At 38.6% G+C, this 1,135,498-nt stretch overlaps 6 protein-coding genes and 2 long non-coding RNA genes across 33 annotated transcripts; 5 read left to right on the top strand and 3 right to left on the bottom strand.

Annotated features, from left to right (window-relative positions):
• The first annotated feature begins 20,996 nt into the window (after positions 1-20,996).
• ATP2B2 (ATPase plasma membrane Ca2+ transporting 2) lies at positions 20,997-454,197 on the top strand. Of its 10 annotated transcripts, XM_075762781.1 has the most exons (25): positions 21,113-21,243; positions 138,277-138,328; positions 175,642-175,745; positions 270,747-271,230; positions 326,681-326,878; positions 352,692-352,949; positions 353,938-354,063; positions 361,362-361,487; positions 364,936-365,028; positions 370,965-371,006; positions 372,736-372,900; positions 375,163-375,377; positions 376,845-377,087; positions 400,159-400,400; positions 400,975-401,209; positions 407,788-407,967; positions 409,022-409,109; positions 416,872-416,978; positions 417,729-417,920; positions 426,241-426,454; positions 430,298-430,509; positions 430,989-431,096; positions 436,205-436,387; positions 442,986-443,072; positions 453,836-454,197. In XM_075762781.1, exons 4-25 carry the CDS (start codon positions 271,032-271,034, stop codon positions 454,145-454,147), a joined length of 3,825 nt encoding a protein of 1,274 aa, XP_075618896.1. In that variant the 5' UTR covers positions 21,113-21,243; positions 138,277-138,328; positions 175,642-175,745; positions 270,747-271,031; the 3' UTR covers positions 454,148-454,197. The 10 variants fall into 10 exon arrangements, with proteins under 10 accessions (XP_075618900.1, XP_075618902.1, XP_075618896.1 ...); XM_075762780.1 differs by lacking the exons at positions 21,113-21,243; positions 138,277-138,328; positions 175,642-175,745 and adding exons at positions 208,602-208,673; positions 363,320-363,352; XM_075762790.1 differs by lacking the exons at positions 21,113-21,243; positions 138,277-138,328; positions 175,642-175,745; positions 364,936-365,028 and adding exons at positions 208,587-208,673; positions 449,374-449,429 and having other exon boundaries at positions 442,986-443,157.
• A 66,967-nt stretch (positions 454,198-521,164) lies between these two features.
• Positions 521,165-626,776, top strand: SLC6A11 (solute carrier family 6 member 11). Of its 3 annotated transcripts, none has more exons than XM_075762768.1 (15): positions 521,165-521,252; positions 522,277-522,507; positions 526,423-526,557; positions 526,722-526,862; positions 528,303-528,393; positions 549,271-549,403; positions 572,046-572,180; positions 606,027-606,130; positions 611,082-611,206; positions 613,348-613,460; positions 614,516-614,653; positions 619,524-619,626; positions 619,956-620,056; positions 621,378-621,548; positions 623,394-624,580. In XM_075762768.1, the coding sequence occupies exons 2-15, from the start codon at positions 522,288-522,290 to the stop codon at positions 623,544-623,546; spliced, it is 1,863 nt and encodes a 620-aa protein (XP_075618883.1). In that variant the 5' UTR covers positions 521,165-521,252; positions 522,277-522,287; the 3' UTR covers positions 623,547-624,580. The 3 variants fall into 3 exon arrangements, with proteins under 3 accessions (XP_075618883.1, XP_075618882.1, XP_075618884.1); XM_075762767.1 differs by lacking the exon at positions 521,165-521,252 and adding an exon at positions 521,446-521,797 and having other exon boundaries at positions 623,394-626,776; XM_075762769.1 differs by lacking the exons at positions 521,165-521,252; positions 549,271-549,403; positions 572,046-572,180; ... (6 more) ...; positions 621,378-621,548; positions 623,394-624,580 and adding an exon at positions 521,483-521,797 and having other exon boundaries at positions 528,303-528,397.
• On the bottom strand, positions 621,675-624,324 carry LOC142603246 (uncharacterized). The gene is made up of 3 exons (XR_012837143.1): positions 624,221-624,324; positions 623,122-623,273; positions 621,675-622,004 (listed from the first exon to the last, which is right to left on the bottom strand). It is a non-coding gene; the product is annotated as an uncharacterized LOC142603246 (long non-coding RNA).
• A 2,277-nt stretch (positions 626,777-629,053) lies between the features above and the next one.
• SLC6A1 (solute carrier family 6 member 1) lies at positions 629,054-785,778 on the top strand. 3 transcript variants are annotated; one of them, XM_075762771.1, is made up of 18 exons: positions 629,054-629,194; positions 678,715-678,935; positions 705,666-705,869; positions 707,124-709,700; positions 765,760-766,197; positions 766,932-767,063; positions 768,498-768,598; positions 770,196-770,305; positions 770,425-770,557; positions 771,919-772,053; positions 772,171-772,274; positions 772,582-772,706; positions 774,999-775,111; positions 777,174-777,305; positions 777,858-777,960; positions 779,251-779,351; positions 781,474-781,641; positions 783,325-785,778. In XM_075762771.1, the coding sequence occupies exons 5-18, from the start codon at positions 765,963-765,965 to the stop codon at positions 783,427-783,429; spliced, it is 1,797 nt and encodes a 598-aa protein (XP_075618886.1). In that variant the 5' UTR covers positions 629,054-629,194; positions 678,715-678,935; positions 705,666-705,869; positions 707,124-709,700; positions 765,760-765,962; the 3' UTR covers positions 783,430-785,778. The 3 variants fall into 3 exon arrangements, with proteins under 3 accessions (XP_075618886.1, XP_075618885.1, XP_075618887.1); XM_075762770.1 differs by lacking the exons at positions 629,054-629,194; positions 678,715-678,935; positions 705,666-705,869; positions 707,124-709,700 and adding an exon at positions 723,919-724,102; XM_075762772.1 differs by lacking the exons at positions 629,054-629,194; positions 678,715-678,935; positions 705,666-705,869; positions 707,124-709,700 and adding an exon at positions 725,819-725,977.
• On the bottom strand, positions 777,300-896,027 carry LOC142603245 (uncharacterized). Of its 3 annotated transcripts, none has more exons than XR_012837142.1 (6): positions 895,908-896,027; positions 792,940-793,060; positions 787,317-787,522; positions 786,563-786,666; positions 783,144-783,255; positions 777,300-777,598 (listed from the first exon to the last, which is right to left on the bottom strand). It is a non-coding gene; the product is annotated as an uncharacterized LOC142603245 (long non-coding RNA). The 3 variants fall into 3 exon arrangements; XR_012837141.1 differs by lacking the exon at positions 786,563-786,666 and adding an exon at positions 804,182-804,318 and having other exon boundaries at positions 895,908-896,009; XR_012837139.1 differs by lacking the exon at positions 786,563-786,666.
• On the top strand, positions 895,933-917,196 carry HRH1 (histamine receptor H1). Of its 2 annotated transcripts, none has more exons than XM_075762773.1 (3): positions 895,933-896,567; positions 908,392-908,521; positions 910,659-917,196. In XM_075762773.1, exon 3 carries the CDS (start codon positions 910,779-910,781, stop codon positions 912,204-912,206), a length of 1,428 nt encoding a protein of 475 aa, XP_075618888.1. In that variant the 5' UTR covers positions 895,933-896,567; positions 908,392-908,521; positions 910,659-910,778; the 3' UTR covers positions 912,207-917,196. The 2 variants fall into 2 exon arrangements, 1 of the variants encoding a protein (XP_075618888.1); XR_012837138.1 differs by lacking the exon at positions 910,659-917,196 and adding an exon at positions 910,406-910,649 and having other exon boundaries at positions 896,278-896,567.
• A 2,629-nt stretch (positions 917,197-919,825) lies between these two features.
• Positions 919,826-1,034,561, top strand: ATG7 (autophagy related 7). 7 transcript variants are annotated; one of them, XM_075762764.1, is made up of 20 exons: positions 920,226-920,388; positions 921,490-921,549; positions 923,805-924,015; positions 924,244-924,298; positions 926,004-926,121; positions 927,580-927,657; positions 928,237-928,353; positions 929,446-929,595; positions 931,798-931,886; positions 932,393-932,514; positions 933,541-933,631; positions 935,099-935,243; positions 935,890-936,048; positions 941,283-941,477; positions 945,890-946,093; positions 946,345-946,460; positions 947,202-947,277; positions 950,365-950,445; positions 954,885-955,011; positions 967,564-967,686. In XM_075762764.1, the coding sequence occupies exons 3-19, from the start codon at positions 923,838-923,840 to the stop codon at positions 955,005-955,007; spliced, it is 2,097 nt and encodes a 698-aa protein (XP_075618879.1). In that variant the 5' UTR covers positions 920,226-920,388; positions 921,490-921,549; positions 923,805-923,837; the 3' UTR covers positions 955,008-955,011; positions 967,564-967,686. The 7 variants fall into 7 exon arrangements, with proteins under 7 accessions (XP_075618878.1, XP_075618879.1, XP_075618875.1 ...); XM_075762760.1 differs by lacking the exon at positions 954,885-955,011 and adding an exon at positions 1,024,481-1,034,561 and having other exon boundaries at positions 920,227-920,381; XM_075762759.1 differs by lacking the exon at positions 954,885-955,011 and adding an exon at positions 1,024,481-1,034,561 and having other exon boundaries at positions 920,229-920,388.
• A 9,872-nt stretch (positions 1,034,562-1,044,433) lies between these two features.
• Positions 1,044,434-1,134,965, bottom strand: VGLL4 (vestigial like family member 4). 4 transcript variants are annotated; one of them, XM_075762756.1, is made up of 6 exons: positions 1,134,572-1,134,965; positions 1,126,981-1,127,057; positions 1,070,461-1,070,650; positions 1,052,572-1,052,794; positions 1,049,189-1,049,309; positions 1,044,434-1,047,282 (listed from the first exon to the last, which is right to left on the bottom strand). In XM_075762756.1, exons 2-6 carry the CDS (start codon positions 1,127,042-1,127,044, stop codon positions 1,047,014-1,047,016), a joined length of 867 nt encoding a protein of 288 aa, XP_075618871.1. In that variant the 5' UTR covers positions 1,127,045-1,127,057; positions 1,134,572-1,134,965; the 3' UTR covers positions 1,044,434-1,047,013. The 4 variants fall into 4 exon arrangements, with proteins under 4 accessions (XP_075618871.1, XP_075618872.1, XP_075618870.1 ...); XM_075762757.1 differs by lacking the exon at positions 1,134,572-1,134,965 and adding an exon at positions 1,134,140-1,134,227; XM_075762755.1 differs by lacking the exons at positions 1,126,981-1,127,057; positions 1,134,572-1,134,965 and adding an exon at positions 1,092,005-1,092,531.
• Between the last annotated feature and the right edge of the window lie 533 nt (positions 1,134,966-1,135,498).

The raw sequence follows: 1,135,498 nt of genomic DNA, 5'->3' as shown, positions 1-1,135,498 counted from the left end.
TGCTGCTCTGCCTTTATTAGCTTCCTAAGAAGGAGATGACGTACACTGCGAACAAGAGTATTAACAGAGAGTAACGCTTTGAAAGAATACTAAATACCATGCTTACCGTGTTTTTCCATTGCTCTGTGTTTTTCATCTTTACAGTAAGAATATAAACCAAAGCACTTTTTGTGATAACACTGTGTTAGTGGGAATAACTACAAATAAACGTTCTGTGTAACTACTGTGCTCTAGTGGGCCATACCAAAATTGTAAGTACTCATTTGAAGTAAATCAAGTCTCTGGCATTCAGCTTACATAAAACTATTTTTATCAGTATTAAAAATGTCGCTGCTTGAACCTACTGAATCACTGGCCCGTTCAGTTTAATGAATATTGGACCTTGCCCTCTACCTTTCCCTGTAAGTCAGGCTGCTTATCTTTTTATTGACGTAGAGACACGGAAATCAAATTGATATTGATTTTTTTTGTCACATTAAAAATGTCCAGATTATGTCTTCTGCGAAGGTAAGGTTGCTGTTCCTAAGGTGAATAACTCTGCTTTATTATTTATGGAGAATAAATGACGATGGCAAATGATTGCAATCTAACCTCATTCTTAATGAGACAATCTAAGGGGGCAACAGTACTTGCATTTTTAAAGAGTTATTTGGGATTTAGCATTTTGTTATGTGTAATTTTTTCTTTCTAAGGATGTTGCCTGGCTAAGTTCTGTGTAAGGCCTGGATTAGATTATATATATATGCTTTCCAGTGAATAAAAAACCCAGCCAAGATTTATTAATTCACTCTGTGTGGGTTACAAACAGAAACAGATAATCTTTAACAGAACCTTTTTTCTTAAATATACTTATAGCTGCTTAATGTAAAAAATAATCTGCCCTTAGAAGAAATGTGTCTTGTGACCTTAGTCTGATAATCTCATACTTCATATGAGGTATAGTTGAATCCTGGATTTTCTTTAAGTAAATGACTGCTTTGTGCTGAAAACTGGCCTTTCCCTTGACTTTATACATCAGCTTTTTCTGTGAAGATCTTCTGTGCAATAGTACTGCCTGTGATGCACTGTTAAAGTAGGTGAAGGCATGCTGAGAAAACTGTCAGAGGTAAAGGATTTAAACTATTTACTCACAGGAAAGGGGTGAAAGAAAAATACTGCTGAGAATTCCATATGTGTCCTTTAGTTCTTCAAGACCTATGCAAAGGCAATAGGTTTGAAGACAAAGTTAGCAAAGATCATACTTTATTTTTGTAGACCTGAGATTAAGTCTAGTTAGTTTGTGCATGAGGCTGCATGAAGGTTGCTGTGGTAGCCTAACTGTCCACTACCTGCTTCTCAGAGTCCTTAAGGAATAATAGAGTTTATACCGTCCTCTGAAGAGCAATGCAAGCCATTATATCGGGAGGAGGACATGATGACAGACTACAAAGTAGACATGAAGCATAGTGGGTTTTTTCCACCACGCTTCATGTGCAGACGGGAGGCTGGAATAATGTTCTCCAGTGCGTTTCTAGTCTTACTACAAAAAATGAGACAAAACACTGCCAAAAAGATAGTGGAATGTTGAACTGCTTTTACAGAGTCTCCCCAGTGTAGGTGCAGAGTGCCCCTGTAACACTGGTATTCATATAGTGCCTTAGCAGAGGGATGCTTCATGTTTCAATAGATGTGGACGCCTCCTAGATTTCTCTCCATGTTATCTAGCTGCATTTCTTTTGTTTTAGTAAAATACAGGTATGTGTTCGTATCGCTTGAGCTGGAAGTAAATGGTAGCACATGTTGAACACTGTAAGAAAGTGCTTCACTTGCTCTCAGTATGCAAACAGGGAATGGCAAAAGACTTGCTCCAAGTGGCACAAAGGATTATCTTTCAGAGATGCAAACCTCTCTTCCTTGTCAAGGAGTGTGTTCAGATAGCCCAAAGTCTGTCTTCACAGTAGTTTACCCAAGAAATCCTTCAGTAAGGTCTGTTTTTCTTTTCCAAATGAGGCTGAAGCATAGAAATGAGAGAAGGAAAACCTTGAAAGTAGATGTACTCTGTAGGGCATGCACTGTAAACTACCTTAAAGCTGTTGTCTCTCCATCTAGCTTGACTGTGCTTCCCTCCCCCCAAGATCTTGATTCTTTAAAGTAAAGTGGGTGTTGTATGGGCGAAGTTACACTACCTGTTTCTTGCCAGGGTTACAGGCTTAATTTCCAGGGTCAGAAATAGTGTGTGGTGCTCGTTGGTGCTTCCCTTGCCCTGCTGCACCTCAGTCTCCTTTCTTCACTGCACATGTTTTTCATTCTTTCTTTGTGCTTCTGCCTTTTCCTTTCTCTGTTTTTTTTTTGGGGGGGGGGTTTGTGCTCTTTCTTTTTACCTTGTTGCTTTTAGTTTCTCAGCTGTGGCTTTCTGTCCACATCCACATATTCCTTGTAGGTTGTGATGGCTGGAACAGAAACCGAGGTGTGCCTTTGCACACTCCAGTCTGATTGTATCACAAGGATGGAAATGCCCATAAATAAATGCTATTTCTGTCTCTGGCAGGATTGGTAAAAGCTGGCAGAGGGGAAAAGTCAATACGCTTAGGACAGGTAATGGAAGAATGAGACCAGAGTTTATCAGATAACGCTGCTGAAAATGCTTCTGGGCCAATTAACTTTACATCAATCTTTTACATAAGTAGCAAGTAATTAAAAAAAATAATTTTGTGCAGAATTACAGTTTAATTTTTACTTTCCGCTGCTGCTCTGTTAGTTGGCTATGATTTCCTATCTCTAAAACATACTGACAGTGAATGTTAGGAAAAAGTTGTGACCCATTTGGGTGAACTTGCGCTTCTTCTACCTTCCTTCTCCACATCCATTTTTAGTATTCTTTTTTTATTATTCTGGATAATACCTAATTGCTTGAGAGAATTTCTCATGGGATCTTGAAGTGGGGAATGTTTCCTACTAATTTTTTTATTGAGGATTTTTTTAATGCACTTCTATAATCTCATCTAGGTTGGGCTAATAATAGTATCTTGGCTTGATGTGATACTCTTCAGGATTTATACACTTCAATTAGCTTCCCTCTGAAATAGCTTGTTATGCAAATTAGGTCCCAGACCACATTGCCTCTCTCCACACGGAGAAAAGCACTGCCTAGGCACTCGCAGAACTGCGTTACGCCATTTACTGTACTCTGTAGGAGTTTGTATCCATGAATGCTGATGCAGCCTGCAGACTGACAGCAATACAGCACTCTGTTTTGAACTCACTTGAGATGTGTGCAGCATCCAGTGATCTGCAAGAGTTGGGCTCTGCTGAACCAGCTTTTCACTGTCGGGGAGCTGTTGGCTCTGACACAAAATAGATCTGTTATAGCTGCATCCAGAAGTCGTGGTGCTATGGTTTATAAAAGAAAAAGAGACATCCTTCACTCCCTCCCCACCTGTGGCTGTTCCCCACCCCCATTTCCCCTCCTTGTCTCAAAACCCACCCCCTCCAATCTGCAGGGGCTTGGACTGAAAGCCTGATATGCTATCTGTCCCCTTTCTACCAGGTAGGGATTCACTAGCTGATCCTAACCAGCATATTTAGCAAAAGGGCCCGGCATTGACCGAGACTGGTGGCTGGGTAATGTCCTTATCAGGCTGAGCCGAGACAGACCAGCAAAGCTGTGTGGGCAGAGTAGCAATGGGACTGTCTGTTCCCTGCCTGTCCTGCTTCCATCCTTCCTCAGAATAAATACTGTAGTGGTGGGTCAGGCTTGCTATATACCATAGCAATTTTACTTCCTTTTTCAGTTGAAGGTACAACAACCACTTGCATTTCTGTTTGGCTTTCACGCAGTAAAAAAGGAGTGACTCTTGGTATCCTTCTGCAAGTAACTTCCTTCCAGAGAGAAGAATGGTTTTAAGGAGAGAAAAAATAAATTAGTTTCTCCTCATCCTTTGTAAGTTGAATAGCAGCTGATTAGCTCTATGGCCCTTTTGCAACTCAATCTCTGTTTTTCTGTCAGCAAAGGTGGAGTCTAGGTATTCCTGTCATTACTGGTTAAGCACAAAGCAATTACTAAGTATGTCATTTTTTTGCTCTTTATCTGATACCTTAAGGGATAGACTCGACACTCATTAAACAGATTGAAAAAATAATGTAGGCAACTGCATAACAAAGGTGAAGTTCAAAATAGTCTCAAATGGTTTCCTTCAGCATCTTTCTTTCAAAGATGGAACGAAAGAGTGAGCAGCACAGTATCATCCCCGCATGGAAGCAGCTTTACAGGATGAATGCTATTGCGGAGTTAGTTTTTCTCTTGCTGTGCTGTGAGTGGTGGTTACCTGGGGCTGGGGGGAGGGTGTGTCTTCAATTATCTAATGTTTTCCCCAGATAAAGTGTTTATGTAAGAATATAATTATAGCTTTTATGTAATTGGGGGGGAAAAATGTTCTTATTTCAGTATGTCTGGGTATTTCAGTTAATTTCCAGTCTCTGTCTGTACAAAGTTCTAATTAGGGGTCACAAAGCTTCTCAGAAGACTTCTAAAATTCCTTGTAGATGCAATTAGAATAAAATTGCCCCTAAATATATTTTAAATTTTTTTTATTAAGACTTTCTTGGGTCAGAGATAAGGGAGTTCTGTATACATTATCCTAATTTTGCAGTTTGTTCCAGTTCTCTTTAGTGTTCAAAACAGTGAAATCTCCCAAAAAAGCCAAGTGCAGCCTGGCACTTAATATTTGCTCTATTTGATCAAGTATGACAGCTGGACAGCTGTGCATAGGTACTTCCATGGAACATCATTTGTAGTATACCTGAAGGACAAATTTTCTTTACTTTTGAAGTCAGCAATTTTGCAAAAGTGAAGACTATAAAAATTTAGAGGTAGAGCAAAAAAAAAATAAAATTGCTTCCTGTGTCAATGGAACGAGCCAAAAAATAGGCTTATGCTCTTAGAAACCAAGAGCTTTACAGTAAAGGGAGTCACAATGGATTAGTAATTAAACAAGAACTAATAATTTCATACTCTTGCCAAAGACCGTAAGTACCAAAGCAAGCACTGGGCTGTATAAACAAGACTATCTGTAAGATGATGAAGTAATCTTTCCGTTGAGTACTGATAAGGCTCCTGCTGGAGCACTGTGTTCAGTTTCAGGAACCATACTATGACCATTTGGAGGGAAGCCAGTGAGAAGAAGCAGGAGTAAAGTCTGGAAAGCATGACCTGTGGGGCAAGATTGGAAGAGTTGGCCTGTTTAGTCTACAGGAGAGAACACTGAGGCTGAGATGTGTAAGTCTTTGTTGTGGTTTAGCAGCTAAAACAACCACATGGCTGTTCACTTACTGCCCCCCCCCCCCCCCCCCCCCCCCCCCCCCCCGTGGGATCTGGGAGAATCAGAAATGGGAGGGGGAAAAAAAAACCCCACAACAACTTGTGGGTTAAGGTAAAGACAGTTTAATAGGACAGAAAAGGAAGATAATGAATATACTAAACAAGTGGTGAACAGCACAATTTCTCACCACCCAAAGTTGATGCTCAGCAAGACCCTGAGCTGCCCTGCTTCCTGGCTAACCCTCAGTTACATATGGAGCATGATGTCGTATGGGATGGACGATCCCTTTGGCCACTTTGGGCAGCTGTCCTGGCTGTGTCCCTCCCCAGCTTCTTGGGCGCAGGCCAGTATGAGAAGCTGAAAAGTCCTTGACTGCTTGGCAACAACTAAATCCATCAGTGTGTTATCAACGTTATTCTCATCTAAATCCAAACCACAGCACTACACAAGCTACTAGGAAGAAAATTAACTCTATCCCAGCCAAAACCAGGACAGTCTTCCAATGAATAAATAGTAATTGCAAAGAGAACAGTAATGACCTAGTTTTCAAGAGGCTTGCAGTTAAATGGATGGGAAATTAGGCCACACATGAGGAAAAGTCTTCTAATGAGAAGAATAATCTGCCCCTGAAATGGGTGGCCTAGGAAGGTGATAGGATTCTTTCTCATCAAGGATGGGCTATGAGAGAGGGTCCCCAGGGAATAGCCTGCATATAGATTGTTCTTCCTGGAGCTGGGGGTAGACTGGAAAACATCTCAAAACCTTTTCTGACTCACTTTTAAAATTTATTGTCACCTAAGGAAAAGATGAGTTTCCAAAAAATTCTTGACAAATTTAGCCTGTCACTAGCTAATCTATGAAAAGCACCATAGAAGGAAGAAAATAAAAAATAATCTGTTTACTAGTTCTAAGGTATGTTTTCTATTCAGATGCCTATAATAATGTGTCCGTCACTCTGATGTCTGAACACCTCTATGGCACCTTGAATGCTTTTACTGAACTCTGATTTTACATTTAACTATAATGTTATCTGAAAGAATAGCATGTCAGCACAAAAGCTGCTTAGGTGAGTCTGACCTGCATTTGACTACACCTAGTAGGCTATTCTGGATGTGGTTTATCAGCTAGTAAAGGTACAGGCCAGATGCACTAGCAGATTTTGCTGGCTGTATTTGGGTACCTTCAAGAATCTGTCATTCACCTGATGTTAAACAACTAGTATCCAACTTAGATCAGCTCTTTCAAAGGAATGAAAGTGACTGTATTAAAGGCACAGAAAGGGGATTCAAAAACAAACAAACCAACCAACCAACACAGGTTATATTTATCTATGTATGTGATGGGTACTTGCCCCAAAGAGCAATGGAGAGGACCAAGAACTAGAACTAGGACCAAACTAGAACATTTAGCTTATACTGCAAATCATTGGATGATACTATTAGTCTTGTGGACTTGGGAGGAGCTTACTCCTGGTCCTAGTTCTCCAAACGAATTAGCTCAGAAAACTGTCTTGGGTTCGCTTATCCTTTCTTTTTTATGGCCTTTTTTCCAAATGTCTTTCTCAGTTGCTTTGCGCTCCTCTCAGTGGCATAAACTTACAGTTCAAAACTACCAAAGCAGATTAACTGGTGAACAGCCACAGGACTTTCCATTTTCCCCATTCTAAAAATAAATTAAAGAAAAATCGAGTATCTCTGAAGAAAAATGTCAAAAAGGAGCTATGTAATGTCTCTTACACAGTAATTATATGAGGATGTAATCGCTGATGATGGTGTGGTATCAGAACATCTGTATTTGTGATGTTTCAAGTGTATTGATGGTGATGGTCAGCAGCGTAGGATCAGTATTCTTTTCTAACTGATGTCCAGTGCTCGACTTTCTGCATTTGATAATACAGAGTTCTGATTCTCAATTTTACAGAAGGCTTTGAATTTCTCCCACTCCATGGCTGAGTACAGCCACTGCCCTGTGAATCTCTGCTTTCATTTTTATCACTTCTGTACATTAGCCAAAAAACTCCACTGGCTATTTCAGCCTATACATAATCCAAATAGATGTCTTCCTTCCCCCAAGGAAAATAAGAAAGAACCAGTAACATTCATCATTAAAAGATGGGAAAATCTACAAAAAGGTATTACAAATGTAGAGTTAGTGATCTGTGTCCAAACGACATTTTTCTGATGGTGTCATCAAATACAAAATACAAACACAAAAGGCATATCATGGAGAATGACAACAATCTTACCAAAACAGAGTTTGACAAAATTGTCAAATCTTTAGCACTGACCTCTGTTCTTGTGTGAAATACTGTTTTCAGCTGGTCTCTTTGTGGATGTGCAAGCCTATAATTAGGGTAGATTTCTTTGGAGATGTACTAATGTGAAGTTGCACAGCAGAACACTAAGGATCCCAAAGCATTGCTTCCCTTTCCCTTATTTCTCTGCAATGGTACGGTGCGCATGGCAACATTGTTCTTTGACTGTGAGCATGTTTTGGCAACTGGCTGCACAGTGTTTTGTCACTCCTGCCCTCCTATTCCAACTCCTCCTGTGCGGACTTGAGGGATGACTGGACTCAAAGCTATGTTTCTTAAGCAGGACTTGTCTCTGTGCTGAACCTGAAAGGCATGAACATGGTGACTGTTGCTGGGGATCCAATCTTAACATCTTTTCCCCCACCCACCCCATCACTGACACACTTTGAACTTCTTAAAAATGGTAGTCATGTTACTTTGCTGTTTTCCAAAAAGGTGTTTTGCAGCTGACAGTTCAGTAATGTGTGTATATATTTTTAAAGGTTAAGGGTCTCTTTGAAGACTTGGCTCTCCGTGTGTCCTGAGTTAATGCCTACTTGCAGATTACTTTTGTGATGTGCGTGAGTTGCTAAATGAAACTGTGACTTTATTCATTAATTACATCATGCATATATGACATGAACAGTGAAGTCATTGAGGGGAAAAAAAATCCAAACCTGTGATTTCTTTTAAGGTGAAGAAATATGCTGATTATTTTGTAGGTTTGTCTTTTTAGAAGTGAATACATTAACTTGAAGCCTGTAAGTCTTGTCCTGCTTTCTACTTAGCTCAGTAGCAAAGTATCGGCTCTGTCTGCTATATTCCTCCCAAAGCTGCCATTCAGAGCCTGAATCCAAATTAATCTTTGTTATATGATGTCAAAACAAAAATAGAGAAACTGACCCAGGAGTCACTAACAGCATGTGAATTTTTCAATAGTTTCCATTATAATGGGGGGGGGGGGGGGGGGGGGGAAGAGAACAGGAATGAAGCAGGAACAAAGCGAAAGATTTACATGTAATTGTATAATGAAGAGAAAGTGCAGATAAGGCACAGAAACACAGAGCAGGTGTAGTTTTTATTGCAAGAGTGTCTCCTGAAGCAGATGGTTTTAGGGTGCTAAGAAAGCAAAAGAATCCCTTTTCGGGTCTAAACAAAGTATAGAGTTGTAAGGTAAGCAAAATTTTCTACCTGCTCAGGTCTCTTATTACAAAACTCCAGAACTGGTTCAGAAATTTTTCGAGCCTTGTTGAATATATCCCCAAACCTGGAAAGACTTTCTCAGAGTACCGCCTTGTTTCTGTCGACATAAACATGTTCATTTCATTTATAAAATGCATCCGTGGAGCATGTATGTCAGCAATGAAAGGTTACCTATGACACTGGTTGTGTCGGAAAGGTGATATCAGTGTCAGTAATAGTTGAAGTAGTCATCTGAGCACAGCTTTATTGCATAAAGTGTAGTCGTTCTTATTTGATTTTGATTTCAGCATCATAAAACTGGCAACCAAGACTTCCCTGCTGACCATTAAAGGTAATGATGAAACTAGAGGGAGACAAAGCCTACCATTACAGAATGTACGAGACCATTTCAAACTAGAACTCAACCATTTTTTGCTTCAAAAATAAAGATCCTAGTTCCTGTCTTTCAAAAATAAAGCTGTACCAATGTTCTCTGAAGACCAGCTCGTTTGAGCAACTGTTGCATTTAAGGAAGTCAAGAGATTCTTGCAGGATGCACTGCTGGAGCACTGGTGAGTGATCACAACTCCTCAGTATTATGCTGAAGAAGAAGAGGTGGTTTCTGAAGCAGACAAATCTTCATCTGTTAGTGGTTTTCCAAAGAAAATTGAAAGTTGCACTTTGATTTTTCTGAGTGTAGTAGAAAGCTCCTGTACATCTGGAAGAATGTCTGCTTTCAGTAAGATGCTCCACTTGATCAGCAGACTGATGAATTGTGTGTTAAATTCAGCGTTCAGATGAATAAATGGCTAATACTAAAACCATAAAAAAGCTGCAATGCATTATATTAATTCGGAGGTGGCAAAAACAGAGAACATGATACAAAGGGATGCATTTGGGAGAATAAATTTTTATGGTTGTTGGTCAGACATATGTAGCTTGACCAGGAGTTTATAATTCCAAAAGCGGGAGTTTCATAATAATGCAGTACAATGTGAGTACAAACCAAAAGGCTGTACAGGTGGAGATGCAGATTTTTATCAAGGAAAGTGAATATTTACACCAAAATAAAAATATTTTAAAGTTTAATAAGTGAAGCTCTTAGGGATTTAAGGTCAATAGCAAAGTAGGGAGAATTTGAGATGAGGACTGTGGTTATGTTTACACTTGTCTGAGTGTCACTTATGGTTTTCTGTTGAATAGTCTATTTTTCTTAATATAACAATGATATTAAAAATCACTTCCCATGCTCATCTATCTATACCATTTTGAGCCACAACAGTGTAACATCCTTCATCCTCCCATTCTTTGGATAAAGCTCATTAGTAAAGAAGACCTAATATGCCTTTAACAGCTGGGGCTGAAACTTAGTCCAGGAGTTCTCAGCAAAGCAGAGCTGTGTTAATGAAACAACTCTTTTACATCTCAAGTGCAATATCTAAATTGCTGACTTTGAAACTTCTTAGAAATATCAAACTAAATATGGGGTTTTTCTCAACTCCTTAAACTATTGCCTATATTTCACAAAGCACAGAATGGCCTGGGTTGGAAGGGACCTCAAAGTCCACCTACTTCGAACCCCCTGCCGTGATGGGTAGGGACTCCCTCCATTAGCCCAGGTTGCCCAAAGCCCCATCCAGCCTGGCCTTGAACACTGCCAGGGAACCAGGGGCAGCCACAGCTGCTCTGGGCAACCTGTGCCAGGGCCTCACCAGTTCCCTCACAGGGAAGGATTTCTGCCTCAGATCTAATCTCAATCTTCCTTCCTTCAGCTTAAGGCCATTCCTTCTTGTCCTGTAGTTGTGCTTGAGATTGCCCCAGCCTATGTGCAGAACCTTGCACTTGCCTTTGTTGAACTTCATGAAGTTCGCATGGTCCCACCTCTCCAGCCTGTCCAGGTCCCTCTGGATGGCATCCCTTCCCTCCAGCGTGTTGACTGCACCACACAGCTTGGTGTTGTCAGCAAACTTGCTGAGGGTGCACTCGATGCTGCTGTCTGTGTCACTGACAAAGATGTTAAACAGTGCCAGTCCCAATACCAACCTCTGAGGAATGCCACTTGTCACTGGTCTCCACAAATGGATAAACAGAAGCAACTCTTACCATTGTCTTCCTTGTAAGGATGGTGAATTGGTACAGCATGGTACATAAGATCTTGAGCTGCCATGTTCTCCATTGCTATGCAAGAACAGGAAATAAAGTATAGAATAAAACATATTCTATTTCTGTGTTGCTTATGTATTGCTGGAAGTAGGGGAATTTGTTCTACCCTTAGTATCTCTATTCATTTTCATGTAATTTGCTTTCCCCTGTGGCTAATAAGCGGATCAAGGCCTAACATTAAAATGCGATGTAACAAATGGAAAAGCAGAAGTGAGCTGGAGGATCAAAGTGTCATCATGGGCTTTCTGGGGCTTTCAAGCTTGCATGCAAATCCTGCAACAGAAAGGGGTGGAAGGGCTGGGTTTTTCTTTCCCTTTCTTCACCTCTTTCTGTCCCCTCCCTCCCATTTGCTCAACTGTAAAATGCTGCAATGTTTCACACTCACTTTGACAAGAATTGGTACATGGAAACATTTGCATAGTCTTTGTTCATTCCTATGCAAAACATGATTTACTGAAGGTTGTAGCTTGATGAGGTAGCATCTGAATATAGGAGCGCCACAAGAAAGAAGGGTTTACTTGTCTTTACCCTATTAAAAGTTGAGTCATTTCCTATAAATACACTGAACATAATGAGGATTTAGGCATGAAACAGTCTGTACTAGCATTTTAAGAACCAATTTTGTATTTTTTGTACACTTGAAATACATGCCAGGCTAATCTTAGAATGCCTTTTAAAGCTTAGCAAGGTCAAATAAGTGCTTTGTGCAATCACACACATAAGTTGTATTTAACTTTTCATTACCTTTTCAGTGTGCTAAAAAAAATATGAATAATTTATTTCCCTGCTGTTTTTATGTAACCATATGATAAACGAATAGGAGAGGGGGGAAAAAGATGAGATATTGGTGAAGCTTTGTCATGTATGCCTACCACTGAGAAACCACTACAACTGCCAACTCAAAGAGCATGCCACTGTATAGCTTCATTTTTATTCAGATCCCAGTAAGTTATATAATTAAAAGAACATTAATCTGTGCTAAGTACATCTACTCGAACACCCCCTTATAATTGTAGAGCTTTGCAATAATTACTGCTTTAGTATAGAGTTTCTGATTAATATATGCCACTGCAGTTCAGTAAAAGTAAGTAACGTGCATCTGTGAGAAGTTCTAAGGAATGGATGAAGATTTGCTGGTAGAAAGCAGAGACAGTAGAAAACTTAGAGAGGAAGCAGCAATAACATAATTTATGAGACCCAGCCCTGCCTGCCTCCTTCTGCTGTTACCAGAACACTCCATCTGTGCAAATACCTCATTCCTTTCTTCATCAACAGAGAAAGTAAGGAAAGAGTCTGGAGTAACCAGAGGTAGTGGGGAGAAATTCTTGATGCTCATCCCAACCTGTTCATTCCTGGAGAGAACAGCTCATCGAATTGCAAACAGGAGGATTTCTGAAAGACTCAGGGACCTTTTAGCCTTACTAGCTGTCCCAGAACTGCTTTAGCAAGCCACCACAGAAGGACTGGCAGACCACTCACCACGATCTTTCCAAATATTATTGTAGCTTTTGTTTTCTGACATATTCCTGCTGCTGGGATCCAAGCTTTCTAGGCATAATTAGGACAGCTAGCTGTGCGTAGTAACCTTTTTAGTTGCCACGCTCAGGCACATTAGATTTTTTTTTTCTTCTGCTATTCAGTCAGAAAATCTTGTTTATTTTGGTGAGATATATAAATTGTAATGTAATATATAAAATAATATTTGCCTCATTAGGTAGTGTTTGTAAATGAGAATAGAATATGCATCAGCCCAGAAGCAATAGCAGAGTAGTAGCTAAATATCATTTGCATAGGCATTGCAGAGAAACCTAAAACATGCAAATTCCATCTTAAGAGAATAATACTTCTCCTAATGACTTGTTTGTGGTAGGATATCACATACATATAAGAAAAAGTTTAAGCCATCTCTAAGAGGTAATTATATCTGAAATCTTTGGGGGGGTGGTGGCTAGGCGGGATATTTTTGTGCAACGTATTGGTATTCTGTGTCAAATGCTGTCTCCAAGGTAGTTTTGATCCATTCATCACCAGACAATGCTAGAGATAAGATAGTATTTCCAGCATCAGTAAGTCTGGAAAAACTCAGGTCACTCCAGAAAAGCATTTTAAAATAAAATTCATCCTTCTGTGGATCCATGATTAATTAAAAGTCATGTAGAAACTTAGATCAAGAGATACTGTGGTGTGGATGCTCTTTGTCAGTAAATTGTTGTTGCTAGTAAAGATCAGGTTTAAAACTTCAAACGACAATTTTCAGTGATATGAATAAGAAAGAAGTTTCAATAAATCTGTTCAATAAGGGTGGTGGAGGAGACGTTCTTTTAGTTCATCTGTATGGGATACAGAAGAGTTGAGGCTGGAAGGCACCTCCAGCATCCCTGCTCAAAGGATGTTCAACTACAGCAGGTTACCCAGAACTGTGTCCAGTCGGGTTTTGAATATCTCTAAGGATGGAGAGTCCACAACCTCTCTGGGTAATCTCTGCCACTGTTTGACCACCCTCACAGTTAAAAAAATAGGTGGGGGTGGGTTTTTTTGTTTGGCGCTTTTTTATGTTCAGATGGAATTTCCTGGAATTCAGTTTGTGCCTGTTGCCTCGTGCCCTGTCACTGGGCACGACTGAGAAGAGCCTGGCTCTGCCGTCTTTATTCCCTGCCATTGGGAATTTAGCCACATGACTAAAATCCTCCCCCCTCCCCCCCCAAGCCTTCTCATCTCTTGAGTGCTCTCAGCCTCTCCATATAACAAATGCTCCAGTCCCCTAAACCTCTCCCTGGCCCTTTACTGAATGTGCTTGCCCTGGTTTCAGCTGAGAGGGTTGATTTTCTTCATAGTAGCTAGTGTGGGGATATGTTTTGGATTTGTGCTGGAGACAGCGTTGATAATATAGAGATGTTTTTGTTCTATGGACCTGTTGTTGAGCAGTGTTTACACGGGGCGAAGGTCTTTTCTGCTTCTTGCACTGCCCTGCCAGCGGGATGGCTGGGGGCGCACAAGAAGTTGGGAGGAGACACAGACAGGACAGGTGACCCAAACTGGCCAAAGGGATATTCCATACTATATGATGTCATGCTCAGTCTATAAGGAGCTTGGGAGAAGGGGGCGGGGGGCAGCGGCGTTCAGAGTGATGGCGTTTCTCTTCCCAAGTAACCATTACGCGTGACAGAGCCCTGCTTTCCTGGAGATGGCTGAACACCTGCCTGCCCATGGGAAGTGGGGAATGAATTCCTTGCTTTGCTTTGCTTGTGCACGCGGCTTTTGCTTTACCTATTAAACTGTCTTTATCTCAACCCACAAGTTTTCTCACTTTAACTTTTCCAATTCTCTCCCCCATCCCGATGCGGGGGAGTGAGTGAGCAGCTGCGTGGTGCTCAGCTGCCGGCTGGGGTAAAACCACAACAGTGCTCCAGTAAGTCCATGCCTCTCTTGTACTGGGAGCCCACCAGGGGTAATCAGTCGACCCTATAAATCTATGCTGATGCAAATAAAATCAGAATTTACTGTCTGAGGAAAAACTAAAAGTAGTTTTAAACTAGGAGTAATTTTTTACCTAGAAGTTCCAGACCAATATGAATCAGTATGTTGCTGAAATGCTACAAGAAAACAAAAAGCAGAAAAAAAAAAAAAGGCTTGTACTTTTTCCACCCATAATGTATTCCATGTCCACATTTTTTCCTTCCTGCTATTTGTGCTCATCACTAGAATACATGTCCAAGATCATTAGACAGATATATGGATTTAATTATAAAACAATGTAAGAGATTAATCTTATTAAAGTGCCTACTTGAGATGTGTAGTCACCTTAAATACCTCCCCAGGTAATGGAAAGATACAAATGGTGATACTGAAGAGGTCTTAGGAGACCTGGAATGCCACCTGGATATACTCACTTCTCTTTTCATTGTTTTATATACGCGCGCATGTGTGTCTATGTCTGTGTGTACACACACACACATTCTGGAGTCTAGGAAGAATGCTCCAAACTTCAGCACTATAGTTCAGTATAATGAAGATAAGCCTATATAATCATGGTGATATATTAAATGCACAGGTAAGATCCTGGTAAGCATCCACGCTTTTAAGAATTAAAGCCTGGAGGTGAGATCATACACAAATGTTAGGGTCGTACATGCTAAGAGTATGAACTGTCTCGCTGCCATTCCCATATGCAGTTAACCACATAAACTACTGAGACAGCACATCGTATCAGGCATGCTGGTAATTGTGGGCTTAATTTGCAAGTAGGCTTGGAAGTACCTGAGTGTGTCCATGTCTGCCAGGAATGCTTATGTTCATCTCACCTCAGAGCTCATTTGTAGTAATTGCTAAGGAATTCAAAGTGACTATTTACGGAGTGCTTTGGAGAAATTGGTACTATATTCATTAGCAGAAGTTTTGGCCAGAAGCTGAAAAAGCGAAAAAAGCAGACTTCAATGTTGATAAATTGCAGAGCAGTCTAACAGCATTGTTAACTTCCTTTTGCAGTGACATGGGTCTCCTGAGTGGATCCAAGGGCTTCCTGATTGTTTTTCCTGGCATCTATGACTTAAAGCAATCACTTGCTTAAAATGTAAGTTGGCAGATTTGCCTTGCCCTTGTGCTGTTTTTTATTAAGGGTTTTAGTATGAAAGGTAAGTGGGCTTCCCAAAAAAATAGCATGAATGTAATTTACAGCCTTCAATGCAAAGAAGGTATTTTAAAATGTTATTATTCTCAAAGCAAATGAATTATTCTTACCCAAACAGCAGCAACCTAAATCTGGTATTTATAAAATGGCCACTGGGATCATGTCTAGATTCTGTTTGCCTTGCTAAATCCACTCTTATTTGCAACATGAATTCTGTGTTATCGATAAATATTTTCCTTCAGGAATTTTGTGTAGTATTCTTTCTGGAAATCTCTACTGAAACCATTGATGACTACTATTTAAATCAATTATTCTGTTTCCCCTTGGGAAACTGCTGTAGAAAGCAAGGACTGACTTTTAAAATTATAGGAATGTTGAGACAAGTTTGCCAATACTCAGTTTGTTTTCCAGTACTGACCTTTAGATGCTGCTTTGTTTTCACTGCTTTTTTGGATTTTACTCTTACTTCTGAAATGACCCACATCCCAAGTCCAAGGATTTAATTCTCTTCCACATTCAAAATCTTTGCTACTAGCACTAAGGATTATGTAAACCGTTGCCTATGCCACTCCATCAATATTTTTTCTCAGAAAACAAAGTCAAACAAATAGTTGAAAAATCAAAAGAAAAGAACCATGTTTGAGGGCATTATTTGTGATTATGACTACGGTCCTCAAAATACAGCTAAAAGTTGTCTTTTTTTTCTGAACTGTAAGAGAACTGTGCTGTGATTTAACATTCAGTAGTTCACTGACTTTTGTTTCTCAGATCTACAGTGTTTTCAGGGTTTTTAATTCAATACTGCAGCCACTTGAGCATCTTCCTTCACATACTTTCTTGTGAATAAATAAATTCAACAAAATATGTAAGTCATTCTTAAAATGATGCCATTCTTACTAAAACTTCTAATTTTGCTGATTTCTCACAGTAATCTGTGAAATGGGTGTTATATAGGATTTCTGGATTCTTTTAAAACAGACTTGCTGCATAACTTAAGAGGATTGTCTCAATGTGTTGCAAAAAGGTCTGAATATTGCAAAAAGCTCTTTCTCACAATTTACTCTATGCATATAAAAGAGTTTTGTAACTGCTAATGAGTTCAGGGGTAAAAAAAGTTATTCTGCCCCCATTTATATACATTATTTCAGTAGATTTTGACAAACCAAGTCAGATTATGCACCTGGCAAACTAACTCGTGGTCCTTACAGAAAATATACAATCATAGTATTACGTTGCCATATTCTTCTGACTCTTTTTTGTTGTGGTGGGTTTTGTATGCTTTTTGCAGGCTTCTTGTTGTTGGGCAGGGGAGTTTGTTTATTTTTTAGAATAAAGGTGTTGTGGACACTCCCATCAAGTTCTAAATTTCACAGAAAACGGCCTTTTATGTCATTTCTGACTAAGTGCTTTTGGGTGCAAGATCATCAACTTTATGTCAAGTTTAACAAATTACTTATCATTTGAGAATTCTTTTTGCCAGGAAAGCACCAGATTTATTTTATAGAGAAATCCATTGGTAACTTTTAGTCAATCTTACCTCTAGCCAGGATGACTAGGGTCAGCAAAGGAACTTTGTCCAGGCCCTGTGCCTGGCCTATACAATTGCTCCTAACACCAGATGGATGTTGAAGTCCCTCTACTTTTTGCAGAGCTGAAGCTAGGCCATATCAAGGTCATTTCATGTAAGCGCAAATATAACGTGCACTTTCCATTCGACTATTTTTGCTTTGATATTGAATTAGAACTGTGAAATGATGGCTGCAGAATATGCCAATATAACTAATAATCCTCTGGTCAACTTTTTTTTTTTTTAAACAAACAAAGTAGAGGGCAGATTTCTGTTATCTTCTAGTCTTCTCCTGTAGTACATGTGACATTCAAACGTTACATGCAAAAAGCAACTTCCTCAGGCCAACTGCTATAAAATTTCCCGGTAATGGCACAAAATGTGTTACTATCACAGCCTTTGTCTGACATTATTTTGCTCTTAAAAACAATACAGATTTAGGAACGGTTGGCTTTTCACTGGGAAACTGTGATGTGAGGGTGTGAAATTACTGCAGGAGATCACATTGACGATTCACAGGGATATGCTTTCTACTGTATCAGATGCTGGACTTATGCCATAGCTTGGTGGCATATGATACCATGGGAGTTTTTCTTAATAACAACAGAGGCTGGGTCTGAACATTCTGGTAATTAAATGTCCAAATTCGTTATAAAAGAGTAGGACTTCATGGCTGCAAGTCAAATATGTTTGCTCCAAATATTCTTCCGGGTCCTCATATTTCACAAAGCTCTGTACTGTTGTATAACAACTCCTTGTACAACATTTCTGCCTGCTTCATAAAGAATGATGACAGGTTTTACAATTGCACTTTGCTCTGTTAATCTACGTACTTCTACATTTTTGGCAGATCAAGTATTCCTCACTTTCATTCTTAGTGTTGCCATTTGGCACCAACAACGCTTCAAAGGTAAACTCTGTAAGTGCATAAGGATTCCTTGAGATGGAAGATGTTATGTATATATGATATGAAAACATCAGAGTTATGTGCTTTAATACACATATCTATTTTTAGAAGTTTCATAAAGGATGCTGAAATATGAATAGCTATTTCATTCTAACATAATACAGCCAAACTATGAGTTGTTGAATTGGCATCCATTATCCCCTCCTTTTTAAAGTTTCCCTGAAATTCCTCCTCTGTTTTGTTACTGTGGAAGTTAAACTCTAGGTTGTGAAAATTATGTGAAGCTGAAACCCGAGATCTGACAAGTATAATCCACTATTAGGTTATTCAAACTTGAGACAAGCATAGTGCCAAAGTGTTTGGTGACTACATCATCTCTGCTCCTTTACATTCTTTTGAGAAAGTAGATTACCTCCACTATGCATATATTCCCCCATTAACCAGGAAAATGAGGAAGAATTTAAAGAAATATCTAAATCTCACCTTTGGTGAGAGAATGTGTAATGAATTTTAGGGAAAAACATCATACGAATGGTGCTAGTCTCCAAAACATATTGAGGAGTGTTAAATTATAGTAGATTAGTTGATGCTGTTACTGATAACATCATGCTTTACCTTGTAGTATTATTAAAACCTGTATGTAAGAGGTTGAGTTCCTGCAAATATTGTAGTAGAAAGAAAGAGATCTCCAAAGGAAAAAAGAGATGCTTTCAATAAAAATATGAGGATAGCTTCCAAAGCTGTCAGAAACTTAAGAAATTCTGTATGACTGTTTACATGAAAAAAGATTTTTATAGGCAGAAGATATTAAAATGAAGAAAGCTGCCCTGTCATTCATTGTTTATCACAAGTGATAAACAGCCATGCATGCCTGCTATTTCACCATGATTTAAAAAATATCAGTCACAGGGACTAAACAGCTTAAGATGGAGAGGAGGCAAGGAAAGTAATCATTTGTTTGTACTGCTCTGCCTTTATTAGTCCCAGCTACAGTAGCTGACCCACTGAGGATGTTATGATGCGACGAATCATATGCTTGGAAATTGTTCTTCCGTGTAATATTTAAATCCTGAGCTCTGCACTGTGATCCTTAAAGTTTAACAGGTGTGGTTTTGTGTAGAATTCAGTATTTTTGTGAAAACAGTCTGTAGGATGTAATGATTTTATGCAGCACAGAATTATCAGCCAAATGTGTTTGCATGCAGCTAGTAAGAATGTGCATCTAATGCTTTTCAAATGGTACTCCAATCATCTGCTTTAAATGATTAATAAGCACAAGCTGAAAATAGCACCACATTTACCTAATGTTTGCATGATTATTTTTGTAAACATTTCATTCAGGCTTTCTCTGCCATCTTTCTAAGCATTGTCAAAACAAAAATGTTGCTATTCTTGATTAGTTTTTCTCAGTTTGTTTGATCTTCATCATGACCCAGAGAGATGCAGCAGGGGAAAGCACCAGAAATGTTGATTCTTAGTTGACAGTGAGCATGTGGTTTAAGATCAAATAAGAAAACTAATCTAGATATTTGCAGAATAGTTACAGGTCTCTAATTTTTTTTTCCAAAACTAGTAACTGAACTTGGTGAGAACTACAAGTGTGTATTTTGCTAATGAGTTTGTCTGAAAGCACTACAAAAATACGGTCACAGCTTCTCCTGGTTTTAAATAAGTTAAAAATAGTTTTAAAAGATGTGGAGGGATTTGTACTTTTGTTAAGTTGGCTGTCCTACTTTTTCGTTAAGTTCTTGCTGAGATAAGGTTAAGACTGGAATTTAAATGGTGTTAAGGAAGAAACCAAGATAGTAATCAGAATATAATTAACAGTGTATCAGCTCTCAAACAAGCAGGCCTGGCCAGCACTGTTACTCATCAATAACTGGTGGAAGATTTCCAGTTTTCCAAGTAAAATGCTACAGTGTGGTTTGCTGTAGCGGTGTACAGGTGTTGTGTTATGTGTAGGAATCCTTTACACTAAACAAAAAATCCATCCCATCTACCAATTTTTTTTTTTCTGCTCTTCAAAACTGGCTCTATTTCAGTACAGCTTTGGAGACATTTGGTAACTGGTTTTAACTGTCATGGTAAAAAGACTGTATGGCACAACAGAACTGTGATGAAATCTATTTTAAGCCTATGTGTAAAACCAGGAAGGTTTGGTTCAATATCCAACATTAACTACTCTGGCAATGTTTCAAAGTTACCATCCTCTTTTTTGGCAACATTGTGAGGAGAAGTACTATCTTCCAATCTCTGTTGCGGTGGGTTTTTGGACTAATTGTCTAATACTGGAGTGTAAGTTCCTCAGTCTATGTAACGTATGTCATCTGTACACTGTACTTCCTTCATAAAGTGAAAATATACATACATTTTTCCCACATGTACTGTGTCCCAGGGCGGGACTCTCCATCTCTCAGAATCAGGGTCAGGCCTTCCCCTTGCGACTTCGGAGAATTCTAAATTAAAACTGTGACTATTAACAAAAAAGAAAAAGAAAAGACAGTGATGTTGATAAACCTTTCCTAGTGCCAGCCGCGACGAAATTCCCTCTCCCTGAGGCGGGGTCAGAGCCGCCCTCACCTGCACGGTGTCTCCGCGCGGTTCCCGCCAGTGCCCCGACATCTTGCGAGCACCCGCGGTGCGAGAGGCAAATTTTAACGTAGTAACTTAACAGTATAAAACTGAGGGAGGAGAAGGGGGACGCGTCCCCAGGGATCCCCACATCTCCTCAGAACGTCCCTTCTCCGGCCCTCTAATCCCTGCGGCCGCCCCAGCGCTCCTCCGCGGGGCTCCCAGCCCTGAGGGGTGCCCTGGGCGGGAAGCCAGGGCCGAGGCGCGGGGGTGGGGGGGCCGCTGCGCGCCCCCTGGAGCCCCGGCGGAGCTGGGCGCGACGCCGGCCTTCTCCCCACTGAGGGGAGCCGCAGCCCTGCCGGGGGAGGCGAGGCTCCGCCGGGGCCGGCACCTCTGCGGGGAGGGGAGAGGCGCTGCCCGCCTTCTCCCCCCGCCCCCCCCCGCTCCTCCCCAGGGCTTCCCCGTTCGCCGCGGCCCCGCTAAGTCTGACGGAGCGCCGCCGCCCACCGCAGCGCAGCGGCCCGGCGCAGGAGGGAGGCGCCGTGCGCGGCCCGACTCCCCGGGCGCCGCCGCTGAGGGGACAGCGGCCGCCTCCGCGCTCCTGTCGGCTCCGCTCGGCTCCGCTCGCTGGCTCAGGTAGGGGCGGGAGCCCGGCGCGGCCCGGCTCCGCCGGCGTGTGGGGACTGTGGGGAGCGGCGACCCCCGGGGGCTGCCCCGCGCTGAGGTGACCTTGAGGTGCGGGAGGCGGCGGGGGAGCGCTGCCTGGGGCGGCGGTGGCGGGAGCCCGCCGAGGGTGAGCCCGCTCCCGAGGGGTGCTGGGGGCAGCAGCTGAAGATGTTTTCGGGCGGTGAATGGAGACGGCTCTGCCGAGGGCTCGCTCTGCGGGACGGGAGGGCTGTGTGGCAGCCGGCTGCGCTGCCGCGGGGTAACACCACCTCACACAACCCTTCGGTCCCCGTCCGTTTCAAGCCCGGCGGTTTCTTTAGTGACAGGAATAGGAGCGCGCAGGCGGCGGCGGGCAGGGGTGACCTGCTCGGGAAGCCCGCAGGCTGGGAGCGGGGTGGCGGCAGTCAGCGAAGCCCAGCGCTGGCCCGTCCGAGATAGAACGGTCCTCGCAGCACCGCGCCCGGCGGAAGCCTGAGCATCCCCGGGAACGGGCTCTAGGTGCCAAGTTTCCGAAGGTGACGCTCTTCATAGAAATATTGATTTGAGAGAGTTAGAAGGAGGTTTATGCCCCTCAGTCCTGCGCCCTCGGCTGGGTTGTGTGAGGTGATGAGCTGACGGAAGGAGAAGTCCCCGGGAGCGCCGCCGTCGCCGCCGTGTCCACGGGCGGGGAACTCGCCCAGCTCTTGCGCCTTCATCGGAGCTCTGGTACGGCAGGGTCGGGGCTTCTTTCTTTCTTTCTCTCTCTCTTTTTTTTTTTTTTTTTTTACCCCCCACTGGGGGATTTAAATATGTTTTCAAAGCCTCACAGTACTCCAGTGAAGCGTTAAGAGTACCTCAGAGCCTGAGAGAAACTGCGGCGGGAGATAACTTTCCCTGGGTCACCCAGTAAACCACCCGCCGAGGTGCCCCTGGATCCCGGCTGAGGTGTCTGCTGGAGTCCCCATCGCCACCACCTTTGCACGAATGTCCTCAAGATGTGCTTTCATATCGTCACTGAACATAATGGATTATTTTTCTAAAATTTTTATTTGGGGACTGCGCTAGAAATGTGAGAGAAGGAACGTATGTATCTTTGAAAGGCCTGTTGTATTGTAGGTGGAGGAAACCTCTCTTTTCCTTAATTAAACCGTCAAAAAGTTCACTTCTTTCTGTGTATGTCTTGCTGATCATTTTTGCTTGTATTTTTTTCCTTCTTATTGTTGTGCTCTTTTATCACATTACACCAACATAACTTAATCCTGTGCTAATACTTTCTTTACTTTCTTTTTATTTAAAGCGTATTTTGTAGTAAGGTGATATTTGAGAAGTGTGGATACCAAGATAAGGTGCTGGGAAGATAGGCAAGCTGAAAGCAATGATGTAGAATAGGACTTCACTGCTGCTGAAATAAACTAAAATGTAAGTTTATAAACAGTGTGAAAGTTGACACTGCTGTAACTCAATTCTCAGACAATAAAAAGAAATCTTTTAAAGAATACCGATACATTCCTGGTAGATACTGCAAGCCCTTAGTTACCTAAGCAGTTCTTTGAAACTGAGTGGGACTGCGTGCATACCATCATATTCACAAGTTCATTTCTGATCCTGTCAACTCAGTTACACATGACAAATTTTCATGTGGTGCCCCAAATAGAATTCAGCATTTTCATTACTTTTATGAGAAGAAGCAGTTGCTTGTGTATGTATGTGTATTTTGCTAATAAACTAGTTCAGTATTCTTTTTGATGACTTTATGATCTAATGTTGAGCTCCATTTTCAAAGTGAGCATTGCAGTAAGTTCTTCCTAAAGCAAAATAATATGTATTAAATGTTTAGTTTAGTGACAATACTAACATTTTCACTTTAACATTTAATGGAATGAATGCAGGGTATTATGTTACCTTTAATTCATTTTCTTATATCATTACTAGTATTGTCTTTTGCTCACATGTACAAATCCAGGACCACAACCTCATGATTATCTAGGCTATTGAATGTTATATCGATCCAAATTTCTGGCATGTCTCTCTATGCAAACCATATCTTTTAACCATTCAATTGCCTGTTTCCTGATTATGCTAAGTAAATTTTTATTGCTTTTGACAAGTTCCATGGGGAGATAATGCGGGTACTTATATGGTGTCTTGTAATGCTGTCACCTCGGTAGGATTCGTTTTGGAGGAGTGCAATGGGGAGAGCAAATGGACCATTATAATAGCCAGCGGATTTGGTTTAGTTTTCCTCAAATAGGTGTTTGGTGTCATTTGAGATGCCTCATGGTACCCCTCCTGGCCTTTTGCATGGCTTCAGAGAGCTGTGAGTCTTCGCTCTGTGCCATGTCACATATGGGACACAACAGGGCACCTCAGATAGCTTTAGCTACCTCTTTGTAGGTAGCTGAGTCAAACCTGGTGCGTTTGGTTCCTTATCCTCTGTTAGCTAAGAATAAAGCGCTGCAGATCACTTGCCACAGTAACTTTAGTGATGCGGCTAGAAAGTAGGACTATTTGTTTGAATATAGATAATCCTGTAGGTGCTATCTTAAGAATTTATCTACATCAACAAAACCTGCATATTCTGGTTATCTGTCCAAAACGTACAACAGGCAGTTTAAAATACAGCAAGTGAGGTTAAAAAGAAAATTCTGATACTCAAAATACCCTAAAACTTGCATTGTAACTTCAAAATAGGTGCAGGATGATGAATGCAGTTGGGGGGAAATAATCTTATTGACCATGAGGAAAAAGCAGAGTAATTGTGCAAGAGTTAAGTGATTGTTTTAGTGACAGTCTGATGGGAGATGATAGTGGAGGAGATAATTGGGAACAGGACGCATGTTTACATTTAAACAAAACTGCGTGGTTCCTGAAATCTTTCTTTTAAAATAAACATTTGAACGAAGTTCAGACTTCTGATGAAGCTTACCATTGGAATGCAGGTGTCAGATATACTTAAAAATTCTGATTAAAAAGAAAGCTTTACATATAATGTATACTGCCCAGTAAATGTTTGCAATTTGCAAAGTTCAAAGTGGAACTTAAGTTGTCCTTTGAAAGAAAAAAAAAAATGTAAAATCTAACTAAGATAAGTGTAAATGCAGATTATTTTAAGACTAGAAATGGCAAATGCAAAAGGATAAAATAGTTTTAATTATCTGAAAAGAGAAAATCTAAAATCTTTGAGAAAGGAAAAGTGAGCATGGACAATTAATGTTTAGGTGTAATAGGATAATGTGACAGTAACGTGTGTCATAGTGGCTGAGATACGTCTTGGTCTCAGTATAGTCATGCTACAAAATTGTCGGTTAAATCAGAAAGGCTTATTTTTTGCCAAAGCCTACTCTGGAAGAAGTTTCATCTTCCATAAATGGAATTATTTAGTAGTGAAATATTTCAATATTTCAGACTTCCATTTTATAGGTGTGACAACTCTTTGACATTTATTTGATGTAATGTAACATATCCTAAGTGATTTGTTCACTGGCATTTTCCTGGGTCACCCTATATGCGTCAGCATGGACTTGTACCTAACGGTCATTATGTAAAACCTTACATTCAGAATTCTTAAATATTTTGTAACATATAAATAAAGTAGCTGGTGTGCTGCAGGGATGCCTTCCACACACTGGAATGTAAACCAAGAAGGCTTTAAATGTTTCTTGGAGGCAGAAGTTGCTACGTATTTAACACGTACAATAGTAAGTGTATTTTGGAGGGTTCATTGCATACTTTTAAGCGTGCAGAAAAAGACATAATTTCTGAAGCGCCTGAGGTTCTTCAGTCCGAATGCTGAGGTCAGTGCCCTCACAGCCTCAATAGCAATTCTCTTGTGGAAGCTTATTTATCTGCTTTCAGTTATTTCTCTCCTCTGATCTAAAGGCCTCAGATTTGCTGGTAGATTTTAAAGTCTTCCCATCAGTCCTCTTTCAAGGCCATATGTCCCAAGAACTGCTCAGCTTCCAGAAGTTGCCATTTTTGGAATGCCAAATACTTGTGAAGGCAATGTTGTGGTGCAATTTCTGAACATCTGCGAAAGAGCAGCAATAGTGATGCTGTGTACTAGGTACTACAATTGTCATAATACAAGAATTTTTGTTTGCACGATGAATTTATTCATTGTATAGTGGAACACCTTTAAAAAGTAATAGCACTGGGTTTTTCAGAACCAAAACTGCTTCCTTTCATTGGTGCTTCTTGTGAAGGAGGCACTTTGTCCTGCCTGTAGCAGTTGGATTATGTATGCATTGTGTGTATATATGGAAACCATCACATGGGTTTGCAAATTTGTCAAGGAAGGATTGATTATAACTGTTGGAGGGACGGGATTTGGAGCTGCAAGACTGAATCACGTTTCTCCCTTACACCCACCAAGCTTTGCAGCAGTTTGACCTTGGATGTACATTTCAAGTTTTGAAAAACTGCAGTGTGAAGCCTAGAACACAGAAGCTGTCTCTATCCAACATTTATATTTCTAAGATTAATAAGTCATTAATTCCATAGTGTTTGGAGAATTACCTTTAGCCTAATTTATTTATTAACAAGCTTAAAATAACTTATATTGAACTTCATGAAAAGTTGCCTAATATAAAATCATCCAGCAGGGATGAAGATTGCTTAAAAATACTGCAGCTTCTGATGTCCACTCCATATTACATGTATCTTTTCTTAAAATGCTTTAGCATTCAGGAGTTTTCTTATGAATAGGACCTTTTTTTGGTGGTTAACAGTGAGGCTAACACCTAGCATATTCCTTTTTGATACCTCATTATAAGCAGGAGATACTTTTCAAGCTTCTGGATAGCTTTACTGTGCAAAAGTCACAGTGTCACCTTGAATGTATTTGCTGATCATATGTATTCTATCCTGCTTATTGCATAGTGGTTCTTCATCAGTGGAAGTTATTCCCACTAATGGAAAATCTTCCATCATGGAAGATGTGATTGCACTCAGCAGAACATGCAAAATAGGCCCATATATTAGACTATCCAGCATTTCAGTTTTTGTGATCCAGGTATTTTCTTGGTATTTTAAACCTTTTTGTAATATTGTTATTATTTAAACAGGCTAATAATGTTTAAGAGGATTGTAAGAATAGGAGTTTTGTTTTTAGGGAATGTTTTCTGTAACCCAAACTGGAAATTCCCATTAGGTTGATGGGTTCCTAGAAAGTATTCTAATAGGCACCTCAAAATGTTTTAAAGCAGCAGTATTAAATGAGGAGTTTTGTCATAATTAAGAGCAGAAAAATGTTCTTTGTTATCATCAGATTTTTTAGCAATTCTGGTGGTAGCAATTGCTGAAGCTTAAGGTAAATTCAGTTTACTCAAAAAAATTTAAGATTTTTATTCTTTGTCATCTGAGGAAATTGGATCTGTGCATTTGTAGGTGCTGGCCTACAGTTACAGTAAAAGCAAAATGGTAGTTCTGAAAATAAACTTACACAAGAAAAACTAATTGGTGGCAATACTAGGTGTATATACAACTGCTTTGCTGCATTGAACTTGTAGTCTTAAGTTGTAATGCATTGTTTTATTCCACAAAATCTACATGTTCACCAGCATTTTTCTAATGTGTGAAGTATTTTACTAGCTTTAAATCAGTTTTTGTGGACTAAAAATAGAAGACTGGCATGAGTTTTGGCCTATAAAAGAGAAAGTAATTACATGAAGACAAAATGTTAAAATCTTATCTGGAAAAGAGCTATTCCCTGTTACTGGGTTTTTCTTAATTACAGTAAGTACCAAGTGTCCAAAAGCCCTGACAAAAACCAGGCCCATTTTTGGTTAAATATGCAAATGACACAAGAATAATTCTGGAAGAGGTAGAATGATTCTTCTTGAAAGGTTAAATATTCTGAAAAATTAATGTGTTACACACTGTAGTCCTGCTGATTCTGTGTCGAGTGCTAAAGAATCTGAGAGCAACAGGAACAAGAAAATGCCATTATGGTCTGTGAGGGTTCGTGTTAATAGGTTTGTTTCCTCCAGAAGATACAGTATTATGTTGCTTTTTGTGTGACCCAACAGTGTTCCTGTCATATTTTTTTCTTGGGACTGCTAACATTTATTGCTCCCTAGCTAAATAATATGACAAGACAGAGTTGCATTTACTGTAAATTTTCTTGTGATTTTTTTTTTTTCCCCTTCTTTTGTCTGACTCAGGTTTTGCAAGTTTCTGGACAGTAGAGAAAAAAGGAAAGGTTGCTTTATGTGCAGCGCTCCTGTTATACATCCCGGCATGACATGTTTTAGAAATACCATTATACTATTTGTTACTTATAGTCTACAATGGCTTCCAGATCCCTTCCAGCCAAACTCAGCTTATCTCCATTTTGAATTTTTGCTTGATTTCTAGATTTGCACTTGATCTGCTTACTGTTTACTTTTCAACAAGTTCTTCAATATATTGAAGTTTTATAAGTTTTATTTTGAATTTTGATCTTGCCCGCTTGTGGACTGAAGGCAATATGAACCCTACCTGCTTACTTCACAAACATTTTTCTCTACTGAAATTTGTTAGTACATACAGCCAGCTGTGAGATGTATTCTTGCACTGTGCCATGTGAAATTGCATTCCATTGATAGTGAATTGGAGTAATCACTTCTAATGTGTGTGGTGGTTTCTTTGTTTTTTAAGAAACTGGGCACCCACTAAGCTGCAATTTCATATCAGTCTCCTGCTAAGCTGTGATTTCATATCAGTCCTTACAGCCTCATGAAAATATGTTGGACAGTTACTGAAAGCCTTAACGTAGCCAGTATAAATTGCCTATTACTGGGTTTTCCTTATTTAGTAGGCCAGTTACAATATCAAAAAGGAAATTTTATTGGTTTGACATTTTGATTATTTTCAGGCACTTAATGCTTCATGTACTTACGTGATGATTTAACTTGTTTCAGCCTCTTCCTCAGTATAAAAGGGAGGTGGATTGGTTTGCAGTTTCTTGAGTCAGATGTGCTTCTTTTGAAGTTCCATACTGTGTTTGCCTCTCCACCGTCCTTTGGGAACTTTACCCTTTCTTCGTGCATTATTGAATATAATAGCTAATGTTTGGGGATGGCTTTAGGTAATTCCTGAAGAACTCTGCAGTGAACTTCATCATTCTCTATCAAATTGAGTATATCTGGCTTCTTTTGATATTTTTTAGCCTATTCTTTTTTTCTTCAGGCCTGTAGTCCTGTCATCTTGGTAAAAATCACTTTAGAAATTTTTTTGCTTTTCATTATACTTTAGACGGAGACATTAAAAGAATATGAAGGAGGTACTGAATACTTCTGTTATTCTTTCCTTTCCCATTAAATCCTGGAACCTCTGCTTATCTTTGCCTCCTGCTTACTTCTGCTGTATTTATAGATCCTTTTCCTATGGCCTTTTTATGTCCCTTATTAGTTGTTGATCCTTTGTGTGTTGGCTGATCTGGATCTTACCAGAGACCTTTTTGCCATTCTTTTCTACTTGTTCTTTGTTAAATGCTCTTGTTTCACCTTTTGTACAATATCTTCTGATAGTCAAAGCCTTTAAAGACTCTGGATGTAACAGTAATAGTCTCTTACAATGCTTCCTATATTCCCTCTGCACTGAGATAATCTGTTGCACTATTTTATACAGGCTTTCTTGATCCCTATCAGTTTTCCCAAGCTCCTTGATCATCTCTTCAAGCAGTGTTACAAATAATTTGGCTGAGTTTGCTGAAGTTGCTGCCCTGAATTCCACTTCTTTTTTTGTGCTTCTTTCACATCTACCTTTCAATATGCTAGTGAATTCTCTTGACTTGTGATAATGCTTGCTTGAAATGTATTGCAGCCCTTAAAATCTCAGCCAATGCTTTCCTGTTAATCAGAATAAAATACAACTGCAGCATTGGTGACGTCTTCCATGTCCACACCTTTATCTTGTTAGCACAGCTCCACCTTGATAATATAACATGTTTCCTCCTCAAGGGAGGAGATTAAAAGATTAAAAAATATGCATGTATGTGATGGCTACGGCATGGGATGGAGGAACTAAGACTCTGTGTTTTTTACTTGCTTTGTTAGGGGACATTTTCTGCCTTCATACAAGTTGCTTGCCTTTGCTGGGCTGTTGTATCAGATTAATAATTAAACTGCTACAGTATGCACCTAACCTGCCTGTTTCAAGGGTTAATTCATCACTACTTGTAAAGCTACTGAGAATTTGGATAGAAAATACTGTTGTAAGTGCAAAGCACTGTTTGTATTGGCAAGATATTTCTATTGTTATTCAAAAAGAGTATTAAAGCTACTTACTTAAATAGGAGTGAAGTGTGGCAGGTTCTCTGGATACACAAACCACCAAGTCTTCTCCATGTGAAAACAACAGGGTTTTTTGTGGTGTTCTTGCAGGCACCATTCTGTGAACCAGTACATTTCAAGTAGAACCACCTGCCTAGAACAGAATATGCTTTCAGTTAAAATTTCATCCTGCTCTAGGGAGGGCATATCACATTTGTAAAATTAGCACTGTGTTGCGTTCTTGTCAAGAGACCATTTCCAAGTAACATTTATGGCTTGATTATCAAATAAGTTATAGGTAACGCAGTAGAAATATTTAATGTATTAAGGGCAGGATTTTTAAAAAGGCAGGAATGAAAGCCAAATGGAATTTTAATTCCTGTTGGCTTGTCACTGGGATTTGACCATATATAAATTGGATGTTTTTGAAAATTGCACTCTAAATTGGTGACTAATAGAGATCTTCCCATGATAATGGTATAAAAGGCTTACGAGTTACCATTAATAATTCAACTGAAGATTATTGAAGTCTGATTCAGTACCTCCTGAAAATGATGAAGTTTCTCTCATTGATTTGAGTGGCTTTGGGTTATGTTGTTTGGGCACCCTGAGAAAATAATGTGCTTTTGGGGGGTATTTTTTCCCCTTCCAATGTGTCTAGGTAGCCAGAGTTGAAAGTCTTAAGTTACATGAGAAAGAGATGATGGAGTCTTCTTTGATGCTGTTTATGTACAAGTATTTACAATTATGTATAAGATCCTGTTTCCCTGAGCGGAGGAAGAATCGGGCAAAGTGAGTTACTCTCTGCCAGCTTTCCATAGCAAAAGCTCAGTGGTGGATTTCCTTGGGAAGGGAAGTGGGAGGTGAGCTACGCAGTAGCTGTTACTGCTGTGCAGCATGGGCTCTGCATCAACCGAAACAGCAGCAGTACCCTGCCTTCCCTCCCAGCCTCCCTCCATCAGTGCACAGGCACGTCCGATGCCGCAGCCTTTGCTGTTACGCATCACTGAGGAGCTGGCTGTTTTCATCATTCCTTCTCTTTCTTTGTCTTTTACTGTCTGCGTGTCCTCTTTCATTTTACCTTGCTCTTTCCATTCTCAGAAAATATTGAGATTAATCCTTTCCCCTTAAACCATTTGACTTCCCAAAGAGTCTTACGTTTGATATTGTGTTGGATGGAAATGTGCCTTTTACAGCTGTTTTAAATGAGGGATGTCAACTAAACCTACCAGGTTTATCCAACCAGGTTTTCAAGCATCCCAGAAGCACAGCACTGTCTTTGGAAAATCTGTGTATAAATGTAAAAAATAGAAGCCCCATGAATATATTTGTTCTATAAAAGAACAATAGTGGATCACTGATGTTGTTAATAAAGCAAGACATAATATTTAGAGATTTTAGGGAGATGTGGAATTTTTGTTACCAATCTGTGAAAAGACATTGGTTAATCAAAACAGGGATTTGTGAAAATATGTTCATTAACACTGAAAGATTAGCTGATAGGTCCAGATCCCTTTGCAATGGAGGGAGATACTTTTCTAAATGAAAATACAGAGGTACTGGTGTTGAACTGGAAGTCATTTGGAAGTATTTTTTTCTTCTCACAACACCACTGAGTGCCTGTTAGCAGTCTGCCTCTCTGCAGCAGCAATGGGTGTACAGCACTGATGTCTTTTCAAATAGAATAAAATTCTGCTTCAGACATGACCCTGCCTGAATTTCTCTGTGGAATGGAGTATTGCACACTGAAGGACACTTGGAGAAGTTGAAATGAACACTTAAGGGTGCATACAGTAGTGTTTAGTTCCTATGTGAGTGCTTTCTGCAGTGCGGAGGGGAAAGGCTTTTTCAACCTGTTGTTATATGTGACTTATGGCTTCAAAACTTTCCTATGATTCAGCTTAATTTTTTTTTTTTTGCGTATTTCTGTGTAAATATGGTGAAAGAAATATGAGATTGGTGGAGCCTATGATACCCATTCTGATTTTAAACCTATAACTTCTGGAAGAAAACTGTAGCCCTAAATGCTTTGCTGTGTGAGGGGAAGGTATACAGAAGGAAAAGCCATAGGATGACTATAAGTGTTGAACAATAAAACTGGAACAAAAAGCTTTCTATAAATAGTAGCATGGTCCCAGTTCAGTGAAGTACTTAAGCATATGTCTAAATCCCTCCTTGTTCAACAAAGCACTTACATGTGCATTTGAATTCTGCTGAAATAAAGCATTAAACATCAGGCTTAAGTGCTTTGTTGAATTAGGGGCTGTATCTACACAGACAGACCTGGAGAGAAGGATGGTTTTCTTCATGGGAAAATGGTACGCTGTAAGCCTTTGTGGCATAATATTTTCTATGAAATTTGTGATATTAGGCACTGACCAATTAACTTGCAGAACTATTGGACATTGAAATATTAGAGAGTAATTGTGTTACTCCAAAATTACAATTGTAATACTCCAAAAATTGTGTTCTTTTGTAATTTGCAAATGGGTCAGACTTAATGATAGCTGCTGCCTTTGTAACGGTAGGACCTGTATCATCTACCAAAGTGAATTTCCATTTTCTTAGTAAAACTAATACAATGAGGATTTTCCTCATGACATCAGTGAAGCAGTGTGTACTCAGGAATTCAAAGCATGGCCTTCTCGATCCAGGTACCTCAGTTAGCACTCTGTAAAGGAGTATTCAAATGCGTGTAAAGACCATTTTGGTTCTCAATTTTTGAGTTACCTACATAAGACCTCTTACAAAGGCTTATTTTTTCCAAAAATATTTAGCACTTATTTTCTTAAAATGAAATCTAGTTAACCATTTCGATTTTTCAAAGTATTACTTACCTTTGAAACTATTCTACAGGGATCCTAACTGTTGAAATCTGGTTTTAGTCATCTTGTCTCAAAAGGCTCCACATAATGTTACCAGTGGTTGTGATGGCTGGCTGGATTGATCGGAATGTGATACTTAAAAAGTGTGTCTCAATCAGGCTAAAAGAATGAAAATATAACACATCCTGCTTTCTTATAACATGGACATACACAGCTAACCAAACAATTTTTTCATTTGTAGGAGTAAGGAGGTTATAAAACTTAAATTTCCATTGGGGTGGAAACTTCAGTGTGTCACTCCCTTGTCAGAGATTCAGAGGTACAGACTTCTGAGAAACCTTCTCGGAGTCCCTGCTCTGATTGACAGCATAGCTTTTGCATCTCAGATCACTCAAAATTAATCAGACCCAGGATTCCCCAGATGCATTTCAGCATATTAGTTATGAGAGTCACCTTCACAGCTAGGACACTTTTTTAAATTTTTCTTTCCAATGCAAATCTGGGTGAACTAGGTAGGTACTGAGTAGTTGGACTTTTGATAAAGCGAAGTTTTGACCAAAAAATGTTCTGATGTTTTAATGAAACAGGATTATTGTGGTGATTTGGAGGACATGTATGTGGCAAGTGGATCTAGAAGACCATTTTCAAAACTAGTCTTTGAAGTACTGGGACTGTTTAAAAAGAAGTCTGTACAGCCCAAGTCATACCTGGTGCTAATTGGTATATCAGTCACTGCCTTTGCACACTTTGCACGCTACCTTTGCTTCATTTACTTCACTGTTTTTCTGTTGAGCAAATCCACATACCTATTTTGTGTGTGTACATTAAGTCCCCATTGGGAGAAGCATACTTTAAGAATGGTTAATTCAAATGTTACACGTTTGAGCTGATTAAAGAAATTCTAATCTGGATCTTTACGTAGGAAGTTATAAAGTAGTTTCATAATTTAAACCAGATCAAGTCTATAAAGTCATAATAAACTCATGTAAATCTCCCTAGTGTAATAAAGTTGAAATATTTCAATTGTATAATTAAAAACACCCCTCTGTAAACATTTGAGTGAAAGTCCCTTGTTGCTTTACATTATATTTGATTAGAGCAGATACAGCTTTTGAAGAAGTGCCATTCTGATCTGATTCAAAGGTCAACTGTTACGAATCATGGTTAATGTCATAGTGTTCTCTTACTTCGTGTGCTGCATTTGGCACTTTAAGTTACACAAAATGAGCTTTATGTGTTTTGAACTTCATACTGTGTGAATGGCAGTTTCTGTAGCAAGGATCAAAATATCTATTAGAAACAGGATCAAAATACAAACATCAGTCTATAGAATGACATATAACTTCTGTTAAAATTAATGAAGTTATACTATGTGATGTAATTAAGCAGGTTGGTGGATAAGAAACTAATGAGCTGGTCTTTGTGAAATATGCAGACTGAATAGCTTCTGATAGGATATTGCTGTGGAAGTGACAGATTAGATTGGAAGTGTTTGATGATCTAATGCTGAAATGTGCATGTAATGAAGCAAACCAGTTTTGCAAAATATAAGTCTCTATCAAGCTTCCTCTTCAAAACACTGAAAGTAAGTAAGTTCAGCATTTTTAATGAAATGTTTACGATCTGTTTTGTTAAGGTAGCATGGCAAATAAATTCTTTAATTATTTCATCCATTGATGGTGCCAGGGGCATTTAAATATTGCCTCCAGGAGAAGGGAAAGTATTTTTAGCTATATATAAAGTACCATTACTAATTTTAATTAGCAAAATGTTATAATTTGTGATTAAGAACAGAAAAAATTGAAGACACTGAATCACCTATTCCTATTAGGAAAAAAATCCATTTTTCTGAGATAGCATTCTGGTATGTGTTAGAGGGTATTGTGAGTAAAGTTGAACAAAATGATCATGGTTATTAAATATTGTTGTTAACTAAATAAAGGAAACAGTAGTGGGGAAAAATGAACAGTCATTATTTCCTTTGCAATCCCTTCTGTCCATTTCTCTGCAGAGAGCTTTCAACAAATTTTAACCTAAGCAGGGCTTCATCAGCTGGATATGTTCTCCTCTCTCCCTTCCTCCACCTCCTTGGGAAATTGAAATCAAATTGCATTGTGCAGCAGATTAGTAGTGAGTTGAGTAATCAACTTGCAGAGGCAGTGATGACCTGGAAGCTTGGTTGTAAGTTCCCCCCCTTCCCCCACACCAGTACTGTGATTTTTCCTACATGCTTCCGTTCTGTTCAAGATGACCGACAAGTGAATATGGAAGCGCATGTAGAAGCGTATGCATAGGAGTATGAGAGTAAGGTTGTAATAAGGGAGGAAAAAATGTATCTGTCAACTCAGGGCAATTTATATTCTCATACCAAATTCTTCCTGAAGGTGGAAGGCAGGTTTCCTTCAGCTGTGTTCATCTGTCAGCTACTGTGTGTCTGTGATGGTCTCATGCTTTAACAGGCCATATGGGATTGATGGCATCTTTTCGTATTCACTTTTCTCATTCTTATGCAGCAGGAGTGTAGACGTTCAAAGGTACGGTAACAGTGGTCAAAATATCTTTGTTCTGAGCAACTCAGTATTTTAAAGTTGTGTGGTTTTTCTTGTTTTCTTCCAGTCTGTTATGCAAGATGCTTTTTAGCACCATGAGGGTTGGTAGGAATTGAAGTTCTTCGCAAATTAGTCCAGCTGTGGTAATCTTTGCTGTATTCATAGAAATAACAAAATATTATTTGTTGTTTATATGAATAGCAATTTGAGATCAGTATCAGGTAAAGGCTTATATTTAAATACAACATACATTAAAAATATGCTTCAAAGGATACTTGTTAATATACATAATAACATCTCAGCTTTCTGAGGGACAAATAACTTTTCATGTATGTAGAACTAGGAATTACAAGGAACTTCTGTGATGTGCTTCCTGTCTATAAATATTTGTGAAACTCTCCCCAACTATAAATAGTAGGAAGGCTGCAGGCTGAAGATTTGATCTTAGAAGACACCAGTTTCAGTGAAGATGGTGCTAGAACTCTGTAGCAAGTGGGGCACCAAAGGGAGATGCTTTTTATAGATGAGTATTTGGCTGTGATGATAGAGCCAGATTATTAAATTAATTAATTAGTTTTTCTGTGGATAATTTCAATAATATTTGATCGTTTCCTTACAAGTTATGGCTCCTGGAGTCAGATAATATTGCAAAACCAACCTTTTGTTTCTCTTTTGACTCTTTTTTTTTTTTTTTTTAAAAGTCTTCATAATTGTGCAGAAAAAAAAATAAAATGCCCCAAATATTACTTTAAAAAGAAACACCCCCTCCCAGTTTTCTTTTGCCTACTTTGTCACTTTTAGAAGGAGTGACCTGATTATGATTTTTTTAATTTTCTTGGTAATGTCTACAAGATAATTCTGCGGCTGCTTTGGAAGCCCGTTCTCTGCTACAGTAGTCAACATTAATACAGATGCATGAAAGTCCTTGTGTGTAACATTGCCCTTTTAATGTTCAATTGAGAGTGTAAAATAGCATTTAAACTCACTGGGGCAGGAAGTGCATATAAAGTGGCGTATCCAGTTGCCAGCAGGTTTACAGACACAGAATCATGTAATGAACTTGAGAGAAGTGGCTGAAAATGAAGAAAGTACATACAAAATTTAAGCCTTGATATGCTCTATGGTGCCATTTTACTAGAACAGATTACAGAAATCAAGTAGTAGCATTCAGTATTTTTCTGTACTTTTTTTTTTTTAAAGAGCTCTTTTCTCTAGGATTTAAATCCAGGTTCTGTTAGATAAGCTCAAACTTAATATCAAAGCACCATGAATTAGGCATTTTTGTCACCTGTGTTATGTTGAATTCCATTGTAGTGGTGAGTAGAAACTGGGGTTTGAATAAATCCTCCAAACAATAATTCTAACTGTGGACTTAAGAAGGTTCACCTTTGCTGGTAGGCTAATTTTCAGAAATATTTGACATACACAAAAGATTTTGAAGGAACAGTAAGGTTATAAAATTAGGTAGTCCCAGATTAGGATATTCTATAATCTTTATTCTCTGGGCAGCCTCAAGAGTGAACTAATTACTCAGCACAGCGTGGCTTGCTTTTGTGTACTCTTGTGCTACAAATATGACATGTATCTCCATAGACAGCAGAGTTCAATGTATTGTGTGCGTTTTCACTGTGAAAAGTTTCAAGTCTAATGACTGTGTGAAGTGGATGAAAGCATGAGAAGTGAATTATATTCCCAGGACTCTTGCAAAGGAGTATGGAGGGAAATCCTTGACTGGGTATAAAGTTAGACTCTCAGGTGTGAAAGAGTGTGTTTACTGAGTGCATTTCTCAGAATCCAGCTTTACTTCCCCTGTCTTGCAATACTGGAAGCAGGAAGAAAATTAGCATTTAGACAGGTAGGATTGAACAGGCCACAGGAGCTGACAGTATTGTTACTGAAGGCAACCGGGCCAGGGCAAGCAAAGGAAATACCTTGAGCAAGAGAAAGTTTGTGGTGTAAGATGGGTGAAAATTTATTTTTTTTTAATCTCAACTCAGACAGAAGTTAGCCCAGTTACTTCAGATATTGGATAAAACAAAAAATAAGGCCATGGATGAACTTCTGAAAATGTTTTTATTGAATCGTTAACGTGAGTAAGTTCTGAGGAGGATAAGAGGAAGAGGCAGCTGATGAGGCAGAACCTTCACCAGCCAGAAAAACCCACAGAGAAGCAGAGGGTGGTAGTCATTTATCTACAGGTTGTGTGTGGTGGTTTTTTTCCTGTAGCACTCAAGATGGGTAACTGCGTAAGGGTCCTCTGTTGCAAACAGATCTGAAATCTGCGTATTGCACACACTATGCTGTCTCTGTGTCTAGACTTACTTCAGGCATAGTTTTCCATTTCTATAGTGTTCTGTACACTGTAGGCAAAACGTAGATAAAGGCAAATTTGTAACTTTGAACTTGATGGGCATGCTCACTCTTGGGATGTTTCCTCACTGTTTATCTGCTTTTGCGTTTCTGATAATTCAGTGATTTATTTCAGTAGAAATGTTTTGTTAATGTGAACCTTCTCCCATTGCTATCAGTGGCCCAACAGAAGGTGAATATGCAGCCTAAGTTAAAAATCTCCTGCCGTGTAATTACATTAGAGAAATTAAAAGTAATATGAATAAATGATGCCATCTAGGGATAATTAGTGCATCAGATATACAATAGGCAAAATACTCATCTGAAAATGAGCACTGTTACCAAGGGCAATAATACTGCTAAGCAGAGACATTAGTAGTGTATGTCAAAAGCACATTTTAATTTCAAATGTCTTTTAGGAAATATCAATATGTTGTTCTTCTTTTGCCCACTCTACTGATGACATGACCTTTTGTAGTTCCCATACAGAAGCAGAGAAGAAAACAGTTATTCAAGAACGGTAGGGCAGAAACGCAGCAATTAAGGCTGAATGCAATTCTAAGCTATTGGATATATATAAAAAAAATTGTCCGTACATCTTAGTTCTAATGGAAATCTAATCTCTGAGTCCATTGAGATAGACAGCCTGCTGCTCCTTCCTTAACAGATCTTACAAAAAATAAACATTCCTTTCAATTTCAGCTTTTTACCGTGCATTAAGTACCTTTAATTTTCAGTTAAATTCCTCTTTATTTAGCTGTTTTGAAAGATGAGCTATAAACATTTCTAAAATGTGATTATAGACACATTTCATTGCTGTATAAATAAATGCTTTTGGACATAGACACAAGAATTCTCCATGGAGCCACTTGATAGTGTGTGTTAACTATAAAATTCATCTTCTGCTGAGTAAGTGTAAGTGGCTTGAAAGTGCAACCAGTACAAACATAGTACATAGCTTTAGAGATTGTTATACATTTGTCAATGACTTTTAGTAAAGATTGTAACCTTAGTTTTGTTTAGCACTGCTCTAGTCACATTGTTAACCCCACCTCAATGATTCAAAATGTTTCACAGTGTCATGGTAAAATTTAGAAATGCCAAGTTTTAAAGTAAATTGTGTGAATGAGAGGAATAATTACTTGCAAACAAGTCAAAAGCCTTATGAATTGCAGTTGTCAGGACAGGGCTGTGCTTTTTGAAGAGTTACCACGTATTAATTACTAACATTTCATACATGAAAGATTTAGGAAAGCCTAGAACCTGATGCATTCTGTCTCTCTCTCAGCTGATTTTTCTGTACTGTTTGATCTGTTTTTCTGTGCTCTGTGATTTGGCAAAGATAAGTGCGTGTGCGTACAAACACAACATCATTTAATTACAACTCAGAGTAAATGGTGAATGTGTGCATGTACATAAACACACACATGCTGTCCTCAGTATCATTTAATTACCACCCAAAGCAAACAGTCTTTCTGTTTTCTGTATCCTGGGGCACAAAAGGAATGTTTTCTTCTTTTTGTTTGTTTTAGGGGCAGTAGGCTAAGTATTTATCTGAAAGATGTCATTTCATATCTGACTACTGAATAGAACACAGAAACATAGTAGAAGTGACTGTGAAAATTAGAAATATATTACACTTTCTTGACATTCAAATATTTTGTATCGTATGAGATTGTTTTCTGTGTCTCCATTGCATCTTGCTAATATGCTTGACATTTACATATTCAGCACGATAATGAAAAATTTTATCTGGCCTAGATGCTGTAGAAATATATTGTGTATTTATTCTTTGCATGTGGACACATACGTTCATTTATGTGTACCTAGATTTCTGTTTTACTTATTTGTTTTGGGTTTTCGTATTTTTCTTACAAAGGTATTAACAGTAAGAAGAAATATCATCTAGCTCTTATGAACTGAAATTAGCAGAGTGCCTTGGCTGCATACAATAATGTTTAAACTTATTTTTCCCTAATGGCTTTCTTTTGTTTTCAGTATGCTTATACTGACTGCCCTTAAGAATTAATACAAATTAAGTTGGTGTAAAACGGTACAAAGGCTGAATTTCACACTAGTTCATAAAAGAAGTTTATAGCAGGCCTGTTTCCCAAGGTGACCCCTAAGGTGTCACTTTTATAAATGGGTTATTTATCTTAATTAATATTTATCTTAAGCTTAATTGGACAATATATCTTTACAACTGGTTGTAGGAAATAAGGCTTGAGCATATTTGATAAAATAGCCTATTGGAAAAGTTATTAATCACCTCAAAACTGACTGTTTTTCTGTCTTTGATATCAGCTCCCCAGGAAGGAAAGAAAAACAAGCTGGCAGCTCAACAGCTTACTACCAAGGTATCATTATTTTATTTGTATCTACCCATTTATCTGTTCACAATCAGGCTGCTGATTCAGCTTCAGCTGAATGTTGTTTGGACCATTCAAGTGGGTAGAGAGACCTCAGTCAGTTTACCAGTAAATAGATGTTTAAAGTAGAGAACTAAAAATAAGATTAGAAAGTGATCACTAATTGGCATCCTGTTGGTTGGCTCAGCAAGAGACTACTGAGACAGAAATAATATTTATGCAGTGCCTGGGTACCACTGTAATAAAAATGAATAATGACTGAGCTGCTTTCTCATCCTTGGAAGTGGTCCTTCCACTTCTGGGTTGGAGGCATGTTTGTGTAACAACTGCCCTCTGGGGTATACCTCTTCTGTAAGTAAGTAATAGACTTCAAGCTGCATAACCTTTTATCCTTCCTGAAATATTAATTATTTTCAACATTCCAAACTATGCACAAAGGAGTCAAAGTACAAATGCTAATTGTTGAGGAAGGGAGGAGACTGTAAGAGAAGACCTCAGAAGTCGCTATACAAAGCAAACACTGCAATGTTGGTTGGTTTTCTGTCTGACTATCTCCTTGGCCTGTGCTTTTTCTGTATGCCTACGTAAGAGCTTAGAGGCAGTTTCTTGTTGATGGTATCAAAGGCAGGGAACCAATTACCCAGATTTTCCCAGAGGAAGCTGCGAAGCCTTACTATTTTGCCCTTTCAGTACCACCCGCATTTAGGAACAGCAGTACTTAGGTATGAAAGTCCTTTGCCGTATCTATCCCTGCTGAAGTTTTGGTTTTGGCTTAGAGAAGGTGAACACACCTGAGCCCTGAAAGATACCTCTTAGCTGTGCCTGCTAGCGTAGGTACCAATGAATGGCGCTGTTCTTACGTTGATCATATGGGCACATATATCATAAGAATCTTAACTGATGATTTTATGCAGCTATGAGGAGCACGCTTGCGTTCCACACTGGACTAAAATCACTGTGAATTATTGCTAAGCTAAATTTTGTTTGCTTTCATATTCTTAGTGGCCGAACCAAATATTTTGCAAGAAACAAAGCCAGAATTGAACTGAAACAGCAATTATAGAATTGTTGGCAAAACAATCTATAAGACTTTGCTTTTCAGCCTAAAATATTTGCCAGCTCAATTAAAACTAAATGTTTTCCAGATTTTCTTAAAATTAGGTGATTTTTGAAATGAAAACTTAACATTATAAAACTATTTTAACATGAAACATTAAATTGTCCAGAAAGAAATATTTTGCTTTGATTTCAAAATGAGATGGTTTATATTCTGAAACTTTTGCTCTCACATTTTTTCCAGCTTAGCCTCTTGGTCAAATATGACTTCAAATAATAATTAGTTTTAGTCATGACCTCTTTCTCCTACTCCTGCACTCCCCAGCCATCCCCAAGGCACCCTTAATTTTTCCTGCAGCTTGCTGGCTGTATTATTACCGATCCCATTGACTTCTGCAAAATGTTCCTCTGCTAACTGAATGTCGTTTGGAGGAATTACATGCTCTTTACTGAGGTTTTCAATCGACTGCAGTTTGACTGATTTCTCAAGAAAACTCAGTCCATTTACTTCCAGAACGAATGCATGATAAGTGATATGGACAATGCCCTCCCTAAGTACTGAAAGTAGGAAAATATAAGATACCTATATTCGTTTGTTCATATTCTAATTGTCAAAATGGATTAAAAATCTAAAGCATGTATTATTTTTAGGCTCATCAAGAAATGCACACATACATAATTCAGAATAGAGTAGAACCATGCTCTATGCCAGCGGCTTTCAGCTAAAATAAATGTAGCTATTTCTTCATCCAGGACATTTCCTACCATCTGATTATTACAGTAGCTGTATGTGCTGTTATGTGATGTATGTAGTAAAAACAACATAATGTACTTTTATCTGATAAGTAGTCTAAAAGCTTCTTTGGTTTGTTTTGCTGTAATTGTTAGAAATTCTGCTGTCTCAGACTTGGATTTAAATTGTTTAACTTTGGAAGAAATACTTAATGAAGAGTTGCTGAAATTAAATTTCAGGCAGGGAGATATCAGTGTAGATGATGAGAAAAGGTGCAATATAGAGCTGTTAGTCATACTTCACGTACAGCGGTGACTGTGTTGCTCAGTGACATTTCCTGTCATTTGCTCTGAAGACTTCTGTGTATCTGTTAATCATCATTCCTAGTTTTAAATGCAGAGTCTCTCTGCTTTGATCTCCTAGCTCTCCTGCAGCCCTGGCTAACGTAGCTGTTAGGCAGGCTTTTCACAGCCTAAATATTATTTGTCAAAAAAGCCAGAGAAGATGTCTGCCCACAAATTTCTTGTTTGCATATTCATCTGGGCATATTCCTGGCTGAGGCTTGGCTTTTCCTTCTTTTCCTTCCATTAAATTTTCTGCTGAGCAGTGAGCTCATCGCAGCAGTTTTCCTCTCCATTTCTTCTGGAGAAGAATCGCCTGTGTAAATCACTGAAATGGCATCACTGATTGCCACAGTCTTGTAATGTAGCTGGAACTCTAACAATGATTCATCTTTGGATTGGCTCAAGGTCTCCAAATATGAAAGAAAGGAGAAATAGTTTGAATTATGTAGACAAAGTTTTGCTGCTGTGAATCCTCAACACTACTTGAAGTCCACTGACTAGCTGTTGTAGATGATCAATATTGTTGTCTGTTGTGGTTTTTTATCCAGCTACCCCATTAACTTTGTCTCCCAGTGATGCATGGGAAAAATAAGACTGGAGTTTTGCTGGTACATTCAGACCCTGCAGGTATGTTTTACCAATATTGAAAAGAAAAAGGAATTTTTTTGCAAATTTGAACTCTCACAAGAAGACCAGCAAGGGATAAGTGACTTGTCTAGAAGATTGAGTTAGAATTTTCTCCAGTAAGTGTTTTTGAAACACCTCTAAGCCTAACAGAGAGGAGGAACGAATACCAGCTCGCTCTATGAGATAATCCACAAAATGTTATGGTAAAATGCCCATATGATTAGCTGTATGTTGGAAGGTAATGACAAACTAGGAGAGTGGAGCTACTGAGTTGCCATAAGGGCAGTGTAGCAAGGATTGTGTAATTTTCACAAACCTCAAACAGTGAAAATGGTAGCTGTCAGAAAAAAATCACTGACACAAGTGTGTGGTGGGTAGTGTCTACTGAAATGACAGTTAGCTCTAGTAAATGCTAATACACTTCAAGTTTTATAAGCGTTTGAAATAACCTTCTAATGTGCCACGTGTTTGGAAGTAAGTCATCTCCAAAGCAGAACACCTACGAGACAGATTTAAAGACCTTAAATTCTCCTAAGAGCTATAACTAATGTCCTTTACTTATTCTCCAAAAGTTTTTTAAAAAATGTAAATGTATTCCCCCATATTCCTCTGCCTGCTAACTGAAAAGAAGCCAAACTTCCACTGCCAATAAAGGAGAGAGGGGGGAACTGGATCTGAGGCAAACAAAAATGTTTTGGTGAAATAGGATTAGTTCTTAAATCTCAAAAAAGCTTGTGGAGTCATGCAAAACAGAAAAGAGAGGTTTAGCCTGCATAGAAACAGAATCACATGAGTGCAATATCATTCAGACTTTCACTCGTGACGTTTGGTTGTTGTTGGAGACAAATCTTTGAGAAAAGAAGTACAGTAGTTTTCATAGATAAGGAGCTCAATTTCCTTAGCTTTTTGCAGTACATGAAATGCAATTATTGCAAGGGGGATGAAGTGGGAATATAGAAAATACTCTTCTAATTTGGCTGCATGTGTGTTTTCTTTAAACAGTGAGGTAGTTTGGGGTTTTTTATTTATTTAGGGGACTGTGTTTTGATTTGTGGGCTGTAATACCAGGTGCAGCATATGTTGCTGCTGGAGTTTCACAAGTAGTTATAAGAGAATGATAAGGCATGGGGAAAATTGTTAAGACTTGCCATAGCAAAGATGCAGTTAAAAAAGTCAGATGCTGGGGATAGCAGCTAGAGTGAATGAGATTTGTTTGTTTGTATATAGGAACTGCACAGTCCCTTCCTTCATTTTCTTGCAGACCTCTTTGAATAATTGTCCACATCCACAGTGCGTATTGAAGGTTGGAGTCTTCATGGCCATCAGCACCTGCAGTGTGCTCGGTGTTTATTATGCTCTGCACAGGAAAGCACGAAGGATAGAATGCTTGCTTCCTGGGGCTCATCTCATCTCAATTGCTTCGTTCTCTGAATGAGCGCTGCTTGCTTTTGGAAGCAGGAATGTTTTACGTTAGCAGGTTGCTTGTTAAGTTTCCTTAATGTTTTTAAAAACCTGGGGCTTGCCTGGAATATAGTTTACTGCTTCAGCTCATTCAAAAGAGGCATAAAAATTTAACATTCTGTTTCCTGAGGTAGCGCTCCATCTCCAGATTCCTCAACACAAGACAGAGATTATCAGTCATTTTGGAACTGGACTAGAAAATGCATTCAAATATGGTAGAAGTCTGAGGGAGTTCAAGTGGCAAATCCCTCCTGAAAAGGCTCCTTTAGAGAGAAAATTCTTCTTGTGCTGCCTACGCTGCCTCTTTACTGAGGCTTGTGGCAGTTCTTGAAGGAACTCACATAATGTACAGGGTCAGAGATCAGATAAAATACGGGGTCAGTGTTACAGGGGTCGGAACAAGCATTTTGTTCCCTTAGCACTTCTTTGCCCTTGAACTTTTTCCAGCATAACCTGGCCATCTACACTGCATGTGTAGGGTTTGTGTGCTGTGACTCATCCACCTCTTCAGCACCCTTCTGAAAAGATCATCTAACGTGAATTGATCACAGTACTTTGAGATCTTTCAGATGTGGTACTTCTAAGTGTGTTCTGCAGTGCACACTCATCTCTGTAATTTGGAGAGAGCTGTAAATTAGAGAGAGCTGAGCTATGGTAGGTATATTTTGCTCTTTTTTGATCCCAATTCGAAGTGTGAGCGACTAAAGAGCGTTCTGGTCAAAACATGTCTCACATCGGTTTCATAAGACACAGGAAAAATGTGCAACTAAAGAAAAAATGAAGTAAGGAACATTTGAAACTCATTTTAAATTCCCACGTCAACATCACCAGTGAGAAAAGGATGTTTATAAGTTGCTGTGTGTGTTTTTTTGTAACACAAATTTGGTTTCTTGGTAGATAGGAAGCCATCCTTCTCGGCGACCCTTCTTCAATTCAGGAAAAAAGTAAACCTCCCTAAATCTCACTGTCCCATAAGCCAATTTATGTATCATCCTCAAGATGAAAAGTGGTAGTACTTACCAGCGTCGAATGCTTCCTAGGTTCTCTTCCATAAAGAGTCTGTCATCCTCCTGTGAGTGGGGAAATGAGTCATAACGATTCCTTTCCTTTGCCTAATGAGTTGTACTTGGCTTTTCAGTTCGCTTCCAATTTGACAAAAGTCCACGTTACAAAAAATACTCCCTGTTCAAAATACTCCTGCACCCAGATACAATTTTCATGTGCACTACCAAGGATTTACCATGGATACTTTTTTACTGATTAACATGAGGGAAATAATATTCTCATGGGAATGTGATTTATTTTTTTTTTCCTAGTGGATTGTACCATGTTCTCCTAAACTATGTGAAGCTCCTACACACAGCTTCTTGTAGTTTTCTAGTTGTTCTTAATAATCTCTGTTGCTTTGCCTTTGTCTTTGCTGCTAAGGTAACATGTGGCCCACAGTGGATAGAAGGTAATGTCATCTGAAACACTCTGAGCAGGTTTTCTACCAGAGGCAATGAAGCTGATGGTCTTCTCTTCTGAAACCCAAGCTTGTTTCTGGGTGATTTTGAATGCAGTCCAGGGAATGGACTTATCGTTACCTGATAGCTTGTGTTTCACCGATGTAATTTTTGTCAAATCTACTTTTTAAGAGGGATATTTTTGTTTCTGTTTTTCAATAGAAACAAAATACAAATAGAAAATAGATTGAATACAAAGTGGATTCGGGCACTATGGTTGAAGGGGAAAAAATGTTTTTTGTGGTTAATAATTCTAAGATTACTTACTTTTCTGTAAAAAGAAATCAGTGTTGCATTGTTAAATTAATGTTTTATTTAAATTAAGTAATGCCACCAGCTATAAATCAGTTGGTGACTCTGCCTTGAACATTTTTCTCTTGGGATAGACATGGCTGACTTCTAAGGCAGGAAAGGTTTATTTGCATTGATCCTATAGTACTGATGTCAGGCTAAGTGTCATCAGCTTTGAGTTTAATAACATTTATTTAGATGGATTTCACATGATTGATGTGAAACTTTTTCATTCCTTACAAATATTGAATACTCTTCCTACGAAGAACAAATGGGACTGTAGTCTTTTTTATAAGAGTGACAGCCAGAAGTTCCAGTCAAAATACTTTTTTTTTTTTTTTTTTTTTTGTAGTGAAGAAGTAGCCTCTTATTTCAAAGCACGAGTTACCCAGTCTTGCCAGCTTTGGAGACCAGCTCTGTCTCAGGACTCCTCCCTCCAACACAGCCTGCGGGGTGGTGTACAGGGCAGTGGCACCAATATTTTCAGCTTAGCTTGGGCTGTGCACATACATGGAAGGAGAAGGCACTCCAGGACAAGTCTGTCCCCTTCCCTGGTCTTTTCCCTTCCCTCTCTGCCTCCCCTGCCAGTACCAGTGGCTGCAAGTGGATGCTGAACTTCACAGGGACACAGGTGGAGGTGTTTGGCTGTGCAACAGAGCTCAAACCTGAACAGTCACTTCCTCACTGCCCCGGAGAGAAGGCATGAGTCAAAATACCTTTAATCTGGCCCTCAGACCGACAGCAGGACCATGCTGTGCACTCAGCTGACCCTATTATTTGAAAACAGAGAATGCTAAAACAAAAAAAAGGAACAGTAATTAAGACTAGCTTCTGAGGCAAGGAAATGTCATGATAAATCAAACCAGTCCAAAACTATTCAAATCAAAATGGTAAAAGAAGATTTTATTTCACTGAATGATCTAGAACAGGAAATGAGGTTTCTTGTTTTTTGCTCATCAGTGATTTAAATCAATCACAGCTGATTTGAATTGGGTCAGAACATCACCCAGGCTACTTTTCCCTCTCCCATTTGTTCCCAGTGGTTCTCAGCAAGTGCTGGAATTAAAAAGGTACTGATACCCAGCCAGGGCCTAACCTTATCTGTTGTAAACCTCAGCGTCTGTGGCCGCAGGAGCCTGCGTGCTGAGCTTACCAGAGTATCATTTACAATGAAAAGCAACTAGAATTTGTAGGCAGTAGTAGGCATTTTAAAAGAACTTGCAAAACTTTGAGTAATTTGAATATTCTGACTCAAGCTGTGAAGAGGATGAAAGAAGGTTGTGCAGAAGATGCTGTTTATGTCCCAAGGGAGCAGGAAAACCCAGCAGTGAAGAGGTAGGCCCAGTGAAATTGTTATAAATCTTGAGACTTACCTTTTTTTAGTGGTGTTTGGTCTAGTCTCTGCTGTTCATGTCTAGCTTTCCCTTCTTCTCTGCGTACAGTATGTTTTATAGGACTTTAATTGTCTTTCTTGGGCAGTTTGTGTTGTAACTTCAAACTGCTCACCCAGTATATTCAATATGGTTTTCAGTCAGTGGATTTCAGCTAAGGAGACTAGTTGCTCTTATAGAATGCTAGTGGACAACATTAATACTTGAGAATTATTGTGTAAAATAAGGTTTAGGCTCCCTAGGTTGAGGAGGGTAAGCTGGAAATTAATCTCTTTTTTTTTTTTTTTTCCCCTCAAGTTCTTAACTTTGTCTTTTGCTCCAGATTGATGATTTTGGTTGGTTTGAGGCAAAGGTATTTCTGGTGAGCATGCATAATGCAGAAGCTTCAGCTTATTTTAAAAAAAAAAAAAAGTAAATATTTTTTATTTTGGATGATTATGGATTTCTCAAAAACCTCTAATCTTAGGACCCTTGTAGGTATTCTCTGGCACTATTTATGTAAAAATTATGATTTAAATTGATACTGTAAAGTGATTCGTTGTTTTACAATGTCTGTTAGTGCATTGTTGTAAACCAGTTTAACCAAATATTTGCTTGAAAACCCTAAAATAGGACATTATATTTCACTTTTGGTGTAAACGGGTGTAGTTTCATTCGAGTTAATAGCATGTCATTCATCTTAAAATTAGCCCTCATTTTGTGATGATAACTCAAAATTGCCTGTTGGTGTCATTTCTGGAAAGCAGAATTAATACTTCAGGAGTCTTGCTTGCAATGAGCAAGAAATAGAAATACAAATAAAAGCCTTTTTCCCTCTTGCCTCCTTCCCCCCTCCTCTTACATACTTTTTTCCCCACTTACCTGACTGTGGCATGTAGGACATGGATTTTAGTGTATGCTTGCGCTGTGTGTGTGCTGCCTGATAGTCCTTTGAGAAAAGTTGGTCTCGCTGTGGGGGAATATGGCTGTATTAGAAAAGGCTGGTTTTTAATTGCTTTTATACTGAAAAGTGATCTTAATGAACATATTATTTTAATGCTTCAGCTTACTGTACAAAACCCTTAAAAACTTTGTCAAAAGCACACTTAATTTTCTGACCAAACATCTGTGTGCTAGTTACAACAGCCTTTTCTGGGACATACTGGTATTTCTAGCCACAAAAGCTGATGGTTCCTACGTCTTAGTCTTGAAATTTATTTCATGAAACTGTGACTAGACACGTGCATGGGCAAAGTTTGCCTTTGGAGGGGTTACATCACCTCCTGCTTTGCATTTTGCTGATTCTGTGCTTTAAATGAACTTTACTATTCACTGTGGTGGACTTAAATATGTGTGTGAAACCTGAGAGTAATAGCTTTATGGTAACTACAGTGGCTGGAAGTTAGAGAAGCAAGATTTGTTGGGAGAGGGAATAAAATTTATCAAAGCAGTTGATATCACTGTAACTTGTAAATTTCAAAGTGTTGTGTGTGAGTGGGAAGGCAGAACTAAATAGAGCATACGGTTGGCCTTAAAAAAAAAAAAGCAGAGCAAAATTTAACTGTGAGGAGCATAGTCTATGAAACGCTTCCTGCTTAGAATATTTTTTCTTATAGGAATGGGGTAGAGTAAGATTATTTGCGTAGCTTTGAAATATCTTTAAATGTTTCTTGTTTTTTTTTTTTAAACTTTCAGCTGTAATCGATCTTTTTAAGTTTCTATTTTGGACAAAAAAATTCTAGTTATGTTGCAGTTTTGCTTCTCTTAGAATTCAAGACAAAAAATTAGAAAGCAGCAGCTAAATGTTAAAGTGGCAGTTAAAAAGGTTCAAAGTATCTTTTGTATGAGCTTCGAGTTCTTTGGTACCAGACTTAGACACGTGACTAGTCAGAATTTTTGTTGAAGTTTGTGGATTTTGCCGGCTAGTGATGAAGTACCGATTTTGCAGACTTCGTGTGTAATCAGAGATTTTTTTTCCCCAGTGTTCTTGCCAACATGGGGCATTCTAATGCTGCCATGGGTGAAGACACTGAACTTGCAACTTTTTCAGTATATTTTTATGGGGCCTATAGAAGGTGTAGGGTGAGCAGGAGAGAGTGAGGAAGCATGTTCACGCTAAACACTCCCTAGGATATAAATGGTATTTAGCTCTTTCTGTGAACAGTTAATGTGATATTATTGTTACCTTTGCACCTTAGTACTTTTATCAGCTGTGGCTGCCTGTCTCTCAGTGGACATAAACCAAAATGTATTTGAAGAGTTAAAACATTTGTCTTGACCTCTAACCCTTCAGCACCACAGGTTGTTTATATAGTAACCAAACCAGCTGTAAATTGAGTTCATTGCCAATGTGGGAGGCTGATTTCCATGCAGTTGTTAGTACAAAATATTCATTGGTGGTAGTTATGCCCGTAGAGTGAGATAACAGTAGAACAAGTTGATGATATGACACATATCAAAGAATTTTTTTACGCTCACATGCACAGAGCTATGTCACCAAACTTGTTTTCATATTTGAGATTGACAGATACCCTGGACATTCGTCTTCTAACTAGAGACGCTGTGTGTTCAGCTGTCATTCTTCCTCATGCCTAGGAATTGGCATTGTTGCTTGTAACGCTGCCTCTTGCTCTCTGGTGGGAGTACTGGGCTAGCTCTGCTCTTTTGCTGTTTGCCTCTCGCACCTGAGCAGGGACCCAAAAATCTGTCAATGCATGTCTAGGCAAATGTAAGCTGATTCTGCTCATGCTGAAGCAGGATGGAAAGCAGTGTGGCACCAAGAGCGAGCTGAGGTTATTAGATCTGTACTAAGCTATGCAGCTGTGCAGGTTTAATTTGTGCTATAGCACAGGCAGTATAAACACTCATTTGATTGTGAATTGTTATTTAGAGATGCTCAAAGTTGTTTGAAAAATTCTTTCTTTACAACAAAAAAAACCTAAGTGAGAGACTGGTGCCACCCAACCAAGTGTTTGCATTGGCTCGGTCCCTTAACAGTGCCTGTTTTGTTTCCATCTTTTCTGTTTGTTTGCTCAGAGACTGAAGACATCCTCTTTCTGCAATGCGAAACTAATAAATTTTTTTTTTTTTTTTTTTTTTTTTTTAGAGTTTCAAGGAATTGGATGTCTTATCCAAACAGTGGTTCAAAATCCCTGTTAATGATATTCCAGTCTTGGCATTTTTCTGCTAAGCATCACTTGTCAGTGGCAAAATGAGTATGTGTGCTATCATACTCTTGACTATGTATGGTTGTGGAGCCCATGTTTGTCATCCCTTTAACCTATGAATAGAAAATATGGGTTGTTAAGCTCTTTTCTTCAGCTAGGTATCCTCTTTATATATATAATTGTGTGTGTGTGCTGAGGTATCTCTCTCACTCCCCTCTTCTCCACTTACTGGCATTTTCTCCAGTGCACGCTATAGAAAGCCCTTAGGTTGTGATAGAGCACTCACAAGGGGAGAAGGCAAACACTTCCCTCATCCCTCGCCTTATTTTCAGTTCTGAATTATCTTCTATTGAAGATTATATTCAAACTTCAAATATTGAGTTGACTTCTATTTAAGATAGAAAGAATATGTTTTTTGAGCTATTGTTGTTAAAAAGGTTTTTAAAGGTCCAGGACAAAAGACTGGATGTTAAACCTCCCTCTCTACAGAGAATTCATTCAGTAGCTGATAATGCGATCTGCTCGGGATAAATGAAGATAAGATGTCCAGACTCTGTCAGCAGCCTCTGATACTGCTGGCTGTGGAGGTGTTTTTTGAATGCTGTCTGGGTTCGCAGCGCTTATCGGATGCCGCTCCTCTCAGGTTTGCAGCAGACACTGCCTTACTGCTGCGTCCGGATGGCTGTGTTTCACTCGACAGCGTTTGGCTTATTGAATGTGGACCAAATGCCCAGTATGTTGGTCCTGAAATGGCACTGGGTTTGGTGTAGTCTGAGGGGGATCAGAGTGTGCTCAACCCCAGCAGCTGCTCATGGTTAGATGGGGGTGCTCCAGATGGCAGCGGTTGGTCTCGGTGAGGGGATCTCCCTGTTTCCTCTGGTGGGAGCAGCAGGACCCCTGGGAGGGTTCCTGGCCAGAGCCCTGGCCCCGTTTGAAGGCAGCAGGGCTGCTCCTTGTGGGTGACCCAGGCTGAGACTGGGCACAACTCGTGTCCAGGATGTCGTCAGCGCTGTGCGGGCTGTGGCCGGCCGCCGCGTTGTTACTACAACTATTGCTATGACCGTAACGGTCGCAGGTCGCTCCCGGGGCGCGGGCTGTGTCCGGGGAGGATGCCTCTTCCCGGCGCGGCCGCCAGGGGGCGCCAGCGACACGGGCGGGCGGAGGCGGCGCCTGAGCGGCCCCAGCGGCGGGCGGGAGCGGCCTGTCGCCGCCGGCCTGCGTACCTAGTGCGTTTGTTACATACACATAGATGTGTCATAGGCGCTATATTGAAGGGGTTTTCCGCAGCAGTATGCCTGCGGGTTCTTTCCGACATTGCAACTGCGTGTTGGCTGTGATGGTTAGGTTTAAAACCCTTTGCAGGTGGGGGTGCCTCCGTGGCACAAGCCTGATGCTGAGCGAGGCGGCAGGGAGGGGTTTGCTGCTCGTGTAAGGGAGAAAAACAGCACTAACCTCATTAAAAAAAAACAAACAAAAAGGAGAAAGGAAAGCTTTTGAAGGGAGCAACAGTCAAGTAGAAATGTCAAGGTCCCTCCTGCCCTGTTTGTAAATCTTTTTGGCACCATCTTAATAGTGTTTTGTGTTGGTGATCTCCAAGTTCCCAGATACCCTGTTTTCGTGGCGTGTGGTAAAGCACTTAGTGCTGCTCGAAGAGCTGCTTATTCTGTTTTTAGAATGCAAAACCCAGAATGCTGTACCCATTTTAAAACAAAATTTGCACTGCTCTATGTTGCCTTTTACTTAACACCATGTGGAAGGAAGAAGTTTGACCTTTCTGATTGTTAGGTGGTCTCCTTGAAGCAGTTCAAATAACTGAGTAAACACTTAAGGCTTTGAATCAAAGAAATTCACTCAATAGCCAATGTGACTATTAAGCAGGTATCCTTTATTGCAGCGCTGGGAGTCGCACCGGGATATTTCCACGAACGTGCGTCTCGACGAGAAACAAATTGTTCGTGATTTATATTACAAAAGAGTTTACATATTCATTAGGTTTCTGATACATTTAATACATATTCATTATTATTCCGGGAACTCCTGAATATATGCTAATGTCCTGATACGCCTGCGCAGTTTCTTTCTCAGGTGGTCGTCAGGGGTCGTCCTCCTCAAATCTTCCTCTTTCTCCTCTTCTTCAGTGTACAGAGTTGGGTGACCTCTTCTTCATTATCCCCGTTTTGCAAGCTCAGCAACCTTGTTATCCATCCTGCCCAGATGGTCCCAGGCTTGTTGGCATGTTGGGCCTCCCTTTATCAGGTTGCCTCAAACTTTGTGTCTTTTCTAGTTCATACCCAAGGACTATTCCCTAATTTACGGCTTCTCTTATCCTGCTTCTGCATTCCAACTATTTTATTAATTGTTTTCTTTTGTACTGGAGCATGAGACAGGCGAAGCCTGAGTTTGTGGGGCCTGACTCAAGTATTGCCAAGTTATTTTTTTTTTTAAATTGTTATACGCTAATTAGATTCCCCTATTCATTCCCCCCTTTTCATTAAAGTTGCGAATTCTTTCGCAAGAAGGCCTACAATACATTCTCTTTTTGCAATGTTCTCTTAAAGTATTTCCCTGACTCTACTGCGTGTCTTATCTTATTTTGTTTCCAGTTCTCATATTCTCCTGAAGTTCGCCTACTACACCAAAATGCACATTGTATTAATATACAAGTCAGGATTATCATCAGTCCTATAAGCAGGACAAAACCAAATAGCTGCCGGAGCCAGGTCGAATTAGGTAGCCAGGAAGTTAACTTGTGCCAAATTTCTTCAAAACCCCATGAGGTATCTTCTTTAGTTATTTTATGCAATATTTCGCTTTGTCTACGGATTTCGTCTAAATCTGTGGAGATTCTACCGCTTTGGTCTATGTACATACAACAGCTTATATTTATGGTTGCACAAACACCACCTTGTGAAGCTAATAATAAATCAAGGGCCATTCGGTTTTGAATCACTTCTTTTGACAGACTAGTTATTTCAATTTGCAAGGCCTGTATTGCATCAATGGTTTTGTTCTCAATGTTTTCTATTACTGCTGAAATGTTCACTATAGTTTTTTCTAGTTCACTTACCCCTAGCCATGGGAGAAACCACCTTGCAAAACTATGGAACTTAGTAAACCTATAATGTTAGGAACTAAAGCTCCAAGAGTACAAGCTCCTTTCCATCCTAGGGGCAATATCTTCATAGCCAATGTACCACATAGCCAATACCACCCCGTTCCTAATGGGACCGGGAGTCCAGTATAGTTCAACCTTTGAAAAACAGGATCAATCAATGTCATATTTAAAAATGGACTTGTTATATTTGAATATTCTCCTACAAAGGTGCCCTTTCCTGAACTTACTAAACAACTATTACTTGAGGTATAATTCGCTATCATCACATCTACCTTCCATTCCTGGTTCCATTTGGACTGGGAATCTTTTCTAAGGGTGGTGTTTGCCCAATAAACCGGATTTGTCCAGGAGACATTAGATGGAAGCGGAACTCCTATTAAGGATATTCCATGGCTGGAATATTTAGGCATCTGAGTGATGTTTTGGACTAGAGAGAAGTGTAGATTTTGATTCCATCCTTCTACCTGACTGACATGGCTCAGGCACTTGAAATGGTCCATTCCACTTCTCTTCCAATGGTTTACCTGTGAAATTCTTAACATAAACCCAGTCTCCGGGTTTAAAAGGATGTATGGGTTGATCTAATCCTCTAACTCGTGTTGCTAGAACAGTCTGTTCGATTATATTTAACTGTCTGTGACTATTACTTTTTCCTATTACACCCATCTGAATCTTGTTTGAGGTATTCGGGTTATTCTTTAAACAAATTTCGCACCTTTGGGTTACTTGTTTCACACTAGTGTACAAATTTCAACTTACTAGCTTCTGGTTTAATTGTTTATATAAAGCATCTGTACCCCAATGTGTTTTCTTATGTTCATCTAAAACTAATTTCCATAACAAATTAGAGGGTACTATTATTCGTCCATCTGGAACATAAAACCATCCATCTTTTCCTTTGTTACCTTCTAAATCATTGATTAATTTTTTTATCTTCTTTGGAATACTTATCTGGCTCCAAATCAAAATTTGGAATTTGAAGTTTACCATCTGGAATTAAGGCTGCCATCACTTTACCCTTTTCTGCTGCCTTTCTAGCCCCTGAGTCTGCCAATTTATTGCCAATCTCTTGGTCGGTGTTACCTTTTTGGTGCCCTTTAGAATGCATAATAGCTACTTTTTCTGGAAGATTTACGGCTTCTAGTAACTTTAGAATTTCTTTTGCATGTTTAATATATTTTCCTTGAGCAGTGAGAAGTCCTCTTTCCTTCCAGATAGCACCATGGGCATGTACAACTCCAAAGGCATACTTTGAGTCTGTCCAGATATTAATCTTCTTCCCTCTTGCCAGCTCTAACGCTCGGGTTAGGGCAATGATCTCAGCCTTTTGTGCTGATGTCCCTGCAGGTAATGGTTTTGCTTCTATTACCTTTTGGGTAGTGGTCACAGCATATCCCGCTTGGCGTTCTCCGTGTTTCACAAAGCTGCTTCTGTCTGTATACCAGGAGTCCTCGGCATCGTGGAGCGGCTCCTCTTTTAGATCGGGGCGACTGGAATATACCGCTTCCATCGTTTTTAAACAGTCATGGACCACCGGCTCCGAGATTTCCCCACTAAGAAAAGAAGCTGGGTTCACAATGTTAGTGGTGACTATAGTTATATCATCTTGTTCCACTAGTATTGCTTGGTATTTCAGAAATCTAGAGGGGGAAAGCCAGGTCCTCCTTTTTGTTCTAACATGGCTGAAACCGTATGAGACACCATTACTGTAATTTTCTGGCCCATTGTAAATTTGCATGCTTCCTGTACATTCAGGATAACTGCAGCTACTGCTCGTAGACATCCAGGCCATCCTCTGCTTACTTCATCCAATTGCTTAGAAAAGTAAGCTACTGCTCTTTTATAAGGGCCTAGTTGCTGAGCCAGCACCCCTAAGGCTATTCCTTGCCTCTCATGAGAAAATAACCAGAAGGGTTTAGACACGTCAGGAAGACCTAAAGCCGGTGCTCTCATCAGTTCTGTTTTCAGTTGTTCAAAGGCTCTTTTTGCTTCTCCTGTCCAGGTCAACTTTAACTGATTATCTTTTAGTAATTGATTCAATGGTTTTATTAAGAGTCCATAATTATATATATGCATAATTTGCACCATCCTGTCATACCTAAAAAGGTCCTAAATTCTTTTGCTGTTCCCGGCAATGGCGTGCAGCAAATAGCTTCTTTTTGACCTTCTCTTTGTCCTCCTGAGATCTCAAATCCGAGGTGACTTGTTGCTGAATCACTTGGGCCTTTTGCTGGGAAACTTTGTATCCACTCAATCCTAGAAAATTTAACAAGCTCACTGTCCATTGGGCGCAGTCCTCCTTAGTAGTTGTAGCCACTAGTAAATCATCCACATATTATAATAAAGTCCCTGTCTGAGATGGAGGAGTCCATGTTTCGAGTTCTCGGACCAACTGGTTCCCAAAAATAGTAGGGCTATTCTTAAGTCCTAGAGGTAACACCGTCCAAGTTAATTGTGTTTTCCTGCCTGTTTCAGGATTTTCCCATTCAAAAGCAAACAGCTTCTGACTCTCTGCTGCCAAGGGCAGACAGAAAAATGCATCCTTCAGGTCCAGTACGGTAAACCAAATTTGGTCCTGTACTAGCTGATAATTCTTCCCATCCGGTTTCTTCACCGGTAAAATTGGGGTATTATACTCTGATTTACATTATATGAGCAACCCGTATTCTATAAAGTTGAATATTAACCTTTTAAATTCCTTTTTGGCCTCTATTTTTAATGGGTATTATTTTGTCTTACCAGATTTGTTCCAGGTTTAAGGATAATTCTTATGGGTTTCGGTCTTCTGGATCTACCCGGGACCTCATTAGCCCATGTCAAAAATGTCACTGTATTCTTCACCTCCTCGGGAATTCCTTTGTTAGTCTTAGGTTGCTCCTGCAACATAAAAACTCTTGCCTCAATGGCTTTAGATTCAGGGATTAATAATTGAACTTTCCCGTCTTTAAAGGTGATCTGCATTTCCAATTTACTCAATAGGTGCCGTCCCAAGAGTGGTATAGGACATTCAGGCATATATAAAAATTGGTGAGTTATCCATTGTTTTCCGAGCTTAAAATTTAAAGGATGGAAAAGGCACACTGTTTCGCTTTCCCTGTGGCACTCACAATGTTTACTGTATCATCGCTCAATTTTCTTTGATAAGTATTTAACAGAATAAGTTGCCCCGGTATTTGCAAGAAAATCTATTTTCCTTTTTCCCAGCTCTACTGTAGCCAGGGGTTCTGCTGGGGAGGTTTCCCCCGGTCCCCTTCAGGGCCTAGTTCAGGGGAACTGAGGTTGAAAGGGAGCTGCTTATCGTGCCTCCTCCAGAACCTCTGGACTGATAGGAACAGGACCCCTAAAACGGTCCTTAAATTTCTGATAATCCCATTTTCAATGTCCCAGTTCTTTACAATATGCACACTGATGATCTCCTAAGGTATTACTGGTATTTTGTGCTGGAGGGGTCTCGCCTCTCCCCCTTGGTATTGCCGTCCTCCCTTGAAGTTAGTTTGCTGACGCTTCCTGCAGTGCAGCTCTCACATTACCCTCTCTTTCCCTGTCTCTCCCTGCCTGTCTCCGCTCTTTCATCTTCTTGTTGTTCTTTTCTAACTTCCTTCTACAAAACAACATCAATTGTAACACTGTATTATATTCCAAATTCTTATTCTTGGGCTGTTTTTTTTTAAAACTTTCTCCACTCTGATTACTTCCCATTTTACTATCTCGCCAACCACAAACAATCTTTACTATTTCGGTAGCACACTCCTTTTTCTCAAGGGGTTCACACTTTACACTTAGCACACTCTATGTCTGTCCCAGATTGAATTCACAATTTCTGTTTATACCATAAACATTCAAAAATGATTATTGATTCACAATATTTTTGGGGTGTCAAAAGCAATATTCTGATTCCCACATTTATCAACAATTCTAGTTCAGGGGCTGCATCATTCGGATTTTTAGTTAATCTTTTAACACAGCAATAAAGGACATCCAAACTTACATGTCAATGCTACTATTAATCTAAATAATTACCCACAAGGGTATCATTAATCATTCGCTTCGTCCTTCTCCGGCTGTTTCCCTCGCGGGATAACAGAACCGCGGATCCGGACTCCACACTCGCTTCGTACGTGATTGTACGTCTCACACACTCACACAAATTCAAACACCTCAAGTTATACTTGAGAAAGAAAAGAAAGAAAAAAAAAGAAAATTCTTGAAACTGTAACTGTTAAGCTCCTAAACAACCAATACCTCCAGACAGTTAGTTTTCAAGTGCGTGTGTGTGTGTAACAGTAACTGTTAAACTCCTAGACAACCAATACCTCCAGACAGTTACAAGTGCGTGTGTGTGTGACAGTAACTGTTAAACTCCTAAACAACCAATACCTCCAGACAGTTACAAGTGCGTGTGTGTGTGTAACAGTAACTGTTAAACTCCTAAACAACCAATACCTCCAGTCAGTTACTGTCCCAATGTATGCGAATAAGACGCTAGCAGTCCCGCATACGCTCAACCCTGCGTTATAACGTAACGACCTACGGGGAGCCACCAAACAACCGGTTCCAAAAACAGAGTAGTAACTGTTAAACTCCTAAACAACCAATACCTCCAGACAGTTACTTAAACAAATAAAATAAAAACAAAATATTTTAAAGAATACCTTTCAATAGATGGTCCTTGTCTGCCCCCGCAGTGATCCGATTGAGGAGAGGAGTCTCTCCGGAGAAATCCCCGGGGGTACCCAAGAGAGTCCTAATCTCAATGGGTCCTGCAGCCGGGCAGAGAGGGTCCCATCTGGGGTGCCAATCTGAATCAAAGAAATTCACTCAATAGCCAATGTGACTATTAAGCAGGTATCCTTTATTGCAGCGCTGGGAGTCGCACCGGGATATTTCCACGAACGTGCGTCTCGACGAGAAACAAATTGTTCGTGATTTATATTACAAAAGAGTTTACATATTCATTAGGTTTCTGATACATTTAATACATATTCATTATTATTCCGGGAACTCCTGAATATATGCTAATGTCCTGATACGCCTGCGCAGTTTCTTTCTCAGGTGGTCGTCAGGGGTCGTCCTCCTCAAATCTTCCTCTTTCTCCTCTTCTTCAGTGTACAGAGTTGGGTGACCTCTTCTTCATTATCCCCGTTTTGCAAGCTCAGCAACCTTGTTATCCATCCTGCCCAGATGGTCCCAGGCTTGTTGGCATGTTGGGCCTCCCTTTATCAGGTTGCCTCAAACTTTGTGTCTTTTCTAGTTCATACCCAAGGACTATTCCCTAATTTACGGCTTCTCTTATCCTGCTTCTGCATTCCAACTATTTTATTAATTGTTTTCTTTTGTACTGGAGCATGAGACAGGCGAAGCCTGAGTTTGTGGGGCCTGACTCAAGTATTGCCAAGTTATTTTTTTTTTTAAATTGTTATACGCTAATTAGATTCCCCTATTCAGCTTCTTTTCTGTAATCTCTGTTTTCTAGCATAAAACTGCAAGTGAAAGCAGCTGATTATATTAAATCCAATTACAACTTAATAACTTTATAGAATCTTCTTTGCATTTCTTAAAATATTAAACATTCAGGACACATACTGTGAGGAGATGATGGTAGTGTAACACCTGTACCCTCTGTATTATTATTCCTGTAATCAAAATTATTTTAAATATATTTTTGTTTCTGAATGTTATTGATAAGGGTACATCACTATATTATTAATTTCTAACTAAAATGGGGAGAAAATAACCATAACTAATGTTTTAATTTTTAAAATCTAAAATAACTGTTATTCTTCAGAAAACTGTAGTGCTGAAACTGAACATCCGACTGAGATAAAATAGTGAAAGTGTTTCTTAGAGTGAGGGAGAATAGAATACATTAGCACGCAGCTTGGCCTGTTTCTGTAACCACTGCTGCTGCCCTGTCTGGAAACGTGTGGATCTCTGAGACACATAATTTTTGCCATCCACTGCTGGTGACCTGATTGTATATTGATGAGCATAAACATTTTTTATCATCTAGGCTCCTCCCTGTTATATCTAGCATTATAATTCCTGTAACGAGTCTATTCTCCGTAAACAAACGGGTAGGTGGTCAGAGAAAGGTAGAAATTTATTTTTTTTTTAAGTTGTAGACAGAAGTAAAGAAACGGCTTTTAGCTTTTGGACAGATATTGCAGTCCAAAATTTGCAAAGTTCATCTGAGGTTTTTTTGAGTTCTGTTCAGAGTAATTCTCAGAGGAGGCTATTCCCAGTCTCTCTGGCTCTGGGGAGCATCTGAAACTGGGCATCCAAAGCACATGCATGTATCCTGGCCTGTTTCAGAATTAGAGTATGACTGTTCTTTCCAGTTTAGCTGTGATGCATCTGCTTGGCACATTTAAATTGTTCCCTCATTATGTGACAATTAATAGTTTTGTTGATGTTTATATACATATGTTAATATTTTCCTCGATATTCTCAACCCCATATGCATATCGATTGAAATGGAATTTCATACCATTTAGCATTTTTAATGTGGCATAAATATGGCTGTTTGTTTAAGTTTAGGCACACTCTTCTTTTGCTTGCATCGGTACGGCTTCTGGTTTCACTGAGGGCTCTGTCAGTAAAAATGAGATGGGAAGCTGTCCCCAAAAATGTGAGTTACATAACAGGTAGAAATCCTCTTTGGCTATAAAATATTTATTCGGCATTATGTAAGGAAATGGAAAAGCTTGGAGGTGGAGAAAGAAAAAGAAGAAAAAATCTAATATAAGATTTGAGTGGGAAACTGAAGCAGATAAAAATCTGGGAAAGTAAGTCTGGTGATGGTGGAAACAGTCTATTTAAGGTTTCTTTCATGACTTCATCATTAATTCCCAAAGTTTTCAGGCTGAGGAGAGAAAACAAGCGTACAGGTCCTGAGCTTTCCAGGGGACAGCTCTTGCATATTCTCAGACTTCAGGCACAGTAAGAAATGTCTTTTATTTCTACCATAAAGTTTTTGTCATATCACGTGAAGATCTAGTGACGTTTCTTTCCAGGGAAGCGAGACTGAAAGCTCCCTGCCCTCCATGTCACCATCCACCTGCCTGGCCGTGACACTGTCGGAGCCACGTGGTGATGTTTGAATACCTGAAGAGGAGCGCCTTCTCCTGTGCCAATTAGCACTTCCAAAAACGTGCACTGTGTGCTGTGAAGTAGTCAGCTTTAAAGTTGGGGTTACAAAGTGAAAGTTTTTCAGTCTGTGATGGAAGACACAGTGCTGTCTGCTTTATGTGACTGGACCAAGGCTTTCCTGATGGATGTAATGTTTTCAGATGTATCAGAGAGGAAGTAACTCCTAAGTTTGCTTTCTCTCAAGATAGTGGACTTTGTACATAGGTGTCTTTTTCAGGCAATGTACCGAGGTTTCTCTGTGTTGTGTAGACAGCTGAAGAATATTGGCTTCAGTATCTGCAAAGCAGGCATTGCAAGTAGTTCTGGTTTTTTGCTTGTTTTGTTTTTTTTTAATGAGGTTAGTGCTATTTTTCTCCAATTTTAAAGCCTTGGTGGGTTTATGAACTCTTTAATTTAAAACTGTAGTGTGTGTGGGAAGCCTGTAGTGGTTTTACTGTTATTATTTTTCCTTGACAGTTGCATTTACTCCTGCAAGAATTATAGTGGAAAGCATGGGTGACATATCTACTACCTGTTAGCTTTGTAAATGATTGCTTTCAAATATTTGGCCAGGAAAGTAGGGATGAACTCAGTTGGATGGTATTCCTTTGTTTGAATTAATATACTAGAAAAGAATTCTCACCAGGGAAAAACTTATGATTCTCTTATCTTGCTGTCAAAGCACATGATGATGAAAATGAAAAGAGCTTGTTACAAGCAAAGTTTGGTGAGAACTCATCTGCGTGCAGAATAATTCCTGTAAGCGTGACATCTTCATTTAAAGATGTTTCTGACACCGCACAGAGAATTTGTCATGCAAATGAGATCCTCATTAGGAAGTAGTATTTTTAGAATACTTTAAGCAAAGGGAAGCATGTTCTTCTAAAGGCTTTCTATACACGCATGGAACAACTTTATAAAAAGGAAGATCAAACTGGACATGGTTGTATTAATGTGAGACAAATGTTTTCCCAGATCATCTCATTAGGAAATCTAAATTTGGAGTTTCCTACATGACTTACCTTTCACAAAATGTTATGCTTTAAAGGCTTAGGTTTTAACATCTAAAAATTAACCTACTTGTGCAAGATAACAAGGGGATGTTGCTTTGCTGTAATGCACCACTGGATATCCTTCCTAATCGTTTTGTCAAAGAAGAAATGTGGCTGTTTTACCTGCTTTTGAGTAGGGTGACATACAGGAACTTGGTTACAGTATGATGTTTATATAGGTGAGACAACGGCAGTATTTCTTGGAGGAGGAAGCAACAATAATGTCACTCTGTAATATGTAAGCCTCCGGTCTTAAAAGCATGTGATGAAATTCTGCATCTGTGTAGCTGAAATGGGTATGTGTGTCTCGGTAGGTAAGGCTGGGAAGTGTGCTGCTGAACAAGCCAGGATGGAAAAAACGCCTGCTTCTGGGTTGTGGAGAATGAGGGCAGGTCTTTCAGCCTTAATTTTTGCAGTCTCCCAGGGCAAAGTAATGGCTCTGTACGAGGCAACACCACCCTCCTGCTCCGTGCTGTATTCATGTGGGAGGGTGTGGAGCTCCAGAGCTCTAACTCTCTAGCTTCTCTGAAAGTGTTGGGCTGGTAGGAGCCGGCCACAATCTCTTCACTGGGTTTGTGTTTGCCCAAAAGGTTGGCTAGGTTAAGTGGAGCTTTGTGTTCATCTTAGTTGTGTTTCTGTTTGTCTTGGTTTGTAATATAGATACTTTTGTAGGTTAGTTCTAGTCAATTCCAGAAGTTGAAGTTTTCCATGTATCAGCAGGAGGAGCTTGACTTTGCTGGTGATAGAAAATACAGGGTCTCTATGCAGTCCCCTGTGGTGCCAGAGGCAGAAGAGCAGGAAGTGATCAGAGGATGCTCAGTGAACTATCCTACTCCAAGTCAAGAACTAGACAAGTCCTTTGCTTTGTATAGTGTTCAGGCAGTGTAAGGACAGAAATGATTAAGGAAAGGTGGTGACAGAAATTAGGAATTCAGCTCACTGCGTGGTAGGAGTGACGAAAAGCGAATTCATTAGTACTTGCATCACAACATTTGCTACTCTGGCTCCCTTGCTGATAAGACCAAATACGTGGTGTTGAGGAGAAGGAGTTTATGTGGCCTTCTAAAGCTGTGAAGAGGAGCAACTGTTTAACATTAATGTTTAGGGTTGGTATCAGTCTCCTGTGAAACTGATACAGTTTAAGGAACTGAGATGATCTCTGGTATCTGTCAGAAGTGGGTGAGCCCTTCTGCTCTGTGGGTTAGAAAATGTATAATTGATTAATGTGGACACTTCTTCTGAAGTAATCAGAATGTTTGTCACCTTAGGTGGATTTAGGTTCTATTAGGTTCAGATACTCGGGGGAGTTACCTGGAAGGCTTTTGAGGCAAAACTTGGAAAGTAGTGTTCCTAGCCAGAATGCCAGGTGAACGTGCATTGTACCAGTTCACTATTCATCCATGTCTCTGTTGAGATGCAGTACATTGATTTTCTTTTATGAATCTTCACTAATTTCAGAATCTATATTAAGCCATTGGTTTTCATTGTATTCATTTCAAGAAAGCCAACTGTGAAACTTCTAGCTTAAATAATGTAATACTTAATATTTTTATGTTCAGTTTTGTAAGGTTCTAGATTTGCTATAAAACATATTAAAAAAGATGAATTTTTGTTTTGAGTGTGTGCTTTTACTAAGCAAAGCAATACTTCTTACAGCTACTTAGATGGCAAGGAAACAAATGCAGTTACTGTTCAAGAGCATGATGTTCACTTTGAAATATGCTGTGGAATCTGTGGTCCTTTTATAAATTGCCCTCCCTCTGTTTATCTGAGGAGGACTGCTCGTGTTAAAGGCTGGATATTGCAGTTCGGACCTCTGCATGCAGGAAGGGAAGCATTGAGCAGACTGGAGAATCCAGTCACCCAGAGGAACAGGCAATAGAAATGGGCAGAGAATTGCATGAGAAATTCTGTGTGCAGCACAAAGTCTAGTTCTCAACTGGTGTGTGTTTTTGTTTTGTTCAGGGAAATGAACTTCCCTCCATGCTTTAAATAACCCATTTTTTTCAAGAAAATACCAAATTCCATCATTAAATCCCAACCCTCAACTAAAAAAAAGCTGACACAATCAACCAACCCATTGCCTTTTCCTCCAGAAAAAAACCCAAAACCCAAAAAAACCACACCACAAACCCACTCCAATGCCACGTCCCCCAAATCTGGCTAACTCCAGGCAAAAGGAAGTAATAGTGATTGTAGTTGGCAGCAAATAGAAATGGAAATTTTGTCAACATGCTAACCCTTTTCCAGTGGAGGAAAGCACCGGAGAGCACTTCTTATAGGTCCAATTTAGCACTGTTGAATTGAGTATTATGTATATTTTTATTTGAGAATCTACAGGTAAATAGTATATACATGAAAGGAGTAGCAATGCTCGTTCAGTCAAGTGAAGGCATTAACACAAAGCTGTGTTCTTGATGAAAGTAGGAAAATGGGAGATGGGAACAGAAATGGGATATAAAGGGTAGCTAGCAATGTTAATAATGAAGGAGATAAGGTATGCAGGCAGGTATCTGTGTATGTCTGTGAGAAAGTCTTACAGCACCACATTGAGATGTATTCTATGTGCTACCTGGATGCTGCTGTAGGTTCTCCTGATGGTTAAGGAATGTACTTTGCTAAAAAAGTTGATGACTTTCGCAGTGGCCAACCCTGTGTCTTTGAGAATGTGATGGAAGAGATACAGAACAGTTGGGACCTAGGTGCTGCATTCCAGGCTGCATTCCAGCTGGCAGGCACCTGACACCAACATTTTACCTACCTGCAGTGTTGACAAAGATAATCGCAGCATTTCTGAAGAGAAAAAAACCAGTCCTATGGCAGTCAGCACAAAGGGGATTCCTTCCTCAGGCACCCCGGTGCAGGTGGGCACCTGTTTTCTGTAACACAGAGCGTGTCTTGTGTAGCTTGTTGTTGTCACCTAGAGTCTATTCAGTTCCTGCAGGGAGCAGCAAGAACAGAGCAGATTATTGCACGTGCTGCAGAGAATGTAATGATTCTGCTTTACAGAATTGCAAAGGTATCTTTATTCCTCTTGCTTGTGGTCTACGACATGAGGGCCTGATAGAACGTGTGCTGATGTCACCACTGTTATTTTAAATTAATATCTGAAGTTCAGGGCTGTGGTCAGAGCCTGCTAGATTTTGCAAGGGCTAGCAGAAAGCTGCCTCCAGAAATGGGCAGCCTGTAGCTTGGATGCCTTGGACAATGTGCCACTATGTGGATTTACAGTTAAGATTCAGCTTCTGTGATGGATTTTCCTGAAAGGATAAAACCAAAAGCATACCTTTATCAAAGGAAAACTAAGAATGAATATGATTTTTCAGTAAGGTAGTATTTCTGTGAGGGTAGTCAATTGCTCCGAGACATCGATGACTCAAGTCTGGTAGCATTTCTTTAAAGATTATCTGAAGCCGGGAACTATGGCTGTCCAGATGGAACTGTATTAATAACAAAGATCTTATCCTTCCAGTTATGATACCACAGGGGACAGAACTGCTTCACTTACACAAGCGTAGCAGCAGGGCAAATGACTGGGCATGTAAGAATATAAACTGATTTGAGACAGAATCATTTCTTCAAGGTCAATGACTGTCTTGGGGTTCAGGTGTAGTTCCATACTGCTTTGTTTGTGATGATGTACTTTGTCGATGCAGTACTTGGAATGAACAGCTTTTTAAGCTGTGAAGCAGAAGTGACAGAAGATGAATTTTGTTATGCAAGCACCTAACAGAGCACTAAGTACACAAGAAAGGCATCCTCTGGCCATCAGCAATTTTTTTAGGGTTAAGAAGTGCTGCTGGATTCAACTAATTCAATAGCATGTGCAGCAGGATTCTATACATGGGATATTTAATAAAATGTTAGTGATGGCTTTTATTCATTTAATAATTTATTGATTTTTTGCTAAATTATTCAAATAATATCTTAATCATGCCATAATTAACCATGATCACAAACTTTAGTCTGTAAACACTACAGATGCATGTAGTCTTAATAAACATCAGGTTACCACAAAAATTTGTCCTGGGTACACTAGCACTTACAATTGCTTTCGTACTTGTTGCTTAATGAGTGACAGAAAGTACAAACCATTTTAAACAAGGACACTCAGGTGTATTTGATGAGAATTTAAACTTTCCCATAGCTGCTCATTCTTTGAATTCTGTTACCAAAACTAATCTGGGAAGCTGTGTTTTTTGATCTATCAGGACAGATTTCCCATGACCTTGACTATAAATAAAACAAGATTATTATTTCTGCAGGCTGATTCTTTTAATACTCTGAGTAGTTTTCATGGATGCTTTCTTAAAATTAAAACAAACGAAAAAATAAATAAATAAATTCAGCCAGTTTTTTCCTTCTGTTTTTGCCCCTTCATTGTCTTTCTGTTAATTAAATCTTGGCCATCCAGCTGAGGCTGTGCTGACACAGCATAACACTTTGGTTTTGGTTGTTTGCTCGTCAGAAAAATTGATGGTAAATAAGAGGAAGGTTAAGAACTTGCAAAGTCATAAACGAAGATGTACGCAACTACTTTGCATTTTGTGTTAAAAATACAAGGTTGTCTACATGCTGTATGTAAGTTCTCAATTCCTATTTCTCAGAAAGCAAAAAAGCTGAACCGTGGCCCATGTATTCATGGCTGGACACTCTGCTAAGTTGGCCACAGTTAAATTTGGACAAGGTTAAATGCAGGTAAAATACAGTATTAGGGAGATATGCCTTATGTCATTTATCTTTGATGTATTTTCAGGGAAAAGGTTAGGTTCTTATTTCCAGCAAGTTACTGGAAAATGAAAGAACTTCCTGGACTTGCTCAGAAATGATTTATAGTTACGATCTGTTAATCTGTAGATACAAACCTACAAGATAGATCTGTATGAAATGTCTTTCTGTCCTCCTGGCTTTCAGGAAAATGAAAAAAGACTTGTGCTCTGAATGTGCTGATTCCTTAACAGAAAAAAGTAACAGTGTGATTAGAATATTGCACACACTTGTAAATAATTCAAATTCTTTAGAGAAAAAGTAAAAATGTAGAATACTAACAGCAGCAATATTATTTATGGATGCTGTGATCCCCTTGAGCAAAGGACCTGGCTATATTTTTTGTTGGTCTTTAAAGGTAAATAAGGTGGCCAAGTGAGGGAATTTGATGAAAATTTGCAAAATCCAGTGACCTCGCCTAAAAGCTTTGAAGGGAAGATATTAAAGGCAAAAGTTTTAGATCCTCTAAGTAAGATTCATTGTTATGGATCAAGACAAACAAGATCTGAAGCATGTTAGAAGAGAAAGTAGGTGGCATATGCATCTGGAAAAAGAGTTCCAAAACAGTACAAAATTATCTGAAGTAGTTTGAGAACAGGGTTCCTGCTATCTAAACAGTTGTTATTTCTGCGAGCAAAGAAAAACATAGCTGTAATGTGAGGTAAATAAATGTGCGTGTTCCATTTGTGCACGCTACAGCCAGTGGTGAGTCCAGGAGTGTTGTTCTCCCTCAGCAGCTTGTTCCCTGGGGCTGGCACTGGACCTTCGCTGCTCTGTCAGCAGAAGCTGAGAATTGTGCGTTGGTATGAATTGGGATGCAGGACTGGAAGAAACTGCTTTTGCATGTGAGGCCAACCCCTTGGTTGCATGTAACTGTGTAACAGATTTCTGGCTGTAGAAATGTCTGTTCTGTACCTCACAGAGTACGAACACTTTTTGACACCTGGTCTGAAACTTGAGGTCTATAGCAGATAACAAAAAGCTATAGCTGCAGTGGTTCCCTGGAAGAAAGGGGAAAGGACTGAGGGCTTTGTTCATGTCTTTGGTGCCTTCCAAGCTAGGACATGTAATTATAATTCCACTCCATTAATGCCAGAGATTGTGTGCTGCTATGGAATAGGGCGGAGGAAGCGACTGTCTAGTCCTTGACCATCTGCCCTGGTGTGGTGGGTTGCCCCCTGTTAGGATCAAAGCATTTCATGGCTTCTTGCTTGCTCCTTCCCCACAGTGGGACGGGGAGAAAATGGGAAGAGTAGGAGTGGGAAATCTCATGGATCAAAATAGAGAGGGAAATCACTCACCGATTACTGTTGTGGGCAAAGCAGACCAAACGCAGGGAATCTTACTTAATTTTAAACATTTAATTACTGATTGGAAACAAAGATTAAAAGCATTGAAACAGTTAAGGAAAACGTGTTTTCTCTGCTTTGCCAGGCTCAACTTCACTACAGACACCTCTCCCCTCCCCTTGTTGCTGCCAGTCTGACTCCCCCCCTCTGCTGAGGGGGAGGGATGGCACAGAAAGCTGGGGTCAGGGCGTCCTTCTGCTGCTCCTTCTTCCTCACTTGTCCACTTCTCCTCCCTCCTTAATCGTTTCCTCAGCTCTGGTGACCGGCCACGGGCTGTGGTCCCTTCAGGCCTGTCACCAGGTCCGCCATGGTGTCCTTACTCCTTTCTCTGGCGTTTACCGCCATTTCTTAAGTCTGATCTCACAGAGATGCCACAAGCTCCTCTGATTGGTTCAGGGGCACCACAGACTCCCCTGATTGGCTCAGCTTTGGCTCACAGAGGGTCTGTGCCGGAACCTGCCGTGACTGGCACAGCCTCCCCCCACAGAGGCCCCCTGCAGTTTCCTTGCTACCAAAACCTGGCAATTTACATCCAATATGCCTGGAAAAATGAAACTTTCTGACTCCAGACTTGTTGCTGGGTTGTCCCTAAGCCTGTGAGGCAGGGCTGCTGAGCGTAGATGATGTGCGAAGCCAAGGCACTTCGTTCTTGAGGCGCTGCTGGACTGTCCTTTGGCAAGTAGGCAAATGGCTGCTTTGATTGATTGTAGCTTCTGGTGATACCTTTTGCTTGGCACTGATGATATCATGCCTTCAGCCTGAAGGCCAAGCATTATATTCTAGCAAGGTCAGTAAGTCACAGCTATTACTTGAGGAAGGCATTGTATTGTTCTGCTGGAGAAATTAATTTTGAAACTGCTGGCAATTCCCTTTGCAAATACTTCTTTGCGAAGGTTGTGCACGTGGAATGAATGGAATTAATGCAACTAGATCCTTGGTTCCTTTTTGGTAACATTTGTAACGAGATGTTGCAGGAGGATGAGGAAGCAACTGTATGGTTGGGATCTACTTATAACAGTAAACCGTGGTGATGGGAAGCCGGCCAGTCTAGAGCAAATAAGAACAGTGCCAGTGCTTGTTTAGCCTGCATTAACACAAGAACCAGCAAAGCAGCTTTTTTCCCCCCTGCTATCATGTTGATGCCCAAGTAACTATGAAGGGGAAGAGCTAAAGGAGTCCTTCCTCTCCCTCAGCTTCCTGCAGTGTGGCAAGTGGGAGCAGCAGCAGATAGCTGCTGGCTATCTTCCTTGTGATGCGCTGAGATGCCAGCAGGGCAAGAAGAGCTGCTGGACACACTGTGGCTTACCTTAGCCTGCTCCTGGGGCTGCAAAATGTGCCAGAAGTAACCAAGAGGCAGGTGGTGCACAGTCTGCAGAGCAATGTTTGCATTTTGAAATTTGGTAAGAAAAGTTTCAGTATGAGAACCACACAAATTGTCTACAGATGACAGTGTGAACATCTTTGTCACACACTAATGAGCTGTTTGGAGTTTGTTGTGTTTGCTAGCAAAGCATTTTTGTTGTTGGTTTCCTGGTATGTAATCTGCTTAGTCTGTGTTTGATGGCACTAATTGCTTTCAACTTGTATAATTTGTCAATCATTCTGTGGCAGGTGCATAGGCAGATCTAGGAGGTAAGAATGTGGGAAAGTTACACTCCTGCGTTTGGCTTTGCCATTTCTTTTTAGCTCTTCTTGTTAAAATAAGAGAGAGGAAATTATTTTAAAATTTATTTCTCTTCATAGGTTTTGTGTTGTTAGGTGGTCACCAGAAATATTTTCAACTCCACATTTGAAGGAATAATTGTAACTATTTGCTTTATTAAACTGATTTCCCCCCCCCCCCTTCTGGAATGAGTCTAGTAGTATTTCAAAGCCTTTTTTTTTTGTTTTGTTTCTTATTTAAGGTACTATAAATATTCCTAAGCTTTCTGCTTATGTTTTTGTGCTTGGACGTAAAGCTAGAACTGCTCTTCTAATGAAAATTGTGGTACAAATACCTCACTGTTTTGGATGCATTTGCTTATAAAAACCATGGCAATTACACTATATCTCCACTGCCTTAAGGCATAGAAAATGCTATTTCCTTCATGAAACTAAAATTTTGAGGCTTGGAAGGGAAGCCCAGTGTGAAGGGACAGGTGTCAGTGGCATAAAACCGCTTTCTTTTCTCCTGCTTTTTTGAGAACTGTGAAGCTTGTGCAGAAGAACTTCGCCGGGGGAAGGGGGATCCTCTGTTGTGCCACAGGTGTTAAAAGACATGGTTTCCCTCAGATCCAGTGGGTGTGACAACGTGATGAATCCAGCTTTGCACTTCTGCCTCATATCAGAGCTCTACCTACTGAAGACGGCAGGTTCGTTAGTGATGGCTGGCAGTGTCTCTGTCACTGGGAATCTGAACACAATAATGCGGTAAGAGTCGTAAGAGAGATTAAAGTTTTTCTGTTTAAGCAGAAAGTAAGGGCTATAAAAAGAGAAGCAAGAAAAAAAAAGAGTAAACTTAGAGTACTCAGGGGATTTAAAACAGGGCAAAATGGAAAAATTTGATTTGTTACCTTGGTACAGAGATGGTATGATTACTGTATGTAGATAAAATGTGAAAGGAAAGACTTTAGAAAGTTCTATTGATTTTAAATTTCTATAATTTGACTAGCCATCTTCTGGTGCCCACTCAAATAAGATTTTCTATATTTGAATGCAGATTTCTGTATTTCAAGGTCAGGAAGTTTGAGGTGCTACAACCTTACAGGTTCTAAAGAAAAATAACTGGCAGCAAAACTGTATGTGACCTCAGATGTAAAAACACAATAAAATAATCCCCAGGATCTAGAGACTTAATTTAGATGCATAAGATTTCCAAAGGAGCATTTTCCTGTTTTTTCTAAAAAGATAGAGCATACTGTTTGTGTCTTTTAATTTTTGAGAAGACTTACAGATTACTTTTTGTAACAATTTTTCTGCTTTGTTATTCTGAGATTTGGTTGAGTTCCAGTTTTACGGCTGTCAGTGTTGGTTTTTAATTTGCTAATGGGTCACAGGTACATGACATCTCACTAGCTTTTGTTTTTGATTCACCTGGTTATTTTTTTAAATAGTATTTTCCATGATACTCATTTGCAACGAAGATAATAACAAATAACTAGTTAGTGGAAATAAAATATTTTCTGTTTCAGTCACGTCACCTCTTTTCTATTATATTGATGGGTTTGTTTTCTTATGTTCATTAAGTTAGCTTTTCTCCAAAATAAAATAATTAAATGTAATTATAAAACACATTTTTCTCATGAAAATACACACCTTCTTAAATATTAGTATATAGGATCTTGTGCAAATTTGTAAGTGGTGTTGTGTAGCAATATTTGATGGGTTTTTTTTTCCCCTGAGTCATTTGCTTAGGCTGTTCTGTTGAAAGAGGTTGTGAAGCAATGAAAGTGCATTTCGAGCAAGAGGAAAATAAAAAAAAAAGTGCTTCTTCCTTGTAAAGCTCTGTAATGTATAGTATCTATAACGTGGTATTAAAAACTGGGAATTTGAAATGAGTTGCTTGCTTTAATGGAAGAAACCACTATGCTTTGGTGAAGGGAATGAAGAGACTCATGGTCTCTTGCAATTATTCAATAATGTTGGCACGTGGCCACATCATCAGGGGATAATCAAATGTCTTTCTTTGAAAGGCAGAGACTTTTATAGGTGAAGCCTGTCCTCCTGGACAAGTAGTACTTCTGACGTTTCTGCAATAGGAACCAACACCACAACTCTGTGCATGCAATAGCAATAGTTCTTTTGCTATGTTACAGTAGATGTGATGTTATTCTAAGTCACAAATTTAGATTTACATCAGTTTGCTGATTCTCTTGTAATGGTCACTTTTCATTGAGGCTCTTGATTTTCTCCACCATTTTCTGAATGGTCCTTTTTCGTTATGCTTTTTTCTTTTTCCATTTAATCTCAATGTTTAAAAATAGAGACTTTTCAGACATCATTAAAGCCTCTGACTCCATAAAATTTTAACAGATGTGATACTTGAGAGGCTCTGTAGTGGGCAGCGATCATTTATCAGGCAATACTTGAATTATTATTCAGTAATTAAAAATTCACAGGAGTGAAAAGATACCTTTGTAAATATTTTATTCTCTCTCTCTCTCTCATTTGTTTGTTTTGGGTTTTTTTTCCCCTACAAGAATTTTTCAGTAGGTAATACCTCTTATGTAAGACTGCTAGCAACTATGGGATAACTTTCTGTGGACAATACTTGTGACGAGGTAGGCAGCCGGAGACAAGTATTTAGGGAAATGGCTTAGCATGTTGGATTGTTTCAGAGTGCGCACATGGTCATATTTTTTTTCAGAATAAGGAAAGAAAGGAATGCTTGGAGTAATGTGCATAGTTTGCTTGTAGTGTTTTGTTGAGATGCTGGGAAAGCTTTAACATTGAGTGGACTTAAGAACTGCTGGAAGAAAATGCCTAATGTTAACAAAGTGTAATTGATCAACATACTGCTGAGTCTTTTTTGAGATGTAAATGGCCAAAATCCTGTGCATATTTTGCCTAATTTCCACTTCTTTATTACTTCTGTTTCTACCACAGAGTATGAGTAGGCTTGGTTTTGGACACTTGAATAAAAATCTTCATCTTTTTCCTATGTTCCACTGCTAAGTTTTTCATATTTTGTGTGTATGTATTGTTAAAAAGCTGTTTTAACATAGATTCTTTTGGGACGGTAAAGCTAGTGTATGTACTTTTGTGTTAGTAAGTATTTAGCCATAGTGTTGTCAGTGGAAAGAAAATGTCAGTCAGCTGTGGTTTGAACACCTAGAATTCTATAAACATTCTATGATTCTATGAATTCCAAATCACAAGCCAGTAAATTTCCAGGTGGTTCACACTTCGTGTGTTGTGTCACTAGAGAAGTTGGATCATCTTTCTTGTTTAGAGTCTTGCTAGTTCTAGCTTTAGCATCATCATTGTACTCCTTGTTGCTTCGTTGATTTTGATACTGGGTTAAGTCTGTTAAGGACAGTGCCAAATTCTGAACTGAATTATCCTCTACTTGTGCTTGTGAGATTAAAAAGTTATACTTGTGGAAAAAAATAAATAAATTCTTCATATCAGTGGGAAATACTACTAAATAAAAACCTCTTACTCATGCAACTGAATATAATACCGTATGCAACTAAATGTAACACCATATGCAAATGTAAGACTTGCTTTAAATTGGCAGAGAACATCTATCTGCAGCACTCCAAGAGATGTTTTTCCTTGCTTCGAAAAGATTATGTCAATTCTTTGTTTCATCCATGAGAGTTGACTGTATATTGATAACTAGTTTTAGGGTAAAATTAAAGCTAGCTGGAGCAAATATTGGGGGTCTGAAAAAAATTTTTGGCTTTTTTTTCCTTTTACTTTTCACTGTTTGACATGCTCTTTCCTTCTGCTTACAGCCTTCTAGTCCAATTTTGCCTTCTGCTGTTGTCTTTTTACTATTCAAGAGTCTTCAGATTTCTTCCCAGGTGATGATTTCAAAGTTACAGCTGTGTTAGTTTTGACTGACTCACAGTAATCACTATTGTAGTGCATAACTCCAAATTTTTTACTATCTGACCTCATGTTTTAGATTTTGACTGAGACAAATGCTTTTACTATTTCATGTAGAAAAAAACATTTCAAAATCTCCTGTAGAAAGCAACGTGTATAGAAACTTTCTAAATGTATACATGAAGTATACCAAGTATGACAAGACAATGGTGTAAAAGCTTTCTTCATAAGGCTCTTTTGTAAAAAGACTGAGAATAGAGAAGACTTCTTATGAATGGAAAAGACTGAAGAGGAGTGGACGTGTGTTAGATCAATAGATACGCCATCTCATCCCTTGTCAAAATGTACTTCTTATAAAGCATAGTGGAAGTTAAAAATGAATGTGGGTGAATAATGCTCTATCAGGTATGAATAACAAATGGTATTTTCAACAGTGTATTAGACTCAGGAGTAGTGAGATGGGGCAGAGATTATATTCACAGAACTAAATACAAAAATCCTAGTAACGTTTTAAGGATTATTTTTTAGGTTATTTCTCCCCTGTTAGTGTAAAAAAAAAAAAAAATCTTCTGGAGCAGCATAGGAAAGAATTGATTAGCATCTTCTCAGAGAAGAGTGCCTATTGTATGGGCAGTATATATATTTCAGATTTATTTAAGCAGTTTTCTTCCTGGAAACATCAAGTTTTAGTAGTAGTCTGTTTGGGGGATAGTAACTGAAACTTAAGATAATTGTGCTACATGGGTGTGTATTTCTTTGTTCCTAAACGTGCATGGGTAAATACTTAAAGGAGACAAAGACAGACATCTTTAAAGTACGCTTTAGCTAAGTTACTGTGTCTTAGTGAATGTTGCATTTGTAGTTCTTTCTCTGGCCTGTATGAACTGTAAAAATTGTAGATGAACCTGGGGAAAACTGTTGTGTTAGGGATCTTGATTTTATTTTGGAAAGCAGCATTCTAGTTTGCAGAGCAGCTGTGAGAGAAGCACTGTAAATGACAGGTTAGTGAAACTTTGTCTTCTGTGTGGTCCACTTACGCTCTGGCTTCATTATTTCACCATATACTTAGTGATTAAAGTGGCATATACGCGTTAGCCGTCCATTTCTGAAAATGAGTGTTAACACAGTAAATGTTTTTTAAAAAAATCTACTTGCTTCATTTGCCTAAAGATTCCAGGTGGCAAGATTGTCATAATATCACAAACATACGGGTTTTTCAAGATAAATTTTCTTTGTGTTCACAACAGCTTTCCTTTTCCTTGGATCAGAATGATGAAAACCCAAGTGTTTGTTTTTCCCTTACAGTTTAGGTCTCTGGAGATTGGGTCTTTGATATTCTGGATTTTCTCCTGAGATGGAATAGCAAGGCACTATTTCATGGGTGCTGAGGGGAATGTGTGATACTTATAATGCTATTACTGAGTAAGGAGGAAAATTATATGAGAAAGCTGATCAGGCAAACTGGTAGAAATTAAGTTAGCACACACAATATAGAGAAAAGCTGGTCAATCAAGAAAGAAAATGGAGAAAGTACCTTTAAAAAAAATGAAGAAAATAAATTTGTTTGTTTAGATGTAATACCCACGTTGTCAAATACTAAATGTTTTTTTTCCAGGAGATCTTCCATACCTCAGTAAATGAGTGGCAGAAGAATGTAAAATAAGATCAAAGTGTTTATAATTTTCTAGTGAATTTTGACCTGGTATTTCTTTCCCTGTTAATCCCCCAAAGACTTCTAATAAACAAATTTAATGGTACCAGTAGTGTAGGCTATTTTAAATTGAGAGGATTTTTTTTACTGCTGCTGTTGGATCTATTTCAGCCAGAAAAGCTGATGCTAGCTCTTTTATGGGATTGTTTTTGAAACTCTATATGCTGACAGAATAAATATTCAGGAGGCAATGTAATTTTGTTTTTATATATATATTGGCAGATTATTCAGATGTATAAACTCAAATAATGAAGATTTTTTACTTGATTTTCTTCTTAGTAAAATAATTCTAGTTACTGCTGTGGGATGTGGATATGCTCTATAGTAAAGACTTCCTATTAGACCTTTGTATTGGTGAATGTAGAAAGCAGTGTTTGCTCTGACAATGGATTTGTGTCTCTATGAAAGATGTGCTGAATTGTCCTCATTGTGCTTCTGTTCCTCTGAACCTATTCATGTTTCAAATAATAAAAAAGGCATTGTGAGAGCCAAACACTTTCATGCCAACATAACAATATTTGAAGAAGATAATCAAAGCTGTTTGTTCTGCTTTACTGCTTTCACTTTGTCTGCAATTCAGGTCTTCATTATGAAGCAAGATGGTGTCTGAAACATTGTCTGTAAAAGAGGTTAAAAAAAAAAGCCAGAATAGGTCTGGGACTAAAGCATCAATGGAATTGATTTCGGTTAGCTGGAATATTATTGGATGTGCAGTGTATTCTCTGTGTGTTCATGGACTGTTGTGTGCCATTGCTAGTCTCCTACAGACTATGACTGTCATCTTTAGAAAAGAAACATACTGAAACCTTGACATGTAAATATGTCTTTTTTATATATATAAATGTTGTTTACTTGGGCTTATACTTTATAGAAAAATGGAGATTTTAATCTTTCCTATTGTAATACTTTGATGTAAAATAATGATACCTTTGCTTTGTCTGTAGACCTAGAATTGTTACTTACAGTGCTATAACAATGATTGGTGAAACCTTCTGCAGAGCAGAACCAAAAAAATTGTTTGTATGGCAAAAAGAGTAGAAGTGACAGTGAAGTATTAAGAGACAGCCTTTGCTAACAATATAACTTTCTGGCATGTTCTTGGGGTTTTGGGGTTTTTTGGTATGTTTTGTTGTTGGTCCTTCAGCCTTTCATTTAACCCTCAAAATAGGTTATGTGATAATCAAAGTTAGTAAAAAAACTTACTTCCATGAACAAGAAAGCAAATGAAGCTTGCTTATAGGACACCCATCTCTATCCTAACTTGAAAGTTGTCTTTAATTCTGATGGGCTATGAGAAGATATATGTATATAGAGAGAGGGGTGAGTTGGTTTTGTGGTGGGGTTTGTTTTGGTTTTTTTCAGACTTAAGATGCTAATTTTTCCTTGAAATTTAATGCAATATGAGAGCTTTCATAATAAGAAGTATTTGTGGCCACTGACACTTGGAATAAAATTGTCTTGAAATTGATTTGGCTTTTTATACTTGAGAGGGGGCCTCTTACCAGCTGTGCATAAGTAGTGATTATTTCGTGAAGCGGGAAAAAATCCCAAAACAACAAAAAACCCCAAATCAAGCAACCTAATACCCAACTGTAACCTGCCTTTGGAGCACATAGCTTTGCAGTTCCTGAAGTTGTGTTTGGAAGGAATAATGATGATGATAGTGTCAAATTTTTTTAAAGTCAACTGCTTAATTATTCTTGGAAATAAATACTTTTTTTAGTGCTGACATTTTATGAAAGTGCCCTGCATGATTCAATATGTTAACTGTAGCTTGAAAAGGCAGCTAAAGACATGCTTTGCATTAGCTTGTCTTGTATAATTAAATGCTTTGTTGGCTTATAGCCAAACTTTTAGCTGACATTTTGCATGGCACAAATATATGAGTATTTTGTACTCATTTGCATTTTGTGTATTCTTATGCTAACAGTCTTCTAATGCTTGTGTCTTTTGGGGATTTTGTGGAAGATTATAGTGGATCTCTGGGAAGCTAGACAAATAATTTATGATGTCTTGGTAAACGCCAGTTAATATTTGTGCTGTTAACACCTGTTATTAATTTTAATTTCTAATCACCAACTATCTTCAAAAAGAAAGGTATCAATAATTGTAGCTGGAATTTGATTCTTAAACCTCACATTGGATGAGGTTGATGTTCACATGTAAATTGCTAAAGGCCACAAAATAGTCTGGCTTTATAGAATAAAAGTATTGGACAATGATTCAAGAAAAAGTAACCAAACCAGTGTGTTACAGGGAAATTTTAAAACTTATAGTAATTACTTTGGTCCAAACTATAATGTGCTTTAGTGAAGTAAAACTGGAGACTAGGGATGGAGTGGATTTCTTTATTTGCTGCAAATGCTCCCTAAAATAGTCAAACTTCTTTTAATATCAAGCTGAGACATTAGGGAGTGTAAAAGTATTGGAGATTCAAGGAGGGATTTTGATGGTACTGGGATCCGCTGGACGTTAACCAAAGGCCATATACAGTTATTACCAAATGTGGTAATAAATTCCAATGTAGTAGTTTCTTTTCAATATTGAAGAATTGTTTCATATTTCACAAAATGAAATGGCATTTTAAATATATTGGTTTAAGGTATGCCACATAATGCCTACTGAAAAGCCAGGGATGGCAGCTGAAAAGGGGAAAATACATAAAAATTAAAGGGGCTAGTATTGGTTTTATTACTGTAAAAATGTGCATTTTGCCACTAATTTTCCTGAATTCAGCACTTCGGTTCTTTAACTACAATATAAAATATTTCATTTTTTGGTGTTTTCGGTACGATTGTATCAAAAAAAAAAATTAGTTTGATGTAGAATTTTCACCTGGGGAGAGTTCCATGTCAATTATTTAGTCTGTTGAGAGAGTTTAGTTTTTTCATAGCCTGAATATTAAAAACTTACCAAGAGGGCATGCTGTGATGTTTTGTAGCCTGCTACACTTAGCCTGCACGGGGGAGTGCTTCCCACAGCAGCTGAACTCCGATGATATTCGTGTCCTCTTGTGTTCTTGTTTTGTGTGTGTGTATTTCCTGGGACATTATGATGGATATGGGAAAGTAGAATGGAATCTAAAAAGTGTAACTTCTATTTAGTTGGCATTTTATTTCTTGGTGAGTACAGTAACTGGGGTTTTAATATGGTTGTTTCAACGCAATATTTACTCAGCTTATTAGGAGATGAATGATTATTTGAACCGAACTTTGTCCCTATGCTTCAAAGTTTCATAAAGCACTTAATGATTACTGATACAGCCATTAAATCAAGATGATTTAAGTAGTTGAAAGGGTATGTTTTCCAATTACTTTATTTAGACTGCTTTCATCTGAGAAGGTATAATGTTGATGAATGTATAACTCATAGTATATCCCTTTTTCACATTTTAAGATTACAGTTAATACATCTTAATTTTCATTCTGTGATCAGTACTTGATTAGTGTTCTTGAAATAGCAGGTCCACTAACTAGTAGATCAGTTGCACTGATAGGCATTTGATAATTCCTTTGGGTTTAGAGTGCAGATGTGATGACCTTTGAGCCTTTTGCAGTATGTAGCAATGCAGATGCCTAGTGTGTTTAATACGTATAAGAGTCCAGCTGACTTTTTTTTTTTTAACCTTGACTCTGTGTGAAATTGAAGTGCACTGCAGCTGTGCCATGGCAATTGTGTTGCAGCGGTATAAATCATGCCCTGAAGCCTGGCTTGTGAGCAAACTGTATGTAGGAAAAAGGGAAGGACCAGACAGCTGAGGTAAAACCGCGTGTGTTTCTGCATCATGAGGATGGAGTGGGGAGTAAAAACTGTATGCAATATTGCATACTGCTAGATCTAATCACACTGCAAACAGGAGGAACTTATGTGGATGGTTTAAAATTCCATTCCAGAACTCATGCTTATATAGGTCAGAAATAAATTTTCTCTGACCTCAAATTAACCACTATATTAGCGTCAAGATTTAGACTTAAAATCATAATTTTCTTAGACTTTTCCCCCCCTCTATTCTGATTACTTCTAAAAAGAAAGAAAAAGTAGGTGTATCTTGGAGTTTAATTTGCTATAACGTTCACTGGAAGAACAGTAAGATTTGAAGATGTAGTTATGATGTATTACAAGAGTAAACAGTAGTCTAAACTTTGATTTTTAGCTGTGTGATGCTGAAGTATTTATCTGCTACTGAAAGATATTAGAAACAAAAGGTTTAATGAAACTATCAACTACATCTTAAGAAACTGAAGAAGTTCTCTCACATGCTTCTGAAAGAAGGCTGAGAAACCAAATGTATAGGCCAAAAATTTAGTATATGATAGAGAGTCAGAGATGATTAGGTAAATTGAAAGGATTACTTTTGTGTGTTTGGAATGAGCAATAATATACTGCTGATCACTTCTTTTTTGTTTGCTTTCTTCTGGTTTTGTTTGTCGTCTTCCAGAATGTAACCTGTAACATGGAGTAAGTACCAAAGACATCCACTCCCCTCATTATGTTTTCTCTCAAAAGTTTTATGATACTTTCAGCCATTGCTGGTTCTCAAAATTGTATAAACTGAGGACTTGACCTTTCCTAAGTAAACACTTGTTTACATCATTTAGATCCTGTGTCTATTTTCTTTTTCCATGTTAGTATTTAAGTCACCATATTTTGACAAACCAGTAGGACTAGATTTTTCTTAAGAGCTCTTTGTTGTTTGTGCTAATTCAAAAGAATGAGTTTATCAACACCATGTGATTGACAACAGTAATACAGTGATTTTTTTTTTTGGTGATAGGTGAAATTCTGTTGCACTCTCCTCTTCCCCCTGTTCCCTTTTAAAGGAAAACTATGTGGTGATGTGGAAAAAAGAGATCAACCCTGTTTAGCTTCCTGTGAAAAACTAGGCTACTTACATTAGTGTTTATTAAGCTAATTGCTGCTCTTCTGGTTGGGTTCCAGGCCACTTGTACAGTGACTTTAATAAGCTGAATTACATCCATCTCAAGGAGGTCTCTAGTCTGCTAGAGAAATGGATTCCTTTAAAGATGGGTTAATTTTTCTTAAAATGACTTTGGGAAACCTGTGAGTTCCTGTGTGCGTAAATGTTCTTAGCTTGCATGTTAATCCCATTCCATCACTCAAAATACGGGTTTTTTTTATACAACATTATTAGATAATACCTTCTTCTATCTTTTCTGTCAGATAATCAGACACACAAAGTGTGAGTTTTGAGCTTGTTTTGGTCTGATAGAATTGTTCAATTTTTTTTAATCTGAAGTCATGAAGCATTGGGAAAAAAATTATAATTACTCATTGTTAGTTTGTTCCACAAAACATAAACATTAATAATTTTATGTGCAGACTATTTATTTGTAGAACTACTGAGAATTAGGTTTCTTAAATGACCACTCATAGAGGTGTTTGTATAGACTTGGGGGCTATAGAAGATGTGGAAAGGTTAGAGGTTCTAATAGCACTACTATCTGTCTGCAGTAATGACTGAAGTTGTATCTCTCATACACTGAAAACAAGGTTTGTGTTTCCAGAACTATTCAACTGTGGAGTAGATAATGAACTAAGCAACTGTAAAATACATAACTAAAAAAACCTCTTTAATTCTGATAAATCTGCGGTTCACACGTTGTCAGGCCAATGATTGCGCATTTATCGTAACTATATAATGGGTGAACAACAAAAAGTCCTCGGTTTAAAGAGCTACACTTGCCAGACAGGAATAAATAATCTGTTTATTGCTTCTGGATGGATTCTGAGGTTTTGTTTATTGTAAAAACAATAGGGTACACTCCCCCACACCTTCATTCTGGTTTGTAAAAGAAAAAATACTATCATTGCCAACCTTACCAGCATTTCAAATACCTAGAGTTTAGTTTGAGCAGTAGGAGCTGATAAGCAGCTCTGGAGGTATGCCAGCAAAAGATTCCCTGCGTTTTTCTTTCTTTTTTTTTTTTTCTTCCCCTATCTCCTGTACCAGTGCTATCTCTGTGCTAGATATAGGCCTTCCCCCACAGATCAATTATCTTCATCCCTGGAGACCAGCAGCCAAATCTGTTAATTATTCCCATTTCCTTGCCGGGGAAAGCAAGTGCAGTAGTCAGAAAAGCAATCTATTTTAAAATTTATTTTTAATAAAGAGGTTGGTCAGAAATAAATGGAACATTAAGTAAATAACCTCTTAAAATAATATGATGGATGAATTTAATGTTAACTTCTTTTAAAACATTCATCAAAATATACCTAGTGCTATTAAGTTGATTTCATTCTTTCCTTACCATGCACTTAGAACCATTTTTATGCTCATAGACCTGTGTTTGACATCATTGAACATTGCCATGATCTCGCTACCACATTGGTAGGGGTATACTGGGAGAATTTGGCATTAGTAGGTGAGTCTTTTTAGAGGAAAGTCAGGCAATCTTCTTCTTTTAAATTTATTTTCTGAAACAGGAATTATTCATCAAGGTGAAGTGTTACAGAGAGAGAAATGTAGTTGGTTGCTTTGTTTTGTTGTTTTAAATATGGAAGAAATAAACTAAACCCCATTTTCTTTAAGGCTTTATAGATGTCTTACAATATTTTCCTTAGAAAAACCTCTTCGTTTACTACTACATTTTGATACAGTTCTCCTGATGTGCCTTTGCACTTGGTGGATGAAAATATAAAATGCACTACCCTTTTCAGCTAAACGGCTGAAATGTTAACCAGTGAAGCAAGGTTTATGTTTATTTCTGCTGAGAGGAAAAAATGTGCCTATAGTTGTTGTAATATGGTAATGTTGACCTTTTACTGACTGCTGTATCAAACTTCTTCTCATGATCAAAATCAAAGCAAGCTTTGCAGCAATAGAATCTGCTACTTATGCTGAGAACCTTTAGCCTGCTGCCAACACTGCAGTCTAGGTGGAGGAGGTTGCAGAGCTATGCAGTTTATTTATCTACAACATATATTTATATACATATGCATATCATTCTTTTAGTGGGAAAAAATAACTTTTTCTGCAGTATTTTTTTCCTCTAACAGATATGTTTGATTTATTCTGTCATAATTAAGCTTATCTCTTGGTGGACAATGTTAAGCCAAAAGATTGTTTGCGCTCTGAGACTTGACAGGTGGCTGTGTGCAGACAATGGCTGTATACTGTAATAAGAAAGTAAGGGTAGAAGAAATAATCCCTTGTATTTAATCTTGTTTTATTAATTTAATTAAATAGTGCTTTTAATGCTTAGGTCTAAATAAGACTGAAACAAAAACCATTAGGCCAACAAAAATTGCCTAGTGAGATTCTCTGCTTCTTGCTAAATTTTATGAGTTTGTGAACTCATCCTCAAGACACGCTATGCATTGCTATCCCTTCTACAAAAAGTACTTTAAAGATCTGTGAAAGAAACAGCTGGTAGCCCTCCACAAAATACAGTGAGAGCTGAATGTTAAATCCAGACTGGCAGTATGGAGCTTCCAGAAACGAGGTTAGTGACGAGTAATAGAGTTGTCACATCTCATCTCTGAGGGCGTGCTCTGACCCATCCTGAGGGCTTGCAGTGAAGCTACTGAGAAGTTATGGCTTTAGCAAAAGTAGATCTAGAACATTACCTTGGCTCTAGATGGTGTCCTGCAGCACTTTTGATTGACTTCTCATCATTGACTTTTAGGGAGATGGACTGGACTATGTGCTGTACTGCAGCAGCTGCCAAGGTGTGGTAGTGTTTTTTTCTCCTAACTAGAGGTTGCATAGATTTTATAATTCAGATTAATTCTGCATCCTTCTTTTTAAAAGTTGCCATTATAGAGCAGTGCTCGCACTTTGCCATGCAAACTATAGTCAGAAATTATTGAAGGCCTCGCTTACTCTTGTTGCAGAGAAAGCTGTACTGGAATTAAGATCTTCAACCTCAGAATGCTGGAACTTTGCTGAGGTGGTATTATGTGGTGTTTATAGCTTCATATTTTTCTGGTAACTTTTTGTAAAAGTAGATGCCAAGAGAGGCACGTGTGTAATGTATATGTTTCTTTTCCTGATATTTAGTAAGGAGTGGTTTACAATATCGTGTAGAGGTTATGTAGTCTAACTGAACTGAGCGGGAGCTTGAACAGAGTGCTGTGTGGTATTTAGTGAGTATTTTCTGAAGGTTGAATACAACTAAAGATTGTTTTTCTTGCTACTGTCTTTCTTGAGGGAATATTTTGAATGTTTTTCTGCTTCTTTTGTTTAAATGGATGGTACATACTGTACTGCCTTCTGTGTTCAGCAAAACAGGTGATGAGGAACGGCTCAGCTCATCCTGCCTACACAGCCATTCATTTTAATTAAAATTCAGCCGACTCTCTCTCTGCTTTCTGTATGATTTGTATAAATGACTGACTTTAATTTGACCTCCTGGAGTGTGAAGGGATTTCAGATTTCAGTTAAATGTTGTAAGTTGCTGTCTTTCCTGGAGCGTGTGGGGAGTGGGAACCGATGAACCATTTCTATTGGAGAAACACCTGTTTGAGCTCAAACATAGAGCTGGGTGTGACAGGTCTCAGCTTCTTCTCTGTTAAGCGTAAAATGAAAATAACGGTAGATTTATAATAGTTATAAGGAGCTATCTGGCATGAAGACAGCCATTTATTATGCCTATAATAATTATAAGCCTGAACTTTGTTAGACTTTTAGCAAAATAGTCTCCTACTTAGATCCTCTGGAGACTTCAAGCATGTCATTTTCTCAATACTTTTCCAGCTACCGCTTCCAATGTGCAACCCTTTACTGATGGATTGTAGTGACCTTGAGGATAGGAGAAAAGGGCTGAAGTGCAGTACCACATCTGCAAAGGCCGAGGGAGGGACTTCAGTTTAACTGAGACATTTGCGTAGACTGAGTGACAGGAGAGGAATGCCTTAAGCAATTGTCAAAGTTAGGATAAGTGGGATAATTTTGTTTATTAAGGGTTTTCCAGAAGTAATTCGTGATCCAGGACTGAATAGCGGACAGGCGTTCGGCACCAAGGCAGCTGAACATTTTCAAGTGAAGGGGCAGAGGTCAGAAGGAGTTCTAGCTCCAGGCTGTGAAGCCTGTGAGTTACAAATGGGTAACCTCAGGAAGTGGAGAAAAGACCAGATGTCACTGAGAGTTGTAGAAAGGACACTAAGATAAAAACATCATTCCCTCCTTCTGGTAAAATACTGAGTAACTCATAAAATGAGAGTTAAAGGACACATCTCTACTGTGAAAAGACAACGTCTTCTGTTTGTTAATGATTTCTTTTGCATGTTGAGGTGGTCCTGCCTTTGTCAGGAGGAAGACTAAAATTACAAGCTGATTTCCATTTTAAAGGGAGAGATAGAGCAAAGAAACAAAGTGAAACTCTTGGGAGCTTACTGAAGACAAAGAATTGAAAAGCTGATTCTATTAAGAGTAAGAAATTGTGACCTTAGTAGTCACCTAGGAACCAACCTGATAGAAAAATCTGAAAGGATTTCCCCCCCCCCCCCCCCCCCCCCCAGAAGAAGTACTTTTAAAAAATAAAGTGCCTTTTAGTTTTCTACTAGCTATAAAGACTAAAGAAATTTTTTTGGGAAAAAAATAAATTATTTATTTCCTATCCAAGTTTGAGCAGGTGGGGAAAAAAGGGAGACGTTTTCCAGGTGTCTGTCTTTAGAAATAGGCAAGTAGACTTGACTGTCTCTAATCAGAGAACAATAGGACTCATTGGTTGTTGTCAACATATGCAGTACGTATTATAATAAAGGTGAAAAGTACAGGCATGTGCTGCAGTTCAGATTACCTATATAGAGTCGGCTGAACAGAGTTAAATTTGGCAGTGAAACACACTGAAGTTTATCTAGGCAAAGTTTTGAGAAATCTTTCTCATACTGGAAGGAAATGCATAAAATTATTGAGTAGCAATGTAAAGATGTGTGAATACCATTGTGTTGGTTTTGCATAGCAAGGTTTTGGTAGCGGGGGGGCTACAGAGGTGGCTTCTGTGAGAAGCTGCTAAAAGCTTCCCCTGTGTCTGACAGAGCCAATGCCAGCCGGCTCCAAGACGGACCCGCCGCTGGCCAAGGCCAAGCCAATCAGCGCCTCTGTGATAACATATTTAAAAGAAAGAGAAAAACAGCTAGAGAGAGCTTTTGCAGCCAGAGAGAGGAGTGAGAAGATGTAAGAAACTCTGCAGACACCAAGGTCAGTGCAGAAGGAGGGGCAGGAGGTGCTCCAGGAGCCAGAGCAGAGATCCCCCTGCAGCCCCTGGTGAAGACCATGGTGAAGCAGGCTGTCCCCCTGCAGCCCATGGAGGGAGGATGAGGGGGTGTAGAGGTTCCACCTGCAGCCCGTGGAGGACCCCACACCAGAGCAGGTGGAGACACCTGAAGGAGGCTGTGACCCTGTGGGAAGCCCACGCTGGAGCAAGTTCCTGGCAGGACCTGTGGCCCCGTGGAGAGAGGAGCCCACGCCAGAGCAGGTTTGCTGACAGGACTTGTGACCCCGTGGGGGACCCACGCTGGAGCAGTTTGCTCCTGAAGGTCTGCACCCCGTGGGAGAGACCCAGGCTGGAGCAGTTTGTGAAGGACTGTAGCCTGTGGGAGAGGCTCCATGCTGGAGCAGGGGAACAATGAGAGGAGTCGTCCCCCTGAGGATGAAGAAGCAGCAGAAACACCGCGTGATGAACTGACCGTAACCCCCACTCCCCGTCCCCCTGTGCTGCTGAGGGGGGCGGAGGTTGAAGCCGGGAGTGAAGTTGAGCCCAGGAAGATGGGAGGGATGGGGAGAGGTGTTTTAAGAGTTGATTTTCTTTCTCATTCCTCTACTCTGTTTTGCTTGGTAATAAATTAGATGAATTCCCTCTCTAAGTTCAGTCTGTTCTGCTTGTGGTGATAATTAATGAGTGATCTCTCCCTGTCCTTATCTCGACCCATAAGCTTTTTCATTGTACTTTTTCTCCCCTGTCTAATGAAAGAGGGGAGTGATAGAGCAGCTCTGGTGGGCACCTGGCCCTCAGCCAGGGTCAACCCACCACAACCATAGAAACAAAAAAGTTCTAGAACACCATGTAGATATTTGGGCACTTCAATATTAAGAAAACCGAACTGCAGGAAAAGAACATAGGTTCAAATAAACACAACTGTGTAATGCAACCATCCATAAATGCCTGATGTGGTCATAGGTGAAAGTAGGGTAGGCCTTGTTAAGATGACAGCGGTGAACCACAGGCCGAATGGATGGAATGGCAGCTAGGAGAGAACACAGTGTGTAATGTTTCCTAACATAAATTGTTATTTAGACAGATGTTAAGTTAATTGGCAGACATATCCTTGAATTAGTTCTTTAAAATAAGAAAGATCGAAACACACAAGATTTGAAAATTTTCTCCCCCCACACCTTTTCTGATTCTTGATTACAAGATGTTTGCTGTGAGACATGCTAAATCTGACCTAATGTGAGAAAACAGATTATGTAGGTAAAATGTGTGGTGCTAGAGATCAGAGAACTTCTGGGACTGCCTCAGCAAAATGATGAGTTGTGATTAGTGAAATTCATCAGATAACCTCAGTCTTCTGCCATCTTTGGATTCTATCTAACTTTACCAATAAATCCTGTAAACATCTATGAGCATGAATTGTGACAGAGTGACAAGGGTCATCTTGAGATAGCTCTGTAACTTGTTGACCAGAAGAAACTAAGCTCACTGTGTTTGATCTGAATTCTAGATCCTCATGGTCTGTGGTGACTTAGGTACAGTTGCTTTGGAGAGAACTGCAATGATGAAAGGAGGTTCCAGCTTTCTTAGTATGTGAAACAGTGGCTGCTTATTGTCATCAAGCAAACGGGGAAAGCTTTTGAGAGCAACTGGCTCAAACAGATTGCATTTGTCTGCCCATGTGTACTACTGCCATATGCTGGAAAGAAGTTTAATTGTGTAGTAATCTCTGCTTCTTGAGTTAGATATGTTTGGTTCATACTTTTGTGTTCAAATAATTTGCTTAAAGCTTACCAGACACTTAACAACTATTTATCACATAGTTTTTCTTATTGTTCCCTGGACTGTACAGATGTGTGGGAACATGTGCCCCTGTTAAGCTTTAGATACAGCTCCAGTGCCATGACCACTAATTTCTAAATGGCCAAAAGACAGAGTACGTTGACAAGCATGAAGTCATATAAGGTTTTTAGTTTGTTTAAATGTTACAGAATGTTCTCACCTGACTTCTTATTAAATCGTGAATGATGATAAATTGAAAAGGAACCTATGGTTGTTGTACAACAGTGCCTGTGGTAGAGTTGACAGTATTTATTTTTGGCATATACTACTATACATGTAGTAGATGTACATGGAGAATATTTTGGTGAACTATTATAAAGAGGTATTTGGAATCTGAAAGCATTTTTCAAATATCGTTTGAGTCTTTAATTTCACTGATGCTGATGTGAAGGCTTTTGACACTGTTCCACGTGGACAGTCTGGAAAGGACTCGTACCAGGGCAGAGATTAAGAGTGAGTTACTAACATAATTTCTGGGGCCAGACAGACGTGGAGCTCTTGGAGCGAGTCCAGAGGAGGCCACCAAGATATTCAGAGGGCTGGAGCACCTCTGCTATGGAGACAGGCTGGGAGAGTTGGAGTTGTTCAGCCTGGAGAAGACTCTGGGGAGACCTTATTGTGGCCTTTCAATACTTAAAAGGGGCTTATAAGAAAGTTTGAGATACGTTTTTTTACCCAAGGTTTGTAGTGACATAAAAAGGGTTTTAAACTGAAAGAGGGTAGATCTAGATTGGATATCAAGATGAAATCCTTTACATTGAGGGTTTTGGGAGGTTTTTTCCTGGACTTAGTTAAACAATAGAGTATCTTTTGTAACTTCAGTGCTTGGCACTATATTTTGGTAAGATTTCTTTAGTACAGTCCTCTCTTTTTGTCCGCTAACAAATTATCTTAGCAAAATGGGAAGGAAGTGGTTGCAATCTTCCTTAATCTTTCCAAATATATATTCTGTTACTTATACTATTTGGGATTTTATAACCTAAACTCAACCACTGGTATCATAGTCTGTGAATGTTACAGGTGGTATTACCCGAACAAGAAAGTGATAATGGGAAGCTTTTGTACTTTGAGATTCACTTGGTTCAATATTTATTTTCAAGTAATTTATTTATGTAAAGTCACTGTGTGCGCCTTTGAAGAAGAAAATGCAAAATCCTTAACTTGGATAGAATTATCCAAAACCTGTCTACTGAAAAGATAATGAACTTGGAGGCTAATTAGAACTATGACTCTCTTTTAAAAATGGAAATATATTTCAACTGTCAAGCATTGTAATAAAACCGTAACAGTGAGGATAAGGGAATAACAGGTTCATTTGAATATATGCTCGGTTGCTGTACTGACCAGCTATAGTGATTTAATCTGTTGGGTTAAATCAGAAGCTGCTAGATGCAATTACAAATTTACCAAAACTGGTGGAAAACTAGGTTAAAGTGCAATAATTTCCATAGGTTTTGTCCCACAAGTTATATTTATGTGCATGATATCATGGCATGGGCCTATCTATACTCTTCTCACTTTTATTCCAAGATCATCATCTTCGTGGACAAAGACTGTAGAGGCCAGTAAAAGATGCTCACCAGGAAAAAGAAACTGTAAGAATATTTGTGTTATTGCTACAGCTATTAAAAGTTTAATTTCCAGAGTTAGCATAAAATTAAAGAAGTTATGATTAAATAGGCTACTATGCATTTTTATCATCTGTTATTGCTTGGTATGGTTTCAACAAAGTTGAAAGTCGTACAAAGTCATTTATATGACAAGTCTTATCAAAAAGCAGAAAGGCTTGTCTAGATAGTCTTGTTTCTCTCTTTTGTTTTATAAAGCTGATAAATTATGCATTTAAAACTAGGTTATTCTTGGAAGTTAGAGCTTTGCTTGTCTTTCATATGTTTTAGGAAACCAGTGCTTGATACACTAAGCATTTTCCTAAGTGAAGGCTTATCCCTTCACGGAGTCTAAACCTGCTGGCTCTTAAACCTGTGTGAAGGAATGTGTGTGTATGCTTTTTTCTCCTGGATGTAGAAGCAGGAGAATTTGGGGTTTTTTTCTTGATACTGTCTTTCCCATCTTGATGCTGTCACTTCCCTTCACAAGCTCAACTCGCATCTAGTGCATGCTGAGACATACAGACTGGTTTTTGATGAACTTGCTTGGAATTAGGTGGTGTTTGAACTGAAACATTTCAGGGTGAAAAGCCAGCAATATTTTATCAGGAAAATCATGAACGTAGAGTTTTTTCCAGCCTTCTGACAAGGATTAGAATTACAGGATTTAAATTGTGACAACTTTTTTTGCCTACATTAATTTTAATTGTACTTTTTCTTCCTTCATTTTCAATGAAATTAGAGGGGCTTTGCTGCATTTAGTTTAGATACTTATTTCTGTTTCACAGCTTGTCATTTCAAAGTGTCAAATATTTACTTGTGTCATGTTTGACTGTAGAGCCAGGCTTTGTGTGTAATTTGTATTTGTGTATAATTTGTACCCGATTCTTTGACACTATCAGAATGTATATAATCTGATCTGTGGCTTCCCGCCCGCCCTGCTCTTGCTTTACCCTTTAGACGGCAGATCATTTGCTGTCATTCACTTTGCTTCACTGGGACGTGAAGAAACGTGCAGAATGAATACTGAAGATTATGGGGTATTTGTGCTCTAGGTATGCAGCACCTTAAACAACAGAACTGAAATCTAGCCTGAGCTTGGCCCGTTCATGAGAAGAAAATGTTTACTTAGTAAGAAAAGAATTTTTAGCTTTACATTCATCAGGTTTTTATGATTGTACCTGTTACCTGTTGTCAGTTTTTTATTTCTGAGTTTTGTAATGTTGTGGTGAAGTGAGAGGTGGTCTCTGAGACCAGTTTTCACCTTGCATTGACTACAGGAGAGTAAGTTTAAACATCTGAGCAACACAGACTACATAACTTGGTTTCTTCTAGACACCTATGTCTGGATTTTTGGGAGGAGGATTTGGGAAAGTTTTGAGTGCTTATATATGTCAAAACTAGATTTCGAGCCTTTCGTTTTTCTCTATCCTGTAGGTTCAACTCTCACTGATACTCAGCTTTCATTTACTTATTAAATGAGAAAAGGTGTAAATACCTGGATGCCTATCCTTGGACATCAAATCATGTATTTAAGCACTGAAGGCGTAGCCTGTTTTTCTGAAGTTTTCTGCATCAGATTTGATCTGTTTGTTTGGATATAATGCTGAAAATTGGGGCTTGCAATGACTGTGTATTTGTAAGTATTTGAGCAACAATAAAATATAGATGGAGGTTTTAAAGAAATGACTTGAGTCCTAAACAAACTTAATGATTCAGTAGTCTGCATGATACTGGTTTTCTTTGGAGATAGCTCTATATCTGCAAGCTTATTCTTGTTGTGAATTTTGAATGACTTTCAATCATCATCATGAGGTTTATTAATTTTTTTGGGGGTGGGGATGCCTTCTGAGTCTGTTTTCTGTCTCTGTGCTTATTTCAATACAACTCTTAAATTTTGAAAGTTTTCTAAGTATGTTAGGGCTATACTCAAATTAAATGTGCTAGAATGTGTTTCCAGGTCCTGGCATGGTTGTATGCAAACCCCTTATAGGAAACAGTCCAGGATCTCTCTCTGGATCTCCCCACGTCTCTCTTATGTGCAACTACTTTTTTAATGTCTGGATTAGACTTGGTAAGAACAGTGCCTTCTGTGCTTTTCTTTTAATGTCTTGCAATGAATGGAATCAGTAGAATCATAGTCCTAGAGATATTCACCACAGATGCCTGTGAAGCTTCTCTGTCAGATTTGATGTCAGCTTAATTTATTTTGTCCCCTGCTTCCTTTCGTTGAAACACTTCTCTCTCATGTGTTTCCTTATTTCTAGTGGACAACTGTTAAAAATGAATATCGGTTTGTTGAGGCTCCCATTGTAACAGTAAGACCTATTGTCTGTTTGCTATATATTTTTTGCCCAGTTTGGACAGTCTATCTCATGATTCAGGACAAGAATTTTAACATTTTATGTATAAACTGTATACAAAACCATGCTTGTGCATGATAACCATGATAACCATACAAATTAGAACCATTGTGGTCAGTGTGGGAGTGTCACACTGCCTTATCTTTCAAGGTCAGAAGAAAGTATTTCTATCACCACCAAGGCTTAGCTACTGAGTAATGTAAGTGAAGCAATTCATCCATTCCCGGGCCTTGGAGGAGTCATGGAAGGATGGCATATTCTTGAGTTATATTTCCAACCCTTCTGACTGTATTGACTGTGAAGTTCCAACAACTGTGATGTTGAAAAGGAGACGATATTATCACGGTTCCTGCTGTGAAGCTGTGGGGAAAGATCATAAAGTATTATAGTTCGTAGTCAATCCCGTATTAGATGATTTTTATCCTGAAAATCTGTGTAGAGGCATTTCTCTCTTTTCCTCTGTTTCTGACAGTCTCGAAGAGAAAATCCTAAAATATTTTATATACTTTGGGGAATTTCATGCAGCTGGAAATAATGATTGATGGAAAGGAGCAAAGCTGAGAGACACAATGTAATTGTTCATGATGTTGAGTTATCTCCTTACCCAATACAGGCTTGCTCTGTGGTCTTTAGGCTTACTAGACTAATCCCCCTTCCTAGATTTGTGTGTGGTGACTGTTGCTTGGCTTTCCATTTTCAGGATTTTTAGAGTCACAAAGCAGAACTGTGGCTTTCCACTGAATTTTCGCTTACGACTCCAGCCAGAATCTGTTACTAATGCAGAATATCACTCTCACCTGCTGTGCAGAATGGACCACAGGTGTTTAGAGCACCTGTGCTCAGCACCAGCTGCCAGAACATCTGTATATAATTTACGGCTATGTACATGTATAAATCTTTTCATGAGTTAGAAACCAAGAGCTCTTGATTTGCTCAATACCAGCATCTTTACCAGTATCTGCACTTTAAACTCCATATTCCAGAATGTGAAGCTTGAGCAAACTGATTTTTCTCGGTAACAGACTCCTGCCGGGTATAGGCTTAAAACCAGCTCCTGTATCCACCCAGAAGGAACCAGAAAAGGTGTATCTTTCCAGATATTATTTAGTAGCTGCTGCGATGGTATAAACCATAAATTAATCCATGGATTTCTAAAAAAATATATTCTAGAGAAACACTCCATCCTTTTAGACCTTTTTACATCAGGAGGAAATTTAATTTAGTTCTATTTATAATGTAAACTCCTTGTTGATAATAAATAATGACTTTCCTTCTCCACAGAAATTCAACTGCACAGACTAAAATGCTCTGACAGCTTTATAATGCTTCTGAAAAGAGGTTTTCTTGTCTTACTAAATGCTGAATGATACTCTGATTCCAAATTTGCAGTTCTCTTAAAAATTCTGCTGGAGTTGGCCATCACTTTTTATTGTGAAAGGAATGCATTATCAATACACAGACCTTTGAATGCATTCTAGTAGATTTAACTTTTAAGTAAAACAGTGGCAAGGTATGATTCAATGAATTCATTTTTTTGTAATTGCACATTGTAAGAAGCCCTGCATTTGTGATGATGTGTTATATTCACTGTACGTAAACTGGAAATAGTTAATGCATAGCTAATTTTCATTCCTTATCAAAGAAGCCAGCAAAAAAAATAGCTTAGTGGATATTCAACACCTCTAAAGACAATTAGGGTCCAAAACATGACATAAATCATAAATGCTCTTTCTTTTAATAAATTTTGAAAAATTGAGGGGACTCTGGGTTTTTAACTGTTACACACAGCGAAGCATGGAAGATCCCCTTAAACACTGGAACTGAGTTCCAGTCCTTTGGTACCAAATTAATTTCGAAGTGGAGATTGTTTTCTGAGATAGGCAGTGGTTTGTATGTAATATGAATTGTGTAACTGACATTGCACTGCCATTGCTAGAAATGTTTGCCTTGAGGTCAACTGATAATTTAAAAATAATGGTTTGAATGATATGCTTTTTGTGAATACAGATGGAGTTCCAGCTTCCTTCAGAGTGATGGTTTAGGCTGTCTTTTTTTTCCTGAGAATGAGAGACTACAGTCTTTCTTACACTGGGGAGGATCTGAGAGTTAAGAAATTTATCATAATTTTAAAATATTCCATTCTATTTAGTAAATGACCCATAAATAATGTACAAGTGATAGAGGGCTCTAGGCTGTAAATTCAGAAGTCAGATGCATGTGTGCAAAATGTGGGGAGGAAATGGACATCTCTGATTTTTGTCTCTGATAAAAATTATTTGAAGTGCCAAACACTGCTTAAATAGCTACAGCTATATCCCACTGCTGGGAAAGCCTATCTTCTCCAACATCTTGACAGATCCACTTACAGATGCTTTTATAAATGAATTAACTGTGTTGCAATGGTGCTCTTTCCTGAAATTTCTGTGTATTGGGCAGTTTATCTGAGCAAAGAATAAGGTCTGTGGTGTTAAAAGGTCTGGAAATACCATCTGCGCTATTATAAGTTTGGGAGTTTTTTAGTGGAGAATAGTGATATCAGCAGGCAAAGAGAGACTATGAATTGTTCTGACCCATCACTCTAAAGAATTACAAACCTTCCTGAATTTTGACCGTACTAACTTTATGAATTTGAATACCTAGGTCCTTGTGTTTTCAGCTTTTAAGTAGCTCAGGAAAAATAAATTCTCTGTTGCTGTTGGCCATCAATAGCTCATGTTAATAATGAAATTTTTGTCTTGGTTTTATAAGTTCAAGATACTTTTAGAAAAATGTAAATAAGATTGTGTTTTTCACATAGATTACTGGGAACCTTTTCCTGTAGAGCCTAATGGGGAATTACTGCAGGATATTATCTTCAACAAAAGAAATCGTGTGCATGCATGTCAACCTGCCAAAAGAAGAAACTGAAATTTCATATAGCAAACATAGTGTAAATAGCTGTAGGTTTCTTAATGTTTACCAAAAGGCAAAGTTAACATATTAGAGACACTTAACTGACAGTGCGTTGTTCTGAGTTAAATAATTATTTTGCTTCAAAATGAGGTTCAACAGTTTTGATTCTCTACAAGCTTTTAATTGACTTCAGAAAACTGTTCTCCAATTAAAAAGGATGGAGATAGTAATTGGGACTTTTCTCCATGACTGCTGTCTGGTCAGACCAGAATGATTGCTATCTTTAGGCTTATGAAGAAGGAGGTGTCTCTTTCTCCTAGTGAGTGAGAGAAAATAACAGATGATTTGGAGAAAGCTGAAGCATGTAAATTTGTTTTTCTTCCCGTAGCCTATCCAGAAGAGATTATCGGTGATCAGATGCTTTCTGTAATTTCAAAATAGTAATGCATGCCTCAAGATAAGAACACACTAGAAAATATTTAGATAATTCAGATGAATTCAACTTGGTTAGGCCAAATGAAAATACTTTCTTTGCTATTTAAGGAATTCTTTAAAGTAATGTCTGATTTACTGCCATTTGACATAGAGAATTTATTAGAAGGAAAAAATTCCCAGAGAATTGGATGGTGCGTGTGGGTGGGAAGCAATATTGCTTTTCTTTGTAGGAGGGTAAAGAGGGCCTAGCTGGATATTTTGAAAGATGTCAGAACAAGATTTTTAAAAAATGAGTTTGACAGTACATAGAGGACAGGTTTCATTAAATAGCTGACAGGTTTTACTGAGAACCCACTTACTTTGCAGCTCTGATAGGCTAGCTGGAGTACCAGAAGAGGGGAAACACACAAATCTGGCTTTGGTAGAGCACGTGATGTGGTCTAATGTGATTTTTTTTTTTTTTTTTTTTTTTTTTCAGAAGAAAAATCTGATCTAGGTGAAATGACTGCAAAACAATTAAGCTTTTTCAAGGGAACAGCCAGTTTAGAATATTCAGTTATCAATTATTCACTATCTTATTGGAATGGATTGCTCAAGAATATGTGCTGGGCCTGATTCTTTTGTGTAATTTTTTTTTTATTAATAGGCTGATGCTAGAATAGAAAAACACATAGAACTTGTAGTGCTTCCAAGATAGATGGGGATGCAGGCATTTTGCAAGACAGTACTGGGATTAAAATTGATGACTACAAATAGGTGACGTTAATCAAAACCATTGAAGAACAAATCAAAAAGGAAACATATGAACTACTAATAAAAATCAAAATAAAAATACAACCCTAAAATAAGATATCATTTGGTTGGTAGGTTAGTAGGTAAAGAGGGAATTAGGGTGAGTGTAGGGTGTAGGATTATACAGCATGGTGTCTTATAAAATTTTTGATCTGGGAGTTACCTTTTGTAATATGCACTAGTTCTGAGCTCGCCCTCAGAGCTTGTGAGGGCCCACTCGGCTAGCTTCTAATTTTGGGTGCTGCCCTTTAAAAAAGTGGAAAAGATGGGAAAGCAAAGGACAAATTGTGGAGAGTTCAGTGGATAAAGGAAGACTAAGATGTTTGGGGAAGGTGATCTAGGGGGGGAAAGAACCCTGAAGGCATTAGAATAGTAAACTATCAGCTGGCAACATGATTCTTTAAATACAAGGTTTCTGAAAAGAGGATGGTGATCAGTTATTCCCCATGATCCAAGAAGCATAGCACAAAGTCATCATCAGATGAGTTTGCAACAAAGATTTAAATGGGGTAGTGGTGGGGGAAGAGTTGAACCACCCTTGAAGAGCTGAAGCACTGGAGTGGGCGGTCTGCGGGGGCAGTGTGAAGGATTGTAAATGGGACTGGAGGCACATCGTCAGGCACACATTTTAAGTCTGCTATATTCTGCCTGAGCTATGGGAAAGGGCTCTGAGGTTCTTGTTGTCTTTTTCAGGTAAGCACTTCCTGTGTGGCCTCTTCAGCTCACATGGTCTTAGTGGAGGGATTTAAATGAAATGGAAGATAATATTCCTCGATTAAGAGTATCCATCTCTTTCCCCAGTGTGAAAAGACTGGTCTCAACAAATACGGTCATCATGTTCCTTCTTGTAATGTCTTTGCATGGGCATAATGGGAAAATCTCGGGCATACTTTGAATTTTACCCATTGGTATCTGGAATGTTCCTTGCATGTTTGTGAAGTGCTATTGCATCCAATAATTACTTTTATTGTTTTATTTTTGAAACTCAAAAATGAGCTAATATAATGAGACAGCATATCCACATGAAGTTTTTTTTGAGTAAGTTCACGATGTGGAGTCTCTACTGCTGTAGTCCCTTTGTTCTGTGCATGGAAAGGTCAGAGAATTGAGTGCTGGTATAATCTGAGATTTAAATGGATTGTTTCCAGTTATTAGAATGACCAAAGGTGGCTCTGCCACTTTCCTCAGAGTTTGGGATTTAAGCACTAAATAACACTCAGACCCCTTCTGTCATCTAAAAGCTTAATAACTTCACATAACTTTTAAACTATGTGCCTCAACTGCATATTTTTGAAGTCTAATTGTTTGAAGCTGTCAAAAGATGAAGAATTTATGATATCTGTTGGGGGAAGGGGAGGAGTATAATTATGTACCATTTAACAGAACCAAGAAACATTACATAGCATCAAAGCAAACTGCAGTGCATTTTGGTTATGAAAATTATTCTGAGTAGTGAAAAACTTATATACCTTTTCAAAGAAAAGCAGGTTGAGGATTTTTTTAATGTAAGTCTGCTCTTTTCAAATGAGGTCTGTTAACAGCTTACAACTTCAAAATCTTCGTTGGACTTGTCACATTTCATTTGGTGCTCTCCCTCATGTGAACTAGCAAAGCAAGTTTTTTCTTCTGCTTATTTCAGAAAGCTGCACAGTTCTACTTGTGATCTGAGCATTTTTTATTTAATTTATTCAGGAATGTTTAATCTAAATAAATATGCCATTCTTTCCATTAGCCTATGCTCATATATTTTATGATCTGTGTTTAAGCAGCTGCTTAAATCACTGCTTGCTACAATATACTAATAATGTAAAACAAAAATTAATTAGCCTAACAACCCAAAGTAAACTATTTATTTCAAGTTTCCCTTATGTTTACTACTTTCACATTTAAAATCTCTTATGTGACTGACTTGTACTTTTGCCTTTGTGTGTTATGCTTGAGGACAAAGTGAAAAATCTGTTTTCCAGAGATCTTGTTAAATTAAGCGCACGATCAGGATTATGCTTAATCTAAACCAAAGGAATTTATGAAGAAAAAGTAGCGAAGGAAGAATGAGATGGTGAACATGTCACTGATATTTTGAGTTATTCTTAAGAATTTCAGTTTGGAGTGGTTGACAAAGGCAACGATTGGCAAAATGTTAACAAATAGCAAATTCTTATTTTGTGCTCAGCAAATTATATTAGACATATTTACAGATCTGAAGAAAATATAGTAATTCTTTGGAAATATACCCTTAATGTTACCAGCATTGACAGCTATTTCATCTGGGATTTGTTATAATTCTGTTGATATTTTTGCATTCCTGACAACTTCTAAGACTGAACAACAACATGAGAACTGCCCACTGGCCTTTTCCTCCTGACACTTTTGTAATAAATGAAATAGTTCACAAAAGAATCTTGTAGCAAATCCTGGCAGACAGTGGTTTCTCAGGTTGTTTGCTTGACCTTAACCCATGGAGAAATTCAAATTCAAGAGTGAGGAGAACTCAGTTTCAGCTATATTTAAGTTTTTTAGATGGTTCAATGCTAAGAGTTAAGAGTTCAACCTATATAAATGAAACATGCTACTTTTCCTTTTAAATAGTTTAAAATATATATAAAAAATTACATTTCTGTTTGTGGATTCCTCTTGTCCATTGGAATTCTCTGAAGCAGCAATCCGGAAACATTTTAAATGTGTAGGGCTTTTTTGTCCATTTGGAATTGTCAGTGCTTTCTGAAGAAGGGAGCTGAGAGAGACCTCATCAGTGTTTGAGTAGGGTGGAAGGTAACAGTTTAAACAAAATCCCAAACAATGAAACAAAACAAAAATTAGAAGTCCATGTTCTAGGTTTGTGGTGGACACAAATGGGAATTGCAAATGGTCTCAGAGCTATTTAAATGTATATAATGATAACCTGTATCGGATTCATAACAGAAGAGATGAAGACAGCAATTACTAACTCTGGAAGCAGTACTGTAGAATGCAGTTGGGTGCTCTCACTGTCTCCAGCCTCTCCTTTCTGGTAGACTTCTTCAGCGAAGCCTGTGTTGCAGCTTCATGGGACTGTGCGGTAAACAAAATACTATGAAGTGCTGTAAAATCATACATAGATTATAATGTATTTTTAATAGACTTTGTTTTATGTGTTTGGGTACTTTTCAGTCTTAGTAGTGGTAATTTAAAATGTATGGCAAGTTCAAGGAATAAAGACTTTCAATATATTTTAGGTACATCACTCCTGTTAGGCAAAAATATTTTCATGTGTCCATATAACTGTGGAATCTGACAGAATGTATCTTCCTTAGTAATAATAAAGGTTGCATATGGGATCTTTCAGGCTAAATTAAGTATTGTGATACGTTCACCGTATAGGTTAACGCCTGTTCCTGTTAGTGTCATGTTCTGTTAGAAATAAATTGCCAAGAACCTTGAGGGAGGAGGGAAATAAATAGTTAATAAACAGTCCTAGGTCGCATATCTAGTAAGTGAATTTACAGCTGTTTTTAAGTTACTATCTATAATGATAATTTTATATAAATAAAAAATATTGGTCTTTGTCATCTACATTCTTCTGAGGGAAGAAGGAAGCTTTTGTAAGGTACTTTCGATGCAAGTCAGACCTGGGCATTGTGTCTTTGCTTTACATAAGGATCATTCCTTTTTGTGAAAAAGATTAATATTATGAAGCCCAACTAAGGGGGATTTGAATTTTAGGGTTCCTTTAGTTTTTGCCTCACTGGAAGGTTACTTCAAAAATGGTAAAAATATCTATTCTTTCAAAATCTTTCTTAAATGTGTGTGGGTTGTATTTATTCCTAGTTAACAATGTTACTATTTCTTAACTATAATATTTATTAGAAATGGTATGTATTGAAAAAATATACATAGGGCTGGATGTCTGTGGTCAGCATTATTAAAAATTAATGTTCTTTAGTGTTCACTGTCCTGTAACACTTGCCATTTTAACTGGTCCTAATTGGCCTACAACTCACATAATCTTAAAAACTCCCTGTTGCAATGAAAACAAACTACTCTTGGTATTCCTCCTCAAATTTTTCTGATCTTTTTTGGAATAAGGAAAAACAACTGCTTTTTTCCCCTACTAGTTATCTGAAAGCAATTGCAATTGTTATTAGTGCTGTATTGAGTTTTCTTTTATTCAGCAGAGGGCTAAACTTATGTGTGACTTCCCCAGCTAGAATAGGAAGCTAAGAAAAGGTTTTTTTTAAATGGTTTCATAAAATATGAAGATGAATGGCTATCGCAAGAAATATCTTTCCAAAGTGGGGAATCTCAAAACATTATTTCCTTTATTAATAATTTCTAGTAGAAGGTTGAAGGAAGCCTGATTTGGTTATTGAGGCTTTTAGTGCTGGAGAACTTTACAGGTGAGGAATGCCTTTGTGAACTTGTTCTTCAACAAGGGGGAGGCCATACCCAAATACAGTTCTGGTACTGAAAAGCTGACGATTCCTTCTTCCTTGGACAGAAGAACAGACTGTGTGCCCATGTGCCCAGTAGTCTTTAGCCCTCGCCGGGGAGATTTTTGGATAGGCAATTCTGTCCAGTATGGAAATAGTTACTGGGAAGTGAATTTTCCATTGAGAGAAAGATGCTGTCATCTCTTTTATGTGATGTTTTGTAAGTCTGTGGAGTTGCGATACTAGGTGTAGGAGTGCAATGAAATGCTGAAGCTTTCATTTTCTCTTCTGAAGTTTTGGTTAGTGGTATATATGTTTATGAGTGCATGTGTACAGATGGTCTAAACATTTTGTAGGTGTATATATATGTGCACAGGCACATGTATTTTTTTCTTTTATTCAAAGCAAAATGTTTATGGCTGTACTTAAACTCTGTTTGTAGTGACTCCTCTCTTCCACAGCACAATTCTTAAAATCGCTTTTGCAAAGAAGCCAATATTAGCTGCAGAAAAATTGCTCATACTTCCACTATTCCAGTGACTGAGATGTATAAATATTTTTGAACCACAAAAAAAAAAAGTTAAAATCAAAGCGGCTTTTATCTGTGGATAAAATTCTACCTACAAATAAAATGAAAAGTTGAAAGTAAATTTACTAATAGGACTATTCTAATTATTGTTGTTTGGTGGCTTTGCAATCTAGATATCGGTAATGTTCAGTAAAAATTCGTCTCAACTTTCAGATTCTACGTATTATGTTTAAGAGAAAGTGAATCCCATGTTACATTCAAAATAAAGATTTTGCAGTTACTCGAATTTAAGCAAATGGGTTAGTCTGAAGTATAGTTGATATTTCCTCAAGATTTGCATAATTATTTTTTATTGATTCATTGTAATTTCCTACTCGGACATTTTTTGTTTTCCTTACTAGAACAGAAAAGACAAAAATCTGGTGATCTAATTTGTCAGATTACAGGTGTCGCTGTGAAAATGTATTTTTATTTTACAACTATGTTTTGAGGATCCTGTTGGCTTAGATCTACAATTTTTAATTATCATTACTGGTAGGAATAGGGCCCCCTGTTTAATGAGCCTGCTGATCACTTGTAGGTAACTAATGTGGGCTTACATCTCTAAGAAACTTAGAGACAGCATTTTATTTTTGTGGTTTTCCGTAAATTGTACATTTTGAGAATAAGACTGAACACTGAACTTGCAGAGTTCAAGTAGAAGTTGGTATTAAGACATTGTTAGATTTTTTTTCTCTTTAAATTATCGTATGGGCAACAGATGAAATAGCCTCATTGCTGCTTCTGCATTATCTGTTTTCCCCACTCTTCATGTACGTTCTGCACGTTAACACAGTTCCTCATCTCAGTGCTTCAGAGCTAAGTGTGATTTGAACCAGGCTGGAGAGAGAAGTAAACATAGTCTGGCCCAACTAAAATAATTCTGTGATTCTACAGAGCGTTTATGGAAATAAGAAAAAAAAACCCTGGTCTGACTGTAGAATTTCAATGTACTCTGTTCAGAAGTCATTACTGTAATACTTTAATGTCTAGTGAATGTGTGAAAGAGAATGGGAGAGGGGAAGGGTTTATGGATAAAATGTGAGATTGTATTGGCTTTGCTTGGCAGGCTGAAAGATTAGGTCGAGTCCGGAAACTAGAATGTGCCCTGATGCTTCTTTTTACTTTTTCTCTAGAGCTCTTCCTGTGAGTTGAGGCAAAGGAAGGCAGAAAGGCTGACCTAAAGGGATATGCAGAGATTTATGCTAACTTTGATATGATCAGCTATAACATGTAGCATTGTACCTGTGTATGTGACATAGCAGAATTATTTTACTATTTGCACTGAGTTTAAAAACAAACCAAACACGCTCTTCTGGCTTGGACAGTAGTAGGAAAGAAATTTCACCTCTGCTATATAGCATTAAATATTTTCCTATAATATTGTACTAATAGTGATGGGGTTTTTTCTGACCATAGATTTATAGGTATAGGATAGAAGTCTTGGGTCGTGGAGTGTTCTTTTCCTGTTTTAGCTGCTGCCCTGCTAGTAGGATGGGAAATGTGGAAGGATGTTCATTGCTGTATATGTTTTCATTATTTACTACTTGCATGTTTTTATTCTCTTTAGAGCAGAAATATCTTCATTATTCGCAACACTTTGAAACACCAGTAAGGATTATGTTCTCATCTTCTCAAATGCTATTTTCATGCATGATGCCATTAGGAATAATATGTTGAGTATTGCTTAAAATTATTCTTGATTAAATATACTTTCTATTCTGCTTTTACTGTAGAATTCCTCAAATCTAGCCAGCAGGACTCGACGATGCAGGGCATAGTTGCTGCTACTTTTGATTTGTTTCTTTTTTCATTATTATCATGCAAAACCATGATTGTGTAAAGATAATAAAACTATTTGTTCAGTGATGGTGGTAGGAATATTAATCTGAAATTATTGCTTATATTTTGAGTAGTTCTTAAAGTCACTTTTCTTTTAAATTGATTTGTTACTCGCTATTATGACTTTTTATTTTAGCCATGTTCAATTCCCACTGATTATTGAAGAGGTTTTTTTGGAGGAATTGTACTTGTCTGCATTTAGTAGTGTCAGCATTTCCATTGGAAGGTTAATACTTGCTGTGCTGAAATAGTGAGACAGATGTAGCTGTATTGAGAAACATTAACTGGAGGGTTTTTAGAAGGTGAAACTCTTGCTTTATTTCATTAACACAGGGGATGAGTATAGGAAATCACACTTCTTTCAAAAAGGTAAGGCTGTATAGAAGTCAGAGAGGAGGAGTTAGTATTCATTTTATTCTAGTAATAACTAATGTTAATGTAGTTTAAATATTTTGCAGATAGAATTCAGGTTTCATAATTTAAAAAAGATGATTAACAACATCCTGGTAAAGAGTGCGTAGAGTGCAAAGGAATAATTATGAAGGAATGTACTAGGTATCCCAGGAAGGAAGAAACTAAATATTAATAGTAAATACTAAATTTCTCTATTCTGTCAGAGTGAGAGAGCTTCTTATCCCAAATAAGAAGTAGAATTGCAGCAGAAATCATTTTCCAAACACGGGGGTGGGGGGGTGGGGTGGGGTGTGCGGTTGTGCTTTTTCTCAGCCATAGCTAAGATAACAGGCATGTTTTGTCTGATTTTCTACATAGTGGGAAACGTGGGGTGGAGGAAGTGAGTAGAAAGTTTACTTTCTTGTTTTGAGAATGTTGTTTCAAGACTTTGAGTCACAAATGGATTATTTCTCTGTATGGTACAATGTTCCTCAGAAATTGTACAGATAATATAGATTAATGAGTGCAAGATAGCTTAGTGAAGTGTGTGCCCTCAGCAAGAAGAGGGGAAGTTGTACTTGCATATGTTGTGAAAACCATATGCAACTAAATTTAGCTCATACTAGCAGATTCTACTTATTTTGAAGATTGTTTGTGGGATACTTCCAACCTTGTATGAAAAAGGGCATGGGAAGATTTTTTTTTATTTCTATTTGGGCCCTTGCATCTCCTTTTCTCCTTTCTTCCTCCCCCCCCCCAAGGCAAAAAGCCTCTCAACAGAAGAGAAATTATTTCTCTGCCTATACTTGTATCTTAGTAGTCTGCTTTTAGCACCATGTTGTCATGCTGCAAGATTAATTGGCATATGCTGGTTTTTGTTTTTAGCCTTGTCTAGTTCTATACAGTAGTGAATATTTCTCCCATAAATCTTAGATTTAACTGCAAGCTTAGCCTATTATCCAAAACAATATCTTTCCTGTTCTTTTGAAATGCAGCAACATTAGAAACTGCTGTTTATTGTGCGCAGAAAGAACTGGATGGCTTAATATTTATCTGCTAGCGCTTTAGAGTCTTTATGGTCTTTTTGGTGGATGTGCTGAGCTGCAAGTGCTCTGATAGTAGTTCACAGAAACACAGCATTGAATTGACAGCTTCAGCTATTATTTTCAGAAATTATTCCCCGCCCCCTCTTCTCAGGGAAGTTGAATGCTAATGTAGGGAATCTTGCTTTGATTTAGTTGGAAAAGTATTGCTTGCTTTCCCTTTCAAGGAAGGAAAAAACCCAACCACTGATACTGTATTCGCATGTCACATCTGTAGCTAAAAAGAAAAAAATACTTGTACCCTGATGCTTTTCTGTATTTCAAAGTATATAGTTTCTTTTCATAAAAGATACTTTCTCTCTCTGCAGATTGTACTTTGCATGTGGTGTACTGCTGCCTTTCTGTCTCAAGCTAGACAAATAGTAGTTGGTTGAAATGGATTTTAAGGATTCTAATTGTTTATAATCTTCTTATGGAGTCAGTGACCAAATATATTCAAATTCAGGGATTGTACCTTGGATTTCCAAGCAGTAAAAGAAGGTTGTTTACTCACTGTTGTGAAGCTTTTCAAGATATTCAGAGAATTACCTTTTAACACTGCACTTCATAAAGCTGTTGGTATTTCTTCTTTGGCAGCATGTACCCTTAGGTTTTGAAGGAAAAGATTTTTGGCACGTAGATGGCAAAAGGATTTATAAGACACTTTTTTTAAAGAAGGTCACTAATGAACGCTGAGTTGCCATTTTTAGAGGTGACTCTCCCAGCTGCTTTTAAAGCTTGTCCTTTTGTCTTTCAGTACCTTATTTTACAACAGAACCACTGAAGGTTGAGTCAAGTTTGTTCAGAGCTGTATCCCCTGGAAACATATTGGCAAGCATGATTTAGTACTGCTTGTCTTAATCCTGTACATTCCTGACTGCAGCAAGGCTACAAGTTCAGTAAGCTTTATTCCACGCTGTATTTTCAACATTTGAAGTTTATAAAGCCAAAAAGGCATTAAAAAGACAATATGAGAAATGAGCTTTTTTCTTTTTCTCTTTTGTAGATATAAACTTTTAAAAGTCTCAAAAAGAGACTATTACATAATATGAAACTGTAGTTTCTGAAGTATCTTAAGAATCAATGTGAAATGTGAAAAATGTATGAAGTGACACAGCTATTTTCATCACCATTGGATTCTAGAAGTATTTGTGGCAGTTTGTGCCAAAAGTACACATACATAAAATTGATGTGCAGATAAGCTTGTTTTGACTTGTTCCAATGACTGCTTCATTTAGGCAAAGGACCTCTTTATGACCAACGTTTCCTCCTAAGGGCAAGCTTCTAAGAGAAATCAAAAAGCTTCCAAAATAATGCTAAGTTATTCAGTAGATCTGTAGAGATGAAGAGGATGCTCATGTTTAAAAATCCGTACAAAACATAACTGCTTCAGGCAGCCCTGCTGATGGGAGACACTCAAATGATTGTAATGACTTATGTTAATGTAAAATGGGTAGAATACATTTTATGAGAGTCTAATTATTGCTTTTAAAATGAGAGTAATGTGACTGGACTCTCACTTACTAGAATACCTAGATTTCATTGAAGTTAGGCTGTCCTGCACTGGGATGTGATTATATCTCCAGCTAAAACCTTGGGTTTTTTTGTTTTTCAGGAAGGTGGACTAGATGCTTCAGTAATTTAGGTATTACTTCCTGCAGTAGGGCTCTGAAAAAGGCTGAAACTAATTCCAGTCCTTAGGGAATTCTCCAACACAGAGCAGGATGCTTTTGGGAGATACTAGAGTGTAACTGAGTGTTATCACTTTGTTGTATTTTATGGTACTTAAACTAGTATTTATGATGGTAGTACCATAATATTATGACATGTTGTCTCAATAGCTTTGAGAAGTAGGGGAATCACTCCTGTCTACAAAGAGAAAATGAGTCATGCAGTAACTTGAGAGATTGCCTGTGATCTATGGTAGATCTTGTGGAGCAGGATAGTCAGTCATTACATAGTGTCTGATGGCTGTTGGCCAGGATTGCTGCAGCACTGAGCATATATACAACAATATAAGCAACACATTATATGACTATGAATGCAGCTGTCCTATTTCTCATGTAATGTCTTAACTAATAAGCTAGTTTTATTTTCCATCAAATAAAAAAAAATTGGTTCAGTAAAATGATTATTTTATTGCTTAAAATTTTGAGTTGGTGAAAGGAAATACTCAAAACAGTATTCTTTTCCTGAGACAGAATCTGTACTTTTACAATTGGGATGAAGTGAGCAGAGGAAGAATGTCTGTTCATAACTCATCTAAAAAGTTATTTAAGGTGCTTGGGTTTTACAATTTTTTTTAATTTAATTATCAAAGTTTTATTTAATGGCTAAAAGTAGAAATGGTTCTATTGTTACTCCTTTCGTGGAAAAACTTATAATTGTTTGAGTACCACCACTCTTCATTTCTTCCTTATGACAATACTGGGTGCTGCTAGGCTTTGAGAAAGCAGGGGCCAGGAAGGAAGAAAGCAAGGGACCTAATTTGCTGGGAATAAGGACTTACAAGAGAATCTGTGTAAAAAGCCAGTTCATAACATTAGTGAGAGTTCTCCCCTCAATCTTGCAGTCTCAAATTAGGCCATCACATCTTCACTGTTTGCAGCTGTTGCTCAAATGCCAAAACATTCTCTAATGGATGTTTTGTTGCAGGAAATGAGGGTTTCTGCCTGTGAACAATTGACTTCTCGGAGCTTCAGAAAATACACTTTTTTGAGAGAAATCTCTATTTTTATAACTGTTTTCCTTGGTATTTCAGGCCACCTTAGTTTGAGACAAGGAAAAGTTGAGAGGTCTTTTAAGGACAGGGACCACTTTGTTACAAAACTGCTGTGATGGTGTATAAGGGAGGAGCTTCTGGTTTGTGAACAGAATCTGGAACAGGTTTTGCAGCACGTTATTGAACTCCTTCACACAATCTGTGACCACTTGCTATGGTCTTCAAGTCTTGGCCATTTCAAAAGAACTGCATTTATATTAAAATGCACTAAGTTGTTTGAAGGGATAGATCAAATATTATTTTTAGTATTTCCAGTCAGATTTGAAACCTAGACATTCTAGACATTGCATTAATGCATTTCAGATTATGACTGTTACCATAGAATTATAGAATGGTTTGGGTTGGAAGGGACCTCAAATCCCATCTAATTCTCACCCCCTGCCATGGGCAGGGACACCCTCCACTAGCCCAGGTTGCCCAAAGCCCCATCCAGCCTGGCCTTGAACGTTTCCAGGGATGGGACATCCACAGCTGCTCTGGGCAACTGGTGCCAGGGACTCACCATGCTCATAGAGAAGAATTTCTCCCTAATATCTAATCCAAATCTCCCCTCTTCAGTTTAAAGCCATTCCCCCTTGTCCTGTCACTACATGCCCTCGTAAACGGCCCCTATAAGACAAAGATGTTAAACAGTGCTGGTCCAAATACCAATCCCTGAGGAACACCGCTCGCCACCGATCTCCACTTGGACATCGAGCCGTTTGGTTGCACTCAGAGTTGTGGTCTCCAGCCAATTCCTTATCCACCGAGTGCTCTATCCATCAAATCCATGCCTCTCCAGTTTAGAGACAAGGATGTCATGTGGGACAGTGTCAAATGCTTGGCACAAGTCCAGGTAGATGACATGAGTTGCTCTTCCCTTTTCTACCAATGCTGTAACACTGTCATAGAAGGCCACCAAATTTGTCGGGCACAATTTGCCCTTGGTGAAGCCATGTTGGCTGTCATCGATCACATCCTTATTTTCCATGTGCCTTAGTGTAGTTTCCAGGAGGATCTGCTCCATGATCTTGCCAGGCATGAAGGTGAGACTGACTGCCCTGTAGTTTCCCAGATCTTCCTTTTTCCTTTATTAAAAATGAGACTTCTGTTTCCCCTTTTCCAGTCAGTGGGAACTTCACTGGACTGCCATGATTTCTCAAATATGATCGATAGTGGTGTAGCAACTTCATCCACCAGTTCCGTCAGGACTCGTGGATGCATCTCATCAGGTCCCATGGACTTAGGGACCTTTGGGTTCCTTAGATATTCTCGAAGCTGATCTTCTCCTGCAGTGGACGGTTCATCATTCTCCCAGTCCCTGCCTTTGCCTTCTGTGACCTAGGCAGTGTGGCTGGAGCACTTGCTGGTGAAGACTGAGGCAAAAAAGTCATTGAGCACCTCAGCCTTCTCCATATCCCAGGTAATCAGGTCTCATGTTTCCTACTTGGGAGGGCTCATATTTTCCCTAGTCTTCCTTTTATCACTGACATATACCTATAGAAGCTTTTCTTGTTGCCCTTGATGTTCCAGGCCAGATTTAATTCTATCAGGGCTTTGGCTTTCCTAGTGTGATCCCTGGCTGCTTGGACAATTTCTGTGTTCCTCCCAGGTCATCTGCCCTTGCTTCCACCCTCGGCAGGCTTCCTTTTTGCATTTGAGTTTGTCCAGGAGCCCCTTGTTCATCCATGCAGGTCTCAAGATGTTTTTGCCTGACTTCTTTGTTGGGATGCATTGCTTCTGAGCTTGGAGTAGGTGATCTTTGCATACCAGCCAGCTTGCTTGGGCCCCTCTTCCCTCCAGGGCTTTGTTTCATGGGCCAAAGTCTGTTCTCCTGAAGGCCAGGGTAGTGAGCTTGCTGTGCACCCTTCTCGCTGCCCTGAGGATCTTCAACTCCACCATTTCATGGTCACTGCAGCCAAGGCTGCCCTGTTACATGTCAGTTTGTTCTCTATTGTTCCAACATCATAACTCTATGTAAATTAGAGGGAAATTAGACCGAGTATCTGGAAATCTCTGTAAAATCCAGTTTTCTATATGGGCAGATTTTCCTGAAAGGAAACAGTACTAGAATCTTTAATGTAATACGCTAACAGATTTCCTTATGGAGTTTCAGAGATAGCATATGTCAGTTTTCTTCTTTGAGTACAAATAACTAAATGCAATTGTATTTCTGTTTTTTTGTTGTCACTTAGAGTTGTCTTATTGGAATGCCGATATTATGTGTGAGATGAAAGTATAAAGGCTAGTCTAACTCATGCTCTAATAAATTGTATTTGTGTGAAGTGGGAGATCCATTTAATCCTTACAGAGAGGGTAAGCATCTCTGTGTTGAAATGCTTTATAGTTTTGTGTATCAACAGTAGCTTCTAGTTAAGGTTAGCAATTACACTGATGTTAACTTCATGCTAGCCAGAATCAAGCCTTATCTTTCAAAATCCTTGTTCCACCAAACTGTTATGTGTAATAATGGTTTATCTTCTGCTTGACATCCCCTCCCTAATGGAAAAACTGTTAGAGATTAAAGTAAATAGTTTGGGATAGGGTGGATTATGTTTTTAATCGAATAATTATTCATTCTCTTTGTTTCCCAGTACTCCTGTTTGGGTGATAAGTTAGAAGAGGACAAGGAGGAGCAGTGAGAACATGTTTATTCTCTGTTTGGGGGTCATTCCTTGAAGCTTGATTTATATGAAATGCACAATATGGAAACACCCTGCTACCCTGGCATTAGAAAATAATTGGTCTTTGGAGAGTGGATCAGTAGCTGAGCTATTTCCATGGCCGCAAGTCTGTTAAGGGATCCATCACCAATGACAGATTGACAGCAATACCTACATTGATGGCTCCTGTAAAAATGGTAATCAATAGTATTAATAACAGTAATTATTTTGTTTCTGAAATTACTTAATTTCTTGCAACAGCAAGGGATTATTAGAAGTAATTTCTTTGCAGTAACACTTTCTCTAGCAAGATCTGGGGTGGGGAAATCTGAGCTTGTAATTTTTGTTTTAGAAATAACATATTTTGATGTGGCGCTGTTGTGTGGGTGTTGTGCAACATCAAAGCAAAAGAATTGGAGTGCTTCTGTGCTGAGATGTCAGTAGGTCAGTGATAGTACATTTCTCTTAATCTTTTAATCATGAGGTAGCTAAAAAGGAGAATCTAATGTTTTTATGACTCAGAATACTGAATAGTGTCACCTTGTCAAGAGCATTAACTTGCAGTACTGTCAGTCCTTTAAAAAGTTTTAATGTACTAATGGTACTTTTTCTGTTCCGGACTCTAGCACCCATTAACTTTCCGATGTGTCTGTGAGTGTTTGGCCTATCTGGCAGTTTCAGGTTGGATTCAGAAAATGCACAGCACATGACCAGTGAGCACGGGTGAAAAATTTTGTTGGCTCTGGGTTGAATAAGAATTCTGCAATAGCTGCAGAGAAAGAATCCAGCTGGCCAGAATTGCATAACAAATTCATTCTTTTTATGGTTTTTAACTTGGTGGCAGGAATGGTGGAGACTTGTGACAAAACCATTTTTGGCTGAAAAATTTAAATTCATTGTAGGCCAAAGTGTTTGTGTAAATGTATCCTTTTGAAATTCTAATGAAACAGACCATTGGAAACAGCTTGTTTCCTGCTAGCTCAGCTTTGGCTTGGCAGTTTTAGACAGAGCTTCTGTGACGATTGCTGTGATTCGCAGACCCAGGAGGCCTGTGGTCCTTCCTTTTGAGATTTTTAGAACAGGGCCAGAGCTCCCTGTTTCACAATAGGACCTCACAAAGGCTGGGCTCTTGGGCCTCTGTTTTCACCGACATGCTCGGTGCTTGCAGAAAGCCAGGTGTGTCCAGAAGCCCCATGAACCACTGCTGACTCTCAGAAATCAAGCCTTGATTGTTATATTTTTCAAAAGTTATTTTGATTTCTTCTCCTGTGGGAAGTTTTGCTATATCTTCTATTTTTTGCAGAATTTCTTGCTAAATAAAATTCTCTGTTCCTACTTTTACAAATCCTGTCATAAATGAGGAGGGACCCCACAGGTGGTACACAACACTCTGGCTCTAAGAGCTGACTTAGCTGAGTTTTAAGTAGAGCAAAAAGTTAAAATAACCTATTGTTCACTCACGTGTGCAGCTTTGTTTTGGGTGGCAGAATCAGTGGAGCCGGAGGCTCCTGTGCAGGGCACTCTGGTGAGTGACATGAAGTGCATGTGTGTTAAACAGGTCAGTGTCAGCAGGCAGATGACAACTCTGTTCTTGGCAGTGAGTCACAATGACGTTACCTTAGTATTTACAGGCTGCATGACAAATGGTTTAACTTCATGAATAGGTTCTAAAGCCATAGTTTAGTATAATCTTACGGACTAGACTTTTTATCTGCCTAGCAAACAAGCTTTTACCAGATATAAATCTGATTCAGAGAAAGTAAAACCGTTTGTATTTGTGCAGAGACAGTCTTTTATCCTAGAGTGACCTGTTTCTGTAATTTTTTGTATGTGTAAGCTATCCAAACACTCACCTGCTTAGGGTGTCCAGCACCTTCTGCTATTTTAACTTTATTTTGCATCAGGCTCAATGTAGCAGAGTAAGCTTCACTGCTCTGAATATTTTATGTTGTCACTGTAAAAGTCCCAGCTGGAAAATGCTTATTTAATGATTTTCATCTGGACTTTTTTTAGTAGAGAGACAGACAAGGGTGACAGCGACCTGCTTTGAGTAATGCAAGCAGCTGACAAATGATAGGTTTTATAAAAAATTGTATGGTTACATGAACATTTTAAAGTTTCTAGACATTTTAGTACTTTAGACATTAAGAGTTTGGAGGTTTTTTCAGCATGTGAAGTAAAATTTTTACATAGTGTGTAGCTTAATTTACGTGAAAATATTGTATAGTCCTGTTTCATTCAGGTTTTTACGTATGGGAACAGGCACGTAAACACACAGAACAGCACAGGAACCAAATACACGTGCTTGATTGTAGAATTCAGGTAGTGAAACTTTATCTCAAGTGCAATAATTGTTGGTTTGAATAGAAATTGCGAAGAATCCTGAGGTATGTAGACGTGAAGAGAGTTTAAAAGACTATGGATATATTTTGCCCATCAAGCAATTCCACATCAGTTTTCATTTCCACCTGTAAAACTGAAAGTGTTACACATCTGTACTACAGATGTAACACAGAGGTTTTAACCCAGGGGAAAAAAAAAATCGAAGATTATGAATGTATGAAGAGTGCTCATAAAGCAGGTAGTTCCTTTAGGAACTTTTGGTATATAGTCTTAGAACTGCTTTTACATCTATAGTATAGAGCGTCTCTATACTTAGCAGGTAGGTCTGCAATTTCACAGATAGGTGTAGCTTCCAAATGTCTTATTAAAAAAAGCAATAATTATATAATAAGAGGAAACATTAAGTGCTTTTCCCTTTAAATTTTATTATAGTGCCTATATGATCTGATACCCTACATCAGTGGGACAGTTATGCTTATTTAGAAAAATGGCTTTTTGTTGAGCTAGCTCTTTGGAGTTTAATAATACTTCAAGGTATATCTGATCTGTAAAGTCAACTTCAGTCCTTATGCCCTAGTATTTGAAGTACATCACGAGGAACATTGAGATGAAGAGAAAAAAAGTGTTGAATGCTATTGGCTTTTGTTTAATAGTATAATAAAGCCTTGTTTTTTCTTTAGAATTACTTAACTTTTCTGTTTTTCTATTTGCATGGTATATTGCCTTAAAAACAAAACAAAACCCCAACAAAGCAAACCCACTGTTTTTTAAGGCAAAATGACCTTCAGCAGAAGTCCAAACAGGAATTTGTTGTTATTGCTGAGGATGGTGGATGCAGGTCTCTTCTTCTGAAGGCTTCTCTCAGACCCTTAAGGATGAAAGCAAAAAACCCAATTTTATTTCCACAGTACTCTTGTACTGTCCTATACCACTGTTTCTGTGGCATTACCGAACATTTACAGCTCCGTGGCTCCCTCTGCATAAAATGAAAACAAGCTGTGGGTTTGCCCTGCTGAGTAGTTTTTCAGGTTGTGCAGTAGCTTACAGGTCTCATGCTTCAGCACTGCCTCTGCCTGCTGGAGCACCAGCTCGGCTCTTGCTTCTGCAGGTCATTCACCCATAGGAACTCATTTGGAAGAACGGAGGCTGTGTGTGTGTGAAAAGCACAGCGTAACTTTTTAACTTGCCTCATTGAAACTAAGTTGTTAGTGATGTCAGAAGGGCCTGTCTCATATTTGTTCTTCCATACATTAGTCACCATGGCAAAATTCAAACTGAAATCTTTTCAGACAGCCTAATTGCTTGGTGTGTGTGAACAGCTGAGATAGTTATCACTGTATGTTGACAGCAGTTTAGCAGCTGAGATTTTGACTACTGAGAGATTTGGCTTACATTACTATGCTGTTTCATTCTACTTTTGAAGTCAAGTATTTAAATTGTCACACAGCTATAGAGGGACCAGGGACCACTTGAAGTCAGCTCTGCAGGAAACAAGCCATTTAGCTCAGGTATGCCTTAACCTCCCCAGCTTGGAGAAAATAGGGAACACCGGTTTTATTTTGAACTGAGGATGCAATGATCTAGTAATCCATATCTGAGAGGAAGGCAACCACTTTTCTCAGGCACTGGGAAAACGTGAGAACTGAAAGACTGCAAGTTCACTTTTCCTCTACTCCTTTGCTTTTACGGTCCTGCTCTGAACATTTATTGCCTGGCATTCTTTCTCCCAGACATTGTCATGATAGTCCCTGTGAATGGCAAAGGTCACCTATTTTATGAACCCATTTAGGTCCAGTCATTATAGAGGTAGGAACAGACATCATAATATTTCTGATATAGAAACACTGGATCTTTTGCTCTTTGACAGTTTCTGTCTCTCTAAAAGACCAGGGATGTGTTTTTGTGGATGCATGACTTTGTGTTTTCAGTCTCTATATTCTTTTGCTTGTCAGTGGCTACAGGCACTTATCTGTAACTTGGACTTGAGCTTCTTGACTCAGTCTGGTCATTTTTTAGATGTTTAATTTTTGCAGTAGTATTTATTACAAATGCGCATAGGTTGCCGAACTCATCAGAATCAGAAATACTCTGAAGGATCTAGCAGTATTTTCCACTGTCATTTAACTGCAGAGGCTTATAGCCCTTGTAAATTGCTCCTTGTAAAGATGCCCCAGAAAAAGACGTAATTTCCATTATGCAGGACCAAGTAATTTCAAATTGCATGTTAGATTTTTTTTAAGGTAAAGATCTGTAGAGCTCACTAGGATTATCCAGCTTGTTAATTAATGAAATAATTTATTTTTTCTAAGTTAGTTTATTGAAAGGGGATAACTTTTTACTACTTACTGTCTTCCTCTGTTTTGCAGAAAGAAATCTGTTTTCATATATTAAAAGCTTCAAAAAAAGGTCATAGTGCTATGTTTTCCTTGGTGCCAGATTACTGTGCAGTTATATTGCTATGATTACATTGGTATCGTTTTGCGTTGCTTCCTTGTACGTTTGAATGATACAAGCAAGGAAAGGAGAATTCAGTTATGCACAATGCTGAAGCTTTTATATGTTAATAAATGTTTTATATGGTTTGTAAGTAAAAGTCCTTAATTTTAGATTTGCTGTCTGTACAGTGTAAGCTATATTAGGTATGTTGCTTTTCTGGGGGTAGGATCTTTTAAGTAAATTCATCTTTCTGTATAAGAGGAATTCCTGGAAGGTGAAGTCCTCCACTTTGTCACAAAATTACATAATTGCTTTTCTCTCTTCTCTATCCAATGTAGTATGGGGCAGGTTTCCATTAAAGAGAGCACGTGTTCAGTTTGCATGGTCCATGTGACATACGCATATTTCGTTATTTACTGCTAAGTGTGAATGAGAAACAGTCTGCAGGTTACTTTTCCCTGGGAAATGCGTTCAGATTATTAGATTTGCTTCATGTAATCTGTCAAATATCCTGGTGAGCAATCATAGAATTTATTTAGGGTGTGTTTTAACTAGCTACCTAGATATAAAAATCTTTATATGCCATCATCCTCTTGAGCCATGTGGCTTTTTTTTGAAGGATTACCTTTAGTAAACCTACCCAGATGAAGTCTAGTCAGGTAAATTGATATGTACTGTCAGCTAGATCTAAACAACAGAAATGATTGTAATCACACTAACAGAATAAAATATTGTTAGCAATGCCTGTTCCCTTTTATTTCTGGGTCAAATCAATTCTATGCTATCAGCAAATGAAAGACTGATTTAAAAAATAATTTCGTTATTTCAGCAGTGCTAGAGGTGTGCTTGGCTTTCTGTGCATTAGTGAAGTCAGCTTGCTTTCTAGCAGATAGGCATGAGAGCAGTTTTAGTTAGTGATGCCTGTGTGCTCTGTAGAGATATAGAAAACAGGTAATGGAAAAAGGAAAAAATAAGAATACTTAATTTTAGTAAGTCTGCACTACTACTATTAGAATAGAATGAAGGTAATTTGAATGCCAGTTGTTCCCTTATAAACTAGTTATCTGCCTCAGATTGGAATCTGACAGGAGGAAAGCCTAATTGGTATATAAGCAAATCTGAAGCAAAGAGTGAAATCCACAAAAATACTGTTCTCTCAAACACTGTCTATTCACTCCTGCTGTTATATCAATACACTCAAACACTGCAATTTTAATTTAGCCTGGAACTATGTTTAATATTTTCCCGCAAATAGTAGGGGGTTGGCTGTTCTGCGCTAGTAAACCCATTGCATTTCCATTTCATTTTCCTAGCAGTTGTGTAGCATGGCAGCCAAGGTATTCTTGTGACATTTATCATCAACGAGAATTCAGATATGCTTTTAGGGCACTGTGGTGTTTTTCATTGTTCCCCCCCCCCGAGTAAAGTGAGTTATTTTTTTCTTCACTGTATTTTTCTGTGATTTTTGGAAGAGAAGAAACATTAATGTTTGAGAAACAGCACTGTACTTGGATTCTCAGTGGGAGGAACTGTTTGAGAAAAATGGAACAGGTTACAGCAGTGACAGTTATCTACTTATTCATGGATGAGAAGCCGTTCTTCCACAGAGATCACTCCTGTTTATGTGGAAAGTCATGTAAAGCCTTTGTAATGTTCAGCACAGCATATCTTCATCCAACAAGTGAGGTATTTCTTCCTGCTGTCAAATTATTTTGGCTTGAGTGTAGCTGATCAAACTTCACCGGGACTACAGCTGCGTGACAGTTGCTGTAGTTAAATGCCTGTTGCTCACAGAAATGAAACTTCTGTCAAACTTGGAAGAGGAAAGATTCTGGCAGTAATAGTACCGTACAGTTCAGGAATGATGGTGCTGGAGTAACAGAAGGGTAATTTTAAAAAATTTCCTTTTGGCCTTTATCACCAGGAAGAGTGTGAAGGAAAAAACTTTCTTTCCACCCACCAAGTGTTGCATCACAGTAGCACAGAGTTTGTCAGCACAACAACAAAACGTTCATGTAATCCTACTGGAACTGTTGTTGTCATGTCAAGAAATGCCAATAACATGACACTTGCTACATAACCTTATAAAGCCATTACAGGATGGTAGTAATTAAGTCATCCAAAGCAGATGTTTGTGTATATATGCTTGCATTTTTTAATTAACCCATTCATTAGAGATACAGATGAGATGACTGCTTTTCAGTTAAACTTTAAACTGTTTTTGGCGTTCCTATTGTAATTTTTGGTTGGCAGTATAGTAGGAATTTGTGTGTTCTAGAAGGCAGGCTTTCTAATTAGAGTCACTAAAAGTTGTGGGGTTTTGTGTTGGGTTTTTTTGTTTGGGTTTGTTTTTGGTTAGTGGGTTTGTGGGTTTTTTTTTGGTTTGTTTTTTTTTTTTTTTAATTTTCTTTAGCTGATATTAATTCTTTTGGGGCCATTAATGGCTTTATGGCAAAACCCCAGATTATTTCCTCAACCACATATTTCTTGAGATCAATCATTGCATCTCTGTTCCCTCATCATAGATTTTGTTCTGCCCAGGTCTGGTTAGAGACTGGATAATACCAGTCATTGGATAATAAAGCCACTCCCACTGCCTTTAGCTAAACTCTCAACAATAGGTGTTTATGATTTGAATCTCCTATTTGTCCTCCTTCTGAGCGTGCAACTTTTTACAGAATCGCAGAACGGTAGGGTTTGGAAAGGACCTCTGGAGATCACCTAGTCCAACCCCTCTGCTAAAGCAGGATCACCTAGAGCAGGTCACACAGGATCGCATCCAGGCAGGTTTTGAGTATTTCCAGAGGAGACTCTACAACCTCTCTGGGCAGCCTGTTCCAGTGCTCTGTCACCTGCAAAGTAAAGAAGGTTTTTTTTGATTTTGTTTTTTTTTCTTTCCCCATGAGTTAAATATATTTAAAAGCATATATTTATTTAATTTGCATATTTAGTACTCGTATTAAGTTCTCCTTTTTAGAGTTCAAGTCTGTTGAATGTTTATGGAGTTGCATTTACAGTGTGGTAAGTGAGAATAGAACTGGGTCTTGCATGTCTGCTTTGACAAAATTCTCTAGCAAAAGCTTTGACTTCCATGTGTGGTGTTGAAACCTTGCAGGAAAAATGGACTTTGTATATGCTAGCGAAAGCTTTATCTCTAGAGCTGGTACTCCGGGTATGTTTATGAAGTCAGACAAAAGGAGTTAGGTCCTATGGATCATTAAACCTTCTGGAAGAAAGTTTAAGTGATACTGTATCAAAATCTTAGCTACTAAAGGCCTTCAAGAAATGACAGTGGTCTAAAACATTTCCTGAATTATCTAAAGGCTTTGACAAGCACTTAAATTTCTCTTGTCTGTTGTAAGACCTAAGGTGGGAAACTGGCTATTAGCTTTTAAATAGTCATTGTGTAGTATACTCCTAATGAATCATAGAATCATTTAGGTTGGAAAAGACCCTGCCAAATCCACAACTAAACCACATCCCCAAGTGCCACATCTACACATCTTTTAAATACTTCCAGGGATGGTGACTCAACCACTTCCCCCGGCAGCCTGTTCCAGTCCTTGATAACCCTTTGGGTGAAGAAATTTTTCCTAATATCCAACCTAAACCTCCCCTGGCACAACTTGAGGCTGTTGCCTTTTGTCCTGTTGCTTCTTACTTGGGTGAAGAGACCAATACCCCCCTTGCTAGGCATGGAAGTGTTTTATATTTTTGTAAGATGATGTCTGATGATTTTAAGAAAATAAAATGTTTTAAATAGCAATATGTGTTTTTTCTTCATTAGATCTTAAAAAGCATCTCCCACTAAGGATGTTTTTGGCGTAATCTCTTCAGTAATTCATGTGTCCTTCTGTTAGTGCATAAGTAACATGGCCAACCAATTACAATGCCAGCAGAATTTTTAAATGTTAAATGGCTATCTTACCGTTACACCGAATTATTTACCCTTCTTTCCTCTGGAATATTTTAAAAAAATAAATAATAAACAATGTAAGTACTTGATGTATGTCACTGGTGGGCAAAGCAGTAAGTTTTATTCTTCCTACAAAATGTTGCTTTGTGATCTACTAGTATCCTTCAGAGATCTCTTTGGTAAAAAAGTTACTTAGTGAGACATGAAAGAATGTAAAATGGAGAAAAATAGAAGGAAGAGTTATGCTTTCTGAATGTAAAATATGGGTATAGTGGAATATTGCCTTCATCAAGTGGATGGTATGTAAACATCATTGCAACAGTTCTCTGCGTTGTCTTTTATGTTATTGGCCTTGCTTCAATAAGAAGAATATAATTTATCTTCCAGAGTGGCACTGTGCAAAGCTGTGGTGGCTACAATAGTAGGGGGCAGAGGCAATAATGATGCTGTGCTCCTTTTATGTGCTAAGTTTAATTCAGGAGCATTCCCTCAGATGCAGAAGGTTTTACAAATCCGTAGTAAAAAGAAGTACCTACTAATGGGAAGTTCACAAGATCTGAGAAGGAACTCCAGATACATGCTTATCTGTTTGCTTGATGGATCCTGTGTCTAGATGTTTCCTGATTCATGCCCATAGGGAGCCTACGCCCCTAAAACAGCAGTTTGGCTATTGTTGTGGGGGCCAGAGACCTGTAAATGAAATAAGACATTCCTCAAGCTGTACGCTTAGCACGGTGGAGCTTTAATTCCTTTTCGGATCCAGGCTCCAGCTCTTCCTTTTCATTACTTTAGTGGCTTTTCCCTTGGATGGATAAAGACTTTGAGGGTTAGAAGGAGAAGGGTTAACTTTCTGAGGAAATATTACAGACACATGCCCTAATTGTAGGTGCTATTATGAGAGTAAGGCTGAACTGTGATAAATTACGTAATTCCTCCTCACACGAGAAGAGGAATGAATTCTTAATAGCTGAGAACTGGAAGGCGACCTTATTTAACAGGCAGAGGGAAAACGTTCTCTTGAAAAGGCCCCATCAGAGTCCCCCAGCTTGTCAAACTGTGTTTTCTGAAGATGGGAAGCAGGTTTGAGTCTGAGAAGCTTTTTATGAACTTAACTGTATCTGAGAACGTTGAACCATGGCAGGTCAGCTTACTTGTGACTCCAGTTCTCTGATCTTTACTTACTTTTAAAGACAAATCATTACTGATCCATCAGAATGCTTCATAGAAATTATTTTATGTACTTTTAATAAGAAGCTTTTCACAAGTAGATATTTTATTGCAGAGAACATGAACCTGCACACTTCTACTCAATTAGCAACGGAGAAGACTGTTGGTGTACTTGCAGATGCTGGATGTAGGGAGAGATACTTACTGTTGTGTTTCTCCCCAGTAAAGTGGTCTGCAAAGAAAAGTTTACCACATTTGTATGTATTTTGATGTATGTTGTTATGGGAATAGACTATCACGTTTACCCTGGGAGGTAATACAGATGTGGTAGAAAAGCTGGAGGGGAAAGGACAAAAAAGGCGCTTAAAACCTGATTGTGAGCCTTGGTTTTGTATTACTTGGAGGGAGTGACAAGCAAGGCTTTTCTTTGTCGTCATTTTTTAGGGAGAAATTAGTCTGGGGAGAATGACAAGTAAGGGTAAGATTCAGGAGAAATCTTTTGCCTCGGTTGGCTTTTGCAGTTCTCTTTTTGCCTTATGACTGTCTGTCCTAGCCCTTCAAAAATTCATGTTTATTTTTATCCCTATCTGGGACTCGCTATGCAAAGTAAAGCTGGTGTCTTGCTCTTGTATTCCGTCTTCTGAAAACTCTATAACCTCTGTAGGAAATGCATCTTCTTTCTCGTGCATGGTTTGTACATTTTTAGGTGCTGACACATTATAATTAAAATTGAAGAAAGTAGGGAAGGCATTTAGAAACAGTAATTACTGGTACGTCAGTAACCAAATTAGTGGGAAGTGAGTATGAAAAGAGAAATTGTCCTTCTGTGAACAGCTTTAATAGATCTGTCCCTGCCCATGGGCTTAAAATGTTGTATTTGAGTTGCAGGACTACAGATGTACCTGTGGCTGCCACTAATGATAAAAATTCTCTTAATCTCAGTGAGGGAATTAGCAGTCCTTTCCTTTTGAATATTAAATACTCATTAATTAATTGATCACACATTGATGTGCTGTTGCTTACTGTACAAGTCCACAGTGTGGGTGGTTGCATCGCAGGAGGTGTGGGGCATGAAAGCATCTGTGGAAGGTCTGCTTCTAGGCTAGCAGAGAAATAACCCTTGAGCTCTGGTGGATGTATATGAGCCTCACTTGCTTTTTAGACTTAAGCCTGCAGGGCTGTTTGAACACTTTGGCAGAACCTGGGTTTCCAGGATCAAAGAAATATGAGCCAAAGCTTAGCTCTGCTCTAGATGCTGATCCTGCAGGGTTGCAAAGGAAACCAAATAATACTCAGTTTGCTTTCAGGGTCTATAAACCTGTTTGTAGTAGACTAATTTCAAAACCAATTTATAGTTAAGTAGTATAGGAGAATAAGTGAAGGGAGGGTTGGTTTTGGTGGGGTTTTTTTTTTGTTTGTTTGGTCTGGTTTTTTAATGGAAGGTGTGTATTGTCTACTTGGTTTTCCTTTTTTTTTTTATATTGAGCTGACCTGATCTCTGCTAAGTGTGTTAAGATAGACATCTGAAGCTAGTTACTGTGCTCAATCATTTACCAAAGGTAGTACATAGTAGATACCTTGAAACAAGTATTTGCTTTTAATAGAGATAGGTGTGAGTTGCAGAAGGATCTCATAATGCAGACTGCATATGGAGCACATATTTTGGTTTGATCTAGACCACAGACTAGAGTCTGCTGTCAGCTTTGGGTCCTGGTCCAGACTTTGATCCCACTCTTCTAAGCTTAAGGTAATTTGGATACTTTTTCCTGACCCTGATCCCTTGCCCTGATTGTTCAGTTTTTAATGGTATTCCTTTAGAAAATCAAATCTTCATAACTTAAAAAGTATTTTTCTGCTTTCAAAGCAACTTTGAGACTACAGTCCCATCACTGAAGGTTGTTATGAGCGGTCCCACAGAAGTGCAGTTCAGACGTTTAAAGAGGTGTCAATTGTTGAGTCATTTGCTGCGGCTTGAAGACTTTGAGAAAGACACAGAGTGGCTGCATTGCTGCTTTACAAGCTATCATCCCTGCCTGAGACCAGGTTCTTTTTTTCTATTGTACAATAGAATAATATAAGATCACTCTTGAACTACCTATTCAAATTTTGTCTTGCAGCTATTAACCTTCTTTCTTGTTCCTTTATACATTTATTTATTGCCTAGTAAGGTTTTGGCTAGGGATGTACTTTTTCTTTTCAGTATTTGGTGGTGGTATGATTTTGAAGGCATGCAAATTTGGAAAATTTTATCTTGTGACTATGGCAAACCTCAGTGGATAGTAGCAATGGTCATACCCATAATCAGTGTTTTTTTTTTCTGACAGAAGTAATAAAAAATGGTTTTACTGCTTTCACACTGCTACCTCCAGTGAAAGGGACAATGATACTGGACGTTGTCTGATGTGTGGGTTGTTTCTTTGGTGCAGGTAGACTGATGTCTTTTGAAGGAACACAGCTTTCCAACTAGCATTAGGGGCTAATGTTTAAATGTATGCTTAGGTTTAAAAAAGCTTTATAAAGACAGAAGATAAAATGCTCTCCAAAAACTATATGCTTTGATTTTTGAAGTCTACACAGGCCCTGACTGCCACAGACCTCACACTGTGGAGGGAGTCAAATGCGTGTGTCTTGAGAGCAGCTCACAAAATAGGTTAGCAGTACTCTGAAAAATAAGTGTTGCTATGGACAAATAAATTCCAATTCAAGTTCTGATTGTGCAAAATCAGTTGAAAGTGAACACTGAAAAGGTTTCAAAACCTGAGAAAAATAGCTGATTGGCATAATAAAATCTTTGGAGTTGGGGGCTGCAGTTCATCTTGCTGTTGGAGCCTGAGCTGACATGAACTTTGTTTGCAGTAAAAGATCCAAAGGAAAATAATTGGGTTCTGACCCTGCACTGAGTTTTGCATGGGATCATTACCACGTAGACAGATGGGCTATATTAGAGTTGCCTTTTCTTGTTTCATTGTGGTAATAAATGGCAGCTTTTTTAATAGTTCATGTTCATGAAACACTGTAATTTTTACTAAGCTTCAGTGAGATTTGCAAGCTGCCATCGAAATGAACAAAAACACATAAACGATTGTAAAGCTGGAAGAAGATTCAGTTTGGATTATTTAAGATACTGTTCAAGTCTCCACTTCCCTTTCACTGTTCAGCTACTGTTCCTATAAGCTTGCACTGCTACTTTTTCTTTTGGGTGTGTGCAAACCACATAGGCTTTGCATGTGTGTGTGAGGGCAGGGAGTATCAAACCATTAGGGGAGCACCCTATTGCTAGGAAGCACCTAGACGCTAAACTACCTAATAAGTTTCTTGTAGACAGTTCTTGCATTTAGTGGCAAAATTTGTAAATGTGCTGATTATCTGGCAACTCCTGTTATTGGCAATGAGACTTGAAAATTTGATTGTTTCATTGTGGTGCTGAGCACTTGTGAGTATCTGGCTCACAGGGATTGCAAGGCACGTAGGAGTACTTGCATCTGATCTGGACCTCCCCACTGGCACATCATCTCTTCTTTGTTCTGTGGTTTTGATTTAAATCTCTTCTCTGTGAAGTAAAGGTGCAGCAGGAACAATAGCTTGAGTGAAACAGTTCATAAAGCTGAAGGGTATTGATCTGCATCCTGTAGAATAATAAATTATTGACTTTGAGAACAGTTTGCTGCTCTGAGTCTTCATGTACAGCATTAAATATTTGATGCCTTAACATGATAAATGCTGGTATTTCTGTTAGTTTCTTATCCCAAACTTGTATGTCTAGGAAAGTCAGACTATTCATTTCTGTACTCTCTGTTTGAGGAACAGTTCCTGTTGTAAGTACCAGATGTTGAGGAAAATGCTTCACGCAGATGTGACGTACTACTATTCGACTGAAAGACTTTCACAGTCTGTTTGCCTGTCATATGTTAAGCTGGGGGTAAAAACCTGTTTTGTTTGGGTTTGCTCTTATGTTTGTATTGATTTTAAAAATGCAACATACATTAATGAAAGATAAAATGCACCTTCAGATGCTACAGAAAAGCTCTCTGAGAAGGAAAACTATTATTATGTTGCACAAATGAGATACATAGAGTGTAATGGCACAATTTTAATTTCTAAAAAAAAAAAAGGAAGGAATTTTTTTTTTTGCTCATGAGGGGAAAATGTCTGTTTCATACAGAGTATTCCTTTGCAACAGGATTCTGATTATAGGATATTACAATAAAATATATATTTTCTATTTGGCATCAATGGGTATGGGTCACTTCAAAAATCCCTGAAAGCTTTTTATTTTGTTAGTTTATGGAGAATAAAGGCAAGTAAATGACAAGATGAAGACTATGGCTACTGTAAAGCTGTTCACTGATTTGAGATGGTCAATCTGAGACAGTTGAAAATGGACTTACTTAAAAAAACAAACAACCCTCTTCTCCCCTGCTTCTACAAAAATCAGCCTTTTTGTGCTGACTGAAGTGGACAGCTGGAATCTCAAGTAGTGAGAGTAATAAGTGAGAATAGAGAGTGTAATAAGAGAAAATGTCCACTATTTGGCTAAATATACAAGTAAATAAAATGGGAGTAGAGAAACTTTAAGTAAAATTAATGCATCTGTGCTTTGAAATGTGGAATACTTCGTTACGTATTACTCTGATGGGAAATTTTGTATGCTCTTTTGGCCTGTGGAAGTAAGACTGTTGAAGAAGTATGCCTTTTTACCTGGGTCCTTCTTAACCATTCGACTCTATAAACTCATGCTGGAAATCTGTCCTGATGCAAGAGCCCTCTGTCTGAAGGAAAGTAATTGAACTATCGTAAATTAATGTTTTGAGTATGATGGTTGAATGGACCGTGATTAGCTTGGTCCCCTATGGATAGAAAGCTTTATGACTTTTTATTTGCTGGAAACAAATCCAGCCTTTTTCATAAGTATATATTTAGTGTACCACTAGTAGCACTATAAATGTGTCAAATAGTAAATATAATGTGCTGTTCATATAAGAAATGTTCAAGGGAATGTATTTCTTTGAGTCTTTGGCACTTAACACAATCTAGGGTGTACTGTTGAGAGAAAATGTAATTATAAAAGTTTGCAAAGATTGAAAATATTACAAATTCTGTTGCTTTTTGCCATGACAATTTGTACTTAGGGTTTTCTTTTAAACAACTTGAGCAGTTTTGTGCTTTTCTGTTTAAAAAAAATAAAAAATACATATCTCAAAACCAAACACAGACAAATCAAAGCTGTTCATTTTGACTTATTTCCTTTTTATTTGAAAATGCTTTTTACTTTTTAAGATAAACTTTTGCCTAAGCTCAACTGTTGAAGTCAAAGTCTATTCTCTTCCTAATAAGAAAAATGGACAGCAATGGGAAAGAAGTGGAAAAAATTAAAAACAAAACAGGCAAAAGCTGTTTCTGTGTTGCTTGCAGCTCAGCTGCTGAAGGGCTGTGGGCAAAGAACCTGGCCCATGGCCTAACTGCTGAACCTTGATGTCCTCCTCCATGACCCCTCTTTTGGCTGAGGACAAATCATGGTTCTTGAGCGGTGTCTTTGGCCTGTCTGTGGAAGCAAAATGCACCAGCAGCATCCTGCTCTTGAGCAGGTTTTATTCTGCGAAACTGGTCATTGCTAAGTGTTGTGAACAGAGATGTTTCCCAGTTACCAGATGTAAATTATAATGGAGTCACAGAAAAATAGAAGGAATGATAGAATAGCAGAAGCTTTAGGAAAGAGAAAAAGCAGTGGGCTTAATCTTTAAACTATGTAAGAGGAACTTTTCTTGAGGGGAGACCTTATCGCTCTCTACAGCTACCTGAAAGGAGGTTGTAGTGAGATGGGTGTTCCTCTCTTCTCCCAAGTAACAAGTGATAGGATGAGAGGCAACAGCCTCAAGTTGTGCCAGGGGAGGTTTAGATTGGATATTAGGAAAAACTTCTTCACTGAAAGGGTTATCAAGCACTGGAACAGGCTGCCCAGGGAAGTGGTTGAGTCACCATCCCTGGAGGTATTTAAAGGATGCGTAGATACAGCACTCAGGGACATGGCTTTGTGGTAGACTTGGCAGTGCTGGGTGGGACTTGTAAGGATCTTTTCCAACCTAAATGATTCTATGATTCTATCTTTATTAGGTAAAGTTCCGTAGATGTGGCTAGTCAGTGTGATATGAACTGGGTTAATCATACTGGCTGTTTCAATGTAATTCAATTTCTTTTAGTTCATTTTAAATCCAATTCACCTGAAGCATTTGCAAGTACAAAGGGAACTTATTACCCCATGAAGTATACGATATTGTTTCTCATTCTTTGATAGCCTGTGAAGAATTGCGTTTCTGTGCGTGCGCTGTGGATCAAATATTTCCCAAATATTTGCAAAGTAAGAAGCATTAACTTTTGGTGGAAGTAAAGAAAGGGTTTGCATTGCTTTTCAGTTGTAGTTTCTAGTGGTGTTAGAGCTATTTGCTGCTTGAAAAAGCAGGTATTCAGATTTTTTTTTCTAACCCTGTTAGAAGCTGGAGAAACAGCTTTTGTGGTACTGTTGCACACGTCTGAGTCGTCTTCAGTTCAAGCAGTAAATAAAGCCGGATTGCAAAATAAGTTGCTTATGTTGCACGTTATATGTACTAGAAGTACCTGTGAATAGAGCTGTTTTCAATGGCTTATTAACTGAAGACATGGTGATAGCCATGGGTAAAGGCTTTGACTTGTTATCTGGAGGAATCCATATGGGGAAAACTGGAATAACAATGATGCCAGTACCTATTAGTAATAGGTAGTACCTAGTAATTCCAACCCACGTGGTGTTTGTATTGGTTCTAGTATGTTTTATGGACAACTGTTAGTTATAGCTCTTCTGCTTTCTGAAAGCCTGATACATTTCTACCTTTGCAAACAATTACTAAAAAGTAGTGCTAATGTTTTTGCTAACTTTTATTTGTTGTCTCACTTCTGCTTGTTGAAAGGAGTAGTAATCATGACTTATATTGCTTTCCAGCTTCATTAGTTGGCATGTGGGTGCCTGTTGTGTAAAGTTAAGTATTTAGCATCAATTGGAATTTAAATAATCTTGATGCATTTTCATTATATAATGATCACTGATGTGGTAAATGTTTCTGAGCGTTCTGTGCAAGACTTTGTAAGGTTCTCATGTACTTGGCTTGGCCATATTTGTGCATACTGAAGCCACTGAGGACCTAGATGCTGATCATCTTAAATGAGGGTAAAAAACTTCACAAAAAATAAATGCATCACAATTAATTATATCACATCTCACACAATTCAATACATCTGCATTTATTTTGTGAATGACACATTTAAAAAAAAAAAAATAAGACTTCCAAAACACTTTATGAAGAGTATTTTTGCCTGTACTTGTGTTTAATATGTCCAGTCTCTGGCACAACTGAAATCATGTTACATTTCCTTTAGTCGATGGCAGTGGTTTTATTCCCTTGGATCCCCCTTCCATTTTTCTCTTGTCAAAAGGCACACGTTAGCAGAAAAAGCAGGTAAATACAGTATAGTGTTATGACTTTTAAACCAATCTTATTTTATGTCTGTATTTCCTCAAGTATTTGTTCACATAGTTAGAAGTGCTCTTGAACGATCAATTTATTCTAACTATGTACTGTAAACTAGCATTGTTTCCCGTGCACAGAAACACAGTAAGTTTAAAAAAAAAAAAAAAAAAACAAACCCAAAAAACTCTCATCCATAATAGGGGAACTTTTAGTAAACCTAGAAAATTTACAGATGTTAGCAAAACCCCTTGTCACAGAAAATGTCAGCTGGAATGCATTCTAATAATTGTGAAAATACTGGTGACTAATGAGTATCTTCGGGTAAGTAATTATCAGGAGACTAATCTAGCGTGATCATCCTTTACGCTACTACCCAGGGGAATAAACTTGACTTTGCCTGTGTTTGACTATCCTTTTGCAATATGGTAACTTTACCAGACTGCATTTTCTGTTTGCACGTGCTCCTTGATCCTGCCCATTAAACTTCTGCTGAAGGGAAGCAGTACAGTCGGCCTAGTTTTGGCCTCTCAGAACATGTGAGGAACACGCCTCCTGAGCCCATAATGTGTTTTGAGGGCAGAGTAGGCAGGAGATAGAATGGGAGACTTCATAAAAGGCACTGTAGCCTCCTCTGCTCCTGGATGCTATAGATAAGTGGGCTGGCAGCAACACTGTCGTTTGCAAAGTGCTTTCTGTGGCAGATGATGGGTCCCTAGAGGGAGATCCTGCCAGCGCCGCGTTGCTGTGAGAAGAGCTGTGACGTCATGTCAAGGCCTGGCCAGGAGAAGCTGGTTTATCAAGGCAGAATTTTTCTGGATCTGTGTGTGGGTGGCTTCCTGCTGGAGCCTGAAGAGCTGTCAGCGTTGCCTTTTTGTGACAATAGTGTGGGGGAAAACTATGCAGGAGAAGTCTTGAAGAGCTAAGAAATGTTTTAAAATACTTAGTACTTTTCCTTTGTGCTTTGCTGAAAGACCACTGCTTTGCCTTTAATAGAAGAGAGATTATAATCACTTGGTTTTTAAAAAGAGTATTTGGTGGTGTGCTCCAGTGAATTCTTTTATGAAGAGCTTGCAGGGAATAGTCCTAGGCATGTTAAAACAGGTGTAGCAAAGTATTCCTCCAAACAGCTCTTGTAAGCATTCTTTCAAAAGTCCAGCCACAGAAGGTAAAAGGAGTAGTTTAGGAGTAGAGTCAACTGTCAAGCACGAGAAAAATTTTCACGGGCATCTGTTACATTTTAATTGATAAAATGGACTGTTGTCTGCTTTGTAATCAAAAGAATTCATATTGAACCACTTCTATATGTGCCATGAAAATAATTTCTGTATTTTAGTTAATCAAAGAAAATTTAATTGATTGCTGCTTTTGAGTCATAAGCATTAATAAACAGGCAAAGCATAACATAGCTTGCGCAGAAAGCCAACAGATTAATTTACAGAGACATCTGTGTCAGATGCTTCTTGCCGTACATAATATCTTAGTATGAGGATGTACAAAATTTTTGCAAATTGTCATTACGGTCCCATCATTGTTCACATACTCCAAAACTACCTTGGTAGTGGTTGTCGTTGCTATTGAGAACTGCTGCCGTGAAGAAACTGTAAAAGTTGCAAGATCAGAGGAAGTATTTAGAAATATCTAATCTGCAAGTTTTTTGTATCTGTCTACAATGGGAAATACCAATTTACCAGGATTATAATCCTGTTCCTTGCAAGAATTGTTGCTTTAAATTAGGCCAGAATTTATTTGAGAATAATTCTGCCTATGTTACTTTGGAACTTCATTTTGCAGTTTTCAGTCTACTCTGACCAAAAATTTTTGTTGGTGACATCAAGGCAGAAAAAAGAAGGGAAGGAAAGTAAAAGGAAGGATGATGACATCTAAGTATTATGCTTCTAGTTGGGGATAGAGATCATTCATCAGGCTTATTTTCTTATATCTGCACTGGGTGGTGGGTTTTTTGGTTTTGGTGTGGTGTTGGTTGTTTTTTTTTTTTGACCTGTATCAAGAAAACTCTGGAACTCTTTCTTTAGAAATAGAGGAAAAAAACCCCAACAATAACCAACGAATGTTAAGGGAGGTGGTTAAATTCTAAGAACTGCAGGAACTCTGAGATTGTTGTTAAAGACAGACAGTTTGACAGCCTTTTTTCTTCCTCATAGGCTTCACCTGTAATATTTGTTTACTTTTGTGATGAGCGTATATCTGCTTGTAAACTCCATGCCAGAATTGTTGTTAATAATCAGCTGACTGAATATGTTGCAGAAGCAATGCTTGTTCCCTTCGAAGAGGGGAAATTCTTTTTTTTCCTTGAACTAGAGGGGTCAAAATCAGCCACTACACAATGGAATTGTGTGTATTGGAGCTACATTTGTGTATGACAGTTACTATATTTCGAACATGGAACAGAATGATAATACTCCTTTGGCTGGCAGAACGCATTATCTACAGATCACTGTGATGAAATTGGGATATATCTGTGTGTTTCACTTCTCCATCATTTAATTTCTGAAGGAGTTCTAATATATCAGCGGTCTTTAATTTTCAGTGTTTTGTGATGCCTCTAGACAGCAATTTAGTTGGTGCAAATCCTCTGGTAGCCTGTATTTCTTCTTACTTTTTTTGTTTTTACTTCTGTAGGAGTGGTATGTGGTATGGGACTACAGTGGCAAGATATCTTGAAATAGTTCGAGTTGTAGCATGTGTGATTAATAACAATTTGTAATGAGTAATTATGTGTATGGTTACTACAAACCAGCTACAGCAACTACATTGAACTTAGTTTAAAAAAATGCTGGAAGATATCTTTGCATAAATAATCTTTCTTGGAAAAGTTGTCATCATGCTTTTCTGGTGCTTTGGAAGACCTTCATAGAGAAAATAAATTAATTTTCAGGTAAAACTTTGTCAGAAAAGCAGTTTAACCACAGTTGTGTGAACAAGGAGGTGTAAATCTTTTCTCAAATCCAGAATGTATGGAGGCACCTAAGGGATGCTTAGGTTACTTCCTGGGGACTCTTTTAATCACCCCTTCAGTGATCCTAAACTTTTGGGCCAGGCAGGCATCTTAATTTGATGAATAAACCTACTGTGAAAATTCCCCCATTATGTCTGCAATGCAAGTGGGATGCTAAGTACAGGTAGCTGAGGTACCTCCAAACCAGCAATAATACAGTTTTTTCTTACGGAGTATAAATTACTGTGAAACAGCACTGCAGAAGCGGGTCTGTGCTTTTACTGGGACTCGAGTGCAGATCTGTGCTGGCTGTGCCCAGCAGACAGGCACTTGTACCCTACCCCTCAAACAATGTGTCTGAATAAAGTAAAAAAAGGGTGTATTAAAGCATTCTGTGAGATGATGGGGGTGCTTCTAGTTTTTGGTTTTTTTTAATTCACAGTAAGATGCTCACAATTATTATCTGCCTGCCTGGCAAACTGCTGTAATTTCAGTGTTTCATAGCTCTCTCTAGCTAAGCTGCAGGTTATCCCTTGGCAGGCCCTGACTGTGGGTATGACCTTTATACAGCAGGGTGTGTGCTCCGCTAGCCAGCAAAACTAAACGAGAGCAGAATTATAGCCCTTTTTTCTTTTGAGGGTTGACTTAAAGTGTATGCACAGTTTTCTCTAGTGGTTGAGAGAGATTCTCTCAAATGGAATGAAGTTATTTTCCCATGCACATCAGCTGAGAATCTTGCCAGTGATATTCAGGGAAAAAAGAAGCAGAAGGAAGCACAAAAAAGAGAATTCTTGTTATCCTTTAATATTTTAAGTAGTAGTAGCATGATAAAAATTCACTAATAGCACAGTCCATCGTATGATGCAGTCGGAATCACAGATGTCCTTGCCAGCATCTGGTATAACAGCGAGCAGAGCAGTAGGTTAAACCTATTTCCTTTGTATTACTAAAAAGGTTAACAGTCTTGCTAGATAGTTTGGTGGGTTTAATATTAAATTTGATTCATCTTTCTTACATGAAGGCTTGCAGTACTATGAGCTTTGGAGACACGTCCAAGTTCAGTGTTTAAGCACACATTGAACTGCTGTGTTAAACTTGAGTCCTTTATACTCAAAGAAGGTGACAGAAATTAGTCTTTTCTGTATACGTGGAACAGTCTGGCAGCATTCATTGTTGCAGTGTCGTAAATGTATTTACAATAAGTGTAGCTAGCGTAAGTTCTAAATGCGTAATTTTTTTTTTTTTCCTTGGGAGGGGACAAGAGTGGTGATGTTGCTAAGCAAATCTTTTTGAAGCTTGTGAAGAAATGTACTTTTTTCAGCATCATTTGGGGAGGGTAACTTCTTTTCCTTTTGTATGAATTCTCTTAAATGTGGATTTTAATGAAAAACCTTGAAAAATGCTTTTGACTAGATTATTATGAAAATACTTCATAATTTTCTCCTTTTTTTTCTCTTCAGTCAGTCATTTATATTCTGCACAGACTAGAATAGCACTGTGGGGGGAGCACTTAAATAGGAAAAAGATATTTGTCATCTGTCACACTCTGAAATTAAACTTCTGATATCGAGTTATTGCCTTAGAAATAACTTCAAAAAATTTACATGCAGAGAAAAGTACATGGTGGGGGAAGCTGTTGAACTAGTTATGTAATAACACTGTGTTAAATCCTCTCTAACTGAACAGAGTCTTTAAAAATATTTCTTCATGAATAAATTAAAAAAATACATCATACAATAAAAATTTCAATGAGTCCTCAACCACTTACCTGAATTTTTTTGCTTTTAACAAAATCCGAGGGGAGACTGAGGTTGCCAGAGCTGCAGCAGAGATTTCTAATGAGAAACTGATACCAAGTTTTGTTAGATGGCTTTGAAAATTCTTGTTCTACATTTATACATTTATATATATTAAGAAAGTAGAAAGAGAGAAAGGGGCCATGACTAAAGAGCACTGTTCATTATGTAGTTAAGGAAGTAAAGCTCAAAAGAACTGATGGCAAGCTGTACAAAAAGTAAGTAGGTAGGAATATATACTATTCAGTAATGGCTACAGTGGAATGAGTATTTGGGCTTTGGCATGATACTTCTGTTTTGTGGAAAGATGTTTAAAAATTATAAATGAGGTGAAACAAAGGAGTGGCTTATCAACAGAGCTGGGATAACAGAACTGTTCCTAGCTGATGAGCTTAGGACCGCAGAAGGAGAATGGTGGACTCCTCTTCCCCACGACTGGTTTGGTTTCAAAATGTTCGCTAAAAGAAAATATCTGTAGAGCGGCAGTGTTCATTTGTTCATTAAACCTGTCATTTGTTGAGATAAGTGAGCAACTTCCTCCCCCCCCCCCCCCTCAAAATCAGGTTGCTTGCTTTGTGGTTTTGCTCATCCCCCATTGACAGCTTCTGCTGTCGTACGGAAGGCTTGGAGGCATTGCTGTTACACAACACAGTGCAGAACAAATGTATTTTCTTGTGCTCTGCATGCTCTGCATGGTGTTTTGGGGTTTTTATGTCTGCTGCAAGTACGTTTGTCTTATTTGTAGCCATTGTAGCCTGTGGTCATGTCATTTCTTCCCCCCAAAATGTTTACAAATTATTATTATTTTTTTCCCTTCTCCTTTTGGCACATAGTTGATAGCAGGTTTGATTTAGCATAATGAGACATGTGGTGTGAATGTGTCCATGCTGTCCCAGTGTAAGGACGCCTTACAGCAGAGGTAGATGGCAGTAGCTAGCAACATGCGGATCCTCCATCTGATTCCCTTTTTATGTGCAGTTAGCCACGCGGGAGCTGGCTACTGTGCTGTTTGCTGGCCAAACGCCAGCTTGACACACGGACAGCGCTGTTAGTAGCCAAGAAGCCTTACGTGCCGAAGAAATGTGTGATTTCTAGCTGGGAATGCCTGAAAAGCAGCATTTTGTTAGTCCACGACTTGTGCTTTCAGAAATAAGAAAATATGTTTTTTTCTAATTAAAAAAAATCTTTTTTAAACACAAATTACATGTTTTGAAACTTTGAAAAAGGAATGAGATTCACCTCTTATAACTAGTTTTTATAGGGTGTTTATCGTACAGCCTTAAACTGTCTAGAAATGTTATTGGATCATTGAACCGATCTCTAGGAGAAAACGTTCTAGTATCTATGTCACATACAGCTGTTAAGCTGTATAATATCACATAATTGTTATTATTTGACGATTCTTCTAACCCAGATAATCCTCTAGAATCAGAGAGCCAAAGTATTAAAGAAATTGCTAATAACTGCAATTTATGAAGTGCTGGTAAATAGAAACGGTGAAGGAGTTTGCAGATAAGTTGGGTCATAATTGTTTTATTTTCTTTGGAATTGTTCGAGTTCTGCTACAAATCCAACTCCATTTGTTAGAAATAAAATGGAATATTTAGAAAATATATGTCTAATATGTCTGTGGTAGAGATGGTACTATGCCTTTTGAGCTACTACATGTTCTTATAACCAAAACCATTTCAAGACAACATAGCCTCTTGGGACATGAATAGTGTTGAGGCAAATGAAGGTCGGACATCACCTTGAGTCTTTTGAAATATATGACTTTGATCCCAGCACTTAAAATCTTAAATACCTGTTTCATTATTTAGTTTAAAACTGAATGCCACGGGGGAACAAAGAAGCATACCACTTAAAAGACCCTGACATGATTATTTTTTCCCCTATTTTAAATCTACACTAGATGGCCTTTGAATAAAATAGAAAATACAGATTAACGTCTTAAACCACTAACCGTAGCAAATACAATATAGGTCAACAGCTAAATGCCCAACTGTACCTAATGAAATTTTAACATCAAATTCATCTGGATCTATTGTGTGATTCAGGTAAAGTTGTTCATTCATATTTGTTACCTTAATTTAACATATAGAATAGTCATTGTATGAAATATTTGCATATATAAATATATTCTGGATTGAAGTCAGTATTTGTTTTTTAGGTGTTGGATGCCTTTTTTTGTCATTTTAATTCTGTGTCTTTAAAGACGAGGTAAAGAAATAAAAAAAGAAAAGAAAAAACCCCCAAACAACCAAAACCCCAAACTTTTTTTCCCTTCCTCCCACCAGAGTATCATTTCTGTTGACAAAACATCCCCAGAGAAGTGTGTGGTATATTCTGAAGTCTCAATCAAGACTCTTCTGTGACATTAAGGCATAGTCACTTCCAGATGTGGTTTTGACTTCGTACAGTGCCATTTTTATCATCAGCTCTGCTGTCTTCTCATTCCAAACAGCTTAGGTCACCAGTAAAATAAAGCAACTGTGAGGGCATCAGTGATCTCGGATCTCCAAGCAAAATGAATGGGATTATTTTAACTAATGCATCTATAATTTTCATGACCTAGTAGAGGAGCGGTGATGTTTGCCTACCACTCTCTTCTAGCTTCAAGAGCAACTCAAGGTGCCTGGAATTTCACCTTGATTTGAATGTCAGTCTCTTTGATAAAGGAAGCACCAGGTTTACGTGTTTGCAAATACATAATACTGCTATGGAGCAATGTTTCCAGCTCACATTTCTAGGTAGGTCTTGTCTGACAGAACAACTTCTTCAGAACAACGCCCTTGACTTGTTTAATAGAACAAGGAAACCCGTCACTTGCTGCTTTTTCAGTTCGTCATCTGATGAGAGATGACAGTAGATGTACCACAGCCACTGAGAGGCTTTACTGCCTGTCTTTTTGACATATTGAGCTAACACATCGGCTGTCAGTTTTGTTTTATAATGCTATAATTACTTATCCTGAAATCCCGGGGAATTATAAGAAGGATGAGATGCATTTCACATTGTAAGCTAAACTTGAAATAATACTACATTTATGGAAGGTGGAAACAATTGAAGGTGTAGTAGAGGTCTCTACCGCTATTGCAGGGGGGTGGTAGTGGTAGACAAAATGCCTCGCAATAACCATTTAATTAAAAAAAATGAAGTGAATTCTCCTCTTTCCATGGTAATGTATTTTCCAAGTATCAGTGTAGTTTGTCTTTCCCGTGGGTCTTCCCTGACTTGCAAATGCTGTGATTTCATTTCTCTACCAGCTTGATTGCAGATGCGCGGTTCATTATGGAATTTTTGCTAATGCCACAACCCTCATATTGTATATATTATATGCTAAAGTGACCATTTTAGAATAATGGCATGTTGCTTTACCTGGCCTAGAGTTTCATACTTCATTGTTCAAACATTAGTAAACTTTGACCTGGGATGCCAGAGGCAGATGGAGTGGGGTTTTGAGGTCTCTTCCTGGGCACTGATGAAAGCCGCGGCCAGCAGGATGCCTTTCCTCCTGGAGGCAGTCCTAATATAGCTGAGTGTTTTATTTATACCTGCTTCACCTAAAGCTCTGCTGCCTTTCGTATTAACAAAAGCATTATGCTTGATTGAAAATCTACATTTGTGATAACTTTAATTTGCTAAACTTATTTTGTTTACCTTTAGAGATGTTGCTGTATTGCAGCAGCATTCTAGGACATGTAGAGATAAAGCAGAAAGAAATTCAGTGATGCTGTAATGAATGTAGCTGACTAGAATTTGTTGTAAATTGAAAAATACAAAGCAACTTTGATCTAAGCTACAGTATAAATTTTGGTTTTGTTCAGTATCATGCCAAATACTGATGTCACCTCTCTAATTTTGTTAAAGTTTTTGTCTTTGTAGAGATCATTATGTTTATATAAATACGTAATGGTGGACAACATATTCTTCAGCCTGATCGTCATGAATTTGTGCATCAAAATAAGAAACTCTCATAATAGCCTTTGCAAATTACATTTAAGCTATCTTTTGTGAACTACGTGTACGTGCTTTGTCCATTGGCTGTAAAGGAGTGAATCAAATAAAAGAAGTAATGGAAAATCTTAACTATCAGACGGCAAGGGTGCACATATGGAGTAGTGGAAAATACTGCAAGTGGAAAAGCTCTTTTTAGGTGTTGGGATAACTGTATGTTGCTTGAAGCACACGACTAGAACAGTTTAAACAGTTATTAAAGAATGTTGCCAGATCTTATCACTGCAGTCATGCGTACAGATCAGTGATCCCTGTGCAGCATTACAAAATGTATGAATGAGGTACACTTACTAAAAATAAACATATTGAGTGCTATTCCTAAATTGCCATAGAATACTGGATAAATGGTACAATTTTTATCTATACAAAATAATCTCCAAGATTGAGTTAAAAAACATGTTTAACTGCAACATTACAAGTGAGTTTGAGACAAAGAATAGTTGCAGGCCGCCTTTGTTTGCCTGAGCATTCGTCAATGTTTAAAAAACAAACCTACGAACCAAACAAGACCCCACCAAACAAAAAAGCTGTAAGAGCAGTAGAGTAGGATGAAAATAGTGACTTGAGACAACATTAGGGCTGGTGTGGTGTGGTGGATGAACCAGCATGCATAGCATATGTGCTGAGTCTTATAAGGAGGCACCATGCAATGTTTTACAGGTGTCACTTGGCAGCAGTAAGTCTGCAACTGATATATCTCTGGGTATCTACAACCAGTTTTTAATCATCCTCAGATTAGTTCATTAAACTTGAAGCCATTGTATTTCTGCTGTTGCAGCATTTGCAAGAAGTGTTGTTTTCATGCTGGTTCTGTGGAAACACCTGGGCGGGGTGCAGTTCTTGGAGTAGGCTGGAGTGGGTTGTAACTGCTGTGACTTAGGTTGTAAAGCCACCTAGGCAGCCTAGAATATACAGAGAAGTAACTATGGTTTGCTGGTTTATTATAATTTAAAAAACCCCCAAACCCACAAACAATCCAAAAAACCGTAGTTAGTTCTCAAGACATTTGGCAACAGGCAAGCATCTCAGAGCTGATTGAAAGAGGGGCAAAAGAACCTTTTCTCCCCCTGCCTTTAGAAGACTCAGATTTCTCTTGCACCCTTGTACCCCAAACAGAAATTGGTTTGTTGATGAAGAGTCTGCCACTGCCACCTCTGTGACTCTTCCCAATTTTGAGGATATTGAATAAATGGGAAGTCACATAAATTTATTTATAGTTCAGTCTTCAGTTTGACTTGGGAAGATGAAACCTTTCCTTCATCAAAAGCATTCTTAGAAATCAATAAGCTACTTTTTCTCTCTAGCAAATTCTTTGATTATCAATTTCTGTATGGTTATTCATATTTTCAGCCAGTTGTAGCAAATGAATGATTGCAAGCATACTGAATTTTTGCTCCAGCAAGGGTTTAAGCTGTTTAGGGAAACAAATGAAGCACAAAGGTTTTTATTTAACAATAAATTTTCTATGAATCTAATTTTTTTCCATGAGTGACTGGCTTTCTCAGATCAAACTCCTTTACAGGGAGTTTTACTGCAATACACAGTACCTGTAACAACTATAATTTTCCAAATCTCTGGGAACAGCAGATAAAAGCATAAAGAAATACTGATCTGATGGAGCCTTAAGGAGACCCTGATGATAGCAACAAAGCATTTTGAAACTAGCATTGATTACTCTGGGACTTACAGTTTTATAATCCTAGACTATGGTTTTGTAATCTTTCCCAGTCTGAAAATGCTGAGTCTTTATAGAGTCAGGGAAATAATATTGAGAGCACTGTCCAACATTTATTTGAATTTTTCACCCTCGTATTTGAGCACTTCAGTGTTATCTTTTGAATTTATACTCAAAACCATTCTTGTAGACGTGGAAGTACTTTACTGATGAGGCAGGAGGATTAATGACATACCTGTTAGGCAGAAAGACACCTTTTGCAACCTAAGCCCCAAATAGTAAGGTTTGGGAACTGTAGTGCATACAAAACAGAGCTAAGTGTTCCCATCGCTGTGACTGCATCTGTGCTGCTTCGAGTCTTGAGCTGGGAATCCCCTTCTTATTTAATTTACTTTGCATCTTTATCATCTCGGCTGTTAAAGTTGTTTTGCCTGGTTGTATTTTAAAGCTGTTGTGTTGATGTCTTCCCCTAATATGACTCTCTTCTTGCAGTTAGTTTGATTCTTGGGGCTACCTGCAAATTGCCTGGAATGGTATCCGAAGCGTGGACTGCATTGCCGGTTTACGGAGATGATGGACAGCTTTTGTTTTGGTCCAGTATTTTGTGTCCGATTCAGAATGATAAAGTTCTAGTTTTCAGCCATTTTTGTGTGTTTTCAGCCATTTTTGTGTATTTACGGCATGGGAGATCTCCAGAATAAATGTGGAAAAGCAATGTTAGTAGCCTGGGTAGTGAAGCAAGGTGTTTGACTTGGAACTACGGCATGTACTTCTGTTGGCATAGGATGAAAGAAAGATACTTTGTTCACTTGTAATAGTTAGATTCCATGGCACTTCTATCAAGCGGGTTAGCCTTCTTCTTGCCCAGATTTCATTTATGTTGTAACATCTACCTAACTTAGCCTAGACTCTCCAATAAATTGTATCGTCCTTTAATTTCTGAGCTGAACAGCTGTGCAGTGTTCACAGTGAAACTCAGAGATTCAAAGAATTGCTTTTTGGCTGTTGATAGCATAACGGATGTTTAGTATCATTTTGTTGTGTGCCAGTAGTGCTTTGAAGAGTTGAAAGAGAATAGATACTGAATGTATCTATTCTGAAACTTAGAAGGCTGTCATGGCTATATAACTGTGTAAATCTCAGGGCTTAGTGCAACACAGTTATCTGACTGGGGTAAAATGGCATGTTTAACAAGACTCAATGCTTATCAGGTTGTGTCTTGAGAAATATGATACACACAGAGTATTATGTCTCTGCTTACTTAAAGTAATCTCCAGAAGATCTTTAAGTAGATGTTTTGTTGAAAATTTAGTAATCCTGTGAACCAAAGAGATATCTAGATGTTTATCTTGATGTTTGTTTTCATCTCCTCCGAAAGTAACTGAGCAAAACTTTCATATACCCTGGTTCATCCATATATTTATTTACTAGACCTTTTTCCCTTCAAAATATTTGATTCTAAGAAAAATCGAGGTTATCAGGTCTATTTAAGACTTATACACCTCAATACTACTACAGAATAATTATAAATGGCAACATGTATAATAGCTTTTGTGTATGTTATTATTTTGATTTTTTGTAATTAGACTGTTTTTAACAGAAGTTATATTGGAAGGTGTATTAGATTTTTTTTTTTAAGACTCACTTTTATGTTTGCAATTAGGGAGTAAGACAGAAGAGATGAGGTTAATTTTATTAATTGTGCAATAAAACCATTTGGTTCTAAATGAAACCAGATGCTTTAAATGGTTGGACTGCTTTTTTTCTTTGATTTTATGTTCATTGTATCTAGTTGTCACTTATATTTCCAAAATTGAAACTATTTATTCTTTATTTTTATTAGGGCTTTCATGCTGTGGCACAAAGGTTGCATCACACTGTGCACTATGTTCATGGTAAGGCTTATTTCATCTTGTTAAGTTAAACACACTATCATTCCAGGGGATATTACATTATTTTGTCAGTCTATCATTTGAAATGATGATAAACACACTGACATGACTTTAGTCTTTATCTTTTGTACTGAATTAGTGACAAATTTCCAGTTTTGTACAACATCTAGTGCAAAATTAGTTCTAAAAATCTGTGAAGAATCTCTGATAATGGCCTCAAAGTTTCAGTGGTTATGTTAAAAATTGCAGACAGTGGACAGGGACATTTTTGTAGTTTAAGTAATGCAGTGGCATCCTAATTCATGACAGGTCCCCAAATGACAAGAAGATGCAAACGGTAACATGAAAGGCCCAGCTTGGGGTCCAGCAAATCCCACTTTGTCCAGGCTCTATGTCTTCAGGCTCTTTATCTATGCTAAATAATTCTCCATGGCTGCCAACTCTTTGACACTTATTTTAAAATAACTCAGTTAAAATATTTCATAAACTATTTTATATAGGCAAAATAAGCCCTTGTGCTCCTTGAAAGCAGCACACGTTTCTTCTGTTCCCCCTCTCCTCCAAATATTAGCAAATTACCACTTTTGTTATGGATATGACATGAAAATAAACTAGCTTTTTGAATTAAGCCTCACATTTATCAAATGATTTCCAACTGGCTCTGTTCTTTTTTTGAGCTGTTAAGTAGAGAACACCTTCTGTATTTCTGGGTTTACTGATACGTATTTTTAGTTATTTTTCCTCTTGCTTTTTGCTGGAACTAGTTTGAATCCTCCTGTGGTTCCACTCTCCTCTCTTTTTTTTTTTCTTCTTTCTTTCTCTTTCCCCCTCCCCACTTCATAAGTTCTCCCTTACCTGCCAAAGGATGTCTATGCTACTTGGTGACCTCTGCCTCTGAGATGAGAAGTTAATAAACAGCTTTCCCTAGCTGATGGGATTAGAGATGTCAGAGGAATGACCAAGGCTTTAAGGGACACAGTCTTTTAATCTTCTTCCCTAGTTCACTTAAGTTTAGTCAGCCATTGAAAATCGGCCTTATTAAACTGTCAAGGTAATCAATAGACACGTTCAGTTAAGCTGCTTCTTGGTATTTCTGAGAGTCCAGTCACATTCATAAATGTACTGCTGCTTCCTGAATAAAAATGTTTAATCCTAGCATATTCATTGGCTTCTTAATAAGCACACTTACCCGTGGGAGTAGTTTGGCTTACAGGGTCTTGAACAGCCAACGGTAAAGGTTTATGTGCATCTTTGCAGATCGTGACCAAGGACAAGCTCTTGCTCAATTGCGTGTGACATTTAATTATTCATCACTCTGGAATAAGAGCTAACACAAGAACAAAAGCTTAACATCTGTCAGGTCTCTTAATGCCAAAGTTTCTATATTTCCATTTTTTTTGATTGTTTTACACACTTTTCTCTCATTCTAGAAACTTTTCCATATAATGCATGAATTTTTTCCATAGTCTTCTGTGCAAGATAGTGATATTTGGAGCAGTTCTAGTATTTTGCTGGTGCTTGCTGGAGGTTTGGAAAGTCTGTGAGGATCTTAGCGCTGACTCTGCCAGTTTAATTAATCTCAGAGAGATAGTTAGTGACCCCATTAATAATTGTACTTTCTTATATTCTCAATTTAAAATATTGGGCCAATATTTTGTGCTCTGGGCTATGATAAAAGTGTCTTTCATTTTAGAGTCCATCTAGCAGTAATCAACTGCAAGCTTTGTAGATGTTCTCTAAAGCAGGGGTTCGTAATTTTTCTTTACACAACTAGTGCATAAGGCCCCAAGCTTGGCATAGTTTAGCCAAAATATTTTTACAACAAATACAAGAAACTATTGTAATCTCAAGGGCTTATAGTTAAATTTTACTGAGGCAAATTGTTTTTATGAGTTAGGCAAGTGTGACAGTAGTATTGTTAGTCTAATTTTTTTAAACACACTTTATCAAGGGTAGCGCAAGAACTCAGATAAACTGAACTATAACTTTTCTGATTTTGATGGAAAAATTCATTTTATGCTGTCCAATCTTTCTTTAATGGTTTTGAGAGGGAGAAAATATGATTAAAACAGAGTACTGAAAATTCTGCACACAAAATGCTTTGTGAAAAGGAATTACAAATCTTGTGTCAAAAAAATCTGCATGGTCAGATAAAATTGTTTGGTGCTTCCTTTTGTTTCTAATGTATATTCACAAGAAAAGAATAGGATGAAATAGCAATCAGAGAGATCAATTAAGGCTATCAGCCCATCTAGTTTTAGGAACAAAAACCAGTTTACAGTTCATACTTTCAAAATTACTGCAGCGCAACTTCTATATTTGTACTATGTTTGCAAAGAATTCTGTCCTGTATGAAGAACCAGTGCAAATATAAATGGATTGCTTATCAGTTGTGAATCAAGGGTAAGTCATATGTCTAGATTCATAAATACATGGTTAATCTTTTACTGTCTAAACTGTCCACTATAGATGATGTTGAACTTTTTTTTCCTTCAAAATAGTTTTATCATTGTATGTGCTTCCAATATGGTATAAAAATACTTAGCTTTCTTTGTAATAGTCCCCAGTTTATTTTCAGATACCCATGGTACTCTGAATTGAACCTGGCATCATTATTCACCTTCTGATATATGGCTTATCTGATTAACGTGGTTTGGGGATTGCAATTACTTTGAATCATTTGTCATCTTTTATCTGCTGTAATGTAATTTTTATTAGAATTTCCTTGAAGAATGCTGTTTGTATTACTGAACAGAGCAGGAATGAAATATTGGAGAGGGCCAGGAGTATTTACTGAATACATCCCTTATTGTATTCCTGCCTTGTATCCCTGAAATGCTTCTTGTGGCAAGATGGCTTGTTTTTTTTAATTGACCTTTATAAAAAGACTATGTATAAATAAGTTGTATAACTTCTGCAGAGATGGTGCTTTTGATTGCAGGTGTTCATAATTAGATTAATTTACAAAGTAGATCAAACCAATGAAGGAGGCATGGAAAACTGACTGAGAGCTTACCAAATTAGCTAAGTAGAGCAATTAATCAGACAAACCTTAACTGTTTGGTTTCTTTTTTTAATCATCATCTTGAACAGCATGCAGTGTTTTTCAGCTTCCATTAAACAAGGCAATTAATGCGAAACTGCATTTGGTGAGACAGTTTCTTCCTTGTCTCCTTGTGACATGCATGTCTTGAAGAGTGTCAGCAATGGCAATGAGTAGTACCACGAATGCTGTACTGCTGTGGGAAATCCACTGACGTTCCCAATGCACAGAGCAGTGTCCTGCTCTATGGTGACCTGTAAATTAAAAAAAAAAAAAAAAGTACAACATTCTCTGTGAAAATATCTGATATCTGCCCAAAATTTCTGTATCCAGCTAATGCACTCCTGCCTAGTGCTGTGTTTGCTCACTTCTGTTAGCACCTGGATAGTTAAACCAGTAGTTCTAAATAGCATAAATTCTCATCAAGGATAGTACTATACACTCAGTAATAAATACAGTATTGGTAAAAGCCAGGAAAAAAAAAGCAAAATTTTTGTTTTTCATTATTCAGAAGTTTTTCCACACTGAATGGTAACAATTGACTGATTTAACTCCCATATATTTTTTAATTATTATTATTATAGACTGAGAATAGTATCTTTTCAGTGTACTGTCCTGTCCAGTACAAACACTGTGCAGGGTGGACATGGTATTTTATCTAAACAATAACTTGTCAGTAAAAGTGTTCAATAGGCAGCTCTTCAGAAACTTCTGGTTGCAATGTGATAACGATTAGCCATTAGGGTGTCCTTAAAATTATGCTTTTAACAAGTTCGTTTTATTTCTAAGTAAGTTCATTTCATTTTGGGAATGTTACGCATATTCATACAAATGTCCTTCTTTCTTAACCCATTTGCAAATGATCTTGTATTTTTAGATGGACCTTTTCTGCCTTTCATGGCCAAAAAAAGAATTGTACAAAGGTTGTACAAAAGATTGTACAAAGCATACATCTCCTTGTGTCATTTCGCAATGAACTACAGTGATAGTGGTCGGGTTTGGCCCTGACAAATTGGACTGAAGCCCCGTAACATTGACATTGAATACAGAGAAGTGATCTCTCTTTGGGCACGACCTTTGCAGTTACCTTTTCCTTCTCTTAAAGAGGTCAAACCATTTCCTTTCCCACATTCACAATGAATCCTAAAGCATGTCAGAAAAGGAGGAAGGATGAGAGTTAATGCTTCTTACTCCAAAGCTGGAAAAAAGATTACTTTGCAAAATTTGGCAACGTGTATCGTCATCTTTCAAAACTTGGAGAGGTGCTACGATACACTGATCTTTAAAGTGATCTTCATTCTTCTCTTCGTGCTGTATAGCAGCTTTCTCCCCATGAAATAAAAGCTAATTACAATTTTTTTTCTATGAATCTCCTGCCCTTGTGCACTCACCCAGGTGCACTCAGTGAAGTACTCTGCTTTGAGTGTACCCTCTGTTACTTGCACTAGGTGAAGTATTTCCTTGGCTGTTAATACCCAAAACAGAAGAATGAACAGGTTAATACAGAAGCACAGCTGACAGATTCAAATGCAAGAGAGACAATTATCAATGCTTCTTTCAGCATCAGCACTGATGAGAAAAAGACCTTCCTTAGGATATTTTGAAATACTGAACTACCTCTTGTTTGGTGCTTAAATAGAGATTTCATGGAAACTTTGAACTGATGGTCATTCCTTGCCATCAGCTCAACTGTAATAATACAATGAATTTGTACATTGTGGGCCTTCCTTGAAAAAAAAATATGCCATGAACACCCTGACACATTAACTTGGGGCATTTATATTTGAGAATTTTATTACAACTTAAAATACCATCCTTTTGCCTGCTGTAAAACTGGTTCTCAGCCATTTTATCTTAAATGTCCAGACACAAAAATCTTAACCAAGTTTATCAGCTTGCATCAAGCTTTTGAAATCCCTTTTTAAAATTTGGAGTGATATTTTCATGCCATTAATACTGAATACCTAGAAAACCCCAAATGTCCTGTGTTTCAGGGTTCTTTTGAAAACACATAGTATCCTTGAGCAGCTGAGGATAAAGAGGAGGTATTTGGATAACTATTTCAGGCTTTTTGTAGATTGATGATTGCATTTGCCTTCAGAAGATAAAGAATAGCTCTAAAAGATGATGCCTGAGATGTGTAAGCTGCATTTTCTTTTATATCTCTGGAAAGCTAGTTTCTCATTTATCTGAGGAATTTCTGTCATTTGCCTTGATTTTTGAATCACTGAAAATAAGATACAACTTAAATTTTAACCGATATGGAAAACTGCTAAAAGAAGCCTGTAACTAGGAGTAATTAATGCCCTCCCCTTTCTCTTTTGTGCTTGTTTAAATGCAGAATTGTTACATCTGAAAGCACTGTGAAAATATTTTAGACAACATGTATGTGCTTTCAAGATGCTTGAATCTGTTTTTGACCTAAATTACTTTGGTAGTAACATGAATCCAAAAACTTTTTCATGTTTTCATTTGGTGTCTCTGACCAAGTGTAAGATACCTGGATGTGACTGATAAATGAATCAGTACAGGGGAAGGAATGATGGATGACTTGTAAAGCTAAACGTTGGCTCTGAATAGCTTGTACTTGTACAGAAACCTCAAGTACAGAATTCAAGGAAGGTATTTTGCTTTGTACAGGCTTGAATTAGTTGATTCTTTTATTACTCTGTGAAACATAAGCTGAATGTGTGTACTATATTTTACTGGTAAAATGCAGTGTTGGTAACAAAATGTGTATTTCTTGTGGAGTTGGTGTTAAGGCCTAAAACCATTAATAGGACGTGATCTTAGGTCATAAACCATAAATAGTACTGTTGAATTACTGGAATCACTGGCTGTGGATTCACAGTCTTGGGGGGGTTTCAGTTTATTGCCACACCTTCTGAAAAATCTGCATTTCTAAGGTGTGAGGATACAGCAGCTTCCACATCTCTGTAAAACTATACGCATCAGGAATCCAGACAGCACAGTTTAAGTATCTGGGAGAAGACGTCACTGAGAAATTAAGATAAAAGATCAGATGTATCTGTCTAATAGTGTGTTTGTGATCATTTTACTGCTGGTAACATCAATGTGTACTAAAAGCTAGTCCAAGGCAATACCAAAACTGAGTTGTGCTGCACCAGGAGCAGATCAGAGTCAGAATTAGTTTCCAGCCAGGTTTTGGTAGGGGAGATGAGCGCACTATGCTGGATAAGGCTGAGTCGTGTTGATGCAGGCTCAGCTGCACTGGCTGGTACAGCTTGGAGGTGGGAGCGTGGCTCTGCCAGCTCTTCTTGGTGTGAGTGCCTCGGCTGTGACTCCTCCTGCCTCCAATGAAAATACCAATGCGGTGTAGGTGTCGTAGGCTGTCTCTTAGCTGCGAGCTGGCCTGTGTGCACAAGACTTACTTGGAGAACAGGTAGCTCTTCACATGGTTAAGTGCTCTGATGAAACTATTAGATTTCTCAGTCTTTCCCCATGGATGTCTAAAGTAGCTCACTGACTGCTATTCCTTAGGGCACTGTAGCTTTCTCTTTGATGCAGAATGAGCCTGGTCATGAATTTGAAACTAGTTGCCTCTTTAATTTTTTTCCTGATGATGTAATAAAATATTAAAAATACCACCTTGAAAACAAGACTTGAGAGCCGTAGCAATAGAGAGAGAAATCATATTATACTATCATAATTATATTTATGCCATTCTCTTAATTTCATTGACTCTCCGTCTATATTCCACAGATGGCAATGTTTTTCTACCATTATGAGAGGTAAAGCTGGAAAAGGGATGATACATAAATGGTAGTCAGGAGTTATAATCCTGCTCAGTCTCATTTCCTATACGGAATATGCCATTATTTGCAATTTTGTTTAATACTTACAATACTAAGTTTGAGATAACTATTATCCCATGCTTTAAGTATTCCTAAGCTTGCTTTCACAGTAGTGTATATGTCACATAAAAGATGTATTTTGTCCAGGATACTTAATCAAGGTCATTGTTATTTTTGGTTTGGTATAGGGGTTTTTTCCTCTCCGTGAAGTATATAATTTTTCTTTGAGAACCTTGATGTCTTGGATGAAAAGCTGTATTCAGTAAAAAGAAAGCAGAATAAAATCCCTTTTTTAATGGTCTGAGGTTTATGGCATGAATACCTTTTTTTTTTTTTTTTTTCAACTTACTGTTTTCTATCAAGTAAGAATATTTTTACATTTGCTTAAACACTGCATCAATATTTCCAGAAAAATACTTCTTTTCTTCAAATTTCCTTTTTAATAAAATACAGCTTCTTTGAACTCCACAGACCTCACCATCTGTTACTCAATTTTCACTCCATAAAATTTTGCTGACATCTGTTTAATCAAAAATGTTTTTATAGTCATGGAGAAATTTAGTTCAAACTTGGTATTATACTGTTCCTATATGCCAAATAGAAAATATGAAAATAATGAACAGGAACTTATGGGAGAGGAGAGGAAAATATTAAAATCAGTCTGTTACCGCTTAGGGCACTGCTTGAATCTGGAAGCAATAGCCCTGTCTTGCAGGCTGCAGAGCTCTGTGTTTCCCCGGCTTGCTGCCGTGCAGAGGCTTCCTGGGACAACACGGGGCAACTGTCCCCAGTATCGCCAAAGGTGGCTGCTCCCTCGTGGCTGGAGCTTTGGAGCAGCTGCTAGGCTTGGGTTTGAAAAGCCAGACCTAAGTTGATCAGGTTTTAAAAGCCCGTCTTCATTCCTTGCCCTGCTGTCCCCAGCTTTGTACTCTCTTCCTTTATTAGCTTTATCCAGGCGGGGTAACTCACTCCCACGAGCTTCTTCATGCTGTTGAAACTCTCTGGTCCAGCACAGTCAGAACTGTGTAAGATGTTAATGAAGTAGTAAAAGTAGAGGAGACAGGTGCTCTTCCTTGATTCACCTCCCTTTGGTTTTCCCGTGCCCTGTAGGGTGATACGCTCTCTGGTTTCATTGTTTTTCTGTCGAATGCGTGGCATGTTGAAGTTTGTGGATGCTATAATAGTCACTATAATAGATGTAGTGATAATTATTAGTAAGACCTTTTTTAGTCTGTCTTTTTTAAAGGAAATGAGGCATATGCAATTTCTGTCTATCTGTCAATCTGTTTATTTGGTTATCTGTCAAGCTTGATTAGGAAATTTTCATCGGTATTGTGGTCTGACAGACCCTTCCCATCTCCCATATGGAATAAAACATTAACATAACTTTTAAGCAATGATTTGCAACATTTGATAACCAAATAACTATATTTTTTCATTGTGCCTCTTGGTTATCTTAAATTTTTATCAGTTAAATTGGTTTGTGAAGGCATGATATGTTGTACCACATATTCTTGATTTTGGAGAAGTGTCCAAGTTTTGCTCCTTTTCTGTTTATTTCTGTCTGTTGCTTTTGGGGTTGGTCTGTAGGTGAAATTTCTCTTCCAGAATGATTTAGCTGTTTACTGCAGATTTATATTGTTTTGCATGGAAACGGAATTGATATCTACAACTAAGTAATAAATTTAGAATATTGCTTTTTAATTGAATCTTTAGCAGAATATGTTGATTATCTTGAATTTAATGATGAAAAGCAATGCTTTTTAAATTTTTCATACAAATCCCATTATCTGCACATTTAGTGTTTACATATGTATTATTTAACTGAAATTGGTATATCGTAATTTATAATAATATATTGTTCTCTTTCCTGAAGAAGAAAGTCAAGCTTTTTTTTTAATGATTAGGTAGACAAAATTAATTGAAATGAAACATGACTGTAATTTTGTAATGCTTAGAGCTTTTCCCTAATTCTTTATCCTCAAAGACAATATTGACCTACCTTTGTTTTCTTTATTCTGAGAGATTTATTAAGGTATACTTGAAATAAAAATGTCTGGAAGCATTCTTTGGTTTGTTTAAAAACTTCAGTTTATTTGGAAGGAATACTTTTCAGCTGGTCTTTGAAAATCCTTGAGAGGAATGTAAAAGAAAAGCTGAAATGACTGCATTTATTTCTTTGGGGTTTTCTAATGGCAGATTAAAGGGGGAAGTTTGTTTTCTGGACATTTTGCAGATTGTTTATGGTATTGATCATGCTGTATAAGTTTAAACTCAAATTATAACCAGAAAAGTTTTTGGCTAGATATTGAAAACTGAATATGCTGTTTGTTTTGTGGCAGACAAAATTAGATTGCCATCGTATTTCCTTATAATGAGATCAGTAAACTAAAGAAAAGCAGCATGTCTTTTAGCGTGAACGATGTGTACTGCAATTTTTTCAGTTCATATTTTTTGAAAGAGCAATTGATTTTTTTTTTTTCTTTTACTTGCATTGATGTGAAGGTTTGGTACAATTGAAAATGCTAACGCTACAATGAAACAACGCTTTTTAACCTCCGTGGGTCAGAAGGAATATCTGAGTGTTATATCGCCTGTCAGTCCCATCCAGGCAGTGCTGTAAGTCATAGAGAAAAATTCTAGTAATTTTTTCTTGCTTGACTCTATCTTTTGCTGACATTTAGAACAAAACAAATTAAACTGAAACATGACAGGAAAATCTACTGGGCATAAGGCATAAACTCAGGCTTCCATTTGTCGAAGAACCAAAAGAATAATATCTCACAATGTCTTAGTCTTTTCCCCAGCATAAGCAATTGGGAGGATCCTGAAATGTTTCTCCACTGACAGCATGGCTTGGTGCAAGGAGTAAGATTCCCCAAGGTGTAGCTGAGCACTGCTTGGCAGATTGCTGCTGCTGCCAGAATCGCAGAGGGGGAGCTAGGAGTGTGCTGCATTGCAGGTCGAGGTGCACCGATGAGGAATTCTGTTCTGCTCCACCTCCGATTTCACCCTAATTCTTCCCTTTGTTCTACTCCAGTTCTTGTTCTACCCTAATTCTAGTTCTTGTTCTTACCTCAGTTCTTGACCTTCTGTTTAAGATCACAAGAGATCTTGGAGATAGATGGCTAGTAACCTTACACCTGGTGCAGCAGAAAATGCAGTAAGAATCATAATGAAAAGCAGTAAGTTTATGTGTGTGGAGTTTTTTTTGTGGTTTGGGTTGGTGTTTTTTTGATTGTTTCTGGTTTTGGGTTTATTTTGTTTTGTTTTTTAGTTTGACAATAGAAGCAGCTGTCCTGTAGAAACCTTTAGAGTGTCAAGTACTGCAGCAATCCATAGGTAGGAGAAGTGAGCCAAAGCCAATGAGCCCTGGTTAACCATACCTTGTCTCTTTTAGTGATATGAGGAGTTTATTCAGCGTTGTTTCATGTTGAAACTCTTAAAGACTGTTTTAAGACAAGGTTCCTGGTATAGGGGTATTTCGATGTGGCTTGAGATAGTAATTCATGGAATGCTACCAACTCTTGCCTTAGAGATGAAACATTTCCAAAATCAAGTCATTGCCAGCAGAGAAAAATAAGCAGATGTGGGCAAACCAGAGTGTTTCAATAATAAACACTTTGATTTACTTTAGATTGAGGGAGATGGTAAACAAGCAGAAAGAACACCATAATCCAGCAATCTTGACTGTAAAAACTTTTAGTTTAGGAAGATAAATTGCTATTTCCTTAAGAATACAGGGTATCAGAATGAAAGATTAAGTTATATCATGACTTAAAACCTAATTAGAAATCAACTGCGGGAATTAAATGGCCTATTATTAATGTTGCAGAAGTGCTTCTAAGATGCCCCAGGGGTCAAGACTTTAGTGATGGTTTGTTAGTGAATTGCTGAAGTTAAGAAAAAACTTTAAGTTTCATTGGGAGTATCTTCCTGACACTACAGAATTTTCCCTGAAACAGTACATTTTCAAGGTTTTATTTTTCAGATACTCAAAAAAGACACTTTAATAATTGTTTTCCTAATTTAACTCATTATTCCTGCTTTGTATCTTGGCCAATTTTTAAGTATCCCATCTGCATTTTGTATTCATGTAACCGCATGTTTAATAAAGTGTATTTTCCCTTACCTTTTCTTAATTAACAGCCTCTTTTTAGACTTAGTGAGATTTGGGTAAAAAAACTGTGTAATGGTCTGCTTCACGTGATGATCCATTCAGTGAAGGAGTATATTCAGTGCCTTACAGTGATGCAAAGAAGTAAATAGCTGTGAGAAAAGTAGTTTACAGTGTGCTACTGTCACTACAATATGATTTTTTTCTTTGCCATTGCATAGATTATCTCATTCTGGTCTTTGGTAGTAATTTGGTTTGAATTTCATTAGGCAGAGGTAAATGCTGTTTCACTGACAGAGATTCCACGTTGCTGAAATAGTGAAACTTTTGACTGTGCACTGCACAGGTGTTTCTTCAATACGTCTATGCCCAAGGGTGGCAGTTTGTGCCTGCCTTCAGTAGGCTCTCTGAAGAAAGCAATGGTAATACACTGTCAGCACTGTTAACTAACAGCAATGTCCTTCCCCCACCCAAAGTTTAAAAACAAAAAAAGCATCTTAGTTTCCACGCTCCATAGCTTTGTCAAGTCCTAGAAGGAAGTGTTTTTTAAATAGGAAAAGGAGCCCTGTGTGTGGCTGTTTCCTGCTTGGTCTCCTGATTTCCAGAAGGAGCTCCTTGATCACAGCTTTTGAAAAAGCTTCCAGGCTTTTAGCCTGTAGCTGTATGTCACATTTTGTGTGTTGCTTGTTTTTAAGGCCATTTTTCAAATCAAACTCACTTTTACAACCCAATTCTTTTTATGACAATTGTTTTCCTCCACTGCTCCAGGGCACTGCTATAGTCTTTTTTTTCATAAGCAGGTGAAGAAAAAAACCCACATTAAAACCAAAAGTAACCTCTTTACTCTTGTGACCACACCTACACAGTTCAGCCGTGAACACTGGTGGCTGAGGGATGCACGGTTAAGTTTACACCCACCTGCAGTTGATGTTTCTGCATTTTTCCCCCTGATTCTCTGTTTGTTTATTGTTGGAGGTATATGCTCAAGTGTTAGTGGGGTGAACTACATAGGGCGGCTGAACCATATGTTAATGCAATCTCCTTGTGAAATAAAGCAAGCGTAACTCTCTTGTGATAGACTGCAACTTTTGAGTATTAAAGAATTTGGAGAATAAAATGGCTGATTTGCATGAATAAAATGTCTTTGCAATTAGAATTTAGTAATGACTTGAACTTTCAGTTAGCAAATTTCACCTACTGAATATGTTGCATTTGCTTTGTTGGTCTGTTGGTGTTTGAAGAACCACATGAGAAATTAGGTAGTAAAAAAGTGGAGAGAGAATAAAGAAGATAAATGAAGAGAAGAAATTGAAGAAATTACCTTTTTTTTGGCCTTACGTTGGTCTATTTATAAAATACAGATGTTTGCAGAATGTTCTCAATTTTTTGTTTAATTTTCCACCCCAACTTTGGCCACATCTTTTTGTCAGATTTCACACAAATCAATGAATAGTTTTAAATGCAAAAATTACTTTCAGATGAGTTAACTTTTATTGAAAAATATTTCCAATTTTTATGTTTCATGGCTGATTTTAAAACTTTGTGTTAAAAGTGAAGTTAAAAAGATATGCAAAAATATTAAGTCTCCTTTTTCTTTATAAAATTAATAGAAGGTAAAATTAATGGAAGGTATTCACTTTACACTTAGGCATGGAAGAGAATGGGAACAGTTTTATTTTTTTCTATAAGTAGTAACTTCATGGGATTATAATGTCATATTTCTTGATAATACATAAGTGCTTTTACTCCTACATGTACTTTCACAAAATGTAAATTTAGTGAGTCACATTCAAAGTACAAAGGCACTGGGAGTTTGAAAGATTATTTTGCTTTATGCAGCAGAAACCATTATTTAGTATCAAGTCCCAAAACTTTTAAATCATCAAAGTTACAAAAGTATTGCAATAATTATAGTAAATACTATGAATAAGCTACTCAGTTGATATCTAAATTTAGTTTATGTGAAGAATTAATAGACGCTTCTGTTTTACATTTGTGGAATAATTTTAATTAGAAGCAATTAAATAAAATTACATTACTCCAAAGTAAATTGCTGCTTTCTGAATTTTTTAAATCTACATATATCCCATTTGTATGCAAAAGCTTACTGCAATTAATGTTTGACTTGTTTATATTCTATGGGAAGAGCTAGAAATCAGTTCAAGGAATCCTCCCATGTAGACAGGTTTTACCAGATTGCATTTATCAGACTTCCCTTATTTGTGGCATTTTTTTCTCCGAAGCATTTGGTACTGCCACTGTTCAAGCCGGGAGCAAAATTAAATGGACCATGGATTAAGCTCTATTTCTAAATCTGTAAAAATGTTTATGATGTTGGTATTGTCTTGATGTTTTATTTATCTGGTATTTTAGTTCAAGGCAATATCTGGCCAAAAAATGCTCCTATAAATGTATGCACGGGAAAGGTTTCTAATGAAATTTTTAAAGCATAGTTACAACAGTGACTATGTTAATGTCCCACATTAAATTTCTTCCTTTTCCACTAACATGATAGCAGCATTATTTTGGTGTAAGTAGTTAATGGAAATTGGTCTAAGGACAAAGTAGTTCTTCTAAAGCTTCTTTCTTTAAGTTCCTTGTGACTCAGCCATAGATACTTAAGAAAAAGTCAGTATTTTGTTCTGGAACAACATCCATGCGTATGACTGATGAACATAAAATAGTATGTGGAATACTTGGAATTCAGTTTTATAATCTGAATTTTTTGAAAAAAATTAATTGGTTATCCAAAAGGCAGTGGGTAGAAGGAGTTAGCTTTCTGCTGCCAGTAGTAATATGGACAGAAAAGGTCCTTGCCAGTCAAAAAGGGAAGTGAGCTGGCCCAAATGTGTTGGCCACCACGCTTAGCGTAAGAAAATGTTGTGTTTTGCCACTTCCATCTTGCATTGCGTTTCTGCCTCCCTGAATGGGGATTGGCAAATGAGCTTGTGTATAGCAGGCTTTGGTGTGAGCAACAGTATTTGTATATGGCTGTTTCTACTTGTGTTCTTCAGTACTCAGGTTATTTAGAGAACCAGAATATGTTTCACATGAAGAAGTTTGGGTTTTGTAATGGAATTGACACTGCTATCTCATCTTCTGACTCCTTAGGCAACAGAAAAAAATCAAGTGTATGTTCTGTTGAACTTATTGCTTGCAGATGCCTGCTTGTACCGGTGGTATTATTAAGATCCAAATGCTGGTAGCTCTAATGCAGAAAATGCATATTGTAAGTGTGATTGCAAATATCATTGAATTGGCTTTAAAATGGCATTTTAAAAATAATGAGTATGGTTGTCTTCTTTCTGTTTCATTTTTTTCTTTTTTTCCCCCCCCTTCTTTGTAATTCTTGAATATCCAAAGCCAAAATAGAAGAGAAGAAACAAATTTGCAGCTTTTTTTATTCTGTAGAGTAAGGAACTTTTAATTTTCTTAAAATGAAGCTGACATTTTTCGTCTGTTCTCCTTTGCATTCTCATAGCAGGTTACAGTACCTTTTGTCTTCTTGGATCCTATCCATATGATGTTTCTAAAATTAGGATCAGTAAATTCTCAACTGTCAAGTACTGTTTAGTTTGTAACAGCTTTGAAAGTGTGGACCTGAGTCCACTTTATTTTTAAGATAGGATAACCTGCTTCACCCAGGAGTGTATATAATGATGGTAGATTAACACATACCTGGGTCTTGACTCAAAGTTTTCTTTTGCTTGTATGCCTTCCTGAATTTGCCTTAGCTACTTTACGCTGGATGTAACTCATAGGTATATTCACACTCATCTCCACCTGCTTTGCAATGTAATTTACTGTTAAGGACAGATGACTTGAATTTAAAATATTTGAGTGGGGGAAAAAATATGTAGAAGTGATGCTTAGTGATGCGTTCACTAAAATATTACGGTTTTTGTGCCTCAAGTCTAGTATGCTGATTTTGCATCTTCTATTAAATGGTGTGGGAGTTTTCATGCTTTGACTAGACCATTGCAAAAGTACAAATGCAAAATAGGGATGAAGGAAATGATGGTTTGGAATCAAATTTTTATTCACTTTATATTGTGTTACAGAATACCTTTGCTCCTAAGAATATGTAACCAATAGAGTATGTACAACCATAAACGTCTAACATTCACTATAAGCACATTAGTCTAACAAGATATTGCTCAGTGTAAAACCTGCTCTCCATTTTAAAGAAATTATGATGGCTTCTACTCAAGCTATCTAGACCCTGGAAATGATCTCTTCCATTTATGTGCTGCAACCAATATAAAGGAATTTTTGAACTGTGAAAGCAGCTGATGTTTTCTGGTACAATCATCATGTCGCTATAAATAAGAGAATTTACTGACTAACTGAAAGCATGACATTAAATTAGTTATTGTTATATTTAGGCTACCACAGATTAAACAGCTATTGTATTATAGTTTGGTTTTGATGTTGGTAATTAAAATAAGTAAAATCCAGGTATGTTAGTTGGCAGTAAATCTATTAAAGTAACTTTAAGACAGTAGAGAGACATATATTTGAGTGCTATGAAAAATGCAGATATTCATCCAACGTAGTGATGGCTAGGAATGGGCAAAAACTGGCTGTTTCCATCATGTCCTAATTAACATCACTTTTTGCATGACAAGCCATTACTTGAGAAGATAAAAGTGTGGGTGATATCGTTATAGAAATACCAGTGCAGAACGTTGCTGTGATTTTTTTAGTATGTCATTGCCAGATGAAATACTTATCCACCTTCCTGTCAGAAAAGCAAATTTCAAAGTCTAGGAAAAGCAGCCAAATCTGATGGATATTTTTATGGTTTGTACTATAATCATCGTAACTGGATATAAAAGATCAAGAATGGAAAAAGTGTTGTTGTTATACCACATTGATTATTCTCATTTATTTAAGAAAATAAAGTTGTTATGAATTTGTATCTGCCTCCTGCTCTGATGATGAAGGATCACTACATTAAAGACAAAAAGACTTCTTACAAAAACTATGAACATCACTTCCTAATATCCTCTTTTACTCTATTTTTCCCACTCTCCAGAATGGCTTGTGCCAAGCTGCATAAGAGAAAAGTAGTTCCATATATCTAACTTTTGTATAAAGTACATGAAGAAGAAATTTTATTACTATGAATATAAATTGAAACATCTTTCTAATGTGATTGTGGATGTCCTTTGTGTTGTCATGTATTTCATGTACCTGGGTGCATTTTGATATTGTAGTGAAATTTACTATATTTCAGACTATTACAAAATGTAATTCCTCTTTTTAGTCATTTGAAAACAATATTTGTTTCATCTACTAGTAGCTGAAAAGTATTGCACAGGCTTATTTTTTTTGTGGGTTTTTTTGTTAATAGAACATTTTCCGTGGAAACTTAGACTTACTTTCATATATTCAAGGATTAGGACCAAAGAATACAATTTCAAATTGATGACTTCTTATTACTTCTTATCAACTTAAATTTGTTATGTATGAAATATCAAGTAAATTAAAAATTTCTAGATATGTTTTATTCGATATTACTTTCTGTTGCATTTGGTACATGTTACATAATAGGAAATTAAGCAGACTTCCTATATTCACTTTCAAAGTGTGAAGATTAGCTGGTGAGAAAATGATGGTTAAACATCTAGGCAAATGAAATTTTCAGCAGCTTTTATGTGCTATAATTTCATGCCAACCTAATTTACCTCCATCTTGATAACATTTAAAGTAAGCACTGTAACATAGGAGACAGCACACTAGTTAGTAAGATTTTTTTGTTTGTTTGTTTTCATTACTTACATTTTCCTTTCACATCTCTTGATAAAATGTCCTCAAACTTTATGTGAAGTCATCTTATGTTGGTGTATGCTGTGCTGGTAACTTTAACCCTCCCTTGAGTTCTTGATGGTATTCGGTTTTCATTTAAGCATAAATGAAACAAAATCTGCATATCAAGCATCCTTTTTGGATCAAATTAAAATACTTAAGGCTTTTCTCATTTCTTGATATGAAATAATTATGTAAATTTAATCATGTTGCTGCTTGATCACCGGTAGCTATCACAGTCCTGCAACCCGAACAGCTCAAAGTTATCATGAATTGAAGGTATTTCTGAAAGAGGAAAAATGAATATACATGACCATTCCTCTGTTTAACAATTGAGCATGGAATACCTAAAAGGACTTGTTTTTAATGGCCAATGAGTGAATTTACTTTAAAATTCCTATTAAGTAAAAAGGGATGTCGTAAGTCTTTGCTGTGAAGTTGCTTAGTTTTCATAGTGTTGCATCTTCCTTCCAGCTCCAAAGAGCAGAGAGTTTGACTGTGCTGTTTACTGACACCTACCCTACCACTGTGCTGGGCTGACCTGGGCACCAAAGGTTAGAGAAACAGAGAGGTCAAGTAGCTTTTGTGATTGCAGAAGTTTCTTCTGGTAATTCAGCTAAGGACTCCACTCACTTCTCCATTAATAATCTCTTTCATAATCAGCTCATTGTGTGCCAAGTGAACTTGACTGTATTTGGAAACATTCCTGGGAAAATTCCAGCCGCTCACAAAATCATTGTAATCAACTTGTGTGATGGTTGCAATTAGAAATCAGAGACTTTTGAAGGAACTATAGGAAATTTCTGATGAGAGGACAGTCGTCACAATGAGGAATGCTCATTCTGAATCTCATCTTTTATCATTTTGTTTAAGACCAGTCCAGAAACTTTTTACTGTTTCCATCGCTCTGACACGTGTAGTGGTTTCTGAAGGAGGATCCTCTGAACGAAAGGCTCCCCTAATCTATTTCATAGTCAAGATTAACCTTCGAAGTTCTGTTTGTATTACTCTCTCTTAGACTTCAGCCAGAAAATGAGCATTCAAGGAAAATTCATTTCAGAACAATGGAGGACAAATCTCTAAATAACCACATACTTTATACATCAAGACATATATGAGGCTGTTCAAAAAAATTGAGGGGAATGAGATAAACTGGTTTAAATTTTCTTTATGATGATGCTGCAGAACAGTTCATAAGGATGGTACCAAATTTAACTCTCAACAAAACAGATGGTCACAAAAACATATTATAGACTAGTCTTTGTTTAATTTTATGCCTGTAATTATTGGTGATTTAATCTGTTGCACCGTTTGTAGATAAATATCTCTTTTTGATTTGTTCAGTCAGTGCTTGTCTCAATTGATGGTCTAATGCAATGATTCCAGGAGAAAATGATACTTGATGCCCATGGCAGAGATCTTTCTGTAGTGCAGTTTCTTTTATATTCACATTGTGAGGCAAAAAAAGAAATCAAATATTGTCCTACGATTGCTTGATGCTTAAGAAGGCAGCTCATGTTCTATTTCCTGTATTTCATCCAGATCCATGGAGATTTCTCAAGTCTTACAGGGGTTGAGGTTAGCTTCCTGAATGGAAGAAGATGCACTTAATTATTTGGCAATAATCTGACTTCTACAATATACAAACAATTATGGTGTACTTCTGGTTTTTGTTTTGCATAACTCTGGGTATGTATGAGTGTGTATGTTTGTATTCTGTTTTTCTGTTGAGCACTTAGTGTTTATCCAGAAATAATATATAGAAGCATTAATACTTTCATTAAACCTTTTTCTTTGATTTTCAGGGGTTTTTATATACGTGTGTGTATATATGCACTGAGAACTTATAGCCTAAAGAGCTTGATTATCTTCACACTTCTCTTTAAGAATCAGTCTTGCAATTCTATGCCTGTCCTGTGAAAGGCAAACCTCCTTAGAAACATTCTCACCCTGATTCCCATCCTACTCTGCTGCTGCTGACCTCTTTTCTTTTAGAGGGGAGAAATGGAGGCTTTTTACTGAAGGAATATACGTACAATTATTTTTTTAATCCCTGCATTCTCTCAGCTGGTTCTTGAAATTTGAACTAAAGGGAAATATGTGATTCCATCCTCTTCCATCTCTTGCAATACAACTTCAGTGTCATTTCATTTGCATGAGTTAGAAGTCTGGATATCCATAACATTATCATCAGATCTCAAACATCATTAATGCCAGATTCTTGAGGAAGAGGCAGAGTTTGATATTTATACTAAAACATGCCTATGACAATTTCTCTTCACTTCAGTCTTTCCAGTTGTCTTGTAACTAGGAAGGTGATAACCACATGATGATACCAAGAATATGCATCTACTAACGCTAAGGACCTCGAGGCATTCTTTACTAAACAAACAAAAGGTGAATGATTTCGTTTGTAAATGCCACGTATCTGTTATAGGATCAGTGGAACTGCTTGGTCTAGAGAATCTAAAATCAGTATTGTGCAAATACTATTCCTTCTTACCTGAGGTGCTAACAGTTTATGCAGGGCTTGCGATGTTAACCTCTGTATGCACCTTAGCACTCAGGGAGCAAACCAGCCCATTCCTGCTTACTTAAGTTATTCAATACATCTCTGACAGTAAAACTAAAGAATCACTCCCAAATTTCTTGGTTTCCATTTCAATCTGAACTTAAATTTGGGTGCAGATAAGATGGTGTGAATGCTTTCAATGTTTTAGTGACAATATTTCCAAAATCTTTATACATTTATACGTAACCAAATAAAAAAGGGCACACGTGCATACACAAACGCATGCAAATATAAATGTAGTGTTCTTTGTCAGCTAGAAAATGATGACAAACGATGCTAAAAAAATTTTAGCCTATTGTCCTTTCTGGCACTAGGTAAGCTTGTTGAATTTTTTTTTTTCTTCCCCCACCTGCCCGGAATATTACAAGTATCACAGTTTAAAGCTGTTTAGTTCAAATTGACTTGTTGGGGGTTTTGTGTGTATGGGTTTGTTTTGGGTTTTTTTTCTTTTTAGTACCACTGCTGATAAGTATTCTGATGTGTCAGTAGCACTCATGATTTGTTTTGTGGTGAAAAGAAAAAAAAAAAAAAGTTACATGACTTAAAGCTCGTGATACTTTTACTGTATCATCACAACTTCAAGAAAAGTTGTATGGCTCTCAATGGCAAAATATAAACTGTTATCTGCATCAGAGAGCCTACTTTAGTGCGCATCACAGGGCTATGTTTGCTTTACTGCTGCAGAAGCATATACTATTTTGCCATCAGTGCCTCTCCGAGTTAGTGAAATCCTGACCACTCGAAGAAACTAATCCAGATAGGAATTTAGGATTAGTCTAAATGTTTTGGATCTTACAGAAGAAACATATTAACATATTTTTCAATTCTTGGAGTACGAGGAAGCTTTTTTTGATGATAGAACTCTTTATGGTAGACTTCCAGAGAAACTTATTTCTTACTACTACTTTTATGTTAGAGCTGATAGGCAATTAGAAAAATGAGCAGGTGGAAGCAAGTGTAGCAGAAGAGCTGGTAGAGCTCAGCTCAGGCATTGAGATCATCGGCAGCATCCGGGAAAGTCTCTGAGCAGTTGTCTTTAACACTTCCTCGTGCCCCCCTCTCCCTTTCTGAGGACGACAATTGCTGATTTTTTAAAAATTTATTTATTTTTAAAGAATCCTGCAGAGATTTGTGGGATCTCACTGCTGAGATTTTTTTTTTCCCCCCTCCCCTTCGTGCTAGGCGTAAACTATCCTTCTTTCTATCTTCAGCTTCCCATCTGTTTCTGCAGAAAGTGATGAGTCTGAAGAAAACCGCTTTGGAAAGTAGGGTAGCTTCCCTCATGATGAGGTGCCATGAAGGCTTGACAAGTTCATTGTGACCATTTGACTTCTTTGTCCTCATTGTTAATAACCAGAAAACGGTTTGGTTTTAACTTGTGCAAAATACTTGTCTAGCTAGAAAGAATAAATTATTTTAATTCCCTTTTCTGGGCTTATAATAAATTTAGTTTGTTGAGATTTCTGTTGCATATGTATGATTTCTTGCCGAGTTTCCAAAGAGAAAAGAATCTCATAAAGAGAAATGTTGAGAGGTGATTCATTCCTGAAACCTAGTTTCCTTTCCCGACTTAGTCTGTGCTTATGAGCGAGGGTAGGAGAAGAGAAAATGCAAAGGGAGAAGATGAAATGACTGAGAAGGTGCTGCAAGGATTTGGCAGTTGTTACCCTCAGAAACACTCAGATCAAATCTGTTGGTGTGTCTTTGCATTCATCCTCCCTTTCCCCACACTTCAATAATTCTTGAATTCTTGGGCCAGTTTTAGTCTATTTGGCAGGCAGGTAGAGACAGACAGACATTGAGTTCCTGCCAGCAGTGAAAACAGATGACCGGGTTGAGGGGGAAAAAAAGCCCTAAGAAAAAGGCCGATGATCTCTCTTGAATACCAAAAAGCTTCTTGGGAATAAGATCTTATGAAATGTCACTAACTTGGGAAGAAAGCTCCGTTTTAATCTTGCGTGTTATTAGACAGCAGAGAAGCAAGCAAGGCTTCATTAGCTGAGCTAGCCACAGAGGTTTTTTCTTTATTTCTTCCTGGTCTTAGTTGTATAACCATTTTACAGTCATGATTTATGTTTCCTTAGGGATAGTTTCTTCTCAATTGCTTGTCATCACTGGTATTCTTCTCTGGCTGAACCATTAACTTATTTCTACTTAATTTATTTGAACTGTTACTGCTGTTGCAGTAGTATGGAGTACTTTGTGTCCTAAGGAGCAAGAGCCATGGAAGGTCTACAGCTTCCCTAACTATTATATGATAATCTTGACAATACTGGAAATCAGAATTGTGCTTAATTTTGCATTGAAAACTTGGATCTTGTCTTGTAATCTCATATATCTTTTCTTATTCCAGTTTTCCTGTTATCTTGTACGTGGTTTCTAGAGTACACACTGGCCTTTAATTGCAAAAGCTTGTTTTCTGTACAAATTTTTATTTCCTTAATAATCCTAGTATTACTTTTGCCTATCAGGGAGCAACTTTTCCTGCTTTTGTAGTGTCCACTTATGCTTTTCAGTAATAATAAAAAAATGTGAAGCCTTGTTATTTTTCATTACTTTAACACAGATATTTAATAATTCTTTTAACAAACCTGACTTGATTTCTTTTGTATTTAAGCCATTACATGGCTTAAGGAAAAAAAAAAAAAAAAAAAAGGTTTAGAATTTTATTTATGGATTGATTGTTTTTTATTTACTTGAAGAAACAGAAAGCTTTGGGTTTGTATTCATATTTCTGATGCACTGGCAATAGCTATGTATTGTCCATGGTTCAAATCATTCTTATACAGTTGGTGTGTGCTTTTCTTTTTCTTGGTTTACACCATTATTTTACTAGTGACAGAATGGTATTGCCTGCATTTCTTTTATATCCATTAAACAACCCCCCCCAATTTTCTACCTGTTGGTATCTTTTGACATCCCATACATTTTCCGAATTGCACAATGTAATGGATTTTGTAAGTTAGCTATTGTATTCAAATGCGTGATAAGTCTCTTGCTTGACAAGCTGATGTTTGTCTTTCATGTTTTCCATCTTCATTTTCTTAAACTGTCCTGAATTTTTGTTTTCCATACATGCTTAATGAACACATAGAGGATCACCTGAAATATATCTGAACTTTCTGTTCAGCCTTTTAGTGAATATACTTATTTTTGGAATCTGATCTTGCTTGAATTTTAAGTCTATTTAGCCGTTCACTTGTAACAAATGGTAAGATATTGTGGTAATTTCAGAGAAGCTTTAGACTTTGTGTAAGTACCCCTCATGATTAACTTTCATGTACACTTAAGCATTTGTAAAATATATCAGGGTTTAGGGGTTTTGTGCAGTGGAGATCCTGCAATGTAACAAGGACAGTAATGTAGTTCAGTTGAGATGTTAAACCCCTTTGCTGATACCTGGTAGTTAGAATAAGAACTCTGGGAATTCTCTGGAATTGTACTTGGTTCCTAAGTCCTACTGAAAGCCAGTGGTGGTTAAATTCCCAAGTGAAAAGTTGACTGTGCTTCACTTGGATGCTTTTAACAGTACACCCTTCGCTTCTGATTCTATTTCACCTCTACAGTGATCCTTTCCTTGTTACCTGTTGAGATAATTGAAAACTCTGAAGTACTTGGTCTTTCAGTTCTATAAATTTTTATACCACCATCACTCTACTAAGCAGAAGACCTTCTTAGCAGTACATCAGCCTTTTTGACAGGAGCTACTCAAGGCTTTCCCCTTTCTTTAATGGATGTCGCTGCCACTGTGTGTTTGGGTTACAGAAAGCAAGGTACAAGGAGTGTGCCGTTCGCAAGACCCCTGGAATCATTTCCATTTGGGCCTGTAAAGACAGTCCTTGGAAAAACCCTTGAGTCATGCTAAAATTAAATCAAGTACTCTGGAAATGCATGCCTGTTTCTGATTGTCAGCTTAGCCATGAGTTTATTTTTGTAATTGCGTATTGTCCACACACTTCAGGTGCTGACTCTATATACAAAACCTACCTTAGATCAGTTCTGCGCTCGTCTTACATTTTCTTTGTTTTATTTTTCGTATTAAGCCCAGTGCAATAGAATACAAATTATTTGTCTTATGTCATCAGGACATAAGAATCCAATTTCAGGTCTTTAAGATAGATTTTGATATGCTATTTGAACCAGTCCTCTTCTGAAAGTGGTACAGGCTTGGGGCCATGTGAGGTTCTTATTGTCCGTTATTCTGTTTTTCATAATTTAGTTGCAACTTTGTCGCCTATGTCCCAAGACCAACTCACAGCGACCCTGTGGTTCACTTACATAAAGGTTATTTTTATATTTAATGAAACTAGACTTCCTGCCCAGAGATAAATCTTTGATGCACTCTGACCTGCCTGCATTTCTATTATTTGTGTCTGTATAATCATTGTCTAATAGTAGTAAATAAAAAAGAAAATAATTGTTGAGAATATTTGCTCAGTGAGCAGAGAAATCACTTTTGACAGCTAGAATATGCATTGAACCTTAAGGCAAACCAACAAAAAAAATATTATGAATATATACAGAAGGACTTTTCCTTTCTTCCCATACCGTAAGAGAGGTTGATGGGGGGAAGTACAGAAGAAGAATACAATTAGATGGCAAGATGCTTTATGTTGCCTAAAGCATGAGTAAGATTTGCTCATTAAAAAATAGTCAATTTAGTTATGTTGATAGAAAGCCAGGCATGGGAGAGATAATTAATCCATACAGCGGCCAAAAGGAATTTCTGTGTCCATACTCTTGAGTGGTCATTGGTTTCCTTTTCCTTAAATGATCATACTGAGTTACTGTTTGATTTTGTAACTTTCTCTTACTGACAAGGCTCTGAATTGGGAGGCCTGCAGGGTAAAAATCCCATTTTTGGTGATTGTTTTTTTCCTTTGTTCCGTTCCTTCTTCCTGCCCCCCTTCTGCTTACCTCACTGCAGCTCCCGACCTAGCCAGGTAGTCTGGCCAAAATAGCTCCTGCCATCTGGATAAGTCACTATGAACCTCTCGGTGACTTCCTGTCATTTGAAATGTCAGCTTGAATCTTTTCTCCCTTGCTTACTGCTCCTTAATTTTCTTTTCATTTTGTTATTTATTATTCAACAAGGTGACTGTGTTGTTTGATTGTGTTGATGTACAGTGTGCATGAAAAATGCTATGCAGAAGAGAGCTCTATGTTCTTCCTCCTCTGTCTTCCCCATTATCCTAATCCACATCAGGGTCTGGTTGCTACTGATATGTCATCTCTCCTATGAGAATTATCTAGCATGATGTATTGCAATTATATTTAGATTCAATATGAGTGTAGAGCTGTCTTAAGTTCTCTTTTAAAAGATGCAAAAAAATACAATTCAGACAAGCCATTATTTTTCAATTAAGATCAGGTTTTTCATATAATTCCCAACACATTTTTGCATTTTCAGGTGTTTGGTGAAGTGCTGAATTTTCTGATAAGCAAAATAAGCATTGGGGTTTCTTTCCGTAAAGGTTATTCCTGTCATTGAATGGGAATTAGATGGGAATATCAATTTTGTCCTGTATTTGAATAAGCTACACTTACTTTTGTAGGGTTGTTTTTGAAACCATGCTCTAGGACCTTGATGATGAAAAAATTAGGAGCATATTTTTAAAAATAATTCTTGCATTAAATTAGTTTACTAATGGTTTTAAGACACTCTTCTAATTAATACTATGAATGTTTTAAGATGTTAGTCTAGTGAGTATTAGGGTTGGGACAGAGACTGACTCATGGGTATAGATGGTCAGAATTGACAACACAAGGCTGTTAGCAATGCATTTGGCTAAGCAGAATATAAGCAGTGAAGTCTGTAAGCTTTTCCACGCAGCTCTGGCAGCAAAGCTTGTCCTTGGTTGCTTGTGGACAGCAGTGACATAGAGTTCTAGAATGTTTAATTGCTTTAATTGACTGAAGAGCAAAGTGGTTTTACTAGGCCTGTTTCTTGAAGCATTTGGGTAATCTTAGTTAAAAATTAATAATACATAATATGTACTTCAGAAATTCTCGTTTTGTTGAATCTTCCTTTTAGATATTGGTCCTGTCTCTTTGAGTTATCTACACTTTGGTGTTCACGCAATGCCTTGGACCATAGCTATATCTGTCTATCACTTACAAAGAAGCATTTTTAGAGTGTAATGCGTATCTATCATTTACAAAGAGCTATTTCTGTTGCTAGCTTTCACTCTTATGTGAAATCAATCTTTTCTGAGTCCCAGCTTTGATATCAGTATGGAATCGGGCAGTAAAAGATGATGGGAAGAGGTTGCTAGTGAACAGAACATGTTGGTTTTCAATGTTGAGATGTTCTTGTTCAGAAAGAGACTTTCCCAGAGATGGCTTCATTTCAGTTTTGTCTGGTATCCAAACGGCTGCTTTGTGTCTGTGTACCTTCACCAGAGAAGACTTTATTCATGACCTTCCCATATTTTCTTCCCAGATTTGTGTCCTCTCCAGGGAAATGTAGATGTGGCAATCACAGTCAAAACTTACTCTGTAAAGAGGCAGGTTGCCTAAAGAATTAGGACAGAGACCTTGAATTGCTTTTGGAATTACCTGTGAGAGACTTGATATATACACCCGCTGTGTCACAGCGATGTAAACCTTACACAAAGCAGGAAATCACAGTTTGTACCATCTTGAGCTGGTGTATCATCTTCGGCGTGTACTTCACTTATAGTGAAATGATAAAACACCCTAATCGCAATGCCCAGAAAGCTGGCCAAGGAGCTGCAATTTCCCAGGAGGCTGGAAGTGAAAGGGGGAGGGGGAACCTGCAAACTGTTTGAGACTGCTCTTGCTATAGCAGGTGAATGTTTCATGTGCCAGAAATTAACTTCATCCGATAGTTAGGTTTGGGTATCTTCATGTCTGGTCCCTGCAAGTACAGATACCGCTGTGCATAGCGCTTGTCTGTGCGTTGCATTTGGGAATTGAGAAACCTCATATTGGTGCTTTTAATGCCTTAGTGTGTGGGGACCAGTAGCTGGGTGGAGCTGGTTTATGGTTTTTCAGGCTCTGCAAAGTGCTTGCCGACACGACAATCTTTCACACTATCGTTGCAAAAATAGTAAGGGCCCTGAGATATGCTTTGCCTAATGCTGCACCGAGTGGGTGCATTTGGGGTATTGGAGCTATGAGCTACAGGGGTCACCAAACAAAACTTTTTGTTTTATGGGCAGTGTTTGGATGTTTCTTTTTTAAATATTTTCCTCCTGGAACAAGGTCAAGAGGGTTATTTTTTCATTTGCTTCAGTATTAGATTTCTTTGCCCCATTTATAGCAAAACCTTGAGGAGTTAAGCAGATAAGGAAATCCTGCAGAATATGGAAGCTGCTTTTTTAATTTTAGGTGCTAATATTAAAGGAAGAGACATTTGTGCAAGTATTATTATTTGTATAGAGACTCTTCCAAGTACTAGAAATCTGGAACAGTCTTTGTGTTTCAGAGGCAAATAAAATTTGCCTTTTTTTTTCCCTCCTGTGAGCCAGGTTGAATTAATTGGAAAGAAATGAAGCTGTTATTTCTGACTGATTCATTTTGGTTTAGGAAGGCTATTTTGAAGATTGATAATTCTGAGTGGGGAATAGGATGGCATTTTGCATGAAATATCTAAATTATTATTGGTGATTACAATATCCAAGTCAAGCTGATGAGCTTTGTGTAAGGCCATCGTTTAGCAATCTGCAGCAGCTTCCTGAGTAGTTTTTGGTTTATTGGTGTCTTTGGGTAGTAGTCCAAGGGGGAAAAAAAAGATTGCAAAGATGCCTCTTGCAGAACAGATGGTAATGGCTGTAAAGAAGCAGGAGACTAAGCAAGCCGTCTTGGTCAGAATGAAGCTTTGCACAGTACCTTTTAAAATACTTATGTGTCTTATTTATTCACAGACTACTTCCGCTGTGGTGACCAAAATGTGCTGCTTGAAATGCTCACGGTAACAAAAGGGCTGTAGGAGGCACCACAACTGTGATGGCTCTGTTGACTAACTTTGTGAAAATGAGCGAGCGGCTGACTTGGCTTTTTTGGGAGCGTGCTCCTCAGGGCTGCTGCAATGGTGCCAAAGTGCTGTGCTTTTCCAGGGAAGCAGTATCGAACGCTTCCTGCAAGCCACAGAATAAATCAAGTGGGACTCCCTCCTGCAAGTGTCCTTTTCAATTGACTTGACCAAAATTGGAGGAAGACTAGCAGTTTTGAACTCCGTGCCTGTTCGTCCTTACATACATGTATATATATAGAGAGAGAGCGCGCACCATTTTTCTTTAGCTGCTCTGGTGCTATTAATTGGGGGGGTAGATAAGAAGCAGAAAGTATTGTATTTGTTATTTTCAAATAAAAAACCAAGCAGTGAATATTTAATGTTATAAATAAGCATTAATACTAAAAAGAGGTGGGTTTTTTCTTACTATTATAGGACTGCAATTAGCAACATACCCTTATCTTGGAAGGCTGCAGTAGTGATGGTGCTGCAGAACAGTGCTGCCCCTCCCCAACATAGTGCTACGTATTTTGATGGGTCGTGGTATTTTTTGAAATTATTGTATATGTACAGCTTCTGACTAACTTTCCCCATTTGTTTCCCGGCATAACAAGTTGTTACGTTAGTTTCATATTTTTGCTTTTGATCTCTGAAAATGACGAAAAGTATTCTTGCCATCATATTTAGCTGTGGTAGAAGACAATGCTGAAAGTATTTGTCTTTTTTCACTATCGAATGCTAAGATGTGAAAAGCATCTACTTTTCTTCCTCAAGTGTTTTCTCTCTCTTACTTTTCTTTAAATATGCAGGATCCTCACTTGACAAAAGACTAGTGTCACTCTAACCTGAAGAGCGTAGGTGTGCCATTGTGCTTTCTCTGATTCCCAGCTGCAAGAACATACTTGTCTATTGAGCCATTGTCTTATTTTCCCACCTGCTCTTTCCTTGATTGCCATAAATTCCAGAATTACAATGGTACAAGGTAGGGTTAGCAACCCAGGGCAGGTCATTAAACAGCAGCATATGCACGTAGCTTCGATGTTTACCTGACCATACAAGGAAGTGCCTTTTAAGTCCTGTGAGCTTCTAAGGTGCGTTCCCCAAGGCGACCATACCTTTGAAGTGCCACACTTCAGGGCAGCTGAGGATTCAGAAGGAGTCATAAGCTGCTGCCACTCTCAGGAGCAAGATCTGACTGGTCTTGTATGGTATTCACAGTTTTGTTCCTCCTTGGGAAGCAGCTCCCAGCTCTTGCTAGATCAGGAGCTTAGAGACTCGTTACAGGCCTCTCTTTGAGAACGAGGAGTGTGATTTGATACCCTCTCCCTGTCCTTGGGGTGCAGTGAGTAACATTAACCTCATAGTTTGGGTCATTTCTTTGTGTGTGTATTTCCTATTAATGTTCTTGCATAGAAATTCCTGCAGTATTTATGGCATTATCACATATCAGTTCCACTTCAGTCACACCAAACATGAAGGCTAATCCAGATTCCAAAAGCAAGTAAATGCCAAGAAAAAAACTGGCCGTTTACAACAGAATTCTCTAGTCAAATTGTGTATTTCATCCAAGCGTGAAGCTGGATTAAAAATTGCTTAAAAATACTGTTGCTGCTGGCTACTCAAATAATGCTTTGGTAACATTGACAACTGTATAGCTGATCAAACAATGCCTTTGGACACGTGGCCCCTGCTGTGTGATGGGCTTCTTTAAATTACTTAAAATTGCAAGTTTGCTTAAAGAATTCAAGATAAGTGTGAACTGGATGTAACTTATTTTGCTGTCATAATGCAGATACTTCTGAGAAGAAGGTACTGACGAATAGGAATCCCACCCAGGGACCAACACCACTAAGTGATTAACAACTTATGCACCTGTAAGCTGGTGAAGTTCTGATTCTTACCACTAAGAGTAGTTGGAATTTTTGGTGTGTTTTTCTCTTTTTGTTTTTTTAATCCTGTGGTTTTTGTAATGCAAGTGCAGGCGGTTACGTTTGTACGTGATGGACTAGGAAAAAGGCCAAGGCACTCCCTTATAAATGCAGGTGGTACTTTAAGTGAAGGCCAACAGGTCACCCTCCCATTTATCACAGATTTAGTAACTTAGCGCAAATTATGAATCTGTCTTACATGTCTTTGTAGAGGTGGAGGCTGGGATCCAGCCTCCTTGCTCTTTCCTTGGGCTTTTGGTGTTCGTTAGGAGCTCAGGAAAAAAGCTCTGGTTTTTTTATCTTTTTTTTTTTTTTTCTCTCTCTCAAATATATTAAGGGAGTTTTCCTGCAGGGTTTTACCTCCGTTATTGCCATATCTATTTGAATTTTGTTCCTTCTAGCTTAAATTTTTACGGTACCTAAATCAAAATGGCCCCATTATAAACTTATAGTCAGTTTGGTAATATAACAACCTAATAGTGTTATATAAACATGTTTCTTGCAAGAAAATTTGAGTGAAACCATATGCACATGTTAATGGTAAATATTTGTCACACTTCTGCTTTTCTACCATTTTTTGTATTTGTTTCAATACTTATTAATAGCATCCTTGTGAAAGTTCCCTGATGAGAGAATATACACCAGATTTTTTTTTAATGCAGTAACTGAAATACAATTTTAAATGTCTTGGATGTGATTCTAAACAGAGCAGAACGAATGTGAAAAAATATGTAGTCCCTGATTGAGTATATAGCTGTAATTACACTTAGGGACTTTGCTGATGTTATATAAACCGCTTGACCAAAACTCCATCAATAGATACATTATCATTCTCTATTTTCTATAAATCAGTCCATAGGTACTCTTGTCTCTGGAGCTTCTTCTGAGGAACTTGATATATACTAATCTTTGAGTTCACGTCCTGTTCCTTGGAGAGGTTGCAATACTCGTTTGGACTGCTTCCCATCTTTCTCCTACAGTAAAACAGTTGTGTTAGAAAAGTAGTACTTTTTCTGGGATTAAAATGGTGAATTCTGACAGGTTTGAAGTAGTCTCCATTACCTTCCGACATGAAACTGTATTTTATCCTGTAAATCATCTCTCCATAGATGATCTGCTTGGCGAGCAATGCTTGCTGGTGCTTGGTGTCTCACCTCAGTCTTCTTGGAGATGTAGTGTGGATGATTGTTTAGCTGTCAGCATTGGCTGTCCACTTGATTTAAAAATTATTGCTTCACCATCAAGAGATTTCCATCTGACTAACAGGCAACGGTGATCGCAGTGTAAGGGTTACACATATGACTATTTTTTGTTGTGTGTGGTTGTGTCCTACGATTTTGCATGTGAAAATGTAAAGGATGTTGTCGGAGGTAAGGTCAACTATCCACAGTCATCCCGAAAGCTCACTTCTGCGTGGAAATGATTAGCTCAGAGATCATCCATTTGAAAAATAATGTTAGGACTGTCTTTCATGTGTGCATTGTGTCATGGGTACCTGTGTTGAAATTCATAGAATCACAGACTGGTTTGGGTTGGAAGGGACCTCAAAGATCATCTAGTTCCAAACCCCCTGCCATGGGCAGGGACCCCTCCACTAGACCACGTTGCCCAAAACCTCATCCGACCTGGTCTTTAAACACTGCCAGGGATGGGGCCTCCACAACCTCTCTGGACAACCTGTGCCAGTGCCTCACCACTCTAACAGTAAAGAATTTCTTTCTAACAGCTAATCTAAATCAACCCTCCTTCAGCTTAACCCCATTACCCCTTGTCCTGTCACTACACTCCCTGATAAACAGTCCCTCACCATCTTTCCTGTAGGCCCCTTCAGGTACTGGTAAACCACAATTAGATCTCCCCGGAGCCGCCTTTTCTCCAGGCTGAACAATCCCAACTCTCTCAGCCTGTCCTCAGAGGAGAGGTGCTCCAGCCCTCTGATCAGCTTCGTGGCCTCCTCTGGACTCGCTCCAACAGTGTCATCTGACACTTTAGTGTGTAGTTAGTCTTGAAAGGTCTCTTCACATTTCTTCATGGTTAGCCCTCATCATTTTAGCATGAATAACTTTGCATCTTCACTTGGCTTTGCCACGTTGCTGCCCGCTCCCTTTCCCAGTTCATGGGTGAATATGCAGGACCTCTGGGTCGTGGCACAGCTCCCTGCTCCACCTCCTGCAGGTGGGAGACTGAGCACTTCCTCCCACTCAGGTTCCTGCCTTTTAACCAGACTTTTCTTAAAAGCAAAGCCCTTCTGTATTATCTTATAGTGGTTTAGTTTTCACATGACTCTTCATGGAAGGAGTTTTCAAAAGCCTACAAGTATCTATTGGATTTTAATATTTCCAAATATATAGATCCAGCTGATTCTCTCACGCACATGGACACAGCAGATTTCTAAAGCGTGACTTCCCTTAACAGAAAAGAACTGACATTCCTCCCAAATAAAAGGTGTTTATGTCTTTATTTCTAGCTTTTAATAATTTTGACTCATTTTCCTGATAAAGGTGCCAGGATTACTAGTGTTTATCACTGAGATACCCACTATAATCTGAAAGAAATGAAAATGAACCACCTCGCCACTCCCCCCCTTCTCTGCTGCTCCAGTCTCTCTGCACTGGAAGATCTTTCCTTTTGCCTGTTAATTGGTGGTTGCTGCTTGTGTGCAGCAGCTTGTTTTAGACCAGGCTTGCTAGTTGCATGTTACATGCAAACCTCTTTTTATAAAATCATTACTGAAGCCCAAAACCCAGCTGCAAGCTTTAAAATATCTTTAATTTTGCTGGGGTTTAATATTTTGGATTTTATGCTCTTGATTCATAATGGATTTATTTATTAAAATTTTTTTCTTCCAAATCCTCCTCCTATATTTTTTTTCCTCCTGCTTTTACATGCAACATTCCTTTTTATTTTATTTTTTAAGCAAGTTTTTGCCCAGATGGACACTTTTATATGTTCCTAACTCTCAGGTTTTATTGTAGAGGATTTCTAACAGCAAGGTCAGTCCATGGGAAGTTCTGTTATTCATAATGAAGGATAGGTGGCACTCTTGTTTTTGTTTGGTTTCCTGAAATAAATCAGGTGTATGTACTCTCTCAGTAAGATTTCTTTTTATAGAGTAAGTGCTTTAGAGAGTGTTCGTGAACATTGAAGACTATTTTATTTTTTTAAATATGAACACATACTTAAATTGTCTGAGTCTGGGACTAGTTCACAGCATTCTCTAGGAAGAGAAAATATGTTATTTTTATGAAGACCTCAAGAATAACTGCTCAGCTGTGTGGTATTGGCTGATTTTACATATATAGTTTTTGGTTTTATATATTTTCTTACTCTTTCATTAGTCAAAGAAGAAAGCCAACAAATCCTTTAATGTTGTCATAACTCTAGTTATTAATAGCTTTATAGCTGGTAGGTTCTTGTTAGTTTTGTATTTGAAGTATAAATTTAAGTTCGCATGGTAATCATAGCACTATTGAATGAAAGGTAATGGCATGGTAGCAAGTGCTAAATAGTCACTACAGCCTTTATTTCTTAGTTTGGGGTAGTAAATATTTGTTGTTCTAATTCTATAAATTGATTGTAGAATTGTATAGGTTTGTGAGTTTGAGAATTTTCTCCTATAATCTAAAAATCCTGAAACGTGGAAAAGTACATGCTGGTGGAGGTATGGCATGTTAAATGTTTTTTTGTAACTTTAAAGGAAAACACATTTCAACTCTACTGAATGTTTTTTCCTTCTCTTACTGAGTGTGCTGCTAGGACACTGTTACAGACGTGGAGGTATTGTAACCTTGATGCTTGATTACTTCAAATGAAATTCATTATTACTCCTGGCTGACAGTTTCATATTGCTGAGGCAAAGTGATTTGGTGACCTCAGTCCAATTTCTCTTGATCTGTTTGTCAATCAATTGATTGTGATATTGCTCTTCCCAGAAGAGCGCCCCATGGTTGAAAGGAAAGGGGATGAGCAGAGATTGGAAAAGTTTCAATTCTGCCTTTGTCCAAGAGTCTGAATCTCTTCCATACAAATATCTAAATATCTCAATATTTCTGTGATACATTCTTGCCATGTTAAACCTCTCTCTGATGGGGTCATGGCTTGTCCAATGCCACAGGCTCTTTTCAGGGAGTTTCTCAGTTGAAACCCTTTCAGTAGAGACGTTCCTGAGTACTGAGTGTCCCACAAAGCTACGTTTGCCATGCAGTTCAAATAGAAAATTAAATAGCTAATGCGGAAGGAAATGTGAATAATAAAGGAGAAGCTCATATGAACAAAAAAATACATTTGTGTGATTTTCATTGAACAACTAGTAATATGTGTTGCTACAGAATCATAGCATAATGTGCATTGTGTTCTTTTATATATTTCTTCAATGCTCTAATTTTAGTTAAGTCCAGTAGCCTAAACTGTCATTGAGACTATGTTTTGCTAGTATGGTATGAACTTAGTTGAAAGAAAATCCCTTCTTGAAAGAGTTTCCAGTGTAATTTAGATTTTAGGTATCTTCACTTGAAAATATTTAGTTAGTATATATTCACTGTGGAAAGAGTACTTGATTTTAATTTTGATGGTGATTTGAATTCTGGAATTAAAAATGGATTGAAGAAGCTATTTTGTTTTAACGGGTGAAGAAACATTTTAGAACTTGGCAGTTTATTTTACAGTTTATATTTTTGGTGCCCTCCTGTGTAATGCAGGCTCAGGTATTACTCATCCTTTTTCTCCTGCAAAATGGTTCTCTTGCCTTTTTTTTTTTTTTTTTTTTTTTTTATAACAATACCCTGAAGTGTTTGAATTGAAGAGTCCAAAATAAAATTCTGTTTTGGGGTTTTGGGGCAGGAAGTTTTCTTGATGACTTAGATAACATTTAATTTTACTTTCTAATGCCAAATCAGCTTTCAAGCTATTAGATGCTGTTAAGGCAAAGAATGTTATGTGTTTTGTATAATAACACAAGTCCCAAATGGTGGTAGTTATTGAAGTTAACACTTTTTGCCCAACTGTGGGAGTACTAGCATCTTTGAGAGATTCCAATTTTGGTTCTTATTTATGCTTGACATTTAATGTGCTTGACATTCTGATTATTTTACACCTACCTAATTTCTTCTAGCTCAAGGGATAATGACAATATTTTAAACAGTTGTGAAGTGTAGCTGTATGTTATTAAGCAGGTGCCACACTACAAATGGAAGGAGAAAGTCCCTAAACTATTTCTAGAATCATCGTTTTTGTGTTGTGTACCTTAGGGTCAACTTGAGTTGTTCGTCAGCTTGTTCAGCTGTGCAACTTGGTTATCTGTTTTGTTGCCAGGAAGATAAAGCCTTACTAATATTTTATGTCCTTTTATTTACCTGTATATGTGCCTGTGTGTATATAAATGTATATAAAATACATAATGCTGGACTGTGTGCTTACGTTGTGCCCTTTGTGATCTAGGGGTGAAGCATTATAGTGATAGATTTCTGAGTAGTTACGGAGGGCTTATGTTTTTCCTAAAGTTTGAATTAAAATGACAATGTAAAAGAATGTATTCTAGATAAAATTCAGTCCATTAAACTGAGCTCATATGTTTATAGCACACATTTGCTGCTGGTATGGTAAATCTTAGAAGCAGCTGTCCTGTGTCTTGATTTGTACATAATTGGGGTATAACATGAGAAATTAAAATATCATGGGGAAAAAAATTGCTTAATTTATTCTAAGTATAGGTTGTGTGAAGTCTTTCTCTTCCTTTGCAAAATAATTTTATTAGCCATCTTTGTTGAGTTGTATTCCCAAGTAAATATGTTGTTCCCTGCAGTCATGTAAGATTTTAGGCTCTTTCAAAAAGGATAAAACAGTTATCAGAGAAAGTGAAAGCAGAAAAAAAATGGTGGAAAGACCACGCTCCTTAGAGGAGTACAGCTGGCGGTCACAAATTCTGTTTCATCTACTGGAAATTTTGTGTTACCTTTAACTATTGTAATTCAGAGTAAATCGACTTCATGAAGACAGAGGAAGAAATGTTAAAATACTTTATTTTACAGACCTGTGTGGGGACATTTTAAGTACTTACCAAGTCCTCACAAAAAATTTGTCATGTCCCAGGAAGGACAACACTGTTGAAACAACACTGACTGAATGCATTATAGGAATGATTTTTTAAAATATATATCTCTATTTTGCAATCTTGCCACCTGGTGGTATACTTTGGCAATAAGGGTTTGGTTAGAAACCTTTTCTAAGAGTCATATTTACTTTGGTAGGCTAGATCTTAAGGGTAGAATTTAAGACTGGTTTATAAGTAGGTTCCTGGGTTTTTAGCATGCAAGTTCAATGTGTTCTTCCTTTGTTGCGTCAGCATCCCATGTTAGGTACAATATAAGGTTGTGCATGTCTTTGCATTAAATATATCAATTTTCCTCCCCACTCTGATTCCTACGGACATGGGGGAAGAGAAAGTCTAGAAATATTGGATGGTCCTGGAACACTGAGTCATGGCACGTTAATCTTAAAAATAAATTTGAGCTGGGATTTAAAAAGGAATGGTGTCCATGTCCTGAAATTCCCAAACAAAATTATGCAAATTGAATTTACCTCAGTGAGAGTAAGAATATTTAAGGGCTATTGTTATCCCTAAAACAAATACAACAAATCCAAGCAATATGGAACTTAAATGTATTTGGATAGTTTAAACTTTCATTTGAGCATGAGGTGAAGACTGAAGAAAGTCAATGACATGCAAGACCTGACATCTTTAAAAAAAAAAAAAAAAGAAAATTAGTGGCAGGAGCATCAGGGAAGCTCGCTCCTTCATGTTAATCCAAGACGAAGCAGATGTGGTCTTACTGGTGGTTGTGTGGGGAAACCCTCATTTATAATAAAAGATGTTTTTATGAAGTGTTCAAAGGGCATTAAACAATCCAGTTTTTGCAGCTGAATCCAAACATGATTTACTGAGGAGTATGATGAACTGATCGTTAACTGGAACTTTTAATTCAGAAGTGGATGTTTTCTCTATGAAGAATGTCGCCTCTGGCTGTGCCATATGTTGTTGTTTGACACGAGTAACTGAGTAAAATTCTGTGACTTGGGTCAAAAATGGCATCATACTGGAGCACAATGGTTCTCTTTTAATACAAAAATATGAAAATTTTATTTCTTTTTATCTGTCTTTATGGTATAGTGTTGTGTGTTTGCACATGGAACACTTGGATCCAGCAGGACCTCTCTTCCTTGCAGAACTGCTGACTGTGATTTCAGTATATCTTCTTGAGTATCTATTATGAAACAGTTCAGCATGTCATTTGGTCATTACATAATGATGACATCAGAACAGAACCCCCTGTCAGGTGTACATTGGGACCCCCAGCTCTAGTAGCCTGCAGACAGCCTGTCATCCTCTGCAGTCACTCTCCTGTATGATCCTAAGCAGCACAAAGAGAAGTGTTCTGCATTTTCTGCTCTCCTGCCTTCTGAATCGAGGCAGAGCAGCAGCTACAAAAGCCAACACAATGAGCACCGTCTATGTTCTTTGCTGTCTGCCTTCTCATTCTTATTTGTTTATTGGCCTCAGACTTCGTTCTCCTCCTCTTGGGTAACATTCTGTATTTGTCCTGTTAGTACTGAATATTAATAATGCTGAGTAGCTGTTCTGGAGCAGCTTCACAGCTTGAAGTGCTGAAGGTTTAGACTTACCTTCTCCAAGGTGCTAGCTATTTTTAAAGGTTATGGGAATTACAACCAGTTGTAAGTCTCCAAAGGACTGTGTGCATTCAAAACACCATTTATTTACACATATGAGAGGCCAGAGGGCTACAGCACTGATAAATGGACAAGAGAGCAATTGTTGGGACAGAGTCTCATAGTTCTGAGCTATTAATATAGATCTTTGGTCACAGAGTTAGACCTTTTTAATCACATTATTTTACTGCAAAATGTCTGTAACTATTTATGACACTGGATGTTTGCTCTTGGATCTGTTTCTCCTGTGGGGTATCCTTTAGATCAATCCTCGTTTGTTCTATTAATTTGGGGTTTGTCAAATCTAATAATATCTTTTCTTTCTTCTAGTTTTGAAATCAAGATTGATTAGCCAACACGAAAAAACCCAGCTGGTTATGTGACTTGGAACCTGTTTATGAAGCACTCATTTGTTTTTACAAGACAACAGCACTGTAAGTTGCTTTTTCTTTTTCTCCCCAAAATTAAAAATCAGCTGTTGTAAGTAATTAGAAATCCTAGAAAATAAAAAATTCCTGAGGAATTCAACTCTGATAAATAAGATCTTGATTTTTGGCTTAGTGATACCAGCCAAGGAAACAGAAGTGCTCTTCGCTTTACTGTTCTACTAATCAGAGATTTCTTCCACATAACAATGCTACTTACGATGTCATGTCACTTAAGGAGAACTTCCCTTATTTTGAAAGATCAATCTGCTTTCTCTTTACATTGTGTTGTATAAAGTGTCGGATTGGTGACGGTGACAAATGTGGGTTGCAGACTGCATTGATAATGGATTTTGTAATGGCCAACGCTGAAACCCAGGGCAGAGACTGTAAAGTAAATGCAGGAGGAGGTAGTAGGGCTGCTTAATGACACCTGCACAACTAGGTAGCTCTGGCAGAACTCGAGATTCTCCCTCACCCCCCAGGACCCCAAGATTTTGCACTAAATAATGCTTCCTCTATTCTTGATTTAGACTATTCTTCCACAATTATAAATTGGTTATTTATAAGATATACCTGCCATTTTAATTACAAAATAAAATTGCACTGATAAAGTATCAGCCTTTATAGTCTGTAACCCAAGCATGGGAGTGCATAAATGAAAGTTCCAGCAGTAATTTGGCTTAACTTTTTTAAAATACCATGAGCTATGTTGTATAGGGTAAAGCATAATAACATTAAACTATTAGATACAGGTGAAGTGCTGATAATTATGTTATCATGCTATATGTGCCATGAATCTTAGCTTTTCCATTTCTGTGAAGATGTTCTGCCTTACCAGTGACAAGACTTTTTAATTTTTGTAACTAGGTGGTGTGGTTTTTTGTTTGTTTTTTTTTTTTTTAATTGTTAAATTTTGGAAGCAATAAATTTACATGATGTTCCACTTAGACTAACTAGCAGGAATCCAGGTACGAGGCAGCACCAGATTATTTCAAACATTTCTTTAGTTATACCTGCACTAGAAATCAGGCAGCTTGGATTAACTGCATGTTAAAATGAAGTTGCCCAACTTAATCTGAATGTATGAAAATTCCTTTATATTTTAAATGAAAGGAAAAAGCTGGTATTTACTCTGGATTTTCTCTTGACTAGTAAGTGGTTCTAGTGATTTGTAAGTTGTGATACAATAAAAGTCCAATCTGTATTTTCATTTATTCTCTTGTTACTGAAGGTTCATTAACCAAGAAGGGAAAATGAGGTGTAATATTCAAACTATTATAGAAAAAGGGGAAATAGCACTTACTACCTACTAAAGTAAGTCTGGGCTTATGAAGTAGTAGAACCATTTAAGAAAAAATAATAAGTATTTACTCTTAGTTTTGTACGGTGAAGTATAAGATGACTTTTGATTTTTATGATTACAAGGAGATGGCTAAGCAGATTGGCTTTATGATAGCAATAAATATATTCCCAGTATGGTAATGAGATTTGTTAGCGTGTTATTAGGAAAGAAAAAGAATCACACTTGCTCTTTTTTTAACCAGTAAGCATAGGAAGCAGAAACATAACAAGAGTACCCTGTCAGTTTGGGCGTCTTTTCCTGTTCGTAGAACATTTCCTCTGCTATGCCATGTGCAGAAGTAAGCAGACTTAAAACTCGATATGAAAACCACAAAGAAATGAATAACAACTGCACAGATAAGATGACTTTGCAAGTTTTCTATGAATAATTAAAGAAGCTTTCCATAACGTATAGCTTTAGGTTCTGTCCACCTGCTATGAAGACTATACTAACTGGTTTTAGATTATTTATTTGCTTTTATACTGTATGTTAAAAGCTGAAAGTACTGTTCTGTTTTGAAGTTTATAAAAAGTGTTGTTTTATACAAAATGGCACTTGTGCAACTTTGATGCATTCAAAATATTCTCTAATGTTTGTGTGGATAGAAATTATTCAAGGATGCGCTCTCTTCTGTCACTCATAATTTCCAGGGGAATTTCCACTAGGGTGAGAAGTGTACCTATAGTTCTCACCTACATGTAAATGCTTGATAGGCTCTTTTAACTAAAAGTAAGCTAACTTAGATCAAAACATTCTACTTCCTATATTTTTTCAACATAGAAAAGAATGAAAACATGGTCATAATAACTGTACTGGCAACTGTACCATCAAGTTTGCGCAGTATGTTAAGCGTTACTTCTTACTGACATCAGTCTTTGACTGCAGTAGTTTGGCGCTGTTGCTTTAATGAAGGTTTTAATGGGTGCTACAAGCTGTGCAGACTGAATATTCTGCTTATCTTTCAAAATGTTAGAGATTCAAGCTTCTTTTTTTTTTTTTCCAAAACTCTTAAAACAAGTAGTCTATATTTGTCATACACTTAAATGTCTGTATGAGACTGAAAAGCTAAGACAGACTTACTGGAGAGGGAACTTTCTCAGTCATTCAGCTATTAAAAAAAAAAAAGCCTCTCCAAGGTTTTTGTACTTTTTTTGCAAAGGAATAGGAAGAGTTTGAAATACCATAATTTTCTCTATTTCTTAATATAATACCCAAGAGTTTTGATTTTTGTTGTGGCAGGGAAGCTGCCAGGCACAATCACTCAACTTAGTACACTTGTAAAATTAAAAAATTGTAAAAACCCCCAAACAAATCTTCCTAAAGAACACTCTCTCTTTAGCCTCTCAAATACTGTTCTATAAAGATACAATGTGCTATACCTGGATTTCATTGTCATTTAACTTCCCTCCAAACCAGGACTGAGATTGTGTTTACGTAAGATGTTGCTTGTTTCCACTGATGAACGCAAAACATCCGTTCTGCTTAGGTCTTAGCACAAGCTTTAGGTAACAGTGACCAGGAGGTAAGGCTCCTTTGTGGGATATCGTCGGGTGAGGCCATGACTGCATAAGGATTATTTCTTCAGAGGTAACTGCAACTATTGGCCTCTCCTAAAGATATTCCTATATGAAATCCTTCACAGTTTTCTTTTGTCATTCTTGTGATTTATCAAAGTTATTAAGAAAGATACTTTGGGCTGCTATGTTATTTCTGTACTTCTTAAAACTTAAACGTTAGTTGTAACTGAGAACAAAGAAGCTGAAGAAATGGCTTCATCTTCAGCACCAGGTGCAGCTACGCCTGCATTTCATTGTCTGGCCTGAACCTTTCGGCTTTGCAAATAGTTGTGATGACCTTTGGCAAACTGCGCTTTTGTAATGTCTTCCATCTACATTGGAGGAAGATAGCTGTAACAGCAAAGTGTGGGATTACTAGTCTCACCTTGTTACAAATCTTCCGCGTGCCTATGGTTGGGCACGAATTATACTCGGCTCACCCCACGTGACTCTGTGTGCGTCAACAAAATGTGTTGTATAGGTTTGATGTCAGAGACAACAGGCCCATCCATCTATTTCTGTGTTACTTTTCCTGGGGTTGTCTCCTGTGTTTTGAAGGGGAAGAGGAATATGTTCCATTTCCTTTCACTTGTTAGATGTGAATATGATGTTACTCATTCAGAAAAGTTGTGCAAAAGTAGAGTGCATCTGTCTCTACAATTAACCTGAACAGTAATGTCTTTTTGCATAACTAAATTAAAAATATAAATATCTGTGAATATATGTGAACTCTTCCCTCTTTGAAAGTCAGACTTCCTTTAATTAAATAATCTTTTCCTACTATCTGAAGTTAGTGATATTTTATAACCATACAATTACTGCTAAATTTCAATTTTGTTATTTTTGGAGGTCAGTAATGTTCCAACATAACTATATTCAGTGAGAGGGTAACAGCAAACAATATCTAGCTCTTGCATGGGCCTTCTCATCAGTAAATCTTGAAGTGCATTCGAAAAAGTACAGATTGTTATCATTTTGTTATGGTGGCAGCTGTGGCCCTGAGACATTATCCAGCATCTCCGTGCAAACTTGCTTGCATATATTCTGTTGACTAAACATCACAGTATAATGACTCTCCTGAGCAATATATTAAAACACATTATGGAAACAAAAAAGCCAAAAAACATCAATGGTATTTTAATGGAATTAAATGAAGGATTTTTTTTTTTTTTGAAACAGAAAAAATTGAATTAATTCCTGCTGAATTATGTGTCGTGTGTGCTGTTCAAATTATTCATTGGATTTGAAGGTGTTAAACATGAAGTTAATATATAAAGTCAGTTTATTTTTTATGATTGTTACCTTGGAGTTGAAATATTTCTCATCGATCTTGGTGTGAACTAGCCATTGAAAAACCAGAGAAACCATCAGTGCAAGTAGCTGGTTTTCCTTTCTATGCCGTATGGGTGCCATTTTTGTCTGGTAGAGAGTACAGTGGGTGTTTGTGCTCCAGAGAGCTTTAAGAAATTGAGTAAGGTTAGGAAGAGTGAATAATCAGGTGAGACTTCAGTAAATGCTCAAGTACCTGGAAAAAATGGGGCTGATCACTCAGTAGCTGTCATTACTGCCTCTGAATATAAACCACAGCCTGGCCCTAATCTAATGATTTGACTTCTGTGCAGCTGTGTGAGCTAGGCAGTGTAGTTCTTGGCATGTCAGGGAAATTAAGTTTCCATGGAATTTTTTTATAGATTAGGACACAAATGAAAGATTTTATTTTTTAAAAATCACATTTTAATACTGTCTTACTGTTGTAATTATTTTGTTCTTCCTTATTACTTTTGATACACACTTTTCTGATTTAAAAATATTTTTGAAATATTGACTTATTAAAAAGATTAAAACTTTATAGCAATTGTTGTAATTATTTTTGTAATGTTTATTTTAGAGTTGTTTTGTAACTAATATATTTAATTTTTGCATGTTGGGGGTGATCTTAATTTTGTCTTTTCTCTTTATATTTGGATTTGCTTTACTGTCACCAAAATAGCTGCTTTGAGGGTTGGCATTCTACCAAAATTAAATGGTTAATTGTATGTTCTGAGGGGCCTTTGTATAGTGCATTGCTCAGTGATCTCACTGACAAAAAGCATTTGTTCAGTACTTCTGCACTGGCTGCCTCTCTGTGGTGTAACAGGAGCATCTCACAGGTGCTGCTCAGCACATCGTCCTTCTCCGAGTAAGGATAACGTGCTCCAGAGAGTAGTGGCAAATGAAAAATTTCTGTTCGCTTTGAAATAATCCTTGATAACACCAATAAATTGCTTGGAATCCATTAACAGGCACCCTCCATGAATGTGAAATTCATGTCTGCTATTTGGTTTAGTGTTGGTTTTTTTGGGTTTTGGTTGTGGTTTTTGTTTGGTTTTTTTTTTCTGGGCAGGCTCTTTATGGTACAGATTTGTAGTTATGTTACTGGATTTTTACTGGCTTCTGTCTCTTCCTAGAGTTCTTGGAGCCCAGATTAATGCTTTTCTGCTGGTTTCTCCTAATACAAAGCATACAAATGTGTATTTTCTTAATGTGACACCACAGACTGCTGAGTACAATTCAAATGCTAATATGTAGAAACTAAATCTCACAAAGGAGATGTGTTAACATTTGTCTTTATTCACTACGTTTCAAAGGCTATGTGCCAAATCTTGCTTGACACATATAGCATACTACATTGTACAATTTTACCCCTCAAAGGCAGAGAGAAGCGTTTCCTCTTTGCATAGTTTAAGTCTCTTGATTCCATGAAAAAAAGTGAGGTTTCCTTTCCTGACCTCACCTGAGCCTGCTTTGCTGATCCCTCCACATTCTCCCTAATTCCTGTGTTAAATTTCCCTTTTTCAGGGAGAAACTGTGAACTGAATATATCCAGCAGAGACTGGGTTGTGTTTTTTTCCAGCTGATTTTGTTTTACCACTTTCCTGGGTCCTGGAAAATCTCCTCAGTTACTTCGATGCTCTTCTCCCCTCTCAGTTTGCCCTGCAAGTGTAGCTCCTTGCTGAGATCAGGCCTAGCTCTTTTTAGACAAAATACTGGTTCCTTTTTTTCCTTGTTAGAATGTATATTTTGCTCGTGGATCTTGTTTAGCTGCTTTAAATTTTAAGTCTGTGTTTTGCCTGCTGTTATCCATGGCTGTTGGAGTGCCATTGACTTCACTGAATTGTTACTCTTGTATCAACAGAGTAGATAAATTCTCCATTTGCTTTCAGCTTGATGATCCAGTCATCTTCTATTGCAATCGTATCCATTTTTCCCCTGGAGAGTTCATCTAGGCAGGTAATATTAATACCTTTCTTGAATGGGTATTTGGTACTTTGCAGCTTGGGCAGAGTTATATACTGCATCTCTTTCCCCGAGCCAGAGAATCTTTCAGAAAAGCAGATGAAACTGGGGAAGAGTTTGTGACTGACGCAAGACGATGAGACCTCTCTCGCCACCCTCCCCAGTCATTCTGACCTCGCTGGCGATGGTGGCCTGCACAGCGCCTTGGGCTTGGCCCTGGCTTCAGGCTCCTCACGTCTTTCCTCCTTACTTTTCTCTGTAGTATTGTGGAATACAGGTTTTGAGGGTTTTAGATTTTCAATCATTGGCACTGTCTGTTTGGATGGACTGAGTGACTTATTCTTAGGGCTTGTTTTAGATTTCTCAGTAATCTCTCTCTGCAGATGTCAGTGCTTCAGCACCGAGTGAAGTGATGCTTTGCTTTTTATGTATGCAAGCAACACATGGTCTGCAGCCAGCTACTTAAACTCACAAAATATTTAAGAATATGTTTAAATGCAAGGTCTTACAGAAAATGCAAATTTATTACTTATTACTTTTCATTTGATTCTCATGATAGATTTCTGGAAGGTGCTCTGAGGCTTTTTTTTTTTTTGGTGCTATCACTACTTTGCCTTCATGCTTATGCTAATTTTCTTTCTTTGCCTGAGCCCCATAACACTTGTTATCAGTAGCTACAATTTCCTGCCACCTGTGGTGGAATATATTTCTTCATTATGAGCTTTTTGCTGCTTCCTCAAGTTTTATTTTTGATTAGCTGCTATGGAATTTTTACATATCATTCACTTGTCCTGCAAAACTTAATCATCTGGTAGATATGAAAATTACTGCTTCTAGTTTATATTGGCCCAAATCACTTAGTGCCAGTTCCTGGTACCAGTACTGAACTGGTACTAAGTTTAATGTAAGAGAACGTGGTGGGGAAGACTGAGGTTTGTAGAGTTTGGTTTGGTTTGGGTTTGTGGTAGTTTGGTTGGGTTTTTTTCCCTTCACTTAAAGTGAAAGAGCATTGAAAATGCCACAGCTCGGTTCAGAGCGACTTATCTGAACTGGGTTGGAATACAGAAGAGATCACAACTTCTTATTCTGAATTTGGTGAACATTTTCTTAATGTCATTTGCAACAACTTTACATCTCTCTTTTAGATGCTGTTATTTTTTTAAGGACCTCTTTAAAAATGAGAATGTAAGCAGAGGTTTACCACTCCCTATTAAATCTTCATGAAAGTGATGTACTGTGTATCCTTCTGCCCTGACCAGAACAGAAGAGAATTATTAATTACTCCTACTGCTGGCTTTATAAACGTAACTATGTATCTTGCTCTTGTCCATTAAATGGACTTTTCCATACTCAATTTAAAAAAGCCCACAACTTGTTATCACAGGAACAGCTATCCAACACCTCATCTGTAGTAGGTAGTTTCTCCTCTCCAACATCATCTGCAACAAGGATAAAAAAACATAGAAATTTTAGAGTGTGATAAAAAGAAGCATGTGTGTATATGAAGGCAAATGTAAATTGCACTGGATTGCGAGCATCAAAAAGGGACTTGGCAACTGCAGATATATAGCTTAAAAACTGTAGGAGGAAAGAGAAGAAATGGTTTTGTTTCTCTGTGCTGAATTCTGTTGGAGCAGCTGGTGTGAGCTGTGTACCAGGGATGAAGTGGTATCATAGGTAAAACTGCTGCTGTCTGGCACGCAGTAATTAATCTGATATTTGCTAGTGAGGCTACTGGAAATATCACTGCTGAGGACTAATGCCTAATTTAAAAAAAAAAAAAAATTTCTGTATTCTTTATTGATACTTTTAGCTTTACTCTTTCTAACCAAACCTAGCCCCTGGGATCTAAATTGCAACTTGAAAGGAGATGAGTCCGTATTAGTCTTTATAAACTGCTTGTATTAGGCAGGAGAAACCTCTTCATGAAATGGTCCATGCCATTACTGAAAAAGTGGTAAGAATGACCTTGATGGGGGCCCCCCCACTCCCACTTCTCCCACTTACTTTTGTCACCTTCTGGGATGCCAGCCCTACTCGTGTGAACTGGGGCTGATTTACTTTTGTGTTTGTGTGTGTGGTTGTTTGGGTTTTTTGTTTTGGTTGGTTTGGGGTTGGTTTTTTTTGGTTGTGGTTTTTTTCCCCAACCTCACTGCTGAGGAATTCATCCTCTTTCCATCATCCCACTGGCCCCCAGAGAAATGGCACATAGTCTTGCTGGAGTCGCATGATTCACCACTGTAAATGTCTCTGTCAGTCTTGCCTGAGAAACTGCACTGAAATGGAAATGAAATCTGTGCCCAATGGGCATAAACATAACTTTCAATAACTAAACTCTTTTCTTTTTCCTCCCTTTTCTTTCAAGAGTGCATGCATTTCTACTTGTCAGTGTGCTTTATGGACGAGATGAAATGAAAATGAAGCACATACCTTGCAAGGTGATGAGGTTAAGGGTGGTGCTCAATCTTACTTTTCTCATAAGCTTTCTTTCAAATCCCATGAAGCAGCATTCCTGAAAATTAGGAAAGGCAAATAGTTAGTTACAGTTTCTGAGAAGGGTTGGTAGCCGATTCTTTCTTTATGGAAAGAGTGGCAGTGACAAGGTAACTTCTTGTTTCTGTAACCAGTTCACCACGGACCGTCTGGGTCAGAAGTTGCATTATTTGTTGTCATTGGAGAACCACTGACTTTTGAAGAGAGATTTGATAGAGGATGGTTGGTGGGTTTTGCACACTACTGGGACTGCCTTTTGTGAACAGCTCCTGGTTGGTGAAAAATCTGGTAAACGAGCGCTCAAGGAGGTGGTTGCAGAACAAAGGCATGTGTGGGTCCGGAGGAACAGCTCGTTCAAGACCCTAACAGCGAAGTGTCCTTTGATGTGATTGTGAAAGAAAGAAAGGAGGAGGAGGAGGAAAAAACCCCACCTGATGCCATCAAAGTGCAGAGCTAGCACAATTGTTTTAGTATTTTAGAATAGAATTAAAGGATAGCAAATTGGGATTTGCAAAGGCTAAAGTGGAGTAGATTGCAATAGTTAAGGCACAGTTAAGAGTCAGAGAATTTTCTGTCTTGCCTTCATGGAATTTGAATTAATTTTGATACAATATGCACTGGTAAAAAGGAAAAATAAAGAAAAGGAGAAAGGAGGAGAAAAGGACACCATGCAAACCTGAAAAAATAATTTTATTGCAATCTGTATTTGAAAGAAAAATGGCAGAAACAGAAAATCCCTTGAAATCATCATAAGCATTTTGAGTATTGAGAACAGAAAATCAACTTTAAAACACAGGAGATTTTTGCACATGCATGCATATAAATACACATGGATGTTTGTGTGCTTGTTATACACTATTATAGTTCATCACCAGCCAAGGTATAGTAAGATTTAAAACTTAAGAAAAGCTTCAGTTGTTTTCCATCTGGAGTCTCATTTTAGTCCTTTCATTTTGCTGTAGAAGTTTTGGCCCTTGTGATGGTGTTTCTTTTTTTTTTTTTTTTCATAAATTTTGCTTTTGTTAATTCTGTAGTCAAATTTGAGTAAAATGTAGGTAACTCTCATACTATAAATTGAAAAAGCATCATTTAGATATTTTTTTCTTACTTTGTGTTCCCACATTGCTTACAAGATGCTCTCTCTCATAAGACATTTTCAAAGTTTTTGCAATGGTGGTTCAATCCTTATGTGTTACAAGAAGTTGGAAACTGGTATGAATGATTCATTTTGAACAGCTATTTTGGTGGTGCATGCATCAGCTTAGATACGACTTTACATAAAATGGATGGAAAAATGCTAGTTTATATACCTCCTCCACCTATCTATTTAAATGAAAATCCATAAATTTGAACAGGAGACTGTAATTTGGATTTATTTGGAAGGAACATGCTTTAAAAATACAGTAGGGAAAACCAAGGAAGGACCTCAGGAGTGGTGAATGGTGATCAGCTAACTGTGAAAGGGAGGAAATTCTGTGGGCACTATCAAAACTCACCCTTGGCTTTCAGCCACAGGTGTTTGTGGTGCCTTAAGATAAAATGATCCAAACCAGCTAAAATAAACTTAGAACTGCAGCAAGGCAAAAGCTGAGATCTGCATATGTGCTTCTGCATTGAAGCAGAAGCAATTGTTGGGATTGGTTGTTTGGGTGGTTTTTTTTTTACTAGTTTGGAAGGATAGAGAAGAAAGGGAGAGGACATGTCTTTCATTAGTGTTCTTGAGGACGGCTGGATGGGGTGAGGTTTCTGGGAAAAAGATAATCAGAGAAGTTAACCTTCCAATCAGAGATGTTAGACTACTTATAAAATGTGAATTTTGAAAAAACAGATATCTCTTGCATTGGTTAACAGTCTCGTTATTTTTATTGCTGTGGGTACTGGCTTGAAGTTGCTGCCAGTCTGTTCTGTGGCGTGTAAAATTCAACATTACGAGGAAAAGAAAATACTATGATAATAATATCACAGCTATTTTATACAGAAACAAATCCTAAAACTACAATGAATTTTTGCTCATATATAACGAAAATAAAGTAGTATATTGAAAAAAAGTTTACCACAACTTTGAACAAACAGTGACTAAATTTAATGAAACTTCTCGTACACTGGATTTGACTCCTCATTGATTACTGAGAAATAATCAAAATTTCTCAATGCAGGAAGAAGTCAGGTATAAAAATACAATTTTAATAATCAGTTTGTCTTTTTCATTCAAACTGTGAATAATATAGTTTTAAGAGTTTAGTTTAATTTCTCTACATGCTATTTTTCTTGTTTGTTTATAGGCAGCAGATATAACTAGTCCAGGCAAAAATCCTTGTGAAGTAAATGAGATGGTACACTTGCACAGGTTGACCAGTCAGTTATGAATATTCACTTTTTTGTGAGCAGATGGTAATTCCAAGTCTGTGCAGAAATATTGTCATAAGTATTTCCTTTAGTACTTCTTATGTTCTAGTTCTTTTCACAGCTCTCCTTCCATTTGAGATTTGTTTGTTGCAGGAAATATGTGTTCTGACAAAATATTTAAAGGTGAACAAAGAGAGAGGGTGCTCAGAGAAAGGGATAACTTTGTCGTCTTCATGCTGTGAAAATGATTGATCTACTTGGTGTGCTCCCGTGTTTTGAATGGTGATATATAACATGCAGCATAAATGGGTGAAAGTTGGGATTTAGAGAAAATAAGTTCCCATCTCTTTCCTGCACTCTTTCTTCTTATAATATTGGTATATTTGATTTCTTAATTTAAATTACCACTTAAAAAAATGCCTGTTAGATTATCTTTAAAAATAAAATCAAAAAAATCCTCTGTTACCAATGGAGCAGTATGGAAAAGGAAGCTACGAAGATGTTTTAACCAACTTTCAAGTCACGTATCTTGACAGTGCCGGTAGAATTTCTGACACTCTGGTGAATGGCAAGAGGGGAGTACCGTGATTTGCTAAGGTTGGTCTTTCACTTGGCCTTTAGGGTGGATACGTATTTGGGGTTGCTACATGGAAAGCAGGAAGTAGTCTAAAGGAGGAACAACTTTGTTCTTGTGCATTGTAGTCCAGCTGCGGCTCGTGGTTATCACCCAGAATAACATGAGTTGCCCATACATAAGTAATATATTGCTGTAAGAGAGATTTTTTTTCTTTCATAACGCTTTCATGAATTGAAGGAAGTTTTACCAGTACTTTTAAAATGTCAGTCTCATGAAGTTCTAAGTGTTGCGATTCACAATATTTATAGAATTTCATTTAATATCACATCTGTTAATTCCCCATCAAATTGAGGATAGCTAACCAAAGGAACTTAATTTGAAGAAAAAGGACTCTGCCATGAGATCTCAGAGATTCTTTCCATGTCTTAAGTATATTGACTGGGATTATTCTGCTATTTTTCTACCTCTAATTGCTTGTTAAATGAACTTAAAGAGTTCTGTTGTAAATTAGACTATAGATTGTTTGCTGCAGGAGTTGTGTTGTCCTATGAATTTTGATAGAGAAGACATTATTGACCACAATGCCATTTGTAGATTTTGAGTAATCCTGCAATCCAGGATTTAACAGCTTTTTCTAATAGATCTTTAAAATTTTATTTTTGTGTTTTTTATCCTTTTCTAAAGTAGTCCTTTAACTCATATTCAGAAATAAAAGCCAATTCTCCTAGAAGAAATTCTTAATACTTTATGCAAACTGTCTTACAGGGAGAACTCCTGTTGCAAAATGACCTATATGTTTACTGCAACTGATTTGAAAGAGCAAAAGGTTAAAAATCTCCTAATGTGTTTTTGAAATCTGTGTGTCAGCACAGCACATTTCAGAAGGGCTGTTGGGACTTTAGAAATTGCATTTATCTTTTGATTTTAAAGATAAATTTTTTCTGCAGAGAGCAGAAAAAATATGGATGAGATTTTAAAGCTTCTCCTGCATTTGTACCTGGAAAGGATTAGGGGGTATTCATTTCAGCTGATGGCCAAAGGGTAAAATAGAAAATATTTTTAGAATGTAAGATGCATATCAGAAAAGATACGCACTCAGAGGGATGTGGTACAAGGAAGTATTTATATAGTTTCATTATTTTATGTGAGTGATGTAGAAAAATATTTTAGCAAATTTATTTCTATCTACTATGCTAAATCTCTCTCTTATTTGCTACTACTTGGTTAGTGCAATATTATTCATGACCTTGTTCCTACTGAAAAGATATCTTATGTAGCAGAGTATCATCTAAACAAAAATATAATTTCCTAGAAAGCAATATTTAGCCATTGATTTATTTACTCATTCTGTCTGCCCATCACCTATTATTTTTCCAGAGTTGTTGTCTGTTGATCGTGACCTTCCAAGATGACAGATTCATTTCAGTGGTTAGGAATTTGTGCAGGCTGCTACTCAGTCTCATATTTTACAATATGTCTATACAACACATAGTATTCTTTAATTCAAAGTAAAGCCGTTTAACTTTGAACAACCCAAACTAAAATGCAGGAGAAGCTTTAAAATCTCATCCATATCTTTTCTGCTCTCTGCTTAGAGTAGCTCTTATGTTCCTCCTGTCATCTGAGAATACTTTGCCTCTAATCTCTTCAGTGGCAGAGCAAAGCAGAATTCACAGAAAGATTATGATGCCTGGCTGTGAGAGACACCCCAAATAAAAATAAAAAAACCTTAGTAGTCACAACATTGGACTACCATGTATGCATGTCAACTTCTTCCTTTAACCTGAGGAGGAGCTGCCCAACGCAAGGAGCCTCCTAACAGGCCAGTGAAATTTGGCTCTCTGCAGGTACCACTGTGCTAGAGACTGTTGCAAAGAGATAATTTACTCTGAGAAAAGCAGCCACATCATCTCCAGTCCTCCTGCCTTCTCCTCCCAAAAACGTAATTGCTTATCTGCTACTTAACTGCTTAGATTCTTAAACACCAGTGTGACATTTCTTTGGCTTTTGGGAAACTTTTTGCTATCACTGATGTTAGCGTAGCAATTTTAAAATAGAATTTAGGGAACCTTTTTAACAGTTTTGCAGTCCTGTTGAAAACCATTGTGGATTTTGCCATCTGACCTGTTTTGAGTGGGGTTTTTGTTGTTGTTGTGTGGGGTTTTTTTGTTATTTAAAAAAACCAAACCTAATCCAAACAGTGCTTATGAATACATGGTACAAAAGGTGCTGAGAGGAACATGTTAACAGCTGAGAGCACATAACTTCATTAATAGTTGAGACTTTCCTAATACATGTTTTATTTGCTAAAAATATTAGTAAAAAGCTGTGAGAGCCAGCTAGAAAAAGAGGCTATAACTTCTGAGAGATATGGAAAATTCACTTTTTGGCACCTGTGCAAACCATGTAGTTTCCTGAGCAAAAATGATTTATGTTTGATTTTGCACAGCAAATATACACTCTGCATATAGATGTTCTCCACGGGGACATTACAACTGAGTTTAATAGCTTGAAATTAGAGAAACTCTGTGGTCAGTGAGGAATCATTATTGATGGAATAATTACATTCTTGTGGAAGGTAATTATTTACCTTGAGCAATGTCATGTTTGTAAGCTTTGGTGGGGTTGACACGGGCTGCTGTTCCATCGCAGCTTCAGCTGATAGGAAAACTGGGTATTGGCCTTTCTCGTTTCAACTTCTCTTGCAGTCGTGGTCCCAGTCCTGCCTTGCTCTGGCTCTTGTGCTCATCTTTGAGCTGATCGGAGTCCAACGTAGGCTGTGAGGAAGCCACAGCTCCAGGGTAGAAGCAGCCTATGAACCGCATAAAGCTGACACTGAGGTTGAAGGAAAAGCACTGAGGTAACAGGGGGTGCTTGAAGTTTCATTCCTCAATAGCTGCCTACCCGAACTTTAAAAAATAGGATCAGTAGCTGATTTTGTTAAAAGAACTACTTATGTAGTAGATGTGCTCCGTTCTTTGCAGGGACAGCAAATATACTGTAAGTTTGCATGTAATTTTAGCATTTGGTTTAATACTCTATCAACTAGATTTGCATTAAAAGGAAATGCTTCAGTTCTTCAAAATTCTTCTCATCTGTTGTTGTCATTTGGTTTTTTTTCCCAAGAGAAGTCAATATTACAGAAAGCAAAATCAAAACTTCTGTGTCTTTGTGACCTTAAATTTGCATTTGAGATATTGCATCAGTTAGCTTCCATTCAAGATTTTCTTATTTCCTGTAGCTGATTGGCTATCAGCATGCTGTCACTTGGGCAGTGATAATGTCCTGTAGCTGAAATTAAGATCCATGAAGGAATATTTATTGACAAAAGTAGAAAAAGAATCCCATTTCTTTTTCTCTATCACGTCTTCCTGACATTTAACCCTGCAGTGAACTGGCTAGGAAAGGAAAAAAGAGTGGAAATATTTTTTTAATGGTGCTTAGGGAAGACAGAAATAACTTTTCCATGGATATTGCTCTCTGAAATGTCTCTTTCTGAGGTCAAATCAAGCCCCGGTGGTCACACACTGGAAGCAGGGAGAGCCTGCATCTGCGGAGGAGGATGTGGTATTGTAAGGAACCTGTAGAACCTGTATCCAAGCAGAAAAACTTAAATGAAACAAAAATTCACAGTTTTTCAATCATGAGATTGTTCTTGCATAACGGAGCGGTGTGGCTGTCAAAAAGACATTCATGTGGACGGTGAGGTTTATTTGTCATTTATGAATGAGAAATCTGACTGTCCAGAAACTTCTGAGCATGAGCAAATATACAGTTCTACATGCAATTGTTGTGCAGAGGTTAACTTTGTGATTCCTACCATGCCTCATCTAATATAATTACTTTTGGCACCTTTGTGTCTAGGCCTAATTCATCTTGCAAAGATAAGGTAATAATTTACCACTTAACCGCATTCTTCATGTGCCAAATAGCACAATAGTACAATAAAAACTTAGACATGCAAGTTGGGAGTAAAGAATGAAGACTAATATCTGGGACAAAAGCAATATTTGAGCAGTAAAATAGCCAGGATCAGAGGGAAATTCTACCTAAAAACAAGTTGTGCTTTAGTAAAGAGTCTTGCATTAGTATTTTCCCATGGTATACTGAGATGTGCTGTGGTGAAACGCGTACCAGTCTCCAGCAAACATTTGTAGATTTCTAAAGAGGACATGGTTCAGGCAGTATTGCTGTACCATTAGTGGCATTTTATGGTAGGCCCTATAAAGTTGCATGTTCCTAGTTAATTTTTAGTTTTGTACTATTGCTCAGACACGCTTTGTGCAAATATGCCTTGGTCCAGGCTAAAAAAAAAACCCCAAACCCAAAATCTGTGACAGCTTTTAGTGTATCTGAAATAGGAGTGGCAGAAGTTAGTCCAGATAAAGAGGGAAGTATTAAAGAATTCCCAAAGTGAAAGAGACTGTAATTGCTACTTGGCATCTGAAGAGGAGATCTAAAGTGCAATCGATAGCTGAGTTGATGCTTTCTCCATTAACTCCTATGTGTGTGTGTTATGTTTACAGTTGAATAATTGTTTATATGTAAATAAAGCCATTGCAGCTTTCTTTCCCTCTGTTAGGACAGTTTTAGCTTAATTACGTAGAAGAGAGATGTGTGGGGAGCTGCAGAATGTTCATCTTGTGATTCATTTGAAATTTGCTTCCTGTGTGTTTGCTACTTGCCACACTTAATTGAGTGTTTGGTTTTTTTCTTTCTGCATGGAAGAATGTGCATTCTTTCTTTCTGTTGTTAATTTAATAGCTGCCATTTTCGGTCTTTATGGAGAATTGAAGAAAGGTGAACTGTACCTTCTTTTCTGCTCTCTGGTCACCCCAGTGGGATGATATACTACTGTTATATTTCACTGTGGATGTTTGGACAAGTGTAGAATCACTTTAGAGTTAATCGTATTGTGGCTCTCTTACAGTGTGATAGAATAAAAATCATGAATTAATCGCTTCGGCAGACCTTCGCTCCTCTTGCAGCAAAGTTTCACTATACTGTAAATGCTTGGTATTATGTCAGCTCCCTAGAAGTAGTCATTATCACCTACACACTTGGTGTCAAGTGCTGCTTTCTAAAGAGATTAGTACCTTTTCCTCCTCCTCCTCCTCCCCCACACTTGCTCAGCTAAGTAGAAGAAAATCCAAATTACCGCAATCATACAGGATGGAAGACGGAAAATAATGCCCCCGATTTGGTTGCTGTTTCAAGGAGAGAAATGAGATACAGGGTTTTATCCCCCATCCCTAGCACTTTTATGCTGACCTAATTTTACCTGACGTCAGTAGATGCACCATGGTAGGTCAGAGCAGAGAGGGGCCCGAAGCCTTTCAGACCCTCTCTGCACACTGTGGAGTGGGTAATGAAGGAAATGGGTGTTGCAAACTACACTCTGTAGAAGAAAACACAGGTATTTGCTTTCTCTGTAATAGGGAAAGGAAGCAAAACTGCAATCAAAGTAACAATAAAACCAAATCCAAATCAAAGGAGACCTTGAACCAGAAAACACTTAGCTCTTTTTTTTTTTTTTTTTTTTTTCTTTGTAACTTCCGTAATATACCTATGCCTGTGAGAAGATTTGGCTAATTGGACTCTTTATCAGTTATTTGCCAGTCACTTGGCAACAACCACTCATACCTCTCTTATAAGAGCGTGAATTTGTTGTCTTTTACCAGGAGGGACTGACAAAAAAGAACAGTGGAGAGATCAACTAGGTGGGGGGAAAAAAAAGGAAGAAAAGCGCTATTCACTTTTTTCCACAGTTTATATCCCATTCACTTGGACACTCCCTGTGCACCCAAGGAGGACACCCAGAACAAGAAAGAAGAATGGTATCACAAAGGAAAAAGTTAATATAAACGTCCCAAGCAACACACCCTTGTATATCAGTAATGCTTGCTTTTGTAGAACAGAAAGAATAGCAGCATTCTCTGATTTAAATTGTGTTTACAAAGGTGAAGGGGAGACACTAGAACAAGCTGTTAGGAAATGCTGCTGCATTGGAAAGACAGAGGGCAAGGCCTTGTCCTCCTCATCTCTTAATTTTTTTTTTTTCATTTCCAATTCACACTAACTAAGCGCATGATCTCGATGTTACTGCTGAAATCTGCACTGAAACACTAAAAGCTTTTACATTTTCTTTTGCTTCCTGTTTAGCATTCCTTTGAAACAAGTGACTGAGATTAAAATTCCTTGCTTCTATCTTTTTCTGCCTTTAAGCAGACTCGTGCAGCCAGAAGCATAAGATTTCGTATTTGGATACTCATCTTAATAAATAAAAGGCTATGTAGCTTAGACTGCAAGATTTAAATTCTGTAGAGAAATACAATGACACCAGCAGTCTGGGCAATGGCATTTCAGTGTATTTTATGGAATTTTCATTTCAAAATGTTTGATAGGTCTGTTCCGCTCGTCTTTTCTGGAGGAGTTTTATGTTTTTGGAGCAGAGGTTTCTAAACTGTGGTACTAACGTCACTAGTGGTACACTTCAAAGTGGTGTGCAGAAATGGCAGTTCCCAATTCTGTCTGCACAAATTAAATGCCTTTATGCAGGCTGTTCCTCTGCTCGGTGGATTGGCCTGATTTGCTGCTGTTACATGGGAGCTGCTTTCTCTGCGACCTGATCGCCACGTTCCACACTATCACCCCGCGCAGGACCTTGTTGGGAAGAAGGCCGACAGTGTTGTTGGTCGTGGGCAGCTCCTCCGCGCAGGTGAGCGAGCCTGTGCACTAAGACAGTGGGCAGAGCTAAGGGCATCGCACTGAGATTTGGGTTTTGTGGAGCATGTTGGGAAACAGTCGTTGAGGTGCAGAGGGTGAGGTCCTACTGCCAGTGTTAGTGCAGAAGGAACATAAGTTTGGAATTCCTTTCGTACGGAAAGCATGGCTGTTAGTGTTGCTAATGTTTTTCATATTTGAATAGTGGACATGTAGATAAAACGAACTCTTCAGATCAGTGCTTGTCACTAGGAGCTCGAAGACAAACAGAATTCTAAAATGGTGGTAGTAGGAAAAAAACCCTAATACTGGAGGGTTTTGTGGAGTTCTGGAAGCACTGTGCATGTGTGGGGATTTGAGGAGATGCTCTAGGTGTTGCTCAGTGCATGCAGAAGCTTTACATTCACCTTACACAAAAATTGTATGTATTCTGAAGAGTTGTTTTTTTTTTTTTTAAGGGATCCTAGTTGAAATCTAAGTAAGTGGTTACAATTCAGCTTTATATCTGAAGAGATCTGGAAATTGAATTAAATTAATAGGAGTCATTTTTTGATACAAGGAGCAAAGAATATGGGATGTGGAAGGTAAGCAAGAAAAGCAGGAGTTGGTTCACAAGGTCAAACAGAAGAGCTGAGCTAGCTGGGGCTGGAGTTCCTTCAGACCTCAGTCTCATATTGACTTTCATGCTTGGTAAGTTTATGTTCTGAGAATTGACCAGAATGTATGTAGGTTAAAAATTGGGATAAAGGCCCCATGAACAGTTTTGAGGTTTTTCTCATCCATGAAAATAAGAGAAAATGTTCGATGTTCTTAAGAACTTGCTGAAAAAAGTCTGCAGTCTTCCCGAGCTCTGTGTGGTTATGTTCAGTAAAGCACGGAAGATGAGATTACACCTCTGAATTTTTCCTGCAATGCAATAGAGTGCAATAAAATTCCTCAGTGGTTTGGCTACTTATTATTTATTTTATATTTATGCAGTAGATTGTATCTGTCAATGAAAGACCTTCAGTACTGAAAGATTATCTGAGTATTTTATTATTTGTCCTCACCGTACATTTGGGAGATGATCTAGTGTGTGTGTGTATATATATAGGAAACAGACATGGGGAAACTAAATCACTTGGTCGAGGTTACAGGGAGAATTTGTGATGGATGTTGAAATTAAATCTAGATCTTCCTAGCCCTGAGCTAATACTGTTACAGCAGAGTCATCCTCCTATCTAGAAATCTCTTCTTTCATCATAGGCTTGTTTGTGGCTTTGCCTAAGTTTACTGCGGACACAAACTGTCTGTGATAACCCAGCTAGGGAAAGTTTCATGGAAAAGCTATTAAAAAGCAGCCCCTCTCCCTGACCCCAAACTGTTGAGCAGTATGAACCCCTACTTTTATGTGCTGTGAAGAATTTAGAGTTGTTATGGAAGTGTGAGTTTGGAGCTCAAAGGAGCGTCAATTAATGTTTTAGCTGGATAGAGAAGCAGCATTTTGTTTGAGGCAGTATTTCAAAAAAGTGTTTTGGAGGTAGGTTCAGTGTGAGTAGAACTGGGCTCAGAATTGAAGGTGTTGTCCTGGCCATAGACCTCGGTGGCAATTGCTACTGAAGGTGCAAACAGAGGGGCTGTGGGATGGATGAGGACATGCCTGCATTGCTTTGAGGTGGAACTATCAAACCTAGTTTTAAGTATCTGGTTTGAATGATGATAAATATAATTGGGGCAGCATGGAGTTCAGCACAAACGAATGGCTCAGTACTTCACTCAAGTATTTTTCAGGATGATATAACTGAACATAAGCTGTGCTAACTTTCATTCTTTTACAGCTAAATATACATCTCTGTAGACTTGTTGAGCTTGAGCTGATTGTGTGGTGATGGAGAGAGAGGCAGCATTTTATGTAAGGCATGTGTAGGAGATCTGAGAGAGATCTCCACAGGGATCATATTAGAGCTTATAAATGTGGAAATGGTTATTTACAGATGAAGTGCGGAGTGAGAGAAGAAGGGAGTAAAGACTGAATCTCACTGTTACGTTATCTCCAGAGAAGTACTGAATACCATACTATTTGCTCAGTATAAACCAAAATTGATGCCTGATTTCATTAGCTGCCAAATTTATAAAAGTCTGGGTATTGGTTTGAAAATCAAGAGTGACATTGGTCAGAAGTCTTTATCTTCTTAACAGCTTGAGGTTTGAAGCCTTTTTAAAAAAAAAAAATAAAAATTTCCGAACAGGCTCATTAACGTTATCACTAAATCTTTGTAAAACTATTACTTAAACTTGACTCGATGCTGGTTTTTGTATGTCCAATGGCAAATTTTTTAGTTCCTTTTGCTGAATGCTGAGTGGACAAGTATTGCACAAGGCCCTAGTTGTGTTTTAAGAGAATTCCTTGGATAGGTTCTGTAAGGGAGAAATACTTCAGTGCTAGGCCTTCAGTTCCTTGTACTAGTTATGCATTTCTTTCATTAAGATTGAAATTGCTAAAAATCACTAACTTAGTCTTCTCGTGCTGATTCTGCAAACACATGTAGCATATTTTACTGATGTAACTGCATTGCAATCACTTTCTCTATTCATATTGGTCAAATAAATCATATGTTTAAGTTTTTTCATGAAACAGGAGAAAAGAAACCAGATTTTCTTCCAAGTGAGGTAATTTTACTCTTTACAGACTCTGATTTCACAATGTCTGTCCTTTGTTTGTGGTGATTATTATTTTTATCTTCAAGAAAACACAAGATCAAAAAATTGTATAAATTAAATATCCTGGTGTAGATTCTTATTTTATTTCTGTTTTAGCTCTGATTTGTATTATTTGTGTTTTTCCACCGAATTCCTTAAATACCATATTGAAGGATTCAATACTGTCCTCCATAAACTGTGGTCATTTTTTTATGACTCTCTACAAGGGCTCACTAGCCACACAGCTTCAACTTGGAAGCAGGCAGAGCAGAATCATCAGTAATTTGTGTGTAAACACAAAAGGCAGTAATGATTTTTGTGCCTTGCTCTCTGGGAATGAAAGTTACATTTTGATATTATTGATGGAATGGAGGTGACTGTTTACAGTAGCTCGGTGGGTTTGGGGGTTTGGGATTGGTGTTGGTTGGTGGTGTGGGTTTTGTTTTTTAGTTGGGTTTTCATTTTTCTTGTTTGTTTTGGTTTGGTTTTGTTTAAGCACCATGATTTATTTTAAACTGTTAGACTGTATTGTTATAAAATTTGGCAAAGTTCCTTATCCACACAATTTAATGCTGGTCTCTAGTTTTATTACTCAGTTCCGTAACAGTAACTCTAAGTGATGTTTGATGAAAGGAATTCCGAAAACGTGAAACTTAAATGTAAGCAGATACTCTTCCTTCCAGTGCCTTGAGTTTCTTTCATCAGTTGGTTTACAAAGACCTTCTTTCACACTCATTGAAATAATATACTCTAAAAGAAATTAACTTATTCTGATTCTTAATAATGTGATAGACTTTGAGTTTATTTCTGTGTAACTATATTTAATTTATTTTTAGTTTAGACTGTGAGAAAGTAAGTGAAATTGTGTTTTCAGACGTGTCAGAATTTCTTTTAGAGGATAGACACAGGAAAAAGTTCATTTTGATTTTCTTAATAATAAATGATCATTCTTGTATCTGTACATTTTCTCTGAAAACTATTCTGGACTATCTGGAGTGCTTTGTTCTCTGCTAGCACCAGTGCCAAGGCTTCAGATGACATTATTGAGAGTATGGCTACAAATCTGATGTGGGATGGGTGTTTCGGCCTTTCCCGTATACATAGGACACTTATTTAGCTATAGTCTTTCTGACAACTAAGGGATACCAGTTTCTCTTAGGACAAATTTCTTTAGACAGCTACAGACTTATTAGATGTAGCATTCAGTATGTTTATTAGTTTGAGCAATAGGTTGAACTGTGGAACACTATCATCTGAAGTTCCTACGATTTTTTTCCCAGTTAAGCCTGTGAATGCAGTTTGTTTTCTTCATAGCAAATTAAATTGCTTTTGGGAACTGAAGGTGTTGTTACTTGCTTTGCTGAGTACAGTGAATGGAAGATGGATCGGGTTGCTGGAGAGCGACCTCTTGGGCAGCTCTAAAACAATTTAGAGCTCTTGAAGGCAGGTTCAGTGGAGTCAGCTGAAACACGACAACCAAATGCCTTAGCAAATGAATGCAAACACTTCAGGTGGCACCGCGGACTGCTGCCAGCATTGAGCCCGCAAAGTGTTGTGTGTGATCATTAATTAAGGAGGACCCCAGGATTTTCATAAAACAGGAAAGATCAAAGGCTAACAGCTTATGTAAAATGTTTCTTTGAGAAATCATTGCCTTTTTTAAAGCATATTTGAGCCTAGCATTTAGGTGTTTCTTTAGAGAATGAATTACTTGAAAGTCAGTGCTGGTATATATAATCTCAGTGGTTTTCGGAAGCTTGTATTTGAGTCTTCTCTCCCCATGCGCAGAAGTTATATTTAAAAGAATTCCATTATTTTAAAAGTGGAAAACATAGAAATCTGAATTATGTTTCATTATAAATTTTATTATTTTATCTCTTACACATATTATGATCTTCCATTGTTGTTTCTGAGATAGAATTAATGAAATGGCAAGAGGAAAAAAAACTCAGTGGGATTTAATTTTACAAATAATATATTGAGGGCTCTCATCACTACTTTATCTAAATATAACGTTGTAAGCATCTCTGTTGCTTGTGAATAAGATGATGCTTGGAAGCCACAGCAGCTCTCAGAAAGCTTAATTTTCTTCTCCACAAATTGAAGTTAGGAGTATTAAATATAATTAATATGGAATATCTGTGTTTAACTGTTTTATGGTATGTAAGCACAGAACGTTTAGATGTCTTTAGTGAACTAAGTTGAGGACACGATGCAGGACTGCAAAATTTATGTTTATCTTCAAGGTCAACGAACATCTTTGAATGCTGACATTAGTCAGTGTTCAAGAAATATAGGTCTTAATCCTAACCTTGAATGTAATTGTGTAGCTTCACTGTACAATTTTATATATATATATGTAAGTATATTCATTACTTATTATCTTCTTTTCCTTGAGCTTTTGAAAGTAACTCTATAAGCTGTATATTTTTAGACTGGAATGTCTGACTCAGACAACAAAACAAGATGTATAACAATGGTATGCAGTTCATCTTTGTAGGACAATCCTGTATAAAAAAAAAAAGTGACTATTTGTATGCAGAAATTATTAAGGAATCCTTCCAAATATATGAATTTCTAAGAAATAATGCTATTTCAAGTAGAATTTGAGTAGCAGCTGCTTATCTGATGATGCTGGACACTTTCAAAATTATTAAACTGAAATGGCAGATAAATTCTTAATGGTCTTAAATTATCAGACCCTTAACAGCCCGTGCATAAACCACCTTGTAACAGTTTAAAGAGGAGAAAAGAATGCTGCTTTTCTGACTTAGGTTTACAGATTTCCCCACCCCCCCACCCCCTTCCCTTTTTTGGAGTGATTTAAATAAACTTTGCCCATTTCTTTTTTTTTAACCTTCCAGTGAGGCTTTTGTATTTACGTAATAGTAATTTACTTTTTTTAAATTTAATTTTTAAATTTTTGCTCATTCTTTATATGTTTATGGAGATTTGGATGTTAGCATGGTTTTCACATATTCATCAGGTAAGGGCATATACTAGCGATCAAATAGCATGGTAGTTTATGCCAACCTCAGATAGGCAGAGGCTGTGGGATTTTATTACTGTGATCTGCAGTTTTATTATTGGACGTTAAGACATCCAACAGATTTACTGGGATCAAAAACCTTGCTAAGAGATCATGTCTATGAATTAGCCATGGAAAAAGGTGATGGTGATGTTAGTCATTCAGATGGATAAGTTCTGGATGAGGCCTGGAGTTCTGGGCTCCTGAATTCTCTTGCTGATCCTGGAACACTTCCCTGTGGTCTCTGTGGCTCTGTGAAGGAGAATTCGCCCGTGTTTGTGACGTGAGCTGACAAATGACCCACGGTGGAATATAATTATTTTTTACTCCCCTGCAAAATAATGTGTTCTGCTCTTTGTGCTTAAAAATAGTTGTCACTTTCTTCCTCCATTGCAAACAAATTCCTAGTTTGTGAGCATGGGGGTTTTTTGAGTGAAGAGCAACAATTCTGCCTCTGAGAAAAGGTAGTTTAAAATCTAGTCAACAAATCAGTCAAACTTCATAGTCTGTGCTCACTGGTAGGTTAAACCTGAGTGTGATCTACCATGACGTACTGTAAGTAATGAAAGTGGTTTGAGTTCTTTCTTCTTGGTCTTTTGGTTTTTGTTTTGCATGGTTACTTTACAGCATCCTTGGGGGGCAGAGGAGATACTGCCATGCATTGTTTGCCCAGAAATCCTTTTTTGACCCATTTCTGACCAAACACAAGGATAACTTTTTTTTTTTTAACTCTTTCTGAAGGAATAGAACTTCCCTGTTAGTGAGGAATGCGGTTATCTGCAGCACATGAATGTTTCTGGTGAAAGATTATAATAATAATAACAATAATAATAATGCATAGTTTGAAGGATTATTTCACTTAGGGAAATGCTAGGAAATATTTCCATTTAATCACATTGCTGGTTTGACAGACACCATTTCAATCCTCACTCAAGTCCCTATTCAGTTCTGCTTCCAGTTGCTACCTTATGAATAACTTCTTTCAGAAAATGTTGAAGACGACAACGTTTATACAGTGCCATGTAGGTATTTGTCAGGTCGGTAAGATCAGAAAGTGATGTATCTAGGGCTTGTCCATACATGTGGACATTCAGGAGTAAATTAATGTAAGGATGTGTTTATTCTGGAGTGATCCATGTCTTTGAAAGTGAATTGAAGAAAAACAAAAAGAGGCACATGCGGAAGAATTGTGTTTGGATGAGGAGTTATTCTAGACTAGATATTATGGGGTTTTTTCTACAATAAGGTTTTTGTTCACATGTAGAATTCTGCACTAGTCTCCTTTATTCTAGAAAAACATTTATGTTTTGGCAAACCCCTAAGCTTGGTTGCTTCAAAAAGTTCTGAAATTCTGGCAAAATTGTCACAACTATGGTTTCATAGTCTTGAATCTGGGATTAAGAAACAGCTAATGGATCTTTGTGACTTGCTTTAGTCTGGAAGCCAAGCATGATGGCCGACTAACCTTCATTTACAGTGTATATTTGTTACAATAAGTTTTGGGTCTGATACTTAGCTTAGTATTTAATAATGACAATAAATATTTTTGTATAAATTATATGCTATATTTATAAGTAAATATTAATGATTTCACTGTCTATACTGATAATTCTTTAAGGCTTTCGTGCTGTAAAGCTCAGAAAAGAAATCCCTTTGCTAAAGAATTTGAACACTTATTTCAAATCTATGTGTAATTGTGAATTCAAATTCTGAATTCTCATAGTAATGTATTTATATATAAAAGCCATAAACAGCCATCAAGATAATTTCAGATCAGGTTTGATTCTATGGTTGTTTGAACTCCTGGAATGGCTTTTGTGAGAGGTATTCCCAGATGTTCTAGTGGAAGTGAAAGGACTGATTTGTTGAATTTAACACCTTTTTTATTTGTTTGTTTTGGCTGAGGTGCAGCCATTCTGTCAAGTCCTGTCATGAAAGGGAAGGACAGGACTGGTATAAAACATTTTGGAGTTTACCAAGACATTCCAGCCAATACCAGTGAAACCCTTCAAAGCACCAGAGCCGGGCTGCGAGTTGAAGGCAAGGTGGTGGCTGCCAGCCGCAGTCGGGACTGCCCGGGCTGGTCGGGGAGCCCTGGTGACGTCAGCCAACACAAGCTGATCGGTTTTCCCAAGGTAGGAGGTTGTGGTATGGGGAAGGACATCTGAGGTTAATAGCGATTTATGTGACAGGCAGGCTCCAGTTTCTTCTTTCCACGCAGGGGAACATCAAGAGCTGCATGTCTTTTGATTGGGCTTTGTGGCCCTGCCGCAATGGGGACAGCTGCCCGAGGAGGCTGGGGGGGCTGTGTGGTCCCCTGGGATGGGGCTCCCGGTCGCCCTGGGGGCTGCCCCGGCGTGCACGTCACCCTGCAGGATGATTACTGGCACTCTCAGAACAGGTTGCAGATGCCCGCGGCTTAACAAAGCTTAACAGGTCAGATTGCTTTACCCAATAAGCTATACATAGACTTTTATCTTATTATATTGGAAAAAAACCCCTCAACACAACAGAAGTAATTCCCTCAAGGTGATTAATTTCTAGGAAATATGTATCCTAGTTGTATTATTTGCTGAGCTATGAAAAGTCCTTATTTAATAGTTTGCTAAAATTTTGTTATCCCTTTTTAATTCTTGAGAGTGATTGAACCTTGTCCCACTGTTATTTCCATTTATGTTAATCATTTGCTTTTACTACGGTAATATATTAAATAATGCTGATACAGACTTCAATTCTTAGCCATTTGATATAGACTTAAAAGACTACAATGGTAGCTACTGTGTCAGTCTAATAAGATTTACAGTAAGGATATCAAGGTATGTATGAAAAATCCATATATTGAAGAACGAAGGCTTAAATAATGTCTTAAAAGGAGGATGCATTTTCTTATTATTAACAGGCCATATTTATACTTTCATTCTCTGCTATTATTTATTACTGTCTAATCTGTCTGAAATATGACTGTAACAGTTGAGCAATTTAAATAGCATAATGTTGGGTTTCTTTTTTTAAGGAGCAATCCAAGTTCATAGCATGACCTAGCTAAGTGAAGGTGGGTGGTACTTACCTTGAGATTCATATCCATATTGTAGTCATACACAGTTTCACAGTAAAGGATGCTCCTTCAAATGCATCCTGGCTTTGAATATACTTTTCAAATTGAAAATAAGTGGTTTCCCGTAGGGAGCATTAGCCAGTAAGAAGGAAAAACAATCTCTATAAAATCGTGGTAGTATTTTGCATTGGTGATACCAGGAGAAGGTACTGAACCAAAATTCTTATTCTAAACTTCCCTGTTTTTTCTGGGAGAATAGTTTTGCTGAGGTAGAGAGATGGTTGCATGTAACCCATCTCTGTATACAAAGTTTCAACCCTGTTTCCTAACATGCATGAAAGTTAGATTGTTTGACATCAGTAGTCTGATGCAAACTAATGTAATCCTTTTTAATTGTAGAATCCTATCATTTGAATTTAAATGTCAGTATTCTACCAGTGCCTCTGAGGACCTATAGTTTCCATTAAGACCAAAAAGGCAGTGATCTGAAAGCGAAGAGGAAGGGTAAATCCCTTCCAGAACACAGAGAAGGGAACTCACATGGTGGAAAGCCACAAGTTACTTATGAGTCCCCCTGCTAGTACCAATGTATTATGTTAAGTAAACAGATTCGTGCTGGGAGACAGTTGGCACAAGCCCTGTTTCAAAGACTGGCAATTTATGGGGATTAAATGCAGACTAAATGGAAGGGTGATTCCTTTGCATATTGACTCTCTCATTCTTCAGTTTCTAGAAGCTGTACCCTCTGAAGATCTTGTTAGGCCAGTTTATTGGTTAATATTTGGTTTGAGTGTCAAAAAATAGTTTTTCTCATCTGCATGTGATATGGAAAATCCTGTCTTTAAACTAAAAAGAAGGTGGAATGCCTGTATAGTACTGTTTTCATATTCTTAGGAACATCTTAGACTGAGATCATGAAGAAGCTGATTTCAGCTGTGGATTTAGGTTTACCTGTAGCAGATGTTGTAGATGCTTACTCTGCCAAATATGGATCACTTGGAGGAGACCGTTATGATGCTTCTGTGTCATTGCTGTGGTTAGGCAGTGGCAGTGAGCCAGGTTTATTTAAACTTTATTGGGAAGCTCAGGCTTATTAATGCTTCTTCCAGTTGGCTCTATTTTCCTTAGGTTCTGTTCTTCTTGAAAGGGCCTAACGACCTTTCTTTGTGCTTGGGTGGTCCTGAGAGTTTGGTTTTGTTTTCTGAGCACTAACGCTGTGGCAGGGAGGGAGACAGCAATGCCAGCCCAGCTTTGTAGACATCTGCTCTTTTGGGGCATGTCTGTTAGGGAATGGAAGAAGAAAAATTTGTGTATTCGTAGATATCAGATGGTAGAGACTGAAGGACGGGAGGTAACTGCAGTGTTTGGCTGTCTGATAGGTTTCCTTTCAGATATTGAGAAACCTGGGATTCTGATCTAGGAAGAGAGCTGATCCGGGACCATAATAATTTATCAGTCAGAACAAGTAGTAATTTGTACAGTAAAATAAATACGGTAAATATAATAGAACAGTTCAAGGCAACTATGAGTTTACATGTTTTAGATGCGTGCTTCTTATCTCCTAACCTTCAGTACTTCACTGAGTAGACTCAGGTATGTCAAATACCCTTCCCTCAAAGGCAGGAAAGAGTTAACCAATCAAGCAACTTACAACCTCTGTCGTTTAAACTAGTGAATATACGTATTTTATAGTTAGGGAAGTTAAAGCACAGTGGGATCAAGTGACCTACTAACATCTTGTAGTCAAGAAACAGCAGGGCAAGTCCTTGAATTTGAGTGTTCTGAGGTCCCTCTCCTCTACCACTTTTATTAGGTCACGTTGCTTCCTAGGATAACAACATGTTTGTGCAGTTTGGAAATGCAAGCTGTTTCTTTGCAGAAATATTACTGCAGAATGTTACAAAACTGGAGAAACACCGAGTCTGAAAACAGATTTAATTCTTGTTTTTAAAATGTAGCAAATGAGGTTTAAAAATATGAAAGGCTGCCAGTCTGCTGTTCTAGTTTAAATATCTGGGTTGTGACTAGAAAAATATTAGAAATCTGCTGCGAGTTTCCAGTGCTATTCCTCTGATTGGACAGCCTCACTGAAAAGGAGGTCTTGGTCCCCAAGATCCTGAAAGAGGAATTAAAATTATGTTCCTGCGTTTCCTGTCATTAATTGTCTCATAAAGACCTTGAAATGAGCTTATGATGTTTGTCACGAGCACATATGGAATTAAATTTTTCTCCAAAGAAATTAGGTAGACTCTTTCTTTTGCCTCTAAATATTTTCTGAATTGTCAGTTGAAGTTTTAGGGGAGAAGCGATTTTTCAAGTCATGTTTCAAGCTCAACAGCTAAACTCTCATTTCTTTCGCATCCCGTAAGTGTTGTTGTGTTTTTTAAACTTAGTCCCAAGAAGCATCTTTCTATTTTCCTTTCCATTTTTCTGCTCCTTGTCTGCTCCATTTCCACTCCTTGCCCCCAAGTTAAGGTGTTAAATTGCTCTTCTGTCAGACCTAAATAATATGCCACTGGATGCTTTAATAGGCATGAAGATGCACTGACAAATCTTCATTTCAGGAGAGGCACTGTTCAGATGTTATGTTGTTTTGCAATGCTTTGCTATTAAATTTTATGATGAAATACCTAGAAAAAGCACCTGCTAACATTGTAGACATTTTGAGTTGCACATGCTGAAAGCCAAGCGAATTGGAAAAATTTTACTTTTTTCACAGTTGTATTTAAAGAAGTAAAAAAACCCCAACCTGAGGTCAGAATATTACTATTGGTACTATTTACTAGCTGGCCTATTTCTAGGGGTAGAATTGTTATTTTTAGCTTTGATTGTCATATACCAGTATGCCTAGGTATAGCAGGTATTCTCTCTGTTAAGTGGTTTTGTAACTTTGAGAGTAGCGAGCGCATGCCAAGTCCTGCAGCTGGAACCTCAGTCTTGTTGCAGGAACCAGATGACTTCCTGGCGTTGACTTGCAGTGGTGCTGGTGTTTAGCAGCAGCAGAAAGGATTTGTACCATCTCTGAAGAGTTTGCGCTTCGTAGCTTGAAGAAATGACAAATGGAATGTGACTCTTCATTTATAGCTTCTTGATTCGAAAACAGGGCAAGCTCCAAGTGTTGTGCATGTGCTATAACATAGTAGTTCAATTCTTACTCCAAAAATTGCGTCTTCTGGGATTGAGCTCAGCATTAGTGGTTGGCCTCCTGTTGCCCAGGTGGCAGCAGGATGACTAACAGCAGGATGGTGAAGGTAGCACCAACACTAGCAGTAAAATACAAACAGCACTGTGAACAGGCTCCAAACTGATGAGCCTAGCAAAAAGGTTAATGGCTTGTTCATCTCCTTATGTGGTCTGGTACTTTTGAGGCCCTACATTAAATGAGCACTGGGAATGTTCAGGTGACAAATTGTTCTGTTGGATTGGGTCTATAATAATATGTTCAAACTAGGATTTTTTTTCTCTTGAACTTTTTTTTGTTTTCCTCCTCTTACTCCCTTGCCTATTCTGTTAAAAATAAGAATTAGAGTATTTTCTGATGAAATATAATGTAGGTATTATAGCTCTCTACCTGGGCTGAAGTTTCTGTAGTATGACACAAAATCTTTGAGAGCAGCAGTCTTCAAACTGGCAATAGCCAAATGTATGGAACGAGTTTTCATAACGTGTTTAATTTCTTTAAACTATTCCTCTCTCCTTCCAGGAAAGACGGTGGAAAAAATAATCTTCTTTAATGTATTTTAGTACTGTGTCAATCAACCTTTTATTGCTTTTCAGATTAGCTTTAAAATTTGTACCAAAAAAAAAAAAAAGAATTTTAGCAGCCAAATAATTGCAGATTATCTTAGTATCTTCCTGCCTTTCTGACAGAGCAGTAGAGGTCATCAACGTTTATGGGTCTTAGACTAAGCACAACACATCTTTAATATAACACTTTTTTCTTCATTACAGTTTTATTCAATGCTTGATTTCAGTTTTGAGTCTGCAATCCACGCTCCTTAAAGCTGCAGTTTGTACCAAAGACTTGCTAAGAAAAAGGGGACATGTGTCTGCTTAATATAACACAAAGTCACTGCATATAGCGTCCTGGCATGCGTGTAATTGCCTGTAGCTTTCTAATGATAAAAGCAGTTTCATGTGAGAAAAGTCTGCATTGATCCTAGTCCTGATTTACATTTGACGTCACTAAAAGAAAAAATTGATCAGCATAGATAAAACTCCCTGATCAATGATCCTAGCTTTTTTTTTTTTTTTTTTTTTTTAAATAGCTTCCATTTTGGTGCAGTGCAGTGCAGACTTTTGGTTTAACTGGCTGAATTGATATTCTGAGCAGCGAGTAAGGCAGGATGACAGAGCATCAGCACAGCTACTCCTATTAGTGCTTAGGGAGGTACGCTTACTTGCACTTGCCCACCCTGTCCAAGACAGTGTGAAGTCATGAACCACTGCTGTCCTAGGATACTATGGAAAAGATTCCAACTTTTATGTAGACTGTATAGTACATACTTCAAGAAAATAGCGATTTTTTTTTTTTCTGTTTAGTCACTATCAGGATTGAATGGGTTGAGGTACAGAATTTGAAGTTGCAGTTTGAACACGGTACACGTACTGATCACAATTTATTTTGAAAAAAATAAACTATTACACAGAAAATGTTATGCTTTCTAAAAAACAGATGTCTCTGTATTATCTTTAGTACTTGGATTATTTTTGCACAGCCATAACACAGTATTCTATTGAAATAGCCTTTTACATTTCAGAATCCTGCATGTGCTAATAGTTCTAAATAAGAGGTAGGGTTTTTTTTTTTATGAAATAACACAAAATAGATGGTAAGAAGCTCTAAATAAAATGCACTGATTCCTGAAAGTGTAAGGCTGTTTTATCATGCGGCAGAGTGCTTTATTTTATATGTTGTTGTTTGGTTGGTTTTTTTTTCTAAAAAAAGGCAGAAAGCTACACTGGCATGCACGTATGGTTTTACAGTGTATGCTAATGTGACCAGATCAGATTAAACAGGAGGGGTTTTTTGCGTGCTTCTCCTGCATGGGCTTTAGATTTCTGGAAGGCATGACAGAAACACAAATACAACAAAAACATCACAGCCCTGCAGTGATTTTTTGATCTTTTCATTATAAGCAACATTGTTCTTTATATAAACTGAAAGAGACCGAGAGGGAGAGCAAGCTGAATCTTTGCAAGAGGTGGTTCTGAAGTAATTTGTAGGAGAGACATGTTTGTTGCATTTGCTGTCAAATGTATAATGAGTTACCGAAGCCAGCGAAACATTTGGTGCTGTGAGGTTCAAGCCCCAGCCGACGCAGCCTGCGCTCTGCTGTAGGGGTGCAGTGGATTTGTTGCTTCCCTCGGTCCCCTTGCCCCCTTTCGTACGCAACCTTTCGTGTCCCCCCGCTTCCTTCTCAAATGATAGTGATAGGACTTGACAGTCCTTGTCCTTGAAGGTTTCTCCCGTTTCTGAGTAAGTGGCGTATTCCTGGTAGTTTGCCATCTTCCGTTTTTGTCATTATCCCAAGGGAAGTATTAAAATCACAAACAACAACATGGTGGTTCAGTCCATTTTTCTTTCAGAGAAACCTTTTCTTTTCTTACTACGTCTGCTGTTAGCTTTCCTGCTTTAGCAGTCTTACACTGCAGGCAATAAACATCCCCTTGCGCTCTGCCAGCGAGATGCTCTGGCAGAAACCTCTGCTCCCTCCCCACCTGCCTGCCGGGATGGTACAGTCTGCAGAGGGACTCCTGTAATGTAGCGCAGCTTATCAATCCCTTACAGATGCCGAACGGTGATTACTCCGCTGTGTAATTGAAATCATTTTGGATTTGTGATGATATCTTAGCCAAGTAAGTAGCAACATCCACAGCATGAGAATAATAATAATAAAACAAGAAATCTTTCCCCTTTCCGTTCTGAGCTTGTTTATTTGGCAATTTGCTTCTCGTGAAGGCGCAAGCTGATGAGAAAATGGTGTGGAGACTGGGTCTGAGTGATGCATTAGATTTTGGTTCATGCCCTGTGAATCTCTGGAAAGGTAATGCTGCAACTTCTGTAGATTATTCTGTAAGGTCAAACAGAAACTGCTTAGCTAAAAGGCACTCTTGCATCAGAAATCATTCACTGAGATTTTGTAGGTTGAAAATTCAGTATGATCTTGTTTTTTAAACCTATGGGCTTGATTTTGATTAAATCTGTTATTTAGTGATGAGGAGAACACGTGGATGAGATTTTGCTTTTATCATTGCTGCTAAGAATTGGATGTGCCTTTTTTTCTTTCAGAAGTGAAGTGCAGAAAAAACACTAAAATGTGAGCAGTACAGTTTGACTATTTTTTTTTTCCCTAACTTTAATGTTCTCTTACGATAGGCAAAGACGTTTCTTGTGAGGAAAATATGTAATCCTCAACCAGGTTTATTTATAGAGCTGCTTATAGTTTTTTAATGTGTATGTTTGAAAGTAAAGGGCACACAGATTAAAAAAAAAACCCAAACGTTGCCTTTCTACTGAAATGGGTTAGAAAATACTGCTAAAGAAACAGGGAGTTTTATGTAATTTCTTTTAAGCATGCATGATGTTTCCTATGGTAAGGTGGGGAAAGGCTTTCTGTGGTGTATGGTACAATAACTAAAAATTCTGACAGATAGATTTATTTTTTTTTAAATTTTTTTAAAGAAGAATCAGCTCCAAATCCCTGAATGCTGCATGGAAAGGCTTTTGGCTGTTCATGAAACATACATCGTTTTAACAGAAAACATAAGATTACGGGAGTCATTTCCTATTATGTAAAGGGAGATTCTGTGCATTTGATCCCTGCCTGCGGCGCTGGCAGCTCATCTGCCCAGTGGTCCCAGGCAGCAGAGGAAGGAGCTCTTCCCCAGCCTCTGATTTACTGACTTTAACTTGTCCTATACAAGCTGGGGCAGTTGCTTGTGCATTGCACGTCGTGTCCGAGGACTGATGAGACGATGGCTGTAGGCAGTCCTGGAGCACTTAAGCAGCCAGGAGCAGATGCTTAGCCTGGTACTTCCCATACCTTCTGGAAGGGTAAGTATTGAAGTTGCTAAAAGGGAATGTGTATTCTTTCATGGTAAATCTGTGCATTTTACCATTCACGTGCATCCAAAGAGCTGCATGCTTATTAGGACTTCTGGGCATTTGACCTCCTCGTTACATTCTGCTAGGGACTCTGTTAAAGGATTGCAGAGGTGTTACACAAATTAGGATGTTTGAAAGATAGCTGGCACGCTTCATGTGGAAAAATTGCACGTTTATTGCTGGGATTTGTGGTAAATATTAGCTATGTGCAGTATGAAATTGATAATGGGGGGGGGGGTGTTAGTCTTTGCCTAGTAAAAGGAGATTACAGATTTACTTCATAGTCCACATGTTTTTTGGGTTTTTTTTTTATGTTGAGATGCATTCCCTGTTAGCATTTAATTTGTGAGAGGTCATCCATATGCATGACTAGCTCTTGTACCTTGCTCTGAAATAACTGTTTGACTCAGGTATCCAGCAGGTCTTTGATCACATACAGCTTTTACTTTGTTCATGTTCCTCTCATTTAATCGAAATTGCTACCTGTGAAGAAGTGTTTCATATTTTCCCTGTAGTGCTGGTAAAATGAATAAGTTTGTGAATGAGGCAGTAAAATAAGGCTCGTAGATAAGTTGTGTATAGTAATGCAGCATGAATCTTTTTCCTCTTTTTTTTCTTTTTTTTTTCTTTTTTTTTTTCTTTCTGGTGTGTGTGTGCCCCCTTTTTCTCATCCTTTTCGTATATCTATCTTCATTTCTGTGGACAATTGATTTTGGCCCAGTACGTCAATGGCAAATATACTTGCATTTTCACAGAAAAGGTAATTTTTTTTTTCCTTCTGTTGCAAATCGAAACTGGGTGATATTTCTCATGCTTTCTGCATATATAAAGAGGTTTCATGCATGTATATTGAAACAGCTTGGAAGAGTTTCATGCTTCTCAGTAGGATTACAGATTACAGAAGACATGGTAACGGTGAACTAGGTATCTTACTGTTCTTTTAAGAGCTTCCATGAAGTGACTTTTGTGAGTGCTTTTTACTTTTAAATTTCATATCATGTATCTAGGAAACAGTTTTGAAGGATTATTTTTTCCCTTTTCATCCTTCTACCAGCATTTAAAATATACAGCTTATTTTTTCCAGTGCTGTTGAATTTGGGATACAAACATTTTTTTTAATCATACTAAAAAAAAAATATATTCCTGTCTGAATACTGAAAATGCGAGCATACATCCTGCTAATATATAAGAATGTTACAAGCATTTTCACTTTTTTTATTTTCACCCTGCAGTTTGTTTTTTCAAATGTCAGTTGTGTATGTAGTAATTCCTTGTTACATTTTGAAATAAATGTAGAAGTCGTGACCTTGTAACTCTCTCTCACACTCACTGAAACCCGGTTATACTGCAGTAGGACTCCAGCAGCTGATAGTTCTGTACATTGAACACACCTCCTTTTGATGAATGTAAATACTTTCACAGGTCAGACTTAAAATAATGTTCGGAAGGGGAAGAAAGCAGTTTGTGGAACCTTGCGAATAAGCTTGCCTTTTGCCAGATTTTTCATTATGTTTTTCATTATGTTTTCAAGGAGAGACAAAGAAGGATATTATAATTCACTGGAATTGGGCAAGTATTGCTATGTCTTTTTGGCCGATTGTTGAAAGTGAACAAAAATTAACTACTCTCATATTATACACTATCTGATCAGCTGAAAAAAACCCCACAATTAAAATTACACATTTCTGAATAATTTTAATAAGTCAATTGAAAAAAGAGGTTAAAAAAAGAAAGCTAAGGGCGATTATGATTAAATCACCTGCTCCTAGAGAGGTGTTTTTGCTTAATTCATGTATTGAAATGTGCTGCTAAAGCTTAAGACGATCTCTGTCATGCTTTCATTAAGATTCTTTTCTTGTTGAGCCAAGAAGGTAGCAGCGAATCCACTCTGTATGGAGGCTCCCTGTCAGTATGGCTCACTTGCAAATCGAGCAACAGAAATCTGTGTGACCGGGATAGTTCTGCTGCCTCTGCAGCACCTGCAGTCCAGGCGTTGTGCTTGCGATTAGGAAACCTCAGCTTAGGTTTGACTTGCCAAGGCTTTATTATGCATAGCAGGGATGCTCCACACTATATGACTGTATAGAATTTATCCTGCTGTATCACCTATGTATACATTGTGTTCAAAGATAATGTCTCCTTAGTGGAACAGTTGCATAATAGAACAATATTTCTTCCTAGACAAGTTATGTTTGGTATGCTAGGTTTTTTTATATGCAAGTATGTATAAGTAAAGGATATATAGGCTTATATAGGTTATATAAATATATAGGCTTTAATTTCATACATAAAGCAATGAAGATGATCAATAGCATTTTATTGTAATTTTTAATTTAAAGTTTGGTGCCCTTTTGTACAAAGCATAAACATATGGTGCAATTTTAAGAGCTGTGGGGCTTTCGTTTGAAGTTTTACAGGTTTTATTCATGTCTAGGGGAAAAAACATGCTTTTTATGTTATTTTTCTTGATATATGATCTTGTTTTGTGTGTTAAAACCAGAGATTTGCAGTTGGAAAAAAAGAATCACTTTATAATAAAAGGACTGTGAATGAAGCATACTTTAAAATAGCCCAATAATAGGAAAATAGTTCTAAGAAGCTAGCATCACTGTAAAATGCAGGACATGTTTCTTCATAACACTGCAGATCAGTGAAATACGAAGACTCAGAAGTGACGTGGGATGCCTGCTTAAATATTAGACTTTGCATAGTTGAGAAATGGTAACCAAGTTTAGGAAATACTTCCCTTCTATCACATCCTATATGAACAAGTTCATCCTGTTGAGAATATGTTTTTTCTTGTTTTTAAAGTAGCCGTTGCACGGTTAAAGTATGTAAGGATTGTGCACCAGGCTCTCAGAGGGATCCTAGAAGCAGTTCACGTGAAAACCTAGAAGAGAACCAGCAGTTGTAATTGTGATTTATTTGAAAGAGTTTGTCCTTTTTTTACCTATTGCCTCCTTTCCACACCTGGCAAAGGTGAAGCGGGTGGAGAAGCTAGCTGATTTCACAGTCACAGAATCACATAATAGTTGAGGTTGGGAGGCACCTCTGGAGATTGTCCAGTCCAACCTCCCTGCCCAAAGTGGAGTCACCACTGCAGGTTGCTCAGGGCCACGTCCGGTCAGGTTTTGAGTATCTCCAAGGGTGGAGACTCTGCAACCTCTCTGGGCAACCTGTGCCAGTGTTAGACCACCCTCATGGTTTTCTCATCTTTAAATGGAATTTTCTATGTTTGTTTGCTTTCATTGCCTTTTTTGCCTTTCACTGGGCACCACTGAGAAGAGTCTGGCTCCATCTTCTTTACTCCATCCCATCAGGTATTTATACACATTGATAAGATCCCCCCGAGCCTTCTCTTCTTCAGACTGAACAGTTGCAGTTTTCTCAACTTCCAATTTGCGTGTCAGGTGCTCTAGTCCTTTTATCATTTTTGTGTCCCTTCGTTGGACTCGCTCCGGGAAGTCCATGTCTCATACTGGGAGCCCAGCGCCGGACACTCGCCTCCCTCAGCCTGCTGGTAGTGCTCATTCTAATGCAGCCCAGGAGGCTGTTTGCTGCCTTTGCTGTGAGGACATGTTACTGGCTCATGGTGAACTTTGAGTCTACCAGGAACCCCAGGACCTTTTTTCCAGGCAGTTGGCCCCTAGCCTGTCCTGCCTGGGGTTATTCCTCCTGAGTGGCAGAAGTTTGCACTTCCCTTTGTTGGATGTCCTGAGGTTCCTGTCGGCCCATTGCTCCAGCCCACCAAGGTCCCTCGGAATGGCAGCTCAGCCATTTGGTGTTACCAACCACACCTCCCCATTTTGTATTATCTGCAGACTTGCACAGGGTGCGCTCGGTTGTGTCATCCAGGTCGTTAATAAAGACACTTGGCTGTTGCATTGCAAGAAGTCACTTGGAAGGAGAAGATTAGCCCTGGAACTGCAGTTTGGAGATGTAGCTGAGAACTGAAGCATTGTGTACTAAAAAATGTCAAAATATGGTCAATATCCTGGGTATGTTTACAACTAAGAGTGTGGAAGTTGCAATACTGAAGTCCAATACACTGCATCAGCATCCTAGGTGCACTTTGGTATGTATATAAACTTTTTTGAGGACAAAAAAGGAAAATCAGTGATTTAGGTTTACTGAAAGCTTATTTTATATATTAAAGAATGAAGACTCACAGCTGATGAAGTAATTTCAATTGATAATTTCATTCACTGCATTTCAATTAAAGTGAGTTAAAACCATGTGAAGTCAATTAAAGATAAAATGAGTTTTAGTCCAGTATGATTTGAATCTTGCTGAAAAATCTAATGCATAAAATGAGGAAATAGGATAGGGAAGATGCTTATCTGTTAGACGTTGGGCAAAGAGGTATTTCAGTACAGTCATCTCCTGTCCAGCTCACTGGCCTTCCTAGCTCTTGGCCTCGGGAAATTAGTTAAGCATTTGAAGTAAATGACACTCCTCATACATACGCTTCATCTGAGAAGATTTTTACTTAGACAAGAGCTGTCTTCAGTATGATAAGTTATCTTCTATGCTCTTATTTGAATTGTGCTCCATAGTCCAATTCAATGCAAACTTTGTACCTCAATTCAGGATGAGATACAGCATTTTAAATGTCTTCAAGGATTCTTCCCTCTGTGTACCCCAGCCAAAGCCTGATAAGACGGTTCCCACCTTGCTAGAGACAACAGTCAGCTTACTGCAGTTTCAAAGTAGTGGTTAAACTGCCCTTTGGGTTGGTTTAACAATTACTTTAGGTGAGAGCCAAGTTCCTCTGCTTACTACCACAGCGCTGTCAATTTATAATAGAATGGGAATTTTATCCTGGCCTTTAAACATAAGGTCAGATAGAGTCAGTCTTAAGGGTTCTGGGAAAAGTGTTGAGTAGAAATACCTCAAACTTTTTCCATGAGGCAAGGGGCTAACTGAAGCTGATCCAGCATACGAAGAGCCACAAGTGTAGGCTCATGCTGACCAGGAGTAAGAGCTTGCTGTCAGGGCAAATAACCTATGTCCAGGAGAGCTGTCAGCCGGCTGTCACAGGTGAGGCAGGAAATGACAACCCATACTGGATTTGGATATTGGCGTTTATCCAAGATCCAACAACTTTAGAGCTTTTACCCTACTTGATGTCACACACAGGCCGTCCTAGGCATCTCCTGGCATTTGTCTCCATGCATCTCTCAGAACTCCAGGATCTTCCCTTACTTCCAGGGTCTTTCATCTAGTCTTCATTTTTTTCATCCCAGGCGCCCTTCTTTTCTCTGAGAGCACTTCTGTGGGGAGCACTTTTGTTCAGCCTCATCTTCCTTCTGGAACTTGAGAGCCTCAGTTTTCCAAATCTCAGTAGCCTTTGTGCAGAAGCACAACATGTGATCACTATCTTTGGTGGTGCTGTCTCATGTCTCTTTGTTAGCTGGATGTCTCACTGTTACTTAGTCCAGGTGTTATCAAAATTTGCAACCAGCCCATTTAAGCTGCAGCCAGCAAGAATCAGGCTCATGTATGAGCATTTTGGACATATTTACACCCTCCCACACATGCAAATACCTGCTGTGTTCCGCATGTAAGCCATTTTTCACCTCCAACTGTAGCACGCTTCTCCACAAATAGGAAAGGTGAGGACCTCTTGCTGTTGCTTTTCTTGCCTTTCGAAAGCAGCCATTGCCACCCACATTCTTTGTCGTGGTAGGTTCCAGTGCATTAGTGAACCTTGAGAGGAGAGTTACACTCTACAGAAGTACGGTGACTGTTTATTTTGGCATGTGCGATATATAGCGTATGTCTTACAGGATGGATGGATGTATTGTAATGGTCATGCTCAGCATCTAACTAACCTTGACACAAACACTGATGCTGATGAAGCACAATAAAAATACGCTGCTACCACTGTGACTTATCTTTCAGAATGGTACGCTTTGGGTCACATAGGTAACTAGAAGAGAACAGTGTTCCCAGTAAACTGTTCCAGCCTCCTTGGGAAATGTGTGATTCCCCGATGTCAGGAGACAGCATCGTTTTGTGTCCTTTCTAAGTCAGTTTAGGAAGAAACTGTTGTCCTGGCTGAGGACAATCATTTAATTTTACACTGCATGCTTACTACGTTCCTTTCCTCTGCTTCCATTATAATGAAGATTTTGCATGTTGTTCTACAAATATATCAACTGATGTTTGATATTAAGGGACTAGTGAAATGCAATTGCAATGAAATAATGATTTTATGTTGCTTTTCACAATGAAATGAGATTGTCATCCTCCCTCCCCCCAGTACTTAAAGGAATACCTATTTACAAGTAGCTTAGCTAACCTGGGAAATTTGAAGAAGAATTTCGTGCAGCTTCTTAGATGCAATGCAAATTGTCGCGCTACCCAAGGAGGGCATTTGCATTATGGTAGGGCTAGTTGCCTCTGTAATGCTGTAGTGGTAAATTGTTATGCAGAGAACTGCAGGATAAAATGGTAGTGCTGAATGAGATGGCTGAAAATGCCATGAAAACAAACTATTGCAGGATCACGGAAGTAATGATGGGCCTAATTTCCATGCAGTATACCTTCCAGCTTTCCATATATGCTTGGGGGCAAACTCTGAGTTTTGCAGGTTATTTTCGTTGGGTCGTACTAAATGGTGCCTCTCTCATCCCCACGCGGCATTATTTTGCATGGGGCAGGTCAGAGCTCCTTGTCACTAAGGGGCAAGGCAGAGGAGGCTGCCTTAATCTGTCTTGGGCTGACCCAAAAGAACATGAAAGGGTTGCCCTGATATTTCTCTTGCAGCAACAAGAGTTCCCCTTCAGAGCATAGGGAGTTTGAGCTGATATTTTATTACTAAAGCATATGTGGGGAGCTGATAGTCCCCAGGGAACTTGGTTTATGTGCATGAATGGCTACTTGCAGAATCTACTGTTCATTTGGTTTTAAATCTTGTTCTGGTTCATCAATAATAATATTGGGTATTTCCGTCTGTTCTGCATAGTGCTTAAATATTAGAGATGGGTATAGAAAGTGGAAGCGTGGAATTTATTTACATGTTTGGGCTGAAATGGGAAGAAAAAAAAGAGGGGAGTATATCTTTTTCAGGAATATGTGAGCCAGCAGTAGGTGACATGCAGAGAGAGACCACTGGAGTCTGTCTCAAATGAAGTTCATTCACTAGGCAGGTGGGGCCTGGCTCGTACCCAAGCTGGGGGAAGCTTGGGTGGGCCAGCTGCTGCCTGTGGCTGGTGACAGACGTGACCTTGGTGAAGGGATGGTGTCTTAATAGAGACAAATTGTGCTTAGACTGTTTAAAAAGGCACTCTATGCTGCAAAGATTGAATTGCTGCCTACTTCTTTGGTTATCTTCTTATGAATCTTGATCTAACTGTTCATTTTAAGAAACTATAATTACTATGCTATTCCCTACCTTGGTATGGATCCTCTGCCCCCCAGCGATGTTTACAAAATAATAAAAAAACCCCAACAACCTGAGGAAGGGACATATAAAATCTGCAATGCAGAGATAGGATTATATATTTATCTGACTTCTCATGTAGACAGATGATTAATATAGTACCAACTACAGGGTTTATAGCTTGGTATATCATTAAGATTCCCTGTAACTCTAATGTGAAAAGATAATAAATGAAGTGTCCTCTTCCCTGCCCTTGCCCTCCTTTCTCTAGTTTAGAAGTACACTTAGAAGTTTTAATCTGAAAACATGATTCTGATACCAGAAGTGAGGAGGGAAAGAAATGAAAGAGAAAATGGAAGACATTTGAAGTGTTTTTTCTTGAACCTTTTGAAGCATTAAAATTGAGTGCATGAGGTCTTAACATACAAGCCTCATTTACATACCTTCTTTTGGATTAAGAGAGTATCTTTAAAATATTGCTAGGAAAGTATTTGGGGGGATTTTTTTTTTTTCGCATGTTAGAGAAAACTAGAATATACTTTCTTAATTGGGTCCAGTTTCTTTCTAAGGAAATCTTGTTCCCCTTCTTTATCTTATCTGGAGCAGATGAAAGCTGCAGATACAGGACGTGTTATTTTTAAAGGTTTTATTATCAGTAAGGTAAGTAGCAGTACTTTTGGAGCTTTAATTGCCAAACTCTGAGAGAAGAATAATTATAATGTTTAAAATAAAACTGGATGAGAATGCTATGAAAGAACAAATGATAAAGGAACCAGAAATACGCATACATATTATTCCTTTAAAACAAGGCACATTTTATATTGGGAGACAGTAGTACTGATCTCACTCCTGAGATCCCCTTGCTTGTGATCAACAGGAATCAAAGAAGATTAGGGTCTGTGATTCTGTATAAAGCCTCTGTGCCGGATTATTACATGAAGTGAAATATAATGCCTAACCGTACTCTCTTTAGGCAGAGGCATGACCTGGGGGTTGCGGCATGGGTGTAAAAATTGAAGTGGTATGCTCAGTGCTGAAACTGGTAACACAAAAACTGGAAACTGTGCAAAAGGTTTTCTGCTAATTAGGACAGTTTTCATTTTGAAGCTTGCTCAAGAAGAGTTCTGACCATTGCTGCATTAGGAAAGGGATAAGTCCTTTAACATAGAAAAGAAAATGTGTATATACATATATAAATACATCAAAGCACCCCAAATAGAGAGCAGTTGCTATAAAATCCTTTTTGTTGTTTAGTTTACTGTGTAGTTTAATCCCATTCAAAGTTATTTTTTCAGTGGTTCACTTGAAAACAATAACAATTTTGTACTGCCTCCCACACACAAGATCCACTCCCTTCCTCAGTAATTCTTGTTTGACCTTACAACTAGTTCTCTAGACACTTTCGTACCAGCTGCCAGATATTTCTGTTTAGGAGTTACCCTCAGGAGTTCTAGCAACACATTACTGTGTTGGTCTGCTTTTTGCATTTGTTCTGTAGTGAACACAGAGCCTCAAAGCTTGAGGTCTTAGTTAATTCAAAATTTTATATGGATTTGACTTTCTCTCCCATGGCTCTGCCTTTTTATAGCAACCAAGTCCCACTACAGTAATAAAAAGACAAATAAGGGAACACTTATGATTGCTGGAGATAAAAATTTCTCAGGAGCTACGGAATTCATTCCTGCAAAAGACTGGACAGACCATGGAATGAACATTTTACTCCCTTAAGTCACACAATGCAAAAACATCTATGGTGATGCCCATAAGGGCTTGATGAAACTTTTTTTTTATATAGTTTAGGAAGGAAAAGAGAGTATATATGACTTTTTTTTAGATCTGTGAGGTGAACAAACCCAATGGAAGTCTAGAAATAGGGGCTCTCCCCCCAACCTGTTATGTGACTTAAAGATGGTTCAGCTTCCATGGGAAAGGCAGAAGGTGTGATATTCTGCGCTTGCCCATGAGAAGTATTCTTGTAAGGGAAAAATACATGGACCAGCGATAGGGATTTGGAGATTTTTTGAGCCACTTAGAGGATGGAAAAATTCTTGATGTAATTAAGGTATTTCTAAGGGTCTCTGTTATTGGTGGCAAATCCTTCTGTCTGTCTTGCTGCAAACTAAAGTCTTGACCCTAGGAAGCCTCACAGATATTTTCGGTAAGAGTTTATGGCTGCAGCTATATGACTCTGTGATACTGGCATTGGAAGGCGGCTCTTACGGCACAGCTCTCTGGTCCGAGCAGACAGGCGTGACAGCAGTAGTGACGATCTTTCCAAGGAGTGCAGTAAATACATCAACAACTAGTGACGGGGAAATAAACCAATTAAAAAGCCTGTGTGTCTGATTTTAAAATCTCTTACATGCGTTCTCACAACGTGTACAGAGTGGTACGGCTGCTATCAATCTGTCCTTCATATATCCATACAATCTGCATGGCCCAAAAGCCTTCAGCAATGACTTGCCTCCCCTGAGCCTCGTCATCAAAGCCCAGCAAGGCTGATTTTAGCTCTTCATCTCTCTTAAATATATACCCATAGGAGAAATGTAATTTGCTGTGTGTCTTTGCGAGATTTTTTGAGATGAGTTATTGAGAATTGAGGTCATGCTAGTTCAGCCTGGCAGCTGAGTCCCCATGCTTGGTTTTCTCCAGAACCAATGTCTCCCTAGAAATCTTGGACTCTGATTTCTTGCTCGAATGTGTGGCGCAGCCTTTCCCCTTTTTTCAGACCAATGGTTATATTGGTTGTTGTTGCTTGTTGATCTTTTACAGCATCATCTGCTTTCATTAGCATTTCTGAACAAAGGAATGAATCAGAATAAATCACAACTAATAGAAATATAGGAACAGATTATCATTTTGTAAAGCTGAACTCTCTCAAAGGAGATTACATATTTAAATCAAACAAATACAACTTCATAAATAAACTAAATTAAACATCATCTAATTTTACTTTTGAAGCCAAGTAATTTTAGTCCATACTCAGCTTCTCATATAAATATTTCCCAACTCAGTTTTATTCTTTGAAGCATTCTTACTCATATTTAAAACCTAAAAATGTGCCAAATTGAACCGCAGTTGTGTATGCTGCATAAATGTAAAAGCTTGGGTATATTACATAATAATCCGAGAGCTGGCAAGAGGAAGTGATTGCTTTTGTGATTGTCCAAGTAGTGGTGTAAAAACGTTTTTGAGAACCTAATATTTCTCTCTAAAGCTATCTGACCAATGGCATGTCTGGAAAATCCTTTTCGTAAGTCCCTTATGAATAGTTCAAAAGGAAGCAACAGATGATTAGAAATCTATATATTTCCCCAGGGAATGTTCATGCAGAAGCTCTGCTGGTGCCAGCATTACACAGATGGGCTGCATTTTGAACAAATGCTTCTTCATAGGTGGAAGAGATGCTTCTACTGTGTAACTAAATCTTGGAATCGAGGGCATTTAAACACCCCAAATATGTTACTTTGTGATTGGAAATGCACTTTAACAATCCTTTTCTTAGACAAGAAAGAACCTTTTTTAAAAACACATGGTTATAAGGTTCAAGAATTCTTGTTAAATGTTTCAAATAGCGTTCACAAAGCCGAAATACAACTTTAGTCCACCCTCTGTTCAGGCTAAAAACCATGATGAAAAGCCCTTCTCCAGAAACAGATTTAAATGCAGTTCATTTCCCATGTTGGTGAAATTGTTATGTACAGGTTGCAGAACTGACCTGTCAGATTTTTATGGTACTAGCTGAATAGAACTTTTCCCAATATTTGAATAGAGTATTTGCTGTATGTAGTAACAATAGAGCAGAGCTTGCTATTTCTCTTCAGTGATGCAGAAGCATTGTAGATTAATGAGTATTGTGAGAAAAAATGCACAGTTAAGAAATAACTTGACGCATCCTGAAGTTTTTAGTTTCATTAATGAAGATAGCTTTGTTCTGACCGTTTAGGGCTAAACTCTGCAGCAGCCCTGATGGCAGCGACCCCCTGTTAGAATGCAGCCCTCAGAGTCCTAGGACTTTTTTCTGTATATTTAAACTGCTGTGCCAAATGATGTGAGCAAGAGCAGCACAAGGACGCTCTGACTCATGCAGGCTGCATCTACAGCGAAGGTCTTGCTGGCAATAAAGCTGTTTGCAATCTGTTTTTTGCAAGTACTGCTGAAGGGGAGGCCCCAGTAGAAGAAGAGATGCCATAGGCAGGTCAGTGATAGCCCAGCAGTACAGAACTGGAATTACTGAATTTCTTCTTCAACTGAAATGCAAAGCAGCCATCAACAGCGAGAGGAAGCGAAGGTTTGTTTTGTTTGTTCGGTCTTGTTCACAAATGGGAGTTCTGGACAGGCCTCCTGGCTAGGAGGCAAATAAAAAAATATGATCCTGTTGGTTTCTAAATGCATACTGTTTCATCTGAAACCAGAGAGAATTGCTAGTTCTCAAATTAAATGGGCAGCCAGTGTATTTGTTTGGTATGAAGGAAGATTTGTGATGGTGGTGTGAGCGTTGCTGCATTAGTACTTCTACGTTTTCAGGATGTCCTTGAGTATGTTTGCAGTGATGATGAGATAATAGGAGGGATAACTTCATTAGTAGAATGCAGCAAGAGAGTGGTTCAAGAGCTAGATGAAGACATTTTGCAAGTGAAATATTTTCAGTCCTGCATCTTAGAAATATCATTGATGTACAAGTACTGGTCCCTAAATGATACATTGTTGATAGAATCGTAGAATCGTTTTGGTTGGAAAAGAACTTTAAGATCATCAAGTCCAACCATTAGGCTTAGAGGCATATGCCCTTCATGGTGGGAAGAACAGGAGATGTCAGGTATATATTTAAAAAACAGTAAATGAAAACTATTAGTGCAAATAGTAGTTACTAGATTTTGACAGTTCTTGCAAATGCTGATGCAAAAAAGTTGGCATAAGAGTTTTGGTAGTTCTGGTAGTACGTCCACCTGCAGAGAAAAAAAAAACAACATAAAAGCATAATTTAATGCAATTTTTCAAAACAGTATTTTGGCTGTTCTATTGATTGTAATAGTTCTCTTGTCACTGAACTCTGGATGTATTCCAGTCTTTATACCTGTTATGTTGGACATGATTAGATTCTATCTTTCATCTCAACTATCAGTTAATTGCAACAACTGATTTTTACATATTCAGATCTTCTCAACATATGGCTTACAATTAAAAAAAGACTGATAAATCCCCTCATATTTTTAATAGATAAAATACAATGTAATTGTTAGTGGTTTAGCCACCGTTACATGTAACAAGTGTATTAGTCTGTTAAAAACCTGATACTTCTCAAATGGCTTTTTTTTTTGATAGATTGATAAGGATTTGAGATTTGAATAATCAAGGCATGGAAAGCGTGGTACTGCCTAGCATTCAGACTGAAATCTTATTTGGTCTAAACCATTAAATATTCTCTTATGCACAAGATACTACATTTTAAATTAAAATCTGTATGCGTGAATCGTGCACGGTAACACAAGGTATGTACTTGGTCGCAACTCAAACAAAATAACCTCATTCCAGCAAATGTTCTAATCGAGGACAAGTATGATGCTGGAGAATTGTTTGCTAGTGTTGGGCAAAGAGTATTTTTACCTGTGTGCTGTTGGAAGTTAGTGGGGTTACTGTAGTAAATCTAACAAAACGGAGCGTGACAAAATTCAAGCACAGCAGTTCACGCTGAATGCCCTTCTCTGCAAAGAAACTGGTGAGCATGGTGTTGAGATTGTTGGTGCCCTTTACTGGGATGCACATACATAAAAACCAGCAGAACTGAATTTTAGGATTAATGTCAGATATTGGTTGTGCTAGTAGAAATGCTTGTAACTTCTGATTTTATGACTAAAAAATTGTCATCAGTAGATATCTCTAGAGAGAAATATTTGATAGCAGTCCTCACGAGGCTTTGTAATTTGCCCTGCTTGCTGTCTAGAGAGAATGTTTCCAAAGCTGTGTCAAAGTGGAAATCCTAAATATAAGCTGAGTCAGTATCTTTTTCTTAAAAGATCCCATTAATCCCGTGGCCTCCCCAAAAAAATCCTCCGGTTCTGAGATACATTATTTTAGATTTTTGAAAAGTACTATATGCTACATATGGACAGATATCATTGACATCACTTGGTGGTGTCCTGCATAGTGATTAGGATCATGACCAGTAAAATATTCAGAGGTTAAAGGGAAAAAAAAAAGTACCTGAATTAATTAGAATTGCTTATTTTAATATGAATTTTTTATTAGGTCTATTTAAAGTATTTCAGCCTTTATTTTTATGTATATACAACCATGTTATTTACTGTTTGTGGCATGCTTTTTCAATCACATCTCCTTTACAGAGTTTTTACCTAAATTATTTCTTTCTAGTGGACCTACATTAGATGAGGCAGCCCACATTTATGTCTCAGGTGCATTGTGGCTAAAATGGCCAAAATAATTCTGAGTGAAAAATGTGCAGGTTATCCACAAAAAAAAAATCCATATTAAGGAAACTGGATGAAGAGAGAGGGAAATAACCTGGTCTATATTTTAGGCATATCTCTAGACTAAAGAGAAATACGTTTTTTTGGTTGACGCAGCTAGATTTCATTTCACATGCTTCCTAGAAAACTCTGTTGTAATGTCTGTCTTGGTTAATAGGTGCAATAGACTTTTGTTGCAGAGTTCTCATAATAATTTTTCCATTAAAGTTTGTAAAGTGACTGGTTTTTGAATGGGTGGTGCTTACACATTTGAATGTTGTTACAAGCCCCACTGTACTGTTTTTGAGAAACGTGATTTGAATGTGATACGTGCAATCTATATATTAAATAAATATTGCATGTAAATATGCAAGAAGTACGAAGAGGCAGGCTCATGTGGGACCAAGAACACAGCAAAGACCCTGGCAGTGCAGGGCGTGAAGATAGGATAAAACCCAGAACCACCAGACTTCAGAGTGTTGAGAGGGAACGGCAGATGAAGGGGTTGCTACCTATAGCCGTGAATAGAGCTTACACCTTGAGATGCATTTGGAATTGTTAAAGTTTCTGTTTTATTGTACGCTTTGTTTCAGGTACTGAAGGACTCCTTAGTCTCGCTTTTCCTTTTAAAGCAGTTGATTGAAACTTTTTTGTATAATGGAACCATGATAAATAATTTAGACTTGTGCTTATAGGTATCACTTCTTTGCATCTGAAGATATCCCAAAGCTCTACATACCACTTGAAATCAGTCCAGACCTTTTCATGTGTCTGCTCTTGGCTCTTTCCTTTTTTCTGAATATTTTGAGATATGTAGAATTTTCCTCGGAAATAGAAAAATCTCCAATTATTTTTTAAATATACATAAGTTGGCTATCAGATATATCTTTTACAGTTATTTCTTTTTAATAACATTTTCTGGAGAAAACAGTGTAATTAGCACATGCGTTTCTGCAATGGGAAAAAACCAAAACCATGGAAAGCAAAACAACCAGACTGTAATGGACTATTAGTCAGATCATTCTCCAGATGAGACATTTAATTTCATGCAAATGTAGGACTGTAGTCTATATAAAGTATGTGGTCATAATACATCTATTGTGGTGTTTGACAACATTAATATAATCTAAAAGCTTTATGTGGGTTTTTTTAATACTTTGAAATGGCGTTACTTTTCTTTCTTTTCGTTTGAACGTTGAGCAGCGATGCCTGTCTGGACAGGTAAATGCATTCAGAAGACCATTCTCATTTGTCTTTATCACTCGGTCCACGAAACATCGAAGCTATTTGCAATTTATGATTATCTCTTTTTGTCCCTCTTGGTTTCATGCTAAGAATATAGTCTGGTACAGAGGTAGCAGATGAATCTTTTTTCTGTAATTTTATTTCTGTTCTGTGGAAAAACCCTGGACTGCTTCAGTTAAATCAGACAAATCTTATCGTGACTTCAAGCAATGCAGTAATATATGTTCTTCCAATGTTTCATTTCATCTCATGTTTTATTTTCCTTTTTTTTTTTTTTTAAATAAATTTCCTCTCCTTCTCGTGTTTGTGATGATTTAACTAGAAATTTCATTTTAAAATCTGGAATAATTGTCAGAATCAAAGTTGAAGTTACTTGTTTTCTATGGCCAGTAGATGACAGAGAAAAGGGAAAACCTAGAGTATGTGTTGGAGACAAAAATTGGGTATTCTATAAAGCTAATTTTTAAATTATTTTTTAAGTATGTATTTATGTAAGCAGACTAATTTGAAAATGAGCTGAAGAAAGCATGTACAAATACAGGCAATAGCTTATGATGGTTTGAGCACAAGGCATCAGATCATTTATAAGGTAGTGTCAAATAACTCTGCTTTGGTAACACCTTATATATCTTAGTATGTGTTGCTGAAGCCATACTTCTTTTTTGGAAGATCACAGAATCACGATTCTTCTTTGACTTCAATCATTCCAGTATAATAGGTTTTGACTCAGCTGTCGGACATGATGAGGATTAAAGCTTAGTCTTTGAAAATAAACATCTTGGGCCAGCTAACCTTAAAATTGTTGAGCTTTCTGTCCTCCAGGAGATGTGCTGTTCTAAAACCTGCTAGTCCATGGGTGAGTGCATTGGATTAGGCTCTGCCAAAGATGCAATAGATTTCGTCCTTAATTTTACTGGCATTTTTTTCTTCCCTGAGCACTCAGTGTTGCACTCTCAACATTCCCAGAACATTTTTTTGCCTGTGTCTGTATATATACCATATGTGTGTGTATATATATTTATATATATGTATAAAAAAATTTTTTTGGAAGGAATGCTCACTGAATTATCTGACCAGGTTTGAAGCGTGAATGGTTTAGTGAAGGTTAATTTAAACATTGATTAGATAAAACATAGTGAAGGGTTAAGTAAAAACTGTTAGCAACAATGGCAAAGTGGCGTAAGTCTATCAAGTACCATTGTTGTGCCATTTTATGTGAGAGAAAGGAATGAGGTTATGAACAGGAGCATTTCTCCTATACTGGCTTCAGTGCTGTCATCTGAATGTATTTTAAGGGCTATGAAGGAGCACTTCAGGCAGAGATACTGTGTTCTAAATCTGCAGTTGTTTTAAGATGTAGATTTGTATGCAAGTCTGTATTTGTGCAGGAGTGCTTTTCAAGGTAGCCATAGGACTACTGTGTCTGCAAAGGCTGAAGTCTTCTAAATTGAAACCAAATCTAAAGGAGCTGTTCAGCTTAAATTAACTTTCTGAAGCTCCATCCAGATTTTACCTATTGACAATCATGTCGTCACCTTCAACTCATGGAAGAATCATTAATAGTAGTTCTATTTCTTCTATCCATGGTTTATTCCCAGTGTGTTAGATTGTAGCTGGCATGACAGAACTGTTCTTTCGTATAAACATGTGGCTAAATAAGTTGTTCTACAAGCAAAGCAATTTCTGAAATTGGACTACGTACAAATCTTGTGCTGCATCCCTAAATTCTTACTCCACAATGTCCCTGTTCCGTTGCAGATGTACAGCAGAAGCACACAACTCTTTCACATTTGATCTCTGTCTCTAAGCCAGCCTCGTGATATCCGTATCTTGCTGTGGTACGTGCACAACTTCCTTTCCCTTCTCTCCCAGTGCAACACCACCACCTGTCCCTTCGCCCTTTCCGGGGCTGCTGCCGGGAGCAGAGGTTGCCTCTGCTATTGAAGGCGAAGGCATGTAAGGACTGACCATTTGGTAAGCTGAGAAGAACTGCTAAGTTACAGCTTACCCCTCAGTATCTGTGCTGATGAGGCTTCCTCCTTCTAATGAGACCCAGAGAGATATACAACTATTCAGGAAAGTTGTGGGACTTAAATACTTGAGAGTTACCTCTCCTCCATCAACTTGGTTGTAACTGGCAAGTAAATTCAAAATTTATCAGGGGAGATGGAGATAGGCAACACTACAAAAGCCTCTTTTCCTGGGGAGAGCATGCTAACCTGTAAGGGAGAGTGTTTTGATAAAGTTATGGAGAAGAAAACTTGTTTTGTGAGTATAACCTCTAATTTTGCCAGTGTCTTAATAATGAAAACTGCAAGAAAACTAAGCATGTTCTACAATAAAATGTCAGTACTGTATTTCAGAAGTTCTATTAATACAAACATTCTATACTTTACTGTAGTGTGTTAAATGCAGAGGTGTATCATGCTTTTAGATACATATGCATAACATGTATGTTATAATTCACTTGTTAAAAATGGGAAATATCCCAAATTATGCTAGTTATACTAGGCCAAAAATAATTTAATTTAATTGCACAGTTACTTCTGTTGTTACAGTATCAGTGAATAATAAAATTATTTATGAAACATTTTTGCAGCAGATGACCAAAATGTTTTATAGCTCAATACCAATCATTGGATTAGGAAAATGGATTACATCTGTGAGTAATGAGTTCTTAAAGCCCCTGAATGATATGACTTCTGTAAATGTCTGCTTGATGTTATTAACCTTAAGCATTCTGAGAAATAACTGACTCTATAACATAGATTTGCCTTTACCTCATATTTTGTAATGAATTTACCCTGTGTATTTATTAATACACATGTGAGATCTAACTGGAAGTCACTTAAATGAGTATGCTTCGTTTTGAAAAAGATGTAGGAACTCAAAAATTGCTATACTTGAGCAGATTACAAATCTGCTTAGACCTGTGTTTACATGGTCCTATTCATCAAGTGAAGAGTGATCTTGTAAAATAATAGCATGAAAAATGAAAAGGTTGTGTGTTTAAATGAGGGCATCACTTCATATTTAATAAAATTCATATCTTATGTTCTCTTGCCAACAATACCACTGTTCAAGGTTTTGGCTGTAGTGATCTCTCACTTGGTGGAAGTTTAGCTCTGAAATCAGGGTGCAGGTGCTGTTACGAAGCCTTTGAATTAAGTCTCTGTGCTAGTCAGTGGAGTGCTGTATTCTTTTGCAGTGAACCTATGGAGAGTTCACTGTAGAACTAGTAGAAGAAAATGTACTTATTTCAGTTTTATCTAAAATAGCAAATATGCCAGCAATAAACTGTGAGTGAGATGTAGTATTTTTTTTACACACACACATACACACACACACCCCATCTAGAAGGCTGGAAATTTTTTTTCTCAGATCTGAAATGATAAATAACTTCAGTATTGGTCCAACTGCAAAACCAATTGTGTAGGTATAAGTTCTCTGGCTGGTTGTCTGGTTTTAGGCACAGGGTGAAAATTCTGCCATCTGGCAATGGGAAAGAAAAGCCTTAAGAATAGGCTTGGTGTTATGCTTGTTAAGAATGACAGTTTTGGAGAGTTGTTTTAAGGCACAATGAAGTGTGGTATATAATTATAATTCTCTTTACACATCTTTCTACTTTGGGGTGTTTTCCTTTCAAATGACTTTTGCTGAATAGATGAGCCATGTAGCACCGAAGAATAAGGCTTTCGGGGCCAGCTTGTACCTGCACGTTGGCTTTGTGGGCCAACTCACAAAACTGGTCATGGGAAAGCTTGCCATGTATATCCTGCTTTTAGGCCAGCCAGGTACTGGTGCGTTGATTCGTGGGTAGTTTTGGTTCCAGTGTCTCACAGAGTGAGGTCAGACATGAACAGCTTGGCTTGGAATGGAGACTTGTATTTTCTGTGCGCTTAACATCTCCCTTGACTCTGTAAATGGAAGGCTGCAACTTTGACTGCCAGATAGCCGAAAAAGGGAACATCAGTGTGCTAGCATCTTCCTCTTCTTTGAAACCCGCTGTCGGTATCAACTACATTACACCCACAGATACAACAATTGTGTAGAGAAAATAAATGGTATGAGTCACACTGTGAGGAAGACAAAGCTCTCTGTCATCTAGGCTACTGCAGCCTTTTCAGAAAATGTATGTTGGACTTCTGTGAGGCAGGTCATCAGGTAGTTCAAAGCAAAAATGGACATTTGACAGCAGCATAAGAAGCACAGAAGATGCACAGGCTTGAAAGACCTCTACCCTCCTAGACATATGGAGTAAAGGGGTTCCTGTTGAGATTAGTGCTGCAGAGACAGATGCCCCATCTACCTGGTTGTCTCCTCCCTTGGTTCCTGTCACTTACTGCAGCTGTGTAGCAGACATCAAAATTATCATACTTTTGCTTTGGAGCTTACCAAACATTTATTTTGAGAGATCTTGTTCTAAGGAAAAAAACCTCATCCCTGTTTGCAGGTTTCTATTTCTGACTCCTGAACTTTGCTTTTGGCCTGAATTAATTTCTAGTCTTTGTTGTACCATTAGTCAGATATTCTTTGTGAGGCTGAGTGGGAAAGAATGGGAAGGAGTCTTTGAATAACTTCCCAGGTTTGAGAAACCTAAATGAAGGGAAATACGCTCTTTCTGATGCGTTGTTTTGTGCAACAGCAGTACTAAAATCAACATAGGGTGAGAAATGGATGTCTTCTGGTTATTGATTTCCTCGGTAATGTTGTTCTATTTGTGCCCTTTTTCCATGGTTCCGTTTTGCGGTGTGTGTTTGAAAGGTTTAAACTCCTGACAAGACGGTGTATTATTATACTGTCTTGCTGGCTAGCTTCCCTTCCCAACTTCTTTTCTGGGTTTTATCCTTAAGTCAGATACTGCTGCTTCCAAATTTCAGCCTAGATTACCTGATGGTAATTGAATTAATAATAACAGAATTTTAAAAATTTTTAGGCTCTTTTGTCTGATGATTTATTAAAGAGACTAAAAATATACAGTGAACTCCATGCAGATTTTATGTAAAGAAAGGGACTGAACTGAACAGATAAGATTTTATTGGGATGCCATCAGGCTGGGTTTAAATTCTGTACTTTACTGATTGACAAACAGAAGTCAACGTAGCAAGAAGAGAGATAGTGAATAGAGGTAAAATGGTCACCTGTCGTCTCATCAAAAACTATTGAATTTCTGCGGTTTACAGTACAATATTTTTAAAGTACTCAGAAACAGCTCTTTGCCAGATCTGTATAATTAGATTTGGAATTACTGACCTTTCCCTAATAAAGACATTTTGTTGTCTTATTGGTGGAGTATTTTTGCAAAGACTTGCATAATGTATGAGGGTTTATAGAGGTTTCAGTCCTTAGAACTGTTTTCTCCAGAGTGATTTCTGTTCTCTTAATGATCTTTAAATGATTTCTAAAGTTTTCTCAATTGAGGGATTCCTGACAGAGAAGTAGCAGCTACTCTAAGTCTTTACTGTAGTTACTTTTCTATGTACTATCCTATGAATGTATAACGACGCATTTAATTAGGTGGCTTAACATTTGTGTTTTGTTTCTTTGGGGTTCTAAATGTAATAGTCTTCTTTAGCCATGACTTCACACTTCAATTTTTCCAAAATTAATTTATAGATTTTTTTGTTCGTTTGGCTTTTTTTGGTTTTTGAGCAGTATGAAAATCTCATCACAGAGTTCATATAGGAGATAGAATCCCAGACTGGTTTGGGTTGGAAGGGACCTCACAGCCCATCTAGTTCCAACCCCCCTGCCATGGGCAGGGACACCCTCCACTAGCCCAGGGTGCCCAAAGCCCCATCCAGCCTGGTCTCGAACGTTTCCAGGGATGGGACATCCATAGCTTCTCTGGGCAACCTGTGCCAGTGCCTCACCACCCTCACAGGGAAGAATTTCTTCCTTATATTTAACCTAAACCTACCCTCTTTCAATTTAAAACCACCGCCTCTTGTCCTGTCACTACAGGTGTTGGTAAAATGTCTCTGTCTTTCTTCCAAGCCCCCTTTATATTGAAAGACCACAATAAGGTCTTCCTGAAGCCAGAGTGTGCTACTTATTGGAAGTGTGTTCCTTGTTTTCACAGGAAAACAACTCACTTTTAATTTAAAAAGTGCACACAGTCTACATTACAGTGCAGAGGAGTAGAGGCATCATGGTGGTTTTTCATACTGAACTGGTCAGTATGCCCCATATGGACACTGTAAATTACCAAAATATTGTGTGAAAAAGAAGTGTATTAAATCTATTTGCTTATTCTTTCAGTAAATCTACCTCTTTGAGTACTGGCAACAATTCCGTGAAGTTATGGTGTCTGTGGTTACGATTTCCTTGGAACAATAAACAACGCTGACTGAATGGCTTTTCCAGCCAGAAACAAAATATATTATTGTGCATTCATCTTCTTATTAGTAAGGCCATTTCAAAGAAAGATTGAAACTCAATACTATGTAAAGTTGCAAAAATAGAAATAAAAGGTGTGTTTCGTGTTTCTACTTCTGAGAACTATGCTCTCAATAGCAAACATATGGAATATGTGTCCTCTACTTACAGGAATTGAAGTATCAGTTTCTTAATTGAAAATATAAATGATGCTCGAACGGGATGTGGGTTGTGAAATTGTGGAAGACCAGTTTTAGGCTTGTGTGCACTCAGGCATGGTAAGTCTTGCTGTCCCAGCACCTTTACATAAAGCATGTCTAAGCTGTTATAGATGCTTAGTACAACATACACTGGATGAACAGCATGTAGTAAACAGGTTACAGCAATGTTTATTGGTAATTCATTCTGATGTGGGAAGTAAAGGAACCATTAAGTGGTGTATAAACAAGGTAAAATGAAGAGGTGCTGTGCAGCATTGAACAATTTGCAAGTTAACTGAGCAATAACTCCAGAGATTTCTCTTAAGAAGAAAAAAACAAACACTCAGCTTTGCTTAAGTAAGATTGAGCTAAATATGCTTTCAGTTTGGAAGGTATGTTTTCAGCACAAAGGATTAAGTGGACTTGGCAGTTCCTTTGAGCTTGACATTGATATTGTAATGAGCTTTAAATAGCTGATTCCCAACACCTCCTGCTCCCAGTGCCCATGAGGTCAGCCCCAGGGTCAAACTGAATACCAGGGAGGCTGGCTTCCTCAGCCCCTGAGGGACGTGTCCCCAGGTGACACTCAGTCTCTTGAAAATCTGTCAGTTCATCATGACTCACTTCAAGTGCTACTAGCTGAAGAGAAAGCAGAGATTACACCATTACCATGTTAGAAGCCTCCTGCTCTGTCATGGCTGAGGCTTTGGTGTGTGAAGATGTGGATCAGGTTAGCAGGCAAGATGACAAAGCAGAAAAGGATGGTGAGAAGATCTGCTTCTGCTGAGTATGAAAAGCAGGTGACCAGACCACACAGTCCTTGTGCCATTTCAGTGACCTCCCATTTCACTGCTTTTGTGTAACAGTATTATTTCTTAACAGCAAGCCCAATTTTCTCTTTATTATATTTGCACAATTTCCTTCCAGAGCACCCAAAATAATTTTAATTTCTGCAGTAAGAATGTGATGGGTTGCTTTCTTTTTGTTTGAGAAAAGCCAACTGACCACTTGAAAATATAGCAGCAGAACTGGAGTAGTACCTACAGTGTTTAAAAAGAGATTTAAAAAAAAAAAATCATCGTGCTTGTCATACGTACCAGACCTTGACATTTCTGCAATGAGATGATTGTGTCTGACGTGTTTGCAGATTTTCATGAAGAAGGTGGGCAGAATCAACTGGAAGAGAGAAATCTAATGAGAATATTTACAACCAAATAAAGTAAATGCAATATCATTCAAGTTAGCATAGAGAACAAAGCTAAATGAAAATAACTATTCTTCAATAACTTTGAGCTAAGCACGAACCAGGCATTTTTATTCTGAAACAAATCCAAAGCACTGCTATTATTCAGGAACTGTAATTCTGGAAGTTCAGATCATCTCCAATGTGGTGGGAAGAGGCAGCTCTGAAGGCCTGTGCTCCCAAGTTGAGGATCAGCAGTAACAGGTAGATGTAACGTACAGGGAAACACTAGAGTACTACCAGAAAATACCACTTCCTGGGATGCATTTTTGTCAAATAAGTCATTGTGACCTTATTTCTCATCGGTTGTCGGGGAATAGATTGGGTTTAAAATCTGAATTAATATGTTATGTTGTATAGCTAAGTAACCGTATGGTTAGAATTCTGTAGCCCATTCATGATGAGAGATGGGATTATAAAGTCCATAGGAACATTTTCACTACTGTCAGTAGCTTTGGAGTATCTGTCTTTCAAAATTACAACATTTTAAGTGTTGTCAAGATTTTACATAGTTTACACAGAGGAGAATGTAGTTTATAACGCTGACTGTAAAGACAGTGTTCCTTATGTTTCTTAATATAGTATAATAAAAACCAACAAAAAATAACAAATGGTAGTAAATAGTTATTTGAAACCTACAACCAAAATTTCTGTGCTTCATGTGTGTATGATAAGAGAGATACAAATGGTATGACTTTGATATTTAATCTTTCTGTTGATAGTTTGACACACTATATTTTTCAAAGATTACATTTAGTTTCCTGAAAAATGAGGTATGACAGAACGTGATATCCAAAGAGTAGCCAACATTTCTTTTTTTTTTCTTCAGTGAGAACTTCCAGATGGTAAAACCTCTGATTTTTCATATGAAGGTGGGAATGGACAGTTTCACCTTTGGTGTCTCCTTTCTTCCTGGTAGTATAGAATAAGAAGGGCCAAATATATCAAATCTTTGGGTCCGCTGTTAAACAGTGTAGGCACGAGTTCAGTGGTGGAAAAAAATCTACTGTTAAATTGGCATGTGTCAGTGATGAGCGATCTAGATGCAGTTCTGCATTTCAGTTTTAACATGTAAGCTTATTGTGTGAACGTGTTCTGAGTTTCCTGCGGGTGCGAGAGAGAACACTTTGGTTTTGTTTTGGTTTTCTTCTAAATTGCAGGCAAATTTCTGGACCAGAGCCCAAGCAAGAAATTCTGAACCTTATGACCAGAACCAAAATTTTGTCCTTTGATCAATGTAACTAATTTTCAAATCTTATATTAGCATATTTTTTCCTGTTGTTTTAATAAAGATTATTTTTACTCAAACTCAATAGCTTGCAAAGTAATAGTTTTCTGTCGTGCAGTAAAAATAGCAGATCTTTGCAGCACATTTTTTATCTTTTTCTCTGTGCTAAAATGTTCTTTCAATGAAGGCAAATCTACCCAAGGCATGTTAGAATTGTGAAGAGAGATCCTTCAGGCCATGGTAGGAGAATTTATGCCAGTTTGCCTCTGTGGAAGTGATCCAGGCCTGTATGAATTGTCTTGAACTGCTTCTCATGTTGAGCTTGTGATTCAAAGATGAGAATTTCTTTAGAAATAATTTTTCTGTTCAGCACTGTCTTTTCTTTTTTTTGTCCTTTTTGTGCATGAGATTAAATATAAAACCCATTAATACAGTTCTTTGCTTGCAAAAGTTTTCTGTATCAGTCATGCATTCATAATTTATAAATAAACTTAAAGATATTTACAAAAATTTTATGCTTAAGTGTTCTTGGTAATGGTAAAGCTTCTATGTTTCAGTTTTACTTGCCATTGTATGTGTTATAAATGTATCACTTCAGTTTTATGATGTCTTAAGCTGTTCTACAAATCATTTTCAGAAATGTACAAAAATGAAGTGATTTTTTTGAGAATTGTTAGCTTACATTTTTATAATGTTTGTAAGTATTAAAATGTTTGTCTTTCTACTGGTGACCGATTTTTTTTTTTTTTTTGAGATTTTCAAAATTATTTTTAAATAACATTGGTTAGGATTTTCTGTTCTATTTCTCAATTTTACTAAGATGCTCATGCAACTAATACAAATATGTATTACATTTAATCTGGGGGGATAAGTAGGAACAAAATAAACTCTTTATATTATCATTATTAACATACTGAATTTTTAGGCATTAATATGGAATGGCTGGATTCATAGTAATCTCAAATCTCAGCGAGACGTGATTGTCTTGAGCATTTCTGAATTCCACCTGGTGAAGTGAAAATTAACTCAGTTGTTCAGAGTGCACTTACTGAAACCTTATTACACGCACTGCTTGTTCTTAAACTCAAACTGGGTAGCAACCCGTAGCAGAAGAGATGGAAGGATTTTTACAGATGCACAATGGTTTCTTATCTTCATACGTGTACATTTTCCTAGAGTCAGTCTGAAATTTGAAGAATGACTTTTCTTCAATGGTTTCTTATCTTCATACGTGTACATTTTCCTAGAGTCAGTCTGAAATTTGAAGAATGACTTTTCTTTGGACAGTTTCATACTTAGAAGAGGTAATGTTTTAATTCTGTGTTAAATAGATGTAGTTTAGGTTCTGCTGGACCAATGATATTCAAATTTTCAGGCTGCTGAGTGGCTTCGCCTTCCACTGAAGCAAATGATTTCATGCAAGATAAGACACTGGTGAGGAACGAAGGATAAATGTCTCCTAGTAATTTGCATCAGTGTGACACTGAGGGAGAATATTTTCCCCCAATCCATTATCTATTTCTCAGGTCACTTCTTGTAAACAAGAAATGGTTTGACAAGTGGCTCTGGAGAAACCACTCTGGGATTTTGGCATTTGTGGCATAGTGCTACCATGATAAAGTAGTGCTTGAATGACTCTGTGTATGAAGCATTCATAAATTTATGAAGTAAATATATTGGTATGTACCTTCTAACCTGAGAGATTTTGTCATTTGGATCAGGGCAAGTAGTCTGTTTCTTTATTTCCCTGCTTCATCTTCTGAAAATCTTTGGGTATGTGTGTGGTTTTGTAGTCTGAAAGGAGAGTTGTGAAGCTTACGTTTATCTTTAGCAAATGCTTTGCACAGCTAGTAGTTATGCAAGCTCTTCTTATCCTTCCAGCATGGCTTCTACATGAATTCAGATGAACAGTCTGTGAAAATAACATAGTCTTTGTGATCTCTCTGGCCCTTGGCGCTCTGAGACAAAATGAGAAAAATTTCTATTTTGATGACCTCTACTTAATGATTTTAGTGATGTGCTGAATTTCAAGGAAACACAACTGGCCCTTCATACCAAAACCAAAGCAGATGTCAAAAAATGCAGACTTACTTTTCTGAGTTCATTTAGCTGAACAGACCGCGTAATTGCTCAGTGAGTACCTGCTGCTTGGGTTTCTTAGGAGATATTTGTTTGCAAGTCAGCATTATAGGGCTTATCGGCTTTGTAAGCTGCATGTCTTCTACAGCCGCTAAAAGCTTTGAGAGGAATCTGAAAGCTTTCAGCAGCTTGCCCAGCTCCAGCTATTCTTGTAAACCTAGGCCGGATAAGCTGTGCATTACATGCCGGTCTTCTGACTTCTCAAGTGCTAGTACAGGAGGACTTCTGTCAGGTCTCGGATTGTTGTGTGTTCAACACGGATGAGCCCTGCTCGTGTTTGGATTATGAAAATAGAATCTCACTTTGGATTTTCTGGTATATGAGTATATTACGTGTGTATGTACATGTGGCCCTGATTTTGTAGTTGGGATTGGAGTATAACAGTTTTAATACGTGAATTACGGGAACTTCCTACCTAACAAACTTTCTCCAGAATGAGTTATCAGGGATTAGTAGTCCTTCTTAAATGAGGAGCACATTTTTAAAGCTGTGCTTGTGTTTTGGTCAAACATTTGGGACATTCTTATTATAGTTTGTATATTTTCATTGTCATAATTATGGAAAAACCATGGTGGGGAATGAATTCAGACTGTGACAACAGTCTGAGCACAAAAGTACCCAAATGCAATATTTAAATCCTGTTCTCTTGGTTTAGGAGATCTAGCATAGCATGTAATTAAATGGTAATTTTACTGAGGTTGAAAGGGGTTTTGCAACTTAGGCTTCTGCTGTTCTACCTACTTAAAAAGCAGATGAAATACTTAAAAAGACTGTGTGGTTCTTCTGAAAAAAAAAAAATCTTTTACAGAGCCTTAAAAAGTAAAAAAACATTTAGTTTTGAAACTTTCTCCTCCAGCAGAAAATCTTTTCTTATATTACGGAACGGTTTGTTGTGACAGATGCATTTGGTTGAATTTAGATTAAAAAAGTTGCTTGAGAGAATGATTTGATACTACCCAAACCATATTATGGACATTGGACAATCTCACCGATAAAAGAAATGTGTGTAAATTATAGACACTATGAAATAGATTCAATTTGTTCCAATTTTATTCCTTTATCTTATTGTGGCTTGAAAATTGCTAACAGCAAGTCATTAATAAAACATAACGAAGATGTTGTTGGGTCAAATTTTGGGGCCTGTCCCTTAATGGGTTCAAATTGATACATCTCTAGAGATCAGTGGAGCAAGACTGTTTTGTCTTGCTTATGTACCTAAGTTTATTGCAAAAACCCGATTCTCCCCATGCCCTGTTTTCCTGTAACATATATTGGCTCCATTCCTAATTGGCACAGGGAGCAGGGGAGGTTACGGCTACCTGGCTTTCTGCGTGTTTTCAAACTACAGCAAAGAAGTTGCTGTTGCTGAAGTTGCCGTTTAATGAATACCTCCTCATACCCCTGACTTTGGGGGCATCGCTCATGATGGGAGATATATTTGACCCGCATAAAGATGTAGGGGTTTTAACATTTGTGTTTGTGCGTTAGTTTGTGTTATAGAGATAGGCAACGCTGTATTATAGGTTTTTGCAATTGTCTTTAAAGTCTGGAGACGTACTGGCTGTCTTGCACTTATCATTTACCTTGGGAGGCAGTAACTTGACACCTTCATAAAATATTACTGCTCAGTTGCTATCTATACGTCTAAAAAATGTGCTGCAGTGGTACGTCTTAGATACTGCTGCAATAGCACAAAAAAAAAACAACTGTGGAGTTGAGTTTGTTTTTACCTTTGTGTAGATGAGGTCGAATTTCCTTTACATGTGCAGGTTTTGTAGCACGTTGTTTAGGAGAGATGTCTGTGAAATACTGAGGTACGATGGCCACTCGTTTGTTAAATGCACAGCCAGGAGGTGATTTTTCGTAAGGTCACTAGCTTATGTAGTGCCAACCTAGTATCTTTTTTCATAAATCATAGTTCTTACACCTTTTCAACTCTGCTTGCAGAGAATCGGTGTAAGCAAAATTGTTCGGAAGATGAGAAATGGAAGATCTGATATAAAGGTCACCTCTGAAACTGTAACAGATACAATCATATTGATTTAATCAAGACCTCTTTTTTATTTCAGGCTTTTGGCAGACAGTTTTTGCTTTAAAAATCTTGGTTTCTTCTAAATGTTCTTTTAAATGTGAGCTGGTTTATTCTTAAATTTGAAACCACATTGCTAAATTTATAGAAATTACAGGTAAAGGTGGCCTCCATTTTCTATTACCCTTTGCCCAAATTCATTCCTTCCCAGTTTTGTGATTCTTATTTCTCCTGCATAATTTTTTGAATGAGATTGTAGATTTTAAAATGTTGCTGAAAATGGCCTTCTGACTTTCTATAGAGAAAAATTCAATTCAAAAGTTGGAAATATCTTATGGCTAGGGAAACTAGCAGTGTTTGTGCCATTCCTCCAAGGAACAGGATCTCCCCCACCGGCCTTCTGTCATCTCTATTCTTCTTTATTCACCCCTTGACACGATGCTCTCCTTTAACCTTGTAGATATGCCTTGATACAATGATTTGTCATAACGTACAGGCTTATTGTATCTTACCTTACAGAGACCTCTTAAAAAAAAAAATAAATTAAAAAATCTGCTGCTATTGTTATAGATTTCGTTCAAACTATTTGGACAAGAAACAATACTCTGTCTGTTTACCAAAGTTATCTAGGCCAGTAACTTAAATTTATGTACAGGAAAATGTGTATATATCTGGCTAACAAAGAAGATTTTTAGAATGTGATGTGAAGGTAACATTCACTTTCTCTGAGCTTCATGCAAAGTTTAGAGCAGTGGCAAAAGTGACTTTCCTGAAGTGCGATCTTGGAGTGGTCTTGAATGTCCATTTCCTACCCTGTCAACCAAACTTCTGTCATTTTGTTTCTATAATTTTTAAGCAGCCCCCAGAGTAGATTTGTTGGCTTTTTTAATTGATCACAGTAGTAATAAATAAATAAATACTCCCAACCCCAACTGACTTTTTTTTTTTTCCCTCTATAAATGTAGATAAAATGATTTCAGAGTTATTCAGGATGGAAAGTATCGTAAAGATATGGCAAGTTACTTTAGTTCTTCAATTTAGCCTCCTCTGCTCAGGTTCAGAATAGCTACTAGTACACATTTATGTTCTTGAAAATGGGAATTACATTAAAAAGTGTTTGTTTGTATAAACGTTTGAGTGCCAACAGTGTTTGCTTTGAAGTGATATTTACCTTTTACCTGTGTGGGAGCAACTACTGATATGCTCTTCTCTCCCGCTTTACTCTAAGCACTCATTGTTCGTACGTATGGACACAGTTGCGTTTTTGGCTGGCTGTGCTTAGTGCTCTGTGTACTTTTGCAGGTCACGGTGCCATTTGGGCTTTGAATAATTGCGTAATGTATTTATTGGTTACTTTTTGTCTGCTCTAAATAAGCTCCATAGTATGCTGTACAACATCTGCTAAAGCTTGATGAATCAAAGAGTTAGTTTTCACCAAACCAGTTAGAAATGAACTTTAAGTTTGGCTCTGTACCGCTGGAGTGAATGGAGCTTCTTACGGATGCATGGAAATGCGTTGCTGAGCAAACTGCTTTGATTAACAGAATATGCTGTAATTTTAGAAATTGGGTTGAAGTGTGAGTAGCTATGAGAGAGAATTGTAAGTATGTTTCAGGATACACCTGTATTTGTAATGCTCAGTCAAATCAGTGTAGAATACAAAGGACAGCAGTAAAAGATGTGCTTGAAGTGTGTATTTTACTTCTGCCATTCAAAAGGCAGGCTTGCTGTAACATTCTGGATTTATAAGAATATGAAACCCAGCAATTTATTACAGTTTCAATGCTTTCTTGCTGAAGTTCTTGTTTGGACATGAAATGTGAATAAAAGTCCATGATTTTTAAACAGGTACTTAGACTTAGTCCTAACAAATAAATCTGTATCATATTTATCACTTTGACTTAAGAAATGAGTCATCTTACTAACAGCAATTTCTTCTCAGTACTTAAGAAAAATATTTTATGGACATTGCACATACTGCTTTCTTGTTAAGGTATAATTTTGTTTTCTTTTGGATTGTTGGCATGCATCAAATGTACAGTTTTTTTACAGGTTGTATCGTGCCCTATTTTGTTTCTGTAATATTTTAAAGTGTTTTCATTACCTAGATTTTAACAATTTATTTTAACAGTTGGGTGAAGCTATCTCTAGTATTTTTTTTTACACTCACATAACCAAGAACCTGGGACTGTTTGTTCTTCACCTCAGCTGTGCTGTTATGGAGGGTCTGTACATGGGAAATACTACCTTAAATTCTGATCGCTCAAGAACCCATTAACTCATAGGATTTGGTCTTGTAAGGTAAAAGTCCAACAATGCTTATTTTTAAATACAACAGTATAATTCTTCTAGACTGTATCACAAATATTTATTAGGCCTATAGGAGAAAATGTTATGCTTTGCAGCAAAGATCTGAACTGTAAAGGAATTGGCTGTTAATTTCATCACTTTTTCATCCATTCATTAAAATATAGTAACTTTTACTGAGATAATTTGAGGATAATTAAAAGAACCTGCACTAAAAGCTTTCTCTCTTTTGGATATTTTATAATTTATTTTTTTTCCTAATCGCAATTCTGTCTTTTATTGATGGGACAGAATGTTTATCTGTGTGAAATTAATGGCTTTTGACAGCTTAGTGTTTAGTGTTGAAACAGTACGATGGGATCGTTGTGCAGATCCGAACCTCTCCTGGGCTCACGCAGAGGCGCTCATCGATGTGGTGTTCAGGCCATTCTGATGCGGCGAGAAACACGGAGGAAACGATGGATGCTCAGACCAGACCTATGACCAATAGGAACTTTATGTGTGTGTGCATGTATATATATCTAGCTATAGATTCTCTCTCCCATAAAAATATTGTGGTTTTTTTAATGTGGATTACTACTGCTTGGCTCACTTATTTTTGTGAGGATGTAGTTTAAAATTGAAGCTATTAGGAACTTTCTTTTCCTTTATCCTCTCCAAGGTTTAAGTTGAGAATAGTAGTTCAATACGTTTGGGTTCATCACGGAAAAACGCCACAACTGTTACATTTCAATTTATGCAGGTTTTACACAAGTAGAGATCTAGGCTTACACATGGTATCAGAACCCCTGAAGAGAAGCTGAGAAATGGGAACAATGGCTTAGTTGCATCCCCTCTTTTATAACATTTTAGTGGCTGAGGGATTCAGAGTCAGGGAGGTTGGGGTTTTAGTTTCATCTTCTGCTTGATCATGTTTAATCCACTACCTCTTATGTTCCCGAATGTTGCCATAACAGATAACTTGCATGGCATTCTGGGTTTGGAGTGAAGACTTTTTTTGGTACTAGTCTTGCATTTCATATAAAATACTTAGAAATAAATATATAAGTAAAAACCGGAGGCAGTGGTTGGAACTCTAATAGCTTCCTGTCTTTTCAGTAGCATTTCCTAATAGTGTTTTTTAAAAGTCATTATTTCTGGTTTAAGTGCTTCTGACTTCAGTGGATCTTGTTTTGCTTAATTTTCCACATGCTTACATTTCTTTTGTGAGTAAAGAACTGTCTTCTCTCTGGCTCAATAGCCTGAGGTGTGCACCAAGCCCAGGCTTTATTTTGAGTAGGCACGGTGCATTAAAAAATTAGGAACACAGGAACTGACAGGGCAAATGAATCCTGCGGTCCACTGTCTTTGCTGTCTTCTGTTGCAAACTAGTAAATTCTGCAAGAGAGAGCTTAAACTCTCTAGTTTATCTAGAATGGAAAACCACGGAAATGTCATTTTATTTTTCAGGATTTGTTAATAAAAGACAGCAATTACCTACCCTGGTTCCCTCCTCCCCGTCTTATGCTGCGCTACGCTGTGCGCTTTGCATTCACGGGTGCAGTGCTGCTCTTGCCCTTCTTCTTCAAGACAGCGTGCAGCCGGCTGGGAAGGGGGAGAGGGAGAGAGACCTGTCGGGGGTGGAGAGAAAGTGCTCCTCTGACAGGAAAGGTGTGTCTCTTCGAACACATGTTCAGACCACTCCGGAGTTAGTCTTGGGTGAGTACGTCGTGGTATGGTCCTTTGTGCCTTCTTGCTGTAATGGGTAGCTGCGTCTCACTTGCATAATTTATCTCTTGGTTCAGTAATACAATCCCAGTGGTTGGAGAATTTCAGGTACGGGAGACTAATGCTTTTAACGGTAACTTTCTTGCTATACTTTGCTATCCATCAGGATAATTTTGTGCTGGCTAAACAATATTTTGTGTTCTGAGGGAGGGTACACAAGCGGTGTGTGTAATGAGTAGCAACTTGAGTTACTTTTAAGTCCTAAGGCAGATGTGGGGGTTTGTAGGAGAGAGAATGTCCGTTATTAGTTTGCACAGCCAGAAGGCAGATGATAATTGCTTTGAAAACGTCCCCTATGTTTTAATTTTAGAAAGTATGATAATAGAAATGATTCATTATAATAGAACTGTGTATGTAAAAGAAAAACTAAACTATTGCTATTTTTGCAGGATTTATTACCTAGTGGTGATGTTGTACCTGAAATAATAATCGACTGCTTATATTCTCATTAACAGCTGTCACATAGCATACTTCTTAGCTCATTACAAATGCAGTGTTTTGGGATGAATTTCATAGATAACAGTAAATGTTCAATATTGCATGAAATTGAAAGAGACTATTTGGAAAGAAAAAAGCAGCTTACTGATGTGCTTTATCAAATAACGATTGTACTTTGCATAGATTTCTATATTGAAAATTTACATCCTTTCTGGTGAAACATAATCTTTTAAAAATGCATTCAGGACCAGATTTTGCCTTGTCAAAATTTCACATGCGCTGTTGTTTCATTCTTTTCTTATTTTCAGACCCATATAATAGCTGTGAATTCTATTCTTTAACTTGAGCTTAGACACCAATAAGCACAATATTCAAATATTTATTTTGGAGGTTGTAATATTTGTTTCTTAACTAACTAAACCTGTTAAATGAGTAAAATGAGACTAAATATTTTAGTAGGACATGGAATGCATCGCTATTCCTGCTCCTTATTGGAAGCAGAGACAGAGGAAAACAGATTACAGAATTATTTTTGATAAAATACAGCAACATTTTGCTAGTTGTCATGTTTTATGTAGTCAAATTTTGCTTATACTTGATTTTCAAATAGATTCACAGTGCAGTTTTAGCTGGAATTCAAATGACACCAAATGGCTGGATAGGGCGATATATTTGGATTTGCAAATGCTTATATGAAATGTGTAACTTCTCTGAAAGGAACTAGCTGAAAAGGGATTTTTTTTTTTTTTTTTTTAAAGGATTCAAGTTACATCTGAACTATTGGCAGACAATCTGCCATTCATCAATTTAGCTAGAAATGTATCTTAGACCAAAGCTTTTCTCATCCCCTCTGAGAGAGACAATCCATAATTTTAAAAATGTTCATACGTGGGCAAGTCTGTGAAACTGAATTTTGCCGGAAAATACCCCAAGTTGGTAAAGCACGGTTATGTAACTGGTATTGCATAATAATGCATTTAACGGTATTCTAACCGGAGTTTACTTTTATCACTGTTTCTTTAGGAGAAAAGGTTGCAGGGCTGTGGCTAATTATCTTCCTTCTTTAAGGTTATCAGGTGTCCTAATTTTCAAGGAGTGTCCTTGCTAACAGGGACAACCCTGGAATCTTGGAGGCTTTATTGAAAATGGGGCGATGTTCTAATTTCAGAAAAATCCCATGTCAACTCCAGAGCCTCACGTGGACTCTGAGGGCACCGCATCTGTCTGGGGTGGCACCAGCGCTGAGTCCCTCTCATCTTACCAGCAAAAGATGTGAAATACAGAGCTGCTCCAGCAGCCAGCTATCCCATTTCTGGGGACGAGCACTCTTACACACACAAAAATCTTCCTAGTCTTAGATGTAAAGGAAATAAATTGAGTTTTCTGTTTAGAAGTGTGTTCAGTTTTTCCTTTCTGTAACTTCCCTGTAGCTATGAAGCTAATAAGGAGTCATGGGCATGGGTCAGCCAAATCGGGTTCATTGTCCCTTTCCACTTGAATGGAAAGACCAGGCAGCAAATGTTGGAGCGTTGGAAGGAATTTCCACAGAGTTTGAAGCTAAATTTAAAGGAGGAACAGCTCACTGCACTCTCTGTTCTCAGATGGTTGTCAAAAGGGAAAAGTGGGTTTAAGAAGCATTCAGATTTGTTTGACTACTTTGTACTCAAACTCAGAATACTTTATATGTATTTTAAAATAAGGAAGTCCTGGGATTATAGAAGAGGTTACCCAAGTACAACATAGAGAAATCTGTGCCTTCTGCGGGAAAGACTGAAACCTGAATTTACTCTGTGTTTTAAGTGTGTGCTAAGGCTTCCCTGACTGCACATCTATCCAAAGGTTCCTTCTGTGGAAGAGATTGCTGTGATACCTCAGTTCTGCCTACCTAGAACAGGTATGCACGTAAGGTCTGTATTGAATTTTGCTGAACTTTCCTGTACTTGAGAAAATCCTGTGTAATTATGTATTTTGTTTAAACAAAAACTTTCTAGTTTCCCAGCACAGAGACCTGAATAAATTTGAGGACTTAGGAAACTGTTAAAATGTTAAACTCCTTCGCTCTCCTGAAAATTTTGGGGAGCGATTGCTCCACAGTCTTTATAGCATCTAGGACTTCTGCATATTGGGTTCCATAGTTGCGTAGGAAGGCAACTCTTTTGTAAATGTCAGTGGCTTAGTAGGGTATTTCAATACGCAGTCGTCACACTCGGCCTTGTAATCTAATGTGTAAACTAAATAGGAAACTTCATGCATTTTTCATGTATGATGGTATGTCAGGACACACAGGAAAACTTTCCTTTATTAGCTTTGGGGTTTTAAAATGTATCACAAGTGCATACAAGCTGTTTGTATTATAGTGACAACTGTTTTTCTAAAATAAACAATTAGAGTTACTGTAGATTTATTTTGTAACAGTATAAATACTTGGTGTCAGTTTATCAACACCTGAATGAGTTTAAAAGAATGTAGTTTTTTGTTTACAACAGCTGACTCCTACCTGGGTAAGTGACAGTTCTAGGATTTCATTACTTCCCCTCCTGTCATTTTGCAGTATGAAATTCCATGCATCTGCCATCTCGGTTTCTTTGCTTTGTTGGAAAGATGTCGTGTACTCCCACTTCTTGTAATTAGAATAACGGTGCAAAATTTTCTCAAGGTTAAGAAAACTGCTGGAACCACAAAATAGAACATGAGCAAGCTGTAATTGCCTAGTTTCTTAAGTGAAGATATGAAACTCCCAAAGAATTACGATAGTCTTTTGTGGGGAAGGTATATGGCTAGTATCAAGGGAAATGTCAGTTCTTAACAGTTGCTGATAATTAAGGGCCAAGATTTTGGCTGAGGTGAAGGAATGATTTTGCTTAAGCGTTGGAGCTGATGTGTACCAGTAAAAGCATCTGTGGAACAATTTGTAAGCTATTCAATGTTGTAAAAATAACTGAAAAGAGTGTTTGCGTTTTCTTTATTAATTAAACAGGGAACATTTCAATGATAATGCATCATGTGGATTAAGTCCTACAGTTCTCATTGCTGCTAATGGGATTTGTAAGTGTTGCGAAATCCATACGCATCATAACAGAAAATTTGTTTCAGAGTGCATTAGAAAGCTATTCAGTCATTATAGCTGAAACTTCGGGTGACTTTAAGTTTCCGAAGCCCAATCTTAATTGGATTTGTAGTTAAAAGACTACTGCTCTGAACTTCACTACCCAATCGTTTCATCTGAATATACACACATTTTTATGTAAAATGCAGGCTGTAAATTTAAAAAATGCTGTAAGTCTTCCTGAGTCACCATATACACAGACAGCTGCATTCTCTGGAACAAATGCCTTTTTCATGTTTGCTGGTTCTGTTTTTTAAAACTGTCTAGGTAAGCTGTAAATTATGTTCATACATGGACAACACAGCCAAACTACTCTGTGCCTGGCAAGTCCTGGCAATATTTAGGTATCCGAGAAGTGGAAGTGAGGATGTTTGTTTGTGACATAAGATGGCATGGGAAAGCCACGCTACGAAGCAGTATCGAGAGATTTTCTTTCGTCTGAATTCCACGGTGAAGGCCTGTATCAATACTAGTCTTTCCCTATCTTCTCTACTGGATCACAGTTATTTGGAAAAAGATTGAAGGGCTGCTTCTGCTCTCTTTAGACACTTTCATGACTCCTTCAATCTCCAGTGTTTCTGTTTGTCTGTCCTCCTCAACACATGGTATGACAGCGGTGCCCTGGCTGGTGCCACCGACAGAGTCCCCATCTTCCCTTTTCCACAAACTACATCTCAGGGATGCTACACAGTTGCATCGCTCCTGCTGCCCACCTGCTGAGTATGAGATAGTGCTGTAAGACATTAAGAACGGAATTAACATCCTTTCCCATGCTAAGAGATACCACCACTTGTTACCTGTGCTGCCAAATGCCTCCGTGTTGCTTTTTCTAGATGTGCACTTACTTTGGTTAAACATCAGAGAGACTCTGACTTCATGCATGAGTTCCCTCTTTGTTAACATTGTGGCTCCACTGAAGTACTAATTGAGTTGGTGCTTTGTTTTTCCACCACTTTACATGATTCCTACGCACCTCTCAGTGCATATTCAGACCTTTCCTCCAGCAGTGCCCTTCTGGATACATTTCAGGCTTTGGAAACTTAGTTGAGTTAATAATCTCTGAATGCTGCTCTGATTTGCTTTTGTTTGTCTGTATTTGCCTTTACTAAAGCCTCATTTTCCAAATTGTTTTTATGAAACAAAGGTATAGGTGATTAAAACTAATTATCAGATAGTGTCTTATTTTGACCCTAAAGGTTTGTGTTCAGTTTTAGATATTACATTCTCTTATACTATAAAACTTCCAATATAGCAGAAATCAGTGTTGCTCTGAGAATTTTTGGAAGTATGCAACCTGCTAAAGCTAGTAAATAGATTTTTTTTTTTTTTTTCTTTTCCTGACAATCAAAATTAATTCCTTTCAGCAAGGCTGGCTTGATAGCATTGTGAATGGAGATTTGTAAATGTATCAAACCCCTTCATTGATGGGCGTTAAGTCCCTTAATTCCAATATTTTGTGGACTGAAGGAACATGATTCTTGAAAGAATCTCTCTTATGTGGCTAATCCTATAGGTAAGAAATGTAGTTAATCTTTATTTGAACCTTGAGGTTCAAATGTGTTTCTGAAAATACTCTCTAGGTTTAGTTTTTTGATCAAATGTATGTGTTTCATTATTTGTAATTTTCTTTTCCCCAATGCCAATTATGAAAATATATCCTTGATTCTGAAAATGAAGTTCTATTCCAAATTACTTTGGTAAATTATATATAAACTCTTCTTTTACTCTCGGCAGTATTGTATAAATGATGGCATTGTATAAGGACTGAAAGCAATTTGGTATGGCAGGTAGAACTTAAATACGATGTCTATGATGCTCGAGCCAAAATCTGATCATTAAACTTTTTAATAACTGTCAACTCTACTCTTTTTAACTTCCTCCCTCTGTTTAAAACTTGGAAACTTGTATCTGGAGTGGTGTGACCGGTCTCAGTCTCCCCAGTACAGATACTGACAACTGGAGGAAATCCAGTGAAGGGCCACCCAGGTAGGGAGCACATGGCATACAAGGCTCAGTGAGCTGGGATTGTTTGGTCTGGAGAAGAAATGTCTTAGGTGGATTTAGTTTTACTGCTTTCTTCACTTACCCAGCAGAGGGTTATAAAAGAAGAAAGTGCCAGATTCATCTCTGAGGTACACAGCAAAAGGATATCAGGTAATAGGTATAAGTTGCATTAAGGGAAATTCAGGTTAAATATAAAGAACTTTCTCACCAGGAGTATGTTCCAGCATGGGAACAGTGGCCCAGACAGGGGTGGGAATCTCCATCCTTGGGGATCTTCAGAGCTCAACTGAGCATGACCCTGAGCAAGCTATTACACATTTGAAGTTGGCAGTGAGTTGGACCAGATGACCTTCAAAGATCCTTTCCAACATAAATTACCCTATGGTTTTGTTAAGAAGCTAAAAGAAAAAAAGAGGGAGGTGTTTGATTTGAAGTTAATTTTCGAAGTAGAAATGCATAGAAGTCTGAGCCTGTGGTTTTTGTGAGTCATGTACGAGTCTTAATCTGATGGCACGCCGAGTGTTGTGCTGTGGAGTCAGTGGGTCCTCTGGCAGTCTTGGAACACTGATTTGATATGGCAGTTCATGCATAACAGTTGTTATGGGAGGTTATACTTTCAGTGTGGCCAACTTGCCATCCTTTTTGATGTTTTTATATTTTTACATGATAGATCTGGGATTTTCTGTTGTTGTTTTTAATTGATTCCAGCAAGTGGAATTCATACAGGTAAGAGTGGAAGGTGCAGAAACAGGAGAGGAGGAGTGAAAGCACTACAATTGTGTTCTGTGTAGGGAATTCAAAAAATGTTACAGGTGAAGTCTCCAAATTCTTCTATTTTAGAAATTATTATGGAGTTGCTTGCAACAGTGATAAGTGATCTGCCCCAAATTTCTAGATGAGTTTTCCATTTACTGTGTGAAATGATGTAAAAGTTAAGATAATAAGGAAAAAAATCTTGACTTAATCTTGACTACTTGAGTTCATGTACTTCTTGCTATGCAAGAAGTTTGACACTTGTTTCTGCAGTGTTATTACAGTGCTTTTAATTAATGTTTCTGTTGTTAAAGCACCCTTCCTGGAAGTGTCACCTTCCATTAGGTGAATTATACTGCAGTGGGATTAATGAGGGATGCACCATAAAAGAGTAAACAATACATCTGATAATCATCTTGATAATGGCCTATATCTGAGGGGAAACTGTGGAAAAAGAAGAAAATGAGCTATGAGAAAACTTATACTCAATTAACATATGAAGGCAGCACTTCTAAAATGCAGGGTGGGCTGATTAAGGTTACAGGGATAAAAAGTAGTAGGTAGGGACTGCTCCCTCCCTTGTTAAAAGGAAAACGGCTAGGGGAAGGCTCACTATAATGCTGTGGTCTGGCAGACGTCTCACTTCATCCTTCAGCCAGCCTAGGGCAGAGTGGGAGCAGGGTGCAGGTCGGTTCTGAAGCTAGGGATCTGACAGTCAAGGGGGGGGGGGGGGAAGAGTGGAGGGAGGAATGAAAATAAATCACTGTTTACAGAGGCAGCTTGCTGGCAGAGTGAGATACTCCTTCAGACAGGAGGTTTTCAAGACTTTTAGGAAATAATTGTTAAAGGGAGTTTTAGCTGGATAAAGCCTGAATATTTGAACTGCATTAACAGCACTTGCTGACTTCTCTTCCTGTTAAGTATCTGTGATGCTGTGTTGGGGTTACTCTTTCTCTGACAAGATTTTTTTTTTTAAATGAGTCTTTCCAGTACAACTCCTTTCAGTACCATTGTAGTGTTTGCAAATGCACCTTACGTAATGGTCCTTCCTTCTGTAAAACTTGAAAAGCCCAAAATACTGCTCTTCCTGCTAGCTAAGTCATTTGATTTTGAAATATTGACCCTTATTTGAAGGGCTATCTTTGTCATGTTCCTTTTCAATATTTTATTCTGATAGTGGATTTGCAAGTACATAAGTTTGACTATAGTTATTATGCCTAATGCATAAGCTAAGATGTTACAGAACACTTGTTTACAAATGGAAGTTTTCTTGATGCAAAGGTGCTGGTTAATGCACTGCCAACCAAATGATCTCTTGTCTAAGTGTCCTGGAAGGTTAATTCTGGGGGAGAATTTTAAACAATAGAGTCAATTCCCTGCAAGAGGGAGATGTAACTCTGAGGCTATAGTCCAAAAAGGAAATCTATGTGATTTAAATAAGAATTTGGGGATAAGACACAGAAGGTCGTGAACATCAGTTATGCTAAGTGAATTATTTAGGACAGCATAGGAAATAAAAAGATTATAGAGCTAAGAAGTAGAACTGGAGTTTGAAGTGTGTCTGCATCAGCAAGTCATTTGGTGCCTTAGAAGCAGATCAATAGCTTGAAGCACTGAGTGTTGACCCCCCTATATCTATGCAAGTTTTATGTTGGACTAGATTTAGTCTGAGCCTTTGGACTGGAAGTACTCATTCCGTGTGACTGGAAGCTTTCCAAAGACCTGTGATTGTTTTAGGTCTCTGTGTGTTGAATGCTTTTGGTGTGAACCTGCAGTGGGGCTTCCGCTTTGTTTCCTCCAAAAGAAATTTAGTTCGCAAGCACCGAAGCTGTTCTGCAAACTGAACTAACACCCAGTAAAAAGGGATGCTTGTAGGAGTCGCTTCAAAACTGCAGTGTTGCTCAAAACCAAAATGTGAATGTAGGGCATAGCAATGTCATCTGGCTGTGGAGCCTGTTGTAAAAATACATCATCTTCTCCTCTGATGGAGAAGCAGAGGTCCTTCTCTCTTAAAGTAGAATTTATCGAAATTGAACTGTATTGGGTTAAATCCATTTTCTTTGAAGTTGATGGTAAACCTTCAGCTGATGTAAATGGGAGTAGAATTAGGCCAACACTGATCACTTAAGGGAGATCAAAATCTAGGCTAGAGAAAAGGCAAAGATCAACTCTGCACAGATACAGAAATAGTTTCCGTGTGTTATTCCACTGGTGACTCCTGTGCGCTTTAGTGTGAGTCGGAGGGCTCGTTTCTAGGGCAAATGTCACTTAAAGCATCGTACCGAGTTTTAGCACCAAGTTAGTGGGTACCAGCTGGTAGGATGCAGCAGTCGTGCGGTTCCAGCCGCAGCACAGCCTTTCTGACTATCGACACTCTGCTTGCAGACGTTGTTAGGCCGGCAAAACGCTGCCCGTAATGGTCTATCTTGATAAGCCCCTTTCGACCACTAAAACTTTACTCTCTGTGTTACTTTTCTTCAGATTTTTGTGACAGCTTGTGAGTTGGAAGGAAATACCTTCCCATTTGTAGTGCTGAGATACTAAATAGCTTAAGTGAAAGTGGACTGAAAGACTTCAGAAAATGGATACGTCAGCAATATTACTCTACTTTTTACTGTGCCATCTGTGATAACAATGTTCAGATCTCCACAGGAGGATGCCCCCTGTAATCTTACATATCTGTACTGTGAATAGCGATGCCAGCACAAAGAAATCTGTGTGTTGCTGGTCAGTCCTATGGTGCTGAGGACTTTACCTCCTTTTCGGTCACTGATTTGCTCCTTATTTGCTTTCCTTATGTTGTGTTTGGACAGAGTCTTTCTAATCTGTTCCGGAATAGCAGAGAGGCATATATCACTGGAGTAAAAGCAAATAGGCTGTTTAAGAGGTTTGCTATATCTGTGTGCTGGGATTTCATTCTGGTGCACGAAATGTCTTATGCAATAGAAGTATAGCTCTGGTTATAATGTGACTCTGGGAAAAAAAAAATCTGTCAAAAGGAATGACAAATCCACCAGTGTTTCTTGTGCAATTAAAATGGCAGCTTATCTTTGCGTGATTCATGTTTCTTCCTTTCAAACTGGTGAGCTATTCTGGAAAGCAAAAGCTCGCATCTTTAGATCCTCTGGCTTCTGTGCATCTCTGATTTGGGTGCTTCTTTATACTGATATAACCCTGGGGATGTTTTAATCGTAAGAGAATAAGAGCTTTGCGATTCCGGCATGACTTCCTGTCTACTCTGAACTGCATCCTCAATTATGTTAATCTGACTGTTGCCTATTTAAGCAGCGTACTACATCTTGAATGGCAGCGGGGTAAACAGATTCAGCAAATAAGCTGTCGTTCCTGTGTGCTCGCAAGTGGCAGATGAGGTCAACCAGAGACACGGATAAACAGGAGCATACACGCAGATTTTCTTGTGTCATTGCCTTTTGACTGTGATGTAAATGAAGAGCATGAGTACCCGGAGTGCTACAAGAATGTTTTTCAGTCTGTTAAAATGAGGTGTACGTGCTTTTGGCAGTCATCGGAAGACTCTGGGGAACTGCAGCTTTGAGAAATGGCTAAATAAGTTTAGATGATAGATGTACATTTTTACTATTTGTGTAATTTCTTGAAGGTCACTTGAGTTGCCGTTACAGAAATGGAAACGGGTCTGTTCTACTCATTGTGTTTTACCAGGTGCAGACTCCCAAGTGCTGAAAATAATTTTTGACAATGGGAACATAGCTATTATTTGAAATGGCTATGCTAGAACTTGGTAAGTTTTGTTCTTGCAAAAAGTTGCAAAAAGCAAGATAAACATTAGGTTAATAAGGAACACATCTGAGGAAGTATTTTCTGTTCGTTTTCAAAGGCAGCAAAACAATAGACATACGAACATACGTGAATAAAACTACGTTTATTTAAAATGCTCACCTATAAAAACTTTACATTGATTTATGTAGAGGGCACCAGGTGTAAATAGGCTGTAGCAAGACGTAGTGTCTTGCTAATTCACAACCTGGCTGAGTTGCTCACTGAAATTAAGAGTGGACTGGATGTGTGTGCATTTTGTGATAGCATGTGGGTTAGGTGCATGCGCATCAGAGATGTGGGTTATGTTTTGATTAGGTTTACCTAATTTTCTGAGATAAGCTTATAGTTTTAATTTAGGGGTTGTATTCAAACATGCAAAGATTGTTGTTGGTGAATTGACAACAATTTCCTTTCGTTATTCTGGAGATTGCGCTGGGGAGTACTACCCCTGTAAGATTTCTGATTTTAAAAAAAAGATTCAGAAATTGCTTAAAATTATTAGAAGTATAGTAATCTTAAGTCTTTGATGTGTTATTTCAGATAGGTCCACAAAATGCAACTAAGAAAAACAAATCTGTTGTCAGGAGGTGTGAATTTGCTTCCCTTGGAAATATATAGGGGTTGATTAGTATGAAAACCTTGGAAACAACTGGAAGACATTTTTCACTTACTTGCAGGTTTCAGGTACTAAGTCAATGCAGGGGTTTTGAGTCAAACAATTCTCTAAGATTAATCATGGAAATCCCAGTGTTTAAGACTTGATTGCGTTAAATTGTTACACCTTGCACACAGCACGCTACAGATATGATTAATAATATTACTGATTTTAGCTACGTTACAGGCATGTTCAGCACTAGCACGGATCTCTGCAGAACTTGTGGCAAAATAAGAGTAGTGCCTTGTTACCGCTTCTACCTGTAGAGGGAGAGATGTAATTTTATTGGTTCATTTGTAGATGTATCCACATCTATAATGATGTAGTACATTTCTTTTTGGGTCCTTGTCAAATATTTGTGGACCTGGCGTCAGATGAAGCGACGTGGCTTTCTACTGAATCTGTGACGATCATTCGTGATGGGTGAATTTCAAGAGTTTAGTTGTGACATGAAGAATTCAGAGGCTTATCAAAACCATTTTGGTTTAGAAGTGGGAATAAAAAATATTGTAGCAGCCGACTGATTCTTCTGTAGCAGTGTTTATCCCTAGAAGAATTAAGAGCCCAACAAATCAATAAAGCAATGTACTGTGGTATTAGATGTAGTTTAAAAATTGGCAGTAATCAATCTATCTTGGCATTTTGGGGGGTGTTTCTTCCAAATGTCTCAAGATACTTCTTCCAAAAATTCCCTTTTAGGCATTTATTGATACTCCGCTAGGAAATGAATGCCAGACTTGATTTCATTTTAAAATAATCACTTCATAGTCAAAAGCCAGAACATTCTGTGTTGGCTCACTTTTTGAGAAGTATGATCAACAGAGTACCATTTTTTTCAGTAACTTTATTTAGATGAAGAAAGGTGAAGTAAAAACATGCTAAATTTCTTAAGATCCCAGTATCCCCAGAGTAGTTCTACTTACAAGAACAGTTATTGGTTTTACTCTTTTAATTTTTTTGCTTGGAATCTTGAAGTTAAAGGTGTCATTTCTGGTGAATGCATAATTAACAGCACTTAAGCTAATTTAAACAGAATGTTTCAATTTAAAATTGTTAATGGTGCATCTTGTCCGAGTTATTTTGGTGGAAGTCATTACACACACACACATCCCCGCCCTGCCCCCAAAACCAGTTTTGGTCTCTTCAAAAGTTGTTGAGAAGTTTGCCAAAGATTTTAGAATTTGGAGTGTTTCACAAAGTGTTAGTGCTGTGGGAACATCGGAAGTTTGGGCTCAGTCCCCTATTTGTTTTATTTAATTTGAGGATTGAGCCGATGTCTCTCGCTGTCTAGAGAACATTCAAATTATTAGTCTATAGAATTATTCTCACACTTTCTTTTGCTGACCATTAAATATATGGTGATTTTGGTTCTTTTTCCTACAAAGCCAGAACAGTTTCAGCTTGAGAGACTAAAATCATAGCGTTACGGTCTGTGTGATCAGGTGTAGACCTTGGCTGGCAAATAAAAGTGCAGTTTGATATTTTCACCCCACTGCTGGCCGCTTATTAGCATTGCTGGCAGAAAGGAGCAGCAGGTAGGTGCTTTGGTAGCATTATAGATTCATGCTAAGCTAAAATTGCTGGGTAATTGCAGACAAATGGTGCAGTTTGAGCAATGTAAAACTAAGATGCTTGTCTAAGAGCTCGGTAAGGCTGAAAAAGGCAGTGTTCTGTGGAGCTGTGGGAAGGGGCTTTTGATGCTCTATTTGTGCTCTGCTGCTGCATTTATGACCGTGCTGTACTGTTATATGGGGAAGTTAAACTATCGAAAAAGAGTAGTTTTGTTACTTTACCTCCCCAAACAGACTAGTGGTTTATCTTGCAGAATATATACAGGGTCAAGAAATTATCTTTTTAAATTTAATAACAATATAGTTCTCCAGTACACATTTACAATTGAAAAATATACATAAAGAAATGCAAATTGACCTAATGCCCACACGATAAAAAAGTGACAAATTAATTACCATTTTTTTCCCCAAATGTGTGTAAAGGAAAAAAAAAGAGGGGAAAAAAAGATGGAAGAAAAGAAAAGAAAATTCCAGATCTTAACACAACATCCAAAAAGTCAGCATCAGTTGTGTAGTTTGTGAATAAATGGTGGTCATATTCCAAAATGGGAGATTTCACTGAGAATGCTCGCTGTGGGCCTCTTACAAAAATACCTTTTCAACTCAATTGTCTCTGCTTATCCCCATCACCGTGGTGAAGAGATGAGGAGGGAGTTGTTCCCAAAACAGACAAGTAATTTGCTGGAAATAGATTTTAGATCAACACATTTGATTACAAGGAGAAATCAAGCTGAGCTACTGCACTTTGTGCAACACAGGTCTATGTTCTCTGCAAGAGACATGGTTAAAATCAGCAAACAATCATGCTCTGTAGCAGCTGAGACATCCAGATGGTCTCAGTTTATCCCTCATTAAAACACATTTCAGTGTTCCAATCTTTAGATAAAGATAGGCTTGAATAGCTGTGGCAAGGCCCATATCCTAAAAGAAAGGTCACAGGCGTTTAGACAGTTACAGAAAATACATCTCAAAGCGAGCCGATGCCTTGGTTGTGTAGCAGTTCGCATACCAAAACTAGGCAGATTGCAAATCGGGAAGCGAGGCAGGTCGGAGAGGTGGGTGGCAAGGCCCAAGTGCAGGTCCTTCCAGCGCTGTTTGTGTACAGTAGTCCCCTGCCTGTCTTGCACCAGCATAAGCAGACATCAGACTCAAGTTATTGACTTTTTGCTTTTCTGCAGATATTAGGGGTCTCTAATTTCTATGATAGCCTAGGACCTGATATTACTGATTTAATTCCTTGCAAGCGAAAGCAGCACTGCAGTATGGTGATGAAAGTGAGTGCTGCAGCACGTGTACTTTGAATTCACAGTATTATATCAGACCCTAGAGAGTGCTTGTGAACAATTTTGTCTGTACCTTCTCCTCCTGCCATTACTTGAAGGAGGCAGCTAGAACAATCTGATCCATGTGTCAGATGGCCACAGAGTGCCGTGATGCTCGTCTCTAACTTTCCATCTTCCCTCATTTGCCAGGGAATTAACGAGGACCCCAGTTGTGCTGAAATTTGAGTATCTGCTGAAGGGCTTTGCTGGATAGGAGTCTATGTATCCTGCAGCTAATTATGTCATTAATTAATCTATTATCTATTGATGACCAGCAAGAGAGTTGCAGAGAATGGTTCAGAGCCTACATGGCAATTCTTAAAGTATTTATTTCCTTTATTTTGAGAACTCCTTATTACTGTTCTGTACCCATGATAAATCCTTGTATAGTTAAGTTGAGGTATGCTTAGAGTAAATTCCTATTTTTCACTTGTTCTCTTGATTTTTCTTTTTCCCCCAAGATATGCAGCTAGCTAATATAGTTTGAGGTGCGGAGTGGGAAGATTAATCTGCCTTCCCCTTTGCAGCTCCTGAAGAAGCTACAGCTTTGTAGTTTCAAAAGAGAACATTTTATTTTTAAGTTGCTATTAATAGAACAGAAAATTAAAAGCTCATCATGGTTAGGATGAGATCCCGATTGAACTTGACAAGGAAGAAGATATTTAATAAAAGTACCAGGCATGATGATGGCTTTAAAATAAATCTGTGTGTTAATAGCTAAATTATGAGGTGATAAGCTGATGGTCTATTTAAAAACACATTTGTAGGAGGACTTTTATGATGACCCCGTGGATAATGTATGGTTGCTAGTATGTCCTGTCCTACTGCTTATATTTTTTGGCTAATTGTATGATTTTAAGGTTGGGCAGCATCATTCTACATAGCTGTGATCACTTTTTTTTTTTTTCCATCAATTGATGTCTGCTGCTGTTTTATCAGCTTATTTTTCTGAGCCACCAGCTAGGATAATGTGCTTGAGGGAAAATTATACCCTACATCAGTGGTTTTGTTACAGCATGTTGTACATTATTGGTAATTTGAATGCACCCAGATAAAAATAGAAAGGTTAAGTAGTTTTCCAAATGTTGCTGCTGTGAAGCAGAAAAGGAGTAGTGTCTGTACCATATACATTTTTGAAGGAAGAGTGATTTCCCGCCCTCCCCCCCTTTTCAAAACCACTTGCTAAAATTAATGTTTTTACTTAAAGCTGAATGTAAAGAACAGTTTGCTTTTGAAATTTCTCTCTTGAAACTTTTTAAACTTCTTTCTAATTAATTTTTAGGATTAATGAGCCCAGTGTGCATTAGCTTTTGTATACATATGCATGTACAGAAAGTGCCTTCGCGTAGGACAGGTGGTGTGAGGTTTTTTTGCCAATTAGGAAGAGTTGCGGTCAATGGGGATGATTGTCCTCTGCAACCGTCGCCTCTCTCCCTCAGCTCGAACGCAGTGGGTTTAGTTCTCTCCCTTCATTTTCTTCCAGTGGTGTGAAATGTTGCTGATCTTTCTCAGATGTTTTCAGTAGAAAGGAGCAATGCTGGTTTTGTGGCTGAGACATTTATACAGCGTGTACCTATGATTCCTGTAAAACTGTAGTTTCTAATTTCTTTTCCAAAACAACTTCTTGATTCTCTGTATATGAGAATAGTCTGTGCACGGAGCATCTAGCAAAAATTTTGTATTTTGATAGAGTTGACTGATATATGTATACTTTTAATCCTTTGTGAATGTCCTATTTAAAATCACCGCAGAACATCACTGTATGTCTTTCAGCTAATGCCCACTGAGATTTAAAACCTCCTTTTTGGCTGCTCTCTTTCTTAAGAGTGACCTTGGCTGGCAGTTTCTATTGTACAACTGAGTCCTGCGGGGATTTTTTTTTTTCCCCCCTCTCTCATCCTTTCACATGGATTTACGTGGTGCTGACTTATCTCTCCAGTAGCTCTGCTTCTATTTCATTGCAGTTAAGATGTTCGTAGTTATAAATCACTGTGGAGAGCATATGTTTATATTTGATTTTCTTATAGATTAAAAATTTGATGGTAGATGTTAGATTCTATCTTATTTGAATGCTTCCCTTTCTTCTCCCCTGATTAAAGAGAAGAATAATCACCTGTGTTTTTCAGGTGATACAAATAAGTGGTGCAAGCTAGGAGAGTCGTCGGGGGTTTTGGTGGGGGATGGACTAAGTGACTGCTCATTCTCTTCCAGCTCTGTTCTCTTGATAAACCTGGAAAGAGACTCTAACCAAATCATCGTTTCAATTGCAATGCATTGTTCTAACTTTATATTACCTGCAAAATCTGCGCGTGCTCACAGCCGAGGACGTTTGCATTTGGAGCTGGAATTCAAAGCTGTCAAGGTTTGGATCTATATTTAGTAGCAAAGATAGGTAATTTCACCTTTTTAGAGAGAAATTTTATAAAGCTAGGCATTTTGGTGGGACTATAAAATTTATGTGGATTTTTTTGAGCACGATACACATATATGTTTTTGAAGATAGATAGCTTTTGTCTTCTACCATATAACTTGTTTTGCATGAGATGTAGCAAAGCTAAAAGATTATTTTTCTTTAACTTTGGTGTTTGCATGATTATGCACTGAGAGTTCAGTGCCAGAAAGGCGATTTAAACAGATGCAAAATTTCGTAGAAACTTAATTCTAATATGTGTACTGGTGGTGTTAAAATACCAGTAGCTTCATTTTTCAGTAATTTATAACCTCTTAAAGTTTGATTTTAAATTTGCTATACTTTCACATGCTGCTTTTGAATTCCAAGACACATATGAGTATGTTTAGGCGTGCTATGTAATGTACAGGCATGCAGCAGGATAGGCTTGCTTTTCATACATTTAGTTAACTGATCTCAAGAGGTAGGTAAGGCAGAATTATTTTGATATAATTCCTTATGAAATTTAGAGGTATGAACAAAACGGAGGAAATAATGCAATGGTATTGTCAGCAGTGTAATAGAAATTGTCTTGTATTTTCTTACCAATTACTTTTACTTACCAATTACTGTAAAATTAGAGGGGATCTGCATGTCTGTCGGAAACGATCAGGTAAGTCAAAGGGAGATGAAAAACTCTCATTAGAAATCAAGAAGATAAAGAACAGGCTATGGCCAGTGTGGAACAGTCATTTTCCCTTCTGTAGAGGAGCACTGCTTCAGTTTGGGGTACTCGACTCCTAGAACTGAACGGCAATGGAACAGCATTCAAAAAGGCATCTTGCGTGATGGGGATAGTGCAGAGAGTGGTCCGGGTGCGTAGGGCAGCCGTATGGTGAGACATACAGATGCTGCTATTTGCAAGTGTGCGTGAGGCACAGCCACAAAGAAGGATTGTGTCGTTGTAGGTGACTGATGTCACTAGGTAAGAAGCAGGATGAATTTTAGAACAATCTGAGCTTAAGAGAAGGCTTTTATAACTTGCGCAGTTTGTGCAGCTCTGTGTTGTACTGGTGGGAAGCGGTGGTGCCATGTTTCAGTGAGACATAGTTGGAGTAGACCGACCGCTTGGTCCATCTGTGACTGGCACCTACTGGATTCGTGTGTCCTGTTCAATGAGATGTCTTGTCTGAGGATAGATATTTGCTTAAAAATCTGCCTAACAACATTAAAATGTTCCGGATGGCTGATATCCTTATGCTGTCTATAACCATGTTGTGGTTCTCTGTGGGCAAGGTGGAAATAATCTCTTGCCTTAAAATACACAGGCAACAACAACAAAATCTGTCTTTGGTCCTTATAGCACTGAACACAGCTGTTAATTATGATTTCGTCTCTTTGCGCACATTTTGGAGAACTGCATCCCATCTCAAGAGCAAAATAGCCTGATCTTATGTAAAAATTCTCTTTTGGCTTTTTTTTTTTTTAAAGGAAAAGATACAAAAGTTCTTTTTACTGTTAACAAAAAGAAAAATATGTATTTTTTCAGAAAAATAGATTATAGCATGCAGTTTTCCTTTATAGCTGTTATGGCAGTAGTGCATGTGAAAAATGTGCATGTTCCGTTTCCAGTCGTATATATTTCTATTTGCTCATTAACTAACAATATGGTTTTTTCAACAACCAGATGATTTTCTTTCACATTTTGTGTTCTTCCTGTTTCATTATTCTACTTATAGTTCTTTTGCATGGAAGCTGGATTTTCTGAATCTCATTAACAACCAATGGTGCTGCACTAAAAGCTTCAGTAGTAGTTTCATGGCTTTATATCTTTACTTAATAGAGTAATAAGGTGCCTCTGATAGTGAAACCAAGGTGGCAGAAGATAGGACTGCAAGTGCAGACTGCGATGTAAGTTTGTTTGGGGTGGGTTTTTGTGTTTGGGGGTTTTTGCTTTGTTTTTTTGTTGGTGTCCGTCCCCCCCCTTCCCCCCCAGGCTGGCTGTTTCTCATGGAGATCTGTATCATGCTCTAGCATTTCATCTGCTGAACAATCATACGCCAACTGCTGACTGACAATAACGATGTCTGACTTCAGCTGGCACTGTGTTTTCTTGTACTCCACACTGGCTGGCCCTGCTGCTAGCAAAGGACTTTTTTTTTCCTTCCTTTCTTTTTTTCTTGAGTAACCCCTGAAAAATATAAGGGGGTACCTCTCCCTGCAAAAATGGGTTTCTCTGCTATCACTTGTGAAGCCACTCTTAGGTAAAAGACATTATTGTATGTATAAGGCTGAAATAGAGTATTTTGGGCTAAATACAGCAATCTGATTCCATTTTTGTATTGCTGTGCTGTGGCTCTCCTGTCTTTTGGCTAAAGGTCTGCTAATAGGCTCTGATTTTCTTGACTACTTTTAGAGGGACGTGGCCATCAGTAGTTAACCAGTCCTTCTTACTGCTAATGTTTGGTTGATTTATATGATAGATGCTGACAGAAGAACAGAAAAACAGCATAGCAAGTCCATTTTTTGGGGAGGTTTCTTTTCCCTTGGATTGCTAAGTAGAATTTTGAACTTCTTTTTTTGGAATGTGAGTGTCAACACTGAGCATGCTATAGTAGTTTGGAATTAGATGTTAAAAGAGGAAAGGTCTTTTCTGTGAAAAATGTTGGGATTTAATCTTGTCCGGAAATTGTATGTGTTGCTTCCAGTGGGTTCTAGAAGAAACTGTGATACATCCTAAGTAATCATCCATACCAGGAATATTGCTATTTAAACAGATGTTTTTAGTAAAATAGTCAGCCACTGGGACTTTCACATGCTGGATGTAATTTCTATCTTCTTTTCCTTTTAAGAAGTACTATCTCTTCATCAGGTACAAAACCCATTGATCTGTATACCACGTTTGCTGACGTAGGTTCAGGTTTTACTCTGATCTAATTGTTGCAATTTGAGCTGAAGTAAAGAAATGCCCGTTGACCACGCAAGATTTGGTTTGGACCCTTTAACCTCTGAAGTTCAGAGCTGGACACAACAAAATGCATTTTGCTGCAGCTGAGCAGTTGTGGATTCCCTCAGCTTTTATTCTCTCTGTTGTCCTATAGATCCATACTTATGAAAAATATGATACCTGTCAACTTTTTAGTAAAAAGTAATCCATCAATATTATATTTCACATTAATGAGCGCTCTTCCACCGTGCTTCCTCAGAGGTATAGATGTGCTGCTCTTGCTTCCATCTAAAGCAGGAAAAAGGCCTCCATTTAAAAAACCCAAAATCCTGGCCTCCTTTAAGTATTTGAGACTACTGTTATGTCAAAAATTCCAACCAATACTGTAAATGTTTCTGCTACCATTTAAGAACTCTCAAAACAGTTAGTGGGTCGATGCAGCCCCCAAGGTAGGTGTCAGGAGGGGGCAGATGTTGGTTTTCTGAAATGTACAGGCCAAAGAAGGATTGTAGGTAAAAATTGTAGTTTCTTGATTAAAAGGCTAATAGATGGTTCAGACATAGATAAGATTTTTGTCAGTATTTTCAGTTTTTAAGATAAAAAGTCTCTAAATCTCAGAAAGGAAGGTAAAATGAGGTTAAGATATATACGTGTTTATCAGGAGAAATGGCAGTTTCTACCATAGTATTAAAACATTGAGTTAGTCTTAATGAAGATTAGATAGAGAGGCTAGTTAATATTTTTATAATGAAATGATTAGTAATGGACTTAAGGAGAAAAAAAAAAGAAGAAAGAAAATTTAGGAACCAAATTCAGTGTCCCTTCTGAACAGAGACTGAACAAAAGTCCAAAAGTTTTTGGTAGTGTGGGGTAGAGTAGGCCTGGCTGCTGTATTTAATCAGTCTCTACCAAGCTGAAGTTCCTATCTGTGGTAAGGAGCTAGATAACCTATTTCTTTTAAGATGTTCTGGAGAATTTGCTGATTAAAATGAGATATAATGAGATAGCAGGCACACAGACTGTAAAAGCACAGACTTCTCAAAATGCCGTGAAACTGCATGCTTCAAGCTGCTATTTTCTCAATGCTAAAGGTCACGTGGAAATTCAAATTCTAGATTTAAGAAATCTGGTGATATGTAAAATGCACAAACGAAGGACAAATGTAGAACGCCCCGACTTCTTAGTGTTTATGTTTCAATAATTTGCTTTTAATGAAGCAAAGTGAAATATCTGAATTGGAGTCTAGTGAGTTTGTAGGGGTTTTTGGATAGGGTTTTTCATCCTTATCCCCTGGGGTGATACTGTAGTGGACATAACATAGCATAACATCGATTTTTTTTTTTTTTTTTTTTTTTTTTTTTGGGGAGTGGGGTGGGGTGGAGGGAAAGGTGACACTTCAGCCTGACTGAAGAAATTTTGAAAATTGGAGACAATGCTGATGAGGTCGTACCTGAACAGTAGATCTTTCTGCTACATCACTGGATAATGCATCTTTTGTGTGTTTTTTGCTGAAGAAAGGTGCCTTTTTTCCCTCCCCCAGGCTCCATAGCTGGTACAGTAATCTGTGCTGGATCCTGGGTTTATGCTTAGGATATGTCCCTTAGGTAATCAGCTATTGCTTTTAGTGCATTTAACTTTTTTTCCCCACATCTACTTTATTTAATGATACCTGAATACCTGAAATCTGAATATCCTTAGCTTGTTTCCAGCTGTGTTTTCGATTAAATTGATAACATAGTTTGGAAGTTGGCCCTCCTTGGAACAACTGTGTTGTGTTAGGCTCTGTGTAAAATCAATGCAGCTATACGTGAAAACATGCATTTTCTAAAGCTTATATAGGTGTAGAATGAGTCTTTGTTCAGTGCCAAAAGTACAACCCCGAAGAGCAGGAATATGTGTTGTGTAGGAAGGTAGTGAATAAAAGAAATCCAATGACTGCTTTGCAATGTGGAATTAGAGTCTTGTGAGAATAAATAGCCAATGAAAAATAACCTTTCATTTTATCACTGAAAGCAAAACAAAATAACTTGATGTTAGCACTAGCGAGAAACGCGAGAGGTTTCTTCGAACTTGTGCCTAGTACAGACTTTACTAGAAAAATCTCTTTGCACAGCAGACCGCTTTTCAGTAAGCGTCTCTAATGTCGCGCGGGGCTCTGTACTGGGCGGCGCAGGTACTGCTGGTTAGCCCTCTGCTCACCTGCCGCAGCCTCTGAAGTCACCAGGTGTTGGTGGCGGTGCATCGCAAAGCCGAGAATATCACAGAATGGTTGAGGCTGGCAGGGACCTCCGGAGGTCATCTGGGCCACCCTCCCTGCTCACACAGGGCCACCTAGAGCTGGTTGCCCAGGACTATGTCCAGTGGCTTCCGAGTATCTCCAAGGATGGAGACTCTGCGGCCTCCCTGGGCACCCTGTGCCAGCGCTCGGTCACCCTCAGAGTATAAAAGTGTTTCCTCATGTTCAGAGGGACCCTCCCATGTTTCAGCGTGTGCCTGCTGCCTCTGGTCCTGGCACTGGGCACCACTGGGAAGAGTCTGGCTCTTTGCACCCGCCCTTCAGGTATTTATATACATTAATATGTATATAAATATTGTGAATATTGTGTAACTCGGACAAGCCCTCAGCCATAAGCAGTAATAAATGTGATTTGGTTTCTTATTGCAGTCTGTCTACTAACAGTATCCATAAAGAGCGAAATTCTGGCGTCGGAGAAGGAAGGATTTAATCGGCAGGACCCGATCCAATCCCCAGAAGTCATTGATAGAGTCGTTTCATTGACTTTAATGGGACTGAATTGATTCCTTTCGTAGTATTTTTGTTCCTGTCAGTAGTTCATTTGGCTTTGCTGTAACCATTTACATGAGTAATGGGTGGAAGGCAGACTTTGTAGCAAATTGTAGACTGAATAACCCTACGCTGTAACAGGGCACTGGAGGTAGTTTTAGTTCATAATTGTTATTTTAAGTTTCCCTCAGTATACTGGTACAGCATGGAAAAAAATCAGCAAATTTGTGAGTTTGATTCTGTTTGGTAGAGATCCTAAGTAAATAAGCTTATTGTATAACTGACGTTAATGATATTTTGTGCCCCTTTGATAAAGATTTATATTGTGGCAGTTTTTTTTTCCTTCAAATAATCAACAATATCGTATACAGGAGGCATGGCATAGTTTTTATTTCTCTTACGTGATAGCAGAACTGGTACAAGAAGTCCAAGCTGACTGGAGGCATGGATTCACACTGAAAGCACTGACAAAATTGTTACTTTAGGGATTATAATAGATAGTTACATGTGCTTTTTTTTTTTTAAAAAAAAACCTTTTTCATTTTGGAATCTTTTTGAAATAATACCTTAACTTCATTGTCTTTATGTCATCATATTATCAGGGGAAATATATTTCTGTCTTAGAACAACAACTGAATGAAGCATCCTAGAAGAAATTCTAATTATTTGTAGGCGGTATGTACAAATGTCTTATTCCTGTGTGCTCATCATGAATGGATTATGTCCGAGTTAACTTAATGCAACTTGAAATTCATTAAGAAATGTAGTGATGAAGTCAGGAATATTTTGAGACAACACTTAGCTACAAAGTTCAGTTTCCCTGTCTTTATCTACTCTCAGCTTCCTGGTATTAAACAAAAATTTTGCGGTTGCGAAGGTGCCAACCTGCTTTTATTCAAATGGTGTTTTGTTTTAGTTCCTTCTCCATCTTGTGCATTCCTGATAATTAAACTTCAAAGTCAGTATTCGTTTTAAGAGAGTGTGAGTTTGAGCATCGTTGGGTATGTTTGATTAGCTTTGGCTGCTTGGATAGACAATCCATTTCTCATTCGGGTCCACAAAGGTTATATTCACAAATGGATGGACGTTTTGTCTTTGACATGGAAAGAACAAGAAATTGTAAAAGGTGGTACAGCTTGGCCACACTTGATTTGTTTCACACATCTGGAGACTTCTGCAGAGCTGGTTATGGTTTTGTTTCTCACCTGTTTTCACCTTGCAAAGGTCTGCCATGAGTTTTTCATCCTCTGCAATATGTTGTCAACCTGTTGCTGCCCACACCTTGCATCAAAATTTGAGGAACCGTACTCTCAAAAAGCCCCCTCTCAGACGATTTTGCTCAGACTCAAGGGAAATCTGCTTTCAATCCTGTTTTATCGAGGAGTGGTATCTCTAATGCAAAGAATATAGATAAATCTGTTTAAATACCTACTACTCACTAAAATGTGACACTTCCAGTGCTTTTTTCCACCCCTTACCGTGGGAGTTCTCTATAGGTCTCAAGGGAGCAGCTAGCTTTATATCTACAGCTGAATAATAACCCAAGTGGGACAGTAATGCTACATGCAGAAGGGTGGGAACTGCTAATTCCCTTAGCTTAATTCCGGGGGAACCGGATCTGTACGCTGCCTTCCCAGTTGCATGATGAGTGAATAGTCCCTGGGCTTTGCTGATCTCTCTGCCCTGGCTGTTTCTCTGCCGACCCGTTAGGAAGTCATTACCTTTTCATCCTTCCTCCTGTAGTGCGGGCAATTCCTTCGTCATCGGATTTTGAGACCAGAGTTGGCATAATCTTAGATGACAATTTAGAGAAAAGAGTCAAATTATGAATGTATCCTGGACTTTTGGAGTCGTCATGAATCCATTATTTGTCCAGACCTTTAAGGACAGTGAAATGCAAGTCTTGTGATTCTGATCTGGTGAAATCTGGTTTGTTACCTTGCTACTGACTTTTCTGCCAGTAGAAGTCCAAACGAAATCAGATGTCAGAATGCATGGTGATGATATCTACTTAGAAATCATTCTAACACACTGTGGAAAATATTTACAAGCTTCCAAGATGAGACTTTTCCTGATTAGGGAAATCAAAGAATAGTTTTCCCAGCAGGCCTGCAGTTACCTCATCCAAATTACTTCTGTTTTAATTGGCATGCATTTCCTTTAAGCAGCTAGAAGATGAAAAATATTTGACTTGGGCTCTACAGGAATGGAAGCCTCTTCCCCAAGGCACAGCCACTCTGGAAAAAAACCCCAATGCCTAACCAACAAATAATTCGAGTTTGTATGACAAAAATCCATGAAATCTTTGACAAACAAAATCCCAGACCAGGGTGATGACTCATATTGTGACTTCTTAATGCGAAAAATAAGGGTAATATTTTACTCAGGTTTTCTAGTATGTGAGTTCTTTTGCTACCTGAAGTGAATCTGGGTGGGCCGCTATGTTCTCTTTTTATTCACAGCATACTGTTGTTTTCAAACTGCGCTTTAGGAAATTTTTTACCCAAATTTCTTGTTTCTAAAGCTTGTTTCAGAAGCATTGGTAAAAATAAATAAAAATAAATAATCTTTATTAAAAGCTACTGTTCTTGTCAGGAAGAGTAGTGTAATGATGTGTGTGAAATTAGTTTTCCAGATACTGGAGATTTTTATTTCTCTTTTGCTGAACGTGTCTGTGGAGGACTGCTTTCTCTATAAATTGTTATGGGGAATGGTGAGAGCAAATACACATAACTGAGGAGGAAATGATTGTGTGCTAGAGCAGTGTCAAAAGCTGTGCGCTCAGGATTTGAGGATGATGGCTCTTTGTGGCCTGGGAAGCATTTGGTTATAGATTAAAACCATTGAAGCACATTGTAAATGATGGTCTTTGGATTGAAAGAGATTGAGTGACCTTGAGTTAAAGAGGTTGAGAAATTTTGGCCTGCAGGCCCTGAGGGGACTCAGGCTTCTCTGAAAAGAAAGGGAGAAGTCCTTCAGCTCCCTGGTTATTTCCCACCCCCAGTGCAATGCACCTTCTGCTGCTGAAGCTTGTGGGTTGCTCAGCCTTGTTCCCTTTGACTGCTGGAGATGTTGTTCCTCAGATAGCTTAGCCCATAGCAGTGGGATTAGTTTCAAGTGCCATTGGATATCTTTTTGTCACGTAGTTACGCAGATTTGCCCTATAACCAGTGGAAGCAGGCACCCCTAGCCTGAAATTCAGTTCACCTAATTTAGATGTCCATATGAGAAAGAGATCAGTCTCAGTTTAGAAGTGCCTGTTTCTCTTTGGAGAGCGTCTGGATCTGCAACTCCTGTGAGGCAAAAGAACAGCTATGTGGTAGATCAAGGTAGATCCGAATCAAATCGGTGAGGGCTTTTCAGTGATGTTGTTCCTGAATAATATCAGTCATTCATTTTGATTGAAAATGTACAGGTGATTCTGCTTTTCTAAAATCAGAATTGTTTGGTAATTCACCTATACTACATTCACATATAGAAAATATCACTGTTTTGAATGTGGTTTTTTTTGAACGAATCCCTTCCCTGACTTCCTCCACCCCAAAACCAGCAAACAAAAACCCCCACCCAAACCTAGTGCAATACTTGGATTTCTAGGAGACTCTAAATTTCACCCACTTGTAGTAATTTGATCTGGTTTGGAGCTATAAAGCCTGTAGCCCCAGTGATGGGGGAGTACTGTCATATGCCAGTCTCAAGTTTTCTATCCCTCAGCTCTCGTTAAAGGACTATTAGCCACTCTTCCTGAGCGAGGTGTTGATGTGTCAGTCATGCTAACCTGGTATGCGCTCTGGCGAAGTTCCTGGACTTTTCATAAAAGAGATTCGAGGATCGAATGAAGCCTGCGTATCTTGTTCCATGGCGTTAGGGAGATGCATTGTCAGTGAATAATGTTAGTCATGCTTTGTGCTTTCTGTATTTTACCATCTACCTTTCAAAATGTGAGATGGTGTTTCCCCGGTGTCGTAACATTAGGTGAATCGTGGAGAGCACAAACTCTGAGTGATTTGTTTTTTAAAGCTCCGAAGGAAGCATAGACTTCATATTTGTTGTTTATTGATTAATATTTAATTGAAGGTGAAATAAAAAATTAAGCAGGCAAATGACTCAAACATGCCAAAAAGCCACAACACAGTCTTGCTGTGGCTGACAAATGACAGTGAATTTCTAAGAATAGAAGCAAATATATTAACATATAGTGATGGCACAGTAAGTCAAAAGAGATGCTTTGCTTGAGAGTGGTGGACACATCCCACCGAAAAATCATGCAGAAAACATCATTGATACTGAGTTTAGTACCCTTTGCATCACTAATGAAATTAGTATTTGCAGAGGAAAGCCATCTACCAATAATTATCCTTTCATTGTGGTGTTATGGAACAGTTTAAGAACTGTTTTATTTTATTAGAGGACTGTTTAAAAAGCCCACGGGACAAGCAAAGCCCTATAAATTCTCTGTTAGGTGAATGGTGTGGGTTGGTTGTTTGGGGTTTTGTTTTGGTTTTGTTTTTAACATCGTGGCTGTTTTAGACACCCAGCGTTCTAGATCTTGAAGTGTCCTCATCTTAGGAATAGATTCTTTTTTTGCCCACTGGAAATAAATAGTAGTCTGTCATTTCAGCTATTCATTATTATTAATGATGCCTCGTTTTCACAACATTTTTCTGAGTATTCTTTTTCATAATCAAATCTGAGTCTGCTTTTTGATCTAGCTGGCAGCAGCAACTGATCATAGATGAAACCAGGAAGAGTCTGAAATGCTGATTTTTAGGAAAGGGGAAGCATATGATCAGTGGAGGTTGAGGTGATTCAGTGCCTCTCGGGATGAAGTCTGTTTTACTGGACATCTGTGACATTTTTATCCTGCAATTTTTTCAAAATACTGCTACAGGCTGATGTTTTTTCTATTCGGAATACTGATCATGCATCCTGTTTGAAAACAGATAAAGCAATAGTAAGGTCTTTTCTGCATGCTATACATAGGGAATTATCTAGAAGCGAATTGACACTGTGAACACTGTCCAGCATGCAAGCGTGGAAAGTTGCGTGTTGTTGACAGAGCAGAATATCTCCTCCTTGGCTATTGCTTGGCAAATAAAGGCCACTTTTAATTACTATTTCCACTTTATTGCTCACTGTAAGCCACAATTTGTGCTGAAATTCTTCTGTTCTCGTGAACTTGAAAAGCAATATGTGAAATCAAGGTTGGCAGAAGTTCTTAGCGCTAGAATACATGTCAATAAAGAAGCATGTAGCAGTTGATTGCTATTTTAATTGCATTCTGTAATATTGTAGTGATGTCACTGTGGGCAAAGAGGAGTTGGTGCGTACAGCGGGTGCATGCAGAGCAACGGCAATGCAGTTAGATCAGTGGAGATAGCAAGCCTGTGTCTTCTGTTAACTGTGTGTGGGCAGGAGATTACAATTGTTGCACAAATACAAAATTGGGACTTGAAACACTCTGGGATCCTCTTTGTCCTTTACGTGTGTACGCCTTTCAGCGGTGTATTGCTGTACCTAGACAGTTCCAAATACGCACTTTGACTACGACAGGCTTGTCAGTCATTAGGCTGATGGTGTGCTTTTTTAAAGATCTTTTTTATTATGAAAAAACTATTGAGACCTATAGATTAGACAGTGCGCACGCACTAACCCACTTGAGGCAAAAAAGAAACCTTTAATCTCTGTTAAAACTCTCTGTGCCAAATATAATAGCTGGTTTCAGCAGTATTTAAACCAACTTCATTAGCATATGGGAAGGGGAAACAGGTTTTAAAGGCTGGTTTTAGCAAGTAATCAACTGTCTCCCAGATGGTCCAAATGTGACTTGTTCAACACTGCACACGGGGGGCGGGAAAGAAAAAAAAAGAAAAAAGAAGGAAAGCACCCCAACCAGTGCCACCCTGCGTGCAGATGTATTTGGGTGTGTTGTGTGTTGGCCCCACGCTCACAGGTTTTCAGCTGTCAGGGCCGTTGGCAAGCGGGCTCGCGGGCCGTGCTGGAGGAAAGCAGCCCAGGTGCTGCCTGCCTTACCTGAGCCGTAGCTCTGGCTGTTCAAAGCGAGACCATCAAGTGTGTTAGCTCTTTTCTGGGGTACGCTTCCTTTCACAGAGGCAAGGCTGCAAGATGTAATGTATGTAAATGTATTCTGCATTTGTGATGGTGGCTCTAGTTTTTCCCCCAGTTTTACTGTCCTTGCACTGAAAAACAGTTTTGCTTTAACCCATTATGAAAACTAGAAGCGTTTAACTAATTTTTGTTACCTTGTAGCCTTTATGAGAGAGTCTTTGTTCTTGCCAGATGAAAGATTGATGTGGCTGCACATACTGGAGGTGCATCAAGCATGCTGGACTAATCGCTCACTTATTAATATTCATGAGTCATCTCATTTAGCGGGTGCTCTGGGGACTTGATTAAAGTAAGCAACGCTGCCATTGGTGCTTTAGCCGTAGAGAGCTTTATCTAAGACAGAGCTAGTGTTATCCTTGTTGTCGATGCTAGCTCTGGCTACCTGCAGCATTTTACAGGACATCTGTACAGTGCTTCTGCACGGCTTCTCTTAAATGACGAGTCAAACTGCAATGAGAGAGCAAATAAATTTGAAATCACCTTTGTAACGCGTTATTGCTCACTCTTGTAATGAGTCATTTCTGTTTGTTCCCAAAGGTCCAGAGGAGAAATGACCATGTAGATTCTACAGCTTGGGTGCAGCATAATGGGAAATGGTGAATGGAGTGGAGCTGGTCTGCAGCCTTGAAAGCAGCCGTTCTGCGGACCACTAGTCAGTCAGGGACACCTTGCACGCCAGAGGTATTCTCCACATCGCTTGCTGGACACACACTGGATTCTTTTTAATTTCTTAGGTTGGAATTCAAGATTCCTTTCCTTCAATTTTTAAACAGTTTTAAGATTGTATCAACTTTAACAAGTGGAGCAATATAATCAGCAACAATGGGTGACATGACAAATAGCGATTTTTATTCCAAGAACCAAAGAAATGAGGCCAACCATGCAGGAGAGTTTGGGTGCACACTGCAAGAACTGCGCTCCCTCATGGAACTTCGAGGAACAGAAGCAGTAGTAAAAATTAAAGAGACATATGGGGAAACAGAGGGGCTCTGCAGACATCTGAAGACATCACCAACAGAAGGTAAGCGTATTTCCCTTCAGTTGAATCCGGGGACTTACTGTGTAAGTGCTCTCCAGATAGTGAAAGAAAGAGGTTTTGTTTCAAACCTGAACACAGTTCTCATGGTGCTGCCGTTATTCCCAACAATAATAAAACAAAAGAAAATAAAACCAGTCTAGCTATAGCTGAAGCTAGCATGAGAAGAAAAGATTTAGCTCAAAGAGCTAAATGCATTAATTCTTTCTTATAAGGCAGACAAAAAAAATCAGCACCTGTTTTATAGTATTAAAAGAGGCTTTAACATATATGCTCTTGGGGGTATGAAGGCGCAGGCTAGTTGCTTCAGAAGAATTTCAAGGTGTTTGGACATCTTGAGAATATGAAAAGACCTTTTGAGATACACGTTACGTTATTTTGTAGATCAAGATGTAATATATATGTTTTGTGGTTACTGATCTTGCCTTACTGTATTACCATAGATAGTTTTGCTTAAGTTATCAATATGTAACTGATTGATATTATTATATTGGACATCTTGTGTATTTATAACCAAACGCCTTTTTTATGTTTAATAATACCAATCATAACTTCTCAATATCTATTCTTCTAAGTGTTTTTGGAGTTCTCTACCTGATCGTCAGTCATTAGACTAGTTTTTGACACTCATCCCAAATATCTCCCTATAAACCATAGGCAATGGTGGGATGTTTGCCTCTACTCATGCAATTATTCTGTTCACCAATTCTTTCTCTTTTACTGCAAGTAAAATTCTACTTAATTCTAAGAATTGTGTTCTCATCACTGTATTGTCATCTCCAAGGAATATTAACACTTTTGGAAATTATACAGTCTTTGCGTCTATAATATTTATCTTGGCTTGTAAAGTAGCCAAGATGTTCATTTTAAGTTATCTGCTTTTTCAAGAAGATAGAAGTGTTGGCTTTATTCCAATTTCTCCTTTTTAAAATGAATCATTTAGTTACCTCCTCTGTTTAAATGCTTGAAAGTCTTGAATTATTGGTGTAATCATAAACATGTCAATTGTAGCGTCACATAGTGTGATATTGCAAATGACACTAGTTGAAGAGTCCCAAAGGAGCAGCTATCAATGCCTAGTCTTCAGGTAGATTCTCCATGGTCCTACACTTGATTGTATGCAGTCTCAGTATTGTTTAAACATTCTAAACCCTAAAGCCACGAACAGTACCTTTTCAGCAAAGGATTATTAAGCTAATTCTGTATTAAAATGAGCCGTAAACTCCAATAGTGCTTCAGCATTCACGTGCAATCTTGTATTCTAGAATAACTAGTGGCAAATGGAACATTTTGGAACAGATCTCTCCCATTTTCTAGTTTTGCCCAAATATCTGATCCTTCAAACAGGACCTCTTTTCCTACCTGGAGATTGCTCCCAGTAGGAGTGCTGAGGTAGGAAAATGAGACTCTGCCACTTGTCTGGGATTTCCAGATGTCTGTCAGTGTTTCAGAGAGTGGCCTAATAGCTGTTGCTACAAGAGAATCAACACTTCAGAGAATGTGCAGCAGTTCTGACATATCCCTGATGCATCTGGGGAATTCCAGACAGAAGTGCAGGATCTCTATGTTTACATAATAGAATAAACACTGATTTATAAATATCCCACTAGGGATTCAGCATGTTAAATATCCCTCAGTGGTTTACAGAAAGTCAAAGATGAAGTCTCAGTCTGGATGAACCAAGATTACTTCAGTGACTCCAGTAAAGTTTTGCCAACTCATTCTAGCGGTTACCTGGTCAATGTGAACTTCAAAGGAAATGTTAATTACGTTATCTATTCAATTTGTGACATCAGGGAAACTTAATTCCTCATATCGGAACAGAGTGTATGGATCTAACTAGCGTGGCATGCTGACTCCAGCAGTAATCTATATCTGATACTTCAGATAAGGTAACTTTCCTCTAAGCGTTACGTGCACTTCATCACTTGTGCATTAGGGAAAAACATTTCCAGCTTCAAATGGCAATCAGCATAGCCTTGGAATCATGAAGACTCTGCTGGCGTTTAGTTTTAAATGAGATCACACAATAGGAATTCCCAGTCACACTAATTTTAAGAGGGGATCTCTCTGAAATATGTCATGCCAAACTCAGAAATTTTCATTTGAGAGAAAGTATCCGTAAGAATTCAATAGTAAAACTTTTAAGACTTATGTCAAATATAAGCATAGGTTTAGACCTAAGTCCCTGGCCATTGCTTTTCTTGTATCCAAGCACAGCGAAGAAGGGTAAAATACAGTGCAGAGAATATTCTTGGATATGACTGTTCTGAGAGGAAAGAAACATAATAGTTTCTTATACGGAAATGGAGTTTTAACATTCAGTAGAAATTATTTACAAATAAAGTATTGAGATATGTAGTGGAGGCTCCCATAGAGTTTTCTCTTTTGTTATGTGCAGCAAACCATGGATTCCACATGGAATATCTTTATGAAATCCCTTAATTTGCCACTGTACCTGCAAATCACCTTTTCAACCGGCCTCTTTTTTGGTGAAGCACAGTTAACTATTTTTTATAGTTTGGAGTGCTGCACGTTTTACACAGTTTTGTGAGGAATAACAGAATAAGCATTACTGCAGGGCACCACATCTTCTTTCAGTAAACCCAATAAACTCTTGCTGAGCAAGAGTCCTGGGTGAATATGAATGAAATAGCAAGGAGGACTTGACTGTAGAATTTGGTTCTTCCCAGGCGTGTAAACTCTTTCAGAATTTATTTTCATAAAGTCTTTTTCATTTTGTGGGATGTGGCTTAAGTACTTACTGGAACAGAGGTAAAAAATGTATCCTGGAAGCAGGCACATCGGTAAAATGGGGTTTAATCTGAATTTACTGGGTTACTCACTGTTTAGAAAATAAGTAGCAGCAATTAGGTCAGAGTTTACTCAGCAATTCATTTCCCATGTTAATGTTTGATGTACCACCTATGGACTGGTAGAATCAATCACTTACACTAAAAGTGCCTTTCTGAAGCTCTGTTTTCAAGGCCTTGAACTCCACAAGGTAGGACGTTTTATGCACAACTCGGATGTTATTTATACTGTTGTGAAGATACACTTACCAGTGTTTTCTGAACTCATGTATTAATCAGTGTGGAGCCTTAAAAGTCTGCTGAATGTTGAGTAGAAAAATATTTGCATGCTGAATGAATTCATAACATTATTATGGATTACAAGGCTTCAGTCTCTTCTTTAAATTTTCTTTGATTGCTTTTTTAACTATAGATGCAGTGTGGATCCCAGCTTTCAGTTATGCCTGAGGGATTTCCTGCATTAAAGTGATTATATTATAATGAAAAGCTACCATTTAAGCGCTCATAAAAAGAACCTTCCCAAATCTATGGAACTACATTATACGAAAAAATACAAATACGCGTCTCCTTGAATTTTCTTTAAAAATATTTTTATTCGGATTAGTTTCACTTTCATTATTCTAGTAGCACAGAAAATAAGCAGGAGCTAGCTGTCATTTTGCAAAACAACGCTGAACCCCCCACTGGGCAGAGCTGTGATGGCAGTTGTATAACTTTCCGTGCAATCTGAGTCTCCGAGGCCCACTCGAGCATTAGCGATACCTTATAAAGGATAGCTGGTAAAATGTGATGACTTAGCTGGATGAATACCTAATGAGACTGGAATCCACTCTTCCCAATGCTTAACTATATTTTACCCACAATTTTATGCAGTATGCACCAATTTACAGTCAGTTTTTCATCTACATTCCCTTTGTATTACAAAAATGTTTATTCCTTATAAGATTGTATTAATAAATTAACTTTCATGGTTTCTTGCGTAAAGTACTTGGGTGCAGCAATTTCCAATGTACGTGAAAAGTGAAGCAGTGTGTCATGACGCTTCTTTCATTTTTATATAAAGAAAAATCTTTTTCCCGTGGTGCTATCTGTGTGATCAGGCCTGAAACACCACCTCCAAAAGCTGTTACACGTTGGTGATAATGTTACAGCACTATAGGAGAAGTTTTTCTGATGGGGTTTAGCAGATACCGGATAGGTTAAGTTTCTAGGAATGGTCTGGTGGAGTGTGGGAACATTTCAGATGTGATGTTATTACACGTGCTGGTGGAACCTACTTTTAGTATGAAAAATGCAAGTTTTGGGGGTTTTTAGCTGTAGTTCTCTTAGGCTACTGTAAAAAAGGCTTCATGGCAAGAGCAAGTATCAATTAGCAGTTAAATTATAGTATTTCTAGGGTAGAAGTTGAGTTTTTAATCATCATAACCACCCTTAGTTAAGATAGGTACAAGATAAGTTGCTCTCTCTTTTCAAATGCATGTTTGTTATACAGGAGAGAGAGACTGAGTATCAATTAAGCGAATTGTGTAGGTGTATTTATTTTTCATTATTAGAATCTAAAAAGCTTTTTATGGTTTTAACTAAAAGATGAAGAAAGACTGAATACAGCAAAATTAACTGGTTGCTTAGTACTCATTAGTTTAGGTTCCTCAAGCTTACTTCTATAAAAATACACTGTTAATAACCCAATATTCATTTTCGAAGCTCATCTCGCAAGTACATACCGGACTTCAGTTAGGTACACCACTATGTTATTACATGTTAAATTAGCTACAGATACGTAAAGAATTTAGAAGCAAATTGAGAAAGGAACGAAAGATACTTGATTCAGACAAATATAAGTTTAAAATAGAAGTAGAAATTAATAGATTGCCAGAGATTGAAATCCATAAAAAAACCCACACTGTCAAAAATAGATCGTGAAAGTAAAGAAATTGGTAATAGCATCATTTGAGCTGTTGTTAAAAGAATACATTTAATCATGCATAAAACATCAAATATTATGTATAAGTTCAAGATTTTCTTAAATTATTTCAAATTCAAGGTTTGGATGTATATTATTCTACTCATGAAATGATTTGGTTGGTTGTTTTTTGTGTGTTTTTTTTTTTTTTTAAAGTTATGTTGCCAACTCGCCTAAAGTAGATTGTAAGAATTTGGTTGTGAGGCTGAGCTGAAGTACCTTGGAAACCTTCAAAAGCACTGTAGGAGAAGAACCCGCTCATCCTCTCTCCGGATCGCCATGCTGTCTAATTCCTCGTCTGAATTGGTGGTTCAGGCCAATTTGCCAACACACCCAGGCCAGAAGCCAAACTCCAAGTACACATCTAGTCCTTATTTGTACATGTTCTCTCCACATGGAAGGATTGGTTTAAACAATGAAACCAGCCTTCCCCATGAAAAAAGCCTTCAGTATTGTCACGACGAAGGCCTCCAGGGGTTGCATTTTGCAACACTTTTTTCCTACCTTGCATGGGAAACGAACCACCAACGAACTTTAAACTTTTATTTCACCTAGTTATGTCTGCAGCATGAAGTGTGGCTGAGCTGGTAAGAGCTTGTGATAAATTGACGTTTTTCTGTAGACACTTCACTCAACGCTTGTTGCCGCTGCTGTCCTGTTCGGGTCCCCACAACCCCCTCGAATGCCCCTGCCCGCTCCCGGGAGCTGTGCTTAGCAAAGCTACGGCCTGTTTCAGTGCTTTGCTAAGAGGGAAGGCGAGTTTTGGGTGCTCCTTCAGTTTGAAGGTCCTGTTGCAGATGCTGAAGCCCTGACAGTTTCCACAGACAGATTTGTACTGCCTTTACCCTTGGGGACATGGCTGGGAAAGCCCAAATGGTGCCTGCCTCCCTGGGAGGAGCGGGAAGCACAGGAAGGGGCACACGGCGGGCCCTGGGGCCTCCCCTTCTGCGCCTCCCCGGTCTGCACCGGGGGCTCCTCCTGCCCCCGCGCTCTCACTGCAGGGAAAAGCGCTGAAGCAATTATTATTTATCTGGCTCTTTGCAGCTCTGTTCTGTGGGGAAATGCTGGGTCTGACCCAAGTTCACATTAAACGCCATTGTCATAGTATGTCTTTCAAGATTGTGAACAGATGGAAAAAATCTAGGCGGGATGGTTGTGTGTTAATAACTCATGTGAGGCAAGGAGTTTTGCTTTGGCATACAGTATTGTCTCAGAGTCCTATATAACGTGCCTGTTAAAGTTGTAATGGTTGGCTCTTAGATTTCTGTGTTTCAGCGGGTGCGTAGCACGGTGCCACGCAGATGTACTGGTTCAGGGATTTCTGCACCACGCTCCTGGGACCCACGCAGGCTCGGGGTTAGGTGAAATGTTTCTGTACATTTGACGTTCCGGCTGTACGCAGTACGTTATATACCCATAAAATAATATCTACATGTTTAATAATTTGAGAGGAGTGCATGGAGCATTCTTGGCAACTGCAGTTATTTTCCTTATCTAATATTTCCATTGTTTGTGTAATGGAACAGCAAACATTCTTCCAAGGTTACCCGAACATAAGCATCTCAAATGAATGGCTTAGATTTTTCTAAGTGATAAGTACAATTTCATTGCTCGTTTTGTTTCTGGGTTTTGGCATGTCATGCCACTTGCTGATTTACTTTGATTTTGTTCATTTACTTGTAGAAAACTAGAGAAATATTGCATGATGCATTTTCCCTATGAAGCTTTTAAAATAAATGTAAGCTAGATCACCAGCTCCTTTGAGAATCCTAAATGGTTTGCCAAAAGCTTCTCTCTGTGTAACCAGAATTGCTTTAAAGTAAGGCTAGGAAAGGAAGAAAGGAGGTGAACGTCTTCTGCCTGTTGTATTAGGTAGCATCAGAGATTTTCTGAGGGCAGTGCTGATTTATTTATGTGATTACCAGGAGCTCATCTTCCTTTCAATGATTATCTTACCTTAGCAGGTGCAACACTTTTAGAAAGGAGGCTATTTTCATGCAAACTGAAGCCCCCTGCCCTTTAAGACAGTACATTAAATACATGCAGGCAATGTTTACTGACTACAGACATACATTCTGCTGTTGCAGCTCAGATTTAGATGAACAGAATAATAAATGGGTGTGAGATTTTGCACCTATTTTGCAGAGGTTTGTTCATTGTAATTAGCTCAATTACAACCACAATGTGTTGTAAGTCAAAAGAAAGTCTGGCCCAGCAACTTTAAGTAATTATTTCCCCCTTTCTAAGGAGGTTATTGTAGGTTAGTATTCGCTGTAATGTATTGTGCCACAAATTTTTCCTTGATCTAAATACAATCATGCACTACAGTATGTCATTCCCTTTTTGCAAAACAGTAAGTGATGGAAAGTGTTGCCATTATGTGATAAATGTGTAATCCCATTCTTCAAAATAGTAGTTTGAGTTTGTTGGCATAACTGCCCATTTATTGTGTGAAAAAAAGATGAGGCTAGATCTTTAACATAATAGCAACAGTATACATGATGATGGGAAAAGTGATTTTTTAGATTTCATACACTCTGGCAGTTACGTAAGTTGTCGAAATTGCAGAGTAGGGTTACGTTAGTGGTGCTCCCTCAGAAAAAGGCAATTAGTCCTTTGCTTGGAGGATCAAAAAGGTATTCTGTTGTGTGCACTTTCATGCAGACGTATCAAAGTGGCTTCTGTGCTGGGAGAGGAAAAACTGTACGTTTTATCAGTAATGGGAAAGAAAGAAGTGAAGGGAGGAGAGAAGCTGGAGCTGCTGAGCTGTGCTGCAGCCTTTCCTTTGCAAAGCATGCCTGTTTTCTGTGGAGCCTATGTAAAAGTAACAGTACTGCAGAGAAAAAAAAAAAATTGTGTAATGAATACCTTGCCTCTATTGTATCGCAGGGCTTAGAAATCCATAAATATATATAGTGTGTCAGCCTTGAGTGAGAGCTGATTTATCTTCATTTTGTTCTTGTTTTGAGAAAGCTGCAGGAAGAAAGCAAAGTCCATTATACCAAATGAATAATCCAATCGATGTAGCCAGTTTGCCCTTGATGAAATTAAGCTTTGTCTTTGCAGTATATCAGAGAGACTGAAGGGGTTTTTTGCCTTGTTTTGTCAGTGTCCTATGAAAGCAAACAGTTGGCACACAGTGGCTTTATCCTTTTGGGGTTGGCCCTGCTAGAGGAAACATAAGAGCACGGCTTTTAATCGCTTGTCTCAGTTGACACTTACAGGGGTGCAAAAGGTGCTCCCATTACTTTACCTTTACATTTTAAGGTGGCGTTGTAATTACCTACATCTCTATTGGGCGTTCCCAAACTTTTTGCCGAGCGTCACTGCTAGCAGCAATGCTGCTTCCAGCTGAGCCATGGGAATTGGAAAACTTTGCTACTAAAGTCTTCATAAGGATCATCTGTGGATTGGATGGATGATGACAATGCCATTCCTCGCAATAATTGAAATTTTTTTATTCAGCATTGCATTTTTCTTTTTTCATGAAAGAGGATCGTGGTGTTTGTTAAAAGAGAAAAAGGGTTTTGGATAAAATGGGCTAGTGGCTTTCGATATGCAAGTCTAAGTTCAGGAGCCTTGCAAGTGGAATTAGCGTGACTGAATGATTGGTCATTTTTCTTTTGACAATAACTAAAATGAACAGACTTGGGATAAGAACAGTGTCAGATGCAGTAATGATTTCCTGCCTCTTGTCCCCTTTTGCAGTTGCTACTTACTCCTCAGATCTAGACTGGTCAAGTTTACTGTTTCCATCTGTTTTCCAAGAAGTCAAAGGTCAATGATGTTTGGCATGCCTGTTATTTATAAAGGTGAGGTGAGTGGAAAATAGAGCCAAAGATGTATTTTTGGCAGTCAGCTCAATGTGCTTCCAAGACAAACATAACTGCATTTCCTCAATACTGATTTCCTTTAATGTCGTGCATTCGTAGTGTCTGACTTGCCTTCTAAGTATCTCTAGAAATTATTTCTACCCTATCTCCAGTAATTGTTTGCCACATCTACCTCGGTGTTCTAGGCAATACACTTGCAGTTGCAGATCCTGAAAGGTGTAAGGACAAAGAAGGCCTCCTCACACATCTTTAAAAATTGATGATTGCCTCTGACATAAAGAACCTGTTTTCACTGATAATAGATGACGTAGTCTGGCATAGCTTGCAGCATGGTATAGTAACTTTCTTTTTAACTTTTAAAGAAAAAATAGTCCTTTCTGAATGCTCATTAGGAATCCCATGCCTTGTCCTGCCTTGGGGCTGGTAAAACAATGCGTTTTAATGTCCCATCCTTATTGCCAGTCCAGAACTTGGCAGTGCAACCATGGATTACATTAAATACAGACTATTTCTGTTGTATAATAGAAATAGCTGGGTGTATGTAGCTGCTATTTTTGTAACAATAGCATTTACTAACCCTTGTTTCCTCTTTGCTTTCAAATGAAATTCTTTAGGGACTGGAGATACTCTTTTCCTGTGTGGATTGTGAGCTGAGTCAGTTCTGTTAATAGACTCGAAAACCTGAGCTTCTGCGGGCTGTGCTACTCCTTTGATTATTCCTTTTGCGTTTGGTGTCAATCTCTCCTCCCCACCACTTCCCACAGAGGAGCCGTCTTTTTCAGTATGAGGGCAGTTTAGGTATAGTCCTCTAAGGTACAACAAGACTGAGAAAATGAGTAGTAGGAAGGAAAATCGACGCAATTTATAGAGTAGTTCAAAAGCTGTCATGATTCTTTTTTCTGATTAGCATTGGAGATGAGGGAAAATAAGGAGTAGTCCATTTCTTTACAGGTGTGCTTGAAAAGGAGAGCTTGCCCTTGAAGTAGTTACAAAAGAATGAGAGGAGAATTTTCTTAATGCATTCAGTAAGTATCCTATTAGCTGCAGCAGCATTTCACTTTGACTTCATAAATGAGGGCATAGCTCCTCAGATGCTATAGGCTACATACTGTTTGTTCAGGATCATGTCAGCATTAATGCAGAAAGACAAATGTCTGGTAATGCTCTGAAATTGCGGTGCAACTGTTAAGTTATAATCTTAGCACTTAGCATGAGCATTATTCTAGGTGTCTCAGTGAATTTGTTGCTTAAACGATACAACAAATCTAATTGTACTTTTTTCACAATTTTTCTAGCAGTTTCAAGTTGTTACCTTAGTTGGGAAATTGGGGTGGCAAATTGGAGCACCATGAATTTCCTTCCTCGCTTTAGTCATGTGTTGGCCCCCACCCTTTCCCTGGCACAGAGTCTGAATTTTAAAGGAATGGTAATTCCATTCTGAGCCACTGGTGAGGTTTTGTTTGTTTTAATTACACCCTGAAGTGTTATTGCATTCATTAAAAAAACCTAAAGTAGTAGAGAATTGTTGCATTACATCATCATTCTACTTTGCCAATAGGGTCACGACTGTTGCATGGTTTTGCAGGGATAGCAGAGGTCATCCAGCTTTTGACATTCGTAGCCTTGCGGTACTGCAGGCAAAATATATGCCTTTTCTTGAACTGTAGTCCCACAGTTGACATTTAACCCGTGGAAGCCTTGGAGTACAGGAAGATGACTGTCTTGGTGAAAGTCACTCCTCTTAGTGAATGATAATTGATTAAAAGGGTAAAACAGCAGTGACAAGGCTGGCCAAATCAGAACCTATTATTGTCACTATGCAAATTGTCTAGTTTTTGCTTTAAAAAAACCTTTAAAGCCATCCTATTTCCTCCAAAAGTATGGTGTAAATTTGGAAAACTATTCAAGTGTTAAGGCGTGCTCACCTGCTGACTTTGTACACATCTCACGTGATGCTGGTGAGGTCCTTGGGCTTTGGGTTTTTCCTTTGTTCTATTGTTTTCTCAAGCCAGTGAGTTTGTGCAGTTGCGTTCAGCAGGTGCAAGGGCAGTCTGACAGTGCTGACCCTGGCTCTTGGTTCATTAACGTGCATTGAGTAGATGTGAAATGAACTGCAGAACAGGGTGCTTGGTTAAGAGTTCAGAACAATCGCTTTTCAGACGTAAGAAAAACTATGCTGAAGGCAACCATAAAAGTAAATTATTGATGATTATCAGTATTACGGGTGCATCAAACAGGAGCAATACAGTGCTACGTGAGGCTCTTCCATGAGCACTGTAGCTGGCTCTAGGAAGTTAAATTTGCTTATCTTGTCCATCACTGATATTCGAAAGCTATAGATGCTGAAGGATTCTACAAATAAATTTTTGAAGTTGACATATAGCTAAGGAAAAAGGTATAAATATGTTGTTGGTTTTGTTCCCAAGGAAGTCTTCTGTGATTGTAGTACATCTTCTGCTATTTCATCTGCTTATAAACATGAAAGCTAATCTGCCCCAACCCACAAAGTAAGAACCATAACCTGAAACTACAGGAGTGAACTGTCATGCACACTGGATCATAAGGTGGACATGAGTAGTATGGTGTGTTACCAGAGAAATGAAAACAGTTTTAGCTGAGTAAGTATATTGGCTGTGCAAAGATCAGTTCTGTTTTCTTCACTGAGTTGTTCCCGATTGTTCTTGTTTAATGCTATAGCGTAGCTGAAGTCATTTGCTTAAATATGAAATATCAGATGGCAGAAGTCAATAAGCTCAAATCGTCTTACTGGCTGTTTTAAAGTGAACTCTTAGTAGAGGACAAAGAATACACCCAGTTTGTTAACATGTGTGTACGTGACTGCTCCAAAATACTGTACACAAGCTGAGAATAAGCCTGTATTAATGTTTGTGTTGAATGTTAAAGAAATGTCTTGGAAGAAACAGCGATTTTTGTCTTTGATCCTAAAGAGTGTGCATGGTAAAAGATTTGGAGAGTTTGAAATGATTTAAAAATACCTCTTATAAGGATAACTGTTTCTGCATTACCCACATACAAAGACTCTTAAGGTGAAATCAGTATTGTGGTGGTGTTTCCCCCCCCCCCCCCAGACCTAAATGTTATTTTTAATTCCTGATGCTAATCCTGTTGAACAAGGGTATGTGTGGCATATTTTTGCCATGAGATGCTGGCAGTGCTTTCTGGTGCCCCACTTTTCCAAAGGTATTGATGCAGACGTTAACGTTGCTGCAGCTAGCAGCTTAAAATTACAGAGAAAAATATATTGGTTCTTGCTATGCAGTGGCAATCAATACTATTTCCTGGATGTAAAAATCTTTGTGTCTCTCCTTTTCTGCTCTTCTCTCCTATAAATCTTCCCGTGCTCAGCAGCTGCTACAAGGGACATCTCACCTTGCTCTATGGACGTGAAACGTCCCTTCAGGGATGATGCCAGCCGTGCTCTTACGAGTCACTTGCAGCCGCTGTTTGCTGTGCAAGGGTGACTGCTGGCATCCTTCCCTGGAGAATCAACCGAGCGCTTTTGCAGGCCTGTCATCTTTTCTATCTAGTCGTGTTCACATAGTGACAGCAAATGGAATTTTAAATGAGGTATTTAAAACTAATGCCCTGAATCTGGGATCCAGTTTGGAATCCCCTAGATTTCTTGTTCGATTGGGTCACTATTTCATCACGATTTAGTGCGACCTTCCTCCTTTCTTATTTTGAGCTGTTTAATGTATGTTTTTGCTTAAAAGTCCTGAATTTTATTTGGGGGACTTCTTCAGTCTTTCTAGATGACTTAAAGGATTCAGTTGCATAAGGTTGCCGTGATATCTTTATGAAGAAATTTTTGCCGGCTTCATTTGAATTTGGGAGGCGGAAGGAGGGGAATAGCCTTGAGCCTGTTTTCATTTAGAAACATTTTGAAAAAAGTCATTCTATTGTTAAAAATTGATAGCTCATCTTACCTGCCTGGGACTGTCCATGAAAGTTGTGGTAGCATTGTTGGATGAACAAGTGGCTGGTGGTGGCTGACTGGAATAAAATTACGCTTCTTGCTGGTGTTGGAATGTGAGCGAAATCCATTGCACAGGTGTAGTTACACAGGCAAAGTGACTGCTGCCCGGCGCATCTTCTCTGCCGGGGGAACAGGTTAAGCTCCATTTGCTGAAGTTGCTGTCTCTCATACCAGAAAAAGGGGGGATGCCCAGTGAGGCAGTATAACATTATTTAATTCATTAGGGGTGGTTTTTTCCTCCTCCATTTATTAGGTATATATTTTAAAATTATCTCTTTCATTACTTTTACCATAGTAGAAATCAGGAAGAAAAAAAATAATCTCCAAAACTAATTCTTATCTGTGTAGGAGCTTTGTGAAAAGTTACTCAGTTTTACTCCAGAAAGAGGATCAGATCTTCCTGAGAAAGGGCCTGCAAGCCTTCTGGGGACAGAAGAGGGCACAGAGAGCAGAGAAGCCAGTCACAGATCCTCACTTCTGAGCGCTCAACTGTTAGGAAGATACAATGCATGGTAGGGAGATGGGTGTTCACTTTAGCACACCTGCCATGAGAAAACAGCATTCTAGCAGATTACAAGTAGCAAGCATATAAAATTGCTTATATATATATAATCTGAAGAAGGTATTTATTCATATTACAAATTATCCATATTTTCTTGTGTTATTGAATAGTTGCCTATGTTGGTGTGAGTGGTCAATGATGATAGAAATGTTGCCCTGATAAATTTAAGTAATCTAGTTATCCAAGCGTGATTGCTTCAAGATAAAGCAAAACATTAAACTGCACGTGCAAAACCTAAAACTGATTGGAAATGGATTCTCTGAAATTCCCCACCACTACCACTGTGTTCAAGCTTGCAGGCAAGGTAGTGTATCCATTCATTTGCTATGTATAAGTAGCAGCATTTATTCTGGGAAATCTCTAGTGAGATATGTAGAACTGGAAGGAGCTATAAACCATTTCTGCATTCTTTAGTATGTATGACCCTGTATGACCTTGCAAATATATGCCCTGCTATGAATATCTGTATTTTCCACATTTAAAATTCAGTATAATGTTCCTGCTTGTGCACTTTTCCATATCTGAATTTATGCTTATAGACAATCTGAAACAATTAATGCCAAAGTTGTATTCTGTCATGATTTCATACTTTGAAAAAACATTCTTTGTTCCTATTTCTTCACTTTATTCCATCATCTTGTGACTACATCAGTTTTTTCCTGATACATATTTCCTTTATTGCTCATTTGCTTCTTCTATATATTGTATTTATTTTTTTTTCTATTCTACTGCTTACTTGGGGTCTTTCTCAAAGACCTCTACTTCTGAATCAGTTGTGAAATCATCCTTGCGGCCTCAGGCAGTTCCTCCATTATTAACAGAGATACCTCTTCAACCCAAAGTCTTTTGACAAGACTGTGTACTTTGTGGTATTGATTAGGTCATCTGTTGGGCAAAATTCGTCCTGTTTGAACTTGGGCCTTTTGGCAGAACTGTATCTTCTTTATCTGCTTGGTCCTATTTGTCCTGTTTGAACTTGGGCCTTTTGGCAAAACTGTATCTTCTTTATCTGCTTAGGTTGCTCTACAGAATGGTGGAGATCAATTTAATATCGCTTGTACAACTGGTTGATTATGACTGCATTAAGTATTAAATCTTGGCAGCAGATTTAATGTTGACTGTTAAAGGCAAATGCTTCAGCATGACTCCGAATAAGTATACTCGAGATATTAAATACAGTTGATGCAACTGAGCTAGGTGTATCAAATGAGTAACTAGATGGTCTTCTGTAAATGTATGTACCAGTTTCCTGTTGAAACTATTTTAAGATCAGCATTTATCTTCCAGCTTGGCTTGTGGCTGTTTAAAAAAACCAACCCCAAATTATACAGTGATTTTCATATCATTTAAAATGATATCAGGTTTTATTTCTTAATCTTTGTAAAAATAATTTAAAGTTGTTCTTTGCTGGAAGGGCTTTCAATATTTTTGCAAAAAATTAATTTTGAAAACTTCTGCCACTTTTCACTGTGTGAGGTAATTCAATGTAAAACTTACAGGCTGAAGGTCAGTATTTTAAATGGCAGGAAAGCTTGGCTACTTGTGTTCCTGTTTTCAGACATACAAGAACTGTTTTTTGTTAAGTTCTGTCTCCTGACTTAACCCTTATTTTATTCAAGTCAGTGATGAAATTTCTATTTCCTCCTTAAGCAAGATAATTTAAATTTTGAGTTTTGGGCATATCACAAGAATTTTAAATACTTTATAGCAAATATTAATTTAACATTCAGTATTTATGACAAAGTCTTTTTAACTGATAAAGCTTTATAATATTGTTAAAATTAATGAAATCTTGTGCTTGACTCCTTAATCTACTCTAAGAATCTGTCTACTCTAAGAAATCAAGATGTAATTATTAAAAAAAATTAGTTGTCAGAAGAACTTAATATCATGGTAATTTTTGGTAGGAAAAGGTTGAAGGTGATAATGTATAGTGAAATGAACAGATATTCTCCTACTTTAAAATATCGTTGTTTAAAGTCAACTGTTTCCTACTTCAGGCTTCATTATACTTACTCAAAAGTGCTCAAGATAATTTTGTTTTTGAGCACTAGGAAAAACTCTGGAATAGCAATTTATAGAACCTTAATTAATTGCATCAACTCCAATGTGTAAAGCAAAGTAAGCCAGATAGCATTTCTACTAGTCAGCAGAGACAGTAGAGTTCTTTACAAATTAAAGTTACTGTGAGAACTTTGTTTCTGCCTGAACAACAATGCTCTTACTTTCCCATTCCATGTCCAACATCATAAGAGACTAATTGTACATAGTCCTCAGACATTTATAAGCATAAAATTAAAGGAAAAAAATAGAGCTTTGAAGTAGCCAAATACGTTTAAAAATACCACAGTCTATAGTACACTGGAAGTGTTGTAAAGACCGGGAAACTAGAGACGAAAGTGTTAGGAAGTGAAAGTACAGTAGTACCCTCTAGGATGTCGATAATCTAAGGTTTCAAACATATTTCTATTCAGGATGAACTGCATGAGCATTTATAGCACGTGTTGGCAAGAGTAAAGACTAGATAATAGTCTAGCAGTGACACGTTAGGCTCGGAACAAAGTAACCGTACTGAAAAGCCAAACACTGGTTTATTCAATAATCCAACAACTCATTAAAGGGAGTTGGCAAGCAAAGCTGATTAATAAGCGTGTCCATGTCTTTCCAGAGGTGAGCACCTGACATTCTATTTAATATTGAGTCAGTATGGGTAAGGAAGGTGAGCTGGCAGGCAAAATTAATTAATTCATTCAGTTTATCAAAGGCTACAGTCTTATTGTATAGCTCATGCTGAGCTGGGAGATGTTTAACAGGAAAGGTAATGGCAAATTTTACATTGCACCAGTTTTTGTTTCTATTTGGCTGTTATTTTACAGTGGGTAAAAGGAGCCCAGTTCATGCTACAAGAGTCCACCATTAGCATGATCTTCTCTGCAGTAGGTGTAAATAATATAGAAAAAACTGCTGAGGTTTGGGGTTGGTTTTGTTGTTGTTGTTTTGGCTTAATGCTGAAGACAAAATTGCATTCCCAGATATTAAACATGTGGAGCTAATGGTGGATTTGTAACTACTATCAACATTGTGATAGCAGGGTCCTTAATAGTCTGGAGACTTCCTAGAACAAAACACGATCCAGTAATAAATGCTCTTCTTAATAGGCAACCGTATTGCCCAATATTTATTCAGAGTAAGTCTTCTGTACAACAGGGCTAGGTCCAAGGTGCCAGCAGCTCACTAGAGAGGAGAGGAGGAGTCTGCTTTTCCAGAAGGGTTTATCTGTCAAATGAGAGGATGAAAGAGGCCTAGACCTTTACATGCGACTGTGTTTATCATCAAAAGATATGATATTGCTTGAGGTTATTATGCAAGAGTTGATTCACTTGGAGCTACTTTTCAGCTGGGAATCTGTTGCAATTTACTGCTTGGCTCTGCTGTTCATACTCATCCTTCTGGGCAGTGTACTCGGAGTTTCACTCTGATCCTTTTGGCAGGAGGGAAAATATAGAAGTTTCAGTCTATAGAAACACTCAACAGTTTGACCTTTCAATTAATCTGAACCAGCAACTAATAAATGCCACCTTGACATCACCTGAAGAGCTGACAACTTTATTTCAGTTATTCTAATAAAAGAATCCGAAATGACTGTCATCTAAATAAAGCACTGAGTGTGCTAGGCTAGCAGACTTAGAGGAAAATGTTTAGCTATGGGTTAATTGTATCAAAAAGTATGTCTGACAAGGGTAAAATGGATCTTCCTCAGTGTCACATTAACTTAGTTTTGTGTGCTCTACTTGGTGCAATTTAATATGGTATCAGCTGTTCTCAGAAATTGTTTCTTGCTTGCAGTTTGACTTCTGATGTCCCAGGATAAATATCTCGTTTTTCTTCAAATGTGTCTGTTTAGATGTCCATGTTTAGACAGAGTGAAAATTTAATCTTTCATTCAAAATATCTTCTGTAAACACTGATAATACTAACAATTTTGTGTAAATGATGTTGTTATAGTATCTGGCTCTGAAAAGTAACACTGTGAAGTGAGTATGATCATAGTTATTCCTTTCTTTCTCTCCATCTTTTGTCAAAAACCCCCAGAATCTTCATAGGCAGCAATAATACTCTTGGAAAATAAAGTTAGTGAAATGCTTAAGAATCTTAGGAGCTTCTGGGTACCAAAACTGAAAAGAAATTTTATTAAAGCGTATGTTTAAAAAAAAAAAGGTAACCAATAGAAAACAGACCACGTTTCCATTTCCAACTACAGACTTGGAAGTTATTTTATTTCAATGGTTGCACAAGGAGGGGGAAGACAGAACCTATGAAGGAAAGACTGGATTCCCAAACTGTTTTCTTCAATACAAAACATGAACCACAGCTCTTCTAAAGGACATGAGCTATTTAGAAGCCCGTGTTAACAAAATTAGCCACATTTGAGGAATACCATGTTTGAAGGAATTGTCTACAAAAATATAAGTACGCAAAGAAAGACAGAAGTGGATTTAATTTTAAATCTTATTGTGTTCAGTACCAGCAATGGATTTGGTTTTGAACACTGCAGTGATATATCTGCCCAAATGGAGACAGCTATGTACGTTTCAAATAGTGGAAATATTTGCCGGATTTTAGAAGGTAGCACTTGCTCCTAGGTTCAGTACTTGTTCTTCATAAACTCTAGCCTCTTTACACAGAGAGCAAAATATTTTACTGTGGCTGTTGTATTTTTACTCTGACACAACGTAGGCTCCTTGAACAAGGTTCTGAATGAGCTTTTCTCACATGCAGATGTTCCTGCACTTCAAAAAAGGCTGAAGGGAATTAGAACAAGAGTTGGAGATTTTATAACAGACAACAAAACAAAACCTGAAACAGCTGTAAACTGTTAGAGAGTTAAACCAACATCTGGAAACCTCCTAGGAAGAACTGTGAGATGACTTGCAGGCAAAGATAATATTCAGTTAACTACAGAGTGTTTGGACAAAAAAGTGGAGCTATGGTGAATTGAGTCAGTGAAGTTATCGCTAACCTTTAAAAACCAAGCCTTAGAAGAGAAGATTAAAATTAAATGGGCAGCGTGCGTTGAAGCACAATATAGACATCCCTGGTCTAGCTCTGAGTGTGGTGCTAGTGTGTGTTAAAACCAGAGGTGGTTCTAGTTCAGGTCATAAATAATTGTAGTGTCGTGTTACGGCTGAGTGAGTAGACCCTTATCTCTAGCGTGGCATGCACCAGAAAACGGGAAAAGTCTTCTTGGGCAGCAGGTCAGAGACTAGCGTGAGGGTTATGGTTTATGGAATATACTAGCAAGGCCCGGGGCAGGTGTTCAAGAGCGTGTCACCAGTGGTCGGTCTGTTGCCTGAGCATATCTATTTCGTATATAACCATGTTAGAGCAGTGGGTAACATTTGCATAGTGATGTGAAATATGGCTTGTTTCAAGTAGAAATAATCCAGTGTTTATAAGTTTTCTACTGCTATAGGATCTCAGGTTTTAATATACATAAACCCGCATCAGCCACTAGATCAAAACATCAGTCTCCATGGTGTTGTGGTTTAACCTGGCAGGCAGCTAAAACAACCACACAGCTGGTTGCTCAATAACCCCCCCAGTGGGATGGAGGAGAGAATCAAGAAGAAAAAAAGGTAAAACTTGTGGGTTGAGATAAAGACGGTTTAATAGGACAGAAAGGGAAGACATAATAATGATAAAAGAATATACAAAACAAGTGATGCACAACACAATTGCTCATTGAAACTATGCTCAACTAGTTCTTGAGCTGACCCACCTCCTGGCCCAATCCCAGTTAGATACAGAGCATGATGTCGTATGGGATGGACGATCCCTTTGGCCACTTTGGGCAGCTGTCCTGGCTGTGTCCCTCCCCAGCTTCTTGGGCGCAGGCCAGTATGAGAAGCTGAAAAGTCCTTGACTGCTTGGCAACAACTAAATCCATCAGTGTGTTATCAACGTTATTCTCATCTAAATCCAAACCACAGCACTACACCAGCAACTAGGAAGAAAATTATCTCAGCTGAAACCAGGACACATGGTAAGAAAGAGTTCTGAATGTGACCCATGAATTAGATCAATTAGTGGGCATTAAAACTTTTGAACCATGGTTTTCCATACCTAAATTTCAAAGCTCTGGCTAGCATAGAGTATAGTGGCATCAATTCTGGAATATAATGGTTTGAGAAAGATGAAGTCAAGGTATTGTTTGAATGCTTGATGAATGGAAGTTGTCCTGTATTACTGAATAACCTAATGATGGCTGTCTGAGACTGATTTATTTCCATGTGCACTTTTATTGACCTGTAAAATAGAAGTTAGGCTCATTTACAAAATTCATAGCAGTCCACATGCAACTAATCTGCTTTAAATTTCAGAGCAACATGTATCTTTGAAATAATCCAAGTTCTCAAACTCGTACAAATAACAGCTTGGGATAGCATTTGACCTAGCTGGGTAGGAACAAGCATAGATCTAGGTATGGATATTTCTTCTTGTCATAGACAGAAAAGGGGACTGTCTGCTATTTAGAGATCAGACTTTCATCCCATGGGATCAGTAGAGATGGGGCAGTTGTATTGGTAAGATCTGCAAAAATCCACTTTGAGTATAGGGTTCCTTTTTAAAGTCACACCAGCTGACTAATACTAGTCTAATGCATTGTATCTGAAAAGACTTCAAAGGAAAAATCGTCAAATTATATATCTGCATGACCGTATGGCATTGGATTCCAAGATGATGTCATTTTTACTTTGTGGTTTTGTAGGGAATAAGAAAAGTGCTGGAAAACGTTGAAGTTTTCCGGCTTTCATAGGCGCTAATTGTTACAATGGACAAACTCAGCAATGTAGTGATTAGGAATTACTCCCAAGAGAGTCTCCTGGAAGAAGAATCTTGATTTTTGACTGTTTTGTTCAGAATTGAAAATGATGTTTTTCATCTGCTGTTTTGAAACTAAAAGCAGTTTTACTTCCTCCTTTATTCCAAGCTGTGGATTTATGAAGGGAACTCTACTGTAGAGTTTTGGGAACTGTATATTTAAATGTACTGCACTTCTAGCCATCAGCTGCCTCCGATCGGCCAAATTTGCACATGGTGTGGTGCCCTCCACTTCCGTCCATTGTCCTGCTTGTACGAAAATGGTGGTAAGTCATTGTGGTTTTCACTGCAAATGTTCAGTCAGCTGAAATTCTGAATGGTGAATTATAGATAAGAGCACCTGAAAGGGCTGAGGTGACTGTTTCCAGAATTTTATGATGAAAAAGAAGCCTGAAGAAAATTGTGCCTTTAATAATTAAAAAGTCTGGGTTTGGCATGAGGTGTCCTTGACATACATACCATCAATATTATTGCTTTATGTCACAGTACGTCTATGACAATTTCAACTTGAATACACCTGAGGAAGCTGCAGTACTCTTCTGGAAGAAGACAAAAATTGCTTTTGTGTGGTCTTTTCAGAATATCTACCTATTGCAGCTTACTGCTTCTTGAAACTGGAGAGAGATTATATCTGGTGTGTGATAGAACAGGGATTGCTCTTGAATCAGGTATTTCAGTGTTGAACAGTAAAACATTTTTAGTGCCACTCGAGATTGTCCTTAACTATTCTGTTTGAGCATTTTGCTATTTTGTTAGGTAAGAGGTGACTAGTTATATTGGTCTATTAATATTTGATTTGGGGAGATCAGCATTTGAAGTCATTGTTCATGGCTTAAACTCGGATGTTGGGTTGTACTGAAGGGACTACTGTTTATCTGTTAGGTATATGAAACATGCTGCTTCCTTTCACACCAACATTTAAGTTGTTCAGTAATAAGAGAAGAATCATAGGTTTACATTTTACTACAAAATGTAGAAGTATTTTTAAGAAACTCTCTTAGCAGCGTTGGAAGCAAGTAGGGAATATAACCCTTGTGTATTATTACAAGCTGTAGTACCTGCAGGAAAGGTGAAATTTTTTTACATCCTGTATTCAGCATCATCATCGGAGTTACCAGCAACTTAATACAGTGTATTACTGCCAGAGTCAGATGGAAGAACTCTTCCTTGTCTTGCCACAGATTTTGCTCCAGAAATTTTAATTTTGCACACATGTAAGACATAATTGTTAATTCTGATGAATCCCATAATAATATTCTGCTTTGTTTTGTAATGTATTCCCCAAATCCTAATTATTTATAGGCAAGAGGCAAAGCAGTATGCCAGCGATGTGGTACAAAGGTGAATATGGTGAAAGATTCCAGTGCACTACGTGGCTGGTTGTGTTTTCTGTGCTTCATAATCAAAAAGATTATTTCCCTAATTTGTTTCCAAGAGCAACTTACACTTACCGTTATTCTAGTAAAAATGCCCTCTACCCTTACCTTCACGTTGTGTGCAAAATTCCCGCTGAAAGCTTTTTATGTGGAAAAACAATTGATCTTTGTGTATTAGAAGTCTTATTACATTTCAGTGATAACAATGTTCTCTTTATTAATTTCCGTGTTGTACCTTTTGATTTATAGCCCTTCATAAATCTCATTTTAAAGCAACCTATGATCTGGTACTTTAAGTGTTCCAATGCTGATCCTAAAATGTGGGCTAAAGTAATAGAAAATATCAGTTGTAATCCTGAATCATAGGAAGTGGAAATTTTGAGAGATCAGTACTGAATATGCAGCACAACATTTACTGAGGGGATTCTTTTTCAGGATTTTAATATTCTAGGACAGTATAATTTTTGTTTCCTTTCAGCATTTTTGTTCAAGTGTTTACATTGAAGGACAATCTTCAGAACAAGTAGGGAGAGTTTAAGGCTGAGATGCGTACCGTTTAGATCCTGCTCTTCAGGGTGTAGGATATTTAGGGCAGTATGAGGCATTTGTACTTATCTAGTGTGAGACCTATGACTCCATCGCAGGCTACAAAACTCATCAAAGAAGCAGAAGGAGGTGGACATTTAACCTTTGAGTCGATTGCCATGCCCCGCTGCTATAAATACCTGAACTAGTTAAAGGAAGGCAGCTCAGGTGCACTGTGCTGGAGCACTCCTGGGACTGCAGTAAATATTGATGCGCTCTTAAAGCATCCCACAAGTGGAAGGCTGGCACCAAGCGAGTATCTTCACGAAGGGAGCTGGAAATTGTCAGGTGCTGCTGTAGTCTTCGTCCAAAAGAGCTTTTTGTTGCTTAAGTGTAACAAAGGAATTTTTAGTTTTGGGTGCTAAATGAACAAAACCAATACAGAGTCCCACATAGGAAATGGAAGCCCAGGTGAGCGTGGAAAAGTGCTGCCCCAGACTGGCAACAGTTGTGGAGAGAGGCTCTTGCACGTGTGGAGGAAGAGGCCTGAGTGTCTCATGGGGAAGCATTCCTTCGTAGTGCTGCTTCATGGATACTCATGCAGGGAAAAATGTGGTAGAATTGGGCCTCAAAGAAGAGCTGTTTGCTTAGGGGTATTAAACATTACAAAATGGTGAGAGAGATTTTTTTTTTCCTTGTCGTGCTCTCTTGACAGTTCCATAGGGAAGAACAGCTATCTGTGAAGCTGGCCAGTATTTTGAACCTTGACTGCTTCAGCTGACTACTCACAGCATTCAAGGCATTTTCTCCAACAGCTATCTGGGAATGGAAGAAAACAATTTTATTTCACTGTCCCCAAACCTTACCAACAGAGGAGGAAAAGTTAGAAATTTCTTAAAGCAGAGACTGAGATTCTTATAAACCTAATAAAGCAGGGGGAGGGGGAAAGTGATGTTTATATTTATCTCCTTTTAGCAACAGCTGTTATTGTATGGCAACACTATGGTACTGTGTCAATACATTTGATTCAACATATGCAAAGCTCTTCTGGATGTTTCTGCATACGGCTCTGCTAAGGAGGATTCCTCAACTCCTCCCTCTCCCTCCTCCTCTCTGCTCTATTTGGATTTTTAGGGCAGAGTACACAATCTATTTTGCAGGTCTTGTGTGCCACCATTTAGCTCCACAGAGGCAACCTCCCAAACATTGATACAGTGGTAATCGAAATACCCCGACACCAGACATAGTGAATAGACTGACAAGAACAGAACAAAAGCCCAGGTAGTGAGAAATAAGCTCTGGCTACCTGCAGAATGGAAGCTGTTGACTGCATCACTTGGCCGGAGTGCATTTTACCGCTCCCCCTAAAGTAACTAACCAACTACCTAGAGAGTAGCTGAACGTCATCTGGACTATTTACCAATTTTCCTCTAACCTGGAATAAAAGGACAAGGGAAAAACCTGTGCCTCAGGTCAAAACTTGCCTGTTGTGATAAGTTAACAGTTAACTGGTGAAAGAACATTGGAATACTTAGAAATCATGCTATATTTAGAATTTATTCTGTGCAGTGGCAAGGTCAGTGCCTCATTCCCTGTTCTGTGTGCAGAATGCAGAAGTACCAGGGTGTTTTACCGTAGGTCAGAGCTGGACGTATTCAGGAGGCTTGGTGGCACAGTTCCCTGACTGCCACGTAAGGAAGATCAGCCTTGTAAATGGAGCTGGTTTTTTGAATAGGAAAGAGATGCTGTGTGTAGAAGTTCATGGTTATTTGCAGGGTCTCTAGGGAAAACGTTTGCATAGTAATTCTAACAGCACCTTCAGAGATCCTGCTTTAAAAAAAAAAACACACACAAAAACCAAACAAACAAACCAACCAAAAACCCAGCCATGACAAACCAAAAATGCTACTACTAAATGGATTAAGGATGATGCGTGTGCCTGGAAATGCTGGGGCTGATCACAGGCATGCTCTGCTCCTGTTGCCAGCTCCTCGGGATGCACGTGCATTTTACCTTAGAATTTGGTTATTCCAGCGCACAAAGCCAGGCAATGGCTTAGGGGATTATCGGACTAACCGGACAATCTATCGGTAGAAATGGTAGTGTTAGAAAACACACTGAAGTTTTGTAGGTGTGTATATCTATTACGGATCGACTTTTCCGAAAAGCATACCGTGTAACCAAATGGCAATTGCTCTTAAGAGTATGGGGTGTTGCCTACAACTTTGTTTCAAGCGTGGTACTTTTATTCTGCTTCACAATTTGAAGTGCAATTAAAAATTCATGATTGAGTGAAATGTGTTCACTCAAATTTGCATTTGGACATTCTTTAGTATTTATCCTATCTATGTTAATGAATAATCAATGTGAAACAAAATGCTCTCTTAGCTGATTCAAAATCTTCTGTCACAGAATAAAATACTGATCGTCTACACTACAGAGCAGTTATGGAGCAGGTTTTATGGTACAACCAATAGGTATTTGAAAAGATTGCTGTGCAGGTAAGCTTTGTGAATCCTTTTCATAGTTCCAAAGATTTATATGGAATTTCTATGTATTTCATAATGAGAAAAAAGAGTGAATAACCCTCCTACCTTGTCTTTTAACACCTTGCTGTATTTCTTTAACATCTGTATCCTCATACATACTGCAACATACTTCTTAATTCACTTGTTAATTTGGCAATCTCAAATAAAGCCAAAGGATTTTGAAATTAATAATCTTAATTATCATTCCTAAGAGTCAGAATGTTAAAAGTGAAGTAGTGAATAAATTAATCTCTCAAATAAAATTCCATCTTCATAACAGGATAATGAACACAGACATAACACTATGAGTTAGGAACTCTTGTTGACTCAGTATTTCCTAAAATGTAATACTGCTAATACAAATATTCTACATATATCAGACATAATATTTTTTTTTTTTAAAAAAAAGGAAACAACCTACTTATTAGATATCATCCTAACAGTTGCTTTAATGGAATAATGATTTTGGTAGTTGTGAGGAGCCATGCCAGTCCTGGGGAATGGCACTGTCTTGCAAAACCAAGAACCTTGAGGTGAAAAGCCAGATCCCTTTTCCCAAGACTGGGCTTTTAATGGAAGGAAAGAAAAGTCATCTGCTGTGGGCAGAGACAGGCTGAGACTGTCTTCTCCTGGGACCCGTACACACAGGTATTGTTGGGATATTGAAAAAGCATCTGATTCTATAGTCATCAAGTTTACTGACAAAGAATTTTGGCATAATTCTTAGCGTGCTTTGGCTTCTGATTTGGTAAATATACTAAAGGTCTTGCAACAGTGTTGAGTCAGTAGCCCAAGTACCTGTGTAGTTTTGAAAATATCAGTTTTCTCAGATATTTGCAATGCTGAATTTATAAAATTGGGCTTCATCTCCTGTTGCCCCAACAGGACAAAGCTTTACACTTTTCTCCTGAGTTTTCATAAATTTTATATTCTGAAGGTTACACAGTTATTGGTGAAAGTGAATTCAAAAAGTCCTTTATAAGCAGTTGACTTATAAATAAAACATAGCCAGAGAGCACTGTTCTGGCATGTACATTACATAAACTAAAAGGCAGAAGGACTTTTTTTTTTTTTTTTTTTTTTGGCGAGGACTTGTTGCAGAATAACAGTTACTATAAATATCTGGTAGGAAAAGCAAAACTTGATTTAAATTGTTTTACTTGATATGGATGCACATTCTTGCAGATTGCTGCTCGTGAATCTCTTTGAACAGCACAATGTAGAAATACAATTGTCTCTTCAGCGCAATTTATGTTTACAGCTTTAGATCCCGGAGCTGGATAGATAGAACCGTCTCTGTTGTAGGGGAGAGCTGGTAGAGCTCGAAGCAAAGCCCCGAGGGCCCGAGGGGTTCTGGTGCGTCCTTCACCTCGCTGCACCCATGTCAACGTTTCTTTCCTGCTCCAAGGCTCTGTAGTCAGTTCAAATCCCAACAAGTGGCTTTGTGCCAAAGGCACCATGGCATTCATAGTAGAGAACCAGGAAATTTTTTCAAAACTGTGAGGTGGTTATTACGAATATTTCTCAAGTGTCTCAAATTGTATTAGGCACAACACAACACTCTACAGTGTTTAGGAAGTTCAGCATGTGCGAGGTCACAGCTTGTATGAGGTTCACATTAGGCATTCCTTGTGAGACCTTCAGAAAGTTTTTGAGCATTTGCTTAATTTAAAGCACATACACTAAGTATGCTTAAATCTAAGCATATGCTCAAATAATCAAGTTTGGAATTGGATTATCCATGTATAGAGCTAAACTGGACGTTAAGAAAGAAGGCGGCTGCGAGTTAACTGGCTTTGTTCTGGAAAAGAATTAATTAGAGCCTGAGAAATGTTTCATCTGTTGTTTTGTTAAAGCCTTGCATGCTCTATGATACTAGCAGGGACACAAAATCAAGACTCTATTCATCCTCTTTTGTTACATGGTGATGTCGCTTAGCGTACAGGGAGTTTTACAATTGTGCTGTGACTACAATAAATGAAGACTCCAAAGCCCTTCTGTCAAGCTGTTTGAAGTGTATATACCTTTAAAGCTAGAAATTGGACTATTTAAGAAAACAAAAAAATCTACGTTTGTTGTTTGAGATCTGAAACAATGAGAATGATGCTGCATATGCAATTTTTTAAAAGGTGGTGGAAGGGGATTCAGAATTTTGTGAGGTCCCGGTAGACTTTCGTGACCATTCTGTTTTGGATGTGATCCATTAGGATTATTCTCCTTGCATCTTCTGCAAAGCTATACCAAAAAGCAATGCTCAAAAACATCATTAAGAAAAAATATTTTTTTAATAATTTAGTAAATAGTTTATTCTTTGATAATATGCAGTTTGTGAGAAATTGAACATTGCATTGAAAGTTACTGATTTAATTTTGTCAGCTTGACTTAATTTTCTGTTCTATATTTGCAATTGGTGTTAAAGGTTACATCTTAGAAGACACTCTGGATTCCTGAAATCACATTAGTGATGAGTTATTTAATCAACAGCACTATTTAAAGGTGTTTGAAAATAATGTTGTACCACTACGATTGTGAGAGAGTTGCTATGAGGTGTAAAAGATACAGTGCAATAGAATAGGTATTAAAGAATGCTGTAAGTCTAAAAAGGGCAGTGGGATGCTAAAAATGTAGGATGATGGAAATCAAAGAAAGTCACTATATGGTTGCTGCCTTTTTTTGAGGTAGCTACATCTACTAACAAGCTTAATTGTGGCTGTAAAAATATTGTGTCTCTGCCACAGACCTTCTGATCTCCCAGCTCAGATTTCTTCATCCATCCCCGTTCTAGATGTGTAGTTAGCTGCTGCTTTGCTTACTGCTGGGCATGGCCACTCGGTCTGTACTTTGACATTTTAAACCTACCCAGGAAGAAATACACTGTTGAAGGATTTCTCTGAAAAAACAGATATGACTATGAAAAACCTTCAGTGTGATCTTGGGGTTTTTTTATCTGCTCTTTTGATCATGTGGAACTTCTTACACTGTACAAATTGCCCTGACTGTTGTATGCATAGAAACAGGACATCCTACTCAGCAAAGGAAAAATTGAGAAGTTTCTTCTTGGTAGCTCAGATATTAATTATCCTTCCTAGTAGTCCACACCCATGTGAGAATAGAAACATATTTATTTTTCACTAGCACCATTTTGTGCATGAAGAGCAGAGGAATAGGTAGGAAATTCTGATAGTATTTATAAAGCTGCCCAGCCAATTGATACCCACTGAGAGGTGGTTGTGAAGAACTGTTACTAGCTTCTTTGCAAGGTTAAGTAAATAATCAAGAACCACAGAATGGCCTGGGTTGGAAGGGACCTCAAAGCCCGTCTAGTTCCAACCCCTTGCCATGGGCAGGGACAGCCTCCACTAGCCCAGGTTGCCCAAAGCCCCATCCAGCCTGGCCTTGAACACTGCCAGGGAGCCAGGGGCAGCCACAGCTGCTCTGGGCAACCTGTGCCAGGGCCTCACCAGTTCCCTCACAGGGAAGAATTTCTGCCTCAGATCTCATCTCCATCTCCCCTCCTGCAGCTTCAGGCCATCACCCCTTGTCCTGTCGCTCCCTGCCCTTGTAAACTAGTCCCTCTCCATCTTCCCTGTAGCCCCTTTAGGTAGTAGAAGGCTGCTCTAAGGTCTCACTGGAGCCTTCTCTTCTCCAGGCTGAACAACCCCAACTCTCTCAGCCTGTCTCCATAGCAGAGGTGCTCCAGCCCTCTGAGCATCTTGGTGGCCTCCTCTGCACTTGCTCCAACAGCTCTATGTCTGTCTTGTCCTGGGGACCACAGAGGTGGATACAGAACTACAGGGGGTGTCTCAGGAGAGCGGAGTAGAGGGGCAGAATCCCCTCCCTCAACCTGTTGGTCACGCTGCTGGTGATGCAGCCCAGGACACGGTTGGCTTTCTGGACTGCAGGTGCACATTGCTGGCTCATGTTGAGCTTCTTGTCCTTCCCAAGGACATTCCCAAGTCCCTCTCATCAGGGCTGCTCTCAATCCATTCTCCACCCAGCCTCTAGTTGTGCTTGAGATTGCCCTGAGCTATGTGCAGAACCTTGCCTGTGGCCTTGTTGAACTTCATGATGTTTGCACAAAGAGACAGCCTTCTAACCCGCATTCTTAGAGGTATGTTCACAACTTTCAGAAGCAATCAAAACACTGGCCTGGATGCTTTAAAGAGCATTTGATAACTTATTATGTATTCAACTTCCATGTGGTGCTTCATATATTTGTTGTTTGTCTGTCTCATGACCTTATTTGTGGGATAAAGGTGGCAGCGAACATGGAAATTATCGTAAATGCTGTGTATGTTTGAATGGGAAGAGCAAATGAATGGCACTAGATAGCAATGTTTATTGTGTCAAGTCTTTGGGATGTCATTTATATGTAACTACTTCTAATTAGTGCCATTCAAACCAACTAAAATGACTCCAAAGCAGATGCCAGTTGTTGCAAGGCATGTGCCTGGATACTTGTCATTTTGTACAGTCAACTGGCACTTACAGCACTGACAACACTTTAATATTAGAGATGGAGGAAAGGTTTCGGAACTGGTGCTCCCAGTAGGTTTTCATAGGGAACATTTCTCATAATAAACTGCAATTAGGAAACCTCTGCTGCTCAGATGAGAGTTACCATTCCCTTGGGTCTTGGTTACTCCTGATGAACAGTTCCTCCTTCCATGTCATGTCTAGAAAACGGGCACCATGCTTCATCCTTGTTGTGAGCAGTGTTAGAGAATGAGATATCAGATACCAGTCTAAGAAGGAAGGACTCTTATACTTGAAATTCGGGGGTTTGCTTTTTCTTTGAGAATACATGCTAAAAAATAACATAAATCGTGACTACCTCAGCCTAAATTCTGGTGATATCTAAGTTAAATAGAATCATTCAACAATAGTTTTGCTTTTGATTTGAATGCAATTTATAAACATAATCAAAGAGCAATATGGCTTTATGTAATTGGCATCCAAATAGCAAGGCTTTACTTTGTAATGATACTCCCCCCACCCTCTAAAATTGCCTTTTATTTAATTAAGACTCTCCAGGAGGCTGACGCTTTTCTATGGCTGAAACAGCAGCTGTACTGCAGTGATGAACCTCAGGAAACACTAAACATCTCTGTGACTGCTGCGAATCTTGGCAGAACAATGGAAAAGATCCTCTTGGTATTGCTAAGAAAACAGCCTTCTAGCTTTTATAGCAATTTTGTCAGTGATCACCATAACACTCTGCAGTGGGGGTTTTGATTTTAAAACTAGTAATTTTGGATGGTTCCCTAACGTAATTTAACTTGTTCTTTTTCACAGAGGTATTTAAAGCCATACTCAGGCTATATTTGCCAAGATAGTGGTGAGAATAAGTCTAAATGAGCTTTAAACTTGATGTACGTGCTGCTGCTAAGTGGACAATAGCTTGTACAGGGACAGACTAAGTGTAGATGCCAGGCTGGGATCCCAAAGACCAGCGAGATTAACCTCCCTGCCTCATCTCTCTCTTACATAGGTTGCAGTGGTGGTAATTTCCATGTATTCTGATGTTCCAAAGTCAGGCTGATTTCTGATTAATTTTTCTATGCTTCTGTCTTGTTATACTCACGTTGAAGGAAGGACTCTTGAAAAACAAGTTGATGTGATCACATAAATAGTACTGAGAAGTACAGATTTATTAAGAATGACTTCCGTGAGAAGAAGGGGTGGAGTAACTGAGATATTAACACTTCAGAAAATATTACAAATAATATGAGGCCTTTGCCTTGTGTCAAGGGAGCTTCCTTGGTTTCAAGGAGCTATGCTAGTTCTCACAAATAATTTCCGAATAGTTGCAACCTGATTCAAAGCCTGTTTCAGTTTGCCCTCAGGCACTTTTCTGGTCTCTTTTGGCCATGGTGAAAGTAGATTTTTGTTTAAGGTGCTTATGTGAACCAAAGTTTGGTGGAAAGTAGCAGACAATAAATTAAAAAAGAAGAAAGTTTTACCTTTGTTACGCTGTGTTGAGTAGCTATGTGACATATTCCTGAATTCTAGATAGATGGCTTAGAAAAGCTCAACACCCCACCCCCCCGATTCAGTGGCAAACTGGTCTTGAAGAGAGGTAAACCCTAATGAGCACTAAGTCTGCTGTTACAGAGTTCCCCACGATGCTGAAAATGCTATCCTGACGTGCGTAATAGGAGTGTTGCCCTGTTAGCACGGTGGAAGACTCTGTGGTTACTTCAGGTGAATGTCTGGAGACATTGTCTCCTGAACTGGTGGGACTTTTAATGCTCACGTAGAGACACTTAGCTCTGTGCTAATTTGGGTTCTTAGTATGTCCATTTCTTAGTAAGTGGTAGCAATAACTGCTTTGAGTTTGTTCCTCTGTACAAAATAATTGATGATATTCTATAGCACTGTGTATAACACACAGAAGTTGGATGAGTATTTTTGAAATAGGAAAAATTGCGGAACCCATGCAGTAGATGAAAATTTCTGAGATGCTCTTTCAAAAATAACTGTTGGGTTAAATGTAGACAAAGAAGACATCTTGTGGTCATTGTGTTAGGTTTAGACATGAGGATTGTATCTCCTGCTTGCACGTGGACTTTGAACACCGTAGGGAAGCTTCAGGTAGCTTCAGGAATGAGTTATTTACGTAGCTTAGCAGTACTCCTTCCATCCTCTATGCTGAAGTTGGTGCTCACTTCAAAGGGGTCACATGTAACAATCCAACTATTAGGTGGTTAAGCAAAAAATTCGGTGCATTTTGAAGTACATAAGTGTGCAAGAGTAGTCATTTATAAAACTAGAGGGCAACGTGACTTTCCCAAGAGACAATAAATCCTCGCACTTGAGATGATAGACCTATTTCTACTTAATGAGGAAAAATTCACTCCTGGCTTAACTCCACTGAAGTTAATTTCTCTGACAATAAATTTGGCCCAATATGTCAATACAAACTTAACTCACTTGTGTTCATAGAGATTAACTCAACAGCATCTTATGTATGCCCAGAATAATTAGTTTACTGTCTCTTGAGGTTGGTTTAATTAATTTAGAATGCTTTCCATTTAGAAGATACTTACTGCAGAAACAGGTCTGTTGCAGATAAGAGAAACTATAACTACTCCCTCAATCTTGTGCTTGACTTGTTGGACAGAAAGCGCTTGGAGCAGGGAAAGTCATGTCATTTTGTTAAAGCTGCTCTCTCTGAGCCCTTTTGTAGAATCCCGGCAACCTAGAATGGTTTGGTGCTTTAAAATAATATTCAAATACATATTTTTTACATTTTGATAGTACTGTGCTTCCTCTGGTCAGCTAAGAACCATTGCAATACTTCTTGAAATGTGTTACAGCTTCAGAGAAGATAACTTATTTATAGGAAAGACTTTTCAGATCTGCAGTCAGACGCTGAATTTTTAAAGGGAGGGTATGTGTCAGAAGCTAAATTATTAAGATCCATGCCTTCTCAGCATTTTATTTCAAATATTGAATATTACATAAGAGATTTTTCCCTGTGGAAATCAAGCCTTTAAAGTGGTGCAGACTCAGCCAGAAAATCACTGTGTTGTACAGTTAAACTGATACATCTTGAATCCTACCAGTAGTTCAAAAAAGTTCTTAAAATATTTCAGCATGCTACATACCGGTTCAAATTGTCTTTGTTTAGAAATGTTGTGAGTCTTACATAAACTCACCCTTTCTGAAACCCCGAATGGTGATCGTTCTAAAAGTCAATTTTAAGCAAACGTTGGCGTTTGGACGAACACAGGTAGAGCCCAGGCTGGGGATTACCATAGTTAGCTCACATAAACCCGGGGGAACGTGTATCTGTGCACTGCCAACAGGAGGAAATGGAGAACTTGCCAGATGAAAGGCAGCCATTCAATTTCTTCTGTTGTAAACCACTGTCCTCCACTGGAAGGAATTAAAACTGCACAAATTCTTCTCAAGACCTGTACTGCAAACAACTGTGAGTCCTGTGCTTGGAGAGCTTGCTGGCAGGGTAGTGTGCTCTATCCTTAGGTCTTGCATAAATTTCTTAATGTGGTCATCATGTTTAAAGACCACCTGAAGCTTTGAGTACTTACAAGTAGTTTCCTAAAATTTTGCTGGAATTTAAATAGATGCCTTAAACCTGTGTCACGTGGTACCTCAGGAAACAGCTGTGCCAAAGTTTTCTTCTCTAGCAAAACCTGTACAGTTAAAGGAACCAGCACAAAGTTCCACAGAGCTCAGGTTCCAGTCCTGTCTTTGTTTACCAGATCTGCAGCTCGGCTGTAACGCTATATGACAGCAGAGGCATCACAAGCTTATGAATATACTGGAAGCGAACACTGCCATTATCTTATGCTTCCCATCATCGGAACTGCAGAGTTTGTTACCTGCTTACCACTTTCTCTTCAGTAAATGACTTGGTAATCTCTGGTTTCCGTGAGAAACCATGAGATAAGTCTTTGGTAGGTTGGTATAGAGGCTGGAGCTGGTAAGGTTCTCCTCTGACAGTGACCTGCTTTAACTTCCGTAGGCTGTGTGTAGGCTCAGGCTGCTATCTCAGTAGGGTGGAAAACCAAGGCATCGGATTCAGCTGATGAATTACTTTCACTTAAAATTGTCCCTATCCTTTTGCATCCTTTCCAAAGGGATGTGGTGGAGTTTGAAAGCTGGAGCCACTTTCCTGCTTCCACCTCCCAGCTCAAGCTGTGGTTCTTCCCTCTTACGCAGGTATTAAACTCCCCAGTGGTCCTCTTAGACTTCCACACATTTTGGCATTGTTCACATTTCCTATCAGCTAGCCCTCTAACCTGGAAATTCAGTACCACGTTCACTATCTGTGCAGCTATTTTAAGTTGAGCAAATGCTGACCTGTCAGTGCTGTATGTGATATACATACTCCTGATGGCTTTGGCTTTTCTCCCCAATTTATATTTGTAGGAATATAAATGGATGTGTATAATTTGAAAACTTCCTTCTGGTATTGGGAGGGTTTTGGTTTTGAAAGTCTGTATATATGTTCATATGTAAGTGTTGTGTGATTATTTGCCAGGATTTACTTCACATGGCAGGTTTAGGAGCAATGAAGTGTTGTTGACAAGCTCTTTCTCGTTAGTTGCAAGTTATTTATCATTAATTATAACCAATGCAGATGAAAAGATTCGTTGACAGCGTATCAACATTAATGCCAAGCAAATCCCAGAGAGCTTACTGCAATTGTCTAGAGTATGGGCACACTGTTATTCTTGACTTTGGCCAATCCTATACCATCACAAGTCTTTTCAAACTGTCCATCGTTCCCTTCTCTTGGGGATCAATTTTATATCCAGAGAAACTGCCTGGCGTATGAGACGGATCTCTGTAGTAGGAGGAATCTGTTTTTCACTGAGTTTTCAGCACACTTAGGATTATGAAACATCAAAGGAACTTGCATGAACCAAGACAATATTTTAATAACAGTCTCTGCCTGTTCTGCAGGAACAGCTTTGGAGAGTATTTTTGTCACCCCGGGAAGGCAGGTGTGTTTGGATGGTGTAACTTACCTGCTTGTATAGTCAAGGATTGTTTTCCATCCTTCCATCAGCGTTTTGGGGTTGAATGAAGGGGATAAATATACAGGAATATCCTTAATAATGATAAAAGCCTTTAAAGTGCAAGTACTGCAGGGTGTTCTGGAACTGAGGAGTCAGACACCTCAGGGGATGCTGGTTCAACACCAGCTCCGTAGGGCCCCTGCGTTATTGTCACTGACCTCCTGGCTGCTCCCCTCGCTGGAAAGCTGGTCAGCACAGAAAGCATGACCCAGCCCACGGGTGGCCCTGCGGACCAGGAAACCTGCCTGTAATCTGCAACAGATCCCTCGCTGGCTCTACAGGGTTTCACTCTGGTTTGTCAGGTGCTGCACAAACGTAGCCGTGCAGCGGTCGTGCCTCTGCTGAAACGTAACTCCCTGGCATCCTCGGAGGGAGCACTTTCTGTCTTTGCATCTGCTGAACGTTGCTACCTCTACACACCCGTTTCCTCCTGTGATCATAGTGTTCATCCTTAGGTTTGCAAATCAAAGTGTGTAAGTACCTTTCTTACATCTCGTATTTTTAAGGGAAATGTTGAACTCAAAGTGGATGATAAAACACCATTTATAAATAACATCTGTGTGGGCACTTGTGAACTCAAGCCTGTTATAGGATATTTCTTTTCCCTATAAATGATATCTTTTATTTCTTCATTTCTATTTCCTTTATTTTTCCTTGTATCCTTTGCCACACCTATCTAAGGAACACAGCTGATTATGTGCGAGGATACTTGCTTTTTGCACTTTTGCTATATCTTATATTTCTAGAAGAAATTTTGTGGCAGTAACACCTGGTGTACCATACTCCCACAAATCCGAGCCCAAATTTCAAGACTTCTCTGAGGTTTATTAGTGTTCAGGTGCTGCAGAATTTGCCCTTTCTTCCTCCAAGGTTTGATACCCACAGTTCATGCCGTGAAGCCAAATAAACACCAGTATCAATCTGAGCTCTCTCAAAAAGTATTTCAAAACCTTTTCACTGGCTAGAATGGTAAATGAGCCAAGGAGAAGCATTTGGTGGTTCTCATTGTCATTTTCAATTTGTTGTGTGCTTAAGGCAACTTGTCCACTGATTTAATTGAAAGGAGTAAGATGAGCTGGGTCAGAATTGTTTTATCTACTCAAAGATTGCAGTGGTTGTGTGGTGGTTGTCCATAGGCTACAGAGTTACGGCTGCAGAACTCTGCATCCTCATTCTTAGCATCTACAAGATTTTACTGTTATGATCAGCTTGTAAAATCTTAGGAAATGAGACTTTTTTTCCTGAGCCTACAACTTTTAAAACCCTATGCAAGAGAAGCTGCAACGTCTTACAAAAATCTTCCCAAACACTGGAGCCAAAACTGAATAGTGAGAAATATTTGAAGTGATCGGTACACTACAGATCTTAAAAGTTAAGGGTTTCTTAAGGTTTTTGTTTTAAACTATTTGTTTAATTTAATTTTTGAGCCAATTTTTTTTAAGCAGCACATTTAGACAGAATAGGTGGATAATTTCCTTGTCAGTTGCAGCATTTTGCCTTGCATATATATATATTTATACAAAACTGTGTCATTACCTTTATTGAAAAAGGAAATAATGTTCATGGTTTAGAAATCAGCTTAGTCATGCAGGAAAGTTTGGTAACTTGTAAGTGCATCTTGTGTTTTCCAAAGTTGCCTTTAATGGGATCCGTAAGGGTATAATTGAAATAGCATTGAAAAATCCTTGAAGCGTTGTACCACAAGGCAGATCTGTTGCACTCTGTCTTGTTCCTACTCCCTGTGATACCTGGACTCTCAGAATAATTATTGAGGCTTATTCTGTAATTGTAACTGTGTAGATGATTTAATTTATTTTAATTTTTATTTATTTAGTCAGTCAGACTGACTTTTTTTGGCAAAAATATTTCATTAAATCTAAATATACTAATCCCTGTGGTGTCTTCTGGCCTTTTTTTGACATTGCAAAATGCCAAGAATGTTTGGGATTCATACATTTTGTTAGTTTGCTGATGATTAAAAAAAATTGGAAGGTTGGGTCACTTGTAGCGTTTGAAGGAAAACAGCAATCAAGAAATACTGCCACTTGCTTTTGAAACATTTTGCTTCCTGGATTAGAATTTTTATCTGTTGCAGATCAAACAGATATCTGTTGCAGATCTGAGTGCAGACTGCGAGCAAGAGCAATCAATGTGCTAAATAGCAGAATCATTAGAAATCTGCATTAGAACTGAAATAAGAATTACCCTGATAATACAAAAAAAAAAAGTATTGATTAATGCAAAAAACCCCTACAACATTTAAAATACTTCCTTAACTAGTTAAATCCCTGTCTACATGTATGTTACTTACTCATCTTCAGTTCCAAAAGTCAGTGGTTATTTATTCTCTGACGGTATTTAAAGATAATACTTTTGTACTTATTATTCCTAGAGGTCTCATATTTTTTCCAGATCAGAAGATTTATGGCATGAAGAGAACCAAAATAAAAGACCTTTGATGTGATCGTTCAACTGCATGCAATTTTAGAAATAACTGGAAGGTAGATCACATTAATTTTCTAAAAGTTTCAAAAGCAGTTACCTCCTTTCTGTCCAACAAACCCTCAGCAACAGAAGTGCCAAACTGGATCCAACACGTCCAAAAATAGTATCTTTAGTCATTCTTAATTTTGCGTGTTAGAAACAAAAGCTTTACTAATCACGTGGCCATGTCCTTCTCATACTTGTCCGTTAATTTTAAGTGGACTCCGTGAGATTCCTGCGTTAAATCAGTTTGCTGACAGTGAGCCATAGAAGTTGTGTTCTTGGAAAAAACTGGATTTCTACCGGTGTAAGCCATATAGGGCAGTTCCATTCTCTGGGCATGTGTTTCCACCAGAGACTGTTCCTTTTCTGTAAAGATAGAGTATCTTTTTTGTGCAAGTATAATTTAGAAAATAAATAAATAAGTTAAATGTACTTTGGTGGGCTTTCCACATACAGACACAACTTTTGAGTCTAAACTGGAGCTTCTATCTCAGCTTTGTGTTTCATGTTTCCATTCAGTGTTCACATTTATAGTTTGCACCTTCCCTTGCATCATCCCTGGGGTATCCCTGACATGTTTTCTACATTTGTGTATATTCTTTCTGTCTCTGTATACATAAAGGGATGATTATGTGCAAGATATATGTGAGTTAAGTAAGAATAAACACTTTTGATCTATGTTATGACGTTATTGTAAAAGCCTTATGTAATCACCTAGATTAGTTTCTTGGTTTTTTACAGAAATAAAACTTCCTGAGATTTGTGAAAATTCAAACATTTGGAATGTATAGGCACGCAAGGGTCAAGAAGTATTCTGCTGTGAATAGTTTGGGCATTATGTTACGCAAACATTAGAACTGTAAAAGCAAAAAGTGTGTGGCTCCTTTTGCTGTGAGGCTGAACAATCCTTGCTACGAGGGTAAACAGAACCTTTTGACCATGGCTGGGTTTTGTACGGACCGTAACATGTGAACCTATGGCTGCCACCGTAGTGCTACAAATTAACGCTTTTAATTTCAGTGGGTTTTGTAGCACTGAGACTATGAGAGAGAGGTGTAAACAGACCCCATTTGAAGACTTTGATGTTGATGCTAAAAGTATTGTTTAGCAGTTTAGATGCCGTCAGCTGTGGCTATTGCCACCCTCTCTAGTTCCCAGCTCTTTGTTGCCGCTGGTTTTCAGCATCAGCACAGCTCTTCCTGTCGCTGTGCTGGGAACCAGGTCTGGAGGAACGCCTGCCTGGCTCAGGAGCTGACCTTAGGGTGGCCAGGGGAAAAGAGGTGGTTTACACTTGGCTTGCGTGCCACTATGACGTGAATTTTAGGGAAAATTAATGGACTCGGGTATCCATAATGACTTGTATATAGCATGGGATATGCCAAACTGAGATGTAAATTGCTTTATTTTTCAATATGTTTGTTTTGCTGGTCTTCAATCAGAATTCAAATCCCCACTGTGCCAGACAGTAGACTAATGTCTGATCATCATTTATAAACACTGAGTGGACATAGGAGAGGGAAAGAATATGAGAAGCTTAGATGATATCACACAGATCACAGATTATTAATGTTTATTGGGAAACAAACAGCCTAATGACCATGCATGGTTTTCAGGTAAACAAATAGGTTCCAGAAAGCATCCTGTGTTATCGTTCCTGGAATTACAGCTTTCAGTCATCTTGTTTAATCTATCTGAAAGCAAATTCCGGCCAAATTTTACTGTTGGATCAAATCCTCGTGGTCTACCATAGCACAAGAACATTTGGTTCTCTATTTTCTACCGCTGGGAAAATTATACCCCAAAGTTTCCATAAATACAATACCATATTAAAGGAGTTTCTGAAGAGCAAACATCCAGTCAGTTACATACCGGTGATGTGGTGTGTGAAGAGCAAAGCAGCCTGCAAACAGCTTAATTACCTGCCTGTTTGTGATTTGCTGTTTTCTCCTAAAACGCGTATGATTCAAATGCTCCCTGCTGTGCACTTTTCCCCCTTTAAGTGGTTGCTCGTAAGGCAAAAGCTTGACTGTACTATTTTTCCTACACATAAATGAAATTGTGAATTGAGAAAGTGCTTTTGAAGCCAGGAAAATCCAATTGTAGGTACCGCTTTTCTTTGTTTTTAAACAGCAAGAACACTGATCTGATTGCTTGCTGTTCCTTCCTCGTGCCCCAGGAATCTCCCTGTTGTCCCTGTCACACGGAGACATCCCTCCACGATTAACTCTCTGTCACTCAGCTCCGTTTTCTGACAGCAAAAGGAGCGCTGTAGCGGAGCGAGTCATGGCTGCAGAAAGCCGTTTCAAGGGCAAGCCAAGGGTGTTGAAGGCAGCAGCTTGATAAAGGCAGGATTCCGGACCGCTTCAACTGTTTTCAGCCTCAAGGAATTTGACTTTAAGAAGCTGAGGCCTCAGTGGTGAAGCCAGGCTCTCAAAGTCAACAAAAGCAAAATCTTTAAATGCACTTTCCTGTTGAAATTTTGTAGCTAGGTCCTATGATGTTGCACAAAGCAGCGTTACATAAAGCACAGCAGATGCAGTCTGGATTCGGGCAGGGGAAAGCATGTAACAAAAACAAACGTGGAGTGCCCTAGCAGAGGAAAACATCTTAAAGATATAAGGAAAAAGAATTTCCAAGTGGGGACCTGACATGGAGCCTTAATAACTGCCTCAGCCTGACATTGACAATTTTTTTTAATGTGTAAAAAGATTTAAAATAATGAGATTTACAACTTGGCAGTTGCATCTGGTTTCTGTGACGTATCAGTCCTAGGAAGAGCAGAGCGCTGCTGTCGGGGAGGAAGGGTGTCTCTGCCCACGCGAGTGCAGGGACGGGGGCACCTTAGCAGCAAGAGACGTGGCAGGACCCAGTGCTGGGCAAATTAAGTGGTTATAAAGTAAAGTAGTCCTGGAGAAATCTGCATCTTCGCTGCAGTTGGAAATATGTGATGACAGCATGTATTCTTTGATGATTAACCTCTGAGCCGGGACACCGCAGGTGTCAGCACCGGTTACCTGCCGGCGTGGGGATGTACAGAACCCTGCCAGGGCTGATAGGGCTCTTGCTGAAGCCTGGGGTCCCGTGGCTTTCCCATCATTTCTTACACGATTAGGGTTAGAAGAGTTTGGTGCTGCTGCTGGGAGCTGTGTGTATGGTGTCGGAGGCATTAAGTGCCTAACGCTGCAGCTAGGTAGAGCTAAGTCCTCTCTAGTGAGGGAACTAGTGAATCCAACAAGAAGTATACTTTCAAAGCGTCGTTTTTTGAGAAAGTTGGTCTGTGTTGGTTCTGGTTAGCTATTGATCGCGTTAGTTGCTATGTTTGGTTACTTATAGAACATTGTTATTAAGGAATTTTGTAGTTATAAGATAAAAGGACGTTAGGTGGACTGGATTGATGATTTTGCATCAGTTAATGATATCGCTGTCATCTTCCCCCATTGACAGAGGAAACATTTCACATTTTACACATCTAGTGTTTTGACATGGGTGAGCACGAGAGCATGTGTAAGCTCTGTGAAGCATTCCACGCTTATGTTTCCATCAGTGCAGATGATGGTCTTCATGCGTATCATCCTGACTGCATGTAACCAAGAGTGTGGTAAGTCCTTACCTATGGATGGAAAAGCCTGTGTTTTTATAGAATTCAAACTATGACAACTGAACTGGGTGAAATTAAGATCATTTTCAAGATCCAGAACCTTTCCACTCAGGTCACAATGATCAAATTCAGCGTGACTCAGGATTACTGTTTCATGGCAAATCAGTCCAGTCCAGAAGTAGGGGGAAAGGTGAGGGGATCAAACATAATTGGTACCTTTGTTGAATGAATTGCTCAGATATCAAGATCTGAATGAAATTGTGATACCTTCTCGCTTTTACCAGATGGGTCTAATAGGTCAGAGTTTGGTAGGTCAGTGTAAAAGGAGCTTGAATTACCCATCCTGGGCTGTATGAGTCCTCTGAGGGTTGTCAGGCAGTGAACTTCATATGCACTAAGCTTAATTGCAAATAAAGGCTGTGACACAAACAAAGCTCAGGAAGTTAAAAGATTAATGCTGTTAGAGTCTTTTTATGTTGTGCAAGCCTGTTCCTATAATAACAGGAATTGTTCATTTTTCCAATAAGTTCTAAAATCTTGAGGGCACATAAACAGAAAGCGGTATTGGTACTTGGTATTAATAGCCTCACGTAATTCCTTTTGAAGTTTTTTGTTGGCTGCTCTTTTTCATAATCATTAAACAAATAGAGTATTTTTCTTAAGATTTTCAAAGTCATGCAACGTAAGTAATATTTTGTTTTCTTAAACGAGCTTTTCTTCAATGTCATTCATAAGCCTGCCAAGTACCTAGTATTCTGTGGCCACCTTTGAAGACATCAGTTCTGACAGTATATGGATATTGCTACATGCTGATCTCCCAAAATTTTACTTTGTGCTCATGCTTCTCTTAAAAAAACCAAGCAAATAACCAACACCCCCCCCCCCCCAACAGGTGTATAAATGTTAAATACCAGTTGTGGCCTCAGAGGAGAGACATTTTAGTGATTAAGAAGTTTCAAGGAGAGAGTGAGGACTATGCTGAGCAGGAGAAACTCAGAGGGAAGAAGGAAGAGCTAACTGATTATTTTTCAGCAGCATTGGTTTCTTTGAGATAAAATGAAGAGGAAAATAAGGAATGTGGAAAAGGATATGGAGGGAGGAGGGAAGGTCTGTTAAGGTGATCTCCAGGAAAAGCAGTAGATGTAGGAGGCCCATAGGGAGACAGGGAAAAATATAAATACGTTTAACAGAAGGGATAGCAGAATTAGGGCAACACACTCATGCGACTGCCTTTTAGCATCCTGAATATTTCAGCATGACCATTGAGTTCATCTCTGCTTGTCATTTACATAACCTGTAGACAACAAATGCATTCTCAAGATGTCTGCCTGAAAACAATGACTTCATCCTTAGCCCTGTTATTTCAAGGTGTTTGCACTTTCTATATTAATCAAAAATATTTCATAATATAATATGTTATCAAAGCTATTTAAACTGATAACGTTCTCTAAATATTGCTAAAGCAGCGTACATTGAAAACGTGTCTAATTTTCTTGCCTTTGTCTCTTGTTTAGTGTTAATGTGCGTCATGCTTAAGGGATGTATTAATGACCCTTTTTTTTTATCCTGCAATGACAATCCTCTAGGCCCAGTCTCTTCATTAATGAATAATGATGGAACAGAGTAGGCAGTTGGGTCATTTTATCCTTTAAGTGTGGTGAACAGTCCTGAAGACAATGCTGCATTGCAGCTATAAGCAAAATGGTTGACAAAATACTTTTGAATCGTAGTCTGCATTTCTGGAACATTCTGGCTTTTAGCAAAATTGCCAGTTTTCCGAAGCACTTCTTTTTAGGAAAGGAATCTTTCTTTGCTATTTAAGACAGATTTATTCCAATACCTTCTATTCTATGAACTAGGAAACCTGAGCTTCAATAAAAATGTAAAGTAATTTATCATGCTGTGCTCAACAGCCATTGAAAAGGACTCAGGAAGACTTCTGTTTCATAATATTTGTGTAGCAGTTGGCTAGCAGTAATTTGCATAAAATTTTGGACACCAACCTTACCATGAATTTGGACCGATTTTCCCCAAAACATTTTGTGTGAGGCAGGAATCGTACAAGAAAAATAAGCTGACCATTTAAGGAACTATGCAAAGAAAAGTCTGCTCTCCTACCGAAAGAGAAGCATATGAAAATCAAAATAAGATTCCCGATTAAAGTTACTAATGGGACAAACCAACACCTCAAGGTTAAGTCAGGTAAATGTTTTAAATGGTCCTTTTCTCGGGCTGAGCATAACTGGGATAACTTCATTTTTCCATCTCTTTCAGTGTAAATAATGTAATTAAGTCCCTAAATAGTGGTTATCTAAATCTATGCCTTTGTGTTACATGATAAAAGTCTGAGTGTTTAGAATTCTACTCTGTTTTCATGTAAGAACAACGTTGGGTTTAGTTACTTTTCTTCAATGTCTTTCTGCTTCTTTTCTGCTTCTTGATCTTTTTGTTTCTAATTTGACAAAGTAAACGATTGTGTTCTCTTGTGGCACGATGTGTGGCTTTAACTCCAAATACCCATATTGCCTTAGCTGTGGGATGAGGAGGTACGTGTGTCTACCAGCGGCTTTGAGAAGCTGGGGTGAAAGTGGTCTAAATCAAACTCAGACTAAAGGATTTACCTGTTCTCAGCCTGTGGGTTTATTCTGGAACATTTATTCCTGATTAACCATTATGGATTAACTCTTTGTATGGATATTCTTATTTTGCATTAAGAGTGCCTCTTCCCAGTTGAGCTGGATTAAGCAAAGCAATGAATTAATGGGCTGGAAGTAAAATGAAATGGCTAGCACAGTATCAACGTAGGTAACTGCTGTGCAAAGAAAACGGTTAAAGCCATAAATTGATTAATGACTTCTAATTTGAGATCTCATTTTAAATAAAAACTTAAACTTCCATATGTATAATGAAGGTTAATTAACAACTGTAGGGGTTATTTGGAAGAAATAAGAAAATGTGATTTTTGTTTACTTGCTGAAGCTGCCCAAGGACAGTTGTTAATATGAATTTGGTCCTTCTATTAGGATACATTATAATATTTTGATTTCTGCTAATGTGTCTAACACAAATTTGTAAGTATTTGTAACATGAGCCCACTTCTGCCAGAGCTTTGATGCAGAACTGCCTTATGATGTTCTCTTGAATGTGCACCTCCCAAAGACACGTAAAGTTTTCAACCTCTCAAACCATAGAACACAAAATTAAAAAGATGGAAGAAGTAATTTTTAACATAAAGCACACATAGATACTATGATGAAATAAGTGAAGAGATTTGACTACAAGTCCTTTCCCACTTTTGTCACCTTGAATAGAGCTTCTTTACGGTAGAGCAATTTTCAGTGGCTTTTTGGATTGCCGGAATTCCATCTTTTGTATCCCAAAAATGTTTCCTACTTTTGTCATCAGTGAGAACTGGGTTTGGGATCTGAATTCATCTCCTTTCAGGAGTCTCCCAGGGTGTGCTCTTGCTACATGCTTCCTGTTTGTCCCATGTTTGCCTCTGCTACCTGACATTCCCACAGGTCTGAGCTGACCAAGATCAGTAGCTCTAGTTATTTGGATGCCCCTACCCAAGTGAAAGGGTTTCGATGTCACCCCAGCGATAAAATGCAAGATGAGATGCAGGTCAGAGTCTCAGTTTTCTACAGAACATACAATGGAAGTTGTGTGCTCAATAAAGAGTGAAAACCAGACTGGTGAGATACACTATTCATTTGTGGAGAAAACTTGTGAGCAAACCTTGGTTAAGTCTTACATGTTCTAGAATATTTCTGTTAAGATTGGATTTTTAAGTGGGACCAGTTTGGTGTGCGTAAAAATATATGGTGTCCTGGACTGCTTCTGACTTACACTCTTGCTACAGCTGGTGACTAGGAGCAGCTTCCTTGAGGTACTTACTTTATAATTTAATTTAGTATTTGATTTGCACTGGAGAAGAATCCGGAGAACTTTAGTAGTGATTATTGCATTCAGATTAGGTTAGTTATGTTGAGGGCTAATCAAGGTGATTGACAATATATGCTTCGTATAAGCGAGAGTCTATTCTTTTGGGTTTTTTAGCGTGCTAAATTAGGAGGCGTCTGTGGGTGTTGTGTTCCTAATGGAGTTCTGCTGCATGTGGGTTTAAGAATAAAATAATGCTGTATCCCACAGTACATCATGGGATTGCTTTGCTCACAGTTTATATTTTCTAATAATTCAAAAAGAAACAGGAGTCAAGAAAACATTGTCATTTTTCACAATATAAAAAAAAGGCATCTCTTGGCATTATCCTACTTTTATTATCTTTATATAAGGCTGAGAACTCTTTGGAGGAATAACTTCACATCTTCCAATAGTTCCAGTAGTGCCATGATCCCAACTAAAACACCGCTACTGATGGCGAGTCCCCTGCTCTACTCTGCTGCTCTTTTACACCCAGGCACCTTTTGTGGCCTGAATTAACTAATTACCAGAAGATTGGAAAGTCTTGAGACTGTCTTTGCCGTCTTTTCTCCACTTATCTAGAAAATGAGGCAATAGGCAGCTTGTTTGACTTGCTAAATGATTAGTGCCCAGTGACTTTAAACTTTGACTATGTGTCTGTGGTCACTTGAGAGATATTGCATGCATGGAGTCATAGGACAAGGGGAATGGCCTGAAGCTGCAGGAGGGGAGATGGAGATGAGATCTGAGGCAGAAATCCTTCCCTGTGAGGGTGCTGAGGCCCTGGCACAGGTTGCCCAGAGCAGCTGTGGCTGCCCCTGGCTCCCTGGCAGTGTTCAAGGCCAGGTTGGATGGGGCTTTGGGCAACCTGGGCTAGTGGAGGGTGTCCCTGCCCATCATGGCTGGGGGTTGGAACTAGATGGACTTTGAGGTCCCTTCCAACCCAAACCATTCTGTGATTCTATATTCACTGTAAAGTATTCATGTTGGCACCTTTGGGTGAAATTTTACAGCTTCTGTCACTTGTATTGTTCCTCCAAGTCTGTGTGGTACTTAAGCCTACAGGAAAGGCAGATGACGATCTAAAGGATGGGTCCCGCTTGGTCATGAAGAGGATGGAGCAAATGGGTAACGATGAGAGCAAGTGTTACAAGGGTAACAGCAGCACAGCAGTGAGATGTAATCCGTTGGATGCTCAAAAAGCATCTTATCTTACTTGTCTCCTCACAAGCTGAGCATTGTGGATTTAAGTGACGTCATTGTCACTTGCAGGAGTGACAGTGGCATTTAATGTTGCTTGCAGATGGCACAATGATGACAGCACTTTGTTTTCCTCAGCGTTCTCACTTTTTTTAAAAAACCTTGAATACTCTCCTGAATACGCAGCAGCACAAGATGTGCAACAGCAAGTGCTCTGCCTCTTGCAAAGGCATAGCTCGAAGTGAGTACAGTTGTGGTGTAGCTGACAAGCTGACGTTACTCACAGGAAAAGCAGATGACACTGACAAAGATAGCAATGAAAGCATGAAGAGTTGCCAAGTAGCAGCACTTGGAGGTAACACCTCAGAAACATGCAGCTCATTGCTGTCTGGTTTATTTGTTGTTTTTTTCTTGAGCGTGGGTGGGAAAGAATCACGATATGGTAGCAGACTCTGCAAAGTGGTTTTTAGTATTTTCAGTTTGACTGAATGGACATCACAAAAATGTGTGTTTCTTCACAAGATAAGATTTCTTATTCTGTTATTTAGTTTAATGTAAAAGATTAAAACATCTGTATGAGGAATTAGCTGCCTTAACCTACAAATTCCTGGCCTCGTCTAGGAAACAATCCTCTTTTCCCCGCTGTTGTTGTTATGAGGGCATATGTTGTTATGCTATGTTACTTTTAACCTTTCCAATAGGCTTCATCAAATAAATACGAGCTATAGACCCTTGGAACTCTGACGTGAAAGAACCTATGGTGATTGCAGTGACAAATAATAATACTAGTAAAGATTCCTCATATAAAGAGAGAGATGCATGGCGCTTTCAGGATACCGTGTGAGAGTGTCATACTGTACTGACTTAGAAGTCTGTTTAATGCGTCTTCAGCCGCATAATGTCTTCCTCTCTCAGGCCATGCTTTCCCACTTGCTTTATTCCCCTGGCATTTGCTTTCTCAGATTACCTTGACTGTCATCCTGACTTGACATGCTCTGTGGAACCAAACAGAAAATCATGAGAAGTCTTTAGTGAGTCTAGGCCACCTCAGCCCGAAAGTACATTATAGCGTGGAGAAGCCAGCTGAGGCTCTCCTTAGGACATGTTGAGCTGGATTGAATTTCAGTCAGATGGCCGCAGTTTCTGGGACATTTCGTTGACATGTATGTCCTTTGAACATAATGTTTTACTTGCAAAAACTTCAAGTGACATGAAGTTGTACTGTGATAAGAAATGGGAAAAAATCGAAGCTGAAGGCTTTTTATCATTACGATCAGTAGGCAGTCTAGCAGCTATTTTTGTAATTGTGGATTTCTTTGTTGTGGTGTTAGTCAGCAGCAGGAGTCCCCAGGCTCAGTGCCACCACCCACCCTCCCTTGTATTGACAGTAAGCGTAGGCCTGTGCACGTGTACAGGTGGAGATGTGGCTCCATCCTTGTTTTCTCTGTCTCCTGCTAGGAGAGGATCCCACGCAGAGACCCCATGTTAGTCCCTGCTCTACTGCTTGCCCATGGCTAACTGGTCCTGCTGGTGGGCCAGTGGTGGTTATCTGTTTGCCTGCACTTACTCCAGGGCTTAGAGGAGCACCTGCACACGCGCAGCTCCCAACCAGCAGGAGATGCCTTCATGCAGGCACTTACTTGAGCCATATCATCAGAGCCACCCTACGGACCGTGACGGATGGTAGCGTCTCCGTCGGGGACTTGTGTTTCCCCAGGCTGTGCTGTATCCACGCAGACAGGCAGAAGGTGCCTCTGTAGCAACCAGAGTGGTTTGCTTGTCAGCAGCGCCACTCAGACTGGGGTTTGGGAACAGAGAATCACAGATTGATTGCAGGGTCTTTTGTCCCTCCCCGTGCCCCGTGGTTGCCATTAGCAATACATACGAAGTGGTGAATGTCTTTGTAGGGTCCGGTGAGAGCGATGGTAAGTGCTTATGAAGGTGTGTTAGTTAAGGAAGGCTTTCCACTTTGACTTTATGATGTGCTCATTTATTCCTTGTTCTTTTTCTTGACTAAGACCTTGGATCTCCTCTGTTAAACTGCCATAGTTGCTTTTCTCTGCCGTTACCCGATTCCTGGGTTAGCGCTTTTCAAGCCTGCTCCTACAGGATCGCCAGCGAGCGCGTCTTAAGCTGTAATCAGGGAAGCTTGATTTGATTTAAATATTAAGGGCAAGAAAAAGCTTTCAAATTATCTGGAACAATCATATTATAACTCAGCATTGTAACAGCGTGTTTTTGATACTATTTCCCTCACACTTTCTGTCTACTTCATTGAAATGGTCCCATCTTACATGTCTGTGTTTCAGCAGGAAATCAGAGCTTTGTGGGTAACACGTAGGCCAGTGCAGAGGGCATTTGTACAGCCCGCTCTAAAGCACAGCGTCACCTTCTGTGGGAGTGAGATCCCAGCTTTGTTTAAATAACCAAAAAAAGATGTTTGACGGAACTCTCTCAAGGCTTTAACTACCTGGGGGGGGGGGGGGGGGGGGTGCGGGAAAGAAACCATTATGTTCCCCCGTTCCCTCTCTGTCTCTTCCAAAAAGCCCCAGTACCAGTAAACTGCTGGGGCTGCGTGATGCTGGCTTGGGCTTGGCTGGCGTAGCTGCAGTGAAGACCGTCCATAACCTGTAGGTTAACGGTCGCTCAGTGCTAGGCGAAGGCCCGCGCTGTTACCACACTGTTGTTTATCTGTCATGCGACAAGGGGTTTTTAATGACTTCTTTACTCCCTGGTTGGTAATGGGTGGGAGCTGGGTGGTGGATATACATACTAGATTATTAGTATTTGTGAGTATTTCTGCTCTGAAGCTGTAATGACTGTGTTGTACTTGATTCTACTTTAATACAGAACGAAGGAAAAACATCTCCAGAAACTTGTGGCACACAAGATATATGTAAAGGGTGTAAAGATTAGTGAGAGGAGTAAGAGCTGAAGAAGTGATTTCTAGTGGGATGATTATCTTCCCTCTCAACAGCTGTACTCCCACTGACAGCAGTACTTTTGTAAAAAGCAAATCCTAAATCCTCTTTCTTCATACTGGACCTTCAGCTCTCGTTGAATGCTTTGTTACCAGCCTTTGCAGAAAGTTTTTCGTTGTCTGTTTAGGCAAGAAAAATATGTCATCTGTTATGATGCATATCTTGCTTTTAATATTTGATGTTTCGTCTGGTGCCTTGATATTGGCTCATGGTTATGCACTGCACGAAGTCCAGTCGTTAGGTTATTAGAAATTGCAGCATGTCTTTGAGCTGAGTGGCTTTTTTTGGGGCTACGTTGCAGTCACTATCGGGAACCATTTCTGGTTTTGCTGTTATTAGTCAGCTTATGTAAATTATTTGTTTCCTTGCTAATAGCTTCTTTTCAGAGCAATTTTGCTTTAAAAAGAAATTAGAAGAAGATAGAAGAATTAAAACCAAAATGGCAAGATGGGGAAATGAATGAAACATGTTGTGAAGCATTCAGTGCTTCTTGGCAGTAATAAATCCGGCACGGTGTCTTGGAGCTGAGTGTAGATCAGGAATCCCAGGAGATGTGAATTTACTTTCCTGAACTGCCACCAAACTGTCTGGGGCAGGAACTTCAGCCTTTTGCTGCCTCATAAAACTGAGATAAAGTTGCTGATGCATTTCTATAGCTAGAAGGAGGATGAGAGATAGAAACTCGTTGTGGAAATGCAGGTTGGTATGTGTCTGTTCCTAACACTCACATTAGACGCATCTCTCTATAAGAAAGAATGTTAAGCTCTTCGATTACTTTATTTTTAAAAAAGTCATGGATTTAGAGTTGTATTTCTGTACTTTGTGTGACTTAAGAGTGATTGTTTTGATTGCAGCCTAGACCAGGGAAGGTTTTCGTAAGGGTTTTTGCAGTCAGCTTGCTGCTTTTCCGATGCTGAGGGGGTCCCTGTGCTGCGGGGTGCCAGAACTCAGGCGGGCAGGACACGGTGACTTGGGCAGCTGATGCTGTCGGACGTGAAGAGGGAGGATGACAAATGAGGAAATGGAGAGGGAGTTAATTTGTTTCCTGGTTCTGCCACTTCTGTGCCCCTCTTCGGTATTTAGATCGAACTCTTTTGAGCATTTGACTCAAGGAGGTTCTAAATCCTGTCATAAGGGTCTGTTGGCAGCACTGCCGAACGGACTCATAGAAATAGTAGCACCAGCAGCGTAAAGCTTACAGAACACCTGCTCGATGATTTGTGATTCCAAAGGCTTTTAATTTGTGGACAAATTTCCTAAAATTTATGTCAACAAATGTCAGCAAGTGATATTAATGAAAACAGGTAATGAGATTCATTACACTTTACAGATAACTTTGTTGTTCCAAGATTAGAAGGAAATTATTATTCGTTGAGGTTCATTCACTAGTGAAATTCAAATTCAGCTTGCTGAAACTAGTAAATGCTCTCATTACACATTCTCCTGCTAACAGACTGCATTCTCTTAACTGATGTTACTTGAATATGGCCCAAACAGAATTTCAACGTACCGCATCCAAAAATTTTTCAAGTAACGTACGTGATAAAACTGGGAGGTCACGGAGGCATCCATTCTTGGTGTGAATGTTTTCACTTTGTGTTTCATGTTCGATGTCTGGTTTAATTTAAAAAAATAAAAAATAATAAAAAAAATCATCTTGTGTCAGTAAAACAGGTACTTTAATGCAATGTATATTTATGTGGCATACCTGGTGCCGAAGCAGGTGTTTGTTTTACTTAGATACCCTTTAAACAAGTGTCGTGAAGACTTCATGACCTAACGAAGACTCGTGTTGGATTACATCATAGTGTGCTTGATGACATCATTATACGTAAGGAACAAAATAGACCTTCCTTAGCATTTGATCAAAACCATATCAGTAATCACAATTTACTGTGAATGTCCCCTTGCCTTCCCCAATTTCTCAGGTAGGGATAGTTTCCTCAGAAACTAAATCTGTTTGTTGCTAGCTATTAATTTGAATGGAAAATTTGACTTTTTCATCTCTCTGTCGCTAGATGTATAATGCTTCTCAGATTGAAGTGGAAGGAAAAAAGGCCTGCTGTCACTTCTAGCTTTTTCAAGAAAGAAAAGCAAAATAGCGCACAGAAATTTGCTTCCAAAGCTGGAGAGTAAAATCCCACTAAAAATGTTGAATGAGATCATGGGTTTGAATTTTCTATGTTGCAACAGCAGTAACTGCACTAATATTTCTAATTCATGTTGTGAAGTTCTGAGAATCTGTGGGAGATCTATAGAAGTTGGTGGGCCTGGGCAAGTTCTACCAAAGCGTTATGTAGCAGTTGTAATGGCAGGGATTGTCTCATAGTTACGTGTGAAATAAATGGACCTGGTGAAACAAGGCAAAGAAAGTGAAATCATAGTTGAGGTGATACTATGTGGTGTTTTACTTTTTAGTTGCTGTGAAGACCTAGGTAACGTGATGCTAGGAATGCTCATCACTTGAGAAGAGAGTTTGAGACCAGGGTGATAGGGGCTCGGGAGATAAAATACAGCTCTGTGTTCTGTGTCACCTCTGATTGCCGTTGGAGTTCACTAACCAAAGTAGTTGGTTTATCTCTATTCATTGAGTTCAACAGCAGTTCAGCATCACTCTGAAGCCTTAATTTCCTTGCTGAACTTTTTTTTTCTTTTTTTTTGCATTTGAAGTTACATATGCAGTGATTTTTAAATTACATTGTTTACAGGCTTTGCTATTTGAAATGTTTATCTACTTTTCTGGATGCATCAGAAAATGTACAGAAGAAAGTTATAAGTAATGAATGGTTTATTTGCACAATTAGTGCAAATGGAAATTCTCCATTTTTCATCTCATAATTTAACCAGATGTGAAATATTCTCTTAAAAGTTTTATGGGGTTTTTAAATTGTTGCTTGAGTAGTGATGTGCTTTTGCTATTTTTGCAGCATCAAAATCATTCGCTGTTTGTCATGCTCCATTTGGTTGCAGTGGAGATGACTGTCAGAGAAACACAATTTTCCAGGAAGCATTAATTGAAATGACGGTTTTATATTCAGTGTGCAGTAGCTGACAGATGTAGATAAGGAACAGAGAAAATTCATTATGTGGCGTTTCTCCAGTTTTTTAATCTTTTTCTTCCTCAAAAAAAGCAACAATCTCTGTATAAAGGCGTGCCAGATGAAATCAGAAATACATTTAATATACTGCACAACATCGCAGAAAATGTTTTCTATGTAATTGTTTTCATTCTCCCACAAATTTCAAACAAATTTTGGGGAGAATGTTTGGAAACTGAAACCTTAAGTGCTGGAAGCATCAGTAGTAAGTTTTCACAATATTTCCTAAACCTGTGTATACTTTCTGTATATATAAATTTAACCCAAATCTGCATAATCATTCTAAAACACTTGGGTCAAGCAAAGAAGTCTTGCACAGCTTCTACATAGAAAAGCACTTCATTTTTTTAAGTATTAGTGCTTGTGTGGGCAAGTGAACGTAAAACCAGCCAGCCTGTGGCTTATTGTCATACAGAATATAAAATGGAAGGCTGCTTCTTTTGCCAGTAACATATAAAATGTGAAGTCATACTGAACTGGTATTTCCATTCACTTTTTTTAACCCCCACCGGTTTTTTTTCACTTCCTTAGGTGTTTTATATCTTCATATAGAAATGATATTTCAAATTACTTTCATTTGCAGTGCTCTTTCATTATTGTCACAGGACTCTACTTAAGGGACAAGTGAGTAGTAAAAAAAAAAAAAAAAAAAAGTAATATTTAGGAACAGTAATGAAGTCAGTATGTGTAATCTGAAAAAACCCCATAAAAAATCTAGCAGCAGGAAAGGCATCTCCTGGTTAAAAGCACTGGTGAGGGCAGATGTCCACTTCCAGCTCTCGCTGTGCTAATTGACGTTGTTACCATCTGCACCGCCTGTCAGCGCGCACTAGCTGGGCAGCAGCATCCCGCGGATCTGCCAGCGCGACAGAAAGCGTGAGTGACCTCTAATCCTCTTCGAGCAACTAAGGCTGGCTCAAAACACCTTTAGCACTATTTGAAATAAAGTTTCTGAATAAAGCAGATTATTTGAAAAAGGAGCGCCCCCCTTATCGCTGCTGCTGGCAATAGTATGGAGAATTTATGGAAGCGTTTGTAACAAACACCTTACATTGCCTCAGATTCTCAATCACGTTTGCCTTAGCTGTACCTTTGTATAACTTGGGCTTCTCTATGTATTTTATTGTCCCTTTCTGACCTTATCTCTAGAGTAAGGCTTAGGACTTACGATGTGATTTCAGATTTCATCAATTGGTCTGTAGAGTTCTTCACGCTTTCCTTTCCTTTCTCTCAGTATAGGAGTGTAAGTTCTGGCAATCAGTGGGAGAAAAAAAACCCACAAAATTTTGCTGAATAGTTTTTTTTTGAGTGATGGCCAGATCTCAGGAGAAGGGAAGCTTTATGGCTTGAACTGAATGTTGAATTTCATTTTCCAGTATTTCTGTTATTTACAAGAAGATAAATTTCATAATTAAAGATGAATATACTTTTTTTTATGTATGAGACTGATGAGTAATTTGACTGAGACAGACTTATAGAAAAGAATAAAATCACAGACATTATTTACCCTTGCCTATTTATGGGTCTTAAGGAAGATAATAGTTATTATGAAAAGTGAGAGAGTACAATGAAATAAAATTTATGTCTAAATTCCAATGTAGGTTACTTAGACTATAGTCTGGAAGATAATGGTGACCGTAAATGCTTTAAACTCAGGCTAGTCCTCAACCTTATGGTGTCTAAATTTCCGTGGTGTCTCAATGAACAATTTTTGTCTCAGAGAAAAAGCAGCTCTCCGAGTTCCAATATCCCTCTCTTGTTTGGAGGCTTCTCGGTCTGTACGGGTATTTATTTATATGTGCATTACGATCAGTAACACAGGACGGGATACGTATACTTTTTATTGCCGCCTGACAGTAAAGTATATAGTGTAATTTTGAAGTCATTAAGTCATCATGTCTAGGTAAATATAATTAGGATTGTTGAAAAATATTGCAGCTCTTCCCTGTACTGTCTCAGCCGTCCCTTTCCCACTGTGCAGTACCCATCATCTGCCTACCCGCTGGAGCGGGCCCACCGCTGTGCACATATGGTCTGTGTTGGAAAAGAGGCATTTTGCAGACATCTCTTCCTTCCACTTTCCAACGGGCTTTTGAGTTTTTTCTGCCTTGTATTGCTCTGCAAGTACTTTCCCCTTTATGTATGAAGTCACCGCTGGAGTAGGCTGTGTTCTGGGGGCCTAGTGCAAATTGTGGGTGTCATTTGTAGTGACGTTCCTTCCTTGCTTTGAAGGGCTCTGCAGCCCTCTGAAAGCTCATCAGACTGTGTGTGTTTGGTCTCTGCTGAAGGCTTGTCCCTCTGTCAGATCCCATCAGTGGTGAGCTGATCTCTCACGTGCGTTGTCCTAACTTCTGTGATCTGCGTGGCTTCACAAAAGGGCAACTACCCAAATGGCTCACAGCCTGCGCCTCGTGTTTCGTGGGGGAAAGGGTTTACCCTGCGTTGCAAGCTGCCTGGGAGCTCCCGGAGGAGCAGAGAGGTTTGGTGTGTTATTGTTTGGGTCGTGGGGAATAACGCAGACACACTTCTTCATGGCTGGAACCTGTTACGGTGTCACTAAGCGCTAGGTACTGAAAATTAAATGAAGTGAGGTAATAATAACTACAGCATGCCTTTATCTGGGAGAGGAAGATAGTGTTTCTTAGAAGCTGAAGGTGAAATGAAAGTTTGATGAGTTAACCAAGAGCCAGAAGCTACACAACAGCTGTAATTATAAACCTTACGTGAAAGGTGAGTCAACATCTCTGCCTGCACTGTGGCACGATTGGTATGTTCAGGAGAGCATCGCTTTCGTCTCGGGGAAATTGCGCTTGGGCCTGGTGCTTTCATCCGAGAAGTGACGTACTGGCCCATGCACGCTGCTGGGACCAGTTGCACCAGTCCCGAATGAACGCGACGTAAAGCTGAGTCCCGTCAGCACACGAGGATCCTGACTTGTTTTGCCTGACGTCTTGAAGGGCTTTCCGTTCCTGAAGTACCCTGTAGGTGTTGATACCCTTTGGGCAGGCAAGGGCTCACCCTCGACTGCCTGAGGAGAGGGATCCTTCCAGCGTGGGGTCCATCGTTTCCTCTTGCAGGCACCTTTGTATCCCTTCGAGGCCAACTCTGAATTTAAGTATTTTTGTTGTGTCACATTAGAGTGAAAAAGCATGAATAACTTTACGTTGCTGATCACATTCAAAACCTACAGTTTTGTAAAAGTTCCAACTGATATCAAATATTATTTGGCAGATATATGTAATGATTTACTTTACTGCAGTTCTTTATGCTGCTGAGAGCGATACTTAGCCACCGTTATTCTACGCTAGCACTTGCAAGTCTTTCTTTTTTTTCTTTTTTCCTGAAAAGGTGCTAGACATGCATTCATTAATATAATTCAAAAATAGGAAAAAAAGCACCGAAGTGGGTTGTTCAGCGCAACCACACATTCTTACACTGTATCCTTAAATTGAAATGTTCTTAAGTTGAACTATCATGCAAAACGCATGCATTTTTATATCGATTTAAGGAACTGTATCATTTTCTTTCTACTTTCTTTGCATATGTAACCTGTGACTTCCGCTGTCTTTTCTTCACTTAACAAAAATTTGATGCAATTCATTCCAGCGATTGTGTGGCAGTACGTAGGCACCAAGAGAGGCTGCTTTGAAGTGGAACAAGAGATGCTTTATTGGTTTATACTTTGAGGTCAGAACAAAGATATGTACGCTGCTTCTACGGACATTACCAAAAGCCGCCAATAGCTATTCCAACTTCATCCCAAATACAATTTATTTCTGCTTTATGATCTATTTTCAGAAGTCATTGCTTACATGTATGTGTCTGTCTATATACGTAGGTCTTATTAACGTAAACCGAATAATTCAAAGACTTTTTTATGATTAAAACTGGCAGGAATTAGTACTAAATAGAGGCTATAGGGATTCTGTTCAGAACGTAAGGACAAATCATCTTGCAGAAGCAAAATTAAAGTGGAATATCTACCTATTTGTTAATATGCCACAGATAGTACAGTCTATAGTTGTTCTTGGAGAAATAGTTTATAGGAATGAAGATATAAATGGGTATTTTTTATTTCACTGCAATTTTAATTTAATTTATTTTATTTTATTTACAGGATTAGCTGGCACTGCTGCAGACCTAGAAAAAAGAAAGCTTATTTTTGGAAAAAATTTTATACCTCCAAAGAAGCCAAAAACATTCTTACAGCTAGTCTGGGAAGCGTTGCAGGATGTGACTCTTATTATCTTGGAAATTGCAGCCATCATATCTTTGGGACTTTCGTTTTATCAGCCACCTGGAGAAGGGAATGAAGGTAAAATCTTTTTATAGAAGTCGTTTGTGTAAACTTAAGTAAAATCAGTCCTATATGTCAGAATAATTCCATCCCCACCCTCCAGAAGGTCACTAACAGGAAATTTCCATGCGGTTTGTTCCTCTTACCGTTACATCTGGTACTGACATATTTTTTTGTATGCTTGACATTTCTTTATGCAAATAACTGAACCTCGTGACATGTGCTACACGAGCTACAGAAAAATCATAATATTCTTATAAAACTGGAGTATTTTGGTTTCTGTTTTCACCTTTGAGCTTGTGTTTGGTGTTTGTTTATTCATCTTAGATTGTTCTTTACCACATTATAGAGGAGAAATATCTAATTGCTTATATAAATACCTTATATACATGAAGATGGACAGGTCTTAAGCTACTTTATGTATATATACCAGCTGAAGACTGTCTCGTTGTAGTATTTTTAGTGGGTACGGCTAAGGCTAGGGAGCCTGGGCTCAAAAGCGACTATTAGATGCTAGGTCATGTACTTATAGACTATATGCTGCAGAATCCTTCTGTGCTATCAGTAGAAAGTTTTAACACTCTGTCCCCTCCTTTCTTCCCCCCCCCCCCCCCCCCTTGGAAAGTACTCTTGAATTCACATGCTTAAAATATTTGTTCCTCTACATAAATGCAAGATTTCTATTTTTGGCAACTGATCCAGATTTTCCCCCCCTGCTCTCTCATAGACTTATAAAGCTGGATAAAACATGCTGTGTGAAGTGACGTGAATGGCTTGGCAAATCTATGAAGAATGTCTTCCTCTAAATATAGCCTCAAAATGCTTTTTACATTTGCTTCAGTTTCCTTTGGCTACTTTCCTTGCAGACCCTTCCTTCCTTTTCCATTCACAAGCAGAATAAGCACGTAGCTACGCATAGCTCTTGTAGCATATTTATGATTCTTTAATCCTCTGTATAAAATCAGGAATATTTTATTGCTTTCTCACTGAATATATGACTTGATTCAGCAGGTGTCTGATTTAGGCATGAAAAGATAAAGGAGTTATTTTTTAACTGAAGAAAATGTTATTTTTATTACTTCATCGAACTGGATATTACTATGAATACCTTGGGGACATTGTAAACCATGAACCAAGCTTTACAAAATTAGCATTTAGTTCTGCAAACTTTTTTCTTAGGCATAAAACTGCAGGCTACCCTCTTATTTTTTTAGTTTATTTGGTGGGAAATTAATTTTGAAAATAGAATTATTACAGGTTTTAGGAAGAGGGGAGTTGTGTCATTAGACGATGGGTTTTTTTAAATTTTCTTCTTATTATTTTGATACTGCGTTTAAAATATTTCTTTTCCCATGGGAAGGTATGACACATTTGAGGTTCTGAGATAGTCTGAAAAGCCCAGCAGCACAGCCTGGGAAAAAGTTTTTGTGTTTTCCCACAGCACAGTATTTTACAGTGGTCACTGTTTTCCCTGTGTTTTAGAATTGTTTTCCTGGAAGGTTCTGCCATGTTTCACACAGGGAGAATAAATCAAGTTAGTGAATATCTTTTAATCCAACTTTTTGAACACATTTTCAAGGTTCTTTACATTTTTTGGAAGTCTTTGAGCAGCTGTTTAAATGTGAGAGATTCTCTTTCATTTTAAAATTAGTATATTCTAAACTGCTGCCAAGGATACCTAGAGTTTTTTACAGAGTCATAACCACTGAAAAATTGACATATAAAGCTCGATTTTTGCTGTCGGTGAAGCGGCGTGTAGTCATACTTGAAGTTGATTTGGTGGTTTTGCATAACCTTCAGTAACCAATTATAAAATAAAATTATATGTTAATGTTGAGTAGAATTCAAATGAACTTTTAATGAAGAAACGAAATACGCTGTTTGGCCTACACTTAAGCCAATTTATCGAACAACTTGGACTATTTCTTGAATTGAACATGAACCTGGATTCCGACCAAGCATGGGCCTGAGGAGACTGTCGTTGTTTGAAAGAGCAGGAACGGGTGTGCTTTCTGTCGGGTGAAATCTCTGCTTACTTGTCTAACCCTCACATTCATTATACACCGCTATAGTCCATCTGTGCATTGCTGTTGTAACAGAGCATATGGAAAAAAATACCGTGTAGTGTGTAACATCCTGCCAGCAGCCTGCGTTATGCCCGACCTCACTTTCCGGAGGTGAGAGGTGGCCTTGCCTGCGGGAGGCAACAGGGAATTACTCTTCCCTACCTGCCCGTGACTGGGATAAGGGACAAATGCTCCTTTGGGAAGCAGGAAAACCCATATTTTCCTTTTCTGACTCTTCCCAGAATGAAAATTACTCATTGAAATGTACATTTATTTACAAGTTTTATGGTTTTTCTTGAAAAGAATATATTCTGAAAATACCACCCAGTGTTAGGAAGGGGAGCTGGCATTTCTTCCTGTCTGCTCTTGCACTTGTCCAACTCCTCCACAGCCTATTTCAAAAGTTTCTCAGACAGTTTCTGGATGAACTTAGGAGCTGTGCTGTCCAGCGCCCCGGCTGATGCCTTTGTGGGGAACAGGGAGAGGCAGCGCCGCTCCCCGCTGCTCAGGTCTCCCCCAGATCTCTGCGTGGAAGCGGTGGGGGGGGCTGTGGAGCTTGCTCACGGCCGCTGAAGCTTGGTCTGTGGGCTGACTGGCTACTGGGCAGCTTCGCCGAAAGCTTTAGAAAGAATTTCTCTTTCTAGACGATGCATTCCTACCAGTGTGCGTGTGTGTGTATCTGTCCCTAAAAGTTGTTGGCATTTGCTTTTCCTGACTGATGGCAATGTGAACTGGACAGCTTGTGACATTCAAGTTTGTCTACAGCTCAACAAAAAGTCCCCTTTGAGCAGCAGGACACTACTTTTTGATGCACAGTTGGTTTATAGCATATAAGACAGCCTCCTCTTTTAAATTCTATTTTTTTCTTTTGTTTTTCAAAATGAAATGCATTTTAATTTTGAAAATGCATCAAGACGACTGTTCTCCTTCCCGCACTGATTTGCCCAGTCATCACTGCTAATTATCTGAACTCATCAACTCATTGTCATTCACAAGGACCTTCCAGAGTCTCAAAACAATTGGAAACATACATTCAGTACTGTTGCAATGGAAAAGACTTAAAAAAAAGAATTAAAGAGGGCAAAACATGTATGAGCAGAGAGGTGAGTGGGATGGCAAGGGGAGGTGGTCAAGAGCAGCCCGTTTCCACGCAGGTCCGTGGCGGACGTAGTGACACCGTGCGTTTCTTACCGCAGTGAAGTTTGCACTGCGGATTGGCCTTGCGTAGCACAAGTAATCGTGCTAAAAGTGCCTGTGATCATCTTCTGCCTTTTTGATGGCTTTGAGATCTGTGACTAGGACAGGACAGTGAACAGAGCACAAGCCTTTGTGTCGGAGACAGAACGACGTGAAAATGGATCTGTCCGCAGAAATAACTTTGTCAATGGCAGAAGCGTTAGCATTCGCCAAACGCTTTTTTTTTCCCTTTGCTCAAAAAGACCTTGGTCTGTCTTCTGGAGCAACTTGAATGAGAAGTCAGGCCAGGGAGTTGTAGCGGAAGCCATAAAAGATGGTAAGTCTTGGGAAATAGCAGAGAGGGGTTTGGACAGGCTGGACTCTACAATGAGAGCTGGGTATCTTTTATTTTCTGTTATTGTCAAATACACAAAGAGACCTGACTAAGAGATGACAGTGGTACAGTGCAAAGTCATTAGCAGCCACCAAAGGGGGTGGAAAAGCATCTGAAAAAGCCAGTGGAAAGCCAGGCTGTGATTTGATTTAGCCTCTTCAGTCTTTATTGGGAGTGGAGCCGTGTGGACATTACCCAGTCGTAAGGACTGGTCGTGCTGCGCTGACTCACAGCGCGCAGTAAGCCCAGACGTTCGACATGGCCGGGCTGTGCCAGGCTTCCTGGCGAAGCCTCTTCCCTGAGCCGCGTACTTTCCAGCAATGGGGAGGGAAAAATTGGATTTCTTGCATGCTGGACATCTTGATATTCAGCATTTAAAAAAAACAAAACAAACTTTACATGAAAGCTCAAATAAGAAAGGGATAATAGAAGTAAAATTTTACAGAATGTTTAAAACTGGCCAATTGTTTTCTTTCAGCATTTTTAACTGACACAATACTGTCTTGCAATATTTCATTTGCTTGTTGCTTAGGACTAACTTGAAAAGTTCTGATCATCTACAAGTGACAGTATTTTTTTGTAGGAATAAGGGAGAATAACATCAAAATAAGAGACTTCAAAACAAAATGTCAGGGAAACAGCACATTGCATATTTTTTTAATCGAGCGTATATATACGCTGCCTTTATATCTAAAATATTTCTATCTGCCTTTCACATATCCCAAACTTTTAGCTACCAATGACCTTATTAATATAAGAAGTTGAAGTTATCTTTAATTTTTAGAATCGATATAACTCTTTCTTTTTGGACAGTTGAAAGCTACTTTAATTTTTGAAGCCATAACAGAATTAGCATTTAACTGTTTTCTGCAGTTTAAGCGCAAAATATTTTTCTCCTGAGGCTTTTGAAGGAGGACTAAATGATAAAATCCACACATCCAAAAAATATTGGAGTGCATGAATTGCTTCAGGAACCTTGTACAAGGGTACAGTCTAATGTTTGTATGGTAGTGTGTTTTAGGCAGTATTAGGCAGTTCTAGGCTCAAAAGTTCATTTTCTATGTGTATTTCTAGATTGGCTGTTATTTCCCATTTTAAGATATAAATGTTGATACATTGCCAAATTTAAGTCCTTTGACCGTAGCATAATTGCATTTCCAAACGTCTGTGAGGCAGTTTGGTATTATCTTGAGAAGTACTACTGGAAACAGGTGACATTTCTGCAGTTTTGAAGTATCAGTAGTGACATTTCTCAACCAATCTTAACTGGAAGAAGCAGTAATCTAATGGTGACAGTACATGAAGTTTTTGTTCTACTACAGTTCTTCTTTTAAGATATGGGTCAATCTTGGAAAACATGATTTCATTTTCTGCTGCAATCACAAAATCTGATGTACAGGAATCACTAGATAATGGTGTAGTTTTCTTTTTTTGCTTCTCCAGAAGCCACTTCAGTTCCTGTGTTTTCATCTTTCTTAGCAAGAGTGAAAGTTTCAAGAATTTTGTTCTCAGAAGCTATGCTAGAGTTGTTTTTATGATCTGCTTTGCATTTCCTTTTACCATCTGACAGGCCATTAGGAGCAATTGAGAACTTCTGCATAAATTATTGTCAGCCCTGTGGCAATTACTGCTCTCATTACTGATCCACACAGAATCCTTTTTCCACTCTTTCAAAAAAGTGCAAAACTGCTGCTGCGTTTTAGCAAATGTATTTTGAGAGGAAATTCCTGGTGGAGATGTAGTCTCTACTACAGTGATGAGCACATTGGGGATGCGACTTAGGCAAAAAATACTTTGCTCTTGCATTGGGTTTGCGTGGCGAGGTTTTGGTAGCGGGGGATTTACGGGGTGGTTTCAGTGGGAAGCTGCCGGAAGCTTCCCCCATGTCCGATAGAGCCAATGCCAGCTGTTTCCAAGATGGACCCGTCACTGGCTGAGGTTGAGCCCGTCAGCAATGGTGGTAGTGTCTCTGGGATAACATATTTAACAAGGGGGGAAAAAACACAAGAAAACTGCAGCTGAAGGGAGGAGTGAAAACATGTGAGAGGAGCAACTCTGCACGCACCAAGGTCAGTAAGGGAAGGGGAGGAGGTGCTCCAGGCACTGGAGCAGAGATTCCCCTGCAGCCCATGGAGAAGACCATGGTGAGGCAGGCTGTCCCCTTGCAGCCCATGGAGGATGATGGTGGAGCAGATATCATTCGTGAAGAACTGCAGCCTGTGGGAAGGACCCACGTTGGAGAAGCTGGTGGAGGACTGTCTCCCGTGGGGGGGACCCCACGCTGGAGCAGGGGCAGAGTGTGAGGAGTCCTGCCCCTGAGGATGAAGAAGTGGCAGAGACACCGTGTGATGAACTGACCACAACCCCCCTTCCCTGTGCCGCTGGGGGAGGTGGAAGGAGAGAATGTGGGAGTGAAGTTAAGGCCGGAAAGAAGGGAGAGGTGGGGAAAAGGTGTTTTAAGATTTGGGTTTGTTTCTTGTTACTCTGTTTTGTTTGGTAACAAATTAAGTTAATTTCCCCCCAAGCCAAGTCTGTTTTGCCCATGATGGTAACTGGTGAGTGATCGCTCCCTGCCCTTACCTCGACCCACGAGCCTCTCATTACGTTTTCTCCCCCCGTCCAGCTGAGGAGGGGAGTGAGAGCGTGGCTGTGGGGGCACCTGGCCCCCAGCCTGGGTCAACCCACCACAGCTCCTCAGAGCAAAATCCTGCTGGGTCCCGGGTTAATAGATTACAGGCTCTTGAGCCTATGATATGTAAAGAGGATTTAATGAATATATGGGATCCCAGCCTCATTTTTTTTGTTATGTAAATTAGAGTTAGTCCAGGACTAAATTTGAAATACTTGTCTTTGTATATCAGTGTATGGTGAAATCATTTTTGTATACAGTTTGTTAAGAAATACCAACTATCCTGTTTTTAAAGACAGTATATGAATAGAAAGAGCTGCTTCCTGAGATCAGGTACCTGGGCTGTGGTCTCAAACCATTATGTTGTTTGAGGAAATGAAACCTCCTCTGGGAAGGAGAGCTCAGACTCGGCCAGAAACCCACCAAGGGGGTGAGCAATGGCAGTGCTTCTCTGAGTCGCCCCCAGATCTCTGTCTCATTTTGGGTGCAGATCTGCAGGAATCTCCCGCCTGTGGGGTTTTGGTTTTTTGGTTGGGTTTTGTTTGTTTGTTTTACTCTTTCTCTGCTGAAACAGTCAGTTCTTCTTGCAGGAACGACTTCATTGCAATTTGCATTTCTTCCGTCCCTTTCTGAAGCCGTCTTCATAGCGTCTGCCTTGGAATTCAGAGCAAATCGGCAGCATTGCCCAGGTTTGGTGCGTTCCCCGTCTATATCCTTGTTGAACTGGTTAAAAATTTTCAGTCTTCTGGTAACACCTTCACTAGCAATTTCTGAGCCTTCCTGAATGCTCTGCCTTGTTACTGTCTTCAGGCCTTGTACCACACGTGGCTTTTGTTGCCCCGTTGCAAAACCCACTAATGTCAACACCTGACAACCATCTACTGTTTACATGAATGTAACAAACCTTTTAACTTTTCTTCCTTGAATTCTGTTGCCTTATGTGCATTACAAAGGGGGAAGAAAGTAGCCTGAGGTGAGATGTTTTAACATCCCAGTGTTAAATGTGAGGCCGCAGGCATGATGTCTGTTTTCAAATGTACGCTTCTTGGCAGCTAAGGGGGAAAAAAAGGAAAAGTCTTTTTGGTTGAGGTACCCTCTGTTAAAATTCCCAAGGCAAAACTCTGTGTTGAAATCTAAGTTAAATGGTCGGTTACATTGCTTAATACTGCTCAGCGGAGGGTTGGCTGGGTTAGCCTTCCCCTTACTCATGCAACAAGTTAATGAACGGGAAAAAATACAGAAACAAGGCACAGTGCCCTGAAATTTGGGCCTCCCAGCCGCTCGCATGAAGCTGTTGGTGGTGTTGATACGCTGCTGCTGCTCGGGGCTGTGGCGGGGGTGCCTGCTCACCTCTCATGACTTAGGTTCCTTACAAGAGACTGTATTTCCTGGTGTCCACCACTCAGTTGTTTTCTTCTCGTGCCTATAATGTGCCGCATTGCTCGGTCAATGGGGCTTAAGTTGGAGGTTTAAATCAGAAAGGGTATCTGTATAGTTGGAGAGAAGATACAGCTGATCCACAGCTCCCCTGAGGATGGTTGCTTATCTTGTTTCTGTGCTGAGTCCCCCTGTTGAGGTGGTACTCTCTTGTACTCATGGTACAACTGTTTGTTCTGTGCATGTCTAGCCAATCCTATCCTCCGTACGGGTAAACCTGAACAAGTACACGTGTACGGATTGAATGGGCAGCAGGTCACGGTCAGACATGGCCGTGCAAGAGCCAAGGTGCTCACCAGTGCTGGATTCGCCAGATAGCTGTAAAGGTCTTTGCTACAGAAGCAAAGGCAGACATGTGATGTTTAGATAAAAACCTCTGTAGGAATCAGTCTGGGGGGGAGGGAGGGGAAAACAACCCCAAACTTACCCCTGCCTTGTCCCGATCTATTGCCTGGGGTCTGAAATGCTGTGCTGTTCTCATCTTCCCTCTGGTTACTGCCTATGAAGATGGGACTCAAAATACGTCTCTTGACGTCTCGTCACGTTGAGCAAGTCTGTAGCAATAAGTCATGGTGGGAAAGATTTGCCCAGCCATTAGTGCAGGTATCTGTGGAAGGAAGTGACAAAAAGTAAAAATGTCATTCTTGTATATAAAAAAGAGTATATATGTGTATATATATAAAAGAATATAAAGCAACTGGCAACAAACTTACCTTTTTTAGTTAGGACCGAAAATGCTGAATTTAATACCAACTAGTATGAGTTTCTGTCCAGTTTGTAGTCTGTACTGGTGTAAATTTTTTAAAAAATATTTACATCTATTTGGGTCAGTCCACTTCTCCTCCTCTACCTTTGATGCAGATTCTGCTGGAGCAGGACGGCTGCAATAGGCGGGCTGCTGGGTTTCGGCTAGACTCGAGTACGGCGCCGGGTTATAAAGATACGTTGTCTGTCCCAGTTCCTCAGCACTTATAGGTGGAATCTCTTGGATTAAAAAATATTGTAATAACATGTAATTAAAACATTGTTCCTTCAAAACATTTCAAAATTTTGTTGTTATGGGCAGTATCTTTTTGTGGTTTTAGTTCTCAGCTTTCCTTAGATCACCTTCTGGGTTTATTGCTTTTCACGTGACATCTAGGGATCCCCTACTGAAGGGGATTTCATCCTAATAACATACAGCAGACATTCAAGCATTCCCCTGCATCCAGGGGAAAATAAGAAATACCACCTTTCTAATATAGCTCTAAGGTCATGCTAAAAATTTCATTAATTGTTCTATATTTGCATGTCTAAACAGCTGAAGTTTCTCATCCAGCTTTTAACCTTTTCCATAAATTGTGGGTTTTTTTCTTTTACCCAAGAGCATTTCCTACCCACCGTTGGCTGTATTTCCAATCAGCCAAATTCCTATGCCAGTTTATTATTATTCATGTGCGGAGTTTGTCTTCTGCTCTTGTATGAATTTCTCTGCATGTAGAGAACTAGAAATCTCAGCCTGCCATGCTGAACCAGCAGATACCAGTCACTGTCGCAGTCTAGCAAGAGGCGTGTTAAGAATAAGGGACAATGGAGAAGCGGGGGGAAAACAAACCAACCAAAACCAACCTTGGCAGAAGGTTCACCAGAAATAATGGCTCACGGCTGTATTGCCCTGTGGACAACTCTTTGAGGTTGATATCTTCAATGTATTGGTGTGCAAGAGAGGTGTGTTCCCTTTCTGTTTGGAAGGAAAGCAGCGCAGCGCTTTCCAGCTTCCCTTTGAGGACGGATGCTGGGGCTTACAGGGAGAGCGGGGCAGCCTCTGGAATTCAGGCAAGATGGCACAGGAAGGAGAAGGACCCTTTCTGTGTTGCCATGCATGGCGGGACCGCTTGACCTTAGATTCGGTAAAACTCTTCTCTCTTTCCCGGTTTTTAATCTATGATTCTCTTCCCTTCCGTTTCTTTACCAATAGTTGTGTCACAACTACATTCATTGTAGTATTTTCAGGTAGCTGATGTCTGGAGTCTCTCACTGGTTCAGTATTCAGTTCTTTGCAATTTTCTTCCTACTCTCACAGAAACATTTTTCTTTTTGAGAATTATTGCCCAGATCATAAACTTCTTATATTCTCTTTCAAGAAGTAATGTCTTTGTAGATTGATCTGTTTTTCTCTGGGGATTCTAGAAATCTTACCTTCTTCTGATGAAACCAGCTTATTCTTAAATTGTATAAATATACAAAATGCCTGCTGGGGAAACCTTGAAATAGATTCTTGTGTACGCAAACACATACTGGCGCAGGAGAAACACACAGGTGTCACTTGGGCAGGAAGCGAACGTGGGATATAAATGAATAGCAGGATTAGCGCTGCAGGAGCGCTGCCTTCTCATCTGCTCTTGGAAATGGTACTCGGCTGAGTACAAGCCGTTCCTGCCAAAGGGAAACATATTGGGTTTAGCTGTATGAATATCGATCATTTGTATTACCTTAACGCTAGAAGTGAGCGCGAGCAAAGCTACGCATGGCTCCCGATTTCATTTAAACAAGAAATACTCGTGTTCCCCCTTTGTTTAAATGACCCTAGGAGATAAGCAGTTACTTCAAAAAAGTTAAAGTAAAAGCACTGATTACTGAGGAACTTTAACCAAATTTAATTAATGTTAATTAAAAGTAACCTCAGATAAATCACATGAAAATCTTGAGCCATCCTCTGAGGAATTCAGTTCGTTTAGTTCCCAGTGAGACGCAATGAGTATAATTGAATATAAACTAACTGTTTGAATGCAGCATTTATCAATTTTTTTTTACCTTCCTTTACCCATACAGTCCACATCCGGGATTTCACCGTACGATTTCCTTAGCATTTGAATTCAGCAGGGCTACTCACATGGCTAATGAAGCACAGTAATTTTTTAAGTCCTTTGCCAGCCTTTTAGATAGTGAGAGTCTTGCAGAGCCAATTCAAGATCCTAGGACACAAAGATTTCCCCAGGAAAGTGTTGCACACGTCTCCCTTTCTCTAAAAATCTGTCTCCCTGGGTTTCATTAATATGCACTTAATATATTTGATTAATGAGTGAAAGAATCAGAAATGTCAGAAATGAGTCAGCTTGAACCAAGTTAATTCTCTGTTCTGTGTGGCAGTTTTAGATCTTAATCTTTTTTTAAAAAGCATTTTACATGTGATAACATAGATTGCATTAAAAATTCATAAATACAGGCAGCATAAAAATCTAGTTTATAAGGCCAACATTAACGTTATTTTACAATCTTCTAAAATCAGAGCAGTACACAGCAATAAGCAACTGTAAGTCTTTTGCCAGCCCTCCCAGTTATGAAGCCAACATTAAGGTAAAAAACTGATTCCACAACCTAAGTATGTGCGCTTTATATTTAAAAAAAAGTCATGAAGTTTTATTTTTGGTACATTGAAAATCCATTATACCTTTAAGTCCTTTCCATAATGCAAAATGTATTGTAGAAAATGTGAAGCCTTTTAAAATAAAATGAGCTAAATTTCCTTCATTTGAATACTTTGCAATGATTTGAATCTTCACTTGCATCCTGCCTCATGAACTGTGTCAGTAAAAAGGCAAACCAACCCAGCATCCCTGAACGAGTACTCAAAATACTTTGAGTTTTGTTGCAGATGCTGAAAACAACAATAATTAGCAAGCATCTTCAAATCTCCTGCATGTCTCAAAAGGTCAAGGGCACAGCTGAACTGTCTTGTAATCCTCCCTGCCAGTGTCAACTCGTCACCCTTGGCACGGCAGGGAAAGCTAGCTGCCGTTTCCGAGGTCTTTGTACTATTTCCAGGCTGTGAGCACTGCTTTTAATTTTGCAGGACTGTCAACCATTTGCCAGTGCAACAGAATCTTACACCAAACCAGGTACTGCTGCAGTGGGGTTTAATTCTCACTGAATTTCATTCTAGCCCTTAATGAGAACAGATTTGGCATTCCACACACGCCCATTTTTCCCAGAGTGCTTTCAAATGACTTTGTTTTGACACTAAGACCCTAAAGTGCCTATGTTATTCTGCAGGTCTGTATAGAGCGTGTTACCTAACGTTCCTCAGGCACTGAGGAATACTAAATTAATGGAAAACCAGGTCGTATATAAGAGGGTATAAGGGCAACGCAGCATTAAAAGCTGATATGCCCTAATAGGAATCCCTTATCGTCTTTGCTGCTAAATAAATAACGCCGATCCAGCTGTCACTGCCCTAGGGGTTTTCACTGGGCTGTCCAAGGAGGCAAATTCACAACAGAACCTGAGACAATAGAAGTGCAGCTATTAGAAAATAATATTTCCATATAAAATAGATTAATCTCAAAGTATAGATTAATTTCAGAGTTATCAAAACACAACTTTTGAGCAGTGTTGTTGCAGACACTCAAACACTCCTATCGTTCTTCATAAAAATTAAACCATGAGATTCTCAAAGGATTTTTTTAAACGGGTCTAAACCGTCTGTCAGGGGATGAAGCAGTTGGCATCCTGGAGAACAGGAGAAACAAAGTATTTGCCCTCTTAAAAACAACTTGTTCTGCCAGAACCCCACCATTTAACCTCCTTCCTCCCAAAGCCAGGACGAGGTGAAGCAGCATATGGCTTCTGGTGACATTTGCCCAATTTGGTTTGATAAATAAATTGGTTCCTTTAAGAATTTGCTTAAGAAAGTATCTTACTTTTTAATTCCTGCTCTAAATTGTATTTCAGTGCAAGGTCTAAATATCCAGGAGCAGAGAACAGAACAGGTTGGAGTGTCCAGCTATTACATGAGTGTCCAAAGTCACGCATGCAGATTATCTCACTGTCTGCCAATACTCCTATAAGGCTCTTTTCCTGAGGAGAAAATTGTGCACATTTGGGTTGCCATTACCTGGATACACTAATTAATTTCTGAAATATTTTTGCTCTCACGTTGTTTTCTAGATTCGAAAGATGGGACAAATTTAGGTTTAGGGCTCCAAACTAGATGAATCGGCGAGAGTCCTGGGTGGGATGGGGCCATGGAGAGCGTGATGCAGGGATGGGTTGGTGGCTTGTTTCTAGAGCCAGATGGAGCCTGGCTCCTGGTGTTCACCTGCAGCTGACAAAACCATCAGCACGTAAACGGAACCTGCGGAGGCTCTCTGGGGCTTCATACCCCGGTGCTCAAGATGTCCCTGCTGGGGAGAGCGCAAAAGCTCAGTCCCGTGCCTCTCCGCCGGGTTGTGCTAGGAGAGTACTGACCCTGGCTGCGCTGGCGTGTTTATGCAGACTCGTGCTGGCTGGTTCTGTCGATCTGGGAGACTGCATCGGAGATGGCGTTAGTTTGGCTGGCTCTGTGGTTCTGTACGGAGGTGCCTGCAGACGGGGACCCCTGGGGAGGGGGTGCAGGGAGTCACCCGAGCGTCGTCTCCTGCACCCAGCGCGAGTGAGGCGGGCTGTGACTGCAGCAGAGAGGACAAGCCCTGCCGGCCTTGCTTTCACCCTGTGCAGAGCACCAGAGGTGCATTCACTTTCAGCTCCCCCGTGCTCCCCGCATCAGGAGTGCAGCGCTGAGTGCTGGGTATAGAAATCAGCGCTCCGGTCTCTGCTCCTCCCTGGCCTGGTTAATCCGCAGCCTGACGACAGCAGCCAAAGGCAAGCAAGAAGAGGTGGGATATGAGAAAATCGACCCGACGACGTTTAGTCTGTCCCCAAACTCAAAAGCACTATCAACAATACTTAAGCCGCTCTTGACAGAAATGTATCATACTTATTCTTAAAGGGTGCCAGTGATGGAAATTCTGTGTCTTTCCTAGATAATTTGTCTAACTGGCCATGCCGTGAGACAGTTATTCCTAGTGTATAACCTAAATGTCTCTCGTAAGAATTTAAACACTGTGCTGCCTTGTTATATTTATACATGGATGTGAAGACCAATTTGTCATACTATGTTTCCAGCCCTAATTTTTCTACTTGAAGACAACTTGATTATAAATACCAAGGTATAGCTATTTATGGGAACTTGCCCAGCTTTTTTCAATAGGAATTTGAAATTTGAACGTGTCAATAATACAGAGGAATACAAGTATTGCACTGAATTTGACAAAGGGAGCCAAAATATTCTCTAAAATTCTTAGCCTGCTGTTTAAAAATAATCAAAATTCCCCCAAACCAATGAAAACCCAGAAGCTCTGAAAACATCTTTACTGTTAAAAGTTAACATTAATAGCTTATAAAACAATATGTAATACAGGAATACTGAGTGGTTTCTTATTTGATTGTGAATTTAAAAAATCACTTTTAATACCTTTAAAATCTCAAATATTTTTCAAATTTGCAAAATCACCTGTTTACTGTGTGGCATTTTTTAATTCAAAGTATTTTTGGATCAGGTTATAGGATTGTTTTGCAGTTTCAAAGGAGGGTGCTGTTTGCCAGCTCGTCTGCATGAGTTCAAACGAACGATGTGAGCGCCCAAAGTCTGCATGTGCTTCTGGTTCATGGCTGCTGGTGGCTTTGAGTGAGAATGGAAAATTACTATATGGAAAAAAATAAATGTTTAAGCACCGATGACTGAAACAAAACAGGTATTTTGTTCAAAACCTTTTTGAACACCAAAACTGTGATGACAAGGCAGATGTATAGCACTTTGCTGCCTTTTTTTTTTTTTTTCCCCTGGGGAAACCAGTAGCAAGAACAGACACCTTTGAGACAAAAAATCTAAAACTCAGCACGAAGTGTATGCACACCATGGGTAACCAGGCATTGAATTGGGACCTTGGGAGAAGAATCTGAAAATCTCTCAACTTCAGATCTTCATAGATGCACTCGAGGGTTTTTTCCAGAGCTTAATCAGAGAATAGAACAAGCCCCCACCGTGCCGAACAGCCCCTCAGGAATAAAGCACAGACAAGCGAGGGCTTGGTACTACAGCCCGCATCCGATGCAGCAGAGTTAGTACTAGGTGTAATGGCACTGACTTATACTACTTTTAAAGTATGTGTGTCTGTGTGTGCATATACATATGTGTGTTTTACATTAAAATATGTATATATATCTAAAGCGTCTATATACATATATATCTTCTATCAGAAAAGTAACAATTTAAACGATTCCAATTTATTTCTGTTACCGCATAAGGAGTTCTGCCTTTTCTCTCTAGGATGTGCTGCTCGTCTTGTTTCAGTTCAGTATGCATAAACTTTTAGAATCATAAAAACTAGATGAGGTGAAACCAAAATTAATATGCAGAATATATAGAATGCACGTTCTAAATGGAGGTTATCCTAACTACATGCAGCTTTAGCTTGCTTTGGGTGTATCTGCGTTCAGATTTTAGTTTGGATCCAGAGTATACTTCAGAAATGACGTCTCCTGTTTGTCCCCAGTTAATAGGCTTTGGTTCACGTTGCAGGGTGCTTTCGGGGAGTGCACAAACTGGATACGCATTCAGATGGGATTTCATCCTGTCCTTTGGGATGGAACGAAACTGAAAAATAAGGCCCAGAAAGATGTTTCCTTAGCACATAGATTTGTGCTGTAAAACTGCTTTTATAGGGCCACGCTGTTTGCTGGCGTTGATGGAACTTTTTAATGCCTTCTGGTGCAAGACATTATGATGCAATGTTTAATCTTTTACTGACGTGATTTTTCACCTCTTAAAGCTTTATAGCACAAAGTAATGAAGATGAGAAATTTAATGAAAGTAATAAACACTGCAGTTTATGAGCTGATTTTGTGGCTGAGGTCTGTAAATCTCCCTTATCTTTTTCAACCTGGTTCTGTTGTTCTCATGAATATGACTGATGAGTGAGGGACTAACGGCATCAAAAGACGATGAGGCGTTTCAAGGCTGGCTCTAGAGCACATCACCGTAGCCTGAGCTCAAAAGAGCACTGGTTTAATTTTCTGGTTTTGCAGTATCCTAGTTGTGTTGGGTTGCTTAAGCTACTCAGTTGCAAATTTCCTTAATCAGTGGCTTTCAAGCTGTGGTCTGTGGACCTCTGAGAATCCAAGAATTACTTTAAAGGGCCCTATTAAAATCAGTAACCTATTCTTAGTAAGCTCTCACTGCAGGGCTTGTGGGTTGGAAGAAGTTGACAATTACTCTTCAAATGGTGTAGATGTATGCAGTTATCAGTCAGCAATCGTAACTTCATGCTGTGCTCCAGTTGGATTTTTTTAGAAGCTCCAGTGAAACGTCTGTCAAGGTCTCCAGGCAAAGTCAACTTTTGCAAAATCGTCTTGCAAATTTTTGGTAGTATTTTGGTTAAATACAGCCTTTCTCTAAAATCATCTTGGTCAGAACATCTTGTTTTAAAGCTCAAAAAAAGAAAAAAAAATAAGGGAATATTTTTGGAAACAAGCACATTTTGGTTATATTAGAACACAATCAAAGAGTGATGGAATAGTACAAGCATCCATTACTCAGGCAGATGCTACCCTGAAAACCTTCTTCAATGATTTGCTCTTCTGATCGTCCTGCTTCAGACAGGAGAATGGGCTTTGTTTGTAAGGGTGTAGGTGATGAAGCATAAGACAGACAGCTCTCAATCTGATTATGTATTTAGGAAATATTTGTTGCGCTCTGTTAATGTGAAATGTTTTACTTAGGTCTATTTAAAGTCAAGTGCCTTGATGATAGCCAGTTTGCTCTTAAGCACTTATTAATTTTCATGGGCTTCTGTGTTTCCTGGTGCTTTCAGTGATGTGCACCGGGAGTGGTGGCTGAGGAAGCGTTCAAATCCTCCTCTCCATCCAGCTGTGTTTAGGAAGTACTGGAAATCGTCAGGGATTGCTGCATGAGAAATGGGAGCATTCTTCCTGTTTTTAGAAACTAGCTGCAGCTTTAGCTTTCGACGTGTTTGTACAGAGTGGCTCGATAGCTGGAGCTCCAAATGTACCGTATTTTCTTGAGATTATTTTTTTTTTTCTTCAACTGTGTGTTCAGGACCTAAATGGGCCATTCGTGTTTAATCAGGGTCTCCTAAGACAGCTTCACCCCAGTAGCTGCAGCGTTCCCTATGCAGGTTTGAAATAGCAAGGATAGAATTCTAAATCAAACTTAAACTTATCCACGTGAATAAATGTCAACATATAGACAACCACTTCACTGCTAATAGCAAGCTAACAGAAATTCTAATTTCTTCCAATCAGTTTTATTTGTAATGTTTTGTTTGCATCGGCATAATGGCCTGTTCCAAGTGTGGAACCGGAATTTCATGATCATGAAAAAAGGCATTCCCTTCCCTCCTTATTTTACTCTGAACCAGCCGGTGCCATTTATATTAGTGCTTACAGAAGGCCTACTTCTGGGTTATTCAAGGTTGCATTTTATTTAGTAGATAGCGTCTTTTCTGAAGCTTCCCTGTAACAAACTTCTTGATTCTTAACTTCCTACTTCTCTGGCTGGGTGTGCAGCCTGGCTGGCTGGCTGGCTGTCTTTCTGGGTCTCTCTCTTTCCCCTGTTTCCTTTGAACCCAGCACCTTTTGAATGAGATAGAACAAGTGAGGTTCCGCTCATCCAGTTGTGGTTTGGGGGTTTTGTGTCAATTGGTATTTTTATTGCAATGCAGAAATCTGGCAATACCATACATTTGGTGTCTCTGTAAGAAGCAACGAGAAAGAAAACGTAGGTTTATACACCGATTCTCAGAGTCAGCAAGGAAAGCCCAGTTTAGGTTTCACTCTCTGCCCAAGAACAGATAACTCAAAAGGAAGTACGGAAATGATACTATATGCATCATGGACTCAGAAAAAAACAGATTTATCACTTCTAAAATACAGATGGGATGAAGTGGCATATCAGTTTTCGGGAGCCAAGCCTTTATCAAAAGAATGGTGTCACTCTGGTTTTGCTCGACTGTACAAATCTCTCCGTTCTGTGCTGTTCACCAGCACCAAGTGTGCTTGGGGAGCCCCTTCATTACGGGACGTCAGCGACACTGGTGAGTGACCTAAGTTTAAGACTTGAGCTGGCTTCAGTAACAGCACATTAAGAACTTGTAAAGTGCAAAATGTGCACGTTGTGTCGTGTGGGACCTGCAAATTAAATAATTGTTTCATAATGTAAAGTGACCTACATCTGGTTTCTACAAATCTGTGTTGGACTGCAAAAAATTAAGTCCCATAGATACCTTCCCTTCATTAGAGATTCATTCATCAACAAAACTGGATTGCTTTTAGATATCGCTCGTTAGATAGATTTCCAGGTTGCCAAGCACGACTTAGCTCTCAACTGGGGACGTGAGGTAATGAGATTGAGAACTTTGGGATGAAATAGAAAATCTTCTCACATATTTGCCAGGAAGAGATCCTCCAGAAGTATCAGTTCTGTAAGTAAAACTCTGCTAAGACACGATCTTGCAGCACTGTTGAGTAACTGCACTTGAACTCTTTCTTAATAAACACAGAGGACAACTTTCAAGCTCTGATTCTTCCACTTGAAAACTGTATTTTACCTTTTGGATAGGTGGCTATATGTACCAGACATTTTTAGCTCTGAGCAACGTACAGTAAAACTATAGCAGTCTGGTGTCAAGGTTTTCCCTTGCAATCCCTACGAACAGGACTTGTGATTCAAATTCCCATTTTGGCCTTTCTCTACTTTCTCTGAGTGGCAACATAAGGAAACAAAACTGAATATAAACATTCTGGAAGGTTCCCTTGCGTTGCCTTTGGTGGAGTTCGGACCCCATCCTTCTGAGTGATCTCTACCAAATGCATTTCTCTGGAGGTGCCAGGCGGAAGAATCTTGCTCGACATATTGCGTCTCTTGAAGTTGAGTGAGTATTTTAATTAACATTTCTCTGCTCACAAATGTTTGTGATCAGGCCGAGGAATGTGTGAATATATATGCTTTCAGGGCTTACTGATTTGTTTCCTTGCATGAATATGTCAAAACGATGTAAATATTTAATATTGAACTCTAAAGTTGACAGTTATATAACAAACCTACAGGGACAGTATATTTTTTCTTTTTTTTTTCTCCTCCCTCCCATCCCCTAATCCTTATATAACTAACTGACATATCACTGAGCAAGGAATTCTAATATTGTCTTCAAGTAAGTATCCACCAATCACTTTTAGTGAATATACAAGCACCCTAAACCTGAAATGTGTGTAGTACAAATACCTCATGCTAGGAAATCCCTTCTGCGTAGCTGCTCACAGAAACGCGTGTGTTTCTGGAGAACGCGCTTTGACTTCATACAAGTAACGAGAAAATGGTTTTTGTGGTTGAAGAAGTCCCTGGGGAGTACGAGAAGAAGACAGAAAACTGCATTTTTGAAGTTGCGGTAGTTTCTGTTGGCTCTGGCTCTGCAGTGGCCCTCGGAGCCTGGCCAGCCTGTGGCCTCGCTGCCTCGCGCGGGAAGGGATTCCGCATCTGGTGACGCGTCATCGCGCACAGCCTTTGGGGAAGGGACGCTGGTGCTTCAGTAACTGGCAAGCGCTCTTTGGATTGCTTTTGTAGCAAATTATATGACACAAGGAAGAATTTGTAAAAATAAATACTGCGGTATCTGGTACAGCTTAAAAAATCCTGTTAAGGAGGAGAGTTTATGGGATTTATTACATGATTTTTGGTTGTTGTTCCTTTTCCTACCCAACTGAATACGTTTGATAAAATAAGAAACGTCACTTGTGATGTTAGTAACGAGAGCCCAGCTTTACTAATGAAAAAGCTCTAAGTTAGAGCTGCTCAATTTGCTTTAATAACAGCAGGGCTGGAGTTGCAGGTAAGGAAAAATGGCTTTACAGCAAGCGATTAAATAAAAAGTTTTTATCATGGGAACTGTTGTCTTTCTGATGACAAAACCAGTTTGACTGACTAAAAAAATTACCTCTGGGGGCGTTATGAGATTTTCCTAGGGAATTTAAATGCCAGAAGGTATTCTCAGCTTAAAAATAGAAATGTGTAGGTTGAACTGAGTAGCTGAGAGGTACGTGCTGTAGGTTGGGGACTTAGGAATACAGATGTTCGCAGATTTTTAAAAATGTACTTTTTTCTGATTTAAAAATTACCATGCTGCAGCTTAAGACTGTATGGTTTGTAATTATAATCGTTATGCTATTCAAAGCAGCTTTAAGAATCTCCTCATACTTATTTGAAATCTTACACAGATACTCGTTAGCTGCACAGTGCTTATACGCGTCTCTCTGTGTTTGCCCAGACTTGGTTGATAGTATGGGAAACGTATATTGAAATGGTGTCTATGACCTTAAAAGCCTTCCAGTTTCCAGCAGGACCTGAGCCTGGTGAAGTGTCAGATGATGCTCTCTGGCTATTTGTGGCCTTTTCGTTTTTTTTTTTTTTTTCCTTTCCCCCTTTCTGGCTTTCACCAAATTAAAGTGATTAATAACATCAATCAAATTATTTTCTCCTGCCAGTTACCGTGTTGTTTCCTGCTCGCTGTCTTCCTGAAGTGCCTTAACCTGCTCTTAAATCTTCCGCTCCTTTCTCACCTTCCCCTTTTGGCACAAGTGTCTTTGAGTCTTTTCTATGCTACGGTTCCCTTCCCTTTTAATAGCCTACGCCTCGCTTTCTTATTTTTTTCTTTCTAAAACCTTACATATAATTAAAATACTGCTAATGCAGAGTAGGCTTCTCAGATTAATTTTGAAATTCCTGGCAATTAATTGAGCGCATAAACGGTGCAGCAGAGGCTGCGTGCCTGGCTGTTGCTCAGCTTTCCAGGTTCTTGGGCAGGTTTTGCAGCCCCTAGCTCTTGCGCCCAGGTTGCTCGCAATCTCTGATGAGGCAGAAACCCGGGTTGGTGCGACTTCAGATGGACTGACTACGCGTGGTGGTTTGAATTACCTTCCCATTCTTTTTTTCCTGAATCCTCTTTACTTTTGGATTCTATCTTCCTCTCATTTCTATAGAAAACTTTTCCAACAGTCTTTGCTGACCTGTTTCTGGCCAAATGTTAAGCTTTTAAAATTCTGTTCTCCTTCCACAAGTTTTTGGTAATGTACTTTTGAGATATTTTATGGAGGACACAATCATATTGGTCCCCTTTTGTACATCTGAATGCTCTTTGAGGCCACCCCGTCAGGTCTTCCCACTCCTCTGAGGGGCACTCAGCTCACCTGTCTGTCCCTGCGCACTTTTTTGGAATAAGCTAATCCATTTTATGACTTCCTCTGCTTTTTTAATGCCGGATGAGTTACAGCCCTTTACATTCATGACTTGCAGTCACACCTTTAGAATCTCGGTTTCAAACTGAGTACGCGTTTTCTGTCTCATGAGGATGAGGCTTTGGGGAATGACACACACATGGCATATGTTCGTAGTTACAGTAGAAAATAGCTTCGTATTAAAAATGTGTTTACTTCTTGGAAATTGGATTTTCTGAACAGATAGGACCTATGTTAAATAGAATTTTAAATGAGTACTTCACAATTCAATGTCAAGGAATAAAAGGCTACTACAAATTGCATATGCCTATTAAAAATTCTTTTGTGATGTTTTCAGTCTGTGCCTTTCAATAAAATCTCAGGCATATTTTTTGATGACACTGGGAACCAAGTACTATCTTGTGATAACATAACAGCAATCTGAGACCTTAACACAATTTTTTAAAGTTTATATGGAATAAACATTAGATGCTTTGAACTATATTTTGCTACTTAGGCATATTATGATGATGATGATGATGATGATGCCTTTTGTGTGTCTTATTTATATTCCTTCTTTTCCCCTTAAGTGTAGAGTCAACACTGTGTGACTCTGTGTACTACGATAAGGAAGACAGTCTAAGTGTATAGTTAAGAAGTACGTGGGGGTTTTCTCCTATGAATATGTGTGGTTTCTTCCTGGAAATACATATAAGTCTTTCCAGAATGTCTAGAAAATCCTATGGGACATAATGGCAGAAGAAAAATAAAAAGTTTTTCCTTAAGTATATAAGAAGGAATTGTACAAACTTATACCAATGGAGATGCATGTTTCCTTTTTTTTAAAATTCCCCCCCCCCTATTAAAAGGGAATACATCTAAAATAGTTTTCAAGCAAGGACACAACATAGTTCAAGAAAATGTTTCCTGACAGATAGGTCAGCTCTTGGAGGGCAGGTGACATTTTTAAATCCTGCTTGTCTGTTAAAAAAATCTGTTCTGAAATCTTACTATTGTAAGAACTAGATAGTTATCTACTCCCTTGAAGGTGATAGAGTTTATTCCTATAATGAGCATGATTTGCACATTTTGCATTAATGTATTTAGCACTTTTATTCCATTTCATTTCTGTGGGACTGTAAAAAGCAAAGACAAAATTCTGGGAAAGTCTGATGATCAGCTTGGTTAATCATTTAAAGATCCCGGTTTTAGTTATCTTAGGTTAGATCCACAAAAAGAGCAATTTCATTTCTGAACTGGTGTTACAAGCGTCTACCTCAAAATCTTCGATATTCAAAAGCCTTGCTCGGCTCCTGCTTCAACTTGGAGACTACCTCGTCCTTTAGGTTCAAACTCCTTACAGAGCTGAAATTCTGCTTCTTCCTAACCTGAAACATACTGATAATGAAGTATTGGGGGGTTTTTTCTGGTCACTTAGGACCACCATTCATCTGACATGTGGGATTAAATGAGGGAATCAGCTGGAGCAGACAGGAGCGCGTGTCCCCGTGGTGCTTAGCAGAGGGCATGGTTGGCCAGCCTGCAGGCTGGGGATCTGCAGGGCAGCGAGGAAGATTCCCGTTTGTGTCCTGTCAACCTTTCTGTGGTCTTGAAAATTGTGGTCCTGAGTTCTGATCCTTTGAGAGAGAGGAAAAATAAAAAAAGACTTTGTCTCCCATATGTTGTTGACTGTTTTAATTTTGAGTCATATTGAATGAAACCAGTGGGAGCTGTCTGCTTCATGCTACCTGTCCACCTCTGTGGGAGAATTTACCTCTTGGTGTGTCAGATAGCCAGGGAAGCCACACTTGTAGCTTTACAGAAGCCAGATTGACTCTCGACCAATAAGAATTCTAAAATCCATAAAGCAACTCACCGTTTCTTCCATCCATCTAAAAGACTAACTTCTGGTTTTGACCATGTTAATCAACTAATTAATTTTTGACCGTGTCTAGCAATTCATTTCTCTACTCCTGGCTCTCACTCCAAGAATTCCTTCCTCCCTTACAAGTACCTTTCCTCCTTCTGAATTTAGCATTGCCTGACTGAATGAACAGAAAATAACTTAAATGCATTTGAACTTTTGTTGTTTCCATTGGGTTATGGAGAATTTTCGCAGGATTTTAGAAGTTAAAATCATGAATTGTTGTTCAGTACAGAAGCTTGTCAAATTTAGGGACACTTTCCCAGAGCTTGATCTAAGTTCAGTCTGTTTTCTCCAGATTTTCTTTCATTCTTACAAACAATTTTTTCAGCTGTAATACGAAGAGTGAATTATATTCTTTGCTTGTGCATAATCTATGAGACAGGTAAACACAATTCCTTTCATCTTAATGATAACATCTTGTTTTATTTACATGCTACGTTAGACTATTTTTTCTGGTTATATGAACAAACTAGGAATGGTATTGCGATATTAACACGGAGATCTGTTCTGACAACACATACATTAATTCCATTACTCGTGTCAATGAATGTTTTTATTTTTAACTTGTTTTTACTGAATCAAGAAGTTTGGGGGGTTTTTCCTGAAGGGACGCAGCAATGTTACTCTCCGGGCCATTCCAGGTACAGTGTGTTAGCGCTGGGTTCAAGTGCACCGACTAGCTGTCATTTGGTTTCTCCGTCTCATCTCGGAGGCAGTGACCAGGCCGATTGGTTCGTTGGCATAAAGCAATGACTTTTCTCCAAAGTGGTAGCTTTCTGCTGTAGAGAGAGGATATTCTACTCAGCTGCTACTACTATGAAGTTTACATATGTCCAGAGCCATAATGATAATGAAGGACAAAGCACAGCTTGTGTCTTTCAAATGGCTGATTTTTTTAGGGCATGCTGATATAGCTCAAACTAAAAACTTGTATTTAACTATTACATAATATTAATTCTTGATTTTGTAGAAAATATCACGATATAAATGATTGGTAATCCATATGCAGAAAACAAAGATTTTCAGTGAGACGGCAGAATAAAGTAAATAAAGGTCACCCCAGTGGAACTGGCCAACGCTGGTGAAGAGCTGAGCTGCCCACCCCATCGGTCACTCTGCACCTTACTGTTGTCAGTTAACATGGACCAAGGGATCACCGTAGCTTTTGTACGAGCTAGACTACGCTTCAACCATCTAAAAAGGAAATAAAATCAGTCTTGGACTGCAGCTAGACCAGGCCATGTTTCTTTGGTGAGAAATAGGAGAGGAAGCGTGCTGTTGAAAAGAATAGGTTACTCACGATATTTAATTCTAAATCGTATCTAATGAAAATGAACAGTGACTTTTTGTCTTATATTTGCCAAAACAAAATTACTTGTACTAGGAAAGCACTTAATCCAAACAAGGCAAAAGTGAATCTACTGATTTGGAAAAGTAATTTAAAATCTAACACAGACCAATTAAGATTATTAAGGTTCAACAGATTAAAGTTCATTAGTCCTTCCCAAAAGTAATGTTCTGCCGAAGGAAGAAATTGGAGGTGTGGTTTGTAAGTTGTATTCAGGACTGGTTTTAAGTAGCTTAAGGTACTGAACTTACAAAAGATTACTTTATTTCTTTCTTGGGTGCTATAAAAATTATTTCTTTAGCGAGGTTCTTGTACTGCAGAGAAAGGTTCACATGAGTTATCAGTGTAAGGACATCCCTGCGAGGAAAGCCCCTTCTCCCAGGAGCGTGCTTTGCCTTTCGTTTAGGTTAAGTCTAAATTTAAACTACAGAGAACATGGGTAAAAACTCCATTTATTTTAATTTTCTTCACTTAGTGGATGTTCAGTCTCATCTTTCTTCTTTTGACTGTTGGTAATTTTGTTACTGTTCATATGCAAGAGTAATTACTCAGCTGGTTAATGAATTATGATGCTCATGTTACAGGGAAATCTTTGTAACTCAAAAATAGAAATCAAATTGCTTGATAATTCCCTCTAGTGACAGGTGACGAATATACCAAAATTAAACTTTAGTCATAGATGGAAGCAACACGGTTGCTAAGTTGCTAAACCCTCGTAGCTGGGTAAGAAGGAAAAGCAATGTCAATGCCTGCCTAGTTCAGTTCTTCATGAAAAATTAAAAGATTTCTTCTCTCCCTCAGTCACTCGTACTGAGTTCTTTTTCTCTCCTGTCAGTTGGGATCTCTCGGAATTGTATGATTCTAATATGTGTCCTTTGCTGTCCACTGTTATAAACTATCTTTTTTTAGGCCTTATTTTATTAAGGAGGATATGTTGAGAATACTGTCTAGGAAATCTATTTAAATTTTAATTGCATCTTACTTTGAAATAAATAATTAACAGATGTGTGTAAAGCAATTCAGAATTAACATTTCAGAATTAATACATAGAATGTATTTTTTAGTACTCTTTTACTTGTGACAAAAATAGTATACTTACAGTTCTATAAGCATGCCACTATATTTCCCTGTAAGGAGAAAGATGAATTACTATTAGGCTATTATTTTTACTCAGTGTTCCCTAATACACTTTCATTATCACATTTAAACACTGATATATTTAGTTCATCTCTGTTTTTCAAACAAGTGTTCCTTATAAGTGCATTTAGTTGAGAACATTTAGAAATTGTATTGAAAATTATTTCTTAAATCTGTTTCAACTTAATCTGTTTTCTTTAATCTCAATTTAATGCCATTGCGTTGCATTGATTGATATTACTCATTGTTTTAGTCCTTCTTGCCGCTCTTAGTAAGTCTTTCTTATTTCTGGAAGTGCTTGATAGCTCAGGTGAAGTATCAACGCTTGTATTAGATAACAGACGTGGTGCCGTCTTTTTCCATTTGCGCAGTTTGGGTTTGCCAAGGATAGCTTGTTAGTAGAAAAGTTTAAAGATCCAAAATTTCTTTTGATTTGGTTTCTTTCTCTTTTCCTCAGACATCTTTACTTCTCCTTTTTCTCTATTCTGCCATGTTTCATGTCGCAGGCAGTACTTTGAAAAGCAGTTCTATTCCTTAACCTCGTTGCCATTTCACAGCAAGTTTTTCTTCTTGTGACGAAGATGATAAACCTGGTCTTTGCTTGACTGAATGATTCTTAATGTTGGCTTTGCAGGATGTGGTACTGCAACAGGAGGAGCTGAAGATGAAGGTGAGGCTGAAGCTGGCTGGATTGAAGGTGCTGCCATCCTACTCTCTGTTATCTGTGTTGTTCTTGTCACTGCCTTCAATGACTGGAGCAAGGAGAAGCAGTTTCGTGGGCTTCAAAGTCGTATTGAGCAGGAACAGAAATTCACTGTTGTCCGAGGTGGCCAGGTTATCCAAATCCCAGTGGCAGAGATAGTAGTTGGTGACATTGCACAGGTGAAATACGGTAAGTTCCATCAACTAGGTGTCTACTTTTCTGAACTTTATTTATTCTCCTTTGCCTTTCTAGCAGAATAGACTCACTTCACTGGAAGTGATTTAAAAGACAGAGAATTATGTGGTGTCATTATTGTTGACAGTTAAGATAACAATTTGGTCGTTAGGGCAAAAGGAAAACCTAAGATACTTGCTATAAAACTGCAGTAATTAATTTTGGTTTTGTAATCTTCACTTCTTTTCACTGACAAAGACAAGAACTGTTCGTACAAAGGTAATTCTCTTTCATGGAGGATTACGCTATTTGGAATTTTTGGGTTCTGACCAGTTAGGAATAAGAGGAAGTATTTTTAACTGCTCCGTGAAAGGGAATTGTGTCTCTGTGCTCACCCCACTTAGTAGGCTGCTCCAGAGCTATGGATCCCGTAAGTGCCCCCCGATCAGATGCTTCTAGTAGGTGGATGCCTTGTAATTATAGGCCCTAGGGAAAGCCCTGTGCGCCAGTGAACAGAAGACTTTTGCAGGAACTCTGCGTACTCTGTGTTTGACTGAGCTGGCAAATTCCAGCAAAATGCCTGTTCTGTCAACCACCGAGTTTCTCCTGGACTTCGCTAAGGGCTTCCAGAGAGGGGAAGGGGAAAGGGCAGCCCAACTCTTTATTAGCCACTGTTAATTCCTGTGAAGTCTGATAGAGAAACCTTCACGTCGTGTTAAGAAGAGTACTTCCCTGCCGAATCTCAGTGATTGTTATGTTCATCGTAAGTTAAATGTGACGCATTCTGACTCTGGGATAGCATTAAGCAAAAAATACTTGCAACACAAAGGCCCTTCCCTATAGGATTGCAATAATATGGCTAATACGGACCGTATTCTTTCACTCTTTTACATTTTAATGCAATTGTTGCTAATTGTTATTTTATAACAAAAATCATTATGTAATTATAAAAGCAATCTTACTAAACTACTGTGGTTTTCCATTACCATGTTCTTACTGAAAGGTGATCTTCTACCTGCCGATGGGATATTTATTCAAGGAAATGATCTTAAAATTGATGAAAGCTCTTTAACGGGAGAGTCAGACCAAGTCCGCAAATCTGTTGACAAAGACCCAATGCTACTGTCAGGTAAATCTGCCCGAATTCTTGCTGAGTTGTCTTTTATGCACTGCTTGCTTCAGGTTTGGTTTTCCACACCATCAGGTTTTGGTAACCGAGATACAGCTGATCTTATGAACAGACACTGGCCTTGTCTGTCATTCAAAAGGCATGCCATTGGGTTTTGATTGTGTGCAATTATTTCTAATCATCATACTTATTTTATAAAGCGAGAAAGTAATGAAACATTTTCAGAGGAGAAGGAAATTATCACTTAGGGAAATAACAATTGTTTCAATTCATTGCACGCTGGTTTTAATTTAACCATTAAATTTCAAAGGCTTTTAAAGTCTCTTTAAACACTTTCTTTGTGTGTATACTAGATACAATAGAAAAAGAAACAATGTGCTTAGAAGGAAATGGATATACTAAAATATTGTGGGCTTGACTTCTGTGGTAAATTCAAGTTATTTGTAATATATGTAATTTGTAATATAATTCTATACAGTAAATCAGTCACATGGAATGTGATTTTTTAATTCTAATAAGGATAGTTCCCAAATAGGTTGGTTGTCAATGGATTCCAGCTGGGATGTGATCACAAAATAACAGCCTGCTGATCTCCTAATGATCATCAGTGTGTTATAACCTCAAACAGTCATTTTCAAATACATTTGAACTTTTTATTCATGGAAAGGATTCTCTTTGCTCTCTGGTTGTACCAGCAGCCAAGAGTCACCCCAAACAGAATCTTTATGTTGCAATGCAGCAGGTAAGTACACATGCCCCGACCCTGCCTCACTGAGCTGGTGTTTGCCAAGAGCAACTGATGGGAGATGGTTTTGTCCAGGAGAGACAAGTAAGGATGTGACAATTTTGATTAACAGTGCAAATCCTTTCCAAATTTAAAATTGGATAATTAGTACACTGACTGTGAGATTATGAGTGTTTATTATGTAACTTATGGAATTGTGGTCTGGTAAAAAACCATCAGATTTCAGTCAAAAGGTGGCTGTGTTAACTTCAGATGAAGAAATTGCTAATGTCGTTTGTGGACTTGCCATTGCCACAGATTTCATGTTACAAAAGACCATGTTAATTAATTTTAACTTTAGGAAGTTTCAAGCATCTTTCTGCCTGAAACCGTGTATTAATTTTTTTTTTTTTTCCAAATGACACACAAAATTCCTATTGCTTTTGAGAATAAAACAGCAAAACAAATTTCCTTTGCTCTTTAAGGAAAAAAAATCCTTTGATGTCTTTAAAAGTATTGTAGTATTTATTTATTAAACGTGTTTGCTGCAGTGTCCCTGCCAAGTGTATGCCTTTTGCTGTTCATGCTGTAAAACCCCAAGTTGTATATGTCTGAAAAATACGTTTGCATGCGTTCAGTAGAGGCTAATAAAGATTAGTGGAGTAGCTGCAAACTCCGAAGGCTGCGTTTGTGCAGAGTAAATACAACGAAGAGCTCAGCATGTGCAGGCAACACACGTACAGACATGCCGAGCAGTGGGGACAGCGTGGGTTTTGAATTCTTGGTGTCCCTCTGGCTCTTTGATGCACTGTACGGCAACGCAAGGAAGTGTTCTGAATTTCATGAGTAGTGTATGAAACCACTGACTGTTATTTTGCAGAATTTACAATAATTTGATTTGTCTTAGTAGTGCAGATATTTAGGCTTAACTTGATTGTAGATCAAGAATTCTCTTGGAGATGCTTTCCAGTGTGTACACAGGGAGGCCTGCAGTGATATTTTGAGGAAGGGTAGTTCACTGTTGCTGTTCCTAACAAAATTTGTAACGCAATGTTGTCCATGAAGTATTTGTGCATTTTTTTTCCATTTCTTTTTTCTTAGCTGATAGTTGTACTGTTTTGTAACTGACATAAAATTTTAATTTTAAAGACATAGTTTTAATAACGATATTTTCTTACAGAAACTTCTATCGTGAAATATCATAGACTTCTATCAATTAAATACCGTGTTGTTGAATTCTCGAGGTTTTCTGATTATGCAGTTTCCATTGATTAATCTCACATATTCCTAAATTGAATTAGAACTTTTTGAATACCCACAGATTTCAGTGGTGGCTGTGAAAAGACCATGAAGGTATTGCCGAGAAAGGGAAAGCAGTCAAGTTAGGAGAAAAGATGGTTTTCTCTTGCTTCAAAAAAACCCTCAATTTTCTTTGCTGTAAGGAGAGAAATTTGTCTTTATGTTTTTATTGCAGAGTAAAAGAAAGTTTATACTCTTTATTTTTCTATATTACTAATACTATATTACATATTACTCTGTGATCTCTATTACGATTACAAAGAAGGTAAAGAATTAATGTGCTATTTCAACAAGTACTGCACACACCTTTGTTCAATACTTACACTAATGAATTTTTACTCATGCTGTGTTAGAAAATCCCCAAACTCTACAGGCTCAGGAATAGAGTTGATGATTTGAGATTCTATCATGCAAAAACCTACCTTTTTCCATAGATACAATGCAAGGTTTAATCCCAATGGTGTGGGAGCTGATGTGCCCACTGGAAATTGTTAGTAGTCCAAAACCCCAAAACTTGGAAACCACCATGTCTTTTGGGGGCGGGGGAGAGGGGGAGGATGCGACCTGGTTTAAGAGCTGAGTTCCTGTTGGATGTTAGCTTAGACTTCTATTTTTATGAAACTTGTTTAAAGGAAAAAAAGAAAACCTCAAACCAACCCTCCCCAAAACCATCAAACACACCTTACATTTTCCTCTTACGTTTGCACCTGAAGACATCAGTAAGTTATCTCCGGGTAGGCTTTTGGAATTTAGACAAATACTGTCAGGTTGTTGCTTGTCACTGTTCTCCCTTAATCATAGAATCCCAGACTGGCTTGGGTTGGAAGGGACCTCACAGATCATCTAGTTCCAGTGCCCCTGCTGCGGGCAGGGACACCCTCCACTAGAACTAGAATCATCTGCTGGAAATGAAAACAGCTCAAGTTTGAGAGGAGTAACTCAAAAAGGCAACATTTGAATTGCAGCCACAGTTTGTTTAGTGAGGCTAAATTTGGTGAAAGGTAAACACCCTGAATCAGGAAGTATTATTTTCACCATTGGCACCTGAAACAACATCTCTAATATTCAATCAGTTTCAATGACATAATTAAACTAAATGAGTTTCTGTGTTTAATGTCCTGTTTAATCATCCAGATAGTCATTTACTGTAGTTGAGAAGCAACTCCAAGAGTACAAGTGGTGACTAAACCAGATGGTTCATTTCCATCTGTATACAGCACATCTGGTACCACCTAGGAGGGCAGAAATGGAAATACAGACGCTGATATACCTGAAACCGAAAGAAGCAGCTTCTCTTCCATAGTTCCACTCTGCTTCTGTCTAAAACATTTTCCTTCTTTTAGTTCATTAACAGAGATTTGCTTGCATAGTGTGGCATAAGCCATTGCAGCAAAAGCCACCAGCTTAAACGAGACTGTGGTAACGGTCCGTTTCTCTGCGATGAGCGTGGGCCTGTATCGACCACCAGCAGACGACAGCTTGAGTAACCACACTCACTGCTACTCAGCGGTCTTGATTGAAGCTGATGCGCCCTTTCAGTTTTGTATAGTTCAAAGTTCACAGAAATCCCTGATTCCTAAATACAGAAGTTTTGAATATGAGTCTGGCCTCAGTATTGCACACAGTGAGTATTTTGGGGTACCACATATTGTAATAGTTACCACTGTAAAACCCACCTTATGAGGCTTCCTGTTTAAAGCTTTTCCCCCAGGTATTGAGATTAATTTGATTAAGGTATGAAAGAGTTACAGAGGAGCTTACCTGGTGTAGTTCTCGCTGAACTGAGACTGACAGTACATGACTTTATCCTAACCTAACTTTTACAAATGTGTATTTCTATCAATGCACAACAAGGATTTGAAACAAAGAAAAGGGAGCATATTCAAGAACAAAAGAAATCTCGTGGTCATGGTGCTTTGTTAGGTTTTGGAAATAAAAAGGAAGCTTGATTAAGGAATCGGGTCAGTTATTGCCTGGAGAAAAATAGTTCTGATTCTGTCTTAATTCCCTGCCAGAAAATATTCCAGGCTTGGCTTATAGGACAGCAGAAAATTTCAGAATCAAGCAGCAAATTATTTGGATATGTTGAAATTACTTGTAGGTGAGTTTTTTCTGGAAAACACTTTTTTTTTTTTTTTCCTCATAGAGAATATTCTGATGGCCAGTTCACTTAATAAAGTGAACTTCATTTCCTTAATCATTCCTTATTATTAACTTCATATTAAATGATTAATATTAAATATTCCTTATTATTAACTTCAGTTACCTCTTAATAATTGCCGTGACTAAACTAGTTGTTTAGATATGCAGATAGAGGATTTTTGTTCACCACAAGTTTGCTGGAAGTAGCAAAACAGTATAAATCCCCCAAACTGGCATGCTCTGCTTTTCTTTTCTTGTTTTTCAGCCCTATTTCCAATCTATTTCACCAGTACTATTATTAGATTTGAGGGATTCTGAGCAGTCTCATATTTAGTTGCATTTTTGTCTGGAAAGGATCTAATCTGTTTATCTCTTTTCTTACTAAGCTAGACTGCTTCCTTGTCTATCTTGGAATATTAACCATTGATCAACTTCAAATTAAATAGCATGTGAAAAAATGTGTTTTACTAATACTGAAAAATTAGTCTTGAGAGAAAGAAGTCAGTAGAATTGTTCAACATGAAGCTGAAATACATGCTTAGTGTACAGATAAGTGAAAAACATGCATTCATTCCAGAATTCCATTTCTATAACAATAGCTGATGAAAGTCATAGAGCCCATTTCTTTCTTCAAGCTAATATAATTATAATACTGTTTAAATGGTGAAATTGCCAGCGTTAGGTGGAAGGAGGTTCCGCTTAGATGCTGAAGAATTTTCCCAGTGGTACTAGAGGAACGTAATCTGATGATAAATTAGTACCTGCTCTAAAACGTGCTTTTGTATGCACCTTAACAGTTTGGAATTATGTTTTACAAGACTACTGTTAAGAAAATGTTCAGAAAGGCATTTCAAGCTAAGACATTTTTTGCCCTTTCCAGGTGCACAGAGGTGAGGGTGAAATCTGCTGGGTGCATGTTTTCCTAATAAAGCTGGCTTTGAAACATAGGTATACATGCCATTTTTTGGGAGGATATTTCAACCCACCTTTGTAGTCCAATGCAGAAGAAGATTCCTGAAAAACAGAACACAGGAATACTAAAAGCAAGTTCTTAATTAAAATATATTTTAAATTGTGTTACATCTTAAAGGAAGTTCCTCAAAAATTCTGAGTTAAGTTTCAGACATTTTCTGTTTTGTCTGAACCAGTACAATAGCCAAGGCTATTCTGGTTTTTAAAGATCTTTTCTGTTCCTTGAGGCTTGAATGTAACTTGGTGTTTGTTGTTAGGCTGGCAGTCCTAATTTGTACGTTTGTGGTGTTTTGCTCTGTCATGTGAAAGCAAGCCACTGACTTTTTACGGAATCACGTTTTGTCTCAGAAAGCCATAGGAACAGTTCTCAGTGCACCCAGGAGGTTTGCTGCTTTTTTTTTTTTTTTTTTTAATTAAAAATATATCTGACCATTAGTGCATTTTTGGTTTTATTTGGCTTATTTCTGCTGAAATTTTCTTAGTGTTCTGATGAGATATTTATGCTCTCAAATTAGGCTCAGTGTTGACAGATGTTCTCTCTGTTCTCTGTTTCTGTTTTCCTTTCAAGAACATGAGAGATTTTGATTATTTAGAGACAGATATTTTGATTATAAATAGATGTATTGCTTACTATGTTCTAGGACAGCAACTGGATGAGCAGTAATAAGAAAATGGGATTTCTTAAAAAATGAGTTGTAAGTGTGTGTGTATATATATATAAATATTTATCTATTTAAGGAAACAGGTCCATATGTCTTTTCTTTTTTCAGCTTTTGAGATAACTCAATGCAATGAATATATGTAGATGAGGATGAACCCAATAAAACGCTTTTTAAAAAAGGGAGGGGAGAAGTTTAGTAGGTTTAGTAGATCTGAATGCCCAATAAGATTTTCCATGAGAAATTAATTACATCCCCCATTCGCTCAATGCGACAGGCTCGTAATTCAGTTGGTTAAAAGCCATTTTGCAGGAGGCTGCAGAAAGCTTGCTTGAAGATTTCCTTTATTTTTTACTATGGCTTCAGGCACACCCTGCTGTGGTACTACAGGCATCAGTGGCCGACTTCACTTTGATACTAAATTTTGAGTGGTAATTAATGATGGGAGTGGGTAAGCGGTAGGGGCAAGATAGTTGAGAATAAGCATATCAGAATTTTTACCTCATTAGCCACAGAACTGTTTCGGACAAGTCAGTTAATGACTCTACCCAATTCGTGCTGTTACGTAGAATCATAGAATTCTCTGATATAAATTTTTTCCAAAATGTAAATCAGAACACTTTTGATCATTTCTAGGAATTTCTATTTGTTTGTGTTTCCACAACTCATAGCAAAAGGTTTCTAAGAGGCTATGATCTTAGATGCACCTAACATTTGTTTCTATATAGGAGTAAGAGCTGTACATAAACAATTTCTATACAATAAAGCATGAAATATTTTTCAAGAGGAATTTACTAATAGAGTGATGTAATTACCTAGTTAAATGATCCTTCTCGGAAAAACTTAATGTACATTTTTGACTTGGTTTCCACACTGAATTTGTTTTCGAGCGTGCGTCAGATTCTTCTTGCTATTTGGGAATGTCCTGATTTAATTAAACATTGCCTTCAAGATTTTTCTCTGTATTGATTTTTCAATCCTGAAGAAAATATTTTTAATTCCTTCAAAAATATTTTTTTCTGTGCCTGTAAATCAACCGTAACTGAGAAAGATGAGAGAAATTGCACACATATTTTCACTTTATTTATGTAACAGTATTCCAGGTACAGTCAGAGTAATCTTGACTAGAATCACAGAGGAATGTTTGCAGAACGCTGAAAAAATATTTTCAAAGTTACAAGAATTAGCTGTGTGAAGCTAATCTGTTATCTTCCAAGATTATGTAAACTTGGTTAGTGCCAATGTTTCTTTTAAAAAGGGAGCCTGATGTGTGTGGTAATGGATGTGCAGCCTAAGGTTTGCAATTAAGCATCCATTCTTGGTTGAGAATAATATACAGCAAGAGGGGTTATTTTCGGTATGTAATTTTATTGGCCTCAATATAGATTTTTAAATTGTAACAAATCTCTCTCAGTACTACAGTAAAAGTCTTGCATAAAATATTCGATGGTTGTTTTTTGGGGTTTTTTTAGCTGAATGTAACTTATATTGCATATTTTCAGGTACTCACGTCATGGAAGGCTCTGGACGAATGCTGGTAACCGCTGTGGGTGTGAATTCTCAGACAGGCATCATCTTTACTCTGCTAGGCGCTGGGGGAGAAGAGGAGGAAAAGAAAGATAAGAAAGGTAAATTTCACAACACATGAGGATGCTCCGAAGAAAGCTCTTGGGCTTTGTGTAGCCAGAGCTCTCCTCCATTCTTGACAAATAAATACGATTTTAAAAACTTCTCTTTTTGTATACACTTTTGTCATTACATGTCACACAGAAAAACAGCACGAGCTGTTAACCAATAAATACATTGGATAACAAGATGTTTTTCCAGTGTGAAACTGCAGACTCTCAGTACATAATTGAGCACAAGGGGACCCATGGGCATGCTCCCATTGCCATGTCTTCTGTACATAAATCCATAGTCACCTAAAATTTGCTCAGGTTTTGCTCTTGTGCATTTACATCTAGGTAATATTTTTTTCAGAAAAAACCCACAACCTGGCTGTGAAATAGTGTCTGTCTTTGAGCTTCAGAAATGAAGATAAGCTGTGACTTCTTGCTAGGCTAGTTGTTTAATGTCAGTGACTGACTTTAGAGGCATTTTAATTTTTTAAGGTGTAAAGGTCAAACTAACAACAGTGAAAGTCAAGAAAGTAGCAGTAAATGTTAACAGAGGGTTTAACTTTGATGTCCTGTATCAGTTAATGAAATCAAGAAGTCTCTTTAGACTTTTCACCTTATTATAGTGTGATGTCATAAGTAATTGCTAATTTATGGGTTGCACACTAAGCAGAAACATGATTTAATGTATATGAACAAAAACTGGAAAGGACACAGTCTTGTAAATTGTTCAAGTTTCTAAGAATATTTATCATTCAGACATAATTAAGGGCCAATTAATGTTGGGGTTTTGTTAGACATTTCCACTCTTTTTAGTGGTTTTCACTATTAATGAGAGGAATAATTATAGCTTTACTGAACATTAGTTCAGTAACCTGTCTCAGTTTACTTAGTAAACTTTACTAAGCTTTACTTAGTACCTGTCAGGCAGCGTGAATCTACCTTTTTTCCATTTCCATCCTTATATTTTGAAGCTGCAGTTAGGAAGCCCAAATGTAAATGGTTTTCATGATGTACAATTTCCGTTTCTGAATACGTTCAACAAGCGATTGCACTTGACTCCGTGTTTCTCTGAGGAAATCCCTTTTTACTTGATGAAAGACTTTATGAAATGTTTGCCATTCCATTTCTACATGGGAAGGCACAGTACCTGGTAGGCATGGTAAGTTCTAGGAACATTAAAAGGAGAACGACCGAAACCTCCCGAAGTAAAACACTTTCAGGTCAGACTAGTTTTAACAGTATCAGAGTCTAATCTTGCTGCCATTAAGAGGAAGACTCCTCAGACCTTTCACGATCTGGCAGCATCTGTTTTGGCAGTGTCTAAGGATATCGGAGGTGTGAAGGAGCGACTTCAGTACCTCTTTTTTAAGAGAGCTGGCTGCCCTGAGGTTTTTTTGTTTAGCTGGGTCGGCCTTCTCTGTGTGTTATTTTGCTCAGGACAGGGGTGATTGTCCCGTGTTTCGTTGTGGATAGCCTCGAAAGGCAGGGCGAGAGAAATCTGATGTGGCAGCCTAACGCGCTGCGCTGTGGTCGTGACTTACTACCCAGTGACAGAGATTCCTACAGAGGTGCCGAAGAACTTTTTATGCAGACGCTAAAGCTAAGTGGGTATAGCTAAAATACCGAGACTACTCCTTCACGTTTTCTAAAGCTGCAAGCAAGCGTAGAGGAGTGCCTGGGCAGAGCTGGTAGCAGATTGAGGCCCAAACTCAAATAATGTACTCTCGTATATAAACCTGCAATGCTCTGAAATCCTGCCAGCCATAAATGTTTTTTCTTTCAGTCTTATGTGGGTGTATGCTTTTACCGTTCATTAACATTTTGTAAAAATCGTCATACAGGTGTGAAACAGGAGGATGGACATCAGCTTCCAGGTAGAGTAAGCATTGTACCACGTCAAACGAAAGGACGAGGCTTTTAGCCAGCGAGCTTTGGTGCAAATCAGGGTTGAACTAATGATTAAAATAATTGTCTTTGAATCAGTCCAGTTAAATTAAAGAATAATTTCAAATCAACAGGATTGTTTGTGGCAAACATTTAGGTGTGCACGCATTGTTGGTGTTGCAAATCGTAATGTTAAGCTTCAATAATCAGTTATTCTCCAGAAGTAAATTACGGCATATTAAATGTTGGAATGCATGATGTGCTGTTAGCAGTTCATGCTGTGCTGGTTAGTATGAGTATCCAAATGGAATAAAAAATAAGCATGAGTAACCAAAACAGTTTAAGTTATTACCATCACAGTAATCAAATTTGCAATTGAAATTCTCATGAATGTAGTTACACAGAGTGTGTTTTTAAATCCTGTATGCTGTTTATTTTCTTCTCCCAATTTACCATTTGTAAATAAACCAAGACCATTTTTCTTGAATAATAAACCAGTACAGTGTGAAACAGTCACTGTGGGTCGAGTCCTGAGGGAGTTCAAGAGTCTCGATCAGGATTCATTATAGGATTTCTGTGTTCTATTGTGAACAATTAACCAACAGTAACAAAACAAAAAAATAATTTATTATTTGTTGAGACTAATTTTCTGAACAATACTATAAAAAAGCCATAATAAAATAGTAAAAGCTTCTTCAAATTTTTCACCTTCCTTTTAGGAAAGATTGCCTGACCAGTTTCTCTAATATGTAGATCATTGCTGAAAACAAAAAGAGGATTTTCTTTTCTCGTATTTTTTTAATTTCACCACAAAACAGGCGATTACGTAAAGTCTATTATTTGGATTGAAAATAACTCATTACTCTCCTCAAGACTATATTTGCCAAGATTCTCTATTTCTTCTACATTTCCACATACAATATTGAGAAGCCTAATGTTTCTACTCAGATCAACATGTGTATGAACTAGGTTATGGCAGGACATAGGTTGAGCCCATGTTAGACTGGGATGTGTAAGCAATAATGCGTCCGAATATGCAATGTTACATAAAATACAAAGTATGTATATACTATGTAGTATGTTGTATATACTGAGGAGAATAATGAGTTATTTTTGTATGTTGTATAAACAAAGTTGTATATACTGTGCAGTATGCTGCAGATTTTAAAACTACCCATGCATTGCATAAATTCATTAACTCAAAGGAAATATTTCAACCACTTTAATATTTGCATAACACTTAAAATAAAAAAGAACTACACATAAAAGGACCAAAGCAATATACATAGTACTGCGTATGGTCAGTTCTCACCAACTCTCTTAACTTTGTTAAATGTCTTTCATATTTATTTATTTTATTGTTATTATTATTCCATGTATGAGTTTTTGCTTTACTTTGTAAAACCTTTGTAATGACATTTTGCTTTTTAAAGTTATGTTAGTTAATTTAAAACAGATTGATTTTGGAGAAAACAAAGCCACACTATTCCATCAATGTTTTTTTGTTTTGTCATGTGCATTTGTTCATGTTGTTGTTACTATTTAATTTTTTTTATCCATTATTACTCGGTAGATTCTTCCCATCCCTCCTCCCACCCTCCTTCAGCTACAGATGGTGCGGCAGGTGCAAATGCCACTGATAATGCAAATGCCAGCTTAGTCAATGGTACGTCGAGAACACCTAGCTTGTTTTATTTGATGGATTTCTCTCCTGACTGTGTAAGATTCCCTCTTCCTTTTATGAACTGCACAGATGCTGTATGTGCATGTGATTACCTTCTGAGAGATACTACTCCATAAACTCTAATGTAGCTTATAAGAGATGCCACAAAGATGCTGTGACTTATGTACTTTATTCACAGAGAATTAAGCATGGGAGAGGAAGAAGTACAACTTATGATCTATTTGCCGTTAATTAAAACTGCAATTTTTTGCAGGAAAACTGTTCAGTAAGGCTAGTTTCAAAACTTTGGAGTTGCCTTTACATGAAGTTTCATTGTAAAGCTTTTAGACGTTTGTCAGGATAGATCTGAAGAACGCCGTGATAAATGGGTCATACCTTCTTTTCTTCTGATGTGGCACTCTCATAAGTATTCATATAGTCGTCACGTAGTTCTGAGAAGTAGTGCTGGGGTCAGGAATCTGGCTCAATTTCAACTAACAGTACATTAGGAATAACTTTTGCAGCCTTAAGCATCTTTTTTTTGGCAGAGACTGACTGAAAAGTTATGTTTGTGGATGCCCTTAGATAGTGATCATCTAATGAGCCTGCCTGTATTTACTAAAAAGAAAGAAAAGTAAATATTACCATAGTCAGTTTTGACTGTCTCTTAGTACAGATTCTTGACCCCACTTCTTAGCATGCAGATATTTCAGTATCTCTTCTAACAGTCTAATTCCAGTAATAAATGGAATGGGTCAATATTAGTCTCGGCATCAGCTGTATTTTTCTGATAATCGGATACATCAGTCTTTATTTGCCATAGAAACCTTTCCCTCTTGTACAGCACCAGTAATACTGGCAAAAGAAATTCTACTTTTCACCATGTTGATGATAGAAAATTTTTTCACACAGGTCAGTAGGTGCATTATGCGTGTGAAAATAGAGTTTCTGACATAGTACGAAACAAGTACTAGGATTTCCTAGTGTAATGTATTATTTAAAGAAATGACATAACAAATCTTTGAGCCTGTTTTGAAATAATATTACTATAATTTAAAAGAAACATATAACCAGATTTAAAACTTTACTCCTGCACATTCTAAGTTTGCTGGAAAACTAGAATTCCCAATCCCTACATCTCATTGCATGACAGGAACTTGTATCACCATGGTTCTAACACCCCAATTTCAGATTCCTTAGAGACCGAGAACCAGGAAATTAATGATGAATATTTAATTCTCCATTCTTTATGCTCTGTAATTCTACTCCGTTGTGCATAAAACATACACATACAGCAAAGTCTTATGAGGTACCCTTCAGTCCCACTGGAGACTGCCGTGTAACATTTAGCTCAGTCCTGCAGGTTGCTGAGCACTAAGTTAAGCATCTGCTAAAATGCTTTGCTGGATGAGAACCACTGCTCAGCGAGCTGCAGAAAGGAGTCCAAAGTTGTTCTAACCTTTAGCAGGTTTTAGTTGCCTGGTAAATCTCTGTTGTGTTTGGTCTTAATGCCTGAACTTAATAGGGAAATTGAATTCCAAGGGATATTAAATCAGTGTCTTAATAAGTATGAGGTTTTCCATCATCATCTCTCGCATCAGAAACAATAGTTACTGTCCCTGTTTACCTTGGAGTTGAGAGAGACATACTCCATTCTTTTCAGGGCACAAAGCGTAGATGACATTTTTTTTGTGCAGCTGAATATGTTTTTGCTTTGACTCTTCCGAGGTGAGGCGGTTGAGTTAATTCTGCAGATCTTTGATCAGCATGGACAGGAGATGCTTTCCACAAGTCACCTTCTCTGACATTGTGTTCAGAGGAGAACCGAGACTTGCCAAAGTCTCATTTCTGTTTAAACTATACATTTTTCTAGTCAGCAGTGACAATGAGTTAGAGAATACTTAAAATGTAGATATGTTTGGGAGGGGGGTTAGAGGGGAGAAAGGAAGGAAAAAAATAAGTTCTAAAGCAAGGAGACCCAAGTTCATGTAGATATTTTTTCAATCTGGATGAAATGAATTTTTTTTTCAATAATGTCTAAGAATTCTCCCTGAGATGTGACTGGAAACAAGCATTTTTACCTAAAGTCTAATACCTCTGTATAGAAAATATCTTTAAGAAGAAAAAAAACCACCAAACCTACAAAAAAACTTCAAGTATTTAGCTCAGGAAACATTATTGCTTGTTATTTGAAAATCAGCACATTACCATTTCAAATAAAACGTTGTTATTGTCTTAGCTGTCAATGTACAGTTGACAGAAAAGTATTTTGTTTGCAGTCAGTGAGCTTATAGTGATAAATTCCTATAGGGTTGTGACACAGCCTGTTTGCTGTCTGCTGTAGCGAAGGAACTGTTAGAAATACTGTTGGGTACTAGTAGTTGAGATTAAAATACATGAGTGTTTGATGGTCTCTCTGTTAAAACTATGGACAATATATTCAGTTTTGAAAAGGTTACAAGTTAAAGTCAGACAGTTGGACTAGATTACCATTGCAGGTCCTTTCCAACTGAAATAGTCTATTCTCAAGTTAGGAGCAGATCAGAAAATTTTACAGAAAGGTAGTAATTAATTAAAATTAATCTAATTTTAAAGTAGGCTTTTTAGAAAAGGTATTTTTTTTAAAGGAAATATGGGAAGCAGCAATTGCTGGTTACAGCTGGATTACCCCAAATTTGATTTCCTTAGAGACAGGAGTGCTTATTATTGTGCAGTAGAGCACTACCCGATTCCTAAATCAGGATTTTCATGTTGGGTTGTTGGGGTTTTTTTTAATTTGGTACTGAGAAAATGTGTTACTTAGAATTATATTCTGATATAGAAATACCATACCAGACTCAGAGAAATGTCTCAGCTGAAATACTTTACATCTGCTGTTACTTCTGTCAGTTCTGGCGTATGCACACATACGTTCAATTCCTGTAAAGCAATTTGTAGTTCTAATATATTTTAAAGTATTTTCTGAATTGCAAGTGCAAATTATTTAGTGAGTGCCTAGAAGAATTGTCTAAACTTCCTATTTGAAACAGCGGAATCAGATTTATTCTTTTGTAGTTAACCGGTGTGTTGCTAGCGCATTAGCCCTGATACTACACAGTATGCAAGGATTCCTGCGATTCAGTTCAGATATGTTTGACGTCACTTTTGCCCCTATATATAGATTTGCGACACGTGTCTGTTCTTACTAGCTGCAGAATGTAACTGACTTTGCTTGAAGACTGCTATAACTCATTTCTGTTGCAAGATGAGACAGTTTGGAAAAATCAGTAGTGTATTTTATATTTTTTTGCTCCATCATAGCACATGAGAACGTAACTTGATTAGCTGCTTCGGTTGACTCCAAGCAGTTCCTCCAACGAACAAATAATTTCTAATGCCAGCGATAGGTCTTTGTTATTCTGTCTCATGGACTCTTCGTGAAGGGCTGGAGGAAGGTAAAGGGGAGTCTTGTCTTGGAAAGTTTATTTGAAGAAGTAACTGATTTTTAGGGTAAGAACTTTGACAGTAACGGTGCCATGAGTGTGTTCCAAAAGACAGAAGTTTTAGTAAGGCAAAGGCAACATGCAAAACACTTTATATTCAAATTCAAAACCTTCAAACAATTGCAGAATACAAGTCATATTAGGAAGCTCTATATTCTTTGCTTAAACCTTCTGATTTTTCATCCTTGCTTAGAAAAGTGGTAGTGAACTCAGATTAATTCCTCCAGATTCAGGGTCCAAAAGACAGTCTGAAGACTGTTCCTTTTACTTACTGGTTTCCAAAAAGAAAAGAATAAAAAATTTGTAAAATATAACTAGCTGTGATGACTCCCCCCTCCCATAACCTAAGTGCAGTGGCTGCTGAGATTAAGAATATATTTCTTAAATACCTATGTTTACACTGTTGTTAACAATTGTCCATTTTGGGTACTGGTATTTTTAGGTAGCCAGGATAGATAAATTGTTAGTGTAATTCATTACAACAATTACGATCCCCCTATTAAATAGCAAATATATATCATAAAGTGAAATACTTTGATTTACATAGAAAAACAATGTATTTTTTGTTTGCCAGTTATGAAGCTCTTGGATTTCGGTTTGTTTCGTTGTCTTTTAAGTTGAATCTTCAATTATACTGCTTTAAAGTTTTGAATTGTATTCTGAAAAAGGAACTGTAGAGCAGGACATAGACCAGACTGTCTGCCCTAAATTAATGTTTTCCAGTTCTTAAGGAAGACTTTATCCTCTAGCCAGAAATCAGAATCTCTAGAGATGTTTTATGTCTTCCACTAACTTTATTAAAAACCATTTAAAGAAAAATAGCCATTAGGCACATATCAAGATCAACTATGCATTGTATGCAAAAAACTTTTAAGGAAATTTCAAAATGAAAATGAACTTGGCTTTGTTCAGGTTTATAGATTCATGTCTCAGGCAAAACATAAGTCTTTGGAAGAGAGATACTGCCTTTCTCAACGTCGTATTGTAGGCGAGGTGGGAACAGAGTTAGAACTGCAGACAAGCAGTTGATGCGAAATGGTTTACTTCAGTGTACTTCAGTAATCCGTCCGAGTACTGAGATGATTCTGTGTAGTGAGACCGTATTTCTGTGCTGTTGAATTTCTCAGTGCCCGTAGCCTGTAAGTGTGAGGTGCAATGTTAGAGTGATAAATTTATGACTGATCTGGCCATTTTTGCTCTTCTCGAGAGGGAAGGTTTTGGTGATCTCCCAAGTGCTGAAAATACAAACGTGCAGGAAATGCATCTCAGCCTTTTGATTTTAGTACTATTTATTCACAGCATAGAGTGAAAAAATTAATACGTATGTCGAAGCATAATTGCTGCTGCTTTATTGTGCATGTCAGTACCAGCTGTATTACTGCAGGAAGTCAGAAGAGCAGGACTTAACAGCTGTCATTTTAATTTATTTTTTTATAAACTCTAACGATACATTTCTTATTAGAATGTGTCAAAAACACCTGTAAAAATTAACTATTAATTTTCCTTAGCATTATTTCTTTTACTGTGCATTATACATAACTACAAAAAGAGAATGTCATCCAATCTGAATGTAATATTTATAAAACTCAGGAAGTCTTTTCCATAGGATAAATTCACGTATCACTGTGAAAGTTTCATAAGGGGTCTCACCGAAAAATTCTGAATACATTTGAAATTATTTACTGGTTGTTCTGAATACCAAAGTTTTGCACGCTCTAATTTGTATTTTGACATTTTTATTTCATACACACTTTGAAATGATATATTTTCAGTTTAAAGAAACAAATCAGGACTTTGGTATGGTAAGACTATTAAACTGGAAATCACAGATGCACTTGCCAAATCTTTCTTTAGGATAAATCTGAATATAGGATGATCACTTGGCACTTGTATTTACAGGAGTAACTTGCTAAATAATACAGCCAAGTGAGGAAGATCTAATTTTATAGTCTTATCTGATTTACAGTTTTGTTTATATTTATTAACACTATTATTTATATTTTGTCTTAGTTTACTAAAATAATGAATTTAATGTAGAATACATTAAGAAATTCATGCTCTATCCTGGTGTGTGCCACAATTATACCTGTGGGGTTTTTAAGTCCCAGCTGTCTGAAATTTCAGTTCAGGAACATTATTCAGTTTCTACTTTCCCCTGGATTCTTTTTGTTAGTTTCACCCTCTTAATTTATGCAATATGCTCAAAAATATGTGCTGATATTTAGTATTTTACATATTACAACATTGAACTTGACTGCAGTTCCTTGAATGTGTGCAGCTAAATTCTCCGTGCTTCTGAGGAAACGTATGATAACAGTGGCTACTGATCATAAATAAGTATTTGTAACATGCTCATTACTTTTGTCTGCCCTTTTTATTTAAATTCCCATTTTCATGTTCTGTCTTTGGAAAAGATTGTTTACTGTCTGTTGTCTGTTGAAATTTTTCATCATATAGGCAAAATGCAGGATGGGAATATGGAGAACAGCCAGAACAAAGGTAATCTTCTTTCATATTAAGGAGGTTGTGGATTTTATTTTTAGCATGTAGTTAAGTTCTGTTAAAAAATAAAACTAAAATTTGTAATTTGTGCCTGTGTGGAAAAGTGGCCCTACTGTTCAAACAGAATGTTAGAAAAACCCCAAACAGCCCAACTCGATGTGTAAAAACCTACCAAAGAGATTGTAACTTACAGAATTTCAGTATCAGAGATTTGGGATAGGAGAAGATAGCATGTCCAATAAGCCATATATAGATGATACTTCCATGTCACAAAGCTCATTTGAATTCATTTTTGTTGTGCAAGTTATGTATGCTATGTATTGTTAGTGGATTTCCAACCCTATTTTTGATATGTCTTGTCATCTTTGGTGTTTAATGGCATTGTACAGACATACTTTCTTTTGCAGGGAGAAGGTAAAGCAATAACAAAAGGAAACTTTAAAGCCAAGAGGTTATTTAGCAATGTAAAAGCATATTATAGAAGGATAAATAACAGGAAGATTAAGAATCTTAGGAATTTCTCATTTAATGTACAATCTCAGGAAGAAAGTGAAATAAATGTTTTGCTTTCTCTGAAGCAAAGTCATGGTTCTCTTTTTATTATATGAGACACAGCTATCATGATTTCTGTGGGTTATGCCAAATAAAGAAATCAATTGTAACTTAGATAATTCTAAAGATTGCAGAGGTGATGGGTAACCTCAGTTGTTGCTGCTACAAAACTATTAAATAAAATGATATTAAATTAATAAGTTTTAAGGTTAGATAGATGAGTAGATTTCCAGGCCAAATAAGCAAGGTTTTGTACAATCCGTTCATGAATGTCAAAGCAAAGCTGTTTCATCTCATTCTATTTAATTTACTTATGTCCGTGTTCAATACAAAACAGACACATACACATATATAAACTGGAATGTCATTGCTTTCAAAAAACATGACTTTAATACTAAAATAAAGTTTCCTTATATTAGCATTAGCATTCTTTCAAGAAAGGATGGTTTAGCCTTTAAATTATGTGTGCTTTTTATGGGAGAAGGATGATGGTATCACCATCTGACCTGATGGTTAAGTTACTTGAACACTGAATGCTAAGGAAACTTTTCCAGTCTGGTATTATCTAGAATAGTGGTTCGCAAAGCGTGGTCCACTGGTCACTGAGGTGCCCATGCAGTCAAGAGAAGTGGCGCATGGATCATCTGTGGAACCACGTTGCCTTTAACGTGTTCTCATTAAAAGTATGATTATAAGGGTGCATTGTAATCCATGAGACACACCAAAATGGAGAGAAATATAGACCGTCTATTTGCCGAAGCGTTTGAGATCTGCTATTCTAGGAAATCCTGCGGTACTCATGTACTGTGACTTGCCAAGTAATTTGCAAGACATTAAGTGATATATATGTGTATAACACAGAATGTCACTGGTGGTTTAAAACATAAATAAACAAAAATCGATGGTTTTCATGGTACTTGACAAATGGCGCAGGACATATCCCCATAGGTATGGGGTGCACATGGGTGTGCTGGTGCGTTTGTGCCCTGCAGAACCCCCGCGGGTCCCATCCGTCTGCCCTGGGAGTGAGTGCAACTCTGTGTGCAGTTACAGGCATCTGTGTGGCAACCAGCCCCTGCCACGGGTGTTGCTGGTTGAACTCAGTAAGTGTCAACACTAAGATAAAAAGAAGGAAGAATGGTTTTGGAGTAACGGTTTTGTTCTGCGTTATTAGCCAAGCAGCAGGATGGGGCTGCTGCCATGGAGATGCAGCCGCTGAAGAGTGCAGAAGGGGGAGAGGGAGATGACAAAGACAAGAAGAAATCCAACATGCACAAGAAAGAAAAATCTGTTCTTCAGGGAAAGCTGACCAAGCTGGCCGTCCAGATAGGCAAAGCAGGTACGACTGGGTAACCGACTGAATGGTACGGTGTTATACTAGCAACAAAGGGGTTGAGAGTAACTTATTCTTAAAAGGGGTAGGCCTTTTTTACTGCAATATTTAGAAACAGGTCATCATAATACTGTTCTAAGGGTAGTATGGGGTGCTGAAGATCTTTTATTCTTCTAAAACTTAGCTTTGACTGTCAAGAAACTGGAAGCTTTGGGCAACTTGGATTGTAATGAATATTTGAATCAAAATGAAATGTAGCTTTTCTCATAGTCAATATTCCCTAGTGCAGTAATTACATATTTAATTTCCTCTCCCCTTAGAACTTCTGAGTACACAGTTTCAGAATCTCTAATACCATCTCAAAATACCACTTGCACAGCATTTCCCTCTTACGGATTCTGAAATCATTCTGTTCTCTCCTAATATCCCCGTTCCTGCCTCTACCCAAACATGACACGTGTCGACTCTTGTACCCAGTACCATCTGGTCCCTACTATCAGAAATAGCACTTCTTCACCAACATGTAGGTAGGAAGTGAAAATCTTTCATAATGACATGATGTTCATTAGGTTAATTTTTCTAGTGGTATTAAAGAGATCTTGATCTCTATCCAGATCCTTGGCTGAGGCCTTACAACAGCTTCCTAACTTTACCTCTGTTCAATCTCCTTTCTCCTCCTTTACCAATCTGATTTGTACCCCTGCTATTTCTTCTCATTCCCTTTCAAGTTCATTACACTTCATTGGTCGCATAAACCCCTGATGCCACTTCTGTCTCTTTGCCTGAACAGTGCATGACTCGGAATCTATGCTTATCATCTCTTTAACAACTAATGTTCATGCTTTCCCCAGTTTCATACTCCTCAAGCTTCTCCGCTTTGTTGCTAGTCGTACAACGGTATGCATTGATATAAAAAAGCTTCATGCCTCACAAGCGTGAGTTTTGCAGATTAAGTACCTTTCTACATTGCCTTCTGATTATTGCGCGCTCTGGTACTTCGACAGACATGTGACTATCACTTTTAAAGTAACTGTATAGGGATTTCTAACCACCATGTGGCACATAATATGAATGAAATTATTTAATCATTGCCTCATTTGTTTTTTCTTTGTCATTGGGCAGTCTATAGGGATGTCTTGCATTGTCATGAGTATTTGCCCGTACAATAGTTTAACGGATTTTCCTTTATCCTCTGGCATTTGGCGATCTCCCTGACTCATCCGTTTTCTGTCAAACTTAGGATCCTTCAGCTTAGCTTTTTTAACTTCAGTCAAGACATGAAATTCACAGCATTCTCCTTCTACTGTATGATCTCATTAGGGAGAAATTAATTTATTCTGAAATGCAGGCTTAACTGCTTCATAGAAACCTGCCAAAGAGCAGTAATCATAGCAAGGCAAACTAGATGTTCTGTTGGAGTTTTTATTTGTATACTCAAATCCAGGAACAAAACTGTGGAGGAGGAGTGCTATCTTAGCAAAGTCTGCGGCATTGGGAGAGCGTACTAAGTCCCTGGGATCTTTTGTGAATTCGGCGAAATATTTATTAGTGTCTCTCGTGCTATACTGTCAGTGTTGTACCTCTTTTGAGCCTCTCCTCATAAAAATAGGCTCTGTTTGTGCAGGTCCCTTTGAAAAGGGAAACCTTTGAAACACTAGTATTTATCCCATTTTCAAGAAAAAACTGTTCTGTGGACGATTTTACAGTATTGTCTCATTGTATTCAGCCAGACACATCCGTAGGGCTTTTCTGCAATATTTTATACAGCAACATAAACTACAGGAGACTCCTTTTCTCAAGCCTCTTAAGATAAGCTTATTTAAAAGAAAAATGAGTGTTTGAATATGGGTAGACTAGTAATTTGTAAAAAGTGGAGGTTAAAAGGACAGATAAATATTGTACCAGGCAAAGTAATGTACTAAACTGAAAAAAATTAGCTTAAGCAACAGCAGAACTCCTGTTGAACGAGACTGACTGAGAGGTTTTAAATGTGGCAGTAAGATGGTACTTAAAAATTAATGCAGTATGATTCAGCTCTTCTGTAGAATTCAGTGTTTCCTCATTCACTGGAATGTATGGCTGTTGTAAATGTATTATAGTAATTTTTTTCTACATTGTAAAGTTTATCATTGTCATCATTATTCATATTGGTGACAAATGTCATGTAGAATAGAAAATAATTTCATATCAAATTCAAATGCAGATTTCTAATTGCACATGGTTTTAATTGTGTTCTGGTTTATAGTAATTGACTATTTCTGTTTTCAGGTTTGGTGATGTCTGCCATCACCGTAATAATTTTGGTACTGTATTTTGCCATTGACACGTTTGTGGTCAACAAGAAACAGTGGTTGCCTGAGTGCACTCCTGTCTACGTTCAGTATTTTGTTAAATTCTTCATTATTGGTGTTACTGTACTTGTGGTTGCTGTTCCTGAGGGACTTCCACTGGCTGTCACTATTTCTCTGGCTTACTCTGTCAAGGTAAGAAACACTAAAAATAATTATGGGAGAAAAATGCTGTTCAGTGGAGTTTACTAGTGAGTTAGTCTTCGGGTTTTATCCGCTGTGGGGAAAACTGGCCTGTAACTTAACGTGCTGAAAATATTAATGAGTGAAATTTCTTTAAAGCGAGCCTTTGTTTGATATTGAAAGTATTTCTGACAAAAATGCAAATCCATATGTATTCTAATACATATCTTTAAAACTACACAGTGCAGGAATATCAAACATTACAAATACCTACTTAGTTTGCAAGGTTACCAGGAATTTATTGAGCAGAATTTACTATGAGAATAGTCCAGTCTTTTGATGGAGAATAACTTTGTGTTCTAATTTTCTTGTGCAATAGTCCAAAGTTTTGACAAGGATTTGAAGTCTTCAGGAACACTTTCCAAAGAAATTAGTTTCACTGGAGCTTCCATGTACTTTTCTTAAATGCAGCTGCAGTTCTTTGTAGCCAATGTAAATGATTCTATTAGGAAATTAAAGAGGATTAAAATCCAGGACTTGTGGATTACTCCATTATCTACCTAGGAGTTTTCTGAGGTTGTTTTAGCAATTTAGTCAGATGGGCCTTATTTAAACATTCTGGGAATCTTAGATGAAGATTTTGTAAAGTTTATTGCCATTTAGTATGTAAACAAATTAACATATGAACATTAGGAAGGAATAGCTTGATTTATATGTAGCCAAACATCATCATCATTTGAGAAAAAAGAGGTCATCTCAAGCATGGGATTTTGTTAATAAAGACTGTAGCTGCTTTCCAAATATCTTCCCCTTCTCCTCCTGTCCTCCACCCGACACATGCAGCACATACGTGTGTATCAAACTGCAATCCAGTGTTGTGCGCAACGGTGATGCGCACCCTGACAGTGAGGGTCAGGTGATTGGGCACAGATTTTTTTTAATATGGAAAACATATAAGCAAGAATAACATGTATTTCCAGGATGACTGTGCATCTTGTGGAAAATATGCACTGTGGAATGGAGTACTCCACAGCGGTGGTTTTTTTGTGGATGTGGCGGGGGGCGGGGGGGTGATGTGGGATGGATAGTCCCTCTGTGTGCTGCAAGTTAACATCCTGGCATTGGAAGTAGTACTAAAAATAAGTCTGATATTTGCTGTAATGATACTGTTTAAAAAATCCTGTTATCTTCAGTTTCTTAGCTAATCTTTGCTGTTCTAGCTATTCCTTAAAATGTATATATATACTGCAAAAAATGATGGAACTATGTTGGTTTATCAAAGGCGAAATTATTTCAGGGATAGTCACTGCTTGGCTGTCTGTAACTTGGGCTTGGGTTATTGGCCCCGATCAAAGTTCTTGTTTAGTGAGCATTATGTTCTCATGAGCAAGCCTAAATGCGTGCTTTTTGCTTTTTATAGCTGATGTTCAAAATCTATCAAAGCAAATCTTGAAGGTTTTTTATTTTGCTTTTTCTCAGAAAATGATGAAGGACAACAATCTGGTCCGCCACTTAGATGCTTGTGAAACTATGGGTAATGCTACAGCCATCTGCTCCGACAAAACAGGGACGCTAACCACCAACCGGATGACAGTCGTCCAAGCCTACGTTGGTGATGTCCACTACAAAGAGATCCCGGACCCAGATTCTGTACCCGCCAAAACTCTTGATTTGCTGGTTAATGCAATTGCTATCAACAGTGCTTATACTACAAAAATTCTGGTAAGTAGGCTTTTTCTGTCAATAAAATGCAACATAGTGGGAGGAGTTGTAATTTTTTTTTTAAGCATCGTTAATTCCTTAACGTCCTGTTGTTAATTATGAAGCATTAAGTACTGCTGAGGTCCTCAAAATGAGAACAGGCGCTGTAAAACCCATATCTGCTGCTGTTAGCTTGGGATGGCCCAGTTTCGGTGCAGGTAAAATTGCTAATGCACACGTGAAGTCGCAGTGAAAACTGGCTGTAAAATTAGTTTGGTGTGTCTAAGGATTTTCAATTAATTCTCAAATAGGACAAATTGGATTGGTTAAATCAGTGAGGTTAATGATCTTCATTTGTTCTAGTTTCAAGTGAATTACATCCAGAAGTATTTTATTCAGTCTGTAAAGAAGGGCAAAATGGAAATATCATGTTTGCTTGTCGCATTAGATTCTTCTGTACAGAGCTAATTAAGAGGCCAAAAACTTTTGCAGTTCCAATAGATTTGTTCTTTGAAAGGTCAAGCTTAATCTTAATATTGCAGAACAAATACATTTTTTTAGTTTATGAATTTATGTATTGTCCTTTTTATAGCTCTGTGCTGAGCTGTATAATAATCTTGCACGCACTTCATGTTTGTTTTATTAGTCTTTTAAAATACAATCACAGAAAACAATTGGTTTGTCAACTACTGCTGAGTGCTGGAGTACACATTTCCTTTAATTCTTGCTATGTAAGTATCTGGATATTAGTAATAATCAACACTTGGAAGAAGAGCGGTTAGAGAAACCTGATGCAGATATGCAAAGTGTGTTTGTGGTGAAGGTGGTTTTGAAACCAATGCTCCTGAGGATCCAGGGTTAGTGTCTGACGCCAAGCCACAGCTTATGCACCCTTCAGACAGTCATCTGTGCTGTGATGCACTCACTCTGCTGTTCTCGCTGAAAGCTCTCTGGAAAGGGAAGCGTGGGGAGAACCAGCCCCTGAGGCAGCCTGAGCCGCTTCCTACGTCAAGAGTGGCCAGGGGGTCAGGCAAAGCCTCCCTCCGTCAGCTCAGAAAGACACTGTTAGTTGCCACCTTCCAGCTGAAAGCAGCCAGCACGGTACAGACACGTGGCTCTAGCTGGCTGAGGCTGGAGCTAGCCCTTCTGCCTTTGGAGTCAGATACTCGGGCAAAGCAGAGCTCACTCTGCGACGCACCAGTTTCAGCTGTGAACATCCAAGTTCCCAACTGAATGCTGGATCTTATTCTATGATTTTCCTATGGTCTGTTCAGGTCAAAATCAACCAGGTTAGGTGAAATGAAGGATGCGCCTTCCATTCTCAGGTGGTTCAGTGTAAATGCTGTGTAATAGCTCAGTGTGGGTATTTTATGGCAGTGGCTTTTTGGAATCTAATTTGCGTATTTGTAAATTCACAAGAATACTATTGCTGAGTAAATCGTGCTTTCGCAAATCAGTATGACGTTTGATTGTTGGGGAGAGGAACATACATCTTAGTTATCTGAATATTGTTACAGCCTAAGAAAGGTTACGTACTTCTATAGAAAAAGAAATAGAATCAAACTCATCCTCAACACACAGCCCGGGATTAAGACAAGGCAATACAGACAGATTGAGGTGAAGGATAATAGGTAGCTATTTCAATTTGCGTTTGTATAACTGCTACAGTGGTAATGCATCAGTCCTAGCCGATGGCTTTGGGAGAATGTTACCAATGTTGGCAGAATTTTCCTCATTCCTAAGAAACAACAAGGCAGAGGGCAGGCAGATTGGCTGGTAATTAAGTCCGGTGTAACTGGCAGAGCAAGACTCAATGTCAGCTCTGCTTCATTTGGTTTATATTTTGCTGTTCATTTTGAATGCTTGAGATCAAGCACCATAACAAAGTGTTTCTGTTCACCTTCCATACCAGTTCATCCTCTCTGAATCTCAGAATAGTTTTAGGTTGCTAAGACATGGGAAGGCATCTGTAATATTAAGTTTAATGTTTATCTTTCTCTTGTTGTAATAGTTTCATTTGATTGAAAAATTTCAGGTCAGTAATAGTTTTAAAATTTCACTTTGGTCTCAATATAATTCTGATTTTTTTTTTTTTTTAACTCTGGCTTGACTTCATTGGTTCTTATTGAAATTAGTTATGTGTGCCTATTAAAAAGAATAAATATATCACCATTTCAGTTCTTTTTTAGCTTTGCACAGAGACTGAGTCTCTGTAAAATTGATAAATGGGTGAAATCCTCTGGAAATCACCTTTGTTCTGGATGCATATCAGACAACTAATTTAACTTATCTGTGTAAAATTAATAGTGATTTTTTAGCTATTATAACGGCATCATAAGATCAAGTCTTGCAGTATAGACCCCACGAGAATAACTCCAATGTCAGAGGAGTTAATTTCATTCATTGTTTATAACAAGCTTAAGCTAAAGTTGAAGATACAAGGCATTGTCCCATAGCCCTCATTCATTCAAAGTCATAAACAAATACCCTAAAAAATACATTAAGGCAGTTGTTTCCAGGATGAGGTGTATAGAATTATTTTTCTAGCTGCTAATAATGAATGCATACTTCTGCACTCATGCTTAAAGCCTATTTAATCAAATTGTGAATATCAGCTCAAACCCAAAGGGCACATAAGTGTTATGTTGCTAAGATTGAATTTTACGTATTCTATTTTTAGTTATCTAGTTATGCATATGCTGCAAATTGCGCTTTGGATGAACTTCTGTTCAGCGTGATCACATATGGGACCATAAAATTAGTCAAGATGCTCTGCTGAATGAGAAATATTCCCTCTTGCATTGTCTTTTGATTAAGGGGCAATTGAACTGTTGATAAAAATAAAAAAAGAAAATAATATCACTGCTTGGGATAAAAGATTTGAATTTCCCTGAGAAATTAAACACAAATTATTCCAGCTGAACAATAGTATCATTAAATATAGTTCTTTTTAATGCTTCCCAAGGATTAAGTAACTGGGTGAGCTGATTTTGCATTCCATTAGCTTCAGAGCAACTTTAATGCTGCTTTTATGCTGTTAATGTGAAGCTGTTCTTCAGAAAACCTTTCGTTTCCAGTATTCATGTTTTAGATAGCTTTCCCACATGGAAGTAAAAATTAGACTTCATACATTTTTTCATGTGAGCCGTGATGAGGACTGTAAAGCATCTCTTACTCCGAAACCAAAATTTGCATTTTGGGAATACTTGGATTGCACCCGGAGCAGAAGTACATTGATCTTGAATATCACGGAGCAATAATGAAAAGGAGACTCCAAATACAAAACTAGTGATTTGAACTCTTCTATTGGGCTCTTGCTTGCATAAATTCAGTTTTAATTAGAAAAGTATTTCTTCTTCTTCTAATTGCCTGAAAACTGTCAGAGGGCATAGATGACATGCTTTCTGGATGGGTATAATGTGCTCTTGTTAAGAAGGGATCACAATTAGTATTTAGTTGAGTGATTTTCAGCACCAGTGGAAAAGACCCAGCTGAACCCATTATTGTTAGGATCTAACACAGGCTTTTCATTTGGTACTTGATAGGTGCCTAGGGAGCAAAAAAGCTACTTATGCCGATGTTAGGTGAATATCTGGATCTGCATCGGGGGACTGCTTTCAGTTCTGATGATCTGGAGTATCATTTACTGCATTTGCACAGTATGTGGCACAGTGTAGCGGCATCCTTTAACTGAGTATCTCAACAGAAAAAAAGACAGAGATGTCACAGAAAAGTGCAAAACATTCACTCCCCTCTACAGCTTCTGCCAACTTAGGAAATGAAGTAAAGATATGTTAGTCTATATGTTAGTTAATATTAGTCAAGTAACGGATGTGACCACCTCTACCAGATAAAACCAAAAGGAGCAAATGAAGCAAAAAAAAAAAGGAAAAAAAAAAAGAATGTAGACAACTTTATTTCAGCCAGAACAGAGACAGCAATGTTTCCTGTTTATCATATGGCAGAAGCACAGCTGCATATGACACTATAACATCTGTCTATGAAAATAGTGAAGTTGCCAAGGTTGGTGCCAGCACCCAAATTCCAACCGCAGCCCTAGATGAGGGTCTGCGCTGTGTGTGCAGACAGACCTGCAGGGATGGCTGAGGCCCCACATAACCCCAGCAGGGAGGAACAGGGATTCCCCACCAGCTTCCCTGACCGGAGATTTTTCTGGGAGAATGATGCTGAAGACGCGGGCTGGCTGCAGGGGTACATGCCACACAGTGGTAGGACGGAGCTGCAACATAGACTCAGCTGTTAAGATTTACTAGGACAGAAAGGAAGGTGTTAATTCACCTTCTTGCTTTGTGTAATTACTTTTTCCTGAAGGTATAATGGAAGATCTTACTAAAATAAGTGGAACAAAATTTCTAACTTTATACTGAAAGCAGTTCAAGAGATTTTGGCACAGAATTCTATTGTTATGAATAAATAGTTCTTTTGACTGATTGTCTGATCCAGAATACTGGAATGAATGCTCTTCATACTTTCTTGGAGGAAAGGGATGGAGAGGCTGGCAGAGCACGTAGGTAACCTATAATATATGAGAACCATAAGAAGAAATTACATTCTCAAAAGTGAAATGGTAGAAGTAAATGGAAAATAAGATTTTTAGCACAATAGCTGCTTTGCAAGTATAGATTGAAATCTACAGTGGGTATTGAGAACATGGATGTAGTAGCCAGGTGAAGGGTTCTTTTTATTTGCAAGGAATATATTTGTATCCAAAAGAAGTACAGCTATCTGGGTTGTTGGGAGACGCAATGTTCCTGTCAGAAATGTTCTTTACAAAGGTGTGCAAAGTACAAAATATACTTCTTTCTTCCAGATTTTTTTTAAAAAATCAAATCCGAAGACTGGATTTCATTTATCAAATACTTGAATTCATCTTGTCTCTTTTTTAATTGAATGAAAAAGTTGTCTCAGTAATAATACACACATACACACACACATATTCTTTAGCCAACAGAAATTTACTGTCATTTGATTTTACCTTTCATAATTTCACAACTTTCAATATAGTAAGGCCTTCTTGAAAACAGCTTTATAGTTGTTTTGGGGAATATGGATATTTGGAAGTTTCCTACTGAATCATTTAAAAACTTGAGAAGTAGTAGGTTGATTTATGGATTTTTTTCCATACATTTCCCCACATTAATGTAGAAAGTTATCAGTGGTGGAAAAGAGGATTGAAATGTCCTGTCTTTTTAACAGTAGTTGCTTGCAGCTCGCTCACTCTTGTCTGACAGAGCACAGACCTTTTATTTTATCTGTCTATATACATATATGTGTCTGTATTTATATGAAGTCTTGTTTTCAAAATGGAATGGAAGGAGGAGACACTAACTGTTGAGGAAAGATTGTTTATTTCATTTCTTACACAAAGCTCAAAACCCAGTAGATCAGATTATGCCATACCTGTCAACAGAAGAGCATCAGAATTTATATTTCCTGAGGCAACAGCAAAAGGGCCTGTACTTTATCGTAGCTGTCTGCCAAGGGCAGTCATGCTAAAGGAAATTGCTATTGGACGTCGCTAGAATGCTCCTCTCTGTTCAAAGGAGAACCATGAGAAAATAGCTTTTATCTTCCAAACTACATTTTTAGCTATTTTGGTATTTGAAATTGGAAAGATATTTTTACTCACAGGTATGGTTTTCTTAAAACCTATTCTCAAGCTCTTTGTTTCTTGTGTTCAAATACAGCTGAAATTACCATTTGTTTTTACTGTACGTGAAGGTTCAGGTCATCTTTTCTTTTATCCAGATAAGTTCACCCATTGCTGCTAACAATGTTCCAAGTTAAAATAGATACTTTAAAAAAAAAAAAACAACCAAAACCAAAAAACCCCAACAGAAACACATACACAAAAAATGAGGACAGGAATGGGGACACAAGTAGGGGGAAAAAACATTAATAAGGATAGATTGAGGAAAGCTTTCATTTATGATAACATTAAATGACAACCTGAGAAAATGGCCTGGCCTAAATTCTGTTTTATTCCTTCTGTAGTTCCTCCCATTAATGTCAAGCTGCAAATATAACTGGCAGCTCCAGTCGTGGACTTGAAGTCTATGAAAAAGATCAATCATTTATCAGACAGTCGGTTGTCGGTCAAGGCTGACTTGCCTATAAGAAAGCTGCTCAGCTTTGGGGAAAAAGAGGCAGTGGAAGAAGGAATGAGAACTCCAGAAAGCAGAATGTCACTTCTCAGGGGCACCTTGAGGGGAAGAAGGTAGAACTGGAATGCAAGGAAGAAAGATGCAGAGCTTGCACATGTTCTTCACGCTCTGCTCGCCCTTTACGACTGTGGAGCTTTCCCTGTTTCACTGCATGACGCATGACGCTTTCTCCACATACAGTTGCAGGCGTTGTCCACAGGGAGGTTTGCACTGCTAATTTTGGAATGGAAGGGTTTGAGTGAATTTTGGTGACTATCTCAGCAGAAACCATCCTTTGTAATGGTTTCCTTACCTCTGCTTGCTTTCCTCCAGGCAATACTCAAAAATAAATTCCACCCTTAGATAATGTGCTAAGATTTCAGTAACTTCTGTTTTAAGGTTGAGAAGGATGGGGAGGAGGAGGAGTGCTATCTGACAGCTATTTTATGTAAGGATAGATCTGTGGAAGGTTTTGTCCTCACATAATAATCCTGGAAATCAGTAAACAGTGAGAAAAGTGAATTTTTGCAACTTAGCCCATGTAATGATGCTGGACTGGCTTTTTATCAGTGTGATCTGGCTTTGGATAAGGGTGGCAAAAGGAAGGAGCGACAGGCTTGAATCGTCTTCCTGCACTGCCACTGTGGAATGGCAAAATCCTCTACTTCCAGTGGACTTAAACCCGTCCAGAAAATGTCACAGAGAAAGGTACTGAGGGGAGAATCCTCAGCTGGCAGTGATGCACTGGTGTAGAAATTAAAGATACTAATTTTTTCACTGTCTAAAAAAGAACAAGTAGATTTGTATGAACTCAGGAAGCTCTGCTCCAGGTGTTAGAGTTTGGGTTCTGCAGTCTTAGGGGTACGCTAAGTTACTAAATATGCGACAGGAGGAGAAACATGGAGGAAAATCTGCTATGCAGAAAATCAATGCATGAGTTTCAAGGTGGCATCTTCCAGCTCAGGAGGGTTGGATTTAGGTCAGTAAGGCTGTCCTATGAGTCAACTAACTGCAGGATAGTCCTGTAAGTCTTTATTGGCTGCTTTCAGCCAGTTTGTTAGTGGAACTTTGTGAAAATTGTATACGCTCTTGTTTTTGAAGTGCTCAGGTGATGGCATTAAAATATTGTCTGGAGCATTGCCGAGTCTCCAGCTAAATGGTGCATTTGATCCATTCAAAAATAAAAATTTTATTTGATTGAAATTCGATTGAACTGATTTCTAAAAATCTGTCTATTTTGTAAGAGCTTTTACTTCATAGGCAAAATTATTACCATTATAGGTAAATTTCTATCTTTGTCTCAATTTCCGTATTTTGTTCCCAGAGTGCAATACGACTGTATAATGTAAATATACATTGTAGATGGGACCAGACAACACAGGCCGAAGTATCTTTCTATATAAAAGCAAGACAATCATCACCAAAAAAAAAAAAAATCCCCAGCAATATTTTCTTTAAACCTTTTTCATAAAGTCCTTGGTAAGCATTTTCTCAGAACAAGCTAGGCAGGAAAAAACCAACCTATAGTGTGCATATTATTTACTGTGTAAATAATAATTATTAGAGACAATGGATCATGTAGTTAATTATCTCTGCTTCTAGGAATGGTAATTAGCAGAGAGTAATGATCTTCACACATCATTTGCCATTGAAGTTTTATATAATAAGAGATACAAATATAGCTTTTCTCACTAAATTAGCTACTGAGTTAATAATTTAAATAGCTGTGTTTAGGAAAGACTACTTGAATGTGTAAAGCATAGGACATGTTGTTATCCCAGTCATGCGCTTTCTGCCGTAGGGGTACACGGGCTTTGTCTTGCTAGCAAAAAGCTTTTTTTTTTTTTTTTTTTTTTTAAATCTCCTTTTTTGAGAGTTTTACGTGAGGGGTAGAATGGGATCAGCTGCCCAGAAAGCTTGTTGGCAGTTGTCTGTGGGATGGATTTACCTAAGCAAAGAGGGATTAGGGAGCAGAGATCAGAGCAGAGCCATCCTGTAAATCTGCCTTTGACACTGTTAGACTTTCCAGAAGGTTGCACGTTTTCATCAGTGGCCAGGTTGTCAGAGGCAAGGCAGGTTTCCCCACAATACGGCAGAAATGCTATAGGTAAAGAAGGTAAGAGCAATGTGCTCAGATAGAGCTAGTTCTTTCACTGAACTTCTCGTTATGCAGTAAACAGTCATGGTACATGACCTTGGAACAGGAGGACTGTAGCTCCTGACAACTCCTTTCCTTAGTTCCTAGTCTCCCTTTCTGTCAAAGGAAGGGGTGACGGTCCTGCCTCAGCAACAAATGAACATAGGAAGAGAAGATGGATAAATAAAATAATCCTGCACTGTAAAATGTGGGATGACAAATTATTCCCATACTAGCTAAAAGTTTATGATCAAGTTAAATTGTATTTCTTTATTTTCTTTTTTCATGTGACCAAGGTAGTAATAACCTCCTTCATACTGGCCTTCTTTGCCTTCACAGTTTGGTAACTGCAGATTCCATTTATTCCTGTTGGAATAAATAATCACTGCAAGATTATAAACTGGACTGACAGTCACTTGGAAGCCTTTTCTTACCATAATATCATTTACCACATTAGTTGGTTCCCCCCCCCCCACTTGCTTGTATGAAAATGAGTAAATTAGATATTTTTTTTTAACTTGCTATGCTGCAACAACTGTTTTTCCTATTACCTTGCATAGGATTTTCTTTTATATTATTTATCGTACTTTCATGTTCTTATTTTCCACTCAGCTTGTGCTGGCATAAGATGATTCACTCGTAGGGATAACTGCCAGTTATTTCCAAATATGCATGTTGATGAACGCAGGCTTTAAAAGTCTTGTTTCCTGCAAGGTATTCCAGAGTGTTTTCATCTAGATATATAAATATTGCTTATTGTTGTCTGATAATTTTTAGGATTTTTTTTTTTTTTTAATAAAGTGTGTTGGCACAGTGAATGATTTTAATATGTACTTCTTTTCATGCCTATGATACCCAACTGAGATAAAGTCATCGCACTTTGGAGCTGATTGATATGCTGGTTCAAATTTAGTGTTAACGCTTTGTAGGGGATATTATCAAGGAGCATGTTTTCCTGATGGGAGTTTTTGTTTTTACATGAGTGGGTATAAACCACTTACTTTCAGGCACATCTTTTCTTTGTGTTCTCTCTCATCAGGAACAGGAAGATAATAATTTCAAATGCAATAATTTAATACCAATTTTACAGAAAATGGTAGTGGTTTTATAATCAGTGATACACAGACTTACTAGAAAACAATACAGTGAGTGAATCACCTCATAATGAAATATGACATTAATTTTCTTTCAGATATATGTTACATAAATATATCATATATATATTATATATTACATAGTTTTTAGTACGTTTTCTTTTTACTCCAAGAACTCCAATGTGGTTTATTCTTCTGGGGGGGGAAAGCCCAAACCAACCCAAAAAGTCCTCAACCGGTACAATGCCCAAAATACAACAGAGCGACAATAAAATATATGACAGAAAACGTCTTGCGAATTTGAGAGCAATAAATGTGCCGGACTTTGCAGACTTGAAAAAGACTTTAAATTGACTTGGCATTGCTATTCTTTGTGAATGAAATCACACTTAGATTTATTTTATTTCTGTTAATGTAAGCAAAATATTATTTTTTCTTTTGAGTCACAGCTAGTCCTTGAAAGTTGGTTTTATATATACAGTAAGTAAAAAAATCTATCCTTCAAATTCTAGTTCCTGCTTTCTTCTGCAGGTAGCCTCCACTACTAATTTTTCTTACAGACTTCCCATTTTCTCTTCCTGTGTGTGAAGCTCTTGGCTCCTCTGCATTCCAATCAATCATATTTCTGTGTTATTTACAAGTGAGCATGGGAAGGTGTCCAAAGATGATGGCCTTTCTGCTTTTAGAGATGGTGCCAGATAAGCCAGAAAAATCCCTAGAATGGATGGGATTCTGAAGAATTGTAACCACAGATTCTGAGCAAACTGCAAGGGGCACTGACTTCTCAAAGGCATATGACTTCGATGGATCAGATTTTTCAGGGGCATATGACTTTGATGAGCAGAAGGCATCCGTTACATAAAATTCTTTTCCCAGCTGGAGTCTGGCAGAGGAAATGGAATGTTTTCAAAGGAAAGATTGCTAGAGTATTTTAATGTAGTCAAAACGATACTGGTTTAGCATCATTTAGCATGTTTAGCATCATTGAAGAAATGACAGACACCTTGCATGGAAAAATTAAACTTCTAGAAGACAGTTTTACAAAGTTTGGACAACTTTAATCTATAAACCTGTCTCACGTGCGTCAGTGCAAACACACACAGCAAACGAGCATGGCTGGCTACTGGCAAGGCTTCGTGGAGACACTGGCACATCTCCTCCATCTGAAATGATGAATGAGTATTGGGCAGTAGATGTAGCTCACTGTTCGTAATACTGAACGGAAGTATTGAGCATGTTAAAAAGTTCCACTGCATATTGCTTATGCCATTGTTACTTTTCTGTGGTTTCCACTTATTCAAGTGAGCAGAGAATTAAGTTACCTTACGCTTCACTCCAGAGAAGAAGGGTTGACAGTGCTCAGTGCTGGTTTGCTAGGGACTATAGATTTGGAAGAGGTGAGAGACAAGTTTTACTAGGAGAATTTTCCTGTAAAGAAGGACAGGATGTTCAACCTCTCCATCATTCCTGTCTGTTTCCATCTGAATGAATAATCAGATAAAAATTGGCTGCAGTCTCACAGTCTGCTATTCTGCCCAGCAAAGGCATCATTCTTAGTATCCTGACAAGGAGAGGGACTGGCCGGAGGACTGAATTTATAATGCATCTCAAACATTACCCCACCAATCACGCAAAAAAATCCCTCTGAGAAAATATTAGATAAGCATTGCTCTAACATATTATGTACACTTGAGCTCACGCATTTGCCTCCCAAAAAAACAACGCCTAACTAAAAACCCACCAAACAACCCCAAAAGCAATTTAAAAATAACTTCAGCTGATACATGCTAGTATAGATTTAAAGAGGAGTACATTTTGTACGATAAGTGAACTAGCCGCTGTTAGTGTTTTTATATTCATTTAGAAATGGATGCTTGAAGAACCCTTTTCCTTACTCTGGAAATGAGTACTATTAACAGAGAAGATCTATAATTATGATGGGCTATAATCAGTAGCTTGAGTCAAGTGAAAAAAAAACCTTCATTTTACATTTCATGTGGCTAGCTTTGCTTTGCACTTGCTAAATTTAGCTTCTTAAACTATACAAATTGTTTGTAATCATGCTACAACCAGAAAGGCAGTGTATATTAAGACTGATTTTTGCTGTGGTTTTTCTAGAAATTTAATTTTCCTCTCTGAGATGCATTTAGTAGAAAAGTAGAAAATCCAAAGTATTGGGAAGTTTTATGCAAATGAAGACTGTATGCACAGGTCAACTACCTGTAAACACTGTTGCTTTTGTTGAAATTCAGGATTTGGATGTGCATATGTAAAGGCCGTGCATTTTCTGCTAGTTAATGTGATGATAAATTTCTCGTACAATGTGATCATTATCAGTACACATTTTTCAGATAGTGGCACTAGTTTTTTGGGGGTTTGTGGGTTTTAGCCTAAAACGATGATTTAGTGTCTACACTGCACTACAAGATTTCCAGTTCTAATCAGTAAAAAAAGCATAGAGAAAGTTATGCAAATTAAATGAGAGTTGGTATAGGTAGGTAACGTGGAAGAGATGGTGTGCACTCCACAACTTTGTGGCTAAAATTCATGTACAATGGCTAGTAGAAAGCATGCAAGAGAACACTTCAGGCTACTAGAGGAAGTGTTTTTAAAAAACATGCTTAATTTTGATGGAGAGTTAACTAGTTAATGAAAATTGAGGAAGATTATGTAACTAGAATTTCGATGATGACATGTTCAGAAACATTGAATAAGGTTTTTCTTAGGCAACCTTGATGAGAAAAAGTCTTGAGACGTTAGGGAGAAAACTCTTGACAGATTACTGTAGGCTGTATTAGAGTGACTCAAAGGGCATTTTCCAAATGTACAATTGCTCATTTAAATAAGTGCTATAACTAAAGAAAATGTATCTGCTTCCTCAAATTGAAAAGATGAGGTTTCAGCCCTAAAACAGATGCATTAATGCATTTAATGTCGGCAAAACCATGTAAATCCCTAGCATTCGTTCTATTTTGGAAATATACTTTTTAAACTGCCGACGTTGCCTTGAAATTGTATTTTCACTACCTGTTTTCAAACATTATGCAGTTTGTCTCCTGTCTCTGTTTTCTGTGTCTGCAACACTAATGAAGACAGTCTAATATCAGCATGCAGTAAAACCTCAGTTTAATAGCTCTAAAACAAGGTAGCAGATGTTTGGGTGGTCATTATGGAGGCACCAATTACAATTCTGCAATGAAGTACAATTTCTATTTGCAATTAAAGAGAAATGTTCAGCTCATTCGTCGTTCATGAAAATATAGCAAGCTTTTGCCAAATATGTGGAACAAATTATCAGAAAATTATAAAATCTGTTAATCTGTTCTTAATTTTAATCAATTTGGTTTAGAAATGACACATTCGTCACTCTGGTCTGTGTTCTAACCATATTGGTAATGGGGGAGAAACATGCTCTTTTTCTTTCTTTATAGTTAGCTTTAACTGCAACCTTGTACTTAGACTATATTTAAAGTAAATTGGTTGTTAATTAAAGTAAGTTAATAACAATTGCTGTGTCTAATTATTTTGATTATATAGGTTACCTGTCAACAATTCTTGTTGCACTTAAACAAAGCTGGAATGGCACTAGTATGAATCTAACAATTGCCAGTTCCCAGGGAACGGGCCTGTGCAAAAGGATGAGAGTGGAGATTTTTAGTGTCCAAATTTGGAAATTAAATACATCGTTTTAAAAATTTGAGAGCCAAATTGTCATTAAATGATATAATGGAATATATGAATGATTTTGATCAAGAACAGTAGGAAAGCCTCTACATATGAATGAATAACATCTTCTAGTATACTAAGTGTACCAAGACTCTTGTGGGGAAAATGTGGAGAAAAATCTGTGTCTGTAAAATTCGGTTTAATCTAATCTGGAAACACTAAGGCTGGAGTATCCTAATCAGAAGCATGATTAATCAGTAGTGTCATAACAAGGCAGAGTTCATTCTTTGCACAGTAATGTGGTATATTAATGCACCTCTGTTTAAATTCAGCCATGAATCGTTGTCATTTGGAATTGAGAGATTTTTACAAATTATTTTTATTTTTTAAATTAAAATACATCCAATCTTCTATTTTCATTATTGTAATCTTGAAATGTATACTCTTTATTACAAAGTTCAAATTAGAGAACGAAAATGGATTGGGAGATGAAAAGGAATAACTCATGTGGCACATCTTTTGATTACGGAGATGCCAATGAGCTGTAATGTATAAATATAACATACATGTCAAAGTTTGGTTCCTTGGAATAAGTATTGTTCGGTTACGTGTGCAGGACTTTATGAAAAGGTATTATTAATTTTAAAAAGTTATCAGTTAATATTTTCTATAATTTGAAATCAGAAATCCTTGCTCTGGGCTCAATTAAGTTAATCACATAGATAAATGTAGTTAGATTTAGCTTTGTTAACTACCTCAAATATTGCTGCTTCTATAGTTACCCCACTTTTTCTCTGGTTGGGAAGCTAAAGGAAAGATTAGTTCTAACATGTTCTTTATATCTAGGAGTAATATTCTCATCTGAATAGTTTAAATTGCTCATATGTGTCAATGTTTTGCATGTCTGAAAATTTGTGCGCAGGCAATATAAATACTTTGTCTGTATTTTTAACCTGATTTAACTTTAGTTGAAAAGCGGATTAAGTATGGCCTAGAAAAGTGGATGGCGAGGTAGATTGAAACCTGGCTGAACTGCTGCTCTCACGAGGTGGTGACATCAAAGTCCCGCTGGAAGGTGATCACTAATGGTGTATCCCAGTGATCAGTAATGGAGGGCAATACTGGTTTTACACCATTAATGATCTGGATGATGAGGCTGAGTGCCTGACATGCAAGTTGGAGTTTGAGAAAACTGGGACTGTTCAGCCTGGAGAAGAGAAGGACCTTATCAATGTGTCTAAATATCTGATGGGAGGGAGTATAGAAGATAGAGCCAGACTCTTCCCAGTGGTGCCCAGTGAAAGGCAAAAAGGCGATGACAGCAAATTGAAACACAGGAAATTCCATTTAAACATAAGAAAACACGTTTTATTGGGAGGGTGGCCACACATTGGCACAGGCTACCCAGAGAGATTGTGGAATCTCTCTCCCTGGAGGTATTCAAAACCCTGAGTGACCTGCTCTAGTGGGACCTGCTTCGGCAGGGGCACTGAGCTTAGATGGGCTTCCAAAAGAGACCAACTACTCTGTAAGTCTGTGAAAAATGTATGCAGGACTGACGTATCTGCCTTTTTACCTTTAACTAGTGAGAAGAAGAAACAATTTTCATGTTTCTGGTAGTATTTTTTGGCCGTATCCCTTTTTTATTCAAATGAATCAAAGGTAAATTTGTCCTTCAAACTGAAAGGGTAATTTAATTATTTGCTATTAAAATTAAGGGCAAAGTATTAGCTCTCTTTGAATGTAAAAATAGGTAACAGCCAATGAGAGCGGGAGTAGAGACTGTCACACCAGCCTTTCAGTCTGTTCTTCATGCATGATTTAATCTTCTTTCATAATCACTCTTGGGGGAATTTATGGATAGTATCATTTTTTCCTTGTTCCTGTTATGTGAGCTGAAACAAGCATGAGTCCATATTCACTGAGCCACATCACTGCTGCTCTCTTAACTTTGCAATGTTGATAGGAAATGTTGCACTGATAACATTACATAATTACAGCTGGCCCCTTTTTATATGATTATTGCCTTGCTATTATTTGAGGCAACAAGAGATGTTGAAATACACTGGGTTTATATAATATCTGAATAAACTTGTATCCATGTCAAGTGCTAGCAATGAGAATTACATGGTACCACAGCATTGCATTAATTAGATTGTTGCATCATTTTCAGGTCTGTCTTCAGATAATTAAAAAAATTAATTAAATAACTATCCTCCTAAAAATTAAATAATTACCCTGCATCAGAGCTAATCTGGTGCAGGAAGCCTGGATTTGAATAGCCTTCAACTGTTGTGGTAGATCTAATTATGCCAGTTGTACCTAAATAATTCCATCCCTCTGGCTACTGTACAAATATATTGTTTCTTACACCCTATACAGTAATGAGTCAAGAACTCCCGTTACCAATTTCCTAGGAAGTTTGAGCAGATCTGACAGTTAAATGGTTGTTAAATAACAAGATCGGGGCCTGTGCTGGGGAGCAGCGCCGATGAGAGTGCCGTCACTCACCTGAGGAGCCTCCTCCGTGTCAGCTGAAGGGTGCAGCGCACATCTCATCAGTGACATCAATGACATCACACTGCTGCTCCATTGCTACTCATTTCTTGCCGAGCCAGCGTAACTGAGCTCAGCAGGATGTCCTGGTCAATCTCTAACCATGAGAGATACGAAGGTTATCTGATGGCTTTAACAGTTTCACCTGCCAGCAAGCTGGGGTCCTGACTCAGGCCTGACATACAATGTAAATGTATTTGTGACTGTAATTTTACTGTAGCATAGAGGTCTAAGCGATGTGAGACTGCCGCCTGCATTCAACGTGTGGCGACGAAGGGGCTGTACAGTACCTGGTTCACTGGGAAGGCAGCCTTGCTACTGCTAGTATTAAGTAACAACTTAGAAATGTTTACTATTAAACAACATTGTTGTTTACATTTCTGATTTTAGTCTTCAGATTTTCTCTCTCTTGTGAGTGCTGAAACGTTTCAAGTGCTTTCGGTTTAGGTTGTCTAGATCTGGGATGCGTATCGGGCTGGCTAACAAATCAGTGCCTGTCAGTCAGGATTTGGAATAAGTCGCCTTTATTTTTACAAGGGCAAGTAGTGATGGGACGAGGGGTAATGGCTTTAAACTGAAAGAGGGGAGATTCAGATTAGACCTGAGGCAGAAATTCTTCCCTGTGAGGGAACTGGTGAGGCCCTGGCACAGGTTGCCCAGAGCAGCTGTGGCTGCCCCTGGCTCCCTGGCAGTGTTCAAGGCCAGGCTGGATGGGGCTTTGGGCAACCTGGGCTGGTGGAGGGTGTCCCTGCCCATGGCAGGGGGTGGGAACTGGATGGGCTGTGAGGTCCCTTCCAACCCAAACCAGTCTAGGATTCTATGATAGGCTTATGATGGTGGCTGCTGGTGCCTAAATAGTGAGAACTTGAGGTGACTTATTTGGTACACCTTTTTCCAAGAAATGGAGCTGCTGTGGGTATTAGAATTTTGTGGATAATGGAAAGCAAAAGGATTTACCTGTTGTATCCCCTTTTCCAGTCTTTCCAGAATAGAAATATGGGATACACATCAATTCAGGGCAGGAATGGTGACATTTCAGATATATATTTATTTAATTATGTGATCCATTTATTATTTCCCTCTCTACATTCTCCATTGTTTTAGTCCTATTTTATGCTAGGGAATACTGCTGGCATACTTGATTACCAATACACATCTGTGTAAAACCAATTTTTTCTCTTAAATCTCGTTCCTTCCACTGATTTTGGATTCAAACACTCGATGTCCTGTCTGTTGGAGATATTTAACTGTCTATATCATCTAGGAAGTGCTTAAAGAAAAAGGCAGAGATGTGGTAATAAAGGGAGAATTTACTAAAACCACATTTCCCTTCTCCTATTACCTTCTGTTTGATTCTTCCTCTCTGGTGGTTCTTCCTACAAAACATGCTGTTGATAATCTCCGAGCCCAAAATACATGCCACCATTAGAGGTGAATGTTGTCTTTTTTCCCACAAGTCTGCTCTCTGTCAGAAACCTTTCACAATCAAATTGTTTAAACCTATAACTTTTTTTATTGTAGACGAGGTGTATTAGCATTCCTCAAGACACATTGCATGCCACACTACAGTAGTTTTCTGGCTTTCTGTACAGCACTGTGTAGCACTATTATATACCTTGTGAAACACAAATCCTAATATATTTAGAAAATATGGCCAGTCTTTGTTACCAAAGCATCTATTAAAGGTTTCCCAAACATTTTTTGTTGCCTGGTATAGAGCCATATTCCAAATGTATGTACCATAGGGCTTTGAAATGATGAATGTGTAATAATGGGACCCAAAAAATGGTGCATTATGGAGCAAACTGATCAAAGTCAGGAATTTAGAAGCTCACCATCCTTAAAGGATGTGGACATCAAGTTCTTTGGAATTTAAATGCTTTGCTTGAGCTTAAAATTAAGTAAAGGAAGAGATCTGTATTAGTTTAGTGTATAAAAAAATTTAATCCTCTGAAGGTAAAAAGAAGATAAATTTTACTTTCTGATGAACAGGCATAATATAAGTGAATGGGAACACCTGTATTAGTCTACTCAGCGGTGTGCATAAGAATAAAAAAACCCATCAAACCTTTAACTTGTAAATGTTGGGCTTTAAATCCAGTGAATGAGACCAGAACTGTATGTAAGGTTAACGCAGTCTGTTCCTTCTGATGCCAAAATGATTACGCAACCAGCTCTAAGTTGTTAACTGTTCTTTTTACAATCCCTTACGCTGACCCCAATTCAAACTGACTTTTGACTTTTAATTTAAGAGAATTTCAACGGCATTGTACCTTGCAGTGATGATTCTGAGTTGTAAAATCGCATGTATATTATCAGAAAGCATATTGCTTTCTGTGCTCTGTATAAAACAGAGGTAACTTGTTAATCATTAACATGAAAACCTACTTAAAATTCTTAACAGTCTGAGGACAAATTGTGCTCTTCCTCATCAGACAAGTCAATAATTTTATTCTAGATGTATCCTCAAGGGTAGCAAAGATCAGAATCTGCACAAGATAAAAAGAATATTTTTTCTTCCTAAATAAAGACCTTAGGAAAGTAAATTCATAACATTTTAACAGTATAGAGCTGATGCCAGGTATTTGTGGTGAATTTTATCCTTAGGATGCTCTTTTGTTTTTCTTTGTTGTAATCTACAAAAAGATGTTTTAAGAATTCTCATAAAATGTTTGGACTTTGGTTAATTAGTATTACCCTAGTCATATGCCAGTTGTGGTCTGCCTGGAAAGCCAGCAGCATGCTACGTACTGAGATAACATTGAAAGTACAATGTGGGCAGAAGTTCAATAAAACCAAAGGACAGTTCCACAGTATTGTTTGGGAGGAGAAAAGTCAGATAGGATTATTGAGTAAGCTTTCTGAACAAGAAGAGGAAAAAAACCAACCTCTGTAAGAGAATCTTTGCATACCAAAACCAGCCTATTTCCAGCCAAGCTTTATCAAAGTTTCTATTGCATTCTAATGCAGGGATGTGCATTCTGATGTAGTTATGCAGAGGTGATACAGCTAGAAAACAAGAAGTACTCTTACAACAAATAGTGAAGAACAAAAGAGAAGATAAAGGGAATTAGTTTCTGGTGTTTGGCAACCAGAATTGGGATTCCAGCTGGGGTGAAGGATCTGTGGAAGTGGTCATGCTATGAAAGACAGAAAAAACTGTGCTGCTATTGAACTGCTGTAGTCAGCAGGATCCCAGAGAAATCACAAATGAAAACTAGAACAGGTGATGCCTGCTTTCTTATTTTCAACTCATCTTTTGGAACTGTTTCCTGTTTTATAATTGAAAACTTTATTCAGTCAAGCAAAGTTTTAGATTCTTGATCCTTGGCTAAAAAGAACTTGCTATTTGCATTTTTGAGTTTTTGTCTGAGATAAACAGTCATTTCTAAATCTATCTTGGTTTAGCTTGAAATCAGTTGAATAAACCTGTATCTTCAAAAAGCTGATACATTTGATTATATAGTTAGTATGTTTTAATCTTGCTTTAGATGTCTTCCATTAAACCATTGACTCAAATTATGTAACAAGGGAATATCTCTGAATTTGATAGTCCTACAATTTTTTAGTAGTTCTCCTTTTTAAGATATTAGGAATGAAAAATAAAAATATCACATGGTTTGAACAGCATTCATCCTTCTTGGTTATTTTAAATTTTACATATATAATGTGTAAATACATAGAGAAAATTCCTGCATAACCTGGTCCATTTTCTCTTTTTTGAGTCAATAAAGTATAGAGTGAAAAATTTTCACAATTTAATTTTAAAAATTTATTTTCCTCAGTCTATTGTGAATGGAGTTGAAATGGAACATTCGATATGGATATAATATTCTAGTAAAGTTCATTTTTTATCTGAATAAAATTGGTTTATTTACAATCATCATTAATCTAAAGGAGTAGTTCAATCTGTAGAACATGGGAGAATAACATAAAACAAATGAAGACTTCAGATAATATATGAAATCCTAACATTTTAATTTGGAAAGACTACTTGGATCTTCTTGCCAGGTCCTCTCTTTTTACATCAAAAGGGGCAATGAGAAAAATGAAGCTTAGTAAGTGTTATGGTAAAAATGGAAGCATTATAATTTCCTAATCTAATTTTAAAAGTTGAAACACCTCTTTAAGTTATGCCCACAGTTTTACATTTCTTCCTTCTTAACCTGTTTTATTATTCAATTATTTTCCAGTGAAGTAATTCTGAAAATTCCTTTTGTAATCCAAATTCAGTGTTAGGTCAATACTAGCTTTTGGGTTGGTATTTTTAAGCCTTAATACTACAGCTGTACTTTGACCTAGAAACCTATTTTAATTTGATAGTTGTAACAACTATTTTTTTAACATCTGTCTGCAGTTTGTTTTACATGCAAGTATTTACTTACAATTGAAATATTATTATTACATAAATAATATAAAGCCTCGGAAGAAACATTTGAAAACACTTTACGAGGATCAGTGGAAAGTAGTTATTGGAGGAAGATACTGGATCAGTAGATTATGCAGTATGTAGCTGTCTAGTGACTAGCAAACGATCTTTCACTGTGCTCTTGAGAGAGTGCATTCAAAAAGACTAAGTTCCTGTTTGCAAATCACAGTCCAAAGCCTTTCTCTCATGTGTTGTCAAAGGGTTTTCTTTCTCCGAGGAGCCAATGAAGTTTTTCCTAGATAATTATTCAAAAGTAACCCCTTTGGGCTGTCCTTTTAATTGTTTTCCAGGTGCCACAAACTGCAGATTTCAGCAAGAAGTATATTTAGATACAGCACAGCAGGAAGTTTTAAAAGCCAGCAGCTTCTGCAAAGGATTGTCAAGAACAATCTGCAAGGAGACTAGTTCTGGCATATAGATTTTAAGCTGAAACAGTACAGGAAAGGAAGTGCTACTTGCCAGCTCTCACCACCATATGCTTTATTATAATGTAATGTAAGAAGAATATGGAGACAGCAGCTGCTCGAGAGGGAGGTGGCCACTTGTTAGATTTTTGAAACCTTTCTGAAATGTCTGTTCATTTTCTTTTCACTGGTATTTTTCCCCTTGCTTACGTATTTGCATTCAAAAGATACTGAAAAAAATAAATCTATTTTTAGACCACAAGAAGAAGAGAGTGTGATCTGCTTTCTGTTGACATAAAAATAATTTTAGAAGGATTCTAACATTTAGTTTTATATATAGTGAAATGTGGGTAGATTTTTGTTTTCTCAATATCTATTCACATCAGGTCATGCTGAAATGATATGCATAGATTACCTGTTGTCTAGGATTGTATGTCTTCAATGGAAGAAAAAACCTGTCTTTCATTAGTTTCCAGTGTGTGTTTCCTAGTGTCATGGTCTCATTCACAGTAAGTCAGTGTCAAGATTCGCTGACTTCAGTGGCAGAGAGAACCAAAGCGTAAGTGAGGATTTAGATCTAAAATGGACAGAGTTTGATATGATGTGCACAGAGAGATGAACCTTTCCTAGTATCACTACCCAGGCAGTGAAGTTGAATGCTTTGGCTTTGAGAAACCTGAAGTTCTCAGCATGTTTCAGGAACTGTGTGTCTGCAATGTCATGAAAATGAGCCTGATTTATTTAAACAACACTGTATTTTAAAGGATTTTTTTTTTTTTTGGCTCCTAACTGAGATTTTCATATCCACTGAATGTAACAATCCTTCCAGATACACATAACTACAAGCTCTTGGGTTTTAAATTAGGGATTCTTAAGTGAATTTGAGGATCCAGAGGGAAGTTACATCACAGTATAATGGGATTATAGCAGGGCAAGTTGTTATAGCATATAATAAAATTAATATATCATATTAGCATTTTTGCTGAGTGTCAGTGTTTTACCTTAACCCTGGAGTAATGCTAAAATGTCATAGCCACGCAAATAAGACCCATATAACTCGGTAAAAATGATGGTTCGTATAGAAGAAAGATGTTACAATTCTTTTTGGAACGATAAATCTCTTTGAGACAGAGATTTTGAGATTATTATGTATAGCTCACCATAGATGCATCTCTCTGAAAAAGAAATGACATTAATCTGTCTGTCACTAGGTATGTATTTTGCTGGTGATAGAAGGATTATTATTATGGAAAAATCTGTGTTTATTTGCTTACTTCTGTTCTACCCCAGTCTATTATTATCTATTTGACCTTCATTTTTTAAACCAGCTGCAACTGGTGGTTATCTGGAATCCTTAATTACTTGCTAATGCATACGTAAAAGTCCCCTTTTCCGTTTTGTGGCCATACTTGTTGCAAGAATTCAAATCTAAGTAGGATTACTGATTTGCAACTTTAATCACTCCCTACATTACCCCTCATCTCGCTGAAGGGCAACGTAAGGAATTCCATCTACCTGGGAATCCCATTTCCGAAGCAGACTGGATTTTAAAGTCTGCAGTGAAATTAAACATGGATTCTGAATATCGTCCTGCAGTCCTCATTCTGCAAAATATGAGGCAAAAGTTTAAGTCATGTTGAAAATGTTGACTTAGTCGTGTCTTGAGTCAAATCAGAACCTGTTTTCAATGCAAATTAAAGTTGTGAAAGGACTTTCCCTTCTTTTGGTTCCCATAAGTATAGTTTAGCCCTAGCTTAAGCAACACTTTTCTAATTCTACTGAGTACAAGAAAATTTGTTATCAACAGTCTATAGTTCACACATGAGTCACTTTAAGTGAGTCTGGAGTCTTGACAATGCAGGAACTTGGGTTTGGGGTGTATCACGCCTCCAAGAAAGTTTGTCAATGAAATGTGTGTTTGTTTCTTTATATTTTAAATGGGAAGGTAAAGCCTTCCTCATCCCTAGAAGGACTGAAAATTGTCAGGAGTTGCAAAATGTTTAGCCTACTCCATTTTTTCTAACACATAAAGCATTTATTGTCTGAAGCAGCAGACTAAAGTATGGTAATTGTAGAAACGGGTACTTTTAGATGTAGAACTATTATTTGATAGATTGTTGAAAATATCTTTTTCACTGAGATTTACTATTATAATTTATTTTTACATTAAAAGTATCTGGTAGATAAAAAAGAGCAGATCTTTCTTTAACTCACCATTATAACCATGAAAGTTGGCAAAACAATATAATTCTAAGCAAGTGAGAAAAGGAAATACTCTGTTTGTGACAAATGAGAATGAATTATTTTTGAGCTTAAAGAAAGCTGCTTAATTTTTAATGATGTGTTGCCTAACCATCACAAGCTCTTCAACTGCCAATGGGTAATTTAAAAGAAAAGAAATGCCATAGACCAAATGTAGCTATTTGTCTAGAGAAATTTTCCTCATTATGAGAATAGCTGCTTCGCGCCTGTTATATGTGGATTTTTTTGCTAGCGTTTAAAAATGGGAAGACACATGACTGCACAGTTAAGAGTTTCAGATCTTAAACTGTACACAGTAACTTCGTTATTAATTGTTCAGAAGGCATTATGTACTGCTTATCATTAGAGAAATTCATACATAATTTTTTTCTTCTCTTCAGCCACCAGAAAAAGAGGGTGGCCTGCCTCGCCAGGTAGGCAATAAGACGGAGTGCGGCCTCTTGGGATTTGTCCTGGATTTGAAGCAGGATTATGAGCCTGTTCGGAACCTCATTCCTGAGGAGAAACTCTATAAAGTTTACACGTTCAACTCTGTCAGAAAGTCAATGAGTACTGTCATTAAAATGCCAGATGGTAGTTTCCGAATGTACAGCAAAGGAGCTTCTGAAATTGTTCTGAAGAAGTAAGTTCAATGGATTAGTTGCTGTGTTTTTCCAAAACGCAAAACATTCTGACACCAATAAGATCTATGTGAGAATTTTGGTATTTGGAATTTGCCTCTCACAGTAGAAATATGATGCACTTTAGTAGTATAAGCTGTTATTGTTCTTTTCTGATTTTTTTTTTATGTGCTCACTCTTGCAAAACTGTTTCGCTTATTTTTCTTATCATTCGCTAGCCAAAGCATTGTGTTTACGTTTGGTAGTTTATAAATGGGTTCTTCACATTCAACCCATTTGGAAAATAAGGATTTTTTTCAATTTCATTGTAACTTGTCAGCTCATTAACTTCATGAGTATTGAGGAAATAATGGATGAAGGGCTCTTGGTGTCTCTGTAATAAGTTACAAACAAATTCTCTGATATTTCAGTAGTGAATCTTCTTGTTTAATCTGAATGTTTACACTAGAAATATAAAACTTGCCATCAAAAAAAGGAAAGTGTTGAATGAAATGAGCTGATAGAAGGAAATACTTTTCAGCAGTCACGCAAATACACAATCAACCTTTTTTTTTTTTTTTTAAATAAATAAAAAAGATGTTCCAGGATCCTTAACGCAGCTGGTGAACCTCGTATCTTCAGACCACGTGACCGAGATGAAATGGTGAAGAAAGTGATTGAACCTATGGCCTGTGATGGACTCAGAACTATCTGTGTCGCTTTCCGAGACTTTAACAGCAGCCCAGAACCTGACTGGGACAATGAAAACGACATATTATCTGACCTGACTTGCATTTGTGTTGTTGGCATTGAAGACCCAGTAAGGCCAGAGGTATGTCAAACTCTTATGATATAAAGCATGTCTTGAAGAACTGAACATAAATTGAACTACGGATTTCATGCTGGTTTTATCTTTTTTTTAATTAGCTCTGTCAAAGAAGATGGAAGTGAGCTTTAGAAATAGACTTTACTTGATAAAACCTCAAATAATTAACTTGATAAAAATCAACTATTAATCAACCAATATTTAAACAAAGCAAAACAGGGCTTTTTTGAACTAGCGGATTGAGATGACTTAACCTTCTCTCAAGGAGTAGCATACAGGAGGACTGATCAGCAGAAGTTTTATTACGCTCCCACATATTAAATAATTTTCCTTTAAATAATGAGATGGTGTGCAACTCTGAAGGTAGAGAAAAGACGTGCAGTGATTGTCATTGCCATGATTATAATTACTGCAATGTGCTCGCTTTCCTCAGAAATTGCATGCAGTCCTGGACTTTGTGTTTTACTGTAACAGTTGCCACTTTACTGTCTTAAGATTGTAACTGGTCGCTACTCAAGAAAATGGTTTTAGTGTTGTATTTGGACAAGGAAAAGCTTTGCCGTGGAACAGCTGCGGATTTCATGGATACTATACTTAAATGGCTTGTAAAAATATGATTAAAATTTCAACTCAACTAAAGTCAGAAAATCAGTACTGGGTGTGCACAATGGAAGCACGTGCCTGCTACTACACTTGTAAATTATATTACTACAGTAATACAAAGGGCAGATTAAGAGGTAGAAACTTTGTTTCTGACCTATGTATATGGTGCTTGATAATTAATCTTGACAGTGCAGAATTAATTCCATTTTACAGTTTAGAGACAGTGACAGAAGGCAAGTCCCAAAGTTGAAAGTGCTGAGCATAAAATGTAGGCATTTTCGGTATCTTTGGTGCTTTTCTCGCTGAGTCAACCGTGAGTGCGCAGCCAGGGCTGCTGTGTAGGCACAGCTGCAGACGCGTGGTGTGGCGTGATGCAAGAACACCTGCCCCAGCACCTTCTGCAGCTGGGGGGAGCGATTAATGCTCTCCTCTTCTGCTCCAAGAAATCCGCTCTTTGGTTCTGCTGTTATTTCAGTAGATGATTAATGACTCTGGTTTGCTTTGGAGTAAGGTCATTGAAAGAAAACTCAAATTTCTCTTATACAAAAAGAGTGGGTTCTGAGGCTGCGAAAATTAAGTAGTTTGCTACCAATCTTTGTCTTTTTTATTCTTCTGTCTCATTTTACATTTTTGCTGGATCTTTTTTTTAATCGCATCTACATCTTTGTATTTGATCCTCTGAGAATTGGTGGCAACGCTGAACATGTTAGGAAATTATTTTTTTGCTAAAACATCAAAAGCATAAATTAATCTGATGTATTTCCCCGAGTCCTCTATGAAGTAGGGTATTACATGCTTTTGACTGCTATAACTTTGGAAACTAGCATGGCATAATTACAACTACAGGTACCAACTACATAACTGTGCTTTGCATGACAATGGATTTTCCTGGTTTTTTTTTTCCGTATCAAGAAGGTTATAATATAAAGTAAATCTTACTTAGGTGAAAACTGTATGATAAACTCCTTATCTCCACAATCATCACATAAAGAGCATTCACTTTATCTGCCATCAGATGGTCTCTTGCTGCTAATCCATCTGTCCCTACACCTGACCTTGCAAGTCTTTAAAAATATTTAAAAACATTCTTAAAATGTTCCATCTGAAATGATTCCTTAATACTCTAGCTCATATCTATATAGCTCAGAAAGTTTGTAACTGTCAGTGACCACTGGAACTGCGAATCAGTCGTCTTTCCCTCCAAAACTGATTCACGATGCACGTTGTTAGAAAATAGCTTTAAGTCAAGTTATGTGTGGTATGACTGACTCGGGGCATGGGTAGCAGTGGGATTTGCACTTACTCCTGAAAATAGCTGCAAACTATCCATTCATGTGATTATTATGAGTGTGTTTTATAAGAGAACTCCTCTCATCTCCTAGGGAATAATTTCTTAGGAGCTTGAGGTAAAAATGAATAGAGTTGCTAAAAATAGAGAGGTCAAGTCTGACTTCTATGTAAAGGATCAAAGAAGATGAAGGCAGAAAACCATTTTATTTCTAGATAATTATTTGAATAATGTATTGAATTTCTTGTAGATTAACACCAGAATATGCAATAACACTTCTTACTTCATTGCAAGACACAGAATAAAATGTTTATTGTTTCAGAATTTTACCAAATGTCGGACTTATCTACAGTTGTTTTTTTGGGACTTCATTTTTGGGGTTGTGGGGTTTTTTCCTTCTTTGTCACTTTTGACTGTTTTAAAGTTGTTATAACATCATGAGAAAATTTAAAACAATATTTATTACTAAGCCACACATTGATAGAAAGCGGTAGCAGTACCTTAGGTGAAAGATAAAATGAACCAAAAAATCTGAAGCCAGAACAAAACCATAAATTTCAGAAAAACTGTCTAGGTATGAAATGTCTGACTTAGTGGGAATGTCATCATACACATACATTACAATGATGAAATCACCATTGCAGATGCAAATAGTAAGATGTTGCGCTGTTCTAAGGGACCTTACTATTTTGCCAGAATTAAGCCCACTTATTAAATAGAGTCACCGCTGGAGTTTATGAATTTACAAAGTGTTTTCTGTAGGGGAAAAAAGAACATAAAAAATTAGAAATATTACTGCAACTGCTCTTTTATTAATATCCTCAGTATTTATGGATATCAGAATTTATTCTGACAGAAATGATAGATTAGGTAATTCCAATGAAACAATCCAATGTCACCATCCTGGCAGCCTTTAGTTTCCCTTAAATTACATTCTCATTTTTTGGGAGAAGGCTCAGTTTTTTCCTTCTCCTTAGGATCATGGTTGGAGTTAACACATGCAAAATGTAGCTTCCACCTTTCCACAGAGCTCCTGTGGCACATTGCTCACATGCATCCTTGGAGTGTACAAATACGTGCGTACTTGCAGTGTCAATGGTGTCACGCTAGCATGGTTTCAGAGATAAGCGTGCCCTGTCTGTTCTGATGATACTGCTGGGCCCTTCCTTGCACTTGCATTTCCTTCCATACATTAAAAGAAACTATTTGGATGAATTATTCAACAATGACATCCAGCAACTGACCAGCTTTGAGTGTAACCACTGGACACCCATGACTTTTGCATAATTCCTAGGTTAATTCAGACTCTAGCTTATTCATGTTTTTATCAAGCACTGAACTACCTGCTTGATATTTATCTTTTGTGTGTGGTGTGTTTTGGTTTTTTTTTTTTCTTTGATAAATATACAAGAAGAGAACAAATAGAATGATGTCTTGTTCCTGCAGAGATTTCTCTGTTGATTTTGACAGTCTTTCTGGATTGATTTTAATGAGTCTGTACTGGCTTATGCTGATTTGCCAATGTACGCCTACAATCTGTTATTTCTGGGAGATGAACATAAATCACTTCCAAATGTCACCTATTTATTTGTCACCTGATTCTGATAGATAGTCCTACACTGGATAACGTATGCATGCGTGTGTGCGTTAGATGGTTTCCTTTGCAGAGAGAAAATGAACCAGAAAATTTAAAAATGTGTACTTAAGTTCTGCAAAACTGATGGAAAATATCTGCTTCCACTGCCCACTCAGTCTGCCAACACTCTTTCTTCCTTACAGCAATAAAAAAATATGAACAATATTTTAACTGTAATTACTGTACACAGTATTAAATCAGATACCACCCACCAGCTGTCCAAAAAATGGGAGAAGAGGAAAATAGAATTATTTCTCTAGTTATATGTGAGTTTGAGATGTATTTGAAACTAGGTTGTCCTCCCATGACCTTCTTTAGTAGGACTGGCACTTCATGTGAATAGGCCTTTTTTTCTGTTTGCACTGTAATTTATTTTTCTTCTTCATGGTTCACACACTGGGCTGGTTTTTACAGAGAGTGATCCAAATCTGTCATATACTATGTATGAGGGTCACCACAGTTAAAGTGGATACTAAGGGCATTCCAAATTGGCAAATGGAATATAGTCAGGATTATTAATGTGGAAACTGGGTAAATCAGGAGTAATTTGCTTAAGTAATAGATTTAATCTGGTTGTATGTCCCCCATAGAAGTCTATTTCATATTGTTAAAAGGCTTCAGGTCCAAATGATGCTTCCAGGATACAACTTGTGGGAAGAATATTCTCAGTTAGTAGAAATGAGGAAATGGGAAGATAAACCTCTGTCCCTTATTTTTTTCCCTTGGTTCTGTAATCTGTATTGACAGAGAGTCATTCTGCAAACAGCACATTCTGCGGATGCAGTCTGGGGGTAGAGTGATTTTCTTTGTGGTCGTGGGAAAGTACTAGTCTGATCCTCAATTAGGTGTTAGTTTAGTGAGGCATTCTGGAAAATAGAAGCTTCACAACTGCCTTTAATAAAGATGCAGAAACGTGGTGTGAAATTGCATTCACTGGTTAGAATAATCATTATCTACACTATGGTTTAAGGGTGTATAATTTCAGTCTGACGTGCAGTCTGAGATATATAGCCTTTCCAGCCCCATGAAATCATTAGAAGCCCAGCGTTTGCCACGCTGGATCAGAGCAGTGGTTGTCATGCAGAAGGCAATGGCCTGCCCTCAGCAGTGACACATACTTGCGGCTATAGAGTAAATTAAAATACTTAGAAATGCACAAAATTAACAGTGTAATGTTGTTGATAGTGGCTCCTTTTCTTAATATTTTCTATACTAATGGATGAGAGTAATCCACTCTGATTGGCATTGAGTTCTACAATACACTTAGATCTATGATAGAGGTTACGATCAGCAAGCTGCACTGAACTGGCAGCAGAATATAGCAAGGCTTTGCTATTGTAGCCAGAAATATCCATTTTGATACCCTTTCTTTAATACTGTTTTTTGTTGATTTTTAAATATTTTTGCTAATTATTTTAAAATTAAAATTCTTTCCATAATCATCATCATTGCTTATTAGTTTCTGTAGGAAATCAACAGCTCTATATATGATCGCTGACGTAATTCATCACAGTCAGACAATCCCATTACTTTACATAAGTATGTCATCTGAAGAAGCTCAGCTGATAATATAGCAGCAATTTGCAGTCAGTAGTTAAGTATATGTATTTGGGGAATTTATTCAAATGTGCATTACATAGATTGAGAGTGTTAGGTAACATCGCAGAGCAAGCAGCTAGGGCCAGGTCTTTGGAGCTATTTTAACTTCTGGGATAACCTTCAGATTGCCTGGAGGTTTGCTTGGGATCACTGCCTTATATTCAGATGCTTATCTAACTCATGCCATCTCTTGGGAATCTTTTTCCTCTCAGACTATCACTTGTCTACTTCAAGTACCTCTCCGCTTCCCCACACGTAAGAACCAGTGCAACCTATAATTGCTTTATATCTGCCCTTTGCTGTCTTCTGCAGTAAGGCAGTTCAGTTTCTTGTAGGTTTGGGAAGAGTTTCAGTCTTCATGGGGAGTCCGGGGATGCCCTTAGCCTCTTCTAGGTAAAAATGAAATTTAGAGAAGTGGTGGTGTGCTGAAGGCATCTGTCTAGGCAGTTCTTGAAGTGTTAAACACACTTCTTCCATGTCAAATAATATTATTTTTTTCTTGAAGAAATAATGCTTTCATAAAAAGTGTGATGGGACTGCATTCATTGGCTAGAGTGATATTTATTAAAAATTAATAAATTATCATTAATTATGATATAGTTTAAGGGAATAGTATTTTTTCCTGATCTGAAATTCAACTATAGATCTGTAGCCTTTCTATGGGCAATGACTTTATATACCCAAGTAGCTGTATTAAAAGAGCTTTCTTTAATTGTTAGGAATCAATTTTCTAACTCTTGCACATTTTAATTACAAAAAACTTTTTTTTTTTTTAAATAAGCTGTATATGATACCGAGCCAGTATATAGCTTCTACATTAATCTCACGGACCCTGTTTCACACTGAATTCTCTCTCACTGGCATGTATACTGTGCAGCAGGAAAAGTTAGTCTCATGCAGAAGGCAGTGTAACTAAAATCATACTTCATTTTTACAGTTTTGAAATATGTAAATTATTCATGAAATTTTAAACACGTGTATTCAGGAATTCCACCTGTTGATATGCATGAATTAGTTTTATAGTGCTAAATTACAATAACTTTTTGGATAATCTTATTGAAAGGAAAGTTTGGATCAGAATTTAGATAATTTTCTGTACAAAATACATGTATTCTCAGTTCATATTTACATATACATTGAGGACATTAGGTTCAGCGTGCTGTACCTTGATGCTACAGGTCAAAAAAGCTGCAGAGCACTCCTTTTTATTAAAGTCAGGAGAAGCTTTAGGCAACTGAACTAACAAACAGTTTGTGTGCTTCTTGATACAAGATTTGTCTTGCCTGTGGTGTAACCTCAATTCCGTAATAGCCAGGTAGCAGTAATTTATGCCATAAAATGTATGATTCCTCTTTTTGCTTCATGATTTTCTAAGCCTCAAAACATTCTTATTGGAAACACCTGACAGATTTTATCTCTTATCTAGGAATTTTCTTTCCTGTTATATTGATTTTGTAGGTCCCAGAAGCCATAAGAAAGTGCCAGCGAGCTGGAATTACAGTCCGCATGGTCACTGGAGACAACATCAACACAGCACGTGCCATTGCCATAAAATGTGGAATCATTCATCCAGGAGAAGACTTTCTCTGCCTTGAAGGGAAAGAATTTAACAGAAGGATCCGAAACGAGAAGGGAGAGGTAATTCATATACTAAATCCATACATATTATGAATATGTTATTAAAAAATAGTGAGAACACTGAAATGTTTCTCCTGCACTGATGTGTACCTCATTTCAGTAAAAACTACTTGGAGAGATTGCTACTTCTTTCTACCACTAGCCTTTTGCAATTCAAAATAGCATTGAAAATGCAGTCTTTCCTTTTCATGGTGCAGAGCCACAGTCAGTTTAGCGCTAGCCTAATTCAGCACTTTTTAGAGCCATAGCACTAGTCTACAAGAAATCAAAACTGAGCACATTAAAAGCAGGTTTGTTAGCAAAGAGAAGGAACTCAACTGCAGTTTGCAGGTCTGTCACATAAAAATGCAATCTGTACTGAAAACCAGCTCCTCTCATTTATTTTATACCACTTGATCTAATGTACTGCTATATCCGCTCTGATATGCGTAACAATCTATTCTTCAGACGATTTCTAACTCCTTATAAAAGATGGAGCTAACACACGGGCTATTGAAGTCAGCTTTAAAAACATAAACTCTATGCTGTATCTTTGAACCCATCATCAATGACTGGACAGAGTCATACGCTCCTTGCACTGAGTGATGGAATCCTTTGTCCTTGTTGCTATTGGTATACAGAGAAAATTCTGCCATCATTGGTGCCAAAATGAAGTGAAGAACTTGGATTCAAATGTAGAACAACACACTTTTACTTGTAAGCATGCTTGATCAGCTTTGAGAAAAACTACTATCCTGTATCTGAAGTCATGATTCTGAGTGGAATTATCCATAACGATGCTAAGAAAGGCTGATTGGATACAGTCGCAAAATTTACCTACGTTAGCCAACAGCTGAGCTTTGGTAGTAAAAAAACTGCTTTTCTTGACCTGGCCTTCATTTGCAGCATTGATGGCTGTTGTAATTTTTCTGTGCTTTTGGAGAAAAGTTCCGGATCCTGAGTAGTGAAGTGAATCATCTGACACACGGACTCAAATATATTTTGCATTTTGCTAATCACAGGCTAACAATTTTACTGTTTTGGTGTCTTTTTTTTTTGTGTTTCCCCACTCCAGATTGAGCAAGAGCGGATTGACAAAATCTGGCCAAAGCTTCGAGTGCTTGCTCGCTCATCTCCCACGGACAAACACACTTTGGTAAAAGGTGTGTGCAGACTGCCTTCGTGTGTGTGTGTGTAATTAATGCCAAAGTTAGTGAATTATGTTCAGCACAACATCTGCGTTGTAAAGATTTTACTGTTACAAATATATCTGAGTTGTTACCTTTAATTGCACTAGCCAAGTCTTTTGTGTTTGCGTTCTACCTGAGCCTTGAAATGGAAAATAGAGGAAGCTGGTTGGCAGGAATAACAGAAATACCAATAAGATGCCTGACAAGTAGATGTAGACCATCTCATATTTGCCTTGAGGCTTTTTATTGGACTAGAATGAGGCTGTAGCTGGGAAGGGAAGATGTGTATTTGCTGGTCAGAAAGAAAATATTGTTGAAAAATAGTTTGTTCATATGAACAAGCAGAGGCATAGATTTTGTAGTCTTTGCCTATGCCTCTTTATGAAGAAAACCAAGAGCAAGCTCATTTAGAGTAAATCAAGTCACTCAAGTGCATCTGTTCTCCCCCAATTATTTTTAAAGAGTATTCCAAGATAAAAAACTTTCCATGTTACAGTAGCAGTTATTGGAGATCATGTAACTAAGAGCTGCCCTCTTTAGCATTACATGAATGGAGATATGTATTTTAAGCCAATTCTGTTTTCCTGTAGGCTCACTAACTATATTATTTCCATTGCCTTCCTTTAGATTTCTGCTTGTATTTTTGAAGTCTGGTTTTGTCCTATAAAAACTGCACCACACAAGTGATATTCTCTCACCATACTGTCTGCAGATGGAATGCTCTATAAAAGAGGGATTTGTTTGCAGTTTTCTCTATAAAACCTTTTTCATATCTGTAACTCGCACTTCTTCATGAGTTGAAATCTTAGTCTGTTGACTTTGAAACTCACGCTTAAAAGACAGTGGATGAAATCAGAAAATTTCTGATCAGGAATAACATCATTTCTGGCCATGACAAGATGGGGGGCCGGCAAAGGCAGAAGCCTTGTTGGCGAATGGCTGTGTTTGCTGGCTTCCTGATGAAGAACGAACTGCATTATTTTGCTAAGGCCCTAGAAAGTCTAGAGAGAGACTCTTCTTAGCGATTCTCGGAGGAGCTCAGTTCAGGATAACATCCAGCTGATCAGTTGCATGTTTTCAGGTGGTCAACTACTTAAATAATAGTTCACATTTAGGTAGGAAATCATTTTATCTATGGCAAAATGACTCCATATATGACTAATTCAAAGGCTTTTGAGAGGTAGGTAATTTTTAAAAATGCCTAAATGACTTTAGAGCAAAATTTCCATTGTGAATTTGAAGATTGGATCAGGTGGGTCCTTTGGGACTGGGACCAGTGCATGTGAAGAGCTCTGGAAGCATGGATCATTCAGGAGAACTAAGATATCCTGTAAGCCCTGGCATGGTGCACAGGATGGGGCAGCTGGAGACATACTGCTGTTACCCCTCCAGCCGCTGTTTAGACCAGGGGGCTCTGAAGTGGGGTGCACACGCATCAGGGACAGTCCACTAGGATGCAGGAAGAAAGTATTTTTTACCTTTATTAAATAGAAGAATATTTTTTAAATAGTGTTAATTTCATCTCTATCTCATCCTTTTCTAATGTATGTTTTATAATGTACATAATATAGTAGTATGTATGTCTAATTTATAAATAATGTATGTATTTGGGGGAGTTGTGCTCAAAAAGATTTTACCAATAGGTGCTCATGATTGAACAGGTTTGGAGACCGTTAGTTTGGACAGCATAGTTATTAGCTCCATAGGTCAGTATTAAAACAGCACCAAGTTAGCTGAAGTCTCCTCACTTCCCTAGTGCACATAAAATACTGTCTTACAGCTCTTAGAAGACATGACTTCTACAGGCTAATAGTTTATTTGTTTCAGAAATACACAACAATTTGTGTTTCATTAAGTAGATGAAATAAGTCCTTTGGGAGTACTCATTTGAATCATTCAGGATCTTCCTTTAAGAGAAAAACGAAACCTTGGCCAGAGAAAATGAAATCAATAAAGAGCTGAAGAAAAATAAGCAACAGATTATTGATGTTTTATAGCATATGCACTTTGACAGTTGTGCTGGTTTTGACTGGGATTGAGTTAATTTTATTCGTAGTAGCCATAGTACGGGGCTGTGTTGTGGATTTGTGCTGAAAACAGCATTGATAGTTCAGGGATGTTTTAGTTCCAGCTGAGCCAAGGCCTCTTCTGCTCCTCACACCTCCCCACCAGCGAGTGGGCTGGGGGTGCACAAGGAGTTGGGAGGGGACACAGCCGGGACAGCTGACCCCAATGACCAAAGGGATATCCCAGACCATATGACATCATGCTCAGCATATAAAGCTGGGGAAGAAGGAGGAAGGGGGGATGTTCAGAGTGATGGCGTTTCTCTTCCCAAGTGACCGTTATGCACGACGGAGCCCTGCTTTCCTGGGGATGGCTGAACACCTGCCTGCCCATGGCAAGTGGGGGTGAATTCCTTGGTTTGCTTTGCCTGCGTGCACAGCTTTTGCTTTACCTATTAAACTGTCTTTACGAGTTTTCTCACTTTTACTCTTCTGATTCTCTCTCCCATCCCACTGGGAGCGAGCGGCTGCGTGGGGCTGAGCTGCTGGCTGGGGTTAAACCACGACAACATTCCAAAAGATACTTACTACTGAATGCCTTATGCAACTAATACAATTAATGTTTTAAAGATGTGGCAAGGTCAAATGATAGAGCAATTAAGTATCTAACGAAGTTCAAGAACAAGTCTGTGGAAAATCATGATGGAATTTTTTGGCTGATAATACTCCAAGGGCCATTAAAAGTTACAAGAAACTATTTAAATGTTCACTAGTTTTGGGCCTCTTGTTAAAATGTTATGTTTTTCTCAGACACTTGAGGGATCAAGAGGATTTTCTCTTCTTTGATGTATTCTATCTGCTCTAGGGTAAAAACACACATCACAAAATAAACTTTTTTATATTTAATTTTTAATGACATACAGCTGCTGGAGGGAGTATTTTTTTCTCCTTAACATAGCACAATCCCACCCAGCAAAAGGATCATTTTTATTTTGCATTTTTGTTTTTACTACTGCTAAGGGACTAGAGAAAGACACGGTTCAGCATTTCAGGCTGGGCGGACAGCTTCTCTCAAATATTTATGGCTTTGAAGTAGAGGTAGAGTGAAAAAAAAAAAAGTTAAAATGGTTTATCATCACAAAGTGTTTCACTGAAACAAAAATGTTAGATATGTCAATCCAACTGAAATACAGTTTCTTAGGGATTTTATGCCATCCATTGGTATTATTTCATAATTTTTACCCTACTTCAAAATATAACAAGTAAAAATGCATATAATTTATACTGAAGTGTCCTTATAATGCTATTACTGAAATACTTCAATATTGTCCTTTTTTTTTTTTTTTTTTTAAATACTATGGGAAGCAACTGTTTAGTACTGATGGGAAATATCATCTTCTTATCAGAAGGTATAGAGGAGATCAAATAAATACTCAGCTTACCAGTTAAGCTGTGCTTTCTACTATGTTTAAAGTAGGCTGGAATTATTTTTCTGTGATATTAAAAACAGCTATTCTATTCTCATGTGAGGCTGATTTATGAACAAGCAGAAAGGGAACTTTAAAGAAGAAAAGATTTTTAATAGTTACCCTTAATTACTAAAATATTTCAAATATTATTGCATGGGATGCTATTATATTCATGACCTCATTAATGTGGTCATGCCATCAGACCAGGTAGAATAATAAAAATATAGAAAAGTGTATTAATTGAAAGTCTGAAATTAAATACCAGCATGTTGCAAATTGCAAGTGGTTTTGATTTCCATTTGAGAGAAAATTTTAATATTTATTTTTATTCAAATTCATAAGAAGAAATATTCAGAAAATCGACCTGTTCCACAGTGTAAAAATTCAGCTTCAACCAACTTGTCCCTGAAGCGAAGAACATAAAAATAGTTTAAAGAATGCAGGAGGTATACTGCATTTGAATCTAGTTTTATACTCTGTAAATATCATCTAGGTCTCTGCAGTCTGTGTGAAGTGTAACTTTGTGGGAGGCACTGATGCCTTCAAGGTTCCCGTTTAGTGTTTCAGTCTTATAAAGGACATTGGTGGTGCATGCTTAGTACAGAAATCCGTGTGTTTGAGCCACGTTCTTCTCTGCCATTCTAATATCATGAACTTTGTGGCGCACTTTTCACTTAACAATTACCAATGCTGTCTATGATGTTATATATAACACTTTTACATTAACCTTTAAAGTTCTATTCCTGCACATACTTAAGCATGTAACTAAAGTGAATTTGAATTTTCTCTTTCAGACAGACTTCTGAGTTAATTCTTGTTAAATTAACAGGGAGCTTCAAAAAGTTTGGAAGTATTAAAACCTAATCAGAACAGAACATGCCTATGAAAATATGTTACGGCATCTGTCTATGTTTAGCTTGTCAAAGAAATATAAATATGTGTAAGCATATGGGATTATCACCTTTACTGCATCAGTAACACCTGTAGCTAAGTTTTTCTGTCTGCCTGGTTTGAGTTAATCAGCTGAGACAGAAAGAAATATCTAAACCAGGAATTTTTTCTCCCAGAACCAATAGTTTCTTATTGATGCGACTCTAAGGGTGACAATGCAAATAAGAATTGTTAAAATAAAGCGGCATTTGTTCTGCAGTAAAGGGAGAACCTGAGGTTCTGCTTGATGTTTTTGATCTGAGCCATGGTTACAGATAGGTCCTTGTAAAAGAAATGGAAGACACGTTGTCGGTTAATATTCTTTATGTTATTATCCTGAGTGGATTTGATTTAATGCTTGCTTAACGTTAGATGGGAGGAAGGTGGGAGGTAGAGGATATATTTCACTTGCAGCTGTGCGTGCAGTGCTGGTACCTTTTATAGCAAGCTTGTGCACATAGTGCCCCTCTTGATAGCTATACATAGTTGTTTTAAATATGATCTTTTCCCCCATAGGAAACAAGCTGCTTGTTCTGAAAAACCAATGCGTTATGCAAGCTATATGACTCCTCCCCAAATTCCTGCAGCATCAGCGGAATCTGTGGGTGGAACACACTGTAATGTTACACTCTAGGTGTATTCCTGTGGCTGTTGAATAAAATTCTTTCTGACAGAGGAAAGTTGTGGTCAAACAGCTTAAGATGAGGGAACAGACCGATGCAACAGCGAAGACTGTTTTGGGAAGAAGCTTTGCTGAGTTCTAGGAATTCCTCTGCTATACCTTGCAGACCTGTTTTTCTTAAAATACTGTATGTAAGCATTCAAGTGGAGTAAAGCAGCTTATTTTGAAGAAATTTCCTGGCTGTTAGACATGACCAATTAATACTGAAGCTTCTTTTTAGCCATTTTGATTGAGTGAAAAGGCCAGTGAATGTGAAAGAAATGGGCATTCTCTTTATTGGCAACCTGTCAGGTTGTGCCCTTATTTACTTTTTTCACTGATCACTGAAGCAGTTCTCCACAGCTCAGGACTGCAGAGGGAGAACCATTCCTAGGCATCCCTCTTCTGTTTAGTCTCCTTACACTGTAAAATCTATACAGACATATTATTTGACACTGAAGACAATTATTGAGGTGAAACTTTATCACAACGACTAACAGAATGGTATCAAAGGAAAAAAAAAAGTAAAACCTAAATGTGGTTAGGAAGGAGGCAAGTGCTGGAAAGAAGACAAGTGTTCAGAAATGTGAGGAAGGGGGGAGGAGGAACAGATTAAAAAGAGCATGCAGAAGTCAGGGAGCATAAGTATAACTATGATAAATCCTCTGAATCCCAAATAATCACTACTACTCCATTTTAGAAATTTGTTTGACATGCAAATGAAAGTTCCGCATAGATCGTCTCTCTTCCTATGAATAGCACTGAAGCCCATCCACATGCTGATGTGCCACGCACTGACATATTTCCGATGACAGTAGCAGTGGTCACTGCGATGAAAGTGTGTGGCTGAGATGCTCGTGCTAACCGAGACCATTTTATCTCTATTTTCCCATGACTGCTGATTATGAAGTTCTGTGCTCTGGAGCGTGTTGGGCTTATCCTGGCTGCATGGTTTGCTTTTAGGGATAAAAATGACTACTAAACCTTGTGAACAACTACTAAACTTTGTAAATTACTTAGCTGCATCCAGCAACTGGCTGATGCAGGGCAGTTGGTAGTATAGTTGTTGGCATCAGAGCACTATTCATATCTATTAGGAGGTCATTTGTTAGAGCCTCTGCAACTTGATTTGTCTTGTGCTCCCATTTGGAATCCGTTTGTGAGAGGATGCTCTCTCCCTGTCTGGAGCAGTTAATACCATGATGTCTCAGAGATTTTAAAGAATTTTTTCAGAAGCTTAAACTATTAATTTAACATCAAAGGATGTGTTAATAACAAGAACGGAAGACCAAGATAAATGCTTTTAACGGTAATGGCAGCTGATGTTCCTGTTTATTTAGTAATACCAAAGGCAAATCGCCCCAACAAATTGAAAGCTCTAATTATAAGATCTTATCGTAATAATGTGCCATTTATCTGAGTTCTTACTGCCAATGGAAAGTGAATAGGTTTTTTTCTGATTTTCATAAGACTGAAAAATACAGGACACTAACTGCTTCCATGCTGCATTGCAATCTTCTGGGTGCGTGATAAGCCTGAACCTTGCCAAGAGGCAGCTATTGCTCTGTAATCTGCAATTTCCTATTTCTGGTTAGTTATCTGATATGTGAGTTATTTTTTTCCAGAGTAGAGTGAAAGCTTTTCACATTGGCTAGGTTTTGATAATTGTTTTTAGAGGTTTTGACTTTGTGCAGAATGTGTTAGCAAAAGGAATTTTGTCATTTTCCCCTCCTAAGTTATTACTATGGAGAGGTGTTCTTGTATCCTACACAACAATCCTGTATTCTGGACTCATTCAAATGGACTCTGACATGGAAATTAAAACATGAGTGTTAAATGATCCCCATCCTATTAAAAAACAGGGCTGTTTCTGTAACCTTAGAAAAATTGTCTATTCTTTTCCTTACTTTCCCCAGCTGCATAAGTGGAAAATACTCTTCTGCAGGCTAGTTGCGTGAAACTTGGTTCACCGAGTGAAATGTGCTTTCTTTTCTCAAATGATCTCAAAATGAAAGTAGAAATTATTTTATTATGTCTATTTATTAAAATGTTTGGCTCCAGAATTTAAAGAATTATTTTATATCTTCTTAATCATTGTTTGGCAGAACTGAACGTGTCTGTTAAAATGCTAATTTGGCTCCAGCTAAATAAAATTCATCAATGCCATTTGTTATCTTTAGGTTAAACCGATTGCCAGAAGGCATCCCAGTAAAGCAGATATTACAGTTCAGTCCCAGTTTAGGAGAGCTTTAAGCATGAACTTCAGTCTTTGGCAAATCCTTTCCATTGATGTTGAATCAGAGAGCTGTGCTGAAATGGGTTTACTGTGACACAGAATTTTAAATAGTAGAAATCTTCCAAAAGAACATAATGAACTGATCTCACTCCCTCTGAAGTCTGTGCGAGTTTTGTTGATGTTTTGATGATGCAGGGTCTGAACTTCCCATGTAAACACTAGTGGTGATCTCCAGTAGTGTATAGTAGTGATGATACTGCCTTCATCATTATTTTCCTTAAAAATCAACTCTATTATAATCTCTGTGAGACTTTTGTGGTGTTATGGACTCTATATTATAAAGATCCTGCTATTTTTTAGAGGGAAGTTTTATCTTGTTAATTATTTTATATATGTATATGTATGTCTACACACATATATACATTTTTTGCAGGTATTATTGACAGCACACAGGTGGAACAGAGGCAGGTTGTAGCTGTGACTGGTGATGGAACCAACGATGGACCAGCACTTAAAAAAGCTGATGTTGGCTTTGCAATGGTACAATCTTGAGCATATTCATTGATGTTTGTGTCATCACAAATTTGCTGTAAGAGGTTTTTCATTCATTAAGTGTTGAGAAAGTTGCTTAGTTAATACTTGTCAGTGAAGCAATATATTGGAGGTGGTGAGTTATGTTGCTTCACAATCCTTTAATTTATTATGTTAGATTCCCTGGTATTGCTTGTTCTGATCCTTTTTCAGTATTTTTTTCTAAAGTAATTATCGGCTATATGCAGAATCTTATGCCAATACAGAAAAATTAACTCTATGTTCTTCACAACAGTGGAGTACTGTTTGGCTTTGGTAAAATCATCACTAAATGTAAAGATGGCTTCCCAATGTTTTCTGACTCCAAAGATATTAATGTACTAGACTATATATTAAGATACATCATTCTAATTTTTGTTAGCTATTCTGTTCATGTATATTAATAAAATATCATCATTGATAAAAATAACTCAGATGAGTAGTCATTAAGCTGATAATTTAAAACACTCAAAACTATCATGACATGAATTCCACTGCTCTCTACCAAGTCCCTTTTCCACATCCTTACTCACTTTCAAAAATGGGCCAAATTAGCTAACTTCCTAGCAAATATAAAATGCAGCATATACTCAGCAGTCACCGTTACTGTGCTGGGGAGTCTCAGTGTAACTGTGGACTTATGAATGAGTACTACGATTTGAATTTTAACTGTCTCTGTACTTTCCAGTAGGTAATTTTATTCACAATTAATTTTTCCAGGGTATTGCTGGAACAGATGTTGCAAAGGAAGCCTCAGATATCATCCTAACAGATGACAATTTCAGTAGCATTGTGAAGGCTGTAATGTGGGGACGTAACGTCTATGATAGTATCTCCAAGTTCCTGCAGTTCCAGCTCACTGTTAACATTGTGGCTGTGATTGTGGCTTTCACTGGAGCATGCATTACCCAGGTAAGGCTAACTTCAGTGTCGCTTTAAGTACGGGGCCAAATCCCACCAAGCTACATTTTCTTTTCAGTAATGGTGGCTTACATTTAATTCTGCCTTTGTACCACAGAAACTATGCTTTCTGAAATTCTTCTGAACGTTAGGAGTGTATTTAGGATCAAGCTGCTAAAGGTTAAATGGCTGTTGATGTAAGGAAGTGTACTAATCCATCTTCTTCTGGAAGTAAATTTTGTTTAGGAGCTGCTTATTTTTGTGCTGCCTCCATACAGCTCCCAGTTTTTGATTACATATTATTGTCATGACTGTGCCTGTGGTGATAGGGCAGGAAATATCAGGGACTGGGAGAAGGAAGAGGTTATGTGACTTTGCCTTTTCCTCTCAGAATGTTTCACTATTAACTATATATTTCTTGATGGATTATGGAATGAGATTATTATTTTCAAGAGAGCAGTACTGACACACAGAAGTAATCCCAGCTGGTGAGCATTTTGACTCATAAAATTATCGTGTTGCTTTCAGGCAATTCCTTTTAATTTCAGATGTAAACAAGAAGGCAATTAAATGACACATACAGTTGCACTTTGATCTCTTTTCTCCCTCTACATTAATCCCTTATTCATAGAATCTTTAAGGTTGGAAAAGACCTCTAAGATCATCAAGTCCAACCATCAACTCAACGTCACCATATCTATTAAACCATGTCCCGAAGTGCCACGTCTACATGTTTTTTGAACACCTCCAGGGATGGTGACTCCACCACCTCTCTGGGCAGCCTGTTCCAATGCCTGACCGCACTTTCAGTGAAGAAATTCTTCCTAATATCCAATCTAAACCTCCCCTGATGGAACTTGAGACTATGTCCTCTTGTCCTTCCACTAGTTACTTGGGAGAAGGGACCACAACCCACCTCACTACAACCTCCTTTGAGGTAGCTGTAGAGAGCAATCCTGATGTACATGCAACATGTCTAGCTCTTTTACAAAAAACTTATGTGAAAGCAAACCTAATTTTCTTCCTTCAAATTACTACTTTTTGATTAATAAAATTCTTTTCTTTTCCCTGGAAAGAAAGCAGGATGTATTTAGTATGGTATGACATTTTTATTCATCAGAAAACAGCAAAACATGCAGTTTTCAGTGCTATCACTCCCTAAAATAATATATATTTCAGATGCTGCAGACAGGTGCTGTTACAAAATGCCTCCTTTGATTGACACACGCTGTGGGGAAGCTGATGCTTCCCTCTGTGGTGCATCATACAGCTGCACATACCTGTTTCAGCAGGTAAATTTCACCTCAGGCACACTTGAGCAAAACCATGAATAAGTCATTAGCTCTGCTCCAGGGTAAACTTACATTGTAATCATGGAATTGATACTTGAAACCAGAAACCCAGGTACCTTTACAAAACCATGAGGTCAAACTTCTCCTAAGCCTTGACTGACATCGAGAGGCCTTTTTTGTGCTGCACATGAGGAGTCCATAAGCTCCCGGCTTCTGCTAGCACCGTGCAACTAGCTGTTATCATTTAGCTCCTCTGAGCTAAGCGAGCATAGAGCTAGTGCTAGGGCTGGGATTCTCAGAGAAATCAGAAGTGGCTGGGTTTGAAACACACAGAAGTTATCTTAACAAATGAAATAACTATTTTAGTCTGTATAAAGGAAGCACTGAAACCTCAATTCAGTTGTTACCCGAGAAGTTAAAATTGCGAGCTGCTGAGGGCTAGATCCTTCCCACACTGCCCCCAGGTCTTGATGATGCCTTGTTGTCACAATTGAGGACAAAATTAGTGATGTTGCAGCAGAAGTTGGGTAACTTTTCCTTTGGGAAATATTTCCAAGCATATTGAGAAAATTTTCAGCTGGTAAGAGAAGGTATGTGAATAAGGACTAAAACTCTGGAAGGTCAGTCCTCCTGGATTTTTATCAGTGGTACAAAACCATATAGAAAAAAGTGCTGACAGCAACGTGGTCACAATACCATTATTTAAGGTGAATTTTTTTTTTGTTAATGCATGAAGGGAAATATATTCTATTTGTTAACTATGGAATTGTTATTTTATTCTTGAAGAGGTTAAGCATTACTGAATCAGTGCAAAGACTATTTTAAGTCAAGTCTAAGTGCATGTATAGTGCATAGTCAGTGCAAGCATATTCCCCTTTTTAATTCCAGAGCTTTCTTCATCCTTTGAATCATTCCGTTGGCTTCTAGAAGGATTTGGATCAGGCCCAGTACATTTATATGGCCCCAATGGTCTGTAAGACCATCACTGAGTCTGTCAAGTCTGTTGTCCCTGTTTACAGGTTTTAATTCTATCCAAACAGATTCTTATGCAATTCCTTAGTTTGGCAGCAAAAATGCAAATCCAAAGGAGAGGTCTGAAAGGAGCTAAAATGGAAATTGTAGCAAAAAGGCAGCGGTTATTTCCACTGTAGTTGTGTTTACACTCAATGGCCTGACTGCTGATAATCTCAAGTAGCTCTCAGTTCTAGCTCATTCAGGAAGTATCTTGCCTTACAAATAAACATTATTATGCTAGGCTTTGACTGAAAGACTCTCGCCAGTGAAAGGGCATTATGTTTGTTTGGCTCATGAGCTTTACTAAAAATTACTCTTGAGAACATACTGTACTCTCTGGTTGTTATGAAAATAGCTCTAGCACAAAACGCATGAATATACCAAAAAGTCTTGCGTACAACAGGCTAAATGCACACACATAAATCTAAGCCTGCAAAACTGTACACAGGTCTTAAATTACTATTTTGACTGAAACATTTAAGTTCTTAACAAACAAATGAAGCTAAAATCTATAGTTTCCAAAAGGCAACACCGCTTTCTGTGACCTTCAAAATGAATATAAAGAAGGTCCACATTAGACTGAATTTTACTTTTAGGTAGTCAGTTTGGCTTTCTTTGACACACACAATATAATTTTAGTCCATAATTAATATTCAGGTTAATGAATATTACACAGGCTATTCTTTTGGTGATATTTCATCAAATCTAGAATGAGAAAAATTCTATGTGAGTAGTAATATTTCTTTCAAATCTGTTCTGCAATTCAGAACCAGTGTAGTTGGGATGCTTTGAGTATGAAGCTTCTTTTACGCTCATCTACTCTTTTTGGTTTTTCTACTGTTTGTGCTTAAAGAAAGTGCAAAGATATTAAAATCTTTGTTTTGACTATTTTTTTTAAACTTTGCTTGTGCTTTGCAACTAAATAGACTTAATTTTATTCAAACTTGATCCTGCAATTGCATTGGTGTATGTGTAAATATGTGTATGTGGTCGTATCACTGCAGGACTCCTAGTGAAACCACAGCAACTCTATTAATGAAAGGTCCCACTGTGCGAGTACTATTAAGAGTGAAACTAGACCTCCAGGCAGCACCCAGAGAATACATTGCCAAGTAGGAGCTGATTTGTTTGATCCAGAGCACCTTAGGAGTACCATGGAGAGGCTTAAGAAAAATATTAGGTAGAACCTGTGACCATTAGTGGTCATTTTAAGAATCTGCTGCTTTTTTTCTCAAATACATAAATAAAATCAATGTCCTTGCCAATTCCATTTCTGGAAACTATTGTTTAGCTTAATATTTGCTTAACATTAACAGAATTCTTTTATTATTTATCTACGCAACACCTGCTTCAGCAAGGTGCTGCTGTTAGAGAGCGTATCTACCATATCTACTATTTCCATTTTGTCCTCGTTTGCTGCTTCAATAGATGTTTAACCACGTGTACAAAGTGTATGTGACCCTATGTGCTCCTCCAATGTTATGTAAGTACTATAAAGGAGTAGCAATGGGCTAGTAAAGAAGTAATTATGCAGACTAAAGGGGACCAATGCAAATGGTCATTTGCTATTCTCTGTCATGGGTCCCAGCATGAAGTCATGTTAAGGCGACAGAAGTCATCTTCTAAGCAGCACAGGAATTACAGATACAGTGTCACCTGATGGCAAGCTTAGCTCGGCTGCTGCCAAAACTAAACTGCCCCTCACAGGGATCCAGCTTACATTGGGCCCTGTTTCACTTTACAGCAGTTCAATAGTAAGCCAAGAGTTCTGAATTTTCAACTAATAATGAACTTCCGTGTTGTGATTCTGTAATTATGTAAAGCACTGTAAGATCCAGGTCATACAAGAAAACCAAGCTTAAAGAAATCTCTGATTAAAAGCTGAATCAGGATCATTCAATCTGTGGTTGCATAGGTGCTCTTAATTTTGTGTCCAGTGTGTACCTTGCAGCCATCAATGAGATCACAACTATTAGTTCTGCTAGTCCCATATCAGTGCAGTTAGTGTGACACAATGCAGCTCAGCTGTATTCATTCAATTATTCTTCAGTTAATCTAATTAATTTACCTCTTGCTCCCCTCTCTCTGTGTTGCCCAGTGCATACTTTTAAAATGATCAGGGTGTGGTTATGTGGACCAGTTTGCATATAATTGTCCTTTCTGTTTAGCAACCATTACCTCAGGTTAAACCAATAATTTCTTTTTCCAGTGGATTTATGAGATATAAACTCTTATATTCTGACTTCATTCTCTGAATAACATTTTTGCAGAGCCCTTGATTGGCTCAGTGAGGGTTCTTCTTTGGAGCTCTGCCTACAATTATAGTGAATTTTTCACTTCTAATGAATCATTGCTCCACATCTCTAGGTATCAGAGTTCTATACATGCCTTACAAAGCCAGAAGGTTCATCTTGTTTCCTGTCCTCAACATATACACACAGTACCAAGAAAGTATTAGGTCATTGTGTTTGGAACTGTTTAAAATAATCTGGGTATGTACAAAATAAGATTTTAAAATTGAGTTCAGTCAAATGTAAACAGTTTTTTACTGGAACTATAAAGCTAGCAGCTTTATTTCTGTGCCAAATTTTGTCTCTGTCTCCAACTCTTGAGGCAATGTAACTATTCAAAAAGGTTGCATTAAAGAAAGAGAAGATAAAGACTGTGTTTTAACATTTTACATTCAAATTATTATTCTCGTACTTTGAGAAAGACAATGTTTTAGCAGACATTTTAGGAACTGAAAACAGTGACTCTATAGGACATTATGTTTGGAAAATTAAATGTTAATTAAAAAGCACTGTAGCAATGAACTACTGCATGAATCACTTATTGTTTTTACAGATCTTGTTCAAAAAATGAGGATGATCTATACTTACATGTATAAGGCAGTAATTTACATGGTTATAATGTTTTACTGCAGAACTGTATTTGGCAAATCCTAAAATAACAGCATAGGCAAATTTGAAAAAGCTATAATATAAATTCAAAGTATGTATGGTTTAGCTTTGTTTCGGTAAGGCTTAGAGGCATGGAAGTAGAATTGAAGATGCCACTTCCACACAATTAGTAGACAGTGTGATCTAGCAGCAGAAGCGAGGGCTGACTTTTTTTTTTTGCATTACTGCATAAAAAGTTAACCTACCAGAAATGCTCATTTTTATGAGTCCATGCATGTGTTCTGTGACAAGTGGGAGTAAAGAGGTAAGGGTGAAAATACCTTTTTATTCCCTTACAGCTTGTCATCTAAATCAAAAGTAACAAGCTCTAAAATTTGTGAGGCTCTGCATGTCACAAAAGATTTGTAGTTTATTTCCAGCCTTTGGTGATTTGTACTTCTAAGTGTTTCCAAGATGAAGTGTAACATCACTTGATTTAAGGGGCATTTTCCTTTTACCTCTAGGCCAATGCTAACCTATTCCAAGGTCAAGTGGAAAGGAATTTGACAAGCGGTGATTTTGGGTGGTTGGCAGTTTGAACAGCTTTCGTCCCCAAAGTTTTCAGAAAGTGAATTAAGAACTATTAGCTAGTCAGTTGGTGGCTAAAATGCAGTGAAAAGAACATTGAATTTGCATCCTACTTGCATAAGTGACTAAAATCTTCAGTGGAAGACTAGGCTCCTTAGCTGATATGTATTTTCCTCAGTTTCCACCAACTAATCAGAAGTCAGATAGAGTTGCAGTGGAAATTTCATTCCATTGCCTGCCCAGACTAATGTGTAGTTAATGTTTTGGCTTCAGCTTAGAATGAGCTTTCACACTTGACTGAACAGTGTAGCACTGCCAATAATAGATAATTATTAGAGGCACCATAGCCACCCAAGGTGATTGGCAGTGTGAAATGGTGAGAACATGTTGTTGCCAAAACTGATGACTGCCAATTACAGTTCTGTGATTTAGAGACTGAAATAATCTGACTTTTCGTTATGCTAGGAATATGTCAGGCTCTGATAGACACCTGAATATTTGACTCTATTTATTAAGTGTAACAGACAAATTCAGTTTTATTGACATAGCAGTTAGCGTGCTAAGCGGAAATTCAGCTATTGTAACATCTCAAAGTAGAGAATGTTTTTCAAGAAAACTTATTAGCTAGACAGGTAAAAATACAATGAGGAAAATTCGTCAGTAGAAAACATGTTTTCCTTTTTCTCTATATACTGTGTCCAAGTCTGGGGCCTCTGAGCCCTAGCAACAAACTGCTTTAGTGCAGCACTCTCCTTGTTTGAACCATTAGTATTAATAAAAATAAATAAAGTCTCAATTTGGAATGAAGTTTGTCCTGATTGCTTTTAGGTTTTAGCCACCTTTAAAGACAAAGACTTTTCCTGTTTCTGCAGCTGCATATTGCATGAGTGAGCTGAACTCTCCAGATAAGCCCAGTTAATGCAACCCATAACTAAAAGGTCAAGAATCTATTAATGCTAATCTTCCTCCCTTGGCTGATATAGCCAACCTGTAAGACTTAGAAACAGTAGGTTGGTTTTCTCTATCCCTTAGAGTAAGCCAAAAAAGAGTGCTTTTTTATAAAATAAAATTTATCAAAATTTCTGTAAATGTAGGGATGTTAAAAACATGTTTTCAAGAGGAAATAATATTTTATCTCAAGGGAGAGCTGGGATATAAACCAGATCCACAAGAGACCAAACCGCTAACCCTTTTTCTCCATATGTCCTTGGGATACTGAATAGATATTGAATATTTAACCCTTTGAAGAAAAGGACAGAGTTCATAAGGTGTTTTTATTGGCTTTGATTTGGCTTGTATGCTGTTCTATAAATTTCTTTGCTTCACTACTGCAGCACCATGGTAATGTAATGCATAAAAATAGTGCTCTTATCTTCCAAGTTTCACACTGTAGATTAACTTGCTTCCATTATAAAATTTGTCATACTGATACCTTATTACTTTTGCGATTCTATTTTCATAACAAAACCCTTCTGTTTGAAAGAGGAAGCTGACCTTGCTAATGCTGCCCATTTTGTATTCAGTCTAAAGGCATAGGAGGTTGTTACATATAAAAAAAGAACCTACTTCATTTTTTCCTGATATGGCTCCTTGAAGCAATTGCATCTATCTATCATTCAAGCTGCCCCAATGAATCACAAATCAAAACTTTATAATAATCATCAAGAGTTCTCCTGAGAACTGTGTTAGTTTGCTTTATTTATTTACTTTTGGGTTTTTTAAAACATGATTTAAAGTCCTCTGTAATATGACCATAGACTCTTTCTTGAATTAAGTGAGGAAAGAGCTCCTTCTAGCGGTTGGCGATCTGCTTCAGAAAATAAATACTTCATTCTGACAAGTGGTAATGTTTTTTGGTTTTTTCCTTCCAGTTCCATAGTTTCAAATATGCTATCCTGTTGCCCAGTAAAATAATAAAAATTTTCTTACTTTTGCATATTTGATATAGTTTAATAAATTTCAAAATATTTTTTTTTTAATTCAAATATCGGGCATTTTTTTTCATCACTACTGTTTTTAAAAGGTCTTATTTAAGTAAGATGTATTAAAATGTCTCAGTAATTGTTTCATAAATTTTTAATAATTTCAAGCTGTTTCTGAAAAAACAGATAGGTAAGTTATAGTAAAAGGAAACATTACTTTATAAAATTGCTTCAGTATAATTTTTCTTCCAGGAAAGAAACTCCCACTTGTATTATCTAGTTAGTAAATTCAGCTGACAACTTAAGCATGATGCGTGAAATAACAGAGGGTATTGTAAAATGTGTTATAAAGTGTTAATGTTATGTTTTATAAGAATTGTTCAGTTGTAAATGTTCCTGATTTAAATGACTGGAGAGAAATAATTTATCTTTGCTCAGATCACTGTGCTCCCTGTGATTCTGGTCGTGCACAAGCAGTATAAGAAAGGTCATAGAGGTAAGACCAAAGATCCATGTATTTCAGTATCCTGTCTTCAGCACTGCTTGGAGTCACACAGGAAGAAAGGAAATCACAGTAAATGATCTGACAACAATTATTTTTCTAGGAAACATGTAACTTTCTACTTTGTCTCCACAGGACTCTCCTCTAAAAGCTGTACAGATGTTGTGGGTCAATCTAATTATGGACACCTTTGCCTCACTTGCTTTGGCCACCGAACCTCCAACAGAGGCTCTGTTGCTCAGAAAGCCATATGGCAGGAACAAACCTCTTATATCCCGTACCATGATGAAGAACATTCTGGGCCATGCTGTTTATCAGCTTACTCTCATATTTACACTTCTTTTTGTCGGTAAGAAAGTTTGTTAGGCTTGTTGCTTAGTTTAGAAGCATCTAGGCCTGACATATGAAAATGCTTTAAATGTAACCACTTAATGCACATATATGAAGTCTGTCATAGTTAAAGAGCTAGCAGGGCCAAGCTGTTCAATGGGATCAAAAACAGTGGGGGAAACAGAACAGATGCAATAGGGGGATTTAGTCACCTCTCATATGTTGTTTACATTGGGAAGGGCCTCACTGAACTTTTTTGCCTCCTAACAAAACATAGGTTTACTTTGGCAAAAGTTTATGTTAAACCATAGCACAGAAGGTTAAGTTTTAATCGGAGTATCTAGCTTGCTGCTTCTAGACTCAAATTCATTTTGAGACTCATCATCTTCAGTAGACATGTAACAACAAATTAAGAAAAAAAAACACAACAAAAGTCAAGATCCATTTAACCAATATCTGGAGAAGCTCTAATTGGGAGCAAAATGTTTGCCATAGAAAAGAAATAACGCTGATCTTAAGTAGTATAGCAAGTAATCAGTATTAAGTGATACAAATACTCTGTTTTGACATTTAATATCTAGAATGGTTATTAAAAGGGGTGGGGGAAAATCTAATTTATTGGATTACTGGACTCTTCTTCAGGCCTTGCTAGCAACGGATGCTTTTTATAGGTTGTATTTTGGAGAGAGGACAGCAGGAGGAGGAATGTTTCTTGCTGCAGGGAATAGTAGGGGCTAATAATAGTTTCTGTTGCTCCACAATAATGAGTGAACTTGCTCAAAGGACTGATAATTCTATCAACTTGTGTTCTTGTCACTATGTCATCGCTGTTAAATTGCATGTGTTGTCTTTCAGATATTTTTTTTTTATGTACAGATTTCCATATAAGCTGTAAATGGTAAATTTGTGATTCTTAAGAGTTTTTGAGCTCTATTGTAAAAGTCTTGCTCACCTTACCAACAACTGGCAGCTTATTTGGAATGCTCAAAGGAGAAGATGGTCCATTTACAGTGGAGCTATTTAAACCAGAATAATTGCCAGGTTTTGAAGAAAGATGGCCTGTAACATTGTTAGGCTTACTGTGCATTTTGAGAATGTCTAGCAAGTCTGAGGAAATTGTAATTTCAGATTCCCTAAAACAGGTGTAGGTGGTCTTGGTAATTCATGTGATATGAATCTTGGAATGAGAACTTCTGTGAACTTTATGGGGAGTTTTAATGGGGTTTTGATGAGTTTTATGGTTTAAAGTACTTTATACTGAGCCCTGATGAAAAGAAAACCAGGCTTTTTCACCGTGTTCTAATTACTTCTGTGTCTCTCTGGAAAACCCATGCATGCTTTGAAGGATGCAGCCCAACCAATTTTCTGATAAGCCTAGGAAATACAGTGCTTTCCTTTTTAAACTCCACAAGGCTCAGCTTTGCAGTGAGATGATGTTCTAAACTCAGTGTTTCCATAAATAAATTTCAAATTAATGAGAATTATGTATATTTTGATCAACTAGTACTTCTTTTTTTGTAGTAGGTTTGTGTAGAGACTCGTACATCAAGTTTTTCAGTTTTTTCTATGATGTGCAATAAATACATTGTGTTTGAACATACAGTAATGGCTTTGAGATATCAGGCACATCAGAAATCCGAATGTCACTGTCTAGTTCTGTCAAACTGTAGTATAAAAAAAAAATCTTAATCTCAGCAACTAGGTGTAATAAACTTAATGATGATGTACTGTAACATCATCTGGAACACGTTCAGAAATAAAAACTAATTATTGGTTTAACCACTGCCATTCCACAATAGCAGCATGTTCTGCTTTGCTAATTAAGTGATGCAATGCAATAAGGACAGGTATTCTCACTGAGGAAAGTATTATGCATATATTTGTGTGTGTGTGTGTTGAATAAAAGCAAATAGATATAATGGGTGTGTGTATATATGTGTGTGTGTGCATATCTATAAAAGATAAAATGATGATTTCTGTTTGCTTTCATTAACTTTTTCCCTTATTGTTTATATGTAGTAACTCAGTATTGGAAAACATTCTCCTTATCTCTCTGGAAATATGTCATCTTAAAAATCTCTGCTCTCTCACAGCCTGAGTTTTGTGGCCTCATATTGTATTACTGATATATCTGTGATATCGAAATCTACTTTCTGTCAAAAGACTATAAGCCAAATTCTTTCTTTGGAAATATGCTCATTATTGCCAATGACTTGAATGTGAACTGCTCAAATATCCTGAGGCAAAAAAACCACTCACTGTTAACTTAGGTGATGGAATTAATGACCTCAGGAGAAAACCTGAGGAAACCTTTCTTCTTTCTTCAGAAATTCAGAATATAATGCTAGTGGGATAGCAGAAAAATGTTCAAGTTTTGATTTGCTTTTATTAGCAAAACACTGGTTATGAAAATGAGTCGTATTGTGATAATCTTCTTTGCTCCTATTTCATTCATTATTTACACTTTGAGTGGCTGCCCCGTCCTTACATTAAGAAAATGCCTCTTTCAATAACTGTATGTTATCTGTAAATTTTGCGTATAAGAAAGTGGATGAAAAAATTGGACATGAGCTGGCAATATGCACTTGCAGCCCAGAAAGCCAATTGTATCCTGGGCTGCATAAAAAGAAGTGTGGCCAGTAAGTCGAGGGAGGAGATTCTCCCCCTCTATTCTGCTCTGGTGAGTCCCCCCTGCAGTACTGCGTTCAGCTCTGGGGTCCCCAGGACAAGACAGACATGGAGCTGTTGGAGCGAGCCCGGAGGAGGCCACAAAGATGCTCAGAGAGCTGGAGCACCTCTGCTATGGAGACAGGCTGGGAGAGTTGGGGTTGTTCAGCCTGGAGAGGAGCACGCTCCGGGGAGACCTTTTTGTGGCCTTTCAATATATAAAGAGGGCTTAGAAGAAAGACAGAGATGTTTTACCAAGGTCTGTAGTGACAGGACAAGGGGCAGTGGTTTTAAACTGAAAGAGGGTAGGTGTGATTGGACAAAAGGAAGAAATTTTTTTTAAATGAGTAGTGAGTCACAGGACAGGTTGCCCAGAGAAACTGGATACTCCATCATTGGAAGTGTTCAAGGTCAGGCTGGATGGGGCTTTGAGCAACCTGGTCTAGTGGAAGGTGTCCTTGCCAAGGTAGGGGAATTGGACTAGATGATCTTTAAAGGTCCCTTCCAAACCAAACCATTCTATGATTCTATAAGAAGAGAGGTCCCTCAGGTGCAGGTATCTTTTCAAAACTTACCTCATTTTTACAGTTACTCATCAGGGGTTGTATCTTGCTTTTTTTTATTGGTCAGATCTAAAAATGATAGTCAAATTATCAAAATAAAGAGTAATGCTTGATAGTATGCTTTCAAACAGACTAGCAGAACAATCAAACCCAAATCTATTTAAACTCAGGAATATCTGTGTGTTTTATCATTAATACGCTTGAATGCTCTTAAAGAGTTACGCTATACTGGCTTAGCAAATGGGTAAAAACTGCTGAAAAGTGGTTGCTTCTAATTATTGTAGAATATCACAAATATTCTGTCAGTGGTCTGAAGCGTTCAGTACGTCAGAAAGAATTGATTTCTTAGACTAATTACTACTTGGTTAGAGGAAAAGTACTACTGAAAACTATTTGCATAGGTATAATGAGTTATTAGATAAAAGTCATCATTTGGGAAGCTTCTTGCTCTGGAAGTTTAGATGTGTCTTGCTCACTGGTGTTATAAATTCTGCCTGTATTACAGTAAGTGCAGAAAGCAAGCTGGTCAAGCAGAGCACAGGAGGCAACTAGCTAAAGCAAACAAGGGAAATATAAATTTAAGCTTGATTAATTTATTCTAGTGGAAACCTTTATTTTTGTCTTATACCTAGGTGAGAAAATGTTTAAGATTGACAGCGGGAGGAATGCACCACTTCACTCTCCTCCTTCAGAGCATTACACCATTATCTTCAACACCTTTGTCATGATGCAGCTTTTCAACGAAATCAACGCACGGAAAATCCATGGCGAAAGAAATGTCTTTGATGGCATCTTCAGAAATCCTATTTTTTGCACTATTGTACTGGGTACATTTGCTATTCAGGTAATGACTTGGGCAAGAATTAGTAACAATTCATCAGAAATTTAAGGGTTTTTTCCTGTGGTTTTTTTTGTTGTTGTATTGGGGTTTTTTTTGTTGTTGGTTTTTGGTTTTGTTTTGTGGTGGGTTTGGTTTTTTTTTTAATCTAAATGCTGTAGGAGGCACACCTAATAGTAAACTACTTGGTTTCACATATTTTCTCAATACCAGTGTCAATGATGAAAGATGTTATGTAGTTGAGGCCAGGCTGGATGAGGCTTTGGGCAACCTGGTCTGGCGGAGGGTGTCCCTGTCCATGGCAGAGGGGTTGGAACTACATGATCTTTGAGGTCCCTTCCAACCCAAACCATTCTATGATTCTATGATAATACAGAATAAATTTTGATCATTATAACTAGGTCAAATCTTAAATTTATCTGAAGATGTACAAAAATAACTGCCATCGTGATTTGTTGCCCTTTCTTCTCTGCTTTTCTTTGTAGATAGTAATTGTCCAGTTTGGAGGAAAACCATTTAGCTGTTCTCCCCTGCAGCTTGATCAGTGGATGTGGTGTGTATTTATTGGATTAGGAGAACTTGTATGGGGTCAGGTAAGCATTCAGGAATATGCAGATTTCTTTTTTTTTTTTTTTGTCTTTATAAACCAATGAAAGACCTGATACTGTTTATAATCCTACTAGAGTGTTTCCTTGATCTCTCACAATGTCCTATTTAGCTTACATTGAAATAGAGGGTATTCTCTAAGTACTTCAAGAATAGATATAATCGTTTGGATAATTTATCCCATTTTTCCTTCTGATTTTTGTTAATTTTTATGTTTCTTTCCCTAAGCAGGGTGTGTTATCACCAAGGTTGTCTTTAGTTAGATTATTTTGTGAAAGACATTTGATTCATTACCTAGTCCTCTAGTCACACAAGAAGTATAGTAAGGGCAAATGCACTGTAACCTTGCCTGCAATAGAGTACCCAATATAGCACGTGTGTGTTCAGCCATGGCAAATTTTTGAAAGTGAAAATAAGTTCCAGTTCTGTGGCAACCTACTCATTCCCTTGCTGAAACTGTCATTCTATCAATCCACGGAAGCTTTGTTACTGGTGTAGGACTAAGTCCAATGCATTTAACGTACACCCGCAGTCATCCTCCATCTACCGCGAAGGATGGAAGAGGGGATGAAAGAAAAAGGATTTTTATTTTTCCTATAATAGTTGCAGAAAAGTGCAGTTTAATTCATGTGTCATTTTAAAATTCTGCTACAACCTGCATCATCATTAGCTAATATAAAATTATATATAGATGTAAAAACAAGTATCAGTGAGGTAATTAAATAAGTTATGTGATTATCTGTCTGGAAGTAGTAATACAGATACAATCAGTATTGTTAAAATAGTACATTATTCTTTTATGTACAAATACATATTGCAAAGTTAATAATAATGTTAATTCTTTTGACCTTTGAATGCATTATTAATGTATTTAAGTTGATGTCACCTGACACAGTAAAAAAAATGTGAAAATTGTGAAGTTACATTTTGCCTCTCAGATGTAAAGATACATACAGATCAACTAGTTTGCCACTATGAAGAAACAGGCAAGAAATTGCTGACTGCAATTGAATACTGAAATGGTTCTGATGGAATTGTAATGAATAGATGCTAGCTTTCAAAACTGATTATTTGTTCTCTTGTGGAAAAATTTAAATTTTTGGACAGTTGGGCCTCAGATTTTTTTGCAGAAATAAGCTGAGTCATGACAGTTTTAATGCATATGTTGCTGAAAACCATTGCTATTAGATTGTTCTACTGTAATTATTACTTGAAGATGGGATTTGATTTATGAGCTTTCAGGAGGAAGACCTAAAATCAGTTTGATAATTCCTGCAAAGGAAAGATTTGTTTTCAACTGATTGGAAAATACCAATTTTGAGGGGGGGGGAAGAAAAGCAGGGAAAGGGGGGGAAAAAACCTAGCTGTTTTATTAGATCATTCAGCTGTGAAGAATTTCCCTCAGCCTTTGATCAATGTATTATTTGGCTTCTAAATTTTGTTATATGTGGTTATTACATAATCATTGAAAACTAACAATTACATCAGCATCTGTTTTCAATTTAAAGATGGGCGTAGTTGCCCAAGCCTTACTGAGAGAGCCTAGCTATTAAATTAAAACCAGTACTGGAATACTCACAGTTTTATCACTGAAAAGACTACAATTTTACATAAAGCAAATACAGAGGGGGGGAAAAAAAATGTTTCTCTTGTGATCAGTACTAGTACCAGAAAAGAAATACACAAGCTAAAAAAAAAAAAAAAAAAAGGTATTATTTAAATATTTACATGATTTACAGTCTGTGGCAAGTACTCTCTTCATGGAGCTCTACAGTGAGAGAGATTTATTTTCCTTTAGAAGAGGTGCTTCTCTTCCTTAGACTTTTCTCTCCCACTCTGACCAATTCTAGTTCAGCACAGAACAAATTCGTTATCTCTGTTTTGTCAGTCTCCTGAACTTGCTGTTTTTGTGAACCACTATAACCAATCAAGATTTTCAAGTTCCGAAGTTAAAGTTGGCACTTTTTAAAGTGATATAAGGTGTAATTTCTAGAAAGCCAATCTGAGATGCTTTGAGGGACAGTTTTCTTAAAGGTGGCCCTCATAATTTCTGAAAACCAAGTCTTTCTAAAATATTTCATGTTACATTCCCAGAATTATTGATCCCTTTCTAAAACTGCAATAATTTTCCTGGGAATATTTCGTTCCTTAATCTACATCCAGTCTATTGAGTCTGCTGTTACCTGAACTGGGCAGGTGTCTGCAGATATGAAAAACAAATGAATAAACAAAAAAGACGTGTAAACACCCTAAGAAAAGAATTAGAGCAGAATCTATCAGCCTGGCTGAGAGAAGTGGTGAAGGAGAGGTATGTTCTATCGCACATAATCACTACCAAATACAGTTGTTTTTATGTGTGCTGTCTTGCAAGTACTTCATCACCATCAGTTTCATCAGATACCACACAGTCTCAAGTAGCTTCTTTCTGTAGAGTGCTGGCATTATAGTATTTTGAAAGCTGGGAAGCTGAAGCAGTTTCAGTAAGTATTTAAATAACTAGCACTTACCTTTTCCTTTTTTTTTCCTGTTCTGTTATTGCTTGTATCACACCAATTCATTAATTTCCCAAGTTTACGTCTTGTTTTTCAAACCCCAGAAGAATGCATTTTTAAAAAGGTACTGTAGTAGTGTAGAAACTGTTTTGTTTGTTTGTTTTTTGACAATTCATTATCTGTCTTTAAAAATAACATAATAAAAGTGGCGTTGTGGATCATGAAGTTCAAGGAGACCCTCCACCAACTCAACAGTTTGTTTTCATCCTGAAAATACTTGGTACCTTTTCATGTGTCTTCACTATATCCATTCCAGTTTTCCAAAACTTTAAGATATATCCTCACCAACTTTCCTGCAACTGTCTGATTCTATCTCCAGCTTTCACACATTTGGGCTTCAGAGATGCGATTGCTCACTGCTGAAACAAAGACAAAAAAGAAAATTGTAGCGCTTTTTTGCTAAATGGGTCTAATAGTTAAATTGTAGATTATTTTTAAGTGTTCAATATGTTCCAGGTAATGTCTTGTTTGAATAGCCATATGCTGATATTTTTATTCAAGCTGACAAAAGAAATTGGAACAAAGAGAAAATGACAGCTCAAGAGCATAACACTGAAATGTACTTAAAATAATTGGGTTATAACATTGTCTAACTATGGTATTTGCAAATTTTAAAGATTATTAGCCATCTCCTATATTAATTACTTCCAAGGACCACTTTGGTGGACAAAGAGAATAAGAAGAGGGGCTGAGTTAATCAGAATTTGTTAGTAATAAGGACACAGAGTAAGAGATAGCCCTATGAGGTCCAACACGGAGACAGTCAAACACACACCTTTCAAAAATCTCATTTTTGATAAATGCTGAGAAAAGCATTTCAAGTTGCTGAAACCAAGGGAAGCTGAATACATGAACTAATGTAGTGTGAGAAGATTTATAAGCATGAGATGCAACTATTTTTCAGCTCTGTGGTGGGTTGACCCTGGCTGGGGGCCAGGTGCCCACCAGAGCTGCTCTATCACTCCCCTCCTTAACTAGACAAGGGAGGAAAGGTATAACGAACTGCTTGTGGGTCGAGATAAGGACAGGGAGAGATCACTCACCAATTATCATCATGGGCAAAACAGACTGACCTTAGAGAGAAAATTCATCTAATTTATTACCAAGCAAAACAGAGTAGAGCAATGAGAAATAAAACCAAATCTTAAAACACCTCTCCCCATCCCTCCCTTCTTCCTGGGCTTAACTGCACTCCCGGTTTCTACCTCCTCCCCCCTCAGCGGCACAGGGGGACGGGGAATGAGGGTTACGGTCAGTTCATCACACGGTGTTTCTGCCGCTTCTTCCTCCTCAGGGGGAGGACTCCTCACACTCTGCCCCTGCTCCAGCGTGGGGTCCCTCTCATGGGAGACAGTCCTCCACCAGCTTCTCCAACGTGAGTCCTTCCCACAGGCTACAGTCCTTCACGAACTGCTCCAGCGTGGGTCTCTCCCACGGGGTGCAGACCTTCAGGAGCAAACTGCTCCAGCGTGGGTCTCTCCCACGGGGTGCAGACCTTCAGGAGCAAACTGCTCCAGCGTGGGTCTCTCCCACGGGGTGCAGACCTTCAGGAGCAAACTGCTCCCACATGGGGTCACAAGTCCTGTCAGCAAACCTGCTCTGGCATGGGCTCCTCTCTCCACAGGTCCTGCCAGGAGCTTGCTCCAGCACAGGCTTCCCACGGGCCACAGCCTCCTTCAGGTGCCTCCACCTGCTCCGGCGTGGGGTCCTCCACGGGCTGCAGGTGGAACCTCTACACCCCCTCATCCTCCCTCCATGGGCTGCAGGGGGACAGCCTGCCTCACCATGGTCTTCACCAGGGGCTGCAGGGGGATCTCTGCTCCGGCGCCTGGAGCACCTCCTGCCCCTCCTTCTGCACTGACCTTGGTGTCTGCAGAGTTTCTTACATCTTCTCACTCCTCTCTGGCTGCAAAAGCTCCCCCCAAGTTGTTTCTTTCCCTCCTTAACTATGTTATCCCAGAGGCGCTGATTGGCTTGGCCTTGGCCAGCGGCGGGTCCGTCTTGGAGCCGGCTGGCATTGGCTCTGTCAGACACAGGGGAAGCTTCTGGCAGCTTCTCACAGAAGCTGCCACCCCTGTAGCCCCCCCCGCCCCCGCTGCCAAAATCTTGCCACGCAAACCCACTACAGCTCAGATTAACATACATTAGATTACTATCAGTCATTAGAAATACCCAAACTCTAATTGCAAAAGTATCAGTCTTTCTAAGTTCTCTTTCAATAATTACATTCAAATACTTAGATCTTCTTTTAGTTTTTGAGAAAGGACAATATTTTCTCCGGCCTTAAACTTGCTCCATAGCTGTGTATTGCCACTATGGTTTAATGATGCAAGTAATGCTAATTGTTTCAACAGTAAACTAAATGTTTTTGTACTAACATGGAGTTGTGTGAGTGTAAAGTGCTATTATGAATATGCTTATCTTAGCTTTCCTGAAAGATTATAGATCTCATTAAAATACCAGTGTTCTTTTGTAATTAGCAGATTATTATACTGTTGTTATTGAATGAGGCTTATGTTTTCAGTACTTTTTTATAATTTTAGGTCATTGCAACCATCCCAACAAGTAGGCTAAAGTTTTTAAAGGAGGCAGGGAGGCTCACTGAGAAGGAGGAAGTCCCTGAAGAAGAACTCAATGAAGATGTTGAAGAAATTGATCATGCAGAGAGAGAACTTCGACGTGGACAAATTCTCTGGTTCAGAGGGCTCAACAGAATCCAAACCCAGGTATGCCGAAAGTAAATGCCCACACGGTCTAGCGAAAAAATGCTTAATCTTTGATCAAGGCAAGATAATGTTATAGGGGAAGCCACACAGTGTGTGTGTGAACGATGGTACTTGTTAATTATTTCACTGTTTTCAAAGGAGGAGCACATGAAAAAGTAAAATAGGTGAACTGAACAAAGGGGGGGGGGTGTGTATAGGAGAAGAGATAAAGTTAAAAGATTATAAAATGGTAATATGCAAAAATAGGAATACTTTTTTTCAGTACTGTGAGTGGACATCCTTTTTCTACTTCAGTGATGACAGCTCATAAAATAGTGCTACTTGGAAAATGCTAACAAAATGTTATGAAGGCTTTCTAAAATGTACTGGTTTGTTTTGTCAAAAATATATTGTTGCTGCCACTTTTGCAATAGCAGAATAATTTAAATTGTTGAGTCTAAAGTATAAAGTATCATTTGATTTTTAAAAAAAAAAAAATCTATTCTGGCATGACCATATTTATGTCACGATTAAAAGGAATTTATTTTCTTTCCCATTAGGTAAGAAAAATGTGGTTCTGGATTTATTTTTAGTAGTAATGGCCTAACCATCCATTAAATACTGACATGTATGTGTTGGTTACAATGGATCATTTCTTAGAAATCTCTTTTTATTTTAAAAAAACCGCCAACTTTTGCTAAATACAAAAAATCCATGGTATTTTATAATACATTAAATATTTTCACTGAGTCATGGTGCTAAATACAGTACAGATTAAGATATCTAGTAAAATTTGTCCTACAGTGCTAAAAAATTATTTGAACTATTTGCCTTTTTCATTGCAGTGAAGTAGTATGTTTTATAGCACTCCAGTGCTCTCTACTTGATCTTTCTAAGATCAAGTATTTGTGCCAGCTTGTAGAAGAGTGCAACTCTAAAAGACAGATATGTACTTGACTTATCAGATGTGAATGTTTTACATGATGCTTGCAAGGAAAAAAAGTGAATAATTAGGAAAAATATTTTTTTTCTTTGAAAAATCTTTTAAAGAACATTTTTATCTCAGAAGATTTTGTTTTTTGTCTTCATTCAAGATAAACAGTCCTTCCTGGCCTTAAATGGCTTTAAACTGAAGAAAGATAGATCTAGATTAGATCTGAGGAAGAAAGTCTTCCCTGTGAGGGAACTGGTGAGGCCCTGGCACAGGTTGCCCAGAGCAGCTGTGGCTGCCCCTGGCTCCCTGGCAGTGTCCAAGGCCAGGCTGGATGGGGCTTTGGGCAACCTGGGCTGGTGGAGGGTGTCCCTGCCCATCATGGCAGGGGGTAGGAACTAGATGGTCCCTTCCAACCCAGGCCATTCCAGGATTCTTCCTTTTTCCATCTACACATTGATATATTTTTTCTGGAGAAAAAGATGCAGCCATGCATTGTAGACAAAAACAGGGGAAAGCAGTTAACTAAAACTAGAACAGTTCAGTCTCTTTAGTGCATCCACAGAACAAAAAAGAAAGAGGGTGGAAACTGGGTTTGGGTAAATTCCTAAGGTTCTGTGGTAAGTAATTAAATACGGATCTTCAGCTTTGGGGTTGTGTGTCTTGACTCTATTGAGTCAGGAGCACTCATCATTAGAGAAAATTCAAATTGTCACGGTATAAAGGTGACAGACAGGTGCCCAGGTAATAGTGATCTTTATGAAAAGATGACCTCTAAATGTGCATTCTTTTCTTCCTGATGGCTACAGGAGGAGTGTTGTCTGTTGGCATTTCTGTCAGGATGTCTTTCTGGTTGTGGTGAGTGTAAACAGCTACAAGCACAAAAAAGCAAATTACATCCTTTCAGTTCTTTTTCTAGTCTGAGAGGTAGCTTTTAGTTCTTCTGCATATCTTTGTCCACTTAATTCACAAATAAATTATTATTCTTTTATACTATTTAAAACAAAATGAACATTAATTATATTTCTTTGCTAACATCCATCATCTTAATTTCCTTTCTGCTCCTAGTTGTAGAAATATCTTCGGTAGGAAGAATTGTTTCTCTCCTGCCAAGAGATTTTTTTTTTTTCTCATTTTGTTTATTCAGTGACTTTGATTTTTACATCCATTTCACATCTTTGGAATGATAATGAAAAAAGGAAGTGGGCCAACAGATTCAAAAGGACTTCCAAGGTGTCCACTGGAGAGTGATGAACTCATATGCAGGCCAAATTAGATCCATTGTTGGATGGACCTTGAGTTGAGTGCACTGTGATGCACTGTGTCTTGTGGCCCATCCAAATGAATTCATACACTTGTACTACATTTCTCAGGAAGCCAACTAAAGAAGAGTTGATGGAAGAAGATGAGGATGTCTGTAGCATCCTTGGGGAGCTGGAGGATTTGCAAGAATCCTCTGATGTCTAATGCACTTCTGGAGATGCGGAAGAAGAAGGTAGAGCATCCCGTCACTTTGTATATATAAGAGGATGACAGTAAGATTAGGAATAAACTCTAGACTCTCTCACAACTAGATTGATCATTCAAATCCTAATGAGACGAGTTTCCGCCATCATACACTTGTGCTGTATATTAGTTTATTTTGGCTTATTTTCTATTCAGTCATTATTGGACAGATAGCCACAGCACTCAACAAAAGCCTTCACTCCTAAAAAAGTTACGAAGAATCTATGATAGGTTTGGAGTTTTTTCCAGATAATTGACAGATCTCCCTTGTAATGCTCCAATAAAAACTCATCCAAACTGACAAAAACTTTTTTTTTTCTTTTTTCATGCCCTCTCTCAAAACGGAGGGTTCAAACGAAACCACCACAGAAAGGATTTCCACTGTTGATTCTTCATACCGAAATGTCAGACATAGTACTATGAAGACATGCATGAATTTACTTTAAAGAAAGGTGTATGAAAAATGCACATAATTTAGTCAAAGATACTGGCTATCTACTTCTGATTTTCTTTTTTTGTCCACTTTTGTTCATGTAGATATTTGTTGTCTTATAAATGTACTGTAGGGCTTCTCTGGATGGATGCATGTTCTTCTCTGAATGGAAGAATGTTTCCTGACTGGATAGCTCTCTCAGAGGACCATTGATATATGAAGTTTTACAAATAACTCATCCTAGTTATGCAAGTTTCAGAAAGATATAAAGGTGATCTCAAATTGCGTAAAAGACAGGACTTTTCAAACTCTGCTAGTTTTCAGCAATTTTTTCCAAGTCTTTATTGCAGTTCTCACAAATTCTTCATTCTGAAGGAATAAAAGAGTTGAGAGAAGACTGATCTTACCATCTTCACAGATCTAATAGCCTTTGGAAACTTCAGCAAGTTCACCTTCAGGCAAAACTGTATAATCTGAGTAACAACAGAAAATCATTGCATCTTTTTTAATTGTATAGTGAAAAGTTTCTGTAGTAAGCTCACATTTTAGTATAGAAAAATTGTTAAATGTGGAGGTTTGAAAACTTTTCAAGCTGCATGTCAGATTTTTAGAACACTGGGCCCGATTCTTTCCTTCTCTGCTTCGTTCATCCAGTAATTCAGTTTGCTTTACCTGCTTAAGGTGGGAAATAACTGTCTAGAAATGTTTTAATAAAAACAAAACCAGAAAAATATACAGGTACCATATTAACTGCTATTGAAAAAAAGATTCCTTTTTAGATACTAAAAAAACCATAGAGGTGGTGTACTGCATTTTTTTTCCCTTCCTTTTTGCATTGAAACTTTTCTTTTGAACCAATGCAAACTCTCTAGCAATGGAAGTCACTCCTGGCAAGTGGTTTTGAGAAACTAGCACCTCATTGTATGGCTTTCCATATAGCTTTTAATATAGAAAAATTGCAGTAGCCCAGTGTAACTGGAATGGAAGCTGGTTTCTTTCATGCAGAAAAGTTGTTTGTTTGCTGGGGTTTTTTTAAAATAATATCCTGGTCATCAGGTGAATGATACCTGAGTCCTGTTAACATTCATGACAACAGAAATGCTTGCTGAAAACCTGTTCTGTCAAGACTATTCAGCTAGTATAAGATCCTTTTTTTAAAATTTTTTTTTAACTGCTAATCACTGATATTTTTATTAGCGGTTCATACCTCACAAATATGGATCTTCTAGAGTGTAGAACATACAGAAAAATGAGAGGTGAAAAATTCCAACCTTTCAAATAGGCTTCAAATGTAGAACAGTATTTTTTTTCTCTACCTAAAGGCCTATAATCAAAACAAGATTGCATCCTGTATTTTTTGGAAATTTTTCAAACTTTTCATGATGTATGACTTATTACTTACTTTCTCCTTTTTAGTAACTTGAATTGTTCTAAATAAATGCATTCTTTTGTACTTAAAAATGACATCTTATTTTAATATGCACTATTTATTTACTTATATGAATTCTTTCTCCTTTGTTGTTTTCCGGTTTTTGAAGACAGACTTTTGAGCCAAGTTCTTCTCTTCCTTCTTGGCTTCAGGCAGAATACAGCCCTGTATTTTCAGCTTTTAAGATTCTGAAAAGGTTGTCATCCTCCCCCTACAAATTATATCCATGAAGATCTGTAGTTACTTTCTTCAGGAGAACAAGTAAATTACATACCTGTAATTCTTGTTCTCTGGAGAAACTATTAAATACGGATCTTCCCTTATCTTTTCACTCTTATACTAAGGTCTTTCCTTTTAGTTTATTAGGAAGACATTTGTACATCTAGAAATGCCATTTGGCTTAGGATTTATCATCTGTGTCTTCCACAGTGATACGCACTTCATGCTCTCAGTAAGAGTCTTTAAAATCTTTTTTGAATGGTCTCTTTTGAAGAGTGCTCTGTCACCTGTGTTAGATCATGAAAACCCAAGATCTGTATTTAATTCTACTTTTGTACAGTGAACATTTCAGGTGAGTATTTAATATGCCTTCATATATAATCAATGGTTTCAGCCATATGTTTTTTTTCTAGATGCCAACGTGAACCTTAGCTAATGATTCACTTGTACCCCTATTCTATATACTAACTTGCCTCATATTGTGGTTTTTTACTGTGATATTTGTATTGGACATGTAATTGAAAATAAGCCTGCTGCAGAAAACACTTGAGAGCAAAGCTGTAAAATGTTGTGATGACTGCTTAATACTGTACATCTATCGGCGTGCACATTTAAATGGATGTTGTAAACAGGACTCTCAAACAGTGGGTCAGTGAACAAATCAGCTGTTTCATGTTTGAATAGTAAAAGTTCAGTGTGACAATTTTACAGCAGTAACCTTTGATCCCTTTTACAGCTGGCTGTGATATGATTATTCCCATAAAAACCTGCAGGAAAATAAACGATGTCCAAAGATAAGATTATGGGAGGGGATACATCCATACTATTAAAGATGAAGCCATAGGAATTTGTTTATCCCTAAGACCAACTACAGCAGAAAATTTATTACAGCGCTTTCAATTTGGAAAGTTTAGGAGGGCTTGCCCCAAGATTTGTGCTGTTTTAATTGATAAATATACCACTTTACCTTCTCCCAGCTACTTTCTAGGCTGTGTATCTTCAGAAATCTGGGTTGCAAGATACAAATCTGGGAGCAGTGGGTTATTTAAACAAGCAGTTGTTTGAATTCTTCTAATTGATACTACTACTGCTGCTTTGTCATGTTGCGGTTGTACTAATGTAACAAAGAGGACATTTTGGTGTGTAGGGATTTGTAGCGTATATTTACTCCTTGATATTATCTATTGCCAATCCCTGGCTTTATGTTTGTACACAGAGCCTGCTTTTTATTGGGTTATACTGGTGACAAAGAATGCCTTGAAATACTCAGCTTTTTTTTTAACTCATCTTCTGTGGTGATGAATAAAGCACTCAGGAAGGTATTCAGGATGGATATATCAAACAGTGCATACAATAGACATATGAAAACAACAAGCAGAAAATTGTAATGTTACTTGCTGCAATAGTCATTCCAGTTCCACATCATTTTCTGCGTGATTTTAAGTGCTCTGTATAAAGGTAAATTATTAACATTTTAAAATCGGTAGTTATAAAAGAACAGTATCCATTATCATCATGCTTAATGCATACAAAATTTCATTACAGAACAAGTCAGATAAAATATTGGAATACTTTCTTTTTTATCAAGCTAGTATACTGACAACCCTGGTTTTATAGACAAAATGGAGTAGTATTCTGAATATTTTAAAGGCTTTTTTGTTTGGTTGGGTGCCATCCCTTCCTCTCCCACCCCCCCCAAATTCCAATTAAGTGACTGAATTTTCCTCCCTCTGTAAGAACACATAGAGAGCAATAACAGTAATTATATTCTCAGTAGGAAAAAAGCAGAGATTAGCTACATCAAGTATTCCAAGTATTTACATATAAATAAAATGGTTAAAAATTAAAGATTGTTATTTCAAATCTTCTAGTTGTTCAAACTGATGCAGCTCCACTGCCTCCTGTGGAGCTGTTTCATTTTATCCAGGCAGAAAATTTGGATCATATCTAAAAACATTAAAAGGAACTCTTAAAAGTATTTATTTCAATTGAAGTAAAACTGTGTGCACGGTTGATTTATTGTTTTGCATTATTATTCCTGTCAGTTATGCAACTGTATCCATACTTTAAGCAACTTGTCTCATTCTTTCCTCCATTACAGATCGAAGTAGTCAATACTTTCAAGAGTGGCACTTCCTTTCAGGGGGCTCTAAGGAGACAGTCCTCCGTCACAAGCCAGACCCAGGATGTAACCAATATTTCTAGCCCTAGTCACGTATCGTTATCCAATGCTCTTTCCTCTCCTACCAGCACATCTGCTGCTGCGGCTGGGCGTGAGTGTGTATTCTTAATGCATCAGACCTACAGAGATGCCAACTTACATAGCAGTCACTTGAGACTGAGCTACTTTGCCCTTTCCCATTTTGTCCTGTTAATGTGTATTAGTTCACACATAGTCAGAAACACGTAACAATGATTACTTCGTGTACAGTAGATGCTTTCCATAATTCATTGCAAGTTTTGTTAACTTACTGGTAGGACAGGAATTTTTTATCCAGTGTATGGAGATTCTGATTTTATTTGAGGATTCTGTGTCATGTTTTCTCAATCTGATTGGATATATTTTCTACTGCTTATAAAATATATACTTTAAATTATTCTACAATTATATTAAGCAATACAGCTTGTCAGATAACACATCGTTCCATCTGCAAGACTGTGTATACTATAGGACACTTGTGTCCAAGAAGGATGTACTCTAATTAGCACAGGTACAGGAATGAACAAGGAAATAGAGAATCTAGTTTGTGATGCAAGGCTAAGGCCATAAGGTTTACATGTATGATGAAAGAGTAGAATTGTTATCTCTAAATTCATTGGGAGGTAAGCATTAAGGAAGGAGGGAGCTAGAAAAGTTAAAGGACAGTGTTGAAACAACAAAATAAATGTGGCAACAAATTTCCTTGTTAAAAGAAGCAGGTTTCTAAACACTGAAATCCTGACACAGCTTTCTTTTAGATGCAAAGCATCTAGTGAAGAGGTAGTGAATAAAAATTTTCAAGCTGCTGCTAAGAAAGGGCTGCCTCGCTAACAGTAAAATTCCAGTTACTCAGGAAGACTCTTACAGCTCTAACTTTGTTGATTTTTTTTTAATTTAGTTTATTTATTCAGGACTATAAGTAGCTATCTTGTCTTATAGCATAGCCAGCATTAAAAGAGTATTTAAATTTATAGAACTCAGTTTACAACCTTGTCACTCACTTTACAAAACAATGCGGTATATTCCTTATGCAAGTTTTAGTGAAAAGTTGGCCAAAGAGACAAGAAGCCAGTCTTTTCTGTCTGGCCAACAGAGAGAGGGAAGGCAGACAGAAACAAGGCACACAGGAGAAGGAAATAAAATTCCAGAACTCCTGGAGAAAAAAAGGAAGCTTGACCGTTCCATTCAGTTTGAGTGCAAACCCCCTCAGGATTTGAACATGAGGCGGAAACAAGTTTTAGACATGCATTAGAAGTTTTGTTGGAATTAAAAGTCAAAGGAGAAACTTTGCTTTTGCTAAGAACCTGAAGAGCCATTAAGGTTCCAACTTTGGCAGTTGATCCCTGGAGAAAATTTGTACCCCTTTCTGTCTTTTCTTGGTGGAAGTTTGGCCTGATAATTTTTACTCCCGCAGCACCAACCATTTCAGGGCAGCGGCACAATCAAGAGAAGCAAAGACACTGAGCTGCGTGCCACTGCTGTGCCACAGGCACCATAACCTGCTTCTGAGAACTCAGAGCCCACGTTCTCTTATTTCAACACTTAGCAGGACACAAAACACCACACACAAACCAGCCTTTCATCCAGGGAGTGATTTCCCATAATAACATTTCTACATTGGAGCAGAAAACAGTGCAACACATTCTGCTCTGGTAAATGCTTCAGTAACAGCCTGTAGCCAGCAATCTGAAAGGATAATTCTAATAAAATTAAAATAGACAGTTTATCTTAGCTCTCTTCTCCCCACTGCAGCAAAGCAACTGAGAATTGAATAGTCTTGTGTCTTGACAGAGGTCTCACCAGGTTATGGGCTGAAGTTAATTAATAGGAGGAAGCATCATCTGCTACAGTCTTTGGTGTCTCTCTTTATTTGGAAGAATAAAACAGGTCTATGGAGGTCATCAGTTGTAACCACATTTATTCAGTAAAATAAAAAATGTATGATTGATTTGTTAAGCTACTCTGAGATATGTATCTCCATAGCAGAGGACAATTAGGGATTGGGCCTTTTAAGGTGGTTATTCTGGACTGTTAGTATTTTATTACCACAGTATAATGTCTGTTCAATATCAAAACAGTCTGTGCTTCAAATTATAACCCTTAGGGAAAGTTTTGATTTATTAATACAATGACACAATAAACATAAAGAATGATAGTGAAAAAGAAAAAAAAAGTTTTTTATTTTTAAATTGTGTATTTACAGCTGGTTGTTCATCTTCCAGAACCTGGAAAGCCTTTCCTAGTTAAAATTTCATAGAAATGGGGTATGTTTTTGTGATTTGGCATTTTCTGAGAAAATTTTAGTTGCAAAATGCACATCTAGGTCTACTTTTGAGCTCCTTGCTTAAAATGTATGTGGTGGGAGAAGACTGACTTCTTTCCTCTTAGATGCTCAGAATGAAATAAACCCTAAATTATTACCGTCTTCCTATGGGGTGGGAGGGAATAATGGCATAATTGTACCTCTGATTTTGAAGCCTTTCCCTCTCTTCAGGGATCTTAAAAATATTGCATATGGCAATATATTATGGGGAGTATCAAGGGAAAATCTTAAGCATATAGCAAAGACAAAAGGGTCTAATACTTAAAAGGGCCCAATATAAGATACTGTCAGGAATGTGCATTCTCAGAAAAATGGTGCTCAGCACATTGCAACAATCGGGATATTTCAGGTGTCATTGTGGGTGCTGAAAATGCAGAGGTTCTGATAGCAAAACTTCATAAAAAATATGTGTCACATGGTGCTCTATCAATAAGAATATGTAAGTCTGTTCTAAAAGAGCATTTATGCAGTTCTTTACTAACTGTGTAGCTTTTTAATATATAGTTCCTTGTGACACCTTATCAATCTGTGAGATATCTTCTGCAGATTTATAGTAACATTTTGGAATTTTTTTAAAAAAATGTACTTTTTCTAGTATTTTTGGGCAGATGAATGTTTGATTCAAAGGTTAGTGCATTCTTCAAAAGAAACCTGCCTGTCAAATGCAGCCACATCTACAGTAGTTTGTGAAACAAATTAGCAAGTTATTACCTGAAATTTTCAGCTATTCGTAAATATGGCACATTCAGATCTTTCCCAGTGTTGTGGAATACCTTAATTAAAATCAATTAATACAAAGGAATATTTACTACAGTACTAAAGTTTCCCTAGTTATGCTGGTATTTTTTTAGCTGTTGTGGTGGTTTTGCCAATAACAAATTAGACATTTCTGGGTGTAAGCATTAATTGATAACAATAAGGTCCATATTATGAGTGTCTCATGTCTTTTGAAAAGCATTGCAGCTTTAAATATAGTGAAAATTTCTGCAGATTGAAACCAGGCGTTTTGGATACTCTGATAAAAGTAGAAAAAAATATTTAAATGCAAACTTAATGTGCACACATTTAAGCTACAGAAAATGAAAACATGGGAAAAATAAGACTGTATGCAATAAGGTCTCAGCCAAGTTCTCAGGTTTTGTTGTATCATATGCCTGAACACACAGACGCACATATACACACACGATCTTCTGTCATTGGAAAGCTACTACACTACAGAGTTAAAAGTGGTTTTAGATAGCAGGCTATCCCTTACCAGCTTTGGTAGATATATATTTTACATGCATTTCTCTCTACGTTTTATTTTGGGAAAACAAAAACAGATCCAGTGGGGCAACGGAGCATCTTTTTTACTTTTGAAGCTCAGAATTAGTAACACAAAATGTTAGCTTGTGCTTAAAATTAAGTATATGCTTAAAGCCTTTGTCATATGTTGGTTAATTAGGTAGAGGATGAGATCTAACTGTACACAAAAGAAATGAGATATTCTTTATCCTAATCTCTTTATATCTAGTTCTCAGATATTGTTTATATTGTCAGTAGGTAACCCCTTCAAAAGAACATGGTTTCACATTTTCCAAGACAGATGCACATTTAATATTCCTTTGTACTTGCTCTTCCTCCTTCTTCCTGTTCTCATATATAGTTCCTAAGTGGAAGGAGCCAGCAACTGCAGGTCCCTTACCAAAAAAAAAAAAAATTCCTTTCTTTCATAAAAGGCTACAATTAAAATATCATTAAGTGTAAGAAACATTAGAGGAACAACAAACAAACAAAACCAAACTCCACCAAAAGGCAACTTCCCAGATCATGAATCTGCTCTAGTTTCTGTATTTGCAGGTTCCTTTTTCTTTGTTCTGTTGAGGTCTGTTATTTTTGTCTGAGATTTTTAGAAGTGGATATTTTATAGAATCACTTACAACTTTTTATTGTATTAACTCTTGCAGCAGTGGCCTCAAACGAGCCACTTGTAAGGATGATGAAGGAAAAAATACAGTGATTACTCCAATTTTCACAGCAGCCAGTTAAAATCTTACCAAACAATCACAAAATATTCTCAGAAGTACTTTTCCATCAGACAGATCTCTGAAGGGGTTTTTGGGGGGTTCGTTCTTTGTTCATTTGGTTTTTAAAAAATGTTTTCAAGCAAAAGAAGAGCATAGCACCCTTAAGGCTGTATTTTTGCTCTGGTTCACTTCTTGGAGGGGGCTACAATCTTCAAACATGGGGCTAATTTGCATGGGAAGACTTTTTTTTTATTCTCCCTTTAATTAAAAAACAGTTGAAATTTATCAGACTTGCCAAGAAACTGTCATTTTTAGGTAGAAGCCTTACACATGCAACATTTGCCTTGAAGTGGCACAAGGGCATAAGCATCTGCAAATTGTGTCAAACTAATCTAAGACATTCAGCAAACTTAATTCTAGTGCATATTTCAGTCCCTTTACCAAGAGATAATTTTAAGGAGAGAGTTTAGTTTAGCTATTTGTAATCTGTTGGGTATGAAAATCAGATTCTTTTATATATATAAAAAATTATTAACTGTTTCAGCAGCTTTTGGTTTTTTATATTTCTTACATATTTAGTTTCCAATAAATGTAATAATCATTCAGCTGGACAGACTTTACAACTAAAACTTACAGTAAAATCTTAAGTTTGGATCAAATTTTCTCATGAAGAAAAATGGGAAAAAATTTCTTAAAAAAAAAAAAATTAAATCCTCTATTTTAATAATTGTTAAGGCAAAGATTACTGTCCGATATTGATCTATATGCAGATCATAGACCAGTTCAAGTGGGCACACCAGACTTAGTGAAAATGTCAGTTGCTTTCTGTGGCAACATGGTATAACTATCACATGAGGAAATGGAACAAGCAGAACATGACTTTAAACAAAGTCCACATCTAAAATGACATTTGTAAAAGTTGCACCATTTGGGATCATTGTTAAACTATCACCTGATAGAGACAGAGATACCATACTAAAGCTTACAAGTTCCCCCTGGCTATAACCAAGATTTCACAATCCTGGTGGGATATGCAAGATCAAAATCAACTTCTGTATATCCTCCCTGTAGGAAAACTAACTAGGTTTAAAGTCTAAATATAAACCCAAGACCTCAGCTGGAGATATGGCATGGCAGGAAGGTTCAGACTCAGAAATATGTTCTTTAAAAGGGTTGTATAATATATTTAAACCTTGCCAAATCTGATACAAAAATGTCAGACTCCATAATTTTGCAACAATCCTATAACAAAGGAGATACGCTATGGAAAGTGGAAGCCCTGCACATGGTTCTGATCTTATGCTCTAAAATTCAGTGGAATAATAACCATGGAAACCTTTTGTAAAATGAGAATCAGGCCTGAGGATTTCACAGGATACGTAGGTGTTCTATTTTCCTCTTGCTACATGTGGTTTGACTTTTAAGCAGCATTTAGTGGATTACTGCATATTTATGTAGAAAGAGAGTAGCAGAGATAATGTTATGCATCTGTTTCGCTCATTAAAGCAGAAACCTAGAAATTTTCTAAAATTTATTGCTTCTTTAATTTTATCTTTGAATTTGTTCAACTTCTGCATCATACAATCCAGAACATACTAGCCACAACATTTACAGGTGACTCCTCCTGTGGATACCTAATCTAATTTTACTCACCTAAAACTGGGATATTCAAAAATAAATACAAACAAATATACTGAAGATATGTCTTCTATTTCAAAGCTTTACATATGGAATAGTACTTTACATACGGAATAGTACTTGACCAAACTCATTTACCTTTGTATAGTCTTGATATAGAATAGTACCAGTTACACATAAGAGTTGGCATCTCTTTGCAAAATTGACCTCTTGTTTACAATTTTATAATAATCACCTTACTGATCTTTCAGTATTGAATTTATTTGCTCTTGCAGTGCCCTACTCTCTACTGTCTGAATATTAAATGTGTTTGTTTTCCCAGAGGGCTAGAGAACATTGGACAAAAGGGTTCAGCAGGAGAGAGTGAAATAAAAAGAGGTTGTGAGTCTTTAACCTTGAGCCTGAAATGAATGTGAACCAAACTCAAGATACTTGGCTTATATGAAGCCAGGTAAACATTCGAGTATAAGCCCACACACTACCAACCATAATACATCTGTTGATGCTTAACAGGCCTTGTGTAGTTTACCTAGATTGTTGTACTTAGGAGTGAGATTCTGAACTTCATCTTTTTCTTCTGATGGGAAAAAATTGTAGTATCTAAAATTCTATTTCTTTTATTTTTCTTGCCTGATGCAGTATAATAAATCTAACTTTCAAGGTGGGATGCAACTGAAGAGTTTTTTCTATTACAGCTACAGAGAAGAAAGAAGTGGAAACTTATAGCAATGTCAAAAATGTCCTGAAGTGTTGTCCCCACAGTCTTTTGTTTAAAAGCAGTTCATTTTTTTTCTGTTGTCTCCATTACTGTGAGAAAAGGGAGCTGTATCACACTGTTTGTCTTCCCTTGGCATTGTCAGTATCATAAAAAAATATCATTACATGGACTCGACATAGTTCATAATAAACCAACACTTTCTAGGTTCTATCCATCGTGGGTATGTCCCTGCTTTTACATGCTGTACAGCCATAACAACATTATACAAAGTTCATCCACTTTATTTTATCTTCAAAAAAGTAATGTGGGCTTTGTTTCAGCAGAGCCCCTAAACATTTTTACACCAGATGTTACTTCAAATCTTGAACTTAAGCATGTATTAAAAGAATTTGTTGCTGTTGGGCCATCTAAATCTGCGTAAATAACATTTTTTCAGTTCTTAGCTTAAATACAGTAGTAGTAGTATTATATATAAATTAAAATGCCACCTTTGTATCCAACAAACCCTCTATCTTTGTTTCCACTAACATAATGAAAGAAGCAAGTTTTGTTCCTGTAAGCAATAATTTGATGCATTGGGGGACAGACTATGAACAAGATTTTTAATTATATTGTAATGCAGAAATTCTGTCACTGAATGAGGTGTGACACTAAAAAAATAGTATTTTTTTTTCTGGATGCCAAGCTAAATATGCAAAATTTAAAATTGGGGAGAGAGCTTCTCCTTAAGTGAAAAATTAATGGAAAAGATATATACAACTCTGAAACTGTAGATAAATTTTAATAAAAGATGGTAGTTTTCTACAGCTACTTAGTGAAGAAAACTTATTGGAAAGCTAACGTTACATATTCTCAGCTTCAGGGATTTGCCACAGTTTGGCCCTTACATTGCCATTGCATTCCGAAGTTTAACTGTTTTAGGTCTCAGCAGCTCCGAACTAGTTCTAAGCTAATATTTCCAATAAAACTCACTATGAAGAAATAGAAGCTATTCTAGTAACATCTAAAAAAGCTCCTGTAAAACTCAAACAGTCCATGCCAAAACTTTGCCACAGATCTTCACACAAAGTGATACGACTGCTGGCTGATCGTACATTCTGCAAGTATATCTTCAGATTGTTGTGCAAATACATCTAAACAAGAGATATTAGCGTAGGGTTTTCTTTCCATGGATCAAATACAGCACCAAAGTCAGGTCATGGCAGGCAAGTTTTCATAACTGGCTTTCAAATACAACCTAAAGTGTGAGATGTTAGTCAGCTAGCTAGATTGACTAAAAACTTGATATTAAATGCAAATTAGATGCCAACTTTTGTTATTAAATGCAATATAGATGTTTTCCCCACTACGGAACTTGGAGCCTCATAAATTGAAATCCGTTCCTCCCTTGCTAACCTGCAGAAGCTTAAATACAATTTGTGTGACTTGAAAAGTTTTACTTTCATTGGATTCTGCTGGATCTGTTCAAGCATAGTATCAAATTGCAACCCTTTTTATTTACCTTTATTAAAAAAAATCCAGCTGGCAAATAGAACCTAAATGTATGCAATAAGAAGTGGCTGTATTCAAAAGAATGAAATTATTTTGTTAGTTGATAAGATGCAGCAAACAGCTGCAACTGAATGAGGTGACTGTTATTTTTATTTAGACAGCAGAAATAATAGGTAGCTTTGCAGAAAATGTCACCATATCCACCCATACTATAAAGTAAGCATGTTACAAAAAGTTTCCTGATGTAAAATAGGACAATATAGTAACATGTTTTTAAGATTGCCTTGACAAAACATACTGTTTTTTCATTGTTCAGACTAATTTCTTTGCACTTTAAAATATAAAATATAAATACAAAATATCAAGGCATAGATAATGAGGGAATTAATTGTCACCTCTTCTCCATGAGTTCAAATCCTATCTTTAGTAATGCAAATGAATCTCTTATCTCAGTCTGTTTGTTCACTATACAGAACCATCACATAGCACAGCACTATTCAAGATATTCAGCTCCCATTAAACCCTGGTTTATAATGACATGTGCTCTGTCATAGAGGTGTTAGGTACCCTATGTGATTGTAGTGTGTAAAATTTATTCTTCCTTTCTTATTCTTGTCTTGCACCTCTGCCAACTTCCTAAAACCTTCTAAAATCTGGACAAGCTGTTCTCTACCACCCCAGTCCTCTTATTTTGAACATAAGCAGTCACATGAACCACTTTTTGTACTGTGCCCTGCTGTTATCAAATATAAAAGAGAGAGTATTTGGACTTCTTGAAGGCCATGTATCTGAAGATGGCATGACTTAATTCTGCTACTAGGATTTTTGAAATCCTAGTAGCAGAAATATTTTGAAATATTTGATGAATATCCAAATGTGGAGAACATAAACAAGACAGAGGTCAAAGATCAAAATACTAGTCAGCCTCTTTCTCTAAATGTGCTGAAATTCTGTACAACTTGGATAACGCCAAGCACAGGATCAGCTAGATCCCACAGCTGTAATGCTGTTACCCCCATGCCACTACTAAAATGTAGTCTGGAAATTAAAAGAGGAATTAAAGCTTGACAAATTAGTGGTGTATTAGGCCAACCAATAATGTGCAGCATATTTACATGTAAAAAGATACACATACCAACCACCAAACCATTTCAAATGTGTGTGCAGGAGCTTTCACAATCCCTGCTTGCACCTTTTCTGCCTCTGCCTGTGTTTTGGTCTCCTCTCTAAGAATTGCTCAAAATTTGCTCATGGGACTACATGGAAGTAGAAGGATAGAACTCATACTTAGTCATAAAACATTTGCCAACAGATCACATTTTGCCATTCTGTTTTTTCCTCTCTGCCCCTCCCACCCCCCCTTCCAAAAAGTTATGTTTTTTTCAGCAGTAAACCAGCACAAACCTTCACTTGCCCACCCACAGAGGACTTAGTGTCCCCACTCTGCAATGCTCCTCACTCTGTTCCTCTCATTTCCTACTAGGAAAGCAATTTGCACTGTCCCTGACAGGCTTCTGGCTCATTTTCACCTGTGTTCTTACTGTCAGGTAGTTAATGACATTAGATTGATCCTGGCATAAAGGGTTAATAACATTAGATAAGCCCTGGCATAAGTCAGCTGACCTAGTTTAAAGACTGCATATATGGCATAAATTGTGTCGCTTTCAGCATTTAACTTTACAGTTTTACAACTGAGACACAGAAAATGAAAGAGCTTGCTGTTTAAAAATGTAATTCAATTCAACCCAACAATCAATACATTATTTTATTACATGTTTTATATATATTAAAAAGTTAAATGGCTAGAACAGTGGGTCTATACTCGAGTGTTTACCTCACATATGCATGAAGGAAAAATAAAAGTTGGTTCAACAATACTATGTTCACATTATCCAGGCTTCCAAGTGTAGTTGTTGTGTGCAAGTTCTCTCTGTTTGTGTGGAAACTGTGATTTTTTTTCTTTTTTCCCCCCTCTGGTAGCATGATTATGCTTAGTACTTTGTCTGCTTGGCTTTTTTGTGCTCTTGGCTGCATTCATTTAGATTTTGCTTTAAAACATTGATATTACTTATAGTTTTTACACTTGGCTCCTGTGTGTCTCATACGTACCCATCCAACTGTGTCTGTGTTCTGTGCTTTTCTGTTTGTGAAGTGTGATATGTTATGTGTAATGGTTTTTTAACAATACAAAAGAGACTTTTTTAATTAAAAAAGCCTTCCTACTTACTCACTGCAAAACTATCAATATGCATGGTTTTACATTTGCATTACAATTAACATGGCTTGTCTTTTACTAGGGATGTACCACACGAGTGGACGTTCGCTTTCTTTAACCAGTACTTCCCATCAGTTCTTTGATGGCTTTAAACTTGATTTATTTTAATATTGCAGTTGATACAGATATTCAAAATGCACATAACTGAGCCACTCGTTTATGCATATAACATCCAGAGACTATGGACTTCAGCTGCCTGCACTGCCCTAACCATATGCTACATTTTTCACAAAGTATTCTCTAACAGTGTTGCCCTTTGAAGGTGCCAGCTCTGACACCTCTTTCCTTTTCTCCCCCCAGATCCGCGTCGTGAAGGCATTCCGTAGCTCTCTCTATGAAGGTTTAGAAAAACCAGAATCTAGAACCTCTATTCACAACTTTATGACTCATCCTGAATTTAGGATAGAAGACTCCCAGCCCCACATCCCACTCATTGATGACACAGACCTAGAAGAAGACCCTGCTCTCAAGAAAAACTCGAGTCCACCGTCTTCACTGAACAAGAACAACAGTGCTATCGACAGTGGAATAAATCTTACAACTGATACAAGTAAATCAGCTACCTCTTCTAGTCCAGGAAGCCCAATACATAGCCTGGAGACATCACTTTAGCTGAAAAGGTCACTGCAAAAAAAAAATTAAAATAAAGTAAAATAAAAAAACCCACAGCAACCGAAATATATAAATATATATATTAAAAACACTGCTGGCTGAAAAGCTGTTTGAACTCTTATTCACTCTGAGACAAGTGAATGAATTGTTGATCACAATGGTTTTGGGGAAAGAATGAATGGCTGATTTACATACCCCCCCTTGTTCCCTTTCAGAAAAACAAAAACAAAAAAAAAAATTCCTCCTGCATGAATGTACTGTACACTTCTGGCCCTTCTTTCTCTCTTTTTGTTTCTTTTTATTTCTTTTTTTTTTTTTTTTTTCCTCCTTAAGCAGGAACTGCAGAGGACTTCTTTCTGAGGCTATTTATCCAATTCACTGGTCTGTGAGTTTTTTGAAATGCTTGTGTGGCATGGACTCAATTGTATAGATTAATTTAAATAACTTTTTTGAAGTTGCAAAGCTTAACTTGCACAGTAGATTTGCACCAGTTGGACAGAGGAACTTAAACATTTATGAGACTATATATAGAGATATATACATATAAGTATATACATAATTAATTATATATATGTATATATCTATCTATATATATATAGTTATATATATATAAAGTTTCTTTGTTGGCATGTTGCCTTGTTTCTGCTCAAATTGCTCTGACTATTTTAACTTATTTATGTCCTAAAAAAAGAATGTAATTTGTTTACAAACCTGTAGATAATATCCTTAACTATTTGTAGGGTTAAGAAAGCACTTCCTGCCGAAGTAGTATAAAAATGGCTCAGCTCAGCTCATTGAAAACGTCTGTAATATCGCACCCTGGATATTTTATTACAACTGTGTTCTGATTTCTGCCTGATTTTTTTTTTTTTTTCTGTGAAATAATGTAGATACTGCTAGTAAATAACAAAAGAAGCCAAACTATAACACATTGGATGTAGCATTGTGATCCTATATACAGGGAGGTAAAACAGGCTTCCTTTGTTTCAAATAAAAATCAAAATGATCAGGTTCTCTCTTTTTTTTTTTCCCCCCCCTCTGATAATCTGCTTGAACTTGTTTTTGTGCAACATACAATAACGGAGGCTATTTCATTCTTTAAATATATGGCAATGGCTTCCGAAAATATTTTGAGAGAGATATTATATGAAACTGAGTTGAGTTTATAATTTAAAATAAGTTATATTTGGTTTGTCTGTATGGAGATAAAACTAATGTTAAAATATTGTGATATATTGTGTTAATCTTTTTCAGTTAGTAATTTAGGCACTTATTTCCTTATTACTTGCAAAGATATGGGCTGTTGGCATTTTGGATGAAAATCACTGTAGGTTGTTGCTTAGATTTTTTTTAAAAGAAAATGATAATTTCTGCACTATTAGGTCTGAATGAAACTTTATTAATTGTATATTGAGATGTGCTTTGTGTGTTTTTTTTTTTTAAACCAAGCTTGTCTTCCTGTAGTCACAAGGTATACTGTAACACAGTAATACATTATTTTTCCTTGAGCTTTCTATGAAGAAAGCTATTTTGAAAACCTGCAGTATCGAGGGTGAAAAATATTTTTCAAGATGGTAACAGCCCTGATAACTTAAAATTTATGAGCTTATATAATTGCTATGTCAACCACTTGAATGCTAAGCACTTTGTGGATCACAGATTTTTCATAAATAATTTTTGTATTTAATATAAAGTTTGCTTGAAGACTTTTCAGCATATTATCTTTTCCATAATTGTACAGTGCAAAAGACATTTTGAATTACACAATTGATTATGCCAGGTGTGTTGAAAAACACTCTCAAACTAGCTTGATAGATTGATTTGTTGAGGTATTACTGGTTGTCTTAAAGTTGGCTCTTAAAGTGGTGTATCTCTGCAGTCACAAGAACTAAACCAAGCCAGAACTCTCCAAAACAAGATTAGACTCATGGCCAAACTGCAGACTGAACTGACTAAAATGTTTTCAGGGTGCATCAAGACTATTCAGCCAGGTAAAGCTCTAATCAGCTTGAATTGCCAGCTTCCGGACTTTTGTGTAGAAGCTTGAATGTTTTTGGCTCAAACTCTTAGTTCGCTATCTGATCCAAACCTCTCACTGAACAACAGAACAGGTCTTTGAAGGCATACACAACTCTCTTTTCAACAGATAGTGTGACCTGTTTCTTAACAGTAAAAAGCTAGCATGAAAAAACATAATTATTTTAGCTAACTCCTAGCAACAAAGTGATTGAAACTCAGTCAGGATTGTTCTTCGCTTTGTAAATATGGTGATTAACATTTGTATAACATGTATTGGGTTTCTATGGCCTATTTGGGATATCATATTCAGAAGAAAAAAAAAAAGTATTATCTATTTACAGGGAAGCCTCTAGCTTTGGACTTGAACATCTACAGAAGCTATTAATACTGGAACAATTTATTTTCAGCATCTTAACACTGACTGTTTGCCTTTTTATTTTCAAACACTCTTCATATTTTTTCTTGGTTTCATTTTTTAAAATTTTCCTGTAGGAGTACCCCTCCCTAAGGTACCATTTGCAGACTTGAAAACTGTTAAGAAAATGAACACTGCATTCTGTGTATATATAGTAAAACATATATAAACTGAGATGCATAGAAAACTTGGGCTTTTGTGAGCAGAGACTGTGCTTTATGTATATGATGATAGACTTTTTTTTTTTTTTTAAAGCAGAATAGCTATGACCTTTCAACTACAAGTCGTGCATCACAATTCCTTTCTTTTATTGCTTGACCTCTCTGTGATGGGAACAATGGATCAAAAACCAAAATGATCAGTTTGTTAAATTCCCTGCAATATATAAATGCTCGCTCTCTACGTACTGTACTTAGCAGCATGAGATTTGTGGACAACAATACAGTGGTACATTGGCAATCCATCCCACTAGGGGTTATTAATATATGTTCATTCATCTGTTTTTATGAATTTTTTTATCTAGACAATAATTGTAAATAAAGAACTTACTCTGTCTGTTCATTTAATACTATGCAAAAGGTTATGCTTTCTATTGTTATTCTTATTCCTACAGTGTGATGCTGGAATGTTTGTGGTTTCAAAAAAAAAAAAAAAAAAGACAAAAGTAAGTAAAATATGTGATGTAAATTATTTTATAGTTTGAAACAAAATGATAAAGTTTTACTCTTGCTGCTTTCTGTCTAATAGATCTCTCTTGGCAGGAGCACAAGTGGAAAATTTAAAGAAATAAATTCACAAAGCAGCATGAACAATAATGGTCTGAACGTAACAGCTTTCTTTATTTTCACGTGAGATCATTAGATGTAGCTCTGGATTCCCACTGGGATATTGTAATGTAACGGTGTATGTAAATCTTGTAGCTTGGCAGTAAGAAGCCTGCTTACCAGTCAGTGGTTACACTTCTGTTACACCCAGGCGATGACTCAGCCCAGAGTGCTTTTAATTCCCGTCTGACTATGGGTAGGTGTAATGCCTACAACGATCAGGTGGTCCATGCTGTGGTGGTGCATGGTGCTGGGAATGGCTGATGTGAATGCTGCAGTGAAGTCAGCTGAAATTACTAAGTACAGAATAAGTGAAATGGATGAAGGCCCTGTGAATTTGCATGTGAAACAATTAGTTTAATTTTGGTCCTAAGACTAACAGACATTGAAGTCCATTTTCATGTCACTTTGGCCCATATATGACATATCCCTCTATGTATGTATATATATTTTTCTCTCTTTCCCCTTCTGTCACAATAAGAAAAATTACCTTTGAAACTTTCTAGAACTGGGGAGTTCAGTCCAGGACTCATGCCCTGCAACTTAAGACCTTAAAAACTGTGCATATGCAGTGCCAGGGATGATTGAGGGAATTCCCATTCTGGTGCTCAGACTCTCAGCCCAGAATGTCCTTTTTTTTTTTTTTTTTTTCTTTAACTTAGACTAGTGCAGTTGTCCCATAACTGAAGTAGACAATGCAATAGCAAGGTTTAGATGTTAGCCAAACATACGGGGTTGAACTTCTCACACAAGGTGTGAGGTGAGTAACTGTCATATAATCTCATTTTTAAAGGTAAAATGCTTCAAATTACAGATTTACCTGTCTTCTCACCTAGATTTCAAGCTTTTACCCACAAATTCTGCATGGCAAGAAATACTTGATAGCAGCCAAAACTACAGTGATATAGTACTACACAGGGAGAAAAGTTACCAATAAATAAAAATGTATTCAATACAGTAAATGCAACAAAAACCCTACAGAAGACAGTTGTTAGCAGATTTCTGGGATTAATCAAGCTTTACAACTACTTTGGAATTAAACTGTTTTCTGCTTTGATTTAGTGAACTCAGGCTAGGTAAAAATCTGAAAATATTTTTCTTTTAATTCTCTGTCACTCATTTACCTCCTTCCTACACACATAACTTTATTTACAGCCTTAGTCCAAGTGCTTTTGACAAGACTCTTCATCTCTGCAAAAAAAGTATGTGAGTGTTGAGGTGTTAGTAAGAAAGAGGACTGGGATTGTTCAGTGCATTTTAAGCACTGTGTATATGTTAAGCTTCTGTCAGCTTCAGAGATCGATTTAGAGTTGCATCTTTTCAAGAGTGTTTGTGAAATACTTCTTTAGCACTGCATGGATGAGAGTTGTACATGTAAATGTAGAAGAATAACAGGGATGAAATTCCCTACTACACTAACCTCCTATTCTTTGCATCAAATTGGAGATTCAGAAAGGCACATAGTGTTTGAAGTTGTTAGTCCATCACAGCAAACTGAGACTGATACCTTGATTCAAAATTCAAAGTTCCAGGTTTTATTCTTGCTATTCTTCTTTTACCCATACTAAATATACTGCTAAGAAGACAATGAGAGTAGTCATACATGCCTAGATAGCAAATGAGGTGCTGATCATGCATACTGATGCTATGCTAAAAGCCACTATATGTATTTGTCATGAGATGCTGTACTCATATAGAACGAGGGAAATGGTTCATAAATAGTACATGAAAGAGAGTCAAAAAGAGAAAAGTAGGGAAAAGGAGAAAGAAAATGCAGGTGCATGTATAGTTCACGATAGACTGAAATGAAATAAAACCCCAATTGCTTATTATTGGCTTGATCTACACATTGAGTTCTAATACAAGAGAAACTCAAATAGTATTTTCTACCAGCCTTTTCCAACTAAAGTCCAAATTCATGAGTAGGCTGAGGTTCCCGAAGTGAGGTCTAGACCTCTAGCTGGAAAACACTGTTTTACAAAACTCTTGCTCAGCTATTCCCCCAAACCTGATGTCTGTCTGACCAGAAGGTTGATCGGAAGTAGATCTCGAGCATCCCCCTCCAACTTAATTTTTTTCTATTATTCTATGATATGAAAACAAATGACACAATTTGTGGTATAGGTTTACTTCAGTGTAGTACCACACTACTCACACAGGCTGGGAGAGGACCAGGGTTCAACACTTCAAATTTCCTGTTGATATTGCAGTATAATTATAGTTGCTTTTGAGGAACCACTAAAAGGTAAGCACTAGACATTTCCTGTTTATGTTTGTACTCCTGTAGCAGTGTGAGACATTGACAGAATAAAACATCATACTAAAAAGTACATAATAAAATTTATTCATGGCCCAAATCAGGACTAGGGTCCACACATAAATTGCTCTGGATTATAACCTACAAATCCATATTTCTAATTTTATCAGTACATAATATCATTTTAGGTAATGCTCAGTTTTATTCACCGACACAGTGATGTAAGACGTACTGAGTAACACAGGGAAGTGTCTGATTTTGTTTTTCTTTTTACAAACAGGTATTAACAGGCATATTATGATCTAACCTGATGGAAATTGAAGAGAAGTATGATTAAATAAGTTAGTTATTAAACAGTGCAGACTGTTGAAAAACACAAATCAAAGGAAACGTTTACAACTTTTTCCCCCTCATGTTCAAAAAAGCTTTGATTATCTGTGTATCTGGGAGAGCATGTTTGCCTGGTACCAAGTGAAGTGTTAAATTCCAAGTAAGGGAATGTACTTCTCCACTTATTCTGTCTGTGATGGAAAATTAGAAAACCAAGTTACCTAGCTTTCTTGAAAAAACTTTATAGAACATTTATGGCATCTGTTTAAGATGACTGTACATGTATTTGTAAAGCCTCCTAGTGTTTTCATCAGTGGGTTATTTCAAATTATTTCAGATTCAAGTTTTGTGAGAGGCATTTGAATGATTTTTCTAAAAAGATCAAAGAAAATAAGACAAATATTATTTGCTGAGAAATCACATGAATAAGTTACCAATGCCTTCTCATCAAAGCATATCAACTAGGAAAGCTTTCTTACTTTGCATAGGTATCATTAATTATAATTGTTAATTTGACCCATGTTTGGAATTATTTTATAAAAAAGGCAAAGATTACCAGAGTTATAGAACACCTGTCATTCTGTACATAAATAGTGCTTTACATTTGGGAAGTAACTGAATCAAACAGAATGCTTTCTGCCACAAATGAACATGTCAAATGTCTAACACTATTACATATAATAAACTTGCTATTCCACCAAAAAGCATCGTACACTCTCTTATGTGCCAGCACTAGTGTGTATGTAGTTACATGGTCTGGAACAGACTGCTTATCTATTTTTTTAAAATTGTTGCTGGATAATTGCAGTTGCTTTGTAGCCAGTTCCATGACTGATCTCACCATATCATTTGGTGGGGGCTAGTGCTGGGGCAGAGAAGCAACAAGTGATCAGAGAATCAAGCCACAATTATTTCAGATTAAAATGACTGTTCTACCAAGCCTACAACAAAGGGAATTGAACAGATGCCTCTAGAGCTCCTCATCCCTCACAGCTCTCATTCAGTGCTTTTGACCATCTTTCTGTCTTACCACTAAGGTACCAAGCCTATCACAGAGAATTACGGTTTCAGAAGCAAAAATGCAGAGTAACTAGCATATCCAACATACTGGATATTTTCAGTATTTTTCTATTACATTTTTCTGTGCTATTTCCTATAAGCCTGAGGTGATAAAAATGGTCTTGGTGAAATATGCCTTTTTACCTATTTCCTTGTATTAATGTCAGTAGCCTCCTATGTCCCATTACTCCTGGGTATAAATTGTATTTTCACTGTATGAGAAAACACAGAGAGAACCCACATTGGTTGAGTATGCTGCAGGGATGATTCAATTGCCTTTCTTTTAATTTTCATGTTTAAGGGCAGAAGCACTACCTAACAATGACAAAGCATTTTGTCTCCTCAGTGTTCCTGCCCATCTGATGCTGCCAGTACATTGTGTTCTTTAAAATGTGCAGGCTGATCTATGATATGTGACTGCCAGAGCATCCTTATGCTAACAGTGAGCTAGTACAGCAGAGTGGAAATCTGCCATCCCTCCAAACACCAGGCACTAAAAATAATAGCTGATACAACTTTGAATTACCTCACATCAGAGGAATACTTCGCTACCTACTTAGAGTCAGTAAAACGTTGCTTGAGATTTACATTATTTATTAATGGAGAACCCCAGCAGTCTTGCCTTACTTAACTGTTCATTTGTATTCTTGAATCCTGAAATGGGATGAAACTGTAGTTACAATTTGGCATTCCTTTGTTCAGTAGTTCATGTAATGCACATGCTACATTGTACAAACCATGTCTTTATAAAAAAAAAGTCAAAAAAACTTTCTCCAGGTTCCCCAGCAATCTGAGATTTGGTGAGGAACTCAGACAGATACTTAAACCTCATACTGAATGATCTCTCCTCATAAATTAGCTCCATAAAACATCATTCAAATATGTTATCAAAGTAGAAAAAAGATTGAGCCTGGTTTTAGAAAATAGCAACTAGCCGTTGAATTACCCTGGGCTCAGAAAACACCTACTTTTGATGTTACAGCTTTGCAGGCATTATTGCAAAGGAGAAGAGAGGAAATCCTGCTTTTACCATGGTAGAAACTTCAACAAAATATTGTTTGTTGGTGAGGCTGTAACTAAATGCTGTCAGAACGGCAGAACAGTCAGTATAGCTCTCTCTGTTTGTTCTCATTTCTATTGCCCTATGAAAATGAGCTTTGAAAATGTCACATGAAGAATGCTTTGAGAAAATTTCTATTAAGATAATTTAGTAAATAGTTACAAAATTCCTAATATGCAAATTTGCTTTAAAAAAACCAAACCTCTTTATGCTTTATTTGAAAATTAATTTTGTTTATAAGATAGGTCTCTTTCCCTTTTTTCATTTCTGAGAAATCTTTTTTAAATAACATCTTCATAAAGTTTATAATTTCAAAGACTACTTGCAAGCAGTCATACCAAACTAGGAATGAACCTACTGCACTTGTCCTCCGTTATAACACATACAGTTTTACTATGATTAGTAAGCTTGCAAAATTGAAAAGCAAAGTGTTCCTCTGGTTTAAACAACAGTCTTCTCAAAAAGTCGTGTGTTATTTCAAAGCCACTAATGTTCAAACACTGATCAAGATAATTTGAACACAGAAAAAAGTTTGGGGGTTTTTTTGTTTGGTTTTTTGTTTTTTTTTTTGCTTTTAAAGAAAAAGTAGCCAATACCTATCAGAAACTCTTTCAAGACTGAAGTGGCAAAAGCTCAATTACAGGCTAAGCCAAAAGGTACAAGTGTTTGAAATCTTGTGATGAGAGGGCCTGTTGGCATTTGCAAACCAACCAAGCCAGCAGGTGCAGAAAGGAAATGTTTTGAAGTCCTATTCTGCAGAAGTACTAGGTGTCCAGAAAGTATGATGTTGTTAACAGTCATATAAATCCAAGCAATTACTAAAATCAAACCTCTGAGCTGTATTATTTCTACTACTATCATAGATTTATCTAATTTGTAGATATAATGAGCATCAAACCACCTAAAAATTGAAGGTCAGCTTGCATAGATGTAGTAGTTGCAGGTGTGTGAGCTACTCCAGATGAAGCACTGATGTAATAGCAAGCAAGCACGCACATTGGCAGAGGAGACTATTTCATGGGGGAAGGAGGCAGAAAGATTCTGCTGTGTGATGGTGTTATGGGACAAACTGCAGCTTGAACAGCTATGCACTGGTTTACTGACAAGGTAAAGTTAATGAGTTGAAAATGTGGTAAAGGAGTGGAGTAATTTACTTCTGTTCAATTAATGTCCTTCGAGATTATTTTGACCTGCAGTGTGTTACTAAGCAAGTTTGGAAGAGATTAATGTAGTGTTCCTGGTGAAGTTAGTAAGTGCTGTCTACTGCATCAATAGATGCTCCTCGCACCCCTGCTTTGATTTGAAAAATCTAATGCATAGGTTTATCATGTTCTAGTCTATTTTTGTTTGTCTTTTACTCTGCTGCTTGTCATTAGAGACTTGCAGAAACTTCCTGGTAAGATTTGGGCTTTTACAGGTCAGAGTAGTGCAGCAAAGCTCCACTGAGGAAATACTACTTTTAGTTTCTCATTGCAAAATCATGATTACATTTGATGGCAATAAGGGGCATTTACAAGCTATTAGTCTGGATCCAAGAAAATTATTTCAATTATTTGGAATATGATTTCATTTGTTGTCATTGCTTCTCACTTCTGTTCTAATCTGTTATGGTTTTAAAATGCACTTGGAGACCTATAATTGCAGTAATTTCTATAAATAATGGAAAATTAGTGTTCCACATTTTCATACATTGTTCTCTAGCTTTCAGTATATCACAGTTACTGCTACTCTTTATTTCACATTTGAACTGATAGACTACCGATATCTTTTACTTATTTCAGTAGCCTTCTCTTCCCTGCTGCGAGTTCACCCAAGCATAAGCTTTCTCGTTAGTGTTATCAGTGGCTATTAGTGCTTTGTATGTTGCTTGATAGATAGAAGGCAAATTAAGGGTGCCAGAGAACTATGGACTTGTACTTCAATTTTGTAGTTGTTTGCTTTTTAGGGTAGCTTCACTGATGTGGAAGCACAGAGTATCTCAGCGCGATAAGTCGTGTTCTGTGATTAAAAACAAGCCTTGATTATAAGCAAGGTACAAATTAATGTTGTGATGTATTGCTGTCTAAATAGGGAGGCAGAATTAGGATAGGAATTACCTACACTGGAAACCAGTCAGATTTTAAAGATCCTTCTGATACATCTTAAAATTCATTGAAAAAATAAACTCCATCAGACCCTCCTACTGCTCATTTTTGTGCTTAATCTTAATCTGCCTATCTCAGTAAATGACATTGCAAGCAGTAGTGTGTTTACTATTCATGTTAAATATTTTAAACTCTGCTCATGCAGAAAAGGGACACTAATGTATTGTTTTAGCTTTAAGGGAGATTTTTTTGTTTGGGTTAGGTTTGGTTTTTTTCAGAACCTCCTCTTACATAGTGGATGTGCATTTCCCTTTGCAGTGATAATTTTCAATTTTGGTTAATCAAGTCATATTCTATTTCTTGAAGTAACTTCTGTATTGGGTTTTTCAACTTATCCTTGAGATTATACTACTGAAATTAAGAAAGTACGCAACTCATTTTTATGTGCTTGTTGTAGCATTACAGGCTGAGGTAACACTATAGCAATGCAAGGAATTGTTGCCACAAGATCAATATGTTTTGGTTTGAGACATAAGGAAATGCCAGGAACAGGTTTTTGAATAAAAAATAATTAATTTCCAGTCAGACTACACAAATGGGCTTTTTTGATATGGAAAGCTGAAAAAAATAAATAGCAGTGTTATATTTCCAAAAAATATGGTGATCTGTTCTTGTCCCTACAATCTCTGACAAACCCTCAGAGGTTTGTGATTGAAATAGCTGATACTGTACATGTACAGTGTCACACAAAGGCTTGTAAACGTGTCAGATATGTACAGTATCCATTAACCTTCATAACACATCTATACAGAAAAACAGTTGCCACAGAGGGATGACAGAGGGGACACTGGACAGAATGTGAATTAGAACAGGATCTGTTAGAAACTTGTTCTCTCAAGATTTGGATTGCATTAGTTTCTAATGTTGTAAAAGGCTGTGCTTTGTATTTGAGAGTCACAGGAGAAAAACATTATGCTGCATGGGAAGAACAATGCCTGAGTGATGTAATTTTAAAAATCATAAACTGCTTTTAAGTATTGTACAGTATAACAGAGCTCAAATGGTGCAGGGTCTAAGGACTATGGTAATGCATGTGATAACAACTGTAATGATTCCCCATACTCAGTTTTCATGATGCAGATGCAATCCTCTGAGAGTGGAACCAATGCGGGGAGAGGGCATTCTCAACAATGTTAATGGTCCATGCTATAAGAAATACTCTCTTTCAAATTGAGTTGAAAATACAGCTGATACAGCCCAGATTTGAAGAATGTGTTGTGAATAACAATAGAGGGCAAGAGCGTAAAATCAGCAGGGCTCAAATTCTCCGCAGGTCCTACAGCCCACACTGCACAACACTACTGCATAGTGTCACCAAAGTGCAAATATTTCTGTCTTTTCCTCTGCGGGTTTAATGAATACCCTAAACATTCATTAGAGACTTCCATCACATCAGCACTTTTGTATGGAGAATGACTCATTTACAAGTTATCTAAACTTCATCTTCAAAATGATTTTTTTATTTCTATAGAATAGAAATTGTGTTCATTCACCCATTCTGGATGCCCTCAGCCTAGATTAAAATACAGCTATAAAAGACATACGACATTAGAACCGAATCTCATTAACGTCACTTTGTGCAGTCCACCACCACCACGAAAATAGCAGATTATCACTTGAAACACTCTCTCTTCAAGCTTCAGTAATTCCCAGAAAACTGCTGAGCTTTGAAGCAGTCCCTTATATGTTACGTTATTCTGATCAAAAGGAAGAACTGTTTCTAAGAATTGCTTTTGCTTTCTGATAATTTTTTTTTTCTTTTACCTGTTTTTTGCTGCTGGCTTTTTGGTTTGGGGTGGTTTTTTTTAAACTCCTGTGGGTCGTAACTTGGTTTTGGCAGCTGGATTATCAAAATAAAACAATCAAAAATGAAACCATTAGATTATGCACCTATTCAGAAGTTTTTGAGGGGCTGGCTGGTTGGTTGCTTTGTTATTAAAAAAAATCCCAAACAAACCATGCTCAATAGTAATGTAGATGGTTATATAAATTTCTTTGATTTTTTTTTTTCTTTTTTGGGATTCATATTTTCCATTTGGCTTAAATATAGCTGCAGAAAAGGTTGATAATAGTCTAATGATTGAGTAATATATTTTTATATCTTTAGGAATAATACTTGAAAGTTTTCTACACAAAAATTAATTAAATAATCCATCTTTAGGATAAGAAAGGTGAACAAAGAAACAAGCTCATTAAACCATTCTTATTTTTACATTGAGCTGAAAGACTAGTCTTTTTCATATCCAGCAATTCCTGTATGTGAATCTCAGTCTTTTGGAGGAGTACTTGATCTGCTGGTAGCATAGATAAACATAATGCACATCACAAACACTACTCCAGAGGAGGGAATTCTGTTACTCCCCCCAGTGAATGTGTAGCACGACTGACAGAAGAACATTCACAGGCATGACAAGGAGGAAGAACTAAGAAGTTTGGGAAGCTGCAAGTTGTTGAGGCAAAGGATCTTTGTTAAGGTGAAGAATTCTTTATTGGCTTGCAGAGTGTACAGGACTTGAGCCTGCAAATTGGGTTCCTACAGCCAGAACTTTGTGCCTTAGGTACAAGAATGCAATGTTTCTACATATCATATAAATGTAGCTATAGGCTCAGAGTAGGAACTCTTCTGATTCCTTTCAAAGTAGGGGAATAGCATACCCTCCAGCAGGTCTAAATTAATTTCTAATCATTTAAACATACTAGTTCTCTTCTGATTATCTTTTCATTGTATTTTCTTGTACTTCTAAATGTAGACCTTCAAATCTACCCACTAGTTATGTGGATAGTCAAAGCTTCATTTAACAGCTACACTTCTAATTTCACATCTTTGAAAAAGCAATTGGCTTGCTCTGTGGAATAGTTTGTTCGATTCATTTTGACAAGGAAATGAATTAGCTACATTTAGTTCTAGGACCTGAAATGTTGCTGAGAAGCCTACCATCAGTCTAGGTGGTGAGTACATGGATTGGCTGTAGATGGTTGAGATGAAAACTTGTAGAAGAGGGTGTCAACCGGATAATAATAAGGGCTTGAAAGACAAATTGACAACTGATCAAGTTACTTGGCCTGTGACTTACAAATCATGATCGGCAAAGAGCTTCAAGGTCAATAATGTTCCAAGAGTTTGTCCTTACAATAGCAAAAATTTCTGTTTGTGGGGAAGACGGAAACTGAATGCTATAAGCTCTGTGCAGTACATTTCCCTGACCACAATAATGGATTAAATGATAATTCTAGCTGGCTGACTGACTAGTAAGCAGGATCACCTTAATTTCTAGAATAATAATGGGGAACATAATGGAGTGCTGCTACCAAAGGGAACTGGACAGAAAGAATCCTTCCTATTGTAAGATAGCACTTGGATTCTCTTTGACTGCGTGAGTGAAAGTCCATCTGCCAGAGATTTAGGAGGCTAAGCTTTAGGGGATAACCTTTGGAGGTCTAGCTTTTCCTTACGTCTTGGATCAATGAAATACATAGAAAGGTTTTGGCCCAGCTAAGAAAATATGAGACTAGACCTACTTCAAAAAAGTTAGGCATTACTTCTACCTGGCTCCTTTCCCCAGCTCCCATTAGAAATAACTAGGTTGTCTTAAATGTAATCGTAATATGATGATGACTTACAACTTTTAAGATCTAATCTTTGGGGGTCAGTGTTAAGATTCAAGTGAGAGTTATAGACGACCAAAACAGGTTGGTGTAATAAATGCAAGGAAAGCTGTCTAGCAAACTAACTGTAGAACTTCCCTGTGGATGAAAAAAATTGTTTGGAAAGGAACTGTTCTGCTGTAAATATATTATCTAGGGATAGAAAGTCTAATAGCAGCAGTGATAGCTAAGGAAGTGACTGAAATCTGGTTTGGGAGTCAACATCCCAGGTGATCCTTAACCAGCAAAAATTTCATGGCTGCAAAGGAGGGATAGACTTATGGCTGCTGAGTGTCTCTGACAAGCTGAAAATAATGACAAAGGGAACTGTGATCACAAACTGCATCAGTGGATGTGGTAAATGTTGGTATACAAAAAAAGCTATGAAGGGACAACAAGGAAGGTCCATTCTCAGAAGTTTTATTAGATTTATTCCTGCTGTGGGTTTAAATATGGCACAAGTACAGCAGCTGAGGAGACAATGTGGTTTAGGACAGTTTCTGAATCCAAAACAGACTTAATGTTGGTTCCGAGGGAAATACTACAGCAAATTGGGAAGAGGGTTGGGCAAGCCTTTGGAGAAATTGCATCAAAGAAGTATAAACACTATTAAAATTGCCCCTCTCATAGTTTCAGTAAGTCAAAAGAAGGGGGGGTGTGAAGGAAGAGCAGGATCAAATTATGTAGAGATTATACAAAAGTGCTTGAACTATTTATGAAAGTCCTTACTGCTGCAATAGATGATACCTGGACATTGTAGCAGGCTCAAACTGCTTTCTACCCGAAATTTAAAAAGTGGGTACCTGCAAATAGAGTTATAGCTGAAGGACAACACAAGAGAATTGCTTTCATAGCAAGATAAGGCCTGAAGCAATTTGAAGTGATGGTTATCTGTCAGGTTGAGAAACTCACTTGGAAGGTGCTGCACAATATGTTACACACACTTTTTTCTCAGATGATATGCTGATGCATGCTGAAAAGCTTTAAACAGGAACTGATATATTTAGGGTATTAAAAGCTTATGGCTGCCACTGCATTCAGCATTGACTCTCATAAAGGGAGTTTTCCTTGGATGTGGGATAAAGTCACTAGCTGATGACTTTGAATTCTTAAGGAGTAGACCTTAAGAATCTGTGAAATCTGTGGAATTATGAGCTACATTTCATTCAAGATATATAAGCTGAAACGTGCTGCCATCCAAGTATGTCTGAGGGCAGCCATGAGCTGCAGGGATAAATTTTGACATGTATCCATGCAAATATAGAGGTCTGGTATTACTTGCAGAATTACATAGCAAATGTACACATCCATGTGAATGGATGAGACAAAAGCAGTCATTCCAGGGAGGGAGAGCGGGCAGAGGGAGTAGGGACAAGGAAAACAAAATGAACTTCAAGCTAACAGGAAAGAGATCAAGACGTTGGATTAGGAATATTGCCTGCTATTTCTTTCCTAATAGCCTTAGGAAAACACAGCTGATGATAAAGAACAGTATAAAAGAAATTCTATAAATATTTTTTTCTCTTTCTAAAAGTGTTTGACTACAGGCTAAGTCTTCTACCCTTTTTAAAGCAGAGTATATATACTTTCAGTGTGATAATGTCTTTCGTGGTTGCATATAATTATGTTAAGTGATTCTCCGTGAAGGTTACAATTAAGAACAAAACATTCAGACATACTCACCACTTCATAAACATATTCATAAAACCTGCTATGTTCTAACCTTGTCTGTTTAGCATTAGAATTAAGAGGTTAGATCAGTTTCATTCTGAGTTATTCCAAGAGATAACTTGCAATTGATATTTCAGTGCTCAGATTAGCCACATAGTGTCACCCTAGACCATCAAAAAGTCTAATAAAAGGCATTCTGCCTATTCACTAGCTTTGAGAAGTTGTACTGGAAATAGTCTGGAGAAATCTTTCTACTTCTAAATAAATTAACAAGTTTCTCAGGAGAATCTGTTTCATCCTGTATGAAATCTTGGACAAGAGTCATCTGCAACACTTTATGCTAATTGTCATCAGGAAAGTGCATTTGGGTAGCTCCTTTCTGCTTGAGATCTTGGCCTCTATACGTTTTGTATTTAAAGAGAAAGTCTAACTCTAGTGCTTCGGATTTCTAGTGATTACATGTCAGAAGCATATTTCTTCCAAACTTTTGAAATATAATTTAGATTCTGAAGGCATACATATGTTTCAGAAAAAGTGTAAGTATTTAGGTTTACTCTGCTAAGTTACTCTGGTGGTGCTTCAAAAGAGATCCCAAAGCAAAACCTTATATTTGACTTCCTTATCCTTGCTTTGTGAAAGTCTTTGGAATAGAAATTGATTTATATTCCTGGGCTTCCATTTGCTGCATATGGCTTTCATTTAAAATGAATTTTGTAATGTCCCGATTTAGACCTAAAGACAATAATTTTTAAAATATAACTTTTTTTAAAACATAAAGCAACATTACGAAGCATGTTTGAGATCCTAGAATGGTTTGGGTTGGAAGGGACCTTAAAGATCACCCAGTTCCAACTCCCAAGAAAAGATTTAAATCCAAAAATACCAGAAAAACTTCTTCCAAACCTACAGTTGTGTTAAAATCCAGCTGCAGACAGGAGGTTGTGGACATCAGGATGTAGAATGAATTGAGATTCAAAGCCCATCCTCACTCTCTGCAGCAGATTAATTATTAAAAATACTAACAAGAGATACTACTTATTAGAAAGTAGTAGGCATTCATAGTTAAGGTAACTGGTACAAAATAGAAAACACACAAGGCACTCTTGATAGCCATAGCTGATAACAATCACCAGTTATATTTAAGATGGTGTTTTTGACCGTATTTCATTTGTGACCTGTTGCATCTGCTAAATTAATGAGATTAAAATTATCACCATAGTCTGGCCAGGAGACAGACAGGAGCAAGTTTCAATGCTTAAGGACTTCAGCCAACCACAGTATGAAAATCAGAATGTTGTTAGTAATGGAGGAATTCTAGAACTGAGATTCATCTGGATCCTGTTTCCCCACTTTGTATGATCACACAGACCAAAGTATTTTAAGTCTTATACAATGATTGTACTGGATAACAGAAGCTTCAATTAGTAACTTCTTCCAGAGTGACATGAAGAACAATTCTTGATATTAAACTCCTGGTATTTTACACTGTAGGGCCCCATTCAAAGCTGTTATTTACTACCAGCATATAAAGTGAAGTGACAATTTAGAAGTAAATAATATTTGGAAAAAGAGTTCACCAACCTTCAGCTTATATTTTGGACAAGTTCTAGCTTTCAATAAACAGTACTATATTAAAATAAATTAGTTAAGATTAAATCAGACTCAGAGGTTCCAAACTATGGGTAATGATGAATGTGCAGCTTGCTTTCTCAAAATATTTCCTACTAGTTTTTAAAATTCTGGATTTTGCTAGATATTCCTTAATTATTTGCTATATGCTCAAGGAAATAAAACAGTGAGATCTGTTCAATCAGTTTGGGTGAAGTTGGAGAAAGCTATGAAGTCACCTTTATCTAGGTATTTTGGGCTGCTTTCCCTTTGAAAAACAATCATAGTGCTGATAGAATTTAAACAGAACTTTTTTCTTCTGCTCTCAGCAATAAAACTACTCTCTTCATTAATAAACAAACATGTGAACACGTTTACATTCCTAGTTCTGTTGTAGTTGCTCCTAACAAAGTGCAAGAGATGACAAAGCCAAGAAGTAGCAAAATAGTCAGCTACTAGACTGCTGAACTGTGCTCCAAACAAAAATGAAACGATAATTTTTAGCATGTCTCTGAGGTTCCAAAATTAATTGATCAAAATCCTGCTGCAAAATTCAGATTTACTTTGTGCTATATCTTTTTCCTTGGGGACTAGCCTGCGGAAGCGGACAAGAGAGGAATGCAAGGATTTTGCAGGCTGGGGTTTTTTTATTATTAGTTTGGTTTTGGTTTAGTGGGTTGGGATTTCTTGGTTTGGATTTTTTCTTCCCTCAGATAGGATATTTTTGGTGAATGTAAGTTGTATGTATATTGAGTTTGTAAGGGCAAGGGCAAAAGACCAGTAAGTGTTGGTTAACTGTACTACTGATGCGTACACCCCAACAAGATATTCTTGAAGTCTGTTGATGTGGAGTTCAACTCTGAAAAACATACTTGGAAAACTAGAAATGCTGCAAATGACCATGAAAAACTGCTTATCTTCCTCTACTTGCTGTCAATCCCACCAACTTCTTGTTGACTTCTCCTTATCTCTGAAGTGCCTGCTCCATTTCCATTCTTCCCTTTTGTCTGAGCAGCCTCTTTTTTTCACCACGGCTCACTTCAGAACCCACAGCTCCTCCTTGCCTCCATCCCTCTCTCTTCAGCTCTTGGTTGCTGCCTCAACTTCACACCAGACCCTTTTTTTTCAGGGACTGGGCTGGGCTGCTGTTGAAAACGACTGTGTAAAGAGTCCTGTGGTAACTCATAACCACACTGACATTGGGAACAGGGTGTGCAAAGTCTGGAAAGCAGGCTGAGAGGTGAAGGGATCTCTGCAGGGAATGGCTTGTCCCTAGAAATTGTGCCCTTGCTACTTTTGCCTCCTGAATGCAGAACCTTCCTTCGTGGTATATCCTTACAGTCTTTCAATCTATTGATTCTAAATAAATAAATTTTTAAAACTGCAGTTACATAAGACTTAAATCATTATGGGTTGGCCAGTGTCTTAAAGTTTATGGCCTAGCTACAGCAACGAATGGGCTATTGAGTTCACCTGAAAACTAATTAATACTTGTAAATCCTGAAGTATGGAGACGAACTAGAGCACGTAGATTTCTAATCTAATGACTTGGATGTAGGACTAGAAGGTGTTGTGAGCAAGTTTGCAGATGACACCAAACTGGGAGGAGCTGTCGATTCCATTGAGGGTGGAGAGGCCTTGCAGAGAGATCTGGACAGATTGGAGAACTGGGCAATCACCAACTGCACGAGGTTTGACAAGGGCAAGTGCCAGATTCTGCTCCTGGGAAGGGGCAACCCTGGCTATACATACAGACTGGGCAATGAGACGCTGGAGACCAGCCATGCTGAAAGAGACTTGGGGGTCTTGGTCGACAGCAAGTTGAACATGAGTCAACAGTGTGCCCAGGCTGCCAGGAAGGTCAACCGTATCCTGGGGTGCATCAAGCACGGCACTGCCAGCCAGTCTAGGGAAGTGATTGTCCAGCTCTACACTGTGCTGGTGCGGCCTTACCTCGAGTACTGCGTGCAGTTTTGGGTGCCACGGTACAAAAAGGGCATAAAACTATTGGAGAGTGTCCAAAGGAGGGCAACAAAGATGGTGAAGGGTCTAGAGGGGAAGACGTGTGAGGAGAGGCTGAAGTCCCTTGGTTTGCTCAGCCTAGAGAAGAGGAGACTGAGGGGAGACCTCATCACGGCCTACAGCTTCCTCACGAGGGGGAGCGAAGGGGCAGGTGCTGATCTCCTCCCTCTGGTGACCAGTGATAGAACCCGAAGGAATGGCATGAAGCTGCGACAGGGGAGGTTTAGGTTGGATATCAGGAAAAGGCTCTTCACTGAGAGGGTGGTTGGGCACTGGAACAGGCTCCCCAGGGAAGTGGTCACAGCACCGAGCTTGACTGAGTTCAGGAAGCGCCTGCACAACGCTGTCAGTCGTATGCTCTGATTCGGCTGGTCCTGTGTGAAGCCAGGAGTTGGCCTCGATGATCCTTATGGGTCCCTTCCAACTCGGGATATTCTATGATTCTAATACCTAGAGGCATGCATGTTCTCAAGGCCATTCAGCAGCTCAGAAATCCCACACGAGCTTAAGATTTAAGATGTCTTAGAAGTGTCATATGCGAGGAGTGGGTATAGTTCATCACCAGTATTTGAGTTTCAAATAACATGAAATCAGTATCTTGTATAAATTAGACCTATACTCACTACATTTGGTAGGAGTGCTGTTGCTTACAGAGAAAGATTTCAGGACGTGCTTTAGCTAAATAAATGAACTAGCTTGAGTAATAGTTGTCTCTAAGCTTTTGTCACTATTCATTTTGACAAATTTAATTATACACAATAAGTGTTTATTTTTATTTTCTTATATTCCTGTCTCCAAACAAGAAGCATGGAGGTTGTTAGCTTTTGTATTGACTCCCTCTTATTTATCTGTTGGCCTTTCCTAAATTGCTGGAGCGCTCAACCTACTGTCTTCAGATAGATTTGGTTTGGTTCTTTTGCAGCCTGTCCAGGCAAGCAGACTGAGCAGCCCTGATCTGTAATTAATATACACACCAAGAAGGGTCATTTAGTAAAAACAAATAAGAAAACCTCACTATTGGGAGAAAGTTCTGAAGAGACAAGTCTCAGAATTACTCTTCCTAAATAGCTGGAACTGCTAAAATGAAATCTTTTTGTATGAACAGTAAAACATTATACTTCTTCTCTATTTATATTTAAAAATGAAGCCTCTTTCTAAGAAGTATTAGAACAACAGCTGCAAATAATGGAAGGAAAGCCTGAAAATTAACTACTAAGATTATGTTCTTTTAAGGTATGTTTTATACACACATAGGAAAACAGAATAGCTACAATATGAAGAATAAAAGATTCCCTATGTGTTTCTTTCAGTATTTAATAAAAACAAGGCAATCTGAGCATTTCTATTCTTATTGAGAATACCATACAGCAGGACTAGTGCTTACAGGAGAACTAAGCAGTTCCTGTCTTGCAGTATGTTTGATTTGAGTGGGATTGGGAAGTAATCAAATCCCCCACTTGCACTCTCCCGGTGCTTTCTGGTATTTCATCAACAGTTTGGGGGATCCTCATCACAGACAATGCACAAGAGGAAATAAAGCAGAAAATCTGGAATATTTGGAGTTTGGCTTATTCAGCTTGAGAGGTACAAGTAGAACAGAAAATACATTTTTTAAAAAAATCTGGAATATTTCCAAATGAGAAAATGCTGTAAGAAAGACCAAAGATAAGCGATGAATTTTTTTTTAATATATTGATTTATGTTTAAGAAAAAAGCATTAAATACACACACACACAAGGGACTAGCAGCTTTCTAGATCAATGTCCAAAAGTTGTAGACTTTTAAAGGGAAGATTGCTTTGGAGCACTGTTTTCCTGCTGGTTTGTCCATGTTCTCCTGTTTTAAAATCGATCCAGGTTCAGTATGTTTTTCAAAACTGGGTAGTCTAGAGATCTAGGTCCTGTTCGAGATAACACTCAATAGAATAATCTTTTTAACAGAGGGTTTTTGTAAAACTAAAATGAGACTAGTCTGCTGGTGGTGATATTGTAAACTTGGACTAAAATTCTGTTGTCTTCAGTACTGAAAAAGGAACTATTCAGTATTTAATAAAACTGATCAGAGCTCCTAAGTGCAGATATTATGTTTTAGAATGCTTATTCTTGCAGCAGTTCATTGCTTGTTGCTTAATAAGGCTCATCTTTGATTACAGATACTCAGGATAGCGTTTTGTTCTTGCCGACCTTAAATTACGTAGAGTTAGTTGGGTATCAGAAGGAAGGGAAGTTTAGATTTATCCAGTTCAGTCTTTATTATGTTACATCTATCTTTATTGATCAGCCTGCAAATGTCTATTTTTGAGTTTTTAAGTAGAATAAAAGCTGTAAAAGAGTTTCAAACTTCAAGAGTTTTCTGATTTCCATGCCACTGCATAAAACCATTTTCCTCTTTCAATTGAATTTTGTAATGTGTAATATAAATTTAATTAGCAATGTTGATCCCTTTTTATGCTATTTTAAATTGCAAGAAATAGGAAAGAATTCATAGCAAAAGCTCATCAACCTTACCCTTTCTAATGGATTAACTAATGAAGAGAGTATGCAACTCAACACAAAGGGATGGACTCTGGCCTTAGCTTTGGTCTTAAAATGTCCTTAATTCCTGGAAAACCAACAGAAATTCCACCTGATTACTTCCTTTCTAATATGTGGTCTGATGAAACAATCTGTTGACAGTTTCAACCTGAAAAATTACTTTAAGTTTTGTTTTCCCTTCGTGTGACTTTTTCAAGCATTTTGCCACTAAATTGAATTTTGGAGTGTCTCTATGGCTAAGGTTCATTCCCAGTTTCAACCTCCAGTAAAACCAGATGAACAAGGCTAGACCAATGGTTTTGTGTGTAAACCTCCACAGAGATATTATCATTGTGTGTGTGTTTCTCTGTTTATGAATAGAGCATAATAAACAATTAATTTCTCTGTAGAAGACCTTTATAATCTTCATCACACTGGCTTTAAAATAGACAATGAACTTGTTGAACTTACACATCCTTTCCTCAAGCACAGACATAATTCTTTTGTTCCCTGACTGCTAGTTAATAGGGGCCAGTTAATATCAACCACTATATCAGCCTTCAAATTGGAGATAAGCCAGGAAGCATTCACAGTCAAATGTGATACACAATAACAAAGCCGCTTATAAAAATAGAAATTCACTCTAAGGCTTGACAGATATTAACTTATTTAATAGCTTCTTGTGCAGTATTCATCTTCCTTAGAGTAATAAAAAAACCAAGAATTTAAGGCTAAAGGCTACAAGTATTGAAAACTACAAACTAAATATGCCTACAAGCTGCACAGTATCTTGCTTGATTTTTAACATGCCGGAAGAAATTATGTTCCTTTTCATAATTAGCCTAGCCCGTTAAAATCCCTGCTACTATAAAACATAGAATAGGAAGTATTCTCCTAAAAACAGAAGGAAAGGAGGAAAAGAAAAGTTAATTTAGAGTCACTAAAAAAACCTTCTGATGAAACTAGGAAAACACACATCTCCTAGGAATCTAAAGAGGTATTTTTTTGGTATAGATGTTAAGCACAGAGCTAAACTGTCTTGAAGTAGATATGGTACTATGTTCACAGCAGTAAATGCATGTCACCAGCCTGGTTCATGAGTTCCAATCAATTTTTGTCAGTATATTCTAATGGGTTATTAGAAATGTTCCAGTGATGGTAATTTTATGTTTGTGAAACTCCTTTAAGAGACATTCCTGATTTTACAGCTAAAATAGAAGTGAGTATTCTTTTATTACATAAAAATGTTACATAAGTTATACAAAGGCTCAACCCATCTTCCCATCTTTTCATTGTGGTCACCTCCTGTATTCTGTCCAAGTATTGCAGAGTTCGGTGAAACCCAGATGGTTTCAATGAAGCTCAGACTGAGCAGAAATGAAACGGTTGGATTTTATCTGTCCCTTCACATGGAGATGCTAGACTGTTTTTGCAAATGGAGTGATTGCCCACTTTACTGTTCATTCTGTTGCCAGTTTGAGATGAGTCCAAGACCTGAAGATTTCCAGTCTGTACCAATAATTTCTTTTTGCATTTAATTGAGTGCTAACCATCCAATCAGATGTGGCTTCTGGTCACTCACTCACTAACACTTCTCTCACGGCTCAGTTCTTATGGCTGAATTATAGTACACTCTTCCTTCAGGGTTAACCTTATAGGACAGTCAAGAGTACATCTAGATCTGAGTATGTTTGTTTAACTTCAATTCCTCTTGTAAGTTATGGAAGCTATTACACCTAATAATGGTACTTGCTGACCACACCTCCTGGTAACATCAAAGTACTGCTTCCTATCTTTAGTTCACTGACCAGATTTTCTGTCAGATGATGCTGACTATTAGGAGTATCTTTACCTCTAGGGCCATGCAAATAGCTGCCAGAACTGCAGGCTATGCTTGCTGAACAAAAAACATTGTTCAGGCAGATATGGCAAAAGGCATTCTAGTTTCTGTCCACCTCTGCACAGAAAAATTCCTAGTTGTTAGGTTACTTTCTACTTCTGTTTTGGTGCTTTGGTGATCCCCAGAATATTTGTTTCCAGGATGTAAACACATCCTCTTTTAAAAAGAGTAAGTGCCTGGATATCTCAGAGCCCTCCTACAAATGCTCCTAACAATAGAAATTATAAATTATCTGTATGTCTCTTCTCAGATTTATAGGCTTATTAAGGTTTATTTTCACTTTCTATTTATTTCTGTTTCAGTGGATATCTTCACCTTAATTACAATTTAATTTGATACTCTGTGAGAAATTTAATAATGTCATTTATTGTACTAGTGGTGCTCACACAAAGGAGGAAAAAAAAAGCAAGCATGCTGGAAAGAAGTAAATGAAAACTCACAGTCCCATAGCTTAGAATAACTCAATAGGCAACTTACCTAACTTAATCACTGCAACTCTGCAATCATGTTTAAACAAATTTTAACACCATAAAAATTACCCTTTGGGTTAGACACCAGGCCTGAAGACTTTTCAGCTGCTTAGTTAGTGGTTAGCTTACTAGCAAATACGGGAAGAGTATCCTTCAAGAATACCCTTATCATTGTACCGAAACGTTTTCTGTAGCTACTGTAAATCTGTAAATCCTTTCTTCTTTATTTTAGCAATCCACACTAAATGATAGATTAAAAAAAAAAGCACTATTTTCTTCAGGTGTACCATCCTTTCTATCAAGTTTGTTCCCATCTTTTCAACATTACCACATTGCTACCCTAGGTGCAATATCTAGGTGATTAGACATGTTTGCTTGAAGCAGCTGCTGATGAAAGCAGAAGAATTTGGATACTCACTCTCTGATTTTTTTTAAAATGATAAATCAGTCTTAATGCAAATTATCCCTTCAAAGAATGCAAAGAATCAAAGTAAAAGCACCATCTAGGGACAGCAATTGTATAACATCTTTGTTCTCTTGTAAACTGGGGCAATTCCATCCCAAATATAATTAAATTGACTGTGCTATATATTTATTGTAGTTAATTTCAGGGTAATTTATAATGCCTTCTACTCATCATATGTTAAGAATTATATATTTGTAAATATAAGTCAATGCCAATCAAATTATTTCAGATTTATGTCTTAAAAAAATTCTCCGAGGACAAAAAAATATCCTGCAGCTCATGATAGGGGAGTATGTGCTCAGCATCATAGTTGTTTCCTTAGAAACAAGGAATCACATGATGCACAGTGCTAGGGGAGCATGCTCAATGCATAAATAAATCAGGCTAATTTTTCTTCTTTTGTTCTGAAATCTACTCCAGATTTCCTGCTGTCAACTGCAGCACTGAGAGCTACTTAATTTGCCTCATATGTAATAACACAGTACAGGTGATAGGCAGTGTTGTGTACTGCTAGTGCTAAAATCTTGATTAACATGGAACAAAAAACCATGCACTTTTTCCTGTGGGAATGTTCAGCCTCCCTGCATATAGACTTTCAAAAGAAATCTCAGCAAAATTAATTTCACTCAGAAGGGAAAAATTAGCCAAATGTGAGATCATAGTAGCAAGCTATTCTCTGTCAAAACAGATAAACTAGATTTTTTCCTCCATAATTTCAATTCTTTTTGCAAACTGTTTCTTTTTCTGTGTTTATAGCCTTGGTATTCTGACAGTACTTTAACTGAAAGAAGAAAAAACCCCAACCATTAGATGAGGAAAAATTCACAAAATAAAGTACTCTGTCTTTGCAGAATTATTTTAGTATGTTTTTAGAAAGGAAATCACTGCTTTAAGATGAAAAAAAGAATCTGATCTCTGTACAGCAGCTCCGTTGGTTGGCATTTGTACCTTACAGTGTGTCTTGAATACATGATGAGCCATTCACAGACTCCCACAGGCTGATGGAGTTTAAATCTGAATTTATTCAAGTCCATACCCAATCTGATTTCCCTAAAGAATAAGACCTCTGTTGGAGCTCACTTGAATCACATTTGTTTTTCACTGCTAAACTGAGGTAGATGTTTCTGATGATCTTTAGAAATAGCCACAACTGGGGCACCATATATATATATATAAAATAAATGTTTTGTGTGTATACATATGTGGTTTTATACACACCCACATTAAAAAAATGTATTTTTTAAAAAAACCTATAGAACTGTGGTTAAAATTCTGTTGTCCCTGCTTCAAGACTGGACTACAGTCTTTCATAACTTTTAACAATATTGCCATACCATATGCTTGGATCATAATAAAGAAGGTTAGAAGGAATTTCTGAAAAGGTTTTGTTTTACTTGAAAAATAATTACCCCTTTTATTTAAACTTTTTGTTGTTTAGCTCTTCCTTAGAGCTTAGAAGTATATGCTTTCCAACTGCATGCAAAGTGTATAGTTTTATAGATAAACTAGACATCAGAAGTAAAGTAATCGGGGGGGGGGGGGGGGGGGGGGGAACTGTGCCTTTCTTCCCATCCCCTGTAACTTAACCAGGAGGGCTTTCATATTCAAAGGCAATTGAACATGCTGAGAAAGAGGGAAAAACTGGGAAGTTTAGCATTGCATAATACCCACAAAGGAGGGAGTTACAAGAAGGTTACAAGGCTCTGTGTAGTGACAATTCATCAGATGTCTATGTACTTGCTTCATGGGGGTCCCCGTTTTGTAGTACAAACGATAACCATTGCTATTCTTTACAGCACAGCAAGTTTATAGTGTAAACTGGGGAGCACTGTGAACTGCTGATAGAACTAGCATTTCCTCTTTTTGTCTGACATTGTATTACCATCTTTATGAGCCATATTGCTCCAACAATCTTGCTCATTGCTGGGCCAAGGGGACATCCAAATGAAATGAATGGGAGAAAATAGTTTTAGATTTGTCACACCTGCCAACCCACAAAAAGTTCATCACAAATGTTGTCTTTTACTATCCTACGTAGTTCTTGCTAGTCTATAAGCAGACGTGACACATTTTGGATAGAAGGAGCTGTGTCTCAATAATCTATGTCTCAATCCAAAGCAATGCTGCCATTTTTTGATTGAAAGTATAGGAAACTGAAGACAGCTGCTATACTGCAGAGCCTGGCAACAGCTAAAGGCATACTAGAAAGGTCAAGAACCATCATAACTCTTTGCATATCCTATACCGACCAGCATAACCCAAAACATGGCCAAAAATATCTCAAAAGTAAACATGGAGCTAGAAGAAGCATTTTGGGGACAATGGTAATGTTTGTAAAAAAGAAAAAAAAAAATTAAAAAAAAATTAAAAATTCTTTCCGCCGGAGCGGTCTCACATTGTGTAAAATACTTAAGACTATCTTGGTCACAAGCAAATGGAGAAAGCCCTTCCTTTCTGGTAGGACTTTCAGGTAGGACGTGAAATCTGCCTGTTTTCTGGCCCCAAATACAGTGTATGTGTGTTTGTACAAAGTACAGTAATGTCACTGAATGACTTAGCACTGTTTGTTTCTTTGGGTTTTTTTTTTTTTGCTCCCTGTCCCTTCAGAATGCACTCTAGCCTGCAGATTAGGGTGTATGTACATGTAATATGTAAGTATAATTCCTCTCAGGTAGAGGGATTTGCAACTATCCTTGGCAAATTCTGTACACTGTGGAGATCATAATTCCCTTAATTCCCATTCTTACAAAATATTTCATTGACATGGACTATGTATGGTCAAACCCAGGTATTTTTAAATTTTTCTTTTGCCAATGAGGAGTCAACTTTTTTATTTGGTTTGTTTTCTGTCCATTTCTGTAAGTAAAAAAACAACAAACAAAAAAAACCCTGCTCTAGTTACACAATCCCATAACTTTAAATAGAAATTGTAATTGCTTTCAAAAAATTTTCACCCATGATGGCTTGAGACCCTACCGTATTTATGGATTTGCTACATGCAATTTGCAGTGGCCTCCTTCTGTGAATTTATGCAGTGGTCCTATAAACCTGATTGTCCGAAGAGCCCAACTGAATGGGATTATAGGCCTGGATCAATTAATAAAAAAGAAAAGGTACAGTCTTACTGCCACTCCAAGTTTCTCAAACTCGCAAAGCTCCATTGCTATACTCAAGGGTCACAAAATACATAAGGACTGATAACAACAATGTTAATAATGAATTAATGATTTGTGATGGTAGCAGCTCAGCTCTAAATTTGAAGCCATTCGTGAGTCTGTAAAGCTCAAAAGGCAGGTCTGCTTTTGCAGCTGATTTTCATTTCATTTCTTTTCTAGCTTTAATGATTTGCTCTGTAGATAATTACATTGTTCTGTTCTATCTGTACTGACACCCATAACTTTACAAAACTATTTTCAATTTAAACTTGTCATCAGCAACGAAAACTTAAATTGCACATCTTGGAGGTTTGTGATCTTCAATACAGCTAAATGAAAGCAAAGGAAAATTAAACAGATTGTCTAAAATAAACCACACAACAGTTTGGTTAATGGAACGGTCATAGCCTTCTGTCAATGAGTTTTAGCATAATTTGCAGTTAATTTAAGTCTTGTCTCAGCACAAGATAATTTATCCAATTGAAGAATCAAACATTTTCCATTTTCAAATAATAGCTTAATCTTTGGGCTTTTAAATCAAATGTTCAAGAAGAATGTTCAACTGTTAAAGCTAAGTGGCTTTTTTATTTGGTCTTATCCAAAGTACCTAGTTTTGCACTGCATAACAATGGAATTAGTACCTGCATTAATAAAGGCAATATAATGTATTTTAAAATACCGTATGCTTTGTGCAAGTCAATTTCCATTTTTGCAGCATTTTTTTTTTCTTTTGTTAAATTGCCCCAACCTACTGATGCTATGAAGACAACCTTTATATCTCTGATGTGGTTTTCTACCTTGGACAGTATCCTTAATAGGACGTAGGCAGTAATTGTTGCTCATGTAGTTTTTAGGGGATTTCAGGGGTGAGGGTTTACTAGAATATCTTTTTGAGGAAGTTATCCATATACCTGAGCACAATACATATCTAAGCTTTACTGCCTTTTCAAAGTGAATGAGAGAAGTACTTTTCTTTGTAAACCATCTTGAAATATAGTGAGAAAAAGCATTCTGTAGAGGCAACAGTGGTATAACTAAATGCAGGCAAATCAGACTGCTTTTCCTTGGCCATACGTTTCTCTGTAGTCAGCTTTGCCAGTGCCAGCCAGATCTGCCACTGGTTAGTACTGGACTGTAGTTGACATTACCTAAGTTTTAGTCCTGGAAAGTTATTTTGACTTATCCCAGGTTCAGACTCACCATTGTAGGAACAATGCTGGCAAACATCCAAAATGTTTCTGTTACTTATTACTGACAAACCAGTAAAGAACCAAAAAGGGTGGGAATCATAAATAGCTTAATGTGGCCTGGCTAATTTCATTAACTACAGACATAATTCAAAAATTTGTAAATTTGAATGATTCAGAGAGGAATTTTATTGGAGCAGGAGCATCTCTGTTAGTGGCAAATATCAAGCCCTTCTGTATGAGTGGAAAATCGGACATGAGACAGAATCAATGTCACTCTGATGAAGATCAAATTTGTAGCTGGCAGATATAGAGATCTATCTCCCAAATATTTGTATTATCAAGCTCAAAACCTGATGTGCAGAAGGAGATAGTACACATTCCTTTCATGTTTAAGTTATCTTTTCTGAAAGTATTATGCCCAAACAAAAACCACAGGTTCTTATACGGTATAGTAACTCTTGGGACCCTCTCTGTAAGACCTCTGCTTCTCCACTCCACAGAAAACAGATTGGACAATTGCTTTTTCAATTATTGTGCTGCTCATTCACCTCTAAATCCTGCAGAGCATCACTGCATGAAACACAGGGATCAAGCTTACGATCACTTCTAGAAATGGTATAGATCTGCCTCTTCTGTCTGCCTCAGTTTATGAATATATTCTCTGCTTCACTTGAGCTATTCTTCTCTTTTGCTCATCTCTTCTTCAAATTTAAGCTTCTATGTATCTTACCAAAAATGCCTGATGAATGGGAAAGTATTTCTATATTTTACTGAATGCTCAGATTAAAGGTAAGTTTTGGGGATCAGAACTAGTGAAAAATAACCTTGACTGGTCAGGGCATCAAAAACTCGTCAGATCATCCAAAACTTGAAATTTGTGTATGTACTTGGAAAAAGATTACTGCAGCACAAAACATGGGGGGGGGGGGGGGGGTGTTAAATATTTTTAAATTATCTCCCATCTACTTCACATAGAGACTTAATCTTTCCCTACTCCTTGCTCTTTGTAGAGCGATCAGTCTTTCTCTGTGTTCAGAAATATTTTATTGGAACCTACTACTGCATAAAAAAATATATTAATGAAAATCTAAATTTGGGGTTGCAAAAAATCACAGTCAAGTAAAGGAACAACTTACCAGTGACATATCACCCAATCTGCGACAAATTTGTGAAGTTCTATTTCTCTTACACTTGCCTGTTTTAATTGGAATAGAATTTTTTTCCTAAAGCTGGTCTATAACTCAACCATCAGTTATTCACTTTGGTGCAGTAATTACCAGGAAAAATATATAGCTGCGCTACCCACTTAGTTTGTCAGAATAGATTATCATACTCTGAGTGAAAAATCTATTATTTTAACACTTCACAATATAAATACTGCATTCAAATAAGAAACTTGGGGGAGGAATGTTTTCATTCTTGGAAAACTTCCAGATATATTTTTTGGAAAGAATTATAATTTTATCTTGGTGCATGCCTGGGCTGCTCCTAATATGATTGACTGAGGTACCGTGCAGATGGTGAAGGCTACAGTCATTCATCAGAGTAATGTATTTTTGTTGCCATGACCTTATTGTGCTCCAAGTTAATATGCAGTTACATTTTCAATCATTATAAAATAATTTGTAAACCTGAGTTATTATCAGCACCGTACAAATTGATAATAATTGCATTTCTAGTGGTATTTTCATCACTAGTTACTGTTCTTATTCCAATACAAACTGAAATAATTAAGATTCAAGCACATGACATAAATTGTCACTGGCATTTGGCAGGTTTGTGCTACTAAGCAGGTGCTGCTGCATAATCAACAACTCTCTGAAAAGCCAGCCCTGGTAACCCCTGTTTTACTTGTGCAGTACACCAATGGAAGCTGCTGCCTTAGTTATACCTGTAAAATATTAGACATTTTTAAAATGAATGCTCATTTATAAGCATAACATTTTTATCAGATTATCACATCTTAAAGTGCAAGTGTGAACTATGTTCTTATATTCCTCAATTTAAAAATTCATTTTAACAGAATGGGAACTTGGAAGACAATCCCAAACAGAGCAACCACTAACTGCCACCACTATTTATCTTGCAATATTTCTGATAGTGCTATTCCCCCATTTATTGATACATACAACTAATACAGGTTGTTTCAGAGCAAACGTCTCTAAAGACTGGAAAATATGAATAATTTGCTTTTCTTTGTTTGAATTAGTGTCCAGTTCAGGGGAAATAGAGACTGAGTAATGACATAACTGGAAATTTAGGGATTTCAAGTGCAAAAACCCTGAGCCCAATTCTCAACTCCGGGTAGACTTTATCTGGCAGCTCTCAAAACTTTTACTGAATGGCACTAGAGATGCCATAATCGTTCTGTTCTGATACAACACTCTTGCTGTTCTTACTATTACCTCTACTTCCACCTGCTTCTGTTTCAGTTGAATGCTGTGTGGAGTAAGTGCACACTGGAGCAGGAAAACTCAGTCTCCTTGATATTACCATAACTGCAAACTCTCAGTGCCTAAGAAGTTTCACAATAGAGGTATTTCTCACCTCATCTCTGCTTCTGCTGTAACTATTGTCTATTACTTTTTCATACAAATGGGATTAAGTAATGATAAAATGTAAAATTTCAACTGCAGGGTCTTCTTTATAGCTCTAAATACTGAAGCACAAAAAGTAAAATCACAATAGTCCTGAGAGTTCTCAAAGCAAATTGCAGCCCTTTATGCATGATGTACTTTCGATTTTGATTTGGCAGGCTCCATGCCTTCTGGGTGGTCTAAACATCTCCAAGTCCTCTGGCAACTGAATGGGCTTCTTTTCCAAAGCAACTGGCCATATCCTCTTTTTTTGAAGTTATTATTCAGCCACTTAGTCCTTTCAGTTTCACGCAGAACCTATTCTAGGGAGACTTTTGGTGGTTCTTAATTCAGATAGGCAGAAAGTTTCTAGTTGCACTGCATTATGCAAAACCTTCAACAAATACAGAGGGGAGGAACAAGTTAAATATGTTGTTAAAGGAAGAAGCATATTTTTAAAAGTCTCTGGAATAAGCTCAATGGAAATTTCAATTCTTACACACTCTGCCTCTTAATGTACCTCTGAAAAATTTATTTTAGATTTTGCTTGTGTAGTTCCATCTCTTAGGAGAGATGTTAAGGTATTAATCTTTTTATTCTGGTGCTGTTGTGTGCTTACAGTGAGATAAGAAACATCATGTAAGCATGATATTTTAGCAAGGAGTACTTTAGCACAGAAACATGTCCTGTGATGAACCTCACAGGATGAATTCAGGAGAGGGATTAGGAGCACAGGGGAACCAAGTCTTGGCAGGTGTTGGCTGTTACAAGCATACCAACAAAATGGTTGAACAGACTTCTCAATGTGCAGATTTCATTTTTCTTCAAAGCAGACAGGCTATGCAATACAGATAGAGCAGCAAGTGAGGTGATAGCTTGAATGCATTTGCATACAACAGTCAACTGGTTTCAGGGAAAAAAAAAAAAGGGGGGGGGGGGGGGGGGAGGAATTCCTATTTGGCCATACAAGAAAAAAATCCAGAAGTTTTAATTCCCTTAAGAAGAAACCCCTGAGAACACTTCAGTGTTACAGGCCTTTTTCAGACCTTCTTTGTAAAGTTCTAATGCCAATTCCTAAATAAGGTTAAAATTAAACTAATTCCTGCTGGAAACATGAAACACTGTGAGGCCAGATTAATATTATTTTCTTCCCTGTTTCTACAGATGTTATGTGTTTAGTAGCTTAGCTGTGTTCTGAGGAATGGGAAGGTATCATCTTAGGAGGAATACCATAGTTGCCTTTTTCAGAGAATTTCTATGAGATTTTTTTAAAATTATGATACTAATTCTAAAATCACAGCAAGCGGTCCCTCTTTTCACTGTGACTCTAGACTGTCTCAGCACATTACTGGATCTAGAGAAAATGTTTTATTAGCATTTCTTAAAAAATTTCTGCCAATAATCACTGAAACCTTCAACAATATCACCAAAACAGTTCCTTTGCATCCCGTTCTGATTACAGCAGAAAAGCACTTGATATTCTGCAGTGATACCACCACTGTACACTGTTTTTAAATTATTTAATGCATAGTTTCTGCATAAGCTGTTTTCTTGCTACAAAAGTATCCACTCCTCCACAAAACCCAGGTATTACTTTGTTATACTTAAGTGTGAACCACCAGAATTTCAACAACCTGAAAACTGTTATGACTTTCTTGTAGGATATACTCATACTATTAACACGTCAAAGCTTTCTCATGAGGCTGTACTTAAAGTTCTTAGACTATGGTTTGCAAGTTAAGTGAGTCTTAGTATCTGCATTGCACACCATTTTTAGGTAATAGAAAGCAATGACCTTCTAACAAACTATTTAGGTGTAAATTAACTTCATTCTTCATTTTCTATTAAACCTAAATCTGTGTTAAGTCAATGGTTAAACGTGGAAATCAAGAATACCACAGCAAATAATCAATGGGAATGATTATACCTCTGACTATACATATTCAGCCTGACTGCAATCTACGTCCCTTATAGTTTAATACATTCACTAATAACACTGCTTGGAGAAGATTTATAGTGTGATTAAAAATTGAATAAGTTTCAACAGAAAAAATCCAGGTTCCCAGGTTATGTTTCTTAGTAGGTTTACTGTTTTCTCATTTATACTGAAATCCATTATCTGGCCGCAAACTGCGAGATCCTCCCAAATCTTATTTCACATTTGTGTACAGAACAACATAGCTATGTTGTATTTCATTGTAATGACCGTGTATCATAAAACTGTAGCATCAGGAAGCTAGTTCTGGGCAATAGGTTCACACTATAAATGCATCACTCCCATCTCACACACACACCCCCCAAGACACATCTGATTTTGAAATTATTTCTACCAAACACAAATTATTACTAAAAGTTTATCTATGGCCATGCCTACTATATTTCCAAGTTTTCTCTTTTCCCCAGAAGAGGACACACATGTGTAGATAGGGCTAAATTAATTCAAGTTCATTTGCTCTCTTTCAACCTCTTTGAATGAACAAGACAGACACCGATTATTTGGATCTTATGATTCTAAGACAGAAATAGATATTATGAAGAACTACTCCAGTTACCTAACAAATAATTTGAAATTCATAGAGGCTTAATCAAGTACTATGATGACTTGAATTATTAATATTACAAAAAAAATGTAAAAAATGCCTGGCATATCAAAAGTCTACTTGCCCTGTAAAGAATATGTATTCTATTTAATTCCTTCTAAAATGCATGCTAAATGAAATGAGGATCACTACAGGAAAAAAATCAAGCAGTCAAAATATTTCAAGAACCAGCATCTTGCACAGATTACCATATATACCCTCTAAGACAAAGGCATTTCATGGCTTTTAGAATGGAAAATTTAATGACATTTCACTTTATACATAGTAGTTTCTACATAGCCTTAATATTTCTCCTAGGACTGTTGAATTCCTGAGGTACAGTGTATTATTTGTTAAATACCTTAAGCTTTTAACTTTTTTTTTTTAAATAAAGTTGTATGCACTAACCACTAGTTCAAACAGACTAAAGAATACAGTGATTTCAGTAATTCTGGAAAGCTTTTGCTAGTTCTGAAATTTACGTTTAGATGGTGGCAGAATTTGAATATCTGATTCAGTTCTGATGAAAACGTCATTCATCTGGGAGTGTAAACCCATACAGATTTGATTTATTTTAACCTCTGTTACCTCCAATTCCACATGATTGAGAGTCACATCCACAACATCTGCTATATTGAAATTGTACTGTCAGCCAAGTTTTAGTCCCAGTATTTCACTAGCATTTGGATGGTCAAGGCTGTGGTATGCCTAGCTTCAAATATGTTTATTTTTTCTTCAGCACTCATGGTTACTTCTGAGATAAATATGAGTTTAATAACATTGGTCTTCAGTTTGAGTGCTGAAGTATGCCTTAACTGCCCTAACCAGCCTCACCTGAGGCCTCTGTTCACATGTGCTGTTCATGAGCACAAGAACTCCATTTAAGTTCAGGCCTGGCTTTTAGTATCACCTTGAGCTATGCTGTAGGAGTGCTTGTCTCCAGCTCTTTTGTAGTTGTCCTTAGCCATAGACACTGCAGATCTAAACCCTGACCTGCAAGCTGACTTCTCAGCTTGACCTAGGACCTGCCTAATTTGCTATGGGTGTACCTGGTAATTACTGCTTATGTCTGCCCCTGCTTACCATCATTAGATCTGATTCTGACCCTGGCTTGGGAACTTGTGTTCCCAGCCTGACCCCAAACACACTTAATGACCATGGACTTGTCTGAAGATCTGGGCTTCTGGCTGACCCTGACCACCATCTCTGGGTCTGTCTGCTTGTGTTGCTTGGGTACTGTGGGACAGGGCCCTGGCTGGTGAGGCTCTTTCCATATGGGACATATTTTTGCTTCCCATCCCTTAGGGACTAGCGAGCCCCTGTAGTGCCCTGACACCAGTTTTCCAGAGTTATTATAAAATTAACTACCTGTTAGACCACAGTACTTCTTCATTCATACAACCTACTTTCCTTTCTAGTATTATAGCCTCTGCGTCTTTAATTCAGCAGGTACTGCAGAAAGCCAACATTATTACTTTCTTTTTTTTTTAAAACACAGATTTACATTCCCTGATTTGGCATGTTTGTAATTAACCAAATGTGTTTCCATTCCAATTTGCTGTCTTTATGCAGCTGCATTTGGATTCTTACCAATATGCCCTTTCAGATTGCGAATATCCCAGCTTCATTTATGCAGGCAATTATTACGCCTTTTTTTAATAATTAAAAAAAACCCCAAACCCCAAAAAACCCAACAAAACACAAACCCCCAAACCTGCAAGCTTATTCTTGTAATGTGCATAAGGGTAAACAGAAAAGGCAGAAAAAAAATAATGTATGGCTGAAAAAGAGTCAAAGAAAATAGTTACATCAGGGAAGACTCCTGATATACATCTATCTTATGTGAAATATTACGTATTGACTCAGCTGGAGAAAGGAAACAGTCAAGCCAGAGCAATATAATAATCTCCAATTCCTTCTGTAAGTAAGGAATTCCTAATCTTTCATCTGTGACTTATACAGCATCAGAAGGGATACAGAACAAATTCTTACTGGCATCAGACATCAGAATGGAAGAGTCAAGGGAATTGATTATGAAACTGGCAGTATTCTTCTTCCCTTAAAGTTTTCAAAGTCATCCCTAGCTAGTCAGGAAAAGTGAATTCTGACAATTTTTTGACAAGGTGAAGAAACAGAGGTGCATTTTATTATATAGTATCTGCAGTGTAGACAGCTGGCTTCCATTCATATCTCTCTAATCCTGCACTGAGGCCAGCAATTCCTCCCATCTGTGACTTAACAGCAAGGAGCTCTTCCTGCTACATTTTCATGAAGAATCTTGACTTGCTGAAGCTTAACACTACTCCATCTTTTGTTTCCTCTAGCTGACCATTAACATCTTTGGAGTAAATATTGTGTAGTCATCTCTCTGGACCTAAACACAACAAGTGCCCAAACTGTCTTGTGTTCCAGAAGATCTCCCACAGACACAGTAAAGGCAAGGGCTATGCTTTGGGCATTATTGAGGGTAAAAAGGAAGGAAGAAAGGGCCACTAATATAGCTGTGCTTGCTAGTCTACAAAGCATGATTGCACGCAAAGTTTGTAGGGGCCAGATGGCAGTAGATCACTATACAGAGTAATGATGGCTTCATTCTTTGCAGTAATCTGATCAAAACCTGCATGCCTCAGTGAATAGGGATCCCTAAAAATGATGTGCTTTAATAATTCTAATAGCTTTCTATGAGTACTTGCTCTACCTCCGAGTTAATGTGTAGTAGTGACAGTTACAGAGAGCTTTCTGTTGCAATGGATTTGAATATGTAAAAAGATATTTTCTTGAAATAAGCAGTAATTTTACTACACTAAAGATGCAGAAAAATATTCAAGGACTGATTTCCTGTCAGAGTTTGAATTAAGACAATATATTTTAATGAAGGAAAAGCATCTAGATCTTCGGCTTTATTTTTTTGTTGCATTTTTGCTGCCAAAGCTACAAATGGAAAAAAGCTCAGTAGAAGTAAGATAATGTAAAATGCAAATTAAACTGCACTGTCATAAAGTAAGTTTTTCATTGAAACCTTAGATTCTACCTGGTTTCAGGGACTCAGCTTTGTTCAGCTGGGAGCTGTGTTTTATGGAAGACCTAAAACTCCAAAGCTCCACATCCAAAAATGGATAGGAAAAAAAAAAGACTTGGAAATAATGATCAAATCTTCTGAAAACAGCAAGAGAAACTTACCATACAGTTTGGCATATCTTAAACTTGACTCACTAGGGCAATGCTTTAAGATCTTGTATGCCTGTGAAATTGGGGTTCTATTAATATTTTGCATTTCTTTGTGTCAGAGACAAACGACAAAATTTTGGCAGTTGTTGAAACTGGATGTTTAACTCAAAAGGTTACAGATTTTTAATCCTTTTGTTTTATTTCTAGTGCAGCTAATTTGCCTTTTTGCAAGTATCCAAGCAACCATTCCCCCTTACCCCCCCCCCCCTTCTCCAGTACCATAAAGGTTAGGTAAGGATTCTAGAGAGATTGGCCTAAAATATAAAACAAACTGACAGAAGAACATTTCTTAAAGGCATAACTTGCTTTAATAATATTCTGACAATTCCAACACATTTTAAGGGAGAGGGGACAAGAAGCAGAGAAACGATCCTGAAATAACTTTTAACAGTTTGTAATGCTATGAAGTATTAGACTGAATAAGCTTCACAAAAGGATACCTCAGAACTTGGAAACATTCCCTACAAAGACTCAGGGACAAGTCCTTTAATATAGTATTTGGCAAGATGAAAACTTGAAGCAAAAAAAAAAGTTGAAATGTATACAAAACCAGAGTTTGTTCTGCTGTAGCAAAATATTTGCAGTCAAAATTGGGTACTATCATTGCTTTTGCAGTTCTGATAAAATTTATATCAATAACACAACATATAGATGATGATAAGAAATACCATTTCCTCATCAAGCCTCACTTCTGTTGGCGTAGGCATCGGGAGCTGTCAGACTAAGTTAGACTTCCCCAGAGTTAATTGCAGTCTGAAGTAAGATGTACCAGATATACTCAAGTTACCTATTTCAACTAAATGCTTGCTTCTGACCTGCTAGAAGGTTCTAATACAAATAACATTTCCTAAGTAGGAGGCTATATTTAGCCATTTATGAAATTTTAACTACTTAAGTCAAAATCTGGTAGGTCTTGGGTATGTCCACACGGGATTAAGGCTGACTAGCCTAGCACAACAGCTGGAAGCTGTGTACTCATGTTAGTTATACAATCATCTGGGCTTTTGCTTTGGTTTTGGGGTTTTTTGTGGGTTTTTGTTTGGTTGTTGTTGAACTTAGAGATCTTGTTGAGCTACAAGACATGTACTCAACATGGATGCATGTCCAAGATCAACTTTTCCAAGTATTTATGCTTTGTCTTTGTAATAAAAATCATTTAATCTTATATTCTAAGCCCCATTTTATTCCTATATCTTCATAAGTAAAGAGCTACTTTGAAGTAATTACAAGGATGGTAATTTTCCAAATACAGCATGGATGGAATTAAAATTCAGCATTTTTTAACATTATGAAATAAAATTTACATTATTTCATAGTTAATATACTTATTTTTAAAGGCTTTGATTTGAAACCTGAACATTTCTGTATGCTTTCACAGTTTGCATAGCAACAACATAAAGCCTGTACAACCCCTGAGACTTTAAATTTACTCATAGTAAATTATTGCACTTATAATTAAATTATAGCACTTATTGATCAGTGCTTTTCAGAAAACGTATAGCTTCCTAAACTTACATGCTTTCATATGTTCTGCCTCCTCAGGCTAACTCCTGTCAGTTGGACTACACTGAATGATTTTTTCGGGGGGAAAACACCCTGTCAATTATGGAAATTAGCCACCAGAGGGAGCTTGCATTGCTGAGGTGGTACAGAAGTGTTTTTCTCAGCACCAAAAAATAATTTAAAAAAATCCGCTTTGCTATTAGACTGATTTGTGTTAAATATGCCTTCCATGCTAACTGTACAGCTATGCTACAAACTGACAATTCAGCAGCAGCCAAACTTTTTTTTGTTTGTAAAAAGTTTAATAGCTATTACTTTTCTATTCCTAATTTAGACTTTTCCCTTTCTTGGCTGGTAAACCAAATACAAACACCAGGAATCAGCCATACTCCACCGTTCCTCCACAGATGACCAGCCCTCCACCCACGCAGTAAGCCCAATGGTTTTCACTGGACTTGCTGGTTGTCTGCAACGGGGCTGCTCACACTCTTCCCTAACCAACAGCTCGGAAGTGCCACGGAAAATCAGCGGGGAACAAGTACCACTACCAGAAAGGATTTGGGAAGCCTTCTCCCCCCTCACATGCTTTTTCAATGCGCTGCAGGAGTGCCTTGATATGGCCAGGGCACAGGCTATATTTAATAAAGACTACAGTGAAAGAGGTTGCACTCAGAATCCTTTTTAAAGGGCATATTTCATCCGTGATCTAATGTTTGTCTATCATACAGCAAGGCTGCTCAAAACTGCTACGCTGCAAACTCGGTAAACCTCAAGACTATAGAAGAAAACCTCAACTGTTAAAGACTAGCAGAGTTAAAACCAAACCCATCAACCCTTCATCCTCTTTCCCCTCATTCCTTAGGTTAATTGGCATAATTGCAATCAAAGTCCTGATAATGGGGGACTAGAGGGGACTATCAAATGGGAGCACATTGCCAACTCATTATCCTTAACACACAACACATGTCCTTAAAAGCCAAAGCAATGAGAAGATAAAACCCGAAGTTGTTGCCTGCCATCCGTCCTTTCCCAGCCTTCAGACTGCCATGGGAAGAAGACTCCACCCAGCCATGCCCGGAGGGGAGTGAGTTTGCAGGAAGCCAGTCACCAAGAAAAAGAGGACTGAAGGAGCCAACAGAAAATTTTACCACAAAGAAATTCTTATAACTGCATATCAGGTATAAGGAAATGTTCTGTTTCCTAAGCCTACTATCAAGGAATTACCTTTAGATTTAGTACTGGAGAAACTTTGCAATCAAGTGACAGGAGTCTTGCCTCGCGTGCCCAGAGGCCTGAGGTGAGTGTTTTTCTCAGTATGCTTTCAGTATAACCCAATTTTTTCCCTCTGTTATTTTACACAATACATACCTGAACAATGTTTACCTGAGAATTTGCCAATTTTCCCTCTCTCCCCCTCTCTCTGTCACACAGCTTTCCAGCAGCGCTGTGTGCTGTCCCGCTGAGGCAACTCCTGTGGCGCCCCCCGCTCTCCTTCTGGAGCCTCCAGGCTGCTCTCCGGAGAGCGGCGGCGGCTGCCTGACGCAGGCAGCTGTGTCCCACCTTGGCCGTGTGAGGAGCTGCACCTTTTCCATCTCAGAAAATAGTAACTGTGAGCTCTGTTGATGATGTAGTTAGCTTACCACAGCTGAGCTGAGCGGTTTGCAGTGGCCACCTAGCGAGCTCTCCTTAAGGCAGCCTGTGAGGGTATTTTACCTCAGAGTAGTTCACCTGAGGGGCATGGTGGGGGGAAGGGCCTGCTACTGCATGAAAGAAAATGGTGGAAGCAAGACTTCCAGCATTCTGCTCGGTTTTACATTTGGCAAGCAGTTCCTCAGGCACATTCATCTTGACCAGCAAACGTAACTTTTATGACTTTTGTAAGTAAACCTCTTCCCTAATTCAACTGAAGGAAAAAAAAAACCAAACCAAGTTAATGCCTCATGTATGTTTGGATTTAGCATGCATTCCTGTGTGAATGTATATGCTTCTTTGCCTTCCACTTGCAGTATAGTTTTGGTTGCACTGTTGAGGTTATATTGGTAGAACTGTATGAAGAGATGAGACAAATTAGGTCAACTTGGTCGAATGAGAGGACTGGATCCTGTGGTGGTTACTTTGGGAATTTCAATTGATATTCTGTGTGCAGCTTTGCCAGTTCTAGAGAAGAATGGGTGATACTTAATTACCAGCACTTTACTGCTACACAAAAGCTTTTGCCTGTGTTTTCTTGTCTATGAAACATCCTCAACTTTTGATTATAGCTATTATGTAATTCATCAAAACCAAACAAAGATCCTACTCTGAGCAGATAAACAATGGGTCATCACTCTGGAGCACTGGAACTGAAAATGCTGAATTGCCTAGGCTGATACCCCACTGCAAATGTCAAAGAAAGGATGGAGGGGCAATTCTGGACATTTTATGCTGCTGAAGTTCGGGTAAAAGCAGTCTCTTGTAGGAAGACCTGCTGAGATTTCACTGTGTGCATAAGTGAGGCTAATAAATCCTTCCATTTTTATAATAGTTTTAAATAATACTTGAACTCCTTGCTAAATTCAGTGCACAGTTTTTTGAGCGTGGTTACTGCAATTCTGCTGCTGCCATAAACGATGGCACGGACTGCCAAGGACTGCCTATCTTTTTGTGGGTGAGAGATCTTTTGTTCTTCATACCAATTTGAGAGATTCTGATCATAATAATGCACGGTACCTCTGACAAGTGGTTTGGCCTTCATTGCTTAGGTATAAAATGGGAGATGATCCTGTCCAGCAAGGTTGCATAATAAATAGGTCATTGATTGAAAGCTAAACATCACAGACACTTAACAAAACCCACTGGTATTTGGAAGTGTAGTGGTACGAGTGTTCATTTTAAGGTTTTTTAATACACTGGCAACTGTGCTGTGCATAAGCAACTAACCTAGAGCCAGAGGTGAGCAGAGGAAGTATTTCTGTCAGCAAAGTGAGCTACCCTAATTTGGAGGGCAGTCAGAAAAATTTTTTTTTCTGATCTTTGCTCCTCTTGTCTATTATTCTTTGGTATGCTGTCTGAATGGGATAGCACTGTCCTTATCTATAGGTTGGCTTCAATGAATGGGTCTGCAATTTACATTCTTACTTTTACTACCTCATAAACTTCTTGTTAGTTATTCTCCTTTGCTTCTAACACTGCAAATATTTCATTTATTTCAAGAGGGCTCCAATACTAAAAATCAGGGGAACAGAGGGCCACTGTGCAGTCCAATAATTCTCACAATCTGTGATTATGCAGACTGGAGATATGTTCCTTTCTAGTCCTCCAGCTAATCCACTGTCTGTGCTTGTGCGACACTAACACGGAGGCAGCTTTTCCCCGTATGAGCTTTGTTTCCTTTTGCTCTGTTTCCTTTGGGGACCCTGCAGTGACTCCCAGAATGAATTCCTTTAAAGTTTCTGGTTTCCTAAGAGCAGTCCATAGCATGCAAACAGCTTACTACAGATAGTTGCAATGAAAGAAGAGCAGCGACTTGGCAACTGCTGCTGACAGGCATTATGATTTTGATAGTTTTTCAGTCTGGTTTCCCAAGGAGAGCAGGTGTGTACCATCACATTAGTTATGAGTCTGCCTGTCAGTCATTTTCTCAATAGTTTTAATCCTATTTACTAAATTCAAACAAATTTAACTTTGAGGTAAAAAGCTAAAATACTATGCTTTTATAAATTTTTTGAAAACAAATAGAAGAGGAAAGGCTAGAATGTAATATACAGAGCTACACCCCTCTGTGTGTGTAGCTTTAAATGGCTCAAAGATGAGGGTGAATCACGGAGGTGAGGGGACGGGAGATCCTATCTGCTTGTATTGAAACAATAAACCTGTTAGCCTATAAACTGTAGATATTAATTACATTTAAAACAGTCTCAGAGACAGAAATTAATAGATCCCATTAATTAATCATATGCTATAAACTAGCAGGAAAGAAATGGAAATACAACATTTGGAAAGGCTTGTATAACCCAGACGAAGACATGATAAAAAGTGAAATTAGAACACTGAGGATATTTGTATCACTGGAGACCTGGCAGACTCAGCAGGAGAAAGTGATAATATTGGTGATTACAGTGGTCAGATCAACCTAAGAAAATCCAATCTGTATATGTTAAATTAGAAATGCTGAAATATTAGTGTAGCAATGGCAGGAGCCAAGGAACCAAATTGAGGACTAGAAACACTGATGCAGGCTTTGAGCATGGATTTTATGATAAACCAGAAGTGTGGTTGGGGGCAGACATACAGTGATCTGAAGGGTCTGCTTTAGTCAGGGATGATGTGGATGTTGTTTCACATTAAGGAAGTAAAGTAATAGGACTTAAAAATTTGAACATGGTGGGGGGGGGACTAAGAAGAATAAATGGAGATTCTTAAATATGACTTTGTATTAAGTCTGCAGAGTTTTGCCTTACTAATACACTGCATTAAAGGTATTGACACTGCTGCTCAAACTCCTAAGAACATCAGAGATAACGTTTGTTTTGCAGTCTCTGTTTTCCATAAACACAATTTTATTGTTTTTGCATTCTGTAGTTCTTTTACATTGGGTTCTGGTAGGAACTATTTGGTTATTCGGACTAGTAATGATTGCTGGCTACCATTTCTACATTTGGGTTCCATTTATTCTTCAAAAAATATTAGCATAGCTCTTTTTTTTCCCCAGTCATCCAGACTTTCTTATCTTTTGGAGTTATTGAAAGTCTGTATTAAAAGATTAGCTTTTGGTAGCTCTTTTAAGACTCCTGGGTTAAGGTTACTGGACATGCTGACTTTAAAATTCTTGATCTAGCAACTATGATGGCATCCTGAGTTTCAGTTACTACAGAATGTATTTCTTGCTCTCCCTGTGTGTGTGTTTTTTTTCCCAATGGCAGTTTTTTTGCAACTTAGATTCCAGAAATGCACTTAATTCCTACCATTGCTCACATTTTTCTAGTTAGCTTTTCATTTTGTGGTGGTTTGATTCCACTTACTTCACTTACTGGCTGTTTAAAAGAATTAAGTAAATAATGTGTAGGGTTTTTATCTCTTTGTCAAATCATACCAAGTCGTAGTCATTTGTACTCTCTGATAACATTACTTCTTTTTGAGATCAATTCCTCTTTATCAGTCCATAATCATACTAATACTGTGTGATATATTGACATTTTGTTATATTTATCAGTACAGTTCCACTTCAACTCATGTTACAGTTGACACTTTTTGAGTACACACAACTGTGTACCTTTATAGCTGGAATGCTGGGGCTGTGAAGCAAACCCTTTCAGCATGGGAGGTTCTAACAGAAGGGAAAGGGTTTGCTCATAACAGGACTGAGATCTAAAGCAAGAATCTTGGAGATGAGGGAAGAAGGTAACTTTCCAAAGGTCCCAGGGGACAATTATGGGTGCACTTACATTAGCAAGTCAGTGTGTTGGAGGGGGTTTTGAGGTGCAAATATTTAGCCTGATGCTGTAATTGGTTTCTTGGTGGTAGCACTCAAATGAATTAGTTTTCCACTTGAAGCAGTTCTACTCCATGTGGAATCAAGACAGAAATTGCACATTGGGCATCATTTTGAGTGCCTGACTTGTAATGTGAATGCAAGGTCCTCCAGTAGTTAGTTAATTTTCTTTTAATGCCTTTGCAATGCTGCTACCTGTCTATCCTCTAGATGATTGCTTCTTTTCCTGCTAAGAGGACAAACTGTTTTTAAGCTTCTGTTCCTATAATTAGCCACATTAAGCTTCTCTGCTTTTATCCCAGCGATCTAGCTACTACTAGTGTATTCCCTTTCTGCCTTTCTTGATAAGAAGTACAGGAATGAATACAAAGAAAACCATTTCAACATTCTTTTTTCCAGTATGTTTTTGGCTGCCTCAAGTAATTTTCTAGTTTGCGCTATAGGCCTCCTTCTCAGTTTCAGTGCTGATATGCACCGTCACTAGTGGATCCCTGCCTGCGGGCTTCAGAAACGCATCCAATCTGAGTGTGACATACCGTCTTGGCTCTGGGAATGCAGAACAGACTTCTCTGATTGTATGTTCAGCTTCTAAAAATAACTACACATCAGGTAGCTAGCAATTTTTTTTTTCCCAAGATCTAACTCTAAAACATAGTAATATGATGTACTGGCTCACTATAAAGCTACTGCATTTCTTCTTTTTAGAAAAGAGAGAGATGTGGGGAAAAAGAATTTGTCAAGAAGTTAGAGATATATTAATCTTTATAAAGAATAACTTTGTTTAACTTCAGACTGTTTCCTTCAAGATATTTAACTTTGTAACAGGCATTAATGAACTCTGTGACTCAGTATTTAATTAAATGACTGCAAGTAATATAGATTACTTCCTGTATCTCATCTCTATAAAACAAACTGTTGACCAGTCTGGGAACAAAAGTCTAGAAGTTATGAACAATGTTAATAAACTTAATTTGGTGCATTGAATGGATGCCTGTAATTGTGTCTAATAATTCCTTTTTTTGTTTGTTTGTTCCAGACAGTGTCTTTGGATATGTATATTAACTGTGATAATACAAGTTTCCACATACACATTCTCTAATTATGGAGAAGTAGCAAGGCTTAATGCTGCTTTTAAAACACTAGGATTGAATGTTTCTATAGTCTTACCATGCATACCAAGGCTATAATTCCCTTGTCTTAGTGAATGTACTCTCTCACAAACTTTTGTCTTTTCCTGTATGGTGATTCCTGAGTTCTAAGATTTAAATTTTTTTTAAAGGCTATGACTTTTGATTTCCATGTCTTCCACATTCAAAGGTCAGATTATTCCACAAAGAATATTGCAAGATATTTCTTTTGTGCTAGATATGTGTATTTTCCCCATAAGGCTACCAGGTGTGTTTATTTCCATAATGTGGGTAACTTCTTTTATTAGTTGTGAATCTTCTCCTGCCCATGGGTATACTTAAATTGTTTTTCAAATGACTGCATAGTGCTTTGCTCTTCCAGAGAAGAATTCTACGAAATGCAGCATTTCTTTTCCTGGCCTATATTTAAGCGCAGTCTTGATTTCTAGTACCACAATGTTCTTTACCCCTTGTTTTTACTTCTGGAGAATCTCTATGTTGTGTGGGGTACTGGTGCTCAGAATCAAAGATATGACTGAACCACATTGAAATATGCATACATCTATATATTGGCAGGTCAACTTTTCCACTATGTATGTGGAAGAAAATTGGAAAAGAAATGTTAATGTTTACATGTCTGTGAAAGTCTACATACCTACTATTACCCTAGGGTAGTTCCTGCGAGCAAATCCTGCTCTTCCTTGGGCACAAGGAGAACTCTTCATGAAAAAGACTACAGGCTTGCAAAATGCTTACATTGAGACAAAAATTCGGTTAATGAAATTTGCAAAACATTGCATATAAATAAATTGTTGGTCTGTGTAAGTCTGGATATTACTCAGGAGATGGTGTGTTCTTTTCTCAGTTCACAGTGTACAAAATAAGCCTGCACCACCCAATCTGAAAACTTAGTAATGTTATTATAACAGAGGATGCTTAAAAGGAGCACGAACAGTTTCAGAAAAACAACACAGAGAAGGAAGAGGCTCTTTTTAGTCAGGAAAGATTTTTTTTTTTTTTTTTTTAGAGGCAATCAAAATATGGAACAAGAAAGCTGCTTGCTGAAGCCCAGGTTGAGGGCAGATTACTTGGGATTCATAGCAGAGGCTGCAGGTGAAATCATAATGTGCTGAATATTTTAGGGCAACATATATATGTTCAAAAGAGACAGTATGAAATGAGGCTGCCAGTTCCTCCATTGTGCAAACATTTAACCAGGCTTCGGTTTATATCTTGTCATTCGCCTCTGTATTTTTGTGGTGGCTATTCCTTCTTATTACAGTTTATTGCATATCTACCCACAGATTTTCTGATGTCACTACAATGGAGTATTATGGATTTCCAGAGGAACCAGTGGTGGTCTAATTTCTGTTGCTAAAACTTAGCAGTATCGCAAGATTGAGTGAAGGTATTGTTTGACTGAAGTTGAACATGATCTCATATACCTTCTCCTTTCTTCCCAAAATGTTTATCTGTGATAGGATATTGTCCTTACCGAGTTATACTTTCCTAACTTGCTCTAATCATTGTTTAAATAGTGATTTTAAAAAATCTGAACAGGTCATTCTGTTTTCCAATGACCCACTACTTATTTTAGCCACTATTTATTGGCTGCAAGGAAAATTATAACTTGTAAAGAACATTATGATGCTGGTTATAATATTTTTCTTTATTGCTAGCAACAGGATTTAGAAATATTTCTGTAGTGATGTGAAAATACAGATGAATTATTAAAAATCTCTCCTGCAGGTTAACAGATGTGTTGCAGATCTAGACCGTATTCTATTATAGATAGCCAAGGGTCACTACCTGTCATGAAATATTCATCATCCAAGCTATTCAAGTCAACTGGCTTAATATACCTCACCTATATTTTTCTAAGCAGTTTCTTTTGATACAACTTCTCCACCAGGTACATGGAAAATCTGTGTCCTAGTAGCCACAATACCTAGTGAATCTTCACTGAATAATTGTTACATTCAATCATGTTTAGGGAAAAAAAAGCAAATTCAATTTCTTCTTTAAGCATATTCTATCCACATAGTGCTATGTTTTCAGCTTCTTTAATATATGTGAAAATATCTGTTACATATATATTAAAAAAAAAAATCTGGGTGTATTCTTAAGGATTGATGTGTATCTCAAGTTATCATGCTGTGTAAAAATAAGTTTTGCTAACTCAGAAGACTATTACCAAAATAAGGAAATAAATCACAACAGAACTCAGTGTAATCACAAATAATCTTAACTGTGATGTAAGTAGATAAATGTAGCCATGGGCTGAAATTACAAATAGATCAAATGATTTTTATTGTACAAAAATAGTCCCTTATTGTCCTATGGAGAATTGAGCTTGATACAGTTTGAGCTAGGGGATAATTGTAAACTTATCAAGCTACTCAAATATACAATAGGATAAGAGTATCACAGCAAATGTGTGGATTTAGAAAGAAAACATCCCTCAAGTCCTCCTCAGCATTAGCAGGATTAGCATTGTACGTGTTCCAGAACGTTACAGGAAACAAAACTCTTTCCTTCTTTGTGTTTTGGCAGGAAGAAGCTAAGAGTTTCTGAAGCATCAAGCTAAATGACTCGGTTGTATACTAATTTTCAACAATGATGTATTCTGTAATTGATAGTTACTGCCAGTCTTGCCTCTTTGCTGTATATGCAAACCCACTATGGCCAGAGCAGGAATGTCCCTTTTCAAACTGTGTTTCAGAACTCCTCATGAGTCTCCAGAAGTGCTGCTTCAGTCTGTTGTGTGTAGCTGCCCCTGAGGTTTTGGTGAGCCTTACTTTGTTTTCATCAGCCTTAGCACAGAATCTCTAGCTCATCATGTTGGAAACCATTCCTGTTGGTAGGTAGAATAGGACATGAGGCTTCTACCTGGTAGTTGACATCCTTGTTTTGCTGCAGACTCTTTAACACTGGTCCCACTGGTTTGTTTAGGCCTTTAGAAAACTCTCCTGGCATTAATGTCTCATGCTGATAGACAAGATTTCACCTTGTCTGTGCCATAGATCCTGACAGTATAATTGCTCCACTTAGTAATAATTTTAGCCAGCTTTTCATTCCTGGCATTTACGCTTGCATGCCTTTTGGTCTATGCTGTTTTCTTGCCTATATAGCCTGTCTGCTTTTTGCCATCTCGCTTCCCATGTGTCTTTTTCATAATATGTTGGGTAGCCTGTCTGTCAGAAAGAGGTTGGAGAGGTCGATGTGGGGGTTCACAGAAGTAGCAATAAAAGTAGTCACTTGACCTCGTCAGTATTACAGGAGTTAACATATTTCTTGTGTAACAATTTTGAGCTTTCTGTCTTTGCCAAACCAAATTTAAAATAAGATGCTTCAACTGAAAGTAAAACAGGGAAGATTAGTAGAGGGTATAAATCCTCATCCTCCCATCAGAAGATATTTATGAGCAATGCTTGAAATACATAAAATTTTTTCAGTGTTGGTTTTGTTTGACATTTTTGATCTAGCAATTTTCAGGTTGAGAACTAAGTTCTGGCTATTTCCTCTTCTGTTTGAAAGAATATATTTTGCCCTGCTAGAAGTAAAATAGCTATATTTTGTTTATCCATAAACCAGAATATCATGAAGTCAGTTTAAATGTGTTTATAAAAATGTAATTTTTGAGAGTAGTGGAAACACTTGAGAAGAAACTCATTATTTCTTTGGCATGCAAAAGAAGTTTATTAAGGTTATATAGCAATATAATACTTGGTTTTTAGGATCAAACAGTTATTCGTAGGTAAATATGTCATGGCTGAAGAAATATTTCTCTAGAGAACTATGATGTATGAATTAATCTCTGAAAACGTTTTTCTTTTCTACAGGATGGTGAGTTTGTTAGGTACTTACATTCCTTTTGGTAGCTCTAGTGGGAAGCTCCTTCTGTTCTTAGCTTTGTAAATTGTGTATAGATATAAAGCATTCTTCTGTTCATTTCTTCTTGTCAAAACGTTATACATTTTGTAAGCATCAACCCTGAGAATAAAGTATTGCTTATTTTACAGAGTCTGGTTGTGATGGAGTTAATTTTCTTCACAGCAGCTTGTAAGGTGCTCTGTTTTACATTTGTGACCAAAGCAGCATTGGTAATGTACCAGCGCTTTCGCTGTAGCAGCCATTGCTTGTAGACTGGCTGGGCATCAGGCTGGTTGTGCTGAGTGGTTGCTTTTGCATCACTTCTTTCTTTGGTTTTGGTTGGGATTTTTTTTCCCCCCGTGGTGGTGGTTTATGTTTTCCTTTGGGTATTAAACTGTCTTTATCTTTACCTATGAGGGTGTTTTTCTTGCTTTTGCCTGTCCAGTTTCCTCCCCCAGCAGAATGGAGGAGGAATGAGCAATAACTGGGTGGGGGCTTATCTGCCAGCTGGGGTAACTCACTGCACCTGATGTAAATCTCTAAACTGTTAGTCCAGTACAACTGCTTTGATTATCTCCTCTGACCACGTTCCTTGTAATGCAACCTATAGTACCAGGGATGCCACCAAGAACTGCAGCTTTGAAACTTCTACCAAATGACTGCCTATTCTTCTTTTCAAGGTAGTTTAAAATTGTGGTTTGCATTTTTATATACACAATCCAGGAGGAGAGTTAGGATCTCTCTAACTTTTTCTTACATATAGGCATGTTCTCGTTATTTTGTTCCCTGTTATTTTATTGATATTGTAATAGTTACCCGGCAGTTGATGTTACATGCTGCAGAACTCCCCTTGCGTTGGAGATGAAAGCACTTTAGGAGATTACAGCTTTATTTGGTTGATCTCTTCTCAAAGTTGTTTTGCAATGTGAAGTCCAGATCTGACTTCCTAACTTCTGGTCTAAGTTTATCTCTGTGTAATTGCACTTGAAATCAATAGTAATATGGATTTTTAAAAAATGTTTCCTTTTTTCTCAAGAGTATTTGCACTACACAAACTTACCATAGGTAAATCAAAGTCTTTAGGTTACAATAGTCTGAAAAGTCAGTGTGCATTACAGCTTTAATATTTGTATGCAAACTAACTTTAACTCAAGGATCCTTTTGATTGTCATTTGAACTGACACGTATTCAAAAACTTGGTTTGTTTTTGGTTACGCCAGAAGTAGTTATTTTTAAGTCCTTCTGGTGTTGTGTAAATGTTTAATGATTCATATCTGGTACAGGATGAAGCAAATAATCTATTCCTCAACTTGAACTGAGAACAGAATGCCACAGATTGGCTACTGGTAAAAACTATTTTTCTATTTGTTCTAGCACAGTGATTCCAGAGACTATAGTAGGAATAGTTGTTTGTGGGTATTCAGAATAGGTCATGTCTGTGGGTAATAATTATGTAACAATAGACTTTTGGGTTTTAGTTGTTAATAGATGTTGTCATTTGGATTTTTTAAATGTTTGAAGTTAGGCCTGTGTTCTAGTCTTGGAGGGCTGAGGCTGCAGTTAGTGGTATCTTGGGGAACAACGATAGTGAACATGCAAAGGAAAGATGGGACTTACACAAAACAAGGCCACAGAGTAATTTGGTTTCTGGAGTACTTGACAAATTCATGGTCTTCATGAAAAGCCCTTGGAAATTAATTCAAGAAAGCAGTCAGGGTGAAAATAATTTCTTCTTATACATTTTTTTCTTCATATATTAGTTGTGTAATTGGATCTAAAAATGTGTTGAAGTATGTTGTTATGAACATAAAGCACTGGGAAGGCTGACATTATTGCATTCTAGTTAATGGAATCCACAGATATGTAGTTGCTCAGTTTAGACTGTTACTAAGATTAACAGCAGCAACAAGATGTATGATATTGGACCACAAGCAGAATTATTACTGTTTTCCAGTAATTTTGTTACTTGTAAGAGAGATAAACAGAAGCAACTTGTCAGCTTGGGAATTCAGCAGGAGGTGGGGATGTTTGGGCAAAGGGACTGTCTGTACCGTAACTCAGCAGACAAAGTGTATTTCCGTAGCAGTGTACCTACCAGAAAAGTCTTTGAGAATGTTAATGACTTTTAGTTGGTTGCATTGCATGCAATGTACTTTCTGGTCAGTGTGCAAGAGGAGGCTGGTTTCTACTTTTACACACCTTTCTGTTTATAAACGGATGTAGCAGCATCCTAGGTGGTCCAGTGTTGTGTTTGGTTTGTATTGATACTTTTATCTTACTAGGAAGTAGAAAAGGTCAAACAGTTAATGAACTTTTTAAGGAATATCAAGTCCTGTTCCAGCCAGATATTCAGCTCTGACAACATTGGGTTGCTGAGCCAAGGGCCCATTTTGTTGTCATACACCTCCTGCTGAGAAACCCATTTTCTAGATAATAGAGTGACCACTCAAGTGTAGAAGGGGAACAGAGGAAGGCTACTGTTCAGAAAGGTCTATCGCTGGAGCAGTGTTAAATAGCAGCATGTAGCAAGTTAACTTCTGCTACATTACCAGCATTTTATGATATCTGTTAGTATTGCAGCAAGCTGTTTTCAAGGAAACAGGAGTGAGATGACCTGTTTTTATAGCTGCTATGAACTAACTGCTGCAAACTACACACTTAAAAACAAGTGTACCTTTCCAATCTGTCAACACACGACAATTTGATAATAGGAGGCTTTTCTTTTTAAAAATAAATTACATAACAAAGATTTAGCTATAAATTGTAGATCTGAGCCCTTTGAGAGAACAGTTACAGAATAAATTTTCTAAGCTGTTTCTAGAGTCAGTGGGAGATTTAACTAGGCTCTTTGGAAAAGGTAACAGGGAAGTAATGTTGAGGCACTTCTGGTTCACCTAGGTAAACAGTGCTTGTGAGTGGGAAGCTTTCTCTCCTGAGCATCCTTGCTGCTGCCTCTCTCACTAATCTACTGTTGCATATTGTTTATCCTTGATGAAGCAAGAATTCTGTTTCTACGCTTGTTTTCTGTCTAGGTGAGGTTTTAAAATTAGTTCAGTTTTGATATCTGATAGCATCCAAACAGTGATGTCAAACCTCAGCTTCAGCCACTGAGCTGTGCCTGTTTTGACACAGAATTTACTGTCTGCACAGATTCCCTTGAAAGGTTTATTAGATCACAGCACATCTGGTCAGAGTTCATAGCTGGTAGTGAAAATTGGCAAGTTTGGCTTGGTTTTTTTTTTTACCTGCCAAGATTTTGTTCAGTGCTCTGAATCACTCCTTACAGCAATTAGGCATAGTGCTCCCAAGGTGACAACATAAATAAACAAAGCAAGATTTTGTTGATGAAGAATGGACTTCCTATATATAGCATGTTTACATTCTTTTGAAAGCACCTGTAGAAATAGTGTGGAATAGTGTAGAAAACTGTAGAAATACTCCATATAAAAAGTTACATATTACATTTAGAAAGTGGTGCAAATACACAGCCTGATCTGAAATACGTTGTAGTAAGCCAATATTAATAAAAAAAGACCATGTAAGAGGGAGATGCAATCTAACCCATGAGCTACAGAATTAATCATGTCTAGATGTAGACCTTGTATATTGGCATTCTTTCCCATGACCATAAAATGTAGAGTTTTTTTTGTATTTGTGAATATATTTTGAGGTAATCACAAGTGAAGGAACTAAATGCAAAACTTAAATCCAAGCTTTCGTTTAATTTCTCCAGGATTTGTCTTTGTCCTATTTACAGTAGGAACTTGATTATCCATCTGACAAAGTACTGCTCTTCTAAGGAAAAGTACAAGATTTTGAGCACATTTCAGATATTTCCTAATCTTTATAGTCTAACATATACAAACTACTTTAACATGTACAAACCAACGCTATTTCTTTCATGCCAATATGCAAAGTAATATATAAAACAACAGGGTTTGTCCTTAATCTTGAAATTAACTTGAACAATTAATTATCACTATCAAGCATAAACTGAAATGAAGGTAAAATGCTGACAGGGCAATGCAGCCTAAGAAAGCTGACCTAGTGATCATTACTTATCATTGCTGCTGATTGTTGTGGCAGTTTTTATGACTGTGCCTTTTTAAAACACAAAGAAAACAACAAACAACTCTCAAACCCAAAGAAACCCCAAACATGAACAAACCCAACCCAGAACATTTACCCAAAACATTTTAGTATTATAGTATGTAATATTATACTATGCTAGCCACTTTTAAAATAATATTTTTAACTGTTAATTTAGTCTAATCACATTCTAATACCTTTTCTGTGAAATTCATCAAAAGTTTGTGGGGGTTTGTTTTTGGGTTTGGCTTGGTTTTTTTTTCTTTTAATTTGGGAAAATTAGTGTGTGGGTGTTGGTGTTTTTATTTTGGTTTGGTTTTTTTAGAGGTGGAATGAACAAATGCCCTCTGCATTGGCTATCATATTTGGGTTGATAGCTGACTGGCCAAATGATTAGGTCAACACATGAGCAGTGGTTTTATGTACTCATACTTCTTGAAAGGACCTGTGTTCCAGAGGTCACTATATGCAGCTTTTGAAATTTGGTCTTTTTAAAAGTTTTCTGAAGATCTAAATATACTGATATTTAAAATCTTTGTCTTTTGATTAAAATGAGCTTTTAAAATATTAATATATCTGTGAATAATTTCATAATATTCAAATTATTTTGTTCAATGAACTGAAAAATCTTAGAAGATATTATTTGAAAAAACCCTCAAACTAGTGAAAAATGAACAAAATATTCAAAGTGGAAGAAAGGTGGGCCTTAATTTGTCATGTGAGTTTCAGTTGTGCACATTTTTTGATATGTTGCTGTAGAAAATCTTGGGAAATATATCGCTTGATGACTTATGTCACTAGGGACTGCAGTACACTATAGTTTTGGGATTATTTTAAAATGGCCATTATGTCCTACTATTGCTATTTAGCTTTCAGTGTCGTGTTTAGAACTGGGATGGAGTTTGCAGGCACTAGTTTTTCCATACTTTAGGGATGCATCAATGAGAGAGGAAGGACTATTATTGAAAGGGAATTTTATCAGGAGCTGCTTTTTAAACACCCCACTCCCTCAAATCCTTAAATAAACCAATTAGCATTATATTATCCCTCTACTATAATTGCATGGAAATCCTTTCCATTTGAGCAAGGCTCTGCTATATAAGGTTTGGAGGGGTGCATATGATAGGGTGAGGAACAATTGATGAGGAATCATTTGGGGAAAGGCATTTTAAGAATATCTTAGAGACTGAAAATGTAAGGGGGGATGTAAAGAAACTAAACGTAAGCAGAATACACTATAATGCGACCTTTTTAATTATTATTATAATAATAAGCAGATTGTAAGATGTATGTACTATTCTAAAAGATCTAAATTAGAACTTGGAACACAGGAGGTTTAAATACCTTTTATTTTTTGCAAAATTCGAGAATGGAGGCTTAATGCCGTTGCTGTTAATTATTTTAATTCCTTCATAGTTGTAAAAGCAGAATGAGAATTAACTTTCAGTCAAGAATTAGAATAGGAAAATGTTTGTATAGTGGAAATTGTAGATTTGAACAGATTTTCAGATATTTTTAGACTACCTGACAAGAGCTGATAATAACATTTATGTTAGAATAATGTCTTGTAAAACAATAGTCCTCATGAAGAGTAAGCTGTCTATGGAAAAATAATATGAACCACAGAACTAAGTGTGTGTTAAGCTTATTGCATTTAGCCACTACCATTTCTTCAAATAAATTTTCTTGAATGTCTAATTTGTGTTAATATAAAACTGTAATTTATACCTGCTTCAGCTAGTAATAGAGTGGTAAATTTTAAGGTGGTAAAAGGAGTTCCTGAAAGCTTTTGCTCTGCCATTATACAGTTTAGGTGCCATTCACTATGGTATTTTGACCTTTAACATCAGATTTTGAATGCAGCTCAGGAACTTTCTTTGGCCTCTTCATTTTAATGCAACCCAAATGCTTCCTGAGCAAGTCATTAGTCAGCAGCCAAATTTTGTTTTAATCAAATGGACTCATAGATGGGTTGTTTTCTGTGTCTGGCCAGGATTCTGATTTGCAAACATAAAAGGGGACTTAGAACTTCAGGATGCTGTTAGAAAAGTAGTGCTGAAACAATTCAAGAAATCATGTAGAGCCACTGTGTTTAAAAAAAAAAATAAAATTGTGTACATGAGAGTGTTCATACTGTATACTCTCATGTAGCAATCAACACAAATTGATGTCTTGCTGGAGTATGTCACTCCACTTCCACTGGTTGATATGCTGTGACACAATCATAGTCCTGCAATAAAGGTCAGTGCAAAAAAATCTGTGTGCTTTTCAGTATACAATAACATTGGTATACAGTGATTTGTGTTACAGTTCATAAAATCTGTGTTTAATAGGTGTAGACTGTGTCGCAGATTTATTGGCCATACAGCAAATGAACATCCATTATTTTTCCTTTGAGTGGAATATGCAAGCAGCACAGCAGAAAGCAGCTGCATTGGGAACTCTGTCTCGGCCTCTATAAAAACATGTATTGCACCTCAAAGTTCTCTCTTCATTGAAAGCTGGTGGAAGCATCACTCTGTGTCTCAAAGGGCGGACTAGCTCAGCTGTAGGAGAGGGACGCTATGCTCTGTTCCTTGTTCAAGGCTCTTGTCAAACCCAGGTCTGAGCTGGTAAACTCTTAATAAGCTTAAAGAGACTTAAAGTAGAAATAAACTGGCAATTGAAAAGCCATTTAACACAAGCATCTGAAATGTAATACTTATTACTAACAACAACCTGAAATTAGTTACATTAATAGCTAACTGCTCCAAACCTGTACTGCTTCTTTTAAAAACGAACCTCAAAAGAAACCCTGTCCTGATTTAAAACCTTTATTTCTATTATGTATGTATATTATGGGGGGGTGCGTGTGTGTGTGTTTATTATGTATGTAATGTTAGTAAAGAATTGAGGAAACCATCACACTTTCTGGAAAGATAAATGCACGTACAGATACAGACCCATAGCTCCTTAGCCTCGGCTACTTTAATCATCCCAGCAGTCAATGTTTAAGATGCATAAATTCCTTTCGAACTGCAAACAACTAATTAAGTGCCATATTCTGGCCCTATTCAGCAGCAAAGCCCATCTTGGAAATTTATCTCCTGAAAACTTTATCTTTAGGCCCCAAATCTGCAAAGCCTTTATTAAGAAATTAGTTTCAGGCAATAGATGTTGCATGTACTAAAAGGTTTGTAAATGATGCACTGGTCGAAAATTTCATAGTATTTAGCTGCAGCATATTCTGTAACCAGTGAAAAGTTGAAAGGTTTTGATTGTAGATACCTCTGCAGATCAAATGGTTTTCTTCCTCAGTATGCAATTTTCTGCTCTTAAATTATATTTAATCTGAGTAACAGGTGGAGAAGCTGACCGCAAAACACAATGATACTCTCAAAAATTGTACACTCGTGAATACCAGAGCTTATGAAGACCTGTGATTTGTGTATATGTCACTCTGTCACTCATGCTCTTAAACTTTAGAACATATTAGTCTGTTTGCCTTGACACCATCAGCAAAAACTTCCTTTTGCAGTGCGACAAGTAGAGAATGTTACATCTAGTAAGGAAACCTTAAGATGCTGGTGACAGTTTTAATTGGTATTCTTCCTGGTTTAGTTAACTAGACACTTGTAGTAATCAGGAAATGATGACTAGAACAATATTCAGAAAAAGTTCAACTTTTAAAAAATGGGTTTTTAAATTAATGCCTAGCATTCCTCAGCATAAGGAATTTTTCCTACAGAAAAAGAAAAATCAGTTTTTATTCTTACAGATATTGGGACAAATTAATTCAGACCATAGTTTTACTGAAACTAACAGAATTACATTATAGTCCAGGATGAATTACAAACTAGCAAGACATCAGTCCTTTCTGTGTCAGATGAAATTCCATACTTTTAACCTTCTATATATTAAGTATTTAAAAGGTCCATTCATTTCCTGATTTTCTTATTCTCAAAGGTTTCCTGGATTTAATAAATCAGAATAATACTTTATTTCATTCTAACATTTACATTGCTCCTTCACTCCAGAAATCAATGAGCCATTATTCTCCATTTCAACAGCACAAAACATTTTCTGCAATGATCTGTTCAACATAGTTTTGAGTGTGTTCATCACAGTATCACCTACTAGACAATGTTGTGCTAACAACTGTTTCTCAAAAGATGTTGGGTGAAGCTTCCATATAGCTTCAGTGAGGATTCAACCCCTTTTATTAGATCAGGATTATATTTGTAGTTCGGCAGTTTGCTAATAATGATAGGTACTGTCATGCTTTTCTGAGCTTTCAGAATATAAGAACTGCCATGGAAGATAATGAATAAAGGTCCACTTGGCTCCATATTTTCAGTGACAATCAGTTTAGAGAAGAAGTTTAAGTAGTAGGATACTATTTTGGGGATTAGATTCCCCACATGTTGTGACTAAACTAAAGCATAATAGTGGGAGCACAGAATACCAACTGATTATTTCCTTCTGCTGATCAGTTCTACTACCACCTTTCTTATTACAGACTGCAAAGAGAAATGAGCCAAAATTCTCATTCTTCCTCCTGTTCTGAAGCCAGAACAACTACATGCCTCAGAATATGAAATGTGTCCTCTCTGCGTGATATGTTGCCTATACCTTGTCTTATAAACACTAGGATCTTGAAGTCAAACACAAGCCTTTGGCAAAAGCTATGCATAAAATGACCTGCAAAATTTCTTCTCACGCATTTGGTTTTCTATAGATTAGGCTCAACATTTCTGGTAGTATGATTATACCCTGTGCCAGACATTTGGAAAAGAATTTGAAACAAGTGTATTTTAAACTTCTCTTTTCAATGTAGTCAAACACTGTAGGATCAGGTTCAGCTTTCCTGTAGATAGGATAGGAATAGAGGATGAGATGGAGTAAGAACTATTAGAAATATTCAGACTCATCTAAATAATACTCTTCACACCTCTGCTTTAGGCATCATGTTAAAAATAACACACTCATGACTTTCTTAAAAGTTTCTGGAAAGCTTTTTCCCACTCCTAAGTATCTGCCCATTTTGCCTTCTGTGCCTGAATCGTAACACCCAAATAGAGGCCATCCATTTCTGAAAGAGCACAGCAGCAATTCCTATATGTGTTCCCTTGTCCTCCCACCATACCCATTACCAGGCTTCTGAAATCTGTACCAGCAAGGTAGGAATCTACCTACTATTCCTCTAGACACAGAGCTTTGTGCACATAAATGTGATATATGCCTTCTTGCTGTAAGGTTCTTCCGTCGCTGATTTTCTTTGCTCATTTTTAACAAGTCATTGGGGAAAAGAATTGTCCAGCAGATATGAAATTATGTATAATCTGATACTCTTGTGTCTTCTCCATTTGCCTTTCAAGTGGATTAGATTAGAGTCTACATTAACAGCTACTCCCTCTTATAGCTGTGAAAGACAAAGAAGTCCATGCACCAGGACTGGGACATAGCTGCGCTTTTTAGTAAGTGAATATCATAAAAGTTGAAAGTATTCTATATTTTGTCTCTTAAAACACCGAGATGTTGCTATTGCTGGGCATAGTGGGGTGGGATTATACAACATTGGTTTTTTCTGGTCTACCAGCTAAGTTCCATTTTGACCCTACCACAGAATATAAATCTACAGGTGTTGGCTTGATGATGATTAACAGCTAATTTTTCACAGCTGTAAAGAAAGTATTTTAGTAAGAGCAGTTTCCACAGTACTCAAGTACTGCAATATCCTTAGGCGGGGGGGGGGGGGAGCTTAACAAAAGGAATATATTTCTGATTAAAAATACAATGACAAAAGCAAAGCAGTAAAAAATCTTTACGTACTTTTCAGCAGTGCACAGAAATGCAACTTGGCTGAAACACTGCAGTATCACATCATCTGTTCTGCTGGAATCTTGTTGAAGGCAATTAATTGTTAATTAGCAATGTGCCAGCAGACAGCTCAAGAAAGGATTGTTTGCTGAGTTAGTCCAAGTTGTCATATGTAATTTATGTGATAGAGCAGTTGCAGTAGCATAGTCTCTGTATGAATATACTAGCTCTGCTTTAGAGAGCTTAACACATACTACTTTCTCTAAAACTCTAGACATTCTTGTGCTTAAATGCTTACAGTATTAAAATGTAAACAAATACTGAATATGATAGGGTGTGTTTGGTAAGACCTGATCAAATTTTTTCAGGCAATTACTTTGGTTTATTAACATGCAGCTCCAGCTGAAAAGAATTCAATAAAGGAAAAGTTCTGAAAATGACACCCCTTTTTTTAATTTTTCAAGCAATATATTGATGTTGCACTCCATTTTCAAAGATATAAAATACCAAAAATAGAACATGTGTTGAGTTGAATAGAATTTTGGGGATACCTGTCATCTGTATTTCTTATTATTTTGGATCAGGGAGAAAAGGAAATGGTCTTCCTTATGGGTTGACCTGTCTTTTGGAGCTTTTCTCCTATTTCAGATCTGAAACTGAACCAAACCACTCCCTCATTCTCATCTTATGACTGCATTTCTTGTGGTAACTTGCAGCTGTTCATCCTGATATAGTTTAAAACTACATTTGGCAGACTGCGCAGTGTTGCTGCCACCCTTCATTCAACATGAGTATTGCACAGGTTACCATGTTTGTAAGGGACAATTAGACACTTCACTGCGTGTTCAAGATTAAGCACTGGTCTTTTGATTCTGAGTAGGTGTTGTGTTTTAACCCCGGCAGGCAGCTAAGCACCCCCCTCTCCCCCGCAAGAGAATTGGAAGGGTAAAAGTTAGAAAACTCCTGGGTTGAGATAAAGACAATTTCATAGGTGAAGCAAAGCTGCATGTGCAAGCAAAGCAAAATGAGGAATTAATTCACTATTTCCCATCAGTAGGTAGATGTTTAGCCATTTCCAGGAAAGCAAGGCTTCATTGTGCGTGACTGTTACTTGGGAAGACATACCATAACTCAAATCATCGCCCTCCCTTCCTCCCTCTTCCCCTCAGCTTTTATTGCTGGGCATGTCATCATATAGTCTAGCATATCCCTTTGGTTCGTTGGGGTCAGCTGGCCTGGCTGTGTCCCATCCCAACTTCCGGTGCATCCCCAGCCTACACACTGGTGGGGCAATGTGAGAAATAGAAAAGGCCTTGATGCTGTGTAAGCACTGTTCAGTAATAGCTAAAATATCAGTGTCTTATCAACACTGTTTTGGTCAGAAATCCAAAACAAAGCTCCATACCAGCTACGCCTGAGTGGCGTTCCTCAGGGGTCAGTACTGGGACCAGCTCTGTTCAACATCTTTGTTGGCAACAGGGACAGTGGGATCGAGTGCACCCTCAGCAAGTTTGTTGACAGCACCAAGCTGTGTGGTGGGGTCGACGTGCTGGAGGGAAGGGATGCCATCCAGAGGGACCTTGACAGGATGGAGAGGTGGGCCCATGCAATCCGCATGAAGTTCAACAAGGCCAAGTGCAAGGTCCTGCACGTGGGTCGGCGCAATCCCAAGCATGACTATAGCCTGGGTGGAGGATGGATTGAAAGCAGCCCTGAGAAGAAGGACTTGGGGGTATTGATTGATGAGAAGCTCAACATGAGCCGGCAGTGTGCACTTGCAGCCCAGAAAGCCAACTGTGTCCTGGGCTGCATCAAAAGAAGTGTGGCCAGCAGGTCGAGGGAGGTGACCCTGCCCCTCTACTCCACTCTGGTGAGACCCCACCTGGAGTACTGCGTCCAGCTCTGGGGGCCCCAGTACAGGAGAAATGTGGAGCTGTTGGAGTGAGTCCAGAGGAGGCCACGAAGCTGATCAGAGGGCTGGAGCACCTCTCCTATGGAGGACAGGCTGAGAGAGTTGGGATTGTTCAGCCTGGAGACAAGGCGGCTCCAGGGAGATCTAATTGTGGCTTACTAGTACCTGAAGGGGCCTACAGGAAGGATGGTGAGGGACTGTTTATCAGGGAGTGTAGTGACAGGACAAGGGGTAATGGGTTTAAGCTGAAGGAGGGTCAATTTAGATTAGATGTTAGAAAGAAATTCTTTACTGTTAGAGTGGTGAGGCACTGGCACAGGTTGTCCAGAGAGGTTGTGGAGGCCCCATCCCTGGAATTGTTTAAGGCCAGGCTGGATGGGCTTTGGGCAACGTGGTCTAGTGGAGGGTGTCCCTGCCCACAGCAGAGGGGTTGGAACTAGATGATCTTTGAGGTCCCTTCCAACCCAAACCATTCTATGATACTATGAAGAAAAGGAACTCTATCTCAGCCCAAACCAGCACAGTAGGGAAGTTATATGGATGAGTATACTAAGCTGTTGAATCAGAACAGGAGAAATTAATTTTCATCAAGTAATGTTTCTGTTCCTTGACTTTTTTTTTAATTTACATGAACACATATAATTGCAAGATATTTACATTTCCATGTTTATTTACTTTAACTATTGGTGATTAGCTTCACTTATAAGCTGGAAAATGTTTCTTGAACTACTGTTCTATAGACTCAGTCTCAAGCCTGAAAGCCAAGTTAAGTTGTGTAAAATGCACGGATTAACACAAAGCCTGGCTAGACGGGCTGTTCGTGTAAAGGAAGTGCAACGGGACCATGACCTAGGGGCTTGGGGAAGAAGCTTCTTCCTATCAGGTTTGCTCTTTCCTACCTGAGGTGTAGAGTTGTTAAATTCTTTGAACTTTGTAAATCCTAACAGTCTTCCTACATTAACCTGGAGTGTACAGTGCACAAAGCAACTCCTTACCCTACTTTATTCTACAGTAAGAAAGAATGTCTGGGATAAGCTAAAGGACTTTAGATGCCAGCAGAGAGCATTTATAATCTGAATTCAATTCTGCCTTTATTTTAACATTCGCTGACTACTTTTAATAATACAAATTCTGAAATCTTCATATAGTTGAAAATATGTCCAGAGGATCTGAGCAGTAACTTTCCTGAGAGTTCATTCCTTTTCCAGGTTGTAGCACCTCTCAGTAAGTATGAGTTTGGCATACTGATGATATGCATAGCTGCATGAAGACTGCAAGTTCAGCTTCTGATCTGGAAGAATGATTGACTAATAACTGCTAGTGGTAAGGCAGTTTGTGGTATTATGTCTCTGATTATTCTGAGGTCTGTATTTAGTATTTCTTTTATTTGGTCTCACTTCTAAGTCACATTGAAACATCATTCCATAGGTATCTTTTCTGTTAGTGCTGTCACTCATGTGGATAGGTATTTTCCTCTCTTCACAAAAAACTAGTGCATTTTACTCTTTATCTCTGTTTTGTTGGACAACTTTGGCTGCAAACACTTGCTAAACTACTGGAGGGTGATTATTTTTTGTCAATGTGTAGAAATATACTTCACGTTGTTTTATTCAGAAGTACAGTGCCTCAAGGTTTATAGCCAGAGGCATGAGGATGCTTTTTTTCATAAAAATAACTACTTCTTGTTTGTTTTCTTGCTGCTTTAAGTGCTAGCAAAAGTAAAAGTGTGCTTTTGTTAGCTGAGTCAGGAGATAAGACTTTGACAAGCCATAGGAAGGGTCTTTGTTCAATTTGGATAGATGATCGCTAACTCTTGGAAGCTGTGTATAAGCCTCACTATTGGAGGTTCCCTCCAAGTACCGTCTACCTGTAAAACTCATGTTTAGGGAGCTCAAGATGCTATTAGCCACATTAGCAGAGGAGTGTCTCCATAAAATGGAATGGCACTTATTTGTATGTGGCAATGTGAGGAACACGTGATGTGTACCACCTTTTTCATGAGACATTAGATCACCTTTGTCATACATTAAAATACAAGCAGTCACCAAATAACTGTCAAAAAGTCTGTTTGACAAAAGGAACTGAGGAACCCTGTAGGGGAACTGAAGTTAACTGTTTCATAGCAAGATGCCTCAGAGGTGATCTAAAGATGAAGATATGTTAGCACAAGTCTGAAGCAGAAAACCTGTATTATGGAATATATCACCCACTCCTGTTTAGAAGATAAGATAGTCTGGAAGATAAAATGCATGTAACAAAGAAAATATGGATCTCAGGCTGATAGCAAGGGACAAGAGAAGGCCCCCAAAGGGCAACATCAATAGATGAAAAACTGGTTTTCACAGCTCTCTTGAACTCTAAATTCAGCTTCTCAACCATTGTGAGGCATGGGCAATAAATTTGAGACAGGCAGATCTACAATGATAGCTGTTAAGCCTTTCTAAATAGAAGGCAACAATCAGTTGTTGCTTAACTTAAAGTTATCTGCAACAAATAAATCTATCTTTTTTTTTCCCATGGCAGAAAACTGATTAGGCACAAATCAGACAGCCTGCTGCTTTTTGACTTAAGTCCAGTCTGTAGTAGCATAGCTGAAGGAGTCTTTTTCACAAATTCGTTCATGATCTTAGGCTTTTGATCCAAAATATTGTGTCAGATCACTATTGCTAATGAAATTCTTATTGCATTTCTTTGCTTTTGTGTTGCTCTTTACCCACGAAGAGTCTAACTTTGAAATCTTTACATAAGGCTTGTGCAGATTTTGCTTATATCAAATCTAAACTAAAGCTTTTAAATCTGGATTGTTGTTCCCTCCTCCCTTCAGTTATATTGACACAGGGTTCTATATTGTTGAAACAACACAGGAATCAACAGAGTTTCAATGGAGAAGAAATGGAGCCAAGCCTAAGCCTTTTCACTTCCAAAGCTCTATAACATGACTTTTGCTCACATTAAACACTCACATGAGGGTTGCATTAATCTCTGCATTAGGAAATTAGCTCCGTTCATGGCAGTTTTAATGTTAATAAGAATTACTTTTTTAGACAGCTATTTATTGCCTCTTTTTTGTTTGTTTTGTTCAGGAAAAATGCAAACATCTAGAGGCACACACGTGGGCCAAAAGATTACACAGTGTAGCAGAGACTTCACTCTTGTGCAACTGAGGCATCCTAACAAGGATCCAAAGTGCAGGGTAAGCAAAGCATCCCGATTTCCAAGAGAAGTCATGCATTCAAATCATGAGAAGCAAAACGTGCAACTGTATCATGTAGTTTTATTTACGTGCCTTCTGAATTGGGTAGGGGTTGGGCACTAAGGAGAGAAAAAGGCAAAAGAATTAATTCTCCACATGTGTTGGTATGTCTTAACACTCTGTGTATTTGTCTTCAAAATATGGACGAGGTAGAAGTCCCAGAACAGACTAAGTGGGAAAATAGGCTGAATATGAGTTCTGGCAGGAACTAAAGAAGCTTGGGTGCACTGCATATTCCTCGGTGCATCTGGGCCATGTATTTCAGCATCCTGGCAGAATCCTGTAGAAACATGCCTTTTTCTTGGAGGTTCTTTTCTCAAGTTACTCTATATATCAATTCCTCATCTTTATTAATTTTAGTTTATAAAACTAAAGAAATGTATTCTTAGAACATTTGGTACTTCACAGCACCTTTCTTTGGCTAGCAGAAACATCTGGTTTCTACTCCCACCGTCTACTTTCTACACAGTTTTAATGGTTTCCTTGGGAGTGTGGAGAGAAATCTGAATACAGCAGAATTTGAATTGCTTTGTTAGGTCACATCATTTTAATGTGAGAGGAATGGCCTCATCATTTTTGAGAGGAATGGCCAGGAAGCTTACTTCTGGCAAGTGGGTTGGAGGCAACAATTCTAAATGCTTCTGCAGAACTGGTGCTACGTTATCAGGAATGGAGTAGACAATGCAGAAGAAATCTACTTGGACATAACTAGATTACTCGGTATGTGATGCTGTGCTAGCCCTTCTACAGAATATGTACTAATGTTTTAGGTAGTTAACGATTTAGTAGTAGATATTGGTTTTACTAGTAACAGCCTTCTGATATTGGTAACTGCCCGTTTCTTGTCCTACAGTACAGCCATGTTGCAAGGTTTGCTCTCATCCCAGTCACTGAGTTGAGCTCTGATTGCATGTCACATGCGGATCTCCCAACAGACTGACAGAAGCAGGCGTGAATTCATGATGAGGAGCATGAGATACACTAGGTTAGTGCGTGAAATGAGATGTAGTTTGTAATCCAAAGAATTCTTTTCATTGCAATAGAGGAGGCTCCATCAGATTAAAAAAACCAGGCTTATCAACCTGTAAAATTTGGGAAGTTTTATGTTGCAAACACTGTGCCACATTTTAGTAAAGTATTCACAAAGATTAGCAGCTAGCAATTACTTCCATAAACCCTTCCATTGGTAGGAGATTGAATGGGAATCAGTGCAAGAATACAGCAACGGATAAAATACTTGTCACCAGGAATGAATAGTTTCATATACTGAACAAATCAGCAGTGATTAAACACCTTTTGCATCTTTGGAGCAGGCTCCTTCAATTTGGTATCTTTAGTCTATTTGAAGAAGACTGGTCTCCCCCATGTATTGAATCATCAGTCAAATATTTACTGTCCCTTAGTTTCCCTTCATTTTTAGAATTACTCTCAGGAATGAAATGAGAATTTACTTTCAGCTTTGATGTTTAAGTGTATCCTGTTGAGCCTGCTCAGCCTGGCTGGAATACAGAAAAACAATGCCTGTTTTGATCCCTGCTGAAAACTAGAGGAAGAAGGGGGGAGAATAAAACCAACAAAAAATCCTCAAAGTTGAGTTTGGTTTGTACAAAGCCAGGTTAGGAAAAATTGATCTATTCCATCCTCAGTTAATGGATACCAGCTGCATTAAAAATTAAAAATGTAAAACACAAAAAGACCACCCAAAACCAAACCCAGCTCTGGTAATGATATCTGTGGGGGATGACTTAAAAAAAAAAAAAAAATCAAATCAGAATTCTGCAGTTCTATCACAGTTCTATCACTGGCAGTTTTTCATTTCACAATATAGGTTTGACTAGTGCTATATATGTTGGAATCAATAAGAAAAGGGCCTCATCCTGTACCTGTTAAGTGCCGAGTGCTTATGTGATATATAGTTGACAGAGAATGTAGGGTAAGGCCCCAACACTCACTCTTGTGGCATGCATAATTGAAAAGCAAAATTTAAAAAACTTTAACCACAGTAGGAGCTTCAATATGTAAACACACTGAGGCTATGGTATAAGCAGGGTATGATCAGGCTCTAGCTTCCAAAGTCAGCTAAAGTTAATATAAAAATCTATCCATAGGCATCTTTCCACTGTCTTCAGTAAGCACTGGATAACAGTTTTCCTGGCAGTGTGAAAAGTTCACAGAGCTGGATGGTAAGAGGGAGAGAATTCACATGGAAGGGCACGTTGTCTCTGGGACAGCATCCTCCAGCACACTTCAATGTAATCTAGGATTTAAGAGACCTGTAGTTGCAGAGCAAAACATGGGTGCATAGCTGCAACTGAGAGTTTGGATCTGAGGGAAGATTTGAAGCTAAAACCTGAGTTGGGTTTTGCTGTTTGTGAAGGAGAAGCTGCAGAGATGAATAATGGAAGAGGTATTTAGTTCAGGTTGAGAAACATGGGGCAGAAATAACTGACCTACAAAAAAAAAAAAAAGGGGGGGGGAGGGGGAAAGAAATTAAATAGAGACTTTTTTTTCCATTTCAAATATTTCATTCAACCTGAAGTAAACCAGTTTGTGTTATTTTTTCCTATTCTTGTTTCTATGTTACACTTACTTCGCTTGAATTTTAAGCAAAACCCCGGTTAGAGATGCCCACGTGGGCTGTCTCTGCATTTTTCCAGTGTAACTAGAGAGCGCCCACATCGTTTCCACACTTTCCAAATGTTCCCCCCCACATTTTTTTATCCCATTCTCCCCCTCGCCCTTTCCAGCTGAAGTTAATGTCATTTGTTTTCGGCGGGTTCTTTTTTTTAACTTCCCAGGCCTGAACTTGAACCAAACCCCCCAAAGAACCAACCCCCGGCCGCCCCGGGAGCAGCAGGCGCGGAGGAGCCGGCGGCCGGGGCGGTGGCGGGGCCGGGGCCGGGCTCTCGCCGCCGCCGCGGCGGGCACTGCAGCAAGGCGGCCGGCAGGTGCGCAGCGAACCGCCGCGGGCCGCATGCAGGTCGCCTCCCCCTCGCATGGCGGGGAGCCGAGGGGATGCAAGGAGCGGGGCTGCGTACCGCCCGGTGCTTGGCCCTAGTCGCTTTGCGCGGGGCGGGGGAGCGAGGGGCTGGGGATGCTCCGGTGGTGATGCTGGGAGGAGGAGGGGGGAGCTGGCGGGACAGCCTGAGGTGGGCGGACGGGGGAGGCGGGTGTTATACCATCGCTCCGGGGAAGGCTAAGCATTTGCAAATTCCGGCTCCAGAGCGCGGGGAGCATCCTATTCCCCCTGGCCGGCCGGGCAGCAGCTGCAGAACAGGACGAGGCTTCCCGGCTCTTCGCTATCCTAACGCTGCCCGCGTTATCCCCGCCTCCCCCTGCCCGCCTCTGCCGCTGGGCGCCGGCGGCTGCCCTACCCCGTGCCTCCAGTGCAACAGAGCGAAGAGCGGCAGCCTGCAGAGGTCTGCTCGGAGCCGAGCACTGGGCTAGAGACCCTGTTCCTCTCCTAGCCGCGCAGGCATAGGCAGAGCCCTGGGTGAGTAGTCTGGGAGCTCCCTTACTCCTCCGGGCAGGCCAGAACCATTCAGGCCCCCTTCTCCATCATCCTTTTCTTCTTCTATTCTCAATTGTGTGCCTGGAAGGTGCAGGAGATCTCTGTTCTCTGGTAGGTTAGTCAAGCTGGGATCCTTGCTTGGGGAGGGATTTTTGAAAGGCTTCACTGTCTGTGCCTTAAAATGATGTCGTGCTACTAAGTTGTCTGTCTCAACTTGGAAATCTTCTCCTTCCCTTGTACATAAGCTTCTGTCTTTTTTTTCTTATTTTTTTCCTTTCTTTTCCTTTTTTCCTTCTTTATAACTTTTCCAGCCTTACGGAGTTACCTCCTTCACTTTCACCTGTAAATTTATGTAGGTAGTAAGAAGCCAATGATATGCTGAGGAACTTCTTTAGTCATTGAAGGTTATTACTAACAAGTGACTTAAAACATCTGTATGTTTTTCTTTTGTTCTCCCATAGGCTGAACAGTCATGACAGCTGAAAAGACTATTCCTATAATTAACGGCAAGCCAGAAGATGCGTTGGACCCAGAAGCTTCAAGTACCAACCTCGTCCACAGCAATGATAAGAAAGTTCATGAAAGAGGTCACTGGAACAATAAGGTTGAATTTGTGCTTTCTGTGGCAGGGGAGATTATTGGGTTGGGAAATGTATGGAGATTCCCATATCTTTGCTACAAGAATGGAGGAGGTAAGATGGCATCATATGTTGATTTACAGCTCACCATAAGCATGTGGGAAATAAACAGTTAAGAATGCTTTACAGCGTTTTCTTGCACTAGTAAGAGATAGGTATTCAGGATTTCAGTGTACATGCGGATAGGGAAGTATTAAGCATCTGGCAACTAAAAGTCATTGTGTTTCACTTATCTTCTCCTCCACAAGTATTGTGTGGCTTACTTTCACAATTTTCATTTGTTTTAGTAAATTGACATCTGTAAGGTTTTTAACGTGGAAGAATCCAGTGTTCTGTTATAGCACTGTGTGTTTTCTTCTGCATGTGCAGACAGACGCAAGCATACTTAAATAAGTTTGTCTGATGTAGAAAGGAACGTAGCAGTTTATTTTTTACAACAGTGTACTGTGGAGAGGGTGATTATTGGTTTTGATAATGCTACAAAGATTATGGTTTTTTTCTTTGTCATATGAAAATTTTTTCCCAAATCACTACAGTAGGGTAGGGGAAGATGTAAAAGCTGCCTGTTACTCAAAGAAGAGAGTAAACCCTATAAAATTTAGAATAAGGATATTATTTGGGAGAGAACAGACTTCTACCAAAGTATAATATGTGGCATGTATTGGTTATAGTTCAGTAAAAACTATGTAAGATATGTGACAGTAAGCACGTCAGCTGTGACTTGCAAAGCAATGAGGAAAGAAAAGTAAATTAAAAATTTAGTTTAGAATTCTGTGGACTGGATTCAACCTTCTCCCCACGTAAGGCCTGAATCAGTATTAGTGTAAGCGTATAGGCTGGGGGAAAAATAATATGTTCAGTGGCTGATATGCAAAGATCTGTTCTTCAGTGGGTTTGTTTGCTAACAACGCTGTGCCAAATTTCTTTCCCTTACCCCTCCAAAACTAGGCACAGTTGTCTGAACTCAGGGATGGTTTTGGCCCATTTTGTCTGCTCTTTTTATAAGGCTAATGCTACTGTGGAAGATGTGTTTATGGTTTGCAGCTCCTTTCTTTATCTGTACTTTGGAAAAACTAAGATAACAAGAATTCACCTGCTTTCAGAATGATGCTACCAAGTACTGCTCTTAGTACATAAATAGTAATATGCTGGATACGATATGCAGAACAGTTTCTTGTTGGTTGTCAAAGTTTTCCCAGAGAAATTTTGGCAGAGGAAAAGGTAGAAATATTTTTTCAGTAGATAATGAAGATTTCCTTGTTAATACAGTAACCTTTACATGCCCATATGCTAGCTTGTCAAAATGTGATGTTATAATTTTTAAGGCTATAATATTAGGTAGAAAAATTCTAACCATGTTTTTGGGTGATTTCATGAAAAAGTACTTACTTAAATATCATACTTAATCACCACTATTTAAGAATTAATGTATGTGGTTTAATTGGTCGTGTCCTGGCACCACGGGAAATTTGCCATTGACTTCAATTTTATTCAATGAGGACTTGGTCTATGACCTGTGTTTTTGTAACTCTCTGGAATGCCCTGCTGGAATTAGACCAGAGTTGGACTTGTTTCATGCATCAGATGTAAATACTGAAAACTACTTTGTGTGTGGTAAGTGAAGACAATGGTAAGATATATGAGCTAGTTATGAAATAACTTGCTGGATACTGAACGAATCTAGAAGCAGTTGTATGGAACTTCTGAGGTCTAAGCTCTCTCTGGTACTTACCTGAGTCGTAACAGGTAGTGTAGGCATAAGCTGCTACGATTTTAATTTGTTCTTATGGATATTTAGTAGGGGGTTTAGGTAAATTAATTTCTTTGCATGTTTAGAATTAGATATTTCTTGAAATATGGGAAACCCGATGTCCTCTAATTTTCATGATGTGTACCTGTTGCAGAACAGTGCTGGAAAAATAGAGTCAAAGCTAATACTTTCAACAAGTTTCCAGGTTAACTTTGTTATGATTTGCGCATATGAGTGGGCCGAGTTGAATTTGTTACTGGCCAGCAGTTTGCCCAGCCTATAAGGATTTTGTTCAAACCGTTTGTACAGTACATCATACAGAGAAACCATGATTTATATGTAAGGATTTAGGATTTCATTCTTTGTGAAATCCTCATGTATTGCTTGAGATGCAGCCGAGATTCAACTCTAGGCAGATTGCCTGGTTGAGGGAAGAGACTACTCATGGAGAGATCTCTCTTGATGTGCTGGGCTAAAGAAAGAAACTGTGGGTCAAAGCAGCTGTATTTATTTGCCTCAACTTTCTGATCAAAGTGACTAAAGTGTAACAGTTGTTGCAGGTTGTGGGTGTGTTGTGGTGTTTGGGTTTTGGTGTGGTTTGGTTTTTTAAGATCATGAACAGGATACCTATTTGCCTTGTAGTTGTAGAAATTTTCCTGAAGTATATTGAGAAACATTTTGTTCATAGTTAATATTCTGACAAAGATTTAGTCTTAGAGAGGTAGCTATTAAGGTGCTGTTCATTAATACTCAAACTGATTTTCAGGACTCCCATTGAAGGAAGGAAATGCTGCTATTGCTAGTGTTCTAAAGAACTGATCAATGTCTGCAATGATGGACAGCACTGCAAAACACATCTTGCTAGGAAAAACTGCATCCAGGAAACTTTTGTGTGTTTAGCATATCTTGTGTTGACTTGAAATGGAATGAACGGTGGGATGCTTACATCATTTAATGGGACATTTAAATGAAGTTAATTAGTGTTGTGGGATTATTTGTATGGGAGCGAGTAGGTCGAGGCCTGGATATAACACATCATGTGTGTTGTACTAATCTCTATTTTCATAACTTAGTTAAAGCTTTGTAATTTTCCTACAACTTCAGATAAATTATTCTGTGCAGTACTTTGCTGTGCTAGTCTGGTTAAACCAGTAAAACTTTCTTGGCATAAATAAAAATGGCAGAATTGGTTATTTTCTGCTTTCTTCTCCGTATTTATTTCCTTCTTTCCTTGTTTTAGTCTAAACCAATATAGTTGCTTCTTTCCACCTCATCCTTTGACTCATCAGAAAGTCTGAATACTTGAGGAATAAGGAAAAAAAATTCTTTATGCCTTATATGTTAACTGATTCTCCATGTAGACAAAAGGCTGTATTTTATTCTGTATTATTTAGGTTCCGTTCTAAATGGAATACCCCAAATCCAGGTTATTAGCAAGTGACATTATGCCTAACATAAGTATCTTCTCTCATTTCTTTGCTTTAACATACTTCACAGCCATGTTCTTTAGGTGCCATACCTGACAGCATCATCAATCATTAAATAATACAATACTTCTGCTATGTGTTAATCGCTGAGATTTTGTTGTTGTTGTATACAATGCTTCAGCACTGAATTGTACTATTCATTATCTCTGCTGGAGTTTACTGTCAGCATCTAACAAAAATACTGATGCTTTGTTATTTTCCTGCATTTTTACATTAATATTTCCAGCTGATAAGGCCAAGCCGTGCTTTCCTGTTCTTGTAAGTTGTTCTAAAGTTTATTTCATCATTCCCTTTTCATGATCCTTATTATCAGGCTTATCCAAATAACACATAAAGGACTTCTTGGTTTTAATTTCCATAATGCTTCTTCATCCTTGCTTTCCTGAGAAAAGCAAGGAAGAGAAGATAGTGTAGACTGACTTGGTGATGATCAGAGCAGAACCGTTGGGCTGAGCAAGACCATGGTCCTTTTTGTGTTGGAGGGACACATGAGCAGAATTTCATTGGTACTGAGGAACTTTGGTCTGGTCTTTTTTAGTCCATGACAGTGGCTTACATGTTAACTTTTGATATTTGAGGCCAGGAGTAAACGCTTTCTGCACTTTCAGCACAATGCCTGAGAGGTGGCTAATAGGTGATCCTTCCTTTATTAGGAAAATAAGGAATTTTAAGGAAAATAAGGAAAATAAAATGTGTTTGTTATAACTAATACCCTCTCAATGTTTCCTGTAGGTGCTTTCCTCATCCCATATGTGGTTTTTTTTATTTGCTGTGGAATACCAGTATTTTTCTTGGAGACGGCCTTGGGACAGTTTACTAGTGAAGGAGGCATTACATGCTGGAGGAAAGTTTGCCCTCTATTTGAAGGTAACAAACAGTTCTGTGTTGTACTGCGAAAGAATGCATTAAAATTGAAGTAAAATAAATTAAATTGTATCAAAATTGAAGTTAAAATATACTTAAAGTAATAAGCATTTGTTTTTACCTAAAAAATAAACATTTTCTATTGTGTCTCACATTTTTTTTTCTAGGCATTGGATATGCTACCCAAGTTATAGAGGCACATCTAAATGTATATTACATCATCATTTTAGCATGGGCTATCTTCTATTTGTTTAACTGCTTTACTACAGAGCTTCCTTGGGCTACCTGTGGGCATGAATGGAATACAGGTATGACCTCAGTAGAGGTTATTGCTATACAAATGCTTTTGAGTAATTGATTAATACATTAAAATGTCAGGAACAAAATTATTCTGGTAGAAAAGTCTGTGGAAACCGGCCAATCACCTCACACTACACCATGATAAAGGAATGCTGGAGTGAAGACTTATTCATACCTTTTTGGTTTAGGTTGTTGTGTAAGCATGTTTTTTTCTGCAGAATACGATGTCGGATAGCAGAAGATGACTTTGGATTTTGTTAATTCTTAAGATATTCTGGCTAAATCCCAAGACTCTCATTTGCAGTCATATCTATTCTCCCTGAATACAGTAAGTGAATTCTGCTGAAGAGCTGATGACCTGGTGACAAGTTACAATCTTGTTCTTTCACTCTAATGAAATCAGGACTTTAAATGGAAAGGAAAATACTAAATGTGGATCTTTGGATTCGCTCTTTTTAATGCCAGATGTTGAGGAATAACATTCATCAAACTACTTCTGAAAACTTAGTCACATAAATAATCCTTACTGCATGCAAAGTAGCCTCTTACATGAAAGATGAGGTGTGTATTCGTAAGGGTTTGCACCATAGGGCTCTGCATCTGTCCTCTCATTGTTATTTTTATTTGTAATGCTCTACTTACTGTATTTGAAGATCACAAATATCTATGGGGAGGAATACATACCGATGCCCTTATTTCCATGTTCCTGATGTCTTTGCATTTATTCCTTCTATTACTGTCCGATTTCAAATCGTGTACCAATTGTACTGTCTTTCATGGTTTTTATTAATTGGTCATTATTTTGTTCTTTGAGGACACCTAAAGCTATCTGAAATCTTGCCTTGTAGGTTATGTGAGGGAACTAGTCGTGGGCCCAATAGATGTGGAAGGCTTCAGGATCAATTTTGGCAACCGTGCAAAGGAGCTTTAGCTGATGTTGATTGCTGTTCAAATACTGTCAACTCAACAATGCTGAGCTGCTTTGGTCTCCTTTCTCTGTATTAGAGATAATAATAATAATAATAAGCCAGAGTGACTTTTCACTTGCTGTATTAAGACAAAGTGGAAACTTGTTGCTGGCAGTGTTTCATATGCCAATTGTTACCGTTGGCCATTGAACCAGCAGTTGGAGTACGAGTATGTTGTAATTCCCACTCAACTGTCTCAGTTTCTCAAAGTGTCTTTCTTCCATCTCAGGTGTTTTATTGGCCCTTGCCATTGCACCTGTGCCTTTGGAAAGTGTGTTATAGGAGAACGTAGTATACAGCATGGATATTTTTCTGGGATAGGCCTGTGATCTGGTGATCAAAATGTGGTGTTGCAGAAGTAGCAGCTGTGACATTAATCTTTTAACCAGATAGAGAAAGCGTATTATAGAATGGTGGCTTTACAAGATGCATTAACTTGAAGATGGACAAGAAGAAATATACTCTTTTTTTCTTTTCTAGAAAACTGTGTGGAATTTCAAAAACTTAATATGAGCAACTGCAGTCAAGTCTCTTTACAAAATGCCACTTCTCCAGTGATGGAATTCTGGGAGTAAGTACAATAAATTTTATGTTCGATCAGACTATTTGTTAACTTCCAATATTTTGACCATTTATACATGTAACCCTATAGCACTTACTGATGTGAGTTCAGCTGGAAATTTTCTCATACAGCCAAAGAGAGTCAGGAGGAGAGTTTTAACTCTTTTTTTAGAGGATACAAGGAAAGGAGAATTCCATATCCTGAAAGAACATAGAACAAAGTGTGCCACTTGCTCGGGAGCTTGGCTCTTGCTGCTAGAGGAAAGAGCCTCCAACACATACTAATGAGGAGGCAGAGGTGAAAGAAAGAGGATGATTTTAAATATTTCTTGGGTTTTTTTTCCAGGATGTTTCTTCTCTTAAGAGTTTGAGAGTTGCATCTTCATCCTTTTGAGATGTTTGAGCTAATACTTTGGCTTCTGTATCTCATTATTTTTGAAAGGACTATCTAAGTGTTAGTTATTCAGCTATAATAACAGGGGAGTTTAACTCTCTTGTGTCGCCTTGATTCTGATTTCTAGTTAGAGTAATAGAAGAGAATTATATCTTTACAAAATATGGTTTGCTTTTGTGATGGCACATATTTTTCTCTTAATATAAATATTTAATCAGTGCATGTGTAGTTGCACATTTGTTCCTTGCAGGGTGCAGTGTGTGTTAAGACAGTCCTAGAAATGGAACGCTACTTTGAATTGTGAGATGACTTAGTATTAAAAGTGTGTAACAAAAATTCCAGGCTACTAAAATTTCTTGAGGGCCCATTCTAATCTCATTAATTTTATTATTAAGATAAAGCCTTATTCTGAGGCTGTATGTTCAGAGCCCTGTTTTATGTTCAGGACAGCAATAGCTACACTTTGAAAGGACCATAAATTAAGACTGTCCTTCAAGGGAGAAGAGAAGGTAAACGAAACAATTTTATTTATTTGAAACTTCTTTTTTGTTGTGTTGAAGACAAACTTTTTGTAATACTATGGTTCACTGGCCAAAATAGCTTAAGATATTAAACTTGCCTACTTTCTCTGTCCAAGCAAAACTGAAGTTGCATAGCTTTTCACTCTTGGAAAATGAATGTATGCTCTTCCTGCTGAGGGCGGTATTTGTATTGTTAAAATTTAAGTAGGTGTGACGTTGCATGGCTTCAAAATTTAAAATAGACATGACAAACTAGTTTAGAAGTGGAATAATGAACTTTATTAAATATCAGGACTGATTTTGCATTAAAATAACTAATTGGAGTGAACAGAAGATTATAATTAAGTTCTGTCTGATATATTTAAGACATAAATGAACAATAGAGGTCTTTGTGTATAGATGTGCAGTGCAGATCACAGAGTAGTTAATATGAAGTAAATATATTACTAGAGTAGTTAATTTGTCCAGCAGTCATCTTACAGTCTGTAGATAAGTGTTACCAGAAACATTATTTCACTTAGCCAGAGGTCTTGTTCACATGATACTGTTTTGCTCCTTTATAAATTCTGGTGTCAGGAACCATAAATTTACTGAAAGACTTTTTGAAACAAATAGGAAAAGGAAAGTTGATGGGGTAGTCTACACAGAGCAGATGCTCCTTGCTATTTTCAGAACTCATGTGGATAGTGTGTGAGAATCTTCATTGCTGCAATAACCAATCACAGGACTGAATTCATTTGCATGACGACCAGGTTCCTTACAATTAATTAAGCTGATGCCTGTGAAGGGAAGGGGGATGCTCTAGGTTTCTTCTGAACAACCACACCATTCAAAACCTTTATGCTTGCTCTCTGCAATGTTAAGTCTGCAATTGAAATTCCTCTAAGTCGTGGCCACATAAAGCCAATTTATTGTGTAAAGGTTGGGCTGGGGGGGGAAGTTTGGGGTTTGTGGTTTTTGAGGGGGAGGGAGGTTTTGTGTTGGTTTTTTTGGTCTGTTACTACCTACTCTTGAGGCAATCTGTGAATTAGAGTGGTAATTATTGTGAACAGTGATCCTATTTGTTTACTGTATGTGATCTCATTTACATGTAGAACTGAATACTGCCTTTGTAAACTGTCAGGCTGTTACATCTTTCCTTTTGATAATCATATCACATTACCACAGTCTTCTAGAGTATTCACAATCTCTTCAGATTTTTTAATTAAACAAATATCACCAAAACCGAACAAAAATGCTTGGGGAAGACTCAGTATTTACACAAATGTGTGTTTCTGCAGTTTCTTTTAAGCCCAGTGCTCTCAGTCTAAGAGTTAATAATACCGAGGGATATACAGGTTGCTATGTATCACACAGCAGACTAGACTGGCATTCTGTAAATGCCAGGAGAGGTTAGTAGCAGGGGCACAAGTTGGATTTAGTGTTGTGTGTATGCGTGTGTAAATGAATATGCCAGGCCCAAAAGGATGTCTTTACTTCTGGCTTTGAAAAGGAGTCTCTTTATCTCTTTCTCTGTCTCTTCCCCCATTTAACTAGTACTACTAGGTCTTTTCTATCATCTAGGCTAGAAGGCTGAGCCCTTATTTATTTGTGACTGGAAGCAAATCCAACTCCTCAGTTGGTTTGAGGATTGCAAATAAAGACTTCAGCCTCTATGCTGAACTATTTCTAGCTTTTGTTGCTTCTGTGGCCTTGGCTACTCCTAAAGCTATTGCTGAAGTCAAACAGCGACTCACCCAAGTGCAGTGATGACTGAGAGGATACTTTGCAGTAGTATGAAGCTTTCCTGACATGCAGACTAGTAGTTACCCTTTCTCAGATCTGTACAGAGGATACCGTTTCCTCACTACCCTAGTAGGTATAGACTCACTTCCTCTGATAATTCAACGTTCTCTAGCAGCTTTGATGCCTGGGTCCAGTCCTATTTATTGTCTTGGAAGGGTTGGCATTTGTTGTGGTTTTTCGTTTTGGGTTTTTTTCCTTTCGTTTTAAAAAGAAGCAAAGACTTTAGAAAGAAGTACTGCAGTAGGTCCTAGATGCTATTTTCCTTTTGGTACACTCAGAAGAATCTCATTGTACATGCAAGGACCTCAAAAGTTAAAATATTTTTGTGACCCTGTAATTGATAACTACTTATCTGTAGCTATAAGCGAAAATAGTCTGATCCTGTTGGAGGAGCAGTAAGCAAAGTCTGGGAGTTTGGACTCCCTTCACTTGTTTTCCTGCTTAGAAATGTCTATCCCTGTTAATGTTTTAAGACTTCGTTTGAGTTAGTAGACTTGTCACTGGCTACAGGTATCAGTGTAGACAACTCTGGGAAAAATTAGGAGATTAAAGGATTTCTTACCTTACTTAAAACAACCTTGCAAGCCATAGCCTTGAGAAGGTTCACATTCCATCACTGTATACAGTTTGCTAAGATAAGCAGCTGAATCAATCAAAAGTCACTTTTTATTCTTCAAACTCTGATGCTATGTTCCAAAGAAGGACAGGTAAGACTCTGAAACTTCACTTTTCATTTCATAATGGTGCCCAGCATTCAGAGACTGTCTAGTTAGCTGCTACTTATGGTGTTTCTCTCATCCTAATCATATAGCTTGATTAAGGGTTTTCTAAAAAAAATAACCATAATTTCAAGGTATGGCACATGGAATTTTTAGTGTCAAAGCTTTAGACAGTTAATAGTGGTAGCTACAGTAATAATAGAGGTGTTGATAATTTTGGATATGTTAAAGCAGTGCCATGAAAGAGAGCTGTGGCCATGGATGAGTCTATATGTATGGCCTGGGAAATAGAGAGGAGAAGATACCCTACTCCATTGTTCTGTATGCTTTCCTGGGAGAGGAAATTGTCTGGCAGGTATAGGGGGCAGCAACCATGTTTGTGTGCTTTTTTGGCTGCTACTCCAGTCTGTCACCATGGTCAGGAATTTGAGGTTTCTAGTGCCTGGGAAGGGAGCTGGACAGACAGAGGACCCATGGTTTTGTGGTTGATTCCACCTCAATAGTTTTTTTATTGGCTGTATAACAACAACTTGGTCCTCTGTTAAAGAAGGTCTAGTTGTTGGCCTGTCATTCTCTGGAGGGGGTGACACATCCTTAGCATTTCCAAGTAAAGCCTAGTGAGAAAAAAACATTTTTTTTGTCTAGAGAAAAGAAAAGGGGCTGTTCTCAGCAAAAAGGAAAAGGCACAAACCCTTTCCTTGCAAAGTCAAAAAGAGTTTTTCCTGTTTCATTCAGGCTGCAAATGACTGCAGGAGTCGCATTGTGGTTAATCCCCACTACCCTATGAAAAGTCATTAGCAAGTTGAGCCTGATCCTGCAGTGCTCAGTACCCAGAGACCTTCAGCACCTCTCAGAACTAGTCCCTTTGTGCATGTCTTGTAGAACATTGAGTTGTGCCAGGCTTGCCTGTTTCTGTTCAGTTCATAAGAGGCCGTGTGAAAATTGCTTTTTGTTAGGAGTCATGTGAGCTCTTCATCTGGTTTTGCCTCAAAACCACTGACTTTGCCTGGTTTCAGCTGAAAGGAGTAAATGGGATAGGTGTCTTATAGGGATAACTTATAGGGATAAGTTGAGGGGTAAAAGTCACCCTAAACAGGCAGATGAACTTCCATGGTTTTTGATTTTTATCTTGAACATTGTACATAATGTTTTTACTATGGAGAAAAAATTACCTTAAAAGTTGCAAAGTGAAGTATTTGGGTATTAGGAAACACTAGAAATAAGGTTGTGCAATTTTAAGTTCACATGTTTTATGAGTATGATCGTCTTTAGTTGAAGAACTGCCTAATAATTTTTTTAATCGATCTGTTTTGATCTTGCCAGAGGATGGATAGGGAGAAAACACTGTGCAGGTATTCAATATTTTGTCATTCTTGTACTCATTTTGTTATGTTTTATAGTCTCATTATTATTAGGTTCCTGCTCTGCTGACAAGGTTATTAATTTAATCAAGGCTTCCTAGGGTGCTCATGGTGTAAATGGCTTTGCAATCATAGTTTTCTTGATTATTTTCATGTTCACTTATCTTCACTAAATCTCGATAAGGTCAAATTATTCCCATTTTACAGAAGGGGATCTGAGCTACAGAGAGAGTAAAAGTTCTAAGTATGAGGCCCAAGACCTTTTGTCATACTATTTAGCATTAAGGTTGCACAAATTTTATTTCAATTAAGAAACAAAAGTATGTAAGTCAGCTTTGCCCAAAGGTTAAAGAAAAGTTACCTAATTGAAGACACTGTAACATTTGTTTGAAATTGCTATTTCATTCCAAACAAAATATCTTATTTTGTGCATTTGCATGAAAATTTAAGGGAATTATTAAAAAAAAACCAAACCCAACATAACTTTTAGTCATCTTTGCTCTAATGACTCAGTATTTAGAAGGCTCTCTTCATTGTATTTTGCTTGCAAGAAATTGGATACATTTGTTCCACTTTCTTGAATGTGTTTGTATGGGGTGGGAATTTTATCATCTTCTCTCAAACTTGCTCTCCTTTGCGTAAAAGTTAAATAATCATGGAGTATAGACTGGGATGCTGACATCTTCCTTCTCAGGTGGTTGCCTTGGCCAAAAATTTATGGGATCATTCTTCCACTGTCTCAGTACTTGTTTAGCTTGAAGGGGATACTTGAGGGCAAGAAGGATTGAGGGAGACTATTCTGATACTTTATAGGTTAATAGTTAGACCATCCAGTTCCAGTCTTTATGCCAATAAATATTTAATTGTTTATACACAGTAATAACAGGACAGTAAAATCTGTTTGGAATCTACCTACTGCAGAATAGCATGCAGCTTGGTAGCTGGGGAGTTCTCTTGGTAGAAAACTTTATCGGCTTTAGGGCAAAGGAGAGCTATGAATATGAGTTTCCAGCATGATGGGTGAGCTTTTAGATTGTTCATTCCCTATCCTAGCCTCTTCTCTCTGTTTATGCAAATCAGCTCTTCATTCTTCATGTTTCTAATCTTAGTTCTGGACACTTTGAAAGGTCTATTCAGAGGCAACCTAAATGTTAGCATGCTTTGTATTGTAATTCATCCTAGTCTCTTGGGCAGTTGAAATTGTCCTCTGACTTGTCAGGTATAGTGCTGCTTCCCACTTACAGCCACATAGTCCCAGTCATTTTATCCAGCTAGTTGTCCACTCCCCAAACTTGCATCTAGCCTGAAGGTGGCTGTTCACTGGTCTCCAGTTTTAACTCCCAAAACATTTTTCATCTGCTTCCGAAATTCATTGGCCAGCTAATCACAGTCTGTTCTTTCTGCTCATTGCTTCTCTTCCTCTCCCCATGCCTATCTGCTAGCATGAGAAAGACTGACCTCCTTGTCCAGACAGCCTCAGTCCAATTTATCAAGTCTCCCTTACTCCCAGTCCTCCAGGTGTTTTTTCCTTCCTGATATTCTGCAAATCGTGCAAAGTTAGTAAGTATGCAGCAGCATTAGAGCATTTTGACGGAAGACTTTAGCTGTATCCTGATGAAGTCTGTTGACAATGCATGTTTGTGTTTTTTTTCTTGAATGATAAGGCTGTCAGGTTATTGCAATAAGTATTTTTCCCTATGCCTGCATTTTGGGTGCAGCCAAAAATTACCATTAACATTTTTGAAGCTAATTATCATAAAACACTTTGTTCAAACAGTAGGAGTCTGAATAAATATATCTGTACCTGAAAACAGGATTTTATAATGAAAAGTTTTAAATAATAAAAATTTGATGTTAGGAGATGCACCTTTATGTTTTGGAAAAGTAACTTTAAAATGTTACAAAATCCTCTTTAGTAGTTGTAGGTACTTAAGGTAATAATAAACTTTTCTTTGTGAAGGTACCATGAACAAATTTTGTCTTTTTATTTTCCTAGTTATTTGGAATGATACTGTTATTTCAGATATAGATCATAAAACATTTATTTCACTATCTACTACTTAGAATTTCTTTTGGGAATTTGTAGCATTCGGTTGGTTCCTACGATAAAATACGGGAAAGTTTTGGCCTGCGGTGTTGGCAAAAAAAGAAATTACGTTTTTGCAGCAAACACCGTACATGAGCTATTTAAAATATCCCGTGCTTACGCAATTGTAAAAGTTCTAGCAATAATATTATTATCTACTCATATTTGGAACACATGCACAGGGAGCTGAGTGACGTGCTTAAAAACCTGTGACCTTTAGAAGCTGCTGGCTCAGATATCCAGTTTTGCTGAAGAATGCTGAATGCTAAACGTTTTTTTAAAGAATCGGTAACATTAGGGGCATTTTCATTATTGTTAACGTAGGAGCATGTGTTTCAAGACACGTATATATGCACTTTTTGATATTGTAGGGAAAGAAATATTTGAGAGAAGCACAGCTTGCCTGCAGGAAAACTTAAATATGTGAAAGGTCGAAAATAGCAAAACCTAAGTTGTGCCATGACAAGCTTGGCCAAATCAGTCAATTGCAGAACGTGCCAAAATAACCAGGCATGTTTCTTCTGGCTTTTTTAGGGTTTTAATTGGTTTCTTATAGATTTTTTTCTTTTTTTTTTTTCCCCTGTTACTTATGTGAGAGAAGACCTCTACTGAAAGGCCTCCTTTCAGTCATGTCTGGTTTTGTGCAAATACAAAAGTGAGCTGATCTCCTTATTTAAGAGTTGTTATGTATAGCCTCCTACACTTGGATCTAAGGAAACTTTTAAATCTTCCAGAAAACTAAAAGCAAGATATTGCTGGTTGGTGGCAGTTGCTGCCTGAAACCACTTAGTCCACTTCAGTAGCTCCCCTGAAGAAGAGAGGTGTCTTGTACGGGACAGGCTGAAAAGTTACATTCATGTTTTACAAGGCTGCCCTTTCCAATAAGTATTTTCTCCACCACTGTACTATGGGAATTGGATTTGCAAGACTAGATGTGCAAATAGCATGGAACTCTTCCAAGACATATTTTTCAATACCTCTGGAATCCTTTAAATATGCATGTGACTGTAAATAATACTGTCATTTTCAACTGTCCAAGTATGTGTCCATTACATTTGCTCAATTCTTGACATTGAGAATCTTAAGGACCTTGGTGCAAGGGATTTTAGAGATGCTCACGTAACTCTGAAAACAATGTTCGCCAGCAGTCACATTCATCTACTTCTTGGCTATCTCAGCATGGGTACTGTGTAAAGCAAATAGTTCCATGCAATTAAACAAGCCTACCCCTATTTTTGGCTCTTGAAAAAGTTTCATCACAAGAAAAAGAAAAAAAAAAGTTTTGACACGTTTAAAGAATATTTCCAAGTATTGCTTTGTAGATTCAGGGCATTAACAGAAAGGGTGGTTGCTTGGTTGTTTTAGTGAAATTAAATTATAGACATGTTCTTGCTGTGCAAAAAAGTATAGTAAACACAGACTGGAAAAAAACCCCCACAAAAATCAACCCAACCATTTTTTTTGCTAAATGTTCCACTGTTTTCCAGAATATTCTTTTATGGCAGCAAAGAAATTGATTTGCAGTGTCAGGAGGACTTCCTGAGGAAGACTCAGTAAATATTGCTATGGAATTTCTATAAAGGTTACAGAATATCAGTCATGCAGGCCTGGAAACAATGATATAGGCATAGTTGTCCTCTGTGTAAAAAGGAGAGTGACTGATATCTTCCCAAAGTCCCTTCAACAGCTATTTTGTAATTATTTCAATTCTGCTGACTATTGGTTTTAGTTTACAAATTAAAAATTGAGCTAGTGCGTTTTATTTGAATTTATTTAACTAAGTATCATACTCTAAGTTGCAAGTGCTACAGGAGAGTGGTATTTTATGGAGACCCAGTAGCTGTAAATGTGGACAAAGGACTTGAGACCTCCCCAAATAGCTCCTGTATATTTGCAGTTTTCTCTTTTCTCTTTTGACCTATCAGCTATTCTTTACAGCCTTGTGCCTCTGTTCCTTTGCAGTTTCGTTTTTTTTTTTTTGTAACTACAATTTAGTACAGAGCCAGTGAGTATGAGAAATATCTTGACAGAGTAATTAATTTTGTTTTTTTTTTTTTTTTAACTAGTCAGGTAGTGGTTTTATATTGGCCTGTTCTGTGTGGAAGAGATAAGAGCTTACCGTCACTCATTTGTTACACAAGTTTGTAGCCAAGAACTCACTATGAAGGACTATTTTACAAAATCATAGAACAGTTCTCAATTTTTTGTAGTCTGTAGTTGTCATTTTATGAACATTTAATTGAGTGAACAACAGAGTACAAGTCTACAGACTAAAAGGCTCAACACAAATTTTGAGAGCCATCAGGTTGACTTCCGTTTCTTCTAGGTGCTTTCAGTTCACAGCTGCTGCTGTGTGCTGAATTTATGTCACTCTGAAGGAGAATAAAAAGGAGATATTTGTCACTGCATCATTCCTTCAGAGAGGAGTAGGGGGAAAACTGAAAGAAGACTGAAGGAGTCATTGGATATATTGAGAGAGTACCAAGAAACTATAGAGCAGAGGTGAGTGGAACAGTACAAAAATGTTATTTGACAGGATTAAACTCTCAGACTTGGTAAGAGAAGAAGTTGCCATGACTTCAGTGAAAGAGGTTGAAGGAAAATAGGTCAGGAATGGCTAAAGTGGGGAGTTCTGTGTTTATCCATCACTGTCTCTGTCTCTTGCTGTAGATATACACACACGCCTATACATATACAAATAAAAACAGTATATGGATATACACAGTAGCTGCTAAGTAGTGTCACATTACATTCAGATAACTTAAGAAGTACATGTCATTATTTGCAAGCATTACTAGAAATTTTAGAGAAAAGTCTGCTGAGGACTTAATTTGATAAGTGTAAAAAGATAATGAATGGAGCAACACTCAACCCTGTCAGGACTTTAAGAAAAAAGAACTAGGCTGAAAAGCAGCAAATGTGGCTCAACTAGGAATAGTTCATTCTCATATGTGGAGGTCACAGAAAATACACTGTAAGAGGCAAGTATTTCAGAGCTGTGCATAATGCTCTAGGGAGAATCCCTCAGCTAATGTGACCACTGGGAGTTGTCTGTCTGCTGCTTTTGAAAAAAAAGCCAAATATGGAATTACGTGGATTTCCAGAGAAGAGTTCTTCCAGTTTGAGAGAATTTTATTACAGATTCTTTAACCTGTAATCTGTAGATTATCTTCTAGAACTTGAAATACATCTAATTGTTGAGCACTGATGGTTGGAGACCACAAGTGGGTATCCAGCAATATCTGTCAAGGATTATTTGCAGCACTTTTAAAAACCTGTGGATATGTTCTCTTTCCTATTTTAGGAAAGGTTTACATGAAACCTTAAAAAAGAGAGGTTTGTACAGTACACAGATTTTGTATCCTTTGTCAGTTCTGGACATATAACTTTCAGAAAAGTAAAAGTGTCAGCTCACATTGACTTCCAGTGAGAGTTCAGCACCTGTACTCTCCCAGTTCATTTCAAAGAACATATACTTTTAGTCACTAAATCTGCTACAAATTCACTGGAAGATTACCTTTGCTCAACTTTATAGTTGTATCCATGCTTGTTCTGGAGGTGTTTCAGTGATTAAGACCCTGCTGCACTGGAAAAAACTTGACACAACCAACCAATTTTTAATTTCCTAAATTTTAGAATCTAGAGGGGAAAAAAGATAGTCTGAAAAGAATCCCTTCTTTTTAAGGGATTCTCTTTCTCTAAGATGTATGCCTACTATATGGTATTAACATCATCAACATGTCATTCTTTCCCATGTCGTCGTCATGTAACCAGAGCTCCGCAGGTTGGCTAGCGCATGAACCCTCCTTTGGCTTGCTAATCATGCAGTGCATCTTCTGAATGCTTGTCTCCTTCACTCTTAAGGTTCAAGATTGTCCAATATGGATACAAGTAAGATCAGAACCAATTTAATATGCACCCTGAGTCATATGTGTTGCTAATTTTTGACATTTGTTTAGGCAATGCAGTGTATCTTATACGTAGTATAGGAGTAGTATGCAGTATATATTATACACTGGGGCTTACAATTTTAGGGTTATGCCTGTTAAAATATATGTTCCCTTCCTCTAAAAGGAAGAGGTCTCCCACACATTTTTGTCAAAATCCTGCGTCAAGTAGGTTCTCTTCTAATGAGAATTTTTCTTCATTCTGTTGATTGTTGGTCACTCGGTGAAGCTCAGAAAGTCTCCTTTACTTTATTTGGCAGCTACGTTTTAATATATAGTCCTGTGAAGTACAGAACAGGATGTTTATGTTTTAAAACTGAAAAGTGTTTCACAGCTTTGATATTGCTAGTACAGAGAATGTTGCTATAATTGCTGCCTAAAACAGTGTGGTACTATTTTGTACGTTTTCTTGTGTCAAGAGATAATGAACCACGCCAGAGAAGAGAAACCTTGGAAAACAGTATGAGTAATAAATACAGTAATAAATTGACTAGGGCAGTAACAAGAAGACTCTTTTAAGGCTCATTTTGTTGAAGGATAATTTTTCTTTTTGCCTTGTCCTATATAAAATATATATATATTTTTTTAGAAAAAGTCCTGAGAAGTTTACAAAGTAAACTGCTAGCCTTTTGGTTTCATAGGTTTATACCCTTTAGCATTCAACATAGATTTTTGGAAGCTTATCGTATGAGTATGTAAGGCAGTGGAGAATACTATCTGAAATCTTTAGCATCTTGTATACTCTGTTTTTCTTTTACTCTCTGTGAGAGAAAACCACTCAAAGAAAGGTGGGAAGCATGTCATTTTGGTGTACTCACCTTCTCTTAGCTATTATGCCTTACTTTATAAGAGTTTTAGTGTGTCTGGTCAGTAAACTGGAGACTACTGACTCAAGCAACAGAGCCTTCTCTGAAATACCACTGCTTATCTGTTTCTGTATTATTAAAATAGGCATTCTTTCAAAAGTTTTTGTTCCTCCTAAGCTGGTCTTTTTCCACCTTTGAGTTATGCAGTCCATGGATCAGCCTCTCTTCCAAATTAGACAACAATTAGCGCAGATTAGACAGCCACAGGGAAATGTCACAACTCCCGGAAAGATATTTCAGTACAGGAAAGCTTATGTGCTGTTCAGCAGAGCTTAGTGTTTTAATAGAACGAAACGAGCAATTTCAGTACCTGAGAGATCCTCTGGAGCTGCTTGTAATCACAAGACTTGAGGAAACACTGACTTGAGCAAGAACTCACAGCACTGCTGCCTAGGAAGGGTGCAGGATGAAGCGAGCCTCAGCTTTCAATTTTTAAGATTCTCTATCAGATAGTGGGAAAGATCCAGTGATTCAGACAAGAGAGAACAAATGCTGCTGGTGGTGAAACAACTCAGAATAGCTGTTTCTAACCCATTCTTATAGTTGTATGGTTGGCCACGCTTATCAATAAGTAATGTGTCACAAACACATTAGATAAGCAGCTGCTTCTGAGCTGTGACAAAAAGAATGTCACTTTGTACTTCTCTGTGTGTCCCTGGCAAACATCTCAGCCTTCCAATGTGTCTGGAAGTACTGCAATCATTATGGTCATACAAAGGAGGCTGATTTTTATGACTGCTAACTAGTTGAATAAGCATCTGATAGCGCAACAATCCACAGTGTGACTGTCTTCATGCAGATGTTTACCAGAACCTTGGTCGCTGGTAGCTCTCTGGCCTAGCAGTTCAGGCATCCACAGAGGATTCTGGTACATGGACTCTGAATCCCACCATTTTCAGAATTCGGTTAATATCTGCTCACGTTTCTGCATGTCAGAAACTGCCTACTTGCATGATACTTGAGTACATTTGGGTATGAAAGACTCAAACCAATAAATTTTCACAAAAATTGAAGAATATTACCTGCATAAAGTGCAATTAGAGAAAGAAAGATGAAAGTTTAGAAAACATATCTTTGGATAGAAACCTAAAGTAACTTTAACACAGGCAGAGAGGATGTCTGAAAGATATTGGTAGTTTTCTGCTAAACTAATCGGAAATCAGTACGGCACTGGCACTCATATGTTACGCTTTTTGTAGAAGGAGCTCAGTAACAAGGTTCACAAGGTCAATATGGATGGGGCCTGAAAAAACTGCAGTGATAAAAGCATAGCAAAACATATAAGAAAGGCCACTGTACAGTAGCACTACTGCTGCTTAGTGGCTTCATTTTGTTTTCCTTTCATTCCCCACAGAATGCTCTGAGGATAGAGTCTGGCCCAGAGTAAAAAGGAACATTGCCACCTATGTTCCTGGCTGGATAGATACAGATGGAGAAATGACCTGAAGAGGCTGCTGCCTCTGTTCTGGTGTTTTTTGTTGTATTTTAATTATTTTATTTTTTTAAAAGAAAAATGACTTGGAAACTGCTCCAAGTCCGAGAGGGAACATGAAGGTACCTTCCTCAAGTAGATTGAATCTGTTCTTCAGCTTTCCAAATAATGAAATAATGCAATAAGTACCCCAGTACATTCCGTTCAACAATGTGTTGGCAGCAGTTAATCCTCTTTCTATTCAAGAGCCTGGTACAACTTTGCACATTGGAATACTTTATTAAAGACACTCTTTCCCAGGAAAATGCAGTGTTCTTCCAGCCAATAACGTAGCGTCATATGCTTTCACAATGTTAGTTTTCAAATTTGGATAGAAAGGTTACTTTTCAGCTATGAGTAGTCAGAAGTAGCAGTTATAATATGCGCCATTACAGCAATTCCAACAACAGAGAGGCCCTTCTTCCTGTCAGATGTACTGCACTACTAAATTGAAAGGTGTTGTAGTGCATTCTCAAACAAATTGAAAACAGTTTCAGTAAGTATATACTTTTTGAAATAATTTCCTCATAGGATTTTATCTTTCTAAATTTTGCTAGGGCATATACGTACAATGATGTTAATGGAAAGAACAGGGATAACCATTTGCAACAGTATGTTCCTGATATGTAGGTAGCAAAAGGTTCTTGTATGCTGTCTGGTTTCTTGCTAAGTGTATTATTTTATGTGTACCTAAAGTATGATGAAATTTTTCTATGGCTCTGTTATCTCTTCCTGACTCTGTCCATGTTTGTTTGTTTTTATCCACACACTTTTTGAGTCAAGTTAAACTGTAAGCATAAAATAGGCTTACAATATTTGGTACTATAAGCTATAACCAGAATAAATCAACAGTGTAGTAATAATATCATGATTTTGTTCAGTCTAGTTGTAAATACCCTTGTGACCAAACATCAGCGTTTCTGACAACTAACGGGAAACATAGTGCCACCATTCAGGTATATGTCCTTTTATGCCACTTAAATTTATCTTTTATTCATTAGATTCTTGTAACTTTTATCACTTTTTTTTTTGTGTTATATATAGGAAGAAGAGTAAAATCTTCAATAACATTTAGTCAAGCTATATATATGTGACTAGAGGCAGTGAAACCTTCAAATGTAGTGTGTCTTGGGTGTGAGACACATTACAAATCCACTCTGGCTTAAATTCAATTTTCTATTTACAAGCAAAATATCCTATGTAGAATTAATAGTTTGCTACTACTGCATTACAAACCTTACTCTGGTTTGAGTTAACCTTTGCATTCCAAATTAGCCCTAATACCAATGGAGCTTATTTTCCTCAATATTCTGGTCAAGATGCTCAAATGCCACCAGTCCCCTGGCTTCTTTCCCAGGCTATTGGTTGGGTCAAGAAACTGAAGTGCTGCGTATTTTTAAACAACAGAACAACACACACTCCCAACCAACCATGACAACAACAAAAAAAAACCCAAACTCAATGCCTACAATAAATATTTTCAAACTCTCATCAATTTCCATTATCAGTGAGATCCAAAAATAGTTAATAATTTGTATCTTCAGGTCTCTGTGCAAGACAGATCTTTTTTACAGCGAAGTTTCACGTGATCTTAAGCTGTTGCCAGCAAACTCAGTGTACTCAAAGTGACTCTGCTCAAAATGGCTTGTACTAACCAGTGATCTTACATTCTGTAGTAATTCAAATGGTTACCTATGGCTACCTTTGGTTCATTGTACTGGCAGCTACAGTGGTCCCCTAGGTTCTTGGGCTTTTTTCTATCACAATTGTTGATTTTTTTTTAATTTCTTTAAATGTGTGATGATTTATGGAAATTTTCATTTATCAGGAGAGTATTAAGATAACCTTCCTGAACCCAGTATCTTTTCCCCTAAATGCCCTGCAAGGTAGATGAATTTGCAATACTTTTTTGAAGGTAAGTACACTCAGGTCTTAGGTCAGTGGCAGCAGTGAATTTTAGTGGTAAAGTTTCAAGACATTCCAAGGAAATGTCTCTTAGATATTTCTTCTCATTTAATTTTGGGGGATTTTACTTAAAGTTCCTCAGCTTTAATAAATCTTGCTATATATATATATATAAGGAAAAGTTGTTTGTTTTTTTTTTTTTTTTCATGCAAGTATGAACCAAACTAGCTGAAGAGAAAATGAACTCTCCAGATTCTGTCTGGTTTTTTTAATAGTGCTGTAAAGGACAGACATGTGTGATTTCTTTGGGAGAGCATATAGAATTCAAGTAGCAAAATCTAGGAGGCAATTACTGGACATGTCTGCTGTTTTATAGTATGTCTGGCATGTAGTGTCACCTTTGCTAAGTCATATGGCCACTGGCATTCTAATCCCTCCTGGGATATTCAGATTTGACAATTGAAAAGTTTTATCACAAAGAAATGTCTTGAACTCATCCCTTAACTTAGGTTTCTGATTCTTGATAATTCAGTTACATGAATTAGCTTTGTCATTTATCTCCAGTGACTCCCCTGAGACTGTCAGGCTTATGTAGTTATCTAACTAGAGTGCCTCAGAAAATCACTATTTTTCATTTTTACTTTTAATATCATCTGATATTTGGAATATAAAACAACCATGAGTTTCGTAGTTTGTTTCAGAATCCCATTGTCTTATTTTACAAGATCATGCAGTTTATACCAGGGGATGCTTAGGGTGAGACTGAGACCCTCTGTTCAAGAATAATTTCACTTACAATGACCATGAGGCACTTACAACCTCTTCCCATTGCAATCTGCCTAAATTATGCAATATGGATAAATTACTTCCTTCTGCTCTGCTTTAATATGTGCAGTCACAAGTGATGAAATATTGTTGCAAACAACCTTCACAGCTTTGGCTATTCCTGAGCATCTCTCCATAGGACTTCTCTTTTTCAAACGCTTGTTATTTCAAAACAGAGAGTATCACTTTCAATGCTGATTTTACTGCTCTTGTTCTTTCTCATCTTTCCCTGCATTAAGAGATGAGGAGAACAAGGTAGTGTAGGGGGCTTGCAGTGGTCAGAGAAGAAGAGGAAAACATAGTGAAAGATAAACTATCAATTGTGTGATTTATGCAAGGTCATGGCAGCTTTTAGATAGAAGCTGAACTGCTAAGGACCAAGAAGCTGTGATCAACTCTGTTATCTTCTGACCTCTGAATACATTAACCTTGCTTCCTGGATGCAAGGGAGAATAGTGTATTTTTAAAATGCCCCCCCCCCCCCCTTTTTTTTGTTTTATTTAAGTTGAATAATGAAAAAATAAGAGTGGATATGAGGGTATCTGCAGTCAGACTGAACTGAGGCTTTGTGAGAAGAATTTCATGTTCTGGATGCCTCCTCCTTTCAAAACCTGCATCTGCTGCTGCTGTTTCAGATAGTTTCAGCAGGAATGCTCGGGCCCTGGCATTAGGGAGAGCATTGTGCCTGCTGAGGAAATCACTGCTTGCATCTGAGCCAGACTTTCTCTTCCCTGGATCTATTCTTTGTATGCATTGTATGTTATAGTTTAATTATGTGTTCTGGACTTGTTGCTGCTTACTTTCTAAGGGAAACACTAAACCTTTGTTCTGTTTGAACAAAGAAAATACAAAACAATTCATGGCACTTCATATATTTAAATACTCATTATGGTGCTAACAGTTCAAGTTGATTGGCACCATGTGTCTCTCTCAAATGGGAGCAGCAGGGATAATTGTGTTGAGGCCATTAATTTGCCATTTACTTTCTATGAGACTCTTTACAAAAGAATCAGGCCAAGATTTTTGGATGGGTAAGGTAGGTGTCTCTGCTATTTGAGACTTCTCATGGAGCGTTTAGAAAAGACTGTGTTGACATTCTGCAGATGGCTTCCAGAAAATGGTTGCTTTTAAAAATCCTCATCTTGAATCTTCACTGAGACTTGTGTTCTCAAGGCAAAGTTGCCTTTTGGTATGTGACACATTCCGACCATGAGAGAGAGAGAGTAATAACGTTTATTAAGAAGTTGTTATGCAGTTAGGGAAGAACAGTGTAGTAATTCAAGTGACTGGCTGCTGAAATGCATTACTTTGACAGCTGGATGTGGATTATGGTGCGAGTCTAAGTAATTCTGCAAGCTCTGTTTGAACCCCAAGTATGCCAATGTATCAGTCATATACTTCCATCATGCTCACTATTCTGCAATGTGGTGGTAGCACTGTGGAATTATTATTGAAAGTTTTCCATGTCTTTTTGTCACAGCATGCAGTTCTGCAACCACACTACAAGACAGCTGAATAAAAATTGATATCTCAGTTGACACATTCATGGATCTGGAAGCTGAGGAATGATTGTCGCTATGTGTAGCTGTTGGCAGGACATGAGTAGAGAGAGGTACCATGAGACTGGGCAGGTGGCATTCATGGGAATTAGTGAGCGGTGTGATGCAATTCATCATCCATATAGATATGCACAAATCTTCAAGTGAGGAATTTGCCGGCCTCTCTTAAATAAATTTACCAATCCTCCAGGAGCCATTCCTGTTGCTGGGGGTTTGTCTGTGTGCCGAAGTACCAAAGCACCGCAGCTATATCCATGGCATGTGCGTTACAGGCAAGTAGCTACTTGTAATACTTAGCCCAGGCTGAGTGCTGTCTTAGCATGGCTCTGCGGCATCCAGTAGCTGAATAAGCTTACAAATTTCTCCATAGCATTGATTTGTGTTACTGCAGTCATCTTACAGGTGTTGACACCTCCCCATTTTGGAAAAGAAATGCTACTTATGTTTAGATGCACAGGTACATCATTATTGTCCAAATAGCAAGAAAAATAAAAGTTGGTTTGAAACTTAAGGAAATTTGTTCATTATTATTTTTTCAGTGAAAATAAAGCTGAATGAAAAAGGTTTCTATTTCACAATTATTGTGGCCCAAACACATTTTGGGTTTTTTTATTGTATACTCTCTTGTTTTAGTTTTCTAAAAAATGCTATTAATTTTAAAATGTAGTATGCCACTTGAAAATAAAAATTAGAACATTTCTAAGCAAAACAACAATCAAAATTCTTGAATTTTAAGAATCTATTTCATCACTTTTTGTATAGTTATGGCTCAGTGATGTTATTTTCAATTCTAGACTGTAGATATAAAATATGTGCTTCCCCTTCTTGATTAAAATATATCCTTCATTAAAAGCTATCTCCATTTTCAAGTGAATTTTAATGATGGTTCTTAAGGTTGTTTGCAGGTTTTAGCTAGCTGAGGCTATTCCATGCTAGATCACTTCTCTCCCTAACTAGATAATGGCAGAAGCTTTGCACAATAAAGCTATTTACTGGATGAGGGGGGAACGTGGATGAGGTGGCTGTAATTTTACATTTAAGCACATAACACTTTCTATTGCAAAAAGTTGGTGTAATCTCCCCTCCCTTTACTCCCCTCCCCTCCCCTCCCCTCCTTTTTTTTTTTTTTTTTTTTTTTTTAAATGGAAAGATCTTCTACCTCTATATTCATTGGAAAATAAGATGACAAACCACAGGCTTTAGGGTTTTGGGTTGTTTGGGGTTTTTTGGTGATTTTTATTTAACCTGTTCAATTTTGTCCTGCCTTAGCTAAGCAGTAGACTTTTAACAGATACATTTTAAATGGCTGCACCCCAGGGCTGGAGCAGGAACAGCAGCTGCAGCTCTTGAAATGTGTGAAAGACTGAATAGGTTCTGCAGCATCTGTATGGCCATCTGAGAGACTTGGTGAAAATTAGATCTTTTCATTTGCCCACCATATCACCAGCTGTTGATGTCTCCATCCTCCTACTCCATCATTAGAGGCAGGTGAAGGAACTTCCCTTCATCTTCAACCTACTGCTGGTGAAAGCAGAATGAGTCAGATCAGATTCCTTCTCAGGTAGCCCGAACATTTATTTATTTTTGACATGGCCTTGAATTCAGTGATCATACTTTATATTCTCTGAATTGATTGCCCAAGCTAATGACTGAATCAAATGCAAAAGGAAGAATTGTTTCATATGGGTAACTGTAGGTTGGACTTTTTTGAACTTAATACTCAATTCTTAACCTAAATATATTTTATTGTAATTAATTACATTATCTGTATAACTTTATGCACATTAATTATATATTTAATACAGTGATTATTATTACAGGGCTTTTAACTATATCAGACTACCTGTGAAATTCAGTTCATTTATTTTCATTCACAATGTCTTGGGGAGGGAGGGTAGTGTAAATCTAGGGTCTCCGAGGTGTTATAGATAGCATGTAATAGAGATTTCAGAGAAAACTTTGCTCAGGATAATTTATGTAAGGTTGAATGTTGGAAATTTTTCTGTGAATGTGTATATGTGTGTATACAGGTATGCAAATATATCTATGGAAACACACATGGAATGAGCCATGACCTGTCCCTATAGAGATTTGATTAAGATGATAAAAGGTGTGAATGACTGAAATTAATTATTCTGTGTGTATAATTAGTAAATGACTAATTGCTTGCTTTAAATTGTTTAAAAATGATGAGGTGTTTCCAAATCTCTGAATGTATGGAATTTAAATTCATATCAACTTCTGATATCACATACCAGTTAAATCATACTTTTATTGTTCTGGAAAATTGAGATTCCTGAAAAAAAAAAGGTCTTTTAATCATCTATAGGGTTTTTTTCAGGCTTAATAGCAGCTGAAAAGTCTAAAGAGAATTCATGAAATCGCCGAGCGTTATAGGAATAAATTTTTGCTCTTCTTTTTAACCTCTTCATCCATACAGCCAGGAGTAGCCATGTTTTATTTATGGGCTGATAAATAATTTACATTTTGTTTAATCTGAGTGTTTACTTAAAGTAAAAATAAAAGGGCATAAGAGGACCATGCATCTCCCAGATAACAACATCATTCTTGTATTAAAAAAAAAATCATTGTCATGAATAAAAGGCTAACCCAGTTTTCTGGAAACTGGTCCTGCAGGTTTCCTATGTGAGTACTAGCAAGTAACTTGATTTTTCTGTTCCCAAATTCTTGGTTTAAAAAAAAAAAAAACCCACAAAAAACACACAACTAAAAACCTCACTTCACCCTCTTTATCTTCTTTACTAAGTTAGTAAATACTTTGGCCGTGGGCTGAGCGGGGTGTTCCTAAAATATATGAGGACTTATGTTTTCAGAACTGAGTGGCTAGTATTTCAAATACACTATTTTCAAATAGTAAATGCAATACATATTTTTGCTGACCACTTTTCACAAAAAGTTTGTTTTTAAAAATTCATGTTTTAATGTTAGCATTTTCTAAATAAAATCCATCTGGAAAATTTTTGGTGTTTGACAGTTTTGAAAATAAAGGTTTTATAGTTTCAATTACAAAAACAAATTTATGAAAATAAATGTTATAAGGTAAAAATAGAGGATAGAATTATTTCTTGAAAAAACAGTAAAATTAAAAAACATTTATTATTGAAGTGTTTTCTTTTGGGCTTATATTTGTCATATATTAATTCAAAGAAATTTGGGGGTTTTTTTCTTTGACTTTTACTTTATACAAAAGCTATTTAAAAATATTTTGTCACTGATCTGGAAAAATTAAACATTTGTTCATTTTTAACCAGATGTAAAATCCACTGAGAATATTCTATTTTTTCCTTCTGTCTCTTCTATCTTAGCATGGTGCATTTTCAGTAGTCGGTAACTAGGAGTCTCCTTAGTTGAAGCTGATTTGGTTTTAGTCCAGTATTTTATATGTAGTGCAGTTTTGCTTCAATATTTTTTTTTTCCTCCTTTGAAGACGAAGAGTGCTAGCTATATCTGGTGGAATTGAACATATTGGGAATCTTCGCTGGGAACTTGCACTGTGCCTCCTTGCTGCTTGGACTATCTGCTATTTTTGCATTTGGAAAGGAACAAAGTCTACTGGAAAGGTGAGGTTAAAATTCTGTGCATTGGCTGTATTATGACCCTCTTGTGCTCCAAACCTGTATCGTCATTTGTATCTATTTAAATCAGGATGGTAGAATTTCACATGCATCTGGCACTGCCAAAATTTTGTTTGCTATAAGTAACTATACTATAAATTGTAATACTAGGTAATTAAGAATCAGTCATACTTTGCATTGCTTTGTTCCTCTTTGTTTTCATGATTTGTTTTTTCCCTAGTTCTGTTAGATGAGGCTGGTTGGTTTTATTTTGGTTTGGTCTTGTTAATTTAGCAGACTACACTACTGGCCACTCCTTGAACCCTGAAATCGCTACTGAGTTGTGTTGGTTTCTGTGCGTGGGGTATCCAAAATTTGAATTTTGTCCCAAACTGACAGGAGTTGAAACTCTCAGTGACACAAGTAAATTATACGCATAAACAGACTGAATTTAGAAATACAACCTACAACAAATGCAAATGGAATACCAAAAGCACAAATAATGAAAAACCTCAGAGAGATAAAGGTAGGCACATTAGGGGAAAAAAAAGAAAAATATCTTGTAGCTTTTTGAGGGAATGCCATTCCATACTGGACACCCAACAGAGAGACACTACTTCACAGCCTGAGTCATGGGATGATGGAGAGGTTGCCCCTGGAGTAGTAGCAGGTGTAGTTCTGAGTAGTATATATGATCAATGAGCAGAGAGGGGAAAAGAGCCAGAGTTCTGGAGGGGGGAGTGGTGTCTAAAAAAACCCCATTGCTTTCACGCGTTGGAACCAAAGAATACAAGGAAAAAAATTGGTGGATTTGAAACATTTTGTGCATTTAATTTTCAATGGTTTATTATTTAGTTTGGAAGTGTGGTTGGATTTTGTTTGTTTGTTTCTGGTTTAGTAGCCTACACTTATAAATGAAATGCTTGAAATGTGGAGTGTTGTTTTTTTTTTTTTTCTTTTAATTTAGAAAATGTTAGAGTGAAATTTTTCAGCTTTCTCAACCACACACATCCTTCTTCCTATCAAAATTTTGGCTGAAACTATTTGCTGAATTCTGCCTGTATTTGCCAACTGTGTCAGTCAATCTGGTACTGCATTTTTCATCTAAGTAGTTGCACACACAGATTTATGCAGCCCTACTTTTATCAAGTCACTGCAGGAAAAATGCTGAGAAAGACTGTCTAGGGATACATGTAAGCATGAATAGTTTAGAGGAAAGAGAGGAAAAAAACCTGAAGAGAAAAGTACAGAGTGGCAAAGGTGATATAAGGGAATGACAAGATAAGTGTCCATATGTCTTTGAAGCACGCACTCCAGGGAGGTATAAAAGTAGTTTAGAGTTGTCTGAGGAGCTACAGCTGGCAGTGAAGAAATGAAACTGAGCAAAACTAATTTTCTTTTTTTCCATCAGAAAGAATGTCTGAAGATGGAGATCTGTTCTACCGTAGCATAATCTGACCCAAGGGTGGGGGGAAAAAACACGTACTGTGAATGCACATGTGTGCATGCGTGCAAGGTTGTGCAGAACTGCATTGTACTTAAGAAAAATAGCATTGGTTGAAATAATTTCCTGACAGGGAGAAGATCTCGTGATTTTGGAAAGGATACATTTTACATTTCTGAATTTCTGTGGTTTACATTCAGATTTTTATTGTTCTTCATATACGTATCACACAAGAATCCTTCAGCTTATACCATTTCCCCAGAAACAGATCTTGCATTTTGGAAGTAACTATAAGGAAGTTGATCTGTTTGACATTTTTTGTTTGTGAGGTTTTGTTTGTTTTTTTCCTGATAGCTTAGCTAAAACCTCAACTTACTGGTAGGTAGAATAAATTTTATTTGAATTTATTTCAGTATGATTTTGATAACTACCTTTCTGATGAGGTTAGGTGAAACAGCCTGAGAAAGAGACATGTCTTGCCCACTTGAAATGAGATGATAAGTTTTTCAACTCAGCAGAAATAACTAGCAGTCTTGCAATAGCAGTGCAAAGAAAATGGAATTAATACTCAGTGTTCAGCTTTATAGGTCTCAAGCTTAAAAAATTAGATCAGGGTCCTGTAAGAAGTAGACTCATCGTACATTTACTCTATTTAGATTGGTTTGCCACAAACAGCAGTTCTGTTTCCAAAATCATGAGGAAGCAAACTGGTAGATCCCCACGTTCCTCAGGAGACACTGTGGTATTCAGCAGTCTGCCTATGCAGAAGATACATTGCTTCTCAAGAAACATGCAGTAAGGACCTTTCATAGCCAATATTGATAATTTCTTTTTCCACTTCTGTTCCTGTAATTAGTAAGGAAAGCTTTTTACTAGATGAATGTGTGACATTGCATTTGGTTTCCAGTGATATGTTTTTTCCTGGACATAAGTTCACTTTTTAGATGTATTTAAGAATTTTAATATTCTTACACTTGACACTTATTACAGCCAAAGTCACTGGAAATCAGGTGTTGTGGATGCTACAAAGGAATGAAATGCTCTGAAATACAGTTGACAGAGCAGTCCTCTGGGATGCAGTTTCCATTTCTGATATATTGGCATTTTGAAAGTTCATGTTTAAGCTCATCCAATCGTAGTCCTTCACACTAGATTGAATTGATTATATACTCATTTCCAGTAAACATTTAAAATTGACTTGTAGATTTTTATCATAATATTAAAAGGGTTTTTTTAGGCTAGCCTCTTAAATTTGCTATATACTTTAATTGAATTGAATAATTTCAATGAAAAAGCATATTTATTCAAAGCAGAAAACATCTTTAAAGTTTTATCGCCTTTGGAAACATTTTCAAAGGAAGGTGTCTGTGGGACAGAATAGCTAGAGAGAAAGAGGACAGGGGAAACACTGACAAAATGGAGAAAGGGAGAGAGAGACTTACCATCTTCATACAGCTGTGTTCTGTGAAATATTCAAGAGGTTGGCTTACTCGTTTCCTCTTTTTACTCTGCATCCTAATGTGTGGTGGAAAAAAAAAATCCAAGCCTTAAAAGCTGTCATAAAATAAAATCATCATTCTCCAACTAGCACTACTACAGAACTCCTCTACTCAGATTATGAATATTTAATATGTTAAGATATTAAATATATTAGATCTAACATAAATTTTAACTCCCAATGAAGTACTTGTGACACTGTTAAATAGATGTTTCAAACTTTTCCATTACTCTTCTTGAAAGTCATCACTTTCTTCAAAACATTTTAATTTTCCATTCCAAAAGATGTATAATATCAAAATAATTTCAGGTGGTTCTGGTGGCTTTCAGGAGAAAGATATCTGTGCCTTTTCTGAGGTTCTTGCCATTAGTTATTCAGTCTTAGATCTCAAGTTATTTGTATGATAGCTTTAATATTCTAAATGGTATGATAGCTTTAATATCGTAAATTATTATACTTTTTTTTTTGCTTACCTTGTTATATCTCTGTCATCCACTCCTGATTAAAACACATTTTTGTATAATCTGTGTTACTATGTAGCACGGGTTTGGGTGCCTGCAATTATTCATGCACACAAAATGACTTGAAAATACTTCTATATTACTAAGCTAAGTTAATAGGTGAATTTTTTTTTTCTTGAGTCTTTCTTTCCTAGTCAGCATCACTGACATATTAATGAATGGGATTGGCAGTTAATTAGCATATAGTATGTCACGCAGCCATGGGACAACTGATCAAACTTGCTCATGTCTTTATAATATCATTGTATTATGTTCTTCTGTTCTGTGTGCTGTATAAAAGAGTACTAATTCTCCCCACTCTGTACATGAGGAAGGGTTGAATCAAAAGTGTTAAAAATCAACTCCGCAATCTTAGAACATTTTACCACACCCTCAGCTTTGCATTTTTTAAGTGTGATATCTTATGTTTGAAAGCAAGTCACAAAGAGAAAAGCAAAACTCCTTGTAAAAGGGATACTAACATAATAATGACTAAATAGATTTGGATCCAAAGGCTGGTTTAGGCTATGAGTAATTTGATATCTAATAAATACCATAAACTGCCCTTGTCCATATGCAATATCTTTTACAATTCTCAGAAAATCAAGCTAAGACCCTTTCAGTCCTTTTGCAAAGAGTTGGACCTAATGAACAAAGAATGCAGAGTCTGCTGAAGACTTCAACAGGTCTGCCAAAGGATATTATAGATAAACGTTGCTGAAAAGACAGCTTCCATCTTACAGAATGTTCCTAACATATAACATTGCCATATGCATTTGTACCCCAAACGATTTTCTTTGTTTTGCTGTGTATTCTATGGCAATAGGATACATTATTAAACAATGGTTTGGTTATAAAAATCAGACAACAAAAAAAGGTTATGTTCCTTATAAAATAGTAAACTGTGTTCAGATTTACAGTGTGTTCCAATTTGTTCTCTGAAACCTTTCCATAAAGGAAGCTGGGTAATGCCAATAAGCATAATTATTTCTGATACAATTTGTCTGGGTAACACCAATTTGAAAAAAATCTGGATGGCTGGAGGAAAATTACTTTTGGTCTGGGGAACATTTAGTAAACAAAAAACCCCCAATGTCTTAAAACTGTAGATCAGGTTTTGTCATTTTATGACTCAACACAAAGTCAGCATTTTCTGATATATGAAGCATTAAAAGAGTATTGTTGTGAACCTTCAAGATTTTCTTGTTACTTAGTATTAGAATATCACACTGCTTGTATGACGACTAAGACCAAGACTCATATATTTTTTGGGTCTTTTTGAATGAGTTCTCACTAGTATTGTAAAGACTATACTTCTGTTCTTTTGCCAGAGCCAAGCCCAAATAGTTCTTCCGCACTGTTTTGCACTTCTCCATTGGCCACTGGCCAGTATGTGATGAAAAATCCTTCTCACATTGTTTCAGGATCATCTGAAAGAGGGACAAATCTCCTGAAAGTCTGTTCTTCACATTTTCCTGGAACTACGTTATGTATCACAGAGATAGGCTTCAGTAATCAGTGAACATTATTCTATCTGATTCTGACATCTGAATCTTTTGATCCTTTCCTACACTTTGTGTTGAGTTCCCTGAAGTTCAACATCATTCTCATCTTCGAGTGTGTTAACCTTATGCTGTCTCTCCACTTGTCATATTTTAAAGCTACAACAGAAGGAGAGGCTAATAAAAATAGATGGGAATGCTGAAAGGGAAGGTCAGGAGTGTTGTCCTGACTTGACACGAGAACATGCAGAAAGCATCAATGCTTTCACAGGTATCCAGTGTCTACAAAACAATATAAAGGAGTAGACACAGAGCTAAGAGGCTATGTCCCCTGTAAAAAGCTGTAGATGTTGCTCTAAAATAAAGTTGATATTATTTGAAAAACTAAGCAAATTTGAAAATGTCTTGTGCACTGTCTTATCAAGCTTTGTCTTGAAAACATGCTAGAAAATAATATGGTTCCGTTTGTCACCTGCTACCCCTTTTTACTTTCTAGGTGCACTCTTAGCCGTAGCACGGAATGCATTGCTGAAAGGTATTGCTCACATCTGTTGAAGTGCTACATAAGAAAAAGAACTGATATAGCTACTCTCTCTACATAAACATGAGTTGTCTGAGATGCTTGATTAGATAGTCCTGCAAGTCAAAAGCTAAAATAATGGATTAATGATTACGCAGTATCTCTTCATGAAACATTTATGACTTTCCTCCTCATTTATCATTGGATAGCCTCATATTATCCATTGCATCTCTAAAAAGGATTCTGTTTGGTTAAGAAAATAATTTGCAGTTCATCATTATAAACTATTAGAAATGACCTTGCAAGCTTTCTTGGTGATGCAGTTATCGCATATAAATGTAAAAGTATGAGACACTCCGATTTTTTTTTTTTTTTCCTTGTCACTTTAATTATTCATTCAAGAATTTCACTTTCTACCATGGCATCATTGGAAAAGTTATAAACACCTTAGAAAAGCAGAGAACTTACTTTTCTTAAAGGAGCAGCAGTATTGTTTTACCCAGCACATGCAAGCAGGATATTGGGTTGAATATGTGTAAATAATGCCATAATTTGTTATTTTACTCTTATGCTATTTAATTTTTTTCTTTTTTTCTGTGTATGTGCATAGTGTCTTAACCTTTAATGTTCTCCATTCTTCTTTTCTGCTTCATGGTTCTGATGGGAGCCTTTCTTATTCTAAATGACAAACTTATAGAATCCTATACTGGTTTGGGTTGGAAGGGACCTCACAGATTATCTAGTTCCAACCCCCCTGCTGTGGGCAGGGACACCCTCCACTAGACCACCTTGCCCAAAGCCCATCCAGCCTGGTCTTAAACAATTCCAGGGATGGGGCAGCCACAACCTCTCTGGACAACCTGTGCCAGTGCCTCACCACTCTAACAGTAAAGAATTTCTTTCTAACATCTAATCTAAATTGACCCTCCTTCAGCTTAAACCCATTACCCCTTGTCCTGTCACTACACTCCCTGATAAACAGTCCCTCACCATCCTTCCTGTAGGCCCCTTCAGGTACTGGTAAGCCACAATTAGATCTCCTCGGAGCCGCCTTGTCTCCAGGCTGAACAATCCCAACTCTCTCAGCCTGTCCTCCATAGGAGAGGTGCTCCAGCCCTCTGATCAGCTTCGTGGCCTCCTCTGGACTCGCTCCAACAGCTCCACATTTCTCCTGTACTGGGGCCCCACAGCTGGATGCAGTACTCCAGGTGGGGTCTCACCAGAGTGGAGTAGAGGGGCAGGGTCACCTCCCTCGACCTGCTGGCCACACTTCTTTTGATGCAGCCCAGGACACGGTTGGCTTTCTGGGCTGCAAGTGCACACTGCCGGCTCATGTTGAGCTTCTCATCAATCAATACCCCCAAGTCCTTCTCCTCAGGGCTGCTTTCAATCCAGTCCTCGCCCAGCCTATAGTTGTGCTTGGGATTGCGCCGACCCACGTGCAGGACCTTGCACTTGGCCTTGTTGAACTTCATGCGGTTCGCATGAGCCCACCTCTCCATCCTGTCAAGGTCCCTCTGGATGGCATCCCTTCCCTCCAGCACGTCGACCCCACCACACAGCTTGGTGCTGTCAACAAACTTGCTGAGGGTGCACTCGATCCCACTGCCCGTGTCGCTGACAAAGATGTTAAACAGAGCTGGTCCCAGTAACAAGCCCAGAGGAACGCCACTTGTCACTGTTCTCCGCGTGGACATTGAGCTGTTGATCACAACTCTTTGAGCATGACCATCCAGCCTATTCCTTATCCACCGAGTGGTCCATCCATCGAATCCATGTCTCTCCAATTTAGAGACAAGGATGTCGTGTGGGACAGTGTCAAATGCCTTACACAAGTCCAGGTAGATGACGTCAGTTGCCCTTCCCTTATCCACCAATGCTGTAAGCCCATCATAAAAGGCCACCAAGTTTGTCAGGCACGATTTGCCCCTAGTGAAGCCGTGTTGGCTGTCACCAATCACCTCCTTATTTTCCATGTGCCTGAGCATAGTCTCCAGGAGAGTCTGCTCCATAATCCTGCCAGGCACGGAGGTGAGACTGATGGGCCTGTAGTTCCCTGGGTCTTCCTTTTTACCCTTCTTAAAAATGGGGGTTCTGTTTCCCCTTTTCCAGTTGGAAACTAATCTAACTTGGTTAGGTTCCATACGGATTGCCAGATTTTTACTGGTTTAAATGTTTTATTTAAGCTTTACATGTAAAACTTAGACTAGTGTCTTGTAAAGGCTGCTAAGTGCATTTTCTAGCTGTGGTCAATATGAGGATCTTAAGCTGGACATTGTGAAATTAATTTTGTAACTGCATGGCTGTTGTCCTTCCCAACGCTGCACTGTTCCTTACTTCTCAATTAGTTCCAGAGATCAGTTTGATTTGCTGAGCTGAATGTAGTGAAGGGCCATTTAAGTGTAAATCGACAAGAAATTTTATGGAAGTCTGCATTAATTCTATGTGTTAAAAGACCAGAGATAAAACAGTAAGGTATGGCCTGCCTGACTGGGGCATCTTGACATAGTCCTATTAACAATAATAGGAAAATGGTTTGGTAAGTAGTTTTGACATTATGGTTAATCTGTGAATGTGATGGGCAGGAAACAGTCACTGAAAACTGTAAGACCATTTTTAATGAATAAATAATATGTCAAATGAAATGTACTAAAATATACTTAATTAGCATCCCTGTTTTAGCAAGGTTTAACTAAAGGTGTAGAGCCCTGGTTTTTTTTCACTCTGTATTGCTTCTGAAGACCTTTGGTCCCAGGTTGCAGTTCTGATAGGCCTGAACAGTTCAATACAAAATAGACATCTGAGTTATTGGGAGTTTATTCCAACAAATCAAACTCCTCTCTATTATTACTAGGGGAAAAAAAAAAGGCTGCAACTGTACTTAAGTATTGGTTACATTTTATTTTTCATTTTTCTTTTGAGGAAAACCCATAATTTGTGTGAACAGTTTAAAATGCAAAATGTAAGCTGTTAGGCTCTGGCTGGGTGAGTGTAGTGTCATCTCTCGCTATTGGACTCTACACATTTGCCCCTTATCTCTCTTTTTATAGTCATGATCCGTCCTCCACCTGCATTTGCAGTGCTGGGGCGTGCAGGATGATTTATGGGTGTTTCACTGTCCACCCCCCCAGATAACTTCATTATGCAGGCTGGAGACAATAGCGGGCACACTGATAGTAAGTTGTGTCTCACCTTTTTTTTTCCCCCCAACTCATTGCTTTATATTTTGTGAATGATTTCTGTGGTTCTCAGATAATTGAGATGGTTTCAGTTTTATGTAGCAGCTACTTAGAACTTCAAGATTTTAAGGCTTTTCCCCTTCATTCCAAGCCTTAGATTTTGCAAATCATCTACCAAGGCTGTCACTGTTAGAACGTATCCCCATAGCGAAAGACTGACCCTGCAGAGCTGCTCACCCCAAGAAAGGCGGGCAGGGCCAGCAGCTTCTATGCCAGCCTGCATACACCTGCAAAGCTGGCCTGTTTGTGTGCAGACCCCTTTTCTTATGCTAGATAGGGCCATGGGTTGATTTTCTTTCTCTGTCCTGACAGGTCTCTGCTTGGCCCCTCTGTAGGTCCCTTGCTTCACTTGCATTGTGCACCTGTATAAAACCTCGTTTATCACCCCAGCGTGATAGGTTCTTCAGCCTGCATGCAGGTCTGTTCTGGTGCTGGAGTAAACTGCAATGCACTCATTTTAAATCTGGCTTTTAGTGGCTTTGAAATAGTTTATCACACTATTGGCAGACCTGAATAGTGCTTATATTTCTGACTGGATAATTTTGTATTAATTGAGAGAGGACCCAATTTTACATCTCTTTCATAGCAGCACATCTCTGTTGATGTCAGAGTGCCTTCTAATTTACAACTGTGAAAAAAGAACTGGCATATGGACCTAAACTAAGGAAAATAATTGAAAAGAGTATATTAATTTGGTTGAAAATATGAGCAGAAAGATAACTCAGTGTATCAAGGCTAAGGCATTAAAGAAGTGGAAAAACTGCTAGGATTAGGATGTTCCTTTTCCTTGAGCTGATTACCAGCAAGACACTGCAAGGTATCTGGTGTGCTCGAAGACCCCAAATTCAGAGATGGACTTTTCTTACCTCTTACCCATCATTTTCTCTGCCCTCCCATCAGGAGTTAAGCCTTGCTTGCCAGCAGTTAAGACTCAGTCACTAGACCCAAAGAAAATTTATTTCTCAATAGCAGGCTATGTAAAGGCCTTAATGGATTCAATGAGGCAGAAAGAAAGAGTAAAAGGACAGAAATAAAAAATAAGAGAAAGATGTGTGGAAGGAGGAAAAAAAGAAAGAAAAAAAAAAGAACTGGGGCCCATTGTAGGAGCCCAGGAAAAGGAACTAGGCAGCAATGATTGTATCTCCTGAAGTGTCTTTTGTTTTAGCCTAAAGTAATAGCAAAGAATAGCCCTTCATGGTGAGGCTTTAACACTCTGTCCAAGACTGATCTCTGTATTCAAAGGGGGAAAGTAGAACATTCATGAGATGCATGCAGAGTTCCTGCTATCCGCCTCCTCTGTGTGAGGTTTTAAAACAGCTACTGCGATATTTTTTTCACTCTCCTATGCACTGAGCATTTAAGGACACCTCAGATTTGTTAAAAAAAGGAGATTTTTGTGCTCCTCTCGGTGATTTTCCCAAACTTGTGGTTGGCAGCTGGGGGAAATATCAAACAGTAAAATTATATCAGAATTGTATCTTCACGATTTCATTCCTTCCCAGCTGCACCTTAACAGCAGAGATCCACTTTTATATGAATACTTAGACTGGATCTAAGCCCAAGCAAGTTAAAAGTGTGTTTCAGTGCACTGAAAGGCAGCTCAGGGCACATGCAGATGTGAGAGTTTTTGAGCAGAGAAATCACCTGATCTGTCAACCTAATGTATGAAAAGGGGGGCAGAGGGTGGAAGGCCGGTTACGATATTTGCAGCAGTAATACAGTGAAATTTGCTGAAAAATTAAAGGTTAAGCCAAAAGGGACAAATCAACATTGAGGCATCTCTGTAGGAGAAATGCATTGAATGGCTAAAAGTAACACATACCGGGTTTATTTTTTCCATTGAGGTTACCAGGCACTTTTAGCCCATTATTAAAAATAAATACATTAACCCAATAAAAGACTTTAGAAATAATAGTAGTTAATAAGTAATAAGTAGTTAATAAGTAATTAATAATAGTTTCAGTCATTTGTTCCTATACAACCTCTTCATATTTTATTTCTCCTTTCACAGAACCTGCCTTCCCTTACCAATTGTCTTACCCTCACCCCCCCGCCCCCAAAAAATAAAATAAAATCTGTGAACAATGCCATACAGAAGAACATTAAACAGGAACCAAAATACAAGTTGTTCTGTTTACTGTGATCATTGTTGATGCATGTGTCAGGGCTTAAACATTATTCCTTCAGGTGCATGACCCACTGCTTGTATCTGTGATCTATAACTGCTGAGGTTTTATGAAGCTATGTTTTACAACAATGTTTGTGTGGTTGCCTGTGTCCTAGTTTCTTTATGTGTGTACAGAAATCACTGTAGATATTGCTTTTGTTCGATCTTAGTTTATGTATTTGGAATATTACTTGCAATATTACTTTTCTTCAGCAAGAGCATACACAGTATCTCCTTGCTCCCTCAACTCAAATACAGAAATGTGAAAGTTGGTATCTGTTTATAGCATTGACTCTCTTAGTGATGCTTCAGTGTCATATTTCTTCAGCTGAAGTAGAATAGCTAGAATCCCCTATTCTCACACAGGTGGTTTGCCCTCAGCTAGTGCTAACCTATATAGCTTCAAGGTTGGCTCATTCTTCACAATTTACAAAGCAGTTTATAGGTATCCTTTCCCATGGCGCTCTAGGCAAAGGTTAGTATTATATCAAATTCCTGCCAGTGGGAAGGCAGCCTCTTCAGTTTTTGCAGTCAGTATAGGCCAGATTTTTGGCTTTATCTACAATGGAAAGATGTCTTTGTAGTAGCAGTTTTACTTACAAGGCTGTTCTTGTGAGATTTACAAACTTTAATTCTGTATACTGCCCCAGTGTCGACTAACATGGATTGTATCCAAACCCAGTCTTAAGAATGGGAAAGCTTAATGAAAAAATTGCTACATTTAAGCAGCAAAGGCAGCTTCAGGCAGCTGCTGGTGCTGTGTTCGTAACTAAAACACATCCCTGAGAAGTGAGTTGGCTGCCATGCACCTGCTATTTACTTCTGCTGCTGGGCAATTGAACAATTTTTGTTCAAAAAATAGTTCAAATAGTTCAGAAAATAGTTCAAAACATCCTGTATGAGCTTGATTGTGTCATGTAAAAAGCTAAGGCACTGCTATACAGTCTGACACAAGGAGTTAAGTGTAATAAAACCTACTTTGAGTTATTTCCTGTGACTATAAAATGTGTTCATTGCTGTCTGAGATAACTAATGGTAGTTCAGGTCAGTAAGTAGTTTTGTGGTTTAGTTTGTGTGCCACTTGTTCCTGGAGTGCCTTACTGAGGTTAGAATCTCAGTGTACCAAATCTTGGATGAACACAGTGAGATACCTCTCTTCCCCGAAGAGCTTGCCTTTACATCCACATCACAGACAGCCAGAGATCTGTGCTGAACTGAAGGGATGAAGGGAGAGCAGAGAGATCAAAGCATTTGCCTAAGATAGAAAAATAAATCCGTGGCAGCAACGTATTTTTAAGTCATGCTGTCTTCCAGCCCAATGTCTTTATTGTGTGATTCCTCTCATTTTTCCTATGCGTCGCGTCGCATCACATCATCTTCTCAGACTGAAACTCGGCTCAAAACCAGAATTAAATTGCAGCACGCTGTCAGATCAGTGTCCTACAAGTCAGCCTTGGGGTGATGTAGGGGCTAGATTTAGAGGCTGTTCAGTAGGGAAATTACAGTGCAATAAACCTTTAAGTATAAAATGAAGATGTGACTAACAGCATTATAATAGATGTAGTAGCCATAGGGAATGAAAATGGGTAGAATTAGGGTCTGGATGATAAGGATACTTGTTAGTTTAGATGGCAAGGCTATTTATTATATGTCTGTTATAATGATTATACTAAATAGACAAGTAGTAGTGTAAATGCTTTATGGTGAATACATCTCTCAGCTGTCACCACGGTGATAAGGGCCTATATTTCTCAGTGAACGATAGAAATTTGTCTGTCATCCTATGGGTAGACAAACACACACCTTTTCCAATAATGAACAATAACCTCTTTATTATCCTATGAAGTTCCTGAACTTCCCAATAGAATCATAGAATGGTTTTACTTGGAAGGTACCTCTAAAGGTCATGTAATCCAATTCACGAGACAGTTTCATGATCACAAAAATATCAAAAGAAAGAAGAGGTATGAGTATGCTATAGGAGTGCCTTTTTTGCCTACTTGTTTACAAATCACTTTTTTCCCCAGCATTTACTGTACAAGGTTAAATAATGCCGTGGTGCTCTCAGAAAACTTCAGAATTGACTGATAAATCTTTCAGAGATGGCCGCTAACATATCTGCTTGAGTGCCTGGAAGATTGATAGACTGCATATCAAAAAAAGGCTCATGTGTGACTAGTTTTGGTGCAAAGTTCTAGCGAAATTCCTAATTCCTATTGTATTGATGTTTCATGGTTTTAATATTTGCAATTATTTAAAATTTCTAATGTAGTCATGCATTTATTTGATGACTTTTCATATGCTGGCTACAGTGCCCGATTCTCTTCTTACCTCCTTCCCAGTCAAGGCCTTTATGCAGAGAGTACACCCTGATTGCTCTATTGATCTTTGCTGACTGGCATCTTTTACCTTTTGTGGCTACCTGAAGAAGGAGGAGCTCTAGCCAGGAGACCTCACCTACTAATCCTTTTGGTAGATAGTATTGTATCCACTTTCCAGACTGCATGCAGGTTGTTTTTTTTTCTTTAGTGTGTGTTTGTTTGTGGGGGGGGGGTTGTGGTGTTGTGGGGGTTTTTTTGTTTGTTTTGTTTGAGGTTTGGGGGGTTTTTAAAGACAAGTGGGGGGAAAATCAAGCAGGACAAGCAAGCAATCTAAGCTGGAGTTGATAAGGAATGTTCTGGTAAAGCTCTGTTTCACTGGAAAATGTTGATTCACTGAAACTAGTCATTCTTCAGAGCAGCTAGTAGTTACATGAGGACAACACTCATCTGGAAAACCCAGCTTCGTGTTCTCCAGCAAGCAGTCAGAGGGCAAACAAACCTTTACTGTCCTTTGGAGTGGAGGAATGAGTTGGACAAAAATTTTGAGTTCATTCCAGTGCAGATTTAAGATCGTACAAATTTTTGTGTGACAGAAAAATAATCTCCTGTCCTGTTCTGACCCTTGCATCTTTATCTGCTTTACAGGTTAAACATTTCTAGAATATGTCAGAACCTGACAGGTGCCTTCAGTGAGAGCTGGAAGGCATGTCTGGAGTAGCTAAGAAATCAAATTCATCTAGTGCATTATCAGTTCCCCATTTCTGCCAGTGTAAATTCAGTAACAAAACTGGAAATTCAGGTGCTAGTATGGGATAATTCTGACCCGCTGTAAATTATTTTCATACAAATTGGATTGTCCTATATCAGGAATAGTCATCCCATATTAAATATTTTTTAAGCAAAATTGAGTTATCTGTGCATGTTTTTCAACTAATACCAGTATCTGGCTTGTTGTGTATAAAGGCAAACTAGATGGCATTCAGAAGTCTGAACATCCTGAAAGGATCTAAAAAGGAACAGCTTTGATTTATAAAAGCTTGAACTTTTTAAAGACCTTTTCAAAATGAAAAAAAAAAACAACCAAAAAACAACCTTCAGTTGATTAATTAGTCCTAATTTATATTTAAAATTCTTCCTGATTGATTTTTAAAGTTGACTTTTACTTGATTAAATAGCAGTCTTTGATTTTGAGATATTTGTGGCTCTGCAAATTCCCTACTTGATGGGAGCTCTACATAAACACTTTTGCTTGCAGTGATGAGCTTAGCTAAGATGCTGAAGTTTGCTTCCTCCCAATCAGTTGTCTTCTCCCTGCCCACAACCACAGGGCAGGTCTTCCTCTTTGTGCACTTGAATGTTAACCAACACAATAAATTAACCTTACTCTTTTAGATTTTCATAGTTATAGGATACCATTGTTTCATTTGCCATTCTAGTTCGAGGCTAGCCGATTTATGGTGCAGATAAAATAATGAATTTAAATCAATAGCCTCTTCAGGGTAAAAAAACCCACCTAAAACAAAACAACCACCCCAAACAAAACAAAAAAACCCTACAACAGCCTGTAGGTACTAGGGACAACAATACCCTGATTTTACCATCGGATTGCTTCTCTTGTATTTACACTGCTAGAACTGTATCTGCTTGCCAGATTGTAGTGCTCATTTTGGTTTTCTGCAACTTTCTGAATTTTAAAATTACACTACAGACCTCCCCTTGTTTCACAGAATTATTTTGGATGTAATGTTTTTACAGCTGTTGGAATTTTTGCATTGGTAGTGTATTAACAATATATTAACAATATGACAAGCACATTTTCTAACAAATGGATAGCACACTCTTAGGCATGTTGGCGTTTAGAATTGTTGCATCCTTTACTTTTTTTATCAACATAACTCCTCAGAGGACACTCAGGCAACCTACTCAGTTGGTAAGTGTAGGATGAATATTGAGTTTGGACACAAATTTTGGAGACTGAGGAACAACAGCACTGGGAGGATGCATGTCATTGCACTCAGTTCCTGAGATTTCTCTGGGTTGTACTTACTATAGGTATTTTAAGTCTGCCTGCTCTCCTCCTTTGGCACGTAATGACAGAAAAAAATGTTGCAGCATTGATGAAACAGTATGACTAACAGTCTCACCATTTCTTACTTCAGGCAGTGTCCCTGTTCAGGCCACCAAGGTTAGCATTGCGTGGATTCCCTAGTGAATCTTTCTGTACACTTCAGAGCAGGGTCCCCAAAAACTGCTATAGACTTATGCATTGATTTGTAGACTGTCTAAATTAGGGTAACCATGCAAATAGTTTCCTATGAGCCTTAACCTAGATAATGTGAGTCTCTTCTCCTGATGCCCTGAATCAAATTTTACTATGAATTTGACCAAGGCCTATTCAGACTTGAATAGATTCTTGAAACATATGGAACTGTGATTTAAAGACATTCTTTCAGGATTCAGCCTATTTACTATGATCAGTCCCACTTTTTTAGAAGCTGTTGGCACATTCTTTGGAAGCGATTAGGTCATTATTAAGATGTGCATGCCTATGATCAGTTCAAGAAAGAATCTAGTTATCTGCATTTACCATTATTTAGTGCTTAAATGCAGGTGCTCACGTAATTGATTTAAATAATGTAATAAAATTAACTGATTCTACATGTTATACAGTCACTTTTGTGTGGTCCAGTCCCCATGATTGGGCTTTACTGATTATGTCTGCACAGAGGGCAAACTCTGTTCCAACAAGCACTTCTTGGTCTGTGTTTTCCAGTTGTATGCATTGGGCAGTCTCTGCAGAATCACTGAATTTCCCTTCTACTCACGTAGCAAGGTTTCTTTCTGAAGGAGATGTGGGGAGTTTTGCCCCCTTTCATTGTATTCAAACACTGAGTTAAGAAGTAGGGATAACCAATGAACTGGGATGTTGCTGGGAGTGCGGTGTGAAGTGCACCAGTTCTGCAGTGTAGATACAGTTATGTTCCAAGATAATTGTCTTGAAATCTCTCCAGCTATATTTGTGACCATTTCTGTTTGTTTTCTATTGGTAGTTTAACAAATGAATGTTTTGGGGCAGCAGTATCTGTTAAATTAGGGATTTTTTACCCAAATACATGGAAATCTAGCTTTGTGTTTGATCTAGGCAGTATTTTTTTTTTAATTATTATTAAATATGAGGCCTGTGGATACCATCAAAATAACTGACTATCTTCAAGAGCAGTTTTAGCAGAAATAAGACAGATCTTTATTTCAGTGGTCCTGGGCAATCTGGAAACAAAGCCAGCTGTGGTAATTACATGGGAAATAATTTGAAGTAACACACATTTAGAAAACTGGATGCTGCTTAAGGAATATTTATGGGGAGAAACAGCTCATCATCTAAGTGAATTGTTCACTCACTTCAGCCAGGAACGTGAGCTGCTGCAGTGCACTGATATTGTCTGCCTTTGGTACTTTTTCATTGCTTTCCAATTTGAGCTGTATTCCTGGGTTGGCATGGTAGGCTATTGGAGCACTAGAGTCCTCAGCACTGAGTCAAAGCTTCTTCCATAGTTTTCCTCCCCTTCTTTTGGAACTTTTGGCTACAGGTAGGCAGTTTTTTGAACACGGATGATGTTGTTGAAATGGAATTTGAGAAGTGCTGACAGGTCCATAAAGTCAGACCCAATGTGACGAATAATTCTTGTGAAAAAAATAGGAAACAAACATTTTAAAACCATTTTTTAATTTTGAAATGAAGCTTATAAATAATGCCTTTGGGTTGTTAAAGCATTTTTCAGTCAAGAGAGATCTCCCTTCCACCCATTCAGTAAAAAGAATGCCAAACCAAAATTGAACGAAATGCAATATTTTTGTATTGACTCAAAATGAATTTTGGAGTTGAGCTTTCATTTCTTTGTAAAGGAAACTGTTTCAGCTTGACTCAGACTTTTGTTTACTTATTTATTGCCTTTACCACCACATGGATAAAAATAAGGACTTACAGCTCTCTGAGAGATAGAGATTTTTCTGTGTCCCAGTCAATGAACTCAGCGTGATGTGGTATTAGAATTGTTTATTCCTTTCTGCTATTATGTCATGTAGAATCTTCTGCTTCCTATCATCACTGTGCATTTAATCTTACATACTTTCCTCTTCTGGAAAAGTGTCCTCTCCTGGCTCCTATTTTCTAGCTCATCTTGCATTCCCAGTGGATTTTTCCTCTTTGATACTTATTTCTGAGCTCTCAAATCTTATTAAATTTTCTTACCTGTTGGTTTTTTAACTTCTTTCTACTCCAAGTGAAACTTTTTGGACTCACATATGATTCATTAGTAGCTTAGAAGAAATTCTGCAGTTTGTAAGCAACCTGGTTAAGGACCGTTCATGAGATTATTCTGGAGCAAGTTTCCCTCTGTGGATAAACAAACAAGACAAACAGAAGATGATGCTAATAAGTCTGTAAAACACAGAGAAAATAGCAAAATGAGCCATTTTGCTGATTCTCTCTCCCCGCCCACCACCATCCCAATCATACTTCATACAAATCCATCATCTGGTATTCTGTTGGGTTTTTGGTTTAGTTTCTTTTTCTGCATATGAAATTTTAGCTTTAAAATATAGGTAGATCTATAATTTTGTTTCCCCCTTTTGACACACATTTTTAAAAAGTTGTGAATTAGCAGTCATTCCTTTATACTGTCTTATACCATTTTTCTTGTAAATCCAATTAATGTTGAAAATATCTCTTCTCAGTTGTCATTTCTATGTCCGTAGATGCTATAGTGTCATATCAGCAAAAGACTTTTTCAAACAATGCTGCATGGAATATTTCACAGTATACCATGGTGGTTGAAAAAGAAAATCTTTTGTAGCATTATCTGCTGTTAACATCTAGGAAGTTAGAATTTGTGAAACTGGAAAAATATTAGTGGAACCAAGATGCCTGGGTTAACCACGGCATGTAGAACTCTTTTTAAATTTTCATGGAAATCATGCCCAAATTGGTAATATCAATTATGTATGTGTATCTACAAAGATACAGAGCTGCCAGACAGTGGTAAGATAATTATATTTCTATAGTTGTACTAATATGCTCTTCTGCATCAACACTGTAAAGAAGGATAAAAATTACTCTTTTCCCTGCCACATCACTCAGGTAGTGAAATTTTGGTTCCCAAGCTGTTTCTTCACACGGGAGTGTACTGCAGTCTGGGCATAATTTTCTTTCATTTGTCCTGGGCAGACAAACCTTGTATGTCACCAAGATCTGAAGACTGCTCATCAGTCTCCTCTTAACAAAGGAAGTTGGTCAGTGTCAACTAAATGAATAGGCTAAATGGCTAGTCAATAGGCTGAAAACACTAAATGAAAGATAAGGATGAGCAGGGCATGGAGTCAAGTCTTATTTTCCATATAACTCTTCTAATATTGAGTTTTGGCAAATTTCTGCCAATTCTTGCATTGATACTCCTTGTTTTTATAGCCTAATGGAGCAAGAGGGGACTTTATGGGAAGGGGATTAGCAAGCCAGTAATTTTCTGAAGCATCAGGTGAAACAAAACACTTTTATTCCATTTATAAAATGCAATTGGGTCATTATAGTGCAAACAAACTCGAACATCGCAGCTTGCAGGAAAGAATTCCCTCAACTTCCTAGCCTCAGAATGTTATGTTTTGTTCACTGAATTCTAGTTCAGTTATGTTCTCAGCAAGAGCCAAGCAAAGGATTAAAGTTCACTACTTCCTATTCATGACTCACCCTGCTAAGAAGCTGCTGTGAGGAAGAGTGTGAACATCAGGCTGGTGTGTTCTGTAGTAGCCATAGCCAGAGAAATCTGTTTTTAGGCTTCTAGATTTCTGTGGGTGCATGGCTCAATTCATTGCATGCAGGGCTTCTTCCTTATTCTCCACAGATTTATCATGTATTTCTACATTTTCTCACAAGCCAAGTCACCTTCACTTGAACCTCTGTGGCATCGTCTGGCCGGAATGTTCAGAAAAGCGTCTTTTCATTTAGGATAAGAAGTTCAACAGTCCCAGTAGCCAAATTTGAAGCTATGTACCCGTATTTGCACTTTAAAGATACTTAGGTAGGAAAAGATGCAAACTGGCAGCTAGTTCAGTTCTCAAGATCTTTATGGTGCCTTACTCATGAAATCATTGCATAGATATCTAGATATCTTTATAACTAGCCTTGAGTGACACAGACATCTAAGTCTCTTAAGGTTTTGGTATGTAAAGTTCCAGTGCTTGGTACTTAAAGTTCATTGCAGTCTATTCTCAGGATCTTTGGTCCTAATGTACTTTCAGTTAAGCACCTAAGTATGCTTAAGAGCTGTTAGGCATCCCAGTAGGTGCCTTTCCACAAAGTTGTATGTCTAAATATCTTTGTAAATTTGTCTTTCAATTCTATTGTAGTAGGAGAACTTGGTGCAAAAACTAGCATGCCAGAAATTTTTATTTTGTTTCCAACTGCTTAAACACTGGCATTGGTCTGACTAGGATTTAAAAAAAGCATTTTGAGCATTGGAATGCAAATTAACATACCAAGCAATTAAAGTCAATTAAAACAGGATGCAGTGCAATTAGAAACAGTTGTGTTCACATTTACATTCAGAGAGGTTTGATGTGTTGAAAGAAAAGAAAACAATTCAGGAAACTTTTAATGCCTACAGATGTGATGACGAAACTAATAATGGCATTTGATTTCTAAAATGCCCCATCCTCCCTCACCTCACGAGCTCTAGCAAAGCATGATAAAGCGAGCAACTGCTGTACTGGATGCCATGGAATTAGGTGGCTCAACATACTGGGAGACTTGAACACCACCTACGAGCAGTGGCCTTCTCTCCCCTCTCTGAACACAATGCACGTCCCTGTTGTGATACAAGAGAAGCTTGCAGTTTTAGCAGCCTCATTAGCTGTATGAGCACTAACACCGAAATTGTCAACAAATGTCAGTTGGCTCAGGAAGGGTGTATCTTTCCCACACATGCTTCCTTGGCATCTCTTTCATTGTCGTTCTGGAGATCTGCATTAGTATTTATTGCCAGAAGTACTGAGCCAATTGCGCTCTATTTATATCCTCTTTCTGCATGGTAACCAGAAAGGAAGAAGAGTCCTCATTGCTCTAAAGCTGAGGCACAACTACCCTGGTGATAAAAAAATATGCTAGCGGTTGTGGTTCTAGTACTTGCAACAGTGGTAATACGCATGGATGGGCTGTGGAAAGCATTGGAAAAGTGAGCAGAAAACCATGAAGTTTAACTCTACAAGCCTGGATTGCAGACTGCTGTTACAAGGGTACTTTTACCTGACCTCTCTTGGGCATAGGGATGAGTGGTTTCAGCTCTTCCTTGATGGAGCCCAGTGAGGAAATACACCCAAAGGAACCTGGGAAGAAGTCTGCTTGTACAAAATTGTTCACTGGTGTAAAATGTTTCAAGGCCGTGGCAGGCTGAGTGAGATAGCAGGCTGCAGACCAGTGTAGTTAATGAATCATGATGCAGTGAAACGTTATGCTTTAATGTTATAACAGATATTCAGGTGCAATACCTTCCATGTCATCAAATCTTTATGTCTACTGACTATCCCCTATTAAAACCAACTATTGATTTAAAAGAAGTAGAGAAAAATAGCTGGCAAAGGATTAAATACAAAAACATAAAAAACAGCTGCTGGCTATTTTGTCCTTTTCACCCAGTATAAGAGTCAGAGCAGGACCATGTCCATTCCATGTGTTTCTTTTTTTACTTCTCATTAACTGAAGATCCATTTTTATACGAAGCCTAAATGTGGAGAGAAGTCTCTTTGAGACAAGGTCCATTTGAACTCAGTCATATCACTTTGCATTTCCACTAATAGTCTATTATGATAAAGGTAAGCACTGGGATTCCATTTTGCATTTTATGGACCTATGAATTCATCAGTTCAGGCTTCTGAGACCTGTAGGAATACAATGTTTGTCTCCATTTCCTGGGAAAATCATGGCTTGTATTTTCAAAAGGGATAAGACACCTGAAAGGTACATAGATGCTTATCTCCTGTTAAGGTCAGTGAGAGTGAAGTGTCTAAATATGTCTTGGGCAGCTGGACATGCTCGAGGATCTGCCATGTGATTTCTGAGTGTAGCAGCTGAGGCACACGTGAGATGATTGCATGTCTGGGGTTAAATATTCAAGATGATCTGAAAATCAAGATGCAGTTAATTGGTCATGAAAATGTGTTTGAGAAACCTTTCATGGGTACATTCTCTCATGTATCTCTTTCATTTACATAGCCATGAGACAGGTAATGAACTATTGAATTTAAAATGCATATTTTTGAGGGCTATACTATATTTTTCACCAATGATTTTCCCCATTCTTGCAGCTTAAGTAATTTTGAACTGCGCAAGGTAGATGTCCGCTCCCTGGAAGTGTTCAAGGCCAGGTTGGATGGGGCTTTGGGCAACCTCGTCTAGTGGAGGGTGTCCCTGCCCATGGCAGGGGGTTGGAACTAGATGGGCTCTCTAAGGTCCCTTCCAACCCAAACCATTCTATGATTTTATGTATAAGAGTAATATTGCATATTAGGATATTTTATACCTACTTTGCACAGGTGAGAATGGCTATAGAGAATTATGGACAGTTAAGTTTAAGGTATGTCATTATTTAAAGGAAATCTTTATAGTGACTTGGAATTTATCATTTCATCCATCTCCAAGTTTGAATAGCTATATACTGATCTCAGGATTATAAAATGGCATCAGTTCTGCTCAATTTTTCCTTTGAAAAACGTGACTTCTTGCAGGTTTCCAGAAAAGCTTAGTAGATCCCCATGCACAGCACAAACTGATTTCTGAAAAAAATATGGCCATATATGTGAAAACAGAAATTGCTGGGCTTGAGTGCTTCAGAAATCTTGCCTGAAGGTACTTTGCACTATAAGGGTACTATTGCAATTTGCAAGGAGATACACATAGCATTTAACCTTTAGGCTTGATGAAATGTTTATTCCTCAGAGATATGCAGGCAAAGCAGTCTTATGAGATGACAGTTTAGTAATTACTAGGTTTCTGAGAATTCATTGCGTATGGTTTTATGTAATACATAACATATAATGCAATTAACTACTTGCTTTTATGAGTCAATTTCCTTGTATCTGTGTTTGGAATAGTATGTGGAATAGTACACAGGTACGCTGTAGTATGGTGGTGTCTGGTCCACTCTCACAAAGAGAGAGTAAATAATATACTTAAAGAGTGCTTCCCAATCTCTTTATAAAAAAGTGTTGAGCTTTCCTGCAAGTCATATGTAGTTGAGAAGGGAATATGTTTAGAGGACAAAATTCACCTGCATGAACAAGGGCATCACAAGCACTTTTCCTCCAGAAAATGATTTGGTTTTTATCTAACAGCAAAATGGATGTTGGAAATGAGACAGTTTTCTTGCAGTTGGAAGAAAATATTTTTCTGATGTTTTCTTCTTCTTGCTAGGTTGTATATGTAACAGCCACGTTCCCCTATATCATGTTGATGATTCTTCTGATTCGTGGAGTAACGTTACCAGGTGCTTCCGAGGGGATAAAATTCTACTTGTACCCTGACCTTTCTCGACTGTCGGACCCACAGGTAGGACCATGGTCCATGTATTTATTTTCCTCTCTGACTGGGAAAAACTGCAAGAGTTTCTTGATTTTCAAGTTTGAATACAGGTGATTGCTGGATAGTTGTTCTTTGTTAGAGGTTTGGAATTATGGAATTGTGGCTTTAAAGCCATCACGGCTTACATGTGTTGGAATATATTGTTCTTTTAGCAGAAAAATACCTTGGTTGATAAATCAGAATTTTCAGAAGTATTCAGTTGCCATGGAGGGGCAAGAGCATTGCCACTGGTTTGAATGGGAACAACTTTAACTAAGACTTGTCCATTTTACGGTTCTTTGCTCGTTCCAAAGCTAAATCTCAGTCAAGATTAATAGAGATACTAATCATTCAGATGATTGTTGTCTTTGAAGCAAAAGTCTCTATATGCAATCAAGGAGGAATGCAGTACTCAAACCAGGAACTGTGTGGTTTTTTGTTGCTTCCAGATTAGAGTTGAACATGGAAATACTGGATTAAGTCGATTTTTTTTCAGTGACAGATGAGTACAATAAAACAGTTATTATTTATCATTTATCTGATATCAAAGAGGGAAAATGACACAAGCTCTACAAAACCCAACAGGTTGCAGACAGCATTTTACTTATCTGGTTTGGCAATGTAAAAGACATTATACGGTGCTACTCCTAAGGCTATTACACTATTTAAGTGAATGCTAAGATGGAGATAGAAAGGAAGTTTGGGAATATTTGTCAAAATTAATTTTTAAAATCTGCTTACTGAAGATATGTCAGCATAATTTTTTTTTAACTTCTGCTTACTGAAAAAGAATTTTTTTTTTTTTTTCAAGAGACAATGGGGGGACCCTTCAGGTACTTCCTTGAAGTGTCTGAAATGACTGACTCATGTAAAGTTCACTTTAAACAAGTATTTTTTTCTGCAGAAAAAAACAGCTAGGAAGAAGGATTCATTTAAAATATTGAAAATTTTAGATGAAAGTTTAATCATGTTGCCACTTTTGGACTTAACAATGTTTCCATCGTTCTATGTTGGATTAGATGGGAAGTGAAAAAAGCGTTGTGGAAGTGGTGTTAGAACGTCAGTGATGTGCTGTGTCTTTCCAACAGCGAGCTCACTTAGAGGTGGCCTCGGTTCACCTGAGAAATTAGCACAGTAGTAGAGAAAAACAACAGGATTCCCTGACACCCTCCCGGTTATTTGTTTGCAACTTATAATAGAATCAGACTGTAGTAAATATAGCTAGCCAGTCCAATTTGAAGTGGACCCCGTGTGTCTTAACTCATTTTCACAGAGACAAGAAATTTGACTGTTATATGCTTATCTGAGAACATGGATGGCATCTGTTCATTTTTGTCCAATTTAAGTAGTGTTTCACCCCGCTGTGGGGTTCTGCCTTAACAGAAAGTGTTTGCTGAGTACTTTCTCCTTGTACTCCACCGTGATGATTCCTCCACCTGTGAAGCCTACCGGCCTGGTGTGAATAGGAGGTAGTCCTGCTCCTTCCATGTTGATTCCTTCACTTGTCCAGCAGCGTGAGCCGCCTGTTAACAGGATTTTGCCCCGCGTGTGGATTTTTCACGTGCCACTGACACCCTTGCTTCTGTTTGTTATTGAAGGAGGGCATGCAAGCTTAAGCAACATTATTGTCAGGCTACAAGGGGGTTTTATATGCCTATTTACTGTACTGTTTCCATTTGTAAGGAAATACATTGTTGCCATGACAATTTCCAAAGCACATAGTATTAGTCTAAGCAGTCTGTGAAGTACAAAGCACTTCAGACACGTGTGCATGTATCTGTTGTCCCATACATATCGCTCAGCTGATACTGGAACGTCTTTTGGGAAGGCTTAACGGATTCCTTCAACAAGCCAACTTTCTTCTCCGTTTCAATGAGACTTGCGCTTGCCTTAGTATTTTAAGCACCTTTTTGTAGGAAATAAGCTGAAGTAGAGCAGACCATAACAGAGATTGTGAGGTAATTTAACTCTGGTATGCGTGATGAAATGGTTTGAGAGAGTTATTTTTGTGCTGAAAACCTGCTGTTTCATTGAAATTGAAATATTTTGTTGAGCCTAATCAATTCAATATTTGAAGAAAGATTTCTGAGTTATGGGTGGGATCCCTGTTCAATTTTCAAGAAATAAAGGAAGTTTGGCTTCTCAATCCTAAAATGGAATTTGGCACGACTCATTATATTGGGGGGGGGGGGGGGGGGGGAAAGATGGGATTATTTCAGCTTTGTTGCAAGTTTTAATGGTAACAAGATAGATACATAAAATTTTACATTTCATGGAAATGCAGAACTTAATAATGTTCAAACCCCCTAATTTTCACATCAAAAAACCCCATTCCATAAGCCTCTTCTCAATTTGTTCTAGAGGTTTTTGCCAAGAAGCAAATATAAGATAACTGAAGTAACCTTGACATTTGTGCTTCTAGTTTTCATCTTTACTCTTGTTTGTTTGGATTTACTCTACAATATTGAAGCATAATGCATGTGTACTAGCAGAAGTTGTTTTCCTCTTCAGTTGGAGGTTTAAATAATGTTCCAGGGAGACTACTGTGTCTGTATTAGGAGAGCGGTATTTGAACCACAGTGCCAACTATGTTTACTGTGGATTAAATAAATTAAGTTTCTCTTCAAGGCTCACTTTAGTTTGAAGTTCTTGAATCTTTTGTCTTTGTGCAATTTGCATTCCATGGTTCGTTATAGCTTTCTAAGCAGCTATTCATCTGTCTTTTCAGTTCCTCTTAGCTTTCAAGTGCTGTGTTCTCTATTTCATTTTTATATTCTATCTTTTCAGCAGACCGAATCCTCTTGGTCTGAAAATGCTGTCTTTTGTCCTGTGTATCTGTAGAGCTCATACCAATCGCTTTTCATTATAATAGTGGAGTACTATATTTAAGCTTCAGAAATGCTTCATTTCATCAACAATAAGGTCTGTATAGCCTTCATGCTCAAATTGGCTTGAAATAGGTCCCTCTGCCCCAATCTGGAAGATGCAGGTGCTGTTTATAGCTTAAATATGGAGTCTTTCCTGAGTTATAACTCACATAAAAGAATTATTTTTACCAAGTTAATAGGATTGTTATGGGTTTTGTGTGCAAATTTGACTCAGAGTATGGTTCTGGTTGTCCCTCAACAAATTTAAGTAATTTAATATGTAATTGTGCTTGCCTGTGGCACTCACTGCTCCTTTTTGGGGTAAACATTTTATTCTTCGTAATGGGATTTTCTAAACATTTGTGCATGGAAGAGGTTAAATTGGTTAGGGACTAGCAGACGTACTAGTTTGATGGATCAAGGCGTATCAAGGATTAATATTATGGTTAATGATATGGAAAACACACGCATGTAAATTTAAACCCTGCTGTAGCAGTGGATTCTTAAAATGAGAAGGAAAATAAAAATAAAGCCGCCTTGTTTATTGTATGCTTGTATGCCAATAACTGGCTGAGGTACTTTTTTTTTAAATTAAAAAAATATATATTGTTTTAATGAAGGTATTCATTATAGCATCTGTAGGGCTGAACATGTCAACATAATCAGAATTGCACTCTCCTCTGAACATTTGGTGCTTACCAAAATCTAAAACAAATTTAATCTGGGTTTTGTGACTGAATTGCACGTGAGAATACATTTCTATGTGGAAAGAATACAGGTTGTACTTTATCTCTGACATACTCTTATGCGGATGTTAAGCATGATAAATGAATGACCGGGCAAATCACATATAAGGCACAGGAAAATCTGAGCCATGACAAGATTGATTCTAAATTTCTCTGATCTTTATTTGTAGTGAGAAAGTGTTAAATTTGCAATAAAACTTTTGATGGCAGACACATTTCTATGGTTCACCTCTAGCAGCTCAGCTATGAGTTCAACTATTAGGTGGCCATCACTGTGCAGAGCTTCCAGGTGTTTCTATGGGTACTCTTGCAATGGGTAGTCTGCGCAGTAGGACTTTTTCCATAAATTTCCCTGGACTGAAATTCGGCTGACTGGCTTGTAGCTTACTGTATCTTCCTTCTTACCCTTCCTGAAAATAAGTACCAAAATATGAATGCACAGCAATGAGCATCAACTTAACCTGAAAAAACCCTTACACTAAATAAGTCTTCTAGTAGAAATATGACTCTTTTCCTTACATTGCCCCATCTCAAAAATTTTCTTCCTGCATTTTCCTGTGTGGCACTTAGGTTAAGTTTTCATGATCTGTGTGTTTACAGAGAACAAGAATATTTTAGTACATCAGATATTTGTTTCAGGGAAAACTTTTTTTTTTTTTTTTTTTTTTTTTTGTGTGTAGAAAATCACTTAGACTAAATACACTTCTTTTTTTTTTTCCTGAAAATTGTAGCTTTCATTAAAAACTCCTTAATTTTCAGGTTAGCACGAGTTTATTTTTGCTAGTTATTCACTCCTTCCTGAACATCATCTTAGTATGTTTGAGCATATGCATAGAATTATACTTTTAAAAAAGATGCTATTCACCAAAGCTGTAAACAATTGCTATCCAATTAGGCTAATTATAATATACATATGTATGAGAGACATTTGGGAATACTTATAGGTGCAGAGATAATATCTTCTTAAATCCTGTTCTGAAGATCTAAACAGGAAAAGTATTTGAGGATTTACCTTCCCTTAATTTTTTTATTTCCAATGTTTGATAATGCAGAGTTGTTTTAGCGATGAGAGCTGCAGCAGTAATGCCACTCTGTTTCTTTACCAAGAACTCTTTCCTTAGCAGCAGAAGAAATAATGCAGATTGATTCGATTTTAGTACAAGCAGCCTTGGAAGCCAGCAACTATCACACTTGTATCGCCACCTTGAGGCCGAATGAAACCTGTGTTTTCAAAGGCAGAAGAAAATAAACATTCTCTCCTAGCTTAGTAAGTGGAGGAAACCGTTGCATTTGAACGGAAGTGTTAGGGCTCTGTTTTCTTTATTAAAAAAAAAAAAAAAAACCAAAAAAAACCCAACAAACCCACAAACCAAAAAAAACCCACACACCAAAAAACCACAACACAAAAAAACCCCCGTGATTTCATTTTTGGGTGGTTTCATCCTCAGAAAATCAAAGGAACTGTATGGGTTCCTAAGTTGTGTATTTTAGACCTGTACTGTATCTATCTAAGCATAGTAATCCTTAAACTTGAAATCTAGGGATTTTCATTTGTTGGCAATGAAATGATACTTAATTGCTGGAGAATATTTTGATGCTTTTATTTGTTTGGAATGTGACAAGTGAGAAACTTGCAGTCCAATGAGAAACTTCCTTCACAGAACGTGTTCAATACTGGATGGTAAGCCTAGATTTTAAGTATAGTACTTGAAGAAAGGGTTCAGAGTCAGGTCACATGTCCTAAATCTTACCAGCCTTTTGATACCACTAAGTCTAGTAATACCTTCAGCAATTTACTCCATTTTTCACCATTATGAGAGTTTGTGCAGCCATTAACTGGGAAAAAATAGTAGTAATGAAAGGAGGAAGATGTCCAGTTCCAATCACACTCATGCAGTTCTGCTAATAGCTATGGAATTTACTCTTCTTCCTACCAATTTCTTCCCATTCTCTGTATTGTTTGCTTCATCAGGTATTCACTTTCTGAACCAGGCAGTTGCAATACACACGAATGTGACTTGCAGTAAATTTAGGAGCAAAATGCCAGAAATTCATACAAGGGTCATAGGTATGAAAATTCTTAGCTGAATTTACTATCTATATAACTACAACTCCCACTTTACACATGCATCTTTGAACAAACAGTCTTTCTTCATTTGATATGGAAACCAAATTTCAAATCATTCTTTCTATGAAAAAAAAAAGTGTTGCTGCTGATTGTGAGGTTCTCATGTTGCTGTTAAATAGTAATCCCCTACTTAAACTTTTTAAATTTAAACTTGAAAAAGAATTAATTCTTCTCAAAGTCTGCCGTTTTCACCATCGTTACAAATTACTGAGATTTTAAATTGTAAGGTAAGCACAGAATATAGACTGGTATGATGTTTAGAAATATTTTGCCCTGCAATGCAGTTTATAATCTCCACAGGGAGGAACTATTGAATTAATGGCTTTCACATTACGAATTGTTTATGTGGTTTTAAAGAATAGGAAGACCAGAAAATTGCTGTAATGCAGTATTCTTGCTGAAAGGGCAGAGGTTGTTTAACAAGGCCATAAATCACTCCTGGGACAGACCCTATTCCCAAAGAAAGCCTGAAGGCAAGCCTGGTAGCACATTTCATTTGTCGTGCTCAAAGGAACATACATATTACTCTCTCGCTGTGAATCTGTACTGCAGTGACTGGGCACATACATTTCAAAAGGCATGGGCTGAAGACATTCAAGGTCGTCTCCTATGACAAAAAATTACTCTCTGCTAATGCATGGAACAGCTTAGTGTTTGTTCCCTGCACAAGTCATTACATGGTGCAAAGATTTTAGGTATATTTAAGCATGCTGTGGGAAAGGCACAACCTAAATTTCATGTGTCATTGCTAAACTGTTGGTGTATATGAGTGAATATGGCATACCTTTATGCCTTAATATACAACTGGTTTTTTCAACAGCATAATATTGGGACTATTACTTTTTATGTCACAAATATGGTTTCAGAAGTCCGGTTATTGCTCTGGAGAGTTATTTCAAGCCCTGAACAGATAGTTTGCCGCCTTCTCCCCATGGTTTTTCCTTGTGTTTCTTGCTATTGCTACACAAGCAACAGCAAGCTGAGCAGGCAACAGCAGATTTTGGCAGTTAGAAGAGACTTGTTGAAAGAATGGGGTCATTTCGTAATTTCCCTGGGGCTTCTAGGCCACATGAAATCTCTTCCAGCTATCCCTGCAACCCCTTAGCAACCTTGGCAATGGAGAGACATCATCTGAGTGTCAGGGAAACTCTAATTACACTTTAATATTAGACTTTATGGCTAGTGTGAGATGCCACTGGAGGGAGACAGGTTCCACACATTAGCTCAGTATATTGGCATAACAGGGAGAGATTTTTCAGTTTTTACAATGATGGCACCTGAAAAGAAGCACTAGATACATTTGAAGAGCCATTTTGTGCGTAAATTAGTTAACATTCTCAGAAAAATTTAAAGAATTGTGAATACTGTCAATGTTTCCAGCCTGTCAGCTGCTCTAGAAGTCAAGTCTCCCAAGCAAGAGAAAAGCTGTTGAAAATTCATTTGTTTCAAATAACATTAAAAATTGGTGCAAAATATACTAAGTGATATATGGATATTAATGAGGGAATAATAGTAAGGGACCTTGTGCACAGTGAGGGTAGTCAGCAGGTAAACCAAATAAATATTCCATGCTATTTCTGGGACAGTCACAAGTGGATATATGATGCCATATAGAGGTCCTGAAAATACATAGTTATTTTAAGAATTGCTAACAGGATTCATGTTAATCCTGTTATTCCAGAGGAATGAGAGATAAAATAAAAAGAGAAGATTACTACACTAGTGGAATGATGCGCAGCTTGTAGAAAATCTATTATTTACTGTTGAAGAAACTGAGTGCTTCTAAAGATTGTTCTTTGAGGACCTGCACAAAAAATGCTTTCTAATCCCCCAGACATTTCTGAGACACTTTTTATTTCCATCCTAGAACTGGAATAACAGTTGAATTCTCAAAACAATCCAACAAAAAGAAGGCTGGGCAAACATCTGCAGAGCTGAAAAGTAATAATGGCTGAAGTGTATTGTGTACACCCCCCAAACTATCACCGGAGACATGCCATGCTGTAGGGGCTGACTGTCAGCCTAGAAAGATCTCTGGCTAAGTTCTTACAGTAAATGGATTGGGCTTCACACACATTTTTTCCTGAGAAGTAGCCTAGAGGAGATTGGTACTGAAGTTCTCCCCGAAGGTATTCTCTGAACTAACGGAAATACAAAATGAGGAGGCAGAAAGAAACAGAAAGGATGCCTTCCTCCAGAGCGATATAAGAAAGTTGGGGAGTGCATTGAGCTTTGGGCTATCTAGGCATCTCACAACTATATGTGCCTTACTGCTGCTCTTCCCTGTGATTTATTTGCAAGGGCAGTGTGGGAAAGGGAGACAAAAGTGATAGAAAGCAAGGAGAGGGAAGCTGGGAGGAGAAGGTGGGAGGTGACTGATGACAGTTGCTGGCAAAGTGCCCTAATGTATGTGGAAAACAAGCTGTCTCTCCCATCATGAACCGTCACCAGCTGCCAGGCAGCTCACAGCAAGGACAGCAAATTGGAAGGATGAGGAGATGTGTGTATTGGCAGCTGTGACTTTCTGATGCTCCCTATTCTGGATGTCTATGCTAAATTGTTGACTATTCCTTCCTTACAGATAAAGTAAGTCCATTGTATTAGTATAGTTCTGGTTTAGGCTCTTGAAGCTGGATTGTTTGTCAACTACTTTACCTAGTATTGCATAATTGTTCATTCCTTATGCTTTATAAAATGTTTATATGCACACACACACATATACACACTGAAGTTATATCATCAAAATTGCCCATGAAGATCAATGACAAGGTGGGATAGTCAACATGTTTTCTTAACTTCAGATTCCACTGTGGTGCAGTACATGACTTGGGGATACAGTTCATATTCTTTTCTCTGAAATAGGAGTCTTTTAAGAAATAAATTTATTCCTGTTTTAATGTTAAATTCCAGAAAATTTTGTAATACAGGAATTCCTGCAAAGGTCATTAATATTTTTAAAGATGTCTTCCTTAACTGTGTTCACAGTCTTAGATTTCCATATGTTAACATATTTCCCCATATGGATGTTTATAGACAGCTACTTTAAACACTGAAGCTCAAATAAACTGAGCATTCTGTGACCATTTGCACCAGAATCCTGGCTGCAAGCATATCTTTTTATGCCATCAGAGAACAGAGGCAATAACGTGTTTTGTCACACCAGTGCCAACCAAACACTACTACTTCAATTTAGGCCTGTAAATAAGGATAAGGAAAGAAAGCATCTGACCGTCACAAAGCGAGAGGCAATAAAATGCATTGAGTAAATTTGTTACAAACTTGGCAGGAAATCATCAGATGTTGAAGCAGTTTGGGATACGGGTTCACCGATCTTTCATTTGTTTATTGTCAACCCACGTGAACATTTCAGAGAACATTTGAATCAAGAAAGTACAGCTGAATTTGTGAAGAATGGGAGGCAGAAACTGGTTCCTGGTTTGCACTTAAGTTCGGTGTTCACATATTGGTATTTTAGCAGAACAAGCACAAAACATTTCACACAGACCAGAGCTTTAAAACGTGTTTTTGTTTTAAGGACATGTTTTCCTTTATTCCTTTTACTATTGTTATTACATTTTGAAACAAAATCTTGTTTAGGAATTAAAAATCAAATGCTTAATTTAAAAATAGAGAAATAACATTTGACTTCAGTTCAACCTTTCACTTTTTGACTAAATGCTTTTACTGTGACAGAAATTTACAAAAATGTAAATTAAACTGAATCTTCATTCTTCCATGAAATTAAACGTTTGATCAATGTCAGTTCTTTCAGTAGCCCCCTTAGTGTCAAGAAGTGCAGGTCTTGAATACAATTCCTAAACGGCATTTTTTATTCTAGCTTTTTTTTTGTCTTGAACTCAGTTTTACTTTAAGTTTCTGCCAGCTTTGTGGCATAAATGAAAGGTTTTTCAGTGCCCAGCTCTCTTTAAAAAGGACTAGGCTCACAGCAGAATTTTAGTGAATGTTGAGTGGCTTGTTTACTAAAATTTGCCGGCTGGGTATACAGTTCCTGTCACTCTAAAAACAACTCATGCTTTTGAAATACTTCAAATCCCTCTGTGTAAAATAATAAAACAACATGGTGACTCTGAGGGATGTTCACAAAAAGGTATAGTGAGAGCTGGTGCTTTCCCAGCCTGGAGGTCTAAATGAACTTGTTTATCCATCCATGAAGGTGAGCAGAACATAGGTAGGAAACGATTGCAGCAGTTAAAGCACTGAAAAAGGTATAGTTGGGGCACTAGCTTTCAGTGAGTTACTGTCTTATGGTGAAGGCAGAAAATGTGGCATGTGATTAGGGATTACAATCTAAAATTATATGTTCTGTGTTTTGATCTTCACAACAAAGTCGATAAGGTGGTCCAGAGACATCATATTTGACATCACATTTGTAACTGGCATGTGTAAGCAAGGTTCCAGCTTTGTAGATGGCTGCCTCTTTCACCAGTGGAGAGGGAAAGGTGTCTTGGAAGTGTAGTTCAGTCACCCAACAATTGCATCAGTCTTATAAATTCCTTTTTGCACTAATTCTGTAGCGCTTGGAATGACCACAGTCTTACAGCCAGAGCAGAGAGAGGTACCTGAGCTGGAGTGAATGAGGCAGAGGCTAAATAACATAGGGGTTCATTTTCTCCAGGTATTTTGAGACTGGACAGGCAATGATTTTCAGAACTGGTATATCACTGAGAACTGTGGTTTTGTATTTCTATAACTCCACTTACCTGCAGATTTTTAAGTAGTTTAGGTCACAAGAAGGTATATGTATAGTCACTAAATAAGTCAGTTGTTAAAGAACCCAGTCAGTCAAACACAACTCCAAATAGTAAAATATTAATATTGAGCTCCCTTTATGTCCAAAAGAGGGGGTTTCCTTTTTTTTTTTTCTATACACTGGCTTAGATTTTTACTTTAGTTGCATAGTCATACAGGTGCGAGTAGAAGTTAGAATTGAGTGTGTATTACCAAAATACAGGGTTGAAGAATGCAAGACTAAATGAGTTGGCAGCAAGTGGGAAAGGGGAATGAATAAACAAACACACACATGGTCCCTTTTTGTCTTCTTTCCATCCTATTGCACTAAACAAATCGTACTACTAAACCAAATTTGCTTTATTACTTTGCCTTTCTCCACCCCTCCTTGCACTGATTTATGAAAATTATCTTGGGAACTCATTCTGATTTTTATATCTGCTGAGCCCCTTATGGAGCTGGATGTTGTTAGTAGCTCCTTACCTAGTGATGTAAGGTAGGTGGAGTCAGCTGTCAGGTGGAGTCTCAGTGACTTGTAACTGAGAATAACCAGAAACCCCAAAATGCCCCTTTAAAAAACAATAAGAATCTGAAGATCTGAGATTAATTGGGTAAGTCGTTGCTCTAAGCTTGCTAGAGGAATCTCAGAGATTCTTGGCACATAACCCTGGGTGGGTGCCAGGCTCTTGGTTTGGTTCCAAGCAAATTCCAGCTACCATTCACCAGTCATTAACTCTGAGACTCATAGTCAGATGGTACATACCAAGTTATCACCTTTGCATCGATGCAATGGTGCCCTGCCTGTTGCAGAGCCATGCTTATTTATCCACAGAATCGAGTTTGTCCAAGTCCACAGAACAAGGCAGTGGCTGGTCTACGTACCCTTATGTACCAGACCAAATTCCTTCCTGGGAGTCTTGGTCGCTGACCCTTGATAGCAGTGCTTGCTGTCTATCGCAGATGCTACAAGACTACCCACTTTCAGCTGGCCGTTACAGTTAGAATTGGAGGCTTCTGACTTGCCTGCAAATTAAGAGTATGGGGAGGGATGAATTTAAAACTTTAGTTATTCTATGATTCCGTAAAATGCCTGCGTTAATGACTATCGCTTGCTCAGTACTTAATGACTGATGAAATTCAAGCAGGAAGAGGCTACAGGACAAAGAAGTAGAATTTCTATTTGTGAATATGGAATCTTTGACTGCAGTGAATAAATATGTATGGTTTTGTGGCATACACTCACTGAGGACCTAACTGTAATGCTCAGTATACTGAAACCATTTACTCCTGGGCAGTGCTGCCACAGAATTGATATTCTGAAGATTTAGCTGTGACGTGACCTTAATGGATTCTTAATTTTGCTTCCTAGAATTGCTGCTTTGTTTTGACTGAGAAAGATAAGTAATGTAGCCTTTTGTTTTAACGCATTTGGGTTTGCTGTAGAGAGTGGGGGCACATCCATTTAGCTTTAATTGTTGCTTAAAGACATTTATTGGCTTTTCATTTCTATGCGCTTCCTTGGGCTGTCATGCAGGCAGTTCTGTGTATCCTTGACTCATTTCTGTTACTTGCCTTCTACATTCAAACAACTGGATGAAAATATTTGTTTGTAGTTTGAACGCGATTGTACAAAATGGCAGAAAGTAGGGAACCAAACACCAAAGCTGTAGCAAAGACAAGGGCCAAGATGCTCTGGCCCTGAGAGTTTCTCTGAGAACTCCTGGGGCAGAGCGATACAGTTTAAAGCCTGTTGGTTACCCGTGACCCACAGCCAGAAGGTACGTGGCAGGGGTAAGAGAGGTGGTGGGACTCCCAGGCTTCCTCTGCAGACAATGGAAAGAGAAAGCCACCCTTGGAGAGCATTTCCATTGTGTTGTACTCAAGCCATTTGAACATACAGTGATATATAACATTTTGGTACAGTTTAACTAGAATAAAATTGGGATTTATTGACTTGGTAAATGTTTGCTGTAGTCTTTTCCTGAGCATCTAGTTTTGGCAACAATTAAAAGAGGACAGTGGGCTACCTTTGCACTGATTGAATGTAGCCATACCTGAATATAAATATATGACAACGGTTTGTATCCTTTGTACATAAGTAGCTAAAGTGAAAAAATGTTTGTGTTTGTCTTGATAATACTTTGAATCCTTTCCATTCTATTATCTTAAGTCATATTAAACAGAAAATGACAGTTCTCAAATGAAAAGAGGATTTAAGATGTTTTAGTAAAGTGGTTAATGCTCTGGATTAACTAGATAGTTTTTCTTAGTTTTCTGGGGCAATTTTTGCTGAGTTAGGATGGGATTATCCACATCCGTCATTTTGTTGAAGGCTGAGTCACTAAAATGTGATTAAATTATAATAAAATTATATACTTTCTTGTTTGTCATTTTGGCTTGTTGACCTGTATTGCCAGTACCAATATTTGAAGGAGTATGTTGCACAAGATTTCAGTTCTCTATGTTTTGAGATTACTATTTTTAAAACATAATTAACTTTTAATTGAGGGGGGGTTTTATATTTATTCTGCCTAAGCATTCAGGTTTTATTATGCTTGTGAAGGGCAATGTTTAGATTATTATGTGGGCAGTGTGAAATCAATGCTGTCTTTAAGCATTTATTTGTGTAAAAGAGTGAAAGGTAGTAAGTTGTCACTTCACAACTTTAATTGGTTTATTAAATACTGGGTTTAGTTGAGGGATTTTCTAGAGATATTCCTGTTAAATTTTAAAAGTATTTTTCACTTTTCCTTTTGGTCTTTAGGCAATGAATATTTTTTTAAATAAATAAACTATAGTAGAGGTACTCAGTGGATATTAGCTGGAAGCTGCACCACAGTTTTGGTGGTATTGTAGACAATGAAGTAGTTAGACTGGCTTTTCAGAGAACTGTATCATGCTTGTGATGCTCCTTAGAAGACTGAACTGCTCATTAAATAGCAATGGTAGCTCTATAGGGCAGTATATAGCCAATAGTCACCGGTGGGTTTTTTGTGAAAAAGCAAAACAAAACAAAACAAAGCTTTTACACACTGTCAGAGCTGAAACTGGAGCACAGCCCGCCTGGTTCTGCAGCCAAGGCACCATTCCTTGTTTGTGTGGCAGTCAGCCAGTAACTAGGAGGTCCTACTGGAACCCTGCCTTGGATTTGGCAGAAGTCTATAAAAATGGAGATGTAGTGGGTTTAGAAAAATACAAAAGAATGTGCTATTTCACACAATGAATAACTAAATGGTGGCACTCACTGCTAGAGGATGTGGGAGGCCGAAAGTATAAATTCATTCAATTAATTATGGATAGGTCAATTGTGGACTGTTCAACACAAGAGTCCACATATAACCTATGGTTCCAGCTTGCTTCTGCTGGAGAATTTCTGTCCAGCTTCTACTGGCAAGTTCGCTGTCCTAGGGTGTCCACCCTGCAGGTGCAGTCTCCTGTCCCTACTATAAAATAAGATGAAGTATATGCCAGCTAGTCAGAACATGCTTATTTGAGTAGAAATAACACTTTAGTGGCTGACTGCTGTAGATTCATAGTTTAACTGGTATCTTTAATCCTTTAAAAGCAATCGTTCATCATTTTCAATATCCTACGTGTGGATCGGTGGGGGAAATTGTGCAGGCGTGGAAACATAATAGCCCTTGTTTGGGTACTGGCATTATCAGGTGAGAGATGAAGAGAATTATAGAAATGAGTGTGCAAAACCAACTAGATAATGCTGGTTAGTGGAGTGGACAGTTGACTCAACATCATAATTTCTTCTGCAGAACAGGGAGTGTTAAAGTAAGCGTCAAACAAGATGTTATTTGCTTGAAAGTATATAAGATGATGCTTTACATAAAAACTTACCTACAACAAAGATAATGTAACCCAGCATGCTGTCTCCAGGAGTGGACCTAAGAGGATTCCTGGGGGATTATATGATATTTGTCCCTTGAACTCTTTGGACAGCCAGGTATTTTCAGCACAGGTAATTTCCTGAGTTCCATGTGGTTTTTTTATGTTCAGAAATCCTCAATGGATTACCCTTCCATGTAGTCTTCTGATCTCCCCTAGAGCCCATGAAGACCTTTAGTATCCCCAACATCTCTTGGCAACAAGTTCCGTATGTCTGCTATTTGTATCGGGAAGAGCTAGCTCCTTTCATTCCTTTCAAACTGGATACCTAGAAACTTTATCTGATGATTCAAAAGTTCTTGCACTAGAAGTAACAGTGAACATAGTATCCCTACTCTTTCTTTCCTTCTCATTCACGACGTGTTAATCTGCACTGACATCCCACCTCGGTTGAAGAAGTCCTAGCTCAATTGATTCTCATACAGAATCACAGAATAGTTGAGGCTGGGAAGCACCTTAGGAGATCTTCTAGTCCAACCTCCCTTCCCAAGAAAACGTTTGACTAGAGCAGGTTGCTCAGGACTATATCCAGTTGGGTTCTGAGTATCTCCAAGGATGGTGACTCCACAAGCTCTCTGTGGGCAACCTGTGCCAGTGTTTGACCACTGTCACAATATACATTTTTTCTTATGCTTAAATGGACTTTCCTGTATTTCAGTTTGTGCCCATTGCTTCTTGTCCTTCCATCAGGCATTACTGAGAAGACACTGGTTCCCTCTTGTTTACTCCCTCCCATCAGGTATTTATACATTGTTATGGTCCCCTGAGTCTTCTCTAGCCTGAACAGCCCCAGCTTTCTCAACCTCTCCTTGCATGATAGATGCAACTCCTGAAAGTCCACGTCTCATAAACTGGGACCCCAGCACAACCTATACATCTCAACAGTGCTTGGCAGAGAAAAAGGATCACCCACCTCCCTTAATGTGCTGGTAACGTTCTTCCTCATGCTTGGGTCATCTTTGCCCCAAGGGCACACTCTTGACTCATGGTCAGCTTGTGCCCTAGGACCTTCCAGAAGGTTGTCCCCTAGGCTGTATGGATGCATGGGGTTGTTCATACCACAAAATACAAAGTTATTTTTGGTTACCTGTTTCATCTTTTTCTTAGCCCTTTCAACTTCTAGTGTAACTTTTTTATGTGAGGAGACCATAGTGAGAACTGCATGGAGTATTCACGATGTGGACAAATGATGGATTTAGTGGTGTAATGCTGTGCTCTTCCTTAGTATTCCTTGTATTTATTCTTTAATAATGCCTAGCACTTAATTTGCTTTCTTGACCACTGCTGAGCACTGTTGTAACTATCTAACATAACTACAAGATGATGCTTTCAAATCAAAATTATCAGCTAAGAGCCCATCATTTCATGGGTCAAATCCCAGTTGCTTTTCCTCGTATATATTACTTTAAATGTAAGTTAAATTTTATCTGCCATATTAAAAAATGTTTATTTTCCGGTTATGCCAGCTCATAAGATCCATCACCATAATTACCTGTCCTTCTTGCTAGTCTGTGTAACTTAGTGTCACTTCTGTTTTAAATATCATCTTTGCTAGTCTGACTAACTTTGTGTCACCCCTATTTTCTCAGTGAGTTGTGAAGAACCTGAACAGCAGAGGCACAGGTCATTCTGGTATTCTGTTGGTGGCCTCCCTCCACTGTAAAAATTATGCCTTTACTCTTTTCTGATGTTTCCTGTCTTATCAGTTTGTTGGGTTTTTTTTTTTTCCCCAGCAATGACTTTCTTTCTTAAACTACAGATGCTTAGTTTCCTAAAGAGCTTTTGGTGACAGATTTTTCCAAAATGCTTTTGAAAATCAAAATAGGCTTACATCACCTTCACCCACATGGTTGCTGACCACTTCTAAAAACTTCAGGAGCAATTACCTCTCTTGGTTGGGGTTTACCTTTTCTGCAGTTTATGAGCTTTATCAGCAGCTTCTGTGATGTTTCCAATGTCAAGCATAGAAGGAAGAGAAGGAACAGGCTCTGGAAATAGGGACATACGAATCCTGCACTGGTAATGCTCTAGAGACTTGATTGGCTTCTTAATTTTTGAAAGGCAGCTGCCAGTGGCACAATTCCAGCAGCTGGGCCAGGATCCAATGGTGATGTGCCCACCCGTGGCACTGTGCCAGTGTAGTTGAGAAGGGGAAATATGTTCTTCACCTCTGGGCAACTCAGCACTGCAGACTTTTGCTTATTTTGCCTTTGGGCTTTTATGGTTTTGGCAGCGTCTAGAGAAAGGCAATGCTGTGGGTTAGGAAGCTATGCTCTTATGACTGCTACTCTCTGCTTTCCATGAAGAGTCAATTGAGGCAGATCATTTTCTTACAATCACTTGCTGACTGCAGTCATTGAAAAAAAAGAGGTTGTATGAGTAGAAAGTACAGCCAGAAAAAAAAAGATTACAGAGACCTAATGCCATCATCCCGAACACAATTAGAGAAAAGCAGTAATGTAATCTGATCTAATCTGAGAAAGTGTGAATCAAATGTTTAGTGCATTGACTACCCCAAACAGCCTTTAATGCTGGTGCTGCTACTGTAGAAAATGCAAAACCAAACAAGACAAAAATATGTAAAAACGAAGAGCACATTTTAAGAGAGCTGTTTCCACTCTGCTCTTTCCTTGCATTGACAGTGTCTGTCAATCCCTGCACGCCCTACTCTAAGGAAGAAAGGAGAGTTGTTAGATCTCATTGCAGACTGCAACCTGGGCAAAAAACCATAGTATTGGTACGTAGAGCCAAATCACTTTCATATCTCCCTTGCCACAAACTCTCCAGTCAAAGACAGTTCTTTTTATCAGGAGCTAAGGAGATCTTTTGTGCATATGCAAAGACAGAATTAAGACCTTGGGTATGCATTACATAGTAAGTCTTGATCTCTCAGATCTGCAAATCAACAGTATCTTCAGATTGACTTGACCAGATAGTGCAGTGACCTAAACAGGGAACTCCTCTGTCTTTGCAACAGTGTATACAAGGGTAGCATCTCTGCATATGCTTATTTTACCATATTTACTACGACTGTCCTAATAACTAAATGCCACCCTTAGGGTTCCTTCTGCAAGATATTTGCAGTCAGGAAAATCTTTTGTGTCACGAAAGGGATTTCTGAAGTGAACAAAGACATAATGAACATAGACAAGCTTTTGTGAGATGAACTTTTATTTACTGCTTAGAAAATTTGAATATGTTCCTGAGGGGTATGTTTTATTTAGATGAGAATTTATATCATAAACTTGATTATTCCAATGCAAATCAATTTTAAAGTCATTATAATGTAAGGGATGAGTTTTGTTTTGTTTTTTTTTACTCTGCATATGGTCCTTAAGCCCATAACGCCTCATTAGAGTAGTAGAATATATATTAACTCTACATTAGAGTAGCAGAATATATATTAACTCTTCATGTATTTCAGACTTTAGCTTGATAAATATTTCTGCAAGCAAAAAAAGCAAACAAGCAAGTCTTTTAGTTACATGTCTTGTTTCCACAAATTTCCACTCTATAAAAACTAGCAAGGTAAAATCTTGGATCCTGGAAATCTATAGGAAAATTTCCATTAAATTTTGTGCCCCAACATTGCAGAAGCTTTACCTGTAAAATTTTAAAGCATTCAGTAGTGAGGTAGCACATTCTTTTTCTTCTGTTTTGAGTTTCCTTTAATTGCTCTTTTTTTAACACTGTATAGCGCTAAATGTAAGTTTTCCTTAAATAGAGAAATTTTCACATTGCAAAGTAGTCATTAAAATATGTTAGAGGTGAAATATGCAACTCCAGTAGAATCTTCAGAACTCAGAGTGGTCTGGGATCTTCCGTTCCCACAGGTCTCACTGAAAATCCCTGTGGACTCCTGAAGATCAGTGTTTGTGCCATTTGCTATAAGGTACCCTACTGAAGAACCTTAATGTAGTGTTTTTAATTCCCCATATAAGCAACAGAGAGAAAATAGGCTCCTCTAGAGGGTAAATTATCCCGCTTAATGATTGAGTAACTTTTGAGGAGAGGCCAATCTCACTCCTTTGGCTACTGGAGAACTCAGCAGAGTAGATTCTTAATTTAAGCACCCTCATTAAATTCTAACCTAGGTGGCAGACAGTCTTTGGCATCATAGCTATATTATAATCACTTGTTGGAAGGACAGGACCCTTGACTGACACAACAGTCCTGAAAGAACTCCCAATATAGTGATAGCTTTTCTGGGAAAACGGTGCTTTTGATGTGACACCTTCTTTGATGGTGCAAATGGTTTATTCTACAAGATGAAGGTTTTTTTTCCTAAATAAACCAGGAGTATCTTTTGGGCAGATTTGCTGAGCAGGGAGAGGGACTGTAAGCCTCCTTTTTACCTGCTCCTGTAGCAGCGTTTGGTTTTTGTTCCAATTCAGGCATGCCTGCACAGCATAGCTCGAGTCAGCCCCGTAGTATAGCATCCTCCTTGCATGATGGAATAGTTGTGGCCTGCTTGTGGCCATAGTGTTGTTTAAATTTTACTTTGTGAGGCGCTTAACAAACTAGTACAGACTTGGCTATATTGTGCAGCCATATTGCATGACCTTGTTGTGGAACCATCTAGCATATAAACATTAAACTTATAAACACTGAAAATGGAACAGGTCACGAGTATGCTACTGCCATGTTCTCAGTACCATGAGAGTTCCTCTTCTGCCTAAATTAAAAATAGCATTATTTGAAAAATAATCTTTAAGGTGTGATTTTACAGTCTGTCTGTCTTTGAGTTGCAGGTTTACACAAACCAGAAGGCTTTTTGTTGGTTAATATAGTGTTCAAAGATGAGGAAATACTTCTTTCAAGAAATCTAGCCTCTATTTTAAGAGTGGTTCATATGCAGTTCAGTATGATTGTGTCAGTTATTTTTAGTAATATTTGGTATGTGTGCTAGTTATTACTGGGTATGAATAATACATGTCACTAAATTACTTCATCAATCCATCTGAAACCTTTGGATTAGCATTCTACAGCAATAAGTGTTTAATATCACATATACAATACACATTTTACTTCTCAAACTTTGCTTCAGTCAGGGTTTATGTATCATTTTAGCATTCATCATTTGGTACTTGGACAGTGTCTAAATTGCAGAAATGAATAGAAATCCCCTTGTGGAAAACTTAGTTTAGTATGAGGCTTAGGCTGTTTTCAAGAAAAAGAAGAATTCAAGATCAAATAATTCTTATGCTTCTATAACTGTGTATTTTCTTCTGTTTCAGACTCTGTTTAGATACTGTGTTAAAAAGTGCAGTTTCTAGGATAAGTATTCTTAAGAAGATTGCTTAAAAAGAATTCTTTAGAATTATTAAAGAAGGTAGACTAAATAACATTTAACCTAATGTTAGGTAACCTAAACATAGTTTCCTCTTAATTTCTGAGTGAAGTGAATCTTTGAATAATGATTCATGACCAAAGCATTTACCCTTTTAAAAAATATTTGCAATCAGGGCTGACTACTGTGTTTAATATCTTCAGTGTTCCCAAGGCTTCACGGATGCTGAGCAAGAATCTTTAGAAAGTAACAGGAGTAAAGAAAAAAGCTATTGGAGAAGGATCTGTTTTGTCATTGTGATATTACAGTCAAGCAGCTCTGAAAAAGCAATTAGGTATCTTGAAATGATCAATTACCTGAGCAGATATGGAACCCCTACTACATTTGCTAAAACCCCTGCCTCACCCTCCCCCCAAAAACCTAAAAACCAAACTAACCCCAGAGCCCTACTTTCTGGCAAATGTTATGCAAATGGAATATTTGAAGAAAAAAAGACTTTTTAAAAACATTTTGGTCTGGATTCAGAATACTCCAGAAATCAGTCAGGATGACCTCTCTCATCAATCCCTCAATGCAACTGAGTGTAAATATTTTGCAACTCCTCTGCCTGTCCCTAGGCATTAGAGTGTATGTGGGAGCAGCCATATATCTCATTCTGAGAGCGTTTGGGGATAGTGTCTTAGTAAAGAGGAACACTAATCAACACCCTCATTTTAGAAATCAGTTAACAGCACTTCCTGCATTTATTTAAAAATATCGAGCATCTTTATTTATCATTTATAGGAAATTACATTAAGCATGCCTCAACCCCCAAACATGCCCTCCCAAAAGACCTTGTAAAGTCTGGTGTCTCTAGGACACTGAAAATATGCTCTCTATTAGAAAGAAAGGCAATGGCTATTTCTGTGCTTTTTCATATCATGCACAGAATTTAAAAAAATCACCTTCTTTTATTTCCAAGTGTCTGAAGCTTTATCTAGTGCAAGTGTATGAGAAGGCAAAACTTTTGATGCTTTTAAGGCATGCTACAAGAGAGCTGTACAGCACAACTGGAACGTATGGATGCTCTAGCAGTCAATGACTTTACCTTTCCAAAATGCTGGACAATTTTCAGTAACCAAGAATTGTCAATACAAGCAGCTTCATCACAGAGGAATGATGCAGACCATCCTGCTGATCTGAACTCCATGTACATTTGGTATGCAGTTACAAGAAATGAGTCAGTGAAAAAACAGATGCTGGTCCCAAGAGATACTGGGATTTAATGATATTTTTGCCTCTTATCAATACCTTTTTGAAAAGGTTTCCAGCCTGCAAGATTCCCAAATTTAAGCTACCAGTCTACTGAAGACAATTTTCATTTCTTATCGCTTAGACACAAAGTAACTGTTCCAGCTACTCAGTGACTTTTTTTTCCTCAGAAATCATGTTTATCATAGGGACATAAATGTGTTTATACAAGTAATATCTCTTGTATACGTCTGTGTATCTTATACTGTCAGCCATCTCTTTACGTTATGCTCCAGAATTAAAGTAATGGAAAACTGGTATATAATTCAAAGGAAAATTCTGTATTATGAGATAACTCTCCTTACATGTATTCTAGGCAACTGTTATAACTATTGGCTGTAAATGAAAACATGTAAGTGTTATCATAAAGACAGTTTAGAGACATTCCTGGACTCATAACTACCATTGCAGAGGGGATTATTCCTGTGGGCAAAGTTGGAATGTTAGGATTGACTTTCAGGAAAAGATAGGCCTGGCCAATATTTGTTCTTTTCTTCGATTTTTTTTTTTAGCTGTCCTGGTTTTAGCGGAGATAGAGTTAATTTTCTTTCTAGTAGCTGGTATAGTGCTGTGGCTTGGATTTAGTATGAGAATAATGTCGATAACACACTGATGTTTTCAGTTGTTGCTGGGTAGTTGTAGTGTCTACACAAAGTCAAGGACTTTCCAGCTTCTAACGCCCTGCCAGGTGTACAAGAAGCTGGGCGAGCCCAGCCAGGACAGCTGACCCAGACTGGCCAAAGGGATATTCCATACCATATAGCGTCATGCTCCATATATAACTGGGGAAGCTAGCTGGGAGGTGGGATTGTGCTTGGAAACAGATTGGGCATCGGGTTGTTTTATTTTCCTTTTGCATGCAGTGAGTAATTGCATTTGTGCATGACTTGTGGTGGTGGTGTTATTGTTGTTACTCTCTTTCTTTGTTATCCTATTAAACTGTCCTTATCTCAACCTACAATTTTTTTTTTCCCATTCTCCTCCCCATCCCCTTGGGGGGAAAGGGGTGAGTGAGCAGCTGCGTGGTGCTCAGTTACCAGCTGGGGTTAAACCACAACACTAAATATGGGAAAAGTCCTATGAAAATTATTCCTGGGATTTTGTATATCTGCATAGAAGAAATCAAACAAGGCATTAAATAGGTTGTGCTATTAAATCCAAGTAAATTCTTTAACAAGGAACATCAGATAGCCATCTGTTATTTCTTTCACATCATTAAATTTCTTGGATGGTCGGGACAAGATAACTAATGGCCATAGAAATACAGTTGGAGAGAGCAGCTCCAAAGGGTTATGCCTTTACAGTGCTATTTTACACACCTTCAACAGGTCTTTGGGATGTAACTTTGTGACAGACTAAATCTCTGAACATGGTAACCTGAAAAGGGGCTTTCATGGCCAGAGCAGTCTCCTTTTACAACGCTTGCAGGTAAGACTGCCCTTAGGCATCGCTGTTTCTGAGTGAAGTTGGGGATGTGAAGGCACTGGGGCCAACCCAGAGGTTAGAGCGTGCTCTTACCTGCGTGGCCACTCCTGTAGTGGCCCAGGCATTCTTCTGAGCCTCCAGGTCTCCAGAGTGACATTGTGGTGACAACGCCATGCAGAATCAACAGGCTTTCAGGTCTACCACTGTGGAAAACTGGAGTCACCTGAGTGTCCAGTGTCCTGGAATTCAGAGCCCTCTTGAGGTCTGAGATGCCAATTAGAAATGGAGATAATAAAGAGGTTAGAAATGGAAGTAGACAAACAAGCATCCCAGCATTAAACGCGTCTGAGCCTTGTACCTTTTGGAGTGTGGGTGAAGCAGGAGGCAGATTGCTCTTTTAATAAATTAGTTCACTGTACTGCAATTTAATAACAGATTTAGAGCTGGGAGTTGTTACCTTCTGTTGTTTCTGTAATGATGTTAAATTTGGAAGCAAAGTTGTGTAGATGCGTGGGGCACATGGAGTGTGCGTGTCCTCAGCAATTAGCCAAGCTAAGGAGACAGTTGGTAAGAAACTAGTAAAGTAACAATACAAAATGCAGGATGTTTAGCGCCTTAGTTCTTGCCAGGTTGGGATTTCTCATAATTGGGGTGCTAGTTTGTGTATTTGAATTTGTATTTGCTGCCGGGGAAGTGAATCCAAAGCCTCTGGTCTCTTTCCTGTCTCCTGTTGTACCATGCTGAGTGAGGGAACTTTGAGGATGTCAGCTGCCAAGTCCATAATCCAAGCGAACTGCAGGCTCAGAAGACTGAAATCAGAGTGTGGAAATCGAAGACACGTCTTAAAAACCCACAAAGCCTTGCACGTGGCTCACTGCCTTTCCCACAACTGTGCGCACGACCTGCTATCTCAAATGAGCATTCAAGCCCCTCATTATCTCAGCTAGGACTCTGCAGAGAAAAGTGATTTTTGGATAACATATATTTCTTTTTTCATGAACGTACACCCTAACCTATATGAGTGCACTCATGGTTGTACAAATGGGGAAGTACAACAGTACCTCGTGGCTGCTAGTTTTGGCATCATGCCAAGGCAATCAAGGTATCTCCTAAGTTTTGGGTTTAGGAGTTCAGGAAAGTAAACCAGTCTCATAACAAACGTTATTTCAGTCATGAAAAGCAGTCAGAGTGAGTGAAAGCATTCGTCTTCTAAATCCCAGAAGGAGCCTCCGTACACTTTGCTCCAGCACCTGACTTTCAACATTGGCTGGCAACACAGAAACATACTACTAGTGTGGCTCCTGTATTGAGGAAGGTCCTGTTCCATTTTAACAGGGTGGTACTTGGCTAACGATTATGCCTCGGAAAATTAGCATTTAAATACGTGTAAAGTAATCTGAGCTATAGTGTTGGTCTCCAAAGGCAGCAATGAATAAACAAAACTTCAAGTATTTAGGTCCTTCTCCCCCTCAGCTCACCATTCTCATAATGAATATACTGTATTCATCCCGTCTGTAAGTAACATTAGCAGAAGGTAGGAGAGAGACTGCCTAGCAACCCACAGAAATCCCAAAGAGAGGTGGAAAGGAAGCGATTTTCATGTAATTATTCACTTCTACAAAAGCTGTTGTCAGGTAGACACTAGAAACATAGCTGTTTTATTATTCGCCTAACCTACTTTTAATCTTTTGAGAATCACTACCAATAAAGAGAGGGAAAAAAGAGCTTAATTCAGCCATTTTCTGCCTGGCCGTTTAAGTTGTGTTTTCCTGCGCTAATGAAGGCTCTCCTTTCAGAAGCTGTGTTGTTTAAAAACCCTGGGTAGTAAACTTCAGAAACAAAGTCCTGTATCCAAAACTCAACATTTTTTTTGCTGCTTCTCTGCAATACACAGTTCATATTTTGTTTTGGTTTAGTTTCCCGTTTAATGACAATTCCCATTGAGTTGAGAGAGAAACAAGATAATTTTTATTTTCTTTTTTTTTTCTTTCTTCTTTTTTCCCAAGAAGGCATTTGGGGACAGGGGGCAGGGGCTAAAGAGCTTATTTACTTTAGGTAACACAGTTGGTGCCAGCGTGCTTAGATCCAGCAGGTTTTTTTTATTTACTTTTCTGAACGTGGGGACCCCAGCTTTGCCCTCAGCCACGATTCCTTGGAGTTGACAGAGGCTGCATGGAGATAACTGAGGGATATTTTAGTACTCTCCTTGCCATCTGGATAAGCCTGGAGGAGTTGGACTTCGCTTGTAAAACATCACACTAAACTCTTTTACATGGATGACTGTCTGAAGAAACAGTTGCCACTTCCAAGTAGCCTGAGGACAGGCACGTTTTCAGTGAATAGTCTGATTTATATCTTTATTTTTAGATTAAAATAAATGCAGATTTGATAAATGTAGACATTGAAAGTTTTCTTTTAAAGGAGTATGTTTAATGGAAAATATATATATCAGTATATCAAAAAAGTATATCAAAAGTATGTTGAACTACTATTGCAAGTGTATTTGTTGAGGCAGTGACTTTCAGAATGGTTTATTGTGAAGGTCGCTTTATAAGTTTCCAGAAGATTTAACCTGTGCCTTTAGTTAAAGTAATACTCTACTCAGAAAAGTTACTTTAAAATTGCAGCGTAACAGTCTGTTTTGCTCACTGGTGGTTCCAAGGTTTCAGTTTCAAGGGGGAAGCTGTGTTTTCCTAGTCAGCAAAAAGCTTTTCATTGTGACCCCTGGGATTAACTAGATTAATTTTATGAAATATCTTTTTGTCTGATTTCTACATAAATGTGTCTTTTTTAATTAACTCTGTTGAAAAGAGTGTAGATTTAAAAAAAAAACTATATATGTACCAAGATCAGAAAATCGGTCTTTTCTGCTATTTTATAGTCAAACACGGGAAGCTATGCAGTTACAAGAACTGTGTTGATTATGTGGGAAAATTAAAATAATAAAGTTTATTCTTCCCTGTTTGATTTTCTCTGCAGGATTCATAGGAATAAGATATATTATCAGTGTAGTGCTAGACAGGAAAAGAGCGGAATGCATGGAAGGGATGGATTTATTCACCTTGAATGTCTGCATCTTCTAGGTGCCTGGGTGGGGTTTGAGCATAGACCAGTACTTTGAACTGAAAGTATGTATTTTGCGCAGTTGCATAACACAGACGTTCAGCTGATTTTTTGTTAGCTGCTATTGAAGAAAAAAATTCAGTTGATTAAGAGAGAGCAACTAGAGAATAAATGAAAACTGGTTAATTTTCGGTTTTATGCCTTTGAAGAGATTTCAGTTGATGGCAGTGAATTGGCCAGAGTATAACCTTGTGCACTTTTTGCAACAGGATGTAAAGACACTGCACGTTCCTGGTCAGATGTAGGTGCTTTGGCCTCTTCTCCGTCCATTTGACAAAGCATTCTGTGTTGAAACTGAAACTACCCAAAATGAATCTCTGTCTTTACTGGTGGGATGTTATGTGAATATATAACATTCTTCATCTTGCTTAGCATATGAGGAACATAGGAAGTGACAGAAACCCCCCAACAAACAAAAGCCACACGTATACCTGTTGCTCTCCTTCCATTGTGTATATATCCATCCGTCATACAGCAGTCTACTTATCATCCTGGTGCTCTCTCCTGCTATTGTCAACTATACTACACCATGCCAAACGTAATATTTTGTGATGTAGTTCAATGTTCTTCATAATGAGAAAGCTGGAGAAAAATTACTTTAATTGGAATAAGATCAGAGGTAAAATGCTCAGTCCTCCACTACTGCCAAAATATTTTATCATTTTTCTTAGAAGATATATTCATATATACATAAAAATGTAACTTGTAGCAGAGGAATATAATAAATGGCAATTTAAGAAATGTTGTTCTGGGAATGCTTCTTATAGTTGCACATTAACCTGCACTGTGTAGGCACTCTTCAATCAGTAGAACAGCTTCTTAGTTTCCTAGTGGCTTCAAAAGTTCACCTTAGTGATAATATTGTAATTTGTTTAAGAGACATGGAATCTAAGACTGGGAAAAATAGTCTTGTGTATAAAAGCCAGTAGAGCTCACAGCCTAGGAAGCTTCAGGCTCTGTGGTACATTCCTGTGGCAGTAGAGAATGTGTGCTCTCTGTGGCCTTAATATGAAAATATTATTTTGAGTAGCAGAGGCCAGTGGCCCTGGAGTCCTGCTGTTTGCTACGCCAGAGCAGTTACGATCAGGATGAGCACATGCGGGATTTGTGCATTAGCAGGTATGTCTGCAGGAAAACATACCCATATGTACGAACATGGTTTGTTTAGTTTAATATATAGCTGAGTTATTCATCTTTGTTTCATATGCTCTTTTTAACGGTGTCAATGTAAAATGAAGGGCTACTAATCATGAGAGGAAAGAAAAGTTCCAGTCTGACCTTGAAACAAAGTCAGAATATCTTAATAGCATCTATCTGTCCATCTGATTGTCCTCTGAAATTGTATGTGTAGGCTCAGAGCACGAGCACCTGCCGGTTTTCTGTGGGGCTACAGCAGAAAGGTCAGCTTGGTTTTCAAGTTCAGCTCCTTTTCAGTCAGACACGCTAGCTAGTAACTGGAAGCAGTCTTTCATGATGAGCTGGTAGAAAAGAAAGACCCAGGCTATCTGAGATGAAAAGACAGGGTGAAACAGGGACTTTGGCTTTTTCCCAGTCATTAGAAACTGCATCTTTTTAATCATATTTTGCTTAGCATATATTTGGGTTTTTTCTACAATTTTACGTCAGAAATTGTTAGACCTGTTGTGACCTGTTGTAGCAGTGCTTGGAGCTGTAGGTGGCATCGCCAAAGGCAGTCCCTTAAACACTCTAATTCAGGTGGCAGGAGGAAAGGAAGGAAGCCTAAGTTAGGGCCACAGCTGGCAGATTCTTTTGACATGGTTTTATTCTCCAAAAGCTTCTATTAGTGCTCAGGCTTAAACATGTTGTTAATTGCCTCATGTCTGACAGGGGTACGCTTTAAGTGCTGGTGCTACTTCAAGATTGAGACCTAACATTTTTATAGTTTCTTACAGTCCTGTTACATCTAAACCTGTATGATAATGAAAGAATGTACAGTACTTTTTCCCAAAAGATGAAGCCAAGATCTTTATCCTGGCCACTCTGTGTGAGTTCCATAACTGGTTTTCAGTCTCTGCTATCTTCTTTTTTCTACACAGCATATGGATTTTGTTTTTATTTTTTTTTCAGATCTTGGTTTAGTCCTCTCATTGTGGCCTCCTCCATTCATTTCTTGAATTTGCCGAGCTTTTCCAGTACATGAAATATCCAGATAGCTTAACTGACTCCCAGGCGGCTCGGATGTAAACCATGATTTGCGACCGCAGACTCACAAAGCATGTGCTTTAGAAGCCAACTTGAAAATGCTAAACCTTGCAGTCTAGTACAGGTAAAGGAGTTCCATTGCTGACCTGAATTTTTGACATTTTCTGCACACTCCCCACATATTGTGAGAGACACTGGCACATGAACATTAAACCTGTCATGATGTGTCAGACTTGAACTCTAGTAATGCTCCTATTTAAGTCTATTTTACAATAGGTTGTTTTATTCAGGCATTCTTACTGTTAAAAAAACCTGCAACTCTTCTATGCCTTTACCTTGAAATTTCATTTATTATATCCTGACAGCAAAGGATTTATTTTTTAAATTCTTATTTGAAATCAAAGGCAAACACTGTGGAGATTCATCAGAAAGTAATGAATAATTTAAATTAAAAGAAAACTCTAAAGTGATTGCTCATTCTCTGATAACAAAATGGGAAATAAATTACTATCAACATTTGGAACATCGTGTTTTGAAGAGTGAGTGCAGCATTTAACTGGCCTATGAGATCTGCCGTATTCTCAGACTGAGTGCTTCATTATGGAATTGTCATTAACCACTCTGTAGTTAAGGATGCTTTGAACTTTGCAGCTGAAGTGGGTGTTCAATCTCACTGTTAAGAATGAAAAAAAAGTGCATATTTGTGAAACTACCACTAGGATGCATATTGCAGCCAGTACTCAGACACCAATGTGGAATTAATCCGCTTGAATTTTAATAGAAATACTCAAGGAAGCAAACTTAAGTGAGTGGGTACAAATATTAGCAGCCCTTATGTGTTTATCATTTCTAACAGATCTGTTAACTGTAGACTATAGGAAAGGTCATGGAAAAACAGATAAACAATATATACATTTTGTTTAATGGAAGAATCCTCATAATGCTTGATTGTTGTTTTAGTTAGGTATGGAGAAACATGGATGTTGCAGCTCTTTGATATCAGCCATTACATTGAAAACTCTCTAAACTGTCTCCTGAACCAAAGTATCACAATGATTTGGTACCATGTGAAATATAATTTAGAAGACTGCAAATAGAGAACGGGTGTGTGGTTTTTGTAGACAAATCTCTCTGAAACCGTAATGCACAGGCATCTAATGCCTATGTGCAAGTCCAGGCTAGTATGAAGAACCCACAGCTACTACCTCAACGTCCTTGTGGATTCTGTGAGTTCGGATTCTGTGAGTTCGGAGAGCAGTACCACTGGGAGGAAATCCTGACATCTCTCCTGCGACAGGTCAGACACAGGTCTTAGGCCTGAGCCAGTTGTAATGACGTTGACAATTCTGTTTTCCTGTTTGGTATAAAGCCGGGAGCCTTGCTCTGTAGCAGCTCTATTCATTCCTGCTACTTTTCTTTGCGTGCAATTAGGCATGTACTTCATCCTCTAGATACTGCCTGCTCTTCAGAGCTTTTCCGGGTGTTTTGGTGTAAATTCCATCATATATTTCAGGCCAAGATACCGTCTTTCCTACTTAATGGCACAGTGACAATAGCACTAGTGTTACGCAGTTGTTCTCCTCTGTTGACCTAAAGTAGAGGAAAAAAATCACCTTGCAATCACAATAGGTCTGTGAATCACCCGTTAGAAGGCTGCTGTTACACCATGCGCAGGGTGCTTGTGAGAATGTACAGGTACATACACAACTGAACGTAGAGACAGGCAGTTGAGTAAGGAGTAAGTATAGGGAGTACTTGAAGCAATTTAGTGCTGCAGTATTTTGCTTTATCCTTTTTACTCATTGCTTGGCTCTGTGATACTGCATATCCCTCAGACCTTGATCATCACAAAAAATGGCTCAGCCTTTCAACGTGACTTCTTTCTGCACTATGTGTTTCATAAACCTCAGTTATTTTGTTTTCAGTGTATGGCATGACCCCATCTTACTGATGTGAAGAGATATATAGTGAGACTAAAATAAGAGGCTGTCAGTCATTTGGGGATTTTCAATCTGAAGTTGGTAGACCTGGCTTTTTATACTGTGGGTTTTTAACCTGGCTTTCATTTTCCTTGGTTGCAACAGAAAATGCTTGGTAATTTTGTACTTCACCTCGGACGCCTGTTGAATGAGGAGTACCCAGTTAATGAACATTTGAGAAAGGGTTGGTTCATGTGATTTACGGACATAATGTCACATAGAAACTTTATAGCAGAGACATGAAAAGAAACTAATTCTCCAGAGCAGTATTCTGCTGTCTTCACTACAGCACATCCCCCTTCTTCCGTCTTTATCTTTCTTCCTTCATTACATGCACTACAATTATGGCAACAAAGGAGGCAAGGGATCCTCCAGACAATAGGATCCTCTGTTTGACCAGCTCGATTCATCTCCCTGGGCAGAAAGATGAATAGTCATGTAAATGAAGATTGTGTCCTAGACCTACCCACAAGAAGGCCAAATTAAGATTACCCAGGCAGACTTACTAACTGTGTATTGCCAGCTGGACTTTGCAAAACAGCGCTTTTCATTTTTAGTAACAAATGTACTTGTTTAGTCTGTTTTGTGGAATTGTGTTTGTACCATAAGTTAGTTACCAGCAGGACAGAGCAGAGACCACTGCTTGCGAGCTAATGCTGTGAATCAGGAAAGCTGTGAAGTGTGGGAAAGCCTCAAAATGGGGATGAGGGCACAGGCAGCTCTGCTTGCCCCTTCCCACTCAGAAAATGGAAAGTGGAGACACACAGTCTCTCACCATCATGCCTCGTTTCTACTTGGAGAAAGCAGGCAGTAGCATAGAGTTGAGGCTTGTTTAATTTGCCTTCTTCCTTTGGGAACAGAGCTTCATCGCATGGGCTCATCGAACAGCCCCTTTTCTTCCTAGCCAGGAAGCGCTTTCTGTACAGGAGTCAGAGCAGTACCTGTGCTGCTCTATTCTGAGCTGGCGTTTGCATTCTTCTAGTTTGCTCATACTGTCGCTAATGTAGCACTGGGCCTAGTGTGTCTAGAAAATGGCTGTAACATGGGTGCAAAAATGTAAGCACAGTAGATATAAAGGCATTTGGAATTTTTAAATGTTAAGGTATAATATACAAAGGTTTTGTGCTTTAATTTCAATCTTATTTTGGCAGGGAAATGTTTTTAATATGAGACAAAAACAAGTAAGAAAAAACACTTAGTTCCATCTTTTAAAGTAGGGGCTAATAGAAGACTATAAAACATTTCCAATCCCCAAATCTATGAATGTATACTGCTGAATTGACTTAATTATCGCTAACCAAAGGATTTTCAAGGTACAAAGTTTATAAAGCATGAACAGGATGTTCTCTGGTACAGGTCCTTCCCTCTGGAATTTACTCACGCTAGAAACGTATCAAGCCCCCTCTCATTTCAGAAAAACCGTACTCCTTTTGTCCCAGCCTTTCACCAGCTGCTGGCTCCAGAGCCCTTGGTTTGCAGCTTACTGGCAGTGTTTTCTTTGTCTCTGTCTTCAGAATTTCATTGTTCTGCAGAATTGTGCTACATTCATTCCATGTACTTGGAAAATGTTGCAACTTCTAGTCTCAGCCAGACATTGTAAATTCAGTGCTCTCAGAAATAATTTATAATGCTTTTGTTGCCGTGAACCAGATGGATGACACCTGGATTTGAGAGCAGTTTCTACAAGAGCCCATCTGTATCCATGAGAAGTTTTAATGAGAACAACTTCCCCTGCGGTACAGTTTATGAATGACTAAGACTGGGTGTCACTTAGATTAATAAACAATTTGTGTACCTCAACAAATTCTCCAACCACCAATGAGCATTGCAGTACTAAACGTCAAATGGTCACTAGCTGTTGGGGCAAGAATATGAAGAACTGATCTGTAACATCAACTGTGTGGCTTTAAAATGTTGCCATGTCTAGGCTTGTGACAAAAATACAAGACTTAGTCCATCTCTCAGTTTTTCCAGCTACCAAAAATCTACCTGCGGTTTCCAAATTCATTTCCCTGTTTGCCACTTCCTTTACCAGTTGTAAATGTGTTTGCTGTTTCAGAAGCCTGAAACTGAAATATTAATGGTCATTATAAATTAAATGTCACTGGTTCTCTGAGTATGCAACCCAAAAGAAGCTACACTGATTCTATTATTCCATTCAGTAAATACAATTACTTCCTTCTTTCTGTTTAAACATGAGCCGTAAGTGCTGATGGAATTTCTAGATTGATGTCAAATAGTGCAACAAAACCAAAAGGCTCGTCGGTCTGATTCAACTTTTATAGAATATGTGAACATTTGCTTACAGAATATGTTTTTCATAAAGTATTTGCCACTTTTTATGTTGAAGCACTGCCAGATGTCACGGGTTTTAGAAGAGACTTGTCTTCTTTGAAGGAAATAATATCACTTCTGGCCAGAATTTTATCTGGTTTTCCAAGGAGGTACACAGGGGCTCCAGAAGGATGTGCTCTCTGCTCCTCTTCAAGCAGCTGTGGAGGTTCTCACTTCAGAGTGCAATTCTTCCTTGCCCTCGTTTCCACTAGGACTTGCTGTCCAAGGAATAATCGGGCTTCTGCGGAGCTGGCGTATGCCAATGGGAAAGGCTGTTGCTCATCTAAGTGCTATACAATGCGCTGCAAAAATACATTGTGCAAAAACTGAAATGGAAGGAAACAGCAGATTCTACATGTGCCGATCCAGTTTCCTAGCTTTTGTTTATGCTTAAGAGGACCGTGCATTTTCAGTTGACCTATGCTACTCACAGCTTTTCGGGAGCTTCCGATCTTGTTAAAGAGCCTGTCTGTCAAAAGGCTTTCTCTGTGCAGTTTTTTCCTTACCAAGTGGTGAAACTTTGAGATGTAACCAGCTGTATCTTATTCGGTATGACAGCAATGAAACCATTTAAGCTGCTGATGCAAATCAAATGTGATCTTAATGTTATTCCTAAACAGAACCACTCTGAACAGCTCCGGAGATCGAGGTCTCACTTGATCACGTGTAAAACAAATACATCACCTTCATATATTTATGAGTATTTGATTACTATTATTAGTATTACTGTTATTAGTCATGAAATCACTACCTGCATTACCTCTTTCCTGTCTCAAACTTAGAGTAGCTAATGGCTACACAGCTATTGCCTCTGGTTATCAGTCAGTGTTTTGTTACTTCTCTGAAAAGCACTTTGGCTGCTCTGATTTAGGAGAAAACCCAAACCTCACCGAGCTCATTTATACCAGGAAACCAGGAGTCAGAATTTATTGGATTAGAAATAATAGTGCAGCTGTGTAGATGTGGGTTCTTGACATTGCTCTCATGGCAAAATCAGGAGTTAAAAGAGTATATTGACCTCCAGTAATAACACACTCACACTCTAGTTGAATGAAATGAACTGTTTTGTTGGAGTATTTTTAAAATAAAAAAAATTGCATGTTATATTAATGGTCTGAGATTGCTGTGAGGAGAATAATCTCACTGTGTCAGCTCATGCTTCCTTTTTTTTTTTTTCTTTTCTCTGATTTAGAATTTAGTATTTGTACCACTTTAGGATATAAATGTTACCATAATGATGTTATAAAGTTACTTGCTAAGCTCTACAGAACTTTTATTTGTTAATTGTACAATGCCCAGAACAACCATGTCCTGGTGCCTAATTTGGGGCCATTAAGTATTGCTAAAAAAAAAATCTACCTCTCCCTGGATAAGTTGTCTCTTCTCTTTCCCCAGCCTAATTTGTATATTATCTGTGAATGGCATATTTTGTCTTTAGAGTATTTTTTCCACACTGAATTTTTACGTTTGAATAAATAATTATCAAGTGAGAATGAGATAAATGCAGATGATTCTATTTCGGTTGCAATTACTAACACCTTACAGTGTTAATAAAACCATTAAAGAATTTATACTGGGTGAGGTTCTTCTCCAGAAATTCCATCTCCCTATTTAGATTAGGTTGAACCTGTGAAGACCAGCCAAGTTACTCCTTGTTTATACCACTGGGAGGGAGAGGGAAATTTAACTCACAGCATACTTTTTTTCCAAAGGTTGTGACTTATAAAAGGTTGGCCAGCCATGATTACCCTGTGCAGCCATCTGTGCAAATCTGCAGTCAATATATGCATAAAGGTGATTCCGTCTTGATCTTTTTTAACCACTCCGTTTTGTTTGCCTTCAGGTGTGGGTGGACGCCGGCACGCAGATATTCTTCTCTTATGCGATCTGCTTGGGGTGCTTGACAGCCCTGGGAAGTTACAACAACTATAATAATAACTGCTACAGGTAATATCTTCCACACTTTATTTACACATTTAGTTTTGGTGATGGAAGTGCCCACACTTAGCTTCACTCAGAAGTACATCCCTTTTCCTTTAGCTATTCGCATGAGTAATCATAAGCACGTGGACATGTTTTTGTAGAACAGAGATCTATAATGTTTCTTATAATCGTTTCAGAGGAACTCTTTTCCAAAATTTGGTGTTTTCATCCCTTATGATCTTATCTGACCCTTGCATAGCCATAAGCTACTTAGTACACACAGGTATACACAATTGCATGTATAATATGCATAATTTGATACATGTATAATTGCATGTGTGTGCACAGTATTTGATTGTATAATGTATATCTGCTTTTAAAAAAAATCTTATAAAAAACTGTTATTAAAACTCACCTAAGTTTGGTCTATGCTCTGAATGTCACTTTTTCCCATAGTTTATTGGCTCTTAGCTAAAGCACAGTAGAAGCGGATAGCATTGCATTGCTTATCTTTATAGAAATCACTAAGGAAATTGCGAATGACTTCAGCAGGTTTTAATCTTTCTTGAATCAATGTCAAAAGGATATGACTTGCACAAATCCTCATTCTATTTTACTGGCATGGGCAGGAATATGAACACTACTTTTTTCTTCTGGCATCAGTAAGCGATGCTTTAACAAAGGCACTACTCCTTTTCTCTCTTATTTAATTTTATTTTTATTTCTTTCCAGTTGCAGCCCATCTAGAAACTACTCTGTCACTGCCTCAAGGACTGCAGTAATCTTTTTACTATGGTTTTGTAGCTCATTACAAAAAGCAGGAGTTTCGACTTGTGATTGGAGAGGTTATATGTAATTTTCCTTCTTTTCCTCTGACCCTAGCAGCATAGCTTGTAAAAAACATCAGCCGCTCTAAAGCTCCTGAGCAAGATGCTGCAACAGAATACTTTTTACTGAATTCAAGCTTCGCAATTCCTCTAACAAAATATTTTCACAAATTTCCTGAATAGGAAAATGTATTGTGTCCCAAAGTATGATTCTTAAGCAATCTGAGGGAACGAGTAGGACAGAAGTTACCTGCAGAAAGCAGCTGAGTTAAACAGGGTTGTTAACAGAGCAAGACATACAAAGCAGCTATGCAGTGGAAAGCAGAATTAAATTTGTATTCTAACTAGCACTTAAAAAAATTAAAATCAAGCCATGCATATACCTCTTGCAATACCTGCAGTGTGCTCTCTGACTGTAACATCCACTTCCACTCTTTTTTACACTCTGTTTTACTAAGGTGTTTTTTTCTAAGGGACAGTTGCAGTGGAAAATAACGACATGAGGTATTTTAGTGGGAAATTGGAAAACCTAAACTGCACGAGGGTTTTTCTTATTAGAAATTATTAACATTGTAAATGAATTGCAAACAATTCACTTCACATCTTTGAATAGGAAAGGAATTTTTATTACCCTTACTTATCTTCCGTTGCGATACGGTTTCACAGCACCGCTCCTTTGTACTGCAGGCTGCATCTCAGCGGGATAATTTTTATGTATGAGCCCCATGTACAAATGGGGGTTTGCTGCCATGTTGCCACTGTGGTGCCGAAGATAAATGGGTGATTTCACACGCTGTCAACAAACGGACAAAACTTTTAAGAAATGAAGATGTGTCCTTTATCATCAAGCTTCTAGTCTAAGAGGAAAAGAGGGATGTGAATTGGTCTCCAGGGGATCCGTAAAGGCCAGGAAGTAACTGGAGGGATGCAAAAGGCTCTGGGGGCTCTTCTCTCTAATCAGAGAAGCTCCTTAAGGAAGGCAGAATGAATTTTCAGCAGTATACTGCCTGTTGGGCAGGGAGAGGCTAAGGGATGCATGTCTTGAATTATTCAGGTGATTGGCAAGACATTAGTTTGGAAGAATGTGAAGTTTTCATAAAAATTTGGGTTTCCTTTCATTTGAAATCAGTTTGGGCTTCAGTCAGGCTCTGATGCCTTCCTACCAAGCACGCTTATAAAATATTGATGAAAAATTAGAAAAACTTCATGTTCTCCTTCCAATGATTCTTGGGCATTTGTGTTATAAAAGTAATTGGTTTCACAATCAATGGATCCAGATCCCCCACTCAGTTTTCCTTTCTGTAGCAGGAAAAAAAAGACTGAACTACAGGTTACACACTTTTATCTGAGCGGAAAAAACAGAAGGAGATGAGGAGTTAGAATTCTTGCAGAGATAAAGGAAGCGTGGAAATTAAAATCGGACATTATGTTTTATTAGGACAGGAAACGCTGCTAGGTCCCCAGAGAACCAAGTGTTCAGTCTGTGACTGTGTAACTGGGGAAGAAAATGATGGAGCTGTGGCTGTGTTATGTGAAAAGAATAGGTACCTCACTAACTGGAGATGATGAAAAACCCCTTAGGTTCACTTTTGTCCATTTCCTTGGAGAAATGCATACCTACCCCATAACTATTTAGTACCACGGCACTGTGGTTTGTGGCTCTTCCCTGTGAGAGGAGAAATGGCTGTGCTCCTCTTGTTCTCTCACAGATGATCTAGTCATGTAGGATTGTCCAGCTTATACCACTTGGTCCCTGCCCTAGGACCTTCCTTCAAGAGGAAGCAGCAGAAACTGCCAGGGGCTCAGAAGGTGCACAGGGAGCCACGTGTCTCCACCTCAAGCCTTTTTCTCATGGTTAGGAACCAGCAGCTCGCAAATGTCCTGTGCCACCCCATTCATCAGAAAAAATACCTTGTTGTTTGAACTGGATTTGAAGCCTGGGAATGATCCAAAATAAATCTTATCTACAGAAAACAGGCTGTTCCAAATGGAGGCATCATATGACTGGTGAGAAGCCAGATCCATCCCACTAAAGTGGTATCTCCTTTTTTTTTCCCCAAAGGTTTAAAACATACATCTTTCTAACATCTCTTACTGAGAGACTTAGTTTTAATTTCTCAGCATTGAACTCACCAGTTTCTTTGGTGAGAGAGGCTGGGGTGAGAATCTCTCCAGAGCTACTTCAGTGCTGAAACACACTGAGAAGAATAATTAGGAAGATGATCTTTTTGTTGTATGTCTCTGCAAAGCACAGAGAACTCCGTGCTCCTGGTTGCTTTCTTTCAGATTGCTCTTTTGCTTTAAAACATCCAAAGCCTGGCTGTGCATAACTATGGGAAGCAATTTCGTATGAAAAGCAAATAAACAACAGGTTAGAATTCCGACCATTTTCAGAATTTTCAGAAAGTACTGTAAAAGACCTATTTACCCCTGCTAATGAACAGTGGTAGGGAGAGTGCATGCATGAAAGAAGTGTGAGCATCACGGGACTTTTCCATGTCTGAGTCTTGATCTACAGATGGGACTATTAAGTCTTTTTCATTTCTGGTGAAACTTTGGCAATTTATAGATTATGTGCCATATAGAAATGTTTTACTATGAAATGGTTATGAAAGCATAAGAAGCATTCTCAAAATAATGGTTAAAATTAACTGTGGACAAGGTGATGAGAGGAACCGAAAGCCTCCCATGGCCCAATGGCCAGAGTTGAGCCGCTCGCTCACTTTGCAGTATTGAAAGGTATTCCTGCTTCCTGCCAGCTAGAACATACGTGCCTGATGCTAAGGTGAGTCCGTCAGTAACAGGAAGAGCTTTGACCAGAGGTGGGAGGCAGTGCAGGGCTCATTAGTGAAGAAATAAGATGCTGGAGGTGGTCACCTCACTTTCAACTTAATGAACTGGTGAGCTAAAGTTACAGGATAAAAATACCAAGCGAAACAAGCTACAGGACAGAGAGATTGCCAAAGAAGTTTTGCCGGAATATATGCGAGGACTTCGAAAATATGAATTGTCTCTGATTCTCAAAAAATCACTACAAATCTGTGACAAAGATGGGAATCATTATTCAAGATGTGGATAGATTTTACAGCGTCATTTCTTCTCATAGAGAGCTTGCACAAAAATTTGCTTCAGAGCTGTAGTAGGATGGGAATAAACCAGACTGAGGTATAGGCTTGACAGAGCTACAGGCTTGCCTTGTGTTCCAGTGGTTGAGAATCCCAATTTACTTTCAGGCATCTAGGTTAGATTATTACTTTCTCAAGTGCACGGCTGCCTCTCGTAGCAAACAGTCTTAAAAGACTGACTGCCATGATAAATCATTCCTACCTCATCATCTGTTAAGCCCAAAGTACTGTCTGAAAGCAGGATGAACGATGATATTTCACTGAGCTCTGGGGAAAGATCACACCTTTCTGCAAGGGTATTTCCCATTTTCTTAAAGTGATTTACTATTGTGACATTTCCAATCTGGGAAAAGAAATATTTCTTCACCTTGGCCTTGTAATTGTCATTGTTTGATGTGTAGGATACATCAGCCTGAGAGATCACTCTCCCTCCACTCTTTGCCTACTTGTTAGGCACTTCTTTAGGCATGTACACACTTCTTAGATTATGTATGGTGCTTTTCATTACCACAGCTTCTTAAAAAGAGTTTATAAACCAAACTGGAGTTGTATTTTGTATGGATGTGTATTTCCAATATACTGTAACTGGAATAGAATTAGCTTAACTGGACATAGGACTTTTTTCCAGGAAACAAATTACTGCTATTTTTACATAGGTTATAAATGAGTTAATCTCTTCTGGAATACATTATTACAACTACTGTAGAAAAATTGTTCTTAACACCATTCTTACAGTATTTTACATGAGGTTTTTTAAAAGATTATATTGAAAAACAGTAAGTGAGTAGTAACAGGTTTGCAATTCAACCAGTTAAAACACAGGCAGGGGTATTATGATGGTATCTGCCTGTAAATGCCTATGCCTGACTGATTTCTCTCAGGTATCAGTTGGGAGCTTACTCTTAATGAACAATTTAATGTCCATTCCTGCAGCTTGGGGTTCTATTAGTCCTATGGCTCAGTATATGAAAGAAACCCAGGCTCTGGAGATCAACTGCAGTGTTTTTTTATTTATATTTTCAGAGACTGCATCATGCTCTGCTGCTTGAACAGTGGCACAAGCTTTGTTGCTGGTTTTGCTATCTTTTCAGTTCTTGGATTTATGGCTTATGAACAAGGCGTGCCCATTGCAGAAGTTGCAGAATCAGGTAAGTTCCAAAAGCAGTTTTCTGAGTTAACAAAAAATGCACAGAGGCTGCTGTCAGAATACTTAGTCTGTGCCATGTCTTACGGATAAACTGACTGTTTTGCAGATAGGTTTCCAAAACTCCTCTTGAAAACCTGTTGCCTGATTCACTAGAATAACTGCTATAAGAGAAGTCCTTAACTATTTTTATGGTTGTACATTTTATGTGTGAAAAATATTAATGTTACTGTGCACAGCACCAAATTCATGAAGGCAAGGAGCTATTGTAACACAAACTTACTCTGGCTGAGCATCCAGAAGATTGTTTAGCAGAGATTAATTTCTCAGTTATGCCCCTTGAGTGTTACATCCTCTTGAAAGGAGCATTCGGTTTTCTTTAAATGAGACAGACCGAAATCCACACAAATGTTTGTTCCTTCTGGAAAAGAAAAAAAAGAGAAAAAAGAAAAAAGATATAGGTATTAAAGTCATGAGAAACCAGCTGTTTAGGAGAACTCTTTGGAAGTCCTCTTGCTTAATGTATACTATCTAACAGTCAGACTATTCTAACAGTCAGAGGGGTAATGCCATCTCCTGATGTCAGTTAGTTTTTCTCCCAGGGACATACACTGAGACACTCTTGTTGATTAAAGATAAAAGTTCTTGTTTTGAGTTTGGAAAGGCAGAAAGGCCCAGCTCTATGAGAAATTAACCATCTAACATTCATTACCAGCACTTAGACTTAGGCATCCAATGAAAGTTAATTGCTCTTTAACACCTTTGTGGACTTAACATCTTTAAGCATCACTTAAAACTCAACAGAACAAAAACAACAGGAGCGCTGCCCAGAAAGAAAAGCAGTATAATGCTGAACTGTTGAGAAGGAGAAATGACTCTCATGATGTTAGTCAAGGTTAGCAGGAAAACTGCAAAGCAAGTAGGGCTTCACTGATACTGTCATGGAAAATATTTCTCTTTTTCTAAAGCCCTCGAGACAACTGGCTTATACTATTGTAGAAACTATACAGAAAAAGGTTAAAAGACTACAGCAACTCTGGAAATTATAGTAGCTTGTAAATACTGTGTTAAATGAAAAAGCAGTAGTGTGTCAACAGGTCTTCACTGAAGTTACTGCAGCAGGAGCACAGAGGTGCCCCTTTATCAGCCTTCTGATACTCCTGTCTTTGTATCCCTGCTTTAAAGGCTGGCTAACTTCAGTAAAAGCTGGTATAGCATGAGAGTTTGCAGCAGCTGAAAAACAGGCACAGGTACATAAGAACAGGAAAATATGAGCTAGATGAGATGGTAGTTTAGCAGATCTGAGAAGTTACCAGTGCTGTTGCAGAAATGTTCTATTTTAAAGGTTTCTGTAAATACGCAGCCAATGAATTAATGTTATGTACCAGCAGCAGCACTCAAGAACGCAGAGCAGATTCTGAACAAACCAGTAGAGATTTGGCTTGTACCACGTATGGCTTCCAAGACACAGCTCTGACTGTTGACTGCGTTCCTGCACTAATTGTCAGATACAGTGCTGTCTTAAGGGAAAAAAAAGATTCCAGAATATGTTAATAATTTATATAAGGCAATCGTGAGACCACATGCTGTTATTTATTCAGGTACGTGAGTCTTGCTGTACAACCACACAAGGAAGGAGGAGAACATAAAGTACAGTGATCTCTTAAGAGAAGTCTCCACCTTCAAAGGTGTGGACATAGGCAGAGTTGATGTGCCAAACAAGTCATCATTAGTGATTAGCCTCATCACCAAATGTTTAGACTATTAGAGGTGTAGAGTTTGTCAAGGTTTTCAGTCTTTTATTTAGCTCCTCTTATCTGCCATAAAAGAACAGTTAAGTTGTGGTGGGTTGACCCTTGCCAGCAGCTAAGCATCCACACTGGTCTTCACTCACTCGCCCACCCCAGTGGGATGGGGAAGAGAAAAAGTGAGAAAACTGTGAGTCCAGATCGAGACAGTTTAATAAGCGATGCTGTGCAAGCACTGTTTGGCATTAGCCACGGGAGCTAATGGTGTTAGCAATGCTGTTCTACCCACAAATCCAAACCACAGCACCGGACAGGCTGTTACGAAGAAAGTTAACTCCATCTCAGCCAGAGCCAGCACCCAAGGATAAACTATTCCCTTTCTTTTCTTCCTTTCCAGGACCAGGACTTGCATTCATTGCTTACCCTAAAGCCGTTACCATGATGCCTCTTTCTCCTCTGTGGGCAACTCTGTTCTTCATGATGCTTATATTCCTTGGATTAGATAGTCAGGTATGAAACAAACACTATTTAAATATTTTGTCAGATTCCCTGCCATGTGTATATCAGCATCCTTGATGTAAACAGCAGCTAACCCAATGAAAGAATGAACCCTAGCTTAATTCCTTGCTTAAAAACACTGATTCCAGTTCCTTATTTTAAATCTTAGTTGTGTGATAGTGAAGATTCCTTTATGATTTACTGGGAACACGGATTCAGCCTGACTATAGCTTTCATTATTAACACGGAAATCAGTGAACTTAAATATGGGTGATTAAAATTCACAGTTCAGTAAAATACCAGTGTGTCATCTTTTCTGTTTTTAAGCACTTTGCAATGAATTTTGAAACTGAATATCAGATAATGATAATGTAAATTCCTACGGTGTGTTTATATTTCAAGATACCATAGCAAGAACTGTGTAGTCATACTCTGCAGCAAAGTGACAGCATAGAAGTTGTCCTTCTTATGTGCCCATAAAAATTGTGAAAACTGGTGAAAAACGTAAAATAGCTGGCATTTTTAGCATGCAGCTCAGCTCTCAGCATGATTTGGTTCAGAAGGTTTATGATTGTATACTGTAGAATAAAGCTCTTCAGTGCTTATTTTGCATGACACTTCCAATCATTGAACTTAACATTTGAATAACTGCTCTTTTTCCTGATCTAACATATTTTAAAAAATCTTTTTTAAAATGAGCGATTCCTGAATTCTACTCCTGACTGTTCCAATGAAATAGGCTTTATATTGTCTACTTTGGGGCAGTAATTTTGGTGCCTATTTTAGCAACTTTGCTCCAGAGCCCTGAGTGATATAGTGAATATTTGTGAATATTGGATTCAACTATTTGAATTTGGTGGTGGACTGGAAATCCATGGCTTCAGACTTTTTAATTCTGAATTGACGTTCTTCTCAGGTTGATCTTCTGCTTACAGCGTGTCCTCAGGGATCATTCAATCTCTGTGATGAGATCATAGAAGGATGTTTGAAGTGTTTAGTAGCAAATCCAAATCCCAACAGCAGATGCGACACATATTTCATGTGTACTTTCCTATCATTTGTTCTAGTTCGTGTGTGTTGAAAGCCTTGTGACAGCTGTTGTAGATATGTACCCAAAGATTTTCCGAAGGGGCTACAGAAGAGAACTGTTGATTCTCGGCCTTTCCATTGTGTCATACTTCATTGGCCTAATAATGTTAACTGAGGTAAGATGTGCTTTGTTGTACTACTGCAGAAAAAAGGAAATGGGTTTCTGTTTATAATCATAACAGCTAAAATGCAAGAACATTTGCCATAGACCAACTACACTGCCAGGAACACGACTACAAAACACTTGAGAGACTGTTCTCAACTACTGTGTAACATTTGAAATGTGAAATGTATCCTCACTTTTTCAGTTGAGCTTAGGAAATATTTTAATCAAAGTTACGTAGCCAAGGAAATTCCATCTGCTTTGCACCAGCCAAGCAGATATACTGATTGTGGTTTCTGCTTACTTACTCTGGGAGACCTGACTGAAAACAACTACATTTTTGATGAATAGATCAATAAATAAGATGAAGTAAAGTGAAAATAGAAAACTAAACCATCTTCGATTGTTATATCACTAGGCCAGGTCAATCAATACAGCCAATCGCTGAGCAGAAATTGCTTCAGTAAGAGGGGCAAAAAAAAATATTTTTTAAATTTTTTTTCTTCCAAACAAACAAGGGTGTTTGCTTTGGGATGTTCCAAACCAAAAATTCTGAGGGTGTCAATCCATCCCATCAGTTCATGATACAACGTCTGTACCACTGTGTTTGGTATCCAGGGTGGGGAGGGACTCGGGGATCCTTTGGTACGTGGCAGGAGTTCAGTCTTGCTGCTCAGTGCTTGCTTTGCAGAGTGAGTTCTGTCAACAGGCATCTTCTCCTTCGCGTTACCCTCTCCAAATAGGAAGAAGATGGGCAGAGTCCACGCTCTCCTCTGCCCGCTTCTTCTGCTTGTTGGGCCATTAGAGCCCCCCTGTGCCAGGGAGCGAGGCAAAGAAAAAAGTTTCACGTCTGAGGAGCTGTAGAAATAAATGTCTGAGGAGCATGTGTCCGAGGAAGCCTGGCTGTATTAACCGTGAAGGGCCACAACGTGTCTCTGTTGTGCAGGGATCTCAGCCAGGGTTTCGCTTAAATTCCCTCTACAGATCCACAGTCCTTAGCCTATGTGCTTGTCAAATTGCTTTGTTACTAAAAATGAGCAAATTTCACCCAAAAAAGGTGTTAGGCAATTGTAAGCATGTTAGTTTATTGTCCTCAGTATGCAAATTTTTACAACAAATAGAATAAATCAACTAATTAGAATCTTTAGATACACTTTCAAGGAAAGAATAACTAAAGATGGGGAGGAAAGTGGAGACTAGGACAAAATGAAACTTCTATTATTTTTTTTAGTGACACTTTGTGCCAGACTAATCAGGTATCTTTCTCTGGTAAGAGATATGACACTCTGTATGAAGCAAATGCAGTTCAGCAGGGGTTTTATATACTTCAGTGAAGGAATTGAAAATTCACCACAAGAAAAATGATTAATTTTATTCAAAAGAAAAGGACTGGTACCAGTAACTGGACAAAGAGATGATGACTGTTGGTGTTAAAAGTGGCTGAAATGAGATTCTTAGTGAAGTTACAGAGACGGCGATAGGTAGCAATTTTATCTAGTACCTGCAGTTGACTTGCTGTGGAAACAAGTCACACAGAGTCACTGGCTACGTGCGACAGCTCTCTGGTGATGTATTCCTTCTTCATTTTAAATTTTGAACCTATTGGCAGATTTCAGACAATTTAACAGAAGTTTCAAAGATAAATCCTTTTTCATGAAAGTTCAACGTTCACAAAAGTTGGCCGCCAGGTAGAGAAGCCCTAGAAGTGTCCTTATTGTTCAAAAGAACAAAGCATGAGTTCAGTCTTTAGTAAATAACAGAGAATTCACAAAGAAGCTGTAGCCTAATGAGTGCATGAAGGGTAAGGGCCCACAGTCATCTATAAAATTTAGTTCAAATCAGGCTTTATTAACTCTGATGTTCCTGGGCTTAATGATAGGGAAGGACTGGATGACTGGAGTACTGAAGACGGGGTAAACTATAGTAGCACAAGGTATAAATTCACCCATATCATAGTAAACATTTCTACTAGGCATTGAAAACAATTAGGAAAGGGAAGTATCTGGATGTGACACTACGCACTAAGAAGGTATTTCCAATTGAGAGGCGGGAATAGTCCCATGACTGGACAAGGTAATAGTACCACTGAAATGTTATGTGTGACTCTGGATACTTGTATTCAGACTGGAGCAGCACACAAAGCAAGAGTAAGTGAGAGTGATCCTAGGAGTACAGAGCCCATTTTACCAGAAACTAGCAAAATGATGATAATATTAGCAAGGGTCTATGATTGCTTTCTGTAAGTGCATCATGGATGTAACCGTGAGTATCAACATGAACTATTTCAGCAAAAAGAACGGCTCCTTTTCCCTCATTCCCAACCCAGGGGGTATAAGCTAGCCATGATTAATTAGGCTAAAAATTAAGAAAGATTTCTATCCATCAGAACAGTGAGGTTCTAGGAGTTTTTCCCAGAACAACAGCTCTGGCTTTAACTGGAATTTGGATTGCTGGTTTATGAAAGGTATTATGTGACTCAGTTCCCTGAGAGAGCAGGGGAATTCACAGTGGTTGATGGCGAATTCCTTCCAGATGTGTGTCCCTATGAGATGAGCATTGGAGCAGAGCAACTGTACAGGGACCAATTTGCCTATAGTCATTATTTCCCTCAGTAAGATAAATTGTCTTTGCTATGTAAAATGGGGACATTTTGGAATAATTCCTCCTACAGTGCAAGTGTTAAACAGAGCACTGAGAGATATATTATCGAGATCTACAGGCTAAAAGAAATATAAGCATGAAGAGGAAGCAAGTTCTCCAAAATGACAGGAATATTCTTGCAGGAGTTTTGCTGAATTGTTTTCCGTACCTTGGATCGTCTTAGTTGGTTGATCTCTAAGTTTCCAATTTGCTCAGATATTTGCTGAACCTGACAGTGAGCTCTTTGCAGTAAAGATGTTCATTTGTGAGATTTTGGGAAGCAGGCAGCTGGCAGAGCTGACTAAAAGCAATGCAGCTAATAAGCAAAAGAGCATCTGCATTAAGAGAAAAAAACTGCCATGTAATTAAAAAAAAAATCCTTGCTTCTACTATAACTTTTTGCTTAACAGAAACCTTAAGGGAAGAAACACTTTTTTCTCAGTATTGCTAGAGAGATGTAAGTTATTACTGAGATGTTACTAGGCAATCCTAGTAGCTGTGATCCCGTGCAGAACGCTCCATTCCACGGCACTTCAGTGAGGCATCAAAGCATTATTCACGGGCGAGATTTCCAAGGGAAAACAAATCCAATCCTCTCTTGCACTTCTAAACACACATTCCTGGAATTTTGTTCAGGCTTTGGATTACCCATAAAAGATATTTTACCGTACAGGGAAAGCTTTCTCATTTAGGGCATTTCCTAACTATACAGCACTAGTTTTGCCAAATGCCTGCTTGGACTGGACATCAATGCAGTTATTGTATATAAAACTTTAGAACATTCTTATGTTCTGTAAGATCTAGGCGGGATTTCATGTTTATAGAGTCTATCTTAACTTACCTTCACTAAGTTAATGCAGAGGGAAAAAAAGGGGAAAATACTAGGTATTGTTTTTGATTTAGTTTTCTTTATGTTTTTAGGGTTGTCTTCCATTTGCAGAAAATGGTCCGAGATGTAACGGATCATATGTACTACCCAAATAGCATTACATTGCAACTGAAGAGCTGATCTCAAGCCCCTCTTTCCTTCACGTAGCTTTCTGCAAAGAGGGAAGTCCTAGGATTCCTTTCTATTGAAAGTGCTCTTTTGTGAATCTCCTCCTCATTATTATTTCAATATTGAATGCATATGTGCTAAAAGATTAAGTATCTTGCAGAGAAGGTAGTGTAATATTATTCATAATGCTATTAATTGGGCTTCATAGGTTTTCTTCTCATCTTGCCTCGAGGCAAATGCTCTAGAAAGCCAGCCAGTTCTCTGAACAGTTCTGGCTGTTGTAAGCAAGTGAGAAAATACAGGAAAGGAAGAAAAGAGTTATGTCTGTGATAGATGTGAAAATTGATACAGTTGAGTCCTAGTCAAACAGTAAGTAAGTGAGGATATCTTAGTTAAAAGCACTTTCACCTTTTTCACAGTGGTTGGTATTGTGGCACCCCTGAAAGCAGAGAATTGCTGATCCTTGAAGGCACTGTGCACGGATGCCGTGCTCAGTTAGCACACTGCTTGGTTTTGGTTGCTCTCCTTTCTTGAAGCGCAGATGTTTCTATTTTAAAGCCATCTGGAGAACAATTTTTAAACTTGTTAGAAAAACATTTTTAAAAAGCTTGCTTGGAGTCCGGGTGATTCTTATTTCAATTTTTTTTGGTCAAGTAATAATGACTCGGTTAAGTAATGTGGCTGAAAGGCTGTGAGCTACATTCAAACTTTACAAGTCAGTTTAGTCATTTTACAGTCCCTATGCCGTTGGAGGGTGATTCTAGTAGCTACAGATTTTGCCTTCTTTCCCCACATTTTAACTAATTCTTTTACGTGTTAATAGCACAGACACAAATCCAAGCCCCTGCATCTTCATGTGCAGTGATCTGGAGATCAAAAGCACCTGTAGTTATCTGCAGCTTGATGTGATAACAAATGAAGTTGATACAAAGCATGGAAGTGGGAGAGCATTTGGGGAACAAGTCAAATGTAGTTCTCTCCACTCCAGGATTTACTACCTTCAAGCAAATGCACTGTATTCAACGGGCGCAGGGAATAATCTTAAGTGCTATGGAAGAAAAAAATCTTTCACAATAACAAATCGCTGAAAAATGAATATTCTTTATTCAAGAAGGAACCAACTTTAGTAGGAAGATTGCCAGGGAACCAACAGATTGACTGTGTAATTAAAGCCATGTTTGCTATGAAATATTCCTACTGGTGCCAACACAGTATTTTTTTCCCTTTTTCTGTTTTTGTCTTTCAGGGTGGGATGTATGTCTTTCAGTTATTTGACTCTTATGCAGCTAGCGGCATGTGCCTTCTTTTTGTTGCCATATTTGAATGTGTCTGCATAGGCTGGGTTTATGGTGAGTTGCTGAAAATTGCTGTGGTTTCGAGTTGTTATGAAAGTTTTCTATTTGCATAAAAGCAATGTGAAAGTCTTGTACCCTTATGGAGTGGGGCCTTCCACACTCCCATGCCCTACCAAAAAAAAATCAGGAATGCCTTTTTCCCCCTCTGAATAACAAAGATAGTGGAACAGATTTTTTTTTATTTTTTTTTCCCCTTGGTCCTTGTCAGGACTGACCTCCACCCTCCTCCACCAAGGAAGTCCGTTACTGTTTTAAATACTGACCTACAGAACCTCTTACATGTACGTTCTACATCTGCTTTTTTTTTGGGTTCTTTTGGGCAGGCAGCAATCGCTTTTATGATAACATTGAAGATATGATTGGGTACAAACCACTGTCACTGATTAAATGGTGCTGGATGGTCTTAACTCCAGGTATTTGCGCAGTAAGTACAGAATATCCAAATAACTTGTTTTAGACATAAAGAGGGTTCTCTGTGCATATTTTTAGAATTTTGCTGCTGCTAATAGTTCACAACGATTGAGAAAAACGCCTGTTGGTTTGCAGCATATGTTTTAATTAAAAACCACTCTGTAGGAGCTGTAAAAATTGTTAAATACTCTGTGAATTGTGAGAAATCTTAGTATACACAATAATAGGAGAAAAATAAACTCTGGGCCCTAGATGAACATTTGCCAATACAACGGAGGCGTTTTTTCACTGGCACTGCTAGTATACCTTCTGTCTACCCAGCATAACTCAAGCTCCTCCAGACTTGTCCTGGTTTCCTTGCTGCTCCAGCCTTCTATTTCCTTCCCTCTCTTCGGGCAAGTAGACATTTTTCAAAGAGGACAGGACATTTTTTCTTCTAGCAAAAGTAGCAGAAGAGGCCAAAAGCGTCTCTCATATGCGTGAAGAAGGAGAAGGAATCTGCCTTACCAGAAGCTAGCAGTAGTGGTGCCAACGCTGGCAAAATTACAAAAGGAGCATAACCAGATTGCCCATAAATTTGATGCACAAGTGCTTGAGGATTAGATACAAAAATCTTCCAGTTGTCCAATACATACCGGATAGGCACTGCAAAACCACAGCTGCTGGGGCACCGGGAGATCCAGGTTCCCTTCAGCTCTGCCAGTTCATTTGCAAACATGGGAAAATTTCTGAGTAATTTTCACCAACTCTGAAATTAACTTACTATCGCTGGTCTCATACACTCTTTTCATCTCTTTGGAGAAAAGTATATAGTAACTTTTCTGTATTTCATAAATTTAAATGGTCCAAACTGCTTGATTAGACACCTGTCCAATTCAGATAGATATATTTGAGCTTTTGTGAGGATGAAAGAGCTGGCCTGCAGAACTGCAGATACAGACAGTGGATTAAGGCAACTTTGAAAATTTTGGCTTTCCTTTTTCATCATGACAGGTTGGAGAGAACACAGCTTGTGTTACTTAATCACAGCTGGTTCACGGTAGCAAAACTTAATCTTTCCTGCCCAGGTACTGTTTGCCATCAAAGTGCAGGTTTTATTGTCATCGAGAGGTAAATAGGATTTCAACTTGAAAGGTTGTTCATTTCTGTGGGAGCTACTGAGACATGTTATTTAAGCTGTACATAAAAGAAGTCATTGCTGAGTTTTTTCTCTGACTGAAAAGCTTACCTCTACTTTCCATCTTTAGGGAGACTGGCCTTGCCTGAGCAGTCAATCCTTTTCTTCTTACAGTGTTTTTTCAAATACTGCTAATATGTTTCTCTGCTTATTTCAGGGAATCTTCATCTTTTTCCTGGTGAAATACAAGCCTTTGAAATACAACAATGTATATATATACCCTGACTGGGGCTATGGCATAGGGTGGATGATGGCGCTCTCTTCCATGATCTGTATCCCCTTGTGGATGTGCATTAAGCTGTGGAAGACAGAAGGCACTTTCATAGAGGTAAGATATATTTTCAGATTAATGATACTGAAAGAAGAAGTGGGAAGGGAGCGTGAATCCTCACTGCGTGAGACTAAGCACAGTTTAATCAAAAAAGCAATGCCATGTACCTGTCCCAGTGGCCTCTCAGTCACTCATGGAAAGAGGCATCTGAATTGTCTTTATTTTCTTCTGAATTTCCTTTTATTTTTTTTTTTTCCTTCACTGACTTCAGCTTGTGCTAACTAGCCAATACTGTAGCTTTAAGATGCTCTGTTCCTGCTCAATTTGTAACTTAAAATGTCTGCAATGCCAGCTAAATCCCTCAAGAAGGTTTGTGCCAGCCATTCATTCAGGTCAGCTGCCGCCTTTCCATGGTTTTGGTGACTCATGTTTGCGCTGCCAGGATCTTCCTCCAGGAGCCGAGTAGCAAGCACTCACATATGGCTTCTGGACAGTTTTCCTGATTGCAGTTCTCTAAGTGAGAAGTAGAGGCAAAAAGAAATATTCAGAGCAATTTATTAACATTTGGTATCAGGTTATCTCAGGTCTAGGCTGAGGTTAAAATTATTAAATATAAGACCTTTTCTGCAAAGAAACACAGTGAACATGGTTATAATGGAAGAAACAAGAATACAAATCTTTTTTGGCCATTTGGGATTTCTCATATTCCGGAGAAGTGTGGTTCTGTCAGTGGGAACTCCTTTGATAATAGTCAGTAAAAGGGCATCCCAGCATTGCCTCCTTCTGTCTCAGCACACACATGGAAGGGACTTTATTCGCTCCCTTTCATGCGTTCTCAGCCTTTCTGATATTCGCTAGGATAACGCCAATGTGAAGAGCAAGGAATTTCTGTGCGCAGGATGTCTGGTGCTCATTAACTTATCTGGCATGTTTGAAAGATCTGTCTCACAGTGTATACCCACTCTTTCAAAATTATCCTCCACTCAGAACCAAAGTGTATGACCTCTGAATATACCTGAGTATATCTCAATGTAACAGTGACTGTGTTCTTGAACGGAGAAGCTAACACTGGGGTGTTATTGGGCTGGCTGATGGCAGTCCATATTGAAATGACTTCATTAAGCTGATTACGTATGGCCTGGAGACTACTCAGGAAATCTTTATTTGTGGTATATAAGCAAAAAATGAATCGTCCATAATATAGTTTTCTTAGCATGTCAAAAAAGGAAGTTTTGCACAAATCTTAACATGAAATATTTCCTTAATGCATCAACCTTACCCGGTCCTTGCAAGTAAATAGACTTTGTTTATAGACCCTTGTTTTGCATTGCCTGGTAGTCTGAGGCACTGCAGACAGGTCATTATCTTTTCCAAACGTGAACAATGAGAGGGGTTTTTAATTACAGTTGGGAGCTTCTCAGGAAGCCAACATCCTGCAGCAGCAGCAGCAGCATTGCTACTGATGTTATTGCTATAAAAGAGAAAGTTCTCAGCTGAACATACATATTTTTCTTCTGTTCTTCATTGTAGTTAATACGCTTTGGCAGTCCCTTCTTTGTTTGTTTTTTTTCAGCATATATGCTTTGACTATAGCATGAGAAACAAAATGTACCCATATAACAGGCCTTACCCAGAGCATTGTGCTGCGTTTCTTCATGGAAGGGAATGTTGCTCTAAATCAGCATGAAAATTCCCTTTGACTTTGTCTTCACCTTCCTTCTCTTCCCTTTGGTCTGGTGTGATTTGTAAAGAACTGTGCGGCGTGTAGGTTTATGGATGTGCCTGTGACGGGGAAATGAGAAGCAGACATGCAAGCGAAAAGGGTTTTATAGTCAATCTGTTTAAGAAATGTGTCTGTGACCAAGAAAAAGATTATGATTTCCATTTTCTCAAATTTTCTAGAAATTCAGGAAGTTGATTACACCCAGCTCAGACCTGAAAATGAGAGGGAAACTTGGAGGAGGAGCCTACAGTGCAGCAATAAATGACTGCGATGCCAAACTGAAAGGAGATGGCACCATTTCAACCATTACAGAAAAGGAGACACATTTCTGAAAGAACTATCTCTCTCTTTTTTTTTTTTTTTTGTATAAATAAAATAAATAAATAAATAAATTCACTTAATTATAGAGGCTGGCTTGTTTTGCACAAAACTTTATTAACCAGTTAATTTTAAAGTGAAAATTGTATACTTGTTTAAAAGTGATTTTTAAAAATTACTATATAAGTAATGATTATGTAAAAGAAAAAGAAATAGTATTATATGCTATGTTAGTGATGACTTCTTGTAATATGGTGATTTCAGTAAATGTTTTTTTAGAAGTTAGAGGGACCTGTATAATGTGCTGTAAAACTTTTCTACTTTGATTTCTGTCCGATGTAATGTTGTATAGATATATGCACTCTAATCTGTAAGCATTTCAGACCATTGCAGCTTTTAATGTATGTATATAAAGGGGACCAGAATGTCCTTTTGTTTATATCGGAAGAAACTGTGAGGAGATGGGGGGTGGCTTGTAACTGCTGTTGCGTGTTACTCTCTAAATGCAGGCTGTATCCAAAGTCCAGGGGACCCCGAGGAGCCTTTCCAGCTGAGGCATCAGGCTCTGTGGGATTCAGCCCCTCCCTAGCCAGGGCAGCTGCAAGACCGAGCTCTGCACCTAACCAAGCTCTTCTTTCAGGGCAAGTTTTGGGAAGCCGACAGGAAGCACCACCTCAGCCGCTCTTACCGCCTTCCCTCCACCCTCCGTTTGCCTCAACAGGTCTAAAAATGTGGTGGAATGGGCCCACTTCTGAGTCACGGTTTTTCTGGAGATTGGATAGAGAATATTTCTTAAGAGCTACGAATTTTGCCGCTCTTGTAAGTCCATGGTCTCCAAGATGATGTGTGCTACTTCAGGGGACGTCTGAAGCTTTTTCATTTTTGTCAGTGTCTGGGTGGCCGGTACTTCATTTTGGTTGACACTTCCCATCCCCTGAAGCGAAACGTGTCTATGCTTGTACAACAGGAGATCAAGGTTACAACTGGAGATGTTCTGAGGAGGGGAAAAAAAAAAAAAAAAGGCAGGTTTAGAGCTCTGCATACCTTGGCCTCTCTGTCTCCTTATCTGCTTGCCAGTCTGTCTGTCTGTGCATCTATTCACTCCCCTCAAAAGAAATGAAGGATCCCGTAATGACAATATGTAGCACTATATAACTTTTCTCATCTTCAGGGTACTTTCTAGATGCTCTCGGATTAGGCCCTGATTGTTCTACCCTGAAAGGTATCGAGGCTTGCGCCGAAGTCAGAATAGGAGCTCATTTGGTGGAACGCTAGAGTAATTGGTCCTGAACGGAATTTATGTATGGTGCAGGAATGAAGACAGGGATGCTAGGAGTTGCAGGGAGCAGTATGGGGTTTGTGATATCAGGCCTTTTGATTCTATCAGTTGTATGAACCGAGTCCCTTGTATTTAAAACAGATTTTGTATGTGAATCCAGCTGATGGACAGTTGCTACTGTGAGGTATGCAAATGCTAGTCCCAGTATCAAAATCTCTAGACTATCTCTGGGGAGTTTTTTGGGGGTTGTTTTTTTTTTTCTTCTGCCAATATTCCAAACACTCTCATTTGTTCTGGACAATTTTTTTTTTCTTGTCCTGGTTTTTTATTTAATGGTTGTATGAGAAACCTGTGAAGAATACTGTACTACACTGCGGAGTATTTGATGGAGAGAAACAAGCAGCAGCCTAAGACAGCTCGGAAGAAATGTCATAACATCTGCTGTCTTCTCTGCAATTCAAAATCACCAAAGCTCAGATCCCAGCGCCTGGAGCTGCAAGAAACAGAAGTGGCTGCTGGCCTTCTACAGAGGAAAACATTTCACTAGAAGTCTCTAAGCATATCTTAATATTACGTAGAACTGTACAGGTAGTCAGCATTTCTTTGACATTTTACAGTTACCTCTTAAAAAGCATTTCCATACGCTCAAGTCTCAAGTCACATCATTGAATATAATAGATCTATTTAATTTTACTTCATCTTATTTGTATTTTTTGTGTGGTAAGGTAGAAGCCTAAGAGAGAACTTCTCTACCACAATTCTACTTCAAATATTTTAAGTCCTTTGCACGTTTCCATCATTAGGTGCTTAGAAAGGACATTTTGAAGGAGCCTGCTTTCATGAAGGCACAGAACCATCATCCTGTGAATGCTGGCCTCCCTCAGAGGGAGTCTTCAGCTTGGCATCCAGAACTGGAGGTTACCAATGAAAATCATGGTCCCACTGGAACATGATACTTCTGGAAGAGAAATGCTCCCAGAATTGACACCACAGAGTGAGTTATAAAACTACAGAAAAGACAGTGAAGCAACTGAAAGCTACAAATTGATATTGAAAAAATGCCCACTCCAAACCCTAGAAATTAACATTTTTGGAAGTGCTAATGAATCATAAACATTTCTATTCCAGTGTTCCTTTCTGGTCCTTCTCTCCACCCACCAGAGCTGCAGAAGTAAGGCCCCAAAGGCACAGATGGGCCTTAGGATGGGTTATGTTCCCTCCCAGAGTAAATGTCAACACATTTTCTTATCAGTGAAGGATGTAGATGCGCTCTTGGGTTACACTTGGCCCTTAGCCTTGCTTTCAATGGAGTAATCTTTAGCAATCGGGATTCCTCGTGAATGTTCACAGTAAAGCGTGCCAAGAGGAGGAACCCACACCACTCAACTGGCCATGCATTAGACACAAAACAAAAATCCCAGCCAAGTCAAGATTGCCCTTTGAATCATAACACGCATTGCTGTAGCAGGAAAAATTGACTTGTGCATTTTAGCTTCTCGGTGTGCTTTGAACTGTTGTACTCATCCAAATATCTCCACAGGAACTATGTACTTGGTATGGAACATGCTTCCTATTCTGCTGCTATGAACCATTTCACCCGTAGCTTTATACACATACATGTGGTTTGGCATGGTCTAAAGTATTATACAGTATTACTAATGTGCTGTGCTTGTACATGTGTGCATTTAATATCTGACTTCTTTAACACTACTGATTTTTAAAAAATATTTTTCTTTTGTGGGGAGGGATCTGGGAGGGCGAATTTCTTAATAGTATTTGTGTTGTGGGTTCTTTTGGGGTTTTGGGGTGGTTTTTTTTTTTTGAAACAATATGAAGGGGAAAATGCAGAAAACAACTCGTGATGATTTTTTTATGCGGCAGAAACAATATTGCCCTTTTCTGAGATATCTGCAGTATTATTAAAAGTAATACAATAAAAATGAACAACCACTAAGGTTTATGTAACATTTTACACAAAGAAAAATTCTGTTTGGTTTTGAAGGGCACAAGGTTTCGTCTACTTATTGTTTTAAAAATTAAAGGAAATGGGCAAAACCCATTCTGTCTATTTTAGTTTATATCAATGTATTTTTTATGACTCTCACTTAACAAATTAAATAATCACAACTACCCTTTTAGGGCAGACCTATGTCCCTTGATTTTAAATGGGGAACTTAGAAACAACAGAAGATTTAGCAACTTGTTTGACCTCATCCAGTCAATCTATGGCCGAAACAAACTGAAGTCTCCTGATGCCATAACTTTATGTTACTGTTATGTAATATAAATCCATGTTGCCATGGAAGAGCGCAGACCTACCACCGCTTTCCTCCCCCCACCCCATCCCTCCCCACTCCTGGCTGTGTTTCACTGTGGCCTGCTTTGTGTCGCTGGCAGGGTTAGCGGAGCCATAGAGAGCTGTGCCAGGAACCAAACTGGCTGAAACCTCACCCCCCAAAAGCTCTCGGTAACTCCAGCCTATTGCCTGGCCATAGAAGTGCTACTGCCGAGGGGAGACAGGACAGTGAATTACATCTTCCAGCTGCTGTAGACATGATGCTGGATAAAACAACCTTCTAACCATGGCTTCAGTCACAGGCCAATGCTCCGTCCCTTTGACGATCTTTTGTACTATGATGTTATGCTCTTATACTCTTCTTTCTTATGTCAGTAGCCCATGTAGAGGGAAAAATGCTTGCTTTAGTACATGACGCACTGATGAAAAATTCTGATGTTCTACCCTGAGGCACCCTATTATGTAGTAGCCTGCCACACAGGAAATGAAGCTCTTTTCTTAAAGGCTGTTTCTCATCTTGATTAATGAAGCATGGCTATAATAAGGAAAACGTGCTATGGATTTTGACAAAGCCTTTCAATTCCTCTCTGACTATACCGACTGCTCTACCCAGCAGCCCAGATACCGCAGGAAGGATGTGCAGCCTTTTCCCAGGGCTGACGGCCTCCCACCTGCAGCAGCAGCCCGTGGCAGACCCAGGCGCCAGCCAGCCAGCACTACCAGGTTCTTGGCCCCGTCTTGCAACTAAATATTAAGTAAATTTGAATGTGCTGGGAAATTTGGCCTCAGATGTTGATGACTCCCCATTTAGAGGAATACCTGAACTTGGTCATCCACAGTGCAGCAGTGAGTCTAGCGAAGACTTAAAAATTTCTCTCTAGATGTCAGAAATGTCCTGGTGGAGTATATACTTGGACACTTGGCTGGAAGAAGATGTGAAAATTTGCACAAAGACAGACATAAAGAGGAGAAAATTGGCTGGGATTCTCTTAAAAAAGGTTTGGAGAAGGCTTGAAAAACTTGAGAATGCATAACACACAACTGCTCAGACTCCCCAGATCTGTATGAATGCTAAGGGGTGAGCGCTAACAGCGCAAGACAGTTTCCAGCTCTTCTTTCTAAAGCTACTCTTAAAACATAAACTATTCATTACAACATAATAGAGCAGAAGGGACCAAGATTTGGGTGCTGATTTGAAGTGAGAATTTGAGGGAAGAATTGCATACCCTTTTTCTTACATACTTTAATTTTACAAGCATCAGCTCCTTCACTTTTTTTTAACAGTTGTTCTCTGAGAGCTGCAACCCACCTCAGCTGTGTCCTGCACTGCCTCAAGTTGCTCTGAATTCCAGTCACATCCACCTCCTCGTTGGCTGGCCATGCTCGCGTTGATTGCAGAAGGCTGCTCTTGGGCTTTCGAGCTAATTTTCTGCATCTCCCCTCCTCAGTTGCCTTGATCATCACCTGTGCTTGCCCATCCTGCAAACAGAATAGCCTTGAGCTCTATTGTTGGTTAAAGAAGAAGAGAAGCATAAAGATAGCCAAGAGTTCCTTGCTATAAATGGTTAGTGACAGAACAGTGGGGTATGCTTTCTATTTCTATCAGCTTGCTGTTAATAGAGCCAGCCAACTCCACTATCCGTTCCCAGCACTTACTACAGCACTAGGTAAGAGGCACAGTAGCTTTTCTTAAATGTCATTGTAAAACACCTCAACAGAAACACTGAGAGCTCTGGCTGATCTCTTTTTATTTCAATGAAAACACCCACTTATTTATTAGACTATACACAGAGGAATCATTCCTCTCCTCTTCCCAAAGGGCTAAAAGATGTCTGCAGTTAAGGCACGCCGTGCTCAAAAGAGCAAACTACAGCTATTTGGGCAGACGCCTCCAGGGCCAGTTCTAAGTTTGGTTGCCGCCGGTGACATGGAGTTGAGCTGTGCTTTGGTCAGCACTGGCATCAGGAATCCCTGACACACGCACAGCGAGAGGTAGAACTGATCGAGACAACACCAAGCACGGTGACGGGACACGGTCAAGGAATTGTACCACTTGTGTCTTCACAGGCCTTACGCATTTGGACCAGGTATTAGGTGGTTTATTCATATGTGAGAGGAGATGTCAGGGTTGTTTCTGTGTTTCCATCCCTCCATCTGTGAATCAGCACAGCTGGGCTTGTCAGCAGGAGGGAGCTCAGCTGCAGGAGTGGTGGATCAGAAGGTGCTGCAGAGCACCACCTTGCTTTGAGCTGTTTTGGACTAGACATGCCAAAACACTGCGGTTCTTTCTAATCAAGCCCTACTCTTAGCTTGCTCCCAAATTAATTTGGAAGAATAAACATAAACATGTCCTGGAATTATTTTAGGCTTTACCAGGTTACTTGGTTTTGGGGTTTTTTTCCTCCCCTTTTCCAGCAAAATTAGTTTTGTTGTCCATGTTGAAATGCAGGCAAAAATTATAAGCCCAGTAATGCAGTACCAGGTCAGTAAACGGAAATCAAGAGAAGGATAGGCTATTAAGACAAGCAAAGGACAACTAATCTCTGTGTTGTCTGCAGGAACAAAAGCATGATGTGTTACAAGTGACATATAAATCAGCTTTTAACTTTTACTGCTTATTTCTAGATATTCTTTCCAGAAAACTAGCCCTGGTTATGTTTAAAAGTCTCTGTTTCCCAAATTTTTGCTTCATTCACAGAAAACTCATTGGGTTCTTGTGGCACAAACTTCCCTTCATCCTTCTCCCCAAGTTTTAGGGCCTACTGCTTCTGCTGGTACTGCTTTTCTCCTTCCCCTTCCGTACATCCATGCTTTCTCTTCAATGCAATTCAGAATGCAGCCTCTGCTTCTGCAGTAGGAGCAAGAAGAAGTGTGCTGGAGGCTATTAGCTGCATGGACTAATTAAAAGTAATTGACAGCACATGCAACCCTGGTTGGGGAAGGGAAGAAAGTGATATAAGAGGTGGTAGGGAGAAGTTGGTTTTGGGAACAAGTGTTATGGAGTGTTGTTTATGATGAGGCTTTTGGAGCTGGTGTTTTGAAGGTAGTGACTATGGCCCTTTCCTCAAGGACACAACAGGTAGGGACTGGGAAGTGTGGGGTGGGTGACAGTTTCCTCTCAGTTAGTTTGTAAGTTCTGGAAATCAGTCTGTAGTTTTTCATGTTTTTCTGGATTGTATTGGAGGCTTTTCTGTGCTGTGATCTGAATTGGCAATGTTGTTGCAGGCTTTTGACTAACAGAGTGTGCAGTTTGTTCTTCAGTTACTCTCGTGCCAAATCCAACCTTCACAAATTCCTGTATTAGCCGTCCTGTCTATGTGCAGTTTGAATTGTAAGCCTGCTCCTTGTATTATAGTGCTGTTGCTAGTTAAAAAAAATCCTAATTTAGATCTTTCAAGTGAAATGGATTAATATTCTTTGGAGTTAAAGGATTTTTTTCAGTAAATGTTCTCAAAACCTTGTATGTTCTTGTTGGGAACTGTAACACCCTGTCTGGTGTAGTCTACTGGCTCATTCCTAGCCTGTATGAGCTTAGATGTCCTTTCGGTTGCTATAGCAAGGTCAGTAAACACAAGCTTTTTATCTATTCAGCTGAAGGAGTTTACTTTCTACTTTTGCAGAATTTGGGGGTTTTGCATTAAAATACCAAATGCTGTAATAGGCAGTTCTGTACTGGAAACTGTATTGTTAGTTCTGTTTTAGGAGATACTGTGCAGGTGGGATGAAGATACAGCATTGAGGGCAGTAAATTTGCTACTGCATCTCTGGATTGGCTATTAAATAAAAGCCTCTGTGATAACTTCATGGACTAATAGAATTGTCTGAGGAATGCTTTAAACTCAGCGAAGCTCATGTTCTTTGCACACTGGAATGTTGCTTTCTTGCAGCAGTTGCCATGCTTTGTTTACATGCAATTGGTTGAAATAGGAAGACTACTTCTTCCTGTTAAGATGGAAATAATGTATGAAATCTCTAACTTAAAAATTGGATTTCCCCCAGCTGGCACTTCCATGTCAGAAGTGGAATCGGGGAAAACAGCTTATGCTGTCTGCAGCCTCTCCACTGCGCTATGCAATGATGTAGAGGAGTCCCCTGGGACTCCTTTCTCGGTGGGGAGGAGAGTTGAGGTACAGGCTAAGAGCAGCCTCCTTGCTGTTTGTGCTCCACACAGATACCTTGGAACAGCGTTTCTGTGGTGCAGCGGGGACACCTTTTGGTCAGAATCGGTCTAAACCTGATCAGCTGCGGGGTTTGTGTATAAAATCCACCTGCACACCCGCTGTTTGCAGCAGGCAAGTGTAGGTCAATTCTGCCATCAGCTTTCCCTAGTTGGTTACGTGTACTTGACGTGTACATTCTGGATAATTAGATTTGCAAGTCCTTTCTGCAGTTGCAACTTTTTATTGATGCGGTTCTGATTCCTTTCATTACAAGACTTGGTTTCCGTATCATTAGGTGGCAGCATGTGCCAACATAAGATGAGTTTGTCCCCGTAGCTCAGTAACCAAACTGGGAGACGTGGAGTCAAGAGAGGTTTCCTTAGACCCTAACCATCATGTGAAGAATGCATTTACAGTCTTTACAGAGAAGCTATAATAAAATTTCTTTTTTTTTTTTTATTCAATATTCCCAGAGGTTCATGCTAAAGCTGCAATTGTGGTGTTAGAGTTGTCAGTGAGACTGCAATGGTATAGATGTTTAAAATAATGAGAAATAATAGAAAACAGAAGGTAGATGTGCACAGTAGGATTTTTTCCCAGTGATTGAGAGGCATTACTACCATATCCAAATTATTATCTTAAGCAGTTGTAGTGTTCTCAAGGAAAAAAAATCTTTCATGCCATTTTCTTTGGAGGAGAATTAAATTGTAATTTAATGTGAAAATAGAGAAGACAAAGAAAATAAGGGTGTCATTCTCTGTATTGAACAGACAAATATCAAGCAAGGAATCAACTTGCCAGAAAATAGGCAGTGATGCAGCTTTTTGAAAATACCTGAGGGAATATATTATATTCCTAAATGTAATAAAGTAAGAGTTGCTTCAGACCTTTGGGAAGACTTGCAGAAAACTCTTCTGGATTGGTGGATCTGAGATGAACCATGTTTCATTTAAAAACAAATAAAACCAACAAAAAACCCCAAAAACACACTTATACACACACCCCCAAAAGAAACCCCACCCCCAAACAAACAGTTCACCCAGTAAAACCAGTTTCATTCCAAGGTTACTCTTTCACATAAATTAGATGTATGGATCTGTTGCTCCAGTCTAGTTACTTGAACCTTGGATGTCAAATTCAAATTTGACTTTTTTTAGTCCTCATATTATTCTTGCTCTGTCAAATATTTCTGAAGAACATCTCCGAACATACAGTCTACACAACTAAAGTGTCCCCGCTGTCAGCCAGTCCCCAGCTGTGACTGTGGTTCCTAGAGGCTTTGAGTGGCTGGGAATCAGAATTAATAGTTGAAGCAAACCTCCTACCTCCTATTAAATTAGAAGGTATAATTAGCATCTGCAGACACAGTGTTGTACACAGATGTGAGGTGATGAGATGTACTTGATAAGCAACAGGCAAAGGAAAATGTGGAGAAAGTGCAGAAACGTATTTAATTGTGTGTGCATGTGTATGCATCTAAAGCAAAGCCTTTGGTATCTCTGCATATTCCTTTGGAACAGACCTGAAAAAATAGCTGACAGGAAAAAAGCCACCTGAGATTGGGCAAGACATTGCCAAAAAAATGTCAAGGAGGAACCATTCACATTGAGACTTCAACTAAGAAACCACAGAAGTTAGTGGGAGGCTTCCCATTAAAGCAGCTGTGTAACTGGACCTTTGGTGGTCTATCAAGGTCCTTCAGCTCTAATTTGTGAGAGTTCTTTGAAAGACCTGTTTAAAAACTCAGCTTGGACCCTCAGGGTTTGCCCTACAGATTCTGTGATTCTGCTGCACTGTTGAGGTCCTGTCAATACCAGTTGAAACTGTGCTGCTTTCTTGGTTCCCCTCCTTCCTCCAAACCTTGTTAATGCTTCCAAGTTTAATCTTGGATTGAAGCCCTGAGCATCTTCAAATAATCTGAATTGTTTTGTCACCTCTCACTAAGATTTTTCTTTTTCAGACATAAATAAATAGGTATTTCTTACAAATTTCACATGAAAAGGTAATTACAGTGCAGTTCTGAATAAAAAGCCTGATTGGCAATCATAAGGTGGCCTTCCTTCCATTACAGTTAATAAACAACTGTAAAAGATGGTGCCTATTTAAAGCTCCAAATTTACCCTGCCTTTCTCCTGACAAGCTTGCACATTGATTCTGATATGCAGACTGACAGCTTCATGGCATTTTGGAATGTTGCAACTGCACTAAGTATGTGGTACTACTTATTTTAGTACCCCCATTCCCACAGCAGCCACTGACTCACAAGAAAAAGCTAAGAGCAATATTTGGCATTTGTTTCCTGTGCGGTACAATTTGCCTGGTTCATTAACCTTCTTTATGTAGATGTAAATTCTGAGTCTGACATGGTTATTTTTGGGGCATATGTCAAAACTAGATTTGTCTGTATGAGCAACATTTGCTTCTGAAAATATTTAAAATTGCTTCAATAACTTTGTCTTTTAAAGCAAACTCTGTATTGTATTTTAAGCTATGTTTACGTTGTACGTTCAAATCTCTAGCACCATTTAACTTGTGGAAGAAAAGCAGGAGACAAAGGAGAATGTATAAAGCTGTGTGACATTATCCCGTACCTGTTATAACAGAAATAGCTTCTGCTTAGACAACACAGCATTCCTGAAGATTGATGGAGGCTGAACATAAATTCTGCTTCACTTGTAAAGGGACCGGATTGATTGTATACATTCAAGCATATATAAAGAAAGGGAGAGGTTTATGTTCTTGTAATCATATGAGAAAAGGCTCTAATGTTCTTCTAATCAATGAGAAAAAGCTCCAATATGTCTATACTTTGGTGTATGTAATGTAAAATACAGCAACAACTAAATTAAGTCCCGTTTCTGCTATAGATTCCTTGTGTGATGTTGGTATACACAGTAGTGCTCTTCCTGCTGCAGTAGAACTTTGCAGAGGAAACTCTTAACTATGAAAAAACTCCTGCATGCTGCGCAGTACTTCACATAGGATATAGCAAGGCCTCTCTTCTCATATAAGAAGATTTATTTTTTTTCGGCCTGTATGCTGAAGGTAGGACACAGCTTATGTATGTGCTGAAAGTCAGGGTGTTTGCTACTAAGTCAGTGGTATTGTAGGGGTCTGCACATTAGCACAAAAGCTTGACTTGCATTGGGTTGATGAGTTTTTGTTAAGAAGATATTGGTCTACAGCTAGACTCTGTTTGCAACTGATCCCCCATCACATGGGTAAGGTTATGTATCAAATGTTATGAATAAAATGCATGCCAAGAAGAATGAGATGTGAAGAAGTCGGGAATAGTAAATTAACCAAACAACTATCAGCAATGAGCTTATTCCTTGAAACCATTTTGCTTGGTAACATGTTAATAAGCATAACTTTTCTGTCTTCTAAAGCACTCCTTGCAGCTCCTCTCCTCTGTTAGCCATGTTTACCAGGAGAAAGGAAACACTGCACTCTAGGACTTAACATCTGTAAAACTGTCAGCGCTGAGAGCTTACTCTTTGCTGGGTAAAAAACTGGCTGGATGCCTGAGCCCAAAGGGTTGTGGTGAATGGAGTTACATCTGGTTGGTGGCCAGTCACAAGTGGTGTTCCCCAGGGCTCAGCGCTGGGGCCAGTTCTCTTTAGTATCTTTATCAATGATCTGGATGAGGGGATGGAGTGCACCCTCAGTAGGTTTGCACCTCAAACGCTGTGTTCAGTTTTGGGCCGCTCACTACAAGAGGCAGATTGGGGTGCTGGAGCGCATCCAAAGAGCAATGAAGCTGGTGAAGGTTCTAGAGCACAGGTCTTAGGAGACGTTGTAGCCAGGTGGGTGTTGGTATCTTGTCCCAAGTAACGTGTCATAGGATGTGAGGAAAGTTGCACCAGGGCAAGTTTACATTGGATACTAGGAAAAATTTCTTCACCCAAAGTGTTGTCAAGCACTGGAACAGGCTGCCCAGGGAAGTGGTTGATTCACCATTCCTGGAGGTATTTACAAGATGTGTAGACGTGGCACTCAGGGACAAGGTTTTGTGGTGGACTTGGCAGTGTTAGATTTACAGTTGGACTTGATCTTAAAGGTCTTTTCAAACCTAAACGGTTCTATGACAGTTCTATTGGTCCCCAATACTTTTTCTACATTTCCCCCCCCTCATTGTGCCAAGAACAGTGTGGGGAAGGAGGGAGGAAGAGAGAAATACACTGGCCTGGTTTGCTGCTACTTTTCAGAGTTTTGTCTCACCAGTCGTTCCGATACAAACTCTGTCTCTCCACTTCAGTGGCTTCTTTCTTGGAAAAGTTGATGCTGAAAACACGCAACTTTCTTCCTGCCTGATGTATGCTTGTTTGGCCCAGGGCTCACCTCTTATGCAGGCTTTTCCTCTTCTCCCCACAAAAGAAATTGCATTAAGAATTAGATCCTCAGTGACCTCACTCTCAGTAGCACCATACAGTTCAACAGATGTATCAGTCCTCTGCTATGGTAGACTGAGTCTCCAGCTGCTGCCAAGGTGCAATTGGATTTGTTTCATCTCATTCTCTACCATGACCTTAAATCTGACCCCTTGCTCAAATTATAGGACTCATTCTGGTTTCTCTGGCTGCCCGGCAAAAATGTTTTCAGATTATTTGGAGGCCAAGCTAGGACGAAAATCTCCCTCATAAGCCTAGGAAGGATGTAGTTTCCTCTGTGATTTAATACCTTCTCAATGGGAGAAGTTGGTCACAAAGATCGGAAAAGTTGGCAATATATGAAATACAAACATGGGATCACCTCTGCCAGTCTTCCACACTGAGCCAGATACTCCCTTTCTGTCCCTTTTCTGTTGTTCTTTGGATCACCAGTTTACACTGAGGGTCTGATCTCAGAAGTATATTCTCCATATAAATGCAAAATTTGCTTCAAATAAAAAAATATTTGCTGGAAAGAGCATGGTTTTGCTATCCTGCTGTACAGAAGGATATTTAAACTATGATCTAATATTTAAATTGGTTGAGAGATCTGACATGACCATATATGCCAAATAAAACAATTAATGCATCACAACTATTCAGAAGTAGGCAGTAGTACAGGCTATAATTCTTCTTGGAATGGCAAAACATGTCCATGTTGGACCAACGCCTCCTTTCTGGCATATGACTTCTACCTCAAATTTGAGCCTTTCATATTTTTAGTGTGCCCTCTGTGGAGAAGGGCAAAGATGCCTTTGAACTGTTTTTGTGCCTCCCTGTTGGTTTTTTGGCCAATATAGTATTAATTTAAGTGGCCTTTCTGTACTGCTCAAAACATGGTGGCTGCCTTCTACTGATTAATATTAGTTTGGCCTGCAATTACCAGCATTTTTCCCTGTGACATTGAACCCTCCTTCAAGGCTACCCCAACTTGCCCTGTTAGGTTCCTTGTTTGTAGAACTTGGGGAAAAGATGTGTACAGGGATCTATTTTTGAGGTTCTAATGCCTTTTATGTCAGAACAGTTGGATTAAAAAGCTGTGCCAGAAGAGATAATGTTTTTTTTCGGGTTTTAATTCTGCAATTCCCAGCAGAGTATCTAGTTATTTCATAAATGCATACATTTAGGAATTTTGAGATGACTGTCTTAAAGTGGTCTTTGAAACCAAGCAGGTGGGATTTTCAGAAGTGGGTACTAAGTCCATGCTCCTCAGAGGTTTCAGGTGTCCATAAATTTCATAACAAAGTGGACCATTCTGCTTTTCTCAATACTAGCAGGTCATTTATATAGATATGTTAAAAATCAATTTACATACCCTACTTCAGGCAACCCAGTCTGAAGACTTCAGCTGATGCATTTCCTTCTAATGTCTCAGTTACATGATCATGAGAAGAAATGTTTTTAAAGCTCATAGTATGAAAATAGAGATTCATCTGCTATATGCTGCCACAAGCAAGAAAACTTTATATGCCACTGGATGTCACTCTAACAAAGCTCAAAGTACTTTGGCACTACAAATCTTTACACTTCTGTTATAAAACAGTGTGCAGCCTGTTAAACTCTGGATTCCTCAGCAAAAGGAGGGCAAAATAATATAGAAGTTGCCATATTAGCTGTTCCATGAAGAAGCCGTTGACATCTCAAGTGTTACATAGGGCAAAAGACAACTAGGTTTCATTTTTTTTCTCAGTAAACCATTAGGGATGACAAATCAACACTGAATTTATCATCCTGAATTTTTCAGGATTTCTTTTCTAGAACCTTTGTTGTATGAGTTGTTTTGGGCTTAGAAGCAAGGTGAATGTCAACTCTGACTATTTTTCTGTCCCATGTCCATACATACTTGAGAATTTCAGCAGAGAGCATGGAAGCGGAGTATTCAAGTCCAGTTAAAAGTCAATAGAATCTATCCCTCTTCTCAACTTTCTGTTTTCAAAGAGTGACAAGAAGTTGTAGGTCAGTAAACTGCCAAAGGATAATTTAGCTCAGGGACCAAGAATGCTGTCCTTATGAGCTTCATATATAAAATGTCTCAGTAGAGAAGGGACTCATCTGAGGACAGAACAATAAGTAATAGTGTTAAGTTGCTGCATGGAGAACTTGAGTCACAAATCAGCAAAAACAATAAATTGAGGCTGAGTGCTCTTAATGGAGATAGATAAGCATCTTCTCAAGATGCTAGGGAGGGTAGAGAAGCAGTGAAGTATACCAGTAGAGGATCTCCACTGCTGAAAGACTGTAAGAATAACTTGGATAATATGTTTTAAATTATACAGGTACTGCTGATCCTTCCTTGAGGCACAGTGACATCTTGATCTTTGCTGATTGCATTTGTTACGATTCTCCCACCCTTTACACTGTGGCTATGCAGCATAAAACACCAACCGTGCTCACTTGCACAGATTGGACTAGTTCTTCCTACATCTTTCACCTTAACAGGGGCAAAGTAGCTATCTGCCACCATCCTTTTACTCTTGGTGTGAAAAGAGTCCTGAAACATTTGCACAGAGGCTGCAGCCACTGCTTAAAATTTAGACTTACTAATTTTTCCTAAAATATAGCTCATACCAAATACAGATAGCTAGAAAATCCAGCAAGTACTACTAGAATATGTACTTGCTATAGCAAGCTGGATAATGTAATGCCATACAATAGAACAGAATGTCAGGGCACAAAATTTTAATTACGTAATTAGTTGACTGAGTTATACAACTTTTTCCCCTTTAACTTGAGCTCTACTATAGATGGTTTTGGCATGTAGCAAACTTTTGTGGTATAGATTTATTTGGGTGGTTGTTTCTCATGAATTTTGATACCAGTAGAAATCTCAGAGGGACCATCCTAGAAACTGTAGTGGGGGGCTCTTTTTGAAGAGGTGATACAAAATGAGGTCACGGTGAGATTTGCATTAGTGATGTAAGCTAGCTTCACATATACTGCTGAAGTGCAATGAGATTATTCCTTTTTTGTCATTAATGACCTGCAGTTGACTTAGTGGTTACAACTGAAAAGCTCTGAATTCCATTACCCAGCTCATCTCTGTGAAATCAATGAATGTTTCCCTGATGATACATAAATAGCTCAAGCCTTTTAATAAGTGTCAGGAAGGGGGCCTTCATTTTCCCCATGTGCCTCTTTGTCATTCACTTAAATGGGCAGAAAAGTAGTCCTCCTGGACATTTCCATGTTTCCCAAACCTCAATAATACAAAATGCAAGATGCAGATAGACCTCTCTCCCCAGGCAAAGCCCCCAACTCGTAACTCTCCCCATTGCATGGGTGATGGTTGCCATCGAAGATGGGACTTGCACGCTATTCTGAAAATACTGCCACTGAGATTTAATATTATTTCTTATAACTAAGATTCTGTCAGCTCCTGGCTGTGAGATGCCCCTTAAAGAAGCTATCTGGATTGATGTGGTAGTCTCTACAAAAACACCATTTATACCCATTTAGGAGGCCTGGATATGTTAAGCTCAATTTCAAATTTAGGTTTGTAAGTGAATGTGATGATAAGGGAATGCTAGGAACAGAACAAGGTCTGCATGTCGCAGTCTTGTGAATCAGAGCAGAAGCGTGCTTTGTGACTTTTATGTGGTAGTACCTTCTGCCCCAGGTGCAGAGAAATTCAACAATTTAACCTGGAAAGAATGAAAGGCTGCTGGCAAACTCCTCTGAAAGGAGCCAAATATCATAGAACCCTGAAAAAAAGATCACTGATACTCTCTTCCAAACACTTAACTGCTGGGGCGTTGGGGCGGGCAGGGTGGTGGTAAATACAAGTTCTTGTGAAACAGTAGTGACACAGCGCATGCCCTTTTTGCAGTGGATCCCTGATTGTTTCAGCACCACAGAGATGTCCTGTTTTAGTCATAAATAATGTTGGCCTCACTTAGTCATAAATGTATTAATAGCTTGCCTCACTTTGGCAACTTCCTCCCTAGGGCATTAAAAAGGTTCTATTCTAGCTGCCTTTTATTGCACCTTACCATAGTTTGATTAAAACAGTAATAAAAATAAAATTTAATTTGTAACAGGTAGTTGTGGTCTATTTCAAGGTATTTTGGTTACTTTCCTGATTAGAACTTGATTATATTGGCTGATGATTGGTGCATTTAACTGGAGGTATTACAAACCACAGCTGGCTCAAACTAATGAATGTCATTATCAAGTTACCTGCCTGAAGCAGTAATGAAGGTCCTTACTAGCAGTCCTCTTAGGTGAGGGATCAACTGCTTGCATTGTCATTCTTGACATACAAAATTTTAAAGGTTATGTGTTGTTCTTTGCGGGACGTAGCTCTGGTTGAACTCTAATGATGCAGGAGAAATAGAAGAGAGAAGTTTGGTGTCCTTGGGTCTAGTCTATGCATGTGACACAATCTGCTACATCCATTAGGTTGGAAAATTGCTCCATCTCTAGTGTAAATACAAACCTTAGCTCTACAGAACAGAGTCTATGCTACTGTTCAACCTGACTTATTCCTTAAAATGGTACTTGCCGGTTTATGAGATTGTCACTGATCTTCTCTCAAGGGACGTAACTCAGTTGTGAGTTCTAGGGTATGTATTGTACAAGCCAAGATTTTTATCTAGCTTCTTGTATCAGCTTGGTAATAACAGAGCTTGGGCCTGTGCAAGTAGCTTAGAGCCACCTCAGCTCCATCTAAACAGGGTTCTAGTGTGTATAAACATCCCCTGAGCTGGGATTACAAACCAAGCCAGGAAGGAACCAAGGTTCCTACCAAGATGAGGCTACTTTCTGCTTTAAGTGATGGATTTGCTAGCTCTGCCAGCAATACCTGTCCTCATGCATATATGTATTTTCATAACTCTCAAATCCGGATGAATGAATCTCCTAAAAAGAAATTTGCAGGGTGAGTAGTCTAGAAAGGCTTTCCATGAAAAGTTTCTGGTGACTTCATGAAAATCTGCTTAAGAGATTTCATTAAAAATCTTCTTGCTTAATCTAGCAGAGTTCTTAAAGCAAAATGGTGAGATTGTGCTTCTGGGCTAAGTTTATTTTTGTATCTGCAGTGGATTGTGAAACGTTTGCAAGTGAGAGAGCTCCCCTGAATACGGGTGAAGATACAAACTGAGCCCGCAGCCCAATGTAGTTAAAAGGTTATCAATTTCTTCTGCAAATTTAAGCTTACGCAGACTGAGATTATTATGGTTATTAAATTTGCATTGTAATGTCTGAAGTCCAGTCAGACCCATAGACCAAAAACCTATTGTGCACGATGAATCATAGGATTACAGAATAGTTTGGGTTGGAAGGGACCTTTAAAAGTCATCTAGTCCAATCCCCCTGCAATGAGCAGGGATATCTTCAACTAGATCAAGTTGCTCAAGGTCTGGTTGGACAGGGCTTTAAATCTTTCCAGGGATGGAGCATCTACCACCTTACCACCTTTCTTGGCAACCTGTTCCAGTGTTTCACCCTTATTGTGTAAGAAAACAAACAAAAAGTCTTCCTTATATCTAGTCTGAATCTTCCCCTCTTGTAGTTCAAAACCATTACTCTTTGTCTTATTGCAACAGGCCCTCTAAAAAGTCTGTCCCCATCTTTCTTATAAGCCCCCTTTAATTACTGAAAGGCTGCTATAAAGTCTCCCCAGAGCTTTCTCTTCTCCAGGCTGAACAACCTCAACTCCCTCAGCCTATTTTCATAGGAGAGGTGCTCCAGATCATCTTGGTGGCCTCCTCTGGACTTGCTCCAACAGCTCCATGTCTGTCTTGACATTGTTGAACCTCATGAAATTCACATGGGCCCACTTCTTGAGCTTGTCCAGGTCCCTCTGGATGACATCCTGTCCCTCAGGTCTGTTAACCACACCACTCAGCTCAGTGTCATCTGCAAACTTGCTGAGGGTGCATGCAACCCCAATGTCTATGTCACTGATGAAGATATTAAACAGTACTGGTCCCCTGAAGGATACCAGTTGTCACTAATCTCCATCCAGACATTGAGCTGTTGACCAGGCTTTGAGTGTGACCATCCAGCCAATTCCTTATCCCCTTATACATCTCCAATGTAGAGAAGGATGTTGGGGGGGAACACCATGCCAAAGGCCTTACTGAAGTCCATATAGATGACATCCGTAGCTCTTCCCTTGTCTAATGATTTAGTCAGTCTATCATAGAAGGCCACTAGGTTGATCTGGCAAGACTTGCCCTTGGTGAAGCCCTGCTGGCTGTCTCAAATCACCTCTCTGTCCTTCATGTGCCTTAACATAGTTTTTAGGAGGACCTGTTGCATGATCTTCCCAGGCTCAGAGGTGAGGCTGACAGGTCGGTAGTTTCACAATGCTGTACAAACAGAACAAAACTTTTCCATGGAGGACTAGGTTTGCAAATGGCTTGCAGACTTTCACTGCTTGGACCAGGGCTGTAGAAAAGGTGGGAGACTGAGCTGCAGTTTCTGTAGTTCATAAGGAGATTATGTGTGTGTATATATATAAAATATGTGCATATGTATAGGGGTGTGTGTGTATGTATATGTACTGTGTGGAAATATAGTAATTTCCTATCCATGCTTGTTTCTTTCTCTTTAACAGTGTCAGGACTGAAACATCTCCTACTCTAATTTTCTCTTTTTTATTTTTCTTTAAAAAAAAAAAATTAAAAGCTTAATACTTGCTGCTTCAGGGCTTGATACTGATGATTCCATTTGGATGAGATCTGCTCTGTATCCAGAGTGACTTCTCAGCGTACTCTAGAGCATCCCAGGGTCAGTGGGCCCAGAAGTCACAAGCACTTTAAGAACTCACTGGAACTCTTCTGAGTTGTTTCAAATATGACATCGGACAGCCCTGGTTTCTTGTTTTGCTGAAATGGTTTGCTCATATCTAATTGTCCTGTCACTCTACAGTAAAATGGGAAATGTGCTGGAACACAGCACAGTAAATGTGAGGCTTTGCAGCGTGAAGTCTAAACTGAAAACCATGCAATTCTAGGCCTTGAATGCCTGATACCAGTTCAGAGAGCAAGCACTTAGCCTGATTCTATTCATTATTACAAGTTTCTAGTTATTTGTGGATTTAGATAAAGATTTCATGCAGCTCTTATCAGTGAGGGGCTGGAAATCATAGATAGCACACTGTGCTCTTCCAGAGCCCAAATATTGGTTTTGGTAAAACATTTTGTATCGTTTGCATTGTAACACTTCAAATTAGAGCTGCTTCTCTTGATATAAGGGAACAGATTGTAGCGACCTCTTCTCCCTTTCTAAAACTTCTTTAGTGAAAACCTACAAAAGAAACTTGATTGACTGTGCATCGTGGTAAAACTTAGATCCTCAGTTTACTTCTGCTTGCTGTCTGAAGCCCATACCAAACTGTAACTTTACATTTTACTGCTGAACATAATAGTCCTCTAGGCTATTCACACTGTCTGAGAACCAAGCCTTTAAGCTCATCATGTTGACCTGTTTAGATGTCTTCATGTCTCAGCCACTAAACTGTTGAAAATGAAGTGATTACGAAGGAGGCTGGCTAAGCATTTTTTGATAGATGACATGCGAGATGCACATTTTGCTTAGGTAAAAGAATACTTGATCAATGAAAGCTCACTCGTCTAATGACCCCAAGTAACTTTGTTTTTTCACTTGGTTTGACCAGGATATTGACCACAGCACCATCAGTTCTCTGACATCTTCCTGTTCATGTTGGTGCTTAAATTACAGCTATTTGCAGAAACTTTGGGGGTCTCAACCTGGCATAGTGTCTGTACTGCTGTGCTGTGTAAGCAGTTATGTGCAGTTTTCCCTGGCAATACTTGAGGGGTTTTGTCCCTTTTTATAGTAAATCTTCCAGTAGCTTCCCATAAAATGGCAGTTGCAATCATCTGGCCTCTGCCTACCACAAACCACGTGTCATACAATGACTGCTGCAGTAAGTCTAATAACTTCTAATGCATGCTTTAGTAAGATGGTGAGGCTGACTCAAAGGCCCCAGTGATCATGTGTTTATGACTTCCCTTGCTAAGCTGTTCTAACAGTTGATTACTCTCTTACAATCTTAGAGTGTAAAGTAATATGGTTGTGGCTACATCTCACAATCTAATTATAGGAAGGAGCATTTATAGCTCCTCAAAGTCCTTCTCAAATAAGATTTCTTTAGTATTTGAAGTATTGATTTTTTTTTTTTAATAATTGAGATTTTAAATTGCAATTGACTTTAGATTAAATGACTTGCTTTGTGGCAGGTCTTACATAAAACTAACACTGATCTCTTTCCAGCAACAAATAGATTAATTTCATCAATACATCCCAGCTCTGTTACAGGAGCCATTCTGTATGTATAAATGTTGTCACTGCGGTGTTCAGGCTACCTACCAGTATGCCACATGTGTGTCAGCATGGAGAAGAGAAGCAAAAATCCTAATTTAATACTTGAAAAGAAGCCAATAAATTAATTGCTACAGAAACCATAATTAGAAATCATTAACTGTTAATAATGTGTTTAGAAGACTCAAAGCATTACTGATGGTGAACTATCATCCACCGGATTCATTTATATGCTAGACAAGCTTTAAAGATTTATGCAAGAGAATTCAAGGTGACAGCGGAAAAACTAAGAGAAAATAATTTTCTAATCCTGCATTTCCTTTCCTTTTACCAGTTGTTAGCACTAGCTGACAACTAAAGATTCCTTTTCCAAAATTCAAGTGATTAATTTCTGAAGATTGAAGTAACAGAGCAAGCCTTTGTTAAAGAGTACTTGCTGCCTCTTTATTAATACTTGCACTTCTTTCTGCATAGCGCACAGTTTTACTGATGCATCTCCACTGTAACCTATAGGTTAAACTTTAAGCTACCACAACAGGAACAAACACTTGTACCACAGGAGCATTTAGGAGTTTGTGTTAGATCTTCTATGAATTTTTAACAACATACAAGTTATTTTAGTAAACTATGCTCCCTCAGCTGCAGAAGTCTTTCCTGGAGAGAGCTGGAAGAAGACATAATCATTATTCTGAATACAGAGTGAGATAATACCTAGACTGCAAACGTAGAACACAAAAGCACCCCCATGTAGATGAATTCCTACACCTAAACTTAGTGCAGACAACGAACACCTCTTCTTTCCTCACACTAAACACATAAAGTACAAACTTCAAATTCACACACACGAGTGGGATTGCAAATGTACTGTTTTGTCTGGAATAGGAAGTTTCAGAAGTACTCTAAGCACCTGGGACCAAAGTCTCTTTGGAGGAAATACAACCTAGGACCGTACTTCTCAGTGGCAGCTAGGAAACACAGTTGAAGGCAAGTGTAAATACCAGACACAGTGATCGTGAATGCTGGAAAAATGTTGGGAGGTGCGTAGCAGCAGTCTTCAGGTGTCAGTGGCAAATATGGTCATCTACATGTTACTTAAGGAGGAAATAATTTTGCATATTCTTGTTCATTTCAAGCCAAAAGCGTGCTAGACTTAGTAGCCTTCCTAATGCAAGTTGTAGTTGGAATAGCTTCCCAGCAATAAAGTCAGAAGAATAATAAAACCATGTAAGTCACTGGGGCTGGCTGCATGTTTCTTCAGTTCTTCTCTTTACAAGATGATAACCTATGCAGTAACTGTTTCTTCTGTGTAATTGGTTGCTCTCCTGACTTGATGCACTGTTGTAAGGCACTGATATTGCAAGGCTGTATGCACATATAGTCAAAGTAGACTTGTCTGCTTGTATTAGCCTTCCATAGGATTAAAATGTGTTGCTAAATCTATTATTAATATTTCTGAAGTAGTTGAGCAGATGCTTTGGGGGTTTTTTCCTACTCCTTACTGTCATTGCTTACTTCATGATACTTTTTTCTTCCATAGAAAGTGAACATAAACATCTTTTGACCCATGTAGATCATGATATAGGGGGAAGAAGAGATTGAGTGTTTAAACCTGGCTGTTCTTTTCCAAAAAGAAAGGTTAGGAATTGTCCTGACTATCAAGTCAACAATAAAATGTCTGAATGTGCCAAACTGTTAGTCACACAGGAAGCAGCTGTTAGTATGAGGAATCCTAGCACTCCTAGGAAACATGTTGCTTATTGATGATAAAGCAATTTGTTTAAAAAAAGGTTGCTATTTTAAAGAGCTTCATCTTGTAACATGTTCCATAGGTTTAAAGTTCTCTGTATAAATGTTCTGCTTACGTCAATCATAGGAAAGCTTCAAAAATGCCATCTAAAAATGCCAAGCAAAATAAATATATTTTTCTTTTGGAGCCATAACTGTCATGAAAACTAGAATAAAAGAAAGTATAAAACAAAAGTTATAGCTGATATGATGATCAAAAAAGTCCACCTAAATGGCTTAATATCTATAGTGCGGAAGAAAAACACATCAAAATGGCACAACGTGAAGTAAATAGGCATGCCCTTTTTGCAATAGAACCACACCAGTTAGTCATGATTTTGATGGTAGGCTCTTCAATTGCAACTCTAAATCGTTGCATAGAAATAATGAGTTGAGGAATGAGAGATGCAATTCAAAATACATAAAACCAAGGATGAAGGAAACTAGCAACAAAGCACCAGAAGTAAATATAGAAATTAACACAAGATCGTAACAATCTGTTGGGTCTGGAGAGAATGATGCAGAGTGAACCCATCCTTAATTTGTATCTACCAGTATCTAACACAGAGATCCTACATAATGTGTGTATATGAATAACTTAAGGTTTTTGAGATTATTGGTGGTTTCTCAAACAGAACAAAAAACTCATGCAGACATGTGGTCTACCTGAACTGTAAAAGCAAGCAGGCCTATTGTTGACTGAGAGATGAATTCACTTGTACTTTAAATGTTTTGCCTAAGCTGTGTGTCTGACCTAGAAACAGCTTTTGACTGATCAGTTGTTGCATTAAATATCCAGTGGTTGTGGAGAAAATTATATACTAAACATTCCCTAGCTATAGTTTAGAGAAGTGTTGAAGTAAAGTGTTATTTCTGGAAATGTATAATCTTCTTACATTAGCCTTCTGCCTTTGTGGGAAGGATTACTTGCACAGGGTTGCCGGGTCTGTGACAGGTTTGGAAGAGCAGCATGGCAAGGGTGGTGTATGCTCCCCAATTGCCTCCCCAGTTGCTAAGTAACAGATGTTCAGCTCTCAAGCAACTGGAAGCAGCTTGATTGTCTGGCTTAAGGAAACGGCTGACTTCTGTACAGCCTCCTTGGACAGCCTTTCTAAAGGGTGTAATAGTGAGGAAAGCCAAAATCTACTACTCCGGAAAAAAAAATAAAGTTATATAGAGACATCAATATAACATGCTTTGAGTGTGGCTTTTAAGATACTGTATATAACACATTGTTGAGGTTGAAACTAAGCAACTACACCAGGAAAAACATGGTGTTGCCTTGCATGTGAGGGATGCGGTTCTTCTGCAGCGGAGGTTGGTGGCTGTGCACTATGTTCTCCATATGCAAGTCTTAGATGCTAGACAGAGCTGGCAGTGCTATGTTTATGAAGGTGGGGAATGTGAACCCTTTGCTTGCTAGCACTTCAGCTCTTGAACTCTCTGGTCTCGAATCCTGTGAAGTATGGGAGTTCTTGTCATGTTGATGGGTAACTAAGCTGTTCACATTTATTCAGAAAAATATGTATTGGGCCATAGTTAAACAATGGTTACTACTTCAGCAAACTCTCCTATGATGAGTAAATCTAAAAATTCCATTCTTTGGATGTCATTGATGCTTGATGCTCTTGATTAGCTTGGATTAACTGTCACTTGTAACATCTTTGGCCATATGAAAAAACCCATTTTTCTTACCATCATCCATAGCATCAGTGTGATTGAGCTGGTATCTCTCAATCTTTGCAGGACACCTCTGCAATTGTTAGTCTTATCAAACATCCATTGAAAGCCACAGCAATCATTCAGTGACTTCAGTGGGCATCAGGTCAGCTCTTCCTGCGGGTCCCCATTTACAAAAGGTAATGACAGTCTGTAGGTTTTAGCAGAAAACTTCTTGGGTTTGTGGTATATGAATGCAAAACTAAAAAAAACTTCTAAAGCTATTCCAGTAGGTAGCCACCTTATCAAAACCCAATATAATTTAGATCCCAAGTAGAACAGCAGCTCACTACCCAAGGTGATAAAAGCTTCTACTGTTGCACTGATTTTGCAGCAAAAGGGCATTAAAGACTATGGGGTTTTGTGAAAAGAAGTGAGATTCATCTAATCCTTTTATCTCAGATTGAAATCTCATCTTGCAACACCACTCAGAGATTGAATTGGATGCAGCAGTAAAAGGAGGAATGGTGAGGAGCTTTAACTCTGTGCTGGGTAAAAAGAAACACTAAGAGGTTTTCAAAGACATGCCATGAGTCCACCCTTAAGTGTATGTACACCAAATAAGCAATCAGCTACCTCCAACTCCAGAAGAAAATCAGAACTGAGCTTTGCTGACCTGTTGTCCTATTGCAAATCCCATGAAAACAAATACTCGGTATAAATACCATGTACGTGGAACAGTACACACCCTTTTTGTGGTGCAAAGTCAACTGTTTATTCCAGTTTAGTGAAACACTTCAGCCATTATCTCATCAGGTTTGATGTGTATGTGAGATAAAGGGCTTTGATGTGCTACACTAGAAGAAAAGCTAACCTATCTACTACTATAGCAAATTGACCCACATTTAGAAATGAATATGTGGTAGTCTAAGATACTACAGACACGTCCTTCTTGCCTCATCTGTAAATCCCACTGGTGAATGCACTTTGATTTTCAAGGCATAATGTGAAGTACAATGAAATCAATGTAAAGGAAGTATTTTCTTTGGGCTGTACTCATGCAAGTATAAAATCAAACTGCATGCTGTTAGCTACCTGAGAGGGAAGAGATGGACAAAAATATTTTTACATGAATCAACAAGAGAGCATTGTAAAAGATGGACATAACTAACTTGAGCAAGATGATTTCTCTGTTTCCATGCTCCAGAAGAAACATTAAGCATTGCTTAGTGCCTGACCTGAACATGAAAACAATTTCCGGTAAAGCAGTCATTCATTCTGGCTTGCTTTAGTTACAAATGCTATATATTTACCTGTGACAGCAGGGATGCTTCCTATTGTTATGCCCTTGCCCTTCAAAAATCAGTTCTGACTGGTGTTTAGTTGCATCTTTTGCTTAATGGCTAAGCAGGAATAGCTGTCCCTATAGTGCTATTCAAACCCTGATAGGCCCATTCAGACATTAGGCATGGAAGTGTAAATAACCTGTAAGCTATAATTTGATGTATCCTTTGCTCCAAGGATGCTGCGGTCTATTCTCTAGTATACAATTGCCTTTTTTTTTTTTTTCTCTAGACATCTACTGAGAAATTGCTTCCAGGTCTTGGGTATGAAAAGGAAAGGAAGGAAATCCAAATGCACCAAATAAACGAGTCTTTTGTGAGAACACTGGTGAATAAGTTGATAGTAACAAAAAGTTCTGATCTAACATACACATTGTGCGAGATGAAACACATTGTGGCCATTTTTATATTGGGGAAAACAAGAATCAACATTATTTCACATGCAAAGTATCTCTAGCTGAGCAAAACACTTGAGTATGTTCTTAATTTTAAGCACATGAATAGATCCATAGCCCTTCAATTGCTGTTCTTTATTACTATGTAAAATCCTGAGCTCCTTTCTCAGAGCTTTTGCTTCTTATTTCTTCTAATCAGGCAAAACTCCCAATAATTCCATAACACACTTGAGATGTTATGCAAGCTATTTATAGATGCTTTCAACAGAAATAACTTGGACAAATCTATCATGCAGAGACTTCCAAGCAGTAGCAGCAGGGTGCAAAGTTCCCTCTGCATCTTTTCTCTGAATCCACGCTAGAAACTGGAGGGGTAAGTCAGGCAACTTAAAACCTCTTGTGTGCAGCCGACAGTAGTATGCTGATGAATAGAGTCGGGTTTGCTGGTCTCTGCCTGAATTGCAAATTGTATTTGCAAAATACAGCCTGGCTTCGAATGAAAAGAGAAGATTCACCCACATATAACATCTTCAGAAGATGATGGATGTATTTAGCTAGAACAACCTAGTATAAAAATAGATTTCTGATTCTTTTATTTCGGCACAGAAACAATGAGATGTGGGAAGAGGAGAAAGAGCCTGAGAAACTCTGCATCAGCTGCTCCCAGCTGAGCACAGAGGCAAGCCTGCAAAGTTGTATTCTCCCAAGTTCTCCAACCAGAGGTTTATCTAAAAATGTTTGAAAACTTATTTTCATCTTAGGTTTCTAGGAAAATGCATCTTACGAGGTTTTGACACTCACTTTCTCATCAGCCCTCAGTAATCTTTGTACTCAGTAAAGTTCAAGCAGATATGATAGAGGAACAAAAGGTTTAAGACATTAAATTTCTACTTCCTGAAAATAAGTAGCCAAGGAGAGAACAGCCAGCCTATTAAAGATGCTGTATTTACAGAATTTAATCTATTTTCTCAGAGTGAAAAGCCGCACTGTCATGTTTTGACATAAGGAAACCAACATGGAAGAAAGCTGTTAAAACTTTGTCATGAGAAACTCTTGAATCCTTTTGTGGCATCAAAGCAGCCAACTCTGAAACAAACTCTTTGGAAATAGCATCCCTAGAATTGCTATCATTTTTGCAATAGATCTTTATGTTAATTTACCACCAGTTTCAATCCATGCAATAGTATTAGTAGGAGAATGGGGATATCTCTTCCACTGAATAACCTTTCCTTCTTATTCTTTACATAAATAAATTACTTTGAGGCAAGGGGGTAAGCTTCTCAACATCTCTGGTTCAGTTCTAATACACAAGGGATACATAAAAACATGAACTGGGCAACAAATAGTCTAGTTTATTTCAAATTATTTTACATTTTTTCAAATTCCTTTATCATTAATGCAGTCATAACTAGCAATGAGATGTGATGGTGGTTTTGCATTTTCAAGCATTTTGTTTTTTCCCTAGCAGGCTCCTTGGGCAGTATCTGAGGCTTTAGTCTGGTTGCTAGATTTATAGTCTCAGTCAGTGCGAACCGCATCCTCAGAGCACGTTTAGACAAGCAAGTAAGTCAAAGTTCACCCATGAAGATGTTATCGAAGGTAAAGAATGTCTAAAGTTGATATAAAGAACAGCTCAAATCTGAATTAAAACCCAGTTGAATGCTAGAGTTCTTTTCATACTTCTGTCTCTGTCAAAACTAAAGGAAGGTGGTGGTACACTTGTCTTCCACTGTAATGCTGGTCCTTGTCCATTTGATTGCAAAAGCTAGTAATGTTTTAGAAAAAGATGGAAAGACAGAAAATGTTTGCCAGGTTTATCACTATAAAAACCAATGCTCTTGCTAGGGTGATTTCACTAAAAAGCAGCGGAAGAGAAAGATCTAGGTTGCTAACCTCAAAGCAAAACTTGAGTTCCTCCATAATAACGGAATCTCGGGACCCTGGCTCTTTGTTCAGCTGCCTCACTCCAGAGAAGACTGCTGATTATGATATTACATTTTGCACAGAGGATCATCCAAAAGGTACTGAAAACTTCTGTTGTCATTCAGCTACTGCAGGCTGTGCATTCAAAGTAGCTGTATGCATCACTGTAGGGCTGGCCATACTGGAGCAGAACAGCAATTTATCTAATGTAGTATCTTCTCAGGGGGAAGCAAAGTATAGGGAATTCCACAATAGACACCTACTGATGATAGTAGAAAGCATTAATTATGAAATGAAAAGGATAATAACTAATTTTTTCCCATCATTAGCCTTTGCTTATATGAACTGAGAATAATCACAAAAAAGGGCGGGAACAAGAACATAGACAGGCTATGTATTGACACTGAGAGTGCAGTGCAACTACAGCTTCTGCACTACATATGAGCTAACTAGTCATTGCCTGTACCTACAACTTTGCCGCTAGAAAAGGATCCCAAAGGAAATCTTTCCTTCTAGTCTTCCACCCTTACATATGAGCAGATTAACAGTCTGAGCTCAGCTTCAAGAATAAGGGCAAGCCCTGGTCCCTAGAGCTGACTGTCAATATTATGTACCTGCTTGGGATTCCATCTGCTGTGAATTGAGTGCTGCCATTTGAAAGGAGACCCAGGAACAGACCATACGAGAGCTCTTCCCAGAACCTGCTCCAGTAGTTTGGACACAGTCCATACCTTGTTTGGAGTGCTTCATCTCAAACAATCCAACACCCAAAAGTCTTTAGACCACTGCATGGCACCCCTGTCACACGCTATACCCACAGCGCTGGTCTGTCAAACAGCATTTCACTAGGCAGCAGCACATCAGTCACCATTACTTCACTCCCTGTGAACTGAAAAGGAAAATCAAAAAAAGACTGATAGTCATTTTAGTTACTTTGCTGAGATACATTCCAAGAGAATGTCAATCGAGTATGCATGAGAAGGGAAATTTGGTATGAGAAGGATGTTTTTCTTTTCTCAAGAAAGAATGAGATGCAAACTATTACTCACACAGCTGTATAGCAAGTGAACAGGAGTGATAGGACTAGGGCCCAGATTGTCTGTGCTCTGATCCAAGGATCTATGCAGTGGAGTTCTAGTAGTTGTACATCTAAAGTTCATCACAGTGTGTTGGGGTAGATGCAGGCATAATCTTAGGATACCTAGCAAAGTCTACCATATCACTATAATGTCGGGATTACTACAGCAGGCAGGATCATCTATTTGTTGTCTGATATGCAGGCAAGGCTGATGTTTCCTGATTGTGCCAGACTTCTGTCTAAATGTGGTGCACGTGCCTGCATTCTGGCTCTGCTGGACTTGTGTATGTACGACTCGGTGGTGTGTATGTTTTAAGTCCAGCACATTGCACCTACTACTCCATCTGTGAGAGTCTTGTTGGGCTCGCTGCTTGCGTGTTGCATGAATGCAGTGGCTATCTGTTGAAGGACTCAGGCAGCCTGCTCGCAGGATCTCCACTGATGACATTTCTAAGGAAATAAAAGAATAATTGTTTGGGAAGAGGTCACCAAGTGCTTTTAAATCTAATCCAGTACCCAGGAAATCCACACCTGTGTGTTCACTTTGTGCAGAATTAGACTCTCTATAACCTAAAGCAGGGAACTGGTCTTGTTTGTGTTTGGAATGTAGAGGACTGACATGTGAGGGGTCCAGACTACCTTCTTTCACCCAGCTCCTACTCAGGCAAACTATTAATTGCACATTTAGTTTCTCACTTCTGTGAACAATACACTAAATTGGAAATCCTAGTTAAAAAAAAAAAAAGGCATCTGAAATCATCCACTTAGCTAGCAAGCGCTTGGTCCCATTGCTAGTCTGAGTCTTGTGCTACAGTGTGTTCCTTCAGATCCGAATTTGCATTCTCTGCCTCAAGGGCAGTGGAGGCTGAACACTCATTGTAGCCTACTCTGACCTGACAATGGTTGACCCTGCAGTGATGATCACAAGCTCCTGGTAACCGTGAGCAGCAAGGGACAGGCCATGGGCACTGGTCCTGTGGTCCTTACTGCTTCACTAGAAGGCAGAGTCAGTCTCTGTGTTTTGCATTACCCTGCATCTTGAAAGCATTAAAGAGGTGATAGAATCTCAAAGCAGCTTTTCTTTCTCATCTCCATAGGCAGATACTCTCTTTTGTGTGTTCTCTACAAATTATATGTATTTAAATATGGAATGTCCTTGGTGCATTAAATAAAATTCTTTAAAAGCCATGAAACAATTCATGTTATATGCATGCATGTGTAGAAGCACATATGCATGCCCAATCACACACATACACTAAGAGTCCATTTTACTTTCCAAATAATTCTTTTAACACAAAATCAAGCATACATTTTAGTCTCCACTATAATTATAATCAACATCTTCTTCTAGGAAGATAAAAAGAGAAAAGTGGAAATCAGGAAATGTTACAAGCCTTTTCATTAGGTTTTATGTATTTAAAGAATTTACATTTTTAACCAGTGGCAAATTTATTTCATACTACATAAGTTCTGAGGATCCTTTGGGATAAACAGCATGAAAGCTGTCATTTTAGAACAATCATCTATTTTCTGTTTATTGAAAGTTTTTGCTTTTTTTTGTCACGGTGTTTTGCATGTGGCTGGAAATATTTGTTCAAAATTATAATTGTCAAACAGCTTGTTCTGTTTGGAATTGATTTGTTAGAGAGCTACTTCTGTTATGAAAATAGAGGGAACAGTGCCAGTTGATTTCTCTGGGGTGCAGGTTGCAACCTGGGAGCTTGCCTGCCTTCCCTAAAGCTAGGTGTAAGCTCCCTACAGTGTGCCTACCAGCCACATGCAAAGGCAGAAAGGAAAACCTGCCATGATTTTCAGAATTTGGGGAGAGAAGGCCTGAAATCTGCACGTTGAGAGCTGTGGAGGTCAGGACTTCAGTGTCTGTAATTCAGATTTAAGGTCATGGATGGCCTGTCATCTTCCATGGGAACTAATTGATTCCCATGTGGAATTAGTGGGTGGTCTCATTCTGCTTCCCATCAAAAAATACTTACATCACTGCTACTGCAGAGCCAATCTGCACTGGATCTTGGGGGCTTTTTGGTTTGGAATACTCTTCAATTTATACAATCTGACACCAGCTTATAGAGGGGCGTGTTGGCAATTTGTTTTATCCCTAGCCTTAGTCTTGGGTTAAGAGCATGGCAGCCGTCCAGAAACTGCATTTGACAGGGTAGCACAAAGTAAAGTGGCCCACTGTGCTGAAGCTCTAGCAAGAGTTATCTTACTGTAACTCTTCTCAGACACTGTGTCTAGCTCTCGGGCCTTGTCTGGGCATGTATTCAAGTACCTGCTGTCAGTTACAGGGGCTTGAAAATACTAGTTGATAAGATGCACATCAGCAGATTCTAACCTTCAGAAAAAAAGAAGCCTCCTGACTTCTGAAATGAGACCAGCTCTTATGTGAACAGTTGCTAGAAGATGCAGAAGTATGGATGTCCTAAAACTTTGCTCAAGCACAAACTAAGACATAGTGCTAGGATCTGCTTCACATCTTGCTGCTTATTTGCAGACCTGTAACTTATCTGTCTCTGAGATTCTTATTGTGTTGGCCACGGGAGCAGAGAGCACCAGGACTTTTGTCCATGTTTTGCATTTTAATGTTAATAGCAGAAAAATATTTTCCTGAACAACTACTATTTTTATATTCAATCTAGTAGAAACAACGAGGAATGAAGTACCCTCCTCAACTCAGTGATGGCCTTTCAATAGAGTATCATTATCTGAGATGGCACTGTGTTAGGGCTGGGGCACGATGGAACATGAATTTGCCGCTTCTTAGCCCAAGAATAATATTCTGCTTTCTTAGACACAAATGATTTCTGTTCTTGCCTTCAGTCTAGATTTAAGGTAAATCCATTTGTATGTTAATACACAATTCCTGGGCCTTACACTCACTGTAAGACTGTTGTTCCTGCGGAGCAGTATTGATAAAAAACATTATAATTGAGTTTAGGTGTCCTTGAAGGACTCTCCTTAGCCTGAAATGCTTACTAATGTGTAGTCCTTCCTCCTCCAAATAAGTGTATTATTTGCTGTCCAATTAGTTCAATTTCTTGTTTGTTTGCTTTTGGATACTGTGAGTTGTGATGACTGTTTCTTTAACAGTTTTCTGTTTAACTAGTAAATGTAGATGGTAACTATTATGCATAGTGGTTGTTGACATTGACTTTCCAAAAGTCACCAGCTGAGATTGCATGTATTGTTCTTGTTCTGTGAACTCAGAAGTCATGCCCAGCAATAGTTTCATTGCAAATAGTGACTTTTGTGTATATTTAAGAGGATCAATAAGATCTCCAGATGTTGTTTGTTTGAAAGCTGTGGTTCTTTTGATGGGCCTATTGCTATATGTTGTTCCTAAATGCCCTAAAAGAGCTGACAAAATAGTTAGATGCTTTGGAAAGCAGTGACTTTCACACCAGTAAAAACACTAATTAAATTCTGAGGTAAGAAAACAGGGTTAATAGTGTCTTTCATTATTACAAAGCATCCTTGGGAACCAAAATATCAATGCAAAAATCAGTAGCAGGATGATCCCAGCAGGCTTAGTGCTGTTGCTAGGCAACCCTTCACATTAGCTTTAAGGCACTTGTACTGTGATATGATTGGGATAGAAATCAGAGTCGCTGCTTTCTTTAGAAAAAATAATAATGAACATATTTGGTGTTTTGTGGGAGAGGGGTAAAGAGACTGATCTAATATGTGCTGCAGCTAAGTACCAGGCTTGAACAGAAACAAAACTATCTCTGTGTTCAGGTAGTATCACTTTATAGAAAAGTTAGTGTGTAGCCCTTGACATCTGAACAGTATTGAAAACAAAACCACTTTGCTGCTTTCAAAAAAAATTTCAAAAGTTATTTCCACGGAGGAAAATTATTAGTTACTATACTCTTCTTACCAACAGACCGATGTACAAATAGAAACTGTAGATGCTGTATACTTGTAGCTAGATGGAGGAAATTATTCCAGTCATTGCTAGGTGACAACGAAACTGTGATTTAGCTCTGGACGTAGCAACTTGTACTAGTCTCATGAAATGTTACTGTAGGCAATGTAGTGACTGCAGCCTACCTTCCGCTTACACAAGAGTAATGTACTTCTCCCAACATTTTATTGGAACTATGTAAAGGCGAAGCTGAAGCTAAGTTAATTAACAGCCCTTTTCCTTCATCTTTTTAATAGCTCATATTTTTCTTTTGTTGCATCTCATTTATGGTACACTCCTAACTGAGTTTGAGCTGGGGGTGTATTTTATTGCAACAGTTAACCCTGTAAAAATGTCATCCTTGGCTAGTTAGAAAAGCTCTGTTAACTGTTGTCTTGGAACAGCTATAAAACAGGTTTCCTGCTGCAATATATAGAAAAGATTGTATATCACTTTGGGGTATGCATGCTGAAATCTTGGGTGTGTGGACAAGCCAGAAGATTCAAGTTATAGGTGACAAATAAAAGCACAGGGGAATACTTAAGATATTCTCTTCATCTTTTTAATCCCAAGTCTTTAAGTTCAACAATATTTGCTACACAGACACCCTTCCATTGGAAAACATGAAGGGTTTTGCAAATGAGAATGAAAAACATTGCTTGGGTGAATAGGCCCAAGCTACTTGTGCCCTCTCTTTCTCTGCAGAGGCAGAACCTTCCACGTTGGCGGCTTCCGTGGCTGGAACAATGAACATTTTGTTCCCTACCTGGCAATTCATGAGTCGGAAATGATCACAGGAGGCAGTTATATCAGATGCTCCCTCTCAAATGAAACAGGACAATACAAAGCACCAACTTAAGAAACAAATTGGAAGCTATTTCTGACTTAATTTTTTTACTTTTTAAGGAAAGCACGATCAAAGGAGCATCTACATTTGTTTTTGCATTATGGATAGTGCTTTGGAATTAGGGCTGGTGAATCTTTGGAATTGCTTTGCCAAGAGACTGTGACGTGGGCCCATAGCCAGCTTGCTCCTAGGGGTCTTTAATGAGATTGCCACCATGCCATTTGCTGCAATGATCTTTACATGTGAACAGAGGATTGCTCCTAACTGAAGCAGACGTGACCGTTAAGTGCTGGAGATCCTTTGCTGTAGTGAACTTTCAGTTACCAGAAACATAGATTAGAATTGAAACTCTAAGTTTGTTACAAAACCCTGCAGTCATCCCACCTTCTGTAACTTTAAGAAAGACTTCATTGCACTTCCTGTAAAAAAAATGAATAAATTAGAATCCTTCCAAGGGCCATAAAATTGTGGTTCAAACCATAGAAACCCACGAGTGTCAGACTGCTACTGGAGCAGATCTAGCTCTATGTCCATGTCATGGACTTGATTCTTCTCTTACATAGCTAAATTTCTGTGATTTCTGCTCTTTCTTTGTCACCTATAAAGAAAGAATCCATTTGTCAGTGGATTACTGTTAGCTGATTTATGCTGCTCTTCCCAACACATCACATTTCAAAATAGAGCATAGCTGTAAGGCTTCATAAGGACAGCCATGAAATATTTCTGTACAAGACAGGAATATTGTTTAGGTAGCAAGATTTAATGTTCATTTCCTGACCTTCATCTCTTTTCTTCCTGGCTCTAATTGCACCGGATAAAATCCTCTAGTAGCACATGGAGGCCCAGCTATGCCTTTGGCGTTCCCTGTACATGGCTCTGCTACTAACAGGGGAGTGACACTGCTTTTGACAGCTTTGCCCTGTAGGATTTTTTTTTACTGTGGACTATATTTGTACACTCTAGTCTGTAAGCCATGAGAAGTATTTGCAACATGAAATTCTCCTTGACTTTCTCATGTAACAGAAAAATTAGCAGAAGTCCCAGTTCAGTAATTTGAAATAAAGACAGAGTATCCCACGCTATGCTCTAAAATGGGGCAGGCAGATGCTCAAACAACAAACTGTTTGTCTGGCTCAGGCATGCATGCTGCGTTGTATTTTGTATTTTTATACACAGCACAGCATACTATCCTGAGAGATGAGTGGTGTTGGCTCAAGTAATCCTGCAGGGCCTGAGTGTGTACTGTAAAATGCCACAGCAAATGCTAGTGACACTCTTGTCAAAGGAAAAGGCTCAGTAACACTATTCTTTTCAAATGGGGCACCCTACTCTGCATATCAGATTTGGAATGAGGTGGGATATGGGGAGTTCTGTGTGTGAAAAGAAAACAAAGACTCCCGTGTATCCTCACATAACTGAAGATGTCAGTATAGAAGAAACTTTAAATAAACCACAACAGACCTATACTACATTTTCCTATGAGTAAACCTGTTGGTCAGAGCAGCTTGTAGCTTTTAAGTTGGAAGTAGCTCTTTGAGCATCCCTGGTGACTGAAAGGGATGAGATCAGGAATGGGTGTGCACCCATGTATCACCAGGGTTAAGATAACATGAGATAGCAGGAGCTGCCGAAATCGGCACCGCTGGGCTGCCCAGAGACCTTCTATGTCTTCAGCATAGCCAAGTACAGTATGATGGCATATCCAGAGCTGTACTTTCCAGGTTTTATGAAGACTGGTTATGAAAAGGTTTTGATGTGGAGATCATATGGCTAGGAACTGAACTTATGAGCCATGCAGCTACAACATGCAACTTAAATTTTTTCCTAGTGCTTGAAACTACTCTAGAGCACCAACATGATAACTGATACTACCTCTCACTGATTTGATTTCAGTTGAGGTTTTATCATGATATGAACAGAGTGAAAATTGAATAAATAGAATTTGCCTCAATATATGACTAGGGGTAGGTGAGTTTAATGGGACACAGTTTATTTTTAAGCTACCTTCATATACCACATGGACAATTTTCTCTTCTCACTCCTACATAGTATTTCTAATATGTTCCTACAAAATTGTGAAATCTTTGTTTTGTGCCTTCACCCTTGTCCTACGCTAAAGTGCAGGCAGACCTGCTGTACACTTTCATTTGGGCTGTAAAGCTACAGAGTAGAGCCCCTTTCTCTTTAAGCTGCCGAGCCAGTACCCCCGTCCTCCAAAAGAAGCCATACGCACCACTGTGCCTTATCACTTCAGTTTCCCACACAGAAATACTTATAGTTAGGTGAAAATACAAAGATGGCAGGCAGATGCATGGGGAATGGGTATACAGTGGTTTGCCAGGCACACAGAGCATTCTTCCAAGACTCCTTCTAGCAATGGGCTTACTTCTGAAGTAGGGTGAACAGGCCAAGCTTGAGAGAATAAACTGAGGAATTAGAGTGAGAAAAGAAGAGGAAAGGAATGTATTAAAGGAAAAGCTGATTTGTTTAAAATCAGATTGAAGATTCAATCACTACTATCTACTCTCTATACAATGTATGGAGTTTGCCAGGCTAGATCTTGAGGTCTGGTCTCTAACTTTTCTCTGGCAAACTGAGAGAGGGCCATACTTCTGCAGTAATTACTGATCATAATATATGCAGTACCTAGCAAAAAAGAACTCTATCCACTTATCGGGTAGTAACTGAAAATGTTGCTGTATCTCCAAGTATTTCCTTCAGATATTAAAAAGAAAAATAAATCAATGAATAATAAATCCATTCCCTGCTTTGCTTGTGTTACTGTCCAGAGGTATCTTATATCAGTTCAGCTCTGCCCTGCTTTATTCTCTCTGAAGTGCAAAAGAGTGGTAACAATGCCATCAACATTTACCAGCCTCTATGCTTAGTTGACCAGCGATTAAAAGATCGAGCCAAGCTTTTTCACACTGCAACAAAATCCACAGTGCATTAGCATGCTGACTGCAAAACTTAAGAGAAAAGGTTAATATAAAACTCATAGTTGAGACAGCAAAGAATATTAAAGGTGACATGTTGGCCATGAGCTCTGCTTTGGGCTCTCAGGGGAAAAAAAATATAACAAGGTTAGTTCTAACCTTGAAATTAACCTTTTTCTATTTTTTTCTTCAGCCGGAAGAAGACCTACAGGCCAAGATGTCGCCTCTAATTTTTTGTGTGTATTTCAAACATATACTTTGACCCTATTTTTATGGTTTAGTCTTTGGAGTTATCCAATATAAAGTGGCCGTTGTGCTGATTAGTCTGTTTTCCTGGGACTAGAGAAAAGATTAAATATTATTTGTGGACTGCTTTAGAATTCTTGCTTTGTTTCAGCTGAACCTAATTCAGTTGTCTAGTATTCACTGTGCTGTTTTTTCCTGTGGCCCTACTATTTTTTTTTTTCCTGGCTATTTGTTCCTTGTCATTTGCAGTAATCTGATTTCATTTGTTCAGCTCTTGGCATAGTACCCTAATATAGCCAGCTGCTGCAATGAATATGTGGAATTTCTGCAATCTGACTAAATATCAATAGACTATTGAACTTTTATATTATGCGTACTTGTAATCAAGTCAACTGCTTGAGAATTTGCCCATCTATGCATTTAGATGTGGAAAAAATAGTCTCTTCATGTAATTAAAGTCTATATCATAATACTTACGCACAAAAGGGCCAAATTAAGGTTTTGCAGGCAAGTTTAATTCCAGCACTTCCTCTTTGTTTAGTGCTTGACTTTGCAACCTGAAAGTGATTTGTAATGGCATTTTTTTATTCATAATATCCACAGAAAACTGAGATGCGGAATTGCCTGTGGTCACAGTTCCAAGCTGGTGAGGTACTCTTCATCAATAAGGCACACAGCTATTAAAGGTGGAGTAAAGGAGGGGAAGAAAAGCTACTGAGCTTTCTCAGCATGAACTTTGTATCAGGATAGCAACTGTGTGGAGGCAACATCAGGGGCCTGAGGTAGAGGCAGCACCAGGAGGCATGAAGTCTAGGGTTAGAGCAAAGTGGGGACTGAGGAAGCATAAGTCTGGATAGAGAGACAGGAAAGGAGAAAGAAGACAGCATCAGTGAGGTCAGCCCTCATCCAAAAAGTTACCTAGGTTAGTCATACTCTGTTTCAAGCTCTGCTGCTGCTCTGCTGTGTTACCTGCTTGCTCTTCATCTGACTGTAATTGTGAGCCACTGAGGACAAGGGCTGTTTCATGCCATGCATTTGGTCCCTTGGAATCCCGGTACACAATCACGCCTGTTAAACTGAGATGCAGCAACATTGTACATTCAAGACAGAAAAAGGCAAGTTGAGATGGGTATGGCTGAGCTGTGCAGCCTGCTGGAAATAACGAAATGGGTCTATTCCCAAGTAATACAGTCAGAGGCACTACACATGAGATTTTTGAGACAAGGGTTTTTCTGTGATATCAGAAAGCTGCAGGTTAGCTTCAAATTGAAGAATTTCAATTAGCAATTAGATACTAAGACAGGAATTAAATTCTTGGATAGAAATTAAATTGACTCCTTTCAGTTGAAATTGAATGACTGGAGGGAAAGGAAGTGGCTGGGGAAATCATAAGCAATGCGGAAAACAAGATCAATATTAATCAAAGAAAAGATGATGTTTATGTCAAAACCTAAGCTGGTCAACATGGGGTTGGAGAGGCTGAAAGCAGGCACTTTGAGAAAGGCACCAAAGAGGCACTTTGAGAAAGTGTTTACCACTATTGGGATATGAATGATCAGAATTCTAGCTAAAGAAGGATAATTGTGCTGCAAGTGGGCCATTTAAAAAAAAAAACTTAAAGTTGTAGACATAAGAGAAATAATAAAAGAAAAGATAAATTGTAGAAGGGACTTGACTTTTGGATGTATAAATCATTTGTTGCTAATGCTGGTCTGTCAGATACTTGAGCAATTTTTCACCAACAGGTTTATGGTGTTTGAACGCTTTTGCAATAGGTGCTTAGAACAGCAAAAAGGAAGTCATTAGTAGTTTGTGTTCTTATCTCTGCCCTTCTGGGGATGGGAGATCAGACAAAGAGCGCTTGTTGACCAAAACTGAGACCAGAGCTCTATTTCTCCCTCTGATTGCTCTTGGATGTGATCTTCGTGATGTTGGTAGCTCACAGCATTTCATGATATGCTGTGGCAGTTTTCGGGGGGGGGGGGGGGGGGGGGTGTGTGTATTATTTTTTTATTGGATGGGTATCTTTGCACAATTCACCTGGAATGACCACAGTGTGGTGGCATGCTCCATAGCAAAAACTTCCTATTTTGCATACTTCTTTCTTTAATTTAACCATGAAATGAGTAACTGTTAAATCAATGACATGCCTAACTCTATATGCTACCTCCTCTTATATCTTGTTCTTTCTGCACAGATGCAATGCTCCATTTTCCCCCTATGTCACCTGAGGTACCTGAATGTGTCAAAAGTCTCTAGCCTAGAGAATAAACTTCCTAAACCTCTCCTATTATTCTTGTCCCCAATCACACTTGGTTAATCCTGTTAGTCTACTAAATTTCACTGAAAGAGGTGATCTTTTTCATTTTTGCCTCTCTCTCCACATATTCATGCCACATCTGAGTTTTCTCTACCTTTTTACCTAAATAACAGCCAATTCTTTTTTTTCATGTGCTCAGAAAGTTGTCTAGCATATGAAGCCTTATGTCTCCCTGATTGCTATAATTTCCTCCTACTTCATTAATAAACCTCTGCCAATGTCTGGAAAAGAAGACAGGAGAGTTTTAAAAGTGTGTCCAGTAAAATTACAATCCACAATGACTGCCCACACCACAATGCCATCTTTGTTTATGCTTGCCCACAGAATCTCCGTCCTCGTGTTCTCTCTTGACTTCAGTCAAATTTTCCATCCAGGCCTAGATCTCTTGGCCATCAAAATGGAAAAGTAGTGATGAAATAAATGGCTGTGTGCCACTTCTATGCTCCTACTTCATGGCCGCCTATGGTCTTACATAGTTTGTAGTGGGAAAGAGACACACTGTAGTTCATATTCTGACAGCCAGAGCTGTCACCAGCCATTGTGGTGGCCAAGAACTGCAGAATCATACCAAAGCTCTGATCCTACTCCTAGCAAGGAATAATCCAGGTGAAAGATGAGAGGCACAGAATTGGGTATACTGTTTTGCCTCCACCTATGGGAGCTTACAGTCCAGGGAAGTTTTCTTGCCAAATGCTAGCTATGCATTGCTGACTTTTTAATATCACCAGTAGAAAACATGTCTTTGCTCCCAAGAATTAAGCGTCCTGATACTCTAGATGACTCGGCTTCTCCCTGTGTCTCACTTCTCACTGAAAGAACCCATTGTTCTCTCTATTCCAGCACAGACGCTAACCTCACCAAACCAGGGCATCTCCTTCTTTCTGTCTCCAAGTGAAATACGGGGGGTAGGAAGAGGAAATGAATTGAGAAGGGGGTTCAGGCATGCAGATTTGGTGGAGCGTATGGGGCATAAGAAGCACAAGGCAAGGAGGAAACAAACTCTAGACATTAATGGATAAGCTACTGACATACAGCCTTGTGTCTCACAGATTGTGTATTCTTTTGTGCCATGCACCTCCTGTTTCCTTCATTAAGACCCAAGTGAAAAGGCCTCAGCTAATAAACATGGATAATACCCAAACTCCTAGCTGGGCAGAATATGCAGGGATCTGATAAATCACTGGCCTGTTGTACTGCAGCTCCACGGGCACTTGACGGGTTGGGTTTTATGGTGGGGGGTTCAAAACCAGGGTAATTTATCAGAAATAAATCCTTTTTAGGAGCTACAGGATCATTTCACTTGATTAGCATTAGCATCTATTAGTAGTTACTTGCATCATTTGTTCTACCATTTCCTGCCTTTGTGTGATAGCCTCTATTTAAAATGCTTGAGTCCAGGAAGGTGTGATCAGCTTCTCTAGTATCTGACACACTCACTCTCTTCCCCTTATTTCATGCTCTAGTTTGTTTTCTAATTCAGTTCTGCCATGAGGAGCCACTTCCTTCTTGTGATAGAGAAGCTGTAATGATAATTGTCTTTGGCAAAGCAATTCAAGGTAACTAATCAGAATAATGATAGCAGCAGCTGCAACTTCATTAGAAGTTAGAAACTGTCAACCTCACGGCAATCATTGTCTTAAAAAATTTCATTCCGATAAATTATCATCATCAGTGCACAATGGGCCCCACATTCTTTGCCACTTTGAGGGAGATGCATAGGAGTTCACTCATTTGCTGGTTGTCATATCAAAGGATTTATATTTAATAGTTGCTGAATTGTGCCTGCTGTCTGAAGCCTTTGCACTAAAATACCGTTCTTAAAGCAGTGGACCATGTGTTCTGCCAAATGTACTGTGCTAGATAGTTTCAGCAGCTCTCACCCTTAGAGGCTTACAGGAAAGCATGCTATACTTTCAGCCTAATTACCTCAAACACCATGAGGACCAAACTCATTTAGGGTACACATGAAAAGCTGACAAGGAATCAATTTAACTGAAATAACTGGTAGGTAAGGTAGGAATGGAAATGATCAGATTGAAAAAAAATTACCAAATTTTGAAACTTTTATGTCTTTGCATTCTACCTGTAAAAGTAGAATGATGTTGGTAGTATCACCAAAGAAAAGTGTCCTCAAACTTGTTAAGATTCCTGTTTTGAGTTTAGATCTTGGACTTTATATTAACTTTGTTATAGTTTCGGAGCTGTCCCCATGTGCTACCAACCAGCTTTTCTGTACTTCATGAAAGTCACACAGGCTATTCAAAATGTGACCCACTTGCAATTCAGAAATGTGAATGGTGATTTCTCCCAAACACTGGAGCAGGCAAAGGGACCACAGCAAGAATCTCAAACGCTGCGCTCCCAAAATACAATAGTTCACTGGCAAAACCGCACTGAAAGTTTTCCCATGATCAGCAGACCTGCAGCTCTTCTAGGCGGCATTTGATTCATCTCTTGGTACTTCTTTTTCTGCTTTTTGTTGTTGTCCCAGAGAGCCCTAGTTGTATGGGGCCTGTTTCCATGGGTGTCAGGAACATGGAAATTCTGTATCTTCTATTTGTGTGTGTTGCAAGATGTCTCCAATTTTCAGCCCAGGTTGCCATAATAAATGCTTCATCCCTGGGTTATTCATTCTAAATGATGCAGCATAGGATGCTCTTCTAAATGCACACAAATAGACACATTTGCCTGCTTATCTGAGGCGCAAGTGAGTATTTCTTCTGCATTGCCTTGTGATGATGAATTTTCTTTGAAATTCTAAATGAGGCTGTTTCCAGTGTAAACAATCTGTCTTTAGCTGGAGGTACATACAAAAATGCTTTGAGGAAGTTCCTACTGCTCTTGCAATATCATGCTGAGAATATTTTGTGCTGTTCCCAGCAGATCTTACTATTATTTCTGTAAATATTTGCTCTAAGGAATAGCAAATAAAATTTTGGAAGACTGTAAAGGCATTATTCAAAATCATGGTTAATATTCAAGGAATGTCCTTCTGAGTCACTATCTACTCTCCTCTGGCTTCTTTTTTTTTTCCCCCCCTCCTCTTTCTGGTAAAATTATGTGTGAATCTGAATTCAGTTTCTGTATCGAAAAATATAACGAGTGTACAAATGCCATACAAGTGTATATCTATCTGTATGGCAGCTATATCTAAGGACGAAACGCGCGGTTAGCTGCCATACATGAAGAAAGTACTTTTCCTTGAGAATGTGCAATATAAAGATTAAAGGTAATAGAATGATTCAACAGTAATCAAGAGACAAAGTGGTCTCCATTTTCAAGCTGAAGAATGAGAAGTAGCTTGCACAGTTACACCAGTGATCTGGCAGACCTGTGAGCCAGAATTCAGTATTCAGTTAAGTCCTCTAATGGTTGGATGTGATTGTTAGGACACTCCTTTCTGTAGCAGGCACATTGTGTAAGTGAAAAACATAATCTAATGCATTCTATTCATCTACTCTGTAACTTATTGTGTAAGAAATCATGATAATCTATAAGCTTATAAAAGGTTCTTGGATTTATATTTAGCTTTAACTTATTTTAAGTATTGTGAATACACTTACAAGCATGAAACTGCTTTCAAAATGAAAATAAATTCAATAATTGCTGTTCTATAATTTAAATTAAATTTAGACATAGGAAAAAATAGAGCATCTCAGATGGGGTGATCCAGTGAAAGAGCACCAGTATTTGAGTTTCATAAATCCTGAACTAGCCATTCCCCAACATGCATGTCTCAAATTTGATTCTAATAATTTTAAAAATACTATTTGACTTGAGTGTGCAACTTTCAAAGATCATGCTTTCAAACTTTTTAAATTGCAATTATCATGGTTAGAAATTAATTTAAAGTTTTTAATGAAAGCTGAGATTCCCATGTAATCACTTAGCTCCAGTAGATGGGCTTTAAGAATTATACCGTAAATGCAAAACTCATGATACACCATGAAGCCTGGTAAAGCTTGGGAATTAATCAGAGAGATCACTGATAAACTGATTGCTATTGCTTAATGTTATCACAGTTTATCTCTTTGATGGGAAAAACTCACCCCAATGGAAGGGCAGAAGAAACTTTGTTATCTGAGGAACTATTTCTGCTTCTGCGAAAGCTAATGCAATGCTCTGCCTCCTACTGACCTTCTCTTTAAAACAGGTTGAGCTCCATCTAAGTTCTCCAAAATATTTCCTTTTCTGAGGTGTCTCTCCTAACTCTTTTTGTCCATTCTGCATCTGCTCCCACCTAGGCAGTTGTGAAGTCCTGTTGGGGAATAGTGGGGAAAGGTCCTAAATGGACCTTTTTACTGCTAACATCTGTGATTCTTATTTTGTTGTCTCCTCTCTCCAATTCTTATAGCAGGTCCCTAATTACAGCACTGCTGTTAGGATGAAGGGGTTTTTTTAAGCATTCTGACATCTTCCCAAGTCTGGTGAATAGATTTAATAATTAGACAATGGGATTTTTCTATTCCTGCCCACCCGCACCCTCTTCACTGACTGTTGCTTGTGATTCTATTATTATCTGGCATATTCCAACAATGTTCTTCCTTTCAAAAGATTTTGAAGAGTGCAGCAAAATATCACAGAAATAATTCAAATGTATGAGCTAAAGTCAGAAAGAAAGGACAATGGCCCTTATGTTCATTTCACCACATAAACAATCCTAAAGTGCTTTGTGTCCTAACATACCATTCTCCAGTAACATAATAATTTTACATGCCCATATTCAGAGTTGGAATGAAGTCTCCTCTTTATTGTTATTCCTACACAGACATTAAATTGGAATAACTTCTGTAGATACATAAGCACTGTGTTAGTGATTTCAAATGTTGGGTTTTTTAATATATGCTGTGTGGATTCCACTGATTTGACTTCTCATATGCTTATAGTGCTTCTCTGAATATCTTCTAACTCAAAATCATGGTCTGAGTTTTCCAGACTAGTAAAAAGAACTTACTGCATGTACTACATAAATATTAAACATCAATATCTGTGATGTACATTTTATTTGCAAAGGTAATAGTTTGTAAGACCTTCCAAACTATCATAGAGGAAATCAAGCACAGAAATTCTACTTCTTAATGTTGTTTTACTTCATAAAATAGGTTATGCAGTGAAACAGTGAGACAGAAGTGTATGGGCCTACACATTGCTCTTGTCCTCAATAGTGCCACCTTGTCATCATCTATGTCATCTCTGGACACACTGAATCAATACAGGGAAGTTGCACTCACTCTCAGTCATGTGTCAAGCTTATAATTCTTCCACACATAAGCATAGGAGGGAAATTAAATACATTCCAAAACTAGGAGTATTTTTTGTTGCAAGTGCTGTTATTGCTAAAAATATCATGCAATATAACTTGCACATGGGAAAAATATCAACCCACAACTACATCCTCTCCTCCTTCATTGTATAGGCAGTCTAAGCTGGTTAAAATATTAAATGCAAGGAAGAAATTAAAGGTTTCCTGAGTCCAGGCTTATCCTTATTTCAAGCTACAAAAGCCTGCTCTAATTCCATAGACACAAGACTAGGTTTTTAGGATGGAAATTATGGGAAAGATCAGAAGTCAAAAGAAAAATTTACTTTGCTCCAAAACAAAAATCTGACTCGGGTGTCTCTTTTTTGTACAAATGTCAACATGCTGACTAGAAATTAAGAATTTTATTGGGGGGATGGGGAATCCAAATATGTAAAAAACTTTTTTATATTCCAGATGAAAGAGAGACTATTTTGAACTGCAATGAAAGAGACCTTCCCCCACAACAAAAGGGCTGCTTAGTGATGCAATTAACTTCTAACAACAGTTTCTAGAGCCTAGGTTGTCTCTGACTCCAGTCTATCTAGAGGACAGAGGATTGTGTTGTGTTTTTTCCAGGTTTGTTTACATGCATATGTGCTTCTCCTTTGAGTCTAAAAGGAGGAGGACTTTTCTCTATCCTCACAAAATTTTGTGTCTGAAAGAGTTCTCTGAACTTGTGACAAGATGCAAGTAAATGAATACAGTTGCTGCTCTTATCATTTTTACATTGAGTTTTCAGCAGAAGTTGAGCAATTCCTTGAGTTTGGATTGTTCTTGCTAGGTTTCATCAAAAGAGATTCTTCTTTGACAGGGCAAATGCCAGCAGATACTAAGTGAGGTCAGTTCCTTTGTTTGATATCAATAACCTAAAAAGGGACGTACTACTATAACGAATTATTGATCAGTAGAGATAAAGACCCTGGTTAAACTTTCATTGAATTCACTGGTGTGAAAACTTTTGAAAAGCTGACTGGAGGTTGGCACAGAGAAAATTCTTTATGCAATTTTGGTAGCTCACTTGATCATTCCCAGATGTATGTTCAATGTGCTAATTAATCATCATTCCAAAAGCTTTTTAACCGTGGCAAATGAAGGATATCACTTTGTACTCTAAATGGGATACATCATACTCAGAAGATGGGCAAAATTCACAAAATTGATTGTAGGGTGTTTAGGAGTTAATATGCAGTGGGTTTAAATGTATGTTCTTTTAAATTATGCTCAAAAGAGCCTGTGTAGAGGGGAAAAAAAAATGCAGGCCCTTTCCTAGTCTGGAGTTTAATTATCTACATGATGTTAGTAAGACTAGATACAGTAACACTGGCAATTCAACATCTGAAGCTGACATTAATGGGTTTGCAAGGAGCTGTGGGTACTCCCAGGCTTATTAAAAAGGGAATGTATACCAGTATTGTAGAGTGGAGGAGCTATGCAGAGCAGTATGGAGCAGATAGTTGGTAATTGAAGGAAAAATAGTTCTTGATTTGTTTCCCTGAATCCAAGAGAAGCATCAGAAGTACAATCACCAAGTACCTATTAAAATGGTTTTGTTTATTTTTCTAAGACTATAAGTTTCTGAAACATTAATATAATTTTTTATATATATATATATATGTAGAAACTGAGCCAATGTTCTTGAGGGAGAAACTAGGAACACTTTTCTGGAGCCAGAGGCATTTTGGAGGCACATTTTCTGTTAAATAGTCAGAAAGGGTGTGGACAGTGGGCTTCACAGTATCATATTCAGATCTAGCATTACCTATTTTAACATTCCTTTGCTGCTTTTGATATGTTATCTTCTGAAGATAACTTAGCATTTTGTTGCTTATTATCATTTAAAAGCAGCCCTGAGGAAAAGGACTTAGGGGTATTGATTGATGAGCAGCTCAACATGAGCCTGCAGTGTGCACTTGCAGCCCAGAAAGCCAACCGTGTCCTGGGCTGCATCAAAAGAAGTGTGGCCAGCAGGTCGAGGGAGGTGACCCTGCCCCTCTACTCCACTCTTGTGAGACCCCACCTGGAGTACTGCGTCCAGCTCTGGGGGCCCCAGTACAGGAGAAATGTGGAGCTGTTGGAGTGAGTCCAGAGGAGGCCACGAAGCTGATCAGAGGGCTGGAGCACCTCTCCTCTGAGGACAGGCTGAGAGAGTTGGGATTGTTCAGCCTGGAGAAAAGGCGGCTCCAGGGAGATCTAATTGTGGCTTACCAGTACCTGAAGGGGCCTACAGGAAAGCTGGTGAGGGACTGTTTATCAGGGAGTGTAGTGACAGGACAAGGGGTAATGGGTTTAAGCTGAAGGAGGGTTGATTTAGATTAGATGTTAGAAAGAAATTCTTTACTGTCAGGGTGGTGAGGCACTGGCACAGGTTGCCCAGAGAGGTTGTGGAGGCCCCATCCCTGGCAGTGTTTAAGACCAGGTTGGATGGGGCTTTGGGCAACGTGGTCTAGTGGAGGGTGTCCCTGCCCACAGCAGGGGGGTTGGAACTAGATGATCTGTGAGGTCCCTTCCAACCCAAACCAGTCTATGATTCACTGGCTCTCTAGAGTAGTCACTTAAAATGCTGTTTCTTGTGTTTGTCCTGTGACCCATACTCTTTCAGGGCTTTATGCTTTGTAACTTCAGCTTAGACTTCAGCAAAAGAGTGGATCCTTTTTGCTTTGATCGCTTTGAGGTTATGTACATCCTACCCTTGTTTTCAGAGAAGTCAGCAAAATTTGCTGTCTGTTCTTCTCTTTCATGCTTTGCCTTCTTACTTCAAACCTTTTACAAGGCCATTCTCTTTTTATACTTGTTTAATTCTGAGACAACCATATCAAAAGAAGTTACTAATGTACTTGGATTTGTATCTAATAATGAAATTAAAGCTTTTCTGCTGTGGTGGCCTTCAGGTCTCTAATTTTCAGTTTTATTAGGAGAACAGCTAAGCTACACATGAGGTATTGTTTCTCCTTAGATAACAACCCAGCATAACTGCAAATGAAACTAAACTTTCTGTCTCTCTGAGTTTCTCTGTAAAATGTCTTAATCCTAAAAATAACCCTAGGAAATTATTAAGCTATCATCTTTGGCCACCTTTATGGACTATTTCTTTAATGCTTTGGATTTGAGAAAGTCAAAGGTTTTTCTAAACATTATCCAGCTGCTGCAGATAACCTGTTTGCAATTTTTCAAGATTTTAAAGGGGAAGAGTGCATGTATCCCATCCTTCCCCTGCCCTCCCTTGAGTACATATGCATCCACAAAATGTACACTTTCCACTATAATGGCAATATCCAAGGGAATAAAAATATAGTCTCAGGGGTTTTGGATTGTTTGCTGAAGTTATGCTTCCAAAATGATTTCTGTATTGCTGTCTTGTCTCTCTCTTTTTTTTTTTTTTTTGGGTGGGGTTTTTTCCCCCTTCCTTAACCTAGATGGATCTGAACCAGGATTCATTGTTCTTCAACAAACAGCAAACAAACCAAAAACCTCAAAGCTTTCACAGTCTCACCAATGTTTCAATAAACCTTATACAGTTACAGTTAGACAGGAACTATGTGTGAGAAATAAATTGCTGGAGCAATAGAATGAAGTAATTTATGTAAACACACTGGTAGATGCTTTGTAAGTAACAGGCCTTTTATCTTAGCTCACCGTCTTAGGTATGGACAAATGAGAAAGGTGTACCTCAGCTCAGACAAACTTCTCATCTGGTATTTGATGACTTTTGTAAAGATATCTTTAGTTATGGTATGATTTGAGTTGCCAGTCTTCATTCTTTAAATTACCTACAAATTTACTGTAAATGCGATACCAAAACATCTTGAATAGGTTTTGGATTACACAAATATCTGTAGTGCTTTGAATGTAGTAGTATCCTATAATAAACAATGTGCTGCATCCTTGCTTTGATGCTATGCTGCTTAAGCCCAGGATACTCTTCCAAAGTGAATGCAAAAAGTATTAGACTCATACTGCCATTATGAGATCAGAGCTGTGTCCAATTGAATCATTTTAAAGCAATGACTTTATAAAGGAAAAGCTAAACAAAACTTGAAAGTGTGGTCTTAAGAGATATGCAGAGCAAAGTCCTTCAGTCAAGTCTGGCATGCATTTGATGAGCACCAAATGCCCCCTGGTTCATTCCAGCAGTACCTTTTTGTTGCCCACACTCCACTAGTCCTCAAATCCCTTGACAATCAATTTGGTATAGTTCTTACTGCAAGTGATCTGGTGATAGGTGAAACTACTTCGCTTGAATTTGGCCCTGAAATGTATTTTTTTTTTTCTTTGATACCAGGTCAAAAAAGATTGTATTACTGCATGAGCATCTTGGCTGATTCAAACACTTATGAGCCCTTCTAAGCTTGGTATCTGTCCTTCCAAACAGGAGGGTTAATTTTCTTCAGCCAGATAGCAGATTTAGCGCGTGTTTTCCCTAATGATAGTCTACTGTAAATAACGGAGCAGTCTCCTATGTTGACTAATTCTGAAATACATGAGGTTCAGCACAAAGAGGGAGCTTTCTTCTGGCTATCGCTATGCTTCAGCAATTGTCCTTCCAGATATTTTTTCTGCCTTTGGTTCATGTACTTGCACTGCTGTATGGATTGGTGCTTTGAGGGAAAGGCTTGCTTACAAGTGTAATCAGCATGCTTTTCATTCCAATACCTGCTAGAGCTATTCTGCACTTTGTCTTTATTTTGTGGCTCTCACCATAAAAAAAAAAAAAAAAGGCAAGCCCCAAACCCAAAACAAAACAAACATGTTCCTTTGGCTCACAGCTCCAAATAGTTTTTGCTGTACTAATTATTTATACATTGCCACAAGCTATTAAGATTGACTTCTTATCTCAGCTGCTTCAGCAATAACTTCAACAAATAAGGATGGCTTTGCCTCTATATAGGATAGAAGAGACTTATTTCATGTTCACATAACCTTATTCATATTATTAGTAGGTAACTCCATGGTATACGGTTAATATATGGCCTGCCAAAATTTGTATAGGCTGATGCAGGTCTTGACAAAATAATTTTAAAAAAATGCTCTTAACTCTTGTACAATTTAGAGAGCAAATGCATGTCTCCTCTTTTCAAGACAACATTAACAGGGTCGAAAGCAGGATACAGAAAGTGTACTGGAAAAAAATACTAACATCAGATATACCTGCAATGTAATTTTAAAGCAATAAGATTTTATCTGTGTAAGCTTTCTGGTCACCTAGACTGAGAACAATGTATATGAAGTCTTCTTCCACTTATATTTAAATGAATGCAAAAGGAAAACTCTAGTTTATCAACTGGAAAAATTTCCAATTTCATTTTGCTTTTAAGGTCCTTGTGTATTATTTTTTTTTCTAAAAGTACAATTACCATATGACTGAGGCCTCCTGACAATAAAATTGTTGGCTTTTGTATCAATTTTCAATGTCCTGTTTGTGTTGAGATTTTAAAAAAGACAAAAAAAAAAAAAATGCCACTGGATATCTCACAGAATTAATAAGATGTGTAATGGGATATGACACTGTTAAATGACTTCATGGTGCTTTGTGAGGAAAGTATGCAGGTACACTGAGGCCAAAGAGGAAATATATTCCCATTCTCTCACATCATGTATATATATAGATTTCATCTCGGACATTGTGCTATACGTTACACACTGGCACACACTCCTCTGGCCTGGCTTTGAGTCATTACACAGTGGCCCACCTCCAGGAACTGACCGGACTGTGGTGGGATTCATTTCCTCTCCAGTTCCCATCAGTACTAGAGCAAGAGGTGAGACAGCAGTCCCTTGTGGAAGGTGTCAAGAAGCTGTGTACATTTCTATTTGGCAATCCTCTGGTCCAAATACTACATCGACTTTATTTCACCACCTAAACATTCAGATTCAATCCCATCTAAACAAACATGGTGTGCAGTTTATATGTTTTGATTGCATGGAGTTATTTGAGTATGTTTGAACATGAATCCCTTGCTGCAAATCTCAGTTCCAAGTTCCAACTGTTGGCTGCTCAAGTTCTCTCTAAAATACCAGTGTAAGGGCCCTTGTGTTATAGAGAAGAAAACCTGCATTGTTACCTCTTGCATCTTTTGCTTAAAGCATCTAAAGTTTGTCCTTTGTACAAGTTAACTCAATGTAATAGACACCAAAAAGTGTTTGTAATAACAAACAAACCAAAGGGGTGATAAAGAAATACGAGCATCTGTGTTCAGTTTAGCACCAAACCACCTTCACACAGCACCAGGGAAAAGATCATTGACTCGGTCTGAAATTCAAACTCAAAATATTGACTGCAAAAAGGCAGAGGACTCTGATTTCATTCACATAGTGTTTCTCTAGCTTAAATTGACATGTTCAGCACAAAGGTTTGATTGGTATATTGAATTCCCACTTTCTATTTGCCAAACACAAATGTGGAAAATTAACGATGAGGAAAATTGTTTTATCACCCTCTCCCATTAGGAGCCACTATCATGTTTCAGGATGTCTTTGGAGAGGCTGTTTGTTTGCAACTTGTGTATCAGCCTAGTGCAATAACCCAAGACCAGCTGTATGTACCTTATTGGGCCTGTTTCTTTGTTGTGCTATGCCTTTTGCAGGTACTAGTACAAGTCCAGATCAAGATGATAATGTGATGCCAGTGTTCAGAGACAAATAGCTACAGAAAATGCCAAGAAATAGAAAATAAAGTCATTTAGTTCCCAATTCTCACGATACTGCAGAGCTTGCAGATGCAGCTATATAAAACTTCAGAGAGAGAACATGAAGCTGTTCGGTGCTGGTTGTGGTGGTTTTTTACTTCATAGTAGCCACAGATAAGGAAAATCAGCCTGGTTGCCTAATGTTGCTCAGCATACCTGCTCCCATATTTGAGGTCCATAGTGATTACGCAAGGCTAGGGCCTTCTCTCATTTGGGGGTAAAAGTTATCTGAATCTGCTTTAATTTAGTTTAGACGTGTATAATCTGGTTTAAATATATGCATTCTGTGTGAACATTCTTCTATGCAGAGCAGGTTTCAGCTGTCTCTTAGAACTAGGAAGGGCACTTCATTGCTTATTTGGCCTGCCTTCCTGTCAATTCTTGCAAATATATCTGCATCTTACTGTGCCTCTGCAGTGACTCCCAAGATGAAATGAAGAGAATTAGAGAATTACATGTCTAGCGGTAAATTGAGAAAGATACAAATGTTTTTGAGTACAGAAATAATCTACCAAGACCAAGTTAAGAATCTGGCTCAGAGTTCAACAAGACTTGACTAGGAAAATGTCATTTTTAATACTTTCAGAGTGATGCTGTGGATGTGAAAGCCCTGAAAATCGCTTCCTGTGGGAGCATATTGGACAATAAAGTGGATATAAGTGAGAAAGAAGCTGAGCTTGAGGGAGATCGGGCCACTACACTTGGTTCTGATACCTTAATTTCTGAAAAATAATTAAAAATGTAGTTCAATTTTTTCTTCTTTGTCTTGAAGTCAATTTGCCTCACAGTCAGGCTACAATCCATTGGGCTAACCACTGACTACATCTGTGTTTCTAATAGGTTGTCTTGGGAGAATACATCCACTGAAGCAGTGCCCATGTCCAGCTTCAGGAAAACAAATCCGTTCTCATTTCTAAACTGATAGACCAAACTGACACTCCTAATCTAGATGACTGATTGCCCACTTACCTGGTGTGATAGTTTTGCTCTTCCTCTGACTGTGGCATTTGATTATCGTGTATGCGTAATGACAACCTTACTGCTACCCTATACTTTGTACGTTGCTTTAATATAATTGGCAGTGGTAGGTGGGAAGAGCCAGGAGGAGTGGACTGAGTGCTGATTACAAACCTGTACAAGCTCCAGCATTGAATATACTTAGAAACCCAAAGCAGTTACAAGAATAGGTCTTTCCTGAACTACCTAAGCCAGAGCTTGACAACACAGGCACGTTTAAATGGCCTTCGAGGCAGATGTGAACATTCCCTGATGTAATTGGAATCTGACTTGCTGCTGTTAGCATGGCATGGATCCAAGCTCATTAGACTTGCCAAGCATTGGGCTTATTAGCTCCAGCCCTGTACTGTGTTAATGCAATTGCACAACTTTTAGATTCAAGCTGCTTCTCACATCCTATGGCTCTGTGTGCGGGAACAGCACGTTGGAGACTCTCCTCACAAAAGGCACTGTAGATGCACCAGCAGAAAGGTTTCTGACTGGGTCAGGAGAAGCATTTTGGGACAGCAGAGCTCTGCCTTGGGCAGTCTCATGCAGAATCACTACATGTTCTGGAGGCCCCGGCAACTGCTGGGCATGTTTCGGCACCAAATACCGTGGTGGGACACAAAACGCAAAACTGGTTTATTTGTTTACTGTTGGAAATGAATATGCCAACCTCATGTAGATCTGCTCCTTGCCTTGATCTTGATTCCCTACCGTTCCCCCAACCATCTGCCCTTGATCATGTTTATGGCAAGTTATGGATATTTTGTTTTAACTATGAATTGAAACATATTATGTAGCCATTAAAATTCAGAGTTTTGTCTTCAACACTAAGAAACTATTAAATTAAATTGTCCTCATCCTTGATGAAGTTTAATTTTTTTTAGTCTATCAGTGTTTCTCAGACCAGCCAAGTGTCACATTGAGGCACGATTTACATATTCATGAAATGATTTGTATTCAGAAGCATTGTTAATGTTTTCTGGACAGTTTTTCATACTAATAAGTGTATAACTCAAGAGACTATGCAGGTAACCTGAAAAATGTAAGCCTACCATAATTTTTGCAAAAGATTACTTGTAAGTCCAAAATAAATAAATAAATGAGCTCTGAATTATTGCATTTCTTGGTTTTATCGAACAAGTTACTTGCACAGCAATGAAATATACTTTTTACAAGAAAATAATTAGGAATGTCCTTATTTCTCAGAGGCACATTTATTATCCTTCTGCTTCTTGACTGTAGATCAAATAGTTATTGTACAGTTATTTTCAAGTAATAGCAGGGTTCAGTTTTAAGTTTGATTTATACTAGTATTTATCATGCATTAAAAATGTGCACTTGTGCTCCTCTAGCTAAATTAAACTTTGATTTTTAATTTATATATTTGTCAATCAATACATATGTTTGATGGTAGCAAATAGACTCTCCCTCCTTTTTTGCAATAAATAAACTCTTTCTCTCATTTTTGTATGTTAAATACTGACTGGGCTACTCAACCGGTAATGTAAGAGCCTGCAGTCCTAGCTCTGCTCCATGGAGGCTGTGTGAATTTTAAAGCTCTGATGGATACTACTAGGGATCTACATGCAGATGGCCAGGCAGCAAGGACTGGGTCAAGGAAGCTCAGCAAAGCAGAGTAATGTGCGTGCTGGTCCCATGCAGATTCCAGCACAGACCAGCTTGTCAATTTACCATGACAGGTGTTTCTGACTTTGGGCTGGGACATCAAGAAGTCTTAGGGAAATGAGGGGAAGAGTAGTAGTACTGCAAAGCATCTTGACTGTGAAGAGGAAAACCCTGGACTGTACCTTGTACCCTAAGACATTTTCTCAGCACAAATCACTTTAAAGAGAAAACAAACAAAAAAAAAACCCCAAAGTAGTTTAACACATACAAACTAACAATCTTTTCTGTGACCTTGTCTAAAGGCATCTGCACTATGCATTACTCTGGTTTATGGTTGGATCTTTTGACAAGAATTCTACTCTCTCAGTAGACTTATCACATGGAATCATGTTTGCTGTGAGGTTTTATGACTGACTGTGCACAATGTGTTTGAAGAGCCCTATTAGAAACAGAATGAACATTTCCTAGTATTGAAGTTGAGAAAGAGGTCTATGTGGATCCTTGGGGGAAAAGAGATTATTCCCAAACTGATTCCACTGATTGGTGGAGAGCATGAGTTGTTTTCTCTGATGGAGCATTAGTCTTGCTTACTTGGTTGTGACTAGTGACTTATTGCTACCATGGCTAATGGTTAAGTGTAAAAGTAGCCATTACAGAAAAGCTAAAGCACCCCTGTCATTCATTCTTGTTCAACACAGAGGCACTTCCTGAGGTTCCCAGACCCAAGCCTTTCCTTACAAGGCTTGTAGGGAAATTCCTATTTAAGGAGGAGGGTTCATAGAACAGTCAATAGTAAAATACATTCATCTTGAACAGGTAGGATGGCTTTACAGATTGCATGATATTGCTGAGTAACTGTCAGAAGACTGGAAAGTGGCAAATGGGACAAAAAAAAGTGGGTGCCCTGCTCAGAGAAACCAAAGAACCAATTTCCTCAATGCATAACTCTGCAGTGGCATTTGCTGCTGTGGGAGGCCGAGCAAGTTGGGCAGGACTCCTTATGGTTGCACAAATGGACTAGCCAAATTCATTGAGAAAAGTTGCTGACTGTTGAACAAACTGGGTTCACGCAACCTTCAGTTCAAAATATACCAAACTGATTTTAGGTATCTGTCTTAAAAATCTGCTAGATTAGAGGGCTCTTTGGTCTGACTCTGTGTAACAAAGCATGTAAGGATACTTAGGATGTGTATTGGTGTGTATGTAGGTCTGCCACAGGTTGCCATTCATAGAGTGAAGGGATATTCGGGGCAAGGGGTGTCTTGATATATTCAGGGTCATACTGGGCCATTGCATAGATTTTTTTTCCCAAAAATCACACATATTTATGTATGTATACATATGAATAAATTCAGCTACCTTCAGCAGCAATGATTCAATTTGCATTTGCAATTATATTGATTTTGCATGTAAATTAGATACCTGCTTTGCACTTACACTCACAGACCTATTTTTTTTCCTTGTGATTGACAGAAAGTGGGGGGCCTCCTTTCAGAAGCAGGTTAGTGTTAGAGAAGGAAAATGCCAAAAGTAAAACCTCTTAAAAGCCTTTTATTTGGTTGCATTCCAAGCCACAACAGCTGCAGCGGGTGATTAGCTTCATGTGGTGTCAGTTGCATTTTTAGCCAGCTTTATTCTGTGTTTGTTTTAGCTTTCAGACATTTGTCCTTGCTGAGACTACAGCTGTGTGTGTACCCTATGTGGACCCACCACTACAGACGTTTCTCCTGAAGGGAAAGAAGTCAGCCACCCAGGAAGGGTAACGTCTCTGCCCTTCCATGCCTCATGGTGTCTGTCACCTTCTCCACCATGAGCTCACTGAGCTTTGCTCTGCAGAAAGCACAAGTAAACACTGATATCTCCATGTCACTCTCTTCAGGTGAGAACTCTCTGGAAATGCATTTGGTGGCCCATGGAAAGAGGTGGCAAGGCAAGCACTGTGTCTTTTGGGGTAGGAGGGAGGAACAGTGGCATTTACAACCTCACTGCAGTCAAAGGATTCAAGGGTACAGGTGCCATTCAGCCCAGCCCCCGAGCTGCATCCTAGCTACTTGTGCCACATGACAAAAGGTGGTGCTATCACCTTGAAGAAGAGGTTAGAGCAGTTCCCTTTTTACTACAAGCACTGGCTCATTTTCTAGCCTGGATTTCTTATTCCACATCTATTCCTTTCTTCAGGTTAATATCCTTTTCTATAATTCTTGCAGAGCTACAATGTTTCATGGTTACAGTCATAATCTCACTTTAAAAAAGCTTAAAAAAGCTCTAGGGGCCTGTATGGGACTGGGCACCCAAACATCTGGTCTGGTTCTGAACTGAGAAGAACATTTAACGTGTTAACAGCTTTCTGCCTCTGAAAAGGAAACAAAACAAAACAGATCCTTGCCCAGGCTGTTTTGAGCACTTTGGAAGCTATGAGAATATTGGTGCTATACTCTCAGACTGAAGCAGATAAAGCAGCACTGGTCCCAGGGTGCCATCAGGTCCCAGACATGACAGCCATGTCATGACCTCATCATCAAAGTCCCTGTATGTGCCTAACAGCTCTCAAAGATAAAACTATGCCTTGCTTTTTGTAGCCAGTTGGTGTTCCCTGTTGTAACTTCCACTATGACTCGGTAGGGATATGGAAGTGGTAGGTGAACTGTGTCAAAATGACTGTATATATCCACAGATAGCCAATTTGCTCATGGATTGATGGAGCTTGCAAAGTTTGATGTCCAAACAGTAGAGCAGTTGTATAGAGGCAAGCTTGTCAATCAAGTCCTGTATTTTTTGACAAGGGTAATTCTTTGACTCTTTCAAATTGCTGGGCTTTTCAGTTCATTCTGCATTAAATGAAGTGACAGGCTGCTACTTTAAAAAGTGGTATAATATTGTAATTTATTCTCCTACCCTAGTCCGTCTTTCATAGCCACACCATGACTTTGTTCACCCCATCCTTTGTGCCTGTGAAATGCTGTCACTGCAGAACAGAGAGCAAGACCCTATTCTCCACAGCAAGCACATATTTGAAAACATGGTTATTTAATGACACCTTCATCACTGAACAAAAATTTTTATTTCAACTTTTGGTTCCGTTCAGAGACCTCCACATTTTTACAGTTCTTTTGTCAAGCGAACTCCTCAGCAAACTCCCCATTGCACTTAAACTTATGTTCACCCTCTACTCTATTGACATCTCATTAAACTGCACCCCAACAGTAGCTTTCTCCTTACTGCTGTAAGGACAAATGTTTGGAGAATAACAACTTATATTTGCATAACTCCACTCATACAGATATCTTAGATAAGAACTGTTCAGAACAAACAGTAACAGCTACCCAATCCAGCTGAGGTGGTAGGAGAAAATTAGGTGGGCACGATTCAAGACACAGGGATGGTCAGAGCCTGATACTAATAATTACTGGGAAAAAATGTCCCTATAAGGTTTCTGAGGGCATCTTGCTACAGCTAAATTAAATCCTTTCCTTCCACATTTCAATTTCACTTATCCTTATTGATCTAAAAAGCATTTACTGGATTTCCTTTAAATGCCCTAATGCTTCAGATAATTAATAAACAGCAAATGTTTTCCTTGGCACTGCCAACTTCTCCCATCCTTCCATGACTGCCATGCACGGAAGTCTGGGGCAAAGTGTCAGTCAAGAAGCACGGCAGTACCAGCCTGTAACAAAGAGAGCAAGAAACTACCAGAGCCCTGTAGGGACAATTAAGCTCTACAGTCCTGTCTTGCTATGGACAGACAAGAAAACACCTTCTTTCATGCACATCTGCCTTTCCTATTTTTGTCTGCTCATGAGCAGAACTGAGTTCACAATAGCCACTATCCAGGAACACCACAGATTCTGGTGTCCAGCAGGGGTCATAGGTTTAATTGGGGGATTGGGGAGTAATTTTCTTTCATGTGAGGATCTTCAGGAGCTTTACTTAGCTTTTTCTAGCTCCTCCACCTTTTTACAGCAGACCAAATTGTTACAGCAGAGTACCTCCAAAACCAAGGAGAACTGTAAAACTGGTTAAAGTCATTCAGTGGCCTTACAACTGATAGATGGCAGTGTCATGCTGGGCAGTGCCGGTATCGCTGACAATACCAGCCTGCATTTAACTTGGCTTCGCCCTGGCATGAGTTGAGCATGGTGTTTTGTGAGTACGTGAAAACCACGAGTGCTTTCAGTGGTGTTTCAGTGCTTTCAGTTGTACATGTCCTGCCAGGCTGTCCTACCAGGTCAGACTGTAGAACCCATTCAAGGAGACTGGTGCTATTGGGATGATTATAAGCAAATGGTTACCACAGAAATGAAATCCCTCGTACAAGGGGGTCTTTTAATTTTTTTTTTGAGTTTCCTATTCCTAAGTCACTGACTGCCTATTAGGTATTATTGTTGAAAGACATGCATGGTGTGAAGGCCTCATCAGGTGATCCTCAGAACACTAAATTAATCTACATACAGGAAGATTTCCGTAGAAATCAACCCCTAGGAAGCATTTCCTTTGCGAACTCCTATGTAAAGGGCCACCGCATCTACTGTAAAAGTTAACAGGATTTACATTCAAAGCTTTCCCTTCTGCTGCCTGCCTCCCAAGCTGTTCTGGCTTTGCTTCTAGCTTTCTCTATCTCGCATCTGTAATGCTTAAGCTTTCCTAATTCTTTCCTCTGTTATTCTGGCCTTCCCTACAGCACTCTCATCTGCATGGGAGCGAAGCTGCCTCAAAGCCTCAGGAATCATAAAGAGGAAGCAATCTCTTAAAAGAGCATGCTTTACTAAGGAGCCAATTTCATTGCTATCAGACATGAATGAAAGGTTGCCTTCCTCACTTTTTACCTCTGAAATCACTACAAACAAATGTGATCAAAAAGCCAAAAGAGGAAAAAAAGAATCAAAATATTTTTACTATAACTGTCAGTGGTCTGAGTATGCGGGATTACTGTGATACAGTGCCTCCAGAAGACAAGATTTTCTACCATGGAGGGTGGGTCAATATTTGTTTTCTTCTTCAGCTTGACATTTTCTAATACTGGTTAGGCCTGTGTCACTTGCTCCTTTTCTTCAGTCGTTGCTGAAAGTACTAGAGAAGGAAGAAAGCTACAAAACCTAGGATATCCCGTTCCATCTCACATGATTTTCAAATGCTTCAACTTTGATTCTTGCAGTAACAATAGTTTATAATTATGGAATTATTTCAGCCAAATACATTAGTGTGCATTAAATCCCCCAATCTCTTATAGGCTCTTAGGGGATGCCACAGACAATGTGTTTCACGGATGGGTAAACTGAAGTTGTGGAGAAGGAAGGCAAGCTGTACAGTTGAGATTATAATGCCAATATCTTAGGTTCCTGCTCCTTTCTGGGACTTTAATTCCTTTTCAGAGCATGAAGTAGATTGAGGGGAAAAAAGCTTTGCCTTTCACACTTCTAGAGTAGTTTGAATTTGTAATACTAAAGACCACAAACAATAGGCCAATGCAGGGCAAAATGCAGTGAGAAGCAAAGGCACAGGACGTTGACTTAAACTTCCTCAGCACCAGAAAACAGAGGAATATTTCCCTGCTGTTTCATTTTGACATGATTTGACAACTTCATTTCATCCCAACGTCACAGGAAATCACAGTCCAATTTTTCTGTGGCATAGTGTTAGATATGAAGAGCCCTATATATGTTTTGCATGTTTTGCTTCAGAATAGAATGGAGTTAACATTTATAGGCTTTGCCTAGCAGGGGCTGCCTAGAGCACCAAAACTGCCTGTTAAGTCCCCTCCCAATTAAAACAAAAATGGATAGGTTTTACTATTCCTGTGTGCTTTTGCCTTTTCACTTGACTGAGCATTACTGGACGCTGTCTCTCTGTCAGTCACATTTCATCTTATCCTTTTGCCTCTAGCCCTTTTGGTCTAGAATTGATTTCTCACCACTTTAAGCAGAAACTGTGAGATCTGTATATTGGCACATTTCTTGGAGCTTTATGCAGTAGTGGCAGTGGGCTGCATCCTACATGCAGCTGCTGAATATCTTTATTCCCCTCTTGAAGGCAACGGAAGTTACAGACACTCAATAATTTTAGCGGATGTTTAGAATTTTGCATAATCAAATCCATTTTTTATGCTTCTAGCAAATGTTTCCATGAATGTGTACGCGTATGTATGTATAAATACATACAAATGTGTGCAGGCCTGTGTTCATCTGCATGTATGTATGCACATGTTTTCCAACTGGAAAATTTTGCTTTATAAATAAGTTTGTCTCTCAGCCGTGGGAAAATATTAAAAGCTCTCAGTCCTTTAAAGAAAATTGAACAAAGCCACATTCCAGTCATATTCTGTCAGTTTATTTTCTCAATAACTAAAATTACCCGATTTAATTTGCGATGTGAATAGAATAACTAATTTCTACACCATCCCTCATGTGAGTAGCTCAAAGGCCCTGTATTGCAGTTGTTAGTTTGCTCAGGTAACCTGTGCCTGAGACAAGGGACTCTTAGGATGCTTCACCTCCTGCTGAAGTCCATTGCCTTCTCTAAGATGACCAGGGATTACAGTGTTGTTATGGCTTCCCTTTGATACGTTAGAGAAGCCCTGGGGTTTTAGGTGGTTTCAACACTGTGAAGGCAAGTAGAAGACAGAGGATAAATGGCAGAAATCCCTCCTTGGATTGAGTGAAATAGCCCAGGACACTACACCCTTACAGTTAGAGTGGGGCTGCATCCATCCCTACATGTAGATATAGGGATATATTCACATAGAATCCTTTAAAGAAGTGGGTCCAAGATAGAGTGAGGATTTATGTCCACTTCAAAACCATGGTGACTTACTCAAATATTTAAGTAAAGGAAAAGGGAAAGTAGTTTTTTCTCTGAATGCCTACAGTCTCACACCAGTATGGGCAGGTCATAGTAGTGCAGAGTACCATATAAGACAGTGGTTCTGCAAGGAACCAATAAGGTAAACACAACCCAAAGGGGTCAGAGACACAGATGTGTACACTTGTACACGTGTTTCAGTAGGACATTCCAAGGGAATAGCCTTTATGCAGAAAGTGCCCTGAGTTTTCAGCTTAGTAAATAAAGAGAAAAGATAGAAAAACAAGCAAGGAACATATCTTCCCATCATTTACACGGCACAAACTGGTGTGTCAAACACAAGGAATACTGAGAAAATAAAAGGCAAGAGGAATCTTTCTTTTTTTCTCCCATAATTTACAGTGATTTTTGCACTAACTGACATGTAGTGTATTAAACAAGAGTGCTGGTTGTGCCTTGAGCTTTCAAGATCTGTCTCATTCTTGCTGCCAGAAGCAGTAATACCCCATTCTGGCTCAATGCTAATTTAGACCTTCTAGCTACAGCAATAGTGGTAGAAAGAACATCTCCTGGCTAGAACTCTGTGTGTGTATATGAAACAGCATCTGGGCATGTGTGTAAAACACAGGTTGTGTGTTTGTGTGTGCACATAAGTGCCTATACAGTTTTAAAAACTCTACATTTTGTGGAACTTGCAGATATGAGGAACAGAGCAGGCAGAAATATTTGCTGGTATGGCGTGAAAAGAACTATGCAAGTATCTCTCAAAAGCCACTTCCATTGCTTGAAAGAGTGTGTGATTGCTCTCCAGCAAGAAATGTTTGCTGTATTTGGCAGCTGATTTATCTGTATCCTACTGTTTGACAGCACTCACTCAAGTTAGAACACTTTCCCATACATTTGTTCTAGATTCATTATTTTGACATGCAATAGCATCCTGAGTGGTATGTAGAGTTTTCTTTTGGGAATGAGTGAAGAGTTCTGTGGGCAGCTGGAGAGTCTGTGGGGGAGGATCATTTTTGTTTGTTGACTTCTCAGTGTGCTGAGGCTTAGCAATGCCAAAGGAAAAATATTACCAAGTGTAGGGAATGTTTTTTTTGAACAAAATGTATTTCCCTCAACTTCATGTCCCTTTCTTCACTTCTGCATGTAACTGTCTTCACTTATTTTGTTTATAGTTAATGCCACAGGCAGTTGGGCCTTACATTGCTACTACTGTGTAAACTTGATCACTCTAATGACATCTTGATGCTGTACGTTAACTTCAAGCATCTCCGGATAGTGGAGCAGAGCAAACTGTCCTTTCTCAGTGAAGACAACTAGCAATAGAGTTATTCTAGAATCAAATATGTTCACTGTAGTGAATATTATCTCATAATTGTCATTTCTAGTTACAACTACTCTGCTTACAGAAATCTTATACAAATGATCCAAAGACAGGAAATATTTCAGAATATTGTTGTTTATCAGAGATTTTAAAATTTAAAGACTGCACTTGAGAATGTTTATATGTTTCTAATGAGTGTTTCTGTGTGTTAATCTCTTTCAAAATGCATTTTTGGAAGAAAACTGTAACATTGATACATATCTTTTCCCTTTCATTACAAACATCTACTTTCTACTCTAACAACTTCTTGTTTGGCTGGAAAAGATGAAATGCCCAGGTAGATCATCATTAGTCCTGAACAACTTTAAAAACATTCTTCCCCACTTCTTACTATGTAAGGTTAAAGTCAGAATATGTTTTGATTTCTGAGGGATAGTATTGTCTTACACAGTGTAAATATTTTAAAATATGATTAAATAGATTTGTAAATACTATAATAGACCAGGAGCTTTTGTTCTACATCACATTTCAGAAAACTAAAATTTCTCATATCTTAGTACCACAGAAAAATTTTCAGAGTTTAAGTGCAGCATGTCTTGCAGTTGCTTATGACCATACAGCCATGGCTTTTTCCATTTCAGGAAAGAACTGCTGTAAGACAAATGCTCCCTTACCTTTTTTTTTTTTTTACCCTGAAAATTCGTCTCATGCAGTTGATGTGACTTTTCTTTATAGCAGCAAAAGATTTATCTCTTGGTACGGGTCTAACTACTGCTTCAGCAGCCCATACTGTTATCTACCATCAGCACAGCTTGACTTGGCACCAGTCGTGCCACTAGGTCAAGTCACAATTGACTGCTTTCATTTACTGAAAGAAATTGATTAATAAATTCTCTCAGCCAGACTGAGTAAGATTTGGCTCACTCAATTTTACAATATAAATGTTTCTATATCAGATAGTCAACGAGGCTTTCTTTACAAGGAACAAATGGTCTTTTTCAGGGCAGGTTTTCATTGGACCTATTTTAGACATCAGTTGGCTCCGAGACTGTATTAGACTACTTAGACTAGGTTTCCACTGACTATGAAAGGATCCTGCGTGATTGTTGACATACATAGAGATTCCTACGTTTAGTCAGATCAACCCCCCCATTTGTCTCAGAAGTAGCATGTTGCATTCTCTTTGCTGCATATGAGAATGAGAAATGCCTTTGTTCTGGATGAAGTAAAAACTGACCTTCCATGACAGATACATTGTTTCTCCTAGGGGTAGTTGTTTCACGCATTGTTCTTATGATCCCCAGATGATATGAAACTAATAAACAAACAGAAAAACCCCACAAAAACCACTAAAGCACAACTGAGTCACAGAGGCATGAGAGTAATAACCTAACCCTTTTAGTATTTTTACTCATGAAACCTGCCTATGCAATTGCCGTGGCTGCTTCCAGTTAACGTACAGCCTGCTCGCACAGAACATAGGTCACTTCATCCAAAATCCTGCCCTCTGTAACTCTGTATTTCATGGGTTTGTTCAGCATTTGAATTTGCTCATGAGAACCTTTTACGGAAGAGGAGAAAATTGTACTCAAAAATAGGAACCATAAGAATGATTGTTTCGTGCCATGAGAAACAGCCTTGCCCCTGGCAGCATCCATTCTATTATCTCTGACCCCATACAAAGTTCAGCATATATTACAATATCTTGAAAACTTAAAATACTCCAGACTCACTAGCAGTTCAATTAAAGTTCATCTTGTGGAAACTTGAACAATATTCTACAAAATAAAAATAGCTCCCATCCTATCACAGTTTACAGTCCTTAAGGGACATTAGGATTTAAGCACCAGTTTCAGACACAAATTTGTAAAATATCCTTTTTTCCTTTAGCTGATTGTCTGATAAACTTTCATTAGTACTGTTTCCTCTATCCTCCTTAATCTCCCACAGAAAATACCATTTTTCACAGCCTATCCCTAAGTAACTGTCAAGCCAGCAAACACAATATTCCCAAATTAGAAAGGTGGGCTTTTTAAATTTTATTGTACATTAATGTAAAGCAGCACTTAAATTTTAATCTGAATTAAGTAATACATTTACTGTACTTTTTTCCTAAGCCATGCAGGGAAAGGAGACATTATTCCCTATGCCGAGACACTTTAGGCCTTAATGGCCCTGACCAGCTTCGCCTGGAGCCTCCACTCATGTGGGCCCAGGAGCTCCATGACATGGTACTTGGGCACATGGTTTAGTGATGGCAGACTTGGGTGTTAGATCAATGGTTGGACTCAATCTTAAGAGTCTTTTCCAACCTATTTAAGCTCAGCTTAGGCATAGAAGCTGTAGCTTGTAGGAGTATGAATTCCCAGCTCGGTAACAGCCATGCTTATGCTAGGCAATGGACCTGTTGAGCTTTACTTGTTAAGCTCACCTTGTAGCTTGATCTCAGACCACTCTCATCACTATGAACGTACCTGCTTCTCTGTTCTCTTGGTTGACTGGCTGCCATCCCCAGCTCTGCTCCCGGCTGGTGAGGCCCCTGTCCTGCTGGCTGTGTTATCCCTGGGGGCTCCCAGCTCTTCCGGAGCGGCTGGACCTTGCTCTGCACTGAATGTTGAGTGTTCTGTAACAACATAACAAGGACAGATAAGAGCTATACAGAATGCTTTCTAGTAGAAGCTCTAGTAAGACAAACAAACAAAAAATCTTTTGGGTAAAACTATGTGAAGACTAGGTAGTTTCAGCTTAATGCATATGTGATTGGAAGCAATGTGTATAAACTGTTAGTTTTCAGTTCCATCTCTTAGAGATATTGGTGTGTTCCACAACAGGGTAAGGTAGAAACTCCAGCGACTATTCTGAATAATGTTGCCATTGCAAATACCTCTGGTGTATCCAGGCCAGCTCAAGACCATGGAGGAGGAGCCTCTGGTGACCATGCTCTGTGTGCCTTTGCTGTAGGCCAGGTCTAAACAGGGAACCTCAATATCTGAAGTGGTTTGATCACATATAAATGTATGGGCTTACTGAAAGAAAAGGTTTCTCTCAAAGAGTGTGGTGGAGGTATTCATGTGCCTGCAGTTAGAGCTTACTGTCCCTCTGAGCATGAGATCCCTGTGCCTGAAGGAAGGCTGCAGCTCTGCTGGAGGGGAGGCAGGTCTCTAGCCTTTCTGCAGCACAGGGATGTGCAGGATGTTTGCTGATGTCCCTGACATCTCAAAAGCATTCACTAGAAGTCTATGGAGTGCTTGTATGCTGACCGGCACTGCCTCTGTTTTGCTGGCTGGAAGATCATCATCAGTTACTGTGAAGGAGGTTACTGGCAGGTAGAAAGCAGTGAGAGTTTGAATGAGGAAGAGAGGAAACCTGTTGGGAAGGATGAAGTTTGGTTTCAATTGCAAGCTTATTACTGATGACTCAGATTCTTCTGTCCAGTTTGAAAACTTCTTACATCTTTCAGCTTATTGCAAATTTAATAGACTTTTCCAAAAGTTTGAACCCCCTACGATAGTTTTCTACCTTCCTTCCCTTTAACGTACAAGGCTAATATTAACCCCTGGGATTTCTGTATTGTGCCATATCGAACGGTTTTCTAATATTTGATTTCTCTGAACATCTAAAAAGGAGAACAAAACCAGATCTATGTGAAGTATTTGAGGGTGGGGGTTTGTTTGGTTGGTTTTTTGCACTGGAAAAGAAATTAAACAGGAGAAAGATACGGAGTTAATAAAGGAGAGGCAGGGGAAAATAAAGGAAAAGAACCACCTGAAAGAGTACTCTACTGAATTGGAAACTGCTGCTAAGCCTTGCAGGGCAATTTCAGAAGTTTTCTACAAGAAAGCTAGTTTGATGAGCAAGAATTATTTTGTTATGTTTGATAGATATGAGCTGGTGTGCATCAGTAATTCACTCGTATCTACCTAGTCCTGGGATGCAGTGTAAAGTCACAATGACACACAGTGTAGACAGCTCTCCAGATCCTGTTCTGGGAGCAGGCAGCCTTCCAATGCAAACAAGGAGCATTAAGTAGTGGTGATTAATTCATCAACCCAACAAACTGGAAAGCTGTATCTCACTGAATGGCTCATTAACCTAAACCATATTAAGCTGCTAACACTAGTTAAAGTCACATATAATAGTGACTGACACTAAAGGGAACACCAACTGGCACATTCACCCCTTATTCACTCCTTAAATACTTGTGGCTGAACAGTCTGATGAAGAATGGAGGGGTACATAGGCTACCTTGGACAGGCTCCCTCGGGAATCATAGGAACTAAAGTTCAGGCTTTCATCTCTGCAAAGTGGAGCAACATCAGATATGCTGTGAATAGTGGTATCAGATGCACATATAATTCCTAGGAGATAAAAAAACCCCACATGCCAATCAAGCACGTTTCTACCCCAACACACAACTGTGTATGAATTAGGGCTTGAATTAGAAACCTGTGAGAGTTACTCGTGGCATTTCTGTGCTTCCCCTAACTGTGGCCAGAACAGCAAGGAAGAGCTGGTTAGCTGCCTTAAATAGTGATTATTCCAGTTGTTATCTCTGTGTTCTAGCAGATATAAGCCATTGCTCAGGGCAGAATGCCAGTGGTTCTGCAATTATTTCTTTATCACTCCTGTTTGCAGCTGAGTTGATACAAGAGTTGACAAGTGGTATATACTTTTGGTACATAATTGAACTCTAATACAGTTTAAAATAAATTCTTCTAGGACACCTCTTGGAACAGCTTCTAGAGTTGTTTTGTGGTCTAAATTTCCAATAGACATTACTGGGACAATGAATTTTCTTTATTTAAACTGAGAATCCTGTACCTTTGTCTTCTGTCCCTTTAGATAAACACTGCTTCAGTGTCACTTTTTCTTCAACTGTACTGGTTCAGTGTGTGCAGAATTAGACATGGGAGTCCCATTAATGCTAATGGAAAATTTACACCTTAGTGTCCTTTCCCATCAAGCTGCAATGGTTTGTGTCCTTTTGAGCCTTCCTCTCCATAAAATCTTTGCTTTACTACTTAGCATTCCAAAACCAGCTACCTGAAGCTTAGTAGGTTACTCGCCATAGTCAAATTGAATTTGCAACTACATATGCTTGTAGTTAGCTGAACTGCAGGCTTGCACACAGAATTCTGCTATCTTCTTTTGACATAATATTCTGCATACATTAGCAAAACCCCTGCTGTCATACCACCAGTCATTCTTTCTAATACTGCTTATTGCTGCCCCCCCCCCCCCCCCCTTTTTTTATCTCCTGTTCTTTCTTCTGAATAAAGCAATGTTTGCCCACCAGCAGACTTCTTTTAAATGGCTAGGATATCAGGGTTGTTCACATTTCCAGCTACCATTAAAATAAATACAAACAGTTAAGTTATTACCTGACTGTAAATGATGGCAATCAGTTCTGCGCTGTATTCTGGTTACCAGGACTTTTGCTCACTGACTTTTAATCAAGTGCAGCAGTCTCCCCACAACTAGGCTCTTTGGATAACCATTTCTGAGCAGTATTTGCCTAAATCCAACTCAATTTCTCTAATTTAACAGCCAGTGTTGGAAGTGGCTTTACGATACCCTTCTATCTTATAGATTAGGCACTGATCTAGCTCCTGCTGACTGACACTGACTGTGTTGTTTTCTTTTCTTGCCAGCAGTTTCAAGGCAGTATAAATTTCCAGTAATATGATTCTAAAGATAAATCTCTGGAGATTCTCAATGTTATTCTCTCACTAGAATTCTTCGGCCTTTGAGCAAGTGAGGGTGGACAAAGGAGCTTTCCGTACATTACGCCTCATGTTGGGGGTTGTGGAGAATGAAATTACAGGTTCATTTTGGTTAACAACTGATAAAACATTAACTTCCTTTTGTCAGTCATCGAAGTACATTGAGCAAGACTAAAAGGCAAATGGATAAACAAAAACAACATCCGTACCTAATTACTCTATGAAAGCAAGAAGACTTAAAATAACAAAAAGCAAACTGCACAGGAACAGCAGATCTATTGGCAGGATGGTGTTCTTCTGTCCCTGTTTGCCCTGCAAAGAGACAGTTTCTTGGCAATTTAAGTCACTATGGGATTGGTACTGCTTGTCAACATTGAATGGAAAATGCAAACATCACTTTCAGTCAAACCGTATTTTTGTTTGGTTGTATGGGTGACTTACTGAAGTTTCCATGTAACAACGTCCCCTTCATCATGAAGGATTTAGGAGTATTTTTGGCAGGTCATCCTACAACAGTGCTTTGTTCTCTGCTAACTCCAGATGTGTCTCTGTAAACTTGGTATGTGATGTGGAAAAGGAAAGTGTGTGATTTGGAGGGATTTATTTTTCCCTCTTATCCCCTGTCTGCTGTCTGTCTTTCAGTACAGAGGATAATGTAAGATTCTATTCTGCATCATGGAACTCCCACACCACAAATGTATTCCCTGAGGAATAAAATTTACCGATAATATTCTATGCAAGCATACTCTGAGGGGTCAGCTCGACACCCCTGGTAAAGCACCCTGAGGCCATAAATGTGTGATGGTTGGAATACAAGCTGCAAATCACCTGTACCAAGGTATGTTCAGGTTTAAGGAGAAGAGTAGATGATCAACGTACAAGGATTTGGGAAGGAAATATCATCAAGCAACATTCACAGGCAAAATACAAAGTAAAAAAAAAAAAAAAAAAGACTACTGAGCACTGCTGATGGCAGATGCTGGTTGAGCAGGATGCAAATTGCAATCAACCCTTTACAAAAATAACTGGAACAGACTTTGTCTTCTATTTGGAGAATTATCCTTTTGCATTTGCTGCTATCTTTTTTTTTTTTTTCCACTCCTTAGGATTTTTTTAAAATTTATTTTCTTATTAGTACTTCAGGATGATCCATGCTTTCACAGGTCAATCAATAGGCAAAATTCCTCTAGGAAATTGTAGGCAAAAATCCTCTATAAATTTCTGAAGAGAAGTGCAAGCAGGGTGAAGTTTGTTTTTTCACTCTTTATGTTTACTATAGAGTGAAAGAACCAAACCCACTTTCTTTCAGCACCAAATACTATTGACCCAATAAAAAAGTTTAAGAGCATTGAACAAGAGTCAATGAATACTCAACAGGAGGACATGAAAAGTGTAATGCTTCCAACAGAAGAGGCAGAATTTGATGCTAATGTCTCATTACTTTAAAAACTAAAAAACAACAGGAATTCTTGACTTTAGATGTTTTAAACTCATGTTGTTATACATAGAAAAGAAATGGCTGCAGCTTGCTGACTTGCTAATTGCAGCTTGTTTCTTTCTCCCAAAGTATTAATTCAGAGGATTATCAGGCTAGTTAGACTTCTGATTTCAACTATTTAAAAGATAATAATCTAGTGCTAAAGCATCCTCCAAAGTCACATTGCCAGTAAACCTTCCACAGGACCCAGGCTGGAGATTATTTGCGTGGAAATTGCAACTACTTTAGGACTCTCTAAACACAGATGCAAAGAGGGTCTTTCAGGCACAACCCTTGGCAGAACACATCAGGTCCTAGCCAGCTGCCAAGCAAGTAGCATCATTTAATTTGTACTCATGAATGTTCTAGACAAGTAAGAGAACTTTCTTTACAGGCTAAAGTACAAAGTAATTTTGGCAGTTGAGAAAGGGGCCAAGTTCAGGTCAGAACTGGAGATAGCTCCTAGCAGAACAGTGGAGAGAATTCAACTGCTGAGCTTCCCGCTGAACTAGCTGTTTCAGATCTAGCTTTTAGGCAGATGGTGTTGTCTGGAATAGATATACTTGCCTCTGCCTGAGTTCCTTGTCATCCCTAGGAGCAGTTCTGCTCTAGCTGTGACCTTACCGCATCTGGATGAGTACAAAAACTATTGAGAGGCGAGGTGTTTTAAATAGAGTATCTGCTTGTTAGTGTTTTGCTCATTCTAAAGCTACTTGTAAATTTGGCATAAAGTTTGGCAAGCAGATTATTTTTTCTTCCACAGGTTAGAGGAATTGAATTCTGGCAAAGTCATAATGTTTGATTTTGACCTTTTCTTTTTCAAAAGGTTTCAACTGGAAGCTTTAGTTAGATTTGTAAAGGGTGCTTAAAAAGCAAACAAAGTTACCTGCCCATATATATATAAAAATAATAGTTTGACCCAAACCAGACTTCCTTTGCTGAGTAGTGTAGGTAAGTGGCTCAGAAATGACTTGCAGACTGTAAGCAGATAAGACCTCTTCACATTCATAATGCTTTATATAGCAGCTGCTTATACAACACCTTTATGTGGCACCATTTTGGAAGACATTAAATCCCTTTTAGTAAAAGCATTGGTGATGTAAATGAATAGTAACCGATAGCAAATTACACTAAGTGAAAGCAACTGTCGGGGGGGGGGGGGGGCACAGGGGAACAACAAAGCAAAGGGAAACTGAAAATCAAATTCCCTCCCCAACTCCTGTCACACTGTGTCTTCCTGCCAGCTCCTGAACTCTCCATAGTACATTTCTTGCATTACATTGCTTTAGATAGTGGTTCCTTATTTAGTAGATGTTTTTGTAAGTATTCATGATGTTAAGAGCACAGATTGCATTCGCTTTAAATAGGAACCACAACCCTAAACTTCTTGGGCTTTCTAGGAAAACTTCCTACGATATAACTTCTAAATTGGCACAAAAATATGTTTTGTATGATCTCCTAATAAAATGTGCAGTTAGCTTGGAACTTGAACATGACAGCTGGTTATGAACGCACCACAAGTAATGGCAGGTTTATATTTACATATAGCTTTCTATCTGATATTGGTGTCTTCTGTAGTGCCTCGGTCTCTCAGCATATTTGATAGGTAGCTGTGTGGATTACCTTCATGTTCTACACAGCCAAACTAGCAAAAAGCTAAGTAACTTGACTAGCAATTTGTGACATCTTGAAATAGGATAAGGGACTCAGAAGATTAAATCCTGCAAACTTTATTTATGTGAGTAACTCTAACTGGTCTGGATCATAATTTCATGCCTTACTGCCTTAATCACAAAATTAGCCTTTCCCTGGGCAACAAAGCAGCTCCAGAGAGAAAAGAGAAACATAAAGCCTATCTCACAGAAGTCATAACTTGCATACTGACAGCCCTCCAAGGGAGAGGGCTTTTAGCCTTACTTTCCTAAGCAGCCATTTTGGGATCATAGTCGGTATTTGCTCAGACAGCTACTTCAGTCTTCCAGCAGGGACTGTTTTATCTTTTGGCTGTTGGTTTTGCTGTGATTGTGCACAGTTTGTTTTCAAATGAAGTTCACAACATGGAATTAAAATACAGTGTGTTCAGAATGTAGGACAGAGTGGTAATTTATAGGCAAGAAAAGGTCTGAAAAGCCTGTAAGGGATATCAGAGAGGAGAAGTGGTTTCCATGACAACAAATCCACCAAAATCTTTGCATTCATATTGATTCTAGTGATGGATGAGCCAATTTGGGGGCAGGGAAGAAAAAAAGGAGAAAAATATTTAACCCTGAAGAAGAATGTATTTTCCTTGGGAAAAACAAAAACAAACCCAAAACCCCAATAAAAATTACAGAAGTCTTTCTTCCTGAAGTCCTTAACTCAGATCCCAGCTACCAGAGACTTAATGCGTGGCTAGCCTGGCTTATTTCCCTGTAGTCTGGTTCAGTTTGTAAGGTGTTTTGTTAATTGTGCCCCCCAGCTGAGCTAGGCAGAGGAGAATGAAACTGCCTGAATAAAATTATAGGGGATGGGGGGGATGTATCTCCTGTGAGCGTAACAGAACTCAACACTGTGTGGCTCCTCTGAGCAGCAAGCGCTGGTGCAGGCAAGGAATCAGCTGTTTGTACTGCAGCCGTAGGAAAACAGCTCTCTGCTGTGCTCTGTTCTTCATAGAAGACTTTCTTCCTTTTTCATCTGCCTTAGCTGGTTTTGCAGCTTATGCCAGGCAGTGAGTGACATGCTTCTCCCTATGTTGATGTGAGCATTTAGGCGGCTTTCATGGTGCCAGGTAGTCAGAAGTGCTGTAGGAGCACAGACTCAGCTGCTCTAACAGCTTTTCCACTCGTAAGTCATGATGTCATCGGAAATTAGCCCCTTGTAGACTATTACATATTTCAGTGCTTTTTAAAATCTTCACTGTACATGCTTTTTAAAAAGCGCGCTGCTGTAGGTCTTAGTTGTGTATATAAGGACAAAACAAAGGAAAATGGACCAATGGGTCACAAGCCTTCAATAAGAAACTTATCAAGGGACAGAAAAAGTATTTTGTGCTGTTGGATACCATATGCACTTCAGATAATACATGCTTCTTGCAGTCACACAAAGCAGCCTGAGTTTCATTAACCTGCATAACTATAGTTATGCAGTAAATCTGTAAACAACTTCTAAAAGAATCCTTTAATTATGATTATTTCCTCTTCAACATTTTACATTCTACACATGCCTCAAACACCACTGCTCTTTTAAAGAAATGCCCACATTATCTTTCAACGTATCAACTGCTGCTGCAACAGGACTGAAACTTTCTTGCAGCCAGTGGAACTTTAGGGCAGACTGCCTGGCTTGTCATTTCCACCCCATGTGGAAAAGGCAGGAAGAGGTTTATCCTGCTGCAGTACTGAAAGCAAAAGCAGGAAAGCAGAAAATAGTGCTAAAATTGCTCAAGGTATCCAGCAAAAACCAAGTGCAGATCAGGCAGCAGTTCATTGCTGAGATCTCTGACATTTCCTAGAGCAACACTTTCCAGAAATCAATGCCCAGGTTCTGATCTTACTCTCTGCGCTAACATCCATTTCTAAATAATTGCCCTGTGACAAGGTGATATATATACAGATTAAGGGAACTAACTTGTGGCTACAGGCTGCTGTGTCAGCAAGAAAAGGCAAAAGTATAAACGCAAATGCAGATGCATGAAACTACCACTCAGTGAAGCATTGGGCTGCAAGGAAGCAGGCTTTCTGGAAGCATTTTAGGGTTTCAAACACTCACCAGATTTCTGGAGGGTGAGAGTAAGGAAGAGACATAAGACCTTCTGCCAAGAAGTAATTTGCTGAAAACTGGATTACCAGAAGCTGAGCAGCTAGCAGTTTTATATAGAGAAAGTGGAGAGGCTTTGTTTTTGGACCAGAAAGATCTGGTGACCCAGGCCCAATTTGCTTTTGCAAGGTGGTTAATTCATAAATCCTACTGTCTTGAGGTTTTTAACTTCCAGGCTGAATTATTTCAGTCCTTAAACAGATAATGAGCTGAGACACTGATAGAGCTTAAAGCTATTGCTTCTAGATGCTATTGAAAAAATATGGGGACATGAAAGGTCTTTAATGTAGCATTTTTCATTTTTGTTGCCATAACATATGTTGCCATGTTTGTTATCAAGAGGGAAACCATAGAATTAACTTCTTCAATAATCACTGTGGAATGACCTGTGGAAGTACATTGTGGGATTGCCCCGAGGTTTTTGCTAGCAACAGCACAAATGCACCAATGATGCATCATGTGAGACTGTTTCCCCATGCAATATTTTGGCTCACTCAAACTCAGGCTAGATTAATCTTGGTTGGCGTCTAATGGAAACATGAGGGACACTGTTAGCAAGAAGCTCTTCAAGTTCTTATACTCTTGCCCTCACTGTTCCAGGTCTACTTAGGTTTTGTGGCTTACTCTTATTTTCACCATATGCACACCTCTAGCTTGAGCAAAGAAGTGACTTAAAAATGAAGCTAGTTTGCCCATGGAAGTCATGATAAAACTCATAGTATTAACATAGCCAACAACAAAGGACCAGAAGGGCGACACTGATGGTGAAAAATATGGCTTGGCTTCCATGCAAGAACAAGTCATAGACTAGGACTTGGAAAGTCTTGGGAAAAAAGGACAAAAGAGAAGTATGATATGTCAATAAAATCATAGATGGTGTGGAGAACGACTGAGACAACAAATAAGCATTCCCATAATGTAAGCAAGGGGCAACCAAGAAAAATAGCAGAAAGCAGAAAACCTTTTTGTGACAGTTCATAATTAGATTTTGAAATGTCTTACTAATGCAAGTTACAAATCAAACAATACAGATAGCTTTAAAAACAGGATGACACCTACTTTCTTTTCTGTTCCTAGAGAGTTGTAGGGAAAGTGGAGAGGCTTTGTTTTCAGAGCAGAAAGATCTGGTGACCCAAGCTTATTTTCCTTTTGCAAGGTGGTTAATTCATAAATCAATGGATGGAAACGTTACCATTCTGTGAAACTGTTAACTTTCCATTTTCATTTACATATTTTGGAGGTCATATTGGTTTGCAGTCTTGCCATTTACATGGTAAATGAAGCTTCAGTTACATCTATAAAGAAATTAACCATCAAGTCTCTGATTTTAAATTCATATAAGCTTTATTCCTATGGTGGACTTGGATAAATTTGTGATTTAAAGGAAAATGTGTCTTATTTAACTTTCAGGTCCTGCTGAAACCCACTGAAAGAGCTGAACATAGGGTTACATAAACAGCTAGCATTGCATCTGCTCTTCATAGTACAGCAACAGTTAATCAACATTATTTAGATTTACGCACAGAATGTGTTTTAAGTAGCTGTTTGCAATATTCTTCCAAATCTCTAGACAGTCCCTGCGGATTAACTAACAGAGTTTCACATCATCTCCTGTTATAATAATGGAAAGGAAACAAAGCAGGTAGATGAGGGGACTTGTTGAATACCCCAGAGACAAGAGAATGTCAGTGCCCTGCTTCTACCATTTGGTTCATCTTTAGGAGGAAAAGTCTTCCCCTTGGAACAGGGAGAGAGAGCTGGACAAGCAATTCAGGTCCTAGGTACAAGAGAAGAATTCAATGCCTGGACATCCAGTGTCTAAGTAAGGTTGTGGATAGGCTTTTTACTATCTCTCTGCATACAGACATGTTCACCTTAAAGTAACAATTTCTCGGAAAGTTTCTCATTAAACAGAGCAGAGAGCTCATCTGCTGTAACTTGACACAATTTCCTTGAAATCATTGGATTTAACTAGGGGAGAATCTAAATCACAGTAGTTAGCACTGCTTTGATATTCACAAATTATGCTCTTGAAATGGATATAAAAATCACAGTTATCCCTTATGAGAATAAACAAGGGCTCTCAAAACTCAGCAGGCTTTATGCAGTGTGTTAGAGTGGTTTCAAGCACACGGTTGAACCTAGCAATGAACTGATTCAGAGTCATTCATAGGAGCTCTAGAAAATATTACGGCAGAGGTTTGTCTCAGAGATAACTGGGGCAGGCTGTTTAGCAGGTTGTTTTGCACCAGCATAGTAACCTGGCAGTGTTAGCGGAGCTGACTCTAGAGAGTGATCATTGTAGCATGCTTTACATCTTAAAACACTCCTGGAGACCTCTAACTTCCCTCTGAGGCAGGTGAACAAGTATTTAATCTCCATTTCACAGCTCTGAAACTTGGGTCACAACCATACTGACTGGTTTGTCGAAGCCTCTCAGTTGACTAATGGCAGAACCCTGCAGAACAAAGAGCAGCTGCTGACCACTGGCCCCACATGCAAGACGTGGCCATGGTTCCTTGCCCTGTAGGAACTATATTCCTCACTTGTTTGGGCTCCATAGTGGGAATGAGTCCTCCATTAGTACCCAAGCATACCATCTCTATCATCCTAATTTTATTTATTCTTTACTAAAAGATTCTTCTGCACACAGAAACAGTATATTCTGTTCATTTATTCATCTAAAAATTAGACATATTATAGGAAGCCTAAAGACAAGACTCTGTCTTAACAGTCAGTGTGGGAAAGATTTGGCCCTAGGGAATTCTCTGTCCTCATAAAGACAATACAGCTGTGTTCTTCACCAGCTGCTGTGTGGGAAACAGCATTTGAGGTTGAGGAGTTGGGGGAGAGGAAGGTAAAATAAGAAAAAAATATAAACAGAATAATTTGAGACGGCCTTAAAATAGTGAAAAACAGACATCAGAATCGAGCTGGAAGTCTGACACCCTTCACTAGTCCTGGAATGAAGCAAGGGATCCATGTAAATTGCTGTCTTTTTTTATGGGCAATCATGTATGAGATTGAGGTCCAGACTCAGGCTCTCAGATGTGTGTTCTTATCTCTCCTTGGCAAATCACCGACTCCAGTGAAAATATTCCCATCAGTAACCATTGCAGGAACACTAAGAGAGCCTGGCAGTCACACACACCTTTAAAAATTTCCAAGTATGATGAAAACATGTATGCAAAATACCTAGATGAAGGTACAGCTACGTCAAAAACATGCCATTAAGAGTTTCATTTTTATATCTATATATATAATACTATGTGATACTAATAGTAAAATCTTAGAAATTAAGCCAATTACTAAATACATTTTAAAAGCTAAAAGAATTGACCCTGAAGAACTTCATAGGTTTATAATTTAATATAGATACAATGTTCCTAACAGGCATGTTTGAGCTGACATTTAATCATTTTTACTCTTCTGTACAAAATATGACAATATAAAAAGCAATCCCTCAACCACTGTGCAAATATCTCCCACAGTAAATCCCAAACATAAACATAAAGCCAAGGCCAACCTAATTAAAACAAATCAGGTATTAAAACACTTGTTTTTAAAGGTAAGTGCTGGTTGAGATTGGTGTTTTGCTAGTGGATCATGCTAAATGGATTTTGGTCCACTATGCTTACTGTTTGTTATTTCAATATAGAAACATCTGGCTATGCCAGGCATTAGCGAGATGTGCTCTGGACATGCGAGCGCCCCTGCTGCATGTGTGCATGTTAAATACAGTGTACTGGGATTTTTTTCCTGAATAGTCGGTCCTGATGCCAGCATATAGCTTAGGGAATGCTACCAGTCTTATGAAAAAATAGGAGGAAGGAGTCCGAACATACTGCATTACCAAAAGGAAAGTAATGCACATAAGAAATGTAATTTTGATATATAAAACAGTATTTAAAAGTTTGAAATCTACAGAAAAAAAGCCCTGGATATCAGTAACGATAATGACAGGCTGTCAGATGATAATACTTTGGATCGCTGTATTTATAAATACTTTGCCTTTCCTTTAAAAAGTGGGATTTTAAAATTTTTTTTGCATGTTACCATTGGTATATTCCAGAATCACTCTGCAGCCGATGTGTTGACTATTTATTTATGATTTCCATTAAGCCATTTGGAGCAAAGTGCATATGCCAATATACATGTTGATTGGATTAGCCTAGAGAATAATGGATTTATGAGAAGAGTAACCAGGATTTGTGTTATTTTAAACTGTATCTAAATCACTTACAGTGAAGGAAAAGGGAATAGTAAATCATGAAATTTCAGGGAGCGCTGAAATCAGAATATGATAACAATATCAGGGCTGATAGCTTTCAGGAAACGGCTGTTAAGCAGTGTGCTTTGCAGCTTTCTGCAATAATAATGTCTAAAACCCCCAAGCAATGAGCACCCTGTGAGGGTATGTAATTGCTACCTTCTGTGGTCCCTGAGGTTTTGATATCAGTTGAGCAGTCATGTGTGTGCCTCAGCCTATTGCCAGGGACTCAAAATTACATTGCAGACTCAGAAATGTGCAGCACTTTGAGTAAATCCACACCCAAACCCCGGAAGACTATTTGAGTGTAAAGGCATTCCAGATGGGACTTTAAATGTTAAATTTCATGTCATATCATTTAGCAGGTTAGTTTATCCCTCATTTGTTTCCCATCTGTCATTATTTCACAAAAAATACTTGTAACTCATCAGCCTACAAAACCAGAAAAGATTGCTACCTCAAACCAAAGATGATCACTATAAGATGCAATTTCAGAATAATTACAAATTATAATGACACTATTAGGGAAAATTTTGCTTTGCAGTTGTTGTTTTACTTAGCAAAGTCAGGAGCACTACTTCAGCATTGATTTTGTTTTGTTAGGGGTTTTTTCTTTGTTTCTGCACACACAACTGATTAGATGTGAGAGTGGGTACATCTGTCTGGCAAATCTGTGTTGTGAATAGATTATAACCAATAGGCACAAAAATGGACAGAGACTACAATATATTTGCTTTGTTGGCAAAGAGTGTTTTCAACTGCATTTAGGGTTTAATTTCTGTCACTACCGATTTGGGAGTGAAATTCTGTACATAAAACCTTAGCACATTTGAAAAAAGGGCAGCTATTTATCTGCCAAAGAATAATGAACTGCTCTTTGCTCACCTGAATTTCATTATGGAGGGAAAATATGGTGACTTTTCCAAACAGAAAAAGAATGGCAAAAGCCCAAAAACCAATATAAAAGAAATGCAATGAAACATAATATAATTTCTATTTATAGGTATTCCTCTACTAACAAAAATGAAATATGGTAAACCTCAAAAGTTATTACCTATTTTGAAAATTTAGTTAAATAAAATAAGCATTCTTTTACTCTCCCTGTTTTCTTATGGAATTGGCATGGAAGAGCATAGTTTCTTAGACACTGAGGTCAGTATGTCTTTTTACATCTTCCATTCCACCAATCAAATGGGGAATCCTGCTGCATTGAATTATGTTCTTGTCATTGGTCAGAAAATTCTATTAAATATATAGGACCAGAGGGACTATTATGATAATCTTATATGCAGTTTTAGATTTCATGAGTTGATTCTTATTATTTCCTGGTCTGCTAGATTAAAAAAAAAAAAAAAATCCTTTCAAATAGGCCATGGTCAAACGGCCAGCATCACTGTTGTAGTCATATGGTAACACTTGTGCTTCCTGACAGGACATGTGCAAATGTTTTGGTATAATTTTTCTTTTTCCTTTGTCCTTTTTTTTTTTTTTAGTCACTTGTGCCTGTTCACAGTGAGTAAATATCAAAGCTACCAGGAGTAATATTTGATGGCAGTAGAGGAGAGAATGAATTTACCATAAAATAAAGCTGCTTCTAGAAAGCTGTGAGAGATTTTGGAAGTACATGTGCTTTGGTAAAGCTTTTGACACCATTTCCCACAGCATTCTCCTGGAGAAACTGGCAGTTTACAGCTCGGTCGGGCACACTCTTCACTGGGTAAAAAACTGGCTGGATGGCCAGGCCCAAAGGGTTGTGGTGAATGGAGTTACATCCAGTTGGTGGCCAGTAACAAGTGCTGTTCCCCAGGGCTTGGTACTGGGGCCAGTTCTTTAATATCTTTGTCAACGATCTGGACTGGGGGATCGAGTGCACCCTCAGGAAGTTTGCAGATGACACCAAGTTGGGTGGGAGTGTTGATCTGCTTGAGGGTAGGAAGGCTCGGCAGAGGGATCTGGACAGGCTGGATCGATGGGCCCAGGCCAACTGTATGAGGTTCAACAAGGCTCAGTGCTGGGTCCTGCACTTGGGTCACAACAACCCCAGACAACACTACAGGATTGGGGCAGAGTGGCTGGAAAGCTGCCTGGCAGAAAAGGATCTGGGGGTGTTGGTCGACAGCCGGCTGAATATGAGCCAGCAGTGTGCCCAGGTGGCCAAGAAGGCCAACACCATCCTGGCTTGTATCAGAAATAGTGGGACCAGCAGGACCAGGGCAGTGATTGTCCCCCTGCACTCAGCACTGGTGAGGCTGCACCTCAAGTACCGAGTTCAGTTTTGGGCCCCTCGCTACAAGAAAGACACTGAGGTGCTGGAGCGTGTCCAGTGAAGGGCAATGAAGTGGTGAAGGGTGATGAGGAGCGGCTGAGGGAACTGGGGTTGTTTAGTCTGGAGAAAAGGAGGCTGAGGGAAGACCTTCTCACTCTCTACAACCACCTGAAAGGAGGTTGTAGCCAGATGGGTGTTCCTCTCTTCTCCCGAGTAACAGGTGATAGGATGAGAGGAAATGGCCTCAAGGTGTGCCAGGGGAGGTTTAGGTTGGATGTGAGCAAAAATTTCTTCATCAAAAGGGTTGTCAAGCACTGGAACAGGCTGCCCAGGGAAGTGGTTGAGTCACCATCCCTGGAGGTATTTACAAGATGTGTAGATGTGGCACTTAGGGACATGGTTTTGTGGTGGACTTGGCAGGGGACTCAATGATCTTAAAGGTCAGGGACATGGTTTTGTGGTGGACTTGGCAGTGGACTCAATGATCTTAAAGGTCTTTTCCAACCTAAATGATTCTGTGATTCTAATTGGGAGAACATATTGCAAGTGGCAAAAATGAATCCAGAACTATCCATAAAATGCAGCTGTAGGGAAAAAAAAAGCAGAAAAAGAAAGAAACAGTGAGATTACATTAGTTGTATTTGTGGGGGAACATACATAGTGGTTTAACCTTTGAAGAGATACAAGAGCTACATGCTGAGTGCTTTACTTTGAGGTATATTTGATCTTTGCTCTTGTCTGCCCTAGCTTACTTTGGCTGACTGTCTGGGAGAATTATGTAGTCTAACCTCTGCATTTCTGACCTGAATTTAGAATAGATGTAATTTACCTTGGGTTGTAAAGCCTGTGTGTATTCACCAGTCCCACAAAGTTCCTGCTGTTAAAATTGAGGGAAGTCAAAATGCTGGATTTGTTATTAAAATCTGGCTGTAACACTGTCTGCAAAGGATGAAGGTGTCATGCATCAGTCTGTGCCAATGTCAAGGGTACAAAGACTTATTGCTTCCAGAAGAATTAATGGGTAGGACTAATTCAGCCCCTTCATACTAATGGCCTTCTCTGTATCATACCATTTCAGGGAAGAGAAGAGCATAACCCCAAGAATCAGAATTTCACATCTTCTCATTTAACGTAACTGATTTACTCCCTTTCCTCTTCTTTGAATCGTCTATTTTGACACTCTGAGGGCTCAAAAGGAAATGAAGGAACACTTCTGTTTCATGCATGAAAAGCAGTCTTTCCCTGGACCTGTGGATCTCCAATCCGCAGATATGCTTGGGGCTATGTGTTAGAGCAGAGCACACGTACACCCAGGGTACTCCCTGGGTAAGGAACTCTCCAGTGCCTGCACACAGTAATCCCTGCACTGTACCCATACCCTGGCAGCCACTGGCTGTTGTCATTTCCCTCACAGTTTGACAGCCGGCACAGGTTAATGTAGAGCTGACCCCGTTCTCCTGCCTTGCCAGCTGTGCCCAGAACACAGCTTCTCCCCCATGCAGATGCTTAAACTTCTACAAGTCTAACTCATCCTCAGCAAATTTCTTTCCAGCATCCTGGTCTCCAGGTTTGTGATGACTTAATTGGTTTAGCCTGTGCAAATTCATATGTTGCTGACTCCTTAAGCCTAATTTTTGTGCTACTTAAAAATCCTAAGACATAGATCTAAAATGAAGAGGTTATTTTAAAACAGTAAGTAAACATTATTTACCTTCTATTTTACTTAAAAATAATAAAAACCATAACAAGAAAGGGTTGATATTACATTTGCTGGAGAACTCATGCAATGATATGCTGATTCTGCCATTCCTATAAAAGCAGAACTCAAATGTGGGAAGGGAGAAATGGCTGTAAGGATAAGAACCTGAACAAGAACTGAGAGACAGGAACTCTGCTGTAGACTTTGCCATGTCTTTTAATTCCTTAGTGCTTCAGTTTCCCAATCTGTACAACACACGGTTACAAAATTTAGCTGGATCAAGCCTAAGGAACGGGATGCAACCATACCAAACTCGGCAAAATAGAAATCTCTTCCTTGGGGTTTTCATCTATCCAGTCATATGTTACAGTAATTTCTAAATTAAGTTCTTGAAAAGACAGAAACTAGTTGGTAACAGTAAGGCATTGTCAATCCATTATGCAAATGGAAAAATAAATGAAAGGACCAGAGGACTGGCTAGAACATAAAGTAATTGTGGTTTCATGAGACTAAGCTATTGCACAGAGGGATGCAGAATTAGGGTGTTGTATTATTGTGCAAATAAAAAGGCAAAGAGGGGGGTCTAAGATGTAATGGAAACAGTGCTTCAGGGCCAAGGACTGCTGTGACTCCAGATGTCAGTAGTTTGTTAAACATAATACAAAACAACATAAAATGTAAAAAATGCAACTGGAACAAAAGGTTAGGCTGTCTCTCTCCATGCCTCAGTGAAAAGAATGAGAAGAAAAACAAAGTCACTTGTCAGCTGGGGTTTCTCAAATCTTGCCGGCACTCTGCGATCTCCATTGCCAAAGCAGTTGTATCACTACACAAGCAGCACCCTACCATTAAGCAAATAGGGTCTCTCTCATCCCACCACTACATAAACAGTCCCCCACCATGGAAAAGCATCCTCTCATTACCATGCAGCATCTTGCTATTTCAAACACAGCATCCCACTACTGCATTACAACTCCATTACACAATGACATGTCAGCAAACTCATTAAGTGGCAAGTTTAAGAAAGCATTACTGAACTAAACAAACAGGCCTGCTAGGTGCTCTTTTTTTTAAAGCTTCTCCAACTTTCTTTCATCTTCATAATCTCTATCAAAGGGTCAAATTGACTTTGTGTAACGCCACTGATAGGGGAACAACTTTACAGATGAACTTAGGCCACTAAGTTCAAAGGTCTTACCTGGTGCCTTGGGAGAAAACAGACTATGGCCTAACTGTCCACTTTGCTTTTCCTAGTGCTCATCTTGGATCACCCTGAATAAGAACATTCCTTCCAGGAGAATGAGGGTCATCCCATCTCCATGCTGTTGGACTCAGCTATAACAGAGCTTTTTAATAGAACTTATACTGTTATCTATAGCCTCGACCGTTAGTGTGGACCTAGTTTCCAGTAAAGATACATCAAAGACAATCTTAGAGATTCTCCTACAAAGAAATCAGGTAATGAGGTGAAAGGAGCAGGACTTAGACTCTCTGCTCTGAGGGATAACAAGATTTCAAAACTTCAGCTGTATTTCTAAATGAAACAAAATCATCACGTGTAAAAAAATAATTTTCTGAATTTGGCTTTTTAGAAATGCCTATTCTCTTCTAATTCAACTAAAAATAGTAAAAATTCAAAGCAGCAAGTCATTGCAAACTGTGAAATTAAAATCTAGGCAAGCTTTGGAGGAAATGGCAATAAATTTTATTATACCAGCTGCTATTATTGGTAAACAAGTCAGGTTTGGGGGCATGCAGCTCCTGCTTCAGGTCTGAAACAGAAACAGTCTTTGACTCCTTTCCAGATGCATCATCTGGTCTAATAAAAGATATTAAGTCTCCCGGCATGCCTTGCCTTATTCATATGTTTAGGCCTCTTCTGCTACAATAAATAGTAATAATAGGATATTTCTGTAAGAAAAATGACATTGCAACAGTGTTAGTACTTCTTTCATCAAAACATCATTCAAGAAAAGTGGGCTGGTTTTGTCAAACTATCTTTTTCATCAGGCACAGACTTTCATATTCTGTATAACAATTCAATTTAGCAAAAATTATAAGTGTTCTAAAATAATACATAAACATTGGTAAAATGTGATGATAGCTTTCATTTGGGAAAAGCTTAAACAGGCTGGAAGTGGATCAGAAAGAAGAATAAAACCACATACAGCAGAGGCATTGCATAAAGCCTAAGATCCTATGGCAGTCACAGACACAGGACATGGCTGAGACAAATGATATTATAACAATCTACTGGCAATTTTTAATTTGTCAACAATGGAACCATCTACAGCTGAATTAAAAAGCCACATATCTTTGAGCACAATCGACTCACCAGCTGTGATCAGAGAATGATTGTGCTGCAGTATATATGGCGGGGAAATCTTTTCAGTTTTCCTTAGAAGTATCCTGCATGAGTGACTGGGTAATTCTAGCACAAGGCTATTTTATTGGGATATGTTTCTATGGACCTCATGCCAATCAACACTGGCTTTCCTCATCTGTCATCTGCATGTTCCTAAAGGTGAAGGGCATCCTTTCTGGACAGTTTAGTATTTAAGATTTTTTTTTGGGGGGGTGGGGGGAAGGGCACTTCCCAATTGCTGATGGGGGCCCTCGATACTTTAAAAAGATCTATGTTCACTTTTCCTGGGCTTCTACATAGACATGGCAGGGAATCTCTGTTAAGATCTGCTTGTTCTTCCTGACTAGTTTTTGCTCCTGCACTAGCCGCAGTCACCTCTTATATCCAGACATCAAACCCTTCCACACTGCTGCTCTCCACGTGAGCTAGAGACAAGCCTCTTCGGTGAAATTGAGTCTCCTACATGAAACATTGTGGGACTGGACCAAAGCTAAGTATTCTGTTAAACTTTAATACTGCCTATAACCAAATTCCAAGGAGCTGCTGTACTTAATCATCCTGGTAGCTAGAGCCTGTTGTGAGAGGCAAACCTGCCCAGAAACAGCAAAGGAGACACCCAGCTAAGAGTAGATACCTGTTGCACAGAATAAATCATCATATCCCTTCCCATATTATCCTCTTCTCCCCAGACCAGCTGGTCTGGATGAGCAGAGAGAGCTATAATCCAGCTGCCACCTTATTATTAACCCGCTCAACTCTCCATAATAACATGAGGTGGAAGGAGAGCCAGAGCTGATAGTAGCTCTGTTACTCACCCAAACAGACAGCCGGAGATTGTGTGGAAATATTAAATGCAAAGCAGCCTTGACTGCTGAAAGAAGGGACCTCACAGCCAAGTCTAAGCTCTCACTGAAGTTTTTGGTCATAAATTTTGGTCTATGTCCCATCAATTATGTTGTCTTAGACATTCCAGAGAAGTCATCAGAGACAAAATCAAGAGATTGACAACTCTAGTACAATCACCTCCTCCTGCTTATTCCATACAGCATCAAATAATTCTAATATTAACCTTATGTAGGCAGCGAGTTATTAATTATCTGTGAATGCTGACAGTCTAACAAAATTGCAAGATAATCAGGGTTTTTTCATATAAAAATATGAGTGTATATTTTCCTGAAGAACCACAGGACAACACTGACAACAAGAGGCTAGAAAAAGAAAATGAGCTCTGGAAAAGAAAATGAGCTCTGAAGAGGTTCTCTTGGAACACCATTACCAATCTACAATTAATAAGAGGGTTTTCTCTCATGTAAAGGCCAGCAGAAAATTAAGACTAGATATTTTACACCTGATAGTAGATATTAAAACCATGTCTATGTCCCCAGACATTTTATCATAAAACTGTATATTCTATGAGTGTGCTTGGTTGCCTTGATGTTGGAAAACTGGGAAGGAGAACCAACCTTTCTGTGGGAAAAATTAGTTCAATCTCTAAGAGAAATTCTGCCAAATTTCTGCATCTATTTCCACTGGAAGAGGACCTTGGTTCTCTTTTTGCAGACTGTAACCAATTGTATGAAGTGATTCACAAGAATAACATTGCTTTTTCTTCTCTTTCTGATGAACATCCATCACCCTGTGTCTGATACGCTGTGAGAAACTCCACCTGCTTTTCCTTTCAGAGTGCAGAGCTTAAATTGGTTTAGCTCCCAAGTTTGTTCCTGATTGTTTCAGTTGCCAGCGAGCTTGGAGACAGGTTTACCACTGAAGTTTTCTTAGTGACTTTGTATCAGTTGTCTGTTTGATGGTACCATGGGATTTCTGTTTAATGTGTAACCATAGGATTTCTAATATCTCATTCCCTAGAGCTTAGAACTGCATTTCCATTCCTAGTAAAATATAGACAACCAATCCTCTTATTCTAAGTCTTATATTAAAGGACTCCAACAGTACCTAGAGTGAAAGGTACATTTTGTCCGTGATAACCTCAAGAGAAATTATTCACTAAACTTTTCTTTCTTTTAAATATCACAAAGATGGCGATGAACATCCAGTTGCAGCAGGTGAGATTTTGACTAGTTCTGTAGTATACTATCTGCTGTTACTCATTCTGTATCCCACAGCTGGGCCTAAGCCCTGTATAGATTCACACTCTATACCCTCAATGCCCATGATGAGCATTGACTCCAGATAGTCTTGACACCTCGCTGGTGTGTACAAAATTCACCATCTGCTTGCATGGATCTCTTGAGACTGGAGAGAAACAGTTGTTTAGACTGACAGCTCAAAAAAAGTGTGCTTAGGGAATGTGTCCTTTTCAAAGCAAAATATTCCCAAACTTGTCTTGTTTGAAATAAAACATAGATATTCTCCTTTCTCAAAGGGATGCAGCCCACATTATTGAGCAGTACCTTACTATTTAGATTTAAGATGGATTTTTTTTCATGGATTTGAAATGACTGACTGACTATTAGACACTTGATTGCAGATTCAAAGGGATGGGTGAAGCACTACTTCCTTATCCACGTGATCTATTCCACTGAAAACTTCCAAGAGAGAAAGCTACATAATCCACTTTAATTAATTTCATTAATTTGAATAATAGATGGATATCTGGCCTTCTAAGACAGCTTTGAAAAACTGCAATTTTGATTTCAGCATTTAGAATTTATTTTTCTGGAAATTATCTGTATCTCACCAAAGCAAAACCAGAATGTCTTCACCAGTTCTGCAAGATGCCACCCTTAGAAACTGTATTCCTCTAGCCTGTTTGTGGTATCTAATTGCATTGCTCTACATTTTTCCAGGAGATGCTAACTAGGGAATGATCTCTCCAGTGAAGCCACACAATGCTGAAGCATGTGAACAAGAAGGATCGTTTCCAATACTCAGTGTAATCAGAAGGATACCATCCTCCTGACCAGGTAAGTGCTTGCATGCTCTTGGGCGCTTCTCCTTTGCTTCAGGAATATTGTCAAAGCGCCATTGACAGGACAGCTTCCAAGGCATCTTTACAAATGTGATATACAATGTACCACAAATTCTGACATGACCTTTACGTTATTAAAACATCTTCAATTGTAAAGCTTATGATTGCTATTGTCTCAAATGACAGTGCCTGTCAGGACTGTATAACTGCTCTTTATTATTATGTCTTGTGATTTTGCATTTCCTCCTCCACATATTTTCTTACTACAGTAATGCTAAGTATTTTAATGCTCCTGTGCTTTTGCTTACAGCCCTCAGTTACTTGTGTTTTACTGGTAGTATTCTTGCAGACTGCTGTTCCTGCCATTTATTTAATTTAAAACATTTCTTACCTGCCAGCTTATTTATATCATGCCTCCAAGTGCCAAGACACCTTCAGAGGAATTCACAAACATCCAACATCCAGTAAAAACACTATCAACCTTGACAATGTTTTTTTTAAAACTACCACCTTCTCACATTTGTTTTTCCATTACACATACACGTATGAGTACATTTGTGTGTGCAGCTGCTGAGGTCAGAGAAGGGGAAATAGAAATTTTTTTAACAACTAAGCATCTCCAGTTCCAAATTCCTTAACTAAAGACAGCCAAACTATACGATGGCAAAATAAAGGAAGATAAAGCAGAGTATCAACATTGCAGCTGCACTGCTTAGTGGTAATGGCAGCAGCAGGACAATGTGAATTCACCAACTGACTTAGTGGGAACTGCCATTCCTTATCACAGACAAAGGTCTTGGCTGGACCCAGCCTCAGGACAGTTTTCCCTACAAGGGGCATTCAGCAGCCTTAGCTAAAAGCAGATGATTTCTTTCATCAGTTTCTTTAATGAAACTTAGGGCTTCACTCATACAAAATGACACCTTAATCTGGGGTGAACTCAGGATATTTTCTACCAAAAAAGAAAAAAAGAAAAAAAAAGAAAAAAAGGAAAAAAAAGGAAAAAAAGAGAAGGAAAAGAAATAAATGAAAATAGTACTTTGACTTTCCTATCATGGATCCCATTTGACACCTGAAATAGTCTAGTACACAAGAAAAAGTCCATAGGTAGAAATATTGACTGCCTACCACTAGCTGTTGATATTTGCAAAGGTTTCCAGGGCACCTACATCTCTCACCCTCCTCACTTTCAGGTCCAGAGCTCATAGTTAGCAATATAAAAATCACTAAGAATTGAAGACCTCATTCACTGACACCTCTCACAAATAGGATGATTAATCTTGCTACATCTGTTTAAGAAACTGCCATCACCTGTGTCTTGACAGACATTTTCCACAGGATAATGCTGGCAGATAGGAAAGTGTGCCCTTCTGTACAAAAGCTGGTATGTTATCTTAAATGACATCTTAGTAAGTCTAAGCCCAGAAGTAAAATTAAGACAGCTGCTAGCTACACTTCCTAAGAGTGGCAAACCCACCTCAGGACTGTCAATTGTGTCTGTGCAGAATATGCATTCCCAACAGAGCTACAGGGCAGGAATACTACAGCCACTAATGCACTCCGAATGGTATTCTTTGTCTAATGCTGCCACCTCTGAAGTCAATGAACACTAAAGTCTTATGAACGCTAAAGTGGAAATTTAGTTAGTACTTGTACTCTATGGAAAAATCCTTGTCGAAAGCATAAAGGAGAAGTATAATACATCTTTAGTCTCCTTCTGATCCTACTTTCTAACAAAAGTAAAGTCAGGTTCCCAGGTTAGCCTCAGGAAAAGGGGAGGCTGGTTCATTTATTTGATTTTAGAGGATGATGAATATTATTTGTCACTATTACGTTATGGGACTAGACTTGACAGCTGGTGTTAGACATCATCCATCAGAAATGGACTGAACAGTCTTTTTAGAAAGTGGTAATAAACTTCTGCAGACAATAACCAAGAGGAGCAGGTGCTTAACATCATTTAATCTTACCAGAGAGCACATGCATTTGCCAAGTCTTACTTTTGTGACTGAAAAGACAGGAACAAGCAGGAGAATGGAGGAAAGTCACTAGAAAATTAAGATAACATCAAAACAAGAAGATTTAAAAAGAGCCAAAAATATTCTGAACTCCAAATGTCACTGGATAGCAGAAGATAGACACATTACATATAATCTAATTTATGTTCACTTTGAATCTGTTCTATGCTGCTACATGAAGAAAGAAGGCATTAGCAGGAACAGCTGTGCTGCCTTCATTCCCTTCACTCATCCTTCCAAGGAAGTAATTGCAGTTACAAGATCTTTTGGAGTTACAAGTTTGGGTTTGCAAGACTTTTGTGTATTCCTGCCCACTGGTCAGGGTACAAACAAATACGGTATACCGTATGCCATGTTGTTGTGGTTTAACCCGGCAGGCAGCTAAAAGAACCACATGGCCATTTGCTCACTGCCCCCTGCAGTGGGATGGGGGAGAGAATTGGGAAAAAAAAGTAAAACTTGTGGGTCGAGATAAAAGTTTAATATGACAGAAAAGGAAGATGATGATGGTAATAATAATAATAATAATAAAGAATATGCAAAACAAGTGATGCACAGCACAATTGCTCACCACCCATAGACCACTGATGCTCAGCTAGTTCCCGAGCTGCAGTCCAGCCCCCAGGCAGCATCCCCCAAGTTATGTACCGAGCATGATGTCATATGGTATGGAATAACCCCTTGGCCAGTTTAGGTCAGCTGCCCTGGCCCTGTCCGCTCTTACTTTCTTGTGCACCTCCAGCCTCCTCGCTGGTGGGGCAGTATGAGAAGCTGAAAAGTCCTTGACTTGGTGTAAACATTGCCTAGCAACAACCGAAACATCAGTGTGTTATAAACCTTGTTCTCATCCTAAATCCAAAATACAGCACTATACCAGCTGCTAGGAAGACAATTAACTCTATCCCAGCCAAAACCAGGACACATGTTTATATAATAGAGGGATAGGATCAATCTCAAACTGTTTGGCTTTCAAAACCAGAATCACATTGTTCGTGTTTATCTCAGTTATCAGTATTCACACAAACCAGTCTCATAAGAATTTTATGCCATCCCATCAAAACTTGAAAACAGTTTGGAATCTCATATTTTTATGTTCAAGTTGCGTGTTCTTTTTCTTTATATGAACAGCTAATTAATGTTATCAGCTTAGGTTTCAACTTATCTCTTACCTACAGGACATTTATTTTAAATGTTCTTATCAGAGCAAACCAGAAATGATCTTTACATTGGTAATCTCTTTAGTATGTTAAAAACACTTCTATTTTCCTACTATAAATAACTTTTAGTAAGTTGCGCTTCCTCAAATAATTCCTAACAACTACCTTGAATTTGAACTTTTGAAAGTCATCAAACAAATATCCTTCTTCAAGAAAGATCTAAATGGATACTCTACAGTCATGGGTCACACAGACTGTAAGCCTTTTTTACTCTTTCTAAAACAACATGGGGAACCTTTTCAAAAAGAACACAGTAATTTTGGGTGCTCAACTTGAGAGACTAAATAGGTTTTCAGAGCACTGCTGCTCAGCATTTCCCAGAAAGAAATCCTTTTCTGATTTCTTGAGGATAGACACTTGAAATCACAATCCCTTTTAACAATCTTAGCTTGTTTTATATCTCACTAATAAACCCAATTTGTATTATAACTAAGGTCCCACTAATGCTTCTCTAGCAAGAATTAGAATAAATGCCCATTACGGTTTGAAATTGGTTAGCAATTTATAAAGAGGAGTAAGTCTGGAGTTTTAAGGTGAAATTACATTAAGTGCAATGTAACCAAGTGTCCAAGCCATTGAAGGAAGGGCAAGAGGAAGCACGTTAAGCTCTACTGCATCATTTTCCTCATAGACTGGCAAAGCCTCCCAAGTTCAGCAACGAGCACTGTACCAAAACAGACTGACAAATACTGGACCCCCCAGGTATGTTTGTTGGTTCTGCTTAAACAAGCTGCCTTGGCTGGGAATTGAGAACTCTGCCTTTTTGAATGAGATTTCTGAGTTATTGGAGAAAGTTGATAATAGTTCCCATGCCCTGAGCTCCTCGCACCTGGGGGACATGCAGAGATCCATGTGGGCATAGTCTGTTTCCTAGCACTATGTGTGTCAGAATTGCACTGCACTGCTGCTACGTGCCCAGGAAAAACAACTGGTGCTTTCCAGAAGCATTGGACAGAATTACTGTGGATGCGTAAGCCAGTTGCATAGATGACAGACAGTCCATGTTGCACAAAGTCTGCAAAGGCACTGACCCACACACTTCTGTCTGCAAATTTCATTCAGAAGTACTCTTGCCCTAGAATAAGATACTGGTGCCACTTTGGAAGAATTACACACATCTGTACTGGACACTCGCTTGCTCTTTTTATACCACTAGCTTGTTCTTGAGTTAGGATGACAAGGTGGCAGAGGCAAGAGAGATTTCCTTTTCCAAACTGCTGCTTTTCCAGCCACTGCTACAGGACTGGAGTGTGTGGCATCCAGGAAATTATAGGGTAAGGACTGAAGAGACTTTTAAAAATTGATTTTCTTAGCACACATAGAAAAACAGTGCTGGCTTCCAATGTGCTTCTACCATTAACTGTTACTGGGATATGTGTGTCTGAGTGTGTGCACATATGGTGTTTGGTTTGTTTTGGGCTTTTTCGACACATGTAATTCTTTTTTAATAACTTTATATAGACATCAACAAACGGCGAGACACTGTGCTAATAGTACCATACAAACACCATCATCAGTAGAACCCAAATCAAAACAGGAAAATGTAATACCTGCTTATTCTCCCAGTGAAAACCCTCTCCCTCCTGTTCTGCCAGCTAAAATTGATTTTAGAACTGCTTTTGCAAGGCGTCTCCCATTTATCAGGCACCCATGGCCAATTTTGTTGGTGGGCTACAAATATCACATTTGGGTTAGAGTTACATCCCAAAATAAACTGAAATTGAAAATTCATTATGGAGGACTTCAATGTCTTTGCAAGGATACAGCTTTGAAAACTTCAGAAGAGGACAAAAAATACTTTAGTACATTTTTGCAAGATGATAGTGTCTCACCCTCTCCCCAGGAAATTAATCAGAGTGTAATCAAAATATATTTCCAGCTGCTGAAGTTCACTTCCTCCCTTGTAGATTTTTCTCACATAAATCGAACCTCAAATTCAAAGTCATGTTAACTTGACAGCTGTTCTCATAAGCTTCATGAAGTGGCAGTATCTGTTCTTATCCCTATTGTGCTTTCTGTAGCCCTGCTTGATGGGACTTCCTTATACAGAGATCACACATATGGGAGAGAAAAAAAACCCAACACAAAACCCCCTGTAGCTAATATTTACTACAAATCAAGCAGAAACTTCCTAAGCCACAGTGGAATACACATAGTTCTCACTTATTCAGAATTGTGACTTTTTCTTCCAGTATTCCCACCGGAGCTTTCCAATCTGAAGTGAGACAATTTATGGGTTGAGATAAAGACAGTTTCATAGGTAAAGCAACAGCTGGGTGCACAAGCAAAGCAAATACAGAATTCATTCGCTATATCCCATTGGTAGGCAGATGTTTAGCCATTTCCAGGAAAGCGGGGCTTCATCATGCATAATAGTTCCTTGGGAAGACAAATGCCATAACTTCAAATGTCTTCCACCCCTCCCCCTCCTTTTCTCCAGCTTTTATTGCTGAGCATGATGTCATATGGTATGGAATATCCCTTTGGCCAGTTGGGGTCAGTTGTCCTGGCTGTGTCCCCTCCCAACTTCTTCTGCACCCCCAGCCTACCTGCCGGCAGGGTAAGAAACAGAAAAGTGTGAGAAACAGAAAAGGCCTTGACACTGTGTAAGCACTGTTCAGCAATAACTAAAACATCCCTATGTAATCAAAACTGTTTTGGTCACAAATCCAAAAAAAACATACCAGGTACTATGAAGAAAATTAACTCTATCTCAGCCAAAACCAGTACAGGAGGAAACAAAGAACAATTACAGCTGCAAGGAAAATATAGGGCAGGTAGAATGTAATTACCCAGGTTGGAATATGGCCAGAACACTGGGGCATACTGTTCTTACTCTTGTGAAAAGAACAACAAAAAGTACTCACACTGCAGCAGCCAGGCTCTCTAGTTTTGCTTTATCTAACCCACAGCACCTCCATGGTGCTGTTCCCAGCAATGTAGTAGCCATAGGCTGGTATTGCTCCTAGGGAACTAAACCCCATTGCCTTTTGATGTTTATTGCCGTAGGTACGAAGACTGAGGAAAGAGCCAAATCAATTCAGAGACAAAACCAAAACCATCTAGGTAATTTAAAAGGACATGCTGTCAAACTGCAAAGCACAGCACCACTGAAATAGGCGGCTGCTAGGAATCCAGAATCTTCAGGTGACTTTAAAAGTTATTTGAACATCCTACCAGAGGAAAAAAAGCAGACTAGAGAAAGAATAATAAAAAGAAGCATCAAAATTTTGAAAATATTGCATTATTGAGCTAGAACTAATTAATTTGCCTAACTATCCTGAACAGGCACTACAAACACACCACTGAATATAGTCACAGTGCCAGGAGAAAATGGAAAGTGCTGGTAGGCTCCTAAAATAGCACTAAGTCCAGTAAATGGCTCTGCATACTAAAATCACAGTTAAGATTTTAATATTTCTTTCTTTAACTGATGTTAATGCCTGACATATGGATGAAGGTATCCCAGCTCCAGAAACAGTATACTGAATTACTGGAAGAGGAGGGCAGAACTTCCACTGTGGAAGATTTTGTCTTGATAATTCAAATTTAAAACCTGAATTAAATCATTATCAGTTTTTAATCTCTTTCAAAATAGATATATTTGTATGTTTATTTTATAACTGTGAATATTTTTATCATTCATATGAATGTTTAGTACTACATTGAATGTTACTCGGTTCTTCACCTCAACAAGTTCCCACAGTACAGCATCTGTGTTCCTTGGTGAAAACAAGATTGTGCTTTCATGGATTTGAGGACTCTCTTTTCAAAGTTCCTTTTAAAACTTTCTGATATGGGTGATTAGGTTAAGTTGGTAGCTTGTTAGGAGATAAGTGGAGGATGACATTACCTTGAAGCAGTCTTTCTTCATAGAGAAAAATCCAAGTTTTGTTTTGCTGAATAACACATAACTCAGAGACTCCATTTCTTGTTCTTCTTTCAGACATCTGGCACTTTCTAGAATGTCCCCTCTGAGTTAGTAACAGAAATGTTCCTTCTCACTTCCCTTAGTCAGACAGCTCCACCGATTAGTGCTATAGTTCCATGAATGTAGTCCCTAGAAAATCCTCTTGGCTCAAAAAAATCAGGTCCTATGCACAGGCATGTACTTGGTGATGCTCCCATTCTTTCAGTAAACTAGTTTGAAACAGAAACTCTTATATTTAGCCTCAAAGATTTTAAGTTTTTGCATTACCTGCCTTATCGTATCAAAAAAAAAAAAAAAAAGCATTGAGAGAAGAGCTTGATTTCTTTTCTGCAGTGATGTCTAACTTCTTGAGGTGTGAAATTTGGAGGCAGGTTTGTCAGGTAATAGTCTTGCATTGGACAAATACTACCTTTGTCTTCAAGGTACACTATAAACTGAGGGCTTGGATACATAGAAGTGTTACAAGAATGAGAAGAGGTTTACTTTCCCCTCAGAGGGAAAAAAGATGAAAGTGTAATATTGGTACTTGTACCCTTTAAAACCTGTTCAAAGGTTTGTGAAGGATGGATCTTGTGCTTATACAGTCATCCTTTCAGGTTTTAATTCCCCTCTGTATGAGCGAGACACCAAACCTCATTCACACCAAGCAATATATATACACAGAGCTTAAGATTCTGCTCAGCAAGTCAAACTGCTTCAACGCAGCAAGATACCAGTTGCACAAACAGGAGAAACATGCTGATGAGATTCAATTAAGTGGTATAAAAGAACTAACTCAATTGACTTGTGCATTTCTAAGCACATTTCCCACAGACGAGATCCAGTAACCCCTAAGAGTGCAATGATCAATGAATCGAGTACAAAGTCCTTTGGATTTCTCAAGTTCTCAAACACTGAAACAATCAATTCTGAAAGATTTTTTTGAAAAAGAGAAAAAAAATTATTTGCTATAGACTAGAATGGTATGTGCAAGCCCAATTCCTGGTACAAGTGTCCTGCAATTAGAAAACCATATATTTTAAGCAATGTGTTTTGTGTGCCTCTACAGAGAAGAAAGGTAAAAGGTCTCACTAATTCCTCTGTGCTGTTCACTGATAACTTAAGCAATATTTTCAAGGTGAAAAAAAAAAAAAAAGCTATGAGGAGCTGCTCTTTTCTTCCCATGACATCCGGGAGTGAGTTCACCCTGTGCTCCATCCATATAGTCTGTGAACTACCTTCTTTCCACAGGATTTGCGCTGTTGCAGCACAGTGGTGCTGGTGCCATGCAGCAAGGCTATGTGAGATAACATGTTTCTCTGCAAGAAGAGGTCTTCCTAGACAGCAAGGTGCTGTTCTTTTCAGAAAAGCACCCAACACACTGTTCTGGTAGGAGGAAAAATATCATGGCTAGTCCCAGATTAATTTGATGTGGTTTGGGGTATGAAAATAATGTTAATTGCATTTTAAAAACCAATCTCTCTTTAGCTAATATCAATAAACAGTAAAGATCAGTCTTAATGCTGGGATCCCTGTTGGTTTGAAGCACAGTGTGCTGAAGAAAGCAATTTTAAAAACTTTTTTGGATGAGAGGAAATGTTGGCACTGCCACCATCTTTACAGCTATTGTCCCTGATGAAACTGGCTTTTGCTACTTCCTCAGCCGTACAAGGCCCTCTATAGTCTCTTTTCTCCTTTGTTTGAATGCTGCGATGAGAGGCTCAAATCTTTTGTCCCTGCTATACTTAGTATTCTTTCTTGTATGTAATAGTTTTCTTTCCCTTCCAGATGTTATCAAAGTCCAATAACTGCTCTTGAGAGCCAAGACAGATGTAAGCTATTTTTTAAAAACACAATTCAAGCCAACTTTCTTTATTTGAGATTTAAAAATATAATGAAACATTATGAATGCCTTTTAATGCTATAGAAATGCAAAAATAAGTGCTATAATAATCATTAGATTATTTATCATCATCTGTCAAGGCCAAATCCTAGCTCTAATAGCAGTCACCATGGCTAGGCTCCAATGCAATTATTATCAGGGACCTGCTCCAAAGACCATCGTCAAAGTCAGTGAGAAACTTTTCCCCACTGAGTTCAGGGTACTTTGGATCAGGCTCCAAACTGTCTAAGCTTGCAGAAGCTGCCTTTGGTCCTCCCAAAGCCAACACTCACAACACAGAGGTTGCTGTTGGTGGAGATACTTCAAGACAGCAATGTCCACAGCACTGCCTGGAAAAGTTTGGCCAACCAGCTTTAAAAAAATAGCTAAGTCCTCTCCTTTGTTACATTTGGTCACTGCATCCCTTACTGTCACCTTAACAGTTGAGGTGATGCTGATCAGTCTCAGTATTGTCACTCATGCTTGAGGATCCTTCAAACGGATAGTGACTATTGACTTGGCAGGTCAAAAATGCATTGCAGCTTGGACAGCAAGTTACTGAAAAATGGCAGTGAGACCTTTTATTTTCCTAGGTTCTCTGCTTCATGCTTGAATAAGGTAAGGCATAAGGAGCACAAGCTAAACTGTACCAGCTAAATACTTCCAAATCTAACCCAAGTTTGCCAAAGCAATATAAAGTTTTCATTGCTGTTTGACCCTGTGAAAAGGGGTAGCTTTCATAGTGACACACATTCCTGCTGGTTTTAATCAACACATAATTAATAGCAAATTATCATCATAATAGCATATTTCATCCCAAAGGCTCCAAGAGCTCTTGATAAAAAGTTGGCCAAATGCTGTACTTAATTATACTCATGCAATCAAGTTCAAAGAGGGTGGATGTTCTTTAACCTCTGCAATGCGGCCGCTTCCAAGAAGGAACATAGCATCTGCTCATCAGCACACACTGCTTCGTGCAATGAGAAAGGGCAAGAAGTTAAAGACTCTGAAAAAGTCAACTGAAACTCTGAGCAATCATTACTCAGATAGGAACTGGCTGAGGGAAATGTGAGTTAGTCTTACGCTAGCTAGTACAGAGAGAATGCTATGGGATCTTGCATGAAAAATGTTAGACAGAACCTTAAGATTCAGCTGATTCGTTTCCAACACTCCATGCAAGCACCTTTCTGCTAGTAAGTAATGCCACACTGTGCAGCACCTGCGTGATGACATTTCTTATTCAAGTCCTGGCTAGCCATAACCTTGCTGAGCTTTTGAGATCTGATGATTCATAACCAAAAGGGTAATGACCACAACCTTGATAATTTAGCAAATTATTGGCAACAAGGCTAATTGCCACTGCAGGATATGGTGCTTGAATATAGTACATTACTCAGCGCACGATCTTTATTTGCTGTGAGTTAGTTCCTATCTGATATCTATCCATCAAAAGCTGCAATATCAAAAGAACAAAAAGCAAAGAACAACCAACACTGACCATAGGGATGTATTTTCCTTTTGGCAAAAACCCAGCAGTATAAATGCTACCTTTTGGAAAGATTACACTCTGGAATTGTTTAGGCAGTTGACAAATAGAATGATCAGAACTACAGTCTGTTTGTTGTGTCATCTAGAATAGCATTAAAAATACTGTAGTATGTAAGGTTTGGCAGTATTAAAACTGGCGCAAACATAGCGACAGCAATAGTTCTTAAACCTGCCAAAACAAGTAGTGAGTTGCTTTGTACTTATCAGTGCAACTGTCTTCTTCCTTCAGGTCTGCAGAAAACAGCTTCTAGTTTACACTCATTTTCAGTTTCCTCAACTGTTTCCTATCACGTTTAATCACATAGCCCCTAATATCGCCTTTCTTAGATTGCAAAGGCAGTGCCTCAGTAACATTTTTTGCCAAATGCACACTGTTGGACTCTCCAGACTAGCCAGGTTACGCTCCCTTGAAGGGGAATCAGTGCAGAGTCACGCTAGGGAGACAGGCCTGTGCATCCAGGAAACATACATTCAACAGATTTCCCTAGATATGCCCTTCTGAGTCATCAGCATGCCAACACAGCAGGCGAAGCCTAGCACATTTATAAATAATCTGTGGGAAACTCAGGGGAAACTCCTCCCTCATAGGAGATTTTTAAACAGGATCTCCCTTTTCTTAGATGTTTGTAAGGAATTCTGCAGCATACAAGAGTATTAAAAATCAGATACTCAGTGAGTTCAATGCACAGACAGAGATCTTTACGTGTAGGTACGAAGAGCAGTACAAGTGTCAAGAGCACCACAAGCTTGTGCAGCCTGTGCTGAAATCCATGCTGTATTCTCATGGCTTTTAGTTTAAAGTTAGCTTGGACACATCTGCATGACTTTTAAGTCAATATAACTGTAGCCTCCCAAATCTCTGAGTTATGATGGAACAGTAGCAGATCTTTTTCAAGTCAATGAACTGTAGTATGACATCCAATTTTAAGTAGAACTTTCCACTGGACCTTGTCACAGCTCTCCCAGCAGCTAAAGCTTAAATAGTTAGAGATTATGACACTGCCTCCAAAACAAATCACAGACTTCTACCTTTCAAGGGATCAGTCAGGAAAAAGCTGTAGGCGGGAAGGGAAGGGAAAGGTCTGTGACACTACAGCACCAACTTCCAAGCATATTGGATACGTAGGGTAATTTTAAGTTTCCAAATCTGTCATGACCATAATCAGACCAAATTGAACTGAGGTGATCTGGAAATCTACTGTCTTAATACAGGTGCACTCCTGACATGTAGATGGCGCACACGGTGACCAGAAGCTCATGAGCAACAATTTGGGAATCACTGTGCTAGCGTTTGCTCTGCACAGTGTTGGCTATTAACGGAATTTGCCACAGAATATATTCTTTTAATGTTGAATTACCCTGCAAAATTGGAGCTTTCAAGTAAGAAGAAACACATATAGGCTAAAGCACCTCATTCAAAAATGTGAAGAGAAGTGGAACAAAATCTACCCGCAGATGCAGATGGCTAGTTTATGTAGCTACTGGTCAGATGGTAGTTCTGACCTTTCCAACACAAATTGTCATGGAGGCAAACGACAGCCAACCCCACTGCATTGTAACCAGTGCAGAGGAAATCTAGACAGTCACACGCCACAACACGGCAGGTAACCCACAGATGTCATACCAGATGGTGCCAAGGGAGCGGGAAGGGCTGTAGCCTCTTCTGTACTCATGGCACATCCATGCCCAGAGAAAGGTAGTTCTCCTGTTTAAGATCCAGCCTCAAGTGAACTGAATAGTTAGTATTACGCTGAGAGCAGGTCTCAATAACTGAATATATCCTGTATTTAAAAAAGATGAGTCAACCAGAACCAAAACTTAGTCTAAACACAAGGAAAATAGGACTATGATGAAGACAAGGGCTAATAAGTGCTAATCAGTAGCAAAATCTATAACCCTGAAGTAACAGTAAAAATGCCAGAGCAGGAGTTATTCATCGCAACTGTATAAATCAGACAGCTAGAATATCATTAGCCATTACCTTTTCAAACCACATGGACAAAGAAAATTCCTGATTATTATGGTGGATTACAGGACAGCCCAATTATTAGTCTCAGCATAAATACTCCTTGTAATTAATGGGCAACAGTGTTAAACTCTGCTAACGTATTTTCCACATTAAAACTCACAAGCAAGTCATTGAAGATTTTATGCAATCTGGCAACCCCGCACAATTAGCTGGGTTTCAAAATGGTAATTAGCCAATTTTGTGAGATGTATCCTCTCTATCTAGTAATGTCCTAGTAATAAACATTAGTGTTTATATTTGTTGCTGTATGATTATCATGTGTTAAACATTAGTTCACACATCATCCTTGAATTCACACAGAGCAATGTAGACATGAAGACGACAGACAAAAATTTGGAGCGGGTTCATAATCCACTGAGGTGGTAAATGACAACCAAAAAACTCCTCCAGGCCTGCTTGGGAGGAAAAGGAGGCTAGGTCTTCCTGACCTGAGAAGTGTATGACAGTGCAATGCATGTTGCTGGTTTTGTTACCAATTTTGTGTGTAAGACAACAGATGTTAGCAGAAATTGTGAATGTTACTTCATCTTCTGAACACAGAGGTTGTGTTTTACTGCAGTGAAGCATACAGTACAGGACACAGGACTGACTTTTCTACTCCGGTGATGGCTACTTTAATCCTGCTGCAAGAGAAACCAGCTTACCTTGAAAAACTCTCTAGAAGATGTTCTTTTGGTTCAGTCCTCTGGCCAGTTGTCAGTGTCATTCACTCATTTCTGAGTCACCTGTGAAGTCAAAGGCGCCAATGTTTTTTCTTCTAGCTGTTAACGTTCATCAGACGTCTGGGATGCGGCCATCCTTGGTGAAACACCGCATACCATGGGAGAGCATCTGCCTTGCGACATCTTGCCCTGGACAGGGCTGTGTTGCTCCAAGGTGTCACCGCCGCGGTGAGCTCAGGCCGCTCTTGTCTCTGCTGGGGAACATGCCATCTAGAGAGCCGGCCGGGGATTTCTGACTGGAAATCTTACAGTGAGAAGACATCACACTGAAAAGGATACCAGGAAAGCTGCAATTCTGACTGTTTCTTTTCCCACATTTAGACATTTTTGAGGAAGTTTGGGAACGTGTCTACGTTTCAGCACCTTCAAAACACAGTTCTAAGCTTGCCTGTTTGAAATAACTTTCCAGATGGAAACATACACAACTCAAACTCAGTCAGAAAAGTGTTAGTTTAGCTCTCCAGACTTGCCGTTCTTCTTTGTTCAACTCTTGTTAACTCGGGCCAAGGGGACACCAGCAGTGGCCACACTGCTGAAGGGAACTGATCTCCGGCACGGGTCTGCCTGACAGGGTCCTGGAGACGGCCGAGGAGGACGGGGTGAGTCGGTAAGAGGTGTCGCCTCCAGGCAGAGCGATGGGGACCCGGCCTGCGGCCAGGCGAGGCGGGCCAGGCCTGAGGGGGAGGAAGGGGAGCCGCGGGGCCGGGGCGGGCCGGGCCTGAGGGGGACGAAGGGCAGCTGGGGGGCCGGGGCGGGCCAGGCCTGAAGGGGAGCCGCGGGGCCGGGGCGGGCCGGGCCTGAGGGGGACGAAGGGCAGCTGGGGGGCCGGGGCGGGCCGCAGCCCCCGGGTCCCGCCGACGGACGGTCCCTCTCCTCAGGGGCGGGCTGGGGGCGGGGCGGGGCGGCGCGCGCCCGGCCCTGCTGCTGCGCGGGCGCTGCTGCGTGGGGAGGGCGCGGCGGAGCGGCGGGCGCCGAGCTTTAAATGAACATTACAATCGCTCGGGGAGGGCAGCGCCGGTGGCATCAGCGGCTCTTCTCCTTCTTCCTCCTCTTCCTCCGCCGCTGCGGCAGGTAGGGTGTGCGCGTTTGAACGCAAACTTCAGTCCTTCCCCGTGCCGCGGCACCCTGAGGCGAGGCGAGGTGAGGTGAGGTGAGGCGAGGCGGGCGGTGCTCTCCGGCCTCGCGGGGGGACACCGCCGTGCCCTTCCCCGGGCGGGCGGGCTGCTGCCGGCGTCGCGGGGCGCAGCGGGGGACGCGGCCGCCCTCGGGAGAACGAGGGTGAGGCGGCACCAGCGGCGTCTCCTCAGAGGGCGGCGGAGCCTTGTGGGGAGAGGGGAGACGGCCCCGCCGAGGAGTTGGGGGCGGCCGCGGGAGCCGCTGAGGTGAATCCCCCGGGAAACGGCCGCGGGCGGTCGCCTGTTGCCGTCGCGCTGGTGGCAGCTCAGGGTGCCGAGGAGGTTCGCGGTGACACTTCGTTTCTTTCCGATGTACCGTGCCGAGATCCGTTAAACCTTCATCTTAGCCGTGCGTGCCTTCCTAGCGGCACGGATCTCCCTGTAGACGAAGAAGGGAGAGCAGAGGTCTGCCTGACCTGCGGGGCATTCCTCGGCTCTCTCGGGGAACGCGGGGCTCTCGTCTCACTGGAAACCTTGAACAGCCTCGTCCTAATAAAAGTTATTTCCAGAAGGTGGAGTGTTTTTATTTTCTTTCGTTTAATATTAAATGTGTTCCAGTGCTGTGTTAGTGTGTAGCAGAGCATGGATTTCAAAACACGAAGTGTCAGTCTAGTGCTCTGTTTCTAGCTTGTTGGTAATGGATTTAAAGATTTAGTTATAATTTCAGTTCACGTATTATCTTTGCTCAGTTGCTTTAGAACTCGTTTAAACTGTATTTTCATCAGAGATGAATGAACTTTAAAGAAAACGAGGTCAGGCATAGATTCCGGGCATCAAACCCTTTTCGGGTCCCAGAAATAGCCACAGAAGTAGCATGACCGATTCTTTTTTCATGCACGAAGCTTTTTAATTTTCATTTTTGTTGGAATTTCTGACGGATACTGGAGGTCATCAGCTGGATGTTTTCAGCTTAGTTTATTAAAATAAACATGCTTCCTAAGCTTGCATTCTTATCCAATTATATTAGTCTGCCTTGAGTATACAAGGTTTGAGTTTCTGATAGAGATTATACTTTCTAAAATAAAGTCTGTTTAGCACAAGCTTTTTCTTTTTGCATTTTTAAGGTTTAGGTCTATGAGAAGGTGAAAAGGAAGATGACTGTGAGGGAATGTGCATATTAGCTGTTGTGGGGTAAAAAAAATGTACTTGGATATTAGCAATAAGAAATGATTCAGAGAAAACATTTTATTTCTAATATTCTGTACTTGAAGCAGTGGGGTTCCTAAACTATTGTATGTCTTACAAAGCGTTGAAACAAGAATTGACAAATATTTATCTTGCAGTAAATGGGTCAGATGATAACATTTTGCACTAGATCTCTTACTTCTGTATTGGACAGCTTTGGTTGCTAAGTAGCTATGAATTTCTAATCCCAAAGTAAATGATGTCATACTGACATCATCACGTCCTTTCACTTGATTGATTCTCATAAGAGAACAGTAATGAGATTTGATATACATGTCCCATCTCTTTAATATTCTTCCTCTGCTTCAGGGGATTTCCTGACCTGCCTGGCAAATTCCACTGAATCACACTGAGCTCTAGTAAAAAGACCTTCCTTTTGGAGAGGAGGTGGAACATTAAAGGGACAGTGGCTGATCCTGGTCTTCTCAAAATCTGAGGAACGTGGCAGCTTATGTTTTAAATGTGGAGAACTAGATATGAGGGGCAGTGATTTAAAACTTGGAGTTATTAAACTCATGTGCAGGTGGGAAAGTGACTTGAATTTGAAAGATGCTCAGCTTGAGCTGTTTGAATTGACTCTAATTGGGTATGTGGAACTTCAGCATTGTTGAGAATCAGTCACTTAATGTGTGTGAACCTAAATACTTTAGGTGGGGCAAGGGGAACAGAGGCAATGTGAGCTGTTATCTTCCTTCAGTTGCCAAAATAAATTTCAGTCCTAGTGGCAAATGGGTGAAATCTGTCAGAAATTTCCAAGTTAATACTGTGTTAAGAATTGACAGCTCAATATTTTTTTTTTTCTAGCAAAGCAGCATAATTTAACCATTGATAAGTTTGAAGCATTTAATATCAACACTGGCATCTTGTAAGAGAGTTCTAAATGTTTAGAGTTTATGGAATGTGTAAGAAATTGATGGGTTTTGTTTCTTCTGGGGTTAAGGGTACAAATGATGTCATTCAGTGATGATCAGCACGGACTGCTAGTTTTTACAGTTTATTTTTATCATGTGTGTGTTCATGCAAGCATAGGTCTGCATAAATTTTAGGCAGTTGTTTTCATGATAAATAGTTGGTTTGTGATCATGAATTTCTTCATATCCAGCAAGTTAGAAATATTCTGGACAGGGCTGTGTGTATTTTTGTGCATAAATCTTACTATTTCGTATGCATATGGAAAAGGGAGAAGTGAAGCACTTTTCATGTCTGCTTTATTGAATGTGTAGTTTTGTTTGATAAAGTTAAAAGCTGAGTGTTTCTTATCACGTTCAGAGGCTGCATATACCAATCTCTCACTTGATTCATGAATATGGTGGGTTCCTAAAAGCGTTTCAAAAGTAAACGATGATTTGTTAGCATGGACAAGTTAGTGCTTAATGTGTTTACTGAAGATACTGACTGTTGATGTGACGCTTCTATTATTGCTGAAGTACTGCAGCACTGATGGCACTATTAAGTATAACAGAGTAGTAATTGAACATGCCACTGGGAACAAGCAAAGTAGGAAGGTTGGGGGGGGAAGAGGTTTTTGACTCTGTGTTTGAATCTATTCACTATGTAAGTGCAATCCAAGCTACAGATGCAAAAAGGAAATTTCTAAGTAATCTGCAAGAGTTCTGTACTCATCGTCCTATATGCAGTGACAAATTTCCACAAGCTTTAGATGCTTTCTGGGATGACTCAACTATGAACAAGTGATTTGGAAAAAAAATATTATCTCTGAAGAGAATCCTTGGTGACAATTTCTTTTCAAGTTATCTTAGGATTTTTCTACTTACCATGATTTCTTCTAACTCGTGCTTGCCTTGAATGTTGGAAACGAAAAATGAATTTGGACTTGGGGACATATCTGTGCCTTTCAACTGCATGTTAGATGGTCATCTGTGACATTTGCATGGTTGTGCTTTTAATATGGTGACACATTTGGTTACATAAAACGCAGAAAGCAATGCACCTCAAAGCTTTTCTGAATGCTTGTAATGGAAGCTTGATGCTGCAGTCCTGACCTCTTTGAACAGGCGATGACAGCGCAGACGTGGCCAAATAAAGACAGCGAACACTCTCACAGTTGTGACAGATCTCACTTAAAAGACAAGGTCAGTTGTTGCAGTGGCTCAGTAAAACAACGGACAAGGCAACACAGTCTTTATTGTATGAATAGCAATAAGAAATCCAATCTTAAGACTCATGTTATCTACCGCAAGACTAAGCTGCGTTCAGATCGCAGGTGAATTCTTGTATCTGGCTTAAAAAAACCCACAATTAATATGCTTTGGAACTTCTAACAACTGAGATATTTTGTTCCCCTGCTTCCAGAAGCATGTCCTTTGACTGTCAGTGTGAGGATAGCCAGCGTTCCAGCCCCAACTTCTGCATTTGTCATAAGCTCTGTGTGAGAATATAATGAAATACCAACTGGATTATGGGATTTACTCTTTTTTTATTATTATTTAGACTTTTAAGGGGGGAAAAAAAATAATCTATAAAATCCAAGACTTTCTCAGGCCACTTGTGTGAGTCTCTTATAAGGGCAACACCAGCAGTCGGATGTTTGAAATGTGTTTTGTTCAGTCAGATTGGAAGGTAACCTGATAAGCAAATTCATCTACACCTGGATCTCATTTACTGGTGGAAAAAAAAAATCTACAAACTGCATAAAGAGTGCTACTTACACAATGCAGACAGGATTTGGTCCCTCATATACTAGGAAATAATTAAAAAAATATATATTTTGTATATGTATTCTACCCTTCTTTCTATTACAAAGGAATTTGAAGAAGGAAAGTCACGCAGTGTAACACAAACAACAAATTGTTACTTTCCAAGATACCCTTTGGGTGGGTTTTTTTAATTTTTGCACAAATGTATTTTGCAAAAATTTTATTTGTTCAAGATCTGGCCAACATGCAAGTTTGCAAACACAGAAGACGCTGACCACATCCACAATAGAGCTGATGTAATCTGCAAACCAAGGGATAAATGTTGCTGTCGGTGTCACCAGTGTAGTTGGAACAACATTAGCATGAGAGGTCATGCTTTGGCTTTACCCCAAGGAAACAGACCCAAGCCATTTACGTTAGCGTTCTGATATTTTCATGCTGCTACTCTGATCAGACTTAAACACGCAGAAAATGCCACTCTCTGAACAATAATTCTGCTTTCTGTTGGGTGAATGACAGCTCGTTGTTACAAAGAAACCCTGTGGGTTACAGGGACCCTGCAAGGCACAACAGGTAGAAGTCATTTGACTTCAGCTGTAATTGATGCAGGTTTGAGTAATCACTTTGAAATTCCTACAGAGTAAGACAAACACAGGACTTCTGAGAGACCCATGTGCCACTGTTGTCTGTTTAAAAAAACCAAAACAAACAAAAAACCAACAACAATAAAAACCCTAAAAGAAATAAAATCAAATCCAGATACAGGCCTTACACAGTGGTAGAGAACATTATCCATTGGCTATGAAAAGGCTTTCTATTTAAGACCTAAGTTAAGCATATTTAGGTATCAGTTGTTCCAAAATCACTTTTTCACTCAAGATAATTTCTGAAAGAATTCATACAAAAATAGAAGTTATTTAAGAATGATTAATAGAGTGATTTATTAGGATGGAAGATTGATTTTATTCCAATATTGATCTTTATATTTTGAAAGATCTGATATGTTGTTAGCAAACTTAATGCTGACTTTAGTTTAAAGCACTGTCTTAGGATAACCTTTGTGTAAATTGAATCTTTTCTGTGTAAAATAACAATTATTTTAATCTTTAGTTAGAATAATGTTATAATGAAAATCATACAGTGAAAAATGGGTATGTGAGATACTAATTGTATTCATATGCTTATCAAGCAATACCTATACAGTTGAGGTTCATTCTGTAATTTTACAAAATTGTGTAACCAGACTAAAATCTAGGGCAGAGGAAAGGAAGAAAAAGTCATGTCAGTGGTGAATAAATACATCACAAAATTTTCATTTGAAAAAAAAAAAAAATGCTTTCAGTTACCAATGAACATATTCCTTTCAATACAAACTAAAAAATCATAAGTGAATTGTCCTGGTCTGATCTTGAATTCTGCTTGTGCAAGAAATTCTGATTATTTTTTATTTTTTTCTCACTCCGAAGTAAAATAGGTAAAACTCTGGGAAAACACTTTACATCCTGAGCTTAGAAGTTTGCTCAGCATTTGCATCACTTTGGAGTAATAAGTTTAGAGGGGAGGGGGAGAGTTTGCATGGTGCAATCACCTTTCTTCTGCAACGTGACTTGCAATATGCCCTTCAAGGTAAAGGGCACATACCACCAGCTCTTCAGCAGTCTGGACTCTAGAATTAGTTAACTTGGGGGTTCTGAGATATAGCTCAGAGGAATGGGTTTGGGATTTGTTTGTTGGGGATTTTTTGTTTGTTTGGGTTTTTTTCCTGGGTGAAATGTAGCGGAGACTCAGTCTGACAACTGATACAGGGGTCAAAGACAATTTTTTTCCTCTATCAAGATGAGATTGCTATTTAATGTATTTCTTAATTTCAGGCTATGATAACTGTTTCCCCACTGTGTGACTGTTTTCTCAGTGGAGCTGAGATGAAATGAGGCAGCTGTTTTAAAAACAAGTATCACAGGAATAAAACATGGCCTCCAGTTGTGGATACGACAAGGGGGGCACTGTTTAGTATTCTTCTCTTCCTCAATTGTTTTTAAAGGCTAATGAAAGCCTAAGGAGACACTCAGACAGTCACACTACCACAAATCCCTATTATTGCTCTGATGATGAGCCTTGATGCTGGAAATTTTGCATGCTGCATCTTTGTTGCCTTCTGTAAATGCTAGAAATAGCAGGAAGGGATAGATAAAATGACACAGATGCTTTAATTATGATTTGATTACAGAGCAACCAGAGGAGTCTATTCTGAGGAATATGCAATTAGAGAAAATTCTGAGGACTATCTAACCTTCCGAAATTAAAATTAACTGGGATTATTTCAACAGGGTTTTAACATTTCTGACAGAATATCATTCCTCAAGGATCTTGCTGCTCTTGTGTGATAGATCCTCTCTAGCTTAGCAGATGCATTCCAGGGTAACACAATGTCATCCTTCTCAGCTGTGGCTACTGGTTTGCTTCACCTAGCAGTCCCATCTTAAGTATCCTTTGCTGGTCATGTGCAGGAGGGTGATGCAGAACCTGCGTTTGAACTGGAAGTAAGCAGCCATTCCTGGGTTGAAGCACAAAAAAAGGGAGAGCAGCTTAAGTATTCTCGGATCATCTCACTGAAAACGGATTTTTTCAATCTCATGACCAAGAAAATTAGAGTTGTACGAACTTTATGCAGGTTCCAAAGGGAAGCCATGGATGGAAAATTCCAAGCCTTTTTCCTCTTGCAAACTATTTAATAGCAGAAAGCTTATATGATTAAATATGTTAAGCTTCTTTGTGGGCTTAAGTGGTATAAATTACTTGAATTTAATTCCATTGATTCCACTAGCTGTCAAACATGAGCAGAATTCAGAATCTGTCCCAGGGTTGAATAGCAACATGCCTTCGGCCTCAAGTAAAGACACTTAAACCTTATGGAAGTTACATTCTCAGCTAGTAATCGTGCTTTCTTCATTTTCCTGAAATGAGTTCAACTACTTGGACAAGCAGCACCAGCCTGGAGACTGATATCAGGCACAGAGTTGATAAAATGATGGGTTACACCTGCTAGCTGCAGGAACAACTAGGTGAGGGCACAAGCAGGTCAGGAGGCCTTCAGGTTGCAAAGGGCACTGTGAATACATAATGATGACAGTAGCTGTGAACAAGTAATGTTTTATTTCCTTTTCCTCAATGCTTAGCATGTTCATTTACCAGTAGTAGAAGGTTGTTTTTTTTTTTCTCTTCTGTAGAATTTAATATTTAAATATTTATCACTTATGCTTGAAAATCATTCTTCTGCGCTTTGATCTTGGTACCCAGATGCTCTGTGAATGCATGGGGGGTTTTGCGAGTGGAACCACCTAGTTTCATTCATCTCCCTGATGGGTCTGTTCTGAAGACTGACCTTGCTTTTGACCTCGCTTACCTTCAACAGCAAGGGATACACCTGACCTCACACAGAATGTGGCCAGCGTAGCTGTGAGGATAGATGGTGTTCAAGACACTTAAAGTGCTACTGCTCTTTCTGAACAGGTGCTGAGCACAATTAAGCTGAAGTGTAGCTAAAGGTCAGCTGGATTCAGCAGCCCGTCAGTCTCCTTTGTCAAATGTAAGGGCATTTTCTGGTGTAGTGCCTTCTTCATTTATTTTAATATTTCTTTTTAAGAGCCTTCAAACCCTCCCAACTTCAAAGCATTTCTGTTCCTACTGACCCATGTGTATTTCACAGGGATAAAACCCCTAGCTAGCAACTTAGGGATGATTTGTTAAGGGTCACTTTATTAAATTAGATTATTTATTTTCTGTCTGAAATTCCCTGGTTGGTGACTAAGAGAAACTTTGTATTAAGCTGTGCAAAGCATAATGAGGTTGCTGTAATGCTTTGATGTGGAAATGCTTAAATGCCCAAAAAAAAAAAAAAAAAAAAAAAAAAGGTGGTGTTATTGAGAGAGAAAGCTTGCTTAAAATATCTAGGGACAATTTATATAAACCAGATGTAGATTATACTATAAAGGTTATAGATTGTGACAATAGCCCTTTAAAGCTTTAATATTGGACATCATAAAAAGGTCAAAATCAAATTATTTTTTTGACCTGTTCTGCAGATAGTTACAAACTCAATCCTTTTTAAAATAAAGATATATTTGATATTAAAGATAGAGAAATGACTATTGAAATAGATTTCAGTGAGATTTTTGTTTCCTCATAGCTATTACAGAGCCGTTATTCCTCAACAAACTTACTGAGCTGACTATTAATTTTTCTGGAATTAAAAAGCTATAGTGAATTTGCACTATGTTCGTCTCACTTAATGAAGATGGTTATATAAGTGTTGCTTCCCCTTAGCTGGTTGAATTATATCTCCCATGCCACTTCTTGCTTTCCATGTTGCTTATAGATTAGCAAAACAGAGTTTGCTGTATTTTCTTCTTTTCTTCTTGTATCTATTCTTGAGGCTTATTAACACAAAGTAGCTCTGAGCCATGGCTTGGACACCAGAGATTCTGAAAGCCTCAAATAGCCGTAATAATGGAGTTGGATGAAGGATGCTGGTTGCCATGGGAACAGTGCATGTGCCACACAAGATAATGTAACTGCTGTAGTGCAGAGATCTGTGCTGCATATTGATTGCAAGATTTCTTGAATTCCTTATAAATTTTGTGCTTTGTGCTGTATGTTCCACCTAGCAAGTAAGAGAAGCTTATCAGTTGGACTAAATCCAGAGAGATTTTGCTAATTTGAAAAAAGTTGACTTTTGCATGTGAGGAGAGAAGAAGGGGTCAGAACTGCTTGAGAGTATTGTTAGGTTCACAGCCTTTTCTTGTTGACAGTGTCCTAACTGTTGTGTTAAATCGGAGTTAAAGAAGTATTGGAACTGAGGCACTACGGGTGAGTGCCCTGAGTTAAAAGTGACAACAGAAGGCCTTAGGAAACTGAACCTTCACTGATAATGTTTGGTATGGTGGCTTGTCACCTGGACACCTGCACAGTACCCCAGTTCCCCAGTGTACCTCTTCATTGCTCTTGTTCGTATGCCGCTGAAAAGTTCATTTTTGTTCCAGCTTGTCGAGGATGAATCTAATTAGTGGCATAGCTATGCAAAATATTGTGATTAAGAAATATCACACTCATTGACAGCCAGGAGGATGAGTGCAATATTGGTCATTTCACCAAGCTGGGGGAAGGTAAAACATGCAGGTTTTAATTTGGAGGAATTCTCTGTGAGCAGGAGAGCACTTGCTTCTGTTTTTCGGTAAGGTTGGAGTTTCTTTTTTTCTTTAAATGTATGAAAATCACACCTTTCAGAGTGGCAGTGTCTACCGGTTAGTGTAGTACTAAAACTGTCTGTGATCTTGCACAAAAATGAATGAAGCAGGACTGATTTTTGCCATAACTCTGCAGCCTAAGTTTTCTGGGTCCTGGAATAACAACAGAGAAACTCTAGTAATTGTCTCAATAGCCCAGATGCTCACCAGCAAAGGTCTGTCAGTGGTCTGCTTGGTGAAGCGCTGCTTCACTGCAGGTAAACCCTGGCATATGATCTCAGCAGAGGCTCATATTCTGCTTCAGGATCCTGCTTCCTTTACTCAGATGAGATCTCTAGGCCATGCTCATTCCTCAGTGAAAGGCAGTTGGGTCCGCTGTTGCTCAGGATGATTGCACAGATGAGATAATGCAAATTAAAACTGTCCTTCTACTGTTACCCCCCTGGGAAGGGTGATGCCAGAAACTCTTGCTTGCCTTCAGCAGGTTTGTTGGCAATTGGCCACTTGTCCTCTCTCTAATGGTAAAAGTCATAACTTTCCCAGTGCTAATGTTACTGAATCAAACCTGCCACTCCTCTCCTCCCAGGTTACATGTGGGGATACATACCCTTAAATTTTTTTTTCTTAGATCTAATTTCCCAAATGTTTCACTATGAGGAGTTTGTGTCAGAACACAAATTTCTGGCAGCTATTAAAAAAAAAACAACCCACCACAACCACAAAAAAACCATGCTGTTGACATCCGAGACTTATTGGAAGGTCTCTGCTTTTTTATCTTTTTTTGAATCCCTGGAAAGCCTCCTGTTAGAGAAGATACTGCATAATTATTGATCTTACAAGGTTTTTGGAGATGATGTATATTGTTTCATACCTACCTCATGCCGTTTGAATCTCTGGGTGTTGTCTGAATCGACCTAAAAAGTATCAGAACTTTAGGAATTGTGAGTTAGGTTTTCTCGATCTGCTGTGAGATACTTATCTTGAGGGAGAGATGGGTAACTTAAGATATGTGTGAGGTGGTATTTGTCAGAAATGTGTCTGAGAGGACGTATTTAGAAATGCTAGGCTATTGTGCCCTCTGGGCATCATTTGCAGGGTTGTGTGACTTTGTTCATCAGTATGGGTCATCTCAAACATTGTGCTCAAATATCCATTCAGTTTATTCTCGACTACTATTTCTGGTTTTTTCCTGACTACTATTCCTGGTTTTAGATCCTACCACCACATCCCAGCAGAGTACCTAGTTTTATTGCCAATTCAAAAAACTGTTTGTACAGGATCAGCTTCTCTGGAGGAGTTCTGGGGTTTTTTGTATGGCCAAGACAAACGGATATCATCTAAGATGCCTGTTTATAACCAGGATGCCGGCTTTGTAATGTATAGACAGTTACATTTTAGACCACTGAAACACGGTAAGAGACTAGTGGCACTGCACCCTGATATGTTTAATTAAAGCCATTAGTTTGTAATTTCATTTGTAACCCTTTAACATTTGCTGGGATTATGTAATAATTCATAGGTGAAATCCTTAGTCTTTTTTGAAACAAAATATATGTCAAATTTAGAAAGTGAACTAATTAGTGAACTTGGACACAAGACATCACCTTAGGTATTAGTGAGACTCCTGCCTGAGTGAAACTTGTCTCTAGTGCTATCAGTCATCCACCGGTTTGGCTAAGCCCTTCCTGCTGCACCTAGTTTGAGTAGTGCCTCTCATGCCCTGTGGTCACCTCGTGCAAATGAAGACTGGGACCTTCTGCCGGGTGCCCAGGGATTAGCCCATGAGGTTTGCATATGTCTGTCTATATATACATATAAATATATACACATCTCACTGTGTGTGGGTATATACTTTACAGTTATTATCTTTTCCTACTGTCAGTTATGCTCCTGCTGCCATTTGGCGATGTTTAAGATGATCGTATGGATTAGACAGTGCTTCAGTTAGGATAAAAGTGAACAGACTGAAACTGAACGTCAGTTGTAACTTTGGTTTTGGCCTACCCTGTGCACCCAGCTGGAAATGGCTTCTCACCATAGAAGGTGGTCTTCTGAATCAACACGTAGCAGCGGCATCAGTTATTGATTGCCACTTCTTTGTCCTCAGACTATCTGGTGCTGTCCTACAACTATCACAATTTTAAAGAAATACTCAGCTTTTAAGTGTGGGCACAGGTATGGATGTTTATAAATACATACAACAGCCCGGCTGGAAGCACCCATGAAGAATGCCAGTGAATCTGCTTGCTCTTTATGGTGTTTGTTGACCTCTGTAAGTCTATTGCGTTGCCCCCAGGAGTTTTCAATGTCAAACTGGTGCTAGATTTGATAAAGGCAAGGACTGAGTTCATAGTATGATATCTTTTCAACTTACATTTTTTTTCTGAACAAAGTAGAGTTTGAGGGGCTAGATAACAAACATACGTGAAAGACATGGAATCTGCTGCTGTCATTCTGTGGAAAACTGTCTGGGTTACCAAATGTGTCAACTCTCATGTTATCCCTCAGGTGACTTTTCTTGGTTGAACTCCACTAAATCTGAAAGCTGCTGCTGACTGCTAAGGTCTTGTGTAGCACCTAGTGTACAACAATCTACCTCATTTGCTGTACTAAAGCTGTACTGTGTGTGAGCTGTAGAGTGATTGTAAAGTAATGATTAACACCCTGTAGCTGAATAGATTTTAGGAGTGCAGGTCTGGTAAGAAAAGCAGCTGCCACCCCCTCCCCTATCCTGCTAATAATCCCCAAACCCACAAAAACTCTGGCATGGTTGCTGGATTGAATACAATAATGTTCCAATGATCAGCATGTGTAGTTGAGAAAGGAATAAGAATGAATATTTCTGAAAAAAAACCAGCAGGAAAGTGAGCCAAATGCTTACCTTGGAAAGTTCAGTGACTTGAACGGATCAACAGTAATTTTTACGAGTTGTGAATCTGGCAGAGGCATCTAGCTCCTCTGAGGAGTAGAGGAAGGGTTTTGCTGTTTTTTTGTATACAAGCAAATGGAGACTGTCTATGGTTTATCACTCAGAACTCCCTCTTCAAGTGCTCAAAGCAGCCATTAAGCCTTCAAGAGGAAGCAGCAATACCTGACAGTGCATAGACACATGTGGTAGAATTTCATCTTCACGGCTGGCTGAAAAAGGAGATTGATGGTTCCGCTTCACAGCGACACTCAGAGGACTGTGAGGAAGATTGTTTTCCTACATTTGCATTCAGCTACTCTAAGTATATTAATTTCCACTGAGCATAAGAATGATTTTGATTTTACACAACAAGAGTTTCCAAGGAGGCGCTAGGTTTACAAAAGCGGTTGCCAAGGATCTCCAAGGGACTTGACAGATTTACAGACTGATGACCTGCTACTAGTGTAGTCTCAATGGAAATCGGGTTTGATATAAGTAATAACGAACTGGAGGTGCTCAAGGACAATGTTCAAAAGCAATTTAGAGAGACCGTGGAACATTTTGATTTGTCTCAGTGGTAATCTGCTCCACAAAAGGGAGTTGAACTGTGACTGGTGGAATTTATTTATTATAGCTTTATACTTTTTAATATTGAAAATTGAGCTTCAGCATTATATTCCACTTCTGTCTGTCTTTATGTAGATTACATAAAAATAAATGGGTAGGTAAAATGTTGGAGGTGGGGAAGGTTTAAATGCAAACTATCAAAGAATGGTTTTCATTTTAAAAGAGTATGTATATCTTAGCCAAAGCAGTTTAGTAATGGACAAATTTGGGCTTGGGGAATGCTTAGATGGACCTTTGAAAAACTTCACAAATTTCCTAGATAATCTTTTTTTTAAGTCTATTTAAAAAACCTAAACCACACTATTATTTGCAGATCACGTCTGTGCCAGCACTGACAGTCTTAGAAAGACAACCCTATTTAGTTTGTTCTTTTGTTCTTTATATAAGAACTTGCTGCCTTGTCTTCTGAGTAACACAAAAGCTATTTTATTGCTAAGGAACAAATGTTTTCTGAGTGAATCCTGTAAGGTATTGGTTCTCTTTCATGAGGGCACTATATTTTCCTTTTGCCGCTATTTTTCAGGTTGCAGAAAATCGCAACAGAATTGCATTGCCGGGGCAGAGCTGCTTACATGGTGATTTGCTTCAAGTGGTTAAAGAAAAGAATTGCAGAGAGGAGCCTAAGATATGGCAGCTAAATATGTGAATGCCCGTGTACCCGCTAGTTAAAAGCCATCTATATTGTGGCTACAGATAAATTCTTTTAATTTATAGATGTACTGACGTTAGAGGTGAGATGGAGGGGCAGGGGAGTAATCTTCCTTCTTTAAAGGTTATATAGATGTTGTTTTGAAATACATTATATTCAGGCTTCCTCTAAAGCTATGTTGTGGCAAAAAATAAGCTGCAATATTGTGGGATTTATTACATTCACCTATTTACAGTCAAGATTAGCTGCTTCCTCGCTCCATGCAGACAATCTAAAAATCATATTGATGATGGGAAACACCGATAAACACATAGAAAAGCAAACAAAAAAAGTGTGCAGATCTATGGGCAGTTGTCTTCCTAGGGGGTGACAAAGGTGTGCAGATAGAGGACAGCTAAGCTGTTAGAAAATGCGCTTCTATTGTTAAAGCACAGAATGAGGCAAAATAGCTGTAATTGCTCAGAGATGTATCAGTTGTACTTCCCTTGTAAGGGAAAGAAAGACATGTAAATAATTAACACTACAAAGGGATGGCCACAGTGAAAAGAGTCTAGCATCATCCTCTGGTGTCCTCTTTGGAAAGCAGATGAAAAATATCAAGGCCCATCTCCTGGCCTGCCTTGCTGCCCATAGGAGACTTTGGGCAACAGTGGAAGAAGCAGTGCTGAAATGATCACTACTTGGTGCTGCAACCGTGGTTATTCCTGCTTGGACCCTTTGGGATTAAAGAATGGCCAAGGAACATAACAGTGGGCATTTTTTGTCCTTCACGCACCATTTTATTCCACTTGGTCTGGTACTTTTTGGCTGGATGGTAACAAGCAGGTCTGCTCTAAGTGATTTAGCTTTCCCCAGCAGGTGTGGGATTTGGCACTGGGCCCCTTGAAGTCAGGTCTGAGAGAAGAGCTTGCAGCTGAAGAGCTTTGAATAGCAGCAGGTAACAACCTCAAATTGCAGTACCTCGGACTTGTCACTGTTTCTTGCTTGCTTCTGGATTAGAAGCATAAGCAAGCAAAAAATTTTGAGTTGAGGAATGCTGTAGGCATTTAAAAAAAAAAAAAAAAGGCAAACAACAAACCCCCTAAGAATTGTTGTTTAAGAACTAACATTGGGTCAGAATGAGGAACACAAGTGATTATTACACTTAGCATCTGGCACGTGTGTCAGCCTATCTTGTGTCTGAAAGCAAAATGTATGGCTGTCTCTAGATAGTTTTATTCATCAACGCTGTATTCATGCACTTCAACGGAGAATGGCTGGTGTAAGAAGATTTACATGGGTACCATACATTCTGCTATACTTATATTATCAGTGATTATGCTGAGTTGTTTCTGGGTGAAACACATTGTGGATCATCATCTGTGGATTTGCTACATTCGCTTGTCTTTTCTACTGGCCTGGGCTACTTAAGATCACACTGCTTTATTTTATTTTTTTAAAGACATTTGCTGTGTTTGTGTGTGAGGTAATTGTGTAGGGGTTTTTTTATCCTCTGTGTTTGTAATAAGATTAATTTTGTAGTCCTAGCTATGAATGTTAGTCATACAGCAGTTTTTCTCCATGATGTTTCTATGTTCAAGATGGAGGATTTACGCTCAGTTACTAGAAATGAGTGTTGCCTCTCCAGCAGGAAGCTCTTGTGGTGGAAATCAGGGAGCTGGAAGAGAGTTTGGAAGTGTAAATGAGAAAGCTCAGGGATCTTTGCAGAAAGCCATAGCTCCACTGGCCTTGATACATTTACAGTAGTGGACAATGCAGTTCTGTGCATTTAAACATGATTATGGGGAGCATAAAATGTTGACTGGATGGCAGCTGGGCTGCTGTGACAATTTTTTGCAGGGGGAGGGTCCTTATTTTCACCAGGAAAGCTGAATTGGTTATTGTGCTGTCTGGAGGATGGATATCACAAAAGAATGCTGTTTCCATTGATTTATTTATTTTTTTTTTAATTGGATTAATTCAGTCCCAGCTACCTAATATCACTGTTGCTTCCACAAAATACTTCCAGGTCTAGAACAGCAAACTAAAATAATCTGCATCCAGTTTAAAACAAGACTTTATTTTGTTTGAACAATGATGACAGCTTCCTTAAAATCAGAGGTGAAATTCCATCCCTGGTTGGATGTGCAGAGGAATCTGAAATGTACCATTGAATGAGTTGTGTTTGAGGATGTCTAAACTGTCTTCCAAATAAATGTCTCCAACATCATGCTTTATTTCTAGGGAACTTTATTTAGCAGGAGCATGAGTTATCTCTGCCATGTAGCAGTCAAGATTCACAGTTTTCGTGAAAGATCTACTACTACGGGAATAAAGACTTCCTTTGTTTACAGGAGAGAGGGGAAAAAAGCACCCTTCAGGCTGTTGTTTATAGCTGCTGACATGTGATAGAACACGAACATGCCTTTGCTTGTGGAATCTCAGATTGGCATCTTTACAGGGAGGGGGAATCTTCAAGGGTAGCTTAAAGCTGACACTTTGTCATCTTGCAGTGATAAGCCCTAAAAAGAGCTGTTGTATGCGCTGGAATATGTTATGCATAATAAAAATTGAGTCCTGGAAGAGTTAGAAATGGTAGTTTGTATTCAGTAGCTGAATTATGCAAGGTATGGAGTGCTGTCTTGTGTGGAACATTCTCAGTTAATGGGAATTTCTTTGCTAATAAAAGGCTTCAAGATTTGGTCCAATGGATCTTAAAAATGGTAGTGCTATTTGTGGATATGATTGGCAGATGTAATCCCTTTCCTGCTCTCATCTACATCTTTCCTTTCCTAGTCTGTGCCAGCCATTAGACCAAAACATAATTAAATCTAGTCTTTCAGAACCAAAGTAGACATTAATCATTCAGGGTACTTTTTTCTTTTTCTTAGAAGTCTAAGAAAGATAGACACCTTAATCCCACTGAAATGCAGCACATATGTATTTTTGGCTCCTTTGAAAAATTCAGCCACATTATTTAATATGATCTAGTGGTGATCTTTTATCAACACTCTCTTAATGACATGTAAATTTTTGACATTCCCTTTGCAAATATTGTGAATGAATTGGAAACATCATATATTGTTTAAAAAATAATGTTACCATAGTTGTTTTTTCTTATCTATTAGTTGTAAGAAATAGACAAGTTTTACTCTTTTCTGTCTTTTTAATTGTACCACTTGATACCCACAAATGCTTCCATATTCCAACTTTCCTCAGTTTCCCCTTATCTGTCATTGAGGTTAGTGATGACTTGCTGATAGCCATTGTACAAGCTTTCTTCTTTCTTACAACCTAAAAAACCAGAACAGACTATAAAAATGTACAAAGTAGCATTACCACACTTTAGAAGAGCCAAGCAAGTAAAAATTTGGTGTTCTTATAGAACGTACCAGCCTTGCTCTGAATGCAGTTATCCCATAAGGTTATTATGAGTGTTTGACACACGTGCTGGTGTGTCCCTTTTAACAGGTAGCCATGTAAAAGGTCGTATGGTTTGAAGATAGGAATGGTGGAAGTCTAAAAGTGGTGATATCTTAATGTAGCCTATCCTCCACTGGTTGTAGGCACTTTAGTGAACCTTTACATAAGTAGGAAATAATATTTGGAGTTTATTTGCTCTATTAAAAAACAAAACAGCCCCCCCCCCCCCCCCAAACAACCCCAAAAAAACCCCAACCAAAAAAACCCCCAAAAACCCCCAAGAGAATTTATTCTGCCTTCCTCAATGGAAAGCTTTAGACATGTGGTGGGCATCATGAAATCTCATGGTACACAATCATAGAAAACTTAAATTGGGAAGAACCTGTGGAGGTCATTGGGTCCATGCATGTGCACTGTGTGAGCTGGTTTTGTTATTTGTCTACATTTGAAGGGCTTATAGAAAAATGTTAACCATTCAAGAAATTATATGCAGGTCACTCAGGTTGCTTGCTTTCTCTGCTTCTTCCAAGCAAATTTTTATAACTACAGGGAAAAGAATATTTCTCTCCCTACTGCAATAACTGTATAGCATGTTGTGCTGTTTGTTTGTTTAGGCTTGTTAAAATATGCTCTATTTAGCCAGATGCCCTTTTCCTTCAAAGTAGTGTGAGCTCCCAGTGGAAGCTGAGGATATTCACCACTTAACAGAACCAAGCCCTCCGCTTGCAGAAGCCCTGCAGTCCAGCTGTGTGATTGGAGTAAGTCCATTATGATTGCTTTAGATTGGCTTAGAGCTACATCAGAGGAGAGAACGCTTCACTCTGTGCTATGCAGCTAATAACTAATATTTATCTGTGAAGAAATCTGACTTGTTTTGCCACTTGTTTTATTACACTCAAAGGGGTGTACAATTACCTTCTGTGCATTATTCCTTAGGAGTCCCCATTTCCTGGTTAATACCTGGAAGATACGGCTTCAGAGGAGCCAGGATATGTTGCTCATATTCAGTATTGTGCAATACAGAAAGACTTATTTTCTTGTGGAGAGAAGCAGCAAGGAATTGGTGATTGTCTAATAGGCAGAAACAGATCTATATTTATTATTTTGCTTTAGGAAAATGAATACATTTTAGAAAGGAGGTGATTAGTAAAGAATAAAGAAATGTGTAGGAATATAAATCATAACTTTATTATTTCAGTCCACCTTTTATGGTATTGGGTTCTGGGAAAAATAAAATAACTTATCGTGTGTCTGTTGGTATGAACAGGTGCAGCAATTGCTTTTGAAATGAGTCCAAGCAAGTAACATTAAGTCCTCATTTTACACCTCACTGAATGCTCTGCAAAGAGCAGAACTTCCCAGCAGCATAAGCAGATATAATTCCATTGATAGCTTTGGCGCTGAGCCTGTTCACTTAAATCAGTGAAGTAGTATCTGCTCATGCCTCAGCAAACAAAACCTATTATATTATATAGGTCAGTATTTGTTTTGAGACAGTTCTCAGTCTTTTGAATGCTTCCTTTCTCAAGGTTAACTCTATATTCCCAAAAAGAGCTTGTATTTCTTCAGCCTCCCATTTCTGAGGCTGGAAAAAATTGTGGGACCAACATTGTCTTACTTCAGCTGAGACTTTCAAGGCCTGTATAGTGGAAAAGCATTTTACTTCGAAACTTTCAGTCAAGCTCTTGGTGTGAGGGGAAGGGTTCACAAGGTGGATGGATGGATGCACGCACTTGCCAAGAGTGAAGCCTGAGGGACAGTTTTAGTTCCTTCAGAAATACTGTGACTCTGTAGGACCACAGTGTTCCCAGCTTGAAATCTAGAAGCAAAGTGGTGTTAGGGAACCTTCCTAAAGCCAAATGCTACTGTTGTGAAATGCAGACAGATTTGATCCTGTCTCAGTAGATGAATGAGAGTCACTGGAAAATTGTCTGCGTAGTCACCTTTAGTCGGTAAATAGAAAAATAATTTAAAAACCCATGAATTTATGATATTGAGTTCTACAAATTCATTGTTTACGGGGTGGAGTGGGGGTTTGGTCGCAAAGTTATAACAGCCTTTTGTGAATGAAGAGCCACCTTGGATTCTGCACGGCAGGTAAGGAGATTTTTCTTCCTGCTGTCAACTTCTTCCTGTCCTGCTCTTGCCATCCAGGTACCAGGGACAGTGGAGGGAGTGGAAGGGATTTTTCTGCTGTATTCCCTATGCCTGTAGCTATTATCTGGGAGCTCTGCAGTGAGGGGTGTGTTGCTGGTCAGTGGTCTTGCATTGGGCTCAGCATTTTTTTTTTTTTTTCCGGAAATGTTGGTACTGAATATTCTCTCCTGCTTTGTTTTATTTTAAAATTCATTGCAGTAAGATCATCTTTTGAATATTTCTGTTAGTTTTCCTAGTCACAGAAACCAGAAGAGTTAAGTGCTTACTCGGGTTCTCTCACTTAATTGCTCTGAAGCCTTGAACCAGTTGTTAAGATCTCTGATTTTTTTAATTGAAGCATTTGTAGTGAGACAAAAAAAGGATGTTTAGCTCTCCCCAGTAAATTGAACCATCTCCTCCCTTGCGGGTCTCTCTTGAAACTGGTATTTCCACAGCATGGATAGGAATTTGAGAGAAGCAGCAGAGCTATCTTTGGTGTGCTCATGGACAACAGAATGGTTAAGCAATTTGCCTGTAGACCCAAGTAAAACAATACAGAACAGCCCCCAGCTAATACTATTTTCAGCTATACTACATAGTAATATAGCTGTAAAGAGAAAAACTGTGAGGGAGGGCGAAGGACCATACTTGCCTTTTTTCCAGTGAGGTCTTGTTCCAGCATGCAGCATTTGGACTCCTGATGACAAAAGGTCAGACAGCTAATAACAAAAAGGAAATATGACTGAGACATTATGACATCTCTAACCTGTGTTACGAGACACATAGCAGAAATGACCATCCAGCCCACATCTCCTGACAATTTTACTGACCAGAGCAACTTTGCCTCATATATGGCCCTAATTCAGCTACGTTAAACTTCTTGAGTATTACCTTAATTTTGAGCATGTGCTTAAATCTCACTAGTTTAAAGCAAATCTTATCCATTTTAGTGTTTAAAAATGCAGAATTAAATTTAAAGAAGGAAAATATGTAATTCTCATCAAATATTGATTTAAGTTATGAAAACAATACCATGTCTTGCCTGTGCCACCACTGCTGTATCTATTTAATAAAAAGTAATGCCCTACTACAGAAAGCTGTGTTCTATTAGAAGGCAGCAGTTATTTGCTTCACATTTGGAAGGTGACATTCCTAGCTAGATGACCTAGGAAACTGTTTTCAAAAAGTAAGACAAATTAGTTCAGGAGGGCTATTAAACATCCAGCACTCTCCTTTGCCACAAATTGCTGAATACCTGGCAGTACCTGACACTGTGACAAGTGTTCAGCCTCGGGCTGTGGGGGGGTGACAAGCGATGGCTATTCAGAACACTTCTTCCCTCTCGCATCTCAGGTGAGCTTCCAGAGTTGCTGCTACAAAATTCACTTGTTTGGGGCTTTTTTGGAAGTTCATAAACTGACCAAGGATGTTCCATTGGCATACAGTAAACGCAGTACTTCACAATACTGCTGTCTTTGTTTTTCTGTTTTTAAAGAAGTGCTTTTTGTAGCATGTTTTCCAAATTGTTTGAAGTTAATGGACTCTGAGACATAACCCAAGGAAAGATGTTTATGTCATTTGGGGGGCTTTTTGTAGCAGTTTTCATGTGTATCAGTTCACTTCCCTCCCCACCCCGAGGAAGCTGTGTTTTAATGGGCTTTTGCAAATTTTTTTTGGTTTGTTTTACATTTGCTCTTAAATATGACAATTTGCCTCATAAAAACTGCAAAGGGAAATTATGCCAAATTAATTATTCCAAAATACATAAGACTTTTGCTTCCCTTTAGACTTGTTTGTCAGAAGCTAGTATTTGGCACTATTACCCATGTGGCTGTGGGACTTTTTTTTTCAGCTAGGGGTTGGAAACTTTTAAATGAGAGGTAACTAAATGCTACCAAGTTGCTGCTGTAGGCTGAGGGAAATGAGTTTTAATGTGCCATTGGTATTCTCTCTGGGTTTCTGACCAACATTTCAAAGAGAAAGTGTCCTCGGAGATTTACTCCTGTGATTTCTATTGAGTTTAGCTATTGTTGTGATGGGATTCTGGGAGCTGAAAAAGAGCATAAAAATACCTGTAGAGCAGATACATGGGAAATAAGGCTTATAGTTATGTTGCTCATTATTAAGTTTGTTCTTTGATTTAACAGCTTCCTGGAACCTGGGATATGATACCAGTCACATCTGGGGTAGAATTCATCAGCTGTTTGTTAGAAAAGAAGAACTGCAGATAGACAGAATGCAATTACCAAAGCTGAAACTTTGCCAAGACTCTGGATTTACTTTTCAAAAAGTGCCAAGGCATCTTTCACGGTCACAAATTATGACACTTACCTTTTGGATGGGATACAAGGATAGGCTTATTGTGAAGGATATGGTTGCAGAAATAATTTGCCTAGTGTATAAATAGCATCTGTGTGTCGTAGTATTCCTCAAGAGAAGAGAGACAGTTGAGCTGCCAAGCAATACAGATAAATTGTATCTGAAAAGAAAAAGCATTGGTTACAGGAGGATATAGGTAATTGGTACCATATGTTGTTCCAAGCTTCTCTCTTCAACTGAGCAGTCATGTATTACAGTGCAAATAACTGAAACTGCTTCAGACTCATCTGTAAGTTATTTTGCATGCACAATGATAGCCTTGAATTCTTTGGGACTGTGAAAGCCTTTGTCCAAAAATCTTGGTTATTCGCTTGCCCAGATAGAACCAGTAGCATTGATTAAGCTAGAGAAATGATAGACAAAGACAAACCTCGCTTGTGAGGCTTCTGAGCATCATGATGCAAGCAATACTTTGAATATTGATATCAAATACCTACATAATATTTAGTAGGTGGTAACTGTAAGAGAGATTGTGATGGGAAAAGGAATTTCCTTCAGTTCTATGGGAATGTATGCTATTCCAAGATCTCTCTAAAGAAAAGAGTGTGAAATGGGTAAGAAATGTGTAGTGCACAAGGGATGGACTTAAGCTATGCTGCAAAGAACACATATATTTTCCAGAAAGTTTAGTCAAGAATAAAGTGGTTTTTACCAGTACATAGGGAATGGTCCTGTGTCTGAATGAGTATTCAGATTTTTCTATGTAAAATTGACCTCTGGCTTTCTGAAGGCCAATGGAACAGGACTTGGCAAACCCCAGAAGGCACATTAGCAGTGAAGAGTATCCAAATGACATTTCAAACACTAAATACAGTAACTCCCTCTTCTCTTATATCCCATCTGTCATTCTTCTGTCTGTCTAGCTAATTTCCTGGAGTCTTGTCATATGACAGTGTATTTATCCTCATCACAGACTTATTTCACTTATCTAAGATTTCCAATTTGGATGAGTGGAGGAATATTGCTGCAGTGTAATTCTCTACGATCTGAAAGAGAAGCTTCTGAAATCTCACTGTCCTCACCTGGAGCAGGACTCCACTTACAAATCAGTTCTTGACCCTGTGCATTATTATTAAAAGCCAGAAATCATTTGTCTTCAGGATTTGAAAACTGATAATTGGTGCTATAGTAGAGGATCCATCTTGCTAATTCTGGCACTTGTATATCTCTAACCCTGTTAAAATCTCATTCTTTGATCATTGCACATGAACTCCTAAATTGCCTTTGTTCCCTTTCCGTAATTCTTTGTTGTTGTTGTTGTCTCATCACTGTTCCTTGTAATTTTTTCCCACTTGGCATCACATCATAAAATGAGCGTGTTCTCAGGCTTCACAAGGAGCTGACGTGATCCTTCCAGCCTGGGCAGAGCATGGCCAGTGTGTGAGCTGTCTGGAGATCAGTAGTTGTTTCTGCTGCATTATCTGCTACCGCACTCAGACGCTCCTCCTCTGTGTCTGGAGATCTTCCCAAATCCAGCAAGAAACAGGAACAAGCTAGCACCTTTTGAACAGAACCAACAGTATATGCAGGCACTGGAAATTCAAAAGCTAAGGGATTTCGTACACTACAAAACACCAGCTCTTAGGTACTACAGCATGTAGTCATCTCTGGCTGCTGCCATGGTTGTCCTGTCTAAACATGGAGAGGATGTCTGCATGGATATATACTCTGCCTCTGGGTATTGCTCTTGCTCACTTTTTTTCCATCAGTTCAGGATTCCCAAAGAGCAAGGAGGGTGAAGAATTGCAATCCCAGCTGTCCCAAGAAGGAGTTAATCTACTACTACTGTGAAGATTTCAGAAGTATGAAGTGGAAGAAGGGAAGAATAGGAGCTGAACTGAGTTTCAGAAATGCTTGTTCTTTAGACTTTTATCAGTGATGTAGATTTTTTTTCTGTTGTGGTGGTTTGTTGGGGATTTTTTGCCCCCCTTTCTCTCCCTCAGTACTGCAGGCTGTTGAATCATGGCTGCCTGTGGGAATCTTTTCTTTGCTTAGTGTTGGTGATGTGCTCTCTGAACTGCTTTATGTTGTTGTAATTACCATGATTTCTTTTGGAGTCTGTAATCTCTCAGGTCAGGCTTGTAAATGGAAACTTTGCCTAGGAGTGTTCAAAGTTTGTCTGGCAGTAGCCTTTCCATCACAAATAATGAACATTTGCCATGATAAAGTTTGAAGAAAGTAGGTGGTGGTGAGGTTTTGTGTTAGGGGGAGGAGGTGTATATATTTGATTTTTTTTCCTTCACTGCTTCTTCAGAGAACTGCACTCCCTAGCTGGAAGATATAATGGCTGTATGAATTGCTATTTAATCACGGTTGCTAATTAAGTCTTAGTTCTTTAATGCTTTCATGGGAGAGCTGTATATGATTTGCAGTGGCTGGAATTGCAATTGCAGGCAATTAAGCTGCTCTTGGCTTGGACCTGAAAGTGCAGTTGTATGAGGGATATTCAGGACTTAGAGATCCTGCCACCTTCAATGTTTTCCCTGGTCTGAACATAGTTGTTGTTGTTTTTAAAAAGAAATAATCTACAGCAGTGAGGCAGTGGAGAAATACATTCATTTCAGATTTTAAGTAGCAGTTTTTTGTGTGTATAATTACAGTAGAACATCCACTTTTATGACACAGTTAATATAATTGCTGGTTAAATATAAAGCCCATTCTTAACAGAAATCTTACTCAGCTTTTCAGCATTGCTCGTTTAGTTTTATAACACAATTGAGAAACTAAGGTTTTTAGCCATAGCTGTCTGCTATCTCATTAGGTGCCAATAAAGGGTTCCTACTCATAGGTCTTGGCAAAACTTTTCAATCAGGTGGACCAGATTTAATACAGTGGATGGTCTTAAATGAGAAATTTTGCAACGACTGGCCTAAATAACTGTAAGATCTACGAGCTAAAGCGTGAGAAATTGTGTTGAATACTTGTCAGGCTTATGTGGTACAGACAAAGCCAAACCAGGAACAAGTACTGCAACAAATAGCATGCAAGTCTACTTAGTGATTAAGAGCAGGCTGGGATTTTTAGGTTTTGGGGTTTTTTTTTAATCCTCTAAATACTATAGCTTGGCAGTTGATATCAATGATAATCTGTGGTGGTCGCTGTAATCTTTGGTCCTCTAAGAGTTGGTTCAGTAATCATGTCATAGCCTTGCATCCAATAATATGCTGTTTCTACGGGGACAGAAGGGAGAAGAAAAATATTCTTCATATTTCTTTTTCTTGGAAAGGCAGACTACTCTTAGGAAGAAAGGTAATTCAGAGAAATTTCAGATACTCAAGGCAGAAGAAAGAGAGCACAAGATGGACTAAAGAGATTTTACGTAAAAGGCACAGTATATATCTATAGCCTGTGAGACTAGAAGAGTGTTTTTTACTTTGTTTTCAGTAGAGTCAACTTTCTTCCCCTTTTCTCGCTCACTACTGTGGCAGTCACTTCTCAACAGGCCAGGAGCTAGTGAAAACGGAAATGCAAAAGTGATGAAACAAACAGATAGTCAGAAAGTCTGTGAACGGGCACAATAATGTCATAAGGAACAATGTCAGATCTCACTGAGCGAAGGTCAAACGATTGGTCTTTACGTACTCCGTGAACGCAGGTTGGGAAGCTTACTTTTCCTTTGGCTCAGTGTAGTAATATAGTGCTCTGTTTTTCAGCTGCGTCCCACTCAATTGTGTCGCTAAAGTATGCTAAACTGTGACACCGTGATGATAAACTGACAAATATTAATTGAGGGCAACAGAAGCCACATACCGCAGTGATGGAAATAGCATTGAAATTACCAGTGCCAACATAGTCAAGCAAATAAACCTAACTCAGCAAATTAGCTTGGGTACTAGAAATGCTACAGTGGGTGAGTTGATGAGCTTATTCAACTGGGCTGCATGCAGTAGCTGAGCTAGCGTTTTCCAGAGCCATTTTAACTCTCTTGGTGCTGGACTGTGTTTAGTGTAGATAAAAGCTCTGTGTAGCTTGTGCTGATTTGTTGTGTGATACATGGAATCTTTACTGCTAGCGCTCCCAATTTTCCTTGTCTGTGCTTAACCACAGTGAAGTACTCTGAAGTGGTATCATCCTGACTTCAGTCTGCTCTGAACTACTTTCAATTAGCTACATAAAATAAATGCTAGGAAAGCAGAAATGATGATTGTAACGGTTGATAATAAAAGGAGGCTCTTTCTGCTTTGCATTTGAAACCTGTTCTGGAGCTAGGATTAGCTGACTTTGTCCTTCAGGATTCCTCCAGATTTATTCCATGCAAAGCTTTTACTACATACTGGTTTGAGTTTTGGATTACCACTATCCTGCCCGTCTTGTGATCAAACTCCGCAGGTGAAGAGGGAAGTTGTTTACAGCAGAGATAGTCAGACTTCAGATGCTAAAAGCTCCCCAAGAATCTGGATACCCAATTAGTACTAAAGGGCTCATTCAAATACGTGGAAACTGGTGAGACAAATCTTTTGGATACTGCGAATTGCACTCTGATTTTGAGAGGAAAAGGACAGGCGTTACGTAAGCCATTCTTTTTTAGTTCATAGTCAACAAAATCAGCAGCCTTTGAAAACTTGAACGTTATCTATCATAGACTGCCGTACTGACCTCTGTGTGGGAACAGGTTGCGCTCTGAAACGTTTACAGGCGCTCAACCATCCGATTCTCTAGTTCCAGAGAACGTGTTTTGAATGATGTGGAAGTATTTGTGGTATAGAGTGAGATATGGTCCTCATGAAGAGGACTAGGTTCCAGTTCCAGGTTAGTCGGATCTTGTTAGATGGTTGTGGCCATTTCACCTTTCTGAGTCTATTGTAAAATAGACAAATGATGCTATATTGATTTATATTTTTTTTTAATGTTTAAAAGCTGTTACACATAACATTCTAACAGCAAGGAATTATTGCTAGTGAGAGAACTCATAGGCATTGTGCAAGATCAATATTTCCCTAATTTGTTCCAGCGTGAAAGTACATGTTTTTCTAAGATCTATTCCACATATTTACCTAGAAATCTGCTCCTGCTTTGAAGGGTTGTCTGGGCAGTATTAAGATACTAATTGAAGTATAATGCATTGATCTCGAGGAGCCCCTGCAGGAGGATTAAGTGAAATCTTTGAAGGGAAAAGCGAGGAGTGGAACATGCACTGTGGTGTGGCAGCAGAGGAATAGATGCTAATCCATCCTAAATAACATTGGGAGACTGGAAGCCTGCTGATGAATAACATTGCTCATCTATTATCCATAAGCAGCTGAGAATACAGATTTTCTTGATTTGCAAGAAAATATGACTGTCCTAATTTTCAGGCTGTTTTCTCAAATAAATTAAGAGAGAGTATTATTGCATCTGTGGTTGCCTGAGGACACTTTTCTCAGATCCCCACTTCAGAAATTCTGGCACAATAATCTAATTTGGACACACTGAAAATAGGGGTCACTTGTTAATACTTGAATGCCAGAAATGTTCTCTATAGTGTATGCATGCGTGGCTTTTTTGAGTGAAGATCCTCTCTGCCAGCTCAGAGCAGAGCTTGGTTACAGGCATATTTTACAGGTGGTTAAGAGTGGGATTTCCAGATGTGCTTAAGGATCACACACGAAAGTGAATTCTTGCTGATTTTGGAGGGTTATTGGCTTAAATATCAATTAGATCTGACCCAAAGCAAGGTTAAAACACAGAATTGAATAGTATAGAACTGTCGCTGTTGGATCACACTGGGGGGGTTTTGTTTAATTCCCTTACACACAGGTCTCATCCATGTATGTGCTTTTATCTGTGTTGCAATTTAGGGAGCTTGAGTAATTTTAAAGAGAAACACTAAAAAAAATATGGTTTCTTGGGGAATCTGAAGCAGACTCCACTGATTGAGAAGAAGATGGCTTGTTACTCCAGACTTGAGTGATTGCTGCCTTAACCCAAAAGTTAGGCTCCGGCTGGAGTTCTTAGAGCAGTCCAGCTAGGGGAGGAGGTTTGAGCTGTGTTTTTATTACTGTTAATTTCATTTATAATAGAGCTGTTGTCCAGGAAGAGACTAAATTCTTGAACCAGAAATATGCAGAGGCTTTAAGCGCTTCAGTTGAAAGGTGCTTTTATTTACTCTGAGAATGTATTCATCAACATAGCTTGTGTTCCAGATATTTTAATGTCATTTTTATATATGCTTGCAGTCATTAGTTTGCAAATGATGATTGAATTAGCAAATTAGATTCCTTCACCCTTGGCAAGTGACACAAACCTTGCAATTGCAAGGCTGTAAAAGTCTGAGAGGGAGAAAAAGCAGTTTCCAAAAAGGGCGGGGGGGGGGGGGGGGGGGGGGGGGGGGGGGGGGGGGCGGGGGAGGGATATACCAAATTATTTGCTGCAGCAAATAAGGTTTTGTCTGATATAATTAAAAACATAAAACTGTGGGGGCTTTTTTTTTCTAGACAGTCAAATGGGATTGAAGTGGTATCAGTATGAATGTTCAAATCCCCAAGTGTGGATCTGGAAAAATGTTTTCTGATGTGCTATAGTTCAGGTCAGGCAGATGGAAATAAAGCTGGCAATCTTGCAGATTGGTCCAGGCTCATCCATTTTGAGAGCAAGGTAAGCCACATGTGCACTCTTGCCTGATGTAAAACCACATTTTTCCTTTTTAAACAACTTCTTGATGAACTGTGTACCTTTTAGAAAAGGGCAAGCTTAATCTAAGCTTCTCCAGAGAAAGATCAGCAAAACCATATCTCCCATGTATAATATTTTTTGCTCAGGTAGCTTACTATTCAAACAATTGGCGGAGGAGATAACAGTCCTCTTTGCCTCCTTGAAAAAGGTGTTTGCCTTCTAGGGCTCCAGCTTGGACTTTATACTGAAAAATATGCCCCTTGGAATGAAGGAAAATTGTGTCTTGTAGTAACTGATACCAAATAATTATTTTTTTACCTTTGAACAGCTCTCCTCTCAGAACATAAATGGTCAGTTCTTTTGAAACTGAAGATTTGACACTTTCTTTTTAACAAGGCCTACTACTAACTATTACTAACTAGATTTCTTGAGCACCTCCACTGTCTCTCAAAAGAGCCGATTTGCCTGGTCCTTGTGAACAAGAAACCTGGCACTTACCCAAATGGCATATTTGATTTGGGATTTGCGTGTTTTCTACTTCTCCTGCTTGTTGGTCTGGACTCCTGATCAGCTTAATTATCCCAGTTAAGTACTGGGCCAGTATGGCATCAGCATCATTGACAGAGGTCTTCCAGAACTGGCAAGCACTAGTTCTGGGGCACAAACTTTAGGGGGAAAACTGTCCCAGATACTGACTGTGGTTTTCAGGTTGCAGCATTAGCCTCTGGTTGCAAATTGTCTTGTATTCTCCTTGACGTGTTGATGTTCACCAGATGGTATCTTATCTTTCTGTTTGATAAAAGTAGCAGGCTTTGATTCATGACAGAAACCAACATTTGGTGTTACCTGGCTTCATGACCCTATCAGTTGGCTTTCAGTTATGAGTAATGTCAGTGTTGGTACATGGATATCTTCTGGTAAGTTTACTTTAAATAAATAAAACAAAACAAAAAACATCCCCCCCCCCTCCCCCCCCCCCGACAACCCACAAATCAATTCCTTCATGAGGCAGAAAATTCTTAGCCTATGTTTATACTACAGTAAGTGTATATTTTGTCTTTCACTTAAAACTAATGACCTTGTGTGAGAGCTAGCCATTCTTAATGGCCCCAAACAAGAAGAGATATTAGTGGATATACAGGGGATGCCTAAGCAGATTGTTCAATTTGTTTCTTTTGAGCAAAGCATTGAAGCTTCTTAGTAGCTAGAAAGCTAGAGACAGGGAAAACCAAAATTATAGTGATTGGTTTACAATGCACATCCTCCATACTGGAAAGCTTTGTACTACATTTCAATGTATTCAAAATAATCCTATAGTAAAAGCTGTTTAGAATCATCACTATAGTCAGAAGGTAAAACATGCCTGGGTAGTCTATTAGCCTTATGCCACACCACACAGATATGACTGCCCTTGACCAAGGGATCCCAAGTTCTCTCAGCCCAGGGCCTGCAGCTGACATGCCAGCAAGATGCACAAGAATCGCATATGAGAAGGGGCTGCACCCAGAGCCTCAGGCTCAGTACCTTGCCATGCCCACATATGAGCCCCATTGTCACGTGTATAAGACTTGCTCCCATGAGTGTATGGAGAATATAAGAGAATACATCCCTTAAAGGATATTTAGTTACAGAAAGTTGAGCCTAAGATGCTGCTGAGTTGTTAAGAGAACTAGGGCTTACATACATAGCTGCAAAATGCACAGAATGCATTTGTGTTTTGTTCAGAGTGATAACAACTCTTTAGAGCAGAATCTGACTTCACTGCTTGTCTTGAGACAGGCTTTCAATGTAGGCTTAAAATAATTTGGGACAAGAGTGAAACCTTTCCCCATCGGTATTGTAATGCAATTGAGCCATCAGTTAAAACCAACAATGGTTTGCATGTATTGACCACTTGCAAAATTCTTAAATTTATCTTCAGCTTTTCTTTTTTTTTTAATGAAATGAAAGAAAATTGTTCCATTTATCTCCTACCTTCAGAGTAAGCTTCCTGATTGTTTGTCTTTATCACTTCAAGCCAGGAAGTTTTATAGATTTGCTAGGCACCTCAATATTGCAGCTTCAAATTCATGATTTGGCAGGAGAGGAGAGGGAAGAATTTCTTGTTTCCATTTAAAGTGCTTTTAGTTCAGAATGAAATCCCATTTAATTTAAACTTAAAGGTTTGGATTGAAGTTTGAGGATCAAAGAAAATTGAACAGAAAGAAAATGTGACTTTAGCTTGGAGCTGTATCTGAAAGGGGTAACCTCAGATTCAGGGCTTTTCTTTCTCTCTCTTCTCCACCCCCCCTCCAAAAGGGTATGCTGCTTCTAGTTTGTCCTGAAAGATGCTTAACTGCATTAATGTGTGCATGTGCCTGTAGTCTTTTTTTGTTTGGTTTGCAATATATGACGACTAGATGCAAGAATCACAAATGTAAAGTCTTTTCTTGTTCAGAAAATAGGGCTATTTAAAATAAGCCATGATCTAAAATGTAGAGGCAGCACCAAAATTAGAATCATTTGGAATTATCAGTGTTGGCAGCTGCTATTGTCAGTTGATAGGCTTGTAAACTAGGAGACAGAGCATCTGCCATAGCTGCCTCCTCTCCACCAGGCTTGGGGAAGTTCAGGCCTGTGTTATGTATGGCTGCTAAAATTGGATAAGGGTTTTTGTGGGAGTTGGGGGGTGGAAAAAAAGAACTGCGATAAAGTAATACAAATTGAAGAAAGCTTGACTTGCATGAAGATGGCATACGCAGCCTGGACCATTACCTCTCTGTTTGTCAAAATGTATTTCTAGCGTTGAGTCTGATGCATGGAGCTTTGTGGATCCTGTCTGTTGGGTGGGTCTCTAAGCTTTAGACAACATCCCATGCTGGATGTCATCCAAAGCGACTTGCCCAGTCACACAGAGAAAATCTCATCTCAGATATGCCAAGATGTCATCCTGTGAAGAGTAAGCTGGCCATGGCACTTTTAGGCAGTGTTTTCAGATGTAAGATGAACCGAAATATCTCCAAATTTAGAAACGGGAGATGGCAGAAGGAGTACATTAAACCAAGGGAAACATCCAGCACAAAAATGCAGTATTTTTGTTGCCCAAACTCTGTTGTTTGTATTAAACCACAGCTTTTGAAATTTTGTGACTATTTTCTTCGTCATCACTCTACAGAAATTGTTTCTCTAGTCCTTTTGGCTTCAGAGTGAAGCATGAAATTGAAACTTGTGTATTTTTTTTTTTTTAAGGCTAATAAAAAGAATTGTAAATACTGTTAAGTTTTTGATTTCTCTCTCTCTCCTCCCCTCACTGTTTTTAACTATTAAGAGTTAACAACAGCCTTTTCAGATCAGATATGCATTTTTAAGACAGTATCTGGTCTAAATTTGGCCTGATTGGGTACTGGGAATTATAGGTTGAGGAACACTGTGCACTTTGATCCAAACACCCAGAATTTCACTGATTCTGTGAATTTTGGTTTTGAAAGCTTGGTCAGGGCATGCAGCTTGCAATAGGTAGCGTTGCCTTTGCTGCAGCTCCTGCCTTCAACAGCAGGCTTCTTGTAGTAGTGTTGATACAAAACAGGAGTCCTTCACAGGTTGGTGATCAATAATCAGTGCCTGCATTGAATATGGGAAACTTCAGACTGGAATGATGCTCTGTCTGATGTATTCTGGCATGTGGAGCAGCATGTTGCTCATCTACTCTTGCCCCAAACAATAACACTTAAAAAAAAATAAAAATTACACAGTGAGAGATGGGAGATGCTTACAGACCTTAAACAAACCAGAATCCCGGGAGACTCGATGAGCACATAGAGAAAGAAGGCAAAGTGGTTTATGTCATGTTTTCACCAAAAAGAAATATGTAGGTCTTTGGGACCATGGCAGCTCCTGACAAATTAGGCAATGCACCAGTTTTCATTGGGGTTACTAATGTTGCTAGAAGCCAATCTCATGGCTGCCCAGGACTGGCTGTGGCAGCTTTGGCCTGAGCTAAGGGGTGCTGGCCTGGTAGACCAGTTTCATACAGTTAGTTCTTCCCTCCTGTGCAGACTGCAGGATCTTAACTATCTGCTGTCTTCAAAGGAGCAGCTTGAGCAGCTCTCTGGTCTCACTGAGAGGTGCTGCCGTGCTTCGGTCCAACTCACACAGTGACACCCTTCAAACAACACTGCAGGACCACCTCCTCCAGCTCTAGGCTACCTAGAGATGGCTACCTGCCAGCAAATGTGGCTATAGCATATCAGGGTGTTCTCTGCTTTGGGAAGAGAAATAACATGCAACTTACCAGTTTGGTAAAAATTAAATAACAAATGCTACCCCCCAGTTACTTACACTGAGATTTTTATTTATTTCTTGCATAGAGGGAGGCTGTGATCTCTGTGGGAGCCTTTATCTGCCTTTATTTGCCTTCACAAGGCAAACAGTCTTTCATACCTAATCATCTGTACATGCTGGAAATAAAAAGAGGCTATTAGAAAAGTGTAGCAATATTATTATTGAGTGTTCAGGGATAGCACTGGGACTCAAAGAAACTGCTCTAAATTCTGCCCCAGCCTACCGCTTGGGCAAATTACTTTGCCTTTCTGTTGTACTTGCTGCTCCCTTTTTCTGTCCTGGCTTCCTGCATTGGTGTGTCTCCAAGGTCTCGGCTTTGTGCAGCTCTCCGAGCCAGCAGAAGTTCAATGCCTTTAAGCAGGAAGTCAGAACTGCCCAACTCCTGCCCGCAGCAGCTCAGCGGAACTGTTCTGGCCAGGGCAGAAACTATTGCTGCAACTGGATCACAAATACCAAATAAGGGTACGAAACAGGGCCCAGGGGGGAAGAGGTAGATGGGCAGGCTGTCTACCCCCCTCATCTCCTCCCAGGCAAAGGGGGGAGAGCCAGATGGGAGAAAGGGGCATGTAAGGGGAGCAAATCATGTCATTGGCAGTACCCGCAAGTCAGAACCATGTTTGATTTCTGTACTTCAGAGCAGGACAGTAAATCCACTGCTCCGCTAAACTTGTCTTTGGCTTGCTTCTGTGGCCAAGGGAGACCTGGTATGTTGGGTTGTTTCCCGAGTGTCAGCAAGAGGATGCTGGAACCTGTCTTAGCATCACCCCAGGATGCTGACTGTCACCAGTCGTGACTTTTTTAAACCTCTCTGCGTTCCCTAGCAGTTGCATTTTCCACACTGAAAACCGTTGTGGGCTCTGAGGGAAGGGCTTTGGGTTTGCACAAGACTGATGCTTATTAATACCAATTAGGGCTAAAGAATGATACCCAACTAGTGTGAAGAAAAATGAGCAAAACCATTTTTATGCAGCAGTAACTTATTACCCTGCTGTATAAAACTTCAGATGGAGCACAATCAGTAGGCAAGAGTCTGAGTAAGTATGGGAATGCTGTCCCTAGCTACACAGGTTTTCTAGAGCAAGTCTGATTGATTGAATATCTAACTGGTGAAGCTAGAAGTGGGGGTGTGGTTGCAGTAGATGGTAATTCTATTTTGTTGCAGTAATAATAGAAAATGTGACAAATACTTTATTGCAAAGAAGTTTGAAAATGGAAACAACAAAGAACACACCGTATTCAACAAGGTAGGAATCACCAAAGTGTCTAAACAAGGAGGTACCCCACATTGTGAGGGCCATTTGGTTCTGTTTAAATTGCGAGAAATCTATTCAAAGTTTGGCCCAGAAATTTTTTGATGTGCAAATATAGAGTAGTAGAGGCAGATTGTGCTAATGTGAGATAAGCAATAATATACTCAAATAATGTACAACTATCCGTAGCCTTGTTAAACTCACCAGGATTGATTGGAAAGTAATGCTAATCAGTCTAAAAGCCTTGTAAGACCCTGATTATCAGTTACTCAGTTTTGATATAATTCCATGATGAGTGGAAAAAGTTTCTCTCTCCTTGCATCTCCCTCCATGATCAATTGTCTATTTCAAATAAAAATGATACACGGTCCAGATAGGAAAATCATTACAAGTTTACAAGAAAATATTGCAATTTTTGAGACAGGCTTCAAGCAGACTCCCAAGATTGTCAGGATAATTTTGCACTTGTGGTGCAAGTGTGTTTTGCTTTATCTTTACTCTTACGTTAACAAGAATAACAAAATTCTTTGTCTTTCAAAAATAACCTTGCTACGGGCTATATGGCCAGCACTTTTCGTGATTTTGCATCTTGCATTTCATGTTTGTTCCTCTTTTTTGTATTTCATTGTGGATGTTTCTGGCTAATTACAGAATCCCTTATAATTGCCAAGGCATACCTTTTCTAGTAAGTTCTTTAAAAAGAAACATTTTTGTGGAGGGTTAAGTGATAAATATTTATTTAAGAATCTGACCATACATCCTGATAGCAATGCTGTGTAAGAGACAAGGTCTTTCTGCAGGTTGGACCTTTGTATCTTTTACATCAAGAGTGAATTTCACACCAGGAGAGTTCTGTTCACTACAGAAGATGAATGTAAGTCTCATTACTGAACTGAAGCTGGACTTGGGGAGTAAATTCTTGTGGTTTGGGCAAAATTACACAGGTAGCTCAGAAGGGATCTCTGTATGCCACAGAAATGTGAGCAGTTCTGGTGATGTTTGGCTTTTGTTTTTCATCTTTCTTTCTGAAGTACTGAATTATTCTTGCATGTGAAGACTGAAAAATTGCAAAGTTGCTGGTTTTCCTTCTTGGTGGTGGCGTGACTGCCTTCAAACCATAGTTACGGATGCCATCCGTGTTACTGCTTTGGATCTTGTGACAACTTGTTCATCCCATGAGAGACAGCTAAGTACCATAGAAATGTTGGCACACCTTAAGGAGAGGAAAGACAGAATATTTTGAGGAAACTGTTTTCTTTCTGTCCTTCACATGCAGGTTCTACTGGGTAGCTAGAGAGAAAATTTGTTCCTTTAAGGGTAGCTAGAACTGGGAGCAAACAGATGAGCTTTCAAGTCATGTCTTAGAGCCTGAAGGACTAGGTGTCAGTGTGTTTCTTCAGTATGGGCGAAATCTATCTGTAAATGTTTACGAATGGGCGAGGGAATGAAGCTCCTACCACTTCCATCCCATTTCCCCTTCCCCCTAGGCTGATACCTTCCAGGCATGTGTTCTAGTCTGAGGTGTGAGAGATTGATACTTTAGTGGTACTTATGATATTGTAAACCTACAGTTTGCATCCATTGTGTCATCCGACTTCTTCAAGGAAGCAAGGTACATGCAAATATTTGATGGCCTGTTAACCTGCTGCTTTGCTCCCAATAACTTCTGAACCTGTTGATCAGGGTCAGTCATATTTGACAGAGAAGAACCTAAAATCTTAAAGACTTCTATTTATAAGCTTCATAAAATCAATTAGAGGCAAGAGATGAAAGTTAATCCATTTCCTGAAAATTTGCAGTGTACAAGCTTGTATTAGACGTCAGAGAAGTCACATAAGACCATGTCCTAGCATCTAGGGAAAAATCAGCAACTATCAGTCATGTTGGATCCCACTGCAAGATGCAAGCTTGAGCAATCTTTACCTGCTTAAAAGCATTCAAAACTACTTTCTTTAAACGTATATTCTAGATACCTTCTTATTTGATCAAAGCCATGTTTTTTGGCCAGCCCTGCCTCTTGTTACTGGAATGGATTGGTTACTGGAATACTTGTTGGATCAAATAAGCGATGTGACAACATTTATTTTTAGTTGTGTTACTGTATTTAAAAAACCTCCAGTCCAAGCAGCGCTTTTGGGTAACTTTTTCGAAGCAGAGGTGACTGAGGGGTGGAGGAGGAATGTCGGTGTACGGGACATGTTTCTATGCCTCTGAAATACACTGTAAGTACGTCTTACTGAAGCTTGTTTCATAATTCTCTATTCAACCGAGTGTTCATACTTTTTTCCCCAACCAATACAGAGTACTGTTCATAAAATAAGATCTTTGTAATCCAGCATGTAGGTTTTTAATGCATCTTTTATGCTTTTATATACCTTCTAAAGATTTTGTAGCACGCAGCTCACCTTCTCTCAACTGACAATGATACATCAGTTTACACCACCTGCAGATGCGGCAGCTTTTGCAGATTACCATTTCATATTTAAGCATGCATAGCTTTCCAAAACCCCTCGGCAAAGTCAATATATGGTGTATAAATAGTTAAGAAGAAAGAGTAGAGAGGTGCATGAATGTCTACGTACAGCTCATACAACCAGATGTTCAGAGGATGTGTAATTTAGCAAGTGCTGCTGTTATCAGTAGTGAAAGAAATGTAGCTGGCTGTACAAATTTAATCAGACAGATGCTTAGATCTGTGACACTCTTACTCCTGTAGATCTAATTATTTAAAAAAAAAAATTAATCAGAGGGAAGATTATGTTTAAGTCAAAACGTAGACTTGTACAGGGAAGAAGGAAGCTTTTAACTTGAAAATAACAAGCTGCTATGGACAAGCAACCAATCTAATTTAGATACCACATACAACTCCGTGTTTTGGGCCAACTTCAGAAGTACTAAGATCCAGCTAAGGTCCTTTGTTTATTGCTATGTTATCTTTGGAACACCTAATGTGCTTCACTGACTAAACACGGGAATTTGGGTGAAATCGTGATGTTTTATTAGGCCGTAAAAATATTAAAAACTACTGTTTAGTTTATGCAAGCTAAACACAATAAAACCATTACAGAAAGACTTATGCCATCAAATTCACCTAAAATCTAACAGTATTTTTCAGATAAGGCCTTGTTGCTACCAAGCTTTTCCACAAATAGGTATTTGCACAAAACCAAAACCCTTTGTAATTCATTTAGGCAAAATCAAAGTGAAAATACAGACAGTGGTATTTAGATTGTGCACCTTTTTGCGTTGAAAATAAATTGCCTATAGTTCATCTTTTGGAATGGTTATGCTTTTCCTGCCCACAGGTCTTCCTCTGCTGTTATTTCATGTTGCAAAAGATAAAGTCAACTTCAGTTTCTATTTGCTCACTGTGGTTTGCCAGAGCTCTGGGGAGCACTCATCTGGGGAATCAGATGCTGGTGCAGATGCCACTAAGGACTGATTTTGTCAGAGGCCAGATTCCACATACCCATCTTAAGAAATGAAATAGGGGGCGAGCACTATGAAACACTTCTGAAAATTGTGATGGCTTTCTGTGGACTACAAGGAAGCTCGGAAGAGGTGAACCAAAAGAAAAGGAATCAGTCTCTTTTGTCTCTTTGTGGGTTGTTTTCCTTCTTTGTTGTTTGGGGTTTTTTGGGGGGTTGGTGTCTGTCTTTTTCTTTAGATGATCTGTTTCAATATGCAATTTAGCAATTGTCTATAAAGGAAAATTCTCCTCCCATTCAGAAACCAAAGGTGGCATGGTTGCTGGTTGGGTCAGTGAGCATTGCACAAAAGTATTGAGTCAAAATGTACACTTTGTGGAAGTCCACGTAACTGGGTCAGATTTTTCACAAGAGATCTGAGGTACCAGTAGGAAAAGTTTGTAGCAGCATTCTTGGATACATACAGGTTTCTGCGATGTATATGTGGTAGAACAGCATGTGTGTACACCTGGTGTGTACTATTTGCGCACTATTTTGCTTACTACTTCCAAACAGTCTCTCTCCTAGAGAAGAATAATAAAACAAAGCTGTCCTTGTGGGCATCTCAGAATGGAAGTCCAATGAGCTCAGCAGTCCTCCTATTTTACACTTTCTGTGTTTCAATCCCATTTTGTACACTGCTGACATGGGGTATATATTTTGCTATGAAACTTAGCATATGCATGGTGATCTCTTGACTTGATTGCCCAATACAAATAGAATCGTAAGTTCAAATAACCTGTGTCCACAGTGGGCTCAACTGGAGTACCACCCAGGTTAGAGGAATAATACCTTCAAAGTTTTATAAAGCCAATGGGGCATTTTATTTAACAGCATTTCCTCAGCATTTCTTGAATGAAGCTGCCATGGTCTTGCCTTGTGTGGAGCCCTCGGAGCTGCTGCACTCCAGGGAGGGAGGAACACAATGGATTGGAGGGGAGGAGGTAAAGAACTTTGAACATAAGAGGTTCATCATTTAAAGCAACTGGGGTTTTCTGCTTGACTGTGTGTGCTTCTGAACTGTTCTTTATTGCCTTTTGATATCACTTGTGAAAGATGATAGTAATATTGCTGTTCACTTTCATTTTATGCAGCCAGTTCTAAACTCTTCAAATCCACTTCTATGCAGACCAGGAGAGAGAAAAATGCTTTTATTAATTGTGGCACTCTCTTTGTTCCAGTTTCCCTGGTTGTGCTTATTACCTTGGCTGCTATGTGTGCTTGGCTCTCTCAAGTAATTCTTCTCTAATGTGATGGTGGTGCAGGACAACCAGATGGTATCCAAAACCCTGTTTTAGAGGGCTTTCTCCTCTTGGCTGAGCAACCCTAGTAACTGAAGTCAAGGAAGCTCTATTGTGCACTGAGGAATGTGGTGGGAAGCTGCTGTGCCCTTCCTAGCACACTCAGTGTTGGCATGAAGGAACCGGGGGAGCAAAGACCGATTTATTTAAAAGAGCTCTCCATCTTCTTCCCACAAAGCATAACATTGCACAGCGAGTGTCGTACCTGCTCTGCTGGCTGACAACTACAATTTCTATTTCATTTTGCCCAAGCCAACCCACAGAGCTTACATAAGTGTCTTTCTGTCCCATTCCATGTCAGACCAATTTTAAATTTAAATCCTAGTGCTGTGGGATATTGCCTAATCAGATTAGAGAGCATGTACCAAGTATCTTTACTGCTGTATCGCCAGTTCTGCTAGATTGTTGTATGTAAGTCATAGTTTTTGAAGTACTACTGTATATAGAGAGTGTGGATTTGAGGTTAGGGGCTACTTCTATTGTTGTAACTTATTATTTCTTAGGCTTGGGGAAAATTTTCATAGCATGGGAAAACCCCTACTTTCAAGCCTATGAAATGAAAGCATTTTTTCATTGTCCGATGCTGATTTGCTGTATCACCACATATGCACAAATGTCTGTGTACTGACACCACTGACAGTAAAATCTCCTACATGGTCTCCAAATAGAATAATGTCACCAGCAGCGGCAGGGCAGGACAGATGCAAATTGGTCAGTCCCCACCTCCTCCTTCTCAAAACAAGCCTCTGCTGAGTCTTTGGGCTTCCACTTACCAGAGTTGCTGAATACTTAGTGTGTGCAATGGGGTGTTTGCCAAAGGTTGTGCTGCATGAGAAAGCTAAGCATTTCTCCACATGTGATTATTTGAACTATTGTTTTCAATCTTTTCATCTTAAAAGCAGCAGGCTGCCGGCCAAACCCCCCTCACCCTTGACATACAGATGTGCATACCTGCTGGGGTGTCTTGTGAAGTTTCAGCCTTACATTCAGCATTACAGTAGTTTTGAAACAGATCTAGGCACCTTCCTTCAGGAGGACCTACAAAATGTTCTTTGCTTTATTCATCAAGATTTTCTAACTAACCCTCTGGTTTGCCTTTGTCATGGACTCTTACACTGGACTAAATTACTCACTGTATTCAACAGAGGTTTTAACGCATGCCCAAAACTCTCCAGAGCCTGATAGGGCTGGAACAGCCCAGCACTCACCTGCAGAGCCTGTGCGTAGATAGGAGGGGGTGAATCCGTGCTCCTGTTGGCTTGTTTGTTCAGTTCTGAGATTCAGCACAGATCCTCTCCTGGAGTGTCAGCTGTGGCAGATGAGTGTCTCCCTCATCATGAGCAAACAAGAGATATACATACATACATATGTATATAGGTAGTGCTGGTTTATTTGGGGTTTTTTGTGTTGTTTTGGGTTTCTTTTTCCACCCATCCCCAACACGGTCAGCCTCTTCCAGTACTTGGAAGCTCCTGCTGATGACAAAGCACAGCCGAAGTGTAAATTACGACAACAACAAAAAATCTAATTAGTACAGGGCCTGTTCGTAAAAGTCCTAGAACACCCTGCAGCCTGTGTTGGCTGAAAAGAAACACTTCTAGTTCTGTATCTTCATCAGTAGGTGGTGCTGGCAAACTGCACATCTGTTAGTGTACTCCTGGAGCTGTCTGCACCATCGACTTACAAGCGTGTAGATGCGGAGGTCGAAGTTTCAATGTGATCTCAGATAATCCACCCTTGGAACAGGAGCCTCATTTTACCAACACGATGATCTGTATTTCCTCGTGTGTAAGGAAACGCATTACCTGAAGTGCTCAAACTCCTGACTACAGCCAGAAATGACATTTATTGGCACACAAAATTGGGCAAGCTTGCATTGACATATGGATAACTAAGTCCACAATTTTATGTAGGGGAGATACCTTTACACAGAAGAATTTGTGAGGACATGAAAGTACATAGATGGAGTTTCCGTCTTTGAGTCCCACCTTGCAGTGGAACAGAGAGAAGGTTACAAGCATGACTGCTCACCCCAGCATACCTACAGCTGATGCTTCTTCAGCTTCCAACTGAAAACTTTTTTTTTTAACTGTTGGATGTGGCCTTATAATAACCAGTATAATCTTGCAGTGATCTGAAATGAGAAGTTAAAGAAAAGCATTGCTTATGACAGAGTCTATACATGGGTTTTATGTTTCTTTTAGCATAATTTACCATTAGAAGGGAATGGCTAATAATCTCAATCTTCCTTTACACAAATCTGTAAATAAAATTATTGTTGATCTTTGCCTGACCTCCTAGCCAATGTTGCCAACATTGCCATAAGGTATAGCTTCACAGTGGCAAGTGTTTTATTTGTTGCAGTCTCTGGTTTGAGCACTGGTGACTGGCGTATGGTAAAAGAAGTTATTAAGAGGAACTAGACAATAAATCAATCGTGAATGGACATGCAGCAGACATACAATAGACAGTAGCTCACTCTGTTATTTCTAGTTGAAGTGGAGTTGTGGAAGTTTGCAGGAGTTACATGTGCTTTAGAGTTGACTGAAGTATCCCAGGTAATTTTTCGTAATGCGTATTTGCTTCTGTGATTTTTCCTTCCTTTATTTAGATTTTGAAAATGTATATAGTACCAGTAATGGTTTTTGAAAAGGTGCAAGACTGCAACCCGTGGTAGGAAACAGAAACTGAGGAGTGATTGTTGGAGCCTGTTGTCTTGCAGTGCTTATAATTAAAGCTTAGTGAAACATTTGTCTTATATTAATAGCTAATTATAACCACATGTAAAACTTAACATCATTACCCAGGATTAAGGCCTGGTGCTTGATCGGTTTATTGTTTAATTCCTTTGGGAGTATTTTAGAGAAAAGCGTTTTAGATAAGTGCAGGCTGTTGCTAACTTTTTAAATTCACTATTAAAGGTGGCAAGTGCTATTTCTTGATAGCCCCAACTTCTTGTAAATAAAGGAACTTTACAGTCATGGGAATTCCACTGTACTTTTTTAAATGCAGAATGATTAAATGGAATAGTTTCATTGCCCGAGTTCTGGGCTGTTATACATAGTATTTACTGGGCTGTTAAATAGAAATCTCATTACTGATTCATATATATATATATATATATATATATATATAAAAATCTGGGCTGTATGCCATGTACAACATAGCGCTGCATTTTAGAATCATTTTGTTTCTGTAGACTCGCAAGAGTAAAAAATGGGAAAAAAATGAGTAACTGTGGCTTGGAGAATGTTTTGGGGGACTATGTTAGTTCTGCCCTGCTTCCTACTGAGTCAACAAGAAACAATCCAAAGGGCAAGGCCAAGCTTTTCAATGGGACACCCGTTTTGGCAGCAAAGCCTCTGGTCGCTCTCCGTTTTTGAGTTGCCTAAAGCACTGATGAAGGAAATCTAAATTCTGTGATGTCGTTCCTTACAGATTGAGCCAGAAGCTGGTACGGGACTATGGACTAGCTCGGTAAAGCGTGTGAGCCCGGGGTGCTGGGGGTGTTGTGTTTTTCCTGGCGACGCCATAACTGCCCGGTGGGGTGCCCACGAGCCGCAAAGCTGCTGTCCACGTGGACTGGTGCTGAAATCTCTCGTCCGGCTGCTGCCAGAGCCTCTCCAGCGAAACCCAGAGACATGGCAACAAACGGGACAAAAGTGGCAGACGGACAGATCTCCACAGAAGTTGATGCTTCAATCACCAATGACAAGCCTAAAACCTTGGTAGTAAAAGTGCAGAAGAAGAAGACGGATCTTCCAGACCGAGATACTTGGAAAGGAAAATTTGACTTTCTTATGTCCTGTGTAGGTTATGCCATTGGCTTAGGGAATGTGTGGCGATTTCCATACCTTTGTGGCAAGAATGGTGGAGGTATGTTTGCTGTTTCATTCTTACAACATCCGATATATTTGTATATTACAATTCACCACCAAAAATATCAGAAAACAGAACTTGGTTTTAATAGCTTTTTCATCTGTATAGGTGTGTTTTGGTTTTGGGTTTTGGTTGGGTTTTTTTTTTGCTTTACGCTTGTCCAGGAGGGTTGGAGCCATATTGGAGTGTGGTGCCCTGCTTAGAAGTTTGCTCTGGAGTTTATTCTAACTTCTAGATGGCAGCTGCTCTTAAAAGGCCATAAGGCATTAGAGCAGAACTAAAGCACATTGCCCTCCAACCCTTCAGAGCCCTCTCTTTTGGACTGAGTTTTTGAGAGGATTGCATGCGGCTTGTAATGTTGACTCTGAGCTTACCATAAAAGGTATGGTAAAGCTTTTCAGCTGGAAAGCAGACAGTTCTGGTTAAAGCCTTTATGCTATCTGCATGCTTCTGTGATAGATGAAGTCAACAAAATACACAGTCTTTTGGATTTTAGCTTTTTACTTAAACAGAAAATATTTAAATGATGAGGAGATATATTTTTCCCCTTATTTTCACCTCTTGAGAATCTGGTTCAGAAGTGTACGTGTGCTTTCCACTAACTTTTTTGAAATGTTACATTTAAAAGGAAAGAAAAGTGGATTTCTTTTCATATATAATAGGGATGGAAACAGTGGAAACTCAGTAGTGTTTTTCCCCACTGTAACAGGCTCTTTCTTATTTCTTTTTAGGTGCATTCCTGATTCCCTATTTCCTTACTTTAATTTTTGCTGGAGTGCCACTGTTTCTTTTGGAGTGTTCCCTTGGTCAATATACATCTATAGGAGGCCTTGGAGTTTGGAAGCTTGCTCCAATGTTCAAAGGTACAGTATGAATTTGGATTACTTTCCATTTGTTTCCAAGTTGCACAAAATGACAGGGCAAGGATGTTTCTTTATGTCTTCATATTTCTACTTGAACCATAATTTTCTGCAGAAAACCCTAATTTTCTGAGGTGTAACTGACAATTTTGAAACATGCTAGGATATTATTCATTCCCCATTAAAAATAGCAAGAGTTAGGCATTAGAATCTCAGCAAACTAATTTTTGAACTTAAAAAACTTCTATTTTTTGTTAGGAACATATAAAGACTGTTCAAAATAGCATATTAAATCTCGAAATAGTTGTCTGAGCAGGTGTGGAACTCTGTTCACAGCAATTTGGTAAACATTGTTTCTGTTTGAGGTCACAGAAGTTTGTATCTCCTGTTGTTCTTTATTGAAATTCAAAAGCCAGACACTTCAAAGATGGCAATTTCATGCTGGATTGCTTAAGACAAGCTCACTCCATACTTAGATTTTTTTAATCTAGTTTGAGGTTTCTTATTCCTAGAACTTCAAGGTTTTAATCTAGATCCTGCATAGACCTACCAACCTCACAAACCATGCTTTTCACCCTCCAATCTCAAACCCTTTGACACTTAATAGCTCCTGAGCTGACTTCTGGACCAGTAAAGGAGCAAGTTACACATTGAGTTATAAATTACTTCACATAGTAGGACTGACAGTTCGCATAGGGTGAGCTAAAAGTTTGTTTAGAGTAGATTAGGAAATTTTGTATTGGGAAAAGCCAGAGAGGTGAAAATTTTTCTCACAGGTAAGTTTTTAGCTTTGCTCGAGGTACAGTTGTTGGTAGGGGGTACAATGCAAAATTGCTTTGCATTATACCAATTATGTTGAGCACTTGCTCCTGTTTAGTGTCATGTGGCAACCGTCACCAGCCGGAATATTTTAAAACACCCGTGAAGTCTCCATGTGGAGTAGAAGACAAGGCATTCTCATTGTGGAACCCCTGACATTTCTGTAGTCTGAGATGACATAATAGCATTACACTAAGCTTCAAGCACTTTGATCAGTGCACTAAGTGGCTAGCTGGTCTTATAACTCATACTCAATTTGCATGCATCTGCCAGAAGTTTCCGTGGAACTGCTGTTTCAGAGAATGAGCTGATTTAGCTCTTTTCCATCGAAGTAAAAAATGCCTGTAAAATCTCAGCAGCAGCAGATGTAACCGCTTACTGCAACACACAGAGAACTGGACGCTATGATCAAATTTATGGATGACTCAACTATCACCCAAATTAGTGACCTTTTTATAATAGTACTTCTAAAATTTTAACTTGGCTTCTAGAAAGTTTGGTAAATGGCATCTGCCCCATATGTTGTATTTGTCCCTCTGAACTGCAGCTCTTCAACTGACACTTGTACAGACACTACTAAAAGTTACCTCCTTTTGTTTCTTTTTGTTTTCTTCACAGGTGTGGGGCTAGCTGCTGCAGTCCTTTCCTTTTGGCTAAATATTTACTACATTGTGATTATTTCGTGGGCCATATACTACCTGTATAACTCCTTTACCACTGTAAGTGTGTGTGTGGGATTCTTTGTTGAACGTAAAGCAAAGTGATATATAGATAGCTGATTAACCTGTCTTACTTTAAAGGTGTGAGTTGACACAAAATGCATAGAAATTAGTAGGCTAAGTCATTCCATAATAAGTTATTTTGGAGCCATAGGCTTCTCTTTCTTACTGATGTGCTTAAATTTCCTCATCTTAATTTTGAGAGCCCCAGCTCTTTCATCTGTACCCTTTAGTCTCACTTATTACCCTTTAATCACAAGCATGCCTGCTTGCTTCTCTGCTTACCTGCCAGGCAGCTGCAAGTTGTGCTCAGGCTGAGGACTCCTTGTCCTGGCAGCGCTAACGAGAGTACTGGTATCCCTTTGCCTTTGAGCCCACAGGCAGCCAGTCATTCCACTTGGAAAAATTCTAGTGTATAACTGATTTTTATTTTTTTTCTTCACTAGCAACCACACAAATGTTAGTTTTTTGGGAAATAGTATCATTATAATCAATGTGGTTTAATGGTGGAGAGGTTTATTAAAGAAATCCCCAGGGGATGGAAGGTCTGTGGTTTGATTAGCTCTGAGCTTCCATTCATTGTTGTTATTTTCAATTTGTTTTCTTTCTTTTTCACTTTATTTTTAGCTGCCTTTTTTTTCCCCTCGAGGATGACTCATCAGCCGAGTCGGTCTTGTCTGATTTGTGGGTTTTGGCCATCTGAGGAAGCATTCTTACATAAGTCTCAATAATTAATGCATTATTGTTCAATTGTTGTCTCTTCTACAAATTTTGTTCATGCTTCCTTGTTCTCAACTTTAAATAATTGTCCCTTGACCAAATTTGCATTAATTACTGTCTGGGAGTGACACGATCATTTCTTTTTTTGTTATCCTCTGATTTGTTACTGATCTCAAAGGTCAGTCATAGTCTGGAAGTGGTGCACTGGCCCATATTAGATGACTGTTGATTTCTAATTCCCTTGAAGCCTCTTATCCTTGTATTTAAAACTTGCAGTACCCTGTTACAACATTTTCTGTGAAAGCATGTTCCAAGATTGGCCATCAAAAGAACATCTAAGTTGTATCTAAATCAGATTCATTCTAATGGATATCATGTGTAAACGGGTTCTGCTTCTCAGAACTCCTAAAAGATAACTTAGTGTAATGGAGAGGTGTAGAAAATAGAAAGTTTACATTTTTTGAACTGTCCCCTGACCCGATGGGAAGATGGAAATCTCTGATCAATAACCATCACAGCTTTATTGCCTCTAGTGCAACAAGAGGTAACAGGACCTCCAGGAGGTACTTCCTGCTGCCCTTGTTTCTTGTAGCGCTCAATAGACTTTCACGTGCTGAGAGGCGTATCCGACTCCAAAGCATTTGGGCTTATATATTAAAAGAAAGGAAGAAATATTTTCACATTGATTCACAAAATTGATATGAAGTTAAATAACTTATGTGGCAGACGTGCACCCCAGGGAGATCAGTGCACTGCAGAACTCAAAGTGTATTAGTTCTCCACTCAACTGTCACCTCTAGTAAAGAGAGAGATACCTGAGGTAATGCTTACTTAAAAAGCGTTTGGTTAAATTTTCCTCTCTCTCTTTCTTAAATAGACTCTTCCTTGGAAACACTGTGAGAACCCATGGAACACTGACCGCTGCTTCTCCAATTATACCTTAGCAAACACCACCAACATGACAAGTGCCGTGGTCGAATTCTGGGAGTAAGCTGAAAATTTTTCTCCGTATCATTCCTATGGATATGCAAGGATCACCTTGTTATAATTCATATGCTATCTGCTGAATTAGTTGTCAAATGCAACATTCTGTTGGCTTGTTCTAGACGCAACATGCACCAAATGACTGATGGATTGGAAAAACCAGGGCAAATCCGATGGCCGCTAGCAATTACTCTAGCAATTGCCTGGATTCTGGTGTATTTTTGTATCTGGAAGGGGGTAGGCTGGACCGGAAAGGTAAGATTAAAAAGTACTGTAAATACATTTCAATTAAAAATGCTCATTTTACTCAAATATTCTGAAAATTCTTGAGGTAAGAGGCACTGGGAACAGTTTTGCTGTGAAGTATTGCATTTCTTTCTTGAATTGAAATTGTGTTTTTGAAAGAGCTGGCTCCTCTGTAGCTAGCTCTGGCCACAGTCTGGGATGGTATATTCACTTATAGGCTTGGCTTTGCCAGGTATAACATTGCCTAAAAATATGGCTGCTTGTTCCTGGGATAAATATTCTAGCTAGTTTGGATAGCAATAGAGCGAGGATGCAGTGTTTTGGCTTCAGTGAGAAGCATGCATTTATTGCACAGCTCTTGCTGGACTTAGATATGTAAGTGAGTGTTGAAGGTGTATCGTATATAAGAGTTACTCCTCCCTTTCCTTAGCCTAAATGAGAGCCGTAGGTGGTTCTTACCACAGGCACGATTGCCCACTGTGCTTCTTGAAATCTGGCTGGTTTCTGGGTGCAAAACAGAAATTACTAATGAATTAAAGGAAATTATATTATTGACAGACCTGTCTCCAGGAATGAAAGAGCTGACATTGGCACATACCTCTCCCTCTCCCCAAAACGGCAGGAAGAACTCTTAGGGAAATGAAAAGCCACAGCCCTATGGCCTGGTGGCAGCTGAAGGCTTGGGTCATAGGACCTCAGGCCTGGTGTAGAGGACTTTTTCACTCTGGAAGAACGAATTGCTGACTTTTGACAAGAGACTTGTAACTGTGACCCACTTTAAGCGCATCTTGAACATGGCCTAGTTATGCTCAGACCAAACTTCATTTCTGTCTGCAAAGACAGTGGCAAAAAAAAGGACTGACTGTTTCTCTGGAGTCTGACTTCGTAGTGTCTTTTCGTAAGACTTTTGAAAAGGCAAGAGAGTAGGATCCTGTAGGGCAATTATATCATGATGAGGAGAGAGTGTGACAAATACAAGAGCAGCTGTCTGAGAGCAGGAGAAATAAACTAACAGACGTTGTTCTACAAGCAGGGTAGAAGTACTACGACTGTGTGCTTTTGGGAGCTCCCCTTGTTGCATAAAAGAGAGGAAAGCGTGAGCCCTTCATCCAAAAATATCCTAGCCCACTATATTCCACTTTCAGGAACGTCAGCAACAGCCACCTGCCTTGGTGAGATGGTGTTGAGGGAATTCTGTAGTAGCTGCTCCCCTTTCCACACCAAGCTCTTCTATTGATCAATGCTTCAATTTTAAAAGTCAGCCTCAGCTGCTGCTACAGTATTTTTAGGGAGCAAATATTTTCTGAAGTGTTAACAAGCGCAGATCTTTCTTCCTTCCACACTTACAATGTCTTGTTTCTTCACATCAGGTGGTATATTTCTCTGCTACTTATCCCTATGTTATGCTGCTTATCTTGTTCTTCCGTGGTGTAACACTGCCTGGAGCAAAGGAAGGCATTTTATTCTATATAACTCCCAACTTCAGTAAGCTTTCAGACTCTGAGGTAAATATACAATCCTTGTAAACAGAAGTTTCACTGCTAACTGTTCACCTTTCAGACATATGACCTGCTCCTCAAGTGCAGAAACAGATTTTTAAAAAAATTATTTCCTGCAATCAGGTTTGGCTGGATGCTGCCACACAGATTTTCTTCTCCTATGGTTTGGGTCTTGGTTCACTGATTGCCCTTGGAAGTTACAACCCTTTCCACAATAATGTTTACAGGTAAGCAGATGACTGCACGTGTTACAGTAGCCTTTTCCTATCTCAGCTGGAGCTGGATTCTGTCTTTCTGTGTACTATAATATTGAAATAAAGTGTATGTAAAGGTGAATGTTGTATCGAAGTAGGAATGAGATGTGTAACTGCATTTACACTAATGGGAGAGACAGCATGGCTTGGCCAGCCTGAAATGGAACCCAGACGGTGAAATCCTAAATCGTGAAATCTTTCCACAGGAAAAAAGTGTAATATACTGATGAACAGTAGCATTGCTTTACCGACTGCTTAAGGCACCTTACCTTTATTTCAGGGACTCCATCATAGTGTGCTGCATAAACTCATGCACAAGCATGTTTGCTGGCTTTGTCATCTTCTCCATTGTTGGATTCATGGCTAATGTCACAAAGAGGCCTATTGCAGATGTTGCAGCATCAGGTATCCGATGTATTTTCCTCTAAGTTGTTCAGTGACATCAGTTATTTTTTGTTTGTACGTTGTATCGAACTGCTTCCCGTTAATTGTTCAAAATCCCTCCCCCAAACACTCCTCAGCTCCCTGTCATTCCGGTCACACTGCAGAAGGCAGAGCGTCAGTTCAAACCTCCCAAGGCAGCACCAGCAAAGTCATTTCTTGTCGAGCGGCCTGCCTGCCTGCCTGCCTTGTGCTCTCGAACATTTGGTGTGGAGAGCGGTCAGCCAGAGACTCCTCTTGGGCTGACGCAACGGATACTGATGAGTACGGCTTACAGGGAACGCATTTACAAGAGGTGGCAGCACAGTGACCTGCTTCAGTGCTTAGCTGTGACATCAGGCTACGAGCCTCTTGCTACTGAAATTCTTAAAAGCAAACTGGAATGCTGGTCACTATGTTTTAGAAGCCAATATTCTCAGATTCAGATAGGTTTTTTTAATTCCTTTTACTGTTTCTTGAGGTTAAGCCCTTTGGGGCAGATCCATTTCTCACCTGTTCAGACCTACAGCTCTCGGCCGATTTCATGAGACCCTTTATTATGAAAGTCATTTTACTTAGGGCAGTAAGATGTTCGTGGAAGGATTCTGCTGTTCTTTGCAGTTCCTTCTCTTTCTTCCAGATGAAAAAGCTTAAAGTAGCAGAGCAGATGGTTGCCCTAACCCAGCTGGTGTACCAGATACTCATTTAGCAGTTCTGGCCACAGGGAGGGTTCTGATAACTGAAAGCTTGGTTGGAAGTCACTGGTGGACAAAATATGTCTTCCTATACTAGCAAACATACCCCATTGATGAAATATTCCCTTTGTTAGAAAAGTAGAGAATTTAAGCCCTAAAAATAATCTTCAATAAACTACACGTTCAAAGAAATTACCAAAAAAATATGATGGCATACACTGTTGTCAAAAAATGCTCTGGAAAGCCAGCGGTGTGTGAAATAAGCTTCTTGGATTTATGTATTTGATACAGATGTAACTATGTAAGGACAACACCTGTGAACAAAACAATATTTCTACATCATATTAACCTCCTAAATACATTTTAAGGTCCCTAAGATAATAGATTTTTGAAAGATGCACAGGACCTCCTGTGGCCTGTAATTACAAAGTATATTTGGAAATTTGACCTTTTAATTAAGGCTCCTATTTCTCCTAGCAAGCTCCGAAACCGATGCTTTTTTTAGCACCATGAGACACGTTGTTTTGCAATCTCTTATGCAGCTTCGTAAAACAAACAGTATTATTAAAAGCTGTAATGCATTTTGGCGACACATGTAGCAGAGTAAAATTAAGAAGATATTTATCTTAAGTTTATTTTGCTTTTACTACTGCCATTTGGAAGGCATTCCGATCCTATCTGCTCTTGCTAGCAAATAACTTTCAAAATCTGGATTGCATTTACTTGGACTATTCGGGTGTCTAATGCCAGTCCTTGCTTCACTGGTCTGAAAGTTGTGTATGTCCAACCAATCATCACAGACAGACTTACTTCTAATGAAAACTGAAAAATTGCATACCCTACGTAAGTGAGGCACAGATTTTATTTCCCTACTTAGTTTGCTACAGGTTTCACTCCTAGCCTGACATCAGCTGGTTTCTAGCTATGCTATGACAACAAAAAGAGCTCCTTCTTTTCTTTTAATAAGAATTTAATATTCTCCTTCCAACACTATGCCCCCTATCAGCAGTTAGGTGGAGCACAAATGAAAAGGTTAGCCTGTTTACAACTCCATAGCTTATTAAAATGTGTATTTGAAGGTAATTAATGGAATGGAATAGGAAATGGGAATACTGTAACTGCTGGAAAGTGTTCTCTCCATTTCTGAGCTGTCTTTGTTTCTCTTCTGAACTGCTCAGTCCAAAGCAGAAGATTACAGCTATCGGTAACTGCTTGAGAGGGAGGGACTGCTGGCCAGTACCCGGTGATGTAATCCTGGCCAAGGATAACAGTCCTTGTCTTTGCTGCGCAGAGGTGTCTCACAGGAGCAGCTTCTGAACTGCATCTCGTAGTTTGTTTGCTTGGGCGATTGGTTTGGGTTTTTTTTTATTTTCTATTTTGTTTTGGTTGGTTCATTTTAAAGGCAAGATACGTGCGCTGACTTCTTGGCCAGTGAACGCTGGTTAAGCTGAAGTCCTTGGTCAGCCGCTGCATCCATGGCCGAGTTATTCAAATAAACCTAAACCCTAGGTATCAACGGGAGCAAATAATCACAGCGTCCAATCAATCACATTGACGTTTTCTCTCCTGTTTCTCCTACCAGGCCCTGGACTGGCATTTCTAGCTTATCCCGAGGCAGTGACGCAGTTACCAATTTCTCCTTTGTGGGCAATACTGTTCTTCTCCATGTTGCTCATGCTCGGGATTGACAGTCAGGTAAAACTGGTGTAGAAATTAATAACATGGACAGATTTTCTGCGACTGTAGGGTACAAGGTTGGCCTCTCTCTCTGCATTCTGCACTGCCAGCAGTTACTGGTGCAGAATGGTTTCTGGCACAATCAGGTAAATAATAGGAGTACTAAGGAGAGGAAAGACTGAGAGGTTCCGGGAGCCTGGGATAGTAAAAAACTGATGCTAAGACACTTTTGCGTTTTCATGAACTGTTATTGCACGAAATGTGCAGAAAATTTATTCTGCAGACTAAAGGAAGTTTCTTTGAAATCTGAACTATACAATCACAATATTAAAAATACCTTTGTAGTGTTCATCAGCGTAGCAGACACTGGGCTATGCTTTACAAGACTTAGATGCCACAAATATTTCTGAAAGGTGACTTCAGAACTTCCCTCATGGAGCAAAAAGATGCAGCACACATTTCATTTGAAGCACGTGAATGTCAGGAGCAAATTCAGGAGGCAGTAGGCTCACTACTGAGGACATTCTGTGTCTTAGTCTGTTCTGAAATCACTTCCCAGTGGTAAGGATCAAGAGTTTTTTGGTTCAGGCCTTAGCTAGGAGTTATACATGGCATCTGACAACTGGAAATGAATGCGAAGGCACAACTTAGGGGTTTTGGAAATCCAAATAAGATATTCTCCAGAGTTACTGTCTAGATTAAATAATTAAATAATGAAAAAAGTCATGCAATCATTAAAAAAAGTGTTTATTGCAAAATGAACAAAAAAAGCACACAGGACAAGAAAACGCACTTTACATGCTAGAAAGGACCATGTCCAACAAAAGGATTCATTAATCAGTAATAATTTTAATACAAGTAACAACGATGTCGTAAGCAGTAAAGTAAGCACCCTGTCTTATTTTGCAAGCATACTTTGAGGACTTTGTCAGGCAAGTCCCTTCTGTCTGCTGAAATAAAAAAACCAGCACCTTAGAGTTATTACTACAGTCTTCATAGCACATAAAGAAATACAAGAATTAGTAGCTTAGTACTGTACTAGTCTTTCAGTAGAGAAAAATCCATCATTTTCTGTAAATCCAAGTTGACTTCAGCCTCTGAACGAAAATATGAAAAGACCAAGAGGGCATTTTATCCTGCAACATGAAAGGAAGCTGAAAATTTTATGTTTTCTATTTCTTTGTTTTTCAATAAGCTTCAGGCTTGACATTAAAACCTATTGCTCAGTCTGGGGGGAAACTACTGTGAAATTAATTGGGTCAAAAATATTCTTGAAAGAACTTGTCTCTAGGCAACTAACAGCTGAGGAAGGTAGTCTAATATTATTAATAAGAATATATATCTACAGGCTGTCATGCTCTCTTCATTTTCTGTCTATCAGTGAAACATTTCATAGGCTAGAATTTATAGGAACTGTAACTATTGGTTAAATTCCCATTGCACTGCTGGAAATAATGAAAACCAGAACGTATGCAGTTTTATTAATTTCAGCCATCATAATGATAACATTTATTTTGAATATATACATATAGAAAAAATCTGAAGCATGGTCATGCCTTGCATTTGGAGGACCACATCCTCAGCAAAAATCTTTTCTGGGGATACAAAAAGTATTTCACTTGTTACATCTGAGAATCAATTTTGTGTCTTTAACCTTCACTCTGAAGCACTAATCAGATTAGACTTTTCGTGTCTATTGCCTTTCACGCATGTGAGTACATGACAGAAAGGAGACGTGTACGTTTTTGAAGGATCTAGGGGTCAACGCCTTCAACTGCAGGTGTATCGTTGTCTTCTAGTACAAGAACGAGCAGTCTATGTTCATAAAGTGCCATGCTATAGTTCATAGTTTAGAATTTTGAGTGTTTTTCTGGCTGGAAATCTTTTTGCACAGATCTTTTTAGACAGAAACTAGGATATTCAGAAGCAGTGCTTCCACTGAAGTCAAGTGAATTTTCATTTATCGTTTAATGGATGCAGCCCTAGGCCAGTGATGAGTACTATTGAAAACTTCTCCCCTAAATGTAATCCTGCTGTGGTAGTGCATTGCATTGTGTTCTATTTCTAACTTTACTTGCAGTTCTGCACTGTGGAAGGATTCATAACAGCTTTGGTGGATGAATTTCCGAAGTTACTGCGCAATCGAAGAGAAATCTTCATTGCTGTTGTATGCATTGTTTCCTATCTGATAGGGCTGTCCAATATTACTCAGGTATGATCTGTAGAAAAATGTGATCTTATCTCTGACATTTCTCCCTTCTGCCACTCCAGCCAGGACTCACTGCAAACCGTTGAAGTGGCAGGGACCGATCGCCAACGCTATCTAAAGGCTTCAGGCAGCAGACGTTAACTTCTAAGTGTAAAATGCCTGTAGTAGAATGCCGTTTGTCCCACTTCATGGTTCAGGTGACAGGAAAATACACATCTCTGCAGGCTGTCTTACAGTCCAAGCAGCGGTAGCGAGGGCTGTTCTCCATTGCTTCCCGTGATCTACTAGATTGCAAGCTGTTTGAGGGAAATGATTGAATTATTGAACAAAAAGGATTAAAGTGAAGTTAAACCAGTTAATTGAATTCTAGCAGTAATGTAATTTTTGACTATTGACCGCAAGCATTATAAGACTTTAACCTGTTAACTTTAATTAAGTTACATTAATATGTCCCTAACCTATTCACCACTGTTACTTTGTAGCTTGCATTTTAATCTATCTTGAAATTGGAGTCCTTACTATTTATTTTTAACACTTCCTTCTTATATGTTTTAGGGTGGAATCTATGTGTTTAAGCTTTTTGACTACTACTCTGCCAGTGGCATGAGTCTCTTGTTCCTTGTATTCTTTGAGTGCATCTCGATATCCTGGTGCTACGGTAAACAATATGTTTTTCTTTTTTCCCTAAAAGTTTTGCACGTCATAAGTGTATTTCATCTACTGATTTGTTCATTTGTGTGTGCACATGCTGAGGATGGAACTGAAACTGGCTTTGTTTTATATGCATATAATTCCACTGAAGACCCAAACTTTGGCTTGTGGAAGGTGCTTCTGCCTCTTTAAAACACCCTGTGTATAAGCCTGGAAGTAACCAGCTGTTAAGTGTTTCGGGAATACTAAACATGTGACATCTCTCTCTTTTTCTCCATCCCCCTTCCTTGGAAAGCCTGGATCTTCAGAGCTGTTAGGTACTGCTCTTCTCAACACGATGACTTAGGTCTCTCGGACTTTGTAAAGTTTCATTTCCCAAAATGACTCTGTCACTCCAGGATCTTGCAGTGAGAGTCAGGTGCCTTGGTCAGTTGTGTCTTGCATGATTGCCCTAAAATATCCAGAAGGCTGGACTGACGAGCTCTAGGTGTAAAGGTTAATGAAGATGTATCGTATTTTTGCCAGGGTATTTGTGCATTTGACCTCAGCTCTGTGTTAGCTAGTCCGAGGACCTCCTCCCCCAGTTACCATGGCACTTCAGCTCATATTACAGAACTGATTCAGAGCTAGATAACCGGGGTCTTTCTGCTGTCTTTTAATGGGCTTAGGAGGATGGAACAGCACTTTACAGGGGAGGGATACTACATATGAATCCAGCAAATGCGAATGGAAAAATACACCAGCTAAAAATATGAAGAACTCAAATACAAAGTTATAAATAATGTTAGACATCCCATTTAGAAGACGATGGAGTGGTAACAGCAGCAGCAGAAGGGCTACTCTTGATTTCATATGCAGTTCTGCACGTATGCGGTGTGCATATATCCACACAAAGTGAAGCTGGTGAATGCCAGTATGGGTTTTTAATTTATTTTTAAATTTAATTTGTAAAATATAATTCTAAATCTCTCATTCTAAGAAAGATTAACTCTCTGTAGAGTTGAAATTAACCAAGGGTGATTTATTGCACCTGACCTTTAGATGTGCAGACTTCCTGAGCCTTTGCTGGTTGGTAATTAATTAATTATGATGTGGAAGAATGAGAACAAATGATTCTTGATGCTTCTGAGTTTGCACATTTCTTTCCCATTCAGATAGGTGAAAAGTTATGTTGGGGTCTGTACAGAGCTTCCAAATACACCTCATCATTTATGACAGTGTCTCTCAGAACCACTGAGCTTTCAACGGGATCAATTATTGGATATGTTTCTGTACTGATTCTTATTTCTATATTTAGGTGTTAATAGATTTTATGACAACATCCAAGAGATGGTGGGATACAGACCCTGCATCTGGTGGAAACTCTGCTGGTCATTTTTCACTCCTATCATTGTGGCAGTAAGGAACAAACTTTTATTATATTATTCAAAGGATGTAAATGAGGTGGCCTATGTACTACAGCATTGTCATTTCCACCCCCACAGGTTCATATTAACTATGACCTCACTCCTTTTTTAAGGATTTGAGCAATTCCATTGAAGGCAGTAGGCAAAACCCAGTGTCATTAGAGGAAGCCTGTGCCCTAAGAAAAGAAGCCTTGTGCAATTTCAAGATCTGTGTTAGTCCTCTGGAAATGGTAACTAGTCAAGAGTTTGAGTGGCAGAGATAGAAAACTGTAAGAAACAAAATTTTGACCATTTATTGTATTCTTACATAAAATTTAGCAATCTCTCTAAAGCCTGAATTTTCCATTTACGCAAAACCACCTACATTGTGTGAACTGAATTCCTTCACAGGCACTATTCTAGTAACAGACGTGGATTATAAACCGATGTTCTTCTCTGGTGGGATTCTGCGGAATATAACCGAGTTTATACTACATTGCTACCATTTTTTCTGGCAAACCTTGAAGGATTTTGTGCACTGGAAAACACAGTACAGTCTTTTCTTGCTTCTAAGCTTTATCCAGTTAAGCTCATACAGTACATTTTGAAATAATAAGCAAAGTATTGTAAATTCACTGCACATAATGTAGTCAGCCCAGATGCAAAATAAAAGACTAATCAAGTAGGCACTATTATACATGACACAATACTTCCCACTCACTGATATTGATCTGATATTCCCATATAGGTAGCCCAAGGCCATAGAAAAGCAAACAAAGAGCACTAAAGAGAGGCACAGAAATGTGTTTATACTGAGGGTGCCTTGATTCATCTCTGCCCAGGTGAAGGCAGCTTTCATTTTTCTGAAAACAAGTGTTCAGGAAGGCATAAAAAATGCATTTTGTTTCTTTCAGTGGTATAGTAGGAAGATGACCAATATTATATGTAAAACTTAGCAGATTTCTCCTGTCTTGTAAAGCCTGCAACAGAATTTGTTGCCCAGTGCCAGTTCACAGGTGGTGATGGTGTGCTAGTGAAATCTGCCGCTCTGCGCTCTCCCTGGGAATCCGTGCTGCACAAGGCCTCACCCTGGGATCAGAATGAGCCTCCTTTGCTGGTTCAGTTTAGCACGTTTCCCTGATGCAGGCGGGTTTAGACATTTGAAACAGACCAGAATAAGCGTCTTCCTTGGGAACGTAAAGGAAAAAATACCATGTTTGCAGGTCATCTGTTTGGAAACACCACAAAAGCAACCCACGAGTGCTGCTGGTCAATGGTGCAGTACGTGTGCGTATGCAGGTATTACTGCCCAGGACCCCCGGCTTTCCCAACAGCCCCCTTCCCTCTGACTTTGTGCCAGTTATCTGAGGATTCTACTAATACCAGTGGATTCCCTGTACCAGCACAGCTGGATAACCTGAGATGCAGGTTATATATGAGAAAACAGTGTTAACTTGAAACATTACGATTAATTTTGGTGAGAAGCTTCTTGGGAAACTATCTCCTCATCTCTTGTTATTGACAAATTCAAAGTGCTTTTTGAATTTCATGAGGTAAGTTCTGTTATACAGACAAACCTGTAGCCACTTACTGAACTGCAGGTTCCATTCTGCTGCCCTGATTTCCATTATGAATTTGTTCCGAGGATCAGAATGATCAGAATGATATCAAAGCCTCTGGGCCCAGCACTCGTAGGCGGTGATACTAGAGAGGTCCATGCAGAGCCAGGCGTTAAAGAACATTTCTTATCCAGAGCCTCCAGGAGGCTGTTGCTGACCAGTACGGTAGAGCTGTACTGATACAATTATTCCAGTAAGAAAGTTAGTGGAAACAAACAAACGACTTCACAATGGCCAAAGTGAAGTTCAGTTATTTACACGCTCCCACACTGGCGATTAAGCTGTCGGGGAATCAGTCAGTGCCGCGAGCTGACGCTTGCCTGTTGTCTGCAACCTCCACCTGGAAGACCGACCTGCAGGCCCCATCTAGAAGCCATCCCCAGGGACCACAGGAACCCTTTTCTCCTTGCCTGGATATAAGGGCAGGCTTGAGGTCCACGTCAGTCCAGAAAAACTCTTGAACACAGAATGCTCTGGAAATCTCATCCAAATCTTCTTTTCTGCTGTGTTTTGCAGGGAGTATTTATCTTCAGTGCTGTCCAAATGACTCCTCTCACGATGGGAAGTTATGTTTTCCCAAAATGGGGCCAAGGGGTTGGCTGGTTCATGGCTTTGTCTTCTATGGTGCTGATACCAGGCTATATGGCATATATGTTTCTAACCCTGAAAGGCTCCTTAAAACAGGTAAGTCTCTTTCCTGACTGTGTGATGTCATCCTGCCAGACCTGTGCACACTGGTAAAAGATTGCTGGGCAGTTATTTTCTACTAGGTATTTCCTGTGGCCTCACTTGCTTAGCCCAGTTATTTTGCATTGAGCTGAAAAAAAACATAAAACCAAGTACCAAACAGCAAAAAGACAAGATAGTGTCTGTACCATCTGTTGTTAGACATAATTCACCGCATTAAATGTGGTCCTTATGTCTGGGCTTTGACAGTTCCAGACACTTTGCATCCCAGCTCCTTACACCTAGAAAACAAAGTAGCGGTTTACAAAATATGTAAATTTGTCCTTATTAACGCAAGACAGACTGTCGTGTATCAAGGCAGGTGATGCTCTAAGGAATCGGAATCCAACTTTTAGGACTAAACCCAGGTAACTCTTGGTTTCCGTGAGTCTGCTCACAGTGACCCCACGTCGCATCTCCCTGCAATGTGACCAAAGATCAGAGCTCCTGTTCTGCATCATACCTGTCCTGAATGACAATGGCTGCCTTGTTCTGCTGCAGCCGAGAGAAACTACATGTAAAATCTTGGGAGAACATTTTATGATTATGCTGCACTTCCCTTTAGTCATTATTTAAGGGGTTTCTATGAAGTTACTTCACAAAGAACATCAGAGGCGTTGTATGGCTAAAATCCATTTTAAGGTCGTGCTGGTCCTCAGAGAAATGCTGCTAAAGGCGTGTGAAATGTTAATAAGGGTATTGACCAGTACACTGTTTAGTACTTACGTACAATTGCCACACTTAATTTTTTTTAATCTGAGTGCATCCTCAGTTTTACCTCTCCGGCCAATAATCTCATTCTGTGCATGTCAGAAGAACACTTCTTCAGCACAAGTATTGAAACACACATCTCTGTCCTCCGTAATTGTGGGAACCAAAGATTGTCAAAATTAATTTGTCAGAATTTCTGGAATATTCTAAAACCAGCTGACAGAGCCATCTTTGCAAAGGGACAGATGATCTTAAGCAGAATTGACGAGTAATGCATCATGAATTGCTCAGATCTTGATCCAAATATTTGTCTTCAGCAAATTTTAAAAGACTCAGTGATGCTTCAAAGAAGTCTACAAAAAAGTGTCTGGGATTTTTTTTCCCCCTGCTTGTTCTTAGCTCCTACATTTTGAATATCTTTCCCTTGGTCTTATAGAAACCTTTACGTGCAAGTGGAGAATTGTTGCTCTAAAATATAGCTGCTTCTTGGACTGAGCTGTATAAGACCACGGTAAAAGATCCTCATCTCAGTCTTGCTGTGGATTGAGGTCTCATTTCGAAAGCATTGACAAATGATCATCAGGTAACAGGAGACACCTACACCACTCACAGGCTTTGACGATCAAACCCGGGCTTGCTTTCTCCCTAGGAGCGTGAGCTAGGCAGATAAGCTTCCTGAATGGAGAATGCAAAAGGACTGGGAAAGACAGCATAGAAATAAACCCATCTTCAATAGAAGTCTACTTTACCTGCTGTATCCTTGGAGGTAGTAACTCCAGAAGGTCCAGCCAATACTTTCTAGTCCCTTCTGCTCCCTGGGGAGGGTCACCATCACATCTGAGATCCAGCTTTGAGTCCTTGCTTTTAAAAAAAAATAAAAGTAAGCTTAGAAACAGTTTTTTGACTGCTTCACATTTGTTCTTTAAACAGCGCATCCAAGTCATGATTCAGCCAAGTGAAGACATCACTCATCCTGAAAACGGGCCAGACCAGGCCCAACAGAGCAACTCTGCAAACAAAGAAGCCTACATCTAAACTTCTGTATTGTAAAAGTACCAATACTACTCCAGAAAAACAAAAAATATGGTTGAATATGACCACAAATTTATATCTGAGAATATAATTACCTACCTCTAGTGGCAAAAAAAAAAAAAAAAAAGAAAAAAAAAAGAAAAAAAAGAAAAAAAGAAAAAAGGTCATCTCCACTATAAGGGAATCGCCATGGGTACGATCCAACCATTGCGCGAGCTCAGATGTTGACAGTGTTTTGTGTTCTCTGGCAATCCACAGACTGTTACTGTTTTTATCCTTTCACAATAATAGTTGCATATCACGGAATTTGTAAATTGATGTGCCAAGACCTTTTTAATCTACCTTTTAGCACGACTATTTGAAGTTTTGTGCTGCTGATTTTTAGTAGTTTATCACTATTTCTTACCGTTGAATCCCAAGACTGTTATTTCTGACTTTGCAGGAGTAAAATTAAGTTTGGAATTGTTTTGTACAAAAGAATGAAGTATTTTGTAAACAAGTGATTTCCAGTGAAAAAGTCTGCCCTTAAAATTTGCTCCGGTCGAGGTCATTTGAGGGGGGAGAGACTTCCTTCACCTCACAGCAGACACGGCCTTTATGAACATTCCTAGTGCAACTGAAGTTATATGGCTATCTGTGGCCATGCAGCACGGAATGGCTGTAAACGCTCGCTGTACTTAGCCTTTCAGGGTAACTTTCAAATGAGATCCTAAATTTATTCAACAATACATATGCTATTATTTCTTACGAAAAGAACGTATCTTTGTGAATCGATACTACATGAATCGCAGACGTTAGAGGCAAAAATACGACTTCTAACTTTTCTAGCAAAACAAGAAGTAATATCCAAAAGCTCTTGAAGATTCCCCGGCGTAAAAGAAATACAAAGTCTTTGCAATTCAAGCTCGGAGACTTGAGCTTTTATTACGCCATTATTATTCTACTGTTATTGCATTGCCACCAAAATAGAAACCAAAACAATGGCTTAAAGATTGAAGCTTATCCTTGTAATTCTGATTTAGGGTTTAATTCATGACTGTTCTTTTTAATCCGTTAAAGGTCTTTAACAGTTTCTAATAAGCAAATTATAAAACATGGATCGTTAGCACTTTGAAAACAGTTGTATTTTGATTTACATATTATTTGTGGTGATGAAGGCATGAGGGAAAGCTATTTCAATAATACAAAAATCTCCGCTCTGGGCTCAGGCTGCATTTGCCACAGAGCTCGAAAGCCCGGTCAGCTCGTGGAAGTTTTTCCCGGGTGGAAGACGCAGCGGTTAGCCCTGTATGGTATTTCTCGTTTGGCAGCTATATGACAGACACAGAGGATCATGGAAAATGCAGTAGTTGATGTTTGATTGTAAATGACTGTGACAGAACTGTGCAATGAAACATGCTTTTCAGCAAATTTTTGTGCAACGTACAATGTTAGATAGCACAATTTATGTAGAACTACTACGTGAAAAACATGTTAACTGTGAATGTTGGGTTTTTCGTTGTTTTTGTCTGAAGGTGACAAACATGTTCTTGCAATAAGGTATTATTCTCAGAATGTCAAGCACATTATTGTAGAAATAATATATATATATAATACACATGTATTTCAAACTGCATCATAAAATCTCAGAGTACGTTTGGTAGATTCTAAACTGTTTCATACATAGATCAATTGTAAAATATTACGAGATCTAAGCTACATCCTAAACGGCTATAGCTGAAATGCAAAAGTCCTGTAAGTCTTTGGGATTTAGAGGAAAACCCTACATCCTACACAAACATTATACATGATACATACGCATTATAATTGTGAATTTCATTAGACTAAGGATAAAAATTCCAACTTTCTCTTTATTGTTTAATGTAATCAAGTCCCATGTTGTTCTAAGAAAAATGCAGTATTTAATGTTTGATTGTAAACAATTATGACAGATGTTTGACAGACCTGCTCTTTAGCAAAAAGCTGTACAAACGTATCATATAGCACAAAATAGTGTTGTAGAACTACTGTGTGTAAACTGTGAATAGCTGTATCTTTTTTGTAGTACTTGCCCTGAAAAAAAGATTATTGTATGATCATATATGCTTTTTGCAATAAGGAAATATCTGAACACCAAGCAAATCTATCTCTATATAAAAAATATATATGTAATATATACCTATTCAAAAATATATACAGAGCCTGTTTAAAAGAGTACAGTATTATTTAGTAAAATGCAACCTGTTCTATGGACCAAATGTAAAATATTTATAAATTAAGATGCATTTTAAATGTCTATAAATGGTGTCATAATTAAAGCACGATTGTTATGTAAGTTTCCAAGAGTTTAGAGGAAAAAGAATAAAGGTTATATTATACATTAAATTCAGAATTTTGCAGTCTTTCATTGGACAAAACCAATGTGTGCTATTTTTTGTGACGCAAGTTCTAAGTGTTTCATAGATTTTCATATATATATATATTAAAAATATTTAAATATCAAAATGCTGTATGACACTTGTGATGTGTATAACTAATCCACAATGCTATTTCTACAATGGAGTTAGTACGTGCATATGTTATACAGAAAGCTTAAAAGGGGGCAGTTAATGGCCCTACCTGGCATCCCGCTGCTTTAGTACTCCCGTGGGCAGATGGCAGACCAGGACCTCAGAGCAGCCCTAGTGAAAACTCTGGATTTAAAAAATAAACATCCCTCAGGTGCGTTTCTGCTGCCACTTTGGGGTGTGAACTGCAGCACCTGAAGGCACTGATTTTGAAGCCATCGTGGAGCAGCGTGCCATCCCAGGCTGCAGCCAACGGGCTGGTGAAACACTGCCCTTATACTAAACGGCCAGATGATACGCTTCTACCAAAAAACAAAAACAAAAAAAATCATTGCTCTCTGTATCAGCTGCCATTAAAGTGTGAGAAGATGTGAAGCAAGTTACACAGCAGTCTGCCTTACAGCTGCGTCTATGCAATACTGCTGAGCAGCTGAGCACTCCTATGCTCTGAATTTAATTATCTAACTATAAAATTGGAGCAGGACATCATGCTGGGAAAGAGTCTAAGCAATTTAGAGAACATGATTAGAATTGAAAATGCTCCTAATAGAAGCATCTAAAATCATGGCCTTCAAATTCAAAATGCTGACCTTAGAAAGGAGCCCTCAAACGCACACGTACGAGGCGAGGGCAGATCCTTCTGCTTTTAAAACTGGCTGGGGAGGAAGGGCAGGAGGGAACAGCACAGGTTGTTCTGAAATGGGGGGGGGGCAACTTCAACGCTTTTTAAATATATGGAAAAATTTAAACCATCTTTAATGTTCAGTTCATGGGTGTTACGCGTTGTATTCATGGCCCGCTGCTTTCACAATATATTGTAAGAAAAAGGATGAGAGTTGCATGCGAGAGCAGCGGACACGCTGTTTAGTGCTGGGTGGCTGGCCAGACAGCAGGGCGAGGGGCAAAGGATGGCTGAGGAAAAGGAACCTAGTTGAAGGATATTGCGTTAGTGCTGTGATATTTCCATGGTCTCCTGGAGGAATTTTCCCTTGCCATGCTGCAGAAATCCTAACAGCAATTCAACAAAAAAAAAAATGCAAATAAGGTCACTTCTTCCCTGCAGGACTGCAAGATGCCCTGAGAGAAACCCATGTCCTTGCTCGTCAGGAGTATTAGTTCAGCTACATGTGCTTTTATTCTAAAATAACACTATGTTGCTTTTGGGGGTTCTGTTTGTTTTAAGCCTGATTATTTCTGTTTTGTTCTGCTCAGGCCACAACAGCGTTCTTTCTTACAATTAACTATTAAAATTACTCAACTCCTACTGTTGGCTGGTTCTTGGGGGGGGGGGGGGGCTGCGTTATAACCCAATGGCATGGCTATGCACTCAGGTGCAGACCCTACCGTAGCCTGGAAGGAAGCAGAGGGTAGCAGCTCCTGCCTGTCAACACCCCGTCGTAGTTGTAACCACATTTGGCAGCTGCCGTTGAACCCGGCTGGGAGCAGCAAAAGTGGGTTGTGCTAAAACATTCGGACAGTCGCGTCTTGGTCCCTTCCACTTCAGGATAGATTCCCAATGAAGAGGAGTCTGAAATCCGTTGAACGGCTGCCTACAGACAGACACGATGAGAAAAGCAACAACTTAAACCAGCCTTATTTCCCAGGAATCTGAGCAACTTGGAGCCAAGAGCTGCAGCTGCTACTCTTACCTTAGTGGTCGTGAGTCTGACAAGGTACCACAAATGAACCAGCTTCGCTGCTCACTCATCAGAGCAAGAAGGAAGCCACCAGGCTTTATAAAGTCTCATACACCCCCTTCCCGTGCCGCACCCCCCCCTCCCCCCCCCCAAGCTTCTCACACTGCTCAGGATCATAAATTGGGAAGGAGAGGACACGACAAAACCAAAAAAACACCACCAAAAAAAAAAAACCAACACCTACACCAGCCCACCCCAAAAACAACACAGCAAACACACACTCCTCCCCAACATGAGATATAGAGATATATAGAGCTATATAGAGATAATATAGGCAGCTAGTGCTCAGCGATGACCCTGAAGGGCAAGTGGTAACTCCTGCACTACCCTCTGACCGCTGCCCGTACCTTCACCCCCCCAGCCTCTCCTGGTAGCCACCGGGACGGCGGAGCGGCTGTGACGGGGCAGGTGTCTGTCTGCTCCTCCAGGCAGACCAAGCAGCCTTCAGCACACGCATGGATGGAAAGTGATGACAGGGAAAAACACCAGCAGTCAAGATTATCTTCATGACAAGTGGCACTGACTGAATAGAATGATGTTTAAAATAAAAGAGATACGAATGAAGTGAGAGGGAAAGGTTTACCTACATACAATTTTTCCTGTTTTTTTTGTTTTTGGGTTTGTTTTTTTTTTCCCCAGTCTAAATATGCCTTATTTCCTGTCTTCTTTCCATAAAATAAATCAAAATAAAATTAAAAAAAATTTAAAAAAAATTTAAAAAATCAGATCCCAAAGATCAGAGCACAAAGGGGAATTAAACAGGGTAAAGTGAAACATAATATTAGTCATCTTACGAAGCTGATGTACATATTGCCACTTCTCATTCCTGCCTCTACAAGCTGAGGCCAGTCAATAATTCTGCCACTCTTTCCTACTGACACTTTCTGGACAATGAGCAATTTTCCTCTATTGTTACAGAAATCCAATTATTTTTTAGGGCTCCAGAGCTGTATTGGTGCATTTTGTTCTATGCTTCTGATTAAACACATAAGTCATTACCTGAAGCAGCCCCACAGCTCAAGCCTTCACTGCAAAACTTATGGGGGGGGGGGATGGGGGGATGGGGGGATGGGGGGGGACGGGGGGGGCTTTTACTTACACTATTTTGCAACTTAACATCTGATTCCCCCCCCCCCCCGCCCCCAAGGTTTGCAAATGGTTTCACATCAAAATTAGCAACAAATATTCAGTTATTATTTCTGATTGTCAAACAAACAAGCTGAAGTAATAGCTGTTGAGTGATTTGTGAGTCATAAGTACGTGATGGTGTTAAATGTGTCCAACACTGCCTAAGAGAAGGACAGGCTGGATCAGGCGTTGTCACAAGGCCAAAAACCTAACGTGTTCTGCCAGCAATGGTGCTTTAGTCATGGTGGAATAGCTGCCGTACATGTCTTTGGCGATCAGTAGCTGAGAGGTGTTTATAAACATGGTAAAGTAACAGTGAGGAGAAAATAGCAAAAATGTACATATTTAATTTGTGTCTGGAATCTCCTCTACACTTTACCAAACTGGATACTCACTCAGTGCTGGAAGGGCAATAAAAGTGAATGGAACAAGTCACTGCCTCATTACATTACATCAACGCAATTTCTGTTCATTATAATTATTCTAAAGCAGCCTGGGAACATCTAAACAAGTTGAACATAAAAAAGCCTAAAAAAGGCTCATTTTAGTCTACATGAAGTTTTTCCAGACATCACCGGCATTGCCATATGCAACCAATCAGCCACTTCCACGTCCCAGTCCTCCCTGCTGACGGTAGCTATCCCCACCCTCAAGCAACTAAAATCAGCTGCAGGACAGGCCCCCTGCTCAGCCACCCCGCCTGGCTGGGCGGCAGGAGCAGAAACGCCAGCTAAAAGCCACAGCTTCTGACCAGCCGGCCGTTCCCCAACAACAAGCCCCTCGGAGCAGCACAAGGGGTGCTCAGCACCACTGCGCCGCAGCAGAGCCTGGCTGGGCCTGACGTTCCGCTGTTGCCAGGGCTGAATCCTGAAAAATGGCTGCAGTTCCTGCTGCCGGGGCTGTACCTCTGGGCAACGTCCCGCAGGTCTCCTCTGGAGCTCCACCAGCAAAATTTCTGTCCCAACACACTCAGCTGCTGAAGGAGGAAGCCACTAACTGTTACCTCGTGTATATAAAACTAGCTGGTAAGGTAGGAATGGAAACAGCTACCCTGGAATGACTGAGGAGCATTTTGATGAAGATCTTCTATGAGTAAACCAATAAATCTCTCTCAGACTATAAGCCAGAGCGTCAGGTTGGGTTAGGGAATTATTTCTAGGTCATTTCAGTTCACTGCACCACACTGCAACTATTTTACTGAACGAATGACCAAAATAATTAATCAAAACACTGGAGAGAAACACCAACTCACACTGTAGGCAACTAACTTTGCCCTAAAAGTGACAGAGCTCAGCGTTTCTTAACCTGCTCTTTACCAGCTGTCACACAGGAGCAACACATGACCTTTACTGCTGATCGTTCCAGACTTACTCTTGGTCTCGGGGGATAAGGATGACCTTTCCCAGCCCAGTTGCTCCTGCTGTTAGCAAGCTGTATCGTGACAGAGCCTGCCTGTCAGGATCTGCTTCAAAATTACAAAATTAGGCTCAGATTTTGGTTAAAACCCACTACACCTCAATCCTCCCACGGTACCCGGAGTAAATGAATCCCTCCTTCTGTCCCCCACTTGCCACCACTGAACCCACTGAGCTTCCAACAACTGGCCCCAGTGATTGCTCAGGTTCGATGTCCCATCTGAAATAAAATAGTGCAAAGTGGGAACAAGTCGGAGAAGACAGGTTTGCTCTCGCACAGCTGAATCTTCACTGTTACAGCTTACTTGTGGGCGAGGTCTGCAGGGCATCACTGAAAATTCAGCAGTATGCCCAGCGAAATAGCTGAATTTGGGCTCACCAGGGCATCGCTCTGTGTTGAATTGTTTCACTTCCATTATTAACTTACAGAATAACCGCCTGAGGTATGGCTTTAGCAGTAAATATTATATTGCACAATGGACACGCTAAGGTAAGAAAGCTTGCCAGTAATTAAAAAATGCCACCGAGATGCACTAGGTTTTGTTTCTTCCAGTGTCTCAAGTCAGCCAAGCCCACGCCTGCCGGGCGGCTCTCAGGACAGCAAAACACGCAGCAGCTTCTGCAGCAAATGTAGATACACTGACACGTCAAAACCAACCTGATGATACTCTTCTCAACACTCCACGCTGTTAACTTGGTGCTTTAGCTGATCGAATTGGCTCTATTCAGCCCTCTCCAATTTGTTACTACAAGAATGATGTATTAGAAAAGGTAGTTCAAGGTTTCCAGCTGTGATCAGACAAATGAGTAACCGAGGTACTGGCAGGCTCAAGCAGTAAGTGAAATGACAGCAAATGGTCCCTTTAAAATGAGAAAATAAAGGGCGAGAAGTCTCAATCAGCTAACAAAGGTGTTTTAACAAAAAATTGTTACAACTTTGTACTATATTAATCTATTATACTAGCCTTTTTGTCTTTTTTTTTCTTTTTATTTTTTTTTAGTTTTTTGGAACAGGCAAGGTAAGGCAAAGAAAACAAGGCTGCACCGTGACAGGGATTTTGGCCCTAAACCACTATTTTATGGAACTGTCGGTGGGAGTTTCGAGGGAAAAAAAGAAGACATAGATTTGAATGTCTGCAATTAAATAATAAAAGTTTATAAGCAGACAATATAATAAAACACATCTAGAGAACATGAAGGTACCAACCTACCTGCTTTTGCTGTTGGAGAATTTTAATTGTACGCAGTTCAAGCATTCAAAGTTACTTAACTGTCAGCATGAAACTCTGTGTGTGTGTGTTGCTTTTAAATTTCTCACTCACAGTTTCTACAAATATGCTCAGTGAAGGTTTTTTTTTTCTCTCAGTAAAGTTTTTTCTTAGTTCTTTACATATTATGTATCACTTAACATTCAATATTTAATGATATGCTATGTTTTCAACTCATCCTTTTCCTTTGTAAGTAAGTGACAGGCTTCTCCGGGTGTTTCTGGCATCCTTATTTTGTATTTCCACATTCTGCTTTGATTTTCTTTATCTTATGAAACTAAATTTGCCAAGATTATGAAACTAGGACTAGTAGATGGCGGGTATTTTTATTTACTGCTGGCTTTTCAGGAAACATTTAAAATTTTCTGAGATAAAGAATTGCTATAGGAATAGCCTCATTAGCAGCTTACATTAAGATAAAAATGCAAATCAAAAGAGTGCTATCGCACCATCATACCGCTGTCAAAACGTTATCCCTTTGAAAAGACCCTTTTTGCACCGAGTACACATCACGTGGCCTGCCCCACCCGGCTTTTTATTGTCTCTTTTTCAGCGTGCTTGCTAGCATAATTTCTGCAAAAGCCACGTTTTCTTCTCTAACCCTGTGTGCTGCCACACGCGGATTTCCTCCAGCGAAGCGGGCTCAGGAATAAACAAAGCTCTTCCTCATGCTGTTGCCGCTGGAGGCGTTGCAGACGGGGTGCTGGGGTGCTCCCAGCTGCGAGGAGCGCTCCCCGGGCACGTGTGCCGGCAGCGAGCGGCTCCGAGGGCCGTGGCGTCAGCACAGGAAGGCGAGAGGAGGAGGGAGCAGACCGCAGCCCATGGTACATTAACCAGGAAGGTTTGGGAACGTAAAACTCAATGGGCTGTCAGAACAATGTTCCTCCAATGCTCTGCACAGAGCAGCATTTTGTCAGTGTAAGTACAAATGCCAAATCTGGCTAAGTCTTCAAACAAGCCATGTACATTTTTTTAGTGACTGATGTAAGCAAGGGGAGACAAAAGAGGAGGAAAATTCATTTTCCTTAAAATCACTAATCCGTACATATGCTGGAAAGCTGGGTGGCCCGCAGCCTGTGGCTTGGATCTGAGGGCCAGCTTGTCCCTTCAGTGAAGTGAGAGGAACACTCTGGGCTCGGGTCTGGCGGACAACCTTCGCCGTTCAAACTGCTCTCGGTCAGGCCTTTTTGGCAGATGCTGCCCTCGTGGGCCCTGGCAACATTCTCATGAGTTTTAAAGGGAAAAAAAAATGTAACTTGTGTGATTAGTCGTACATGTTTTAACTTTGCAACCATTTCTCATTCTAAGGCAGTTGTCTATACGTGCTCAATGCAGTTCATCATGATTTCTGTTACTGAAGCGGCCCTAAGGGTCTCGGCTAGGCCAAAATCTCATTATTTTGAACATTGCACAAGCGCACAGCCAAGCGCACAGCCAAGAACAGCACTTTGTGAATTACCTTAGCTTTCAAGATAGGGCAGAAGGTTCGTTCACCGATCTCTCTTCATCCATTTGATGCTGCCATGAATGACAAACCCAAGTTCAAGGTACAGCAGTGACCAGTGGATTCCCAGCCCTGTCTGTGGGAGGAGAGGTTAAGGTGACATTGTAACTTCACAAGCCTGTGCTGCAAGTCGCTCCGTAGGAGCTTCCAGTAATTCCTCACGTGCCCCTGTGAGGTGTGTTAACTTACAGCACCTCAAACCAGCTCAGAGCTGGAAGACTGCCCTGTTATGGCGGTGTAACTCACACCCAAAGCTGTAATGCAAACCAGATGAGAATCCGCCTCTTCATGCATCGGTCTTGTACATCCCCGTGGAGAATCCAGCTATCTGCCCGTAACAGCCACGATGACCACCTCTGACGGGGTGCAGCCGCCCTTTCCCAGCTTGAGATGGGCTGGTGGACTACCCAAGCTAAGCCAAATACTGCAGTTTGTTAATAAATTGGATCTAAATTGTTTAAAGCATCCTGTCTTATTTTGATTAAGGCATGTAAGGGAGCTCTCAGACGAGCAGCTCAGCTGGCAAATAAGAGGGACTGAAAAGCTCCAGTTGTGTGACACGCAGCTGCAGGCAAGATCCTGGGTAGCAGCTCTTCCCCCAGGTCAGTAATCCGATGAATGCTCATCTGTTTGCAAACTCACATGCTGACTTGGTTTCCATTTCAGGGTGTCAGACAGTGCAGTCAGTTACTGAGCATGAGGACTGCACCATCTTCCCCAAGAAAACTCACCTCGAAACCAAAACCCCCACTTAAAAGAAACATTCAGTGTAGGCCAGTAATTAAACCCACTATCTGCTATCGCCTGCTGCTTCAGATTTGACTCCAGCGCAATGTTGCCTTAACTGCAGACATTGCAAGGAAAGCAGAGGTGGGAATCAACCCTGCGACTACACCTCCTGGAGGCTGCATCCTAACCGAAAAGGAACAGAATATCCTTAACACGGGAGGTGCTCAGCACCTATTAAAAATGGGCCCCGCCAGATGCAGCTTCCAGGTCTGCTTTTCATAGGAATCTTCCCCATACCATTTCTTCTCCCTTCAAACAGTCACTTCTGGACAATCTTGCAATTTGCAGACAATAAATCATCTTCACACATACACCCCCCCAATAACACTTGTAAAATCCATAGGATCTATGCCAACCGTATGTGGTAAATACTCACTATTACTGCACACCTCCACCATTCCGGTAATATGTCCTTTCTAGAAACACCTCTGAAGTACATCCGTGATGACTCGACTTGAATTAACTCCTTTTTCCCTCCTACAATCACGCTGAAAGGAGTATTGGGGTTTTTTTCTGCAGAAGCAGCTATTTACCCACTAAGGCTGCCTAGCAGACTTTATCAAAAAGCTACCCACATCCAGCCCCTAAATTCAGCAATTAACAGTGACTCTACAGCCTGATTATTTTACATAAAACATGCAAAAAAAATTGGCTGTAGGGAACAGCAATGGGAATTCTGTTAAAGGAAATAGCAAGTGTAGCATGTCTGTCTGAATAATGTTAGTATCCTCCAGCAAAGATGATTTATAGGTGGGCTTTATTGATTAGGTAACAGCTAAAATACTTCTCTCAAAACCAAACCCTAGTGTAACCACTCTATTCATTCCCTCTGAAAAATACAACATGAATAGGCTTGGTAGCACCAGAAGAGATCTTAATTTTCAAGACAGATAATGCTTTGTTTATGGAGAAGCAGAGAAACAGAAGCAAAGAAAGAATTAATTTCAGAAACTGTCAAGAACCCTGTGATAAATAAATTAGGAGCACGCTAGTCTCCTATCAAACAAGCGACCAAAACTCACTAATATTAATACACGCTAAAAACATTACTACGACTTTTAGCATGTTTACTCTGTCTCCCATCTGTACAAGCCGGGTACACCTGATCAGGCTGTGATTTTAACATGCTAAATTTACCTTGCTGCTGAACATTAAGCATGATTGCCTTGAGACACAAGAGAGATTATGTTCAAAGAAACATTATGTGGTCATTAAAAAGGTTATAGGCTAAAGAAAGCCTTTCTAGAGTTGAAAGACAGCAAGTTAGGCTCCTTTTCAGAGTCCAAGATTATTTGGGTTTGGAACAGAATTCTGCTTCATGGTAAGAGTATGTTAGAAATACTTTATTCAGATTACATGTGGTATTTTTCAGAAGCAAAGTTGCTATGAAGGATCTTCTATGTAAAAACAGAAGGAGAAGAAGAAATTCAGCCTGGACATCCTGCATGCACTCTGAGAGCAGCTGGGAGCCCCAGACATTAACCAGCCCATCGCTGGGCTACGCTCTGGTCGTACCCGAGGCAGACAGACAGCTTAAACTGTTTCTGTCTGTAGCCCACAGGCTGATGAGACAACCACCTACTGATTTACGCTGAAACCATCCTAACTGCAATTTAGAAGACACACGAGGATTTTGTTCTTGTGAGAATCTCATGGCAGTAAGTTGCCCGGGTGTTTCGCAGCAGACACCCCGCACCGCTGATCTGCAGTGCGCGCAACGGGCACTAAAGTGGATGTAGCCACGCGTAACGCCACCATGCACAAGCAGCTGCCCGCTTGATACGATTCTATTTCAAGACAAAGCTGCTTCAGGGCCACGAGACAGCCCAGAACCAACCGGCATAAAGCCAAAGCTCAGCTCTGTCAAGACAAGTAAATGCATCTCTACACAATACCAGAGGTGTTTTCCCTTTAATGCCCTGGCACTGGAGGGAGGTGAACATGAGTGAACATCATTTGTCACTGGTTGAATCTTCTCTGTTCTTCGTTTCTGCAGCAAAATACGTAGTTTGGGAATTAGAGCTCCTCCATTGCTTTTCCCTGTGTGTCAGTGCCAGATTTACTGTTACAGCTATTACTTTTAATTATTTTCTTTTAAAGAAATGCTTGGTCATGCTTTTAATCAACAAACGTGGGGAACAAAATTCAGCTGGTATAAACTTCCACGTGAAGCTAGCAGTAAAGCCACGTGAAACATGGGACTTTAGATTTGTATTAGCTAAGACACATACGTATGAAATTTCTGAAAGAACAGGCTGTGTAGAAAGGCAGACATCACATAATGTATCTCAAAGCATCAGTTATACTTCCTAACATTTGTGAACCTCTAGAGAGGCCTAAGATTCAAATGTAAAATACCTATATGAAGAGAAAATGGCTCAACTCAGGTTATTAAGTTACAATAAAATATGTATTTTTTCGGTTTGCTAGCTTCCACTCCTGTCTCTTACCATCTCTATCTCAATGTCTCTCTCTGTGTCACCACAACCGGTCAGAACTGGATGAACCATTTCAAAAGGGCACAGAACCCTGGCAAACACTGAGGCAAAGCACTTAACAGCTTTAAAAAGAACATGGACCTGATAAAAGGACATAATTTTTAAAATCCTATAGATAAAGTTTGGAGCAGGTATGCAAGGGATATTTTTATATCTCTGTGCAGTTCAGTACCTGAAAAGGTTAAAAACTGTAAAGTAAAGGTTTCTGCAACTTAAGACCCCAAGCTAGCTTCAGACAAGTAATTTAGTCCCGAGAACAGTAAAGCTAGAAACCATGAAACTTCTCGCAAGGACTCATTCACCCTGCCAAATAGTAGCTCTGATATTTCTGACGTGCAGAACTATCACCTCTTGCAGGATGTTAATGGGACGTTAAAAGTCAAATAAAGAAGAAACTGTATTAAAAGCCAAGCCGCTCTTTCCAGACAAAGCATACGCAATGTTAACACAACAGTTTTCATATACAGCTAAAAATAATTAAGCTAAACTTTGAACACTTCTTTCCTTCATATCTTCTTTTTGGCCTCAGTGCCTTCAGTAAGTGCCTACAAAAAAACCAGGGTGGAATGGTTCTGGGTGTCGTGGATAAGAAACTCAGCTATCAAACATCGCAAGCAGATAAACTGATTCTGCTGGACACGTATTCGCTAGTGTGTTGTCATTAGCAGCTGGGCATTGCCAGCAATATCTGTGGATGAACTGTGGCGATTTTTAACCTGTAGGAACCTACTGAACTTCTGCTAATGTAACGGCCATCTAAATGAGCTCATCAGTCTGTAGCAGTAATAATCTCACAGTAGCATTTACTGCTTGTGTAGCATCATTCTACAGACTTACAGCACATCTTCCTCTTCCTAATGACTAACGTTCATCTCGAGAACTGAACACACAAGGACGTTTTAAAGCTGTATTTTAAAGTGGCCTTCCATACGCAGTGCAAGGGGGGGAAAATGTCCTTTTTCATATTGTGAGCCATATTTATCTCAGTTCTAAAACCTAGTGTGACTGAAACTGATAACAATTTGATGATCAAGATCAACTCCAAAGTAAACATTGGCACTGCTTCCTCACACACTGAGCTAAATGGCAGTGTTTATACTGCTACCTCACTTGCCTTCAAAATCTTACAGTGCGAATACAGACAAAGTAATCGCATGTGTTTCTGGCTCTTGCACCAAAAGCTGTGGTCCATCTTGTTTGACTTCATCTGCCTGCATGCAGCGATTTGGCAAGGTGGTTGATAAATCCCATTCACTCCTTCTATTAATGAGTGGCCCATAATAGCTGTCAGTAGCCTTCATTTGCCACAGAAGGATGTGAAGCAGCAATGCCAAAGATTTAGGGGGAGGCGCTGCTGCATTTATGTGATGAGGTTCTCAACACCTTTCCTACTATTAGCGCAAGAGTTTTGGTCTGGCCTTTGAAAAGAGAACAAAGAAGTGATCAGTGTCCCTTCTCCCAAGGCCGAGTACATCCCCTAGGCAGCTTGATGTAAATTGTACTTATTCTAGAGCTAAGAATGGCAGCATTTATGATTAAAAATGAAAGTCAGTTTGATGCAGAAGAATGGATATTAGATCACTTTGTACTTCTTATTAATTATTACATCATGAATGGGTGATTTCATTTTTAAAGAAGCCCAAACTACAAAGATTTTTTTATGCAAATATTTCCTCTCTAGCAGTTTAGAAATTAATTAGAAGGAAAATATTGTGAATAAATTATTGCAGATGACATACATTTTTTTAGATGCATTCATGATTTAAAAATCCGTATTTTCTTTTCTCTTGAAGAACCAGAGTAAAACATGCGTTTCATCCACATGAACTCATTGCAAAAAAATGACTTCAGGTACCAAGGAACCCTCTGATGGCACTCGCCTCCAAAGATTTGACAGTGTGTAGTCTTCCAATGCTCCAGTCATGAGCTATGCCAAAGTTCCATGCCCGCCAGCTGCAGTCAGTGGCATCTGGAGTGGGCCGAGTACACATGCAGCGAGCTTGACAATGCTCATTGCGAGAGTATTTTTTATCTCTATTAGTCTGTGAATGTGTGTTGGGGACAAAAATGGTCCAGCAGTCTTCAGATGTGATGGAGCAGTGGGACTTTCCACTTAGAAATGAGGAGCATTACAAAATTGTTAATTAAGAAGCGTATTCTCAGTTTCAGGCACTTTCTAATAGAGCACAGTGTCCCTCTAGGATTATAACATATCTTAGTGGTGTTTGAAGAAAAGAGGCTAAAGGAAAAATGCAGTTACAAGGTGGAGAGAAAGAGGCAGGGCTTAGTTTTGAAGTTTGTGGCAACTTTTCTCTTCATGAAGCTGAAACCTGAAAATTTTCACTTGTGCAAAACAGAGCTTCTGAGAGTAGAGCAAGGAGCAGCAATTCAAACGGGCCTTCATCCAAAAATTACCCCATTCAGGGTAAGAGTTTTTTCTTTGCTAAATGAAAAAGATCCATTGTGTGGGCAGGTGATGACAGTTAATTAAAAAACACAGGGGAGCATATTCTCTTAAAAAGCCACTTGAAAAACAAGAGAGCAATGAAGTAGGAGGAAAATCTATTCAAGGATTCTTCTGTCTAGCGGTAACACTGAGGAAATGTTACTCATTCATACAAACTGTCTTGTACCTAGAGACCAGATGCAAGCAATACTTTGTTATGGGTTTCGTTAGGTTGCATTGTGTCTAACTACATAAGATTGTCTGAAGTCGCCTTTCCTCTGAATTTTGAAATAAACAGTTTTGTTTCCTCTTGGTCTCTGTACGCACCAGAAGTAGTGTTGATTGATTGCACTGTTGAGGTCCCTTCCTCCTCTGGGCATATGGCAGGATAGTCCTTGCTCAAATATACAGGCGAGTAGCCACGAGTTTGCTTGAGATCTCTGGGCCATTTCCTTGTTGGAATCAACACGTGCATGTTCCAAGGTTGCTCATTAATGGTGAGACCACACACGTTACAGCATTCAGCCTGGTGGCAGAGCTGGGGTTCAGCTGAGCACTAAAAGGCCACAGTTGCCAAGGATTCATTTGGTGAAGACTCTTTTGCTATTAGAAAAAGCGGAACATCGTGCTGCAAGGTACCAGTACGTACTGCCTGTTGTCTCGGGGCAAGGGAATGCAGCGTTTCTACGGGGCTTGACTGAGATGTTTCTTATGATTTCAAGTACAGGCATCTTTAGGAGCTAGGAATTTCTTGTTAGAAAAACTATACTGTTTGATGCATCCTGTTCAAGTGTGAACAACCCTAAAACATACGTACAGATGCAATGCACATGAGAAATGTAAGAAATGTGTACATGCAAACTGCATGTGTACATAAAAAAAGCCTCTTCTAGATGTGATTTGAAAGGAACTTGTGAAAATACACTGGCAGTTTTGCCTGCGTAAACCACGGTCATCTCCACCAGCAGGAAAAGGGCTCAGGAACTGGGGTTTTGGGTAGTTAGCTGTGCTAATAAGGGGCCGTAAGTTTTGTACAGGGTTTGCAAGGCCTCAGAGCTTCAGTCTGGCAGGGCGATTCCATCTGCACTTCTCTTGACCTGACCGCAGCTTTGTTCTTCTTCGTTTAGCTGTGACAGCAGTTTCTCCAAATGACCAGTTATCTATGGATGATCTGTTTTATTTTTGTAATCTTTGTATGCTATAACCATAGTTTTATAGAGAGAGCAGTAACAAGCAGTAATTCTATGTAAAACGAGATTTTTAATGACTGTAACGCAGTGATGTAACACAGAAATATAGGCCTGGAACAACAGCAGAGGCCTTGAGAACTGGAAACATGGGACGAGGCATGCAGGAATACGGACATGGGGTGGTCAGGTGGGGCACAAGAGACTCCCCAGGCTACAAACAACTCAATGGTAAGTTAAAGAAATGCAGACTTAGAGATGGACAAAACTGGTTTTAAGGGAAACAGAGAACAAAGAAATACTCTTTCAAATATGTAAAAGGCACCATGTATAGTAAATTCAGATGTAATGTGGAGCTGCAGATCAGTGAAGAAAGAAGGAAAGAGAAGAAATAAATGTAAAAACGTGTCAGCAAACATGTCTCACCAGAATAAAATTGCAAACAAAGGCCAGTACTTCCCCGAGGTGACTTTGCTTTATGACTCCTTTAAGCTTTGTGACTCCTTTCGCAGTTCACATTAAAGCACGGCCACAACATGTCACTGCCTGAAGGACAGGGATGAAAAATTCCTTTCCTCAAACTGCTGTGAGCAAAGGACCAAGGTATTCTTTCCCATGCTCATCCTTCCCAATGAAAAAAGAGGAGTGCCTAGATTTTATTATTTCAAAATATGTTATGGGTCCCTACAGGATTAAAGTTCAGAAGGAATTTTGGGGGTTGAGGGGTGGGAATTTATGGACAGCATAGATCTTTGCACATCACAGTCCTCTCCAGATGCTAAGCGAATCCATTTCCCGTAAAATATGTTAAACTAGCCCCTGTAACATCATAATTTACTTCATTAACCTGTCTTAGAGTCATCTTGTTTTGCCTACCAGTGAAGCTAATAACCATGTCATAAGAGTTTTGCAGCTGGAACAAATCTGAGGTCTTGAGAACCAGCTGGAGTTGAAAACCAAACTACTACAAAAGGTTCCTTAGAGTATATGCCTCCATCAATTTTATCCTAGAGTTTAAAAGAAGTCCAAAGGGTGAAGAATTTCCATTTCCTCATAATTTCTCCCAGCCTGCTACAGATGGATACTATACGCAGTTGCATTCATCCCATGCTCTTGAGGGGAACAGAGACTAGTGCTTTGACCATCAGGTATTTTCTGGAATCCTAGTCACTCATGTAATATTTCCCCGCAGTCCTTTCTGCCTTGGATCAAAGATGAGAGGCAGGAGTTAAGATACCCGCTGAGTAAGGTATTATAATTGCTTCCAGCAGTACATCTGGACTTCAGAATTTGAGAGATATGAAGGTATTTTCCACAATAACATTTTGCTGCAATCTCAGATGCACAAGAGGAAAGTCAAAATCCATGTGCAGAGTGGGAGTGCTGTTGTAGACACCACTAAGCATTTTTTTCTATGTGTCTATTCAACAGTATTTTTGTAGTAGCAACTGATTCATGCAAACCTATGATACTGCTTTACAGATTTCTACAACAGACGCTTGCCCAGTGTTCAAACAAGACACTGTAGTAGCTCTAATACATCAGTGAGCAGCCAACTCATTGATTATCTTGGCTCTATCTTCCTCTCTGTCAAAAGCTGTCACACGTTTATCATCTAAAGTAGGTAGTATCTTTTTCCTAGTGGAGCTGCTGTTGTTCAGATAGATAACAGTGCTTTGCTGTGCTGCATTGCATTTCATATTTATAAAGCTGAGCAATGTGCAACACAAATATGAAACATAGAAGCAATTTTCTGAGAAAGGTCAAAACTACTGAGGTGTTTAAGGGTCGACTTTAAATCTAGATATATAAGCAAGATTGCTATCTATATGAGTGGGTGTTTTGTATGAGTTTTCTGAGAGCAAATAAGAAATGAGGCCATCACTAAAGCTAAGCAGTGGCAATTAATTTTGCTTACATAAATATTTTCTTAACTGCTTCTTTAAAGCACCTTCATCTTCTCCTTATTAAAGCATAGTCATGAGGACTTGGGATCCCACTTCTCTTCAGAAATTCTTTTTTCTTCTCTTCAGAGATTTTTACTTGCTGGGCTTGACACTGAGAAAGTAGAAACAACCACTCGACATTATGTTTTATAGTGAATCCATAAAACTCCATTAATTTCACTCCATTTGAAATAAAACTCAGGTTTGAAGTTAACATTCATATACCGGAAAGCACACGTTACTTTGAACAGTTCACGAACCCTATTAATATCTGAAAATTTTGAATTAACAAAATACAACACAAGCAAGTCTAACAGGGAAGTCTAAGAGTTCCCTGGTTCACTCATGCTATTTCACATAGCATGTAGTAATTTTTTATGTCAAATACTCAGCTTATAGTGACCTGATGCAAGGGTACATAAAGAAAGCCACTGCAGCTACGTGACTCTTCAGACATTGTCCGAACACCACTAATGTTCTTATACAGATCTTACACAAAACACACTGAACTGTATCTGCATCACATCATTGCTCTGCGTGACTTTAAATCACACGTGCCCCCAGTTTCTCTGTAAGTATGCACACTGTGCCCTGAGTATCCCTTCTTTTTGCAATAGCCCTGGAATTACACCAATTGAACAGACTCTGTTTGCTTACGCTGGTATCCAGGGCAGCAAAAGTGGACATTGGAAAAAAACTTGTTTTCTGTTCAATTTGATGCTCTTGCCAACTCTGCACAATTCAGACACGAGAACTCTTTCTCACTGTCATTTGTGGTCTTGCCCATGAAGAGGTAACTCCACACAGTTCATCACAAGATAAGGTTATCACATTACTGCAATTTGTCTGGATGTTGAAAGGAAAGTAATTCGGTTATTTAGTAGAAGCTCTGCAGAACTCATACCATGGAGTCAATTATCATTAATAAGCACAACCTTCATCTAAACTAATGAAATTTCCTAAAAATTTCCTAGAAAGCTTAAGAACAAGAAGGATACTGCCCATACAACTGATCTCTAATGGATGGTAAATTCCACGTGATCATAGACCACAGGCAGCCTTCATGTTGAATTTATAAAATCTACCGACTTACGGCTTATGTTCATGCTTTTGATTTTAAACCAAATTATTCTATTTTTCTTGACAACCCTTTTGTTTTAGGTAGAAACCTTAATAAGACAATGTGACATGTATTTAAATAAATGACAGATTTAATTAATCCAAGACAGGTTTATGAACAGAGCAGATCACACTTTTTAGCTCTCATTATCTGATCAGTCAACTTAATCTGAAATAACAACACTGGCAGCTTCTTACTGCATCTCATCTTTTTTTTTAATTTTAATTTTAATCACAAGCCTTTTGTGTTTTACACCCTCTTCTGCTAAGCAAATCATAAATACATTGAGGAGTATTTTCAAATCCTTCCTTACCAATCTTTCCCATTTTTCCACTGATTTCCATTTCCTCCTTCCTCTCTAAAATCCAGCAACAGAAATTTTTGTTATCACAAATGAACATTTTTCAGAAAGTCTTTCAGAGCAGAATACAGTAAGCGTTCTTCACCTTACAAGCCTTCTGGCATGGAGCTGTCATCGTATGTACGTGAGGTTCTTCGCTGAGATTAGCCTCCAAGCAATTCAACAACGTTGCTAGTAAAGCTTAAGGACACGCCAAGGTCAAAAGGAAGAAAAAAAACCCCAAAACCAAAATCCAAACAAAATAGTACCAGTGAGGCTCTCTTGTATGCAGTTAAAAAGATTTAACTGCATACAAACAATTCTAAAACCTGAACGAAAATAAAATATATCTGGATATTATCAAATGCAGTATGCCCTCTGAGAAAAATTTTCCATGCTTAATTATTTAAAATGAGAAAGGCAGTTTAGATAAAGCAGGGCATGACATCACTCATCTAAATCTTTTAATAACATCAGCTCTAACTTTAAAAAGCTATCTTTTTAAATGGAACATACTGGGGATTAAGCTGATACATTGAAATTATTTCTGTAAATACACTGGTTTAAATCTAAATGGTTTATATGTAAATCTGGAAAAAATATCTTAACAATAAACAATTGCAACATTAGACACTAATGAAATCTGATATCACATCACAGCTTTAAGATAGAGTTAATGACTCTGTGCCCTTATGCATGTGCTGCTTTGTGATCTTATGTTGCGATAACAGGATTGAAAAAAAAATAAATCTCACAAATGACAAAGCAAAACATTCAGGTAAAGCTCTCTAGAAATGATAGGCAGGCAGAAATAGCCTTTCTTCCACTCAGTAGTTAAAGTCCTTACAGCTTTTCAAAGCTCTAACATTACCTCAGCTCAGAGCTCCAAGGCAGACAATGAATCAAATGTGTGAATCAAGTGGCTGGTAATCGCACGTGCTTTTCCACCTCTTGCATCTCTGCCATCCTCCACACAAGGATACAAATGCAGTGGTCTCCTTTTAAGTCCTTAAATGTTACAAAAATGCCAGTAAAGAACTAAATACCATTGTCTTTGTATTTTCCCTGTAGCAATTCCCCAATCAAATGGTTCCCATCAGTAAGAATATCCTGGTGTTGATTTGGTTTCAAAAATCCATCTGTAGGAAAAAACTAAGTGAGAGAAAAAGAAAAATGGCTTAGTATTGATATCTGGCTGGCATGCTGCTCTGGTGCTCCGCCACAGCTCTCCCAGAAAACACAGGGAAGTCTTAAAAGTGGCAGGAGTTTCTTTTATCCCACCATTTTCCTGTCCAGCTTCCAGCATCAAAGCAGATGTAGGGCTGCCTCAGTAAAGTCTAGATTTAGCACTTAGCACAACGTCCTACTCTTCCTTCCCCTGGAGTTGTTAGACATTATTTACAATGTTGGAATTCCACTCCCCTTCCTCCTTCCCCCCCAAAAAAGTACAACACAGGCAACTCCAGCAGTTTTCTCCTCAGGACTGGAAGCTTTGTACAAAATTATATTCTTTGAAATATCTTGGTGTGGATTTTGCCTCATTTTGGGGTCATCCACCCAATCATAGGCACTAGCATCTCTGTTCGGAAGCTCAAGCTTCTCGCAAAAGCTAGCAGAGAGCTTTCCACACATGAAGAAGACTTTGAAATAACATGCAGCCCATCTTCATAATTGCAGGACTATTCCTTTAAAGTAAATAACTAGAATTCAGTATTCCTGCATTGGCATGGACACGGCTTCATTACACCTAATATCATAGAGCAATACAACATTTTCACTCACACAACTTGCCATCAATCTTCATTAGCTCATCTACACTCAGCTGCTGCTACACTAGTGACTAGCGCTTCCTGAGAGTGAGAGAGAATTGGAAGCTCACTGGCTTCTGCAGTCACTCAGGAGTTGTAGGGTCTTGCCATTTCCATGCGAGCCAGCAGCCGAAGACGGTGATTACGCTACATATTTTAATGATGCTGGGTGAAGGGCGCTCTCAGCTCTTCCTGAAAGACAGAGTTCATTTAACCACAATCGTTGGCAGCCATGTAATACACATCATGAATATATGGTTTAGAAGGAATGGTAAGACTGCCTACTGGGTATTTAAAATACCAAAAGTCACAAAATTCCCCCAGTGACCAATAACAAAGCTAAGGTTTCCATATGCCCTTTGCAGAGCTGCCAGCAAAAGGTTCTTTGGCACAGATCACCAGAATTATATAGGTGCCCAGTCTCTACTGGAATCAACTGGAATTAGGAATCTACCTATTTTTGTGGATCTAAATCTTAGGAATCCAGTGGGAGCAAAATTCATCTGGCTGCTTACTTGGCAGCGACCCCTGCATAAAACACCTGACTAGCACGTTACAACTTTGCTGTGTATTTGATATAATGCTTTGGTGTCAGTTCACCTCAGATTTGATTTACAAAGCCATTAGGAGAATCTACTTTAGGAACCATCCCCTCCCCAGTTCCCACCTGAATGGTGGAGTTCAGCAGGGACTTTGGGGACACAAGGCTGGAGTACCTCAGCTCGGGAGCACGCACCCCTGACATCTCACATTACACAAACTTGTTACATTTTCCAGACTCACTAGAAAAAGACAAGTATTTCTTCTGACATTTTCTAGCAGGCAAGAAAGTAATAGGCCTAATGCCATGGGCTGGTGAAGTATCTTGATCTCAGCATTAGGTCATCTTGCTTTATGTCCACTATATGCATAGCCAGAGCTAATAGTTGGTCTGCTCAGCACTCTGTCACAAGCTCTGCTGGCACTAAGTGTTTTGCATTCAAATACTATTTGCAGCCACTTCTTCCCCCTCACATTTCTGTGTATTGAGGTGAGGGACCTGTATTTCAGCATACGCATTTAAAAATGGACACGAATTCCAAACAGCACTGTACGGGCTGTGCTTCATGGACTGCACTGCCTACACAGCCCATTGATAAGAAACCATTTTACAGCTATTTCTTCAGAGGTTTTTTGCACAGTCAGTGGCATTGTGTGAGATCAGAGGTCAACTTAGATCTTGCACCTGTAGAAAAAAGTTGTAAGTAGGTGGAATTTTTTGCTTTGAGTCTGGTTTGGATGCGATTCTACAGTTAAAGTTACCTGATGATAAGAAGCCTGAAACAGATATCTTCCCTGGCTTTTCTCCTAAAATTTTTAAGCGGTGAGCCATACTTTTTCTCTCTGCCCAGAGGATCTGGCAGAGTGACAGACCATCCCTCTTCTTGGTTCTTAACACAAACCAGAATACATTGATGACGGTAATTCCATGAAAGCCAGACCCTGAGACAGGACTCTTAATATGGGACTGTTAACAAGCTCTGTCTCCTCTAATTTCTGCAGCCATTAGCCAAGACTTGTTCCAAAGTACATCGTCCCACTTTTGATGGGAGGGATCTCCTTCCCTCATTACCTCAATTCATTCCAGACTTTACGGAGTTCAGCCAAAGCAACTTAACCTTTTGCATTCCAGCAACCAAAATTTCCTCCAGTGCACTTTTGCATTTTATTCACTCTGCAGATCCTAGATTTTTATGATTTCCAGATGACCAAACTCCTTTACCGCAATAATACATCAGCTGGATGCATCCTGTTTGGTGAGAAAGGCAGAAAAGACACTTGTTTGGGGAAAGAAATGCAGAAGAAAGGAGCCTCAGCAAAAGATTTCCTGCCTCATTTCTAAAAGGAGCAACTGAAATAAGGGCCACATACATTCATGCTCCCTCCTCTTCCCTGCTGTTATTTCTCTGCACAGGTTGTTCACCTCCAGTTGCTAAGCAACATACTTCTCTCACATGCTCTACATCCTAGTGCACAGAAAAAAAAGGGGGGGGGGGGAAGATACTGCAGATTACAAAATTACACTGATAAGGAGGGAGCATAAACTTTTTCCTCCCCTCCCTCCCTTTCTCCCATGCTCAATGTCTTTCACACCACATTAAATCTCATCTCACCGTTCTCCACTAAAGCAAGCAGCACAATCCTTGGTTAACCGGAGCATACTCCCAGGATGACTATTAAAACAAAAGCAGAAGAAAGGCAATCAGTTCATGAACCATATTCTTTTCTGCTGAAAAGTATTGAGATTTCCTCTGAACAAATAACAAGCCTCCCAAAGGACTGTTGCGGTTACGAATGTTTAAATCCTGCATATGCCACAGTAATCTAGGACAGGTTATAGACATAGAATATTATGTATTCTGCAGCAATGTAAAATCCATTTTCTTTACCTTTCTTATTATCAAAGGCTTTAAAATTTGACCATAAAGCTTAACTCCTCCAGGCAGCAATTTCTTTCTAATGCAAGGTCTCAGTGCTGCCTGAGCTCCTTTTTTCTCCTGTTATCCACCCACACAGACTATGAACACTTTAAAGAAATAACAATGATAAAAAAAATCACTTAAGTTATTCAGCAAATTTGAAAAGTTAACATTTTAATATGCTATGCTATTCCTATGCAATCCAGTTGAGGGGAATCTCACAGGACTTAATTTTGAAAAACCCATAACTTTACTACTTTATATGTAGAGATATGTTTGCTTAGAGCAAAAAACGTACCTCTAATAGATGTACTGCAACGTTCTGCTCTCCTTTATCTCTACTGATTCCCACCCTTTTTGGTCTACAGCTTACTCTCAACCTTCACCATTTCCCGTGAACCACCATAGTGTGAAGCTGCCATTAAACATACCATAAACTGCAATACAGTACTGTACTTTCATACCTTGCTTTTCAGTACTGATCCATTTTCCTTTCCTCACAGACCAACAGTGGTAAATTGATCCCTGTTTGGGATCAGAATGGAACTCATGTCTGGTTCTGAGGCCATCAGTAAAATAGGTGGGGTCCTTTCCTACTTTATCTATTTAAATATACAGTGTTCAGCACAGAGGATGACTTTTGCTATTACAACAGCTACATTACTGACTGTTAATATATATTTGTCATCCAAACTATCTAAAAAACAGAGTGAAACTTGGTGACAAGTTTCTGCCAAATCAAAACCAAAATTCAAAAGACCCAAACATTTTAATTCGGAATTAAACCAATTGAGCATACTTCTGAAACAAAGCATCAGATACAAATTTATCTCATTCAACCTGTAATTTTCTAATTCAACTAAAAGATTTTCAAATCTTCTGAAAATTCAAGGCTAAGTCATTCACAATGGAACGAAACATTTTGTGTGGCTCTAAATCACTTTCTGAAAAACAAGTAGAAGAAGGTACAGTCAATATACCAATATCCCAGTTGTTTCACAATCTGGATGTGTGTGATACTACAACAGAGACAATTACTAATGCAGAATTCAAAACAAAAGACATGTCCCACACTCTGAGCCCTTCCCTACGGTCTAGCATGACCACAGTACACTGTGCCCCTTCCCACAATTAATTGTGAGCTCTCTCCATTCCTGAAGTAAGGAAGGACTCTCAAAAATTATGAAGGGATAGGATGTCTCTCCAGTGGTCATTAGCACATACCTTCTACTCTATAAAATGCAAAACATCATCAGGCACCTGTGAGTCCCTGCACCCGAGTAGGGACCCTACAGTCCAGATGGGCTGAAGATCTCAGGAGTTCACCTCTCCCAACTTCACTTTGCCTCACAGGGTCTTCTTCAGTCTGAAGTTCCTCAAAAACAAGCCCCGATTCCAGGTATCTAATCCCACTCTGTGCATGTACTACCTGCCATACAAAGCTGAAATGGATTTACAGTCCATGAGACTTCTAGCTATCACTGTGCTCCAAGACTTCAGTAACTCCATTCATAATCATGTCTCTATGACAAGACAGGTTTATACCTTGTAACATGGTGGCATTATCACATTGAAACAGAGTAAATATAACCTTGTACTGATTCACAGTATTTAAAAAAATATAAGTATCTAAGTAACAGGAAATAATATTGTGCAGAAAATGCACAGCGACTGTGACTGAATCATAGCAGACACTTGATTTTGTGTGTAACATGAGCAATGGGGGAAAACAGCAGTGGAAAAAGATTTAGGGTGTTTTGCTCACAGTCATAAAAGTAATATATTTTGTTCTCAGTTCTAGATAGTGGTCTCAGCCTGCAGGCCCAGAGAAACATTTAGGTATATAGTAGTCATTGTTCTTCAGTACAACACTATTCTGTTCCACCTGCTCATTCAGTGAGAGAGTAACATAAATCTCGCCTAAGAGGACAGAAACAGGCATTCAATTCTGACAGTCTAGCGGTTAAAATTGATGTTTGCAGGAAAAATGTGTTTTCCCAGCCAGTCTTTCAAAACAGGAGTGCAATCCATTGTGCGTGCTTGTTAGAATGCTCTTTAAAACCAGCAAAAGAGCTCGGTGGAGAAACAAGACCTTGAGAGCTAATTTAAGGTGATTAGAGGATTAGTGGGTTTAGGTTGAGAGAACTGTGAAATACAAAAAGCAGATTTTGAGGGAGCGAAAGTATATCTGAAAACTATCACCCATATAAGCATAACAAAAAATTAAAATCTTTCTGAACTATTCTATAAATTCTTCGAGAGACCCGTTCCTCACGCAGACCTCTCACTAGCAATGAAAAAACTTAGAGGGCAAAACAACTGCTCACTGCTGAATTCCTTAGGTAAAGCCACTCCTATAGCCTCTGACCTCTACAAGACTTTTCTATAAGGGTACATCTTCTGTAAGAACCGTATCAGAAATACGGTTCATCCAAAAGGAGACAAGCAGGTCTGTGACATCATCCACATTGCAGGACAGTCATCTTACAGACCAAAGAAGTCAAGTCAGAAGGTGTCCTCTATTCTGTATTCCATGCTAAAAAACACCGAAGGGAGTCACCTTTTCTTACACAAGAAATTGCCTTCTCCCTACTTAAGTCTATGACACAGTCAATTTTAACCATATCTTGCTTAGCAAAGCATCTATTGTGCTCAAAATCTACAATACTTGATTGAAGCCAAGAGTCTTTGTACCCAACAATCAATAGGTGTTGGGTACAAGCCCGTAAGCCAAAAAGAAACAGAAGAAAACTAGTACCAACCAAGCCTTCCAAACCCCACACCTGCATTTTCACTTCTGGAAACAGCAGCAGAAAGTCTTCAGGGGTGCAGGAGGAAACCCCCAAATGCAGAGGTGCGAGGAGGTGTGCTTGCAGCAGCAGCAACTGACCCTCTCATTAGCGAGTGCTTCTGTTGCTACAGCACTTGCAGGCAGCACCAGAAGGCTGGAGACAAGAGTGGCAAAGGTATCTAAAAAACTGTTTTCTTAGCAGGGAAAAAAAAAGCAGCAGCAGGTCAAAGGCTACTGTACAGTACACGCAGATTTGGGTGCTGCATAATGCCATACCCACGCTATTTGGATGTCAACCACCCAGCCCATTCTAGGCGTAACCAATTCTGCTTCCAAAACCAAACTCCCTTTGGTCATCTGATCCGCCAAATACCGTGGCTGTGAAACAGCATGTCTCTGAAGAACATATGTAACATGCAGAGTAGGCAATGCTTATTACTTAAGTTCACTGGGGGTTAAGACCAGAATTGTTAGGACCTGCAAGTTTAAGCCTTTAATGAGCTAAGATTATTATTCTCTGACAATTTTAGTGCAGCTGTAGTGGGGATATATTTGAATTCTCTTTATATCACTGATGAACCAGAGACTAACTCTCTCTAAATATATGTCTATAACCTTATTTACTTCACTTAATCAAGAAAATCATGTACCAGTCTCTGCATTCCATACTCCTGTGCAATTATTCCATTGACTTGAACAAAACCATGCGGACATTACATTTAAGGAGAGTTCTCCTCAGGTTCCTTCAAGCAGTTTATCTTTGTCTTATTCTATTATACTGTTGTGTCCATTAATGGATTTACGCATTACACAAGGACAGAGAGTGAGAGCATGTGTGTGTGTGTGTATAAAAAATACATATATTGTCTCCTAAGGACTGTCAAGCAATGAATGTAAACAAAGCAAAAATCTCACAAGAAATGTTCCTAACAGATGAATGCCCAGATATAACAGGGAAGGTGAAAATGCTCTAAAAATAATTAAGGTTTGGAAGGCTGGCGAAGACAATTAGTAGCCAAAATACTGGCCTTTGACATACTGGCCTGTGATTTTTAAGACTGTCTTAGCTCTTACCTTCTTACCTCCCCTGTACTCACATTCCAGTGTAAGGAAAATGAAAAGGCATGGGAGGCTGCTAGGCAGTTTTTCAGCACATGCACGTCTGTCTGGGCCTAAAACCAGGCAGTACTGATTGAGGCACAAAGACAATGAAGAAGAAAAACCTGTGAAAAAAAGTCTGGTAACAATCAACACAAGCTGCAAGCATTAATATGTTTTCCTCTCAAGACAGCATTTTAAATTAGAGCTTTCATTGTCCCAGTGAGAAATGTCACAGCCCAGTGAAGGCTGGGCAATGGTGGCATAGTATCTAATGGGCAAGGGTTGCCCTTTCATTCACTGATGACACTTTATTTAATACCAGCTATTAATACATGATGGCATTTTCTATCAAGGGTGTCATAAAAAGGTCAGATTCCATTACTGCAACTTGTATATATGAGGACAGGCTCAACCCTTAAGCAACACTAATACCCTACTACTTCCAGCCAGCTTACTCCAAGTACAGCTTCATCCTGCCAAGTACTGCGTACAGGCAGATTGATGTACCCAGCCTCGCAGGTCTGAAATCAGCAGCAAGATGGAGGCAACAGGAGCATCCAGCCACCACGAGTCAGTCACAGACAAAATTATTTTGACAGCATTTTCTTCTTTTTTTAATCGCTTTTTCTGTAAATAAGCATTTGCAACTACAGTACATCTCATATTTCCAGAGCAGGTCCAGATGATCTGTGTATCAAGGTCAGGCAAACTGTTCCGTAGGACGGCTAGTTAGAATAGTCTCTTCTTACATAAAGTATTGTTGAATAGCTCCTGATTGTGTCTGTTATATTGATCTGAAAATTGTTTAGATGACTAATTTCCAGCCTAAAGGTTGTGTACTCTGTGGTCTTTTCATCTCCTCATTTACTATGAGTTGTTCAGCTGGTCATTCAAACCCCTACTGTATTAGTCTTGTTCCCTTGGTGGAATGCTACTTTTCAAACAGCAACTTGAAATACTCACAAGTGGTTGAAATTAGTAGGGTTTTCGGACTGTTATTGATACTAAGTTTAGAAAAAAACACCATAACTGATCATGAGTACCAAGTATGTCTTAATCTGCAAATCAGAGAACTCTAGAAGAGAAATTCAACTCAATCCTTTCATGCACATAAATATCCACCAAATTTCTTATTCTTTATTAAACTATTTCATTTGTCAATAAATATCATGAATATATCTTTTGACACTTTCCACATTCTTCTGTGAGCTCCACAGTAGTTTTTTCTCAGCTCACCCCCATCCATTAATTAATTTCAGTTTCACACTTTGATTCTCTCTGATGAGGTCCCACTGAGAAAAGATGATTTTGGATATACAATGGATTAAATAATAACACCAAGAAGTTCTGGGGGTTTTTAATATTTCAAGAGCAACTGGAAAACCAAGAACTCACTAAAGCTAAATAAAGCACTCGGATGTTGATATGCACTAATTTGCAATTCACTTGACACATTTCTGTTGGTAAACTTACTGGTACCGCAGGGGTGCTGACACTCGTCATAATTTATGGCCAAGTTCTTCAGCTAGAACAGCCAGCCATATCTATTTCCCAAAGGCATTACTACAAAGCTTGCTTTCCCCCTAAAACCCAGCCCTCAGAGTAGGCATCCAAAATCAGCACACAGGAAGCAGCAGTGCAAATAATAGAGGCTGTCCCTCTTCAGGGGCAGTGATGAATTGGGGGAAGCTCGCACCACCTCTGACATTTCAGTGCAAAAACCAGGATCCAGACACCACTGTTCCTACCGCGCTTGAGAGTGACACCCAGGAATATTATCCTCTCCATCCTGCATGAGAAAAAGGGCAGTCCTCGCTCAACCCTGCCTGAAGCAGCTTCATTTTTATCATTGCTGAACCCCTTGCAGAAATAGTTGAGGATCACTACCTTTTAGGAAACTAAAGCAAGGGGATAACAAGCAAGCATTAGGCATACTAATTAGAAAGATTGGCTGACGAGACTGTTCCATAGAAGTTCATGAAGTAGGTAACATTTAGAATTGAAAAAGTAACCCACTATAAAGGATTGTTTCATATGACACAGTGGCACTATGGAACTGAAGCAGTGTGCTGAGGCTAGGCATTCTCTAGGAAACTAAAATTCATAGGCAGAATTTTTTTTTTGTCTAAATACGCCCTGGTTTGAACCCTTCAAGAGAGCAAGAGAAGGACTCTGCAGTTCCACACCAGCTCAACTAGACATAAAGAAAGTGGCATGTGCCACTTTGAAGGCAGACTCTGGGAGAAGGGCTGGGAATTCAGCAAAAAGCAAGAAGCACCGTGGCAGCGTCAGGAAAGGGAGACTTGACAGCACTTCATTTCTTCTGACCTGTTTGTTCTGCCCTCCTCTGTCAATGACAGTTACCCAGGCACTGAAAGGGAAAAAACCACAAGCAAACAAACTGCCTATTCTACTCTAAAAAGACATTACATTGGTAAGATGGCAGCTGCACCAACAGGTGAAAATGAGCTCTATTTGCTACAGTAAACCTCTAATTTAATTTGGCAGAAGATCACGTGCAAATCAAACAAATGTGACACAAGCATTTTCCCTTGTGTTTGGCCACATCCAGAAACTACAGCCACAGCTGTTTGGTTTGCCATACACTACTTTAATGCAGTATCAGTGAAAAATAAAACACATTTTCCATTACTACAGAACACTAGCTTCCCCTTAAGACCTATTTGGATTTTTTTTCCATTCAGGCTGTCTTCTCTGGTAATAACAATAATCCTGATCAGTGTCTTCAGTACAAAATCTGAAATTGCTGCATGATCTTCCTGTACAACACAAAGTCTATGTTATTTACAATAGCAGTTGCTACATTTTAAGCAGTGCTCATTTGCAAAGACTGCCATTTGCATGACCCATGAGTATAGTACATTGTGAAAGGCTGCCACTACCACGGTCCTCAGCTCATGTTTAAGAAATGATTTTTGAAGTGTGGGCTCACAAAGGATTCTCGCAGCTTCTCAGGTTTCAGCAAAATCTTTGACACCTGATGAAGTCTGACGCTGATATGTATATATGACATTCAAACTGACTGATGTCCCCAAAATGACATGCCAGATGCAAGCTGTAGTGAGATGATTTTAAAAGCTAAGACAGATTTACTCATAAGTATTGATTTTATATGTATTTATATTTAAAATAAAGGTATTTTAAATATCAACCTTCATCTGGATTCTTCTGGTTTGTGCGTTACCTTGTCTTTGAACTCTCTTCTGTACTGCTCTTGCTTAGCTCAGTGCTGGAAGTTGACCTTTTATTGCAATGAGAAACAAGGCCTTGGGCAAGGGAAGTACAAAATAAATGGACCAAAGTAAAATCTGATGAATTGCTTGAGTTATAACATCAAACTGCTAATGCAAGTGTTATTCCTCATAAATCACTTGCCTAAACTTCCTCCACGTAAACCTAGCCTTTACATGTCATAGCATTATATTCCCTGACAATTTACACATTCTAAAACACAATTCCAACCTGACTCTTCGAAGGGATGGTTTAATTCTTCCAGAGAAACTGTGAAAGTGTTAAATTCTTTTCTTCAAATAGATACTATGTCCTTCTTCCATGAGCCCAGAAGAACAACCTAGAGCTACATGTCACTGACGTGCGTGCATGAGGGTTGAGCTACGAAGCAGTCACTTCAAGTGGGTACTGTTGAATACTGCTAACTGGGCAGTAGCTCTGAAAAAAAAAAAAAAAAAAAAAAAGAGATAAGTGATTTTACCAGTGGATTTGTTTCTGAACCAGTAAATAAAAGTCATCCTGGTCATAAATTTCTATCAACGCTACCTCCCAGGAATTATGGAAATATTGTGCCAGACAACATTGAGCAGATGGTTTTGAGATGTTGTTTCACAAGGCTAGTGGGACAGGTTCAATCTGGCAGGAGTGCATGTAGACCAGACTGCATGATGGTACCCAAATAAGACATCCAGTTCTTTCATGATCCTAACACTATGGGGAGCAGGGGCAAGTCCGGCTGACGCATGTTGTATCAGCCAACTTGTTCTCCACTTCAGCAAGTCCACAAGTATGTGCTGAACAAAGCAGTAACGCAGTCTTCATTAATTATGCAGAAGCAGTAAGTTAGGTACCATCTTTTATACTTTGCTAAATTGTGGGAAGAGAGGGCAGGAAGTATGTCGCTATGATGCAGAGCATATGAAGTAATTCCCTGCAAGCAATTCAGCAAACTCTAAGAAGGTTTCAAGGGGAGCATCCCCCAGGTCAGACTCTGAAAAAGCAATTTTAGTCATGCTGAAAAAAAAAAAAAGAGCATTAAAGGAATTCTATGAACAGGAATCTCCAGAAAGTTTAGTTCTCCAGAGGACATTCTGTTCGGTTCCTTTTGCAGGATTTAACAGAAATGAATTTTGAGTCTCCTTACAGGATCACAACAGCTCCTTTGTAGCCAGCAGAATTTCTCAACTGGGAACCTTTGAGTTCAAGAAACGGCTCTGTAATAGATCCAGTGTTGCAAGACTGGATCTTCTTGATCTCAGAAGAGATACTTTAATAATGAAATCCATTCCATGTGTGTAAAAGAATTTAGTACCACCCACTACTCAGTGCTCTGCGCACTGATCAGGATCCTATCTAGAAGACTTTTACCATCTGAAGGTGAAACAGCAGATTTCCTCTAATGCCACGTGGACTCTTGCTTTCACAGGCCAGACTCTTGTTCTGGACAACTTTGGTTGATTTGTCTTGCTCCCATGATATAAAAATGTTTGGGAGCTGGCATAAGCAGCTACTTGTAATAGGGTTTCTCCTGGCAGCATGACTATGGGAGAACAGGCACCATCCTTTAGGGCCTTTGCAGTCAGTTGCAATTTGTGCGGAGTGCCAACCCACCACACAACCATTGCTCTCATCCATCTGGAGGGGCCATTTCAGCCATCACTGGGTGACATCTGTTTCTGCACTGGAGTAACACAAGCTTTCCAACAGTTCTTGGCCTTATTACACAATGGGCTTCTACAGCCTGATAGCCATGATAATCATCATTTACGCTCAGGAGCAGTAGAATGGTTTATGAACTGTGGCAGGTAATTGCAGCATCATAATTGTTCTTCCTCTAAATTTGCTCTGAACAATGAAGCCACTAGTGGTCTCATTAGCCTAATCTTTCCTTAATGCCTATGTTTTTGGCAGACCATGCTTACTTTACTTACTTGGCTGACCCCTCTTTCTATCACACACAGACAGCTTCTTGCTTGCCATCATGTTATCAGCTCTTGGTGTGAATACTGAGAAGAAGGGAAACCACTGTTGAACCATAGGGAAAAGAAGTTCTAATCAATTGGTCAAAAACTCTACTAAATTGGAGAGTCAGAATAAGAAAAAAACTGGACCCAGTTTTTTCTGGGTTACTAGTCAAACAAAGTTCCCTCATTATGTTTCAATTAGTGTGTGTCTGTCTCCCTCCCTACATATGAAGGGGCATATGCATAAAACTAAGGTGTGCTCACAGGTAGGCATAGATTAGAATATTTGCTCCAAAGTTTAAAGCATTGAACTGGCACAGCAAACAAGACAGAAAATGGCCTGGAAATCAGTTGTGGGAAAAAAACTAGCTAACTGACTGCTCACTCACAGGTACAAATCAATAAAGTCTGAAATAACTAATTTACACAAACTTTGAATTATTAGTTGATGCCAGCGTTAGTAGCTTAGGTAAAAAACTTCAAAAACTCAAACTCATTCTCAGATGATGTACAGTCAGTAAGTTTTTCTTGATGCTGGAAAATCAAAGTGCAAAGTTCACTAGTAATTAGATAAATAACAATTTAGTCTGTTTTAGTTTTTAGTCTGATTTTTTTAATAGCTGTTTTACAGCAGCTACTCAAAATCAGACTGATAACATGTGATTTCCTTCTGTAGGAAGCCCATAACACTGATATAGTAAAGTTGTTTAATCCGTGATGATTTAAGGGTATGAGGAAAGCAAGGATTTTCGGAAGAGGTACTGTATATAGTTTTTTGTTTGTTTTAGACTAATAGAGTTGGGATAAAGAAAAACACTTATTTTGTACATCTAAAGCCTTCTTTAAGAGTGGAATAGAAAAAGTCTTCAGAATTAAATTCAAATTGAAAATGCTTGGTGAACCTCTTACCAGCCAAAACAATTAACTCTTTTCTTATAAAACAAAACCTTAATTATCCTACTAAAAGAAGAACATAAGGTGCACGTCATGCAGCTACTAAACTAAGTTGGGGTTATTCATTGGTCTCTGCTAGGTCTTCAAACAAAAGACAATCAACTTCCCCAGGAACCACCAAAGAAAGTGTCTCCTCTACCATGCTTATAAAGCCAGAAAAAAAAAAAAGAAAAAAAAAAAATCTGTTAATTCTGTCATGACTACTGTGGGAAGCCTAAAGGGCTGAAGTTTTCTGCAACATTTTCTGCAACATCACTCTTTCTGCTGTTCAGTCCTAGGCATGCTGTATGAGTTCAATGAGTTGTTCTTCTCTTAGTGGTATTTAATAGATAGATTATTTCAATCAACTACTTTTATATCCTCTTCCAATTTCTAAACCCTCCTAAACATGTCTCAGACTATTTCCATCTTTTTTCTGGATAGCTTTGACAAGTCCTGGCATATATAATAAATTTATTTCCTGTAATATTGGAAATTTTCCTGAAGCAATTACTTCCAAAGGCATTCTGATGTCTGTCGGTATCTTTGGTGAATCCTTAGCTTATTAAGGTAGAAATACATGTAGGCTGCTGTCAGAGAACAGCAAAGTTGAGCCTGCCCTTAAATTGCAAATTTTCAATGACCAGAGTCTATTTAGCTGCTGAACTGTTTTGCCAGTTGTGTACCTTACTTCTGAGGTTCTGCTGCTGCCAAGCAGAACTCTGTGAATTGACTGTCCTCTTATATTGCTTTACCTTGTAAAGTACTGCTACAGTTGAGGCTTTAGAGCTCAAAATAGATTATTTTTTTATCCCACAAGTGATTATCATTTTTCAAGTGCTAAATAATATGGCTGCTTGCTGTTTAAGCTGTGACACTAAGAGCTATCCTGTCCTACAAAAATCTTTCTCCCAGCAGTCCTCAGCGAAGTCGTGCAAAGCATGGACAGGATATACCTACACTTTTCCTCTTATGAAGTCAACATCAATGCCAAAACGGGAGAGGTGAGACAATGCATCTGGTGTTTCACACCGATGTCCATGCTAGCATAAATACAGATGGAATATGTGCTTTAACTGTGAAAGCTGCCCCTTCACATACAACCCTGATAAAAACCAATTTTGTTGTCATCGCCTAACTTATCAAAATGACCCAGAATTAGTGGCAGCAGATATTATCAAAACTTTTTAATGTTCATGACTAGACTCCTTTTGCCATTCAAAAAGGTTTTGCTTATGCTTCTCAAAGGAAAAAAAAATGCTCTACAAACATTCTGGACTGAAACCCAGCCTGGTTTGTTCCCTTAGCTTCACCCGACTGACTTTTTTTCTTCCCCCACTTCCCCTGCTCTCCCAAGCAAAGGCTTCCATATCATCTGCTACTAGCTACCATATTTTGCCATTTTTCGTGGCATAGAAAATTCCTTTTTTTGACAAATGAAAATGACAAGAGACCACAAAATATCATGTAGTCATAATTACCCTATTAAACGCAAAAGCAATAGATTTGTTATATTACTTTCAATCAGCATATATCTCTCTGCCTTCAATTCCCCCTTCCCAAACCACATTAATTTATCATTTGTCTTCTCCTGGAAATGTATCACCTTACCTTCTTATATGGATACTTATTCCAGAGGTAGGCTTGCTTATACATACCATTTTTTATATATATATATATATATATATATATAAAAACCCATTTTATATTGTATTATATTTCCAAAGTAACATAAACTTAATTCAGGAATACCATTTTAATTGCACATAACAAACAAACAAAAGCTTTCCCTTCAGGGATTATGCGGGCTTTTTTTTGGTGGTCATCACTTCTTACCAACAAATTCCTGAAAAAAAGCCTAAGAAAGTAGGTGAGCCATATGATTTCTTGATTAAGGTACAAAAACAGAGTTCAGGAAGCCTGACGTCTATTCTTACTCCTGCCACAGACTTCCTCCTATAGCATCTACAGCTAAAAACTCTGCTCCATAAAATTCTATGTACTCATGGCTATACACACCGTTATCACAGCTACAATAGCAAAGGTATATGTACCAATAGCTATGAGAAATCCAATCTACTCTTACTATAAAAAAAAAGCATAGTATAATTTATGTAAAAACCAGAGATTATTGAAAAATTTATTCCCCATGCTATTATTTTTTAATTTCCTATTTATGACTATGACTTTTAATCACATTTCTGCTGTGCTAGAGTAAGTCTTTTCATCCTCAAAAGGCTCTAAAGGAGAGAATCCCAGGAAATTCTGACAAGCACACTCCATGTTTAAAAGCAGAATATGTAGACAAACTCTTCAGGTTATTGCACTCAAAGAGAATCTCAGGCGTGGGGATATACCTCCTCTCTAAGACGCAAGTATCAGTTTGAGGATCAATATCATAAAGCACCAGGTCTTGAGGTGAATCTACCCTGTTGGACTTTAAGCAGAACGTTTCAAAGAATAACAGAAGAGAGACTGATGACTGAAGACATTGCATAATTACATTTATATATGTTCCTCCTGCAGAAACCTATGTGCACATGTTACAATGGTTTTCAGATCTCCAGTAAGATGATGTTCAAATTCTTTGCATGGGCAAATAACCACCACACACAACCTTAGGCTTCCAGAACTATTGGGTTCCTTGAATTTTTCTTTCCTCCAATCTTCAGTTCCACTGAAGTTTGCATGTTCAGTGCTCAAGCATGTGAAGACAAGAACTTTTTTTTCTTCTTTGTTTTCCCATCTTTCGTGGAAGATAGGGGAGAAAAATAAAACTTAGATTTTAATAAATCTCTGAAAATTGGCTTTTCCTTTTTGCCCCTTTACTACCTTTTCTGTCAGGAAATACTGCAAGGTATATCCTTCAGGACAAGGATTGTGAACAACTGTCCAGTTAACATCATGAGGTTCGTCTGTTTCTCATCTAGGATTTCAGTAAATCATGCTTGAGCTCTGAGATTATCTCATTTTCTCCGGTCATCTCCTTTTGGTCCTGTATTATTTTCAAATTCTGTTTAGAGAACATTTCCTGTAGCCCAGCCCCAGTCTCTCCTCCAGTGAGATGTAGACTATTTGCTTCTTTGGTGTTCCACCTTGGCCTTCATTTTCAAAAAGCCTCCAAGCTCCTAATTAGGCATACAATGTCAGCAGCCAGAATTTCAAAAAAGCCGTGCACAATTAAGTCCCGAGCTTCTGAAAAGTGACCCATCAGCTTCACGCTAGCAGCAACCACATCCTTGGGATTTGTTGTTTTTAATTCTAGTCCTTATTTTAGTAGCAAAATACCAATACTGTGGACAACAGATCTACTGTGATCTTTCAGGTATTTATGCAAATGCATGCATTAACTTTATGAAATCTAGGAACAGTTTTATTCTACCTATATCCTCTTTTATATCATTAGCTATAAAGACTGAACTTAACGCTCTCTGCTGAAGCAACAGAATCAAAGCTGTGTGCAGTAATCACTCCTGGGATAACGTGAATGTAGGCTTGTCAACAGACAAAGTACGGAGGCATTTGGATAGAGAGAGACCAATAATTAGACTTTAACTAAGAATGCAGAATATGTTAAAAGAGCAAGAAATCCACTTGAAGTGAAGATGGAACATACTAATGAGAAATTGTCTATGAGAGAGGGATAACCGGAAGGCTAAAAAAGAGGATTATATTGCCCTAGTAGATTTTAACATCACCTCAGAATTTAGTATAACCTAAAAACCAAATACTATATTCTAGCTGACTGATAAATCCTGGTTTGTTTTTATAAGGAAGACATGGCACTGTTTCTTGGAAAAAAAAAATTGCTAAATTAATAAAGTTACCAAAAGACACAGTATTATTTTTCACTAGCTAAATGAGCTCAATGGAGTGATGCAGTAGTACTGATTCAGTGCCCACTTTTGGGTAACAGAGAAGGAAAACACTTTGAGTATACTAGTACTGCACATAAACGCATGCTGCTTGGCTCCTAATAGGAACAAAAAGCAGGTTCACATATAAAAGGAGTTTGTTGTGCACTGTACTGCTACCAAAAATGCGTGCAGAGTGCTCCCTTGCAAACTAAGAAGGTTCACCGACCTTACTGGTGAACCATCTACTGCATGGCAGTCTACAATGTAAGAAAAAATCCAAACCAGTAGTATTTCAAGATGGATAGTTCTCACAAACAACTGCATTTTACAGTATTTACACAAGAAAATCAACTGCTATTGCTCCTGTGGGGTATGACAAGAGGAGGCTCAAGGCTTTAATAGCTTAGCTGAAGAAGCTAGATGACATTTCGTTAGTGATGACTTCATGCTGATCCTGAGGATTGTGGAGACATAACAAATAGCCTGACATCTGATAACGCTGATGCATCTTGTGGCAGTACACCCCTACAGAGCTAACAGTACGCTATTTCTTTATTAGATTGGGTATCTGTGGAGAAGAAATTGTTGCCTGTCATGTTTATCAGCGATAAACAACCACCACTGTATGTGCTTGAAATTAACATATCAACGCAGGGTTGATTAATCAGTAATTTTGGGCTTCAGCCGGGAAAGGGGGGTTGACCTTACTGGTGCCAGTTAGAATTTGCTGTTCTGCAGAGTGGTTAACTTTATATATGTCTGATCAGGGGGATCTCAGACACTGTGGGAAGCAGATTTCTGACATGCTCCTGGACTTGCCAGTGGGAATCCATAATGAAAAAAAAAATAAGGACAATGGTATTCTGTTTATTGGTCTCCCACCTACATAGGTTATACTAATCCATTTCTACTCTGTGTTCCCTATGTACCAAACAAGAATAACTCCTACCCACTGGTGAACAGTAAAGTTTAATTACCATTTATAAACTACTACCTAATATTCATGTGGAATTAAACAGAGAAAGAACTAATATTGAAGAGAACATACAATTCGAAACAAAGCTGAATGTAAAATGTAGGGCATACAGACATGAATCTTATTTTCCGCTTATGCATGAAGAATTTAAAGTACATTTTTAGCCTGCCATTTGTCTACAGGAGGACAAATACCATGCAGGTTTAAATAAATATGAGTTTTTAAAATAGGTATCTGTGAGACCAGCTGGCACGTTATTCAAGAGAGAATACAGTAGCCCTCTCTACTCTTTCATATCACTTTATTTCTCCATCTTTTGTTTCCATACCACTTGATTGTCAGTTTCTTCTCCCCACGGTCTGTATCAGTACATCTGCTTGACCAGCTCAGAAAGCTATGCTCAAGTCCACCACATTCCAGAGGGCTGGGCCAAATGGGTTCAACTATTTCTGGTGACCTCATGTGAGAAACATGCACAATGACAAACCAGCGTTCCCAGGTTTTGAACATGAACATGTCAGGATAGATACGAAATACAAAATCAAAGGAACAAAATGTGGGATGTAAGTTGCTAACTGTTGCTTAGCAACACTTCACTGATGTCACACAAATCATGACCTTAGCATCAGAGTCAACACCATTCACGCAGATATCTGCAAACAGATCATCTGATATGGCAGGAAACAAAAAAACCCATAACCATTTTATGCCGGCTTGAACACGCACTGTAGATGCTCTAATGCCACTTACGGGCAAAGAGCACGTTCGCCTCCTGATAAGCTCTAAGAATGCATATGGTAATTAAAGGAATAATCTTCTTAAATTAATAAATTCTGACCTCGAAGAAAGAAACAGCGGCTGGAGTGAAATAATTAGGCCATGACTCAATCAGATTTGCATGGCAGATATTAGAATTCTATTAAGAAGCAAACTTGGACAAGGTAGACAATAAACTGTTTACCTCCTTATGCATCAAGTCTACTTTTTTCTATTTCCCATGCAACATTTATTTCTCATATTCTATAATTTTACCCTTTAATTATATTTATGAACATATTAAATTAGAGTGCAAACATTTTTTCTTTCAAGAGAATTTCATAGGCTGTTTCCTTCATTAAATAGCAAAATTCAAAAACCTTTGAGATATAAAAGCCAAACTAAATTTCTTAGTAAGACAAAAAAGCTTAAATATTTCATATCAAATGTCCTACATATATATATATATGTTCTAATTTTTTTGAAAAACATTCAATCATGATAAATTTTGGGGTTTTTTCCCTTTAACTGAAAAGAATTTATTTCATTCAATGTCAACTTCTTTTTTTGTTTGAAAATTAAAACAGAAGGCCAAATTTCATCCTTTATTGCAGACCTTCGAGTGTGGAAAAGACTTGATAAAGTGGTAAAAAAATTCTGCTCAAGGCACCCACCCAACAAGAGTGTTCTTGTCATTAGGCTAAAGCAATTCCAGGATGCTGCTGAACAGACTTTAACACAACAAGCTATGGAAGATTCATGAATATAAAATGCTCTCCAGCTCTGGGTTTTCTAAATCAAACCCCTAACTTTCTCCTCCATATCCTTCAGAGATGTGTACCCAAAACTGAAAAGCTATCGTCTTCCCACCAACCTGCTCCCACTCATAATTTAAAAAAAAAAAAAAAAAAAAAAAAAGTTTGTGGTTTCCTCAATATTAAAAAACTAAGTCAAAGCCATTGGCCCACACTAATCCTAAGCTTTAGTCTAGCCATCTGCAGCCAAAACTTACAGAAGAAGAAAAGAAAAAAAAAAAGGTCTTCCATCCCTTTTACAAGTCCTAATGCTTACACAGACATTAGTGTACCCGGCCGCAGAGTTTATACATGGAACCTAAATGATCCCTTCTGGTCTTGGATTTTTTCCTAGTTTTCCAGCCTATGCAGAATCCAAAAGTTTTTTGATAAATGCTTCCTTAAACATTTATTTCCTGAACTTTGACACTGACCCAGCACAAGTCTTCCCTTATAAATACTTCAGCTATCCAAAAGCGGTAAAACAAGAATCTGTCTCCAATCAAGCATGTGGCAGAAGTCAACTATTTAGTTGCCATAATATATAAAAAGGAAAACTCAGAGCAGCTGCTCCATAGCTGGAACACAGGCTTCAGCAGATATTAATGATAAAACAGCAATTTTTGAGTAGTGGTAGCTACAGTCAGCCAAATTTAAAAGGTTAGCCTTAGGATGGCAGCTTAGGAAAAAAGGAACTATCCATGACAATATTGCAACAGGAAAAATATTATAAACTTGATGGCTATTTCTAGTAGAATAATTATTTAAGTATAATGGTTTTATGGGATTTTCATGGAGCCTGCTGCCAAAAAGGCAGAGTAAGGTTTGCCAGAATATCTTTTAAAATATCACAGACCACTAAAGTTACACCCAGATAACTCATGTTAAATGCCATAACTGTGGTTAGATCAAAGTACGTTAGTCCTCAAGAAAATCAGCACTTATGTGCCACAGCAGAGAGTGACAGAGACCAAAACTCCACCAGTGCCCAAGGCCCTGCAATGGTAAGGAACTGATTTGATAAGACATATTCAAATGGGCTTGGAGGCAAATCACACCCTGTATTGTAGAGGAAGCTCATTCTTAAGTGTCTACCAAACTGATCTGAGAATAAATAAATAAATAAATAAAATAAATTCAAAACAACTCTTCCCCTACCCGCCAATCCAGAGGTCATTAGCAATCTGTAGGTATGATGCAAGGTCCTCCAGCCAGAAATACAGAGAGAGGATCCATACCAACGGTTCACCCATTCCTCTTCTTCCTCTGCACATGAAATAAGAGCAAAACCTTCATCCATTTTACCAGGGTAAACCTTCCCAAGATAAACTAGGGAAATGTTAATTTCTTGAACCATAAAGGCTAACCATCTCAAGTCCTGATGCACAAAAAGTGACGACACACTGCAAGTGCTATGAGCATGTTGAAAGCAATGTGTTTAATGTATAACAATAGAACATTTTGTAGAAGATGTGTCCTTACCAAATAATAGAATGAATAATAAGAAAAACAAAAAGACATACAGAGAATAATGAAATCGTGAGCAACAAACACAATATAAGACTTTAAAAAAAACCACAAACCAACAAAAACCTGCTGATGAACAGGACAATTATTACAGCCCAGATGGCTTTCATACATATATAGAACTTAATAATGAATCCTAAATTTTTAGTTGAAAAACTATTTCACATTGGCTTGAATAAAAACAAGTTCTGTGCACTGATTCACCATCAATAGGAAACACCATTCACAGCAGCCTGTCCCTTCAGTCCTTGGAGGACAGGAACCGAAAGGTGTCTACAACAGGAAAACTTGCTTGTTTTCTCTTTTATACTGTGCTATTTCCCTTTTAAATCAAGTTTATTAGATCAAAGTCACTCCCTGGAACTCTGTCACTCACAACTGTTTTTAGAAGACTATACTACATGAAATAACAAACATGGAACATGAGAAAAACAAACCTAGTAATTCTGAATTTATTTACAGTAAGCCGCAATGAATGCATGCTTTGATTTGCAATAGCGTGTCCACTCAGGACTAAAGAATCCCATACACATCTTGTCCTTCAGAAGAGCCAAGCAAGGACTATCAGCAAGTCCACTACTTTAACTTGGTACTGCTCGAAAAGTCAATCAAAGCCAGTACTGTGTTCCAAGGAGAATCTGAGAAAAATTGGGAGTTGCTAGCAAGTACAAGAGCTTTGGTCTCTGCACTCAGACTGGCATTGTTTCAAGTATTTAGTGGTTTCTCTGACGTTTGTGCCGATTTGAACACAACTCCTCTACGACCAAGGTTCTTATTACCTGTGGGCACAGAGCTCTTAGGACAGCTATAGGAGGAATTGAGATTTTTATGCAAATTCCAGTCCAGTTAATTTCATTTAAAGAATAATTCTTGCATCTTTTAGCTTTACATCTGAAAAAAATACATTATTGCTTTGCTTCTTGTCAGATGTGACTGAATGTCATTCTTGAATGATGCAATGTATCAGAGTACAACGTGTTAACTTAATTTGCAAAAGTGAAACCAAGTTTCTTATGCCATTTAAAGTCATGATGATAACATATGACCATCTTCAGCAATCTGACTAACGGCTGTCACAGAAATACCTTTAGTATGAAAAGTGCTATGCAAACAGAAGACATGTAACTATCATGATATGTCTCTAATTTGCATGTTTCACTTTAACCTACTGTAAAAGTACCTGATGAACAGTTTATTCTGAAGCTTTTAGAAAAAAAAAAAATCTGATCTAATACAGGGGAGTTGTCCATCAAAAATCTGAATCATGTTTTCAAAGAAAAAAGCCCAGAACAGGCAATTAGACTGTACGTAGCCTGTTCACAAAGGAAAAAAGAGTGTTGCCAATACCAACAGTTCTACAGTGGCTAACACAGTACCTGGTGATTTTCTGAAGTCGGGACTCTAATAAAAACAAATCTAACTTGAATCAAGGTCTAGCTACAGGCCAGTGATGTGGAGCGAGCTTGAAAATTTAATCCAAGCATATCTTGATGTTTAAACATAGGAATAAGTAAAACAGTATTACCATTTTAATAAGAATCTCAGGGTTTATTCTCAAGTCATTAACACTTGGAGTTGGAAAGTGTTAAGCTATTTTTTATATACTATTCATATGAATATAAAGATTTATATATCACCGCTGTCTTGCTCAAAACATACCCTGAAAAGCACCTTTCAAAGACCTAATACTTCTAGGTTAACTACTGTATTTTCAGACAATTAGCTCATGCTAACAGTTCTGGCTCTTCATAAATCTCAGGCAAATGAAGTCTGCTGACAGCATAATTCTTGGGCCTTGCTTCCTACTGATGATATCTCCTCCCTTCTGACTCCACTGCCTACCTGAGCTGCCTGCTTAATTGCTGACGTACTGCTCTCTGCTCTGTGGCTCTGTAATATTAATTCATCTCTGTTACCTTCTGTGTCAGCCTGTGCTTATTGTCACGGAGACCTGACCTAAGGTCTGGCATACCTTCTTATAACTTCAGGACTTCTGATTGGTTTTCCTTCCTTACCATTCCCTATTCATTACGTTTTCTTGTAGCCTTAGATTCTGCATGTAGTCAAAGCAGCCTTACTGGAAGGCTTTCTACTCTCACAAGTATCCATTCCATACTGAAACAGGTAGAAGCCAGCATCAGTGAGGAATTTATCCAAAAGTACTATTGCCAATACACACGCTGCTGCTGCAAGACTGAAAATATGGGCAGCCTCTTGCCTTGCCAGGCAACTTCTAAATAACATAAGAACAAACTCTGGAGGATTGTACAGTCTCTGATCAAATTTAAAATAGATTGCTGTGATAAATACTGGAGGCAGTGATGGGACTTTAAATCATCAAACCATCAAAGCAATCTAAAAATAACCAACTGCAGCTTGCAGCTACTTGATTTCAATTTATAGTTTAAATAATTGAGGGTTCCAATTATTTCTAGGTTGCACGTTTGATTTCCTGCTTTTTACACTAATGTAGCTCTTGTGACACTTACACCAGAAGAAAGGAATGCTACCCATCTCTTATTTACCTAAAGGACCAGTGAAAGGACTGCTTCAGATGTTTAAAACTGCAAAAGTCATGGCTTGTTCTGCTGTAGCAGTCAGCGATTTTGGGAAAGGGGGCAGGGAAGAGGGATTCTTACATCCTCTGCTAGCTGCCCTCTTTTCCTACAATAGTGCAATGGCTCAACTTAGCAGTGGGAAGTGCTTGGCTTTGAAAGTATGACATAACAGATTTTTGAGTTCTGTTTAAACAGCTCCAGCAGTTTAAAGGGAAGATAAGCAGTAGTCAAAATGCTTGCCAACGACTCAGAACACATAGGTTGCTGTCCCATACAGCAATTCTGAGTCCTAAGACACATCTACATTAACAAGCCACAGAAGACACTGAGTTAGCAGTGAATAATGCATAAGCATGCACATGAATAATACTACCCGTTCATAGCCTATATCCCTGGTACACTAAACCACCATCAACTAATCCTACTGAGAAAAACATCTTACTTCACATACAGAAGTTCCACAATTTGTAAATCAGTTTGTCCACTACTTGCTTTTTGAGAGAGAAACAAAATCTTAAAACAGTCTCTCTCTGCAGGTCCAGCAAGGTGCTCTTTTCATTTTCCCCAGAACTACAGTGTTAGTTACAAGAAAGGAGATGCCACGCAGACGTTGCAGAATGCCAGCAAGGAGTTTGGATGCAACAGATGGGATGTGATGCATTCCAAAGGCTTTGCATGTTCTATATAGCAAATAATGCATCCTATAGGCACTGCTTTGTATTCTCTTTAGCAACAGGGTCTGGTTTTCTGCATCACTTTACTGATTCCCGACAGTGATCTTTTCCATGCTAGCATGTCTCTTGTCTGTCATAATCAGAGTAGAACTTGCTCATATCTGTTGCCTGCCCTTGAACAAGAATGGCAGCCACAGCCTCATCAGGAATTCAACTGAAGAAATGAACATCTCTCTTATCAGTACTCTTGACAGTTACTGATAAGCTGTCTTGTTCCCCTTGTTGTCTACAGCACAGCTCTTAATTTTGGATTATTTTTCCCCTGTACTATCAAGTACAAAAAAGAACTTTCTGAACTTTCAGTTGTGCTTTTTGGCATCGTGCTGGCACACTTGCATTTTGTCTCTCCAAATATTAGGTGACTACCATAGAAATTAGAGCTGAAACTTTATACAAAGGAAATTATCTTCCGCCTTCCTTGCAACTGGCTTCTCATGCCAATATTTAGACCACCATGGATCTCCTTCTGTCCTACTCAGGAATCACAAGGCAATTAAAAACTGTCTTAACTGGCAACAAAGGAATTATATGGAGTGGAATACATAGGACAGAGAAAAATCATTGAGATAGCCTCTATCCCACAACAGAAACTGGTCCAAGAACACAGCACTATTTCGTATGGTTCATATGGAGACGTCCCAGTTGACTGGCAGGTGGCAAATGCTGTCCCAATTTTCAAGAAGAGTAAGAAGGCAGATGCTGGCAACTACAGGCCTGTCAGTCTCACCTCAGTGCCTGGTAAAATTATAGAGAAGGTTATTCTGGGAGTTATTGAAAAACACTCGAGAGACACTGCAGTCATTGGTCATAGCCAGCACGGGTGCATGAGGGGAAAGTCCTGCTTAACCAACTTGATTTCCTCTTATGACAAGGTCAGGCATCTAGTTAGCCAAGGGAAGCCAGTAGATGTGGGTTTTCTGGGGTTTTTTTTTCAGATTTTACCAAAGCTTCTGATACTCTCTCTCAAAGTATCCTTCTGGACAAAATGTCCAGCATACATCTAGAAAAATCAATAATATGTTGATTGAACAATTGGCTGGTGGGTCAGGCTCAAAGGGTTGTAGTAAATGAGGTTACATCAGGCTGGCGGCCAGTCACCAGTGGGGCTCCCCAGGGCTCGATTTTAGGGCCAGTGCTCTTTAATGTTTTTATAAATTATCTGGATGCAGGAATCGAATGTACATTAAGTTTGCCAATGATACTAAACTAGGAGGAGCTGCAGGTTCCCTCGAGGGTAGAGAGGCCTTACAGAGAGATCTGGATACACTTGAGAGCTGGGCAATCACCAACTGTATGAAAGTTAACAAGAACAGGTGCTGCATTTTCCACCTGGTATGGGGTAATTCTGGTTATACATACAAATTGCGGGACAAGAGGCTGGAGAACAGCCCCATAGGAAAAGATCTGGGGGTTTGGGGTGATGGCAAGTTGAATATGAGTCAGCAGTGTGCCATGGCAGCCAAAAGGGCCAACCATATCCTAGGGTACATCAAGCATGGCATCGCTAGTTGGCTGAGGCAGTGATTGTCCCACTCTACATTGCCCTGGTGTGGCCCCACCTTGAGTACTCTGTGTGCAGTTTTGGGCACCTCAATATAAGAAGGACGTCAAACAATTAGAGGGTCTCCAGAGGATAGTGACCAAGATAGTGAAAAGCCTTGAGGGCAAGACTTATGAGGAACAGCTGAGGTCACTTGGTTGGTTCAGCTTGGAGAAGAGAAGGCTGAGGGGTGACCTCATAACAGTCTACATCTTCCTCAAGGGGGGCAGCGGAGGGGGAGGTGCTGATCTCCTCTCTCTGGTGACCAGCAATAGGACACGAGGAAATGGAATGAAGTTGCACCAGGGGAAGTTCAGACTGGAAGACGCTCTGGTCACTGGAAGAGGCTCTCCAGGGAAGTGGTCACAGCAGCAGGCCTGTCAGAGCTCAAGGAGCATCTGGACAATGCTTTTAGTCATATGGTTTAGTTTTAGGTAGTCCTGTGAGGAGCAGGAAGTCGAAATCAATGATCCTTATGGGTCTTTTCCAATTTGAGATATTCGTTGATTCTATGATTCATTCCATGCAAAAAGGCAAAACATTTGCGTAGATCACAGTTAACTGTAATTGTGCTGTGTGCAGCATTATGAATGCACCTACCCAGAAAGTTCTCAGATTTGAGCTTTGCCACAATGACTAAATAGACTACTTGTGTCGATGGTTATCAAGCAAAAGACTCAGTCTTGTTTCCAGTATTTTCTGAATTTGCCATTTAAGACAGACTATCCTATTTAGCGCTTGTTGGTGGGATATGGAGCCTTCCTGTCATCCTAGGATTTTCACACTCAAAGCAACAGCAAGTGGCTGAAGAGGTTACCTAGAATTTTAACAGCTTTAGACTGATCACTGTTGTGCTGGTGACTCTCGTCCTTTCCTTCTGCAGGTTTTCAAAGTAGCTAGATTGAGATGGTCACTTGTTCATTCTATATTCAGCAAAGAAGCTAATTTAAGTGCCAGCTCATGCAACCCTCTCCTACAGACCTTTAAGTCAACCCTTTAGTATAGATGCTTTTCCACACTTCAGCAATTCCACAACTTCTACCTCTTCCAATTAAGGCAGTATCAAAACCATTAATTCTTTATCTTTTCTTGAAATACAGCACAGCATATCTGTTGCAACATTCAAGTCAGAACATTCCCCTAGAGTGGTATACACATCATTGTCCTATACCTTCCCAATTTATCATCATCATTTCACCAACTCTGCTCTTCCTTTTGCGTGTATAACTCATACTAATGTAATATGTCACATTGCACAGCCGTGGTTTTATACGCTTAGTATCTGCCCGAATAAGAAATGTACCAAAAAGGCACTGAATCAGGACACAGCTGCAGGGCCAACATAGATGTGTTTCAAATCCACCCTTCTGTCAGAGATTGAAGGAACATCAAGGAGATGGCTCACAATAACAACAACGGACAAGCTATTTTCTAGCAGCTCCTTAAGCCATCCATCATTGGGCTGTTGTGTCATAACTGAATCAAAACTGATCCTACCAAGATTTTGAGCCCTCTGAATTATTATAATCTTTAACATGTGCAAATTGTACATAGGACAGCAAGTGATGGGGCTGGGATTTTTCTTTTTTAAAGATGAGAGTGAATGAACACAATCCCAGAGCATATTTGTAATAGGACACCTCTAAGTACAGGCAAATGTGACTTTGCCTTCAGCTGCACCGGCCTTTATGTATTCCAGAAATACCTTGATTTGATAAGTTATTCCCAAAAGCTTTGCCCCAAGGAAAAACAGTCTTCCAAGAACTCCAAATTCTGACACGAACTCCTAGAAATTACATCTTCAGGAACTCTCCTTCTGGGAGTACTGGTGAGGGGATGACATTTGCATTAGTTCTGGCCCATAAGCAAGAGTGAGACAGGAATGGTGAGGAACTTCCTTCCTTCTGTAGACTAGCAAGCAAGTTGCTGCAGTAAGCAAAAGGACTAAAATATTTGTCATTGTCTTCTTGGTTTTCTCCCACACTCCACCTTTTAGTCTTTAAAAATTCAAGTCATCAATTGTGCAATGCTCACACCTGTGTAAACATCTTTGCTAATTACTTAAGTTCTTGGTGCCTAACCAGAGCCCACTAGCTCTACAAACAGTAGCAGCCTGTCAGTGTGGTGTCAGGCATTGAGATAATCCGCTTCAGAAGAGGCTGATTAACAGAGAAAATATTTGGTGTTTGAGACTGGTAAGTCACAGACTGGTTGTTTAGTTCATTGCCTCATTCAAGATACCACAAGACATTCAAACAATTGGAATATATGACATGGATGTGCTGCATGATGTCTACATTTGTAATGTCTGGTAATTGTAATACTCCACCAAAGAATGCAACAGTGACTTCTATATGATATTGTGGGCCTACTGCAGAGTCTGCTGGAACAGATTCACTTCAGAAACAATTATTCACTGCCCAGATGGATTCAAACAGGTATGTCTTGCATAAAGGAAATTTCAGACTCTGCAAATATAAAACACATTAAATGAACATATACAGCATAGCAAGATTCTTCCAAGCAACTGAAGCATGGATCTCCATCACAAAAAAAGGAAAAGCAAGCAAGCAAAAAATATATTACCCAGATGAAAGTTTAATATAGTATGCAAGAATGAGAACTCTGTCTTTATTCAGAACTATTAAATGGAGATGAAAATGAAGAAAAATGTATCTGAAGGACAAAATTAGTTGCAAGACTAATCCTTCCTGAAAGTCTTTTTCCTGGTCATTTTCTGGGTCATATTTCCCTCTCTTGTACAGCAAGTCTTCCCCAAAAGAAGCATTTTTTGAGAGGATATGAGATATTAAAAAAGCTGTATTTGACTTACAGAAGACCAAAAGTAGTTACGCCTCCTTGAAAGTGTGACACTCATCTGGATACAGGGGGTTTGTTTTCAGGTCTACATGCACAACAGCAGCATAAGTGCCCTGTGATCAAAAGCAGTCTCTGTCTCAACCCTGAGGGGCTCAAGTGCTTACCTGGAAAAAGGCCAAGTAGTGATTTTTTTGCCTGCCTTTGTGAAAAAAGATTGTGGTTTCAACCCATTTTAAAACATGCCTGTTAAAAACAGTCTCCAGAAACATGATGTATAGTTTTTCCCAGTGGAGAGCTAAACAGAGAGGTGTCAGAGAAAATTACTCTATGGAAGGAACCATTTCCCACTCAAGGAAGTCACCGTGACAGATAAGGACTCAGCCATACTGGCAGAGCTGCTTAATACCATTTGTGCATTTACTTGCAATGAGTGATGTAACTCACTTTGGTGCAGTTAAAGAGAAATTAATGGGCTGGAGAAATACTACACTTGAAAAAAACCCCATTTTTTATGGATGGAAGCTGTGCAGTAATTTACCATCAAGTCTTCACAAATGAAAAGAGCAAAGTGAAAACCACAGAAAAGTTCCCCCAGTACTTTCTTCAGTGTAAATAACAGGGTGCTGATTTTCAAAGGGGTTTGTTCTTTTGTTTTTGAGGGAGGCATCACCCTAGCAAGGGCAGGGAAAGAAAGTGTAGGTGCACTGGGGAAGCTGCTCAAGCCCAGACGCTGCTGCGGTCACTTCTTATGAGGCATTTTGGCTGCTACTTCAGAACAAATGTGAAATATCCATGAATTTCAGGTACTACTGACAAATCTGTCTCCAAATGTTGACACACCAGTCCTACAGGGACTTGGAACATGCTTCAAATTATTATTGAACTAGCATTCACCCTTTTGCATGTTTTTATGTTTGCATGCCCCGGTTTTATTTGCATCACTAGTCCCTAAAGGGTCACACTGTACACAGTGAATGCACCTACAGGAACTGTGTTTTTCTGGAAGCAAGCCAGGCAGACATGATTCAAAAAGGTAATGTTTCATAGTTGTTATTTAATTGCTACTTTCAGTTCTAGTCCCCTCCAGACTGTAAAAGCAATGCTTATCCAACCAGGCAGCATGCAACTTCTCTAGCCAATTACTGTTCACCAATAGACTTGATTAACAAGCAGGGATCATCAGATGCTTTTTGTGAAGCATTCATCCCCATAGAAAAAGAGCAAGGCCATCACAGCTGAAACAGGCAAAATTCAATCAAGTTTTTGCTGCTGCTGAGTTCTACAACAATCTGGTCCAATCCAGTACCCACCTTTGTCTTTGAAGTAAGGACTCCAGTAACACTTACTGGAGCACGAGGAAGAAGAAAATGAAATGCCAATACCTTCCCCCCACACCCCTGCAAAGGCACTTTCCAACACCAACACGAGCAAAATCAAATCCCTAATGAGGCCACAGTCTGCCAAAAGGGTATCCTAGGCCCAAGGCTCTGATTAATAGTTATATAGTTTATACAAAGTGGAATAACGTTAAAAAGAGAGAATAGGCTGCTGGCTAAGGCACTTCCTTGGAAGGTAAGAGATATTCGTTGATATGCCCTTAGACAGAAGTAGGAGCTGAATCCAGGTCTCCCACATCATGGAAAAAATGAGCCAAGAGTTAGATGAGTTCAAGACCAGGGCAAAAATTAGAGATGGGTTACTACTACTCAGTTTTGTAAATTATACTGAAATCTAACTTACTAATTTCCTTCCTATGTTCCTCCTCAGATTTAAACAGAAATGTTCATTTCAGTATGAAAACCCAAACATTTTCTTGTTGTTTGTGTTTTTATCAGCTTCCCCCTCCCAATATTTTCAATTCAGCTCTGAACTGAAAGAAAACAAAAATAAAAATCAACGATAATTCACACACTATGCTTATAGCTGAAGGCCAACACTGCCGCTGAGTTGGAACCGCACTCGGCCCAGAGGATGGGACACCAAAGCATTCCTGGATGACAGAGTAATTTATAAAGCATTAACTTTAAAGGCAGAACTCGCCCCATGGGGATGGCATACACCAACAATAGGTCTACATTCCTTTGGCTTTTAGAAAGCTATGTAAACTGGCTACTGCACCTTGGTGAGGGGGCAGCAGAGGCCACTGCTCCCCCACAGGCAAGGATGGGGACAGGGAAACACCTTTTCCTTTGACCATGTGTCGCTGGAACGGAAACCCGCTGTCATTTATTCTGGGTAGCTATGATGGACTGTGTTTCTGTTCTGTACCACGTCTGCTATGCAAGACTGTAAGCTACAGACACGTCACAGCAGCAGTATTTGATACCCCTCTGCAGGAGATTTTGTATTTAAAAACAAACATTTGCTCTGTTTTGAAACAGAAGCTGCAATGGCAGAACAGAGGTTCCTACAGAACAGCCCTGGGAGGAGAGTGGGCTACTCTATTTACAACAGCATGAAGGGCATCTCTTGGCACCTTCTGCAGGACTGCCACAGGACACTTCACACTGCTTCAAAGCAATCCAGGAATGACAAGGTCTCCCCATCTTTCTTCCAGTAAATAAGAGAGAATTAAGTGCTTTTTCAGAACGTCAGAGATGTTTCACTGCGAGGTCGAGTAGCAATTGTATTAAACCTAAGGATAACACTTCTCTGTTGATGGGGTGTGTGGGGAGGGGAAAGGGACTAAAAGGTTGAGGACCAAAATACACTTCTCCCTCATGTTGATCGAGATATGGAAGACAGCGGCGAAGAAGAGTAACCCGCAGACACATTAGTGTCAGGTCTTCGAAGACACTCATTAATTTGCAAGGAAAATAGATTTATCGCAACATCTTAAGATCTGGTATATTTATATATGAAATTAAGCAAGCTAACATTCACTTCTTTGCTACATGCTAACATTGGCTTATCAGCTGGGCCTCACACACACACGTGGTGTAATAAAAACCCTACTGAGAATGCAACTAACTAAAATAACAGCATTCACCCCAGTATTCACACACAGGACCACATGAAAGAGCACAGACCATCAGGCCTACATGTGTATGGTAAGGTCATATGAAAATATTACTTGTCTTGCTAACCTTTTGCTATCCAACAAATATAAAGTCTCCAGACTAGGCCATATTTTCCAAGCATTGACTTTCTTAAAACTATTTTAAAATAATTCTTATTTTTCAGTAAGAAAGTGTTTCTTTAAAAATAGGCAATTACCTATTCTTAGACATCAGTATCATTCCCTAGCAATATCACACCATGTCATCCACTAGACAGGGCTGCATCAAACTGATGTCTTTTTATTCCTGTTTATTGAGCAAATCCAGGAATTTGGAAGATATATTTCATGTCTCTTCATGTATGCTTCCAAGCTTTAGAGGTACTTCTGCACCTGCTAAGAGGTAGCTCTCAGCCCGACTGACCAAAGGGTAATTTTGTGAAAAAAGGAGTGACAGGTTTCAAAACCAGCTCAAATGACCCCATCACAGCCAAATTTAACTGCTGAAACTTTCCATTAAAACATTCTTTCAATTCTTGGATACAGAAGGTGACATTTTGTTCTCAGTTACCAGTATTAACTTGCAGAAGAGGCATGTGAGGTAATATAACTCAAGATAACATCATTTATAACAATGATGTAGGCATAAGAAAGTCCTGTTTCTTCATCCTTTATATACCTTCCCCTCATGTACTCTGCAGCCAAACAAAACTTCAGGAATCTGGAAGGAAAGATAAGAGACTTGCCTCTGCAGACTGAGACACCCAGACATGATTCCATTGCAGTTCAAATTTACATTGCCTTGGGGAAATGATTAGCCAGGTGAGTTAACCAATCTTTGAAATCAAAACAAACAAACAAAAATACCCCACAAAATAAAACCAAAATAAAAAAATCTAGTCAGATAACTTGGTTATTTGCTTTTTAATGGCAAGCATATCCCCCATAATACCACCTTACAAACAGCTATGTCAACAGCACTGTGGCCAGCATAGAGGGACAGCAATCAAAATTAACAGCCTCCTACCACAGGCTTGCTGCCAAGCACTGCATTGCATGGAACGATAGCTTGGAACTGTCAGACACACCACAATTAGTTAAATAGCACTGGCACCTCTCTTTTCCACCCAAATGGATACCCCAGAAGTTCATTCCACATGTGATTCATGTGGCACAGAACATGTAGCATCACACAGACACCCTTCAGCATAAGCCCTTTTGCAACCTCATTATTCACCCTATCAGCCAGCCATCCGAGATTGTAATCAAGGGTTGCAGAGTTCCCAAGACATTATCTGCTTCCTTTCCAAGTGGGCCTACAAATATGAATATACTGCCAGCTGAAAGATCGGAAGGTCTCCATTCAGCATGAGATGAGGGAAGGAAATGAACTCACTACTACTCTTGGCATTGACGGTCGTTGTTTGAAATCCAGAGCCATTATTAGCCACACCACTCTGCCCAGTCATAACTTGCAGCCCGAAGTCTTCCTCCCATGTGAGATGGGATTTTACTGGTTTCACTGCAAGTGACAATAAAATCAGAGTAAAGCAAACTTTCCTTAGAGCTCTGCTGTTCAGACAAAGAGATTTAAACATCACTATCATATTTAAATATAAAGGTGCAGATCTTGGGTAATGTATTCTATCAGAGCTCCACCAAGTCTTTAAAGTTATGTGCCTTTATCCAAAACAACCACCCTCCCCAAATACTTTCAAGATCAATGCCTCCTAAAAAAAAGATCAGGAGGAGGCAGGGACTGGTGATGGAATGCAGTTTTGATTCAACATTAGTCTAATCTAAAGCTAAACAGAGCGGTTTCAGAGAGAGGATCAGTTCATTAAGTTTTAATGCAAAACTGTCAGAAGCCAGTTATTGAAATATAATTTCCTGCTGCTTTATTCATCTAGTAAAGTTCAATAATTGGAAATGTTGTAAATCTAATTTGTCTTAATAATATTGTTGTGATATTGGCATAAATGAATCTCTTTAAATAATCAACCAAGTAAAATTAAAATCCTTCCCGTAAAACAGGAAGATATGCCAGATATTTTAACATATTGGTTTGCAACGCAGAGCACGATTGCCAAGAGAAACACTCACAAACATCTTCTGTTAAATAGACATCATTTATTCTGTGAAAAACACATCCAGTTTAGGACCTGCCTGACCTCCAGTGTAACAGAGACTATATAGACCAACTAGTTACTTCCACGTAGAACCCAATAATTTGCATACCTGATATCTAATTTACGTTTATCTGGATTCAGTTTCTATCTACTGCCTTAAACATTTCTTTAGTAAAGAGTCTTAATATTGTCTCCTTGACATCACTGTAAATTCCTTGTTGTACAACATTTTATAATCAGAGTACATTACAGGATTAGCACTGAAATCCAGAGGTTTTAGGGTTTTCATTCTACATGCATGCTTCAAGTTAATGCACTCCAGGTGATCCTGTCCGCTTCAACCGGCAAAGCTGAGTTTGTAAAATAAGGTAGACAGATTTTGGCAGGGTCAGAGCCATGGAATTCTTTAGTGGTAGAAGCAGAACACGTATTTTCCATGATCTTGCATGAAATGTAAATATTTCTATTTTTTGCGCCTTGCTGAATAATTGTCTTTTTTTTTTTTTTTTTTAAAAGTGAGGAAAAGAACACGTTCAGGAGGAAAGATGTGGACGTTTGGACATTATAATCAAGCTACCACAGGAAAAAAAAAACAAAATTGAAGGAGCAGATCTCCTCCAGGCAATTTTGGAAGCTGAAAGACTATTTGCAATGTCAGTTCTTGAACAGCCAAAGCCTTTCAGTTCAGCATTAATCAGGATATATTTTAATCAAGAAGAAATAAGTGGCCAAGAAATAAATCTGAAAATTAAGCAATAGCAGTGGATTTAGAAGTAAAATTATTTCATGAAGGTAAGTTAATTTAAGTTTGTTGGGTGTCTTTCAGCATGATCTTATGGGTTTTAAAGGTTTTTTGGTAAATAAACCAAAGGCTTTATTCTAGGTAGAGCAGCTTGGTAAATATACACTGTATATTTTTACGATTCTACTTCTGATCACTTAATTAAAAAGTGAGCAGTCTTGGAAACATGCCAAAAGGTATTGTTCAGAAGTTGCAGTCAATGCATGCAGCTATCTAGAGAGAGCGAGCTGACAAGTCTACGCACAGACTCGCTGTGCTGCAAAGCTAACTGCGGCTGGCTCCAAGCAGCGGCTTTTAAGGAATGGTTGTTCTCTCAACAGCAAGACAGCATGGCAAGTACAGTCCTAGGGACTGAAGAGCTAATGCAATGGGTGAAATTAGAGCTTGCAATGGATTATTCAACAAGATTTGAACTGTGGCTTGACCACACTATAGAGTGGCGGGGCGGGGGGGGGGGGGAAGAGAAGAGAGTGAGTCGATTTAGGTGCCTCTCAAGGTGCTCATTTTTAACATATTGAATGTGAAGGAAACCAATTACAAAAAGATACAGTGCAATAGGAAAAGAGCAGCATCGCTATATGCTGCTAGACACTGCAGACCATTTGGAACTTGTTCAACACTTTCCATTGTAAGAAAAAAAGAAAGAAAAAAAAAGACTGCAGGGTTTTAGGGATAAAGAAGGGAGATACAGAACTCCAAGTAGCAGAAGGAATATATATGACAGGAAATAAGTGAGGGAGAAGTGCTTATCTTCTCTGTTATGTTCTTCAGGTGTCCGTGTTCAAGCAGTCCACGAGACAGCCAAACATCATTCCTTTTGTTTATAAACGGGAAAGCTGCGACAAGTCTTACAACAGCAATAAAAATAGAAACCTGCTCTCCTGCAGCCAAGTCATTTTCATTGTTACTTACAATATAAAACTCACGTAAACATTACAGACCTTGCTACATTGATAGAATTATCCACACGGCCTGTGCATATATACATTCTTAGATATTCCCTCTTTCGCAGACATCTGGTAACACTTACAGTTCCCTATTACTTAAGGCCTAACATGTCCAAACATTAAAAATATATACATATGTTGGAATTCGTTCCTCTTTATGTGTTTATGAGTTCCTTCAAGAATTTGGAGATCTGCTAGGACTCAGAGATGACTTTAACTCTTCCAGTCCTGAAACAACTTTATAGCCTTTTATATATTGCTTCATGAATTCTCTTCCCACAATTTATAGTAATTACAATAGATGGAAGTACCTTACACAGTATTACACACTAATCCATTTCCACTCTCTTCAAATATTATTCAATGATTGCAGTACACATGTCAAGTGCTCCATATCCCATGCTTCGGAGGACTAACCATCCTCTGAAGCACTAAACCCAACCATAGCTACCCTCACGTCATCTTTATGATTGCCTTTGTCTAGTCTAGCTGCTCAGCTAAGATGTATCATGTACATGCCACTTCTCTCTATTAGATATAATATACACATATATTTCTTTTCAGATGTTATTAGATCTTTACTAGAGTTGCTGTCATGTGAAGTTAAATATGTCAGTTTTGAAAGCTAGCCCCTTTAAAAATTCATTTGTGTCCTCAAAATGAAATAATAAATTTAGCAGACTAAGTACTAACCTGTAACTCTGAATCCTATTTGTAATCATTTCATAGGCTAGAATCACTACAGAAGACCAAAAATATTATGCTGTGTTTTAATATCCATAACATTAGAGGACATATGACAACTGTTGGTTTGATCTGTAAAATACAACACAAACATGCAACAGAAGTAATCTTGTTAGTGGGAGGTATGAAATCGTATAAATAACTTCATCACAGGGGTGAGCTTACCTGAGTATGACTGGCTTACTAGTGTCTTTCAGTAGATGCAAGTATGAAATAACCATAATTCTCTTACTTTAATTGGATTATAAAAGTTGGTCAGATATGCCATTCCTCTCTGCTCAGTTTTCAGAAAAATTCTATCAAAGAAAATGATGTGGCAGGAGATATCAACAAGTTAATGACAGGAAATCCCAAAGCATCACTACATCCTTTTTCTTTACCTCAGTTACAAACAGCTCCTTATTGAACTTCCTTAAGGCTTATAACATTAGCAGAGTTTTGCTCTCAGTGCAAACTGTATATTACTGTGTAACAACGTTTTGTTATCACAGAGAATAGTGTGGTGGAACAGATAAACATAAAAGGAACTACATGCTAGTAAAGAGCCTTTGATATTCAGCAGGTTCTCAAATTTTTCTGAGCCAGAAATACTTAATTAAAAAAAAAAAAAAAAGGAAGGAAGGAGGAAGAGCACATACATTTACAAAAATCACTGTTAACCAATGCTCTCCACATTGTACAATTATCTGAAGGAAATAATAATTCTGTCATTGCTCGAATTAAAACAATAAAGATTGTAAGCAATTACAATACACAATGTGACAGCCACAGAAAGAGCTGCAGCAACCTTTGAGCAGAGGATCTGGTAATGGAGTGCTCCATCATAATTTTAAATATAGATCTCCACCACAACTGTCACATATCCGAGGTTCAGTGGCATATATGAAACTAGTTAGAGGATTCCCTCCAATTCCCTAGTAGAAATAAAAGCTGTGTTAGGTTTTGTTGGTTTTTTTTAAACATCGCTACAAGCCTTGAGCTTGTTTCAGCTTTCAACAGGGCTCCATATGGCTCGACATTCCTACGACTGCCAAGCAAAATACATTCATCAAAACCACTATAACTTTTAAGCCAAAATACTGCATCAAAATTACTAGAACTTTGACATGAAAATGAATAGTGCCTCTGAAGTTTTAGGTTCAATATGCAGCACAAAAAACTCTACAGAAACTTTAGCAGTTGCTTATGTATGAAAGAAGAGATGCTAATATATATTAAATATGTTCAATTCACTTAACCAAGAGCAAGGAGGCAAACCAGGGCTAAGCCTCCTGGTACTATGAAGCTTACGTTGGAACAGTTAGTAACCCAAGAGCTGAAATTCATTATTTTTTCCATGAACCTTCCTTTTCAAAAGTCTCCAACACCTTTTTTTCTTTTTTTTTTTTTCTTTTTAAATTAAATAAAAATCCCATATGCAACATAGCCACTGGTCTAGTTTTCACATGCCTTAGAAAAGTCAAAGTTTTTCTGAAGACTTCAAAATTGACAAGATACAAAACTGTTTAAAAATTTAGTAAACAGAAAAATTCAACCAGGAAGAAGGTGGATCCTAAATCCAGAAGTTCTAGGAGTGCAAGACTAACATATACAACAGAGATTTTGTTCATCATATATCGCTGTTAGGTAAATAGACAGAAAACTACACACCTTTCTTATTTTGCTACAGAATATACTGGTCCATCTGGATCTGTTCAGGACCTGATCTCTATGCCAGGCAATATTCTATTTGCCTTGCCCTCACATAAAGGCAAGTCTTCCCTCAGGCATTTGGAAGAAATAAAGTACACAGAGTAGAAGGAGCAATTAGTTACATCTGTTGAGTGTTTTCCTCTCTCTTTGTGCTAAATGGGAAAATGCTGCTTGCATTTGTAAAGCTGTAACACTTGTACCATTTCAAATGTCTTTTCTTTTGCCAAGTGAACTCTCAAAAATTAGATATTATTGTAGAAAGCACTGCCTAATGAGCCAGTGCCATTTAGAATATTCAGATTTATATTACTACCATCCAGTTTTCAAGCCCTAAAAATGCCATTAATAGGCTTCAGAAATACATGGGATGGTCACAAGGACAATAGACCTGGGTTACAGCTGTTCTTGCAGCTGCCATAAGCTTCACATGCTCCAGAGATGACAGTGATTGATAGTCAAATTACACTGCCAGTACTTTTCTGTGTCAGGCTCATTATTAGACACAATGCCTTGGTTGCTCTTGGGAATTTGCTTCATTTAGATGTTCCCAAGACAAATTCTCCCATCTCCATAAAATAAGTTCACATAGTAGAATAAGTTCACAAATATATATCAGAAATAAACACTTGATGTAGTATGAACAATACAACCAATAATATTTGATAATGAAGACGAGTTGCAACCACTTTTATAGTGAAGAATCCATTTTTAGGGTGGCAAAACTTTTCACGGGATGCCTTTTTGCATTACTATGGTTTCACCTTTTAAAGAAGACTTATTATGTTCATAGTACACTTAATAATGGGTTATTTTGCAATAGATTCTTACATTCACACCAATATTCCAAGTATCTTTAGTCAATGTTTCTCATTTTACACACAAAGGAAACAAAATTTTGTTCCCACACCACCAGTCAAAATCAGGAGCAAATACAGATTTCATTGAGCCAAGCTCATGGTCAACATGTAGCAGTGCAACCAAGAAGCTGGTCAAAGAAATACAAAATTTTCACAGAATCCTCACTTCAGATTTTTCCACGCATACAGTCATAGAAACTGTATTTGGTATTTACAGATCACTAGTTTCAGATTATTTGTAACATCAGTAAATCCTCACTATGCAGCTGTGATATAAATACCATGGGAACAGCAAGTAGTGACACCTACACAGACTTCCTAATCAAATATTTCCATTATAAGGATTCAGTCAGCTGTTTCATGATTTCTTCATTCTATTTTTTTGACTGAAATGAAGCAAATTGAGTCTTTGCTTAGGAAGGTGTATTGGGTTTGTGTGGCAAAGTTGGGGGGGGGGGGGCTACAGGGGTGGCGGCTTCTGTGAGAAGCTGCCAGAAGCTTCCCCTGTGTCTGACAGAGCCAATGCCAGCCGGCTCCAAGACGGACCCGCCGCTGGCCAAGGTGAGCCCATCGGTGACAGTGGTAGCGCCTCTGTGATAACATATTTAAGGAGGGAAAAAAACAACCTAGGGAGAGCTTTTGCAGCCAGAGAGAGGAGTGAGAAGATGTAAGAAACTCTGCAGACACCAAGGTCAGTGCAGAAGGAGGGGCAGGAGGTGCTCCAGGCGCTGGAGCAGAGATCCCCCTGCAGCCCCTGGTGAAGACCATGGTGAGGCAGGCTGTCCCCCTGCAGCCCATGGAGGGAGGATGAGGGGGTGTAGAGATTCCACCTGCAGCCCGTGGAGGACCCCACACCAGAGCAGGTGGAGGCACATGAAGGAGGCTGTGGCCCGTGGGAAGCCCACGCTGGAGCAAGCTCCTGGCAGGACCTGTGGACCCGTGGAGAGAGGAGCCCACGCCAGAGCAGGTTTGCTGACAGGACTTGTGACCCCGTGGGGGACCCACGCTGGAGCAGTTTGGTCCTGAAGGTCTGCACCCCGTGGGAGAGACCCAGGCTGGAGCAGTTCGTGAAAGACTGTAGCCCATGGGAAGGACTCACGTTGGAGAAGCTGGTGGAGGACTGTCTCCCATGAGAGGGACCCCACGCTGGAGCAGGGGCAGAGTGTGAGGAGTCCTCCCCCTGAGGAGGAGGAAGTGGCAGAAACACCGCGTGATGAACTGACCGTAACCCCCATTCCCCGTCCCCCTGTGCCGCTGAGGGGGAAGGAGGTAGAAACCGGGAGTGCAGTTAAGCCCAGGAAGAAGGGAGGGATGGGGAGAGGTGTTTTAAGAGTTGATTTTACTTCTCATTGCTCTACTCTGTTTTGCTTAGTAATAAATTAGATGAATTTTCTCTCTAAGGTCAGTCTGTTTTGCCCATGACGATAATTGGTGAGTGATCTCTCCCTGTCCTTATCTCGACCCACAAGCAGTTCGTTACACCTTTCCTCCCTTGTCTAGTTAAGGAGGGGAGTGATAGAGCAGCTCTGGTGGGCACCTGGCCCCCAGCCAGGGTCAACCCACCACAGAAGGCTTCTTTAAAAAAGTTTTCCTTCTCTTTGGGAACAGGGTTCAGAACAAGTAAATTCTGCTGCTTACAAAAAAAAAAAGCAGCAATTTTCCCCTAATCACCAAGTTTTTACAACTATTCAGAGCTAGAAAGTGGAAGTTTGATAGAATCTATGGCACACATGCATGTTTTTAGCGACTTCAGTGATAAATTAAAGGGGCCCTCAATATAAGAAGGACATGGAGCTGTTGGAGTGAGTCCAGAGGAGGCCACCAAGATGCTCAGAGGGCTGGAGCACCTCTGCTATGGAGACAGGCTGGGAGAGTTGGGGTGGTTCAGGCTGGAGAAGAGAAGGCTCTGCTGAGACCTTTCTGCACCTTCCAGTCCCTAAAGGGGCCTCCAGGAAAGCTGGAGAGGGACTGGTGACACTGGCAGGGAGTGACAGGACAAGGGGAATGGCCTGAAGCTGCAGGAGAGGAGATGGAGATGAGATCTGAGGCAGAAATTCTTCCCTGTGAGGGAACTGGTGAGGCCCTGGCACAGGTTGCCCAGAGCAGCTGTGGCTGCCCCTGACTCCCTGGCAGTGTTCAAGGCCAGGTTGGATGGGGCTTTGGGCAACCTGGGATGGTGGAGGGTGTCCCTCTGTGATACTCTCAACACAAAGGAGGGGACCCATACAGGCTGCAGTTAACCTGACCCTAAAAGTGACGCTTCATAGCACTGCAAGCAGCGTCTAAACAGAGTAATTTTCCGTAAATACTGTAGCACTTTCATCTGGACATTCACAAAAAGAAACAGATTAAAATAAATCCAAAGGAATAACTTTCCTCTGATCTCCATTAGCGAAACTATAATTAGAACCTCAGAAGTAGTCTTCTCTTCTTTGCTTCATAATTGCAGTAATCTTTGAACATCCTACTGAAATGTCTTCAAAAGTTTCTCTTTGCAGTGTGAATGTAAGCAAACTTTAAATGGAAATATGAAGGGACTTAATTTCCCACCAAGTAAACAAAAAGACACCCCCCCCCATAATCCTATGCTATTTTACCAAGTACATTTGAGCTGCAAAGGATACAGATGTAGATGCATGTGGATTAATATGAGAAAGTTTTTAGATACAGTATCTGTCAATCACTTAAAAGATAGAGCATGAAGGATAATAACACTGAATTTGTGTTTTGACTTTTTTTTAAAATGTTTTTTTTCTATTATTTTCCTGTTCCAAACACCTCGGATTTAAACACAAATGTTGCCTTGGTGTTATAGCAGGTAGCAAATAAAAATTGTAACAATTGCCCTGGCTTTTCTTTCAAGTTCCCTGCTCCATGTCTCAGTAAGTATGCAACAGCTGGGAGAGGCAAATGAAAGCAGCCCCTGGCACATGTACATTGGATCACACTCAGCACAGATGGAGTTTTAAGATAATTTAGCTGTCCAAGCCTCACTGTCTCTACTGAGACTCATAATTCAACCATATATGAGCAGATTATTGCAAGCATGTGAAAAGGCCTTGGCAATAAGGCAGCGTTTTAAAGGAACTACAAGTGCTTGTACCAAAGCATTAAGGTACTATAACTTCTCTGTGAAAACAGTGGTACAATTATTTTATGTCAACAAAACAATATATTTCCCTCAATGGAAGTCAGACTTGCGAAGGGGTCAATTATCCTAATTTTACTTGAGTCCACATTCTATAGGAAATGGCAGCCTCAAACCTTTTCTCTTTTTTCCCCTGGCAAATTCTAGGCAACTAACTTGCCATGGAAAACTCTGAACCATCTAAATTATACAGAACATTTTCTACTATGTATTATTCTTAGCAGTTTAGATTTAATGACAGAAAGTTTTTTCCTCTACTAGAGCAGTCTTCAACACTCTACTATGCACAGGGGGTGGGGGGAATAAATCTGCTGTTTGTTTGAATGAAAGAGGAGAAGAGACTTCCATTTTAGAGAGAGAAGCAATGTTTAAATCTGAACCAAACACTCCAGATACTGAATATGTTTCTATCAAACTGGCTGACATATCTGACAGATTACATCAGGTTACACGTTACTAAACATTTACGTTACCATCAGGACTGAGGAAAACAGAATGTGAGAAAAGCAATTTGCAGAAAGAAAAGAAAAACAAAAGAGAAAGATCTAACTTGCTGCTGGTGGTGTGTGTTTACCGAAGCAGCTCTGGATACCTCTTCTTAAGCAAAATACAGCACAGATGAATGCTAAGAAGTGCTGAAGAGACAGCATGCTTGGGAAGGAAAAAGATTGCGCATGACGACTCCAGTGTCCTATTCTTCTATCAATTCTTGCCGTGAGCCAGTGGCTGTTCTGGGTTCTGCTGTACTGTAAATGGCACTGGAAGGTGGGAATTCCCAAGTGAGCTTTAAATGAGGGAATCAGAGTGTATCAGTGCTCTACTGTGTTACAGAACATTGAACACTGTTGGAATGCAACCTCAGAAATCAGTCTGTAAGCTGTTACAAATGCCTTACAGATCTGGCCCTCTCAAAAGTATGAGCTAAGTGAGAATTTATTCAATGAAACATATTTTTATCGTGCATAAACATTAGACAAGTGTTTGGATGTTGGCTAATTCAAGTAAACCAAGCTTAGCTTCTGAGAAACAGGATAGGAAGCACAGCATTGTCAAGTATCAAATACACTCTGCATAGTCAGGCACTAGGTAGAGGATGTGCACTCTCCCAACTTTCAAGACTTGAAAGCATTCAGTGATAAAAACAGCTGAAAATTAATGTTAAGTTTGCAGGTAAAAGTCAGGAATAAAATACCGTAAGATACAAAGCATCAAGTAAGGAATAAAGAGCCCAGTGAGATCAGTGTTCATTTGCAAAGTGTCTTTTGGCCTCCTGGAGATCTAGACTGGATTTATTTATTTATTTATTTTAATGTAACTGGTAACTTTGTGCATACAAAGGCTTAGATAGTCATTCCAGACAGTTTTGGAAACCTGGCAAGTTCTACTGTCTGGAGACAAATAAACAACCAAAAAAACCCAAACAACAAAACCCAACAACAAACAACCCCACACAACCAAAACCAACAATGGCTGTAGAATGATCATAGATCTTTTGTATCTCTCTCTCTCCATGGCAATGAAATATATTACACTTCAAAGATTCATAAATATCAGATTTATCATATGTACTTATTGCTGCCCAGTCCTGCAGTTTATAACCTCTACCGCTTCTTTCTTTTTTTGGACTCTTAAATTATTTCCATTCTCATGGAAATCATTTCCATTCTTCAATGACTATAGTCACAATCTCAAGCTATCTGTTACAGGATAGCAGGAAAAAGAAAGAACAAAAAAAAGAAAAAAGAAAAATGGCACATCTTTCTACCCATTACGTTCTAGATTATTTGACAAAAGTAAATGCAGCCAGCAGAAACAGAGAGAGGAAGCAAAATTTCTCATTTGCAACCATCTTTGCAGTGGATCTAAACCCTGCTGACCCACAACTCGGAATTTCTGAAACACCATTTCCACGCTCTCTGTTGCAGCACCTCTCCCAACTCACACTTCTGCCATAACTCAGAGTTTATATCTATGGAGTTGGAGTTTATATATGGTTAAAAGAGGAGAAAGGAATCTTGGAAAAGTAACGCTTTTACACTGCAACATAAATCCTAAACCCTTTGGAGTGTTTACTTCAAGGGAGAAAGGAATTCTGTCTTTGACTAAGACAAGATTAGCCTTAAATTAATTAGACAATAATGATTTTAATGCAGAACAAGGCTCTCTGTGCTTTAGCTGGGAGCTAAGCAACACCAGCTCCATGATTTGCATTCTGCTGTGCATACAACAACGTGCTGTGACTGCCAGGACCGGTACTTCCACAGCACGTTGGTATACAACCGGAGCGTGACTTCCTGAGGCAGGATACTACCAGGTACTCCATCTTTGTGAGCCAGGCTGGATGGCTCGCATTGCAGCTTTGGCAATAAGCCAAATATGTCTAGTTACTTGTTTTAATTAGTAGGTCTTTGCTTAGAGCATTGGTAAAGAGGTCCTCTCTCTAGAAAAATGGCCTGTTAAAGTAACTATGTATTAACCTCTAAATCTAGTCAGCCAGTCACAAGCCCTCTTAACTCTTACTTCTTCCTTCATGTCCAGTCTCCTCAAGTTTATCATGCAAATGAGCACTGGCCCAGACAGAATAACAGACCTTTTTGGTCTATCTCCACTGCAATCCACTTTTTCCTTCCACACTGACTGTTTTCAAATAAACCAAACAAAATGGGTTCCCAAGCAACTACTAACTTGGCACAAAGCCTAATAAAAATCCATAGACATTCTGGCTGATGGCAGAGCAGGACTACAAAGACTGAGATTTTTCTAAGGTTCTGACATGCTTTTTCTGTATCCCCATAGGTCCAAAACCCAAAGGAAACAAAGTATTTACAAAGTGTAAGAGAGCTGCGGAACTCCTCTCTGTAAGAGATTCAATTCTATTTATTTGGTTTTTTAAATCAACAAATTGGTGAAAGAAGTCTTTCAAAAGAGGAGACCTCTGGATCTTGTTTTCCTAATTCTTACATTCTTTCCTAGTCATCTGCCACTGGCCCCTGTTGAAGATACAGCATTAAGTTAAATGGTCCTTTTGTCTCACCCAATCAAATATGTTCTAAGTTCTAGCCATAAATTATACATTCAAGATTTAAGCAGGCATAGTTCTATTAATCTATATTTGTTTCACTCAATGAATTAATCTTTTTCTGACAAACAACACTTCAACCGCGTATGACATAAAAGAGTTTTTTAGGATTTAATGCACCTAAACATTCATTGTAACAAAATTTATATACGCTAGTGATTGAATTGCTTGTTATGGCAAAAGTCAGGTATGGTGAAGTGGGCACTGAGATTTGTGCTTTCCATGTTGCTAAGCTCACAGAGAACTGTCTGCAACCAACACTGAAATAAAGCAACTAAGGTCAAAGCATAACAAGTACATTATTTTCACACACATAGAGCATAATGCATAACTGCGCTCAAGAAGACATTACTACTTTCCTAGGCTTATTCGCTGAACAAAAAGCTGTGAAATATGCTCTGATCTAGTTATAATATTATTTCATTTCCATAGTTGGCCAAATCACTACCTGGACTGCAAAGTGCAATGTACAGAGCTGCCTGCAGTTCAACAGAGCAGCCAGACGTGTTTCATCTCAATTTTCATTCTAACACTTAGCAAAACACCTCACCAACATCATTTTCACAACTACAATTAATGTGCTAGTTCATAGTTATAACATGGTTGACATAATTTACAGACTTTTTTACAGCTTCTTTTTTACAGCTTGGTACATTTTAAAATACACGCTTCCTGTACAAAAAAATTGCTCAGATTTGGGGTCTAACATTCATGATCTTAGAAGAAGGTGCTTCTTAAATGAGCTTGGACACAGTGGAAGTTACTGAATTCTCATAGGCATGAAATAATTTACATATGTTTTCTATAGCATCTAAGACACTGAAGTTCAGAGCCCAAGAGGTTTCTAAGCACTATTGGAATAATAATAGTTAGAGCAAAGAAATTGGGTTCAGTTTAATACAATATAATATTTTCCTCCTCTTCAGATTCCAGAAAGCCATACACCAAAGGAAGATGTGTACCTCCCTCTGCCAATAAAAGAGGACATCAGTTTCCTGTTTTATTGTTTCCTCATATTTTGTAGGTTTTTTTGGTCAAACATTGCCATCCAGTGGCAGGAAGAATGGTGGTGTAAATGCTAACTAAAATCCTGTCCATTTTTCCTGTACCATCCGGCCTCAACGTGACACGGGCAAATTAACAACTTAAGCTTGTTTCCTGCTACCACATAGACTTCTAATACTACATGAGACAGCAGAAAGATTACACAGGCATAAAAGCTCCTAGCTAGAAGCACCTCATCAGAGTAAGTGTTGAGAGTTGAAAGGCATTTTTTAAATTTTCCTCATCATTTAAGCTCAGCTAGTACCTTCCTGGTACTAGTCTGACACTTAAGGTAGCTTAGAGGCTGTCCCAGCTTACTCTCAGGGCTGGAAATACGAAATGAACACTTGATCACTAGAAGCAGTCTAAGAAATCCTGCTCAGCTATTCACAAGTCATCCCAGAAAAGATCAGTCTCAACCTGATGGCTTGGAAAGCACAACCCTTGAAATTTCAGCTGCTCTGAAACATTTACAATTATTTTCAATTCTGAACTCTCTGCCAAGCCCATTAGCCCTTTTCTCCCCCCAAGACTTGTCTTTTCCTATCATTCACACCCTGAGAAGGCAAGGGGCTACAGGAAACAGCTTGCTTGGCTCTTGATAAGGACTTGATGAAGCACCACGATCAGCTCTGGTCATAGAGTCCTTACAGCAGGTGCTTTTAGCACCATCACCACCACAAGATGTGCTGGACTTCACCCACCTTCCCCTCCCTGTAACCTGTAGCACTACATTTCTTTCTTCTGGGTCAGGTTCTACAGTTCAACTACTTCTCAGCTCACCTTGCACAACTGTGGTTGTAATAACAAGCCCACTTCTGCTTTTTCCCCTACAGAAAACCTTCCCTTGGAACACCTAACCAGCCACTGATTATAGGGACTCACACCAACTTCTTTAAAAAAAAAAAAAGGGGGGGGGGGGGGAATAGAGGGGGGGAAAAAAAAAGCTATGCAAGAGTATTCTCCTTAACATATAGTCACATCTTGCTGGTATATTTTCAGGAAAAAGATGCAGGAGATGACACTGTTAATTAGAAACTGGAAAAAAAAAAAATTTCCATGACCTTTAAAATTCCCAGAAGTTCTGCAAAAATTGCTAACTGTTTACCAGAATCCTCTAATTATTCTCATTATCATGGTTAAGAAAAGATCACAGGGACAGAAGAATTTGCATCTGATCTCTTACAACAGGGCTCCTGATCACGGCACCACACTCAGAAACATTCTCAGAAATAGCCAAGCTAGAAACTATTATAGACATCAAATCTCTCATTCTGGTTTGGTTTTTTACAGGAGATCTTTTGGAGTAGTGAGATCCACTGTTTCAGTCCAACAATTTAAGCTTCATGACTACCTCATCTTTCCTAGCATACATCTCTTGTTTAACAATCTGAATGCAGTTTAGAATCTTTAAAATTATCTTTAAAATCAATTACATATTCAGGAAAATTATTCATTATTTTCCTTAAATGAAAAAAGTGCTGATCAGCTGCAGATGGAGGGCCTATTTCTTAAGTAGGGTAAGATTAAATTCTTGCAATATCACAATAGATTTACTGGGGAACTTTACTTCTACAATAAACAGTGGCTGATTTCCCTTAGAAGGAAACTATTTTAGAAATAGCTGAAAGATAGTAAGTGTCCAGTTTGAGCAGTAAGGTTTTTTGGTTGGTTGGTTTCATTTTTCATGAAGCCTCTGTATACACCACACATCCTAGTTCTGCGTGATTTTTGCTCAGTTGTCATTTTAGTTCACAAAAAAAAGAGTTACTGTAAATTGAACTGGAATTCCACACGTAGCACACATTCTCCTGTATTATTAGTAGTCTTTAGCCATAGCATGGAACCCTTGTTTGACAGCAATTTATCAAAATGTATGTAGAAAGATGACCTCCAAACAACAAGACTAGGAAAAATACATGTTCAAGGACCAAACACAGTGAAAGTGGGTTTACACATTAAAATGAAAACTAGTTTCTTAGAACAACGCTGGCAGAGGTAGATGCCGTCCTAGTAAAGCTCACGCTTACATGTTGCAGAACCTCAGGTGAGATAACTGATTTAACACACACACGTAAAAAAGACAGGGGAGAGCAGAGGGAGGGAAGAAAGGCTACAAATAGATTTGGAAGACTGTAGGGTAGATTTAATCAAGTAGATGAGGTGACTTAAGAGATCATGTAAAAATCACACAGTCAATGACACTTTTCATCAGTTTTTTCACAGTTTCAGACCCACTAAATACATGCTGGAACAGACAGCTTAAAAATACTTTTTCTAGATGGTTGGGTAGGTTTTTCATGGGGGTTTTTTTGTTTGTTTTGATTTGGTTTTGGTGTGGGTATTTTGCCAGTAGAGGCTGCTATTTCCTTTTAGTTCAGGAAACACGTGCAACAGTTGCACAAACACTAAAATACAGAAAATCAAGTATTGTGGAAATTGCTTGTTCTAATGAAATCACTAACACTTGGAAGTTAAGCAAACAAGTAGTTTACTCCAAATCCTACACTACTCATTCATCCTCAAATGTTTTTCAGCAAAAGCTCATCATTTCTGTTCATTTCATTCAGGTCAAAGAATTTGAAAATTACAATAAGCCTACAGTTGAACTTCATTCACCAAATATATTACATTTCTGCAACACTTAGAAGCTTTTCTACAATATTTATCGCTGACATATTTATGCACCTCAGGAGAATAATAGATTTATTTTCTCAGCTCCACAACATGGCAAGAATGTGTATGCATCTTTGCAGATAGGGAAGGTCACCAAAAGTCTGATTTGGCTGGGAAGGATGTCCAGATCTCCAGAGTCTCCTCAGTCAGCACTAACACCAAGGTTAACACTTGTCCTCCATTTTAGGTTTAAGGGCCTAAAGTATTTCTCAGTGCTGTTTAAATAATACGTATATTTTACTTCCTACTGCAGCAGCTTTCATACTTTTGAACTAAGTTGGAAGTCATTGAACAGCCTGACTCAGCCTGGGGGTTGGACAAGATGACCTTTAAAGGTCACCTTTTGGTATCCTGGGGTGCATTAAGAAGAGTATGGCCAGCAGGTTGAGGGGGGTTATCCTCCCCCTCTACTCTGCCCTGGTGAGGCCACATCTGGAGTACTGTGTCCTGTTCTGGGCTCCCCAGTTCAAGAAAGACAGGGACCTACTGGAGAGAGTCCAGTGGAAGGCTACAAGGATGATGAGGGGACTGGAACGTCTCTCGTCTGAGGAAAGGCTGAGAGAGCTGGGTCTGTTTAGCCTGGAGAAGAGAAGACTGAAAGGGGATCTGATCAATACTTATCAATAGCTAAATGGTGGATGTCAAGAGGATGGGGCCAGATTCTTCTCTATGGTGCCCAGCCACAGGACAAGGGACAATGGGCACAAACTGGAACACACGAAGTTCCATCTCAACATGAGGAAAAACTTCTTCACTTTGAAGGTGACAGAGCACTAGACCAGGCTGCCCAGAGAGGGTGTGGAGTCTCCTTCTCTGGAGAGATTCAAAACCCGCCTGGATGTGATCCTGTGCAACCTGCTTTAGCAGGGGGGTTGGACTAGATGATCTTCAGAGGTCCCTTCCAACCCCTATTGTTCTGTGATTCTGTTCCTTCCAACCCAAACTATGCTATGATTCTATGATAATCCAGCTTTAAGAACTGTATTACAGTGCAAATTTTACTGCTACTTGAAGTCTCAAAGGTAACAGCTTACACTGAACCAAGTATTGCACAAACGTGAGCATTACCCAGGAAAACTCTCATCTTGGAATATGACAAGGTGAGTAATAAAAATGACATGGAAAGATAAGGCACAGGAAGGAAAAGAACAAATAAAAGCAGTGGTTTATACTATGATTCTGCTTTACACAATAGCCAAATATACTCAACAGTCATATTTATACACCTTAGTATTGTAGCCTAGGATGCCTTCCCGCAGCTTAAGACTTCAGCTTGCAGGATTCTTATAGCCCAATGCTTTGGCTGAGCCAAAGCCCACTGATGCCAAAAAGAAGTCCTCCTTTTTATTTTTTTTGATCAGAGCCAAAATTTGGCAACCTACAAGTTGATCAGCTGTAGTTCATATTTCAAAAGTATAGACTGTACTTAGACAAACCAGAAATCAGACCTATAGCATTTTCATTAAAATAGCAGCTAGTCAGTCTAGCATTAGAAACCACCTTGATCTTGGGTAGATTTTTAAGAAATTAAGACTTCTACAGCATTTAATGTATGCTGTTCTAGCTTGTTCTAACTAGCAGACCAAGATGTAATAAAAACATGAGGATTGTGTATAGAGCAGAAAAACCCAACTTCCCACATTTAACTTTTTTCTTTTTAATGACAGAATAACAGATAGCCATTGGAGAGGAATTCCTAACAGGCTTTCAGTGCTTTAACATAGTCTTTAGGTAAAAAAAAAACCATGCATGCTAACAAGGGAAAGGACCCTTTAGCTTCCCTATACAGGAACATCCAAGCTAAGTTGGAATCCACATGACTATACTTTTAAGAGAACTTCCTTTCATTAATAAAACCCTAGGAGATTCAGTGAACTGGACTTTATTTGCTCTTTTCAGCTCTTGACAGATTCATACAGCAAAGGACTGTTGGTCTACCGGGTAAAGGCAGCAGCAAACATAAGTGAAATGAACCACAATAAGATGACGAGCCACGAGAGTGACAGTTCTCAGAATAAGACCTTTCAACTACTTTTTTCTTGCTTTCTTTCTAGGATCTATCTGACTTCTCTATTCCCATTAGACCTTTTACAATGTGCGTAGTGATAGCAGATCCTCCACATCAGTGGAAGAAACCAGCAGCAAAACAATCATGTCCTCCAGCCTATGAAATTAGCATCCCTCAAGGAACACCTATTACTGCTTCAATTGCAGAGGATACATCTGGTTATGTTCTGCAGACTGGTCCTGCTTCTCGTTAGCCCAGACAGTCATTAACTCCACTCTTACTTCCTCTTGAAACATTCACATTGACTCTTCACCTGCTCATTAGGAGTATTAGTTGTTCTGAATCAAAGAAAGCAGGTTTTATCTGTATGTTTTATTGCAAACACATAGAGCATCTCTTACTAAAATTCAAGTGGTACTGGCTTAAGTCTACAGCAGTTAGTGTTCAGCAAGGAAAAGTTAAGGATTTTCCTTTTCACTAGAGTGGCATACGGGAGATAAGCCCACCAACCTGTGTAGAGAGGGACAGCGATTCATGTACACAGAATGGCACAGAGTCATCATCAGTTTTCCCAGACTGCTTTCCTGGTCCTCAAATTCATTACAGGGGGAAAAAAAGAAAAACAAACAAACAAACCAGAATACAAATCAGATAATTGTCAATACTTAGAAAATAAAACCTTAAGAAAAGCCAAATGTCAAGAACATTTCTTATGATCCATAGATTAAATACAGAGGAAATGGAGAAGTAATTACCATACTGAGGACACAGAAGAGGCAGAATGTGCTTGCAAAACTTGAACAAGAAGTCATTTAAAATTGGGAGGGGAAGACAGGGGGGAAGAGTTCCCCAGGACTTAGATCATAAACTATGTCCATAAGATACAACTCTATTTTACAGGCATCAGATGAGAAGTTCAAAATACTAAGACTGAGCAGCTGTAAATTATCAATACTGTATTTATTATGCATGGTCTGTGGTCAGACTATCATATAAATCAGTAATAACTGAGATTTTCAAGATTAGAATAACAACGTGTAATCGTTATTTTCCAATTCAAGAAGGGCACTGTTGCCTGCATAACAACCAACCAACTACTTGGGAATCATGAGTTGTTTAACTTTTATGACTACTGGACAAAAAGAATCACAGCACACTGGTGGAAGTAGTCAACACACTGAACCATCGGGCTGAGATCTCGACAGCCTGGAGAATGGGCTGATGAAAACCTTATGAAGCCAACTTAAATGCAGAGCCTTGCACCTGGAATGACATAGCATCACACAGTAGTACATGCTGGAGGCCAGCTGCCGAGGTAGCACCTTTGCAGAAAAGGACCTGGGGCTCACCAAATGACATGCTGAACATAAGGCAGCACCATGTCTTTGAGGCAAAAAAGGCTTACCACATACTGTTCAGTATTAGCAAGGTGTAGCTAGCAGAACAAGTGAAGAGATTATTATCTTCTATTTGGTACTTGTATGAGATCACATTCGGAGTACTGTGTCCAGCTTGGGCTTCCTATTACATGAATTACATTGAAAAACCACAATGAGTCCAGTGGAGTGCCACTACACATAAGATGCCTGAGATGGTTAAGGCCTTAACGTGATTAGGGGACTGAAGAACATGTTAGAGAGAAGATAAAGCCAGACCCTTCTCTGAGGTGCTCTACAAAAGGGTAAGAGGCAACAAAAACAAGGTGCAGCAAAGGAATTTCAATTACACACAAAGAAAAATATTCTTCATAATGGGAGTGTTCAAACACTGGAGCAGGCTGCCAGAGATATAGTGGAATTTTATCATTAAAGATATTTGAAACTTGACTGGACAAGACCTTGATCTAACTTCAAAGGCAGATCCAAATTTTACATTGGCCCTGTTTTGAGTAAAGGATTGCATCAAATGACCAGTCAAGATCCCTTTCAACCTTAATTATTATATGAGTCTACAATATTTATCTTTCACATTCACTGTATGTACTCAAGGCCTTAAGTGCTCAATGGCAGCATTCTTCAGGAGAGCTATTAGAAGCTAATTCCTGCAAAATCTTGGACAGCTTAGAAAGAAATAAAAACCAGAGGGCTTTTTACAGCTTCTCAGAATGAAAAGGAAATGGCCTACTTTATCAGTCTGATTTAATATTATATTACACTTAATGAATTATATTTTGAGTGATCAATGCCCTGCATCATCTTTGTGTAAAATGCAGAAGCAAATCAGAAACTGAGAAGCTGTCAGGAAGAAACCAAAGAATTTGGCAGACACTGCTCAGACTTCTGGCACAGCAGAAGGAGGCTGAAAGATTACAGAATAAATATTCAGCTAGATGTTTATGGTAAAAGTTATTAGAAATAACATGGGAAGTTAGGTGGCAAGGTAATTATCAATGTAAGTTTGAAACTTAACACTTTGGTTTGAAACAGGTGATTGTTTCTTTGTGATTGGAAAATAGGGTTATAAATAGTAATATATTATTGTATGATTAATAACAGTAACATAAAGGATTAATTCCTTACCATTTACTCACTCTCCCTACACTCACATACAGGTCATTATGTAGACCTATTTTCTGCTAACATTTGGAGGGTTCTTGTTCAGAAGCTCTAAACACAGACTTCTTAGTTTTCAGAAATATGCCAAATTGAAGAATGTTAAGCATAAAAGCACACCGAAATCAGGTGTCTCTCTGTAAAATCCTCATAGGAACAAAGATCTGTCATGGGTTTTTTCACATAAGCAGTACTACCCACTACATAGGTAATAACCATCAACCTGTTCATTGATGTTATCAAGGAAAAATCAACTTTGTCCCTCTCCATTAGGATTTTACACAAATATAACCATGTCAGTACCTTTAAATGAGAACAAGTCTTTGGCCCAATTCAGAAAAGATGACTCTTGCTCTGATCTCGGGTAACGTGCTAGTGAAAATCTTTGAGAGAGAGAGAGAGGTCCCTTCCAACCTCAACTTTTCCATGATTTTGTGATCTTAAAGGAAAATCCATTTCTTTTCTAAAATAGCTAGAAGAATCGTATCTTCCGCTTGTTCTTATTTCACAAGAGGGATATTACAGAGCAGACCATTTCCAGGAAAAAACACAACAAAACAAACAAATAATTCCTTGTATTCTTACAATTCTTACAATTATGTGTAATACGCACATTAGGCAGTAAGTGTCTTTTTTTTTTTCTCCAACAAACCAAATTCCTATAACAAGTTAAAGGGAAAATTAAAGGCCAGCAGAAGACAAGTCAAATGGCCCTTATTTTCTGTAGGTTGCAGAAGTTTAAGTCATAACTCTAGTTAATACCAGGACGTAGCTAGAAATTCAAGTGAACTATTAGCCAGTTGTTATTTTTTTAACAAAACAGCATAGCTTACAGCGTAATTGCTCAAGTTTTCCAGATGATCCACTTAATTCCAGAGCAGTTTACAAAATATCATTTTGTATTAGATTGGTTGTTTGTTTTTCCCATTCCAGTTTTGTGCATGTCTGTATTGGAAACTGGACCCTTCGTACCATGTTTCTAGCTTCTGTTTGAATTAAACTTGAAAAAAAATTTAAAACTTGTTCAGGTTTCCACAGAATCTGCCGCATTTTAGGCCAAGCCACACAGTGCTTGCTAAAGCATAAGTTTGCCCATATCAGTTTGTTCCAAATAAAAGCACAGCCTGTAAAACCCATGATTTAATTTACACTCTGTTGAGCCCCCAAAAAATCAGATAAAGCCTTTATCTTTGTATAAAATTGTTCTGGAAAGATGCAAGTCGATTGGACAGTCCAGAGGAGAAAAATAAAAGTGTGCAAATGTCTCAGAAATATAGCCTAAAATAGAAAAAATGGGTTGTTTACTGATGAAGCAGCAGCAGAATCTGCCTTTAGGGAGGCAGAATAAGTTTCTCATACCATCCATGAGAAATAGGAGAGGTAACAATGGGCTTAACCGGTGGAAGAGAAACTTTCTAGGTCTCAAGAAATACTGTCTTAGGTGATTTTGAAAATTCTGTCAAGACTTGCACCTGCAAAATCTTCCATACAAAGACTGACAGGCAGTGGGTACTGCGATGAATCCATGGTACTGTACAGTTTTATTTCACCTATCCTTTGTCAGAGTCTGGAAGTAGTTTATAGAAAGAGTTTACGCCTGTCTGTCCAGCAAGAAGTGAAGTAACTTAGAATTCACAGTCCTACTGTCTGCATGCATTAAATCCTCCATCACTCGTGCCAATTGTATTGTGATACCTTTCCTCAGTGACAGAGTCAGTTTTTTGACTGACTCACCTATATGCAACGTCTATGATATAAACATTTGTATGTTCAAACCATATTCTATCCACATTAACTTCCCATTAAAAAGGTACATATCCAAGTAGCAGGAACAGGCAGTAGACAGAGCAGTTCGGAAGATAGCAGAGATTTCAAAACAATTTCTTATCAAGCAGACTTCTGAATTGTTTTTTGAAGTTTAGAAAACTTTGCTGCAAGAACTGTTGAAATTAATTCTGACAATATTATTTCACAATATCTTACCATTATTTGAAATAAGTAATACACAACCTTTAAACCATTTTAAGAAGGATTTTCTTCAGAACTTCAAGAAATACTTCAGAAGTATGCTGTATGCTTCTCAGAATAAACATAGGCATTTTCCATAAACAACAAAATTCCAGGTTAAAGCCAGCTCTCATCAACAGTTCTGGATAAACAGATAACATTATTCTCCCTGCCCATCAACAAACCTTGTAGAAGACCATCTTTCTTTTAAGCACTGATAGCTAAACTACTTGGCCTTAAAAAAATCATATGAAAATTTACATTGTCAGAGGATGTATTGCCACATTTATAAGGCAGCTGTGGGAAAGGGAGCTCATGGAACGGCTCTCAGATGAGCAAGAGTGGCCATGCTGCCTGAAACTGTCACTACTGCACTGTGGGGTGCAGCTCCCACAGACTTGCAGAGGAATTTCAGCATTCAGAGTATCAGCAAGTTCCAATCCTACTCACATCTCAATTGCCAGTTGTATAATATATATCCCTGTAATAGTAACCCGACACTAAAGATTACAAGATGCTTGCAGCTCAATAGCCCACATGTTTGTCATCACTGCTCCAGAATTTCAAGCCAGGAGAGCTCTATCAGTTTATTGCTCTTACAAGGACAAGTTTTAACATCTCAAGCTCATAGGTCTATTAAGAGTTACAGAGTATAAGAGTAATTCAGTCAATTCACAATTCACTTGAGTGTAAAGCCAAGATTTCCTTTGTTACCAAAAGGTGTGTATAACCTCTGAAAGAAGCCATATGAATAGAAATGTTTACCGTGTCACTTGGCAAAATCGGCCTCTGAAGCAGTTCTCGGATCACTCCATAAAGAAGTGAATTATTGTCACAACCAATTTAACATAAGAGACTATATCAAAGATTAACAACTTTTTTATAAACTGCACCAGGATGTGTTACTATTTCTTGAACTTGAAAGAACAAAGTTGTCAAGAGAACTAACATGCCATTGTAAACAAGTACCAGATGGTAGAGTGATTTCTCTAATGCCCTGTTTAATTATGAGTAACCATGAGCACAGGAAAACAGTCAAACAAGAAAAAGAGGATATGTGGCTACATTAAACAAAGGTCATGATCTCAATTCTATTTTCCCCAAAAATATTTCCTAGGACAAATCAGATGGAAAATAGAGTTGTTCATTTCTAGAAACCAGCATTTAGGTACCAGCAATTAGCACTAGTTCTTCTTCATAGTTTTCCACATTATGAGCCAGATTTTTCCATCATTATTCATAGCATCATTCAACATCATGAAAATATTACTTTTAACTGTAAATGATCCCAGCTGAACTACCTATTCAAAATTCATAGCAGCAGGACCTGGATTCATTGTTTCCCATGCTGGAAGGAGTTTCAGAGGTAATAAACCTTATTACTTCTAATTCCTTTGCTCTTGATCCAGGGGTGGCTGTAGGGGCATTTCAGATCTATTTGTACCCCACCTTAAGGGGAGGTCTGTCATCCAGTAAGGTATCCATTCTGTAGCAGTTTAAGTTAGGAGGTAAAGCAGATGGGGAAGGAAGCAGCAGCAAGGTGAAAGTGTGCTATATCCATGTATATATGTTTTTCTCCCTTAACTTCGCAGCAATAAGAAATAAAGATGCAATTCCTCATCTAAATCCTGAACTGTCTTATCTAGAGGATTTTTTAAAAATCCTTCTTTTTCCCCTCACACTTATTTTTAATACATATTTTCAAATTAGAGCAATGCTTTAAATACTTGTATGTGTATATATATGTATTTAAAGCAGGACTCTGAAAAAGACAATATATGGGTGAAAAAGAATTCTCCTTCCTACCTGCATAGTGCTTATGCTTGGATTTAGAAAGTAACAATTTCGTCTAACAAGCTGCTTATGAGGCTCTAGCTTATCACGAAATAAGTTAAAACCCATCCTTTGCAACTTCAAAACATATTAAGTGTTCTGTTGTGAATGACTGTAATTAGCACAAGCATTAAACATTTAACTTTCTGTCTACAAAACAAATACTACTTTTGTCTACTACCACTGACTAATGTAATTCTGTCAACAAAACATTTTCTAACAAGCAGTTTCCCTGTGAACTTGCAAAAATTATTGGAAGACTGTTCACATTTTCTGCTTATAACTTGTATAGACACTTCCTGTTCAAACTATCTCATCAAATCTTTCTTGTAACTTTTTGGAGACACCTAATTACTAATTTGAGCTGTAGATGATACCAATAGAGTGCACCGAAAGATGAACCTTATCCAGACCCCCAGTGTTGTGTAAAGCAAACAATGCCAATTTTCTTGACCTCATTGCTTTTTCTTATCTTCTCTCTCTCCAGCGTCTGCTTTCTTTCCCTTTCCCTTGCATTCCTCTTCCTGTGTTGTACAGACCATTGTCCTGAAGGTTCTACAAAAGGTCACACTCTTGAAGGCTCCTTCAACTCTGCGTGTAGCCCTTCTCCCCAGCTGCAACACATCCTACAATTTAATCCTATCTGGGGGTGCAGTTAAATCTTTGTTAACCTCTTACTGGCAAAAAGTAGCATGTAAATGCAATGCTTTAGCGTTCAACTATCCCTTCATCCAATCTCACTTTCTACATGTATTCTGGTATTTTAGAAAACAAAGTGGTTGCTACCCAGTCAGCTGAAAATGAAATGCAAAAGAACAATCAGCACCACCCTAGCACAGACTGCCTCACTGCTACTGCCAGAACTCTTCCACAGACATACTGTCTCATAAGGGAGGTCAGAGGCTGTTGGGATCCTGCTGATAAGGAGAAGCACTTAACGGTTTACTTATTTCTACCACTGCAAAACAATGAGATCCCAATCAAAGACTCCTGCTTAAAGTACAAAAAGGCCACAAGCCACTACCACCTCAGCCGTACAGGCAGCCTGTCTGCCCACCCCCCACAACCACCTTCATAATCTTCTGTAGTATCTTCCTAAGAAAGAGATGAAAGATTTTAGGGGAAACATATCCATTTTTTTGTCAAACTGTAGCAAAAGATAGGCCTGTAACAAAAGTCTACTTATATGTGATAAGAAACTATTCATTGTTACTTTAGGCAGAAGGCTAACGATTCTTAGAATAAGCACCTGCTACACATCATGATAAAAAGGAGGAGCTACGAGACACTTCAAGGTCCATATATATGTACTTTTCAGAAAGGGAGTAATTGCTTCCAGCAGCATCCTTACCTTCCTGAGGCATATAGTGAACAATTACCAACACGGAAGTATTGAGAAACTAGGGAAAGGTAATTTGGGCCAGGGTCCCCATGACCACCAACCCATAAGCCCCCCACCCAAATTATACCACCTACTCAAAAGATAGAGGCGGAGAAGGGAACTGAGCGTGCGTTCTAGTTTGCATACTAGGCGAAGAAATATGAACCAATTATTGCAACGGGGAGTGTACCACTTTGTAATCTTTGTAATATTCGTGTATAAATATGACAAGAGAACCAGCGTTAGGCGTGCCTCATTAGAGGCACTATCATCCTGAAACCCAGCACTGCAACAAAAGGAAATGCCTGCTCCTTAATGCTAAACTGGTGTTAAGGAGTTTTCTTTTATTCCCGAATTTCAGTGACAAAACCACTATTACTGACTGTGCTGATTAGTCTAAAAATTTAGTAGCATTTATGTCTCCAGAGCCTCAGACCTGAGGTTTATGAAAATAAAACCAACACTACTGAAATAGGGGGTTTTCTGTGTTTTTTCTTTTAGGTTTCATTTACTTTTAATAAAGCTATACACCCAGTATAGTGTCAACTGTCAACATGACTGTGACAGTTTCAGGACATTGTCATAGAACCACAGAGTGGCTTGGGTTGGAAGGGACCTCAAAGCCCATCTAGTTCCCATCCCCTGCCATGATGGGCAGGGACACCCTCCACCAGCCCAGGTTGCCCAAAGCCCCATCCAGCCTGGCCTTGAACACTGCCAGGGAGCCAGGGGCAGCCACAACCTCTCTGGGCAATCTGTGCCAGGGCCTCAACCACCCTCACAGGGGAGAATTTCTTCTTCACATCTAATCTAAACCTCCCCTCCTTCAGCTTTAGGCCATCACTCCTTGTCCTGTCACTACATGTCCTGACAGAGCCCTCAATCTAATCAGCAGGATGGGGTAAACGAGCACCGTGGAAGCTGTAAGCACAAGGAGACGGAAAAACAAGTGCTTAGATTCCTACATAAGTCAACTGAACACAGAGTCAGCAGCACCCAAAGATGCTTCTGCACAACTCTGTTCTACCATCAGCATCAAAAATATTTATACCAAAGTTCAGAAGAAATTGAGAAAAGAGGAAATCAGTAAGATACTTCAGAAATGACTCTGGGAGCAAATCAAGGTTAATCTTACCATTTCTGTGAAGTCAGCTGTATTTTCACAAGCAGGATGCAAATAGATGGATAGTTCTAAACTTTTACACGAGTGTTGTGGCATGAGTGCAAATACACACTATACCCTAGCTGCAACATACTGTAAGTTAGCTAAAAGACAAGTTTCCTACACAGCTCTATAGTTGTCTAATATAAATCACTCTCATAAGACATGGTAAATGAAATAAAAGAGCTCTGTAAGATGTTTTCAAGAGAACATGAACAAATTTTTCTGAATATGTTGCAGAACAGCCTCATGGATAATAAGCAAGCAACTCTATAATAAGTAAGGAATGTTTTCTCTTGTAAGGTATTCTAGTCTAATTAGACTTCAGCTGTCATTTAGAGTGTTCATTTACAATGTCCTGTGCCCCTCCTAGTAACAGCCACAATATTTGTCTACTGGCTGTCGTGGTTTAACCCCAGCCGGCAGCTCAGCCCCACGCTGCCACTCACTCGCTCCCTCCCAGTGAGATGGGGGAGAGAATCGGAAGTGGGAAAACTCATGGGTTGAGATAAAGACAGTTTAATAGGTAAAGCAAAAGCTGTGCACGCAGGCAAAGCAAACCAAGGAATTCACCCCCACTTGCCATGGGCAGGCAGGTGTTCAGCCATCCCCAGGAAAGCAGGGCTCCGTCGTGCGTAACGGTCACTTGGGAAGAGAAACGCCATCACTCTGAACATCCCCCCTTCCTCCTTCTTCCCCAGCTTTATATGCTGAGCATGATGTCATATGGTCTGGGATATCCCTTTGGTCATTGGCGTCAGCTGTCCCGGCTGTGTCCCCTCCCAACTCCTTGTGCACCCCCAGCCCACTCGCTGGTGGGGAGGTGTGAGGAGCAGAAGAGGCCTTGGCTCAGCTGGAACTAAAACATCCCTGAACTATCAATGCTGTTTTCAGCACAAATCCACAACACAGCCCCGTACTATGGCTACTACGAATAAAATTAACTCAATCCCAGCCAAAACCAGCACAATGGCAACTGTACCATTTTTTCTAAAATTGTTTTACTGGAAAAGAATTTTATTCTTGCCTTTTCTTCTAAAGCCACTATTTGCTAGACAATGCTTCCTCATCCCCACCCCACCCCGCCCATATACAAAGGCCAACACATTATTTTAATTTGGTATTACAACTTAGTTACATTTCCCATCCAGACTGCAGAAATCATGCTGAAAATAAGGCAACATGGCATGAAGCCAAATGCGCTGACTTTACTTCCTGACCAAAATCAACAGCATTGCATAGCCTACAAGCACTTCCTGTTAATGCCATCAGTAAGGAGATCAACACTTATCAGGACAAAGAAATCATTCCTTCCTTTCATGAATCAGAAACAAAGTTTTCTCCAACTTTATTCCTTTTGTAATTCTTTCACATTCCACTTCAATTAACTGAAAATATTTGTAAAACCACAAATCAAACAAGTACCTCCTTTAGATTATGTTGCAATTTACGTTAAAATGTTCAGTATTATGAACATTTTTGTTAGAATACTTTAAGTATTACAAAAAGTCAGCCTCTGAGGCAACTGAGATAGCCTGACTCTAGAAGTATAAATTGCTTTTATATAAACATATGTACATATATATGTATATATAATTCTAAGTAATCCTGTAGATACAAAGATGCAATCCAGTTGTAAAGCTGTAGTCATCTATGCTGGTGAGAATTAGAGCAAAAACATCCTCTGGTGTTATCGTCATCATATATGTTCTGTCTGAATCATAGGATTCCTATGGAAGTTTTTCAAAATGCAGAGTGGAAAGATTGCTTTTATAAAGAAAAATATATTTCCACAATAGCATCAGTGAAAAATACGTTAGTATAAAAAGAGACACAGATATATGCTTCAATTCTACCACCACGAATCTACCTGCTCTATTCCTTTGCAGACATTCACCCAGGCAGGCTCTGAGGCATGCAGTAACTCTAACGCCCACTCTGCACGCCTGCAAGCGTGCTATGCCTTTTAAAAGCAAGAAAACTGACCTATGTCAAGTACATTGGCATCACAGTATGCAGAATGCTTTGTCAGTGTCCAGTATGGATGACTTTGCACGGAATCAGGAACTGCAAAGTTCTTCAATAACATTTGCTGGAACTTTAAAAGAAAATTTCTTTTTCTACTTTAGTGTCTTTTTTTTCCCCTCAAGTATTTAAGCAAATTAATTTATAGGCAGAGAAGTCTAACAAAATCTCAAATTGTAGGCATCTACTGAAGAGTAGCTTAGTAAAACCCTCATTGTGATGATGCACTTTCAGATAACCCATTATTCAGATACAGGTCAGCAGATTGTTTTGATTTCTATAACAAATATTAACCTTCTTAAAGAAACTGTATAAAGTTGGAATTCAAAACTGCATTGGAGTTAATTTGTGAATATGCATTTTAAAATTACATTGAATCAAGATGTCAAAACATTCTCTGAAATAAAAGGGCCCACCTTAACCCACTCTGATGGCTACACTTGCTCAGTTCTTCCAGCTATTCCCCATGGCCAGCATCAGAAGTGACTGATCTCTCTAAGGTACCTAGAAATGGTGTTTCTTATCCAACAACCAAGTTCCAAAGGAAAGCATCTGTTCCTTATCATATCCTGCCCAATGATTTCTTGAAGGGCCCATCCTGTTTCAGTCTCAGTTGTTCTATTTGAATTCTGCCTCAGACAAATTTGACCCGTTCTTTCCTCCTTCACCTCAAGAGCTGAAGTCACTGTGTACCTTTACTAAGGTAAACATTCACCTCCTCTTGTAAATTCTTGAGCCTGGAGCCCATAACAGATCCCTGCCCCCCCCCAAAAAAAAAAAATTAAAAAAAAAAAAAATTAAAAAAAAAATAATTCACACTTTCTTCCCAACACCTTTTTCCACGGAGTAGTTTGTATTTTTTTTGCTAAGAAACAGGTTGTCCCTTTACTACTCTATAGTTATATTTTAATCACAAGATTCCACAGCTTATCAGGATTCTGACCATGAGGAATCTCCTATTCACCATCATATTTAGCCCAGGAGTAAATAGAGGGCCAAGTTAACATTTGGTAACCTTTGCTGGATTTGGCTTTGACCAGTCACAAACAACTGAATCTAAGTCATCACAGGGTTACTTAAATACAAGTTACAGGCATGTTAATTTTAACTCTCGGTACTATTTATTTATCGACTTTTTGTAGGAAGAAAATTCAGTGCAGCTACCTCTCTGTGCACGTGGACTGACCTTCCACATACTGCTAATCTGCATATAACATAGCTTGCAACAAACAAATGAAAGATGTATTCACACACTGGTTTCTAGTTCCAATCCTTCACCAAGCCAAGTGCACGTAGAGGTTACAGTATTAGATGTATACCAGTTCTGCAGGTTTTATAGATTTCCTTCGTTTGACTCAAATCAGCAGTGGCATACAACATTTCTGCCAAGAGTACAGTCTGGTTTTGTTTGTATTGCTGACAACCCGTTACTTCCTTTTACCACCAAATGTTTTGTTTGCTTTAAAAAACAAACAGCCAGAGCTGTTTCTTCTTAATTTGAAATAAAGTCTTCAGCCACTCTTTCTTATGGATTTATCTCCTCATTAAAGCTTTTAGTTACAGAGACTAAAATGACCAGATTAATATTTAAAACTACATCTTCAGTTGTGTAAGTTCTACTCGCTAAAGCCATGTAAAACAATCTAGTCTTCTCTTTCTAAATTACAGAGTACACTGCAGCTAATTCACACTAGAAGAGCCATAGAATGTGAGCAACAAGGAGTCTAAATGCCTCCTGCTCCCAGTAGTGTACATTTTGAGCAGAAGAGGCAGAGCTTGCAATATCAAAGCTATTATACTTGTTAAAATTTGTTAAAGCAGCTCTGTCTGAACCGAGTACCTGCCGAACTGAAGATACAGACAAGTCACACAGGGCTAATCTACAGAGGGAGTAATTGGGGAATTGTGTTACATCAAAATACAATAACTAGTCCACGTTAATTCTCCAGACAGAAACATATACTGCAAGCAACAGCGTGACTGCAGAACTGTGCCACACAAGGACAGAAAATTCCCACAGACCACTAAAGCAGGAGAGCAGTTTGGGTCTATTTATGCATTCATACAAATTCTTAATTGTTGTTGACCTTGTTGTGTTAAAGACAGTTATACTTCACAAGCCACTTAAAAGAAGATTGCCCCTCTGCCCCCAGTCACTGAGGAATCAAATCAGAGAGCAGGCAGCATCTTTTGCATTTGTGTCTCTGCTTAGAGAGCCTCTAAGGGGAGGAGATGACAATGCTGCCAGGCTCCAGGGCAGCCAGACACTGAATCACTGTCCATAATTGCACTGGCCAGAATCAAAGCTTTTCATCATGTCAGAAGGGTGAAAGCAGGAGGCATGTAGAGAAATGCTGTTTAATGGTTATCTTCTATGTGCAATGAGAATGTAAGTTCCTATCTGCTGTCTCAGATTATCAGGAAGGTGTATTTTTTCCTTGTTCTTTCATGCCTTTTTCTTTCTTTCTGTGCTCTTTAAATAGGGCACATTTGTCACTTTCTGGTTAACTACAGTTATAATTTGTAAACTAACTCTGAAAGTTTAATGAATCATCAAACATTAGTCAACAGAAATACATTATTACATTTCTATGCCTTGATGCCTCCTGTAGTTTTCATTTTCTTTTCTTCTAAAACCACATTTTCTATCTTTCAATTCCCTCTGTGTTCCTATCATTCTTCCTTCCTCTAATTTCTTCATTGTCATTATGACAAGGTAAATGGAGAAAGAAATTAGGTCCATTAAAAAGAAAAGCAGAAAGCTCCTTCTTTGCCAAAACTCATAAACAATAATTTTCCTTTCATTTCTTTTTGAATTTTTTTCCAGTACTCAAAGATAAAGATGAATCCCAGCATCACTGAAAGTCATGGTCTGTTCCTGTCCTTCATGGATGCTTATATCAAGTATAGACTTTGTTCAGAGAGAACAAGCAGGGGAAAAAGTAAAAAAAAAATAAAAAATTAAAAAATAGGAAAACTCGTTCTATTTTTCTGTCTTTCATATTTATCGCTGGCTTAATATTTTATTTCTCTGAAATTATTTTCTTTTTATGGAAGGTGATGTTAAAACAATCATTCTTTTGGTCAAAATACAGATGCTACATTACAGGAGAGCAGTGTGGTAACAGCATGTTGGGAACTAATATACACTTGTTCTTCAAGGACATGTGCAAGAAGCAAAGAAAACTCGGCTAAACTATTTGTTAGGAGGATATGGCCTGGATTACTCTATCAGACAGCACTAATGGGTTGGGGGGGGGGGCGCACGATGACACAGAGATGCTGCAGTTTCATTAAATTCCTTGAAAATCTGCTCCTAATTTGTACTTATTTGTGCATCCAAAAGTAGCTGAGAACGACCAATTTTATGGATTATGAATGTGAAGCCTTCAACCCACAGACGAGACTTCAAGTAAGCCATGGTCAGCACCGCTGGACAAGTTCTGAATCTACAGCAATTCTGAGAGGCTCACTGAATGGAGCTCCTACTAAGTGTGGGAACAGCAGCAAAACTGTTTCTATGCAGTCCTAACCAGGATTATGACTTTATTTAAGTTCTTCCTGATTAGTTCCATGATGTACATTGGAACCTATCACCTTCCGCAGGTACAATTTCTATCTTTATTGTGTAAATCTTTCAAACAATTAATTTGTTCCTGTAAATCTTACATAATCTCAATCTGGACAGAGCATTACCAAAGCATTTCTTTTGACAGAAAAAGTGAAAAATCCTTCCCCTCTGAAAGGGGGTTATTTCCTCAGTTCCAAGTAAACAGTTAAAAGCAAATTATATGCCTGATTTAATTACATTGTAAAAGATTCACCTGAGGTATTTCTTGGTTTTAATCAAAAGTTCTTAATATTTTCTGGTGATGACTACAGTGGCTGTATTAACTAGGTCATAATGCATTTTTAAAGAAGAAATAAGACTAGCATACTGTGGCACAGAGTGCTACACTATAGTGGCACTTAATAAAGGCATGATGGAATTAGAGATCCATTTTTCAAAGCTGAAGAAAGAATTTAAGATTTTGCTCCACGTAGCCCATGATGTACATTACATGCAGTAATGTTCAGGTGCATACCTGTGAGCAATGGACAATATAGTTTATTTGGTAGCTTCTTTTTCCCCTTGGATCTTTTCTACTTTGTTTCAGTTTACTATATCTAATAAACTTGTTTCCATGCCAAGCTTATGTATGTTAACTTATTTTCTTGCACTTCAAAGAGCTATGTTTTCAGGATGCATTCTATTATTGTGTTGGTTTTGCCTGGCAAGGTTTTGGTAGCAGGGGGGCTACAGGGGTGGCTTCTGTGAGAAGCTGCCAGAAGCTTCCCCTGTGTCTGACAGAGCCAATGCCAGCCGGCTCCAAGACGGACCCGCCGCTGGCCAAGGCCAAGCCAATCAGCGCCTCTGTGATAACATATTTAAGAAGGAAAAAAACAGTTAGAGAGAGCTTTTGCAGCCAGAGAGAGGAGTGAGAAGATGTAAGAAACTCTGCAGTCACCAAGGTCAGTGCAGAAGGAGGGGCAGGAGGTGCTCCAGGTGCTGGAGCAGAGATTCCCCTGCAGCCCCTGGTGAAGACCATGGTGAGGCAGGCTGTCCCCCTGCAGCCCATGGAGGGAGGATGAGGGGGTGTAGAGATTCCACCTGCAGCCCGTGGAGGACCCCACACCGGAGCAGGTGGAGGCACCTGAAGGAGGCTGTGACCCATGGGAAGCCCACGCTGGAGCAAGCTCCTGGCAGGACCTGTGGCCCCGTGGAGAGAGGAGCCCACGCCAGAGCAGGTTTGCTGACAGGACTTGTGACCCCATGGGGGACCCACGCTGGAGCAGTTTGCTCCTGAAGGTCTGCACCCCGTGGGAGACCCCCACGCTGGAGCAGTTCGTGAAAGACTGTAGCCCATGGGAAGGACTCATGTTGGAAAAGGTCATGAAGGACTGTCTCCCGTGAGAGGGACCCCATGCTGGAGCAGGGGAACAATGAGAGGAGTCCTGCCCCTGAGGACGAAGAAGCGGCAGAAACATCGTGTGATGAACTGACCGTAACCCCCATTCCCCGTCCCCCTGTGCTGCTGAGGGGGGCGGAGGTTGAAGCCGGGAGTGAAGTTGAGCCCTGGAAGATGGGAGGGATGGGGAGAGGTGTTTTAAGAGTTGATTTTACTTCTCATTGCTCTACTCTGTTTTGCTTAGTAATAAATTAGGTGAATTCCCTCTCTAAGTTCGGTCTGTTTTGCTCGTGATGATAATTAGGGAATGATCTCTCCCTGTCCTTATCTCGACCCACAAGCACTTCGTTATACCTTTTCTCCCCTGTCTAGTTAAGGAGGGGAGTGATAGAGCTGCTCTGGTGGGCACCTGGCCCCCAGCCAGGGTCAACCCACCACAATTATAAAGCTCCTGCTGAACTTTGCCTCAAAAGAAATTTACGTGAGGACAATAATGTTAATGTTAGTGTCCCTTCAGCTGTATGAACAAAGAAATACCAAAGCAACTTCAGGGAAATACATAGACTGGTGCAAAGGAAGGGGAGGAAAGAAGTTATGAAAACACTGCTAGTTAGTTCCAGCAGTCCTTTTCTGAGCCCACTGCTCAACTAAAGCTGCTCTAGAAAAGCATTCACCTTGAACTCCCTTCATGCCTGTGCTCAGAAGCACATGGCATCCATAAATACTTCTAGTTCCACCCCAGAGCTGTGTACTGGGCTGGCAGCAATAAATAAATGCACAGATGAGACCAACTTTTTCTGAAAAAAAAACCCAACAAAAAACCAGAGGGCCTCTCAGCTATGAAGCAAAACAATAAACAACATGTGCAGTAGAAGATGAAAACAAATGGATAAAGCCTCCAGAGAGTCACCTAAACTTCCACTGAAAGGCCTACTGTCTCCTTGAATACCTCTTACACTTCAAGATCCCTTTTTATCACTTACAAATATTTATTTTTTACATAGGTTTTATACTCATGCCAACAACTTTAAGTAAACTATTAAAAACAGTGCAATGTGATGAATTCTACAAACACCACAGTATCGTATAAAACAACATCAAAACACTTCAACAGTTTCTGGAGCTGTTGTTTACATTTTTCAAGAGTATAATGCATTTGTCAGTGTATTTTCATTCCTCACAAGTATAATTCATGTTGTTTCCCACAGATTCTCCTGGTAGTTTAATTACTCCTCTTTTCTTCATAAAACAGAAAAACAAAATTGGTTTGATCATCAGTCTGATTAACAATGAGAACAATTTCCAGATATAGTCAAGACACATGGATGCTACCTATTCCTTCTTATATTATCCTGAAGCTAACTAATTTATTTTACTGGAGAGAGTCCTAAACCTCCTTGAGAAGTAGATTTATGTGTCTGTAGCACAAGGATCTGTGAAAAATTTTCTACCCAGCACATTTCTATCCTGAACATTTCTAGAAATTATGTAAGAACCAGTAAGGACATTAAATCTGTCGATGAGATTTTTAGTATCATCTTCAGTCATACTGAACAGAACTGAACTCAGAGTTCAGAATATGAATGACATACGATATTTTAGCATCCATCAACTTTCATCCCTGAAAAGCTTATGAGGAACAGCTAACAGCAACTTGTTATTGACATTAAGAGACTATTACCAAAACCAATACTTCTAAAAGAAATATGAAAAATGCTTGCTGAAACCAAGTCTTAAAGTGATTCATATTCCCTCTAAGACTGTTTCAAAAACAAAGGGAAAAATCTCTCCCTTCAAAAATTCCAAAATAACCTTAATCATGAGAATAGTTGAAACTCATGCCCTCCTTCGAAGTAGTTTAATCCTGTTGAAAAGGGATTTGGAATTTTTATCAGCTTCTCTTTCAGTATTCTTTCATACATCTTCTATAAAGCATACGCAAACTGCAAATGCAAGTATTTGCCAACTACATAAGTACGCCCCCCCTATAGTGCAGATGCAGTTTATGCCAACCTGCCACTAAGGTTCCTTGAGACGCTTTTTGCACAGTCATCATTGTCACGAAGCATTAATGATGAAACATTTCAAACACCACACCTATGGGAGGACTGGTTAGGTTTCTTCCTCTCCCCTTTGAGCATTTCTAAACCATAAGCACGTGATGACACATTTACTCCTCTGTCACAAATAGCATAATGGAAAATTACAAGACACAAGTTTTGTTCTGGCTGCCAGGCTTCCTCCTATTGCTTCTTCAGAGCCAAGTTAATGTTTAGGAAAAAAATTAATTTAAGTGGGAATGTAAATACACTGGATCCATCTCAAGGAACTCCAGCCAAAGAGATGTCGCCGTTATTTCTTTACAAGTAGCTTCCTCATATTTGAGATGGGTTATTAAGCTACTTGTGTTGGTTTTGCCTGGCAAGGTTTTGGTAGCGGGGAGGGGGGGCTACAGGGGTGGCTTCTGTGAGAAGCTGCCAGAAGCTTCCCCTGTGTCTGACAGAGCCAATGCCAGCCGGCTCCAAGACGGACCCGCCGCTGGCCAAGGTGAGCCCATCGGTGACAGTGGTAGCGCCTCTGTGATAACATATTTAAGGAGGGGAAAAAAACAACCTAGGGAGAGCTTTTGCAGCCAGAGAGAGGAGCAAGAAGATGTAAGAAACTCTGCAGACACCAAGGTCAGTGCAGAAGGAGGGGCAGGAGGTGCTCCAGGAGCCAGAGCAGAGATCCCCCTGCAGCCCGTGGTGAAGACCATGGTGAGGCAGGCTGTCCCCCTGCAGCCCATGGAGGGAGGATGAGGGGGTGTAGAGATTCCACCTGCAGCCCGTGGAGGACCCCACACCGGAGCAGGTGGAGGCACCTGAAGGAGGCTGAGACCCTGTGGGAAGCCCACGCTGGAGCAAGCTCCTGGCAGGACCTGTGGCCCCATGGAGAGAGGAGCCCACGCCAGAGCAGGTTTGCTGACAGGACTTGTGACCCCGTGGGGGACCCGCGCTGGAGCAGTTTGCTCCTGAAGGTCTGCACCCCGTGGGAGAGACCCACGCTGGAGCAGTTTGTGAAGGACTGTCTCCCATGAGAGGGACCCCACGCTGGAGCAGGGGAACGATGAGAGGAGTCCTGCCCCTGAGGAGGAGGAAGTGGCAGAAACACCGCATGATGAACTGACTGTAACCCCCATTCCCCGTCCCCCTGTGCCGCTGAGGCGGGAGGAGGTAGAAACCGGGAGTGCAGTTAAGCCCAGGAAGAAGGGAGGGATGGGGAGAGGTGTTTTAAGATTTGGTTTTATTTCTCATTGCTCTACTCTGTTTTGCTTGGTAATAAATTAGATGAATTTTCTCTCTAAGGTCAGTCTGTTTTGCCCATGATGATAATTAGTGAATGATCTCTCCCTGTCCTTATCTCGACCCACAAGCAGTTCGTTACACCTTTCCTCCCTTGTCTAGTTAAGGAGGGGAGTGATAGAGCAGCTCTGGTGGGCACCTGGCCCCCAGCCAGGGTCAACCCACCACAGAGCTGAAAAATTCTAATCAGAAAATGAGTACTGGGTTGCGAACCAAGCATTACAACACAGCACACAGGACTGCTAAACCTCATGCAGCATTTTTTGAAAGTGTGGCTAGCTCCATGCTATAACTTATATTTCAAAAAGGGCATGTTTGATGCATGTCACAAGATGTGCAAAAAACCCCAAATAACAAAACCAAACCATGACAATCTCGTATCCCCATACCTTCCAAAATCAGACCTTAGTTTAAAAAGTAGCTACTAGATAATAAAGACAGTTACTCAAATTGCCAGACCTTTTCTCTTGTGACTTTCCAGCATACGCTTTAGAGGTGCTCAAAAACATGCACAGTCGTTCTTCCATCTGAACATAAAAAAGGTTGGATGCATTTCAACTAAAAGCAGAGGGGGGAAAAAAAAGGCAAAACCTGAAACAAGGGGAAAAAATAGTGTCACAATTTAAGTTCAGGTTTAGGCCCTGCACTTATCACACTTCTGAAACTACAAAGTGTTTCATCTGACATAATTCAGAATGCTTCTTTTCAGTAAGTCCTGTTGCAGCTATGGCATCTTTTCCACAGGTGATCATATTCAGAGAATGTATTAAAAAAATTAAAAATATAAATCTTTCTCACAAAAATTGTTGGCTTTGTTGGCATCTCGGCGTTAACCTTAAACCTTGTGCAGACAGATTTCACTTTTTCACTGAAAGTATCTGTGAGCTTTTTGAACAAAATCCAGTATAAAAGCAGAATTAAAGTTGTTCTGTTAAGTCCAGTCAAATTTGAATTTGAACACTTTTGGAAGACATCAGGTTGAGTCAAGTCACATTTTACAAGTATTAAAATACCCACCAATTTGTAAATGTATTAAATATTTTCTGTGTTACAAGGAAAAGGATCTCCTGGCCTTTCATATAAAAACTGGAAGCATATAGAATCAGTTACGAGAAAGCCAGCCTGATTTTAGCTGAGTCATCTGGATCACATACCTTTAAGGCTTAGTTTATGGAAAATAAATTGCTAACCAGAAAAAAAAATAAAAATCCCAGCACTAGAAGACCAGTCACACTAACACTCGTTCACCAAGACAAGAAAACTGCATTCAGTATTAGAATAATATTCTCTTCACTTTTCAGATAAATTAAAACAAGCTAAGGTTTCAATTATTGCAAGTGAAGCAATTGCAGTACATTTGCTGCTTTGAAATTTATCCACCACTCAAACCACAAATGTAGATTTTAGAGATTAGTTACTTTGAAGCTCATTAAGACACCAGATATGTACCATATCCCCACTGTAGTTTCTTTCCACAACATCTACTGATTTTAAAGAAAACTTGTTTTGCAAGATACAGAACTGTAGATGAAGCAGTTCTCTGCTCTAGTTCAGAAAATTTCTACCTCTGGTTTTCCTATCATTACAGAGGCACAACAGTCAAGCTAGTGACCAATTATCAAAATACACTCATCTACTTGAGGCTTCTCCATCTAGCGGCTAATTGCCCTGGCTTTAGTTTTACCCTCAATTACATCTGTGCAATCCTGACTACAGCACTAAAAAGTGTGCAATGTTATTGGGTATGAGAAACACCACAAGTCATTAACAATAGTCAAAAGGATAGTCTACAGAACTATTCCTTCAAGGCATTGAAAGGATGAGAAGACAACTAATTGTAGCCCATAATGCTGCACTATGCAGAGATTCACTGATTTGCTCTAGTATAAAAGAACTTATTGTTAGAAAATGAGAGGTGTGTGATTTCACACCACAATCAGTTTATAATTCTCTTTCTAAAGATATCCAAAGATATTTAGACATGAACGATACAGAATGACTCTTAAAAACTAGCATCAACTAGAAGTCCCTGTAGCTCTACCTTATTTGTCTGAAGGCTGAATTCTGGGAAGTGTCAGGAATCTGTTCTTTGGCATCAAAACCAAGACCTTCAGTATTTCATAGGATTGGGCATAAAACCATCAGGCTTATTCCCACAGCCTATACATGTTTTTCACTATAGAGACAAGCACAAGTTGGAGTTGGGGGAAAATATTAGAAAGATCTTTCAATCATGGCACTAGCTAGATAGAGCCTTGGAGCTGGAAGCCAAGCATTTCCTATTCAATTCCTCTCATTATCAAGGAAATAGGAGTCATGCCTTTATTACTTTATAAACAAAGAGCAGTAATGATGAAATCCTACTGGTTCCTTGTAAGATCTTCACTGACTCACCTATGCCAACTCAAGTCAAAAAGATGTTAAAATCCTATGATGTTTAGAGTTCTGATACTTGTGGGAAAGACAGGTATATAGCTTCATCTCTAAGACTGTGTATCTATGAATAAGCACTGCTGTCACAACTTCAGGGCTTAATGTTACCATCTCATCTTCAGTTAAAAAGTTAGATTTAAAGCTATAGCTACATCTCATTTGGGCAGTCAAGCTATTTAGGTTTAATTCTTAGCTATTTGGAGTGTAAGGAAACAAATTAAAACCTACTGGTTATAAGATTATACTAATTTATAATACTTTCAACAGAAATTACTGCTATAGATAGCTAACACCACCACAGCTACCCTTAAACTATTTGATCCTATTAGTTTGTCACATTAGTCCCTATAGAATATTAGTAAACTAAAGGTTGAACAGATGTAAAATAAAAGAAAATAAAATGCCTTAAGGCCTATTATTTTCAAAGTATAACAACCATAACTAGAAATTGACACACTATCCTACACATCAAAAGAAAGCCTCAGACAAGGATATTCCAACAGTATTTTCCAAATGCTAAGCAGCATAATCCAGTTACAGTTACATGATGTCCCCTAGATTTCTCTTAAAAATACATGGATTGTCAAGACATGCTTTGAATCTTAATTTACCTATAAAGACAATTTCCAAGAGCCTTCTTTACCTTATGCTATTGACAAAAGCAATATCAAAATCACTCTTAAAACTGTGTCGTCACAGTCTTTGTGAAATTTAGAGCCAGATGTAAATTTTAAAGTCAGATATTTTTGTGCTCCTATAGTCTAAATCTAACTTTAAAACCAGGAAACTCATCTTCCTAAGTTTCTACTTCTGCCAGAGCTTAGGTTGGAGCAATGAACCAGTAGGATAGAAAACTATGTGTGTGCACACACGTACATGTGTGCGTTGAGGGGTAAGCAAGAAGGGCAGGATCTCTACCTCAAGCAGAAAGAAAATTAAAAGCAATTGTTCATATAGGTAAAATTTGTCATATCTTCATAGCCTGGGAACTCAATATGAATACTTTCATACCCAGTCAATAGGTTGTATTACAGTGATTCAGCAGAGTAAAAAGTACAAAAAAATTACCTAGTATTGCAGAAGGAAAAAAAAAAGTAATACCAAATCCAGTAAAAAATGCAGGATAATTACAGGGTAATCTATTGGCAGGTGGAATGCAAATAATCATGCTGATACAGCACCCTGGCTGTTGTTAGAGAAAGTGACAGGAAATTACTGGCCAGGACTTTAGTTTTTACAACTTATCTGGAAGATGTGAACTAGACAGGCACTCTACCTATTGATCGCAGACTGAAAATCGGACCTTCTGCGTTTCAACTTGTGTGCGTCACACTCTAACCCAAGAGCCTACCTTGGGAAGCTAGATTCTGAGTGCTGTGGAGAAATGTGGTATACAACAGCCAAAAAAGCACATTGGAAACAGCAAACGTAATTACTGAAGGCAAAAGCTGTGTAATCAGAGAGCAATTTGTTGGCAATCAGCTTGGAACTGGAAAAGCAAACACCTCCTCCAGGGTAGGAGTCTCAGAGGTCTTACAGACTGGGAAATGCACAAAGAAAGAAGCCAGAAGTTGCTGATTATTTACCAGCCTAGAAAGCATGCAGAGATTCAAAACATGTATCATCAATTGTGAGAGAAATTTTAGTAGGCCTTTCAGAAGTCATTTTATTGAACTCTGCTCTAACGCAGCTGGTAGCATTAGTCTTCCAAAGAAAGAAGAGCCATGGTGAGTACTATACCACAGTTACACTTTTTCTTCCCACTGCTCAGCACTGCTGGCTTTAGGAAGGAGAGGCACTTACAATCAAACCGTAACTCTTAGTCTTCTGCTGTTGTGTGCACTCTCCAGATTTCTCTTTCACTTCAGTGGATTAAAAAAAAATTAAAAATTAAAAAATCAGCCTACAACCTGGTCAACAAGAAACACAAGAATGAAATAAACCAGCCTGATTTAGAAGACGTCTAATAAAAGACAGCTCTCCATCAGTCAGTTGGCACTGAATACAAACCTCAGATCAGAATAAGAAGAAACGCAGCAAGAAACAGAAAAAACTCCAGAGATTCACCAAATTCCTGACTGGAATTCTGTGCCTGAACCAAGATAAAAGCAGAACCAGTAATCAGAAAATCCTGAAATCCAAGACTTTTCTGGTGTTTACAGTTCAGAAGCGTGTCTTGGGATGATAGATGAGGGACAAAACTCACAATTCTTTAATTATCTTTTTTAGTGATAGTGTATTTTTTCATGCATTCTTCCCACGATTTTAATATGGTTTTATTGTTTTTTAAAAGCCCTATTATCTAATTTTAAAAGTTTTTCACTCTCTAGAACATATCCCTATAGGTTACTTCATTGTATTGGCATTTAATATAACTGGAGTGCACACTTCTGGAAAACAAGATTCTCTCAGAACAAACTATTTTCTCATTAATAATGACAAAGAAATTCATTGACACATCTGACTTGTCAAAACACTAGTACTGAATTTGACTGGTGACCATATTGGTGACTCTTACTCAGTACCTAACACTGGAAACAGGGGCTCCAAGGCGTTGTGCAGTCACTGTTCTTGGAGTTATTCAGAACTTAACTCCTCAAGGCCCTGAGCAACCTGATCCAAGTTGGTCCTGCAGTGAGCGGGACTGTTCTTTAGTAACATGATTGCCAAAGGCCTCTTCCAATCTATAAGTGTTCATGGGTAGGCAGAAGGCAGCAATAAAAAGTATCGTACACACTTAACAAAGAACATACAGGAAACATGCAAGTTATAGTTACCTTATAAACACTTTGGTAAAAGGATAAAAAGGTTAGTTTGGTCTCAAACTATGCTAACAACTGGTTTTGCCTCTAAATTTTACTAAGAATTGACACAGGTACACAAATAGACTGCAAACAGCAATTAGTAAAATAAAAACAAACAAAAAAGGTCACAATGTATTATTACTCATCTATTGTGAAAAGCTGCATTTGGTACGTTCGCAAGTCTGATTCTGCCACCAAGAGTTTGTTTCCAACTTTAAGACTTTTTCCCCAGCATGCTATTATATAAAACCACTCCATAAATGCAACATAACTTTCACCTCTGCAAAAGCACAGTAAAGCATGTGTTAAAATCACTATGCATTTTCGCAGATCTTATGTATCGGTGTGAAAATGGGGCAAAAGTGAAAACACAATTAGGAATCAATAATCAAGAGCATGAAAAATAAACAAGTCAGTATAGGCAAATTATTAAATACATTGTACAGAAATGTTAGCTACATTTACTAACTTACAGTCACAAATGCATACACATAATAGTTGCTTCTTGCTCTGCATACTGAGCTTAGAAAGAAATTAAGAAAAATAAGATAGCATGGGAAAAAAATGGAAGAATGACTACATCATTAATATGCATGTGGCAATAAAAACATGATTATATTCTTCTAACATCACTTATATACAAAGCCATACATATGAATAAACACTGACTTAATGTTCCATACTAAATGGAACATTTATTAATATACACCTTCACTGGGCATTACTGATCATTCCAATAAAACTTCTATTTTTCAACTTCACAGTGTGTTTCTCAGCATCAACAAAATGAGCATCATTAATTATTTTCTTTCATACAGATCAGAAAAACCTTTCACTGATATTAGTACAACTTCTCCAGATGCTAGGATAAGAAACTGTGAGTACAGTTAAGGAGCATCCATCCTTCTGAGAATCATCTTAACTAAGCAAAAACCAAAACAAACAAAATCTCTAAAGTCTTCCCTATACTGCTCCCCCTCAAAGGAAATATTTCTATAAACACTGTTGTCACAAAAGCCGACGTATTCCAGCAGCTATTCTCTGTCTCTCTTCTAGATGGCTTCTTAATGCATATGAAACCAGAGACAGCATTCCTTTGGCAGGTACCACATCATTGCCCTGAAGTTAGTCATTTTGTACCTGATAGCTCGCGATTTAAACATAGTCCCTTCTTGAAACCAGATGAAAGAAGTGGATTTACACTCTCAAGCACAGACAGTGCAGAAAGTTACCAGTACCTCGTTTATTGCCCAGGGCATGTTTTCTGCCTGAAAGAGATGATGGTGGTGCCTGACTGATAGAGCTCTGCCCCATGGCATCATCCCACTATCTCTTTAGTTCTTATTCCCCACACACCAACTGTATAATGTACCTTTCCCTCCATTATTTTTGGTAGCAGAGACAGAACTTCATTGCACCATCTATATTAAAAAGGGAAAGCACATTCAAGTGGGTACTAGGAGAGTGGCTCCAACAGTTTCAGAATTTTAGTTCCCTGAGAGTACTAAGCTCCAGTATCTCATGAAGCAAGTCTCTGAGGCTTTGAGCGCAATATTCTACAGGAAATACAATCAGCCACTGTTCCTTCCCACTGAAAACATCTTAGAATAGTACGCAACTATAAGTGATAAATAAGTGAACTCTCCTGTCAGGACTATATAATTAACTATGTGTTCATTTCTGAATGGTATGTGTGTACAATATGTATGCGTCAATACGTTGATACATACACACACACATGTTCACTATGTGCTGAACTTCCTGAAGTAAGGACTATTCTGCAATAGATAATAGATATTCTGCAAATAGATAAGGACTATTCTGCAATAGATAATAGATATTCTGCAAAAGATGGCAAACTTTTCAGAAACTTCTTTATAAGAAAAGCGGGGAGGGAGAGGAAGAAACTGCATGGTTCTTTTCATCCCGAAAACTCAATCTCATTTGAGAAAACAATTCAGTTTCTCTTACTGAATTCAGTCAGCAAAACTGAATTCAAGTTTCACCTCCTTCAAGTCCCTTCAGGAACTAAAATCATTTCCTTTCCTGTCACCCTGCCAATGAAAACCAATCGGATTTTCCTCTCCCCCTTATCTTCCTTCAATACAGAGAAAGGCAAAAAATGATTCAGTTTCCCTTATCTTGAAGATAAAAATCTTTCTTTTTCCTTAGCAAAACACAGTTACCAAGTCTCAATAACTTCCCTAAACATCTAAAACCTACTCAATTTCTCCCTGTCAAAAGTCCTTTCTCAAGCTTAGACATTCCCCCAGATTGCTTTTCTAGTGTATGAGGTATTTTCTAGTATCAATAAGAAACAGAGCTAAATTAATTTTTAAAAAATGTAGGTACCTATGAGCACTTTCATACAGTTGTATCAGTGGCTTAATGGCTAGAAGGGGCTCTGTGTTTCACACACTGAAAAAGCACTTATGTATCTGTGCTTGATGTGGAACGATCCTCGCCTTTCAGCTCCAACTCAAAAAAAGACAGATCTAAATAGAATACAGCAGAGTCCTTTCACTGGCTAGGTTATATTCATCCCCAGAGACAAGTAAAGTTGGCCAGCAGTAATCAGCAAGTATTGTTAAAATTCACGGAGAATTACCTACATTAAAAGTTACAGTGTGGAGACCAGAAGACAAGTAATATTTATGTGGCCAGTCATACTAAGGTAAAGCCAACATTCGGTTGACGTGCATCAGAAATTAAGAAATACAGTGGGAAACAGCATTCTGATGTCAAGCACAGCATTTTTGGAAGGACGTTTCCAGCAGAGCCGACTGTTAGAAGCTCAAAAGCAGAGATGCAAGTTGCCTTCTGCCAGTATGCTGGAACCCTTCTTACCAGAAGCATTATTAAGAGTAATCTATTCATATGGGTGACTGAACACTAGTAAGCACAAACAAACCAAAAAGACACAAAACAAATCCCCCCCGCAAGTTGCTTACAATCTTTACAAAAAAATTACAAAAAGAAAGAAATTTAATAGTCACAGATTTAAGAAATAAAATTTGGTGTAATTTTAGTTTTCTCCTTTCAGAAACTTCCATGATGCTTCCATGTTTTGGAAACTGAATTTTCTCGTATCTTCTGCCTCAGTCTGAAAAAATTAATCTAGTCTCTATTGCAGAAAACATCATCTGTGTGTGCATCTATACATACATGTATGGAAAAAATGGAAATATTTTCATTAGGAAATGTTGACTTTAATTGTGTTAGAAAATTGAATTTTGGTTAATTTATTTGTCATTAATCATAGATGTGATCTTTTAGTTTTAGATGATGTTCCTTAACAACAGAAAAGATGAGGGGTCTAGAAGTAAGATTATTTGATTTTGCACCAGAGATTCAGTCCCTACGCTTTATATCCCTAAGCATTCCACGTGGCAAAGTTCAGAACGAGTTGAAAGACACCAAAGAAACTAATGGCAACGAAATGTTCAGCCTTCCCAAACTGGCTTGTTCTGTGGCTCAATCACATGCTAAGAGACCATCAAGATTTGTAAGCTAACAGTGTTTCCTGGCTCACAGCTACCCCCAAACTAGGCAGAGGGATTTAAACCACTGTTTGAAATAGTGAGTTCATGATGAAAGTATGTTTTTGAGCACCATAGTTTAATACTTAACTACATGTATAAGAATCAACTGCACACACGCAAATGAAATCTTTTGCAGCTTTTCCTTTCTCTCCATCCAATTTAGATTTACTAAAACTTCTTTGTTTTGCTAGGTAAGTGGGACTTATTGCTCCCTCACCAGGAAAAATATCTGTATTAACAAAGTTACTCTTTCATTTGAGGAACTTATTTGCTGTCAATGCATTCCAATATTTCTTTTTACACCTAAGAAGTAGCGATCATTGATGAGGTCCATTCAGCATTTTACCAGATTTTTTATTTATTTATTTTCACCAAACATTCACCACTTCCAATTGAACAGCTGACCTGTGCGGACATCAGCTTATCATCATCTTTCTAAGAAAATTTATTAAGTGGTCATATTACAAAGTTTTGACCTAAACGTGTAACGGGATCAGTTTCCAAATGTCATGACAATATTACAGTATCTTTGCTTTTACTTAAAACTGAGAGTCCAACATTTCTCACATGAATGTGATGAAGACGTACTACAATGAAGGTCTGCAACACTGCCTCTGAATTAGTCTAACATAATTTGATTATAACTTTATTCCAATGGCAAAAATTCATCTTTTCATATTTAAACTTAACAGTATTAATACCATGTTCAAAAGGCATTTGCAATGACACTACCTTGGCATTATTCATATGGTTGAAATGTGCAAGTTTTGTTAAATATATGCACTGCCATAATATTTTTTATTCTATGGTATAAAAAAAAAAAGTTCAAAGTAAATTATTTCCAGGCTACCTTCTTCATTCCTTCCTCTCCCCAATATGACCCCCTAAAGGATGAATTAAATAGCCTTCATACAACATATCATAACTGGTTTTAATGTTTTGCACCATAATCTCTTATGTTAAGTGCCTGAACATTTGGTTTCCTCACAAAGTTCATACAAGGAAAGCAACACTAGAAGAACCTACCCAGAGAGGTGGTGGAATCTCTATCCTTGGAAGCTTTCAAGACTTGGCTAAACAAAGCCACGACTGACCAGATCCGGAAGCGGCATTAGTCCCCCTTTGACAGGAGATTGGGCTAGATGACATCCAGAGGTTCCTTCCAACCAACATTTCTATGAGTTTTCTTCCACCCCTACTGTACAGGGCACAAAAAGCAAACAAGATGACACAGTTCCAATTCTGACTTGCAAGAGCTGGTATTGAGAGACTAGGGTGTATTATCTCAGATCAGTTACCATTTTATCCACTGGGAGGTGGATGACAGAGTACAGGGAATGGGCAGATTTTTCTGTCTTTAGCAGGCTCTTCCTGCTGGATGATTACACATAAACTTTGCCCTTCAGCAGTGCTTCCTCCTCTATTACAGAGCCCAAGAAGCTTTAAAAAGTCAACACTCCCTTTCATCTTTTTTTTTTTTCCTGGTTATGGCTGATACATAATTAACCCTCATGACACAATACAGCCCTTTCGAGGGCTAGCAGCCTGTTTCTTATCTGGATTGTTTTATCATTGCTGCTATTTCTTTAACAACTTTCTTTTATCCTGTTCCAGAATAAATAATCCTCTGCAAGCATAAAGGAACACTGACCATATTTATAAAACAGAATTCATTTCTGTCTATCATAAGAGGTGCTTGTCACGATCTACAAGACAAAAATCAGGCAATTTCACAGTTACAGCAGCCAAGTTCTCAAGTGTTTTGCAAAGACAATTATTTTGAGATTTCCAGGGAAATTTTACCACTCCACAGACCTTGAAGACTATAAGTGTAACTTCTAACAATATTCTTAGGAACATTAAGTTAACTTTCTGATGTGAATGTGCTTGACCTATAGCTGAAATAAGCTGACCACCCAAATGGACAGGTAGGATAATGACCTACACTTCACTTAAAAATTTCCCAGACGTACCTAGCATATGGAAAGTATAATGTGAATTCTACATTTCTGTCTCACTGGTCTGTTTCTCAGAACGTAGCACCCTAAGACTGTGCAAAAATAAATAAGTTTTAATTATAGCCTGATTAGCAAAGAGAACAGTCTTAATTCTAGCTATCTTTTCTATTTTATTCCCCAGTTACTCAAGAGAATACTATAGCCACAATTGCAGCATTCAAAAATAAAGCCATAAACATAAAGGTCCTTCACATGTTGGGCCACCCAATATTGTAAAACTAGAGTGATCCTTAACAGGCAAAAGCCAGTTGTTCCCCTTACATAAAGGCAAGCTAGAATATACATTATACCTATACTAACTGGCCACGTAAGCAGCAACAGAAAAATTGCCCTATATTAAACACTCCACATTTACACAGCAATTTCATTGCTCCATGGATATCAAAACAACCTCGTAAGGATTATCGTGGTTTAGTCACAGCCAGGAGCTAAGTGCCATGCAGCTGCTTGCTCAGTCCTCCCCCTCAGTGGGATGGGGAGGAGACTAGGAAGAAAACAGGTAAAATCTGTGGGTTCGTATCAGTAACAGTTTAATAGGACAGCAAAGGAAGATGAAAACAACAACAATACTAATAAAAGAATATACAAAGTGGGTGATACGCAATGCAATTTGCTCACTGCCTGGAACTCGATGCCCATCCCATCCCCAAGCAATGATTCCTCCTCCCCGGCCAGCTCTGCCCTTATATAGTAAGCATGACATCAGATGGTATCAAATATCCCTTTAGTGAGCTGTCCAGGATGTGTCCCTACCTAGCTTCTTGTGAAAATTAACTCTATCCCAACCAAGAACCAGGACAGGATAAAAGTAACTTAACAGATGAAGAATCTACGAGATTGAGCAGTGATTTGTCGAAAGTCAAAGACCAGGACAAATGAGAAAATGTAAAGTCAGAATCCGTATTGTTCGAACCTCAATACAGAACACCTGATCTACCCAGCACATCAGACTTAACATACCTGTCTCATTTTTCCCTCAGCCATGAGCTGAGGGAAAGTGGGTGTGGGTGGACCCAGGGATCTTCATGGAGAAGCATCCATAACTTCAACAGAGGCTGCACAAATGTGGCTGAAACTCACATGTCTCCTGCTTCAACTATATGAATGCCTAGAATGTTTTTAAGATGACATATTAAACCTCAGCTTTTGCTATTCAGAAGATGTTTGATTTGAGCCTAGGGAACACAGGCTTAATAGTCCGGTCCCAATATTTTTACTCTATAGGCATACAGTTTCATGTTTATTGTGCTCACTCAGGAACAGAATCATAGAATCGTTTCAGTTGGAAAAGACCTTTAAGATCATCGAATCTAATAGCCACAGTTTGAATCAATGGATTCCTTTGAAGCCAAGGTTATACTTCATGTCTTTACACTTAAAGCTGTTCCACACAGATATAAAGAATGAGCAACGTCTTTTAGCTGCAGTTTCAATGTTTTTGTCTCTATTGCTCTATTCCAGGATAAAATGCTAAAACACTTGGAGTAAAATTGAGTTCTGCCTAACTAATGGAATTAAGTCCCTCTACATGCTACTCTATGTTTCATTTCAAAAAATGAGACGTGAATATTGTGTGAACAAAGTAAGCAGAAACATTTCCACCATTAAAAGAGAGTCACATCTAGGTCCTTAATCTCACAAGGACTAAATTATGTTAGAGCCGATACTGCTCAGGAAGCAAACATATTGTAAAGGGAATGTATCTCCACCACGGTGCAGAGCTAATTTTATTAACAATGTTTTCCAAAAGCTGGAGGGGGGAGGGGAGGGGGGAGACAGGCGTTGGTAGGTGTGGGTGCATGTTTGTACAGGTACATAAGTAGATCCTAAGGCAGGAAACCTGGAATCCAGTTTCAAGACCAAACTAATAGTGATAGCTTTTTACAGCTTTCCTGTTCATAGTCCATACGTACCAATCACAGGATGATGAAGAAACCACCTATTGTGCAGCAAAGTCAAGAGGGAAGAGTCTCCCCATCTAGCTCATTATAAGTTCAAGAGGACAACAGTTCCCAAGCAAATTTTTTCCCCAAGAAAACAGGAAGAACCTACTGGCTGGTGCCACACATGAGATGCAGAGAATGCTTTACAGCTTCTTAAACCTGTTAAGAAATCTTGTAATACCTGGAAAAGTGATCAGCTTACACACATAATGTCACCCATAATCACATTCTCTCACCTGGAAATGGCTTCAGTCTAACATCTCTTCCTTAAATGGTTGCTACTTGTGTTATTGTCACTTTATCTGCTTTTGCATAAATGCATATGCTCATCCATTACTTCAATCATATTCCAGAACTGAAATTCTAAGTGTTAAAGTGAAACATTTAAATCGATTAAAAAGACAAGTCTGTGTGCATGGCAACAGCTAGGTTTTTTTGTTTCTAGTTACTTAGTGTAGTTACATATGTCTTGACAGCACTTTTTTTCTTAACTGTAGCAAAGAATCATTTTTATTACAGTCATGCATCTCAGAGATGGTCAAAATCTTCAGGATTTTGAATTCAGAAAAACACCAGTGTATTCAAAGTAGTTGGATCTCTGTTTTTTGCAACAGAACATTGACAGAGCCCTTGCATCATCAATTTATTTCTCTAAAAATCCTAGCATTTTGTCTCCTAGAGAGTAGTATAAATACTTCTTAATTTCATCCAGTTACAATCCAAATTGAAGCCCAGTGTAGCATATGAAACACCACTGACTTTCATTTTTAATTATTACCTCATTCACATACGTGGAGAAAGTTCTGTACAAATCAGCTAATTGAGTTTTCTGTACATAGTGGTGATACATAGCACAGTTGAGAATAAAGCGCTACATCTCCTGGCTATTACACTTAAGTGGAATGGAACACAGTGGATCTCCTCCAGACTTTTTTACGTTACTTCACAATACTCAAGTTAAAATTTGGTCAGCTCATCTCTTGTTGAATTTCAGAAATGGGTAAACATCACATTGCTTAAGGTGAATAAGTAACTTCAACAACATAACAGGTCTTATGTTTTATTCCTTGGCCCTAAAGCAGATTTTTATTAAGACATTATTAGCTTGCTGAAAGCTACATGCACCAATAAATAATACTGACAGAATAGTAAGGAGTCAGTGACAAAATTTAGACCATCCTTACAAGACACCTTTTTAACTATCAGAACGATGTTTGTCATTATCCAAACCACAAGAAACCCTAACTATTGCCGTAAGTACTTCCAGTAGCAATTGAGCGTAAGAATTATTAATAAAAAGTGTTCTGATGTAATATCACTTAGAACATAACAAGAGAAGAGTTCCGAATTGTTAACAAGATCATTTATACTGCATGTGTACCCAAGGTATGCAAAATGAGATTTTAATAAAATAAGTAGCAGCAAGTCTGAAATTCTGCAGCAGGAAAAAGAGTTATTCCTACAACACAGATGGCACTTAACTTCGAAACACACCTTGATAAATTACTGGATTTTCCAGAATAATATTAAAATCTGTAGTGCTACAGGACACACTGTCATCTAAAAAGATACACTATAAACACTACTAGGAAGGAAGGAACAGTTTTTAATCAGAGAACAGATTTCTACTTTTAATATTATTTTTTAAACTGTTACTGCTCTTCTGAGTGTATTTTGTTTTGTTAACAAAGATCAAATTTTTTTGTAGCATCACTGTTGTCTTGTTAATGAGAAAGATCTAAAATCCCAGAACAGATGCACATCAGGCTGAAGGTGTGTCACAAGCGTTCCCAGTATGTTACGCTGTTGCTGGAGCAGGTAAGGTTCCACTGTGAGGCAAATGAGGCAAGATCAGTACAGGAGAAGTGGGATGGCATTGGCCTCACGTACCTGACTTTCTTCAAAATGTCCCAGGGAACTGTTCTGTTACAGTTTTATAGTAAAATAGCTGTTATGCACTTCTTACTTAACAGAGCTCACTGTCCCTGTTCTTAGCAGTTTAACTAACTTGTTAGCTCAACTTTTATTTACGTGAACTAAAATCCTAGTAAAGACATTTTCATACATTGGCAGATTGTGTTAATTCTTACCAGGGAAGCATAGAGCCAAACTACACTTTTTTTTTTTTCTTCTTCTTTCCAGATGAGTTTTAAATGCAAGCAGCAGAAGACATTTTGGCTCTAAGAAAGGCTATTAAGACACTACCCTTGGGCACAGATTCCCAAAACCATGAAATACAGATATACTCCACATATATGAGGCCAGTAGAAAAATTAGAGAATCCTGAATTTCCCTGAGAAGCAGATTAAGAGTTAAAGCATCAAACCTGGAGGTGAGCACATTCAGAAGCCAAGTATTTCTGGAATTATAATAGCAAGGACTGGTTTAATTTACTTACTTAGTACTTAATGCCATTTTTTAACATCTATAGAAGCTGTAGTTTGAGTTTTCCCTTACTTGTGCCTGTACTTTCATCCAGCTGCAATGTCTGCCTGTTCCTCTCTAATAAATTTGAATTTGTTGATTAACTTCAGTCAGAGATGAAATTTCACAGATACTAAGCTCTTTCTTACAAATTTAGTGAAGTGTAGGGTCTGGGTAGAAAAGATACTCAAATTAGCATCCTCACTGAGGGAAAGACTGCAGAATATGGTCAGAAGTTTCTAGTTTGGGCTGCTCTAAGCATAAGCATTAGCTAGATAATAGCACGTATGTAGATTAAAGCTATTCTGTCTATGTCTTGCCCAGGTGGTAACCGTAGACCCGTAAGAGAGGCAGGGATGAAATGGCAAAGGAGGCTTACACAAGTTGCTACATTAAACTTCAGTAGCAGCGGCTGATCAGAGGGCTGGAGCACCTCTCCTATGAGGACAGGCTGAGAGAGTTGGGATTGTTCAGCCTGGAGAAAAGGCGGCTCTGGGGAGATCTAATTGTGGCTTACCAGTACCTGAAGGGGCCTACAGGAAGGATGGTGAGGGACTGTTTATCAGGGAGTGTAGTGACAGGACAAGGGGGAATGGGTTTAAGCTGAAGGAGGGTCGATTTAGATTAGATGTTAGAAAGAAATTCTTTACTGTTAGAGTGGTGAGGCACTGGAACAGGTTGTCCAGAGAGGTTGTGGCTGCCCCATCCCTGGCAGTGTTTAAGGCCAGGTTGGATGAGGCTTTGGGCAACGTGGTCTAGTGGAGGGTATCCCTGCCTGCAGCAGGGGGGTTGGAACTAGATGATCTTTGAGGTCCCTTCCAACCCAAACCAGTCTAGGATTCTAAGATTATAAGAAAAACAGATAGTTATTTAAGGACTTTTAAGTCTTGCTGTGAAGAATGTCTCCATAGGCTTTTTATACTTTCCTTAAGACTCTTTTAAGCAAAGCTTCTTATTTTCACTGGAAATCGGAGTATGCATGTCAGCAATCTATAAGCTCATACCATGGATATCAATTTATGCTGAAACCATAAGCTAAATAGGCTAAATCCTTACAATTCATATAGAGCACTCAAATGGGTACATTTGAAAGAAGGGCAAAGTGAAATGCAAATTTATTTGTAAAAAGAAACAGGATTCATTGTATTTTCACATTGAATATTAAACCTGAAAATATGTCCAATCAAACTTTGAAGAGCCAAGTCATATTAAAAATAAAAGTAAATAAATATATAAAAAGGCTTCTAATTTTACTCACCTCGCAAATAAACGTGGCAAGTGGAACCTTAATCCAAACAGTTCTGAGCAATCACTTCTGCCCTTGGATACCTATGACAATTGAAATAAGCTTTCAGTATTTTCAAGCTCATCTTTCAATAGGCTACTTTTCAATCAGGAAAAGAATTAAATAACTTTCATGACATTAAGTGATCTTCTAAAACATCAAGTTATGCAGAACGTAAGCACCTTAATAGTTTACATGCATTGGAAGTAGCAAGAGTCATGGCATATCACTAAAACCATAAAGCTTACTGTAATTTCAAACACCTGCTGATAGCTGAAGACCGCTTGCAGCCAAAAGAATCAATGGAAGAAAAATTGTGAGAAAATACAGAAAAATAACTGTCAAAGAACACCAGCACAAGTTTTAGCCATCTATCACATAGTTTTGACTTATCAGGCACCAACAAGAATTTGCAAAGATTTACTTATATGCATGGGCAGATTAGTTTATTTGGTCATTATTTATACAGAATCATAGCATATCCTGAGTTGGAAAGGACCCATAAGGATCATCAAGTCCAACTCCTGGCTCCACACAGGACCAGCTGAATCAGAGCATATGACTGACAGCGTTGTCCAGGCGCTTCCTGAACTCAGTCAAGCTCGGTGCTGTGACCACTTCCCTAGGGAGCCTGTTCCAGTGCCCGACCACCCTCTTAGTGAAGAGCCTTTTCCTGATATCCAACCTAAACCTCCCCTGTCGCAGCTTCATGCCATTCCTTCGGGTTCTATCACTGGTCACCAGAGGGAGGAGATCAGCACCTGCCCCTTCGCTCCCCCTCGTGAGGAAGCTGTAGGCCGTGATGAGGTCTCCCCTCAGTCTCCTCTTCTCTAGGCTGAACAAACCAAGGGACTTCAGCCTCTCCTCATATGTCTTCCCCTCTAGACCCTTCACCATCTTTGTTGCCCTCCTTTGGACACTCTCCAATAGTTTTATGCCCTTTTTGTACCGTGGCGCCCAAAACTGCACGCAGTACTCGAGGTGAGACCATACCAGCACAGTGTAGAGCTGGACAATCACTTCCCTAGACTGGCTAGCAGTGCCGTGCTTGATGCACCCCAGGATATGGTTGGCCTTCCTGGCAGCCTGGGCATACTGTTGACTCATGTTCAACTTGCTGTCGACCAAGACCCCCAAGTCTCTTTCAGCATGGCTGGTCTCCAGCGTCTCATCGCCCAGTCTGTATGTATAGCCAGGGTTGCCCCTTCCCAGGAGCAGAATCTGGCACTTGCCCTTGTCAAACCTCGTGCAGTTGGTGATTGCCCAGCTCTCCAATCTGTCCAGATCTCTCTGCAAGGCCTCTCCACCCTCAATGGAATCGACAGCTCCTCCCAGTTTGGTGTCATCTGCAAACTTGCCCACAACGCCTTCTAGTCCTACATCCAAGTCATTTATGAAAACATTAAAAAGAACCGGCCCTAAAACTGAGCCCTGGGGAACCCCACTAGTGACTGGCCGTCAGCCTGATGTAACCCCGTTTACCATAACTCTTTCGGCCTGACCTGCCAGCCAGTTGCTCACCCATCGCACTATGTTTTTGTAAAACTGTATGCTGGACATTTTGTCCAGAAGGATACTGTGAGAGACAGTATAGAAAGCTTTACTGAAATCTGAAAAAATGACATCAATTGGCTTCCCTTGGTCAACTAGATGGGCGACCTTGTTGTAAAAGGAAACTAAGTTTGTTAAACAGGCCCCTCCTCTCACGAACCCATGTTGGCTGTGACCAATGACTACATTGTCCTTCAGGTGTTTTTCGATAACTCCCAGCATAATTTTCTCCATAATTTTATGAGGCACTGAAGTGAGACTGACAGGCCTGTAATTACCAGGGTCTTCTTTCTTGCCCTTCTTGAAGGTTGGAACAATGTTTGCCAGCTTCCAGTCAACTGGGAGCTCTCCAGATTCCCAAGACAGTTGAAAAATAATTGAGAGAGGTCTCGCAATGACATCAGCCAGCTCTCTGAGCACTCTGCGATGAATCCCATCTGGCCCCATGGACCTGTATGCATCCAGGTGGAGCAGCAATTCCTGCACAATTTCAGGGTCAGCTGGGATTTTATCGCTACCGCAGTCACGGTCCTCCAACTTGGGGCAACTGGGGTCCCAGAGTCCGTCATCAGTGTTTAAGACGGAGGCAAAGAAGGCATTAAACGTCTCTCCTTTATCTATGTCCCTGTTTGTAAGGTGACCGTTCTCGTCGAGTAATGAACCAATATTCTCTCTGGTCCTCCTTTTGTTATTACCATACTTTAAAAAGCCCTTTTTATTGTCCTCCACAGTCCTGGCTAGTTTCAACTCTTAACTGAGCTTTGGCCACACGAATCTTCTCCCTACAAAGGCGAGCAACATCCCTGTAGTCCTCCCACATTGCCTGACCCTGCTTCCAGCAGGCATACTTTCTTTTTCTGCCTAAGCTCTAGAAGATCCCTGTTCAGCCAAGCCAGCCTTCTGCCCTGCCTGCTTGACTTGCAGTGTTTTGGAATTGCCTGTTCCTGAGCTCTTAGGAGGTGGCCCTTAAAAAGTGACCAGCACTGATGGACCCTGATGCCTTCAAGAGCAGTTTCCCAGGGACCTGACTGACTAGTTTCCTGAGCAGCCTGAAGTCTGCTCTCCCCATATCCAGGGTTGAAGTTTTGGTGGCAGTTTCCCTCCTATTGCCAAAGATTTTAAATTCTACCACTTCACGGTCACTATGGCCAAGACGGCCACCAATCGCCACTTCCCCCACGAGACCTTCTCTGTTCGTGAGTAACCGATCTAGGAAGGCACCTTTCCTCATCAGCTCCTTTAATAGCTGTACCAGGAAGTTGTCATCGAGGTGTTTCAGGAAAAAAAAAAACTGAACCTGTAAGTTACATTAAAAATGTAATTTCAGAATTGCTTGCAGTACTCTAAGTCTAATAATTTGTAGAATTAAAAACAATAATAATTGTCATGTGGCCATTAAATTATAGTATTTTAAATATAATTAAAACCAAACATTGACAGGAACTTGTACTATTATTAGCCTGTTGCTCAGTTTTCCCCAAGTTAAAACTAATGATGGTATAAATCAGTAACACTCCATATCACAAACCATAACCCATTTGGTTTGTTTCAAATTCTATCAAGGTTTGTTTGAAAGGCTATCTCCAAGAATTCTTTGACAAAAGTAATCCGAGTTAGAAGATTATAATAACAGGAGGCTTCAAAAGCCTGCCAAGTTCTGCACAAGTATTTTAAAAAATTCTTCTTTTAAATAAGCCTCTGTCTGTGTGAACTTGTTGGTAGATACTTGAAACAGCATCTTTTGTAACTTTGTTTGCCTCCCAATACAAGAATTATAATTTCAAAAGAAATGCAGAGATACATAGCATGACACAGTAGAGGCACATCCCCCAAGCTCCTCCTAATAAGAATGCAAGCTCTTTCAGTCATGGCGTACAGTGCAACAGCATCCTAGTCTCAATGTTCATCTGCAGCACCACACTGCAGGGATAATTTATTCAGGTCCTCACTATCTAAATGGGAATGCCATATTCTACCTTTAACAGTATAAAGCCCCTGACATTCTAAAGGAGGTTACTTAAACACTGTTTGAAACAAACACATTTGCTGGGAGATAGAAACATCTCACAGCAATGCTGCAGTACTGCTTTAAGGCTCTCAATCCATCTCTGGCTTTGCTTGCAGAAAATATTGTTTGGATGAAAGAGGTCCAAAGGAAATAAAGCACACAGAGCAGTTGCAACTTGGTGTTGCATGCAAAGTTATAAACATTACTGACTCACCATGTTTTTCCAAAGAAGGGGCCTACACAAAATCTATTTGCACACAACAAATATGTCAAAACAACAGCAAAGGAAACTGAGCATGAAACTGCTGCAGAAGTGAAGCTAAACATTATTGAGTAGGTAACGGGTAAGCATAAGCTGGTAGCACAGAAGTTGTTCTTCAAGTAACAGGCATGAACATGAAAGGGCCTTTGCCTCCTGCAGAATCATCTTCCAGTGTAAAGCCTCTGAGCACGATGCAGGTACTGCTCAACACCAACAAAGAGAAGGTTCTTGCACAGGATTGCTCTGACCTCTACACGAGGTTGATTTAAACAAAAGCCAAGCACACACTTGTTAAGAAATTGGTTTTATCCTAATTGTAATGGGGCAGTTAACACTTTATTCAAGAGCAAAAAGATTGCCTTAGTAGCATCAAGAAAGTAGTTTATGACTGTAACACTTCTTTGCTGATACAGGTGCACTTATTGGCAAAGGGTATTATTCTCCTAGACTGAGTGCAGGAACATGGGTATTCCCCTCTATTTTCCTGTTAGCCCATGGGGGAGTGGGAGGGTGGGTGAAGGGGAGGGGGGGAGAAATTGTGCAATACCCAAGTTTTACAGACAATATGGTTACTAAGTACCTAACAATGCTGTTTGCAAAAACATCATTGCACAAATTCTTTATGACTTACATAACAAAATACTCCTTTTGAATGCAGAGTTTTCTGCAACACATTTCTAAACATTTTAAGTGAGGGGAAAAAAGCGCACGATTTTAAAGAAAGGAGCGAAAATTGGAAAGTTAGTTGCTTTCTTTTTTAAAAAAACCCACAACAACCAACCAACAAAAAACAAACCAAAACAGCCCTTGTGTGTATGTTTAATACAGAGTAGATGTACTGGACATATGGAAGTCTCAAAAAAAAAAAAATCAGTTTAGCTAAGATATGCAATAACGTATTCTACATTTGAGATTTTTCAGCTCTTAAACTAGTTTTGTAAGACGACTCCACCGAAAGAAACTGCCACATACCAAGCTACTTAAGAACTGCTCGCTCTCAGAGCGAGATGAGGCTAGATCAAGCGCCGGGATGACTGCAAACCAGGATTTGATTTCTCATTCTCAGCTGAGTTCTGGTGTTACCTCAGGTAAATTAATCCCTTCACCCCTCAGGGCAGGTTTCCCGCTGCAGATGGAAGCAATCTCTATTTCCACAGGTTTTCAATACACTGGGGTTCAACGCCGAGCAGAGGCGTCCCCGGCCAACACGGGAGCCGTGTGCGGGGAACGGCGGCTACGGCGGCTGCCGCGGCCCCTCCACGGCGGAGTCCCCGGCCGCGTCGTCCCTGGCGCGACGGACCCGCCTCGGGGGCCGCGGGGGATTTCTCGGCTCGGGACGCCAGCGTCCTCGGGCGACACTTGACCCGAGAAGGGAAAAGCTGTAGCCAGCGGAGCAGCGGCGCCAGATCCCGTCCCTTCAGCCGGAGAGCAGCGGCACGCACAGCCGAGCTCTTCCCCCCCCTCCCCCGGCAGCACAAGACCAGCGAAGGGCGAAACTTGCTCTGCGGCGGCAAAGAGCAAAGCTGCTAGCTCCGCACCGGCGGGGCGGGGCAGGGCAGGGCATCCCACCCCCGGCCCTGCCCAGCCAAGGGACGCGGACACCGGCTAGGGAAGGAGACGGCGAGCGGCGAGGAGCGCGGCTGCCGCCGTCCCGTGCGAACCCCGCACCGCTTCTGCTCAGCCCGGGCTTCCTGCGCCCGCCGGAGCTCCCGGCCGCCGGTCCCCGCTCTCCTCGCTTTGCCGGTGAGTGAACGGGACCCGCGGCAGCGGGGGGGGGGCGCGCCCGGGGCGGGAGCAGGGCAGCGGCGGGCGGGGAAGGGGAAGAACGGCAGCATCCTCGCCTCGGTGGCGGGACGGGAGCGGCTTGGAGGAGCGCTCAGAGAGGCGGCGGGAAGGCTGCGACTCCTCAGCCCTGGCAGACAGCGATAGCCCTGAGCACAGGGAGGAGGACGGGAGAAGAAAAGAAAACAAGAACCAACCCACCACCACACTTCATTTTTAACAACTCTTCCTAAGCGTTCATTAAGAACACTTTGCAGAAGTTGGCTGCTCCTTCTCCGACTCATCCTAGCTAATAGCTGGCAGCGTTGTTTTCGACCTCAGCACAGCCCGGAGTGGCACAGGGGACCGCGGGGGGAGCGGAGCAAACAGCCTCCCATACGAGCAGACACAATTGGCACCCAAAGCTGATTTTTTTTTTTTCCTCTCGAGGGAAAAAATATAAAAAGGTGCAGCAATACAATATAACAAGCTCAGCCAGCTTTCTTCCCCAGAGGACACTTGTGCTAGTTGCAGACCCGTCAGCGACAAAGGGCGCTCCGGCGCCCCACCGCCCCCGCTGGGGCAGGGCTCCGCGGCCAGACCTGCCCGCTGCACCGGGGAGCGGCGGGGAGCCCGAGCCGCGACGTGCCCGCCAGGGACAGGGCGTGAAGATGATGTTCTGATGGGGGGAAGGAAGGGAAACAGATGGATACAATCCAGTTTCGCCATTATATTTAATGGTCACATTGACTACTTGAATGAAGATTAGGGTGAGTTTCTGTCTACCCGCAAAATACTTACACCTTTATTTTAAGCATCTTTCTTTTGACAAATAATAGGTATCCATGAAAGCGTACATAGCTGAGAAAAGGAGGGAGGGATTGTTTCCTTGTTTTAAGGAAGAAATAATGACTTGGCTGAAGAAAGAGGAAGATTTGCCTGAATGTTAACCCTCATCCCTTTCTGAACACAATCGTATTTTGCAGGTGGGGAAAAATCCTAGATGCATTGGTCTCCACACAGACCTTGCGGCATTTCTCATAGACATAAAAGTCTGCAACATCCTGAGGGAGGGTATAGTAGGGACATAACCTGCTCTAAACCTATGCCATAGGGAATTCTCGATGTAGCCTTCCCAGCCTTTCCTTTACAGTCACTGAGTAGGAGCGATGGAGAGCAATCAGGCTTCTTGGATAAGCTGCTTCTAAACTGTTTACTTGCAAGGCACCAGGCTCTCTAGCTGTAAGAGACCTTATGCTCCACCAGTTCATCTTAGACATCTGTTTAATTCAACAAGCAACATTAAAACTTCCTGGAGAAAGGTAGGAGGTTAAGTCATATACACACACACATTTATATAAAAGGGGAACATTTTGGATGTTCAATGTGCTATTGCTAAAAATGTAGGAACTCCTCACATTAAACATCTGGTAACCTTACTGTAGTAAAGAGCCTGATAACTCAATATATATTCCAAATTAGAGACAAAAAAATTATTTTGGACCTGAACCTAGGTGAGCTGAAACCAAACCTTTCAGTAATGGGGTTTATTAATAGTATAAGGAGACAGTAAGTCCTCACATGCACTAGGATTTCTCAACCTGTGCATTTTTGTAATGAAGTCTTTCTTATAGCATAAAAGTACAGAAAGTTCACTTGGGTTGAAATTCAAGTTCATTTTGGTAAATCTCTGAAGAAATTTCTTATTGATCAGCAGTTCAGTAGCTTTTGGGGGGTGTGAGAGGTAGAAGATTCACAATAGTAATCTGATGTTCTTTGATCCTAAAAGGGTTCAATATGTTTTATAAAATGTTAAAAACACTACTGTGGTCTTTTTTTTTTTAAAAAAAAAATAAATTCCTAAAAGTTTTAGGAAGACATTTTCTATTATGAATTGCAATATTAGTATGATCACGAACTAGTCTGTGCTTATCCTGACCAGACACTAACTCTGGAGCAAGGGGAGTTCTAATGTATTTTCCTTCTTTTGAAGAATAGCAACATTGGATTCTTCAGTGTCTATACTAAGAGCTAGAGAAAAGAGAGAATATCTTAAAGAATGTGAATCTGAACTTGAGAAATCCATCTTTGTTGAAGCTAAATGATTTCTGTGGTAAAACAATAAGTTTATATCTAGCATTTCTTCAGAATTCAGAGAAGTTTTTCATAGATGGGTTCATGAGCCTTCACAAGTGGTTAACTTTAATCAGACAATGAAGTTTCCTTTATCCCAACCCAGTTCTTTCTATTGGAAACCATTACACTGCATAGCAAATAGCAGATACAGTATTTGGGTAAGTAACCTCAACATTTACAGGACTAACAACTTTTATTTATACACATTATTTTTTGGCTAGTGATTCTCCAGTAGAAAGAACAACTTTGGAAAGTTGGAAAGAAACAGATCTTGACATATGAATGACTGGTTGAATAACATTTTAAAGTTAACTGCATTTCTGATGTAGAGAGATTAAAACCAGTTTTACAGTTCATCAAGGGTGGGAGTAAGTAGTCACACAAGGTGGAATCCAAAACACTCTAAAGATTTTTTTGCTATCCCTGTATGAAAGATGTTCTGTTTTAGCGAGTTAGATTAACAGATTCCAATAACAGAATAGATCCACAGTGAAAAGGCCACTGTGGATACTCAGCTTTAAAGGCACCACAACACTGGAAAATTCCCATCATAAGAGATTTTACAGCTAGTGGTTTTGTTTATTACATCAAAGCACCAAAGAGTTTTCATCTGTTACAACAGTTATTTAATAGGTCTAACACCTATAGCAAAAGTCTGTTTTTACAGATGGTTAATGGAGTAGAGAAAAGACTTCTCTAGCACTGCACTACTTAATGACAATAGCACTTAAATACTGGTTTGTTAAGAGGTGACATTGATAACCAACTAGATGATGCTGATGATGTTTAGGCTGGCAGGGAAAATTAATACCATATCTGGAAGCTTTAGGATTCTATTCATGATGGGGGTTTCCCCCCAATCTCTGGGCAAAAGTAATCCATATATGGGAAATACTACCACATGAACAAGACTGGTTTTTTCTTATGGAAAAACTGACATTTAAAACCACTTAAACCAGAAAGCTTAGCCACTGCTATAAGAATTTAATAGAAGTCTGAGCTTACATTTTGAAGGCCAGAACATTCTCTGGAATGTGTCCATCTTCTTTTAGCTCTTTTAGTGTTAATGAGAGTTGTTTAAAAGCGCCAGTCAGAAAAAAAAAGGGTATATCTATATCCTGATAATTTTAGATTAAAACACAGACTTAAAAAATAATGTATTTCTTCAGGAAAAAAACCCACAACTGTAAATAGATGTCATAGTACAATAGTATCTATAAAGTTAAGTTGTTAATTATACTACTGAACACATGTATACATCAACAACTTAAACTTAGGAAGATTTAGCATTAGTATATGAAAATGAAGGTCAGTCATCAGAAGACAGCCACATTATACAGCTGGGGGGTGGAGTGGGACAGGACACCAGAATATAGAAACACACAGACAGCCAATAGATTTCCAAGTCGCACTTCATGCAAACAGCACTTGGAAGATACTAAAGCCACACTTTCAGACTATCCTGGTTTAGGTGACATTATTAGAAAATAAAATACGATACTTAAGATCTCTACCTACTAATGTTGACTCTACTAAGGACACTGAATATAAGTGACCTCTGCTCCAGGTCTGTATTTCTCAGCATGGGTTAGAGCTGTCAGTGATACACAATCACTAACAGCAACCTTGAAATAAATAAATAAACCCATCAACTTTCAAGTGGCTAGGACTACACAATTTTGCTAAGGATTCTCCAGATGGGCTTAATATTAAACTTTAACATATCAAAGAGAAGAAGTTCATGTGCCTTAGGATTAATAGATTCCAGTAATAATCTAGCTGCATTATTACTGTGACCAGATTAGATGAGATTTTTAGGCTGCTTGTTGGATATTTGTTCATGTACTTTGTTCACCGAGTCAGAGGACATGGATCTACTATAAGCCATGTACCAGAAGAAATTCAAGTTGATTATAACATTAAATGTAATTTGATCACTTTCATTTTTATATGCTACTCCTGAAATTCACTATTCCATTTGTAGGCTTTTCCACCTCCTTCTTTTCAGTTAAGTAGCTACAGTTTCCATTTGTTTGGTTTTCCTTTTCTTAAATTGTTTTCAGACTGTTCCTAAACAAACAGCACCAAAGCTACTGCATTCACTAGTTCTGTTGATGAGTAACGAGCCTGCAACTGTATTCCTGTAAATTAAGGCTCTGTAGGTTATGAACCACATCCAGACATTTTTTTCTTCTCAAATAATAAGTAATGTTTCCCTAGCCAAGGTTCTGTCAGTAGTTGAATGCGAGGGCTATTTAATAATTTTTCCTGATACTATTCCTGTAGCTCTCATATTAATCATACAGGCCAGCTATTAAATTCCCCTCCTCCCAGAAAAAAGGGCCAAGGGAAGGATCAGGAAAGACCTGATAAAGCTCAGGAAAGCTGAAGTAGAGAACTGAAAACGGAGAACATCATGGCTTTGGCACAAAGAGTATGTATTGAAATGCACAGGAAAATAGACTTTCTTATACTCTTCCTTTGCGTTCCGTGACTGCTTTCAACTATTGATTTATGTCTCCAGGAGTTACAAAACACTTTGGAATATGCATCAGTATTGGAACAATGAAAATTCAAATAAGCAGAATGTGATTTGGAGTATGCGAACTCCAATGTAGAGATATAAAAGACATAGATGCTCTGCCCTTAATTATGCATGGAAAAATAATGTTCTTTAAGAGTTAGCTCTTAGTCTAAAAAAAAAAAACCATTAAGAACCCAAAACAATGTCATGAATTAGTAGGTACCATGTAAGCCTGCAGAACTGCGTAATTCACTTAGGCTTTCAACCCTATTTGTGAGTTCTAAAGAGAAGAAACAGAAAAGATATGGCGTGCAGTGAAATCAGTACCATAAACAAACCAGGGAAAAAACAATTTTGGAAGGGACTTACGCATGTCAGTAGGGAATGCGTTTACAGTATGTGAATCAGAGTATTAGTGATAAACTGTTTCTAGATAAAATCATACCCAGAGCAAGATTGCATGCCACAAATGATAAGCATTCTTTAAAGAAAAAAATATTATTAAAAATATCTTTCCCCTTCACTACTATTCACTAAGTAGTTATATATATATATAAAAGGAGAGTGTTAGCTCCTAACCACTCCATACCAAATCAAACTTCACAGGACTGAATTTGGTTTTGGTATTTAACTTCCTATCTTGGCATGGCCTCTTCATATTTATAGTAAAGTATTACTTCGCATTAAATTGTATACTTATCTATGCAAATTAATTAGGACATGCAATTAAATGCTACTATTGCCAGTATTTTCTGTTCACACAAGGATTTCTCTACACAGGAAAGCATTTTAGATGCACATTAAGCTTCACTTCTTGGGTACCTTACATAGTAAAGGGAATTGTCATTTTTAATATTTTGCTGTATATTGCATGTTATTAGTTATGAGAACACTTCCTTAGATTAACACATTTGTATTTTGGATTCCATTTCCATTTTTGACAGACTGCCACTGCTCCAAGAATATGCCTTCCGATGATCACTTTCTTAGGTTTAGTGGGGGGTTTTTTTGTATACTGTCAACAATACGTTCTAAGAACTGGCCCTTGCAGTGTGAGTCTAAGTTCTGAAACCAACCTCTTGTGTCTGGCAGTGCCCAAGAACAGAAACATAAGATTCCATGGAAGGATGCAAAGTCAGTGTCAGCTTAAGTTAAATAACTGAGTTGGATTAGATTTGTTTCAGAATATTTCTTTTACAAGGTGTTTCTCCACACAGACAAGTCTAAGCAAGTAGTAAATCATGATTTTCATACCAAATGGCTTCAAATCAGTATCCCTGTGTAGACACAACTGAAGTAATAAACATCTCAAACTTTCAATTACTTGAGAGTGAAGCTGCATTTGCACCATGAAGTCATAAGCTTCCATATTTTTCAGAAATAATTTGCTTTTGACAGGTTATAATAGTTTGTCTAGTTCCCCTGCAGTGATGTGCATTCATAATAGCACATAATTTAACTTCTCAGTTAAGCTAGAAAGTGACTGACCACCCTGCCATGCCACAGAAATAAGCTAGTTAACTCTGGGACTAACTGAATGGCTCCCACGTGTGAGCAGCACAGCATGCTATTTAAAAGAGGAAAGAGTGTAAGATCAGCAAAGATACACTACTATAGTATCCCAAACAGAACTGTCTACACAGTTGTTTTGGGTTGTTCATTTGTTGGGTGGTTTGGGTTTTTTTTTAATGGCAAAGTTTTATACTAATGATATAACAGTACTTTTAAATGACCCCTAGAGAAATTTGTCAATGGCAAAATAAATGTTTGTTCTCACTCCACAAAATAAAACGCTGAATTTTCCTTCCCTGCCCCACCCCAGAAATCCAGCAGCAATACATACACTTAAAAGTTACCCAAGGATATTGGGCTGCAAAGCAAGAAGAAGATTAAAGATCCAGTACAGTACGCTTAATCATGAGAACAGTACACCAGTGAGGGAGAGGTGGGGAGAAGGTCAGAACAGCAGGGGAGACAGTTATTTCTGAACTTTTCACAACCAGATACAGTACAGCATCTTAGTCAAGATTTGAGCCCAGACAGCACAGTGGTGACTCAGATTCAAGTACTCAATTTCATCACAGAGTTCACTGCTGTTGTAAAAAGTTAAGGACTCAGGATGCGTGTATGCAAATAAGAAGGATAGCATGACTGTACGTAATGATTTGTGTTATTCATGCTAAAACTTTATTTCAGAAAGCTGGGGAGGTCTAAACTTTTTGCTGGCACATAGCTAAAACTGTAGATAATCTCATTCCTACTAAAGCCAGCCCCCTTCGCTCCAACCCAATAAAAGCATAAAGATCAGCAATCAGAAAAATCTGTGCTGACAGCAGCATGTTGCCTGTCAATTTGGTTGATGCACGTGGCTGTAGAAGCAACTGCTGTGATTCTATAAAAAATAGAACTTGAAAATATCAAGTATAATCAAGTCAAGCATCAGCTACAAGCCCTGAGCTGAACTTTCACTTATATTTTCAAACCTTACAGCCTGCCCAAACATTTTCTTGCTCTTTGAATTACGCTTCACTTAAGGAAACTGGATGTAATACTTTGTCAATTAAATAAAAGCAGAAGTATTTATATACAATCCTGATACCCTGTACCCTAATATCCAGATATACAAATAAAAAAATAGCAATAGCACAGTAGAATCACTGGACTGAAAAGAAAATATCCTTACATATGCAAGTTAAAATTCAGTATATCATACAGTTATAATCATAAATACTTCTTTTCTCCTTGACAAACTTCATAAAGTTACTTAAAAACTTCAAGTTCCTTTCACAGTAGGCTCTGCATTCTGTCTTTTTGTTGTTCACAGAGTCTGCTTGCTATCCTTAGAACATCACCGTCCAAGTTAGAGGAATAAGAATAAATTTGACATCACAGACCAGACCACAGCCAAGCAATATAGATCCTGTATAAAAGGAACGAAGTGATGACCTAGCTTTAGTCCCTTTGCAATACTGCATTAAGTGGTCCTCCACTGACTGCTGTAAGTGTGAGAGGACCATTTACAGTGTACTGCATGTTCAGAACAAATGGATAAATGAATTCAAGGAGGCTTCAGTCTAAGTAGTTTAAAGGGAGTTGTCATGTGCATTCCTAGAGATAATTGAATAAATATGTCTTAGGAGTGTGGATGTAACCGCATTACTCCTTCTATTCTGCTTTGTTCTTGCTCTGAAACTATACAGCCTGTTCACTATGTTGTCTAGACAAGTGATTGAACCAGGAGGGGGAAAAGAAGTGCAGTAATTACAGCATTGGACCACCTACTCTCTCTGGAAGTGAAAGCGTGGAGAAGGCTTCAGAAACAGCCTGCTTGCCTTCACCCTCCCCAGGAACAGTACCTTTGCCAATCACCACTGGCACACTGAAGGCCCGCACCATTTTTCAGGGCATCCCACTCCTGAAATCAGTATGCAGATCACCGATCCAACAACTCAGCAATTTTCTTTCTGCAGTCTAGTCTGTAAAGTAGGTTTCAGCACATCTGCAATAGCGTCTATCTGCTACATTAGTTCTGGCCTCATTTTTCCCCCCAAAACAGCATTTACAGTCAAGAACCACTAAAAATTCTCTGCCACCAAATGCACACAATACAAGTTTATACAAAACTAGACAGCCAGATGTCCAAATTTGTTTAAGAGTTCTTCACACAAAGGAAGAGTCATAATATAAACAAGGAATGAAAATATTTGTAAGTCAGGCTGGGTTGGTTGTTTACATAGTAAAAGATTCATTTACAACTTTCACTGCCCTTAAAATAGATACATGGGGGAAGAGGACAATTTAGGAGGATTGACAAAATTTGACTGGTCAGACACTAAAGCTTCAGATTATGTGGTCTTCTCATTTCAGACTACCTAGAAGAGACAACTCGAGCATAGATGGAATCCATTCTTTCTTTGATAGCAGTAGACAATTTTCTGAAAAAAGAAGCTAGTCTTTCCTGGATTGAGATACTGGGTGACTTGAATGGGAACAGCAGGCAGGTTATCAAGTTTTTTCATTTACTATTTATCAAAAATATTCCTCAAGTATTGGCAGGCATTGCCTAGGATTTGTTTTCTTACAGAGAAATAAATAAGCCTTTAAGAGGAAAATTAATCAAACTTCTAGAGTGTTAATACTTTCAACACCTAAAGAATAAGTTTAAAAGAAATCACTGGAAACAAATAGGTTTCTTCAGTACAACACAGTAAACACAGGTCATCTGAAATGAAATCTTAACTTCTGCCTTGAACTTAGTCTCATCAATGAGAACTGTGTTCTAGCCTAGCCTCTTCCTGTTCTATCCATGGTTTCTTTAAAACCTAACTATAAGAGATATGCCACCATCTGTTTCTAGAAACTTACTCCCACTTAGTCAGGGCTTAATAGGTTGCACCTGCACTAATGAGTCAGTAAGGCATCTACTTAGCATCTCCCAGTAGATTCTGGTTCCTTGGAAGAATTATCACTGTGATACAGCAACAAACAAATAATGATTGCTGAATTTCCTTGTAGAAAAAGCTCTTTACAGACAGTAAAAAATAAAGAAGGCATTTCACAGTGAGGTCAGGGTTTAGAAATTCCAGAGAGCTATCCAAGATCTTGGGCTGATTGTTTTCTTTAAAATCTGTTCTGTATTAGAGAGCTTTGGCTCAGTCTAATGAAAGTTAAACTGTCCAAATATTAAAACACATTTATTCAGTATTATTACAGTTCCTCTACTGGGAACTGAGTTACAGATAAGGAATTAAACCAGTAGCTCCTGAACAGGGGTACATATACCACAAACAGTCTACAGTCAAATGGTGTGTGCCTCAACAAAGAGCAAGAAGCTGCTATTCCAAATCACAGTGGTCTCATGATGACTGACTGATGATGATATTTGATACCATCCCTACTAATGGTGATTGTAGGAAGTTTAAGGAAAAAAATTGTAGATTACAATCTTCCCTAGAGCACAGAAGAGGTGATCAGTGAATTTCTTAATATGCAGCAAGACTTAGTATTTTCTAGTTATCTTCTATTGGGCAAAGTTGTGTGGCAAAATGTGCTAATTCTAGCAAAGAGTGGCAATCGTGTAGCAGTTCAATGTAAGCTTAGTGGGCAAGACTGAGCTTTAAGGGCAAAAGCTCCAAATGCAGAGTGGTATTAGAGGGCACTGACCAGTAACATAACATTTCTGCAACTCAACGCAACTTCTCTGTATGCTATTTTGTGTGCAGTCACCTTTGCTGCTTAGGAGAAGCTTACTGTTTTCTCTTTTACTGTTCTGCTGGCCTGTGTAGGAGAGGGAGATGTAAGCTGTCTGCAAGTTACTTCTTATTGAAAGAGCATGGACACTGACAGGTGCAAGTTGCACAAAGACTCCTGTGTTGGAAGCCGTCTTTGGGCCCCGAGAAGATTCAAGAAAGCCACCAAATTCTCTTTCCTGTACACACGAGCGTGGGATTGCAGTATGTCTGATATGCTGCTAAATGCCTATCCTAACTTATTGTTAAGGAGAATTCTGCACAATCTGAAAGATCTCAGGCAGAAACACCAGCACCACTTTGTGTCACATGGTAGGGAATGCAAAGAGTTGCAAGGACTAGATCATACACAGGCAACATTGCATTTCCGCTCTATTCTAAGCATTTTGTGGCCAACTCAGTCCCTTTTTAATGGACTCAGAGGTACGATTTGGCTTAAAATAAAACTAGATAGGTAGGAAGTATGTGCTGGGTATATAACTTTCATGCTGAAGGTAAGGAGACCCTCTTCCAGTTACCTCTTATAGTGGCTTCTTTTCTCATCAACACACTCCAAAACATAAATTACCCAGAACCTTATAATACTGTCTTTGGTGGGATAATACTCACAAAGTCAGGCTTGTAAAAGATCCTATGTGAAAATCACAAATTGTTCAATAAGGAAAATGCAGTGTTACTGTAAAGCTTCAATATCCTAATCCAGCCTCAAGATCTACTCACTCTAGACTAGGGCAGATGGTTCTTGCAAGCCTGTTCTAGCAATTAATACTGTAGATGTTTGTTACTGGGTATAGTCCCCCTCCAGCCATATTAGACCCTATCATGTAAGTGGACTTATTACAATGAAAGATGTCATAAGGTCAAAGCCAGACTAAGTTGCTAGTACTGCATTAAAGTTAAAAAAAAAAAAATTAATTTCTAAATAAGCATTGCTTGTCTAGGGTGTCTGAATGAATACAGACCCAAGGTCTAGACAGAAAAAACCAGTATAGTAGTCAGAACACTGGAGAGCAAGGGAGCCTAGGCTGGTTTTAGATCTAACACTACTGTATGATGCTTAGCAGATCACTTTGACTTGTTCCTCAATTTCATTTTAAAATTTAACAGTACATGGCCAGCTCTCTATAAAGCAGAGAAGATAAAATCCATCAGGGACTATGAACTGCTCAGATGTCATTGTGATGAAAATTGCATTATAAGACAGAATTATTATAAATATGGAGTACCTGTTAGCATGTGTATTTTTAAAAGAGCAAATGCATTACCCTGATTTTTCTCTTGTTCTTAGCATTCTCAAATGATTTGCATCTCTTGACATCATTCTTGGATTGCTATAGTCTGTATAAGCTCTTCCAAAGCAGAAAAGTAATCAAGTTTTGTCATTTAATAAAAGACATTTTAATAGCAGTGAAGCATGAGCTGAAAAGCTAGACCTTCGTGCCTTCTTTGGAGCAGAAGTATTCCAGATCAAGTTCTGCAGGCTGCTTCCTACCCTGTTTGGGAAGCAGTCAACCCTATTTACTGTATCCTGCTCTATGTTTGATTTCATATGCAGTTCATAAATAACTGAGGAGAGCTGTCTAATCAGATAACTTTCTTTGCTGTTATTCCTTCTGTTGAAAACTCTATTAAAGTTGCATTCTCTCCCTTTATTTTGCCATAAATTTAAATGAAAATATGTGGAGGTAAAGATGAGTCATTTCTTTATGAGGTCCCTGAAGCAATTAAAATCAACTTCTTGACTTGACCATGCCCCATATACTTAACTCCAGCAGAGAGGTTACAGTATATGGCTGTGGAAAGAAAGACAAGGACAGACCGGGATATAATAATTTCTCGTCACCAGACATGTTGGTTTAAGATCCGTGGAGTAATTTCTGTTCTTGTTCTCAAACAGGAGATGCTTGAGGCCTCTCTGATCTGACATCTGTGACTAGCTGTCACTGAGGAACTACACACAACAGAACCTGAACGCTATACAGAATACGGAATTACAGAATACAGCTCTTGAGCTCATACCCCACAGTGTATGTATTTCCTCTACCTATGGATGTTACTGCTACGAAGTACACATCTTTCATAATACCAGGCACTTGTAAGTGAAGCTTAAGGAAGAGGGAATTTGACCTCTTGTAAGAAAGCACACAAACATTTTAGCTTCAACCCTGATTACTGGAATAAGAGATGAAGTTAGCATGAAATATTGAATTATTGAATTTCAATATGAAATACGAAATATTGAGTAATCTATTGCATTGTATTGTTTTGACTATGTTTAGAATAACAAGGATGAGAAATCTCACACATATTTCTCAGTGTTAGTTGTGTAAATACTCTGAGTTAATATATCTACAGTCTCAGTTTCCTTCCTCATTGCTTTAAGAGCTTTACCAGAACATAAACTCAGACAAGCACTGTAAGAGAAAAATGGCAGAAAATACATATCACCCTCACAGATATGTTTCTAATAAATCCTGGAGATAGAATTGGTCAACTGATCATATGCTCCAAGACTTAAAATAGTATTAATCATTTCTGGACTTTAGATCATGAAGTTAGCAGTTGGGAAGTAGAAGACACCAAAAGCATAGAGAATTTCTAGATAAAGGAATAGCGTATCTACTCAACTTTGAAATGGTGCTTTTCTTACCTCTACATTCCCTCCCTTCCTCTCCCCTTTTATTGCCAATATTTGAGTTAACTATGCTTGTGTTAGAAAATGGAATAACACGTTTTATGATTAAGGCCTATGATCTTGATACAGAACCTCTATGTTCACAAGTGAAGTATGCGTCTATAGTTGCTTCTGAATGCAGATCAAGTCACCATAAAGCTACACACTACTGTGTCTGTACAAATAACATCTGCCACTCTGATAACACCTGCAAAATAGTATGTAGAAATGCATGTGACTAGAAAACAAGCCTAACTGGGCAAATGTGCCCTACTGTAAAATAGGTTTTGTATGTGCGGTGGGGAGTGTTTAGTAGGTTGTCCTTTTGTTTTTTTAACTGCAGTGCATGTATTGAAATTCCCAGGCACTCTAATCATGGGTATATAGAAGATTTTAATGAATTTTCATTCTGAAGGCTCTACACGTGGCTCATGCCAAAGTTCTAAACAAAGAAAGATAGCTCATTTACTAAAGATTAATCATAAAAAAAAAAATTTCTTAGGCACAAAGGAAAGGTGTGCTATGTGTTCCGTCTCAGCTCCTCTTATTTCCAATTCACTTTCCACTTTAATGCAGCAAACAGCAACAGCAAGCATGCAGGAGTGACATGGCTTCTCCAAGTTACTGGAGAACAGTTCTTGCATGTTTCTTAGGCACCTGAACAACTACTAAACTTCAGCCTAAAAGACCCTTCATTTATATACATTTGGGAGGTTGCAAGATGCTTATTAATCCTGAAAAATCCTATTATTTTCCCTGAACTTTTATTAGTTTGCATTTGAAATAAAATAGGGCTGCCTTTAAATGTTTGAAATCTGTATAAGCCTAAATTGGGTAGGAAGATATTACTCATTACCTATAATTTGAATGACTGCCTACCAGTGAAAACATAGGCACTAGCTGCAATCTTAGGAGTTATCTGAGACTCTATATCAGCTAAAGGTGTATAATGGTTGGAGTCTTTTTATTGCTTGGAATACCTTGTCACTTGACATCATATGATACCCTATTATTGGTGGATAATTAAATCCAGCTGCTGTATTCTTAAACTATTAGATGTAGTTTTTTAATAATCACTGGTTTGTTTAAAACTATTTAGTACAAAACATGTTAATTTGCTTTTTATTAACACACTTTAAAATGGTTTGCCGATATGTATTTTATGTCATGGTTCATGATCAGTATGTAATGAGTATTTAATGAATTAAAACAATGAGGACTGAAATTTCTTCTCCAGGTTCTGGGGTCAGAATTACATGAAGCCCCATGAAACACCTCCACAAACCATTTTGGATTGGTTCATGGAGCTTGCTCCCACACTTTTCATAGAACACATCTTAAATTACCTATATGTAAAATGTTGTAAAAATTAATTACTTAGGAAATCCTAAAAGGGGGAGTGCTAAGCTGAAGCACAGATTTGTTTTATTCATTTTATTATTTTATTTTAGTACTATAGTGACTGAGCATATTTCTTTTCTTTTCTATAGTTCTGGAAATAAAAATCACAAAGCAATCCAACACGTTTTCATCCAGGAGTGTAAACCAAGACTGAATTTCCAAGGCCTGGACATCTTCTCTGATTATCATTCTGTGTTCTTGCGGAAAAGATGTCAAAAAACACAACAGAGAATTCAACTAACCCTCACTCAGCTCTTCTAGGTCTGTTCCTGGGAAGCATTTCACTGACCACTGTTGTCATGAATATATTAGTACTATGTGCTGTGAAAACTGAGAAGAAGCTGCAAACAGTTGGCAATTTATACATTATCAGCCTCTCTATTGCAGATCTTATAGTTGGTGCAGCTGTTATGCCCCTGAATATTGTTTATCTCCTAAGTCCTGTGTGGACTCTAGGCTTACCAGCCTGTTTGTTCTGGCTGTCAATGGATTACGTGGCCAGTACTGCATCCATTTTCAATCTCTTCATATTGTGCATTGACCGTTATCGTTCAGTTCAGCAACCACTGAAATATCTCAAGTATAGAACAAAAATGAGAGCATCGCTAATGATTTTGGGGGTTTGGTTGCTCTCTTTCATGTGGGTCATTCCAATCCTAGGATGGCATGTTTTTGCTAATAATGGGGAAAGGAAAGTAAAGGAAAACAAATGTGAAACTGAATTCTCTGAAGTCACATGGTTTAAAGTGTTGACAGCCATTGTGAATTTTTACCTACCGTCTATCATGATGTTATGGTTCTACTATAAAATATTTAAAACTGTTCGAAAACACTGTCAACACCGAGAGCTCATTAATGGATCATATCGGTCTTTCTCAGAAAAAAGCCCCATATCTCATAGTAAGATGAAGGATGAACAAAGTATTTGCCTCCAAAAGCAAATCGTAGATGAGAACACCCCTCCCAAAGACGAGCAAAGCTCCCTTCAGCCCAAAAATACGGAGGCAGAGCTTCATTTCAGTAAACCTGATAAGTCTTCAAAGGCATTTGTTAGCAAGAGTAATAAGAAAGTCCTTAAATGGAGCTGTTTTCCTCTCACCACTGTCAAGTCTGAGCCAGGTGTGGATAAAGCAGGAAAGAAGGGCATGCATGTAATAGAAGAGAACGAAAAAGAAGAGGAGCCGGGCTCACAAGACAGTGACTTAAGTGATGCATCAGATAGCCATACTTTCACAGAGGAGGCACCCTCTAGAGACGACTCCAGGCCTAACCCTGAAAGAGCCTGCAGTCCTCAGGAAAAGACTGAGAACAGGGATTTCAGAGGACTGACTTACCTGAGGAAAACCTGGCGAAGTCTGCATACCCATTCCAAAAGGGACTTTCAAGGACTGCATAGGAACAGGGAGAGGAAAGCAGCTAAGCAGTTAGGGGTCATAATGGCAGCCTTTATGCTGTGCTGGATTCCCTATTTTGTACTATTTATGGTAATAGCTTTCCAGGGCCATGAACAATTTTCTAAATTACACATGTTCACTATATGGCTTGGCTATGTGAACTCCACCTTAAATCCATTCCTGTATCCTCTTTGTAACCAGAATTTCAAGAAGACATTCAAAAAGATCCTTCACATTCACTGATATTGGTCTGACTTTTTCTGAGCTAAAAAGCAGCTCAAGAGTTCAATCAAACAAAATGTTCCAGTTCCAAAGACGAACACCATGGGTAAAGTAGAAGACCTTGGAAAAGTGTAATTATATAAAGTGTTAGTAAAAGTGGGAAACATGCATTTAACGGCTTTAACACATTTGAAGAAGAACTAATTCAGATCAGGAATCTGAAAAACTCAGGGGCAATCTCAGAACTTTTACACTGTTGTACACATTTTACAATTTGAGATTACCTCTTTCATCATGTAGAACAAAAACTGGAGATACAAACACAGATCTTCAGTGATTATAAATTATTCAGCTCCAGAAAAGGAAGAAACAGAATAACATTTCTGTGATTGGCCAAATATATTTTTCTCTTTCAACTTACTCCATTAGACACGGGAACACATTGCTTGTGAAGTGAGATCTGCAAGTGGAGGTACTTTGCATCGTCAAAGAAAGAAGCTTTAATGGTTTTAAAAAATTCTACCCTATTTATTTATAGCTTCCCTCAAAGATAAACTTTTTTGAAATGTCAAGTAATATTGTAACCTACCGTATCTCTTTGATATCATGCTTGCTTCATTTATACTTGTACATGTTAACTTCACTGAAAAAGAAAAAAAAAGGTATTTTTATGTCCTTGAAATTTTGCTAAGACTTCCCATACTCAACATACTATCACTATCTATTCAAGAAGAGTATGCTGTTGTTTCTAGACTTACAGAATATAGCTGATTATAGACTACACATATTTTCTTCCTTACAGATAACCTACGCTTGCAGTGGCAACGCTGATCCATATATCCTTATTTTGTAGTAGGCAAACTTCCTACTATAATGAGGCAAACTCAAGAGCAACAACTCAAGCTTGCAAAACAGAAAATAAAATACATGCAGTGTGTTTACCCTTTCTATTATTTATATTTAATTGCATTTTATAAATCATGCTGTAAAATATTTCGGGAGAAACACACAATAATAGAATACTCTAGGTTTGAAGGGATCTTAGGAAGACATCTAAGTACAACCTACAGCTCCAAGCTGGGCTGGCTTTGACATTACATCATGTTGCTGAGAGCCTCGTCCACAACTTGAATGACAAGCATCTGTAGAAACAGCTTCATCTGGAAAAGCTGGGAGGCAGCCAGTTTGCAGATGAGGTTCACTTTATCAACTTTGAGCATTCACTTGCGCAGCCATTGATGTAATTGTTTCTGAGAACTAACTCTCAAAAACAGACATGCCCTGTTATACAGCAGGAATCAATCCCCTCTTCCTAAGTGCAGTCAGGTATAGATTTGTTCTATAAAGGAAGAAAAGCATAGTTCCTCGCAGAAAAGTACACAGTGGCATACGTTGCATGAACTAACTTATCAGGAAGCTTACAACTTTGCAGAACAATTACACCAAAATAAAAAAAAAAGACTATACAAATTGGAGAGTGGGGAGGAGAGTTGAGGCAGAGGAGATCTGAGGCCCTATATTAGCTGAGTATCTCAAGACCGCATACTGCCTGGTTTGTGGCACACCAGTAAAGCAGTCATTCCTATTCTGCTATGGAACTGAGAGAAACATTTTGAGCAAACACTGTGGAATATGTTAGTTTTAAGAAGAAATCCCAGAACCAGATAACTTCAACAGTTAAAGTCACATTTGCATGTAATGGTGAGTTTATGTAAGTCTTTTCCATACATTTTAGGAAGGATGATTAGAGAGGCATCCTGAAGGTTCAATGTAAAAAGAATGCCCTCCCATTCATTTTGTTGTGCTGATGAATTTACCGCTTCCTGAATGCTTTCTTGCTTCTGAAATTGCTCAGTTAGCTTAACAACAAAGTTCTGACGGAACCGGAACTCCTTTGACAGAGTACTGTCAAGAGTTTGGTGGGATGAGTTGAAGGGGTGTTCTGTGTAATATCTTTATTATATCAGAAATGAAAAATTGTAGTTTAATTGTTGGAGGAGAAATTCTGATTTCTATGTTCTTAATTAACGATCTTGAGCTACGTAGAGTCCCTCTGTGCCACGTGTGCCTATTTTGTAAAGTGAATATGACAAGACTTAGAGTAACAATGCAACACTTAGGATAATGTTTGCATGATGCTCATAAATTTTGGATATAATACACTAACTAAATGCAAAGTATTATTATCCTCTGTCAGTTTTACTTCTCTGAATGACACATCTGAATGTCAATAGTTGTATTTAAAGTATTCAATATTAAATGAAGCCCTAATATATCTGCATTTTAATAAATGGGAAAAATGTGTTAAAGGATTAAATTTAAATTCAGTCTATTTCAGTGTATCATACAAGGTTCAGAGATTAGTTGACTTTGGTCTCAAGTAGCATACAGGAAAAACTGCAATTAGGGAACTCAAATCTAGGAGGGAAAAAAAGCAAAATACAGAAACAATATAGAAGCAGCAAAATTCATTCTAGAATTCAGACAACTTTTTCGCTGCAGGAGCAGAATCTGGACGAGCAGTAAAATAGCCCTTCTTTTGGATTACAAAGCAGCATCTTTTGAAACATATGCTCTCATCCAGTGGCCTTTCACAAACAATTGCTCAGCTTCACAGCCGTTATGATCTTTTCTCTATTGTGATATGCAAGAGCAATTCTAGCCAAAATGGATGGTAATTTAGGTGATCCCTGAGGAAATAAAAAAGCAGCACACTGTCAGCTACAGTTATTAGAGTACAGTGCTGAAACATGCTCACCCAAGGGCTGCTTAGAGTTATCGAGTAGTCTATCCTCTTGATAATGACAATTGCCTTTTCTGACTTTAAAAAATATTAATACATGAAACAGCAACCTAAACAAAATCACTGAAAATTGGTCTAAAAATTATGATGATTACAACAAAGAACATCTGGTACAATTAAACAACATTTAAACACAGAACAGTCTGACCTAGGCAAATAAAGCTACTTGAATATTTTTTTATCTCCCTTCTTTTTTATCCACAATCTTAGTGTAACTGTTAATAATAAAGACAGCAAAAGTTGTCATAGTGAGCTTCTCTGATGTGATAGCTATAATAGATAATAATAAAATAGGAAAATGGGATACTGACTATTTTAAAGTTCCAATTAGCAAGGTACCTAACAGGATTTATCAGTTTATTTTACTGAATATGGCTCTGCATGTAAGAGAAGCAGAGGACAGCGAATTAGGGTAAGGAATGGAGAAGCCTACTACCACGTGGGGCCAAGCCTCAAGAGAATAACCCAGGTGTGGTTTCCTGTAAAATATTTTCAATGTATTCCAGTTAATAAACAAGGTCATAGGACACATAGCTTTAAGAGAACAAAACAAATTTCTTGGAATTTCTTGGACTGGAGTTCTACTTTGATTAAGGTGTGGTGAGAGCAACCAGCCTCGCTTTTAGGAGACAGAAAAATAGATTCTCACTGGTTTTTCTGTGTCAATGGTGACATCTAGTGGGTAATGAGAATAATTCTGGGCTTCTGCATCAAATACTGTGTATCAAAGGAGGGGTATTAAAACACTGTTTATTAAAGGAGGGGTGCAATTAGCAAGTGGATCCTGCCATCTAGTACTTGTTTCTTTTCCCGTATTATTTTCAGGAAATGTGGCACTCAATAAAGGAAACATTAGTGTAGGCGCACATTCTGGCTTCGTTCCATCATCTAAAAGGACTCCATTACATTCTCTGTGAGACCACTTTGTGATAGCACAATAAATGAAAATGACTGAAAAATTCAATTTAAAATGTATTTCTAATCCTAAGATATTAATACAGAAGCACTGTAGACACTTCTGAATAGTTCTACAGCAGGTCCCAAATTCTGCAGATTGCTTTATCTTTCCACTGCGATCAGGGAGGCTAAAGGACTATCCTCATAACTTAGCTGGGATGGCTTAAGTTCCTGAAGGCGAGATGTAAGAATACACCTGAAATTTCAGTGTATGCATTGCCTCCACCAGAATGAGAATTAGTTCATTTGGAAATGCCAAGTTAAGTTTAAATACTATGCAAACATATTCACTTTTTTTTATTCATTAAGTACAATGACAAAATTATTAATTTTCATCAAATTATTTGTCTATTGAAGAACTAGACAGTAAAAAGAACAATTAATGTTAACACTGCGTGAGAAATAGCTCATGAAAATACTCCTGATATCAAATTCCAAATTATCTTTAAAAATGATACATACCTGGAACACTGGAATAAATAATTTCTACACGGTCATCTTACAGTCTAAAATAGAAATACAAAAACATCAAATGTGAGATGTACACTCTGTACATGCACAGACACATAAGCACACATACCAGGCTACTCCAAAATTGCCTTTTGAGATCTCCACCAGTTAAAAAGTGTAAGAGTTCCTACTGAAAAAGATACACATTTGTGTATGCTAATGGTTAAAATCATCTTGATGTCTGGTATGTCTAACAATCTTTCAATTTTTAACAATATTTATATCCCTTATCATTTTGTTTTGTCTACCAAGATACCTTGTGTTTAAACTCTGATAGGTTTCAACTAAAATATGCCTTAAATACACAGCACCCATTGCTATACATTGGCACTATGTAATTAAAATGAATGCCTACTGTAATTAAATTGAATGCCTTGAGTAAAATCAAATGCCTTTTGTTTTGATCAGACATAATTTAGTCTTCAAAACCAACACAGTCAGACCTGGGAACTGAACTCACGTCTCCTACCTGGCAATCTAATTTCCTCCCCAGCAGAAATGAATAATCCCTCAACTCAGTTCTTTTGGGGGGGTAACAACTGTTTCTCTGTATTGCATCAAGGTGTTTATAGGAGAGGCACCCGCCTGTGCCAGAGAAATTACTGACAATGCTCACAGAAGTCTATCAAAATGGCAACTGCAAGATGATACCTTTTTCAGCGTACTCCTACTTTCTTCCACTACTGATTTGAGTATTCATTGCTACAACAGACTTCTAATTTTGCAGTGTCCCAGCCCTGCAGCAGTAACAGCTGTACAGCATGGGACTAGATGACTTTTGACAGTATATTTTGTAAATAAATCGATAGAATAGTTGTGCCAGGTTCTGCCTATATTTTATGGTCTTGTTCACTGAGAATGTTGCACAAAATTCATTTAAATCCTTAAATGGAAAGCATTATGTAAACCTAAATAAATGCTATTTTTATTAAAACTTAGAACAGAATCTAATCAAGAAAATAATTCTGAGAAGTTATCTTCTCCAAAACACGTTGAGTCCGTATTCCCCAAGAATGGATGAGTTTGAATTTGCTTCTATTTTCTTCTCATCTTCAATTCCAGGATGATTTTCCCTTGCTGCAAGATTTTGCTTGGGGAAATTCAAAGTCCTACCTACGGAAATATGTGCCAAAAAACATCCAATAGATTTGTTTCTTGTTTTTAAAGAGTCTGTCTTCTAGTTGATTACTATTTTCATGTTTATTAACCTTTTATTTGCTCATATGAAGATCTCACAAGGTAAATCATACCTGCATCAATCAATCAATCAACTGCAGCATAAATTTCAGATTAACTTTGTTATAGCCACTTCCCTGAAGATCCCAAGCACAGAGAGATCTTTGACTGAAGCTGCCTCTTTCTCTTACGTTGAGACTTCACTGCGGTGTGCTCATATGTATACATCAGCCGTCTCAGGTGTAAATCTCCAGTTTATTTCCCAGGTCAGTTAGTCTGTATAAAAAATGATAGTCCAAGCCTGCAAGTCTACCAGATGCATCTCCCATTTCCCCAAAGCTACAACTGTTGTGTAGAAATCTAACTCCTAGGGTCTGATTTCTTTTCAGGTATGACATGTAAAGATAATATGGGGGTGCGGGGTCATAGAAGAGTGTCCCTCTGCCCTGTATTGGTATTATTTCTCATGACCTATGTTATGTGCTGACAGCTGTTTCATAAACCACATTATGAAACTGGAACTGTTCAAAGACTATGAATCTAAGCTGGGTTATAGTTCTATGGAGACTGGGTAACAACATTCCAGCTATTTTGATGAGATGCCATCAATGTTCCCTTTATATTTCATGTAAAGAGAGAATATGGAGACCAAAAAGTGGAAAAAATAAAATCTTTCCCAGCCTTGGGGAAATAAGCTGCAGCACTGAGTTATGAAGTGTCCCACAGAGTAAAGGTACTACCTATACTAATAAAGTGAGTGCCATGCAGAATGAGGAATTATAGAATTTTACTGACGTAATGCAGTTAGGTTCAAGGTATTCTCATATGAATCTGAAACACAGCACTATACACACTACTAGAAAGAAAATTAACTCTATCTCAGCCCAAACCAGGACGTGCATCTATAGCAAACTTCCCAAGTTTATTACAGTTTTATTTGTGAAATTCCTGGAAGGTCTATTTGCCCACGCTCCACAGCAAGGTCCTCTATCCAAACATCAGATCTAAATTCACATAATTAGCAGCAATGAAAATTTCCCCTAATGCTGCCTGAACAATTGTCTTTATGTGACCTTACCCATGCTTATCTGACTGGCTGCTTTTCCCCTGACACTTGCTTCCAATTTTGCTGGCAGTTTCTACAATATGGGTGTTGCAGCAGTATCGTGTGCTCCAAAATAGAAGGCAGCTCTTGCAAATTTGCTCTCCCTGATAGGCAAATGACATAAACTATCTAAAGAGGTAATGCTGTTTTGTAGAAAACAATTTGTGTTCTGGATCTGCAAAAGTCAATACAGACTCATGAAAAAATTTAGGTTGGAAGGGACTTCTGGATGCCATCTAGACCAACCTCTAGCTCAAAGCAGAGCTAATATCAAAGTGAGATCATGCTGCTCAGAGGCTTGTGCAGTGAAGTTCCCAAGGATGGAGATTACAGCATCTCTCTGGGAACCTACTCCTTAACCAGCCACATTAGGCAGTTTTTTCCTCTACATATTCATTCGGTGTTTTCCTTGTTTTGACATGTGCCCTTCCCGCTTTTTGCTGTGCAACTCTGAGAAGAATTTGCCTCCATCTTCTCTACTTTAGGGTACGCAAGACTTTCATTAAATATCCATTAGCCTGGTTTTCTCCACAGGAAGCAAATCCAGCCCTCCCAGTTTTTCCTGTCATATGCTCCAGCCCTCAGACCATTTAAGTGACCCTCTTCTGTCAGTTTGTGATCTTGCACTGAGGAGGGAAGTTGGAGGGGGACACAAAACTGGACATGTAACTCCAGGTGCAGCCACAGGCCTGCTGAATAGAGGGAAACAGTCACACTTGACTCTCTATGTTTTCACAACCCAGCCCCAACACGGTTATTTCTCACAGCTGAGGGATGCGTTGCTCGCTCATGCTGAATCCCTGAATACTTTTTCACTAAAACATCGGGACCATATTCAAACCGGAGCATCCTCGTGCAGATTCACACAGCAGTCACCACCCCAGCGGAGGAAAAGGCAGGTTTTAGTTCGTATCACTTAATTTTCCACCGCCCTGAGCGGCCAAGTGAGTGTACCTCATACTTGCCCGTCTATTCGCACACTCTTTACACACGACTGCAGCCTGTGGAGGCGGGGGCGAGCTGGCCTGCAGCTGGTGCCGGGGAGCGTCACCTCCACGCACCGCGCCCTGTCGCCACCCCAGAGCTCGGCGGGGGCAGGCGGGGCGCTGAGGTAAGTCCGTAGGAGTCGAACTCTCTGCCAGCGCGGGCTCCGGGGAGGGGCTCCCCGGGCTGGCGGGCGGCCCCGCCTGACAGGAGAGGGAGAGGGAGAGGGAGAGGGAGAGGGAGAGGGAGGGGGAGGGGGAGGGGGAGGGGGAGGGGGAGGGGGGGAGGGGAGAGGAGAGGAGAGGAGAGGAGAGGAGAGGGGAGGGGAGGGGAGGGGAGAGGAGAGGAGAGGGGAGGGGAGAGGAGGGGAGGGGAGAGGAGAGGAGAGGGGAGGGGAGAGGAGAGGAGAGGGGAGGGGAGAGGAGAGGAGAGGGGAGGGGAGAGGAGAGGAGAGGAGAGGAGAGGGAGAGGGAGAGGGAGAGGGAGAGGGTCTGATCTGACGGAACGGTCCCGCTCCCCCTCAGGCAGAGCCAACCGACCCGCGGCGCGTGCGTAACGGCCGCGGCCTCGCGCCGGCCCCCCCCGGTCACGCGGCGGAGGCAGGATGACGTCACTCGGCCGTGCCAGCAGGCAATGCAGGAAGTAAAGCGCGGTGTAGCTGGTGAGCGGTCCGTGCGCGTGCCGGTTGCGCTCAGGGGGCGCTGAGGGCGGCTCGCCCGCCCGCCCCCCTCTCCCCCCTCTCCCCCCTCCCCCCCCTCTCCCCCCTCCAAGTCCCTGCTGCCTTCGGGTTCCCGCTTCGCTCCCCCCCCTCGAGGTCGGTGTGTCCCGGGTCGCTGGGGCCGGCCCGCCGCGGGCTCCTGGGCGGGAGAGCCTTGGTGCAGGAGCTGGGGCTCCAGTCACGGAGAGGCGGGCGGGGGCCGCTTCGTGTGGTGCGGCCGGTCCTGAGCCGCCCTGAGGAGCGGGAGGCGGCGGCGGCGGGCCGGGAGCAGCGCCTGCCCCGCTCTGAGGGGGGAGATTGCGGAGCAGCCTGGCTCCGGCGCCAAAGGCGGCCTTGTTCTGTCAGCGATGTTAGGAGAAACAGGGCAGCCTTTCCCTGCCCTGGAACTGGGCTTGATAACGGACACTAGCCAAGAGGCAGCTTTTCCTGAAAGTGTAGTGGTAGGAAATAGTGATTTCCTTTGTCACCTTGATACAGAGGAGGTCTTCAAAATACTCGACTCTGGACTGCAGAATAAAAAGTTCTGTAGAAAAACTAGATTTTAGGGGGTTATGTGAATTTGATTTAAAACATGTAAATTTATGGTAGTTTTAAGTGCTATTAAACTGCTAATCATAGTTTTACAGCAGATTAGTTACGTCTGTCAAGGGGAAGACAAATAGTATTAAGAGGCCTGGTGTGTTTTTCACTTAATATATTCCTCCATTAGATCAGTTTTAAAGGCCTGCATGTGTAAGAGCGATTGCTAGAACTGAGGCTAGTGATAGTGCATCTGTACTTTGGGTTATCCCTGCTGATGATGTTCCTGAAATTTCCTACCGATCGTAGAACGTAGGAGTGTCTAAAGTACACTGGTAAATCTTTTCACTTCAAACGCGTTTTTCAACTGAGTCCTTTTTGAAACTTGGGGTTTGTTCCACATTTAAAGTTTTGGATATATATATAGTTTATTTATTACATTTTTGTAGTGACTGTTATTACTGTTAGAGACTGTATATGAATTTCTGTATGCAAGTTGTACAAAATGTATATTTTTCATCTTTTATTTCAGTATTCTAAAAATTGTTGCACAAATTCACCTTGGCTTACTGATCTTGCATTAAGAAAACATGTAAGTGAATATTTACATCAAAGTGCGTTAAAGCATATTTTTAAAAGTGTCAGTACATCAGAGGTGACTGTATATGCTACTCTGTTTGCACGTGCATAAGGATAGTGAGACCCCCTGTTTTTATTCCTTTAGTTTTATAATAACTCTTTAGGTATAGTAATAATGAAAATAAGTAGGGTGTTAAAATTCATTCCAAGTGGATGTTTTTAGGCTGGTATTTTCAGTGTGTATTACTTGGGTACTGACTGCTAGGTACTGTCAGTTGGCTTCTTGGTCATTTAAAATATTTGACAATACACTTTAGTGTTGGATATGTCATGTACTTATGGGCGAAGGGGAGCAAAAGGAAAACTTTACCTGTCCGAAAAGTTGAAAAAAAAAGGCATGAAGAAAATTCAAAAAGAGTAAACTTTTAGTTATAATAGAGCTTGTCTGGCAAGGAAAGTAACAACTTTGTGTTGCTTTTTGTTACTAATTTTTATTAAAGTGTTAAATCTTACCTTCCCAAGCTTCTGAAAAAAAGGAGACAGTGAATTTAATGGATTAATATTGACTAGACAGCTGTTGAATCTCTGAATAGAAGTTTTATTATGGAAGCCTTGGCATCAAGTACCATGCAGTCTGACTTTTCTTTCTAGCATCTACATGATGCACAATTGTTTGCTTGTTTTATGATAAACTTTCTGTGACGTTTAGTTGCAAACCAAAAAAATTTGTGATGCTTAAGACCTATGTAGTAGTAAAAGTTAAATATTTGCTGATTTGTGTTACTACTTCTAAATCTTACACACAGAAAAAAAGGTTTTAAAAAATGTTCAGAAAATTCCATGCAGTTCTGCTGTTTGTAGTTCTAGTACTTGCAAAGTTTCAAGAAACTGACTGATCTTTTTGTGTTAATAAAAAGAGATTTGAGAGGTGTTTCAAGTAAGCTATCAAAGTTCACACTACCAGAAATTCCAGCTGCTGTTTAAAAAAATAAGAATAGCATGTTTGCAATATGCCAGTTAAAACAAGACGTTACGATAGAACTGAAACGTTTAGCTTTCACCATGAAAAATATGGAAAACCTCAAACCTATACCCCAAAAACCACATTCCACAACTTACCAGCAAGTAAAGAAATCATTTGCAGTAGAAGGAGATAAGCTGTATAAACTGGACATAGAAGGCATAGCTGGAGTACACTGAAGACTTTGTTTAAGGAAGTATTGTGTAAGGAAAAGCATAACTGTCTTTCTCAGATTAACTTTGACACAATTGAGAAATTCTCTCAGAGAAGAGCTGGCTATTTGGCAGTTCATTAAGAAATTAAAACTACCTGTGGTTCCCTTCCCCCTGTTCAAAAAAGCATGAAAGAAAAGCATGTAAGCTCTGTTTTGTTGCACGAGTGACTTCACAGGACAATAATTTTGGAACTGTTCGATTCAATCCAAGCTGCAGTACAGAAAAACTGTAGTGCATCTATTTAGATTTGTGTCAGGTAATATAGCTGTGCCAGGAACCTTATTTTGACTTTTCTGTATGTAAAATCCTACCTACCATCGCTCTATGTGTAAAGGTAGTGGGTATTATGCAGGATCAGTAACAAAAGGCAATCACGTGGTATGTTGTGTGAATTAAAACATCTAGTTTTTTAAAATTAGTTAATTGAAGGAATCATTTCAAGAGTATTTGAGTTCAAATGATTGATTTGATAAGCATTGTGAGCAAAACCTAAATCAATAGCTGTTGATCTCCCTTCTGGACATAGAAAACAGCAGTTACTAGCTTGGTACATGGATGTGTTGCAGTAAGTAGCATATGCTCATATCTTTGTGAGGAGTTTTAAAACTAATATTTTAAAATTTTTTTTTTGCTATGTAACAAATCCTTGTTTTGCAACATTTATGCTTATCTTAGCTAGATAGTCAAAGACAGAATGGAATGTGTAATAGGAGGACCTTCCCTCTCCTAGGTGTATATTTGAATGCTCTGTGTCATGGACTGCGTGTCTGAAACTTGCATCTTAATATGTTTAGGTATAGACGGGAATGAGGAATACTAACAGTAAGTAAAGGAGATTCTTGAGGGCAACACTTTTATTTGATGAGTTTTCAAGAAAATAAACAGATTGAGCTGAATCACCTCATGGTGAAGCGAATGCTGCTGCTAATGTAAGCAAGGGGACTGTTCCGCCTAGCTGAAGTAGAACTTTGTGTAGTCATGGGTAATATGGTCAATTGAGTATATACTTATCAGGTATATCTGCTTTTACAGAATTCTGTTTCACAGCGACCATTAACTAAAATCATGGCAACTGCCAGTAATGAGGTGCACCATCCTGTAGATCCTGGAATCTCGAAGCTGCAGTTTGCTCCCTTCAGTAGTGCCTTGGATGCAGGATTCTGGCACGAACTAACCCAGAAGAAGCTCAATGAGTACCGATTGGACGAGACCCCAAAAGTTATCAAAGGATACTACTACAATGGTAGGTAGAAATTGAACATCTTGCTTAGTAGTTTGGGTTTCTCTTGTCGTTCATCTAAGCATTTGTGTAATGTATTTTAGGTATTTTGCTGAAACATTAGAAGACACAGCTGGGTGAGCTGTGAATTCTGGTGTGTCTGTGGGTAATTTATAACTTTCATTAACAGAAAGAGGCAAACTAATCTATGTATTGCAGTTTAAAAGAGGCATGTTGCTGCTTTTTGTCCAGGTGATCCTTTGGGTTTGCCAGCTCGCTTGACTTTGGAGTTTAGTGCCTTTGATATGTAAGTACGTACTGTGGTTTACCTTAATTCATATGGGAAGACACTTTCCTTGCATAAAAGTAACGCTTTGATATATAATATTACTTGGGCAAATTCCACATGAAAATAAATACATGTTTTCATGAACTTTATGACAGTAGAGAGTCTGCTTTGAGTCACAAGCATTGGCTCCCTGTGTCTGAGGTAGTATATTCATCTGAAGCTGTTAAGTCTCAAATTCACTCACTGTTTGTATATATGTTTATATAAAATACCATTTTTTCCCCATTTCTTTGTCTCTTCCGTGTAAGGGAGGATATTTCAGTCATCTGACTTCTGGTCAAATTCTCCCTTATATTTTTATTTGCTGAGGATTCATCCTTAGAGTTAAGATCTCAAAAGAGTTTTTACAGTCCCTAGTTGTTACATTATAATATCTTCCAAAGTATTTAACCTTTATGACTGGAATTTTGTACTTTTGCCTTTACCCTCAAAGTGAAAGGTAAACCAAAGCTGCTCTGTACACAGCAAAAATGAGAGGGGAAATATTTTTTCCACATGCTTTTCCTTTCCAGCAAATGCCCGTTAGTAGCATAGGACCAGGTATCTTCATAGTTAGTGTCTTGTTTGTTTTAAATGGGTGAATTAGAGTTGTAAATCGCAGAAGTGACTTTCTCTAGCTTGCTTGGTGAGAATGTTAGGAGCCTAGTGAGGCTGTGTGCATTTTAAGCTAATAATAAGACATTCCATTAATTCTTATGTAAGAACTTTTAAGTATGATACTGAAAGCGTATGCAGCAAAGTGCAGTTGGAAGAAAGCTGTGATATTGGGAACAGGATTTTCAGATTAGGAAAAAACAGATGGTGCCCAGGTATTTGATCTCTCAAATATTATGACAAAAATAAAATTATGAGAAGTCCATTTATGCAGTGCTTAATTACTCCTTCAGCTGTAGTAATTTTCTGTGCTTCTGTTTCTGTGCTTTAGATAGTCAGTTTAGATGATCATGAAGAGTTCCTTTTTAGATATAAAAATTTTTGGAAGCTACGTCATGTGTATTTATTATGTAGCTTAAACATTTGTTGTATTTGAGTTTTAGTGGTCAGAAACATCAGTTTAAGACAATGATGTGAAAGGAGTCAGTGAAATAAATCAGGGAATATTGTAATTTTTTAACCTAATTTACATTCAAAAAGGGGAAAAAATTATATACCGTTGTTCACAAACAACAGCTTATCCAGCTGATGATGTTACAAACTATAAAAACTACTCAATCTTTTGTCTGGTTTAGGCTTCCTTTGGGATGTCTTTTAAACATAAAATTTGAACTGAGTAACTCTTCATGTGAATGAAATATTGACATCTAAAGTTCAATCTTAATTTTTTGTTAGTGAAAATGACATTTGTCATGGATAGTTTATAGTTGAATAGATTTTGAAAATCTTCAGTCTATGATGTAATGCCACCTTGCTAGACATAATACAGATGCCTGATGTAATTTTGAAGTCATAATATAGATGTGTGTTTGCACAGGTTCTTATACCAATCCATATTCAATAAAGCATTACAATCATAAAAATGTTTTAATTAGAACTATCATTAACTTTTATTACTGTGCCTCATCATTTAACAGTTTCAGGGCAACCTTACACCATAGGATTACTGCTGCTGATCATATTAAAGGTATTAGTATCCAGTTCCCAGAGATTTCTTTCTTTTATTCAGGAATGCTTCAATTCCAGCGCGTTGCTGTCCTGCTTTCGGAACGTTGTATAATACCAACACTTTTGAGACTTTCAAGTCCTGTGATAAGAAATCTCTTCTGGAAAAAGAAGCAAATGAGGTAAAATTAAAAATCAAATCAACTGGTAGAGAGAAAGGGTTTTGAAATAGCTAGTGAGGTGCTTTGTAGTCTCTGCCCCAAATATTGGAGATACTGTCCATACTTACCCATATATTTGCCTCAGGATTTAACTTATTTTGGAAGGAATAGCATAGAATATTTCAGTTGGGACAGACCTATAACAATCATCTGTTCCACCTGCCTGACCACTTCAGGGCTGACCAAAAGTTAAAGCATATTATTAAGGGCATTGTCCAAATGCCTCTTAAACACTCACAGGTTTGATCTTTGGTTTTTACTGTTCTTTGCAAGAGAGTAGAAAGTAGCTAGTTACTCTTGGAGGACTGAATTCAGTGTTCTACTAGGCCATGTTTTAAGCTGAACAGCGCTACTGGAGCTGCCAGTGACTTGAGTCCTGTAGACAACACTTTTAAAATTTGTCTTGATGCCCAGAAACCAGCAAGTGCTTGGTACAATCGTTAGATTATTGCAATACATCTGTGTGACGGTGATGGGGAAGCTGCACAACAGCTAGAAGACTGAGATAAAGCAAGAAAAAGATGGCTGTCAAAGGAAGGGGCTAGTCTGCTCGCACTGAAACTAAATTAAATGTCACAGCTTGGAGAAGTGGAAATCAAGCTAGTGCAACCTTTTTCTTTTTGAGATGCTTCACTTTGACCAGTCCTTGATTCCTGTAATTAAATTGACTGTCTGCCTGCTGGCCTTGAGTAACAAAGTTTTCAAGCGTTATCTTCACTCAGTGCTATGAATTTTTTGTGTTCCAGGCCTAGTGCTTCCCTGCCAGTGGTAGGTATGATGCAATATCTACCTTTAGGGAAACTGGAAATGTCAGAATGCTTTGTTCGCTCTTGTGTTGTTTTTTTTTTTTTTTTTTTTTTTTTTTTTTTTTTTTTAAGACAAAGGTCAAAGAAGTATGCCTCATACAAGTATTATAGCTTCATTTCTCACCAACATGCAGTTTACTGCCCTCTTGCTTGTCTCCATTTTTTTTGGTCAAATTTCCTAGTAGCTTATTCACATCTCTAGTACCTATTGACCATGTGAATGAAAGAGATGGGAGTGCAATAAAAGCCTATATTAATATCACAGTATGTTCCATCTTGTGCTAGTGTTAATAGCTCATGTACACGAGGGACTGTTGCTGCTGATGTTTGTTTTGTTTCGTTCGATGCTCCATATCTGATTCATGAACAAATGCTCCTCTTGTTCCCCAGCTTCCATATTTTTTGTGTTAGAGAGTGCATATCTACCTTTAGAATCATTTTAGCATAGATGATAGTATGGGTGAGATCAGTTAGGAAAAGATCACCGTGGATTACTGGGAGTGTTAATTTCAGTATTTTTAAGGTAGCTGGAAGAATTAGATTTCTGCAACTGTTCTCAAGCTACCTTTTGTTTCTCTACCCTTTCTCTTCTTGTCCCCACAATCAATGACAGATATGGGAATCAATAAAATCTGGAGCTGCTCTTGAAAACCCTATGCTCTTGAACAGGTTTCTGCTGCTGACCTTTGCAGTGAGTAATGATAATGTGTCTCATACATAGAGCATTGTAGTGGAAATGATGAAATAGTTCCTTTTTAGGAGAAATACCGTGTTAGAATTAGCATATTGTTATCATGATTGTTCTCAGACATCTTAAAATGTCTGAAAATATTTTAAAAAAACTAATAAGCCATTCTCATGTACAGATATAAAATATTTGAGTATGTATTCTTTAAAAAGTGCTGGTAGCATCTTGTATTCTTTTCTACAAATGTATAAGATTATCTGGTGGTCTTATAGAAATGAGTAAAAGTAAAGCAACTGTTCCATGTTTAACAAATTGAATGTTTTTATAAATAATGTTCCAGCTAACAAAAACTGAAGTATTGTACACACATTGTCTGTTTAAATCTTAAATAGAAACATATACAGAGAAGGGAAGTCTTCTAGTATTTTTTTCATTATTTTCTAAAATCATGACGCAATGCCTTGTGAAGGAAAGAGAATTGTGGTTAGTATCATCAACCATCAATTACAATTAGTATTCCAAACTGTAATTTACTTTGATTTACATGTTTGTTATCTAATTTTTCAAAAATTGTTTTTCTAGGATTTAAAAAAGTATCATTTTTATTACTGGTTTTGCTACCCTGCTCTCTGCTTCCCTGATGGAATACATATAATTCATAAACCGGTGTGTCTTGGTGATAGATTCCCATTAAATCAGGTATTCAACATACTAAATGTTACAAAGTCTGTAGCACTAAGCAGTTTTCTGGGCTGTAAACTGTAAGATTTTTGTTAGTGCATCCTGAATTAATTTGAGAATCTAACTTCTTAAAATCTTCACTTTTTTATTGCCATGTGGGTTTTTTGTTTACCTCTTTTTTTTGTTGTTGTTGCTGTATAAAATCTCTCAGCTTAACATCACTTCAGCTTTATTTATTTAGATGCAGATGTGGCAAACAATTATTGAAGAGGTGGCTATGTTCATTTTAATTTTTATATACAGCTTATTGAATATATAGCTATGTTTTTGAAACTCGTTATATTTTAATGAAACATTTTTAAAGGGGGCATCCCCTGGGAGAGCTAAATCATTAGCAGTTTACAAAATTGTTAATAAAATGCATGATTGGACAAGAAAAAGAACTGGATAGGGAAGATTATTTTTTTAGGAGAAAAGTTAACAGTTTTTTGTAGTTTCTTTCATATTAGAATGCAAAAGAACAAAATAAGTCAAGTTGCCCATGTTCCTTTTTGCTTTGACAGGAGTTAATGCAAAACCTTGAATGGCTTTTTAATGGCATAATAATCAATGAAAAACAGGTTTTGTTTTTTTTCCAGTGAAAATGTTTAGTTCCCTTCTCAGAAGACCCTCATTAGTTCTGTAGTAATAAATAGTGTAAAAATACCTGTGATGATCCAAAGACAGAGTTTCAACTAAACACTGAAAATACGTTTAACAAAATATATTGAATGGGGCTCTGTTCTTTTGCTAATAATAGAGGGACAGATTTGTTTTGTTATAAAGTTGCTGTGACTATCAGAATGAGATTTTTATCTTGTTTTAATATCTATTGGTAGAGATCAGTTTGCAGCAGCAATAGAAATGCCCCCATTTAAAATTTGCATTGACAAATGCTATTTTAGCAACCGATTTTTTGATCTGTTATTGTGGTCACAGTGGGCTTTAAAACTTCTGAATATGCTATATTCTAAGATTATTTGGGTGAGCCTTTCCAAATGCTAAAACACTTTCTGTGGTTCTGTATGAGATTGTTAGAACTATTGGTTACAGTTGGTTTTTTGCTTTTAGATTCAAGCACTTCAGAAGGCATATGATGAACTTTGCCAGGAAGAGGGTGTTACAGCCTTGCCTTATTTTTTAATCAAGTATCATGACAATTCTGTTGTGATATCTCTACCAAAAAAGTGGGATGGTTTCTTCCAAGACCAAGGGGGAAAGGTAATGAGAATTTTACATCTTTTTATAGCCTGCAAATGTTTAATTTACAAATGGTTTCAAAATGTCTGTAATACTGAGCTGGGCACAATGGTTAGCCAATGAATAGCCTGGGTGAATAGCTGAAGACCAGCAACTCGGATTGATTTTTGTGCTGAGTTAAGCGGCTCTAGTTCTTATGCAAAAGCCCAGTTACATCAGATTGATGGTCAGCTTGAAAACAAAGTACTTCATGCTCTGATTTCCTCATTATCAAAGCAGAAACGACATAAGTTTGTGAAACAGCATAACAATTACAGTTTTCCAACTACTTTACCTACAATGCCATAATAATGCAAAACACTTCTTTTATTGTTTGTGTACTAAAAATTGGTACTCAATACTTTTTATATTTGTTGGTTGTGGTAACAGTAATCAGAGTTATGGGAGTTGATTTTTCAACTTTCAATGTGTGTTTTGCCACATGTACATGTTATAACATGAAAGCTTTGGATAAAAATTGCTGGGAATCTGTATCTGAAGAATGTTCAAGGTAAATGCCTTGTAATTTTGGAAGACCGATGGGTTGTGCACCAGAAGAAGCTGGGCTATATCTTCTTGTTAAATGCAGAGATCATGTATGTCTGTGAGTGTAAAGTGAGTACTGCCATTGCTTTCAGTTAGGGAAGAATTATAATGATACATGAAGCAGATGTCATCACAGCAAGAGTTGACTGGCTTGGTTGACTTGTGTTTGTGAACATTGAATTCTGGTTTGGATCATGTTGCTCAGCTGCTAAACTTTGCTAGGCCTTCTGAATGCTTTACTGTATTTTTGGTGAAATTCAAACTTTTTAAAATCTTGCATGTCACTGAAGTGTTAGGGAACAAAACTGAGTTATGGTGAAGCGCTTATAAGTGTGAAAAGACTTTTTTTTTTAAGGAGGTCTTGTCACACCTTATAGAAGTAATTTAGTTCTGTTTTATAATACTTGATCTTCAATTATGTTTTTGCTTTTCCAAATTTGTTTTTCTGAAATTAAAACCTAGGTCCGCAGTTGTTCTTTGTAAAATAGGAATGTGAAGGTTGAGATTTTAAATGATAGTCTAACTACAATAATGGGTCACAGATAGGAGTATACTTAATTAGATAGGGACATTCTCAATATAAGAGAAATCTGTAATCATCTGGAATATATTTCTTCATTAACATTCACTTTGGAGGGAAGTGCCAAACTTTTAGACCTGTCGGGTAAGATTTATTGCATCAGTGCTGCCTGTAGAGTTTCAATGAGCCAAATAAACTTGCTCCCCTGAAAGAAGAATGTGGTTTTGCTGTTGCTGAGTTAATTTTCTGCTAGTTGATGAAATTGAATCAGCTTACTAGGGGTCTTATGCCTGCTTGAGTCAGCAGTGGCAAAGCAGCAGCAGTGTATGGCTGGGAGGAGGGATGCGGAGTGGGCCCCTGTTTCTCCTGTCCGCATCCACTGGGTTGGCTCATCTGCATTTCAGGCTAGGGACACCTCCCTGATGTGGTAGAGCTGACACTCTAAGCCTGTCTGTAGGCAAAGAAGCAGGAGAAAAGAGATCCGTAGATATGAGAGACACAGGTATCAGTAGTGGTGGCCGAGTTCAGATTTTCAGCATAACTAAAGGTAGGCAGTGGCAACTTTCTAATCTCTGGATGCATTTTGATTCTGCATTGACTGTGAAGCAAGTTCCTAGTTTAGATGCATGAATTATGACCATGGTATTACATTGCTTGAACATGAGACGGAATGTCCAGTTCCTTTATTTAGATGCTGTCTTGAAGGTTGGTTTTACAAATGATTTTTGTTTTTTCCTTTGACTCGATGTCTCACTGTCCTGTCCCCTTTTATTTTTTGATCATCCCAAAATCAATACAGAATTTTGTTTTGAGAGCAAGGCTTCAGTTGTTTGGCTTCTCATAATGGTGTGTTTAAGGAGGGTGAGGAAGGTGCTGCACATAGTGTAGTGAAAAGTGAATGTCCATAAAGACGCTAAACTGAACAAATCTCAAAGCCCCGGCAAATGCTTGACTGAAATCTAGTGTGACCATGTATTAAACATTTGTAAATGTATAAAATGTGTGTGTAAGCCTTCTCTGACCAGAAATCTTATTTTAAAAATGCCAGATGACTTTTACTGTGAACTGAATATCAGTATGGATAGATGACTTCTCATTTAGAGCGATTTTATTTGCAGGTGACAGTTGGAGTTTATGATCCATGTAATTTATCCCACTATCCAGGATGGCCACTGAGAAATTTCCTGATCCTGGCAGCCCACAAATGGTATCTATTTTATTCTTTCCCACAAAGATTATTTATTGGTTTATTGATATCAAGTTAGGCATTTTCTCCCCGTGGCACTTTACTCGTATCACCTACCTGAGATTTAACTGTTAACCTTGACATGACTCGCCTTCAATGATTCTGATTTTGCATATTACTCTGTTTTTTTACTTCTGTCAGTCACAAGTTCCTATTATTCCTAATCCTCACAGGCATGCATGTACATGGAAATACACGCTTCAGACCCTGCCAATACCCTCTAGCTGTTTCAAATCTTGTTTAAAGTATTCTATGATTTTATATAATTAATTAGTGCCAAGTAATAGCAGACCTAAGTTTTGAAAATTAAATACGCTTAGGTTTTCTTGTAGTGTACCTTCTTGAATTTTTTGTTGGGTAGAAGTTGGGAAGACAGGACGTAGTTTTAAACTCTGGCATTTGGAAAAAAGTATCATTTAAAGTATTGTAGAAAATTGGGTCTCTCTATCTTTTTTTTTAAATGGCAGGGGCAGTATTCTCCAGTCAGTTGAAGTGCTCTGCTTCAGAGATAGGACCATGCAAGGGGTGAGAGACATAACACACAGCATTATCTTTGAAATAAAACTTCCAGAGAGAGCCCTTGGCCCAGGTAATCCATTTTAAAAAAATGAAATTATTTTCAGTTTTTTTTCTTCTCACTCCTCAATCACTGTGAAGATGGAAAAAATAAATACTACCAAATTATTGCTTATGCTAACTTATTTTAAATTGTTTATATTTCCCTTAAATGTCTATAAAGGAAATGGTTCCTTCTTCAGAAAAGAAAGAAGAGAGCATATTCTTTTTAAATTTTTTCCTCCTTAAATCATGTTTCAAATTTTTTAAAAAAAAAGTCCTCCTGGTGTCATCTGGAAAACAAAAACCAAGCAATTAGCAAGGAGTCTCTTTTTTCCTTGTTAAATTTATACGTAGTCTCTTAGTTAGAAAAAAAGCTTGTGATAGTGAATTTGTGATGCAAACTTTCTATTTTCAAAATGGCAGAAGCCTGCTACAGAGTGTAATTGTTTCCTCAATCCCATATTGAGGAAGGCAGATGTATTTTAAAGCAATAAACTTGTTAAAACATAAACTCAGACTTAATTTCTGTGTACAGGATAGTATCACAAAATTTCTTTACCTCACTCAAGAAGTTCTGAATACTTTACGTATCACTGTTGTGAATTGTTTAATTATTATATAATTAGGATATGTAATTCTCCACTGAATTTACAGATTGGGTCTAGGAAACATGAAGAAGTGCTTGAACTTGGCATAATTTACTGAGCTCTGAATTATGAATTTGCTGAGTTCTGAACTTAGCAGTCTGTCTTACATTAAAGATCCAGAGGCTTGATGCCATCTCTGTCCTAGGTTTGAAGCAAGCTGAACAGGCAAAAGCAGCACATCAGACACCTGAGAGTAAAGCACTTCTCCAAGAAGCACTTGGATGTAAAACAGCAAAATTTGCATAGCAATGTATACTAGGTCGTTAAGATACAGATTATTTACTTACAGGCTTAGAATTTGGTTTATTCCAACAAGGTTAAATCCAACAGAATTTCTTTTTTCTATCCTGTGATATTAAGGCTTTCATTCTTTATTCCTTTTTGTAATTTTATTTTCATATGCCAAACAGATTGTCCAAAAGCTGTTGGATGGGAGAAAAACCAAAAGGGAGGCATGGGTCCAAGGATGGTGAATCTCAGTGAATGCATGGATCCGAAAAGGTTTGTTTATTATCTTTTAAATTTCTGTAGTTTTCTGTAATTGGGCTCAAGCCATAGCAAATTGAAATGTGAAATGCGAGGACTATTTGTCTCTGTTAGGTGAGAATATACAGTGTCACATATACTGTATGTACTTTGGACAGTCCTATTGGAGGTCAGGACCTTAGTAGAGCAGAGTGGACTGCATGCAGCAGGAGTGTTTGCAACTTTTGACTCTTAGCTTAAAATTTCAAATGCATTACATTTAAAACTGAGTGGAATGTAGGTCATGATGTTACAGGCCTGTGGTTTTCATTGAATTCTATAACCTGCAAGTTGTTAAATGTAACAAAAATAAGCGTGGAGAAAAGTTCAGCCTTTTGGAATTGTTAGGGTGTGACAGGAAAGAGCTCAGGAAACATGACTTAGTAGTTTTTATCGTTCTGCACGTAATGTATGGGCAGTGGATTGAAAACAGCCTATTGGCTCATCTGCTTTCACTGACTACGTGTGTGTTCTTGGCTTTGCAACACTGTAGGAGAGCGTTGATCTAATGATTTAGGTTAACATATTTTAGCTATCAAGCTAAGCCATTTTTATCTTGCAATAAAAATGCAATTCAGAGTATGTTCATAGACATTAGAGAAGGTTCATCTGATTCTCTAAGTAAATGTAACTTGACCTTCTTTACTTGTATGCATGCTAATTTCTGTTATTTCCCTTAGAGACTGTTGGTAATATGCCAGCCTTGGCAATTAAATCCTCATTTGACAAAAATTTACTGAAATACTGCAAAAATTACGTTTATGATGTATAAGGGAATGAAACTCAGGAATCTGAGAACTTATATGTGTATCTGATTTGAAGACAAGAAAGGCAAATGAATTTTAAGGAGTTGTGTGCAAGGAAGTAGAGGGATAAGCATTACTGTTCTGTGTGAAGCAATATACTCCTTTGGAAAGAGAAAACAGGAGAGTGAATGAGATAGTCATGCTCTGGATGGATTTTTTTTTTTCTTCTGACATTTTCCTGTGCCAGTTATTACTCTATGGATGATTTGCGATGGCCTGACTCGATGAGAGTTTTAACATCCTGTGTTCTGATGAATACAAAAATCTGACATTAGGTTGAGTATGGATTTCCTACCTCATTTTCCTTCTAAACCTTCCACAAAGAACTGACTCCATTCCTTAGAGGGCAAGTGTAATACTTCATGTTGAGGATAGATGTAGCTGGATGCAGAAACCCATTTTTTTTCCAATCCCCTTGTGATGCACTGTGTTATTAGATGGAAGTATGCTTGTGGGACTTTGTTTTTCCTGTATGTTCAATTACTGAATTCTTTCTCTCCTTAAAAAAAAAAAAAAAAGTATTGAACTTCTTCAGCTGAAATAAAAGTAATTTTATTACAAGTAATTTAATTACAAGTAATTGTTGGAGAAATACAAGAATATTCAGAGGTGTGTTGCTATTTATTTCATGGTATAGGTTAGCAGAATCATCAGTGGATCTTAATTTGAAATTGATGTGCTGGCGGTTGGTGCCTACTCTTGATTTGGAAAAAATTGTGTCTGCCAAGTGTTTGCTGCTAGGAGCTGGTACACTGGGTTGTAGTGTTGCAAGGACTTTGATGGTAAGTTGTGACTTAATCTTAAAAATAATCTGCTGTTTCTCATAAATTCCATATGATTTTTTTTTTTTTTAGCAGCTGCCATGGCGCTTAAGAGAAAAGTTGTATTCCTCTGTTTTGATGTACATGTAATACATGTTAGTAGATGTTATAAATTGCAGGGAAGAGGTAAGATCTGTAGCCAATGGAAATAGCTTGAAGTTCTGCCTATAGTAGAATAGCAGGTAGTAAGAGACCTTTAGCACAATAATAATTTGTTTTGAATTTACAGTAAAGAATTTACATTAAAAGATTGATCAAGAATTTGTAGAACAAATAATTATCAAGCTAAAGTGATCAAATTCACAGTGAAGAACTTGAAGTAAGTAACTGTGCTGATACTTACATTCAGGGATGTTTACCACATCCCGCTGAATTCAGTAGGGTTTTGAGGGATTACTGCTAAAAGATATATTTGGACAGACCAAATGTTACGTTCTCTTAATTCAGTGCAAGTACAAGGTTCTTGCTGTGAATAGCTTCAGAAGCTTTTGTAGCTTGATCTTTCTAGAAAAATTGGACATAAGTCGTCTTGATTTTCTGGCATTACTTAAAAGTATATGGCTAAGCCCATTGTACTTATCATTACTTAAGTTATGTTTTTGTTTAGGGTTGGGGAGTCAGGAAGATTACGTTTGTGGACAATGCAAAGATCTCCTACTCCAACCCAGTACGACAGCCACTGTATGAATTTGAAGACTGTCTTAGTGGTGGGAAGCCTAAAGCACTTGCAGCAGCAGACAGGGTGCAGAAAATCTTCCCAGGAGTGGTAAGATCAGTATTTAAAAATGTGTTAGTATGTGCCTTGGAAGAGAACCAGTGACTTAATTCCAAGTTCTACTAATTAAGCATTATTATGAGTGGGGAAAAATACTACACAGGTGTTACAATGGTTACTGACAAATCTGTAAATGTTTTACTTCAAGACTCCGTACCTGTTAAACTTTGAGACAATATTTGTAATAGTGAAATATAATTAAGGATCATCTGAATCCTCTTGTAGCTCATTTTTCTGTCTAGTATGTCTTAAGGAACTTTCAGTAGTGGCTGCTTTTAATACTGTGTTTTTCCACTCTGCTCTTAAATGTGAGTTTATACATATTAGTTGTCTATTACGGGAGCAGAAGATCTTGAAGGAAGTAATAAATATATTGTTGAGATTCCCTGTTATGTTTTACGCCCAAAATTTGCAATCTTAATTTAAGCCGATTTTCTACGTGAGAAGCAGATTAACTGGTTATGCTGCTGTTGGAATGAAATGATCTAATGTTCTCAAGGTTGCTGTAGATGGAAATATTGTTCTACGAATGATCAGTAGTGTAGTACAAGTAAGAGAAAAAAATTTTACTTCTAAAACTGAAAGTTGATTTTTCTGTTGGTTTTGCCATAACTTAATAGCAGCAAGTATTGATTAGAAACTTGCTTTGCGTATAAGTGTCATACAGAGTATTAGGATGATGTAAGAGAATCTTCTTGTCTGCTTTTGTTTTCTTCAAGAACTAAGCAAACTGAATCAGATCCAGGAAAGGGAAGTAGTTCATAGCAGCCTGGAGAAGATATCCATGTTGGCCTTTGACCAAAGTCCTCCTCTTTTGGGGAATCTGATGGTAACAGCTTCCTGTCAGAATGAAGTAGTTGAAAGGGAACAAAGAGAGGAATTAATTTTTACGCTGTTTTAGAAGCTTTATGGTGAAAGGCCCACCAGTGGCAGTCTTTATCCTCTTTGACTCCAGGGATGGGTATCATATGAATGTTATCAAGGGCACAAATACACCTGATTTTCAATGCTGAAAAAAAGTAGATTTAAAAAAATATGTATATATATTTGCAGTTCTCTCAGTTTCATCCTTCATTTGGGAGAAGAATTGATATGGCCTATAATTTCAGAATAGACACACGCTCAGCTTACTTTATCATGAACAAAATTTTTTTTTATACTCGTTTGGCATGTGATAGAAGTGACTCAACTGTTTGTAGCTTTGGAAATGAGACTGTCTTAGAATTGGTAACTATAGTTATCAGAGCTCAGCTAGCAAACAGTATCTTACCCATTTAACCTGGAGAGGAACTTCCAGTCATAGGAGGGAACCAGTAACAATGCTTTAATGAGCCTGTGTTAATAAGTATTAAGACATGTGGTATACATAAGAAAAAAACAATTTTCCTGTTCAGTAATAGCAATACAATGTACAACTCGTACTGTATGTAAGGAATTTTTCCTCTACTACACACCTCAATGTTCTGCATCTACCACTGTTTTCTTAGCATGTTATGCCCATCAATGTTACACATTTTCTGTTGTTTCCTTGTGCCATGGGTGAGTCACATACTGATCAGCCTTCAGTGGGACTCAAAGCTGATTCCATAGCTTTGTGGCACAAGTGAGGAGAAAGCAGTTGCACAGATCCTGTGTACCCTTATGATAGAATGCTTCTAATATATTTTTCAGTCAGACTCATTTCTGCAGTGGAATTTGCGGAGAAGAGGTATCATGTTTGACCATTGGTAAATATACAGAGAAACAACACGTTAGTGTTAACAAGAATTAACAGGGCTTACAGTAAAAATTGTGGTTCAAACAGTTAATATCATGCTGACAGCATATGAGAGTGGTGAGCTTTAAGCAGCAGGCCAAGCACATGCAGTAAGTCTTTAATTAGCCTGGGTAAAGTCTCAGTGCTTTGGGACAATTCGGACAGTGAAGCTACTGTAGCTAGAGATTTTTATAACCCAGCTGATTTCGTTAGACTTCTTAAAATAGAGCTGCATGTGTTACTGCAGACTGCACTGTTGCTTGTTACCAAAACCCGTAGTTATCAGTCTAAGTGTCTTTGAATAAAAAGATTAGTTGTCCTGGATTTTGACCCTGCTCGTTTCTCTCATACTGAAGGAGTAGCCCAAGTTGTCTCTCGGTGTTTGGAAATGCAGACAGTCCTTTCAAGCCCGTGGGAATCCAAGCAGTAATGCTGGTTCTGAAGGCATTTCTGAAAATTTGGTTTTACGTTTCTGTGCGATTCACTTGCAGTCTAATTTACTTTCTTTGTTTTCAGTGTGAGTAATATTTTGCACAGAAAATGCAGTTTCTCCTGATTGACTTCGAAATGCTTGACTGCTCTATGTGAATTCTCTTTTATTTTTTGAATTTTACATCCTTTCTAGTTGGAAGAGTAACCACCTCATCATTGCAAATGAAACAAGAAGGAATGCTTTGGCAAGGAGCTTTGATTTGTTTCATTCCACTTCTAAGATTATCATTAACTGTAGCTTAGAGTTTTGTAATAAAAAAGAAGGGAGGACTCGGAAATAGCAGAATTTATGGATTCACAGCCTTTCATTACAAGTAGGTAATGCACAGAGTCATTCATATAGCTGCTGTGGAATTTAACTTTATTGACTTTTATACAATCGTTTCCTGAAGTATTCAGACATAGAACTCCAGTGTATTCAGCATTTTATCATCCTTTGTACTATACGGCATGGGGGGCCACTTTATGTAGGTATTTCCAATAGAACAATTTAATGATGGTAGCATCACATTGTTTATTTTTTTGCGTACCTACCCATGGCATGCTTCTGCTCAGGTTTAATATATTGAGCACAGATATCTTCTAAGTGATCTGAGCCATGGTTTAACAAAAAATGCAGAAAGTTAATAGAAATAGGAATAAAAATGAGAGAGAAGGTTATGGTAGCACCACAAACTGCAAGAGTTTGATGTCTGTTTGCTTAAAAAACCCTCACAGACAAAACTAAAAAAAACAACCAAAAAACTCCCCAAAAGCACTGGAGCCTCAAGCACAGCTTTGGTCAGCCGTCAGTGGAACTGTTGAAAAGTGCATTATCTCTTACGATTTTGCACATGTCAACATAAAGTCCCTAATTTTTAGTAAGTACATGATTCTAATACTTTGAGATGGTAACTAAGTATTATTTAGTTTTGGATAATTTGGAGGCATTTTAGATCTTTTGTTAGTATGAAGGTTCTGGTCTTAAAATGTAAGCCTTTTTGTGAGCAGTCAAGCAAAATTCTTTTTGTCACGTAGAGATTCCCTGAGATTTTTGAATTCTGTGGAATGAATGAGATAAGTCTTTGGGGGTATATGAACATTTACTCCTCCTTAAAATACTATGCATGTGCCATCGCAAAGTTCCCTTTTAGTTCTTTTTGCCAGCACTTGGCTGCAAAAGTGTCCCTCAGCCAGTTTTGCTAGTGACTGGTGTCTTTTTTTCAAGGACCAATTATTCAATTAAAATTGAAGCTAATGACACTGTTAGACTTTTATATATTCCTACAGCTACAGTCACTGGATAGTTTTTTTTCTGAATTCTGGTAAGGTTTTAGTATTTTACAAACCTTGTTACCATATTTCTGTGCAGCTGGTGTTCAACTTATTTGTTTACTTGTTCATTTTATTTTTTTTGAACAAAAACTGACCTTCACGTCACCAACAGTGTCAGTTTGACTTATCTAATAAATCAGCACTTGTATGCAAGTGGGGGCTTGACAAGTTATCCCTAAATACATTAGTCATATACAGTATGGATTAAGTTTTGTGTTCCTGCCTCAGCTTTTTGGAGGAGATAATAACAGTGAAGGTAAAACCTCCTCCAGTAATTGTGCAATGTCTGTGCTGGTGATGCAGAACCCAGACTGTCCTCACTGGGACGCAGTGGAGCTGCCCTGTTAACTGCACACTAGATCACTGTGGACTCTGTTTTTCCCCTTGGGGGTGGCAGAGGGATGGGAAGGAAGAAGGGGGGGAATAAAATAAAGTACCTCCTTTGGTATGGTTAATGCAGATATTACCCAACTTAATTTCCCCAAGCTGCTATATGTGTTTATTTCTTTTTATCTTGAGGGATATTTATGATTTATAGAATGTATACTTCACCCATCTGGTTATTTAGCTCACGTGGATTTATGAGTTGTACATGTAATTGGTCTATACAAAAGCACATTTCTTTCCTCTCTTACCGTGTAATTTTGTTAGGTTCATCAAGCTTTTAAATTTTGGCTTTCGAATTGTGAGTTGCTTATAGCACAGTGACAAGCAAGGAGACTTTGGCAAGGCCTGTGCTTCTGTAACATATATGAAGGATCCATTATTCTCTTACAGCAGATGGCTGGCAGATTGTGTTAACATATTTCCAAATGAGCGAGTTAATTGTTTGCATTGTATATGCATTGTATATGCTTATTTGGCTCTTCAGCCATTTTCTGCTCAATGTGCCTCGCCCAAATATGGAGTTAGAAGAGGCATATGTTTCCGCAATAAAAACAACAGGCTCTTTCAGCATCTGCATAGTGCAGGCCTCCAGACATCCAAGCACTGGAGTAACAAGTCTCAGAAGTGATTTTCTTCTATATCAAGTTCACATATGGCTGGTCGAATTACATGAAAATCATTAGAGACTATTGTTCTTCTTGTAAAGAATTGAAAACAAAGAGGAGAATGTGTGGTACTTCGCATCTGTCTTACTGTAATCGAGTCAATATTCAATATCAGAAATATAAACTATGTCCCCTTAATGTTGTGTGTGAAGTGACTGTATCTGAGTTTAACAGCATGATCATAATCATATGTAAGATCTGTCTGCTTGGTTTTATAGTGATGTTTGTTACCTCTGCGATTAGGAGCAGTGCAGCTATCTTCTTGTAGTGGTTTGCCAGACCTAATAAGACCTGAGAGACTGGGCTTGTCAGTTCAGGCACCGAGCCACCTGTACAGGTTTGGTCTGCTCTCCTGACCCAAACTAGTGTGTTTGCATTGAGCTGCTCTGTTCTGCATAAATACAGCAGCTGAGACTGCCATCCCCTCAAGCTTTAGCACTGTGCTGTAGTGCACAGCACTGATATACAGAGAGAAGTAAAGAATAAAGTTGCCCTTCTGCCAGGCAGTAATTGAATTCGTACTCTACGATTTTGTATTGAACTTCATAATAATTCTATTTAGTCACAAGGTTATCTGCTTAATGTGTTGTTTTCTGTCTGTCTCTGTCTAGAGTTCAGAAGGCTATAACATGAGCATCCCTATGCCAGGCCACCCAGTGAATTTTTCTGAAGTAACAATGGCACAGGCTCGGAAGGATGTGGCTAAACTCGAAGAGCTTATTGATGCTCATGATGTTGTTTTCCTCCTAATGGACACTAGAGAGAGTCGATGGCTTCCTGCAGTCATTGCAGCCAGCAAGAGGAAGGTATTGTACCATACCTTGCTAATATCCTTGTCACTGTATTTCAGCTCCTGCATTTCAACCGGCTGTGTATACCTAAAAGAACGTTGTGAGAAATTGAAATATTTGACCAATATTTTGTGATTGTGCAGAATTTTTTTTTCTTGTTTTCTGTAGCCTCAAAGATTCTGTCCAAGACAAAAAGAGAATGTTGAAAAAAGGAAATAAAAACTTGTATCACAGAATGATACAGGTTGAGAGACACCTATGGAGGTGATCTGGTCCAACTGCCTGTTCAAAATAGGGCCAATTTACAGCATGTTGCTCAGGGTCTTGTCTAGTCAGTATCTTTTGAGCATCTTCAAGGGTACATGCTTCATAGTAATACTAAGAGAAGTTCATAGTAACAGAATCATAGTAAGGAGGACTAAAGACATTGCAGTAATGACTGACCGTCAATAGGGGATGTCAATTGTAGAAACTTGTCTGAAACCGCCTTTTCAAAATATATCCCAAAAAGCAAAAAGTTAGAAAGTGAATTCTGAACTTAAGTATGCCAGTAATTTTTTGGCCAGAAGTTAACTGGGTTTTTCTCATTGCCTTATTGGAAACATACTGTTGTGCTGAGCCAATGCATCTAAACTGCTCATGGCTCTTACTCAGGTATTGTTGAATGCTTCAGCTATTTCTGTAGATTAACAGTGATATTCTCATGTTACAGGCAAAGAAAAATAAAGGGAGAGGGTTCCGGTACATGAAATTAAGAATCTGAATTCTTACATTAAAAAAATAGTATCTGAAGCTTTATAGATTATACTGTGTACGAGATCAGTGAGATTGTATGCATTATTCTTACGTAGTCAAAATGTTAAAACAGCATTTTCCCAGGAGAGTCACAAAAGCACATGTTGAGAAGATTTTGAGCCATTTTTCCCTGTTCTACAAATCTTATTGAGGATTAGATGTGAATGATAGAGCCTTTACTCTTGTGTGACTTTTGTTCTTGAAGACAGTGTAGCATCCAAACTTTTCTAGTGAAGGAATATTCTAATCACACAGGATTCTGGAAACACCATCTTTTTCCAAATCAGTGCAGTGTTGAAAATACATTTTTGCTGAAGAATGCGACTAAATTATCCTGAACGCTTACTTCCCTTGCTATCGTGATGTAGGCTTTAGTGAACAGTCTCAAATAATCTTGATATTTCTTAATTCATTTGAGAATTGTGCAGTTTCTTGTTTGCTCACTTAAAATAGCACAAAATCAGAAAACGCAAGTATTAAGCTTTTAACATGTCAGCTTAACCACAGTGCACATCCTGTGTATTTTGTGGCATAAATATAATGATGTCCATAGCAATTTGTTAAGTTGTGAACTTAAGACCAGAGTAAAAGAAAACATACATGTGACACAGCTGAGTCAATGTTGCTATCTGATCTTTGATATTTGTATTTCCTGACTTCTGTGATTCTTTCAGATACGACAGCTCTAGTTTCCTGAAACTCTTTAGTTGTTTGTGGTTTCTTCTGTTTGTGCTTATATTTATTTCCAAAAAACTGGACAGTAGAAAGGAGAGAGAAGGCAGATTTGTGGTGTTTGCAAACTAGTTTTATCTTATAAAATCTAAGTACGTTCCCTTTTCTGCTGAAGTTTACGCTTATCTGAACTTAACTGCATTTCCAGTGTAACTACTTTGTAAGCAGGTTTTTTCCAGATCAAACAGTTCTCTCAATTTTTTTTTTTAAGCCAAGGTCTTAAAATAATTTCTTTCATTCTTTATTTTAAATAGATTTCTGATCCTCAGCAATAGGCTTGTGTGTTCAAATGAACTTCCCTTTGCCAGTGACACTACACTGCCAGTAAAAAGATCAGTGTGTCCCTTTAGTGTGGACTTCACTGAAGTGAAACCTCAGGTGTAACTGAGTGTATGTAACTTGATAGCTTAATCAGTTCCTACTTAATCCTACTGTCTTTTCTGCAATTTGCACCTGTGGTCCTTCAGCAATCTTTTGTCTGTTTAAAAACAGCATAGAAATGACATAAAAAGAGTAAGTTTGCAAAGCTGGGTATTGTAACTGGAGAGTGCCAGCCTACTATTTTGTATGTATGATGGTTGGGGGTTGTAAGCAATATGTGTAGTTTTAGATGCGCCTTCCTGGCCTGGTTCAGTCAGGAAAGGGTTGTTTTAATGATCGCCAAAACTTTTCCCCCCACATTTGCTTAGCTAGCAGTCCCTCACTATATTTGCCTTACAAATTTGTACTTCGAGGACATATTTTGTAACTTACTTGTGACCGTTCTCTGATACTCAATAGCATAGTGTGTCTGACTCCATCATGGTTACTTGATTTTCATAAGATCACTTTGATGTGAGGAGATAGAATTCTCTGTCACTGAATAAGCCCAGCACTGAAATCTCAAGGTGTCCAAACTGAAATGCTCAGTATCTGCTTTTCAATGTTCTTTGCGTTGATAAACCTTTAATGAGAGCTACGCTTTGAATGTGAATTTGTATGACAGCTGCAAATCTGAACTACTGCTGCAGCTTGGATCCCAGGGTCTCAGAACAGGCACATGGAAAATGAAGAACATAGTGAGTGATAATCTGTGTAAAGTTCTCTATGAGTGGTAGAGTTGGTTTCCCCACGTAATCATTCAGTTGCTTTGATGATCTTTGATCTTCTTGCAGTCCTTCCTCCCAAAACAAGTATCTCAGGCAAACACATAACTCAAATGTTAAATACCTGTGTCAGACGTTAAATCCCTTTCCTGCTGAGCACTGGAACTTTTAAAATTTTGTTAGGTTTTCTTGAAACACATGCCAAAAGATACACTTTTCCATAGCCTCTTTATCAAAAACAGATGATTTTTTCTCTTTTTTTGATTAAGGATCAATCAGATTCAAATAGTTGCTGGACAGTAAACTGAAGAGAGAGAAACAGTTTATTTCAGTGGGAACTGTTTAGCAATATTATTAATTTCTGATCATTTCAGCTGGTCCATGTTATTCATATTTTGAAAATGGAGTACCATCTTCACATTTTATAGGTAGATGTAGTGAGCAGATGCACAGTCTTAATGTTTTGCTGTAGACCTGGCTGTGCTACCACAGGTTCAACAGCATAGTTCTACTTTAGGACTGAGCAAAGAATAAACTACAGCAAAGGTCTAAGTGAATATCCAGAAGTTATTTGAAATACAAAGACTGATGATGAAACTCACAAGTTACTAGTTAAGATGGCTAATTCTTGACAGCTTCCCTCAAAGTCCTTTTAAATAATTCCTGGTCATTACAATGAAAAATAACAAACTGCTGTACTAGAATTTCTATCTGAAGTGTCCGCATACGAAGCGGTATAGGATCTTCCTTTATATTTTACTGGCTACAGTCATTATATAATTGGTTTTGCCTTTTGCTATATCTAAATCATTACCTGTAAGTTTAGTAAAATCTGCTAGCTTATTGATTTTATGATATTTGGGTCATAATGTATATAGCTTCAGATTACTCTAAGCAGTTGTCACAAACTGAAGAGAAAGGGGAAAATGATGACAGTGTAATTGTGTACCGCAGCTGCTTGTGCTCCCCATGTGACTAAACAGATGCATATGAAGACCGTAAGTAATCATTAATTGCTTTCCTCGCTAAGCAGAAATTTTTTTTGGATAATAGACTTGCATTTCAGGGCTTTGCCATATAGAAGTGTTTAATGAGTTACATTTCAGACCACAGTGAACTGAAAAGACTATGTATAGAATTTCAAATGATGTGAAAACTTGTTATTGATAGCCACTGTTGTACTTAAATGGCACTTGGAATATTTTAGCACTTAGAGGATATGAATATACAGAATATGCAGCAAACCTGAAAATAAATTCTGAGGTGGAACCCAAGTAAGTTTTTTCCAATAAAGATTATGATCATTGTATGAATATTGGGTCAAATTTGGCTATATGGATATTAATTCATATCAGTGCATAGCAGCTTCACTAACTTTAGTGAGAGATTGAATGTTAGTCGGTGTGAACCTAGCTTCAGATGTAAACTAGCACAACACATTTATGAAGTTCCTGTTCCTTTTTTTGTTCTCAGCAAGTGTGCATAGGTTTCTGTAACAATTAGAGAGGGTTGTTAATTTGTATCAAATTTGCCTGAAAGACAGAGAAAAAGGTGATGGTTTGTGGATTTCTGAAACAGACTTTTGGTTTGGTTTTGTTTTTTTCTAAGTGCTTGACAACTGGAATTTTGCACCTATCAGAAAACCTGTTGTTTATGGCCAGGGTGATAGATAGGCAGTTAATAGGTTGTCCATCTACAGCATGTGGGTGGTTTTTTTTTTTTTTTAAATCTACAGTGAATAAAACCTTGAGGCCTTTTTTTCCCCCTCCCCTTTTGGCTCACTTAAACCTGTTGTTCTCTCTTTATTGTTCACAGTTGGTCATCAATGCTGCATTGGGATTTGACACATTTGTTGTTATGAGACATGGACTAAAGAAACCAAAACAGCAAGAGTCTGGTGATTCATGTTTCAACAATGCCTCTGGTTCTTCTGATCTTTTGGGATCATCACTCTTTTCAAATATCCCTGGCTATAAACTGGGTTGCTACTTCTGCAATGATGTTGTGGCACCAGGGGATGTGAGTAGAACCTTATGCAAATAGTGATTATATATCTCTGTTGCTGTGGCTTGAATTTTTATTTCCTTTAAATGGTGTTTCATAAAGGGATGTGTTTTATGTTGATGTACACAGGAATAAGAAATAGCTCATCTTTTATTCAGAAGATCGCATAAATTAATTGCACATAACTAAAGATGTTTGGTGTGGTAGGGCAGCTAGTTACTTTCGAGTTACTTTTTTCTTTCCTTTAGAATTGTCTATCTTTGTAGTCCACCAGGGATCGAACATTGGATCAGCAGTGCACAGTCAGTCGACCTGGATTAGCCATGATAGCTGGAGCTCTTGCAGTGGAACTAATGGTTTCTGTTTTACAGCATCCAGAAGGGTGAGTAATTTTTGACACAAGGATTGGTGTTCAAAAAGTGTTCTCTGAGAATTAAGATTTACTTAATAATCTTATGGGAGAAGGAGGAGAAAGTACACATTAAATAGGACAATTTTGTAAGGTGTAATGTTGCCTGTAAATTAATGTAATGTATAGGTCATAGCTACTATATTAATGTAATTTAAAAGTGTTTGAGAGGACTGATTCATCAAATCTTAACTTTTTATCTTGGAAATTGGGAGTTTTCTCTCTTTCTGAGTTTAAAAGTAGAAAAGTACTCAGAATATTTCAAAAGAAGAAAATATTCCTGTTCGTGGATCTTGGCATTCCTTTGTTCAGGAGAGTGTAATGATGAGCTATTGTACTTTTGTCACATGAAGGGCTTCAAGATAAGCCAAATATTGCAAAATCTTAATTAAAATTAAGTGGATTCAATATAGAAGTTACTCTAAAGTTCTGTAGCGTGAAATTTAGGCTTGTTTTCTGTCTTTAAAATCTATGAAAGAAAAAAGTGAGTTAGGTGTTGGACATGAGTATGTTACAAGTCTCTCAGCCTGATTCTGAAAAAGGGGTTTTTGTATTCCCATGCAGAATCTTAGTTACTATGAAACAGATTTTCCAGATAGGTTCCTTTCCAGATTCTAAACTGTAAGCTGTAACAAAATGTCTTGAAGATTACTGGAAATTTTGACTGTTTACTATGTTGTCTTGTTCTAATTTTCCTTCTTGGATTTTTGGCAGTGGTTATGCTGTGGCCAGCAGTAGTGATGACAGAATGAATGAACCACCTACTTCTCTTGGACTTGTTCCTCATCAGGTAAATAATTTGTGAGTAAATGCTTTTCTTTAAAAGCTGGGAACTGATTTAAGGCAAGCATCGCAGGCCTTACCTCCCTAACAAAAACATACTCTATACTGATTCCGTTCCCTGAAGGACTGACTGTCTATGTTTGTTTAAAAAGAAGTATTAAAAAAACCAATAATTTATCACACAAGCCAAGGTTGTCGTGTTCCTGGCATTGTGTCTGTCCTATTTGTGGACACACAATTCCTGCTACCTCCTTAGCAGGAATTTATTTGGAGTGGACAGTATGTGAATAAGGCAACCTCTGACTTTTCTGTTCCTTATCAGAGCTGACAATATGAGCACTTCAAAGTTAGTTTTGTTCACTTTTTAAATGCCTTCTGAGTTTGAAAAAAAAAATTCACATCCAGCCAACTCACAATTATTACAGTTCTCCAAAATATTCATGTATTTCTAGTGCAATACAGCAGTCTCTATTCTTCTACTGAACCCTAACTCTAGTTACAAATGTGTTAAGGATACAATTTTTCAGGTTGCTGGATAGACTTGTCTTTATTTGCTCTATCGATACAGTCCTTCAAAAAAACAACCTGCTGATCTTATCCCCATAATCATAGGATCATTTAGGTTGGAAAAGACCTTTAAGATCATCAAGTCCAACCGTAAACCTAGCACTGTCAAGTCCACTACAAAACCACATCTACACATTTTTTTCAATACCTCCACTTCCCTACTAGTGTATTTTCTTTGCAACATCCAGGTAAGGACAGGGTCTGGTCTATATAAACTGAATTTTGTTTATAATTTTATGTAGTAACTAGTGTTTACACATGGGTCTCTATGTGATGGAGTCCCCTTGGCTTCTCTCTCTGCAGTAATTCTGGAGTCTCTGCACTTCTCTCTCAGGGGTCTCTCTCCTCTGAAGCATTTCTGCTTGTTAGTGTGGTCGCTATCAGCTGCAGGATTGGCAGGGAATACCCAATTCTTGATTGCCTTGTTCAGATACCCTCAGTACATGGCTTTTGTCCTCGCTGTCACTCATTGTCTGCTCCTCTCTAGAAGGTTCTCAACAGTTTCCAACTTTGGCACTAATTGCTAAGTTTGTAACTCTCACAATGACTGACAGGTTGGTTACAGCCAGGGTACTTCAGTATAACTATGTTACTCCCTTATCCTGTAGGGCTATCTGTAATTACAATGCTAATGGTGTTGGCAGCCAGGCCCAACCTAGGCCAACTGCTGCAGTATATCTGAGGGAGATTTTTTTCACCTCTAAAACCCCAATAGGAAGAAAAAGTCAAACCTAAATCTTAATCATTTGATGATCCAGGTACTCCCTTCTGATTTATCTGAATGTTTCCTGTGATCATGTGGGGCGATAATATGAAAGAGATTTTACTTATGCTAGGTCAGTTTGTTTTTAAAAATAACTGCAGTAGTTTTGACAGTTGAATCTTTGTAAGCCTTATACATATACAGTGACTTTGTTTTAAAATGGTGACTATGCTCCAGACCTCTGGAAAACAGATTTGTAACTTGAACTTTCTCTTAACATCTAAAAAGGGATAGTCATGAAGTGATTTTTTTTTTCCCCAACAAAAAGCTAGAAATATTATGTTATGTAGTAATATATATATATTTTAGAATATTTCCCAGTAAACTTTAGAAAGTTCACTGTTTCAGCATGTTTCCTGATGATGAGAATGTTAAATGTCCAGTCAGTCCTGTCCAATTTGTTTTATATCCCTATATGATTTTACTTGCATTATTGTTTTGGGCTATGCTTTGAAATATGACCCATACCAAATACGGATTTTAATTGAAAGACATTTCATTGAATTATGACTTCTGTCAACCCTGTATCTGTTTTCACATTTACATTTAGTGACTATCATTAATATCTTCTATTTTAGACATTCTAGGACAAATATAACGTTAGTAAGTATAAAACGAAAACAGACATTTTTTCTCAAATATTTTAAGATACAATCCTTTTACAAACTGCTGGTTTCTCTTAGTAGTCACCCATCTAATCAGCTCAGTGAGTGCAATATTTTCTCCAGGGGTCTAGAATTAACGGTTGCTTTGGTGTGGGTTTTTTTGTGTTGTTCTTTGTTAAATTGGAATGCAGCAGTCCTCTTTATGAAGAAGGTATTCCTTTGTAGATAGTAAGTGTTGCACGTTTATAGTCTTAGTCTGTCATATATGAACTGAATTTATTTCCAGGAAGTGTTGTGGCGTTCCTAGGATAACCAAAATACATAGCAACGTGGTATCAGAAGGACTTGATTCTGTTGTTTTCCTTTCTTTTCCTGGGTGTGGGTTTTGATCAAAAATTACTGTATTTTAGTATTCTAACATTATGTATGGCTTGGCCTTTCTGCAAAAATACCTTAGATTTAATGCTGTTTAAATTGCTAGTGGCTTCCGAGGTTTATGCCATTTCAACTGCATTAAGTGTGTGGAGTGCATATTGGAAATATTTTCTGTAATAGACTTCAATATTAATTAAGGCATTATTATTTGTATTGCAGAGCTACTTAAGTTCTGTTTTTAGTGACGTTTCTTCATTGTAGTAGACCTGTAAAAGCACAGAATAAAAAAGATGATCAATACTCCGTAGTATGAATGATGAAACCCTGCTCCAAAGTGCTTTCAGTGCTACCTTTGTTACCAGAAACAATGGTCTGGAATTTTAAAATTAGGTATCAGTAGTATCACATTAACAACATAGTTTAGGATTGCATGACAGTTAAGTTTTCAGATTGTATGTTATAGAGATGGGGGGGTGGGGAATGGACTTTTTATTTTTGATTGAACTTTGCAATCAGAAAAGTCAAACTCCAGGTGGTGCTGTGCCTCTATTTATGTTTAAATAGTGTTGCCTTTAGATAGTTGTGCCATCATTTGTATACAGAAAAACAGCAATATATGTTTATTACAGGTGTTGTTGGGGGGGTCATTGTGTTAGAACAGTATTACCCTGGTTATAGCTGTTCTTTATCTTTTTATTGAATGTATGTGTCTAGTTCATGTGGAATTTTGGAAATGTTTTTTGTAATTGTAAAATAGTATTGTAACTTTTTCTTCATCTTCCAGATCCGTGGATTTTTATCAAGATTTGATAATGTTCTTCCAGTCAGCCTGGCGTTTGACAAGTGCACAGCCTGTTCAACCAAAGTAAGGCTGAGTTTCTCTGTACTTTATTTATATGTATGGAATAGTCTTGCTCTAGGTCAGTCTTGGGGTGCCGAGGACTGTTTTCTATTTGACATTTTCTCTTACTTCCCAGGGCTTGGAGTCTGTGTTCTCACTTCAGCTAAAGTTCTTTTTCCCTCATGCCCTTCTTCTTTAGCTGTTTTCCAAATTTCTTTGGCGTCACCTATTAGCATGCTATCTCCACATAAACATTCTAGTTAGCTAAAGAAACGAAGCAGAGATTAGGGCCAACACATTTCTGAAAAGTTTATCACATAAACACTGTCAATATCTTTTAGTTTTGTAGGAAGGAGTAAAATTTTAGTTAAGAAATAATTTCTGATGTCTGATGAATAAATATATCTCTTTAGCTTTCTTGAACTTAGTATGGTTACAAATATGCAAAGTTGTCTAAATTTTGTTTTATGATACAAACCAAACATATAAAGAATGCTTACGAAAAAGAATGATTTCCATAACATTTCTTTATTGAAAAGACTGTTTGATTTTGAAGCTAGTGTTGACAGTCCTGAGTCACTTAATAGATGTACAGCTGTTGCTTGGATGTGAGCTGTGTCTTGCCAGAACACGAGGGCAGCCCACTACCGTGTCTGTGTGAGGCCTCCTCTTCAGTCTTGGATTCTTTTCCTGTACTGTGGCCTTGAAAAGTTTTTTCTGGCAAGTTTTCTATGGCCATGTAGTGCAAGTTCAAGTAGTTTTGACTGGGGTATCTTGATATGAAGATTCAGACATTTTTGACTCAAGATTTGGACTGTTTGGGAGTGCCATTAATTTAGTGCACTTTTACGTACCTTGAGAATTACTGCAAGAAGTCCTTTCCATTCTTTTCACTGCGCTTGTCCTTCTTCTTTCAAACAGCTGTCAAAAACTCTTGAGGCACTATCATTTTTGTGAGGACTTGTACCATTTCTTCGTCTACAGTATTCCTTTTATTTTTCTAGGCTATCTGGGTACATTTGACAAGTTTTGAAGGACTATTATGTCCATTTTCTCCTCAAAAGTTGAAGCACTAAACTTAAAATTGCTGTTATTTTTAGAAACATGTATCTACCCTCTTGAATAGCTGAAAGCTCAGCAGTAGCTTAAACTTTATGATGCTGGAGCCTGAGAAATTAAACTGTTAGAATAAGCTTTTTTCTCATTTTTTCTTTTTTTTTTTCTTTTTATCTCTGATCCAGGACATATCAATATATAAAAACATACATTGATGTAGATAAATTAAATGCAGGTATCAATTTTTTGTTAGCAAATCATTTCCTCTTGGAGGTCATTTTAAGAGAGCCCTGTTTTACATAAACAGACTTGATGATTTAATAAAAACTGACTTGGATTTTAGCAGCTGTGCTATTCCCAGAGAGATCACTTTTCATGTGGTTTGGGTATTAAATTACTTCTGTGCTGAAAAAGGTTGCTTCACTGGCGCACATATTTCCTTACAGTAGAAACACAGCATTTGTTTACTTTGCTAACTTTCTATTTATTAGCATAAGAGTATGTCACCCTGTATTATCTGGAAATCTGATGCTAATACTTTGAAATGACAAATCCAATTAGAATTTAATTGTAGTCTGTATGTTGGTTTGGTTTTTTTAATGCAGCAATTTAGCATAATTTCATCCTGATCTATGTCAGTTTACTGTAGATTGAAACTTTTAGCATGGGAGAGAAGTGGCTTTTCTGATATAATTGAATTTACTAGTACCTTATTCATTTTCTTCTTTCTTATGTCAGCATTCTTTTTCTTGAGCTCTTGTCACACTCTAACTCTTAAAACATAAAACTAATGAATTCAGAATTTTAAAAAAAAAAATTCCAGTACATTCTTAAGCCATCCTGTACAGCTGAATGACTTGGGAGAAGCTGCTAATGATCTGCATGGTTAGAGATTAGATTCCATTTCATTTTGACTTGCAGTCATGACTTCATTTCTCTGTTTTTGAAGCCGAGGAGACCAGACATCCAAGCAGCCAGCTATTCCTTACCCAGAATTGTCCTAAACAGGCTGCATGCCAGAGAAGCTTCCCACAGGCAATTCTTCAGGAATTCTGGGATGGTCGCAGCAGGAAACCAATCTATTTTTATTCTGGGCCAAATTTTCCTTGTATGATTTCCCCCCTGTCTTACTCTGTTTCTGCACAAGCATGTGCTAGAATGGAAAGTATCCTCTTTCAGAGCTAGCGGCACGGCGCTGCCAGCTGAGTAGTAGGTCCGAGGAGCAGTGTAAGCTCTTCTGATGTACTTCCTCTTCCATGTCAAACTTGCTCTCTTACTGAGAAGGAAGAGTCCAAAACTCTTTATTTGTAATAACGGCTTTACTTACAGAATGAGAATGTTAAGCTTATTTACTGTGGTAATTAAGCTGTCTGTTTACCCTGTTGGGAGAAAAATAAGGATATTTTCTCAGAATATTTTCTCAGATCCTGTACTGCCCGATCCTTGCAGGCAACTGGCTAAAGCCTTGAATGATGAATGTTAAAATGTATATCTTTCTTCATGCAAAACTGCCAGTCTTTATATTTTAATGAGGGTAATGAAAATTTTCCTGTTATTGCTCCTCCCTCCTTCTTGTATATAATGGAATGAGCCAGGAAACCTCTTAGATTCAGAGTTTAATGTCAGAAAAGATTGTTGCTACTAACCAACTTGAATATACGGCTGCCCCCTCTGTTTTTACATATAGCTCATTGATCTTATTTCCTCCAGAGTTTGGATTTATCGTCCATGTGCTAGAAAACTAGCTCATTTTTCTTAAAGATATTTCTCTCCTTTGCCTACTAAAATTGTTCTGATGTGTAATTATCTCTGCTATCAAATTAAAAAAAAAAAGCAGCATAAGTATCTCTACTAATTTTCAAGTTCTTTCTCGACTTTCTATTCAGTATGCTGAAAAATTGAGCTGCTCAAGTCGTCATTTTTTATCCATTGAGTAATTTTAGTGACTTACCTTTAAATATTTTTCAATTTCATTGCATTTCATGAAGAAGTAGACACTAGGATCAGGGATGATATTCTAGACACTATGTTACAATTTCTGTTTTCAGTCAAGATATTTCCCTACCCTTCCAGATGTTTTCCCTTTTTAACATTGCAGGAATACATTAAACACTTTTGCTGTGACATTTACTAAGTGTCTGTGTTGCCTAAGTTATTTATGAGTGTTTCAGTTTGAAATCTATCATCATGTAGACATAACAATGCTTTTATTATTCTCATCTGCTAACTACTTTGCATGCAATTTTACTTTAAATGGTTCTGATCAGTTATGACAGTAACCTGCACTATTCAGTAACTTACTGAGTATTTTTTTCAGTTGAGGTAGTTTTAATTTTGATTCTAGCAATACCCATCATATTTGCCCTAGCTGCATTGAGAAAAGACTTTCATATTTGCTTTCTCCCAGTAGCAGCATATTGTACAATCTGTCAGCAAAAGGGGTGTTTTTACTCTTTCTAGTATACATTTCTCAATTCAAGTATTGCGTTGATGTTAAATAGAGATGTATAAGTCATGGAGGGAAAAAAGCCTTGGCCTTTCTTGTACTAAAAAAAGCTAAGTCTTGCGTAGCTTACAGAAATGATGGAGGAAATGGGGAGAAATGTTTGTCCTTCAGGAATGAACACTGCAAAAATTTAAAAGAATGTTTAAAAGAGTTATTTCTGTACCTGTGCTGTAACATTAAGTCCATGTAATTGAGTCCGTTTATAACTTTCCTTATTTCCTGAATTTACATATGTTGACATTTGACACTTCTGTGTGCAGTGTATTACGATTGGATAGATTTTATTCAGGCTGAAAGAATGCATCATTAATATACCTAGGCATATTTTCAACATACAAAGTTAAATGTAATACTTTTCTTACTCTTAAGGTAGCATAGAAACTTGCTTTATAATAAGCGACTTACAGAAATTTATTGCTTTTGGTTTTCCTCTTTGAAAAAAATGTCACTTTAAATTGGGGGGGGAGCAGGAGGCAGGATTAATTTGCCTATAACTTTTGAAATCTCAGGCACTCTTTACCTCTTTTGATATAAATTTTAAATTCCGTAAGAGAATTGAAATAATAACGTATTTTCAAAATTAGTCACAGGATGTTTTTACTGCTGGTTGCCCGAAAGATGCGCATTCTTGAAAATGATGCCTGGTTTTACTATTTCAAAAATACTGAATTTTTATTATACAGTCAACAAAATGTAAGGTAGATTATCCCAAGTAAAAGGATACTAACAGAATGAAGCTGTGATGCATACTAAGAACGCCACATCACTAAGAAATGATGACCATGTTAATGTGACCATTATGATGGAAATTTGTTCCCTTAGAGGAAAGCAAATGTGATCAAGAACCCCAGAATTCTTAAAAGTAACATTAACTTTAAACATTACCCTATTTTGTGAACAGAGAAAAGGGTGTGGAATCAGTGGTGTATTCAGTTTTGTGCATTGGAGAAGGTGGGAGGTGTCTGTACAGACAGGATGGATGATAATTGGAAAATGGAACTTAACCCACACCACTGAAATCTAATGAGGTGAGAGCTTATTATCTCTGTCCTATATCTGACAAAAAATACATGATGATAATGAAGCTTGTGTAGTTTGGTGGAGAAGTTGTGTCTTGTTATTCCTGGCTTAGTCCATCATGATGACTGGAAACATCATGGCTAATCCTATGTGAAGGCAGTAGTGCCAAATTAACTGCCTTGCACATAACAGCTCTGCAATAAAGGTAGTAAACAGAAAGAACATGGGGAGAGATAGAACATGTTTATATTTGATCTTAAATTGTACCATTTACCAAAATGCAGAAAGCAAGTTGACATTCCCATGCATTAGCGCTGTTATGGCTAGGTTGTAAGAGTTAGAAAAGATGAATGTTTTGCACCAGTTATTCAGAGTTGTGGGATGCAGGTTTATTGACGTTTAATAGATAACATAGGATGTTGACACCAAACAGCCTTCCAAAGTCAACAGAAGAGAGGATTTAAAAAAAAAAAACCAAAAAACCAAAACAATGCTTTATCTTATGGTACTGAAGAAAAGTAAGGTTGTTTAAAAACTGTCAGATGACTAGAAGGATAGTTCAAACCTCTAACCGATACTGCTGCTGCTGTCTGTGTTTACTTGTCCTCTTCTCCCCTCTCCCAGACATGATGATGCTAGAAATCTTTAATGAACAATTGCTCTTAACCATTCCATTGTGTCTTCGTTTCAGCTTTTAACATATTTGTGAAATTTCTTTTTCATCAATTTACTGTTTTGTTATGTTTTTGTCAACTAAGATAAATGTAGCAAGTATAAAAGAATTCAGGAGACTTTTTTGTTTTTGACTGCTCTCTTATTCTCTGATGTAAATTAATTGGAGTTACAGTGGGGGCTAATTTCTTGCTGTTATTACTTGCTATTTCTCTTAAGGAGAAGTAACTAGAGTGTAAGACACTATTCCTTTTTAGCTTATGTTGTTAATGTATTTATCTGTACTAAGAACTGACATGGCTTATAAAAAGTTAAAGTTCGGTTTGTGTCTTGTGAGACTAAACCACCAACCCAAATATTGCATTCAGAGCTCTGAGAGGAGGGTGCATTTTCAAAACTTCTGGCTTCAGGATAAGGAAATAATAAGCCTCTCAGAAGCTAGGAGCTGTATGTGCAGTGTCAAAATGTTTTTTGAGTGTGGGCATTTGCATCTGTATTTGAATGATGAAAACTGGAGGTTTATGTGTCTCATGTTTTGCTGAGCAAAACCAGTTTTTGTTACCCAGCCCCCTATTTGAAGATAATTGTCTTCGTTCTAGCCAATCCATTTGTCTTCATCATGTAAAACGACTTCTTCCTGTATAGTAGATGCAAACAGGAGATATCTTAGGGAGTTTAAATACAACTTGGCATAGAAAATGTGTTTAACAAAGTGAAACAACATTCCTCCCCAAATCCTTATGGTTTGGGATCTTGTCTTCACGGCACAAGGGAGTAGGTAGCTAAGGTTTACTTCAAACTGGTTTTAGGAGGCATAGGCATTCTTTACTATTGTCTTCTTTTTGGGAGGAAAAAAGAACAGAGAACATACAACTGTCTGAAACTTGTTTTATTTCCTCTTCCTTTTGCTCCAGAAAATCAGCAATTCTGTTACTACTTTTGGCTTTGGAATAGTAAAGTTGCTAGATTAAGAATCCCTGTCTAGTAATAAGTAACACACTTTTGTCCTTCAGAGAAGAAAACAAATGATTTTGTTATTCCGTATTTCTTTTACTTGCTGAATTTGTTAAGTGTTTCCTGATATTTAAGTGAAATAGCATGTCAATTTACGCTGATGTGACAGTGTACCATGTTAGATAGTAGCATCAAAGCTATGTTGCAGAGAATCCCAGAATTTGGTCCAAGAAATAACTGCTGTGACTGTCTGGTCCATGCTATTGACTAGTTTACTTGTCTCCCAAGTTAAATAGCATTAAAAGAAGTAAAAATTAATTCCAGGAATTGTTCAGCAATCTTAAATGGATGTAAGACATTATTCTAAGCAGTTGTAAGTGGGAGAGGGAATGGTTTGTGAAGTCCGTCTTAAATAGAAATCTGTATTACCTGAACTAAAAGAAAAAAATCTAATTGAAGTCTTTAAGTGAAAATGCTCATTTAATATAGTTTCTACACCATGAATAAAATGAATTTTCCCATTTTTAAGCTTAAAATACTGTTAAGGGGAAGAAGAAACCTGCAACTGTTAAAAGCAATTGATTCATATTTCTGACAGGTTGTATTTCTGTTGCATTTAAATTAAATTCTCTTAGTCTTAGAAGTTTTTTTGTTTTTTTTCAATATTTCTTCCTCCAATTTAATTACCTTTTTAACTACAATTAGCACAAAGTAAAGGACTATCAATCAGTAGGATAGAGATAGCATCACCACAATTTTCTGGTATTGACATGTTCAATATCTCACTGGGTCTAGAATACTGCTTTTAATTATTTATTCTAATAGCAACTTAATGCTGTCTTGTCATCTCTCTGTGAAGCTGTTAGAGAATTCCTTCTGGTGTCAGTAAAACCAAAACTGAACTAAATACTGTGACTTAAAATATATACTTGCTGACAGACTCTCATATAAGAATTGCAAAAACAAAGTTGGAGAATACTGAACTGGATAAAAACTAGGGACATATAACCTGTAGTGATGGTATGATGGTGATGTTCATCCTACCGTTGCTGCATGTAGAAACAGTTCAAACCTACTTCTGTAGATTTCCATTTGGAACTCAGCTGTTCATTTTGCTGGATACGAGTAATTTGTTCTTTTTACTTCCATAAGGTTTTGCATGCTTGCAACCTACTGCCTTCTATTCCCTTATTTATTGTTCAGTTATTCCAAGGATTCAGTGCATATTCATCAAATACAGACACCGTTTGTTTAAAACGGTCTGCCGTTTATGCCTAGATTTTTTTATTTGTAAGCTGAGAAATCACTTTAAGGAAAAAACCCAAACAAACAAAAAACAACAACAACAAAAAACAACCACCACCACCCCCCCCCACCCCCCCCCCCCGCCATGTTCCTGGCTGGAACATATGTGATTCTTCAATATTAATGACTATTTAAAAAGTCATTTTATATGTTGACATATTTAGTGTAGTGAGACAAAATACTTGTTCATATCAGTTGTGTGCAAAGAGTGCTGTCAATTGTTAGAGTGTATATAAGAAAAACTGAACTAATTTGAAAAATTGGCAGAGTTACATAAGGGTTCAAGTCTAAATCTCATAAATGAAAATGTTCAGGCATACAAGGTTGTGGTCCAACGCACTCTTTTTGCATTGATAAATTTGGTAGACAAGTACTTCAGCTTTATACAGTACAGCACTGTGTGCTTTTGCTTTTGGCCATAATTCTACCTCTACATATTAAAAAGTAATGCCAATGTGCAGCGGTTAAAGAATGGAAATACGTCCAGGTTTCTCTCTTCGATGATCAGGTCTTCTAACAATTGTCTCTTAGAATTGGGTGATGATACGAGTCTGATTATTATTTTCCCTAATCTTTATGCAACTAGAACTTGCTTTGTTATAATTTCATATTTAAATTATGCTAAAATGTTAGATTGTAATATTTAAATTATATATAGTTTACTTGTTTTTGAGTTATATTTTATCTCATAAGATTAAAGGTATAGGTACTACATCTTTTCCCAGATTTTTTTTTAATACCTTTCTGTTTTTAACTATTGTAGTTTTTTCTTGTATGCTTTTCTCATTGTAGTCCTTGACAGGAGTCTGTCTACATCTATAGCTATTTTTGTTTGTTAAACTTGACAAATCATCAGCCTCACGTGATTGTGCAACTGTTCTTTTGTTTGCAAGTGCCCATGTAGGCATTTTTGAAAAGTATAAGTTGTTTACCCTTTATTCAATTTCTTCCACACTTTTACAGGGTTGCCTATATCTGTGTCTTTGCAGAAGTGCTTCTGTTCACTTTTTTCCAATTTCAAAGACAAGGAAATTTAATTTAAAAAGATGGTAAAATAGCTGAAACTGAAATCCGGTAAATATGTGTGGTTTTGGTGAAAATACTGTTGTTCTTCCAGTGCTGTTTTGCATAGGTATTGTAGCACATCCAGATAATAAAATCCTCTGATCTGAAATAGTCTACAAAATATGGATTTTTTTAAGCTAGAGATCTGGATTTAGGAACTGCTGAGCAGCTGCAATATCTTCTTAAGGTAGTGGTAGTTTTGGGTGCTTAGTGTCTGACAGATCATGCCTTATTGTTGAACTGCTGATGGCAGGGGAGAGCTAGATGGAATAAATGACTTCATACACAGCACCCAGTCATTACTGGTTTTCTGTTTGCTGATGTCAACCCATCAAAGACAGACCACTCCAACCTTTATAGAATTAAATTGCATAGGCGGTTGCTTTTTTGTGAGAAGAATCATTTTCTTAGATGTTTGGAGAAGTGACTTTACTTCACTCTCAGCATTAGGAATTGTCTGTGGAAAATGGATGCTGTTTCTAGACTGTTTCTTCAAGGCAAAAATGAGAATTGTGCTATAGATGCCTGTCCCTATATATAGGTAAGAAACAGATTATCCAGGCACAAATTGTCAATAACCTCAGATGTGACTGGGGAAAAAGAAGGGCTTTCTGTATTTGCTGTACAATAGTGACTAATGCCAGTATGAACTGGAGCCAAGAATGTTGTAACTGCTGATGAGCTAATCAGCATAAATTTTGGACAGGAAGCAGAATGAGGATAAATAAAGTTGTAAATATCCGTCCAGTGTAAAATGTGGACCGAGCAAGAGATGGCTATTTGGTGGCTGAAGAATATATCCATGTATTGGAAGAGGTCAGGACAGATGATCTAATGATATCGTCTACTTGAAAACTCTTTTGTTCCTCTATTCTCAGTCTATAAAATGGAGATGTTTATTTTCTTCTACTCTCTCCCTCTCTTTATCCCTTCCTTTCACATCTATTTACTAATGCTTTAAGGCAGGGAATGCCTTAAACTACATTGTCCAGTACAAAGTCCTTGTGGACTGTAATCTGAAGATGCCATTATGTTTAAAATTATTTTGAGGAATATTTTAGAAAGGAAAGAGTAGCTAAAATTAAGATCTCAGTTTTGTCTGTATTATTAGACTGTCACTATCAGGAAAAATGGTGACTTGTATATACAACACATCAAGGTTATTTCAGAAAAGCTCAGAATGCATGCAGTTCCTGAGAACTTAATGTTGATGAGACCATGCTTAAACTGACATCTCTTAAATTTCTAAGAACTCTACTTTCCTCCTTTTCATTTTTCAAATGAAGAAACTGAAAAGTCCTAAGCTAAGAAAAAATCTTTTTGAGGCCTTTCAGGGCCTATTCTTCAGTAAGTTAATACTCCATTTTCTGTCAACTACAATTCAAAATCGGTGTAGGTAACAGCAACAGACAAAACACATTTGTATCACTACGTTCCTACTCTAAATTAAAACAGCAATCTCTTTCTTAAATGAATTTTCAGCATATTGTACTTGGATTAATTAAGGTTTTATACTGATTTGCTTTCATTTTTAATACTGATTATAGGAGGGTAAGGAGAAACTTGTATATGCAGAGTGTGTTTTAATTATTTGGATGTGAGCCAAAAAATGATGCCATTTTTGCCTTATGGTTTATCACCTTCCAATATTTTCAGAATAGCCATCTTCAGCATGCACCTGGAATACAGCCTTCTTCAGAGCTTTATGATCTTGTGCTTTCCCACATGATTAAGTTTTAAGAACAAGTGTGTATGACCATTCCTACACACATTTTAGATAATGCTTGGAGTATTATCAAAAGATGAAGTGTCTTAAGAGTCATCTTTGTGCTCAGGTAATGTTGTCAGACTTTTGTGTCCCAGTATAGTGAACTGAGTCCCTGAAAAACCATTACATGATTTTCAGAAAAATTCAGTTTTGCATTCTTTTTCATAGACGTATTACAGGATGACCTTATTAGACTTTGCTTTACAACTTTTTTGGACCAAATGGCAATAGAAATTGAGAACTTCATGAAAAGGCTGTAGTCTAGGAACTGAGGATTTCTTAAAGAAACCAGAATTATAGGTCTCATGATAAAATTTTGAACATGAGCAGTGCTGCCTGTGCAGCTGCCTACACCCAAGATCCCAATGGCTAACGTGCCTCATCTTATTCTCTTCTCACTTAGGTGAATTCTTCACAGCGTTGTAGCCTTTCACTAAACTCCCTGTTTTAATAGCAGATACATTGAGCTTTGAAGGGTTTAACTGGCAAGACTTTTACACATCTTCCTTACTTTCCAGCAGCTGTTGAAACCGAAATGTCTCTTTTCAGCATGCTAACACTCATAGTAGTTTTCTATTCATTCTGCATTGCCTGTGATAACTGGATAGTTAGTGCACAAAAATATATCTAGGCATATAAAATTTCTAAATAGAACATTGAATTTTGTGATTTTTCTGACTCTGAAATGTTTAGAGAAGTGTGTGTCCCCTTTGGGGGGGAGGCAGAGCAGGGAGGGGAAGTGTGCTGTCTTTTTTGAGTGGAAAGTGTTTAAAGCCAGGAAGAGTGTAAAACACAGCACCCGTATTGTTTTGGAGGTAGGCTACCCATATATCTCATTTAGGGTAAACAATATATCTGGTAGCATGAATTTCTTATTTTTCCTGGAAAGGAAACAATGCTGTTTGAAGCTCTACAGATGCTAACTACTTAGAGAACAAAAAAGCCAAACCAAATGTAAATACTGGTAAAAAGTTTAAAAATTATGTGACAGAAATAAGGCATAAAATGTGAGCCAGTTTTACATCAGCAGCCAGGTTCTTGGGATTGGAAGTTTGGGTTTTGTAGATATTAACTTTTATGCTATAAAGCAATCCTGGAGCCAGATTCTCTTTCTGAATGTCTTTCTACCCAGCAATTGAGACTTCTTTGTGAAGAATGCTGTTAAAAAGAATATAACACCAAGGCTGCACATCTGTTTCTCGTTTCAAAACAAGTTCTTTTACTCTAAGCCTCTATTTTTTTTTTTCCTTTTACCATGAGATTCATTTTTTTTCCTTCAGTAAACAGACAAGAATAAAAATATTTCTAATAAAATGGGTTACTGTGTATCATTTACACAAAAAGCTTTAGCAATACATGAATTCATCCCTGTTGTGATAATGTGCATCCAGATGCATTTGTTTTATTAAAATGCCATCGTGTGAAAAAGCAGCTGTAGCTCTGGCTCTGTAAAATGGAGACTGGAACCGAGGTTATAGTGTCAACCTGAGAGGAGATTTACATGTGTCAGAAAAGAGTGTGATGTTAAAATGTGGATTCTCCTGCCAGTGTTTGTAATAGACATGAAATACAGAAGGCATGCTACTCTCTAATTCTCCTCCTAAGCTCTCTGGAAAGTGACCTGCAAGTGAGAAAAAGATAAGAGTTCCTTAATAAATCTGTATTGCTCCAGCTTGTCTTGCTAGGCAGAAGAATTATAGCCTTTTGGTTCTTTGTGTTGCTGCTTTGCAGTTTTTTCTGCTTGAGAAAATTAATTGCTACATAGTGACATGTCACTGAATGACTGGATAGTGACACATTTATTCCCAGAAAAAGTTTGTGAGGGATTTTTTTTCCACATCTGCAGTCAGATAGTAGGTAATGTGAGATCAATAACAATAAAAATTACAACATGTCTCATGTATTTTCCTCCTCTAAAGCTGTTATTCAAAATGATCACATTAGTACCGTGTACAGTAAGTATGGTGTTAGCAGCAAAGAGGATTATTAAGAACTGAAGAAGCAAACTCATGCCAACTATGGGCCTTTAGACTCTGCTGAATGTGATTAAATAGGAGAAAATTTCCTTTTCACACAGCAACAAATCAGGCACTTACTCATTCTGGAAGCTTTTTTTTTTTTTTTTTTTTTTTTAAGAATTATTTTGTGCCTATTTGATGTCTAGGCTGGCTTTATTCCTCATGACCTGCAGAGTATTACTGTGTGGTCTCCTGGCATAGGAATTTGAGTTTAGTTTTATTTTGCCTTCTTTTTTTTCTTTTCAAAGTATATTCAGTGCCTATGAATTAATATATGCCACATGACACTTATCAGGACAGCTGTAACTGAATTTGTGTAATAAAGGTTAGATGTGGGCAAGTTAATGGTGTTTATCCCTTTCCTGGTATTTATTGTAAATTTTAATAATCTGAATTGGGAAATAAAGTCCCTGAAGGTGACAAAATGTTCTTTCAATTGCTGCCTATAATAAAAGGATTTCATTATAGTGTATACCTTCTTTAATGGTACTACTGCTGCTCAGGTACAAACCGAGTGATGCTGCGAGGCCATTCTTTGATTTCCTGATATGTTGTTCCCTGGGCCATGTGGCTGGAATTTCTATTTTAAGACTAGTTAACAGATACTTCTATTCAGCAGGCTGTTCCCATTATAAAAAGCAAGTAATTATAATCAGCAAGTACACTATTTGGTAAAGTTTTTCAGGTTTCTGCAGGTGTTAATACAAGAAAAATACTCAGATTGTTGTACTTTAGGTTTTTGAGATACTGTGTCTATAGTCAGATTTGTTACCCTAACCTCAGTTTACCGTCGTAATGCCGTGGAAAGTCTAGTAGTGTAACACAATGGAGTTTCTACAGGGGGAAAATCAATTTTTAAATCTTCCCATAACAACAGCACATTTGCTCATACTAATGTGTATCACTTTAAAAAATCAACAAACCCACTACAGTTCACTAGATCCAAAAATAATATACCTTCAACTCATGGTTCTGTGATCTTATTAATATTAATCATTTATTAATATTCATCTTTTAAAAGACACTTAATGAGCTATTTCCTAGTCTCTTCCATGTTAGTCACAATACAAAGGGCACTTGGATTTAATAAAAATAATTCCCGATGATTCATCCAAAACTAATGCTAGACATTGTGGATGTCATGCAGTCTGCTTTGTGTGAGTACCTAAGAATTCATTTATAGCTAGGGAATAGAGAAAGGTTGAGCACATCTCTGAAATAAACCAGGGCCCTTTCTACAGAGCACCCTGGCACACTGCAGTGATGAGCTTACTGAGGAAGCAATACCAGGAAATATTCACTTCAGGCTTGAGTCACAGTTCTTTGGAAATGAGGATCAAAGCATAGTTAGTAGAGTAACAAAATCAACCAAATTTAAAGGCTGTTTAATAGATTTCTTGTATATAGCAAGGTTACGCTTGGTTCCCTGCTCTGTTTGTAATATTTGCATAACCCAAGGCGTGGCATACATCTTTTAGCAATTTTTACCTCTGGGAAGGGACCAAAATATTTTATTGTTGTTGTCCTTGCATTTCTTTGATGTGCTGTAATATTTTAGAATAAGGCTATGGTTTCATTGTGTATAGGCTATATATTGTTTCAGCGTACCATGAACTATAATCTGGCCTACATCATTAAAAAGATGTCTCATAAGCTCTGTATTGTGGTTCCAACAAATTAAAGCAATAGCAACACATTTGATAATGCTGATAGCTTTGAGCGTTACATACAGGCAGGGCTGTGAACGTAATCCAAGTTTATAAGTTGATGTCTGTATACAGTGTTTCACAAAGAGCCAGATGTAAGAGACTTCTGCACATCTGGTTATTTTATTAGCATTTTGAAACACAGGATCATCATTAAACGTATGTGTACATCCACACTGCAATTTCGCTATATGTAATGGATAATATTAAGAGGACACATCTTGAATGGAGTTCTGAAGTTGTCCAGTTCTCTGCATTGTATTGGGAACACAGATGATTTTATCTTGGTGTGTTTATCTCAGGAATAAAAAAAAGCAAGAAAAACCCAAAGAAATGCTCCCAAGCATTTTTTAAATATATTTTTTTTCTTTCCTTTTTTCTTTTTTAATGTCTGATTATGAGTGATTGCACAAATACACGAAAACCCATGTATGGCAAAATAAATCTTTAAAGTATGAAGAACAACTTCTCTAGACTTAGCAAGAGAACGTAAAGTGCAGTATTTATTTATTTTACAAGTGTAAAATGTGGTCAAGAAGATGCCAAATGTTTGTCATAGTCACATTTGTCTTCTTTATAGCTGTGTTTCAGTTGTTTCTGCTTGTGTTTTTTTGAAACCTGAGTATGCAGTAGATAATTTTGCTGCAAAATGGGCATTTTGCATGAAGATCTGAGTGAAGATCCCAGTCTCTTTTTATCGGTAAACTTAAAATTCTGTCACTTATATCAATATATTTTTGAATGAGTTTGAATTCCTGTAGGACTTGGTGTAAAAGCTCACTGAATGTGTTTTGCTGAAGCATGCTGTTGGGCTGTGCAAATTCCCACAGTTTTAAGATTTATCAATGCAAAGGTTATTTGAGACCTTTGGGAATTGTTAAACTAGAGAAGAGTAAGGTTGCCGAGAGTAAGTTGTGATTATCCAAAGAAGGGCGAATGACTTCTTTGGGAGTAGGGGGAGCAGGGGTTGTCTATTCATTTTTAAACATTGGAATGAAGCTCACTTGGTTGAATGGCCTGTTTCACGGTAGAACAAACTACAGTCCTTCCAGGGTGAGGTTGGGTTTTTTTCCCTTCTTTTCCAGAGAAAATTACTTCCACTCATTATGGGGAACTTGTCTGTCCAGTGAGAATGGATTTGTTTAAGGAGTACGTAAGCTCGTAAGCTGTGCAAATTTCTCTTACTGTTTCTTTCCCAAAATAAGGATAAAATATAGAGCGAAAGAATGGTTGTTCACAGCCCCTGTAATGGTGTTCTGTATGAAAGAACTTTTTGTGTTCTACTTAGAATTGTTCTGCAAGAGCTATACCAAAATGAGATAAGATAAAAATAGAGATACATGATACATACAATTTGCACAGATAAACTGTAATAAGACATGGATGGGTACAGTGTTGTGATTTGTTTGGAAATTTATACATCAGAGAATGAAAATTCAAGTATTTCTACGAGCACGGGAGTCTGGGAGCTATATCTTGAGGTTGATTTTGGTGCTTTTCCCATGGCTGGTTAGTTGTAGAGATGCAGTTGTTTGTGGATTCTCTGGTGTTTACTAAGTGTTGGGTTTATGCTGCAGCTTTTTTCAAGTACAGCTATACCCCACTGCAAAAAATGTGTTTCTGAAAAGTGTGATATGACAGCAACACAACGTTGCTTGTAAAAATGATATGGTAAAGAGGGACTTGTGCAGGGTCTTAAGTTTAAATATACAGGAATGGCATATGTGGTTGGGAGGGTGAGAAGCAGGAGGAGATTATCCGAGTCAGCAACTGGAAGAGGTGCTGGCTTTTACAGATGCTGGGTTTTGGAAATGATCATCATTCTAAGAAATAACAGCCATTCTGAAAAATAACAGTTATCTGTGAAACTGCCTGATCATTAGCCCCCTTTTCTGTCCTGGACTCTTGAACTCATGTTGATTTATCTGAGGAAGATGATGATTGAGATGACAATGTGAGTGTTGAGAAAGGCAAGGATAACGTTCACAGCGAAAGATTTTTGGCAGACATTCAGTTTCATAGACTAAGCCATTCCATGGACTCTTCTGAAAAGCTCGCATCTTTTCTGTATGGGGTGACAGTGATGATCCTTCCCCTGTCTCTCTATCAATATCGTATAGACTGCTTCTTTGTATTAAAATAGCAAGTGTTTCTGAAGTCCTGGCATGCATCCTGCTCTGATACCTGAATTTCTATAGGAAAAGTTGCTTTGCAGTCTGTCATCTGTGAGACTGATGACAGCAGAGCAGGATATTAAATGATCAGTGGTAGAACTCAGAACAAAAGTAAGAAAACAAGGGATACTGGCATTGCTCTTTCGTAAGTTCCTTTCATTTTCTTGCTACCTGCTTTCACAAAACTTGTAGAATCACATTCGTCTTTGACATTTATCTTTTCTTTCCTCAATCTTCATCATACTTGATTGAAATCAGCCTGCCAAATAGTTATATCAGCTAAAGCTGCATGAAATAAAATTCTTCATGGTCAGGGCTTTGAGAGGAGCATAGGATAAAACCTTCCTCACAATTCTTGTAGGAGTCTGTAAGATTCTCAGAATAAAAGATAAACTGGGAAAATTAAAGTAGAAAAATAGAGAGCGCTTTAAGATACAATAGTCTCAGAACCGTGAATCTCTGGAGGCTGGGAGGATGTTGGACTTGGACACTGACTCGGAGAAATTTTCAGTCTGTCCCAGCATGGTTCTTTCCCTTAACTGATACATTGGAACAGTCTTTTACTGTGTTTTGTGTAACTCAAATGCTCCTTTCATGACTTTGCAGCTAAGTTTTTCTTCTTGCCATATAATCTGTCTTGTTATAAGCTTAAAAATACATTTAAACCAGTAAATCTTAAACCTCGCTACTCTTCCCTCTTTCCTTCACCTTTCCATGCTATAGAAATTGAGTTGGGAGAAATGGTCATTCTTTTCTCTGTAATTTTTACCTGTTACAATATACAGTCATTTTCTGAGTGTTCAGAAAGATTGTACTTCTATTTTGTGAGCAAAATATGATGATGAATCGCATTGTGGGCATCTTACTTGACATCCTTTTCTGTTTGCTTATTTGACAGGTCCTTGACCAGTATGAGCGAGAAGGGTTTAATTTCCTAGCTAAAGTTTTTAATTCTTCACATTCCTTCTTAGAAGACTTGACAGGTCTAACTTTATTACACCAGGAGACACAGGCTGCTGAGGTAAGAAAATATGCTTTTGGTGTTAAGAATGAACAGGTGGCAGTAAAGGATGCTTGGTTTTTATGTTCAGCTGTATAACCATGTGCTTAAATGAATCACTGATTGAATTGAGCAGGATGATTTACACAAGCCACGTGCATATTCCATCCACTGAGATAAGATGTGTCTTCTTAATGTTATAGAATAAGAAATATTGTTGCATGTGAGAGGTCATTCTTTTTTAAGAACAGATGATGGGATGCATGTTGACAGACAGTTAGAAATGTGTGGCACTATTCTTTTTATTCATTTTATTGTCGTCACATTTTGTGAAATTACAGAAATATTTTAAGGGACAGTTGCTGCTTGACAGTTCTGAATTTATATCATGAAAGTTCCTGTCTGTTGTCTTCTAGGGTGTGTTTCACTGGCAACATAAACTGCAGTTTCTGCAAGCATTATGAGTACTGTATGCTAGTACCGATAATGAGTAACCATGATAACACGGAGCCTGCTATCAGCTAAGGCCCACAGTATTTACGCAGGTTCCTAGGCAGGATAGACATTCTCTTAAATTAATCGTAACTTTTTATATTTGAGTTTTCAAGTATTGCTTTCAAAGAAAACAAGTGACTTGTGTTATGTGGTGTAAGGAAATCAATTCTCATTTTAGGTCAATCTAAAATGTAATTATTATACTCCTTGATGGATTATAACATGGGAAAAACAATGCTGTTCATTTGTCTAGTGACAAAAAGTTGTAATATGGAATGAAATTGGGGTATGTTTTGTTCTCATGGGAGATAACCCTGTCTAAACGAGTTACAATATTGAGTTTGTCCGATAAAAAATGAAACAGATATCTGTCTTAATACTGTATTTTAATAATGATTTGTAATCCTTACTCTGTCTGCAAATGTCTATACTGTTTTACATCTATAATTTAATTTTGCTGTAGTCGTATCACATGGATGTTTCCAAAGTTGGCTTTGAGAAATGATTATTCAGTTACTGTAGCCTGTGTAAATGGTATAGTTGTTTTTTCAGCTGGAAATGGCTCAACAGTGTTGCTTAATAAGGTTTGTGGGGATAACGATGACCTGGTACTCTGTTTCATGTTTTAACCTTTTAAAATAATTGGAGCAGATACTGGAGACATTAAACCATGAAATACCTGACGCATTCTTAAATCAGCCTGGTGATACCTAGAAAAAAAATTTTCAATATGTATGTGAGAGGGATCCAACAAACGGAAACAAGTGTCCTTTAACACATGCTACTCGTTAGCCGCAAGAGTGATTGTAGTCTGATTGCCATACATGACTTTCAGGCTGCTAAGAAGTGTCTGGTGTACTAAGGACAGCAGTAAAAACAGTTACAAGTGCCCTAGTTAGTAATTTATTATTTTGCAGATATTAATTAATAAATTTCTTTTGCAGCTTCAGAATGTCTACAGGTGTTTGTTTATAAAGTTTTAGATATTCTTTACAAAATGTAGATTGTGGTGTGAATTTATTGCAACTTACTGAAGTTCAAAGTTTAACATAAAAATGGAATGAGTGTGCTTTCAAAAATCTTTGGGTTCAACAGTGAGGTTTGTGGAGTGAAATCATTGCTTATCGGTGGAAAAACAGATGTACAAAATATTTGCAAAGCTAATGCGTTCAAATTACCCCATCTGCCATAGAACCAGTGACTTTTCTTGATTGCTTCTCTGTGTAACATTGCCATATTTTTGTAAAAACTCATCTGATTTATCAGGGTTAACTATATTAATGGTCTTGATAAAGTTTATATTTATGAAGGGTAAGGTCCAACAGGCAGATTATATGCAGGTTCTGGAGCATGCTTGCTTTCTTTGGATTAAAAGACCTATTCTTTTGTTACATTTCGCCACTGTTGACTCTGAAAAATAAAGAAGTGGTTTTGTGGTCCTCCACTACTCCCTCAGTACATAATCTGGAGCAGGTTTTAAGATTTTTAGGTGCACAAGAGAGTGCTTTTAGTATATTTTCTGTTGAATTGTTTTTGTATTTTGAACTCGTTTTTATCATACAGCGCAGTTGGTGCAATTTATATTGCTGAGTTTGAAGACTGCGAAATGGCTTTTCAGGTGTCTGGCTACTTTTGAGAGGCTGTTGGCAGATTGTATTCTCTAAAATGGAGGCATTACGTTTGTTAAGACCAGTGGTCTTTAGGTTGATTTAAGATATCTTGATATGTGGCATTCTAAAAACTGCAACAAAAGTAGTGAGAGAGGTTTCATAAGACATGTATGACCTATTTTGAAAATTAGAATATTTGCTTGTTCTCTCAAGAAGTTACTTGTTTTTCTGCACTAAATCTCTTCAAGAGATTTTGTAGATGATTGTTGGGTTTGGAGACCATGAAAATGGCTTCTAGTAACTGAAAAATTTCCTTTCCTCCTATCTAGTAAAATTTTACCAGTGCCGCTACTCCACTATAATGAAAATAGACTTGTAAAGTTGCATGTCATCCAATCTTACATTTACTGTGATGATGTCGTAGTTGTGTTGTAATTCCATATACAAAATGAATGATATTAGGCTAATAAACTTGCATGTGATAGGGAAACTGGTCAACCTTGTCCTTTTTTTAAAAGGATTGCTCTTTAAATGTTGATTCATTAAGAGCATTTAATTGAATGTTTTGTTCCGAAGTTGCCATGAAAATGTTACTTCCCTACATGCTTAGCACAGACTGCATTTGCCTGGATTAAAGCAATACGATTTTCAGTAAGATGTGGAAGACTTTTCGCTCACTAAATATCTTTTTAACTTGCTTTGTTCAGTTTCCTCTTCCAGTGCTGTGCTGTTGACCTAAGTATTAATACCATCTTGACATACTTAACCTTATATTTTTAAAATGACTGATAAGAATATAATCATAATTCAATAGAATTATTATTCATAACTGGAATAGGAATCATAACACAGATTTAGTTTGTGGCTGGAATTTGGTACTGATTGCAGGGGGTTTAGTCAATAGAGCACCTATTTCTTTAACACGAGCTGCATCAGGCGATGATAAATGTTCTACATGACTTCCTTAGCATGACAATTTACTCAGTAAATAATAAAATTAGCAAGTGTTTCTATTCTGTCTTGAAATGACAGTAAATTTCAAGCATCTGCTTTTTCCACATCTGGCTTTAATTTAGGTTCTGTGGAACATTTTTTGTTCTTTTAATACCAGTTAGATATTTATGTACAGCTTCAACAAGGGACACTGATGACATGCATGGCTTTGAAGGCCAATAGAAGCTGTGGGAAACTCCCACATCAGCACTTAGACCTTGTTTCCACTGGATACAGTTCACTTTGGGAGCTGCCCAAGCTCATGTAAAAATGGCACTTCTATTTTCCAGATCACTTTGTCTCCTTACTCCTAACCTCAGCTTTTTAACTTGATGCTTGTTCAATTTGTAGTCAGGTTTAATACCTGGAGTTAAAATAGAGGAAGCCTATGCATGTCTTGAATTATTCATCAGAAACTAGGGGCATTGATTTGGAGGCAAAACAACGACGAACTGAATGACTTCCAGTTCAGAACTTGGCTGGGCTGCCCAATGATGGTTGTGTATCCCCGTGCATCTCTAAAACCAACTGGTTTGCTTGCCATGTATGCCAGACTAAACCTTTCAAAGTATATTGGGTTTTGCTGGTGTGGAGAGCTCTTTGTATTTAATCTAGTCTAAAATTATAGCTTTCCTGATATGCACTCGACTACTCTGTGTTAAAGATTAATTTTTACTGATGTGGCTTCTGGAAGTGAAAACTGACACATTAAGAAAACCTATAGTCAGCATAATTCCATAGTAGTGGAAGAACTATTCCCATTTGTATTATTTTCTAAGAAACTTACTTCTTTAAGGGTAGTCATTTTAATGTCGCCTTTTTTCTTCAGAAACAACTGAACATATATAGGTGCTCTTGAAATCACTGGGAGTGAAGGCATCTATTGAAATGTATTGATAGGAGAAGCGATAAGGGTAGGGTTAATTAAAAAAACCAATCATGCTAGTAAAATACTTTGAGCTCTTTGAATAGGAGAAAATATAGAAAATCCTGGTTTATTCTGATTCTGTACTTATTTGAAATTTGTGCCTGAACATTTTTTCAGCCATTTCTTGGGGAACAGGACTTAGTTGTATAATAGGGAGCTGGTATTAAAAGCAAACTTTGTGCTTATCCAAATTTGGAAGAAAATTCAGAATTTCCAATGTGTTTTGCTATTAAAAATATCCTGCTTGTTTCTGATTCTGCATTATATTAAGCAGCGTATTTGATGCTGAAACAATAACATATGAATAGCCAAAAAAAACCCCCAAACAAAACAGAAAAACCCAACTTCAACAATATAATAGTAATTCTGTTGCTTAACTTTTTTTTCCTGTTAGCTAAGCAGCATTCAGAATTGAATTTTACTTGATGTTATGAAAATTTCTAAAAGAACCCACTACTGATGGGTAGACCAAAATTAATATTTGAGACTTTTCTGTGTCTGTGAGCTTTTTTGTTTTCCTTCATGTTTTTAATCTAGTGTGTTTCAGGAGAAATTCACTTTGACAGATTCAGGTCTGCCCTGGAATTTCTTTCTTAAGAGATTAAGAGATTAATCTGTGTTCTTTCAGGAGGTGGGTTGTTTTATTCTTTTTGAGTTTTCTCATGATGTCAATTAATGTCATCGTTTTTCTTCATTCATCAAGCACTATTTCCCAGATCTTCAAATAATGGTAATCTTTTTCTGCAAAAAAATTCCTGTTGAACACAGTCCAAATGAGAAAGGAGTCTCAGTTACGGTAGATTAAAAATGTATGTAAATTTCCAACGCTTTCTAGTTATTATGCTTTGCTATTACATGCCTAAAATAGATTTAGTAAGTCTGTCCTTCAGCACAATGTTCTGCTGAATCCATGGTATTTCTGCTGTGGAAATTTTGCCAAGGAGAGGTAATTGTTACCTCAGCACAAAACAGTTCAAACTGAGTTTTATAGCCTTTGAACAAGCCCAGGAATGGTCTTTGTGCTGATACCGTATGCTACTCTTCGAAGAAATTAAAAATATCTGTGAAGTGTTTCCTCTATTTCATACCAAAACATGATCTCTTTGTCTTTCCCCTGATAACTTTACAGATAACTTCAATTATTATTACTAATAATACTCAAATGCTCTTCCTAGGACTTAGATCAGCAACCGATGTGCACAAATACTCATGTTCCCTCATACATTTGAATAAATATGTGTTTGCCCCTTCAGGACAGGGAGGGCCACGTGCAGTCATTTTACTTAGTTGGAGCCAAGGGAAAGAAGGGGGAAGGACAGTTGATTGTAGGGTTGTACAGAATGGAAAGATTTCTTTGAGCATGCTGTACCACAGGAATGCTTCAAGATCTCAAGGAAGAGAGCCTGCCAGTCTTCTGAGCTGAGAGTCCTGTAGGTCCAGAGCTTGGAGTGTTATAGTTACAAACATATTTTCATCCGTCAACCCTCCTTAGTGGTTGAATTCCAAGGAGAGATTTTAAAAGTGAGGACAGCTATAGAAACGCTACCCATATCACTTCGAGTGAATAGATCTACGTTGTCATAAACATCCTATGTCGCTTTGTCTCAAAAACATGAAACATAGATTTATTAAACTTGTATCGTTATTAGTCAAATTAAATGAAACTCTGCAAATTCAAATGTAAGAATTAATACTTGGGGGCAGAGATAGAGGAAATGATGACTATTGAGTGTAAAGATTTTTTTGTTATTATTTCATTTAAGCTGCTGTTGATATCAAGCTGTCTTTGTTTGTTTGTTGAAATTTCAAATATATGGAAAAAATTTAGACTAAAACCACTGAAGGAAATGAAATAATGGTATTTGGGTTAGCAACAGATGGTAATTTTTAATTTTTTTTTTTTGCGTATTAAACTGTGAATTGCTGTCATAGTGCCAAATCATTGATAGAGTTTAAATCTATCTCTATATAAAATTTCACAGTAAATCTTGCATAGCTATAAAATGGAAAGTACTGCTATGAATAAACTTATAATCTCATCAGTTTTTATGTGAGGGAAAAAGCTATGCAACAAATAGCAGTCAGTGCCTCATTTTATATGAGCTATAAAAAAAATTAACCTTAGTAATATAGCACCTTTCCAGGTGCTATGAAACTGCTGTAGCATTAATATTTAGTCTGTGTTCTTCATAATGCCTGTGCAGCTTTTGAGTACGGGCTTGTGTGGATAATAATTCAGCGTTCTTTGTCCTCTTTATAAACAGTATTAATCAGGTTAGTTCTGTTCATACATTCTCTACCAAAAGGGCTCAAAGTGTCTGTTATTAACAGTAACAGCACCTCACGTGCAGTTGGAAATGAATCAACTGATACTTGACTGAGACAGAAGTGCTGTACGTCTCTATCACACATATAGTTTTTATTATATTATTTATTAATAATATATTATTGTATACTTTTCCAAGTTTCCATTTCACCTGCCCTGTATATGGGTAAGGAAATACTATCCTGAGTGTTTTGGCTGCTCCATCAGCAGGAATAGACACAAAATCTACTAATCCAGGCACAAAATGTGATAGAGTTTTGCAAATTACTTTTCCTACATCTCCCCAATGATTATCCAGAGTTTTAAGGTAAAGCAATGCTGAACAACCATGCCTAAAAACTGATATGGAATCACTGAAGTGGTGTATCACTTCAAAATGGAGTTAGGAACATGAATTTCCTATGAATTCTGGCCTAATTATCTAGGAGTCTCACACCTTGAAATTCTTGGGGAGGTACACACTGAGATCCTAAAATCTTTCTTCATGATTGGATCCAAATGTTTTTGACTTGTGGTCTGTTTTCTCCTTGTACTCTCCTTCTGTTTCTCTCTGTCTAGAAGAGGGCTGATACTTTACAATGCTAACCAAGTGTTTGAGAGAGATACTTGTTACCTGGCTGGTGACAGCCACTGACAACTTTAAAACTGTAACAGATCTAATACTTGATCTTCTTATCTTGCTTAAAATGGTTAAATAACTTCTCCATGTTCTCAGCTATGCACTTCAGCAGTCAGGTTGCAGCAGTCTGTCACTAAGAAGTTAAAATGAGTGCTGCTCATGACTTTTATATTTAATACAGGTCAAAGTTTATAGTGGGGAAAAAAGTATCAAATATATGGTAACAGACAGTAACAGTAGGAATAATATGTGAAAGTCTACCTCTTGCTCTTTTGTTACTATGTGTATACAGAAGAGAGTACCCTGATATATGTAGAGAAAGAGGTCATTATATATTGTAATTTGTAATTTGTCAACATGATTCTACAGTATTTGTATTTATTTATATTATCCTAACATTGAGCTGTCCAGCTGCCTTGACATGCTTTCTGGATTTTGGGTTTGTTTTCTTTAAATGTTCACTCAAACCTATCTTCCGATTACCTGCCTTTATTATCCCTCTGCATCTGTCTGAAAGAGAATATTTTAGGTGGTTCAAATGGCCTTTGAATAGTGCTGCTGTGAAATCCTTACATCCCTGTTATGCCAAATCAAGATACCATATATTTCTCATTTGAATATTGTGATAATGTTTGGTATTTTCGATGGATTTGGGATTTCCGTGACTCCAAGGGTTTAGGCAACAGCAAGCTGATTGAAGTGTAGAGAATGTACTGTACGTAGTCCTTTCGCATTTGTTTGCAAAGATCCAAGTAGTCCCTGATTCCTGTCAGTGCCTGCTTTGCAAGGTGAATAAGCAAGACCTGACTGTAATCCGGATAAGATTTAACAGAATTAAATGCCACTGAAGTCACATTGTTTAGTGAAGACAGTAAGAATAACGTAAAGATAAAAATAAAAACCTTGTCAGAGTACTCTGTGTCTTATGGTAATTGGGTTCAAAAATCCCTGGAGTACAGTTTTGGGTGATAACTTTAATGGTGAACCCCTCTGCTCTAAAAGTTCAGTTCTCTGAATCTTCTTCCTGTTTGTGGGAATAGAGATTCTGAAATTGTCAGCTGTCCCTTTTTGCACAAGGTATAACGAAAAGTACCCAGCCAAATGATACATCTAGATGTGTCACACCTTACAGTGACTAAGTGCTCGTAAAAATCCTAGTGTATTTGAACTCTTTTTGTCTGCTACACTAACTCTTGATGTCTTGCTATAAGGAAGCCCAGACAAACTGTATCAGTTTGAGTAATAACAGGAAAACAATGTTCATAATTCCTGAAGTAAGCTCAGAAAACTGTACCTAAGAACACAGTTCCTCTACTGGAATTCTAGTGAAGACAGGATAGTCAATAAGCAAGAAACTGAAATTCATTAATTAATGTTTAAAATACTGAGAGGGAGCAAGTACATATCTGGAGACAAAACTATGATGATCTTGGTGTAGGACTTTCAGCCTCCTTTCTTTCCCTTCTCAAGATGCTGACTTTTTCTTTGCCCTTGCTCTAATCAGTTTTCCTTCCTTGTGGAATTTGGGATTAGGTAGGTAGTGAGGACAAGAGTTGCATTTTCCAAAATATCTACATAGTTTTTGCAGAGGAGGCTTTATAAAAACAAAAAACTGTCTTTTGGTCTAGGTCACAATTTTGAGCGAGGTGTACCGTTACTAAAGCAGTATCTTGCAAATTAGGATTAAACCCTGCATTCTCTCTCTCTCTTTTTGGGTTTGGTTTTTTTTTGGGGGGGGGGGAGGTGGGGGAAGGGTGAGGCTGAGTTCTAGAAAGATTTTTCAACCTATGTTGACTCCTTTTTCTCTAAAGGAAAAATCTCAGTAAAGAAGGGAGAAGTAAAATAAATTAGGGATTAAATCTCTTCCATTCCAATATATTCTAATATATCTTGTTTCAGTGAAGAACGAATAGACTGTTCAAGATGCATTCTATTATTCTCATGTGAAGAATTAGAAATTACACAACACAGACAAACAGGCTGATAAACTTTGTTTTATAATTAAGAACATAAATTATACAATGTGCATCTTAGTGCAAGCAAACAGTTGCAGAGTATATGGGCCCCTGTAGGTCATTCGAGTAAAAAAAGAGAAAAAAGTTTGCTGCTGGACAAATTACTACCAGATGGAGATTTCAATAAACACATACTGTTGTGGCCTTACCCAAAGGTGCTATGAATTTCTTGAGGCAAGTCTGCCTCTGCATCCACTAAACTGTTGAATGCTTGAATGTTAATTGAGTTACTGTATTATGTATGAATACACTCCATCCCTCAGTTTTTAATGTACTCTGTTCATCTTGTAGACTGTTAAATGTTGTCTGCAAGAGTATTTAATTGTTAACTGTGTTTGCATTCTTCTGACAATCTATATTTCCTCTGGAAATGTCTCTAAATCTTCTCTAATGGCATTCATGTTAGAGTTGTGCAAGAGAACTTGTGCTATCAATTACCACATATACCAAGTGCATTGGTATTTTATTATTGTCAACATATAATTTTGACTACAAGAGCCCTCTGTATGAACAGTAGTAGCTTTTTTTCCAACTTTGTAAACTATTGATTTTCCTGTGAATATAGGTGGAACTAGTAAGTGTTAGTAAATGAAGCTGATTACAATGCAAAGAGTTGTTGGAAAATCATGCAGATTTACCACAACTTCTCTTTAATGCCAGTGATTGCTAATTCACAGTCAGGTGATAATCAGAGGAAATTAAACATCACAAATTTTAATAACAAAACATCAAGACCTGCTCCTATATGGAAATCTCATATGGAAAACCCTTTGTAAACAACTTCTCAACTTAAATTTTCACCATGTCTTATGGTTTCTTTCTTTATGAAGTATGGAATAATTTTACCAGCATGATTGTTTAAAGATTTACATTCATGTTGCTACTATAATGCAAATTTTGTTGGCTAAAGTTGACACTAATTTTGCAGAGATTTATAAAACAGGCAAATTTGAATAGCCTTTAAAACTAATACTACCCTAGTTCTTACTGGCCTGAGTTTTCTTTCTGTTTGATTCTGAATATTTTCCTGGTATTTACACTGTAATGAACATCTCAACAAACTGCTGGTATTTCCTTTGCCGTATTCCAGTTCGGGTTCTCTGCAAGTTTCCTTTTTACAACATCTTTGTCTTGAACACATTATAACTTGGCTTCTAGCTGAAATCTGCTATGCAACATACTTGTTTTTACAGAATTGGCTGGAGTCCTGGAGAGCCCACCTGGTAGCTTAGGAGTGATAAAAATTAATGACCAATTCCGTAGTTCAACCCCAGATTTCATTCCAAGATTAGCCTATTTGTATCTGAGAAGATAAGGATTGCTTATCTTATCGCTTTGGTGTTACATTTTCCTTAGCAGTGACTTTTCTTAGTTGATTTAAGTGCAAACTGACAAAAGGTGATCTCCTAAATGAAAGTTGTCTGACCTTATGAAGAGACATCAAAAAAGTCTCTAGTGATATGTACACAATACAAAAATTTCCCAGAGAAAAAGGTTTTAAGTTTGGAGACCATAATGTTTTAGGATAAGTTTCTATTTTCTTGGTCTCAACCGTTTAAAACCCCACTCTAGATATTAATTAATTAACGTGCTTCAAATTAGCAATGAGTTGTTGCATTCGGTAGGTATTGAGTCTGTGACACTGAAACTATACTTCACATGTAATGTTTCATGAAGCAAGAACAGCTTCTGAGTTACTGAGTTTGTTATGTTATTTTCATATATAGGAAAACTTTTGTCATTCTACAGGTGTGATGATGGTTTTTAAAGTCATTTAATTGTTATACAGCAACCTTAAAATAATGCAGTTTTACTGGATAAACTTTAATGTTTAGCTGAATAAATATGAATGGCTTTGATAAGGGGAAAATGCTAGACCTTGAAATCTAACAACATACACTTAAAAAATTTAGGCTGCGCTGCAAGCTTTATTAAGAAGTGAAAATCATGGCTAAAACATGAGTAAGAATATATATGAAGCAAATATTACTAGTTTTGTCTTTAACTTTCTCAACTCCTTAGCACTTTGTCACTGAAGGCAGAAGACCAAATGCCAGTCCTTAGACACTGTTGGTTGTTTTGATACTCTTCAAGAACATGAAAAATGAAAATCAAATTTTGCATCTAGTCATCGGTTTTCAGTAGAAAATGGCTACCTTTATGAGACTTTAGATTAGATGAACAGGTTGCCCGGAGGACTTGTGAGCTCTCCACCCTCAGAGATAGTGAAAAGCTGTCTGGGCACTGTCCAGTGTGCTCCAGATGACACTGCTCGGGCAGGGGGGTTGGACAAGGTGCTCTCCAGAGGTCCCTTCTCACTCAATCACTTGCTGAGTCTGTGAATTGCCTGTCTTTAGTCTCACAGAGCCAAGGGTCTGCTCTTCAAAAATTACAGCAATCAAAATAAGCAGCTATACCACGTTCCAGAGATTTGGAAGGAACATTTAATATTAACAACAGAACTGGAGAAATCACTTCTCAAATCACAGGGAGAAGGGGTCTGTTCCAGCAGCATGTTTGTATGTGCCCAGGTAAAGAAAGCCTGAGAACGAGTGGGGGGGATCCGAGAGGTTCTTGTGAGGTAAAAAAAAATAAAACCATGATTCTGTAATGCATGAAAAGAAAACTAAATCGGACTCAGGTCATTTTCATCAAATAAATTTATTAAAAATACTCTGTATCTATGAAAGTCCTTTTCAAAATCATCTCAGATACACATGTCAGCGTTGTCCTCAGTTTAACCTCCATGTACCAAGTGTTTCAGTCCTTCTCTGAGTTCAGGGGACCCTAAGACTGTGCGTAGCAATTATGCTGAAATATCTGTGTATGAAGCTATACATGCACATATTGTCTTATTATTGAAGTGTAAAATGTTGCAAAATGATTATTTAATGGCACATGACTCTCTCATAGCAGATTTAGACAAGAAATGAATTGATTCTATTCCAGATAAAACTCAAAAGTAAACATAATAAAACTAGTCTATTTGGAGTGAACTTAAAGCAGTGAGATTGTAGAAATGATTTTGGAGAAATATTCTATATGTGTAAGCACATCAGTACTTTGTCATCTTGAAATACGGGTTCTGTTGAAAAACTTACTATACATGAAATGAATTTCTATATTTTTAAAGTACTGACTCAAGCCTACCCAACAATGAATTTGATCTCCTGCAAGTTAAGTGTGAGATTATGTAGGTTAATGAATAAATACAAAAAATACATAGTTAAGGAAAAGATACAAATTGTGATTGAGATGGAGATAGCTACTAAGATGCTTATTTATTTTGCCATAACTAAAGTAGAAAGAAAAGTCACAGAAATAGAGAAGTGATGCACAAGTAAACCTGTGAAGAATTAAGTAATAACTTTCCATCCTCTCAAACGGATAGGGGTTAAGAGACACAGTTTTAAAAGGATTTATGTTGTTGAAAAGTTTGTTTATCTAGTGTCTACTGAGACAGCGTGCCAACAACAGCAAACCCAAAATGCAAGTTAAAAAGAAAAAGAGAAAACTACTACTGGAAGAGAATATGAAGGCATAACAAAGCTATTTAAAATTATTATAATGCAACAGCTGGTTTTGCTAATGTTTCTTGGTTATTTTAAAAAAAAATCATCTAAGTTCTAATTCCCTTTGTCTTCTCACTTTGAGTAACTGTAGTATATGAAGTTTGCTATCCTATGAGTCATTCTTCCCACAAATACTATTTCTTTGAATAGCCCATGTAAAAACATGCATTTCATATTAGTTGTCTTAGTTGGCAGTTGTGTAGACTTTTTTCTTCCTGGGTGAGTGATTTATATGTACTAATCTCTGGATCTGCCTCTGCCACACATGGCGCATACCAAAATAGTGGTAATACTGTGCTCTACTGCTCTACCTGTGATTGCTGTGCTCGCGTTTTTGAAAGAATAGAGTTGGCCAGTAGAGTGTATCAATCATTGAAACTAGTTTAATCTCTTTCGCCACAGGCAATAGTCTTATATCTAATAAATTCTGATACCTTGTATGTTTTCAGGGACAGTCAGTCATGAAATTGAGACTTGTTTTTAATTCGTAGTAGAATTTAAAAAGATAATGGACAAAGAAGGGGCAAATGCAAAATAAGGTGTTATTTCCAGCTTTTTGCATGCGTTCGGCTCACTATAAGAAATACTAAAATGAATTGGGGAAGCTAAATGGCTGAGGTTCATTCAGATAAAGAATTAAAGAGCATCTGTTGTAGCTTTCATATGTGAATGACTGCTGGGCGGACTATTTTAACTTTATCGGCAGTCACAGCAGCATTCTAAAGAACAGCCACGGTTGTAGGCTCTCTTGCTGCTTTCACAATACTTCACATTTTCTCTGCTGGCACAACGGAACAGGCAAGCTCCTCTGAGACAATTCTATACTGAATTATATATGCTCTATGAGTTTGTCCAACTGTGCTAGCATGCATTCATGACAGCAGCACGCATGGATATTGATATGGTCATCATCCTCTCCAGCTGTCTTTGGTTCCCCAAAGAGAGGGGTGGATTAGCTGGGGACAGCCTTTGGATTGAGTCCAGACTGTAAAACACAAGCTCACGCTTTTAGATGGGTAATGAAATACTTTAAACCCTGCCTTTCTTGGAATTACAGGTTTTGTGTTGGGTTTTTTGATACTTTTTTAATATTTGTGCTTTCTGGATTTAATCTGTAGTTTAGAATTTGGATCAAATTGTTTAATGCATTTAATATGCAATTTAATATTGTTTAATGTGTGTTTAATATGTAGATTTATGCTTGCAGATTGTATTTGGATTACTCAACAAACTAAAATCTTGATTATAGCTAAAATGTGTTGATAAAGTTCAAGGAGTTGACTGTGAATTCTCTTTTTATGCAGTGGAAATTAGAGATGGTTATGGGAGATTTGGGAAAAGAAGGTAATACTTGCTGTTAAATGTATTTTTAGTTAACTTGAGGCGTAAAGGTCACAAACATGATTTTTCCGCTAAGTGAGGTTAAACTCAAGCAAGGTTGGCCATAAAAAAAAAAAAATTAGCACTTTTTATAATGTAGCATTAATAACATCCTTAGCTCATAAGTAATAGCTGGTGGAGCATGCCACGTGAGTTTTCCGGACAATACTAGAAAAGATTAGGGTATTTGGAAAACTGCTACTCAACTTCTTGCTCACTTATGAAAAATTGTGTTTTCATGAAGAAACTTCTAAATTGAAGAATGAATATTGTGATCATTCAGTCTTTTTCTTTCAAAGCAGAATGATGTTCCCAGCTCTTGCATAAAATTTCCTATTCTTCATTCAGATTGTAAAGTGGAATTTTTCTTTACTCTCTTCTGTTTAAAAGGAAAAGGAAAGAACTTGTGGCAGAGAAAATTGCTTATAGAATAGACTGCCTATTTAGAAATGTTATTTTAATGTGAAAGGATGAGGTAATGGAGTAAAGCAATAACCAGAAAGCTGCAATGTTTGACTCTGGTATCAAAAACAACTTCAGTCTCGATATTTATTGTACTTTTAAAAAAAAATTTGCTGGGGGCTCTGATTAGTGTATCTGTTTCAGGAAGAGTACCAAGACTACTATAATTTTGTATTTAAATATGGGATCTGATTAATACTTCAGGCATGCAAGAGAGCTATAACGTTAAGACTGTTGTTACTATAGTGAGATGCTATTACAGACATCACAAGACTTGTTATACAAGGAAACATGATTACTTTGGATTAAAGAAGTTGCCAAAGGCTTGAAGGATTTATAGGTGCTGCCACTTTGAGTTATATATAACTTCATTATTTTGTTGAAAACGTTTAGATCTAGAATTAATGGAGTACAATAAATGCTGATGAAATGAATCAGCAGGTTTGACAGTTTTTAACTGACGCTGAGTGAATGATGAATTTTATCGTAGTATTCTTTAAGGCTCAAAATTACTAGATAATTTACAGAAAGTAATAAATGGAGCATTTGCACAGAGAAATGAAATTAATATTCTTTATAACTGGAGTGATGTGCCTCAGAATTGACATGATCAAGACATCAATTTAAGCATATTTCTTAGATGACTTACTGTTCGTATGCATGTGAGAGAGGAAGTGGTCTATTGTGTTTGTAGAGGAGGTGGTCTGAATCTTGGAGACAAAAACTGGTGAGAGCAGTCAGCATCTGCAGAGACATAAGGAGGAAGCACAAGGCTGAGCGAGAGCAATGCCAATGCACTGGTCGTGTGTGTGAAGAATCCAGTACCGTTAGAAATCCAAGCTGTGCTGTCCTGGGGACAAAGGGGTCACAACTGTTAGAGTTGGAAAAGGGTCTGGAGCTTGTTGAAATGCTAGGTAGGCCAAGCGAGTTAAGTTTTAAACGTTCTGCGTTTAGAAGAATAGAGATTGTAAGCCTCAGGCAAAGAGGAAGTGGGAAAATGTGGCTTTAGAAACAAAGGAATTAAATTTGGCTTTTTTCTGCGGCATCTCCAACATTTAGTCACGGTTAGTGTAATTAGAAGGGACGATGAAATATAAATTCGTAACAGCACTGTGGTGTGCTGGGCTGCTGCAAGGTCTTTCTTGTATGTGAATTAAGAGTTCAGAGAATGCATATCATGTCAATTTGATCATTCCATTAATCTCAGCTGTATAAAATTGGCTGCATTTTAACATTGCTTCATTAACCAAGCTCAGAGACTAGTGTGACATCCAGTAACTTTTTCTAGGCAGCTGCATTCCATTCCATTATATGAAGTCTGCAGTACTGCAAAGATGTTTTAAAATGAGTACTATTTTAACAGCTGGTTAATGACAAATTATTTATTGGGTTGTTAGCTGAGCAGTCATCATTTGCTCTTGTTTCCGTGATGCAGAATTAGTGTTACGTGTATTAATGTGAGCGTTAGTAAATCTGAACGAGAAATGAGCAATAACCAATGCTGAAAGGCTTTTAAGTTTTGAAATGGTCTTACAACATTTGTTTCTTACAAGCAATAGTATGAAAAGAAAATATGTAATGGCAGAAACTGCTCTTGAGTTTCATTTGACTCTCCCTCTGTAATGTGACTCAGGAATTTAGTTATGTAAAAAATATGACTAAGTCTCTTTTGCCTTTGAGGTATAGACCTGGATGAAATCCAGTATGAGATTGGATTTCAGTAAATTGGAAAAGTTCTTTCCCAGTCTTTTTAACTTTGAATTTGGGACAAAACTACATCAAAAGCTCTGGAATAGGTTCCTCATCTAACTGTTCCATGATCAGGTGGTTTGGTTTTTTCTCTTCAAATAATGCCTGATTACTAAATTAAGCTCTCAGCATTAATAAATCATTCCCCTGCAGAATAAAACCTATAATTTTTCATAGATGTTGTCTTTTGTACCTTTGAAGTATAGCTCTTGCGGCTGTGGAGTGAATCCCTGGGTAGATACAGCAAAGAGAGAGAGTTAAAAAAAAGAATGCAGGTGCATATTGTATAGTTTTTTAGGGTGACATTTTTAACATACGCCAGAGTATTTGAAAGTGATGTATTAACTCCTGTTAGCAGTATGCTATTTGGGTTATTTTTTTAATGTAATGAAAAGGCAAGTGTGGTTTCTGTCACAACCTGCCCAAATGACTGGTGGTTTTTTTTTTCAGAAGTGTAATACACTATGTGGTGTAACACGTTTGAGACACACCAGTGCAGTGTGTGTATTTATACTCACAGTAAATGTAAGTACGTGGGGAAGCATAGAGGAGGATGATTCAGAACTGCATGAGCACTGTTTAAAAACCAAACCAACCCACCTGAGTAGCCTGAACACTCTGTTGGAAATACATTTGCCTTGCCGTTTAGAGAGAAAAGGAGTGGCTGCAAAGCCAACGGCATGGAAAGTGTTTTCTGGTCTGAAGTGTTGCAAGCTGGCTTGCAAAACCTATATTCCAAATTGCATTGGAATATGTTACCTTTTAATTTGTTGTCCCACGCTATACAGGGCATCACAGAATCAAAATCTTAAAATCCTAACAGTCCATTTATTCTGTATGTCTTTAGAGATGGAGGACAGAAGGGAAGAATGGAAATGATCTCCTACCAGTGTTCTATGTTAGTGGTACTTAGGAAAATCTGTTAGTCCACAACAAACAACAGCTGGAATTTGTCTTGTCTTGCAAGCTTTCAGCTAATTTTTCTCACTGTATCCCACCCAAAGGTATTTTTAAAACTATTTGGACAAAGACAGCTCTTATTCTCTCCCTTGTGCTTATATTGACATAGTCACAGATGTCGTTACTATGCAAACCGCTATTATTATTTTTTTTCTTTTAAATACTTCCCCGTTTTCCCTTTTGCTGTGACAATTTTTTCGTTGTTGTTGGGAGATGGAACTATTTCATTCATGGGCCACAAATGTTTTCTTTTAAGTATTCAAAACGTCTCATCCTTCTATTGTGTTTTTCCAGTTTACTATAAAATGCTCTAGTCCTATTCCAACATACTTTTGTTTAAACCTTCCGTTCCTGTTATTTTTAAACTTTTTCTCAGTATTGCTTTAGTTTGCCAAGATCATCACTGTCATTTCAGCGATTAAATCCTACTGTCTCATTCACTTCGATCTGTAGATTGCTTTGTGTTTAAGTGTATCATAACACTTTTCCTCTTATGTCCTGTCATCCATAATTTCTCTATTTGATTCACACCTGTTTGCCTTCACTTTGAATGTCTACTTTGTATCATCTGTATGTTTTATTTTAAGTGTGCATCTGCATGATTTGAAATAAAAATGTTAGTCTTTTCAACTTCCATATTTACAAACTTACTTCATGGTTCTAGATTCCTATTGTATTTGTATTGTTTTGTTGCAATAGTAGTGGTTGACACAGGAATGCTTCTACACAATGTACTTTTCAATAATGGACTTGGTTTTCTATCAGAATGCCATACAAAAATGCTGTTCATAAATGGTTCTTCCTTGCACTTTTCCTGAGCAGACTGTCATGTTAAAAAAAATTCAGAATTTTTCTTCCATCTTTTTGTCTTTCACAGTAATCTGGATAGATAAGTAATGTGGCATTTATTCTATTTATGCTTGCAAATGCTTTAATTTTCAACAACTATTTGACAACTTCAGTGAATTACATTAATAGTTACTGTGAAGCTGTTAACTGGTTTATATTTTAATTGATTTTGGTTTGTATTTAAATATCTAAATTTGTTCTTTACAAAGACTGGCACTTAAGATTGGGATCAAGTACTGCCCTGGCATTTCATTTGTTTTCTTTAGTTACTCTGTGCGTAAGGTGGCATGTACACTGTTTTCTGGAGTCACAGCACGATTGCCTTGCCTCAGTGTTTATCCTTTTTTACCTATAAAGTCAATTTAGTAGTCTGGTCGATTGCCCATTCTTCTTGTACAAACATGCATCTTCCAATCGTTGTATTCCCGTTGAGCCAGAAGAAATTGTCCGTACCTGTTTTTCTTGACTGTTAAGTATCAGCTGTAATTTAACAGTCATTTTGGGGAAATACTCTTTCAGTCCATTGCCCCTTGTCAGCAGCCTTCCTCACCTGTGGGACAGTTTGTGCCTAGAGTATTATTCTAACACATGTCTGTGGCCAAGTCCTCTTACTTCCTAGATTTGACAATTAAACATCACAAGTTACATTTTAAACACTAACATTTATCTAGAAAAAGCTTTCTTTTTCTTTTTTTTTCTTTTCTTTCCCTTATCTTGCTTCTCCCTGCCTGAGACTAGTATTTGATGTAATGTAATTTCATGGATTCCTAAGGAAAATTAAGGCTATACTCATGAGACTTACTGCCTTAGATGCAGAGCAACTTCTTTTTTTTTTTTTCTGTGTCCTAAATAATGCTATGATTTCACCAGAATTCCATGAAAAGAGTGGAGTAAATGAAAAAGCTGGACTAAATCTGTTGTATTGCAGTTATGGAGTCCTTTGTATTAAAACTGTTGTCAGCCTCTTAGGTCACATTTTGTTCTTTTGTTACAAGCCAGAGCATGTTGACATTACTAACAATTCCCATATACGTTTTCACACACAAAGAAAAAGGAGGAGCCCCTTCTCTTACTGGCTGTTCATACGTTCAACTCCCATCTCTCTGCATCTTTATACACTGAACAGAATAGCCAAGTGAAATATCAGAGAGAAGTTTGTCATCGTTGTTCTCCCCATTGACTTAAGCACATTTTAAGTCTAGTTTTTATCTCTGGCAATTGAGTATCTCTTCACAGAAAAATACTGGAAGTTCTTGGAATTACAAAGATATCAAGTTGCTAGCCAAATTTTCCCTGGCGAAGCAGTGACAAAAGCTGCCAGTTGATCTGAGTTTTATGTGGTGTTTTTTCTGATGAGAACTACTGTTCACTCTGAGATCATCAAAACTTACTTCAACAGGGATTCAACGTTAGATTTTAATTGTTGTTTCCAGAGCTAGAATGTGAATTCTCAGTTATGGAACACTGATCCGATCATAGCTGAAGTTATTCATCTTCAAATTTTGCAATTAAATTAAATTAAAACCCAGTATATTAGTAATTTTAGCAGAATGTTCTAATCCAAAATGAAAATCAGATGTTCTTCATGGAAATAGGGAAGTCCAGACAATGGGTATTGTATTTAGGTTACAAGACTTGTTTTCTTTTTATTTTTCCTTTTAATTTTCATAGTTTACGTTGTAGGCAAGTCTTTGCTCATGTTAAGGAATAAAACTATTAGTTTAAAAACTTCGGGATATTTAAATTTGTATCCAAAAATATTTCTCGAGTTGTATAAAAAAATCAGGTCCCCTGGAAATTCAGTGGCCTCATGAATGGACTCCTGGTGAGTGAGGAATTTTTATGACTCCCTTAAAAAACAATTGCGAGCATTCTACAAATAAACAATACATTGATTTTGGGGGATATTTTAATGAGTATTTTATAGTAATTTGTTCTCCAATGTTTATTTCAGTGTGGTATTTTGTAATTTTTAACTTAATTATACTAGGAATTCGCTTGTTGCAGCGTAGAGAGTAGAGCTTTGGAGCATGACTCAAAGCTGTTCCAACTAGCGAGTGCAGATAGAGGACCAAGTATGATGATAGTTCATTGATTTTCATGGGCTCTGGAAGAAGAGCCAGAATAGCTCCATTACATAGGCCAGCTGCTGTCTTTCTACTTCTTTTTGCATTTTGCAGTGATTTTGGCAATTTTGATCGGTTTTCCTCAACTAATTTTTCCTTCTGTATTTTTCATTAATAAATTTCACATGTGATTTTGTTTTGGTTTGGTTTTCTTGCTTCTTTCAGGGCTGTTTTTGATGACTAGTCGACCGAAATAATAGTTAGGTTGATATTGGCTTTTCCTGCCCTGTGTGTAAACTATTGCAAGTGACAGTTCATATTTTATTGGCACAATAAACCAGGGTGCCATTAGTGTGACAGCAGCAGCTCTCGCTACAGCAGAAACCCTAATGTTGTTGTTATTGCAGAAGAGTTTTGTTTGAAAAGTTTGGAGTAAGGGGGAATTAAGATCATTGGATTGCTCATTGCCCTGAGGGGGTAGCAGTTGCATGCCCATAACAGCCTTCATTGTTGCTTTTGGACAAGATTTACTTCCTACTGCTTAATCTGCAAATAATTCAGGAGATCCCGTTATCACCAGAAGTACAACTTTTAATTCAGATCATGTTCAGTTGCTGCAATATTTTTTCTGATTTTGGTTCATGTCAATAATATTTTGTTAACCCTGAGTGAGCTCACAGGGAAAATGATAACATTTAGAATTGGAAAAACGTTATGCAGCCAGTATGAACCTGTTGCCTGGGCTTTCAGGCAGATGTTTCAGCCTTAGTTTCCACTCTTCTGTCAAATCTGTGTGTATCACTTACGTTCTCAGCAAGTTTTTCTCGGCTCCTTTAACCTGTTAGGTAGAATTGAGAACTACAGAAACGTTGCAGCGCTGTGCTGCCCTGGGCTTGCAAGTAGACCTAGTTCTGTGGCTGGGAGCAGGAGATGGGTTAACAGAGGTAACGAAAGCCACCTTCTGTATCTGCCCATGAATAACAAAGTATAAAGTATAAATGTGGACGTCAGTAGAGAGACATGGAGTGATCAGATTTTGCAGGTTCTTTTTCATTTAAGGGAGCCTGGCAGACTCTCAAAGGTTACTGCTGTCAGAATATTATAAAATGGAAAAATACAAATCAACAGTGATCTCCTCCCAAGTAAAACTATCTTAAGCAAGAGCAAAAAGTCACTCTGTCAAAAACCAGATCACTTCTTGGATAGCATCCAAGAATGCAGAAATGCCAGAGCGTGCTCTGATGTTCTCGGGGCAAAGGAAGGGAACAAGGCGCTGTGAAGCAACACTACTCTCTGGACACTGGGATTTGCCCACTGTCTCTGTTACAAAGATCCTCGCAAGGATTCCTTAGTTTTTTTGTCTGAATCAGTATTCCTAACTCGTAACTGTGACAGAGTGATTTATGTCACGGTTCAGCACTGCCTTGGCCTCAGCAAAAAGAAAGCAATGGGTGTAAGCATCAGAATAAGTAGGTGTGCAAAATGGGTTCTTGTGAGGTGTCTGTGGGAGAGTAAAATGTTGCTGGTTTTATGTAAGTTTTGGCTTGTCTGGACTCCCTGATTTCTAATTAATGAATTTTACAGAGTTTTCATGTCATCAACATAAAACACCATTGCAAAAGATAAGGATTTTTATTATCGCAGAGCTGAGAAATCATCTTCTATGTGTAGCTCTTCACTCTGGTGCTTGTATAAAACTCACAGAAGCAGAAAGAGGCTTGTTAAAACCCAAAATCTCTTACTGCTATATTGCTCTATTAAAATATGGTATTTTTACTTTGTAGTTGCTAAAGAATAATTTTAGTTTTAGGGATGTTGAAATACTCAACAATTTACTGGCTATGAATGCCCTTGATCTCAGATGATGCTATTCTGACTCATCGAAGGTAATGCTGTCAGGAGCCGAACAGTAAGCAGCCTATTCACACACATCCAATGAAGGTCGGTAATGATGAACAGTCCCGTCGTAGTGGGGCTTATGCAGAATAGGAAATCTCACATCCTCTCTGCTGACTGGGAGATGAATCGGGGAAAGCTAGGATTACTAAAGAGCATGTCAGCAGTTCCAAGTGAGTTAAAGGAGAGGAGAGCAAATTGAAACTTAGATGTTGTCTATATTAATAATTTAGTACTGAAACTAAGGACCTTTTCAGGTTTCTCTTGCAGCAGCTGTAGTTTATTCAGCTGTATCTTAAAACTATGTGTATACTAATCTGAAATAATTTGTAATTAATTTTGCAAACTCCTTTAAAATTTTATTATGTAACTGTCCAAATACTTCCCCAAATAAATGCCGGCAAATAGATTTCTTGCTGCTAAACCATTCCACACTTTTGTCAAAAATGTTAATGCATAAGTGAATTATCACAGAGAAAGCAATATTTTCATATTGTCTTTTCCTCATAGTTTTTCACAATACAAAATGAATGTGCAACCTCTGTCTGAAATAATTAGCAGTGGTTTACTGGGGGAATTTTGGTACTTTCATGTTGTACTAGCTTTTGATCAAAATTTCTCTGCACTGCCTTGTTTAATTCTGGCAATCTGGATTAAAAGGTTCTCTTAAATACAGATTGCAACTCTTTTTGAGTGCACCGCCATAAAATTCTGGCAAGTTTCCAGCTTTCTTCATTAAAGCTTGCTTTATTATGGTTTTTTGGCCATTAGATGATTGTTATGCACAATGGGTACTTGATTATAATTTGCTGAAACTGGGAATCAGTTACAACAGTAATCCGGTTATGTAATTAAAAGAGAGCATGTTTATACCTGCTAGGATCTTCTGAGAGCTAGTAAGGGTGAGGAAAAAACAGAGTTGAAAGGCAACAATTTCTGCTAATAAGACATTTAAGCATTCTAATCCGACAGTATTTTGTGCTATGTTGTGGAAGTGTGACTTTCTGCATAATAACTACATTGGAACCAAAAGTTGTAGTTGTGACAGGGATAAGAGGACAATTTCATTTCTCGTAAATCTTCTCACATCTTTTATTTTTGTTTTGGGTTTAGAAAGGAATGTGCGTTTCTAGCAGAAAAGGAGCAATCAGGGATCCTTGAATCTTGTCCAAGTTTTGTTTCTGCTCTTGTGTGGTTTTTGTCAGGGAGTTCAATCTCACTTTCACTGTTTTTCCACCTGTAAAGTTGTGAAAAGTTGTGAGAAAATCACTAGCTTTGAAATGATTATAAAAATGAGTATCTCGTAGGTGGGTGGGTGTCATTTACTTCGGGATTTTGGCTGTTGGGGAATCTTGTCTTATCTGCATAGTTGACCTGTTATGGACAGGGAATAGCATCAAATAGCTGATGGTATAATTTAATCTGCTTCTTAGCAGTACATTATTGATAATCTAAAATATATACATGGTAAGTATAATAAACTCTAGAAAATATTTCTTTAGAACAGTGAAGTTATGTGGCAGCTTTGCAATACTTTTTTTCCCTAACTTTTGTCTGCCCTTCTGCCATCACTCCGTCTTTGAGATTGCTTGTAGAAAATCTGCACCCAGAAAACTTTTCTGGGAACTGAATCTGTGGAAGTTTGGTGAGATGAAGCTGCTTAATGAAGTAATCTCATTTAACATTTTACAACCATGTATTTGGCTGAAAACAGTTTTCTACCACAGCTGAGAACTCAAGAGGTGCAAACACCGTGTGTGCAACAAATTCCTGTCTTGAAATTAACTGTGTGCAGTGAATCATACATACAGTATGTCAGAACTTCGCTTTTTAATGTATTCTTCTCTTGATCTCTCAAATTAAGGAAATACAACATGCCTTATGGACTGAAATAGATTATATTGTAGGCTATGCACTAAGCAAGATGGAATAAAAATTACGGAAAACTGCAGAACTTAAGTGCTCCTTCTGCAAAATCTGATTGGAATTGATGATGATGTAATCAGGAATTTTCACTCTTGTTAAACAAGTGGGGAATATGGACTTCAATAAAACCAGAACTTCATAATTTTCTGTCTTTACTGAGTGTAGTGAACCCTAGTGAACATAGGATTGAAGTATGCAAGTCTTTTGAGGATAATTTAAATAACTTGGGAATTCAGAGTTACCTGAAAAATCCCTTCTTCTTTCATACAAATATTTTCTTTTCCTTTCTATGAGATTTTCTTCTTCTTCTTTTTTTTTTTTAATACGTTTGTTGATTTTGGAAAAAGTAAAAGGCGTTTCTTATGAATCTAATCTTCTCAATGGCAAGCCCTTATACTTCCTTTGCCAATAGTTTATTTCATATGTATTCAGTCCAGTTTTCTTTTCACATATGTGAAATAACAGTTTGGCAAGTGGTAAACAAAATATATACAGTGAAAGAAAAGAGACCTTTTTTTTTTTTTAAGTGAAAAGCTTTATTTTATTATATAATCCTTTCATTGAAGTGAGTAATTAAAGCTAAAATAAATAAGATCTTATAAGAGATTGCACAGTAATTATGTAACTTTTAAGAAACAAGAGTTCATGGTAATGAAGTATTTTCATTTTACTAGGTTTTTCTTGGAAAAGTACAGCATCATGTGATGATATACCACAGTGTGTGAGAGTAGTTTGCTGGTACAAAATCCAAACATCACAAACTAATTTCCAAAGACCAGATGTTTATCAGTTCCCTCTTATGGAAGAGAGCAGAAGGGTTCTTACTGAAAGTTTGTCGGCTGGAACTCCAGTGTAACTTCACAGTAGGCTTTTGTACAAAGTGACTGAGCGCTCCTGTATGACCCATACAGGATTTACTTTTGGAGAAAGAAAACTGCTGACATGAGTACATAGTCAATACCTGTTGCAACTATGAGAAAAATTAGCTAGAAGTATTTCTGTTTCAGTAAAGATTTGGCATGGCTTTGGTTCACTATGGCCCTGTACGTCTCTTAGCTCAGTTCTTTGGAGCAGATGTTCTGTTTCAGTCCATTATTGCTCTGTACAAGGCAGAGTGGGAGCCTAGTCTTTCTGAAACAAGACTTAGGATGCAGCCAAACTGATTAAAACCAAAACTTCTTCTCAATACATATTCCCTAGAGTTAAACCTTCTAAGAAGAGAAAGATCTTGGACATGACAAGGAAGTTTCTTGCTGGATGTGTGTTAAAAGGGCTATTGTTGAGGAAAGAAACCAGGTTCTGATAGGACCCTCAGCTGGCACAACTGCAAAAACACATCTGTATGAAATGTGGATTGCTCTTGAGTTCGTGTTATGAGGAGTGCCTTTAATGAGAGTGCTTTGTTTCAAGCATACAGTTTAATACAGGGAGGCATTGATGAAATTGGAGTGACAGACTACCTCAGCATAGATGGTGAAAATTCATTTTATAACTAATACACAACACAGTTGGGAGTGAAATGGAAAACAGCAATTCCCAAGGCAAGATGAAGAAGACATGAGAAACAAGTGAGCCACCTTTACAGTGTTATGCTGATTTTTTCCAAATATTCTAGTCATACATAATCACTTCTGCCCAACAGGGAGGTAACAAAGCTAGGTGTCCTGGGAGGTGCACACAAAACTCCCCCAGTTTACCACCTGGTACCAACACCACAGACTTGAGGCATGGGGAATCACTCTTGGTTGCTGAATTGACACGGTCATGCAAAAGCAATGAATTTAGAAACAAAATCTATAGACTGCAAAACTATGTCAATGCTTCCCCAAGCCATCCAGCCAGTCATCTCAGGAACTACTTATAGGGAATAAAGCAAATGTAAAAGAAATGGTTTAAATCAGTGCCTTTGCTTTTCCTTGAAGAATATTTTCTATGAGGTGATTTATTTCATGATTTGCATTTGCCTTGCTGGTGGGATGTTGTGCTCTTAGAGTTTATAGATTCTTGTCTTTAATATGCAAGTATTCTGGTTGGTCTTTGATGTTCATTGTAGATTCTTCACACTCTTGTTTTCTGTCTTTTTATACTTCTCAGCTTTTCTTCAGTAGAGTATGATTTGAAAAATAAAATGTTTTCCTTGTCTCACCTGGTTAACTAGTGTGATTGATGAGCATACATGTAAACTTCACTGCGGTGCCAAGTTTTCTTCTTATTGAACCTTGTTAAGAATTTGACCCCACATCTGAAAATGCATTATTATTTTCCTATTATATTGAGTACAAACTGAATCAAATCATAAATGTACCCAGAGTATTTATCTGATCTCTTCAGGTGATATATCTTACAGGAGGTATAGGTACGATGTACTATTGACCAGCAACATGGTACTTGCCACTGGTTGAAATGCAACTGCATTGCTCTCCTGGGCTAATTTTAATTAAGGTTACATCAGTATTCTCTGCGCCATGTCCACGTGGGTGGATTTTTGCATTACAAGTAATTTTAATATAGCACGTACCAAAACTATGTTCTTTTTAATTAATAGATACATTACGATATAATTGAAGGACAATTTGAAGTGAAAAAGTAATCTACAGCTCATACCTCTTCAGCCTGTTTGCATGGTGTTTATCTGGTTCTTTGCTGTCGTGCACAGTGGTCTTTGATTCTGTACTGCGGTTTCCTAGGATACCATTATACTGTTGCAAAGCTTAAATCAACTCTTCTTTTTTTTTTTCCTCCCCAATTATTGTAACTAGAGGATACAGTTAAAGATATTTTAATCATGAATTTGCCTGACTGCTTTCACAAAATAACTGAGGTACTCAAGTTGATTTAGATATCTGATGTTACCAGATAACGTGGTAATTGCAGGGGGGAAAAGGGAAGGCTAGAAAGAAAGCAAAATCTAGTTAAAAAAAATAAAAATGGCAAAGCAGAACTGAATGATTTTTATTTCCTCTGTGATAGTTCCTGTTACAAAACAGAAAACTTCTGACATTGAAACTACATATTCTTAGCTGGGCATGCATTCTTTTACAATTTATTTCTATAGTCCAGCAAAAAGAGATGTATTTTTCCAGTGAGCTTATTTGCCATCTATTTCAGCTTTGCTCTGTTTTTTGTGCCTGATTATAAATGCATATGTACTTGATTTGACACGGGCAGTTACATTTTGACAATAACATAACAAATATTTTGTGGTGAATTAAATGATATTGTGGTTCATTTTAGTTCTGAAATGTATATGTCAATCTATAATTTTAGCAAATATACAGGGTCTTGTTCCTAATCAAATTACGTTAAGGTCACTCCTGTGCAAATATTGTGTGTTTTTGGAGGGTCTTTCACACAAAGCTTTCTACCACAAGCCCTTTTCTCTTACGAAGAATTACTGAGGGACTATGGCTGTCTGAAGAATGTTCATTCAAGCTTTACTGTTGTGGTGCATTGATAATAAAGTCAGGTTTTTAGGCATGGCCTTTTCATGATTGTAACTGTAATGCTAATTTATTCCTGCAGTTCTTTCCATAGTGCAGACAGGGTTTTCCTGTTATTTGTATTTAATTTAGGTATTTGCATTAACATTCAAAAGCTTAAATTAGAAATTAACAGTATTTAGTGTTATTACTCTTTTCGTGGCATAAGTTACAGCTAGCGTAGTTACTGTGCTGTCATTGTCCCATTTTAAGGGCTATGTTAAAACAATATTTTTTTATTTTTTTTTTTCAGATATCTTTGCAAAATACAGGTCCATATGATTTGCTCTGTTGAAATGGGAAGGGAATAAGAGTAGATGACATCTGAAGTATTTATATGATGCTTATAATACTATAGTGTATTTTTGGAGATGAAGGATTAATTTGAGAAGTGAAGCCTCTGGGGTGTTTCTCAACAGCTATCAGAATTTTCACATGCAGTGATCTTCTCTGAGATCTTAAACTCCTTCATTTTACTCAGTGCCAGTCAACGTCTTCGGGTTATAAATTCGTTCATAATTAACATAATTGAATTTTGACAGAAATTCACATACTTCTTGAAAGCTCTTGCTTGTGTAGCAGATTTTTTTCCTGACTATCCTCAGTAACTTCTCTTGGGAAAATAAGAGAAATTCAAACTTAATAAACAAGTATGCAGGTATTACAAAATTTGATGCCTAATTACATTGTCTTATACTTGGCACTTGATCAGTTATCATGTCTCAAGTGTAATTGGTTTCACAGTGTTCTCATATTTCCCTCTTCACAGATAGAGGAATAAATAAATAAATAAAATTGTACCCTCAGCAAGCGGACCCCTGTGTTGCCACTTCTGCTGTAGGCCACTGACTAATGCTGTTTATTATGGAGCTCTGTCACATTCAGCTGACTAGTAGAGAAAAGAAGAAACTTAAGCAAGGAAGACGTAGGTAATAAATTAAGTTTGTATTTATGCTTTGTTGTGCTTTGTTGCTAAGGAAGGGATTTAAAAGATCAAAATATAAAAGTTGTATTGGAAGTGGCTTAAATCTATTTTTCTCCATTCAGCAGTCAAATTTCATTCCAATGTATTGAAATACTCATCTTAAGATATTTGAACTGTGGGATAAAAATAACACTAAGTGCAAATTTGGACAGTGGTTTTTGTATGCACTTAGCTCCTAAACCATGCATCTGACATTTTTTGCTGCTATTATTTGAAGGGAGGTTTTGTTGTTAATACTGATAGGGTTTCATGTTTGTAGAGCGTTGTATCACGATTTAAACAATGTATTGTGAGTCTTTAGAAATGTTAAGCAAATAAACTAAACCTGAAAGAAGCAGGTTATCTTGCCCTCTGAGTGGTGAGTTGATACAAGGGACTTAGCATTTTCTGCATGCTGAAGTCATTATTCATCAAATATTTGAATAAGAGAAAAAAGAGGAGGGATTTGGCTTGCCTTCACAGATGTCTTCCAGCTCTTCAACAAAACAGTAGCCCTTGCTTGTCTTTGTTTCCATGGGCACATAAGAGTCATAAGAAAGCAATTAACAAAAATCAACCAAGTAAGGACATACAACTGGAAAGTAACCTTCCTTGCAAGACTTGCAATTAAGTTATGAAAAATTTTTCATAGATGTGTCTGGCTAGTGTTCCCAGAGAAGCCATAGTGTCGAATAGGCGTCCAAGCTAACATGAAGCTAATGCTTCCCTCCCTCTGCTTGCTTTTCCACGGTGTGTTTCTAGGAGCGTAATTCCAGATTGCCAGGACGCAATCAAGGCTTGGTCTGGTTTGTTTTGGCTTTTTAGTTAATTGGCTAGCTACCTGTAAATCAGAATCGTAGCTGTGGCAGTATGGTCCTTCTGAATCTGGTATAAAGATGGAATTCTTCGTTGGAGGGGGTGTTTTTATTTTGCATCCAGACAGTTGTAGAAATACTTCCCTGGCTGCATGCAAATGCAAACCTCTGAGTTATTTAAGATGCTGACCAAAATCTAGTGTATTAGACTATATTTGCACATGGAAACTCAAGCCTCTGTTGTATGTGGTGTTTTGAAAATTAAGAGGTAAAACCGTCTTTGAAAAGGCTCAGTAAGTGCTTGATTTTGGAAGTATTTATGCTTTCATGCCGTCTTTGGTTTAGTTGTCTTAAATAGAAAAATATTTAGCAATCAGGGAATAGTTCTTCACCGCGTGCAAGTTGTCTTTGGGGGGGGATTTTCCTAATCAAATATGTTGGATATTTTAATATTTGGAGCAAAAAAAATCAAATGTCATTTGACTTTAAAGATATTCTTTCTCCTGCTTGGAGGAAAATAATCTTAAATTGAGAGTGTGTCTTTGCTTGTTTGGACTTGTTAGTCTTAACTAAATAAAACCACCTCTTAACTGTTTGTTTTGACTGAATTTTCCTTGTAGTCAAAAAAGTAAGATTATACCTGTCCATTGTTTCATTTACTATAGTATTTGTTCTGATACTGTTTATAGGGAAGTCATATCTTTGAATAGGTATTGAAACCCAGGTTCTAATTAAGATCAAGGTTAACTTAAAGAAAAGGAGCACTTTGCAAAACAGCTCTGATAATAAGCAATGCAGGCTTCATTTGTATAAAGCTGAACAAAAATGGCTCTGCTGTTGTGAAGAAAAAACCTTTAGCCATAAACATTTGTAATTTTACAAAACAATAGTCCTGATTGCCCTCTGTTCAACAAGAAGGTGGTGAAGTGTCGAGAGTTTTACTTTAAATTACCAATGCAGAGAGGTCTTCATTCTGAGAGAACTTTTCATAAAACCTTGAGGAGTAAGTTTAGTTTTAGAAGTGATTCCATTCCACACTTTCACACTTGTATCGAATGTAAAAGTTTTTTAGAAATAATCCCCCAAACCTAATAAGGGTGCTGCACTTGGAACACAAAATTTCTGTCTTTTCAAGCATGCAATGCTGTCAAATGTGGGAAAGCAAAAGGGTGAATTTAAGCAGTGGGACACAGTCATTAGTTTCTTACTGTTAGTTTACACATACAGTATTTAATTTACACAGTAGTAAAGTAGTCAATCTGACGTGCCTACCAAGGGGATGTGATTTTACAGCTAATATCTAGGAGGTACTGGATACTTCTATGCAAGAGTTAAATGTTCATGCTTTTAGCCTTAATTTGCTTCTTGATGTGTCAAAAGAAGTCACAGAGCTTGCAACTGGTTTCTTATAAGGAGGAGTAATTCTTTAGAGAGTGAAGACAGTACCATTAGTCCAGGCCTAGGAGAAGGTTTAAAATGGGATGAGTTTCCTTTATAGTTGCATGCAACCTATTTTTGTGGCACATGAGTGAATGAGACCCCAAGAGAGAATCTTGTATTTCAGCAGACACCAGTAGGCTGCTTAGGAGACTTAGAGCTGTGTGGGATTGACTAGAGGAGAGCAGATTTTATCTGCTCTGTTACTCTAGCAGACCTGTCTGTCTTACCATCCGAGATTGCAAAGCTTCGGTAGCCGTCTTCCTCCATCTCAGTGTCATGTTCTTCATTTCAGGGGGGAGTTTTCAAGATCTTCCTCCCTTCTTCAAGTACCCAAGGGGAGTGTGTAGAGAAACCATGGTCACAGGACAGTTGTAGCATGGGAAATTCTGATTTAATAGAAGGAAAAAGGCTGTGGGTTTGGGTTTGTTTGTTTGGGGGTTTTTTTTGTATCATGAGGGTGGTCAAATACCGGACCAGGTACAGAAGGAGGTTGTGGGATCTTCATTCTTAGACATACTCGGAATTTAACTGGACAAGGCCTGAGCCTGGTTTCCTTTACCCTGCTTGATGCGGGTGTTTCAGTAAATGACTTCCAGGTGTCCCTAACTTAATTTTGTCTATAATTCTAAGCAAAAGTATAATAATTCTTGGAGAAGAACACATATCGTGCATAAATCTGTCATTGTGCTCAGTTCTTGTATTTTGCTAAGCCTGCCCTTCTGAAAGTTTTAATCGCTTACAACGTTTGAGCTACACTGAAATCTCATATTGAGCTTAAATATTTAGCCATGCTTTTTAGTTAGCAGAAATAAGTGGCCCTTGATTGTATTGCTTAATTAAATTTTAAAATATAATTTAAATAAAAATAATTTGAAAACTTTTTAATTCATGGATTTTAATGGAGTTGATGGCATGGAGGGGTTTTACTGCAGTAGAAACAAGCTGATTTTGCAGATGGGTAAACATTCAGAAACTTTCTAACTTGGTTGCTTTTAAATATAGGACATGGTATTAGAAGACAAGTAGTATCCACATCAGTTACTCATAAGTACTACTTCTGAAATTGGGGACTGTGTTGACACATGCAAAAAAACCCCCAAAAACCCTAAACAATAAACCCAAGCTACTTTTTGCTAAACTTCAGCTTGATAATTTTTAAGAGTTATCTCTGGTCTGACAGACCTACTGTATTCCTCTGTAGCAAAGCTGCTGTTTCTGTTTTGTCAGGATAAGCAATTTTGGAAAATAATTGCTGTTCCAATTCTTTTTTTTTTTTTTTTTTTAAATGTCCTACTCGACAATGTTGTTCCCATCTTTGTCTTCCTTTTTGAAGAAGTGATTTATGCTCACAATTCTAGTGGTTTCTACTGCTAGGAAGAGACCAAGAATTTTTTAATTCTTGCATTTACTCATCAATAGAATATGTTATGTATCAGACTGAGGCTTCTGTTTGGGCATGGTAGGACTGCCCAGCGCCTAAATCTCTGGAAGTAGAGCTGACCATAACCCTTCTGTTCATGCTTGTCATCAATTTTCATGTACGTTAATAACTATGTACCATAAACCTAGGTTTTGCAAAAATTTGCCTTAAAAATAATTGTGCTAGACCACATTATTGTTGGATTTAGACAGCTTGTTCACATGTTGATGCTTTTTGACCTTAGACACAAGGAAGCTTAGAACTGTGTTGAATGAGCCTAAACTGTGTTGAAACTGTGTTTGGTAAGAAACACACAAAGCCAGTTTTGAAGAAGCTGAAAATCTTATAAGGAAGCCAAAGGAAGTTTTGCTATCGGCTTACATACGGAATAATACGATTCAAACCTTCCTTGATCAGTTTGAAAACTAACTCAACTTTTGTGATTTTTAAGATAAACTAAGGAGAGTATCTTGACCGAATGGTAGCCATTCTGGTGAACTCAGCAGTCACATAATTTCACGAGCTCCATTATGATCTACATAACTTATTTTTCATACAAATCATGTGCAAAAGAAGTCATATACTTCAAAACAAATATTAAGCTGCATTGAGAAACTGATAAAAAGTTCATAATTTAATGTCTACAGCTACAGCAAAAACTTCAGCAATTTATAATATACACTTCTGACTTTATTTTGTGAAAGTGGACTGTTCTAATGCCCTCTATCTCGTAGAGTAAATTTCAAGCTGTGCACTTCTGAATTAACAGTGCTAGTTGGTGCACTGGTTGAGAACGTGACCATTTATATCTGTCCTCTAAGTGATTCATGTCCAGCATTATTTTAAAGTTTAGTATGGTGTTATGCAGCGTTGAACAATCAATTTAATTTATGAATGCTTTGGGAACATTTTTGAGTTTCCCTTTCAGAGTCTCACAACATGAATAATTGAAAATTGGTTCTAGTTACGCCTGCTGGAAATAGAATATGAATTAGATTAGTTTTTCTAGATTAACTGGGAATGAAGCTGTAAAAAATACAATTGGGTGTAAACTATGCAGCCTTGTTTAAGCTGTAGTTTTAAAAATTGTACACTAAACAGTAAAAAAAGCATGGATAATGTGTCCCTAGCACATTAGGGTTTTGTGTCTCAGTATGAAACGGCTTTCAGTTTACTTCCAAGACTTCTATTCAGTACTCAGTTTGTGTATCTAAATGCTATACATATGCCTACATTAATTTAAGTACTGTAACTTTTTTATGATCAAGTAAAATGGTGAAAGATTCTTAATTTTCTGAACTAATTTTCAGAATGTGTTGCAGCATTGTGTTGTGTACTCTTGAAATATGCAAATCTTAGAACCAGTGTTAAAATCAGTTACTTAGGTTTTCTGTGATCTTGCTTAACCTAGCAATAGATACACTGTTTTGTAGAAACAAATATAATTGACTTCAGCTACTTTTAACTAGCTGCCTAAGGCTAGTAAATTAACTTTTCCATTCTCTGAATAGTTACCCTGACAAGAAGTCCCTCTGTTTCCTGTTCTTAATTCTTGCCTGACCGTGTGGACTGAACTGTGTGACTTAACATTAAAATGAGGTGGTGTGTGTTCCTTCCCAGTCATAAGACGTATCGCCCTATTCCAGGAAACACCACCCACTATTGTTTCCAAGACTTTGCAGATCTTATGTACATTAGGTAATTTAATTGTGATACAGTAATTAAAACCAGAAGTTCTTTTGCTCCCCACAAAAACTGTATTATGCTTTTTATAATATATATTCAAATTTTAAAGCCAATTAAAATATTCATATATATATGTAACATTGTTAGAAGTAGACACAAAAATACATTTTAAAATTATTTTGAGATTTTAACATGTCTATATTGTTGATATCTCAACATAGAATATTTGGTTCTTCTTGCTGTCTGATTGGCTCTAAGAATACACTAAATATTCTTAGATGGGATAAACACACAGTTGTTATTTTAAGTTAGCAATTCCTTATTAACAGAGCTATCCCTGCAGCTTTTTAGAATGTTGAATATTACTCACTGATTTCTTTCTAACCATCAATTTACAGATGGTAAGGTGGTTGGGTTTTTTTCAGAGCAGTTTACACCTCTGACAACTTGTTCTAATTTTGCATTTTAAGTAAAAAGCTGGTTTTGGTTAGTCCTCAAATAAAAAGCCTTGTCGTAATGGAAAGGAGATGAATTAAATATTAAGAGTAGAGAACATGTGCTGGTCTTTGTGCCTGTAGAAGAGACAGCAAAATATGGAAACGGATGTTTATAGAATACTTTGAGCTTTCAAAAGACTGTAGAAATTGAAATTCTGGAGAATTCATGCATGTAAATAGTTGAGCAAGGTATAAACAAGATTACAAGGAATGCTGGACTTCTATTAATCTTTTAAAAACATGTCCATGCAAGACTTCTAATAACTATGAAATGGTAGCACTAAGGATTTGCTTTCAGTTGATCTCTTCACCTATGCACTCTGCAAACGCATCAAAGTGTGTGTATATGAGAAATGGTTGTTGCCTTTTCTCTTCTTCCTGGAAGCCTTCAGATACCGTTACACCTCAACTTCTAATTCTATCTGTGAGGCTAAAAAACTTTGAAAATAGCAAGTTACCATAGTACGTTGTGTACTGAAAATATAAGAACATGGTGATAAGAAGCCACAGTGGAAAAAAGTCTTATTTTCCACTTATAATTATTACTTAGTACTTTTAGAATATAGTGCTAATAATACCCTTGACAATTTTTTTTTTTGGCTCCGTGTTTTTCATTGAAGCAATAGAATTAATTTCTGAAAAATAAATATTATCGCTTATCTTGAAAAGGATTCTTTTCTCAAGGGGAAAACCTTGGCAAGTTCATGAACTTCTTCCAAGATTGGATTAAGATCTTGATGTGCCAGATTTATCAAAGACATTATTCCATTAGTGAAGATGAGAAAGAAAATGCAACTAGTATTTCAGTACTGCTAAGTCTTTACAAGCTTCTGATTCGAATACCTGCATTAACAAGAATTTTGTATAATGAAATCTGCAGAACATGTTGCAGCGCTATATTATCTCTGCCAAGGAGCATCATTGTGCATTTCAGCTGAAAAGATATGCCAAATACTGAGATGAGTCTGAGTCTGAAAATAAATATTTTGATTGGCCCTGTCTTTAAAATGTGTTTTAATTGATTTTATTAAGACTGGCATTCTTCCAAAACTGCTGCACAAACACTTTGGGATCTGATCCTTCATCGTTTAAATAAATGCCAAAATTCCAACTGACTTCAAAGAGAGCAGAATTAAGATCTTAGTCACCAAAAGACAAGTTCTGATATTATCTCATAAACAGGAGGGTCATGCATGATAGTTTGTTTGAAAGGCAGAAACAAGTACCTGAAGGGAAGTGGCAATTGGGTAAGCGAGCCTTCTTCGTTCGAATCAACACTGAAGGGATGTATTAGTTTGCTCCGGGAAGGCAGCCTAGTGTTAAGGATGTTGTCTCTCGTTAGACATACTGTTAAGCCATCAAGTACTAGCAGCTTGCACTTAACAAATAAACTCCTTCAGTGTTCCAGTTGCCAAAATTATTGATTGCTCCTATCTTTTTAAATGCTGGAGTTTGTGATGTGGAACAGTTAGCTAGTGGTGATATAGCTGTGGCAGTCTAAGGAACAAGCACAGCAAGGTTTGTAGAGAAGGTAATCTCTCGTATTAGATGTACTGACATAATTGGAAAAGCAAGAGAATCTTTTGACATGCAACATTTACATGCAAAGGAAAAGCTGCAAAATTTAGCCTGGCTGAAACTGAATCATGTGCTCTGAGACTGAACAGAGGAGTTTCTCCTTGGCATCACCGTCATCCATCGTTTCCATTTCCTTTTTTTTCTTTTTTACCTCTGGTAGGAACTCGTTTTAGATTCTGCTTGGTTTTGGTTCTTCCAAATGACTTTCCTAAGTCATTTCACAGTGCAAATTGATGAACAGTTATATTGGCCATCACTAAAAGCACAATAATCTGCAGCAGTAGGCAAGAGTGAGCAAGCAGAGAGCTTGTTAGGCTGATTTCTCTGCCAAAGCCTACATCTCACCCAGGCTACAGCTGGAGTTTGAATTTATCAGATGATTGGAGAGAATTAAGTGGTCAGACCTAAATGAGGAATGTGAGCTCAGAGATGGTTTGACTTGATGGAAAGAGATGGATTATTTTATGAAAAGTGTTTTGTTGTTAATAGCTGGATGCTTATCATATTCCAGACAGCTTTGAGTGCCCTTCATTTGTCTTAAGACTATTGGCTGTAATATGTTTTCTGGAAAATTTGAAATGAAAACCCCCTGCCTAAATAGAGCTCTTTATTAACTTCCTCCTCCCAAATTCTCTGCATCTCCTATCCCTTCCTGTGTCTCACTTTCTCTTCTGAATCAATGATGGCAGCTATACCCATTTATAATTTTCCAGTTTAAACATAATTTTCCTGCGTTATTCCAAGCCATGCACCAGGTTTTTTAGTTGCACTGATGTAGAAGATCATTAGTTTTTCTTCTTCATGTTACTGTTCACAACTCAGGTAATATTTGGTATCTGTAAGAAATTATCTATTTAAGAATCATGGCTTTGAAGAGAAAATCACAGATACTTGACACTTTATCGGTGATACTCTACTCAAAATACTTCAAGTATAGATGTATCAATAAATAGGCCAGAATATTCTGTTTGGAGGAAGATGGGTACCCAAAAGGGCAGCTGATAACAATGGTGGGGCTTTGCAAGGTACACTGATTCCATCCATAGGCAGCACACAGATTACAGTGTGAACTCAAGAAACAGATTGCTGATTAGCTTGAACATGTCTTAGCAAATGATGACATCATGGCAGGAGTCCTGGAGTGCTACTGTAACATAGTTAGTTAATACCAATGAGCGCTGAAAGAAAAATAGTTACAAGTAATGCCAATTTTAATGATTTTACTTTCTGCTGACAGTTGGTGTGTAGTTGTGTGATTGCTAGATGTAGTGCAGAAGAGGACAGTGTCTTTTGAAGACAGTCCAATATTTGCAGTAACATGTCACATGAAACCGAGCCTGCAGTTTAACGTTAGGAGGTACTAATGAAGACTGCACTCAAAGTTGGGTACTGTGTCTCAGCTAACGGGTGGTAACATCTCACTGCGATAAGTGATAGTCAGGATATGAGAACATTCCCCTTTTTTTCAGAATCTCAGTACGGTTAATTGAAAACTATTAGGAGAAGGCCTAATGTTAGTAAAGATAGTTAAGACAGACTCAGTAACCTGTGGCAGACAAGCTTATTTTCTTTCATTTCAAAATCAGAGTGTACGAATATTTGTGAGAATGCTCTTAGCATCTGAAGACCCAGCTTATAGGTGAGGGTTTCTGCTTTTTGATGGCTAGCTTCTCTCTAGCTAAACAAACAAACAAACAAGTTTTTGTTTGAGCCAGAGGAGGGAATTTCATTCAGATGTGAAGACAGCTGATTTGCCTTGGGGCAAGATGTGTGAAGAAACAGATGTCCAAAAAAAGAGAAGCACTAGGGAATAAGAGAATTGAAATTTCCAAATAAGAGTTTATAAATAAAGTATGTGAAAGCTTACTGTACGTAAACTAAAATCAAATGCAAGATTGCTGCATGTAGTATCTTAAAGGGCTCATCAGGCTAACTTACTGGTTTTGCATTCACAGTCTTGTACTGTGAGGCTTTGTATTATGTACTTTGTACTATGACAGAAATTTTTTGCCATGTTCCATAAGGGTTGGCACATCATGTAAATATAAAGTATACAATTTTAAATTGAATGTTACCTGGATTTTTCTTAAGGTTATTTTGACTATATTCATTAGCGCGTTTTCTGTTCATAAAAAATTAATGACAGCATGAGTCAAAACATTTAGAAATTCAAATTGGCATTGCGGTGTTGTGAACTCCCTTTGAATTTTGCAGATTCCTGAAACACACTCTCTACAGATCTTGTAATGTCTCCAATTACAAATATTTCTTTGGTAGGGGAATAATTCTTCAAGTTGAAATAGGTTACTGTTTAGACTTTCTATGCTGGCTTTTGGCGAACACTTATGTGCATCTTGGTCACGATTTTAATTATTATAATTGAAAAGTCTTATCTGGGTGTAATTTGGATATTCTTAGGTACTGTGATAAGCCACTGTAGTCTGTTGGGGTTGTATGTCTGTCTGTCCCTGATTCAAATTTATATGCTGTTAAAACCCCAGTATTCTACTGCTGAAACCGAACTTTGTGGGAGAAAAAAATCTCCTTACCTTAAATGTGTAGGTCAGCATAAAGCATAGCATTTTGGTTTTGTTTCAAGAAATTATCTTGCTTTATTTCCTTGTTGGTTGTTTCTTTGCACTGTTTCTGAAAAAAAAAAGGAAACTGATTAAATAAGCATTGAATGTATATCAAAGACATAGAATTGTTTCCAGGGACATTTCTTCATCTTTATGTTGTAAGAATAATTATAATGCATTTGATTTGAAATTGCTGCCAGAGCCACAATTCTGACTCTAGTCAAAATTCTGAGTCTAGTCAACATACAGAAGGTAAAAATTATGGTGGGATAAGTCTGGGCTTCCACTGGAGAGAAAAATTCTGTTCTTACTTGCCTAGTATTAACTGCAGAGCCTTCTCTTGTATCGTCCCCCACCTTTTTGCTTCCTCCCCCACTCCTATAGCCAAAAGCGCTTTGTCATGTTGACACTGGCAATCGAACTGTCTTGCTTTGAGTATGAAAGAACTACTTTTATCATTTCTAATATGCAGCCTAGGGCCAAAACAGACAAAGCAATTTTAAAGGACTAGGTTCAGAAGGAGGCTGGAATTCCCATTGTACAGCCTTTGGGAATATGACTTCAGTAACCAGCTCTGAAGCAGTTATTTATCATAATGACAACTGTTGGTCTGTCCGTACTTAGTCAGCTGAGTTCCACACTGTTTGATGGTAACTAGCTTGTTGCCATCAATCCTTAAAAAACAAAAATGGTTTGTTATGATCAGAGCTGTCAGGAGACACCTATATTGTTTAAGCTGGTTCTTAAACCTCAAAAATCTTTTTATTCTGTATTTCTTAAAGAAGTTGGACTGGATCGTTGTTTGGACACTTCCAAAGAAAAACTTAATTCTTCAGGCAAATGTAACATCAGCTGTTTCTCAGGGAGTATTTTTGTGTGGCACTGATATCTTTTCATGTCCAGTGTTTTCTCTTTTATCAAATCCCATATGGCATATGGCACTGTCCCTACAGACCATGTCTGTTTTGTCCAGTGTTTTACCTATGTTTTATTTTTTTTATTTGAGCACCTCATTGTCCTTTGTATTGTCAGTCACCGTAAGCTTTCTAATGTCTACCCATCCATGCGTCTTGTGACCTAACTTTCAGCTTGTCTTAAAAATCATTTTCCTTTATCTTCTTTTGAACTCACATCACCACTGCTGTCAGCTTACTGACACCTTTCCTTTACTGCAAAATGCTTCCAGTCTGTAGTGATATTAGAACCCCAGTTTGATACCTTTTTCATTTCAGTTTCTATGAAACACTTCTCATAAATCTCCTTTACCTCATTTTTCATAAAGCTGTCACCAATAGTCAGACAACCTAAATATGTTTGTTCTTCAACCTTATTACTGCTTGATTTCATCAGTTCAGGTGCTACCCTTTCTTGAGATGCATCTAATTTGCCTTTTTGTTAAGGATTATAAATCAAGGTGAAGCCACCATTTTCTCAGAGTAACAAGGATTACCTTTATTGATGTAAGCATACCATACTGGGTAAGTCAAGGAACATAACTGTATCACCTTTGCTACATTGTCCTGCTCATCTAATGCTCTTTGAGTCCAGCTCACAAGCACAAAGACATGCAATAATTATCCTATTCCCCATGGTCTTTTAATAAACCTTGACTCACTGCATAATTTTCCATAAGTTTTTATGGTACTTCTAATCTCTGTGCATGAACTTTTATAATTGGAATAACTTGGAACTTGTTCTGCCTTTTGAATGATTTGTTGTTTTTTGACTTCTTTCTTCTTGTTAGCAGCAATGCCATAATTTTAAAAAAATTCCCCTAAATGAAATAATGTGATGTGCCTGCCCAGCTTTGTACTTGGACTCCATATGAATTTCATTTTTCCTTGGTGTGGGAAAAGTACTAGTCTAGAGATAAATCCCTTTATGATTGGCTGCTCTAAATAAAGCAAACAGCAATTTTTTCTAAGCTAATGTCACTGATGTTATCACTGCACCAGATTAGAACTTGACTGCAGCTTGGAGACATCAGTGGAGATATACCATTCCTTTTATTGAACCTGATCTTCCAGGTTTTTTTTCCTTGTGAAAACCAAATCCTACTCAGTGATTTAATGGGACATGAAACCTAGGCATAGCTTTCTGTTCTCTAGGGTTGGAATTTAAAATACATTTAAACTATTTATTAAGTTTATTTGTGTATATTAATTCAGAATTAGTTAAAATACATATAAATAACTTAAGCTGCCACTTGATATTGTGTCTTTACCACCTGCAAGACTGAAGCTTCTCCAGAATGCAAAATTAAGCTGAAGGGAAGAGTATATGTTTCCATACACGTATAACACTTCCTCATGGTTCCACAGTGGCCCTTCTCTATACACAACATATCAATATAGCTTTGGGCTCTGTGAGCCATACCATACCTAGCTGAGACAGAGAGATCCAAACACATTAAGATTTATATGCTGATTTGTATATGATTTTGTTTAATATTTTGCTGGTTGTCTGGACCTTAGTCTTGTGGAGTAAGATTGACCCATATTGAAAAGGTCATGAAGCTGCTCTTTACAGAGCTGGCACTTCACTTATCATTTCATAATCAGTGTATAGATGCATCTTAAAACTCTTCCTTCCAGTAATGCAATATAGGTAAAAGAGAGGGTATGTGCTGAAAATTGAGGTATCGCTGCCAAAGCAGGAAAACAATGTTTGACTGTTTGTGGAGCACAAGACTGCGTTTACTCCTTGCATAGTTGATTTACATGAGATCCACCTCAATGCTGTCTCTAAATATCTTTTTTGTGTTGCGCAACATGTGCTGTAGGTGAATAGCTTTTGGCTGTTTTGGAACCTGGATTAAAAAGCTTGCTAGAATATCTTAGAATCCTGTATTACCCGCCCCATCCTTTTATAAATGAAGAAACCAATTTGAATTCATCTACCTGTTTCTGCTGCTGCCTGTTGTAGTTGCCATGCTGTGGTTCCCTGTGTGTTTTAAATAGGTTACTGCTGTCCTCAGTGGGCACTGAAACTTTGAATGTGCTTGTTTTGAAATTTCACTGAGGCATACTTAGACTCTTACAAAATCCCTCCCAGACATTAGTGTAAGTGTGTTGGCACTGCATGTCTACTAGGACTCTGAGATTGTTTCTTTGATTGCTCATTTGTGAGCTTCTATTAAAAGATTACTTGTCTGTTAGCCAGGTGTATGGCCAACCTGTGTAATGGTGTCCCTATGTGTAGCGTTCTGGCTGGAGGAAAGTAGTTTAAAAACAAGCTTCAAGAACTGATTGACCTATGTGGAAAGAGACTGCACAGATGTGTTGTAATATCCTTCCCGCTTCAGCAGACATGACTAAACAGACTTTGTCTGCTCTGAACAATTAAGATGTTTGCCAATGTGTGCAGGGCCCCGTGCAAGTTCCAGCTTGTTCCCAACTGGTAGAGGAGTTTTTCAATTTGTGCAAAAATATTTTAGCTGTTTGTGTTCCCTTCATTTTAGGGTTTACTGAAGAACTTTCAACTTTTCAAGGAACACCTTAGTCTTTGCATAAAAAAACCACTTCCAGTCTTTGGATTTTTCTAGTTTTTCTAATACTCTGGGAGCAGTACTTACCATAGCCGAGGAGGCAAACCTTGCTTTATATGAAAGCAAAGTAAGAAAACCCAGCGATATTTATTCATGACCACAACAGTTTTTCCTGTCATCGTGACTCACAGAAAGAATCTGAGAATCTCTGCTCCGAGTTTTGCTTTAGTGTGGAGCCTCTTGAATATACGTTTAGAGCTCTCGAGTGATATCCCCAGGATGCAGGTGGCACTGAGGACTGATGCTGTGTGACTGATGTCAGGGGGAGCTTGTTGCTATTGAATTAAATAAGACAAGGAGCAGGGAAGTCCTTAATAAAAGCTCTGGGAGAAATAAGATTAGGTTTATCATGCTGACTAGGGTGATCGCTGTGGGTAGTGGCACAGTGGTAAGTTACTATAGGTGTGGGATTGCCTCTGAAGGTGTGGCTGCCGGTGGGAGAAAACTGCTGTCCTGAGAGCAGTTGAAGAGTCATTTATCTGCTGAGGTAGGCTGACAAACCGGATATCTTTTCTCTGAGGCAGACCTGTTTCCTCTAGTCTTCCTACCGTCATATCTGTCTCATGTCTATTTGGTAATTAGAGAAATTTCTGAAGCTAGTGAGTTTAAATAGTGAACACCCTTCAAAGAAACCATCACAGAAAATGAAGCATACAGATCCAAATCTGAGATAAGATTGTTAATGGGTCGGTTTTTCTTTTTTTTTTTAATCTCTCAGTATTGTTGGTTAATGTTATGGAACTTTGTTGTTGTTGAAATTTTAATTGAGCTGTATTACTAGAAAGACAAAGGAATACAAAAGTTTCCATGAGCAGCTACTTCCTTACATCACCAAAGTCACCCAGAGAAACGATATTTAGATACCAGATTAGCAGGAAATGACTACATCAGACTATAGCAGCTAATCATTTTGTCTTTCAGAAACCTTTTGAACTAGAAAACATTTCCATGACGTTCAAAAGAAGAATGATAAAGCATGTATTTGTAATAAGTATAGATTATTTGTTCTATATTAAAATAATTAGAGAGTATTTGGTTAAAACTTTGCTACCTAGGTTTTTCAGCTGGAAATGGAACTTCACCATGGTGTATGCTGAGTAGCACATGAAAAAGAAATGCCATCCCCTTTTTCCCTAGCAATCCTCCTCTCCTCCCAACAAATAAACCTTTAAAGTAAATAAGATTCAGGTAAGATGCTAAACCCATTAGAGCATTTAATTTTTCATGACAAATAGAACTAAGTCATCTAAGTAACATAATAATGTTGATACAACTTAAATTATAGCACCTAACTACCAGTTATTCAATATATTACAGAATCCTAGAAAACTGAGACTGGAAGGGAGCTCTGGAGGCCGTCTCAGCCAGCTTCCTCCTCAGCGCAGGGCTGAATCTGTGGGCAGCTTGTCTCAGTCCATCACCACTGTCACTTGACAGTTTTTCCTCATGTCCAGACAGAATTTTTCTTGTCGCAACTTGCGCCCATTGCCTTTTCTTCTTTCTGTGTGTGCTGCTGCGAGGAGTCTGTTATCTGAGTCCACAGCTGATTATTTGCTGGAACAGAGAGATGAAATACTTCACTAAGAAGTTACAGAAGTATCTAACACAGTGAACTTTATATGCTGTTTACTCCCTGAATTTCTTGGTAAACCTTTATATTCAATGCTAAAAGCTAGTTTAAATCAAAGTTGAACAAAGTAAATATTAAAAAATATTTTTATAAAGAATTTTCTTCTGTACTTTACTGTTGGATACAGTAAATGGAGTTACTGAATTGATATTTTGTCTAGAGAAAGATGGAATTGCTTTTTTGGAGAAAATCATTTAGGTGAAATATATGTGGCTAGGAAGATTCTTCCTATTTCTTCAAAGCTTGCCTTACCTGACGAGTGCACTGATAGAGCACTGGTTTATAAAAATCACAATTCTAAATGAGCTTATTTTCTCAGTTATAGCTGTGTATATCTGCAATAATTTATAAAGCTTGGCTATGCCAAGTTTTGTTGACTACCTAGTCTTATCAGTAGAAGAAACAGCTCATGACTTTGAAGATGAAGGAAAACTTAACTTCATCTTTACGATGAAATTAGACTGTGGATCATTATATTAAATGTTGTGCAGAAGGGCAACAAAGAAAATAGTTCCTCCTTTTTATATCTTGTTTTATTTCTCCTCCAAAGATGAAATTGCTGTATTCGGTGGTTTGAAGCTATACTCACCAGTTCTACTTGGCAAAATTTTATTGTACCCCATAGCTTGTTTCTTTGATTCCTGAATGTGATTAATTTAGCTTTCAGGATTATCAAAGAACCAGTTATCAGCTTGTCATCATACAATTTTGTTTGAGAATATTTCCCCTGTGGATAGGTCAGTGTGGGAGAAAGCCCCACAGTAACTGATAAAACAGATGAGTGCACAGCAGAAGCTGTCCTGATGGCAGAATGGCATGCAGCCTGTAACTTAAGATAGGAGCTGACTTGAGCTGTGCAGTGAAATAATGTTTAGTTAAAGAGATGCGATACATGGGAGATGTATTGCCAGCAGAGACACGCACACACAAAAAGATTTGTAGTTGGAATAACAGACCTAAATGTTAGATCTCTGCTTTGAATGGAGTTCTTCTGGGAGCAATGAGAAAACTAGGGGAACTTAAGATAAAAAGTGATGTGGGCTTTAACAAGGACCTCTGGACAAATAGGACTATGTTAAAAATGTTTATGGTACTGTTTTAAATTGTCTTGATGCATAGCTCAAAGAAAGGCAGACTTTAATATCCAGGATGGTTTGAACCATTGAGGTTCAAACCATCCTGGATATTGAGGATACTGAGGGGAGAAAAAAGGAGAGGATTTCAAAGGCAGAAATGACTGGTGCTTAGTTAACACTTCCCTGCTGACGCTTACGGACGAACCAAACATCAGTTGTCTTTTGAAAGTTCTTATTTCTAATGTTATTTTTCATAGTGTCTTAGGCCACAGTCTGGGTATGATATGACTCGTAATTCAGATTTAGCTCTTCAGAACATATTTTCTGTTGCCTGTAATAAAAAACAAAATCAGAAAAAACATCAATCTCTGATGTGCAGGAAATCAAAACCTCAGTTCTTAGTTGCAACAGAGTATTTTGTTCATACCGATATGAGGAAAAGGCACTGTTTCAGTAGAATAGTAATTCATCCGTTTATCACACTAGAAGAGAAATATTAGAATTGCATAAGAGCTTTTAAATAAATGTTGTGATAAAGTAGCAGGCATTTGAAAGGTTAATCCTAGAGAGGTGGTCAGCTTTACAGAAAATGCAAAATCGTATTACTTTTCTGAGGTCCCAGTGAGGCTGCTTTGGAAGAATACTTACTCCCTGGAAAACCATACTTTGTGTTCGATATTTTGTGTGGGGTTGTTTGGGTTTTCTGTTTGCTTGTGTTTTTTGATTGGGGGGGGTTGGGGTTTTGTGTTTTGTTTTTGTTTTTTTTTTTTTTAAGTCTTCTGCATTACACAATAGGTGAATGCAGCACTGGCATTTTCTAAGAATGTTCCATTAAGCCAAAAAAAGATTCTGAAAATTCAGTGTTAAGTCAGGTAAGAACGAGCTGATTATATATGGAGTTGCAAACCAGGATGCAGCTTGTCAGTGAGCAGTGTGCAGCAAAAGTATACCAGTTTACACAAGGCAAGATCCATATTTAGGGAGTGGGATCATGTGTTGCCAAAGTAAAGAGATGATCAAAATAGTTCTTGTAAGTTGTTTATTTTGGATAAAATCATTTACCTGCCTGAGTCTCACGTTGTAGCTATTCAGTACCGTCTTATGTTTCTCAAATTTAGACCCAAACATTTAAATTAACATTATGAGAGTGCTCTTCAGATTATTTTTTTTTCAGTTTAAAAAGAGGAGTTGCAAACAATAGCTTAATATTTCATTATTTATAGAGTATTTTTTGTGTTTTGGTTTATATTGAGTCTCCAGTTTTCCCCTATGCAAATATCTGTCATCACCTATTCCTTTTAATTTCTGTTTATTTTCAGTTCTGCAAGGAATTGCTTTATAAACTGAGTAAAATGAATCATTGTATTCCCTACCAAAAAGAAAACCATTTTTTGAAGTGTAATAATATGATCTTAAATGTTTATAAATGAGTATATTGGTTTTGAATATTGTCCGAAAAGGTGTCACTCAGAGCCCGTTGTCAAAGAGCTGCCTTGAGCCTGCTCCTCTGGGCAAAGCACTGACATGGCAGCACTGCTTTCTGTTGCAGCGTGTTGCTCTGGGGATACGTCTCAGCTGAACGGCATCGCTTGGCTCGTGCAGCCTGCTGGGAATCACAGCGTAAGAGGGTATCCCTGTAGGCCCTGCCGTATTTTACAATTTTCTGTTTGAATTAAACCAACTTTATTGTTCAAAACTATGCAGAATAACCTCATAGGTACAGTCCAGTACTTTCTTGTGGGGAAAAGGAAGTGGTGAAATGAAAAAAATAGGCTATTTAAAATAATGTAAATTTAGTGTCACAAAGTAATATGTTTCTGTAGTGCAGGAGATCTGTTGCTTGTTTTAAGATGAATTTTATGGAAAATTCATTTAACTGCCTTGGTTTATATTCCCATTTTGAAATCACACTAACTATATTTTCTGCCCTGCAATCAAACTTTTCAAAGTAGCTTCTCACTCTGTCGTTCGCAGTTGGATTAACGTGTTTTTTCTGCGGTCCCCGTTGATCCCATAAACTCAGTGTAATTGCAATCATATAATAGGCAAAAAGATCAAAGTAATCCCACATGGGGGGGAAAGAACATTCTGAGCCAAAACAAGCTGTTTGGCTTGTAAGCAATTGGAAGCCTTTACTATAGCACATCTGCAACGTACTCTGGGTTTCAGAGCTCCATAGCGTGGCACGCTGCATACTCCATGTTCCTGTGATACTACAGAAATGCTGTAACAGTGCTTTGCTAAGCTTGACTAGGCTAAATAGACTTGTAATAAAAAGATCGTTTTGTAGCAGATAGATTGTGTTGGAGGGGCTGTGTTTATTTCTCTTCTTTTTCAGAGCACTGGGTTAGAAATAATGAAGTGCAACGGAGTGGGTTTGATTTTGAATTGGTGAACAATTTGCTGCACTCAGAGAAACAAATTGCTTGACGTGGTCATGCCATCTTCCAACAGTTTTGTGCCATCAGGCTGAAATAAGGTTCACCTACTGTCAGGAGCTTGTTAAAACATTGCTTTCTGACTGCATTCCAGGAATGAAAAAAACAACTGGAGAGCAAGTGGGTTTTCACTTTGTTAAAGGAGTTCTAGCAGGACAGGTAAAGAAAAAGAAAATGAGAGAATTAAATAAGGAGATTGATAGCTAGGACACATACAAGTATTTGTAAGCGATCTGTTAGTCCAACAGATGTTGAAATTGTGTGGTCAGAAAATCAAAACTAGAGTGTCATGTAAGACCCTCCTAGCACAAAATCTCTGCACAGGATCATCAAAATTCTTGTTTGTTCAGTTGTTTCTATATTAATGACCTGGCAATGTGCACTCGCAGCCCAGAAAGCCAACCGTGTCCTGGGCTGCATCACCAGCAGCGTGACCAGCAGGTCGAGGGAGGGGATTCTGCCCCTCTACTCCGCTCTCCTGAGACCCCCCCTGCAGTGCTGCGTCCAGCTCGGGGGTCCCCAGGACAAGACAGACGTGGAGCTGTTGGAGCGAGTCCAGAGGAGGCCACCAAGATGCTCAGAGGGCTGGAGCACCTCTGCTATGGAGACAGGCTGGGAGAGTTGGGGTTGTTCAGCCTGGAGAAGAGAAGGCTCCAGCGAGACCTTACTGCACCTTCCAGTCCCTAAAGGGGCCTCCAGGAAAGCTGGAGAGGGGCTGGTGACAAGGGCAGGGAGTGACAGGACAAGGGGAATGGCCTGAAGCTGAAGGAGGGGAGATGGAGATGAGATCTGAGGCAGAAATTCTTCCCTGTGAGGGAACTGGTGAGGCCCTGGCACAGGTTGCCCAGAGCAGCTGTGGCTGCCCCTGGCTCCCTGGCAGTGTCCAAGGCCAGGCTGGATGGGGCTTTGGGCAACCTGGGATGGTGGAAGGTGTCCCTGCCCATCATGGCAGGGGGTGGGAACTAGATGATTTTAAGGTCCCTTCCAACCCAAACTGTTCCATGATTCTATGATAATGGAAGTGTTATAAAAATAAATCTAACACTTGTACAAGTTTTCAGCTGAATTTAGGTTGGACATCTACTATCAGAACTGTTTCTTGAGTCACTATATAGGTTATTAAGTGAACTTGATGCTGCCTCTGTTATTTAGAAAATTGTGTAATGGATGGGCATAGCGAATACTTTAAGAGTGTGGCAATGTGCTTGTAGACGTGTATTATTGTTGATGCACCTTGTGCTTTTTCATGTTAATTTTCTGTCCATTTGAAACAATAGGGGTTTAGTAGAACTAAACCATAAACCTGCTCTGCCTGTTATATTTCTAGAGTATCTCTACCTTTAATATCTAAATATTTTGCTAGTTGTGCTTTTATACCAACACTTGCAATTTTCTGGATAATATTTATTTTTTGATAAACTTAATAGGAAAAGTGACATGTAGGATTTTAATAATAATTATGGGGGAAACTGGCATTAAGATTTCAATACAAATGCATTTATCTTCTTTAAGTTTTTGAACTATTTAAGGTGAAATAAATCTGATTATTGCAGTATCATTTATGCATTTAGTTCTGGAAAACATCTTCCTTTATTCATTTAGTTTCAGCTGGTGTCTTCAGAAATTATTTGTTTCTAACTATCTGGAGAGCATTCTTTCTGCATAAGAGGAGAAAGTTTTCCATAACTTCTTGATGCCTCCCCCACCAGATAGAAATGTTGTGTATACACCGTGTGGATCTCCATGGAAGCAATGATGAGATTAGTGAGGTCACTGGATAAATCAAAATTTTAATGAATTAATATGTTGATTGCTTTTCAAGTTTTCTATTACTTACATGTTATATACAGTGCACTAGAGGATATACATTTATACTAAAGATGTGTACAAAATGTGCATGTAAGATGACGTAACTGCATGTGGGTAGTTCTGAGGGATCTTCATAACATTTGGCAGTCTTCCTTTGTGATATGACATGATTTGCAAATATCGATTTTAGGTCCTTCTTCCAGCCCAAATCTGTCTTGGTGAAGAGTGGTGAGGTGATTAATTCTTCACACAGGTGGTCAGAACACATATCCAGGAGTGTGTCCCCTGTCCAGCCATTTAGTTATGGTCTGAATTTCTTTTTGAATATAGAGGTTATCTGGTTTTTGGGTGAATAGAACTATGCCTTTATAATTTAGCATCTTTAAGCTGTTGAAAGATTGGAAGTAGATGAGTTTTCTGTTCCTGTCAAGAATATGTTGCTCTATCAACCATGCGTTGATAGATGCTATAAAGAAGCGTTGTGAGGGTGATAATGATAGAGGGCATACTTATGGATATGGTACGGGTATGGGCTAATTTGACAAAGATGATCCTTGTTTCAAGAGATGATTTAATCTTACGTTTGGAGGTAAGTAAAACACTGGAGCAAGATTCTTAGAGAGGCTGTGACATCTCAGAAATATTCAAAACTCAGCTGGACAAGATGCTGAGCAGTCTGACCTAGTTGATTCTGCTTTGAGTGAAGGGATGAACAAAATGAGGTATCCTCCAATTGAGCTCAGTCTGTGATTCTGTGACCCTGCGCTAGAACACTGACTGTACCTTAAGTGTCATGTTTTATAATCTCTTTATTGTTTCTGAAGTTTTTATTTCTGAAATTCAGTTGAATAGCTTGTGTAGTTAAACTGCCGCTCTTTTTAAATTAGTAACTATCAAATGTTTGATTCCGTATGACCTGAAAGCTAATTTACAGGTCCTAGACAGCAGTTATGCATTACCTGTGAATTAAAAAGATACTATTGGAACTCAGCAAGCTATTGATTTACAGCAAAACAAATACTCTCTGTGTAGTTGGAATGACATAGACTCAGATGTGTAAATGGTGTTAATTATTCAGAGGGATCTATTTCTGAATGTGATCCAGATTTCCTGTACAAGGCTGTGAAACCCTGGAAAATACATGTGTGTTTACGTCTACATTGTGAATTTTTTGCAGGATTTGGAAATGTAATGAATATAGATTTACACATATTTTTATTTTTAATGTAAAATCTGGGCACATCAAAGAAGGAAGATGATAGAAGAATTTGAATGTATACTTTTATGTACTATAATGTTTTCATTTTCATTTCAGTCAAAGGGTTTATATCAGATCTAGTCATTGCTATGACAGTATTTACGTTCATTGTGGCTTCATTCAAACACACATTCTATTTGGATAGTTGCCTTTTGGAGGTAGTAAAATGAAATTTAAAATCCCACACAAACTAGGATAATGGCAACCATCAAACTTGCTGGTGGGGGAGTGCTTGTTTGTTTTCACACTTGTTTGTTTTCAGTTTTTAGGAGCCTGAGGAAAACACTTAATAGCAGAAACTATCCTCTTAGGTATATGTCATTCCAACAACTGAAGTGGTGTGCCCTGAAAAGTGGCCTTTTCAGCTCCAAAGCACTTTTAGAGGGGGAGAGAAATTGGTTTTGTATTTGCTTGCTTCTCTGCTTTGGTTTTTTTTTTTCCTTCTAAAACAAGAAACAATGGGAGGAAATGTGTCTGAGGCATTCTTATACCAAAAAACCCCTAGTATGCATTTTTTTGTTTATTGTATTGTTTCATTAACTGTTAGGCATGTAAAAAAAAGTCCTTTTTATGATTGTTTTCATATAATATTCTGATGAATACCTAGGAAAACTGCTATAAAAGCAAAATGGACTAATTACCATCCAGAGCTACCATTTGTGTATCTGTTTGGAACGTATTATTAGAGGATATTAAAAAGGCTTTCTCACTGAAAGTTTACACTGTAAACAAATACTTTCTGTACTGGTTACTTGCCTTTTTTTTTTGTTTTGTTCTTAAATGTATCTTTCAAAGTATTGGGACTCTTCAGATGCCAGTTCTACAAGATATTTAGAAAATGGTCTGGTTTTGTATAAGCTGACTAAGCCCATGTGCTAAGGAGCTTGTGAATTTGTGTATTGACCAACTGTTGCAGTAATAGCTCAAAGGTAGGTAGGTCAAAGTATAAAGCCCATCTTGGAAGAGGACATTTTCAGAAAAAGGACGTGATTCCTCTGTCCCAAGCTCCTAGAACACTAGGTGCTGGATAAAAAGTATACAAAAATTGAGTGAACTGTAAAGGGACAGAAAATCAAATTCAAGACACCTGTAGCTTGATAGAATGGAAGGCATCAGAGGGAAAAGGAAGAGATGTCCTGAAAGGTGATGGCAGGATTCTTAAACGTATTGCAGCTGGCAAGATAGAAATCAGTCAGCTGTGGTTATGGGCTGAAAATACAGAATTTTGGAAAGGTTATAAAGGGAAAACAAGCATCAGTCAGGGACACCATTATTAAAAAAAAAAGTACAATGTTGATGAACTTGAATTTTATTGCAAGATAGTAAACCATTCAGACAGGAAAGGCTGTGAAGGCTGAGACAGGAAAAAAAGAACTTGTGTAGGTACTGGGGATGCCAGGAATTTGTCAGCCGTGTTGACTAGCTAGGATAGGACTATTCTGTACAGGGATCTGGAAAAATTATCCACAAATTTCTCTACCTGCTCTTTAAATAAAGCAGCTTGAAGAAAGAAATGCTGTTTTTACAATCCTTGGCTTTGATTATTTTTTTAAAGGTTAATTTTTTGTGTGTGTGTGTTTAAGTTTGTAATTTCTGTGTTAACTGGAGTAAGAAGTTATCTGACAGTCTGTAGTTAATTCTTCAGATTATAGCCAAAACTGATTTCAGCTATAGTTTAATTATAGAAAGTTAGCAACCACTTCTGAAAAAAATTAGCTACATCTTGATGCAGAAATAGAAATCTGTTGTAGAAGAACAGTCCGGTGTGGGCTGGATTAACAGTTGTGGTGGGGTTGTTGTAGGACAAGTTCTTGCAACCGGGAGCGAGAGTGGATCCTTGTTTAAGTGCATTAGCTTGGTTTCTTAGATAGCATGGAAAATACTTCACCATAGAGTGCACTGTGCAGGCTCTGACTTGCATCTAGATATAAATTCTGAACAAAGCTAAATAAATGCTCACATTAGAGTAGAATACTGTACATGTTGGTGGTTCATTTATGGCTTGTTTTCCCTGGGGGAAAGGGGGATGGGGAAGGAATTGTTGAATATGCAAAATGCTTGAAGTGTTTTTGGTTTCAGTAAGATGAAGGGTAGTTCTTAATGTGCATCAAGTATCCAAGATGAAAGGAGGGTGCTGAACTTTATAATTAGCCCTCAGTCTATACCATGAAGTCTGAAAAAGTTGCATGTTTCAACTTGTAGACATTTAATGAATTTCAAGTTGCAATTTCATTTCTGTTGCCATTCCTGGAAGATACAGCCAGTGAACCAAGAAGAATGCTGATCAAGTCACAGAAGCAGCGTGCTTTGTGTAGTTCATTCCTAGTACAAGTATATTTAGACACACATACACACATATTTTGTAAAGTAATTTAGCTGCCAGAAGTTCTAATGCATTGTCTCTCTGGTAGAGCATAGAACAAAAACATATTTAACCTAATACCTATCAAAAAGCTCACATTTTATAGAATAATAATTCTATAAAATTATTTAGTTGCTTTAAATTTAAATTATTTATTTTCATTTGTTTAGATTTCCTAAGTGTACATTTCTAAATCAAAGACTAAGATATGATAAGCCTTAATTGGTCTGGGAAGGTGTCTGTTCTCATGTGATACTCAGCTGTGTTGTTTGATGTAAGCCCTTGCCTCTGCCTGTAGAATTTTACTCTTTACTTACTCTTGTATTTGGAGCATTTCTAACATAGTAAATACTGTGGTTTGCATAATAAAACTATTCCAGGATTTTCTAAGCAGAGTGGTTTTGGTACATGTGTGTGTAAATTTATCTCAGTTGTGTGTAGAAAATCGTATGTGTGGGGGTTGTTTGTTTGTTTTGTCTCACTTAATGAGGTAGCCATTTCTGACACAAATCCTGCTACATCCATGCTGGCAAGAAGCTTTTAAGAACCCCCTAAGGGAACGTTTATGTTCCTGCAAGTTTATTTATAAGATAAACAGTAGTTATCTATTTGAATTATATATGTTAATTCTGAGGTGCAAAGCCACTACCTGCTTCAGTAGGTGAACACCAATTTTGGAATCATTGCCGTGGAAGTTAAATTTCAGGTACCAGGTGTTATTGTTGTATGAAGGAAATGCAAACCTCTCTTTTTAGTAGGAGTTATTGAACATGCAACCTGGAACTGTAAAACCAATCACTGGGAACTTGTGAACAGTTAAGTTAATACACAGGGATTTTTTTCCTCATTCTTCCTATTATGTAAGAAAATAATACTTGTCATTTCAAGAAAACAAGTGCGGGTATTTTTCTCTAAATCCTGAATAAGACATAATTTACATCTGAAATTTAAGAACCTCTACAAAGAAGTTTGAATATAAAAGCATGCACTTGAAGAAACAGGTGCATTCGGATAATCTGTCCAGATTTGTATGGGCTAGGTTGGTTTTGACAGCTGGTTTATTATCCTCCTATTTTATGACTTCTGCTGTCATTGCCTGTAGCTGTGTTAAGGTTTGACTCACCCAGGTGTGCTGCAGGACAGAAGAGAAGTGAAAACAAAAGCCAAATTCACAGCTTGCTTTAGATACCAGATTCTTGGCGTGACAGTCATTTTAGACGTTGTCTTTCATGGCTTTCTATATTTCATGGTGTTTGCTCATCAAAATTTTACTCTTTTGAAGTAATAACCAAAGTTTGCGTAGACATAGTCTATGTATTTTAAATGTCTTTTCGTGAAAAGTTGCATTGCCAGTAACTAATGATGTATTATAATTTAGCTATCAATATTGACATTTAACACAACTTATTTTGCACGGTATGATGTAGCTTTCTTTAGGTTAACAAGCAATTGTTAACTTTTGTATTGAATTTTCCCCTTTGGTTTCATGTTCTCCACTCCCCTCTGTGTGTCATTTATTAACGTGCTACTACTTTGTCCTTTATAAACCTTAGTAAGATGCAAAACACAGTACTGTTGTGACTGCTCTGACAGTTAGATGAAGTGTAAACTGTCTTATAAAACTGTCTGGAAATAAAATAATAGCATACTTTTCAAACATTTGAAAACAATTCTCCTCAATCCAGGATGTTTGCATAGCAGTTTGCAAATATTTTTATGTTGAAAGAGTCCTAGAAAAGAGATGTGCTTTAGATAGGAGAAAATTGAATTGTTCTTTTCGCTTCACTTTCTTCCTCCTGTTGACAATACTGTCCTTCTTAAATTACCTAGTAGGCGCTGCTGCTGGCCGTGGGACGTGCGTGCACTGTTAGTCGTCGTGTTCCTTGAGGCCCTCTATGGGTTGCCCGTCCTCGGCTGCTAGGGCCAAAAATACAGGGAACTGCTTCCTTCCCCTTAGTTTCAACAAAAAAAGAGAAATTACAGTGCCTTTGGAGCTGCCATTTGTATTGTATGGGGTGTTAGAGTAATGCAAGCATTGCACAGGAGACATGTAAAGCAAAAAGGTTCTCCGAGCTTTACAGGAATTACGGAACAGCTAGGCAGTTCCTGTATGGAAGTATTTTGATATCGCGAAATGACTAATGTAACTGGCACCCTTACCAGCCTTTCTCTGTAAAAAACAAACAAACAAACCAGAGAGCGTACTTGCCTTCTCACCCGCACTGCTCAGATCAGAGCGGGTGATGGGAAAGCACGGAGCAGAGAAGCTGGCTACACTCCCAGTGTATCTGTTTAGTAGATAAAGAAGACTTCTTCAGGGCTCTCAGTTGGCTTCTTTCACTTCTGCTGCCTTCGAATCACCTCATGGTGTATTTTTAAAAATGTTTATTGTGCTGCTTTGATGGAGAGGTGTATTTGTAAGGGTTACAATCTAGGGAGTTTGTCTTAAAAAATTAGAGTGGACTAGGCAAAGATGGGCTATCAGTCTGAGCTTTGGGTTCCTTGCTTTTTACCAGCTTGAATCATACCATAAACTCTATTTAAAGATTTTGGTTTTTGTATTTATTTTCCACATCCTTGACCCTGACTGGTGAGCTGGACATTTGTGTTTGCCTTGGCAAGCTTCAAGCTGCTCGTCTAGGGCAGGATGAAAACTCTTTTTTCCTTTTGTAAACAAACTGTTCCTTCAGTATTTTCCATAAGGATTTACACCACCATTTTGGAACGCTTCTAGGAATTGAGAGAATCTTGCCATTCAGAGTTTTCATTTTACACAGCTTGTAGCACTGCATAGAAATGTTTGATTTTTATATGTTTTCTGAGGTTGGATTTGAAGAGCTTTCTTAAGAATGTTTTCAAATTCCAGATATACGACATTTTGTCTTAAAGGGATATATTAAAGCTACAGGTCAATATTAATTGTTGCCTGTCTAGAAATGGGTTTGTTTATAATTTTTATTTGTCTAATGCGTGTGTATTCGACAAGGCAACTGTCAACACTGCCCCATTGTACTAGACACCATATACATGTAAAATACGGCTTTGTGCCCTGAAGAATTTACAGTCTAAATAAATGTTTGTCTTCTGTATTTCTTTGGGTAGATATATTTTAGTGGTCAGGATGTAAAATGAGAGAATAACCTAGTGGGTCACTTTATGCCAACACACAAATTCTGTTTTAGAACAACTGAACTGAATTTCATTTTCCAGAGGGACAAAGGACTGATGCTGCTCCTTTTTGTTAGGTCATTTGCACTGAGGGACTCACAGTTTTGAGTGTTGGGTGCCATGGAAATGGCATTCTCATTCTTATCATCAAAAAAAGACTTGTTGTGGTACTCCAGCAGTGTTACTGCTAATTTAGGCAAGTTTGAAATGCTCTAAGTCAGAGGTGAAATTTTATATATTTTTAAAATGGATATTATTAAATCCAGCTCAAAGCTGAGTGCCCATGTTAGTCCTGATCCCAAGCTACTGCAAACCCTGCCAAGTGCAAGGAGGGTTTCTGCCATGAGCTATGCCTCCAGACAATCATAGAAAGTCTTTTAAGAGTACCCGCATTTCTCTGAAAGAAAAAAACTTGTAGTATATATTCAGAATATGGTGTATGTGTCCCCCACAAATAGTTCTGCTTGCAAGTCCCTGTATTTTTCCTCGGATCGTGCGTTCTGCTCCCTGGTAACTGGTATGAATTTGTAACACTCAGTATGTTCACAAGGGTAGCAGCTTCCTTGATGTTCTGTGAAAATAGTCACTTTCCCCCCTAATCTATAACCGGTTACTGAACAAGGGCAGTAGCAAAGTAAAAGTAGGATTATATTGTACTGCAGGAAAAAGTCTGTGTAGTTCTTAAATTTCTTTAAACAATAGGAAAGTACAAGTTTCCATATAACTTTTCATCCTTATGCTGCTATTTATAAGATCTAATATTTGAGTGCAAAATGAAGTATTGGAGAACAGTTAGTTCTTCATGAATGTCTTGAAAATTTTCTACAATGTTTAGTAAAGTATGCTATTTATTGTAAGTTGTTACCCACATTAAGTATGTGCCAGTGAGTCAGTCAGCCAACCAAACCAAACTGTCTGCTTTTTGGTCTATGGCTTACTGTAAATTATAATAAATAGCAAATAACCAAACTGAGTGTTCAGGAACAAATGCTCAAAAGTATGTGTTAAAAAATACCCCCAAGATTCCAAATAATGAATGGTGTGTAGGTTGTTAACAGAAGAGAAAAACACCGAATTTTATGTACAGCACCATTGGTGGTAGTCAATAGTCCATAAAATGTTATTTCTTCTGCCTTTTAAGTAGTAAAACTGATTTTATAAAGCTATATTAAGAGCATATTTGAACTCCACAACCTAAAATTACACTTCCTTTTTTGTTGCAGATCTGGGACATGAGTGATGATGAAACGGTCTGAAAATCAGCTGAATAAGGTGGAAGATGACCTACTTTGGACTGCAGTGCTCCTTTCTCTGTTATTTGACAAGTTAATGATTGCTTACCCATTCTGACTGCTACAAATGCAAACAACTATAATCCACATTTTGACATTAATATCTTCACCTTAAAAGCAGTCTGTTATGGATACAACTCTCCACATTTTCATTTTTATTATGTAAATAACTAAAGCAATGTGGTTATGTTTAAACCTCGTCATCTTTTTTTTTTTTCTTCTTTTTTTTAAGTTTCTAAATATGGCTTCCATATAAAATATGCTGCTTAAGTAAACTTTGGTGTTTTATTTGTCCCAGTTTTTATTTTGCTTGTTGATGGACATGTCCAAGCAGCATGTCTAAATGTCTTTTTTCATCTTTCCCAGATTTGTGCCCCTTTAGTTGGAATTTATTGTTAAGATTGAGAATATTCTGCTATTGGAAGTTAAACTGCATCTTTAAAGGAGAGCAGGAGTAGGTAAGAACCTACACCTACTGCCTACACCACATTGCTTGCTGTTTCAAAGTACATATTTATAGTACAATTGATTGTTCTTGCCTGTGTCAATGGAGGTGTTTGTGGTTTGACTTATTTTTACACAGGAAAGACCAAAATGCATTGGTATCATGGTTAGGCTCCCCTGAAATTTAGAGAAGGCTCTGTTATGTAGTAAAAATTGCTTTGCGGGGTGGTGGTGGTGGGTCATTGATTCAGTCAAAACTTGCAGAGAAGTGCTTAACTGAAATAAGAAATTGGTTTTCTAACTTTGTTACTCTTGGATGCTGTCATTCACTACTTTACAGGTGTTAAAAAAGAGCAATTCTGATTTTCATTTGGTTGGATTTTAAGTTCTTCAATTTTTGCAGCATCAGGAATGGCTTCAGATTATGGCTGAGCACAAACAGTAGTTTGAGAATGCTTGAGTTTAAAAGATAACTTGAGAAAAAAGGATTTAGAAAATATCAAAGAACATTACTACAAAATTAAAAGTGAGTCTGTTGTTTTTTATCTTGGAATAGGTTTTAGAAGTATATTTGAATTCCCTTTTATGGCTTTATATTATGGGGATTATGGACTAACTCAGAAAAAATGCACATCGCTTTATCTGCCAAGCAGTCTTTATTTCGCATATATATTATGAAAATTAGGTGGTCAATCCAATTATTTTAGTTCCTTCCTTAACATAAGCTCTGAATATTTGGTGTAGATAATTTCACAGCTTCTCTCTTATGCCAAATCAGATGTTCTGTCAAGTCAAATTTGCCTAAGAACAAGGATATCTCCAACTCCCATATTCCAGTCTTAGCAGAAGATTTACTGAAACATGATGAGATTTGCATCAAGTGTCTAAAATAGCTATTATTTCTAGTTATTTTAACTGTCATATTCATTATATTTATGTGATTTCTAAAGTAGCCTTAAGGGAATGTCTTGTTTAGCTAACTTCATTGTAATATAAAAATATATATGAATGAAATATATTTTTTGAAAGACTAGTAATCATAGGAAACTGATCTTTTGGTGGTCAGGCAATGATCAATAAGATTGATAACATGCCATGTCCATTTTAAAGCAGTTTGTTCATGTACATAATTAGTTATGAGCTCAAATGACTTCCATTTTGTTAGCCATGCTGTAGTCCAACCCAAATCATGAAACAGTACCAGGGTATTTTAAAGGGCATGATCTGCATTTTTATCTGTTGGAGTTGCTGACCATGGAGTGTAAAAGTCTCTTTGCAGATTTTTGGTTATCTAAAACTTGACAACTAGACATCTTGCTGAAATCTGATAAATAATTATTTTTAAATAGCTGAAACTCTGCTTATCCTGTTAAAGTTACGTTGTAGCTTTGCATTAAAAGTATCTGTTTAACTGGAGAAGTATACAAGATCGAAAGGTTCAAAACTCAGGGTTAATATAATGTTTCCTTACCTCTGTAATTTCAGTAACATACAACTCTCTCAGGCTGAGCTGTTTCCTGTACATATGCTTCCCAGATGTCTCTGATGTTCAGAAACACTTCAGTTTGACTTGGAATAACTTCCGTTGTCTAGCTATAATGTTGTTTTCTTTCTCCTTGTGGACCAGAATTGTTCTTACTTTGCTTTTACTCAATTTCTAGGCATTTACTGAGTGGGAAATTGTGAGAATCCATTCAAATGAATGAATGCACATTCAAATACTATTAACAGATAAACACATTTATTTACTGGTTTGCATGCACTTAATGGCAGGATTTCAGCACGGTCCTCAGCTTCAGTTATTGCTGTTTAATGGAAAAAGCTAAACTTTACTTTTCTTCTTGAAGGAGGTAGGATTTAAATTTTATTTGTGCTGCCATGACCTCTTAGGCATCAGTGAAGAGCCTAAACTCATACTTTCACTGTAGAACCCAACAGCTACCATGGCTTTTCAGGTATAAACCAAATCTGTTGGGAAGAGGGAATGAACAGCCTCAGAGGAACCTACTCATCTTCCTAAACTAACAGAAATCTAGTGGCGTTATATGGCCGCGTGAGTGAGAACATATCTCACAGAAGGCAACTATGACACCTGCATGGCACATCTGGGGACATTTAATAGTGTTAGAAGATGACAGATCTCAATGGAGAGCTGTTGACATAATTTTTGTGCTTGAGTATTATAGAAACTTATGGAATGATTGCCTCTGTTTTGCTTTCGTACTTCTGCTGACTAGAATTTTTCTTCAGTGTCATCCCTTCAATGTGTTTGCTGGCTGGAGTCTAGAATTTGTTATGGAGTAGTATCACGTTCATGAAAGTGAGATTCTATAGGAGAGTTTTTGTCTTTAAAGCCCTGACTTGCTCTCATCCTTGCTTTTATAATCTGCTTTTAAGTTCTCTTCACTTGTGTCATAGTCTGCTGATCAGGAATAAATTTCACTTAGGGCATGCCCTTTATACGATGGGTAAATCGTCTTCGTGCCATTAAAGCCAGCAGAATCATAGCCAGTAGGTGGTTCAGCCCACGTGAGAATCTATTCTGTGGAGCATGGGGCTAGTTTGAGTCTTAAGCCTTCAACGTTGGGGTCTTTAAGGGACAAAGGGCACAAATTTGAAAATTAAACTTAGATCCATGAAGAAAGATTCATGATGGCCCAGACAGGTTGGTCAAGAAAACCACCAAGGAATGGAACCGTAGGATTTATATTCCTAGGAAGCTGACGACTCCCAAGAACTAAAGGGAGGTTCTGCTTCAGTAGAAGTCAATAGCACAAGAATTATTTTGGCACATCAAAGAAAACTGTAGCGATTGCTCCAGCCCTTAAAATCATCGAGTTTGAGCCTGGAAAAATACTCTTCCCTTCCTTGTGTTCTGTATGCCTTTGGTATTGTGTCCTCAGAGAAGTCCAGTGACATAAACTAAAACTTTGTTTTTGTCATCTTTGATATTCTTATTCCACTTCCTGTATAATGTTCTTTCTAATTCTGTTTCTTTGTATAAGGTTTGGCTGCTGACCTTAAATGTATGCAACAGAAGTAGTAGCAAAATTGAATAATCTTTCCATATATAAGCATTTTCTTTCGATTTCTCACTTGTGCTCTTACAGAAAACTTACTGAAATGGGTTTTATGTATTTCTGAACTTTTCGCTATGCACTGTAGAATCATATCATAGCACTTGTTTCTCGCTCTTACTGAACAAATTCCTTCTAAACGTATGTTAACTAGTCTAATTGGAATTGCCAGTAGAATCATAGAATCATTTAAATTGGAAAAGACCCTTAAGATCATTGAGTCCAGCCCTAAACCTAGGACTGCCAAGTCCACCACAAGCTACTTCGTCACTGCACTACTCTGGGACAGTGTTGGACCATGAAAAGTTCACCTAGCTCCCAACTTTCCTTTGAATTTTCTTCCTCTTTTTCAAGCCAAATCATAAAAACCATGAGATTGCTGAGATGTGACTGAGACGAGGCTTTGGTACACAGGATTCTCATTAATACCAGTATTGTGTGAAAAGATCACTGGGCTTCTGATACCAGCTTTTGTGCTGTTGGTCAAGAACAACTCTGCCTGTTTCTTACAGAATCATTAAGAGCCACGACAGAATTCATGAAGATATTTTTATATATAGTTTCTCTTCAGAGTTTAACTGTATCTTGAGAGTTCAAGGAGAGTCCTAACTCTGTGTTCCTATGAGAATAGAAAGGATAGCTTGCATTCTTTCAAAAATAAGTATGTTGCAAGCCAGCACATAGTCAACCTTCCTTGTCATTCTGCCAGCTGTTCTGCAGTGCAAGTCCAGCCAGTGCAAACAGCCATTCTCATGCTGTCCATTGATTCACTGTTTGCTGTACTTACTGTAACTTTGCATTAAGAGTACACAAAAACTGAAGAGAGCATGAACAGCTAGATGGTGGGATTTTTCTTTGCTACTTTTCCAAATTTTTGTACCCAGTTTTTTAGTGTTTTTTAAAAAAATAATATTGCATTACTTTCCTTAGAAACAAATAGGCATTTATACTCCAAAGAGAGCCATTAAAGAAGTACTTGCAACATGGTAAACTTTAGCAGACTTCCTAAGAAACATAGTCTGGAAGATGTCCTGAGCCTGTTGCCATATTTTTTCTGAATCTTTTGACATGGCTTCATTAATTCCTTTTCATCTCCTTTTTTTTTTTTTTTTTTTTTTAATTTTCAGTGCAGATGTGCTCATGCATATCCTGCCAAAATGAAACTTTCCTTCAAGAGGGTGTTGTGCACCTTTTCTCTTTCAGAGCACCTGGATTAATTGTTTTAAAAGGCAGAAATACCACTCTAAAGGACTTTGGACTGTCCCAGTCTGGCCATGTGTAAATTCCTAACCTATGAAAAACATACCTACCTGTCCCATTTCAGTTCCAGCTCTCTTTCCCTTGCAGCTGCCTGGACCTTCTCCAGAAGCCTGACAGTGTATAAAAATACTGTGGCACCACACAGGTAATGCTTTAGGTTTGAAATTAATACAGACTTTCCCTCTCTATTACCACTTCAGCTATCCAGTGTAATAATTTCTAAAGACTTCATTTTCTTATCTGTGCAGCACTAGACAGGTTTCGAAATAAAAAAACCCTAACAATTTGTTGACAGTATTTTCTTTCTCATTTTACTTTTATTGATACCCTTTGGTCCACTACCTCTGACAATAGTGACAATAGTGAGCAGTGATTGACAAACGGGCAGACTGCAGGACTCCGTGCTTTGTGGGAACAATACTCCTAGGTTCACACAGAGAGGTTAACACTGCCTGCTTTTTTTCTTAAACTTTTCTTTAATTCCTCAGCTCTAAAATGTACGGAAATTGGATATATGTACTTGGCAAAGAATAGCTATGGGTTTTATTCTCAGTTATCCTGGGTCAAAGAAACCGGTCTGTTGCTCCGGCCCATTGCTTTGTTGAAGTATTGTTGACTATTGTTCGAAGTCATGTAGTGTTAACCAAAATAGGCTGTGGCTTGGGGTAATCTGTAGCCACTTTTCTCTTAAGTACAGTAGCTGAAATTCAGCAATCCGTATTCTTCCACCAGCCAATGATTGGTGTTTTGTCCAGGTTGTAGGGAAGTCTTTGCAGTGAGTCACTTGAGGATTATTTTAAGCCAGGCAAGGAAATTGGCAATGTGGAAGGGAAACTGAAGCTACTCCCAAAAGAATTAACAGCAGTAAGCTTGAGTAGCAATGATGTTGAGTACCTTAAGGTATTCTGTATCTTAGGGCAGCATTTTTTTCACCTAATTTCCCAGTTCAAATGATCTCACCTCAGATTAAGGATGCAGATGAGTACTCCAGCCATCTATAATTTCAAGTTCTAATTGTTGCTCTTAATAATTGACAATATTATCTGCTGTTGTGACTTAACCATAGCATTTTTTCAAATCCAGTGGAATGATTTAGACGTTCTCTGGAAAGATTTTCAGAACCCATCAGCTGTTTCTCTGAACTTTGCAAATGAAATAGCACGATTTCTTTCTGTTTAATCAGGCCAGTACTCCCTTGCCATTTTGGCTTCTTGCAGGCGCTTCCTTGGGCTTGGGGATAAAAAGGGGCAGTCAGGAGTTCTGAAAACAAATGTGTTTTGTTTCCTGGCTGGCATGGAGTACAAGCTGTCTTTCCATCTACTATAGCAGTCTAAATGCCTGTTTCCTCTTGTTCTTGGAATAGATGTTTATATAGGACATTGATATAAAGTACAATGGACTTTGCCTCTGGAACTGAAGGTCACATGCACACGTGCATTTCATTTTAGATGCTAAAAATTTCAACTTCTTCACAAAATATTTTAGTAAGCTAACAGGAAAAGACAGAAGCATACATATAGTGTTGTACTGCTGCAAATTAAAAGCACAATTTTTGAAACATTATTCTATGTAACTTCTCTCCTTTCCCAGACAGTTACTTTCTGTTCTTACATTCTTTGGCTGTGGATTGCTGCTTCAGTAGTCTTTGAGCATCCAAAAATTTAGGCTTGTGTGTAACTTCAGTTTGGTTTTTGGCACCAGGACATTTGATTTTTGTAACATCTCAGCAGAATGATTCATTGTTTGTTTGTTAGTGAAATGCTATTATGCACTGCATAAATAAGAAAGGAGAACCATCATTCTGGTTTCATTCTTACAGAGGAGGTCAGTAGCGTTTTCCTCAGTTTCTCTTTTGATCTAATGCAGCACCCGGTTAAGAAACTGCAGTTGGTGCATCCCTGCGAGGCAGGGCTGCAGAAGTCTGGTGCATTTGAAATGCAAGCTGGCGTCTCATTGCTGGAATGATTGTACTTTCTAAATCAAAACCAGTATGGGCTAAAACCGTGTGAAGAAATGCTGCTAAAATTGTTTCCACATCATGTCAGTAGTCTTGGAAGAAAGGCGAGGGCCGTGGGGGTTCCAAGTCTGGCCCACTCTGAATGCATTGGAACTCTAGTTTTTGACTGCTACTAAATTGGTGTCCTTTTTCCCCCACACCTCTTCTTTCTGTCCCCGTGAGTATCTCCTCCCCACCCCCAGCACCTCTCTGGTAAGGGAGGGATGTGGATGAACAAGCAAATAAATTTCTCGTGACAGACTTCTTTCAAATTAGTGTAAGAGGTGAGGAAATCTATAAAGTAGGTATGATTTTGCTTGGGGGTTTTGCTTTGTCTTTAAGTGTCTTTATTTTCATTTCATGCTTCAAAGTCTGCCTTTTATGCAGTAATTCTGTAGGTGTTACCACTTCCTCAGGAACCTGTGACTCAGGCAACGTATAAATGAAATGACATCACCGGCAACTCCTGTTTGAATTGCCTGTTTCCTAAAGGGGGACTGTTGGTTTTTCTTTTAATACTTGCAGCTTTGTTTTGCTTTTTTTTTTTTTGCTTTTTTTTTTTGGCGTGTGTGAGGGATGAGGGATTTTAATTATCTAAGGCAGCCTTGCCTTTGTGAGAAACCACACTGCATCTGTTCTATCCTTTTGAATCGTTGAAATCACCAATATTGAAGTTTACCTAAAACAGAAGATCCGCATTTCTACACAAGCTATTTATGAATGAAATAATTGTAATTAGGCCTTAGCAGAGGTTCTGTTGTTATAAAGCATTCTTAATGCACTCCTGGTCTGTGGAGGGGGCGGAGGGCGAAGGAAAAGGCCTGAGCATTATTTTCCATTATTATTTTGGAAGTAGTGCAAACCAAAGAAATGTGTTTTCATACTACTGGGCAGTTTTAATGGCTCTCCCTTGCTGCTCCCAATAGCGTGTATTTGCACCACAGGAGATTCTTGATAGATTTCAGTGTTTCCTTTCCTCTGGCTGCTACTGTTCAATGATACTGCTATATAAATACATAAATGATACTGCTATATAAATAGGAGGAGCCAGAGTAAAGTTTGCTTCTATGCAGAGTGTCTCCAAAGCCAGGAGCAGTGGTTGCAGCAGATAGGCACGGTGCAGGGGGACGGGCAACTCCTGCGCCTGCATTTCTTTCTTGGACAAAACCCCCGTGAGGTCACTGCAGGAACTGGCTCCTAAGCTGGTGTTAAAAGTAATGGCAGGAATTCTTGTCATCGAAGGAATGTGACAAGTTGGATGTCTGTCTAGGTCATTTATTCATAGTCTTCACTGACAGGCTATAAGCGTTGCTTATATTTATTATTGTCATGAGCAAAGGATCACTGTCCTTTTGTTTAAATAGTACCAGCTTTGGAACTCTATAGAAATTAATGCAACACAGACTTTAAATATGTCCTTTTGGTTGTACTTTGATTGTATGGGCTCTCACTGAGCAGGCAGTGCCATTGTGGTTGCACTTTAAAGGAAACTCCAAGAAAGCCCATGTGTTCAGGGAGGTGGTATCAGTGACTACCACAGGTGATGGTCTTTCTTCCAATTATGTCAATCTATGTCAAACTTTGGCACTGTTAAGAACCATGTAATTAGTTATTTTTCAGATGACACACTAAACCAAAGTCCTAAAAAAAAGATTCTGTATCTCTTTTTGATTTCTTTTTAATAATTTATTTTCTTTTTCTTTTGAATTTATTTCATCGTACCTTCCTAAAGTTACTGTTCGGCTTCCTTTGGATCCTTCATTTCCTAAATTACCCTCATGCAGGGGTCATGCATGCTTTTAATGAAACACTCTTGAACTCACGTTCCACTCAATGACTATTAGAGAAATAGTTGTATGTTGTTATTGGTACTAAGTTGGGAATGCTTTGAGATGGTAGATGGTACAAACATAATAACATTACAATTATTTGGTCACACAGTTATAAAGACAATTTTCCCCTAAATAAATTATTTACTGTTGTATGTCTCTTGCATGCAGTTAGACAGTATTTGTGATTTTTCTCTAGGGCAGTAGTCAGGAATGAGTGAGCTATGCATACTCTGCCCACAAGCCCTGCATGGCAGCACCTGATGTATAGTATGTACCTAGATCATTCTCACCAGCTGCCTGATACGCTTATGTGACTGGCACTTTCAGAAATCCTGGGGTAAGACGTTTCAATTATTTACTAACTATATTTTGTTGAATAGGAATTCAGTAGCGTTTAGCAGTCAAACATTACAAACTTAAGATAGGCTTCTTGGTAACCACACTCTGATTTGCAAGGGAGAAACAGGGAGCAAGTCAACTGGCGTGTGTACAGTATCTCCCTGTTGCTGGAGATATTCCAGTTTCATTTCCAACAATGATAGTATCCGTTACTTAATTTAGCTTCCTGTTGTGATAGTATTTGGAAATGTCATTAAGAGGTTCTGATAGATAACATCAAGATATCCAATGCTTAAAAATCAGCTAGGAACAGAGAATAACAACATACCTGTTGATCTGAGATACGGGAAAAGAATGGGAGAGAATGTGATGTAAATGTCACTTGAGTGTTAAGAGGGGGCTGGCAGTCATGCCACGAATTCACGCAGTGTCATGTTGTTTCAGAATAAGACCAAATTACTGTTTTCAAATTATTTTCTTGCTACAATAGTAGGTGATTGTGGCTTCAGAAATTTTCTAAGCCAAACTGTTATGTTCCAGCTTCCACAGTTTGGAGATTAATTACTGTGATTTTTAAAAACACTTCTTATTTAAAGCCACCTCATCATCTCCCTAATAGTCACAGACATGGGCTGTACCACAGACCTCCAGCGAAGCCAAAGAAAGTCACATCGTCTCTGCCTCCCATCGGTTGTCTGAGCTTTGTTTGGTAGAGTCTCCTTTGCTGAGTAAGTGCCTAGTACAGCAAGACCAATCTTGATTGAGTCAGCTAGGCAATAGAATAGTACTAGTATTCAAGATGATACAGGTATATCTCATGTCATTGTCTAGTAACGCCTTTTAATTTAATCAGTTTGGACAAGGAGTTCAGAAGTGCTTAGTGAAATTCATTTGCCTCAATTTTTGGATGCTCTAAGCCAGATTTTGATGATGTCTTAAAATGGGTTTCGGAATTCTAAAAGGAGTCTGATTTCAAATGTAAAGACAATCTTATATTAAGCATGTATTTTAAAAACTTTATGTGTGTAAAAGAGGATTAAATAAATCTGTTGTTAACTTTTAAATGCTTGCTGTTTCAGTTTTGCTCTTTCTTGCATGTATGTAGTGGAAAATACGCTTACCGGGGTGAGCACGAGGTTTTGTGTAACGAATCAGCTAAAATCCTGAGGAGTCACAAAAAAGCTTTGTTTTTCTTGTGGAAGAGAAATACAGAAAAGTAAAAAGTTTGTTGAGTGCATCTTTTTAAACTGAGTTTCTGGGTTTGAGGCTTGTGTTTGCTGTTACCAATCTGACTGCTAGGAGCTTAACTGTTTCACAGTAAGTGCATGCTACTGCCAAAGGGGTTCAAATCCATGTTAAGCTTGGGTTCGTAGCACAGTTAGAAATCAGGGTACTAGAACTTTGCAGTCCCGACTGAGAGTGACTAGAAATAAAGTAACATCGGTTGTGTTCTCCACGGTCTGCGCTGCCATTTAAAGTTTCTGTCCCCTAGAATTAAAGGTTTGGATTCATTTGCCAAAGGAAGGTGTGCGTTGACTTTGGTGATGGAACGGAAGAATTAAGAAGCAAGAATAGATCTAAAAAGGGAGATCCAGGGTAAGAATGGGGCTTGTTGGTTGTGTTTTGGTTTGGGTTTTTTTTCTCATTTTCTTTCTTAACAAACATTTCTTGAACAGTTCTGACCATATATTATAAATGTACTTCAAAGGAGGAAAAACAACCCACTTGTTTTGTCCATTTCCTGAGTGAAATACAGAGAACTGTTCATGAACAAAGTACAAGGCGTAAGTAAGTTCCCATGATCTGTAATTTGTTGGACTATATAGTGGTGTTAGTGACATTTTTGTGTGTTACTGAACTTTCACCATGTAGTCATTGGCTGTTTTCCCCAGTTAAACTTTTCACAAATAAAGTACAAAATAAATCTAGCCTCATATGTACAATCAGTTACCTTAAAATACAGCAAAGAAAATTCAATTAAGAGAGAAGAGCAAATAAACTGAAATCCTTTGAAATCATTGCCCGCTGCCCCAAATCTCTGTTGTTGTGAAGCTCCAGTCTTTCTTTTGTCCTACCATGCTAATTTTTCCTTTTTGTCCTGTTTTCATTCTAGATGGGAGATATGAAGGGGCAGAAGAAAAGCAGAAGTGCCAGAAGAGGAGGAACCTGGAAGAGAGCCAGGACAGACCGCTGTAGAGAGATTGGCTGTCTGTTTGAGGCTTCCGGAGCAATGGATCGAGGATGCTCCGGATCAGGAGGTATTGTCATTGACTTTGAGTAACTTACGTTCCTCCTAAGAACTTCAGTTTGTTTCCTTGGCTATTGACAGATCTTAGCACATCCCTTTTTCTGGTCAGGGCCTGTCTATCTATGGGAAGTTCCCCTGAGGCTTAGCATCAATTTTCTTCTATTTTGGGGCTTCCTTATGGGTTGCTGTAGCTATGAGATTTCAAAGGATCACAAGGAGTATAGGTTAGCCAGCCAGCTTTCTGCTTCTCCCTTTCACTCTGCTGCAGAAATTAAGTGCTACTTCTCTTTTATCACCCAGCTTTTCTAGCACTCTCAGGAAGGAGGGGAACATTCTTTATTTGTAGCTACAGAGGAATTAGACTAATATACTTCCTTAAGCAGTCTTCTCACCCACAAGCAAAAAAAAAAAAAAAAAAAATCTGGAAGCTTCATGATGGGGTCCTGTACCTTAATGAACGTTCCCTGTGCTCCCTAAACACCATCCTATGTGGAAGTTCTTGAAGTGTTTTGGTTTGAGGTTGTAGTGTAGCTAATTCCCACATCAGGGCTGCAAAGCTAAGCAACGGAGGTTTCCTGAGGAGAGAATCTTTACTATTCATCCGTCTGGCTAGTTGGGTAGATTATAGCTTTCTCAACTCTCAAAATGTTGTTGCTGGTCTCCCAACACTGAGGGTTTTTTGTTTTGTGTTCCTTCAATTCCCAAAAATCTGTTTTCTTTTTTCTTTAATTTAAAAATGAACACATCTGTTTTGTGGCTGTGTAGAATGACTTGAAAATGTGAAGCTAAATGTCTCAAGAACAGAATTAATTCCAAGTGTAAATATTTATAATAACCTGATTTTAATTTTGCTTCTGAAAAATGCAAGGGAAATATTTTCTCATGCAGTGATTTCATTGAGTTCTGTGAATATATAACACGGTTGTGGTCAGATATCAGTGTTACTACGTTACCCCACCTTACAATCCTTCACGTAAGTTATAACCACAATAACTGCGTGGTAAGAAAGCTTTCTAGTCACTGAAACACTTTGATACTGTTCTGTTCCTTATGCCCTGGTATCTGTGCAGGACAAATAGCCAGCAAATCAGTTGAGATTTGTGCAAGTAATATAAAAGCAATGGTCTATATCCTTTCCTTAATATTATGAAGGCAGAAACCAATTTCTGAATGGCTATGGAGTAAAGAAGTCCTGAAGTCCAAAGCCTGTTGATTCTCTAGTAGCAAGATCACATATTTGGCAGCTCCAATGCTTTATTTCCTCTGTATACCAGCATTAGATGTTACATTCTGGGCAGCTAATCAAATTGGATACGCTCATGGTTTTCTTTTTGTTGAGCTCTGGAAATCGGCATTCTGAGTATGGATTTCAATGCTATTAATAGCTCAAGGGAAGAACTTATTTTATCATTTAGAAAAAGTCAGTCCAAAGAACTATCTGTGCAGTTGCAGATTTTGGAGCCTTGGGCAGATTTTACTTTTGTAGTCACTGGCAAATTACTCCAGTTTTATGCCAGCCACAAGGCACTTCATGCCAAGTTACTCTAGCTTCACACAGCCCCAAGGGTTGTCTGGAGAGGCTGTGGTGCTCCACGGAGCGCTGTACAGCTTGTGCGGATGGAGGGAAGGGTCTAGCAGAAGCTACGAAGGGAGGAAGGCAGTGCAATGTGTGAGTTAGATTTAGCTGGGCTGGTAAAAGCAACACTTCTCTTAGGGCAAAATGCATGTAATCAGATGTGGGAGTATGTCACGGAAGGACAGACGTGTTAAAAGGAACAAACTTCTCGTATAAATAGGAGAATATTTCTTCTTGCCTTCATTAGCTTCTCTGGCTTTAATGATGTATTATGGGTGGATCTTCTATTGACTTTACTCCTCAGCCTTTGCCCAGGCATTTTTCACATTTCCTGTGAGAACTGGTAGGGCCAAAACTGCATCCAGAGTTCAGCTATAATGGGGTAGAGCAGGAGGAGAATCCCACACTCCTCTTTCCTGTAGTTCCAAGCAGAAATTGTTTATTTGTTGGATTAATCACTAAAGTTACAGACATGTCAGCAAAGTCACCGTTTGATTTATTACTGCTGATTTTGCATCGTCCTGAAAGGTCATAGCTTGACTCACATTACAGACTGCATTTGTAAGCCTGGCAACAATAAAAGCATTATTTTTTGTTGTGAGGAAATCTGTTCTTGCCATGAAAATCTTTAAAACAAGAGCCCTAGAATCCCACCACATTCTGCGTGGTGGTGGCTTTGCAGGACTTGGGTTTTTCTTCATTTCCCCACCTGAAAACTCAACGTTTGAGCTAATGACATTATGTTGGATAGACTAGGGAAGCTGAAGGCTAAATTAGCAAATGCATGAAATGGCAGAGGAGCGGTTCAAAACAAAGATCTCTGAAATAGTACATTTTAGACAACACCTTTAAAAGTTGAAGCGCATTTTACATTTATATGACTGATCATTCTGAACCCCGTTCTTAGCCTATATTCAGACAGCCACGCCTTTATTACAATAAAGAAAATGTCTTGCATGCTTTTATGTGTAATTTTCCTCTGGACTAGCTAATTCTGCTTTCCTGATAGATCCTCAAGGCTTTCTCAAAGCAAAAGGTAAATTACGTACGTATGTATGTCTGTGTTTCAGGGGACAAAATGAGAACATTGCTTACTTTTGAAGAAATAGGTTTACTGGTTTCAGTTGTTACTTTACTTAATTGGCCCTGCTAATTAAGAAATGACTTCTTTTAATCTTGGTTTTCAAATTCCTGGAGGAAGCATGAGAGCCACTGGGAAGGAGAGACTTAGGTGATGAAAGGTTACCCTTAAGATAAAAAAGACCTTCACAACAGAGGATGGCTTTTCTTTATTTTTAGCAACTCTGAATACTGAGAAGAAATTATCATCTTCTTCAATTAGGTATCTGTTCCAGTTAATTTCTTTCCAGCATTTTCAGTGGTAGGGGAAGTCAGATGGGTGGCAGGAGGTTTTCGCCTGGGGTCTTTTTCTTGCCTATTCAAATCACATCCTAGTTTGTAATCATTTTTGAAAGCAGGTTGCTTACTTCTCATCATTGGCAGGGTGAGGAGATGGCAGGTGAAGCTGTCGGGGAGGGAGCAGGGGCTTTCCCCGTGCACTTGGGAGACACGCGTTCCTCAGAGCGGCCTCTCCATGGCAGCCACGGCTCTGCTGAGGGAAGTACCCACGGGCACTGGGACACCCACGGCTGCAGCGCTCTGCGTCCCAGCTGCGAGACCGGAATCCAAGGTGATAACGATGACTGCTTGTATGTCAGGAGTGTCACTAGTGCCCTTGCTTTAATCTCCAAGTATTGTTACTTCTTTCCATTATTTTCATCCCCAATTTCCCCTCACAAAAAAAAAAGGCAAAAAAAAGAAAGGTTGAAGTACTACAGGGGATCAGTGAAGAGCAAAAGTTTGGATTTAAGCTGAGAACCTTTTTTTTTTAAACTAATTGACGCTTTTTTTTTTTTCTCTGAAAGCAAAAAAATCCTGTATTTTTATACTTTGTTTTAACTAACTAGAACTAATGTAATTTTTAACACACAAGTCACATATCATTGATACAACTAGACCCACATTATTTTAATATTTCAGGAAGCAGGAGATTTGAGCTTTGTGTTTTCCTGGATTAAAACAGTAACATTGATTCCACCACGAACAGCAGAGCGCTATCAGAAGTATTCTATGTGCAAAGTATTTGCCCAAACTGAGTAAACAGTTTTAAGATAAGCAGCTTTTTGACTATTAAATGTATCAGGCATGTGGCTGACACAGCTTCATGTTGACAGATGCCTCTGTGTCTGTCTTTGTGATGGAGAGAAGACAGATGTTCTCCTTGGCATTTAAGAAAGCTGCTACATAGCAAAATAAAATGTAAAATTAGAATGAACAGTGCAACAGCAAGCAGCGTAACTGGCTGGCCTACAAGCAAAAAAAAAAAAGATTGAAACAGTCTGATGTGAATTGTAAGGAAGTGTGTTCTTACTGGGAGTCAGTAACTGCTTTGTCATTGTTTAAAAGTAGCCTATAGAAAAAGAAATGCTGTTTTTTCCAACTCAGTTAAAATATAACTGCATGTCAATCTGAATATCCATGTATGACTAATCCCATGCCAGCCATTCTTAACAGAGAGGCATGTCAATCGTATAAATGCTTAAGGGATACAGCAATTAGCAGCTACAAAACCCTGAAGTTAGCACATTGTTGGCTGATGAATTGGGCTCCTGATTGTGTCACAAAGGAAAACAGGAGAATTTCCTATGTCATGTTGCTTAGGGATGCTGCTGTCAGAGGAGCATGGAGGCTGCCTCCAGTATGGCATGGTCCACTTGTAGCACCAGGAGGAGCTTGTGCGGGGAACAGTCTGGGATTCGGGCACCGGTCCCACCGTGTCTCTTCAGGGCCTGTATGTTGGTCTTACTCAAAGGGGTTGTGTCTCCTTTCTCTTTGAGATGTGTTGTCCGTGTTAAGCGTAACCCATGTATGGAGACTTTAATGGTAGTCTCAGTGGAGCATCTGGTTCCCTTCATGCGTGCCACCATGCTGGTCCTGTGAGAGCGGTCTCTCTTAAGTCAGTGTTTACCAGTGTGGAAGTTCCTGAGGAGAGGGAAAGTCCTGCGAGTGAAGCTCAGGAACGCTGTGCGTGTCAGCAAGGTGGCCGAGCACTTTGCCCAGACGGTGATGTTTCCCGTCACAGCACCGGCAGAGTGGCCTGCAGAGGGGTCCCGATCGCACGCCAGCAGAGGAGTTCCTGCTCACGGAACGTGCCTTCGTCTGTCTGTGATTTTCTCTAAATGTGATGATCAGATTTGCCAAGCAGAATTAAGCAGGAAAATTTGAAAATTTTTCTGCAAATAAAAACTCAAAGCTGATGCCAAGCTCACCAGTTAGTTTAGAGTAAACATGAGAAATGCTGGGGAAGTGCATCCATCATCTGATGAGAAATGTTTTGTGGCAGAGGGAAGACTTAGGAATTCAAACTGTAGTTTTGAAATCAAAGCTCTAGAGCACCGTGAAAGATTCCCAGCTGCTGCAAGGTGCTCCTTCTACCATTTTTATGTCAGATAAAATCTACCAGGACCAGATTTGTCCTTGGAGTTTTAATTAAAAATAAAGTTTAGTTTATCACCTTGCAGTTTAACCCGTTTTTGCAATGGCTATTCTACACTGAACTTAGTTGTCTTCTGCAGCTTTCTTTCAGCCTGTGCTGACGGTGTTATTAAGACACCTGAGTTTGCTGTAAACTATTAAACGTCTCAGAGAAAATCCAAAATTAGAGAACTGGAGAAAGACGTGGGTGTCTGTGGCTTTAGATCAAGGATGAAATTAATTGCTCTCCCCTTACCTTTTCTCCAGCAATGACTGGCTAGTGGCAGGGTCTCCCTGGGACGGACAGCGCGTGGGCAGGGTTAGGCTTGACTGCGCTCAGGAGCTTTGCTACAGTCAAGAAGGTTTTAAGACTGAAGGTTGAGCCCCAGTGGGAAGGCCATGAGCGGAAGCAGTTATGTTCCTGGCATTGCCGCGCATGCGGAGGTAAGTAGTATCTCCCCAGATCTGCTGGTCTCTTTCAAGGCTTGTGCCCTGTTGATGGAGAAAAACCCGTATGTGTATTAAATGTCCTCTTGGTGAGGAGTGCTGCCTGCCTCAGCCCCCCGGCACCTCCACAGAACAGCCTCTGCCAGAGCAGGCGAACACTCCCCTGAGACAGAGCGCACGCTGAGCGGCTCTCCCTTACCCACCTCCGGAGACGTGCAGTGCTCCTGCCCTGGGTGCTGTGACACGAGAGCGCCAAGGGAAAAATAGGAGAGCTTTGTCTGAAGACCAAGAGCTGTATGGAACTACAGTTTTAAAATGAGCAATTATCTCTTGGCTGTCTTCTACCCAAGAAATGCACTTGAGTTAGCTGTTCCACAGAGAGGGGCAGAACGCTCCCATTGAAGGAAAGGTTAAAAATTATTAAATTAGTATATTTTAGTTATTAAATTGGTATATTTTGTCATGGGCCATACAACATAATCTAGCTGTGTAGTAACTGCTAAGGGAAGAGAGCTGGAGGCGCTGTGTGTAACGTGCTTGGATCTGTATCCGTGCCAGGTGAAATGGAAGCTGCTGCGTATCAGGAGGATGCAGCCTGGTTTCTGATTTCTCTGTTCCTCAAGAAGGACCTAAAGATAGAGGTGAACGTTCCCTTCAGCCAAGCGTCACTGTGCCAAGGCTGGTGAGTAGAGCTCTTACACAAATAACATTTAAAATACTTCTGATGTGTTTTGCCAGAGTATCATGTTAAGCACCGCAACGTATTGGCATGGTGTTTGGATACTGGAGAAGGCTTCATTCACACAGCCATTGTGCGTCACCTCTTCTGTAGCGTAAGGAGGCATTTGTACAGCATAAGCAGCGAGCGCTCCTCACACTGCTGTTGCACACAGGCTTGTGAACAAGGCTTTTCTCCCACCATGGTTTCTCTGTTGGCGGGTTTGGCCTCCCAGGAACAGCTGGACTGGCTCCCACCGCCAGCAGCCCCCTGTGGCCCTGGGGAGGTGCAGCCCAGCTGCAGCCACAGTTCAGCTGCTGCCTGTGGAGCCGCTTCTCAACTGGTGCAGTCACAGCGCCGGTCTGCAACGCCGAACTGGTGACAATTCCGAGTTTTGTGCGTGTGCCAGTTTTAAGGCCTAACAGTTCAGCTGCACTGTGTAGTAGTGTCGCTGCTTTATGAGCAGCTGAGCAGCTGCAGTAGTTCCCTGCTGCGTGCTCTGCAGCAGTGGCAGGATCCGCCACAGCCATCTGACTTCAATCTGCCTGCGTTCGGCACAGAGCTGGGCGGGATCAAACTGAGCCTGGTACTTCCATAAACGCCCTTCACCGCTTCGCCTGCTCTCCGTTTTAGAGGAAATAAGCATTGTGCGAGGTCCCTTCAGCCCTACTGGGTGTGCACCATCAGTGGTCATTTACCAGCAGCGCTGGTAGTACAGGTTTAGCAATTACGCAGCCATATTGCCGCTGTGCCTGTACAGTTATATACCCCATTGTACCACTATCGGGTCAAACTATCACTGCCCTTCTACCTGGCCTCGCTCTGTATTTGTATGTAAAGTTCTTTTTCAGCACTAAAGCAGCCTGAGGTACACAGAACCGGTACTCAGGAGAGGTCACCCACTGAGCTATGCAAGAAGAGCCAAACCTAAGACCTGGTGTGTTTGTGATGTCAGGTCTGTTTTCTAAAATTAACATTCTGGTTTGTATTAAATTATTTTTGCTTAGTAAAGAAAAAAAAAACAAAAACAAAAAAACAAACCCGTGTGCATGCATGTGTGCATGCGAGTACAGATGCATAGCTGGAAGTTGCCTTTTATTTCACTCACAGAAAAAGATAAGCCATTACAAATAGTGTAAGAAAGACTTAGTAATATGAAATGTGTGGGTACAGCCCAGTTTCTCTAGGCTATAGCGCTACCCTTTTGTGCTAAATTACTGCTTGCTGCTAATTAGAAAACTTGTGGTAGGGAAAAAAAAAAAAAAATACTGTATTTTTCCTTTTACTATGTAGGAAACAGAACACTCTTTTAAGTCCCTGAGCTGAAAGATCGCAGTGCTGCTCGTCCTGCTCCATGTAGTGCCCCAAACGTTGACGTAGGGATGACTTTTCCTGAACGGAAACCTGCTCCCCTCGGCAGGCAGACTGGGAGGCCTGTGGGGCCTGTTGGCGTTGGCCTCCCTCCCAAGAGCTCTTAGTGCACGCTGCTGGGCTGCTCGCCACGGGGGGTTGGGGGACGTTTGTCAGATGTGTTACACTGATCATTCTTCATGGGTTCTCCTGCACCCCAAAACCAGCCCTTTACTGTAACAATGCCCACACATGCCACGCCTGCTTTGTGTTTCAAACCATTTAGACACTTCTAATACAACACTAACTTTGTGTGTCATTATTTTTCGGGTTTTTGTTTTTTTTTTTAATTTTGGAGATGCCTCTACTATTGTCATTGTAGAAATTCCTCTGAAGGCTCTTGCCTGGTTCACTGAACTTTCTCAAAATCAGGTAATGAGAGCACTTGTTTTGTTTTTAAGGATTAACCAGTCGAATGAATGATCTTCTCCCAAATTGCTGCTCACCCAAAACACAAGACCATGGCTGTCTACATTTGAAATACAGCCGCCATCTTTAGGGAATAATTTCTGTTCTCTAGCTATAACTTGAAGAAGTTGGGGGACAGAACAGAAGGAAAACCAAGACATTGGTCATTTCCTACAGCGCACAGACACGCATGGCTAGCCGGTACGTTCCAAACTGGTAACTGTTGAGGAGCTGCTGCTGGCGCACTCCAGTCAGAAGAGCACAGCTGCCTGAGCCCACAGGGAGAGCAGCCCTGGCCAACACTCAGCGACCCACTCGGGGGACAGCTGCCCGCGTGTGCTCAGAGCTGTCCTGAAGCTGGGGGTGGGTCTGTTCCCCTCCGCTCTGGCAGCTGCAGCTTCTCGTTGTAGTTGGAAAGGCTGTTTCCTGACAGCCCCAACCCCAGCCCCACAGCAGGCTGCCGGTCCTACCCCGGATGGGTTTCTCGGAAGGGAGGCACGCTATGGACAGTAGTTCACTTCTGTGTCTAGCCCCTGAGGTCCAGCACCCACATTCCTCCCTTCCCAAGGCACAGAGATGGGCACGGGCACGCCTGTGATTTAAGAGCACTTTATTGTTCTTTAAGGCTACTTTTAAGTACAAAAAAAAAAAAGATGGCCTGCCAAACCTTTTTTTTTTCCAGGTGAAACAAGGCCACAAAAGAATGGTATATTACAGATTTACAAACACACAGAGAATCTTTCAGACTGAACTGTAGATAACCTGGCTCTGTGAAGAAACTTCACCACGTCTCATGACGGTGAGTTCAGTTTAGTTTCCTTCCGCCTCCCCCCAACCCTTTGGCTTTCACGACATTATTGTGTCTAATACATGTTTTACCGGACATATCACATTAAATCTTTATTGCCCTCAAATCCATTTACCTATCTCAGATAAGTAAATGTAACCTTGTAAAACAGCTATTATTGAAAATATTAGCTTTAAAAACATTATCTTATTTGTGTTTACAAAGAAATATAGGAGTCACATTTTCCACAGAGTCCATCTACAGTATTAGTATTTTACTGTTACAATGCTCAGTAGCCTGTAGCAATAACAAACTAGTGGCTATTAATGCTAATGCAGTGTTCTCATAGAATAACTGTGTTCCTGCACTTTTACTGTATTACAGACAAATCTACAACAAAAAAAAGATCAACTTTTTTCTCCAAACAAAAAAAATGAATGATTACAATAAAGGAAAGGGAAAAATTAAATAGCTACATATCATTAACAAATTAATTGTTCCTCAAAAAATACCTACAAATTTCTCTGTACATTCTTTACGCACAGCGTAACGATGGTCTTAAAGTTACCTATATAAAAAAGTGTTCTTTTAACAATCTTCCTACAGAGAGTAGGGTACTGAATGCCAAAGCAAGGAAGCGTTGACTACCCAGTAAGATGGTAGTGAAATGTGTAAAACTGGGGGCTTAGGTGTTTGGGGTTTTTTGTGGGTTTTTTTAAAATTTTTTTAAAGAAAATTGAGCAGCCACCTTCTCAACATGAGTAAGAGCCAATCTCCCGATCTCTTTCTACCCTGCACCTTTTCCAAATTAAATAGCTTAACTTTAAAAAAAACCATAAAATAAAAGCCACAATGGACCAAATACTGTAACGTAGTCCATAATACATCACGTGTAGTTCATCTTCCAACTAGTTCAAACTTTCTACACAGAACCAATCATTTCAGGTAACCCAGTATAAAAAAAAAAGCCCTAGTTGCAACTGTACTGGGAAGATGGAATGTACGGGGGAGAGTAGTTACACTGAACAAGAAGAAGAGAAGCTCTTAGTACTAGCACAGCTGTGGTTTTACGCCTGCCTCTACTGCCTAATTTCTAGTTAGTAGCTATTAATATAGCAAATGATAATAAATGCAGTAATACCTGTATAAAGTTCTCTAATGGAGGAATGTATGCTGCAACTTGGCATAGGTTTATGAATAAGCTTAAAAAAAATTAAAGATCCTATTTCACAAACTGTAACAATCTGTTGTCCAGCCAAGATACGTAACAGTAGCAGTTTCTGCAGCTAGTTCAAGGTGGATTACACAGACTTAGTTTTAGGAAGCAAATTCCTGTTGAGCAGACAGCGCTGCAGACAGAAACAATTACTCAGTCATGCGCAAAGCTATAGCATCCTGTACCACGCATCGTGTATCTCTAAACTGCGTCACTTGAGGCCTGTCCTGAGGCTGTCCTCTTTTGCTGGCTGCTACTAAAGTGAATATCAAATACAAATATCATAGAGTACAACTGTACCAGCAGTAAGTATATCTAGGATTGTTACTGACAAAAATAAACTAATTCTGAAGAAAAGCTAATAAGTATTGATTCTTACTGTCTATACATTAATAGATACCAGCTATTTTTCATAAAACATGCATCGTTAAGCACTATTGAACCCTCCAACCTCAGCTCTATTCTAACAAACTGCAGTGTTTAGGAAAAAATGCCCGTGTTCTGTAAATTATGCAGTCCAGTTGCAAGCACTAAGCACCTGAAATCTAAAGAGAGAAAGACCTATAACCTGTATGAGACTTCCCCTTCCAAAGCTGTTTTGCTTTAAGAAAAATCAAACTGATAGAAATGTCATCCTTAAACCCTTTTTTCAGCAGTTTGCCCTCAAAATATTAGCGTCTTCCAGAAAGTTGCTGTGCAACTTCAGTCCTCCTCCAATAGTGCAAATCATACATGACAGTTCTTTTCAAGTATATACATACAAAATTACTTCACAGAGGGAAAAAAAAAAAACAACCCAAAACAAAAAAGGCGCAACGTAAGCAAACCAGACAAATTCTAGTCTCGAGAAGCTAATACAAGCAAAAAGCATTTGGGTCAACCAACTAAGTGTAATGGCTTTTGTGGATTAGCGTGCATTATTTTTTTTTAAGGGGCAGCAGATCTGCATCAGAGGTTTCTTTGGTAATTGAGGCAGGAAAAAAGGATGCTACATTGTATGAATCTTTATGAAATAGTTCCTGCTATCATCTTTAAGGGCACCCTTTTACAAACAAAAAGTGAGTACACAAAAAACATGTGTCGAAAACTAATCTCCCCTCCCCCAACACTATTTAAGCACTGTTCAAAGCTCAGTCAAACCATGCAAATTCACAAACGTAACGGTCCTCTCTTCAGGAGACTACGGAGGGCGAGTGATTATGATTGACCATATGAGAGGAGGGGGAAGACTGGCCCCGCCGGGAAGCAGACTCAGGACTGCTGGAGACTCCATCCTTCGCAGCTTTGATCTGAAGCCACGTATCCCCAAGTGCTTTGGCAAAGTGGTCATCAACCGATCCCGTGATGGACACGGAGTTTGCCACTGGCTCAGGCTCCTTGTAATTCTTGCCCAGGCTTCGGCGGAAGTGCTCTTCCACCACTGGGTCACAGGCAGTGGTAGCTGGATGGGTAGAGGAGGCAGAAGATACGTTATTTCAGCACAGAATCCCAGCCCCCAGCTATGGATTCGCAACCCGTGTTTCCTCCCCTTTCCTATCATCGCGGCATAAAGCGAGACTTCTTTATGGTATTACAGAACTAGGAGTGAATGGGGTGGGGAAGAAGATGGGAGGGGTTAAAAGGAAAAACAAGTAGTAAATGGAGTTAAATATTTTCGCGTTTCTGTGACCTGCAACAGGTAAGCATTTCATATGTAATTATAGTTCTCCCCCAGGCCAGTAACAGCTACAGCCCCGATTCTGTGGAAACCCTCTCCCTAAACAATCACACAGAACTTATAGTTAGGCTTAAATATAATTAAAGATGGAAACAGTTCTTTAAAATCAGGTCCCAAGGCTGCTGATACCAGTCAGATGCGAGGAGACCCCGTTCTACGTTGTGGCATGCCAAAAGCTGATTTCAGGGTTTCATCTTAGTTGACATACTTGTGCTAGGAGCCAGTCAGAAATCTAAATGAATCATTACCTCTGCATTAGGCACTACGAGCATTAAAATGGTGTAATACTATCACAAGAGGAACAAAGAACCTTAAAAATCAGGTTTTGAATGATAATAGTAAAATTTCCTCAGACTACAGGTGAGAGAGTTGCAGTTTTACAATTTAGAAACAATAAATATGTGTCTGAATGAGATTTATCTTTCAAAAATACTTAAAACTCTCAGGATCCATGCCATTGTCCTGCATGCTACAGAAAGGCTTGATTGATCCTAAAATAAATGTGAGCGTCCTGCACAAAGACCTCTTCAAATGACAAAAGACAAATATTTTCTGAAAACGTTTAGCACTATTCCAAAGCCCATGTAAAGGCAGCTGGGGTCTCAATGAAGGGGCTCTCCTTTGACAAATAACAGCAGCTTTCGAAAACTTCTAACATCTTAGATCCCTAAACACTGATTTCACAGTGTTTTACATTACACATTACGAATTCAATAGATCCTCCAGGGTCTCACTTCAGCTTCTAATTCTAGTTTTCAACTATACACTGATCTTTTTTAAAAAAACAAATTAACCCCCCCCCAAAAAAACCTACTATGGACTTTTAGGTTCCTACCTACGTCATGCAGGTATTGTTACATTGACCCATTCTGGCTGATGAAGCCCCACTGCCAGGGACAGCTGGAAGTGCTGCATGTTAAATCTATGCATCAGCAGGTATATGATTTGAAAGGAAAGGGCTGTATTTTCCCCTGGTCGCATAGTGAAAGAAAGTGGAGAGAAACGTCCCAAGGTTTCCCAGCAAGTACCGCATGAAAAGATTTCATGAAAAGTACTAATTGCCCAGAAGGTAAAAGCTAAAGCTCCCTGCTTGGGTTGCTATAGCAACTGCCATCCAAAGCTTTTTGTGTTATCCCTGCAGAGAAAGGTGGAGGGTATGTGCTTTGGGAGAGTATTTGTATTGACAGGAAAAGATTCTCGTGACTGCAGCTGAATCATAAAAGTCTACTGACTACTGAAAGGCCGGGGAAACTACAGCTCCTCAAACAAGAGCGTGGTTGGATCTGCTGGCCCTGTCTGCTGTGTGTCAGTTAGAGTAACATAAACACAATGACTTATTTGTCTGGGGGGGTCTGTTTGTTTTTTTAAAGAAGCTTTTCAAAACAAGAAAAAAGAACATTTCTCTCTCCCTGCTTTTGAAACGGCACTCTCTACTCTGGGTCAGGAGTGATGCTTAGGAAGACTGCAGAAAGGATGTGTGCTAGCGTGTCTCTGGGCAGACAGGATACGAAAAGGTGTCTACTGCTCCACCTCCTTTTACTCCTCTCAACACATCAGTGCCTACACAGGTAAGGGTAGCGAGACGCCTTTGTTCTCCTCAGGCAGTTAAGAGTGCGGACGCGTGACTTACTGCTCGAGGGTCTCCTGTAGGCAGGCACTGCCGAGCCGCAGCCGCTGTGAGCAATGGGGCAATGAGAGAGGTTACAGTTCCGGTTGTTCGCAGAAGCACAGGTGATTACAGACGGACGGTTCTAATATGGAAGAAAAAAAAGAAAGCTGTCACTCACTAAGGCAATTAGCCAAAGCCGTTATTAGCAGCAGTTCATTGCATAATCGCCTGAGATGTACACTGAACTGAATCCCAGCAGTGAAATAACCCATAAACGATCTAATTCAATAAAGCATATTAAACCCCAAAATATTCAGCTATTATTTCTTTCTCTGACTAAAAAAAAAGCACCACATGGCATTTCCATAATGGTTCTTAGTTATTTTAGTGGTAAGAGGCCATACAGAAAAAGGGCAGTATAAAAGCAAATCATGAGAAGCACTGAAGTGATTTTACAGTGCCTGTTTCAACTTCACAGACATTACACATGCAGAACTAAATGTCAACACATTAAATACTTGTTTCATTCTATGTCGACATATCCTTGTGATTCCAGGACTCAGAAGGGCTTTACAAATTTTGCAGGTATTTCTCTTCCTGGCATTAATCGAGTTTTAATGTAATCATTTTTCACTCAGAAGTGAAGTTGTCCTAGCCTGACTAATTCTGTATTCCATACTTCAGCCACAAAACAATAAGCTCCTAAGAGGTAAAATACAGAATCTTAAAGTCATAGAATCTTTAAGGTTGGAAAAGACCTCTAAGATCATCAAGTTCAACTGTCATATGAAGAGCTCCCAAGCCAGTCTCAACCGCAAGTACTTTCTTGTTGTAATTAACCTGCCTTTCCAGCACTACTTAATCATCATCGTCCTTTTTCATGCTCAACACATGCAAATTCCCCAAAACGTCTGGTCACATAATCTCAATTCCGCAGCGTATACTTTGTACAAAGTGTAAACATAAAATACTCTTCTTACAGTTGTTTAATACATAAAAGTTCCATTGAAACAAGGCCTTAGGAAAAGAAATGTCACAGTTTCTCCAGGTGACTGAAGAGCAGTAATATGAGTATCAGAATCTTTTGGCTTTGCATCTTTGGTATATTTTATGATGCAAGGAGTCCATTTTGCTAGACTCAATGCAAGTGAATTGTTAAGTGTCCAAAAGATGAACAGAATTGAGGTAATTAACACAGTTTTAAATGTCTTGTCCATTTTACAAATCTCTGCAGCAAACCCACAAAAATCACAGCTGTACCTACCACCATACAAAGTCAGTGAGGAAGGAAGGAGTTTTCATTATTTAGTGATAGTTTAGACAGAGTTTTTGAAAAGCAAGACCAAAGAAAGAGAGATGAGCTTTCAAGGGGAGGTTTAATACTATTTGTCTAGACACAAGGGGAATGATGCTATTTACAATCTTATTTACTTTTTTTACTTTGCTGTCAGCGCAGTTAAGAAAAAAAGTGAATTGATTCTTCTGTAAGCAGTTCACATGTGGAAGTATTTATTTTTTTTTTTTAATAGGGCCAAGATTTTGCGTATCTGTGAAGTGGTTTTTGAGAAGCCTGTGTATGCTTATCTCTTCAGAAGAGTATTTCAGACATGCAAGAGATGGGAAGTAGAGAGAGGCAGGTAGTAAAAAAGTTTGTCTCAAGAATGCAGGTACCAACATCACAAAGGATGTGAGGCAGGATAAGGCATCTTACAGAATCCCCTGGTATCATTCTGTCTGTAGAGGTGCACTGAGCAGACTGTACATCTTTATATGAAAATACTGAGATAAGCTGAGTAGCAGTGACCACAGTAGCTGAATAACCCTACCTAAAATAAGAAGGCATTTTTTTCCCACCTCTTTATTAGAAAGATGAAATCCCATTCAACATGGTAAGGTTAAAAAAAACCCAAACCAAAGAACAGATCATCAAACTACAGTTTCTTCTATTCAATACGCTTGTTTCTTTGTTTGATTTCTACTCTGTGCTCTTAGCAAGGTCTTACCTCAACATCCTATTTTCCTGAGAAAACAGATTGTAATCTAGCTCAAAACGTCAAAGATAACAAAAGAGAGAGGAATCTGGTAATGGGCGGCAGGAATCAGCCCAAGTCAAACACACCAAAATAGACAAGTGTCGGTGGTGGTAGCTGCTAAGCTGAGACGCAGTGGTAATACTATCAAAGGGCACCAGTGCCGTCAGTGGAAGCCTGTCCCTTCCTCCTCTGTCATCACTGAACGCCGAGAGCAAAGCAGAGCCGCTCTGCACAGAACAATAACTCTGCAATCTATGTGCCAAATGATGCAAGATATCAGCAACGTTAGTGTAAAGCTAGGCATTTTGGCGCAGTAAAATGGAAGAGACTACTGTACGCAGCCAACCACTGTGAACGTCTACCCAGTAGATGTAAGTACATGGCTCCAGTGACAAAAAGCTTTCATAACTGTGTATGAAAAATCCCAACCTCTGAAAAATCATCCACTCAAAGCGTTTACCGTTTGCAGGGCATCACAGCAGGGGAGGAAGGCAGGAAGGAAGGAAGAGCTTGGGTACGTGGGCCACTTCAATTTCTCAGCACTGCAGCTCATCACAACTCAGTTATCTTGCTTTGTCTCTCCACTCGTGAGAGGGATAAAAGCAAGTCTGACATATAAGAAAACTTACTGTATAAGCTGCATAGAGATGCCTTGTCTTCAGCAGTTCCAAAGGAAAACAAATACAGTGTACAAGATGGCAAGCCAAAAACCAACCAACCAGTCACAACCAAACCAAACCACTCCAGCATATGGAAATAAACTATAAAATGATTAAAAAATCATTGCTTTAGGAAAAATCATTATGAAATAGTGACACAACATTGCTCTGAACAACGCAAGGAATGCTTTTGGCTGCCTAAACTAAGGTCATTCCAGCTTCTTTCACCTGGAAAATTCAGTGCAAAATTCTCCTTTCTGCCCTTTCCATCTGGCACCTCTCCTTCAGCAGTCCTGGCTGGTACGTGGGAGGAAGCACGCGCTGACTGCCAAGAGGAGCACAGGTGAATACCCTCTTTACCTGTGCACTGGATCAGTGATTGCCTAGGCAGGTACTGCAGCTCTGTTCAACCACAGACTTTGCATTCCCCACTAACGCACATGCACTCACAAGCTTAGCAAAGCATCAGAAAAAGCAGGAAGGCCAAGAAATCTGTGCAGATAGATGTAATCATCAGTGATTTATCCACATTAAACACAATGAGCTGTGACATTCATTGTGCGTTTTTAAAATACATTTTGCCTGAAGAATAGTATCGCCTACCTACTGTAACTCACAATACGTTCTGCTTACATCTGGGAAGTCCTCGTTGTGTCTACAGCAAGGATTCCTACAACCACCCAGAATTTCTTGTCACCCTAGAAGCCAGTACCTGCTGCCGTTCCACAGAAGTCAGTGTAGGTGTGATGCCGACTGTTCGGGTTGCATCCATGCTGTTTTTGGTCAGTGCTAGAGGTTGATCCATGGTCAAGCTTGGGATTGAGGCATACACATGATTGGCGTGAAGGCTCATTGTTGGGGCAGCAGCCCTCTCTATTGGGCTGCGACTCCTCTCTCTGTGCTCCTTCCGATAATCTCCATTGGCAGTCTTGTTTCTAAGGCATTAAAGAAAGAAAGGTCAAAGGACTTACTGTTGTTACAAGCCATAATGAGATATGCAACATTAAATCCCTTTAGGAAACACGAGGCCGTGCATTTTGCTTGGTTGCGAGGAGGGGTGTAGAATCCCTCAGTGAGGTATCCCTGGTCTATCCAGCCACCTCCCTGCAAAGATACGCCAATGATTTACAGTTGCAAGCTCTGGCAACCAACATTTTTCTTCAGCCTAGAATTTCTTCAGATACTTATCTAAAGGCACCACTGAAAGTAACAATTGATCACACACCTCCTCATTTAACGTATTACTAATCCCACTCCATCTCCTAACACTGCAATATTCTATAAGCATTGCTGAAGCCCAGGAAAAGTTTATTTTACTCAAAAGACATGGCTGATACCAGGCAAATGCCGTGGGTCAAGGCGGGAAGCAAAACTTTCAGAGCAGAAAATGAAGGGAAAGCAGACTACGCTGCACTCATCTCAGAATCACTGCATTACAACTGTTCGTTAAAAGAGTAATTTCAAACTACTACTAAACAGTAAATCTCAGTAGATCTACTCACATAAACAGCCTATCATTCACAGCAATTAAAATAATACTGACTCCGTACTGAAGTAGGAGATATATCAGTTCGCATACAGCAATGTAATCGTCATTAAAGGGAAGGCAGTGAATCAAAAGAAAGCTACTTCATTCCTATTGGCGAAGGCAGGTGTTCATAACCACTTACTGAGGTAAGCATGGGCATGACTGGCGATCTGGAACCTCCCGGTATGGTAAGAGTTAACACGCTGCAATGCCTACTGCCTCACTGTGAAAGAGCAAACAGTCCATCTGACAGATAAGCACTGGAGGGGAAAGCTGGTTCTATGGAGAATATATTCTGTCTTCGAAAGCTCTTGAAATAATAGTGAAGTGGCCTATATGTCCTGTGGGCTATTAAGAGGGCAAAATCCATTTACAAGGGTTTTTCTCCCCAGTTTTTAAAGCATATCATAGCAAATTAATATGCAGAAACAGTCTTTAAAAATGCTCAAATGAATATTAGGCAGAGACAGAAAAGGAATAAAAAAATGGTTTTTGTAATGCTAGAAATTAAGATGTATGAATAGTATTCAATATTGAAATAAGTTACGATTCCAAGCAGCTACTGCCTATTTCAACATCTGAGAAAGTCTCTCAAAAAGGAATGCTGACAACTGAGAGGAAAAAAAAAAAGCCCTGCCAACAGAGGGAAATAAGGAACCCCAAAGCTCATCAACAAAAATGCTACAGAAAGATCTTGTGGGCTTCAAGCTCCCCCAGTGCTGCTATCCCGGGTGGCCATACGGCTGCGCTGACAGCTTCTCGCTGTCAAGGGCGTGCCTCGGGGAGAATCCAAAACACCACTAGGCCTGTCGTGCGGGAATGCTCTGCGGTCCTGCGCCGTGAGTCGGGGTGGTCGCTGTGTTGCACGGAATTCGTTCAAGTGCCTTTTGAGACCAAGTAAACTTTCAGCCTCAACAGCATCCTGTGGCAGTCGATTCCACAGTTTAAACTACATAGTTTGTTAAGTACCTTTTCTTCACAGCCTCTTTTTGTTTCTTTTTAACTTAAAATCTAATGGCTTGGTCTGCTATTGCCCTAGTTCTTGTATTAGAAGAGAGAGAAAGCCATCGCTCCCTGCTTATCATCTTCATGCCACTCCTGAGTTCATCTCTCTGTTCAACAACCTTTTTTCTCCAACCTTTGTCATCCTCGTGGCCCCGCTCATGTAAGAGCTAGAAAAGCTGTAATCTTTTGTGAGATGAGGGTCCAGATCTCTGCTGTATTCAGGAACAGGGCCTTTGCTGAACTAATCACAAGTCTGCAGTGCTATTCTTCAGCCTGCTCAAGAGTCACTTGGTCGTGTAAGTTAGAAATCCACTATTGCTGCCTGAATCAACACTCATTTATCATGCTACAAGTTAGGGTTAATATGATACCAGGCAGCCGGTGACTTGAAAACCTCGGGATGCAGCTTATTCTCTACACCAAATTCCCCTGACACGCTTAGGAGGGAACAGCCAACAGAGTTAACAATGCTTTTTGTAACCATTCGGATCCCCTCCCTCCACCCCCCTGCCTATTGCTTGTCCCTTTTAACTAATTACAAATTAGTAGTTGCAGATTAGCAGAATAGATCATAAAATCTAACCTTTAAGGTTTCACAGCTGGTGCTCAAAATGTTCTCTGAAAATCATGTGTTTCTTGAATCCTTCTTTATAGGCCAGATTTAGACACAATAAAGCAGCACACAAACCCCCAGGAAACGCATTCTCACAGAGCTACATCTCGATCTTTTGCCAGCTTTGGTACCATTTCAATTCACAAGACTACTTTGCAGCATCAGCATTCAGAAGAACAAAGTTTAGAATTGCATTGCTCTGAGCTAATGACTGATGCAAATGTGTGACTTAATGGCAGCACAACAGACTCTATATTTAAAGTACAGTACCCTCATCTTGAATTACAGTACTGAAACAGCTACTGAACACAACAAACTAATCCTTCACCGCCCCTTAGGAAGCAAGCATGGAACTTCATAAATAGTACGCCTTTTCAGACTCTTTTGTACCTGGACAACAGCCATTAGATAGCCTGGGAAATAACAACATGAAAAGACACTGGTAAAATCATTGTTCAAGTGTTAAAGGCAATGCTGTGTAGAGATGGCTCATTCTACTTGCTGCAATGCAGTAGCTTTAGTGGCTGCAAACCCAAAGTCTTATTTTTCAACTAAATATTACCTGGTCTACTACAATTAAAATAACCATTTGGAGGCTGCAAAATGACATGTGGTTCCAGCAGGTTCCTACTTTTCACTGCCTCAAAGAAAAAAATAATCCCTGTTCAGAATTATTGTATTTTGCTTTAATAAGCACAAGGTGATTTTCGAAGGAAAAACTTTGTTTCCCCCACCAAAAATATTTGTAAAATGAAACAAAAAAGGTAGCTACACTGGTTGTTTGGGGTTTTTTTTCTTAGAAGTGGGATTTCAACAACTTGGTGCCGCATTTACGGGGTGGGGCAGGGCTGTCAAGTGACCAGTGATGAACAAACCTACTGAAATTCCCAAGCAAAAGAAATTTTCCATTTTACACAACAGTACCTACTGCACTCATCCTCACTTTAAACAAAAAGTCATAGCCCTAAATATTGGTGAACCGCTGCCAAAAAAAATGAAAACGAACTTTTCTGCTAAGATTTTTGGAAGAAGGGACCAACAATCTGGGAAATGGGATCAGCCTGACGTCAGGAAGCACAGCACAGTAGGCAGACCTTCCCTAAAGATACCTAAAATTATTGAGTTATCTCAGTAATCTCAGCAGACCACACCCTGGCCCTTTCTGTAAGCAAGTAATTCCCTCTTCCTAAATTAGAACAACTCCTCTTCCGGGCAGGGAACAGTTTATACTCCACTCCTCAAAAATCTTCTCCTCAATTCATCTACCTTCCACTATATGGCCTTGGCAAAAAATGAAAAATACCTGAAGCCTCTACTTCCACATCACTTTTTTTGTTTCTGAGCCCAGCTGAAAATTTTACAGCGCCGTGTAGAATAGTAACATGATAGCTCTGCCCTTGGGAAAATATACCAGCACTTCTGAGTCCCTCCTATTTCAATATAAATAGCAAATCCTACAGACATCTGACTCCACTTGTAAAACAATTGTACATAAAATTATTTATAGACTATTCATCAATTTCATACTATTAAATAATTCCATTCAAAATGTAACTTTAAAAATAATTTTATATTAGAAACAAAGTTTGTTACAATTTATTATTATTATAATTTATTATTATTGAGAGAAGTCATTCTTGTTTTGATATTAGATGCTTTGTCTGAAGGGACAATCAAAATTGCATGTGTTTGAAGATAATTATATTTCACTGAAGTGAATTAGCTTAAAAATTCCAGATGCACTGTACAAGTATAGAGATGCCCCTCTTAGTTCAAACATAAGAGCAGAAAATTACAAAGAAGGATTTCTGACCATGCTTGAAAAATAACTTTAAAATATATACTACAAATAAATCCAGCTGTCCAAACAGCTTTACCATCCCTCGACCCCACCTTGTCTTAGAAATCAGCATATGAAACTCTGGGCTCCATCTTCAGCGGTCAATATGCCAGTGCACCTCCACCGGCTTTACAAATAGCTAGCAATTAGTATCAGTGAGAACCTGAGCAAACAGCAGGCAGTGGGACGCTATTACATCAGCCATACCCGTCATCCTTACTTCCCTTCTAACAGAGGTATTCAAGCTACTTGCAGGTTTATTTTAGCAAAATTACATGATTCCAACCTTAACTTCATCTCTCCAACACTTGAAAAGCAGACATTGTTTTCCATGCTTCTCCCCAGTGAATCATAACGGAGGCTCCAGCACTTACCAAGCATCATGTGCTCAGATGGATGTCATACCAAACCACACACATCCTGACTGCTAGCCGAAAGTCTGCTTCAGTTTGGATCTAAATAATGTTTGGTAATTGAAAGCAATGTCTCAGTCCTCCTCATGAACCAGTTCAAAGGTAGCTAAAAGGCATTGTTCTTAATATTTATATTTTTGTTGTACAACCTCTCAATGCGGCTGTTCTGTTCACTGGCACAGAGTGGTGGTAATTCACACTCATCCTACAGGAACAGACTAACTCTGCCAGCTGCTTTAAGGAAAGGGAGAAAAAAAAAAAAAAAAAAAAAAAAGGAGGCCCACCGAAGGGGACAGTTTTGCTGCACTCACTTCCAGCCTGCAGATCCTTAAGGAACAGATGCCAAAAGTATTACTGTACCTCCCAGGGAAGAAATCACAGACGTTTCACACTCCCTTTGGCAGAAATAGAGCTCTAACTCGAAATGGTTGTACTGCAGGAGTGTGTTTCACTCACAGAACAAATACCCACTTACAGTATTTTTTAATTATCATGCAAGATGTTTTCTTTATACAAACACAATGCATAATATTGCTTAAGAGTAAACTTTCATTTGTGTAACCTAATTCAAATACAATTTAAATATTTTCAGCATCTTTATAATACTCGCTTTCTCACATCTTTTACTCTATTTATTCACAAACTCTTAAGTCTGAAAGAGGACAGCTGCTTTTGTTAAAGACTACTTAAAGATTTATAATCCACTGATAGAAAATACCTTCTCCACATGATTGGGATAATTTCCTGCAAAAGTTTTTACTTGCATACATTAATTCTGTTACTGTGAGGTGAGAAAACAAGAATCTAAGGTAGTATTTAATAAAAAAAAAAAATCCTAAGTGTTCCTTACCCAGAAGTTTTTAAGCAATCTAAATTCACTAAAAAAATCCCAAACAAAATCTGAAAGTATTAACAGTTTGCTCTTTGAGTGCCAGCCAATTATCTGAAGTATTCCTAACATGAAAAAATACTCCAAACAGCCCAATACACTCTTCAAACCACATCTACTTTGAATGGCTGCCACAAATACATAGCCCTTTTTCATCCCATTTTATTAGCTTTATGCTTCCCTGTTACTTTGAGTAGCCTTTTTCTTTTATGGCTTAGTAGTCCATCCCAAAAAGCTTTCAAGTAGGCAACTTGCAAGAGATTATTGTTTTTGCAAGAATCACTTCTGCCACAGAATCTGGACATCTGATGTGGTTTCCCGAGAAAGATAAAGAACGCCCTCCCCTTTTTGCCACCACTGTTATTTAAATATTATTTGTACAGTATATTCCCCCCTGCAGGAAATCTTTTGGACAAACTGAAGATCGTGTTCAGACCAACACACAGATAAAACTGACGACTGATCTTCACGATCGCCTTCCTCACGCAGCACTACAGCAGCTATGCCTCCTGCTATGGTTCTGGAGGCCCCAGAACAGCAGTCTGCTAGCCAGCTGGCTACAAAGTAGGTCTTCAACCCAGGTCTGTAGCTGGCAAGTCCTCCATTTCTTCCCCCAGGAAAGAAGCAGGTGGCTAAGTCTTCACTTTCTGCCTCAGGCCAGAAACCACTCTGCAAAGGCACCCAGGATTTTAGCACTGCCTCAAAGCTTCTCCAGCCACCAATAATTAAATTTAACTCTTCCCAGGAAAGAGCTTTTGTTCTTTTGAATTTTTCAACTTGAGCATCTGGCCCAGTTTGGAGAATTAAGCATCATATTTACAAAAGTTCTTTTGGAGTCACCAACTGTACCCGTTTTCCCCTGCTCTCTCCAGTCCTCTCTAATCAGAATTCTGCAGTTCCTCCCCTTAAAAAGTTTGAATTCACAACAATTTTTTTTCAGCTTAGTGCTACAGCCAGTGGAAAGACCTTTGAGATAAGAAGTCAAAGTAAACCCACTGAAAACGTACAAGAAATAGGTTAATCTTAGATATAAACAAACATAGATCAGACTTTCTATATTTATCCTCACCAAAACAAGATTTTCAGAGATAAAATCTTGGACCAGATAGTTACTTGCAAATGTAATCAACCAGGAGAACGGATTTCACAGTAAAAGAAAGAAATTAATAATACACTGTGAAACGCATAAAGGAGTGTTCCATTACTGTCTGCCTGCACCAAGCAAAAATACTCAGATCCAGAAGAGCTTCCCTTCCTGAAGGCTTAATATTCACAAGTATGAAAGAATGCAAGAGAACCGCATGATGTAAGACCTTAGTCAAAAGCCAAACCCACAAAACTGAAATCTAAATCTAATGTACAGTAAAATCAATTAACACAATCTCAGATCCTACTTTTCTCACAGGAATTTTTTTTTTAATGTTTGGCCATCTTTTCTCCCACACTTATAGGACAGTTTTAAAAGGTAGCACTGGTTGCTTTATGATGGTAATCACTCATTCCATCCATCAGTAAAACTCTGGGATATATTAAATGAAAAATCTTGCCACAGCTGGAACACATGCATACATAAACAATCCAGAAATGATGACAAACTTCCCTTACTGCAGTATGTACAGACTGCAGGTTACCTATAAAAATCAAAACTGGTAATTCAACTTTATTAAAAAAAGAAGAAACAAAATAAAGAAATTACCACAGAACCTCTGCTCACTAATTTCTCTGCTCTACACTTCTACTGCCTGCTCACTCAACTCCAAGCCTCCTACATTTAGGTTCTCATTTTGGGTGGTGCACCTGATGGCTCATTTTAAAGTACCATAATTTTTTGAAGAGGCTTTACATGAGACCATACCTGAGATGCAAACAGCAAAATTTTAACATACAAATATCTGGAAAAAGTCTGAAATGGCAAGTAATCTCATTCATTCTGCTGAGGTAACTGTAAATAAGAATTAGCTTGTTCGGAAAATTAAATACTTTTTTTTTAAAAAAAACCCAACTAATGGCTCCAAAAGTGGAGCTGGAACAATAGAAAGTTCCAGCCTTTCCCTATTACCATAATAACAAATGTCTAGGCATAACTGGACATTGCAGTAATTATAAGGAGTTTCCTAAAATGCACAATGATTTCTGGAGCATAAACACAAGCCCATTTCATCTCTTCAGTTTTGTTTAACTATATCTAGGTGGAAACCAACAGCAGACCAGAACTCCCAGCAGCTCTGACTCCTTTCAAGGATTGAGGACAAAGACCTATACGGCCTCCTGCCAATCTCATTAGCCAAAAAGGAGAAACTATCTGGTCCTCTAACCTGCAACACGGCACCGCTGGCTTCCCTGTTCCAGTTACAGTCTAACAGCCTGTCAGAGGAACATTTCTTGGGAAGGAGACAGGAGAAGTAACCAAACCTTTAAAATTTACAGTTACGGAGACTACTTTTTCTTGGAGAAAGTTTCAGTAAACATGCAAAACTCAGACGTATCAATGCACACCAGAAACTGAATCCTGTCGTTGCCAGTCAGAACCCAGAACTAAGATTTCATTTCTAGCGCAAAAGTAAACTATACAGAGGTCAACTTGGTATCTGGGTGCTTTGAAGGCACAATAATCTTATTCTGAGAAAGTCAAATGAAGCCGGTGAAATAGAGAGGAGCCTGCCAATGTTCACATCTGGAGAGTGAGTCAGGCTACTGCATATATTGGGACAAACAGAACAGGATCTAGAAAGGCAAGTCACTGCTGGAATGGAAACTAAAAGTATCCATGAAGAAGTCTGAACTGTTTCAAGTCCATGAGGCACTTTGAATTGCTTGGAGAGGAAAAACATCCACAAAAGCAAATGATCAAAGATGAGGTTAAAGGGACACTCCAAACTTTCTCTAAAATTTCTAACAAGTGGGAAGGAAAATCTGACAGGATAAGGAAAGAGCAAACAGGCTTCCATGAAAACAGCTAGAAGGTCACAGGGGTTACTGGAAAGGTTCAGAGGCAGCTGTAAAATGATTAATTCATACCCAACTGCAGTGCCCACCCAAACACCTCTGGCAGACATGTCCTCTTACATTCTACCAATTCATGTGCTGGGTCACGTGCAGCTTTTATAATTCAGCCATATTAACATCCTTTTGAAGTCAAACTTGGCACATGCAACAAACCTTTTATACTGACTCACTGGAAAATACTGTAAAAACTATTTATGATCAGACAGAGAAAACTATGGGCCAATGTCAGGAGAAAGCGTGCACATAAAATAGACGCAGCAGTGGGTCATGTCCTAGTGCAACAAGATTAGCCACATACATGTGTGCTCAATACTGCCAGGGTACATCAGTCTGTTCTGCAGGCTCTGGGAAAACTTGGTGGTGTTGAAACTCAATGGTGAAACTGTGCAGAACTGTTAGAGGAAATAAAAAATGGCAGTTACATTTTCTCATAGTATTTTCTGGGTTGTTCCTTATAATATTTTTCTACTTTTTCATTTGGAAAAGAATACTTTCATTCATTACTTAATGCCTGTCATGCAACTATTTTTGTAAAAGTGGGTACCAGCTTAAGTCAATCTGCGAACCCCTAATTCTCAAAGGTTTATGGGATTTTATTTAGTTCAATCTCATAAAAGACTGCATCAGGTAGAATCTTATGGAGGAGGAGCAGATTAATCCTTTTCTTCAAATGGATCACGTGGGACGTAAAAGATACCAACAACGTGAGAATGGCAAGTTTATTTAATAACAGCTTTAACAACACAAGCCAGTTGCTGAAAATAAGGTCACAGTGCCAGAACTAACCACGTCAAATCGTCAGGAGATGGGATTATAGAGCCTTCTTTTCCAACTTCAGTGGTTCTTAGGAGGAAGAGGGAAAAGAGCCTGGATCATTAAAGCTTACAAATTGTGGTGTCTATCCATCAGGTACACAACGTAACATTAGCTGATGTGAAGCAGGAAAAGCTGAGAAAGTACATTAATTCACTTTCAGACAGAAATTTCAAAAATTCTAAAAAAAGCCAGGCTTTACACCTTTAGACTGAGAATGGTGTTCAAATAACTGGTTTTAAGAAATGAGATTTTTTCACAGGCTGTTTTATAAAAGGATAAACATTTCATTAAAAGTTTATTGAAACTGTTTGTAATTGCTAATAAAATCTGAATTACCAAAACCTCTAGAAACACTATAAATACAATAACAGCTTCATTATATTTCGCACAACTATTCATACCAACATAGTAAAATAATTCCTTTGAAAAGATGATAACCAAAGCAACAACAGCAGTAGCAGTTAAGTGTTTGAAAGGGTACTTCTGCAGTTAAGGCGCCCAAGTTAACCATCAGATTGTACAATCAACAGCATCCTCTCACAGAAACTTCTGGTTTAAGGGGGACTTTAGTTAGAAAAGCAAATCACAAGCAAAAACGTTTGGGTTTTTTATTTCCCCCCTCCTCCTTAAAAGACTTGTCTATCAGCATTGAAAGTCACTGATTAAAAATGTGGCATCACATTCAGGATTCAGGAGGCATCATTCCATATCATTCAGATAGGAAGTCGCCAGCCATGTCCATATGGCTCAGACACATACCTGCAAGCAACTTTCACGGGCAAGGACTTTACAGACGGGGCTTTGACAGGAACACGCAAATCGACCTTAACTTGACTATAATGTGCAGCTCCTCCATTATTTACAGTAACTGTACATCTGCGCCACATTAAGGACTACATGAAGCAGTCATTAGAGTGCGCTGAGAGTTTTCCCCAGATGTTTTGGAAAGTTTTTCTCATGGCTTACCAAACTCACCCCACCTCTTTTTCTTTCTAATCAGGTACTCTGCACTCAAGTCAGCGCCATGAAATGAGTGAAATCCAATTCCCATGCACACATAGGCCTGCAGGTACGGTAAGCCAACAAATATACTCTGCTTTCTATGTTCGCATTCCACTGTATTTTAGGAACAATATTTACATTGTGAAGTAGTAGTCTTGGAGAGCTGCTGTGCTGCAAAGTTTGTTTACAGTGTTAGAGGAGTTATGTAAGAAATTTAAAGGACGACTCGGTTTCAGTCGGGCAGCATGGACATGGGGATCTAACTCACACAACATCACGGCAACTACAAAGTACAGCAGATTCCAGCAACATTTTCCACTGGGGGAAGCGGTCAAATAACTGAGGTCAAAGCCTTCAGGCTTCAACGGCGGCAAAGTCCTTTTATTTCCCTTGCCATTTTCCGTCGGGGTAAATCCTCGGCGAAAACCATACCCACCCTTCCCGGCCCCGGGGCGGGCGGGCTCAGGGCGCCGCGGGGAGCGGGGAGAGAGGGACACCACCCCCCCGGCTCGGAGCCGAGCGCAGGGGGCCGCCGTCTGGCCGGGAGGCGGCGGGGGCCGCGGGGCACGGCCCGGTACTAACCTCGGGGTAAGCACGGCCCGGGCGCAGGAAGGCGGCCGCCTCCCCCCCTGCCCGCCCGGGGCCTCACCAGCTCGGCGAGCGGCTGAGGCGCAGAGCGCGGCCCCCGCCGCCTCGTCACGATAAGAGTCCCCCGCGCCGCGCGGCCGCCCGGCGGGCTGAGGCGGCAGCTTGAGGGGGAAGGCGGGCCGGGCTGCTGGGAGGCGGCGAGATACGGCACGGGATTAATCAGCTTCCTCCCCCCTCATCATTTTTGGGGAATCATTAGCACGAAGGTGGCAGTGCCGCAATACCGTGAGCTACGAGCTGCGCCCTCATTTCCCCTCCATTTCTTACACTCCCTGTCAGATGAGGTACCAAAAACCGGGGAGAGCGGGTGAAAAGCTGGCTACCGATTAGGGCACGAATGGGAAACGCAGGGATGGCCACGGGCGGTTAGAAACAGCCAGAGGAATACTTTTCACCTTTCAACGCTAAGAAATAATGCCATTTATTCAGAGTCAGCACTCAGCAATTTTGCAGGAATGAGTTAAAGCCGGTTCGCATGTTTTTGTAGCGCATTACAGCATGAGAGAAAATGAAAGGAGACTGTCCAGTCCAGCACTTCAGTCTGGGCAAAAAAATTTACTTATTCAACTAGAAATTAACGTAACATTTTATTCCAAATCTTACCCTTACAGAGTCATTGTCTATAGCAACCGTGTCCATAACATTCTAATTCTCAAGAGAGCAACTTTCTAGTAAATGGTACATCTGTCAAACTGCAGGAAACATCTGGGAAAATGGTTAAATAAAAAGAAGTGAGATTAAACCTTTGTTTCCATATGGTTAGGATATACATCTAGAATATGTTTGCAAATGTTACTGGTTCTTTTCTTGCCTCTAGCTTAGATATCAGACTTTTGGATTGGTGCTGAATTTCATCCCCACGTAGATATAGGGTAATTTAGGCAACGTAAATTTTCCCTTTAGCGAAAACGAAGAGTGGCCCCTTGGGTAAAAAGCCAACAGCGGGGCTCAAGGGCTTCGTGTTCTGCTCCTCCTGGTCACCCCAGGAAGCGGGCGATTCCTTGGGTCGGCACCGGTACCTCTGTACGACGACAGCACGGCTTTTTGCTTCGCAAGGCAGCTCAGAGCCTTGACGTACTACAGGAGTTTTATGTTCCTTGACAAAAGCAGGAAAATGAACGTGGAAAACATTATATCAAAGCAGAATTCTGGAGCTAGCTAACAAAACCCTTCTGTTTGCAAGCGGAGACACCTGAGCTAACATTGCCTGGTTTTTCAAGTACTTAAACGTATACCAAATTTTGACAGATCAGGTCTTTTTCCAAAGGACTGATAAGCTATCAATCAATTTTTAGCCCTGAAACTGTTCATAAGGAACATTTCACATGTGCTTGGCTACACCCTCCTGAACCAAAAGGGACTTGAGTACTTTCTGAAATTCCCCCTTGGATAAGAACTTCTGCAAAACTCAGTGTTAAATATTAACTCAGATATATTAGCTCTTTCAAGTCCGCCTCTGACGGTTCAATTTAATGTACATTTGTTGGAAACAACTTCAGAATAATTTTGGCTAGCGTGTGATCTCCATTAATAAATGAGAAAATATATCGGATTGATTTGGTCCATCATTCAAGCAATGCATACAAAAAAAGAAATTTAAAAAAAAAAAGATTAGGAAAAGCAGTTTGAAACCTGCTCTGTAATCCTTTGTCCACTGTAATCAACAAGAGCCACATTGTAACAGTTCCACTGGCAATACAGAGGATTTCAGCTTCAACAGGGCTGCTTTGAAAACACCAGGTTAATCCTAAAATACTTCAAAGGCACGTTCGTGCCAAGAGAACCGAGTGAAGATGCCTGCAAGCAAATGAGACACATTTTGGGTGTTCCGAGTTGTGTGTGTTGGGTTGTTGGTTGTTTTTTTTTTTTAATTCCAATTTGTCACAATAAAATTACCGTGTAAACATAGTTCTTAATACCACGTGAAGTTTGGAACTAAAAAAGCAGTAGTTAGCAGCAAAGAACTTCTCAGAAAACTCCCACGCTACCTCTGCAACCCAGTTCTAAATCTTCTCAAGCCCTGGTTGGAGCTGGAGCCAGCCTCCACCACAACGGGGACCTGATTTTCTGCAGCTCATTGCCACCCTGCATTCTCAGCCGGGTCAGGGAATGGCAAGGAGGAAGGCGATGGAGTCCTCCTCTAATAAGGAGCGTTGTTTACGGAGTACTTCAGATCTTACTCAAAACTCCTTGCTTTGAGCTACTACAAGCTTGAAGAGGACAGAGCTGACCTTGCTTTGAGCAGGAGGTTGGATGAAATGACCTTCTAAAGCCTGTTCTAACCTGAATTATTCGAATCCAAGTAACTTTCAGGACAGCTTAAGATAGATTTTTTTTAAAAGGATGTCAGGGTAACTTCTATTATAGTGAGCAAACTCCATTGGATATTCATGGTAAGAAACCTATGATATATGGCAGCTTCCAAACTCCAGGAATCTAGCCTGGCTTTACGGATCAGATTTGCCACAACACTTCACTGTAACAAAAGTGAAGACACCACCTAGAATTTGAAACAGAAGTGTCCGGGTCTGTACAGTTGTGTCCAAAACTAAACATCATCTTATGCGACACACATTAAACTACCTCATTCATGTGTAGACCTTTCTTTTATTACAAGAAAAAGCCAAATTATCTGTCACACAAACCAAGAGATTATTATTCCTCAGACATCTATGTAACAGCTGCAAACTTTTGCCGTAAGGTGATTTTCATATAGAAATTAATTTTCATTGTGATCCTAATGCCACCAAACCAAGTGGGAGTTGTGACAAAGAGATTGAGAGGAAAAAAATATCCTATTCACAAGGCTGCTTGTCCCAAACCAAAACCACTTTCAGCCTGATGTACTCAACAAGCGACCAAAAATAGTCCCTTCCGATACAAATCCAAACAGTCAGATTCACATATTTTACCAGTAACACAAAATCTGAATCCTTTTGAAGATGTCGGTGACATCAATTCACTTTAACCTTAAATATATTGATTTGAGCCCACCATTTGCTAGCATACAAACTATTTTTAAAATTGCTACAAGTATGACCTATTAGCCATGACTGTCCCTTGTCCAAAAGCAGTTCAGAGTTACGTATTTGCTAGTTCCTACTAAAAATCAGAGAAGCAAGACCAGCCTTTGAGAAAACAAAATAAAATTACAATTTTGTGCTCTTTTACTCATTTTCTTTGCTGCTTGGCAAACAAAACGCCACGAGAAGAAAGCGCTCGGCCTCCTCGGTTGTGTGTAGGACTCTTACGGCGGAGCTGACGCCCGCTGGGAAAAGGCTGATGTCAGCTCTTACGAGCTCCCTGCAAGGATAAGGAGGCCTTTGTTTTCAGCTGAACTGTGAAAATGAGAAAATGCCTCCAGCCTGACAAACAAGAAACCCACATAACACAGGTCAGGCCGGAGACCTTCACTTAAAGGTACCACACGCTTCATTCGCATTCCCCTTGCATCACGACGCCCAGATAGCGTCCCTTTCACACCCCGCTCGCAACCAAACGCGAAATACACCTTGGGAATGTAACAAAGCAGCTTCCTTTGCTAAGGCAGACTGGTATAGCTCTCCTGCCACTTTAACCATACGTAAAGCGCTTGTAGTTCTTACATAAATCAAGTTCCTAATTACTCTTCTGTAAATCCAGGTGAACTCAGTGAAGTCATATGAAAACAACGGCATGTTTCGACTTGAGGCTTAAAATAAGCTTGCCTCTCCTTTACGAAGCCCCAGAAAATAAAGGATGGTACAAAAAGCATGTTTTACTTCGGCAAGATTATACTTCAGGGAACGCATTTTAAGTAAAACATTTGAGGGACGTACAAGAAAGTGTGAAATGCAGATAAAGGCATTTCATATTACAATGCCTAGGTTTTAATTTGGGGTGGAAATATTTGTTTTTCCCAAGTGAGGAGCTTATGGGTGTAATCTCTATGACCACAAAAATACAGAAACTGTATAAACACGGTCCTGTACACTGCTGTAACGAAGGTAGGCAGTTTCACGTACTGATTAATTTAAAAATTAATACACAAGTTCTCAAGTATATTTTATTATCCTAAAGCTGAGAATTACCTCCTCTGAAAAACAGAACCTTTGATAAACTGTTCTTTGCACAGGAATTCCAGCAGGTATTTTAGAAACGTACTAAGATTGCCAGGGCAATTTTGGGAAAATTTGAGTCACTCTACTCCAGAGACTGTACTCCAGTAGCAGTGGTTTTTCATGACAAAAGTAAACATACCTGGGTACAGCTCAAAGAACCTAATCAAAGAAGATACACAGGGAGTTACACCTGAGCAGAGCATAGTATCTCAAAGCATGCAGTTTCAGAAGACAAGGCTGGCATCACTGGATCTCTAATAAAAAAATAGCCAGGGCATTTAAACAGATTTATTCCCACTGAAGCACAGCAACTGATATGCCAGGGTGCTGATACCTAAGAGTTAACATCAAATTGCTAACAAAAGGTTCTACCATTTATAACAACCACAGCACACAATTCTTGTCCTATTTAATTATGCTTCCAACCACAATATGCTGATGTTTAGAGGATGAATATACAACTCCTTCAGAGTTCTACCAACGCAATCACAAAGACCCGAATGTCTGAACAAGAGCTGCTCGTGGTTACAAAGACTTCTGTCTTCCAAGCACTGACTTCCAAACAAAGAGCAGCAGCTATGTCCAGGAACAGTTTCTGTACCTATGCTTTCGGGGGACTTTGCCCTGAAAAGTTCAAAATACATAAGACTCCAAAGTTCATCTTTATAGTCCAAATCACAAAAATGTCTTTGCCATCACCAAAGACATCGTGCCATCTAGTCTCCACGTTACACTCCGCATCTCTTACAGATTTGGTTTTCTAAATTGAATGTTGTCAAATTTAGACCTCTGGAACCTCCAGGTTATTACAATATGACCGCCGTTATTGCGCTCCATAAAGTGTTTCTCTCCCCAAATCTACTGTCTTTTCTTTAGTGCAAACAAGTCAAGCTTCTACAACACACTTCCCATCTCCCAAACAAAATTTTTAGGACAGTTCCACAAAGTCTGAGTAATACATTTCTATTGTTAAACCAGAACGTCATAATCTGAAAATAAAGGAAAATATGAAAAACGTTTGAAAAAATAACTTCACTGGTGGTGGCAACAGAGAAATGGGAGTACAATTTGGACAACGTTTGTGAACTTTTCTGATATATCTGAAATATATAGATATTCAGCTATTTCAGATATATCACAAAGTTTGAGTTTTTGTTATATTCAGTTGAAAGCTTATTTTCGTATGGCCAGATCAAACTTATAAAGTAGAAAAATCGACGGCCTCATGTATGCTATTTTAGATTATAATTCATCTGCAGTAGATGGTTTAATTGAAACAGTTTAAGTCCCATCACATGAACACCACGCAGACAACCCGTGCTTTTTCTCCTAAGAAGAAAAGATGCACATTTCATATACAAAATCACAGAACAAATCTATTGAGTAAAAACATACCATACTGGATGAGTAAAAATGGACCATACTGGAAAAGATCAGATAGCTTTAAAATCTATCTAAGGGCTCACATGAAATAACTGCCTGTGTCTTTTAGTTTTGAACCTTGGTTGCACATGAGTGTGTTGGTTCAGACTTCATTACTTTTATGGCCTCCACTGTATAAAGTGTTACAATGTCTGTAACTGCCAGCTGTGTTTTATTTCATCACGAGCAAATGAGTTTTGAAAAAAAAAAAATAAAAATCACACCTTTTCCCACAAACTTACATAGTAATTCAAAAATCCCATAAATTTTTTCAGTTGTGTCATGTATGTATGCCACAGAAATGTGGCATACGGTTCTTTCCAATACCAGCATTCTCAGCTCCAAAGAAAGGCTATAAACAGTTAAGTTTTTAGGAGAAAGAACAAGGTACGTTGTAAATGAGAGGTCGAACTCTGCTTGTGAGCTTTTATTGTTTTGCATTACTTCAGCACTGGATTCCTGATTTGTAACAAATTCCAAGACTGCAGACTACAGGCCCAGTCTCTGACTAACACTATGGTGATTTATTTGAGGATAAATACCTCCGTCCGCATCTTATGACTGAACACAACAGTCCACAGCAGCGTGGAATGCGAGGAATGCAGAGGCTGCAGGAGCTGAGGCAGCAGGGAAAAGCGCACAGCTATCAGGCTGCCCTGGACTGCTGAACCGCTCAGATCACTTCCTCCAGTCAAGAATGAAAGGAATTCTCTAAGCCTGTACTTCGTGCCAACCAGACTTGCATTCCCAGGAATGAGAACACAGCAAGAATGGCATTTGGTGATTACCCAACACATGCACCTAACTCATCAACACCTTACCTGTATGAAAAATTCCACATCTGACTGTCAGAGCTGCGGTGCAATCCTTTAAGTAATGTTTAGCAACAACTGCGGCTTGCCCAGTTGTCAAGGCAGACTACGAAGCAGCTGGCTCGCAACCTCCTGGCCTCAGAAAAATGCAAAGCACTTCTGTTTCCCCTCCTTCTGCTTCCCCACCCCCACCAGCAGAGAGCACAGAGCCCTCCGAATCAAGGGAAGTGAAAGGAGCAGATTACAAAGAACAAACGAACAATACTTTAGAAATTGCAAGGTGAATATGTATGTTTTACTATAAGTAGTTAAGGTGGGCTAATTCCTGTTACTTCATGCTGTATGAAAACAAGACCCATTTACTCAAGCCAGCCCTTGTGCAGATCTTCCATACAAACTGGAACAAAGGAAAAATCTAGCATGAAGTTTTAGACACACACCAAAAAACCCTCAAAGAGGCCAGCACTAAATTCTACAAAGCAGAGGTAATAAAAGCAAGACACTTACAGATGCGGATTGAACATTCGACTCATTTTAGAGACATGGTCATTTTCACAGTCTAGCTCATCATCCCCTTGGTCCATGCTGAGCTTTCTCTTGTTGGGACTGATAGGAGGAGGGCCGGTTCGATGGTTGGTTAGAGCAGAGGATACGGGAAGAGACTGCATTCTGGGCTCACCTCTTAGAGCTGCTTCGCCTACAGGAAGAAAACAAGTGAGAATGAACACGACAGGGAAAAGAGAGGTCAAACAGCATGCTTCTGAAAATGTTCTTGCAGAAAAATTTCCCAAACAGATGTCAGGTCTGCACATATTGAAGACATGGTTCTAAGATACATAAGGCATCATAAACCGTACTTTAGTGCTTTATGGTGGAATAAACAGTTGAAAAATGTAATATGAGAGGAGTCAACTCACCCCACATGATCTGCAAGGTTGAGCTAACACATCTTTCCAACAGCATTTTTGTCCAGAAGCATTCCTTCATACAAGCTGCCATTCCAACCCTGAACGTTCATTACCTCATTCTGCAAAGCATGACTATTCGCAATGAAACACGCTTTGTTCCTTTTCTTATGGTTGTGGTTATAAATTCCAGGCCTACAGTTCACATTTATGCCAAATATTCAAGATCTAAAACTGAATAAACGTTCAAATTCTCAAATGATTCCTTTTATAAAAAGCGGTCCAAAACAAGCTTGTCTGGTATATAACTATGCAAGGTAAAAATTAGGGAAAAAATTGGAACTTGCTGATGCAAGTGTAAGTTTGTCCTTAAATGTCCTTCTCTATACTTTTAAACTATGCTTGGAGCAATGAACAAAAGAGCACACTTCTTCAGCACAAGAAATCACAAAATCTCAATTTTAAGAATGCTATTTTTCAACTAGGCAGACTGGTGGTAGAGTACTGAGCCGATTATAAATGCCATATAATCTAACACGTATCAGAAAATGCCATTCACAGCATGTGGGAGCTGTGTATAAATAATTCTAGAAATGATACAATTAGCTTGCACATAAACACATTCACGTATTGGTACTACGCATGCATTAAAGTGTGACCACAGTACTTTTTCAATTAAGTGTCTCACTAAATGTACAGCCTAACAGTGCTGCATTTCACCCGCAGTTACGGGCTTTACTAGAACTCACGTCCATAGAGCCACAGGTCATATTTAGACTTCAGAGGGATTTAAAGATGTTAAAAAAAATGCTTTTGGGCCTTCATAAGGGGCTTGGAGAGGAGCTAAATTAACCAGGGTTACCTATTCTGGTAATATCCCTGAAATAGCCACTTTTGCTAGAGTTTAAAATTTGTATTTTTCCTACACTGCCAGCAGCATTTTGTTTTCTACATGGCCATAATTTCCAGAACTAAAATTAGGATGAAGTTAACTCCATCTACAACCCTGAGGTACCTGACAATGGAAATCTTTGTATGCCACCACACATTTTCACATCATCGCCGAGGCAGATGATTTATAAAACCTTGCCCTAATTCCACACACGACAAATACTATTTTGTTGGAAAAAGAACGAGTGAGGAGAAAACCTCCTGAATGTTTACCAGTAAAAATAAGCATTTTGCCAATTTAGTCAGCATAACATAAACTAGCAAATATACACTGACCTATAATATACCACAAGTCATGATTTCTATTAAAGACTCTGGCACCAAATCTAAATAGGAACTTTCCATCTCGGCTCTAAATAGTAGAAACTGTGCTCTACTGCAAATGCGCTAAGACAGGCATCCCGTCCCTCTCCTCTTCGAAACAACCAAAGCGTTCATTGGGAAGCCCCCCACAACTTCTCTAATGTCACAAGAGAAGCTTTTATCAAAAAGACCTCTCCTATGAAATGATCTTCCTATCAGTAAAATTTCTGTATTTTTTTTTTTGTTCAGCCTTTATATTTTGCCAGTAGAAACCTCCACCTACATAGTGTTCATATTCTAAACTTTAGAAGTAAACCACATCATACCAGTTTCTCTCAGTGAGGAATCTCCCTCACTTCTATCTTTGGGGGGAAAAAAAAAATTAATACCAATGTCAAAAGATAAAACTTTCACCTGCTAACATTTGTGATACTTTCATCCCACCCATATGCAATCACTCTTCCCTCTACAGTATCTCAGATGACTTCTGAAGACTCAAACACAAAACTCCATTACAGGAATTACAATTCCATGTAGGCACCAACCTCCTACTGACTTCTCCTGAGCAACTCCTGACAGGAACACGGGCAATTGATATCAATGTAAAGCTAACTCTGGTGTTTACAAAAGACAAAAAGCTCTACACATTGTCCAATTTAGTAAGTTAGAAACTTTTCCTTTTTCCCAAACAGCAGCTAGGAGCCTGACACAATACGATTACCTCAATGGTTTTTTTAAAAATAAAAAAATAAAAAAAAATTAAAATAATTCATCTTCTTAGATGTATGGTAACAACAGCATTTATATATCAACATCCACATTGAGTACAAAATCTGGTAAAAATGCTATTGCTATCATATGTTGGAAATAAAGAAACCCATTTTAAAGAAATTTAGCAAAGAAAGGAATGGGTTCTAATTAAAGTCTGTCAAATTTGGTAACGCATTTTCCTAATAAAATTGTAAAGTAACGTGGTAATTATGCAGGTGACACCAAGGCCCTTGGATACACCGGACAGTTCTGGTACGTTCCCCTGCAGCAGCACAGAGCCATGCGGCCAACATTAACAAAAGCTGAAACAGATGGCGGCGGTGCGCAGGCAGGAGCGGTAAGAGCTCTTACAGGACAGGCTGGAAGATGGTAAGCACCTCCTCAGGAGGAGATACAAGCGGCCAGTGCTCGGCATCTTGGATAGCCCACCATCTTGGACAGCCCACCATCTTGGACAGCCCACCATCTTGGACAGCCCACCCTGCAGGCACGAGGCAAGCAGAGAGCAATACCAAACAAGAGTCCAGATAATGGGGCAAGATCAAGGGGAAAAATAGCTCCTCACCGTTTACGGGGATAAATTGCATATTCATACACTGTATTTGTACTGCACCGGGAGTTCTCATGTGGCCTGTAAGTTTGATTAGGGCTAAACCTGCTTTTTATTTAAATAAAAAGGCGACTTCTTTCCCCAGTACTTTCCTCCTTACCAAACTTGAATTTAAAGCAGAGGGGGAGAAACCACAGCGGAGTCTGCCCCACCAAACGCTGGTTTAGCGACTAGGCTTGTCTCCCCCAGCTGACCACACTCCATGGTAACCAGACTCGCATCACACAGCTGGCAAGACAACACTCTGATAAAACAACTGTGTTTTATAAAATTCCCCAAGTCCAAACTCCAGTCTTCAAAATTCATTACTGTGACGGCTTGTGTCTGCACTGCAACTGAAAGCAGAGATAGCAAACACATTTATTGTGCCTCTCATAATACTTCTCTTTGTTTCAGTTAGCAGCTGGTGTAAGGCACTCCAGATCTCCTGCTTTCCAATAGTTCTACTTATAACTATTCATACTAGTCTTTTTTTTTTTTTTCTTTCCCTTTTTTTATTAAAACTGTTAGGCAACATGATAAAGCACAGACAAGCTAAACAGAGATAACAACGTGACGTAGTGTCTGCCTGTACAGCAGTTCTGCGGTAGTGCACTCAGTTGACAGAAGTCCACGCAGTCAGCAAGAACGTTCTTTATTTTAACCACTTACAGCTTAAACTGAAAGCGATTCAAATTAACACATGCAAACTAAATGTTTGTAAAACCAGCGTGGCTCTTTTCAGACATATACAACACCAGGATAGTTCTCAGCAAACAGCGGATCTTCAACTCTGTTTGCGTTTCTCTGGCAGTTCAGTCAGCAGTATCCGCATCCCTACTGAAACATCCACGCAATACAAACATCGCAACAGCAAAAGTCATGTTTTTACAAGTGTGGATTTGATAGCAAGACACCAGAGAAGTCTTAAAATATGTCTGAGAACTCCAGGAGTTACCAAAGACTGGAAAAAAAAATATACACTATTTTGGCAGCTAGCTTCCTTCCTCTCTGACCTATCAACTCAGTGTGGGCTGCAGTAAGACATGGCTACCATATCCTATTCCCCCTCCAATTTCCTCTCTCCCGCTGGCTACTATTAATGCATAAAATCTGAGCATTAATTACAATCCAGAAATGACAGGCTTCATCTTTCCAACTGAAGATTGACATGATACAGACCTTAAGACAGTTGAAATAAAAGTCCTTTAAAGAAAATTCCAGCACTTCCCTTGCCCATTTTACTTTTCCATTCTGTGGCTGACAAATGGATTTGTCCACAAGAGTAAATTCCTGACACATTTGTAACTTTAAAAAAAATTAAAACAAACAAACAAAAAAAATCATCAGTTGTGGTGTCTGTCAACAGAGTCCTTACCTTTAAAGGTCTAGGACTGAATTACTGTGACCTGAGGCCACTCAATTAATACAATCACAGGCACGAGAGTTTAACAGACTTTAATTAACATACATTACACCTTTAATTACCTTTTCCAATGCCCATGCAGACAAAGTCTCATTAGTAAAAGGAGTTGCCTCATGTTCCTAGGGCCAGACATTCCCAGGAATCAATAGTACATGGCGATCTTCAAGGGCAGCTTTCTCTACTGACCCAAGATCAAAATTTAGCCCTCGTGACATGTGAAACATTTCTGCTGAAAAGCCAAGACATTCACAAAAGCTATATATATGTGAAAAGGATACTATAAAATTAAATTTATTTTCTATTCCTATATTCTAACAATCATGAGATTAAATTGCAAATAGATTGAAATGAATTTAGGAACTATTGCATGTTTTCTTCCACTATCGCAAACACAGAAGTCAGTCTGTGCCAACATAAATTGGGATAAATGGCATTAAAAAAAAATCCAATTCATGCACAAAAATCACATGATTTGAGATATCAAATACCAAGCAGGGAAGTCACCACAAATTACTCAATTCACCAAGTCATCAAAACAAGTTATCAAAAGAATCACAATACAGTCATATAGAATTAATCTGCAGATGTTGTCAGCTACCTAATTTGGGTATTACTTCACAGCATACTATACATTGTAAGAGGATTGATATCCCTGAAATTGTGAAATCCCCCAGAAATTAAATCTATGTGAAATAGTTAGACTACAAACAATCTTAAAAGTATGTAAGGCAGATTTACTTGAGTTGCTTGAGCAAAGAAAATGAATTAATCCATTCCGCCTCCTCAGTAGTAAATCTTTGGTTCATGAAAAAAGACATCCTAAGAAGCAGTCACAAATTATATTTATTTATATAATTGCTGACTATTTCTATAACACCCACTCAAAACAAACAAAAAAAAAATCCTTTATGTAAAGACATCATTTTGTACCACTACTTTATTTCTGGATTGCAGTTTCTATTAAAGATATGATTTAAACTGAGCTTAAATAAGATTTAATTCTGGAAAGCAGTCTGCCAAACGCCGTAAACAAAGTCACAGTAGTCTGTATTTCCTTTGTAGTATATAAACCAGGCCTACCTGGAGAGCATAATAAAACACAAAATTAAGTATTAATGAGAACAGCCTAATCATAAAATGCTGCTATGAAATTAGATCTTGGAAATATTTTTTATTATAATTGATAGGGTTCTTTCAGCAGCCAGCTTACTGATTCACTTATGTGACACATATTTTACCGACTTTCTTGTAATATGACAATAAGCTAATTTAGGGGAGACCAAAAAGTCACATACACATGTACAGAAAAATTGGCAAAGGCCTGCTCTCATCCATTTACAAAACATATGAAAAGCACTTACTCCTGGAACCAAGCTCTGGCTACCACTGTGCAGAGATATGTATGCCAGAAAACCCACGGCCAAACCCAAAATACAGTGATTAAATCGACTATTCTGTTCTGGCTCCTCCATCTGACCGTGCCTGCCAGTGAGGGACACGTTATGCTTGACATTGCCACCAAGAACATAAAATAGTGACCTCTGCGTTCAATCATCTCCACCCACTTTTCCCTCCTCTTTCGTTCAAAGGACTGCACAAAGAACTTAGGTACAGCGATATCGCTAGCAGGATGCAGGCATGCTTGCTTGAGGATCCTTTCAAAAAACACATATTGTTAATCAGAGCCGAGCAGCACGAGTTAAAGCAGATTTTAACTTAACAGGTCTTGACAATGCTGTATTTTATACAAAACACTGAATCGCAACGGGCAGAAAATGGCACAATTGCCTTCCCAACCTCACTGTAACTGTATTTGCTGTGTAAATGTACTGTGAAAAACCGCCTACATCATCTTATATTCTCTCTCATTGTATTGTAAAACCATAGCTGTACAAAACAGTACATGCCTACTCTCTATACATAAATTGATTCACATGGATAAGTATTTCAGTTCTACAAACCACTCCAGAAACATAAGAGAAGTGAAAAGTCTCTGCTGACCACTTAAACTACAATTGCAATAAATCCTCTTCACTCTGCTAACCAGGTACCAACTGAGTCTCCTCTTAATACAGTTTTGGTGCTGGGAAAAAAAGAAAAAGCTTAAAAAAGGATCTTGGTAAGTAAGCAAGACACTGATGGTATGGAAAGAAGAGGAGCTGCAGATACACCACAAAGAAAGCAGAATGGAAGAAATTTTAATGCTCTGGTCTGGCAGAGCTCCTTCATATCTCCTCTGACCAATTTCAATTTTCACACCTCAACAGTTGTGACTGTGGGGCTGTGTTCAGTTCCAGCCCAACAGTGAACTCAAGCTTAGCTCTAATTGTAGAGCGTGAGACTACTTCATAAATTCACGGATGTCCCTTTAAACTAGTGTCCTATTTAGCTAACTCCTGCAGTACCTGAGCTGAAAGTCTAAAAAATGTTCATTTTTTTCTGCTTGGAGTACCTGTACTCATGTAAACTACAGCTGAAAAAGATTCCAATTATCTGGCAGACAAGATTTAAATGCAATCAATGCTAAACTAGACTAATCTTCAGATAAACAGCACCAGGGATGTCTACAATACTTGTTAACATCAATGCTAAAAAAAGATTTCCCTCAGTTGAAGGCTAAGAATGGGTTTTTTGCTCAGGAAGCAAGGTTGCTCCCCAAACCAACTCCTTTCTGGGCCTTTTTGCCAGCTCTCCCAGGAAAAACCTATATCAAACATTGAAAGTCGGTTAAGAGGGACTAAAAATTAACACAAGTTATCACTTTATGTTTGCTCAGTGCATTACAGAGGCTCATACAGAGGAAAGGCAAGCTGCCAAGCTAAGCAGAGCGACCGAGTACAGAAAGCAACACGTGCCTTGCTATGGCCCTGTACTTGGGCCACCCGGCCCTGCCGAGTAATACGGGCCCTTGGTACGCAAGCAAGATGTAAAGGAATTATGGAACAGTGGCCTGTCCTACACAGATACACCATCGCTCTCTGGCTAGTCTTGTCCTGTGACTGCATACAGACACGCACAAGCCTTGTTCAGGTAAAAGCCACGACAGTCGATATACTGGCACGTACAGGAAACTGAAAAGAGCACCAGGCAGCAGCCCTGTTGTGTTAGAGACGTCAAACATGACAGTATCGCCTTGCTCAATAAGCTGACAAAGGTACAACTGCTCAACTCCTCGGCCTAATCGTACTTCCTACGTAGAAGGCTAGAGATTACTTTTATTTGGTGCAAGGGCATCCCAAGCAAGGGAGGGAATAAAGACAAAGGGAGAAGCATCATTTACGTTTTCTGCAGAAAACAGGAAATTTCACGTTCTTGCATTTGCTTAGAAAACATTGCATTAGTATTAACTGGTCAGCAAAAGACACACGACCCATTTAACTCCCTGGCAAAACATACTGCATCGTAAGAGCTGTAAGTAGTTCTGGTGTATCCCTACACGATACTCCATGTATACCAAGACTGAAATTTAGTCACTTAAGTTTCTTCTGTGCTAGGTAATGCTTTCTCCTCCGTGCAGTTGAAATCTCTAAAGATTCTAAGTGAGTGTCTGTGGGCTAGACCCATGGAGAGAGGTGAAGTTCCACCAGTCTCAGTGCCTTGAGATAAGACACCACCATTTTCACCTTGTAATCTGGCTGGAATGCTTATGGGACATGTACACTTGAGAAAGCAGTAAATAAAAGACCATGCTAATGGGTACAGTAATTCCCAATATAGAAAATAATTCCGGAAGATGTAATTCAAAGTGCCACCATGCAAAGTTTAAATAATAAACAGATCACCAGAATTCAGCTTAATTTTTTTGGAAAACTGTTATACGGCATGCTCTCACGCTTCTGATAAGTAGGTTTTAAGATTCACTTTTATCAAGTGTGAGAATGCGATTTTATTAGAAATGTAAAACCTGTGAATGAAATCTAACTGTAGGTCCACACGTTGCAGATGTTGCTTTCTGAAACAATGGCGGTTTCCAGATCCAGGTGTTTGTTCTTTTGTCACCCAGCCAAATGACTGTGTTACATAAAAGACGGCAAAGCTGAACTGATCAAAGACTAGCCTGTCTTCTAGCAGAAACAGGCAAAGCTAGAAGACCTGCCATCTATTTCAAAAGTAAATCAAAGTCACAGCAAGGTCACAACAGAAAAAAATCGTTAGATTGGGTGCTTCGGCAGTATTTCAACATACTAAATGATACCTTGTAACTACGTATTTTTGTGCAATGGTAAATAGAGACGAATAGGAAATTCAATTTGTGAAAGCACAAATTAGAATAATTCCTCCTAAGTAGACAGAAAACATTTGCAACTCTCCCTCTGGTTTTTTTAGATCCTGTTTCTGTTAGGGGACAGCAGGTCTGAAACAACACCTTCTGCTCCGGTGGCTGATGGTTCGCGGATATAACCCTGTGACATAAATTAGATTATTGCACTGGGTAATCAATGCCCCTTGTGGATATGAGCACAGTCAGTACGTTCTACGGCAGTGATGCTTAAGACATTGATTTTGAGATGTTTACTTGTAACGGGGTCAGATTAAAATGAAATCCGATTAATTGTGCACTGTTTCTTTCATATGGATTTGAAGCAAAAGGTGCTATGAAAAAGTAAAAAAAAAATAAATATATTCCACTTACTGAAATTGGAGCCTACTTTTAGATATGCTGCAATGTTTTATTGTAGTTTACCATAAACATGCTCCAAACACCTTTTCTCACATTATTCTCCTTTGCTACAAGTGGAAAAATTCAGAGTATCAATAAAAATGAGCTTTGTAAAGGAGCCGCAAAATCTGATATTGCATTTTCAAGCGATGTTTCTTTTATTTCCATTTTATTTTTCCCCAAATTCTCTACCTGGAAGGTAGAAGGCCCTCAAAGAGAGGATATAAATGCTGTATTTTTAAAATACAAACACAAAAGCAAATATATTCAAAATGTTAGGAAAAGATAAGCACATATGGGTGGCTCCCTTCAGAATGGATTTGGAAAAAAACAGGGTCACTGTTTAGACCAGTGCACTGTGTGCAAGTCAAGCAAGACGTCGTGCTAAGTTCCCTGACTGGACTCCTATTAGTAATATACAAGTGATCTCAAAATGGTAATTTTAAAAAAAAAAAAAAAAAAGCCATAAAAAGCAAAGAAGTCATCACACACACGTGGACACGCAACTAGGAGCTGCTGCCACCTTCCTGGTCACCAACGCAATCGTCTCTTCCTAAACTGAGGTGAAAAGAGCAAATTACATTTGGCCTAACGAACACGGGAAAAACTTAAATTTCAGTTTTGGTTTTGTGCTACCTGATTGCAGCCTGTCTGAAATGGGCTCGCTTATTAAAGGAACACAGAGCCCCTTCAACTAAGCTGGACAGAATATTGAAGACTTTAATCCACAGAGCATCAGAACAATTCCAACCCATCTCCCACAAAGAATCCATTGTAAAGAACAAAATCCCTTTGTCCTTCAAAATGGGCTCTGAAATCCCTTCTACGGAGGGGAAGCGAGAGAGCAGTGACAACTGTGCAGGGCAGTCAAGCACTCTGAATCCAAGAGCAAACTACATGAGCCATTCAGATGAAAACAAGATAGTCTTTTGATCGTGCTATTTACATGGAAAATGAGGAGGACGTGTCAGCTTGCCAGTTCCTCATGTGCAGGAGTTTACTGTAACTGATGGCAATAGGTGAGACGTGACTCAGGCAGTAGAAGAGAATGAATTCAAGCTCATCGTAAGCACTACGAGCTTGGATAATATAGATCCTTCAACCCACTGGCTTTGCTTTGTTCGGAGACACAACCCAATAGTCTTCCTCAGCTGTTGCTCACAAGTAGTGTTTTAGTAACCACAAACTCATGAAGGTTTCATCTTCTAGAAAAGCCCAGAGAACAGTGTGGCTCGCAAGGTAGAGAGGAAAGGATGCCATGTAATTTCTCCAGGGTTACGAGTGCTGGTATAAAGAAACATACATAAAAAATCCAAAGTATTACCATTGTTCCTGAAAGGACTGTCCCCAAAGCAAACAGACAAACAGGGACACACCACCACTATGGAAAAGATAAAAGTAGTTTTGTTCCTCTGATATAGCAGTTTTTAATTTTGGCTTCATGACATGTGGCTAAGATTGTTGGGGGGGGGGGGGAACGGGGGAGGACACGACCAACGACCAACTTGCTGTAATGAGATCCACAGAAAAATTCAGGTAACCACAGAGTACAAGAGCTTGAAACCAGCGTTCCTCTAGGAGATTCAATTGTGAGAAACCTGGTACCAGAGAACATTATTATTTCCTCCTCAGAAGGTCTGAAGATACCAGGTCTGAATTAACACCCCTCCACTCCAACAGTCGACACTACCACACAGTGACCGAGATTGATAGAGGTTGTCAGGTTCAGAGAGAGAAAAGGGCAGAGAAGCCGATGGTGCTAAGGGATGGATGGGAACACTGTCTAAATCATAGCTGGGCTGCTTATTTCACAAGAAGGAGGCTGGTTTATGGTGCCAAGTTGCAGGGTCACTTAAAATAAATGTTCTCTCCAAGGGAAAGCTAAGGCAGGAAAGATAGAGGGAGGGATTGGGTTTGCTACCAAGAAATTACATGCTGCCTGGACAGCCTTTCTCACAGATTTCTGGGCACTCAGGGCAGGTTTTCCAGAACTCTTGGAAAAGCAAGGAACAAGCAGAAATTCATATTTTTGAAGTTATCTTGACAGTCATGGGACTGCAATGGGTAAGCAGTACCAAAGTTACACTCTACTTCTCAAAGACCTTTAATTAGGGCTTCGTCTTCCCCTATACCTACTAGTCTTTAGCTGAATTTCCCTTTTGATTAACTTAACTCCAGGCTCCTTGTTTATTTATTTCAAAGTTGCAGAAGCAACTCCTTCCTGATGAAACACAGAAAAGACAGGGAAGAACAGATGGGTTGATAAAACAAAAGTAACAAAAAATGTCAGTTGTATATCTGTGTCCCACCATTCACAAGATGCTAGCTCCACAGGATCCAGAAATCGCATCTCTCACTACATTACTATGGTATCACTCTCCAGTTAATTATCTGTTAAATCCTTCCCTATTTTACTTGAATGATGCACATCCTCCACACTTCTGCAGATCTCTACCCTCCATCAAACATTAAAGATGTTCCACCCCATAATTAAGCAGGCACTCTATTAAATACCACTGTGAATTTTTTAATGGAACCAAACAGCCACTTCAGGGGGCAGCGAGACACCGTATTAATTAAAATGGTTTGGAAGCGCTGCTTTAGGTCATAAATGGGTTATCAGCTTGCCTGTTGCCGAGCCGAGCATTGCATGACCACAGTAGGACTGCTATTTAATTGAAGTTTCTTATCCCAACTCATCTTCAGAAGAGAATATAAAATTAACTGCCAGCATCAGTGGGCAAACTCCTTTTATGCAACTCAACAAGCCTGAAGTATGAAAGAACAGACCTGCAGAGGTCCTGCGGCTCAAATAGGGGAACTTAAAATTCTTCCATCCCACCGTTCTTTGTAAGAGCTCATTCCTTGAATCAGCTAAAAAGACTTAACTACTTCCACTGAAACAGATTTCATCACCTCAGTTTAGAAGAGGTCCACTATAGGTGAACCACAGTCACAAGAGATTTTAGTCCAAAAGCTCCTGTTCCCTCCATGACTGCTGACCAGAACACAAGCACCTAGTCCATACATCGTCCGTCCAAGTTTCAAAGATAAGAGGGTTTTATCTGTTTAGCCAATTAATTACAATTTTTATTTGCACATCTCCAGACAAACAGGTGAAAGCACTTTTTGTTTACTAACAGATCACAGTAAGGTTTAGCAGCTACGGCAAAGTAGTACAATCAAGGCCCTTTGAAAGTTGCTGTTGGCTTTACCTCTGACTTCTATGAATTTAACCAATTATAGCTCTTTTTTCCCCTCTGTAAATAAGGGTAACGTTCGCTATTTATTTCATGGTGGTAGCTGAACGTTGAATTAACTAGGCTTCTGTGAGTACTAGGATTCTGCAGAGAGCATTAAAAAATATATATACACAAATACGTTACAATGAGTATTACAATGTTTGTTATCATACTTGCTTCTAAATGGACTCATTGAGAAACACTTGAAACCAAATAGGGTAGTGTTCAATTCACTGTGCTACAAAGAAAACCTCAGCACATCCACAGATTAGCTGTTATGGCAAGCATAATGTACCTCAAAGCAGTTACAGTCTCCGAAATTAGGACGTTGAAGGATTTTTAAAGGAAGAGAGCGTACTTTTTTTTGCTGATGAACTATTGAATGTGTAACAGTGGTTAGAAGAAGCTTCTTCTAAGAGACAGAAACTAGTCAAGTGTCTGTAAACACCATTGCTAATGCTGGAATTCCTATTTTTGACACCTTTGGTAAACAGCTCAGTACGATGCCTACAGCAAGACAAGAGCAAAGCGTTCACCTCTTTAACTGCAGCCACTGGTTTTAGAGTATTCAGCAGGAAAAGTGTGCATGTCAGCATTCTCCCAGCTGGCTCTATGAGATTTAATTTACGCCAACCACAGAGTGACTGCGATAGCTCTCCGAGATGCCACAGCATGAAAACTGAAGGGTGGGGGTTAAACAAGCAGCAATGCACACCAGATGTCTGAGCAGGACATCTAAAAGATCCAGAGCACAAGGAAGCATATTAAAAAAAAATCCCCTTCAATGCCATAAATATTTATACTAAATCCAAGAAACTGGCTGAGTTCAAACTTGTTCTATATGAATCATACAGCAGTTCCCTCACTCCATCTTCATTTAATGTGTTCTGTGTAAAACCACCACAAAGGAGGTGCCATAGTTATGTCAACTTTTTTTTTATATATATATGCTAAGAGGACTTTTTGTAGGGCTTCTGCTTCAGAACAGATTACTTTCCAAAGAACATAAACAGGACAACTAAATAGTCTTATTTTATTTGGCTAGCTCTTGTGTGGCATTTACTGATCTTCCTAGATAATTTAGATTCATAGAAATAGTTTCCTTTGACTGTACAGTTTTATTTTCTTCATACAGCCATTTAATTACAATTAACAATGTATCACAGAGAAACCAACTCCTATTTAGTAATCTGGAGCCAAGAAACAATAGTTTTCTGAAAGGTTCTGCTCTGAAAGCGTCAAAATCTGCTCATTTTACAAATATCTAGATTTACTTTTGGAAGTGAGAACTCCTAAACATTAACAATTAAATAACAAAACTGGAAGTCACAATACCATCTCTAAAGTGCAACCAGAGTGCACTAATGCCAGGTGTAAAACAAGTAAATACTCATTCCCAAAAAAGACAACAGCTATTGCAAAAGATCCACTTGGCAGCTTCGGTTTTACTACTTCTTATGTGAAGGACTGCTGGGCTGGGCACTCTGGAGATGGTAACTACAAAGGCTATTGCCAATCTGCTGTTCTGTGATATTTGGTTAAGATAAAACATAATAAATATTTCAGTATTGGCTTATATTCCTGTACAGCAGTGCCATTCCTATCCTGGGCAAAAAAGATAGGCTTATCTACTAAATATCTGACTTCTAACTGCAACCCATACTTATAGGCAAAAAAACCTATTTCTGCATGCTGAGGAATAAATACTAAGTCTTGCAAACTAGGGAGGTGCAATGCTGAGTGGTTTCCATGCCTGCACTGTCAAATGGGTTTCCAGGAAAAACTACTGCTTTTTAAACACAACTGGTTCCAAACTTTTCCTGGGAGAGCAAATATATTTCCTGGAACCTGCTAGCAACGTTTGGAAGAATAGGAGGAAAGTTATACACTACGATGCTTGATTCTCACAGTTGACAAGGAACACTCCAAAATGATGAGGAGTGAAAAAGAACATGTCTTAAAATAATCAAAGATAGACGCTTGTAACAATGTGTATTATGAAAAGACAGGAACCACATTTTTTGGGAAGGAACTAAGCTGGCACTTACCTGCTGAAGGTATACTTGCTTTCCTCCTCCTATGCACAAAGGCTGCAACATTCCACTTTATCCCAAATATTATCGACCTCCATCTATATACACTACATCGTGGATGATCTTTTCCTCCCAAGACAAAATGAGGCACAAAGTGTCACAGCATTTTTGGAGGGAAAAGCACAGTGCACTACTACGTTTAACAAGTTCTTGTTTTTAATGCTAGCAACAAAAAAGTTAAAAAGCGAGGAAAAAAGAGAAGTGTTACTGTAAAAAATCTGGTACCAAATGGTGCCACGAAACTTAGGTAAAGGAAACATTCCAAACTCTGTTGCACACTTTTTTCCCCCAGACCCGTATTACTTTTTACCTAAGATTTTCAGGACCTACATTCCTGTTAAAACCAGGTATCTACAGGTCTTTGATGAAGACTCACCGCCTCACTGAAGTTTCTGGATGACTTTTTCTTTGGCTAGAACCAATGCTGTGGTGGTCCCATCATTACTTCAACTTCACCAAGGCTATACAAGAAAAAGTGGTATGGAGCTCTTTCCTAACAACTGAAATGTTCCAAGCTTGCCTTACCTTAGAACCAGTGCCAAACTACTGTTGATGTTAAGAATAAAATTCTTCCAACTCCATCCATCTGTAACATGAGGTTTACAAGTTGATGGAGATAGCCCTAATTAAGAGCTCAACTGCCTGTTCAAAATTGCACTTGTGCTGGATGATCTATGGCCTCTCTTTCCGTCCCACCAAGGCTCCTCAGGTACATGCCAGTACACGCCGAGCTACATGCGCCATTACATCAACTCGTAGAGATAGGCATGAGAACGTCAGCTCACTCTTAAAAAAAACCTGTTAGATCAGCACCAAAGGAGATCTGCCTCCAGGAAATTAAACCTGCGCATCGTGGCACTCATGGTATATATGTTACTGCACCCGCAGTCTTGGCATAGTGCTAATACAACAACATCTAGCAGCGCTATATCACACAGCCAATTATCTTCCAAAGCGCATGGCTTTTACTGAAAGGGAAAGGAAACAATGACTCTGTGTGTCCAGCAATCGTTCCGTGCTGATTTGTAAAGTAATTTTCAGGGAGATGGTACCGACTCCATGATGAAGAAAAAATTGGTTGCCTTTAAAAAAAAGAAATGAAAACTAAACCAGTCATGATTCTTCAACACTGAAAAAGAAGTGTAACACCATTTTTGTAAACCTCTAGAAAGTTGTATTCATCACTACCTCATATTATTATCAGTGAAAAATTACAGGCTCTGTCCTGGCAGATTATTATTAGTGTAAACAACTTTGCTAAATTGCTTGGCACACTGTCTGCATGCAGCATGTTAAAACTCTGTGGTCTATTCAGCCAAAATCAAATATAAAGGCCCATCTGTATTAATCCTGAAGAAGAAATTAATAGGGAACTATTTTCATGCAAAGCAGATATTTAAAAAAAGGCAAACCCAATACATATGGATGAACTTTTTCATTCATAATTTTAGATGCCACACAATGAAGACCGTTGTTTAAGCTTTATTTTTTCTCTAACAGTTCTCCATACAATATAGTGCATTGTTCAAACTCTGGAGCAATTTAAGCTTTTTCAATGTCTCCTAAAATCCCTGGATTTATATCCAAAGAGACCTGGCACTGTAACAAATTTGACTTGTGAGTAACAAGTTACAGCCTTTAAGCAAATTGCTCATTAACACAGAATTCAACTCTCTGCTACAAACCTCACTACCTTTTATCTCAGAAAAAGTGTGCTGCCTATCTTATCTATTGAAAGTTGTGGGATAACGCACTGTTATATTTGGTTTTTTAATTTCCTTGTTTGAGTTCTCAGTACAAATGCTGAGCTAGCATCAAGGGTGAGGAGAACAACAGAACTCCAGAGGAAAAAAAAAAATGCTTAAGTATGACCCAAATCTATCTTGCCTTTGATGAATGAGGAAAATAAACTGAATTTTGATGTCAGTACTGAAAAGGATATTCCCCACTTCGTGCTAGGAGGAAATGACTAAGAAAAACCCAACTGTGAAGTTAGAGCTCTTTGTTTTTTCATGAAGATAAAAGACACTGAAGAAGCAAAACCCACAGAATGTTCTAAAATGGGGAACATTCTGTAGGTGCATCTTAATTGGCATGACTTTGAACAGGAATTTTACACTGCCTTACAAATAAGAGCACTTAAATCACCATGAAGGAGATTTTTCTCCCATTTATTATGCTACTAATTCTTAATAGAAGAATAGCGTTAAAGTCATTTTATATATTCAGAAACTAAACCAAACTTCGGAGTTAATAGGAGAAACTGATGTTACAAACCCAGAGTAAAATGCGAGGTCAGCAAAGAAAACTGATGGAAACTATTCCTTAGGACTTAAGAAAACAAGTTACATTTCATTCAAAAGCAAATGAAGTTAGCAGAATCTGTTTCAGGCTCCTTGTTTGATACCAAACATCTAAACTGGCCTTTCTGGGGCAGATACAGATATATTCAAAATGCCTCGCAGTGCCCTAAGAAGGTACATAGCTATGTAAGCTCAGTACTGCGGCCAACTTAATGCTTCATTGTTACAGGAAGTCAGTGAAATAATTATGTAATGTGCCACTAACTAATGTAAGCTGTCCTGAAACCAGAAAGGGGTGTTTTTCTATAAATCTGGATCCAATTTTCTTCATTAAAAAAAAAATTCCAGTCTTCTGGACTGTCCAGAGAACTCTGTATAACTATTTTGAGTGCTCCAAGTCTCATAACATGCCTGGGGGATTTCTTCGCATCTTATTGCATTTCTTTATACCTTTCCCAGCACGGCAGTTCAAGCCTTGAGAATGTAGTAATAACACAAAGCATTTGAAAATGGGAGAGAGAGGAAGGAAGGCAGAAATCCGCCTTCCAACACACAACCATCTGTGCACTCCCTCAGATAAACAACAAAATGAAACAAATCTTCTACGTGGAAACTGCACCTTCTCATACATATTCTATCGGAAACGAGGAGCCAAGACTTGCTAGACTGGCCCTGGACTAGGCAAAAAGCAGGATCACCTGCGATTTGTTTTGTTTAACTCGGAGCCCTCCTGCCATTACCTCACACACAAGGCCCTCGGAGAAAGAGTATTCAGCTCAAGTTAAGTGAGTTTCCACTGCAAAACAAGATGCAGATGTTCTACCTCTGAATACATGCCCGGATCAAGCGCTTGTCATTTGATAGGAAGCACTGGGAATGCCAGACTGGGACAGAATGGTTCTGCTTTGTGCAGAACCTGCACCTCAGCGAGGACGACGATCTCCCGAGAGTTTTTTGATGTCTCTGAACTCATTAGGAAGAAAACAGTGATATGAAAGCGCTGCTCATTAAACTGGCTGTTGTTGATCACTGGCAGCAAAGGCTTAGTAGCAGGATATCCCAAGTAGTCCTGCTAAAATTCAGCATCCAGATGCTGAGTCAACAATTCTCTAATTATTTCTTCTTTTCTTTCTTATTGCACTGAATATATTACAATAAATCACTTGAAACGGTTGATCATTGCTAATAGAACCGTCACTTTCCCCATTGGTGAAGAGTAAACATTCTCATTTGAATGACTTAACAATTTTCTTTCACTGAAGAGGGAGACAAAACTCCAATGTTCTTTTTTATACAACTTGTTAAAAAACCACCATGTTGTTAAAATTAAGATTTTCCTCCACAAGCATGAGAGTTGAGATTATCATGGGGCATCAGCAGGAGCTAAAAGCTAGTAAAGATATTAAGAAAACACTCAAAAGGACACAAATTATCAGTATAAAGCAAACAACCCTGAGGAAAGGAAATGGCTTTATTCTGCAGTTCAAAGTTATGGACCCCCTTTCAAAAACTGTCTCCTATCATCTCTGGTTATAATACTTTTGCTGGCTGTGGCTGTCTTAATTACATGAGTGCACAGAACTTTCCGTTACGGAATCACAGAAGTGCTGAGGCTAGGAGGCATCTCTGGAGATCATCTAGTTCAAACCTCCTGCTCAAAACCAGGCTCAACTAGGGCAGGTTGCTCAGGGCCATGTCCAGTTGGGTTTTGAGTATCTCCAAAGATGGAGACTCCACAACCTCTCTGGGCAACCTGTGCCAGTGTTAGACCAACCTCACAGTAAACATACATTAAAAAATTCTTACGTTTGAGAAAACAGTCAGCTCCAGTTAAGGTTCCGTACTACAAAGTGGTCAGCTAAATCTGCAACACACCATTACTTCTTAATGGTTAATGGGAGAACTTCTAGATCTCCCATGTCCCCCCCCAACCTCAACGAAAGGACGCTTTTCTGTCCAGAAAGCGGATCCCATCTGTAATAGTCACCATTCCACTGTAATAGTCACCATTCCACTCTCCTCCCCCAGATCTCCACAGAGTAAGCCAAAATCAGAACAATGTTTTATGAACTAAACAGCACTCTGTCAACAGATGTTCCCATACTCACTGGAGCGTGATCGGGAATGGCACTACTTAGGAACCGAATGAGATTAACACACAGCTGAGGTTTCTTGCGCCTACCAGTCAAGGAAGACTAACCAAGTGCTGGCATTAACTCAGTAGCCTGAAGCTTGCAGGTAACAAATTGCTACCTGTAACTCTTGCTGGGCAAGAAAAAGCAGGACTCGTCTTGGGATGCAAATTATATTCTTCTACTCCATGTTGTTGGGCTGCCAGACGCACATGATGGAAGAACTTTCCCTATTTCTTATGTACCAATACGTCTCTTATCCAGAAGCTACAGATCAATGGCACATAGTTCCAGTCGCTTGTGCCAGAGGTGAAAAATTAAAACCGCTAGGAAACCTCATAAAGCGATAATGACACATTTCACCACCATACCAATTATCTCAATGAGCAAAAGCAAGTGTTTCAAGAGAGATTCTAAAGGAATAAGGAACCCATCTCATTTATTTCCTGTGGCATACAGGTCCATAGTTCCTTCCTCTAAAATTACAGCCCTACGTTCACATCATACAATGTATTTGTGTCTTACCCTACATCTCCAAAAGTACTTTTCAGGAAGGCGTCTATTTATGAGTAGTTCAAGTATGAGCTTCAGTAAATCCTAATTAATTGAGTTTGAAAGGGCACTTTGTTGTCAATACAGTTACTACCGCAGCAGCGTCTTTGAAAAGACAAGATCCATCACTGCTGACACAACTCACTTATAAAATAAATACCGTGGCAGAGGCATGGCAGATCTGTAGGCATCTTTAAAACACCCTTGGAGTTCAGAGCAGATGTTGCCAGTGTTTATACTTTTTAAACCACCGGGATATAAACACCTCGCTATAAACACCACTGTAGTTTTGCTTTTCTTTTCTTCATTTTGTGTGTGTTTATTTTAGTGTTAAAAATGTTAACTTCCATAATAAGGAAAATAGCAACAGATGTTTAAACTAAACAAAGACAGCTATAGTAGAGTGTATTCCTTACATTGTCCTTTTGCTTTTGAACTATTAAAGCTAAGATCTGGTTAAATAACAATTATTGGAGAAAAGGGTGGGGAAAAAAGGGGCTGGAAATCTGCCATAAATATTAGGCATAATTATAATGAATTGCACTAATGAGCCAAAACTACAGTTTTTCTGCCTCAGTCAACAAAACACTCAGGAACATGTACCACGTAAGTAGAATTTTACGCAAAACTTCATGGTCTTCTCAGAAATTGTCAACTGCTTCCAAAGAAAGCACTGGTTACTACAGAGAGCAATGAAAAAGTTAAAGGGCCCTGCAAGCTGTTCTTCCTTCCCCCCTCCCCCTCTTTTTTTCTTAAACTAGTTTTCTTGCTGTAATGAAGAAAGCACGGGATAAAAAAAGAGCTTGAAAATTCAACTATTGGATGCCAGCTCTACGTTGTTCAGTACTGATGGGCAACCTCAATCTTCTGTAAAAGAGCTTTATCCAAGCAAAGATCATATTTGTGCAGGAAAGAAAAAGAAAAGAAGGGGGGGGGGAAGAAACAGAGATATGAACAGGTCTACAGGGAGCCCCTCCACTTCCCGAAGGAAAGAAACGTGGCCATGCTGATTTAATGGTAGAAAAGATGGTATTTTCCAAAGTGAGGTTCAGCTCCCTGTCTTCCGGACCAGTCTTTTTCTGAAGAGCATGAATAGATAGCTCATCCTATGTATACTCCTTATTGTTTCTTCCCCGACAACTACAGCAAGTTTATTTTCCACATGAACATGGAAAATGTTCCTGCTGAATCAGAAGAAAGATTTCTGCAATGCTTGTGTGTGGCTACAGCAAAAACAGTTCTACTGCCAAGCTGAATTAGCTCAGTGGTGCCTTTCTTTCCAGGCAAAGCCAAGCCATAACCACTTCTTCAAACTGCACGTAGATAAAACTCCACAAGATTAAGAAACTGATTTTACCCTATTACCTCAGGCAACTTCCAAACAGGACTGTTAAGGCTTACAACGTGAAGAGCAAACGCCAGCCTGCATTAGGCGAAGTAAAAATCAGGGCCCAGCAAAGGCGGGGGGGGGGGGGGGAACCCAACCCTCTACGTTTTCCAACCGGTTGTGTAATTCTTTCCCCGGGGGACGGGAGCGCGGGGTGGTGCCTCGGGAGGAGGGGTGTGCAGGCGGAGGAGGGGGGCAGCTCCCACCCGCGCTGCGCGGGGCAGGGGAAGCCGAACAATGGGCCGCTGTGCGCCGCGGGCCGCGCCGGCTGCAGAGCCCCGGGGCAGGGGCCGCGGACCCCGCCGGGAAGCGCCGCCAGCCTCGCTGGCTACGGACAGGGCTGGCGTCTAAACGTGGCGGTGCCCAACTGCTCGGTGGGATTAGAAGCAGGAGTGTCCATTAACTCTCACACCCGTCTTTACAAGCTGTTTCTTTCAGGGCTACGGAAAATAGGAATAAAAACTCTACCTGCCACAAAAGCAACATGCTCCTTTAAAGGACTCTAACAAATGTTATCTTTAAGAGCAACACTAAAAACACTCTTTGTAAAAAAAAAAAAAACAGAAAAATTAAATTAAAAGAAGACATTTCCTTCCCTCCCACAAAGCTTTAACAATACAGCCTGCGAGGCACCTCACAACCAACAGTACCCATTTCCTTGCAAGAGGAAAAAGCCATGCGTACAAACAACAGAAAACACACCCGACAAAAGGCGCTTCTGGAAATGAAACCATTACCTTCGTAGCACAGAATGCCAATATTGTTGTTCATCTTGTCCAAGTATTGGTAGTTCAACAGGTCCATCTTCATAAATAGCATTTATCGGGCTAGCAAAAAAGACCAGCTTGTTTGCTGTCGCCCAGGTTCAGGGAGAGGGAAGCCAGGCAAATGGTGCCGAGTACGCTCCCGGCTTCCTAAACTTCACTAGCACAAGGCCCAGCCTTCAGCTAATCAAAACAAAGTATATTAAAGGAAAGTTGGAGGGATTAAAACACACACACTCTCCCTTCCAAACTTCTGAAAACTAAAGTATACTGTGTCCTTCAATACAAAGAAGCCTGTCTAAAAACTTTTCTTTTTCCAATTAAAAACAAAACAAAACAAAAAAAAAAAAACCAAACCACGGAGGGGGGGGAGGAAAAAAAAAAAAAAAAAAGAAAGACGACAGTAACGAGGGAAATTTCCTAGGACAAAGCCACACTAGTTCTGCTCACAGCCCGCTGCAAGTTAACTGCACTGACATGCAGGCTATGCTTGGTATGACTCGTATGTAAACCAGCTTCCTCTCGCTATCAGGCGGCCAGCACTGGGCATGCTCAGTGAATCCCTGGAGCTCCTCAAATGTCAGGGATATTTTCTGCACAAGATCAGTCTCTAAATGCACTAAGTGTTTGAAAGAAAGAGGAGGCGGCGGTGGAGAGCCTGTACAGAAGGGGCCTGTGCAGCGGGGGCCATGTCAGAGCCGCTCCTGACAGGGAGCAGCGCTGCTGCTGCCCGCCGAGGAGGAGGAGGAGGAGGAGGAGGAGGAGGAGGAGGGGGGGGGAAGCCAGGGCAGCCCGGGGAGCAGAGGGGCCTCCTCGGACCGAGGGCAAGAGCAGACCGAGAGGAAGTTTTTGGTCGGGCTGCCGAGAGGGAGAACGGAGCTAAATCAATCTGTTTAAAATTAATTCTTTCTCTTAAACGTTTGCTTAATTTCCCAGCGTGGCCTCAGACATAGCCCACTACTGTTGCAGTGAAAAATAATGCTGATTTACAGTAATGGAACAGAACAGCAGCTCTGGTACGATAAAGGCAATTATAATTAAAGAAATGAGGCACAGCGGGTGTACCTGTATGCACACAGACAGGTACTACGTACTCACCCTCCCACCCCCCCCAAGTCGATCATTGCATTATCCCATTTGATTCTTTAAGGGCTACCAGCAGTTAAACATTCTGCGCTCTGGATTTCCAACAGCTGTTACAGCTCCAATTTAGATGACACAAATGATGGAGATTTTTTACAGCAGTTGCTCTCATCTCAGGATGTGGTCTGCCCTTCTGCAGCCCAAACCTTGATCACAAAGACGCGAGCTGCTTATACAGATGTGCATGACTCATCATCAGAGGGCAGAACATCTGTACGGCTGTAAGCGTGCGCTAACCTAATGGGCATCAATTTGCATTTCCCAAGGCTGATCAGCACCTCAAGTCTGATTTGACAGAAAAAGAGAAATAAATATCGGGGGAGTTTGGTCTAAGACAAACAATAAAAGCTAATGGAGTCCTAATCTTCCCTGTGCCCTCTCTGGCTTGGAACATAACTCATCTCTGCCTTTCCGGGATGGAGAATTTTCACGGTACACACAAGAGAATTACAGTCAGTGAGAATTAATAACAAACTTTGATTTCCACTTTGAGAATTTCTCCCCTGTTAGAGAAGGGGAAAATATTACATTACAGAGGCAACTCATGGAGCGACATTTTGTCAAGGCATTTTGAAAAGTACCGCTTGAATCTTCTGGATGTCTCAGTGAGACTAGGTAATTTAGTTAAAGTTACTACCGATAAATAGGAATAAGAAATCTATTTCCCAGGAAGATTCCCTAGAACCCAAATAAGGTTTCTCCTCACTGCAGATACAAAAAGTAGTCCTGTGCGTTATCTACTGATACGCTTCAATCGAAGGAGAATGTCCTCTAACAGCGCTGAATTAAAGACAGCAGGAAACAAATTCCCTTAAAGGACTTCTGCATTGCTGGGAAGATGAAGGTCAAGAAGCCTTTTATTGATTACTTATATGCAACAAGGGCACTCTCCTAATTGGAAGTGCTATTAATCTTTAAGACTTCAACATGGTGTAAAAACTTACGGGTACTTAACGCTGCAGTAAGACTACATTTCTTGGATGGTACCTAATAAAAGGTTGCAGTTGGGGTTTTTGCCTCACAGGACTTGTTACCACAAAAGTTGCAACCACACATCTCCAAACCAAAGTAGCGCATGGTATTTTCTAGAAAGAGAAATGTTTTTAACAGAGAGAAGAACATTATGATTTTTAAGCGGGGGGACCAGAAGTTCTACATAGCAGAGCATGTTGTGCATACTCATATTCAAAGATGTTCTATCCCAATGCTTCAGATTAAACTAGCCACTTAATAAAGGTATCAAGAGAAGTCTGCATCCTTTAAGATAGAAACTATGATAAAAATCCATACCTACAATATTAATGTTTCTTCAGCATGAAATGGAAGCTTCTTACCTAAGCATGCCAAAGCTTTTGGGGAAAATATTTCTGATACGTACATGTGAATGGCTTTCAGCAGCACAGTACACACTACGATTGCCACTTGTCAAACATTGCATAATGAACAACTTAGATGCTTCACATTAAATAATATTACATGGTACCAAACACTGGGAGCTTTATGAATTTCTAAATTAAAATACCTGTAGTGAAAGTAATGCCTAGTAAAAGAATGGGGGGGGGGGGGGGGGGGGGGGGGGGGATCAATGTACATGTATCTCAAGCATTCTAAAACCAAAATCCGTTCATAGGAATCCTTTCTTTGAAAGAAAACTTAACAGCTCAACAAATTCAAGTCCAGCAGACATTAACCTTAAATACTGACAAGGTCACAGTAAAGTACTGTGTTCTGGCCAGCAAAGAGTTCCCAACTGCTTCGTTCAAACTGCTGTTCATCAGACACTTCACCAGTTTGAGACACCTTCCACCGAACTGAAGTCAATAATCAATGCATCAGCGGGTTAGATGTAACACACACAGCAAAACAAGCTATTAATTTCACCCCAGGCCCTTTGTTAGTTCATTCTGTTCTTCTACGTATTGATAGTTGCAAACACAACTATGTGTTGTAATATCTCTGCTTCATATTAGCTAGAGTACTTCCTACAGGACTGCACACACTTTACTTCTGTAAAGCAGATAAATACCCATATCTATATATATAATGCTTAAAATACTGGAACTTTTAACACAACAGCATCCCCTAGAGGTAACTGAAAATCGACATGTATCTTTCTGAATCAGCCCAGACTTCACATCAAAGTACGTTAGATGTGATTCTCATTAGCCCACACAGCGGATAAGATAGTTCAACCTCTTTGTGATCTTTCGGATTCTGCTTTAATACGGAAAGCAAATTCAGTCTTCACGCAAGAATGTCCTATCACAGAAGTATTCTGCGGCAAGGAAAAAAAAAAAAAGCGGCAGTTCTCATGAGTAGGTAAATCACCACTGTCAAAACCGGGAGGCTAAACATGTATTTTGACAGCTAGTCCCTGCATTAGGGTGGAGTTTGAGAAGATTTCTGTGCTGCTCTACTACAATTCTCACAGTAAGAAAATATCAGAACTTTCCCTCTTGGAGAATACAGTGGCAGGCTTACAAAAGCAGCGTGAAGCAACCGGTGCAGTGGGCTTGACCATCTACACTCCATGTGTCTTCTCTGAACTGGCTCATGTCTGGTCAGATGGACCGATGTGCTGGAGCACAGCAGGGGCACTCTTGCTGCACTTCTTTCAGCTTCTTTTCATCTGAACAGAACCCAGTTTATGGCTGAGAGCACTCTGTGATGCAGACCAAGGAAGGACAATCGGGAGATGCCCTCTGAAAGCAAACATCTGCCCCAACTGAAGCACTGATGCAGATGTCCTGATGGCTGATGAGAAGAACAGAGCATTTTTCAGATTTAAAAAAAGCTTGAGAAACTTACCTTTTCAAAGAGGTACAGTGCACATTATGAATGTAGTAAATTATTGTGTCACTGGTTCCTAAATGCTGATAAAAATATATAGTCCTGATTTATTTGAGCAGTGATAGGACCTAATATAAAAATAAATCCTTACAATTGCATATGATTTGTTTACCTGAATTTTTGTAGGAACAAATTGCAATTCCTTAATATATCAAGTCCATAATATCAGAATTGACAGTAAGACTTTATATGGTTTTTACAGCACTTAAACACATATTGAGCTGCTTTGGAACAAACGTTTTCAAGCAAGCTATGACGGAGCACTCCTTTCTGCTTTCTCTTTGCTGCCTTCAACCCTGCTCTGCCACCATCCTCCCCTCCTCTCTCCTCACTCTCTTTTCTCCCATGCTTGTGCTGCCTCAGGCAGTAGCACTCAGGAGCCTGAGAAAATGGTTTTGGTGTAGTTTTACTAGCTTGGTCTACACTCCATGCCACGCATCTTTCAGTGGGAAAACACACAACACTGGCTGAAAATCAAGACGGTACCAGAGCGATGTGTGGCACAACTGAAATTTCACTCTTGATGATCATCAGCAAAGAGGAACTATTTCTACAGCGACCAATTTTGCAACTGAGAGAAAAAATACAGTCTTTATAGAGGTGAGACACACTCTGATGTAAGATACCATACAGTATTGCTCAGTATAATTTCATTTTTGAACGGACAAAAACATCTGTTGCAGCTCTGGAGGTCAGACAGGCATTTATGACATACCACCTATTAGCTGATACCGCAACACGCTCAAAGGAGAAGGTGAGGGAATAAAGCAAGAGTACTTAGATACAGGTTTTACCCTTTTTCTTTAACTAAAAAATGAGCAAATTTTAGTTAATAGCTGCTAGGTGGCGATGTGCCTGAAGGAACAATACTGCTTTTCCTTTTCCACACACTCAACTGCTGAGCTGCTGCACTTAATCATCTCACTTTTTATTATTTCAGTTACAATGCATTTCACAGAGAAAAGTAAACAGAAATTTTCATTTAAGCAAGATGGGGTGTTTGCTTTTAAATACATTCAGATATGATAAGGAAATACAGTTGAAATGCATTAAGCATGCAGGAAGTTCAGAGATGCACGATAAGCAAAATGACATTTAAAGTTTCTTGCAAACAGCTATCTCACCAGCTGTGCCTCTGAGATCCACACAGAGTAACACCTAACTGAACTCTTAGCTGAGTCACACACTACAAAACCTACCAACTTTATATACTTTTTATGAAGCATTAAGTAGTGATGATTGCACCAGTGAAGAGCAGATACCAAAACATGTATTCTTCCAGATCACTTGTATATTTTTTTTTAAACATAAAGGTACATTGCAAATAAATTTTCAGCACAAACTACCTTCTCCTTTTTGCAGCTTTAAAAAAAAAAAAGAAAGAAAAAAAAGAACACCACAGTTCCACCAGGTAAAACCTCTCTGAACTAAAGCTAGTGCATGCCTTCTTGTTTTACCTGTCCTTTCTTAGCTACAGGTTTCAACAATATGCCAGGCATTAATAACAAAAACATCTTTTGTGTTCTGTATCAGCAGAGTTCCTCGAGACTGAAATATTAGACTTATACCGAATATTAAGCTGTAGCAAAATAATTTGTAGATTCCCTTTCATTCTTGTCATACCCTAACTTATACAATCCTGCTTAAAAAACAAACATAGTAAGAAAATCTGTTTATGAATGTGCACGTGTACTTGACTGCATCCGCGCTGGTAAGCTGCTAGGTAACTCAAGTTAGGACGCCGGCTGTTCCCAGGAGGACCACGCCAGCAGGCATCCTGCTCTCAGCTCCCCAACAGAACTGCCAGGGAAGCCAAAAATACAGTGATGCCCAAAAACATTGTGCTGGTTTTGGCTGGGATTGAGTTAATTTTATTCGTAGTAGCCATAGTACGGGGCTGTGTTGTGGATTTGTGCTGAAAACAGCATTGATAGTTCAGGGATGTTTTAGTTCCAGCTGAGCCAAGGCCTCTTCTGCTCCTCACACCTCCCCACCAGCGAGTGGGCTGGGGGTGCACAAGGAGTTGGGAGGGGACACAGCCGGGACAGCTGACCCCAATGACCAAAGGGATATCCCAGACCATATGACATCATGCTCAGCATATAAAGCTGGGGAAGAAGGAGGAAGGGGGGATGTTCAGAGTGATGGCGTTTCTCTTCCCAAGTGACCGTTACGCACGACGGAGCCCTGCTTTCCTGGGGATGGCTGAACACCTGCCTGCCCATGGCAAGTGGGGGTGAATTCCTTGGTTTGCTTCGCCTGCGTGCACAGCTTTTGCTTTACCTATTAAACTGTCTTTATCTCAACCCACGAGTTTTCCCACTTTTGCTCTTTTGATTCTCTCCCCCATCCCACTGGAGGGGGAGCGAGCGAGCAGCTGCGTCGGGCTGAGCTGCCGGCTGGGGTTAAACCATGACAAACATCTAGAGTTGCAAGCTCTTCTAGGACCCAGGAACGGGTGGTAATGGCTTGTCTGGACTGGGAGCTGGGGTTTTGTTTATTTACTTATTTATTTATTAAATGTTTAGCTGTACTGCAGTTCTTATTCTGTATTACTCACTTTTTTGAAGACATACAGATTTTAAGAAGCATATCACTGTGAATGTAAATACAAACTTCACATCACTTAGTTGTAAATGTTTAGCAATTTAGAACCAGCCATTTTGTATCAGATCAAAAAACTTTAAGACATTTAACAACTCAAAAAGCTTTTGGTTAATTAAAGCCTGCCTTCATCAGCAAGAACCCTCTCCCTCTGCTTTCCAGTTTTCCTTCCATCACCTCCAGAAAGCTATTTGTCTCCTACTCCAAACTAAACACACCCTTCTGTTGTACCATGGGCCATTTTCAGGAAGGAAGTGAGGAAGGGGTAAGAGGACCAAAAAGACGGGCACAAAGGCAGGGCACTGACAAGCCTTCACTGCAACTCTCACTTGGCTTTGGTGGGGTTTTTTTGGCAATAGCCACGTTTAGCTCTCTGGGTCAAAACACGGAAAGGGCACAGAAGGCAGTACAGGATGCTTCTGGCAGCAGCCGCTGCACCGGCAGGTACTTCTGGTCTCCGGAAAGAAGCAGCTGGCAATTTAGGAGGCAGCCCACTTCGCTTCCATCAGTTGGACCACGCTGATCCAGGACTTGAGCTACACCCTTCAGTTACCTTCTGTTCTCTCACTGTGGCACAAAAGCTCTAACTCCTGGTTGTTTCAAAGCTTAAAGGTTTTTAAAAGCTTTATAATGAATGGTGAGCAGGAGCATGCAGAGTAGATGTTCTGCTGATCTTCTAAAACTAAGTATTTCACAATTGCCAACAACTGCAGGGCAGTGGAGGCAATGAACCAAGTTATCTCTTCCAAGTTCTACGAGGTGAAATACAAATGAGAAAAGTGTTCAATAGCACCTGATTTATCTTGACCTCATTCTTTGACTGCTTAGTCAAACTGAACGGCATGCTAAGATGATCAGGTTTACCAAGAATGTTTTTCATGTCTCAGTAGTACCTTGCAATTCACAATTTGCTGGTGTTTTTCTCTTTTTATTCTCATAAGTTGGGCTAAGAACACTTTAAAAATGCAGTTAGAACACGTAACAGAGAAATCTAGTTTATCTAGGTTGAAAAATTGTTATTTGCTAATTAAAATCTTGATAATCTTTCCTGTTATTTGCATACTAATTTAAATTTCTGAAGAGTTGATGATAATCACAAACATAATTTATCTTGAACTACAAAGAGTCTTGAACACCATCAGAGCCTCCAGATGCAAACAATAAAGTGTTAACTTTGCCATGCCCTAATATTGTGTCAACAGGGCAAAGAAAATACTTTCTATTTTTCCAATATAAGAAATGAGAAGGAAAAAAAAAAAAAAAGAAGAAAAGTGGAAAAAAGAGTGTATTAAAGAAAAAAAGCCAATTTTAAGTCAGCATGATGCTCAGGCATCCAGAACACTTTTAACTTAGAAAAGTCAGGGGCCAGACCACGTTTAGAGGCCAGATTTCAAAATTATTGTGTGTATCCCTCAGCTTTGGGAAGAAGTAAATCCAGTTTCAAGAAACCACTAATTACAGGGTTTAGAAATAAAGCAAAGAGCTCTAAGATTGCTGAAGTCTTTGAAAAGATTTCCCCTTTATAGTTAGCTTGGCAAGATGTAAGATATACTCCCAGGCCTAATTCAACTTAGATGTCAATGCATGTAAACCTGCTTAAGTGCGTGGAGTTGACCTCGCTTGCACAAAGACTGAATATTACAGGCAACGCACGTAATAACCCCATAAATAAGGTAAAACCATGAATCCCAATGCTATCTTGCTAAGAACCATACAGTAAAATCAATTACAACTTTGGTTACAAAACAAATTAATTTTGGCATTTAAACATTAAAGTAATTACTTATCCTAAATGTTAGGATGAAAATGTTAGTAAGTACCTATTACAGGACCCAATTATATAACTTGCAACCTACTACTTCATTAAATTAAAATGAAATTTCATTCAAGTTCTGAGACTATTCTTTTCCAATTGAGGGTCTTGTTCTCTACTATTTAAAGAGTATTTGACCTTAATAAATTATTTTACCACACTAAAAAAAACCCCCCAACAAAACCCTTACCACACACTCCCTTATCCCAAATTGTAGTGCTCACAACAACCCCAGCCACCTTTGCTTGAGATGCTGACGGATCTACTGTCCTCTGGATTAAGTAGAAGAAAGCAAGAAAAAAGATTCACCACATTCAGCCGGCAGATTGTTGCCCTTGCGTTGTTTAAAGTAGTAATACAAGAAAGAGTATGTTTTAACTGTATACGATATATACATACACATACATGTGCATGTGCGTAGTATTATGTAACACACACGGAAGGTTAATTTTATTAATCCCACTAGCTACTAGGAAGCTGAAACCCTACTTTTTCCAATGGATCAAAGTTATCATTTCCAATTCTACAGTACACAAGGTAAGACATTTTCTGTTCCAGAAAGGCCACTTTTAGTCTCAAAATCAAACCTAGAGACTGCTGAAAATTCTCCATCAAGACTATTTTTCAATGGAAACTGCACCAGCTTTTCTTACTGTGCTTTGGCTTTTTTCCCACCCCAAAAAAATGGAAACAAGAAGGCTTAAATAATTTTTTTCATGTTTTACATTCTAAAAGACACTTATTTTGTTATTAACTTCCAGCTTTCTGACAAAACAGTGAAGTCTTGGCAATTATATTTACATGTATTTCACATCTCTTCCCCTCTCGGCACAGCTGGCACCAGCCGCCTTTGCTTAGGGAACAGTGGTCACAACGATCACTCACCATCTTTAACAGAAGAGACCATTGCACAGCACGGAAAGCGTAACAGCAACGTGGGGCTTCCAAACTACAGTGCTAAAAATGGCATTTTAAAACCAACCCTTAGCTTTTGATTTACCATAAAGTCAAATTTGCCTTTGATGAACGCTGCCCACGCGACAGATTTTATTCAACTCTATGTGGAATCACAGACAAATGCTGCAGTAATTTGAGAGTGAACACTACCAGAGCACAAAGCTTTGTCATTTTTTTATCACTTGCTTGTTTTTAATCCAATTTTCAAGGAAAACATGTGTTATGCACCCATACCTCTTATCACTCTCCCTACCCCAAACTTTGGAATAGTGGGCAAGTTTCAATCATATTTGAAAGGCAGCCAGCGTCCTCAAAAATAACTCACTTCTGTCCTTTCTCTGCCAAAGGTTGGCTGGGAGAGAAGCCTGACAGCAGTTCACGTCACCACTCAGGGAAAAGCAAGAACTCAGCTCCTGCCCGCTCTGTTTGGTGGCAGCTGGCTGGGTGGCAGTGCCGCGGCTCGGCTGGAGGGTCCGCAGGAGCCACCAGGCTAACCCAGATTACTGAGGAGGGAAAACAGACGTAGAGGGGAAAGGATCAGAACTACCAAATTTTTAACGACAAGAGAGGACCTGGGCATGCAGACATACAGGCACAGGTCAGGCCTTTTCCCAAGACTCATGTCCCCCTCCCCTTCAACTCCTAAAGTTCAGTGCTTCCCAAACAAGACAAATATTCTGCAACGTCCCCAAAATTTCAATTATTTCCTCAGCCTTTTAAAGGGTTGCCCATCTTTACATCCCCTTTCAATTATCTACAAGCTTCTCTCTCTCCTTCCAACAATCTCAACACCCTTACTCAAGTTATGTTCTCCAACTGCCCTAAATTCCATCCCTCTCTTCCTGCACCAAGCACCTACTTTTCTCATCAACCTGAACTCACCCATCACCCCAGAGCCTCCCATCCTCTCTCAGACCTCAACTTCCCAGTCCTTCCCCATCAAAGTCTAGCATTTCATGACCCAGGACTTAAAATTCACTCTGACTGTTCACCTCTACACCAGCTGCTAGGCTTCTCTAGTTCTGGTTGCCACCAATCCTGTAAGCAACAGGACAGGCCTAAGCACACACACTACCAAAAGATACACAATCATGAGGCTCTGATATCACAAAAATGAAATGGCAGATCACACTTTCAGCTTTATTACACCTTATCCTTCTCCATCTTGCTCCCTTGCCTCTTGAACTTCTATTTCCCTTCTCTGAGCTAAAGGTCCTCTCAGCTACGAGAATAAGGACTCAAGATAAGCAGCATTTGCTTCTACTAACCTGGTAATATATCTGGTAATAAATTCCAAAGGGCTGGAAAAAGGCAGAGTCATCCTGGCTATAAGGGAGTCTACATACTCCTCCTCCAAGAAGAGAGGATAAAAAAGGCATTATTTTGTGACAGGACTAGTAGCTAAAGAGAAAGGGGTCCTAACGGTCTCAGCATCTCCTTCTGATAAAGAATCTATTGTAGATAAAATTCCCCTATAGACAGAACCCAGCTCCCAAGCAAGAAAAAAAATGTAGGAGGTGAGCTGAGGGGAGCAGAGACTGTCTAAGTCCATCCAGCCCTTGCACAATTATCACTTAATAGACTGAAGAATATCACAATGTACGTTTTTGGGTTTGGTAGCACAAAAGAATCCAGTTATTTCCTATAATGACTGCTGCTATTCCATTCACTCTCCTCAGCTCGCAGCCATTAGGCTGCTAGTGTGCAGGTCACTCCTGTCATCTGCTGCGGTCAACCAGACCTGCCCTCTTTACATAGCTTATCCTGCAGAAATAAGCCCAGGACACCCTCCCAGGGACTTAAAAAATATAGGCACAAACCATGTTTATCGAAAATCTGCATGGACATGCACTCGAGGGCAGGGGAAATAAAAATAATAATAATAATTAAAAAAAAAAAAAAGCAGCTGTAGGTCAATAGCATACACAAATATAATGCATCGCTCCAGCGTGCACAGTGTTATCGACGGAGAACAAACTTTCTTCACTTACACCCTTGCAAAAAGCTAAAATTGTGAACATAAGGTTCAAAAGCTGTATTCTCATGGAAACTAACATCTAGAATTCAGTATCCTACGAAAATACAATGAGATGTTGCATAAATTCCATGTGCTTTTAAGATGCTGCCTAAATCTATCTCAATTGACACACTGCAGGTCATCAATCCAGGTTGCTAACACTTGAGATGGACATACTACAAAGCCTTCATTATATCATACTGAATCTCACCTGGCTGGAGAGGTTTGTAATACCTGAATGTTATCATTCCTTTGCCTTTTATGCATATAACGCATATAAAAGATGATGCGTTACTGAAACAAATGTTTTCTTTCAGAGACGCAGAACATGAAATTTATTAACACCGCAGGGTATCTTATACGTACAAGGGTCATCAGTGTGCCTTACAATGAAATAATTGTATAGGCAAAAACCATTAACCACGTATTTTCCACACTTGGCTTGAAAGTCTGAAGGCTATATACAAACATAGCATACTGGAGGGTTGTGGTGATTAGGACTGGTCCCAGTGGTCCCTTTATTTTCCATAAAGCAATGAATAGATTGCACAGAGACAACAGTATCCATCTTGAAGGAAAATATTATCTTACTGCTAGTTGTATTTATACAAAGTGAGTATCCATCTATCTCAAGCTTGCATTCAGAAACTTAAGAAAAATCACCTTGAAAAAAAAAAACAAACCACACAGACATTTTCAGTTAGCACCTTTTTTTTAAAAAAAAGATTCATTTCCATAACAAAGCAAGCCATTTTTTCCCCTAATTACATCACAGAAATGCTGAATGAGGATCCTAATATCACTGACACTGCCATACTGCAAATCTTATTAGCAAAATCTAACTAAGAATATGAATGTATTAATTAAGACTTAGGTAATGACCATACACTAGTGTGAAACTGGAATTAAATTGTCCAGATATCCCCTACACAGAATTTACTGCATTCTGCCCCTTCACAGACCTAGAACTTGGCAGGACGGAGAAGACATTGTACTTAACTCTTCAATTTTGCCTTCCACCCACAACACAAAATTATGGCTCACACTTACTGTATCAAATTCCATTTTGGGACACGGTTAGAAATGAAAACAATCCAATCCCATTGTGAAATAAGGCTGTAGAGATTTACTAAGTTTTACAATAAGGCTAAACTTTTCCTAGACCTTATTTCAGCAGAAACATCCTGTCAGCATGACACCATTCAATACAGCAAGCATACATAAGAATAAAAATGCAAACTAATTTACTATACAAACTATTACTATTTTCCTACAGATAATTCTTAGAAAAAGAAAACATACACTCTTTATCAACTCTTTTTTAAAGACTGCCAACATTGTAATTCTCCAACCGAGTTAAGAATGTAATTTACTTAGCCATAAATAATAACAAGGAAACCATCAAAAGTGATTTTTACATTTCGAAGAGGAACGGGAGTCTTTTCTTGAAGTGATTCTTATGAGAGAGGACAGAGAACCCCATTTAAGCACAGTTACTGTGGTTTCAAGATAGACTACATTTTCAGTCAATCACAAGTACATTTTTCTGGAGGGAAATAGTAGGGCAAAAGCCTAATTACATAAGGCATATTATTGCCAAAAATTCTGGGCTTGCTGTTTCTAGAAGTTAGAGATATTGAACTGTCATATGAAAATGATTGCTCAGGCTGGGTCAGGACAATTCAATAAGGACTCATGTCATTGGTCTGAATTACTGGTTTGTTGAAAGGATGATAAATCAAGAGAGAAATAGTCACAACATGCACCAACAAACCTTTAAAGCATACACAAAAGTAAATACTGTATCCTCAAAATCAAAGGCTCTCAGTTTACAACCTTAATCTTCAGCATTACCGAGTTTCTGTCAGTCCTGGTAATCAGTCTAGAAGCAAGACTCCAACACGGAGTTCATGGTCTACAAACTACACAGCACCAAAAAGTACGTGCACGTACCAGAACAAAGTCTAGTTTTGCTAGGACACTTAGCTGAGCTGGTTTTCTTTGGTTTTCTTTCAAAAGAAGAAGTAGCAAAAAGGTTACAAAATGTAATAAATCAAAAAGGCAAAAATCCTAAGCTGGAGATGTTCTCCTCTTTCCATTACATGTCTTCTGAAGCTGTTTTCAGGATAAATGATGTTACATGTGATTTTTAACATAAAAAAAAGGTTAAAGAGGATCACAAGATTGTAAAATTCAAACACTCACAAGTTAAAAAGTGCCAGGAAAAGGATTTTAAGGATTTTTTGGGGTAACCCTGATTTGCCACCCTTACTGCATAATCATGTTTGATTACCTTGCGGACTATATTCCCACAGGACCTCAGCTCATTTTGTGTAAAGAAAGATTTAATGGCTCTGGTCCTGAATAATCATTGAATTGAATCATATCAAAGAGGTGTTGTAAAGATTAATTAAAGGTTTATGAAGCTCTGTGGCAGTACAGCAATAAGTGCCCTACAAAAACCTACAAGGAATTGAATAATCCTGCCTGTTGTGCTTTGTTTGAATAGTGGGCAGAACACAAAGTTTAGGCTCCACTAAGCAATGCGGAATAAACCACCCAAATATCAAATAGTTCTTTCAGCAGGCACTGTCCCTCTCTCTAAGTGAGAGTAAGGCTTTATGGAAAAACTAGCTTATGATAAGCAGTGCTCTATACTATGTATTTTTAACACAGAAGCTGAATTTAATCGCCATCTTCAAAATTTCTTTTCAACACAATATTTCAGTATCTATGATTTTCCTAACTGGGCACGTTAAAAAGAACGGAACCGTCCCCCCCATCACTATCCCCACTACTCCACAAATCAGTACCCACAAGAATTACCAGCGAGGCCGAACTACTTCTATCCACCAGAAAGGCAAATGGCTTCCCAGCCCCCTTCCGGCTCCGGGCATCGCCCTCTCGCCCCGCTATCTGCCCCCCCGATGCCAGTCTCACTCCCTTCCTGGAGCCAGCCCTATCATCCCCGGCCCAGACTCCCGTTTCCATTCCCAATACTCTTTTACTAGCGCCTACTTGTCCCACACTCTTGCCCAACCAGACCCAATTCCCCTGTTCTCCTGCCAGCTGTATCGTCGGTGTGGGCAGAAACTTTCAAAATGTGGGTGCTAACACCTCCGAGTTTCTCGTTCACTTGAAGAGATTTTTAGATGGGCAGGAGCAAGTACACAAAGGTCAGACTTCAAACCCCTCCTCCAGAACAGGCCACTAGAATTAACGGGGGTCTTAAATAGGGAGAAAATAATTCCTCTTTTTTCCTATTCTTTCCTGCATGATTTCCTATCTTATTTTTGGAAATAGGTAACTCATTCTGAATGAAGTTACAGGATAGGTACATACGTGTATGTCTACACATATGCATGTCATCTATACTGATTTCTAAAAAACAGGCTCATTTTTCTCTATACCACCATTGCCTCAGCTTATTAAAACAGAACTGATGTGAAATACATTTCCCCATGCATGCTATTGGCTTAATTAAAAATAAAGAAATAAATAAAACTTTAGCAATATACTGCCTAGTTAAAGAAAATTGATGACCTATTTTCCTTTTTTTTTTTTTTTTTGGAAATGCTTAATTTTATTCAGCACACACTTTATTCAAGTAGATACTCTAGTAAATCATTCTGCATTCTCAAAGAACAAAAAAAAGGTTAAAACGTTTAAAACAGGAACAATTCAAATTATTATTCTTTTCCAGTTTTCAATCTAAATATGCATAAATCAAATCCTCCATGAAACCATGCTAAGATCCTGTATCAAAGAAAGCAAAGCAAAATTGCCACCAAAATTAATCCTACAGGCTGTAGTGGAAGAGGATTAGCAGAACAATTCACTGCATCTCCTGTAAGTCAGAATGTATTTGTCACACCAAGTAATAAAACGCTCTGATGTCTATGCACATGTTGTAGCCTACAAACTACAATGACGACTATTTGCAATTAAAAGAGAAAGGCAACAAAACCAGTAAACAGTCTGCATTTCCCAGCGTTTTATCTCTTTGAGTCCTTCCTCTGCTAGTCATTTTGCTGTGGATTTAAACATCTAAGCAGTGAAGCTGTATCTGGAGAAAAAAGCAATACAAAAAAAAAGAGGAAAAAAAAAATCTATTAAAAAAAAAAAACTCTATACAAAGACAAACTGGATTCCAGCTGTTCTCTGCTGAGCTGCACAACCAGCCCCAGCTTCAGCTCCCAACACGTTTTCCTTGGCTCGTACCCTGCTCTGCCAAAAGGAACTGACAGCGTGCACTTACCAAACCAGCTCTAGGGCAGGGCGAGAGCGCTCCGCTACAGCTGGAGAAAGCAGTTCAACCCTTCTCCTCTACGGTGATATCACACTCCTGTCCACACTTGCAGTCACACGAAATGCAAATCACAAGATATGCGGATGAATAACTAACAAGTTAAACCCACAGCACTGGAATCGAAGAAGATTTCCAAGTATTTCATGTGTACATCTTAAGAAAAATCAAGTATAGCAGAGATACGACAGTGCTGGGGTTAACAGAACAAAATCCTGATGTGCCTGGAACAGTATTTGAGTTTCGTATTTCCAAATATGATAATAGGCCATGTAAAGTAAGTGAAATAAGAAGACTCCACTACTGGAAAACTAGAACCTAGCAGTGACCTTGCCCCTTCCCCCCTGGCCCCCCCCCCCCCCCAAACTTCTTTATGTTGCAACTCTATAATATTGCAAAGTTTTGCAATACTGGTGTTTTTCTTAAAGTCCCATTTCTCCCAAGGGCATCTGAAGACATTGCACAGAATTTATTTTTATTTTTTAAGCTTGTCATTCTAACAGATAAACAAAGATTCGTGTAAGTTATGCCTCAGAGCGAGTCCAAAAACTCAGAACTAGAAAACAGCAAAAACTTTTTAACTGAACAATTTTGGAAGGCCAATCTTTAAGTGATAAAATGTTTGGGTTTGGGAGAACACAAAAACTTTTAAAACGGTGTAAACAGATAAATACTGTAAAAATACATTTTCTTCTTAGGTGTCTCATTCATCAAATGCACTCGATCGTTTAAAGATCTTCTGTCTCAGGACAAATTTGCTATCTTCAGCTTTCTTTGAAGTCAGATATTCAGACACCCGTAACATAAAATTGAAGAAATTATCATAAGGAAATATTTATGACAGAGGTCCTAAGCCAGCATTGTCCAGTTACTTTCCACAAAGAGAAGAAAGAATGCAACTAAACCAAAGACCATGCAATCAGTATTTTTATTTTAAAATGTTTATTAAAAAGGTTAATTTTCTACCATCTAATACAGACAACATGCGAGAACTATTATGTGCATAGAATTTCTATCTCCACGGAACCTTGCAAACATGAATATATTCGGTTTCCTCCTGAGGCAAGTATCACATCTATATCGCAGCTGGAGAAACCAAGGCAGGAAGATGAGATTTACCTAAAGGCATAGAAGCTAGTCAGTTCCTGACTCTACGCTGAGCCAAGGACCACACCTTGCTTTCATCCACTCTAGTAATTAAAAATAAAAGAATTCTTGGTCTGTATATTCTTTTCAGACAGAACCTGTCTGACCTGTTAATTTACTGAGAATGTATTTTAAAAGTCACCAGCCCGCCAGCCAGTGGAGAACCTTTATTAAAAGAATCCTGGTAGGACATGTTTCTTGTAGAGTATCTACTTCTTTTTCCTTACTCCGGACTGTGTTCATTCTGCATACCACCCTCTTTAGTTTTGGATGACGGGGGATATAACTGGTGCCAGATTCCTGTTCTGAGGAGGGAATGCCTTCTCTAACCATTGCTTACAAGAAGACAAAGAAATGAATTCACTCCTCAAGAAAAAAGCAAATAAATATAGGACCATGTTATTCCTCTTGCTCCGATCAAGGCAGAACAATATGTATAAAAAGAAACTGCAAAGTGGTAGAAATTCCCATAAAAAAATACTGGTGGAGGTCAGATTCTTCCAGGGACCACAAGGGAGAAGATTTGAACTCCTCAAAAGTAAGTGCAGCATGCATTTACCCTCTGCAAAATCAACAAGATTCATAAAAGTGAGTGAAGGCAGCTAATTCTTGCCTGTAAGTTCTGATTTGCAAGCATAGCATTGCATCAACTAAAACATTGCTGTGGACAACCCTTGGGAAGCTGGTTGAATTGCACATCTTCTGACACTCTTGGATTCTTCTTGTGAACCTTTACACAACTTGGTGAGCACAATCTGGTTCTTAACTTTAACTAGAAAAACCATAGGCTGACTTTGGTCTCAGAAAGACGTCCTTTCACAGGTTCTTTGCATTCAAACCTGACTCCAGCAAGGCCAAATATAAAGCAGGCTGGTCAAAATGAGGACTCCATGTCCACATGCATCACGTTGATTAGTATTTCACAATACTGTTCATTGGAAATAAGCATTGGCAAGATTGCAGCCTCGGTAAAAAATCTGCAGTCAGATGATCCCAAGATCAAAGTTCACCTTACAGACTTATCATCAGCAGGATTCAGCTACAAAGGGAAGAGGTGTGATACACCTCTACCATCAGAGGTGTATCACACATCCATACCAACGTAGCTCTCCATGTGTACACATCAGTTCCCTAGGGAAAAGCACCTGCAAGGGGTAGCCTGAAGAACATAAACAGGGTGCTGAAGCCATGCCTGTCGATTTTCCTAAACGAATAATCCCTCCCAACTCAAAAGCCTTGTAAGTGTTTTATATTTTGTCAGACTGCAGCAGATATGCCACAAGTAAATTCATGTCATTATTATAAAATAGCAGACCAACTAAGTTGCCGGTGTAAAACAACAGACTAACTGCCAAAACTGCTGTCCGATTTTTGTTTCTATTAAATTTTATACCACCAAGAAAATCCATCTCTGACATGGTATATACCATCTCTACAACAAATATTGAACACTCAAAAGCTCTTACGGCTTCAGAAGAGTTGGCAAACTGTCTATGCTGATTGAAACTTCTCTCCAGTTAGTCTAACGCAAGAGAGAGCCATCACACTACAGAATAACATTTGAGCAACACAGTTTCTGTATTACAGAAGTTGTGCTAATTTAGGCTTTATTCTATACTCCCAGACAGGCCAACCAACTCAGGTTAAAGCCTACTTGATTTAGGTTTCTTTTGCTTGTTTGGAGATAGAATTTGTGTCAGGAACATCCGTGCAGTGAAGACAATCCCAAAGAAACCAATTAGCCACCCCAGCCTGCACAGCAGTCAGCTTGGAATTAAATATCGAGAACGCTATCGGAGCACTGTCAGAGGTTCTTCTATAACCAATAATTTGCAAAGTTTTGAGGAAAAAAATTACTATCAAAAAAGTGATACAACTCAGTTAACCGTGTTGCATAACTAACATTCAAAATAAATTCTGTATCTTTGGATGCCAGTGCAAGAACTTGTGTAATATCGTTTGCCATAAACTCAGCAAGACAGTGATTCTAGATATACAGCTCTAACTGCAGAATGTCAGCAGATGACAGTGAGGCCTCCCAAATGAAATAAGCACATACAAAATCTAAAAGAAACATCAAGTTTTTGTCTTCATACATTTACATGTATACCCCTCAAATATTCTAATTACAAAGTTTATTCTTCATCTGACTTGACTCAACTGCAGTAAGCCCTATGAAGACTTGAATCAATTAGAAGGGTTGTATATTGATGTAGCGTGTTATTAATCATGAGTGAACGCTGAACTGATACTACTTTGAAATCACAAGGGTCTGCACCAGTTCCACAAAGCTGTGTTTTTGTGTTGGTTTCCAGGGAAAATTGATATAACATCTCTACACAGCCTAAAACTGAGAACAAACTGGGAGAGGACATGACACCGATAGCTGACTGTTTAAAGAACTAAATTTGGATTCCTTTGCAGTTGTGGAGAATCCCACTTTCCTCAATGTGCATGCTGGAAAGGAATCAGAAAAAAACCCAACATCCTCAGCAGAAGTGCTGACTTGGCCTCAGAGAATAAATTGCAGAAAACTCCCCAGTAACATTTCTGAGAGGCAAGCATCTCTGACCGGGCTTAGGAAAGAGCCGTACCGATCCTTGCACAAGGCAGCGATTCCTGTGCCAGCAGATAATCAAGGAGAGGAGGGAAGCATGGCCCATTCGCCTCTTTCCACTGAAACACTTTTCAATCAAGAAATACGCTGCTCTACCATGCAAACGGTGACTAACGCTTGTTTGAAGTTTAGCCTAAAGCCTGTGGTCACTCGGACAATTCTTGTCAAAAGCGTGATTGTACTTCAGTTAAAGTGTTTCTGCACAGTTGTAAACTCAGTTAGGAACGAAGTTTGATGTTCTAGTTATGTGTGCGCTACGTACAGTCTGAAAAAAATCCTTATCAGCTACAATATGACTGTAACGGACTTTAAGAAAAAGATCCTTTAAGAGCTGCAACATTATTAAGTCATCAATTCCTTTCTCGTCCCCCCCCCCCCCAACCTCCAGCTTAATTCCCCACAGAATTCCCTATGCTTTTCCAGTTTTTTTCTCGTACATTTATTTCAGAATGACCTGGATATTATGCCTTATACAAATATTTAGACATCTAAACTCTTATGAATTATAGGCTAAAGCAGTCCTTCAACAATTCGCACTACTGCAAAGAAACTGTGCTAAATGTGCTAAGCACGTACTGACACAGGGCAGCCTATCTTATAATTCCTCCACCCTCATTTTACTACATTTCTCACCACGTCTTTCGCTCACTTTGCAAAAATCAAGACTAGCAATATGACTTAATTATTGGATAAAAGCATTAAATATTTTAAATATTTCATTACATTAATACAATTAATTTCAGTGCAATTTCTTGAAATTAAAATCATCTCAGTTACTTTACAAATGACATGAAGTGGATTTCCCTTACAGCCATACAAATGCCAAAACCATAAGGACACCAATTCATATTGAACACTTAATTAAATAGTTAGCCCATAGAACTTAATTCCAACAATAAATTGTACACTCATTTTCAGCCTGCAATCTATTACCCACACGCACAAAGAACAAAAGAATAACCACACAAAACTGCCTCCGTAATGGCAGGTAGAAAAAAAATAGAAATAAAGACCTCAGAGAATGCAGAGGGCTAATTCTGAGAAAGGAGCTGACATGCTTCTCACAAATACTAGAACTTACTGTCACATTCTGCAGGGCATAAACCAATTGTCATAGGGATTATGAATGAACGCAGCACACTCGCACATGCACACCTCATGTGAAGAATTATGCAAAAAATACCAACGTGCGTGCAGCCTGTACCATGTGGCTGCTTCTGCAGCTGCCAGGACACAGGGTCAGCAGCAGCTTAGCTGGTGGCCGGTGTGGGATCCTAAGATATCCTCTCGGCAATCATATGCATATGCTACTACACATGTCCCAAATCCCTCTCAGGATTAAAACTGTTACAAGCCATTTATCAATACTCACTCATTTTTTCTGGTATTACAACAATTCTAGTTTAGAAACAGCTGGCAGCGGCCCCTAAATATAAGAATACAATCATTATCTTTTTCACAATCTCCATCTGAATGCACAGGCACATTTGACTATCACACTTTATATTTAGAAAGGTTTTCCACTGAAATATTCCTTTAGTTCTTTACGCATCTTCATTACATTCACAAAATACGCGTGGAATCCCAGATTACATCACAGGGGAAAGGCACTCTACTAAAGTGGTCAGCAGCCTCTTCACTGCAGCCCACTGTCCACTACCTCCTACCCTGCTGACACATCACCCTTCAGCTTTTTCTAATCATTGGCAAGCCTAGCATAACCCCCAGGACATCTCACCTCACTTTTCAGCCAGAGGACCTCCACTTGTGAGCAGCACACACCGCAGGCAGGTCCCACCAGGGTTCCCACATTCTGCTGGAGATTGCCTGGGTGATCACTACCAGTAAGGTCTCCCAGAAAGTCCATCTCTGCCACTCCATAAAAATAATCATCAGGCTTGTCATATTCATCCCACGCTGGACCTCTGCTCTGGTTATTTTCTTTCTAGTACAAGACTGTGAGGCAGTGAGTGTGTATCTATCCTGTTTTAAAAGTGACTTGAGTACTACCAGAAAGCACAAATCTACTGTTATTAACAACTGAAATAGGTAAAGAGAGCCTAAGTGCACGTTTGAACGGATCAGTGGTTGTTAGGAGTGAATAGCCAGAAGTAGTAGTGAAGACCTACATTTTTCTATTGGCATAATCCTCCTCTCGTTACTAATTAATATATTGGGGTATGATTGAAAGCAGAAAGAGGGTAGCATTAATATGTTTGCATTAAGGTCAGTGGAACAGCTCATAATACCACTATGTCCTATTTCTGAGAAGTGAAAGAAAAATAATTTTAAAATAGACCTGCCAGATTATCAAAAGATCAGATAAACATATGCATGCAAATATGAACAGATCAACATTAAAAAATAGTCTAGCTGGGGAGATCCATCCTGGAAGCACGTAAGAATAGAGGCAGCTAAATAAGACTCAAGTTGTTATTTCAGCATGACACTGTAGTTGTCATGTGGATGTACCGATTTGTTTGCTCCTTCTCTATCTATAGAAATGGAGATACGAAGTTTTGAAGGGAGAATTAAATGAAGAAACATGGTAATTTGTCCCCTCTCCTGAATGCACTACAGTTGTTGAACCCTTCAGCAAAGCTGCTGGTTGAGAAACCAATACTGTGCAGGACTATTTTATTAACAACAGTTAATTTATTACTGGCAATAAAGTACGGCCATTTTCATACAGTAGGCTGACAAAACACGTATGCTAAATGATGTAAATTACATCACGGAGCAAATACTCATACTATTGAGCACCATAATAACCACAGTAGCGGTTCACCCTCGCAGGTCTGCTCCATGGTCTTTCACATAACCCACGATCAACGTCTGAAAGACGGCCACAAGACACTTGGAGGAATGCCGACAGAGACCCGCCATCCACGCGACATTGCGGCACGGGAGGCGGAACTGGCGTGCTTCGGGTGCGAGCCAACAAGGAACTGTCCGTGGTTCAGGACAAACTCCCTCTGAAATACCTGCCACGGGCTTTGGCCACTCACGATGCCTAATTCTGCTGTGGGAGAACAGATCTCATATTCCAACAGAGAAGCAAATTATGACTCTCCCTGAAAATACATTAATGATACAAAATGTTTCTGATTTTAAGAGCTAATAGTTTCCTGCTGAGAGCTTACAAATGCCTTTCTCTGGTCTTCCAAGGGGCAAATTTTTCTTGCCGTTTCCGTTTTCAAGAATGGTGTTTGATTCTGTTAATTGACCAGTCTTCTGTGGTTGTTTTTAGCATCACAGATATGCATACTGTACATTTTGGATGGGAATTTAATTATGTGTATTTTTCAATGCCTAGCACAGACACACTGCTATGTACTATTGTAATACAAGTAAACATTACTAAAATACACTACGTAGAACTTCAGTGATGCTGCCTTAAACTATTCAGAATACCAACACATTCTAATTCTTCATATTATCTTTTTCTTCTGCCAGTTGTTATGAAAGTGGATATCGTGAGATTTGGTTGAATAACTAAGGAAGTGAGAAAGAAATTCATGAAATTTCAGTCCTGATGTCAATCTACATTCTGGTTCTTAACTGTGTTGGCATGCTCTGGGAAGCAAGGAGCTAGTCTGGTCAGAAAGTTAAACTGACCTTTAAAGGCAAAACATCTGCTGAGAGTCATGAGAAGTTCAGTCAAACGGATGAAGGCAGCTGACCCGCTGCCTCATGGAACCACAAGATATGCATGTAACCAGCTATTGCTATTAACTCCGATAAAGTCTCTCAAGTGCTTTAGTCAAGAACTTGAGTCAGACAGCTCAGAGGTTTCCGCTAAGGTTAGTGAACTATTATTCTACTAAAAAATGCACCCAAAACACCTATCTAGATTTTTGTAAAACTGATAGAAAATTTCCAAATTGCTCTTCCTTTCCACAGAAGACGATAGCGGAAAGCCTGTTACTTTCCTCCATATTCATTGAAAAAATGACATTCTCAAGCCCACGTTTCTCACATATTTTATTTAAGAGAACAATAACATTATCAATTTATAACCCTTTTATTAAGGACTACTATAAATGTGAATACATTTAAAGAGCTAATTAACTACTCAACTATACTTCTACAATGGAGCCCCTCATTTTGAAATAAGGAATAGTTTGTTTAGGTAAATATGACAACACATAAAACAATATAATTATAGTAAGTGCCAGCTTTACGCAATAACTATATTCTGAAATTCTCACAAAGACCGAGGTCCCTGCACAGTAAGATCCCGGATTTCAATCAGAAGCCAACACTGCTGAACTGTAATGTATTTGAAATCTAGACCACTGTTTGAAAACCGCTGTATTGGCCACTGGTGCGAGAGCGCCACGGATAAAAACTGTGGACAGAGCTCCTTCATTTACATCATCATTTGGAGGAGACTTCGGAGGGGAAAATAACGTTTTTGCATGTTTGTTTAATCAAATGCTTTCCAGGTCAGGCTAAGCAAGAGGTGCACTGAGATACAAAAACTAGAAAGAGGGACAGATGGAACCATCGATGAACTCTTTTGCTATTGTGAGCCAGATATATCCGGCTCTAAGGAAAGCAAATAAAGGTCAGAGATTTACAGTAATGAAGTTACAACTGTAACACACAGATGTGTTTACGTGAACCAAACAGACAACATGGGCATGACCTAGAAAATAAAAGCAGTTACTGCTGTTGCCACGGTTTCAGGAAAATTAAGCCCAGTGCATGTACTAAAATTATTCAATGTAAAACAAAAGACTATTTCTGTCCAGCTACTGTCTATAATTTATCTCTCTTATAAAGCAATATCTATCTAAAGCAAGCTTCATTCCAGTGTTATGAAAGTATTATCACCTAATAAAATACTGTTGTAGTGGATGGACAAAACTACTCTTGTAATACAATGTAGTGGGTTTGGGGACCTTTTAATGAATGTGTCATTAAGTTTAAAAGCAGAATAGAAGGGGAAAAAAAAATCAGAGGAGAGTAATAAATCACTCTTCACTCTTCAATTTGCTAAATAAGAAGCACTTCTCTTTTTAAGCTTATGGATGACAGAAGTTTCTGTAGTGACATTGTTTATAGCTGCATAGGGGATTTGTAGCCAGAATTATGCTTACACAAGTAATTTATTTTTGATTCAGCAGCAAAAGAGGGGAAAAATTAAAAGCAAGTAGTTTTGGTGTTTGCTTCTTGGGGGAGAAATATGTTCTCTTCAGCCTGAAACAAAGTATTGCGCTTTTTTTGTCTCTTTTTTTCTTAACCAACAGAACAAAAGACATGAATTGGTAAAACAGAGGGCGATGATTGACTGTATCCTCCCTTTATGCCATAAGCCATGAATTAGGACGCTCATCTTGGACTGGAAAACCTATGCTCAGATCTCTCCTCCTTCAGGTGAGAATCTGAATGGCATACCATAAATAAAGTCTGGGTTCCCAGCAAGTGAAAAGAAGATAATAAACATGTGCTCATTAACTAAGAACTTGCATATTTCTATTTACAACAGAACTGTACGTATTCTGTGATCATTTCATTAAAGACTGTATAACTGAAAAAGGAATACAGATTGTATAGGATCACCTCAATTTCAGTACTGCACTGCTTCTAAAAGAATTGACTTTACAACATTAATAGTGTTTTAACATACTATGTGTGTATAAAAACTATGTATTTAACTAAAACCACCTTTTTTTCAGCACAGGGTTTTTAAAACCCTGAACACCAAGTTTACTCAGTCCTCCTTTCTTAAATATAATCTTTTCATTTGCTTACAGAAAAAGGTACATCCAGATTTGCCTGCCTGCATAAACAAACCTAAGAATTGCTATACTGCACCAAAGACATTCTCTTTCCCAAAAAGCCCTGCTTTGCCATCTGGAAAATGAATTACAGTCACTGCAGAATGTACGGCATCTGGCGGGTAGAACCCGAGCAATGGGAGGCACAGCACGGCTATTGGGAAGGGGCAACGAGGAAGTTGTAAAGCACTTCTAACCTTTCCAGACACATGGATAAAATGCTGAAGTAAGTACCTACAAAAAGAATTCAATAAGGAAAAGAAGGTAAATATACTGAATCCAAAGTATTTCTGAAATATTTTAACTCCTTTCCTCTTACGGATTCTGCCCCAAATGAGCACTGGTTTTTTATGCGTGACACTGAAATTTCCAAATTCGTCCTGATCCTCTGTGCTCTTAAAGATGTGGAAAGCACATCCTGGGAAAGTACCCTGCATTTCCCAAGTAGCCTGCAGTATTTCTAATTAAGGTAGAACTTATTTATTTATTTATTTGTAGTGAAGAATGGCCAGATTTTCACGTGCTAGTATACTCTGCCTAGCTGTAAAAAAAATAAATAAATCCATTTATGTAGTTTTAGTCAGTGCCAGAAAACTTAACAGAGAGAACCTAACAATTGAATAATTTCCCTGCATTGTTTCAAAATTCAGGACATAAGAAATATATATTATTGTAAAATACACAGTGAGCACAAAGTTCCAGGTATAGCATTTCAGAAACTACAGTCATTTAGAAGCACGTGAATTGACAAGTTCCAGTTATGTATGTGCAATCATGCTTAACAATAAGGTATTCGGTCAGCGGCAATTTTCAGAGCAGTGGCTGGTATCTGATAACAAATTCCATTCTAGTAAGAAGATTCCTTCCCTTCCATTTGCCAAAAACCATTGAAAGAGAGAGCGTTTCTGTAAACATCATTTACTTGGAGGTAACGCCACCAATCACTGCAAATATTTTGTCACCAATTAGCTAAAGAGGATTCAGAAAGAAAAGACAAGCTGTCTGGCTGATATTGCTCAGGAACTCCGGGCAGCCTATTTCCTGGGCTGGTGCAGCTTGGGTAGCAACATCTGCTATGCTGAAGGATGCTACAACTTGTTTACAAACTGCAGGCAGCTGAACCTCTTGCAAATGTTGTTTAAAATTAATTAAACAAAAAATATGTTTGGACACTTTTGTTCCTGAAGGTATTACTATCACTCCACTGATTATGCTAATGGTGTTCTACTGCTATTAAAATACATCTAGGCGCCAAGCAGACAATTGCCCCATTTTCCAGCCTATTTAACAAGTTGAAAACATAACTCCACTCATTCTTTTTTTTTCCTTGCTACCATAAACTTTGGGGGGAAAAAAAAAAAAAAAGGTGAAGTTTTCTGGAGGTAAGAATAATATTTTTATTTAAAAAACACCCAAAACAATCCAAACAATCAGTTATCCAATTTAACACTCCTATTTTCAAGAAAACCCTAAAAATTATTAAATGGCCCTGACATCATTTATAGGAAGCTACTCTGTGAAACACTGAGTTATGCAAACAGCTAAAGGTTTTTGAAAGACAAAAAGCAGAAGGTCAGGAATTCAGCCATTCGGGTATTTTACTAAAAAACAGATTAACTGATATTTAAAACAGAGAAGATATTAGTATTTTCTGGTCTGTATGGTTCATAAATTTAAAAGCAGAACGCTATGCATGTTATTACTTACAGAGTTTTATTATTTAAAGCTTTGGGTATTCATACAGCAACAACAGATGATTCAGGCTGCATCTCAATGAACGAAACACATATGTTTTTCTATCACATTATTACTAAACTGAAACATCACACTTCATACTTTTCCCCCTTTCAGTAAAAAGAGATTATTTATGCCACAAATTGCGCTCCAAAACTATCAAGGCTCCCCCTCTTCCCCTACCATTGATTAAACATTACATAAACGACTAGCTGACAAATTTACTTTTAACACCTCTCGTAGCTGTTGAAGGATTACAAACGTAGATTTTTGCTGATACTGCTGCTTCAAATTTAGATTTTCCACCAGAAAATTTAAGTTTCTCTTTTGCTAGACATCACAGAAGGCAACTGTGCTTGTGGTCAGAGCTTAATTCATAAAAGCTATCCAATTACTTAATTGTGCATTAATTTCTGCAATTAAAGAATTCAGTCTATTAAACTGAGTTGCAGAACACCAAAGTCTAACCATACCTCTAATTTTCAAGACCTAACTCTTTGTCTATATCATATATCTGCCTCTTCTCTGAGCCAACATACGTACTCATCCAACCACCAACCTGGTAGAAAAACAACCAAACCAATATTTTCACTTACCATAAAACAAGAAGCAAACATCCATATGGAGACTCCACTTATTAAAATAATCATGAAGCACTTGTTACCCTCATTGCAACCCAATAAAGGAAAAGTCTTCTGAAGAAGTAGTCAAGCCCTAAATGAAAGGTTGCGCTGGGTTTGTTAATAAGAGACATCCAGGAGTTGACAAACCTTGATTAAAAACCCCTGAACTTTGAAAGCCCTGCATACAAAATACTGTTAAATTTATTTATGGAATGCAAAAGAAAAACCTGGGATAATGTGGCTGTGTTGCCCTCAACCTAGCCAAGCAAGATTTCAGCAAGTATTGTTCTACAAAAGAAAAAATAGGAGGTTATGATCAAAAACAACTCCTCCATTTACTGGAGTCATAGTCCTGAAAGTCATAGGAAGCACGATTTTTAGTAGAAGCATCACATACAACCTTTTCATTACAAGGGAGATTTTTATCTAGCCTAAACTGGAAAAAACAAGACAGTGATTTAGTGAGCCCTGCTGGCAATGGTATCTTAATGTCATCTATAAAGACTGACAGCTTGCCCAGGTAAAGGAACAGAAACTCGCAGGAGACTCTTCAAAGCAAAGAACTTCTTAAGGAAAGTTTCCCAAAGGCCAATTTTGTGGCGCAGCCACGAGCTACTGTAAAAGACAATAACCAACTGATTCCCTGAATATTCCAGAAGTGACAAGCAGAAAAGGAGAAGTACTGCCTCCCCACTAAATTCCACTTCCACAGTAGCAACAGCGTTCACGGCATCAACCTCTGCTAGGACTTTTTTGCCAGGTTGCTTTGCGGACCAATAGAGCTCGGGTTCCAAAAGCAGCTATGGCATTAGCAGTGCAGTGAGTAAGTTGCTACAATGAGGAATCAGGGAACGCAGTTTCCATCTCTGCTTCTGACTCACTGGCTAACCAGGAGCAGCCCCGTATCACGACAGTGATGCCCCGCTTCCTGCCCTTGACAGTCTGTCTTCAGGAGAGGGGCTAACTTTTCCCACGTACCAGTGCAGCACTGAGTACTACAGAGAACATTAACAATCTCAACACCGTGACAGCGAAAAAAATAATCCCAAACTACAGAAATAACGGCAAAGCAATAAACACAGACAAGTGGTGACGTACTAAACTATTAAGTGTATTATACCTATTATTGGGGACACAAAATGAAAAATTCTAGCAGGAAAGGAAAATAGTTTACCATCAAAAACAGCCTATATGAGAATTAAGGTTCAGTACACAAACACGTTTTAGATTTCAAAAGAACTCTAAACATACTTCAGGTTGCCCTTATTGAACCAATTTGATTCCCTTCCACCCCTAAAACAAACGTTCCATAAATGAGAAGTAATACTGAAACTCCAACAAGCAGCTAAAACTTTTTCCATTGATTACTTTGTTACAAGATTTGCTATTTTGGATATATATGTGCAATTTAAAATACAAAGGGCAAGTCAAATGACAAGATTATGTTCCACTGGAAATTTTTCAGCTTGTTTTAAGTAATACTTTGCTCTATAATATTTATCATCCTTACTACAAGCGTGCATTATTCCTCCCAGTTCTACCCAGAATGGGCTGAACTTGTGAATAGAAAATAAACAAGGACTGTGACATGATACTGCTATTTCACTTCTGTGTAAAAACGGTGACACTGGTTCCCAGTTTTCTGAAGCAGATAAATCTCTAGCAAAACCAACCAAACAAAAAACAACCAACCCCAAGAAAACCACAACCCCCCCCAAAAAGCAAGTCTCAAAGGAAACCGATTGTTGAGACTGTCTTTGTACTAACCGCATTCATCTAGCAAGTTCCATGCAATTCCTCACTGTCAGTCAGTCAAAACACCTTCAGGAGCTTAAATATTTTCAGTGCTGATTTAAGTGTTCACACAGTAGGATGGAAGCTATTTAAACTTCTGCACACATTGATATTAAAACCTGCCTTAGGCTCACTGCCCATAATTTGCTATAAATTTACAAAACAAACAGCACTGTAGGTAAAAAGTCCTGGTGATGCTAGAAATATTTCATCATTAATATCTTAAATACAAATAGCAACATTCAAGTCTCATTCTACTATAAATATGGCTTGGTTTGTATTTAAACACAATATCCTCTTCAAGCCATCATCCTCTTCAAGAGTGTTAATAAATTGTTTTCAACTCAACCTTAAAGTAGTATCTTTTTTAGGATCAGCTATCCAAAACAAGTAATCGCTGCATATTTGTTAGTTATGAGATGGTAGCCAGCACAAAATTCATTCTCCTAACTGAACTGATTGGTATGAATGAAGAACGGTAAAAACTGATTTGTATGTCTTGTCTACATGAGGATTTTATTACAAAGTGGATTAGGGCAGGGATTTTAAAGCACAGTAAGTCTTCTGTACATCTAGCTTAATTATTTGAAGGAGATAAAACTAAACCACATAAAAGAAATTGTTGCCAAACAATAATGTTGTTCACAGGCAAGAAGTGTGGAATAGCAATTCCAGGCTTCCATGCCTACAAGGATGATGGTACATGTGCAAGAAGCATGGCTTCATCAAAGGAGTTTCTGGGGTTTTTTTTAAATGTAGTCCTGTATCATTTTTTCAAAACATAAATCAAGACTCAACAGGTATGGATTATGGTACAATGCATTAGAATGCAAAGCTATTACCCAGGACTTCATTGTGCCATTTATTAGCTGTTTCCAAACTTTTCATTTCCTCGTGGAAGTACATTTTCTTCTGCTTGCCAGCAATGGACTTTTCCCTATATTACCCTGAGAGAGTGAGAAACAACATGTTTTTTCTCATTCATTCCCATATTCTTAAACTGGACTTGTATAGTGGAGGGAAGTGTAAGTAAAGTGTTACGCTATAAAATCAGCACAGGCTGAGAACACAGTGCCTTCAATACATTCTGCAAGTGCAAGGCCACGTTAGCATTTTACTTCACTATTTTCTTAATAACAAGATTATATGCTCTTAAAACACTGTTTATAACTGAAAGACCAGTTCCCAAACCCTTTTTTTTTTTTATGAGATAAATATAAAATGATAATCCTCCTTAACATTTGAACATTTGCTGTTCAACACAACTACAGGAAGAAAAACTGTACTTTCAGTACTTCTTTGTCTTTACTTAAATACTACCAGCTTATAGCGCGGTCTTCTAAAATTAGCCAACGTAAATGCTGAATGTATGAGAAATCAGTACAACCCCAGTAAGAACAGCATGGGAAAAGAAGAACAGAAGAGTGATGAGTAGTATCAAGCATCTCATTGTAACCTTGATTTTTGGAACTGTACAATAACCCACATTTGATAAGGTCTCCAGCCATGATAACATTAAGACGACAGCATACATACACAGGTCTTACAGATGTTCCCTTCATATAAAGCCCACTTCTGAAGCACAGAAATCACCCAGCGAAGCCTTACAGATGCCGCCTACAGATAAAATAGTTGCACTTTACCTACTCTGGCACTGAACAGCTCCTCATAAACACCACAGACTTCCTATATCCTATTCACTCTTGACAAATAAGCAATTAGTGACAAGCCTTCAAGATGACTGGCTAATAGTTACATCATCGTATGCTTTCCTTCCACTGAAATGAAAGACCAAGTTTGGACAATAAGTAAACAATGAACTCCATTAGGAAATATCTTTATCTTCTCCTTTAACTGTTATCACCTCTAAAGGAGTGTCTGTCTGCTTTTGTTCAGCTTTTTTGGTTTGTTTTGTTGGGTTTTTTAAAATACAGGTCCACTATAACATAAGCTTAAATAATTGCTTACATCACAGTGGTAATACATGTACAAATAAAAAAAATTACAGTAATGATTTCTTCTCCATAATTAATCATTTCCATGACACAGTAGTTAATCAAATGTCTTTCATAAATTTTCTTTGATAACAAGTGCAGAATGATTTAAACGGGGAGTTGTTGAAATATAGTAGAGTTCATGAAATAAAACAGAGAAGCGATTGAATGCAACATATAGTGCAAACATATTATTGAAGGTCAACCTTATTGACATAGGTGCAGCTGCAAAAAAACCAACCCAGAATAACTCAAGGTCATATTTGTTTAAGAAACCAATAACCATTCTAGGAAAGCTTCGTAGCCATACATCTCATTCATTTCTTTAAGCCCTGTTAAGTTTAAAGGTATTTGCTTTAAACAGAGTGTGATTTGCATATACGCTAAGACAATTCTACATTACTTGGCACTGCAGTGAGTGCCCACAGACATAAGAGGATCCTTCATGTTAGAAAGAATTGAATTCGTAAATACTGGCAATATTCCTCCTCTGGATACACCTAGACAAACAAGAATAAAATGAAATACCTACCAGCTTCAGGAAATAAACCTTGTTTTTAACAAGAACCTGTATTTGCACTGCTTGGATTCAGTAAATGCACTTGAAGGCTGCTGATTTATATCAATTGGTTTGAAGTTAAGGTTTAGATGGGATTAAAGCATATCAGGATGTAAAAGTTTGCAATTTAAGATATCTGCAGGAGGGTCAAAGGTTTGTGTACAAATAGTACTAACATTTTCAAAGAAGAAAGTAGTGAAAATTATTGACATGTATGAATTAGAGACAACTAACAACTTCAGCTAGCTTTGTACCTCATGTAGGAGCACACACAGTCTAACTTCAAAAATACTTTAATGCACATTCTGCATATACTGCGCATACTAGATGACAGAGAAGATGCGTTAAGCCTACCTTTATTTTTCTGATAAAAACTGTAATAGTAAACTACTTTGAAGAGGAAGAATTTTGAGACATTATAGTTAAAATGAGTATCTTAATTGCTTTAAAAGATCTTTAAATAGTGGCAAATCAGCAGTTTTCAACTCTTACAGGGCATATAGCTTAGATGAGCTCACCTCAGTTATTCTCAAGCATCTTAACAAGCAGATATGTTGTTTCACTAGTGGAATCTAACCACCGTCATGTCACCATAGCATATAACAACATTTCCTTTGCTCTCCGTTCAAAAAATAGGATAAAATTTTGACCATGAAATGCACAAAGGGCATCAAGAGTTATGTTACACAAATTTCTATTCCAGTACAAAAATAAAAGACTCAGGGTAAGACAGAAATGTTTCAGAAATTAAATTAATCTGAAATCCTTATTCAAAACTTTGGAAGCAGGAAACTTCATGGTATCATTAGAAATGTCAAAAAGAACCCGTTGGAATTTTTTCCAATAAATCAACATTAAAATTACCTGTATGTACTACCTCAATACAAGAAACATCACTGAAATAAATACAATAGTTTGTCCAGATACCAAGTATCTGAAAGTAATCTCATTATAAGGAAAATACATAGATAATTTCACTCCTGGTCATGACTGGAGAATTAGAAACTATGGAGAATTCTACTCATCAGACAAAGTGAATAGGGGATACAGAAGCACAGACAGGACCACTGCTACAACTCCAGGAGCAGCACACCATGCACTTTAGAGGAAAGCTCAAGGACAATTCCTAAACTCAAGATTAAGACTAACTTCAAGCTGTTAGTATCCACTCTGCAACACAGAGTGAAGTCTGGCTGGTGCTGTTCCCACAAAAGCTGATGCAAAAAAGTGCAAGTTCAGTGACAGGTCTGGACTACTCATTTCTTCATTTTAGCAGCTTTTCATCCTACAGCATTCTTTGTGTGTGATATGCACAACAACAGGACAAACTCAGAGACAGCCCAAGTTGGAAGCTGCAGAGTGGCATAAATCTAATTAAGTCTCAGTGGTAAGACTAAAGGAATGTAAATTAGAACCAGATACACATCAGCTTCCTCATGCAAGTTGCACTGAATCAGACTTCCTCTGGATTCTCTAAATCCAGCCCAACATTCCTACCCTCTGGAACTCAAAATCAAACTAGAGTCTTAGGCAACAGTTAACCAAAAATAATGCATTTAAGCTTGAAAAATTGAGAATACACATTCAAAATATATATAAATATTTTAGCCAAAAGAAAATAGGTTAAGCTTTTGCCTTTTCTACAAATATATGAGTTAGTTTACAAGAGAAATCCTCCATGCAAAAGTCACAGTTGAAATTATTTCCTCAATGACTTCCACTGCTGTTCATTTTACCAATAATAGTCAATAACTGTAGCAAGCAACCAAATCATCCTACTACAGCAGGATCAGTAAAAACTTGGCACTTCTCCAGCAGCAAGGTGAACATGAAAGAACAGCAAAACCAATATTCATTATAAAGCTAAGAGCCAGTAATACAGAAGAGCTCATCGGAGTACGAAACCTTCACTTTACAAACTTCTGAAAGAGCAGGCTACTGATATCTTGACAGTTTGAATATACTCAAAAATTCTGGGACTTGTTGTCCAAATACACTGTGTGTGTTTACTTTGCAATTACTTTAGTAAGTTAATTAGCAGCAGCAGTAAATCAATTCTTTTACTCATCATTCAAGGCAATTACTTTTCAAAAAATCTGTGAAGAATAAAGGAACAAAGATCAAAAGAAGAAAAGCTGAATTCATCTTAAATGGTGATTTTATGCACATAAGCCACACACAAAGCAGTTTGAAATCCAAAATACCATTTTCCTAGTTAGCATCTATTCAGGTTGATCCCCAAGATGCACAGGCTTCCTGAGTTCTTACACTACTCAGAACAAAACTGACAACGGCATTTATTACTAAGCACGCAGGTAACAATCTCATCTACAAAGCAGCACTGCAATTTGGCAGAATTGAAAATATTATTTTAACCTTAGTTAACTCATCTTAAACACTTATTGTGAATGTTGGAAGCAAAAATATTACCCAAATGATTGGCGACATGAGCCTCTGTGGCTGCCACTGGCATCATTTACAATGGCAACATCCTGTACCCATCTTTTACTAGCAGTAAAAGGAAAATGAACTGCTCATTATTAATGGTAACAGTCTACCTTCTAGGTTTTTTATGAACTGAAAAGGAATCTTTGCAACCCACTCATGCCCACTCAGTTATGTGTTCTTAAATGAGAACAGGTCTAACCGATATTATTAGGGAGTGTGAGTTCTCAAATCAGCCTCAGCTTGACAGCAGCTCCATTAAAACTTTTTGTCTACTAACAATGCAAATGCAATTGGGAAAAGAGGGCACCTTTATATGAATTAAGTACATTTTCAAAATCACAGGAATGATTCTCTCTTGCATACTGATCAATTTAAATGCAACATATTGGTTTTGCACCTGAGGAAGATTACCTATTAAGGGCCTCTGAAGACATTTTTCTACATGTCTTAGATTCAGTAAAATGCAAAGATCAGATAACGCCAGCTTCTAGGCTGATGTTTAATGCAAACTTACAGAATCTGAATCCAACAAAGCAGAGAACTAAGCTTCAGACTTACGTTTCTCATCATCAGCATGTACTAGAGATGCTGCTCTCGACAAAACATCCAATGGAGTCTCCATTCCTCTCTGGATCCTGGAAAATTCAGAGTCAAAGTTTCAAAGAGTAAACTCACAGAGTCCTTAGCAGACCACACGAGGTGGTGTGCCACTTGTTCATAGCATACACACATCAGGTTTGACAGAAGTAAGTAGTAATAACCAACAAGAACATGACAGCAGAAAGAATCAAAACCCCAGGTTTCTGCTGCTCTTTTCATGTTATGCCAGCGCAGGATTTGTTAAAACTAAGTCATTGCTGAACACAAGGAAACATTGGAATTAGCTTTCCCACCAATTACTTATCCAAAACAAACCAGTAGACCAAATTCTCAAGTACTTTACTGATCACCACTGCTCGTGTATGTTGCAACAGGGTTATCTGCTATACATTGTGTTTTTGCTTCCCACGTGCCAGCCTTCCATCCCAATAAATAGCTACTTGAGACAACATCCAAAGATGCAACTCATCTGAAGTGAAGATGACAGCTGGTAGACCTACGCGAGTATAAGTTTGCTTTAGATCCATAGTCTTCAATAAACTCCATACTCCCCTATGCCCAAAGTAGAATTACCCAAAGCTTATAAACCATGAAGACGTTTTCTTACTCATGAACATATAGTCAAACATTAGGCATGTATATATATAACAATACAGGAAACTGTAACTTGTATAATCATAATCACACCTCAGTACCTGCTTTTCCCTGTTTTTCTCCCTCTACAACACATAATTCCCATACATGAAAAATTAACCCCATCACATAAAAATGCACATTTCGGCAATATACTAAGCAACACGCTCCCATTAAAAAAAATAAAAATTACATTAGAGCTTACATGAACCTCTCAAGGTTTCACATGAATGGCTTCAAAACTAAAAAAGAAGTTCCAATATGAACTTCCAAAAGATAAGAAAGGGAAAGGAAGGAAGGGAGTAACATGTTGTCAAGATGCTTTTGTTAAAAGGCCAACAACTTGCATGTGTTTTTAAATAAGAAGGCAACAGCATAGACAGAACTGTTAAAAGAAACAGAGAAAGAGAAAACCCAGGACTGCTAAAAATTCCATTGTGTTTTTTCCCTGCAAAACCAGCATGCTATTCTGTCACAAGAACTGTTTACTGTAACTAACTTTACAATGTGATTAAAAAAAAAAAAGGTAGCGGCAACTACAGAAATCTCAAACACATGTACTCAGACTTAACAACAAGCATATGTTTGCGAAGCAGTTTCCTTGACTTTGCACTATAAATAATAAACCTCACTATCCTCCCTCCCTCTTCCTAAATAACGTCAAAGACTTTAAAACTAATCAAAGATTTTAAAGCATAAGAGAAAGGATTTTTAAAGTATTTTTAAGTTTCAAAAATATATTTTCAATAAAGAACAAAATCCAGCCTTGTTTCCATAGAACTGTGCAAGAAGATGAGACATACTCGAAATAACTAAGTAGAGTGCTTGAGGATAAAAACATGCATTCTCCCTCCCTCAGAATCGGCTTTTGCTCAAGAACAGTATTTTAACTAAACTTATAAAATCAGTTAACTCCTCCTTGTAAAGACAGTACACGTGGGCAAGAGGTTTTAGAAAACAAGATTCTGTCTTCATTTAATATTTCTTTATATCACATTCGGCCACACACTTCCAAATCAAAGTAAAGATTTGAAGAAGACTAAAGAAGCCTTCAGCATCGTTCCACTTTGATCCCTTAGACCTTGATGCTTGGTTTCTTTCCTGCTTTTTGTTTTCTTGGAGTTTAAAATAGCACCGCTTTATTTCTCCCCAGACTGTTGCTTACTGACCCACTCACAGAAATTCCTCTAACAGAGTGAAAAATCACTTAAAAAAAGATTAAAATATGTCTGATCAGATGATGCAGCTACACCAAACTGACGGCTAACTCATGATTTAGCAAAAATCAGCTTTGTCCTAAATTTCAAAGACAGTCAACCAAAGCTTTTTGGTCAACTCTTCAGAAAAAAAACTCTTGATAAAGAACAATGCAAAGGATATTAAGATATCTTTTATTGAAAACAAATTGCTGTTTTCTTTAAGTTTTTCAGTAATTTTCAAATAATGGGAGTAGCAGATGCCCAATCCCTTTCCGGAACATGCTCCTAGTAAGAGAATTAGCTGGTGACAGAAGTCCACATTGAAAGAAGGAAACAGGAACCAAGTCTTAATTCTATTCAGGAAATTAGACACTTTAAAAACAACTTCACTAAAACTGGCCTCAATATAGTTTTGTAGCTTTGAATATTATTAAAGTTCATATCATGGGAGAGCTGCAGAAGTGTTTCTCTAGCAGTTAAGGTCTTGCGAAGAATGTTGTGTCCACTCAAGAGCTTCTTTGAAAGGATGCTGTTAATATAGAGATCTGCAAATTCCAGGGTGCAGTATCATATATGCTGCACACATTTACAGTTATAAAAATTACCTTCGGGGAGCTATAAACTTCCAGATAATTTTTCCAACAATATCAAATACCCCTCTATCCCTAAATTAAACTAACAAGTTGGGGATAACAGTTCAGGAAAGAACGGTTGCCTATGAGAATGAAAGAGGAGGAATCTTCTCTCAGTTCAAAGCTCGAAAACCTAATTCCATCTGGGCAAGGGCAGCAACTGCTACAGCTACTGCCAGGCAGCCTTCAGAGAACAGCCCCGTCATCCTCTGAAGGAGTCACGTCTCAGAAATGAAAGAATAGTTCAGTTTCCAGGGTTCTGACAAAAAAAGCCAGTTAAAAAGCAGTCTTCTGATAAAAGCCAGCTAGTTCTCTGTGTGACACAGAGACTTATCTATGCAGCAGAAACTAACCTGAATCAAAGCTGAATTTTTACAATCCCCATCAAAACCCAACTCTCTAGCAGCCTATGTGCAAGTACTGCTCTATACCCAGATCTTGTAAGGGAAAACAAGTGACTAGCAAAATACAAGTACACAAACTTAACTTTCTCTGGATGGATCTGATTTAAACACTACGGAAACATTTTCATAAGTATCTTACTGGTTACAAAATATTAACTGCTAGATTTAAAGAGACACAAGCCAACACCACTTCTACAAGAGTTCAAGGTGTTTTTATCTACCGTAATTTCAAATATTAGTTTAATATCTTAGTCCTTTCATTTATCAGTTACTGCTTCCACTCAACATTCCCCTAGGCTGCCATCTCACCCATACAGCAGCTAAGAAACATGCTGAAAAACAGTAAAACCCAGAATGTAAAATCATAAAGATACAATGTCTGAAAAACAAAGAAGTTACTACACACTGATCCACTAGTAAGGTTTTTATGCAACACTTGAAGAACACAACACCCATCAGTGTAATGAAACGGCACGTTATTTTCCCTCGCCTTTTCAAGCTTTTGCAGATTCCATGAACATATGGAGTACTCTCAGCTTAGCAAATGCCTGTTAACAGTTTTTTTGAAGAATATAGAGAAATTAAAGCTTTTAAAAATGAACATTTAAGTGATTTCATGGATTTATACAGCACCTTCCATGCATCACGGAAAGCACGTGGGGAAAAACCCTGAAGTTGCTTGTTTGAAACTTAAGTAAACAGGCAGTAGAGAAAGAGGCACTACAGACTAACTACAGACAGAACAATGGGACATTTATTCAATCCCACGAAAGTCATTATTCACAGTGGTGTATGTGAGGAAAGACCTGAAATAAAAAGGGAAACTTTATATTTGATTTTAACAGTAGGGGGAATAGCGAAGGGAGAGAAAGGAAAGAAATGAGAAAGATTATGTTTGCAGCAGTAATCTCCGTTATGGAAATAAGATGGCTTTTGTCTAGAACAGATCTTAACTAGTAACTGAAGTAACAAGTTAGATGACAGAAACAAGGAAAAAGTTGGGTGATGAGAACAAAAGGCCTGTGCAAAAGACATGCTGTGCAGATAAGAAAAATCAGAAGAATTTAGACTTAGTTTGGACAAGAAGATCTAAAGAGAGGTCACAGTCAAAAAGATACTTGGATTACAGGTCTGACTGACAAAGAGAAGAGCAGCACAGCCAACAGCCACAGCAAACACATTAATAGGAAACATCTGAAAGCAGACACTAGTAAGAGGTCTCTCTCAAACTTGGTGAGTGTGAACTAGAGATAAACATCTACACGATGCTAAGGAGAGAGAAAGGCTGAACCTTTCAGTGATGTAGAGAAAAGTCTGGTACTTGAATTCATATGTCTGGTGAAATTACAGAGATAAGGTTGGAAGGAGAAGTAGTGGATTAGTAAACAAAGCCCATTACAACAAGGAAAAAGTGAGACAAGAGCGACAAGACACTCGAGAAACAATCAAGAGCGAGGACTGAAGTGAAGTAAGACTAGATAAGCACAAGTATAGGGAAAACAAGATTAATTGAAGAGCATGGTCAAACAGGTCAAAAGCAGCTGACATGCCGGAAGGTACAGGCACAGTACCTCCCAGTCAAATTCAGAACCAGAACTACCTAGAGCAAGAGACTCCAGCTGATTCTAGTGGAAGAAAGCTAAACTGAAGAGGAAATCCAGACACCACTTATCAGCACAATCAATAAGTCTACAGAGGAAAGGAAGATAAAGCAGCAGTTTGATGCAAATTAGGTCAACATCTTTTATTTTCTAAAATAGGAGAGAGTAAAGCATATTTGTACTGTGAATGAGAATAGCGACAAGCACATTGTATTCAGTGTGTCCTCAATAGCCACAATACGTTTAAATTCCTTCAACTGCACTTAGATCAGAGCTTCTACTTGTGAATACATAAATCCCATGTTAATATACCCATGCAAAACATTAACTGTAAGCGCTCAGTTTAGATTGTGATTACCACATAACACCAATCATCCTTCTGCATTTACAGCTCTCAGTCTTCAGAGCGAATTCAGGCTACCTGGCCAAAGGAATCATAGAAATACCACTTTTTAAAAAAAAATATATTAATTCAGTACTTTGGGTTGGGTTTTTTGGGGTGTTTTTTTTACCATACTTGTTTTTGCATGTGGAAAATATGTTTGAGCAGGCAAATCTTCAAAGAGAAACAACAACTTAGCTTATCACACAGAAAATTATAAGCGTAAAGCAAAGCTTTGCCATTTTACCTTGTGCTGTTTTCTTGTTGCATAAATCCTCCTTAACAAGGTAACATTCTAAAAAGAAAGCTATTAGCAGCAGTATCTGAATTAAAAGCTAACAAACATAAGAAATTAAAGGTGGAAAAGTCTAACCTGACCACGTCTTACATCCACAAGATCACCCCATCCATCCTATATGCTACACGTTCTGCTGCAAACATATTATGAAACGTCTAACCACAGCAAAAGGAACTGAACCAGATCTACCTTCTATAATAAAAGACTTTCAAATGTATCTGAAAACAAACAAATTAATCTTCTCCATGTCTCCATACTGCATTAGTTATCAAAGCTACGTACATTTAAACAAGAACCTCCTGACACTTTATAACGTGAACGCGCTTCTTCAGTTAACATGCCCCAAAGGTCTGTATCAATGATTTTCAACCCATTTTAGCTACCAGCCAGATTTTACACTATCAGACCTCCAGATCTACCCCTTTCAGCACTTCTCGGTGCTCACCACTTGGGCACTGGCCTAATTCCTGCTCTAAAGCGGGTATAAAAGCTACGTGGTAGCATTCATCTCACCGTGTCGTTACTGAGCAGCAATAAGGAAGGCTGGCAACACAGCATCCTGCACCGAAACCCTCGGTTTCCTCGGTTCCCCATTCCCATGATGTGCCTCGGAGATAGGGGTGATTCAGCAACAACTGTTTCAGCCCAGTAGTTTGCTTCAAAAGCAATACCAATGCACAGCACAGACACACCCAAATTCTACCAGGAGCCTAACGGACCAGACCTGTGTTTTATTCGTGACTGAAAGTAGTTCTTGTAACTGATGCCCAAAAGCCTCCTAGACTGATGCCAAGTATCAAGATTATAACTGGTGTATAACAAGAAGAGAGACATAGGGAATTTAAGCAAAACACACTCTATGTTTGGAGAACAGCCTTAAAAAAAAGTTTATATATTTTTGAGGCAGATTGCTGCCAGATTTTATACAGTTTTGGATTTGAGGGTTCTTAATATCATTGCCTGCAAAGAGAACTTCACTCATGTTTCACAACCTACAGTTTATTCCTCTATGTGGAATGCTCTTTAAACAACTCCCTATTGTAAAGTTAGAGAAAATCTAATCAGAAAAATTATCCTGCAGGGATCCTGGAGCTCTTGACCAGGAGTTAGTCCTCTCTGGTTTAATTAAAAAACGTCCATTATTTCTTGTTCCCGATAATCCTGAAGCACCAACAGAGTAAAAGGGAAGTGAGCTGGCTTCGTGGTTTCTCAAGTATCAGCAGAAACGGTTGTTAAATTCCCATTCATTGCACTTTCAGAAAAGGGGTGCACCGGTGTCATGTGCAGTCAGCTTGACTCAGAAAATTAATTACTACTGATTACATCTAGGAAACATAAAGCCAGCTTGACCAAACAGACTGAAATTGCACTGCTAAAGATTAAATAAAAAAATCTCTACAAATGGAACATACTAGAGGCAGAGTCAAAAGCCTTAACAGTGCCCTTCGGACTCTGTTAGTGGTGAAAGATTTTCACCACAGGACCCTCTGCTACTGATGAAATTCCAGGGATTTTCTCTGTAAGAAAACTACACTCTCTCGAAGCCAAGGTGTGAATTTAACATGGCAGCCAAAGCACTCCCCGCCTGGTCCTACTGCTCTCAAATAACTTTCCGGATAGGAACTTACGTCAGGATATTTCCTAACAGCTAACTTTCACATCCTTCGCGGTAACCTGTGCCGCTCTCGGGCCGCAGAGGCTCCAGCCAGCGACTCTCTCCAGCTCCTCAGGCAGGAGGAGCCCGAGGGCACCGCACCGACAGCAGCAGCTGTCCCTCACCCGGGCCAACACCCCCGCCCGCGGCGGTACCCAGCCCTGCCGCCCGCCCGGAGAGCTGTCCCGTTCCCCTTCGCCAGGGGAGCGGGCCCCGGAGAGCTCGGAAACCCCCGCGGCACCGGGGCGGCTCGGTTCCCCGTCCTAAGAGCCCCGCGGCGGGGGCTGAGGCGGTTCGACTCGGCCGCGGCTGACCTGCCGCCCAGCCCGCCGCGGTTCCCTCAGGGCGACAACTGGGGAGGCTCGGCTCCGCCGCCCGCTCCCGCGGCCCGGCCCAGGGAAAGTCCCGCAGCGCCAAGGACGAGACGGGGGCTGCCCCGTCCCGTCAGGCCGGCGGCGTCCCGCCCGTCAGCGCCTCTGGGGCGACACTCCCCTCAGCGCTCCCCCCCCCCACCGCCGCGGCCGCCCCGGGCCCCGGCGCCGCCAGCGTCAGGCTGCGGAGGGCGAAGGACAGGCTGCTCAGCGCAGAGGGGCCGGCCGCCCCCGCCCGGGGCCCACCGCAGCCGCGGGGGCACCTGTCCCCTTCCTCCCGCCTCGAACTTTCCACCCGGCCACAGGCCAGGCTCCGCTCCGCGGCCAGACCCCCGATGCCGCCCGGCCGCAGGGGCCGCTCCCCCGCTCACTCACCAGCGTGCTCCCGGGCGGGCGGGCGGCAGCGGCAGCAGCGTGGCTGGGGCGCCCGGCGAGCGGCTCGCTGCAGCTGCTGAGGGAGGAGAGGGCAGGGGAGCGGGCCGGGGGCGGAGGGCCGCTTGTTTACTCCCGGGCCGGGGCGGCGAGCCCGGGAGCGGAGCGGAGCAGGCGCGGCGAGCCCCGGCGCCGCTGGCCCCGGCGCCGCTCGCTGCACGGGCCCGGGGAGGAATCCCAGGAATGATGGAATTCTCCTCCTAGCAGGTGGGGAGCGCGGAGCAGCCCCATTGGCTAGGCCCAGCTATGAGGTCAGCATAATTAGGGTAATGAGGCGCTGACATCATATCCTCGCAGGTAGGGAGAGCGCGGCGCAGGCGGCGAGGAGGAAGCGGGAGCCGCGCCGAGCCAGGCCCCGCCCCGCCCCGCCCCGCCCGGAGGAGGCGCGTCCTCCGCGCACAAAGCGGCCCGGGCCGGCCCCGCGCTGCTGCCTGGCGGGGGAACGGCTGGAGCTGCCCGGGGGCCGCGGAAAGGCTGCAGCCGCTGCCCGGGGGGTCAGGAGGAGTTCACCCTGCCCGCTGGTGGAGAGCGAGCCCGGCCAGGCGGGCAGCGTTGCAGGAGAAATAAATCGAGAAACTGCCCCTACGGCCGTCTGCCTAGAGACGGGAAAGCAGGTAGCAAGGAAGAAGGCTGTTGCGCGTTGGCTAATCGACTCTTAACCAGACACTAAAAAGCTTATCTAGAACTAAGGGAAAACAGAAAGTTTCTTTTAAAATGGGTTTGCTTTGCTGTTAAGGCATAAATACACCACATGCATTTCAAATTAAAATGCACCATCATTCAGCATCTGAACTGGCTTAATAAATACACAATTGGAATACGCACACATGACGAAAAGCAAGCTTTTCGGATTCTAAGGTAGCTTGCTAC

Source organism: Balearica regulorum, chromosome 10 (genome assembly GCF_011004875.1).
Source record: "Balearica regulorum gibbericeps isolate bBalReg1 chromosome 10, bBalReg1.pri, whole genome shotgun sequence".
Taxonomy (NCBI): Eukaryota; Metazoa; Chordata; class Aves; order Gruiformes; family Gruidae; genus Balearica; species Balearica regulorum.
Note: the sequence above shows the minus strand (reverse complement) of the source record. Positions and strands in the feature narration are given on the sequence as shown.

Excerpts from the sequence above, each read along its gene's own strand:
- ATP2B2 (XM_075762780.1), top strand. The coding sequence starts at position 271,032 with ATGGGTGACATGACAAATAGCGATTTTTATTCCAAGAACCAAAGAAAT. Across the intron at positions 400,401-400,974 it reads TCTGAAATTGTTCTGAAGAA|ATGTTCCAGGATCCTTAACG; the intron begins GTAAGTTCAATG and ends TAAATAAAAAAG. Across the intron at positions 431,097-436,204 it reads GAGAACTTGTATGGGGTCAG|GTCATTGCAACCATCCCAAC; the intron begins GTAAGCATTCAG and ends TTATAATTTTAG.
- SLC6A11 (XM_075762767.1), top strand. The coding sequence starts at position 522,288 with ATGACAGCTGAAAAGACTATTCCTATAATTAACGGCAAGCCAGAAGAT. Across the intron at positions 522,508-526,422 it reads TTGCTACAAGAATGGAGGAG|GTGCTTTCCTCATCCCATAT; the intron begins GTAAGATGGCAT and ends TGTTTCCTGTAG. Across the intron at positions 621,549-623,393 it reads CAGAAGGCACTTTCATAGAG|AAATTCAGGAAGTTGATTAC; the intron begins GTAAGATATATT and ends CAAATTTTCTAG.
- SLC6A1 (XM_075762771.1), top strand. The coding sequence starts at position 765,963 with ATGGCAACAAACGGGACAAAAGTGGCAGACGGACAGATCTCCACAGAA. Across the intron at positions 772,054-772,170 it reads GTAAGCTTTCAGACTCTGAG|GTTTGGCTGGATGCTGCCAC; the intron begins GTAAATATACAA and ends TCCTGCAATCAG. Across the intron at positions 775,112-777,173 it reads TGCTCGGGATTGACAGTCAG|TTCTGCACTGTGGAAGGATT; the intron begins GTAAAACTGGTG and ends CTTTACTTGCAG.
- HRH1 (XM_075762773.1), top strand. The coding sequence starts at position 910,779 with ATGTCAAAAAACACAACAGAGAATTCAACTAACCCTCACTCAGCTCTT.
- ATG7 (XM_075762763.1), top strand. The coding sequence starts at position 923,838 with ATGGCAACTGCCAGTAATGAGGTGCACCATCCTGTAGATCCTGGAATC. Across the intron at positions 941,478-945,889 it reads TTGCAGCCAGCAAGAGGAAG|TTGGTCATCAATGCTGCATT; the intron begins GTATTGTACCAT and ends TATTGTTCACAG. Across the intron at positions 967,687-1,024,480 it reads AGGAGACACAGGCTGCTGAG|ATCTGGGACATGAGTGATGA; the intron begins GTAAGAAAATAT and ends TTTTTGTTGCAG.
- VGLL4 (XM_075762755.1), bottom strand. The coding sequence starts at position 1,092,086 with ATGCTATTTATGAAGATGGACCTGTTGAACTACCAATACTTGGACAAG. Across the intron at positions 1,070,651-1,092,004 it reads TGGCATTCTGTGCTACGAAG|GCGAAGCAGCTCTAAGAGGT; the intron begins GTAATGGTTTCA and ends TTCTTCCTGTAG. Across the intron at positions 1,052,795-1,070,460 it reads CGAATGTTCAATCCGCATCT|AAACAAGACTGCCAATGGAG; the intron begins GTAAGTGTCTTG and ends TTAATGCCTTAG.